The following is a 1,153,433-nucleotide window of genomic DNA, read 5'->3' as shown; positions in this document are numbered from 1 at the left end:
AGACAACACAGAAGAGGAATATTTTAAGGTAAATTGACTGGATCAAAGAGCTGCAGGAGGCAGTCTAATATCAATATTTTGATTGTATGCCCTTGCAGTTTAAAATCTAAGTATCGTGCGATTTTTTTGCGTTATTATAAACCCTGGACGAATTTAAGCTTTTTGGCCTCAATGGAGCATGGAAAAAGAATACCACTTATGATATGAATCATAAAAAGAAGGAAGGTACCGAACAGATTTATTTCACTGGAGAAGTTAAATGCCTCATAGCTTGAGGATGCTGGATTACTAGACTGATCTAGCTAAAAGCACTGGCAGTGAGACAACACAGGAGAAGAACATTTTAAGGAGAAGTTGACTAGATAAAACAGCTGCAGGAGCAAGTCTCTGAACTTTGGCAACCGATTAAAAGAACGGATGCATTTTTTTCTTCCCTCTTTTTGGATTTTGATGGGACTCCAAGAATGAAAGCTTTGGATTCGCTTCTGAGACACACCAGCTTTATGTCGCATTAATCATGATACAGAAGGTAGTAGGGTTCAGTTATTGAGGTTGCTCAGGCATTTAGGTCAAGAAATAGCCTAGGTCATGTGAGTAGACTCTCCTTCAATTTTTTAGATTCATAATGCCCAACTGTTTTATGGTTTTAAACAAATACTAAGATTGAGTTTTTTGTTAAAATGTTAATAAATGTGGTAAAAATTTTGGTCAACCATTTCAAGCGGAATAGTGAATGTGCCAAAAATGACTACTTATCTGGAGAGGACTGGTATGGCATTGGGGAGGAGGAGGCCATACAAAGTGAAAGAGTAAGTTTACACCTTGCTTAGAATTTGAATGTGCTACATTTTTTTTCACAGCAGTGATGACACTGTTTTAGCTATTTATCGTGTAAACTTACTTTTTCACTTTTAATTAATGTCAATATGTTGATTGTATGCCCTTGCAATTTAAAATCCGAGTATCGTGTGATTTTTTTGCGGTAAAATCCAACCTTGCAGAATTTTAGCTTTTTGGTCTAGATGAAGTGTGGAAGAAAAAGAGCACTCATGCAGCATTTCCAAAAAATAGTGAAGGTACTTGACCGATGTAGTTTACCGGAGAAGTTGAATGCTACATAGCTTGAGGACGCTGGATTATTAGACTAATCTAGCTGATATCCTTGAAATGAGACAACCCAGAAAAGGAACATTTTAAGAAAAGTTGACTGGATCAAACAGCTGCAGGAGGCAGTCTAATATCAATATTTTGATTGTATGCCCTTGCAGTTTAAAATCTAAGTATCGTGCGATTTTTTTGCGTTATTATAAACCCTGGACGAATTTAAGCTTTTTGGCCTAAATATAGCGTGGAAGAAAAATACCACTTATGATCTGAATCATAAAAAGAAGGAAGGTACCGAACAGATTTATTTCAATGGAGAAGTGGAATGCTACATAGCTTGAGGATGCTGGATTAATCAACTGGTCTAGCTGAAAGCATTAGCAGTGAGACAACACAGAAGAGGAATATTTTAAGGTAAATTGACTGGATCAAAGAGCTGCAGGAGGCAGTCTAATATCAATATTTTGATTGTATGCCCTTGCAGTTTAAAATCTAAGTATCGTGCGATTTTTTTGCGTTATTATAAACCCTGGACGAATTTAAGCTTTTTGGCCTCAATGGAGCATGGAAAAAGAATACCACTTATGATATGAATCATAAAAAGAAGGAAGGTACCGAACAGATTTATTTCACTGGAGAAGTTAAATGCCTCATAGCTTGAGGATGCTGGATTACTAGACTGATCTAGCTAAAAGCACTGGCAGTGAGACAACACAGGAGAAGAACATTTTAAGGAGAAGTTGACTAGATAAAACAGCTGCAGGAGCAAGTCTCTGAACTTTGGCAACCGATTAAAAGAACGGATGCATTTTTTTCTTCCCTCTTTTTGGATTTTGATGGGACTCCAAGAATGAAAGCTTTGGATTCGCTTCTGAGACACACCAGCTTTATGTCGCATTAATCATGATACAGAAGGTAGTAGGGTTCAGTTATTGAGGTTGCTCAGGCATTTAGGTCAAGAAATAGCCTAGGTCATGTGAGTAGACTCTCCTTCAATTTTTTAGATTCATAATGCCCAACTGTTTTATGGTTTTAAACAAATACTAAGATTGAGTTTTTTGTTAAAATGTTAATAAATGTGGTAAAAATTTTGGTCAACCATTTCAAGCGGAATAGTGAATGTGCCAAAAATGACTACTTATCTGGAGAGGACTGGTATGGCATTGGGGAGGAGGTGGCCATACAAAGTGAAAGAGTAAGTTTACACCTTGCTTAGAATTTGAATGTGCTACATTTTTTTTCACAGCAGTGATGACACTGTTTTAGCTATTTATCGTGTAAACTTACTTTTTCACTTTTAATTAATGTCAATATGTTGATTGTATGCCCTTGCAATTTAAAATCCGAGTATCGTGTGATTTTTTTTGCGGTAAAATCCAACCTTGCAGAATTTTAGCTTTTTGGTCTAGATGAAGTGTGGAAGAAAAAGAGCACTCATGCAGCATTTCCAAAAAATAGTGAAGGTACTTGACCGATGTAGTTTACCGGAGAAGTTGAATGCTACATAGCTTGAGGACGCTGGATTATTAGACTAATCTAGCTGATATCCTTGGAGTGAGACAACCCAGAAAAGGAACATTTTAAGAGAAGTTGACTGGATCAAACAGCTGCAGGAGGCAGTCTAATATCAATATTTTGATTGTATGCCCTTGCAGTTTAAAATCTAAGTATCGTGCGATTTTTTTACGTTATTATAAACCCTGGACGAATTTAAGCTTTTTGGCCTCAATGGAGCATGGAAGAAGAATACCACTTATGATATGAATCATAAAAAGAAGGAAGGTACCGAACAGATTTTTTTCACTGGAGAAGTTAAATGCCTCATAGCTTGAGGATGCTGGATTACTAGACTGATCTAGCTAAAAGCACTGGCAGTGAGACAACACAGGAGAAGAACATTTTAAGGAGAAGTTGACTAGATAAAACAGCTGCAGGAGCAAGTCTCTGAACTTTGGCAACCGATTAAAAGAACGGATGCATTTTTTTCTTCCCTCTTTTTGGATTTTGATGGGACTCCAAGAATGAAAGCTTTGGATTCGCTTCTGAGACACACCAGCTTTATGTCGCATTAATCATGATACAGAAGGTAGAAGGGTTCAGTTATTGAGGTTGCTCAGGTATTTAGGTCAAGAAATAGCCTAGGTCATGTGAGTAGACTCTCCTTCATTTTTTTTAGATTCATAATGCCCAACTGTTTTATGGTTTTAAACAAATACTAAGATTGAGGTTTTTGTTAAAATGTTAATAAATGTGGTAAAAATTTTGGTCAACCATTTCAAGCGGAATAGTGAATGTGCCAAAAATGACTACTTATCTGGAGAGGACTGGTATGGCATTGGGGAGGAGGTGGCCATACAAAGTGAAAGAGTAAGTTTACACCTTGCTTAGAATTTGAATGTGCTACATTTTTTTTCACAGCAGTGATGACACTGTTTTAGCTATTTATCGTGTAAACTTACTTTTTCACTTTTAATTAATGTCAATATGTTGATTGTATGCCCTTGCAATTTAAAATCCGAGTATCGTGTGATTTTTTGCGGTAAAATCCAACCTTGCAGAATTTTAGCTTTTTGGTCTAGATGAAGTGTGGAAGAAAAAGAGCACTCATGCAGCATTTCCAAAAAATAGTGAAGGTACTTGACCGATGTAGTTTACCGGAGAAGTTGAATGCTACATAGCTTGAGGACGCTGGATTATTAGACTAATCTAGCTGATATCCTTGGAGTGAGACAACCCAGAAAAGGAACATTTTAAGAGAAGTTGACTGGATCAAAGAGCTGCAGGAGGCAGTCTAATATCAATATTTTGATTGTATGCCCTTGCAGTTTAAAATCTAAGTATCGTGCGATTTTTTTGCGTTATTATAAACCCTGGACGAATTTAAGCTTTTTGGCCTCAATGGAGCATGGAAGAAGAATACCACTTATGATATGAATCATAAAAAGAAGGAAGGTACCGAACAGATTTATTTCACTGGAGAAGTTAAATGCCTCATAGCTTGAGGATGCTGGATTAATCAACTGGTCTAGCTGAAAGCATTAGCAGTGAGACAACACAGAAGAGGAATATTTTAAGAGAAATTGACTGGATCAAACAGCTGCAGGAGGCAGTCTAATATCAATATTTTGATTGTATGCCCTTGCAGTTTAAAATCTAAGTATCGTGCGATTTTTTTTGCGTTATTATAAACCCTGGAAGAATTTCAGTTTTTTGGCCTAAATATAGCGTGGAAGAAAAATACCACTTATGATCTGAATCATAAAAAGAAGGAAGGTACCGAACAGATTTATTTCAATGGAGAAGTGGAATGCTACATAGCTTGAGGATGCTGGATTAATCAACTGGTCTAGCTGAAAGCATTAGCAGTGAGACAACACAGAAGAGGAATATTTTAAGGTAAATTGACTGGATCAAAGAGCTGCAGGAGGCAGTCTAATATCAATATTTTGATTGTATGCCCTTGCAGTTTAAAATCTAAGTATCGTGCGATTTTTTTGCGTTATTATAAACCCTGGACGAATTTAAGCTTTTTGGCCTAAATATAGCGTGGAAGAAAAATACCACTTATGATCTGAATCATAAAAAGAAGGAAGGTACCGAACAGATTTATTTCAATGGAGAAGTGGAATGCTACATAGCTTGAGGATGCTGGATTAATCAACTGGTCTAGCTGAAAGCATTAGCAGTGAGACAACACAGAAGAGGAATATTTTAAGGTAAATTGACTGGATCAAAGAGCTGCAGGAGGCAGTCTAATATCAATATTTTGATTGTATGCCCTTGCAGTTTAAAATCTAAGTATCGTGCGATTTTTTTGCGTTATTATAAACCCTGGACGAATTTAAGCTTTTTGGCCTCAATGGAGCATGGAAAAAGAATACCACTTATGATATGAATCATAAAAAGAAGGAAGGTACCGAACAGATTTATTTTACTGGAGAAGTTAAATGCCTCATAGCTTGAGGATGCTGGATTACTAGACTGATCTAGCTAAAAGCACTGGCAGTGAGACAACACAGGAGAAGAACATTTTAAGGAGAAGTTGACTAGATAAAACAGCTGCAGGAGCAAGTCTCTGAACTTTGGCAACCGATTAAAAGAACGGATGCATTTTTTTCTTCCCTCTTTTTGGATTTTGATGGGACTCCAAGAATGAAAGCTTTGGATTCGCTTCTGAGACACACCAGCTTTATGTCGCATTAATCATGATACAGAAGGTAGAAGGGTTCAGTTATTGAGGTTGCTCAGGCATTTAGGTCAAGAAATAGCCTAGGTCATGTGAGTAGACTCTCCTTCATTTTTTTTAGATTCATAATGCCCAACTGTTTTATGGTTTTAAACAAATACTAAGATTGAGGTTTTTGTTAAAATGTTAATAAATGTGGTAAAAATTTTGGTCAACCATTTCAAGCGGAATAGTGAATGTGCCAAAAATGACTACTTATCTGGAGAGGACTGGTATGGCATTGGGGAGGAGGTGGCCATACAAAGTGAAAGAGTAAGTTTACACCTTGCTTAGAATTTGAATGTGCTACATTTTTTTTCACAGCAGTTATGACACTGTTTTAGCTATTTATCGTGTAAACTTACTTTTTCACTTTTAATTAATGTCAATATGTTGATTGTATGCCCTTGCAATTTAAAATCCGAGTATCGTGTGATTTTTTGCGGTAAAATCCAACCTTGCAGAATTTTAGCTTTTTGGTCTAGATGAAGTGTGGAAGAAAAAGAGCACTCATGCAGCATTTCCAAAAAATAGTGAAGGTACTTGACCGATGTAGTTTACCGGAGAAGTTGAATGCTACATAGCTTGAGGACGCTGGATTATTAGACTAATCTAGCTGATATCCTTGGAGTGAGACAACCCAGAAAAGGAACATTTTAAGAGAAGTTGACTGGATCAAAGAGCTGCAGGAGGCAGTCTAATATCAATATTTTGATTGTATGCCCTTGCAGTTTAAAATCTAAGGATCGTGCGATTTTTTTGCGTTATTATAAACCCTGGACGAATTTAAGCTTTTTGGCCTCAATGGAGCATGGAAGAAGAATACCACTTATGATATGAATCATAAAAAGAAGGAAGGTACCGAACAGATTTATTTCACTGGAGAAGTTAAATGCCTCATAGCTTGAGGATGCTGGATTAATCAACTGGTCTAGCTGAAAGCATTAGCAGTGAGATAACACAGAAGAGGAATATTTTAAGAGAAATTGACTGGATCAAACAGCTGCAGGAGGCAGTCTAATATCAATATTTTGATTGTATGCCCTTGCAGTTTAAAATCTAAGTATCGTGCGATTTTTTTTGCGTTATTATAAACCCTGGAAGAATTTCAGTTTTTTGGCCTAAATATAGCGTGGAAGAAAAATACCACTTATGATCTGAATCATAAAAAGAAGGAAGGTACCGAACAGATTTATTTCAATGGAGAAGTGGAATGCTACATAGCTTGAGGATGCTGGATTAATCAACTGGTCTAGCTGAAAGCATTAGCAGTGAGACAACACAGAAGAGGAATATTTTAAGGTAAATTGACTGGATCAAAGAGCTGCAGGAGGCAGTCTAATATCAATATTTTGATTGTATGCCCTTGCAGTTTAAAATCTAAGTATCGTGCGATTTTTTTGCGTTATTATAAACCCTGGACGAATTTAATCTTTTTGGCCTCAATGGAGCATGGAAAAAGAATACCACTTATGATATGAATCATAAAAAGAAGGAAGGTACCGAACAGATTTATTTCACTGGAGAAGTTAAATGCCTCATAGCTTGAGGATGCTGGATTACTAGACTGATCTAGCTAAAAGCACTGGCAGTGAGACAACACAGGAGAAGAACATTTTAAGGAGAAGTTGACTAGATAAAACAGCTGCAGAAGCAAGTCTCTGAACTTTGGCAACCGATTAAAAGAACGGATGCATTTTTTTCTTCCCTCTTTTTGGATTTTGATGGGACTCCAAGAATGAAAGCTTTGGATTCGCTTCTGAGACACACCAGCTTTATGTCGCATTAATCATGATACAGAAGGTAGAAGGGTTCAGTTATTGAGGTTGCTCAGGCATTTAGGTCAAGAAATAGCCTAGGTCATGTGAGTAGACTCTCCTTCAATTTTTTTAGAGTCATAATGCCCAACTGTTTTATGGTTTTAAACAAATACTAAGATTGAGGTTTTTGTTAAAATGTTAATAAATGTGGTAAAAATTTTGGTCAACCATTTCAAGCGGAATAGTGAATGTGCCAAAAATGACTACTTATCTGGAGAGGACTGGTATGGCATTGGGGAGGAGGTGGCCATACAAAGTGAAAGAGTAAGTTTACACCTTGCTTAGAATTTGAATGTGCTACATTTTTTTTCACAGCAGTGATGACACTGTTTTAGCTATTTATCGTGTAAACTTACTTTTTCACTTTTAATTAATGTCAATATGTTGATTGTATGCCCTTGCAATTTAACCTGCTGGGCGGTCTGGACGAGCTCAGCTCGTCCAGTACCGCCGGAGCCTGCCGCTCAGGCCCTGCTGGGCCGATTTGGCTCAAATAAAAAGCAGCACACGCAGCCGGCACTTTGCCAGCCGCGTGTGCTGCCTGATCGCCGCCGCTCTGCGGCGATCCGCCGCGAGCAGCGGCGAAAGAGGGTCCCCCCAGCCGCCTAAGCCCAGCGTAGCCGGAACAAAATGTTCCGGCCAGCGCTAAGGGCTGGATCGGAGGCGGCTGACGTCAGGACGTCGGCTGACGTCGATGACGTCACTCCGCTCGTCGCTATGGCGACGATGTAAGCAAAACAAGGAAGGCCGCTCATTGCGGCCTTCCTTGTTTATTCTGGGCGCCGGAGGCGATCGGAAGAACGCCTCCGGAGCGCCCTCTAGTGGGCTTTCATGCAGCCAACTTTCAGTTGGCTGCATGAAATAGTTTTTTTTTTATTAAAAAAAAACCCTCCCGCAGCCTGCCTGGCGATCTTAATAGAACGCCGGGCAGGTTAAAATCCGAGTATCGTGTGATTTTTTTGCGGTAAAATCCAACCTTGCAGAATTTTAGCTTTTTGGTCTAGATGAAGTGTGGAAGAAAAAGAGCACTCATGCAGCATTTCCAAAAAATAGTGAAGGTACTTGACCGATGTAGTTTACCGGAGAAGTTGAATGCTACATAGCTTGAGGACGCTGGATTATTAGACTAATCTAGCTGATATCCTTGGAGTGAGACAACCCAGAAAAGGAACATTTTAAGAGAAGTTGACTGGATCAAACAGCTGCAGGAGGCAGTCTAATATCAATATTTTGATTGTATGCCCTTGCAGTTTAAAATCTAAGTATCGTGCGATTTTTTTGCGTTATTATAAACCCTGGACGAATTTAAGCTTTTTGGCCTAAATATAGCGTGGAAGAAAAATACCACTTATGATCTGAATCATAAAAAGAAGGAAGGTACCGAACAGATTTATTTCAATGGAGAAGTGGAATGCTACATAGCTTGAGGATGCTGGATTAATCAACTGGTCTAGCTGAAAGCATTAGCAGTGAGACAACACAGAAGAGGAATATTTTAAGGTAAATTGACTGGATCAAAGAGCTGCAGGAGGCAGTCTAATATCAATATTTTGATTGTATGCCCTTGCAGTTTAAAATCTAAGTATCGTGCGATTTTTTTGCGTTATTATAAACCCTGGACGAATTTAAGCTTTTTGGCCTCAATGGAGCATGGAAAAAGAATACCACTTATGATATGAATCATAAAAAGAAGGAAGGTACCGAACAGATTTATTTTACTGGAGAAGTTAAATGCCTCATAGCTTGAGGATGCTGGATTACTAGACTGATCTAGCTAAAAGCACTGGCAGTGAGACAACACAGGAGAAGAACATTTTAAGGAGAAGTTGACTAGATAAAACAGCTGCAGGAGCAAGTCTCTGAACTTTGGCAACCGATTAAAAGAACGGATGCATTTTTTTCTTCCCTCTTTTTGGATTTTGATGGGACTCCAAGAATGAAAGCTTTGGATTCGCTTCTGAGACACACCAGCTTTATGTCGCATTAATCATGATACAGAAGGTAGAAGGGTTCAGTTATTGAGGTTGCTCAGGCATTTAGGTCAAGAAATAGCCTAGGTCATGTGAGTAGACTCTCCTTCATTTTTTTTAGATTCATAATGCCCAACTGTTTTATGGTTTTAAACAAATACTAAGATTGAGGTTTTTGTTAAAATGTTAATAAATGTGGTAAAAATTTTGGTCAACCATTTCAAGCGGAATAGTGAATGTGCCAAAAATGACTACTTATCTGGAGAGGACTGGTATGGCATTGGGGAGGAGGTGGCCATACAAAGTGAAAGAGTAAGTTTACACCTTGCTTAGAATTTGAATGTGCTACATTTTTTTTCACAGCAGTGATGACACTGTTTTAGCTATTTATCGTGTAAACTTACTTTTTCACTTTTAATTAATGTCAATATGTTGATTGTATGCCCTTGCAATTTAAAATCCGAGTATCGTGTGATTTTTTGCGGTAAAATCCAACCTTGCAGAATTTTAGCTTTTTGGTCTAGATGAAGTGTGGAAGAAAAAGAGCACTCATGCAGCATTTCCAAAAAATAGTGAAGGTACTTGACCGATGTAGTTTACCGGAGAAGTTGAATGCTACATAGCTTGAGGACGCTGGATTATTAGACTAATCTAGCTGATATCCTTGGAGTGAGACAACCCAGAAAAGGAACATTTTAAGAGAAGTTGACTGGATCAAACAGCTGCAGGAGGCAGTCTAATATCAATATTTTGATTGTATGCCCTTGCAGTTTAAAATCTAAGGATCGTGCGATTTTTTTGCGTTATTATAAACCCTGGACGAATTTAAGCTTTTTGGCCTCAATGGAGCATGGAAGAAGAATACCACTTATGATATGAATCATAAAAAGAAGGAAGGTACCAAACAGATTTATTTCACTGGAGAAGTTAAATGCCTCATAGCTTGAGGATGCTGGATTAATCAACTGGTCTAGCTGAAAGCATTAGCAGTGAGATAACACAGAAGAGGAATATTTTAAGAGAAATTGACTGGATCAAACAGCTGCAGGAGGCAGTCTAATATCAATATTTTGATTGTATGCCCTTGCAGTTTAAAATCTAAGTATCGTGCAATTTTTTTTGCGTTATTATAAACCCTGGAAGAATTTCAGTTTTTTGGCCTAAATATAGCGTGGAAGAAAAATACCACTTATGATCTGAATCATAAAAAGAAGGAAGGTACCGAACAGATTTATTTCAATGGAGAAGTGGAATGCTACATAGCTTGAGGATGCTGGATTAATCAACTGGTCTAGCTGAAAGCATTAGCAGTGAGACAACACAGAAGAGGAATATTTTAAGGTAAATTGACTGGATCAAAGAGCTGCAGGAGGCAGTCTAATATCAATATTTTGATTGTATGCCCTTGCAGTTTAAAATCTAAGTATCGTGCGATTTTTTTGCGTTATTATAAACCCTGGACGAATTTAAGCTTTTTGGCCTCAATGGAGCATGGAAAAAGAATACCACTTATGATATGAATCATAAAAAGAAGGAAGGTACCGAACAGATTTATTTCACTGGAGAAGTTAAATGCCTCATAGCTTGAGGATGCTGGATTACTAGACTGATCTAGCTAAAAGCACTGGCAGTGAGACAACACAGGAGAAGAACATTTTAAGGAGAAGTTGACTAGATAAAACAGCTGCAGGAGCAAGTCTCTGAACTTTGGCAACCGATTAAAAGAACGGATGCATTTTTTTCTTCCCTCTTTTTGGATTTTGATGGGACTCCAAGAATGAAAGCTTTGGATTCGCTACTGAGACACACCAGCTTTATGTCACATTAATCATGATACAGAAGGTAGTAGGGTTCAGTTATTGAGGTTGCTCAGGCATTTAGGTCAAGAAATAGCCTAGGTCATGTGAGTAGACTCTCCTTCAATTTTTTAGATTCATAATGCCCAACTGTTTTATGGTTTTAAACAAATACTAAGATTGAGTTTTTTGTTAAAATGTTAATAAATGTGGTAAAAATTTTGGTCAACCATTTCAAGCAGAATAGTGAATGTGCCAAAAATGACTACTTATCTGGAGAGGACTGCTATGGCATTGGGGAGGAGGTGGCCATACAAAGTGAAAGAGTAAGTTTACACCTTGCTTAGAATTTGAATGTGCTACATTTTTTTTCACAGCAGTGATGACACTGTTTTAGCTATTTATCGTGTAAACTTACTTTTTCACTTTTAATTAATGTCAATATGTTGATTGTATGCCCTTGCAATTTAAAATCCGAGTATCGTGTGATTTTTTTGCGGTAAAATCCAACCTTGCAGAATTTTAGCTTTTTGGTCTAGATGAAGTGTGGAAGAAAAAGAGAACTCATGCAGCATTTCCAAAAAATGGTGAAGGTACTTGACCGATGTAGTTTACCGGAGAAGTTGAATGCTACATAGCTTGAGGACGCTGGATTATTAGACTAATCTAGCTGATATCCTTGGAGTGAGACAACCCAGAAAAGGAACATTTTAAGAGAAGTTGACTGGATCAAACAGCTGCAGGAGGCAGTCTAATATCAATATTTTGATTGTATGCCCTTGCAGTTTAAAATCTAAGTATCGTGCGATTTTTTTACGTTATTATAAACCCTGGACGAATTTAAGCTTTTTGGCCTCAATGGAGCATGGAAGAAGAATACCACTTATGATATGAATCATAAAAAGAAGGAAGGTACCGAACAGATTTATTTCACTGGAGAAGTTAAATGCCTCATAGCTTGAGGATGCTGGATTACTAGACTGATCTAGCTAAAAGCACTGGCAGTGAGACAACACAGGAGAAGAACATTTTAAGGAGAAGTTGACTAGATAAAACAGCTGCAGGAGCAAGTCTCTGAACTTTGGCAACCGATTAAAATAACGGATGCATTTTTTTCTTCCCTCTTTTTGGATTTTGATGGGACTCCAAGAATGAAAGCTTTGGATTCGCTTCTGAGACACACCAGCTTTATGTCGCATTAATCATGATACAGAAGGTAGAAGGGTTCAGTTATTGAGGTTGCTCAGGCATTTAGGTCAAGAAATAGCCTAGGTCATGTGAGTAGACTCTCCTTCATTTTTTTTAGATTCATAATGCCCAACTGTTTGATGGTTTTAAACAAATACTAAGATTGAGGTTTTTGTTAAAATGTTAATAAATGTGGTAAAAATTGTGGTCAACCATTTCAAGCGGAATAGTGAATGTGCCAAAAATGACTACTTATCTGGAGAGGACTGGTATGGCATTGGGGAGGAGGTGGCCATACAAAGTGAAAGAGTAAGTTTACACCTTGCTTAGAATTTGAATGTGCTACATTTTTTTTCACAGCAGTGATGACACTGTTTTAGCTATTTATCGTGTAAACTTACTTTTTCACTTTTAATTAATGTCAATATGTTGATTGTATGCCCTTGCAATTTAAAATCCGAGTATCGTGTGATTTTTTGCGGTAAAATCCAACCTTGCAGAATTTTAGCTTTTTGGTCTAGATGAAGTGTGGAAGAAAAAGAGCACTCATGCAGCATTTCCAAAAAATAGTGAAGGTACTTGACCGATGTAGTTTACCGGAGAAGTTGAATGCTACATAGCTTGAGGACGCTGGATTATTAGACTAATCTAGCTGATATCCTTGGAGTGAGACAAACCAGAAAAGGAACATTTTAAGAGAAGTTGACTGGATCAAAGAGCTGCAGGAGGCAGTCTAATATCAATATTTTGATTGTATGCCCTTGCAGTTTAAAATCTAAGGATCGTGCGATTTTTTTGCGTTATTATAAACCCTGGACGAATTTAAGCTTTTTGGCCTCAATGGAGCATGGAAGAAGAATACCACTTATGATATGAATCATAAAAAGAAGGAAGGTACCGAACAGATTTATTTCACTGGAGAAGTTAAATGCCTCATAGCTTGAGGATGCTGGATTAATCAACTGGTCTAGCTGAAAGCATTAGCAGTGAGATAACACAGAAGAGGAATATTTTAAGAGAAATTGACTGGATCAAACAGCTGCAGGAGGCAGTCTAATATCAATATTTTGATTGTATGCCCTTGCAGTTTAAAATCTAAGTATCGTGCGATTTTTTTTGCGTTATTATAAACCCTGGAAGAATTTCAGTTTTTTGGCCTAAATATAGCGTGGAAGAAAAATACCACTTATGATCTGAATCATAAAAAGAAGGAAGGTACCGAACAGATTTATTTCAATGGAGAAGTGGAATGCTACATAGCTTGAGGATGCTGGATTAATCAACTGGTCTAGCTGAAAGCATTAGCAGTGAGACAACACAGAAGAGGAATATTTTAAGGTAAATTGACTGGATCAAAGAGCTGCAGGAGGCAGTCTAATATCAATATTTTGATTGTATGCCCTTGCAGTTTAAAATCGAAGTATCGTGCGATTTTTTTGCGTTATTATAAACCCTGGACGAATTTAAGCTTTTTGGCCTCAATGGAGAATGGAAAAAGAATACCACTTATGATATGAATCATAAAAAGAAGGAAGGTACCGAACAGATTTATTTCACTGGAGAAGTTAAATGCCTCATAGCTTGAGGATGCTGGATTACTAGACTGATCTAGCTAAAAGCACTGGCAGTGAGACAACACAGGAGAAGAACATTTTAAGGAGAAGTTGACTAGATAAAACAGCTGCAGGAGCAAGTCTCTGAACTTTGGCAACCGATTAAAAGAACGGATGCATTTTTTTCTTCCCTCTTTTTGGATTTTGATGGGACTCCAAGAATGAAAGCTTTGGATTCGCTTCTGAGACACACCAGCTTTATGTCGCATTAATCATGATACAGAAGGTAGAAGGGTTCAGTTATTGAGGTTGCTCAGGCATTTAGGTCAAGAAATAGCCTAGGTCATGTGAGTAGACTCTCCTTCAATTTTTTTAGATTCATAATGCCCAACTGTTTTATGGTTTTAAACAAATACTAAGATTGAGGTTTTTGTTGAAATGTTAATAAATGTGGTAAAAATTTTGGTCAACCATTTCAAGCGGAATAGTGAATGTGCCAAAAATGACTACTTATCTGGAGAGGACTGGTATGGCATTGGGGAGGAGGTGGCCATACAAAGTGAAAGAGTACGTTTACACCTTGCTTAGAATTTGAATGTGCTACATTTTTTTTCACAGCAGTGATGACACTGTTTTAGCTATTTATCGTGTAAACTTACTTTTTCACTTTTAATTAATGTCAATATGTTGATTGTATGCCCTTGCAATTTAAAATCCGAGTATCGTGTGATTTTTTGCGGTAAAATCCAACCTTGCAGAATTTTAGCTTTTTGGTCTAGATGAAGTGTGGAAGAAAAAGAGCACTTATGCAGCATTTCCAAAAAATAGTGAAGGTACTTGACCAATGTAGTTTACCGGAGAAGTTGAATGCTACATAGCTTGAGGACGCAGGATTATTAGACTAATCTAGCTGATATCCTTGAAGTGAGACAACCCAGAAAAGGAACATTTTAAGAGAAGTTGACTGGATCAAACAGCTGCAGGAGGCAGTCTAATATCAATATTTTGATTGTATGCCCTTGCAGTTTAAAATCTAAGTATCGTGCGATTTTTTTGCGTTATTATAAACCCTGGACGAATTTAAGCTTTTTGGCCTCAATGGAGCATGGAAGAAGAATACCACTTATGATATGAATCATAAAAAGAAGGAAGGTACCGAACAGATTTATTTCACTGGAGAAGTTAAATGCCTCATAGCTTGAGGATGCTGGATTAATCAACTGGTCTAGCTGAAAGCATTAGCAGTGAGACAACACAGAAGAGGAATATTTTAAGAGAAATTGACTGGATCAAACAGCTGCAGGAGGCAGTCTAATATCAATATTTTGATTGTATGCCCTTGCAGTTTAAAATCTAAGTATCGTGCGATTTTTTTGCGTTATTATAAACCCTGGACGAATTTAAGCTTTTTGGCCTCAATGGAGCATGGAAGAAGAATACCACTTATGATATGAATCATAAAAAGAAGGAAGGTACCGAACAGATTTATTTCACTGGAGAAGTTAAATGCCTCATAGCTTGAGGATGCTGGATTAATCAACTGGTCTAGCTGAAAGCATTAGCAGTGAGACAACACAGAAGAGGAATATTTTAAGAGAAATTGACTGGATCAAACAGCTGCAGGAGGCAGTCTAATATCAATATTTTGATTGTATGCCCTTGCAGTTTAAAATCTAAGTATCGTACGATTTTTTTTGCGTTATTATAAACCCTGGAAGAATTTCAGCTTTTTGGCCTTAATATAGCGTGGAAAAAGAATACCACTTATGATATGAATCATAAAAAGAAGGAAGGTACCAAACAGATTTATTTCACTGGAGAAGTTAAATGCCGCATAGCTTGAGGATGCTGGATTACTAGACTGAACTAGCTAAAAGCACTGGCAGTGAGACAACACAGGAGACGAACATTTTAAGGAGAAGTTGACTAGATAAAACAGCTGCAGGAGCAAGTCTCTGAACTTTGGCAACCGATTAAAAGAACGGATGCATTTTTTTCTTCCCTCTTTTTGGATTTTGATGGGACTCCAAGAATGAAAGCTTTGGATTCGCTTCTGAGATGACAAACACACCAGCTTTATGTCGCATTAATCATGATACAGAAGGTAGAGGGGTTCAGTTATTGAGGTTGCTCAGGCATTTAGGTCAAGAAATAGCCTAGGTCATGTGAGTAGACTCTCCTTCAATTTTTTTAGATTCATAATGCCCAACTGTTTTATGGTTTTAAACAAATACTAAGATTGAGGTTTTTGTTAAAATGTTAATAAATGTGGTAAAAATTGTGGTCAACCATTTCAAGCGGAATAGTGAATGTGCCAAAAATGACTACTTATCTGGAGAGGACTGGTATGGCATTGGGGAGGAGGTGGCCATACAAAGTGAAAGAGTAAGTTTACACCTTGCTTAGAATTTGAATGTGCTCCATTTTTTTTACAGCAGTGATGACACTGTTTTAGCTATTTATCGTGTAAACTTACTTTTTCACTTTTAATTAATGTCAATATGTTGATTGTATGCCCTTGCAATTTAAAATCCGAGTATCGTGTGATTTTTTGCGGTAAAATCCAACCTTGCAGAATTTTAGCTTTTTGGTCTAGATGAAGTGTGGAAGAAAAAGAGCACTCATGCAGCATTTCCAAAAAATAGTGAAGGTACTTGACCGATGTAGTTTACCGGAGAAGTTGAATGCTACATAGCTTGAGGACGCTGGATTATTAGACTAATCTAGCTGATATCCTTGGAGTGAGACAACCCAGAAAAGGAACATTTTAAGAGAAGTTGACTGGATCAAACAGCTGCAGGAGGCAGTCTAATATCAATATTTTGATTGTATGCCCTTGCAGTTTAAAATCTAAGTATCGTGCGATTTTTTTGCGTTATTATAAACCCTGGACGAATTTAAGCTTTTTGGCCTCAATGGAGCATGGAAGAAGAATACCACTTATGATATGAATCATAAAAAGAAGGAAGGTACCGAACAGATTTATTTCACTGGAGAAGTTAAATGCCTCATAGCTTGGGGATGCTGGATTAATCAACTGGTCTAGCTGAAAGCATTAGCAGTGAGACAACACAGAAGAGGAATATTTTAAGAGAAATTGACTGGATCAAACAGCTGCAGGAGGCAGTCTAATATCAATATTTTGATTGTATGCCCTTGCAGTTTAAAATCTAAGTATCGTGCGATTTTTTTGCGTTATTATAAACCCTGGACGAATTTAAGCTTTTTGGCCTCAATGGAGCATGGAAGAAGAATACCACTTATGATATGAATCATAAAAAGAAGGAAGGTACCGAACAGATTTATTTCACTGGAGAAGTTAAATGCCTCATAGCTTGAGGATGCTGGATTAATCAACTGGTCTAGCTGAAAGCATTAGCAGTGAGACAACACAGAAGAGGAATATTTTAAGAGAAATTGACTGGATCAAACAGCTGCAGGAGGCAGTCTAATATCAATATTTTGATTGTATGCCCTTGCAGTTTAAAATCTAAGTATCGTGGGGGCGTGGCTTGCTCATGGCGCGCGCTGGACGTCTCTAGAGAGAGCTCCCGCTGGCTGATTCCCCCGAGTCGATTATAAGCCTTCAATAGCACCGGATTTTGCTCTATATGGGTGGCAGGAAGAAGAGGGAGTCCTCTGGAACCAAAACCCCCGCCAAGAAAGGCAACATCCAACAGTTTCTCCGCCCGCTCACCAGAGCAGCGAGCATGGATGTAATCTCCAAGATGGCGCCGGAGGACAACCCGCAAGACAAGGCCGCAACCTCCCCGGGTAGCGTCTCGCTCCCGGACACCGCTGCAAGACCCCCAGCCTCACCCTCAAGATCTGAGAGTGCTGACTCGTACCTCGAGGTGGACTTGCACGAATACATTAGGTCCCTACCTACCAAAGATGATCTCGAAAGGTACGTCAGCCGTATCGAAGCGACATACAGGAGGGAGCTTGAGGAGGTCAAATCAGAGATAAGACACGTGGGCCATAGAGTGGAGGAGACAGAGAAGAATGTGGAATCCCTAATGCAAACCCAGAAGACCCAGCAGGCCACTATAGACAAGCATACTGCACAGATAAGGGACATCTTCCTAAAGATAGATGATCAGGAAAACCGCCAGAGGCGAAACAACGTACGGGTGAGGGGTATACCTGAAGCCACTAAAACCCAAGACCTAGTTCCTACCTTAATTGGCATCTTCAATATGTTTCTGGGCAATCCTAACGACTCTCCGATTGAAATAGATCGAGCACACCGCACATTAGGCCCAGTAAGCACAGACCCGGAAAGACCGAGAGACGTGGTATGCAGAATTCATTACTATAAAGTCAAGGACTCCATTATGCTCGCGGCCAGAGATAAAGGGCATATTGATCTGGACGGCGCGAACATCACCATCTTGGCGGATTTATCCCGCCTCACTTTACAAATGCGCAGGGCGGTGAGGCCTATCCTAGATGCTCTACGAGAAAGACACATCCCTTATAGATGGAACTACCCTTTCCAACTCCAGGTGAAACACGAGGGCAAATTCGCATCATTGTCGTCACCGGAGGATCAAAGCGCTTTCTGCGAAGCATTAGGCCTGCCCACGCTGCACATAAAGGACTGGCCACTTGACGCCCCGGACAGCAAGAATTCGCTTCCACAAAGACCCCGCTGGCAGACTGCGGGCAGAAACAACAGGCGGCGAACGCATCCTGACCTGCGCCAAGAGGAACACATCGGGTGAGACCGTTCTTTTACCACCCTGTACCCAATCACTTCTCTTTATGTTGACACTCAGCCACTCCTGTCACCTCTATCAATACTGCTGATCCATGGTGGGCCGCTGGCCTCCCGGAAATCTGCGGCCTACTAAGTCCCTTTCACCCACTTCTCATTTGCTGCCCAGATTGTCCCTGGATAACCAGCTAGTTAAGTACTTTCAAACCCCCTCTCACAGACCCAGGAGTGTCCCAGCTCCCCCTCCGCACATTCCCTCGGACATACCTTCTACCCAAAAGGCTGAACCCCCATAACGGAAATTTCCGTACCTAGATTAATATGCCACCCTCTTCTAGGGGGCCATCCTCCGGCCTCCAACTTCGAAGCAGACTCTTTCCGTAAAGGTCGGGCTTACTGCCCACAGCAGGGAGGACTTCCGTGCAAGACTTCTGATCATTGGGTAGCAAACAAGGGACATTCTTGCGGACTCCCGGCCTTTTCCTTCCTTTCAGGGCTACCTGCCCGGCAATCTCAACTCCAACCTCACTAAGACTCGGGGGGCGATGCCGTGGCTTACGGCGTTAAGCTATGGGCCTCCCCGCTCCACAGCACAATAGCCCTGTTCACACAGGGCTTTACAGTTCTCTGATTGTGCACACCTTGCACTCTGTACCTCAGGCAGAGTGTGTGAAATGTTATATGTTTTTATGTTTTGTTTTATGTACTCACGTTAAATGTCTGACCTTACCAATGTTGTACTTATTTCTGATGGTATGTGAATCCGCCAAATTTGTTGGTTTCTTACAACCTGCCGCTTATACCCGCGCCACAAGGGTCTATGTTTTTCTCTTTATAGGTACCTGTCAGCTCTATGCTATCCTCGGACGCAATTAGGAGGGGAGGGGGGAGAGGGGAATGCAAATGCGCTTCCTTTAATGTTAAGGGTTTTAACAACCCAAATAAAAGGTCCCAGATATTACATAACATGCACAAATCTAAGATTGGGGTGCTGATGCTCCAAGAGACTCACTTTCAAACCCATAATCATCCCGTGGTGAAAGATAGATTCTATACCACATGGTTTCACAGCTCTTTCCCGGACTCTAAGTCGAAGGGTGTATCAATTGCCTTACATAAATCCCTTCCCTTCTCGGAAGTGGAGACCTTATCTGATCCCCTAGGCAGATTCCTGTTCGTTAGGTTAAAAATCTTACAGAAGCAATATACGATCGCTTCCTTTTACCTACCGAACAGTAATCAAGGAAAATGGTTTCTGAACCATCTCTCAAAACTCCAAGCTTTTGCCAGGGGGCAGATAATTCTGGGGGCAGATTTGAATTTTTGCCTATCACCGGAGGTGGACTCTTCCTCGGGCCGGTCCGGCATCCCAATGGGCGTCAGATCTAAAATCAAGCTAAAACTAAATGATCTCAGATTGGTAGATGTATGGCGTATATACCATCCAAAAGTCAAGGACTTTTCCTTTTTTTCCGCGCCCCACAACACTTCTAGCAGAATTGACGTCATTTTCATATCCCACAATTTACTGGATCTGGTTGTGTCCACTGACATTGGCATAAAGCTATGGTCAGACCATGCCCCGGTTTACTGCTCACTTGGGCTGCTGGACGACACAAGGGGGTCATACCAATGGAAACTCAACAATAATTTATTAAAAGATCCCACATGCTCACAGGATATTAGGAAATCCATCAAGGAATTTGTTATGAATCACATAGCGGATGAGACCCCCCCAATATTCAAATGGGAAGCCCTAAAATGCACTATCAGAGGTCTCCTGATATCCCATGGGGCGCGATTAAAAAAGGAGAGGGGCCATAAGATCTTAACCTTGGTTAGAGAGATAACTCTCCTAGAGGACAGACTAAAAAGAGAAGAGGACAGTGCGAAACTTATCAATATGCAACTTTCCACCTCCAGGCAAAAACTATTATCTATCTTAGATGAGAGGTCCCTGGCTCAAAGGGAAAGGTTCCAAGGAATCCTATATGAAAAATCTAACAAATGTGGTACCCTTCTGGCCAAATACTTGCATCCCCGACCCATGTCTACATTTATCCCTTCGATCTCAACGACTCAGAATAAGCGGGTTCATAAATCAACTGACATAGCCAAAGAATTCAGCTCATTTTTTAAAGAATTATACAATTTGCCAGGTAAATTTAAAGACCTAGACCCGGAGTCCCTCACAACTAAAATCCGCGCGTACATAGACAGGACGGGCCTGCCCGTCCTGGATCCTGGGATAATCACAGAACTGGAGAAGGGAATTGAGGAATCTGAGGTGCTTTCAGGCATTGCCACTCTTAAACCTGGCAAAAGCCCTGGCCCAGATGGCTACTCGGGAACCTTCTACAAAAATTTCGCTAGTGATTTGGCCCCACTAATGACAAATGCTTTTAATAACATCTCAGCGGACCGCCCATTTCCTCAGCAGGCCCTCCAGGCCCACATAGTGGTCATACCTAAAAGCGGGAAAGATCCCAATGCCTGTAGTAGCTACCGCCCTATCTCTTTAATTAATATAGATATAAAGATCTTCTCCAAGATCATTGCTGAAAGACTTAAAGAGCATCTTCCCATGCTTATTCACTCAGATCAGGCTGGGTTCACACCAAATCGGGAGGCCAGAGACAATATACTTAAAACCATCTCACTCATAAATAGAGCACAAACTAAACAAATTCCCATGTGCATTCTGGCGGTGGATGCAGAGAAGGCGTTCGACAGGATCCATTGGCGTTTTCTCAAAGAGTCCCTGGCTCAGATAGGCCTCGGCCCGAATCTTCTCGATAAAATTATGAGTCTGTATGACAATCCTTCTGCCCGGGTTCGAGTCAATGGGATCCTGTCGGACGCCTTCGACATTAGGAACGGGACGAGACAGGGGTGCCCGCTGTCCCCACTACTCTACATCCTCTGCATGGAACATTTCGCTAGAGCCCTTAGGGATAACCCAGATATTGGGGGCATGGGCTGGGGGGGGGACCTCGGCCAAGATTTCACTCTTCGCGGACGACCTCCTATTATACATCACTAACCCACTAATTTCCCTGCCTAATTTCCTTAAAGAAGCCAAAGAATTTGGAGACATGAGTAACTTTAAAATTAACTTATCTAAAACAGAGATCCTCAACGTCTCCCTACATCAAAATACAGTCCTTCACATTCAATCAGCCTTCCCTTTCAGGTGGGTCAAAGACTCTATCAAATACCTGGGGATACACATTCCAAACCAGCTATCTAATCTATTTAAAATAAACTTCCCGCCACTAGCTGACAAAATCTTCAAAGATCTCCACTCATGGAAAAACTTATACATACCTTGGCTAGGGAGGGCGAATGTGATAAAAATGGACACCCTTCCCCGCCTTCTTTACGTTTTACAAGCCATCCCAATTGCAATCCCTAAAGAATTCTTGAACTCTTTAAGATCTAAGCTCAGTTTCTTTCTTTGGCAGGGGAGGAAACCACGCACAAACATCAATTTACTATTCAAACCTAAGGAAGATGGAGGCCTGGGCCTCCCTAACTTCCAAAAGTATTATGAATCTTCCCTTTTGTCCTTAATTGTAGACTGTTTCCAAGGAAGAACGCAGAAACAGTGGGTGATTATAGAGGAATCCTGCGATCCTGTGGACCTCAGAGCCCTGCTCTGGACTCCTAAAGCCAAGAGACCGAACCTTTCCCTTCTCCAGTTCTGGTCCAGAACAATACTAGAGCGCTGGGACAAAATAAGGAATAAATACAAATTATCCACAATACCTGGGCCCCTCACACCCATCCTAGACAATCCAGACTTTGGCCCAGGAATGGGTAAAGGTTCCTTCCTGGGTAGAAGCAGGCAGCTCTGGCCCCAGCTGAGACACTACATTACGCCCAATAGCCTTGCACCCCCCTCGACATGGAAGTTTATGGAGGAAAGCCCCTCACCCAGCTGGCTTCTGAGCCACCAATTCAAACTATTCTATACCTCCCAGAAGGCTAGAAGCAATGTTCATAGGCCACTGACAGCTTTTGAGAGCATTTGCTCACTAGCTTCCAGACCTGAACACCAGCTCTCCCAAATTTACAGCATTATTAATGCAGATTCCGGGGAGGGCTCCCTGCAGAGGCTGATGGAAACGTGGCACCGGGACTTGGGAAGAGAGATTGACCAAGAAGATTGGGATAAGGCATTTGCACTGGCTCACAAAATCTCCCCTTCCGTGCTCTTCCAAGAAAGGAACTATAAACTCATCACTAGATGGTATAGAGACCCTTATAGGCTATCTAAATTCCAAACCAGTGTCTCGGATAGATGTTGGAGATGTGAGAGTGAAGTTGGAAATTTCCTTCACATATGGTGGTCGTGTAGCAAGCTTAATAGATTCTGGAGGAAGGTGTTTGACCTCCATAAAATCCTCTACCTGAGCCCAATGCCGCCCTCCCCTGAGGCCGCTCTCTTGTCAATTCTCCCAGGGTCAATATCCAGAGCCAAAAAATCAATCTTCCGCTTCATTCTGATAGCAGCAAGAGGTATAATAGCAAGAAAGTGGCGTCAAAAGGAGCCTCCAGTATTAACAGATCTCATATCATACATTAACCATATCATGAGAATGGACGAACTCACCGCATCAACCCAAGCCAACCCCCATAAATTTACTGCCAGATGGGCAATTTGGTCCGAGTTTAGGGACTCAACGTCCCTTCACGAATTTCTTAACTCATAAGTTTTCTTAATTCATAGGAGCACTACCGCCCCGCTTATCAGGAAGCGCACCTCTTCCTATTTGGTCTTGTTTGGATCCTGGGATGAAGGCCCCCCCCCCTCCCACCTCACGCCGTTTATCTGTGCAATATGTGTCAGATCCGAGGTGACAACCAATCACTTCTACTTTTTAATTCTTACATTCCTTGTGGCGATAATTATGTATACTCCAGAGGTTGTAACACAGCTTGTTGCGTGTATATTTTTATACATATAGCTCTCATGGCTCATAAGTACGCAATTCTCCTGTTAAGATTTATGTTATAAGTTGAACTCTGTTATGTTCTATGATTATTAAGTAACTAGCCATTACCTGTAATATATTATCATGAGCTTGGTATACCGTTGGTATTTCCTTGCCCCACCATGTCTCTCCCCATCCTCTACTACCCCCTACCTTCCCAACCACCCTTCGCCCGGCCCTTCCCTCCCCATTTTTCCTGCTTCCACACCTCCCCCCTATGCCTAAAAACTCCTCCCCCCCCTCCCCCTACTCTTCCCGGTATTGCATGTCTGATATGTTACAGAATTAGTTGTCTCAAATGACAGTTCGCAAATATTTTAGTGACAAGTGTTATTGTAGATTCTTGTATGTGCATGCACTATACTTCAATAAAAACTAATTTTTGAAAAAAAATCTAAGTATCGTACGATTTTTTTTGCGTTATTATAAACCCTGGAAGAATTTCAGCTTTTTGGCCTAAATATAGCGTGGAAGAAAAATACCACTTATGATCTGAATCATAAAAAGAAGGAAGGTACCGAACAGATTTATTTCAATGGAGAAGTGGAATGCTACATAGCTTGAGGATGCTGGATTAATCAACTGGTCTAGCTGAAAGCATTAGCAGTGAGACAACACAAAAGGGGAATATTTTAAGGTAAATTGACTGGATCAAAGAGCTGCAGGAGGCAGTCTAATATCAATATTTTGATTGTATGCCCTTGCAGTTTAAAATCTAAGTATCGTACGATTTTTTTTGCGTTATTATAAACCCTGGAAGAATTTCAGCTTTTTGGCCTAAATATAGCGTGGAAGAAAAATACCACTTATGATCTGAATCATAAAAAGAAGGAAGGTACCGAACAGATTTATTTCAATGGAGAAGTGGAATGCTACATAGCTTGAGGATGCTGGATTAATCAACTGGTCTAGCTGAAAGCATTAGCAGTGAGACAACACAGAAGGGGAATATTTTAAGGTAAATTGACTGGATCAAAGAGCTGCAGGAGGCAGTCTAATATCAATATTTTGATTGTATGCCCTTGCAGTTTAAAATCTAAGTATCGTGCGATTTTTTTGCGTTATTATAAACCCTTGACGAATTTAAGCTTTTTGGCCTCAATGGAGCATGGAAAAAGAATACCACTTATGATATGAATCATAAAAAGAAGGAAGGTACCAAACAGATTTATTTCACTGGAGAAGTTAAATGCCGCATAGCTTGAGGATGCTGGATTACTAGACTGATCTAGCTAAAAGCACTGGCAGTGAGACAACACAGGAGACGAACATTTTAAGGAGAAGTTGACTAGATAAAACAGCTGCAGGAGCAAGTCTCTGAACTTTGGCAACCGATTAAAAGAACGGATGCATTTTTTTCTTCCCTCTTTTTGGATTTTGATGGGACTCCAAGAATGAAAGCTTTGGATTCGCTTCTGAGATGACAAACACACCAGCTTTATGTCGCATTAATCATGATACAGAAGGTAGAGGGGTTCAGTTATTGAGGTTGCTCAGGCATTTAGGTCAAGAAATAGCCTAGGTCATGTGAGTAGACTCTCCTTCAATTTTTTTAGATTCATAATGCCCAACTGTTTTATGGTTTTAAACAAATACTAAGATTGAGGTTTTTGTTAAAATGTTAATAAATGTGGTAAAAATTTTGGTCAACCATTTCAAGCGGAATAGTGAATGTGCCAAAAATGACTACTTATCTGGAGAGGACTGGTATGGCATTGGGGAGGAGGTGGCCATACAAAGTGAAAGAGTAAGTTTACACCTTGCTTAGAATTTAAATGTGCTACATTTTTTTTCACAGCAGTGATGACACTGTTTTAGCTATTTATCGTGTAAACTTACTTTTTCACTTTTAATTAATGTCAATATGTTGATTGTATGCCCTTGCAATTTAAAATCCGAGTATCGTGTGATTTTTTGCGGTAAAATCCAACCTTGCAGAATTTTAGCTTTTTGGTCTAGATGAAGTGTGGAAGAAAAAGAGCACTTATGCAGCATTTCCAAAAAATAGTGAAGGTACTTGACCAATGTAGTTTACCGGAGAAGTTGAATGCTACATAGCTTGAGGACGCAGGATTATTAGACTAATCTAGCTGATATCCTTGAAGTGAGACAACCCAGAAAAGGAACATTTTAAGAGAAGTTGACTGGATCAAACAGCTGCAGGAGGCAGTCTAATATCAATATTTTGATTGTATGCCCTTGCAGTTTAAAATCTAAGTATCGTGCGATTTTTTTTGCGTTATTATAAACCCTGGACGAATTTAAGCTTTTTGGCCTCAATGGAGCATGGAAGAAGAATACCACTTATGATATGAATCATAAAAAGAAGGAAGGTACCGAACAGATTTATTTCACTGGAGAAGTTAAATGCCTCATAGCTTGAGGATGCTGGATTAATCAACTGGTCTAGCTGAAAGCATTAGCAGTGAGACAACACAGAAGAGGAATATTTTAAGAGAAATTGACTGGATCAAACAGCTGCAGGAGGCAGTCTAATATCAATATTTTGATTGTATGCCCTTGCAGTTTAAAATCTAAGTATCGTGCGATTTTTTTGCGTTATTATAAACCCTGGACGAATTTAAGCTTTTTGGCCTCAATGGAGCATGGAAGAAGAATACCACTTATGATATGAATCATAAAAAGAAGGAAGGTACCGAACAGATTTATTTCACTGGAGAAGTTAAATGCCTCATAGCTTGAGGATGCTGGATTAATCAACTGGTCTAGCTGAAAGCATTAGCAGTGAGACAACACAGAAGAGGAATATTTTAAGAGAAATTGACTGGATCAAACAGCTGCAGGAGGCAGTCTAATATCAATATTTTGATTGTATGCCCTTGCAGTTTAAAATCTAAGTATCGTACGATTTTTTTTGCGTTATTATAAACCCTGGAAGAATTTCAGCTTTTTGGCCTAAATATAGCGTGGAAGAAAAATACCACTTATGATCTGAATTATAAAAAGAAGGAAGGTACCGAACAGATTTATTTCAATGGAGAAGTGGAATGCTACATAGCTTGAGGATGCTGGATTAATCAACTGGTCTAGCTGAAAGCATTAGCAGTGAGACAACACAGAAGGGGAATATTTTAAGGTAAATTGACTGGATCAAAGAGCTGCAGGAGGCAGTCTAATATCAATATTTTGATTGTATGCCCTTGCAGTTTAAAATCTAAGTATCGTGCGATTTTTTTGCGTTATTATAAACCCTGGACGAATTTAAGCTTTTTGGCCTCAATGGAGCATGGAAGAAGAATACCACTTATGATATGAATCATAAAAAGAAGGAAGGTACCGAACAGATTTATTTCACTGGAGAAGTTAAATGCCTCATAGCTTGAGGATGCTGGATTAATCAACTGGTCTAGCTGAAAGCATTAGCAGTGAGACAACACAGAAGAGGAATATTTTAAGAGAAATTGACTGGATCAAACAGCTGCAGGAGGCAGTCTAATATCAATATTTTGATTGTATGCCCTTGCAGTTTAAAATCTAAGTATCGTGCGATTTTTTTGCGTTATTATAAACCCTGGACGAATTTAAGCTTTTTGGCCTCAATGGAGCATGGAAGAAGAATACCACTTATGATATGAATCATAAAAAGAAGGAAGGTACCGAACAGATTTATTTCACTGGAGAAGTTAAATGCCTCATAGCTTGAGGATGCTGGATTAATCAACTGGTCTAGCTGAAAGCATTAGCAGTGAGACAACACAGAAGAGGAATATTTTAAGAGAAATTGACTGGATCAAACAGCTGCAGGAGGCAGTCTAATATCAATATTTTGATTGTATGCCCTTGCAGTTTAAAATCTAAGTATCGTACGATTTTTTTTGCGTTATTATAAACCCTGGAAGAATTTCAGCTTTTTGGCCTAAATATAGCGTGGAAGAAAAATACCACTTATGATCTGAATCATAAAAAGAAGGAAGGTACCGAACAGATTTATTTCAATGGAGAAGTGGAATGCTACATAGCTTGAGGATGCTGGATTAATCAACTGGTCTAGCTGAAAGCATTAGCAGTGAGACAACACAGAAGGGGAATATTTTAAGGTAAATTGACTGGATCAAAGAGCTGCAGGAGGCAGTCTAATATCAATATTTTGATTGTATGCCCTTGCAGTTTAAAATCTAAGTATCGTGCGATTTTTTTTGCGTTATTATAAACCCTTGACGAATTTAAGCTTTTTGGCCTCAATGGAGCATGGAAAAAGAATACCACTTATGATATGAATCATAAAAAGAAGGAAGGTACCAAACAGATTTATTTCACTGGAGAAGTTAAATGCCGCATAGCTTGAGGATGCTGGATTACTAGACTGATCTAGCTAAAAGCACTGGCAGTGAGACAACACAGGAGACGAACATTTTAAGGAGAAGTTGACTAGATAAAACAGCTGCAGGAGCAAGTCTCTGAACTTTGGCAACCGATTAAAAGAACGGATGCATTTTTTTCTTCCCTCTTTTTGGATTTTGATGGGACTCCAAGAATGAAAGCTTTGGATTCGCTTCTGAGACACACCAGCTTTATGTCGCATTAATCATGATACAGAAGGTAGAAGGGTTCAGTTATTGACGTTGCTCAGGCATTTAGGTCAAGAAATAGCCTAGGTCATGTGAGTAGACTCTCCTTCAATTTTTTTAGATTCATAATGCCCAACTGTTTTATGGTTTTAAACAAATACTAAGATTGAGGTTTTTGTTAAAATGTTAATAAATGTGGTAAAAATTTTGGTCAACCATTTCAAGCGGAATAGTGAATGTGCCAAAAATGACTACTTATCTGGAGAGGACTGGTATGGCATTGGGGAGGAGGTGGCCATACAAAGTGAAAGAGTAAGTTTACACCTTGCTTAGAATTTGAATGTGCTACATTTTTTTTCACAGCAGTGATGACACTGTTTTAGCTATTTATCGTGTAAACTTACTTTTTCACTTTTAATTAATGTCAATATGTTGATTGTATGCCCTTGCAATTTAAAATCCGAGTATCGTGTGATTTTTTTGCGGTAAAATCCAACCTTGCAGAATTTTAGCTTTTTGGTCTAGATGAAGTGTGGAAGAAAAAGAGCACTCATGCAGCATTTCCAAAAAATAGTGAAGGTACTTGACCGATGTAGTTTACCGGAGAAGTTGAATGCTACATAGCTTGAGGACGCTGGATTATTAGACTAATCTAGCTGATATCCTTGGAGTGAGACAACCCAGAAAAGGAACATTTTAAGAGAAGTTGACTGGATCAAACAGCTGCAGGAGGCAGTCTAATATCAATATTTTGATTGTATGCCCTTGCAGTTTAAAATCTAAGTATCGTGCGATTTTTTTTGCGTTATTATAAACCCTGGACGAATTTAAGCTTTTTGGCCTCAATGGAGCATGGAAGAAGAATACCACTTATGATATGAATCATAAAAAGAAGGAAGGTGCCGAACAGATTTATTTCACTGGAGAAGTTAAATGCCTCATAGCTTGAGGATGCTGGATTAATCAACTGGTCTAGCTGAAAGCATTAGCATTGAGACAACACAGAAGAGGAATATTTTAAGAGAAATTGACTGGATCAAACAGCTGCAGGAGGCAGTCTAATATCAATATTTTGATTGTATGCCCTTGCAGTTTAAAATCTAAGTATCGTGCGATTTTTTTTGCGTTATTATAAACCCTGGAAGAATTTCAGCTTTTTGGCCTAAATATAGCGTGGAAGAAAAATACCACTTATGATCTGAATCATAAAAAGAAGGAAGGTACCGAACAGATTTATTTCAATGGAGAAGTGGAATGCTACATAGCTTGAGGATGCTGGATTAATCAACTGGTCTAGCTGAAAGCATTAGCAGTGAGACAACACAGAAGAGGAATATTTTAAGGTAAATTGACTGGATCAAAGAGCTGCAGGAGGCAGTCTAATATCAATATTTTGATTGTATGCCCTTGCAGTTTAAAATCTAAGTACCGTGCGATTTTTTTGCGTTATTATAAACCCTGGACGAATTTAAGCTTTTTGGCCTCAATGGAGCATGGAAAAAGAATACCACTTATGATATGAATCATAAAAAGAAGGAAAGAACCGAACAGATTTATTTCACTGGAGAAGTTAAATGCCTCATAGCTTGAGGATGCTGGATTACTAGACTGATCTAGCTAAAAGCACTGGCAGTGAGACAACACAGGAGAAGAACATTTTAAGGAGAAGTTGACTAGATAAAACAGCTGCAGGAGCAAGTCTCTGAACTTTGGCAACCGATTAAAAGAACGGATGCATTTTTTTCTTCCCTCTTTTTGGATTTTGATGGGACTCCAAGAATGAAAGCTTTGGATTCGCTTCTGAGACACACCAGCTTTATGTCGCATTAATCATGATACAGAAGGTAGAAGGGTTCAGTTATTGAGGTTGCTCAGGCATTTAGGTCAAGAAATAGCCTAGGTCATGTGAGTAGACTCTCCTTCAATTTTTTTAGATTCATAATGCCCAACTGTTTTATGGTTTTAAACAAATACTAAGATTGAGGTTTTTGTTAAAATGTTAATAAATGTGGTAAAAATTTTGGTCAACCATTTCAAGCGGAATAGTGAATGTGCCAAAAATGACTACTTATCTGGAGAGGACTGGTATGGCATTGGGGAGGAGGTGGCCATACAAAGTGAAAGAGTAAGTTTACACCTTGCTTAGAATTTGAATGTGCTACATTTTTTTTCACAGCAGTGATGACACTGTTTTAGCTATTTATCGTGTAAACTTACTTTTTCACTTTTAATTAATGTCAATATGTTGATTGTATGCCCTTGCAATTTAAAATCCGAGTATCGTGTAATTTTTTGCGGTAAAATCCAACCTTGCAGAATTTTAGCTTTTTGGTCTAGATGAAGTGTGGAAGAAAAAAAGCACTCATGCAGCATTTCCAAAAAATAGTGAAGGTACTTGACCGATGTAGTTTACCGGAGAAGTTGAATGCTACATAGCTTGAGGACGCTGGATTATTAGACTAATCTAGCTGATATCCTTGGAGTGAGACAACCCAGAAAAGGAACATTTTAAGAGAAGTTGACTGGATCAAACAGCTGCAGGAGGCAGTCTAATATCAATATTTTGATTGTATGCCCTTGCAGTTTAAAATCTAAGTATCGTGCGATTTTTTTGCGTTATTATAAACCCTGGACGAATTTAAGCTTTTTGGCCTCAATGGAGCATGGAAGAAGAATACCACTTATGATATGAATCATAAAAAGAAGGAAGGTACCGAACAAATTTATTTCACTGGAGAAGTTAAATGCCTCATAGCTTGAGGATGCTGGATTAATCAACTGGTCTAGCTGAAAGCATTAGCAGTGAGACAACACAGAAGAGGAATATTTTAAGAGAAATTTACTGGATCAAACAGCTGCAGGAGGCAGTCTAATATCAATATTTTGATTGTATGCCCTTGCAGTTTAAAATCTAAGTATCGTGCGATTGTTTTTTTGCGTTATTATAAACCCTGGAAGAATTTCAGCTTTTTGGCCTAAATATAGCGTGGAAGAAAAATACCACTTATGATCTGAATCATAAAAAGAAGGAAGGTACTGAACAGATTTATTTCAATGGAGAAGTGGAATGCTACATAGCTTGAGGATGCTGGATTAATCAACTGGTCTTGCTGAAAGCATTAGCAGTGAGACAACACAGAAGAGGAATATTTTAAGGTAAATTGACTGGATCAAAGAGCTGCAGGAGGCAGTCTAATATCAATATTTTGATTGTATGCCCTTGCAGTTTAAAATCTAAGTATCGTGCGATTTTTTTTGCGTTATTATAAACCCTGGACGAATTTAAGCTTTTTGGCCTCAATGGAGCATGGAAAAAGAATACCACTTATGATATGAATCATAAAAATAAGGAAGGTACCGAACAGATTTATTTCACTGGAGAAGTTAAATGCCTCATAGCTTGAGGATGCTGGATTACTAGACTGATCTAGCTAAAAGCACTGGCAGTGAGACAACACAGGAGAAGAACATTTTAAGGAGAAGTTGACTAGATAAAACAGCTGCAGGAGCAAGTCTCTGAACTTTGGCAACCGATTAAAAGAACGGATGCATTTTTTTCTTCCCTCTTTTTGGATTTTGATGGGACTCCAAGAATGAAAGCTTTGGATTCGCTTCTGAGATGACAAACACACCAGCTTTATGTCGCATTAATCATGATACAGAAGGTAGAGGGGTTCAGTTATTGAGGTTGCTCAGGCATTTAGGTCAAGAAATAGCCTAGGTCATGTGAGTAGACTCTTCTTCAATTTTTTTAGATTCATAATGCCCAACTGTTTTATGGTTTTAAACAAATACTAAGATTGAGGTTTTTGTTAAAATGTTAATAAATGTGGTAAAAATTCTGGTCAACCATTTCAAGCGGAATAGTGAATGTGCCAAAAATGACTACTTATCTGGAGAGGACTGGTATGGCATTGGGGAGGAGTCGGCCATACAAAGTGAAAGAGTAAGTTTACACCTTGCTTAGAATTTGAATGTGCTACATTTTTTTTCACAGCAGTGATGACACTGTTTTAGCTATTTATCGTGTAAACTTACTTTTTCACTTTTAATTAATGTCAATATGTTGATTGTATGCCCTTGCAATTTAAAATCCGAGTATCGTGTAATTTTTTGCGGTAAAATCCAACCTTGCAGAATTTTAGCTTTTTGGTCTAGATGAAGTGTGGAAGAAAAAAAGCACTCATGCAGCATTTCCAAAAAATAGTGAAGGTACTTGACCGATGTAGTTTACCGGAGAAGTTGAATGCTACATAGCTTGAGGACGCTGGATTATTAGACTAATCTAGCTGATATCCTTGGAGTGAGACAACCCAGAAAAGGAACATTTTAAGAGAAGTTGACTGGATCAAACAGCTGCAGGAGGCAGTCTAATATCAATATTTTGATTGTATGCCCTTGCAGTTTAAAATCTAAGTATCGTGCGATTTTTTTGCGTTATTATAAACCCTGGACGAATTTAAGCTTTTTGGCCTCAATGGAGCATGGAAGAAGAATACCACTTATGATATGAATCATAAAAAGAAGGAAGGTACCGAACAAATTTATTTCACTGGAGAAGTTAAATGCCTCATAGCTTGAGGATGCTGGATTAATCAACTGGTCTAGCTGAAAGCATTAGCAGTGAGACAACACAGAAGAGGAATATTTTAAGAGAAATTGACTGGATCAAACAGCTGCAGGAGGCAGTCTAATATCAATATTTTGATTGTATGCCCTTGCAGTTTAAAATCTAAGTATCGTGCGATTGTTTTTTTGCGTTATTATAAACCCTGGAAGAATTTCAGCTTTTTGGCCTAAATATAGCGTGGAAGAAAAATACCACTTATGATCTGAATCATAAAAAGAAGGAAGGTACTGAACAGATTTATTTCAATGGAGAAGTGGAATGCTACATAGCTTGAGGATGCTGGATTAATCAACTGGTCTAGCTGAAAGCATTAGCAGTGAGACAACACAGAAGAGGAATATTTTAAGGTAAATTGACTGGATCAAAGAGCTGCAGGAGGCAGTCTAATATCAATATTTTGATTGTATGCCCTTGCAGTTTAAAATCTAAGTATCGTGCGATTTTTTTTGCGTTATTATAAACCCTGGACGAATTTAAGCTTTTTGGCCTCAATGGAGCATGGAAAAAGAATACCACTTATGATATGAATCATAAAAAGAAGGAAGGTACCGAACAGATTTATTTCACTGGAGAAGTTAAATGCCTCATAGCTTGAGGATGCTGGATTACTAGACTGATCTAGCTAAAAGCACTGGCAGTGAGACAACACAGGAGAAGAACATTTTAAGGAGAAGTTGACTAGATAAAACAGCTGCAGGAGCAAGTCTCTGAACTTTGGCAACCGATTAAAAGAACGGATGCATTTTTTTCTTCCCTCTTTTTGGATTTTGATGGGACTCCAAGAATGAAAGCTTTGGATTCGCTTCTGAGACACACCAGCTTTATGTCGCATTAATCATGATACAGAAGGTAGAAGGGTTCAGTTATTGAGGTTGCTCAGGCATTTAGGTCAAGAAATAGCCTAGGTCATGTGAGTAGACTCTCCTTCAATTTTTTTAGATTCATAATGCCCAACTGTTTTATGGTTTTAAACAAATACTAAGATTGAGGTTTTTGTTAAAATGTTAATAAATGTGGTAAAAATTGTGGTCAACCATTTCAAGCGGAATAGTGAATGTGCCAAAAATGACTACTTATCTGGAGAGGACTGGTATGGCATTGGGGAGGAGGTGGCCATACAAAGTGAAAGAGTAAGTTTACACCTTGCTTAGAATTTGAATGTGCTACATTTTTTTTCACAGCAGTGATGACACTGTTTTAGCTATTTATCGTGTAAACTTACTTTTTCACTTTTAATTAATGTCAATATGTTGATTGTATGCCCTTGCAATTTAAAATCCTAGTATCGTGTGATTTTTTTGCGGTAAAATCCAACCTTGCAGAATTTTAGCTTTTTGGTCTTGATGAAGTGTGGAAGAAAAAGAGCACTCATGCAGCATTTCCAAAAAATAGTGAAGGTACTTGACCGATGTAGTTTACCGAAGAAGTTGAATGCTACATAGCTTGAGGACGCTGGATTATTAGACTAATCTAGCTGATATCCTTGGAGTGAGACAACCCAGAAAAGGAACATTTTAAAAGAAGTTGACTGGATCAAACAGCTGCAGGAGGCAGTCTAATATCAATATTTTGATTGTATGCCCTTGCAGTTTAAAATCTAAGTATCGTGCGATTTTTTTGCGTTATTATAAACCCTGGACGAATTTAAGCTTTTTGGCCTCAATGGAGCATGGAAGAAGAATACCACTTATGATATGAATCATAAAAAGAAGGAAGGTACCGAACAGATTTATTTCACTGGAGAAGATAAATGCCTCATAGCTTGAGGATGCTGGATTAATCAACTGGTCTAGCTGAAAGCATTAGCAGTGAGACAACACAGAAGAGGAATATTTTAAGAGAAATTGACTGGATCAAACAGCTGCAGGAGGCAGTCTAATATCAATATTTTGATTGTATGCCCTTGCAGTTTAAAATCTAAGTATTGTGCGATTTTTTTTTTTTGCGTTATTATAAACCCTGGAAGAATTTCAGCTTTTTGGCCTAAATATAGCGTGGAAGAAAAATACCACTTATGATCTGAATCATAAAAAGAAGGAAGGTACCGAACAGATTTATTTCAATGGAGAAGTGGAATGCTACATAGCTTGAGGATGCTGGATTAATCAACTGGTCTAGCTGAAAGCATTAGCAGTGAGACAACACAGAAGAGGAATATTTTAAGGTAAATTGACTGGATCAAAGAGCTGCAGGAGGCAGTCTAATATCAATATTTTGATTGTATGCCCTTGCAGTTTAAAATCTAAGTATCGTGCGATTTTTTTGCGTTATTATAAACCCTGGACGAATTTAAGCTTTTTGGCCTCAATGGAGCATGGAAAAAGAATACCGCTTATGATATGAATCATAAAAAGAAGGAAGGTACCGAACAGATTTATTTCACTGGAGAAGTTAAATGCCTCATAGCTTGAGGATGCTGAATTACTAGACTGATCTAGCTAAAAGCACTGGCAGTGAGACAACACAGGAGAAGAACATTTTAAGGAGAAGTTGACTAGATAAAACAGCTGCAGAAGCAAGTCTCTGAACTTTGGCAACCGATTAAAAGAACGCATGCATTTTTTTCTTCCCTCTTTTTGGATTTTGATGGGACTCCAAGAATGAAAGCTTTGGATTCGCTTCTGAGATGACAAACACACCAGCTTTATGTCGCATTAATCATGATACAGAAGGTAGAGGGGTTCAGTTATTGAGGTTGCTCAGGCATTTAGGTCAAGAAATAGCCTAGGTCATGTGAGTAGACTCTCCTTCAATTTTTTTAGATTCATAATGCCCAACTGTTTTATGGTCTTAAACAAATACTAAGATTGAGGTTTTTGTTAAAATGTTAATAAATGTGGTAAAAATTTTGGTCAACCATTTCAAGCGGAATAGTGAATGTGCCAAAAATGACTACTTATCTGGAGAGGACTGGTATGGCATTGGGGAGGAGGTGGCCATACAAAGTGAAAGAGTAAGTTTACACCTTGCTTAGAATTTGAATGTGCTACATTTTTTTTCACAGCAGTGATGACACTGTTTTAGCTATTTATCGTGTAAACTTACTTGTTCACTTTTAATTAATGTCAATATGTTGATTGTATGCCCTTGCAATTTAAAATCCGAGTATCGTGTGATTTTTTGCGGTAAAATCCAACCTTGCAGAATTTTAGCTTTTTGGTCTAGATGAAGTGTGGAAGAAAAAGAGCACTCATGCAGCATTTCCAAAAAATAGTGAAGGTACTTGACCGATGTAGTTTACCGGAGAAGTTGAATGCTACATAGCTTGAGGACGCTGGATTATTAGACTAATCTAGCTGATATCCTTGGAGTGAGACAACCCAGAAAAGGAACATTTTAAGAGAAGTTGACTGGATCAAACAGCTGCAGGAGGCAGTCTAATATCAATATTTTGATTGTATGCCCTTGCAGTTTAAAATCTAAGTATCGTGCGATTTTTTTGCGTTATTATAAACCCTGGACGAATTTAAGCTTTTTGGCCTCAATGGAGCATGGAAGAAGAATACCACTTATGATATGAATCATAAAAAGAAGGAAGGTACCGAACAAATTTATTTCACTGGAGAAGTTAAATGCCTCATAGCTTGAGGATGCTGGATTAATCAACTGGTCTAGCTGAAAGCATTAGCAGTGAGACAACACAGAAGAGGAATATTTTAAGAGAAATTGACTGGATCAAACAGCTGCAGGAGGCAGTCTAATATCAATATTTTGATTGTATGCCCTTGCAGTTTAAAATCTAAGTATCGTGCGATTTTTTTTTTGCGTTATTATAAACCCTGGAAGAATTTCAGCTTTTTGGCCTAAATATAGCGTGGAAGAAAAATACCACTTATGATCTGAATCATAAAAAGAAGGAAGGTACTGAACAGATTTATTTCAATGGAGAAGTGGAATGCTACATAGCTTGAGGATGCTGGATTAATCAACTGGTCTAGCTGAAAGCATTAGCAGTGAGACAACACAGAAGAGGAATATTTTAAGGTAAATTGACTGGATCAAAGAGCTGCAGGAGGCAGTCTAATATCAATATTTTGATTGTATGCCCTTGCAGTTTAAAATCTAAGTATCGTGCGATTTTTTTTGCGTTATTATAAACCCTGGACGAATTTAAGCTTTTTGGCCTCAATGGAGCATGGAAAAAGAATACCACTTATGATATGAATCATAAAAAGAAGGAAGGTACCGAACAGATTTATTTCACTGGAGAAGTTAAATGCCTCATAGCTTGAGGATGCTGGATTACTAGACTGATCTAGCTAAAAGCACTGGCAGTGAGACAACACAGGAGAAGAACATTTTAAGGAGAAGTTGACTAGATAAAACAGCTGCAGGAGCAAGTCTCTGAACTTTGGCAACCGATTAAAAGAACGGATGCATTTTTTTCTTCCCTCTTTTTGGATTTTGATGGGACTCCAAGAATGAAAGCTTTGGATTCGCTTCTGAGACACACCAGCTTTATGTCGCATTAATCATGATACAGAAGGTAGAAGGGTTCAGTTATTGAGGTTGCTCAGGCATTTAGGTCAAGAAATAGCCTAGGTCATGTGAGTAGACTCTCCTTCAATTTTTTTAGATTCATAATGCCCAACTGTTTTATGGTTTTAAACAAATACTAAGATTGAGGTTTTTGTTAAAATGTTAATAAATGTGGTAAAAATTGTGGTCAACCATTTCAAGCGGAATAGTGAATGTGCCAAAAATGACTACTTATCTGGAGAGGACTGGTATGGCATTGGGGAGGAGGTGGCCATACAAAGTGAAAGAGTAAGTTTACACCTTGCTTAGAATTTGAATGTGCTACATTTTTTTTCACAGCAGTGATGACACTGTTTTAGCTATTTATCGTGTAAACTTACTTTTTCACTTTTAATTAATGTCAATATGTTGATTGTATGCCCTTGCAATTTAAAATCCTAGTATCGTGTGATTTTTTTGCGGTAAAATCCAACCTTGCAGAATTTTAGCTTTTTGGTCTTGATGAAGTGTGGAAGAAAAAGAGCACTCATGCAGCATTTCCAAAAAATAGTGAAGGTACTTGACCGATGTAGTTTACCGGAGAAGTTGAATGCTACATAGCTTGAGGACGCTGGATTATTAGACTAATCTAGCTGATATCCTTGGAGTGAGACAACCCAGAAAAGGAACATTTTAAAAGAAGTTGACTGGATCAAACAGCTGCAGGAGGCAGTCTAATATCAATATTTTGATTGTATGCCCTTGCAGTTTAAAATCTAAGTATCGTGCGATTTTTTTGCGTTATTATAAACCCTGGACGAATTTAAGCTTTTTGGCCTCAATGGAGCATGGAAGAAGAATACCACTTATGATATGAATCATAAAAAGAAGGAAGGTACCGAACAGATTTATTTCACTGGAGAAGATAAATGCCTCATAGCTTGAGGATGCTGGATTAATCAACTGGTCTAGCTGAAAGCATTAGCAGTGAGACAACACAGAAGAGGAATATTTTAAGAGAAATTGACTGGATCAAACAGCTGCAGGAGGCAGTCTAATATCAATATTTTGATTGTATGCCCTTGCAGTTTAAAATCTAAGTATCGTGCGATTTTTTTTTTTTGCGTTATTATAAACCCTGGAAGAATTTCAGCTTTTTGGCCTAAATATAGCGTGGAAGAAAAATACCACTTATGATCTGAATCATAAAAAGAAGGAAGGTACCGAACAGATTTATTTCAATGGAGAAGTGGAATGCTACATAGCTTGAGGATGCTGGATTAATCAACTGGTCTAGCTGAAAGCATTAGCAGTGAGACAACACAGAAGAGGAATATTTTAAGGTAAATTGACTGGATCAAAGAGCTGCAGGAGGCAGTCTAATATCAATATTTTGATTGTATGCCCTTGCAGTTTAAAATCTAAGTATCGTGCGATTTTTTTGCGTTATTATAAACCCTGGACGAATTTAAGCTTTTTGGCCTCAATGGAGCATGGAAAAAGAATACCGCTTATGATATGAATCATAAAAAGAAGGAAGGTACCGAACAGATTTATTTCACTGGAGAAGTTAAATGCCTCATAGCTTGAGGATGCTGAATTACTAGACTGATCTAGCTAAAAGCACTGGCAGTGAGACAACACAGGAGAAGAACATTTTAAGGAGAAGTTGACTAGATAAAACAGCTGCAGAAGCAAGTCTCTGAACTTTGGCAACCGATTAAAAGAACGCATGCATTTTTTTCTTCCCTCTTTTTGGATTTTGATGGGACTCCAAGAATGAAAGCTTTGGATTCGCTTCTGAGATGACAAACACACCAGCTTTATGTCGCATTAATCATGATACAGAAGGTAGAGGGGTTCAGTTATTGAGGTTGCTCAGGCATTTAGGTCAAGAAATAGCCTAGGTCATGTGAGTAGACTCTCCTTCAATTTTTTTAGATTCATAATGCCCAACTGTTTTATGGTCTTAAACAAATACTAAGATTGAGGTTTTTGTTAAAATGTTAATAAATGTGGTAAAAATTTTGGTCAACCATTTCAAGCGGAATAGTGAATGTGCCAAAAATGACTACTTATCTGGAGAGGACTGGTATGGCATTGGGGAGGAGGTGGCCATACAAAGTGAAAGAGTAAGTTTACACCTTGCTTAGAATTTGAATGTGCTACATTTTTTTTCACAGCAGTGATGACACTGTTTTAGCTATTTATCGTGTAAACTTACTTTTTCACTTTTAATTAATGACAATATGTTGATTGTATGCCCTTGCAATTTAAAATCCGAGTATCGTGTGATTTTTTGCGGTAAAATCCAACCTTGCAGAATTTTAGCTTTTTGGTCTAGATGAAGTGTGGAAGAAAAAGAGCACTCATGCAGCATTTCCAAAAAATAGTGAAGGTACTTGACCGATGTAGTTTACCGGAGAAGTTGAATGCTACATAGCTTGAGGACGCTGGATTATTAGACTAATCTAGCTGATATCCTTGGAGTGAGACAACCCAGAAAAGGAACATTTTAAGAGAAGTTGACTGGATCAAACAGCTGCAGGAGGCAGTCTAATATCAATATTTTGATTGTATGCCCTTGCAGTTTAAAATCTAAGTATCGTGCGATTTTTTTGCGTTATTATAAACCCTGGACGAATTTAAGCTTTTTGGCCTCAATGGAGCATGGAAGAAGAATACCACTTATGATATGAATCATAAAAAGAAGGAAGGTACCGAACACATTTATTTCACTGGAGAAGTTAAATGCCTCATAGCTTGAGGATGCTGGATTAATCAACTGGTCTAGCTGAAAGCATTAGCAGTGAGACAACACAGAAGAGGAATATTTTAAGAGAAATTGACTGGATCAAACAGCTGCAGGAGGCAGTCTAATATCAATATTTTGATTGTATGCCCTTGCAGTTTAAAATCTAAGTATCGTGCGATTTTTTTTGCGTTATTATAAACCCTGGAAGAATGTCAGCTTTTTGGCCTAAATATAGCGTGGAAGAAAAATACCACTTATGATCTGAATCATAAAAAGAAGGAAGGTACTGAACAGATTTATTTCAATGGAGAAGTGGAATGCTACATAGCTTGAGGATGCTGGATTAATCAACTGGTCTAGCTGAAAGCATTAGCAGTGAGACAACACAGAAGAGGAATATTTTAAGGTAAATTGACTGGATCAAAGAGCTGCAGGAGGCAGTCTAATATCAATATTTTGATTGTATGCCCTTGCAGTTTAAAATCTAAGTATCGTGCAATTTTTTTTGCGTTATTATAAACCCTGGACGAATTTAAGCTTTTTGGCCTCAATGGAGCATGGAAAAAGAATACCACTTATGATATGAATCATAAAAAGAAGGAAGGTACCGAACAGATTTATTTCACTGGAGAAGTTAAATGCCTCATAGCTTGAGGATGCTGGATTACTAGACTGATCTAGCTAAATGCACTGGCAGTGAGACAACACAGGAGAAGAACATTTTAAGGAGAAGTTGACTAGATAAAACAGCTGCAGGAGCAAGTCTCTGAACTTTGGCAACCGATTAAAAGAACGGATGCATTTTTTTCTTCCCTCTGTTTGGATTTTGATGGGACTCCAAGAATGAAAGCTTTGGATTCGCTTCTGAGACACACCAGCTTTATGTCGCATTAATCATGATACAGAAGGTAGAAGGGTTCAGTTATTGAGGTTGCTCAGGCATTTAGGTCAAGAAATAGCCTAGGTCATGTGAGTAGACTCTCCTTCAATTTTTTTAGATTTATAATGCCCAACTGTTTTATGGTTTTAAACAAATACTAAGATTGAGGTTTTTGTTAAAATGTTAATAAATGTGGTAAAAATTGTGGTCAACCATTTCAAGCGGAATAGTGAATGTGCCAAAAATGACTACTTATCTGGAGAGGACTGGTATGGCATTGGGGAGGAGGTGGCCATACAAAGTGAAAGAGTAAGTTTACACCTTGCTTAGAATTTGAATGTGCTACATTTTTTTTCACAGCAGTGATGACACTGTTTTAGCTATTTATCGTGTAAACTTACTTTTTCACTTTTAATTAATGTCAATATGTTGATTGTATGCCCTTGCAATTTAAAATCCGAGTATCGTGTGATTTTTTGCGGTAAAATCCAACCTTGCAGAATTTTAGCTTTTTGGTCTTGATGAAGTGTGGAAGAAAAAGAGCACTCATGCAGCATTTCCAAAAAATAGTGAAGGTACTTGACCGATGTAGTTTACCGGAGAAGTTGAATGCTACATAGCTTGAGGACGCTGGATTATTAGACTAATCTAGCTGATATCCTTGGAGTGAGACAACCCAGAAAAGGAACATTTTAAGAGAAGTTGACTGGATCAAACAGCTGCAGGAGGCAGTCTAATATCAATATTTTGATTGTATGCCCTTGCAGTTTAAAATCTAAGTATCGTGCGATTTTTTTGCGTTATTATAAACCCTGGACGAATTAAAGCTTTTTGGCCTCAATGGAGCATGGAAGAAGAATACCACTTATGATATGAATCATAAAAAGAAGGAAGGTACCGAACAGATTTATTTCACTGGAGAAGTTAAATGCCTCATAGCTTGAGGATGCTGGATTAATCAACTGGTCTAGCTGAAAGCATTAGCAGTGAGACAACACAGAAGAGGAATATTTTAAGAGAAATTGACTGGATCAAACAGCTGCAGGAGGCAGTCTAATATCAATATTTTGATTGTATGCCCTTGCAGTTTAAAATCTAAGTATCGTGCGATTTTTTTTGCGTTATTATAAACCCTGGAAGAATTTCAGCTTTTTGGCCTAAATATAGCGTGGAAGAAAAATACCACTTATGATCTGAATCATAAAAAGAAGGAAGGGACCGAACAGATTTATTTCAATGGAGAAGTGGAATGCTACATAGCTTGAGGATGCTGGATTAATCAACTGGTCTAGCTGAAAGCATTAGCAGTGAGACAACACAGAAGAGGAATATTTTAAGGTAAATTGACTGGATCAAAGAGCTGCAGGAGGCAGTCTAATATCAATATTTTGATTGTATGCCCTTGCAGTTTAAAATCTAAGTATCGTGCGATTTTTTTGCGTTATTATAAACCCTGGACGAATTTAAGCTTTTTGGCCTCAATGGAGCATGGAAAAAGAATACCACTTATGATATGAATCATAAAAAGAAGGAAGGTACCAAACAGATTTATTTCACTGGAGAAGTTAAATGCCTCATAGCTTGAGGATGCTGGATTACTAGACTGATCTAGCTAAAAGCACTGGCAGTGAGACAACACAGGAGAAGAACATTTTAGGGAGAAGTTGACTAGATAAAACAGCTGCAGGAGCAAGTCTCTGAACTTTGGCAACCGATTAAAAGAACGGATGAATTTTTTTCTTCCCTCTTTTTGGATTTTGATGGGACTCCAAGAATGAAAGCTTTGGATTCGCTTCTGTGACACACCAGCTTTATGTCGCATTAATCATGATACAGAAGGTAGAAGGGTTCAGTTATTGAGGTTGCTCAGGCATTTAGGTCAAGAAATAGCCTAGGTCATGTGAGTAGACTCTCCTTCAATTTTTTTTTAGATTCATAATGCCCAACTGTTTTATGGTTTTAAACAAATACTAAGATTGAGGTTTTTGTTAAAATGTTAATAAATGTGGTGAAAATTTTGGTCAACCATTTCAAGCGGAATAGTGAATGTGCCAAAAATTACTACTTATCTGGAGAGGACTGGTATGGCATTGGGGAGGAGGTGGCCATACAAAGTGAAAGAGTAAGTTTACACCTTGCTTAGAATTTGAATGTGCTACATTTTTTTTCACAGCAGTGATGACACTGTTTTAGCTATTTATCGTGTAAACTTACTTTTTCACTTTTAATTAATGTCAATATGTTGATTGTATGCCCTTGCAATTTAAAATCCTAGTATCGTGTGATTTTTTTGCGGTAAAATCCAACCTTGCAGAATTTTAGCTTTTTGGTCTTGATGAAGTGTGGAAGAAAAAGAGCACTCATGCAGCATTTCCAAAAAATAGTGAAGGTACTTGACCGATGTAGTTTACCGGAGAAGTTGAATGCTACATAGCTTGAGGACGCTGGATTATTAGACTAATCTAGCTGATATCCTTGGAGTGAGACAACCCAGAAAAGGAACATTTTAAAAGAAGTTGACTGGATCAAACAGCTGCAGGAGGCAGTCTAATATCAATATTTTGATTGTATGCCCTTGCAGTTTAAAATCTAAGTATCGTGCAATTTTTTTGCGTTATTATAAACCCTGGACGAATTTAAGCTTTTTGGCCTCAATGGAGCATGGAAGAAGAATACCACTTATGATATGAATCATAAAAAGAAGGAAGGTACCGAACAGATTTATTTCACTGGAGAAGATAAATGCCTCATAGCTTGAGGATGCTGGATTAATCAACTGGTCTAGCTGAAAGCATTAGCAGTGAGACAACACAGAAGAGGAATATTTTAAGAGAAATTGACTGGATCAAACAGCTGCAGGAGGCAGTCTAATATCAATATTTTGATTGTATGCCCTTGCAGTTTAAAATCTAAGTATCGTGCGATTTTTTTTTTTGCGTTATTATAAACCCTGGAAGAATTTCAGCATTTTGGCCTAAATATAGCGTGGAAGAAAAATACCACTTATGATCTGAATCATAAAAAGAAGGAAGGTACCGAACAGATTTATTTCAATGGAGAAGTGGAATGCTACATAGCTTGAGGATGCTGGATTAATCAACTGGTCTAGCTGAAAGCATTAGCAGTGAGACAACACAGAAGAGGAATATTTTAAGGTAAATTGACTGGATCAAAGAGCTGCAGGAGGCAGTCTAATATCAATATTTTGATTGTATGCCCTTGCAGTTTAAAATCTAAGTATCGTGCGATTTTTTTGCGTTATTATAAACCCTGGACGAATTTAAGCTTTTTGGCCTCAATGGAGCATGGAAAAAGAATACCACTTATGATATGAATCATAAAAAGAAGGAAGGTACCGAACACATTTATTTCACTGGAGAAGTTAAATGCCTCATAGCTTGAGGATGCTGGATTACTAGACTGATCTAGCTAAAAGCACTGGCAGTGAGACAACACAGGAGAAGAACATTTTAAGGAGAAGTTGACTAGATAAAACAGCTGCAGGAGCAAGTCTCTGAACTTTGGCAACCGATTAAAAGAACGGATGCATTTTTTTCTTCCCTCTTTTTGGATTTTGATGGGACTCCAAGAATGAAAGCTTTGGATTCGCTTCTGAGACACACCAGCTTTATGTCGCATTAATCATGATACAGAAGGTAGAAGGGTTCAGTTATTGAGGTTGCTCAGGCATTTAGGTCAAGAAATAGCCTAGGTCATGTGAGTAGACTCTCCTTAAATTTTTTTAGATTCATAATGCCCAACTGTTTTATGGTTTTAAACAAATACTAAGATTGAGGTTTTTGTTAAAATGTTAATAAATGTGGTAAAAATTTTGGTCAACCATTTCAAGCGGAATAGTGAATGTGCCAAAAATGACTACTTATCTGGAGAGGACTGGTATGGCATTGGGGAGGAGGTGGCCATACAAAGTGAAAGAGTAAGTTTACACCTTGCTTAGAATTTGAATGTGCTACATTTTTTTTCACAGCAGTGATGACACTGTTTTAGCTATTTATCGTGTAAACTTACTTTTTCACTTTTAATTAATGTCAATATGTTGATTGTATGCCCTTGCAATTTAAAATCCGAGTATCGTGTGATTTTTTTTGCGGTAAAATCCAACCTTGCAGAATTTTAGCTTTTTGGTCTAGATGAAGTGTGGAAGAAAACGACCACTCATGCAGCATTTCCAAAAAATAGTGAAGGTACTTGACCGATGTAGTTTACCGGAGAAGTTGAATGCTACATAGCTTGAGGACGCTGGATTATTAGACTAATCTAGCTGATATCCTTGGAGTGAGACAACCCAGAAAAGGAACATTTTAAGAGAAGTTGACTGGATCAAACAGCTGCAGGAGGCAGTCTAATATCAATATTTTGATTGTATGCCCTTGCAGTTTAAAATCTAAGTATTGTGCGATTTTTTTTGCGTTATTATAAACCCTGGACGAATTTAAGCTTTTTGGCCTCAATGGAGCATGGAAGAAGAATACCACTTATGATATGAATCATAAAAAGAAGGAAGGTACCGAACAGATTTATTTCACTGGAGAAGTTAAATGCCTCATAGCTTGAGGATGCTGGATTAATCAACTGGTCTAGCTGAAAGCATTAGCAGTGAGACAACACAGAAGAGGAATATTTTAAGAGAAATTGACTGGATCAAACAGCTGCAGGAGGCAGTCTAATATCAATATTTTGATTGTATGCCCTTGCAGTTTAAAATCTAAGTAGCGTGCGATGTTTTTTGCGTTATTATAAACCCTGGAAGAATTTCAGCTTTTTGGCCTAAATATAGCGTAGAAGAAAAATACCACTTATGATCTGAATCATAAAAAGAAGGAAGGTACCGAACAGATTTATTTCAATGGAGAAGTGGAATGCTACATACCTTGAGGATGCTGGATTAATCAACTGGTCTAGCTGAAAGCATTAGCAGTGAGACAACACAGAAGGGGAATATTTTAAGGTAAATTGACTGGATCAAAGAGCTGCAGGAGGCAGTCTAATATCAATATTTTGATTGTATGCCCTTGCAGTTTAAAATCTAAGTATTGTGCGATTTTTTTGCGTTATTATAAACCCTGGACGAATTTAAGCTTTTTGGCCTCAATGGAGTATGGAAAAAGAATACCACTTATGATATGAATCATAAAAAGAAGGAAGGTACCAAACAGATTTATTTCACTGGAGAAGTTAAATGCCTCATAGCTTGAGGATGCTGGATTACTAGACTGATCTAGCTAAAAGCACTGGCAGTGAGACAACACAGGAGAAGAACATTGTAAGGAGAAGTTGACTAGATAAAACAGCTGCAGGAGCAAGTCTCTGAACTTTGGCAACCGATTAAAAGAACGGATGCATTTTTTTCTTCCCTCTTTTTGGATTTTGATGGGACTCCAAGAATGAAAGCTTTGGATTCGCTTCTGAGATGACAAACACACCAGCTTTATGTCGCATTAATCATGATACAGAAGGTAGAGGGGTTGAGTTATTGAGGTTGCTCAGGCATTTAGGTCAAGAAATAGCCTAGGTCATGTGAGTAGACTCTCCTTCAATTTTTTTAGATTCATAATGCCCAACTGTTTTATGGTTTTAAACAAATACTAAGATTGAGGTTTTTGTTAAAATGTTAATAAATGTGGTAAAAATTTTGGTCAACCATTTCAAGCGGAATAGTGAATGTGCCAAAAATTACTACTTATCTGGAGAGGACTGGTATGGCATTGGGGAGGAGGTGGCCATACAAAGTGAAAGAGTAAGTTTACACCTTGCTTAGAATTTGAATGTGCTACATTTTTTTTCACAGCAGTGATGACACTGTTTTAGCTATTTATCGTGTAAACTTACTTTTTCACTTTTAATTAATGTCAATATGTTGATTGTATGCCCTTGCAATTTAAAATCCGAGTATCGTGTGATTTTTTGCGGTAAAATCCAACCTTGCAGAATTTTAGCTTTTTGGTCTTGATGAAGTGTGGAAGAAAAAGAGCACTCATGCAGCATTTCCAAAAAATAGTGAAGGTACTTGACCGATGTAGTTTACCGGAGAAGTTGAATGCTACATAGCTTGAGGACGCTGGATTATTAGACTAATCTAGCTGATATCCTTGGAGTGAGACAACCCAGAAAAGGAACATTTTAAGAGAAGTTGACTGGATCAAACAGCTGCAGGAGGCAGTCTAATATCAATATTTTGATTGTATGCCCTTGCAGTTTAAAATCTAAGTATCGTGCGATTTTTTTGCGTTATTATAAACCCTGGACGAATTAAAGCTTTTTGGCCTCAATGGAGCATGGAAGAAGAATACCACTTATGATATGAATCATAAAAAGAAGGAAGGTACCGAACAGATTTATTTCACTGGAGAAGTTAAATGCCTCATAGCTTGAGGATGCTGGATTAATCAACTGGTCTAGCTGAAAGCATTAGCAGTGAGACAACACAGAAGAGGAATATTTTAAGAGAAATTGACTGGATCAAACAGCTGCAGGAGGCAGTCTAATATCAATATTTTGATTGTATGCCCTTGCAGTTTAAAATCTAAGTATCGTGCGATTTTTTTTGCGTTATTATAAACCCTGGAAGAATTTCAGCTTTTTGGCCTAAATATAGCGTGGAAGAAAAATACCACTTATGATCTGAATCATAAAAAGAAGGAAGGTACCTAACAGATTTATTTCAATGGAGAAGTGGAATGCTACATAGCTTGAGGATGCTGGATTAATCAACTGGTCTAGCTGAAAGCATTAGCAGTGAGACAACACAGAAGAGGAATATTTTAAGGTAAATTGACTGGATCAAAGAGCTGCAGGAGGCAGTCTAATATCAATATTTTGATTGTATGCCCTTGCAGTTTAAAATCTAAGTATCGTGCGATTTTTTTGCGTTATTATAAACCCTGGACGAATTTAAGCTTTTTGGCCTCAATGGAGCATGGAAAAAGAATACCACTTATGATATGAATCATAAAAAGAAGGAAGGTACCAAACAGATTTATTTCACTGGAGAAGTTAAATGCCTCATAGCTTGAGGATGCTGGATTACTAGACTGATCTAGCTAAAAGCACTGGCAGTGAGACCACACAGGAGAAGAACATTTTAAGGAGAAGTTGACTAGATAAAACAGCTGCAGGAGCAAGTCTCTGAACTTTGGCAACCGATTAAAAGAACGGATGCATTTTTTTCTTCCCTCTTTTTGGATTTTGATGGGACTCCAAGAATGAAAGCTTTGGATTCGCTTCTGAGATGACAAACACACCAGCTTTATGTCGCATTAATCATGATACAGAAGGTAGAAGGGTTCAGTTATTGAGGTTGCTCAGGCATTTAGGTCAAGAAATAGCCTAGGTCATGTGAGTAGACTCTCCTTCAATTTTTTTAGATTCATAATGCCCACCTGTTTTATGGTTTTAAACAAATACTAAGATTGAGGTTTTTGTTAAAATGTTAATAAATGTGGTAAAAATTTTGGTCAACCATTTCAAGCGGAATAGTGAATGTGCCAAAAATGACTACTTATCTGGAGAGGACTGGTATGGCATTGGGGAGGAGGTGGCCATACAAAGTGAAAGAGTAAGTTTACACCTTGCTTAGAATTTGAATGTGCTACATTTTTTTTCACAGCAGTGATGACACTGTTTTAGCTATTTATCGTGTAAACTTACTTTTTCACTTTTAATTAATGTCAATATGTTGATTGTATGCCCTTGCAATTTAAAATCCGAGTATCGTGTGATTTTTTTGCGGTAAAATCCAACCTTGCAGAATTTTAGCTTTTTGGTCTTGATGAAGTGTGGAAGAAAAAGAGCACTCATGCAGCATTTCCAAAAAATAGTGAAGGTACTTGACCGATGTAGTTTACCGGAGAAGTTGAATGCTACATAGCTTGAGGACGCTGGATTATTAGACTAATCTAGCTGATATCCTTGGAGTGAGACAACCCAGAAAAGGAACATTTTAAGAGAAGTTGACTGGATCAAACAGCTGCAGGAGGCAGTCTAATATCAATATTTTGATTGTATGCCCTTGCAGTTTAAAATCTAAGTATCGTGCGATTTTTTTGCGTTATTATAAACCCTGGACGAATTTAAGCTTTTTGGCGTCAATGGAGCATGGAAGAAGAATACCACTTATGATATGAATCATAAAAAGAAGGAAGGTACCGAACAGATTTATTTCACTGGAGAAGTTAAATGCCTCATAGCTTGAGGATGCTGGATTAATCAACTGGTCTAGCTGAAAGCATTAGCAGTGAGACAACACAGAAGAGGAATATTTTAAGAGAAATTGACTGGATCAAACAGCTGCAGGAGGCAGTCTAATATCAATATTTTGATTGTATGCCCTTGCAGTTTAAAATCTAAGTATCGTGCAATTTTTTTTGCGTTATTATAAACCCTGGAAGAGTTTCAGCTTTTTGGCCTAAATATAGCGTGGAAGAAAAATACCACTTATGATCTGAATCATAAAAAGAAGGAAGGTACCGAACAGATTTATTTCAATGGAGAAGTGGAATGCTACATAGCTTGAGGATGCTGGATTAATCAACTGGTCTAGCTGAAAGCATTAGCAGTGAGACAACACAGAAGGGGAATATTTTAAGGTAAATTGACTGGATCAAAGAGCTGCAGGAGGCAGTCTAATATCAATATTTTGATTGTATGCCCTTGCAGTTTAAAATCTAAGTATCGTGCGATTTTTTTGCGTTATTATAAACCCTGGACGAATTTAAGCTTTTTGGCCTCAATGGAGCATGGAAAAAGAATACCACTTATGATATGAATCATAAAAAGAAGGAAGGTACCAAACAGATTTATTTCACTGGAGAAGTTAAATGCCTCATAGCTTGAGGATGCTGGATTACTAGACTGATCTAGCTAAAAGCACTGGCAGTGAGACAACACAGGAGAAGAACATTTTAAGGAGAAGTTGACTAGATAAAACAGCTGCAGGAGCAAGTCTCTGAACTTTGGCAACCGATTAAAAGAACGGATGCATTTTTTTCTTCCCTCTTTTTGGATTTTGATGGGACTCCAAGAATGAAAGCTTTGGATTCGCTTCTGAGACACACCAGCTTTATGTCGCATTAATCATGATACAGAAGGTAGAAGGGTTCAGTTATTGAGGTTGCTCAGGCATTTAGGTCAAGAAATAGCCTAGGTCATGTGAGTAGACTCTCCTTCAATTTTTTTAGATTCATAATGCCCAACTGTTTTATGGTTTTAAACAAATACTAAGATTGAGGTTTTTGTTAAAATGTTAATTAATGTGGTAAAAATTTTGGTCAACCATTTCAAGCGGAATAGTAAATGTGCCAAAAATGACTACTTATCTGGAGAGGACTGGTATGGCATTGGGGAGGAGGTGGCCATACAAAGTGAAAGAGTAAGTTTACACCTTGCTTAGAATTTGAATGTGCTACATTTTTTTTCACAGCAGTGATGACACTGTTATAGCTATTTATCGTGTAAACTTACCGTATTTTTCGGACTATAAGACGCACTTTTTCTCCCCCAAAAGTGGGGAGAAAAAGTCCCTGCGTCTTATAGTCCAAATGCAGGGAATCCCAGACTTAAAACCACTGACAAACAGCTGACCCGCCGCATGTCGGGATTCCCTGCACTCCTGTGGTCTTGGATCCTCCTCGATGTCACCCTCAATGTTTGCCAGCATGTCCTTTGTGTTGCCTCTTTGCCCCTCGCTGCGCCATTGTCATGTACTTAGCGGCAGAAGCCGCTCGTATCAAACAGCAGACTGTCCCCATTGTATACATAATCAGTCCGCCTGTTTGCCCCTCGCTGCGCTGTGTTATGTAAATCAGCGGCAGAAACCGCTCGTATTAAAGGGCAGACTGTCCCCTGTATACATATTCAGTACACCTGATTGCCCCTCGCTGCGCTATGTGTAATGTAAATCAGCGGCAGAAGCCGCTAGTATCACTCACCGGACATGGCGTGCCTGCGGCGAACACGGACTCCTCTCTCGCTCACTCCTTCCCCCAAGTGCCGGTACTTCATAGTCGCGTCATTACACACGTGATCACGCGCGACCACGTGTGTAATGACGCGACTATGAAGTACCGGCACTTGGGGGAAGGAGTGAGCGAGAGAGGAGTCCGTGTTCGCCGCAGGCACGCCATGTCTGGTGAGTGATACTAGCGGCTTCTGCCGCTGATTTACATTACACATAGCGCAGCGAGGGGCAATCAGGTGTACTGAATATGTATACAGGGGACAGTCTGCCCTTTAATACGAGCGGTTTCTGCCGCTGATTTACATAACAAAGCGCAGCGAGGGGCAAACAGGCGGACTGATTATGTATACAATGGGGACAGTCTGTTGTTTGATACGAGCATCTTCTGCCGCTAAGTACATGACAATGGCGCAGCGAGGGGCACACAGGCAGACAATATATGTATACAATGGGGACAGTCTGCTGTTTAATACGATCGGCTTCTGCCGCTGATTTACATGACAATGGCGCAGCGAGGGGCAAACAGGCAGACACAAAATGTATACACTGGGGCCAATCTGCAGTTTAATACTTGGGACAGCATGAGGATACTGGGGAGAGGAGGCATAAACTGGGGGCAGCATGAGGACACTGAGGAACAAAAGGAGGTCACTGGGGGGCAGAAGAAGGAAACTGGGGGGCAGCATGAGGACACTGGAGTAACAGGAAGAGGACACTGGGGGACAGGAGGAGGACATTGGGGCCAAGAGGAAAACACAAGGATGACAGGAACAGGACAGTAATTGGGAGAACATCTACAAGATGCTCCTGGACCATAGACGTACCAGGTTTCGTATATATATTTTTTTCCTGGTTTTTACCCTCTAATCCTAGGTGCGTCTTATACTCCGGAGCGTCTTATAGTCCGAAAAATACGGTACTTTTTCACTTTTAATTAATGTCAATATGTTGATTGTATGCCCTTGCAATTTAAAATCCGAGTATCGTGTGATTTTTTGCGGTAAAATCCAATATTGCAGAAATTTAGCTTTTTGGTCTTGATGAAGTGTGGAAGAAAAAGAGCACTCATGCAGCATTTCCAAAAAATAGTGAAGGTACTTGACCGATGTAGTTTACCGGAGAAGTTGAATGCTACATAGCTTGAGGACGCTGGATTATTAGACTAATCTAGCTGATATCCTTGGAGTGAGACAACCCAGAAAAGGAACATTTTAAAAGAAGTTGACTGGATCAAACAGCTGCAGGAGGCAGTCTAATATCAATATTTTGATTGTATGCCCTTGCAGTTTAAAATCTAAGTATCGTGCGATTATTTTTGCGTTATTATAAACCCTGGAAGAATTTCAGCTTTTTGGCCTAAATATAGCGTGGAAGAAAAATACCACTTATGATCTGAATCATAAAAAGAAGGAAGGTACCGAACAGATTTATTTCAATGGAGAAGTGGAATGCTACATAGCTTGAGGATGCTGGATTAATCAACTGGTCTAGCTGAAAGCATTAGCAGTGAGACAACACAGAAGGGGAATATTTTAAGGTAAATTGACTGGATCAAAGAGCTGCAGGAGGCAGTCTAATATCAATATTTTGATTGTATGCCCTTGCAGTTTAAAATCTAAGTATCGTGCGATTTTTTTGCGTTATTATAAACCCTGGACGAATTTAAGCTTTTTGGCCTCAATGGAGCATGGAAAAAGAATACCACTTATGATATGAATCATAAAAAGAAGGAAGGTACCAAACAGATTTATTTCACTGGAGAAGTTAAATGCCTCATAGCTTGAGGATGCTGGATTACTAGACTGATCTAGCTAAAAGCACTGGCAGTGAGACAACACAGGAGAAGAACATTTTAAGGAGAAGTTGACTAGATAAAACAGCTGCAGGAGCAAGTCTCTGAACTTTGGCAACCGATTAAAAGAACGGATGCATTTTTTTCTTCCCTCTTTTTGGATTTTGATGGGACTCCAAGAATGAAAGCTTTGGATTCGCTTCTGAGACACACCAGCTTTATGTCGCATTAATCATGATACAGAAGGTAGAAGGGTTCAGTTATTGAGGTTGCTCAGGCATTTAGGTCAAGAAATAGCCTAGGTCATGTGAGTAGACTCTCCTTCAATTTTTTTAGATTCATAATGCCCAACTGTTTTATGGTTTTAAACAAATACTAAGATTGAGGTTTTTGTTAAAATGTTAATTAATGTGGTAAAAATTTTGGTCAACCATTTCAAGCGGAATAGTAAATGTGCCAAAAATGACTACTTATCTGGAGAGGACTGGTATGGCATTGGGGAGGAGGTGGCCATACAAAGTGAAAGAGTAAGTTTACACCTTGCTTAGAATTTGAATGTGCTACATTTTTTTTCACAGCAGTGATGACACTGTTATAGCTATTTATCGTGTAAACTTACCGTATTTTTCGGACTATAAGACGCACTTTTTCTCCCCCAAAAGTGGGGAGAAAAAGTCCCTGCGTCTTATAGTCCAAATGCAGGGAATCCCAGACTTAAAACCACTGACAAACAGCTGACCCGCCGCATGTCGGGATTCCCTGCACTCCTGTGGTCTTGGATCCTCCTCGATGTCACCCTCAATGTTTGCCAGCATGTCCTTTGTGTTGCCTCTTTGCCCCTCGCTGCGCCATTGTCATGTACTTAGCGGCAGAAGCCGCTCGTATCAAACAGCAGACTGTCCCCATTGTATACATAATCAGTCCGCCTGTTTGCCCCTCGCTGCGCTGTGTTATGTCAATCAGCGGCAGAAACCGCTCGTATTAAAGGGCAGACTGTCCCCTGTATACATATTCAGTACACCTGATTGCCCCTCGCTGCGCTATGTGTAATGTAAATCAGCGGCAGAAGCCGCTAGTATCACTCACCGGACATGGCGTGCCTGCGGCGAACACGGACTCCTCTCTCGCTCACTCCTTCCCCCAAGTGCCGGTACTTCATAGTCGCGTCATTACACACGTGATCACGCGCGACCACGTGTGTAATGACGCGACTATGAAGTACCGGCACTTGGGGGAAGGAGTGAGCGAGAGAGGAGTCCGTGTTCGCCGCAGGCACGCCATGTCTGGTGAGTGATACTAGCGGCTTCTGCCGCTGATTTACATTACACATAGCGCAGCGAGGGGCAATCAGGTGTACTGAATATGTATACAGGGGACAGTCTGCCCTTTAATACGAGCGGTTTCTGCCGCTGATTTACATAACAAAGCGCAGCGAGGGGCAAACAGGCGGACTGATTATGTATACAATGGGGACAGTCTGTTGTTTGATACGAGCATCTTCTGCCGCTAAGTACATGACAATGGCGCAGCGAGGGGCACACAGGCAGACAATATATGTATACAATGGGGACAGTCTGCTGTTTAATACGATCGGCTTCTGCCGCTGATTTACATGACAATGGCGCAGCGAGGGGCAAACAGGCAGACACAAAATGTATACACTGGGGCCAATCTGCAGTTTAATACTTGGGACAGCATGAGGATACTGGGGAGAGGAGGCATAAACTGGGGGCAGCATGAGGACACTGAGGAACAAAAGGAGGTCACTGGGGGGCAGAAGAAGGAAACTGGGGGGCAGCATGAGGACACTGGAGTAACAGGAAGAGGACACTGGGGGACAGGAGGAGGACATTGGGGCCAAGAGGAAAACACAAGGATGACAGGAACAGGACAGTAATTGGGAGAACATCTACAAGATGCTCCTGGACCATAGACGTACCAGGTTTCGTATATATATTTTTTTCCTGGTTTTTACCCTCTAATCCTAGGTGCGTCTTATACTCCGGAGCGTCTTATAGTCCGAAAAATACGGTACTTTTTCACTTTTAATTAATGTCAATATGTTGATTGTATGCCCTTGCAATTTAAAATCCGAGTATCGTGTGATTTTTTGCGGTAAAATCCAATATTGCAGAAATTTAGCTTTTTGGTCTTGATGAAGTGTGGAAGAAAAAGAGCACTCATGCAGCATTTCCAAAAAATAGTGAAGGTACTTGACCGATGTAGTTTACCGGAGAAGTTGAATGCTACATAGCTTGAGGACGCTGGATTATTAGACTAATCTAGCTGATATCCTTGGAGTGAGACAACCCAGAAAAGGAACATTTTAAAAGAAGTTGACTGGATCAAACAGCTGCAGGAGGCAGTCTAATATCAATATTTTGATTGTATGCCCTTGCAGTTTAAAATCTAAGTATCGTGCGATTATTTTTGCGTTATTATAAACCCTGGAAGAATTTCAGCTTTTTGGCCTAAATATAGCGTGGAAGAAAAATACCACTTATGATCTGAATCATAAAAAGAAGGAAGGTACCGAACAGATTTATTTCAATGGAGAAGTGGAATGCTACATAGCTTGAGGATGCTGGATTAATCAACTGGTCTAGCTGAAAGCATTAGCAGTGAGACAACACAGAAGGGGAATATTTTAAGGTAAATTGACTGGATCAAAGAGCTGCAGGAGGCAGTCTAATATCAATATTTTGATTGTATGCCCTTGCAGTTTAAAATCTAAGTATCGTGCGATTTTTTTGCGTTATTATAAACCCTGGACGAATTTAAGCTTTTTGGCCTCAATGGAGCATGGAAGAAGAATACCACTTATGATATGAATCATAAAAAGAAGGAAGGTACCGAACAGATTTATTTCACTGGAGAAGTTAAATGCCTCATAGCTTGAGGATGCTGGATTAATCAACTGGTCTAGCTGAAAGCATTAGCAGTGAGACAACACAGAAGAGGAATATTTTAAGAGAAATTGACTGGATCAAACAGCTGCAGGAGGCAGTCTAATATCAATATTTTGATTGTATGCCCTTGCAGTTTAAAATCTAAGTATCGTGCGATTTTTTTTTTTGCGTTATTATAAACCCTGGAAGAATTTCAGCTTTTTGGCCTAAATATAGCATGGAAGAAAAATACCACTTATGATCTGAATCATAAAAAGAAGGAAGGTACCGAACAGATTTATTTCAATGGAGAAGTGGAATGCTACATAGCTTGAGGATGCTGGATTAATCAACTGGTCTAGCTGAAAGCATTAGCAGTGAGACAACACAGAAGAGGAATATTTTAAGGTAAATTGACTGGATCAAAGAGCCGCAGGAGGCAGTCTAATATCAATATTTTGATTGTATGCCCTTGCAGTTTAAAATCTAAGTATCGTGCGATTTTTTTGCGTTATTATAAACCCTGGACGAATTTAAGCTTTTTGGCCTCAATGGAGCATGGAAAAAGAATACCACTTATGATATGAATCATAAAAAGAAGGAAGGTACTGAACAGATTTATTTCACTGGAGAAGTTAAATGCCTCATAGCTTGAGGATGCTGGATTACTAGACTGATCTAGCTAAAAGCACTGGCAGTGAGACAACACAGGAGAAGAACATTTTAAGGAGAAGTTGACTAGATAAAACAGCTGCAGGAGCAAGTCTCTGAACTTTGGCAACCGATTAAAAGAACGGATGCATTTTTTTCTTCCCTCTTTTTGGATTTTGATGGGACTCCAAGAATGAAAGCTTTGGATTCGCTTCTGAGACACACCAGCTTTATGTCGCATTAATCATGATACAGAAGGTAGAAGGGTTCAGTTATTGAGGTTGCTCAGGCATTTAGGTCAAGAAATAGCCTAGGTCATGTGAGTAGACTCTCCTTCAATTTTTTTAGATTCATAATGCCCAACTGTTTTATGGTTTTAAACAAATACTAAGATTGAGGTTTTTGTTAAAATGTTAATAAATGTAGTAAAAATTTTGGTCAACCATTTCAAGCGGAATAGTGAATGTGCCAAAAATGACTACTTATCTGGAGAGGACTGGTTTGGCATTGGGGAGGAGGTGGCCATACAAAGTGAAAGAGTAAGTTTACACCTTGCTTAGAATTTGAATGTGCTACATTTTTTTTCACAGCAGTGATGACACTGTTTTAGCTATTTATCGTGTAAACTTACTTTTTCACTTTTAATTAATGTCAATATGTTGATTGTATGCCCTTGCAATTTAATATCCGAGTATCGTGTGATTTTTTGCGGTAAAATCCAACCTTGCAGAATTTTAGCTTTTTGGTCTTGATGAAGTGTGGAAGAAAAAGAGCACTCATGCAGCATTTCCAAAAAATAGTGAAGGTACTTGACCGATGTAGTTTACCGGAGAAGTTGAATGCTACATAGCTTGAGGACGCTGGATTATTAGACTAATCTAGCTGATATCCTTGGAGTGAGACAACCCAGAAAAGGAACATTTTAAAAGAAGTTGACTGGATCAAACAGCTGCAGGAGGCAGTCTAATATCAATATTTTGATTGTATGCCCTTGCAGTTTAAAATCTAAGAATCGTGCGATTTTTTTGCGTTATTATAAACCCTGGACGAATTTAAGCTTTTTGGCCTCAATGGAGCATGGAAGAAGAATACCACTTATGATATGAATCATAAAAAGAAGGAAGGTACCGAACAGATTTATTTCACTGGAGAAGTTAAATGCCTCATAGCTTGAGGATGCTGGATTAATCAACTGGTCTAGCTGAAAGCATTAGCAGTGAGACAACACAGAAGAGGAATATTTTAAGAGAAATTGACTGGATCAAACAGCTGCAGGAGGCAGTCTAATATCAATATTTTGATTGTATGCCCTTGCAGTTTAAAATCTAAGTATCGTGCGATTTTTTTTTTTGCGTTATTATAAACCCTGGAAGAATTTCAGCTTTTTGGCCTAAATATAGCATGGAAGAAAAATACCACTTATGATCTGAATCATAAAAAGAAGGAAGGTACCGAACAGATTTATTTCAATGGAGAAGTGGAATGCTACATAGCTTGAGGATGCTGGATTAATCAACTGGTCTAGCTGAAAGCATTAGCAGTGAGACAACACAGAAGAGGAATATTTTAAGGTAAATTGACTGGATCAAAGAGCTGCAGGAGGCAGTCTAATATCAATATTTTGATTGTATGCCCTTGCAGTTTAAAATCTAAGTATCGTGCGATTTTTTTGCGTTATTATAAACCCTGGACGAATTTAAGCTTTTTGGCCTCAATGGAGCATGGAAAAAGAATACCACTTATGATATGAATCATAAAAAGAAGGAAGGTACTGAACAGATTTATTTCACTGGAGAAGTTAAATGCCTCATAGCTTGAGGATGCTGGATTACTAGACTGATCTAGCTAAAAGCACTGGCAGTGAGACAACACAGGAGAAGAACATTTTAAGGAAAAGTTGACTAGATAAAACAGCTGCAGGAGCAAGTCTCTGAACTTTGGCAACCGATTAAAAGAACGGATGCATTTTTTTCTTCCCTCTTTTTGGATTTTGATGGGACTCCAAGAATGAAAGCTTTGGATTCGCTTCTGAGACACACCAGCTTTATGTCGCATTAATCATGATACAGAAGGTAGAAGGGTTCAGTTATTGAGGTTGCTCAGGCATTTAGGTCAAGAAATAGCCTAGGTCATGTGAGTAGACTCTCCTTCAATTTTTTTAGATTCATAATGCCCAACTGTTTTATGGTTTTAAACAAATACTAAGATTGAGGTTTTTGTTAAAATGTTAATAAATGTGGTAAAAATTTTGGTCAACCATTTCAAGCGGAATAGTGAATGTGCCAAAAATGACTACTTATCTGGAGAGGACTGGTATGGCATTGGGGAGGAGGTGGCCATACAAAGTGAAAGAGTAAGTTTACACCTTGCTTAGAATTTGAATGTGCTACATTTTTTTTCACAGCAGTGATGACACTGTTTTAGCTATTTATCGTGTAAACTTACTTTTTCACTTTTAATTAATGTCAATATGTTGATTGTATGCCCTTGCAATTTAATATCCGAGTATCGTGTGATTTTTTGCGGTAAAATCCAACCTTGCAGAATTTTAGCTTTTTGGTCTTGATGAAGTGTGGAAGAAAAAGAGCACTCATGCAGCATTTCCAAAAAATAGTGAAGGTACTTGACCGATGTAGTTTACCGGAGAAGTTGAATGCTACATAGCTTGAGGACGCTGGATTATTAGACTAATCTAGCTGATATCCTTGGAGTGAGACAACCCAGAAAAGGAACATTTTAAAAGAAGTTGACTGGATCAAACAGCTGCAGGAGGCAGTCTAATATCAATATTTTGATTGTATGCCCTTGCAGTTTAAAATCTAAGAATCGTGCGATTTTTTTGCGTTATTATAAACCCTGGACGAATTTAAGCTTTTTGGCCTCAATGGAGCATGGAAGAAGAATACCACTTATGATATGAATCATAAAAAGAAGGAAGGTACCGAACAGATTTATTTCACTGGAGAAGTTAAATGCCTCATAGCTTGAGGATGCTGGATTAATCAACTGGTCTAGCTGAAAGCATTAGCAGTGAGACAACACAGAAGAGGAATATTTTAAGAGAAATTGACTGGATCAAACAGCTGCAGGAGGCAGTCTAATATCAATATTTTGATTGTATGCCCTTGCAGTTTAAAATCTAAGTATCGTGCGATTTTTTTTTTTGCGTTATTATAAACCCTGGAAGAATTTCAGCTTTTTGGCCTAAATATAGCATGGAAGAAAAATACCACTTATGATCTGAATCATAAAAAGAAGGAAGGTACCGAACAGATTTATTTCAATGGAGAAGTGGAATGCTACATAGCTTGAGGATGCTGGATTAATCAACTGGTCTAGCTGAAAGCATTAGCAGTGAGACAACACAGAAGAGGAATATTTTAAGGTAAATTGACTGGATCAAAGAGCTGCAGGAGGCAGTCTAATATCAATATTTTGATTGTATGCCCTTGCAGTTTAAAATCTAAGTATCGTGCGATTTTTCTGCGTTATTATAAACCCTGGACGAATTTAAGCTTTTTGGCCTCAATGGAGCATGGAAAAAGAATACCACTTATGATATGAATCATAAAAAGAAGGAAGGTACTGAACAGATTTATTTCACTGGAGAAGTTAAATGCCTCATAGCTTGAGGATGCTGGATTACTAGACTGATCTAGCTAAAAGCACTGGCAGTGAGACAACACAGGAGAAGAACATTTTAAGGAGAAGTTGACTAGATAAAACAGCTGCAGGAGCCAGTCTCTGAACTTTGGCAACCGATTAAAAGAACGGATGCATTTTTTTCTTCCCTCTTTTTGGATTTTGATGGGACTCCAAGAATGAAAGCTTTGGATTCGCTTCTGAGACACACCAGCTTTATGTCGCATTAATCATGATACAGAAGGTAGAAGGGTTCAGTTATTGAGGTTGCTCAGGCATTTAGGTCAAGAAATAGCCTAGGTCATGTGAGTAGACTCTCCTTCAATTTTTTTAGATTCATAATGCCCAACTGTTTTATGGTTTTAAACAAATACTAAGATTGAGGTTTTTGTTAAAATGTTAATAAATGTGGTAAAAATTTTGGTCAACCATTTCAAGCGGAATAGTGAATGTGCCAAAAATGACTACTTATCTCATCTGGAGAGGACTGGTATGGCATTGGGGAGGAGGTGGCCATACAAAGTGAAAGAGTAAGTTTACACCTTGCTTAGAATTTGAATGTGCTACATTTTTTTTCACAGCAGTGATGACACTGTTTTAGCTATTTATCGTGTAAACTTACTTTTTCACTTTTAATTAATGTCAATATGTTGATTGTATGCCCTTGCAATTTAAAATCCGAGTATCGTGTGATTTTTTGCGGTAAAATCCAACCTTGCAGAATTTTAGCTTTTTGGTCTAGATGAAGTGTGGAAGAAAAAGAGCACTCATGCAGCATTTCCAAAAAATAGTGAAGGTACTTGACCGATGTAGTTTACCGGAGAAGTTGAATGATACATAGCTTGAGGACGCTGGATTATTAGACTAATCTAGCTGATATCCTTGGAGTGAGACAACCCAGAAAAGGAACATTTTAAGAGAAGTTGACTGGATCAAACAGCTGCAGGAGGCAGTCTAATATCAATATTTTGATTGTATGCCCTTGCAGTTTAAAATCTAAGTATCGTGCGATTTTTTTTGCGTTATTATAAACCCTGGACGAATTTAAGCTTTTTGGCCTCAATGGAGCATGGAAGAAGAATACCACTTATGATATGAATCATAAAAAGAAGGAAGGTACCGAACAGATTTATTTCACTGGAGAAGTTAAATGCCTCATAGCTTGAGGATGCTGGATTAATCAACTGGTCTAGCTGAAAGCATTAGCAGTGAGACAACACAGAAGAGGAATATTTTAAGAGAAATTGACTGGATCAAACAGCTGCAGGAGGCAGTCTAATATCAATATTTTGATTGTATGCCCTTGCAGTTTAAAATCTAAGTATCGTGCGATGTTTTTTGCGTTATTATAAACCCTGGAAGAATTTCAGCTTTTTGGCCTAAATATAGCGTGGAAGAAAAATACCACTTATGATCTGAATCATAAAAAGAAGGAAGGTACCGAACAGATTTATTTCAATGGAGAAGTGGAATGCTACATAGCTTGAGGATGCTGGATTAATCAACTGGTCTAGCTGAAAGCATTAGCAGTGAGACAACACAGAAGAGGAATATTTTAAGGTAAATTGACTGGATCAAAGAGCTGCAGGAGGCAGTCTAATATCAATATTTTGATTGTATGCCCTTGCAGTTTAAAATCTAAGTATCGTGCGATTTTTTTGCGTTATTATAAACCCTGGACGAATTTAAGCTTTTTGGCCTCAATGGAGCATGGAAAAAGAATACCACTTATGATATGAATCATAAAAAGAAGGAAGGTACCGAACAGATTTATTTCACTGGAGAAGTTAAATGCCTCATAGCTTGAGGATGCTGGATTACTAGACTGATCTAGCTAAAAGCACTGGCAGTGAGACAACACAGGAGAAGAACATTTTAAGGAGAAGTTGACTAGATAAAACAGCTGCAGGAGCAAGTCTCTGAACTTTGGCAACCGATTAAAAGAACGGATGCATTTTTTTCTTCCCTCTTTTTGGATTTTGATGGGACTCCAAGAATGAAAGCTTTGGATTTGCTTCTGAGACACACCAGCTTTATGTCGCATTAATCATGATACAGAAGGTAGAAGGGTTCAGTTATTGAGGTTGCTCAGGCATTTAGGTCAAGAAATAGCCTAGGTCATGTGAGTAGACTCTCCTTCAATTTTTTTACTGTCCACAGCTTCAGGCTGTGGACAGTGCGCATGCGCACAGGATGGTGTACGCTGCACAGGAAGGCCCGTGCACCTGTTGCCATGGTGATGTTATTTATCCTCGTGCAGCGGCGTGTTTACCCTCCGGGCAGCGGCAGAGACAGACGCGTCTTCAGCTTCTCTTCAGTCTCCTGGGCTTCTGCAATATCAGCGACATCCCTGAGAGCCAGACAGGAGACATACCCGACTAGCAGCTTGTACAGGAGTGACGCTCCCCCTTGTGGCCAGAGATAGAAATTGCTCTCCCTGTGTAATCAGGTATTTCCATTCTAGCACGTGACCCTAACAAGGCGCTGCTGAGGTATTATAGCTGTAATGATGGATACCAGGGCAGATAGATCCCGATAAACAGCGGGGACATGTGACAGGCAATGGGGCAGTGTATATGCGAAGGGGAGGGCTTTGATCACTGCAGCTGCGTTCCGGTTGCCATGGTAACCTGTACACACTTTAAAGGGGAACTGAAGAGAGAGGTATATGGAGGCTGTCATGTTAATTTCCTTTTAGACAATACCAGGTGCCTGGCAGCCCTGCTGATCCTCTGCCTCTAATACTATTAGCCATAGCCCCTGAACAAGCATGCAGCAGATCAGGTGTTTCAGTGGTTCAGACTTATAAGTCTGATCTGACAAGACTAGCTGCATGCTTGTTTCTGGTTTTAATCAGATACTACTGCAGAGAAATAGACCAGCAGGGCTGCCAGGCAACTGGTATTGATTAAAAGGAAATAAACATGACAGCCTCCATATACCTCTCTCTTCAGTTCCCCTTTAAAGGCTTGATTCACAAACTTGTGCGCGTGCTAAACAGTTAGCACGTGAAGTTCCGCTCGCGGACTTCTGCATTATCGCGCGCAAATGTCCGCACTTCACATGCTTACTGTTTAGCATGCCCGTGCTTGTGAATCCAGCCCATATTGGAGATGGAGATGATAGCGGAAGCGGCAGCAGAGGTCCGTGTATCTAGTCTCTCCCAGCTCCATCACCATCATACAGAAACAGAAAATATCCACTTTTTTTTTTTTTGTGGACAATAACTTGTTTGTAATGCATGCGTCACTCAGTCCACTGACAGCAGCTGTCGGATACGAGAATTGAACACAGTGTGCAGTTTTATGCTTTTTTTTAAAGTTATTTAATTTTAAAAGATACCAGAGCATAACTAGTAATGATTAAAAATCGTGTTGTGCTAGTAGGAGGGCGTCAGCCTTCACTTACAGCTCCCTCTGTTCAAAGATGTGTGCCTCCATTCTTCTGTTTCAGATCTTGATTGCGGCTCCTGACCCAAGCATCCACTATGGAAATACTGCGCTGAACAGTACTTCCCTTCTTCTACACCGTGAACGCGCTCCTACGTAATTGCTAGACGCACCACAGCCTTTGGCAGCTCCTGCTGTGAAGACGCGCTGGCTGGCAGGGAGCCAAAGAAGGTGGGAGGAAGCGAGCGAGCAAGCGCGTCTAGCAATGACCTAGGAGCACGTTCACAGGGAGAAGAAAGGGAATACTGCACATGCGCGGTGCAGTATTTCCATAGTGGACGCTCGGGTCGGGAGCTGCAAACGGGGGGATGAAACAGGAGAACGGAGGCGTGCATCTTTGAACAGAGGGTGCGGTAAGTGAAGGCTGACCCCCCCCCCTTCCCCCCCATCACTAGCACAACATGGTTTGTAATCTTTACTAGTTGGGCTCTTGTATCCTTTAAAAGTTTTGAACAGTGTGAAGGTGGCCACACACCATACAATAAAATGATCAAATTTTATGGCAATTCGATAAAAATTATTTTTAGGTAAATTTTGGCGCCCGGATGCTCCTAATTATTGGCAAAAGGGGACAATTTGCCCAAACAGGCTTACAAAGCCTGTCTGTTGAAATTGCCCCTCTTGCCACTAACTGGGTGCCTTCGGTTGCCAAAATTTACCTTCATAGCCGCATAACGTGGCTTTGCAGAGGAGGGGGGTTAGCTTTAGGAGGGCATTTAGGTTTAGGAACCACCAGGGTAGATTAGGTTTAGGCACCAGCAGGGGGAGTCTTAGGGCTAGGCACCATGGGGGGTGGGGGTAGAGGGAAAGGTTTTGTGTGAGAGTAGGATTAGGTTTAGCCATATAAGTAGAATATCAGTATTTTCCGATATTTTCCTATCAAAATGCAGTAGTAGAATATCACTAGCGATATTTTACTAGCAGCAAGCCCCTGATTTAGACCATCTAATGAACTCCGTCCCTAGTGTGCCTTTTAGTAGTTCTATAGAGTACCATTTAGTAATAGTGAGTGCAATGCTATGTTTACTATGTGTACTTTTTTTGTATGTGTACTTTTTTTGTATTTGTACTCTTATTGTATATACTATACTTTTATTAATTGTGTTTATTCTATTTGCCCTGTGTGTTGACGTTTGTTGTTAATGCCATGGCAGGAGCTGTGGAGGGAGAAGAGTCGGGGGCTGAGGACTGAGCCTTGGGGGACTCCAACAGTCATATAAATCCCTTCTGCAATCAGAGAGATTCCAATTAAGATTTGTTTGATAGCCAGATACTGACCACTGGGTTCTAAAACATAATAATTTGTTATTATAAATGTTATCCTTACTTTGTGTACTTATTGTTTTTGTACTTTTATTGTATACATTATACCTTCATTAATTGTATGCATTATATTTACCTTGTGTGTTGTTGTTTGTTGTAAGTGCGATGTCACCTAATAAAATGTTGAATGTGCTGCTGCAAAGTGAAAAATACAATACATACCTGAACAATATAAATATAAATGAAACACATGCAAAACTCCGGGTCTTTTTCTTAAAGGGATACTGTAGGGGGGTCGGGGGAAAATGAGCTGAACCTATCCGGGGCTTCTAATGGTCCCCCGCAGACATCCTGTGCCCGCGCAGCCGCTCACCGATGCTCCGGCCCCGCCTCCGGTTCACTTCTGGAATTTCTGACTTTAAAGTCAGAAAACCACTGCGCCTGCGTTGCCGTGTCCTCGATCCCGCTGATGTCATCAAGAGTGCACAGCGCAGGCCCAGTATGGTCTGTGTCTGCGCAGTACACTCCTGGTGACATCAGTGGGAGCGAGGACACGGGCATGCAGGTGCAGTGGTTTTCAGACTTTAAAGTCTGAAATTCCAGAAGTGAACCGGAGGCGGGGCCGGAGCATCGGTGAGTGGCTGCGCCAACACAGGATGTCTGCGGGGGACCATTAGAAGCCCCGGGTAAGTTCAGCTCATTTTCCCCCGACCCCCCTACAGTATCCCTTTAAGAACTTAAGATGGTGGTAAAAATGAACACAATAGTGAGCTATTGAAACATTGGGAAAACATTTTTGTCAGTAAGCTGCAAGAAGCACAATGTCTTATGTATACATACACACATTTTATAAAATGTAACCATATTTTAGCAAACACATTTTCTGAAAAATTATGATTTCAGCGGGCATATGTATTGTCCCGCCGCCAGTGAGCTGGGCGCAGGGTGAGCAGAATGATGGCTCTCCCTGCTGCTGCTCAAATCCCCGTCCAAGTTGTAGCAACTTGGAGGGAGATGTAATTCCAGGTCTGGCAATTGCTGGATCCCTGAATCACCCTGGCGTGGGGCGCTTAGCATAGGATTAGTGCTATGGTGGCGCTCAGCATCAAACGCCGGTCCTACCATTTACTAGTGCTATGCCACGCAAGGGTAATTCAGGGATCCAGCAATTTCCAGACCCCAAATTAGGTGCCAAAATGACCTGCTTCGTTCAGTAGCGATTGGGTCTTAGTAAATAGGTAATGACTGCACTATAAACAGTACTTTGCATGTTTGTTACATAATAATTATTATTAATAATATTTCACATATTAATTAATCCTACATATACCACTATTAATACCTCAGTTTTATTGCCAATTAAATATACAATGATAATAAATGCATTTATTATCATTGTACATTTAATTGGCAATAAAACACACATTGCTATTTGTAGTGCTATCTATGCAGATCCACACGCCAAGAAAAGTCAACTGAGCGGTACATCTATGCACGTAACTAAGCTCTCAGCCCCTCCAAATAGACATCAACACACATATTTGTCAAGAGTACTCTGATGCAAATACTCGAAGTACTAAGACAGTGTTCCCCGATGTTGTCCTCAAGGCCTACCAGCAGCTCATGTCTAGCAGGAAACCAGTAACATTCACAGGAGAGGTAATTTAATGTTTTAGCAGAGCTGATTGACTACATCCGTAGATTAACTCAAAACCTACTGTTAGTGGGCCTTGAGCAGTGCAGGATACACTGTTGGGGCAGCTGGGGACCTGCTGTGCGCATAGCATGTCGTGACAAAATATGGGCATGGCACCCAAAAGTGGGCATGGTCATGATGGGCTGGGACAAATGTACACAAACTTAGCAGCGGAGTAATTCAAAGACAGTGGGCCTGCACAGCAAAACTTTTAACAAATACATTAGTTACTAAACATTTGACGAAGATTACATTGTGAGCTCCTCTGAGGACAGTCAGTATCATGACTAAGTACTCTGCAAAGTGCTGCAGAAGATGCCAGTGCTATATAAATACATAATAATAATATGATACGCCATTAGACAAGACACAGAACATTTTGTGCTATATTGTGCTCTTCTCCTGGGGGACTTAAAGCACCAGAGCTGCAGCCAATTGTGGCGCGCTCCACAGGCAACCAGGATCATTAGGGGGCCTTGCCCAAATACTCCTTACTGTTTAATGTGCTAGATTGAGCCAGAATTTGAACCCTTGTCAAAAGACTCAAACCCTACATCAAAGGCAACAGCTTTACCAGTACACTATGCATCTATAACTGGGGCAGGGATTAGATTGTGTGAGGACAGTCCGGTGGGTCGAAGACTGCTCTGTGCCGCCACGGGAGGTGCTCTCTTGCGCGCTCGCACAGAACACAGCCACCCCTGTTCAGGAGCACTCGGGCTCCCGAAGACTTCCAAAGCCTACCCCGGAGGAAGATTTGAACGACAGTGATGGCACTGGAATGAGGGAACCGTGAGAGGAATGGGAAGGCTCTATACGATCCAGAGCCTTTTCCATAGGTAGGTATCTGTTTTTTCTTTATTTGCTTCGGAATTGCTTTAAATAGATCACATAAGGGCAACATCAAACAAGGTGGAGGAGCACTCTAGCCGCAAAGTTGGTAGTCTCCTTGTGTGCCCAGACCCACATGCCTAAGCGTCAGCAATAGAAACTCCGAAGAGTCGGCAACACAGTAAAAATAAGCTCTTTTATTGTTTAATTCATGGAAAACATGCAAATAGCCGATAACAGCAACAGACCGCTGTTTGGACATGATGCCGCTATTTTAAGGTGGTCGGCTAAACCATTGATTTTGGTGTAGGATTATTTAAGGCATAACTCTGTGAAGGTTTCATCTGTCTTTTAAAGTAGTGGGAAGCCTCTGAATGTCCAGAGGCTTCCCGGATCCTCCTCAAGCCCAGTGCTGCTATCTCCCACCCTCTTCTTCGTGGCCATGTTCCCGTCTGTGTTCAAGCTTCTCTGTATTGGGCATGTGCGAGTACAGTCCACATATGCCCAGTAGAATGAAGCTAGTAGTGCACAGTGATAAAAGCTGTACATGAGTGGCTTCATTCTACTGGTTATGCACAGACCAGACTCACACATACCCAGTATGGAGAGGCCCGTACTTGGCCAGAAACACGGCCATGAGAGATAACATCCAACAAGTTCTTGTCATATATGAACCGTGGGCTCGAGGAGGAGTAGAATAGCCTCTGTACTATCTAGAGCAGGGGTCTCAAACTCGCCGCCCGCGGGCTATTTGCAGCCCCCGGTACATTATTTTGTGGCCCGCGCCGGCAAAAGCAAAAGAGACACGGAAGGTAACTATTTTACCTTATAGTTCGCTTCAGTGCTCCCAAGTAATCCGCCGCATCCCCGCCGCTAAACGAGGGCTGCAGCCCCAAAAGCCCCCGGGCAAACATCCACGACTGCGCTGAGGGGCAGAGCTTCCAGCTGTAGCTCTGCCCCTCCTGACGTCAATCGCCGTGCGGATCGCCGACTCTCCCCGCCCCTCTCTGTGAAGGAAGAATGAGAGGGGCGGGCAGAGGCGGCAATCCGCCGCGATTGACGTCAGGAGGGGCAGAGCTGAAGCTCTGGCGATTTGGGGGCTCTGCAGGCCTCGTTTTGCGGCGGGGACACGGCGGATTACTTGTAATGGGAGCACTGAAGCAAACTATAAGGTAGGACACGTCATGTTCAGAAGAAATAATTAAAACTGTTAATAATGACATTTGAGGACTTTTTTTGTGAAATCCCTTATGCTGCCCAGCTTCATCCTGACTTTGCCTCCTGCGGCCCCCAGGTAAATTGAGTTTGAGACCCCTGATCTAGAGGCTTCCTAATAGTGTGGAAAGAATATCATTCATTTATTTAACCACTTAAGTACCAGCGGTCTCTGCCCTCTTAAGGACCAGAGACCGCTGGTACCAGAAATGGTGGAACACCGACGGATAACGACAAATCGCCACACTTACCCGCCGCAATCGCCTTCACCACCGCATGTTGGGAACCTGAGCCACCAACTATGCCGTCTCTATGACAGCAGAGTTCCTGTGAGCTGGTCAGGAGCCGCTTTCATTGGCTCCTGACCCTGCCTATCAATGTAAGCCAATGGGCGGCTTGCACTGAAAGACAGGACCAGGAGCCAATGAAATTGGCTCCTGACCCGCTCACAGGGCTCTGCCATTATAGAGATAGGCAGAGCAAGTGAGCTGCGGCAAGAACCATTGGGATTCCGCGTCGAGATCGGCAGGAGCGACGGAAACGGCGGAAGTGCACAGTGACGGCTAATTGAAATCTACGCCCTGCCATCCAGATAACCAACAAAACAGGCGTAGATTTCAATTAGCTTGGTCCTAAAGTAATTAAACACTTCAGACACCCTTTAAGTTTTTTTTATTAATAAGCCCCAATGTTGGCATGCATATTAAATGTGCTATTGAGATGCCCTGGGTGCTAAAAATGGCGCTTGGTTCACTTTAAGTTACTTTGGCTGTAATTCAGTAAGACTCGTTCAGTAAAAGTTTCATGTTCGGCTACTTAAAGAGACACTGAAGCGAAAAAAAAATGATGATATTATGATTTGTATGTGTAGTACAGCTAAGAAATAAAACATTAAGATCAGATACATCAGTCTAATTGTTTCCAGTACAGGAAGAGTTGAGAAACTCCAGTTGTTATCTCTATGCAAACAAGCCATTAACCACCCTGGCGTTCTATTAAGATCGCCAGGGAGGCTGCGGGAGGGGTTTTTTTTAATAAAAAAAAAACTATTTCATGCAGCCAACTGAAAGTTGGCTGCATGAAAGCCCACTAGAGGGCGCTCCGGAGGCGATCTTCCGATCGCCTCCGGCGCCCAGAATAAACAAGGAAGGCCGCAATGAGCAGCCTTCCTTGTTTTGCTTACCTCGTCGCCATGGCGACGAGCGGAGTGACGTCATGGACGTCAGCCGACGTCCTGACGTCAGCTGCCTCCGATCCAGCCCTTAGCGCTGGCCGGAACTTTTTGTTCCGGCTACGCTGGGCTCAGGCGGCTGGGGGGACCCTCTTTCGCCGCTGCATGCGGCGGATCGCCGCACTGCAGCGGCGATCAGGCAGCACACGCGGCTGGCAAAGTGCCGGCTGCGTGTGCTGCTTTTTATTTGAGCCAAATCGGCTCAGCAGGGCCTGAGCGGCAGGCTCCGGCGGTACTGGACGAGCTGAGCTCGTCCAGACCGCTCAGCTGGTTAAGCTCTCCGACTAAGTTAGTCTTGGAGAGGGCTGTTATCTGACTTTTATTATCTCAACTGTTCCTGGACTATTTACTTTTCCTCTGCTAGAGGAGAGGTCATTACTTCACAGACTGCTCTGAAAGACTCATTTTGAATGCTGAGTGTTGTGTAATCTGCACATATTAGAGAATGATGCAATGTTAGAAAAAACACTATATACCTGAAAATAAAAGTATGAGAATATTTTCTTTGCTGCTAATCTTCTAGTAATTATTCATAGTACACAACCAATTCATTACATCATATTTTTTTTCGCTTCAGTGTCTCTTTAACTCATGCAGTATTTCAGACTTTTTTTTTCCAAATACACACATGCGATAATACAGTAGTTTGTCAATTTATCCAAAAGCTGCATGACCATACAAAATGTTGCACCTGACCTCTGGTATCATGTGTACAGCCCTAAGGCCCCAGGCACACTACTGAGCTGCTATGAAACTCCATTTTACTAAAAAGTGTGGTCCCTAAGGTGCTCTAGGTGCCTCTGTATTGCATTCAATCACAGTGTATGAAACAGCACTGTGTTGCAAACATAAATGCATGCAGCAATGCATTGTCAATCTACACTGCTGCCCAGCACATACATGTGACCATCAGACAGTGCTGTGTATGGATTATCTGATGTCCTTGCATAACACACACTGACACGTGTTGCTAACATTTACCCGGCAACACCACACTGAACCAAGGCCTTAGCACTGTAGGAACGCAACTGGGCATTTATAAGAAGTGCTCATCTTCTAAACTTATGGCAGCACGGTGGCGTAGTAGTTAGCTCTCTCGCCTTGCAGCGCTGGGTCCCTGGTTCGAATCCCAGCCAGGGCACTATCTGCAAAGAGTTTGTATGTTCTCTCCGTGTCTGCGTGGGTTTCCTCCAGGCACTCTGGTTTCCTCCCACATTCCAAAAACATACGGATAAGTTAATTGGCTCCCCCTAAAATTGGCCCTAGACTTCAGTACTTACACTACATAATATAGACATATGGCAATGGTAGGGATTAGATTGTGAGCTCCTTTGAGGGACAGTTAGTGACAAGATATATATATATACATTGTACAGCGCTGCGTAATATGTTGGCGCTATATAAATACTAAATAATAAAATAATAACATGCACTAAGCCCCTCCCCCAGCGATAAATGGCATCTGGTGTGCTTTTTGCTAACCTCTGCTTCAGACTGTGTACTTTGGATTAGTTTCTATCAACAGTGTCACCTGTCGGGGTTGGCAGATGAAAGGGTTTATAGGGGTATTCAATAATAGAAATATTTCCTGAATGTGTCCCCTTGGATGGTGTTGGTGTTACTCTCCCAGAAGTAAAATGGGACTTCAGGAATGTGAGCTTCAGACAGATTCAGTCTCCTGATACATTTGGTGAGAGCCCCATCTGTATGGGTACATGGATCATGGTAATGAACACAGAGGTGCACTGTCTAGTCATTGGCTGAAGGTGCTTGGACACTGAGGTACAGAGGCTTCCAGGGAAAAGTGAGTAGAGGGATCTTTAATGTGTTATAAGAATTTTATTTAATATGGTATAAGAATGAATATTGTCTACTCTGCCATTGTTTACAAGATGATATACAAAGGGCTGCATACGACAATAATCAGACATACGAATGCAAATGTTTTAAAAACAGGGTTTGATTCATTAACTGCACGGTTAAGGGGCCCATACACCGGTCGATTTCAGCGATCGATCAGAAATCGATTCTATCAAATCTATCAATAATTTGCAGACAATTTCGAACAATTTGATCTATCTGACAGGATGGAAAAGCTAGGTCAATTTGCTGCCAGAAATCTATCTGATGGTCGAATCTGCTGTAAATCTATAAGTGTATGGCCACCTTTAAGCAACGCACCCTTAATGTGAAGGAGCGGCTGCTAATGCATGCCTTACATATGTAAGGAATGTGCCTCTCTTAGATAGGAGCGTTGCCTTCCTATACATAGTTACTATGTATAGGAAGGCATGCTCTTATTTAAGTAAGGCACGCTCCTAAAGATGGCTCTACACTTATAGGTTTGCAGCAGATTCAACCATCAGATAGATTTCTGTCAGATGCCTGTCAAGTCTTATGTGTGCCATACACTAGGAACAGATTTCCAGTAGATTTCAGAATGAAATCTATTGGAAATCGATCTTAATGCATTATTGGACCATCGGATCCAATGCAACTCTATGGGCCATCGACAGATCGACCTAGATTTACCATCGTGTTAAATCGATCTAAAGGGGTCCATACACTCAGCCGATTAGCGGCCGATCCATCAAAATCGATTGCTCAATTGATCGATCTGCGGCCGAATTCGATCGATTTCAATCGATCTGACATGCTGGAAAATCTAGGTCGATCTGATAAGATTGCTTATCAATTTCGCTTTGGACCTAATGGAAATCTGATGGCAAATAAATGCCATCAGATCGATTTTCAATAGATTTCATACTGAAATCTATTAGAAATCTGTTCCTAGTAAAAATTGTTCCTAAACACATCAGATAGATCAGAAAATCTATCTGATGATCTATCTGCTGCTAATCTAACGAGTGTATGGCCACCTTAAATTATCCGCAAATTGACCGATCAATAGATTTGATAGAATCGATTTCCGCTCAATTGATGGCTGAAATCGACCAGTGTGTGGGCCCCTAAGGAAGGCACGCTCCTTACATAGCAGCAAGCACTGCTATGTAAGGTATGCATTAGCGGCCGCTCCTTCACATTATGGTGCCCTGCTTTAGCAGTGCAGCTAAACGAATCAAGCCCAATGTTCTCTAAATTTGGGATGATATAAAACGTTAGAGAGTTTAAACAAGACAGCAGTCTAGATGCCGCACACCAGCTCTCTCACAGGAGCAAGAGAATCAATGTAAACCTCAACAGTCTCGGACAATCGCTGTCCTTTTTCAAGCTGACATCACCAATGGTACATTAAAGTATATAAACAGATGCAGCAGGAAGTGACATCACATTCAATTTGCATAAATCTGCATAATTAGCCTAATGAATCAAATTAACTCATAACAAGGCTTAGAATTTAAACAACAAAAAACAAAAATAATCAAGTCACACTGCAGCTTTCCCTTGCATAACGGTGAGTGAAAAGGTGTTTCCCAATGATGCGTTCACCATGCATTGCATTGCATGGTGGCGCTTCATTGATGTTATGTTTGTGAGGTGGCGGGACAGCATTAGATCCCTGATGGCTTTTCATGAATACCTTAAAGGACACATCCGAGGAGGAGGAGAGTAAAAAATCCACTTACCTGGGGCTTCCTCCAGACCCTGCCAGCCGTCCTGTGCCCACGCCGCAGCTCCGCTCTACACTGGTGGTCCGGGGTCCCCTCTGATGCAAGATGCCGACTGCACCTGCCGAGAAGCTCTCAGAGTCCCACTGACGTCAACCGGACTGTACTGCGTAGACGCAGTAGTTCTGCGCCTGCGCAGAACAGCCCAGATGACGTCAGTGCGACTCATTAAGCCGCACAGCGGAACGCTGGATAGATAGCGCATCTTACCAATCACACACGGGAGCTAACGTAATGTATCCATGCACACCATGGGGAGCTAACGTAATGTATCCATGCACTCCCTTGTGCGATTGGTAAGATGCGCTATCTGTCCCAGGAGAGGACGTCAGGATGTGTGCTCCTAATCACTAGATAGGTTTGATGCAATGAATGTTTGCATGTTTGCACTATGCATGTTACAGGGCCAGAGTTAGGACACCTACGTTTACCTGGGTACTTCTGCACAGTGTAGGTGACTAAGCATCAGAATGCATTCTTCTGTGAACTAAGACCCCGACTTTTAGCTTAGCTGAAGGGATAGCAGTTGTGCCTGGATGAGTGAATCTTTGAATGCATTTGTTTGAACATTTGCATGCGAGAGTGCAAAGGGTTAATAGATTTTTGCTGTTTTCTGGCCACACCCCCTTCAGCACCTCCCTTTCCTTAATAACTTATTTAATGTTCTGATGTGCCTGGATATATGTGTTTTTTTCCTGTGGCAAAACAGGGTAGCCCAATGAAAGCCTATGGGGGATTTTACCACTTTTGCACCCCTGTAACTCTGGTTTGCAGAAATGTAGGGAACTCAACTTTGGAGTAAAAGTATAACAATATGCCTTCTACCTGCATGAGACATGTCATGAGATTCAGACGTTGCTAACGGCCATGGCTGCGATTTATTTTCGTCAGAATCGCCACCATTGACATTGTCCAAATAAACAGGTTTTTGTGACCCTAGGCTATGACCTCTTTGTCCTAGGGCACAGGTGTCGAACTCCAGGCCTGGAGGGCCAGATCCATGCCATTGTTTAGTATGGACTGAGAAAGAGGAATGTGTTCTACCTGATGGACCACACCTTTCCTGATTCAGACTCATCAATTCATTTGAGCTGTATCAAAAATGTGTGAGGACCCCGGCCCTCGAAGGACCGGTTTGACATCCCTGTCCTAGGGGCTGAAACTCACCAGTCATGATCCCCCTAAGAGTTCCTACAATGCTAGAAAATTTGCCACTGCTGAGCCATTGCCCTTTGAAAAGATTTGAGATTTTTGAGAGTGAAATAGGGAGCCCAATGAAAGCCTATGGGGGATTTTACCACTTTTTCACCCCTGTAACTCTGGTTTGCAGAGATTAGGGAACCCAACTTTGGAGTAAAAGTACAACAATATGCCTTCTACCTGCATGAGACATGTCGTGAGATTCAGACGTTGCTAACGGCCATGGCTGCGATTTATGTTCGTCAGAATCTCCACCATTGACATTGTCCAAATAAACAGGTTTTTGTGACTCTAGGCTATGACCTCTTTGGCCTAGGGGCCCGAAACTCACCAGTCCTAATCCCCCTAAAAGTCCCTACAATGCTAGAAAATTTGCCACTGCTGAGCCATTGCCCTTTGAAAAGATTTGAGATTTTTGAAAGTGGAATAGGGAGCCCAATGAAAGCCAATGGCAAAATTCAGCACTTTTGCAGTGCAGCCCCATAACCATAACAACACCAAATTTGCAGCATATGTTAAAATGATTGCAGGAAACAATATTTAAAGGACTTCCGAGGCCACAAATATGAATAATACAGATCCATGGAGGACGCAATCTGCGCCCTCCTATTCATTCCGCCATAGCTCCCACAGTAATACCGGCCCCGGTCAGGTCCCGACTCCCGAACGGGTCGGGTTCTCATTCCCCACTCAATATGGCCGCCACAGATTGCCGCGGCTGCGCAGTCCGCACAGACGCAATTGCACCTGCGCAGCTCTAGGGCCTCCTCCTGCCGCGTCATCAATATGCGTGCATACATTGGACGCATCGGGAGGAGGCCCTAGAGCTGCGCAGCCACAATTGCGTGCAGCCATTGCAATCTGTGGCGCCATATTGAGTGGGGAATGAGAACCCGACCCGTTTGAAGGGGTCGGGACCTGACCGGGGCCGGTATTACTGCGGGTGCCATGGTGGAATGAACGGGAGGGCGCAGATGGCATCCTCCATGGATCTGGATTATGAAATGGTATTTAGCTTTTTTCATACTTGTGGCCTCGTAAGTCCTTTAAAAGAAAAAAAAAAAAATATATATATATATATATATATATATACATTTTTTTAAATTATTTTTAAATTTTTATGTGCTGAGTGTGGGAAATCTGAAAAAAAAATGACGTGGGTCCCCCCTCTCGAGCCTCTGTAACCCCTTGTCCCCCATGCAGGCTGGGATAGCCAGAATGCGGAGCCCCGGCCGACTGGGGCTTCGCACCCTGAGCAATACCAGCCCGCATTGTCCATGGTATGGGAGGCTCCAGGGGGGAGGGACGGCCAAGCCTTCCCCTCCCCCCCGGAGCCCTTGTCCAATCCATGGACAAGGGCCTCTTCCCCACCTCCGGTGCCCCAGGAGGAGGTGGGGGTGATGACTCACTGGGGGAGGGGTTCATGATGGCATCTGGGAGTCCCCTTTAACCACTTAACGACCATCTAACGTCATTAGTGGTATAGCATGGAAACGGCCGCTCGCACGAGCAGCCTTTCCATGCCAGTTCAAGGAGTGTGCCTCCGTGAACAGTGTGCGAGCCACCGATCGCTGCTCGCACACGTAATGTAAACACGTGGGGAAGAAATCCTCGCTGTTTACATCATAAGGCGCTGCTGCGCAGCAGCGCCATAAGGCAGATCGGCGATCCCCGGCCTCTGATTGGCCGGGGATCGCCGGCATATGATAGGCTGAAGCCTATCCCACAATGCGCAGGTTGGATATCCGTCCTGCGCAGCTACGGGTAAGAGGGAGAGGGAGGGAACTGCGGAGAGGGCGGAAAACGCTGTAGAGGGTGGCTTTGAGGAGCCCCCCTGCTACTCACTAATGGCCGGCGGCGATCAGACCCCCCCCAGCAGGACATCCCCCTAGTGGGGAAAAAAGGGGGGAAGTCTGATCGCCCAGCCACAATCCTGATCGGTGCTGCGGGCTGTAGAGCAAACGCAGCACCGATCATTAGAAATTGCCTTGGTCCTTAAGTGGTTAAGAAGGGGACCCCAGATGCCCACCCCCTCCCAGGAGAAATTAGTATAGGGGTACAAAGTACCCCTTACCCATTTCCACAAAGGGTTAAAAGAAATAAAAACACAACCACGAAAAAAGTCCTATAATTTTCGTAATTAACCAGAAACACTTACCTGTACCTTTAAAAAAAAATTCCCACGCCAATATCCTCGGTAAATGATCCAACGAATTACAGTATCCTCTTATGTTGCGATCTTCTATTAAGTTGATTAAAGATCTCCGAAGCCCCCCACATAGCAGAGAATGCATCCTTTCTTACGCATAGCTGCTAGCTCCCGCTGTCTCTCCCCACCTGCCTGCCTGCACCTGTCAACCCCCACCTAGGCTGGCACCCAGTGCACCCATGGGTGCACTGGGTGCCAGCCTAGGTGGGGGTTGACAGGTGCAGGCAGGTGGGGAGAGACAGCAGCGGGAGCCAGCAGCTTCATGTCCTGCCGAGGATGCATTCTCTGCTATACTAATGGCTCATGAATGAGCCAGATCTTTTTAACCACTTGCCGACCAGGGCTTTCTGCACTGATCGGTGCTGCGTGGCCTACAGCCCGCAGCACCGATCAGGAGTGCAATCAGGGCGATCAGACTACCCCCTTTTTTCCCCACTAGGGGGATGTCCTGCTGGGGGGGTCTGATCGCCGCCAGCTGCAGTTGCTTAGCGGGGGGGGGGTCTCTTCAATGCCCCCCTCCGCAGCGCTTTCCGCCCTCTCGCCCGCTCCCTCCCTCTCCCTTCCCCTGTGAGCTGCGCAGGATGGATTTCCGTCCTGCGCATTGAAGGATAGGCTTCAGCCTATCATATGCCGGCCATCCCCGGCCAATCAGAGGCCGGGGATCGCCAAACTGCCTTACGGCGCTGCTGCGCAGCAGCGCCGTATAATGTAAACAGCGGGGATTTCTTCCCTGCCTGTTTACATTTTGCCGGCGATCGGCGGCTCTCCGGCTGTTCACGGAGACACCCTCCGTGAACTGACATGGAAAGGTCGCTTTCCATGGTAACCCGCAGACGACCAGTTTACGCCAATCGGCGTTAGCTGGTCGTCAAGAGGTTAATGAATCGGTTCTTTTTTAATAAATCGACTCTTTTTTTAAACTTTAAAATCGATTTTCTCAAAAACTATAAAGTCTTTTTGAAAAGTTTTTTTCCCTCTTGTTCACACTGATCTTCTTAACATTCCCAGTAATTTTGGTGTTGCTAGCTTTTAAAAGGGCTTTGCTATTAACCGTTAAAGTCGGCGGGGGTATATTTTCCCACAGTCAGAAGGAGAATTTACATTAAATTTACATTAAACATTACATTACATTTACATTAAAAATTTAAAATTGATTTTCTCAAAAACTATAAGGTCTTTTTGAAAAAAAAAATGTTTTCCTCTTGTTCCCACTGCTCTTCCTAACATTTCCTGCAAGTTGGTGTTTCTAGCTTTTAAAGGGGCTTTGCTATTAACTGCTAAAGTCGGCGGGCGTTTAATTTTTCCACGGTCAGAAGGAGTTATTTTAAAACGATTTTCGATAAAACTATAAGGTATTTTTGAAAAAAAAATGTCCCCTCTTGTAGTCACTGAAAGATCTCAGGTGTTAGACCCCTTGAAACATCTTTTCCATCACTTTTCTGGCCAGCATTAATGTTCTAGTTTTCAAAGTTCGCCTCCCCATTGAAGTCTATTGCGGTGCGCGGAAGTTCGTGCGAACCAAACTTTCCGCGTCAGTTCACGAACAGGGTTCGCAAACCAAAAATCTGAGGTTTGCAACATCTCTACACACTAGGCCAATGCGTGAAACTTAGCATTTTGCTGCATATGCACTTGTGCGTTTTCAGTGCATTTCCATTTTGTGTTTTTGTTCCACACATGCATTTTGCTTGCATTTTATTGTGTTTGTGGTTCACATATATAAATCGTATATACGTTTTGTAAGCATTTTTTATGAATTTTTGAAGTGGAAACACATCATAAAAATAGTTTTAAAAAAAAAGAAGCTTTTAAAAAAGCACTAAAACGCAATACCTCTGCGTCACCATTGACATTCATTATGTGAGTTTAAGATGCATTTTAGAAAAATATGCAGCAAGTCCTGCATTTTAAAAAACGCACATTGCAGAATGCAAACATATGTGTTTTTCTATGTGGCCCATTGACTTGCATTACGTACATTTTCTGCTGCGTTTTCCACAACGCTAAAGTTTCTGCCTAGTGTGTTCCTACCCTGAGTGTTTGTTTTATGAGTTATAAGTGAGAAATACAGCTATGATGGCTAATTTGTGATATTATTCAGGAAATAAACTTGATGTCATGGGGCTTGATTCACTAAACCGTGATAAGTCATATCACGGCCGTTTTTGCGCGCATTATTGTGCATGGTCACGAATTATTGCACGAAAACTATATTGTTTTCGCATGATACTTTGCAATTGGGAGCGAAAATGTGTGTAAAAACCGCCATGATATGACTTATCACGGTTTAGTGAGTCAAGGCCATAGTGTATAGCAGGGGAGTGAGAATGTTCCAGAATGTGGGTGTGGTCATGTGATGATGTCACAATAGGCTCCCTCCCTCCACAGCTGCAGCAACCATTGTGACATCAGCATGTTTATCATATATTGGCTTGTCTTGGCCCTGAGGGCTCATTTCCCGTGAGATTGGCAGGTGAGTAGTTTGTCTCTCATGTCTCCTATTCTAGGATTTCCTCTATTCTTCTATAGGTGTCACTCATATGTGATGTTCCCCACCCTTATATCAGCTGGTCACTGGGGAATCAGCAAAGGGGTTTTCTGGGGGTTATACATAATATGATTTATTCTGATGTTTATATAATAATTCAGGCTGATATTTAACTACCAGTGATACAGAAGGCAGGGAGGGTGGGAACACACTAGGCCAATGCGTGAAACTTAGCGTTTTGCTGCATATGCACTTGTGCGTTTTTTTTCCGCACGTGCATTTTGCTTGCATTTTAATGTGTTTGTGGTTCACATATATAAATCGTATATACTTTTGTAAGCATTTTCTATGCATTTTTGAAGCGGAAACACATCATAAAAATAGTTTAAAAAAAAAAAAAGCTTTAAAAAAGCACTAAAATGCAATACCTCTGCGTCACCATTGACATTCATTATGTGTGTTTTAGATGCATTTTGGAAAAATATGCAGCAAGTCCTGCATTTTAAAAAACGCACATTGCAGAATGCAAACATATGTGTTTTTCTATGTGGCCTATTGACTTGCATTACGTGCATTTTCTGCTGCGTTTTCCACAACGCTAAAGTTTCTGCCTACTGTGTTCCTACCCTGAGTGTTTGTTTTTTTTAGTTATAAGTGGTAAATACAACTATGATGGCTAATTTGTGGTATTATTCAGGAAATAAACTTGATGTCATGGGGCTTGATTTACGAAACTGTGATAAGTCATATCACGGCTGTTTTTGCGTGCATTATTGCGCACAATCACGAATTATTGTGCGAAAACGATATTGTTTTCGCATGATACTTTGCAATTGTGCGTGAAAATGTGCGTAAAAACCGCTATGATATGACTTATCACGGTTTAGTGAGTCAAGCCCATAGTGTATAGCAGGGGCGTAAGAATGTTCCAGAATGTGGGTGTGGTCATGTGATGATGTCACAATAGGCTCCCTCCCTCCACAGCTGCAGCAACCATTGTGACATCAGCATGTTTATCATATATTGGCTTGTCTTGGCCCTGAGGGCTCATTTCCCGTGAGATTGGCAGGTGAGTAGCTTGTCCCTTATGTCTCCTATTCTAGGATTTCCTCTATTCTTCTATAGGTGTCACTCATATGTGATGTTCCCCACCCTTATATCAGCTGGTCACTGGGGAATCAGCAAAGGGGTTTTCTGGAGGTTATACATAATATGATTTATTCTGATGTTTATATAATAATTCAGGCCGATATTTAACTACCAGTGATACAGAAGGCAGGGAGGGTGGGAACACACTAGGCCATGCGTGAAACTTAGCATTTTGCTGCATATGCACTTGTGCGTTTTCAGTGCATTTCCATTTTGCGTTTTTGTTCCGCACGTGCATTTTGCTTGCATTTTAATGTGTTTGTGCTTCACATATATAAATCGTATATACGTTTTGTAAGCATTTTCTATGCATTTTGGAAAAATATGCAGCAAGTCCTGCATTTAAAAAAATGCACATTGCAGAATGCAAACATGTGTTTTTCTATGTGGCCCATTGACTTGCATTACGTGCATTTTTCACAACGCTAAAGTTTCTGCCTAGTGTGTTCCTACCCTGAGTGTTTGTTTTTTTTAGTTATAAGTGGTAAATAAAACTTTGATGGCTAATTTGTGATATTATTCAGGAAATAAAATTGATGTCATGGGGCCTGATTCACTAAACCGTGATAAGTCATATGACGGCTGTTTTCATGCACATTTTCGTGCACAATCACGAATTATCGTGCAAAAACGATATTGTTTTCGCATGATAATTTGCGATTGTAAAACCGCCATGATATGACTTATCACGGTTTAGTGAATCAAGCCCATAGTGTATAGCAGGGGCATGAGAATGTTCCAGAATGTGGGTGTGGTCATGTGATGATGTCACAATAGGCTTCTTCCCTCCACAGCTGCAGCAAGCAACCAACCATTGTGACATGTTTATCATATGTTGGCTTGTTTATATGATGTCCGTTTTCACGCGCATTTTAGCGTGTACGCGGGATTGCGAAGTATTGGGCGCAATCGTGAATTATCACACGCAATCGCAAATTTTCACACAAAGCAATATCATTTTTGCACGATAACTCGCGATTGTGCGTGATAATTCACGATTGCGCATGCAAATTCGCGGTCGCCTGCAAGCGCAAAAATCCGGACGAAAATGGCTGTGATATGACTTATCACGGTTTAGTGAATCAAGACCATAGTGTATAGCAGGGGCATGAGAATGTTCCAGAATGTGGGTGGGGTCATGTGATGATGTCACAATAGGCTCCCTCCACAGCTGCAGCAACCATTGTGACATCAGCATGTTTATCATATATTGGCTTGTCTTGGCCCTGAGGGCTCATTTCCCGTGAGATTGGCAGGTGATTAGCTGCTTGTCCCTTATGTCTCCTATTCTAGGATTTCCTCTATTCTTCTAAAGGTGTCACTCATATGTGATGTTCCCCACCCTTATATCAGCTGGTCACTGGGGAATCAGCAAAGGGGTTTTCTGGGGGTAATACATAATATAATTTATTCTGATGTTTATATAATAATTCAGGCCGATATTTAACTACCAGTGATGGCAGTGAGGGTGGGAACACACTAGGGCAATGCGTGAAACTTAGCATTTTGCTGCATATGCACTTGTGCGTTTTCAGTGCATTTCCATTCTGTGTTTTTGTTCTGCACGTGCATTTTGCTTGCATTTTAATGTGTTTGTGGTTTACATATATAAATCGTATATACGTTTTGTAAGCATTTTCTATGCATTTTTGAAGCGGAAACACATCATAAAAATAGTTTAAAAAAAAAAAAGCTTTAAAAAAGCACTAAAACGCAATACCTCTGCGTCACCATTGACATTCATTATGTGCGTTTTGAATGCATTTTGGAAAAATATGCAGCAAGTCCTGCATTTTAAAAAACGCACATTGCAGAATGCAAACGTGTTTTTCTATGTGGCCCATTGACTTGCATTACGTGCATTTTCTGCTGCGTTTTCCACAACGCTAAAGTTTCTGCCTAGTGTGTTCCTACCCTGAGTGTTTGTTTTATGAGTTATAAGTGAGAAATACAGCTATGATGGCTAATTTGTGATATTATTCAGGAAATAAACTTGATGTCATGGGGCTTGATTCACTAAACCGTGATAAGTCATATCACGGCCGTTTTTGCGCGCATTATTGTGCATGGTCACGAATTATTGCACGAAAACTATATTGTTTTCGCATGATACTTTGCAATTGGGAGCGAAAATGTGTGTAAAAACCGCCATGATATGACTTATCACGGTTTAGTGAGTCAAGGCCATAGTGTATAGCAGGGGAGTGAGAATGTTCCAGAATGTGGGTGTGGTCATGTGATGATGTCACAATAGGCTCCCTCCCTCCACAGCTGCAGCAACCATTGTGACATCAGCATGTTTATCATATATTGGCTTGTCTTGGCCCTGAGGGCTAATTTCCCGTGAGATTGGCAGGTGAGTAGTTTGTCTCTCATGTCTCCTATTCTAGGATTTCCTCTATTCTATTATAGGTGTCACTCATATGTGATGTTCCCCACCCTTATATCAGCTGGTCACTGGGGAATCAGCAAAGGGGTTTTCTGGAGGTTATACATAATATGATTTATTCTGATGTTTATATAATAATTCAGGCTGATATTTAACTACCAGTGATACAGAAGGCAGGGAGGGTGGGAACACACTAGGCCAATGCGTGAAACTTAGCGTTTTGCTGCATATGCACTTGTGCGTTTTTTTTCCGCACGTGCATTTTGCTTGCATTTTAATGTGTTTGTGGTTCACATATATAAATCGTATATACGTTTTGTAAGCATTTTCTATGCATTTTTGAAGCGGAAACACATCATAAAAATAGTTTAAAAAAAAAAAAGCTTTAAAAAAGCACTAAAATGCAATACCTCTGCGTCACCATTGACATTCATTATGTGTGTTTTAGATGCATTTTGGAAAAATATGCAGCAAGTCCTGCATTTTAAAAAACGCACATTGCAGAATGCAAACATATGTGTTTTTCTATGTGGCCCATTGACTTGCATTACGTGCATTTTCTGCTGCGTTTTCCACAACGCTAAAGTTTCTGCCTACTGTGTTCCTACCCTGAGTGTTTGTTTTTTTTAGTTATAAGTGGTAAATACAACTATGATGGCTAATTTGTGGTATTATTCAGGAAATAAACTTGATGTCATGGGGCTTGATTTACGAAACTGTGATAAGTCATATCACGGCTGTTTTTGCGTGCATTATTGCGCACAATCACGAATTATCGTGCGAAAACTATATTGTTTTCGCATGATACTTTGCAATTGTGCGTGAAAATGTGCGTAAAAACCGCTATGATATGACTTATCACGGTTTAGTGAGTCAAGCCCATAGTGTATAGCAGGGGCGTAAGAATGTTCCAGAATGTGGGTGTGGTCATGTGATGATGTCACAATAGGCTCCCTCCCTCCACAGCTGCAGCAACCATTGTGACATCAGCATGTTTATCATATATTGGCTTGTCTTGGCCCTGAGGGCTCATTTCCCGTGAGATTGGCAGGTGAGTAGTTTGTCCCTTATGTCTCCTATTCTAGGATTTCCTCTATTCTTCTATAGGTGTCACTCATATGTGATGTTCCCCACCCTTATATCAGCTGGTCACTGGGGAATCAGCAAAGGGGTTTTCTGGAGGTTATACATAATATGATTTATTCTGATGTTTATATAATAATTCAGGCCGATATTTAACTACCAGTGATACTGATGGCAGTGAGGGTGGGAACACACTAGGCCATGCATGAAACTTAGCATTTTGCTGCATATGCACTTGTGCGTTTTCAGTGCATTTCCATTTTGCGTTTTTGTTCCGCACGTGCATTTTGCTTGCATTTTAATGTGTTTGTGCTTCACATATATAAATCGTATATACGTTTTGTAAGCATTTTCTATGCATTTTGGAAAAATATGCAGCAAGTCCTGCATTTAAAAAAATGCACATTGCAGAATGCAAACATGTGTTTTTCTATGTGGCCCATTGACTTGCATTACGTGCATTTTTCACAACGCTAAAGTTTCTGCCTAGTGTGTTCCTACCCTGAGTGTTTGTTTTTTTTAGTTATAAGTGGTAAATAAAACTTTGATGGCTAATTTGTGATATTATTCAGGAAATAAAATTGATGTCATGGGGCCTGATTCACTAAACCGTGATAAGTCATATGACGGCTGTTTTCATGCACATTTTCGTGCACAATCACGAATTATCGTGCAAAAACGATATTGTTTTCGCATGATAATTTGCGATTGTAAAACCGCCATGATATGACTTATCACGGTTTAGTGAATCAAGCCCATAGTGTATAGCAGGGGCGTGAGAATGTTCCAGAATGTGGGTGTGGTCATGTGATGATGTCACAATAGGCTTCTTCCCTCCACAGCTGCAGCAAGCAACCAACCATTGTGACATGTTTATCATATGTTGGCTTGTTTATATGATGTCCGTTTTCACGCGCATTTTAGCGTGTACGCGGGATTGCGAAGTATTGGGCGCAATCGTGAATTATCACACGCAATCGCAAATTTTCACACAAAGCAATATCATTTTTGCACGATAACTCGCGATTGTGCGTGATAATTCGCGATTGCGCATGCAAATTCGCGGTCGCCTGCAAGCGCAAAAATCCGGACGAAAATGGCTGTGATATGACTTATCACGGTTTAGTGAATCAAGACCATAGTGTATAGCAGGGGCATGAGAATGTTCCAGAATGTGGGTGGGGTCATTTGATGATGTCACAATAGGCTCCCTCCACAGCTGCAGCAACCATTGTGACATCAGCATGTTTATCATATATTGGCTTGTCTTGGCCCTGAGGGCTCATTTCCCGTGAGATTGGCAGGTGATTAGCTGCTTGTCCCTTATGTCTCCTATTCTAGGATTTCCTCTATTCTTCTAAAGGTGTCACTCATATGTGATGTTCCCCACCCTTATATCAGCTGGTCACTGGGGAATCAGCAAAGGGGTTTTCTGGGGGTAATACATAATATAATTTATTCTGATGTTTATATAATAATTCAGGCCGATATTTAACTACCAGTGATGGCAGTGAGGGTGGGAACACACTAGGGCAATGCGTGAAACTTAGCATTTTGCTGCATATGCACTTGTGCGTTTTCAGTGCATTTCCATTCTGTGTTTTTGTTCTGCACGTTCATTTTGCTTGCATTTTAATGTGTTTGTGGTTTACATATATAAATCGTATATATGTTTTGTAAGCATTTTCTATGCATTTTTGAAGCGGAAACACATCATAAAAATAGTTTAAAAAAAAAAAAAGCTTTAAAAAAGCACTAAAACGCAATACCTCTGCGTCACCATTGACATTCATTATGTGCGTTTTGAATGCATTTTGGAAAAATATGCAGCAAGTCCTGCATTTTAAAAAACGCACATTGCAGAATGCAAACGTGTTTTTCTATGTGGCCCATTGACTTGCATTACGTGCATTTTCTGCTGCGTTTTCCACAACGCTAAAGTTTCTGCCTAGTGTGTTCCTACCCTGAGTGTTTGTTTTATGAGTTATAAGTGAGAAATACAGCTATGATGGCTAATTTGTGATATTATTCAGGAAATAAACTTGATGTCATGGGGCTTGATTCACTAAACCGTGATAAGTCATATCACGGCCGTTTTTGCGCGCATTATTGTGCATGGTCACGAATTATTGCACGAAAACTATATTGTTTTCGCATGATACTTTGCAATTGGGAGCGAAAATGTGTGTAAAAACCGCCATGATATGACTTATCACGGTTTAGTGAGTCAAGGCCATAGTGTATAGCAGGGGAGTGAGAATGTTCCAGAATGTGGGTGTGGTCATGTGATGATGTCACAATAGGCTCCCTCCCTCCACAGCTGCAGCAACCATTGTGACATCAGCATGTTTATCATATATTGGCTTGTCTTGGCCCTGAGGGCTCATTTCCCGTGAGATTGGCAGGTGAGTAGTTTGTCTCTCATGTCTCCTATTCTAGGATTTCCTCTATTCTTCTATAGGTGTCACTCATATGTGATGTTCCCCACCCTTATATCAGCTGGTCACTGGGGAATCAGCAAAGGGGTTTTCTGGAGGTTATACATAATATGATTTATTCTGATGTTTATATAATAATTCAGGCTGATATTTAACTACCAGTGATACAGAAGGCAGGGAGGGTGGGAACACACTAGGCCAATGCGTGAAACTTAGCGTTTTGCTGCATATGCACTTGTGCGTTTTTTTTCCGCACGTGCATTTTGCTTGCATTTTAATGTGTTTGTGGTTCACATATATAAATCGTATATACGTTTTGTAAGCATTTTCTATGCATTTTTGAAGCGGAAACACATCATAAAAATAGTTTAAAAAAAAAAAAGCTTTAAAAAAGCACTAAAATGCAATACCTCTGCGTCACCATTGACATTCATTATGTGTGTTTTAGATGCATTTTGGAAAAATATGCAGCAAGTCCTGCATTTTAAAAAACGCACATTGCAGAATGCAAACATATGTGTTTTTCTATGTGGCCCATTGACTTGCATTACGTGCATTTTCTGCTGCGTTTTCCACAACGCTAAAGTTTCTGCCTACTGTGTTCCTACCCTGAGTGTTTGTTTTTTTTAGTTATAAGTGGTAAATACAACTATGATGGCTAATTTGTGGTATTATTCAGGAAATAAACTTGATGTCATGGGGCTTGATTTACGAAACTGTGATAAGTCATATCACGGCTGTTTTTGCGTGCATTATTGCGCACAATCACGAATTATCGTGCGAAAACTATATTGTTTTCGCATGATACTTTGCAATTGTGCGTGAAAATGTGCGTAAAAACCGCTATGATATGACTTATCACGGTTTAGTGAGTCAAGCCCATAGTGTATAGCAGGGGCGTAAGAATGTTCCAGAATGTGGGTGTGGTCATGTGATGATGTCACAATAGGCTCCCTCCCTCCACAGCTGCAGCAACCATTGTGACATCAGCATGTTTATCATATATTGGCTTGTCTTGGCCCTGAGGGCTCATTTCCCGTGAGATTGGCAGGTGAGTAGTTTGTCCCTTATGTCTCCTATTCTAGGATTTCCTCTATTCTTCTATAGGTGTCACTCATATGTGATGTTCCCCACCCTTATATCAGCTGGTCACTGGGGAATCAGCAAAGGGGTTTTCTGGAGGTTATACATAATATGATTTATTCTGATGTTTATATAATAATTCAGGCCGATATTTAACTACCAGTGATACTGATGGCAGTGAGGGTGGGAACACACTAGGCCATGCATGAAACTTAGCATTTTGCTGCATATGCACTTGTGCGTTTTCAGTGCATTTCCATTTTGCGTTTTTGTTCCGCACGTGCATTTTGCTTGCATTTTAATGTGTTTGTGCTTCACATATATAAATCGTATATACGTTTTGTAAGCATTTTCTATGCATTTTGGAAAAATATGCAGCAAGTCCTGCATTTAAAAAAATGCACATTGCAGAATGCAAACATGTGTTTTTCTATGTGGCCCATTGACTTGCATTACGTGCATTTTTCACAACGCTAAAGTTTCTGCCTAGTGTGTTCCTACCCTGAGTGTTTGTTTTTTTTAGTTATAAGTGGTAAATAAAACTTTGATGGCTAATTTGTGATATTATTCAGGAAATAAAATTGATGTCATGGGGCCTGATTCACTAAACCGTGATAAGTCATATGACGGCTGTTTTCATGCACATTTTCGTGCACAATCACGAATTATCGTGCAAAAACGATATTGTTTTCGCATGATAATTTGCGATTGTAAAACCGCCATGATATGACTTATCACGGTTTAGTGAATCAAGCCCATAGTGTATAGCAGGGGCGTGAGAATGTTCCAGAATGTGGGTGTGGTCATGTGATGATGTCACAATAGGCTTCTTCCCTCCACAGCTGCAGCAAGCAACCAACCATTGTGACATGTTTATCATATGTTGGCTTGTTTATATGATGTCCGTTTTCACGCGCATTTTAGCGTGTACGCGGGATTGCGAAGTATTGGGCGCAATCGTGAATTATCACACGCAATCGCAAATTTTCACACAAAGCAATATCATTTTTGCACGATAACTCGCGATTGTGCGTGATAATTCGCGATTGCGCATGCAAATTCGCGGTCGCCTGCAAGCGCAAAAATCCGGACGAAAATGGCTGTGATATGACTTATCACGGTTTAGTGAATCAAGACCATAGTGTATAGCAGGGGCATGAGAATGTTCCAGAATGTGGGTGGGGTCATTTGATGATGTCACAATAGGCTCCCTCCACAGCTGCAGCAACCATTGTGACATCAGCATGTTTATCATATATTGGCTTGTCTTGGCCCTGAGGGCTCATTTCCCGTGAGATTGGCAGGTGATTAGCTGCTTGTCCCTTATGTCTCCTATTCTAGGATTTCCTCTATTCTTCTAAAGGTGTCACTCATATGTGATGTTCCCCACCCTTATATCAGCTGGTCACTGGGGAATCAGCAAAGGGGTTTTCTGGGGGTAATACATAATATAATTTATTCTGATGTTTATATAATAATTCAGGCCGATATTTAACTACCAGTGATGGCAGTGAGGGTGGGAACACACTAGGGCAATGCGTGAAACTTAGCATTTTGCTGCATATGCACTTGTGCGTTTTCAGTGCATTTCCATTCTGTGTTTTTGTTCTGCACGTTCATTTTGCTTGCATTTTAATGTGTTTGTGGTTTACATATATAAATCGTATATATGTTTTGTAAGCATTTTCTATGCATTTTTGAAGCGGAAACACATCATAAAAATAGTTTAAAAAAAAAAAGCTTTAAAAAAGCACTAAAACGCAATACCTCTGCGTCACCATTGACATTCATTATGTGCGTTTTGAATGCATTTTGGAAAAATATGCAGCAAGTCCTGCATTTTAAAAAAAACGCACATTGCAGAATGCAAACGTGTTTTTCTATGTGGCCCATTGACTTGCATTACGTGCATTTTCTGCTGCGTTTTCCACAACGCTAAAGTTTCTGCCTAGTGTGTTCCTACCCTGAGTGTTTGTTTTATGAGTTATAAGTGAGAAATACAGCTATGATGGCTAATTTGTGATATTATTCAGGAAATAAACTTGATGTCATGGGGCTTGATTCACTAAACCGTGATAAGTCATATCACGGCCGTTTTTGCGCGCATTATTGTGCATGGTCACGAATTATTGCACGAAAACTATATTGTTTTCGCATGATACTTTGCAATTGGGAGCGAAAATGTGTGTAAAAACCGCCATGATATGACTTATCACGGTTTAGTGAGTCAAGGCCATAGTGTATAGCAGGGGAGTGAGAATGTTCCAGAATGTGGGTGTGGTCATGTGATGATGTCACAATAGGCTCCCTCCCTCCACAGCTGCAGCAACCATTGTGACATCAGCATGTTTATCATATATTGGCTTGTCTTGGCCCTGAGGGCTCATTTCCCGTGAGATTGGCAGGTGAGTAGTTTGTCTCTCATGTCTCCTATTCTAGGATTTCCTCTATTCTTCTATAGGTGTCACTCATATGTGATGTTCCCCACCCTTATATCAGCTGGTCACTGGGGAATCAGCAAAGGGGTTTTCTGGAGGTTATACATAATATGATTTATTCTGATGTTTATATAATAATTCAGGCTGATATTTAACTACCAGTGATACAGAAGGCAGGGAGGGTGGGAACACACTAGGCCAATGCGTGAAACTTAGCGTTTTGCTGCATATGCACTTGTGCGTTTTTTTTCCGCACGTGCATTTTAATGTGTTTGTGGTTCACATATATAAATCATATATACGTTTTGTAAGCATTTTCTATGCATTTTTGAAGCGGAAACACATCATAAAAATAGTTTAAAAAAAAAAAGCTTTAAAAAAGCACTAAAACGCAATACCTCTGCGTCACCATTGACATTCATTATGTGCGTTTTGAATGCATTTTGGAAAAATATGCAGCAAGTCCTGCATTTTAAAAAACGCACATTGCAGAATGCAAACGTGTTTTTCTATGTGGCCCATTGACTTGCATTACGTGCATTTTCTGCTGCGTTTTCCACAACGCTAACATTTCTGCCTAGTGTGTTCCTACCCTGAGGGCTGGGGCACACCGAGCAGCTTTTTGAGCGTTTTTGCAGCCACTTGCGGCTGTGGATACGCTAGGGTAATGTATCTCAATGGGGTGGTTCACACCAGAGTGGGAGGCGTTTTGTGGATGAGGGTGAGGCATTTTTTGGATTGCGGAGGCGTTTCTGCCTCCAATGTAAAGTATAGGAAAACCGCAAACTGCTCTGAAAAACGGCAGTTCAGAGCGGTTTTGCAGGCGTTTTTGTTACAGAAGCTGTTCAGTAACAACTTTACTGTAACAATATATGAAATATGGTACACCGAAATCCGCAGCAGCAATCTGCAAAACGCTAGCAAAAGGCCTCATAAAAATAAAAAGCGGTTCAAAATCTGCTGGCATTTTGCGGATCTGCTAGCGGGTTTTGGTGTGCACCAGGCCTGAGTGTTTGTTTTTTTAGTTATAAGTGATAAATACAACTATAATGGCTAATTTGTGATATTATTCAGGAAATAAACTTGATGTCATGGGGCTTGATTCACTAAACTGTGATAAGTCATATCACGGCTGTTTTTGCGTGCATTATTGCGCACAATCACGAATTATCGTGCGAAAACTATATTGTTTTCGCATGATACTTTGCAATTGTGCGTGAAAATGTGCGTAAAAACCGCTATGATATGACTTATCACGGTTTAGTGAGTCAAGCCCATAGTGTATAGCAGGGGCGTAAGAATGTTCCAGAATGTGGGTGTGGTCATGTGATGATGTCACAATAGGCTCCCTCCCTCCACAGCTGCAGCAACCATTGTGACATCAGCATGTTTATCATATATTGGCTTGTCTTGGCCCTGAGGGCTCATTTCCCATGAGATTGGCAGGTCTGTAGTTTGTCCCTCATGTCTCCTATTCTAGGATTTCCTCTATTCTTCTATAGGTGTCACTCATATGTGATGTTCCCCACCCTTATATCAGCTGGTCACTGGGGAATCAGCAAAGGGGTTTTCTGGAGGTTATACATAATATGATTTATTCTGATGTTTATATAATAATTCAGGCTGATATTTAACTACCAGTGATACACTTGGCTGTGTGGGTGGGAACTCACTAGGCCATGCGTGAAAGTTAGTGTTTTGCTGCATATGCACTTGTGCGTTTTTAGTGCATTTTAAAAAATGCACATTGCAGAATGGAAACATGTTTTTCTTTATGGCCCATTGACTTGCATTATGTGCATTTTCTGCTGCGTTTTCCACAATGCTAACGATTCTGCCTAGTGTGTTCCTACCCTGAGGGCTGGGGCACACCGAGCGGCTTTTTGAGCATTTTTGAGTGTTTGTTTTATGAGTTATAAGTGAGAAATACAGCTATGATGGTTAATTTGTGATATTATTCAGGAAATAAACTTGATGTCATGGGGCTTGATTCACTAAACCGTGATAAGTCATATCACGGCTGTTTTCATGCACATTTTCGTGCACAATCACAAATTTGCGATTGTGCGCGAAAATGTGCGTAAAAACCGCCGTGATATGACTTATCATGGTTTAGTGAATCAAGCCCATAGTGTATAGCAGGGGCGTGAGAATGTTCCAGAATGTGGGTGTGGTCATGCGATGATGTCACAATAGGCTCCTTCCCTCCACAGCTGCAGGGAGCAACCATTGTGACATCAGCATGTTTTATCATATATTGGCTTGTTTTGGCCCTGAGGGCTCATTTCCCGTGAGATTGGTAGGTGATTAGCTGCTTGTCCCTCATGTCTCCTATTTTAGGATTTCCTCTATTCTTCTAGAGGTGTCACTCATATAGCTTGAGGATGCTGGATTAACCTCCTTAGCGGTATGGACGAGCTCAGCTCGTCCATTACCGCCGGAGGGTGCCTCTCAGGCCCCGCTGGGCCGATTTTCATAATTTTTTTTAATACACGCAGCTAGCACTTTGCTAGCTGCGTGTGTACCTTGATCGCCGCCGCCCGCCGCCGATATGCCGCAATCCGCCGCGTTAGAGGGGCCCCCCGCCCAGACCCCGTGCGCAGCCTGGCCAATCAGTGCCAGGCAGCGATGTGGGGTGGATCGGAACTCCGGATGATGTCGATGACGTCATCACGATTGTCGCCAGAGCGACTGGGGAAGCGCTAAAGGAAATCCCGTTCAGAACGGGATTTCCTTATGGGAAGATGACACGGCGGCGATCAGAGGGGCTGGGAGGACACCGCAGGGAGGGGGGAATCATGTAGCTAGCGCTAAACAAAAAATCTAAAAAATAGTGCTGCGCATCCACCCTGGCGCATTCAATAGAATGCCTGGGTGGTTAATTGACTGATCTAGCTACATTGATTAGCAATGACACTACACAGAAGAGGAGCATTTTAAGAGAAATCTCAGGAGACAGTCTGCAAGAGGCAGTCTAATATCAATATTTTGATTGTATGCCCTTGCAGTTTGAAATCTAAATACCATAAAAATTTTTACACTATTATAAACCCTGGAAGAATTCAAGCTATTTGGCCTAAATGGAGCACTGAAGAAGAATACCACTTATGATTTAAATCACTGGAAAAGTTAAATGCTACATAGCTTGAGGATGCTGGATTAATCGACTGATCTAGCAATAACACTACACAAGAGGAGCATTTTAAGAGACATTGGGCCTTAGGTGATAAGTAGCTTGCAGATGCGAGCTACTTATCACCTTGCCATTGCACGAGGATTACCGGCAAATCCTATTGCCAGTTTCACTAGTGCGATGGCCGATCGTTAGGGAGCATTACTCAGGCGAAAGCCTGAGCGATGCTCCCTATTACCGGGCGATGGGGAGCGAGGTGTACCCTTAGGTGCTGTCCATCAGCACCATGGCCTCGCTCCCCACACATGCACACAACCCGCTGAACATCCGCCACCATCTTTCGCCGCTGCATCTGGGGGTCTCCTTCAATAAGGAGACCCCCAGAGTTCCCCGCCGCCCGCCGCTCGTCTCCGCAACCCCCCACGTAGCTACAAAGTTAATTGTAAGCAATTTTCTTACCGCCGCTTTACACCCGTCGGCCGCTGCATCTCGCCGCAAGTCCCCCCTGTGTAATTACAGTGTATGAGTTACTGTAATTACACTCGCTAATAACAGAGTCCCGGCAAAGCATCTTTAAGTCAGCTGCCGGGGCTCCCCATTGGTTCACAGGCTGAGCCATTTTCATTGGTCCAGCCTGTGAACCAATGGGGAGCCTCCGTGCGTTAGCATGTTTAGACCTGCTTTTTGCAGGTCTAAGCTAACGCTCATGTCTGTCGGGAAGCATCACTTCCCAGAGGCATGCAAAGTGCAATAGGATAGGGTGTAAGGAACTTGTTGGGCGATAATATTGCCCAAGTGAGTTCTTTTAGCACCCTGCCTAGCGCTAAATGCAATTGGATTGAAAGTCGCCTGATTATCGGACTCACCAGCATTTAACGCTGCCGAGTCTGAGAATTGCATCAGGCCCATTGACTGGAACAAACATCTGCAGGAGGCAGTCTAATATCAATATTTTGATTGTATGCCCTTGCAGTTTGAAATCTAAGTATCATGCAATTTTTTGTGTTATTATAACCCTGGAAGACTTTTAGCTTTTTGACCTTAATATAGAGTGGAAGAAGAATACCACTTATGATGTAAATCATAAAAAGGAGGTAGGTAATTGACAGATTTATTTCCCTGGAAAAGTCAAATGCTACATAGCTTAAGAACACTGGATAAATCAAATGATCTAGCTGAAAGCATTAGCAGTGAGACAACAGAAAAGAGGAACCTTTTTAAGAGAAATTGACTGGATCAAACAGCTGCAGGAGGCAGTCTAATATCAATGTTTTGATTGTATGCCCTTGCAGTTTAAAATTTAAATATCGTGCAATTTTTTTGCGGTATTATAAATCCTGGACGAATTTAAGCTTTTTGGCCTCAATGGAGCATGGAAGAAGAATACCACTTATGATATGAATCATAAAAAGAAGGAAGGTACCGAACAGATTTATTTCACTGGAGAAGTTAAATGCCTCATAGTTTGAGGATGCTGGATTATTAGACTGATCTAGCTAAAAGCACTGGCAGTGAGACAATACAGGAGAAGAACATTTTATGGAGAAGTTGACTAGCTAGAACAACTGCAGGAGGAAGTCTCTGAACTTTGGCAACCGATTAAAAGAACGGATGCATTTTTTTCTTCCCTCTTTTTGGAGTTTGATGGGACTCCAAGAATGAAAGCTTTGGATTCGCTTCTGAGATCAAACAAACAACCACAGAACATTTATATCGCGCTTTTCTCCTGGCGGACTCAAAGCGCCAGAGCTGCAGCCACTAGGACGCGCTCTATAGGCAGTAGCAGTGTTAGGGAGACTTGCCCAAGGTTTCCTACTGAATAGGTGCTGGCTTACTGAACAGGCAGAGCCGTGATTCGAACCCAGGTCTCCTGTGTCAGAGGCAGAGCCCTTAACCATTACACTATCCAGCTTCTGAGATGACAAACACACCAGCTTTATGTCGCATTAATCATGGTACAGAAGGTGGAAGGGTTCAGTTATTGAGGTTGCTCAGGCATTTAGGTCAATAAATAGCCTAGGTCATGTGAGTAGACTCTCCTTTAATTTTTTTAGATTCATAATGCCCAACTGTTTTACGGTTTTAAACAAATACTAAGATTGAGGTTTTTGTTAAAATGTTAATAAATGTGGTAAAAATTTTGGTCAACCATTTCAAGTGGAATAATGAATGTGCCAAAAATGACTACTTATCTGGAGAGGACTGGTATGGCATTGGGGAGGAGGTGGCCATACAAAGTGAAAGAGTAAGTTTACACCTTGCTTAGAATTTAAATGTGCTACAGTTTTGTTTCACAGCAGTAATGACACTGTTTTAGCTATTTATCGTGTAAACTTACTTTTTCACTTTTAAGTAATGTCAATATGTTGATTGTATGCCCTTGCAATTTAAAATCCGAGTATCGTGTGATTTTTTGCCGTAAAATCCAACCTTGAAGAATTTCAGCTTTTTGGCCTTGATGAAGCGTGGAAGAAAAAGAGCACTCATGCAGCATTTCCAAAAAATAATGAAGGTACTTGACCAATGTAGTTTACCGGAGAAGTTGAATGCTACAAAGCTTGAGGACGCTGGATTATTAGACTAATCTAGGTGATCTCATTGGAGTGAGACAACCCAGAAAAGGAACATTTTAAGAGAAGTTGACTGGATCAAACAGCTGCAGGAGGCAGTCTAATATCAATATTTTGATTATATGCCCTTGCAGTTTAAAATCTGAGTATCATGCAATTTTTCGCGGTATTATAAGCCCTGGAAGAATTTCAGCTTTTTGGCCTAAAAATAGCGTGGAAGAGGAATACCATTTATGATGTAAATCATAAAAAGGAGGAAGGTAACTGACAGATTTATTTCACTGGAGAACTTAAATGCTACATAGCTTAAGGACGCTGGATTAATCAACTGGTCTAGCTGAAAGCATTAGCAGTGAGACAACACAGAAGAGGAATATTTGAAGGGAAATTGACTGGATTAAACAGCTGCAGGAGGCAGTCTAATATCAATGTTTTGATTGTATGCCCTTGCAGTTTAAAATCTAAGTATCGTGCGATTTTTTTGCGTTATTATAAACCCTGGACGAATGTAAGCTTTTTGGCCTCAATGGAGCATGGAAGAAGAATACCACTTATGATAGGAATCATAAAAAGAAGGAAGGTACCGAACAGATTTATTTCACTGGAGAAGTTAAATGCCTCATAGCTTGAGGATGCTGGATTAATCAACTGGTCTAGCTGAAAGCATTAGCAGTGAGACAACACAGAAGAGGAATATTTTAAGAGAAATTGACTGGATCAAAGAGCTGCAGGAGGCAGTCTAATATCAATATTTTGATTGTATGCCCTTGTAGTTTAAAATCTAAGTATCGTGCGATTTTTTTTTTGCGTTAATATAAACCCTGGAAGAATTTCAGCTTTTTGGCCTAAATATAGCGTGGAAGAAAAATACCACTTATGATCTGAATCATAAAAAGAAGGAAGGTACCGAACAGATTTATTTAAATGGAGAAGTGGAATGCTACATAGCTTGAGGATGCTGGATTAATCAACTGGTCTAGCTGAAAGCATTAGCAGTGAGACAACACATAAGAGGAATATTTTAAGAGAAATTGACTGGATCAAACAGCTGCAGGAGGCAGTCTAATATCAATATTTTGATTGTATGCCCTTGCAGTTTAAAATCTAAGTATCGTGCGATTTTTTTGCGTTATTATAAACCCTGGACGAATTTAAGCTTTTTGGCCTCAATGGAGCATGGAAAAAGAATACCACTTATGATATGAATCATAAAAAGAAGGAAGGTACCGAACAGATTTATTTCACTGGAGAAGTTAAATGCCTCATAGCTTGAGGATGCTGGATTACTAGACTGATCTAGCTAAAAGCACTGGCAGTGAGACAACACAGGAGAAGAACATTTTAAGGAGAAGTTGACTAGATAAAACAGCTGCAGGAGCAAGTCTCTGAACTTTGGCAACCGATTAAAAGAACGGATGCATTTTTTTCTTCCCTCTTTTTGGATTTTGATGGGACTCCAAGAATGAAAGCTTTGGATTCGCTTCTGAGACACACCAGCTTTATGTCGCATTAATCATGATACAGAAGGTAGAAGGGTTCAGTTATTGAGGTTGCTCAGGCATTTAGGTCAAGAAATAGCCTAGGTCATGTGAGTAGACTCTCCTTACATTTTTTTAGATTCATAATGCCCAACTGTTTTATGGTTTTAAACAAATACTAAGATTGAGGTTTTTGTTAAAATGTTAATAAATGTGGTAAAAATTGTGGTCAACCATTTCAAGCGGAATAGTGAATGTGCCAAAAATGACTACTTATCTGGAGAGGACTGGTATGGCATTGGGGAGGAGGTGGCCATACAAAGTGAAAGAGTAAGTTTACACCTTGCTTAGAATTTGAATGTGCTACATTTTTTTTCACAGCAGTGATGACACTGTTTTAGCTATTTATCGTGTAAACTTACTTTTTCACTTTTAATTAATGTCAATATGTTGATTGTATGCCCTTGCAATTTAAAATCCGAGTATCGTGTGATTTTTTTTGCGGTAAAATCCAACCTTGCAGAATTTTAGCTTTTTGGTCTAGATGAAGTGTGGAAGAAAAAGAGCACTCATGCAGCATTTCCAAAAAATAGTGAAGGTACTTGACCGATGTAGTTTACCGGAGAAGTTGAATGCTACATAGCTTGAGGACGCTGGATTATTAGACTAATCTAGCTGATATCCTTGGAGTGAGACAACCCAGAAAAGGAACATTTTAAGAGAAGTTGACTGGATCAAACAGCTGCAGGAGGCAGTCTAATATCAATATTTTGATTGTATGCCCTTGCAGTTTAAAATCTAAGTATCGTGCGATTGTTTTGCGTTATTATAAACCCTGGACGAATTTAAGCTTTTTGGCCTCAATGGAGCATGGAAGAAGAATACCACTTATGATATGAATCATAAAAAGAAGGAAGGTACCGAACAGATTTATTTCACTGGAGAAGTTAAATGCCTCATAGCTTGAGGATGCTGGATTAATCAACTGGTCTAGCTGAAAGCATTAGCAGTGAGACAACACAGAAGAGGAATATTTTAAGAGAAATTGACTGGATCAAACAGCTGCAGGAGGCAGTCTAATATCAATATTTTGATTGTATGCCCTTGCAGTTTAAAATCTAAGTATCGTGCGATTTTTTTTGCGTTATTATAAACCCTGGAAGAATTTCAGCTTTTTGGCCTAAATATAGCGTGGAAGAAAAATACCACTTATGATCTGAATCATAAAAAGAAGGAAGGTACCGAACAGATTTATTTCAATGGAGAAGTGGAATGCTACATAGCTTGAGGATGCTGGATTAATCAACTGGTCTAGCTGAAAGCATTAGCAGTGAGACAACACAGAAGAGGAATATTTTAAGGTAAATTGACTGGATCAAAGAGCTGCAGGAGGCAGTCTAATATCAATATTTTGATTGTATGCCCTTGCAGTTTAAAATCTAAGTATCGTGCGATTTTTTTTGCGTTATTATAAACCCTGGACGAATTTAAGCTTTTTGGCCTCAATGGAGCATGGAAAAAGAATACCACTTATGATATGAATCATAAAAAGAAGGAAGGTACTGAACAGATTTATTTCACTGGAGAAGTTAAATGCCTCATAGCTTGAGGATGCTGGATTACTAGACTGATCTAGCTAAAAGCACTGGCAGTGAGACAACACAGGAGAAGAACATTTTAAGGAGAAATTGACTAGATAAAACAGCTGCAGGAGCAAGTCTCTGAACTTTGGCAACCGATTAAAAGAACGGATGCATTTTTTTCTTCCCTCTTTTTGGATTTTGATGGGACTCCAAGAATGAAAGCTTTGGATTCGCTTCTGAGACACACCAGCTTTATGTCGCATTAATCATGATACAGAAGGTAGAAGGGTTCAGTTATTGAGGTTGCTCAGGCATTTAGGTCAAGAAATAGCCTAGGTCATGTGAGTAGACTCTCCTTCAATTTTTTTAGATTCATAATGCCCAACTGTTTTATGGTTTTAAACAAATACTAAGATTGAGGTTTTTGTTAAAATGTTAATAAATGTGGTAAAAATTTTGGTCAACCATTTCGAACGGAATAGTGAATGTGCCAAAAATGACTACTTATCTGGAGAGGACTGGTATGGCATTGGGGAGGAGGTGGCCATACAAAGTGAAAGAGTAAGTTTACACCTTGCTTAGAATTTAAATGTGCTACATTTTTTTTCACAGCAGTGATGACACTGTTTTAGCTATTTATCGTGTAAACTTACTTTTTCACTTTTAATTAATGTCAATATGTTGATTGTATGCCCTTGCAATTTAAAATCCGAGTATCGTGTGATTTTTTGCGGTAAAATCCAACCTTGCAGAATTTTAGCTTTTTGGTCTAGATGAAGTGTGGAAGAAAAAGAGCACTCATGCAGCATTTCCAAAAAATAGTGAAGGTACTTGACCGATGTAGTTTACCGGAGAAGTTGAATGCTACATAGCTTGAGGACGCTGGATTATTAGACTAATCTAGCTGATATCCTTGGAGTGAGACAACCCAGAAAAGGAACATTTTAAGAGAAGTTGACTGGATCAAACAGCTGCAGGAGGCAGTCTAATATCAATATTTTGATTGTATGCCCTTGCAGTTTAAAATCTAAGTATCGTGCGATTTTTTTGCGTTATTATAAACCCTGGACGAATTTAAGCTTTTTGGCCTCAATGGAGCATGGAAGAAGAATACCACTTATGATATGAATCATAAAAAGAAGGAAGGTACCGAACAGATTTATTTCACTGGAGAAGTTAAATGCCTCATAGCTTGAGGATTCTGGATTAATCAACTGGTCTAGCTGAAAGCATTAGCAGTGAGACAACGCAGAAGAGGAATATTTTAAGAGAAATTGACTGGATCAAACAGCTGCAGGAGGCAGTCTAATATCAATATTTTGATTGTATGCCCTTGCAGTTTAAAATCTAAGTACCGTGCGATTTTTTTTTTTTTGCGTTATTATAAACCCTGAAAGAATTTCAGCTTTTTGGCCTAAATATAGCGTGGAAGAAAAATACCACTTATGATCTGAATCATAAAAAGAAGGAAGGTACCGAACAGATTTATTTCAACGGAGAAGTGGAATGCTACATAGCTTGAGGATGCTGGATTAATCAACTGGTCTAGCTGAAAGCATTAGCAGTGAGACAACACAGAAGAGGAATATTTTAAGGTAAATTGACTGGATCAAAGAGCTGCAGGAGGCAGTCTAATATCAATATTTTGATTGTATGCCCTTGCAGTTTAAAATCTAAGTATCGTGCGATTTTTTTGCGTTATTATAAACCCTGGACGAATTTAAGCTTTTTGGCCTCAATGGAGCATGGAAAAAGAATACCACTTATGATATGAATCATAAAAAGAAGGAAGGTACCGAACAGATTTATTTCACTGGAGAAGTTAAATGCCTCATAGCTTGAGGATGCTGGATTACTAGACTGATCTAGCTAAAAGCACTGGCAGTGAGACAACACAGGAGAAGAACATTTTAAGGAGAAGTTGACTAGATAAAACAGCTGCAGGAGCAAGTCTCTGAACTTTGGCAACCGATTAAAAGAACGGATGCATTTTTTTCTTCCCTCTTTTTGGATTTTGATGGGACTCCAAGAATGAAAGCTTTGGATTCGCTTCTGAGACACACCAGCTTTATGTCGCATTAATCATGATACAGAAGGTAGAAGGGTTCAGTTATTGAGGTTGCTCAGGCATTTAGGTCAAGAAATAGCCTAGGTCATGTAAGTAGACTCTCCTTCAATTTTTTTAGATTCATAATGCCCAACTGTTTTATGGTTTTAAACAAATACTAAGATTGAGGTTTTTGTTAAAATGTTAATAAATGTGGTAAAAATTTTGGTCAACCATTTCAAGCGGAATAGTGAATGTGCCAAAAATGACTACTTATCTGGAGAGGACTGGTATGGCATTGGGGAGGAGGTGGGCATACAAAGTGAAAGAGTAAGTTTACACCTTGCTTAGAATTTGAATGTGCTACATTTTTTTTCACAGCAGTGATGACACTGTTTTAGCTATTTATCGTGTAAACTTACTTTTTCACTTTTAATTAATGTCAATATGTTGATTGTATGCCCTTGCAATTTAAAATCCGAGTATCGTGTGATTTTTTGCGGTAAAATCCAACCTTGCAGAATTTTAGCTTTTTGGTCAAGATGAAGTGTGGAAGAAAAAGAGCACTCATGCAGCATTTCCAAAAAATAGTGAAGGTACTTGACCGATGTAGTTTACCGGAGAAGTTGAATGCTACATAGCTTGAGGACGCTGGATTATTAGACTAATCTAGCTGATATCCTTGGAGTGAGACAACCCAGAAAAGGAACATTTTAAGAGAAGTTGACTGGATCAAACAGCTGCAGGAGGCAGTCTAATATCAATATTTTGATTGTATGCCCTTGCAGTTTAAAATCTAAGTATCGTGCGATTTTTTTGCGTTATTATAAACCCTGGACGAATTTAAGCTTTTTGGCCTCAATGGAGCATGGAAGAAGAATACCACTTATGATATGAATCATAAAAAGAAGGAAGGTACCGAACAGATTTATTTCACTGGAGAAGTTAAATGCCTCATAGCTTGAGGATGCTGGATTAATCAACTGGTCTAGCTGAAAGCATTAGCAGTGAGACAACACAGAAGAGGAATATTTTAAGAGAAATTGACTGGATCAAACAGCTGCAGGAGGCAGTCTAATATCAATATTTTGATTGTATGCCCTTGCAGTTTAAAATCTAAGTATCGTGCGATTTTTTTTGCGTTATTATAAACCCTGGAAGAATTTCAGCTTTTTGGCCTAAATATAGCGTGGAAGAAAAATACCACTTATGATCTGAATCATAAAAAGAAGGAAGGTACCGAACAGATTTATTTCAATGGAGAAGTGGAATGCTACATAGCTTGAGGATGCTGGATTAATCAACTGGTCTAGCTGAAAGCATTAGCAGTGAGACAACACAGAAGAGGAATATTTTAAGGTAAATTGACTGGATCAAAGAGCTGCAGGAGGCAGTCTAATATCAATATTTTGATTGTATGCCCTTGCAGTTTAAAATCTAAGTATTGTGCGATTTTTTTGCGTTATTATAAACCCTGGACGAATTTAAGCTTTTTGGCCTCAATGGAGCATGGAAAAAGAATACCGCTTATGATATGAATCATAAAAAGAAGGAAGGTACCGAACAGATTTATTTCACTGGAGAAGTTAAATGCCTCATAGCTTGAGGATGCTGGATTACTAGACTGATCTAGCTAAAAGCACTGGCAGTGAGACAACACAGGAGAAGAACATTTTAAGGAGAAGTTGACTAGATAAAACAGCTGCAGGAGCAAGTCTCTGATCTTTGGCAACCGATTAAAAGAACGGATGCATTTTTTTCTTCCCTCTTTTTGGATTTTGATGGGACTCCAAGAATGAAAGCTTTGGATTCGCTTCTGAGACACACCAGCTTTATGTCGCATTAATCATGATACAGAAGGTAGAAGGGTTCAGTTATTGAGGTTGCTCAGGCATTTAGGTCAAGAAATAGCCTAGGTCATGTGAGTAGACTCTCCTTCAATTTTTTTAGATTCATAATGCCCAACTGTTTTATGGTTTTAAACAAATACTAAGATTGAGGTTTTTGTTAAAATGTTAATAAATGTGGTAAAAATTTTGGTCAACCATTTCGAACGGAATAGTGAATGTGCCAAAAATGACTACTTATCTGGAGAGGACTGGTATGGCATTGGGGAGGAGGTGGCCATACAAAGTGAAAGAGTAAGTTTACACCTTGCTTAGAATTTGAATGTGCTACATTTTTTTTCACAGCAGTGATGACACTGTTTTAGCTATTTATCGTGTAAACTTACTTTTTCACTTTTAATTAATGTCAATATGTTGATTGTATGCCCTTGCAATTTAAAATCCGAGTATCGTGTGATTTTTTGCGGTAAAATCCAACCTTGCAGAATTTTAGCTTTTTGGTCTAGATGAAGTGTGGAAGAAAAAGAGCACTCATGCAGCATTTCCAAAAAATAGTGAAGGTACTTGACCGATGTAGTTTACCGGAGAAGTTGAATGCTACATAGCTTGAGGACGCTGGATTATTAGACTAATCTAGCTGATATCCTTGGAGTGAGACAACCCAGAAAAGGAACATTTTAAGAGAAGTTGACTGGATCAAACAGCTGCAGGAGGCAGTCTAATATCAATATTTTGATTGTATGCCCTTGCAGTTTAAAATCTAAGTATCGTGCGATTTTTTTCCGTTATTATAAACCCTGGACGAATTTAAGCTTTTTGGCCTCAATGGAGCATGGAAGAAGAATACCACTTATGATATGAATCATAAAAAGAAGGAAGGTACCGAACAGATTTATTTCACTGGAGAAGTTAAATGCCTCATAGCTTGAGGATGCTGGATTAATCAACTGGTCTAGCTGAAAGCATTAGCAGTGAGACAACACAGAAGAGGAATATTTTAAGGTAAATTGACTGGATCAAAGAGCTGCAGGAGGCAGTCTAATATCAATATTTTGATTGTATGCCCTTGCAGTTTAAAATCTAAGTATCGTGCGTTTTTTTTTGCGTTATTATAAACCCTGGACGAATTTAAGCTTTTTGGCCTCAATGGAGCATGGAAAAAGAATACCACTTATGATATGAATCATAAAAAGAAGAAAGGTACTGAACAGATTTATTTCACTGGAGAAGTTAAATGCCTCATAGCTTGAGGATGCTGGATTACTAGACTGATCTAGCTAAAAGCACTGGCAGTGAGACAACACAGGAGAAGAACATTTTAAGGAGAAGTTGACTAGATAAAACAGCTGCAGGAGCAAGTCTCTGAACTTTGGCAACCGATTAAAAGAACGGATGCATTTTTTTCTTCCCTCTTTTTGGATTTTGATGGGACTCCAAGAATGAAAGCTTTGGATTCGCTTCTGAGACACACCAGCTTTATGTCGCATTAATCATGATACAGAAGGTAGAAGGGTTCAGTTATTGAGGTTGCTCAGGCATTTAGGTCAAGAAATAGCCTAGGTCATGTGAGTAGACTCTCCTTCAATTTTTTTTAGATTCATAATGCCCAACTGTTTTATGGTTTTAAACAAATACTAAGATTGAGGTTTTTGTTAAAATGTTAATAAATGTGGTAAAAATTTTGGTCAACCATTTCAAGCGGAATAGTGAATGTGCCAAAAATGACTACTTATCTGGAGAGGACTGGTATGGCATTGGGGAGGAGGTGGCCATACAAAGTGAAAGAGTAAGTTTACACCTTGCTTAGAATTTGAATGTGCTACATTTTTTTTCACAGCAGTGATGACACTGTTTTAGCTATTTATCGTGTAAACTTACTTTTTCACTTTTAATTAATGTCAATATGTTGATTGTATGCCCTTGCAATTTAAAATCCGAGTATCGTGTGATTTTTTGCGGTAAAATCCAACCTTGCAGAATTTTAGCTTTTTGGTCTTGATGAAGTGTGGAAGAAAAAGAGCACTCATGCAGCATTTCCAAAAAATAGTGAAGGTACTTGACCGATGTAGTTTACCGGAGAAGTTGAATGCTACATAGCTTGAGGACGCTGGATTATTAGACTAATCTAGCTGATATCCTTGGAGTGAGACAACCCAGAAAAGGAACATTTTAAGAGAAGTTGACTGGATCAAACAGCTGCAGGAGGCAGTTTAATATCAATATTTTGATTGTATGCCCTTGCAGTTTAAAATCTAAGTATCGTGCGATTTTTTTTGCGTTATTATAAACCCTGGAAGAATTTCAGCTTTTTGGACTAAATATAGCGTGGAAGAAAAATACCACTTATGATCTGAATCATAAAAAGAAGGAAGGTACCGAACAGATTTATTTCACTGGAGAAGTGGAATGCTACATAGCTTGAGGATGCTGGATTAATCAACTGGTCTAGCTGAAAGCATTAGCAGTGAGACAACACAGAAGAGGAATATTTTAAGGTAAATTGACTGGATCAAACAGCTGCAGGAGGCAGTCTAATATCAATATTTTGATTGTATGCCCTTGCAGTTTAAAATCTAAGTATCGTGCGATTTTTTTGCGTTATTATAAACCCTGGACGAATTTAAGCTTTTTGGCCTCAATGGAGCATGGAAGAAGAATACCACTTATGATATGAATCATAAAAAGAAGGAAGGTACCGAACAGATTTATTTCACTGGAGAAGTTAAATGCCTCATAGCTTGAGGATGCTGGATTAATCAACTGGTCTAGCTGAAAGCATTAGCAGTGAGACAACACAGAAGAGGAATATTTTAAGAGAAATTGACTGGATCAAACAGCTGCAGGAGGCAGTCTAATATCAATATTTTGATTGTATGCCCTTGCAGTTTAAAATCTAAGTATCGTGCGATTTTTTTTTTTTTTTGCGTTATTATAAACCCTGGAAGAATTTCAGCTTTTTGGCCTAAATATAGCGTGGAAGAAAAATACCACTTATGATCTGAATCATAAAAAGAAGGAAGGTACCGAACAGATTTATTTCAATGGAGAAGTGGAATGCTACATAGCTTGAGGATGCTGGATTAATCAACTGGTCTAGCTGAAAGCATTAGCAGTGAGACAACACAGAAGAGGAATATTTTAAGGTAAATTGACTGGATCAAAGAGCTGCAGGAGGCAGTCTAATATCAATATTTTGATTGTATGCCCTTGCAGTTTAAAATCTAACTATCGTGCGATTTTTTTTTGCGTTATTATAAACCCTGGACGAATTTAAGCTTTTTGGCCTCAATGGAGCATGGAAAAAGAATACCACTTATGATATGAATCATAAAAAGAAGGAAGGTACCAAACAGATTTATTTCACTGGAGAAGTTAAATGTCTCATAGCTTGAGGATGCTGGATTACTAGACTGATCTAGCTAAAAGCACTGGCAGTGAGACAACACAGGAGAAGAACATTTTAAGGAGAAGTTGACTAGATAAAACAGCTGCAGGAGCAAGTCTCTGAACTTTGGCAACCGATTAAAAGAATGGATGCATTTTTTTCTTCCCTCTTTTTGGATTTTGATGGGACTCCAAGAATGAAAGCTTTGGATTCGCTTCTGAGATGACAAACACACCAGCTTTATGTCGCATTAATCATGATACAGAAGGTAGAGGGGTTCAGTTATTGAGGTTGCTCAGGCATTTAGGTCAAGAAATAGCCTAGGTCATGTGAGTAGACTCTCCTTCAATTTTTTTAGAGTCATAATGCCCAACTGTTTTATGGTTTTAAACAAATACTAAGATTGAGGTTTTTGTTAAAATGTTAATAAATGTGGTAAAAATTTTGGTCAACCATTTCAAGCGGAATAGTGAATGTGCCAAAAATGACTACTTATCTGGAGAGGACTGGTATGGCATTGGGGAGGAGGTGGCCATACAAAGTGAAAGAGTAAGTTTACACCTTGCTTAGAATTTGAATGTGCTACATTTTTTTTCACAGCAGTGATGACACTGTTTTAGCTATTTATCGTGTAAACTTACTTTTTCACTTTTAATTAATGTCAATATGTTGATTGTATGCCCTTGCAATTTAAAATCCGAGTATCGTGTGATTTTTTTGCGGTAAAATCCAACCTTGCAGAATTTTAGCTTTTTGGTCTAGATGAAGTGTGGAAGAAAAAGAGCACTCATGCAGCATTTCCAAAATATAGTGAAGGTACTTGACCGATGTAGTTTACCGGAGAAGTTGAATGCTACATAGCTTGAGGACGCTGGATTATTAGACTAATCTAGCTGATATCCTTGGAGTGAGACAACCCAGAAAAGGAACATTTTAAGAGAAGTTGACTGGATCAAACAGCTGCAGGAGGCAGTCTAATATCAACATTTTGATTGTATGCCCTTGCAGTTTAAAATCTAAGTATCGTGCGATTTTTTTGCGTTATTATAAACCCTGGACGAATTTAAGCTTTTTGGCCTCAATGGAGCATGGAAGAAGAATACCACTTATGATATGAATCATAAAAAGAAGGAAGGTACCGAACAGATTTATTTCACTGGAGAAGTTAAATGCCTCATAGCTTGAGGATTCTGGATTAATCAACTGGTCTAGCTGAAAGCATTAGCAGTGAGACAACGCAGAAGAGGAATATTTTAAGAGAAATTGACTGGATCAAACAGCTGCAGGAGGCAGTCTAATATCAATATTTTGATTGTATGCCCTTGCAGTTTAAAATCTAAGTACCGTGCGATTTTTTTTTTTTTTGCGTTATTATAAACCCTGAAAGAATTTCAGCTTTTTGGCCTAAATATAGCGTGGAAGAAAAATACCACTTATGATCTGAATCATAAAAAGAAGGAAGGTACCGAACAGATTTATTTCAACGGAGAAGTGGAATGCTACATAGCTTGAGGATGCTGGATTAATCAACTGGTCTAGCTGAAAGCATTAGCAGTGAGACAACACAGAAGAGGAATATTTTAAGGTAAATTGACTGGATCAAAGAGCTGCAGGAGGCAGTCTAATATCAATATTTTGATTGTATGCCCTTGCAGTTTAAAATCTAAGTATCGTGCGATTTTTTTGCGTTATTATAAACCCTGGACGAATTTAAGCTTTTTGGCCTCAATGGAGCATGGAAAAAGAATACCACTTATGATATGAATCATAAAAAGAAGGAAGGTACCGACCAGATTTATTTCACTGGAGAAGTTAAATGCCTCATAGCTTGAGGATGCTGGATTACTAGACTGATCTAGCTAAAAGCACTGGCAGTGAGACAACACAGGAGAAGAACATTTTAAGGAGAAGTTGACTAGATAAAACAGCTGCAGGAGCAAGTCTCTGAACTTTGGCAAACGATTAAAAGAACGGATGCATTTTTTTCTTCCCTCTTTTTGGATTTTGATGGGACTCCAAGAATGAAAGCTTTGGATTCGCTTCTGAGACACACCAGCTTTATGTCGCATTAATCATGATACAGAAGGTAGAAGGGTTCAGTTATTGAGGTTGCTCAGGCATTTAGGTCAAGAAATAGCCTAGGTCATGTGAGTAGACTCTCCTTCAATTTTCTTAGATTCATAATGCCCAACTGTTTTATGGTTTTAAACAAATACTAAGATTGAGGTTTTTGTTAAAATGTTAATGAATGTGGTAAAAATTTTGGTCAACCATTTCAAGCGGAATAGTGAATGTGCCAAAAATGACTACTTATCTGGAGAGGACTGGTATGGCATTGGGGAGGAGGTGGCCATACAAAGTGAAAGAGTAAGTTTACACCTTGCTTAGAATTTGAATGTGCTACATTTTTTTTCACAGCAGTGATGACACTGTTTTAGCTATTTATCGTTAGAGTTGGGCCGAACCTCCGATTTTCGGTTCGCGAACCCTGTTCGCGAACCTCCGCGAAAGGTTCGGTTCGCGAAAAAGTTCGCGAACCGCAATAGACTTCAATGGGGAGGCGAACTTTCAAAGTTTTAAAAAATTCTATACACTGCAAAAATGATAGAAAACATGTTTCAAAAGCTCTAATGCCTGGAGTCACACCTAATTGAGTGAAATACACTTCACTGCTCGAGGACCCACCCTCCCTCCCTCCTCCAAGCAAGGTCCTTTATACCATTTGCCTACCTACACTAATTAGTTTATGGAACAGCTGCTACACACTCTGCTAGGGAGTTTTTACTCTCCCTCCTCCCACCTCCCACCTCCCACCTCCCTCCTCCCACCTCCCTCCTCCCTCCTCCCACCTCCCACCTCCCTCCTCCTCTCCCTCTCCACCACCTCCCACCTCCCTCCTCCCTCCTCGTCCCTCCTCCCTCCTCCCTCCTCCCTCCTCCCTCGTCTCCCCTTCCTCTCCCTCCTCCCTCTCCCTCCTCCCTCCTCCCACCCTCCCTCCTCCCTCCTCCCTCCTCCCTCCTCCCTCCTCCCACCTCCCTCTCCTCCACCTCCCTCCTCCCACCTCCCTCCTCCCCTCCTCCCTCCCCCTCCTCCCTCCTCCTCCTCCCTCCTCCCTCCTCCCTCCCTCCAACCCTTCAACCCTTCAACCCTTCAACCTATTCCCTCCTCCCTCCGGGAGGAGGGTGTCTTCTGGCAGGGAATTATACTTTTTTAAAAGCCAGTATATATCATACCATAGCTGGGAATCGAACCCAGATCACACTGCATCGGTGGACACGTCAGTGCATCACCCTAAGCACTGTACCACTACAGTAGTAAGTGAAGCTACCGTAAAATGTACCATTAATGCTCAATGCAATAGAACCATTAGGTTGCTTAAGGAGAACTTGTAGTGAGAGGTATATGGAGGCTGCCATATTGATTTCCTTTTAAGCTATACCAGTTGCCTGGCAGCCCTGCTGATCTATTTGGCTGCAGTAATAATAATAATTATAATCCAAACATTTGTATAGCGGCTTTTCTCCTGTCAGACTCAAAGCGCTCAAGAGCTGCAGCCACAGGGACGCACTCAAGAGGCCACCCTGCAGTGTTAGGGAGTCTTGCTTTGAACTCCTTACTGAATAGGTACTTGACCTAGCCAGGATTCGAACCCTGGTCTCCCATGTCAAAGGCAGAACCCTTAACCAGTACACTATCCAGGTGGTGGGAGGAGGGAGCGTGGAGGAGGGAGGGTGGGAGGAAGGGGAGGTGGGAGGAGCGGAGGAGGGAGGAGGGAGGAGGAGGAGGGAGGAGGGAGGAGGGAGGAGGGAGGCCAATTAAAATCTCACTCAGCAGAGAGTGTAGCAGCTGGTCCCATAACTAATTAGTGTAGGCTAGACAACTGAGTCAAATGGTATAAAGGACCTAGCTTGAAGGGGAGGGTGGGCGGGTCCTCAAGCAGTGTGTTTGACCATAACATGTCTGCTGACAGTGAAATGGAGGGTAAAAATTTTGTTTTTTGATGCGAACTGGGCGAAGCGAACTTCCGCAAACGTTCGCCTGCGGGAGGCGAACGCGAACCACCGAAGTTCGCCAGGAACCGTTCGCGCGCGAACGTTCGGCCCAACTCTATTTATCGTGTAAACTTACTTTTTCACTTTTAATTAATGTCAATATGTTGATTGTATGCCCTTGCAATTTAAAATCCGAGTATCGTGTGATTTTTTTGCGGTAAAATCCAACCTTGCAGAATTTTAGCTTTTTTGTCTAGATGAAGTGTGGAAGAAAAAGAGCACTCATGCAGCATTTCCAAAAAATAGTGAAGGTACTTGACCGATGTAGTTTACCGAGAAGTTGAATGCTACATAGCTTGAGGACGCTGGATTATTAGACTAATCTAGCTGATATCCTTGGAGTGAGACAACCAGAAAAGGAACATTTTATTGACTGGATCAAACAGCTGCAGGAGGCAGTCTAATATCAATATTTTGATTGTATGCCCTTGCAGTTTAAAATCTAAGTATCGTGCGATTTTTTTGCGTTATTATAAACCCTGGACGAATTTAAGCTTTTTGGCCTCAATGGAGCATGGAAGAAGAATACCACTTATGATATGAATCATAAAAAGAAGGAAGGTACCGAACAGATTTATTTCACTGGAGAAGTTAAATGCCTCATAGCTTGAGGATGCTGGATTAATCAACTGGTCTAGCTGAAAGCATTAGCAGTGAGACAACACAGAAGAGGAATATTTTAAGGTAAATTGACTGGATCAAAGAGCTGCAGGAGGCAGTCTAATATCAATATTTTGATTGTATGCCCTTGCAGTTTAAAATCTAAGTATCGTGCGATTTTTTTTGCGTTATTATAAACCCTGGACGAATTTAAGCTTTTTGGCCTCAATGGAGCATGGAAAAAGAATACCACTTATGATATGAATCATAAAAAGAAGGAAGGTACCAAACAGATTTATTTCACTGGAGAAGTTAAATGCCTCATAGCTTGAGGATGCTGGATTACTAGACTGATCTAGCTAAAAGCACTGGCAGTGAGACAACACAGGAGAAGAACATTTTAAGGAGAAGTTGACTAGATAAAACAGCTGCAGGAGCAAGTCTCTGAACTTTGGCAACCGATTAAAAGAACGGATGCATTTTTTTCTTCCCTCTTTTTGGATTTTGATGGGACTCCAAGAATGAAAGCTTTGGATTCGCTTCTGAGATGACAAACACACCAGCTTTATGTCGCATTAATCATGATACAGAAGGTAGAGGGGTTCAGTTATTGAGGTTGCTCAGGCATTTAGGTCAAGAAATAGCCTAGGTCATGTGAGTAGACTCTCCTTCAATTTTTTTAGATTCATAATGCCCAACTGTTTTATGGTTTTAAACAAATACTAAGATTGAGGTTTTGTTAAAATGTTAATAAATGTGGTAAAAATTTTGGTCAACCATTTCAAGCGGAATAGTGAATGTGCCAAAAATGACTACTTATCTGGAGAGGACTGGTATGGCATTGGGAGGAGGTGGCCATACAAAGTGAAAGAGTAAGTTTACACCTTGCTTAGAATTTGAATGTGCTACATTTTTTTTCACAGCAGTGATGACACTGTTTTAGCTATTTATCGTGTAAACTTACTTTTTCACTTTTAATTAATGTCAATATGTTGATTGTATGCCCTTGCAATTTAAAATCCGAGTATCGTGTGATTTTTTGCGGTAAAATCCAACCTTGCAGAATTTTAGCTTTTTTGGTCTAGATGAAGTGTGGAAGAAAAAGAGCACTCATGCAGCATTTCCAAAAAATAGTGAAGGTACTTGACCGATGTAGTTTACCGGAGAAGTTGAATGCTACATAGCTTGAGGACGCTGGATTATTAGACTAATCTAGCTGATATCCTTGGAGTGAGACAACCCAGAAAAGGAACATTTTAAGAGAAGTTGACTGGATCAAACAGCTGCAGGAGGCAGTCTAATATCAATATTTTGATTGTATGCCCTTGCAGTTTAAAATCTAAGTATCGTGCGATTTTTTTGCGTTATTATAAACCCTGGACGAATTTAAGCATTTTGGCCTCAATGGAGCATGGAAGAAGAATACCACTTATGATATGAATCATAAAAAGAAGGAAGGTACCGAACAGATTTATTTCACTGGAGAAGTTAAATGCCTCATAGCTTGAGGATGCTGGATTAATCAACTGGTCTAGCTGAAAGCATTAGCAGTGAGACAACACAGAAGAGGAATATTTTAAGAGAAATTGACTGGATCAAACCGCTGCAGGAGGCAGTCTAATATCAATATTTTGATTGTATGCCCTTGCAGTTTAAAATCTAAGTATCGTGCGATTTTTTTTTTGCGTTATTATAAACCCTGGAAGAATTTCAGCTTTTTGGCCTAAATATAGCGTGGAAGAAAAATACCACTTATGATCTGAATCATAAAAAGAAGGAAGGTACCGAACAGATTTATTTCAATGGAGAAGTGGAATGCTACATAGCTTGAGGATGCTGGATTAATCAACTGGTCTAGCTGAAAGCATTAGCAGTGAGACAACACAGAAGAGGAATATTTTAAGGTAAATTGACTGGATCAAAGAGCTGCAGGAGGCAGTCTAATATCAATATTTTGATTGTATGCCCTTGCAGTTTAAAATCTAAGTATCGTGCGATTTTTTTGCGTTATTATAAACCCTGGACGAATTTAAGCTTTTTGGCCTCAATGGAGCATGGAAAAAGAATACCACTTATGATATGAATCATAAAAAGAAGGAAGGTACCGAACAGATTTATTTCACTGGAGAAGTTAAATGCCTCATAGCTTGAGGATGCTGGATTACTAGACTGATCTAGCTAAAAGCACTGGCAGTGAGACAACACAGGAGAAGAACATTTTAAGGAGAAGTTGACTAGATAAAACAGCTGCAGGAGCAAGTCTCTGAACTTTGGCAACTGATTAAAAGAACGGATGCATTTTTTTCTTCCCTCTTTTTGGATTTTGATGGGACTCCAAGAATGAAAGCTTTGGATTCGCTTCTGAGACACACCAGCTTTATGTCGCATTAATCATGATACAGAAGGTAGAAGGGTTCAGTTATTGAGGTTGCTCAGGCATTTAGGTCAAGAAATAGCCTAGGTCATGTGAGTAGACTCTCCTTCAATTTTTTTAGATTCATAATGCCCAACTGTTTTATGGTTTTAAACAAATACTAAGATTGAGGTTTTTGTTAAAATGTTAATAAATGTGGTAAAAATTTTGGTCAACCATTTCAAGCGGAATAGTGAATGTGCCAAAAATGACTACTTATCCGGAGAGGACTGGTATGGCATTGGGGAGGAGGTGGCCATACAAAGTGAAAGAGTAAGTTTACACCTTGCTTAGAATTTGAATGTGCTACATTTTTTTTCACAGCAGTGATGACACTGTTTTAGCTATTTATCGTGTAAACTTACTTTTTCACTTTTAATTAATGTCAATATGTTGATTGTATGCCCTTGCAATTTAAAATCCGAGTATCGTGTGATTTTTTTGCGGTAAAATCCAACCTTGCAGAATTTTAGCTTTTTGGTCTAGATGAAGTGTGGAAGAAAAAGAGCACTCATGCAGCATTTCCAAAAAATAGTGAAGGTACTTGACCGATGTAGTTTACCGGAGAAGTTGAATGCTACATAGCTTGAGGACGCTGGATTATTAGACTAATCTAGCTGATATCCTTGGAGTGAGACAACCCAGAAAAGGAACATTTTAAGAGAAGTTGACTGGATCAAACAGCTGCAGGAGGCAGTCTAATATCAATATTTTGATTGTATGCCCTTGCAGTTTAAAATCTAAGTATCGTGCGATTTTTTTGCGTTATTATAAACCCTGGACGAATTTAAGCATTTTGGCCTCAATGGAGCATGGAAGAAGAATACCACTTATGATATGAATCATAAAAAGAAGGAAGGTACCGAACAGATTTATTTCACTGGAGAAGTTAAATGCCTCATAGCTTGAGGATGCTGGATTAATCAACTGGTCTAGCTGAAAGCATTAGCAGTGAGACAACACAGAAGAGGAATATTTTAAGAGAAATTGACTGGATCAAACCGCTGCAGGAGGCAGTCTAATATCAATATTTTGATTGTATGCCCTTGCAGTTTAAAATCTAAGTATCGTGCGATTTTTTTGCGTTATTATAAACCCTGGACGAATTTAAGCTTTTTGGCCTCAATGGAGCATGGAAAAAGAATACCACTTATGATATGAATCATAAAAAGAAGGAAGGTACCGAACAGATTTATTTCACTGGAGAAGTTAAATGCCTCATAGCTTGAGGATGCTGGATTACTAGACTGATCTAGCTAAAAGCACTGGCAGTGAGACAACACAGGAGAAGAACATTTTAAGGAGAAGTTGACTAGATAAAACAGCTGCAGGAGCAAGTCTCTGAACTTTGGCAACCGATTAAAAGAACGGATGCATTTTTTTCTTCCCTCTTTTTGGATTTTGATGGGACTCCAAGAATGAAAGCTTTGGATTCGCTTCTGAGACACACCAGCTTTATGTCGCATTAATCATGATACAGAAGGTAGAAGGGTTCAGTTATTGAGGTTGCTCAGGCATTTAGGTCAAGAAATAGCCTAGGTCATGTGAGTAGACTCTCCTTCAATTTTTTTAGATTCATAATGCCCAACTGTTTTATGGTTTTAAACAAATACTAAGATTGAGGTTTTTGTTAAAATGTTAATAAATGTGGTAAAAATTTTGGTCAACCATTTCAAGCGGAATAGTGAATGTGCCAAAAATGACTACTTATCTGGAGAGGACTGGTATGGCATTGGGGAGGAGGTGGCCATACAAAGTGAAAGAGTAAGTTTACACCTTGCTTAGAATTTGAATGTGCTACATTTTTTTTCACAGCAGTGATGACACTGTTTTAGCTATTTATCGTGTAAACTTACTTTTTCACTTTTAATTAATGTCAATATGTTGATTGTATGCCCTTGCAATTTAAAATCCGAGTATCGTGTGATTTTTTGCGGTAAAATCCAACCTTGCAGAATTTTAGCTTTTTGATCTTGATGAAGTGTGGAAGAAAAAGAGCACTCATGCAGCATTTCCAAAAAATAGTGAAGGTACTTGACCGATGTAGTTTACCGGAGAAGTTGAATGCTACATAGCTTGAGGACGCTGGATTATTAGACTAATCTAGCTGATATCCTTGGAGTGGGACAACCCAGAAAAGGAACATTTTAAGAGAAGTTGACTGGATCAAACAGCTGCAGGAGGCAGTCTAATATCAATATTTTGATTGTATGCCCTTGCAGTTTAAAATCTAAGTATCGTGCGATTTTTTTGCGTTATTATAAACCCTGGACGAATTTAAGCTTTTTGGCCTCAATGGAGCATGGAAAAAGAATACCACTTATGATATGAATCATAAAAAGAAGGAAGGTACCGAACAGATTTATTTCACTGGAGAAGTTAAATGCCTCATAGCTTGAGGATGCTGGATTAATCAACTGGTCTAGCTGAAAGCATTAGCAGTGAGACAACACAGAAGAGGAATATTTTAAGGTAAATTGACTGGATCAAAGAGCTGCAGGAGGCAGTCTAATATCAATATTTTGATTGTATGCCCTTGCAGTTTAAAATCTAAGTATCGTGCGTTTTTTTTGCGTTATTATAAACCCTGGACGAATTTAAGCTTTTTGGCCTCAATGGAGCATGGAAAAAGAATACCACTTATGATATGAATCATAAAAAGAAGGAAGGTACTGAATAGATTTATTTCACTGGAGAAGTTAAATGCCTCATAGCTTGAGGATGCTGGATTACTAGACTGATCTAGCTAAAAGCACTGGCAGTGAGACAACACAGGAGAAGAACATTTTAAGGAGAAGTTGACTAGATAAAACAGCTGCAGGAGCAAGTCTCTGAACTTTGGCAACCGATTAAAAGAACGGATGCATTTTTTTCTTCCCTCTTTTTGGATTTTGATGGGACTCCAAGAATGAAAGTTTTGGATTCGCTTCTGAGACACACCAGCTTTATGTCGCATTAATCATGATACAGAAGGTAGAAGGGTTCAGTTATTGAGGTTGCTCAGGCATTTAGGTCAAGAAATAGCCTAGGTCATGTGAGTAGACTCTCCTTCAATTTTTTTTAGATTCATAATGCCCAACTGTTTTATGGTTTTAAACAAATACTAAGATTGAGGTTTTTGTTAAAATGTTAATAAATGTGGTAAAAATTTTGGTCAACCATTTCAAGCGGAATAGTGAATGTGCCAAAAATGACTACTTATCTGGAGAGGACTGGTATGGCATTGGGGAGGAGGTGGCCATACAAAGTGAAAGAGTAAGTTTACACCTTGCTTAGAATTTGAATGTGCTACATTTTTTTTCACAGCAGTGATGACACTGTTTTAGCTATTTATCGTGTAAACTTACTTTTTCACTTTTAATTAATGTCAATATGTTGATTGTATGCCCTTGCAATTTAAAATCCGAGTATCGTGTGATTTTTTGCGGTAAAATCCAACCTTGCAGAATTTTAGCTTTTTGGTCTTGATGAAGTGTGGAAGAAAAAGAGCACTCATGCAGCATTTCCAAAAAATAGTGAAGGTACTTGACCGATGTAGTTTACCGGAGAAGTTGAATGCTACATAGCTTGAGGACGCTGGATTATTAGACTAATCTAGCTGATATCCTTGGAGTGAGACAACCCAGAAAAGGAACATTTTAAGAGAAGTTGACTGGATCAAACAGCTGCAGGAGGCAGTTTAATATCAATATTTTGATTGTATGCCCTTGCAGTTTAAAATCTAAGTATCGTGCGATTTTTTTTGCGTTATTATAAACCCTGGAAGAATTTCAGCTTTTTGGACTAAATATAGCGTGAAAGAAAAATACCACTTATGATCTGAATCATAAAAAGAAGGAAGGTACCGAACAGATTTATTTCACTGGAGAAGTGGAATGCTACATAGCTTGAGGATGCTGGATTAATCAACTGGTCTAGCTGAAAGCATTAGCAGTGAGACAACACAGAAGAGGAATATTTTAAGGTAAATTGACTGGATCAAACAGCTGCAGGAGGCAGTCTAATATCAATATTTTGATTGTATGCCCTTGCAGTTTAAAATCTAAGTATCGTGCGATTTTTTTGCGTTATTATAAACCCTGGACGAATTTAAGCTTTTTGGCCTCAATGAAGCATGGAAAAAGAATACCACTTATGATATGAATCATAAAAAGAAGGAAGGTACTGAACAGATTTATTTCACTGGAGAAGTTAAATGCCTCATAGCTTGAGGATGCTGGATTACTAGACTGATCTAGCTAAAAGCACTGGCAGTGAGACAACACAGGAGAAGAACATTTTAAGGAGAAGTTGACTAGATAAAACAGCTGCAGGAGCAAGTCTCTGAACTTTGGCAACCGATTAAAAGAATGGATGCATTTTTTTCTTCCCTTTTTTTGGATTTTGATGGGACTCCAAGAATGAAAGCTTTGGATTCGCTTCTGAGACACACCAGCTTTATGTCGCATTAATCATGATACAGAAGGTAGAAGGGTTCAGTTATTGAGGTTGCTCAGGCATTTAGGTCAAGAAATAGCCTAGGTCATGTGAGTAGACTCTCCTTCAATTTTTTTAGATTCATAATGCCCAACTGTTTTATGGTTTTAAACAAATACTAAGATTGAGGTTTTTGTTAAAATGTTAATAAATGTGGTAAAAATTTTGGTCAACCATTTCAAGCGGAATAGTGAATGTGCCAAAAATGACTACTTATCTGGAGAGGACTGGTATGGCATTGGGGAGGAGGTGGCCATACAAAGTGAAAGAGTAAGTTTACACCTTGCTTAGAATTTGAATGTGCTACATTTTTTTTCACAGCAGTGATGACACTGTTTTAGCTATTTATCGTGTAAACTTACTTTTTCACTTTTAATTAATGTCAATATGTTGATTGTATGCCCTTGCAATTTAAAATCCGAGTATCGTGTGATTTTTTGCGGTAAAATCCAACCTTGCAGAATTTTAGCTTTTTGGTCTTGATGAAGTGTGGAAGAAAAAGAGCACTCATGCAGCATTTCCAAAAAATAGTGAAGGTACTTGACCGATGTAGTTTACCGGAGAAGTTGAATGCTACATAGCTTGAGGACGCTGGATTATTAGACTAATCTAGCTGATATCCTTGGAGTGAGACAACCCAGAAAAGGAACATTTTAAGAGAAGTTGACTGGATCAAACAGCTGCAGGAGGCAGTTTAATATCAATATTTTGATTGTATGCCCTTGCAGTTTAAAATCTAAGTATCGTGCGATTTTTTTTGCGTTATTATAAACCCTGGAAGAATTTCAGCTTTTTGGACTAAATATAGCGTGAAAGAAAAATACCACTTATGATCTGAATCATAAAAAGAAGGAAGGTACCGAACAGATTTATTTCACTGGAGAAGTGGAATGCTACATAGCTTGAGGATGCTGGATTAATCAACTGGTCTAGCTGAAAGCATTAGCAGTGAGACAACACAGAAGAGGAATATTTTAAGGTAAATTGACTGGATCAAACAGCTGCAGGAGGCAGTCTAATATCAATATTTTGATTGTATGCCCTTGCAGTTTAAAATCTAAGTATCGTGCGATTTTTTTGCGTTATTATAAACCCTGGACGAATTTAAGCTTTTTGGCCTCAATGAAGCATGGAAAAAGAATACCACTTATGATATGAATCATAAAAAGAAGGAAGGTACTGAACAGATTTATTTCACTGGAGAAGTTAAATGCCTCATAGCTTGAGGATGCTGGATTACTAGACTGATCTAGCTAAAAGCACTGGCAGTGAGACAACACAGGAGAAGAACATTTTAAGGAGAAGTTGACTAGATAAAACAGCTGCAGGAGCAAGTCTCTGAACTTTGGCAACCGATTAAAAGAATGGATGCATTTTTTTCTTCCCTTTTTTTGGATTTTGATGGGACTCCAAGAATGAAAGCTTTGGATTCGCTTCTGAGACACACCAGCTTTATGTCGCATTAATCATGATACAGAAGGTAGAAGGGTTCAGTTATTGAGGTTGCTCAGGCATTTAGGTCAAGAAATAGCCTAGGTCATGTGAGTAGACTCTCCTTCAATTTTTTTAGATTCATAATGCCCAACTGTTTTATGGTTTTAAACAAATACTAAGATTGAGGTTTTTGTTAAAATGTTAATAAATGTGGTAAAAATTTTGGTCAACCATTTCAAGCGGAATAGTGAATGTGCCAAAAATGACTACTTATCTGGAGAGGACTGGTATGGCATTGGGGAGGAGGTGGCCATACAAAGTGAAAGAGTAAGTTTACACCTTGCTTAGAATTTGAATGTGCTACATTTTTTTTCACAGCAGTGATGACACTGTTTTAGCTATTTATCGTGTAAACTTACTTTTTCACTTTTAATTAATGTCAATATGTTGATTGTATGCCCTTGCAATTTAAAATCCGAGTATCGTGTGATTTTTTTGCGGTAAAATCCAACCTTGCAGAATTTTAGCTTTTTGGTCTAGATGAAGTGTGGAAGAAAAAGAGCACTCATGCAGCATTTCCAAAAAATAGTGAAGGTACTTGACCGATGTAGTTTACCGGAGAAGTTGAATGCTACATAGCTTGAGGACGCTGGATTATTAGACTAATCTAGCTGATATCCTTGGAGTGAGACAACCCAGAAAAGGAACATTTTAAGAGAAGTTGACTGGATCAAACAGCTGCAGGAGGCAGTCTAATATCAATATTTTGATTGTATGCCCTTGCAGTTTAAAATCTAAGTATCGTGCGATTTTTTTGCGTTATTATAAACCCTGGACGAATTTAAGCTTTTTGGCCTCAATGGAGCATGGAAGAAGAATACCACTTATGATATGAATCATAAAAAGAAGGAAGGTACCGAACAGATTTATTTCACTGGAGAAGTTAAATGCCTCATAGCTTGAGGATGCTGGATTAATCAACTGGTCTAGCTGAAAGCATTAGCAGTGAGACAACACAGAAGAGGAATATTTTAAGAGAAATTGACTGGATCAAACAGCTGCAGGAGGCAGTCTAATATCAATATTTTGATTGTATGCCCTTGCAGTTTAAAATCTAAGTATCGTGCGATTTTTTTTTTTGCGTTATTATAAACCCTGGAAGAATTTCAGCTTTTTGGCCTAAATATAGCGTGGAAGAAAAATACCACTTATGATCTGAATCATAAAAAGAAGGAAGGTACCGAACAGATTTATTTCAATGGAGAAGTGGAATGCTACATAGCTTGAGGATGCTGGATTAATCAACTGGTCTAGCTGAAAGCATTAGCAGTGAGACAACACAGAAGAGGAATATTTTAAGGTAAATTGACTGGATCAAAGAGCTGCAGGAGGCAGTCTAATATCAATATTTTGATTGTATGCCCTTGCAGTTTAAAATCTAACTATCGTGCGATTTTTTTTGCGTTATTATAAACCCTGGACGAATTTAAGCTTTTTGGCCTCAATGGAGCATGGAAAAAGAATACCACTTATGATATGAATCATAAAAAGAAGGAAGGTACCAAACAGATTTATTTCACTGGAGAAGTTAAATGTCTCATAGCTTGAGGATGCTGGATTACTAGACTGATCTAGCTAAAAGCACTGGCAGTGAGACAACACAGGAGAAGAACATTTTAAGGAGAAGTTGACTAGATAAAACAGCTGCAGGAGCAAGTCTCTGAACTTTGGCAACCGATTAAAAGAATGGATGCATTTTTTTCTTCCCTCTTTTTGGATTTTGATGGGACTCCAAGAATGAAAGCTTTGGATTCGCTTCTGAGATGACAAACACACCAGCTTTATGTCGCATTAATCATGATACAGAAGGTAGAGGGGTTCAGTTATTGAGGTTGCTCAGGCATTTAGGTCAAGAAATAGCCTAGGTCATGTGAGTAGACTCTCCTTCAATTTTTTTAGAGTCATAATGCCCAACTGTTTTATGGTTTTAAACAAATACTAAGATTGAGGTTTTTGTTAAAATGTTAATAAATGTGGTAAAAATTTTGGTCAACCATTTCAAGCGGAATAGTGAATGTGCCAAAAATGACTACTTATCTGGAGAGGACTGGTATGGCATTGGGGAGGAGGTGGCCATACAAAGTGAAAGAGTAAGTTTACACCTTGCTTAGAATTTGAATGTGCTACATTTTTTTTCACAGCAGTGATGACACTGTTTTAGCTATTTATCGTGTAAACTTACTTTTTCACTTTTAATTAATGTCAATATGTTGATTGTATGCCCTTGCAATTTAAAATCCGAGTATCGTGTGATTTTTTTGCGGTAAAATCCAACCTTGCAGAATTTTAGCTTTTTGGTCTAGATGAAGTGTGGAAGAAAAAGAGCACTCATGCAGCATTTCCAAAAAATAGTGAAGGTACTTGACCGATGTAGTTTACCGGAGAAGTTGAATGCTACATAGCTTGAGGACGCTGGATTATTAGACTAATCTAGCTGATATCCTTGGAGTGAGACAACCCAGAAAAGGAACATTTTAAGAGAAGTTGACTGGATCAAACAGCTGCAGGAGGCAGTCTAATATCAATATTTTGATTGTATGCCCTTGCAGTTTAAAATCTAAGTATCGTGCGATTTTTTTGCGTTATTATAAACCCTGGACGAATTTAAGCTTTTTGGCCTCAATGGAGCATGGAAGAAGAATACCACTTATGATATGAATAATAAAAAGAAGGAAGGTACCGAACAGATTTATTTCACTGGAGAAGTTAAATGCCTCATAGCTTGAGGATGCTGGATTAATCAACTGGTCTAGCTGAAAGCATTAGCAGTGAGACAACACAGAAGAGGAATATTTTAAGAGAAATTGACTGGATCAAAGAGCTGCAGGAGGCAGTCTAATATCAATATTTTGATTGTATGCCCTTGCAGTTTAAAATCTAAGTATCGTGCGATTTTTTTGCGTTATTATAAACCCTGGACGAATTTAAGCTTTTTGGCCTCAATGGAGCATGGAAAAAGAATACCACTTATGATATGAATCATAAAAAGAAGGAAGGTACCAAACAGATTTATTTCACTGGAGAAGTTAAATGCCTCATAGCTTGAGGATGCTGGATTACTAGACTGATCTAGCTAAAAGCACTGGCAGTGAGACAACACAGGAGAAGAACATTTTAAGGAGAAGTTGACTAGATAAAACAGCTGCAGGAGCAAGTCTCTGAACTTTGGCAACCGATTAAAAGAACGGATGCATTTTTTTCTTCCCTCTTTTTGGATTTTGATGGGACTCCAAGAATGAAAGCTTTGGATTCGCTTCTGAGATGACAAACACACCAGCTTTATGTCGCATTAATCATGATACAGAAGGTAGAGGGGTTCAGTTATTGAGGTTGCTCAGGCATTTAGGTCAAGAAATAGCCTAGGTCATGTGAGTAGACTCTCCTTCAATTTTTTTAGAGTCATAATGCCCAACTGTTTTATGGTTTTAAACAAATACTAAGATTGAGGTTTTTGTTAAAATGTTAATAAATGTGGTAAAAATTTTGGTCAACCATTTCAAGCGGAATAGTGAATGTGCCAAAAATGACTACTTATCTGGAGAGGACTGGTATGGCATTGGGGAGGAGGTGGCCATACAAAGTGAAAGAGTAAGTTTCACCTTGCTTAGAATTTGAATGTGCTACATTTTTTTTGTCACAGCAGTGATGACACTGTTTTAGCTATTTATCGTGTAAACTTACTTTTTCACTTTTAATTAATGTCAATATGTTGATTGTATGCCCTTGCAATTTAAAATCCGAGTATCGTGTGATTTTTTGCGGTAAAATCCAACCTTGCAGAATTTTAGCTTTTTGGTCTAGATGAAGTGTGGAAGAAAAAGAGCACTCATGCAGCATTTCCAAAAAATAGTGAAGGTACTTGACCGATGTAGTTTACCGGAGAAGTTGAATGCTACATAGCTTGAGGACGCTGGATTATTAGACTAATCTAGCTGATATCCTTGGAGTGAGACAACCCAGAAAAGGAACATTTTAAGAGAAGTTGACTGGATCAAAGAGCTGCAGGAGGCAGTCTAATATCAATATTTTGATTGTATGCCCTTGCAGTTTAAAATCTAAGTATTGTGCGTTTTTTTTGCGTTATTATAAACCCTGGACGAATTTAAGCTTTTTGGCCTCAATGGAGCATGGAAGAAGAATACCACTTATGATATGAATCATAAAAAGAAGGAAGGTACCGAACAGATTTATTTCACTGGAGAAGTTAAATGCCTCATAGCTTGAGGATGCTGGATTAATCAACTGGTCTAGCTGAAAGCATTAGCAGTGAGACAACACAGAAGAGGAATATTTTAAGAGAAATTGACTGGATCAAACAGCTGCAGGAGGCAGTCTAATATCAATATTTTGATTGTATGCCCTTGCAGTTTAAAATCTAAGTATCGTGCGATTTTTTTTTTTTTTGCGTTATTATAAACCCTGGAAGAATTTCAGCTTTTTGGCCTAAATATAGCGTGGAAGAAAAATACCACTTATGATCTGAATCATAAAAAGAAGGAAGGTACCGGACAGATTTATTTCAATGGAGAAGTGGAATGCTACATAGCTTGAGGATGCTGGATTAATCAACTGGTCTAGCTGAAAGCATTAGCAGTGAGACAACACAGAAGAGGAATATTTTAAGGTAAATTGACTGGATCAAAGAGCTGCAGAAGGCAGTCTAATATCAATATTTTGATTGTATGCCCTTGCAGTTTAAAATCTAAGTATCGTGCGATTTTTTTGCGTTATTATAAACCCTGGACGAATTTAAGCTTTTTGGCCTCAATGGAGCATGGAAAAAGAATACCACTTATGATATGAATCATAAAAAGAAGGAAGGTACCGACCAGATTTATTTCACTGGAGAAGTTAAATGCCTCATAGCTTGAGGATGCTGGATTACTAGACTGATCTAGCTAAAAGCACTGGCAGTGAGACAACACAGGAGAAGAACATTTTAAGGAGAAGTTGACTAGATAAAACAGCTGCAGGAGCAAGTCTCTGAACTTTGGCAAACGATTAAAAGAACGGATGCATTTTTTTCTTCCCTCTTTTTGGATTTTGATGGGACTCCAAGAATGAAAGCTTTGGATTCGCTTCTGAGACACACCAGCTTTATGTCGCATTAATCATGATACAGAAGGTAGAAGGGTTCAGTTATTGAGGTTGCTCAGGCATTTAGGTCAAGAAATAGCCTAGGTCATGTGAGTAGACTCTCCTTCAATTTTTTTAGATTCATAATGCCCAACTGTTTTATGGTTTTAAACAAATACTAAGATTGAGGTTTTTGTTAAAATGTTAATGAATGTGGTAAAAATTTTGGTCAACCATTTCAAGCGGAATAGTGAATGTGCCAAAAATGACTACTTATCTGGAGAGGACTGGTATGGCATTGGGGAGGAGGTGGCCATACAAAGTGAAAGAGTAAGTTTACACCTTGCTTAGAATTTGAATGTGCTACATTTTTTTTCACAGCAGTGATGACACTGTTTTAGCTATTTATCGTGTAAACTTACTTTTTCACTTTTAATTAATGTCAATATGTTGATTGTATGCCCTTGCAATTTAAAATCCGAGTATCGTGTGATTTTTTTGCGGTAAAATCCAACCTTGCAGAATTTTAGCTTTTTTGTCTAGATGAAGTGTGGAAGAAAAAGAGCACTCATGCAGCATTTCCAAAAAATAGTGAAGGTACTTGACCGATGTAGTTTACCGGAGAAGTTGAATGCTACATAGCTTGAGGACGCTGGATTATTAGACTAATCTAGCTGATATCCTTGGAGTGAGACAACCCAGAAAAGGAACATTTTAAGAGAAGTTGACTGGATCAAACAGCTGCAGGAGGCAGTCTAATATCAATATTTTGATTGTATGCCCTTGCAGTTTAAAATCTAAGTATCGTGCGATTTTTTTGCGTTATTATAAACCCTGGACGAATTTAAGCTTTTTGGCCTCAATGGAGCATGGAAGAAGAATACCACTTATGATATGAATCATAAAAAGAAGGAAGGTACCGAACAGATTTATTTCACTGGAGAAGTTAAATGCCTCATAGCTTGAGGATGCTGGATTAATCAACTGGTCTAGCTGAAAGCATTAGCAGTGAGACAACACAGAAGAGGAATATTTTAAGGTAAATTGACTGGATCAAAGAGCTGCAGGAGGCAGTCTAATATCAATATTTTGATTGTATGCCCTTGCAGTTTAAAATCTAAGTATCGTGCGATTTTTTTGCGTTATTATAAACCCTGGACGAATTTAAGCTTTTTGGCCTCAATGGAGCATGGAAAAAGAATACCACTTATGATATGAATCATAAAAAGAAGGAAGGTACCAAACAGATTTATTTCACTGGAGAAGTTAAATGCCTCATAGCTTGAGGATGCTGGATTACTAGACTGATCTAGCTAAAAGCACTGGCAGTGAGACAACACAGGAGAAGAACATTTTAAGGAGAAGTTGACTAGATAAAACAGCTGCAGGAGCAAGTCTCTGAACTTTGGCAACCGATTAAAAGAACGGATGCATTTTTTTCTTCCCTCTTTTTGGATTTTGATGGGACTCCAAGAATGAAAGCTTTGGATTCGCTTCTGAGATGACAAACACACCAGCTTTATGTCGCATTAATCATGATACAGAAGGTAGAGGGGTTCAGTTATTGAGGTTGCTCAGGCATTTAGGTCAAGAAATAGCCTAGGTCATGTGAGTAGACTCTCCTTCAATTTTTTTAGATTCATAATGCCCAACTGTTTTATGGTTTTAAACAAATACTAAGATTGAGGTTTTTGTTAAAATGTTAATAAATGTGGTAAAAATTTTGGTCAACCATTTCAAGCGGAATAGTGAATGTGCCAAAAATGACTACTTATCTGGAGAGGACTGGTATGGCATTGGGGAGGAGGTGGCCATACAAAGTGAAAGAGTAAGTTTACACCTTGCTTAGAATTTGAATGTGCTACATTTTTTTTCACAGCAGTGATGACACTGTTTTAGCTATTTATCGTGTAAACTTACTTTTTCACTTTTAATTAATGTCAATATGTTGATTGTATGCCCTTGCAATTTAAAATCCGAGTATCGTGTGATTTTTTGCGGTAAAATCCAACCTTGCAGAATTTTAGCTTTTTGGTCTAGATGAAGTGTGGAAGAAAAAGAGCACTCATGCAGCATTTCCAAAAAATAGTGAAGGTACTTGACCGATGTAGTTTACCGGAGAAGTTGAATGCTACATAGCTTGAGGACGCTGGATTATTAGACTAATCTAGCTGATATCCTTGGAGTGAGACAACCCAGAAAAGGAACATTTTAAGAGAAGTTGACTGGATCAAAGAGCTGCAGGAGGCAGTCTAATATCAATATTTTGATTGTATGCCCTTGCAGTTTAAAATCTAAGTATCGTGCGATTTTTTTGCGTTATTATAAACCCTGGACGAATTTAAGCTTTTTGGCCCCAATGGAGCATGGAAGAAGAATACCACTTATGATATGAATCATAAAAAGAAGGAAGGTACCGAACAGATTTATTTCACTGGAGAAGTTAAATGCCTCATAGCTTGAGGATGCTGGATTAATCAACTGGTCTAGCTGAAAGCATTAGCAGTGAGACAACACAGAAGAGGAATATTTTAAGAGAAATTGACTGGATCAAACAGCTGCAGGAGGCAGTCTAATATCAATATTTTGATTGTATGCCCTTGCAGTTTAAAATCTAAGTATTGTGCGATTTTTTTTGCGTTATTATAAACCCTGGAAGAATTTCAGCTTTTTGGCCTAAATATAGCGTGGAAGAAAAATACCACTTATGATCTGAATCATAAAAAGAAGGAAGGTACCGAACAGATTTATTTCAATGGAGAAGTGGAATGCTACATAGCTTGAGGATGCTGGATTAATCAACTGGTCTAGCTGAAAGCATTAACAGTGAGACAACACAGAAGAGGAATATTTTAAGGTAAATTGACTGGATCAAAGAGCTGCAGGAGGCAGTCTAATATCAATATTTTGATTGTATGCCCTTGCAGTTTAAAATCTAAGTATCGTGCGATTTTTTTGCGTTATTATAAACCCTGGACGAATTTAAGCTTTTTGGCCTCAATGGAGCATGGAAGAAGAATACCACTTATGATATGAATCATAAAAAGAAGGAAGGTACCGAACAGATTTATTTCACTGGAGAAGTTAAATGCCTCATAGCTTGAGGATGCTGGATTAATCAACTGGTCTAGCTGAAAGCATTAGCAGTGAGACAACACAGAAGAGGAATATTTTAAGGTAAATTGACTGGATCAAAGAGCTGCAGGAGGCAGTCTAATATCAATATTTTGATTGTATGCCCTTGCAGTTTAAAATCTAAGTATCGTGCGATTTTTTTGCGTTATTATAAACCCTGGACGAATTTAAGCTTTTTGGCCTCAATGGAGCATGGAAAAAGAATACCACTTATGATATGAATCATAAAAAGAAGGAAGGTACCGAACAGATTTATTTCACTGGAGAAGTTAAATGCCTCATAGCTTGAGGATGCTGGATTACTAGACTGATCTAGCTAAAAGCACTGGCAGTGAGACAACACAGGAGAAGAACATTTTAAGGAGAAGTTGACTAGATAAAACAGCTGCAGGAGCAAGTCTCTGAACTTTGGCAACCGATTAAAAGAACGGATGCATTTTTTTCTTCCCTCTTTTTGGATTTTGATGGGACTCCAAGAATGAAAGCTTTGGATTCGCTTCTGAGACACACCAGCTTTATGTCGCATTAATCATGATACAGAAGGTAGAAGGGTTCAGTTATTGAGGTTGCTCAGGCATTTAGGTCAAGAAATAGCCTCGGTCATGTGAGTAGACTCTCCTTCAATGTTTTTAGATTCATAATGCCCAACTGTTTTATGGTTTTAAACAAATACTAAGATTGAGGTTTTTGTTAAAATGTTAATAAATGTGGTAAAAATTTTGGTCAACCATTTCAAGCAGAATAGTGAATGTGCCAAAAATGACTACTTATCTGGGGAGGACTGGTATGGCATTGGGGAGGAGGTGGCCATACAAAGTGAAAGAGTAAGTTTACACCTTGCTTAGAATTTGAATGTGCTACATTTTTTTTCACAGCAGTGATGACACTGTTTTAGCTATTTATCGTGTAAACTTACTTTTTCACTTTTAATTAATGTCAATATGTTGATGGTATGCCCTTGCAATTTAAAATCCGAGTATCGTGTGATTTTTTGCGGTAAAATCCAACCTTGCAGAATTTTAGCTTTTTGGTCTAGATGAAGTGTGGAAGAAAAAGAGCACTCATGCAGCATTTCCAAAAAATAGTGAAGGTACTTGACCGATGTAGTTTACCGGAGAAGTTGAATGCTACATAGCTTGAGGACGCTGGATTATTAGACTAATCTAGCTGATATCCTTGGAGTGAGACAACCCAGAAAAGGAACATTTTAAGAGAAGTTGACTGGATCAAACAGCTGCAGGAGGCAGTCTAATATCAATATTTTGATTGTATGCCCTTGCAGTTTAAAATCTAAGTATCGTGCGATTTTTTTGCGTTATTATAAACCCTGGACGAATTTAAGCTTTTTGGCCTCAATGGAGCATGGAAGAAGAATACCACTTATGATATGAATCATAAAAAGAAGGAAGGTACCGAACAGATTTATTTCAATGGAGAAGTGGAATGCTACATAGCTTGAGGATGCTGGATTAATCAACTGGTCTAGCTGAAAGCATTAGCAGTGAGACAACACAGAAGGGGAATATTTTAAGGTAAATTGACTGGATCAAAGAGCTGCAGGAGGCAGTCTAATATCAATATTTTGATTGTATGCCCTTGCAGTTTAAAATCTAAGTATCGTGCGTTTTTTTTTGCGTTATTATAAACCCTGGACGAATTTAAGCTTTTTGGCCTCAATGGAGCATGGAAAAAGAATACCACTTATGATATGAATCATAAAAAGAAGGAAGGTACCGAACAGATTTATTTCACTATAGAAGTTAAATGCCTCATAGCTTGAGGATGCTGGATTACTAGACTGATCTAGCTAAAAGCACTGGCAGTGAGACAACACAGGAGAAGAACATTTTAAGGAGAAGTTGACTAGATAAAACAGCTGCAGGAGCAAGTCTCTGAACTTTGGCAACCGATTAAAAGAACGGATGCATTTTTTTCTTCCCTCTTTTTGGATTTTGATGGGACTCCAAGAATGAAAGCTTTGGATTCGCTTCTGAGACACACCAGCTTTATGTCGCATTAATCATGATACAGAAGGTAGAAGGGTTCAGTTATTGAGGTTGCTCAGGCATTTAGGTCAAGAAATAGCCTCGGTCATGTGAGTAGACTCTCCTTCAATGTTTTTAGATTCATAATGCCCAACTGTTTTATGGTTTTAAACAAATACTAAGATTGAGGTTTTTGTTAAAATGTTAATAAATGTGGTAAAAATTTTGGTCAACCATTTCAAGCGGAATAGTGAATGTGCCAAAAATGACTACTTATCTGGAGAGGACTGGTATGGCATTGGGGAGGAGGTGGCCATACAAAGTGAAAGAGTAAGTTTACACCTTGCTTAGAATTTGAATGTGCTACATTTTTTTTCACAGCAGTGATGACACTGTTTTAGCTATTTATCGTGTAAACTTACTTTTTCACTTTTAATTAATGTCAATATGTTGATTGTATGCCCTTGCAATTTAAAATCCGAGTATCGTGTGATTTTTTGCGGTAAAATCCAACCTTGCAGAATTTTAGCTTTTTGGTCTAGATGAAGTGTGGAAGAAAAAGAGCACTCATGCAGCATTTCCAAAAAATAGTGAAGGTACTTGACCGATGTAGTTTACCGGAGAAGTTGAATGCTACATAGCTTGAGGACGCTGGATTATTAGACTAATCTAGCTGATATCCTTGGAGTGAGACAACCCAGAAAAGGAACATTTTAAGAGAAGTTGACTGGATCAAACAGCTGCAGGAGGCAGTCTAATATCAATATTTTGATTGTATGCCCTTGCAGTTTAAAATCTAAGTATCGTGCGATTTTTTTGCGTTATTATAAACCCTGGACGAATTTAAGCTTTTTGGCCTCAATGGAGCATGGAAGAAGAATACCACTTATGATATGAATCATAAAAAGAAGGAAGGTACCGAACAGATTTATTTCACTGGAGAAGTTAAATGCCTCATAGCTTGAGGATGCTGGATTAATCAACTGGTCTAGCTGAAAGCATTAGCAGTGAGACAACACAGAAGAGGAATATTTTAAGAGAAATTGACTGGATCAAACAGCTGCAGGAGGCAGTCTAATATCAATATTTTGATTGTATGCCCTTGCAGTTTAAAATCTAAGTATCGTGCGATTTTTTTTGCGTTATTATAAACCCTGGAAGAATTTCAGCTTTTTGGCCTAAATATAGCGTGGAAGAAAAATACCACTTATGATCTGAATCATAAAAAGAAGGAAGGTACCGAACAGATTTATTTCAATGGAGAAGTGGAATGCTACATAGCTTGAGGATGCTGGATTAATCAACTGGTCTAGCTGAAAGCATTAGCAGTGAGACAACACAGAAGAGGAATATTTTAAGGTAAATTGACTGGATCAAAGAGCTGCAGGAGGCAGTCTAATATCAATATTTTGATTGTATGCCCTTGCAGTTTAAAATCTAAGTATCGTGCGATTTTTTTGCGTTATTATAAACCCTGGACGAATTTAAGCTTTTTGGCCTCAATGGAGCATGGAAAAAGAATACCACTTATGATATGAATCATAAAAAGAAGGAAGGTACCGAACAGATTTATTTCACTGGAGAAGTTAAATGCCTCATAGCTTGAGGATGCTGGATTACTAGACTGATCTAGCTAAAAGCACTGGCAGTGAGACAACACAAGAGAAGAACATTTTAAGGAGAAGTTGACTAGATAAAACAGCTGCAGGAGCAAGTCTCTGAACTTTGGCAACCGATTAAAAGAACGGATGCATTTTTTTCTTCCCTCTTTTTGGATTTTGATGGGACTCCAAGAATGAAAGCTTTGGATTCGCTTCTGAGACACACCAGCTTTATGTCGCATTAATCATGATACAGAAGGTAGAAGGGTTCAGTTATTGAGGTTGCTCAGGCATTTAGGTCAAGAAATAGCCTCGGTCATGTGAGTAGACTCTCCTTCAATGTTTTTAGATTCATAATGCCCAACTGTTTTATGGTTTTAAACAAATACTAAGATTGAGGTTTTTGTTAAAATGTTAATAAATGTGGTAAAAATTTTGGTCAACCATTTCAAGCAGAATAGTGAATGTGCCAAAAATGACTACTTATCTGGAGAGGACTGGTATGGCATTGGGGAGGAGGTGGCCATACAAAGTGAAAGAGTAAGTTTACACCTTGCTTAGAATTTGAATGTGCTACATTTTTTTTCACAGCAGTGATGACACTGTTTTAGCTATTTATCGTGTAAACTTACTTTTTCACTTTTAATTAATGTCAATATGTTGATTGTATGCCCTTGCAATTTAAAATCCGAGTATCGTGTGATTTTTTGCGGTAAAATCCAACCTTGCAGAATTTTAGCTTTTTGGTCTAGATGAAGTGTGGAAGAAAAAGAGCACTCATGCAGCATTTCCAAAAAATAGTGAAGGTACTTGACCGATGTAGTTTACCGGAGAAGTTGAATGCTACATAGCTTGAGGACGCTGGATTATTAGACTAATCTAGCTGATATCCTTGGAGTGAGACAACCCAGAAAAGGAACATTTTAAGAGAAGTTGACTGGATCAAACAGCTGCAGGAGGCAGTCTAATATCAATATTTTGATTGTATGCCCTTGCAGTTTAAAATCTAAGTATCGTGCGATTTTTTTGCGTTATTATAAACCCTGGACGAATTTAAGCTTTTTGGCCTCAATGGAGCATGGAAGAAGAATACCACTTATGATATGAATCATAAAAAGAAGGAAGGTACCGAACAGATTTATTTCAATGGAGAAGTGGAATGCTACATAGCTTGAGGATGCTGGATTAATCAACTGGTCTAGCTGAAAGCATTAGCAGTGAGACAACACAGAAGGGGAATATTTTAAGGTAAATTGACTGGATCAAAGAGCTGCAGGAGGCAGTCTAATATCAATATTTTGATTGTATGCCCTTGCGGTTTAAAATCTAAGTATCGTGCGATTTTTTTGCGTTATTATAAACCCTGGACGAATTTAAGCTTTTTGGCCTCAATGGAGCATGGAAAAAGAATACCACTTATGATATGAATCATAAAAAGAAGGAAGGTACCAAACAGATTTATTTCACTGGAGAAGTTAAATGCCTCATAGCTTGAGGATGCTGGATTACTAGACTGATCTAGCTAAAAGCACTGGCAGTGAGACAACACAGGATAAGAACATTTTAAGGAGAATTTGACAAGATAAAACAGCTGCAGGAGCAAGTCTCTGAACTTTGGCAACCGATTAAAAGAACGGATGCATTTTTTTCTTCCCTCTTTTTGGATTTTGATGGGACTCCAAGAATGAAAGCTTTGGATTCGCTTCTGAAACACACGCGCTTTATGTCGCATTAATCATGATACAGAAGGTAGAAGGGTTCAGTTATTGAGGTTGCTCAGGCATTTAGGTCAAGAAATAGCCTAGGTCATGTGAGTAGACTCTCCTTCAATTTTTTTAGATTCATAATGCCCAACTGTTTTATGGTTTTAAACAAATACTAAGATTGAGGTTTTTGTTAAAATGTTAATAAATGTGGTAAAAATTTTGGTCAACCATTTCAAGCGGAATAGTGAATGTGCCAAAAATGACTACTTATCTGGAGAGGACTGGTATGGCATTGGGGAGGAGGTGGCCATACAAAGTGAAAGAGTAAGTTTACACCTTGCTTAGAATTTGAATGTGCTACATTTTTTTTCACAGCAGTGATGACACTGTTTTAGCTATTTATCGTGTAAACTTACTTTTTCACTTTTAATTAATGTCAATATGTTGATTGTATGCCCTTGCAATTTAAAATCCGAGTATCGTGTGATTTTTTGCGGTAAAATCCAACCTTGCAGAATTTTAGCTTTTTGGTCTAGATGAAGTGTGGAAGAAAAAGAGCACTCATGCAGCATTTCCAAAAAATAGTAAAGGTACTTGACCGATGTAGTTTACCGGAGAAGTTGAATGCTACATAGCTTGAGGACGCTGGATTATTAGACTAATCTAGCTGATATCCTTGGAGTGAGACAACCCAGAAAAGGAACATTTTAAGAGAAGTTGACTGGATCAAACAGCTGCAGGAGGCAGTCTAATATCAATATTTTGATTGTATGCCCTTGCAGTTTAAAATCTAAGTATCGTGCGATTTTTTTGCGTTATTATAAACCCTGGACGAATTTAAGCTTTTTGGCCTCAATGGAGCATGGAAGAAGAATACCACTTATGATATGAATCATAAAAAGAAGGAAGGTACCGAACAGATTTATTTCAATGGAGAAGTGGAATGCTACATAGCTTGAGGATGCTGGATTAATCAACTGGTCTAGCTGAAAGCATTAGCAGTGAGACAACACAGAAGGGGAATATTTTAAGGTAAATTGACTGGATCAAAGAGCTGCAGGAGGCAGTCTAATATCAATATTTTGATTGTATGCCCTTGCAGTTTAAAATCTAAGTATCGTGCGATTTTTTTGCGTTATTATAAACCCTGGACGAATTTAAGCTTTTTGCCCTCAATGGAGCATGGAAAAAGAATACCACTTATGATATGAATCATAAAAAGAAGGAAGGTACCAAACAGGTTTATTTCACTGGAGAAGTTAAATGCCTCATAGCTTGAGGATGCTGGATTACTAGACTGATCTAGCTAAAAGCACTGGCAGTGAGACAACACAGGAGAAGAACATTTTAAGGAGAAGTTGACTAGATAAAACAGCTGCAGGAGCAAGTCTCTGAACTTTGGCAACCGATTAAAAGAACGGATGGATTTTTTTCTTCCCTCTTTTTGGATTTTGATGGGACTCCAAGAATGAAAGCTTTGGATTCGCTTCTGAGACACACCAGCTTTATGTCGCATTAATCATGATACAGAAGGCAGAAGGGTTCAGTTATTGAGGTTGCTCAGGCATTTAGGTCAAGAAATAGCCTAGGTCATGTGAGTAGACTCTCCTTCAATTTTTTTAGATTCATAATGCCCAACTGTTTTATGGTTTTAAACAAATACTAAGATTGAGGTTTTTGTTAAAATGTTAATAAATGTGGTAAAAATTTTGGTCAACCATTTCAAGCGAATAGTGAATGTGCCAAAAATGACTACTTATCTGGAGAGGACTGGTATGGCATTGGGGAGGAGGTGGCCATACAAAGTGAAAGAGTAAGTTTACACCTTGCTTAGAATTTGAATGTGCTACATTTTTTTTCACAGCAGTGATGACACTGTTTTAGCTATTTATCGTGTAAACTTACTTTTTCACTTTTAATTAATGTCAATATGTTGATTGTATGCCCTTGCAATTTAAAATCCGAGTATCGTGTGATTTTTTGCGGTAAAATCCAACCTTGCAGAATTTTAGCTTTTTGGTCTAGATGAAGTGTGGAAGAAAAAGAGCACTCATGCAGCATTTCCAAAAAATAGTGAAGGTACTTGACCGATGTAGTTTACCGGAGAAGTTGAATGCTACATAGCTTGAGGACGCTGGATTATTAGACTAATCTAGCTGATATCCTTGGAGTGAGACAACCCAGAAAAGGAACATTTTAAGAGAAGTTGACTGGATCAAACAGCTGCAGGAGGCAGTCTAATATCAATATTTTGATTGTATGCCCTTGCAGTTTAAAATCTAAGTATCGTGCGATTTTTTTGCGTTATTATAAACCCTGGACGAATTTAAGCTTTTTGGCCTCAATGGAGCATGGAAGAAGAATACCACTTATGATATGAATCATAAAAAGAAGGAAGGTACCGAACAGATTTATTTCACTGGAGAAGTTAAATGCCTCATAGCTTGAGGATGCTGGATTAATCAACTGGTCTAGCTGAAAGCATTAGCAGTGAGACAACACAGAAGAGGAATATTTTAAGAGAAATTGACTGGATCAAACAGCTGCAGGAGGCAGTCTAATATCAATATTTTGATTGTATGCCCTTGCAGTTTAAAATCTAAGTATCGTGCGATTTTTTTGCGTTATTATAAACCCTGGACGAATTTAAGCTTTTTGGCCTCAATGGAGCATGGAAAAAGAATACCACTTATGATATGAATCATAAAAAGAAGGAAGGTACCGAACAGATTTATTTCACTGGAGAAGTTAAATGCCTCATAGCTTGAGGATGCTGGATTACTAGACTGATCTAGCTAAAAGCACTGGCAGTGAGACAACACAGGAGAAGAACATTTTAAGGAGAAGTTGACTAGATAAAACAGCTGCAGGAGCAAGTCTCTGAACTTTGGCAACTGATTAAAAGAACGGATGCATTTTTTTCTTCCCTCTTTTTGGATTTTGATGGGACTCCAAGAATGAAAGCTTTGGATTCGCTTCTGAGACACACCAGCTTTATGTCGCATTAATCATGATACAGAAGGTAGAAGGGTTCAGTTATTGAGGTTGCTCAGGCATTTAGGTCAAGAAATAGCCTAGGTCATGTGAGTAGACTCTCCTTCAATTTTTTTAGATTCATAATGCCCAACTGTTTTATGGTTTTAAACAAATACTAAGATTGAGGTTTTTGTTAAAATGTTAATAAATGTGGTAAAAATTTTGGTCAACCATTTCAAGCGGAATAGTGAATGTGCCAAAAATGACTACTTATCCGGAGAGGACTGGTATGGCATTGGGGAGGAGGTGGCCATACAAAGTGAAAGAGTAAGTTTACACCTTGCTTAGAATTTGAATGTGCTACATTTTTTTTCACAGCAGTGATGACACTGTTTTAGCTATTTATCGTGTAAACTTACTTTTTCACTTTTAATTAATGTCAATATGTTGATTGTATGCCCTTGCAATTTAAAATCCGAGTATCGTGTGATTTTTTTGCGGTAAAATCCAACCTTGCAGAATTTTAGCTTTTTGGTCTAGATGAAGTGTGGAAGAAAAAGAGCACTCATGCAGCATTTCCAAAAAATAGTGAAGGTACTTGACCGATGTAGTTTACCGGAGAAGTTGAATGCTACATAGCTTGAGGACGCTGGATTATTAGACTAATCTAGCTGATATCCTTGGAGTGAGACAACCCAGAAAAGGAACATTTTAAGAGAAGTTGACTGGATCAAACAGCTGCAGGAGGCAGTCTAATATCAATATTTTGATTGTATGCCCTTGCAGTTTAAAATCTAAGTATCGTGCGATTTTTTTGCGTTATTATAAACCCTGGACGAATTTAAGCATTTTGGCCTCAATGGAGCATGGAAGAAGAATACCACTTATGATATGAATCATAAAAAGAAGGAAGGTACCGAACAGATTTATTTCACTGGAGAAGTTAAATGCCTCATAGCTTGAGGATGCTGGATTAATCAACTGGTCTAGCTGAAAGCATTAGCAGTGAGACAACACAGAAGAGGAATATTTTAAGAGAAATTGACTGGATCAAACCGCTGCAGGAGGCAGTCTAATATCAATATTTTGATTGTATGCCCTTGCAGTTTAAAATCTAAGTATCGTGCGATTTTTTTTTTTGCGTTATTATAAACCCTGGAAGAATTTCAGCTTTTTGGCCTAAATATAGCGTGGAAGAAAAATACCACTTATGATCTGAATCATAAAAAGAAGGAAGGTACCGAACAGATTTATTTCAATGGAGAAGTGGAATGCTACATAGCTTGAGGATGCTGGATTAATCAACTGGTCTAGCTGAAAGCATTAGCAGTGAGACAACACAGAAGAGGAATATTTTAAGGTAAATTGACTGGATCAAAGAGCTGCAGGAGGCAGTCTAATATCAATATTTTGATTGTATGCCCTTGCAGTTTAAAATCTAAGTATCGTGCGATTTTTTTGCGTTATTATAAACCCTGGACGAATTTAAGCTTTTTGGCCTCAATGGAGCATGGAAAAAGAATACCACTTATGATATGAATCATAAAAAGAAGGAAGGTACCAAACAGATTTATTTCACTGGAGAAGTTAAATGTCTCATAGCTTGAGGATGCTGGATTACTAGACTGATCTAGCTAAAAGCACTGGCAGTGAGACAACACAGGAGAAGAACATTTTAAGGAGAAGTTGACTAGATAAAACAGCTGCAGGAGCAAGTCTCTGAACTTTGGCAACCGATTAAAAGAACGGATGCATTTTTTTCTTCCCTCTTTTTGGATTTTGATGGGACTCCAAGAATGAAAGCTTTGGATTCGCTTCTGAGATGACAAACACACCAGCTTTATGTCGCATTAATCATGATACAGAAGGTAGAGGGGTTCAGTTATTGAGGTTGCTCAGGCATTTAGGTCAAGAAATAGCCTAGGTCATGTGAGTAGACTCTCCTTCAATTTTTTTAGATTCATAATGCCCAACTGTTTTATGGTTTTAAACAAATACTAAGATTGAGGTTTTTGTTAAAATGTTAATAAATGTGGTAAAAATTTTGGTCAACCATTTCAAGCGGAATAGTGAATGTGCCAAAAATGACTACTTATCTGGAGAGGACTGGTATGGCATTGGGGAGGAGGTGGCCATACAAAGTGAAAGAGTAAGTTTACACCTTGCTTAGAATTTGAATGTGCTACATTTTTTTTCACAGCAGTGATGACACTATTTTAGTTATTTATCGTGTAAACTTACTTTTTCACTTTTAATTAATGTCAATATGTTGATTGTATGCCCTTGCAATTTAAAATCCGAGTATCGTGTGATTTTTTGCGGTAAAATCCAACCTTGCAGAATTTTAGCTTTTTGGTCTAGATGAAGTGTGGAAGAAAAAGAGCACTCATGCAGCATTTCCAAAAAATAGTGAAGGTACTTGACCGATGTAGTTTACCGGAGAAGTTGAATGCTACATAGCTTGAGGACGCTGGATTATTAGACTAATCTAGCTGATATCCTTGGAGTGAGACAACCCAGAAAAGGAACATTTTAAGAGAAGTTGACTGGATCAAAGAGCTGCAGGAGGCAGTCTAATATCAATATTTTTATTGTATGCCCTTGCAGTTTAAAATCTAAGTATCGTGCGATTTTTTTGCGTTATTATAAACCCTGGACGAATTTAAGCTTTTTGGCCCCAATGGAGCATGGAAGAAGAATACCACTTATGATATGAATCATAAAAAGAAGGAAGGTACCGAACAGATTTATTTCACTGGAGAAGTTAAATGCCTCATAGCTTGAGGATGCTGGATTAATCAACTGGTCTAGCTGAAAGCATTAGCAGTGAGACAACACAGAAGAGGAATATTTTAAGAGAAATTGACTGGATCAAACAGCTGCAGGAGGCAGTCTAATATCAATATTTTGATTGTATGCCCTTGCAGTTTAAAATCTAAGTATCGTGCGATATTTTTTTTTGCGTTATTATAAACCCTGGAAGAATTTCAGCTTTTTGGCCTAAATATAGCGTGGAAGAAAAATACCACTTATGATCTGAATCATAAAAAGAAGGAAGGTACCGAACAGATTTATTTCAATGGAGAAGTGGAATGCTACATAGCTTGAGGATGCTGGATTAATCAACTGGTCTAGCTGAAAGCATTAGCAGTGAGACAACACAGAAGAGGAATATTTTAAGGTAAATTGACTGGATCAAAGAGCTGCAGGAGGCAGTCTAATATCAATATTTTGATTGTATGCCCTTGCAGTTTAAAATCTAAGTATCGTGCGATTTGTTTGCGTTATTATAAACCCTGGACGAATTTAAGCTTTTTGGCCTCAATGGAGCATGGAAAAAGAATACCACTTATGATATGAATCATAAAAAGAAGGAAGGTACCGACCAGATTTATTTCACTGGAGAAGTTAAATGCCTCATAGCTTGAGGATGCTGGATTACTAGACTGATCTAGCTAAAAGCACTGGCAGTGAGACAACACAGGAGAAGAACATTTTAAGGAGAAGTTGACTAGATAAAACAGCTGCAGGAGCAAGTCTCTGAACTTTGGCAACCGATTAAAAGAACGGATGCATTTTTTTCTTCCCTCTTTTTGGATTTTGATGGGACTCCAAGAATGAAAGCTTTGGATTCGCTTCTGAGACACACCAGCTTTATGTCGCATTAATCATGATACAGAAGGTAGAAGGGTTCAGTTATTGAGGTTGCTCAGGCATTTAGGTCAAGAAATAGCCTAGGTCATGTGAGTAGACTCTCCTTCAATTTTTTTAGATTCATAATGCCCAACTGTTTTATGGTTTTAAACAAATACTAAGATTGAGGTTTTTGTTAAAATGTTAATAAATGTGGTAAAAATTTTGGTCAACCATTTCAAGCGGAATAGTGAATGTGCCAAAAATGACTACTTATCCGGAGAGGACTGGTATGGCATTGGGGAGGAGGTGGCCATACAAAGTGAAAGAGTAAGTTTACACCTTGCTTAGAATTTGAATGTGCTACATTTTTTTTCACAGCAGTGATGACACTGTTTTAGCTATTTATCGTGTAAACTTACTTTTTCACTTTTAATTAATGTCAATATGTTGATTGTATGCCCTTGCAATTTAAAATCCGAGTATCGTGTGATTTTTTGCGGTAAAATCCAACCTTGCAGAATTTTAGCTTTTTGGTCTAGATGAAGTGTGGAAGAAAAAGAGCACTCATGCAGCATTTCCAAAAAATAGTGAAGGTACTTGACCGATGTAGTTTACCGGAGAAGTTGAATGCTACATAGCTTGAGGACGCTGGATTATTAGACTAATCTAGCTGATATCCTTGGAGTGAGACAACCCAGAAAAGGAACATTTTAAGGTAAATTGACTGGATCAAAGAGCTGCAGGAGGCAGTCTAATATCAATATTTTGATTGTATGCCCTTGCAGTTTAAAATCTAAGTATCGTGCGATTTTTTTGCGTTATTATAAACCCTGGACGAATTTAAGCTTTTTGGCCCCAATGGAGCATGGAAGAAGAATACCACTTATGATATGAATCATAAAAAGAAGGAAGGTACCGAACAGATTTATTTCACTGGAGAAGTTAAATGCCTCATAGCTTGAGGATGCTGGATTAATCAACTGGTCTAGCTGAAAGCATTAGCAGTGAGACAACACAGAAGAGGAATATTTTAAGAGAAATTGACTGGATCAAACAGCTGCAGGAGGCAGTCTAATATCAATATTTTGATTGTATGCCCTTGCAGTTTAAAATCTAAGTATCGTGCGATTTTTTTTTTGCGTTATTATAAACCCTGGAAGAATTTCAGCTTTTTGGCCTAAATATAGCGTGGAAGAAAAATACCACTTATGATCTGAATCATAAAAAGAAGGAAGGTACCGAACAGATTTATTTTAATGGAGAAGTGGAATGCTACATAGCTTGAGGATGCTGGATTAATCAACTGGTCTAGCTGAAAGCATTAGCAGTGAGACAACACAGAAGAGGAATATTTTAAGGTAAATTGACTGGATCAAAGAGCTGCAGGAGGCAGTCTAATATCAATATTTTGATTGTATGCCCTTGCAGTTTAAAATCTAAGTATCGTGCGATTTTTTTGCGTTATTATAAACCCTGGACGAATTTAAGCTTTTTGGCCTCAATGGAGCATGGAAAAAGAATACCACTTATGATATGAATCATAAAAAGAAGGAAGGTACCGAACAGATTTATTTCACTGGAGAAGTTAAATGCCTCATAGCTTGAGGATGCTGGATTACTAGACTGATCTAGCTAAAAGCACTGGCAGTGAGACAACACAGGAGAAGAACATTTTAAGGAGAAGTTGACTAGATAAAACAGCTGCAGGAGCAAGTCTCTGAACTTTGGCAACCGATTAAAAGAACGGATGCATTTTTTTCTTCCCTCTTTTTGGATTTTGATGGGACTCCAAGAATGAAAGCTTTGGATTCGCTTCTGAGACACACCAGCTTTATGTCGCATTAATCATGATACAGAAGGTAGAAGGGTTCAGTTATTGAGGTTGCTCAGGCATTTAGGTCAAGAAATAGCCTAGGTCATGTGAGTAGACTCTCCTTCAATTTTTTTAGATTCATAATGCCCAACTGTTTTATGGTTTTAAACAAATACTAAGATTGAGGTTTTTGTTAAAATGTTAATAAATGTGGTAAAAATTTTGGTCAACCATTTCAAGCGGAATAGTGAATGTGCCAAAAATGACTACTTATCTGGAGAGGACTGGTATGGCATTGGGGAGGAGGTGGCCATACAAAGTGAAAGAGTAAGTTTACACCTTGCTTAGAATTTGAATGTGCTACATTTTTTTTCACAGCAGTGATGACACTGTTTTAGCTATTTATCGTGTAAACTTACTTTTTCACTTTTAATTAATGTCAATATGTTGATTGTATGCCCTTGCAATTTAAAATCCGAGTATCGTGTGATTTTTTGCGGTAAAATCCAACCTTGCAGAATTTTAGCTTTTTGGTCTAGATGAAGTGTGGAAGAAAAAGAGCACTCATGCAGCATTTCCAAAAAATAGTGAAGGTACTTGACCGATGTAGTTTACCGGAGAAGTTGAATGCTACATAGCTTGAGGACGCTGGATTATTAGACTAATCTAGCTGATATCCTTGGAGTGAGACAACCCAGAAAAGGAACATTTTAAGAGAAGTTGACTGGATCAAAGAGCTGCAGGAGGCAGTCTAATATCAATATTTTGATTGTATGCCCTTGCAGTTTAAAATCTAAGTATCGTGCGATTTTTTTGCGTTATTATAAACCCTGGACGAATTTAAGCTTTTTGGCCTCAATGGAGCATGGAAGAAGAATACCACTTATGATATGAATCATAAAAAGAAGGAAGGTACCGAACAGATTTATTTCACTGGAGAAGTTAAATGCCTCATAGCTTGAGGATGCTGGATTAATCAACTGGTCTAGCTGAAAGCATTAGCAGTGAGACAACACAGAAGAGGAATATTTTAAGGTAAATTGACTGGATCAAAGAGCTGCAGGAGGCAGTCTAATATCAATATTTTGATTGTATGCCCTTGCAGTTTAAAATCTAAGTATCGTGCGATTTTTTTGCGTTATTATAAACCCTGGACGAATTTAAGCTTTTTGGCCTCAATGGAGCATGGAAAAAGAATACCACTTATGATATGAATCATAAAAAGAAGGAAGGTACCGAACAGATTTATTTCACTGGAGAAGTTAAATGCCTCATAGCTTGAGGATGCTGGATTACTAGACTGATCTAGCTAAAAGCACTGGCAGTGAGACAACACAGGAGAAGAACATTTTAAGGAGAAGTTGACTAGATAAAACAGCTGCAGGAGCAAGTCTCTGAACTTTGGCAACCGATTAAAAGAACGGATGCATTTTTTTCTTCCCTCTTTTTGGATTTTGATGGGACTCCAAGAATGAAAGCTTTGGATTCGCTTCTGAGACACACCAGCTTTATGTCGCATTAATCATGATACAGAAGGTAGAAGGGTTCAGTTATTGAGGTTGCTCAGGCATTTAGGTCAAGAAATAGCCTCGGTCATGTGAGTAGACTCTCCTTCAATGTTTTTAGATTCATAATGCCCAACTGTTTTATGGTTTTAAACAAATACTAAGATTGAGGTTTTTGTTAAAATGTTAATAAATGTGGTAAAAATTTTGGTCAACCATTTCAAGCAGAATAGTGAATGTGCCAAAAATGACTACTTATCTGGGGAGGACTGGTATGGCATTGGGGAGGAGGTGGCCATACAAAGTGAAAGAGTAAGTTTACACCTTGCTTAGAATTTGAATGTGCTACATTTTTTTTCACAGCAGTGATGACACTGTTTTAGCTATTTATCGTGTAAACTTACTTTTTCACTTTTAATTAATGTCAATATGTTGATGGTATGCCCTTGCAATTTAAAATCCGAGTATCGTGTGATTTTTTGCGGTAAAATCCAACCTTGCAGAATTTTAGCTTTTTGGTCTAGATGAAGTGTGGAAGAAAAAGAGCACTCATGCAGCATTTCCAAAAAATAGTGAAGGTACTTGACCGATGTAGTTTACCGGAGAAGTTGAATGCTACATAGCTTGAGGACGCTGGATTATTAGACTAATCTAGCTGATATCCTTGGAGTGAGACAACCCAGAAAAGGAACATTTTAAGAGAAGTTGACTGGATCAAACAGCTGCAGGAGGCAGTCTAATATCAATATTTTGATTGTATGCCCTTGCAGTTTAAAATCTAAGTATCGTGCGATTTTTTTGCGTTATTATAAACCCTGGAAGAATTTACGCTTTTTGGCCTAAATATAACGTGGAAGAAAAATACCACTTATGATCTGAATCATAAAAAGAAGGAAGGTACCGAACAGATTTATTTCAATGGAGAAGTGGAATGCTACATAGCTTGAGGATGCTGGATTAATCAACTGGTCTAGCTGAAAGCATTAGCAGTGAGACAACACAGAAGAGGAATATTTTAAGGTAAATTGACTGGATCAAAGAGCTGCAGGAGGCAGTCTAATATCAATATTTTGATTGTATGCCCTTGCAGTTTAAAATCTAAGTATCGTGCGATTTTTTTGCGTTATTATAAACCCTGGACGAATTTAAGCTTTTTGGCCTCAATGGAGCATGGAAAAAGAATACCACTTATGATATGAATCATAAAAAGAAGGAAGGTACCAAACAGATTTATTTCACTGGAGAAGTTAAATGCCGCATAGCTTGAGGATGCTGGATTACTAGACTGATCTAGCTAAAAGCACTGGCAGTGAGACAACACAGGAGAAGAACATTTTAAGGAGAAGTTGACTAGATAAAACAGCTGCAGGAGCAAGTCTCTGAACTTTGGCAACCGATTAAAAGATTGGATGCATTTTTTTCTTCCCTCTTTTTGGATTTTGATGGGACTCCAAGAATGAAAGCTTTGGATTCGCTTCTGAGATGAGAAACACACCAGCTTTATGTCGCATTAATCATGATACAGAAGGTAGAAGGGTTCAGTGTGAGTAGACTCTCCTTCAATTTTTTTAGATTCATAATGCCCAACTGTTTTATGGTTTTAAACAAATACTAAGATTGAGGTTTTTGTTAAAATGTTAATAAATGTGGTAAAAATTTTGGTCAACCATTTCAAGCGGAATAGTGAATGTGCCAAAAATGACTACTTATCTGGAGAGGACTGGTATGGCATTGGGGAGGAGGTGGCCATACAAAGTGAAAGAGTAAGTTTACACCTTGCTTAGAATTTGAATGTGCTACATTTTTTTTCACAGCAGTGATGACACTGTTTTAGCCATTTATCGTGTAAACTTACTTTTTCACTTTTAATTAATGTCAATATGTTGATTGTATGCCCTTGCAATTTAAAATCCGAGTATCGTGTGATTTTTTGCGGTAAAATCCAACCTTGCAGAATTTTAGCTTTTTGGTCTAGATGAAGTGTGGAAGAAAAAGAGCACTCATGCAGCATTTCCAAAAAATAGTGAAGGTACTTGACCGATGTAGTTTACCGGAGAAGTTGAATGCTACATAGCTTGAGGACGCTGGATTATTAGACTAATCTAGCTGATATCCTTGGAGTGAGACAACCCAGAAAAGGAACATTTTAAGAGAAGTTGACTGGATCAAACAGCTGCAGGAGGCAGTCTAATATCAATATTTTGATTGTATGCCCTTGCAGTTTAAAATCTAAGTATCGTGCGATTTTTTTGCGTTATTATAAACCCTGGACGAATTTAAGCTTTTTGGCCTCAATGGAGCATGGAAGAAGAATACCACTTATGATATGAATCATAAAAAGAAGGAAGGTACCGAACAGATTTATTTCACTGGAGAAGTTAAATGCCTCATAGCTTGAGGATGCTGGATTAATCAACTGGTCTAGCTGAAAGCATTAGCAGTGAGACAACACAGAAGAGGAATATTTTAAGAGAAATTGACTGGATCAAACAGCTGCAGGAGGCAGTCTAATATCAATATTTTGATTGTATGCCCTTGCAGTTTAAAATCTAAGTATCGTGCGATTTTTTTTGCGTTATTATAAACCCTGGAAGAATTTCAGCTTTTTGGCTTAAATATAGCGTGGAAGAAAAATACCACTTATGATCTGAATCATAAAAAGAAGGAAGGTACCGAACAGATTTATTTCAATGGAGAAGTGGAATGCTACATAGCTTGAGGATGCTGGATTAATCAACTGGTCTAGCTGAAAGCATTAGCAGTGAGACAACACAGAAGAGGAATATTTTAAGGTAAATTGACTGGATCAAAGAGCTGCAGGAGGCAGTCTAATATCAATATTTTGATTGTATGCCCTTGCAGTTTAAAATCTAAGTATCGTGCGATTTTTTTGCGTTATTATAAACCCTGGACGAATTTAAGCTTTTTGGCCTCAATGGAGCATGGAAAAAGAATACCACTTATGATATGAATCATAAAAAGAAGGAAGGTACCAAACAGATTTATTTCACTGGAGAAGTTAAATGCCTCATAGCTTGAGGATGCTGGATTACTAGACTGATCTAGCTAAAAGCACTGGCAGTGAGACAACACAGGATAAGAACATTTTAAGGAGAAGTTGACTAGATAAAACAGCTGCAGGAGCAAGTCTCTGAACTTTGGCAACCGATTAAAAGAACGGATGCATTTTTTTCTTCCCTCTTTTTGGATTTTGATGGGACTCCAAGAATGAAAGCTTTGGATTCGCTTCTGAAACACACGCGCTTTATGTCGCATTAATCATGATACAGAAGGTAGAAGGGTTCAGTTATTGAGGTTGCTCAGGCATTTAGGTCAAGAAATAGCCTAGGTCATGTGAGTAGACTCTCCTTCAATTTTTTTAGATTCATAATGCCCAACTGTTTTATGGTTTTAAACAAATACTAAGATTGAGGTTTTTGTTAAAATGTTAATAAATGTGGTAAAAATTTTGGTCAACCATTTCAAGCGGAATAGTGAATGTGCCAAAAATGACTACTTATCTGGAGAGGACTGGTATGGCATTGGGGAGGAGGTGGCCATACAAAGTGAAAGAGTAAGTTTACACCTTGCTTAGAATTTGAATGTGCTACATTTTTTTTCACAGCAGTGATGACACTGTTTTAGCTATTTATCGTGTAAACTTACTTTTTCACTTTTAATTAATGTCAATATGTTGATTGTATGCCCTTGCAATTTAAAATCCGAGTATCGTGTGATTTTTTGCGGTAAAATCCAACCTTGCAGAATTTTAGCTTTTTGGTCTAGATGAAGTGTGGAAGAAAAAGAGCACTCATGCAGCATTTCCAAAAAATAGTGAAGGTACTTGACCGATGTAGTTTACCGGAGAAGTTGAATGCTACATAGCTTGAGGACGCTGGATTATTAGACTAATCTAGCTGATATCCTTGGAGTGAGACAACCCAGAAAAGGAACATTTTAAGAGAAGTTGACTGGATCAAACAGCTGCAGGAGGCAGTCTAATATCAATATTTTGATTGTATGCCCTTGCAGTTTAAAATCTAAGTATCGTGCGATTTTTTTGCGTTATTATAAACCCTGGACGAATTTAAACTTTTTGGCCTCAATGGAGCATGGAAGAAGAATACCACTTATGATATGAATCATAAAAAGAAGGAAGGTACCGAACAGATTTATTTCACTGGAGAAGTTAAATGCCTCATAGCTTGAGGATGCTGGAATAATCAACTGGTCTAGCTGAAAGCATTAGCAGTGAGACAACACAGAAGAGGAATATTTTAAGAGAAATTGACTGGATCAAACAGCTGCAGGAGGCAGTCTAATATCAATATTTTGATTGTATGCCCTTGCAGTTTAAAATCTAAGTATCGTGCGATTTTTTTTTGCGTTATTATAAACCCTGGAAGAATTTCAGCTTTTTGGCCTAAATATAGCGTGGAAGAAAAATACCACTTATGATCTGAATCATAAAAAGAAGGAAGGTACCGAACAGATTTATTTCAATGGAGAAGTGGAATGCTACATAGCTTGAGGATGCTGGATTAATCAACTGGTCTAGCTGAAAGCATTAGCAGTGAGACAACACAGAAGAGGAATATTTTAAGGTAAATTGACTGGATCAAAGAGCTGCAGGAGGCAGTCTAATATCAATATTTTGATTGTATGCCCTTGCAGTTTAAAATCTAAGTATCGTGCGATTTTTTTGCGTTATTATAAACCCTGGACGAATTTAAGCTTTTTGGCCTCAATGGAGCATGGAAAAAGAATACCACTTATGATATGAATCATAAAAAGAAGGAAGGTACCGAACAGATTTATTTCACTGGAGAAGTTAAATGCCTTATAGCTTGAGGATGCTGGATTACTAGACTGATCTAGCTAAAAGCACTGGCAGTGAGACAACACAGGAGAAGAACATTTTAAGGAGAAGTTGACTAGATAAAACAGCTGCAGGAGCAAGTCTCTGAACTTTGGCAACCGATTAAAAGAACGGATGCATTTTTTTCTTCCCTCTTTTTGGATTTTGATGGGACTCCAAGAAAGCTTTGGATTCGCTTCTGAGACACACCAGCTTTATGTCGCATTAATCATGATACAGAAGGTAGAAGGGTTCAGTTATTGAGGTTGCTCAGGCATTTAGGTCAAGAAATAGCCTCGGTCATGTGAGTAGACTCTCCTTCAATGTTTTTAGATTCATAATGCCCAACTGTTTTATGGTTTTAAACAAATACTAAGATTGAGGTTTTTGTTAAAATGTTAATTAATGTGGTAAAAATTTTGGTCAACCATTTCAAGCAGAATAGTGAATGTGCCAAAAATGACTACTTATCTGGGGAGGACTGGTATGGCATTGGGGAGGAGGTGGCCATACAAAGTGAAAGAGTAAGTTTACACCTTGCTTAGAATTTGAATGTGCTACATTTTTTTTCACAGCAGTGATGACACTGTTTTAGCTATTTATCGTGTAAACTTACTTTTTCACTTTTAATTAATGTCAATATGTTGATTGTATGCCCTTGCAATTTAAAATCCGAGTATCGTGTGATTTTTTGCGGTAAAATCCAACCTTGCAGAATTTTAGCTTTTTGGTCTAGATGAAGTGTGGAAGAAAAAGAGCACTCATGCAGCATTTCCAAAAAATAGTGAAGGTACTTGACCGATGTAGTTTACCGGAGAAGTTGAATGCTACATAGCTTGAGGACGCTGGATTATTAGACTAATCTAGCTGATATCCTTGGAGTGAGACAACCCAAAAAAGGAACATTTTAAGAGAAGTTGACTGGATCAAACAGCTGCAGGAGGCAGTCTAATATCAATATTTTGATTGTATGCCCTTGCAGTTTAAAATCTAAGTATCGTGCGATTTGTATGCGTTATTATACACCCTGGACGAATTTAAGCTTTTTGGCCTCAATGGAGCATGGAAGAAGAATACCACTTATGATATGAATCATAAAAAGAAGGAAGGTACCGAACAGATTTATTTCAATGGAGAAGTGGAATGCTACATAGCTTGAGGATGCTGGATTAATCAACTGGTCTAGCTGAAAGCATTAGCAGTGAGACAACACAGAAGGGGAATATTTTAAGGTAAATTGACTGGATCAAAGAGCTGCAGGAGGCAGTCTAATATCAATATTTTGATTGTATGCCCTTGCAGTTTAAAATCTAAGTATCGTGCGATTTTTTTGCGTTATTATAAACCCTGGACGAATTTAAGCTTTTTGCCCTCAATGGAGCATGGAAAAAGAATACCACTTATGATATGAATCATAAAAAGAAGGAAGGTACCAAACAGATTTATTTCACTGGAGAAGTTAAATGCCTCATAGCTTGAGGATGCTGGATTACTAGACTGATCTAGCTAAAAGCACTGGCAGTGAGACAACACAGGAGAAGAACATTTTAAGGAGAAGTTGACTAGATAAAACAGCTGCAGGAGCAAGTCTCTGAACTTTGGCAACCGATTAAAAGAACGGATGCATTTTTTTCTTCCCTCTTTTTGGATTTTGATGGGACTCCAAGAATGAAAGCTTTGGATTCGCTTCTGAGACACACCAGCTTTATGTCGCATTAATCATGATACAGAAGGTAGAAGGGTTCAGTTATTGAGGTTGCTCAGGCATTTAGGTCAAGAAATAGCCTAGGTCATGTGAGTAGACTCTCCTTCAATTTTTTTAGATTCATAATGCCCAACTGTTTTATGGTTTTAAACAAATACTAAGATTGAGGTTTTTGTTAAAATGTTAATAAATGTGGTAAAAATTTTGGTCAACCATTTCAAGCGGAATAGTGAATGTGCCAAAAATGACTACTTATCTGGAGAGGACTGGTATGGCATTGGGGAGGAGGTGGCCATACAAAGTGAAAGAGTAAGTTTACACCTTGCTTAGAATTTGAATGTGCTACATTTTTTTCACAGCAGTGATGACACTGTTTTAGCTATTTATCGTGTAAACTTACTTTTTCACTTTTAATTAATGTCAATATGTTGATTGTATGCCCTTGCAATTTAAAATCCGAGTATCGTGTGATTTTTTGCGGTAAAATCCAACCTTGCAGAATTTTAGCTTTTTGGTCTAGATGAAGTGTGGAAGAAAAAGAGCACTCATGCAGCATTTCCAAAAAATAGTGAAGGTACTTGACCGATGTAGTTTACCGGAGAAGTTGAATGCTACATAGCTTGAGGACGCTGGATTATTAGACTAATCTAGCTGATATCCTTGGAGTGAGACAACCCAGAAAAGGAACATTTTAAGAGAAGTTGACTGGATCAAAGAGCTGCAGGAGGCAGTCTAATATCAATATTTTGATTGTATGCCCTTGCAGTTTAAAATCTAAGTATCGTGCGATTTTTTTGCGTTATTATAAACCCTGGACGAATTTAAGCTTTTTGGCCTCAATGGAGCATGGAAGAAGAATACCACTTATGATATGAATCATAAAAAGAAGGAAGGTACCGAACAGATTTATTTCACTGGAGAAGTTAAATGCCTCATAGCTTGAGGATGCTGGATTAATCAACTGGTCTAGCTGAAAGCATTAGCAGTGAGACAACACAGAAGAGGAATATTTTAAGAGAAATTGACTGGATCAAACAGCTGCAGGAGGCAGTCTAATATCAATATTTTGATTGTATGCCCTTGCAGTTTAAAATCTAAGTATCGTGCGATTTTTTTTTTTTGCGTTATTATAAACCCTGGAAGAATTTCAGCTTTTTGGCCTAAATATAGCGTGGAAGAAAAATACCACTTATGATCTGAATCATAAAAAGAAGGAAGGTACCGAACAGATTTATTTCACTGGAGAAGTTAAATGCCTTATAGCTTGAGGATGCTGGATTACTAGACTGATCTAGCTAAAAGCACTGGCAGTGAGACAACACAGGAGAAGAACATTTTAAGGAGAAGTTGACTAGATAAAACAGCTGCAGGAGCAAGTCTCTGAACTTTGGCAACCGATTAAAAGAACGGATGCATTTTTTTCTTCCCTCTTTTTGGATTTTGATGGGACTCCAAGAATGAAAGCTTTGGATTCGCTTCTGAGACACACCAGCTTTATGTCGCATTAATCATGATACAGAAGGTAGAAGGGTTCAGTTATTGAGGTTGCTCAGGCATTTAGGTCAAGAAATAGCCTCGGTCATGTGAGTAGACTCTCCTTCAATGTTTTTAGATTCATAATGCCCAACTGTTTTATGGTTTTAAACAAATACTAAGATTGAGGTTTTTGTTAAAATGTTAATTAATGTGGTAAAAATTTTGGTCAACCATTTCAAGCAGAATAGTGAATGTGCCAAAAATGACTACTTATCTGGGGAGGACTGGTATGGCATTGGGGAGGAGGTGGCCATACAAAGTGAAAGAGTAAGTTTACACCTTGCTTAGAATTTGAATGTGCTACATTTTTTTTCACAGCAGTGATGACACTGTTTTAGCTATTTATCGTGTAAACTTACTTTTTCACTTTTAATTAATGTCAATATGTTGATTGTATGCCCTTGCAATTTAAAATCCGAGTATCGTGTGATTTTTTGCGGTAAAATCCAACCTTGCAGAATTTTAGCTTTTTGGTCTAGATGAAGTGTGGAAGAAAAAGAGCACTCATGCAGCATTTCCAAAAAATAGTGAAGGTACTTGACCGATGTAGTTTACCGGAGAAGTTGAATGCTACATAGCTTGAGGACGCTGGATTATTAGACTAATCTAGCTGATATCCTTGGAGTGAGACAACCCAAAAAAGGAACATTTTAAGAGAAGTTGACTGGATCAAACAGCTGCAGGAGGCAGTCTAATATCAATATTTTGATTGTATGCCCTTGCAGTTTAAAATCTAAGTATCGTGCGATTTGTATGCGTTATTATACACCCTGGACGAATTTAAGCTTTTTGGCCTCAATGGAGCATGGAAGAAGAATACCACTTATGATATGAATCATAAAAAGAAGGAAGGTACCGAACAGATTTATTTCAATGGAGAAGTGGAATGCTACATAGCTTGAGGATGCTGGATTAATCAACTGGTCTAGCTGAAAGCATTAGCAGTGAGACAACACAGAAGGGGAATATTTTAAGGTAAATTGACTGGATCAAAGAGCTGCAGGAGGCAGTCTAATATCAATATTTTGATTGTATGCCCTTGCAGTTTAAAATCTAAGTATCGTGCGATTTTTTTGCGTTATTATAAACCCTGGACGAATTTAAGCTTTTTGCCCTCAATGGAGCATGGAAAAAGAATACCACTTATGATATGAATCATAAAAAGAAGGAAGGTACCAAACAGATTTATTTCACTGGAGAAGTTAAATGCCTCATAGCTTGAGGATGCTGGATTACTAGACTGATCTAGCTAAAAGCACTGGCAGTGAGACAACACAGGAGAAGAACATTTTAAGGAGAAGTTGACTAGATAAAACAGCTGCAGGAGCAAGTCTCTGAACTTTGGCAACCGATTAAAAGAACGGATGCATTTTTTTCTTCCCTCTTTTTGGATTTTGATGGGACTCCAAGAATGAAAGCTTTGGATTCGCTTCTGAGACACACCAGCTTTATGTCGCATTAATCATGATACAGAAGGTAGAAGGGTTCAGTTATTGAGGTTGCTCAGGCATTTAGGTCAAGAAATAGCCTAGGTCATGTGAGTAGACTCTCCTTCAATTTTTTTAGATTCATAATGCCCAACTGTTTTATGGTTTTAAACAAATACTAAGATTGAGGTTTTTGTTAAAATGTTAATAAATGTGGTAAAAATTTTGGTCAACCATTTCAAGCGGAATAGTGAATGTGCCAAAAATGACTACTTATCTGGAGAGGACTGGTATGGCATTGGGGAGGAGGTGGCCATACAAAGTGAAAGAGTAAGTTTACACCTTGCTTAGAATTTGAATGTGCTACATTTTTTTCACAGCAGTGATGACACTGTTTTAGCTATTTATCGTGTAAACTTACTTTTTCACTTTTAATTAATGTCAATATGTTGATTGTATGCCCTTGCAATTTAAAATCCGAGTATCGTGTGATTTTTTGCGGTAAAATCCAACCTTGCAGAATTTTAGCTTTTTGGTCTAGATGAAGTGTGGAAGAAAAAGAGCACTCATGCAGCATTTCCAAAAAATAGTGAAGGTACTTGACCGATGTAGTTTACCGGAGAAGTTGAATGCTACATAGCTTGAGGACGCTGGATTATTAGACTAATCTAGCTGATATCCTTGGAGTGAGACAACCCAGAAAAGGAACATTTTAAGAGAAGTTGACTGGATCAAAGAGCTGCAGGAGGCAGTCTAATATCAATATTTTGATTGTATGCCCTTGCAGTTTAAAATCTAAGTATCGTGCGATTTTTTTGCGTTATTATAAACCCTGGACGAATTTAAGCTTTTTGGCCTCAATGGAGCATGGAAGAAGAATACCACTTATGATATGAATCATAAAAAGAAGGAAGGTACCGAACAGATTTATTTCACTGGAGAAGTTAAATGCCTCATAGCTTGAGGATGCTGGATTAATCAACTGGTCTAGCTGAAAGCATTAGCAGTGAGACAACACAGAAGAGGAATATTTTAAGAGAAATTGACTGGATCAAACAGCTGCAGGAGGCAGTCTAATATCAATATTTTGATTGTATGCCCTTGCAGTTTAAAATCTAAGTATCGTGCGATTTTTTTTTTTTTGCGTTATTATAAACCCTGGAAGAATTTCAGCTTTTTGGCCTAAATATAGCGTGGAAGAAAAATACCACTTATGATCTGAATCATAAAAAGAAGGAAGGTACCGAACAGATTTATTTCAATGGAGAAGTGGAATGCTACATAGCTTGAGGATGCTGGATTAATCAACTGGTCTAGCTGAAAGCATTAGCAGTAAGACAACACAGAAGAGGAATATTTTAAGGTAAATTGACTGGATCAAAGAGCTGCAGGATGCAGTCTAATATCAATATTTTGATTGTATGCCCTTGCAGTTTAAAATCTAAGTATCGTGCGATTTTTTTGCGTTATTATAAACCCTGGACGAATTTAAGCTTTTTGGCCTCAATGGAGCATGGAAAAAGAATACCACTTATGATATGAATCATAAAAAGAAGGAACGTACCGAACAGATTTATTTCACTGGAGAAGTTAAATGCCTCATAGCTTGAGGATGCTGGATTACTAGACTGATCTAGCTAAAAGCACTGGCAGTGAGACAACACAGGAGAAGAACATTTTAAGGAGAAGTTGACTAGATAAAACAGCTGCAGGAGCAAGTCTCTGAACTTTGGCAACAGATTAAAAGAACGGATGCATTTTTTTCTTCCCTCTTTTTGGATTTTGATGGGACTCCAAGAATGAAAGCTTTGGATTCGCTTCTGAGACACACCAGCTTTATGTCGCATTAATCATGATACAGAAGGTAGAAGGGTTCAGTTATTGAGGTTGCTCAGGCATTTAGGTCAAGAAATAGCCTCGGTCATGTGAGTAGACTCTCCTTCAATGTTTTTAGATTCATAATGCCCAACTGTTTTATGGTTTTAAACAAATACTAAGATTGAGGTTTTTGTTAAAATGTTAATAAATGTGGTAAAAATTTTGGTCAACCATTTCAAGCGGAATAGTGAATGTGCCAAAAATGACTACTTATCTGGAGAGGACTGGTATGGCATTGGGGAGGAGGTGGCCATACAAAGTGAAAGAGTAAGTTTACACCTTGCTTAGAATTTGAATGTGCTTAAAAAATTTTCACAGCAGTGATGACACTGTTTTAGCTATTTATCGTGTAAACTTACTTTTTCACTTTTAATTAATGTCAATATGTTGATTGTATGCCCTTGCAATTTAAAATCCAAGTATCGTGTGATTTTTTTGCGGTAAAATCCAACCTTGCAGAATTTTAGCTTTTTGGTCTAGATGAAGTGTGGAAGAAAAAGAGCACTCATGCAGCATTTCCAAAAAATAGTGAAGGTACTTGACCGATGTAGTTTACCGGAGAAGTTGAATGCTACATAGCTTGAGGACGCTGGATTATTAGACTAATCTAGCTGATATCCTTGGAGTGAGACAACCCAGAAAAGGAACATTTTAAGAGAAGTTGACTGGATCAAACAGCTGCAGGAGGCAGTCTAATATCAATATTTTGATTGTATGCCCTTGCAGTTTAAAATCTAAGTATCGTGCAATTTTTTTGCGTTATTATAAACCCTGGAAGAATTTCAGCTTTTTGGCCTAAATATAGCGTGGAAGAAGAATACCACTTATGATCTGAATCATAAAAAGAAGGAAGGTATCGAACAGATTTATTTCAATGGAGAAGTGGAATGCTACATAGCTTGAGGATGCTGGATTAATCAACTGGTCTAGCTGAAAGCATTAGCAGTGAGACAACACAGAAGGGGAATATTTTAAGGTAAATTGACTGGATCAAAGAGCTGCAGGAGGCAGTCTAATATCAATATTTTGATTGTATGCCCTTGCAGTTTAAAATCTAAGTATCGTGCGATTTTTTTGCGTTATTATAAACCCTGGAAGAATTTCAGCTTTTTGGCCTAAATATAGCGTGGAAGAAAAATACCACTTATGATCTGAATCATAAAAAGAAGGAAGGTACCAAACAGATTTATTTCACTGGAGAAGTTAAATGCCGCATAGCTTGAGGATGCTGGATTACTAGACTGATCTAGCTAAAAGCACTGGCAGTGAGACAACACAGGAGAAGAACATTTTAAGGAGAAGTTGACTAGATAAAACAGCTGCAGGAGCAAGTCTCTGAACTTTGGCAACCGATTAAAAGAACGGATGCATTTTTTTCTTCCCTCTTTTTGGATTTTGATGGGACTCCAAGAATGAAAGCTTTGGATTCGCTTCTGAGATGACAAACACACCAGCTTTATGTCGCATTAATCATGATACAGAAGGTAGAAGGGTTCAGTGTGAGTAGACTCTCCTTCAATTTTTTTAGATTCATAATGCCCAACTGTTTTATGGTTTTAAACAAATACTAAGATTGAGGTTTTTGTTAAAATGTTAATAAATGTGGTAAAAATTTTGGTCAACCATTTCAAGCGGAATAGTGAATGTGCCAAAAATGACTACTTATCTGGAGAGGACTGGTATGGCATTGGGGAGGAGGTGGCCATACAAAGTGAAAGAGTAAGTTTACACCTTGCTTAGAATTTGAATGTGCTACATTTTTTTTCACAGCAGTGATGACACTGTTTTAGCTATTTATCGTGTAAACTTACTTTTTCACTTTTAATTAATGTCAATATGTTGATTGTATGCCCTTGCAATTTAAAATCCGAGTATCGTGTGATTTTTTGCGGTAAAATCCAACCTTGCAGAATTTTAGCTTTTTGGTCTAGATGAAGTGTGGAAGAAAAAGAGCACTCATGCAGCATTTCCAAAAAATAGTGAAGGTACTTGACCGATGTAGTTTACCGGAGAAGTTGAATGCTACATAGCTTGAGGACGCTGGATTATTAGACTAATCTAGCTGATATCCTTGGAGTGAGACAACCCAGAAAAGGAACATTTTAAGAGAAGTTGACTGGATCAAACAGCTGCAGGAGGCAGTCTAATATCAATATTTTGATTGTATGCCCTTGCAGTTTAAAATCTAAGTATCGTGCGATTTTTTTGCGTTATTATAAACCCTGGACGAATTTAAGCTTTTTGGCCTCAATGGAGCATGGAAGAAGAATACCACTTATGATATGAATCATAAAAAGAAGGAAGGTACCGAACAGATTTATTTCAATGGAGAAGTGGAATGCTACATAGCTTGAGGATGCTGGATTAATCAACTGGTCTAGCTGAAAGCATTAGCAGTGAGACAACACAGAAGGGGAATATTTTAAGGTAAATTGACTGGATCAAAGAGCTGCAGGAGGCAGTCTAATATCAATATTTTGATTGTATGCCCTTGCAGTTTAAAATCTAAGTATCGTGCGATTTTTTTGCGTTATTATAAACCCTGGACGAATTTAAGCTTTTTGCCCTCAATGGAGCATGGAAAAAGAATACCACTTATGATATGAATCATAAAAAGAAGGAAGGTACCAAACAGGTTTATTTCACTGGAGAAGTTAAATGCCTCATAGCTTGAGGATGCTGGATTACTAGACTGATCTAGCTAAAAGCACTGGCAGTGAGACAACACAGGAGAAGAACATTTTAAGGAGAAGTTGACTAGATAAAACAGCTGCAGGAGCAAGTCTCTGAACTTTGGCAACCGATTAAAAGAACGGATGGATTTTTTTCTTCCCTCTTTTTGGATTTTGATGGGACTCCAAGAATGAAAGCTTTGGATTCGCTTCTGAGACACACCAGCTTTATGTCGCATTAATCATGATACAGAAGGTAGAAGGGTTCAGTTATTGAGGTTGCTCAGGCATTTAGGTCAAGAAATAGCCTAGGTCATGTGAGTAGACTCTCCTTCAATTTTTTTAGATTCATAATGCCCAACTGTTTTATGGTTTTAAACAAATACTAAGATTGAGGTTTTTGTTAAAATGTTAATAAATGTGGTAAAAATTTTGGTCAACCATTTCAAGCGAATAGTGAATGTGCCAAAAATGACTACTTATCTGGAGAGGACTGGTATGGCATTGGGGAGGAGGTGGCCATACAAAGTGAAAGAGTAAGTTTACACCTTGCTTAGAATTTGAATGTGCTACATTTTTTTTCACAGCAGTGATGACACTGTTTTAGCTATTTATCGTGTAAACTTACTTTTTCACTTTTAATTAATGTCAATATGTTGATTGTATGCCCTTGCAATTTAAAATCCGAGTATCGTGTGATTTTTTGCGGTAAAATCCAACCTTGCAGAATTTTAGCTTTTTGGTCTAGATGAAGTGTGGAAGAAAAAGAGCACTCATGCAGCATTTCCAAAAAATAGTGAAGGTACTTGACCGATGTAGTTTACCGGAGAAGTTGAATGCTACATAGCTTGAGGACGCTGGATTATTAGACTAATCTAGCTGATATCCTTGGAGTGAGACAACCCAGAAAAGGAACATTTTAAGAGAAGTTGACTGGATCAAACAGCTGCAGGAGGCAGTCTAATATCAATATTTTGATTGTATGCCCTTGCAGTTTAAAATCTAAGTATCGTGCGATTTTTTTGCGTTATTATAAACCCTGGACGAATTTAAGCTTTTTGGCCTCAATGGAGCATGGAAGAAGAATACCACTTATGATATGAATCATAAAAAGAAGGAAGGTACCGAACAGATTTATTTCACTGGAGAAGTTAAATGCCTCATAGCTTGAGGATGCTGGATTAATCAACTGGTCTAGCTGAAAGCATTAGCAGTGAGACAACACAGAAGAGGAATATTTTAAGAGAAATTGACTGGATCAAACAGCTGCAGGAGGCAGTCTAATATCAATATTTTGATTGTATGCCCTTGCAGTTTAAAATCTAAGTATCGTGCGATTTTTTTGCGTTATTATAAACCCTGGACGAATTTAAGCTTTTTGGCCTCAATGGAGCATGGAAAAAGAATACCACTTATGATATGAATCATAAAAAGAAGGAAGGTACCGAACAGATTTATTTCACTGGAGAAGTTAAATGCCTCATAGCTTGAGGATGCTGGATTACTATACTCATCTAGCTAAAAGCACTGGCAGTGAGACAACACAGGAGAAGAACATTTTAAGGAGAAGTTGACTAGATAAAACAGCTGCAGGAGCAAGTCTCTGAACTTTGGCAACCGATTAAAAGAACGGATGCATTTTTTTCTTCCCTCTTTTTGGATTTTGATGGGACTCCAAGAATGAAAGCGTTGGATTCGCTTCTGAGACACACCAGCTTTATGTCGCATTAATCATGATACAGAAGGTAGAAGGGTTCAGTTATTGAGGTTGCTCAGGCATTTAGGTCAAGAAATAGCCTAGGTCATGTGAGTAGACTCTCCTTCAATTTTTTTAGATTCATAATGCCCAACTGTTTTATGGTTTTAAACAAATACTAAGATTGAGGTTTTTGTTAAAATGTTAATAAATGTGGTAAAAATTTTGGTCAACCATTTCAAGCGGAATAGTGAATGTGCCAAAAATGACTACTTATCCGGAGAGGACTGGTATGGCATTGGGGAGGAGGTGGCCATACAAAGTGAAAGAGTAAGTTTACACCTTGCTTAGAATTTGAATGTGCTACATTTTTTTTCACAGCAGTGATGACACTGTTTTAGCTATTTATCGTGTAAACTTACTTTTTCACTTTTAATTAATGTCAATATGTTGATTGTATGCCCTTGCAATTTAAAATCCGAGCATCGTGTGATTTTTTTGCGGTAAAATCCAACCTTGCAGAATTTTAGCTTTTTGGTCTAGATGAAGTGTGGAAGAAAAAGAGCACTCATGCAGCATTTCCAAAAAATAGTGAAGGTACTTGACCGATGTAGTTTACCGGAGAAGTTGAATGCTACATAGCTTGAGGACGCTGGATTATTAGACTAATCTAGCTGATATCCTTGGAGTGAGACAACCCAGAAAAGGAACATTTTAAGAGAAGTTGACTGGATCAAACAGCTGCAGGAGGCAGTCTAATATCAATATTTTGATTGTATGCCCTTGCAGTTTAAAATCTAAGTATCGTGCGATTTTTTTGCGTTATTATAAACCCTGGACGAATTTAAGCATTTTGGCCTCAATGGAGCATGGAAGAAGAATACCACTTATGATATGAATCATAAAAAGAAGGAAGGTACCTAACAGATTTATTTCACTGGAGAAGTTAAATGCCTCATAGCTTGAGGATGCTGGATTAATCAACTGGTCTAGCTGAAAGCATTAGCAGTGAGACAACACAGAAGAGGAATATTTTAAGAGAAATTGACTGGATCAAAGAGCTGCAGGAGGCAGTCTAATATCAATATTTTGATTGTATGCCCTTGCAGTTTAAAATCTAAGTATCGTGCGATTTTTTTTTTGCGTTATTATAAACCCTGGAAGAATTTCAGCTTTTTGGCCTAAATATAGCGTGGAAGAAAAATACCACTTATGATCTGAATCATAAAAAGAAGGAAGGTACCGAACAGATTTATTTCAATGGAGAAGTGGAATGCTACATAGCTTGAGGATGCTGGATTAATCAACTGGTCTAGCTGAAAGCATTAGCAGTGAGACAACACAGAAGAGGAATATTTTAAGGTAAATTGACTGGATCAAAGAGCTGCAGGAGGCAGTCTAATATCAATATTTTGATTGTATGCCCTTGCAGTTTAAAATCTAAGTATCGTGCGATTTTTTTGCGTTATTATAAACCCTGGACGAATTTAAGCTTTTTGGCCTCAATGGAGCATGGAAAAAGAATACCACTTATGATATGAATCATAAAAAGAAGGAAGGTACCGAACAGATTTATTTCACTGGAGAAGTTAAATGCCTCATAGCTTGAGGATGCTGGATTACTAGACTGATCTAGCTAAAAGCACTGGCAGTGAGACAACACAGGAGAAGAACATTTTAAGGAGAAGTTGACTAGATAAAACAGCTGCAGGAGCAAGTCTCTGAACTTTGGCAACTGATTAAAAGAACGGATGCATTTTTTTCTTCCCTCTTTTTGGATTTTGATGGGACTCCAAGAATGAAAGCTTTGGATTCGCTTCTGAGACACACCAGCTTTATGTCGCATTAATCATGATACAGAAGGTAGAAGGGTTCAGTTATTGAGGTTGCTCAGGCATTTAGGTCAAGAAATAGCCTAGGTCATGTGAGTAGACTCTCCTTCAATTTTTTTAGATTCATAATGCCCAACTGTTTTATGGTTTTAAACAAATACTAAGATTGAGGTTTTTGTTAAAATGTTAATAAATGTGGTAAAAATTTTGGTCAACCATTTCAAGCGGAATAGTGAATGTGCCAAAAATGACTACTTATCCGGAGAGGACTGGTATGGCATTGGGGAGGAGGTGGCCATACAAAGTGAAAGAGTAAGTTTACACCTTGCTTAGAATTTGAATGTGCTACATTTTTTTTCACAGCAGTGATGACACTGTTTTAGCTATTTATCGTGTAAACTTACTTTTTCACTTTTAATTAATGTCAATATGTTGATTGTATGCCCTTGCAATTTAAAATCCGAGTATCGTGTGATTTTTTTGCGGTAAAATCCAACCTTGCAGAATTTTAGCTTTTTGGTCTAGATGAAGTGTGGAAGAAAAAGAGCACTCATGCAGCATTTCCAAAAAATAGTGAAGGTACTTGACCGATGTAGTTTACCGGAGAAGTTGAATGCTACATAGCTTGAGGACGCTGGATTATTAGACTAATCTAGCTGATATCCTTGGAGTGAGACAACCCAGAAAAGGAACATTTTAAGAGAAGTTGACTGGATCAAACAGCTGCAGGAGGCAGTCTAATATCAATATTTTGATTGTATGCCCTTGCAGTTTAAAATCTAAGTATCGTGCGATTTTTTTGCGTTATTATAAACCCTGGACGAATTTAAGCATTTTGGCCTCAATGGAGCATGGAAGAAGAATACCACTTATGATATGAATCATAAAAAGAAGGAAGGTACCGAACAGATTTATTTCACTGGAGAAGTTAAATGCCTCATAGCTTGAGGATGCTGGATTAATCAACTGGTCTAGCTGAAAGCATTAGCAGTGAGACAACACAGAAGAGGAATATTTTAAGAGAAATTGACTGGATCAAACCGCTGCAGGAGGCAGTCTAATATCAATATTTTGATTGTATGCCCTTGCAGTTTAAAATCTAAGTATCGTGCGATTTTTTTTTTTGCGTTATTATAAACCCTGGAAGAATTTCAGCTTTTTGGCCTAAATATAGCGTGGAAGAAAAATACCACTTATGATCTGAATCATAAAAAGAAGGAAGGTACCGAACAGATTTATTTCAATGGAGAAGTGGAATGCTACATAGCTTGAGGATGCTGGATTAATCAACTGGTCTAGCTGAAAGCATTAGCAGTGAGACAACACAGAAGAGGAATATTTTAAGAGAAATTGACTGGATCAAAGAGCTGCAGGAGGCAGTCTAATATCAATATTTTGATTGTATGCCCTTGCAGTTTAAAATCTAAGTATCGTGCGATTTTTTTGCGTTATTATAAACCCTGGACGAATTTAAGCTTTTTGGCCTCAATGGAGCATGGAAAAAGAATACCACTTATGATATGAATCATAAAAAGAAGGAAGGTACCGAACAGATTTATTTCACTGGAGAAGTTAAATGCCTCATAGCTTGAGGATGCTGGATTACTAGACTGATCTAGCTAAAAGCACTGGCAGTGAGACAACACAGGAGAAGAACATTTTAAGGAGAAGTTGACTAGATAAAACAGCTGCAGGAGCAAGTCTCTGAACTTTGGCAACCGATTAAAAGAACGGATGCATTTTTTTCTTCCCTCTTTTTGGATTTTGATGGGACTCCAAGAATGAAAGCTTTGGATTCGCTTCTGAGACACACCAGCTTTATGTCGCATTAATCATGATACAGAAGGTAGAAGGGTTCAGTTATTGAGGTTGCTCAGGCATTTAGGTCAAGAAATAGCCTAGGTCATGTGAGTAGACTCTCCTTCAATTTTTTTAGATTCATAATGCCCAACTGTTTTATGGTTTTAAACAAATACTAAGATTGAGGTTTTTGTTAAAATGTTAATAAATGTGGTAAAAATTTTGGTCAACCATTTCAAGCGGAATAGTGAATGTGCCAAAAATGACTACTTATCTGGAGAGGACTGGTATGGCATTGGGGAGGAGGTGGCCATACAAAGTGAAAGAGTAAGTTTACACCTTGCTTAGAATTTGAATGTGCTACATTTTTTTTCACAGCAGTGATGACACTGTTTTAGCTATTTATCGTGTAAACTTACTTTTTCACTTTTAATTAATGTCAATATGTTGATTGTATGCCCTTGCAATTTAAAATCTGAGTATCGTGTGATTTTTTGCGGTAAAATCCAACCTTGCAGAATTTTAGCTTTTTGATCTTGATGAAGTGTGGAAGAAAAAGAGCACTCATGCAGCATTTCCAAAAAATAGTGAAGGTACTTGACCGATGTAGTTTACCGGAGAAGTTGAATGCTACATAGCTTGAGGACGCTGGATTATTAGACTAATCTAGCTGATATCCTTGGAGTGGGACAACCCAGAAAAGGAACATTTTAAGAGAAGTTGACTGGATCAAACAGCTGCAGGAGGCAGTCTAATATCAATATTTTGATTGTATGCCCTTGCAGTTTAAAATCTAAGTATCGTGCGATTTTTTTGCGTTATTATAAACCCTGGACGAATTTAAGCTTTTTGGCCTCAATGGAGCATGGAAAAAGAATACCACTTATGATATGAATCATAAAAAGAAGGAAGGTACCGAACAGATTTATTTCACTGGAGAAGTTAAATGCCTCATAGCTTGAGGATGCTGGATTAATCAACTGGTCTAGCTGAAAGCATTAGCAGTGAGACAACACAGAAGAGGAATATTTTAAGGTAAATTGACTGGATCAAAGAGCTGCAGGAGGCAGTCTAATATCAATATTTTGATTGTATGCCCTTGCAGTTTAAAATCTAAGTATCGTGCGATTTTTTTGCGTTATTATAAACCCTGGACGAATTTAAGCTTTTTGGCCTCAATGGAGCATGGAAAAAGAATACCACTTATGATATGAATCATAAAAAGAAGGAAGGTACCAAACAGATTTATTTCACTGGAGAAGTTAAATGTCTCATAGCTTGAGGATGCTGGATTACTAGACTGATCTAGCTAAAAGCACTGGCAGTGAGACAACACAGGAGAAGAACATTTTAAGGAGAAGTTGACTAGATAAAACAGCTGCAGGAGCAAGTCTCTGAACTTTGGCAACCGATTAAAAGAACGGATGCATTTTTTTCTTCCCTCTTTTTGGATTTTGATGGGACTCCAAGAATGAAAGCTTTGGATTCGCTTCTGAGATGACAAACACACCAGCTTTATGTCGCATTAATCATGATACAGAAGGTAGAGGGGTTCAGTTATTGAGGTTGCTCAGGCATTTAGGTCAAGAAATAGCCTAGGTCATGTGAGTAGACTCTCCTTCAATTTTTTTAGATTCATAATGCCCAACTGTTTTATGGTTTTAAACAAATACTAAGATTGAGGTTTTTGTTACAATGTTAATAAATGTGGTAAAAATTTTGGTCAACCATTTCAAGCGGAATAGTGAATGTGCCAAAAATGACTACTTATCTGGAGAGGACTGGTATGGCATTGGGGAGGAGGTGGCCATACAAAGTGAAAGAGTAAGTTTACACCTTGCTTAGAATTTGAATGTGCTACATTTTTTTTCACAGCAGTGATGACACTATTTTAGTTATTTATCGTGTAAACTTACTTTTTCACTTTTAATTAATGTCAATATGTTGATTGTATGCCCTTGCAATTTAAAATCCGAGTATCGTGTGATTTTTTGCGGTAAAATCCAACCTTGCAGAATTTTAGCTTTTTGGTCTAGATGAAGTGTGGAAGAAAAAGAGCACTCATGCAGCATTTCCAAAAAATAGTGAAGGTACTTGACCGATGTAGTTTACCGGAGAAGTTGAATGCTACATAGCTTGAGGACGCTGGATTATTAGACTAATCTAGCTGATATCCTTGGAGTGAGACAACCCAGAAAAGGAACATTTTAAGAGAAGTTGACTGGATCAAAGAGCTGCAGGAGGCAGTCTAATATCAATATTTTTATTGTATGCCCTTGCAGTTTAAAATCTAAGTATCGTGCGATTTTTTTGCGTTATTATAAACCCTGGACGAATTTAAGCTTTTTGGCCCCAATGGAGCATGGAAGAAGAATACCACTTATGATATGAATCATAAAAAGAAGGAAGGTACCGAACAGATTTATTTCACTGGAGAAGTTAAATGCCTCATAGCTTGAGGATGCTGGATTAATCAACTGGTCTAGCTGAAAGCATTAGCAGTGAGACAACACAGAAGAGGAATATTTTAAGAGAAATTGACTGGATCAAACAGCTGCAGGAGGCAGTCTAATATCAATATTTTGATTGTATGCCCTTGCAGTTTAAAATCTAAGTATCGTGCGATATTTTTTTTTGCGTTATTATAAACCCTGGAAGAATTTCAGCTTTTTGGCCTAAATATAGCGTGGAAGAAAAATACCACTTATGATCTGAATCATAAAAAGAAGGAAGGTACCGAACAGATTTATTTCAATGGAGAAGTGGAATGCTACATAGCTTGAGGATGCTGGATTAATCAACTGGTCTAGCTGAAAGCATTAGCAGTGAGACAACACAGAAGAGGAATATTTTAAGGTAAATTGACTGGATCAAAGAGCTGCAGGAGGCAGTCTAATATCAATATTTTGATTGTATGCCCTTGCAGTTTAAAATCTAAGTATCGTGCGATTTGTTTGCGTTATTATAAACCCTGGACGAATTTAAGCTTTTTGGCCTCAATGGAGCATGGAAAAAGAATACCACTTATGATATGAATCATAAAAAGAAGGAAGGTACCGACCAGATTTATTTCACTGGAGAAGTTAAATGCCTCATAGCTTGAGGATGCTGGATTACTAGACTGATCTAGCTAAAAGCACTGGCAGTGAGACAACACAGGAGAAGAACATTTTAAGGAGAAGTTGACTAGATAAAACAGCTGCAGGAGCAAGTCTCTGAACTTTGGCAACCGATTAAAAGAACGGATGCATTTTTTTCTTCCCTCTTTTTGGATTTTGATGGGACTCCAAGAATGAAAGCTTTGGATTCGCTTCTGAGACACACCAGCTTTATGTCGCATTAATCATGATACAGAAGGTAGAAGGGTTCAGTTATTGAGGTTGCTCAGGCATTTAGGTCAAGAAATAGCCTAGGTCATGTGAGTAGACTCTCCTTCAATTTTTTTAGATTCATAATGCCCAACTGTTTTATGGTTTTAAACAAATACTAAGATTGAGGTTTTTGTTAAAATGTTAATAAATGTGGTAAAAATTTTGGTCAACCATTTCAAGCGGAATAGTGAATGTGCCAAAAATGACTACTTATCTGGAGAGGACTGGTATGGCATTGGGGAGGAGGTGGCCATACAAAGTGAAAGAGTAAGTTTACACCTTGCTTAGAATTTGAATGTGCTACATTTTTTTTCACAGCAGTGATGACACTGTTTTAGCTATTTATCGTGTAAACTTACTTTTTCACTTTTAATTAATGTCAATATGTTGATTGTATGCCCTTGCAATTTAAAATCCGAGTATCGTGTGATTTTTTGCGGTAAAATCCAACCTTGCAGAATTTTAGCTTTTTGATCTTGATGAAGTGTGGAAGAAAAAGAGCACTCATGCAGCATTTCCAAAAAATAGTGAAGGTACTTGACCGATGTAGTTTACCGGAGAAGTTGAATGCTACATAGCTTGAGGACGCTGGATTATTAGACTAATCTAGCTGATATCCTTGGAGTGGGACAACCCAGAAAAGGAACATTTTAAGAGAAGTTGACTGGATCAAACAGCTGCAGGAGGCAGTCTAATATCAATATTTTGATTGTATGCCCTTGCAGTTTAAAATCTAAGTATCGTGCGATTTTTTTGCGTTATTATAAACCCTGGACGAATTTAAGCTTTTTGGCCTCAATGGAGCATGGAAAAAGAATACCACTTATGATATGAATCATAAAAAGAAGGAAGGTACCGAACAGATTTATTTCACTGGAGAAGTTAAATGCCTCATAGCTTGAGGATGCTGGATTAATCAACTGGTCTAGCTGAAAGCATTAGCAGTGAGACAACACAGAAGAGGAATATTTTAAGGTAAATTGACTGGATCAAAGAGCTGCAGGAGGCAGTCTAATATCAATATTTTGATTGTATGCCCTTGCAGTTTAAAATCTAAGTATCGTGCAATTTTTTTGCGTTATTATAAACCCTGGACGAATTTAAGCTTTTTGGCCTCAATGGAGCATGGAAAAAGAATACCACTTATGATATGAATCATAAAAAGAAGGAAGGTACCAAACAGATTTATTTCACTGGAGAAGTTAAATGTCTCATAGCTTGAGGATGCTGGATTACTAGACTGATCTAGCTAAAAGCACTGGCAGTGAGACAACACAGGAGAAGAACATTTTAAGGAGAAGTTGACTAGATAAAACAGCTGCAGGAGCAAGTCTCTGAACTTTGGCAACCGATTAAAAGAACGGATGCATTTTTTTCTTCCCTCTTTTTGGATTTTGATGGGACTCCAAGAATGAAAGCTTTGGATTCGCTTCTGAGATGACAAACACACCAGCTTTATGTCGCATTAATCATGATACAGAAGGTAGAGGGGTTCAGTTATTGAGGTTGCTCAGGCATTTAGGTCAAGAAATAGCCTAGGTCATGTGAGTAGACTCTCCTTCAATTTTTTTAGATTCATAATGCCCAACTGTTTTATGGTTTTAAACAAATACTAAGATTGAGGTTTTTGTTAAAATGTTAATAAATGTGGTAAAAATTTTGGTCAACCATTTCAAGCGGAATAGTGAATGTGCCAAAAATGACTACGTATCTGGAGAGGACTGGTATGGCATTGGGGAGGAGGTGGCCATACAAAGTGAAAGAGTAAGTTTACACCTTGCTTAGAATTTGAATGTGCTACATTTTTTTTCACAGCAGTGATGACACTATTTTAGTTATTTATCGTGTAAACTTACTTTTTCACTTTTAATTAATGTCAATATGTTGATTGTATGCCCTTGCAATTTAAAATCCGAGTATCGTGTGATTTTTTGCGGTAAAATCCAACCTTGCAGAATTTTAGCTTTTTGGTCTAGATGAAGTGTGGAAGAAAAAGAGCACTCATGCAGCATTTCCAAAAAATAGTGAAGGTACTTGACCGATGTAGTTTACCGGAGAAGTTGAATGCTACATAGCTTGAGGACGCTGGATTATTAGACTAATCTAGCTGATATCCTTGGAGTGAGACAACCCAGAAAAGGAACATTTTAAGGTAAATTGACTGGATCAAAGAGCTGCAGGAGGCAGTCTAATATCAATATTTTGATTGTATGCCCTTGCAGTTTAAAATCTAAGTATCGTGCGATTTTTTTGCGTTATTATAAACCCTGGACGAATTTAAGCTTTTTGGCCCCAATGGAGCATGGAAGAAGAATACCACTTATGATATGAATCATAAAAAGAAGGAAGGTACCGAACAGATTTATTTCACTGGAGAAGTTAAATGCCTCATAGCTTGAGGATGCTGGATTAATCAACTGGTCTAGCTGAAAGCATTAGCAGTGAGACAACACAGAAGAGGAATATTTTAAGAGAAATAGACTGGATCAAACAGCTGCAGGAGGCAGTCTAATATCAATATTTTGATTGTATGCCCTTGCAGTTTAAAATCTAAGTATCGTGCGATTTTTTTTTTGCGTTATTATAAACCCTGGAAGAATTTCAGCTTTTTGGCCTAAATATAGCGTGGAAGAAAAATACCACTTATGATCTGAATCATAAAAAGAAGGAAGGTACCGAACAGATTTATTTTAATGGAGAAGTGGAATGCTACATAGCTTGAGGATGCTGGATTAATCAACTGGTCTAGCTGAAAGCATTAGCAGTGAGACAACACAGAAGAGGAATATTTTAAGGTAAATTGACTGGATCAAAGAGCTGCAGGAGGCAGTCTAATATCAATATTTTGATTGTATGCCCTTGCAGTTTAAAATCTAAGTATCGTGCGATTTGTTTGCGTTATTATAAACCCTGGACGAATTTAAGCTTTTTGGCCTCAATGGAGCATGGAAAAAGAATACCACTTATGATATGAATCATAAAAAGAAGGAAGGTACCGAACAGATTTATTTCACTGGAGAAGTTAAATGCCTCATAGCTTGAGGATGCTGGATTACTAGACTGATCTAGCTAAAAGCACTGGCAGTGAGACAACACAGGAGAAGAACATTTTAAGGAGAAGTTGACTAGATAAAACAGCTGCAGGAGCAAGTCTCTGAACTTTGGCAACCGATTAAAAGAACGGATGCATTTTTTTCTTCCCTCTTTTTGGATTTTGGTGGGACTCCAAGAATGAAAGCTTTGGATTCGCTTCTGAGATGACAAACACACCAGCTTTATGTCGCATTAATCATGATACAGAAGGTAGAGGGGTTCAGTTATTGAGGTTGCTCAGGCATTTAGGTCAAGAAATAGCCTAGGTCATGTGAGTAGACTCTCCTTCAATTTTTTTAGATTCATAATGCCCAACTGTTTTATGGTTTTAAACAAATACTAAGATTGAGGTTTTTGTTAAAATGTTAATAAATGTGGTAAAAATGTTGGTCAACCATTTCAAGCGGAATAGTGAATGTGCCAAAAATGACTACGTATCTGGAGAGGACTGGTATGGCATTGGGGAGGAGGTGGCCATACAAAGTGAAAGAGTAAGTTTACACCTTGCTTAGAATTTGAATGTGCTACATTTTTTTTCACAGCAGTGATGACACTATTTTAGTTATTTATCGTGTAAACTTACTTTTTCACTTTTAATTAATGTCAATATGTTGATTGTATGCCCTTGCAATTTAAAATCCGAGTATCGTGTGATTTTTTGCGGTAAAATCCAACCTTGCAGAATTTTAGCTTTTTGGTCTAGATGAAGTGTGGAAGAAAAAGAGCACTCATGCAGCATTTCCAAAAAATAGTGAAGGTACTTGACCGATGTAGTTTACCGGAGAAGTTGAATGCTACATAGCTTGAGGACGCTGGATTATTAGACTAATCTAGCTGATATCCTTGGAGTGAGACAACCCAGAAAAGGAACATTTTAAGAGAAGTTGACTGGATCAAAGAGCTGCAGGAGGCAGTCTAATATCAATATTTTGATTGTATGCCCTTGCAGTTTAAAATCTAAGTATCGTGCGATTTTTTTGCGTTATTATAAACCCTGGACGAATTTAAGCTTTTTGGCCCCAATGGAGCATGGAAGAAGAATACCACTTATGATATGAATCATAAAAAGAAGGAAGGTACCGAACAGATTTATTTCACTGGAGAAGTTAAATGCCTCATAGCTTGAGGATGCTGGATTAATCAACTGGTCTAGCTGAAAGCATTAGCAGTGAGACAACACAGAAGAGGAATATTTTAAGAGAAATTGACTGGATCAAACAGCTGCAGGAGGCAGTCTAATATCAATATTTTGATTGTATGCCCTTGCAGTTTAAAATCTAAGTATCGTGCGATTTTTTTTTTGCGTTATTATAAACCCTAGAAGAATTTCAGCTTTTTGGCCTAAATATAGCGTGGAAGAAAAATACCACTTATGATCTGAATCATAAAAAGAAGGAAGGTACCGAACAGATTTATTTTAATGGAGAAGTGGAATGCTACATAGCTTGAGGATGCTGGATTAATCAACTGGTCTAGCTGAAAGCATTAGCAGTGAGACAACACAGAAGAGGAATATTTTAAGGTAAATTGACTGGATCAAAGAGCTGCAGGAGGCAGTCTAATATCAATATTTTGATTGTATGCCCTTGCAGTTTAAAATCTAAGTATCGTGCGATTTTTTTGCGTTATTATAAACCCTGGACGAATTTAAGCTTTTTGGCCTCAATGGAGCATGGAAAAAGAATACCACTTATGATATGAATCATAAAAAGAAGGAAGGTACCGAACAGATTTATTTCACTGGAGAAGTTAAATGCCTCATAGCTTGAGGATGCTGGATTACTAGACTGATCTAGCTAAAAGCACTGGCAGTGAGACAACACAGGAGAAGAACATTTTAAGGAGAAGTTGACTAGATAAAACAGCTGCAGGAGCAAGTCTCTGAACTTTGGCAACCGATTAAAAGAACGGATGCATTTTTTTCTTCCCTCTTTTTGGATTTTGATGGGACTCCAAGAATGAAAGCTTTGGATTCGCTTCTGAGACACACCAGCTTTATGTCGCATTAATCATGATACAGAAGGTAGAAGGGTTCAGTTATTGAGGTTGCTCAGGCATTTAGGTCAAGAAATAGCCTAGGTCATGTGAGTAGACTCTCCTTCAATTTTTTTAGATTCATAATGCCCAACTGTTTTATGGTTTTAAACAAATACTAAGATTGAGGTTTTTGTTAAAATGTTAATAAATGTGGTAAAAATTTTGGTCAACCATTTCAAGCGGAATAGTGAATGTGCCAAAAATGACTACTTATCTGGAGAGGACTGGTATGGCATTGGGGAGGAGGTGGCCATACAAAGTGAAAGAGTAAGTTTACACCTTGCTTAGAATTTGAATGTGCTACATTTTTTTTCACAGCAGTGATGACACTGTTTTAGCTATTTATCGTGTAAACTTACTTTTTCACTTTTAATTAATGTCAATATGTTGATTGTATGCCCTTGCAATTTAAAATCCGAGTATCGTGTGATTTTTTGCGGTAAAATCCAACCTTGCAGAATTTTAGCTTTTTGGTCTAGATGAAGTGTGGAAGAAAAAGAGCACTCATGCAGCATTTCCAAAAAATAGTGAAGGTACTTGACCGATGTAGTTTACCGGAGAAGTTGAATGCTACATAGCTTGAGGACGCTGGATTATTAGACTAATCTAGCTGATATCCTTGGAGTGAGACAACCCAGAAAAGGAACATTTTAAGAGAAGTTGACTGGATCAAAGAGCTGCAGGAGGCAGTCTAATATCAATATTTTGATTGTATGCCCTTGCAGTTTAAAATCTAAGTATCGTGCGATTTTTTTGCGTTATTATAAACCCTGGACGAATTTAAGCTTTTTGGCCTCAATGGAGCATGGAAGAAGAATACCACTTATGATATGAATCATAAAAAGAAGGAAGGTACCGAACAGATTTATTTCACTGGAGAAGTTAAATGCCTCATAGCTTGAGGATGCTGGATTAATCAACTGGTCTAGCTGAAAGCATTAGCAGTGAGACAACACAGAAGAGGAATATTTTAAGAGAAATTGACTGGATCAAACAGCTGCAGGAGGCAGTCTAATATCAATATTTTGATTGTATGCCCTTGCAGTTTAAAATCTAAGTATCGTGCGATATTTTTTTTTGCGTTATTATAAACCCTGGAAGAATTTCAGCTTTTTGGCCTAAATATAGCGTGGAAGAAAAATACCACTTATGATCTGAATCATAAAAAGAAGGAAGGTACCGAACAGATTTATTTCAATGGAGAAGTGGAATGCTACATAGCTTGAGGATGCTGGATTAATCAACTGGTCTAGCTGAAAGCATTAGCAGTGAGACAACACAGAAGAGGAATATTTTAAGGTAAATTGACTGGATCAAAGAGCTGCAGGAGGCAGTCTAATATCAATATTTTGATTGTATGCCCTTGCAGTTTAAAATCTAAGTATCGTGCGATTTTTTTGCGTTATTATAAACCCTGGACGAATTTAAGCTTTTTGGCCTCAATGGAGCATGGAAAAAGAATACCACTTATGATATGAATCATAAAAAGAAGGAAGGTACCGACCAGATTTATTTCACTGGAGAAGTTAAATGCCTCATAGCTTGAGGATGCTGGATTACTAGACTGATCTAGCTAAAAGCACTGGCAGTGAGACAACACAGGAGAAGAACATTTTAAGGAGAAGTTGACTAGATAAAACAGCTGCAGGAGCAAGTCTCTGAACTTTGGCAACCGATTAAAAGAACGGATGCATTTTTTTCTTCCCTCTTTTTGGATTTTGATGGGACTCCAAGAATGAAAGCTTTGGATTCGCTTCTGAGACACACCAGCTTTATGTCGCATTAATCATGATACAGAAGGTAGAAGGGTTCAGTTATTGAGGTTGCTCAGGCATTTAGGTCAAGAAATAGCCTAGGTCATGTGAGTAGACTCTCCTTCAATTTTTTTAGATTCATAATGCCCAACTGTTTTATGGTTTTAAACAAATACTAAGATTGAGGTTTTTGTTAAAATGTTAATAAATGTGGTAAAAATTTTGGTCAACCATTTCAAGCGGAATAGTGAATGTGCCAAAAATGACTACTTATCCGGAGAGGACTGGTATGGCATTGGGGAGGAGGTGGCCATACAAAGTGAAAGAGTAAGTTTACACCTTGCTTAGAATTTGAATGTGCTACATTTTTTTTCACAGCAGTGATGACACTGTTTTAGCTATTTATCGTGTAAACTTACTTTTTCACTTTTAATTAATGTCAATATGTTGATTGTATGCCCTTGAAATTTAAAATCCGAGTATCGTGTGATTTTTTTGCGGTAAAATCCAACCTTGCAGAATTTTAGCTTTTTTGTCTAGATGAAGTGTGGAAGAAAAAGAGCACTCATGCAGCATTTCCAAAAAATAGTGAAGGTACTTGACCGATGTAGTTTACCGGAGAAGTTGAATGCTACATAGCTTGAGGACGCTGGATTATTAGACTAATCTAGCTGATATCCTTGGAGTGAGACAACCCAGAAAAGGAACATTTTAAGAGAAGTTGACTGGATCAAACAGCTGCAGGAGGCAGTCTAATATCAATATTTTGATTGTATGCCCTTGCAGTTTAAAATCTAAGTATCGTGCGATTTTTTTGCGTTATTATAAACCCTGGACGAATTTAAGCTTTTTGGCCTCAATGGAGCATGGAAGAAGAATACCACTTATGATATGAATCATAAAAAGAAGGAAGGTACCGAACAGATTTATTTCACTGGAGAAGTTAAATGCCTCATAGCTTGAGGATGCTGGATTAATCAACTGGTCTAGCTGAAAGCATTAGCAGTGAGACAACACAGAAGAGGAATATTTTAAGGTAAATTGACTGGATCAAAGAGCTGCAGGAGGCAGTCTAATATCAATATTTTGATTGTATGCCCTTGCAGTTTAAAATTTAAGTATCGTGCGATTTTTTTGCGTTATTATAAACCCTGGACGAATTTAAGCTTTTTGGCCTCAATGGAGCATGGAAAAAGAATACCACTTATAATATGAATCATAAAAAGAAGGAAGGTACCAAACAGATTTATTTCACTGGAGAAGTTAAATGTCTCATAGCTTGAGGATGCTGGATTACTAGACTGATCTAGCTAAAAGCACTGGCAGTGAGACAACACAGGAGAAGAACATTTTAAGGAGAAGTTGACTAGATAAAACAGCTGCAGGAGCAAGTCTCTGAACTTTGGCAACCGATTAAAAGAACGGATGCATTTTTTTCTTCCCTCTTTTTGGATTTTGATGGGACTCCAAGAATGAAAGCTTTGGATTCGCTTCTGAGATGACAAACACACCAGCTTTATGTCGCATTAATCATGATACAGAAGGTAGAGGGGTTCAGTTATTGAGGTTGCTCAGGCATTTAGGTCAAGAAATAGCCTAGGTCATGTGAGTAGACTCTCCTTCAATTTTTTTAGATTCATAATGCCCAACTGTTTTATGGTTTTAAACAAATACTAAGATTGAGGTTTTTGTTAAAATGTTAATAAATGTGGTAAAAATTTTGGTCAACCATTTCAAGCGGAATAGTGAATGTGCCAAAAATGACTACGTATCTGGAGAGGACTGGTATGGCATTGGGGAGGAGGTGGCCATACAAAGTGAAAGAGTAAGTTTACACCTTGCTTAGAATTTGAATGTGCTACATTTTTTTTCACAGCAGTGATGACACTATTTTAGTTATTTATCGTGTAAACTTACTTTTTCACTTTTAATTAATGTCAATATGTTGATTGTATGCCCTTGCAATTTAAAATCCGAGTATCGTGTGATTTTTTGCGGTAAAATCCAACCTTGCAGAATTTTAGCTTTTTGGTCTAGATGAAGTGTGGAAGAAAAAGAGCACTCATGCAGCATTTCCAAAAAATAGTGAAGGTACTTGACCGATGTAGTTTACCGGAGAAGTTGAATGCTACATAGCTTGAGGACGCTGGATTATTAGACTAATCTAGCTGATATCCTTGGAGTGAGACAACCCAGAAAAGGAACATTTTAAGGTAAATTGACTGGATCAAAGAGCTGCAGGAGGCAGTCTAATATCAATATTTTGATTGTATGCCCTTGCAGTTTAAAATCTAAGTATCGTGCGATTTTTTTGCGTTATTATAAACCCTGGACGAATTTAAGCTTTTTGGCCCCAATGGAGCATGGAAGAAGAATACCACTTATGATATGAATCATAAAAAGAAGGAAGGTACCGAACAGATTTATTTCACTGGAGAAGTTAAATGCCTCATAGCTTGAGGATGCTGGATTAATCAACTGGTCTAGCTGAAAGCATTAGCAGTGAGACAACACAGAAGAGGAATATTTTAAGAGAAATTGACTGGATCAAACAGCTGCAGGAGGCAGTCTAATATCAATATTTTGATTGTATGCCCTTGCAGTTTAAAATCTAAGTATCGTGCGATTTTTTTTTTGCGTTATTATAAACCCTGGAAGAATTTCAGCTTTTTGGCCTAAATATAGCGTGGAAGAAAAATACCACTTATGATCTGAATCATAAAAAGAAGGAAGGTACCGAACAGATTTATTTTAATGGAGAAGTGGAATGCTACATAGCTTGAGGATGCTGGATTAATCAACTGGTCTAGCTGAAAGCATTAGCAGTGAGACAACACAGAAGAGGAATATTTTAAGGTAAATTGACTGGATCAAAGAGCTGCAGGAGGCAGTCTAATATCAATATTTTGATTGTATGCCCTTGCAGTTTAAAATCTAAGTATCGTGCGATTTTTTTGCGTTATTATAAACCCTGGACGAATTTAAGCTTTTTGGCCTCAATGGAGCATGGAAAAAGAATACCACTTATGATATGAATCATAAAAAGAAGGAAGGTACCGAACAGATTTATTTCACTGGAGAAGTTAAATGCCTCATAGCTTGAGGATGCTGGATTACTAGACTGATCTAGCTAAAAGCACTGGCAGTGAGACAACACAGGAGAAGAACATTTTAAGGAGAAGTTGACTAGATAAAACAGCTGCAGGAGCAAGTCTCTGAACTTTGGCAACCGATTAAAAGAACGGATGCATTTTTTTCTTCCCTCTTTTTGGATTTTGATGGGACTCCAAGAATGAAAGCTTTGGATTCGCTTCTGAGATGACAAACACACCAGCTTTATGTCGCATTAATCATGATACAGAAGGTAGAGGGGTTCAGTTATTGAGGTTGCTCAGGCATTTAGGTCAAGAAATAGCCTAGGTCATGTGAGTAGACTCTCCTTCAATTTTTTTAGATTCATAATGCCCAACTGTTTTATGGTTTTAAACAAATACTAAGATTGAGGTTTTTGTTAAAATGTTAATAAATGTGGTAAAAATGTTGGTCAACCATTTCAAGCGGAATAGTGAATGTGCCAAAAATGACTACGTATCTGGAGAGGACTGGTATGGCATTGGGGAGGAGGTGGCCATACAAAGTGAAAGAGTAAGTTTACACCTTGCTTAGAATTTGAATGTGCTACATTTTTTTTCACAGCAGTGATGACACTATTTTAGTTATTTATCGTGTAAACTTACTTTTTCACTTTTAATTAATGTCAATATGTTGATTGTATGCCCTTGCAATTTAAAATCCGAGTATCGTGTGATTTTTTGCGGTAAAATCCAACCTTGCAGAATTTTAGCTTTTTGGTCTAGATGAAGTGTGGAAGAAAAAGAGCACTCATGCAGCATTTCCAAAAAATAGTGAAGGTACTTGACCGATGTAGTTTACCGGAGAAGTTGAATGCTACATAGCTTGAGGACGCTGGATTATTAGACTAATCTAGCTGATATCCTTGGAGTGAGACAACCCAGAAAAGGAACATTTTAAGAGAAGTTGACTGGATCAAAGAGCTGCAGGAGGCAGTCTAATATCAATATTTTGATTGTATGCCCTTGCAGTTTAAAATCTAAGTATCGTGCGATTTTTTTGCGTTATTATAAACCCTGGACGAATTTAAGCTTTTTGGCCCCAATGGAGCATGGAAGAAGAATACCACTTATGATATGAATCATAAAAAGAAGGAAGGTACCGAACAGATTTATTTCACTGGAGAAGTTAAATGCCTCATAGCTTGAGGATGCTGGATTAATCAACTGGTCTAGCTGAAAGCATTAGCAGTGAGACAACACAGAAGAGGAATATTTTAAGAGAAATTGACTGGATCAAACAGCTGCAGGAGGCAGTCTAATATCAATATTTTGATTGTATGCCCTTGCAGTTTAAAATCTAAGTATCGTGCGATTTTTTTTTTGCGTTATTATAAACCCTGGAAGAATTTCAGCTTTTTGGCCTAAATATAGCGTGGAAGAAAAATACCACTTATGATCTGAATCATAAAAAGAAGGAAGGTACCGAACAGATTTATTTTAATGGAGAAGTGGAATGCTACATAGCTTGAGGATGCTGGATTAATCAACTGGTCTAGCTGAAAGCATTAGCAGTGAGACAACACAGAAGAGGAATATTTTAAGGTAAATTGACTGGATCAAAGAGCTGCAGGAGGCAGTCTAATATCAATATTTTGATTGTATGCCCTTGCAGTTTAAAATCTAAGTATCGTGCGATTTTTTTGCGTTATTATAAACCCTGGACGAATTTAAGCTTTTTGGCCTCAATGGAGCATGGAAAAAGAATACCACTTATGATATGAATCATAAAAAGAAGGAAGGTACCGAACAGATTTATTTCACTGGAGAAGTTAAATGCCTCATAGCTTGAGGATGCTGGATTACTAGACTGATCTAGCTAAAAGCACTGGCAGTGAGACAACACAGGAGAAGAACATTTTAAGGAGAAGTTGACTAGATAAAACAGCTGCAGGAGCAAGTCTCTGAACTTTGGCAACCGATTAAAAGAACGGATGCATTTTTTTCTTCCCTCTTTTTGGATTTTGATGGGACTCCAAGAATGAAAGCTTTGGATTCGCTTCTGAGACACACCAGCTTTATGTCGCATTAATCATGATACAGAAGGTAGAAGGGTTCAGTTATTGAGGTTGCTCAGGCATTTAGGTCAAGAAATAGCCTAGGTCATGTGAGTAGACTCTCCTTCAATTTTTTTAGATTCATAATGCCCAACTGTTTTATGGTTTTAAACAAATACTAAGATTGAGGTTTTTGTTAAAATGTTAATAAATGTGGTAAAAATTTTGGTCAACCATTTCAAGCGGAATAGTGAATGTGCCAAAAATGACTACTTATCTGGAGAGGACTGGTATGGCATTGGGGAGGAGGTGGCCATACAAAGTGAAAGAGTAAGTTTACACCTTGCTTAGAATTTGAATGTGCTACATTTTTTTTCACAGCAGTGATGACACTGTTTTAGCTATTTATCGTGTAAACTTACTTTTTCACTTTTAATTAATGTCAATATGTTGATTGTATGCCCTTGCAATTTAAAATCCGAGTATCGTGTGATTTTTTGCGGTAAAATCCAACCTTGCAGAATTTTAGCTTTTTGGTCTAGATGAAGTGTGGAAGAAAAAGAGCACTCATGCAGCATTTCCAAAAAATAGTGAAGGTACTTGACCGATGTAGTTTACCGGAGAAGTTGAATGCTACATAGCTTGAGGACGCTGGATTATTAGACTAATCTAGCTGATATCCTTGGAGTGAGACAACCCAGAAAAGGAACATTTTAAGAGAAGTTGACTGGATCAAAGAGCTGCAGGAGGCAGTCTAATATCAATATTTTGATTGTATGCCCTTGCAGTTTAAAATCTAAGTATCGTGCGATTTTTTTGCGTTATTATAAACCCTGGACGAATTTAAGCTTTTTGGCCTCAATGGAGCATGGAAGAAGAATACCACTTATGATATGAATCATAAAAAGAAGGAAGGTACCGAACAGATTTATTTCACTGGAGAAGTTAAATGCCTCATAGCTTGAGGATGCTGGATTAATCAACTGGTCTAGCTGAAAGCATTAGCAGTGAGACAACACAGAAGAGGAATATTTTAAGGTAAATTGACTGGATCAAAGAGCTGCAGGAGGCAGTCTAATATCAATATTTTGATTGTATGCCCTTGCAGTTTAAAATCTAAGTATCGTGCGATTTTTTTGCGTTATTATAAACCCTGGACGAATTTAAGCTTTTTGGCCTCAATGGAGCATGGAAAAAGAATACCACTTATGATATGAATCATAAAAAGAAGGAAGGTACCGAACAGATTTATTTCACTGGAGAAGTTAAATGCCTCATAGCTTGAGGATGCTGGATTACTAGACTGATCTAGCTAAAAGCACTGGCAGTGAGACAACACAGGAGAAGAACATTTTAAGGAGAAGTTGACTAGATAAAACAGCTGCAGGAGCAAGTCTCTGAACTTTGGCAACCGATTAAAAGAACGGATGCATTTTTTTCTTCCCTCTTTTTGGATTTTGATGGGACTCCAAGAATGAAAGCTTTGGATTCGCTTCTGAGACACACCAGCTTTATGTCGCATTAATCATGATACAGAAGGTAGAAGGGTTCAGTTATTGAGGTTGCTCAGGCATTTAGGTCAAGAAATAGCCTCGGTCATGTGAGTAGACTCTCCTTCAATGTTTTTAGATTCATAATGCCCAACTGTTTTATGGTTTTAAACAAATACTAAGATTGAGGTTTTTGTTAAAATGTTAATAAATGTGGTAAAAATTTTGGTCAACCATTTCAAGCAGAATAGTGAATGTGCCAAAAATGACTACTTATCTGGGGAGGACTGGTATGGCATTGGGGAGGAGGTGGCCATACAAAGTGAAAGAGTAAGTTTACACCTTGCTTAGAATTTGAATGTGCTACATTTTTTTTCACAGCAGTGATGACACTGTTTTAGCTATTTATCGTGTAAACTTACTTTTTCACTTTTAATTAATGTCAATATGTTGATGGTATGCCCTTGCAATTTAAAATCCGAGTATCGTGTGATTTTTTGCGGTAAAATCCAACCTTGCAGAATTTTAGCTTTTTGGTCTAGATGAAGTGTGGAAGAAAAAGAGCACTCATGCAGCATTTCCAAAAAATAGTGAAGGTACTTGACCGATGTAGTTTACCGGAGAAGTTGAATGCTACATAGCTTGAGGACGCTGGATTATTAGACTAATCTAGCTGATATCCTTGGAGTGAGACAACCCAGAAAAGGAACATTTTAAGAGAAGTTGACTGGATCAAACAGCTGCAGGAGGCAGTCTAATATCAATATTTTGATTGTATGCCCTTGCAGTTTAAAATCTAAGTATCGTGCGATTTTTTTGCGTTATTATAAACCCTGGACGAATTTAAGCTTTTTGGCCTCAATGGAGCATGGAAGAAGAATACCACTTATGATATGAATCATAAAAAGAAGGAAGGTACCGAACAGATTTATTTCAATGGAGAAGTGGAATGCTACATAGCTTGAGGATGCTGGATTAATCAACTGGTCTAGCTGAAAGCATTAGCAGTGAGACAACACAGAAGGGGAATATTTTAAGGTAAATTGACTGGATCAAAGAGCTGCAGGAGGCAGTCTAATATCAATATTTTGATTGTATGCCCTTGCAGTTTAAAATCTAAGTATCGTGCGTTTTTTTTTGCGTTATTATAAACCCTGGACGAATTTAAGCTTTTTGGCCTCAATGGAGCATGGAAAAAGAATACCACTTATGATATGAATCATAAAAAGAAGGAAGGTACCGAACAGATTTATTTCACTATAGAAGTTAAATGCCTCATAGCTTGAGGATGCTGGATTACTAGACTGATCTAGCTAAAAGCACTGGCAGTGAGACAACACAGGAGAAGAACATTTTAAGGAGAAGTTGACTAGATAAAACAGCTGCAGGAGCAAGTCTCTGAACTTTGGCAACCGATTAAAAGAACGGATGCATTTTTTTCTTCCCTCTTTTTGGATTTTGATGGGACTCCAAGAATGAAAGCTTTGGATTCGCTTCTGAGACACACCAGCTTTATGTCGCATTAATCATGATACAGAAGGTAGAAGGGTTCAGTTATTGAGGTTGCTCAGGCATTTAGGTCAAGAAATAGCCTCGGTCATGTGAGTAGACTCTCCTTCAATGTTTTTAGATTCATAATGCCCAACTGTTTTATGGTTTTAAACAAATACTAAGATTGAGGTTTTTGTTAAAATGTTAATAAATGTGGTAAAAATTTTGGTCAACCATTTCAAGCAGAATAGTGAATGTGCCAAAAATGACTACTTATCTGGAGAGGACTGGTATGGCATTGGGGAGGAGGTGGCCATACAAAGTGAAAGAGTAAGTTTACACCTTGCTTAGAATTTGAATGTGCTACATTTTTTTTCACAGCAGTGATGACACTGTTTTAGCTATTTATCGTGTAAACTTACTTTTTCACTTTTAATTAATGTCAATATGTTGATTGTATGCCCTTGCAATTTAAAATCCGAGTATCGTGTGATTTTTTGCGGTAAAATCCAACCTTGCAGAATTTTAGCTTTTTGGTCTAGATGAAGTGTGGAAGAAAAAGAGCACTCATGCAACATTTCCAAAAAATAGTGAAGGTACTTGACCGATGTAGTTTACCGGAGAAGTTGAATGCTACATAGCTTGAGGACGCTGGATTATTAGACTAATCTAGCTGATATCCTTGGAGTGAGACAACCCAGAAAAGGAACATTTTAAGAGAAGTTGACTGGATCAAACAGCTGCAGGAGGCAGTCTAATATCAATATTTTGATTGTATGCCCTTGCAGTTTAAAATCTAAGTATTGTGCGATTTTTTTGCGTTATTATAAACCCTGGACGAATTTAAGCTTTTTGGCCTCAATGGAGCATGGAAGAAGAATACCACTTATGATATGAATCATAAAAAGAAGGAAAGTACCGAACAGATTTATTTCACTGGAGAAGTTAAATGCCTCATAGCTTGAGGATGCTGGGTTAATCAACTGGTCTAGCTGAAAGCATTAGCAGTGAGACAACACAGAAGAGGAATATTTTAAGAGAAATTGACTGGATCAAACAGCTGCAGGAGGAAGTCTAATATCAATATTTTGATTGTATGCCCTTGCAGTTTAAAATCTAAGTATCGTGCGATTTTTTTTGCGTTATTATAAACCCTGGAAGAATTTCAGCTTTTTGGCCTAAATATAGCGTGGAAGAAAAATACCACTTATGATCTGAATCATAAAAAGAAGGAAGGTACCGAACAGATTTATTTCAATGGAGAAGTGGAATGCTACATAGCTTGAGGATGCTGGATTAATCAACTGGTCTAGCTGAAAGCATTAGCAGTGAGACAACACAGAAGGGGAATATTTTAAGGTAAATTGACTGGATCAAAGAGCTGCAGGAGGCAGTCTAATATCAATATTTTGATTGTATGCCCTTGCAGTTTAAAATCTAAGTATCGTGCGATTTTTTTGCGTTATTATAAACCCTGGAAGAATTTACGCTTTTTGGCCTAAATATAACGTGGAAGAAAAATACCACTTATGATCTGAATCATAAAAAGAAGGAAGGTACCGAACAGATTTATTTCAATGGAGAAGTGGAATGCTACATAGCTTGAGGATGCTGGATTAATCAACTGGTCTAGCTGAAAGCATTAGCAGTGAGACAACACAGAAGAGGAATATTTTAAGGTAAATTGACTGGATCAAAGAGCTGCAGGAGGCAGTCTAATATCAATATTTTGATTGTATGCCCTTGCAGTTTAAAATCTAAGTATCGTGCGATTTTTTTGCGTTATTATAAACCCTGGACGAATTTAAGCTTTTTGGCCTCAATGGAGCATGGAAAAAGAATACCACTTATGATATGAATCATAAAAAGAAGGAAGGTACCAAACAGATTTATTTCACTGGAGAAGTTAAATGCCGCATAGCTTGAGGATGCTGGATTACTAGACTGATCTAGCTAAAAGCACTGGCAGTGAGACAACACAGGAGAAGAACATTTTAAGGAGAAGTTGACTAGATAAAACAGCTGCAGGAGCAAGTCTCTGAACTTTGGCAACCGATTAAAAGATTGGATGCATTTTTTTCTTCCCTCTTTTTGGATTTTGATGGGACTCCAAGAATGAAAGCTTTGGATTCGCTTCTGAGATGAGAAACACACCAGCTTTATGTCGCATTAATCATGATACAGAAGGTAGAAGGGTTCAGTGTGAGTAGACTCTCCTTCAATTTTTTTAGATTCATAATGCCCAACTGTTTTATGGTTTTAAACAAATACTAAGATTGAGGTTTTTGTTAAAATGTTAATAAATGTGGTAAAAATTTTGGTCAACCATTTCAAGCGGAATAGTGAATGTGCCAAAAATGACTACTTATCTGGAGAGGACTGGTATGGCATTGGGGAGGAGGTGGCCATACAAAGTGAAAGAGTAAGTTTACACCTTGCTTAGAATTTGAATGTGCTACATTTTTTTTCACAGCAGTGATGACACTGTTTTAGCTATTTATCGTGTAAACTTACTTTTTCACTTTTAATTAATGTCAATATGTTGATTGTATGCCCTTGCAATTTAAAATCCGAGTATCGTGTGATTTATTGCGGTAAAATCCAACCTTGCAGAATTTTAGCTTTTTGGTCTAGATGAAGTGTGGAAGAAAAAGAGCACTCATGCAGCATTTCCAAAAAATAGTGAAGGTACTTGACCGATGTAGTTTACCGGAGAAGTTGAATGCTACATAGCTTGAGGACGCTGGATTATTAGACTAATCTAGCTGATATCCTTGGAGTGAGACAACCCAGAAAAGGAACATTTTAAGAGAAGTTGACTGGATCAAACAGCTGCAGGAGGCAGTCTAATATCAATATTTTGATTGTATGCCCTTGCAGTTTAAAATCTAAGTATCGTGCGATTTTTTTGCGTTATTATAAACCCTGGACGAATTTAAGCTTTTTGGCCTCAATGGAGCATGGAAGAAGAATACCACTTATGATATGAATCATAAAAAGAAGGAAGGTACCGAACAGATTTATTTCACTGGAGAAGTTAAATGCCTCATAGCTTGAGGATGCTGGATTAATCAACTGGTCTAGCTGAAAGCATTAGCAGTGAGACAACACAGAAGAGGAATATTTTAAGAGAAATTGACTGGATCAAACAGCTGCAGGAGGCAGTCTAATATCAATATTTTGATTGTATGCCCTTGCAGTTTAAAATCTAAGTATCGTGCGATTTTTTTTGCGTTATTATAAACCCTGGAAGAATTTCAGCTTTTTGGCTTAAATATAGCGTGGAAGAAAAATACCACTTATGATCTGAATCATAAAAAGAAGGAAGGTACCGAACAGATTTATTTCAATGGAGAAGTGGAATGCTACATAGCTTGAGGATGCTGGATTAATCAACTGGTCTAGCTGAAAGCATTAGCAGTGAGACAACACAGAAGAGGAATATTTTAAGGTAAATTGACTGGATCAAAGAGCTGCAGGAGGCAGTCTAATATCAATATTTTGATTGTATGCCCTTGCGGTTTAAAATCTAAGTATCGTGCGATTTTTTTGCGTTATTATAAACCCTGGACGAATTTAAGCTTTTTGGCCTCAATGGAGCATGGAAAAAGAATACCACTTATGATATGAATCATAAAAAGAAGGAAGGTACCAAACAGATTTATTTCACTGGAGAAGTTAAATGCCTCATAGCTTGAGGATGCTGGATTACTAGACTGATCTAGCTAAAAGCACTGGCAGTGAGACAACACAGGATAAGAACATTTTAAGGAGAAGTTGACTAGATAAAACAGCTGCAGGAGCAAGTCTCTGAACTTTGGCAACCGATTAAAAGAACGGATGCATTTTTTTCTTCCCTCTTTTTGGATTTTGATGGGACTCCAAGAATGAAAGCTTTGGATTCGCTTCTGAAACACACGCGCTTTATGTCGCATTAATCATGATACAGAAGGTAGAAGGGTTCAGTTATTGAGGTTGCTCAGGCATTTAGGTCAAGAAATAGCCTAGGTCATGTGAGTAGACTCTCCTTCAATTTTTTTAGATTCATAATGCCCAACTGTTTTATGGTTTTAAACAAATACTAAGATTGAGGTTTTTGTTAAAATGTTAATAAATGTGGTAAAAATTTTGGTCAACCATTTCAAGCGGAATAGTGAATGTGCCAAAAATGACTACTTATCTGGAGAGGACTGGTATGGCATTGGGGAGGAGGTGGCCATACAAAGTGAAAGAGTAAGTTTACACCTTGCTTAGAATTTGAATGTGCTACATTTTTTTTCACAGCAGTGATGACACTGTTTTAGCTATTTATCGTGTAAACTTACTTTTTCACTTTTAATTAATGTCAATATGTTGATTGTATGCCCTTGCAATTTAAAATCCGAGTATCGTGTGATTTTTTGCGGTAAAATCCAACCTTGCAGAATTTTAGCTTTTTGGTCTAGATGAAGTGTGGAAGAAAAAGAGCACTCATGCAGCATTTCCAAAAAATAGTGAAGGTACTTGACCGATGTAGTTTACCGGAGAAGTTGAATGCTACATAGCTTGAGGACGCTGGATTATTAGACTAATCTAGCTGATATCCTTGGAGTGAGACAACCCAGAAAAGGAACATTTTAAGAGAAGTTGACTGGATCAAACAGCTGCAGGAGGCAGTCTAATATCAATATTTTGATTGTATGCCCTTGCAGTTTAAAATCTAAGTATCGTGCGATTTTTTTGCGTTATTATAAACCCTGGACGAATTTAAACTTTTTGGCCTCAATGGAGCATGGAAGAAGAATACCACTTATGATATGAATCATAAAAAGAAGGAAGGTACCGAACAGATTTATTTCACTGGAGAAGTTAAATGCCTCATAGCTTGAGGATGCTGGAATAATCAACTGGTCTAGCTGAAAGCATTAGCAGTGAGACAACACAGAAGAGGAATATTTTAAGAGAAATTGACTGGATCAAACAGCTGCAGGAGGCAGTCTAATATCAATATTTTGATTGTATGCCCTTGCAGTTTAAAATCTAAGTATCGTGCGATTTTTTTTTGCGTTATTATAAACCCTGGAAGAATTTCAGCTTTTTGGCCTAAATATAGCGTGGAAGAAAAATACCACTTATGATCTGAATCATAAAAAGAAGGAAGGTACCGAACAGATTTATTTCAATGGAGAAGTGGAATGCTACATAGCTTGAGGATGCTGGATTAATCAACTGGTCTAGCTGAAAGCATTAGCAGTGAGACAACACAGAAGAGGAATATTTTAAGGTAAATTGACTGGATCAAAGAGCTGCAGGAGGCAGTCTAATATCAATATTTTGATTGTATGCCCTTGCAGTTTAAAATCTAAGTATCGTGCGATTTTTTTGCGTTATTATAAACCCTGGACGAATTTAAGCTTTTTGGCCTCAATGGAGCATGGAAAAAGAATACCACTTATGATATGAATCATAAAAAGAAGGAAGGTACTGAACAGATTTATTTCACTGGAGAAGTTAAATGCCTTATAGCTTGAGGATGCTGGATTACTAGACTGATCTAGCTAAAAGCACTGGCAGTGAGACAACACAGGAGAAGAACATTTTAAGGAGAAGTTGACTAGATAAAACAGCTGCAGGAGCAAGTCTCTGAACTTTGGCAACCGATTAAAAGAACGGATGCATTTTTTTCTTCCCTCTTTTTGGATTTTGATGGGACTCCAAGAATGAAAGCTTTGGATTCGCTTCTGAGACACACCAGCTTTATGTCGCATTAATCATGATACAGAAGGTAGAAGGGTTCAGTTATTGAGGTTGCTCAGGCATTTAGGTCAAGAAATAGCCTCGGTCATGTGAGTAGACTCTCCTTCAATGTTTTTAGATTCATAATGCCCAACTGTTTTATGGTTTTAAACAAATACTAAGATTGAGGTTTTTGTTAAAATGTTAATTAATGTGGTAAAAATTTTGGTCAACCATTTCAAGCAGAATAGTGAATGTGCCAAAAATGACTACTTATCTGGGGAGGACTGGTATGGCATTGGGGAGGAGGTGGCCATACAAAGTGAAAGAGTAAGTTTACACCTTGCTTAGAATTTGAATGTGCTACATTTTTTTTCACAGCAGTGATGACACTGTTTTAGCTATTTATCGTGTAAACTTACTTTTTCACTTTTAATTAATGTCAATATGTTGATTGTATGCCCTTGCAATTTAAAATCCGAGTATCGTGTGATTTTTTGCGGTAAAATCCAACCTTGCAGAATTTTAGCTTTTTGGTCTAGATGAAGTGTGGAAGAAAAAGAGCACTCATGCAGCATTTCCAAAAAATAGTGAAGGTACTTGACCGATGTAGTTTACCGGAGAAGTTGAATGCTACATAGCTTGAGGACGCTGGATTATTAGACTAATCTAGCTGATATCCTTGGAGTGAGACAACCCAAAAAAGGAACATTTTAAGAGAAGTTGACTGGATCAAACAGCTGCAGGAGGCAGTCTAATATCAATATTTTGATTGTATGCCCTTGCAGTTTAAAATCTAAGTATCGTGCGATTTGTATGCGTTATTATACACCCTGGACGAATTTAAGCTTTTTGGCCTCAATGGAGCATGGAAGAAGAATACCACTTATGATATGAATCATAAAAAGAAGGAAGGTACCGAACAGATTTATTTCAATGGAGAAGTGGAATGCTACATAGCTTGAGGATGCTGGATTAATCAACTGGTCTAGCTGAAAGCATTAGCAGTGAGACAACACAGAAGGGGAATATTTTAAGGTAAATTGACTGGATCAAAGAGCTGCAGGAGGCAGTCTAATATCAATATTTTGATTGTATGCCCTTGCAGTTTAAAATCTAAGTATCGTGCGATTTTTTTGCGTTATTATAAACCCTGGACGAATTTAAGCTTTTTGCCCTCAATGGAGCATGGAAAAAGAATACCACTTATGATATGAATCATAAAAAGAAGGAAGGTACCAAACAGATTTATTTCACTGGAGAAGTTAAATGCCTCATAGCTTGAGGATGCTGGATTACTAGACTGATCTAGCTAAAAGCACTGGCAGTGAGACAACACAGGAGAAGAACATTTTAAGGAGAAGTTGACTAGATAAAACAGCTGCAGGAGCAAGTCTCTGAACTTTGGCAACCGATTAAAAGAACGGATGCATTTTTTTCTTCCCTCTTTTTGGATTTTGATGGGACTCCAAGAATGAAAGCTTTGGATTCGCTTCTGAGACACACCAGCTTTATGTCGCATTAATCATGATACAGAAGGTAGAAGGGTTCAGTTATTGAGGTTGCTCAGGCATTTAGGTCAAGAAATAGCCTAGGTCATGTGAGTAGACTCTCCTTCAATTTTTTTAGATTCATAATGCCCAACTGTTTTATGGTTTTAAACAAATACTAAGATTGAGGTTTTTGTTAAAATGTTAATAAATGTGGTAAAAATTTTGGTCAACCATTTCAAGCGGAATAGTGAATGTGCCAAAAATGACTACTTATCTGGAGAGGACTGGTATGGCATCGGGGAGGAGGTGGCCATACAAAGTGAAAGAGTAAGTTTACACCTTGCTTAGAATTTGAATGTGCTACATTTTTTTCACAGCAGTGATGACACTGTTTTAGCTATTTATCGTGTAAACTTACTTTTTCACTTTTAATTAATGTCAATATGTTGATTGTATGCCCTTGCAATTTAAAATCCGAGTATCGTGTGATTTTTTGCGGTAAAATCCAACCTTGCAGAATTTTAGCTTTTTGGTCTAGATGAAGTGTGGAAGAAAAAGAGCACTCATGCAGCATTTCCAAAAAATAGTGAAGGTACTTGACCGATGTAGTTTACCGGAGAAGTTGAATGCTACATAGCTTGAGGACGCTGGATTATTAGACTAATCTAGCTGATATCCTTGGAGTGAGACAACCCAGAAAAGGAACATTTTAAGAGAAGTTGACTGGATCAAAGAGCTGCAGGAGGCAGTCTAATATCAATATTTTGATTGTATGCCCTTGCAGTTTAAAATCTAAGTATCGTGCGATTTTTTTGCGTTATTATAAACCCTGGACGAATTTAAGCTTTTTGGCCTCAATGGAGCATGGAAGAAGAATACCACTTATGATATGAATCATAAAAAGAAGGAAGGTACCGAACAGATTTATTTCACTGGAGAAGTTAAATGCCTCATAGCTTGAGGATGCTGGATTAATCAACTGGTCTAGCTGAAAGCATTAGCAGTGAGACAACACAGAAGAGGAATATTTTAAGAGAAATTGACTGGATCAAACAGCTGCAGGAGGCAGTCTAATATCAATATTTTGATTGTATGCCCTTGCAGTTTAAAATCTAAGTATCGTGCGATTTTTTTGCGTTATTATAAACCCTGGACGAATTTAAGCTTTTTGGCCTCAATGGAGCATGGAAAAAGAATACCACTTATGATATGAATCATAAAAAGAAGGAAGGTACCGAACAGATTTATTTCACTGGAGAAGTTAAATGCCTCATAGCTTGAGGATGCTGGATTACTAGACTGATCTAGCTAAAAGCACTGGCAGTGAGACAACACAGGAGAAGAACATTTTAAGGAGAAGTTGACTAGATAAAACAGCTGCAGGAGCAAGTCTCTGAACTTTGGCAACCGATTAAAAGAACGGATGCATTTTTTTCTTCCCTCTTTTTGGATTTTGATGGGACTCCAAGAATGAAAGCTTTGGATTCGCTTCTGAGACACACCAGCTTTATGTCGCATTAATCATGATACAGAAGGTAGAAGGGTTCAGTTATTGAGGTTGCTCAGGCATTTAGGTCAAGAAATAGCCTAGGTCATGTGAGTAGACTCTCCTTCAATTTTTTTAGATTCATAATGCCCAACTGTTTTATGGTTTTAAACAAATACTAAGATTGAGGTTTTTGTTAAAATGTTAATAAATGTGGTAAAAATTTTGGTCAACCATTTCAAGCGGAATAGTGAATGTGCCAAAAATGACTACTTATCTGGAGAGGACTGGTATGGCATTGGGGAGGAGGTGGCCATACAAAGTGAAAGAGTAAGTTTACACCTTGCTTAGAATTTGAATGTGCTACATTTTTTTTTCACAGCAGTGATGACACTGTTTTAGCTATTTATCGTGTAAACTTACTTTTTCACTTTTAATTAATGTCAATATGTTGATTGTATGCCCTTGCAATTTAAAATCCGAGTATCGTGTGATTTTTTGCGGTAAAATCCAACCTTGCAGAATTTTAGCTTTTTGGTCTAGATGAAGTGTGGAAGAAAAAGAGCACTCATGCAGCATTTCCAAAAAATAGTGAAGGTACTTGACCGATGTAGTTTACCGGAGAAGTTGAATGCTACATAGCTTGAGGACGCTGGATTATTAGACTAATCTAGCTGATATCCTTGGAGTGAGACAACCCAGAAAAGGAACATTTTAAGAGAAGTTGACTGGATCAAACAGCTGCAGGAGGCAGTCTAATATCAATATTTTGATTGTATGCCCTTGCAGTTTAAAATCTAAGTATCGTGCGATTTTTTTGCGTTATTATAAACCCTGGACGAATTTAAGCTTTTTGGCCTCAATGGAGCATGGAAGAAGAATACCACTTATGATATGAATCATAAAAAGAAGGAAGGTACCGAACAGATTTATTTCACTGGAGAAGTTAAATGCCTCATAGCTTGAGGATGCTGGATTAATCAACTGGTCTAGCTGAAAGCATTAGCAGTGAGACAACACAGAAGAGGAATATTTTAAGAGAAATTGACTGGATCAAACAGCTGCAGGAGGCAGTCTAATATCAATATTTTGATTGTATGCCCTTGCAGTTTAAAATCTAAGTATCGTGCGATTTTTTTTGCGTTATTATAAACCCTGGAAGAATTTCAGCTTTTTGGCCTAAATATAGCGTGGAAGAAAAATACCACTTATGATCTGAATCATAAAAAGAAGGAAGGTACCGAACAGATTTATTTCAATGGAGAAGTGGAATGCTACATAGCTTGAGGATGCTGGATTAATCAACTGGTCTAGCTGAAAGCATTAGCAGTGAGACAACACAGAAGGGGAATATTTTAAGGTAAATTGACTGGATCAAAGAGCTGCAGGAGGCAGTCTAATATCAATATTTTGATTGTATGCCCTTGCAGTTTAAAATCTAAGTATCGTGCGATTTTTTTGCGTTATTATAAACCCTGGAAGAATTTCAGCTTTTTGGCCTAAATATAGCGTGGAAGAAAAATACCACTTATGATCTGAATCATAAAAAGAAGGAAGGTACCGAACAGATTTATTTCAATGGAGAAGTGGAATGCTACATAGCTTGAGGATGCTGGATTAATCAACTGGTCTAGCTGAAAGCATTAGCAGTGAGACAACACAGAAGAGGAATATTTTAAGGTAAATTGACTGGATCAAAGAGCTGCAGGAGGCAGTCTAATATCAATATTTTGATTGTATGCCCTTGCAGTTTAAAATCTAAGTATCGTGCGATTTTTTTGCGTTATTATAAACCCTGGACGAATTTAAGCTTTTTGGCCTCAATGGAGCATGGAAAAAGAATACCACTTATGATATGAATCATAAAAAGAAGGAAGGTACCAAACAGATTTATTTCACTGGAGAAGTTAAATGCCGCATAGCTTGAGGATGCTGGATTACTAGACTGATCTAGCTAAAAGCACTGGCAGTGAGACAACACAGGAGAAGAACATTTTAAGGAGAAGTTGACTAGATAAAACAGCTGCAGGAGCAAGTCTCTGAACTTTGGCAACCGATTAAAAGAACGGATGCATTTTTTTCTTCCCTCTTTTTGGATTTTGATGGGACTCCAAGAATGAAAGCTTTGGATTCGCTTCTGAGATGACAAACACACCAGCTTTATGTCGCATTAATCATGATACAGAAGGTAGAAGGGTTCAGTGTGAGTAGACTCTCCTTCATTTTTTTTAGATTCATAATGCCCAACTGTTTTATGGTTTTAAACAAATACTAAGATTGAGGTTTTTGTTAAAATGTTAATAAATGTGGTAAAAATTTTGGTCAACCATTTCAAGCGGAATAGTGAATGTGCCAAAAATGACTACTTATCTGGAGAGGACTGGTATGGCATTGGGGAGGAGGTGGCCATACAAAGTGAAAGAGTAAGTTTACACCTTGCTTAGAATTTGAATGTGCTACATTTTTTTTCACAGCAGTGATGACACTGTTTTAGCTATTTATCGTGTAAACTTACTTTTTCACTTTTAATTAATGTCAATATGTTGATTGTATGCCCTTGCAATTTAAAATCCGAGTATCGTGTGATTTTTTGCGGTAAAATCCAACCTTGCAGAATTTTAGCTTTTTGGTCTAGATGAAGTGTGGAAGAAAAAGAGCACTCATGCAGCATTTCCAAAAAATAGTGAAGGTACTTGACCGATGTAGTTTACCGGAGAAGTTGAATGCTACATAGCTTGAGGACGCTGGATTATTAGACTAATCTAGCTGATATCCTTGGAGTGAGACAACCCAGAAAAGGAACATTTTAAGAGAAGTTGACTGGATCAAACAGCTGCAGGAGGCAGTCTAATATCAATATTTTGATTGTATGCCCTTGCAGTTTAAAATCTAAGTATCGTGCGATTTTTTTTTTTTTGCGTTATTATAAACCCTGGAAGAATTTCAGCTTTTTGGCCTAAATATAGCGTGGAAGAAAAATACCACTTATGATCTGAATCATAAAAAGAAGGAAGGTACCAAACAGATTTATTTCAATGGAGAAGTGGAATGCTACATAGCTTGAGGATGCTGGATTAATCAACTGGTCTAGCTGAAAGCATTAGCAGTGAGACAACACAGAAGAGGAATATTTTAAGGTAAATTGACTGGATCAAAGAGCTGCAGGAGGCAGTCTAATATCAATATTTTGATTGTATGCCCTTGCAGTTTAAAATCTAAGTATCGTGCGATTTTTTTGCGTTATTATAAACCCTGGACGAATTTAAGCTTTTTGGCCTCAATGGAGCATGGAAAAAGAATACCGCTTATGATATGAATCATAAAAAGAAGGAAGGTACCGAACAGATTTATTTCACTGGAGAAGTTAAATGCCTCATAGCTTGAGGATGCTGGATTACTAGACTGATCTAGCTAAAAGCACTGGCAGTGAGACAACACAGGAGAAGAACATTTTAAGGAGAAGTTGACTAGATAAAACAGCTGCAGGAGCAAGTCTCTTAACTTTGGCAACCGATTAAAAGAACGGATGCATTTTTTTCTTCCCTCTTTTTGGATTTTGATGGGACTCCAAGAATGAAAGCTTTGGATTCGCTTCTGAGATGACAAACACACCAGCTTTATGTCGCATTAATCATGATACAGAAGGTAGAGGGGTTCAGTTATTGAGGTTGCTCAGGCATTTAGGTCAAGAAATAGCCTAGGTCATGTGAGTAGACTCTCCTTCAATTTTTTTAGATTCATAATGCCCAACTGTTTTATGGTTTTAAACAAATACTAAGATTGAGGTTTTTGTTAAAATGTTAATAAATGTGGTAAAAATTTTGGTCAACCATTTCAAGCGGAATAGTGAATGTGCCAAAAATGACTACTTATCTGGAGAGGACTGGTATGGCATTGGGGAGGAAGTGGCCATACAAAGTGAAAGAGTAAGTTTACACCTTGCTTAGAATTTGAATGTGCTACATTTTTTTTCACAGCAGTGATGACACTGTTTTAGCTATTTATCGTGTAAACTTACTTTTTCACTTTTAATTAATGTCAATATGTTGATTGTATGCCCTTGCAATTTAAAATCCGAGTATCGTGTGATTTTTTGCGGTAAAATCCAACCTTGCAGAATTTTAGCTTTTTGGTCTAGATGAAGTGTGGAAGAAAAAGAGCACTCATGCAGCATTTCCAAAAAATAGTGAAGGTACTTGACCGATGTAGTTTACCGGAGAAGTTGAATGCTACATAGCTTGAGGACGCTGGATTATTAGACTAATCTAGCTGATATCCTTGGAGTGAGACAACCCAGAAAAGGAACATTTTAAGAGAAGTTGACTGGATCAAACAGCTGCAGGAGGCAGTCTAATATCAATATTTTGATTGTATGCCCTTGCAGTTTAAAATCTAAGTATCGTGCGATTTTTTTGCGTTATTATAAACCCTGGACGAATTTAAGCTTTTTGGCCTCAATGGAGCATGGAAGAAGAATACCACTTATGATATGAATCATAAAAAGAAGGAAGGTACCGAACAGATTTATTTCACTGGAGAAGTTAAATGCCTCATAGCTTGAGGATGCTGGATTAATCAACTGGTCTAGCTGAAAGCATTAGCAGTGAGACAACACAGAAGAGGAATATTTTAAGAGAAATTGACTGGATCAAACAGCTGCAGGAGGCAGTCTAATATCAATATTTTGATTGTATGCCCTTGCAGTTTAAAATCTAAGTATTGTGCGATTTTTTTTGCGTTATTATAAACCCTGGAAGAATTTCAGCTTTTTGGCCTAAATATAGCGTGGAAGAAAAATACCACTTATGATCTGAATCATAAAAAGAAGGAAGGTACCGAACAGATTTATTTCAATGGAGAAGTGGAATGCTACATAGCTTGAGGATGCTGGATTAATCAACTGGTCTAGCTGAAAGCATTAGCAGTGAGACAACACAAAAGAGGAATATTTTAAGAGAAATTGACTGGATCAAACAGCTGCAGGAGGCAGTCTAATATCAATATTTTGATTGTATGCCCTTGCAGTTTAAAATCTAAGTATCGTGCGATTTTTTTTGCGTTATTATAAACCCTGGAAGAATTTCAGCTTTTTGGCCTAAATATAGCGTGGAAGAAAAATACCACTTATGATCTGAATCATAAAAAGAAGGAAGGTACCGAACAGATTTATTTCAATGGAGAAGTGGAATGCTACATAGCTTGAGGATGCTGGATTAATCAACTGGTCTAGCTGAAAGCATTAGCAGTGAGACAACACAGAAGGGGAATATTTTCAAGGTAAATTGAGTGGATCAAAGAGCTGCAGGAGGCAGTCTAATATTAATATTTTGATTGTATGCCCTTGCAGTTTAAAATCTAAGTATCGTGCGATTTTTTTGCGTTATTATAAACCCTGGACGAATTTAAGCTTTTTGGCCTCAATGGAGCATGGAAAAAGAATACCACTTATGATATGAATCATAAAAAGAAGGAAGGTACCGAACAGATTTATTTCACTGGAGAAGTTAAATGCCTCATAGCTTGAGGATGCTGGATTACTAGACTGATCTAGCTAAAAGCACTGGCAGTGAGACAACACAGGAGAAGAACATTTTAAGGAGAAGTTGACTAGATAAAACAGCTGCAGGAGCAAGTCTCTGAACTTTGGCAACCGATTAAAAGAACGGATGCATTTTTTTCTTCCCTCTTTTTGGATTTTGATGGGACTCCAAGAATGAAAGCTTTGGATTCGCTTCTGAGACACACCAGCTTTATGTCGCATTAATCATGATACAGAAGGTAGAAGGGTTCAGTTATTGAGGTTGCTCAGGCATTTAGGTCAAGAAATAGCCTAGGTCATGTGAGTAGACTCTCCTTCAATTTTTTTAGATTCATAATGCCCAACTGTTTTATGGTTTTAAACAAATACTAAGATTGAGGTTTTTGTTAAAATGTTAATAAATGTGGTAAAAATTTTGGTCAACCATTTCAAGCGGAATAGTGAATGTGCCAAAAATGACTACTTATCTGGAGAGGACTGGTATGGCATTGGGGAGGAGGTGGCCATACTAAGTGAAAGAGTAAGTTTACACCTTGCTTAGAATTTGAATGTGCTACATTTTTTTTCACAGCAGTGATGACACTGTTTTAGCTATTTATCGTGTAAACTTACTTTTTCACTTTTAATTAATGTCAATATGTTGATTGTATGCCCTTGCAATTTAAAATCCGAGTATCGTGTGATTTTTTGCGGTAAAATCCAACCTTGCAGAATTTTAGCTTTTTGGTCTAGATGAAGTGTGGAAGAAAAAGAGCACTCATGCAGCATTTCCAAAAAATAGTGAAGGTACTTGACCGATGTAGTTTACCGGAGAAGTTGAATGCTACATAGCTTGAGGACGCTGGATTATTAGACTAATCTAGCTGATATCCTTGGAGTGAGACAACCCAGAAAAGGAACATTTTAAGAGAAGTTGACTGGATCAAACAGCTGCAGGAGGCAGTCTAATATCAATATTTTGATTGTATGCCCTTGCAGTTTAAAATCTAAGTATCGTGCGATTTTTTTGCGTTATTATAAACCCTGGACGAATTTAAGCTTTTTGGCCTCAATGGAGCATGGAAGAAGAATACCACTTATGATATGAATCATAAAAAGAAGGAAGGTACCGAACAGATTTATTTCACTGGAGAAGTTAAATGCCTCATAGCTTGAGGATGCTGGATTAATCAACTGGTCTAGCTGAAAGCATTAGCAGTGAGACAACACAGAAGAGGAATATTTTAAGAGAAATTGACTGGATCAAACAGCTGCAGGAGGCAGTCTAATATCAATATTTTGATTGTATGCCCTTGCAGTTTAAAATCTAAGTATCGTGCGATTTTTTTTGCGTTATTATAAACCCTGGAAGAATTTCAGCTTTTTGGCCTAAATATAGCGTGGAAGAAAAATACCACTTATGATCTGAATCATAAAAAGAAGGAAGGTACCGAACAGATTTATTTCAATGGAGAAGTGGAATGCTACATAGCTTGAGGATGCTGGATTAATCAACTGGTCTAGCTGAAAGCATTAGCAGTGAGACAACACAGAAGGGGAATATTTTAAGGTAAATTGACTGGATCAAAGAGCTGCAGGAGGCAGTCTAATATCAATATTTTGATTGTATGCCCTTGCAGTTTAAAATCTAAGTATCGTGCGATTTTTTTGCGTTATTATAAACCCTGGAAGAATTTCAGCTTTTTGGCCTAAATATAGCGTGGAAGAAAAATACCACTTATGATCTGAATCATAAAAAGAAGGAAGGTACCGAACAGATTTATTTCAATGGAGAAGTGGAATGCTACATAGCTTGAGGATGCTGGATTAATCAACTGGTCTAGCTGAAAGCATTAGCAGTGAGACAACACAGAAGAGGAATATTTTAAGGTAAATTGACTGGATCAAAGAGCTGCAGGAGGCAGTCTAATATCAATATTTTGATTGTATGCCCTTGCAGTTTAAAATCTAAGTATCGTGCGATTTTTTTGCGTTATTATAAACCCTGGACGAATTTAAGCTTTTTGGCCTCAATGGAGCATGGAAAAAGAATACCACTTATGATATGAATCATAAAAAGAAGGAAGGTACCAAACAGATTTATTTCACTGGAGAAGTTAAATGCCGCATAGCTTGAGGATGCTGGATTACTAGACTGATCTAGCTAAAAGCACTGGCAGTGAGACAACACAGGAGAAGAACATTTTAAGGAGAAGTTGACTAGATAAAACAGCTGCAGGAGCAAGTCTCTGAACTTTGGCAACCGATTAAAAGAACGGATGCATTTTTTTCTTCCCTCTTTTTGGATTTTGATGGGACTCCAAGAATGAAAGCTTTGGATTCGCTTCTGAGATGACAAACACACCAGCTTTATGTCGCATTAATCATGATACAGAAGGTAGAAGGGTTCAGTGTGAGTAGACTCTCCTTCATTTTTTTTAGATTCATAATGCCCAACTGTTTTATGGTTTTAAACAAATACTAAGATTGAGGTTTTTGTTAAAATGTTAATAAATGTGGTAAAAATTTTGGTCAACCATTTCAAGCGGAATAGTGAATGTGCCAAAAATGACTACTTATCTGGAGAGGACTGGTATGGCATTGGGGAGGAGGTGGCCATACAAAGTGAAAGAGTAAGTTTACACCTTGCTTAGAATTTGAATGTGCTACATTTTTTTTCACAGCAGTGATGACACTGTTTTAGCTATTTATCGTGTAAACTTACTTTTTCACTTTTAATTAATGTCAATATGTTGATTGTATGCCCTTGCAATTTAAAATCCGAGTATCGTGTGATTTTTTGCGGTAAAATCCAACCTTGCAGAATTTTAGCTTTTTGGTCTAGATGAAGTGTGGAAGAAAAAGAGCACTCATGCAGCATTTCCAAAAAATAGTGAAGGTACTTGACCGATGTAGTTTACCGGAGAAGTTGAATGCTACATAGCTTGAGGACGCTGGATTATTAGACTAATCTAGCTGATATCCTTGGAGTGAGACAACCCAGAAAAGGAACATTTTAAGAGAAGTTGACTGGATCAAACAGCTGCAGGAGGCAGTCTAATATCAATATTTTGATTGTATGCCCTTGCAGTTTAAAATCTAAGTATCGTGCGATTTTTTTTTTTTTGCGTTATTATAAACCCTGGAAGAATTTCAGCTTTTTGGCCTAAATATAGCGTGGAAGAAAAATACCACTTATGATCTGAATCATAAAAAGAAGGAAGGTACCAAACAGATTTATTTCAATGGAGAAGTGGAATGCTACATAGCTTGAGGATGCTGGATTAATCAACTGGTCTAGCTGAAAGCATTAGCAGTGAGACAACACAGAAGAGGAATATTTTAAGGTAAATTGACTGGATCAAAGAGCTGCAGGAGGCAGTCTAATATCAATATTTTGATTGTATGCCCTTGCAGTTTAAAATCTAAGTATCGTGCGATTTTTTTGCGTTATTATAAACCCTGGACGAATTTAAGCTTTTTGGCCTCAATGGAGCATGGAAAAAGAATACCGCTTATGATATGAATCATAAAAAGAAGGAAGGTACCGAACAGATTTATTTCACTGGAGAAGTTAAATGCCTCATAGCTTGAGGATGCTGGATTACTAGACTGATCTAGCTAAAAGCACTGGCAGTGAGACAACACAGGAGAAGAACATTTTAAGGAGAAGTTGACTAGATAAAACAGCTGCAGGAGCAAGTCTCTTAACTTTGGCAACCGATTAAAAGAACGGATGCATTTTTTTCTTCCCTCTTTTTGGATTTTGATGGGACTCCAAGAATGAAAGCTTTGGATTCGCTTCTGAGATGACAAACACACCAGCTTTATGTCGCATTAATCATGATACAGAAGGTAGAGGGGTTCAGTTATTGAGGTTGCTCAGGCATTTAGGTCAAGAAATAGCCTAGGTCATGTGAGTAGACTCTCCTTCAATTTTTTTAGATTCATAATGCCCAACTGTTTTATGGTTTTAAACAAATACTAAGATTGAGGTTTTTGTTAAAATGTTAATAAATGTGGTAAAAATTTTGGTCAACCATTTCAAGCGGAATAGTGAATGTGCCAAAAATGACTACTTATCTGGAGAGGACTGGTATGGCATTGGGGAGGAAGTGGCCATACAAAGTGAAAGAGTAAGTTTACACCTTGCTTAGAATTTGAATGTGCTACATTTTTTTTCACAGCAGTGATGACACTGTTTTAGCTATTTATCGTGTAAACTTACTTTTTCACTTTTAATTAATGTCAATATGTTGATTGTATGCCCTTGCAATTTAAAATCCGAGTATCGTGTGATTTTTTGCGGTAAAATCCAACCTTGCAGAATTTTAGCTTTTTGGTCTAGATGAAGTGTGGAAGAAAAAGAGCACTCATGCAGCATTTCCAAAAAATAGTGAAGGTACTTGACCGATGTAGTTTACCGGAGAAGTTGAATGCTACATAGCTTGAGGACGCTGGATTATTAGACTAATCTAGCTGATATCCTTGGAGTGAGACAACCCAGAAAAGGAACATTTTAAGAGAAGTTGACTGGATCAAACAGCTGCAGGAGGCAGTCTAATATCAATATTTTGATTGTATGCCCTTGCAGTTTAAAATCTAAGTATCGTGCGATTTTTTTGCGTTATTATAAACCCTGGACGAATTTAAGCTTTTTGGCCTCAATGGAGCATGGAAGAAGAATACCACTTATGATATGAATCATAAAAAGAAGGAAGGTACCGAACAGATTTATTTCACTGGAGAAGTTAAATGCCTCATAGCTTGAGGATGCTGGATTAATCAACTGGTCTAGCTGAAAGCATTAGCAGTGAGACAACACAGAAGAGGAATATTTTAAGAGAAATTGACTGGATCAAACAGCTGCAGGAGGCAGTCTAATATCAATATTTTGATTGTATGCCCTTGCAGTTTAAAATCTAAGTATTGTGCGATTTTTTTTGCGTTATTATAAACCCTGGAAGAATTTCAGCTTTTTGGCCTAAATATAGCGTGGAAGAAAAATACCACTTATGATCTGAATCATAAAAAGAAGGAAGGTACCGAACAGATTTATTTCAATGGAGAAGTGGAATGCTACATAGCTTGAGGATGCTGGATTAATCAACTGGTCTAGCTGAAAGCATTAGCAGTGAGACAACACAAAAGAGGAATATTTTAAGAGAAATTGACTGGATCAAACAGCTGCAGGAGGCAGTCTAATATCAATATTTTGATTGTATGCCCTTGCAGTTTAAAATCTAAGTATCGTGCGATTTTTTTTGCGTTATTATAAACCCTGGAAGAATTTCAGCTTTTTGGCCTAAATATAGCGTGGAAAAAAAATACCACTTATGATCTGAATCATAAAAAGAAGGAAGGTACCGAACAGATTTATTTCAATGGAGAAGTGGAATGCTACATAGCTTGAGGATGCTGGATTAATCAACTGGTCTAGCTGAAAGCATTAGCAGTGAGACAACACAGAAGGGGAATATTTTCAAGGTAAATTGAGTGGATCAAAGAGCTGCAGGAGGCAGTCTAATATTAATATTTTGATTGTATGCCCTTGCAGTTTAAAATCTAAGTATCGTGCGATTTTTTTGCGTTATTATAAACCCTGGACGAATTTAAGCTTTTTGGCCTCAATGGAGCATGGAAAAAGAATACCACTTATGATATGAATCATAAAAAGAAGGAAGGTACCGAACAGATTTATTTCACTGGAGAAGTTAAATGCCTCATAGCTTGAGGATGCTGGATTACTAGACTGATCTAGCTAAAAGCACTGGCAGTGAGACAACACAGGAGAAGAACATTTTAAGGAGAAGTTGACTAGATAAAACAGCTGCAGGAGCAAGTCTCTGAACTTTGGCAACCGATTAAAAGAACGGATGCATTTTTTTCTTCCCTCTTTTTGGATTTTGATGGGACTCCAAGAATGAAAGCTTTGGATTCGCTTCTGAGACACACCAGCTTTATGTCGCATTAATCATGATACAGAAGGTAGAAGGGTTCAGTTATTGAGGTTGCTCAGGCATTTAGGTCAAGAAATAGCCTAGGTCATGTGAGTAGACTCTCCTTCAATTTTTTTAGATTCATAATGCCCAACTGTTTTATGGTTTTAAACAAATACTAAGATTGAGGTTTTTGTTAAAATGTTAATAAATGTGGTAAAAATTTTGGTCAACCATTTCAAGCGGAATAGTGAATGTGCCAAAAATGACTACTTATCTGGAGAGGACTGGTATGGCATTGGGGAGGAGGTGGCCATACTAAGTGAAAGAGTAAGTTTACACCTTGCTTAGAATTTGAATGTGCTACATTTTTTTTCACAGCAGTGATGACACTGTTTTAGCTATTTATCGTGTAAACTTACTTTTTCACTTTTAATTAATGTCAATATGTTGATTGTATGCCCTTGCAATTTAAAATCCGAGTATCGTGTGATTTTTTGCGGTAAAATCCAACCTTGCAGAATTTTAGCTTTTTGGTCTAGATGAAGTGTGGAAGAAAAAGAGCACTCATGCAGCATTTCCAAAAAATAGTGAAGGTACTTGACCGATGTAGTTTACCGGAGAAGTTGAATGCTACATAGCTTGAGGACGCTGGATTATTAGACTAATCTAGCTGATATCCTTGGAGTGAGACAACCCAGAAAAGGAACATTTTAAGAGAAGTTGACTGGATCAAACAGCTGCAGGAGGCAGTCTAATATCAATATTTTGATTGTATGCCCTTGCAGTTTAAAATCTAAGTATCGTGCGATTTTTTTGCGTTATTATAAACCCTGGACGAATTTAAGCTTTTTGGCCTCAATGGAGCATGGAAGAAGAATACCACTTATGATATGAATCATAAAAAGAAGGAAGGTACCGAACAGATTTATTTCACTGGAGAAGTTAAATGCCTCATAGCTTGAGGATGCTGGATTAATCAACTGGTCTAGCTGAAAGCATTAGCAGTGAGACAACACAGAAGAGGAATATTTTAAGAGAAATTGACTGGATCAAACAGCTGCAGGAGGCAGTCTAATATCAATATTTTGATTGTATGCCCTTGCAGTTTAAAATCTAAGTATCGTGCGATATTTTTTTTTGCGTTATTATAAACCCTGGAAGAATTTCAGCTTTTTGGCCTAAATATAGCGTGGAAGAAAAATACCACTTATGATCTGAATCATAAAAAGAAGGAAGGTACCGAACAGATTTATTTCAATGGAGAAGTGGAATGCTACATAGCTTGAGGATGCTGGATTAATCAACTGGTCTAGCTGAAAGCATTAGCAGTGAGACAACACAGAAGAGGAATATTTTAAGGTAAATTGACTGGATCAAAGAGCTGCAGGAGGCAGTCTAATATCAATATTTTGATGGTATGCCCTTGCAGTTTAAAATCTAAGTATCGTGCGATTTTTTTGCGTTATTATAAACCCTGGACGAATTTAAGCTTTTTGGCCTCAATGGAGCATGGAAGAAGAATACCACTTATGATATGAATCATAAAAAGAAGGAAGGTACCGAACAGATTTATTTCACTGGAGAAGTTAAATGCCTCATAGCTTGAGGATGCTGGATTAATCAACTGGTCTAGCTGAAAGCATTAGCAGTGAGACAACACAGAAGAGGAATATTTTAAGGTAAATTGACTGGATCAAACAGCTGCAAGAGGGAGTCTAATATCAATATTTTGATTGTATGCCCTTGCAGTTTAAAATCTAAGTATCGTGCGATTTTTTTGCGTTATTATAAACCCTGGACGAATTTAAGCTTTTTGGCCTCAATGGAGCATGGAAGAAGAATACCACTTATGATATGAATCATAAAAAGAAGGAAGGTACCGAACAGATTTATTTCACTGGAGAAGTTAAATGCCTCATAGCTTGAGGATGCTGGATTAATCAACTGGTCTAGCTGAAAGCATTAGCAGTGAGACAACACAGAAGAGGAATATTTTAAGAGAAATTGACTGGATCAAACAGCTGCAGGAGGCAGTCTAATATCAATATTTTGATTGTATGCCCTTGCAGTTTAAAATCTAAGTATCGTGCGATATTTTTTTTTGCGTTATTATAAACCCTGGAAGAATTTCAGCTTTTTGGCCTAAATATAGCGTGGAAGAAAAATACCACTTATGATCTGAATCATAAAAAGAAGGAAGGTACCGAACAGATTTATTTCAATGGAGAAGTGGAATGCTACATAGCTTGAGGATGCTGGATTAATCAACTGGTCTAGCTGAAAGCATTAGCAGTGAGACAACACAGAAGAGGAATATTTTAAGGTAAATTGACTGGATCAAAGAGCTGCAGGAGGCAGTCTAATATCAATATTTTGATTGTATGCCCTTGCAGTTTAAAATCTAAGTATCGTGCGATTTTTTTGCGTTATTATAAACCCTGGACGAATTTAAGCTTTTTGGCCTCAATAGAGCATGGAAGAAGAATACCACTTATGATATGAATCATAAAAAGAAGGAAGGTACCGAACAGATTTATTTCACTGGAGAAGTTAAATGCCTCATAGCTTGAGGATGCTGGATTAATCAACTGGTCTAGCTGAAAGCATTAGCAGTGAGACAACACAGAAGAGGAATATTTTAAGAGAAATTGACTGGATCAAACAGCTGCAGGAGGCAGTCTAATATCAATATTTTGATTGTATGCCCTTGCAGTTTAAAATCTAAGTATCGTGCGATTTTTTTTGCGTTATTATAAACCCTGGAAGAATTTCAGCTTTTTGGCCTAAATATAGCGTGGAAGAAAAATACCACTTATGATCTGAATCATAAAAAGAAGGAAGGTACCGAACAGATTTATTTCAATGGAGAAGTGGAATGCTACATAGCTTGAGGATGCTGGATTAATCAACTGGTCTAGCTGAAAGCATTAGCAGTGAGACAACACAGAAGGGGAATATTTTAAGGTAAATTGACTGGATCAAAGAGCTGCAGGAGGCAGTCTAATATCAATATTTCGATTGTATGCCCTTGCAGTTTAAAATCTAAGTATCGTGCGATTTTTTTGCGTTATTATAAACCCTGGACGAATTTAAGCTTTTTGGCCTCAATGGAGCATGGAAGAAGAATACCACTTATGATATGAATCATAAAAAGAAGGAAGGTACCGAACAGATTTATTTCACTGGAGAAGTTAAATGCCTCATAGCTTGAGGATGCTGGATTAATCAACTGGTCTAGCTGAAAGCATTAGCAGTGAGACAACACAGAAGAGGAATATTTTAAGAGAAATTGACTGGATCAAACAGCTGCAGGAGGCAGTCTAATATCAATATTTTGATTGTATGCCCTTGCAGTTTAAAATCTAAGTATCGTGCGATTTTTTTGCGTTATTATAAACCCTGGACGAATTTAAGCTTTTTGGCCTCAATGGAGCATGGAAAAAGAATACCACTTATGATATGAATCATAAAAAGAAGGAAGGTACCAAACAGATTTATTTCACTGGAGAAGTTAAATGCCGCATAGCTTGAGGATGCTGGATTACTAGACTGATCTAGCTAAAAGCACTGGCAGTGAGACAACACAGGAGAAGAACATTTTAAGGAGAAGTTGACTAGATAAAACAGCTGCAGGAGCAAGTCTCTGAACTTTGGCAACCGATTAAAAGAACGGATGCATTTTTTTCTTCCCTCTTTTTGGATTTTGATGGGACTCCAAGAATGAAAGCTTTGGATTCGCTTCTGAGACACACCAGCTTTATGTCGCATTAATCATGATACAGAAGGTAGAAGGGTTCAGTTATTGAGGTTGCTCAGGCATTTAGGTCAAGAAATAGCCTAGGTCATGTGAGTAGACTCTCCTTCAATTTTTTTAGATTCATAATGCCCAACTGTTTTATGGTTTTAAACAAATACTAAGATTGAGGTTTTTGTTAAAATGTTAATAAATGTGGTAAAAATTTTGGTCAACCATTTCAAGCGGAATAGTGAATGTGCCAAAAATGACTACTTATCTGGAGAGGACTGGTATGGCATTGGGGAGGAGGTGGCCATACAAAGTGAAAGAGTAAGTTTACACCTTGCTTAGAATTTGAATGTGCTACATTTTTTTTCACAGCAGTGATGACACTGTTTTAGCTATTTATCGTGTAAACTTACTTTTTCACTTTTAATTAATGTCAATATGTTGATTGTATGCCCTTGCAATTTAAAATCCGAGTATCGTGTGATTTTTTTGCTGTAAAATCCAACCTAGCAGAATTTTAGCTTTTTGGTTCTGATGAAGTGTGGAAGAAAAAGAGCACTCATGCAGCATTTCCAAAAAATAGTGAAGGTACTTGACCGATGTAGTTTACCGGAGAAGTTGAATGCTACATAGCTTGAGGACGCTGGATTATTAGACTAATCTAGCTGATATCCTTGGAGTGAGACAACCCAGAAAAGGAACATTTTAAGAGAAGTTGACTGGATCAAACAGCTGCAGGAGGCAGTCTAATATCAATATTTTGATTGTATGCCCTTGCAGTTTAAAATCTAAGTATCGTGCGATTTTTTTTTGCGTTATTATAAACCCTGGAAGAATTTCAGCTTTTTGGCCTAAATATAGCGTGGAAGAAAAATACCACTTATGATCTGAATCATAAAAAGAAGGAAGGTACCGAACAGATTTATTTCAATGGAGAAGTGGAATGCTACATAGCTTGAGGATGCTGGATTAATCAACTGGTCTAGCTGAAAGCATTAGCAGTGAGACAACACAGAATAGGAATATTTTAAGGTAAATTGACTGGATCAAAGAGCTGCAGGAGGCAGTCTAATATCAATATTTTGATTGTATGCCCTTGCAGTTTAAAATCTAAGTATCGTGCGATTTTTTTGCGTTATTATAAACCCTGGACGAATTTAAGCTTTTTGGCCTCAATGGAGCATGGAAAAAGAATACCACTTATGATAAGAATCATAAAAAGAAGGAAGGTACCGAACAGATTTATTTCACTGGAGAAGTTAAATGCCTCATAGCTTGAGGATGCTGGATTAATCAACTGGTCTAGCTGAAAGCATTAGCAGTGAGACAACACAGAAGAGGAATATTTTAAGAGAAATTGACTGGATCAAACAGCTGCAGGAGGCAGTCTAATATCAATATTTTGATTGTATGCCCTTGCAGTTTAAAATCTAAGTATCGTGCGATTTTTTTTGCGTTATTATAAACCCTGGAAGAATTTAAGCTTTTTGGCCTCAATGGAGCATGGAAGAAGAATACCACTTATGATATGAATCATAAAAAGAAGGAAGGTACCGAACAGATTTATTTCACTGGAGAAGTTAAATGCCTCATAGCTTGAGGATGCTGGATTACTAGACTGATCTAGCTAAAAGCACTGGCAGTGAGACAACACAGGAGAAGAACATTTTAAGGAGAAGTTGACTAGATAAAACAGCTGCAGGAGCAAGTCTCTGAACTTTGGCAACCGATTAAAAGAACGGATGCATTTTTTTCTTCCCTCTTTTTGGATTTTGATGGGACTCCAAGAATGAAAGCTTTGGATTCGCTTCTGAGACACACCAGCTTTATGTCACATTAATCATGATACAGAAGGTAGAAGGGTTCAGTTATTGAGGTTGCTCAGGCATTTAGGTCAAGAAATAGCCTAGGTCATGTGAGTAGACTCTCCTTCAATTTTTTTAGATTCATAATGCCCAACTGTTTTATGGTTTTAAACAAATACTAAGATTGAGGTTTTTGTTAAAATGTTAATAAATGTGGTAAAAATTTTGGTCAACCATTTCAAGCGGAATAGTGAATGTGCCAAAAATGACTACTTATCTGGAGAGGACTGGTATGGCATTGGGGAGGAGGTGGCCATACAAAGTGAAAGAGTAAGTTTACACCTTGCTTAGAATTTGAATGTGCTACATTTTTTTTCACAGCAATGATGACACTGTTTTAGCTATTTATCGTGTAAACTTACTTTTTCACTTTTAATTAATGTCAATATGTTGATTGTATGCCCTTGCAATTTAAAATCCGAGTATCGTGTGATTTTTTGCGGTAAAATCCAACCTTGCAGAATTTTAGCTTTTTGGTCTAGATGAAGTGTGGAAGAAAAAGAGCACTCATGCAGCATTTCCAAAAAATAGTGAAGGTACTTGACCGATGTAGTTTACCGGAGAAGTTGAATGCTACATAGCTTGAGGACGCTGGATTATTAGACTAATCTAGCTGATATCCTTGGAGTGAGACAACCCAGAAAAGGAACATTTTAAGAGAAGTTGACTGGATCAAACAGCTGCAGGAGGCAGTCTAATATCAATATTTTGATTGTATGCCCTTGCAGTTTAAAATCTAAGTATCGTGCGATTTTTTTGCGTTATTATAAACCCTGGACGAATTTAAGCTTTTTGGCCTCAATGGAGCATGGAAGAAGAATACCACTTATGATATGAATCATAAAAAGAAGGAAGGTACCGAACAGATTTATTTCACTGGAGAAGTTAAATGCCTCATAGCTTGAGGATGCTGGATTAATCAACTGGTCTAGCTGAAAGCATTAGCAGTGAGACAACACAGAAGAGGAATATTTTAAGGTAAATTGACTGGATCAAAGAGCTGCAGGAGGCAGTCTAATATCAATATTTTGATTGTATGCCCTTGCAGTTTAAAATCTAAGTATCGTGCGATTTTTTTGCGTTATTATAAACCCTGGACGGATTTAAGCTTTTTGGCCTCAATGGAGCATGGAAGAAGAATACCACTTATGATATGAATCATAAAAAGAAGGAAGGTACCGAACAGATTTATTTCACTGGAGAAGTTAAATGCCTCATAGCTTGAGGATGCTGGATTAATCAACTGGTCTAGCTGAAAGCATTAGCAGTGAGACAACACAGAAGAGGAATATTTTAAGAGAAATTGACTGGATCAAACAGCTGCAGGAGGCAGTCTAATATCAATATTTTGATTGTATGCCCTTGCAGTTTAAAATCTAAGTATCGTGCGATTTTTTTTGCGTTATTATAAACCCTGGAAGAATTTCAGCTTTTTGGCCTAAATATAGCGTGGAAGAAAAATACCACTTATGATCTGAATCATAAAAAGAAGGAAGGTACCGAACAGATTTATTTCAATGGAGAAGTGGAATGCTACATAGCTTGAGGATGCTGGATTAATCAACTGGTCTAGCTGAAAGCATTAGCAGTGAGACAACACAGAATAGGAATATTTTAAGGTAAATTGACTGGATCAAAGAGCTGCAGGAGGCAGTCTAATATCAATATTTTGATTGTATGCCCTTGCAGTTTAAAATCTAAGTATCGTGCGATTTTTTTGCGTTATTATAAACCCTGGACGAATTTAAGCTTTTTGGCCTCAATGGAGCATGGAAAAAGAATACCACTTATGATAAGAATCATAAAAAGAAGGAAGGTACCGAACAGATTTATTTCACTGGAGAAGTTAAATGCCTCATAGCTTGAGGATGCTGGATTAATCAACTGGTCTAGCTGAAAGCATTAGCAGTGAGACAACACAGAAGAGGAATATTTTAAGAGAAATTGACTGGATCAAACAGCTGCAGGAGGCAGTCTAATATCAATATTTTGATTGTATGCCCTTGCAGTTTAAAATCTAAGTATCGTGCGATTTTTTTTGCGTTATTATAAACCCTGGAAGAATTTAAGCTTTTTGGCCTCAATGGAGCATGGAAGAAGAATACCACTTATGATATGAATCATAAAAAGAAGGAAAGTACCGAACAGATTTATTTCACTGGAGAAGTTAAATGCCTCATAGCTTGAGGATGCTGGATTACTAGACTGATCTAGCTAAAAGCACTGGCAGTGAGACAACACAGGAGAAGAACATTTTAAGGAGAAGTTGACTAGATAAAACAGCTGCAGGAGCAAGTCTCTGAACTTTGGCAACCGATTAAAAGAACGGATGCATTTTTTTCTTCCCTCTTTTTGGATTTTGATGGGACTCCAAGAATGAAAGCTTTGGATTCGCTTCTGAGATGACAAACACACCAGCTTTATGTCGCATTAATCATGATACAGAAGGTAGAAGGGTTCAGTTATTGAAGTTGCTCAGGCATTTAGGTCAAGAAATAGCCTAGGGCATGTGAGTAGACTCTCCTTCATTTTTTTAGATTCATAATGCCCAACTGTTTTATGGTTTTAAACAAATACGAAGATTGAGGTTTTTGTTAAAATGTTAATAAATGTGGTACAAATTTTGGTCAACCATTTCAAGTGGAATAATTAATGTGTCAAAAATTACTACTTATCTGGAGAGGACTGGTATGGCATTGGGGAGGAGGTGGCCATACAAAGTTAAAGAGTAAGTTTACACCTTGCTTAGAATTTGAATGTGCTACAGTTTTTTTCTCAGCAATGATGACACTGTTTTAGCTGTTTATCGTGTAAACTTACTTTTTCACTTTTAATTAATGTCAATATGTTGATTGTATGCCCTTGCAATTTAAAATCCGAGTATCGTGTGATTTTTTGCGGTAAAATCCAACCTTGCAGAATTTTAGCTTTTTGGTCAAGATGAAGTGTGGAAGAAAAAGAGCACTCATGCAGCATTTCCAAAAAATAGTGAAGGTACTTGACCGATGTAGTTTACCGGAGAAGTTGAATGCTACATAGCTTGAGGACGCTGGATTATTAGACTAATCTAGCTGATATCCTTGGAGTGAGACAACCCAGAAAAGGAACATTTTAAGAGAAGTTGACTGCATCAAACAGCTGCAGGAGGCAGTCTAATATAAATATTTTGATTGTATGCCCTTGCAGTTTAAAATCTAAGTATCGTGCGATTTTTTTGCGTTATTATAAACCCTGGACGAATTTAAGCTTTTTGGCCTCAATGGAGCATGGAAAAAGAATACCACTTATGATATGAATCATAAAAAGAAGGAAGGTACCGAACAGATTTAGACATAGCCTAGGTCATGTGAGTAGACTCTCCTTCAATTTTTTTACATTCATAATTCCCAACTGTTTTATGGTTTTAAACAAATACTAAGATTGAGGTTTTTGTTAAAATGTTAATAAACCCGCCTGGTCAGCTGACTCCCTTCTGACTGTTATTTAAGCTCTGCCTCTGTGCACGCGCGGGTCACTCTGAATCTAGGTGGACTATCAGTCCCAGCCACACCAGTACTGTCTTGCAATGTATCCAGTTCCAATGCGGATTCCGCCGCTCCCAATGCGGATTCCGTTGCTCCCAATACGGATTCCGCCGTTCCCAATGCGGATTCCGCCGCCCTGCCTATGCGGCAGTTTTTCCGCGTTGTGACGCCATGCTGGACGCGGAAACAGCCGCCTCACGTTGAGAGACGGCGGCTTTTCCGTGTTTCTTCACAGTACCCCCCTCCCGAGGAGTGGACTCCGGACAACTCCTACCCGGCTTCTTGGGATGCAAGGTGTGAAACTCCCTCCTTAATTCGTCCGCATGCAGCGATTCCCCGGTACCCATTGTCTCTCCTCAATGCCGTACCCCTTCCAATGTACGAGATATTGTACAGAGTTTTGTACAATGCGTGAGTCTAGTATTTTCTCCACCTCGTACTCAGGTTGGTCCTCCACCATCACAGGAGGAGGAATAGGACCCACATGAACCGCAGGTTTGAGTAGAGACACGTGAAACGACCTTACGCCCCGCATGCTGGCAGGAAGATCAATGGCGTAAGTGACAGTGTTGATTCTTTTTGTCACGGAAAATGGACCCACAAACCTGGGGCCCAGTTTAGCAGATGGCTGCTTCAAGGTCAAGTGACGTGTGGACACCCAGACTAAGTCCCCCGGTTGAAACTTCCATTCCACGGACCGCCTTTTGTCCGCTTGACCCTTCTGACTCTGGAACGCCTTCTGTAAGTTCCCCTTAACAATTCCCCAATTGTCCCTGAGTGACCTCTGCCAATCCTCCAGTGCTGGAAATGGAGAAGAGACAACTGGAAAAGGGGAGAATTTGGGTGATCTCCCTGTCACAATCTGGAATGGCGAGAAACCAGAAGAAGAATTCTTCAAATTATTTTGTGCGAATTCCGCGAAGGGCAAGAATTTTACCCAGTCACTCTGTGCCTCCGCAACGTAACACCTTAAGAATAGACTGGTTAATTTGTTCAGTCTGCCCATTTGTCTGTGGGTGGTAGCCTGAAGAGAAAGACAATTTCATGCCCATTTGGTGGCAAAATGCCCTCCAGAATCCGGACACAAATTGGACTCCCCTATCTGACACAATGTCTTCCGGAATGCCATGCAACCAGAAGACGTGAATGATGAACAATTCGGCCAGTTCTTGAGCCGAGGGGAGTCCTTTCAGGGGCACGAAATGGGCCATTTTGCTAAAACGGTCGACTACCACCCAAATGACCGACATGCCTTCAGACCTGGGCAATTCCCCCACAAAATCCATGGACAAGTGGGTCCATGGCTCACTCGGGGTGGGCAAAGGCTGCAACCTTCCTACAGGTGCCAGCCGGGAGGGTTTACTCTTGGCGCATACCGCACACTCCCTGACATACTCCTTGCAATCTGTTGCCAAGGAAGGCCACCAAGCACACCTGCCAATCAGATCCTGCGTTCTGGCAGCTCCAGGATGACCAGCATTCTTATGGGCGTGAAAGAGTTGCAGGACTTGTAAACGAAATGGCAGTGGGATAAACAAGCCCCCCTTAGGTTTTCCCTCAGGAACATCCTGCTGAAAGGGACCCAAAACCTCTGTCCAATCCTCCCAGGTCTCCGTGGCGGCTAACACTAGCCTCTGCGGGATGATGGACTCAGGAGCGGGGGGCAGTGCTGTCTCTGGTTCAAAACACCTGGAGAGGGCATCTGCCTTGACGTTTTTGCTGCCTGGAGTGTACGTGATTATAAACCTGAACCTCGTAAAAAATAAAGACCACCGGGCCTGACGGGGACTTAGTCTCTTAGCCCCCTCGACGTATTCCAAGTTCTTGTGGTCGGTGTAAACTGTGATCGTGTGTTCTGCCCCCTCTAACCAATGGCGCCATTCCTCAAACGCCAATTTGATGGCCAGAAGTTCCCGGTTGCCTATATCGTAATTTCTTTCTGCAGGTGAAAACCTACGGGAAAAGTAAGCGCACGGGTGTAATCTGCCCTGCAACCCAGACCGTTGAGACAGCACCGCCCCCACCCCAACTTCCGAGGCATCAACCTCCACGATAAAGGGAAAGGACGTGTCCACATGCCTCAAAATTGGTGCTGAGCAAAATAATTTCTTTAAATGAGAAAATGCCGCCACGGCCTCAGGGGACCAGTGGTTGGTATCTGCCCCCTTTTTCGTGAGACTGGTAAGGGGGGCAACTATAGTGGAGTACCTCTTAATGAACCTCCTGTAATAGTTTGCAAAACCTAAAAACCTCTGTAGGGCCTTCAGTCCCACTGGCTGTGGCCACTCAAACACAGCTGTGACCTTGGCAGGATCCATTGACAGGCCCGAGGTGGAAATTACGTACCCTAGGAACGTGACAGTGGTCACCTCGAAAATACATTTTTCCACTTTAGCGTAGAGCATATTCTGTCTTAATTTGTTCAATACAAACTTAACATGGACCCTGTGCTCGGAGAGGTTATTAGAATAGATTAGAATATCAAGGTATACTAGTACGAATCTACCTAATACCTCCCTGAATACCTCATTGATTAATTCCTGGAAGATGGCTGGCGCATTGCACAACCCGAAGGGCATCACTAGGTACTCGTAATGCCCATCGGGTGTGTTGAAGGCCGTCTTCCATTCATCGCCCTTTCTAATGCGGATCAGATTGTATGCGCCCCTCAGATCCAATTTAGAGAAGATCTTTGCGTTCATGACCTGTGTGAATAAGTCGTCTATCAATGGTAACGGATAGCGATTTTTCACCGTGATTTTATTGAGACCCCGGTAATCGATACAAGGTCGAAGACCTCCGTCTTTTTTCTTAACATAAAAAGAAACTGGCCCCAGCAGGCGACCGGGAGGGCCGAATGAACCCCTTGGTCAAGTTGTCACGAATGTACTCCTGCATAGCCATCTTCTCTGGCCCGGACAATTTATACAGGTGACCCCTAGGGGGCATACAACCAGCACGGATATCAATGGGGCAATCGAAAGGGCGATGAGGAGGTAATTGATCAGCAGCCTTGGGACAAAATACATCTGAAAATTCAGAATATTCCTTGGGAACACCCTCCATGTGAATCTTGGTCTGACCTAATGTCACTTTCCCTAGACACTGCTGGGAACAAAAGTCCGACCAACTGGTTAATTGTCCCGTAGCCCAATTAATCTGTGGGGAATGGAGCTGCAGCCAGGGCATACCAAGGACAATGGTGGAGGTAGACATGTGTAACACAAAAAAACTTAAACCCTCCTTGTGCAGGACCCCAATAATGACCTCCACCTCTGGTGTCTGAGACAGTGGACGGTCCCTTTGTAGTGGGGAGTCGTCCACAGCAGTGACCTGAATAGGTGGTTTTACTGGGGTGAGAGGAATGCTCAGCTTCTCTGCAAACTCTGAACTCAAAGTTAGCCGCGGAGCCTGAGTCAACAAAGGCCTCCGTGGCTTCAGATTTGTCCCCCCACGTAATCGTACAAGGAAGGAGCAAACGTTTTTCTTTTAGGGGTGTGAGTTGAGCGCCCAGGGTGTCACCCCTTACAACTCCTAGGCGGTAGCGTTTCCCGGCTTAATGGGACAGTCTCGTACCCTATGCCCCCCTTCACCACAGTACAAACATAACGGTTCCGTCATTCTCCGCCTTCTCTCCACCTGGGTCAGCTTAGACCGACCGATCTGCATCGGTTCCGGCGGAGGCATGACTGGAGATGATGAGACTGAAGGAGATTGAGATACCAGGGGTGCTGCGGGAGGTGCTGTGTAAGAAGTCACCCTGACCCGATGACTGCCCCTAGTCTGTCTTTGATGACGTAGCCTTCGGTCAATACGAATGGCCGATGAAATAGCTTCATCGACTGTTTTGGGCTCGGGTTGACTTAACATTAGGTCAGACACCTCATCCGACAGCCCAGACAGAAAATAATCCAACAGAGCATAAGTATCAAACCTGGCCGTAACTGACCACCGACGGAACTCGGCCGCGTGATCTTCGACCGAGCCTCTGCCTTGCCGCAAAAGTTTGAGCTTCCGCTCAGAAGTCGCAGCAAGGTCAGGGTCGTCGTATATTACTGCCATGGTTTTAAAGAATTCCTCTACCGAGGTCAGAGCTGTATCTGTGGGAGGCAGGTTGTATGCCCAGGATTGGGAGTCACCAGTTAAAGTTTTAATAAAAATGACCCGTTGGGTCTCATTTCCCGAGGATCGGGGTCTCAGCTCGAAATAGGACAACACTCTACGCTTGAAATTCCGGAAGTTAGACTTGTGGGCGGAAAATTTATCAGGTACAGGCATACGTATGTCATCACTAGGAGGGGATCGCACCGAATCAACTGACGTCTGAAGGGTTTGCACAGAGCCTGACAGGGCATCAATTAAGGCTCTGTGCTGGCCCAGTGCTTGATGGATGTTATCCACCGAAGTGGCAAGCACAGTCAGAGGGTCAGCGCGTGCGTCCATCTGTTTTATGGTCTGGCGTTCTGTAACGATCGGTGAAGCACAGAGAGGATCTGATTACCGGTGATCTGCAGTATCACTGGGAATACAGACGTATACCCGATTATAAGTGATCTGCAGTATCACCGATAATCCGATATACCAGCTAACCTCTGTTCACCTGAGTAGAGTGTAACAGTAACAATTTGAGGACAAAGCCTCAGCGCAGTCAGGAATACTGCACAGATTCCTTCCGCAGGCCTGGACTCTCCAAGACGGGAGGGGTCAGGCTGACAATAGGAAGGTTTGTCTGAAAGTAACCCTCTGGAGGAAGTGTCACTGCCAGAACGGGGAACCGCCTCTAACAGTAAGGTCGGTTCTCGAGGTCGGACAAGCCAGGTCGTACACACACGGACAGATAAAGTACAAGATCAGGAGGCAAAGGCGGAGTCTAAGTACAGGCAGGGTTCGGCAACAGGGTATCAGATATATCGAGGTACAAGATCAGGAGACAGAAGCAGGGTCTTAGGATGAGCCGGGGTTCGGCAACAGAGTATCAGAAATATCGAGGTACAAGATCAGAGTTCAGGAGGATAGTCAGGCAGGCAAAGGGTCATTACAGATAATCACAATCAAACTAGTACTTTAGCTATCAACAGAATCTAGCTAAGTGTAGGATTACAGCTCCAGCTGGTCCTGGCACACTTGCGGATCTGACTACGGATCTGGGTGCTCCCACGTATGTGATCGCACGCCAGACAAAGAGCAAGTGAACAGCCAGTGGTATATATACACAAGGACCTTTCCAGGACCTCCCTAATTGCTGGACCAATGAGAGTGGTGGAAAATGTCAGCTGACCCGCCTCGTCAGCTGACTCCCTTCTGACTGTTATTTAAGCTCTGCCTCTTTGCGCATGCGCGTCACTCTGAATCTAGGTGGACTATCAGTCCCAGCCACACCAGTACTGTCTTGCAATGTATCCAGTTCCAATGCGGATTCCGCCGCTCCCAATGCGGATTCCGCCGCTCCCAATACGGATTCCGCCGTTCCCAATGCGGATTCTGCCGCCCTGCCTATGCGGCATGCGGCTGTTTTTCCGCGTTGTGACGCCATGCTGGACGCGGAAACAGCCGCCTCTCATTGAAAGACGGCGGCTTTTCCGCGTTTCTTCACACTGGAGAAGTTAAATGCTACATAGCTTGAGGACGCTGGATTAATCAACTGATCTAGCTGAGACAACACAGAAGAGGAATATTTTAAGGGAAATTGACTGGATCAAACAGCTGCAGGAGGCAGTCTAATATCAATATTTTGATTGTATGCCCTTGCAGTTTAAAATCTAAGTATCGTGCGATTTTTTTGCGTTATTATAAACCTTGGACGAATTTAAGCTTTTTGGCCTCAATGAAGCATGGAAGAAGAATACCACTTATGATATGAATCATAAAAAGAAGGAAGGTACCGAACAGATTTATTTCACTGGAGAAGTTAAATGCCTCTTAGCTTGAGGATGCTGGATTACTAGACTGATCTAGCTAAAAGCACTGGCAGTGAGACAACACAGGAGAAGAACATTTTAAGGAGAAGTTGACTAGATAAAACAGCTGCAGGAGAAAGTCTCTGAACTTTGGCAACCGATTAAAAGAATGGATGCATTTTTTTCTTCCCTTTTTGGATTTTGATGGGACTCCAAGAATGAAAGCTTTGGATTCGCTTCTGAGATGACAAACACACCAGCTTTATGTCGCATTAATCATGGTACAGAAGGTGGAAGGGTTCAGTTATTGAAGTTGCTCAGGCATTTAGGTCAAGAAATAGCCTAGGTCATGTGAGTAGACTCCTTCATTTTTTTAGATTCATAATGCCCAACTGTTTTATGGTTTTAAACAAATACTAAGATTGAGGTTTTTGTTAAAATGTTAATAAATGTGGTAAAAATGTTGGTCAACCATTTCAAGTGGAATAATGAATGTGCCAAAAATTACTACTTATCTGGAGAGGATTGGTATGGCATTGGGGAGGAGGTGGCCATACAAAGTGAAAGAGTAAGTTTACACCTTGCTTAGAATTTGAATGTGCTACTGTTTTTTTCACAGCAGTGATGACACTGTTTTAGCCATTTATCGTGTACAGCCCATTGGGTCAACCTGGTCACCACTGGCAAGCAGGGGGTATGTGGCTGTGCAGCGGACCTAGTTGTGACACCTCCACGGCTTGCAGGCAGGCCTTCTGCCACCTCCTCTCCTTTACCTCCTACTCCTTCTGCCACATCCTCTTCACTGTCTTTGTAAAATGACACTTTGCTGCAGGACATTGTGCTGCATTCTGAGTTTTGTATACATATTGTATACATTTCATGAAGACAGACAGTGTGGGGTCTCCCCTCCCGAACCTCAACCCCTTGTCCCACAATGCAGGCTGAAATAACCATAATGCAGAGCACCAGCCACGTGGGGTTCTGCACCCTAAGCTATGGTAGTGGGTTCATGGTGGCAGCCGGGGGTCTCCTTTAACAAGTGGATCCCCCGGAGGCCTGCCCTCTCCCCAGGAGAAATAAGTATAGAGGTACTGACATATCCATTTCCGCAAAGAGTTTAAAAAAAAGGGGGGGCACTGGAGGTGGGGGAAGAGCCACTTGTCCATGGATGGGACAAGGGCTCTGTAGGAGAGGGGGAGGCCTCCTCCAGAGCCCCCCCCATACCATGGACCATGCAGCCTAGTATAGCTCAGGGTGTGGAGCCCCACGCGGCCAGGGCTCTGCATTCTGGCTTAGAGATGGCTTGAACCTCCGATTTTAGGTTTGCACAAACTTTTGTGAACCGCAATAGACTTCAATGGGAATGCAAACTTTGAAAACTAGAAACATTTATGCTGGCCTCAAAAGTGATGGAAAAGATGTTTCAAGGGGTCTAACATCTGAAGGGGAGCATGGCAGAGTGGGATACATGCCAAAAGTCTCGGGGAGAAATCTGGATTTGACGCAAAGCAGCGTTTTAAGGGCAGAAATCACATTGCAATGCTAAATTGGAGGCCTAAACTGCTTTAAAACATCTTGCATGTGTATACATCAATTAGGGAGTGTAATTAGAGTACCCCCCCCCCGAGACACTCATATAGCTGGTGGCCATTGCTTCATTGTGATACGCAAGCCCCTTCACCGCGGCAAGGTAACGATCAGGAAGGGGAATGGACAACATGTACATGCCTTTTGTTTTGTTGTTGCAGCTGCAGTGCAGCCAGAAAAATAAGGCAGGCATGTTCACGCACCAGAAAAATTACAGCGTCCTTAAAAATTCAGGAATCCACCTGGGGTCCTGGACCCTGTTGGTGGTGGCGGTTAAGGCAGTCATGCGGCCTGCAGGCAGAGATGCTGTGTAGGGACTGACAGTCTTCGGGCAGGCCTGACCGTGCTTTGCAGACCAGGCATCCATGGTCAGGTGGACCCTTGACCCAACGCTGTGTGCCAGAGATGTCACCACTTGCCTTTCAATATCACGGTACAGTTTAGGTATCGCCTTTGAGAAATAATTGGGGCCTGGTATCTTCCACTGTGGTGTGTGGCTTTGCCTTTGTGTGCTGCTTTTCCTCAGGTGGTCATCACATTGCAGTTTGTGCTTTGTAATCATGTGCCTTCGTAAGGTAGTTGTCCCTACGCGGGTCTTGGTCTTTTCCTGGCTCAATTTTCGGTGGCAGAGAGTACAGATGGCATTGCTCTCATCTGAGGCAGACACACAAAAATAATTTCCACACCACTGAGCCCTGGGATGATGGCACTTTGGTGATGGCTGTTGGAGTGTTAAGTGAGGTGCCAAAAGCAGAGCAGGAGGAGGAAGATATGTCACGCTTCTGTACGGAAGGTGAGGGGTTTTGTGTTCAATAGTCGACTACGTCCTGAAAATATTGGGGGTTGATGGCACATGCCTGGTAGCCTGCCTCTTGTTTTGTCCATAGTGGGGGGGGGGGGGGATGAAGTGAAAGGTATGCACTGACTTGACTAATGCAATGTACGGTTACACAGGTGAACAGGTTGCAGTGACTGCTGGTATAACAATGTGCGGTTATACAGGTGCAGTTAACAGTTATGCAAGGACTGGTATATTAAACAGTGTGCGGTCACACGTGCAGTGAACAGGTATGCAGTGACTGTGTGACAGGTGCACATTTGTAATGCTCATCACTGCATATACCTACCTGATGTTCAGTGCACCTATCTACCTACGTGAGCACATGCAGTGTCACTGTATCTGTTCGGTACCTGTGTGTGTGACAGGTGCACATTTGTAATACCACACACACAGGTACCGAACAGGTACAGTGACACTGCACACGCTCACGTAGGTAGGTGGGTGCACTGTGAACAACAGGTAGGTATATGCAGTGATGGGTATTACAAATCTGCACCTGACTGACACACACACAGTCACTGAATGTGCTGGGCCTGGCAGTGGCACAGTAGGATTTTCCAAGGGGCCAAGGTCCCAGCAGCAGCTGCGACTGACTGGGCTGTTCATACAAACACAAGTATCTGTGGGAGACACACACACACCAAAAAATAGATCACAAGAACAACATTAGCTCTCAAAAGAGCTGTTGAGGATGAGGAGTGCTTTTTAGCAATAAGTATCAGCAAGAAAGAGCAACCTAACAAGCCTAACTGTAGCCTAAGTAAGCTTTACCAAACGTCTCTGCAGCACCTCTCCCTTCTCTAATTACTGCAGCCACACAAGTGAGCGAAATGGCTGACGCTGCTTGCCCTTTATAAGGGGGGAGGCTCCGGAGGGAGTGTAGCCCGATTCGCTACAATGTGCCTGCTGCCTGTGATGTAGAGGGTCAAAGTTGAACCGAATGATGTACTATGGGGGCGAATCGAACTTCCGGAAAAGTTTGCAGTTCTCCGCGATCACGAACCACCGAAGTTCGCCATTCCCGTTTGCCGGTGAACCATTTGGACCATCTCTATTCTGGCTGTCCTAAGCTGCATGGGGGAAAAGGTTTAAAGAAAACCTGCCTTGAGAAAAACCTCCCCTGGGGGTACTCACCTGGGGTGGGGGAAGCCTCCGGATCTTATTGAGACTTCCCCTATCCTCCTTGGTCCCACGGCAGCGGAGATAAAGCTCCCCGAACAGTGGGGAGGTAAATATTTGGATATAGGCGGACATAGCCGTTCGCTGTCAGGCCGCTCTACTGCGCAGGCGCAAGTCTCCTGCGCAGTAGAGCTGACCTGACAGAGATCAGCTATTTTTACCCATCTCCGTGTGGAAAGCCACAGCAGCACTCCCGCTGGAGCCAGGAAATGTAAATCAGCGCGATCAGCGTTTGTCAGCCTTATCAAGGGAATATTCCGGGACACGTCGGGGGGAGTCAGCGTTGGACTGCCTGCAGCTACGGGGAGGGGGAAACCTCATTGGGACGCTGAGGATTCCCCCTCCCGAGGTGAGTACCCCCCAGGGAAACTTTTTTTGTTACTGGGTCTCTTTAAAGGGAAGGTTCAAACAAAATAAAAAAAAAATGAGTTTAACTTACCTGGGGCCCCATGCAGCCATCCTGTGCCCTTGTAGTCACTCACTGCTGCTCCAGTCCCCCGCTGGCAGCTTGTCAACCTCGGAGGTCAGCGAGACGCATTGCGCACATTTTTGCGCATTCCCACTAGTGCAGAAACATTAACCCATACATTTTTACGCGTTACTGGTTCAATGCGTAAATTTATTCCCAGGATTGTACAGAGAAGGATCATTTTATCTCACCCATTATCAGGTTGTTGGATGTACTGATATGAAAATAGCAGTTAAACAGAAGAAGAGACATTATGTGAGAGGAGATCAGCAGCCTACAGAAGAGTGTGAATGTAAAATGATAATTAAAAAGGAAGAAGAGATGTATGTAATTAGTGATCAGCAGTCTATGGAGGAGGGTGACATGATAAGGACAATTAAAGAGAACCCGAGACAGTTTGTGCAGGGGCAGATGGGACACAGAGGCATGCTCTCTGCCTCACGACAAGCCTCTCTATCCCCACATCGCCATTCTCCACCCCCCCCCCTCTCCCACCGCTGCGCTAACTCCCCCCCCCAGAGATTGACGATATTTGGAGGAGAGGGACTCCCTGCTCAAAATACCCAGGCAGCTCGCTCTCTCTCCCTTCAAGCTGTGAGACACAATCTCTCCAGAGTCGTGACCCAGAGGTCACAAAGGTGAAAGTGGGCCAGTGCAGCACACAGGAGCAGTGAAGAGCTGCGGTTTTGAAGGCTACCTGATCCGCCCAGCCCCCCAGATCAGGTAGCCTTTTTTTGTTTTGTTTTTTAAATGTTATGAGCCCACGTCAGGCTCTCCTTAACCTCCCTGCCTTTTTATTAACCACTTGTCTCTATCTGGACGGATATACCAGTCCAGATAAACTGTGTTGCTCCTGCAGCGTGGTGTGCGTGCTCCCGCTGCCTGCCGCTAGCCCCCCGATCAGTAAATGGGAATATAATTCCCATTCACCGATCTAAGCCCCCCGGAGAAATACCGAAGTTTTCTAAGCAGAGAGCGCAATATTTCTGCCCGTAAAATTTTTTACAGCCTCCTAATAGTTCCTGGTATGCTCCAGGAACTTTTTTTGACTGTGTAAACTGCACCCACATACATTTTTTTAAAATAAAGAATTACTTTATATTACATGTAAAACGTTTTAAATATACATGTTAAGAGAGCATTGTATTCATTTTTTTTAAATTATAAGCTTGTAAATAGTGATTAACGCAAATTGAAAACATTCACCTTTATTTCTAAATAAAATATCGGCGCCATAAATTGTGATAGGGACATATTTTAAAAGGTGTAACAAGCGGGACAAATACGCAAATAAAATACATGGGTTTTAATTACGGTAGCATTTATTAATTTTAAACTACAATGGCCAAAACTGAGAAATAATGATTTTTTTTCCATTTCTTTCTTAATCTTCCTGTTAAAATGGATTTAGAAAAAAATAATTCTTAGCAAAATGTACTACCTACAGAAAGCCTAATTAGTGGCGGAAAAAAACAAGATATAGATCAATTAATTGTGATTAGTAGCGATAAAGTTATTGGCGAATGAATGGGAGGTGAACGTTGCTCGGATGCATGAAATTTTCCACGCTGTAGGCTGAAGTGGTTAAGATCGCCAGGGAGGCTAGGCAGCAGTATTTTTTGGATTTCTTTTTAAATCATGTAGCTCGCCTAGCGCTAGCTACATGATTTCCCCCCCCCCCCCTCCCTGCCACATCCCTCCCACCCCTCCGATTGCACGCTTGCCCATAAGAAAATCCCGTTCTGAACGGGATTTCCTTTAGGGCTCCCCCCGTCACTATGGTGACGAGCGGAATGACGTCATCGACGTCGTGATGTCACAGGAAGTCCCGATCCACCCCTCAGCGCTGCCTGGCACTGATTGGCCAGGCTGCGCATGGGATCTCGGGGGGGGGCTGTTACGCGGTGGATCGTGGCGATCACCCCTAACACGCAGCAAGCAAAGTGCTTGCTGCGTGTTTAAAACAAAATGCAAACCTGAGCGGTGCCCTCCGGTGGTTATAGACGAGCTAAGCCGTCCATACGGCTAAGGAGGTTAAAGAGAAAGAAGAGATATATGTGAGGCGTGATCAACAATCCATGAAAATCAGTGGAATGGTGAAGAATTGTCTGTGAACATTAGCACAAGTAATTATCACCAAACTATTCTCATTTTTTTTTTCTCCACATTTACAAGTTAGAAAATTCAGGGATTTCGGTTTTGCCCTATATATTGGAAAGGCTACTTGTGTTCCTTACTTTCTTCTATGTGCAAATAAAGCACAGTTATGTCCCAGTGTTTCTAACACACACACACACACACACACACACACACACACACACACTGATACTACTTGCCTATTGTCCTCGTGATTTTGACCTAGTTGCTAGGCAGGTGATCACCTCAGCTGATAGTAATAATTGTTTAGATTAATATATAGGTCATGAGCAGCTACAACATACACACTTCGTATTAAACATAAAATCCAACGTTTCGAGAACAATCTCTCTCTTCCTCAGGGCAGTCCCTTTAGAAGCATATTTCTCAGTGCTTAATGGAAGCACCATAAGCACTCACCCAAGAAGTTGTGTGCGAGTGCTTAATCTCTGTACTGAAAAAAAAAAGTGCCCCTGGAGGGAACTTATCTCGGGAGGGGAAAGCCTCTGAACCCCATCACCCTCCGTCCCACGGTGGTCGCTCTGCCCCTTGGAAGGCACAGCCAACAATTTGTCAGGCTGTGCAAGGTTTACCTTCCCCAACTCCAGCGGGGGCGCTGTAGAGGCTCTCGGCGCAGACATAGCAGATTCTGCTCTACTGTGCAGGAGACTTGCACCTGCGCAGTAGAGGACCTGGCTGGGAGCGGGTATTTCCGCCCATCTCCGAGCAGAGAGCCGCTACTATGCTGGAGCCGTGAAAGTAAATATTTACATAGCCGCAATTCGGAGTGGCATAGCAAGACCAACATGGGACGGAGGAGGACGGGGAAAGCCTCAACAGAATGCAGAGGCTTCCCCCTCCCGCGGCGAGTACCCCCCAGGGGCATTTCTTTTCATACAGATTCTCTTTAAGGCGTTTCAGTGAAGCAACTTGAACAGGACTGCCCTGAGGAAGAGACAGATTGTTCTTGAAACGTTGACTCGTGCTTTCCATTAATACATGTTACATGGCAGAGCCAGCTTGAGATGGGATGGTTTTACATATTCAAAAATAAGCCTCCCAAGACTCCAGATAGCCAGTGATATACAGTAAGTGTGACAAACTCACAGGGCAGCTTCTAAGAAAACCAAAATTAGCTTACCTGGTAATGCTGTTTTTAATAACCCTCCAGGACAGGTGCTACATATGAGGTTTGGGCTCCGCCCTCAACAGGAAACACAAAGAACTAGCTCTCTATAAGTTCCATCCCTCAGTATCCACCTGCCAGTACGTTCCAATTAACTGTCCTGATACCGATTCTTCTATCAAACAATTTAACAAAAAAACTTGCATATACATAAACATCCGTATAAACCCACAGAAATATATGCTTCAGTCAATATTATACACACACACATATACATACATACATACATACATATATATATATATCAAAATGGGTGGGTCACCTGTCCTGGTGGGTTGGAGGGTTATTAAAAACAGCATTACCAGGTAAGCTAATTTTGTTTTTTTAAAATAACCCTCCAGGACAGGTGCTACATATGAGATGATATGCAATAAATACCAACCTCAGGGAGGGACAACAGCCTGAAGAACTTTTCTTCCAAATGCCTGTTCTTCTGCTGATAAGCCCAGTCGGTAATGCCTAATGAAGGTGTTCACGGATTTCCAAGTTGCTGTCTTGCAGATATTTGCCGCTGTTGCTCCAGCTCTATAAGCCCAGGAAGTTGCCACTGACCCTGTTGAGTGAGCGGTTTCCTCTCTAGGACTTTGAACTCCTTTCGATTTGTAACTGACAAACAAAAAAACGAATAACTGGAGGTTCTAATGCTAACCTCTCATCCAAGTATAGTGATAAGGCTGCCACTTGGATCTTTTTAGGGTACTCAACACAAGATTTTTGTCAACGTATTCTTGCAAAAATTCTAACACTGTAGCAAGCTTATTGGATCGGAGTCCTGTCTTTCTCTTCCATTGACAAAAAGTGTTCCAATAGTTTTGATATATTGCTCTAGTGACTTTCTTTCTACTTTTAATTATATTCTCTGTCACTGTCAGATAACCCTCTATCTTTTAAGATCTTCCTTTCAGAAACCAAGCTGTCAATCGAAGATTCGGAATCTGAGTCCATTTGTCTTCTCTTTTTGAGAAGCTTTAGTCTGTTTGTTAATGGCATTGGTCTGTCCACCAGCATCAACTTAATCATTGGATACCAGATTATTTTCAGCCAATCTGGTTCAATTAATATTAGATACATTGTTGTCGATTTCAGCTTCTGTAATACTATTGGTAACAGCGGTATTGGAGGAAATGCATAAGATATTTGATAATCCCACATTTGAGCCAAGGCCTCTACTCCCGAAGCGCCTCTTGGGTCTAGAGAGAAGAACTGGCGGCACTGATTATTCTCCAGATTGGGGAATAAATCGATCTGTGGTTGTCCCTACTTTTTCGCTAACAACTTGAACACTTCAGGACTTAGCATTAGTTTGATAGTCTCTTCCTGCTCAACAGATCCCCCATGTTGCTTAATGAACCCTTTAGGTGAACCGCTGAGATCGATTGAAGATTGTCCTCCACCCAATCTAGCAGCTGCAGTGTCAAATCAAGAAGTTGTGATGACCTGGTACACCCTTGTTTGTTTATATACATCACTACTGTTATATTGTCTGACCTGATCTTCAACAAGCTGGTCTTTTAACCTGTATTTTACATGGTCTAGGGCTCTCTTCACTCCCAGATGCTCTCTGAAATTTGAAGATTGGGTCTTAATCTGCTTTGACCAAGTTCCTTGTAGATATATCCCATCTATGTGGGTTCTCCCAAGAATACTTGCGTCTGTTAACACTTTTGTCATCTGAAATTAACATAGTCGTCCCCGAGTGACATTGCCCTCAATTCACTAAGCTCAACCCCCGCCTCCAACAACTCCCCAGAGCTGCTCCACAGCCACCACAATTACATCACCATGGTGCCAACTGCAAAACAGCCCAGACAAGCCATCAAAGACAGGAGCCAAGCCCAGCGAACCGAGGCCAACGTCTGCTATTATACACCGAGTGATTGTTTCACCGGTGTTGGAATAGAGTAGACCCCATGCGGTCTAAAGCTGCATGACTTACTTTCCAACTGCGCAGGAGCCGTTGTTGTAATATTCTCATGTTTCAATCAAGGATGGTCGTAGTCAGCCAACTTCGCTACGCTGGAACTACACGTGGTTTTACTCAATTACACTTCGCCAAACTACGGCTGCAAATATCAAATATTCGTTTTATATGCATCACGTAGAGTACGCATTAAAAATATGCAATTACGTGTAGTGTGAAGTGTAGTGTGTGCGGATGCTTGTGCTCATATGCAGAAAATTTTACGCATTGATTTCTCTATAAATGCTTATACCGGGACCTCTTCAATGCATACATTCCCCTTTCCCCTGCGTAAATTTGTAAGCATACAATCGCACGCCGAAAATTAGACGCAAGAAACGCATTCGTAGTTCACTACGCAATACACACATTAACTACACATAGTGGGCATAAGCTACGTGTAGCAGTACTTCACTACGTGTAAATTCGCAAGCGTTGTTTTGAAACTTCACCTATGAACTATGATGCGTAAATTCGCACTGGCGTAGTTTCTGCTCATCCCTGGTTTCAATGCCCAATACACTGCCGGTGCTGTGGAGGTCAAAAATCCTATTAGACTAATCACTTTTTTGACTGTTACCATTGATTTTTGCTGGAAATTTTCCACTAAGGCCTGGAACCCACTGAAATCCGCAAACGCAAAACGCAACCGCTAGCGTTTTGTCTGAGCGGTTTGCAAGCGGATTCATGTGCGTTTTTGGTCGGGTTTGGCAACGTATTTTTTTGCCCAGCGGGTGCGTAGCGTTTTGCGTTTTTATCCTGATTGGTCCTGTGAATTATTTTTCATTTTGTTACAGTGTGCTGAACCGCAAAACGCTAGCAAAACCGCTCAGTTTAGGTTTTGCTGAGCGTTTCCGCTAGCGTTTCAATACTTTACATTGAAGCGCTAATGCTCCCAAAATGCTGCACGTCCTGCGTTTGCTTTCTGAGAAACGCAAACGCTCCTGTGGAAGTTGCCCCATGCATTAACATTAGCCCAGCGTTTTGGCAAACTGCTAGCGTATCGCAGTGCTGCCAAAACACTGCCAAAAGCGCTCCTGTGGGTTCCAGCCCTAAGGCATGAATCTTGACTAACTTGTCTTGTGGAAGAAATAATTTCCAAGCTATGGAATTGATTCTGAACCCCAAGAACTGAATAACCTGTATCTGAATCAAATTGGATTTTTGCCGGTTCCCTAACCAACCTGCTCGTACCAACTGCTGGATGATGAGATCTCTGATGTTTCAACTTCACAATACTGTCTGTCACTACTAAAAGATCGTCTAAGTATGGAATTATCATAACACCTTTTTAAATGTAGGGTTCCCACAATTTCTGCCAATACTTTTGTGAAGATTCTGGGTGCTGACGTGATTCCGAATGGGAGCAGTAGCAAACCATGCTTTAAGAGAAAATTCAACTTATTTTCTGGGTTTTTAAGGCGGCCTTAGACCTCGACTGCTAACTCATTCACCTTCCAACCAGCAGCATCAAGTTTAGAACATGAATCCCCAGGCTTAGCGTCTTCCTCAGAAAATGGAAAACGCCTTTTCAACCCCGAGGCTTCTTTCACAGTGGGACGTTGCGTTTTGATGCAACGTTACAATTGCAATGTCGTCGAATACAGTACGGCATACAGGCAATGAAAACTATGCTTCTAAGTCATTACTGAGCATGTGCAAACCGTCTAATGCAGCTAACAACGTGTATAACGCACAGCATGCAGCACTATCTAACAATGCTACACGTTACACACAAACACAACGTGTGCACTGTGAATGTCCCACAGAATTAGTATCGCTGTGCGTTAGTCTGCGTTTAATCATTTATAACGTGCGGTTTTTTTTTGTTTTTTTTTATTGCCTTCAATAATTCTTCAGTTTCTTCCAGCAGCAAACTTAAACTTTGAGGACTTTACAGTCTCCTCTTCACTCTGTACAGATAAATCCTCAGAAGATTTGGAATCAGGATTAACAACTTCCTGCTCACTATCTTCCTCTTCAGAAGAAAGTATTATTCTAGGAGATTTGCTTATTGCTTTCTTAGGTCTTGTAGATTGAATTTAAGCAAACTGAAGTAGGACGGCTTTCTCTAAAAGCTTTAAACGTTTCCACCATTTCTTGCCTAATGGATAACAAACTCCTTGCAAGATGCTGTAGTATCTTCATTATTTACGCTCGAAATGCATTTTTGACAAGATACTTTAGGCCAGTCCAAGGCCTCCTGCACACTGCATGCATTTGCAGTGTGCAGGGAGCCCAAGGCTTCTTTCCCACCAGGACGTGGTGTTTTAGGGACACTATAGGTTGCCTAACGTACCACTAACGCAACGCCTGGTGGTGCTAGAGGAGGACGCTACCAAGAACTGCGTTATGCAGCTCTTGGTGCGCCTTTTTCGCACTGTGCGATGCGGAGACCACGTGATCCGCATCACCTGGTCCCACCAGTCAACCGCCACACAGAGCGGCCGCTCCAGGAAGTAAACACTGCACATCACAGTGCAGCGAATATTAATTAGCCATGTGGCTGGCCGCGGAGGAGGAGACCTCCTCTTCCAACATAACTGCGCATGTGCAAACAGTCTAACGCGGCTTAGCCGTTTATAACACACAGCATGCAGCACTTTTGTCTTTACCTGCTGCGTTACAATGCAGCACATTGATTTTTCATTGCTGTGCGGTGGGCTGCGTTTACAGGCTGCACTAACGTGCGCCTGTAACGTCTAGCTGTGAAAACAGACTTAATATAATTTCTTATTACAGAGAAGGCAATTTCTGGACCCATCAGAGCTATCAGTAGGCTCAATAGCATCCTGCAAAACATGCAATTGATGATTTAATCAATTAAGTCTGCTAACCAGCATGCATAAATACTTAACATGCCATGAGATAGCTATTTGGCATAATCAGTAAAACCCAGACTTAGCTCCACTCATAAAGCTAGGCATATATATTAAGTATAACAATGAAACTTAATCCAATTTCAAAGTTTCAAATTCAAGTAAATTAAATGATAATATAAAAATCATGCTACCCATTCAAATGCAAGATGCATATGACAAATTAAATGTGCACAGAACACATTTGCTGGGACAATCAATTGATTTTGTCCACCTGCGTGCACAAACCTCATGATGAAGTTATCTGCAGCAAAGTTATAAAATCCAGCAGTTTAAGTAAAGACATGAGACTATGCTTAAGTTAAACACTCATAACCCAAACAATTTGGGTAAATAAACAGTGCTGAATCCATGGGCATTAGTAGACAAAAGACTTTCAACCACCGGCAGCGCTGTAAGAAACTAAAAAAAAATCTTCCCCTGCGCCAGGTTTAGGCATAGACCTCAGAATCAGACGGGCAACCATCCGCCGATGTCCGCTGCCACTTACTTGGTCGGCCGTCCTCTGTCTCGTGTCCATCTCCACCAAACACCAACCGCGGTGTGAGTAATGGACCTCTCGGCGTTTTGACAGCTGCGCGTACCAGATACCGGATCGGATGTCACCGTAAGTGCGGAAGTGTCATGCTCACAGCGCTATTGCCCTTGCCTCCACTCTGGACACGCTGAGAATCACACTACCGCCAAAAGAAGTCACCTTTCCGCCTCCGCAAAGTGAAAGCTTCCCTCCGACGCGCGATCGGTCTCCACCATGCTGCCTCAAACACCCGTCTCCTTACATAGCTGACCTCCAGCATAATTCAGAGATCCACCACCGTGGAAAAACAAAGTACACCCCCAGTAATCCTTCCAGGACAGGGCTACCTATAAAAGTTCCATGGCCTCCCTGGCTGCTGACCATATCTAGCTGTAGAGAGCTAGAGGCTTCCTGGGACAGGAAACACAAAGAACTGGCAGGTGGATACTGAGGGGTGGAACTTAGAGAGCTAGTTCTTTGTGTTTCCTGTTGAGGGCGGAGCCCAAATCTCATATGTAGCACCTGTCCTGGAGGGTTATTTGAAAAAAATAGCACCCAGGGCGAGGGTGTAAAAATGCTTTAATATAGGTTTTTGTTAGCAGAAGTTGGCGCTAAGGAGTCTAGAATACCTAAGCTGCAAGTTCCAAAAGAGGGGATCCCAGAACCCTCAAGAATCAACTATAAACACTTTATAAACAAGGAACACGCGCTAATGATAATGGTTTAATCTGTAAAATTCTCATGTACAGATAGATTGCTAAAAAATGGTAAAAGTACCACACCTATAACATAACACTCATACCTTTCATACTATTCACAATCATACCATAGATTCATCAGGTGTATCAAAAAACCTCTTCCTAACAGCCTGAGCAAATTGAAATCTACACCTGGGGCCATATGCAATTCACCTGAGTTTTCTCCTAGGTGATATTTTAAAATTTGTCATTAAAATGCCTGTACAGCCACCAGCAAGAAAGAAAATACTCAAAATAATTTTGAGAGTACTTCTTCACCTACTTTTTTAATTGAAAAGTGCTAGAAAGTTATTTTAAATTGAAGATGAAAAATTATCTCCTAGGAGAAAACTCAGGTGAAAAAGTTAATTGCATATGGCCCCTAGACTCTAGATTGCTTGTTGGCAGTCCTTAATAGCATATGATCCCTGGAGTATAAATAAAGGGATTTTTCTTTCCTTTCTTTCCAACAACTGTTCCAAAAATAGATCGTGTATTAAGATCCTATTGAATCTTAATACACGCTTATAGGTGTGGTACTTCTACCATTTTTTAGCAATTTATCTATGTACATGAGAATTTTACAGATTAAACCATTATCATTAGCGCGTGTTCATTGTTTATAAAGTGCTTTAACCACTTTACCCCCGCGCGTACGGATTTCTCCGCCCCTTTTTCCATCCTTTCACCCCCAGGGACGGAGAAATCCGTACTCTGCGCACTTCCGCCGCTGTCCGCGCTCCCGCTCGTAAACACGCCGCCCGCCGCTAGTAAACACGCCGCCGCCCGCTCGCCCAGAGATCAACGAACGGGAAAATCCATTCCCGTTCGTTGATCTAAGCCCCGCAATGATCCGCTGCCGCTCGGCTGAGCAGCGCGATCATTGTGAAAAAAAATAACAAAGTCCCAGCCTCTTTCTACTTCCTGCAAGCGTCCAGCGTGAAACAAATTGGTAATGTTGCCATCTTGTGGCCAAATAGTAAAACTACACCCTAACCATTTTTTACACACAAATAAACTTGTTTTACACAAAAAATTAACTCCTTACCTCCCACATTTTTTTTTTGTAATTAAAAAAATAAAAAATGTACAATTTAAAAAAAATACATAAATAGTTACCTTAGGGACTGAACTTTTTAAATATTTATGTCAAGAGGGTATAACACTGTTACTTTATAAACTATGGGCTTGTAATTAGGGATGGACGCAAAACTGAAAAAATGCACCTTTATTTCCAACTAAAATATTGGCGGCAAACATTGTGATAGGGACATAATTTAAACTGTTTTATAACCGGGATAAATAGGCATATACATTTAATGGGTTTTAATTACAGTAGCATGCATTATTTAAAAACTATAAAGGCCGAAAACTGAAAAATAATAAAAAATTTTCCCACATTTTTTCCTATTTTCCCATTAAAACACATTTAGAATAAAATTATTCTTGGCATAATGTCCCACCTAAAGAAAGCCTAATTGGTGGCGAAAAAAACAAGATATAGTTCATTTCATTGCGATAAGTAATGATTAAATTATAGACGAATGAATGGAAGGAGCGCTGAAAGGTGAAAATTGCTCTGGTGGTCAGGGGGTAAAACCCCTCAGTTGGGAAGTGGTTAATATAGGTAGCCAGGTATAGGTGGCCCCAGTATAGATCGGTAGCCAGGTGTTGGTGTTTCCCCCTACCACCACCAAGTTTTGGCAGCTGGATTACAGAGGAGGGGGGAATAGAGGGCATATGACACGTCCCTTGGGAGGAGGGCTGACTGACACTATTCAGGTCCTACCTCCATACCCCCACCCTCCTCCATTGCAGAGATGTAGAGCTGCGGGCAGTGTGCCCAATGCCCCCCCCCCCTTCCTGGCTACTACCCCCTCCAGCTAAGTGCCCCCCCCCCCCCCACGCCAGGGTATAGTTTCCACGGACTGGAAACGTATGCTGCAAAAAGGACACTTTTTGCAGAATGAATATAAAAAATTTTCTTTAGAAAAACGGATCCGTTTAAAACGGGATCCGCTCTTCAACTTGACAAGTGTTCACACCTACAAAGGTGTCCAGTTTTGTCTTTTCAGTTTCTGACAATTAGCCATAGAAACACGTGCAAAACTGATGCCATGTTCACACATAAATCTGCCCATTTCCGGTTTGGTCCAGTCCAGGTCGTGTCAGTTTTGTATCAATTGTGTATGTATTTACACATAAAAAGTGTCCATATTGGGTCAGGTAAAACTGATAGCAAACTGATGCATAACTGACAGGACAGACCAGTGCTATCAGTTATACATCCATTTTCTATTATTTACCTGACTGAGCTTTTATGTGTGAACACACCCATGGAAACGCATGCAAAACTGATGCCATCTGTTAAAAATTGACATGACAGAGACACCTTTTTATGTGTGAACTAAGCCTAACTGAATCTGGAAGAACTCCTCACGTAAAGCCACACTATCCAAAAGGCTGTACATCCTGTACATTACTCTGCCATTTACAGCCATCAAATGTAGAGGAATATGGAGCAGTTGCCATCTTCTGCCCCTTCAATACCAGTTGCCTGAAGAGTGGGTGTATTCATATTTCCTGTGAGTCACTGCCCCAAGAAGGGTCTACACTTCTACTGCTATAACTCAAGTCTCACTTCACCAGCTGCATTCCTGCTCCAGAAGGGACTGAGCAAAAATACAGAAGGGACAGCCTGGCAACCATCTTTTGTTTCGTTTTAAAGTGAAAAAAATTTGGCAGGTCTCATTACAGATTTCCTGTATAATATATCTACTTACGTGCTTTTTCGACATATAGATTGGAACACAAAAAAAAAAAGCTTTGTTAATCAGAGCCAGTTTTAAAATAAAAGCATCCCACGCTTATTTCTGTACAGTACAAAAAACTCATTATCCTGTACTGCATGTGCACGGAGGAGCTGATAACAGCTGCAGAGGGATAATGAGAACAGTAGGGACAATAAAGACCCAGCAAGAAGGAGTGTTATAAAGGAGTGACCATAACCGGAATCAGCTACACACTGAGGCTCATTTACTATCAGTATAAAGCACAGAACAACATTATACTGAGACATGCAATTATCCTTAACCTCCCTGGCGGTAAGCCTGAGCTGGGCTCGGGCTATGCCGCCGGGAGGCACCGCTCAGGCCCCGCTGGGCCGATTTGCATAATTTTTTTTTTGTTACACGCAGCTAGCACTTTGCTAGCTGCGTGTAACCTCCGATCGCCGCCGCTACCCGCCGATCCGCCGCTATACCCGTCGCCGCAGCCGCCCCCCCCCCCCCCCAGACCCCGTGCGCTGCCTGGCCGATCAGTGCCAGGCAGCGCTGTGGGGTGGATCGGATTCCCCTTTGACGTCACGACATCCATGACGTCGGCGACGTCATCCCGCCCCGTCGCCATGGCGACGGGGGAAGCCCTCCAAGAGATCCCGTTCTTTGAACGGGATCTCTTGATCTCCGTTCGCCGAAGGCGATCGGAGGGGCTGGGGGGATGCCGCTCAGCAGCGGCTATCATGTAGCGAGACATTGTCTCGCTACATGAAAAAAAAAAAAAAAAAAGGGGTATTTGCTGCCCCCTGGCGGATTTTAACAAACCGCCAGGGAGGTTAAAGAGACTCCGAGCACCTCTCATGGGCATGCCTTTAAGACAGACGACTTGCTATGACCCCTCTGGAGGAGCCTCATGCAATGGCCATGCGTGTCACTTCCTCTTCCTTCATTCAGTGATGCACTTCTCTAAAAGAGAAGACAGAGGTGACCCGGAAGTTATAACATAGCCAAGATGGCAGCCGTGATTTTTAAATTGAAATCGAACAAAAACTATTTGGTGTAGAACAGCGATTCAGGCTTCACAAGAAAGAGGAGAGCACAAGCTACAGAATGGTATTCATCATTAAGTACTTTGCAGTACTGGTCGGAGTCTTAAAGAGAACCAGAGAGGATCAAGAAAAGCTTTTATACATACCTGGGGCTTCCTCCAGCCACATACGCACGGATCGCTCCCACGCCGCCTGGATCCGCCGATACCGGGTCCCGTCATTACCGCCAGTCGGCCGGCGGACGCGGCCAATTCTCCGCATCACAGGGGGCTCCCTCCATACAGTTACGCGTGTGGCTGCCTACTGCGCAGCCGCATGCGTACGGGTATGGAGGGAGCCCCTATGATGCGGACAATTGGCCGCGTCCGCCGGAAGTGACGGGCCCGGTACCGGCGGATCCAGGAAGCGGAGGATGGGTGCGATCCAGGCTTATGGGGCTGGAAGAAGCCCCAGGTATGTATAAAAACTTTTTTTATTTTAACAATGCATTCCTCTCTGGTTCCCTTTAAAGGCATGCCTTTGAGAGGTGCTCGGAGTCCCTTTAAAAAAAAGGGTATAATCACTAATGTAAGCATGCTGCATTACATAGCAAAGTGTTTCCATTTTAAGCACACTTGAAGTTTACCTGCAGTGGTATGTGACTGGTAAGATAAATATAGGTACATATAGTACTAGTCCTACTAATTGCTGGATACTGTAATGGTTAAGGGCTCTACCTCTGACACAGGAGACCAGGGTTTGAATCTTGGCCCTGCCTGCTCAGTAAGCTGCACCTATTCAGTAGATCTTGGTCAAGACTCCCTAAAACTGCTACTGCCTAAAGAGCACATCATAGTGGCTGCAGCTCCGGCACTTTGAGCCTGCGAGGAGAAAAGCGCAATATAAATGTTCTGTCTGCATCTACAAAGAAATTGTCTGAAGTCCCTGTTGTCCCCATATTGCCTGGCAGGGATCGGCACCCAATGCCTTGGGTGACATTGCAGGAACAAGGCTGTACAGAGGCATCACTAGCCTGTGAGCTAGTGACACATTTCTATGCAGAGGGGAAAGCAGTGCAGTTGGAACGTCACGCAGCAGGCTGCGTAACCCGGGAATCCCGAAACAATCCTCTCAGTCGACTCAACGGAAGGGGTCACTGACCAAGCAGGCAAGAGGGGTCAGGGACTGCTGTACACGTTAGATTCTTAACAAAGGTAGTCATCGACCACATTTCATCTAGCGTGTGTACAGAGCTTAAAGGGGAGCGCCAGATTAGCTACTTAGGCATATTTATATTTACCCAGGGCTTCTTCTAGACCCACGAGGTGCGATAGCTCCCTCACAGTCCTTGCCGGCCGCTCCATGGTCTGGAATCAGCCCAGATAATCGGGCCGGTTATGTTCTTCTGTGCATGTGCATCAGGGTTGCCAACCTAATTTCTGATTTTTGAACGACAAAAGGCCCAAAAATGCAGGACATACAACATTTTGGACGGACAGGGGGCGGAGTCAGAAGCACACTTTTAAGTAGAATTGTGGATGGGGTAAGCTGTGGGCAGTTTTACTTTTTTTTAGTATTTATAGAGCTCTGACATCTTCAGCGGCACTTTACAGTACATAGTTAGGTCACTGACTATCCTCAGAGGAGTTCCCAACCTAATCAGTACCATAGTCATAGTCTAATGTCATACCATATTATTATTATGTATTTATGTAGCACTGACATCTCCTGCAGCACTTTACAGAGTACGTAGTCATGTCACTGACTGTCCACAGAGGAGCTAACAATCTAATCCTACCATAGTCTAATGCCCTACCATATTATTAGTATGCATTATATAGCACTGATATCTTCTGCAGCACATTGCAGAGTACATAGACCTGTCACTGACTGTCCACAGAGGAGCTCACAATCTAATCCTACCACAGTCATTGTATAATGTCCTGCCATATTATTATTATGCATTATATTTTGCTAACCTCTTCTGCAAGATTTTACAGAATATAGAGCCATATTTTATTTCTTATATGGACTTTATGTGCCACATGACTGCAGTTCAAAGCAGCTGCAGTGATATTGTGTGTCACCAGCTGCCGCAATTCATGCTGTGAGATGTAGTCCATTAATGTGGGCTCAAATCCAGCCATGACATATAGTCACATTTATGGACCACATCTCCCAGCATGCATTATTGCAGCAGCTGATCAAGGGTGCAGAACATAACTGCAAATGCTTTAAACTGCAGTTCAAGCAACATGGAGGCACCTGAACAGACCACAAGATGACACCAGAGATCATCCTCTGAAATCACACACAAACAAAATTATGATACTCAAGTCCCTCCAGCAGTGTGCTTACAATCATTGTAGAAGGGGGAGCACTGTGACTGGTAAGATTAGTTGCCAGCCACATGCAGATTCCAGCTGGGGAGAGGTATGGGGGACACAGACACAGCAGGAGAGAGGAATTAAGCTCTGCACTATTTTCACCTTCAGATGGGAATCGACAGTAGAGGAGAGATAAGCAGTGCAGGGGAGTGACAGGCTATCTGTGAGGCAAGCATGCTCTGCACTGCTTGATTCTCCTCTCCTCACCAAAGTGAACAAACCGTGCAGAGCTCAAATCCCTTCTCCTGCTGTGTCTCCCCCCAGCTGGGCTGCACTGCATGTGGCTGCAACTACGGTAGTTACCCACTGACATTTTTAGTGTGCCATGAATACCTGCTGCTAGAGTTGGGCCGAACGGTTCGCCGGCGAACGGGGTTCGCGCGAACTTAGGTGGTTCGCGTGCGGGTACCGCACGCGAACCTTTTGCGGAAGAAGTTCGGTTCGCCCCATAATGCACCTGAGGGTCAACTTTGACCCTCTACATCACAGTCAGCAGGCCCAGTGTAGCCAATTAGGCTACACTAGCCCCTGGAGCCCCACCCCCCCTTATATAAGGCAGGCAGCGGCGGCCATTACGGCCACTCGTGTGCCTGCATTAGTCAGAGTAGGGCGAGCTGCTGCAGACTGTCTCTCAGGGAAAGATTAGTTAGGCTTAACTTCTTCCTGGCTGCATACCTGTTCTGTTCAGTGAGCCCTCAGCCCACTGCATACCTGTACTGTGATCCTGCCACTGCATAGCTGTTCAGTGATCCTGCCACAGCATACCTGTTCTGTTCAGTGAGCCCTCAGCCCACTGCATACCTGTACTGTGATCCTGCCACTGCATAGCTGTTCAGTGATCCTGCCACAGCATACCTGTTCTGTTCAGTGAGCCCTCAGCCCACTGCATACCTGTACTGTGATCCTGCCACTGCATAGCTGTTCAGTGATCCTGCCACAGCATACCTGTTCTGTTCAGTGAGCCCTCAGCCCACTGCATACCTGTACTGTGATCCTGCCACTGCATACCTGTTCAGTGATCCTGCCACAGCATACCTGTTCTGTTCAGTGAGCCCTCAGCCCACTGCATACCTGTACTGTGATCCTGCCACTGCATAGCTGTTCAGTGATCCTGCCACAGCATACCTGTTCTGTTCAGTGAGCCCCCAGCCCACTGCATACCTGTACTGTGATCCTGCCACTGCATACCTGTTCAGTGATCCTGCCACAGCATACCTGTTCTGTTCAGTGAGCCCTCAGCCCACTGCATACCTGTACTGTGATCCTGCCACTGCATACCTGTTCAGTGATCCTGCCACAGCATACCTGTTCTGTTCAGTGAGCCCTCAGCCCACTGCATACCTGTACTGTGATCCTGCCACTGCATAGCTGTTCAGTGATCCTGCCACAGCATACCTGTTCTGTTCAGTGAGCCCTCAGCCCACTGCATACCTGTACTGTGATCCTGCCACTGCATACCTGTTCAGTGATCCTGCCACAGCATACCTGTTCTGTTCAGTGAGCCCTCAGCCCACTGCATACCTGTACTGTGATACTGCCACTGCATACCTGTTCAGTGATCCTGCCACAGCATACCTGTTCTGTTCAGTGAGCCCTCAGCCCACTGCATACCTGTACTGTGATCCTGCCACTGCATAGCTGTTCAGTGATCCTGCCACAGCATACCTGTTCTGTTCAGTGAGCCCTCAGCCCACTGCATACCTGTACTGTGATCCTGCCACTGCATACCTGTTCAGTGATCCTGCCACAGCATACCTGTTCTGTTCAGTGAGCCCTCAGCCCACTGCATACCTGTACTGTGATCCTGCCACTGCATAGCTGTTCAGTGATCCTGCCACAGCATACCTGTTCTGTTCAGTGAGCCCCCAGCCCACTGCATACCTGTACTGTGATCCTGCCACTGCATACCTGTTCAGTGATCCTGCCACAGCATACCTGTTCTGTTCAGTGAGCCCTCAGCCCACTGCATACCTGTACTGTGATCCTGCCACTGCATAGCTGTTCAGTGATCCTGCCACAGCATACCTGTTCTGTTCAGTGAGCCCTCAGCCCACTGCATACCTGTACTGTGATCCTGCCACTGCATACCTGTTCAGTGATCCTGCCACAGCATACCTGTTCTGTTCAGTGAGCCCTCAGCCCACTGCATACCTGTACTGTGATACTGCCACTGCATACCTGTTCAGTGATCCTGCCACAGCATACCTGTTCTGTTCAGTGAGCCCTCAGCCCACTGCATACCTGTACTGTGATCCTGCCACTGCATACCTGTTCAGTGATCCTGCCACAGCATACCTGTTCTGTTCAGTGAGCCCTCAGCCCACTGCATACCTGTACTGTGATACTGCCACTGCATACCTGTTCAGTGATCCTGCCACAGCATACCTGTTCTGTTCAGTGAGCCCTCAGCCCACTGCATACCTGTACTGTGATCCTGCCACTGCATAGCTGTTCAGTGATCCTGCCACAGCATACCTGTTCTGTTCAGTGAGCCCTCAGCCCACTGCATACCTGTACTGTGATCCTGCCACTGCATACCTGTTCAGTGATCCTGCCACTGTATACCTGTTCTGTGAACCCGCCACTGTATACCTGTTCTGTTCAGTGGACCCGCCACTGTATACCTGTTCTGTGAACCCGCCACTGTATACCTGTTCTGTTCAGTGGACCCGCCACTGTATACCTGTTCTGTGAACCCGCCACTGTATACCTGTTCTGTTCAGTGGACCCGCCACTGTATACCTGTTCTGTGAACCCGCCACTGTATACCTGTTCTGTTCAGTGGACCTGCCACTGTATACCTGTTTAGTGAACACGCCACTGCATACCTGTTGTGTTCAGTGAACCTGCCACTGCATACCTGTTCTGTGAACCCGCCACTGTATACCTGTTCTGTTCAGTGGACCCGCCACTGTATACCTGTTCTGTTCAGTGGACCTGCCACTGTATACCTGTTCTGTTCAGTGGACCTGCCACTGTATACCTGTTTAGTGAACACGCCACTGCATACCTGTTGTGTTCAGTGAACCCGCCACTGTATACCTGTACTGTTCAGTGAACCCACCGCATCAGTGCGCATACCTGTGCAGTTAAGTGAACCCACCTACCTACGTGAGTGCACGCAGTGTGATATACCACTCCGTGCATACCCGATATGGACAAAACAGGTAGAGGAAGAGGAAGAGGTAGTGGCAGAGGCAGAGGAAGGCCACCCGGCAGGTCTGCGCGAGGTCGTGTAAATGTAATTTCGTGTGGACCTGGCCCACAGTACAGTGCTCGGAAGAAGGCACGTCCCATCACCTCCCAAGATTGTCAGGACGTGGTTGAGTATTTAGCGACACAGAACACCTCATCTTGCTCAGCCACCAGCGCTACTACTAGCACCACTTCCGCTGCATTTGACACTTCGCAAGAATTATTTAGTGGTGGTGAAATCACTGATGCACAGCCATTGTTACAGCCAGATGAATTTTCACCAGCTCATATGTCTGCGTTACGCGACAACACTATGGATGTAACGTGTAAGGAGGATGAAGGACCTACACATTTGGATTTTTCTGAGGCAAGCGAAGCTGGGCAGGATGATTACGATGATGACGATGATAGGGATCCTCTGTATGTTCCCAATAGAGGAGATGAAGAGGGGGACAGTTCAGAGGGGGAGTCAGAGAGTAGTAGGAGGATAGAAGTTGCTGAAAGAAGCTGGGGCAGCTCTTCGTCAGAAACAGCTGGTGGCAGAGTCCGGCACCATGTATCGCCAGATTCGCCACCTATGTACAGCCAGCCAACTTGCCCTTCAGCATCAGCTGCTGAGGTGCCCACATCCCAGGGTGGCTCAGCGGTGTGGAAATTTTTTAATGTGTGTGCCTCAGATCGGACCAAAGCCATCTGTTCGCTCTGCCAACAAAAATTGAGCCGTGGAAAGGCCAACACTCACGTAGGGACAAGTGCCTTACGAAGGCACCTGCAGAAAAGGCACAAACAGCAATGGGATGGCCACCTGAGCAAAAGCAGCAGCAGCACACAAAAGCAAAGTCACCCTCCTTCTCCTCTTCCTCCTTCAGGTGCATCATCTGCTTATGCCGCTCTCTCCCTTGCACCTTCACAGGCACCCTCCTCCACTCCGCCTCTGCCCTTGAGCGGTTCCTGCTCCTCTGCCCACAGCAGCAGTCAGGTGTCCGTGAAGGAAATGTTTGAGCGGAAGAAGCCACTTTTGGCCAGTCACCCCCTTGCCCGGCGTCTGACAGCTGGCGTGGCGGAACTGTTAGCTCGCCAGCTGTTACCATACCGGCTGGTGGACTCTGAGGCCTTCCGTAAATTTGTGGCCATCGGAACACCGCAGTGGAAGATGCCAGGCCGCACTTATTTTTCCAGAAAGGCCATACCCCAACTGCACCGTGAAGTTGAGAGGCAAGTGGTGTCATCTCTTGCGAAGAGCGTTGGGTCAAGGGTACACCTGACCACGGATGCCTGGTCTGCCAAGCACGGGCAGGGCCGCTACATTACCTACACAGCCCATTGGGTGAACCTGGTGGTGAACGATGGCAAGCAGAAAGCGGCGGACCAAATTGTGACACCTCCACGGCTTGCAGGCAGGCCTCCTGCCACCTCCTCTCCTCCTGCTACATGCTCTTCGCTGTCCTCCTCCTCCTCCTTGGCTGAGTGGCAGTTCTCCTCTCCAGCTACACAGCCCCAGCTCCGCAGGGCCTATGCTGCATGCCAGGTACGACGGTGTCACGCCATCTTAGACATGGCTTGTCTCAAAGCGGAGAGTCACACTGGAGCAGCTCTCCTGGCTGCTCTTAAGAAACAGGTGGATGAGTGGCTGACCCCGCACCACCTGGAGATAGGCAACGTGGTGTGCGACAACGGCAGCAATCTGCTTGCCGCTTTGCATATGGGGAAGCTGACACACATACCCTGCATGGCACATGTCATGAATCTGGTGGTTCAAAGATTTGTGGCAAAGTACCCTGGCTTAGCGGATGTCCTGAAGCAGGCCAGGAAGTTCTGTGGGCATTTGAGGCGCTCTTACACAGCCATGGCACGATTTGCAGAAATTCAGCGTAAAAACAACATGCCGGTGAGACGCCTCATTTGCGATAGCCCCACTCGCTGGAACTCGACCCTCCTCATGTTCTCCCGCCTGCTAGAACAGAAGAAAGCCGTCACCCAGTACCTCTACAACTGGAGTAGAACGAAACAGTCTGGGAAGATGGGGATGTTCTGGCCCGACAACTGGACAATGATGAAAAATGCATGCAGGCTCATGCGGCCGTTTGAGGAGGTGACCAACCTGGTGAGCCGCAGTGAGGGCACCATCAGCGACTTAATTCCCTACGCGTACTTCTTGGAGCGTGCTGTGCGTAGAGTGGCGGATGAAGCTGCGAATGAGCGTGACCAGGAACCGTTACGGCAGGAACAGGCATGGGACCAATTTTCATCAGACCCAGCTGTTTCCTCAACACCTGCGGCAGCACAGAGGGGGGAGGAGGAGGAAGAAGAGAGGTCATGTGCAGAAGATGAGTCAGACTCAGAGGATGATGAGCAAGGTGTTTCTTTGGGGGAGGAGGAGGAGGAGGAGGGGACAGCGGCAGGAGAACAACCGCAGCAGGCGTCGCAGGGGGCTTGTGCTGCGCAACCTTCCCGTGGTATTGTTCGCGGCTGGGGGGAGGAGGTTGACTTACCTGACGTCACTGAGGAAGAGCAAGAGGAGATGGAGGGTACTGGATCCGACTTTGTGCAGATGTCGTCTTTTATGCTGTCCTGCCTGTTGAGGGACCCCCGTATAAAAAACCTCAAGGGGAATGAGCTGTACTGGGTGGCCACACTACTAGACCCTCGGTACAGGCACAAAGTGGCGGACCTGTTACCAACTCACCGGAAGGTGGAAAGGATGCAGCACATGCAGAACCAGCTGTCAACTATGCTTTACAATGCCTTTAAGGGTGATGTGACGGCACAACGCCAGCAAGGTACCACTGCCACTAATCCTCCTCCCGTGTCCACGCAGTCAAAGACAGGACGCTCCAGCGATCTCATGGTGATGTCGGACATGCGGACGTTCTTTAGTCCAACGCCTCGCCGTAGCCCTTCCGGATCCACCCTCCACCAACGCCTGGAACGGCAGGTAGCCGACTACCTGGCCTTAAGTGTGGATGTAGACACTGCTGTGAACAGCGATGAGGAACCCTTGAACTACTGGGTGCGCAGGCTTGACCTGTGGCCAGAGCTGTCCCAATTTGCCATCCAACTTCTCTCCTGCCCTGCCGCAAGCGTCCTCTCAGAAAGGACCTTCAGCGCAGCTGGAGGCATTGTCACAGAGAAGAGAAGTCGCCTAAGTCACAAAAGTGTTAAGTACCTCACCTTTATAAAAATGAATGAGGCATGGATCCCGGAGGGCTGCTGCCCGCCCCAAGACTAAGTCAGTCCCCGCACATACAGCATCTCTGCCTGCACGCCGTGTGACTGGCTGCCTGGCCTGCCCCAAGAAGACTAAGTCGCTCCCAGTCCCTCCACACAGCATGTCTGCCTGCAGGCCGCTTCACTACCTTCTCCGCCACCACCAACAGGGTCCGGGACTCCAGGCGGATTGCTGAATTTTTTAGGCCGCTGCTAGCAGCGGCCGCTGTAATAATTTTTCGGGTGCGTGTACATGACTGCCTAATTTTTCTGGCTGCACTGCGGGCAGCTGCAACAACAAAAAAAAAGGCATGAACATGCGCCCATTCCCCTTCGTGATCATTACCTTGCCGTGGTGAAGGGGCTTGCGTATCACAATGGAGCAATGACCGGCGCCTAGATGAGTGTCTCGGGGGGCACACCCACGATAATAAGGTCGTTGCCTCATTGTGGTCAGACCAAATTTGATCAGCTGGACAGTCACTGTTCTGTCATTCAGCTACATCAGCCAGGTGACTGACCATATGGGCTGTAAAGCCACCAAAACCTGCACTCTCGCCATGGTGCGCACCAGTCCAGCACGGCCGTCACTACACAAACAGCTGTTTGCGGTGCGTTACACGATGAGTTTGGTGCGTCAGTGTGAAGCAGTACCTTAATTACACTACCTGATTGATGTATACACATGCAAGATGTTTGAAAGCACTTTAGGCCTGTCATTTAACATTCAATGTGATTTCTGCCCTTAAAACGCTGCTTTGCGTCAAATCCAGATTTTTCCCGGGGACTTTTGGCATGTATCCCACTCCGCCATCCCCCCCTCCAGGTGTTAGACCCCTTGAAACATCTTTTCCATCACTTTTGTGGCCAGCATAATTAATTTTTTTTTTCAAAGTTCGCATCCCCATTGAAGTCTATTGCGGTTCGCGAACTTTAACGCGAACCGAACCTTTCGCGAAAGTTCGCGAACCCGGTTCGCGAACCGAAAATCGGAGGTTCGGCCCAACTCTACCTGCTGCCTGGGGAGAAACTAGAAGAGGAGGACGAATTACGAGTGAACCTCTTGCACCCACGCTGTGCACAGCTCACTCCAGTCAGTAGAAGTCTGGAAGGGGAGTGTGTGTGGGCGGGCTTGCTGGGCAGCCTCTCTTCTTCATTGGCTGGAGAGAGCTGCCTGAGTTATGGAGTCAACTGATTGGAGGAAGGGAGGGACAAAGGCGGATGCTGAAGCCTGTAAATTTCATTGCTCAGCCGCACGGGGACAAGCCTGCCTGGCTGGCTTTGCTGTGATGCGCACATGCGCAGTAAGAATCGCGGCGACAAGTGCCTGTTTTGACGGATGTCTGTCTTAAAAGGACGGACACTACGGACAGGGGATTTTTAGTGTAATAAGTACGGACTGCCCGTCCTTTTACGGACGGTTGGCAACACTGATGTGCATCCCGGGCCACATGCCCCGTCGCTCTCACATCCCAGGGAGTGTTCTGCACCTGTGCAGGCATAGAACGCTCCTGAGGACAGAACGAGGAGGGGGCTTGAACGCGGCCAAGCTGCACAGAAGCCCGTGGCTGGCCAGACTATCGTGGCTGATTCAAAGACAACCAAGGGTGGTGAAGGAACAATGGGGCTAGAGGAAGCCCCATGTAAGTATAAATAAGCCTAGTGTCCTAGAAGGGGAAAAGGATTTTATTATGGGTTTAGCGCAGGAAAGTTCATATGGTCATTATTTCTGTTTGTTTTACAGCTCAGCAAAGCAGAATTTTTAATCGCGCATGCGCAGTACTTTCACGCCGGCCACCGTGATGACGCGAGGCGGCCGGCGTGTGACGTAATCCGCGTCATATACGGAAGAAGCAGCCCGACACTCGGGAGAGTGTCGCCCGGGCTGCGGCCTGTCAGCCATTCCGGAGCGGGGAGAAGGAGAGGAGCCAGGACGCCGGCGTGGGACCTCCCGACCAGCACTGGGCTGGAGAAAGCCCCTGGTGAGTACAACTTTTATTTTTTAGATGAGCTCGGAGTCACTTTAATGCATGTTATAGGCAATATAAAATAAATATTTTAAAATAACCAGAGTGACTAAAGGGAAGGGGGTACTTTTATTCCACACATCCAGTAGTTTAAGATGAAGTGCATAAATGAACATTCACAATCTGTAAGAGGAAAAAAATGTAACCATTTTTTTAAAGGAACGTTATCTGGAATGAAAGGACAAAGACAACACTGAGGAAAAAAGCAAAAACAAAGGGAAGAAAAAAAAAAAAGTTCATTCGTTGCAAGGATGATGTCATGGCAGGAAGTGGTCATGACCTATGGCTTCAACACATATGGAAAAAAAATATTTATAAAATGAATAGATATCCACAGTGCTTCCGGTTGGCACTCAATCATTCAGTACAGTAGTAGTAAGACAATAGCCATACCGGCGGGACTTTGGAATTTGAGCAGAACGGAAAGACAATAAGTTACAATAACCCTATGCAGCTTTGGAGGCATTTTTTCGCCAGTTCCAGCAGCAAAGAATAAGTCATTGGATGATGATGTCAGAGGCTAATCATGGCCTGATCTAGAGTTCCTCTGTGACCCACAAATCCCTGGCCCGCTATTTCCAACGGTGGTGTACCAGCGAGGATTCATCATTGACTGTCTCAGGGTCCCTCTGGTGAGGTCTGTTGGGAAGGAGCAACAAGATTACCAGGACCAGCAGGATGATACCGCAGAAGGTCATCAATGCGTACGATATGATCCACATGATTGGTTCCCTGAGTGGGTTGCTGGCAATGCAGTTTCTGGCGATATCAGCGGTGCTGAATGGACCGGAAATCTCAGAGACCTTGACACCGTTCAATGCTGCAAACAGAATAAAAGGCAAAAAAAAGGACTAGTTAAGGAAAGTAAAAAACAAAAAAACAACATGCACACCAACAACTAGGTCTTCAGATCAGCTTCCTGTAATCACTTGCAGACATCACTGATTGGCTCAAGGTAAGCCCCCTCCCTCTGCTATTCAGTGTGCAAACACTAGGAAATGTGGCACAGAAACTTAGTGAACCTAATGCAACTCTGCCATCATCTGCTTAGTTTACACAACCCAAGTTAACTTCAAAGTATGTAATAAGAGCCATATTCAGTAAAAACAGGGTCAGGGATTATGGCTAAAAGAATTAGAGGCAGAGGATCAGCAGGATAGCCAGGCAACTGGTATTGTTTAAAAGGAAATAAATATGACAGCCTCTATATCCCTCTTGCTTCAGTTGTCCTGTAAGCCTCAGATAGTCAAAAATGGTCACCTGGAATAAACACCAATAATGGATTAAAGCAGGGGTATCTACCTCAAAATTATAAAAAGTAGGCTGAAATTGAAGACTGGGACCAATTTGTGGGCCAACCTTAATGTCTAGCCACCTCCCTCCCCTATAAAGTTCTGTGGTGTCTAATGCCTTCCCCCTCCCCCTATAGAGTTCCCTGGTATCTAGTGGTCCTTCCTCCCTCTCCTATACAGTTCCCTAGTGATTATAGTGCTTTTTCCCTCCCATCCCCATCTAGAGCTTTACCTCAAATCTAGCTTCCCTGGTGGTCTAGAGTGGGCCAAACATAGTGAAAAGTGGGGAAACTATTTGCGGCCTAATTTGATGGCTCTGCGCACCAGATTTACAGTATGGTATGGTTTAGAGTGATCACTGCACAGATCCAATGCTGGGCTACAGCTGAGCAGCCCGCTCTGCTCTATGAAGGGGGAGGAGAAAGATGGGAGATGGAGGTGCTAAACAAGAGCAGTCCTCTGTAGCTCATTTAGTGATCCCATGTCAGCAGAATTAGGGCCCGTTTCCAGTAGTGCGGTGCAATTCCGTTGCGGAAAACTCAAAAACGAATTTGCATGCGAATCTGAATTCACACGCCGTTGTATGTGAATTTGACCGCGAAATCGCATTAAAATTTGCATCTGTTTGTAAGTATGCGAATTTAACCATGTCAATGCCGGTGTGCTTTTCCATCGATTTTAAACGTACGCAAATTCACATGGAAAACTCGCATAGCAAAAACGCAGGCAAATTTTGTATTAAATACATTGCAGGTGAATCGCACACTAGCCTTGCAATGTGCAAATTCTGATGGCTCTGCTGGGCAGATTTTTTCTGCACAATCCACCGCACAGAATTTCTGACAAGTGGAAACAGGCCCATTGATTTCCATATGCAGATTCGCATAACCAATATAAAACGCATGCAGATTTGCTCTAGTGGAAACGGGCCCTTAATATTAGTATCTCCACCATTATTGTTAGCTTTGTGCTACACTGAGTGGTACAAAGCTATGTAGCACTCCATCATGTACAACTCCAGTCAGCAGCTTCCCAGCAAAGCTGCCCACTCCATCAGGAAAAGAACAGCCTTTCCACTGAGGTCTTAGATTAGATGTTAGTTTTGATAAAAACATCAAATCAATGAAATTAAAATGTTTACACTGAACTCCAAGTAAAGATTTATAAGGACCACTACACGCAAACATATAAGAAGCACATTTCTCAGGAAAAATAATTTATAGTGCATTTTACTCCGTGTTTATATCACTTACAGTAGGTAGTAAAAAGCTGACAGATCTGACAGGTTTTGGATTAGAAATCACAAACACTGGTCCGCACGACAGCCGGGGGCCCCAGGTCTCTCTCACTAGCTGGGGCCCCCAAACCACCATGCAATACCCAGAGGGAAGTGTGGGCAGGTTTTGGATTAGTCACTACAGAGAATTGAATGTGTGCATTAAACACCAGGTGAACACCTGACAAAACTGGCTAAGCAAATTTGGCCTAATTGGCTATTCATGAGGCAACGCTCATGCAAATATGCATTCGCTTTCGCATGCCAACTAATGCAGGGTCCAAAACCAATGCCGCAAAGCGGTTGCCCTGCAGGAATTAGTTCATGCTACAATAGCACTATCCAGGAGCGCCACGAGGAGGCTTCCCAATGCCCCCATACAACCGGGGGACCGCAGGGTCCCAGGCGCTCTCACTGCCTGGGAACCACAGCAGCACCCCGGAGGGGGAGGCCGGGCGGCGCAGGCGACCCCCCCCAAGTGTGGCCAGCGCCGGGGAGAGCCGTCCGCACCCACCTCCCAATATTTAAAAGACAGGCACTTACCTTAACGTCCATTGTGTTCTGCTACTGAGCATAGCTTGGGTGCAACACATTTAAAAAGGAATGGAATGAAGCATGGGTCGCACTGAGCTTTGGAGCTCAGGGCTGGCTCACACACAGCACTCCATGGAGGGGGGAGGACAGGCGCAGAAAGCCCACTCCAGGACTCACACCACCTGGAATGAGCCATCCACCACCCGCCTCCAAAGGGGCATAGACAATCACTACAGAGAGTATTGAATGTGTGCATTAACCACTTGCCGACCGCACACTCATAACGTGCGTCGGCAAAGTGGCAGCTGCAGGACCAGCGACGCAGTACTGCGTCGCCAGCTGCAGCCTAATTAATCAGGAAGCAGCCGCTCGTACGAGCGGCTGCTTCCTGTCAAATTACGGCGGGGGGCTCCGTGAATAGCCTGCGGGCCGCCGATGGCGGCTCGCAGGCTAGATGTAAACACAAGCGGAAATAATCCGCTTTGTTTACATTTGTACGGCACTGCTGCGCAGCAGCGCCGTAAGGCAGATCGGCGATCCCCGGCCAATCAGCGGCCGGGGATCGCCGCCATGTGACAGGGGACGTCCTGTCACTGGCTGCACAGGACGGATAGCCGTCCTGTGCAGCCCCGATCACCGGGGGAGGCAGCAGGTAGGAGAGGGAGGGGGGAATTTCGCCGCGGAGGGGGGCTTTGAGGTGCCCCCCCCGCCACCCACAGCAGGCAGGAGAGATCAGACCCCCCCAGCACATCATCCCCATAGGGGGGAAAAAAGGGGGGCAATCTGATCTCCCTGCCTGCACCCTGATCTGTGCTGGGGGCTGCAGAGCCCACCCAGCACAGATCAATCAAACCAGCGCTGGTCCTTAAGGGGGGGTAAAGGGTGGGTCCTCAAGTGGTTAAACACCAAGTAAACACCTGACAAAACTGGCTAAGCAAATTTGGCCTAATTTGCTATTCATGAGGCAATGCTCATGCAAATATGCATTCGCTTTCGCATGCCAACTTATGCAGTGTCCAAAACCAATGCCACAAATCGATTGCCCTGCGGGAATTCATTCATGCTACAATAGCACTATCCAGGAGCGCCACGAGGGGGCTTCCCAATGCACAGTGAATGCATATTTGCATGAGCATTGCCTCATTAATAGCCAATTAAGCCAAATTTGCTTAGCCAGTTTTGTCAGGTGTTCACTTGGTGTTTAATGCACGCATTCAATATTCTCTGTAGAGGTTTTGGATTAGTCCAGCTCTTCATGGGGGATTCAGATTATTTCCTTTACTTTTAACAAATTGTATTCCCTTGAACGGTGCTTTATAAAGATGCCTACAGGCCTCACTACTCATTTGAACATTATAAATTGGACTAAGCAACTGCCATTCAGTGATATTGAAAAGAAATTAAACACAGAGAAGCCCCCATAAGGAGATGAACTAGTCCAAAACCTGTCAGAATTTACTGACCTACTGTAAGCGACAGTGACATAGTAAAACAATGCTCTAAATTATCTCCCCCCCCCCCCCCCCCCCAAACAAAATGTACATTTTCTATGTATGCATATGCATGTATTTTCAAATGTACAATTTTTCACAATTGTGGTCCTTTAGTGTAACTAAATGGAGTTTATGTTCACCACAAATCAACATCAATCCTTATTCGATAAACCCTGCACTACTACATTGATCCACCAGGTGTCAGCAAACCGCTATTTCATCTCATCATCAAGTTCCATGGAATTCTAGTCCTTGAGCAATTTAATAGACTGAGGGCGGCTTTTTATCGACTATACTCCACTTAAAGGGAACCAGCAGTGAGGCATATATGGAGGCTGCCATGTTTATTCTGGTCTTTTAAAGGATACCAGAACCCAAAGGGTCTGGTAAAATAAAAGCTGCAATGGAAGGGAGAGAAAATGAGATACTTACCACTTCTGTCGTTCCCCGCCGTCAGCCGCCAATCTTCTCCAATAGATGTCGATGTCCAGGCGACTCTCCTGACCTCTACCCCGAACATACTGCGCCGCACGTGCTCAGTATGTCCTATCGTCTTCACTTCTGCCGTCGCATAATGAGGGGAAGAAGTACGCACACTCCTCCACCTCCTCTATCCTAGCTCCATTGGAAAGCAAGCGTCAGACGCTAAGTGATTAGAAGACTGACGGCGGGGAACGACAGAAGCGGTAAGTATATAGTTTTCTCTCCCTTCCCATTGCAGCTCTCATTTTACCAGACCATTTGGGTTCTGGTATCCTTTAAGGACCAAAGACCAAAAAAAAAAAAAACCACAAACCCTGACTCCACGCTGTTTTCGCCGCTCTACCGTAGCTGCAGCCCACCCACTCTGCTGTCGCTGTGACACCAGAGCTCTGTGAGCTGGTCTGGAGCATATTTCATTGGCTCCTGACTTACATCACTTTGAGCCAAGGAAATCGGCTCCCGACTGGTTGGGCTGCAGTAGCAGGAGAGCGGCAGTAATTGAAATTTACTCCCTGGCGGGAATAACAGGTCTCAAACAAGGCATAGATTTCAATTACCTGCATCCAGAAGCAGACAGAGTTTATTACAAAAGGCTATAAGTCGCTACTAATGTTCTAACCAATCAGAAACTCCCACCATGTATTAGGCTCCCTGCACACTGCAAATCCGTTTTGCGCTTCCAATTTGCAATTCAGATTTTCCCTAAATACAATCAACAGAAAAAACGGAGAAAAAAACGCAGCATGCAGTAACTATTAAAAATCGGAATCGCATGCAGTGTGCAGGGAGCCTTAATATGAACCAGGCAAGGACTGCAATTTTAGTACATCATATACAGACAGACAAGGACTATGGCAGGGATTAGATCGTGAGCTCATCTGAGGCCAATAAGCAGGGGCGTAACTACAGGGGAGCAGCCCCTGCGACAACAGGAGGGCCCAGAGCTTTAAGGGGGACCCCAACTACTACTGTACTCCCTCCGATAGAGGAGTCCATCCTTCAGATCAGGTGTTTTGTGGCTATACTTGTTATGGGTGTAAAGATTACTGTGTCAACACTTGTTTTATGTCATTTCCAATATGGGCTGTGATGGTCACCAGGGGTTGGCAAGGGAAAGGGTGTGAACATTGAGGGACCCAAAGTTTTGTTGGGCCCCCCTGATTTTTAGTTACGCCCCTGCCAGTAACACAACTGCGTCCTCTGTGGCTGGAAAAAGTGTACAGGTTAAAGCAGACTCAGAACTCCGGAGCTCTGGTGTCTCTGTTCTAAAAGATACGCAACAGCATAAAAACCTTTAAACAAAACACATGTATTTGTTACAGCTGATACAAATCCTAAAATATATCTGCACTGTTTCTACTTCCTGATTCATGGATGCAGACATTGTTAACATCCTGTGCTTTCAAATGGGCTTATCTGCCATAGGCAGTCATGTGACACAGGGGAGAGATCAGATTACAACTTGTGATTAGAAACAAATGAGGGGGAATTAACCAGGCTAAACTCTCTAAAAACATACAGGGTGCATTTCTCTATGTGTTTCTTCAGTCCTGTGCAAGAGTTCAGGTCCATTTTAACCACTTAAGGACCAGCGCTAATATGTATGTTCTGTGCTGGATGGGCTCTTCAGCCCCCAGCACAGATCAGGTTTCAGGCAGGGCGATCAGACCTCCCCCCTCTTTTTCTCACTAGGGGGATGTCCTGTTGGGAGGGTCCGATCGCCGCCTCCTAGTTGTGTCAAGGGGGGGGGGGCTCCTCAAAGCCCTCCTCCGCAGCGATATTCCCCCCCTCCCTCTCAATATAGGCGGTACAGGACAGCGATCCGTCCTGTACCGCCTCAGATAGGCTTCAGCCTATCAGATGGTGGTGATCCCCCGCCAGGGGCCGGGGATAGCCGATCTCCTTTACGGCGCTGCTGTCCCTGGGTGTTTACATTTAGCCTGCGAGCTGCGATCGGAGGCTCGCAGGCTGTTCACGGAGCTCCGCTCCGTGAACTTACAGGAAACGGCCGCTCGCATGGAAATAGGTGGGCCCGGCGGCTGATCATTAAGTAGTTAAGGGCTCTTGCACCTGACACAGGAGATCTGGAGTTCGAATCTATATCGCTTCCTGTTCAGCAAGTCAGCACCTATCCAGTAAGGAGGCCTTGGGCAAGACTCTCTGACACTGCTATACAGCACGTCCTAGTGGCTGCAGCTCTGGCGTTTTGAGTCCACCAGGAGGAAAGCACAAAATAAAATAAATGTTGTGTCTCCGTAAACAACCCTGGAAAAGGTGGTGCTAATGTATATAAAACACACATCTAGAACACAGTTTATGCATTTGGTAAATTTCCAAACTGTGTACATGTAAAGAAAATGAGCATAAAAACCATGCATCCACTTGGATGATTAGCATTTTACTGGCCATCAAAGCTTGGCAACAACTACCTCAGCCCACATGATAAAACAGGCATCCTCACCCTCCCACAAGGCTCTCAGTCACTGGCTGCTGCAGGGACATGGCAATTGCCAAATACAAGCATGTTTCTTTTCCTTCTAGGAAGTGGATTTCTTTTATTTCTAAACATGGTTATTAGCCATAATTCTCTTCTATTACGGGATTATGATGACAAGCAAACAGCCTGTAGATCTTGGAAAAGTTACCGGCACAAAGAAAGCCAATATAAACACACCTGGCCAGCAGGAAGCACTGAAATAATGTCATGCTTGTTCAATAGCACCTGTTATCTGCAGACATATAATAGTAGCATAAAGAGAGTACCAGTAAAATGGTTAGGTTTCAAAAGATCCGAAAGGGATATATTAAACTCATTAACAGTTGCACTTTAGTGCAACTGGATAGTATAACTGTTAAAGTGGATCCGAGATAAACTTTTACTCATTGCAGATTTGTGTTTCTTTCATATAGTTCATAGGGCATTCCTCAAGCCAAATTCTTTTTTTGTTTTAATACTCTAATTCCCTATAAACTAAACAAGCCTCACTCACAGCTTTTTAGAGTGCCTTGGCACTGTAGCAAGGGCTTATGGGAGCTCAGTCTGGGCAGGAGGAGGGGGTTACTAGCTAGAGATTTCAGAGGCAGAGGGGAGGAGGAGAGTGAACTGAATGTGTCACATTACACACAGACAAGCTGATAGAATCTCCAGCCCTTAGCCTGTGACAATGTGACAAACAGAACATGGCTGCCCTCATTGTATCACAGGAATAAATAATCATAAACTGTTGTAGCTGTTTGCAGCTAGATTTGCTGTGTAAACTATCTAAAAACTTTAGATAAGCTATACAGACAAGTTACTTGTTATAGTTAGTTTTTCATCTCGGATCAGCTTTAAGGGCTCTGACACAGGAGACCAGAGTTTGAATCTCACCTCTTCCTGCTCAGTGAGCCAGCATCTATTCAGTAGGATATGTGGGGCAATACTCCACTGCTACTGCCTATAGAGCGCGTCCTAGTGGCTGCTGCTCTGGTGCTTTCAGTCCGCCAGGAGAAAAGCGCAATGTAAAATGTTATTTGTCTTGTCTGTTTAGTGTCTGTTCCTGTTTTATTCTGGATTACAGCAAAGCTTGCGCCAATCCTCTGCACTGGTTGCCAACTTAAATTCATTGAGCAATAAATATGGATGCACATTAAAGCAACGGAAGCTGAACAGAGCATTAGAAGACCTCATTCTCATGTATAACTGTATTCAGGGTACAACCAACAATTTAGCAAATAAGGTCTACATATTCCATACAAGGTCTGTCTGTTTACGTAGGAAAGGTTTTACCATCAATACAGGAAGGGTCTTTACAGTAAAAAGTAGTAATAGCAACAAATCTATTAAAGGCAAGTATCAGATTTTTTTTATATTGCCTCTGTAATCTATACAGGACTAGGGCTGTGGAGTCGGAGCAATTTTGGGTACCTGGAGTCGGAGGTTTCATAAACTGAGGAGTCTGCATCAGGAGTCAGCAGGGCTGTGTATTTTGTACAAAAATCATCTAAGTATTTGACTAAGGAGTCGGAGCCATTTTGGGTACCTGTAGTCGGAGTTGATGGTTTCATAAACTGAGGAGTCAGAGTTGGATGATTTTGTACCGACACCACAGCCCTAGTTCTATAGGTAGGAATGGTTACATAAAGAAACTAACAGCAATCTAATAATTTATAGTATATCCAGTGTCCATATAATGATTTGTCGAACCGTAAGCCCTGTGCACAAAGGACAGGTTTATATATATATGTAACCCATAACCTGTACATAGGACAAAAAGGAAGGGTCATTTATCACAATGGTCTACCTCTGTATGGTATTTGGCCAAGGTTCACCAAAAATACAGCCAATGAGCACTATAAGAACTCAAAAGGCTGTACACAGGAAAAGACAGACATCTGCTACATATGCAACAAAGGCCATTTCATCATGATGTAGGATCCTTCCTGTCAAATGCAATCCCCACCTGTGGCGGATGAAGTAGATTATTACACTTAACCACTTGGCGACCGCACACTTATACCGTGCGTCGGCAAAGTGGCAGCTGCAGGACCAGCGACGCAGTACTGCGTCGCCAGCTGCAGGCTGATTAATCAGGAAGCAGCCGCTCGCGCGAGCGGCTGCTTCCTGTCAAATCACGGCGGGGGGCTCCGTGAATAGCCTGCGGGCCGCCGATGGCGGCTCGCAGGCTAAATGTAAACACAAGCGGAAATAATCCGCTTTGTTTACATTTGTACGGCGCTGCTGCGCAGCAGCGCCGTAAGGCAGATCGGCAATCAGCGGCCGGGGATCGCCGCCATGTGACAGGGGACGTCCTGTCACTGGCTGCACAGGATGGATAGCGTCCTGTGCAGCCTCGATCACCAGGGGGGGGCAGGTAGGAGAGGGAGGGGGGAATTTCGCCGCGGAGGGGGGCTTTGAGGTGCCCCCCCCGCCAGCCACACGCAGGCAGAAGAGATCAGACCCCCCCTGCACATCATCCCCATAGGGGGGGAAAAAGGGGGGCAATCTGATCTCTCTGCCTGCACCCTGATCTGTGCTGGGGGCTGTAGAGCCCACCCAGCACAGATCACTAAAAACCACGCTGGTCCTTAAGGGGGGGTAAAGGGTGGGTCATCAAGTGGTTAACTTCCCAAATAACACGATTGCGGCACGAGTATAACATACTAGGGGCCTACCTCTAGTTGTCACGCAAGGTGCGTGCCCCTAATTGTATCCTTTACATTACTTCACACATGTGCCGTGGGACTCGGGAGTGAAGAAACAGCAGCCGGCAGCAGATAGGTGAGAAGCTTCAGCTACATCGCACACCCTGGTGCAGCCAAAGAAAATCTGAGAGGGATCTGAGGGCTGGTTCTCAATAGGCGCTTTTCAGCACTTTGCTGATCGCCGGTGATCAGCAAAGTGCTGTTGCGAATGTATCCCTATGGGATCATTCTCATTGCAGCGTTTGCGATTTGCATACATCGCAAATGTCCTGCATGCAGTGCTTTGGGGGCAATCAATGCAAGCCTCGTTCTGTTGAACAAAAATGTCAAAACAAATCACAGCAAAACTGCAGGATCTACCTGAGGAGGAGGGATCGTTCTACCTGAGGAGGAGGGATCGTTCTACCTGAGGAGGAGGGATCGTTCTACCTGAGGAGGAGGGATCGTTCTACCTGAGGAGGAGGGATCGTTCTACCTGAGGAGGAGGGATCGTTCTACCTGAGGAGGAGGGATCGTTCTACCTGAGGAGGAGGGATCGTTCTACCTGAGGAGGAGGGATCAATCTACCTGAGGAGGAGGGATCAATCTACCTGAGGAGGAGGGATCAATCTACCTGAGGAGGAGGGATCAATCTAAATGAGGAGGAGGGATCAATCTAAATGAGGAGGAGGGATCAATCTACCTGAGGAGGAGGGATCTACCTGTTGGCCAGATTGACCAGTGCATGGCCACCTTTAGTGCTATTCCTTACAGATTACTTACCCAAATCCCTTACCAGTTACTGCTGTAGCAATAGGCTGCCATTCTGCTCGCTGTATCTTACCTGCGCAGCTGCTGACTGCAAATCCGACCCTCTTCTCCGCTCTGTCGAAAATGACGTAGAAGCCTTCCATGACGGTGGCACCAATCACCAGTGCAGAGGAGGACGGAGAGATGCCGAAGCGGTAACAGTTCATGTTGTCATGGAAGGTCAGCACCGGCTGGATGTAGAGCTAGAAAAAGAGCAAGAAATATACAATTTACAAAGGGCCAAGGGATTTACTGCGGTGTCCTAAGGCAATCAGCGGAGAACTTAAAGCTCTAGTTTGGGTACATCTTTCAAGTTGATGCAGGATTATGCATGTTATATGCAAGTTTATGCAGCTTGAAAATGGACCAATCGAATTTTCCCTTCAGCAGGATTTGATTGGTTCAAGTTGCATACATTTGCATACAAAATTTGTATAATGCGGCATCAACTCGAAATTTGCATCTCATTGATCATCCCTACATTTTTCTAGCATTTTACAGAAACACAACATTCATCTAAAATGTTATTGCAAAACCACTTCCTACATAAACACAGGGGCGTAACAATAGACCCTGCAAGGGATGCAGCCGCAGGGGGGCCCAACAGCCACATGGGGCCCTGTCCTGAGAGACTGACAACTAAGGGCAAGGAGGAGTGAAAAAATGTTTGCTCTCTGCACAATTGTTCTAGTGATTGTATGATTCTTTATCAGTGGCTGAGCAGATGCAAAGTTTTGTAGACAAAGATTTGAAGACAGTCCCTATTCAGTGTGCAGGGGGAGGGGGCCCCATCCAAAGTTTTGCAGGTGGGCCCAGTGGTTTCTAGTTACGCCCCTGCATAAACATATGAAACTTTGGCTGCAAACCATCACCAGAACTTTTGTATAAATGGCTGCTGCCTTCTCCTTCCCTAAAAAGAGGAAACCCAGCCCCCAGGAGGCAAGGCAACTAATCCCATCCAAAACCACACCTCTCTAAAGACTCATTGCCTACTTATTGGCTGTCAATCTCCAGAAAAAAGCAGCTGTGGTGGTGACCATAGTCGCCCCCAGGTCATGACCAGTAACTAAGGAAAGGGGGTTTGGGGTAAACAATATTAAGACGCCCATTAAGAGTACCATTTTTCACTAAATGCGATCTTTCGATGCAATTTGAATGATCGTAAGTAATCTGAATGCACTTATCGAATGTTCACATTTACTGAACGATTATTTCTTCAAATGAGATCAGATTTTCCAACTTTCGATCGATTTTGTCCTGTAAAGCAATCAACCAAATAATCATTCACTATTGATTGCCTAGATAAACTGCACATTTTCTATACAATTCGATCGTAAAAATCACATCGAAAGATCACATTTGGTGGAAAAATTGTACCGTTAATGGGCAATAGATACTTTTTTTTATTTTGTGTACATTTCAATATGGATTCAGATAATGGTGTTTGAATTAGGGTTTTAAGTGATTACATCAGAAGTTTACAATTCTGTGACCAGGAAACCACAATCTGAAACATTACTGTTTAAAGTTACCTGGGGCTTCTTGCAGCCCCCTGAAGTCATGCTGTGCCCACGCCGTCCTTCCAGTCAGCAGTGGCAATCCCCGCAAAGCTGTCCGGCCATGCGCCTCCTCATTCCTGTGCACAGCAGTGTTCTGCACTGCAGTATGGGAAAATCACTACTGCATATGCACAGAACGTTCCCGGCAACAGCAGGAGCAGTCAGGGTGCTTGGGTCCGTGTATGCACAGTAGCCTTGACAGCTTTAAAGGGGGTCGCCGCAGCTGGCTGGAGGGTCCTGAAAGGATGGTGAAGGTACAGGATGACTGCAGGTGGCAGAAAGAAGTCCCAGGTTAAAAAAAGTTTTTGTTTTTTTTATAAATAAGCCTTTAACTACTTCAGGACCACAGGCTTACACCCCCCTTAGTGACCAGGCTATTTTTCACAATTTAGGGCTGCTTTAAGAACTTGCTGTAGAGCCATACAACTGTGCACACATATGAATCCCCCATCCCCCCCCCCTTTTTGCCCACCAACAGAGCTTTCTTTTGGTGGTTTATTTTTATTTTATTTATTTTGTAACCACTTAAGAACCGCGGTGTTAAACCCCCTAAAGACCAGGCCATTTTTCACTGAATATGCCACTGCAGCTTTAAGGCCTCGCTGCTCTCGCCCCCCTTTCTATTATCGCTACCCCAATGTTCATTTTTTTAATAAATATTTATAAGATTTTTTTTTTAAATATATAAATATGTCCTTTTTGTTTAAATTTTTTATAAGCCCGCCCTCCCGACAGCCAGTCACTGTGATCAACTGTCATAGGCATCACCCTATGACACCTGATTGCTCCAGTCTCCCCCAGGGGGACAGCCGTGTCACACAGCTGTCCCCAGTACAGCGCTGCCTTAGTCTATTTACTAGGTACAGCGTTGCGAACTAACAGTGTTCGAGTGGCGACGCTGATGGCAGAGCGGAGCACCGTCATTCCAGGGTGGATGCGCGTGCCGCCCCTAGCCATTCGGCATGGAGTGGTCCTGGGGGTTTCGCCGCGTCCACACCAATTGGCATAGAGCAGTCGGCAAGTGGTTTAATAAAGTTGCCTATTTTTTTCGCCCTCCCCCTGCCAGCCAATCACAGTGATCGGCTATCATAGGCATAAGCCTGTGAGAGCCAATCGGCGTGCGATATCCTGCAAAACTCCGCCCCAGGAATTGACGCCAATTGGCATTACGTGGTCCTAGGGCTGCCACCCTCCTGACGCCAATCCCCTTCAAGTACCCCTTCAGAAGAAAAAGAAAAAACAAACAACAAAAAAAACAAAAAACAAATTAATTAACATTACCCGCCTGGGAGCCACTGGGAGGGATTCTGCAGCGCTCACTGACCAGCAAAGCGTTGCAACAGCGGAACCCTGTGGGGGTGGTTCCTCACACATTGCATGCAGCATTCTGGGAGTGATCCCAGAGCAGCACTTCAGCGATTCAGGAACACAGAGGCCTTTGCGATTTCCTGCACAACGGTCGTAGTGGGTCCCTATCCTGAGCATTTTTTCTTGCTAGATGCTGAAAGTATTTTATAAATGAGCAAACCTCTCTGAAAAAAGATGTTCCCTACAGGAGGACAAGGTAGCTTTTTTATGGGTTAGTGTGTAACTGGCCAGTCTGCAGGTTATGACAAGTGCGTGCATGTGAGGCAGCTGAAACCATTGTGCAACACACAGAGCAGTGTGCAGGGCTGGGAACGGGAAGGGTTACCTCACAGAACGGCAGAGTTATTTCACAGCTCTATATCCAGCTGCATTCTGGAATAAGCTGGATCCACATGCTCAAAATGTTCTAGATTTTATCACATAATTGTCTGGTGACAGACAGGGGAATGGGGATTCATTACAGAGGTTGAGGGAAGAAAAAAAAATGCATTCTCCATCCATAGAATTAAACTACTTGCACTCTAGATTTAGATTATACTAGACTGGGACCACCAATAAAGACCACCTCAGGCAAGAATCTAGCATGTGTATGGGAGTCTTCCTACATCACCCAATGACCTTTCCCAGAAGCATCGCTAGTCTGTAGGCTAACAACGCAACTGTACAACCTCAGCCTGGACTGTAAGAGGGATCGAGTCCCAATCGCTGCGAGGCCATAGTCCTCGTATATGTGTACGAGGCTTTAAGTGGACCTGAACCCATAACTTCCTCTCTGCTCTAAAAGATAAGCAACAGCATAAACTTTAGAGATTAACATTTCTTTATTGCAGCTGATACAAATTCTGCAATAAAGCTGCAGTGTCTACTTCAAGCTTTTATGGAAGCAGCCAGAGTGAACATCCTGGGTTTACAAATTATTGGCTCTGCCAAGGCAGACAGCTGACATATCGAATTACAGCTTGTGATTGGTCACAGATGAGGGGGGGGGGGGGGGGGATTAGACAGGCTAAACTCTCCAATTACGTACAGGGTGCATTTCTATTTTCCTTTTGTCTTGTGCAAGAGTTCAGGTCCACTTTAAAGGATACCCGAACTGACATATGACTTGATGAGATAGACATGTGTATGTACAGTGCCTAGCACACAAATAACTATGCTGTGTTCCTTTTTTTCTTTCTCTGCCTGAAAGAGTTAAATATCAGGTTATGTAAGTAGCTAACTCAGTCCTGACTCAGACAGGAAGTGACTACAGTGTGACCCTCACTGATAAGAAATTCTTCTTTTTATCTCATTCTTGCTCTCAGAAGTCATTTTCTGCTAGGAAAGTATTTTATAGCTGGAATTTCTTATCAGTTAGGGTCACACTGTAGTCACTTCCTGTCTGAGTCAGGACTGAGTCAGCCACTTACATACCTGATATTTAACTCTTTCAGGCAGAGAAAGAAAAAAAAAGGAACACCGCATAGTTATTTGTGTGCTAGGCACTGCACATACACATGTCTATCTCAGCATGTCACGTCAGTTTGGGTATCCTTTAAGAAAAGTCCATTTCACTGAAATAATGCTGCAGGCCTGGCAAGACGCACACAATCGTAGGGGCCACTTCCACTCCTTTCACCACACGACAAGATACTTCAGGTCCAGAGCTACCTGCCTCAGCTTCTGGGCGTCATTCATAATTACATAGCAAACCCTGTCAGTTCTGTTACCATCCAACAGTGAAAGTGCCTGGAAGAGAACACTGCAGGAAGAAAAGATCACTCAACTATCAGGCCTGGAAGCCACTACAAAACTATCGCTAATCGCAATCCTAGCGTTTTTAATGAGCGATTTGTAAGAGATTTCATGAGCGATTGCTGGCGATTTTGGTAGAGTTTTTAAAAAGTGGCAGCTATTTGCCAGCGATTGTGTAGCGATTAGCGATTTTAATTCTGATTGGGCTTTTCAATTAATTTTAATATTTTTTTTACAGTGTGCAGTAATTTAAAAACGCTAGCAAAATCGCTCTTTGTAGGTCTTGAGCGATTATGCCAGCGTTTATATACTTTCCATTGCAGAAACGCTAAAATGCTGCATGTACTGCATTTGCGATTTTGGTAATCGCTCCAGTGGAATTTGGCCCATCTATGATCAGCAGCTGAGCATTTAGGGAAATTACTAGCGTTTTGAATTGCTCCCTAAACGCTCACAAAATCACTCTAGTGGGTTTGAGTCCTCACATTACTTCATATTGTCATTGGTCCTCCTTTTTGTTAACAGCAGGACACCTCCCCCTACACACTGCAGTGGCGACAGTGTTCTTCAGTCTGCTATTCAGAATGAGTGACCAGCTATGTGCAAAATGTTCCAGTAACCAGTACTATGAAGTGAAGGTTAATTTTTAATAGTGTTGCTAAAGTTGAATTTCCACCCAAATCTTGACTAGCAGCTGTTTCATGGCAAAAAGCACTAACGTTTTGAGAGTGATTTTATAGCAATTTGGTGTCAAATAACCCTTAGGATTTCAATGTCCCATGGCTAACGTAGGGCTGGTTCATGCTTGGAGCACAAAACGCAATAGCTGAAAGCAAGAAATGTGATTTTTGCCAATTTCCATTCAACAGAAAAGGCAGGGCCGGTTCTAGACTTTCTGCTGCCTGAGGCAAACTTGTGAGGATGCCGCTTCCCCCCCCCCCCTCCCAAATTGGGATGGTCGCACAGCACCCGACAATTTGCACTGCACGTGATAGCTGCGGTGAGCCCCCCAAAAGTTGGTATCTAGGTACAGTTGCCCCCAGTATAGGTTAGCCAGGTACAGTTGCCCCCCAGTATAGGTTGGTCAGGCACTCTTCACTTCCTGGTGTTCCGCCTGAGGAAGTCGACTCACTTGGCATCATGGGCAGACCGGGCCTGAGAACAAGAATCCCATTGTGATTGCCACCAAAATGCTGCATGCATGCATGTTTGCGATTTATGCCAATCGCAAAGGCTGCAGTGAGAATGATCTCATAGGAATGCAGCCAGTTACAGTGCTTTGCTAATAGCTGGCGCTGCAACGCTCTCCTGTGTGAACCAGACCCTTCTTTCAAATGCAGGGTAAAATGCTTAAAAAGAACCCAAAGGAGGAGAAATATGAAGGCTGCCACATTTATTTCCTTTTCATACACTTCCAATTGCCTGAAACAAACATGAAGCTAATCCAGTCAGACTTGGTCAGAAACCCCTGATCTGCTGCATGCTTGTGCAGGGTCTATGGCTAAAAGTGTTATAGGCTGAGGATCTGCAGGACACCCAGGCAATGTGCATTGTTTACAAGGAAATAAATGTGTCAGCCTCCATATCCCTCTCACCTCAGGTTCCCTTTAGCACAGGATGTAAAACAAAAATGCAACATGTAAATTGCGGCCACCTTGACATGCTGTCTCGCCACCACATTCCAGGCCTGGGCAGCCACAGCACAGAACTAGGTCTCATTCTGAAGAATTCTTGTGAGCTTCAGATTATTATGAATAAAAAGCTAACCTGAGGCTTCATGATAAGACGGAAGGAGCGGCTGGTGTTGACGTCACGCAGGTAAATGGACAGATCTGGGAAATACGTCCAGGGCTCCTCGGTCTTTTCCCAACACGCCAGTTGCAGGCCCGTCCAAAACTCATTATTGAAATTCTGGATCTGCAGAACACACAAGGATTAGGCCTGAAAACACTACACTGATTGCATAAAGATATAATGCATTTTATATGTGGCCACTAATTGTACAATATTATTAAAAGCAGAATTATAGTACGGTATAACGTTATTAAAAACCCAATCTCCCAACCCCCTATTGATTATATAAGTTATCCTGTTTTGTTTTGATGGCAGTTTAAGCTCTTTTTTGGGCATTTGGCCACTAGTTATTGCATGATAGGCAAAACTCACTCTAGTTGACTTACATAATGCCCGCGTTCCAGGACGACATAAGGCAACGCAGCTGCTGCATTTTACAATGTACAGGTTGCTTTCATAGCATAGCTATTTAACATGCTCATTAAAGGGAATCCGAAATGAAAAAAAAAACATATAATGATTTATATGTGTAGTACTGCTAAGAAATAGAACATTAGTTGCGCAGATATGAGTCATATTCTTTCCAGTACAGGAAAAGTTAAGAAACTTCAGTTATCTATGCGAAAGAGCTTCTCTAAAGCTCAACACTTGGTGCGGTTTTCTGAAGCACTTATCTCAATCTGTCTCTCACCGTTTCTTGTTTGAGGTTTTACTGCAGGAAAATTTAAAGGGCCATTAGCTCTGCTCCGTTTCATAGTTTAAAATGTAGTGTAGTTTGTAAACTGCACATATTAGAGAACGATGCTAGAGAAAAAAATAATAAAATATATATATATCTGAATATAAAAATATGAGACTCTTCTTTGCTACTAATGTTCTAGGAATTATCCATACTACACATGCAGTTCATCATAAGGTTTTTTCCGCTTCAACTCTACTTTAAAAATGCACACGTTATTCAGAAGCTCACTGAGGAAAGTGTGTTTGGATGACATGGTTGTCACTACGCAGGTGAACATAGCCATACGATCATACGGGTGGTGCTTTTACATGCAGCCATGCTCACAGTGAGACAGCAGTTTCTACTCACACTTTATTATTCACTGGTAATCATATTAAGACAGCACTTTGCACTTTTTATTGTTTGAAACGTTAGGCGTATACATATATGAATTGTGATCATGCGATACCGGTATATCACTCAAAAATCACACACACACACAGGCACACACGCAGGCACACACACGCAGGCACACACACGCAGGCACACACACGCAGGCACACGCACACGCAGGCACACGCACACGCAGGCACACGCACACGCAGGCACACGCAGGCGCAGGCACACGCAGACACACACACACACACACACACACACACACACACACACACACACACACACACACACACACACACTTCCTAACAGCAAAAGGATGGTAATACAGCCAGCACCAATGTAGAATATTGAATATAGAATATTCTAGGAAATCACAGTACAACAAGTGACACAGGTTGTTCAACCAACTTTTACAGTAAACCGGCCGGTGTTTTTTTTTTTCAACCGCCTGCGGTTTTTAAAAACGCCCCCGACCGTGTGGGCAATGAATGTATGAGAAGGTTCATATCAGCGCGGGTCGTTCACGGTACAGCTAGGAATGCGGTGCGGGTTCCATTTTACGCCTCAATAGAAAGTATAGGAGAAATGCAAAACGCTCACAAAATCGCTTTGTGCAGCGATTGCGTTCACGTTTTGAAGAATACATACATTGTATTCTTTTCCAGATCAAAGAGTTCACTTCCTGACTCGCGTCAGGGAGTGAATTACAAAACCACTCGAAAAAAAAAACGCTTAGAAAACCGCTAAGCACAAAAACGAATCGCCCACCCAAGCGTCGGGAATCGGGAAAAAAAAACAAAAAACGCCTTTTTTTTTTTTTTTTTTTTTATTACACAGATCTATCAACTGTCCCATCTGAGCATCATTCCAAGTTGAAGCAGCCCTTCTGGTATTTTCATGAGGCAACTGAAAAGAATAAGATTCTTACCAAAGATATTCCAACGATGGCCTCCACCATGGCATTAAAGACCTTGTCTGGGACACGCAGGAGGGTCGTACCGCTGTCCACAATGGCTTTATCGGTGTTGTACTGGAATAAGGAAATAGATCAGAAGCTCAATCATCTGAAGAATATTCACCTGGAATATTGTAATATAGAAGTTTAGCTGGGCACTGGATTACAAGGGCTCTCTGCCACCCAACCTTGGTTCAAAAATCCCCAGGAGCAATCAGCAAATCTGCTGTGAACAGGACAAGTATGGGTACATATAAACATCAATTCTCCTAGCAAGGCAAGTGTAGAGGGGTTTACAGGATCAATACAGCTGCCCATACTGATTCGTACATACCATTAAATGATAAATGGTGCTTTAGGGCTCTGTCAGGCCGCAGAATTCTTATCAGATCGCTTTCATTAAAAAAAACGATCCCATTGACTTGAATTAAAATGGTGGCAAAATAGCTGCCATCATGATTTCCTCCCTCCCCCCCAAAGAAAAGGGATAACCATTGTAGCCATTTTGCCATGTTTCTATCGCAATTTTTATGCAAATTCATGGGAGCCCTTTTATAAAAACGAAAACTATCTGAAAAGTGCTCTGCAGTGTGTCTCCAGCCTTCAAACTGTTTTAAAGCAAACCTGTGACTTTAGTTAAGGGTACTTATCTCTGTAGATCCTTCAGAGGCTTCTCACGTCCTCCTGCAGACCACCGCCGCTGCCCGGGACCCTCTGAAATTTTGTGGACACGCTCCCATGTGTTAACGAGTTCAGTCACTTGGCGGCTTGCGCCTGCGCTGTAGCACAGAAACACTCGTGCTTGGCAGGAAAAGCCTGCCCAAGAGACTCCATGCTACTGCGCAGGCGTGACGTGTCTCGCTTCTGTGCAGTGTGCCACACCGTCGACAAGCCCTTCTCAGGGGGTTCGGGAGGTCCCAGTGCTGGAACAGCAAGGTAGAGGGGAATGGGAAAAACCTCTGGATTATCCAGAGGCTTACCTCTACCGAGGTATCTATGCCCCTGCAGGCATGCTTTTAACTCCCTTAACTAAAACTTTATTGCCTACACTTAGGTAAATAAAAGAACAAGAGTTTAATCCCACTTTAAAGGATACCCGAGGTGATATGTGACATGATTAGATGTGTATGTACAGTGCCTAGCACACAAATGACTATGCTGTGTTCCATTTTTTCCTTCCACTGCCTGAGAGAGTTAAACATCAGGTATGTAAGAGGCAGTTCCTGTCTGGGTCCGGACTGGGGCAGACTAAAGCGTGACCCTAACTGATGAGAAATTACAACTATAAAACACTTTTCTAGCAGGAAACGGCGTCTGAGAGCAGGAAAGAGATAAAAAGGGTTAATAGTTCATAGATTTCAGCTCTGGCATACTTCAATGACTCATTGAACAAAAACAATAAACAGAAGGAGAAGGAGTATAGATACAATAGTTTATTTCATTAGTTTTCACCTTAGGTGTCCTTTAAAGTGAACCAGAGCTTGGCAGGGGAGGGGGGGGGGGGGTGTGTGGGAGGGAACATACCTGGGGCTTCCTCCAGGCCCATCCGCTCCTATGACGTCAGTGACGGGGCCCGGCTCTCGTAGCTGCGGGCAGCGGAGGACGGCAAGGTGGGAGCGGTCCAGGCAGATGGGGCTGGAGGAAGCCCTATGTATAATTTTTTTTATTGCAGTCATCTTTGGTTCCGTTTAAGGGAATAAAGATGGCAGCCTTCATATTCCCCTTTAAACTCCTTTTAATGACAATGCCTATCAAACTGCATCCTTCTGAGCACAGCGCCACACATTTACCGTATATACTCGAAAGCAAGCAGACCCTCATATAAGCCGGGGTAGGAAATGCTGGCCGCATGATCCCCCCCATTGTGTCCCAGTATAGCCAGTATAGTGCCCAGTATGGGAAGGTAGTGCCTCAGTTTAGCCAGTATAGTGCCCAGTATGGGAAGGTAGTGCCTCAGTTTAGCCAGTATAGTGCCCAGTATGGGAAGGTAGTGCCTCAGTTTAGCCAGTATAGTGCCCAGTATGGGAAGGTAGTGCCTCAGTTTAGCCAGTATAGTGCCCAGTATGGGAAGGAAGTGCCTCAGTTTAGCCAGTATAGTGCCCAGTATGGGAAGGTAGTGCCTCAGTTTAGCCAGTATCGTGCCCAGGATAGTGCCCCGGATAGCTAGTATCGTGCCCCGGATAGCTAGTATCGTGCCCCGGATAGCTAGTATCGTGCCCCGGATAGCTAGTATCGTGCCCCGGATAGCTATTTTAGCACCCCCCCCCCCCCGCTCCCCCTGCGGCCGCTGCTATTACCTTAGTTTCGCGGCTTCCTATTCCCGTCCTGCTCTTAATTCACAGCAGCTCGCCCCACGGCGGCTGCTGCGTGATGAGAGAGGAAGTCGCAGAGAGCGGCTTCCTGGTTACTATGGGAACCTCTCTCTGCACTTCCTCCGTCATCACGCAGCAGCCACCATGGGGCGAGCTGCTGTGAATTAAGAGCAGGACAGGGGAATAGGAAGCCTCGGAGCTAAGGTAATAGCAGCGGCCACGGGGGGAGAGAGCGGGAGGGGAGCAGGGGGGGGGGGGGGGGGGGGAACACGACCCTCAGGCACATCACTCGCAAGCAAGCCGACCCCCCAACTTTTGACTCACTTTTTGTGGGTCCAAAATTCGGCTTGCTTGCGAGTATATACGGTACTCCAAAAGTGCAGGAACATAAATGACATGGATGCCATTTATGCAATAAAATAGAATCTGATCATGCAACCCTATAAAGCACGCTTCGCTTCAAAAAAAAAAAAAAAAAAACACGGATCTGTCCAGACTCATTAGCAATATAACGATTTCTACCACCTACCTCTGTGCAGTCTAGGTTCAGGTTCCGTCCTCCAACTTCAAACTTGAGAACTTCCACCTGATAATACCACTCCTCTGTGATGGGGGTGTACCATATATCCCCGGTGTATAAACTTGGTTCAACCCCACCCATTACCTGCAAGAAAGAAAAAAAAAAGGAAAAAAAAAGGGGGCACTTGTTCAAACAGTGTCTACAAAGAATTATCCATCTCATGAAAGCTGCGATTACTGGGGGAAAAAAAGCAAATTGCCTGGCTGTTCTGTTAAACATGCATTTTTAGAGGAAGGAGAGGGTTGGAGAAAACAGGGGGAAGTCTGTCTTGGAGAACTATGGTCAATCATGGGAGAGGAGTCAATATCTAACCTTTCAAAAACAAGGCAATGAAAGTCTGTTTATAAAAGGGTCAGAATATCAGTTTAAAAAGCGAGCCTGAGGTGAGAGGTATATGGAGACCGCCATATGAATTTCCTTCTAAACAATACCAGTTTCCTGGCAGCCCTGCTGATCTGTTTGGCTGTAGTGGTGTCTGAGTCACACCCGAAACAAGCATGCAGTGAATCTTGTCAGATCTGACAGAAAGGTCAGAAACCCCTAATCTGCTGCATGCTTGTTCAGGGTCTATGGCTATAAGTATAAGAGGCAGAGGATCAGCAGGATAGCCAGGTAACTGGTATTGCTTAAAAAAATAAATGGCGGCCTCTATATACGGTAACTCTCAACCCAGGTTCTCTTTAAATCAGTTCTGTATAGTCCTAGTGCATTGGCAATATACAGTAGACAGGCAAACATTTAAAGGAATCCAGAGCTGATTGAAATTAAAAGTTTTATACATACCTGGGGCTCCCTTCAGCCCCATGCGCAGGGATCGCGCCCACACCGCCGTCCAGTCTTCTCCCTCTTCAGTACCGGATCCGGGAACTTCAGCCAGTCTGCACAAAAGTAGTGTGCCTTCTACGTCAGAGCAAGCTCTAGCGTGGGGCAAGAGGGGGCAGGGCCCCCGCAAATAAATGTCCTGCACCCTCACAGGGTTGCCAACCGTCTGGCTGTCTGTCATTAGGACTACAAATTTTGGGTGTCCGTTTGGCATTTGCGCACCACGGTTACGTCCTGGCCGGCTGCATTAGTTAATTATCTGACCTCCTTCTCTCCCTCACTCTAGTCAGCAGTAAACTGTTCATACGCTGGCCCCTCCCTCCATCCAATAGAAAGGAGCGAGGCAGTCGTGATCACCCCCACAAGAAGTTTCTGCCAGCTGCAGCTCGCGTAGTGGGAGAGAACGTTTCCTCAGCTTCCCTCAGATCACATGGCAGGCAGGGGCACTCTAGCAGCACATGAGGAAACCAATGACAGCTCAGCCACAGCACAATTCCCCACTGCCTTCCCCGTGCTGCACAGGCAACGGACCTGTAATTAATGTAACCCTTTCAGCTCTGAGGGCAGCCAGAGGTAATTAAGTGCACCAGATAAGGAAATGGCACACAGTAAGAAAATCAGTGAGCTGCACAACACTGCTGCTGTTACATGATGCCCATCAGAGCTTAGGCTTTTAACCTGTGTTTTAGCCTCATAGCCAGTGTGTAGGTTTATAAATGACATTTCCATATAAGTTCCCTGAAGTATCCGATTGCAATGCATGTCCTGTAATGTAGTACAGAGCTTTGCTTTCTATACAACTGGTATAGTTTGCCTCAGATGAATGGTATACAAGCATTTATACTAGAATTACATTTATATATACTCGATCTGATACCTGATCACATTACGATTTTATGTGAAAAAGCTGGCCGTATTACGATTATTTTATGGTGAAACACTGCTGCACTGCTTGCATTTCATGTGTCAGAGGTAATGGTTGTTGCATTTTACGCATTGGAGGTAATGGCTCTTGCATTTCATGTGTCAGAAGTAAGGGTTCATGCATGCGTACGAGAGAGAACGGCGCCGGAGACATGGGTGCAGGACACAGCCAGTATATGGCTGATCCTGCTGCCGCACAAGTCCGGGCCGTGTTAATTACTATTCCCCCTCCAGGCCGACATGGATAGTGGGGGAATGAAATAATTCAGCTTCCAGCAATTGCTGGAAGCCGAATTATTGTTTTAAAAGCAACTTCAGGTCCGTCTTCTGACGTTACTCCCTGTGCCTGCGATAGCTTAGTTCCTATTCTGGCCTATGGTGGCGCCGGCTGCGCCCAAGTCTCCTGAGCTGCTGCGCCCAAGTGTCCAGCTCTGGATTTACCGTGTTCGTCTTGCATTGCCGCCTCAATGTTGCTTGTTACATTACAGTTACTCGAGCATGATGCCCCCTACACATTTTTCACTGTCCCCTCATATGTGCCTGTCTAGAACCGGCTCTGTTCTACGTATCTCTCCAGCGGTGGTGTGGAAGCGATCCATGCACATGGGGCTGGAGGAAGCCCCAGGTATATAGAAAACTTTAAAATTTCTATCAGCTCTGGTACACTTTTAAGAGCTGCATGACGGTGAACTACCAACAAAGACCCGAGACTCCACCTGAATTTGCTGGAGAAGTACTTCCTCCTTTATTTGAGCATCAAAGGATAAATGTGAGTAATTTTCTGGTTATGACTCCCTGATGATAATTCAATTAATTGGATAGATATGAGAATGAGGTTGCTGTATGCACAGCAAATGACCATAAACTAATCATCCCTGACATCTGCTGAGACCATTGTTTGGCTGGACTTACTGGTTTGGAGGGAATTTGGAAATTTGGGCTCTTTCACCCAGCTGAGAGTTTTTGTGCCAAAGACCGCAATGTTAATTGTGTCACCTGAGTACAAATTGGGCATCAAAATCTTGCTGCAATATAACCGAACTCTGGGGTGTCTGGAATGTGTTATGGCAGCCAAACTTTGAAGGACTCCTGAGGTGAAGCAAAAAAATCTCTTTACTTACCTTGGGCTTCTTCCAGCCCCTGAAATCTTTTGGGTCATTCTCCTCAGCTCCCGCTAACTGCCTGTATGCATCGCCGACCCATGCACGGGCGAGTGTTCACACCCGAACCCGGCCAGGTCTTCCTGGTGACGTGGACACATGCACGGATGCCTGCACAGAAACGCCGACGGGTCGGCGATAGTCACAGGTGGCCAGGACACCGGGGAGGAACGCAGCTGCGGAGAGTGACCCAAAGGAGTTCTAGGGGCTAGAAGCCCCAAATAAGTTAAGAGATTTATTTGCCTCAGGAGTCCTTTAAATAAAGGTAAAGAAGTTTAAAGTCGTGCTAGCGGTTCGGCCATCAAATAGCTGAACCCCTGATATCGCGTAAGGAACGAAAAAGCAGCACACGCATGCCTAATTCTGGATATCGGCGAGGGCAAGTGAAGGGCACCCGAGGTTAATAACTATTAGTGTTAAGTGTAGGTTGGGGATAAGTGGGGGCAGGGGGAAGAGGGGTAGGTCAAGTTAAGCGCTTGTAAAATATCACTAATGTCACAGATATTCTACTATCGGCATTATCTGGCATCTAATAGGAGAATATAAATAACCAGGTGCCTTTTTTTGCATGTACACAGTTTAGAGACCCCTACTGGTCATGCCATTCCCTCACCCATCCCACATAATGCCCTCCTAGTGGTACTAGAGCCAGGCAGCTATTAGACCGGGAGGTGTGAAAGAGCTGGTAGTATTTGACCACCAGAGCAATTTTCACCTTTCAGCGCTCCTTCCATTCGTCTATAACTTTATCATTACTTATCACAATGAACTGATCTATATCTTGTTATTTCCGCCACCAATTAGGCTTTCTTTGGGTGGTACATTTTGCTAAGAGCTACTTTACTGTAAATGCATTTTAACAGGAAGAAGAAGAAAAACGGAATTCATTATTTCTCAGTTTTCAGCCATTATAGTTTTAAAAGAATACATGCCTCCATAATTAAAACCCACGTATTGTATTTGCCCATTTGTCCCGATTACTACACCGTTTAAATTATGTCCCTATCACAATGTTTGGCGCCAATATTTTATTTGGAAATAAAGGTGCATTTTTTCAGTTTTGCCTCCATCCCTAATTACAAGCCCATAGTTTATAAAGTAACAGCGTTGTACCCTCTTGACAAATATTTAAAGAGTTCAGACCCTTAGGTAACTATTTATGTGTATGGGTATTTTATGTATAATTGTAATTTTTTTTTTATTACAAAAAAAAATAAAAAAAAAATTGGGGTGTGTGGGAGGTAATGAGTTAATTTATAATGTAAAACTAGGTATTTATGAAAAATGTTTTTGGATGTAGTTTTAATATTTGGCCACAAGATGGCCACAGTACTTTTTTGTTCATGCGACCTGTAAGCGTCCAGAAGTACGTTTACAGGAAGCACAATGAGGCTGGGAAAATCACAATGATCGCGCTGCTTCTATGAGATCATTGCTGAGGGACTGAGATCAACGAACGTTTTTTCCCATTCATTGATCTCCGGGCGATCGGGCGGCGGCATGCACGAGCGGGAGCGCGCCGGCACCTCCAGGGGCGGTACGTGTTTCTATGCCCCTGGTGGTAAAGTGGTTAATAGTAAGATTTTCATCTGACCATGGAGACCCTCAAGGGCCTGATAGCAGCCAGTGATGCTGTGGGAATAACTACACTTGGCCCTAGGAAGCTTGTTAAAAGGTTTCCCCACAAAAAAACCTTAATAGTACATCAATATTTCTAACTATTGTTCAAAGGGATGGTGAACATCCACAGGAAACTCTACCAAGAAGCAGGAAGTTTGGTTTTCACCTACACCATCCACACTCAGAGTGAGAATAAAGGGAATGTGGACAGTGTAGGGCAAGGATAAGGTGAGTAAGGTTCAACTTCTAAGCGAATGCCAAGCTCCCTGCTGGTCTGGATAGTTTAAAGGGGCCCACACACTGGTCGATTTCAGCCATCAATCGCTCGATTCTATAGAATCGATTGATCAGAAATCAAGTCTTTCAAATCAGCAAAATCGATCGATTTGCAATCTATTTCAATCAATTTCGATCGATTTGATCTGACAGGATGGAAAATCTAGGTCGATCTGCTGCTGGCAGCAGATCGATGGCCAATAGAGTTGCATTAGATTTAATGGTGCATTCATTCATTTAGATCGATTTCCAATAGATTTTATTCTGAAATCTGTTGGAAATCTGTTCACAGTGTGCGGCACACATCAGATAGATTCCTGTCAGATTCGACTTGACAGAACGCTACCTGATGGTCGAATCTGCTGTAAATCTATAAGTGTATGGCCACCTTTACAGTTCCTTAGCGAAGGAATGAATAGAGATATTGGCACACCATCAAGACTGTGGAGTCCCACTTAGAAAGTTTGAACTTACAATGTAGACATTGAAAAGAGTGCATTTTCCACTTCATTTAGAACACCACCCAGGTATACTTACAAGACTGCCGCCGTTCATGTTGGCCACAGTGGTGGCCAGACCAGCACCGCACATCTGCATAGAGAAGAGGTTTGGGATCCCTTCCTGTCGTACCAGAGAATCAAAGAAAGGTTCTACAGAGCTAGATGGCTGCAAATGTAGAGGAAATAAAAAACAAAATATAAAATCAGTCATTACAATTATGTACAGACATTTTCAGTTTCATGCTTTATAAAATCCTTGTAGAAAACACAAATGATTTCAGCCAAAAATACCCAGATCCCAATGCCTTCAGGCAGTCACAATTCAGGACCAGCCACACACACACAAAAATAAAGATGGATGACTACTAAAATGTCATTAACACAGGAAAAAGGAAGAGGGAACAACCAGAAAAAAGAAGGGATGACCGCCAAATCAAAGCCGGGATCTCTTGATTAGTTACCCACCAGCTGTGTTCATTTACCAGATCGGCAGCACCTAGCTATGGTTCAGCCAACATCCAATCTGCTTATGTTAATTGACATGTAAATGCCAAACAGAATTTTTTTTTCTTTAAACCTCATAAATCTAGCAAAATATAGGAATAAGAAAAGAAACCTTTAGCTAAAGCAGAATGTGATCTTTTGAAGCACTTTATACCTGGAACAAACCAATTACAACGGTCATTCCGATTGAAAGCCTATGATACTGTGGTTAGAAGCCAGTCTTTTGTTTGTAAACACTGCCTAAAACTGTTAATTACAAACCAGGATTGCAGCAGGGAGTGACAGAAACAGCACAGAGGGGCCCAGGAGAACATAAGGAATAGAAAGGTATGCTTTTTATACTAAGAATTTTAGAGAACAGATTCTCTTTTTCTTATCAGATTCTTGCAGGAGAGAAAATCACACACATCAAACGAAATATAAATACAATTAGACTTCAAAAATAAAACAGTAAATTTTACAAATCACTTAAAGTGGACCTGACCTCTTGCACAGAACAAAAAGGAAAACATAGGGAAATACCCCCTTGTATGCATTTAGAGAGTTTAGCCTGTCTAATTCCCCCTCATCTGTGACTAATCTCAAGTGTAATTTGATTTCGTAGCATTGTCAGCTGGCTGCCTCAGCAGATCAGCTAATTTGGATGTGAACAGGATGTTCATGCTATGTTTGCTTCCATGAAAGCAGGAAGTAGACACTACAGGATTTGTATCAGCTGTAACAAAGCAATGTATTTCTTTAAAGTGGAGCCGAGATAAACGTTTACTTATTGCATAATTGTGTTCCTTCTAAATAGTTTATAGGGCATTCCTCAAGCCAAATACGTTTGTTTTGTTTTAATACTTTCATTCCCTATAAACTAAACAAGCCCCACCCACAGCTTTTTAGAGTGCCTTGGCACTGTAGCAAGGGCTTATGGGAGCTCTGTCTGGGCAGGAGGAGGTTACTAGCCAGAGATTTCAGAGGCAGAGGGGAGGAGGGAGGAGGAGAGGGGACTGAATTTGTCACATTAAACACAGGCAAGCTGATAGCATCTCCAGCCTTTAGCCTGTGACAAACAGAACATGGCTGCTGCCACTGTATCACAGGAATAAATAATCAAACTATTCAAGCTGTTTACAGCTAAATTTGCTGTGTAAACTATCTAAAACCTTTAGAGACGATATATAGACAAGTTACTTGTTACAGTTCGTTTTTCATCTCGGATCCGCTTTAAAGCACGGAGGAAGTTCTGCGTTCAGGTCCGCTTTAAGCAAATCTTAACACCTATAATGCACTTCTTCAGAACACTGAGCATGCAGATTTTTTGTTCCTAAGGGCCTGAGCCTACTAACGCAGTTGTACGCAGTTGTGTCCGCTTTTCAGCATCTGTAACATTGATGTGTTTCTGAAAAGCGGACACAACTGCGCACAACTGCGTTAGTGGACTCAGGCCCTTAAAGCAGAGTTCCCCAACCCTATCCTCAAGGCTCACCAACAGAACATGTTTTGCAGAAAACTATAAACATTCACAGTAATTAGGTGTCTCAGCAAAGCAGAGGAAAGGGTTGGGGAACGCTGCAAAGAAACCAGAGCGGTTGAAAGAAAAAAAAAAAAAAAAAAAAAAAAAAAAAAAAAAAAAAAGGAGAGTTTTATACATACCTGGGGCTTCCTGTAGCCGCATCCGCTTGGATCGCTCCCACGCCGCCACCTTCAGCTCTGGTACCAGGTCCCATCACTTCAGCCAGTTGCGGCCAGTCTGACGTAAGAGAAGTGCGCTGTTTGGTATCTCTCCAGCAGCTGCTGGAGAGATACGTAGAGGGCGCACTTCTCCTGCGTAGACTGGCCCTGACTAGCTGAAGTGACAGGACCCGGAGCTGTGGGCAGCGGCGTGGGAGCGATCCGAGCGGATGGGCCTGGAGGAGGACCCAGGTATGTATAAAACTTGTGTTCCAACACCTCTGGTACACTTTAAAGCCAGGAGTATGCCCAGAACCCCAAGATTTTCTTTCTGTAGTCTGCTTGATGCTAGGTACACACCATACAATTTTCTGGCAGATTTACCTGCCAGATCGATTATTTCCTATGTCTGATCTGAATTTATCGATTTTTTGATCAATTTTCATAGAACTGAACGAAAATCGATTGGGGAAAAATTAAAAAAAATCAATCGAAATTCAGATCAGACATGTTAGAAATAGTCTGTCAGGTAAATCTGCAAGAAAATTGTATGGTGTGTACCTAGCATTAAGGAGGGGCAGATCTGAACCACACTAAACTCTCAGGTTGAGCAGAAACAGACTGCCAGAGATAAGGAGCAGCTCACACAGATGACTCAGCCAACCTACAAAGGTAATATTTGCTCTGGGCGTAGTAAACTAGCCCAATACAAAATAAACACATTTTTTACTCATCAGAAGCTGCTCCAGAAAATTGAATGCAAGTTGTTCCATTTCATTTGGAAAGCGGATTGGACACAGTGGTGTCAGTTTACAGAGGTTGGAGAGAATGCAACATCCACACTATGCCTAGGACTATAGGGAGGAATGTGGATGTGAAATTGAGCTTGTGCCATTGCACTAGCATGCAGCACCTACATATTTACGATCCGATTAAATCCAACATGTCCGATCTGGATTCGATTCAATTCGATTTGCCATTGCAAAACAATGGCAAGTCGAATTGAATCTAATCCAGATTGGACATGTCGGATTCAATCGGATCGTAATTAGAATCGTAAACGAATCGTACAAAGAATCGTATCGTGTAGATGGGGCTTAAAACCAGTAATATGCAAAACACAGGCGCAAAGCTGCACAAGCATATTACAATTGCCGGCTACTGTGCTTGTGGTGGAACCCTACCCACAACTCCCAGGTTCTTTATTATTGTAAATAGAGGGGTGTGCAGCCTCTTCCCCCATCAAGCACCTGTGGCTTTTGACAAAGACTGAGTCACCACTACCTAGTTGCAGTGGCTTTCACAGAGTAACACAAGGCAGTACGTGTGCACATTCTATTGATACTGTGTGCCAGTTAGGACTTTGGAACCAGCCTGCAATCAAATGACCCTAGACCAATAATAACAGATGCTTGGGAGAGGAGCCTGCACACCCCACTACCTATGGAAAACAGCAGTGGGTAGCAGTGAGCAGTGCAGGACAAAATTACTGTAGAACTACTTCCTTCTCAGTTTTATTTTAACACTTTAGATGGACTTAAAGTACCTTTTTGATTATATTGGATATTCTGATTTAAAAACACAAAAACACAAAAAGCCTCACCTTGGCAAGGGTGCTATAGGCCAGTCCCAGAATGCCATGCCATTTGATCTGGGGCAAAAAGAAACTCTCCGATTCCAGAATGGAAGCAATGTTGACAATGAATGTACCGTTCACTCCCTTAGGGACTCGGATGACATCTTTCCCAAGAACACCGGTCCAACTTCCCTGAGTGTACCGGACCGTCACATCAATCCCAAGGTCTTGGTACGTAGAGGACCTGAAACAATACAAGTCACACAGTCACTTCTGCTGCTCTGGGTTGTCTGATGCCAATTTACAGACGTTTGAAGAATTGTGCAGGGGGGCTTATAGCAAGATGTACAGCATTTGGGGCCATCTACCATAACTACAGAGGCTGGAAAGAGCGCAATATTAAAGATTGGAATACAGTGGATACTGCATTTTTCGGACCATAAGACGCACTTTTTCTCACCAAAAGTGTTAGTGCGTGTGCATGCGTGTGTGTGTGTCTTATGGTCCAAATGGTACATATTCGGCCCAGTGCCACTGACTCTCCCATCCACAGCATGGATGAGCCAGAGAGTGGCGGAGAGAGCAGTGTGAGCTGCATCTGCGGGCCAGTTTAACAGCTCGTGTGGATTGCGGAATAGCGGGGGCTGCTGGGTGCGGTGCTGGACCTGGTGGGCAGCCAGTATGGAAGGCACTGTTCTGTCTGGTGCACAGATGGGCTGCTGAGCCGCTGCTCCCTCCCACACACAGACAGCGTGTTCCATATCCACCAGGCTGCAGGAAGCCCGGAGAAGCCCAGGTGGCTGGGGGTGCTGCCAATCAGGGCCCCTGCTATGTTATGACAGGATTCGAAGGTCTGGAGGGCAGGACTTGGGCTCCCGTCATCTAGACCATCATATCCTGTCATAGCACAGCAGGGGCCCTGACTGGCAGTGCCCCCAGCCAACAGATGACTTCTACAAAACGTTCAGCCTGCAACAGGCCATGGTGGTCTGGATGGATTGCACTTTGGATGCAGACAGGAAAGAAGCAGAGCTCCAGGCGAGTCCAAGCTTCCCACAGCTTGGTGGATGTGGAACGCGCTGTCTGTGTGTGGGAGGAAGCAGCGGCATGACAGCCTGGGGCTCAGCAGCCCCTCCTTGCACCAGAAAAAACAGTACCTCCTGCACAGCAGCTGAAGATATGCTACATCTACCAAGACAGAGGGTGAGTACTCCCGACATGGGGACACTGGCAGGACAAAGGGGGATATAGCAAGGACAAAGTAGGACACGGGGACAGAGGTGAACAAAGGAGAACATGAGAATAGAGGTGGACACAGAGTCACAGCAAGGACAAATGAGGACACAATGCAACACAGAAAGGACAGAGGCTGACACAGAGACAAAATGTACAAGGAGGTCATAATAATTGGGAGGGGAAAGGATCCACAAGGCGCTCCTCGACCATGGATGCACCAGGATTAGTATTTACCCCCTCTTTTTTTTACCTCTAAACCTAGGTGAGTCTTATGGTCCGAAAAATATGGTATATTAAGAGAGGATCCTGCCCACGCAAGCTTACAGTCTTATAAGGAGGAAATGTACCTGGCACAACTAGAAGAGGATCTAAACAACCTTGGTCACGTAGCACGGGCGGATCGTTCTGTCCACACACGCGCATACTGTCGGCTAAACACCGCCCAGCGGACCCGTCGTTGCTTCTGGTACAGAGTATGTACGAGCTTTAATGCTACATACAGACTTGAGATAAAAGTCTTTGAAAAAAGGCAAGTACGCAGACCAATTTTACCCCATTCCATGTAGTATGAGAGCATACTCTACACAATCTATTCTATGGAGCTGAACTCCCCATCAGATAAAACTTTTTGCAAGATGCTGCACACACAGATGCTGTACACATTCAACAGATCAGTATCTGCAAAAGTTCTGTTTCTGCAAAAGATCCGTTCCTGCAAAATGCATTCATAGTCTATGATATCTGCAGATCTCAATATACACCTTGTTTAACAGACATTCATCTGTAGGTCAGACACTCATCTGCAGATCTGAATATCCATCCTGGTGGATCTGATCTGCAGATGACTGTCCATTAAACAAGGGATGTATGAGATCTGCAATATACTTTACCGGTCCGTGTCAAGTGCTGGCTCTGTCCACAATTCGCATACACACAACCCACATGGTTGCCAGTGTATACTAGTGATGTCGCATGCGCCCGCGTTACTCCGGCAACCACGTGGGGCACGTGTATGCGTATGCAGACGGATCCCGGAGCCAGCGGCGGACACGAACAGGTAAAGTTTACTGCACTGGGGCTTTTGTTGCATTTTTAAGCCCACTGATGCAGTTGTGTCCTCTTTTCAGTTAAACAACAATGTTACAGATGCTGAAAAGCGGACAGAAGCGGATAAACTGCGTTAGTGGGCTCGGGCCCTTACTGTTGCTTGATAGTTTGCTCCGTTTATTAGTTGAGAAAGGATCTGTACTTTAACTTTAGTTGTTGCCTACAGAATCTGGTGAAAGATTGTTAAGTTGTTCTGCACACAGTAAATGCTCGGCATGCAGAATTACAGCACAAACATCCTGCTAAGACCTGGATCATTCACAAAGTCCACGTCCTTCCTAGTACAAAGCAAGGCTGCATTACGTGTGCACATAAGGATGTGCGGAGTGTGAAGAGAGGCGATGACAGCAGACAAAGCTCTGGGGCTTTACAGAACAGCCTCAATGTGATTATCAGCTTCACAGGCAGATCAAACTTGAAACCATGTTCCTCCAGTCTCTCCCTACATCTGCACTGCTGCTTCCCGCACGTGTCTGCAGAGGTGTAGTCCACTAGTGTACAGTCCCTGCCCCCTTGTGTCTACACCACTAGGCTGCCCCATGCAGAGCCTCTGCCCCCTCATGTCTGCACTACTATGCTGTCCAACCGCAGAGTCTCTGCCCCCTCATGTCTGCACTGCTAGGTTGCCCCTCCACAGAGTCTCTGCCCCCTCATGTCTGCACTACTAGGCTGCCCCTCTGCAGAGTCTCTGCCCGCTCATGTCTGCACTGCTAGGCTGCTCCTCAACAGAGTCTCTGCCCCCTCATGTCTGCACTACTAGACTGCCCCTCTGTAGAGTCTGACCCCTTGTGTCTGCACTACTAGGCTGCCCCTCCACAGAGTCTCTGTCCCCTCATGTCTGCACTACTAGGCTGCCCAACCGCAGAGTTTCTGCACTACTAGGCTGCCCCTCCACAGAGTCTCTGCCCCACTAGGCTGCCCCTCCACAGAGTCACTGCTCCTTCACAGCTAAGCAGTTGATTTGGGTGCATGGCTCGGCAGGCATTTCATGCAAATGCTGAGCATTGGTAATCAGACTCCCCAAACAGCGAGTTAGCGACCAATATGGAAGTAGTAACTGATTGACTACATAAAGTAGCTGATCAGTTACTACACAGGTTTGTAGTAAGTAGCCCATCAGCTACAAATAGGCACAGGAGTAGGGATTAAGTATAGGTTTTAGAAATGATTTAGCTTTAGGCACTAGGAGGGGGAATTTGTGTTGGCATTGTGTGGGATAGGAGGTGTTTGGTTTAAGCACTAGGGGGAGAGTACAAGTGAGGACGGGCAACGGGTTAGTCTATAGTGAAAGATCAATAATTTAGATTACCAATATTCTTACTATCGGCAACTCCTGTACACCCAGTCTCTTATTTCCAAAACTGTTAGTATGTATGACCAAGTATGTATGACCAGTCAGCACAACAAACACCACAAAGGCTGCAGAATGTAGATCTGAGACAGAGGTCATCACCCCTCCTCCCGTACTTTCTTTTTCCACCAAGCTCTCATTGTTCTCCTATGAGCTGCCTCCCCCAGGTCTGTTGTGCCCCCCCAGGCAGATGTGAGGCATGGCCTCTGCTACTGTTAATGGAACCGTTTTGATAACAGTAACATTTTTGTTAGCAGTGCATTAACATTTTCAGACTAAATAGCGGAGTGTGTTTTCAGTCAAGTAGAAATCCTTAGATTTGATATAGGCCTCTTTTCTGTTGCTGGCTGTACTGCTCATTTATTGGGTAGTTCCGCCTCCTAGCCACAGGTGCCATTTGCCTGCAACTACATGCAGCATTTGTTAACAACGTGTGTGATGTTTGACATGCAGCGGAGTTATCCGGTGGCCAAAAACAGGCTCATGTCATGTCTGAGGATGGCAACCGCCATGCTCGATGCAACTCCATAGAGAGGGTGGGCACCTGTCCAATGCCCAAGTCGAGCACTAGCAATCGCCCAGCCAGTGAACAGGAGCATTTGACTACTGGTGAATTTATTGCCTTCAGCCTACAAAATTGTACCTATGAAATCAGCCGCTGGGAGACATGGGCGCAGGATACAGCCGATATACGACTTACCCGGCTCCTGCACAAGTCCCGCCGCCGCTAATTACCATTTTCCCTCCAGATTAACGTGGATAGTGGGGAATGATGTAGTTCGACTTCCAACTGTTGATGGCGGCCGAATGACAACGTTTTAAAGGTAAGCTCAATCTTCTGACGGCGCCGAAGTTACTCACTGTGCGCTGCGATAGCCGTAATTCCCATTACGGCCTTTGGTGACGCTGGCTGTGCCCAAATCTCCTGTGCTGTTTTAACAACGCTCGCCTTGGAGACCTTAGTTTATGCCGGGTTCATCATGCACAAATCCTTGAAGTTTTCAAGTGTTCAACTGCAGCTCTTTAGACAAGGCGTCTGTCACTTACCAGTAGCCACATCAACTTTCTCCTGAACCAGCTACCAGAGCTCTGATGACTTCTTAGGCCTGGAACCCACTTTTATAAGTGCTTGTGATTTGAAAATCACTTGCTAACGTAATGCAATGTGTGTGATCCCACTTGAAGGATGTGACTTTTAAAGATGATCTGTATTAATAAAAAATGCCCCTCGGGGTACTCACCTTGGCAGGGGGAAGCCATTGGATCCCATCGAGGCTTCCCCAGTCCTCCTCCCTCCCACGGTGAAAGCGATAGAGCTCCCCAAACGAAGGGCATGTACATATTTACCTTTCTGACTCCAGTGTAGGTGCAGAAGCGGCTCTCTGTTTGGATCCGACTGGGATCGGCTATTTCCACTCTACTGCGCAGGCTCAAGTCTCCTGCCCAATAGAGTGTACCTGACAGAGATCGGCTATTTCTGCATTTTTCAGAGCAGAGAGCTGGAACAGGGAAAGGTAAATATTGCACAGCCTGGCAAATTGTCGCCTGTGCATTCCATGGGCCAGAGCGAGCGAAACCGCCGTGGGACGGAGGAGGAGGGGGAAAGCTGTAATAGGATCCAGAGTACCCACCAGGGGTATTTTTTTTTGTACAGAGTCTCTTTAAAAATATCCCATATTACATTAGCAAGAGCTTTTCAAATCACTAGTGCTGCTACTGGTTCCCTGGCCTTAGAGACAGTTTACTCATCACTTTATCCAAACTTTCCACCCCTCTCTTCTGTACACTGCAAACTCGGAAGGACAACCGATTTTTGTGCGGTTTTTAGTGCACTGTTTCTACATAAGACAACATGCACTATGTAGCCAAAACACTACTGCCACCAGCCCCACTATTCTGTATAGACTGTAGAGAGATGGTCAATGAGCTACTAATCTAGGCCTTAATGCAAATTGTATGATTTATTGGCTAACTTGGAAGTGAATAAAAAGTAAGCTTTCGGCTAATACGCCTTCTTCAGACTTTCGTCCTGTGTTTTAACAAGATGTAAAACACAGCTTAGGTACACTAGACATGCCGAGGAGAAACATTCTTTTTCAAACAAATAAATGTCAGATGCCTTCATTACAAATTCAGGAGCTGTAATTTAGGAGTTTATGAAGTTGTACTGAAGGCATCGAATGACATTTTTATGTTTGCAAAATAATGGTTTCTACTCTGAATGTCCATTGTATATAAGCTGTAAGTTTTACATCTTGTAAATACACAGAAATAAAGTCTGAAGAAGGCTTAGTAGCCAAGAGCTTACTTTTTAATTACGTCTAAGTTATCCAATAAATGATATCACCCCGATTTAAAACTTCTTGCTTTTACTGATAGCTAACAAGGTGCAATACTCTACTGCTTCTACAATGCAAATTATATGCAACTTGGGATTGGGCCAATCCTTATCAGCAGACAGTGCACCTGGTTGGCCTATATCCAAGCTGCATACAATTTGCATTAAGACAATCCTGAAGTGAAACAGAAGGAAAAAAAAAAAAAAGAGAAGAAGAAAGAAAAAAAAAAGGACTGATGAGATTCAGTACCTGCAGTCCTACTCCTAATAGGAATTTAGTAGTTTTTAAAGGACCACTGTCACAAAAATCTTAAAATTAAAAATACATGTAAACCTATACAAATAAGAGGCATGTTTCTTCAAGAGTAAAATGCGCCATAAATTACTTTTCTCCTATGTTGCTGCCACTTACTGTAATAAGTAGAAATCTGACAGAACCAACAGGTTTGATCCATCGCTGGCACCCTAGAAAATAGTTTGGCCTGCCTGCGCAGGCGTACTAGCGGCTTTCACTCAGGCTCTGGCGGAAATAGCCAATCGCAGCAGAGCAACCAGCTCAGGCTTGGCCATTCTCACAGGGGCCCAGGTGGAAAGACACTAGTGTGCCTGAGCTTAGCGGTGACAGACAGACTTCTCGGGGTCCCAGAACTGGATTGTCTCTGCCGAGGAGGACGGGGGAAGCTTCTCTAGGATCCAGAGGCTTCCCCCTTCCGAGGCAAGTACCTTTCAGGGGGACTTTTTTCCTCCCTTCAGGTTTACTTTAAGGGTGGCCCATACATGGTACAATTTCATTTTTTTTAGATTAGATAGTTTAGTTCGATTATTCCATTAGATCGAATATAAAGATTTTTCCAGCATGTCCAATTGATTTTTCACGGAAAAAAAACCGATAATAGTTTGAATTTCTTGATCTAAAAAATAATATTTTTTTAACTTTCATTCGATTCGATCATTTAGATCGAATAAACGGGATAATCGAACGTTTTTATTTTACCATGTATGGCCACCATAACAAGCCAATTCAAACAATTTGGTTTGCTACGTAATCAATATTGGGACATTACGTGCATTGAAAAGCATAGCAACAAGGATACTTAAAATTTTTGCACAGCCAATTTTTCACATTTCCTTTAATTTCATACATCTTAATATTACTGCACAAAAACAAAACAAACAACAAAAAAAAAACAACCTTGGAAAGAAAATCCTGGTACACAGAAATGTCACGGTTATGTTTACTATTGACAATAGAGTAAATTATTGTGCAGGCTGAGAGGAGTTCCTAAACTTTTTCATATGACTGTACTTCACATTTTCACATCTTTGCCAGGCTCAGACAGATTTCCTAGTTAGTAATTTTAAAAAAGACATCACTTACGCTTCTGAATTATAAAACTTTGTAACATCAGGATTTGCTGCTCCAGCTACTGCAAAGTTACTGCTTCCGGTGTCCACCAAAATATTCAACTGCAAAAGAGAAAAACACAAAACGGAAAGGTTATATGTACACACACTAAACAGTAATCACACAGTGATTAAGTACTGCTAATCCACTGAAGAAGATCTGTCTGGGCACTCTATGGCCGATTCATAGCTGTGGTAATATGTAGGCACTGGTGCACTGTCAGATAATGATCTATTTATCACTGCAATAGGATTTGTACCATGTAATATAACCGGGTGAAATGTGCTGCAGTGCCCATGCCCGCATGTATTACTGGTGAAATGTGCTGCCCGTGCACGCATGTATTACTGGTGAAATGTGCTGCCCACAAGCGTCTACAACACTATGTAAACTGTAATACCCACTTTGTGGTTTACCTTCTTATGTGCCAATGTGGCGCATTCTACATTGGTAAAACAGGACGCGATTTCAAATCCAGAATTGGTGAACATATTGCTAACATCAAGAGCATTGCATCCACCACACCGGTTGCAAGACATTTTAGATCCGCACATGGGGGCGATCTTCGAGGTATACGATTTGTCGGCCTCGACCGTGTGCATACAACCATTAGAGGGGGTAATTACGATCGTCTGCTCCTGCAGAAGGAGTCCAGATGGATCTTTGAGCTAGGGGCCACTGAACATCCTGGCCTTAACGAAACAGTTGGTTTCGCGGCCTTTTTACCTAACTGACTTACTCTGTCCCGGGATCCATGTTACTGATAGCCTTCCCTTTAGACCCCCCCTCCCCCCCCCCCCTTTTTCCGTTGTTGCCTGTTTGGTGTGGGCTAGTTGTGCTCCCCTTGCCCGCTGTGGCTGTTTCCCACCTGTGTCTCCCTGTCTGTCCCTATGCAACATCGCTGCACAGCAGGCATTGATTATTATTACCATTTATTTTTTATTTCAAGTGACTATGCCATGTTGGCATATTTTTTGGACATATTTCCGCATTTATGCGGTTTTTGTGTCCACATTTGAAGATTTTTTGTGAGTATGCCGTCTCTGCTCAAAAATTAATGTTTGAATAACTTTTGATTAATTTTCGAATGGTTTTGCTTGATTATGTGTTTATATTTAGTTTATTTTGTTCTTTTCTCTTTATTTATGTTCGTCCCCGCAATCCAGCCATGCCCCTTCTCCCCCTCCGTCCTGACCAATCAGGCAGGCTATGCCATTCTGCCGTGAGCCGCCGGGATTGTTTTTCCGGCACCATGATTGGTTGCGGATAGGAGGCGGGGTCGGGTGACGCGCATGACGCGTATGTAGTGACGCGTGTGGACATCAACGTGCCCGCGTCCGCGTCCTTCATAAATGGCTGGACGCGGGGATTCCTCTTTGCCACGCCTCCCTTCGTAAAAGCCGGTAGACCCGGCGAAACATGTCAGGGCTGCTGGCTCTTTAGCCCCCGGGTGCCCATTGGACTGACTCTAGCCAGCCTGCGGCTTCCAAGTCGGGCAGAGTGCTGCATTTTAACAAACTGCATGAGCTATCCATACAGCTACACCCAGCAGCACAGATGCATGGACTCGCTGCCATTGGACCCTTCGACACTCCCCAAGCTGTGAGCTCCTGCCAAGGGGTCGAGATACCTGCAAATTGATCAGCCAGGAGCTAACTGGACTCCATCTAAGCTGCATCTGGAGTGGGTACAGTATGTCCTTAGTCTGTGCTCATACGCATATGTGCCTTTTCTGCTACATCCTTTATTGATCTGGGCTTCGCTTGCTAACTGCCTTAACCACTTGAGGACCTAGGGCTTTCTACCCCTTAAAGGACTTACGAGGCGAAAAATCGTAATTTTGGTCTTTACCTGTTTACTATGTGAATCCACAGGTGTGTTACAATGCGTCCTCCGTTGCATTCCGCCTCAAAAGTATCTTTTATTTCCCCCCAGGCTACGACCCGACCCCACAGCACGGGTCGTCTCCTATGCCACATTCAAGATGGCCGCCGCAAAGATCCGCGGCTGCGCAGTACACATGGCGGAGACTGCGGCTGCGCAGCTCTCCGCCCTCGCTGTGAGCGCGCCCGCTGTCACAGTAGGATGACGCTAACAGCGAGTACGCGGCTGGGCGAGGGTGGAGAGCTGCGCAGCCGCACTCTCCGCCATGCGTACTGCGCAGCCGTGGATCTTTGCGGCGGCCATCTTGAATGTGGCATAGGAGACGACCCGTGCTGTGGGGTCGGGTCGTAGCCTGGGGGGAATATAAAAGATACTTTTGAGGCGGAATGCAACGGAGGACGCATTGTAACACACCTATGGATTCACATAGTAAACAGGTAAAGACCAAAATTACAATTTTTCACCTCGTAAGTCCTTTAAGGACCGGCCACTTTTTTTCCATTCAGACCACTGCAGCTTTCACGGTTTATTGCTCGCTCATACAACCTACTACCTAAATGAATTTTGGCTCCTTTTCTTGTCACTAATAAAGCTTTATTTTGGTGCTATTTGATTGCTCCTGCGACTTTTACTTTTTATTATATTCATCAAAAAAGACATGAATTTTGGCAAAAAAATGATTTTTTTTTTAACTTTCTGTGCTGACAGTTTTCAAATAAAGTAAAATTTCTGTATACATGCAGCGCGAAAAATGTGGACAAACATGTTTTTGATAAAAAAAAACCCCATTCAGCGTATATTTATTGGTTTGGGTAAAAGTTATAGCGTTTACAAACTATGGTGCAAAAAGTGAATTTTCACATTTTCAAGCATCTCTGACTTTTCTGACCCCCTGTCATGTTTCATGAGGGGCTAGAATTCAAGGATAGTATAAATACCCCCCAAATGACCCCATTTTGGAAAGAAGACATCCCAAAGTATTCACTGAGAGGCATAGTGAGTTCATAGAAGATATTAATTTTTGTCACAAGTAAGCGGAAAATGACACGTGACGAAAAAAAAAAAAGGTTTCCATTTCTTCTAACTTGCGACAAAAAAAAAAAATGAAATCTGCCACGGACTCACCATGCCCCTCTCTGAATACCTTGAAGTGTCTACTTTCCAAAATGGGGTCATTTGTGGGGTGTGTTTACTGCCCTGACATTTTGGGGGGTGCTAAATTGTAAGCACCCCTGTAAAGCCTAAAGGTGCTCATTAGACTTTGGACCCCTTAGCGCAGTTAGGCTGCAAAAAAGTGCCACACATGTGGTATTGCCGTACTCAAGAGAAGTAGTATAATGTGTTTTGGGGTGTATTTTTACACATACCCATGCTGGGTGGGAGAAATATCTCTGTAAATGACAATTTGTTAATTTTTTTTTACACACAATTGTCCATTTACAGATATCTTTCTCCCACTCAGCATGGGTATGTGTAAAAATACACCCCAAAACACATTATACTACTTCTCCTGAGTACAGCGATACCACGTGTGGCACTTTTTTGCACCCTAACTGCGCTAAAGGGCCCAAAGTCCAATGAGTACCTTTAGGATTTCACAGGTCATTTTGAATAATTTCGTTTCAAGACTACTCCTCACGGTTTAGGGCCCCTAAAATGCCAGGGCAGTATAGGAACCCCACAAATGACCCCATTTTAGAAAGAAGACACCCCAAGGTATTCCGTTAGGAGTATGGTGAGTTCATAGAAGATTTTATTGTTTGTCACAAGTTAGCGGAAAATGACACTTTGTGAAAAAACACAATTAAAATCAATTTCCGCTAACTTGTGACAAAAAATAAAATCTTCTATGAACTCGCCATACTACTAACGGAATACCTTGGGGTGTCTTCTTTCTAAAATGGGGTCATTTGTGGGGTTCCTATACTGCCCTGGCATTTTAGGGGCCCTAAACCGTGAGGAGTAGTCTTGAAACGAAATTATTCAAAATGACCTGTGAAATCCTAAAGGTACTCATTGGACTTTGGGCCCTTTAGCGCAGTTAGGGTGCAAAAAAGTGCCACACGTGGTATCGCCGTACTCAGGAGAAGTAGTATAATGTGTTTTGGGGTGTATTTTTACACATACCCATGCTGGGTGGGAGAAACACCTCTGTAAATGACAATCTTTTGATTTTTTTACACACAATTGTCCATTTACAGAGGTATTTCTCCCACCCAGCATGGGTATGTGTAAAAATACACCCCAAAACACATTATACTACATCTCCCGAGTACGGCGATACCACATGTGTGGCACTTTTTTGCACCCTAACTGCGCTAAGGGGCCCAAAGTCCAATGAGTACCTTTAGGATTTCACAGGTCATTTTTGTTTCAAGACTACTCCTCACGGTTTAGGGCCCCTAAAATGCCAGGGCAGTATAGGAACCCCACTAATGACCCCATTCTAGAAAGAAGACACCCAAACGTATTCCGTTAGGAGTATGGTGAGTTCATAGAAGATTTTATTTTTTGTCACAAGTTAGCGGAAATTGATTTTAATTGTTTTTTTTCACAAAGTGTCATTTTCCGCTAACTTGTGACAAAAAATAAAATCTTCTATGAACTCACCATACTCCTAACGGAATACGTTTGGGTGTCTTCTTTCTAGAATGGGGTCATTTGTGGGGTTCCTATACTGCCCTGGCATTTTAGGGGCCCTAAACCGTGAGGAGTAGTCTTGAAACAAAAATGACCTGTGAAATCCTAAAGGTACTCATTGGACTTTGGGCCCCTTAGCGCAGTTAGGCTGCAAAAAAGTGCCACACATGTGGTATCACCGTACTCGGGAGATGTAGTATAATGTGTTTTGGGGTGTATTTTTACACATACCCATGCTGGGTGGGAGAAATACCTCTGTAAATGACAATTGTTTGATTTTTTTTTTTTACACACAATTGTCCATTTACAGAGAGATTTCTCCCACCCAGCATGGGTATGTGTAAAAATACACCCCAAAACACATTATACTACTTTTCCTGAGTACGGCGATACCACATGTGTGACACTTTTTTGCAGCCTAGGTGCGCTAAGGGGCCCAACGTCCTAATTACAAGTCATTTTGAGGCATTTGTTTTCTAGACTACTCCTCACGGTTTAGGGCCCCTAAAATGCCAGGGCAGTATAGGAATCCCACAAGTGACCCCATTTTAGAAAGAAGACACCCCAAGGTATTCCGTTAGGTGTATGGCGAGTTCATAGAAGATTTTATTTTTTGTCACAAGTTAGTGAAAAATGACACTTTGTGAAAAAAAAACAAAAATCAATTTCCGTTAACTTTTGACAAAAAATAAAATCTTCTATGAACTCGTCATACACCTAACAGAATACATTGGGGTGTCTTTTCTAAAATGGGGTCCGTTTCTGGGGTTCCTATACCGCCCTGGCATTTTACGGGCCCAAAACCGTGAGTAGTCTGAAAACCAAATGTCTCAAAATGACTGTTCAGGGGTATAAGCATCTGCAAATTTTGATGACAGGTGGTCTATGAGGGGGCGAATTTTGTGGAACCGGTCATATGCAGGGTGGCCTTTTAGATGACAGGTTGTATTTGGCCTGATCTGATGGATAGGAGTGCTAGGGGGGTGACAGGAGGTGATTGATGGGTGTCTCAGGGGGTGGTTAGAGGGGAAAATAGATGCAATCAATGCACTGGGGAGGTGATCGGAAGGGGGTCTGAGGGGGATCTGAGGGTTTGGCCGAGTGATCAGGAGCCCACACGTGGCAAATTAGGGCCTGATCTGATGGGTAGGTGTGCTAGGGGGTGACAGGAGGTGATTGATGGGTGTCTCAGGGTGTGATTAGAGGGGGGAATAGATGCAAGCAATGCACTCGCGAGGTGATCAGGGCTGGGGCCTGAGGGCATTCTGAGGGTGTGGGCGGGTGATTGAGTGCCCTAGGGGCAGATAGGGGTCTAATCTGATAGGTAGCAGTGACAGGGGGTGATTGATGGGTAATTAGTGGGTGTTTAGGGTAGAGAACAGATATAAACACTGCCCTTGGGAGGTGATCTGACGTCGGATCTGCGGGCGAACTATTGGTGTGGGTGGGTGATCAGATTGCCCGCAAGGGGCAGGTTAGGGGCTGATTGATGGGTGGCAGTGACAGGGTGATTGACAGGTGATCAGTGGGTTATTACAGGGAAGAACAGATGTAACTAATGCACTGGCGAATTGATAAGGGGGGGTCTGAGGGCAATCTGAGCGTGTAGGCGGGTGATTGGGTGCCCGCAAGGGGCAGATTAGGGTCTGATCCGATGGGTAACAGTGACAGGTGGTGATAGGGGGTGATTGATGGGTGATTGATGGGTAATTAGTGGGTGTTTAGAGGAGAGAATAGATGTAAACACTGCGTTTGGGTGGTGATCTGATTTCGGATCTGCGGGCGATTATTGGTGTGGGTGATCAGATTGCCCGCAAGGGGCAGGTTAGGGGCTGATTGATGGGTGGCAGTGACAGGGGGCGATTGATGGGTGATTGACAGGTGATCAGGGGGGATAGATGCATACAGTACACAGGGGGGGGGGGGGGGTCTGGGGAGAATCTGAGGGGTGGGGGGTGATCAGGAGGGGGCAGTGGGCAGGGGGGGGGGGGGGGGGGGAGACGAAAAAAAAATAGCGTTGACAGATAGTGACAGGGAGTGATTGATGGGTGATTAGGGGGTGATTGGGTGTAAACATGAGTCTGGGGGGTGGGCAGGGGGGGGGTCTGAAGGGTGCTGTGGGCGATCAGGGGGCAGGGAATCAGTGTGCTTGGTGCAGACTAGGGTGGCTGCAGCCTGCCCTGGTGGTCCCTCGGACACTGGGACCACCAGGGCAGGAGGCAGCCTGTATAATACACTTTGTAAACATTACAAAGTGTATTATACACTTTGTATGCGGCGATCGCGGGGTTAACATCCCGCCGGCGCTTCCGTATAGCCGGCGGGATGTTGCGGCGGGCGAGCGGTGACAGGCGCCGGCGGAGGATCGCGTCACGGATGACGCGATCGCTCCACCCATGCCCTTAAATGGACCGCCGCCTCTGTGGGTGAGCCGGTCCTTCAGGGCTCCACTTCCCGGCCGCCTCTGTGCGTTAGGCGGTCTGGAAGTGGTTAATTGGACTGTTTGCTTCTGTGTGCTGCTGCATTCGGATCCTTTCCTGCATCTTTGGAACATTGTCATTTCACTGTCTGGTATACTCGGTGGGAGGACGCTTTGTTTAAGGAACCTCCTCAGGCCTATGTTTTGCAAGTTTTTGGGATCCCTGATCACACTAGGTGATCCTAGGTAGTGGTATGTCTGTTGGATGCATGCGGGGTGAGGCTCTATGGCAGTTTGTACCGGTGCTTTCTTTTAAAGTTTGTTCAAAATGACATTAATAAATTTTGTATTTTTTCATTTAATCTAGTCAGTGTGGATTTATGACCCCACACCCCCTTTTCCTTTACTTTTACGTTTCGATTCATAGCTGTGGTAATATGTAGGCACTGGTGCACTGTCAGATAATGATCTATTTATCACTGCAATAGGATTTGTACCATGTAATATAACCGGGTGAAATGTGCTGCAGTGCCCATGCCCGCATGTATTACTGGTGAAATGTGCTGCCCGTGCACGCATGTATTACTGGTGAAATGTGCTGCCCGTGCCCGCATGTATTACTGGTGAAATGTGCTGCCCGTGCACGCATGTATTACTGGTGAAATGTGCTGCCCGTGCACGCATGTATTACTGGTGAAATGTGCTGCCCGTGCCCGCATGTATTACTGGTGAAATGTGCTGCCCGTGCCCGCATGTATTACTGGTGAAATGTGCTACCTGTGCACGCATGTATTACTGGTGAAATGTGCTGCCTGTGCACGCATGTATTACTGGTGAAATGTGCTGCAGGGCCCACATGTATTGCTGGTGAAATGTGCTGCAGGGCCCACATGTATTGCTGGTGAAATGTGCTGCAGGGCCCACATGTATTGCTGGTGAAATGTGCTGCAGGGCCCACATGTATTGCTGGTGAAATGTGCTGCAGGACCCACATGTATTGCTGGTGAAATGTGCTGCAGGGCCCACATGTATTACTGGTGAAATGTGCTGCAGGGCCCACATGTATTACTGGTGAAGTGTGCTGCAGGGCCCACATGTATTACTGGTGAAGTGTGCTGCAGGGCCCACATGTATTACTGGTGAAATGTGCTGCAGGGCCCACATGTATTACTGGTGAAATGTGCTGCAGGGCCCACATGTATTACTGGTGAAATGTGCTGCAGGGCCCACATGTATTACTGGTGAAATGTGCTGCAGGGCCCACATGTATTACTGGTGAAATGTGCTGCAGGGCCCACATGTATTACTGGTGAAATGTGCTGCAGGGCCCACATGTATTACTGGTGAAATGTGCTGCAGGGCCCACATGTATTACTGGTGAAATGTGCTGCAGGGCCCACATGTATTACTGGTGAAATGTGCTGCAGGGCCCACATGCATTACTGGTGAAATGTGCTGCAGGGCCCACAGGTATTACTGGTGAAATGTGCTGCAGGGCCCACATGTAATACTGGTGAAATGTGCTGCAGGGCCCGTGCCCACATGTATTACTGGTGAAATGTGCTGCAGGGCCCACATGTATTACTGGTGAAGTGTGCTGCCCGTGCCCACATGTATTTGCTGGTGAAATGTGCCCACATAGCTTCAGCTAGGCTTCTCTCCTCCCGAAATTCACAAGAAGTTTCCTTAAAAGCCCGCTACTGACTCCGCCCCGTCTGTCCAAACCTTGAAGTGTCCATATTTTTTGACCATTTTGTCCAGGAAAAATAAGAAATTGGATTGGCAACCCTGACCTGATGCACTACATTTCCTGGTTTTTGCTCCTGATATTTTGTATTCGATGATGCCTTCAATAGTTTGTGTGTGTGCACTTGTCTTCAACCCTGTACTGTTGCACTTTCTATGTACTAAATCATTATTCTTCGTGGTATAGATTTTTCTGTACAAATACTGTTTTGACAAGATACATGGAGATGTTTATAGGTTTTACTGTGCTTCAATAAACTTTATAATTTTGTAAAAAAAAAAATAATAATAATAATATGCAGATTGCTTGGCTGTCTATAGTATTTAAAATCTGTTGGCAACATAATACATGGAAGTAGTAAAATTGTATGTGTGTACACACCTTTATTTCCTCATTCATTTGTCCTCATTTGGCCTAACACCAACCACTTGTAACACTCCCTAATTGCGATGAAGTACCCCAATAATTGCACTGGGAACCACTCTACAGGTAATTAAACAGCAACCGCCACTTCACCCTAACAAAACCAATCCTACTGGCAAAGGGAACAGAAAAAAGGCTTCATGGTAATGCAAACGCTGCAGGTAACACTGTTTGGGCAATAAGCAGATTAGTTGCTGTAGTAGGCCTCAGTACTTTGTACACCCTTATGCAGGCACCATTACTAGACAGAAATCTCATGTTCATTGGGCATCCTTCTCACGTAGATGAGTTATCGCTGCAGTGACAATGGGAGTGTAGAAGTTTAATGAAGGAAATGTACTGCCGGTGCCCAGGCCTGGAGATGGCTGTACATGGCAGAAGGCAATTTTAGGAAGAATGCGATAATGGGGAGCTTGTCAGCGAGCCAAGGTTTTAACAGCCGCTGGTTGTGACAGGGAAGAGATTAATACGGCGCTGATGAAGCAGTTTTGGGAAATATGTTAATGCGGCAATATATAGGAAAGCCTCTCTGGGTTAGGCTGGACCTATTAATCTGCCGGAAAGGTCAGGTCCCATGTTTCTGAGAAAATGTGCTGACTACTTCTGTGTGGCTGAGGAATCTGACATGGCTTCCTCCTCCGCAATACAGAACAGAAGGCATTTCACGGGTCTCCCCTCCACAACTAGGCCTCACCCACACTCAGGCCTGACAAGAGCATTGTCTGCTACACAATAAAGGGGGGGGGGGGGGCAGGACACCTAGTTGGTCTTCAAGCTTAAAACCACTTTTGTGATAAGAAAAAAAAAAAAAAAAAAAAAAAAAAAGTCCTTCCAGGACATCTGCGTGCACTAAAAAGCTATAAAAGCAACATTTCAAGAAAGTAGGGGACAGGTAGACTGATGGGGAACTGAACTGGGCTTAGCGCTGTATGGGCTGTAAACAGGCATGGGTGATCCACTAATCCTGATCAACCTCTGGAAGTAGTCATCTTGATTAAAAATGGCACACAAGAGAAGAGAAGGAGCCCAATATAGTGTAGTATGTAAAAATTGTTAAAGGTAAAAAGTAATCCAAAGAAAGGTATTCACAGACCAGGGTTGGCGCACAGCAACCGCCTTCAGCCAGTCCCACACTCTGGTGCATAGCAATCCCTGCAATCTCAGATCCACAGGTTCTAATAATCTAGTCATACCCAGAGTCCACTTGGAAACTTTTGGTCCCAGAGCCTTCTGTCATACTGCTCCTACATTTTGGAACTCCTTACAGCTCCATCCCTGGACGTGTTTAAATCCAGACTGAAAACCCACCTGTTCAGTTTGGCATTTGCAGAAATATAGTTTTTGTTGTGTGAATACTTCATCCTACTACCAATTACTGAATCTGAGAGAGCCTAAGCTGTTTGAGTCCTATGGGAGAAAAGCGCTATAGAAATATTAGAAATATTATATTGGTAACAACTGGTCTCTCTATGATGCGGCCACCCCCCCCCCCCCCCAAAGAAAAAAAAAAAAAAAGATACTGCTGTTTCTACCCTGATTAGGAGGGCACCATCTGGTACAAGGCGCCCAAAAATGTATAAAAATGTTAATAGTAAGAGTAACTAACCTAGTATTGAAGGTCTATGTCTATATACTTTACAGAAGCATTTAGACAGAACGCATTTCGTGGGCTATAATTTCACTTCCTCAGGCCTATAAAGTGCTTGAACAACAGTTAACGGAGCTGGGAGTGCCTCTATCAGATAGAGCCTCCAGGCACTCAATTTGACTTTCTTTGCTGCAAATCACGGCTCTTCGACAAAGGAGGGGTTAAGGTTTGGGGGGGGGGGGGTAGGGTTAGGTGCCACGGGGGTGGGGAGGAGTTAAGGTTAGGCACAACCAGGGAGTGGTCATAGGGAAAAGCACCACCGGAGGGGGTCTTATCTGAGAGGTGCTCCTAGCTCCGTTCAAAACAGGTCATTGACCATAAAGAGACTCAGAGCTAAGTAATACTGCCTTTTTATTTATTTATTATTACTATTTTTTTTACTTACCCGGGGCTTCCTCCAGCCCCATAAGCAAGGATGTGTCACTCGCCATCCTCCTTAGCGCCTCCCTTAAGCCACAATCTTCTCCGGTAAGCGGCTCAGTAACGTCAGCGGGGGCATTCTGCGCATGCGCGGACCTTCTGGAAGGCCCCGGCTGACGTCAGTCAGTCAGACTAAGCCAGACAGCCGCGTATCGGGGGTTGACTGCGGCTGAACAGAGGACTGCTGGAGGACGGCGAGGGACACATCCATGCTTATGGGGCTAGATGAAGCCCCGGGTAAGTAAAAAAAAAATGGCAGTATGACTCATCTCCGAGTCTCATTAAGAAGTGGGATTATAGCCCACGAGACAAGTTGTATGTTTTGTGCAATAAATTCTTCAAGTATATAGGCTTAGACCTTCAATACTAGGTAAGCTGCTCTTACCATTATTGTTAACATTTTTAGACATTTTTTGGGCGCCTCTCAATCTCTTGTACCTGACAAACCTCTAGCTGTGAACAGTCCCTACATGCGTGAACGGAAAACTCATTGCAGATGGAAATGCAAAAATGAAAAATTGTAGCAGTTAAATCAAACCAAAGAATGGCCAGTTGCCATGGCTGCAAGGAAGTATCATTAAGCAGATACAGAAAGTCATACTTCATTGCTGGCTGACCTGGAAAAATACACTGTAAAAAAGCACAGCTTTCCAAAAAGGTCAGCATTTGCTTAGGAAATTTAATTCAGCAATAAAGGCCACCGACATTGGTTGATGTGGCCAAAAGATATAGAAGACAACGGAAGATAAAAAGGGGTCTAGGGGGCACAAACAGTACAATTACAGCACATATAAGAATGGAAAACTGTCCTTCGCAGTGGAACCCAAAAAAACGTCATGTGCAATACCTGAATGTGACCCTCTGTAATTGCAGTAAAAACAAACAAAGCCACCAGCTGTCTCGCTTAAAAAGAATGCTTGCTTACAGCTTTCGGAGGTATGGGCAGGTAGGGCAAGGATGCCATGCTTTTAAAGGTGTGCAATGAATGTGCATAAAGAGTAGATCTATATGACAAATCCCAATGGGAGATAGGGAGAGTGCATGTACAGTAGAGTCCCAGTTATCCGGAACTCGACTAACCAGCAGTCTCAACCAATCAGCATAAATCACTGGCAGTACTCGAAGTGGGGAAGGCCAACTTTGTAGGCTGTTTGTGGGTTCTGTTGTGCTTAAAAACTGGGTTCCATGGGTCCCTCAAGGTTAACATAACTTTCAATTACTGTGTTCATGTAGATAGAATATATAGATAGATATAGAGATGTAGAGTAGTATGGTCAGATCTAGGCCTATTTTTTAACATCGAGTCTCAAGCAACCAGAAAGCACACTTATCCGGTCAATCCCCATTAGTGCCGAGTAGCTGAGACTCAACTGTAATGAGAAAAAAAAACCCAAAAAAAACACACACACACACACACACACACACACACACACACACACACACACACACACACACACACACACACACACACACACACACACACACACACACACACACACTGAATAAAGATAAATAGATAGATAGATATTCCACGTACCAGAAAATTATTGAACAAGATCAAACTGTAACCCATGCAAAAAAAAAACAAACAACAAAAAAAAAAAAACGCACATGTATACATCTGAAATGGCCTGTTGTGTCCATGGAAACGTACAAACACAAGTATACAGAATGGATTCAATTTTCTCTTTTACGGCCTACAAACATGTCAATTTGAAGCTCGAGGGCCACATAAAATAGTGAAGGGGGCCGGAATTGGCCCACGGGCCTTGTGTTTGACACCTGTGGTGTAAACAAAAAAGGTTTATAGAATTATAAATATACATATCAGCGGTCTGTGCAGATTGAGACAACTTGAAAGTGCATAGCTCAATATGTTACAGCACCTGAAGTTTAGTGTTAGGAGTGCTGCAATTGAGGATACGCATCGCAGGAGATGTACCGCTACAGCAGGCTTTGCAAAGACACACTTATAGAACGTTAAATAGCAGCCACAAACACTGGATCAAAAGGAGCTTAACAACCGCTCAGGGAACCAATGTGGGGTGACAGTGATTAGACTACCAATGTGGGGAGGTACATTTAAATTAAACAGCATTATCAGGTATGGCCTGGGACCCACTAGCAGCATTTTTCTAAACGCTTGCAATCTGAAATGCTTATGCTAATGTAATGCTATGGATGTGTCTTTATAAAAATAGGCCAAAGCATTTACATTAGCAAGAGCTTTACAAATCACAAGCGCTTAGAAAACCACGCGTCTTAAGGCGCGATTACACGCCGTACTTTTCAAACGACAGGTCCATCAGACCCTCCCGCGGTGCGTCTGAGTCTGCCAAAAGCTTGTACTCACGTGCAACTGTCGGCAGAACGTCCGCACCGTGGGAGGGTCCGACAGACCAGTCGTTTGAAAAAGTATGGCGTGCGTACGCGCCTTTAGGCCTGAAACCCACTAGAGCAATTTCAGCCACGCTTTGGAAATTTTGGCGATTCCAAACATACTAGGCTAATGAAAGTCAAGTCAATGTAGGTGATCCACAGGAGCCATCTTGATTCGCGAAAACTGCAATTGCCTTGCATGCAGCACTTTTCGGGCAAATTCATAAAGGAAAAAGCAGGGCCCAAAATCACTTACACTGAAATCGCTCCAGTGGCAAAATTGTTCTCAAAAACACTAGCTTTTGGGAGAGTTTTGCTACTGCAAGCAGGTCCCAGGGCTAAGTGCTCAAGATAGGATAAAGTTAATGCCCAAAACACTTCATTAACCTCCCTAGCGTTCTGGACGAGCTGAGCTCGTCCAGTAACGCCGCTGTGCACCGCCCCGACCCTGGTGGGCAGATTTGCACAATCTTTTCAAAAACGCAGCTAGCACTTTGCTAGCCGTGTGTTTGTTTCGATCGCCGCCGATCCGCCGCGAAAGAGGGCCTCCCCCCCCCCCCGCAGACCCCTTGTGCAGCCTGGCCAATCACCGCTATGGGGTGGATCGGGACTCCCTGTGATGTCACAACGTTGATGACGAAGCCCTAAACGAAATCCCGTTCAGAACAGGATTTCCTGGTGGGCTTGATCGCCGGCGGTGATCGGAAGGGTGGGAGGGAACAGGGAGGTGGGGGAATCATGTAGCTAGTGATAGGCTAGCTACATGATTTAAAAAAAAAAAAAAAAAAAAAAAATTGGCCGAAAAAAAACCCAGCAGGTTAAAGGGACCCTGAGCAGAAGCTGTGGGTATGCATATAAGCATACCCACGGCTATTTGGTAAAGAGGAGACACTCACCGGCCCCTTCAGTAAGCGCCCCTCCCCCCCGGACTGGCCTCTATAAATTAAATTGAAACAAGTGACTCCGAACTAAAGTCATACAACAGGAAGCCTGAGAGTCCTCACTGCTCAGGCTTCCTTGCTTCTTCCCCCTCTCTCTGCCGCGCGTCATTATGCGGTTCAAGGGCATAGGGAGGAAGAAACCAGGGAGCCTGCACATGCGCAGAGACGACCCGCAAGCTTCCTGTTCTGTAGAACAGCGTGACTTTAGTTCAGAGTCGCTTGTTTTAATGTAATTTATAGAGGCCAGTCCGGGGGGCAGGAGCGCTCATATAAGGGGCCGGTGAGTGTCTCCTCTTTACCAAATAGCCGTTGGTATGCTTATATGCATACCCACGGCTTCTGCTCAAGGTCCCTTTAACATCTCTATAACAAATGTCAATTAGGTAGACCATTTGCTAGCTAGTGTAGGTAGATTATACGGGGTTTAATGCCTGGTACACACAATGCAATTTCCCGTCAGATTTACGATCAACTTGATCATTTCCGACAAGAGCGGTCTGATGTAAGGAAACTCTAGGCAAGGTAGTAGGTTTGAGGCACCCTTGTGGTAAGATGGAAGTGGAGAGAGGTCAAAGGTGGTGGCAGGTGGGCCCCTTGACTACACTAGGCCCCAAGCACCTGCCTAGGTTGCCTGATGAATACTCCTGGCTGCCCTAAAGCAGGAGTACAGTTATAAAAACATATTTGAAAAGCTTTCTGAATATGTTCAGAGGGACCCAGGGCTGTAATGGCTAGGCTCAGGGAAGCCTATGGGCTATGCGGAGGCTTCCCCCCACTAAAGGGAAGCACCTAATTTAATTGTATTATTACTTTCAGGTGCGCTTTAAAGGACAACTGTAACGAGAGTGATATGGAGGCTGTCATATTGATTTCCTTTTAAGAATTACCAGTTGCCTGGCTATCCTGCTGACCCTCTGCCTCTAATACTTTCAGCCATGGACCCTGAACAAGCATGCAGCAGATCAGGTGATTCTGACATTATTGTCAGATCTGACAAAATTAGCTGCATTCTTGATTCTGGTGTTTTTCAGACACTGCTGCAGCCAAACAGATCAGCAGGGCTGCCAGGCAACTGGTATTGTTTAAATTGAAACCTGAACTCATAATAACCAAGAAAAAAAAAACAGATACACTACTGATACAGATCCTGCAATAAATCTGCAGTGTGCCCATTTCCTGCTTTCATGGAAGTAGACAGTTAACATTGTGTGTTTAAAAAAAAAAAATGATCTCCTCTGCCCAGGCAGATGAGATTCCAGAGCCGACATAGCTGAGAGATCAAATTCATTCAAGTGCTGATTAGTCACAGAAGAGGGGAATCAGACAGGCTCTTCTCTCTAACTACATACAGAGTGCATTTCTCTAGCTTTTCCTTCTGTCCTGTTCAGGTCCATCTTACAAGGAAATAAATACAGCAGTCTCAACATACCCATCACTTCAGTTGTCCTTTAAAGCGGACCTGAACTCAGAACTTCCTCTCTGCTCTAAAAGATAAGCAACAGCATAGTAATCAAGAAAAAACATTTCCTTGCTGCAGCGTTTACTTCCCGCTTTCATGGAAGCAGACATAGGGTCAATATCCTGTGCTTTCAAATGAGCTATCTGCCCTGGCAGTTATGTCACACGCGGGGTATGGGGGGGTTAGATCAAATCACAACTTGTGATTAAACAGAAATGAGGGGGAATTAGACAGGCTGAACTCTCTAAATACATACAGGGTGCATTTCTCGGTTTTCCTTCTCTCCTGTGCAGGAGTTCAGGTTTAAAACTGAAGCAGTCATGATCACGTTTGTTAAAGGACAACTGTAGTGAGAGGTATATGGAGGCTATTTTATCTATTTCCTTTTAAACAATACCAGTTGCCTGGCAGCCCTGCTGATCTATTTAGCCGCAGTAGTGGCTGATTCATACTAGAAACAAGCATACAACTAGCCTCGTCAGATTTGACAACAAATGTCAGAAACACCTGATCTGCTGCATGCTTGTTCAGGGGCTATAGCTCAAAGTATTAGAGACAGAGGATCAACAGGATGCCAGGCAACTAGTTTTGCTTAAAAAGAAATATGGAAGCCTCCATATACCTCTCACTACAGTTGTCCTTAAAAAGGGGTCTGGGAAAAGGGCTTTGCAGGAACCAATGAAAGACAAGTGTGGAGTCTGCAAAAGTGAAGGACAAGCGAAGAGGAATATTGCGCAGCCAGCGCCGTAATTCCCTCAGACGCTCCTCCGGCAGCGTCATCTATCGGCATCTCCTTCCAGCCAGCTGGAGAGAAAATTAAACATTTCTTCACTACTCAACAACCAGAAATCACTAAACAGAACTCCTGGCTCTCCATTTTTCAGCGGGTTAATAGATGTGAAAATTAGCAGCCAATTTAAATAATGGCTCATTTAGCACAAAGATTCCTAATTACATCACAAGCCCATCTGCTCCCGAAACGGCTCGCGAGCGCCGCACACTAAAGCGCTTTCTGGCCGGGCTGGCGTGCAATTATTACATGTTATTATTGGCGCTCATTTTGTTAATCATGTTCTTTTGGCACTTTATAACGAGGAAAACCGATCATCTGTCTAAACATATGTTTCATCAGAGGAGCTGGCTGGCTCCGTGTCATGCATCGCGTCTCTCCCGGCGAGATCGCCATCTGTTGGAAGAGCCTCCCATCCTCGGGAAAAATGAGAAAAAGAAAATAAAAACAGCGAGGATTTACAAAAGCAAATCAACTCTGTCGCTTTATTTATCTGTTAGGAGACACGGATCCTAAAACAAACAGCGGTGTGCTCCAAGAGGAGCGGAGAGCGGTTCAGTACTATGGCGATCCAAGGTGCGGAACAGCAACATCACTGAACTTCTATGCCAATCCAAGGAGCAGGGCTACAGCTTCACTGCACTTCTATGGCCATCCAAGGAGTGGAACAGCCGCTTCACTGCACTTCTATGGCCATCCAAGGAGTGGAACAGCCTCTTCACTGCACTTCTATGGCCATCCAAGGAGTGGAACAGCCTCTTCACTGCACTTCTATGGCCATCCAAGGAGTGGAACAGCCTCTTCACTGCACTTCTATGGCCATCCAAGGAGTGGAACAGCCTCTTCACTGCACTTCTATGGCCATCCAAGGAGCGGAACAGCAGCTTCACTGCACTTCTATGGCCATCCAAGGTGCGGAACAGCAACATCACTGAACTTCTATGCCAGTCCAAGGAGCAGGGCCACAGCTTCACTGCACTTCTATTGCGATCCAAGGAGCAGAACAGCAGCTTCACTGAACTTCTATAGCGATACAAGGAGCAGAACAGCAGCTTCACTGAACTTCTATGGCGATCCAAGGAGACAAGACAAGACAAAACATTTATATTGCGCTTTTCTCCTGGCGGACTAAAAGCGCCAGAGCAGCAGCCACTAGGAGGCGCTCTATAGGCAGTAGCAGTGTTAGGGAGACTTGCCAAAGGTCTCCTACTGAATAGGTGCTGGCTTACTGAACAGGCAGAGCCGAGATTCGAACCCTGGTCTCCTGCGTCAGAGGCAGAGCCCTTAACCATTACACAATCTAGCCACCACAGCAGAACAGAACAGGAGCAGAACAGCAGCTTCACTGCACTTCTATGGAGATCCAAGGAGCAGAACAGCAGCTTCACTGCACTTCTATGGAGGTCTTGGAGTGCAGAAATCGCATCACTAAGTGCTAGCCTGCAAATACATACGTAAGCTAGCCTGAGTGAGCCATAAGACCAATTCATTCAGGTTCTTTAATGCTAAACATACACGGTTCGTTTTTTACTTATCGAGCCGCTGATGGCTCAATTGATAATCTCGGACAGGTCCCATGACCCGCCGGATAGATTCCCCGCGGACGAGCGGTGACGCGCCAGCGCGCTTAAACTGACCGTGTATGCCTAGCATTAAACTAAAACCTTGTACACCTACAATTTTGATTGGCCAATCGCAGACCAATTTTACCACCTCCATGTAGTATGAGAACTTTAACCTACACAAAATATTTTCATAGTATTTACAATCTGTTTCTACACAACACCAACAACATATACATCGCCACCCTGCTGAAACTCCTCTCCCTTGATCAGTACATGCTGCCTGTTTATAGCTGAACATCGTGCCAGTACAGCACCCATGCACATCACCGTCACCCTAACAACTGTGCACCAGTCATTAACTGCCACATGTTGAAGGACAACTGAAGCAAGAGGGATATGGAGGATACCATATTTATTTCCTTTTAAGCAACACCAGTTGCCTGGCAGCCCTGCTGAGCCTTTGCCTCTAAAGCGTCATCTACACGCGTATATGAGGCTCCGGTGTGTGTTATCAATCGAGCCGCTGATGCGGCTTGATTGATAAGATCCGACAGGTCAGATCTTGCTACCGCAGATTCCCTGCTCGTTCCCAGCTAGGAGACAATGGCAGGGAATTGAGCGGAAGATAAGCGGCGCGGGGACGAGCGGGTATCGAATCCGGCGCACGCAAGCGGGGACGCGGAAGAGACGATCCGACGGCTAATCGAGCCGCCGGATCGGGGCCTCATCTACGCGTGTAGATGAGGCTTTATACTTACCCATAGACCCAGAACAAGCATGCAGTAGATCAGGTGTCTGTCAGATTTGACAATATTAGCTGCATGCTTGTTTCTGGTGGTATTCGGACACTACAGCAGCCAAATAGATCAGCAGGGCTGCCAGGAAACTGGTATTGTTTAAAAGGAAACAAATATGGCAGCCTCCATATTTTTCTCACTTCAGTTGTCCTTTAAAGAGACACTGAAGCGAGACTAAATCTCGCTTCAGGTCTTATATATAGCAGGGGCACGTGTGCCCCTGCTAAAACGCCGCTATCTCGCGGCTTAACGGGGGTCCCTTCACCCCCAACCCACCCCCCGCAAAAGTTGGTCGTAAAATGGTCGTAGGGAAAACTCTTCCTGGAGGCAGGGCTAACGGCTGCAGCCCTGAGTCCCAGCGCGTCTATCAGACGCGCATCGCCGCCTCTCCCCCGCCCCTCTCAGTAAAGGAAGACTGAGAGGGGCGGGCGAGAGGCGGAGATACGCATCTGACAGACGCGCATGGGGCAGGGCTGCGGCGGTTAGCCCTGCCCCAACCAGGAAGCGCTCCCCCGCTGCACGGAGGGGGTTTGGGGGGACAGGGACCCCCGTTAAGCCGCGCTATAGCGGCGTTTAAGCAGGGGCACGCATGCCCCTGCTAGCTATGAGGTCTGAAGCGAGATCTTTTTTCGCTTCAGACTCTCTTTAAAGGGAACCTAAAAACTGAGAAGGTTATGGATTCTTCCTTTTAAAATAATACCAGTTGCCTGACTCTCCTGCTGATCCTGTGTCTCTAATACTTTTAGCCACAGCCCCTTAACAAGCATGCAGATTAGGTGCTCTGACTGAAGTCAGACTGGATTAGCTGTATGCTTGTTTCAGGTGTGTGTGGTTCAGCCACTACTCCAGCCAAAGAGATCAGTAGGACTGCCAGGCAACTGGTCTTGTTTAAAAGGAAAAATCCATATCCCTCTCAGTTTAGGTTCCCTTTAATATGGAAGCCTCCATTAACCTCTCTCTTCAGTTTCCCTTTAAAGTATACCTGTAGTGGAAAAAAAAGTGCCCCTTATGAAGTACATATTTTGGGGGGGTTGGGGACCCTGGATGCTAAAGAAGCTTCCCCATCACGCATTGCTCCTGAAAACCTGCATGACCTCCCCAAGGCCCCCTTTCACAGGGATAGCAGGAACGTGACGCAATATTAGAGACAGAGCACTACAGGTTACCCACGCGTTCCGTCAAGAACAGTAAAGCATGCAGTTTAATCAAAAGTATGCTTCCCTTGTACTGTTATCACCCCCGTTTACCGATAACACTGTATGCAGTGCATTACCATATCACGACATCCCCGCCGCACATTGCTATAGGCAGAGTATTGCAGTGCAGTGAGCCCCACTACCAATCGGCAGATATACCACATCGCAACGCTCCACTGCGTACAGTTCCTAAGTGGCGAGAAGCCTGAATGCCTGCTCCAAACGAAGCCTTTATAAGCCCTTCTACCGTTCCCATCATATGTGCTGCACAGCAGTGCTGTGCGCCATCGCACTGCTGCATGCCCTTTTTGGAAATCGCAGCACAGATCCATTCACTGTAGTGAATGGGATCTGCAGTGCATAGTAGCAGATGGCGTGTGATCGTACGCATTGAGTTCCGATCGCACGGCCATCTCTGCTAAATGATGTGAACGAGCCCTAAGTGATTGCTTCAGGCAACATACCTTTATAATTTTTTATAAATCTGAATGCTACAGGATAAACACTTCCACCCTAAGGCCCCATTCACACTTAGAAGTGCAAAATGCCGGCGATTTTTGCCTGCGTTTTGCAGGAGTGAGATTTCATGTGGGGGGAAAAAAAAAAAAAAATCACTGGACAGTGCAGCGAATTGTCCGCAATCGCGCTTAGCGCTTCTATAGCACTGCACTGCGATCCCCGGGAAATCGCCGGAAAATGGTGCAAGCTACACGTTTGCGTTTCGCGATTAGCGCAAATTTCCCAAGTAAGAATGGGCCTATAGGGTTTTATTACACTAACGTTTTCAAAAGAGCTAGCGTTTGAGCCTTTTGCCAAAATCGCCGGCAAAACGCTCAGGTGTGAATGGGGCCTAAAGGCCCATTCACACTTGAGTGATGTCGTCTGATGGGGATTGAGACCTGATCCCTCGAGAGATATCACTGGGACAAGGCTGTACAGACATAGGGTCCCCTCCCCCTGGCCCATGCAGGATAGGCAGCGAATCACCTATTCAGTCTTGACTTCTCTCCTCCACCGGGCTCTCCTTCCAGTCTCTTCTCTCCCGGGGATGTATCACATGATAAATGCCAAACACAATATGCCAAACACTACAGACATCATGGCATGCACCTTATGTGACCACTAGAGTCCTCTGGTAGTGAATGGCCTATAGCATTTGTGATGGGAGAAAGCCCGATGGTGGAGAGAAGACACTGCGGCAGACAGGAAAGCTCTGCTCCTGTGTTGGTCGTCAAACAAAACAAAAATCGAAAGCTGCTAGTGTCACACTCACTCCTGACCTGCCGCTGATTAAGATCTTCTATCCGCTATCAATTGAAATGATAGTTTTCAGCCAAAAATCAATCATTTGCTTCAATTTCTAGCAGATTTGATGAAATGGGCAAAGAAACAAAAAATCTACCAGTGTATGGCCACATTTACTTCAGATATAAATCTGCTATCTACAGGCAACATGTGGTTCCTTCTATCAATGCGGATGCTAAAAAACAACACACCAAATTCTACTACTCTACTTCTATAATCTGCTTGCAGTGGAGGAGAGGAGAGGAGAGGGGGGGGGGGCAATGGACTTCTCGTGATCCAACAGGCAGCTCCAGGAAATGGCTGAAAGATATTCCCTCAGAAGACATACAGGAGCCTGACCTAGTGTTCTCAATGAGAAATTGTTTACAGCAAGAAAAAGGAAGAATTTCTTTGTCAGTGAACCAATCTCGTGCTGCTGACAACAGGAACCTGTCCAACTTGTGCTGTAGCATTCTATCAGGGTGACAGGTTCAGTTACGTGACACTCTGTTCTATAATCTATTACCTTTACCTCGAACAATACTGCTGGTGCTTCAGCAGCGCTGTCTATCGCCTGTGCCAGGTTGTCCATATAGTAATGTCTTTTTCTCAGGCAGTGCCAAAAATATTAAGACAAACTTCACAGAGTACTTAGAAAGATTGATGCCAAATGCAGAGGCCTGTGAAGCAGAGTACACATATTAGAATGGAGGCAGGAATCGGATGCCTGAATAGTGAATTGTATGAGGCTTCTCATGTAAGATCTGTTTTCATACAGGAATACTTGCCTTAGCTGGATCAAAAACGTACGCATGCCCAGAACATGTTCAGGAGCAGGCTCTTTTCTATTTGACTTGGCAGTGGAACAAACATTGTAAAAACTGGACAAACACCGGAGACCACACATGGTAGCAAGTGCTTCCTCAATGTTATAGAGGCACCCACCATTTCTTCATTTTACATGTTACATCCACTTCCAGTACCCTTTAAAGCGGACCTAAACTCAGAACTTCCTCTCTGCTCTAAAAGATAAGCAACAGCATAATACCCATTAACCCCCTTGCCGTTACAATTCTGGCGGCAAGGGGGCAGCGCAGAACTTTTTTTTTTTTTTTTTTTTATAAATCATGTAGCGAGCCCAGGGCTTGCTACATGATAGCCGCTGACAAGCGGCATCCCCCCACCCACTCCGATCGCCTTCGGCGATCAGAGTAAGCAGGGACGGGATTTCCTGCTGGGCTTCCCTGGTCGCCATAGCGACGGGGCGGGATGACGTCACCGTCTTCATGGACGTCGGGACGTCATAGGGAATCCCGATCCACCCCTCAGCGCTGCCTGGCACTGATTGGTCAGGCTGCGCAAGGGGTCTGGAGGGGGGGGGGGGGGCGGGGGCGGCGCGGTGGGTAGCGCTGAATCGGCGGAGATCGGTAACTGCACGCAGCTAGCAAAGTGCTAGCTGCGTGCAGTAAAAAAAAAAAAAATTATTTGAAAATCGGCGCAGCGGGGCCGGAGAAATCCTCCTACGCAGGTTACCCCGAGCTGAGCTCGGGATAACAGGCAAGGAGGTTAAAGAAAAACATTGGTTACAGCCGATATAAATCCTGCAATAAAGCTACAGGGTGACTACTTCCTGCTTTCATGGAAGCAGACAAAGGGTTAACATCCTGTGTTTACAAATGAGCTGCTCTGGCGAGGCAGGCAGCTGACAGCTGAGATATCAAATTACACTGGTGATTAGTCACAGATGAGGGGTAATTAGACGGGCTAAACGCTCTAAAAATACAGGGCACATGTCTAGGTTTTCCTTCTGTCCTGTGCAAGAGTTCAGGTTCACTTTAAAAGTGTGCCTGAGTTAATTAAAGCAACAGGATTTATGCTTACCTAAAGTGCTTTCCTAAAGTTTCCTCAGGCCCGCTCTAGTCTGTCTGCTCCCGCACCGTCCTCCCGATCCCCTCCCTTGAGCCACTGTCAACCCTGGTAAAGTCCCACACTAAGCCAGTCCCAGCCGCAACCAGCCCCCCCCCCCCCCCCCACACACTCCGATCACGCTCCTGTAGCCAGGTGTGTTCTGAGCATGAGTGGTGTTAAAACTGTATCTGCATTTGCACAGGGTTCTCCTGACTATGGGAGTGCTAACTGGGGATGTGCATGGCCATGACCGTTCATGTGCTAAGGTGTGCAGTTCGGCTGGATCACGGACTCCAAAGCTGTAGGAAGGAGACCAGATACAGAGGAAGCAGATTGAGTACAGGGGGATGAAGGAAGCCACAGGTCAGTATAAATTCTTATGCCATCATTGTCTCAGGTTTACCTTAAAGCGGACCCAAAACAAGCTTTTTAATTCAAAATATTTAGTAGCACCAGTGAAACATACAGAGATAAATAAACACTCCTTCAAGCCTAGGAGCATTTCAGTGCATGCTTTCCACCCTTCTCTTTTTATAACTAGGGTTATACAGGTGGCAGCCATTACTTCTGAACTTAGGAGGAGGTTTTAGATCATGGGTGTGTTTGTCATCAGCTACCCTCCCTCGCAGGGGCGTAGTCTATGTGAAATCTCACACAAGCTGACATCACCTCCCCTGTGACATCATCAGTAGCAGCCTGTGATTTGTTTTTTATCTCCTCCACCAGTCTGCCGGATTCTGTCCCGACAATATGAAAGGAAAGGAGAGGTTCCTCCAATAAATGTAAAATATTTTATATTTGTCATCATGTAGCTGAAAAAAGGCTGCCATTTATTATAAGTTACAAAATAGATTTTATTTCTGAAATCTTGTATTTTTAATTTGGGTCCACTTTAAGCCTTGTACATGCCTTAAATGTCCCCCTTAATCTCAATTGTTAGCATGACAGTCAGGGGAGCGTGCCAGTGCTGTACAGGCATGCTGTTTAGCCATAGCTGAGCAGCATGTACTGATCAGAGCCCAATGTGACACCGGAGTTATAAAAAGGAACAGATATACGCTCTGGGCATTCAGAAACCAAACACCAACTTGAAAATTCTGTAATTAAGAACACAGAATTTAGAAGCTAGGCTGACCAATCCAAGAGTGATCACTACTGATACAATTAGGTGAAAAATATAGGCCATTATTGAGCTGTGTATAACTAGAATTACACAATAGAGATATGCCTGGTTCCATGCTTTATGCTATTTAACTCAAATATTACAGAGCTGCTTAGCCTGACACAATCAACGGGCTTCAGTGACAACTGAAAGCCTTCGTCATGTGACGTCAGGCTCACATGGGTGGTCATGTGATAACATTCCTGACACCCCCCCCCCCCCCCCCCCCTCTCTCTGCAGGACTTGTCTGCCTGGAGAGCTGTACACCGACATCCCCGTACATGCTCATCAGCTGAGGGATTCCGCACCATCTCACAGTCACATGGGATCTTGTGACTCCACGCTTCTACAAATCACCAACCATGAAAGCCTTTCAACCTCAGATGCTCATCAGAGAAAGAAAGGAAAAAAAAAAAAAATTTAACTGTCTGTATAATTTCATGTCTGGTGTTAAACGTAGGAAAATCAGCAGACTTGTCCGCCTGCTTTTGGTGACAGATTTTGCATAGAATACAGGATGTTAGTTTATTAGTAAGTGGAACCGGAGAAAGACAAGCAAGTTACACATGAAAGAAAGAAAAAAAAAAACAAACGGTACGATTTTCCGTGCGATAGATGGATCCGATAGATAAAATCTGTCATGTCCGATATTGCTCCCAATCGTTTACGCGCTCGATTTTGCATATCGGTGAATGGAAAAAGAAAAACAAATTAAGGTAAGAGACTGCACCAAAATTTGCATCAAGCTGAAAAAACAGCACCTGATTGATGACCTCTATTTGGGAACGCCCCCGTCTGCCACCAAATAAAACAGATTCGGGGGGGGGGGGGGGGAACAAAACACCCCTAGTCGCATGCAGTTCCTCATCTACACCGTGTGGAGATATTTCAAGAGCAACTCCAGTGAAAAAAAATAAATAAAAAAAGGCTTCAATTTTACAATAAATATGTATAAATGATTTAGTCAGTGTTTGCCAATTATAAAATCTTTCCTCTCCCCGATTTACATTTTGACATTTATCACATGGTGACATTTTTACTGCTGGCAGGTGATGTCACTGGAAGGAGATGCTGCTTGCTTTTTGGCAGTTGGAAACCGCTGTAAACAGCCATTTCCCACAATGCAATAAGGTTCACAGACAGGAAAAAACACTATGGGAGGGGTTTCACCATAATATTAGTCCAGTTTGAGAAAAGGAAAAGATTCCTCATGGGAATCAGCTACTGATTGGGATGAAGTTCAATTCTTGGTTACGGTTTCTCTTTAAACTGTTTGGTCCATGTGGATTCCACCCCTCCTTCTTCCTAGAAGCGCTTGTTGCTTTTCTGCATACAGATATAAACAGAACCAAAGAGTTATTTTCTAAGACTATTTTGGTAGATATTCCGCCAGTCACCTTAGCTGAACTCTAACGGAAACACGTCCTTGCAAGCCACAATCTGTCAACCCAGCTATGCTAAAAAACGCATGATTCATGCATTTGGCACTGTCAAAATTGTGCCACAAATGAAACATGCTAGAGACCATGAAGCATAGCAGAATTACACACAGCAAATACAGGTGGTAGCCCATCACTTCATAGGCCACAACTTACCAGGGGACCTGCAATGACCCTTGAGGCCGGTTTCACACTGCAAACTGGATGCAGCAATGTATCGCGCCCGCCGCATCGCCAGAAACAGGCCTTCAGGGAACACCGTGTCAGTACGCAGTGTTCCTTGTCTGGCCACCAGCCAAGCAGGAAGTGACATGCGCTTGCAGTCACTTCCTGCTTTGGGTATGCAGAAGCGTATTGTAAAAATACACTTCCATGAATGCGTGCCGTGGCATCAACTCTTAAATAAACCCGCGTCACCATAGACTAACATGACTTCCGGGCTGACAACCATCGCCGCGGATCCCGCACAATAATGCAGTTCTGCACTATCCTTGGATTAGGCACTTCCGGGGAAGCAGCGTACCGCAAGGTGGGAAGTATGAACTTCTCCATTAGGTTTCATTAGGCTGCAGTAGCAGTGTATCAATCTGACGCATCACCACAGTGTGAAAGGGCCCTGAAACTCCCCCACTGGGGATATCATTAGTAAGCCAATCTGGACCAAATTACTTTGGCACGCGGCGCTGAAGCTGGGCGCCGTAATAGCAGCAATGCTATGCTGCGCACCACGTGTAACAGAAATTCAGGCTCCGCCGGTTGCCAGACCACAAATTACATCTCCCTCCGAGTTGTGACAATTCGGAGGGGGAATAGTACTTAACGCCGCCGGAGACTTTAGCGGCAGCTGGGAGAGACATCATTATGCTCGCCCTGCACCCAAATAATATGTACTCTGGTTCAGCTTCTCATAATACATATGATAGTTAACTAGCATAAAGGGCCCTTTTCCACCAGCAATTGCTAGCGTTTGTGCTAAACGCTAGCGATTCAGCAAAGTCCTAAATTTTCCCGGCAATTGCGATCGCGATTTTGCTATGCACACACATATACATACACACGCACACATAGCTCACAACTGTCCCTCTTTCAGAGGGACAGTCCCTTTTTGGGAGCCCTGTCCCTCTGTCCCTGTTTCCTCCTTATTTGTCCCTCTTTCAGGACTTTGTCCCTCTTTCTATGTAAATATATAAATTTATCTACTAAAAAATGTGTTTGACTCGAAACTTTATTCACATCCTTTAAATTGATATATTACTTAATTTTAAAATGTTAAAATAAAAGGAAAAATGAACCAGGATAGAAAGGACCAGTGTGTTTTGAATGATAAAACAATATATTTCTTATGAAATCTTTGTAGTATGTGTGACTAGGGATGTAACAGGGGGCGTGATTAGGGGTGTGGCAGGGGTGGGGCTTAAGTGTTCTTTCTCATCTCAAAAGTTGGGAGGTATACACACACACACACACACACACTTCTTGCTACTGAAGTTTCTGGTTATGTGTACTCATGTCTGTTACATTGTTCCATCACTGACCCAGTTTGTGACTAAATCAAATCCAGGCATAACCCCCAACGTACTCTGGGAATAAAAAATTTTCTTGGCAAAGCCAGAAACTTATCACAGCCATATATGCATTTAACTTACTATTTATAATATATAACTATTTATACAGGTCTGCTTTAACGAGAAATGAAGTCCTGACTGGCCATAGACATTTTAGGCTTATCTGTACTATAATCCATCCGTTCTGAATTTCCGATCACTGGAGGAGAAGCAGAGTTACCGGTAATAAGAGAGTAATGATTGGAAGGCCTCTCGGCTCCCCCCTGCCTGGTGACTCTTGTTCATGCTTTCTACAGATCTGTTTTCACTGAGCAGGTTTGGAGTCAGTGAAGTAAATTACCCGGCCTCTGGCTAAGTTCTCTCACTGCTGAGCTCACCTCCCTTTTATGTGTACAAGCTGTTCCTCATCATCATCACAGTGCAGAGGGGAAGGAGAACGTGTTTATACAATCGCAGATCTGCTCAGCCTCAGACCCACCAATGCTGCGCCATCCAACTCCAGTCACACAGGCCCAAAACCAATCGCCGCAAACTCTGCTATCCATAGGACAAAATGTTGTTATACGCACAAAGGTGTGTACCTATTCTCCTTCACTTCAGGTACTGCCATACAAGTATGTGTGAAATGTCTCACCTTCATGTGTACAGAGAGACACCCAGTGTTTTGGATCTGGGAGTCCTTCCTCCACCCCGATTTTTTTTTTATTTATTTTTTTTAATCAGTGTTCATTCAACAAAGAATAGGAACATATGACAAAATATGCAGTGTAGCAGTGTGCCTCCTAACTTTTTCAACAGTCTGCAAAATAGTCTGACATCAATTATTAAATCCAACAAAGTATATCATTTCCGCATCAATTATCACTGTGGAATATGAGAGGTATTGTTAATAATATAATGATTGTCACATAATATATAGAGCTCAAATTGAATTTAAATTTCCAAATATTCTATCTTTTACAAGATCATAATCAGCAAGACCTGGGGTATCTAACCATGGAGCCCATATTTTCTCAAATTTTTGGAGGGGCACCTCTGTGAGCAAATATAAATTTTTCCATTTTCAGATAATTATTCATATGTAATAACCAATCACTAGCCTTGGGAGGGAGTGGCTGTTTCCAAATCAGAAGTATTAATTTTCTAGCTTGGAACATTGCCCTCTGTACCATTAATTGCATATGTTCTGCCATATTCAGACCAGATAATCCAAAAACGCAGGTTTTAGTTGTTCTCGAAATGGCAGAGCAAGTGACAGTGTCTAAAGTATCAAATACCTCACCCCAGTACCTATGCAATTTTGGACATTTCCATAACATGTGCAAAAGGTCCCCATGGTCTCTCATGCATCTAGCACATAAGGGATCTTCCCTCAAGCCCATAGGCCTAGTGCACACCAGAGCGTTTCGGCTGAGGTTTGCGATCCGCTTGCGGCTGCGGATCCGCTAGGGTAATGTATTTCAATGGGCTGGTGCACACCAGAGCGGGAGGCGTTTTGCAGAAACGCATACTCCCGGGCTGCTGCAGATTTTGGATTGCGGATGCGTTTCTGCCTCAATGTTAAGTATAGGAAAAACGCAAACCGCTCTGAAAAACGGCACTTCAGAGCGGTTTGCCAGGCGGTTTTTGTTACAGTAGCTGTTCAGTAACAGCTTTACTGTAACAATACAGGAAATCTACTACACCAAAACCGCTAGACAAAACCGCAAAACGCTAGCTGAAACGCTACAGAAAAAGAAGAAAAAGCGTTTCAAAATCTGCTAGCATTTTGCGGATCTGCTAGCGGGTTTTGGTGTGCACCAGCCCATACTGTGTAATTTTTCCACCCAGATTTCTTAATAGACTTTACTTAAAATGCTTCTACTTTATAAAAAAATAAATAAAAAAAAAATAAAAATGATGTAACATTATTATACAACAAAGAAGTTTTAAATCAAAAAGGATGCCATTTATTGGCTAACTTGGAAGAAAATGAGTAAGCCTTCTGCTATTCTGCCTTATAAGTACAGTGCTCTCCCCAGAATTTTTTTCCAGCCGGGTGGCATGAAAAAGTAGTCGGGTGGCATGAAGTAGCAGCCGGGTGGCTACTCTAGATAAGAGAATACAGGGCTGGTGCTTCTCCGCACAACTCTGCTTACAGCGGAGAAGGAAGTGAGCTGATGACAGCTGGGTGCTCACCAAAACTAGCCGGGTGGAGCACCCGCCTAAAAGGGCCTGGGGAGAACACTGAAGTATGCAGGAATCGAGTCTGAGGAAGGCTTCATAACCAAAGTGCCAAATAACTTCTTTTGGGAAGCTGCTGGAGTCTATGACACAGTGTTGCCAACCAATACCTTTAACCACATAACGACCAGCTAACGCCGATAGGCGGCGGCTGGTCGTTTGTGGGTTTCCATGGAAACGTTCCATGTCAGTTCACGGAGGGCGTCTCCGTGAACAGCCTGCCAGCCTCTGATTGCGGCTCGCAGGCTAAATGTTAAAACGCGGGGAAGAAATACCCTGTGTTTACATCATACAGCGCTGCTGTGCAGCAGCGCCGTAAAGGAGATCTGATAGGCTGAAGTATATCAGAGGCGGTGCAGGACGGATCTCCGTCTTGTGCCGCCCATAGGAAGGAGGGAGGGAAGGACACGGAGGCTGGGAATCACTGCGGAGGGGGGCTTTGAGGAATCCCACCCGCTCGCCCACACAGAGCGGCGCCCAATCAGACCCCCCCCCCAGTGGAAAAAAAAGGGGGGGGGGTTGGAGTCCGATCGCCCTGCCTTTCACACGATCTGTGCTGCGGGCTGGAGAGCCCACGCAGCACAGATCAGAGAAACCAGCCCCGGTGGTTAGAGGACAACATACTCAAAATGTCATAGCACCAGGTGCGTGTGACAGTAGATTGAGTGGTACATTGGTCAGCTTTTTGAAATGTTACAAACAGAAAAATTGACTCCAATTCTTGAATTGGGAAAAAGAAAAAAAAGAAAAAATTGTAGGGAGTGTGGCCACCTTAACTAATTTTTCCTGCAAACAGAATTAAACAAGCCATTGATAAATTTATCAGGCGATCAGTTTGCACTTCTTTGGTTAGGCAGGGCCATGACTCACTTTTGCTTATTGCTTAGGCTGTTCATAGCTAGGCAACCAGAGATGTACAAGTCACATGATACACTGTGTGCTTCATGTATTCTTCTAGGAGAAGAATAATAATAGAGAATGGGTCATCTCTACTAGACACAAATATTTTCTATCTACACAGGCAGTTCTGGAAGTCAGTTGACCCAAAATACAGCAAACTCCAGCTCAGAGTAGGTACTGTGGGAAATGACTGGTGAAAGGGCCCCTGGGCTGGTTCCTTGAAAAGGCCTCTGGCACTGAGTACTTGCCTGGAACTGAACATTTTTCTATGTCTTTACGGTATTAAACAGTTTATTTGGTGGCTGTCAATACCTGGATTTTTTTCTTCTAGTCAGTCTACCTCATTTATGTAACACTCTGGCCTACACAGACAAATTTTGCAAGTGGTTTCCCCAATTTGTATTATGTTTGGCTAACTCTAGATCACCAGGGAAGCTGTATTGGAGGTGAAGCCCTGTATCACTAGGGAAGTCATATGAAAGGGGGGGGGGGGGGGGGGGGGGGAGGAACAGGACTCAGGGAACTGTTTAAAGGGGAACTGAAGTAAGAGGTATACGGAGGCTGCCATATTTATTTCCTTTTAATCAATACCAGTTGCCTGGCGGCCCTGCTGATCCTCTGCCTCTAATACTATTAGCCATAGCCCCTGAACAAGCATGCAGCAGATCAGGTGTTTCAGACTTTAAAGTCAGATCTGACAAGACTAGCTTCATGCTTGTTTCTGGTGTTATTCAGATACTACTGCAGAGAAATAGACCAGCAGGGCTGGCAGGCAACTGGTATTGATTAAAAGGAAATAAATATGGCAGCCTCCATATACCTCTCACTTCAGTTCCCCTTTAAGGTTGTGAAGGGATAGCACTAAACACCAGGAAAGTTTTTAGTGGTGGGAGGGAGACCACTAGACACCAGGGAACTGTACAGGGAGGGAGGACCGGCCACTAGACACTAGGGAACTGTATAAATGTGGAAAGAGGCATTAGACACCAGAGAACTTCATATGTGAGGTGGCCACTAGACATTGACCCACAACTTGGTCCCACTGTTCAATTTTGGTCCACTTTGTATTTGAGGGATTGGGTCCTAATCTCTGTGGGTGGCATTTTTCTTGCGTGTACGTGTCTTGTTGTGGGTGCAAGTGTTTGTGGGAATTTAAAGGATACCAGAGCCAAAAGAGTTATTAAAACAGCAGTAGCAGGCGTGTATTAGATGCGGTCCTCATGCCCACCACTCCACCTGTTCTGCTCTGCCCCAGTCTTTCTACCCTAAATTGCCGCAGCAGCTCAGTCCAGGCCACAAGGAAATGTGCACAGGCGCACGTGGCTAGGAGCACTCTGCTCATGTGCACGGTGACGTCATTGTACCGTCATGCGCACACACAGAGCACGCTTGGCCACCATGCAGCAACACATTTCTGAGACAGCCGAGTCATGACAGACAGCCCTTCTATCTCTGTAGGCTGCTGTAACACACGTATAGTGAGTCACCCGACTGGACTGTCCTCATCACCTAGATAGAGGTGTGATCAGGCCAGCTCACATTTCACAGCAGCGAAAGAGAAAAAATGCACAGAGAGGAACACCAAATTATCGAGATGACTACAAACAGGGAGGACACAGTGCCAAACACCCTGTTATAAGTTACAGTAAACCTTAACGACAGATTAACAAAATCACATGGGTTTATGTCTAAACCTAAAGTTCTATAGGCTATATGTTAATCCAGGTATATTAGTGGATGTGAAAATCCTTTAAACATGGTTCATTAGCCTCAGATCAGGCACACAGCACAAAAGCATAGTGACAACTTTACACGGTGTGGCTAGAGAGAACAAACCACCTCTATACAATGCCGGTACTGGAATCAAGCAGATCTGTTCACGTATCTCTTCTGTAGTAGAACTAAAGGTACCAATACATCTAGCAATGATGGTCGATGTTCTTCCAAGAGACAAATCTCATTAGAGAGAGAGAGAGATCGGTCAGCTTCCCATACACCGCAGGCCTATTCCCGGTCAATTTCAGCATGTAATCTTCAGGGAATCAGCAGAGTCCGCCACCTTGCCGCTGTTCCCCAATGTATAAATGGGCATGTGTGCATTTATACATTACTTGTCCTGTGTCGCATTGCCCATCCATCTTCCAAATCTGTCACTTTTCCATTAGCCCTATACATGCCACCAGCATGGTGTGTGTGACTTTACCATTAATGGAAGAGTGACAGATTCCGAAGACGGACGGGCACCACAACACAGGACAGGTAATATATGAATGTACACCCTGGGGGGACAGCGCTGGGGGCTTTCATCGTGATAATCGCTCACTGTTACCACCGCGCACCCGATTGACCACGACAGCCCGACATGTTGCAGCACGTCCTATCTACATGCTCGACCTGAAATTGTTCGCATTGTCTTGTTCACACTAAAGGCGTTTTTGCCCTTTTTTCAAACGTGGACAAATTTCAAAATCGCCCTAAATACGATTGAGCAATGATTCTCTATGACAGAGTTTACATCTGAGCGGCTCGTTTCCGATCCGCTCAGACAAGTGCTGCATGGGTCATTTTTGAGGCGATGCCGCCTCAATGGAAGGTCGCTTTGTGCAGCGTTTGCGTTCGGTATTTTTAGAAATAAATACATTGTGTTTATTCTTTTCCGGGTCAAAAAGTTCACTTCCTGACTTGCGTCAGGGAGTGAATTAAAACGCCCGGGAAAAGCGCAGTGAACGCTCAGCAAATATTCCTCTCACTTTAGAAGCCCTTTAAATCTGATCGATATCTAGTGGTACACGGCAATAAAACAATCACCATTTCTCCAACTGGTTTTCGATCAGGGAAGTCTTGATTGTCAGGCATGCATCCATCTTTGCTTAAAGTGGGATCAAATTCCATATTAATAAAAAAAACAAAACAAAAAAAAAACAATAAGAAATGATTTGATTAGCGTTCAATGTCAGATCAGATTTAAGAGAAATGTTATATGAAAAAAATAGAAGGTACTATTCCGTTAGCCGGGCGCAACCACTAGGTGGTGTTAATTACTATTCCCCCTCCAGGCCGCCATGGATAGTAGGGAAAGATGTAACCCTGCTGCCAGCGATTGCTGGAGTTTTATCACCACCTAGTGGTTGCGCCCGGCTAACGGAAAAGAACCAAATAAAATATTCCTGCATTTTTCCCCATCGAACAGGAAATCGACCCAAAAAACCCATAACGCATGGTGTGTACCCAGCATTAGTTGAATGCTTATTTTACAGTCCCTCTCACAGCAATCATCACAAACTGATCCGCACGCCGGATCAGTCTGTGGTCTTATTAGTCTGCCGACAGCTTGTACACATGTGCGACTGTCGGTAGAACAACCGCCCCGCGGGAGGGTCCGACGGACCCGTCGTTTGTAAAAATACGGCATTTACATCACTGTGTAAACTCTTCAAAGGGAGGGGGAAATTGAATTACCTTCTGGGCATAGTGCTCTTATCTTATCTGAAATGGGAAGTTTGTGATATTTGCACTGGCACTGCACAGTTCAGCACAGGCACTGCACAGTTCAGCACAGGCACACCGACCAGGCAAAAAAATTAGGAGGGCATTTAGGGAACTTTATTAGGGAAAAAAATATTATATGTCGCTAAAGCTTGGTTAATCATCTTGTTTGCTGTGTATTGGGCCATTCTGAACTGAGAGGAGAAACCGAGGGCTCGTTTCCACTATCGCGAATCCGCATCCGTCCAACGCATGCGGATTCGCACATGTAATGTAAGTGGATGGGCCTGTTTCCACTTTAGCGTTGTTGAGGTGCGTTTTTTCAAGCAGTGAAAATACGCACAAAAGAGCAGCAGAATTCGCCTGCGAGTGGAATGCATGCGAATTGCATGCAATGTATTTAATAGGGAAATCGCATGCGTTTTCCCCATGCGTTTTTTGCCGCGAATTCGCATAGGTACCAATATAAATTCACACAGGCAGTGACATGGTTAAAATCGCATATACCCTCACCTATGCGAATTCGCGGCAGAAAACGCATGGGGAGTCGCATCCGCATGCGATTTCATCAGCAGTGGAATCCAGGCGATTCCGCACCGCAATAGTAGAAACGAGCCCTAAGATGATTGTAGTTAGAGATGGGCTCACAAGTGAATTTTCGTGATTTAAATGAGGCTTAATTGCCTCAGCTGTGCGGCTGGATGACAAAGGGTTAGTTACCCATAAGTCCGTTGTCCTCCCTGCGCTCCAAACAGCTTGCACGCGTCCTATTGGACGCGTTGCAAGCCTCACTATGCGCACTTCCTCCTTCAAGCCGGAAAGGGACTCGAGAGCCCATCACTGATTGTAGTATAGAAGGTATAATGCATGGCGGTGTAATGCCTGACAGTGTTTGGCACAAACCAATATTCATAATCCTTACTAACAACAGTCAGCACAATATCATACACCCTCTGCCAAACCCATGGGGAAATGGCCAGAAGTTACCAAATGGGGAAGGGGTAATAACCAGCACTTTCAAATAGTTAATGTTTAGAGAATAAGGTAGTAGTTTACAATGGGCAGTATTAACCACAAGGACAAGGGGATAATATCCTGCCCCGGCCAGCAGTTACCCCGTAGGGAAGGTGATAATATACCCTCCCCCGGCCAGCAGTTACCCCGCGGGGAAAGGGATAATATCCTGCCCCGGCCAGCAGTTACCCCGCAAGGAAGGGGATAATATCCTGCCCTGGCCAGCAGTGACCCCGTAGGGATAGGGAAAATATCCTGCCCCGGCCAGCAGTTGCCTCGTGGGGAAGGGAATAATAACCTGCCTCGACCAGCGTTTGCCCCGTGGAGAAGGGGATAATATCCTGCCCCCGCCAGCAGTTACCCCTGTGGGGAAGGGGATAATATCCTGCTCCGGCCAGCAGTTACCCCGTGGGTAAGGGGATATTATCCTGCCCCGGCCAGCAGTTACCCCGTGGGTAAGGGGATATTATCCTGCCTCGGCCAGCAGTTACCCTGTGGGTAAGGGAATAATATCCTGCCCCGGTCAGCAGTTACCCGTGGGTAAGGGGATATTATCCTGCCCCGGCCAGCAGTTACCCCGTGGGTAAGGGGATATTATCCTGCCCCGGGCAGCAGTTACCCCGTGGGTAAGGGAATAATATCCTGCCCCGGCCAGCAGTTACCCCGTGGGTAAGGGAATAATATCCTGCCCCGGCCAGCAGTTACCCCGTGGGTAAGGGAATAATATCCTGCCCCGGCCAGCAGTTACCCCCTGGGTAAGGGAATAATATCCTGCCCCGGCCAGCAGTTACCCCCTGGGTAAGGGAATAATATCCTGCCCCGGCCAGCAGTTACCCCCTGGGTAAGGGAATAATATCCTGCCCCGGCCAGCAGTTACCCCCTTGGGTAAGGGAATAATATCCTGCCCCGGCCAGCAGTTACCCCCTGGGTAAGGTAATAATATCCTGCCCCGGCCAGCAGTTACCCCCTGGGTAAGGTAATAATATCCTGCCCCGGCCAGCAGTTACCCCCTGGGTAAGGGAATAATATCCTGCCCCGGCCAGCAGTTACCCCCTGGGTAAGGGAATAATATCCTGCCCCGGCCAGCAGTTACCCCCTGGGTAAGGGAATAATATCCTGCCCCGGCCAGCAGTTACCCCCTGGGTAAGGGAATAATATCCTGCCCCGGCCAGCAGTTACCCCCTGGGTAAGGGAATAATATCCTGCCCCGGCCAGCAGTTACCCCGTGGGTAAGGGAATAATATCCTGCCCCGGCCAGCAGTTACCCCCTGGGTAAGGGAATAATATCCTGCCCCGGCCAGCAGTTACCCCCTGGGTAAGGGAATAATATCCTGCCCCAGCCAGCAGTTACCCCCTGGGTAAGGGAATAATATCCTGCCCCGGCCAGCCGAAAGGGGATAATATACTACAGTTACAACATAGAACACTAATAGTTTCCTGCATGGCCCTCCTCCCCTTTTTAATGGGGGAAGCGTAATAGTTTGCAGTTCCCCCATACAGAAATGAGAACCCCCATAGAGAAGGGTTAATCACCTGCAGTGTCCACTAGCTTGCCCTGTTGGTAAAAAGCAATAGACAAAGACAAGACAAATCACATTTATATCGCGCTTTTCTCCTGGCGGACTCAAAGCGCCAGAGCTGCAGCCACAAGGACGCGCTCTATAGGCAGGAGCAGTGTTAGGGAGACTTGCCTAAGGTCTCCTACTGAATAGGTGCTGGCTTACTGAACAGACAGAGCCAAGATTCGAACCCTGGTCTCCCATGTCAGAGGCAGAGCCCTTAACCATTACCCTATCCAGCCAATAGCTGTCACTGGGCTACAGTTACTACATGGGGAAGGAGCAGAAGCCAGCAAGGAGCCCAAAGAGAAGGTCGGAGAACCTGCAGCTCACACACAAAGAAAGGGGTAATAGTCTGCACTAACCTCCTATTGCCCCCAAGAGGAAGTGATTATAAACTGCACTAACCTCCTACTGCCCCACAGAAAACATATTTACACTATCCATCAGGTATTGCCCACACTATCCTCAAGCTACCCCCATGGAGTAAGGGGAATGGCCTGGCCCCCATGGAAGAAGTTATTCCCATGGGAAAGGAATAGTTCACAGCGTCCATCAGCAGCACATGGGTATGGCTAGTGTCCTGCACTGTCATCTTGTTACCAGTCATTTTGCCCCCTGGGAATAAAGTACAGTAATAGCTTGCATATAGGCAATCACAATTAGACAATGTACTCTAACAGCTCTCAAGCCATGGACTAATCCCCATCTAAATGCCTTTTGTTGCCCTGATGACTTACCGCCTGCGATGGTGTCCCTATCAGCATCTCCAGATAGTACCCCCTTCCAGAGTCCCCTTCCAGGTTGTCCACCATAGCCATGAAGTTGATCTTGCCGTTGGGGTCGGACGCCAGTGAAAGCCCTACTATGTCCTTCGGGGTGGCTGGAGAGACTGGCTGGCTCGGGCTGACCATGGCTGGAGAGATCTGCAGATTGAAGGTGAATTTGCCCGCAGCACTAGCCACCTCCACCCGCATCAGCAGTGCCAGGACCACCAGGCTGAGCGGAGCCCCCCTCATTGTGCTGCTTCCACTACACCTCGGTGCCCAGAGATTGCATGATCGTCCCGGGGAGGGATCGGTGCTGTGCACAGCACCAGCATACACCATCCAGCCCTGGCTATACTCAATAGTTCTTGCCCCAGGCTAAACAAACGGATATAGCAGGGAGGAGTCAGCTGGAAAAAGTTTTTACAAACTTTCCTTAAAGTTACAAAGTTTCTGAGCGTGGTCAGGAAGTCCGGATGCCCCCTTCTGGCTGATCACTAACACACAGACAACTGAGAGAACTAATTCTGAAGGCAGCGTCAAGAGGAATTGCATCTACAATAGTCAAGGGGATCTTTTGATAATAATGGGGGTGTTAAATTCAATCTACACATGCCTTGAACATTTTTTTATGTGATCTAGCCTCACAGCAGTGGTGCTCATCCAATATTCGGGTATCAAAACTACCCAGATAATCCGAACTTTTTCCACTCTCAGAACAACTCGGATTTCCCATCTGAAATCCGAAAACCGGGCGGATAGTTAGTTTAGATATCCGAGCAGAAGCCAAAATCCCAGAGAGAGAGAGAGATCTGACCGCCGATTGGCTAGCGATCTGCCTGCCGGATAAACTCGGCCAAGTGACAACAGATTGCTTTGTCCGTGCCGTTCACCTCGTTCGTCGTGTGACGTCACGCATGCACATTCCGTTTTCCCTCCTCCTACCGGCATAGCAACAGAACGCATCATCAGCTATACTGCTGACACGCTTCTGTATAGTCTGGCCCAGAGTCAGAGATGTAGCCCAAGGAATTAGTTCCCGATCCCCGACAGGCAACATCAGTCAGCCCGTGTGTACAGGCCTTACAGTGAACCTGAGAGAGAGACCTCCGAAAGGGTTTTTTGCCATTTGAAGAGACATTTGGAAGCATTTTAAGCCATTTTCAGGTCACTTCCGGTTTTCTATCCGAATCCGACCGGATATCCAGGATATTGGGTTCGGATATCCGAGTTTCCTCAGATTACAAAAAGTTTGGATTCGTATATCCGATTCAGATCCAGATATCTGGGTATCCGGATCCGAATTCAATTCGGATTTTGAAAAGGGGTATCCGAGCAGCACTGCCTCACAGAAGCCAGTATCGATCAATTGATATATTGGTTGTGTTTGCTTTTGTCCTCCACGTAATGCAAGAGTAGACTAGAGGCCCGTACACGCTCAACCAAACCGCTTGATTGTCATCTGATTTTGGTCTGTTGGACGACAATCAGACGTGTGTAAGCGTGGCAAACAACTAGACCAGTGACTAATAACACAGGGGTCTCAAACTCAATTTACCTGGGGGCCACAGGAGGCAAAGTCAGGATGAGGCTGGGCCGCATAAGGAATTTCACAATCGCGGCGCATCGCCGCCTCTGCCCGCCCCTCTCACTCTTCCTTCACAGAGAGGGGCGGGGAGAGGCGGCGATCTGTGCGGCGATTGACGTCAGGAGGGGCAGAGCTGAAGCCGCAAGCTCTGCCCCTTCCAGGAAATGCTGGCGGATTGCCCCCCGGGCGATTTGGGGGCTCTGCAGCCCTCGTTTAGCGGCGGGGATGCGGCGGATTACTTGGGAGCACTGAAGCGAACTATAAGGAAGCTTTTGCCAGCAAGGGCCACAAAATATTGTATCGAGGGCCGCAAATGGCTCGCGGGCCGCGAGTTTGAGACCCCTGAATAACAGGTGGTGTGCCTGATCCATGCAGAAGATCAACTCACACGACTGTTGGGCTGATAAAGCTGCAGTTGGCCACGTGTGTACAATGTCATATAGACTTGGTACTTGTTTTGAATGCAGCTATGTCGTGCAGTCCGTTGTTTCTCGGTAAGTTATTGGGTTGATTGTTCAGTTGGTTGGTGCACGGAAAACAGTTAGGGTTTGTCTTGGGTTTGGCCATGTTGAGCTGTTGGTTGGGCACTTTGTTGGAAGTGTGTGTGTGCCTTAAAGCTGCGTACACATGCAAGACTGAGGTGACTGATAACGACCGCCTCAGCCAATAATCCGGCGTGTGTACAGCAGCCCTCAACGAATGACCGCCGATTTGATAGCGATCTGCCTTTCGGAGCCAAGTGACAACAGATTGCTTTGTCCATGCCGTTCACCTCGTTCATCATGTGACGTCACACATGCGCATTCCGTTTTCCCACCTCCTACCGGCATAGCAACAGAACGTATCATCAGCTATGCAGCTGACGCGCTCCTGTATAGTCTGGCCCAGTGATGTTGCCCAAGGAATTGGTTCCCGATCCCTGACAGGCAACATCAGTCAGCCCGTGTGTAGTTGTGTACAGGCCTTTAAGTCAACCTGAGATGGCGAGAGAGAAAATTATACACTTCTTCCAGCCCCCTCCAGGTTTTTCGCTCTTTTGCCATCCTTTTGCACCGCTGTGATACTCCGCAATTGGCCCTGGAAAGTCCTCCGGTCTGCGCATGCCCGGCCACGTGTGCCCCCATTGCTGGGAGCATTCTGCGCCTGCAGGGTACTACTGCACAGACGCACAAGGCTGCTGGGAACAGGGTAGTGGGTGCGGCCAAACTGCACCTGCGCCGACTGGCCCCAACTGGAGCATTTTCTGGGACCAGTTGCGGATTATCTAGGCAGCACAGGACAGTGAGGGAGCAATGAGCCTGAAGAAGGCTCGAGGAACCCCCGGGTATTTATATATTTTTTTTCTCCCTTGCCATCTCAGGTACCCTTTAGAGGGAACCTGAAGTGAGAAGTGTATGGAGGCTGCCATATTTATTTCCTTTTAAACAATACCAGTTGCCTGGCAGCCCTGCTGATCTATTTGGATGCAGAAGTGTCTAAATCACACCAGAAAGCAGTATGCAGCTAATCTTGTCAGATCTGACAATAATGTCAGAAACACCTGATCTGCTGCATGCTTGTTCAGGGGCTGTGGCTAAAAGTATTAGAGGCAGAGGATCAGCAGGAGAGCCAGGCAACTGGTATTGCTTGAAAGGAAATAAATACTCCAGCTTCCATAACCCTTTCACTTGATGTGTCCTTTAGGGCCAGTTTCCACTAGTGTGGTGAAATTTTATTTTCTTGCAGAAAGCGAATTCGTATGCATTTGTATGCAAATTTTCATGCAAATTCGCATGCACTTGTGTGTGCTTTTGTAAGTCAGCAGTTTTAACCATGTCAGTGCCTGTGTGCTTTTACATTGATTTTACATGAAAACGTATGCGTATTCCTATTACATACATTACATGCGAATCGCAAGCGGTGTGTGCAGTGTGCGAACTCTGATGGCTCTGCTGTGCAGATTTTTCCTTTACAGCAAAACACTCAGTTTTCCTGGCAAGTGAAATAGGCCCTTTTACTTGTATTGGTTATGCGAATCTGCATGCAGAAAATGCATGCAAATTCGCGCTAGTGGAAACGGGCCCTTAGTAGGGTAGGAGAACGCTACCCTTATTCACACTGGTGCGCTTCTGTCTGCATTTCAGCAACATGTATCAATCTGTAACATTGATGTGCTGAAAAAAAGCGGACAGAAGCGCACAAAGGGCTTTATTGACTAAGACAAATAGCACGCCTTATCAAAGTTAACACGCCTTATCAGAGTAGCATAGCGAACTTATGCCTGCTAATTGGCAATGACGAGAGCTCCACTCGTCCTGCCCTGAGCCCCCTCGCTATGCTACTCTGATAAGGTGTGTTAACTTTGATAAGGCATGCTATTTGTCTTAGTGAATCAAGCCCATAGTATGAATGAGCCCTAAGGCCTCGTTCACATCATAGGCGCTTCTGTACACATTTGGAAGCACGTATGATGTGGTGAAATGCAAGAACGGCAGAAGGGCCCACAAGTGCAGAGCTGATCCCATGACTGGTAATGGATGGGATCAGCAGTGCAGTGAGTAGTGGTGGAGATGGCGTGCGATCGTACGCGTTACGTTCTGATCGCATGGCCATCTGCATTGAAGACATGTGAACGAGGCCCAAAGCACCATACACGCTAGATTAAAGTCAGCTGAGAGGGCCGATAATGGCCGCCTCAGCTGATAATCCAGCATGTGTACAGGAGCCCGGGTCGCCACTCGGCAAGCAATCCGCCAGGTGGATTAACTCAGAGAAGCGTTGGCCGATGCCTGTGCCCCACCCACCACATGACGTCACATCTGCGCTACTCCATCAAGCCCTCCACCTCCCGCATTGCAACAGAACGCATCAATAGCTGTACAGCTGACTCTGTGTCTGTACAGTGTTGGCCCAGCAATGTAATTTAAGGGATCGGTCCCATTCCCAGATTGGGGACATTGCCTAGTGATTGGTGACATCACTAGGGAACTTAAACCTTACTAAATGAAAAGAGTTTCACTTACCTGGGGCTTGTACCAGCTACCCACAGCCGTCCTGTGGCCGCGCCGGTGCTTAGTTTTGATTCTTGCGGCCTTGGCTGTATATATCCTCGTATGCGTTCATGTTGGCGAGAGCGTTCTGCGCAGGCGCAGTAAGAGAAAACTATGTTTTAGGATGCGCGTGGGCCAGGGCCACGCAGGCGCAGTGGACTGCCAACTGATCAGTCAGCAGAATCGAAACTAAGCGCTGGCAGGGGGAACAGAGGATCGTTGAGGACCGGCGCGGGCACAGGACAGCTGCAGGGGGGGCTGGTAGAAGTCCCAGGTAAGTGAAACTCTTTATTTAGTCCAGTTTAGGTTTCTTGTAAGGCTCCTTTCACACTACATCCATTGCATTGCAGAATAATTCAGCTCACTGCACATAAACTGTAATTCTATGGGGCTGTTTACACTTCTGGGTTGTAACAGATCACTCTACTTGCAAGCTTTGAATTAACCTGTATGGTATAACGCGCACAGCATCCATTGCTGTTCACACACACTATAATGTGTGCATTATGCAACGTGCACAGTGTGAATCCAGCCTTACCCTTTTCTGTTGTGTACAGACCTGAACTACTTTGAGCCTGATTTTGTAAGAATTTTTTGATCGTCAGTATGCAGCTAGCTTAGTAAACAAAGACTTTTGAGTTTGTATTCATTTCTTATCTATGTTCCCTTCCTCCATATACTGTATGACACTGTACAGGTGCCAGCATTAGCAGTCTGCTACATTCCAGTGCATTTTCCTGTGATACATCTCCTTCTACACCAGAGGCGTTGCTAGGATCCTAAGAGATGCGGGGCACTTTTGGGCACTACAGCTGGGAAATGGGTGTGGCCATGCACCAGAATGTGGGTGTGGTCATGAGTGGAGCCAAATTTACATGAACTTAACAGTGGTCTAAGTAGGCCTGCCCAGCAAAAGGTTGGATGAAGCCCCCTCTTCATTAATACAAAAAAAAGCTCCAAAAATTCAGCATATCACATGAATAGGCAGTGTCACTTATACATAACTCAGCAGAGTTACCTGGCTTCTGTGCTGGCTAGTCGGTCTTTCTGCTGGGCAGGCTGGCCTGTCGCCAGGTTATCTGGCAGCTCCCCCATAGCTTTCCCTGATTTTCTAGTGGACCCCCTCCCATGCTCCCACGGGTCCTCTATTGAGCCACCACAACTCCCAGCATGCCACCACAGAAGAACCACAGCTCCCTGCATGCCCCCATAAAGGCATCACAGTGCCCGGCAGGGAACCACAGCACCCAGTATGCCCACATACAGAAACCACAGCACCCAGTATGCCCACTTAGAGGCACCACCGCACCCAGCATACCCCCAATTGATGCACCACAGCTCCCAGCATGCCTGCCTTTAAGTCACCACAGCGCACTCTGCCTGGGGGACATTCAGGACACCCCAGAATAGATCCGGGGCACATGCCACTGATCTTTTTGGGGTAGCAACGCCCCTGTTCTACACACCACCAGACCAGGCTAGAGCCTCCCTATCTTAATAAGTTCAGCCTATTTCATGATTGTTTTCGGAGCCAGACCAGTTTCTGTCTTGTGGCTGCTGAGAACTACATAGAGAGTTTTTTTCCCCTGTCCTTGGAAGAGCTGAGAGACGGCACTGACCTCTAGAAGAAGAAGCTCTGCTAATTATCTTCTGCTGTACAAAGCTCTGTGTTCTGCCCATCTTCAAAGAGAACCTTCTCTCTTTGTTGTGAACTTCCGCAGGCCTCTGCTTCCCCACTCTGTTTTGTTATGGAGATTGACACTGCACATCTCTTGCGCTCATAGTCAGGCAGCCTTTATGCATCTCATTTATGCTTTCTCCCGCTATCACCATCTTATAACAGTGCTGCTCATCAGGACTCCGGATATCCGGGAAACCCGGATATCCGAACTTTTTTCAGCTATCCGACCGGATTCGGATTCCGGATACCTGGGCCAAAATCCGGGTTGCAACCCTCGGATATTTGGTCGCATACCCGGATATCCGCGGATACCGGTCGGATATCCGAATCCGGGTACTGTTACCATGGAGATGACGTCCATGACGTCATTGAGCCAATCAGAGGGCTCCCAGCCTAAGCCCAAGCCCAAGCAACCAATCACAGAGGGGAACCTTGGCCAGTCCCTCCTGTATATAAGGAGGGGGGCCATGATGAGAATCTCATCCTTGCTTTGTGACTGCCACTGAGAGACAACTCCAGTGTGTTTGGCTAAGCAAGTGCATTATCACACTGTTAAACCCAGCGTTTTTACACATAAACACCTTCACTACACTACTGTTATATTGTGTTGTAGTTAGTTAGCCTGTGTAATTTGTTAAGGTGCGTACACACATGCGACTATGGTCGTTTGAAACGATCGTTCCCCGATCATTACAAACGGCGATTGTTTAAAAAAAAGCAGCCAACGACCATTAAGTCTAACAACGGATGAGCTAGATCGTTAAAAATCGAAAGATCTGTCCTGGCAGATTTTTTCCAACGACGATCGTTTGCAAAAGTAGTACATCGTTGGAAACGGTTGTTCGTACTAGGCTTGACATGCGCATTTCACTATTTCTCCATGGAACTTTTCATTTTTATGCGCAAGCGCAATAGTTGCTTTATGTGATGTAACGTTCGTTCTAATGATCAGATCGTTACACACCTTTAAAAACGAACTTTACTTAGGTCGTTCTTTCGTCAATTAAAAGTTCGTTCGTCGATCGTTCGTTGTCGCATGTGTGTACGTAGCTTAGGTGTCAGTCAGTCAGATTTTGAGCTGCAGCAGCTGCCTGCTAGTTAGGTCCTGTGTCTGTGTGTGCTGTGCACAGTCCAGGCCTCTTGCTGCTGGCTGGCCTGCTATTAGCCTTAGCTAGCTAGTAGTTACAGTATAGGTAGGATTACTGTGTTATTGTGTAGTTACTGGCTGCAGTGCTTTAGTTGTTAGAGAGTCAGTAGTACAGTGGGCATGGAATGTGTGACCCACAGCCTGCTGCTCCACCTGCCACTACTACCACCAGCCGCACCACTCAGCCCCAGGCTCCAACCACCACTGGGAGAAAAGCAGCAGCAGCATCCCATTCTTAGCGACGTAAGGTCAAACTGCAATCCCCAATATGGCAGTTTTTTCTTCTGCCCTCACTTGAAAGCAAGTTTGTAACTTGTAATGTGTGAGATGTGAAGATGAGCAGAGGGTCTAACCCCTCCAACTATGGCACCTCCAGCTTCATCAACCATCTGGCCAATAAGCACAAACCGGAGCACGAGGAATTCAAGAGGCTGAAGGAAGCTGGCACTGGCCCTTGCAGTGGTCAGAGCACCATAACCCACTTTGCCACTCCTGCCGACACTGAGGCCTGTTCAGGCAGCCAGTCCTCCTCAGTGGTCTCCTCTGCTCCCTCCTCGGCTTCCCGTGCAAGCCAAAAACGCCACCACCACCACCAGACCCTGCTGAGTGGGTCGTTCGTGGTCAGGGCTCAGCCTCCCGGCAGCCATCGCATACACCAGCTGAACAGTGTCACGTTCCGTAACAACTAGAGAGGACAGAGAGTGACTGATCTCTGGAGATCTGCAGTATCGCCAGAAATACAGATATACCTGATTATAAGTGATCTGCAGTCTCACCGATAATCCGATATATACGCTAACCTCTGTCCACCCAAAATGGGGTGTAATGATTGGTGCAAACAATAATAGCGTATTGTTCTGTGGCGAGGGCCCACAGAACACCGACTACCGTCCAGCGGCAAGGGCCCACTGGCGAGGATGGTCGACAAGCAAGGATCGGCAACAGGTAATCAGAAATACGAGGTACAGAATCAGGAGGCGGAGTCGGAGACTAGAAGGCTAGCCGGGGTTCGGCAACAGATATCAGAGATACGAGGTACAGAGACGGTAGGCAAGAGAGTAAACGAGGGCACAGCAAGGTAGGCAACGGGAAATCAGATAGGCAGCAGTACAGAAGGATTAGGCAAACTCAGAGTCAAGGACAGGCAAAAGATCAAAGACACAGGTAAATACAATGGTATATTTCTTCCAGTACCTATATATTGGCGTAACCAATATATAAGTATACTGTGGATCCGAGAGCTAGCACAGAGTGTGATCGCTACAGCGGACAGGGAGTACTGACAGTCTGCTGCTTAAATGCAGATTGTTCCTCCAGGAACCCCCACCCCCCGGATGATGTCAGCAAGGGGCGGAGCGTGCCTCCACAGGGCGGATCAAGGCAACCTTCTCCTCAGGGCATAAAGGGCCTGACGCTCCGTGCGTGAGCGCGTTGCCCGGCCCTGCAATGATGACCTGTGGCTGTGACGGCCGCTGGCGCCGCCAGCTGATGCCGACCGGAAGTTCGGGGATCCGGTGACGTCAGCGCTGCGAGCGGCGTCCATACTGGCCGCCGCTGAAGAGGTGAGTCTCTCCCTGACATTACCCCTCCCCTGAGGCGTGGTCTCCGAACGCGCTAAGGAAGGTTTATCAGGATGGGAGTCATGAAACTCCTGTATGAGTTCTTGTGCATGGCAATGATGAGCTGGTACCCATGATCTCTCCTCAGGACCGTATCCCCTCCAATGAACCAGATACTGGAGAGACCTCCTAAGAAATCGAGAATCCAGTATTCTCTCGACCTCATACTCAGGCTCACCATCCACTAACACAGGAGGAGGACCAGGGTCCACATGCACCGCAGGTTTTAGTAATGACACATGAAATGTTCTCACCCCACGCATAGATTGAGGCAACGTTATCTGATAAGAAACTTTATTGATTCTTTTAGCTACTGGATATGGACCCACAAATTTAGGCCCAAGCTTAGCTGAAGGTTGCCGTAAGGCGATATGCCGAGTGGAAATCCATACAAGATCCCCGGGAGAGAACTCCCACTCAGGTGACCGCTTTCGGTCAGCCTGTACTTTCTGGAGTGAAACCGATTTCTTTAAATTGGCATTTACTTCCTTCCATCGGGATTTTAGTGTCTCCTGCCAGTTTTCTAGGGCAGGAAAAGGAGAAGAACTAACAGGAAAGGGGGAAAACCTGGGAGATCTCCCATTAACAATCTGAAAGGGTGAAAACCCTGAGGAAGAGTTCCGGAGATTGTTATGGGCAAATTCGGCGTATGGTAAGTATTGTACCCATTCTGTTTGGTTATCTGCCACATAACACCGGAGATACTGTTCCAGTGACTGGTTCACCCTCTCTGTCTGACCATTGGTCTGAGGGTGATAACCAGATGAAAATGAAAGCGTAATTCCTAGTACTCTGCAAAATTCTTTCCAAAATTCCGAGATAAACTGCACCCCCCTGTCAGACACTATATTCTCCGGGACCCCATGAAGGCGAAGGACATGGACTACGAATAGCTCAGCCAGTTCCTTGGCGGAGGGAAATTTTCTCAATGGCACAAAATGAGCCATTTTAGAAAATCGGTCAATAATGACCCAAATCACCGTGTTACCATCTGAAGAAGGCAATTCCCCCACAAAATCCATGGATATGTGAGTCCAGGGTTCAGAGGGTATGGGCAGGGGTTGGAGGGTACCTACTGGGGATATATGTGAGGGTTTGCTCCGTGAACATACTGCACAAGAGGCAACAAATTCCTCGACATCCCTCCTCCAGTTGGGCCACCAGACACTCCTGGATAACAATTCTCTGGTTCTGTCAATTCCAGGATGACCTGCCAGTCTGGATGAATGGAACAACTGCAACACCTGTAACCTAAACTGTAACGGAACAAACATCAGATCAGGTGGCTTCCCCATCGGACTGTCTGGTTGATGAGGAAGAAGAACAGAGGCAAGATCCTCCCTCGAATCTACACAAGCCAACACCACTTTCTCAGATAAAATTGGATCTGGTTCAGAGGGCAATACCGACTCTATGTCAAAACATCGGGAGAGGGCATCTGCTTTGACATTTTTACTTCCCGGTCTGAATGTGATAATGAAGTCAAACCGGGAAAAAAATAAAGACCACCGTGCTTGTCTGGGATTCAATCTCTTGGCCCCCTTCAGATACTCCAAATTCTTATGATCTGTATAAACTGTGATCACATGTTCTGCCCCCTCAAGCCAGTGTCGCCACTCTTCAAATGCCAACTTCACAGCAAGCAATTCCCTATTGCCAATATCATAATTTTTCTCTGCTTCGGAAAATTTTTTCGAAAAAAAAGCGCAGGGATGGAGTCTTCCCTGTGACCCGGTGTATTGTGACAAGACTGCCCCAACCCCAATCTCAGATGCGTCTACTTCCACAATAAATGGTCTGGAAGAATCCACGTGATGCAAAATGGGGGCGGAACAGAATGCTGTCTTAAGGTTTTGAAAAGCGGAAATGGCCTCGGAAGACCAATTGACGGTGTTAGCCCCTTTCTTGGTCATGTCAGTAAGAGGGGCTATCAAGGCGGCATACCCCTTTATGAATTTTCTGTAATAATTAGAAAACCCCAAAAATCGTTGTAGGGCCTTCAGTCCAACTGGCTGAGGCCAGTTCAAAACCGCCGTGACCTTGCTGTTATCCATAGATAACCCGGAACTTGAGATTATATAACCTAAAAATGGAACCTCTGTGACCTCAAATAAACATTTTTCTAATTTAGCATATAATGAATTCTCACGTAATTTGAGCAAAACATACTGAACTTGTGACCGATGTTCCTTGATATCATGAGAAAAGACCAGGATGTCATCTAGATAGACGACCACGAACCTCCCCACAACGTCCCTGAAAATGTCATTGACCAGCTCCTGGAAGACAGCGGGAGCATTACACAGACCAAAAGGCATGACCGTATATTCGTAATGCCCGTCCTGAGTGTTGAACGCTGTCTTCCACTCGTCCCCCTGCCTAATTCTGACCAAATTGTAAGCTCCCCTGAGATCTAACTTGGTAAATATCTGGGCACCTGTGACCTGATTAAAGAGATCATCGATCAGGGGGAGCGGATAACGATTTTTAATTGTAATGGCGTTAAGAGCTCTGTAGTCAATACAAGGCCGCAGGCCACCATCTTTTTTCTTTACAAAGAAAAACCCTGCCCCAGCGGGTGACTTAGAGGGTTTAATGAACCCTTTCTCCAAGTTCTCCTGGATGTATTCCCTCATGGCCACTTTCTCGGGACCAGTGAGATTGTAAAGGTGACCCCTGGGAGGCATGGTTCCAGGTCTGAGTTCAATCGGGCAGTCATACGGTCTGTGAGGTGGCAGTGAATCAGCAGATCGTGGACAGAACACGTCGGCATAAGATACATATGGCTGAGGGAGTCCCTGAAGAACTAACTGAGTGGCACGGAGAGGTATTTGGGAAATACAGTGCTTCTGACAGTATGGTGACCAGGATAATAATTGCCCGGAGGCCCAATCTATTTGTGGGGAATGCAGACGTAGCCATGGTAGGCCCAAAATAATAGGACAAGAAGGCATTCTGATTAGATAAAATCGTAACCTCTCACAATGTAAGATCCCCACAGTACATGTCAACTCAGGTGTGACGGAGACCGGCAAACTATCCTGTAATGGCGAATCATCAATGGCCGTGACTATGATATGTTTTTCTAACGGGATGACTGGTATGCCCATCTTTAAAGCTAGACTAGAGTCCATAAAATTGGCTGCAGCGCCTGTATCAATAAAAGCCTGCAGTAAACTGACCTGTTTATTCCAGGAAATGGAAATAGGTAATAACACTTTATCTCTGGGAGGTATCGAATTCTCGCCCAGGGTAGTACCTCCGACTAACCCTAGGCGGAGAAGTTTTCCGCCTTCCTGGTACAAACAGATGCGATATGACCTTTCTCCCCACAATAAAGACATAGACCCTCCTTTCTTCTTCTTAACTTTTCTGTCTCAGATAGTTTAGAATGACCCAACTGCATGGGCTCATCAGTGGAAGGAGAGCTGGGAAGACTTATGGGAGTTTGAAGTCGCATAATGGGTCGTTGTCTAGATGACTTATGAAAACGTACCCTTCGATCAATTTTAATAGCAAGGCTTATGGCTTCATCCAGAGTTCTGGGTTCAGGGTGACTTAACATTAATTCAGATATAGAGTCAGCTAACCCCGTCAGAAACCTATCTAAAAGAGACTGTGCCTCCCACCTGGTGGAGAACGACCACTTGCGGAACTCCGCCGCATAAGTCTCAACAGAGTTCTGACCTTGTCTGAGTCTCTTGAGTTTCATTTCAGCTGTGGCGGCTATATCTGGATCATCATATACCACCGCCATGGCATTAAAAAAGTTCTCAACAGAGGTAAGGGCCTCATGACCTAAGGGTAAGCTGTAGGCCCAGGTCTGTGAGTTGCCCTGTAAGAGGGTCTTTATAAGCGTGACCCTTTGTAATTCTGAACCAGATGAGATAGGACGCATCAAAAAATAAGACTGACAGCGATCCCGAAAATTTCGGAAATCGGAACGTTCCCCTGAAAATGGTATCGGTAACGGCATCTTAGGTTCGACAGGTGCTATGGGAGCGGGAACACCTGGTGCCTGCAAGTTTTGCACAGTCTCTGTTAGTCGGTTGATCTGGACCTGCTGGTTTTTAATGGTCTGGTCCAATTGAGCAACGACTGTAGTCAGAGTATTGACCTGCTGGACCAGGGCTTCCATATTAAGTGGTCCGCTGTACTGTCACGTTCCGTAACAACTAGAGAGGACAGAGAGTGACTGATCTCTGGAGATCTGCAGTATCGCCAGAAATACAGATATACCTGATTATAAGTGATCTGCAGTCTCACCGATAATCCGATATATACGCTAACCTCTGTCCACCCAAAATGGGGTGTAATGATTGGTGCAAACAATAATAGCGTATTGTTCTGTGGCGAGGGCCCACAGAACACCGACTACCGTCCAGCGGCAAGGGCCCACTGGCGAGGATGGTCGACAAGCAAGGATCGGCAACAGGTAATCAGAAATACGAGGTACAGAATCAGGAGGCGGAGTCGGAGACTAGAAGGCTAGCCGGGGTTCGGCAACAGATATCAGAGATACGAGGTACAGAGACGGTAGGCAAGAGAGTAAACGAGGGCACAGCAAGGTAGGCAACGGGAAATCAGATAGGCAGCAGTACAGAAGGATTAGGCAAACTCAGAGTCAAGGACAGGCAAAAGATCAAAGACACAGGTAAATACAATGGTATATTTCTTCCAGTACCTATATATTGGCGTAACCAATATATAAGTATACTGTGGATCCGAGAGCTAGCACAGAGTGTGATCGCTACAGCGGACAGGGAGTACTGACAGTCTGCTGCTTAAATGCAGATTGTTCCTCCAGGAACCCCCACCCCCCGGATGATGTCAGCAAGGGGCGGAGCGTGCCTCCACAGGGCGGATCAAGGCAACCTTCTCCTCAGGGCATAAAGGGCCTGACGCTCCGTGCGTGAGCGCGTTGCCCGGCCCTGCAATGATGACCTGTGGCTGTGACGGCCGCCGGCGCCGCCAGCTGATGCCGACCGGAAGTTCGGGGATCCGGTGACGTCAGCGCTGCGAGCGGCGTCCATACTGGCCGCCGCTGAAGAGGTGAGTCTCTCCCTGACAAACAGCTTGCTTACACGGGCCATGTCCTCCTAGCTCCTCCCGTACTCATTTGTGCAGGAGGGGAGCCAGATGCATGCGCTCCTGCAGTGCGCAGCGCCAGATTGGCCAATCCCCAGCCGGCACTACATCGCATGCACGGCCATCCCAGCACTGCACCAGTTTGTGAAGGCCAACGTGGAGCGTGGGCTGGATCATGAGGTGGGTGAGCGGGTCCATGTGACCATGGACTACTGGAGCAGCAGGTTCGGGAGAGGCCGCTATCTCTCGTTCACGGCGCACTGGGTCACTTTGGTGGAAGGGGTGAGGAGGGGACAGCAGCATCATCACCCCAGTGGGTGGTGCCACCCCGCAGCAGGATCAGGGGAAGTGCAGCAGGTTCCACCTCTGATCCGGTTCCATCCTCCGGCAAACCCGCCACCAAACACCCCCGCCTCAGCAGCAGCGTGAAGGCCCGCCACTGCCAAGCGCTGCACGTCCTGGCCAAGCTCCGAGAGCAGGAGAGGAGTTGGCTGACTCCCAGAGGCCTGAACGTCGGAGAGGTGGTGGCCGACAATGGGGCAAATCTGGTTGCCGACATCTACCCGGGAAACCTCACCCACATCCCCTGTCTGGCCCACGTCCTGAACCTGGTGGTGCAGAAATTCCTGCGCACCTACCAGGGGATGGACACTTTTTTGGGAGCCGCTCGGGTGGTGCCACAGCGTCCCTGGAAGCCGTGCAGCTGGAGCTGAACCTCCCACGGCACCGGCTCATCAAAGACGTTCCAACACGCTGGAATTCCACCCTGGCAATGTTGGAATGTCTGGTTGAACAGAGGCAGGCTGTCAACCACTACCTGGACAAAGCCACCATGGAGGCCAACTTGTCCGGGACTGGCACCACCCACCTCCCGGACATCAACCGCCCTGCTGAGTGAGGAAAAATGCAGCTGGTGTGCTTGGTGCTGGCACCCTTCCTGGAGGCCACCAACATGGTCAGCCGGGACCATGCATCGCTGTGTGAGTGGGTGACCATGGTGTGCATGCTGGACAAGGCCCTCGATGCTCTGCTGGAAGTGGGAGAGGCAGCCTTGATCCAGCAGGAGCAGCAGCAGCAACCTTCACAGTCCACCTCTGTGCGGCAGGAGGAGAAGGGTGAGGACTTGGAGGACTTGGAGAAGTTGGAGGTCCCTGACCTTGAAGAGGAGAGGGCAGAGCAGAGTGCAGCTGCAGTGGTGCGGGGGTAGAGAGAGCAGGAGGAGGATCAGGAATCAGAGGAGGAGGAAAGCACTGGGGGTGATGAAGACGAGTATGTGTCAGCAGAGATGGCAGCCCTCTTCCCTATGGCAGCGCACATTTGCAGTGCCTGTGCAAAGACCCACCGACATCCCTGTGGACCCTTTGGATTACTGGGTCAAGCACCTTGATATCTGGAGCGAGCTGGCGCAGTACGCCCTGGAAGTGCTGTCCTGCCCGCCTTCCAGCGAGCTGTCAGAAAGGTGCTTCAGTGCGGCCGGTGGCGTGGTCACCGAAAAGCGCTCTTGTCTGTTTACCCAGTATGTGGACAGACTGACTTTTTAAAAAATGAACCAGGCTTGGGCGGTTGGTGAGTTCCTGGCCCCTGTTGGAAGTGGGAGAGGCAGCCTTGATCCAGCAGGAGCAGCAGCAGCAACCTTCACAGTCCACCTCTGTGCGGCAGGAGGAGAAGGGTGAGGACTTGGAGGACTTGGAGAAGTTGGAGGTCCCTGACCTTGAAGAGGAGGGGGCACAGCGGAGTGCAGCTGCAGTGGTGCGGGGGTAGAGAGAGCAGGAGGAGGATCAGGAATCAGAGGAGGAGGAAAGCACTGGGGGTGATGAAAACGAGTATGTGTCAGCAGAGATGGCAGCCCTCTTCCCTATGGCAGCGCACATTTGCAGTGCCTGTGCAAAGACCCAAGGGTGAAGCAGATGCGTGCTCGGGAGGACATCTGGATCACCCTGATGCTGAACCCACGGCTAAAGGGGAAGCTGGCTCAGTTCCTGCCTGTAGAAGGAGACCCTGTGCGCCGAATGAGGGACTTGCAGCGGATTCTGGTTCGGCGCTTGGAAGAAGCCTTCCGCCAGCCTCGGCTCCCACCCCCCTGCTGTCACAGTCCAGCCAGCACAGCAGCAGGTGCCCGCATCCAGCAGCAGCAGGTGCCCAACAAACCTGCTGTCTCTGACAAAGGAGCTCTATGCCACGCCAGTACCGCTGCCTACAGAGGAGGTGCCTGCAGCAGCATCCGGCTATCAAAGCCAGAACCAGCACCTGACCCGGATGGTGGCCGACTACATGGGGTCATACAGCGGGCTTGACACCGACATCCCTGTGGACCCTTTGGATTACTGGGTCAAGCACCTTGATATCTGGAGCGAGCTGGCGCAGTACGCCCTGGAAGTGCTGTCCTGCCCGCCTTCCAGCGAGCTGTCAGAAAGGTGCTTCAGTGCGGCCGGTGGCGGGGTCACCGAAAAGCGCTCTTGTCTGTTTACCCAGTATGTGGGCAGACTGACTTTTTAAAAAATGAACCAGGCTTGGGCGGTTGGTGAGTTCCTGGCCCCTGTTGTTGGCAAGAGGGGGAAATTAAGTGGCTGAGTGGGAATCACTATGCCTGCATCACCGCCTTTACCACCACAACCTCCTGGCTCCATCTTCATTGATAAGCCAGGTTCAATTTTTTTTTTACAGCCATGGTACTACCAACACTAGGTGCCATGGTTATTATCTGACCACAATTGCTGCATAATTTTTTTGGAGGTGTCTGTGCTGTCCAAGTTGTGGGAAGGCCCCAACTGCGGCAGTACGACCGCTTCCTGGAACCTCTCCTGTTTAATGTTTTACCTGTGCCGTGGTACCAACACTAGGTGCCATAGCTGTACGACCGCTTCCTGGAACCTAGTCCTGATGTTAATTGACAGCCTTTTTTTGAGGGGGGGGGGGGATTTTAAGTCCTCACATCATCAATTAGTGTTCCCTTTTAAAAAATAATGATGCTATATGCCTCATTTACCCTAAAAAACGATTTACAAGCAATTTAAAGGCCACTTCCAGGTTTTCAATCCAGATATCCGAATCTGCCGGATGCTGAGGTCGGATATCCGATTCGGATCGCAAAATGTTGAAATCGGATATCCAACCCGGGACGGATATCTAGTTATCCGGATCTGAATCGGATCTGGATTTTGAAAAGGGGTATGCGAGCAGCACTGAGTTAAACAACAGATTTACCTTTACATTTGTTATAGAGAAAATTGTACAGTTCCATGTATAGTTGCTGAAGAAATTAATTGCTCTGTGGCCTTTGTTTGTTTAGCCAGATCAAAGTGTCTAATTAGTTTTTATGAACTGTGAATACACTGCAGGAGCTCTGCCAAGGCAGCTCTGTCCATACATTAAACACTGAGGCTTAACACTTTCAGTGCTCCCTGCAAAAGTTAAGCCAAGTTAAACTCTGGCTGGGTTGCACACTATGGCGGTGCGACTGCACTTCAGAAACCTCGGAAAGTCGCACCTCATGTTATAGCCGCAGTGCGACTATAAAAAATAATAAAATTAACACAGGACTTACGGTTTACTTCCAGAAATCAGAGAGTAACGCATTGCAGATTTTGCGGTAGTCTGCGGCGCTTGCCACACTTTCGCCACATTGCATCGCACTGCGGGTACTGTGGCATCATTCATAGAGAATAATGGCCACTGGAACAAGAGTACAGCGACGTTACATGTGTGAAAGGGGCCTTGAGGTTTTTTTAGGATTCCCATAAATTGTAATGCATACTTTTTTTCCCACAAAGGTTATCGTGCTATCGCTAATCTTTTAGAGCTAGTTCACACCTAAAATCACAAAGCGTAATCGCAAATGTTTAGCACTTTTTGTAATAATTTTCAGTAGCAATTCCCGGCATGTGCCTAGTGATTTTCTATTTATGCCTAGTGATTTTCGAGCATTTGTGTTTAGTGGTTTTATTTTCTTGTGACAAACAGGAAGTACACTTTGACCTGGAAGTGAACAACTTTTGTCAAAAAAAAACTGCTTTGAAAATGGTGGTTTTACAGGTTTTCTATACTTTACATTCAGACGTAATCGCCTTCAAAATGGTTCAGGACCCATGTTTGCCTATGGGAAAAAAAATCATGACTGTGGTGTGAAATATCCCACAAAAACACATTAGCTGAGTGCTTTTTGAAGCGCTTTAGCTTTTAAAGTGACCCTAAAGTCAGGAATAAAAAATGAGTTTAACTCACCTGGGGCTTCCCGCAGCCCCCTGAAGCTGATCGGTGCCCACGCTGACTCCATCAGATGTCCCTGGACCGGCCGGCGGCGACTTCCGGTTTCGCCGTCACCGGCCGACAGGCTGGGAACGCGAGTGATTCTTCGCGTTCCCAGCCAGAACATCGCCCCCTATGCTGCTATTGCAGCATAGGGAGGCTGCAATAGCAGCATAGGGGGCACTATTATGGCTGGGAACGCGAAGAATCATTCGCGTTCCCAGCCTGTCGGCCGGTGACGGCGAAACCGGAAGTCGCCGCCGGCCGGTCCAGGGACATCTGATGGAGTCAGCGTGGGCACCGATCAGCTTCAGGGGGCTGCGGGAAGCCCCAGGTGAGTTAAACTCATTTTTTATTCCTGACTTTAGGTTGACTTTAATAGCGCTCTTGGTGTGAACCAGCCGATAGAGCAAAGCGGATGTTCTGAGTTAAAGGAGTACTGTAACCCCTTGAACTTACCTGAGGCTTCTACTACCCCCCGCAGATATCCCGTACCCGTACTGGTACAAAACAAAAACTTTAATGTTGCAAGCCACTGCGCCCCGGCCGCGCACATCCTTCTTCCCGCTGACGTCACCGGGAGCTCCATTGCTATGGCCTGAGAGCAGCCACGAACTTTAAACCAGTACCCCAAACGGCGACCCCGAGCCCTCGACTGGCAGAGGAGCTTAACGAGTTCTACTGCAGATTCGAGCAACATCCCAACCAGTTGGGGGGCCAAACAGCATCGAATGTGGCATCCCCCCCCCTCGGGTGAACCCGTCACCCTGGCTCCTGTTGCTGTTCTGGAATCAGAGGTACTCCGGCACCTCCGCAAGCTCAACCCCAGGAAATCCTCCAGCCCGGACGGTGTGTCGTCTATCTGCCTGCGATCCTGTGCTGATCAGCTAGCCCCTGTGCTCACCCCCTCATTCAGGCAGTCACTATCGGATGGCACAGTCCCCTCCTGTTTTAAGAGGTCTACAATTGTACCAATCCCGAAAAAACCAGGCAGCACTGAGCACAATAATTTCCGACCAGTGGCCCTAACCTCTAACATCATGAAGCTCCTTGAGCGGTTGGTCCTTGCCCATCTGAAGAGGTCCAACAAAGCCCTTTTAGACCGGCTTCAATTCGCATACAGGGCTAACAGATCCGTGGAGGACGCCATCAATGCCAGCGTGGCATACATCACTGAGCACCTAGACAGCCCCGCCTCCTATGCTAGGATCCTGTTCCTGGACTTCAGCTCGGCGTTCAACACGATCTGCCCAGACATCCTGATCACCAATCTGACACAGCTCGGAGTCGACCCTACTCTCCGAACATGGATCAAAGACTTCCTGACAAACAGAACGCAACAGGTGAAGCTCGGCAACCACCACTCCAGCGTTCGAACTACCAATACAGGGGCCCCACAAGGCTGTGTTCTGTCACCTCTACTGTTCTCCCTCTATACCAATAACTGCATCTCATCTGCTGACTCTGTGCGAGTCATCAAATTTGCAGACGACACCACCATCATCAGCCTAATTGGAAGCAACGGGGAGCAGGAGTACCGCAGTGAAGTTGAGAGAATATGTGACTGGTGCAAAGACAACAACCTAGTCCTCAACGCAGCAAAGACTGTTGAACTAGTCGTTGATTTCAGGAGGAACCCCCCTCCCCTCCCTCCAGTCCTCATTGGAGGTACGGAAGTCTCTATGGTGACATCTGTTCGGTTCCTTGGCACGACTCTCACAAACAACCTGAAATGGGGGCAAAACACCACCAGAATTCAGAAGAAATCCCAGCAGAGGATGTTCTTCCTGCGCCAACTGAAGAGATTTGGCATGCCCAGGGAGCTGCTGACCAGCTTCTATACCGCCACCATAGAATCCATCCTCTGCTCCTCAGTCATTGTCTGGTACGCTGGTGCATCGGCCAGCGACAAACGCAAACTGCAGAGAGTCATAGCTGACGCAGAGAAGATCATCGGATCTCCACTTCCATCTCTTGATCTCCTCCACTCCAATAGGATGAGGAAGAGAGCCACCACGATTTCCCGTGACCCCTCTCACCCAGGCAGCCACTACTTCAAGCTCCTTCCGCTGGGCCGTCGCTACAGGACTATACCATCCAAAACCACCAGGCGGAGGAACACTTTCTTCCCCCAAGCTGTTCGGCTTCTGAACTCCAACCTCCCACTGTCTGGCCCGCGCACCAGCGTGCTCCAGCTGGGTCGGTCAGCCGGTGCCCGCCAATGCCTGCCGGGACGGTCTGATACCCAAATGGACGGTCTGATATCCAAAATGGACTCGGGGCCTTTACCTGCACCTTATTACTAGTCACTAGGACTGTATTTGCACAGCAGTGAAAGGGCCGATATGAGATACGAACTGGTTAATGCATTTCTACTGTACGTGTTGTTCGTCTGTCTCACACTCTGTCCATGCCATATGTATGTCTGTCTCATACTCTGTCTATGCCATGTGAACTACAAATAATTCCGATTACAGCTCTTGCTGTACTTGGCGAAATAAAGTGATTCTGATTCTGATTCTGCTCCCTCTGTGTCCATTTGCAGCGCAGACCAGCATCTCTTGCTTGCCAGCAACAGGCTCCTGTGATGTTTCGATGCTCAGCACCAGCCGCCTATTGGCTCTTCTGCAGCTCCCATGAATACAGGAGGTGCAGGAGATCTGGAGGGCAGAGAACAGCCGACTGGAGCTGAGCACATAAGAACACATTGGTGGAGCCTTTTGCAGGTGAGTGAGAGATGCTGACCGCTGTGCTGTACTCTGCACAGGATTTCTGATAGAACTTCCCGATGTTAATTCATGCAATCAGTGGGCCTCACCTGCACCATGGAACCAGAAATGTATGTATTCCCCCTTGCCTGGCAGACGTGAGTGAAACATTGTGTCTCGTATATAGGGAGGTGCAGCAAGGTGACATGTATGTCACTTTCTATAGCTCTGTGCTTAGAACTGGTGCCCATTTACTAAGTGATCAACCATGAGTGTGATATACATACAGTGGGTTGCAAAAGTATTCGGCCCCCTTGAAGTTTTCCACATTTTGTCACATTACTGCCACAAACATGCATCAATTTTATTGGAATTCCAAAGTGGTGTACATGTGAGAAGTGGATCGAAAATCATACATCATTTCAAACATTTTTTACAAATAAATAACTGCAAAGTGGGGTGTGCGTAATTATTCGGCCCCCTGAGTCAATACTTTGTAGAACCACCTTTTGCTGCAATTACAGCTGCCAGTCTATTAGGGTATGTCTCTAACCGGCTTTGCACATCTAGAGATTTAAATCCTTGCCCATTCTTCTTTGCAAAACAGCTCCAGCTCAGTCAGATTAGATGGACAGCGTTTGTGAACAGCAGTTTTCAGATCTTGCCACAGATTCTCGATTGGATTTAGATCTGAAACTTACCAAACACACAAAGGGAAATACTCACTCCCAAACAGTCCTCTGCTGCTTTATAAAGCCTGCAGGCTGCTTATAAGCCAATAAGAAGTGCACACACACGTTACACCTAGTCTGCAGTGATTAATCAAGCAGAAGCTGAGCAGGTCAGCCAATCGTTGAAGAGGGCTTTAGTTGCATATAGACAATGGCTATATGACCAGCAGGGGGCACCAGCGTGCAGGATATTCCCTCTCATCTACCCCCCTCCTAACTAAACTGAATGGGAATCTACAATAAAATTAAAAACAATAGTGCACACGCCACCCCCAAGAGCCTGTCCCCAACTGCTCTGAAACTTACCAAACACACAAAGGGAAATACTCACTCCCAAACAGTCCTCCGCAGCAGGGGGCACCAGCGTGCAGGGTAGATGAGAAGGCTTATAAGCAGCCTGCAGGCTTTATAAAGCAGCAGAGGACTGTTTGGGAGTGAGTATTTCCCTTTGTTTGTTTGGTAAGTTTCAGAGCAGTTGGGGACAGGCTCTTGGGGGTGGCAGCTCCAGGGCTTGACTGCGCTCACATATGGTGTTACATGCTGGTTCTGGGGCCCCGGGCAGTGAGAGTTCCCGGGGCCCCAGGCTGGCTTGTGCACCATTGTTTTTAATTTTTGGATTTAGATCTGGACTTTGACTGGGCCATTCTAACACATAGATATGTTTTGTTTTAAACCATTCCATTGTTGCCCTGGCTTTATGTTTAGGGTCATTGTCCTGCTGGAAGGTGAACCTCTGCCCCAGTCTCAAGTCTTTTGCAGTCTCCAAGAGGTTTTCTTCCACGTTTGCCCTGTATTTGGCTCCATCCATCTTCCCATCAACTCTGACCAGCTTCCCTGTCCCTGCTGAAGAGATGCACCCCCCGAGCATGCTGCTGCCACCACCATATATGACAGTGGGGATGGTGTGTTCAGAGTGATGTGCAGTGTTAGTTTTCTGCCACACATAGTGTTTTGCATTTTGGCCAAAAAGTTAAATTTTGGTCTCATCTGACCAGAGCACCTTCTTCCACATGGTTGCTTGTGGCAAACTGCAAACGGGACCTCTTATGCTTTCTGTTAACAATGCCTTTCTTCTTGCCACTCTTCCATAAAGGCCAACTTTGTACAGTGCATGACTAATAGTTGTCCTATGGACAGAGTCTCCCACCTGAGCTGTAGATCTCTGCAGCTCATCCAGAGTCACCATGGGCCTCTTGACTGCATTTCTGATCAGCACTCTCCTTGTTCGGCCTGTGAGTTTAGGTGGACGGCCTTGTCTTGGTAGGTATACAGTTGTGCCATACTCCTTCCATTTCTGAATGATCGCTTGAACAGTGCTCCGTGGGATGTTCAAGGCTTTGGAAATCTTTTTGTAGCCTAAGCCTGCTTTACATTTCTCAATAACTTGATCCCTGACCACTCTTGTGTGTTCTTTGGACTTCACGGTGTTGTTGCTCCCAATATTCTCTTAGACAACCTCTGAGGCCTTCACAAAGCAGCTGTATTTGTACTGACATTAGAATACACACAGGTGCACTCTATTTAGTCATTAGCACTCATCAGGCAATGTCTATAGGCAACTGACTGCACTCAGATGAAAGGGGGCCGAATAATTATGCACACACCACTTTGCAGTTATTTATTTGTAAAAAATGTTTGTAATCATATATGATTTTCATTCCACTTCTCATGTGTACACCACTTTGTGTTGGTCTTTCATGTGGAATTCCAATAAAATTGATTCATGTTTGTGGCAGTAATGTGACAAAATGTAAAAAAACTTCAAGGGGGCCGAATACTTTTGCAACCCACTGTAACTGCTTAGGCCGACGCACATCATTAGGGCCTGGCAACCAGGGCTTAAGCACCAGGAACAAGGAGACAAGGTCAGTCACCCATTGTCTTTCTGCCACTGTGTCCATGAGCTCTTTCCGACTACCCCTACCACCCTATGTCTGCCCCACACTAAACTCTGCTTCTGCCCCACTACTCTTTGTGTTTTTCCCAGTACTCAGTTTATGTCCTATAATGCTCTCTGATTTGTTATGTGGCGTAATGTTTACTGCGTTGCATTTCATGTGAAGTAAAGTCTGCTGAATTTCTTATGCAAAGTCATGTTTGATGAATTTCATATGCAGTTTCATGTTTGCTGAATTTTAAATGTGGCATCATGTTTACTGCATTTCATATGTGGTGTCATGTTTGCTGAATTTCATATGTGGAGTAATGTTTGCTAAATTTTATAAGGGCGTCATGATGAGTGCATTTTACATGTGGCATCACGGGTACTGCATTTCACGTTCATGTGGCGTAACCTTTTCTGCATTTTAGATGTGGCATAACGTTTACTGCATTTTATATGTGGCATGATATTTGCTGCCTTTCATGAGTGGCATAATGTTTGCAGGATTTCATTTGTGTTGTGGTATAATGTTTGTTGAATTTCCTATGTAGTGTAATGTTTGCTGAATTTCATATGTGATGTAACATTTACTGCATTTCATACAGTAATTGCATTTCATATGCTGGAGGTAACCTTTGCTGCATTTCTTATGTTGGGTAATGACTGCTGCATTTATTATTTGATGGTCATAATAGCTGCATTTGATAGTCTGGGGTTATTTTTGCAGCATTTGCCATTTTGTTGGCTCATGATTACTAGATGGTAGGCTAATACATGAACCAAAAAAAACACAATAAGAAAAGAGTGTTATATTCCTCTGGCCACTTTAATAGGTACTTCTTGGTAGTACTGAATTAGACCTTGTTTGCCATCAGAAACGTGTTACTTGTATACCTCAGAGTTTTTAGTCCACACTGACATGATAGCATTACACATTTTTTGCAGATGTTTCAGCTGCACATACATTATGCAAATCTCCCATTCCACCACATCATGAGGAAAACTCTGATTTATTATGTGTGTGGTTTTTGTTTGTTCGTTTTGTTTTTTTCTGAGAAAAACTGCCTTTTTATGTGTGTATTGTTTTGTGGAGAAAAATGTTGTCTGATTACCTTTAGGGCCCATTCATACTAGAGCGTTTTGCGGGCGATTTCAGCAAAATGCTCAAGCGCTCTCGCTTTTTAAAGCACTAGTGCAATAATACCCTATGGGCCGGTTCTCACTTAGGCGATTTGTGTTAATCGCCAGCAATTAACGCAAATAGCCAAACGCAAACGTGTTGCCTGCACCAATGTCAGGTGATTTCCCGGTGATCGCGTTTAGTGCTATAGAATCGCTAATCGTGATTGTGGACAAATCGCTGCAGTGTCCAGTGATTTTTCCACGTTAATCGCGGAAAAATCACTACCGCAAAATGCCAGCGGTAATCGCCGGCATTTTGCGCTTTTAGGTGTGAATGGGGCCTAAGGGTCACTTTGCCTGTATTTTGAATAGTCCATAGGTTTGAGCAGGCACACAGTCAGACAGGTTGGGTGCTTGATATGGTGGTTTAGGCAATGCCACAGTGCAGAGAATATCAGCACAACAAATTTCAATGGTAGCACACTTTTTATTGTGCTCAATATTCATAAAGTATCCTACAATCTCTATCAGCTGCTCCAGGTGACCCTACAATGCCTGTTAGTTATTACACATGTCATATTCATATTTTCCAGTTGTATAAATACAGAGCAGGTCATTATGGAAAGCCATGCACATCCATTTCCTTCCTGTACATTGCACCCTTTTTTGTTTTATGACTTTAATTCAGCTTAAAAGAAAAAAAAAAAAAACAGGAGTTGACTCAGCAAAGAATATTTTTTTGGCAATGAATAGGAATTAATATGAACATGCAAAGTACAATTCCATTTTCACACAGCAGAGGGCGATACACAATCAGAATTATTTAAAGTGAAAAAACAGCTATATATTATAACACTAGGATTAAAAGGAACAGGAGGTTAAAATAAACTGATGATATAAAGCAGTGGTCCACAAACTAAGGCCCGCGGGCCAAATGCGGTCCCCTGAGGCGTTTTTAACGGCCCTTGACACACACAATGTATTACATATACTGTAGATGTGGCCTGCTGCATTAAATATTGGTGGCTGCATATAGAACAGCAGCGCTGGCACTACCCTTCCACATGGAGCCAAAAAGCAGTCATTCGCTGGCTTCCAATCCTAGGTATGCTTCACTGTCTGGCGCACAAGCACTTCTTCGGAAACCGCATAAATGTGTGTGCTAGGGTGGGCATTCGTCCGGATTTTGGACTACTGGTCCTCTGTCCGGCGCAAGGCTGGACGGCCAAATGTCCTCCTTTTTGAACCGCTTTTTTTTATTTTAAGAGCCGCCACCGTGGCCGTCCCCGGCCCAATCTCCATCTCCCAGGCTCTTACAGTGACGTCACACACGTCGGCGCACCGCCGTGCAGCGCCAGGCCCAGCGTCCATTTGCAGTGGAGCTTCAACTGTGGAACTGGAAGTGTGGAAACGCTGTGCAACTCAACGCCCTGCTGTGTGCCGAGGCGTCTGCTGAGGCAACCTGTGTGTGTGCCTGGGAGGTCTGGAACCCACTGAAACCAGCAAACGCGAAACGTAACCGCTAGCGTTTTGTCTGAGCAGTTTGCAAGCGGATTCATGTGCGTTTTCGGGCGCATTTTGCATCATTGTATTTTTTTGCTCAGCGGTTGCGTAGCGTTTTGCGTTTTGCGTTTTTATCCTGATTGGTCCTGTGAAGTATTTTTCATTTTGTTACAGTGTGCTGAACCGCAAAACGCTAGCAAAACCGCTCAGTTTAGGTTTTGCTGAGCGTTTCCGCTAGCGTTTCAATACTTTACATTGAAGCGCTAACGCTCCCAAAATGCTGCACGTCCTGCGTTTGCGTTTCTAGGAAACGCAAACGCTCCTGTGGAAGTTGCCCCATCCATTAACATTAGCCCAGCGTTTTGGCAAAGTGCTAGCGTATCGCAGCGCTGCCAAAACGCTGCCAAAAGCGCTCCTGTGGGTTCCAGCCCTTAGAGTGAGCCTTCTGCTGGGCTGGCTGGCTGGAGGAGTTGCCGGAGAGATCTAGTCCTGGCTGGGAGAGGGAGAGGCCACCTAGCTACGCTGTGGAGGAGACAGGAGGAGAGGAGGTCGGGTCCAGGTCGCCAGAGGAGGTTTTATACATTTTTATACATGTGGGGAAAACTGCTGCCAATCTCATAGCATTTGTGGGGAAATCTGCTGCCAATCTCATTGTATTTGTGGGGAAATCTTCTGCCAATCTCATTGTATTTGTGGGGAAATCTTCTGCCAATCTCATTGTATTTGTGGGGAAATCTTCTGCCAATTTCATTGTATTTGTGGGGAAATCTTCTGCCAATCTCATTGTATTTGTGGGGAAATCTGCTGCCAATCTCATTGCATTTTGTGGGGAAATCTTCTGCGAATCTGACTACATTTCGTGGTCGGCCGGCTGGCCCTCCACCATGTTGACTATTGTGCGCCACTGTCCTTGGTACGATGTCCTCCTTTCAGGGTGTGATGTCCTCCTTTTTGGGGTTCTGCAAGTGGAAGCAGGAGATTTGGGCGCATGAGACAAGTGGACGAAAAGGGCGCCCCATTCACTCCCATTATAAATATCGTTTAATGGGCGCCGAACAGGGAAAAAAAGGCGCCGAAGATTATTAACGTTTTAACAAACGGCGCCCGGAGATTTTTAAGGATTTATAACTATGTTTGTGATGATTTAACTTTACAAAATGAGCCCGTGACGAATAACATTTATAAAGATACTAAATCACTATTTCTAAAACATTATTATCCACCCAAAAAAATTAATTACATTTTTTTATTTACATTTTTTATTTATCAATGTCTGTAAAACATTATTATCCATAGGGGGTCTTAGGTTTAGGCACCAACAGGGGGGTCTTAGGTTTAGACACCAACTGGGGGGTCTTAGGTTTAGGCACCACCAGGGGGGTCTTAGGTATAGGCACCAACAGGGGGGTCTTAGGTTTAGACACCAACTGGGGGGGTCTTAGGTTTAGGCACCAACAGGGGGGTCTTAGGTTTAGGCACCAACAGGGGGGGTCTTAGGTTTAGGCACCAACTGGGGGGTCTTAGGTTTAGGCACCAACAGGGGGGTCTTAGGTTTAGGCACCAACTGGGGGGTCTTAGGTTTAGGCACCACCAGGGGGGTCTTAGGTTTAGGCACCAACAGGGGGGTCTTAGGTTTAGGCACCAACAGGGGGGTCTTAGGTTTAGGCACCAACAGGGGGGGTCTTAGGTTTAGGCACCAACTGGGGGGTCTTAGGTTTAGGCACCAACAGGGGGGTCTTAGGTTTAGGCACAAACTGGGGGGTCTAGGGGTTAGGGATAGGTACAGGGAGGGTTTTTAACAAACGTAAATATAAGTTTCAGTTTACAAATAGGGAAGATTAACGTTTTAAGAATTGCCGATCTCATACACATTATTTAGTGATTTATAAATTCTTAAAACACTATTTGTAAACGAAATTCTACACAATATTTCAATAAACGATAATACTGTTTATCGTTTACACCACGCGCCCTTTTTTCCCGACGCCCTTTTTTGATGTACGCTCTGCAAGTGGCCACCCTAGTGTGTGCCCATGTGTAGGGGTGAATAATTTGCAGTTCATGCAATTACTGGAGACAGGTGGTAGTTTTGGGGGGAGGGGGAATGACATTCGGGCTCACATATGACTTGCTATGCTGGGGTCACAATATCTGCACTTGCTGTGTTGGTGTCATAATAACTGCACTTGCTGAGTTGGGGGAACATTTTATCTGATCATGCTGGCATACTGAGACATGAGGCTGCACTTGTTAGTAGGCGCTGTCTGCAATGTAATGTCAATGTAATGTTTTCCTACATCATTTCATGTATACTCTGGCCCCCCAGCAGTATGAAGTATTTTGACCCGGCCCTTGACCAAAAAAGTTTGGGGACCCCTGATATATAGTGATGAGCTCACGAGTAGTGAGCTAGTCGAATCCGTGATTATAATGAGACTTGATTGCCTCAGGTGTGCGGCTGGGAGAGAGGGGGTTACTTACCCATAAGTCCGCGGTCCTCTATGCGTTCCAAATGTCTTCTGGCTTGAAAGAGGAAGTTCTCGTAGTGAGTCTTGCAACACGTCCAATAGGAAGTGTGCAAGACGTTTGGAGCACATAGAGGACCGCGGACTTATGGGTAAGTAACCCCCTCTCTCCCAGCCGCACAGTTGAGGAAATCAAGCCTCATTTTAATCACGTATTCGACTATCTCACTACTCGTGAGCTCATCACTAATGATATAAACAATTGTATCTATCCTCCTTCTCCTAGAAATGACTTTTTTAGATATGCCAATTTTATTTTATTTGTAAATCTACTTTTTAAGTTTTTACTGTTTAATTGTCTGTGGTAAAATCATGTGCATTGATGCATTCTTCCCTCTCCCTCTTCTCTCCCTGCAGTCTGCACAGCAGGGCCGACAACCCACAAGGCAACCAGGGAAACTGCCTCAGGTCTGGTGGAACCATCCGGTGATCATCGGACCTGCCATAGGGCTTGTGGAGACCCTCAGCAGTGAAGCAGGTATCTACGGCGCTCAGTGCCGAGAGCCAAAGCTGGGCGCTGATGCGCGCCCCGTGCAAAGATAATTCAGGGATCACCAGACCCCTAATTACATCTCCCTCCGAGTTGCTAGAACTCAGAGGGGGAATAGTATTTAATGCCACTGGGAGTTTAGCGGCAGCAGGGAGACCCGTCATTCAGCTCGCCCTGCGTCCAACTCACCGGCGGCCTCATAAAACGTACACCCTCAGCAGGCCCCTTTAAATGCAGAGGAGTGAGCAGAGAAGCACGCTGAAGAGGTAACACCCCTTTCCAGGCAGCATGCTTCTTGGGGGTATGGCTCCCTAATACCGCTATCTGGGGGGAAGGGGTCACAGTGCTACCTAATACTACCATTTGGGGGCACACATGGCTACCTAAAAACAGTATCTTGGGGGCACAGCTGGCTGCAAAATACTGCTAATTGGTGGAGGGAGGCATTCATGGCACCTTAATATTGTTAATTGGGAGCACACATGGCTGCCTAACTCATCTATCTGGGTGCTCACACAGCTACCTTATACTGATATTTAGGACATGGGCTATTTAGTTATTGTGTCTTTGTGCACTTGGCTACTTAAAACAGGATTGTCAGCCATAAAATAAAATCCCATTTACCCACTGCTCTGCTACAACCTGACCCTGCATTGCAAGCATCCACGATATAATCATAAATGTTTCTGCTGTAATAAATCTAATCTCAGTCACCCTGGCTCTATTTAACCATCTTAGCGGTATGGACGAGCTCAGCTCGTCCATCACCGCCGATGGCTGCCGCTCAGGCCCTGCTGGGCCGATTTTGTTCAAATAAAAAGCAGCACACGCAGCCGGCACTTTGCCAGCCGCGTGTGCTGCCCGATCGCCGCTGCTCTGCGGCGATCCGCCGCGAGCAGCGGCGAAAGAGGGTCCCCCCAGCCGCCTGAGCCCTGCGCAGCGCTAAGGGCTGGATCGGAGGCGGCTGACGTCAGGACGTCGTCTGACGTCCATGACGTCACTCCGCTCGTCGCCATGGCGACGAAGTAAGCAAAACACGGAAGGACGCTCATTGCGGCCTTCCGTGTTACTTCTGGCTGCCGGAGGCGATCGAAAGAACGCCTCCGGAGCGCCCTCTAGTGGGCTTTCATGCAGCCAACTGAAAGTTGGCTGCATGAAATAGTTTTTTTTTTATTTAAAAAAAACCCTCCCGCAGCCGCCCTGGCGATCTTAATAGAACGCCAGGGTGGTTAATATTTTGCTGAGAAGAGGGAAGCCTATTATCTCTCCTCCCACATTCCTGCTCCTCACTGATTGACTGAGGGTAGTTCAGTGTGAAACTGCTGAAATGATTCTATGCTGTGCTCACATGTGTTTACAAAGCAAGCTCAATATGGCAGTGCAGTTTCTAGGAGAAAGAATAAGGCCTGGTGCACACCAAAAACCGCTAGCAGATCCGCAAAATGCTAGCAGATTTTGAAACACTTTTTCTTCTTTCTGTAGCGTTTCAGCTAGCATTTTGTGGTTTTGTGAAGCGTTTTTGGTGTAGTAGATTTTTGATATTGTTACAGTAAAGCTGTTACTGAACAGCTTCTGTAACAAAAACGCCTGGAAAACCGCTCTGAACTGCCGTTTTTCAGAGCAGTTTGCGTTTTTTCTATACTTTACATTGGAGGCAGAAACGCCGCCGCAATCCAAAATCTGCAGCAGCCCAGGAGTATGCGTTTCTGCAAAACGCCTCCCGCTCTGGTGTGCACACCCTCATTGAGATACATTAACCAGGCGTATCCGCAGCCGCAAGCGGATCGCAAAACGCTGCCGAACCGCTCTGGTGTGCACTAGGCCTAAGAGAGGAAATGACATCAGGATTGGCTTCAGTGCAAAGCAGTAAAGATGGAAAATGCCTGAAGCTGTTTTCTCTTTATTTGCTATATAATATTCACTGAAATCAAAACGTGGACAGTGAAATGCATATGTTATATAAGTAGAAAAAGTATTTATCTCCTTATATATGTTTTTTTTTCCTGGGATAGCATGGCTGTCCCTGCTGCTTTAAATGATGTATCTAGATGAGCTTCCTACTAGATTTTCGAGTACATGGGGGCGTATTCACTAAATGTGGTACACAGAATAATGTGCAAAAAGTTTTACCACACAATGGGCTCTATTCGCTAAGGTAAAATCCCTTTGGTCAGTAAAAGACCACATTCGGTATTTTACACTTTTTATTTTCCCAAATTCACTAAAGATCTTCCGCATGAGGCAGAAGTTCGGCAATTTACTGAACAAATGTGCCTCAATTCACTAATCCCTGGTCGGTAAGTGTCACTTACCAGCCGTGTAGCAGGTCAGCAGTGAGGCAGGGAGCTGTGTGTGGGGAACTCTGCTTTAAGGAACCAGCTTCCACTGAGAGATAAGTGTCTTGTCATTATCTTGTGGGATAAGCCTGGGTAGGTCAGCCCTGGCATAGCAATCAGGGCTGCTCAAATCCGGAACCGGGAGACATCCGGATAGTTCTATCCGGATATCTCCCAGTTACCTGTGCGGGTACTGGTCAATCTTACCTGTCTGACGTCTTCTTCGGTCCGTCCCTCGGCGCATCCCACGATGTGGTCCAAGTTGCGGTCACGTGATTACAAACACTTCCTCCTACCGGGTTGAAGGAGGAAGTGTTTGTAATCACGTGAGGTGCGTGGAGCGCATCCTGGGAGGCGCCAGGGACGGACGAAGAAGACGTCATACAGGTAAGATTGACACCACCCGCCCAGCCCGCACAGGTTTACTGGGCGATATCCGCATAGCTACTATCCGGGTATCTCCCACTCCCGGATTTGAACAGCCCTGATAGCAATAAAGGATGCAGAGGCTGTGAATACACTGGTGCCCTTGGACCGCAGAGGCTCAGTATGCCCCCCCCCCCTCCACCCCCACCCACCCCTTCAACCACTGTATTAGCTCTTCATTGGTTTTATGCTGAGGATTAAAAAAGTATTATTTTTAATAACATAAATCTATAGATTTTGCTTCCATATAACAGTAATCGTTTCTTTTCACGTCAGCATTTTTTCTAAAAAAATTTGCTTTTTGAACAGGTCAAGGGGAGAAATGAACTGGGGGGATTATTAGGCTCAGCTTCTCAAGCTCATGAGGGGCGTGTCCAAGACCAGTCCCCAGGTGCTTTACTGGCCAGCAAAAAAGAGCAGTCTCCTGCTAGCAGACACACTGCAGTCCCAAGACCACACTCTTCCCTTAGTACATGTAAAAACACAGCGTTCTTTTTGTAATAACACGGATGACAGCCATTTTTGAAAGGTTTAATAATATTTTTATTTGGCATTTGTATTGCTAAGTCTCCATGGAGCAGCTGAGAAGAATAACAGCAGCAGAATATGGATTGGGAGGCATAAAGTGCCTCCCCCGTAGATAGACAGTTTGGACCTCTTCCAGCATCCACATCCCCAGCGCTCGCATGTAATGACCCTCACACAACAGCTTGGTATTCGTGTCAGCTGCTGGACCAGCCAGGGTTGCCCTGGCAACCATAAAATAGTACGCAGAACGGTCAGTGTGATGGCGATGAAGGTGCCTGCCTGCTTCTCGCTCTGCAGCAGCGCTGTGCTCATGACAGTGGAAAAAAATGCTAGATGAAATGATGTCCAAGCAATTAAATATTTCCCTAAGGTATTGCAAATGTCTTCTGCAGTGTGCAGCAAACACAGTGACCTCTGCTGATCGCTGTGTGTCTCCTACTTGTGCTATTATTAATCTCTGCTGATTAATCTGCATTGTATTTTTAGATTATAATTTGTTCTTCTAGGTGCCGGCAGGCCTGTGCGTTCCGTCTAGTTGCCATTTTCTGCCTCTCATACACACGGCATTTGTGGGCATCACTCTATAGGCCATCTAGATGTAAAGGAGCAGCATTGCTCAAATCTACCAGGAAAATGACTCCTGCAAGGGCAAACTATGGAGTCCCTTAGTGATTCAATAGGGAGGGTCAGTGAAAGTTAATAATGCAAATTTTGTATGCAAATGTATGCAACTTTAAAAATGGACCTATCGGATTCCACCTTGGCAGGATTTGATTGGTCCATTTTCAAGCTGCATACAACATTTGCAAAATCCTGCATTAACTTAGAATAATTTGCATCTCATCGACCAACCCCGGCATTCCATGGAGATGGTCTCCATAAGATGCTAGGAATACTGACTAGCATGAAAAGTTAGGCCTCTTTTCCATGGACTGTTGATAGGCAGTTAAATGCCTCTCAAGCTCTCACAACTGCTCACTGCTGCCTGGTAATTGCTCACTGCTGCCTGGTAACTGCTTGCTGAGCACACAGTTCAACTGTCTATGGAAAAGAGGCCTTAAAGAGGAACTCCAGCCTAAACAAACATACTGTCATTAACCTCCCTGGCGGTAACCCTGATAACAACATAGAAAATCCCACCATGCTCTGCACAGCATCAAAGAAAAAAAGCCCAGGCTTTTTTTCTTTGATGGGTGGAGCTTACCTAAAGATGCAGCTACAAATGATGTCTTGGTAAGAAAAACAAAGTTCTGATGCTGTGAAACTGTTAAAGAAACACCAAGCCTTTTCAGTTCTGCTGAGTAGATTTTTAGTCCGGAGGTTTACTTTAATGTACATTATGTGCAGCTTGGAATGGAATAAGCTAATCAAACGCTCTTCCAGGACCAGTTGTAGCCAAAATGAGGCCATGAGCAAGAAATTACTTGGGCCTCCCTGCCTTGACCAGCACACTTCACAAGCTAGATTCTCACTCAAGGCGGCTCCCACAGCACTACTGTAGTGTTGATGTGAAAAAGCATCTAAATCCTTGCTGGTGAAGCTGATATCAGTAAACAATAAATACCGTTGTAATTTGGGCACAAATGAAAACGAAAAAAGATATACAATGGTAATGACAATAGTAAAACATTGGTAAATGTTACCGATATTTTTTTACAACTTAACCCTACCATACTCTCACACAGAACCCTCCCCCCTCTGACGCCTAATCCTAAAATTCCCCGTCCTGACGCCTAACCGTAAAAAAAACCCTTCCTGATGTCTAACCGTAAAAACTCTCTTTCCTGACGCCTAACCCTAAAACCCCCTTTCCTGATGCCTAACCCTAAAACCGCCTTTCCTGACGCCTAACCCTAAAACCCCCATTCCTGATGCCTAACCCTAAACCCCCCTTTCTGACGCCTAACCCTAAATCCCCCCTTCCTGACGCCTAACCCTAAAACCCCCATTCCTGACGCCTAACTCTACACCCCCCTTCCTGACGCTTAACCCTAAACCCCGCTTCCTGAAGCCTAACCCTAAATCCCCCCTTCCTGAAGCCTAACCCTAAAACCCCTATTCCTGAGGCCTAACCCTAAACCCCCCTTCCTAACCCTAAAACCACCCTTTCTGACGCCTAACCCTAAAACCCCTCTTCCTGGCCTAACCCTAAAACCCCCATTTCTGACGCCTAACCCTAAAACCCCCCTTCCTGACACCTAACCCTATATCCCCCCTTCCTGACGCCTAACCCTAAAACCCCCATTCCTGAGGCCTTACCCTAAACCCCCTTCCTAACCCCCAACCCTAAAACCACCCTTTCTGACGCCTAACCCTAAATCCCCCCTTCCTGACGCCTAACCCTAAATCCCCCCTTCCTGACGCCTAACCCTAAAACCCCCATTCCTGATGCCTAACCCTAAACCCCCCTTCCTGACGCTTAACCTTAAACCCCGCTTCCTGATTAGAGTGGGGCCGAACCTCCGATTTTCGGTTCGCGAACTTCCACGGAAGGTTCGGTTCGCGTAAAAGTTTGCGAACCGCAATAGACTTCAATGGGGATGCGAACTTTGAAAAAAAAAAATTATGCTGGCCACAAAAGTGATGGAAAAGATGTTTCAAGGGGTCTAACACCTGGACCCCCAGGTGGAGGAGTGGGATACATGCCAAAAGTCCCCGGGAAAAATCTGGATTTGACGCAAAGCAGCGTTTTAAGGGCAGAAATCACATTGAATGCTAAATGACAGGCCTAAAGTGCTTTAAAACATCTTGCATGTGTATACATCAATCAGGTAGTGTAATTAAGGTACTGCTTCACACTGACACACCAAACTCACCGTGTAACGCACCGCAAACAGCTGTTTGTGTAGTGACGGCCGTGCTGGACTGGTGCGCACCATGGCGAGAGTGCAGGTTTTGGTGGCTTTACAGCCCATATGGTCGCCTGGCTGATGTAGCTGAATGACAGAACAGTGACTGTCCAGCTGATCAAATTTGGTCTGACCACAATGAGGCAACGACCTTATTATCGTGGGTGTGCCCCCCGAGACACTCATCTAGGCGCCGGTCATTGCTTCATTGTGATACGCAAGCCCCTTCACCACGGCAAGGTAATGATCACGAAGGGGAATGGGCGCATGTACATGCTTTTTCTTTTGTTGTTGCAGCTGCCCGCAGTGCAGCCAGAAAAATTAGGCAGTCATGTACACGCACCAGAAAAATTATTACAGCGGCCGCTGCTAGCAGCGGCCTAAAAAATTCAGCAATCTGCCTGGAGTCCCGGACTTTGTTGGTGGTGGCGGAGAAGGTAGTCAAGCGGCCTGCAGGCAGACATGCTGTGTGGAGGGACTGGGAGCGACTTAGTCTTCTTGGGGCAGGCCAGGCAGCCAGTCACATGGCGTGCAGGCAGAGATGCTGTGTGTGCGGGGACTGACTTAGTCTTGGGGTTCACTGAACAGAACAGGTATACAGTGGCGGGTTCACTGAACAGAACAGGTATGCAGTGGCGGGTTCACTGAACACAACAGGTATGCAGTGGCGGGTTAACTGAACAGGTATACAGTGGCGGGTTCACTGAACAGAACAGGTATACAGTGGCAGGTTCACTGAACAGAACAGGTATGCAGTGGCGGGTTCACTGAACAGAACAGGTATACAGTGGCAGGTTCACTGAACAGGTATACAGTGGCGGGTTCACTGAACAGAACAGGTATACAGTGGCAGGTTCACTGAACAGAACAGGTATACAGTGGCAGGTTCACTGAACAGAACAGGTATGCAATGGCGGATTCACTGAACAGTACAGGTATGCAGTGGCAGATTCACTGAACAGGTATGCAGTGGTGGGTTCACTGAACAGGTATGCAGTGGTGGGTTCACTGAACAGGTATGCAGTGGTGGGTTCACAGAACAGATATGCAGTGGTGGGTTCACAGAACAGATATGCAGTGGTGGGTTCACTGAACAGGTATGCAGTGGTGGGTTCACTGAACAGGTATGCAGTGGTGGGTTCACTGAACAGGTATGCAGTGGTGGGTTCACAGTACAGGTATGCAGTGGCGGGTTCACAGAACAGGTATGCAGTGGCGGGTTCACAGAACAGGTATGCAGTGGTGGGTTCACAGAACAGGTATGCAGCCAGGAACAAGCTAAGCCTAACTAATCTTTCCCTATGAGAGACAGTCTGCAGCAGCTCGCCCTACTTTTACTAACGCAGGCACACGAGTGAGCTTAATGGCCGCCGCTGCCTGCCTTTTATTAGGGGGGGTGGCTTCAGGGGCTAGTGTAGCCTAATTGGCTACACTGGGCCTGCTGACTGTGATGTAGAGGGTCAAAGTTGACCCTCATGGTGCATTATGGGGCGAACCGAACTTCCGCAAAACTTCGCCTGCGGGACGCGAACGCGAACCACTGAAGTTCGCATGGAACCGTTCGCAGGCGAACCGTTCGGCCCAACTCTATTCCTGATGCCTAACCCTAAATCCCCCCTTCCTGACGCCTAACCCTAAAACCCCCATTGCTGATGCCTAACCCTAAACCCCCCCTTCCTGACGCCTAACCCTAAAACCCCCCTTCCTGACGCCTAACCCTAAAACTTCTCTTCTTAACCTTATAATTTTAAAAATTTGTAAATACAAAAGACAAAACATTTCAAAAACTATAACATTGTAACTTTCCAAAACATAAAAAAATCGGTTAGACAGGCCCGGCGCATGCTATTTATCGATCACCCAAATGCCTGCTTTTGGGGCCAAGTAGCCGATATTTGCATTAGCGCCTATGGGGCACACAAATCGTCCATTAGCCGCAGGCGTCTACATTTCTTGCTTCCAATGTGGACATGACTGATTCTACCAAAGGGAATTCCACTTCCGCCTCATGGCTGCATCAAATAAGAAAATTGCGTGAGTGATGGCATAACCCCCTATCCATCCTTTACTAATCCCAAAAATCTGGCAGGGTGAATCACTTAAATATACTATGAATCCATTTTTGTGGGGGGATTCTGAAGAACTTTAAAAAGCAAATTCTACCACTCAGAACCTGTCCATTCTATTGTGTCTGGAGATGCCTTTGTTGTTTCTATCTGGTGCTGTCAGTGAGTATTAGATGTCCCAGCCTTGGAGAACTCATGGAGAAGCACATGATCAGTTTGATCAGCTGATATATTTGTAAGCCTCTGATTTACTGTGATGACTTCCTGGTTTAACACATAATCATGACCAGCAAATCAGAGCCTTACAAATCTATCAGCTGATCAAACTGATCATGTGCTTCTCCATGAGTTCTCCAAGGCTGGGCCATAAGGCCTGGTTCACATTAGCGGTGAGCGGAATGTATACTGTACAAATGGTCCGGAATGCGAACGGATCCAATGTTAAACCAATGGATCTGCTCACATCCATCCGCTTGTACGGATCCCATTGTCCGTTTCGTTCAACGGACAAAAAAATGCTGCAGGACCTATTTTTCTGGACCGTTCTGCCCAGCGGACCGTCGGAAACTGAAAGTTTTGCAGCTACATAGGAACAAATAGGAAACTGACAGTTTACAGCACACTGGCTGTAAAAACTGACAGTTTTTACCTGATCCTTCCTGATGGCCGGATCCCTATGGCCAGTTCCGGTAAAAATGCAAAATGTGAACTGGGCCTTATGCCTGTTGAATTGATTATACCAGACACGTACAATCTGATTTTCAATCATTTTCCTGACCGATTTTCCAATACTTTCTACAAAATCAGATCGAAAAAACGATCAGAAGTCAAATCGGACCTGTTGGAAATAATCCATTTGACCGTCCATCTGATGAAAAATTGCATCGTGGGTACCAGGCATTAGACAGGCAGGTTAAAAGACAGCTGTAACGAGAGGGGAGGCTGCCATATTTATTTTCTTTTAAATAATGCCAGTAACCTAGCTAACCAGCTGATCCTCTAATACTTTTAGCCGTAGACCCTGAACAAGCATGCAGCAGGTCAGGTGTTTCTGACATTATTGTCAGATCTGACAAGATTAGCCACATGCGTTTCTGGTGTGATTCGACGACTACCGCAGCCAAATAGATTAGCAGGGTTGCCAGGCAACTGGCATTGTTTAAAAGGAAATAAATATGGCAGCCTCCATATCACTGTCACTTCAGGTGTCCTTTAAGGACTAATAATGTATTTCATAACAGCAGTAGAATGGTTTTTGTTAGGAAGAAACCAGAAACACTATCTCACCGACACGTGACATGGTAACACAGGGTTGCCGTGACAGGTAAACACAGCAGTCACGTGACTTAATGTCACCTGATCCGCTCCCAGTCAGACAGACACCCCAGTTCTATGCTTGTGAGTCAGGCAATGGCAGTTTGTTTGCGTTGTTGTCACACCCACCTCAAAGCTGATTGACTCTGACTGAGACATTCAGAGAAAAAACTAGTAGTGTCTGTCACTGACAGCAAGTCTGAGTGATTGCAGGTAAAACGACCTTTAACACAAAATCTTATGAATATAAAACTGGTGGTTGTGATTCCCCCCTTTCACCTGTTTCCGTATTCTGTACCTCCATCTCTAAAATCTCTCTCCTGCCATTTCCGTGATCATAGAAAAGATGAATGAGGTCCTCGGGTTACCAGGCAACTGAAATTCGCTGCTAGTGTGTGCAGGAATATGTCATTAAAGTCCCCCTCCCCAACACACACACACCGTATAACCCAGCTGGGCACATGGTACAGCCTCCCAGCGCAACAGTAATGAATGGAGGGTTTCTGTATTTACTGCAAGGCAGACTGTGCAGATCCTGTGCTGATGTGACAAACAGGAAAAAGCAAAAGAGGAAACCAATCCACACTATATATACTTGCAGTGGGAGCTACATTGTCTTCCCTTTAAAACGCATGCATGAAATACAGGTGAGAGGAAAAACGGTCGCCTGTTTTCGTTAATAAAATTATTATTAATATGTATCGATATTCTTTGTATCTTTGGGTTTTAAAGTATAAATAGTGTCAATTATTGTAATAAAATATTGGTACATGTTAACGATATTTTACTACAACTTAACCTAACCCTACTCTCACACCCTAAAACCCTACTTCACCGTAGAAACCCCCTTCCTGGCGCCTAACCCTAAAATCCCCTTTCCTGACAACTAACCATAAAACCCCCATTCTTGACTCCTAACTCTAAAACTCTCCTTCCTGATACCTAACCCCAAAACCTCCCTTCCTGATACCTAACCCTAAAACCCCCCTTGCTAATACCTAACCCTAAAACCCCCCTTCTTGATACCTAACTCTAAACCCCCCCTTCCTGATACCTAACCCTAACCCCCCCCCCCTTCCTGATACCTAACCCTAACCACCCCCTTCCTGATACCTAACCCTAACCCCCCCCCCCCCCTTTCTGATACCTAACCCTAAAACCCCCCTTCCTGATACCTAACCCTAAAACCCCCTTTCCTGACAACTAACCCTAAAACCCCCCTTCTTGACGCCTAACCCTAAAAGCCCCCTTCCCAACATTATAATATTGCAAATGATACATTTCAAAATTATAGCTTTCAAAAATGCATAATTTCTAAATACTAAACATTAAAAAATGTCTACCTTCACTGGGGGCAACTATACTAGCTTCACTGGGGGCAACTATACTAGCTGTACTGGGGGAAACTATACTAGGACAACTATACTACCTATACTGGAGGAAACTATACTAGCTATACAGGGGCAACTATATTACCTACACTGGGGGCAACTATACTAGCTAAACTGGGGAAACTATACTAGCTACACTGGGGCAACTATACTACCTATACTGGGGGCAACTATACTAGGGCAACTATACTACCTACACTGGGGGAAACTATACTAGCTATACAGGGGCAACTATACTACCTATACTGGGGCAACTATACTACCTACATTGGGGGCAACTATACTAGCTACACTGGGAGCAACTATACTACCTATACTGGGGCAACTATACTACCTACATTGGGGGCAACTATACTAGCTACACTGGGAGCAACTATATTATCTATACTGGGCCAACTATACTACCTACACTGGGGCAACTATACTACCTACACTGGGGGCAACTATACTACCTACACTGGGGCAACTATACTACCTATACTAGGGGCAACTACACTAGCTATACTTGGGCAACTATACTACCTATGCTGGGGGAAACTATACTAGCTATACTGGGGCAACTATACTATGGACAACTATACTACTTATGCTGGGGGCAACTATACTAGCTACCTATACCGAGGACAACTTTATTACACATACTGGGGCAACTATGCTACCTATACTGGGTCAACTATATTACCTATACTGGGGGCACCTATACCTGGCATTACCGCGTACATCAAAAAAGGGCGTCGGGAAAAAAGGGCGCGTGGTGTAAACGATAAACAGTATTATCTTTTATTGAAATATTGTGTAGAATTTCGTTTACAAATAGTGTTTTAAGAATTTATAAATCACTAAATAATGTGTATGAGATCGGCAATTCTTAAAATGTTAATCTTCCCTATTTGGAAACTGAAACTTATATTTACGTTTGTTAAAAACCCTCCCTGTACATATCCCTAACCCCTAGACCCCCTGTTGGTGCCTAAACCTAAGACCCCCCTGTTGGTGCCTAAACCTAAGACCCCGCTGTTGGTGCCTAAACCTAAGACCCCCCTGTTGGTGCCTAAACCTAAGACCCCCCAGTTGGTGCCTAAACCTAAGACCCCCCCTGTTGGTGCCTAAACCTAAGACCCCCCTGTTGGTGCCTAAACCTAAGACCCCCCAGTTGGTGCCTAAACCTAAGACCCCCTGTTGGTGCCTAAACCTAAGACCCCCTGTTGGTGCCTAAACCTAAGACCCCCCTGGTGGTGCCTAAACCTAAGACCCCCCAGTTGGTGCCTAAACCTAAGACCCCCCTGTTGGTGCCTAAACCTAAGACCCCCCTGTTGGTGCCTAAACCTAAGACCCCCCTGTTGGTGCCTAAACCTAAGACCCCCCTGGTGGTGCCTAAACCTAAGACCCCCCAGTTGGTGCCTAAACCTAAGACCCCCCTGTTGGTGCCTAAACCTAAGACCCCCTATAGATAATAATGTTTTACAGACATTAAAAAATAAAAAATGTAAATAAAAAAATGTAATTAATTTTTTTGGGTGGATAATAATGTTTTAGAAATAGTGATTTAGTATCTTTATAAACGTTATTCGTCACAGGCTCATTTTGTAAAGTTAAATCATCACAAACATAGTTATAAATCCTTAAAAATCTCCGGGCGCCGTTTGTTAAAACGTTAATAATCTCCGGCGCCTTTTTTTCCTGTTCGGCGCCCATTAAACGATATTTATAATGGGAGTGAATGGGGCGCCCTTTTTGTCCACTTGTCTCATGCGCCCAAATCTCCTGCTTCCGGCATTACCTGCCATGGCACGCTTAGTATGCCACACTCACTCTTTCCTTTTTTTTTGGGGGGGGGGGGGGGTGACTTATAATACCCAGCACCGGGTATCAAATGCCCTAGGTATGCCACTGGTTATAAATAATGTCAGTTGGTGCTTTCTAGTTTTTTTTTTTGTTGTTGTTGTCTGCCAGTAGTAAAGATGATGAAGTGCAGGCTCATTGTGGATAAAACAGTATGAACAAATTACATGGCAAATATCATTCAGTTCCTGATTGCTCTTCTATTTTGTAACTTCTCACTTTGTAAAGTATTGATTTATTTTTTTCACCTTTTCGCTCAAGTTCCTCTTTAATGCCCAAACTTCAGCCAACTTTTTTTCTTTTTTTTTTTTTTAAACTTTGGGTAGAGAGAACTTCTGCCAGCTTGATAACCCTGTCTGTGCTACCATTGACAAGAATTATAACAAGATCTTTCTGTACCAGTTACACCACAGACCATGGTGTAAGCTGAAGCCAATGGGCCCCATGGGGTCACCAGAAAGGGCCCTGTATTAAATAAGTCAGCACTTAAACCCTTACGCTGCTTACACACGTATGATTATTCTAGGCAAAGGTGGTCAGTGGGGGCCGCCCAGGGACGGATTTATCGTAAGGCACTGTAGGCTCATGCCTACAGGCACCTGATGATGGAAACGTGGCTCACTCCCCTCCCCAAGTGTCTCCTTTATACCTTACCTATGCAGAGTCCAAAGCGGAGTGTAAATGGGAGGCTATTCACCCGGGTCTCGGCTTCCACTGATGAGATCTCTCTTCAGTTGGGGGAACATCTAGCTACCTAATACTTGGGGACTTGGGGACATCAAGATGGCGCCGGACTTGAACGCCTCGGCCACAGGGTTCCGGCCTTTTTCTCCCTTTTGAGGAGGTCTCTCCCTCCACTCACCTATCGCTTCGTCTCGTGCTGGGGTAAGAGGCGGAGGGCATCGATGAAGTCAGTCTGGCCCCGCAATAGCCACGGACTGCGGGTGGGAAGGCAAGTGAGCGGTTTCCATGTCACCAGCTGCTCGGAGAGGATCAGCTGTTCGGGGGCCCACGTGCAGCATAGAGCTTAGCTAGCACGGAGCTCCGCTGATCTGCCGCCGCTCCCCCGGACCATCAGGGACACCATCCGTGCCGCACAGAGGATCAGCTGTTCGGGAGCCCACGTGCAGCATGGAACTTAGCTAGCACGGAGCTCCGCTGATCTGCCGCCGATCCCCCGGACCATCAAGGACACCATCCGTGCCGCAGAGAGAATCAGCTGGTCGGGAGCCCACGTGCAGCATGGAACTTAGCTAGCACGGAGCTCCGCTGATCTGCCGCCGCTCCCCCGGACCATCAGGGACACCATCCGCGCCGCAGAGAGGCCCAGCTGTTCGGGAGCCAACGTGCAGCATGGAACTTAGCCAGCACGGAGCTCTGCTGATCTGCTGCCGCTCCCCCGGACCATCAGGGACACCATCCGCGCCGCAGAGAGGCTCAGCTGTTCGGGAGCCAACGTGCAGCATGGAACTTAGCCAGCACGGAGCTCTGCTGATCTGCCGCCGCTGCCCCCGGACCATCAGGGACACCATCAGCGCCGTGCCACCGACCCCACGCAGCATTTGAGGCCCGACGACCAGGTTTGGCTCCTAGGGAGAGGCCACCATCCTCCGCACACACAGGGGACAATGCCATGCAGGCCTCCAGCGGTGCGCCTGGCTGCACAATCCGCCTGGCCAACAGCTGATCAGCTGTTCCGGCTTTTTCTGCTGCTGCCCTGAGCCAGCCCCTCAGCCACCGCCACTCCATGTGTGCAGGAGGCCTTACCTGCCGGGTCTCCCACGTGGTAGGGGGGTCCTTTCCAGCCGTAGCCCCCAGCCTTTATCAGGGTCATCTGCCACTGCCGAAGCTCGTATCGCCCACCACTCAGTCTGCCTGCTCCACCATTCAACCCGGATGACTACCACCTGGCGATTTTCCATGGGGATAGACTCTGTTCGGACTGTTCGTCGGACCCTGGGGTGCTTCTTTTTATCCTGCAGCCCTGGGGGGGACTCTGCCTCTGTCTCTCTCCTCTTGCCCTGGTTCTTTCTCTTCTCTCTTTCCTTCCTCAATCTCTTTAGCTATTCCTTCTCTTTTTCTCTCTATTCGCTGTCCACTTTTTCTCCAGGACACACGGCGGGGCGTTTTTCTCCAGGACACACTGCGGAGATGACCGAGCGCCACCGGCAGATGGCCACCGGCTGCTCCCCTCACACAGCTCTCCAGACTTCCCCACGCGTCCGTCAGTATAGCTAGTGTGCTGTATATAAAAGTATATGCTACTTGTACTACTGTACCTGACTGTATATGTTGGATTGCATGCATGTGTTTCTACCATCTCCAACCCTGTCTGTGCCAAAAATAATTCCGGGTACAACCCCCGTTGTACTTGGCGAAATAAACGTGATTCTGATTCTAAATGTGATTCTGACCTGTAGCTACTTAATACTCAGAATAGCTCTCTGGTTACCTAATAGAACCTGTATCTACCTATGATGGGCAAGGGAAGTAAGGGAGAAGAGACAGCTGCACCAGCCAGCACACTGCGGTTCAGTGAGTGTTTGTAGGTGCATGGAGGGCAAAGTCTGTGATGTAAATAAGGTCCTGGGGCTGCCTAAGCCAAGAATACAGCGTTTATACAGTGGCTTCCGACCACCCGTGATGTTTTGGCAGCTGATCTGTCCCAGCAAATTAACTTGGCCGAGGGTATTGTTTTTTTCCTTGTCTGTTGTCCATCCTCCCCCCTCCATAGCAACAGAACACGTCGCTAGCCTGCAGGCTGGTGACACCTGTTACCCCTTGCTAACTCTGTAACATGACAGGTTCACTTTGCAGCAATTCTTCCTCTCTGGATTTTATGAATGCTGCATTTGTTACACAATCTGCAGAATATCCCACACGGAAGTGATATCTCGCTGTTCTTCTGCGCAGTACTATACCCGCTCTTTCACTTAAAAATCAAACCCACAGTCTGCTTAATTCTAAGAAAGTGGAACATAAAAATAACCGCTGAGTTTAATTCTGCTGCTTTCCGCGTGAGGCAGCGTTAATTATAATCTAAGCCTGTTTTTTTCCCACCTCTTTAAGAAGTGATGTGTTTTTCCCCCACTTTAGCATAATGGTGAGAGTCTTACACACTGTTCCCCTGCTAATATATTCTGTACAGAACATTAGTGTGCCCTGGAAACGATACGCAGCCTCACCTAATGCTACGCACCGTAATAAAGCAGAGGTTATTAGCAGACAAAATAAGAAAACAGGAGACAATTAATGACTAGACGATGATTGTTTAGTGTCCCGTGTCTTCTTAATTTGCCATTTCCTACAAGCCAGCTAAACATCAAAGTGTGTCACCCCAGCGCTCTGTACAACCATTTAACCCATTGCACTCCTGAGTCACGTCCTCCCTTTCCAACGAAAGCAGACCTGAACTCAGAACTTCCTCTCTGCTCTAAAAAATAAGCAACAGCATAATAACTATTAAAAAACATTATTTGTTACAGCTGCTACAAATTCTGCAATACATCTGCAGTGTGTCTACTTCCTGCTTTCATGGAAGCAGACATAGGGATTGATTCACAAAAGAGTGCTAACTGATAGCACAGCGATCGTAAATTTTCGTGCGAAACGATAACGTTTTTGCACGCAAACGATATCGATTTTGCACGAAAATGCACATATGTGCGCAAAAACGTTATCGGTTTGTGTGAAAATTCGTGTTCGCGCGCAACGCGAACATTCGCGCGAAAACACCCATGCTATCAGTTAGCACTCTTTTGTGAATCAAGCCCATAGGGTTAACATGCTGTGTTTTGCGAATTAGCTGCTCTGCCGAGGCAGTCGGCTGAAAGAGCTGAGATATCAAATTACACTGGTAATTAGTCACAGATGAGAGGGGATTAGACGGGCTGAACTCTCTAAATACATACAGGTGCATTTCTCTGTGTTTTCCTTCTGCCCAGTGCAAGAGTTCAGGTCCACATTAAGGACAGCCAATATGTATAAAAATAAATAAATAAAAGTAGTTTAGGTGAGTCTGTGTAGCACTGTAAAGAGATTCAAATACTTACTTTTTTTATTATTATATTTGTGGGCACAGTTTCATTATAAAAATTTACATCAATATAGATTTGTGATGTACAAGTCTGTTATGAGATTTAACTACCTAATAACGCGTCACACTCAGGGCAGTTTCTAGGCTAAAATGCCCCCCCACCTCCGAGGAGCCAGGTATACGTGCCCGCAGTATAGGTTAGCCAGGTCTAGTTGCACTCAGTATAGGTAGCCAGCTATAGGTCCCCCCAGTATAGGTAAGCAGGCATAGGTGCCCCAGTATAGGTGCCCGGCTATTGGTCCCCCCAGTATAGGTAGCCAGGCATAGGTGCCCCAGTATAGATGCCCCCTGTATAGGTTAGCCAGATAGGTGCCTCCAGTATAGGTAGCCGGTATAGTTGCCCCCAGTATACAGTAGGTTAGATAGGCAGGTGCCCTCAGTACAGGTTAGCTAGGTGGGTGCCTCTAATATAGGGAGTCAGAATAGTTGCCCCCAGCATAGGTTAGATAGGTAGGTGCTCCCAGTATAGGTTAGGTAGGCGCCTCCAATATAGGTAGCCAGTATAGTTGCCACCAGTATAGGCTAGCTAGGTAGGTAGTAGAGATGTCGCGAACCTCCGATTTTAGGTTCGCGAACCTCCGCGAAAGGTTCGGTTTGCGAAAAAGTTCGCGAACCGCAATAGACTTCAATGGGAAGGCGAACTTTGAAAATTTTAAAAAATTCTACCGGCTGGAAAAATGATAGAAAACATGTTTCAAGAGCTCTAATACCAGGAGGCACACCTGATTGAGTGAAATACACATCACTGCTGGAGGACCCGCCCTCCTCCAAGCAAGGTCCTTATACCATTTGACTCAGTTGTCTGCCTACACTAATTAGTTATGGGACAGCTGCTACACACTCTGCTAGGGAGATTTTAATTAGCCTCTTGTGGGTCTCCTCCCACCTCCCTCCTCCCACCTCCCACCTCTCTCCTCCCTCCTCCCTCCTCCCACCCTCCCTTCCTCCCTCCTCCCACCCTCCCTCCTCCCTCCTCCTCCCTCCTCACCTATTCCCTCCTCCCACCTCCCTCCTTCCTCCCTCCTCCCTCCTCCCACCTCCCTCCTCCCTCCTCCCTGATCTTTGTGACTGCAATAGTGGCTGAATCACACCCTGAAACAAGAATGCAGCTAATCCAGTCTGACTTCAGTCAGAGCACCTGATCTGCATGCTTGTTCAGGGGCTGTGGCTAAAAGTATTAGAGACACAGGATCAGCAGGCAATTCAGGCAACTGGTATTATTTTAAAAGGAAAAATCTATATCCTTCTCCGTTTAGGTTCCCTTTAAGGATTTGTAGCATAAAAGCCAACTCACATTGGCTGGGATTTGAACCTGGGTCTCACTGTGTGGTGGGCAAGCACACTAACCACTGCACCACTGTACCAGGCAACTGGTATTGTTTACAGGAAACATCCATATCACTCTCAGTTAAGGTTCCCTTTAAGCAACCTAATGTTTCTATTGCATTGAGCATAAATGGTAAATTTTAGGCCAGCTTCAGTTACTACTGTAGTGGTACTGTGGTTAGTGTGCTTGCCCACCACACAGTGAGATCTGGGTTCGATTCCCAGCCATGGTATGATGTATACTGGTTTTTGAAATAGGATAATTCCGTGGCAGATGAGACCCTCTGGTAGGAGGGAGGAGGGAGGAGACCCACAAGAGGCTAATTAAAATCTCCCTAGCAGAGTGTGTAGCAGCTGTCCCATAACTAATTAATTAGTGTAGGCAGACAACTGAGTCAAATGGTATAAGGACCTTGCTTGGAGGCAGGGAGGGTGGGCGGGCTTACAGCAGTGAGACCAGTGTGTTTGGCAATAATGTGTCTGCTGACAGTGATATGGAGGGTCAAAGTTTTGCTCAATAGAGCATTATGGGGCGAATCGAACTTCCGCAAAGGTTCGCCTGAAGCAGGTGAACGCGAACCCCCAAAGTTCGCAGGCGAACCGTTCGCGACATCTCTAGTAGGTAGGTGTCCCCAATACAGGTTAGATAAGTAGGTGCCCCCACTATAGGTTAGATAGGTAGGTGCCCCCCAGTATAGGTTAGATAGGTAGCTGCCCCCCAGTATAGGTTAGATAGGTAGCTTCCCCCCTAGTATAGGTTAGATAGGTAGCTGCCCCCCAGTATAGGATAGATTAGGTAGATGCCCCCAGTATAGGTTAGATAGGTAGCTGCCCCCAGTATAGGTTAGATTAGGTAGCTGCCCCCCAGTATAGGTTAGATTAGGTAGCTGCCCCCAGTATAGGTTAGATTAGGTAGGTGCCCCCCAGTATAGGTTCGATTAGGTAGGTGCCCCCAGTATAGGTTAGATAGGTAGCTGCCCCCAGTATAGGTTAGATTAGGTAGGTGCCCCCCAGTATAGGTTACATTAGGTAGGTGCCCCCAGTATAGGTGAGATTAGGTAGCTGCCTCCCAGTATAGGTTAGATAGGTAGCTGCCTCCCAGTATAGATTAGATTAGGTAGCTGCCCCCCCAGTGTGGTTAGATTAGGTAGGTGCCCCCCAGTATAGGTTAAATAGGTAACTGCCCCCCAGTATAGTTAGGTACCCGCCCCCCGCATAATGAAGGGGGGAGTCAGCCACGGGGAGGGCAACCCAACCTCTCCCTCCCTCTCTTCCTCTCCGCGGGCTGCCCTCCGTGCTCCCCTCCTCCAAGTCTGACTGCAGAGTGAGCGCAGGGAAGCACACTGTTTTCACCTGAAAGGGGAAAGAAATACCCTTTGTTTATCTTTGTACAGTGCTGCGATCTCCTGCAGCGCTGTATGGGGACACTCGGCTGTCCCTCAGAGCGGCTGGGGAATGAAGCCCTCTCATAGGCTGATGCCTATGAGAGGCAGGGAAGAGAGACGATCGCTGTCTTAGGGCCTGTACACACTGCTGCGCTTGCGCTGCGTTTTTAAAAACGCATGTGTTTTTAAAATCGCAAGGTCTTTTGAAAAAGAATGAAAATCGTGATGTCTTGTACACACTGGTGCGATGCGTTTTTAGAAAAACGCAATCGCAGTGCCTGCTGTGCTTTTTTAAGCGCAGCGCATGAAAAACGCATTAAAAACGCATGCGCTTTTCAGAAGTCAGTATCCCAGAAGACTCTGCAATCTCCTGATTCCTGTTGAAATGTAAACTAGAAAAAAAACAAAGGATTCTTTAGCCAATCAGCAATTACAAGAAAAACGCAAACGCACAAAAAACCCCAAAAAAACAAAGATCACAGCAGCGATCAAAGTCCTCCAAAAGAGTGTCCTATTAAGGACAATAAAAGGAGGAAAACTTCATTTGTGTGACTCGTTGTAGGGATGTGCAGCACACTGACAAAACTGCACAGCCCTCTATTGTGAAAAATGGCCTGGTCACTAATTGAGGGGGGGGGGGGGGGGGGGGGGGAGAGGCGTATAAGCCTGTGGTCCTGAAGTGGTTAAAGGGAGTTTGAAGCCATATTAAAAATAATAAACAGATACTTACCTAAGGAGAGGGAAGGCTCTGGGTCCTTCTCGTTCTCCTGCCGGTCTCGCTCCCCTGCAGGCTCCCCTGTTCGAATCTCCCAAAACGGCAGATTTCGGCAATCTTCTAAAGCACTCGGGCTCCCGAAGACCGGCAGCTCTGTACTGCGCTGCACAGAGTAAAAAAATGTTAGACTAGTGTATGGCGAGCTTTACTCACTAGACCCATTCTGTGCCTGAAGCAAGGGGAGTTTCAGGCCAGATCAACCTCTGCAGTCTGTCACAGATGCTTCTCCAGTGGCCACCATTACAAAACAAGGAAAGCTTTATTTTCAGATAAATGTAAACAGCACTAAATAAATTCTTAGAAAACGAATGTCCCTTTCCAATACGAACTGAGACTGAACTCCTAATCCAATAAATGTGTAGACATGCAAGAGGCCCTGTGTAACATACGTCCCCCCATATGGCAGAACTTAGATATAAGACACACCATTTTAATCTCTTTTTTTCCTTCATCAAGACAAAGATTTAAGTCTTTAAGTACAAATGTCTATAGAAATCCCCATCTTAATCTTTTAATCCCAGTGAATTAAGAAAACGGGATGATTTCTGGACACAACATGGTGGAGTTTATGTCATCTGGCTAAGGGCTGGATTATGGCATGTAGGCAGGGATATGAACTCAGTTGTGCCGATATTGAAGTGGACCTGTAAAGAAAAACATTTTCTTGTTACAGCTGATACAAATCCTGCAATTAATCTGCAGTGTGTCGACTTCTTGCTTTCATGGAAGCAGACATTGGGCTTGATTCACTAAACCGTGATAACTCATAATCACGGCTGTTTTTGCACGCATTTTTGCGTTTGTGCACGATCACGAATTATTATGCACAATTGCACGCAATCGTGACATATCGTTTTCACGTGATAATTCACGATCAAGTGCAAACGCAAAAATGCGCATGAAAACGGCCATGATATGAGTTACCACAGTTTAGTGAATCAAGCCCATAGGGTTAAAATCCTGTGTTTCCAAATTAGCTGCTCTGCTGAGACAGCCAACTGGCTGAGACAGCCAACTGACACAGTTGAAAGATTAAATTGTAGTTGTGCTTAGTCACAGATGAGGGGGGTTAGACAGGCTAAACTCTCTAAATACATACAGGGTGCATTTCTCTATGCTTTCCTTCTGTCATGTGCAAGAGTTCAGGTCCACTTTAAAGAGGACCAGTCAGTGGTCAGAATGTGTAATCTGAGTTTGCACTCTCAAAGCAGTACTCTTGACTTAGAATACAAATTAGCCTTCCGGGAGATATATACTCACCAGCTTCAGGAGGCTGCCCCCACTCCCTCCCTAATCCTCCTCATTTATCTTCCGCAGGAGTCTTCCTCCACCATAACTGTGACGAAAAAGAGAAAAAGGGGTGCCAGAAGCGTCAGAATATCAAGGACAAATTGCCTTCCTAGCCAGGTCTCACCTGAGGAATCTGCTGGTTGTTGTGTCCCAATGGAGGTGGCGCTGGGGACTAGGCACACACCTATGGCAAGATCCAAATGCTGGTGGAAAGGTGGCCTCTTGGCCATAACCGCACTGTCTGGACTCGCTGTGTCTGCAAACAGCTGATGAGCCCAGCTGCTTAGAGTGGATGCCTGGGAACACGCCAACTGTGCGGGCAGAGTGCTGTGCACAGTTTACTACATGACTACATGAACCAGCAGCTCTGCAGTTGCTGCTGTCCAAAGTTAATGCAGAGCCACTGGCTCAGTTCTGACAGCTGTATCCTCTGTCAGTTTGAGCATGTTATACCCTTGCCATGCGCTATTAGCATTTAGTACTTTTGGTTTTGGCCTGGCTCATACATCAACCTTGTTTGAACTTGGTCCACCCTGACTGTTGGGTGGTACCACCGACTATGATTGTACTGTACCTGCCTCTGACCTGCCTGTGAATCACTCAGCCTTCGTTCCATGTGCTTCTGTCTTCATACTCTGCTGATGCCTCTTCTCGGTGACCCAGCGACATGAGTACATATATGCCAGTGGGTCAGAGAAGAGAGAGAATAGGAGCCCCTTGAGGGTGAAGAAGAACACAAACTGAAGGACAAGCTCTCCACCTAGGTTAATATTCGCAGTTAAAGAGAAACCGTAACCAAGAATTGGACTTCATCCCAAACAGTAGCTGATACCCCCTTTCCTATGAGAAATCTATTCCTTATCACAAATGGATCATCAGGGGGCTCTGTATGGCTGGTATTGTGGTGCTGACAGTTTCCTGTCTGAACCTTCTTGCATTTTTGGAAATAACAGCTGTTTACAGCTGTTGCAGACTGCCAAAAAAGCAAGCAGCATCTCCTTCCACTGACATCACTTGCCAGCAGCAAAAATGTCACCATGTGATAAATGTCAGAATGTAAATCAAGGAGAGGAAAGATTTTACAATGGGCAAATGCTGACTAAATCATTTAAACATAATTATTGTTAAAATAAAGCACTTTCTTATTACATTATTTTCACTGGAGTTCCGCTTTAAGGGAAATTTGGCCCCCGATAAAATATGCATATATGCAAACTGCAGCTCTGTGCCCACTATGTGTAGCCACTATGGCCTGACATATCATTGCTATGCTGATGACACCCAGCTATATTTGTCATTCAAACCTGGCGTCACAGACCCTACTCCACAAATAAATGCATGCTTAGCTGAGCTTCAGGAGTGGATTAATAATAATTGGCTAAAACTTAATGCTGACAAAACTGAGGTTCTTGTTATCGAGGGCCAGGGCTCAACAGCAAAGCAGCCCCAGTCTCAACCAACACCGCTAAGGATAGGGAGCTCAGACCTGAACAACTCAGACTGTGTGCGCAGCCTGGGAGTACTGATTGATGGGAAATTAAGCTTCAGGAATCAAATCTCAGCTGTTGTGAAATATTCCTTCTTTCATCTAAGGAATATTGCAAGGATTAAACACCTAATTCCTTCAGAGGATCTTCCAACCCTAGTTCATGCCTTCGTCACATCAAGGTTAGACTACTGCTGCTGCAACGTCCTCTACACAGGCCTGCATAAGAAAGACTTACGCCGCCTGCAATTAGTACAGAATGCCGCCGCAAGGCTGTTAACGAGCCAACCCCGCCATTGCCACATAACACCAACCCTGTGCTCACTCCACTGGCTACCGATAAAATGGAGAATTCTGTTTAAGATTGGCTTACTGACATTCAAATCTTTGCACAATCTGGGCCCTGGATACCTGAAGGACTTGTTGCAACTGCATCACACCCCCCACAATCTTAGATCAAAAGGATGTAACACCTTGGTCACCCCCAGAGTCCACCTCAAAACCTTTGGAGACAGAGCCTTTTGTCATGCTGCCCCTACACTTTGGAACTCCCTGCCACACCCAATCAGGATAGCTCCATCCCTGGAAGCATTTAAGTCTAAACTGAAAACCTACCTCTTCAGTCTGGAATTCATGAACATCTGACTATTATTATTATTATTATTATTTATTGTATTTATAAAGCGCCAACATATTACGCAGCGCTAACTATCTCCTCTGTAACACAACCCAGCCTGCAACCCTGTATTAATCTGAGACACAACTATGCGCTTTGAGTCCTATGGGAGAAAAGCGCTTTACAAATGTTATTGTATTGTATTGTATTTTATTTTCCCTCAATTGCAGATATTAACATGGGCGCCTATTGGACACTAAAACTTCCCTGTGTCGCCTGGTATTTATTATTTACAGTTCAAAACTGGCATGATTATTGGAAGGTGTGTGTCTTCTGGCAATAAGGAGATACAGGATGCAGCCGGCAAGGTACATTCAGTATATACAAACAATAATAAAGAGTTGGCAGGCACAGAAAAACAGGCTGCAGGAAGGGTCTCACAGGGCTGTGTTTGCTCAAACAATTACAAACCATCAATGTGCTCGAAGAAAAAGTAAAGTTCAAATGAAAAAAAAAAGCCCGGTAGAGCAGGAACACTTGGCACTATTGAATGGTTTATTGCCATAAATACTTGCAGTACAAGTCTTCATAGACATGTGAAAGCTAGACTTATTTTCGCAAGCATCGGGGCTGTTGGGTGGCGACAGTGGGTGCAGCTAGGTGCACGGCCTGACAACCGTTCCGCTAAAATTTAGCTTCTTCTGAGGCTCAAATGTGCACATATGACCCTCAGAAGAAGCTACATTCTAGTGAAATGGTCGTCAGGCCGTGCACCTAGCGGCGCCCATGTTTACGATGGATTTGCATGTATCTATGGCAATAAACCATGATGGATTATTGCAAAACTCCTTGTGCTAGAGGCATGAACCCCGACCACCAAAGAACCGAATGAACAAAACATCAAACCCCCACATGCTAATGAAATAACACACACAGGCTGCTAAGGTTGGATTTTAAAAAGGCCAAAGCAGCCTGTTTATTAACAAAACAATCATTAACAATCAATCAAAAATAACACTTGAGTCAACAACAGACTCAAAAACAGTTAAACCCAAGAAAAAGAGGAGGGACTCCGGAGGTCACCCTACATTTGAAACTGCACAGCCGCCGGCCCCCAGCCATGGTCACAGGAAGAGATCAATCTCTAATTCAAGGTCCATGTGTCTCACTGCCTCTCTGCCAACCCTGACCATGAAACACCCCACTGCCTTGTTGAGTCTCACTCTAGCCTTGTTAAGTTTTGCCACGGACCTGGCTTGGCACCACGTATGCTGGGCCACAATGTCGGACCAAACCGACAATGTGTCCGGGAATTCACTGCGCAATCTCAGTACAGCAAGAGCCAAGTCGTTGCCCCCAACGTGTATGACCAGGATGTCGGGTGGCCTGTCCAGTCTGCAGTACCTATGAAATTCAGGCAAAAACCTGGCCCAGAGCATGCTAGGGACCCACAACCATCGAACAGACACCTCCTTCATGGGGAAAACCCAGCTGCTGGCCATCTGGATGGATATCTGCTCTCCTGGCCCCCCACGCCACGTAGAATTGTCCTAATATCCATATGAGGCAGGTGTCAAGACCTGCAACACACAAAACTAAGGAACAAATCGGAAACAAAAACCCTAGAATGGGGATAAACGGGCGGACAGAAACAGAAAAGCATGACATTAAACTAGTTGTAGGTGGAAATAGGAAGCAAATCGAGATGACTCCCACGGAAGTATCCTTTTTTTACCACCCTCTCATCCAGGCCTCCATGGCGGCTCGGATCTTTAATAAGTGGGAGGAATAGTGATCCGCCAGGATGCCACCCCTACTCAAACATTTACGAAACACTGAAGCGAACTGGTACTGCATAGGGGGGAGAACGTCGCTTTGACATAGCAAAGGAGTGCTGCCGGCTGGCTGGTCCCAACTGAAAGTCCTCAAACTGAAGGCCACCTGGTCTAAACATGCTGGCGCTGAGTAACTCACCCACTCTAAAAGGTCCCAAAAATGCCAGGGTGAACGCTGCTCGACACAAAAGAACCCCAAATGCTGAAGAACATCCCTCAGGAAGGACCCCCATGAGGGCCCGAAGTACGGAAACCTTAACAAGCCGACGCGAATCTTGTATGTGTTGGCCCATGTGGAAGCCTTTCAAGGCCTGACCGCAAAAGGCTTTGGTTAAATCACTCAAGCCGGATAGCTTAAAACCAAAAGCCAAACCAGAAAGCTTCTTAGTCATGGCTGACACAGAAACCTCCTCCAAAAAATTAAGGCCCACGAAATACAACAACATCAAATGCGCCTTGTCTGAACTGCAACCTCCCACCTGTTCAAGCAAATTGGACCCATACTGCCTCATAAGCATTCCAGGAGGTGGAAGACACAGACTTACGAATCATGCCGGAGACTATTTTCAGGGAATGTGCCAGAGACGATCCGGGCAGGGAATTCCATGCTGATTCGTATGTGAGTTCACTATTACAGAGAATGGGAGTTAGCTATTACATTTTCGGATCCATTTTTGGAATGTGAATTTGAGATTTTTGTGGTCCGAGGTAAAGTTTTAGCTTACCTCAGAAGCTCTTTGGTAAAGGTAGCTTGAGGTGTTAAGATGATTAGGCAGGTTATGCAAATTCACTTACCTGTGATTGGTGGAACTTGCCTGGTTGGCTGGTGTGGTCCAATCCGATGCAGGTTCCAGGTTTAAAGGAGCGGATCCCAAAATTTTTCCTCAATTTGCCTGAGGCAATACCAAGGAGTGAACCAGCTGCATCCCTTTTGTTTAAATCGCTGGCCTTTTATCAGGGTAGTGTTGCCCACTTTGTGGGTTGATGGTATGGTGAAAAGATGTATTCCTATGAGTAAGGCAACAGGTGAAACATAGAGAGTTGTTTATTTATTTTATGGTTTCAGTTATGAGAATAAGCTGTCGTGTTTGTTACCCCATATTTTTTACCTGAATAAAAGCTCACGGCCATTTCTATCGCAATAAGTGTGGTTTAATTTTTTTACTAGGTTAAGTTAATGTTTAATTTTCCTGTCAGGTGCGAAGTATGGGTGGGCAATACACTGCCATGGCTTTCATCAGTGCTGGGAATTCTGGTACTTGTAGTTGCACAGCAGCTTGCTCTCCATACAGTAAATATTTTCTGCGCAGCAGTAATAATGACACCCATTTAATCTCTCCATCTTCCTAAGATGCCTCCTGTTTTGATTCCCATTTAGCTCACAGCTGGCTCAACAGATGTCTGTAGCTGTCTCAGCCAGTCATGCCGTGTCTCCGCCATATGCTAATGTGCTTGTGTGATGTGCGCTGTTTATTGTCACTCTTCATACTGCGCTAAGCGGAGGATGTAGCCTAGCATTGTATGAGGAGGGAAACTGAGGATGGCAGCTCATAGCGGTATCTGACACTTCCTGTAGTGAGTGTGCTGGTAAATGCTGCCACCTGCTAGAGAGACGCAGTCAATTCGTGCGAAAGGAGGCCACACGCAAAGCGGAAGGTCTGATAAGTTACAGGCGGGATCCATCTACTCCTTCCCTCGAAATTATGAGATAATACTCAATTTCAAGGGGCAAAATAAATTGGACCCATAATTGGCAGTGTTTAAATATTTAAATCCAGTTGTGTAGCCAAAGATGGATTAATAATTGGGCTCTAGGCAATGTAGTAGGTTTAGCTCATTCTTATGGTCCTTTTGATAATCTGAGGTGGGAAAGAAATCAGAGAAAGTGGCAATAGGGTATTTTGACACCGACTAGGCCCCAGGAACCTGCCTAGGATGACTTGTGGATGATCCTGCTCTGTGTGTAACACACACACAGTGGAATACAGTGTGGTTAGGTTAAATGCAGCCACCATCAAACTTTCCCCCACCGGCAATAAAACATTTGTCCGCTGCTCTCCTCCCCATAACATATGTAGCCAGTAGCCACTATTACCCTACATCAAAAGTGCAGCCTCCAACTGCCCCATATAACCCCAAGTCCAGGTATCATTCACTCTTCCCTATATAACAAGTGCCTCCACCACGACGCTTTTCCTTCCTAAAACAAGTACAGCCAACATAACCTCATCCCAAACCCCCAATAAGCAGGGTTGCCACCTCATCCCTTTAAATCCCGACACATATGAATTATACATGCCTTGTGACTAGTTAGATGCAATTTAGACACCTATTATGTGTGAGTAACCCCAGAACCTGTATAACCTAGATGTGTCGTTATTTAAAGGGATGAGGTGGCAACCCTGCCAACAAGTGTTACCGCTATTCTTCCCTACCCCCCAAATAAGCAAGTGCTATCAATTCAACATGAGACTTTGAGGCTCTTCCCCCAGTGCACAGTAAGATTGTACAATCAACATTGTATCATTTGTGATCAATTAGATTAGAAAGGTACCCCTTGTGGTCAAGTCCAACTTGGGAACAATACCAGCCAACCAGGACACAGCAACTTAGACACTGTGCCTTCACATTACACCAAGCAATATCAACCAGCCAGTAAGAAGAAACAAACATGGACACCAGCGATTAGTAGCTTTCATTCAATCCATAAGATGCAGATAAGATGTCAGTTGGTTAGATGGCAATACATCATCCTTCTGCAGTTACACATGGAGACAGGAAAGTCCCCATCGAGCGAGCTTTCAAGACAAAACCACAAACAACATTTATATTGCCCCTTTCTCCTCACTCAAAGCACCAGAGCTGCAGCAACTAGGGCACACTCTGTAGGCAGTAGCAGTGTTAGGGAGACTTGCCTAAGGTCGCCATAGGCACTGGCTTACTGAACAGGAAGAGCCAAGATTCAACCTCAGGTCTCCTGCGTCAGAGGCGGAGCCCTTAAAGCAGGGGTCTCAAACTCACGGCCCGCGGGCCATTTGCGGCCCTCGATACAATATTTTGTGGCCCCAGGGCCCCAGAGCTTGTAGGGGGCCCCAGTGGCTACAAGAAGAAAAAAAAAATTTCAAATCGGCCTTATAGTTTTTGAGAAAATCGATTTTAAAGTTGCAAAGGAAAAAAATACACATTTAAAAACCCGCCGACTTTAATGGTTAATAGCAAATCCACCTTAAATGCTAGAAACCCTAAATTTGCAGGATATGTTAAGGAGATCATTAGGAATAAGAGGAAAAAACAATTTTTCAAAAAGACCTTATAGTTTTTGAGAAAATCGATTTTAAAGTTTCGAAGGAAAATAGTATACTTTTAAATGCGGTAAATGTCACTTTTAGTAGCAAGCCTAACGGTAGTGTAATTTTACATGTATCAAAAGAAAGAGCAATACATTTCCTGACAGGGTTTCCAGGGGGTCCATACGCAGCTGCAGCGCTTTGGCCAGGGATCGCTATACAGCCGCAATATGGCTGTATGAAGATTCCTGGCATTTTTTAAACTTTTCAACCCCTTGTCCTCCATGCAGGCTGGGGTAGCCAGAATGTGGAGCTCTGACCGATTGGGGCTTCACACCCTGACTATACCAGCTGAAAAAAGATCCCTTAATGCCGACTTTTGTTCCAGGGTATCTGTTGGGGGGGAGGGCAGGTTTATTTTGCTCTGGGGCCCCATTGTTGCTTAAACCGGCCCTGCCTGCTGGCAAAAGCAAAAGAGACACGGAAGCAAACTATATTTGCCCATTTTACCTTATAGTTCGCTTCAGTGCTCCCAAGTAATCCGCTGCATCCCCGCCGCTAAACAAGGGCTGCAGACCCCCAAATCCCCCGCGCAAACGTCCACGACTGCGCTGAGGGGCAGAGCTTCCAGCTGTAGCTCTGCCCCTCCTGACGTCAATCGCCGAATGGATCGCCGCCTCTCCCCCGCCCCTCTCTGTGATGGAAGAGTGAGAGGGGCGGGCAGAGGCAGCGATCCACCGCGATTGACGTCAGGAGGGGCAGAGCTGAAGCTGAAAGCTCTGCCCCTTCCAGGAAATGCCGGCGGATTGCCCCCTGGGGCTATTTGGGGGCTCTGCAGCCCTCGTTTTGCGGCGGGGACACGTGAACTCTCTTATGCGGCCCAGCCTCATCCTGACTTTGCCTCCTGCGGCCCCCGGGTAAATTGAGTTTGAGACCCCTGCCTTAAAGGGACACTTAAGTCAAACAAAAAAAATGAGTTTTACTCACCTGGGGCTTCCAATAGCCCCCTGCAGCTGTCCGGTGCCCTCGCCGTCTCCCTCCGATCCTCCTGGCCCCACCGGCAGCCACTTCCTGTTTCGGTGACAGGAGCTGACAGGATGGGGACGCGAGTGATTCTTCGCGTTCCTGGCCACAATAGCGCCATCTATGCTGCTATAGCATATATCATATACTATATAGCAGCATAGAGGGTGCTAATGTGTCTGGGAACTTGAAGAATCACTCGCGTGATATCCACTATCCAGCCACCATGGAACTGAGTGCATGATTATGCGCATTTAGCATGAAACAGTTGTTGACTTTCCTGTCTCCATGTGTAACTGTAGCCCCGGAAGGGTGATGTATTACCGTCTAACAAACTGTCATCTTATTTGCATCTAATGTACAAGCTCATACACTTGGATTGAATGTTTCTTCTTACTGGTTGGGCGAAGATTGTATCATTGATAGGCATGTTCACTGTGATGAGTGGTTCAGTAAGTGCTTCTGCACCAATGGAGTACGATGTGCAGGGATCGATTTTGGAGTAACAAGACACTCCACATGATCCGCACCATCAAGTGTCCATCTTTATTAATCATCCATAAAATACAGAGTAAAAATAGCATGGGAATGTATAGGATATCCTTTACTTACGTACACTATTTTTACTCTGTATTTTATGGATTGATTAATAAAGATGGACATTTGATGGTGCGGATCGTGTGGAGTGTCCACTGTGATGAGTGGGACAAATTGGGAACTCTGTGTAGGTTTGTGACAGCAAGTCCTTGCATCAACGTTTTCATTTGAGGCCCCATGGTATGTACAGTAGGTGCACCTCCGCTATTCTCCCTACTTATGTCAGGCATAGAAAATAGCAGATACCTGCAGACACAATAGAACCTCATCTGAAGCAACAATGAACAGCTGCAACTGCTGACAAAAGTCTGAGGTTTGCATGGCCCTTTAATAAATGAAAGCCTTTTTAAGTTTTATCAGAATATGTAGATTATAGAGTGTTCCATTTCTGCGTTTATCCGTTTTCTTTTCACTCAAAGGATACCAGAGCTGAAAAGTTTATGAGAAACTGGGGGAGCAGGCATGTACAGTGAGCTGTCCTGATGCTCACTGCTCCTCCCGGTCTCCTCTGTTCCCCTCCTTTGCCAGCGAAATGCAACTTTTGTTCATCAGTGCTCAGGCACTGGCCCAGCTGCTTGCATCCTACAGTGAGCAACCAGGGCTGGGAGCACTCTGCACATGTCCATGATGTAATCATGACATCATGCGCATGAGAAGAGCGCTCCCGGCCACGGTCACGCACTCTAGGACATAAACAGCCGGTCCAACCCCCACAGCCGGTGCTGAAACTGAGCTGCACACACAGTAGAAGCAGAGAGCTGAGAAGTGGTCACTAAATACATTATAATATATAAATATAGCAGCTATGCAGTAAAATGCAATGGCAGCTTTCAGAGCCGATAAACTGTACTTTAGGAACTTGTAATTTGTAAATGGACAATAATACTTGTGCACAAAAACAATTGTGATAACTGGATGATTATAGGAGGCGCCCTTGTAGAAGATTAAGTGATGTTTGTACACGATGCAGTGTATAATTGGTAAGAATAAAACCGCCTGCCTACTTTATGAAACGACACTTCACTCAGTAGGGGTAACGAATAACATTTATTGGTAGAATGCACTCAGGACAAAATGTTATTCGTTACCCCTACTGAGTGAAGTGTCGTTTCATAAAGTAGGCAGGCGGTTTTATTCTTACCAATTATACACTGCATCGTGTACAAACATCACTTAATCTTCTACAAGGGCGCCTCCTATAATCATCCTGTGTATATATAGCATCCCACGTAGTTGGAGTGCTATTCTTGCCACAAGTTTGTGGTAAGAAACTTTTTCGTAAAGGAGTTGCGAACTTGCGACCATCTACCCCAAAGACCGAGTGGGGACGGGACTTCTCCACATGCCTACATAAGTGGTTGCCTATCAGCAACCCACACTTGTGAGTAGTTTTTCATTTATCTTCTATACTGATTTGTGAAGATAATACACCATAGGGGCTCCCGGTGTCTCTGTGTTTTTTTCCGTTTTTTGTTTACCACAGCTCCCAAATTGTGATAACTGTATGGGTAATAAAAAGTAGGAAAGCACATTTTTATTGAATATTATGCCAGAGTTTAATCCCGAATTAAATGAACTTCTAAAGTAGAATTTTTACACTTCCTTTGCTTTCTCTGCGTTTTTGAAAAAGAGAACAGTTAAATCTCCAAATGAATGCTGGCATGATACCAGACGATTCTGTTGGCATTAATTCTTGATCACTTGCTGTTGAATCTGCCCTGAAGTGGCGTTCCTCCCCTTCGCTCTAATATAATATTTCCTCTTTGTTCGGCATCTCCTTCCTGCCATGGCTGGCGCGGCAGATGAAAGCGTAGCCGCCAGAAGATGGGGTAAAGGTATAATTTGAAGGCATTGTTATCTCCTTTACTCAAGCTTCCTAAAAATATACAGTGTCACATTTACATGATAAGAACTTGCAAATGAATGTTATTTTCTGTTGAAGAACGTTCTCATTGTTTGACTCTCCGATCCCCCCCTACTTTACTGTCATGTCCCCATCTTGTTTCCTGTTTGTTCCCCTTCGCACACGTCCCGCCTGCTCTTTTCTGCACTCTTTGTTTTTCTCTCTGTCAAATCTTTTAAATGTTTTATGTTGGCAATTAGCCCACACCCTTTAAACTGAAACAAATGTGTTTATTTTCCCCATGCAGAGGCACGGAAAGATACATGGAGGAAAGATACAAAACGTAATGGTAACGGCACACTACAGACAAACTTACAATTAAAAGTCAAGCTTTAGGGTGCTAGTCTACTTTAGGGGATCCAGCAACAAACCTTATAGGGAAATTCAGTTAACATGATTGGGTGGACAAGCACCCTCTCGAAATACTAGCTTTCATATATGTTGTAGTAAACTATGCCGGGGCAAACCCAGGATTTTCAAGGGGGGACTCCTGAAAGGCCCCCCTCAGCCACGCACAATACAGTATAATAATATGGTATCTGCTCTTTCTAATAATATGGTAGGACATCATGCTGGGTACACATAATGTAATTTCCCGTCCTGCCTTCTGACAATGGGATGGATCAGGAGCAGTATGGATACAGATAATAATGAGGACAGCCGACATTGCTGATGAAAGGGAAAGGGAAGCATTCACACAGCAGGGCACAGGGCTGTGCTTATACCTTACTCTGTTAAGTTCTCCAGAGCTGCTCCATGCTCTGTACACACACTGCTGCTCCATGCTCTGTACACACACTGCTGCTCCATGCTCCATGCTCTGTACACATGCTGCTGCTCCATCCAAAGTCAACTGTAGCCGGAAAAGAAAGGGAGCAGTGCTTTGAGCTGCAGGATACCTGCAGATATTCTGGTGTCTCAACTTGTGCCTGTCCACAGACACTGCACTGGCCCTGGTTTGAGGGGATTCTAGGCGGCTGTAATCCCCCTCTGCGTTTGCCTATGCACACCCCCACTATTTGGTTTTCACTGTAAGAGGGTACTGTGATTGGAGAACTGTTCCCTATTGGGTCCCCTAAAGTAGACTAGCACCAGCTTTAGGGCCCATTTCCATTGAGTGCGACTTTCGCTGAAAGCAATGCAATTTCTATTTGATAGTTCTCTTCAATCTTCAGCAAGCTATCTGACTTTTTTTTCTTTTCGGATTGAAATGGATTACAAGGCCTTTTGGGGCAGCCTGTCAGCCAATCAAGTGTAATGGTATACACCGTAACCTAACTACTTACCTCCATATGCATACTGGAAGCTCCAGTGTTTGTGTTTTCAAATTTCTTTTTTTGCAGCTTGCGGGTAAGTGGTTGGGGGGGGCATTAAGAGGGTATACCTGCATGTGGTGCCCCCTGCTGGTGACATATGCTACGGTTATATCCGACTGAACCCTCTCACTTGAATTTTGCTGAACCTATGCAATTGCTGCTGGATTTGGTACTGCAGTGCAGACACAGGTGTATACCATTACACTTGATTGGCTGACAGGCTGTTTGTAGACCATATAAAATTGTGGATTGCAGGCTGAGAGTGAGCAATTGTCTCATGTTTTGTAGTCAGCATTTACAGTGGGTTGCAAAAGTATTCGGCCCCCTTGAAGTTTTCCACATTTTGTCACATTACTGCCACAAGCATGCATCAATTTTATTGGAATTCCACGTGAAAGACCAATACAAAGTGGTGTACATGTGAGAAGTGGATCGAAAATCATACATGATTCCAAACATTTTTACAAATAAATAACTGCAAAGTGGGGTGTGCATAATTATTCGGCCTCCTGAGTCAATACTTTGTAGAACCACCTTTTGCTGCAATTACATCTGCCAGTCTTTTAGGGTATGTCTCTACCAGCTTTGCACATCTAGAGACTGAAATCCTTGCCCATTCTTCTTTGCAAAACAGCTCCAGCTCAGTCAGATTAGATGGACAGCGTTCGTGAACAGCAGTTTTCAGATCTTGCCACAGATTCTCGATTGGATTTAGATCTGGACTTTGACTGGGCCATTCTAACACAGATATGTTTTTTTTATAACCATTTCATTGTTGCCCTGGCTTTATGTTTAGGGTCATTGTCCTGCTGGAAGGTGAAACTCCGCCCCAGTCTCAAGTCTTTTGCAGTCTCCAAGAGGTTTTCTTCCACGTTTGCCCTGTATTTGGCTCCATCCATCTTCCCATCAACTCTGACCAGCTTCCCTGTCCCTGCTGAAGAGATGCACCCCCCCGAGCATCACCATATTTGACAGTGGGGATGGTGTGTTCAGAGTGATGTGCAGTGTTAGTTTTCCGCCACACATAGTGTTTTGCATTTTGGCCAAAAAGTTCAATTTTGGTCTCATCTGACCAGAGCACCTTCTTCCACATGGTTGGTGTGTCCCCTACATGGCTTTTGGCAAACTGCAAACGGGACCTCTTATGCTTTCTGATAACAATGCCTTTCTTCTTGTCACTCTTCCATAAAGGCCAACTTTGTACAGTGCATGACTAATAGTTGTCCTATGGACAGAGTCTCCCACCTGAGCTGTAGATCTCTGCAGCTTGTCCAGAGTCACCATGGGCCTCTTGACTGCATTTCTGATCAGCACTCTCCTTGTTCGGCCTGTGAGTTTAGGTGGATGGCCTTGTCTTGGTAGGTATACAGTTGTGCCATACTCCTTCCATTTCTGAATGATCGCTTGAACAGTGCTCCGTGGGATGTTCAAGGCTTTGGAAACCTTTTTGTAGCCTAAGCCTGCTTTAAATTTCTCAATAACTTGATCCCTGACCTGTCTTGTGTGTTCTTTGGACTTCACGGTGTTGTTGCTCCCAATATTCTCTTAGACAACCTCTGAGGCCTTCACAAAGCAGCGTTATTTGTACTGACATTAGATTACACACAGGTGCACTCTATTTAGTCATTAGCACTCATCAGGCAATGTCTATAGGCAACTGACTGCACTCAGATGAAAGGGGGCCGAATAATTATGCACACACCACTTTGCAGTTATTTATGTGTAAAAAATGTTTGGAATCATGTATGATTTCCGTTCCACTTCTCACGTGTACACCACTTTGTGTTGGTCTTTCATGTGGAATTCCAATAAAATTGATTCATGTTTGTGGCAGTAATATGACAAAATGTGGAAAACTTCAAGGGGGCCGAATACTTTTGCAACCCCCTGTAGATAGACGCAGTGTGGATGAATCCCCTGGCGGTAGGAGTACTGGGGCTCACCTGCACTCCCCCTCTTGGTGTCACATGGGGATTTGGGGATCCCGGGTGGTGGCTGAGCTTGGGGCCTCAATCTGTCATGTGCACCAGTGTTTATGACATTACCTAAGCACATATTTTATTATTCAGATGCAAATATGAATGTACCTGTATCAATATAAATGTAAGCGAATGGCACTAAAAGGCCAGTAGATACTGACATAGGTCCAGTGCACACTGAGCGGATCCGCCGGCCGCACCCGTCTGTTAATCCGCATGGCTAATGTAAATCAATGGGCTGGTGCACACCAGCGGTTTGAGTTTTTTTGCAAACCGCAAACGAGCCTCCTGCTGCACGTTTGCAATTTGCAAAAAACCTCAAACCGCCGGTGTGCACCAGCCCATTCATTTACATTAGCCACGCGGATGAACAGGCAGACGCGGCCGGCGGATCGCTTCCAAATCCGCTCGGTGTGCACTACGCCATTTATCTGCACTCCGCACCCAAAACCGCTAGCGTTTTGTGGATCTGCTAGCGGTTTTGGTGTGCACTGGGCCATATACTGTATTGATACTTTCGACAACACCATGGAAACGGAAAAGATGCTTCTTTTTAGGTAATTGCAACTTCTATAATTTTTTTCTTTTTCATAAAAAAAGACGATTTTTTGGGGGATAACATGCTGTTTATATCTTTTTAAAGATACAAATATCCTCTAAAAGCAATAATGATCATTTAAAGGGAATCTGAAGTGAAAATAAACTTATGATATAATGAATTGTATGTGTAGTAATGCTAAGAAATAAAACAATATTAGCACAGATATGAGTCTCATATTGTTTCCAGTACAGGAAGACCAATGCTATGTACACACCATACAATTTTCTGTCAGATTTACCTGCCAGACCGATTTCTTCCATCATTCCCGATCTGAATTTCGATCAATTTTGTTGATTTCACGATTTTTTTTATCGTTTTTTTCAAATGATTTTCATGGAACTGAACAAAAATCGTTCAAAAAACACAATTGAAAAAAACGATTGAAAAAAACGATTGAAAAAAACTATTAAAAAAACCATTGGAAGTTCAAAGAAAAGTTCGAAATTCAGATCGGACATGTTGGAAATAATCGATCTGGCAGGAAAATCTGACAGAAAATTGTATGGTGTGTACCTAGCATTAAGAAACTTCAGTTGTTTTCTATGCAAAAGAGTTTCTCTGAGCTCTGTGACCTAACTTTGGTTGCAGACAGCACTAAGCACTTATCTCAACTGTCTCTCACTGATTCTTGTTTGTTTAAAGTTTTACTGCAGAGGAAATTTCAATGGGTCATTAGCCTGCTGTGTTTCATTATTTAAAGGGAGGGTTCACGGTAAAAAAAAATTAAAAATCCACTTACCTGGGATTTCCTCCAGCCCATGGAAGGCAGGACGTGCCCTCAACGCTGCTCCGGAGACTCCCAGTCTTCTTCAGTGGCGCACCCGACCTGGCCAGGCCGGCTTCCAGGTCGGGCTCTTGTGTGCTCCAACGTGCCTGCGCAGTACAGCCCAGAGGACGTCCGATAATGTCAGCACGCCCGCGTGAGATGCACGTTGGAGCGCACAAGAGCCCGATCTGGAAGCCGGCCTGGCCAGGTCGGGTGCGCCACCGAAGAAGACCGGGAGCCTCCGGAGCGGCGTCGAGGGCACATCCTGCCTGCCACGGGCTGGAGGAAGCCCCAGGTAAGTGGATTTGTATTTGTATTTTTTTTTTTTTTGTAACCGTGGATCTTCCCTTTAAAATACTGAGTATAGTGTGCAAACTGCAATTATTAGAGAATGATGCAATGTTGTAAAATAAAACAATAAAGTAATATACCTGAAAATAAAAATATTTGCTTTACTACTAATGTTCTATTATCTGTACTACACATACAATTCATTATATCATAAGTTTTTTTTTTTTTCGCTTCAGTGTCACTGTAATATTAATTTGCAGCACTTGACTGAAAGCTACATGCTGATTGGTGGTTATGGGGTATGTAACATTGTGCATGGCTGCTCACCGCACCAGACAGGCTCGCCTAGCTGTAATAATGACTGTGATCGACAGTCCCATTAAAATGACGCTGATGAATATAAGGTTTTTTTTTCCCATGATCCTTATTACCCAATTAGAGGCAACGTAAAAACCTCTTTTTTTCTTTTGGATGTAAATTTCATTCTAAATGTCTTTTCTAGGCACGTCCAGGTATTGATTGGGTTCTATAATGAGCCTTTGTATTTAAGGATGGTGAAAGCTTATTTTGCAGTGTTATAAATCTTAGACAGGAAGCTGAGGAAATCCCAGCAACAAATACAGAGGGGTCAATAAATAGGTGCAGTTATAGGAAAGGCTCCGGCCTGTCGGCACTGCAGATGTGGTACCGGTGAATAAAGTGCTGGAAAGGAAACTGGTTTCTGGAAATTTTTTTGTTCATAGGTAGACAGGAAAATATGGTCCAACTCTACTCACTAATGTTTCCTTACTGCAATGAAGTTGCTCTGTTGCATTGATTTCATATAAATGATTTATGAAGTGACCGGTCTGGACCTGCTGTACCGGCTACTGTACCACTTAGGTGCCTCATATTTGGGCATTGGATATAGGCAGTGTGGAATTCTGCTGATACCTTCCCCCCAACCCAAATTGAAGTCTAACTGTAACCTCCATTATTGGTCTATGCTTAGCCATAACCTTAGCCGTAACCAGGGCAGCACGGTGGCGTAGTGATTAGCACTCATGCCTTGTAGCACTGGGTCTCAGGTTCAAATCTCAGCCAGGGCACTAACTGCATGGAGTTTATATGTCCTCCCCATGTCTGTGTGGGTTTTCTTCGGGCACTCCGGTTTCCTCCCGCATCCCAAAAATATACAAATAAGTTAATTGGCTTCCCTCCAAAAAATTGGCCCTAGACTATTATACATATACTACACAATACATACATAGGCAAATGACTATGGTAGGGATTAGATTAGCCCCTCTAAAGGGACAGTAAAATGACAAGACAATATACTCTGTACAGTGCTGCAGAAGATGTGGACGCTACAGAAATTTTAAATAATAATAATAACCATTCCTCTCCCTCATGCCTAACCACAGCCAAAGCCCCTTACTTTTCTATACAGCAGGAGGAGGTGGCAGCGCTTCCCAAGGCAGGCTGCATCTGATTGACCAACTGCATGGATATGCAAAGCCTACATATAGGCAGGTTACACTACTTCCATTCCAAACAGATGCAACAAAATGGAGGATGTTGGCTTCCAAAAACAGTTTGCGCACAGAGTTTTCCGTACTAGACTCTTCTACTGTGTTGAGGTATGGTATCCTCATGGAAAAGACCCTAACCACTAATTAAAAACATAGTGTGTGTAATGATTGGTGTCAGCAAATATCAGATTTATGATTATGTGGTGATCTGCAGTATCACCAATAATACAGATACTGTACCTGATTATATAGTGATCTGCAGAATCACCAATAATGCAAGTATAGTAAACAGACAAGTGATAGCTTTAATGTGCAGTGGTGTATTGGTGCAACAGTAGTACTGATAGGTTTAGCTATACCTCACCTGAGGAGCTGGTGGGTACTATCAGTACAGAGCGCCTCACCAGAGTCAAGGGCCATCTGGTGAGAGTAGACTGGTCAGACTAATCGAGTTGGCAACAGACAGACAGATACAGTACAAAATCGGAAGGCAAAGACAGGAAGATTAAACAGGCAGAAGTCGGCAGCAATATCAGATGGGCAGAAGAACAGAATCACAGAGCGGAAGAGTAGTCAGAACGAGCCAGAGTCATACACAGATAATATACAGTCTTTCAATGCTACTGATTAAGCTATCAAAAGGTCTGAGCGCTAACACGAAGTATTCGCAATAGCAGACAAGTTGTGAGTGATTCAGCAAGGCTTAAGAAGCAGAGGAGATGCCTCCGGCACGGCCAGTCCCATCAGCCAATGAGGAGCAGTGAGCATCTCCTCTGACGTCAGCCGACCGGCCGGTCAGCTGACGCGCCTCCTCCCCGCATAAAGGTCCTGTCTGTGCGCACGCGACAATGCGATCCTATGTGCAACTGACAAACCCGTCCTCGGCGTGCTAGACGCCCGAGGCACGGAGAGATCGCTAGGCAGGGAGATGGAGGCAGCTGTGGTGGTAGCGCTGTTCACCGCAGCTGCCTCTTCCATGTTTGTTACAGTGTGAAACAGGGGAAAGCTGGCCATAAAATGGTTTACACATTTTTCTTTGGGAATAAAAAAATTGTCAACGCTCCTAATCAGGCTGCAACTGAAATGACTACCAGCAGAGGCGTGCAGAGCACCCTAGAGGCTAAATACACACCTTTAATTCAAAATAGAAGTAAACTATGCACTAAACCCTAAACTCAGATTAAAACGGAATGCAAACTGAAATAGCACATGGATGCAGCTAGCCATATGTAAACTGGCATTTCTATAAAGCAGGAGAAGGTGGAAGCGCTTCCCAAGGCAGGCTGCATCTGATTGGTCATTCAGATGCAGCCTGCTTTACCATCCATTGCCCAATTTGACCTGTCCTGACTGCTCCAGCCTGTTGACTTCTTCTTTACCCCTTATTGCCAACCTTGTCCAGCCCTGACTCTGCTCCAGCCTGGTGATCTCCTGATTTACTATTCATTCCAAACTTTGACTTACCCCGACTGCCCCAGTCTTCGGATGTGCTACTCAACCACTTGTTGCCATCCTTGACCTGTCCAACTTCTGCTCTAGCCTGCTGTACTATTCATTCCCTTTATCATTGCCCTTCCCCCTGCTCCATCAAGTATGACCTGCCCCACTCTGCTCTAGCCTACTAATATGAAGCTTGACCACTCATTGCTGATCTTAGCCTGCCCTGAATCTGATCCACTGCTTTACCACTAGCTGCTGACCTCAGCCTGCCTTAGGTATGCTACTTGACCACTCATTGCTGAGATTGACCTGTTGATCAGCCACTTCACCACACATGACTGACTTGAGTTGAACTGCCCTGATTCTCCCTGTTCTATGAATGTGTTATAGGACACATGTAATGTCATTCAGATTTAATTCAAACCACACATTTAACGGGATACGTAATGGGCTGCACTTTTCTGGGACCAAATGGGCTGAACATTAGCTGGGGCACATGAATGAAGTAGCATATTGAAAGAGGAATGTGATAAGTTTGGTAAAATGTAAGCCAGAAAGAAAAAAATGTTTAGTCATATCCTATCATTACAGATTTTTTTTTAGCTTATCTGTCTGCCAATACTTCTTCTAAGGACTTACTGGTTAAGGGCACCGGCTTTGACGTATAAGAGCCTTCTAATCCTAGCTGAAGCGAGTACCTATTTAGTAAGGTGTTCTTGGTCAAGACTCCTTAACACTGCAGGGTGTCCTACTGAGCATGCGCTTAGTGGCTGCAGCTCTCAAGAGCTCTGAGTCCAACTGGAAAAAAACGATATACAAATGTTGGCATTATTACTACTGTACGTCTACTCCTTCTTCTGGCGCTATAGTCCTGGGTGGGCTTTGGCCTCCATCCTTCTCTCTCTTTATCACCATTCTCTTATCTCCATCTTGGCTCGGTTTGCCATCATGTCCTCCATCCATCTTGCACGTGGCCTTTCTCTTCTTCTTGTTGAGTAAAGCCTTTCTTTCATAATTTTTTGGGTATATTTACTTTCTCCATTCTCTCCACATGTCCCAGCCACCTAACACGCTGTGCTTTTATATGCCTGATAATGTTTAGTCCCTCTATTATTTCTTCTAGCTCATGGTTATAGGATATTCTCCAGATATCACCTTTTTTCCTTTGTCCAGTAATTTTTCTCAGTAGTAATGGGCTTCCGCATAGCCCTGCCATTTGTAATTTCAGTTACGTCTTGTTGGACACAGTAGAGGGGGGTTAACTTACCCATGTCGCCGCTTATAGCTGATGCATTTCACATCGCGTTCACTAGCGTTCCACATCACTCCAATGCTTCATCCTTCAAACCCGGTAGGAGGAAGCATGGGAGTATCGTGGACTGCGTCAGCTATAGGTGGTGACATGGGTAAGTTGACCCCCTCTACCACGGCCAGCAAGACGTAATCGAAATTACTAACGGCGGGACTATTTGGAAGCCCATCACTATTTCTTATTTTCTATTTTTTGTATATTGTTAAAACTCACTCATCACTTTAAATTAGATCCATGTTTCTGCTCCTTAAGACTCCACTGGTCACTAGATCCATGTTTCTGCTCCTTACAGAGGAACTTCAGCCTAAACAAACATACTGTCATTAAGTTACATTAGTTATGTTAATTAAAATAGATAGGTAATATAATCTCTTACCCACCCTGTTTTAAAAGAACAGGCAAATGTGTGATTTCATGAGGGCAGCCATCTCTTTGGTTGAAAGGAGGTGTCAGGGAGCATGAGACACAGTTCCAACTGTCCTGTGTGCTGATCACCCCTCCCAGTTACTAGGCAACATGAACAACAACATAGGAAATCCCATCATGCTTTGCACAGCATCAGGGAAAAAAAAGACCGGGCAGTTTTCTTTGATGGGTGGAGCTTAACTAAAAATGCAGCTACAAATGATGCTTTGGTAAGTTAAAAAAAATGTTCTGATGCTGTGAAACTGTTAAAGAAACACCACGCCTTTTCAGTTCTGCTGAGTAGATTTTTAGTCCAGAGGTTCACTTTAAGACTCCATTGGTCACATCAATGTCTTGTAAATTTTGATGTTTCTTGCTTATTATTATGAAGTATGTATGGCAAATTCACACTGCGCACTTGCATTTAAACAGGATTTGTTGGATGCCTACTTCATTTTCATGGGCATCCACAGCTATGACTGCTAGACGTAGGAAGATTATACCTTGATCCAGACAGTAAGACAGTAAGATAGTTTGAGAGGTTTAAGGGCAAATTTCCACTGGGCACCATGTCCGCTTCCAAATCAGATGCGGCACCCGTGCTGCTGCAAGCTGCAGCTAATTCGCTTTAGAGATTCGGATGCGGCCTGCAGAAAACTGCTGCCGGTGCAATTTTTTGTGCTGCATGTGATTTCGGATGCAGTCTACTGATTTTAATAGACTGCAATTCAGCATCCAAAATTGCATGCAGAAAATAGCCTCGGTTCATAGCTAGTAGAAATTGGCCCTAAACAAAATTCTTCTTCCAGACCCCCATAATCTAAGGGGCCCCTTAGTTTCCCCGGGCTCTCCTCTTTCAGCCTGCTGTTGCCACTCCCGGCCCGGTCACAGCAATGGCACATGCTCTGTGCCTCATGCATGATATGTGCCTCTTCAATTGCTCTTTGTACATGGCAGCCACACCCAGGAGCATTCTGTGCATGCACAGTTCAGAAAAAACTTATGACCATGCATTTCCAGACCGCTGCAGGGCATGGCTGCCACTCAGGAGTGCGATCGAGGAGGTAGGCGGACTGGACAGAGCATGTGCCACAGCTGCAACCCAGCCAGGTCAGAGCTTTTCAAGAGGGGTGACAGCAGGATGAAGGAAGGATCCAGAAGCAACTGAGGGGCCACGTAGAATGCGGGGCTGGAAAAAGCCTAGGTATGCTGAAACTTTTTTTTTTTTTTGTATTTTTCTTCAGGCGTGCTTTAACTTGATGGGTGTCTTTTTTCAACCTAGATAACTATGTAGCTTTCCTCCATAGACAGTACATGGCCAGTTGGCCATATCATCTTTTATCTTGCTTCCCAGAGTTGGCATACTTTGGGCCTAACCTATTTTGAGTACTTCTTGAACCAGATGTGGGTTCCAAACTTTCTACCTATTAGCAGATATGTTATTGACCCATCCAGGCTATTATCACTTACAATCAGTGCCAGTTGTAGACTTTTTGCAGCCTGAAGCAGTACATTGTTAGGACACCCCCCCCCCCCCCGATATGTGTGTGCAAAGCTGGAGAGGAAAGACACATCGAGCTGTGCGTGGCAGGCACTGGCACTACGTTTACCTCCCTCTGCTTCCTCCAAGACGGCATCTCCTCCCTGCTGGCCCGCAGCATCTGATCCCCAGGATGCCGAGTATGTGCTACACCGGTGCCGCATCAGTCACCCGCTCACAGCAGATTAGTGATGGCATCACCAGCCACATGTGAAGTCCTTCTTCGTCTCTGACTATAGCGGTGCCTCGCGACCTGGCAGCACGTAATGTGACATGAGGCACCACTGTAGCCATGGATGCAGAACACTAGACTGATGGATGGAGATACCATCACTGGAGCGTTGAGAGCAGGGAGGAGGAGAGTTACATTTGGGGAGGGGAGCCGCCTCTTGCCACCCTCTAATTTTTGCTGCCCTGAAGCATGTGATTCACGTTGCTTCACGGAAGAACTACCCCTGTTTATGATCTTGGAGGATCTACTGCCAAAAATGTTCCTACTGAATAATGCACCACATCCCAAATTCTTCACCCTTCCCAAAATTCCATTTTAAAAATAAAATAAGTCCAGAACACTATCAGTTAAGTAAAAGTCTTCCTCTCTTAAGAGTCTGCTGTGCGCAACCAGGTTCCCGTCGGTAAGAGCAGATATATCCGGATATTTCTCAGTGATTAATGATGGAATGGGGTCTAGAGCCGCCGCGCACAGAAGACTTTACATAAATGAATATCTAATAAGCTGCTGCAGATCAATGCATCAGAAGTGCGCTATATCACAGCGACTGCCTGTACAATTCCGGGATGCTTAACCAGAAGAACAGCCACTCAAAGCATGTTTTTATGACATGTAAAATTAAACAGATAAATGCCGCAATAATTTTTATGGATGATTAATAGAGAAATAGTTCTTATTATAATTGGAATTTATTCAGTCAGCTTTAGATAAGCAAATCAGACGTCTGGACTGAGATAGAGACAGAATGCAAGAGGACTGTGGAGCACCAACTATACTGTATACTGGCATTTATCCACCTTTATACCCTGGAGGAACCCTATGAATAATTTCTAAATCACAAGAAACCCCTGCATAGCGTTATATTAACCACTCAGGTGGAGAAATATTTGAGACGTCAAAGGAGATCCGATTGGCTGGTATCTAAGTACTCCTGGCAATCAAAGTAAACCTGTAGCAAAAATAAACTTATGAGATAATGAATTATATGTTTCGTACAGTCCAGAAATAGAACATTACTTGCAAAGAAAATAGTCTCATATTGTTTTCCAGTACAGAAAGAGTAAAAGACAATCTGTACTGTGAAAATCTTACATAAATAAACGTACCAGCCTGTTTGTTGTCTTCTCCTAGCCCCCTCTGTGACATTGCCGCTGCTCCCCGCTGCTTTCCTAGTTAAAATCACTGTTTTATTTATTGTTTTTGTAAACAATAAAGTTGGCCGCCAAACAGGATACACATCATCAGAGCAAATGCCTGTTTGCAGAGGCTCCTCTCAAACCTGACTTGATTGGAATGTTACTCCAAGTGTTGCCTTAGCTGCTTGTCTGAGCTCTGCACTGATCTCTCTGTACTCACAGCTGTTTGGAATGTCTCAGCTCCACAAGCCTTGCAGAGACACTGGCTGTGAGCAGAGACATTGCCTGGTGAGCAGAGACATTGCCTGTGACTCATACAAACACAGGAGAGCCTGCAGGGGGCGTGCAGGGGGTGTGTATAATTTCTCCCTATCACAGCAGAAACAGTGCATTCCTCTTTGGCTCGACAAGGCTTGACAAAGGAAAGAAAATTAGATATACTGCAGAGACAGTGCAACTAGAAAAGGCTGCAGTAAGCCAGACCACATTATAACAGGTATAGGAACTTATAGGATAGAAGAAATAAGGCTGAACATTTTGTTACAGAGTCTCTTTAAGAAACTTCAGTTGTTATCTATGCAAAAGAGCTTCTCTGAGCTCTCTGACCAAACTTGGGTGGAAGACAGTCCTGTTTTCTGAAGCCTTTATACATTAAAGAAACAGTCAGAGACAGCTTTAGGTAAGGTTTTACTGCATGGAAGTTCAAAAGATCATTAGATCTGCTCTGTTTTATAGTTTAAAATACAGAGTGTGGTTTGTAAACTGCAAATATGACAGAGTAATGCAATGTTGCATCATGATGCAACGTTTTATATATATATATATATATATATATATATATATACCGTATATAATTATTATTATTTTTTCTTTCTTTGCTACCAATGCTATATTAACTAACGGTAATACACATACAATTCAATAAGTTTTTTTTTTTTTTTCAGTGTCAGTTTAAAGGATTGTTTAGTCCTGGACCGTGCACAACAGCTACAGGCCCCAAGCACTCACAGTATTACCAGAAAGATAAGGCCAGGCCTTGGTTCCACAGTTGCAAAGAATGTGTTTTCCATTTATAGTAGGCCAAATAGTTATATACACTGGGTGTGCCATGACCTGTGTCTTTAGCGTCCTGCTGGTGGAAACACTGATGAACTTTTGCATAGACTTCCACTGTCCACCAGCAGATGTCTCTCTTCATATTAGGAACTTTGCAGTTCTTTGGATCGCCTGCAAGTAGAACTCTGTGAATATTCTGAACAGTCACCTGACCATTGTGCAGCGTTTATAAGGTTGCCTCTGCCATTGAGAAGCTGCTAGATCATTGTGTTCTAGTAGGCCTTGTGATTCTGGTCATATATCCTTGCAGTGGCGTAGCTAAGGAGCTGTGGGCCCCGATGCAAGTTTTACATGGGGCCCCCCAAGCACTCTATACATAACAATTGATATGGCGCACCAAAACCTGCCAATGGCAACTACAGTGTCAGAGGTGCAAGAAGAGGCTTGGAAACAGTTTGTTAGTGATTACTACTATTCACAGCATCTATAGAAATGATTATTATGAGCACAGGACCAATAGAGAGGTAATAATGTAGATAAGGGCGAGCCCTTCGGGGCCCCTCTGGCCCAAGGGCCCCGATGCGGTCGCTACCTCTGCACCCCCTATTGCTACGCCCCTGTATCCTTGTATCTTGCCTCCTGTATCTTGCTATTGACCTCCTGGTATTGACTTTCTGCCTTGCTTGACTATATAGTTATATCTGATCTTGCGTACTTGACTTTTTAATTGTTTGCCATTTATGATAATGCACTCTTGTACATACATTGCATGAATTGTACACCTGTACATTGCCTTAAATATATATATACATATATATATATATATATATATATATATATATATATATATATATATATATATATATATGCTGTAGGTAATTAGGATGGTTAGGCTGGTATTTGTGGTGCACCGTGTGTTTCTGATACATGATTGCATGCATAGTGTTGTGCATGTGTATAGTTTGTATTTTTGTAAATAAACATGTTTATTCACTTTCAAATCTATTGCAGACCTCAGTATTCCTTTGCAAGTGATCTCCTGTTCCGTTTTCATGTGTCTCCTGCTTTGTCAAAGGCCAATAGAAGTCTGTGTATTGGCCTCTGAGGAAGCGGCGAGACCCGTGAAACGGCTGTTGGGACAACCTTCTATCTCCCCAGTGTATGTAATTGTTTAACTTCCTGAGGATTGACAATAAAGTCTTTGCAACTTCTGAATTAGTGCCTGGCCTTATTTTTCAGGCAATACTGTGAGTGAAGAATTATTTGAGAAACATGGAAGAGACCAAAGATCTACAGGGTGTAACGATCGGTGTAACACAGAGAGGATCTGATTACCGGTGATCTGCAGTATCACTGGGAATACAGATATATACCAGATTATTGATGATCTGCAGTATCACTGATAATCAGATATATAAGCTAACCTCTGGACACCTGAGTAGAGTAGGAGTGTTTGGTGCAACCGTAATACTTAGAGGACTAGGCCTCAGAGCAGTAAGGAGTACTGCACAAATTCCTTCCAAAGACCTGCACTCTCCCGGGGGGAGGAGACAGGCTGAGAGTAGGAAGGACAAACCGAGAGTGACACTCAGGAGGGAGTGTCACTACCAGGACTGGGAACCGCCTCTGACAGTAAGGTCGGTTCTCGAGGTCGGACAAACCAGGTCGTAACCACACAGACAGATACAGTACAGATTCAGAAGGCAGATGCGGGGTCTAATAAACAAGCAGGGTTCGGCAACAGGGTATCAGAAATATCGAGGTACAGGATCAGAGTTCAGAAGAATAGTCAGGCAAGCAAAAGGTCATAACAGATAATCACAATCAACCTAGTACTTTAGACTATCAACAGAATCTAGCTAAGTGTAGCATAACAGCTCCAGCTGATCCCGGCACACTTTAGGATCTGACTCAGGTCTGAGTGCTACCACATAGTGATCGCAACGCCAGACAACCAGCAACTGAACAGCCAGCAGTATATATACTAAAACACTCTCCAGCCCCTCCATAAGTGCTGGACCAATGAAATGAAGCAGGGTTGTCAGCTGACCGGCTTGGTCAGCTGACTCTTTTCTGACTGCCATATAAGTTCTGCCTCTCTGCGCGCATGCGCGTCATTCTGAACCTTGGTGGACTATCAGTCCCAGCCACACCAGTACTGTCTTGCAATGTGCTCGCTGACCTGTGCGCGGGGTTGGTCGCACCGCCATCAGCACCGGCAGCGGCCTCCCCGCGCTGGGTCAGATTGTTCGCAACAGGCCCATGCGCGCTAACCACCGCGTCAGACGCGGCGCTTTTTCCGCATTCCGCCATGCCATGCGCGGAAAGAGCCGCCTCCCGCTGACTTATAGCGGCGGCTCTTCCGCGTTTCTTCACAGTGGGGTTATTTGTTATCTGAGCACCTGGTCCCAGGCTGGCCTGCTTCCATGCAGCTCCCCAGTATGGTGGTGCTACCTGGCTTTATGATTGTCCAGATGATGGTTTATTCTCAGTTTATGTTGCTCAGATGTACATTGTGTTTATAAAGGCCTGAAGAAGCGTCCTTGTGATCCAAAACAAGTTGACGTTGTTGCCTTAAAAATCGTGTTCTACTTGCATTGCACTATACAATCGTTATTGATATGTGTCTGTGGATGAATTTATGGATTGAAGAATTTTTGTATATCTTTTTGCACTTTTTTGAATATTAATATAAAAATACCCACACCACCAATGTGTACAATGGATAAATGAAATGCTCACTTTACCAGTTTGCGCCATTTGATATCTGACCAGATCTCAGGGCTCTTCTCCACTAGTAAACGTGATTGCAATTGTGCTGCGATATGTTCATGTTTCTTCTTAATTTCCGCTACCGCGATTGAGCCACTATACAAAGTAGAGAAGCTCAATTGCAACCAAAATGCATCAGGACGACATTTTCACTCACGAGAATCAGAATTGTTTATTTCGCCAAGTACAAGGGGGGTTGTACCCGGAATTATTTTTGGCTCATACAGGGTCGGTGATGGTACAAACACATACATGCAATCCTACAACACATACAATCAGGTACAGTATGGAACAAAGTAAGCATATACCTATAAATACATACAGCACATAACTATAGTGAAGGACGCGTGGGGAAGTCTGGAGTGCTGTGTGAGGGGAGCAGCCACATCTACTGGCGGCGCTCGCTCTGCAGCAGTTCCAGATGCCCCGCAGTGTGTCCTGAAAAAAGTGGATAGAGAAAGAGAGAGAGAAGAGAGAAGGAGAAGAAAAAAGTGGATAGAGAAAGTGAGAGAGAAGAGAGAAGGGATAGCTAAAGGGAGAATGAGGAAGAAAGAGAGAGAACCAAAGCAGGAGGAGAGAGGCAGAGATCTTTTAAGGCTGCAGGTTGAACCCCCCTGGGTACAGTCCAACAAACAGTCCACTAAGCAAAGCAAGCCCTGGCTTGCTGCCCTATCTAAGGTGGTCATGACCATAATCCATTTGCTGGTGGTTGCAGGCTGGTCTGAGTGGCCTGGTGGATGATGGCAGAGGGGACTCCAGCGCTGCACTGTGCTGACGATCACTGCAGGCTCGGTGGTGGGAAGCAGGACCTGGCTTAGGCAGACTCCGGGTCCTCAGATCGTTGTAGGGCAGCTACATTCCTCGGCGGCGTCCTGTTGCCCTGGCAGCAGAGTTGAAGCTGCACCATGGGATCCTGTGGGTCACTGTACCTCATGGCGGAGGCTGGAGGGGCTGGCTCGGGGCAAGAGTCAGGCAGCGACAAGGGAGCCGGAGCACGGTCGCCCGAACAGCTGATCAACTGTCGGCCCGCAGCCTATGTGAGAGACCGGGCGCACCCGACTAGCAAGCTGGCCGGTGGCCTGCACAGTGACGACCTCCGTGGATGGAAAGTGTGGTGGACGAGGGCCTCTCGATGATGAAGAGCTGCGGTGCCGTAGTAGGATCGTGGTGGAGCTAATGGTCCGGAGTCCGTAGATGGAGGCAGCGGCGGCATATCAGCAGAGCTCCGTGCTTCCTCCGCACTGCACGTGGGCCCCGATCAGCTTGATCCTCTCGTCGGCCTGCAGACTGCGATCCGTGGATGGTACGGATCAAGACCAGCAGTGCCCATGTCCTCCACCACCTGCCTCAGCAGAAGTGAAACTCAGAGGTGAGTGGAGGAAGAGATTGCTTCAAAAAAGCAAAAAAGGCCGAAGCCCTGTGGCCGTGGCGTCCGAGTCCGGCGCCATCTTGTTATGATTATGAGAACATTGTGCCGCAAATGGATCGCATTAATGGAAACAGTCACCACCATTTTCATCAGTTTAACTGTACCCTGTGTCTTACGATGCATAAATGATCGGAATCGGTTTGCAAAATGCAACATAGTAGAAAAGAGCTCTTAGCAGCAATCTATTCTAATATACCTTTCTGCATGACAGCTGCAAGCTTTGTACGGTTCACTGCAATACAAAGCTATGGATCCTCCTGTGTAGGTACTTCCATTGTACTCCACCTCATTCAGTTCCCCAAACATTTGATCAATGAAAGTATTCAGCGATTGGACATCGACTGTTTTTTTTTATTAGATTCAATCTTTTTATTGAACTTAAAAGTCTTTTAAAACAATTGTATAATGTGTGCCCAGCCTTGGTCATTTAACCAATGATCCAGATGTATCGACGTATCAGATGATAATGTTAATTAAGACTACACACATCCCAGCTGTTATCAGTTCTGCTGAATCTGAGAAGGCAATTAAACAGAAGGTTTCCAGCAATGTGAAGTTGACTTAATGGTTTCATAAAGAAGCAGCATACCATTCCTCAAGCAAAATAAATTCCAGAAGACATGAGAAACAAAGTTACCGAAAAATATCAGCCAGAAGAGCAGCCTTTCTCAACCTTTTTACCCTGGAGGAACCCTGAAAATACTTTTTGGATCTCAAGGAACCCTTGCAAGTAATTTTTGGATTTCAAGCAACCCCCGGCATGGTCTTTAAAAGCTGATGTCACTAATGCCACTACCCCCTATTACAATGCCCTTTATTACCAATTCTAATGGGTTTTTTTTATTAATGTGCTCATTATTATTCTGACCCCCAATTTAGTGTTCTTTTTACAGTACCACCTATTATAGTGTGCTCTCTATCATACTTCCCCTAATCCCCATGATGAGGAAAAATGCCAAAGGAACCCCTGCAGAGTACTCAAGGAACCCTGGTTGAGAAAGCCTGCAGTAGAGGGTTTCAAAAACCCTGAGACTCAGTGCACCACTGTGGGAGCCACCATCTCCAGATGTAAAAAACACAAAATGGCAAATCTGCCCAATAGTTGCTGTCCTAGCAAAAATCACAGAATGCAAAAAGAACAAATACAGGAAGTCACAGAGAGACTCAGAACAACATGTAGAGACCTTCAAGACTCTCTTAGCTTAGTTAATGTCATTGTTAATGATTACAGATGGCGGTTCAGTGGGGCAAATGGACTCACACACCTGAATTTGCACCAGGATTTAAAGGTTTGCAACCCCTCAATGCTTGATATTGGATTTGCCATTTGCCTGCTGACCCATACCACACAAGTTTTCACACCATTCACCATCACAATCCCCCCAACATCACCTCTTCCCCCATCTGCCAGCCTAGCATCATAAAACTCCAGATGCATCTGCCAAACCTTCCATCCTCTCCTTCCAGTGCAGTGCTGACATCAATAACCCATAGAGAGCTAGTTGGACAGTCCCATTCAGTCTGCTGTCCAGCTCTCTATGCTTTCTCAGCGATGACCGTCCATACCATAGACAGATATCTAAATCTCTTTGGTATGGGAGCAGTGAGGTCAGCTTGGCACCAGAAGAGAGGACAGACAGATGTGTTGACCAAAGCTCCAGGAGTCCAGGATGGTAAGAAAGTAGAAGGGAAAAAAGGGGCATAGGTAGGCACCTAGCACTACCGTATTGTGTTGTGGTTTGGCAGTCAAACAAGCATTCAAGTCATGATTTGCAGGTTGGCAGGTTGTCAACCGACCATCCACACTCAAACACCCTATCAGGTTCCAGAGGACCGCACCGTGCCAAAGTCGCCCAAAACTATTTATGATTTCAGTGGTGTCCGCTGGGGGCTTCCAAGATGAAAGCCAGTGAAAAAGAAGAGGAACATAAAGACTTATTAAACAGATATGACTTTGTGATAATGTTCTGTAGGCTGATGAACGACAAGTGAAACTGTTTGGAAAATAGGGATCTAGTTACATCTGGCGTACAACTGTCACAGTTTAGCATAATATAAGTATTGTGGCTGCAGTCTGACATGGCGGTGACAGAGTGATGACGTGTAGATGCTTTGCTGTTTCATGTCATGGATGACTTCCCATAACTGGGACACATGCATTCATCTATCTACCTGAAAGCACTGAAGTTCCTTATAAAATACACTAAATGTTTACATCCCCTCTCCACCCTGTGTCCACCCTGCATGTATTTATAAAGAAAAACCTGTCTAATTCTCCAATCTCAGCGAGTAATGAGCTAGTGCAATTTGAGCTTCTAGCTGTCTGCCGACTCTGCCAAGTTGAAACCTAACATGTAAACACAGGTGGTTAACCCTTTCTGTGCTCCCAGCAAACCAGGAAGTCAACACTGCAAGATCTCTGTTGGGGTTCTATAAGCTATAACAAGGAAATGTTTTTCTATAATGGTAATTATGCTGCTGCTTATCTTTTGGAGCAGAGAGAACTTTCTGAGTTTAAAGAAGGGGTCACATTTGAGCAAATCTTCTGCATTGCATACAAACAATGCATCTGGAAACACATATAATAATAGTCTATTGTGCCTAGCGTTTTCAGGAGGCTTATGCGATTCCGCTTACCATAAAAAATGCAACCTGCACTACTTTCCCGCACAACGCTTGTCCCCCCCATATAGCCTATATGGGGGAACGCATCCACCTGACCCGGGATTATTGCGGACTGCACAGAAGTGCGGTCCGCTTACTTCCATGGAGCCCGCAGATCCGCCGCAGCGTGACAAGTGTAAACAGCAACTATGTATAACATCGTTTTTCTTATCTTTTTCCATTCACTTCTATTAGAAATCAAGCAGCAGAAGAATCGAAAGGGAGATCGGACATGTCGGAAATGATCTATCGAACCATCTAATCACCTAAAACACGAACCGTGTATTCCCAGCATTAAGCCTAACTAATATCATTGCTGGCTGCAGGACAAGTTATCAGATTGTCTCCTAATTAAGTAAATAGAGTGCAAATGTAGGAGAGAAAGTGATCAGTTTCCCCCTGCATACAGCAGGAACTTTTCTACTTTGCTTACACAGTTTTAATACCCTTCTTAAAAAACAATCTGATAATGCTGGTCAGCAAAGGCAAAGTTATCAATTGCATTAAAAAACGGTCTGTTCAAGGATCAGAATGGAATGGATCCTAACGGATGCGAACGGATCCAATGTTAACCTATTAATCCGTTCACATTGGTCTGTTAGAACGGATCCGTTACGCACGATACACTAAACAGACCACAAATTTGGTCCTGCAGCGAAAAACGGATACATAAGCTGAAACACACATTGGGGGCAATGAGTAAACGGAGCGTTTCTGCACACTAGTGAAGAAACGGACCATTCTATCCAGGGGGTTTGGAGGGGATGTAGGGAAACGGAACGGAAGCAGTGGAAGGCAATAGATAGATATGCTAGTATAGACCATAGATATGTAAATTTGAGTAGAATACCGCTTTAATAAATCACTTCTGCATTACAGATATGAGTTTATTGCATTTTTTTGTAAATGGAAATAGAATTGATGCTGTATCATGCAAATGCTGCATCATGAAATCGACACTGATTGCCAGTCTGGGCACGCACTTATAAGAGTAAGTAATAAGTATCGGTCAGAAATAATAATATGTAATAAATATGTGATGCGGTAGAAAAATAAACACAGGCTTTTGTTGCTTTTTCCTGTCTTCAATCAATGGTGGTATGAAAAGGAAAAAGGCCCAGCGTGAGTTTCTGAATTCCCGCTCAATACTTCAGTCATTGACAAACCTCACAACGGGACTTCTAGAAACGCCACTTCATTCTGACACAAGAGAAGAGAAATCTTCAGCTATGGGTCAGGCAAAGCCAATATTTACATCCACAAGACGATGGGTAGTGTTTATTCATGTAATAGGATGGAGGATGCAGCCATTCATCTGATATAAAGCATGAAGAAGAGGAGGAGGAATTCCGTGAGCAATCAGTATTTCATTCAGCTGTGACTGCCACGCCCTTATTCTTCAATGGGTTTAATGATTTGGTTGCAAACTGCTGGAGCTACAGCCCTGACACACAAGTGTATGTCAAAGAAAATGTAAAATGAGAGGGTGCCTGTGGCCTAGTGGTTGTCAAGGGGCCCACCAGCCACTTTCTCTGACCTCTCTCCACTTCAGCTTACCAAAAAGTCCATAAAGAGGTCATAGATCTACTACCTTGCCTAGGCTACCATTACATCTTAATTTATCTCTGGAAAGGCGGCTTTGTCAAAGCCCACCAGATAGTCCTAATGTGAAGGGGGCAAGGTTAGGATTTAGGATTAGACACCAGTAAGGATTAATTGATGGGTGAGGACAGGCATCAGGAAGGAGGAGGGTTAATTCTCATACACACGGCGTACAGATGTCTCTACAGACACGTGTTGAGCTACAGGTCGCGCAGCCGTTTGTTCATGTGGACACGGCAAGCGACAAAGACTCTCAGCAGACTGTCTGCAGACACAGCCATGTTTGAGCGATTCAACTGGCGAATCCCTTGTGACTTTCGTCTGACAAACCGTCGCTTGGACCTCGATTCATCATTGTCTTTGTGATAACTTTTTCCAGTTAGTTAAATTACCGAATTCAAAGTTTATCGACTTCTAGTTGTATTCATCAAGGTTTTTTCGCATTCGGTGTGACATCGATAACAATGCGGTAACCATTCGGTAACGTGTCAATATTTCCATTTTACAGCGGTGATTTGACATAAGATTCCCGTGAAATTGTGGGTAAAAAGGCAGTCCTTTGAACACCACGTAGCAACATTCCGAATAGGGCTTAACGCCTGGACCAGGATTCTGGAAGTAGCTTGGGACAATCCCACAATTTCACTGTAACGATCGGTGTAACACAGAGAGGGTCTGATTACCGGTGATCTGCAGTATCACCGAGAATGCAGAATATACCCGATTATTGATGATCTGCAGTATCACCGATAATCAGATATATCTTCTAACCTCTGGACACCTGAGAGATGAGAGTGTTTGGTGCAACAGTAATACTTTAAGGAAAGCTAGACAGTAGAGGCTACTGTTATGGATCAGCTTCCTTCCACAGTCCTGATGCTCCAGAAGGGGCGGAGCCAGGCTGAGACAGTGGGAAGGACAGAACGTGAGTGACACCAATAGAGGAGTGTCACTGACAGATCTGTGAACTATCTCCTAACAGGAGAGATAGTTCTCGAGGTCGGACAAGCCAGGTCGTTAACACACGGACAGATAAAGTACAGAGACAGTAGGCAGATTCAGAATCCAGGGACTAGCCGAGTTTTGGCAACAGAGAATCAGAAAGACAAAGGTACAAAATCAGAGATCAGGAGAATGGTCAGAAATGCAGAAAGTCATAACAGATAATCAACAATGCCTAGACTAGAGTGTGAGCTCCAAGATTCTCACACTCCAGGAACTAGACTAATTAATATGAATAATACAGATGGTACAGAATTCCTAGACTAAGGTGTGAGTTCCTTGGCCGTCAACACCTTGGAAACTGGTCTAGATAACAATACAGATGATAACAGAATTCCTAGACTAAGGTGTGAGATCCTTGGCCATCAACACCTTTGGAAACTGGTCTAATAACACAGATACAGACAAGGTCTGAGTGCTACCATGTAGTGATCGCAATGGCAGACAACCAGCAAATGCCCAGCCACCAGTATATATAGTTCAGCGCTCCCCAGCGCCTCCCCCAAGTGCTGGACCAATGGAAACCGTTCCTGGCGTCAGCTGACCAGCCTGGTCAGCTGATCCCCCACTGACTGGTACAAAGCTCTTCCTCTTAGCGCGCGTGCGTCCACCTAAACCTATGTGGACTACAGCTCCCAGCCACACCAGAACCCTGCTGTGAAATGCCTGTTGTGCTGCACGCGGAATCCGCCGCCATGCCGCCAGCGCATGCAGCGGTTCCTCCGCGTTCAGGCAGACACAAAGACGAGTGAGCACATACATCAGTGGTCACGCTGGACGCGGAATCCGCCGCCTTGCCAGAGGCGCATGCGGCGGTGCTTCCGCGTTTTCTCACATTCACCAGCTACGGCTCGATAGGAGCCTTTTCTGAAAAAATGTAGTGCAGCTAGCAATTTAGTTAACCCTGGCACAGTGGCACTGCCTGTGTTCTCTTACAAGATGATTCAAGAGAAATGCAGATGTCCTGGAATAGCAAATAAATAAAGTCTCTTGAAAATTGATGTGGTTCTAGACCTTATTTTTGCCCTTCTGCGCCTTTGAATCACTCTCAGCTAATACATAACCACTTCAAATGGCTCCATCTTCTCTGTCAGCAATGATCTGACAGGAATAACGACAGAGCAGTGAAGGAGATAACTAATTCTAAATGTATCACTCAACCACGCCCACTTTCATTGCAATTGCACTTTCTTCCGTTTTATTGCATCATTACCGAATGATTACCGAATGCTCGCTAACAGCTGTAGATAACTTTGATGAATCCTGAAATCAACTTATTGAGTTCGGTATTTTCCCGAGCTGTCGGTAATTGATTCGATAAGTCTTGATGAATCGAGGCCTATGTCTGTTAGTGTCCTGTTGTGTGTACGAAAGTCTTGTACAGACAGCAGAGTCGCTCAATAGCACTAGTACTACTACACGTAGTCTGTGGCAGACAGCTTCCGTCGTGTCTTCACACTTTCTGTTGTCACGTGTGTGCAACTGTTGCGAACTCTAATTGTCGCTGCCATAAATATGCTGTTGTCTCTTGTCTGTTTGCCGCTGCCTCACAACTACAGACGAATGTATGCCATGTGCATGGGCCTTTAGGGTGCCCATGCATTGAAAAAATTTGGTGCTGCACATGGCTGTTTTATCGATCTATCGCTCGATCAGGAATGTCTGGAAAATCTTGCAAAGGCTTGTTCAGGGTGGGGCAGTAATTGTATTTGATATCCCGACGATACGCAAACGCAATTACCCTCCCTGCTGGTGTTCCCCAAGTGTAAAGTGTAGACCGCCCCGTGCCCATGTGCAATGTAAAGTCACCACGAGCGCCTGTACCATGTGGCACTGGCACATGTGTGATGTCACAACATATAGCAAGTGACAGCGGACACCTAAGGATGCCAGGAGCTGCAGACATTTTTAAATACATGTCAACACAGACAAATAAGAAGTTTCTTCCAGAGTAAAATGAGCCGTGAATTACTCTTATCCTATGTTGTTGTCACTTACAGTAGATAGTAGAAATCTGACAGAACTGAAAGGTTTTGGACTAGCCCATTTCCTCATGGGGGATTCTCAGGGTTTTGTTTATTTTCAACAGCACTTAGTAAATGGCAGTTGCTCCGTCCAACTGCCAAAAAAGTGTGCAACAAGCAGGGAGGCTGGCCAGCATCTTTGTATAAATCCTTTTCAGGGAGTGTCTTTATAAAGAATGAAAGCCTTGCTGAGAATCCCCCGTGAAGAGATGGACTAGTCCAAAACCTGTCAGTTCTGTCAGATTTCTACTATCTACTGTAAGTGACTTCAACATAGGAGAAAAGTAATTTATGGCTCATTTTACTCTGGAAAATATTCACTTCCTTATTTGTTTATATTTAGATGTATTTTAAATTTTACAATTTTTCACTATAGTGGTCCTTTCAAAAACTACAAAAAAAACCCAAAAAACAGATACTCACCTATGGAGGGGGAAGGCTCTGGGTCCTATAGAGCCTTCCTGTGCCTCTCTATCTGAGTCGGAGACTGCTCTCTGTCACTGTGGGAGGCTTTGTCAGTCTTCCGGAGCCCAAGTGCGCCCAAAGACGGGACCCTCTATACTGCGCATGCGCAAGCACGCATTCTCACACACTTACGCATGCGCAGTACGGGGCCGCCTGTCTTCGGGAGCCCTTGGGTAGGCGGTGGTGCTCTCTACAGAGGTACACTAAATGTAGGGAAGGGTGACAGTATATTGTACTAATTGATGGAAGATGTTAAGATTACAATATTTTACACCATGATGAGGGGTGTCTGGTCGATGAAATGTGTGTGACGAACCTCAGGAACCAGGAGAGGAAAAAGTAAACAGAAAACACCTGGGCCCATATTCAATTAACCTTTTCTTCTGAGTTTTCTCCTAGGTGATATTTTCAAACTTGTCAATAAAATGCCTTTTAAATTACCAGCAAGCAAAAAAATACTTAAAGCGGACCCAAACCAAACATTTTTTTTTAATTCAAAAGATTTAGTTGCACCACTCTGACACATACAAAGATAAATAAACACTCCTTCAAGCCTATGAGCAGCATTTCAGTGCATGCTTTTCACCCTTCTCTTTTCATAACTAGGGTTATACTGGGGGCAGCCATTAGCAATTCCTCCTTTGCCGGACACCATCTACTTCACCAGTTTGCCGGATTCTGTCCCGGCAATATGAAAGGAAGGGAGGGGTTTCTCCAATAAATGTAAAACAGTTTATATTTGTCGTCATGCAGCTGAAAAAAGGCTGCTATTTATTATTATAATTTAGAAAATACATTTTATTTCTGAAATCTTGTATTTTTAATTTGGGTCCACTTTAAAATAGTTAATATCACTTAGGAGAAAACATAGGAGAAAAAACGAATTGCATATGGGCCCAGGAGTGCCAGATAGTGTCACCTGATGAAGGCGTGGATATGCCGAAATGCGTATTGGCGTGATTTGCACACGGAAGGCTGGCAGGAGTCTCCAGCTTGCATCCCAACTTCACCTGACGGACCACCACTGCTGCAGGCCACAGCGGCAGGAATGCTGCCCCCAGCGGACACGTCCAGGGCTTATGCCCATTTACAAGCGTACCACTTTCTGATGTCCAGTAAGTACATTTTAAATTGTGTGATTTTTAAATAAAGTAATATAACACTACGGAGCGCTCCTTCTCTATTTTATTTCCTCTTCTGAAGCTTGCTATTCAGCTGGGCATTGAGGAGCTGCCAGTGGGTTATACCATCTTCTGTTTGCTGACTACCCTGGATCATTAGCACAAGATTTCCCATCTTGTTGTCTGCAGGTTAGGTACCAGGCAAGAATGCCTAAGTTACACATCAGGAAGGGAGTCGTGGTTAGGCTTTAAGAATAGAGTTTAGGAGCGCACACGCGCACTACACTTGTTAGCCAAAGAGATTGGGCCTCGGAGGACAGTTCTGTATCCCTGCTCTCTACAGAGGTGCACTAAATATAGGGGAAGGTAACAGTATATTGCATGAATTGATGGGAGATGTTAAAATTGGGGGAACAATATTTTACACCACAATGAGGGGTGTCCAGTCGATGAAATTTGTGTGATGAACCTCAGGAACCAGAAGAGGAACAAGGAAAAAGAAAACACCAGGAACGCCAGATAGAGTAGTACTTCCAGGCAATGAAATAATATTTAAAACAAATACTACTGAAGGGTAGTTCACAGTGCTCAGTTGCTTTGCAGAATACAGGGAGTGCAGAATTATTAGGCAAATGAGTATTTTGACCACATCATCCTCTTTATGCATGTTGTCTTACTCCAAGCTGTATAGGCTCGAAAGCCTACTACCTATTAAGCATATTAGGTGATGTGCATCTCTGTAATGAGAAGGGGTGTGGTCTAATGACATCAACACCCTATATCTGGTGTGCATAATTATTAGGCAACTTCCTTTCCTTTGGCAAAATGGGTCAAAAGAAGGACTTGACAGCCTCAGAAAAGTCAAAAATAGTGAGATATCTTGCAAAGGGATGCAGCACTCTTAGAATTGCAAAGCTTCTGAAGCGTGATCATCGAACAATCAAGCGTTTCATTCAAAATAGTCAACAGGGTCGCGTGTGGAAAAGCCAAGGCGCAAAATAACTGCCCATGAACTGACAAAAGTCAAGCGTGCAGCTGCCAAGATGCCACTTGCCACCAGTTTGGCCATATTTCAGAGCTGCAAAATCACTGGAGTGCCCAAAAGCACAAGGTGTGCAATACTCAGAGTCATGGCCAAGGTAAGAAAGGCTGAAAGACGACCAGTCGACCACCACTGAACAAGACACACTAGCTAAAACGTCAAGCCTGGGCCAAGAAATATCTCAAGACTGATTTTTCTAAGGTTTTATGGACTGATGAAATGATAGTGAGTCTTGATGGGCCAGATGGATGGGCCCATGGCTGGATTGGTAAAGGGTAGAGACAGGGCCGGATTTGTACTTTTTACCGCCCAAGGCCGACTATTACCAGCCGCCCCAACCGAAACCGTATCCTACCACCTCTCTCCACACACACCAATCCAAAAATTTTTGGGCCGATGGTGTCCACTATTGGGGCTAGTGCCGAGGTCTCCATGGCAGCGTGAAGTGAATCAATCATGTCACACGGGGGAACTGGTCAATCAAGCGATCTACAGGTGATGGGCGTGGTGGGAGCCTTCCACCACACACACATAGTCAAAAGTGGCTCACAATTGGACATTGGGTGGGGTCAGCAACACGTAAAAGTGAGTCCTGTACCCACTGCTGTCTCCAGGGTAACAGCGCTGGCCAATCAATAATTAAGAAATGGGTACTGTGAGAGGCTGCCTTCTGTATTCTGTACTATTTGCTGGTGCTGCCCCTGGTCCTTTCATCCCCCACACCAAGTGTGTGAGACCCGGCCTTCTGTAACTGCCTGGAGCTGCTGCTATGTCATTGGACAAGGTCTGGCCTTTTGCTAGTCACACACTGTTCACAAACGTTTGGTTAACGGACTGCAGCTGCCTGTAGCACAGCACAGGCAGATGCCAGCTGGTACTAATAGTGCAGTTATCCTGACCACTTTCATTTGGTTGGACACTTGCAAATAATGCCCTGCAAATAATGCCCACTGTCTGCAGGTCGCCCCTTGTTTATCTGGTGCCCTAGGCCATGGCCTATATGGCCTTGCCAGAAATCCGGCCATGGGTAGAGAGAGCTCCAGTCTGATTCAGACGCCAGCAAGGTGCAGGTGGAGTACTGGTTTGGGCTGGTATCATCAAAGATGAGCTTGTGGGGCCTTTTAGGGTTGAGGATGGAGTCAAGCTCAACTCCCAGTCCTACTGCCAGTTTCTGGAAGACACCTTCTTCAAGCAGTGGTACAGGAAGAAGTCTGCATCCTTCAAGAAAAACATGATTTTCATGCAGGACAATGCTCCATCACACGCGTCCAAGTACTCCATTGCGTGGCTAGCAAGAAAGGGTATTGTGAGAAAACGCTGAAGCACCGCCACATGCACCTCTAGCAGGGCAGCGGGTTCCACGTCCAGCTCGGCAGCTGATGCAACTGCTCACTCGTCTTTGTGTCTGCCTGAACGCGGAGGAACCGCCGCATGCGCTGGTGGCATGGCGGCAGATTCCGCGTGCAGCGCAGCGGGCATTTCACAACAAGGTTCTGGTATGGCTGGGAGCTGTAGTCCACATAGGTTTAGGTGGACGCGTGCGCGCGCTTGGAGGAAGAGCTTTATGTCAGTCAGTGGGGGATCAGCTGACCAGGCGCTGAAGCGCTGAACTATATATACTGGTGGCTGGGCATTTGCTGGTTGTCTGCCGTTGCGATCACTACGTGGTAGCACTCAGACCTTTTGTCAGTATCTGTGTTATTTGCTAGACCAGTTTCCAAGGTGTTGATGACCAAGGAGCTCACACCTTAGTCTAGGAATCCTGTTATTAACTGTGTTACTATTTATGGTATTTGTTAGACCAGTTTCCAAGGTGTTGATGACCAAGGAGCTCACACCTTAGTCTAGGAATCCTGTTAACATCTGTGTTATATTCTAGACCAGTTCCAGGGTGTTGATGATCTAGGAGCTCACACCCAAGTCTAGGCATTGTTGATTATTTGTTATGACCTTCTGCTTTCCTGACCACTCTTCTGATCTCTGATTAGGTACTTCGCTATATCTGATACTCTGTTGCCAAACTCTGCTAGTCTTAGGATTCCGCATCTGTCTCCTGTTTCTGTACTTTATCTGTCTGTGTGTTAACGACCTGGCCTGTCCGACCTCGAGAACTATCTTCCCTGTTGGGAGATAGTTTCCAGTCCTGTCAGTGACACTTCACCTTTGGTGTCACTCACTCTCTGATCCTTCCCACTCTCAGCCTGGCTCCGCCCCTTGGGGAGCATCAGACCAGTGGAAGGAACCTGTTCTCTAAGCAGTATCTCGTACTGCCTAGCACCCTCTACTCGGGTGCTCTCTTCAAAGTATACGGTTGCACCAAACACTTATATTACTCAGGTGTCCAGAGGTTAGAGATATATCTGATTATCGGTGATACTGCAGATCATCAATAATCGGGTATATATCTGCATTCTCGGTGATACTGCAGATCACCGGTAATCAGATCCTCTCTGTGTTACACCGATCGTTACAGAACGGCAGACCAAACTCATATGGACGCACTCACGGCCCGTCTGGGCACCCTCACCTCTGCGGTGGAAGATATCAACCGAGTGCTGGGCAGTCACCAGACGCAACTTAACGCATTGCCTGGGTCTGTTTAGGCCGTACAGACGGCTGTGAATGATGTGCGATCTCCTCTTAGCACGGACATACGCATGCTCGTACCTGAAAGATTTTCTGGTCACAGAAAGTAGAGTGTTGTCATACTTTGAGTTAAGACCTAATACTTCAGGAACCATTACTCAAAGAATCACGTTTATTAAAACCTTGTTATCAGGCGATTCCCAGACCTGGGCATATACTCTCCCCGATGATCATAAGGCCATGACCTCTGTGGAAGAGTTTTTTAAAGCTATGGCTATAGTTTACGACGATCCAGACATTGCCTCGACTTCTGAGCGGAAGCTCAAATTATTGCGTCAAGGCAAGGGTCCGGTGGAGGATTATGCAGCCGAATTTAGGAGGTGGTCAGTTTCTGACAGGTGGGATACATTTGCATTACTCGATTGTTTTCTGTCAGGGCTTTCGGATGAGGTCTCGGAGCTCATGTTGGGACAACCTGAACCTAAGTCCATTGACGAAGCCATTGCATCTGCCATCCGAATAGATCGCCGTCTGCGCTATCATAGGCAGACCCGTGCTAGAAGTAGTGTAAGAATTGTGTCTCATGCTGCACCTCAAGTAAATCCACCTCCGGTAATTCCACCTCCACCCGCTTCGCCTCCACCTGAGCCAATGCAGATTGGTCGGTATCGTTTGTCTCAGGTGGAGCAGAGGCGCAGGTTGACTGAACAGCTGTGTCTTTACTGTGCAGAGGGGGGTCACAGAGTGCAAAATTGTCCCAAGAGGTCTGGAAACGCTACTGCCTAGGTGTACTCAGGGGTCATACCCTAGGCGCGCAGTTTGTACCCCCCAATGACGAGCGACTTCTCCTCCCTTGCACTATTTCTTGGGAAGATAAGTCTGAAGCTACTGAGGCCTTCATTGGCTCAGGCTCAGCAGCTAATTTTATGGATTTTGAGTTTGCTAAAAAATTGGGTATTGCGGTCACTCCGATAAACCCACGCATTCAGGTTACGGCAGTGGATGACTCCCCTCTGCAGGGAAATAATCCGCTGTCTCAGACACCAGAAGTAGGAATTACTATCGGGGTGTTACATTTTGAAAGATTACAATTTTTTGTGTTACGTATGGCCACCTCCACGATTATTCTCGGTATGCCTTGGTTACAGGTGCACTCACCTCAGATCAATTGGGCCACCGGTCAGCTAACCAGCTGGTCTCCCCACTGTTTTCAAAACTGTCTAGTGAAAGTAACTTTGGGAGAGACTAAAGTTCATGTGGAGGGTGTGCCAGATCAGTATTTGGATTTTGCGGATGTATTTTGTGCCAAGTCAGCTGACAAACTTCCCCCACATCGCCCTTTTGATTGTCCTATTGATCTCCATTCAGGTTGTATGCCCCCTAGAGGCCACCTCTATAACTTGTCTGGGCCAGAAAAATTGGCCATGCAGGAGTACATTTGTGAGAACCTAGCCAAGGGGTTCATTCGGCCCTCACGGTAACCCGCTGGAGCAGGGTTCTTTTTTGTTAAGAAAAAAGATGGAGGACTTAGGCCGTGCATTGATTATAGAGGCCTGAATAAAATTACGGTAAAAAATCGTTATCCGTTGCCTCTGATTGACGATTTATTTACGCAGGTCACTAATGCAAAGATTTTTTCTAAATTGGATTTACGAGGGGCATACAACCTGGTACGGATCAGAGAGGGCGATGAATGGAAGACGGCCTTCAACACACCTGACGGGCTTTACGAGCACCTGGTGATGCCCTTCGGGTTGTGTAACGCCCCGGCCGTCTTTCAGGAACTTATCAACAAGGTGTTTAGAGAGATCTTGGGGAAGTTTGTCTTAGTATATCTTGACGATATACTAATTTTCTAGACCAATCTCTAGGAACATAGAGTTCACGTCCGGCTGGTTTTGCAGAAACTGAGACAAAACATGTTATATGCCAAACTGGAGAAGTGCATTTTCGAGGTGACTTCAGTCGCTTTTCTGGGGTACATAATTTCTACATCGGGACTTTCTATGGACCCTACCAAGGTCTCGGCTGTTCTGGAGTGGCCCCAGCCAGTGGGGTTGTAGGCTCTCCAGAGGTTTTTAGAGTTTGCGAACTACTATAGAAGGTTCATAAAGGGGTACTCCACTGTTATCTTGCCCCTCACCTCTCTCACTAAGAAGGGGGCAGATACTAACCACTGGTCCCTGGAGGCACAGACTGCATTCTCCACTCTGAAAAAGTTGTTTTGTACCGCACCCATTTTGAGACACGTGGACATCACCTATCCCTTTGTGGTGGAGGTAGTTGCCTCAGAGGTTGGGGTAGGGGCTGTGCTGTCTCAACGCTCGGGGTTACAGGGCAGATTACACCCGTGTGCCTATTTTTCACGTAGGTTTTCACCCACAGAAAAAAAACTACGATATAGGCAATAGAGAGCTCCTTGCCATCAAGTTAGCCTTTGAGGAGTGGCGTCATTGGTTGGAAGGAGCAGAACATACTATTACAGTCTACACTGATCACAAAAACCTGGAGTATATCGAGGGAGCTAAGAGATTGAGCCCCCGACAGGCTCAGTGGTCACTTTTTTTTTCAAGATTTAGATTTGTAATTACGTATACCCCGGGTAGTAAAAACATCAAGGCGGATGCCTTGTCACGATGTTTTGAGCCAGAGACAGCACAGCCCTCAGACCCAGAAACTATCCTCCCACAAAGAGTGGTTTTGGCATCCACAGAGACTTGGGGGGACTGGACAGAGACCTTGAGCCCCTTTCAGCAGGACGTTCCTGAAGGAAAGCCTGAGGGGGTCATGTTTGTGCCACTGCCATATTGTCTGCAGATTTTGCATATGTTCCACTCTCACAAGAATTCTGGTCATCCCGGCGCCACCAGAACACAGGATCTTGTCGCTAGATGTGCATGGTGGCCTTCCTTGGCATCCGACTGTAAGGAGTATGTGAGAGAGTGTGCAGTGTGTGCTAGGAGTAAGCCCTCCCGTCTGGCACCTGTGGGAACGTTGGAGCCTTTGCCCACCCCGAGTGAGCCATGGACCCATTTGTCCATGGATTTTGTGGGGGAACTCCCGAGATCTGAGGGCATGTCGGTCATTTGGGTGGTAGTCGATAGATTTAGCAAGATGGCCCATTTCGTGTCCCTGAAAGAACTCCCCTCGGCTAAGGAGTTGGCCGAGCTTTTTATCAGGCACATCTTTCGGCTGCATGGCATTCCGGAAGATATAGTGTCTGATCGGGGAGTCCAGTTCGTTTCCAAGTTTTGGAGGGCATTTTGTCAACATTTGGGCATGAAGCTGTCATTTTCCTCAGGCTACCACCCACAGACCAATGGGCAAACTGAGAGAGTCAATCAGTCCCTGGAGCAGTTTCTCAGGTGCTATGTGGCAGATGCTCAGACTGACTGGGTCAAGTTCTTGCCCTTTGCGGAATTTGCGCACAATAACCTGAAAAGCTCTTCCAGGGAAATTGCCCAAGTTCTCTCCTTTGCCAGTGGCTTCAACTCCGTTTCCTGCCCTGGAGGCCTGGCAGGAGTCCTTTAGGGACATATGGGGAATGGTGAAAAGGAATTTAGAGAAGGCTTTTCATAACCAGAAGGGGCAAGCTGATAAGAGACGCTCCATTGAGTGGAGATTCCAGCCAGGGGACTTGGTATGGGTGTCCACACGTCATTTGGCCCTGAAGCAACTCTCGCCCAAGTTGGGACCGAGATATGTGGGTCCTTTTCCGGTCATCAGGAAGATCAACAACGTTACTTATGCCCTTGATCTTCCTGCCAGCATGCGTGGCGTAAGATCGTTCCATGTGTCCCTCCTCAAACCGGCTGTGCACACTGATTCCACTCCTCTTCCACCAGTGATGGTGGACGACCAACCTTAGTATGAAGTGGAAAAAATATTAGACTCCCGTATTGTACAGAACTCAGTGCAATACTTGGTGCACTGGAAGGGTTATGGCGTTGAGGAAAGATCATGGGTACTTGACGGTCGCATGCATGCAAACGAGTTGAAAAGGGAATTTCATGCCCTGCACCCTGAGAAGCCGGGTAGGAGCTGTCCGGAGTCCACTCCTCGGGGGGGTACTGTGAGAAAACGCGGAAGCACCGCCGCATGCACCTCTAGCAGGGCGGCGGGTTCCGCGTCTAGCGCGGCAGCTGATGCAACTGCTCACTCGTCTTTGTGTCTGCCTGAACGCGGAGGAACCACTGCATGCGCTGGTGGCATGGCGGCGGATTCCGCGTGCAGCGCAGCGGGCATTTCACAGCAAAGTTCTGGTATGGCTGGGAGCTGTAGTCCACATAGGTTTAGGTGGACGCGTGCGCGCGCGCTGGGGGGAAGAGCTTTATGTCAGTCAGTGGGGGATCAGCTGACCAGGCTGGTCAGCTGACGCCAGAAACGGTTGCCATTGGTCCAGCACTTGGGAGAGGCGCTGGAGAGTGCTGAACTATATATACTGGTGGCTGGGCATTTGCTGGTTGTCTGCCGTTGCGATCACTACGTGGTAGCACTCAGACCTTTTGTCAGTATCTGTGTTATTTGCTAGACCAGTTTCCAAGGTGTTGATGACCAAGGAGCTCACTCCTTAGTCTAGGAATCCTGTTATTAACTGTGTTACTATCTAAGGTATTTGTTAGACCAGTTTCCAAGGTGTTGATGACCAAGAAGCTCACACCTTAGTCTAGGAATCCTGTTAACATCTGTGTTATATTCTAGACCAGTTCCAGGGTGTTGATGATCTAGGAGCTCATACCCAAGTCTAGGCATTGTCGATTATTTGTTATGACCTTCTGCTTTCCTGACCACTCTTCTGATCTCTGATTAGGTACTTCGCTATATCTGATACTCTGTTGCCAAACTCTGCTAGTCTTAGGATTCCGCATCTGTCTCCTGTTTCTGTACTTTATCTGTCTGTGTGTTAACGACCTGGCCTGTCCGACCTCGAGAACTATCTTCTCTGTTGGGAGATAGTTTCCAGTCCTGTCAGTGACACTTCACCTTTGGTGTCACTCACTCTCTGATCCTTCCCACTCTCAGCCTGGCTCCGCCCCTTGGGGAGCATCAGACCAGTGGAAGGAACCTGTTCTCTAAGCAGTATCTCGTACTGCCTAGCACCCTCTACTCGGGTGCTCTCTTCAAAGTATACGGTTGCACCAAACACTTATATTACTCAGGTGTCCAGAGGTTAGAGATATATCTGATTATCGGTGATACTGCAGATCATCAATAATCGGGTATATATCTGCATTCTCGGTGATACTGCAGATCACCGGTAATCAGATCCTCTCTGTGTTACACCGATCGTTACAGGTATAAAAGAAGAAAAACTAATGACATGGCCTCCTTGTTCACCAGATCTGAACCCCATTGAGAACCTGTGGTCCATCATAAAATGTGAGATTTACAAGGAGGGAAAACAGTACACCTCTCTGAACAGTGTCTGGGAGGCTGTGGTTGCTGCTGCATGCAATGTTGATGGTGAACAGATCAAAACACTGACAGAATCCATGGATGGCAGGCTTTTGAGTGTCCTTGCAAAGAAAGGTGGCTATATTGGTCACTGATTTGTTTTTGTTTTGTTTTTGAATGTCAGAAATGTATATTTGTGAATGTTGAGATTCACTGGTAAAAATAAATAATTGAAATGGGTATATATTTGTTTTTTGTTAAGTTGCCTAATAATTATGCACAGTAATAGTCACCTGCACACACAGATATCCCCCTAAAATAGCTAAAACTAAAAACAAACTAAAAAATACTTTCAAAAATATTCAGCTTTGATATTAATGATTTTTCGGGGTTCATTGAGAACATGGTTGTTGTTCAATAATAAAATTGTTCCTCAAAAATACAACTTGCCTTATAATTCTGCACTCCCTGTAATTCTGCGTGTCAACTCACTGCTCATACAGTTCTGTGGGGCTTTTCCCAGTACTGAGTTGTAACTGATCACAGAAAACTGTAACTGGAGAATTCCGTCTCAACGTGGATTAGGTTTTCCGCAGCAGTGGAAACGGGCCCTAAGAAGAGGGAAGTCTTTAGGTCCTCCAGAGACTTCCCACCTCATCCTTCCCAACCCCACCCCACCACTGCTGGCTGGGACCCTCTTTTAGGGTTAGTGCACATCAAAATTGCTATTGCAATCGCTAGCGCTTAGCGATATTGTGAGGATATTTTCAGAGCGATTTTTGAATGAATGAGTGTTTTTGCTCAGTTATTTTAGAAAAATCACAAGGCTGCTGTAGGAACACCCTCATAGGGTTTTAGTAGCCAAGAGCTTTTCAACGTGCTGGCGATCTGAAGAGCACTCAGAAGCGCTCTTGGTGTGCATCAGCCCTTAGTTTGCAGTGTGGCTGTGCTTATGGACAAGCAGCCTTGGCTTAATGCGCAGGCACAGCTGCACAAGAACATATTGATAAGGTCTTGGATTTGTTCAGGGTCTGTGCGTGGCAACAGTGGGGTTGAGCCAGACAGGGGGAAGTGTGTGGATTATTCCACAAGGGATGAGGGGCAGTCTCCTGCAGTGGGTTGTGCATCTATTTTTCTGTGTGGTGCCTACCAGGTCAAAACCCCCAGAATTGCCCCATCAGTGATGGAAAGCAGGGACATTTCTAAAGACAGGTGAACTGGGTGGCTATCCAGGGTGCAGAAACTCACTTAAAGGACACCTGAATGGAGTAGTTATTTAAAAGAAACACATGATGTACCTGCAAATTAATATGACATACTTACCTCGCCGTCAGTTCCTCCCAGAAGCTCACCGCTTTCTTCTCACAGAAGATTTTGTCAGAACTGAAATATATCAGTTGAGGTCCACTATATATCCGTTGCTGTCAGTTATAACTGAAAGGACAACGGATGTGCAAGGTAATGTCCATGTTTCCCTATGGCTCAAGTGAGCAATATTACAGATTAACAGTGTGCTGACCAGGAAGCTGTTATGGGGTAATGGCCATTTTCAAAATGGAGGACAGAGAATTCCATTGATCACAGCGAACAAACAGGACGCAGAAGAGGAGAAAGGGATTGATGAGTAGACTATGAAGGAGGTAGATATGATGTGTGTATGTTTATTTCGGCTTTTCATTTTCAGTTCAGGTTTGCTTTAAAGGGACTCCGAGCTCTGGCTAAAATAAAAATGTTCACTTACCAGGGGCTTTATGCAGCCCAGTGCTGGTCGGGACGTCCCACGCCGGCCTCCTGGCTCTTCTCCCCACGGCTGTCCATATAGGGCTGTCCGGCGGCTCCCCCGGCGACACTGGCCGAGTGTCGGGGCTCCTTCTTCCGCAAACCGCATCAATGACGTCGCACGCCGGCAGCCTCGCGTCATCACGCCGGCCGCCGTGATGACGCGAGGCGGCCGGCGTGCGACGTCATTGATGAGGCTTGCGGAAGAAGGAGCCCTGACACTCGGCCAGTGTCGCCCGGGGAGCCGCCGGACAGCCCTATATGGACAGCCGTGGGGAGAAGAGCCAGGAGGCCGGCGTGGGACGTCCCGACCAGCACTGGGCTGCAGAAAGCCCCTGGTAAGTGAACATTTTTATTTTAGGCAGAGCTCGGAGTCCCTTTAAAGAGAGTCTGAAGTGCTTTTAAAAAAAACAACAACAAAAACAAAAGATACTTACCGAAGGAGAGGGAAGGCTCTGGGTCCTATAGAGCCTTCACGTTCCTCTCCTGGTGCCCACGTTCCACCGCTGGCTCCCCCGTTAGCAGTCTCCGACGAATGGGTCAGAGACAGCTCTCTGCCGCTGCTGGAGGCTTCGGAAGTCTTCGGGAGCCCGTGTGCTCCTGAAGACTGGCCTCTCCGTACTGTGCATGCGCAAGCACGCTCTCTCGCTCAGGTACAGTACAGAGACACACAAATTCTGGAGCACTCTGACTCCCAAAGCCTCCCGCGGCAGGAGATTTGAACGGAAGAGCCAGTTCTGGAACACAGGGACCATGAGAGGAATGTACAGGGCCATATTCAATAAAATAGGCCCTTCATGGGAGTGTGGCAAACAGGAATGTTGAATAGTTTGAGATTATAGGTAAAGAAAGGTAAAAAAACAGTTTCTAAATTAGTATAACTAATCTGTTAAAAAATTAACACTGGCCTCTATGGCTGAGGTAAGTCATCCTCTGATTGGCTGCTATTCCTTTCCTAGGTAGTAAGGCAAAAAATCGTAGGCCTGTTCAGGATTGGTCGGCTAGGTAGAAAGGTTAAGTCTGCCAGGTCACTAGGCCCAATACTTTGTTGCAGCAGCCAATCAGAGGAGTTTTTAGGGTATATAAGTAGGTGCTGTCCTATGCTTATCTGCCTTAAGTTTCCAGCGTGGATGGGACAAGCTCCCCACCCACCCTCCCAACAAGAAGAAGATCCGTCGTGGTCAAGTTTATTGGTTCCATCAAGGGGTCCTTGCGGTATTGAATGTTGGCTAGTTAAGGTCTGAACTGTAATGGTGGACCTAACATTTTCTGAGTTTGGTTATTTATTGATTATTTATTGATTATTTATTTGACTTAATAAAGTTATTTGGACCTCTTTTACATAAATTAAACCAATAAAATTGGCCACGGCCTTTTTATGCACCAACTTTGAGTTCCTGTTAATTTATTTTAGGTAAGGATGTATGTTTTGTCTACAGTCCCATGGGAAGGCTCTATAGGTCCCAAAGCCTTCCCTCTCCCTAGGTAAGTATCTGTTTTTTTATGACAGATTCTCTTTGGAGAGAAAACAAAGTACAGTTCAAAGAATCTTCCTGCAGGTCTGCACCCATACCTCCCAACTTTTTGAGATGAGAAAGAGGGACACTTAAGCCACGCCCCTGATCATGCACCCACCACACCCTTAGTCAGGCATACTATAAAAATTTCATAAGAAAAATATGTTGTTTTATAATTCAAACCACACTGGTCCTTTCTATTCTGGGTTAGAGTAATATATCAATTTAAAGCGTGGGAATAAAGTTTAGAATCAAACACATTATATATATATTTACATAGAAAGAGGTACAAAATTCTGAAAGAGGGACAAATGAGCAGGAAAGAGGGGCAGAGGGACAGGGCTCCCAAAGAGGGACAGTTGGGAGCTATGCTGCACCTCCTACACATTAGCCAATAGCAGAACTGCATACATAGTAGTGTGCTGAGACTGATGCAGGTCGCAGGATGGTCACAGAGACACATTGCTCCGCCCCTAAGATTCAATACCAGTAGTTGAGTCCCGACCTGTGTGAGTTCTGGTGCCGCTGGGGCTGATGGGTGGAAGGATGACGTCATATCTGCGTGAAGGAGGAGAGAGGAGCAGGCAGAACTGTGCAGACACAGCTCCACAGACAGAAAGACTTGTGTGGCTGGGCTGCAGTGCCTTGGATCTGTGTCAGGTACAATAATGATGCAGTGTGTGCAGCATTAGGGGGAGAATGAGAAACCATTAGAAAGTGTGTGAATTGTGGATGGAGCATACAACTGTATGTGGAGAGGTCATAACGAATAATAAAAGTGAAGAACTGAGTGTGGGAGAGAAATGTGCTAGTGAAGGGGGGTATGTAGGATAGTTGTGGTAGATGGCCCATAATAAAATGTGTGTGAAAGGAAGGCAAAGTGATAGCAACATAGCAATGGAGGGGTGGTCATAGCAACTTTTGCAATGAGGGGGTGTAGTAAAAATATTGGGAGGAGGAGGGAATTATAGAAGAGAGATGGGGGGGATGGTTAAGAGAGTGCTCAGAAGGATTGAGGAGGGGGAACTCATAAATAATGTTGTTGGAAGGGGGGGGGGGGGGCACAGTGGGGGGTTCTGGGGGGGAAGGGGTCCATAGTAAAATATTGAGGATAGGGGGTGAGGCTGTGGAGCACATACTAAAGTGTGAGGATGGTATTAGTATTGTGTATTTACATAGCATTGAGATGTAGAGCTTCACTTTTCAGAACAGCGTCATGTTACTAAAGTCTTATTCCCAGTGTGCGAAGTGGGGGCTGGCATTATACAGCAATACCCAGCGCCTGCATTGTGCACAAAGTACATGCAGAAGTGCATTCCTAGAACGCACTGCATTGCAGGACATAAATCTGACTATCAGTGCACTTTCCTTGCATATTGCACACTATACGCATTGCCTGAATGCTCACAGCAGTAGACATACTCTAGTGGGAATGAGGCCTAACTGTCTTCAGTGAAGCTGACAGTCCAATCCTTGACATAGTAAAAGTCTAATGTCCTACCGTATTTTTGCAGCACTGACTTCTGCAGCACTTTACAGTGTTGAGATAAACCGCCGCATTCCACTAACAAAATTATCAAATTCCGTTGACAGTGTTCTTAGTTCTCCACAGTGCTAGTAGGCCTCAGTGGCAAAGTATACACTACCAATCAGGGCCGTATTTACCTTAAGGCACTATAGGCGCATGCCTACAGGCGCTTGATGATGGAGGGTCGGTTCACCCCCCTCCTCCAGAGCTTCTCTCCTTCCCTATGCGTCCCGAGCAGAGTGTAAATGAGGGTTTAGTCACCCAGCTCTTGGCATTCCAATGATGAGATCTACTTTCAGTTGTCGGCACCACTAGCTACTTAACCTTCTTGGCGGTAGGGACGAGCTGAGCTCGTCCATGTACACCAAGGTGGATTGCTCAGCCCCTGGAGGATCTTTTCACTTACTTTTTTGTGCAGAACATGTAGCTAGCACTTTGCTGGCTACATGTTCTGTCCGATCGCCTCTGCTCCCGCGATGCGCTGCTAAAGGGGCTGCCCCCCGAAACGCCTAGTGCAGCCTGGCGAATCACCGCCAAGGCTGTGCTATGGGAAGGATCGGAACTCCCGATGACGTCATGTCCGATCATCACCATGGCAACGGGAGAAGCGACGATAGGAAATCACGCTTCTCGCAGGATCTCGGACGCATAAGTAAGGCCGGCTGGGATTGGGTGGGTGGATGCGGGGCGAGGGGACATGGCGTACTGCTGTAGCTAGTGTATTGCTAGCTACAGCAAGAACAAAAAAATTATTTAACAAAAACGGTAATGCGTACTTATGTACGCATTACCCAGAACACCAGGGAGGCTAATACTGAGGGTACCTCTGGTTACCTAATGATAAGGGACACCTGTTGCTACCTATGACCGGTAAGGGAGAAGTAACAGCTGGGTCAGCACACTTGTGGTGCAGTTCATAGGGGGTTTGTAGGTTCATGGAGGGCAAAGTCTACGGTGCCAGGATATCTGTGCCTATAGGCTCCTGTGATGTAAATCTGGGCCTGCTACCAATCAAACATTGGAAGCGCTGCAGTGAAATATAGAAACCACTTATATACAGTATAAGCTACTCCACTGCAGGTGCACTAGGCCCGATGACGTCACATAGTCGTGGCATCATTTGCATGCGTAGTGCTTTCCGGCTGCGGGCATATGACGTAGTATGTGTGACAAGACAAGACAAATAACATTTATATTGCGCTTTTCTCCTTGCGGACTCAAAGCGCCAGAGCAGAGCAGCAGCCACTAGGGCGCGCTCTATTGGCAGTAGCAGTGTAAGGGAGACTTGCCAAAGGTCTCCTACTGAATTAGTGCTGGCTTACTGAACAGGCAGAGCCGAGATTCGAACCCTGTGTGCAGGCATGCCAGTGCCTGGGCACTAATGCCAAACCTGGCCACCTCAGAAGAGGCTGCCGGGGTGCATTTAGGTAGCAAAGGAGGGGGATGGATGTGATAAATATATACTTTTAAGCAATACCAGTTGCCTGGCTATCCTGCTGATCCTCTGCCTGTAATGCTACGTACACACATGCGACAACGATCGTTCGTTATGAACGACAAACGAACTTTTAATTGATGAAAGAACGACCTAAGTAAAGTTAGTTTTAAAAGGTGTGTGACGATCAGATCGTTAGAACGAACGTTACATCACGTAAAAGTAACTATTGCGCCTGCGCATAAAAATGAAAAGTTCCATGGAGAAATAGTGAAATGCGCATGTCAAGCCTAGTACGAACGATCGTTTCCAACGATGTACTACTTTTGCAAACGATCGTCGTTGGGAAAAATCCGCCAAGCTAGATCATTCCTTTTGAACGATCTAGCTCGTCCGTCGTTAGACTTCATGGTCGTTGGCTGCTTTTTTTTAAACGATCATCGTTTGAAATGATCGGGAAACGATCGTTTCAAACGACTATAGTCGCATGTGTGTACGCACCTTTACACTTTTAGTCATAGACCCTGAACAAGCATGCAGCAGATTAGGTGTTTCTGACAATATTGTCAGATCTGACAAGATTAGCTGCATGCTTGTTTCTGGTGTGATTCAGACACTATTGAAGCCAAATAGATCAGCAGGACTGCCACGTAACTGGTATTGTTTGATAGGAAATAAATATGGCAGCCTCCATATTCAACTCACTTCAATTGTCCTTTAATGTTCTTCAGTGATTCAATTAGTTGTGTACATGGGGATCTGCAATAGAACATTAAACATAGTGTAATGCCATAGGACAGATATTATCCACCGTAAACCCGTGCTGAAAATTTCACTGAAATCCACACATTGGACTCGATGCACAAAGCGGTGATAAACTAGTTAAAGACTTTAGGCGTGATAACCATTTTATCATGCCTAAACTCAGTTTAGGCATGATAAGTTTAGATAAGTTTAGATCGCAAAGTCCCTCGCGCAAAGCAGCGCCATTAAACTCTATGCAACGTTTCGCACACCAGACTTTGCTAGCGCAAAACTTTTGATCAGCTGTGCACTGCAGTGCTAACCCAGTTGGTGCTATAGTTATCATGCCTAAACTTATGCCTAAACTTATCATGCTTAAACTGAGTTTAGGCATGATAAGGGGCTTTTCACCAGCGTGCTAACAGTTTGCACTGCTTTGTGAATCAAGCCCCTTGCCTGTGTGTCTGGTGAGGGGTCAAACACTGTCATCACGTGCATGAAATAGAGTGTCGTGAAATTTGGGTGCCTGGAAACAGCCAATAGTAGAATATCGGTATTTTACAGATATTCTACTTTTCAGAGTGGTATTTTTCATTGATAAAATACTGGTAAAATGTACTGTATTTTACTATAACAAAACCTAACCCTATTCTCACACTGAACCTTCCCTCTATGATACCTACCGCCCCTGGTTGCCTAACCTTGACCGTCCCCTACCCAAGCCTAACCTTAACCACCCCCTACACATGCCAAACCGTAACGACACCTACGCAAGCCTAATCTTAACCAACACCTTAACCTCCCCTCCTCACACAAGTAACCCTAACTATTCCCCACCCCCCCACGGTTAACCTAGACCAACCCCCCCATGGCTAACGTTAACCTATTCCCCCCCCCCCCCACACACACACACGTAACAACCCCTCCTCCTTGCCATGCCTAACTTTAACCAACCCCTGCCACAAAAACAATAATTTTCAGGTGCCGACATAGGCACTATTATCAATAGCAGCTATATTGTGAAGTTTGCAATGCAATTGTATTGTGCATAATACGATATAGTTGTGACAATCTTGGAAATATGTCATCCCTTGTAAAAGTGGTGATCAGTTCAGCTAAATAATAATAATATAAATAACATGGTGATCTTCAGATTTCCAGAAAAGTGACATTAAGGGCCCATTCACACTAGAGCGTTTTGCCAGCGATTTCGGCAAAAAGCTCAAGCGCTAGTGCTATAATACTCTATGGGCCGGTTCTTACTTGGGCGATTAATGCAAATCGCCAAACGCAAATGTGTAGCCTGCACCATTTTCAGGCGATTGCCCGGCGATAGCGTTTCAGTGCTATAGAAGCGCTAAACACGATCGCGGAAAAATCGCTGCAGTGTCCAGTGATTTTTCTGCGTTATATCGTGGAAAAATCACTTCCGCAAAACTTTGCGCTTTTCAGTGTGAATGGGTCCCTAATACTGCAGAAATATTGTCACTTTTCTAGTGATCTGTAGACTGTCTCTGTAGATGTGTAAATCTGTAGATCTTTATAAATGGTTCCAAGAGTTTTTTTTTTTTTTTTTTTTTACCTTTTCAGCACCACCACTGGCCACTAGATGGGAGTGTGGAGAAGGTGCGGTGTGGCAGCTCCTGTTTTGCAGTCGGCAGCTGCAGTGCGTGTGGATTGCAATTCTCTGCTGAGTGTGATTGTGCAGATATGGTCAGCAGACTCATTTCAGCTTTGTTCTGGCTGAGCCATCTGTTTGGTAGGTACAGGATTTACAGGTATTATGGAAGTCATTCACTCTTTCCACTTGAAGAACCTTCAGATGGCCGTGTAAAGGTTCATAGTAATCTGATAGCTACAAAAAAATAATGTAGACTTATTTATGGAGATGGCAAAGATTGCTGTAGTGAAATGATTTGCGTTACCGGTCATAAAGTGGCTTGGTAAGCGTGCAGTTTAGCCTTTCTTGTGAAAGAGGCCCCTTCTGAAAGTAGCCCCATGCAAAGTTCTGGCTCTGTTCAGGTCAACTCTGCTTCCTGCAGAGCAGGATAATCACTCGGGCTGGGAGCACACTTGTCGGTGCGGAAAACCAAGAGTTTTCTGCCATGTGTGTTTCTTCCTGCGTTAGCCTTTTTTTCTCGTTTGCATTTGTTTGGGTATTTCTTTTTTTAATAATGAATCATTTAACCACTTGATGACCCACCCTTTACCCCCCCTTAAGGACCAGCGCTGGTTTGATTGATCTGTGCTGGGTGGGCTCTGCAGCCCCCAGCACAGATCAGGGTGCAGGCAGGGAGATCAGATTGCCCCCCTTTTTTCCCCCCTATGGGGATGATGTGCTGGGGGGGTCTGATCTCTCCTGCCTGCTGTGGGTGGCGGGGGGGGGGCACCTCAAAGCCCCCCTCCGCGGCGAAATTCCCCCTCCCTCTCCTACCTGCTGCCTCCCCCTGGTGTTCCGGGCTGCACAGGACGCTATCCGTCCTGTGCAGCCAGTGACAGGATGTGGTCTGTCACATGGCGGCGATCCCCGGCCGCTGATTGGCCGGGGATCGCCGATCTGCCTTACGGCGCTGCTGCGCAGCAGCGCCGTACAAATGTAAACAAAGCGGATTATTTCCGCTTGTGTTTACATCTAGCCTGCGAGCCGCCATCGGCGGCCCGCAGGCTATTCACGGAGCCCCCCGCCGTGATTTGACAGGAAGCAGCCGCTCGTACGAGCGGCTGCTTCCTGATTAATTAGGCTGCAGCTGGCGACGCAGTACTGCGTCGCTGGTCCTGCAGCTGCCACTTTGCCGACGCACGTTATGAGTGTGCGGTCGGCAAGTGGTTAATGACTAAAAAAATATATATTTTTTTTATCCTTTTCCCAAAAATACTTGTGAAAAGCATGCAGTTTCATTTAGCATTGCATGCCGTTTACATTCGGTATGCAAGAATAAGTTAAAGACTTTTCGATTTTTTTAAAAAAATGTGCTTTAAATCGCATTCGAAAACGCATTCCAATGCCATTTTTTTGTTGCCCATAGACTAACATTATGTTGTGATTTTTGCATGCGTTTCCTGCTATTTTTCAGCTAACTACTCTCTGATAAATAATCCTTCTGTCGAGCAGTGCTTTCTTTGCCACATTGTGCCACATTGCAGGTCATTGAGATGCAATTACAGTAATGCCAAGTTGATGCAGATTTATGCAACTTGAAAATGGAGCAAGCAAATGAAGCCAAGGTAGGATTTGATTGGTCTATTTTCAAGCTGCGAAAGTTTGCAGAATTCTGCATCAGCTTGGAATGATATGCCTCTCAGGGCTAGTGCACACCAAAATCGCGATTGCAATTGCTAGCGATTTGCAAATTTCACAGTGATTTTACACATTCATTCAAGCTGAATCGCTTCCAAAAAACGCTGCATGCATCGTTTTTGGGATTTTGAAAAAATCACAACGCTGCTGTGGGAACACCATCATAGGGTTACAGTAACCAAGTGCTTTTCAAACCGCTGGAGATTTAGGGCCCCTGCACAGTGTGACGTTAAAGTCGCACGTTAGAAAATGTTTCAACGCAGACTAATGCACAATAATACTAAGGCCCCATTTACACTTAATCAGTTGGTGTGCGTTAGTGTGCGTTAGTACGCGTTTTTTACATAGCAGTGCATTGTGACAAAGATTTCAGTTAAAACGCGTTAAGTGTAAAAAGTGCCATAGGAAAACATGGGCATTACTTTGAAAATCAGTTTTATTTCCGTTTTAACTGAGAGCAACTGATTAAGTGTAAAAGGGCCCTAAGTCTGTGCGACATTCACAATGCACACGTTGCATTGTGTGTAACGTGTAGCGTTAGTAGAAAGTGCTGCATGCTGTGCGTTTAGCAATACATTTGCTGTGTGTTGCAGTTGCTCAGTAATGTTTTTTTTTGTAAATGTAACGCTTGTGCCGTTTTCATTCCATCGTAATTACACGTGTTTTGTGTTTATTTTGTTATTACGCATGCTCCAGTTGTTTGTTTCTTTTTTTTTTTTTTTATATATTTTTTGGGGGGGGGGGGGGGATTTTTGTTTATTTGTAGTAACGGAAGTAATCACCAACAGCCCACAATACTAAGCCAAAAAATGTTTAATTTATAGTCATCACTGTGCGTCGAAAACGGCGCACCAAGAGACGCATAAAGAAAGACGTCATAACACTTAGGCTGCTTCCACACAGGGACGTTACAGGTGCACGTTAGTGCAGCTTGTAACGCTCCCCCAACGCACAGCAATGTAACTGCAATGGACTGTTCACAGTGCCCACGTTGCGTTACATGTAACGCTGCAAGTTTTAGTGAAAGTGCAGCATGCTGGGCATTCTAGCGGCTTTAGCCGTGTTAGACTGTTTGCACATGCTCAGTGGGGGGCGGAGAGGAGGCGGGGAGATGCCGCTACAGTAGCCGCGCACATGGCTACTTAATATGCACTGCACTGGCGGCTGCTGATTGGCCGGCGGGACCACGTGATGCAGAGTGTCTTGCTCTGCATCACGTGGTTCTGCCGGCCAATCAGCGCCACCCTGGGAGACCTTATGCGGATAGAGCCGCCTAACGCGTCTCACTCTAACGACCTCTCACGCACCACCATACGTTGCGTTAGGTGCACGTTATGCGACCTTAACGTAGCACCTAACGCAACGTCTTAGTGTGTAAGTAGCCTTAAAGAGACACTGAAGCAAACTATTTTGGCCAATTTTACCTTATGATTCGCTTCAGTGCTCTTATCACAAGTAATCCGCCGTGTCCCTGCCTCTAAACGAGGGCTGCAGAGCCCCCAAATCCCCAGGGGGCAATCCGGCAGGCATTTCTTGGAAGGGGCAGAGCTTTCAGCTTCAGCTCTGCCCCTCCTGATGTCAATCGCGCCGCATCGCCGCCTCTCCCCTCTGTCTTCCTTCACAGAGAGGGGCGGGGAGAGGTGGCGATCCGTGCGGCGATTGACATCAGGAGAGGCAGAGCTACAGCTGGAAGCTATGCCCCTCAGCGCAGCAAAATCCACGACTAAGTTGGTCGTAGATATTTGCAGAGGGGTTTGGGGGCTCTGCAGCCCTTGTTTAGCGGCGGGGACACGGCGGATTACTAGTGATAAGAGCACTGAAGCGAATCATAAGGTAAAATTGGCAAAAATAGTTTGCTTCAGTGTCTCTTTAACGCAGTGTTAAAGAACACACAATAACGTCCAAGTTAAAGTCTATATGCGTTGTGTGAGGGCCGCGTTGTGCGACCTTAACGTCGCTCTGAAATGCAACGTCCTACTGTGAAAGAGGCCTTAAAAAGTGTTTAGAAGCGCTCTTGGTGTGCATGAGCCCTCATTCACCATTCTCACTGCTCAAGGTGCTCCAGATCAGGATGTAAAGCAAAACTGAAGTGAAATTTAATAAAAAAAAAACAGATACTTACCTATGGAGAAGGAAGGCTCTGTGTCCTATAGTGTTTTCCTGTTCCTTTCATGGTTCCCTCATGCCATTGCCTCAGCACCGTCATCCCCATTAGAGGTATTAAACCCATCGGTCAAATACTGCTCTGTGAGGCTAAAGGCTCATACACACATCAGACATGAAGGGTGGTAAGATTGGTCTGTGATCTTTAATTTTCCAAAGACTATAGTCTGATGTGTGTATGCACCTTTAGGGAGCCTGAGTGGCCCTGAAGAAAGGCTTCTCCATACTGCACATGCGTTAGCGCGCTCTCTCGCTCATGTACAGTACAGTGATGCCGTCTTTGGGAGCACTCAGGCTCTCGAAGCTTCCTGTGGTGACGGATTTGAACGGGTGTGATGACGCTGGAACAAGGGGACCATGAGAGGAATGGAAAGGTACTATAGGACCCAGAGCCTTCCCTCTGGTGAGTAACTGTTTTGTTTTTATTTTAATCTTACTTCAGGCCTGAAACCCTCTAGGAATTGCTGCACTGCTTTAAAATCGCTGAAGCGCTGTGTACAGCAATTCCTAGGGCGTTTGTACAGTGCATCCAATTTGCTATTCACGTGTTTTTTTTTTAAAAATAAAACTTTATTATACTCACTAGGCATCCTTTTGTCCATAGCCCTGCCCCTTAAGGGAAGAGGTCATAGGTGCTTCTCTATGACCAATCAGAAGTGCCTGTGACCTCTTCCATTAGGGGCAGGGCTACGAACGGAAGAAGGATAAAATACTGAGACCCGGTAAGTAAAACAAAGTTTTATTAAAAGGTAATCGCTCCCCCAAAGCGCTGCGTGATCACTTTGATAAACGATTTATGCAGCGCTTATATACTTTGAATTAAGCACAACATGTTGCATATCCTGCGATTGCGATGAACTCTAATTGCACTAATGGGTTCCCCACCGATCACTGTAGTTGCCAAAGAATTTTTGAGAATCTCCAGCGATTGTCAGCGATCCCAAAACACTGCCAAAAACGCCCTTGTTTGTTCCTACCCTCAGATTTGCTTTAAATCAATGAACTGCTAACAAATACTAATAAGGGGAAGGCAGCATAGAGATGACCAGAACTATGGTCAATGAGATGTTGCTTGCATTTTTGGTTCATTCACAAGTTGCATACAAAATTAGACGAAATTTGCATGCAAGACAGAATTCTTTGCATATCATTGACCATTTATGACCAGCACATTTAGGGCCCGTTTCCACTATCGCGGTTTCCGCCGCGATTCCGCAGAGTTTCCCCGCACATGAATCGCACAGGGAAACTCTGCCATAGGGGATAGCGGCGCCGCGGCCGAATCGCTTGCGGAAGCGATTCGGCGGAACCCCCCGCAGAATTCGCGGCGGAGGCTGCGAATCCCATAGCCGTGCATGGCACGGCTCATGGTATTCGCCTGCGATACCGCCCACCCGCTCATTGCCGGCGCCGCACTAGTGGAAACGAGCCCTCACCCATCATTGCATCTTCCAGAAAAATGGAGCTATGCGTGGCTGCTGGAGTTGAGTTGTGATATGAATAAACATTTTTCAAGAGCCTGAGATCACCTGTTATAAGAGGAACAGCGCACCATCGTATACCGAGGACATAGTTTGTCTTGGACTAGACAGTCCGCACCATGGGGCATCGAATTACCATCTGTAAAGGTGGCCACTAATGATACAATTTGCCTAGCAATCGATTACAAATTATTCTTCTTATGAACAATCGGAAATGATCGTTTAGGAACACTAATGACCAAAAATCTCCTAACCAATCAAATAAGAATGACAGGATTAAACCGAAATTTGGATCACTTTCATTAATCTGATCGCATTGGTTAGATTTTTGTCCATTAGTGGTCCCAAACGATCATTTACGATCCTCCAGCCCCCTCCTGTCTGATCGCTCACACGCCGCTACAAATATAGCCAACTATGACCATTAAATAATAAATGCAGCAACAGTTACCCCAGACACCAGAAAATAAACACAATGTGGGCAGTATTTCAGCAGTAAACGCAATGTGGACATATGTCAGCAGTAAATAACGCAATATGGACACATGTCAGCAGTAAATAACGCAATATGGACATGTCAGCAGTAAATAACGCAATATGGACACATGTCAGCAGTAAATAACGCAATATGGACACATGTCAGCAGTAAATAAAGCAATATGGACACATGTCAGCAGAACATAACGCAATGTGGACACATGTCAGCAGAACATAACGCAATGTGGACACATGTCAGCAGAACATAACGCAATGTGGACACATGTCAGCAGAACATAACGCAATGTGGACACATGTCAGCAGAACATAACGCAATGTGGACACATGTCAGCAGAACATAACGCAATGTGGACACATGTCAGCAGAACATAACGCAATGTGGACACATGTCAGCAGAACATAACGCAATGTGGACACATGTCAGCAGAACATAACGCAATGTGGACACATGTCAGCAGAACATAACGCAATGTGGACACATGTCAGCAGAACATAACGCAATGTGGACACATGTCAGCAGAACATAACGCAATGTGGACACATGTCAGCAGAACATAACGCAATGTGGACACATGTCAGCAGAACATAACGCAATGTGGACACATGTCAGCAGAACATAACGCAATGTGGACACATGTCAGCAGAACATAACGCAATGTGGACACGTCAGCAGAACATAACGCAATGTGGACACGTCAGCAGAACATAACGCAATGTGGACACATGTCAGCAGAACATAATGCAATGTGGATACATGTCAGCAGAACATAACGCAATGTGGACACATGTCAGCAGCAGGGCTGTGGAGTCGGTACAAAAATCTTCCGACTCCAACTCCGACTCCTCAGTTTATGAAATCACGACTCCAACTCCGACTCCAGGTACCCAAAATGGCTCTGACTCCTCGACTCCTTAGTCTAATACTTAAAAAAACACTGAAGCGGAAAAAAAATTATGATATTATGATTTGTATGTGTAGTACAGCTAAGAAATAAAACATTAAAGAGAATCTGTATTGTTAAAATCGCACAAAAGTAAACATACCAGTGCGTTAGGGGACATCTCCTATTACCCTCTGTCACAATTTCGCCGCTCCCCGCCGCATTAAAAGTGGTTAAAAACAGTTTTAAAAAGTTTGTTTATAAACAAACAAAATGGCCACCAAAACAGGAAGTAGGTTGATGTACAGTATGTCCACACATAGAAAATACATCCATACACAAGCAGGCTGTATACAGCCTTCCTTTTGAATCTCAAGAGATCATTTGTGTGTTTCTTTCCCCCTGCATCTCTCATGCACTGAAGTTTCAGGCTGCTCTTTTCTTCCTGCAAACAGCTTTACCCTTGTCTGTAATTCCTCACTATGTGAAAGCCCAGCCAGCTCAAAGGACGATTTATTCAGCTTGTAAAAGATAAGAGAGAAGAGAGAAGCTGCTCTAATCTAAATAACACACAGGCAGTGTGCATAGAGGGGCCTGGAAGGGGTAGTTCATAGCAGAACCACAACACTGAAGAACTTGGCAGCCTTCCAGACACAGGCTGACAAGTCTGACAAGAGAGAGATGAGTTGATTTATTATAGAGACTGTGATAGTACAAAGTGCTGCAGTAAGCCAGAACACATTAGAATAGCTTTTGGAACTTGTAGGATGATAAAAAACAGGATACAATTTTTGTTACGGAGTCTCTTTAAGATCAGATACATCAGTCTAATTGTTTCCAGTACAGGAAGAGTTGAGAAACTCCAGTTGTTATCTCTATGCAAACAAGCCATTAAGCTCTCCGACTAAGTTAGTCGTGGAGAGGGCTGTTATCTGACTTTTATTATCTCAACTGTAAGTGAACTGTTTACTTTTTCTCTGTTAGAGGAGAGGTCATTACTTCACAGACTGCTCTGAAAGACTCATTTTGAATGCTGAGTGTTGTGTAATCTGCACATATTATAGAATGATGCAATGTTAGAAAAAACACTATATACCTGAAAATAAAAGTATGAGAATATTTTCTTTGCTGCTAATCTTTTAGTAATTATTCATAGTACACAACCAATTCATTATATCATATTTTTTTTTTCGCTTCAGTGTCTCTTTAAAGTGAACCACCGGACTAAAAATCGACTCAGCAGCACTGAAAAGGCTTTGTGTTTCTTTAACAGTTTCACAGCATCAGAACTTTGTTTCTCTTACACAAGCCTCATTTTTAGCTGCACAGAGGAAAACTGCCCGGGCTTTTTTCCCCTGATGCTGTGCAAAGCATGATGGAATTGCTGATTTTGTTGTTCTCGTTCTGCTGTTTTGGTGCAATTTTTTTTTTTTTTTTTTTTTTTTTTTACATTTTGAATTTGACATTTGAAGCCTAGCGTGTGCAGCTGGGAGGGGTAATCAGGAAACTGGATAGTTGGAACTGTGTCTCCTGCTCCCTGTGGCCTTCTTTCAACCAAAAAGATGGCTGCCCCCATGACAAAGATGGCAGCCCCCATGAATCACAAACATTTGCCTGTTCTTTTAAAACAGGGTGGGTAAGAGATTATATTACCTATCTATTCTAATTAACATAACTAATGTAACTTGATGACAGTATGTTTGTTTAGGCTGAAGTTCCCCTTTAATATGGCTGTGGATTTTGTACAAAAATCTTCCGACTCCAACTCCGACTCCTCAGTTTATGAAATCAGCGACTCCGACTCCAAATCTGACTCCGGGTGCCCAAAATTTCTCTGACTCCTCGACTCCAACTCCGACTCCACAGCCCTGGTCAGCAGAACATAACGCAATATGGACACATGTCAGCAGTAAATAACGTAATATGGACACATGTCAGCAGAACATAATGCAATATGGACACATTTCAGCAGAAAATAACGCAATGAGGGCACATGTCAGCAGTAAATAACGCAATATGGACACATGCCAGCAGTAAATAGCGCAATGAGGGCACATGTCAGCAGTACTGTAAATAACGTAATGAGGGCACATGTCAGCAGAACATAACGCAATGTGGACACGTCAGCAGTAAATAACGCAATGTGGACACGTCAGCAGTAAATAACGCAATGTGGACACATGTCAGCAGTAAATAACGCAATATGGACACATGTCAGCAGAACATAACGCAATATGGACAACATTTCACCTGCAAAAAAAAGAATTTACTCACCTGTTAGAAGTCTCCTCTCCCGGCGGCGGCGCGCAGCTCCACGATTACCAGCCAGCCGAAAGTCCCGCGCTGACAGGACGTGCTGACGTCTGAGGGGCTGTGAGCAGAGGGGGGAGGGGATGGGGCACAGCTTCGGCTATTCCCTCGGCATCGGCTCCTCTCGTTCGCTGAAGAGAATTGGCTCTTAGAGCTGGCTCTTTGCGAACAACCCATCACTGCGGTCTCGGCGGTGGGGGTTATGGGATTAGTGATGGCGGACACCGCACGCGTGCCCACAGAGAAGGCTCCACGTGCCGCCTTGGGCATGCGTGCCATAGGTTTGCCAACACTGGACTAGCCCAAAACCTGTCGGTAATGTCAGATTTATATTACTTATTGTAAGTGACAGCAACATAGGAGAAAAGTAATTTTATGGCTCATTTTACTCTGGAAGAAACTTACTTCTTATTTGTATTTGTTTATATAAATATTGTAATGTTAAGATTTTCTCAACAGTGGTCCTTTAATCTGGGTAATTAGGATGCTTTAGTACAGCTTGGGCTATTTGGAATGGTATAGAACTTTGGATTTTCCCACAGACTATGGCAGATTCTAAAGGGTATGAATATGTTTGGACTGGATACTTTTTGCTAAAATTTAAATAAAAGATGAGATTTTTTTTCCACAATAATGGCTCTTGTACATCGTCTTACTATCTTTTGGGAGACATCTATGTCATTTCCCATCAAAAAATGACTTGCTGGTTGAATAAAAGTAATTTCAAGTCAAAATTTGCAGGGGTATGAATAATTATGGGCAGCACTGTATGTATATATAAATACAGTGGGATGCGAAAGTTTGGGCAACCTTGTTAATTGTCACGATTTTCCTGTATAAATCGTTGGTTGTTATGATAAAAAATGTCAGTTAAATATATCATAGGAGACACATACAGTGATATTTGAGAAGTGAAATTAAGTTTATTGGATTTACAGAAATTGTGCAATAATTGTTTAACTACTTAAGGACTGCACTGATTGAAATCTACACGCTGTTTTGATGGCTATCTGGCTGGCAGGGCATAGATTTCAATCAACTGACGCCGCACGGTTTTTGCCGCTTTCGCCGCTTGTGACGATCTCGTTGCAGCTAATTTGCTCTGCAGTCTCTATGAAGGCAGAGCCCTGTGAGCAGGCCAGGAGCCGATTTAATTGGCTCCTGACCCTGTCTATCAATGTGAGCCGCTCCCATTGGCTTACATTGAAAGACAGGGTCAGGAGCCAATGGAAGCGACTCCTGACCGACTCACAGGAACTCTGCCATCACAGAGACGGCAGAGTGGGTGGCCCAGGATCCCGACATGCGGCGGTGACTGCGATTGCAGCCGATATGTGTGGCGATTCGTTGGTATTCCATCAGGATTCGGACGTTTCTTGTACCATCGGTCTCTGGTCCTTAAGGGGGCAGAGACCGCTGGTGCTTAAGTGGTTAAAATTAGGCAGGTGCATAAATTTGGGCACCACAAAAAAGAAATGAAATCAATATTTAGTAGATCCTCCTTTTGCATAAATACAGCCTCTAAACCAGTGTTCCCCAACCTTGTCTTCAAGGTCAAGGCTCACCAACAGCGCGTGTTTTTTGGAAATTTACAGAGGTAGTTAGTCAGCTCTGCTGAGACACTAATTACCTCACCTGTGCATGTTTGTGGTTTTCTGTAAAACATGTACTGTTGGTGGGCCTTGAGGACAGGGTTAGAGAACTCTGCTCTAAACGCTTCCTGTAGGTTCCAATGAGAGTCTGGATTCTGCTTGAAGGTATTTTGGACCATTCCTCTTTACAAAACATCTCTAGTTCAGTCAGGTTTGATGGCCTTTGAGCATGGACAGCTCTCTTAAATTCACACCACAGATTTTCAATTATCTTTAGGTCTGGGGCCTGAGTTGGCCATTCCAGAACATTGTACTTGTTCCTCTGCATGAGTGCCTTAGTGCATGGGTCCCCAACCTGGGGGCCGCGGCCCCCTGGGGGTCCTTGGGCAGATTTCTGGGGGGCCGCGGCTTCTCCCTCTCCCCCCGCGGCCGCCGCTTCTGTTACCTTATGAGCGGGCGGCCGCTTCCTTCCTTATATTCCTCCAGCCGTGGCTCTCCACTTCGCAGCATGTCGTATTACAGCAGTGCTTCCTGCGCGGTTGCTGTAAGGAGCCAAGGGAGCCGGGACAGCGGTTCCCATGGTAACAGTGATGCGTATCGCCGCTACAGGAAGCCGCTACCTCGCCTCCTTCCCTTCCTTACAGCAGCCGCGCAGAAAGCACTGCTGTAATACGACATGCTGCGAAGAGGAGAGCCTCGGCTGGAGGAATATAAGGAAGGAAGCGGACGCCTGCTCATAAGGTAACAGGAGCGGCGGCCACGGGGGGGCGGGGGGGGGGGGGCACCTCTGCTAGCTACACTGGGGAAGCTATACTGGGGTAATTACTGGCTACACTGGGCTAACTGTACTGGACTAACTGTACTTGCTACACTGGGCTAACTGTACTTGCTATACTGGGCTAACTGTACTTGCTATACTGGGCTAACTATACTTGCTATACTGGGCTAACTATACTTGCTATACTGGGCTAACTATACTTGCTATACTGGGCTAACTATACTTGCTATACTGGGGTAACTATACTACCTAACTAAACTGAGGCAACTATAGTCCTTATACAGGGGCAACTGTGTTAGCTACCTATACTGGGGGCAATACCTACTTACCTATATACTACACTCAAAAAATCAGGGAAAAGAGGGGGGCTGCCACCGCCACTAACCACGCCCCCCCCCCTGGGGGGGGGGCAGAGAAAAGTTTGGTTGGGATAGTGGGCCCCGGGCTTAAAAAGGTTGGGGACCCCTGGTGGATTTTCAGCAGTGTTTAAGGTCGTTGTCTTGTTGAAAGATCCAGCTCCGGCGCAGCTTCAGCTTTGTCACTAATTCCTGGACATTGGTCTCCAGCATCTGCTAATACTGAGTGGAATCCATGCGTCCCTCAACTTTGACAAGATTCCCAGTCCCTGCACTGGCCGCACAGCCCCACAACATGATGGAACCACCAACATATTTTACTGTAGGTTGCAGGTGTTTTTCTTGGAATGCTGTGTTGATTTTCCTCTATGCATAACGGCCCTTGTTATGCTCAAATAACTGGATTTTAGTTTCATCAGTCCACAGCCCCTTATTCCAAAATGAAGCTGGCTTGTCCAAATGTGCTTTAGCATACCTCAAGCGGCTCTGTTTGTGCTGTGGGCGGAGAAAAAGCTTCATCTGCATCACTCTCGCATACAGCATCTCTTTGTGTAAAGTGTGCCGAATGGTTGAACAATGCACAGTGACTCCATGCGCAGCAAGATGATGTTGTAGGTCTTTGGTGCTGGTATGTGGGTTAACTCTTACTGTTCTCACCATTTGTCGCTTCTGTCTAGCCGAGATTTTTCTTGGTCTGCCACTTCGAGCCTTAACTTGAACTGAGCCTGTGGTCTTCCATTTCCTCAATATTTTCCTAACTGTGGAAACAGACAGCTGAAATCTCTGAGACAGCTTTCTGTATCCTTCCCCTAAACCATGATGGTGAACATTCTTTGTCTTCAAGTCATTTGAGAGATGTTTTGAGACCCCTATGTTGCTACTCTTAAGAGAAAGAGGAGGGAAACTTACAATTGACCCCCTTAAATACTCTTTTTCATAATTGGATTCACCTGTGTGTGTAGGTCAGGGGTAATTGAGCTTACCAAGCTAATTTGAGTTCCAATAATTAGTTCTAAAGGTTTTGGAATCAATAAAATAACCATGCCCAAATTTAAGCACCTGCCTAATATTATTTAAACAATTGTTCACTTTCTGTAAATCCAATAAACTTCATTTCACTTCTCAAATATCACTGTGTGTGTCCCTATACGATATATTTAACTGACATTTTTTTTGCATCCCACTGTGTAGGTCAGGGCTACCCAATAGGTCGATCGCGATCTACCAGTAGATCACGACCGCCTTCTCGGTAGATTGCGGCCTCATGGCCACGTCACATTAAATGTTGAGGCTGGCAGCTGTAGAAAGCGGCTCATTACATTTTTCTGCCGGCCGCTGGCCAATAAGGATGCTGAGAGGAGAGAGGCGGCGAGGAGAGAGGAAGGAGAGAGGCGGCACGGCTGCGATGTCATGGCTGGGGGCGGCGCCAGGCATGTTTTAGACACGCTCGTAGCACGCTGCCCGCCACCACTTAGCTCGCCAGAGCACTCCTGGACTCACAGCCGCTGGAGGGCATGTTACTCGCATGCTGCCCTGGACCCTCAGCCGCCGGATTGAGGTACTACCTCCTATACTGCAGGCACATGTACTTAGCTAACCTATATTGCAGGCCAGGCACATATACCTGGCTAACCTATACTGCAGGCACATATACCTGGCTAACCTATACTGCAGGCACATATACCTGGCTAACCTATACTGCAGGCACATATACCTGGCTAACCTATACTGCAGGCACATATACCTGGCTAACCTATACTGCAGGCACATATACCTGGCTAACCTATACTGCAGGCACACATACCTGGCTATCCTATACTGCAGGCACATATACCTGGCTAACCTATACTGCAGGCACATATACCTGGCTAACCTATACTGCAGGCACATATACCTGGCTAACCTATACTGCAGGCACATATACCTGGCTAACCTATACTGCAGGCACATATACCTGGCTAACCTATACTGCAGGCACATATACCTGGCTAACCTATACTGCAGGCACATATACCTGGCTAACCTATACTGCAGGCACATATACCTGGCTAACCTATACTGCAGGCACATATACCTGGCTAACCTATACTGCAGGCACATATACCTGGCTAACCTATACTGCAGGCACATATACCTGGCTAACCAATACTGCAGGCACATATACCTGGCTAACCTATACTGCAGGCACATATACCTGGCTAACCTATACTGCAGGCACATATACCTGGCTAACCTATACTGCAGGCACACATACCTGGCTATCCTATACTGCAGGCACACATACCTGGCTAACCTATACTGCAGGCACACATACCTGGCTAACCTATACTGCAGGCACACATACCTGGCTAACCTATACTGCAGGCACACATACCTGGCTAACCTATACTGCAGGCACACATACCTGGCTAACCTATACTGCAGGCACACATACCTGGCTAACCTATACTGCAGGCACATATACCTGGCTAACCTATACTGCAGGCACATAAACCTGGCTAACCTATACTGCAGGCACATATACCTGGCTAACCTATACTGCAGGCACACATACCTGGCTATCCTATACTGCAGGCACACATACCTGGCTAACCTATACTGCAGGCACACATACCTGGCCCACCCTTTACTGCAGGCACACATACCTGGCTAACCTATACTGCAGGCACACATACCTGGCTAACCTATACTGCAGGCACACATACCTGGCTAACCTATACTGCAGGCACACATAAATGGCTAACCTATACGGCAGGCACACATACCTGGCTAACCTATACTGCAGGCACACATACCTGGCTAACCTATACTACAGGCACACATACCTGGCTAACCTATACTACAGGCACACATACCTGGCTAACCTATACTACAGGCACACATACCTGGCTAACCTATACTGCAGGCACACATACCTGGCTAACCTATACTGCAGGCACACATACCTGGCTAACCTATACTGCAGGCACACATACCTGGCTAACCTATACTGCAGGCACACATACCTGGCTAACCTATAGGGGGGGGGGGGGGGTCGCTAAGCTTAGCATTTGAAACTTTGGTAGATCTTCTGGACTTGGCGAATTTTAAAGTAGCTAGCGAGATGAAAATGTGTGGGCACCCCTGGTGTACATATATATATTTGATGTTTTCTATATGAGTTTTCTATAAGTGGATTTTACATTGTTATTGTGAATGAAAATGGGAGTAATCTTCCTTGTTTAAATGGGATTAGGCAATTAGATGCTATAATCTTTTATGTCTGCAAGATGGCATTACCCCCGAGCCACAACATAGGAGCTTATGTAGACGGAGCTCTGTAAAAATTGATCTAGTTGTGTGAGCGGTGTCACCTGACGAAGCAGGCGGCCTCCGAAACGCGTAGGAGCACTTGACCTCCATTTGAGTGGTGGGACGGGCGCTGTCTGCAGCAGAGGGCTGTCTCCTGCCGCAACGTGCGTCACAGTTTGATCACCTACAGCCATGTATACTCCACTTTTCTTACGGTAGGTGCCATTGTAAATATGTGGGTGCTTTCACAATAAAGCGATAATATGCCATGACATAATAACATGCATCTTTACTTAGCCATGGAAGGCATTACAAAGCCTCTACCTGCTAGTTAATACATTAACCTGTTGACTTTGGTTCAATTTCACTCCATTTCAGGGTTATTGGAAATGTTCATGTTAGAAAATGTTTTACTTATTAGTTTATGCTAACGGATGAGAAATCATCGAGTTCAAAATTGTACGTGCCTTAATAATATACACATTTTTACCAGGTTTACTTTTTTCCTTTATTTTTATTACAGAGATTTTTTTTGCCATGATTTTATTCCCAGGAAATGAAAGTCAATCAGATGTTTGCTGCGACACACGTTTCTAATAATGCAGCACTAGGCTGCTTTAAAAATAAATTAAATAAACACCTGACCTGAAACATAAAAAAAAAAAAAAAAAAATGATTGAAAAATAAAATATTGTATACTTGGGCAAATATATTGCATCAGGGATATTTAGCAGATTATTAAGATTTTAACTTGCCTCATCTCATTTAATATTCTTTTCTTTTTTTCATAATGTATAATTTTATTTTAGCATTGGATGCATTTGAGATTTTTTTTATTTTATGTTCGCAGTTTCACAAAAAGGAGAAGCTGTCGGCGTTTTGCATTGTTGCCCCCAGTCAGCTATTATAAAAAAAAAAAAAACTGCAGGCGTCGCACCAATAAAAAAAGGCGAGCGGGGCTGGACCAGGAGCGGGAGGAAAAAGAAACGACACCTTTTGCCAGTTGGGTTTCTGGCGTAGCGCAGTCGATGCTTTGCAGAAATTTCAGGCAACGCAGTGATCTCTTCTGGGCACTGTGCTCCCCGCCATGGACATGCTGGGTCCCCTGGAAGCTGAGCACTGCCACTGACAGCCAGAGACCCATGATAGGGTTAACGCTCTCCTCTGCTCCTGCTCAGAGGGAGAGGAGGTTAGGAGAGGGATCAATCTGATTAAAGCTGAGGGAGAGGAAAGATGCGCTTGCCTGTCTGCCTGCTGCCTGGATCTGGTGGTTGAAGGTTATGCGCGTGGGGCTTTTTTCTTTTTTTTTTCTTTTTTAATTTTTTTTTTCAATCTATCCCTCAAGGCTATCTTTGGAGGAAGCAGGAACAAGAAGCGGGGATGGTTGCCTCTCTGCATTTAAGGATTTTTCACCTGTGGACTTGACTCTGCAGAAAAAAAAAAAAAGCACCACTGCTGTTTTCTCTCTCCCTGCATCTGAACACACCTGGGCTAAGCAGCACCCGCCTCCCTGTCTGTGCAGGCTTGGTCTCACTGTGGAAGCCAGCGAGAGATTGTGACAGCAGCTAAAGCCACAGACTGATTGCTTGGGGGAGCTTAAGGATAATCAGCCACCTTCTTCCTACACAGCAGGGACAGCTGGAGACACACGGGAGCTGGAGCCGGTTTGCCTTTCTTAACCTTGCGTTTTGACAAATAAGGGGAAGGAGAGTGGAGGACAGAGTCTGACGCTGGGAGGACTGACAGGAGCATGTGGATACTGCTTGCGTTCTTCTTCCAAAGCATCCTACATGGTGAGCATCCTTGCCCTGCATCCCCTACTTCCTCCTGGCTGATTGGTACAGGATGCTGCTGGAGAGAGCAGCTAATTACCTCTCCGCTGATGTGCATGCTACAAAATATTCCCCCCCCCCCCTTCCTCCTCCCCCTCTCCGCACTGTATTGCCTAGCCGAGAAAGCGCTCTGTAATCATTGATACTGGCTCAGAGGCGTACTGCCATTTGGGCACAGAGCTAACGTGCAGTCATTAAACGATGCCATTGAGGCGATTGCGCCCGCTGATATATTGGTGCATGTGATTGCAGCGCCTGTCATTGGCTGCAGGGAGCTCTCTGCGCGCTGGTGACAGGGTGGCAGCCAAGACACAGCGTGGAGACTGCCTGGTTACATGTGACCAGTGCATACCTGCCAACACGTGTGTGCGTGTGTCTGTATGTATGTGCAGTGTCTGCAAACAAGGGGGCTCACACCCACTGCATAATTAGGTGTAATAGGGCCATGTGTGTTGGAGTATTAATTATATGCATACATGGCTAAGTAAGCCATACCATACTGTTCTATAACGTAAACTTTTACACATGCACACATACGTGTCAGTATGCTGCATGTGCTTATAGGTCTGTGGGTGTATACGTGTATACATATGAAACGCGCGTGTTGTTGTTAATTTTTTTTTTTAAACGCCATAATCTTCTGTAGTGTTGTACAGTGTGTGTGTGTGTGTGTGTGTATATATACAGTATGTGTATATATATATAATTCACTTTTGTTTTTATTAGTAGCTTTGAATGGATGCTGGTTTTTTTGGGTCTGCAGAATAGAATGACCAGGTGATAGATCCCCCCGCCCCTAAACATGGTGAAATGCAGAAATCATGTAGGGATTTTAAGATCAGCACTGTTGCTAGGGGGGCACTTTTTGTTTTTTTTACCTAAAGAAAAAAAAAAAAAAAAAAAAAAATACAGCAAGGTCTATCATACCATTTTTAATGTGTGTACCTATGTGTGAGTGTATATAACTATACTTCTTTATATATCTGCTATGTATTGACACACATAGCCCTGTGTAATGAATTTTTTTCTTCTTGGGGGAGATGAGATGAAAATACAGCAGAATGGTGGCTGGGTGGGTATGTAGTGTTGTGTGATGCTTTATTCCCTGGACTGAAATAATTGTAACCCAGCTATAATTGGGGAATCCACATCTGTCCTAACTATGTACTGCTTGACTGAAAGCAATGATGGGCAAAAGCCTTATTGATGGGGGGGCGGAGCTCTGTTAATTAACCCCCCGCGCCCCCCCTTCCGCTGGCAGACAGTGGAAAGGGTTAAGAATACTGACATCTCCCCATTTAAATCTGCAGGTCTGCTGATCTTTTTTTAGACCTGTCACCTGCTGCTGAAATCGCCATAACGCATTGCAGGCGATGGGCCCTGGAGAATGGGAGGCAAGGGCTAGCGGAATCCCAAACCGTTGTGTTTTGGCTAAATATTTTTGAAACTCAAACCAAATATTATTTATCTTTAATTTTTGTTAATATATTTTTTTATAGCCTATGACTCTTCGGCAATTGTTGCAGACTATTGTTTTAAATGCCTTTTTTTCTTTTTCTTTTTACAGTTTTTTTTTTTTTTTTTTTGGGGGGGGAGGAGGGGGGATTTTTTTTTTTCAGGTATGGTTTGGCATATAATAAATTATAGCCTTTTTTGTTTAATTATTCATTTTAATTAAAAATATCCCTTCCTTTGACATGTACATGCATTTTCGCACAGGTTTATCAGTAGGTCAGTGTCAGATAAGCAAATTAATTACTTGAGGTTTTCTTTGGTTGGGTACATTTTTTTTTTATGCAGTTATGGGAGTGGCCACAACAGGAGTATGTGTGAGGTTTAGGTATATGTTTTTACAATCACTAACAGGGATTTGGTTTTTTTTCCAGATTAAACATATGTTAATATTTTAATCTGGATTTAAATATGTGGTCATATTTTTAGCTACACACATTACCAGCAGTTGCATAGCATAGTTAGGAGTCCAGTTTTGACAGTCTTCCTCATGGATCATCCTTCATTTTAATAATCTGTCCTTTAAACCTGCTAATAAACAGGCCTCTGATTGGCCGAGGCTAAGCACGGCCGTCACCACGCCACTGTGAGATGCAGAGCCCATGTCAGGTCACGTACCTCGCAGCAGAGCCTGCTATAGGAAAATAGGACGGACGTCACAGCTATACTCAAGCAAGTGGCACCTTGGCGACTGGAGATATAATTAATAAGACAGATTGTGCCCCCAGCGCAGGCGCTCAGATCCTTGACTGTTTCCCAAATACAATTTCCTCGCCTATAAGCCAGACCAGAACAGGGCAGGTGTTACGGTTGATGCATGGACAGCAATGCAGTCAAGAATGATTTCAACACCACCCTAAATGTAGAGAGGAGTTGCTGGAGATGGAAAGCTAAAGTGAAAAATATGGAGGACACCGCTCCCAATTTAACAGACCTTGGCCTATGAGTCCAGCAGATCCTCAGTCTTTACCCTGTTCCAAGTCTCTAGTTTCCAAATGAGTATGCCAATCAGGGGTTCAAGATTTCTCTGTAATCATTTATGACCGAATGGCCAAAATATTAATATTACAGGCATGCAGCTGCCACTCTTTCAAAAGTATAGTGACAACATTCTCCATATTCCTCTCATCACCCTATTTTGTAAGCACATAAGGGCTTGTTCACACTAAGGGTGCTTTCGTTTTTTTTTAAGTGCTGGCGATTTTAAAAATCGCCTTAAAAGCGCTTGTGCAATGATTCCTTGTGAGAGTGTTCATATCTGCGCGTTTCGACTGCTTACCGCTCACCAAAGCGCTGCCTGTACCATTTTCTGAGCGTTTTTGCTCAATGGAAGGTATAGGGAAATCGCTAAGCGCTTGAAAAAGCGCTTTGTTTAGCGATTTCCCGAGCGCTTTTATGAATAAAGACATTGTATTTATTCTTTTCCAGGTCAAAGCGTTCTCTTCCTAACTGACGTCAGGAAGTGAAAAAACAAATCGGTCATCAGAAGTGCTTTGAAAAGCTCCAGCCTAAAATCGCTAGCGTGCAGGTTAGCGCCGGAAGGCGCTAAAAAAGGTTGCACACAAAAACACAAGAGCGAGCTCTGGCGATTTATGATGTGAACAAGGCCTAAAAGTAAATTTGCATTATTTAGCAATGCACAACATTTGGTACTTGTTTTTTTGTGTAACAAATATATTTAAAATACCTGGTTGCTGGCACCTACTTTGGTCCTATAGTGCCTTGCTGCCAGCAGAGTGGGATTTCATTCCCCATTATAACAGATCATCTGAATCCACCTGTGCTTAAAGGGACACTTAAGACAGGAATAAAAAAGTCAGTTTTGCTTGCCTGGGGCTTCTACCAGCCCCTGCAGCCGTCCCGTGCCCTCGCATTCACTCACGGAGCCTCCGGTCCCTCACCGCCAGCTAGTTTCGTTTTCGATGACATTTAGTCTGTGGGCTTTCTGCACCTGCACAGGCCTGGCCACGCGTATCCTTCTTCATGTTCCCATCCTCAATAGCGTTATGCACATGCGCAGGACGCTATTGCGGATGGGAACATGAAGAAAAATACACGTGACCAGGCCTGTCAGTGAAAACCAGACTAGCTGGTTGCGGGGGGACCGGAGGCTCCGTGAATGACTGCGAGGGCATGGGAAGCTGGAGGGGGCTAGTAGAAGCCCCAGGAAAGTAAAACTGAATTATTAATTCCTGGCTTAAAGAGACACTGAAGCGAAAAAAAAATATGATATAGTGAATTGGTTGTGTACTATGAATAATTACTAGAAGATTAGCAGCAAAGAAAATATTCTCATACTTTTATTTTCAGGTATATAGTGTTTTTTCTAACATTGCATCATTCTCTAATATGTGCAGATTACACAACACTCAGCATTCAAAATGAGTCTTTCAGAGCAGTCTGTGAAGTAATGACCTCTCCTCTAGCAGAGGAAAAGTAAATAGTCCAGGAACAGTTGAGATAATAAAAGTCAGATAACAGCCCTCTCCACGACTAACTTAGTCGGAGAGCTTAATGGCTTGTTTGCATAGAGAAAACAACTGGAGTTTCTCAACTGGAACTACTGGAAACAATTACACTGATGTATCTGATCTTAATGTTTTATTTCTTAGCTGTGCTACACATACAAATCATAATATTATAGTTTTTTTTTCGCTTCACTGTCTCTTTAAGTGTCCATTAAGGAATGTAAAGTGAACTGAGCATCATTTTTAGCACCCAGGGAATCTCAATAGCACATTAAAAATGGATGCTAACACTGTGGCTCTTTACTAAAAAAAATCCATTCATTTACATATAAATGTTTGTCAGAGGGTTTTATTTTTCTACTTCTGTGGTGGCCTACTGTCTACAGAAAGATCAGGCAGATAAGGACTGCCATAATAAGTAGTAGCAATGAGCAAACAAAAGCTTTCATCAGCAGGGTGGGTAGAACACTGTACTTCAAACAGCTTAGTGAAGTTACACTTGATTACATTCACAACTTTCCCTGGATAAAAAGGGCAGATGGAGGGGAGGGGATGGGAACTCCTACAGCTACAGTATTCGAAACCACGAGAAACTGCAGTAAAAAAGCTGCTTGGATTCCTTTCACTATATGTGGTCAGTATTGCTACTACACTTGCACTCTGTGTAAGCATTTAACCCTTCCCACGCTCTCCCCAGTGTGTTTAGAAAAGCCTTGTGTACCGGTCATCACAACACGAGTTTTAAGTTCAGATCTTTCTAGCAAAATGTTATCATAAATTGCAGACTGCTTCTGAAGGATGTTTTAATTTCTTTTTTTAAACATCCATCAGAGCCACCCGTACACTATTGGCTGGATTTTGTAGGGGGAGGGGAATGAGTAGGCATCTGCAGGTCACTGATGAGGAAAGGAGAATGCAGGATCTGGAGTAGCAGGTATTTTCCCTTTCAGTCTTTAAAAACTATTTTTTGCAAAACTTCTCTCTGCATAAAACAGTTGAAAACAAAACGAGTATGTATGGCCCATTAAAGAGACTCTGAAGTTTTTTTTACATGTTTTTGTCATAAATTCCTGTTCAGCATGAATACCACTGTTGAATCGCTGCATCCTATTTTTTATGCACATGGGTGATTTATTGCTGTTTAACCACTTTATCCACAAGTCAGTATATCTACATCCTCTGTGACTTCATTTAAGCCACAAATCAGTAGATATACGTCTTGTAGCAGAAGCAGTGCTGTGCAGGATTGGGCTTGCTCCTGTGCACATTTCTGGCACTATCTTTTGCACCACTAATTGGTGAATGGGAATATATGTTTCCTGAGCTAATGAGATTGATTTTTACTATTAAAAATACTTTTATTTTCTCATTTCATAGTGAAAAATACTCTAGCATTATTTCAGAATCAAATATCTTCACCATAAATTGTGACCAGAACATAATCTAAGTTTTGTGATAAGCAGTAAGAATAGCCAAACAAAATTTGTGTGTTTTATCTACAGTAGCACTTTTTATTTTTAAACTGGAATCAGTACAACTGAGAAATGTTTTTTTCTATTTTTTTATTTGTCTTCCCATTAAAATTCATAGAAAACAAAATAGTTCGAGAGGAAAAAAAATGGCATACAATGAAAGCCTAGTTTGTTGTGAAAAAAATATATATATTTCATTTCTGTGCCATAAGTTGGGATAAAGTTTATTTCTGATTAAATAAGGACATAGTTAAACTGTCAAAACTGCTCTGGTCCATAAGTGGGGAAAAAAGGTCTGGATGGGAAGTGGTTAATAGCCCTGCAGAGCTCCGTAGCTCGCAGGGCTTCCCTTCCTCAATTAGGAAAGATCTTCAGGCTGTAGCTCTTCCTCCTACGCAGTCAATCTCTGCGGATCGGCACCTCTCCCCGCCCCTCTGTCTTATTTTCACTGAGAGGGGTGGAGAGGAGGCGGAGACTCACGGAGATTAATTGCGGAGAGGCTGAGCTACAGCTCAAAGCTCAGCCTCTCCAGGAAGAGAAGCCGTGCGTGTCAGGGCAGCACTATCTGCGACCTCAGTCATAGAACTTTGCAGGTTAATTACACAGCAATAAATCACCAATGCGGGAATGCTGCAATTCAAGGGGGCATTCATGCTTAACAGGAATTTATGACAAAAGCAGGGAAAAAAAGAGACTTCAGAGTCTCTTTAAAGGACTTCTGAACTGAGAGGGATATGGAGACTGCCATATTTATTTCTATTTAAGCAATACCAGTGCCTGGCAGCCCTGCTGAACTCTTTGGCTGCTGTAGTGCGTATATGGCGTACTGGAGCCAGGGCTTTTTGGCACAGGGTGAACCAAATGATGGCTCACCCTGCTGCTGCACAAATTGGGGAGTGGGGGGTTAAATACTATTCTCCCTCAGTCGTCGCAACTCGGAGGGAGAAGTAATTCGGAGTGCGTCAATCGTCTGATTCCTGAATTACCTCATGTACGGGACATGGACTATAGCATTACTAATATAGCCGCGCCAAGCTTCGGCTATGTGCGGTCTCACAGCAGGCGCTGTGCTGTGGTATCATTAACCACTTTATCCACCACTACAGTATATCTATGTCCTCTGTGACTTCATCTAAGCCACGAGTCAGTAGATATACGTCTTGTAGCAGAGGCAGTGCTGTGCAGGATTGGGCTTGCTTCTGTGCACATTTCTGGCACTATCTGATGCAGCACTAATTGCTGAAAGAGAATATATGTTTCCTGAGCTAATGAGATTGATTTCTACCATTAAAAATTCTTTTATTTTCTCAGTTCATAGTGAAAAATACACACTGTAGCATTATTTCAGAATCAAATATCTTCACCATAAATTGTGACAGGAACATAATCTAAGTTTTGTGATAAGTAGTAAGAAAAGACAAACAGAATTTGTGTTTTTTTTATCTACAGTAGCACTTTTTATTTTTAGAATTGGTAAAACTGAGAAATAATGTGATTTTTTTTTCTCCCCTTGTTTTTCCATTAAAATTCATAGAAAACAAAATTGTTCGAGGGGAAAAATGGAATACAATGACAGTTTAGTTTGTCTTTAAAAAAACAATATATATTTCATTTTTGTGTCATAAGTAGGGATAAAGTTATTACTGATTAAAGGATATAGCTAAACTGTCAAAACTGCTGTGGTCCATTAGCGGAAAACAAGGTCTGGATGCGAAGTGGTTAATGGTACACGTGCTTCGGGCTGTAATATCGTAGTATCTTAATCATACACCTGAAACAAGCATGCATCTAATCTAGTCAGATCTCAGTCAGAAACCTCTGATCTGCATGTTTGTTCAGGATCTATGGTTTAAACTATTAGAGGCAGAGGATCCGCAGGACAGCCAGGCAATGTGCATTGTTTAAGGCTGGGTGCACAAATAGCAGAAATGGTAGCGTTACGTAAAATACTGCGTTTTTGCCGCTAATGGAAGTCTATGGGCCGAAGGAAAAAATGCATATAAAAAAAACGCATATGTGTTTTGTATGCGTGCGTTTCAGAAAATGCAGGTTTTGTTGCATAATATTCATAGACGCATCAAAAACGCACATAATGAATGTCAATGGGAACGCAATGTGTTTTTTATGCGTTTTCTATGCATTTTTATATAACCATGCAAAACACATATGTGTTTTGTATATGCGAACCTATAACGCATTAAAACACTCTAAATGCTTAAATACATCTGTGGTAAAAATGCAAACGCACCAAAAACGCAGTAAAAAACGCACACATTAACATAAAACTTGACATAAAATGCATCATTTCACGTTATGTTATGTGTGCTCCCAGCCTAAGGCCTCTTTCACAGTAGAATGTTGCGTTTTGATGCGTTAAGGTCGCAAGGTCGCAACACAAAATTACAACGCAACGCCCCAAAAAAGTTGCAACGCAACTTAATGCCCCGTTATCGTCGCATACAGTAAGCATAGTTCCCCAACCCTGTCCTCAAGGCCCACCAACAGTACATGTTTTGCAGGAAACCACACACAATCACAGGTGAGGTAATTAGTGTCTCAGCAGAGATGATTAACTACCTCTGTGGACTTCTACAAAACATGCACTGTTGGTCGGCCTAGAGGACAGGGTTGGGGAACACTGCAGTAGAGCATACAGGCAATGAAAAGTATGCTTCCAAGTCATTACTGAGCATGTGCAAACAGTCTAACGCAGCTAATAACGTGTATAACGCACAGCATGCAGCACTTTCTAATAACGCTACACGTTACACACATACGCAACGTGTGCACTGTGAATGTCGCACAGACTTAGTATTGCTGTGCGATAGTCTGCGTTTGAAACCTTTTTCTAATGTGCGACTTTAACAGCGCACTGTGAAAGAGGCCTAAAAGAAAATAAATATGGCAGCCTCCATCTCCCTCTCAGTTCTGGTGTCCATTAAACCGTATGACTATCTTATGCACCTGCGTCATGCTCGTATTTCCTGGCTATAGCCTTTGGATCATCTCTGACTGAAACCATTAATTTGTTTGCCTGGCTTCAGGCCTACCATGCTGGACAGGCTTCCATGGCGATTCTCCTTATGAACGCATGGAGGGTTTTGTGACAGGAACTGTCCAACTTGTCTGGCCTGAAGCAATGTTCTTCTTTATTCCATTCCCTTAACCCCTTCAGCACCACGCTCCATGTTACAGCAAAATGGTTCTGAATGGGGAGTAATTCAAATATTAAAATACATATTTTGCTTTTGTTCTAAAATGCAAGTTCATCCGTCTCATCGTTTATATGACACAAATGGGCCAGGAGCAACAGTGCACTATAATAAGCATTTTATAAGAACTTGATAGGCATATGCTGCATTTTTGACACCCAAATTTTAGTTGTAAAGTTGGGGTTGTAGGCCTTTTTACAGGGGATGTTTCCGGGGGTGATGCATGTGGCGACCCCCGTTTGCAGAATTCACTGCAAAGTGTGCTGCAGAAGATGTAGCTACCTGTCCTCGCTTCAACTTGCTTCCTCCAGTGTGTACCCGCTTGCTTCTTGAACTGGCCACTAGAGCTCCAAGGTTCACCGTAGTCACATGACATTGAGCCTAGAGCACTATTGGTTTGGTCCTGTTTAAAAGCTGCATGAGAAACTAGAGGAAGCAAGACAGTGTGAGGACAGGTACCAATATCTTCTTCAGCATGCTACCTGGTGCACTCTGCTCTTGCTTGGACACTGAATTGCATGCTCTATGTGGGGGGGGGGGGGGGGGGGGGGGGTGTTGCACTTTGGGGGGTTGGCCAATCAGTGGGTTATATCTTTTACCCTATTTTTTAGAGGGAAGGCTTGTCTGCGCGTATATACACTATGTACAGATGCACGAACAGTGTTGCTCAAAGGGATCAGGACTTGAACACTCGGGTGACAATTTGGGGTTGAGTGCTGTACAGAAATGTTCTGTTGCTATGGAGGGGGTAGGAGAGGCGACGGCATGGTGCATGATGATTGGATTTATGTGGGAAGGGTAAGGAAGATTACACTGCACTCAGCCGGCATGGTCCGTCAGTCCTGATCTCTCTGTGACGCACCTGTGACGCTTTATATATGCTCGATTCTTGACAAAGATGGCCCTAACCAATTGTTTCTGCCAAGAACTATCCAGGATGAGTACAAGGCTTAGGCAGGGATCACACTTGTCTTTCTATTTTCTACACTTTTCAGAAAACTGAAAGACAAGTGTGACCCCTGCCTTACAGCAGCTAATGTCATTTATAGAGAAAACTGACAACTTGTGCAAGATGTCGTTTTTTTTTTCTGCGCGCAAAATCTGCATTCAAGTGTGACCTAGGCCATTGATTAACATGAGTTCTCAGTTGAAATCAGTTTTTCTGTACAGGAAATGCTCACGAAAGCCGACAAGTGTGACCCCTGCCTCATAGTAAACCTGAGATGGGGCAACGAAAAAAATGTATACATACCTGGGGCTTCCTTCAGAGCTGCGATACTTCACTAACAGCCGCTACTATGGCAATTAACATGTTAATTGTCGTACTGTTAGTGAAGAATCACGGTAGTGTTACTTCACAGGACCGCCCACATTGAAAGTTACGCGTGTTGCTAAGGAAGCAATGCGTGTAACTAAGGGAAGGCAAGCTCCTATATAGCAGTGAGCGCTGCCATGTAAAGCAAGGATTAGCGTGGATTGATGAATCAGGCCCATAGTCCCTGCAGATCAGGTGTTTCTGACATTGGGCTTGATTCACTAATACAAATAGCATGCCTTATCAAAGTTAGCACGCCTTATCGAAGTCAACACGACTTATCAGAGTAGCATAGCAAGCGCTGCGAACCCGCAGGGGCTCAGGGCAGGACGAGTGCAGCTCTCGTCATTGCCAATTAGCAGCATAAGTTTGCTATGCTACACTGATTAGGCGGGTTAACTTTCATAAGGTGTGCTACCTTTGATAAGGCATGCTATTTGTCTTAGTGAATCAAGCCCATTGTCAGATATGGCAAGATTAGCTGCTTTCTTGTTTCTGGTGAGATTCAAATACTACTACAGCCAGATAGACCAGCAGGGCTGCCAGGCAACTGGTATTGTTTTAAAAGGGAATAAATACGGCAGCCTCCATGTACTCCTCGCTTCAGGTTCCCGATAGAAGCAATATAGCTAGCTTCAGAGCACATTATTCAAGCAGAGATCCGCACACACAGCTGCTTTGGTCATTATCATTATGAACACAGCTCTCACTGTACATACTGGTGTGAGGAGCCAGTATCTCAATATAACATGAATGTGGAAAGGGTGGTGGGAAATTCAGGCATCAGGTGGAGCCAGTAGTAGAATATCGGCAATACTGTTGATATTCTTTACTAAAGCTATACCTAACTTAGCTCTCACGCTAACCCTCCCTCTATCTACTCATAACACTAAGGCCTGGGTCACACATAAATCTGAACTTTTCCTGCCCAATTCTGTCCTGTCCTGTCAGTTTTGCATCAGTTTTCTATCAGTTTATATGACTGGACCAGAAATGTATACCTTTCATATGAACACATCCATAGAAACACATAAAAAACTAATACAAAAGTTACAGGGCCGGACTGGATTAGAAATGTGGAGATTTATGTGTGACCACAGCCGTAACAACACATGCAGAACTGACGCGAACTGCCACAAACTGACAGGAAAAATCAACAAATCATCATTTATTTATTTTTTAACAAATCAGGATATGTTTTTATGTGTGAACCAAGTCTTAAGGTGGCCACACACCATACAATTAAATGATCCAATTTTTTGCCAATTAGAAAATTACGATCGATTGTCCCGATAAGAGCTTTTCTATGTTTTTGATCAATAAATCAGATCGGATTTCCCCGTTTTTTTCCCCCCCATTTTGGAGATTGGACGTGTTGGAAATTTCAGACCAGCTTTATCAAGATGTATGTAGTGTGATGGTTTGTCCATTACTTGATGTACAGTTCCAATCAGTTTTTTTCGGAGCTTTCAATTATTTATTCATGATTGGGGAAAAATTTAACGTGTGTGTGGTACATTGGGCAGATTTTTGAATTGTTACAATCGGTGAGAAATTGATTGCTATTCTTGAATTGAACAGATATTTTAAAAAAATGGTATGGTGTGTGGCCACCTTTAGGCTCTGTTCCCACTAGCACAGAGAATCCGGATTGGTTTATTGCCCACCATGATGGTATATAAATGGAGAAACTGTGATGTACAAGTTTAGTCTGTATGTGCCTAGCTTGAGAAAGGAGCCGGAGCTCTGAAACGTCGCTATATTGGCTGTACACGACTTCCTAAAATGGACATTTATTTGTGTCCGTTCTCCGCTCATGGTAAGCGGAGAGTGAATGGCTCCTATGTTATAAATAGGAGCTGTTCACACTTACAGCAGGTCCGTTGCAGTAAGCGGGCCGCACTCCTGTGTATTCCACGATAATCCCGGCAGAGCAGATGCGTTACCCTTATAGCCTATGGAGGTAACGCATCTGCCCCGGGCTCCAGCCAGACCACAGCCGACCATTAGAGCAGCCATTATACTGTCTGCTCCCGCAGGCCGCATGTGATGTGGAAGCAAGTGGGAACAGAGCATTTGGGCCATTTCACACTAGAGTGGATGTAAATGGATACAGTTGACGGATGTGTTCCGTCGGTCTTGCATATGTTTGCAATAATTTCACTGTCCGTTTCGATCACATGTCCTGCATCGATCACTTCCATACCACCTCTCACTGGTCCCACCGCCGCTCGGTCCGACTATATTCTGCCTGAAAGCTGGCAGGAGCATGGGGCGCTCCATAGGCTGCATTAGGCTAATTCTCCCTAGCAACAGGGAGAATTTTCATTAGTCCACCATGAACCAATTAGAAATCTCCCTGTTGCTGAGCATTCCCATTGGTTTTTTTGCAGCCCAATGGAGATCCCATTGCTTCTGCCAGCCACTCAAGGGACGAGAGGCAGCAGTTGGGGGCGGGACATGTGAGTATTCCGTAACAGCGGCAATAAAAACAGGAGAAGCTGATGTGGCAACTAGCCTAGTGAAGACGGACATTGTCCATTCCCATAGGCTTTTAGGCTTTCATTGCATACATTTTCCGTCCCATCCCAAAAAATGTGCCAAGTTCGGACCCTGCATTCCACTTTGCGCATCACGGCAAGTGGATCCTTTTTTGCGGAGGTGGAGCCTATTTTTAACATTAGTATCTGCTTCCTGCTCTAAGAGGAGCTTACAAAACATCTTGAACGGGTACGTTTTTTAAGGAAATGTGAACTGGCCCTTAAAGCATCCAGGTCAGCACACCTGATGGTAATATCTCTTGAACCATACAGAAGCATGGACATCGCCTTATGCTAGGTACACACCATACAATTTTGTGTTAGATAGATGGTTCGATAGATAATTTCCGACATGTCCGATCTGTTTTTCTGATCAATTTCTCATAGAAGTGAATGGAAATAGATACAAAAATAACAGAATCGAATTGGCAATCGATCGGAAAATCTAATCGGAAAACGATTGAACGGAAAATCGGCTGGGTGTGTACCCAGCATTACACATCAATTGGCCTTTCAGTTATAACTAATGGCAACTGATATAGTGAAAAGGGAACCTAGGCTTTCAGCTTCCAGAGAGACAAGTCTGACTAGATTTTGTTGGAACTGGAAAGAATCGTCGTTAAAAGAAAACGGTGAGCTTCTGAGAAGAAATGTCGGCGAGGTAACTATATAATATTTATTTCCAGGTACATCATGTGTTTATTCTAAATCATTTTACGCAGGTTTTTTACTCCTATTTTTTTTTTTCAGGTTCACTTTTAAAGAGAACCCGAGGTGTGTTTAAAGAATGTTATCTGCATACAGAGGCTGGATCTGCCTATACAGCCCAGCCTCTGTTGCTATCCCAAACCCCACTAAGGTCACCCTGCACTCTGCAATCCCTCATAAATCACAGCCATGCTGTGCGGCTGTGTTTACATCTGTAGTGTCAGTCTCAGCTGCTCCCCCGCCTCCTGCAGAGCTCCGGTCCCTGCCCCCGTCCCTTCCCCCTAATCAGCAGGGAGGGAAGGGATGCAGGCGGGGACCGGAGTTCTGCAGGAGGCGGGGAGAGCAGCAGACTGACACTATAGAGATAAACACAGCCAGCTCTGACAAGCTGTTTGTCAGCAGCGTGGCTGTGATTTATGAGGGATTGCAGAGTGCAGGGGGACCTTAGGGGGGTTTGGGATAGCAACAGCGGCTGGGCTGTATAGGCAGATCCAGCCTCTGTATGCAGATAATATTCTTCAAACCCACCTCGGGTTCTCTTTAAAGGACCACTGTTGCGAAAATCATAACATTTTAAATACATGAAAAAAACATAAAAAAGTACATTTCTTCCAGAGTAAAATGAGACCTAAATTAACTTTCTCCTATGTTGCTGTCACTTAAAGTAGGTAATAAAAATCTGACAGAACCGACAGGTTTTGGACTTGCCCATCTCCTCATGGAGTGTTCTCAGGGTGTCCGTCATTTTCAAAAGCACTAAGTGAATAGTTGCTCTGTCCAGCTGCCAAAAAAGGGAGGCTGGCCAGCATCATAGTATAAATCTTTTTCAGGGGAGTGTCTTTATAAAGAATAAAGGCCATGCTGAGAATTCCTGATGAAGAAAGGACTAGCCCAAAACGTGTTGGTTCTGTCAGATTTCTACTACCTACTGTAAGTGACAGCAACATAGGAGAAAACTCATTTATGGCTCATTTTACTCTGGAAAAAAATGTACTTCTTATTTGTATGTGTCTATATGCATTTTACATTTTTCCGTGATAGTGGTACCGTATAATAAAATGACTGATGCGGCACTGATATGTTCACAGCTGTCTTTTAATAAAAGTTAATGCTCTGAAAGGGAACAGTGAAAACTGCCATGCAGGGAATTATCTCTGGGTTGTGTACAGATTCCTCTTGTCTGCTGTTGGTGCAGCAGCAGTGCTCTATTGTTCTGCAGCCATATGTTTAGTTTGGCCATGCATTGTCTTGCCATGCTGCTTTTGCTTTAGTCAGGTGTTGGGGATCATGTGACCTCTGTGATGTAGACCAGGGCAGGTGGTGTCCTCAGGGACCTGGTGGTGTAATGTCTAATCTAGCCGCTCACAAGAACATATTTGTATACAGGAGCCTGCTAAATGTTTGCAGGAAAGCATACGCAATAAATAGGATTTACGGATTGCCGGGGATAATAGAGATGGGTCTAAAATGCAGAGGATGAGTGGCCTGAAACAATAACTCTGCTTACTAGTGATCCTTTCACTGTAAGAACATGTACAGCACAGTTTACAGCAAGAAGTGCCATTGGTTGCTATCTCACACTTTTGTATTTTGAACAGCTCTCCTCAACTGCAGGATCTGAAACTACCTCACTGCTGTATTCTGCAGGAGTTAGCCCAAGCAATATACTTTGGATGTTAAAAGGGGTGCGGCGTGTAGGCTTCCTCATGCCCCATGTGGTGGGGAGCACTGTGCAGACTCCCCCTCAAAGCACTCTCACTGCTCGGTAGTGCTACGACTGCCCCTCGGGAAAGGGAGAGCAGAGAAATGCAGGCAGCAACCAAGGTGGACCAGCCACACTGTCCTCCCCAAAGGATAGATTTCTTACCTTAAAGGGATACTGTAGGGGGGTCGGGGGAAAATGAGTTGAACTTACCCAGGGCTTATAATGGTCCCCCGCAGAAGTCCTGTGCCCACGCGGCCACTCACCGATGCTCTGGCCCCGTCTCCAGTTCACCTCTGGAATTTCAGACTTTAAAGTCTGAAAACCATTGCACCTGCTTTGCCGTGTCCTTGCTCCCCGCTGATGTCACCAGGAGTGTACTGCGCAGGCACAGACCATACTGGGCCTGTGCAGTACGCTCCTGGTGATATCAGCAGGAGCGAGGACTCGGCAACGCAGGCGCAGTGGTTTTCAGACTTTAAAGTCTGAAATTCCAGAAGTGAACCGGAGGCGGGGCCGGAGCATTGGTGAGCAGCTGCGCGGGCACAGGATGTCTGCGGGGGACCATTAGAAGCCCCGGGTAAGTTCAACTCATTTTCCCCCGACCCCCCCCCCCCCACAGTATCCCTTTAACAAATTGTACCCAGATTGTGCAAAGTGCATGTCCTGGGAGCAAATACAGCAGAAAGTGGGTAAGGGAGGGTGCAGACAGTCCCCCTCAGGTGCTGCCTCCGCCAGGGAGACCATGCGCACCCTCCCCCCACACCACACCCCCTGGGAGGGAAGAACGCTGCAAACTGAGAAGAAAAAAGGGTTGTATGCTCAGACCAGGTGTCACCTGACTTATATACTGGCTGCCTCATGTCTATGGACTAATTATAATGGTACTAAGTTGACCTAAGCCCGTTTAAAAATGAGCTCTAGGTCTCTGTCCTGCCACACGTCAGTGCTCATGCGCGCTCACCAGTCTGCCCGGCTCCCTTGCCCCATCCTCCTTTCCCAAGGCTGTCCGCGGTGCACATGCGCAGTAGCACAAACACTCAGACACACGGACAGGATGACGCAGGGACACAGGAGTTTTATTATAATGGTATAGCATTTGCAAATTGCATCTGTTTGTCAGAATATGCAGGTTCTTATGCTGGGTACACACGATACGTCCGATCGATTTTTTCCGCTCAATTCTCGTATCTTCCGCTCCTTTTTTTAAATCGTTTTTCATTCACTTCTATGAGAAATTGAGCCAAAAAATGGTCGGGAGGAATATCGGACATGTCAATAATTAGATGAGATTTTTTAATTGAGATTTCTCAAGAAATCCCTGTAATTGGGGTGCTGGCAATATGCGTACCCCGTATTCTGTGTCTTTCCCCAAGTTGCTACAACTCGGAGAAGGATTCATTTTTGATATATCCCTAGAGTTTCAGCGGTAGCAGGTGGAGCCGTCTTCCGGCTCACCCTGCACACAACTATACCCATGTTGGAACCATACAGAACAGTTATAGGACAGAAATGTGTATTATTATTTCTCAGACCTGCTTTATTTCATAAGATTTGAACATGGCTTTGCTGTAGACTAGATATTTGGACTTGACAGTTTGGCTTACTGTATAGATATTTCAGTTTACATGCTATTATTATTATCGTTATTTGGAGAAGTAGCATGTGGAGGATGGGTGCAGGTGCTGCCTGCTGGTGGGTTTTGCTGCCCTTGGCAGATTCATGTTGAAGAGCTATTTATTACTTTTACAAGAGCAGCAGTCTCATTGCAGGATAAGCAGTTGATCATCCCATCCGGTCTCACTTCCCCATCTGCCCATCATCAGTCACATGATTATATATCTCTGCCGGGTCTGGTGGGAGCACCTGCTGTGTCAGTGGATGGGGGTTGGAGGATGTTCGACTTTCGAGGGACTATTTTCAGGCCTGGTAGGAAACTGAGGCATGACGAAGACCTCTCAAGCACAGAGGCAGGTCACGCATCAACAACACCTGCAAGTGCTGAAGAATGAAAATTCTCAGCTCGCCCTGTCAAGCCTTGCAAGCAAACCTGAAGCGAAAATAAACTTATAATATAATGAATTGTATGTGTAGTACAGTTAACAAATAACACTTTAGTAGCAAAGAAACGAGTCTCCTATTGTTTTACAGTTCAGGAAGAGCTTAAAAAACCTCCGTTATATATGCAAAAGAGCTTCTCTGAGCTATTTGACCCAAAGGATCGAATACAGTCCTGTCTTCTGAAGCTCTTGAACAGCCAAGAAACAGTGAGAGACAGCTTGAGATAAGGTTTTACTGCAGGAAAGTTCAAGGGGTCATTATTTTTGTTTTATTGCTTAAAAGACAGTGAGTGGTTTTAAAACTGCATCTGTGGCAGTATGATGCAATGTTACAAAAAAGGCTATATAACTGAAAACAAAAATATGAGACTCTTTTCTTTGCTACTAACGTTCTATGTATTATCCATACAACCCATACAATCCATTATATCATATGTTGTTGTTTTTTTTTTTGTTTGCTTTAAAGGGAACCTGTACTGAGTAAAAATATTTAAAATAAACACATGAGGTAACTTCAAATGAACATTACATAGTTACCTTGCCATCAGTTCCTCTCAGAAGCTCACCATTTTCTTCTGACAATAATCCCATCCAGTTCTGACAATATTTTGTCAGATCTGAAATATATCAGTTGCTGTCAATAAAATATCAGTTGCTGTCAGTTATAGCTGAGAGGAAAACTGATGTACCAGGTAATGTCCATGTTTCCCTATGGCTCAAGTGGGCGATGTTACAGTTTAACTGTGTGCTGATCAGAAAGCGGTTATGGTTAATGGCCATTTTCAAAATGGAGGACGAAAAATTACCTTGATCACACTGAACAAACAAAACGCAGGACAGGAGAAAGACACTGAGGAGTAGACTACATGGGAGGTAAGTATGACTTGTGTATGCTTATTTTGACTTTTAATTTTCGGTTCGGGTTTTCTTTAAGTAGGAGGGTTGATTAAATTCTGCTGTAGTTTAAGGTTAGGTTAATATCATTCTACTCCTGCTAGCTGGTGACACATTAGTATCAGCTCTGTTGTTGGATGGTTGGTAGTATGGGGGCTGACAAACTGTATATTTTATTTGATTTTAAACAATACACATTGCCTGGCTGTCCTGCTGATCCACTGCTTCTAGTACGTTTAGCCATAGACCCTGAACAAGCATGCTGATCAGGTGCTCTTACTGAAGTCTGACTGGATTAGCTGCATGCTTGTTCAGGTGTGTAATTCAGACACTACTGCAGCCAAGGTAAACTGTATTGTTTAACAGGAAAACAAATATGGCAGCCTTTATATCCCGCACATCTCAGGTTACCTTTAAACGAGTGGAGGTTCCTGGGGTCTTCCTATTCTATGCAGTTACTACATGTGGGTATTACCTGCAGTTACAGACATCACTCTTGAAGACCAGACAAGTAACATTTTGATAACAAGTGAATTTCAGCAGTGTATCAAAATAATGTGGCAGACAGAATTTAGTCGGCCAGTGATCGGTGGATACTGACTTGTTGTTATGGGTTACTGTTCTCAGCCTCTATTATTATTATTATTATTTATATTGCACCGACATCTTATGAAGCGCTGTACAGAGCATATTGTCTTGTCACTTAACTGTCCCTCAGAGGGGCTCACAATCTAGTCCCTACCATAGTCCTATGTCTATATATGTATTGTGTAGTGTGCGTATCGTAGTCAAGGGCCAATTTAGGGGGAAGCCCATTCACTTATCTGTATGTTATTGGGATATGGGAGGAAACCAGAGTGACGGGGGGAAACCCACACAGACATGGAGAGAACATACAAACTCCTTGCAGATGTTGACCAGGCTGGGATTCGAACCGGGGACCCAGTGCTGCAAGGCGAGAGCACTAACCACTAAGCCACTGTGCTGCCCATGCTATAGCCACTTTATGATGCCTAATAGTGGCTGTATAGTGTACTGGTTAAGGGCTCTGCCCTGACACAGGAGACCAGGGTTTGAATCTCTGCCTGTTCAGTAAGCCAGCACCTATTCAGTAGGAGACCTTGGGCAAGTCTCCCTCACACTGCTACTGCCTATAGAGCGTGTCCTAGTGGCTGCAGCTCTGGCACTTTGAGTCCGCCAGGAGAAAAGCGCGATATAAATGTTCTGTGTCTGAATAAGTGTTGCATAGGTGCCCACACATTTCCACCTTGTTGAACTACTTTAAAAATTAGCAAGTCAAAATGATCTACCTATTGTGATGATCAGAGCAGCTGTCTGCTCGTTTCTGCCCGCAAAATGTATCTTGATATGAAGTGCGGCCCTTGGGCAAAAAAAGGGTGGGCACCACTGATCTTAAGAGATAGGAAGGACACAAGAGGTGGGGAAATACATAAGGATTTCACCCAGAGCAGAGGCGTAGCTATGGGTGGGCAAGGGGGGACATATGCCCCTTGGCGCAGCACTGTGAGGGCGCTCAGCACAGGCAATGCACCCCCACCTGTGTGAGAGGCGGCTCACTGGCTGCCTGAAGTGCCCCTGCTTCTCTCCTTCCCTCTGCAGAGGAGTGCAGAAGCATTAACAGCAGCAGAAAAATCTGGCACATCTGGCTGTCTAAATTGGGCCACATCTGCCCATCTAAATGGGGGAAAGGGGGGCCCATTTGGCTATCTATGGGGGGGGGGCACATCTGGTTATTTAAAGGGGGGGCACATTTGGCTATTTGAAGGGAGGCACCTCAGGCTATCTGAATGGGGAAGGGGGGCACATATGGCTATACATATACAGCATTTGTACATTTGACACCACCCATGAACACGACAACATTCTGATGCGTGGCCATTTTGTCCAGGGAAGGGAACAAAAACTGTCTATGTCCCCAAGGGCTGAAAACCCGAGCTACGCCTCGGATCCAGAGTGGTTGTGTTTGTGGACCATATTCAGAAAGGAGCACAGCTTGTCCAGAGGCTGGAAGTGGAATAGTCTAGGTTAGTCTGAAAGGGTGTGCTTTTCAAGTGACACTGAAGGGTCAATAAACGTATAAGATAATAATAATAATGATAATTGTATGTATAGTACGGATAATTGATAGAATATTAGTAGCAAATAAAAAGTCTCATATTTTTATTTTCAGTTGCATAACTTTATTTATAACACTAGTAAAAAGGCCTGCCCATTAAAAAACGGGCACTAGGTCACAGCCGCTCTCCCCCGCAATGCGCGCCCATACGCGTCCCGCTTGCTTGTTCCCCACCACTGTCTGAAGTCTATGCACACAGGGAGCTGCTTGCTTGGCAGTTGAAAAAAGCTGTCATTTCCCACAATGCAATGAGAACCTCTGGGAACCACACTCAGCAAACTGTCAGATCCAGCCCTGTGTCCTAACTGCCCTGGCTGCACACATGCTCAGTACAAAAAAGCCAGGGACACACAACCATTCAGTTGATGACGCAGGGACACATTTTAGTGTATAGGATTGCATCATTCTGTCATATTTGCAGTTTCTAAACCACACTCTGTATTTTAAGCTGTAAAATAGAGCAGAGCAATGACACATTAAACTTTCCTTATCTCAAGCTGTCTCTCACTGTTTCTTGGCTGTTTTATGCCTGGTACACACCATGCAATTTCCCCACAGATAGACCGGTCAATCGATTATTTCCAACAGGTCTGATCTGATTTCCCGATTGTTTTTCTGATAGAATTTCCAATCACTTCTATATAAAATCAATCAGAAAAACAATTGGAAATCAGATTGGATCTGTTGGAAATAATCAATTCGACCCGTCTGATGGGAAATTGCGTGGTGTGTACCAGGCATAAGTTATTTAGAAAACAGGACTGAGTTGACCAAGTAAGTCGAATAGCTAAGAAAAGCTGTTTTGCTTAGATAACAGCGCAAGTGTTTTAACTTCCTGTACTGGAAAACAACACAAGAGTTTTTATTTCTACTAATGTTCTGTTTATCTGTACTACATATACAATTCATTATCTTGTAAGTTTATTTTCACATCAGATTTGCTCTAAGTGTGCACTTAAAGGTTGAAAGGTTTGGAGAGTGACGGATGTGTTTTTGAAGGGAATTCCAGAGAAGGGGAGAGGCTTGTGAGAAGTCCTGTATATGTGAATGAGAGGAGGTGATTCTCTGAGAAGAAAGCAGGAGGTTGTGAGCAGAGTAGAGGTTACAATTGGGATTGTTATAAAGTAGAGACAAAGTAGCTGGCACAGCAGATGTCTGCGTTAGGGAGGGTTTCACCTTCTAGTACTAGTGCATAGGGTATCGCCTTTTGCGTGCTCAGATTTTTGAAGTAAGTGTATTATATCACAAAACAAAAGAACAGAAGAAATCTGGCACCGCTCCAAGGTTCTCTATTTTGTCAATTTAATGTCCATTCACATGTATACAGGACCATTCCATATTGCATAGTTAAGCAAAATATGACCTACCCTATGAAAGTCCTTGCTGGGGGGCAATGTGGGAACAGCAGCGGCATGCCTGACGACCGTTTCGCTCTACGAGCTTCTTCTGAGGCTCCGTGCGACTTTTGGGATTGTATTTGGAGACTAGTGAGAAGATGTACCAACCAGACTAGTGAGACTACTATATATACCAACACCAGATTTTGTCCAAGATGATCTCTAGTGATGGAAATCGAGTGTGTGCATGTGGTTTAGCTGGGCTTTTGGCCCTGTAACCAAAAAAGGTTGACAAATGAAGATCCAGAGTTGTAAACTAGGAATAGACATTAGATGGCAATAGAGCGCGGATGCGTCTGTGGAGCCTTGATCACACTCGGCCAGTATCACAGTAATAATTTCTTGGCTGCAAATTTTTGCATGTGGCACTGAGGCCAGAGCGAGAGAGAACCTCGACTTGTGCCTAGCGGGCTCTTCTGCTGAACTTGCAGCGGGCTGTGTAAAATCTCCATTCCATGCCTGTGCTGGGCTGTCAGACTGCAGCACGGATTGCCATGACATCTGAGCAGCGGAATATGAATTCTGCTAGAAGGCAGCATGTGCATCATTAAAGGTTTCAGAGCCCACTGTGTCCTGCCTGCTGGAACAAGCATAAACAGTCAGCAGGCCAGCACACTGCTATAGAGGCCCTACAGTCCCACTCGCAATGCAGGCATTTAGCTGACTGAGCACACATACCAGAGCTGGGACAAGGTCCTCCAGCACCCAAGGCTGAGACACCAAAGTGCGCCTCTGCATCCCTCCCATTCCAGCCATCACACACTGATTGCTATTAAATTAAGATGTGCCCCAGAGCCCCAGAACCCCCCCCCCCCCCCCCCAACGGATTAATCTCTAGTTATCTGGTTTACAGTCACTGCCATGTATCCCCTTTTCTTATTTATCACCACTTCAAACACAATAGGGGAATGATAGCCTAGTGAGTTGTGCGCCCCTTCCTACACTGCGCCCTATGGCTGGAGCCTCTCTCGCCTCTGCCTCGGCCTGGCCCTGACACATACAGAAAGTACAGACATTATTAGGTCTTATCCAATGAGGAAAAGGGACATGTTTTTGCATTAAAATATTTAGGCAAAAGATGCACCTCTCTGCCACCCCCCACATTCACAAAGGCATTCATGACCTTCTCATTTTTGTAAACACTTTTTTTTTTTGCTTGTTTTTATTTGTATTAGTGTTAAGAAGATGAGTAAATCAGTCATTTATTTAACATGTACCTGAGAGGGCAATGGAGGGAAAATGTACACAAAACTGGGGCTTCCTCCAGCCCCCTCCAAGCTAATTGCTCTATCGCCATACTCCGCCGCCTCCTGTATCTTCACAATTGGCCCTGGTAAGTCGTCCTGGTGGGGGCCAGTTCTGAAAGCATTCTGCGCCTGTGCAGTACACTCCCGGCGCTTGGATCGCGTTGAGGGCGTGTGCGACCAGGCCACGTATGCGCAGTTGTCCACAGACCGGCGGACTTACTGGAGCCGTTTGCGGAATATACTGGAGGCGATAGAGCAATCAGTCTGAAGGGGGCTGGAGGGAGACCCAGGTATGTATAAAGTTTCTCTCCATTGCCATCTCAGGTTTCCTTTAACCATTTCAGCCCACGGGGATTTTTCACCTTATGCATCAGAGCAATTTTCACCTTCCATTCATTCGCTAATAACTTTATCACTAGTTAACACAATTTATTGATTTATATCTTGTTTTTTCCGCCACTAATTAGGCTTTCTTTGGGTGTTACATTTTGCTAAGAATTATTTTTTTATAATTGCATTTTAACAGGATTAATAAGAAAAAATTGAAAAAATTCATTATTTCTCAGTTTCGTCCATAGCTTTAAAATGATCCACGCTACCATAATTAAAACCTATGTATTTGATTTGCCTGTATGTCTCGGTTATTATACCATTTAAATTTTGTCCCTATCACAATCTATGGCGCCAATATTTTATTTGGAAATAAAGGTGCATTTTTTCCGTTTTGCGTCCATCACTATTAAAGAGAGTCTGAAGCGAGAATAAATCTCGCTTCAGACCTCATAAATAGCAGGGGCACGTGTGCCCCTGCTAAAACGCCGCTATAGCGCGGCTTAACAGGGGTCCCTTCACCCCCAAATCCCCCTCGATACACCCGGGGAGCGCTTCCTGGTTGGGGCAGGGCTAGCCGCCGCAGCCCTGCCCCACGCGCGTCTGTCAGCGCGTATCTCCGCCTCTCCCCCGCCCCTCTCAGTCTTCCTTCACTGAGAGGGGCGGGGGAGAGGCGGCGATGCGCCGCTGACAGACGCGACTGGAGGCAGGGCTGCAGCCGTTAGCCCTGCCTCCAGGAAGCAATAAATCACGACCAAATCTGCGACCAAGTGTCGCAGTGGTCGTTTTGGGGGTAAGGGACCCCCGTTAAGCCGCGCTATAGCGGCGGGTTAGCAGGGGCACACGTGCCCCTGCTATTTATGAGCTCTGAAGCGAGATTTATTCTCGCTTTAGAGTCTCTTTAACAAGCTTATGATTAATAAAATGTTCGTAGTATACCCCCTTCAAATGCATATTTAAAAAGTTCAGACCCTTAGGTAACTATTTGTCTTTTTTTTTTGTTTTTTTACCATTTAAAATTTTATTTGGGTAATATTTTGGTGTGGGAAATAAACAGTTCATTTTTAATGTTATTCTATGTGTAAATTGTAATGTGAAAAATATGTAGATGTAGTTTTACTATTTAGCCGCAAGATGGCCACCTTGAGTTTTTTTTTTCTCTCCTTGTGCTTCTCGCGAACCGGAAGCACAAGGAGGATGTGGAAAATTCTACGTGCAGAAAGACTGAAGCCTCTAGTAAGAGCGCTTCGGTTTTTCTGCTGGGGACACGGATCGGTGATCGGGAACCATGTTCCCGTTCACTGATCCCAGGGCTACCGGGGGTCAGCACGGGGGCACATGCGCAGGAGTGCGGCACCGCTGCAGAGCAGCCGCCTGGACGTGAGCATCACGTCCGGGCGTCAGAAATGGTTAAAGTACCCCTGAGCTAAGAGGGATATGGAGGCTGCCATATGTATTTCCATTTAACTACCTAACAACCACCGCATCACGCCAATGGGCGTGAACGAGGCGGCAGCAGCCCCAGGACTGCCTAACGCCGCTTGGTGTCAAGTCCTGGAGCTGCAGTTTAGCAGGGAAGGCGTGTGCGCATGCGTGATCGTTCCCTGCCGGTTCATGGAGCTCCGCTCCATGATCAGCCTTCTAGCTACGATCGCGGTTAGCAGACTGTTAGTAAACGAAAGGGGAAATAAATCCCCTTTGTTTACATCCGTACAGCGCTGCTATCTAGTGCATCGCTGTACAAAGGACATGCGACTGTCCCTCAGAGTGGCAGGGGATTGAAGCCCTCCCATAGGCTGATGCCTATGAGAGGCGGAGAAGAGGATGGATAACTGTTCAAATCAAATCAGGACGGGGCAGGGGTTGGGAAGGAGAGGGAGGAAAACTCAGGCACTGCAAGCCTGTTACAAAAAACCCACAGGATCGCAGGAGTAATCAGAAGCCTCCAAAAGAATGTCCTGTTAAAGGTGGCCACAAACCATACAATGTTTTAAATATCTGTTCAATTTAAGAATTGCAATCAATATTTCTGACTGATTGTAACATTTCAAAAATATGACCAATGTACCACACACGTATGTTCAATTTTTCCCCAATTATAAAAATGATTGGAAACTTTGACAAAATTGCTAGGGTGTGTATATTAATAAATTGACAATCTAACACACACCATACAATCTTTAGAAAGATTGAAGAAAAATATCTGGCATTCCGTATCGATAAAAATCAAAGAAAACGGGAAATCCGATCGGATTTTTCAGTCGAATGAAAAAAAAGCTTTTGATTTTTTTCGGGAGATCCGATCGTTTTTATCAAATTGCTGTAAAATCGGATCATTTTATTGTATCGTGTTTGGCCACCTTAAAGTGGAATATATCCCTGTATTTCAACTTTGCTCTAAAACATTATTTACAGCATAATATATGCAACCAGCATTTTGCAGGGTTATATTGCACAGCCCTGTGTTTTGAAAAATGGCCTGGTCGCTAGGGGGGTGTAGGCTTGTGGTCCTGAAGTGGTTAAACAATACCAGTTGCCTGGCAGTCCTGCTGATCCCTTTGGATCCTCTGAATCACAAGCATGGAGATAACCCATTCAGACTTCAGCACCCTGGCTGGGAGGTTGTATATAAGTTTAAGACAAGACACATAACATTTATATCGCACTATCCTGGCAGACTCAAAGCAATTTAGAGTCATTTAAGGTGCGTTCCACGTGTGACAAACTAGGTTCCTCGAGCCATATTACTAATCACGGGAACACGCAACGTCACACGATGGGCGTGAACAAACGATTGCGGTAGTTTGCGCAGGAGTCATCAGGGAACCTGAAGATTTGATCCGTCATGACATTTATCTGTGCACATCGGCAAATGTAATCGTCAGTCATTGGAAAAATTCACCTAGTGTGTACGGGACTTAAGAAATCACTCCTTAACTTAAGGACAGAATCCTTTATTTTTAAGGACAGCATTGAGGTAAATTGCTTAGTGAATACTAAATGCTTTATCACCATGGTGATAACAGATATGAGTTAAGCTTAGGGAATTGTGGCCAATTCTGTAGAAATCTTTACAGCATGTGTGGTTGTCCTGGAAGGAACTGCGTTCATATTTTTTTTTTTCAAGAAAGCAGAGTTCCAGGTGAAGCCTGTGTACCAGCAATGTTCCTGTCGCTCTGTGCAGTCTCTGCTCCTACCTGATTAAATCCTGCTCTTTTGTTTCAGCTGTAACTTGATTACCTCAGCTGTCAGCATTGTAAATATTTTAATGTAATCGCTTTCTGTTCATTGTGTTCAGAGTGCGTTACACTTCTGCTGTCGAGGGTTCTATTTCTGGAGATAATTGACTGCTTATATTTTTAGAAACAAATGAATAGTGACTTCACCGTTACATGTGGACTGAGAGGGAGGCGGCTGATGAGTGTGCGGGGCCGTGTTCATTGCATGTCACAAGACAAATACGGCTTCACAAAATCCTGGCTGTCCGTCTGCTGTGATGATACTCTGGGTGTAACTGTGTGTGAGTTACTTACTCGACATATGCAAAAGGGAGCTGCAGTTCAAATAAGAATTCCAACATTTTTTATAGCAATTTTTCTCCTGTGGGACTCAAAGCACTTGAGAGGGAGCCACTTGGGCGCTCTACAGACAGTAGCAGTGTTAGGGAGTAGTGATGGCCATGTCTAGGAGAACACATGGATCCACAGTGTGTAGCAAGCACCAATAGGAGAGATATGAGTCAGACGTGCTATGACTCCTATGGTCTGTGCACATCAGACCAAATCAGTAATCAAAGTCCAAATGAGTCAGCACCGTCTTCAGTAGAAAATGGCTCTTTTATTGATTAAAAGGCATGATGTCAAGCATCTGTCAGCGACAGCTCCGCTGTTTTGGGCGTCTAGCCCTTTCTCAAGCCAAGAAGCAAAGTCATCACACCAAAGTGAAATACATGACAGTTTAAATAGTATAGCATTACCCAGCCAATCAGCTTGCTCTATGTCAGCCAATCAGAGAGAGGCAGGGACCGGTGGACCTGATGAGGAACTAATCCCTTAGCATGCAAAAAAGGAAGCCCAGCTTTCCGGCTGGTCTCTTGGGGATCTCGGGCATCTATCCGCATGGCGATTGTTTTCTTTATTTTTGATTAGGCGGTGAGTATTTGGCAACGCCTGGGGAGGAGCTGGGCTTCCTTTTTTGCATGCTAAGGGATTAGTTCCCCATCAGGTCCGCCGGTCCCTGCCTCTCTCTGATTGGCTGACATAGAGCAAGCTGATTGGCTGGTTAGGTAATGCTATACTATTTAAACTGTGATGTATATTACTTTGGTGTGATGACTTTGCTTCTTGGCTTGAGAAAGGGCTAGACGCCCGAAACAGCGGAGCTGTCGCTGACAGATGCTTGACATCATGCCTTTTAATCAATAAAAGAGCCATTTTCTACTGAAGACGGTGCTGACTCGTTTTGGACTTTGATAGAACACATGGAGAAGCATGTGATTTGTTTGATCAGCTGATAGATTTGCAAAGCTCTGATTTGCTGTGATCATATCCTACTTTTGCACATGATCATGATGACCAGCAAATCAGAGACTTACATATTTATCATCTGACCAAACTGATCACATGCTTCTCCATGAGTTCTACTAAACATGACCATCACTATTAGGTAGTCTTATCCCAGAACTTCTTACTGATTAGGTACTGGCTTACTAAATAGGAAGAGCCGAGTTCCCTTAAAGAGGCACAATGGCGAGAAATCTTAAAATTTAAAATATGTGCAAACATAAACAAATAGGAAGTACGTTTTTTTTTTCCAGAGTAAAATGAGCCATAAATTACTTTTCTATTATGTTGCTGTCACTTACAGTAGGTAGTAGAAATCTGACAGAAGCGACAGGTTTTGGACTAGTCCATCTCTTCATGGGGGGATTCTCAGGGATTTATTTATTTTCAAAAGCACTTAGTGAATGGCAGTTGCTCTGTCCAACTGCCAAAAAACTGTGTAGCGAGTAGGGAAGCTGGCCAGCATCATTGTTTAAATCCTTTTTAGGGAATATCTTTATAAAGAATAAAAGCCTTGCTAAGAATCCCCTATGAAGAGATGGACTAGTCCATAACCTGTCACTTCTGTCAGATTCCTACTACCTACTGTAAGTGACAGCAACATAGGAGAAAAGTAATTTATGGCTCATTTTACTCTGGGAAAAAAACATACTTTTTATTTGTCTGTTTGCACATATTTTGAATTGTACATTTTTTTTTGCCATAGTGACTTTTTAACTGTTACACTATCCAGGCACAGCCACAATCCACATACAGTATACCTTGCAGTTGGAAGTAAGAGAAATGTACTGTGAACCTTTCTTATTAAAAAATGTAACATTATGAGACAGGTAAATGCTTTAAGAAACAACTTCAGTGAACATAACGGAAGGCAGAGCTCAGTGGTAAATTTGCACTGGGGTCCATAGCAGTGGCTGGATAGTGTAATGGTTAGCCTCTGCTATAGGCGACCTGGGTTCAAATCTCAAATTCAGTAAGCCAGCACCTATTCAGTAGGATATCTTGGACAAGACTCCCTAACACTGCTACTGCCTACTTACTGAGCGCTCTCTAGTGGCTGCAGATCAAGTGCTTTCTGACAGGAGAAAAGCGCTATACAAAAATTGGGAGTGGCTAACCCTAAGCTCTCCCACATTCTAAACCAAAACACAACATGCCCCAAGATACTCACTGAATAGAAAGTCTAGTGCAGTGTCGGACTTGGAGCTGGAAAAGCTGAGGAAATCCACTTGCTGGCCAAGCAGCAGTAATCAGGTGTTGCTGCTCACAGGGAAGCCTTGCTGCAGATTTCTATTGGGAGTGATAACACAGGGTTACTGCTGCTTGGCCAGCAGGTGGATTTCCTCAGTTCTTCCAACTCCCAGTCCGACACAGGTCTAGTGTCAAAATCCCCTGTGCCAAGATCACCTGAAGGCAGTGCCACACAGGACTGAGATTACACTGACTGCTGCTTCTCGGTGCCTGCAGCCTCAGGCTAGGAACACACTAGGCAGAATCGCATATGCGTTTTTTCCATAGCAAATAGTGGAAACCGCATAATCTTTTCTGCCTAGTGTGTTCCTACCCTCAGTGCGAGTGGATGTCCACTGCTTGCACTTCAGTTTAGCTGTCTTCAGTGCCCCTTTCAAGCGCCAGCAGTGCCCATGGTCAAGACTGATCCAGAGCCAAAGTACCAGAACCATTTCCAGCAGTTGATCGCATGGCATTTTCTGATTTGTTTCTGCATGTGATGGGGTTGATTGTCAGGCACCCAAAATGCCTAAAATCAATGCCGGCAGCTGAGGGCTGGCTTGTGATGAAACAGTATTGCGGTTAGGAGGACGTGCGTGGCATTGTCAATGGGGAAGGCCCAGCATGCAGTATGGCACACAAGCGTACTGGAGTCTGCTAGTTACAGGCTGTGTGATGGTAACACAGCTACTACAGCTGATCACAGACAAACATGTCAAGCTTCATTTGTGGGCATGATATGACCAGCAACGTGATGTTAGAGGTTACAACTGACAGGCACACGCATATTACTCACGTATACGTAGACAGCCTGCCATAAGGTTAGTATGAAGGCCAGAACAAGGTTCTCTAGCAACCCAAGGCAGAGATGCAAAACTACGACAGGTCTTGCACCCCCCTTCCCCCCTTATTTATATGCTCATGTGGAGCTCCCCCCCCCCCCCCCCCCGAATGAGACCCTCACTCACTATTCTCAGTAGCTTCTCTCTACTGCTGCATCCAAGGGTGGTGCCTCTCTCACCTCTGCTTCAGCCCAGCCCTGGCTTGACAACAGGAAGGGACAGGGTAGGGACAAGGTAAAACTGCTATTTTAAGTATAAATCTCCGAAGTGTGTCAGGCAAGGAGGCCTTACCATATTTACTCCAATGTGCACAAATTGGAGGATACACCAATCCCCCCTCCCCTTTATCTCAGAGAGCTGGTAAAAATGATAGACTTGATTATGAACTGAAGAGGTTATTACTTCCTCACCCCTGTCCTGCTGCAACTTCCTCTCTGGCTTGTCCCACCAGCATTTTTGTTCCCTGTCTGGCCTCATCACCTTTGTCCCCAAGATGGTTTACAAGCTCCCCCCCCCCCCACCCCCCCTGTCCAGTGCCATTACTGCTTTTATTTCCATGGCAAGCCTACCACCAGTTTGTTTTCCAGCCTAGAAGATACTGGCAGGAGAACAGAGAGATCATAGAGCCTCACTGATTTAACAGCCTGTAGCATAGCTCCCAACTGTCCCTCTTTTGAAAGGACAGTCCCTCTTTGGGAGCCCTGTCCCTCTGTCCCTCTTTCCTCCTCATTTGTCCCTCTTTCAGGACTTTGTCCCTCTTTCTATGTAAATATATACATTTCTCTACTAAAAAATGTGTGTGACTGACTCTAAACTTTATTCCTATCCTTTAAATTGATATATTACTAATTTTAAAATGTTAATATGAAGAAAAAAATGAACCAGGATGGAAAGGACCAGTGTGGTTTGAATTCTAAAACAACATATTTTTCTAATGAATTCTTTATGGTTTGCGTGATTAGGGGTGTGATGGAGGCGTGATTAGGGCTGTGGCTTAAATGTCCCTCTTTCTCATCTCAAAAAGTTGGGAGGTATGCTGTAGTAATGTAATGCATGCCATCGTGCTTGATTGTTTAACCGGAAATCTACGATGAATTTAACACTTCCAGGAATCCTCAAAGTCGTGTTGTGATGAGTCAACACAGCTACTGTTTCAAGAACTTGGTATTTTTAGCTTAGGTTGTCTAGCAGCCATTAGAACCAGTCAGAACGCCCGCAGGGTTGTCACACATTCAGTGGGGAGCGTTAGCACTGAAGCAACCATAACAAAGGGGAGGGGGGGATGGAAGCATTTTGGGACTTCTCTTTCATTTGAATTCAGTAACCCCTTATCTTCTGTGGCACTGATTTGTGGGGGGAGGGGGCTGCTGGTGATGTTTTTTGTATGCTGGGGACATGACTGGCACTGCTTCCTCTATTCTGGGGGGAGGAGAATGGTTGCTGCTTCCACCATGCTTGGGGGGGGGGGGGGGCGTTGCTTCCTCCATTCTGGGGAGGGGGGGGGCACTCTCCGTATGCCGTGGGCTGAAGCTGTTATTATTTGTCCCCGGTGAAGGTCACATTTTGTAGAGGTGACATTAGGAAGTTCCCCATCTGGTATGGAACTGTCCCCGCACATTATTCTTCTTGTCATGTAATAAAACCTGACAAATGGACTCCCCTTGTATAAAGGCTGGATAATTAACCCCTATGCTGCCATAGGAAAGCCCGCCCAGTAGTCCCATGTGACTGGAGTGATACTCTGTCAGCTGTAGTCATGTAGCTGCTACAAGAACCTACACAATGCAATGTGTCCAAATTCATTCCCATCTTCATTCCCTTATAAACCTTGCCGGTGGCCTGGCTGTCATGCTGAGCTCTTGGCTTTAGTTGTCTTTAAAGGACAACTGTAGTGAGAGGGGCATGGAGGCTGCCATATTTATTTCCTTTTAAGCAATACCAGTTGCCTGGCTGTCCTGCTGATTCTCTGTCCTTAGCCATAGACCCTGAACAAGCATGCAGCAGATCAGAAGTTTCTGACATTATTGTCAGATCTGATAAGATTAGCTGCACGCTTGTAGCAGGTGTGATTCAGACACTACTGCAACCCATATAGATCAACAGGGCTGCCAGGAAACTGGTATTGTTTAAAAAGAAATAAATATGGCAGCCTCTATATACCTCTGACTTCAGTTGTCCTTTAAATCACACACCTGCAACAAGCATGCAGCCAATGGAGTCTGACCAGAGTCAAAGGATCTGACCTGCATGCTTATTCTGGGCCAGTGATTAGTATTAGAGGCAGAGCATCAGCACAGGGGTGCCTCTAGCCATTTTGTCACTCCAGGCGAGAAAGCCTGTGGCGCCTCCCTCCCCCCACCTGGCGGCCACTACGTCCAACCCCCCTTGGCACACCCCCCCCCCATGTGAAATAATCGGAATGCGGCAGTGTTTCATCAAAAACTAATCGTAATGTGCCAGCGTTTCACCAGAAAATATCGTAATGCAGCAACGTTTCACCAAAAAATAATCATATTGCAGCAGCATTTCACCTGAAAATAATCATAATGCAGCAGCATTTCACCAGAAATTACACTTACTATGGCAGTGTTTCACCAAAAAATACACATAGGCAGGCCCCACTTTCATGAGGCACAAAGGAAGAAAGTAGGAAGCACAAAGGGCGACAGAAAGGCAGGGCTACTGAATAAGGCACACAGGGTGACATAGGGAGGCACAGGGAGACAGAAGGAGGCATGAGGGTCAGAAAAATCACAAAGGAGGACAGAAGGAGGCACAAGGGAACAGAAGGAGGCACACTGGGGGACAGAAGGAGGCACAATGGCGACAAAAGGAGGCACAATGGGGGACAGAATGAGACACAAAGGAGGACAAAAGAAGGCACAGGAGGACAGAAGGCGGTACACAGGGGGGAAGCGGGTGGTACAGGGGGACAGAAGAAGGCATAAGGGCCGGAAGGAGGCACAAAAAAGGACAGAAGGAGGCACAGGGGGACTGAAGGAGGCACAAAGTGGGCCAGAAGGAGGCACAAAGGGGGGCATAAGGAGGCACAATGGGGGACAGATTGAGGCACAAAGGAGGCCAAAAGGAGGCACAGGAGGAAAGAAGGGGGCACAGGGGGACTGAAGGAAGCACAAAGAGGACATAAGGAGACACAAAGGGGGCAGAAGGAGGAACAATGGGGGACAGAAAAAAGCACAAAGGGGGGCAGATGTAGGCACAGAAAGACAGTAGGGGAACAGAAGGATGCACAGACGGAGACAGAAGGAGGCACAAAAGGGTGACAGAAGAAGGCAGAGGGGGATGTAAGGTGGCACACGGAGACAGGAGGAGGCAGAGGGGGACAGACAGGGCCACAGGGAGACAGAAGAAGGCACAAAGGGGCACAGGTGGCAAATGGGGACTGAACAGGCACATGGAGACAGAATGAGGCACAAAGGGAGACAGAAGGAGGCAAATGAGGACAGAAGGAGGCAGAGTGGGACTGAAGGAGGAACAGGGGGGCAGATGTAGCACGAGGGGGGGGGGCAAAGAAAGGCACAAGGGGACATATGGAGGCACAGGGGGACTGAAGGAGGCACATGGTGACAGAAGAAGGCACAAAGGGAGACAGAAGGACAAACGGGGTAAAACATGGCACAAGGGGCTGAAGGAGGCACAAAAGGGACAGAAGGAGGCACAAAGGGGGTAAAAAGGATGTACAAAGCACAGAGGGACACGGTGGCAACTGCCTGCAACTTACGCTAAGCAGGTGCAGCAGAAGCAAGTAATAAAACATCTGGGGAGGCGGGGCTTAGTCAGGGGGCGTGACTTCATCCAGGGGGCGTGACTTAATCCAGCAACATGGCGCCCTCAGGACCAATGGCAATGGCTTGTACTGCCTATCTCTAGAGGCTCCCCTGCATCAGCACATAAGTCAGGCAACTGTTTTTGTTTGTTAGAGATTGAAGATGGCAGCATCTGTATTGCTCTCACTTCGGGTTCCCTTTAAGGTGGATCTCCGACTAAAACATTTGGTTTACATTTGGCTAAAGTGAGGGAGAGTTAAGACTGCCAGACATGATTAGATGAATGGTCAGCCTTGTAAATGACAGATGTTTCCCTGATCAAAAACTGGTTACAAAATATCAGTTGTTTTACCACTTGACATTGACCAGATTTCAGCTAAAATCTCATGACAAGCTGATTGTAATGCTGCTATCACTGGCTTTGTGCTGCCTAATGCAATACAAAGCTATGCAGCCATATGCTGAAATATTTGTTAAAAATGTCTAATATATCGATGACTGTATGGCAGTCTTCAAAACTGCCAGACCTGGGGTCCTGGGTTGAAGCAGCATTCTCTCTCTCTCTCTCTCTCTCTCTCTCTCTCTCTCTCTCTCTCTCTCTCTCTATGACAATTGACAGTCATCCTTCAGCTGCGGAGAACAGCTGTTGTGATAAGTTGCACTGCACAGGTCTCTGTAAGGAGATGCGCTTGGCCGGTACAAGTGTTTCCATTACTATGAGTGCGTAACAGTGGTTGGTCAGCAATGTTGTGTTAGCCCCAAAAAGATGCTGATAGGTTTATTGCTATGTTTTATAAGCCAAGGGTTTTGCAGGGTCTTTCTCAAGCTTGATATGGAAGAGTAGGAAGGAAGCACATGGTTGGGAGACATACATGGGAAGAGGATGGACATAGAAGTTGGCTGTGGCAGCATCTGGGTGACTATATGTTAGGGCTGCACGATTTTAGGGAAAAATCGAAATTGCGATTTTTCTCTCAGAAATTGCAATTTCGATTTTTTCCCCCCGATTTTTTTAAATTCCTGCCTTTCGCACTTTGGGCGGGGGGGGGGGGGGGGCTTGGCTCACGGTCTGCACTGCCTGGTCCGCTGTCTGTACCATCTTGCCTCTGGCACCGCTGTGCGCGGATTGGCCAGAAGCAGTGAATATGTGTAATTGTTAATGAGCGGGGGGCGGATCCACTAGAGCGAGCGGCCGGGCACGTCATACAGCATTACCTATCACTGGCTAGCGATGGAATGACGGCAGCGGTAGGCGGAGCTGTATGCTCTGTACATCTCCGCCTACCGCTGCCGTCATTCCATCGCTAGCCAGTGATAGGTAATGCTGTATGATGTGCCCGGCCGCTCTCGCTCTAGTGGATCCGCCCCCCCGCTCATTAACACTTACACATATTCACTGCTTCTGGCCAATCCGCGCACAGCGGGCCAGAAGCAAGATGTTACAGACAGCGGACCGAAAAACCGAAGGTACTGACGATCAGCAGATTGTCTTGCCTCGAACCGCGGTTTCGGTTTTAAACCGAAAAACCATGCAGCCCTACTATATGTGGAATGTCTCCACATGGGAGCGACAGGTGCATGAACAATTGAGGTCTTCTGTATATGGGTGGCTGATCGTGGAAAATGTGAGTTGCTGTACATGGACAATGAACATTGCTGTACAGGGAAAAGGGGAACTCTAAGGATATGGAGAGGAGGATTCTGGGGATGGGGGGGAAGAAAGATTCTGGGAGAGAAGTGGGGGACCACGCAGGACAGCTGGCCTTGAGCAAACACATATTTGGATCTGCACCTAACTTTCTAAATTTCCACTGGCCCATCAGCTGGCAGTGCTAGCAAGTGAAAATCACACACCGATGACTAATGGATCATTAACTATTGGCTTTCATTTGCTAGCATGGCTTCCATTTCTCAGATCAGTGGAGACTCTTGTGTTAGGGAATTTTCCTCTCGTCCCCAGTGGTATCCTTTGCTGAGACCCCAATCTAGCAGATGTTACATTTCCTGTGTGTTTCAGCTGCGCTTTTGGCTGATTAGCTACCATTCCCCTGACAGTACTGCCCCTTCCTGTGCTCCGAGTATGAAGGTGACACAAGGACACAGACTTCGTTAAAATACATGTCCAGATATTAGTGACAAAGTTTAATTGGATTTAGCATTAAAACTCCCCTTCCACAAAAATTGACAGGTCAGTAAACACAAGTCCTTTCCTTAATGAAATGGTTTGTGAGCTGCGGCCTATAAAGCTTCTGTCGTCCCAAGACAGTTGTTCAAAGCTCGGCTTATTGTGTAAATATAGGCAGATCGAGAGCTGTCTCTCCATGGCTGTGTGTACCCAGATCAGTAATATTAGCCCATTCTATGGCCCTTTAGGCCAACCCGAGCCTGAGAAGAGCAGAGCAAATCATGTTATAACTCTGTATGATGAAAATGGAGCTTTGCACGATGCGATTTGCTGGGTTGCACAGGAAGGCCGGCAAGTGTATCTATTTGGGTTTAAAATTATCTACTTCTATATTCGAGAGCTCATGAGGCAAGTGCATTATGTTTCGTAATAAAGTAAAATTGTTCCGGGGTCATTGGAAACCCCAATTCCTGCCACCAGGAGCGCCCTTAGTGATAAAATATGGACTCCCTGCAGACAGGCATACTTGCAGTTCAGCCAAGTGAGGAGGCAATTTTAAGATTCCCTTGGGGCTCTGGGAATGAGGTCAAAACATTTTCATTGACTTGGTCCAAGAAGCCACCCTCCTTTTACACGAGTAAAGTAAAGCCTCCTACACACGATTACAGTGGCCCACTGGGAATAAAACTCAATCCCTCAGGTGAGGGGTGGGCCCTGTTGCTGTGGAGGTGGAGACAGTGCATGGAGTGGGTGGGCTGAGCAGGAGAACAGTGCCTTTGGCTTGAGCTTGGCTGAGACCATCTTCCATGCTGATTGCTCACTGACACATTGGGAGGGGTCAGGGGCCACTGTACACTCTAGATTCTCAGCAGAGGTGACCTCCTACCCCAGTCTTGAATCCTCTATTCTGCACCATAGCAAAGCTAAATGTGCGCTGCAGGGCCGATTCTGTTTTATTTTTTTCTTCTTTTTTTGCCGCTGGGGAAGTGTGCTTTCCCTGGCCTAGCAGGGTATGCAGAGCAGTGCAGGGAGCTGTCATACTTACCTGTTCCGGATGGATCCTCTTCTTGGTTTTGATCACATGATGATTTGACGTGATTATAAGCCAGGGGATAGTGTTAGCATTGCAGCACTGCCTGGTGGTGGAAGAGGGGTTGTGAAAGAGACTCTTCCACCACGCCTCTTCCAAACTCAGCCCTGCAGCGCACATTTAGCTTTGCTGTGGTGTACAATAGAGGATTCAAGGCCGTGGCAGGAGGTCACCTCTGCTGAGAATCTAGTGTATACAGTGGCCCCTGACCCCTCCCAATGTGTCAGTGAGCAATTAGCATGGAAGATGATCTCAGCCGAGCACAGGCCAAAGGCACTGTTCTCCTGCTCAGTCCACCCACCCCATATGCTATCCTCCTCCACCTCTATAGCAAAAGGGCCCCAACCCGTCACCTGAGGGCTGTAACCCTGACACCATCCCCTGAGTTACGATCACGTCATATCATGTGATCCGAACTAAGAAGAGGATGCTGGGAGTGCAGCGCCGCGGGTGGATGAAGAGGGGATGTGCCGCTCTGCTGCATTAGACAACTAAACAATATATGTTGTTAGAAGATGCACAGACACACATTATCTATCTCGAGATAATGGGTGCAGGGCTACCAACAGGTTATAGAACAATTGAAGCAAGAGGGATATGGAGGCTGTCATATTTATTTCCTTTTAAACAATACTAGTTGCCTGGCATCCTGCTGATCTATTTAGCTGCAGTAGTGTCTGAATAACACCAGAAACTAGCATGCAGCTAATCTTGTCAGATCGGACACCTGATCTGCATATGCTTGTTCAGGATGTTCTAATGCTAGGTACACTTCATGAGATTTTCTGGCAGATTTACTGTCAAGTCTATTATTTCCAACATGCCCGATCCGATCTGATTTCCGAGCGATTTTAGTTCACCTCTAGGGAAAATCGATCGGTAAAAGGGTCGGAAATCAGATAGGACATGTAGGAAATAATCAATCTGGCAGTAAATCTGCCATAAAATGTCATTGTGTGTACTTAGCATTAGAGTATTAGAGGCAAAGGAGATCAGTAGGATAGCCAGGCAACTGGTATTGCTTAAAGAGACACTGAAGCGAAAAAAAAATATATGATATGGTGAATTGGTTATGTACTATGAATAATTACTAGAAGATTAGCAGCAAAGAAAATATTCTCATACTTTTATTTTCAGGTATATAGTGTTTTTTTCTAACATTGCATCATTCTATAATATGTGCACATTACACAACACTCAGCGTTCAAAATGAGTCTTTCAGAGCAGTCTGTGAAGTAATGACCTCTCCTCTAGCAGAGAAAAAGTAAATAGTTCACTTACAGTTGAGATAATAAAAGTCAGATAACAGCCCTCTCCACGACTTAGTCGGAGAGCTTAATGGCTTGTTTGCATAGAGATAACAACTGGAGTTTCTCAACTCTTCCTGTACTGGAAACAATTAGTCTGATGTATCTGATCTTAATGTTTTATTTCTTAGCTGTACTACACATACAAATCATAATATCATCATTTTTTTTCCGCTTCAGTGTCTCTTTAAAGAAAACCAGAGACCTGCAAATGTAAAGATTTTTGTACTTACCTGGGGCTTCCTCCAGCTCCATAAGCACGGATACGTCCCTCGCCGTCCTCAGCTCGCCCGCCATCTGCCCTGGTAACTGGCTCACTCGGCTACAGTCTGGGGCAACTGGGGTCTTCTGCACATGCGCAAACCTCCTGTGCATGCGCAGAAGACCCCGACTGACGTGACTGAACCAGTTACCGTGGCTAATTACCGCTAAATGGAGGATGGCGAGGGACGCATCTGTGTTTATGGGCCTGGAGGAAGTCCTGGTTAAGTAGAAAATCATTGCATAGCGAGGTCTCTGGTACTTTTAAAAAGGAAATATATATGGCAGCCTCCGTATCCCTATTGCTTCAGTTGAAGGGCTGTGGAGTCCAAAAATCATCCAACTTCAACTCCGACTCCTCAGTTTATGAAGCCTCCGACTCCAACTCCAGGTACCCAAACTGGCTCAGACTCCTCAACTCCTTTGTCCTTTAAATGGGACTGATCAAAACAGTCTCCTTCTCTTTTTTTAATTCTCTGTCTTTGTTCCTCCCTCTCTTTCACTAAATACAGAATATATATATAGAGTGTGTGTGTGTGTGTGTGTGTGTGTGTGTGTGTGTGTGTGTGTGTGTGTGTGTGTGTGTAAATAGTGCACAGTTTACACATGAAGCTTGCCTAGTAGGGGAAGCATTGGTCCAGATTCTGGTGAGGGGCTGCTCAGGGAATGTCCCACGTGATGCCGTCACACCGATGTTCATCCAAGTGTCAACCGGAAAGCGAATGTAGTTCATTGCCTCCCCAGTGACCCCTTCACGTGCCAGTGGTTATCTGAGCTGTCCTATGTCCTCTCTGCAGCTATAGTGAAAAGCCTACACACTGTCTACTGGGGGCTTCTGGGGGATTTTTTTCTGCCAAAAAAATTGTCAGTCCAAAACATGCAGAACATAAAGTATCCGATAGAAGCCGTTTCCCTGCTGATGGCACGCGTTTACAGCCTTTTTACAGCTCTTTAGGCTTTAATGGAACATGTTTTATAGGTCCAATAAGCAGTAAGTGCCTCTTCTCATGGCGTTCTGTTCATTTCTCAATACTGTATTTGGAATGTATGCAAAACTGATTGTGTGCAAGTGAATGAAGAGCAGCGCAGATCAACAGCTGCTATCTGGATGCAGAAGCCTCATAGAGGTCTGTGTCATGGGGGCCAGGCTGTTGTTATGGCGTTATCAGCCTTCATGCTTCATGGAGCTGGCCGAGGACAGGCAAGGTGAACGTGTGGATGAAATTCCTGTTATTGTAGAGGCATCCATACATCACTTGATATAGGGAGAGATCGACCTTGAGACAGATCCCTCTCTTATTCAATCTGATCAGAGAGGGATCTATTGGCTGCCCATACACTGCACACCAATTTCTGATACTTTTCAGCATGAAAGTAAACCTGAAGATTTAAAAAAAAAAAAAAATACAGATACTTACCAAAGGAGGGGGAAGGCTCTTCAGCCTTCCAGTTCCTCTCATGGTCCCTTCTTCGAACGATGTTTCCCCCATAAGCCAACTGATGGGTCGAAGACTGCTGTCTTCCACTGTGGGAGGCTTCGGAAGTCTTCGGGCGGCTCCGTACTGCGCTTGCGAAGACGCTCTTTCACGCACTCACGCCTGTACAGTATGGAGCAGCCTGTTTTTGGGAGCATTCTGGCTCCCGAAGACTTCCAAAGCCTCCCACAGTGGTAGATTTGAACGGGGAGCCAACACTGGAATGAGAGGACAGTGAGAGGAACAGGAAGGCTCTAGAGGACCCTAGAGCCTTCCCCCTCCTTAGGTAAGTATCTTTCTTTTATTTTAAAAATACTTCAGGTTTGTTTAACTTACCTGGGGCATGCTGCAGCCCCCTGCACTCATCCTGTGCCCTCCTTGCCTTCCTTCGGGGGCCTGCAGTCAACAGCGGTGACCCCCTCAAAGCTGGCAGGCCACGCGCCTTGTTATCGCTTCCCTGTGCAAGGAAGCGTTCTGCACATGCGCAGTACAGAAAGATCACTACTGTGCATGCACAGAACGCTCCTGGCAATGGGAGCGTGATCAGGATGTGTGCAGCAAAGCATGTGCAGAAGCCTGCGACCAGCCAGTTTTGAGGGGGTCGCGGCTGCTGGCTGAAGGGTTGCAGGAGTACTGCAGGTACAGAATGACTGCAGGGGACTGCAAGAAGTACCAGGTAAGCTAATCTGTTTTTTTTTAAGAGTAAGTAACCCTTTAAGTTGAAAAATAAGTAAGCTTTGTGAATCAACCCTTCGTCACAAAGATTCAATCTCTGAAGGCTCCCGGTGCATCATACCCTAGACTGTCGCCCGTGGTGATAATTTCCCAGATCCCCGCACGGTGACAATCTAATGTGTGTACATAACCTAAAGGTGTGTACACACATCCAATTCTGATTGGTCAATTCTATCACTTCCATGTAGTATGAGGACCAATAGATTTTGAATACTCTGAACATATTGTTTGGGGAAGCTGAAGTGATAAAATGCACCTTACGTCAGCAGATTCCCATCAGGGCAGTTTCTAGACTAAATTGCACCCAGGGCGAGAATGTAAAGTTAGATAGGTAGGTGCCCCCAGTATAGGTTAGATAGGTAGGTGCCCCAGTATAGTTTAGATGGATAGGTGCCCCCTATATAAGTTGGATAGGTAGGAGCCCCCAGTATAGGTTAGATAGGTAGGTGCCCCCAGTATAGGTTAGATAGGTAGTTGCCCCCCAGTATAGGTTAGATAGGTAGTTGCCACCCAGTATAGGCTAGATAGGTAGGTGCCCCCAGTAAAGGTTAGATAGGTAGGTGCTCCCCAGTATAGGTTAGATAGGTAGGTGCTCCCCAGTATAGGTTAGATAGGTAGGAGCCACCAGTATAGGCTAGATAGGTAGGTGCCCCCAATATAGGTTAGATAGGTAGGTGCCCCCAGTATAGGTTAGATAGGTAGGTGTCCGCAATATAGGCGAGATAGGTAGGTGCGCCCCCCCCAATGGAGGGGGGAGTCGGCCGCGGGGAGCGCGGTCCGCCTTCTCCCTCCCTTCTTCTCTCCGGGGCCGCCCTCCCTGCTCTCCCCTCCGCAGCAGAGTTAGCTCAGCGGGAAGCTGGTCATTGGCAAGTGATCGGCAAGTGGAATTGCAGGTAGGTGAGTTGCTGTATACAAGGCTTCCCGCTGCGCTAACTCTGCAGCGGAGGGGGGAAGGAAAAGTCGGGCCGCCTTTTTCCCGCAGCCGCGGCTCCCCTCTCCATCACAACACCCCCTTTCTCAGCACTCAGGGTGGCCACATGGCTTGCACGCCCCTAGAAACAGGGCTGATTCCCATCATGTTTGTTTAAATCCCAAATGTGAGTCCCAGTTATCCGGAATTCAACTAACCAGCAGTCTTATCCAACCAGAACAAATCGCCGGCAGTACTCACAGTAGTGAAGGCCAACTTCTTAGGCTTTTGGTAGGCTCTGCTGTGCTTAAAGAACAACTGAAGTGGGAGGGATAGGGGGCTGCCATATTTATTTCTTTTTAAGCAATACCAGTTGCCTGGCTTTCCTGCTGATGCTCTGCCTCTAATACTTTCAGCTATAGATCACAGATGTTCACTTAAAGAGAATCTGTATTGTTAAAATCGCACAAAAGTAAACATACTAGTGCGTTAGGGGACATCTCCTATTACCCTCTGTCACAATTTCGCCGCTCCCCGCCGCATTAAAAGTGGTTAAAAACAGTTTTAAAAAGTTTGTTTATAAACAAACAAAATGGCCACCAAAGCAGGAAGTAGGTTGATGTACAGTATGTCCACACATAGAAAATACATCCATACACAAGTAGGCTGTATACACCCTTCCTTTTTAATCTCAAGAGATCATTTGTGTGTTTCTTTCCCCCTGCAGAATCTCATGCACTGAAGTTTCAGGCTGCTCTTTTCTTCCTGCAAACAGCTTTGCCCTTGTCTGAATTTCCTCAGTATGTGAAAGCCCAGCCAGCTCAGAGGACGATTTATCCAGCTTGTAAAAGATAAGAAAGCAGAGAGAAGCTGCACTAATCTAAATATCACACAGGCAGTGTGCAGAGAGGGGCCTGAAAGGGGGAGTTCATAGCAGAACCATAACACTGAAGAACTTGGCAGCCTTCCAGACACAGGCCGACAAGTCTGACAGGGGAAAGATACATTGATTTATTACAGAGACTGTGATGGCAGAAAGTGCTGCAGTAAGCCAGAACACATTAGAATAGCTTTTGGAACTTGTAGGATGATAAAAAACAGGATGCAATTTTTGTTACGGAGTCTCTTTAAAGCTGAATTATCAAGCATGCAGCAGATCAGGTGTTTTTGACATTGTCAGATCTGAAAAGATTAGCCGCATGCTTGTTTCAGGCACTATTCAGACTGGTATTAGTAAATGGAAATAAATATGACAGCCTCCATATTCTTCACACTACAGTTGTCCTTTAAGACTGGGTTCCACAGCTCCCACAAGGTTATTATATACTTTCAATTACTGTATTAATTTAATACATGGTATGTATACACAGTGGTGTAAAGTACTGTATTAGCTAGGCCTTTTATTAACACAATCTCAAGCAACCAGAAAGAGGTGTGCTACTTCTTTAAGTAGCAACACTGTGACCTCTGCAGGTTCCACGAACCTGCGTTGTTAGGAGGTCAGGGATTGGTTGGTTTGAGTGGAGCTGGGGGAAAGGGGGGGGAGTAACGGCAGTTACCTCTGAGTTTCAAGGAGTTTCCTGTTTTGGGGGGAGGGGGGGAGGGTTTATTGTTTTTGTAGTCAGCTGCCAATATCCTCTTTTCTTTGGCTAGCAAAGGGATGAAGATTTAATGCACTTTGTTGTTATATGATGTGTTTGTCTGTTGGATGTTTTTTCTGCACGTTATATATGTAAATTGAGATATGTACCAGTTTTAATTCTTAATGTTTTATTGGTTAAAATGAATGAAGAAATGGCATTACAGCTGTGGCCAGTTACAATAACGTCAATGATAGTAGCTTTGTTTATTAGTTAGAATAGGTTAAGGGGTAATGTTGGAACGATCTGGGTGCGGCCTGCAGCTATGGGTATTGGTTTGGGGGTGGGTAGAATAGTAGTAGCATATTGAGGTTGAACGCTGCAAGGTCAAACACGCTTATCGGCATCAGCCAGTCCCCATCAGTGCTGGATAACCGAGACTATACTGTATATTCATAGAGAATGTCAGTACAGATTATATACAAAATGCATCATGAAAACCTTTGTTATTACTGTGTGTGTAATATTTGCCTGGCCTCTGTGATGTCACAGTGATCAGATGCTGGGTCTAGCATGGGCCCCATCCTGTGTGATGCTTGGAGTGGTGTGCTTCTACCATGCGCGGGAGCCTCAGAGTCTGCGTCAGCGGCTCCTCCAGCATCTTTCCCTCAAGTGATTATGCTAATGAGTGTTTGATCAGATGATTAAATTATAATTCGATTAATCCTCTGTGCTAAATGCTCTCAATGTGTTTTGCCTTGCCTGGCTGGCTTGTGTTTAAGCAGATTGCCTTCCAGCTTCCAAACACACTGCAGGCCTAAGCGTGCCACTATTGATTGTTACAGCAGAGGATGCAGATAGCTTTGTCTGTGGTGCCTCGCCATAGGCTGCTCATACAGAAGAAGTAAATGTTGTGTGGAGGCGTAGATAGCTGTGTGAGCGCATGCATTCAAATTGAGGTGCAAGGAAAAATGGGCGCGGACTGAATGAAGATAGTGTAAGTTTAAACAATAAATATTGTAAATTGGGCACCGAATGAAAACGAAAAAATATTTACAGTGGTAACGACGATAGTAAAACATTAGTAAATGTTATTGATATTTTACTACAACAAAAACCTAACCTTACTGTCACACCAATGCCTAACCCTAAAACGCACCTTACTTGACGCCAAACCCTAAAACCCCTTTCCTGAAGCCTAATCCTATAACCACCCTTCCTGACGCCTAACCCTAAAACCCCTTTCCTGAAGCCTAACCCTATAACCACCCTTCCTGACGCCTAACCCTAAAACCCCTTTCCTGAAGCCTAACCCTATAACCACCCTTCCTGACGCCTAACCCTAAAACCCCTTTCCTGAAGCCTAACTCTATAACCACCCTTCCTGACGCCTAACCCTAAAATCCCCCTTCACGAAGCTGAACATTTTTAAATCCCCCCTTCTTGATGCCTAACCCTAAAATCCCCCTTCACGATGCTTAACTTTGAAATCCCCACTTCTTGATGCCTAACCCTAAACCCCCTTCTTGACAATTAACCCTAAAACCCTCCTTCCTGACCTCTAACCCTACAACCCCCTTCTTGACGCCTAACCCTAAAACCCCCCTTTGTGACGCCTAACCCTAAAACCCCCCTTCCTGATGACTAACCATAACTTCCCCCCCCACGTACCTATCCCCCCTAATGCTAATATCGTAAATACAAAAAAGATACATTTCAAAAGCAGTAAGTTTCAAAAATAATAAATTTCAAAAACAATTAATTTAAAAACTATACATTTAAAAACGAAAAATGTATTGTAAATGGGTCTAGAGACCGCTATTTATCAGTGGGCAACATTTTGGCTTTTGGCCCCCAATAGCCAAAAGTTGCATTAGCACCTATGGGGTGCCCAAATTGTCAACTAGCCGCAGGCGCCCATATTTCCTGCTTCTATGTGAGCTGTGCTGATGGAAGATCCCCTTATATAGCAGTCATATTACAGTTGGTCACAGTTTAGTAGCATTTTTTATCAATGACTGTGCAGTATTGCAGATTACACTGCTGAGGTCTGTTTCAGGTGACAAAGCGATACTCTTCTGGCTTGCTCTGTTCCTGCTGCTGACATGTCGTGGAAAAACAGCTGTTATGGCCCGTACTCACGGGCTGCAAATGTTGCCTGTCGCCAGCACACGTGAGCGTGTGGGCGACAGGCCGGCGACACCTCCTCCCTCCGCCGGAAGCTCCATATACTTTAATGGAGGTTGCTGTCGCTAGTCCGCGTACTCACGCGGACTAGCGACAGTTGCGGCGGAGGTGCGGCGGCGACTGTCGCCATGCGATTGAAACTTTCAATCGCATGGCGACATGAGCGACGGGCGACAGTTCGGGGTGCGCACGCGTGCAACGGCCCATACTCACGGGCGACCTGTCGCCGCAACACACGCGCGCCGCGTGTTGAGGCGACAAAAGTCCCCCGTGAGTATGGGCCATTAGAGCCCTTTTCCACTGCAAATTTTGAGTTGCAAATTGTGCTTTGGTGGAACCCAGTCTTTAAAGAGGAACTCTTTAAAGACTGTAATGTAATGATCAAAAGTGCTTAATTTTTACAATAATTATGTATAAATGATTTATTTAGTGTTTGCCCATTGTAAAATCTTTCCTCTCCCTGATTTACATTCTGACATTTATCATATGGTGACATTTTTACTGCTGGCAGGTGATGTTAGTGGATATAGCTGCTATTTTAGTTGGAAACAGCTGTTATTTCCCACAATGCAACAAGGCTCCCACAGTATGATATCAGCACCATGGTTCTGACATCACACTGTGGGGGTGGGGGGGGGGGGGGGGGGCAGCCATACAGAGCCCAAAGCAAAGCAGAACCCACAAACAGCCTAAGAAGTTGGCCTTTACCACTGTGAGTACTGCCAGCGATTTGTGCTGGTTAGTTAAGGCTTCTGGTTAATTGAGCTCCAGCTAACCTTGACTCTGCTGTAAAGACTTTTGCTGTTTTCGGTACACACTTGTAACTGTGAATATTAGAGATCAGGGAACTGGTAAAGGATGTATACATAAAGGATGTGGCCATTTTGCTGCGGATGGGAAGGTGTGGAAAGTATTGCAAGTATTTACCATACACATTGATTGGTGTGGAGTCCCTTTCCACAGGAAATGACATGACCAGTCAGGTCAAAAGAGCTTTTTTTTCCCTGCAATATCCTAAAGGATAATGTACATAGGATTCAACACCCTCCTAACACAGCTGAATCTGTGATGGGGGCTTTGTAATTTTTTTGTATTTATATATTTACTTTTTGTATGTTGACATTTACACTCAGTGGAGTTGTATAATGAGGCAGCAGAAGTTTTTAGTATGAGGTCACTAAGCATAGGCAAACACGGGGGGGGGGGATTATAGCTGCCAGAATCCCCCCCCCCCTCAGACCAGGACCGGTGCAGTGCCTGGGGACAGGCGCAAGTGGAGACACCAGAGCATGGAGCAGCAGCGTGTGTATGGAGCATGGAGCGGCAGCGTGTGTACAGAGCATGGAGCGGCCGCGTGTGTACAGAGCATGGAGCGGCCGCGTGTGTACAGAGCATGGAGCGGCCGCGTGTGTACAGAGCATGGAGCGGCCGCGTGTGTACAGAGCATGGAGCGGCCGCGTGTGTACAGAGCATGGAGCAGCAGCGTGTGTACAGAGCACGGAGCAGCAGTTTGTGTACAGAGCACGGAGCGGCAGCATGTGTACAGAGCATGGAGCAGCCGCGTGTGTACAGAGCATGGAGCGGGCGCGTGTGTACAGAGCATGGAGCGGGCGCGTGTGTACAGAGCATGGAGCGGCAGCGTGTGTACAGAGCATGGAGCGGCAGCGTGTGTACAGAGCATGGAGCGGCAGCGTGTGTACAGAGCATGGAGCGGCAGCGTGTGTACAGAGCATGGAGCGGCAGCGTGTGTACAGAGCATGGAGCGGCAGCGTGTGTACAGTCCATGGAGCGGGCGCATGTGTACAGAGCATGGAGCGGCAGCGTGTGTACAGAGCATGGAGCGGCAGCGTGTGTACAGAGCATGGAGCGGCAGCGTGTGTACAGAGCATGGAGCGGCAGCGTGTGTACAGAGCATGGAGCGGCAGCGTGTGTACAGAGCATGGAGCAGCAGCGTGTGTACAGAGCATGGAGCAGCAGCGTGTGTACAGAGCATGGAGCGGCAGCGTGTGTACAGAGCATGGAGCGGCAGCGTGTGTACAGAGCATGGAGCAGCAGCGTGTGTACAGAGCATGGAGCGGCAGCGTGTGTACAGAGCATGGAGCGGCAGCGTGTGTACAGAGCATGGAGCGGCAGCGTGTCTACAGATCATGGAGCGGCCGCATGTGTACAGAGCATGGAGCGGCCGCGTGTGTACAGAGCATGGAGCGGCCGCGTGTGTACAGAGCATGGAGCGGCCGCGTGTGTACAGAGCATGGAGCGGCCGCGTGTGTACAGAGCATGGAGCGGCAGCGTGTGTACAGAGCATGGAGCGGCAGGGTGTGTACAGAGCATGGAGCAGCAGTGTGTGGTACAGAGCATGGCGCAGCTCTGGGGAACTTAACAGAGCCGGGTATGAGCACAGCCCTGTGTCCCTTCTGTGTAAATGCTTGACTTTCCCCTTCATTAGCAATGTTGGCTGTCCTCCTTATGATCTGTATCCATACTGCTCCTGATCAATCCCGTTGTCAGACAGTCGGACGGTAAATTGCATTATGTGTACCTAGCATGATGATTTGTGCAAGGCTGAGGGAGACTTTCCTGGAATCCCTCCGTTGAAAATCCTGGCTTTGCTGCTGATAAGGCAGGGCTCATGCTTAGAAATGAGTGCGTGTGATTTGCAATTTTCTGAAAACCTTGTTGTGTGATGTATTTAAATGGCATTGCTTTCTTTTTTCATTCATATGCAAATTTATGTAAGGACTTTTCCTATATTTTTAAATTCAGGCAGCAGAGAAGTTAAGGACCTCAGGTCCATATTATTATTATTATTATTATTATTATTATTAATTATTATTATTATTATTATTATTTAATATTTATATATAATGCCTACATTTTCTGCAGCGCTTTACAGAGTATATTGTCTTGTCACTTAACTGTCCCTCAGAGGGGCTCACAATCTAATCCCTACCATAGTTACTGTATACCGGGAGCGCAGAATTGTTAGGTAAGTGGTATTTTTGAGGAATAATTTTATTATTGAACAACCATGTTCTCAATGAACCCAAAAAACTCATTGATATCAAAGCTGAATATTTTTGAAAGTAGTTTTTAGTTTGTTTTTAGTTTTAGCTATTTTAGGGGGATATCTGTGTGTGCAGGTGACTATTACTGTGCATAATTATTAGGCAACTTAACAAAAAACAAATATATACCCATTTCAATTATTTATTTTTACCAGTGAAACCAATATAACATCTCAACATTCACAAATATACATTTCTGACATTCAAAAACAAAACAAAAACAAAAACAAATCAGTGACCAATATAGCCACCTTTCTTTGCAAGGACACTTAAAAACCTGCCATCCATGGATTCTGTCAGTGTTTTGATCTGTTCACCATCAACATTGCGTGCAGCAGCAACCACAGCCTCCCAGACACTGTTCAGAGAGGTGTACTGTTTTCCCTCCTTGTAAATATCACATTTTATGATAGACCACAGGTTCTCAATGGAGTTCAGATCAGGTGAACAAGGAGGCCATGTCATTAGTTTTTCTTCTTTTATAGCCTTTCTTGCCAGCCACGCAGTGGAGTACTTGGATGCGTGTGATGGAGCATTGTCCTGCATGAAAATCGTGTTTTTCTTGAAGGATGCAGACTTCTTCCTGTACCACTGCTTGAAGAAGGTGTCTTCCAGAAACTGGCAGTAGGACTGGGAGTTGAGCTTGACTCCATCCTCAACCTGAAAAGGCCCCACAAGCTCATCTTTGATGATACCAGCCTAAACCAGTACTCCACCTCCACCTTGCTGTCGTCTGAGTCGGACTGGAGCTCTCTGCCCTTTACCAATCCAGCCACGGGCCCATTCATCTGGCCCATCAAGACTCACTCTCATTTCATCAGTCCATAAAACCTTAGAAAAATCAGTCTTGAGATATTTCTTGGCCCAGTCTTGACGTTTCAGCTTGTGTGTCTTGTTCAGTGGTGGTCGTCTTTCAGCCTTTCTTACCTTGGCCATGTCTCTGAGTATTGCACACCTTGTGCTTTTGGACACTCCAGTGATGTTGCAGCTCTGAAATATGGCCAAACTGGTGGCAAGTGGCATCTTGGCAGCTGCACGCTTGACTTTTCTCAGTTCATGGGCAGTTATTTTGCGCCTTGGTTTTTCCACACGCTTCTTGCGACCCTGTTGACTATTTTGAATGAAACGCTTGATTGTTCGATGATCACGCTTCAGAAGCTTTGCAATTTTAAGAGTGCTGCATCCCTTTGCAAGATATTTCACTATTTTTGACTTTTCTGAGCCTGTCAAGTCCTTCTATCGACCCATTTTGCCAAAGGAAAGGAAGTTGCCTAATAATTATGCACACCTGATATAGGGTGTTGATGTCATTAGACCACACCGCTTCTCATTACAGAGCTGCACATCACCTAATATGCTTAATTGGTAGTAGGCTTTCGAGCCTATACAGCTTGGAGTAAGACAACATGCATAAAGAGGATGATGTGGTCAAAATACTAATTTGCCTAATAATTCTGCACTCCCTGTATACAGTATGGATTGTATAGTGTATGTATCGTAGTCCATGTTTTTGGGATGTGGGAGGAATCCGGAGTGCCCGGGGAAAAACCCACATAGACGGGGAGAACATACAAATTGTGCAGATAGTGCCCTGCCTGGGATTTGAACCGATGACCACTAAACCACCATATTGCCTGTCCTGAGCCTTCCTGCATGTCACATGACATCATGGGGAAGATCAAGGAGGAGAAAGAGAGGCAGCTGCAACAGTGTAGGACAGAGAGGCCCCGACGCTGGAGGTGGTAAGATTCCAGCACCACAGCTATGTTTATCTGCTAAGGAGGGAAGGAAGATGAGAGGCAGCTGCTGGGGGAGCATAGGAGAGACGGAAAGAAGAAATGTGGGCCCCCCCTCCTTGCAGGGCCCCCGTGATTGTGGTCACTGCTCATTCTGCCTTCTGTATCACCTCAGCCTATACTCTAAAATGTAATTTCTTACCCATCTTTGCACAGTGGTCATCAGTCCTTCGACAGATTACTGTCACAAAAAGTGGGCATAAATCCTAATTGGCTATACACTTCTGCACAGGACCCCTTGTACGATGTTAATCTGGTCTTTGTGTATTCAGTCTTTACTCTTGTTTAAAATGGCAACCAAATAGCTCTATTTTTTAATAGGAACCTGAAGCAAGAGGTATATGGAGATTGCCATATTTATTTCTTTTTAAACCATACCAGTTCCTTGGCAGTCCTGTTGCTCTTTCTGGCATCATTAATATCTAAAAAACACACCTGAAACAAGCATGTGGCTAATCTTGTCAGATTTTTGTCAGAAATATCTGATCTGCATGCTTGTTCAGGATCTATGGCTAAAAGTATTATAGGCAGAAGATCAGCAGGATAGCCGGGCAATATGGCAGCCTCCATATCCCTCTCACTTCAGGTTTCCTTTTAGGGCTCTTACACAGTAAGACGTTGCGTTTGATGCGACGTTAAGGTCGCATAACGTGCCCCTAACGCAACGCAGTGAAAGACTATAACTTGGACGTTATTTAGCCCTGCGTTTGGTGCACTGTTTTCGTTGCACAGTGATAGAATGAAAACGATGCATGCATAAAAAAAAAAAAGAAAACATTACTGAGCGTGTGCAAACAGTCTAACGCAGCTAAAAACGTGTATAACGCATAGCATGCAGCACTTTCATTTAACATGCAGCGTTAGACACCAACAGCCCATTGTTTTTTCATTGCTGTAAGTTACTGTGCGTTATATGTTGTTGTAAGTGCGGCTTTAACGTCGCACTGTGAAACAGCCCTTAAAGTAGATGAATGCTCATATGATTATTCATATTCAGTCATAATATAATAATAAAGTATGAGTTACAAGATTGTAGATAAAGGCTGTTGATGATTTTTTTTTTTTACTTGGTAAATAAAGACAACACACTGGTTTGGAGTAATAGCCGCTGTGCATACATCTCCTTTTCTCTCTGTTATGTTTTCCCCTTTAATGACCTGTCTGAAGTAATTTGTGTAGAAGCAGAGAGCGGTGCCAGGGGGCTCTGTGCCTCATTTGTGCCACACACTGGTATACGTCTCATACCAAGCTATACAGACTAGTGCAGAGCGGCCTGTCACATTGCGCTAGGGGCTCCACAAAACCGTCTCCGGCGCACAGGCCAAGAGTAATCTGTCTGAACATCCCCAGGAAAACGTCTATTATTAGCATGAACTCACGAGAGCCAGCGTATTATGCGGAGTGATGACTTAAACTCTGTCTGCTTGCATTACATGTGGCTGCCCGTGCGTCTCTGTGGGGTGGGTGAGGGTCACCGGCTGCACCCAAATATACCAGAGTAGCATTTCGGAAGCTTTCTTAAAGAGTAACTGTCAGGCTACAAAAGCTAATTTAAACCTCTATTCTCCTGTGTTAAACAGTTTAGAAGGAAGCCAAAAAGGCATTACTGAAGATAAAAATCTCTCTTACATTTGATGTGTGCTTATCAGCAAAGCTGTTATTCCCAAGCTCTTAAGAAGACGCAAGCCGCATACCATACTGCAAAGCATTCTGGGGCTCTCCCCTCGGCTGCTAATGAGAAGTTACAGGGTCAAGTAACAATAGCATGTAACTCAGTCCAGTGCACAGCACTGATAAATCTCCCAGCAGAGTACACTGCAGGAGTCAGCTATTGTTCCTAGCCACATGGCTAATTAATATTCACTGCACACTAGTGTTATTCAGTACGAGCTTTTCTGTGATCAGGAAGCAGGGAGGACATGACGACACATTCGGCTTCATAGGAGACAGACAAACATGGAACCTGCCATGAGCTGTCAGAAGCATCATTCTCTGCATATACTATATAAAAATTCTGTGAAATCCAAACGTGGACAGTGAAATGCATATGTAATGCAAGTACAGCCTATATTTAGCTACTGATATATGTGTTTATTTTCTCTGAGACCTTATACCTAACAGCTCCTCTTTAAAGGGAAGCCATTCTTCTTTTCATTTCTTTTGATTATGCTGATGTGGTATTGATCTTGCTCTGTTTACACGTGGCGTTCAGATACTTGCTGGAGGGGGTTACTGCTTACTTAAAAAAAACATTCTTGCCAAAATATAAGGATTATTATTATTTAATATTGTACTTCCCAGAGTACATGTAGTCTTTATCAGTAACTGTCCCTCAGAAGGGCAGGAAAATGTAATTCCTACCATAGTCATGTGTTCATCATTGTCTAGGACCAATTTCACAGATACAGGGAGAACATACAAACACTGTGCAGATAGTGTCCTGGCTGGGATTCAAACTGGACGCTACAAAGCAAGAGCGATATCCGCTATGCCATAGTGCTGCAAGGATGAGGGGAAAGTGCCCCCAAAAGCCAGGCATTTCAAAAACGTCCTGTATGTATTTGCATGACGACACCAGGCAAGGTGGTCACACAGGCATTTAGAAACCCAGGCCCCTGTGCAGCCTTGCTGTCTGCTTAAAGAGAACCTGTACTGAGTAAAAATACCAACCTGGACATTACACCATTCCCCATCTCCGACCACCACCTCATCACCTTCACCCTCACTCCATCCAGCACCCCCTGTCCCCCTCCCCAAACTGGACGTTGGCAGAGAGATCTGCGCAAACTTGACCCCAATGTACTCGCCACACCCCTCCACTCTCTCTCCTCCTCCCTCCCCAGCCTAACCTGCCCCAACGAAGCGGCAGCTCAATACAACAGTAACCTCTCTGCAGCCTTAGACCATGCGGCTCCCCTGACCTTTCGTACCAACAGTCGCCCCCAACCCCCAACCTTGTAGAAAACTACAAAATGAGACACGAGCTGCAGAACGCAAATGGAGGAAATCCTGCAACAACAATGATTTCCTGGGATACAAGACCAAGTTGCAGACGTACCATGCTGCCCTCGCTGATAGCAAACAGATATACTTCACTCACTTGATCGCTACTCAAGCCTCCAACCCACGTCGTCTTTTTGCCACCTTCAATGCCCTACTTAACCCCACACCTCCCCCCCCCAACCTCCACCCTCTCAGCCACTGACCTATCAAATTACTTTATCAACAAAATTACAACCATCCGGAGGGATATTTCTCTCCTCCACTCTTTCGCCCCCGCCTCCCCACCACATCCGACTCCTTCCTCTTTCTCCTCCCTTACCTCCTTCAATCCTGTCACGGTGGAGGAAGTCAACCAGCTGCTGGCAACTTCACCTGCCACTTCCTGCCCCCTAGATCCGGTCCCATCTGATTCTCTGCGCCCACATTTTTCTGATCTGGCCCCTGTCCTCACCCATCTGTTCAACCTCTCCTTCTCCACCGGCATCTTCCCCTCCGTATTCAAACAGGCCACTGTGCTTCCCCTGCTGAAGAAATCTTCACTTGACCCTGCTCTGCCATCCAACTACCGCCCAATCTCTCTCCTCCCTTTTGCCTCAAAAATTCTTGAACGCCTGGCCCACCAACGCCTGACCAACTTCCTTAACTCCAACTCCCTTCTCGATCCCCTGCAATCTGGTTTTCGCACAGCCCATTCTACAGAAACCGCCCTCACCAAAGTGGTAAATGACCTCGCCCTTGCCAAAGCCAAAGGTAAATACTCCATCCTGCTCCTCCTGGACCTCTCCTCGGCATTTGACACTGTCGACCACTCCCTCCTCCTCCACTCCCTGCAGCTAATGGGCATTCAGGACCTAGCCTTAGCCTGGATCTCCTCCTACCTCTCCAACCGCTCCTTTACAACATTTTTCAATGGCTCCTCATCCACTCCTACACCCCTCTCAGTTGGTGTTCCTCAAGGTTCCGTCCTAGGACCCCTACCGTTCTCACTCTATACTGCCTCAATTGGCAAAATCATCTCCTCCATGGGTTTTCAATTACCACCTGTATGCCGACGACACCTAGATATATCTCCACACCCCAGACCTCTCCTCCTCTACCATGGACAAAGTCTCTGCCTGCCTCACATCCATTTCCTCCTGGATGGCTGCCAGGTACCTGAAGCTTAATTTGGACAAGACTGAGCTTCTAATATTCCCACCCCGCACAGCTGCACCCCTCCCAGATCTGCACGTCACTATTGAAAATACTATAATCCACCCTACCTCCCAAGCCCGCTGTCTAGGCGTTACTCTGGACTCTGAACTTTCCTTTACCGCCCACATCCAAGGTATTGCCAGATCCTGCAACTTCCACCTCCGCAACATCTCCAAGATCCGCTCCTACCTGTCCCCTGACACCACTAAACTCCTTATCCACGCCCTTGTCATCTCCCGCCTAGACTACTGCAATTCTCTTTTATCTGGCCTCCCCTCTAACCGTACTGACCCACTTAAATTGGTAATGAATGCGGCAGCCAGACTGATACATTCTTCTCACCGCAGCGCCTCTACAACTCCGCTCTGTAAAGCACTACACTGGCTCCCCATCAGCTTTAGGATCAATTTCAAAATCCTGTGCTTTGCCTACAAATCAGTGCACAAGACCTGCCCAACCTACATCTCTGATCTGGTCCACAGGCACATACCAGCCCGCCCCCTCCGATCCTCCAATGACCTGCGCCTAGTCGCACCACGCATAACTCAGTCACACGCACGATTGCAGGACTTCACCAGGGCCGCCCCTACTCTCTGGAACTCTCTCCCACCAGCCGTCAGACTCGCCCCCACCTTTAATTCCTTCAAACAAGCTCTCAAGACTCACCTCTTCACGCTCGCATACCCCCCTACACCAGCACCATAATATGTTCTGTTAGACCCCCTCTCAAAAGACGCACCTATTGTCTCCACCCCACCCTTTAGATTGTAAGCCTCCGGCAGGGCCCTCCTCCCTAACGTATCCAGCTTGATTATGCAATCTTACTCGCAACCACCCCTCTTGTAGACTCGAACAGTCTCTATTTTGACCTATGACACTGTATTGTTATCAAATCATTTGCATGATCTTGTTTTGTTGTGAGTTTCCGTATGTTCTACCTGTATGTTAACCCATTTATCTATTGTGCAGCGCTGCATAAGATGTTGGCGCTTTATAAATACAATAAATAATAATAATAATAATAATAGGTAACTTCAAATGAACATTGCATAGTTACCTTGCCATCAGTTCCTCTCAGAAACTCACCATTTTCTTCTGACAATATGGGTTGGGGCTACGTGCTGGAGCCCAGCTGATACAGGTCCCATTGGCATAGTTTTTCAGCTTGTCCTCATTAGAGGATTTAGTTATTCTTACAGGTCACCAGGGGTGCACTTTGCTATAGCGGCACTCGTCCAAAATGAAAGTCCATGGGCTGCTTTTGTCTAGCAACACCAGACACGACTGGTGACCGATTATACTATGCGTATTTTGCTGAATTAGGGTACTGACAATTAAGCGCTGATAACCAGTAACCAGAATATGACAGCCTGTAAATGTGATCTAATTAAAGTGGGGTTCATATTTTACGAATAGTTACACATAGTTCTTCTGTCATGGTTTAACTGTATTATCCTGATCTTCATGCAGGATTACAGAAGGCAAACTGGCTGGTGGTAACACTGTGTACGCCAAGTTCCTACTGCAAAATGCGAAAATAGGGATTTCTTTTTTAGCTACTCTGGTTTTATTCTCTCCTTTCACAGTTCATGCAAACAATTCAACAAAAGGCTGACACTTCTTCAATTTATAACAACTTTATTGATGCAAACAGTCAGCCATTTCGTAACACACAGGTCCCTTGTTCAAGTTAAAACAAGTCTGTCAGAACATCAATGTGACATCCGCTATGGCGGTTGATGCTGCACTCCAATACGCAATGTGCTCAGTCCAGTGGCTGAAGCACCAGAGTGAGCACATTGTATATTAGCGATTGCAGTGGCAACTGTCATGATGGATGTCATATTGATGTTCTGGCAAACTTGAAGAAGGGACCTTCGTGTCTCGAAACGGCTAACTGTCTGCATCAATAAAGTTGTTGAAAATGAAGGAAGTGCCAGCCCTATGTTTTTTATTTACATACACCATTGAGGGGGTGCAGTCAACTACCCTCAAAATTTGGCTTGAGCAATCCAAGATATTTTTATTGGCGAACACTAAGGGTGTGTGGGTTGAACTGTTTTGTGCATCCTTTGTGCAGAGACTGATGCATAGTATAGGATGCACGGCAGGGCTTCTATACAAATCGGCTCTGTGAGCATAGGGGAGCTGTGGTAGCTGTATTTTCACAAATGGATGCACCTTATATGGTAGTAAGGCTTACCTGGCAACCTCATTTTAAGCCCTCCTTCATAGCCCAACAGGTCCTCTTCACTCCAATCGACAGGAAAGACCTTTCTGAGGTAGTGGTGTAACTACAATTCATGGGGCCCCCTAGCAAAACTTTTATGGGCCCCTCCAATGTTCACACTCCTCCCCTTGGTGCCCTTCATGGCCTTTGTGCCCATCTCTCAACGGTGATAAAACAAGTGTGGCCATCATGATGTTCCCACCCATACCAAGTGTAGCCACAAAAATCCCCCCCACAGTTCTGGGCCTTCCTGCAATCGCATGTGCTGCTCCCCTCTAGTTATGCCCCTGTTTGGTGTTCAGACTGTACCTGGCCAGCTGTGATTATCTCTACACTACCCAATCCTTACTATTCCTTCTCGGCCAGTCGCTTGCAACGTTGAGGCCCTGAAATGAACAGCATCCCGCTACGATCACCGTATTACCTTTCTCTCTTCTCCTACTCTTTGGCCTCGTATGCAGGGCCCATTCATAGCGCTATTGTGTGAAACACAAATGGAAAAATAGGCTCAGTGATGTAGGAGCAGCTGCTTCCCTCCACATCACTTAGAAAAGGTAATTCAGCCTTTTGCATTCTGAGCAGAGTGATCAGGCTGATCAAACAATACCTGAATACAATATCACGTGTTTACGGATAGACACGACCCTGAACATAATGTACTGCATCTGTGTAAGCAAGCGTATAGATACCTTCCTAACATGAAAATTGCCAGAAGTCAAAAGAATTGCATAGAAACAATAAACCCGACATCTCATCCGCCCAGGAGCGCAAGATAAGACTTGTCCTGTTAAAGTGACCCTGTGTGGAAGTCCTGTGAGGTAAAGCACAGCTGTGAAAACATTATACAGGTTACCGTATATCGTAGTTCCATGCCTGGCTTCAGTGTCATTTTTCTTTGCTTTGGAATAGCCCTTTTACTTAAAATGTACCTGTAGGAAAAAATGTGCCCCAAATAGGTACTTCCCTCAATATAGGGAAGCTTTTGGATAATCCAGAGGCTCCCCCCATCCTTCTCCACTGGCCCGTTCCAGCGCTGTCTCTTTGCAAAACTGTTAACGGCTCGCTCATGCGCAGTAGCACGGATGTGATCAGGCTTGGCTTTTTCCGCCAAATCCTGAGCGGTTCTGTGCTACTGCGCAGGCGTGGTGTGGACACACCGCTGGAACCCTGAGGAGGAGGAGATGGGGAAGACTCTGGAACTGTCCCCAGGTAAGTATCTATCTTAGTCGTTTGCAAACCTCACAGCTTTGCTTTAAGTGTGTGGAGAGACTCGGGCCTGAGAAGAAAATTGTGCTTCTTCCTGCCTCAGAATCCTGCTTCCATTGGCCAATTGTGTCACCATCACTAGTCATGTGACACTGGTGACACGGACAGTAGACACATGCCTCTAGTTCAACTACAACTGTGCAGGGCTTTCTCTACAGGAAATATTTTTGCTTGCTGTCCATAGCGGCTACTATAGTCCTATTGCTTGAAAAAAGAGAAAACTGCATTTTCTCTGTCTCATAAAGAAAAGACTTCCTTTTTCCGCAAGAGGGTATGGCTTCGTACTGGGATCCGGCTCAAACAGGCCTCTGTTGAGTCTTCTTGCTAACACGATGTTGAAGAGAAAGATTGTGCTCTTAGGATGTAGATCAATAGTCGTGGCTTGCTCCTCCTGTTTTGTGAGTGCTGTTCCCCTCCTTTCTTGTATTGCTAACATGATGTGACGGGGAATTTTAACTTCACTAGTGCACCTGTAGGTTTTTCTATTTTTACCAGAGGTGCAGACTGTGGAGAACACTTTATGGATATACTCAGCCCCCACTCACTAGAACACCCCTCCCCCCTTTATAATAACTCATGTGGAAACCTTGAATTTTATAGTCATGTGCCCTATCCACATATCTACAACAGGTCAGATTAGCTTAACATGGTCCTGCCATAACAAGTGCTTCCATCAGCCAGAGACAACCAGTGTTGCCCCCTAGTGTACACTTGCGTGGCCTAATTTTTGGCCAAGTACTGCATTAGAAAGATATAACTGAGGGTGTTTGAAGTGAGAGTCCTGAGATGTGTTTGTACTTTCTGTTTAAGTCTACACCCTAGTTCTCTGCAGCATTGTCCTTGTACACCTCTGAAATAATTAATTCTACTCAAAGTAGGTTAGTTGGCCATGACTGCTCCAGATTCTACAATTTCGCACGTTTGCCCCCTCAGCGTCTCTTTCTGATCATTTGTCCCTTTGTTGTGTTTTAATCTGACAGTGGAAAAAATGTTCCTTATGGCAGAACTCCGGGCAAATTACAAAAACATGTCAAGTGAAAAAGATATTTAGCTATGTTGTCTCTTTTTAAAGTTTTGGATATGCCGATGGAACAAAAAAGTAATGTCTCATTCTATAGTGAGGTAATAAGGTGGAAAGAGAAGATAACGGCTGCTAAAAGCAATATATTGAAGTTAGATCGGAAATGTGTATCCACCTTTGAAGAGAATCTGAAGGCAAATTAATAAAAACAAAACAGATACTTACCTAAGGAGAGGGAAGGCTCTGGGTCCTATAGATCCTTTGCACTCCTCTCACACTCCACTCGTTTCAGCGCTGGCTCCCCCATCGGTCAGAGACTGCTAACAGGGGAGCCAGGGTTGGAACAAGGGGACCATGAGAGGACCGGGAAGGCTCTATAGGACCCAAAGCCTTCCCTCTCCTTAGGTAAGTATCTTTTTTTTTTTTTTTTTTTAATTTGCCTTCAGACTCACTTTAAATCACTGACCCAGAATGAGCATGCACATCAGATGCTCTGATCTACCTGCACTGGCTGCATGCTTGTTGCATGCTTGTAGCATTTTGAACCCCTGTAGGGCCAATGCAGCCGATGCTACATGCAGCATCTTCGAAAACATCGACTGATATGTGAACGCCGGCAATCAACAGTAAATGCACTGAGGTGAACGCTGCCATTTAACTCAATGTGGGACGTGTAAACGCTGGGCACAGCCAGCGGCATTCGCCGTCTGAACCAGCCCTTAGGCTTCATTCACACTAGATCAGTTGTTGTGCGCATGTGTGATACAGCTTCCCAGTGATGGGAAGCTGTATCACACATTTTCAGTGTAATGCTTCACGTACAATGCAACATACAGTGCATCAGTGTATAGACTTATGCTTGCGCCGCACTCCGAACAGCACACGTTGCCTGGTAACGCACTGCAGGCAATACTCTTCACACCACACTGCAAAACCACCAGTGTGAAAGCCCCCATTGAAATATAATTGCATCATGGACAGAGTGGTTGATGCACTAAACTACGGTAATATTGCTGTGCGCAGACTACACACTGCAATATTACTGTTACTACCCGCAGCAATGTATAGTGAGTTACACTATTAGTACGACTTGTGGTACTCAATGTGAGCGTTGCTAAGGTAACAAGCGTTACTAACCGGCTCATTCATAACGCGTGTTACCTTAGCAACACTCATTGCTACTCGAGTACTGTGGGTCACGCTAGGGGTGTAACATGCGGTACACTGCCGCTGGTAGTAACAGTATTCCTGTGCACAGACTACACACAGCAATATTGCCGCAGTTCAGTGCATCAACTTATAGTGTGAAAGGAGCCTAAAGCTTAACGTGACAGCCAGGTAACTGGCATTATTTAAAAGGGAATGAAGAAGGCGGCCTCCATATTCCGTTTACTTCCTTTTAAACTCCTCATTCGAGATGAGCATCTAAATCAGGTTTTTCATACATTTTTGATAAACAAGAACCACTGTTAGCAGGGTAACACCTGGTACACACCATGCAATTTCCCATCAGATAGATGGGTTATATTGATTATTTCCACCAGGTCAATCTGATTTCCGACCATTTTTCTGATTGATTTTGTATAGAAGTGATTAGAAAATCGATCAGAAAAATGACTGGGAAATTGCATGGTGTGTTCCAGGCATATGAACTATTGCATGGAACTAAACTAATCTGGATGCAAACAATTAGCTGACAGTTTAATTAAATCAGACCGCCCATTAATTAAGCATTGGCTTCCTGTATCTGATTAGCCCTGAGCAAAGATCTGGTCCAGCCTTTGCCAGTTCCTGCAATGGTAGCTCAAACAATCCAGAGAAGCTGAATTTCACATCACATGTGTACTGCTGCCATTATGAAATGCTTGGCCTCTCTTGTCCTGCTTTGTGACAGGTTACCCTTACATGTAAAGTTCTGATAGCAGATTGCAAAGTTTTATATCGTTTTTTGTAAGTTGGTGATGTGATGAGACAATCTAATCTCTGGCTGTGTAATAATAAAACGTGTTTAGTGTGGAGCAGTCCCAGGACACGGTGCAGACATGCCTTCAGCTCTGATTCCTGTAATGGACTGTGATCTTGTAATTTAAGCATGTTTTTATTATCTCCAGCTATGCTGCAGTGCCCGCCTGTAATGCAATCTGCCACTCAGCATGTTAAACAAGGCATGTCATGTAGAGATGCTATGAAGTAACACGCCTCATTCTTCTCTGGCGTTCTGATAAGTGGGTATGGATGATAGCGCCAGTCATGTGACACAATGTGGATTCCTAGGGTTAGGCTGGCCGGATAGGAGCTGAGCTAGTCTGCTGTTACTGCCTGGTCTCCACTAGAACACTCAGAGCAAAGAGAACCGGTCACTACTAGGCCTAGGGAACCATTCTGAGTTCCTAATTAAACCAAATGTTAAAAAAAAACCTTCAGACCATTCATGTTAATTGGGTTAGATTACAAGAATTAACCGTGGGACTAAATAGTTGAAAAATGAAGTTTGTAGAGTAGCTTGTCTGCCGATATGAACCTAGCCTTACAGACTTATGACCTCTTGTGCCCAAGTAGGGTAGTTTCCTGTGAGCAGATTGTGGTCTTAGGGCTCTTTCACATTAGGGCAGATTTTCTGCGTTTCACCGCAAAGGGTAAAGTTTGCGTTACCCAAGGTGAAATGAAAGTCCATAGACTTTCATTTTAGCTTTCACATATAACGCAGCCTTTTTGTGCGTTGCGTTACACTGCACCCAGGCGCAGTTTTTCGGCCGACGCTAGCTTTATGCGTTACAATGTTAGTCAATGTAAAACGCACACTATGCGCGTTTTTAATCCGTTAACGCAGGCAATCAGTCCCAGAATGCAACAGAGGAACAATGTAGTAAGTCTAAAACTAAAAGAAAAAAAAATTACCTGCGTTTTTCTATGTGCTGTAACGCATTGAAAACGGATTAAAAACGCGCACTCACTGCAGTGCAACGCATATCAAAACGCATTAAAACGCATACAACAAAACGTATGCTTTGAGCGTTCTCCAACGCAAGCTCTGATGTGAAAGAGCCCTTACAGCTGTGCAATACCTACTTCCTGTGAGCCCCCTTTCTGAGACTGGTGCTGTGAGGTGTTTTTTTCCCCCTCTTTTCTGCCACTAGTAAAGATTATGACCCGCAGGCTCACGGTGGATCAGATAGCATGAACAAATTACCCAGTGAATATCAATCACTTCTTGAACTATGTTTTATTTTTTTTAAATTCTCAATTCTCACTTCTCTTCTGCAATGTATTGATTTATTTTTTTTCCCCTACTATCTTTCGGTAAAATTCCTCTTTAAGGTACACCTTCACAGGACAATGGGGCCAGCCTAAAATCCTCTGTTATCCAGGCAAAATTGTATCTGCCTCTTTTTTTTATCTATTTATTCAGAATTATTTTGTGTATTATTTTTAGAAATGGTTTTCAATATGTATTGAAGTTTTGTAGATTGCTGCATGTGTTATTAATGCGGTTGAAGATGCACTTTAATTTATTGTTAGGCTGTCATGAGGGAGTTAATGATTATTAAATATATAGCGCAAGAAAACATGTAGATTTTTTTTTATATTTGCCTGGAGTTTAACTTTAATGGCATCATAAACACAATAAAAACACATTAATTAGGGCTCTTTCTGTGCTCTAATTAAACCGGCCTCCTCAGAGTTGGCTTATAGCATTCATATAGCCCATATGTTGAAGCATTTGTTAGCGTCTAATGAGAAAAGTAACACGTTCTGTACGTTAGCGGCGTCTCTGTTTCTAGGGCATAATTGATTCATTATTTAGAGTTTGTTGGAGGAGCGGAGGGGGTGATCCAAATGTCGCCCTGATCGTTCTGCGTTTCTCTGATTATTGGCAATACGTTTTCCCTACCGCCCACCCCCTCCCGGATCCGGTATTCCGGAACTGAGAGTTTGCGATTAAAGTTTTGTTCTTGTTATTGCCCAGGGGCCTACTTTACTCTGTGTGTTCCTGCAGGCTGACAAGCTATTCTAGGGTTTGCATGTGCCAATAAAACATCACAGACTTCAAAATCTATTAAAAAACACTCAACACTCGATATTTCCAGAAAGCGTTGCCAAAATAGTGATCACATTTCCTGCACACATGGGCTGACAGGTGCAGCGTGATGTACTTTCACCATGCAAAGGTATTCATAGAGCAGCCTGAGCTCATTAAAGTAAATGTGTCCAAATCCTGTACAGTGAGCCAAACCTCGGAACCAGTACGTATGTTACAATCTTATACATTCCCCGTCTTGGGTTTAAATGCTGTTTTTCAGCCCAAGTTGTGTATTGTCTCCGCCCCTTCCTCACACAAAGCTCAGCACAAGTGGTAAATTGTCCCCACCCTGTCATTCTACAAAGCTCAACACAAGTGTTATATTGTTCCCCGCCCCTTCCTCTCACAAAGCTGAGCATAAGTTGTATATTGTCCCCACCCCTTCCTCTCACAAGTGGTATGTTGTCTTCCGCCCCTTCCTTTCACAAAGTTCAGCGCAAGTGGTATATTGTCCCCGCCCCTTCTTCTCACAAAGCTCAGCAGAAGTGATATATTGTCCCCGCCTCCTCCTCTCACAAAGCTCAACACAAGTGATATATTGTCCCCACCCCTTCCTCTCACAAAGCTCAGCACAAGTGGTATATTGTTCCTGTCCCTTCCTCTCACAAGTGGTATATTGTCTGTAGAATGTACTCCAGCTTTTTAATTATCTACATTAACCATTTCAGCCCGCGGGGATTTTTCACCTTATGCATCAGAGCAATTTTCACCTCCCATTCATTCGCTAATAACTTTATCACTACTTATCACAATTTATTGATCTATATCTTGTTTTTCCCGCTACTAATTAGGCCTTCTTTGGGTGGTACATTTTGCTAAGAGCCACTTTACTGTAAATGCATGTAAACAGGATTAATAAGAAAAAATGGAAAAAAAATAATAATTTCTCAGTTCTCATCCATTATAGCTTTAAAATAATCCACGCTACCATAATTAAAACCTATGTATTTTATTTGCCTGTCTGTCTCGATTATTATACCATTTAAATTTTGTCCCTATCACAATGTATGGCGCCAATATTTTATGTGGAAATAAAGGTGCATTGTTTCCGTTTTGTGCCCATCACTATTTACAAGCTTATCCTTTAAAAAATGTTTGTAGTATACACCCATCAAATGCATATTTAAAAAGTTCAGACCCTTAGTTAACTATTTATATCTTTTTTTTCTTTTTTAATTGTAATTTTTTTTTCTATTAAAAATTTTATTTGGGTAATATTTTGGTGTTGGGCATAAACAGTTAATTTTTAGTGTTCTTGTATGTGTAAATTGTACTGCAAAATATATGTAGATGTAGTCTTACTATTTGGCCACAAGATGGCCACCTTCATTTTTGTTTACCCTCCTTGTACTTCTCGCTAAGCGGAAGTACAAGGGGGATGCGGAAATCTTTCCGGGCAGAAGAACTAAAGCCTTACGGGTGAGCGCTTCGGTTTTTCTGCGGGGGACAGGGATCGGTGATCGGGAACCATGTTCCCGTTCACTGATCCCAGGGCTACCGGGGGACACCACGAGGACACGGGGGCGCGCTTGCGAGCGGGAGCGCGCCGATGCGCATCAGAGCAGCTGCCCGGACGTGAGCTTCACGTCTGGGAGGCTGAAATGGTTAATGGCTGGACATGTGATATCATTTCAAAGGATTAAAAAGGCGTTTATTTACAAATATACATATTTACAAGTTAGGGCACACATAATATGGGACTCGCGTAATTGCTCTATAGCCTACCGTCACACTTCTTTTATTAGCTGAACCCTGACTTTCCGCTATATCTCTATGCCCATTTGTCCATATTGTATATTACAGACTCCCTTCTGTCCATCAGTCAGCATGGTAAGTCAGCATAATTAGCAAGCTCATGGTGAAACCAGAACTCAGCCTAGTAAGTCAGGGAGTGCCCCAGTGTTTGAATGATCTCTTTGATATATGCCCTGAAGAAAACCCCTCCTCCATGATATACAGCAGTTGAAGAACTGCCAGGCCATGCCAGGCCCAAAGCCCATTGTGTTGACAAATTGGATAGACCAGTTTTCTCTCAGCTTGTGTAGTCATCTGCTAAAACCTCAGTGGCAGTTTGACAGGGCTGGGGTCAGTACCTGAGGGCCCAGCTATTGTCCACTGTTTGTTACCCATTCATATGCGGATGTAGTATACCTTTGAGAAGCATTTAGGAAACACATGTCCAGGTTTGCTTAAGGCCCAGGCTGATCAAACCGATTTCCTGTGAATTCCTTATAGCAGAGGTGCCCACACTTTTTTGGCTTGTGAGCTACTTTAAAAATTAGCAAGTCAAAATGATCTACCTGTGTACAATTTTAGGAGCACAATTGTATATACATAATGGAAAATGTAGTGCGGTCAGGATCTACCATGAAGCCCTTTGCGATCTACCGGTAGATCGCCAACTACATAATGGGCATCCCTGCCTTATAGCATACAAAGTCCAGTTTTGTATCCATGTAGGCACATCCAAAATATCTTAAAGGGAAGGTCCAAGAAGATTTTTTTTGTTTTTTGAATGTCATACCTTTTCCAGCAGCTTGTCTTCAGCCTTCTTGGCCTGTGGAATAGAATTCCCCCAGAAGTGTAGCGTTCTGCAGCGATTCCTGTCCTGACCCGGAACGCTGAGTGGGAAACGCAGGCGCAGTTTAAGATTTATAGCTTTGTGGAACGCAGGCGCAGCAATATTGTGGACCGCAGCCAGCGTCTGCTCATTGTCGCCTCCAAGTTCGGCACGTTTCCGCTAGAGGCAGGCCGATAGTTGGAGGAAGTGATGCTGTGTAAGGGCGAACATCACGTGTTCATGCCCACAGCATAACACAATGCACAGGCGCTGCTCATAACCTGCAGAGTCTCTGCGCATGTGTGCCACATAACAGGGCATTGCTAAAGGAAATGTGTGTATTAAACTGCTTCCAGGTCATGGGGAAATACCGGAGCGATTTACTCCCGAACGGAGGGAGTAAAAATAAAACTGTTACTGCGGTTTGAGTCAGCTGTCAAGCCAGAACAGAGCAAGGTAGTTTTTAATAATACTTTATTCATTTTGGATATATCCTTTAAAGAGAATCTGTACTCTAATATTCTTACAATAAAAAGCATACCATTCTATTCATTATGTTCTCCTGGGCCCCTCTTTGCTGTTTCTGCCACTCCCTGCTGCAATCATGGCTTGTAATTGCCACTTTTAGGCAGTGTTTACAAACAAAAAACATGGCTGCTAACCAGCATGTGATAGGCTGAGAGAAGCTCAGTCTGTGACTCATACAGAGCCTGCAGGGGGGCGTGGAGAGGGTGTGTATAGCTTCTACCTATCACAGCAGAGCAGCACATTCCTGCCTGAGCCGACAAAGCTGACAAAGGAAAGGAGATTAGATTATATAACAGAGATAATACAGCCACTGTGCAACTAGGAAAGGCTGCTCTAAGACAGACCACATTAGAACAGGTATAGGAGTGTATAGGATAGAAGAAATAAGGCTGAACATTTTGTTACAGAGTCTCTTTAAGGAGTTTTAAAATCCAACATTGTCCCTGCCCCTTCCTCTCACAAAGCGCAGCACAATTGTGTATATTGTCCCCACCCCTTCCTCTCATAAGTGGAATATTGAAAAAGTGAAAAGTGAAAAATAAAAAAAATCGGATACTTGCCAGTGGGAAGGGGAAACAGCGGGCGGCAGGGTGCAGTTATATTTAACCGTTCTGGACGGCTCCTTCTCTTCCTCCACTGGCGGCTCTGAACTTCCAACAGGTCTTCTGGGTCCTGATCACATGATATGACATGATCGGGATCCAGCATTACAGTGCCACCCAGTGGTGGAAGAGGGGTGATGGAAGAGACTCCATCCCTCTTGGCATCATATCATGTGATCGGAACCAAGAAGAGATTTTGGGGTTACATCGCCGCCGCTGTGGAGGATGAAGAAGCCGATCCAGCTGGCTGGACATGTAACTATGAAATCTCCCTGCTGCCCACTTTGCATACCCTTCTAGCCTGCCAGGCTGGGGGACGGCAAATGTCTCCTTGGCTGTAATGTGTTAAGCTAAGACAGTCATCCTGCTGCAGCTTTCCTCTCTCCAAATATTTAGAGAAGGCTATTGAAGTGTGTTTATTGTCAGGTCTAATGTGTTTATCTAATCGTATGAAAAGAAAAAAAGCACCCTATGTAAACAGCATCCACAGGCAGTGCGCCCTATGTATTGTGCAATTGTAATATACAATACTCCACTCTTTCTAAGGGAAACACCTGTGATGTGTGCTGAGTCCCGAGCATCTGATGTGTGCTGTAGTCTGATAGCCGCTCTGTTTGTGAAGCTGTGTAACATGAATCCATGCTGCTATTGCAGAGCTGAGATAATTGATATTCTATACGACAAGCATTGATTACTGCTTGTTTGATTGCTTGGAACGTAAGGCTTGTTTATGTGTTTATTGTCCGGAGGTAACCTAATGCTCCCTCGCTGTCCAGGATATTTACTGGTGTGAGTTTAGGCTGTTAAAGAGAGTCTGAAGCCAAAATACATACTTTTTTTTTATCTGCTATTTATCTTAAAGAGGAACTCCAGTGAAAATAATGTAATAAATAAGTGCTTCATTTTTACAATAATTATGTATAAATGATTTAGTCAGTGTTTGCCCATTGTAAAATCTTTCTTTTCCCTGATTTATATTCTGACATTTATTACATGGTGACATTTTTACTGCTGGCAAGTGATGTAGCTGCTGCATGCTGTTTTGGCAGTTGGAAACAGCTGTAAGCAGCTATTTCCCACAATGCAACAGGGCTCACAAACAGGAAACTGCCAGAAGTACCTGGTACTCAGAGTTTCTTGTGGGAGGGGTTTCACCACAATATCAGCCATACAGCGCCCCCTGATGGTCTGTTTGTGAAAAGGAATAGATTTTTCATGTAAAAGGGGGTATCTGCTACTGATTGGGATAAAGTTCAATTCTTGGTCGGAGTTTCTCTTTAAGCAATATGAGTAGAGCAGAAACGCGGCATTCCCGCTGCAGAACTAGGTTTTATTACCCCCCAAATCCCCGGGCAAAAATTGGGGAGCTCTTCCTGGTACAGGCAGAGCTTTGCGCTGTAGCTCTGTCTCTACTGGAGTCAATCTCCGCTGATCACCGCCTCTCCCCGCCCCTCTCAATCTTCTTTCACTGAGAGGGGCTGGGAGAGGCGAGGATCCGCAGAGATTGACTCCAGTAGAGGCAGAGCTACAGCGGGGATGCGGCGTTTCAGCTCTACTCATATTGCTTAAGATAAATTGAAGCCATTAGAAATTCTTCTTTTTACCTTCTGAGTCTCTTGAAAGGCCAACAACTAAATCCCAAATTGAAAGTGGAATTCTGAAAGTTACCTTTAGAAGTATTGCCTTTGGAACTAAAATTTCAGTTTGAAAAATCCTTTTTGTAGGTTTGCTTGCAGCAGCTGTGCACCTATCCATATAGGTACAAGACCTCTCCTGCCTGTTATTTCTACAATTCGGGTTCCTGCATTAGGACCCCCGAAATATGCCAAACACTCCAGCACCAAAGCTAGTGGAGATGGTCATGGGGAGGTCGCTTGAATATGGTTCACACTGCGCTTCACGGGCCTCCGATGCCTCCTCCCTACGGGTTGGAAGGACTAAGCAATGGAGTCTTGTGAAGCATGATGTGGACTGCAGCCTCGTGACCCTTTCCACTAGCTTTGGTGCTGAACTGTGGTGTACACCGTAATTCTGGTTTCCAAATTAGAGCGGAACTGTAGTGAAAATAACATAATTATTAACATTGCTTATTGCTTATTGTTTACAATATACATTCATAGATTATTTAGTCAGTGTTTGCTCATTGTAAAATCTTTCCACTCCCTGATGTACATTCTGACATTTATCACTGGTGGTGACATCCTTAGTTCTGCCAGGTGACCTGTATGGAATGTTCGTTACTGAGCGTTCTATGCACAGAGGGAGGTATTGCTTGCTTGGCAGTTAAAGCTTTTTTTTCCAACAGTGCAACCAGGTTCAGACAGCAAACTGTCAGGACCATGGTCATGACATCACACTGTGGGAGGGGTTTCATCACAAATTCATCCACACAGACCATCCTGATGATCTATTCGAGAAAAGGTAAAGATTTATCAGGGGAAAAGGGGCATCAGTTACTGATTGGAATGAAGTTCAATCCTGGGTTATAGTTCCTCTTTAAAGTGACACTGAAGCGGAAAAAAAAATATAATGAATTGGTTGTGTATTACGGACTAGAACATTAGTAGCAAAGAAAATAGTCTCATATTTTTATTTTCAGTTATATAGTCTTTTGAACTATCCTCTGCAGAAAAAACAAAACACAGTGACTGACACTTGAGATAACAAGCTTCAGAAGACAGAGCTCTCTGTGACTTTGAAAGTCCTGGAGCTCAGTGGCTCTTTTGCATAGATAACAATTGGAGTTTCTTAAAGGACTTACGAGGTGAAGATGGTAAAAAAAAAAGTGAAATCCCTATTCAGTTTTATGACCCTTAGGGTACGCCATCCGCATCCCCCCTTCCATCCTGCCGAGTTTGTAAAGCAATTCCCAGGCTCGTGGAGGTCCCGACCCGATCCCTTCGGGTCGTCCTCGGCTGCCCCACTGAAGATGGCTGCCAGGTCAGGCCGCGGCTGCGCAGTTCTCACAGCCGCAAGTGCTGCTACGCAGCTCTAAGTCCTCCAGCTCCAACCTTATTACCGGCAGTCTCGCGTACATAAAACATGCGAGACTGAAGGTATTTTCCTTTTTTTTACCATCTTCGCCTCGTAAGTCCTCTAACTTTTCCTGTACTGGAAACCATATTAGACTTATGTCTCTGCTCCTGTTTTATTTCTTAGCTGTACCACACATACAAATCAATATATCATAAATTAATTTTCACTTCAGATTCCCTTTAAGTATGATATCAAGAGATGACATCAAGTGGAATAAAGTTTATCTCAGATTAGCTTTCAGTTTCCTATCTAATAAAATAAATAATGATCTATCAGGGATAGGTTTGGGATATTCAACCCAATGAATCTGCCTATGTTACTAAATGACACAAACCAGCTCAGTGCTATTTCCAGAGACCGTTTACCCAGAGGACCTCTGTAATGACTGCACACCTATGCATTGCATGCACTGGTATTGCCATCCCACTGGACCCATGTGTCACTTTCTCCGAGCGAGGGTGACAAACCTCTCAGTGGTAAAGCGCCATTAGCTGCCCTTGTACCCCTGGAGGGGGAACAGGAGGCTACAGTATGCCCCGTGCACTCACCCTTGTTTACCTGCCTGGCACACGCCTCACGCACCAGTGCTGACTCGCTAAGCAACATGCCAGGCATCTCTTTTAATTATAAATGGGACAAATAAATAATTTATAGGTATCACTTAATTGCACTTGAATGCTTTAAAGACGGAGAATTTAGAACAATTAGGCATTTCAGCTCAGTTTAGCCTTCAAGGTTTGAAGGAAATGTTGTGGAATTAAGCAGTAACACATGCAATTAGGGAAACAAACTCTGTTGGTAAATTAGATGCAAATGTACCCTTTTCATCTGCCTGGCTTAGAAACTGAATGTGAGGTTGGATTGGCAGGAATCAGCCACACCAAATGTAACATCGTTTCCCAGTAGTAAAAGAAAAAAACCACTGCAAAAAATTATCATATTTTTCGGTTTTATCTTTTTATAGGTGTAAGTTATGACTGCCTTGGTTTGTAAAAACTGCTGACAAGATTTCTCCTAATTGCCAAATACAAATAGTGTTGTTTGGAGCATACTTGGAAAGGAGGTGACAAATTGACAATACATCCCAATAAGAGAAAGGATGCAGCGTTTGCAGAACTTGAACACCGTATTTTTCGGACTATAAGACGCTCCTGACCATAAGACGCACCTAGGTTTAGAGGACAAAAACCAGGGGAAAATATATATACTTAACCTGGTGCATCCATGGTGAAGGGGCATCTTGAGGACTATGCCCCCTTAGTACCTCATGCCCCCTTGTGCCTCTTGTCTCCCTGTCCCCTCCTCTGTCACCCTTGGGCCCTCCTGTGTTCCCCATATGTCTGCCTCTATCCTCATTTTGTCCTCCGCTATGCCCCTTTGTTTCCCTCTTGTGTCGTTCTCTATGCCCCTTTGTGTCCTCCATTTGTCCCCTTGTGTCCTCCTCTGCATGGGCACAGTACAGGGAGTCCCTGACATTGTGGCAGGTTGGAGCTTCATATTGGCAGACATTCACAAGTCAGGAACTCCCTGCATTTAGACTATAAGACGCAGTGACTTTTTTCCTAACTTTTGATGGAGAAAAAGTGTACATTTTTGCAAGCTTATCACAAGCAGGACCCAATGTTAAAAAATTAGGATCTGTTTCCACTTGAAAAAAGATCCTTTTGTTGCAGCTCAGAATTCAAACTTGCTGCATTTTTCATGAACGGACGGGTGCACGGGTGCAATTAAAGCCTATGAAAACGGACATTGTCCATTCTCACTAGGCTGGTCGCTGCGTCCGCTTCAGTTGCCGGCCGCCATGCAAATACTCATGTGTCCCAGCTCCGCTGCTGCTGACTCCTCTGCTCGGTCCAGATTAAAGAGACAGCTCGCCATAGGCGGCGAGGTCCCCCAGCGTCCTCCTGGCTCCTCTCCCTCAGCCTCCGCTGGCCCCCGTTACCGGCGACAACCGGGCCGGGTGTCGGGCCGGCTCTTCCTTGTTAATGACGCATAACGTCATCACGCCGGCCGCTGCTGGGTACACACGATGCAATTTCCGATCGATGGGTAGAGTGATTATTTCCGACATGTACGATCGGCTCTCGAACGATAAAGCAATTGATTTTTTAATGCTGAGTATGCAAAATCGGCCTCTTTATCAATCGAGAGCCGATCGGATGTTGGAAATGATGGATCCAGTTGATCAGGCGGGAAAGTGCATAGTAGTGTGTACCCAGGATAAAAAAGAATTATTTATTTTTAAAAATTACATTTTTACATTATGTTGGGAAAAAATGTGTGCCTGATCTAATGGTACACTATGAGATTTTCTGCCAGATCGATTATTTCCAGCATGTCCAATCTGATTTCCATTCACTTCTATAGAAAATGGATCAGAAAATCAGATCGGACATACTGGAAATAATCGATCTGGCAGGAGATCGGACAGAAATTCTCATTGTGTGTACCAGGCATGAAAGCAGCCAGCAGTGATGCTGACACCTAGCTAGCTATACTAGCAGCCAGGCTTGAAAGGAGTACTGTGGCTCTTTTTAAAAATAAAAACTGACACTTACCTGGGGCTACTACCGGCCACCTGCAGCTGTCACGGTCCCGTGTCCTCCTCTCTGATCCGTCGTTCCCCACTGCCGGTTACCGGTAATTATTCTGCTAACTATCCCAATAATAGCGGAGTATACTGCAGCTGCGCGGCCGGGGCTGTGCGCGTCCTCGCTCCCGATTGCGTCATCGGGATTTTACTGCGCACACGCAGTGCAAGAAAAACCCTTCGTACTGTACCTGCGCAGTAAGCTCCCGATGACGCATTCGGGGAGCGAGGACGCGCGGCCCGGCCACGCAGCCGCAGTATCAATAATTACAGGTGACCGGCGGCGGCAAACTGAGGAAGGTAGAGGACGATGTGGGCCTGTGACAGCTGCAGGGGGACTGTAGTAGCCCCAGGTAAGTGTCGGTTTTTATTTTTAAACAACCATAGTTTTTCTTGAAGGAATGTACAGTGCAGGGAAAGTCCTGTCCTGCTAGTCATTCACTCCCCGGTCTAAGTACCCAGTAAAATGAATTAAATGATTCGTTCCAGATCCGAATCTTTTCAATGAACCGAATCGAATGATTCGATTCCTTTGAAAAGATCCTGGCTTCCCATCACTACTTGCTGACAGGACGAAATCTCATGTCTTTTATTGTTTCTGAAAATCGGGGGCGGGGGGACTAATGCGTGTGGTGAATCCTTTTCCTTTATTTCAGTTCTGGACTAGTAGTGTTGTCCGGATCATGAATGATTCGGATCTTTGATCCGAATCTATTTTGTGAGTCGAATCATCCGAATCATCAAAATGAGTGATTCGGATCGCAAAGGAGGCGGGGCCAGGAGTGACACGCCCCATCTCAGCGGGCAGCGGGGTCCTGGAAGCAGAGCAGAGATGGATCGCTCTGTTGAAGGGGAGGCAGCCTTGCACAGCCACAGGTAGATGAGAGAGATGGGACATCGGTGCCACTGCCAGATATGTGTAGAGCACACATACTGGCTGAAATGTGCTGCTCATTATAGGCCGTCTGTTCCGTAGTTGTGCAGTGAACAAATTGGAAACTTTTGGCACAGCTCAGTAACGTTACAGGCAGCATGCTGGGCTAGGACAGGGCAGGCACTGTGATTGCTGTGCAATATGATCCTCATGCACTGCTCTATACAGCTGCACTTCACTTCTGGGAATGCTTTGGGGAATGGGAGTTGGGAGTATACAGATGAACATATAGGTGAAATATATGTAAAGCATATGATTGCAGCATGTGGGTATTGTGTGCAAACAAACATTTCTGCTCTCTGCTCGTCCCTCCTCCCTTCTCTGTCCACTCCCTGCCCTCTGTCCATCTTCTCCCCTTCTCTGTGTGTCCACCCCCCTCCCCTTCTCCTGCTAGTCATTTCACCCCCGAATGCTTCCCTTGTAAAATGATCCGAGATTCACCCCCGAATGCTTCCCTTGTAAAATGATCCGAGATTCGGATCAAAGATCCGGATCTTTTCAATGATCCGATTCGAATCATCCTTATCATTGAAAAGATCCGAACTTCGCATCTCTATTCTGGACTGCCTGGGATGCCCGAGGGAGAGGATTAGTATATGGTATTCAGTAGTTCCTTACTAAGTATCAGATCGGTGACTTTTATGAACATTTTCTTTAGCTCTCCACAGAAAACAAGTTTGCTTTCTTGGAACAGATAGAATTTGCAATAATTCTGGTTGGAGTGAGTTCTGAGATGTCTCCCAGTGCATCACTGCTGAATATATGCAAATTAACCATTGTCGTCCTTAGAAGATAAACACACCTCCAGATCCACTGGAATGCAATGATGTGTCAGTTTGTAATTTGTACAAAGCCATAATAATCCAACATGCATACAGACTGTTTTGGATTGGTTGATCCTCATCAGTGCATGGCATGGATTAATTTGGATCTATGGAGTAGGGCTTGAAACACCCGGAGGTACAGACTAACGAGCAAGCTCATGGTGACCCAGAACTCATTGGAGTGTGTAAGGGGCTACAAGGGTCCAAAAAGACCCCTAATTAAAATGCTATGGAAAACATAAAACAGAAAGAATTTGCGATAATAGGGTTGGAGTGAGCTCCGAGATGTCTCCCAGTGCATCACTGCTGAATATATGCAAATCACCCATAGTTGTCCTTAGAAGCTAAACACACCTCCAGATCCGCTGGAATGCAATGATTTGTCAGAAGTGAGAGATTCCCGGTTGTCAGCTTGTACTTTGGATTCCACATAGCATTGTGTGTTGTCTGCCTCTGTGTCTCTGATGCTGTTCAGCACCATGGAGAGAGCCGTTACTCTGCCTGCTACAGCTAGAGAGCTCCAATTGAAATGAATGATGTATATTAAAAAAGGGTCCTTACATATTATACTGTCTACCGATTTTGACTGCCCCTTGTGTAAAATATATTTAGGGCTGGTTCACAAGGACGCTTTAAACGCAGTATTTTAAAAGCAACAATTTTTTTTAGGGATTAAACCATGCAAGTGAATGGGAGCGTCTAGTGCGTGGTGTTGCAGCCTTTAATGAAAGCCTGTCAGTAGATCCTGGCGTCGGTCTCAAAAGCAACATGCAGCTTCTAGAAGTCGTTTGTGGTAGCTGTTGTTGCGTTTGAGTGTCAGGAAAAGCCACCGAAAGCCAGCAAAAAGCCCGTATTTCTGCTTCCTGCAGACACAGATCCTAGCCCTTTTCTGCAAAAGACCAGAACCAGAAAACGCAACGCTCTCAAATGCTATGCACTGAACGCCACTAAAAGCCTTTAAAAGCCTTCAAAAGGCATTAAAAACGTAGCTGTTAAACCAGGGGTCAGAAACCTTTTTGGCTGAGAGAGCCATAAACGCCACATATTTTAAAATAAAATTCTGTGAGAGCCATACAATATATTTCAAACTGGGACGGTAGGGATCACGTCCCTGTTGCCATGGTGATGTGTATACAGTCGATCCGCTGGGCAGCGGAAGTGTCAGACACGTGTTTAGCTTCTCTTGTGTTTCAGCAACATCAGCAATTTCCCCGAGAGCCAGACAGGAGAAATACCAACGAACAGCTTGTACAGTAAACTAGCTGACTTGGGGGTTAATTCACTTTGTAGGACAAGATCACTGCACTTCAGCCCAATAAGCTGCCTGTCAAGAGACAGACAGCCTATTGGGCCAATCAAAAATTTAAAGGGAGAATCTAAGGTTTGGGGGTATTTTGCTACAGGGATTGGTAATAAGCAGTGGTGTAGCTAAGCAGCTGTGGGCCTCAGTGCAAGTTTTATATTGGGCCCCCCAATCATTCTTTATATCTCGGTTCATACGGTGCAAAACATCCTGGCAAGGACATCCACAGTATGAGAGGTGTGAGCAGAGGAAGAAAACAGTTTAAGGATTACCATTACTCAAAACATATATTGAAGCACTAAAGCATATATTGAAGTGCTAAAGCGGTGGTTGAAAGAGGGCCCCTAGTGGATCCCTCTGATCTAAGGCCCTCAGTGCGGTTGCAATCTCTGCACCCCCTATTGCTACAGGGAATGGTAGTAGATGAAGCAATTAACATATCGCTTACCTTAAAGGATACCTTAGGGCCTGTTTCCACTACATGCAGATTCTGAATGCAGAAAAACTGACTCCAATGAATGTCTATGGGCTTGTTTCCACTAAACGCAATTTTTTTGATACAGAATTCCCATAGGCATTCATTGGAGCCAGTTTTCTGCATCCAGAATCCGTGTGTAGTGGAAATAGGCCCTTTAGTGTTGTTCCAAATGTAAAAACTAGGAGAGCAGGCATATGTGTAGGAGGCTCTCCTCATGTCACTGCTCCCTCTGTTCTCTGTCTACTCTGTCTGATGTCCTCCCGAAGCTAGTGTGGGAGAGTTGGTGAGCAGTGCACAGACGCTGACCGGCAAAATGCGTCCTTGATCGCATGGCCGGGAGCACTCTGTGCATGCACATACGTAGTTGTGATGTTTTGCGCATGCACAGAACGCTCCTGGACAAGGGCGTGCAAACAAGTTCACATGTCGCAGGGCAGCGCCTGAGCAATGCTAACCTACCCTCCCAACCCGGAAGTAACTTGGTAGGGTGCATTAGAACATAACGAAAGGGGTTGAAGGAGAACGGGGGGAGTATTGGGCATGAGGAGAGCCTCCTACACATGCCTGCTTCTCCCGTTTTTAAATTTTTGAACAGCGCTAAAGTATCCTTTAAAATGGTTACATTACCAAATGGAGCACCCAAACCAGTTGTACCCTTATAATGTACTTCAGTCATGTGACCACCTGGGACATTGTAGATGAAGTCATTTCAGAGGTTCACTTTAAGCGGTATTTATGTTCTGATACGTGGGCTGAGAAGGTTCTGGTGGAGAGGGAGAGGCATCTGAAGCCTAGTTAGAAATGTATGGTGTGCTGAAATGTTTTATTCAGGGTGGTGTGGGCTTGTCAGCTGTTCCATGTAAACAGTTCACTGCCTGCGTTCCAATCCATCAAGAGTGGGAGGCAGATCGTCATCTACAGAAGGAAAACAGACATCATTTAGCAACTGCTGCAGTCTTTAATTAGCAGAGTGTGGGTTTCTCCTTCCTTCCAGCCAGTGCACTCAATATGTAGACAGACATATTGTCAAAAATAAAGCAAAGGGCTGATGTGGGAGAGAGAGAGGATGGTGACATGTACTCACCCGATAAATACATAGACCTGAGCAGCAGCTAGAAGAGGCCTTTCAGGTCATTCTGGTTGATCTCCTTGAATCATAGGTCATAGAATGAGACTTACAGGTATAACTACCTTCTGGGCAGCTTGAGGCTTCATTCATATGGAGGATGAATGGAGTACAGCCAGAGTCCTATGCAGACATTGGTGGTCCCATGGGACGAGTGTGGGCCAGTGGCACAAGTACGCATGGCTGAGCAGGACAAATACTTCTACCGGTACTATCCTACAAGATGAAGCAACCTTTGGCAGCCCAAAAGGGAAAGGCTTGCAGTGCTCAAAGCTGTCTTTGGTGATACGTCTGTAGGGGGTCCTTAGGGCTGAAGTGACAGAACCTAGGGTGGTGGTCAAATGTTGTCAGAAGCTGGGGTGATGAAGATACTCTAATAGAGGCTGGGTGATGTATGACAGAGGCTAGGGTGATGAAGGCACCACCAGGGGAAGGGTTAGCTTTAGGCACCACCAGTGGAGGTTATCAACTCCCGTCTGTTTTAAAACTGTATTTATCGTTAACCAATTTTTTTAACAATGTTTATCGTTATTGAGATTTCGTTATCCGCTGGTGCCATTTCATTATCCAGGAGGGCCCTTTTTTCCCTGGCTCCCTTTTTTAATGCACGCGGCTGAGGCGTTTAAGATAAACTGACAGAGGCTGGGAGATGGCAATACACTGACAGGCTGAGGTGATGGAGATCCTTTGATGAGCATGTCCTGCTTCCACATTCATCCTTATTTCTTGTTGCCTGTCATGTGGAGGGGATTGATGTGGCAGCCAGCTGGAGAAGCAAGCAGAGTGATCGGGCAAGTGTGACATACCCCACTTCCTTAGCTGCACCCGCTGTGCACTAGAGGGAAAAGAAAGCAATGATAGAGATTTATGGTTGGGCTCTCTCTGCCAAAGGGACAGGAGTAGAACCAGGGTAGAGAACTCCTTTTACCCTGATGGTTAATACATCCCTTTATCCAGGGGCATAACAATAGACCCTCTAAGGGATGCAGCTACAGGGGTGGCCAGAAGCCGCCCCAGTGGTGGAAGAAGTATCTGTTCCCTGTCCTGAGAGACGGACAATTAAGGGCACAGAGAGAAAAACAATTCTGCTCTCTGCACAATTGTTCTAATGACTGCATCTGCTCATTCACTGATAAGGAATCAATCATACAAAGTTCTGCAGACAAGGATTTGTAGATTGTTCCTATTCAATGTTCAACAGGCTCTTATGTACAGTGCTGGTCTACCTCCAGTCTCTCTACCCCTCCACAAGGGCACTGTACTGTAGTGAACTGGAGAAGCCTGCAGAGCCAGTTCTTCTCCATCAGGGATGGACAGAGTGAATGTAATAAGCTGAGGTCGGGAGCACATTCGTCAGTTTTCTGTATGCTTTTTTTGCACACTATGGGCCTGATTCACTATTCGGTGCTAACCTAGTTAGCACGCCTAACGGCTTTGGGCGTGCTAACTAGGGTGCTAAGTAGTTAGCATGCAGAAAGGTGAATCAGGCCACGCGCAAAGTCAGACTATAAGGGTGCATTGGGTGTGCCGTTTTCGTCGCACCGCGATGCAACGTTTCACACGCACCGGACTTTGCGCGCGCATGGGACTTTGCGCGGGAGCGCTATTTAGCGCACCCTAAGCATCTTTTGTCTTGATAAGGGGCTTTTCACAAGCGTGCTAACAGCACTGCTTTGTGAATCAAGCCCTATGTGTGTCTGTATGTGTGGAGACCTGCACGTTTCATTATAGAAGCTAATGTAATTGCTAGAGAAATTGCTTCACTGCTGTCTTTATCTGCATGGGGAAAACACATTCAGGTGTGCACTAGCCAATTAAATAGCATTGGTTCTCAGTTTACCTGTGCAGAAAGAGGGGAGGGGGGCCCCATCCAAAGTTTTGCAGGGTCCCAGCAATTTCTATTTACGCCCCTGCCGTCATCCACTATGCACTGCTTTCCCCTAGGAGTTGACCATGTCCGAGTATAAGTGATGCTTAGTATTATGCATTTACTATGTCTTTCTGATCAGCTTAGTGTTGGAAAAGATAAATCATCAACTTGTCTTTTCTGCATGGGGTTTTCAGCAATAGTAAGCTAGGCATCTGTGTATTCAGTCTGCTGTCTTTACTTGAAGAGTTTTGTTCTCAGGAAAGGTGTAATTTAATGTTCGCCTGTCACCAGCTTAATGCCTCAAGTGATTCCATTTTGGTTGCTTTCATAGGCAGCGACGTAATCGTTGGGCTACATTAGATCCAGCCAGCACAGCTTATGTACAGTCATTGCTGCATTGTTTCTGTGACAGATTCGCTCCTAACAGTTCTGTAGATGATTGATGGATTGCAGAGCGCACAATATAAGAACATGTCCTACTTACTAGATCAGACATGTAAATGATGCCTAATGAGGTAAGTAAATGCCTGATTTTAGCAGCTCGGCTGTACCTTTCAGAAGTGATAAAATACTAAGTATTCTCATTGTACATGCACTTAAAGCCTTAGTTGCTTCTTATAAGAATTACATTATAAACAACCAGCTGATGGCCCGGCATTGCCCGGGTATGTATTTGGCTGGTGTTGGCTGCGCCCAATTTTTTTAACCCTAACACACAATCACTCAATTACTCAATGACCACGTTTGTGAGCTTTGCGGTCTTTGGCATCAGTAATTTGCATTGAAATGAAACAAATCTGATTGGCTGTTTGTGGCTTCACCCCCTTTTCTGAATTTGAACCCCAGTCACCAATGACCAACTGTACCAAGTTTGAGGCTTGTGCCAATAACAGTGCAAGAATGACAGCAATTTAATATTCCCCTTGAAAATCAATAGGTGAATTTTGATTGGCTTTTGTAGGCTCCACCCACTTTTCTGAATATTCATCCCAGTCACCCAGTGACTATCTGTGCAAGTTTGAGATCCCTGCCATTAACAATGTAAGAATGGTTGCAGTTTACATTTTCCCAGTGAAATTTGTATTTGTCTCCTTGTTTGGTTATGGGGATAAAAAGTATCCGAGAAAACCAAAGTCATGTAATCAATTTCAATAAACCATCTGCAAATAGATGGGGAAAAAGTAGAAGTTGTACCAGATTTCAATTGCTTGGGATTAAAGAGAAACTCCAACCAAGAATTGAACTTTATCCCAATCAGTAGCTGATACCCCCTTTTAGATGAGAAATAGAATGATTTTCACAAACAGACCATCAGGGGGCGCTGTGTGACTGATTTTGTGCTGAAACCACTCCCACTAGAGGCTCTGAATACCGCGGTACTCCTGGCAAACTGCCACAATGTAACAATGTTCACAGACTGGAAATGGCTGTTTAGAGCTGTCTAACAGTCAGAACAGCTAGAAACAGATACATAACCTGCCCACAGTAACAATGTCACCATGTAATACATGTCAGAATGTGAATCTGGGAGAGGAAAGATTTTACAATGAGCAAACACTGACTAAATCATTTATACATAATTATGGTAAAAATGAAGCACTTTTTTTATTACATTATTTTCACTGGAGTTCCTCTTTAAAGAACTCTGCAGATAGTGACTGCAGCCACGAGATTGAGACACTTGTTGCTTGTAATGTTTCAACATAGAGCGCTTTCTGCAGTGCCGTATACATTATATTATATTATGTAGGCACACATCAACACACTAGGTGTCCCTCTTCCTCACTCCAAGTTTGCCCACCAGATTTTCAATACAAATGACCATCAGCCAAAAAAATGCAGAGAGTAATGCACGATAAAGGATGCACTCACAATGTGCCTTCCATGGCACTGGCAATCAAAGGACTATGCTATGGTAAAACCAAGCCTGGAAACAAGAATTCACCACTGCATTTAGGCCTTTAGCAGCAGGCAATGTCATAGGAGGTTATGGAGCCTGCAGGGGGTAGAGGAAGTCAACATTTCCCTGCAGGAGGCAGAGGAAGTCAACATTTCCCTGCAGGCGACAGAGGAAGTCAACATTTCACTGCAGGAGGCAACTTTTTTTTAGCTGCATTATATAACAGTATAAATATAAATAATGGATACGTGATCTTCTACCTTTCACTAACCCCATCTTTTTTCTGTGTACTCAATGTGGTCTTTTGCTTGGTGTTGTTTTCATGTGATAAACAGAGAAAGCGGGAGTCAGAATTTCTGGCGCACACAATCTGAGATGGAGCCGATCGCTCATTAGCGGGAATCCCGCTCCTACAGAGGTACACTGCAGCGAGGCAGCTGGCGGCATTTCTGGAGAAAGCACTTGCCAAAAATGTCAAGCTTGTAAATATTTAGCTGAAGGTGATTCTTTTGTCTGTTTCAATTTGCAAAATGAGATTTAGATCAGAGAGCAGGAGGAGGACTCAGCCCTGATAGCTGTGGCAGCTCTCCTAAGAAGCCCTGCCAGGTTCAGTGGCGCTGTGAGCGCAGAGCGATTTAACACTATCCAACCGCCTATTAGTGAGGTCAGAAAGCTGCTCATCGGGGTCTGCAACTGCATCTCACAAGCCAGCCACATTCTACTTTAAAGCAAGTCTAAACTCAAAAATAGGACGTCTTCGAGTCTTCGTCAATTAGCTTTGCCACTCAAAAGAAGTTATTTCAAACAAATATGTCAAACAGTAGAAAGCACCAACACTTAACGAACATTACATAGACAAGATGTACATAAATGGTTAGAGTCCCAATAGACAAGTTTTCTATATTTGTCAATGTGCAGTCTCCCACGTTCCATTTCTATCACGAGAGATAGGGCAGCCTCCACCACACCCAGTAGTTTGAAATAGGCATGGCAATGCTTACGAGAACTTATGGAGAAGCATGTGCTCAGTTTGATCAGCCAATAGATTTGTTCTGATTTGCTGTGATAACTTCCTGGTTTAACTCCTGAGCATGACCAGCAAATTAGAACCTTAGAAATCTATCAGCTGATCAAACTGATCACATGTTTCTCCATGAGTTCTCCTAAGCATTGTTATCCCTATTTGAGACTCACCAAGCACTACGCTCCAAGAAAGGATCTATATGTTCTGCGGGTGTGCCACCTCCCTGGGATTTCTGCGCAGAATAGTGGCTTAATCTTCTCCAAAAGGCTGTGTTATCCAGATGTTTATTTCAAATGAAAATGCCTCCCATAGTGTAGAAATGTTTTCAATGTATTAAATATAAAAATCCATTGCAATGTATCCATTGTAATTTTGGATGGGCTCTCCCCATATGGTGGCCTCCCGTTGGCTCTTCTGAATATATTCTAGTCGCTGGGCGGACGAGCTCACAACCCAGATCCCTGGACACAGAACACCTTCCCGAACCCACTGTGCTAAACTCGTCTTCTTACTTCCACATCAAGCTCCGCCTTACATGTTTCATCATGATTTCATTTGTCAGGGGCTCCTGATCAGCCCAGCGACTAGGATATATTCAGGAGTGCCAACTGGAGACCACCATGAGGGGAGAGCCCATCCAAAATGACTCTGAGCTTTAATGGAAGTTGCAAGATAACGCACTGTAGCTTGTGCATTACTTCTGTGGCGCACTTCTATCGCATAGTATCGCATTGTGTCATGTCTCACAGACTTTACTAGCCATTGCGACGAGCTGTAGCGTGGGAGAGTACCGTGGCGGGAGGTGACACGTTAAAGAGAAACTCCGACCAAGAATTGAACTTTATCCCAATCAGTAGCTGATACCCCCTTTTACATGAGAAATCTATTCCTTTTCACAAATAGACCATCAGGGGGCGCTGTATGGCTGATATTATGGTGAACCCCCCCCCCCCCCCCCCCCCCCCCACAAAGAAATTCTGAGTACGTACTCTTGACAGTTTCCTGTCTGTGAAGCTTGCTACATTGTGGGAAATGCTGTTTACAGCTGATTCCAACTGCCAAAAAAGCATGCAGCAGCTACATCACCTGCCAACAGTAAAAATGTCACCATGTAATGTCAGAATGTAAATCAGGGATTTTAAAGATTTTACAATGGGCAAACACTGACTAAATCATTTATACATAATTATTGTAAAAATGAAGCACTTTTTTTTATTACATTATTTTCACTGGAGTTCATCTTTAAGTGTAAAAGGGTCATAAGTGCTTTTTCGAAAACCCTGAGAATCCCCTCTGGGAAGATGGACTATTCCCAAGCCTGTCTGTAAGAGGCCAGAACCATTGGATTAAATACACTTACTGTAATTGACCTACTAAGAAAGTCATTCACAGTGCATTTTACTCTGAGACAAACCTACATCTTATACATATGTGTACACATGCATATGAAATGTTACAGTTTATCATCATAGTGCCCCTATAACTGTCGTTCTGTGTGGGAACTCTCCATTGGCCAGCTGACTCAAGGCTTCTCCACAGCTACAAGGAAGGGCTGAGTGTTGATCTTTGTTGTGGAACTTTGCTGTGGTGGGGTGGGAGGGGGGAACGCAGCTGCAGAAGGAACAGAGCGCGCTCCTGTGTATGCCAGCACTTGCCTGACCACCCTGCGCCAGTGTTTTCTCACCAGAAGGCCCGCAATCTTCCTCCCCGCACAAAGGCCGCTTTAATCTCCTCTTTATACGGGGAGGCGGCCTTTCTTCCAAATCTACATTTCAACAGATAAAATAGAAGTGCTTCATTATCGCCGACTAACTGATTAGCTTGCCGCTAGACAGCGATCTCTCTGTCGCAGTTTATTCTTGTTTTTTTGTGACTTTGCTAAATAAGTGCTAATTTGCTTCTTATGAGCCACAAGAGCTCTTTTCATGCCATAGATGTTAAATTGTTTTTGTAAGGCGCACATGTTGCATCCGCACAGAATGAATGGTTAAGGCTGCCAGCGGAGGCAGTCGAGCTGATCATCAGGGATTCTGGGAGCACCTGGTAGATGCAGCTTCTGAATGGAGCTGCTTGTTGGGAAACGCTGATGGTTGCAGCAGTTTAAAGGGAGACTCCGCTTTACCTAAAGTGAACATGAAGGGAAAAAAGTGCACCTAGGGCAATACTTACCTCTGGGAGGGGGAAGCCTCTAGATCCACATGTGGCTGTCCACTCGGGTTCTGGCGGAAATAGCCTAAGTTGAGCGGGTCCTCTCTTCTGTGCAAGCGGAATCTGCACAACAGGGTGGACCCAATCAGGGCAATTTTGGTACTGGAATCCAATAGCCTTGATTCTGTAATTGGCAGATGACAAATCCTTTTCTAACGTTATAAATATGATCTTATAAATATCACTATTAGGGATGCTCGTCCGGAATTGGCGGTATTGATATTTCCGCATTACCGGCCGGAATTTGCATTTCCGTGTCTGTATGCAGAATCTGGAATTTATAGTACGCTGAACCAGATTTCCCCGGAATTTCCGCAATTCCGCCAAGCGGTATTTTTTAAGCCAATCAGTGGATTCCGCCTGGGCGCTGCCCCCAGTGCACATTTGAAAAAACTCCGGAATTCCGGAAAAAGGTGGAAATTTACGAAAGTACGCTTCTGCCAAGTTTACAGTATACACAACAACTTTATTGACAATACACTGTTACACACAATCTTGATGATCATCTTAAATGGCAGAAGAAACCAATTACAATGTGGGAAGTGAGCAACTGACGGACTGAGTAACACTTCCGAAACTTACGGAAGTCTGGATAAAAATTACGGAAACATACATACGGAATACCGCCGGAATGTAAAGGTAGCGTAAATTCAGTAGCGGCGGTATGCGGAATTACCGCGGAACTGGAAATTGGCATTCCAACCATGCCTAATCACTATCAGGATTTCAGAAATGAAGAACAAATATATTACAATGTGTATCTCAAATGAACACTTTGAATAGACCTCCAATGGTTCACAGCTCCATTTTGCAGAGATGGGAGTGCTGGCAGGAGTGCTTCCCCAGCACCTTGTGAAGGGCGAGTTAATTAAGGACAGGGATGGCGCTGGCTTTTAGGCTGGGTAGAGCTGCACTTGTCTCTCTTTGTGCTGGAGGGAAATTGTCTTGTCAAAGAAATTTCATATTGTTTTTTGACAACTGACCCAATGTGCAAATATAATAAGGTCTATAGGGAAATAGAAGTTATTGTGAATATGACCATGGCGTTTCCTAAGCATGGAGGGAGCTGTAGGGACTGCGGCTTCTCCTGGAAGACATCTATTAATCTTTGCGGACACATTCTAACTTGACTTGGGGGGGGGTCACAAAAAGGTCATTTTGTGACCTAAAAGCAAACCTGAAGCAAAGAAAAAAAAAAAAGTATAACGGATAGTGTGTGTAGTACAGATCATGAATAGAACATTAGCAGCAAAGAAAAGAGTCTCATTTTAATTTGCAGTTATATAGCTTTTTTTTTGTTCATAACATTACATTATACTGTCACAGTTGCAGTTTTAAAACTACACTCTTTCTTTTAAAGGACCGCTATCGCGAAAATTGTAAAATATAAAATACATGTACACACATACAAATAAGAAGTATGTTTCTTCGATAGTAAAATGAGCTACACATAACTTTTCTCCTGTGTTGGTGTCACTTATGGTAGGTAGATAGAAATCTGACATAACTGACAGGTTTTGGACTAGCCCATCTCCTTCTGGGGGATTCCCAGGGTTTTCTTTATTTGCAAAAGCATTTAGTGAACGGCAGTTGCTCAGTCCAACTGCCAGAATAGTTTGGAAACAGGTGGTGGGTGTGTGTGTGTGTTTGGGGAATGGGGCAGCCTGATTCTTTACATAGATCCTATTCAAGGAATGCTTTTGTAAAGAATAGATTAAATGCTGAGATTCCCCCATGAAAAGATGGACTAGTGAAAAACCTGTCAGTTCCATCAGATTTTTTACTACCTGCTGTAAGTGACAGCTACATAGGAGAAAAGTAATTTATGGCTCATTTTACTCTGGTAAAAGCATACTTCTTATTTGTGTATGTTTACTGTTAGGTTTGGCCATATTGCGTCGCTCCGCAGTATTTTCCCACAGCTCATCACAAGGGACGCGATGGTAGTATCTAAATCGCTGCAATGACGTTGCAAAGGCTGCAGCGTGGTTCTACATCAGGGGTCTCAAACTCAGTTTACCTGGGGGGCCACAGGAGGCAAAGTCAGGATGAGGCTGGGCCACATAAGGAATTTCACAATCGCAGCGCATCGCCGCCTCTGCCTGCCCCTCTCACTCTTCCTCCACAGAGAGGGGCGGGGAGAGGCGGCGATCCATGCGGCGATTGACGTCAGGAGGGGCAGAGCTGAAGCTGAAAGCTCTGCCCCTTCCAGGAAATGCCGGCGGATTGCCCCCCCGGGCGATTTGGGGGCTCTGCAGCCCTCGTTTAGCGGCGGGGATGCGGCGGATTACTTGGGAGCACTGAAGCGAACTATAAGGAAGCTTTTGCCAGCGAGGGCCACAAAATATTGTATCGAGGGCCGCAAATGGCCCGCGGGCCGCGAGTTTGAGAACCCTGTTCTACATGAACCGCGCTTACTGTACGGATCATGCAATAATGCAAGTTAATGGGCAGTATGCTCAACAGAGCGTAGTGCGGCAACGGAAATCCCAGTGCAGTACTTCCTTCCCAGCAGGAAGTGCATCACTAGCCGGGAGGCGAGCCTATGCGCAGGGTCATAGGAAGCCTCATATCTGCAGTGCACTGCTACATGATATCGCACATATTGTGCATTTTTCCACTTGCAGTCATTATGACATATGGGTTTAAATGCGTATAGTGTGCTTCAGACAAGAGGAAGGCTGCAAGATGTTGCTGGAGGCTCAGTAAGCATTTAACCACTTCAGGACCATAGGCTTACACCCCCCCTAGTGACCAGGCTATATTTTACCAATTAGGCCACTGCAGCTTTAAGGCCTCGCTGCAGGGCCGTACAACTCAGCACACAAGTGATTCCCCCCCCCCCCTTTTCTGCCCACCAACAGAGCTTTTTGTTGGTGGGCTCTGATCCCTGCTGGGATGTTTGTTTATTTTTTTTACAAATATTTTTTTTTTTTTATAAATTTACCTCTCTTTTTTCTTATTTTTATTTAACTCCCTCCCCCGCCAGCTAATCACATCGATCGGCTCTCATAGACATCAGTCTATGAGAGCCGATTGCTCTCTCTGCCTCCAGAGGGGACAGCTGTGTACAGTGTAAATAGACGGCGCCTAACAGTCTCCTAGCGCTGGTAGACTGATGACGGAGCGGAGATGCGCGCACATCGGTGTGCGCGATCTCCTGCAAAACCCCGCCCCAGGACTTGACACCAATTGGCGTTAGGTAACCCTGGGGCTGCTGCTGTGTTCACGCCCATCGGTTGTTAAGAAGTTAAAAGGCTGCAATCACCCCCTAAAATAGGTCTCGGCTATCCCTCAGGCATGCTGCTTGTTTGAGACTTCTGGTTCCCTGAGTTCCGGATAATGGGGACTTTAGCAGGTTGGGAGAAGATTAAAGCGCCGGCACTGCAGTGTATACTTGCGGTGATGGGGGAGAGGGGTGTATTAGATACAGTTATCCGGTGTGTCAGCAATATAAGTAGCATGCTCAGGCTGCGTAGGCATCTATACATCCAAAAGAGAGAAGAGAACGCTGGTACTGCTATCAATTGCCTAAAGAGAATTGTGGTAAAATTTAAAATGGAGGCTAAAATCGCCATGATTTTTCAAAATCATTCTTGACAATTTTTTGGCGATTTTGCACAATTTTACTGCAGTTCTCATTCAAGTGAATGGGAGAGTGTTTTCAAAATGCTGGAAAAAAACACTGCTAGTGGGTTTGAGCCCTCAGTTCACTAGGGCAGAACGCTATCCATTTTTGTCAGTTGCTGTACAGTTTGTTAATCACAATATGGCCTCTTGCACACTGCAAGCAATTCAGATTCAGATTCCGCTTTTTAATCTGTTTTTACTTCCGATTCAGATTCAGATTTGCAGTTTGCTCCTTGCACACTGCAAATCTGAATCTGAATCGGAGGTAAAAACTGATTAAAAAGCGGAATCTGAATCTGAATTGCTTGCAGTGTGCAAGAGGCCTCTGTAATATGTGTTGACTACCGGTTCTGTATTTTGTGCTAATAATGTCTATATTTTTTATGTAGCCAAGTTTGTTTTGTTTTTTACTCTGCACAGTGCCACAGAAGAAGCTGGTGCTATGTCAATTATTAATAATAATAATATTCATAATTTAGTGTTTGTAAAAAAAATTGCCTTTGCATTTTAGTCTGTCACCAGCTTTTTCTCTTCTGCACATATAAATGCCTCTCTGCTTTTTAGAAGTCTACCGATAGTTACCTAGAGAGTTACCAAGCAGCTCGTGGTGACCCAAACCACTAGGAATGTATGGGGGGCTAAAAGAGCCCGAAAAGTCCTCCTACTAAAAAGTAATGCTTGGTTTGATTTGCCTTCCTAAAACAGAAGGAAACTTGCAATAATTCAGCTTTAACCTCTTGAGGACTGCAGTGTTAAACCCCCATAAAGACCAGGCCAATTTTTAACCAAATTGGCCACTGCAGCGTTAAGGCCAAGCTGCAGGGCTGCACAACACAGCAGACAAGTGATCCCCCCCCCCCCACCTTTTCTCCCCACCAACAGAGCTCTCTGTTGGCCCCACCAACAGAGCTCTCTGTTGGTGGGGTCTGATCGCTCCCCCAGTGTTTGTTTTTGTTAAATAAATATTTATGTTTTTTTTTTCTTAGGATTCCGAAGCCAGTGAAAATAATGCCTGGTCTCCCAGAATGATATGGGAGGAGAATTCCATACAGCCTATGACTGAAGCCTATGACAGCCGATCGCGTTATTGGCTGGCTGGGGGGGGGGGGGCATCAATGTCCTGGCTTTGGGGGCGGAGCCATGCACAAACAAAAGGTGTGCCTGCCAGAGGAGGGGGCCTGACCCACAAAATAGTCCAAGCAGGTAAGTGCAGCCTGGGAGACACCTCCAGCCCGCGGGCTGCCAGTTGGACAACCCTGGTCTAGGCTGTTTAGCTGTGTGGAATTCTCCTATATAATTCTGGGAGACCAGGCATTATTTTCACTGGCTTCAGAATCCTTAGAAACAAACATTCCACAGAGCTGCACCTGACATGACTAAAGATGTCGTCACCTGTCAGAAACTAAATCAGTTTGAGGAAAGATTTTACAACGGGCAAACACTGACTAAATAAATTATAAATTAATATTGTAAAAAATAAGAAAGTTTATTTAGTACGTTATTTTCACTACAGTTCCTCTTTAATGGGTATTGATATTGGGCCTTATGTCTGGAAATCAGCTATAAAAATACTGCAGTAAATAAGATCATCTTCTCAGGGAAATGTTATGTTCCCTGAGAAAGATTTATCATGTATTTTCAGAAACTGGAACAATAGCCGTTGTTTGCATGTTACAGTAGTGGATTGCGTGTTTCGCCTTTGCCTTGGATACAAGGATGTCACAGGGCCCTGAATAAAACATACAGTACTCTCTATAGGTCTTCTTATCCAGCCATAGGTTATGACATCACACTTGACATGTTTCTCTTGCTGCTAAAAGCTTCTTGTCAGATGGTTTTCCATTAAAACTATGTGTTCCTCTGCTTTGTACTTACTGTCTGTAAATAAAAACAGAAAAATCACATATCAGGATCATACTAAGTGCAACATGAAGTGTGATCCCGTCCTCTTGCTCTGACCTCTCTGGTTGTAGTGGTGGAACGCTATGGGGCACATCATTAGACGTAAATCTCTCTCTTCAGTCTATTTATTGAAGCTTGCCCTGCATAACAGGATCCAATCACATTATGCTCGCCACATCAGGTGATTATTATAATTTTTTATTTAGAGCACCAACATATCCCCTAGTGACGTACAACCTTCAAAACATACAACAATGGGAAGCATACTGTACAGTCAGGACAACCAGTGACAAAAGTACCAATACATAAAATTGATGTGTAGTTTGAAAAACATTACCAATACTAATTGATGTTTATTTGATATATTGCACAGAAACAGGAAACAAAAGTGGGAGGTCCCTGCCTTTGCAAGCTTACAGTCTAGTCACTGGGGTAGTAGACGAAGGGGATAGCAGATGAGGCAGTGAGCTTTAAATTCTAGCTATGCCAAACTATAAGCTTGTCTGAATAGGCGTGTCTTGAGAATCCAGGCTTGGAGCATGACAGATAGACTGTTGGAGAGAGTTCTAAAGGAAAGTTGACACTTGTGAGAAGTCCTGGATGTGAGAGTGAGAGAAGGTGACCAAGCTGGGCAACAAGAGGGTCTCTTGGGAGGAGCGAAGGTTTCCGGATGGATGATATCTGGAGATTAATAAGAAAATGTGTGAAGGGGATAGCCTATGTAGAGCTTTGTATGATAGTGTTAGGAGTTTGAACTAGATCCCTTGGGTGATTGGTGACCAATGAGGGGATTGGCAGAGAAGAGCAGCAGAGTTCATTAGGGGCTGGAGAGGTGCCAGTCTGTTTTTTGGTAGACCACAGAGTAGGGTGTTACAGTAATCCAGGACAGGAAATGATTAGAGCCTGCACAAGCATTTTAGTAGCTTCTTTTATAAGGAAGGGCCGAATTCTGGAGACATTTTTGAGATGGAAGTGGCAGGAGGTTGTTAATATGTGGTTGAAATGTGAGATCAGAATCCAGAGTTACCCCCAGACAGCACTCTTTAGGAGTTGAGGTTATTGTGGAATTTTCTAAATTAATTGTAACATATAGTAGATGGGGGAACAGAGAGAGATGGAGGCAATATCGCAATCTCTGTTTTGTTCATGTTTGAGGAAACAGGATTACATGATTTCAGAAACAGCAGACAGATGGGTAAGGACCCGAGATAATAGTGTAGAGGGATCAGGCGCTGAGAGATAGATTTGAGCGTAGGGTTGATACTGGAAACCAAAAGAGTGTATTTCTTGTCCCAGGCCATGAGTAGAGAAGAGGTGCTTGAACTAAGCCTTGTGATACACCAACAGATAGCGGGTGTAAAGAAGGAGCAAGTGTTGGACTAATAGTAAAAATGCGTCCACACAGATAGGCGCTAATCCAAGAATGTGTTAGGTCCGTTTCACCCAGTGATGAGTGAGTATCTGCAGAAGCATAGAGTTGATTGACAGTGTCAAAGTCAAAGGTAGAGGAGAGGTCAAGGAGTATTAGTACAGTAAATTGGCCTTTGGATTTTGCAATGAGAAGGTCATTTGAAACTTTGGTGAGGACTGTTTTCAGTGGAATGGTGAGATCGAAAGCCAGACTGGAGGTCTAACAAGGCGTTAGTAAGCAGGAAGTCAGACAGTTCTGAATCGATGTGTCGTTCCAGCAGTTTGGAAGCAAAGGAAAGAAGTGAGACTAGATGATGGTTAGAGATGGCTGTGGATTCTAACGAAGGTGATGCAAAGTAACCAATGATGTTCAAGCTGCTTAGCCATAAGACTAAGCAGCTTGAATGTGGGCAGTTGGCCTGAAATAGTGGGCTGTCGCTGGTAAACCATTGATGGACATGTAGTCCTCTTTTAATCTTTATCCAATATAGGGAAGAGCTTTATACCATGGTGGTGCCAGCCCTTCTTTGCTATGTTGGTCACTTCTTTGGACTCAGGGTTCAGAGATCACAGGCTTGGGCACACCAATATCTCTTTGCTTGAGTGTTACTCTGTTGCCATAGTCTCCATTTGAGTAATCATTGGTGCAGGGATGGAGTCCCAGGGATCTTCCCTGCCTGCATTTGAATATGGAAAAACATCAAGAGAGACCCTAGTCAGCTACTCCTAAATTGCAGGGAGGTCAGCTAAGATGTCTCAGGAGCACATTACCTAGTGTTAGTGAATGAGAGTTTAGACAAAGAGGACAAAATGTCGACCTTACACCCACTACATTATGGAAAATGTATGTTTTGGGTGGTAATGTAGGCAGGGAAGTGCTGCACTCTCAGCACAAGCCTCCTTGCTATCAGTTAATAACGTATCAGTAGGGAATGCAAAGGTTGTGACTTCTGTGGGGCCCCTGGATCAGAGAGGTCCATCATGCGCTCCCTTTTATCCACTATATTTGCTCTTCATTAGTGTTATGCTACTAATGATCATTTTTCTATATGCTTTGAACAGTGTTAATCATTGACAAACAGTTTCCCTCCCCTGCTGACAGTGTGGCTGTCCTTGACAGTTTTTGGTTCTCCCTGTCAGTCGTGTACACAGTGTTTCAGGGTGCACAATGTGCCATTGCTCTGGGTTTTTTCATTTTTGAATTTACCGTACATATTTTCTGAATATGTCCCTATGAGCCTGACTTATTTAGGCATTTCCAGTACTGGTGGTCATGCCTAGGAGAACTTACGGAGAAGCATGTGATCAGTTTGGTCAAGTGATAGATATGTAAGTCCCTGATTTGCTAGGCATGATCATGTGCTAAAGCAGGATGTGATTACAGCAAATCAGAGCTTTGCAAATCTATCAGCTGATCAAACAAATCACATGCTTTTCAATGAGTTCTCCTAGACATGACCATCACTAACCTCTAGTGGGAATTGCAATGTGGCTTTGTAGCATTTACTATATATGGATACTGATAGTCCAGGGGACAGGTCCATAGAATTGTATGGGCAGTGAGTTGTCATACAGAATTATTCTGCAACGCAGCTGACCACTGTGAAATAAACCTAAGTGAGTTTTCAACAAAGAAACCACATCCATAGACCATATGCACTAGGGGGACTAAAGCTGAACATCCCTGATCCTAGTAGCTTGGCTTTTGGGCACAGGGAAACTGGTATTACGTGTGTGAAAATCCAATCCTACCATGACAACCAGAGCAACGTCCCCAGAATCCCTCTGCTGATGGCGTAATTGACATCTTTGCCACTAATTGCAGCTTGTGTTGCATTGCCTGGTCATTGGAAATAATAGTTTTACGCTTTAATTGCTGTGCCTGTTTCTCCAGCAGACCATCAGAGCAGAAAGATAAAGCTCAGGATATTAGGTGGTAATTAACGGGAAGGTTTTGTGTCTCGTATGATGTTGGGTGCATAGCAACTGCTCACAACAAAGGGGGGGGGGGGGGGGAGGGGGGTCACATGTTAATCTATATACAGAGGGTAAGTAACTTCCTCCTGAAATGACGTGTAGTGATCATTTCGGGAGACAGATCAGCAGTGATCGCTGTACAGACACTTTGCTGGTTAGCCTGTTCTGTTCTATAGAGAAGAAAAGGGGGAAGATGAGTGAGAGGTACCCCGCTATAGGATTACATCAATCAGTAGTGATAGAGCACAGCACCAGTGATCAAATGAGACTCACACTAGATTGTATAGCATAACACCACATACAATCGCAACTCCAGAACTTCTTTAGAGTTGTCCCTACTCTCTGGAACTCCTTCCCAAGCCCCATTTGGTCTCAAAACACTCCTGTTCACAATGGCCTTCTCTCCCTCATCAATGTCCTAAACCTCTCTGCTGATCACCCATACATTGGTCTTCTACCTAGTGTGTCCCTATCCCCCCCCTACCTAGATTGAAAGCCTTTGGCAAGTCCCCCCCCCCCCCCTTCCCTTGTGTATCCTACTTGATGGTGTTCTCTCTTTATTCTGCCTTCATCCCATTGACTCATTGAATAACTTGGACTCTTAAGGCCCATACACATGTGCATCTTTTCAGCCCAGCTATCATCCCAACTTGGTCTGTTGAACGATAGTTGGGCATGTGAATGTGTGACAAAGGACTAGACGGGTGACTGATAACAGGCCCAATCCAACAGGCAGCTGAACTTACACGACTGTTGCGCTGATATTGTGCAGTTGGCAACATGTGTAAAAGTCGTTTGAACAACTTGTAATTGTTTTGAATGCTGCCATATCACGCAGTATGTCGTTCGCTTGTATGCAAATGCATTGGTTGTACAGTTGGTTGATGTGCAGAAAAGCCAAGTCCTGCAATCGCTTGGTTGTGTGGTCATTCATGTTTGGTTGATCATGCAGAAAAGTTGCACATGTGTACGTGCCTTAAAGAAAACCTGAACTGAAAATAAAAAGTCAAAATAACCATACACTGGTCATACGTCCATCCCATGTAGTCTACTCCTCAATCTCTTTCTCCTCTCCTGCTTCCCGTTTGTCCACTGTGATCAATGGAATTCTCTGCCCTCCATTTTAAAAAGGGCCATTACTCCATAACAGCTTCCTGGTCAACACACTGTTGAACTGTAATATCACCCACTTGAGCCATAGGGAAACATGGACATTACCTTACACATTCACTTGTAACTGACAGCTGCTGATATATAACTGACAGCAACTGGTATATTTCAGTTCCGACAAAATATTGTCAGAACTGGAAGGGCTCGCTGTAAGAAGAAAATGGTGAGCTTCTGAGAGGAACTGACAGTGAGGTAAGTATGTAATATTCATTTGCAGCTACGTCATGTGTTTATTTTAAACAATTTTCAGGTTCCCTTTAAGGCCCTCACTCCACTGCACGAGCATTGGTGGCCACTTACGCAATTCTCCAGGGCTATAATACCTTGTTTTCTTATTTTGTTCTAGTGTTGTCAGTTACCCCTATTTATTGATTTCTGTTTTCCTATTTAATGTCCAGTGCTGTATAATACTGTGGCTTGCAAAAGTATTTGGCCCCCTTGAAGTTTTCCACATTTTGGCGCATTATTGCCACAAACATGAATCAATTTTATTGGAATTCCACGTGAAAGACCAAAAGTGGTGTACATGTGAGAAGTGTAATGAAAATCATACATGATTCCAAACATTTTTTACAAATGAATAACTGCAAAGTAAGGTGTGCGTAATTATTCAGCCCCCTGAGTCAATACTTTGTAGAACCACCTTTTGCTGCAATTACAGCTGCCAGTCTTTTAGGGTATGTCTCTACCAGCTTTGCACATCTAGAGACTGAAATACTTGCCCATTCTTCTTTGCAAAACAGCTCCAGCTCAGTCAGATTAGATGGGCAGCATTTGTGAACAGCAGTTTTCAGATCTTGCCACAGATTCCCGATTGGATTTAGATTTGGACTTTGACTGGGCCATTCTAACACATGGATATGTTTTGTTTTAAACCATTCCATTGTTGCCCTGGCTTTATGTTTTGGGTCGTTGTCCTGCTGGAAGGTGAACCTCCACCCCAGTCTCAAGTCTTTTGCAGTCTCCAAGAGGTTTTCTTCCAAGATTGCCCTGTATTTGGCTCCATCCATCTTCCCATCAACTCTGACCAGCTTCCCTGTCCCTGCTGAAGAGAAGCACACCCAGAGCATTATGCTGCCACCACCATAAAGTGGTGTGAAAAACTATTTGCCCCCTTCCTGATTTCTTATTCTTTTGCATGTTTGTCACACTTAAATGTTTCTGCTCATTAAAAACCGTTAACCATTAGTTAAAGATAACATAATTGAACACAAAATGCAGTTTTAAATGATAGTTTTTATTATTTAGTGAGAAAAAAAACTCAAAACCTACATGGCCCTGTGTGAAAAAGAAATTGCCCCCTGAACCTAATAACTGGTTGGGCCACCCTTAGCAGCAATAACTGCAATCAAGCATTTGCGATAACTTGCAACAAGTCTTTTACAGCGCTCTGGAGGAATTTTGGCCCACTCATCTTTGCAGAATTGTTGTAATTCAGCTTTATTTGAGGGTTTTCTAGCATGAACTGCCTTTTTAAGGTCATGCCACAACATCTCAATAGGATTCAGGTCAGGGCTTTGACTAGGCCACTCCAAAGTCTTCATTTTGTTTTTCTCCAGCCATTCACAGGTGTATTTGCTGGTGTCTTTTGGGTCATTGTCCTGCTGCAGCACCCAAGATCGCTTCAGCTTGAGTTGACGAACAGATGGCCGGACATTCTCCTTCAGGAATTTTTAGTAGACAGTAGAATTCATGGTTCCATCTATCACAGCAAGCCTTCCAGGTCCTGAAGCAGCAAAACAACCCCAGACCATCACACTACCACCACCATATTTTACTGTTGGTATGATGTTCTTTTGCTGAAATGCTGTGTTACTTCTACGACAGATTTAACAGGACACGCACCTTCCAAAAAGTTCAACTTTTGTCTCGGCGGTCCACAAGGTATTTTCCCACAAGTCTTGGCAATCATTGAGATTTTTTTTAGCAAAATTGAGACGAGCCTTAATGTTCTTTTTGCTCAAAAGTGGTTTGCGCCTTGGATATCTGCCATGCAGGCCGTTTTTGCCCAGTCTCTTTCTTATGGTGGAGTTGTGAACACTGACCTTAATTGAGGCAAGTGAGGTCTGCAGTTCTTTAGATGTTGTCCTGGGGTCTTTTGTGGCCTCTCGGATGAGTTTTCTCTGCGATCTTGGGGTAATTTTGGTCGGCCAGCCACTCCTGGGAAGGTTCATCACTGTTCCATGTTTTTGCCATTTGTGGATAATGGCTCTCACTGTGGTTCGCTGGAGTCCCAAAGCTTTAAAAATGGCTTTATAACCTTTACCAGACTGATAGATCTCAATTACAGTACTTTTGTTCTCATTTGTTCCTGAATTTCTTTGGATCTTGGCATGATGTCTAGCTTTTGAGGTGCTTTTGGTCTACTTCTCCTTGTCAGATAGCTCCTATTTAAGTGATTTCTTGATTGAAACAGGTGTGGCAGTAATCAGGCCTGGGGGTGACTACAGAAATTGAACTCAGGTGTGATAAACCACAGTTAAGTTATTTTTTAACAAGGGGGGCAATCACTTTTTCACACAGGGCCATGTAGGTTTTGAGTTTTTTTTCCTCACTAAATAATAAAAACCTCCATTTAAAACTGCATTTTGTGTTCAATTATGTTATCTTTGACTAATAGTTAACGGTTTTTGATGAGCAGAAACATTTAAGTGTGACAAACATGCAAAAGAATAAGAAATCAGGAAGGGGGCAAATAGTTTTTCACACCACTGTATTTGACAGTGGGGATGGTGTGTTCAGAGTGATGTGCAGTGTCAGTTTTCCGCCACACATAGCATTTTGCATTTTGGCCAAAAAGTTCCATTTTGGTTTCATCTGACCAGAGCACCTTCTTCCACATGTTTACTGTGTCTCCAACATGGCTTGTGGCAAACTGCAAACGGGACTTCTTATGCTTTTCTGTTAACAATGGCTTTCTTCTTGCCACTCTTCCATAAAGGCCAACTTTGTGCAGTGCACGACTATTAGTTGTCCTATAGACAGATTCCCCCACCTGAGCTGTAGATCTCTGCAGCTCGTCCAGAGTCACAATGGACCTCTTGACTGCATTTTTGATCAGTGCTCTCCTTGTTCAGCCTGTGAGTTTAGGTGGACGGCCTTGTCTTGGTAGGTTTACAGTTGTGCCATACTCCTTCCATTTCTGAATGATCGCTTGAACAGTGCTCCGTGGGATGTTCAAGGCTTTGGAAATCTTTTTGTAGCCTAAGGCTGCTTTACATTTCTCAATAACTTTATCCCTGACCTGTCTGGTGTGTTCTTTGGACTTCATGGTGTTGTTGTTCCCAATATTCTGTTAGACAACCTCTGAGGCCGCCACAGAGCAGCTGTATTTGTACTGACATTAGATTACACACAGGTGCACTCTATTTAGTCATTAGCACTCATCAGGCAATGTCTATAGGCAACTGACTGCACTCAGACCAAAGGGGCTGAATAATTACGCACACCCCTCTTTGCAGTTATTTATTTGTAAAAAATGTTTGGAATCATGTATGAGGTTTGTTCCACTTCTCACGTGTACACCACTTTGTATTGATCTTTCATGTGGAATTCCAATAAAATTGATTCATGTTTGTGGCAATAATGCGCCAAAATGTGGAAAACTTCTTATTATTTGTTTACCAGATAAAAATAAAGAATTGATTTTTTATTTTATGCCAGACAGTTACTCTTTAAAGTGAAACTTAAATGAAAACAAAGAGATGAGATAAACAATTATATCTATCCTTCTACTAATAAAACTTACTTTTAGGTATCTCCCAACTTTTTGTTATGTTTAAAAAAACAGGTTTGTTTTGTCTCAGCTCCGTGAAACAGTCTGTCCTGTGCCTGACTGCTCAAATACAGTATATGAACTATTGGCCTTAGAGCAGGGACAAGGTCCTCCAGCACCCAAGGCTGAGACACCAAAGTGCTCCCCTCCATCCCTCCCACCCCAGCCGTCACACACTGATTGCTATTAGACTAAGAGGGCCACAGGGCCCACAACCTCCCCAACACCTTAATATCTAGTTATCTGGCTTGCAGTCACTGCTATGTATCCCCTTTTCTTATTTCTTTCTGCTTTATACACAATTAGGAATGACAGCTGAATGAATTGTGCGCCCCCTCCTACACTGCGCCCTGAGGCTGGAGCCTCTCCAGCCTATGCCTCGGCCCGGCCCTGATTGGCCTTTTTTATTTATCCTCTCTTGGCAGAGAACTGAGCTTCTGTATTCTGTAAAGTATTTTATGGCTGTAATTCCTTATCAGTGACGCTATAGTCTGACTGGGTGACTGGAGAAAAACTGACAGTTGCATAGCTGGATATTAACGCTTTCAGGCAGAGAAAGAAGAAAAGGAACACATCCTAGGCATTTGTATGCTTGCTACTGTACATACAAATGTCTGTCTCATCATGTCGCATAAGCTTCACTTTAAAGCTTAATCAACTAATAAGTGGAAATTTTTCATGGGCTGAGCTATTTAGTATTTGCACTCTTAGGACATAAGGAAAGAGGGACAGGCTGTATTTACTATATCCGGAGCAAATCGAGCAAACTGGCAAAGGTGTGTCATACATGCACTTAATATTTACTATTCTACTTTTGTTGAGTATAAGCAATACCTTCAGTTCCGCTGTATATAATACATGATTGATAGAATCATTATTTTCCTTCGCTTCCTTTTTCTTTTCTTTACACAAAACAACCATTTCTTATCAAAAACTGTCAAATGGACGTGTCCACGCCAGCTGCTGTATTAGTCTAGGTGCTGAATATAAAGCCAACTGCTGGTCTAGGTGCTGAAAATAAAGCCAACTGCTGGGTTAGACTAGGTGCTGAATATAAAGCCAACTGCTGGTCTAGGTGCTGAAAATAAAGCCAACTGCTGGGTTAGACTAGGTGCTGAATATAAAGCCAACTGCTGGTCTAGGTGCTGAAAATAAAGCCAGCTGCTGGGTTAGACTAGGTGCTGAATAGAAGTTACAAGGGTTCTTGCTTCATACACCTAAATGCTCCTGCTGGAAGATGGGTAGTTCTGAGCAGCAAAGTGTACTGACGCTTTCTGGGGAAAATGCCATTCGAGCTTATAGTCCGTTTTCAAAACCTCACATTGAAATGGAACGATACTTTTTGATAGTGAATTATGAAAAATCCTGGGTAGTATTTGTATATGTTGATAGTTCTCTTTTTCTAATGTAAAGGATACTGGACCTGAGGCAAAACTTCCTATGCTAATCACAGATCTATGTCCATGCTGAATTCACATACCTCTGTGCATTGTTTGTATCTTTACTTGCACCCCCCCCCCCACCCCTCCTTTATAATCACTCCTTAAACTATTTGACTTTCGGCTAAAGTCATATTTTCAGACAGGCAGGTAGAGGCAGGCCAGCAGTTATGTTCCCTCCTATTACCCTCCCATTAGGGCAGGGCTGTCAAACTCAAATTCAGAAGTGGACTGAAATTGAAGACTGGGACCAAGTTGTGGGCCAACCTTAATGTCTACTGGCCACCTACCTCCGTTTCCTGCTGTCTAATGGCTCCCCCCCCCTCACAGTTCTTTGGGGTCTAGTGGGCCCCATCCTCCTCTATACAGTTCCCTAGTGTTTAGTGCTTTCCCCTACCTCCTCTATGTGACTTCCCTGGTGTTCTAGGGCTTCACCTCCAATATAGCTGCCCTGGTGGTCTAGAGTGGGCCAAACATAATGCAAAGTGGGGAAACCACTTGAGGGCCACATTTCATGGATCTGAGGGTCAGATTTGGCCCATGGGCCAGAGTTTGACAAGTATGCATTAGGGGGATGAATGGGGGTTGGGGAGAAGGGATTGGAAAACGCACAGAGGTATGTGAATCCAGTGTGTGCTTACCTTAGGCAGTTTAGGGGTTTTAAATAAATAGTGTATTATAATACTTTTGCTGAACATTTGCATTTTTTAACAGTAGTTTATTTTTCTCTCTCTCTTTCAGTTTCTAGTGAAGATCTACACGCCAGCCTATATTTTATCAATGCATCTCTGCAAGAGGTAGTATTTGCTAGCACCACGGGGGCTCTGGTACCCTGCCCTGCAGAAGGAGTCCCTCGTGTAACGCTCAGATGGTACCTAGCAACGGGCGAGGAGATCTACGATGTCCCTGGGATCCGCCACGTCCACCCCAATGGCACTCTCCAAATTTTCCCCTTCCCTCCTTCAAGCTTTAATAACTTAATCCATGATAATACTTACTATTGCACAGCCGAAAACCCTTCAGGGAAAATCAGGAGTCAGGATGTCCACATTAAGGCCGGTAAGTAGCCACATATATATAAAGGGGGATCTCATTTCACGCTTGTTTAACTCATGCAAAATGTAATAAGCATGTTCTGCCAGATCAACCATGTTAGAATTACAGGAACTGTTTAAAGTAACACAAGTTATGCAGGTATATTGAGGGTTCTGGCTTAGAAGCAGTAATACATGAGACTCGAGGGTGTTTTTCATGCATTTAAAATGCTTTTCTTTGTTTCCAAAGAGCCACCGATATTTACTGCTCAGTGGAAATTCAGTAAGATTTGATTCTCTATAGAGATCCACTAAAGTTTGGTGTTTTACATAGATTCACTGAGATTTGGTGCCCTATACTGTAGCGCACCAAATCTCGGTGAATCTCTTTAGGGCCTAAAGAGATTCACTGAGATTCAGTGCTCTATGGAGACTCATTGAGATTCCATCACCTATAAAGGATCACTGAGGTTTGGTGATGTACAGAGAATCATTGAGATTTGGTGCTGTACAGAGAATCACTGAGATTTGGCGATGTACAGAGAATCACTGAGATTTGACAATGTACAGAGAATCACTGAGATTTGACAATGTACAGAGAATCACTGAGATTTAGTGATGTACAGAGAATCACTGAGATCTGGCGATGTACAGAGAATCGCTGAGATTTGGTGACGGTACAGAGAATCACTGAGATTTGGCGATGTACAGAGAATCACTGAGATTTGGTGATGTACAGAGAATCGCTGATATTTGGTGATGTACAGAGAATCGCTGAGATTTGGCGATGTACAGAGAATCGCTGAGATTTGGTAATGTACAGAGAATCGCTGAGATTTGGCGATGTACAGAGAATCGCTGAGATTTGGCGATGTACAGAGAATCGCTGAGATTTGGCGATGTACAGAGAATCGCTGAGATTTGGCTATGTACAGAGAATCCGTGAGATTTGGTGATGTACAGAGAATCGCTGATATTTGGTGATGTACAGAGAATCGCTGAGATTTGGCGATGTACAGAGAATCGCTGAGATTTGGTAATGTACAGAGAATCGCTGAGATTTGGCGGTGTACAGAGAATCGCTGAGATTTGGTGATGTACAGAGAATCGCTGAGATTTGGCGATGTACAGAGAATCGCTGAGATTTGGCTATGTACAGAGAATCCGTGAGATTTGGCGGTGTACAGAGAATCACTGAGATTTGGCGATGTACAGAGAATCACTGAGATTTAGTGATGTACAGAGAATCGCTGAGATTTGGCGATGTACAGAGAATCGCTGAGATTTGGTGATGTACAGAGAATCACTGAGATTCTCCCCCCCCCCCCCCCCCACACACACCATGTAGTTCTCACCTGTCCACTGTATAGTCTTGTTCTATTCTTCTCCCCGCTGGCTTCTCCATCTCCTTCACCTCCATGTTCTTTGGCACCTGTGTGATGTAATGCACACTAGGGGCACTATGACAACTATAGGACTCTAGTATTCTCTAGCCTCTGCATTACGTCATACAGATGCGAAGAAGTGAAAAAGACGGAGCAGCTTGCGAGGAGAAGCAGAGACCTGGGAAGACAGGTGAGCATAGCTTTGTTGGTCGTCGAATCGAACGCCGCTAATGACACGCTCCCGATCTTCTGCCGATCAGCCAAAAATTTCCCTCTGGTCCAACTGACCTAATCAACTGATTTCGGCTGGAATTCGGTCGATCGATCATGCCAAATACTGCACCGTTTTTTCACCGATCCAATCAGAGCAATTGAATTGGCTGTATATCAACTGAAATTGATGTGTATGGCAACCTTTAGGGAACTAATAATTTGTGAGCACTGAATCTTATGTCTACAGTATATACTATGTGATACATGAGGTGTCGCTCCCTCTGGGGGACCCTCCTTTTTTTCTCTTTTTCTTTTACTGTCAATATTTACTCGTCTGTGGAATACAATTCTATTATTATAGTTTAACCGTAACCAAGAATTGAACTTCATCCCAATCAGTAGCTGATACCCCGTTTTACATTAGAAATCTTTACCTTTTCTCAAACGGATCATCAGGGGGCTCTGTATGGCTGTTATTGTGGTAAAATCCCTCCCACTGTATGATGTAAGGACCATGGTGCTGACATCACACTGTGGGAGCCTTGTTGCATTGTGGGAAATTACAGCTGTTTCCAACTACCAAGAAAGCAAGCAGCAGCTACTTCCACTGATATCACCTGCCAGCAGTAAAAATGTCACCATGTGATAAATGTCAAAATGTAAATCAGGGAGAGGAAACATTGTACAATGGGCAAACACTGACTAATTAATCTATACCTAATTATTGTAAAAAATAAGCACTTTTGTTCATTACATTATTTTCACTGCGAGATGATAAAAAGATTCCTCCGCACACTTCCATAGGTAAAACCAGTCCTTTTTATTAAATCATCTAGAAAATGGCAAAAAATAGAACAGCATGCAAGCTGACGCGTTTCTGACCCTACTGGGTCATTAGTCGTAGCTAAAGTGATAAAACACACAGAATCTTAAACACCTGGAAGCCACACCCCCCTAAGCCACCACACCCAAACAGGTGACCAAAAAGATTAAAGGGAAATATCCCTGGTGGTAGGGGAGTAGGCTCCAGCATATTGTACATAAACATACATATATACATTTAAGATTACGTTTAAAAAGACACCATAATGATAGTGGGGACCAACCTATTATCAATTAATGGACATAACCCCCAAAGAAACAGAAGGGGAAAGGAAGGAAAGGGAGAAGCAGATGGCGGGGGGGGGGGGGGGAGGGGAGGGGGGAGGGAATGAAAAGCACCAATATACAAAGTGCAAGCATGGTATCACACTTCTAGAAACCGGAGATAAATATAAACATAAATATAAGCATGAACACAACAAAAGCCATGAACTAAAGAAAGTACCAGAGAGACCTGAATCTGGACACCACTCACACGCCCAGGATAGCAATCACACAAACAGATTCACATCCCATCTGTAGTTAAGCCCCCTGGGTTCCCTGGTGTCCAGATTAAAGATCCATCTCACTTCATGTTCCAACAATTTTTTCCTCAAAGTCCCCACCCCTACTATCCAAATGGACTCTCTCCAACCCCTGAAAAGAAAAGTGAGTTAAGTCACCCCCGTGACATGACCGAAAATGTCTGGCCACGTTAGAGGGGTTCAGGCAGTTAACATTTGCAGCCCCACAGTAATGCTCCTAAATCCTAGCCCTTAGTGGTCTAGTGGTGCACCCAACATACTGCTTTTTCCATGCATTGCAGTTAATAAGGTACACCAACCCTTTCTTGCCACAGTTAATCTATTGTTTGAGACGAAAGGTTTTCCATTACTGAAGGACACAGGAGCATTACCTGTGGCATGCACCTTACAGTACTTGCACGTTCTTACCCCACACTTATAGGATCCCTGGTACCTCAACCATGTGGCCCCCTGCCCTGGACTGGAGTCCTCATTTAAGCTGGGGGACAGTACATCTCCCAGTGTGGGTGCGCGTTTGCTGACAAACCTACAGTTACCCTCCACTATTGGCGCTAACTCTGGATCCGCAAATAGAATAGGTAAATGGGTCTTTAGAATACTCACCTCCATGCTGTAAGCTGTGGAGAATGTAATTGCATCGCCAACTCCACCCCCACCTGTTTGTACCCTGTTGGCCAAAAGTGCAGGCCTTCCTTAGGCCATCGCCTTGGCTTTGGACCTCTCTATGTATTTATGACATCACCTGCCAGCAGTAACAATGTCACCATGTGATAAATGTCAATATGTAAATCAGGGAGAGGAAAGATTTTACAATGGGCAAAGACTGACTAAATCATTTATACATAATTATTGTAAAAAATAAGCACTTTTGTTCATTACTTTATTTTCACTGCAGTTACTCTTTAAATTATGTAAAAAACATACATACATGCTTCTAGAGCACAGCCCCAATTTTGAACTCCCTTCATTTATAACTGGATAAAGGTCCCTTCTTTCACTCAACCTTACAGAAGTTGAAAAGGAGGCCACGTATGTACATTGTATGGAAAGAAAACTATAGAAATTACTATGATTTTCAAAAGGGAACAATTGTTTAGTTTATAGGAAATTTCAAATGAAATGTCCGAGCACGATGCGGAACCCAATGACTTTAGGAAGGTGGCGCTCTTCTGGTCTGTAAACTGGCCCTAAGTATAGAAAGACAGAGTTAGGTTTACAGCAGTGTGAAATGATGTTAAACCTGATTTGCTATAAATACAACCCTCCCCCTCACAGACTGCAATAGCCATCTTACAAGATATGCTATCCGCAGGACTCATTCACTTCATCTATTTGCTGTTGGAGGAATGAGTTTCCCAATACTGTATAGGAACACTGAGGAAGGGGCAATTCACTTGGATGCTTATTAAAGAGAATCTGTACTGTAAAATTCTTACAATAAAAAGCATACCATTCTATTCATTATGTTCTCCTGGGCCCCTCTGTGCTGTTTCTGCCACTCCCTGCTGCAATCCTGGCTTGTAATTGACATTTGTATGCAGTGTTTACAAACAAAAGACATAGCATGTGATAGGCTGAGAGGAGCTCAGTGTGTGAGTCATACAGAGTGTGCAGGGGCCTGGAGAGGGTGTGTATAGCTTCTAGCCAATCACAAGCAGCACAGCACATTCCAGCCTGACTGCCTCAGCCTGACAGAGCCGACGGAGGAGAGATTAGATCATATAACAGAGATAATACAGCCACTGTGCAAGTAGGAAAGGCTGCAGTTAGACAGAGCACATTAGAACAGGTATAGGAACTTATAGGATAGAAGAAATAAGGATGAACATTTTGTTACAGAGTCTCTTTAATGTCCTGGCACTGCATTAACCAAGCAGTGAAAGAAAATCTGTTGCAGGATACATCTATGGTGCAGCAAATGCCTGCTAAATACACAACAGTGTTTCTCTAGTGTTTTCCAGTCATCAGTGTTGTGTTATACTCCAGCCGATGCATTGTGGTTCCCAACGCTAAGCAAATGCAGTGAGCAAATGTTAACAGTAGCTGCAGTGCAGGAGGTAATAGCGATGGAACATTGATGCAAACACCCACGGCTGTTTCTGGCCATTTTGGTGCCCAAGTCAAGGCAGCTGTTGCCTGACCCACCCACTAAACATAAGTAAAGGAAGTCTGTAAAATCTGAAGACTATATTAACTGGCTGTTCTGAAAGCAATGATACATTTGATAGGATATATACAAAAATATTGTTTCTCAAAACAAATCTATAAAGGATATACACGTTATCACCCGGCCATATACACCTCACAGGCTCAAACTCACTCAACCCACCTAACAATGAAGCAGATAAAAATTGCACAGGATGAACGCCTGTAAAAATGGCGCCGCCATGGGCAGCAATAGTAAAAACCACGATTAGTGGCAAGGAGATAAAATTATGGCGCTTTTCTATTGGGCACCATAATGTAACCTCCTTGTTTACTGGAACTAGCAGCTGCGCAGTACAATTCCATAAAGCACAGTCTGCTAAATTGGTGCCCCCTCAAGCAGCTGTCTGCAAGGCTTGTCTACGCCTAAAAACTGCCCTGCAAATACCCCATGGTGTCATCTGTTTGAAATAAGCCCTTACTGTCTGTGTACACAGATACCTTTCATCACTGTGTATTATTTGTTACTCTTTGCCTTAACTTGACATGAAATATATATATATTGGTAATATTTGTGTTTCCTTGTTCTTTGTGTAGTTTTACGGGAAGCCTACACGGTCCGAGTGGAAGATCAGAAAGCCATGAGAGGCAATGCAGCAGTCTTCAAGTGCATTATCTCCTCCCCAGTGGAGGCCTACGTCTCCTGGGAGAAGGACACAGTCTCACTTGTCTCAGGTAAGCAGCCATGTGGTATAACTATACTTGTCAGTGTTTCACCTGAGGAGAATGAGGGAGTCTTGCTTGCTGCAGGCCACCTGGGGGTTGTGATATGTGTATGCGCTGGGTGTTTCCTGTTGGCTCCTGGCTACCACTAGTGAGGCAATGGTGTCTGTGATTAATTTCTTCATCGTCCTTCTAATTAGGTTTTGTCTCTCAGGATTGCTAAACCTCCTGATCCAGTTTATTTGTTACCGTGCTTCTGCTGAGCTGGTTCATACTGTGTAGTAGGAGGAAATGTGATAGTGCTGCTTGGTGATTGACTCTGGGCTGTAGTGTATATAAGTGGACCTGTCATCTTAACACAATGGATGCAGCCATTTGTGTTTCTTAAAGTACAAAAATTGCAAAAAAAAGGGCAAAATTTTAAATACACACATATAAAATGTAGATTTCTCACAGAGTATACTGCACTTTAAATCTATTTTTTCCTATGTCTCTGTCACTTACAGTAGGTTGGGAAGTTCTGACAGGTTTTGGACTACTCCATCTCCTCATGTGGGGTAATCAGGTATTTCTTTATTTACAAATGCACTTACTGAATGGTAGTTGCTCAGTAGAAAGGCTGAGCATCTTTGTATATATATATACTGTATATATTTTCCATGGTGTGATTTTGTAAATGATAAAGTTATTATGAGAGTCTGCCTTTTTTCGTTTTTCACAGAGAATCTCTCATGAGGAGATGGACTAGTCCAAAACCTGTCACATCTGTCAGATTAAGCCTATTGTGAGTGACAGCAACATAGGAGAAAAATAATTTATGGTGCATTTTACTCTGGGAGAAATGTTCGTTTTATATGCACATATTTTAAATTTTTTGCGAATGGGGAACCTAAATTAAGAAGGATATGGATTTTTCCTTTTAAAATAATACCAGTTGCCTGACTCTCCTGCTGATCCTGTGTTTCTAATACTTTTAGCCACAGCCCCTGAACAAGCATGCAGATCAGGTGCTCTGACTGAAGTCAGACTGGAATAGCTGCATGCTTGTTTTAGGTGTGTGATTCAGCCACTACTGCAGCCAAAGAGATCAGCAGGGCTGCCAGGCAATTGGTATTGTTTAAAAGGAAACATCCATATCCCTCTCAGTTAAAGTTCCCTTAGAGACACTTCAGTGCTCTCATGACAAGTAAACCGCCGCATCCCAGCCGCAAAACGAGGGCTGCAGAGCCCCCAAATCCCTCTACAAATATCCACGACCAACTTGGTCGTGGATTTTGTTGCTCTGAGAGGCAGAGCTATGAGCTGTAGCTCTGCCTCTCTTGCCGTCAATCGCCGCACGGATCGCCGCCTCTCCCCGCCCCTCTCTGTAAAGGAAGAGGGAGAGGCGGCGATCCGCCGCGATTGACATCAGGAGGAGCAGAGCTGAAGCTGAAAGCTCTGCCCCTTCCAGGAAATGCCGGCTGGATTATCCCCCCGGGCATTTGGGGGCTCTGCAGGCCTCGTTTTGCGGCGGTTTACTTGTCATGAGAGCACTGAAGCAAATTATAAGGTAAAATGGGCAAAATTAGTTCGCTTCAGTGTCTCTTTAAGGTGGATTGTAGCTTTTATGAGAAGTGAAGCGAGACCCCCAATAGAGAAATAGTCGTGGAACAATTACTGCTTTAAAGGGCACCTGAAATGAAAGTTATATGGAGGCTGCCATATTTATTTCCTTTTAAATGATGGCAGAATGCTTAGCCCAGGTTTGTTGGAGGAATGAAGCCAGGGAGATCATGGGGTGACTGTTCCCGCAGAATGCAGGGGTTGTGTCCACCAGGCAGCCCGACATTTGTCGCGGGACTTCCGCAACACGTCGGGGGACCTATAGTCCCACAATCACCATAATTAGCGTTTCAGATAGATTGTGGTCTGTTATATTTTTATTTGGTTCTTTTTGATTAAAGTTGGCTCTGGTACTTTCATCAGCACTAAATAAGATTAGAGATACACACTTTTTTATTGTATAACTGGGGTTTCATGGTCTAGGTAGGGTCCCAATTGTGAACTGCTAGACTGATGCAATCCAATATGATCCTCTGGTCTATGGAATAAAGTGTGTCAATTTATTATTATGTGATTAAACATCGTATTTATACACATATATCTATTATGCAGGTAGGTGGTTGCAAATGTATTGCTTTTTAAGTGTTTATAACAATCTTTTTTGCTATATACTTATGGAATAAATAAAGCATTACACTTTTGACATTGAGTGGCACTGTTTTAGGCCTTTTTCCCCTCTTTTCTGTTTTTTTTTTGGGGGGGGGGGGTGTTGCCTTGCTATGTACAATATTTTGAGGTGGGTTCTAGCACACTGTTTTAAAATGGCTGGTGCAGATCATTTTGTCTTTCCTTAAAAGGAAATAAATATGTCAGCCTCCATATCCCTCTCACTTCAAGTGTAAAGTAAAACTGGTACTTATCCGTTAGCCGGGCGCATCCTCTAGGTGGCGACAAAACTCCACCAGAGTTACATCTTTCCCTACTATCCATGTCGGCCTGGAGGGGGAATAGTAATTAGCGCCACCTGCCGGATGCGCCCGGCTAACGGATAAGTACCGTAAAACTTTATTTGGCTGAAGGGCTGAATTTTCCCTGCTGCTGGGGGAGTGTGTCTTCCCCAACCTGGCAGGCTAGAAGGGTATGCAGAGTGGGCCAGCAGGGAGCTTTTAGGGCCCGTTTCCACTATCGCGAATCCGCATGCGGGCAACGCATGCGGATCCGCACAGTCAGTAGAAGTGGATGGGACTGTTTCCACTTGTGCGTTTCCCCGCACGTTTTTCTGTGCAGAAAAAATCTGCAGGGTAGGGGCCTCAGAATTCGCCTGCGTGTGGAATGCAGGCGAATCGCACACAATGTATTTAATAGGGAAATCGCATGCGTTTTCCCCATGCGTTTTTTGCCGCGATTTCGCATGCGATTTCGCATAGGTACCCATGTTAATTCACACAGGCAGTGACATGGTTAAAATCGCATACAGCCTTACCTATGCGAAATCGCATGCGAAATCGCGGCAAAAAACGCATGCGGAATCGCACCCGCATGCGATTTGCCTGCGGTGATTCGCCGGCGATTTCGTAACGCTACAGTGGAAACGGGCCCTAATTATAGTTACCTGTCCGGACAACTTGAATCGGCTAATTCTTCCTCCACTGTGGCGGCAAATGAAACCCCGACATGGCTTCTCTGTTCCGATCACATGGTATGACGTGACCGTGATCCAGGGGACTGTGTCAGCGTTACAGCGCCACCCGGTGGTGAAAGAGGGTTGATGGAAGAGTCTCTTTCATCTCTTCCATCAATCCCCTGAATCCCGATCATGTCATATAATGTGATCGAGACCTAGAAGAGCTGCCGGGAGTTCAGAGCCGCCACTGTAGGAAGAGAAGAAGCCATCCAGAACAGGTGACTATAACTGCTCCCTGCCACCCGCTCGTTTGGCTGCATTAGGCAGCTAAACCAGATTTGCCTGCAGAGGTGTAGGGTGCACAGCAGTTACCAAACTAAACATTTCGTTTGAAACTGCTAACAGGTTAATTTGATTACATATGGTACTTTGAACCACTCTAGATTGTACAATGTGATTGTAGAGCCCTCTTCCATAATAAAAAATGCACCACACTTTTTTTGTTTCTCAAACTGGTCTGTTTATAAAGTTACATTACAACACATGAGATCTGATGGCTTATGGTGATTTTAATTGGCTGTAATTGTGCAGTATGGAAACACGATGGGCTCATATTCTAGAATACTGGGTCATGTGTTGCTTATGGTGATTGTTTTTAAAATTTCTTTTGCCAAACAGGTTTACAAACTACATAGGTTCAATTGTCATACATTTTGGGACCATTTTAGCATTTGCAGCTAGTGCGAATCGCCTTCTGACAAATTCCTCCCTAGAATGTGAACGTATTAACGGCTGTACAAAGTGGCCCAGAGTTGCACACGAAGGCGTAGTTCATCTGTGATGTGTGACATTATCTCTGCTGTATTCCTGTGAATTGATGCTCTGTGCATCTGTTATTGGCTCATAGCAAAATGGCAGCCTCTTTCTGCATCTTGTCAGTGAATGAACTTTATTGGCATGGTGAACGCTGACAAAATGTCAGACAGTAAACCCGGCTGGTCTTGTCAATTTTGCTGAAAATGTGTTTTTTTTTTTTTTTTTTTTTATAATATATATTTTGTGAAGCACTTTGGCACATGTGAACATAAAGCATTATTGTCTTCAGCTTACAAAAGAGATTCTGAAATAACTATGCGTTGCTAGTGTATCGTGATTTCTACCATAATTTTTTGTTCCTACTTCACCCCATAAATCTTTCATGTTAAAGAAAAAAGTGCCCCTATGGTACTAATAAACCTTCCCCGTCCTCCTTAGTCATCCAAATTGTGTGCTGTGACCTGCAGACAGAAAAAGCAATAACAAACAATTTGCTGCTGCACGCAGGCACACTAGCGACTTGTGCTCTGGCGGAAATAACCAGGTCTGCTCTATTGCACAGGCATGAGGTGTCTGCACCTGCGCAGTAGATCAGACCCGATCAGGCCCGGTTATTTCCGCTAGAATGGAGAGTAACTAGTGTACATGCGTGCACCACCGACAAGCAGATCTTCAAGAGTCCCAGTACTGGATCCCCTCTACTGAGGAGGAAGAGGTAAGCCTCTTTAGGATCCAGAGGCTTCCCCTTCCTGAGGTAAGTGCCACTCCTAGGGGCACTTTTTGTTTTCTTACAGGTAGTAGAATGGTAGGAATCACACTATAGTATAGTAGAATGGTAGGAATCATGCTATAGTATAGTAGAATGGTAGGAATCACGCTATAGTATAGTAGAATGGTGGGAATCATGCTATAGTATAGTAGAATGGTAGGAATCACGCTATAGTATAGTAGAATGGTAAGAATCATGCTATAGTATAGTAGAATGGTAGGAATCACACCATAGTATAGTAGAATGGTAGGAATCACGCTATAGTATAGTAGAATGGTGGGAATCACGCTATACTATAGTAGAATGGTAGGAATCACACTATAGTATAGTAGAATGGTGGGAATCACACTATAGTATAGTAGAATGGTGGGAATCACGCTGTAGTATAGTAGAATGGTAGGAATCACACTATAGTATAGTAGAATGGTAGGAATCACACTGTAGTATAGTAGAATGGCGGGCATCATGCTATAGTATAGTAGAATGGTAGGAATCACACTATAGTATAGTAGAATGGTAGGAATCACACTATAGTATAGTAGAATGGTAGGAATCACGCTATAGTATAGTAGAATGGTAGGAATCACACTATAGTATAGTAGAATGGTAGGAATCACACTATAGTATAGTAGAATGGTAGGAATCACGCTATAGTATAGTAGAATGGTAGGAATCACGCTATAGTATAGTAGAATGGTAGGAATCACGCTATAGTATAGTAGAATGGTAGGAATCACACTATAGTATAGTAGAATGGTAGGAATCATGCTATAGTATAGTAGAATGGTGGGAATCACACTATAGTATAGTAGAATGGTAGGATTTCGCTATAGTATAGTAGAATGGTGGGAATCACGCTGTAGTATAGTAGAATGGTAGGAATCACAATATAGTATAGTAGAATGGTGGGAATCACACTATACTATAGTAGAATGGTAGGAATCACACTATAGTATAGTAGAATGGTGGGAATCACACTATAGTATAGTAGAATGGTGGGAATCACGCTGTAGTATAGTAGAATGGTAGGAATCACACTATAGTATAGTAGAATGGTAGGAATCACACTGTAGTATAGTAGAATGGTAGGAATCACACTATAGTATAGTAGAATGGTAGGAATCACGGTATAGTATAGTAGAATGGTAGGAATCACGCTATAGTATAGTAGAATGGTAGGAATCACACTATAGTATAGTAGAATGGTAGGAATCATGCTATAGTATAGTAGAATGGTGGGAATCACACTATAGTATAGTAGAATGGTAGGATTTCGCTATAGTATAGTAGAATGGTGGGAATCACGCTGTAGTATAGTAGAATGGTAGGAATCACACTATAGTATAGTAGAATGGTGGGAATCACGCTATAGTATAGTAGAATGGTAGAAATCCTGCTATAGTATAGTAGAATGGTAGGAATCACACTATAGTATAGTAGAGTGGTGGGAATCACACTGTAGTATAGTAGAATGGTGGGAATCGCACTATAGTATAGTAGACTGGTAGGAATCACACTATAGTATAGTAGAATGGTAGGAATCGCACTATAGTATAGTAGAATGGTGGGAATCACGCTGTAGCATAGTAGAATGGTAGGAATCACACTATAGTATAGTAGAATGGTAGGAATCACGCTATAGTATAGTAGAATGGTAGGAATCACACTATAGTATAGTAGAATGGTGGGAATCACGCTGTAGCATAGTAGAATGGTAGGAATCACGCTATAGTATAGTAGAATGGTGGGAATCACGCTATAGTATAGTAGAATGGTGGGAATCACGCTGTAGTATAGTAGAATGGTAGGAATCACACTATAGTATAGTAGAATGGTGGGAATCACGCTATACTATAGTAGAATGGTAGGAATCACACTATAGTATAGTAGAATGGTGGGAATCACACTATAGTATAGTAGAATGGTGGGAATCACACTATAGTATAGTAGAATGGTAGGAATCACACTATAGTATAGTAGAATGGTAGGAATCACGCTATAGTATAGTAGAATGGTAGGAATCACGCTATAGTATAGTAGAATGGTAGGAATCACACTATAGTATAGTAGAATGGTGGGAATCACGCTATAGTATAGTAGAATGGTAGAAATCCTGCTATAGTATAGTAGAATGGTAGGAATCACACTATAGTATAGTAGACTGGTAGGAATCACACTATAGTATAGTAGAATGGTAGGAATCGCACTATAGTATAGTAGAATGGTGGGAATCACGCTGTAGCATAGTAGAATGGTAGGAATCACACTATAGTATAGTAGAATGGTAGGAATCACGCTATAGTATAGTAGAATGGTGGGAATCACGCTATAGTATAGTAGAATGGTAGGAATCACACTATAGTATAGTAGAATGGTGGGAATCACGCTGTAGCATAGTAGAATGGTAGGAATCACGCTATAGTATAGTAGAATGGTGGGAATCACGCTATAGTATAGTAGAATGGTAGGAATCACACTATAGTATAGTAGAATGGTAGGAATCACACTATAGTATAGTGGAATGGTGGGAATCACGCTATAGTATAGTAGAATGGTAGGAATCACTATAGTATAGTAGAATGGTAGGAATCACGCTATAGAATAGTAGAATGGTGGGAATCACGCTATAGTATAGTAGAATGGTAGGAATCACTATAGTATAGTAGAATGGTGGGAATCACGCTATAGTATAGTAGAATGGTAGGAATCACGCTATAGTATAGTAGAATGGTAGGAATCACACTACAGTATAGTAGAATGGTAGGAATCACACTATAGTATAGTAGAATGGTGGGAATCACACTATAGTATAGTAGAATGGTAGGATTACGCTATAGTATAGTAGAATGGTAGGAATCACACTATAGTATAGTAGAATGGTAGGAATCACACTATAGTATAGTAGAATGGTGGGAATCACACTATAGCAGTGTTCTCCCCAGAATTTTTTTCCAGCCGGGTGGCATGAAATAGTAGCCGGGTGGCATGAAATAGTAGCCGGGTGGGGCGAGTTGAAAATGCAGGGCAACTGTGCTTACAACATAGGAATAGGTGAGGTGGTGAGCCGATTACAGCCGGGTGGTCACAAAATCTAGCCGGGTGGAGCACCCAGCTAAAAGAGCCTGGGGAGAACACTGTATAGTATAGTAGAATGGTAAGAATCATGCTATAGTATAGTAGAATGGTAGGAATCACACTATAGTATAGTAGAATGGTAGGAATCATGCTATAGTATAGTAGAATGGTAGGAATCACGCTATAGTATAGTAGAATGGTGGGAATCATGCTGTAGTATAGTAGAATGGTAAGAATCATGCTATAGTATAGTAGAATGGTAGGAATCACACTATAGTATAGTACAGTGGTTCCCAACCTTTTCCAGGTTGTGACACATCACGACAAACATTCAGATATCCGGGACACGTCACATCATGCCAAACATTCAGATATACATGACACGTCCCGTATGATAGAAAAGAGGGGCTCAGTAACAATATGCTGATTCTGCAGACACAATGAGGGGCTCAGTAACAATGTGCTGATGCAGCAGGCACAAAGGCACAATGAGGGGCTCAGTAACAATGTGCTGATGCTGCAGGCACAATGAGGGGCTCAGTAACAATGTGCTGATGCTGCAGGCACAATGAGGGGCTCAGTAACAATGTGCTGATGCTGTAGGCACAATGAGGGGCTCAGTAACAATCTGCTGATGCTGCAGGCACAATGAGGGGCTCAGTAACAATCTGCGGATGCTGCAGGCACAATGAGGGGCTCAGTAACAATCTGCTGATACTGCAGGCACAGTGAGGGGTTCAGTAACAATGTGCTGATGCTGCTGGCACAATGACGGGCTCAGTAACAATCTGCTGATGCTGCAGGCACAATGAGGGGCTCAGTAACAATCTGCTGATGCTGCAGGCACAATGAGGGGCTCAGTAACAATATGCTGATGCTGCAGGCACAATGAGGGGCTTAGTGACAATCTGCTGATGCTGCAGGTACAATGAGGGGTTCAGTGACAATCTGCTGATGCTGCAGGTACAATGAGGGGCTCAGTAACAATGTGCTGATGCTGCAGGCACAATAAGGGGCTCAGTGACAATATGCTGATGCTGCAGGCACAATAAGGGGCTCAGTGACCATATTCTGATGCTGCAGGCACAATGAGGGGCTTAGTGACAATCTGCTGGTGCTGCAGGTACAATGAGGGGCTCAGTAACAATCTGCGGATGCTGCAGGCACAATGAGGGGCTCAGTAACAATCTGCTGATACTGCAGGCACAATGAGGGGTTCAGTAACAATGTGCTGATGCTGCAGGCACAATGAGGGGCTCAGTAACAATCTGCTGATGCTGCAGGTACAATGAGGGGCTCAGTGACAATATGCTGATGCTGCAGGCACAATGAGGGGCTTAGTGACAATCTGCTGGTGCTGCAGGCACAATGAGGGGCTCAGTGACAATCTGCTGGTGCTGCAAGCACAATGAGGGGCTCAGTGACAATATGCTGATACTGCAGGCACAATGAGGGGCTCAGTAACAATCTGCTGGTGCTGCAGGTACAATGAGGGGCTCAGTGACAATCTACTGATGCTGCAGGCACAATGAGGGGCTCAGAAACAATCTGCTGATGCTGCAGGCAATACGAGGGGCTCAGTGACATTCTGCTGGTGCTGCAGGCACAACGAGGGGATCAGTGACAATCTGCTGGTGTTGCAGGCACAACGAGGGGCTCAGTGACAATCTGCTGGTGCTGCAGGTACAATGAGGGGCTCAGTAACAATCTGCTGATGCTGCAGGCACAATAAGGGGCTCAGAAACAATTTGCTGATGCTGCAGTGCCCCAGTATAGCTAGTATAGTGCCCCAGTATAGTGCCCAAGTATAGCCAGAATAGTGCCCCAGTATAGCCAGAATAGTGCCCTAGTATAGCCAGTATAGTGCCCCAGTATAGCCAGTATAGTGCCCCAGTATAGCCAGTATAGTGCCCCAGTATAGCCAGTATAGTGCTCCAGTATAGCCAGTATAGTGCTCCAGTATAGCCAGTATAGTGCTCCAGTATAGCCAGTATAGTGCTCCAGTATAGCCAGTATAGTGCTCCAGTATAGCCAGTATAGTGCTCCAGTATAGCCAGTATAGTGCTCCAGTATAGCCAGTATAGTGCTCCAGTATAGCCAGTATAGTGCCCCAGGATAGCCAGTATAGTGCCCCAGGATAGTGCCCCAGGATAGCCAGTATATTGCCCCAGGATAGCTAGTATAGTGCCCCAGGATAGCTAGTATAGTGCCCCAGTATAGCTAGTATAGTGCCCCAGTATAGTGCCCCAGGATAGCTAGTATAGTGCCCCAGTATAGTGCCCCAGGATAGCTAGTATAGTGCCCCAGTATAGTGCCCCAGGATAGCTAGTATAGTGCCCCAGTATAGCGCCCCAGGAAGGGAAGAGGACAGTCCTGCGGCCCAACTGGGAGCGTCCCGCGGACCACAGGCAGGTTGGGGATCCCCGCCCTAACTCACCCCTCCATAGCCACCACTCCGCCCCTTCTTCTCCTCCCTGAGCCACTCATTCGCACCGTGGCTCCGTCCTCGATGCGCTGCCTCCGCCCTCTGCCTGTAGTTAGTGCACATCTACAAGAAAACGGCCGCCGCATGTCTGCAAATGTGAACGGCGGCGGCCATTTTCTTGTAGCCCTGAGAAGGGCGATCTGCGGGGGGAGACGAGCAGGGGGAGCAGAGAGCGGCGACACATAGCTGGTGCTGCCACGACACATGAATGTGTCGCGGCACACCGGTTGGGAACCTCTGGTATAGTAGAATGGTAGGAATCATGCTATAGTATAGTAGAATGGTAGGAATCACGCTATAGTATAGTAGAATGGTGGGAATCACGCTGTAGTATAGTAGAATGCAGCAGTAGGGGCAGCACAGTGGCGTAGTGGTTAGCTCTCTCGCCTTGCAGCGCTGGGTCCCTGGTTCGAATCCCAGCCAGGGCACTATCTGCAAAGAGTTTGTATGTTCTCTCCGTGTCTGCGTGGGTTTCCTCCGGGCACTCCGGTTTCCTCCCACATTCCAAAAACATACAGATAAGTTAATTGGCTCCCTCTGAAAAATTGGCCCTAGACTACAGTACTTACACTACATAATATAGACATATGGCAATGGTAGGGATTAGATTGTGAACTCCTTTGAGGGACAGTTAGTGACAAGATATGTATATACTGTACAGCGCTGCGTAATATGTCGGCGCTATATAAATACTAAATAATAATAATAATAATAGAATGGTGGGAATCACGCTGTAGTATAGTAGAATGGTAGGAATCATGCTATAGTATAGTAGAATGGTGGGAATCACACTATAGTATAGTAGAATGGTAGGATTACGCTATAGTATAGTAGAATGGTGGGAATAACGCTGTAGTATAGTAGAATGGTAGGAATCACACTATAGTATAGTAGAATGGTGGGAATCACACTATAGTATAGTAGAATGGTAGAAATCATGCTATAGTATAGTAGAATGGTAGCAATCACGCTGTAGTATAGTAGAGTGGTGGGAATCACGCTGTAGTATAGTAGAATGGTGGGAATCACACTATAGTATAGTAGAATGGTAGGATTACGCTATAGTATAGTAGAATGGTGGGAATCACGCGGTAGTATAGTAGAATGGTAGGAATCACACTATAGTATAGTAGAATGGTAGGAATCACACTATAGTATAGTAGAATGGTAGGAATCACGCTATAGTATAGTAGAATGGTAGGAATCACGCTATAGTATAGTAGAATGGTGGGAATCACGCTATAGTATAGTAGAATGGTAGGAATCACACTATAGTATAGTAGAATGGTGGGAATCACGCTATAGTATAGTAGAATGGTAGGAATCACACTATAGTATAGTAGAATGGTAGGAATCACACTATAGTATAGTGGAATGGTGGGAATCACGCTATAGTATAGTAGAATGGTAGGAATCACTATAGTATAGTAGAATGGTAGCAATCACGCTGTAGTATAGTAGAGTGGTGGGAATCACGCTGTAGTATAGTAGAATGGTGGGAATCACACTATAGTATAGTAGAATGGTAGGATTACGCTATAGTATAGTAGAATGGTGGGAATCACGCGGTAGTATAGTAGAATGGTAGGAATCACACTATAGTATAGTAGAATGGTAGGATTACGCTATAGTATAGTAGAATGGTGGGAATCACGCTGTAGTATAGTAGAATGGTAGGAATCACACTATAGTATAGTAGAGTGGTGGGAATCACGCTGTAGTATAGTAGAATGGTGGGAATCACACTATAGTATAGTAAAATGGTGGGAATCACACTATAGTATAGTAAAATGGTGGGAATCACGCTGTAGTATAGTAGACTGGTAGGAATCACACTATAGTATAGTAGAATGGTAGGATTTACACTATAGTATAGTAGAATGGTGGGAATCACGCTGTAGTATAGTAGAATGGTAGGAACCACACTATAGTATAGTAGAATGGTGGGAATCACGCTGTAGTATAGTAGAATGGTAGGAATCACACTATAGTATAGTAGAATGGCGGGCATCGTGCTATAGTATAGTAGAATGGTAGGACTCACGCTGTAGTATAGTAGAATGGTAGGAATCACACTATAGTATAGTAGAATGGTAGGAATCACGCTATAGTATAGTAGAATGGTGGGAATCACGCTATAGTATAGTAGAATGGTAGGAATCACACTATAGTATAGTAGAATGGTGGGAATCACGCTGTAGTATAGTAGAATGGTAGGAATCACACTATAGTATAGTAGAATGGCGGGAATCACACTATAGTATAGTAGAATGGTAGGAATCACGCTGTAGTATAGTAGAATGGTAGGAATCACGCTATAGTATAGTAGAATGGTAGGAATCGCGCTATAGTATAGTAGAATGGCGGGAATCACACTATAGTATAGTAGAATGGTAGGAATCACGCTGTAGTATAGTAGAATGGTAGGAATCACGCTATAGTATAGTTGAATGGTAGGAATCGCGCTATAGTATAGTAGAATGGTAGGAATCACGCTATAGTATACTAGAATGGTAGGAATCACACTATAGTATAGTAGAATGGTAGGAATCACACTATAGTATAGTGGAATGGTGGGAATCACGCTATAGTATAGTAGAATGGTAGGAATCACTATAGTATAGTAGAATGGTAGGAATCACGCTATAGTATAGTAGAATGGTGGGAATCACGCTATAGTATAGTAGAATGGTAGGAATCACTATAGTATAGTAGAATGGTAGGAATCACTATAGTATAGTAGAATGGTAGGAATCACGCTGTAGTATAGTAGAATGGAAGGAATCATGCTATAGTATAGTAGAATGGTGGGAATCACACTATAGTATAGTAGAATGGTGGGAATCCCACTATAGTATAGTAGAATGGTAGGAATCACGCTATAGTATAGTAGAATGGTAGGAATCACGCTATAGTATAGTAGAATGGTGGGAATCACGCTATAGTATAGTAGAATGGTGGGAATCACGCTATAGTATAGTAGAATGGTAGGAATCACGCTATAGTATAGTAGAATGGTGGGAATCACACTATAGTATAGTAGAATGGTAGGAATCACACTATAGTATAGTAGAATGGTAGGAATCACACTATAGTATAGTGGAATGGTGGGAATCACACTATAGTATAGTAGAATGGTAGGAATCATGCTATAGTATAGTAGAATGGTAGGAATCACACTATAGTATAGTGGAATGGTGGGAATCACGCTATAGTATAGTAGAATGGTGGGAATCACGCTATAGTATAGTAGAATGGTAGGAATCACGCTATAGTATAGTAGAATGGTGGGAATCACACTATAGTATAGTAGAATGGTAGGAATCACACTATAGTATAGTAGAATGGTAGGAATCACACTATAGTATAGTGGAATGGTGGGAATCACACTATAGTATAGTGGAATGGTGGGAATCACACTATAGTATAGTAGAATGGTAGGAATCATGCTATAGTATAGTAGAATGGCGGGAATCACGCTATAGTATAGTGGAATGGTGGGAATCACGCTATGGTATAGTAGAATGGTAGGAATCATGCTATAGTATAGTAGAATGGCGGGAATCATGCTATAGTATAGTAGAATGGTAGGAATCACACTATAGTATAGTGGAATAGTGGGAATCACGCTATGGTATAGTAGAATGGTAGGAATCATGCTATAGTATAGTAGAATGGTGGGAATCACGCTATAGTATAGTAGAATGGTAGGAATCATGCTATAGTATAGTAGAATGGTAGGAATCACGCTATAGTATAGTAGAATGGTGGGAATCACGCTATGGTATAGTAGAATGGTAGGAATCATGCTATAGTATAGTAGAATGGTAGGAATCAAGCTATAGTATAGTGGAATAGTGGGAATCACGCTATGGTATAGTAGAATGGTAGGAATCATGCTATAGTATAGTAGAATGGTAGGAATCACACTATAGTATAGTGGAATAGTGGGAATCACGCTATGGTATAGTAGAATGGTAGGAATCATGCTATAGTATAGTAGAATGGTAGGAATCACGCTATAGTATAGTAGAATGGTAGGAATCATGCTATAGTATAGTAGAATGGTAGGAATCACGCTATAGTATAGTAGAATGGTGGGAATCACGCTATGGTATAGTAGAATGGTAGGAATCACACTATAGTATAGTAGAATGGTAGGAATCACACTATAGTATAGTGGAATGGTGGGAATCACACTATAGTATAGTGGAATGGTGGGAATCACACTATAGTATAGTAGAATGGTAGGAATCATGCTATAGTATAGTAGAATGGCGGGAATCACGCTATAGTATAGTGGAATGGTGGGAATCACGCTATGGTATAGTAGAATGGTAGGAATCATGCTATAGTATAGTAGAATGGTAGGAATCACGCTATAGTATAGTAGAATGGTAGGAATCATGCTATAGTATAGTAGAATGGTAGGAATCACGCTATAGTATAGTAGAATGGTGGGAATCACGCTATGGTATAGTAGAATGGTAGGAATCATGCTATAGTATAGTAGAATGGTAGGAATCACGCTATAGTATAGTGGAATAGTGGGAATCACGCTATGGTATAGTAGAATGGTAGGAATCATGCTATAGTATAGTAGAATGGTAGGAATCACACTATAGTATAGTGGAATAGTGGGAATCACGCTATGGTATAGTAGAATGGTAGGAATCATGCTATAGTATAGTAGAATGGTAGGAATCACGCTATAGTATAGTAGAATGGTAGGAATCATGCTATAGTATAGTAGAATGGTAGGAATCACGCTATAGTATAGTAGAATGGTGGGAATCACGCTATGGTATAGTAGAATGGTAGGAATCATGCTATAGTATAGTAGAATGGTAGGAATCACGCTATAGTATAGTAGAATGGTAGGAATCACGCTATAGTATAGTAGAATGGTAGGAATCACGCTATGGTATAGTAGAATGGTAGGAATCATGCTATAGTATAGTAGAATGGTAGGAATCACGCTATGGTATAGTAGAATGGTAGGAATCTTGCTATAGTATAGTAGAATGGTAGGAATCACGCTATAGTATAGTAGAATGGTAGGAATCATGCTATAGTATAGTAGAATGGTGGGAATCACGCTATAGTATAGTAGAATGGTAGGAATCATGCTATAGTATAGTAGAATGGTAGGAATCACGCTATAGTATAGTAGAATGGTGGGAATCACGCTATGGTATAGTAGAATGGTAGGAATCATGCTATAGTATAGTAGAATGGTAGGAATCAAGCTATAGTATAGTGGAATAGTGGGAATCACGCTATGGTATAGTAGAATGGTAGGAATCATGCTATAGTATAGTAGAATGGTAGGAATCACACTATAGTATAGTGGAATAGTGGGAATCACGCTATGGTATAGTAGAATGGTAGGAATCATGCTATAGTATAGTAGAATGGTAGGAATCACGCTATAGTATAGTAGAATGGTAGGAATCATGCTATAGTATAGTAGAATGGTAGGAATCACGCTATAGTATAGTAGAATGGTGGGAATCACGCTATGGTATAGTAGAATGGTAGGAATCACACTATAGTATAGTAGAATGGTAGGAATCACACTATAGTATAGTGGAATGGTGGGAATCACACTATAGTATAGTGGAATGGTGGGAATCACACTATAGTATAGTAGAATGGTAGGAATCATGCTATAGTATAGTAGAATGGCGGGAATCACGCTATAGTATAGTGGAATGGTGGGAATCACGCTATGGTATAGTAGAATGGTAGGAATCATGCTATAGTATAGTAGAATGGTAGGAATCACGCTATAGTATAGTAGAATGGTAGGAATCATGCTATAGTATAGTAGAATGGTAGGAATCACGCTATAGTATAGTAGAATGGTGGGAATCACGCTATGGTATAGTAGAATGGTAGGAATCATGCTATAGTATAGTAGAATGGTAGGAATCACGCTATAGTATAGTGGAATAGTGGGAATCACGCTATGGTATAGTAGAATGGTAGGAATCATGCTATAGTATAGTAGAATGGTAGGAATCACACTATAGTATAGTGGAATAGTGGGAATCACGCTATGGTATAGTAGAATGGTAGGAATCATGCTATAGTATAGTAGAATGGTAGGAATCACGCTATAGTATAGTAGAATGGTAGGAATCATGCTATAGTATAGTAGAATGGTAGGAATCACGCTATAGTATAGTAGAATGGTGGGAATCACGCTATGGTATAGTAGAATGGTAGGAATCATGCTATAGTATAGTAGAATGGTAGGAATCACGCTATAGTATAGTAGAATGGTAGGAATCACGCTATAGTATAGTAGAATGGTAGGAATCACGCTATGGTATAGTAGAATGGTAGGAATCATGCTATAGTATAGTAGAATGGTAGGAATCACGCTATGGTATAGTAGAATGGTAGGAATCTTGCTATAGTATAGTAGAATGGTAGGAATCACGCTATAGTATAGTAGAATGGTAGGAATCATGCTATAGTATAGTAGAATGGTAGGAATCACGCTATAGTACATACATGGGCAAAAGCTGACTAAGTAATTTAGTTAAAGAGTTCCTCTTTAACTAATTCCTATCTGGGAAAAATACTGGAGTAGTGAGACTAGGAAAACTGACCATTTGCCTCACTGGTTGTGGGTTAGGCCTTGTTCACATCATAAATTGCAATAGCTGATGCCAGCATTTTGTGATTTTATTTTTTTTTTGAGCATTTTTCTTTTTTTGCGCCTCCCGGTATTTTTTGTAAAGCACTTTTCTAAGTGCTTTTGCAGAGCGATTTGTGACGTCAGTCAGGAAGTGAACTCTTTCACCCATAAAAGAATAAATACAATGTATTTATTCCCAAATGTGCTGGGGAAATCACTATACAAACGTTTTTTAAGCAATTTGTGATTTCCCTATAATAGGGGTGCCCATTAGGTAGATCGCGAAGGACTTTATGGTAGATCCAGACCCCACTACATTTTCCGTTGTGTATGTACAAGTGTACTCCTAAAATTGTACATGGGTAGATCATTTTGACTTGCTAATTTTTTAAAGTAGCTCACAAGCTGAAAAAGTGTGGGCACCTCTGCCCTATACCTTTCATTATAGGCAAATCTCCCCAAAAATAGTACAGGCAGCGCTTTGGGGAACAGATCGGAATCTGACAGCTCATGTGTGAACACTATCATAGGGAATCATTGCACAAGCACCTTTAAGGCGATTTTGAAAATCGCTGGTGCTTAAACAAACCCAAAAGCACCCTTAGTGTGAACAAACCCCTCCTGCTTGGCTGGCTCATCCTCAGTACTCCTTGCACTGCCTTGCTTTAAAATAAATCAACAAAAATGTAGTAAATTGGCAAATGGAAAGTTTTTGTTGGCGTATCGCGTCACATAAATGGCAAAGCAACACTGAGCTGCACATTGTGAGACGTTCTTTGTGGCTCTCAGAGACTAAATTGTGGTGTGGCGGAGGAACCTCTGGGCTTGTAATAATGTCTGGTTGCTTGGCAACAGGGTGGCTTGAATTGTGTCTTGTTCTAGTCACAATAGACCGTTCCTCCAGATGAAAGCAGCATTGTATTGGTTGTCACCAGACAATGTCATTTGCAGTGTGCGGGCTTCGGAAGCCTGGAGCCAGCAGGGTTGGCTGCGGCTTTCCTTTCCTTGCGGCAGGTGCTGCAGGCTGCTATGTGCACAGTGGTGGGCACATCCTGGGCGATGAGGCATGCTTGGACTTGTGGTGGTTTTACAGCAGTAGGAAAGCAGAAGGCTGCCCAAGTCTACATCTAGTCCTTTATCACTGGTAGAAATCATTGAAGAAAAAACCTATTTGCTGATCATTTTGTTACATTTAAAGTCTGTGTGCCAATGGATGACATGAAGAGCGGCTCCACTTTCAGTAGAAATGCTGCATAGGTCATGAATACAGAAACCTTTTTTCCTGATTTAATGATTTATTCCACTTAAAGCCTTGAAGTGTACCAGAGACCTCGCTGTCTAAAGATTTGATACTTACCCTTGGCTTCCTCCTACCCCATAAACATGTGCGAGTCTCGCCCCTTCTGCGGTCTGCTGTTTAGCCGCAATCTGCCCCAGTAATAGGCTCAGTCGTATCCAGTCTCGGTCTTCTGCGCATGCGCAGACCTTCCACGCATGTGCAGTAGACTTATGCTACGTACACACATGCGACAACGATCGTTCGTTGAGAATGACGAACGAGCTTTTAATTGATGAAAGAACGACCTGAGTAAAGTTAGTTTTTAAATGTGTGTAACGATCTGATCGTTAGAACAAACGTTACATCAGGTAAAGCAACTATTGCGCCTGCGCATAAAAATGAGAAATTTCAGGGAGAAATAGTGAAATGCGCATGTCAAGCCTAGTAGGAACGCCCGTTTCCAACGATGTACTACTTTTGCAAACGATCGTCGTTGGTTAAAATCCGCCGAGACAGAACTTTGCTTTGTAGCGATTTGGCTCGTTCGTCGTTTGCCTTAATAGTCTGTGGTTCGTTTTTTGTAATGATCGTCGTTGGTAAAGATCGGGGAACGATCGTTACAAACGACTATAGTCGCATGTGTGTACGCACCTTTAGACTGACGCGATTGAGCCTATGACCGGGGCTGATCACAGCTGAACGGGAGATCATGGGAGGATGGCAAGGAGCTCACACGTGTTTATGGGCTGGGAGGAAGCCAAGCGTAAGTGTCAAATCTTTAGGTGGGGAGGTCCTCTGGTTTACTTTAACTGAGAGGGATACGGATGTTTCCTTTTAAACAATATCAGTTGCTTGTCAGTCCTGCTGATCTCTTTGATTGCAGTACTGGCTGTATCACACACCTGAAACAAGCATGCAGCTAATCCAGTCTGACTTCAGTCAGAGCACCTGATCTGCATGCTTGTTGAGGGGCTGTGGCTAAAAGTATTAGACACAGGATCAGCAGGAGAGTCAGGCAACTGGTAATATTTTAAAAGGAAAACTCAATATCCTTCTCAGTTTAGGTTCCCTTTAAGAAAAAATAGGTATGTAACTTGTATGATCATTATACAAGTCTTTTTTTTATTTTTATTTTTTTTTGTTTTGTAACTAAATGTCATTAGATTAAATAAAATATATTATAATAAAAGGCGTATTGAAGAGCTGTATATTAGGGTGAGGAGGTTAGCGTTCTCCTTTAGGGGGGAATTCATGTTTGAGAAAATCAGGGTTAGGCACTAGAAGGGAAGTAATGTTGAGGTTAAGCGGGGAGGTTTAGGGTTGTAAATCAGTTTTGCATTGTTTTCTGTACAAATTGATACTGTACAAATAAAATACTGCCTTGAAAGAAAGAACATTTCTTTGTTGCTGCTGATACAAATACTGCAATCAAATTGCAGTATGTCTACTTCCTGCTTTCAGGAAAGCAGATATAGAGTTAAGATCCTGTGATTAGCTGCTCTGCCGATGCTCCCAGCTGGCACAGCTAAGAGATCAAATTTCAGTTGGGATTAGTCACAGATGAGGGGGAATTAGACAGGCTAAACTCTCTAAATACACACATGGTGCATTTTTCTCTGTTTTCCTTCTGTCCTGTTCAAGAGTTCAGGTCCACTTTAATGGAAACCTTTAGATGTGATTTGGGGAAATTGTTTGAAATTTTTTTAAGATTGAAATATAACACTCCGTTTCCAGGCAACCCTTTAGTAAGCTCCTGTTGCAGTGGAATTGCATTCACTTTCCAGGCAGCCCTTTAGTAAGCTCCTTGTTGCAGTGGAATCACATTCCGTTTCCAGGCAACCCTTTAGTGAGCTCCTGTTGCAGTGGAATCGCATTCCGTTTCCAGGCAGCACTTTAGTGAGCTCCTGTTGCAGTGGAATCACGTTCCGTTTCCAGGCAGCACTTTAGTGAGCGCCTGTTGCAGTGGAATCACATTCCGTTTCCAGGCAACCCTTTAGTAAGCTCCTGTTGCAGTGGAATCACATTCCGTTTCCAGGCAGCCCTTTAGTAAGCTCCTGTTGCAGTGGAATCACATTCCGTTTCGAGGCAGCCCTTTAGTAAGCTCCTATTGCAGTGGAGTACACAGACTCTCGTTCCTATGATTGTCATTTCATCACTTTCCCCGTGGTGATTAGATTTGTTTTGCATGGAAATGTAAAGTGTTTTTTTTTCCCTTAGTCTGCGTTCATTTCCACTTTAATGGAAGTTAACTGAGTGCAGAAAACCCTGGCGTACCGGAATAGATTACACGCAGCAGAGATCCCAGGGAAGACCAAGCCACTAGTGCGGAATAACCCGTGTATAATTAAGTGGCTTCAATTATTAATGCCCCTGCTACATTAGAAGAAGTACATCATCCATGCGCTTGTCCTCAGCAGTCCTGCTTTCTTCAGGAGATCGCTAAAACCACATAGATGGCACCAAGCAGCGCTAATTGCCAGCCACAGGCATGAAGATGTTGAAGGAATAAATAATGGTTATGTAAAAAAGGATTTACAAACTTTTTACTTCATTTTTCTTCACATGTAGAAGATATTTTCACCAAAGCAGTTGAGGTATTTAAAGAGAACCTGTAATGAAAATATAATGAATACAATTGCTTATTTTTTTCAAAATGAATTCATAGATTTAGTCGTTATTTCCCCCTTGTAAAATCTTTCCTCTCCCTCATTCACATTCTGACATTTATCACAGGTGGCGATATCTCTTGTTCTGCCAGGTGATCGGTATGGAATGTGCATTGCTGGGAGTTCTATGCACAGAGGGAGCTACTGGTTGCTTGGCAGTTGGAAAAAGCTGTTATTTCCCACAATGCAACAAGGTTCACAGAGAGCAAACTGTCAAACCATGGTCATGACATCACACTGGGGGAGGGGTTTCACCACAATATTAGCCCCACAGTCCCCATCGATCTACCGGTATTTGGAAAAGGTAAAGTTTTCTCATACTGAATGGGGTGAAGGGGAATCGGCTACAGATTAAGATGAAGTTTAGGCCTTGGTTAAAGTTCCTATTTAAAAAATGAAAAAAAAAAAAGCAAATTGTATTCAGCTGGTCATCCTATTTATCATTCATAACACTGAAAGGACCAAGATGAAGAAAAACTGTAAAATCTGTGCATGCACATACATGTAGGTTGTACACCGTAAGTATAATTAACCACTTGCCGACCGCGCACTCATAACGCGCGTCGGCAAAGTGGCAGCTGCAGGACCAGCGACGTAGATCTGCGTCGCCGGCTGCAGGCTAATTAATCAGGAAGCAGCCGCTCGCGCGAGCCGCTGCTTCCTGTCAATTCACGGCGGGGGGCTCCGTGAATAGCCTGCGGGCCGCCAATCGCGGCTCGCAGGCTAAATGTAAACGCAAGCGGAAATAATCCGCTTTGTTTACATTTGTACAACGCTGCTAACAGTAGCAGCGTTGTACCAGATCAGCGATCCCCGGCCAATCAGCAGCTGGGGATCGCTGTCACATGACAGGCAGGAGCCTGTTAGAGGCTGCACAGGACAGATCCGTTCCTGTGCAGCCTCAGATCTCTGGGGGAGGAAGGAGAGGGAGAGGGGGAATCCTGCGGTGGAGGGGGCTTTGAGGTGCCCCCCCCCCGCCAGCCACACGCAGGCAGGAGCGATCAGACCCCCCCAGCACATCATCTCCCTAGTGGGGAAAAAAGGGGGGCGATCTGGTCGCTCTGGCTGGTGTTTGATCTGTGCTGGGGGCTGTAGAGCCCACCCAGCACAGATCAGCTAAAACAGCGCTGGTCCTTAAGGGAGGGTAAAGGCTGGGTCATCAAGTGGTTAATCTGACCACTGTGAACCTGTCACTGACATGCTGTGGACTATTATATCTTCTCATGGGGGATTCCTAATGCCTGGTACACACCATGCATTTTCACGTCAGATCCTATTTAAGTGAGTGACCAGATTAATATCGATCAGATGTAGAAGAAAGCAAGCGTACACACATGCAATTATTTTTTTCAAATTCTAATCAGATTTCTGATCATTCTTTTGATTGGATATCGATTGCAAATGGATCAAAAGAACACATGGAACAATGCCCAGTATTGTGATTGATATTTTTTTCAGTCCGATCTGCTTCTATTCATCAAATGATCGATGTTGAGCTTGGGATGGGTCACTTTTCCCCAGATTCAATCATTTTCTTGATCAGAAATAGAATCTGAAATGAAAATTGCATGGTGTGTACCAGCCGTAACGTGTACCTTCAGGCTCACCGGTCCCTTGCTGTCCTCCTCCACTGCCTGTATCCTATGCTATGGGTCCTGGTAATTTGGGCAGTCGGCGCAGGCGCACTCTGGTTGCTCACGCTCCCGCAGCCAGGAACATTCTGCACAGGTGTAGAACGCTCCTGGCGACGGTGAGTTGCGCGCGGCCGGGCTGCACATGCGCTCTGGGCCGCGACTCAGGACCCATAGCGGATAATCCAGGTGGCAGAGGAGGATGGCACTAGACCAATTAGCCTGAAGAGGGCTGGAGAAAGCTCCAGGAATGTCCTCATCTCCACCTCTAGCTTGTTTTTATGAGCTGGTAGTAAATAATATACATGTTTACTTACATGGCTTAAAGGGACACTTAAGCCAGGCATAAACAAAACTGTTTTACTTGCCTGGGGCTTCTACCAGCCCCCTCCAGCCGTCCTGTGCCCTAGAAGTCCCTCACGGATGCTTCGGTCACCCGGCGCCAGCTAGTTTAGTCTTCGCTGACAGGCCCAACAGCCCTAGCCGCGTTCTTCGCGTTCCTGTCCACAATAGCATCCTGCGAATGTGCAGGACGCTATTGAGGACGAGAACATGAAGAAGGATACGCGTGGCCAGGCCTGCGCAGGTGCAAAAAGCCTACCTACTCTCTGTCGGCAAAAACTAAACTAGCTGGCAGTGGAGGACCAGAGAAGCCGAGAGTGACTGTGAGATGGCTGCAGGGGGCTGGTATAAGCCGTCGGCAGGTAAAACTGATTTTTTTTTATTCCTGGCTTAAAGTGAACCAGAGATGAAGCACCCTCATGTATTTTACCATATATATATATATATATATATCAGTGGGAACATTAGAGAAAACACCTACCCTGCTCTCTGTTTCATTATTTACTGTTCAGATTGCTTCTTATCAGCCCAGATAAAATCCCCAACTGAGCATTCAGTCTGGCTTTGCTATAATGACTCAGCTATGATTCCTGAGCAGAGCCACAAGGGGGCAGGCTTGGACTTGAAAAGACACCAGAGAACACAGACTGAGCTATAATGATTCCTGAGCAAAGCCAGACTAAATGCTCAGTCGGGGTTTTCATCATTATCGGCTCTGATAAGAAGCAATCTGAACAGTTAATGATGAAACCGAGAGCAGGGTAGGTGTTTTCTCTAATGTTCCCACTGATATATGGTAAAATACATGAGGGTGCTTTGTCTCTGGTTCACTTTAAGTGTCCCTTTAAATAATAGTGGTCATGAGACTGCTTATTTCCAGTTTGCCTTGCTATGATGGGGTCTCAGGACAGATCCTCAGTCAGGACACTATCTGTATGGAGTTTGTATGTTCTCCTCATGTGGTTTCCTGTCATACACCAAGAACATATTGGCGAAAGAATTGGTTCCCTATTAAATTGGCCAAAGACTGTTAAAGGCATGAGAACTGTGGTGGAGATAAGATTGTGAGCTTTTGTGAAGGATAGCGACATGAATTTGTGCTGCAGAAAATGTCAGGCTTCTATGACTACATAATGATAAAAATAATAATATTAGGGCAACAGGGATGTGATGAGCTGCAGTATATGCCATTACCTGAACTATTGCACAGGGAAAACAGAGAGAAGTGTATCCTGTGTGTATTTAGAGCGTTTAGCCTGTCTAAATACCCCTCATCTGTAACTAATCGCCACTGTAATTTGATCTCTTCAGCTGTGTGAGCTCAGGAATCTCCGCTGCTATGGCAGAGCAGCCAGTTGTTGAACACAGGATGTTAACAATATGTCTGCTTCCATGAAAGCAGGACGTAGTAGGCACACTGCAGATTTATTGCAGGTTTTGTATCAACTGTAACAAAGAAATGTTTTTGTTATTTTGCTGTTGCATATCTTTTAGAGCAGAGAAGAAGTTCTGAGTTCAGGTCCACTTCAAAGTAGAGCAACCCTTTAATTTTTCCAGAGACCAACTTCAGTGTTCTTCACTAGCGACATAACTGGATTCATATGCATTTCTTAATGCAAATGTGTCATGAAGTTGCTGCCACTGGTGCCCAGAAACCATAGAAGTATCCCACCAATGACTCGGCCCACCTGTAATATAAATATCACTTAGGACCGCTGACCCCTTAGAAACATATTACTGCCTGTAAATATAATAATCCATATCCAGCGCTATATATAGCGGCAACGCTCTGATTACTACCGCAGAGTAAACTGCTCACCGTAGCGTTTGCTGCAGACCGCAGAGCGCCCGCCCCCCGCATTCACTTAACGGCACGGAGCTGCCAGCAGAAGCAGGTCAGCAAGACTGAGCAAGGAGAAAAATCAATAAATCTTTGAATTAATCATGCAGCTGCCAGAGAGAATTATGGGTGCTTTAAGTGAAGCGGTTAGGTGTGTCTCCATGGAAACCATATTGTTTCCTTCATCTGCAGACGAAGCCGAGACTGCACTTAGGCCGCCGCTGTGGCTATATGGAGCACCGTAAATTAAAAGGGAAATTGTAGTGTATTTTCAGGCTGTGAGATTCCACTTGTACTGAGGAAGAAAAGGAACCGTCTCAAGTTCAGGTCTAAACAGCAGAAGGATATTTACAAACAGTATTTCAGATTTTTAGTGTACCTTGGTTTCATTTGCAGAGACAGAAAAAGCCTTTTCACAGGAATATTGTAGCGCCCGATGGGTGTGTCAGTTTACTGATTACTTCATATTTGAATGAAGAGTTGCAATACATTCTGCTATATGCAGCTCTTTACTCAGGCAAAAAAAAAAGAGGGGAGTTACGGGGGAATCTTATTCATAAATAGGGGTCTAATTTTATTAGGGCAAACAGAGTGGTCTCCAGAAAAATAGTCCTTTCTTCTGTAACATTCATCATTATAATAGCCATTACTGAACCTCTTACCAACAGGTTTTAGACTAGTCCATCTGCTCCTGGGGAATTCTCTGAATTTCTTTTATTTTCACGAACACTCCTTGCATGGCAGTTAATCAGTCCAACTGTCAGAATAGTGTACGCAAAAGTGAGCAGGTTGGCTCACTTTTGGCACTGTATCCTAATCACTGAAATGGGTTGTAACATTTATTTTTGGTGAATATTCTTTTGGTTGTTTTTTCAATATCATTTTTATCAAAGAGGAGCTGTCAGCCATACTATCTCAGAAAAAAACACATACGGTATATAAGTAGATACATACTTGCTCTACTTACATAACATATGTATTGCACTGTCCACATTTTGATTTTAGTGATTTTTCTACAGTAAAAAGAGAGAAAATCCTTCTTACCATTTCCCCTTTTAACTGGATATTTTGAAGCCAATCCTGATGTAATTTCCTCCCTTAGGCCTTGTTCACATTGCATTCCATTCCCATGTCCGTCGGCGTTGGGCTTTTTTGAGGTGTCTTGGTTTTCCGATTCCTGGCGCTTGGGTGGGCGATTCGTTTTTGTGCTTAGCGGTTTTCTAAGCGTTTTTCCTAGCAGTTTTGTAATTCACTCCCTGACGCAAGTCAGGAAGTGAACTTTTTGAAAAGAATAAATACAATGTATTTATTCTTAAAAACACGAACACAATCGCTACACAAAGCGATTTTGGGAGATTTTTGCGTTTCTCCTATACTTTCCATTGAGGCAGAATTGCCTCAAAAATGGTGCTTTACTGAACGGACAGCGCACAACCCGCGCTGATATGAACCTTCTCATAGACATTCATTGTCCACGCAGTCGGGGGAGCGTTTTTAAAAAACGCACACAGGTGAAAAAAAGCCGAAAATGCCTGCAGTGTGAACAAGCCCTTACTCTCCTCTGCCTGATTTTCCTGCCCTTCACTATAGAAAGTGCATTGTCTCAGCATAAGAAATATTGGCCAATCAGAGAGGAGCAGAGGAGTGGGAGGGGAAACAGGAGGGAAAGAGTCTTCAGCCAATCAGGCTACATTAGTTAAAGGGACACTATGGCAAAAAAATGTAAAATTTTAAATATGCGCAACCATATACAAATATAAAGTACTTTTTTCCAGGGTAAAATGAGCCATACATTATTTTTCTCCTATGTTGCTGTCACTTACAGTAGGTAGCAGAAATCTGACAAAAGCGACAGGTTTTGGATTAGTCCATCTCTTCATAGGGGATTCTCAGAGATTCATTTATTTTCAAAAGCACTTAGTGAATGGCAGTTGCTCTGTCTAACTGCCAAAAAACTGTGTAGTAAGCAGACAAGCTGGCCAGCATCATTGTTTAAATCCTTTTTAGGGAATATGTTTATAAAGAATAAAAGCCTTGCCGAGAATCACCTATGAAGAGATGGACTGGTCCATAATCTGTCACTTCTGTCAGATTTCTACTACCTACTGTAAGTGACAGCGACATAGGAGAAAAGTAATTTTTGGCTTATATTACTCTGTAAAAAAAATGTACTTTTTATTTGTCTATGTTTGCACATAGTTTAAATTTTACAAAATGCTGCCATAGTGCCCCTTTAAGTCTGAGGGGAAGTAGAGAAGCAAACAAGGACAACCCAGCATGGCCTGCAACTTCCTTTGTGTGGCAAATGTACCAAATAAGAGTAAGGTAAACTGGGCAATGATCATTTATCAACAATAAAAGTAATAGTGATTTTAACTTTTGGATTGCCCGGTTAGCATCCTTATTACTTGTTTACCAGATAAAAATAAAGAATTGATTTCTGATTTTATGCCCAACTGTTACACTTTAAAGAATCACATTGGATAAAAATGTACAACATACTACAAATGGTTCCATTCATACAAAGTTTGTACATAATCTATAACGTAACATAACATAACACTCTTTACCCATCAATATATTTCCGGGCGGCTCCATATCTCTGCCCTGAATGCGGAATCCTTTGTTTGAGTCATTCCTTTTAGAATACATATAAGGTGTGCTCAGGTACCTGATCCCCCTGCATCCTTACACACTACACATGTTACAGACCGTATCCGTTTCATTAGTAATTCTTCAGTGCAGTCACTTTATCAGTTCATATAAAACAAGTTATTATTTACATGCTGACTGGCCTGCTCTTTTAAGTCTATTTGCATTCTGTCTTCTTCATGCTTTATTGCAAGCAGAGCCAGAGACTGAATATTGTTGACTGTATTACCATATTTAGCTGCTCTGTGAGGTTAGGCCACGTCGGGTTTGGTTGACTTTATGCGGCATGTGAAATATTTATACGCCTGTCTGACTGGGGTAGTGCAGATGCTGAGCCCCCCCCCCCCCCCCCCATCGCATCTGTGTGATCTCTGCTTTTTCATGGCGGGATTTTTGTGACTGTGGCGGCGGACGCCTCTCTCGGGGCCCCAATCGCTTTGCAGCTCTGGAAGTGGCTCTTAAGCTGGCTGCATTTTACTGACTGGCAATTTTGTTCTAATTAAGCCTCATGAATATGAAGATTTGTGCAGTAATCCCAGGCTGCCCCTGCTTAGGATTGGCGATGAGATTCTGTCTACGTACATCGCAATCTATTAGGGTGTCACTTTCACTCAGGGCTAACATGCATTTCCCGCAGTCTGCATCCATCATCATTGGCTGCAAGTGGAAGGCTGGAAAATCGCATGCGTCACAATAACAACTTAAGGCCATATGTTTTCCTTGTCCAGTGCAGTGCTTGCTGAGAGAGCTTGTTTTATTGGTGAGAACCTCTTTCAGTAGCTGATGTCATATTCATTTTTTTTTGGACCTGCGTCGGGGATGCGGTGAAACCGTCACTTCCACCACGCCGTATAGTCGCAGTATGAAATTCTCTATAGATTTTCATTGCCCGTGTGTGGGATGCGGTGAAAATACTGCACCCCACCGCCCCGTCATGAAAGGGCCCTGAAAAGATAGTGTTGGGGATGAAATAAAGCGTGGTGTTTGCAATTGATGGTGCCCGGATTCTCTGTACTCTCTCCTGAAAACATAATAGTACCTTTTCGTGCAAAACAAAGCAAAAAAAAGTATAGCATCGGACTTAGGAGTGCACCAGAATGTACGAGTTAAATGTTGGGTATATTATGTGGCACCTAAATTTAATCCATTCAAGTCATTTTTCTTACTGCTTGGGCTCTTTTTGCCTTAGAGATAGCTCCTACCTAGATGTATGCTGGGTAATTTACAGTAGAGACTGCAGGTCACCTCCCTTAAAGAGACTCTGTAACAAAAATTGCATCCTGTTTTTTTATCATCCTACAAGTTCCAAAAGCTATTCTTATGTGTTCTGGCTTACTGCAGCACTTTGTACTATCACAGTCTGTGTAATAAATCAACTTATCTCTCTCTTGTCAGATTTGTCAGCCTGTGTCTGGAAGGCTGCCAAGTTCTTCAGTGTTGTGGTTCAGCTATGAACTCCCCCTTCCAGGCCCCTCTATGCACACTGCCTGTGTTTTATTTAGATTAGAGCAGCTTCTCTCTTCTCTCTTATCTTTTACAAGCTGGATAAATCTTCCTCTGAGCTGGCTGGGCTTTCACATAGTGAGGAATTACAGACAAGGGCAAAGCTGTTTGCAGGAAGAAAAGAGCAGCCTGAAACTTCAGTGCATGAGAGCAGAAGGGGGAAAGAAACACACAAATGATCTCTTGAGATTCAAAAGGAAGACTGTATACAGCCTGCTTGTGTATGGATGTATTTTCTATGTGTGGATATACTGTACATCAACCTACTTCCTGTTTTGGTGGCCATTTTGTTTGTTTATAAACAAACTTTTTAAAACTGTTTTTAACCACTTTTAATGCGGCGAGGAGCGGCGAAATTGTGACAGAGGGTAATAGGAGATGTCCCCTAACGCACTGGTATGTTTACTTTTGTGTGATTTTAACAATACAGATTCTCTTTAAGCTCTGTACACCTGGTAGATGGCTCTTGGCCTGTTGGGAATGTAGCGTGTGTACTGTGGCCCCTAAGTGGCAACCAATTAACTTATCTGTATTTTTCTGTGACGTAGAGGTGCCGAGAGTAACCTGGTACAAATATTGGAGCAACATAGAAATTGCAAGCAGGGAGAGGAGATGTCCACCACTGCTTAAACTTTATTGGCGCAATCTGTGTTCTCCCCAGAATTTTTTTTACAGCCGGGTGGCATGAAAAAGTAGCCGATGACAGCCGGGTGCTCTCCAAAACTAGCTGGGTGGAGCACCTGGCTAAAAGAGCCTAGGGAGAACACTGGCAATGACAAAAGAAACACCTCAGCTGTGGTTACAAACTCAAAAGGTGCACATACCAGGTGAATGCATGGGCGGTGGGGGCAGATGACTTGCCTGCTGGCAGTTTTGCTTGCTGCCTCAGAATAAGCTCTTGCGAGTGAAACGGTACTACATGCAACGTAGTGCTGAACTAGCCTGCACTAGCCCTACTGTCTGTTTCTACTTTTTATCATTTAGTTGGGCTTTTCAACATGTTGAGGAACACTGATTGTAACGTTCTCTAAATAACTGACATCTGAATTTATGCAATAATCCGGCACAGCTCAGCATCTAATCTCATTGTATGGAAATGAGCTGATGAGCGCCATTTTAAATGCAGTTATAATTGCCCCGCTAATAGACCTGCAATTTCCCAGCCTCACATCAGTTGTCTGGCTGTCTTTGAAGAGTTTTCTCTCTTTGTTACGTGCTTTATCTTCCGTGTCAGGGAAAATCTATCTGCCTAGAAAGGCAGAGCCAGGCTTCCCGTTCTGGCACAAGGCATGATGGGAACGTGTGTCGGCATGTCACCTCTGCTAGAGAAATCATTTTCCACTTCTTCTTCCTTTGACAAAATACCCAAAGACCTAAATACATCAGTCAGAAGAGAGAATCAGAGAGTGCTCAGTGGGAGGCATCTACAGCACGGCGCGCACAATCACCCACTAAAACTTCAAGCTTTATTAGCAATCCTCCTTCAGGGAGTTTTCATTCCGTACAAGTTTTAAAGTGAAGTTCCACTGTCGCTTTGCTGTTAACAAGTGTTGGTGTTGCAAAAAATCTTCTTCAAATTAATATTAATTTTTAAAGTAAATCTGTAATGTGAAAAAAAGCAAAAGTTAGATACTTACCTCAGTAAAGGTTCCAGAAGCTTTCCATGTCCTTCTCCCGAGTCCCGACCACTTACCCAGTGCTGGACCTTCTGAGTTCACGACTGCACCCCCTGTCTTTGAATGAGCGCAGCAGCTGTGCGCAGGAAGCCTGGTAGGATGCCAGTGGTGGAAAAAGCCACGCCCAAACGGCTCCGTGCTACTGCGCAGGTGCAAAGCATCATGCGTCTGCACATTGCAGAAGAAGTTCTAGTGATCCCATCGCTGGTTTGGTGGAGGCTTCCTTCTACTGAAGCAAGTACCCATTTGGGCTACTGTTTTTCCCCTTCAGGTTCACTTTAAAATTACTTAAAATTACTTTTCTATTTAAAGAGACTCTGTAACAAAAATTACAACGTTTTTTCTACCATCCTACAAGTTCCTAAACCTGTTCTAATGTGCTCTGGCTTACTGCAGCACTTTCTACTATCACTGTCTCTGTAATAAATCAATGTATCTTTCCCCTGTCGGACTTGTCGTCCTGTGTCTGGAAGGCTGCCAACTCTTCCGTGCTGGTCTGTTTATGCACACCCCTTTCCAGGCCCCTCTATGCACACTCCAGTGTGTGTGTTATTTACATAAGCCAGCAGCCTCTCTGCTATCTTATCAGTGATAGAAGAGAGCTGGATAAAAATCCTCCTCTGTTAGGCTGTGAAAGGAGCTGGGCTGACACATAGTGAGGAATTACAGACAGGAAGAAACCATCAGCCTCACAGCCTGTCACTAGTATTCAGTGGGTGAGAGCTGCAGGGGACAGAAGGTAAACACACACAAATTATCTCTTGGGATTCAAAAGGAAGGCTGTATATAGCCTGCTTGTGTATGGATGTATTTTCTATGTGTGGACATACTGTACATCAGTGTGGCTTGCGAATTTTCGCCAAAGCCATTTTCGCATCGAAAATCCCATTTTCGATTTCGCCGAATTTTCGCGAAAATAAGTACTATTTTCGCTTCAAAAGGCGAAATTTCGCAATGATATTATCGCATTAATTTTCGCCTAAAGTTCGTTTTTTCGCGTTGAATATCTAAGCCCCCTTAAAAGCTAGAATCACCAAATTTGCAGGGTATATTAAAGAGATATGTGGGTACAAGAGGAAAAATAAATTTTTCAAAAAGACCTTATAGTTTCGCAAAAATTCGGCGAAAAGAATATTTGCATTTTCGCTCATCACTGCTGTACATCAACCTACTTCTTGTTTTGGTGGCCATTTTGTTTGTAAACAAACTTTTTAAAACTGTTTTTGACTACTTTTAATGCGGCGGGGAACGGCAAAATTGTGCCAGAGGGAAATAGATGTCCCCTAACACACTGGTATGTTTACTTTTGTGCGATTTTTAACAATACAGGTTCTCTTTAAGTTTGCAGCACGGATATGTTTCCAAGACAGGAAGTAACCCCAGTTTCTTGTCTGACATCTGTATTCTGTCTTGCAGTAGCTTTCAGGCCTAGTGCACACCAGAGCGGTTCGGTCGCGTTTTCAGATCCGATTGCGGCTGTGGCTATGCTAGGGTAATGTATTTCAATGGAGTGGTGCACACCAGAGCGGGAGGCGTTTTGAAGAAATGCATACTCCCGGGCTGCTGCAGATTTTGGATTGCGGAGGCATTTCTGCCTCCAATGTAAAGTATAGGAAAAACGCAAACCGCTCTGAAAAACGGCAGTTCAGAGCGGTTTTGCAGGCGTTTTTGTTACAGAAGCTGTTCAGTAACAGCTTTACTGTAACAATATATGAAATCTACTACACCAAAAACGCTTCCCAAAACTGCAAAATGCTAGGTGAAACGCTACAGAAAAATAAGAAAAAGCGTTTCAAAATCTGCTAGCATTTTGCGGATCTGAAAGCGGTTTTTGGTGTGCACCAGGCCACAGTGCAGATTTAATAAAATTCAGTTTAAAGTAGTTTCCTCTTCCTGCACGAGTAATTAGCTGCACAGTACAGGATCAACTGTTGCTTATTTTTCATATATCATTAACTTAGTAACTGGAAGCAGCCCTGACACTCCTAATATAGGCAGGCTCTGATCTTGTCGGGGTTTAGTAGCTAAGCATTTGGATTCAAATGCACAAGGTAAGCTGAGCATTGTCTCTCTGTAAAGAAGACATTTCACTAGAAGGAATCTGAAATACCTCTGAGAGCTCCGGAATCAACAGTGTAGACTCAATACCTTGCGCTATTTGGGTCCCTCAAACCCTTCCTGAACAACTTTTGAAGTGTGTATTATTGGGAGGAAGGAGGCCACTTGCCATTAGGAAATACCATTGCCGTGAGGGGAGTACGTGGTTTACAACAATCTTTAGCAGGCAGCATATCTCAAGGAAATAGTAGTACAACAGAGCAGCCCAGAGGACTAATATACACCAAGAAAAATTTAAAAATGGAGGTAGTGGTGGACTTACCTCCCCATAGATAACTCAATTTGATTGACTTCAAATAAAAATCCCTTTATCACATACTCCAATGTGCAATGGGTTTCGCAGGTATCCCTTGTCATCAGGCAAAATCAAGGAGTAACTGGGAGGTAAAAAACAATTGACTAAGAGTTCATTTTAGAAGCAGCATATCTCAAAGCAACGTCCACATAAATGTCAGGATCCAAGATTTTCTGGCAGTTAATTTCTCTGAGCAAAAGACATTGCCACCTTTCCAGGTAAAATCCCTGCATGTACCCAGCCATCCACATGATAGAACAGAATATGTGATTCATTATCCAGGTCACTTTTTACTAGGGATGGGACCTCGAATCTGGCGTATCCACGAATCCCTCGAATCTTAAGAAAGATTCGAGATTCGTGGATTCAAATCCCCATACCATTTGCGCGCATTCGAATCCGACGAATCCGCGTGACCCGCCGCAACATTTCGCCGTACGCATCGCTTTGTTTGTATCCGCATGACCCGCCGCAACATTTCGCCGTACACATCGCTTTTTGTATACATTACCTGCGCCGCTTGTGACGTCATCGCGACCACCTCCGACCTCGCGTTCCATCCGCGCGTCACTCCTGCTCGCCGCGTGAAGACGTAGACGCTGCCTCACCCAACTTCAGTCAAGACGTCACTCTCACGGAGAAGACCTGGCGTGGACGTCGCTGGAGCTGAAGGCGTGGGCGGAGCGATGGGACGGACGGACGAACGAACAAACAACAGACAGGTACAGTATGTCTAGGGGCTACCTATGCTGGCCGGGGGGTCACTGGACTATCTTTGCAGGCGGGTGAATGGGTCGTGGGTTCTGGCCTACATGCAGTTCGGGTGGGCGGTCATGCGGGCGGCCTACCTACCTACCTACCTACCTATGCTCGGGGGCACTAAGACTACCTGGGGGGGCACTGAACTACCTATGCCGGTGGGGAGGGGCAATAAGACTACCTATACTGGGAGGGGGGCACTAAGACTACCTACCTACCTATGCTTGGGGGCACTAATACTAGTACCTACCTATGTTGGGGGGGCCCTAAGACTACCTACCTACCTACCTACCCATCTACCTACCTACAGGCCCCTATACCTACCTATCGAAAGGCCCCTGTACCTACCTACCTAGAGGCCCCTATACCTACCTACCTAAAGGCCGCTATACCAACCTACCTACAGGCCCCTATACCTACCTAAAGGCCCCCTATACCTACCTACCTACCTACAGGCCACTATACCTACCCACAGGCCTCAATACCTACCTACCCACCCACCCACCTACAGGCCCCCTATACGTACCTACCTACCTAAAGGCACCTCTACCTACCTACCTACCGAACACTATACCTACCTACCTACAGGCCGCTATACCTACCTACCTACAGGCTGCTATAACCACCTACCTACAGGCCCCTATACCTACCTAAAGGCCCCCTATACCTACCTACCTACCTACCTAAAGGCACCTATACCTGCCTACCTACATACCTACCTATACTTAAGGCCCTATACCCTGCTACCTATACTGAAGGTCCCTTTACCTACCTACCTAAAGGCCCCTATACCTACCTACATACCTACCTATAATTAAGTCCCTATACCCTGCTACCTATACTGAAGGTCCCTTTACCTACCTACCTATACTGAAGGCACATGTACCTTACTACCTATACTGAAGGCCCCTATACCTAGCTACCTACCTATACTAAAGGCACATATACCCTGCTACCTATACTAAAGGCACATATACCCTGCTACCTATACTGAAGGCACATATACCCTGCTACCTATACTGAAGGCCCCTATACCTAGTTACCTACCAATACTGAAAGCACATGTACTGTGCTACCTATACTGAAGGCCACTATACCTTGCTACTGATACTGAAGGCACATGTACCTTGCTACCGATACTGAAGGCCTCTATACCTTGCTACCTACCTATACTGAAGGCCCATATACCCTGCTACCTACCTATACTGAAGGCCCATATACCCTGCTACCTATACTGAAGGCCCATATACCCTGCTACCTATACTGAAGGCCCATATACCCTGCTACCTATACTGAAGGCCCATATACCCTGCTACCTATACTGAAGGCCCATATACCCTGCTACCTATACTGAAGGCCCATATACCCTGCTACCTATACTGAAGGCCCATATACCCTGCTACCTATACTGCAGGCCCCTATACCTTGCTACCTATACTGAAAGCTACCAATATTGAAGGCACCCATACCTAGCTAGCTATACTGAAGGCACCTTTACCTCGCTACCTATGCCTGGGTACCTATACTGCGGGCAACTATACCACGGATTGCACAATTCTTATGTGCAGGATTCGTTAGATTCGGGATTCGAAAGGTTCGAGATATTCGAGAACCTTTTCAGATTCGGATTCGGATTCGAAAAAATTGTGGATTCGTCCCATCCCTACTTTTTACTATGGCTCCGTGCTCCAGTTCTGGCACCTATGTGCCCATTAGAGGTGCTTTTCTATAGGACAGGGAACAGCATTGGCACTGTTCAGACTGTTCTGCTCATGTACATTAAGATGGGATACTGTGTGTACTGTGCAGGGCTGTGGAGTCTGTACAAAAATCATCCGACTCTGACTCCTCAGTTTATGAAACCTCAGACTCCAGGCACCCAAAATTGCTCTGACTCCTCGTCTAATCTAGTCTATGGATTTGGTTCAAAAATCTTCCGACTCCTCAGTTTATTGAAACCACCAACTCCGACTCCAGGTACTCCACAGCCCTAGTACTGTGTATACCTTTCTTTCTTGGCTGGCATCAAGTTTTTCAGTCATTTGTGGTACAGTAGCTGATCTTTCAGCTCAGACCAGACAGGCTAGCCTTCACTTTCCAGGAGGCGTCAGTAAGTCTTTGCAGCCCATCACCCTGTTGCTGCTTCACAGTTCATCCTTTCTTGCACCATTTCTTGCACCATTTCTTGATAGGTTGACACACACCACTGCCACTGCCTACTGGCAGCACTACAAGACCTACAGTCTTAGAAATGCCTTAGCCCAGTCAGCAAGCCACCAAATTTGGTACTTTTCAAAGTTCCTCAGATCTCTTTGCTTGTCCGTTTTTCCAACAGATCACCGTCAAGAACTGACAGTTCACTTTCTGACTAATATATCTCACCCTTTTTAAGTATACCCGAGGCAGTAGTGTAGCAGTAGGGGATGCAGAGGTTGCGACTGAAGCAGGGCCCCTGGACCAGAGGGGCCCACTAGAGGCCTTCCGTTATCCATCTTATTAGCTCTGCATTGGTGCTATGCTGGTAATGAACACCTCTGTGTGCGTTAAATAGTGGTCATCTTTAACAAACTGTTTTCTTACTCTTATTACACCTCTCTGACACTGCAGCTGTCCTTGGTAGGTTTAGGGGCTCCATACCAATACTGTAAAGTGCTTGGGTAGGGGCCCCATGTAAAACTCGCACTGGTACCCCAAGCTCCTTAGTTACCCACTGACCCAAGGCGAGCCTAATGCAAACAAATTAAATATTTACCTATGAAGAGAAACATCTCTGGTTCCACCAGAGGCTTCACGTGTCTTCCTGGAGACCACTGTTGGTGCTGTGTATGAGCAAGTACAGCCCCGGCCGCGCAGTAAGCCATAGCAGCTTCTCCACGAGCGTCTCTGTGTTACTGCGCAGTGGTTGCAGTGCTCGCATGGGAGCATGGATACGAAATTCAAAAGGGTCCTGTGCAGCAGCGGTGGTCTCCAGGAGGATGTGGGGGCCTCTGAAGGATCCAGATAGCTCCCTCTTCATAGGTAAGTATCTTGTTTTTTTTTGTTAGGTTTGCCTCGGGTTTGCTTTAATGGATGCTGCTGTGAGAAGATGACCAACGTTATGCATTTCTCCCATCAGTAGTTGCAATGTTTGGGGCAGATTGCCGTATATCATAAGATTTTCTGTAATTATGAAGGTAGAATATCACTTTAACTAGCTGCCCTTCATGAGAACCCCAGTGTATGAAATCAGAATCACGCTTGATTGGCACCAGCATAGACACTATCGGTGAAACTTGTCTGCTTCCTTTCCCCCAAGGTGCTTCAAATCAGCACAGAAACAAAACACATTTAAAATGCATCTGCAGCCCGGAGCGCCGTAAAATCTGCGATTTCTCTCCACAAATCAAAGTCAACGCATCTGTGATTTTTTTTTTCTCTTTTTTTTCTTTCTGGCCGCCATCTCCATAATAATAATCCCTTTGAGTTTCTCGCCGGCTGCGCGGCAGAGATAGCGAAATTCTGGGGCGTCAGAGGCTTCCCGTGCCACGGAGATACTTCACCGGAGACTCGCTGAAATCCAATCATTCTTCTCATAATCTCGCCAGACTTACCCAATTCCTTTAAATCTGCTTAGCATAACATGACTAGAACAAATGCTCTTTCAAATTTGACCTTATATATTCCTTCTTGGAGTTTTTAAAAAAAAAATGTTTTTAAGTTGTGCACATTAATTTGGTCTGTGGCTCTCATCAATATGATTTCCCAGCATCGGGCTTGCTAATAGGCTGCGCGAGCGGCACTCAACTTCTGGAACTGAGATGGGGTAACTGAGAGTTCAGCATGGAAGAGATGACTGACCTGAGCCACTGATGCTTGAGGCCCCTTATACTCTGGTGCATTGCGTTACCCATGTTTTTAACGCAGGGTAACGCTACACCAGTGAAAGTCCATGGAGCATTTCATACCGATGCAAAGCAACACGGCAGAAGTGATGTTTTTACTGTGGTACTTCTGGCAGTTTCCTGTCTGTGAACCTTGTTGCATTGTGGGAAATGGCTGTTTACAGCTGTTTCCAACTTCCAAAAAAGCATGCAGCAGCTACATCACCTGCCAACAGTAAAAATGTCACCATGTAATAAATGTCCGAATGTAAATCAGGGATTTAAAAGATTTTACAATGGGCAAACACTGACTAAATCATTTATACATAAGTATTGTAAAAATGAAGCACTTTTTTTATTACATTATTTTCACTGGAGTTCCTCTTTAAGAGCCTCACTTCCTGCTTGGCCTGCAGCCAGAATGGAGATTACCACGCACTGCCGCAATAATCTTCATCGGCTTTTTTTGGCATTGTGCTGCAATGCAATCAGCCGATTGCAACACTGTCGCGGGTTGGCAGTGTGAAGCGGATTCGGATTACGGTCTAGCCCATTTCACATGTTCACCCTGGAGGATGATTCGCTGTTATTTATCTTTAAAGGAGTATCCGTATTGTGCGGCATACACCAGCCAGATTAAACTCAGCTGAGTTAAACGACCAGCCTGTGTACGGCAGTCACTGACTCCTTTCAGCCAGGAATCTGCCTTAGCGGGTAACTTCTGCCTAGCAGCGGCTGAGAGCATTGTTCTCCCCACCTACCCCACCCACAAGGTGACGTCATTCCTGCGCCTCTCCACCTCCCCTTCCCACCGTATAGAACAGAACCTGCTGCAAGTTACCAAAGCATCTGCACAGCCTTGGCTCTGCCGTGTCCTCACTCTCCTGATCCCATCTTCTTGCAGGGCATCATTGGCTGCAAATTGTAAAACAAAATTAAAAATAAAATAAGCTTTCATTGTAGATTGCTGAAAGGAGAAATTAAGTAGTGATTATTGCAATCTGCTGATTACGAATTCTCGAAACTTTGCATACATTTTCACAATTACGCAATAATACATAGTAATACATTATTACGATTTTATTACAAAATTCCATTCGTAATTTTGCATAATTTTGCATAATTTCCCCATGCATGCTGTTGTCATCAAAATGTCTACAAATGTAAAGGGAATAGTGGCAATAAGGTAAAAAAAATAAATAAACACCTTGTAGTTTTTGAGAGAATTAATTTTAAAAATGCAAAAAAAAAAAAAAAATTTTTTTTTTTGAAAGATTAGAAACGTGTTTCCTTTGCACTTTTATTGACCAACTTCATCCCCTTTTATCTCTTTCCTGCTCTTAGAAGCATTTACTGCCAGAAAAGTGTTTTATGGCTGTAATTCAGACAGACAGAAACTGTCACTGTACATACACGTATATCTCATCATGTCCCATGTCACCTCGGTATTCCTTTAAAGGACCACTATCGCAAAAAAAAGTAAGCAGGTAAAATCTGAGAGAACCGACCGCTTCAATTCACTAAGCTTATCTCCTGTCTTTAATAACGTTTCTAGAGTTATCACCATGGTGATGAGGCATGTAGTATTCAGGAAACATATTACCTCAGGCAAACCTAAAGTTAACTCTTCAATCCTTAAAGTGAACCTAAAGGCAAAAAAAAAAATGAGATTAACTCACCTGGGGCGTCCCTCAGCCCCCTGCAGACGATCGGTGCCCTCGCAGCTCCACTCCGATGGCCCAGGACCCGCCGGCGAGCACTTCCGGTTTGGCCGTCACCGGCCGACAGGCATGGGAACGCGAGTGATTCTTCGCGTTCCCAGCCTGTATATCGCCCCCTATGCTGCTATTGTGGCCAGGAGGCCGCAATAGCAGCATAGGGGGCGATATACAGGCTGGGAAAGCGAACAATCACTCGCGTTCCCATGCCTGTCGGCCGGTGACGGCCAAACCGGAAGTGCTCGCCGGCGGGTCCTGGGACATCGGAGCGGAGCTGCGAGGGCACTGATCGGCTGCTGGGGGCTGAGGGAAGCCCCGGGTGAGTTAATCTCCTTTTTTTTTTTTTTGACTTTAGGTTATCTTTAAAATAACTCCAAAATTCTAAAGTTAAAGACAGGCTGTTAATTAACTGCGGGTGAAAATAACTACGGTAACTCTCTTACTGTGTGGAGGTAAGTTTTCTCTTGCCTTATTATCTCCAGCATGATCTTAGTGAATTGAGGCCGTAGCAGTTTAACTGCCAAAATAGTAAGATACCAGCCAGCCTTCCTACCCACTTGCACACTTTTTTGTCAGTTAGGCAGGGAACACACTTGACTTTAAGTTTTCCGCACGCGTTTTTGTGCATACTTTTTCTGCACACCAAGTGTGTTTCCATGCAGGAAGACGCACGCGTTTTTTCACAGCAGCTGATGTAGATGATAGAGGAAACTGCCAAAATGTGCAGAGTCATCATGCAGAATGTCAATTGTTTTTGCGTGCGAACAACACAGTAAGTGTGCACTAGCACATTGATTAACATGAGTTCTCAGTTTTTCTGTGCCGAAAATGCGCACGAAAACAGTCAAGTGTGTTCCCTGCCTGAAACTTTGCAATTGCTGTTCAGGAAATGCTGTTGAAAACAAAGAAAAACCTGAGAATCCCCCATGAGGAGATGGACTGGCCCAAAACCGGTTCTGTCAGATTTTAACTGCCTACTTTTTTCATGATAGTGGTCCTTTAAGCAATTTTTGATTAATTAGTACCTACAGTAAGTTTACGGTTAGTGATGGCACTCTGGTTTCCACCCCCATATTACACAGCGAAAGCCCACTGGGTGTTTACAGAGAGTGCGGCGCCTGCCTGCAGAGAACAGCTCCGCTTTCCCTGCTTCCTGTATAGCAGGCTAATATTTAGCCAGGAAAAGGCTGTCCGTTCCGTGCAGTGTTGTACAGTGTCAGCTTAGGTGACCAAATGTACCAGAAGTGAGATAAGTCCAGTCACAGCAATCCGGAAAACACAGCAGTGTGGACAGAAGGACGCACAGCATGAAAGCCATATTCACAGCCACACGAATTGCGCTGAAAATCCCACTATTCTGAAATAAGGAGTTTGTTCTATTAGTACGAATGCCATTCTTTATTTAATTGTTATTCTGTGCTGCACTCCCCCAACCACTGCTTATGAGACCAAAGGTCCTTCAGCCTGCAGCTGCTGAGAACTGTAAGAAGCACGCTTGTGCAGTGGACAGCAATATAACCACTCTATATGCACTGCTGTTACTTCATGGCAATGTATGCAGTCCTGGGATTGGATGAAGCCTGATGACGACACTGTTGCTGGGCAGATCCTTCTGCCCGCTGGAGGTGTCCCCCACCTCTGTGTATGTTAGTGGGTCTATAATAGACTCAGAAAGCTAGCAGAGGGATGTAGGGATGCAGGGGGAGTGCAGTCCCCACCCCGACACACAGCAAAAAGGCTATATAAGGATATATTACTAACATGATAGGTGGATTTTATGTAATTCCACTGACAGCCTACATGCCCTCATTTTCTCCTAATGTGCCGTTATATCCTAAAGGACAGCTGAAGTGAGAGGGATATGGAGGCTGCCATATTTATTTCCTTTTAAACATTGTCGATTGCCTGGCTCTCCTGCTGATCCTCTGTCTAAAACATGCAGATTCTGACTGAAGTTTGATTGGATTTGCCACATGCTTTGATTAAATATGGCAGCCTCCACACAGGGCCGGCGCTACCATAGAGGCAGAGGGGGCAATTGGCCCAGGGCCCCAGAGCATGTAAGGGCCCCCAAAGTTTCTTCCCACATCTTAACTGTTGCTCCCCGGGCCCCTCTTCAGAGTCTTTGGCAGAGCAGTGTCTCACCTGTGCTGGGGGGGGCAGCTGATACACTACACTAACAAAGACTCTGCAGGGGCCTCAGGGAGCACAGTCAAGTTGAGAGGTGATTGGGAGTGTCCGCAGCCAGCTCAGGGACCCAGGAGGGAAATTTGGCTACAACAAAGAACCCCTAATGCCGCTTTCTGGTCGAGGGGTGTCTGTTGGGGGGGCGCTCCTGGGCTAATTTTGCCCTGGGGCCCATTGTTACTAGAATGGGCCCTGCCTCCATATGCCTCTCACTTCAGGTGTAATAAACCTGTACTGCAGCCGAAGCGTGGGTATAAAATCAGACACTAAGATTCAGGATCCTATTGAGGCTTCCCACGCTACTCCATCATCTCCCGTCACTGAGCGCGGCTGCTTGGAAGATTAGCGACAAGGCATTGTTGCTAATCACATCAGGGCTGCACTGTCCTTCTTCCTCCAGCGATAGCTGACCAAGCCCTCCCGTGCATGCACACACAGTAAGCTGGAGCTGCGGGCTTAGTGCTACTGCGCATGCACGGCCAGTCTCGCACGACTACTGCGTGGCCATGCTGGAGGAACAGGAGCCGCTCGGTCACGATGTGGAGGGGGGCCGCGCTCAGCACTGGGGGCTGCCGACCACTGAGGGTGGCCTCAATAGGATCCTTAGGCTTCCCTTTCTTCAGGGTATGTATCTGATTTTGAACCCGAGCTTAGGCTCAAGTTCACTTTAACAAGGCACATTCTGAAAGCAATTGACTTAATTTATGTAAATTATAACCATTATGTGTTGAAACGGAACTTTGTAGATTAAAAGTATCTTTGTGTAGCTGTGCTGCAGCTGGACATCTATTCATACAGGTTTGAGATCTACGACGGAGTTTATTTCCTCTTGCCAGAAATGAGGTACTTGAAACCACTTCCTGTAAATTGCGAAGTCCCTTCTCCTGTAGACCCTTAAGGTGCCCATACATCACTCGACTTGTCGGCCGATCGACCGTCTGATTCGATAATTTGAATCTAACGGGAATAAAATCGGTGTTGCCAAGAGCATGTCTGATTGTCGATGAGACCAATCGGACATGCTGGAAAATCTCAGCCCGACATTCTCAATCGGGTGGGCAGAGGTGACAGCGTGCAATATTGGGACAAGTTCCGAAGTCGGCAGAAACCCCCTAGTGTTCATGTCCCCCATGGTGCCCTTGCAGTTATACTTCACCTGTCCAGCGTCCACGCTGAGGGATTTGTGCATCAGGATCCCACGTGACTACCGGCCTATAGAATGTGGGGCGCATGTCTGACGTCCCATGTGCTATAACACCAGCAGCCACGTAGGGCGCGCAAGTGCGGAAGTACGAGAACTCGCATGATGGTAAAGCATAACTGCACAGGCACTGGGGGTGGGATATAAAATTAGGGGGACAGTGGCCAGGGGCAGAGTGGCAGTGTCACAAGGTCAATTCCTGCAAGATTTCATTCCAAAATTGATTGGGAATTGGTCTGCGACCTATGTTGGCCAACAGACTCTCTCCAATCAGAGAGAGAGATCTGTCTCTTGGTCGATCGGCCGCCCAAATCTCTAGATGTTTAATTACCTTTTGGGCCCTTTAGATTCTACTATATAGATGGGAGTATGGGAAATGCAGTCTGGCATCTATTGTTCCTCCTACTTTGTGTGTCATGTAGTCACACCTGACTGACTCACCTCACAGCTGCAACCAATAGGGAAGCAAATCTGTATTGCAGTGACAAGCAAATTGGCCCATGAAGTAGCAATTTTTGTCCACCACTTTACTTCTATGTTTTGTCTACATTCACTTGTGGATCCTTGGGACGCATATTTATGCATGTGGAAACTTGACTTGCTGATGAGGGGTGTAGGTATGGGTCTGTTTGATTTCCTCGCCATGCCCGATCCCGTGCGCCTAGTACATAGGAACATGTGTTCCCAAATCCGATCAAAGTACTTGTTATAAATGATCACTGGCATCATCAAGATGCCTGTGGACATTCATAAAATGAACATAAAACACAACTACACAACACTTCAACTGCACATGCGTGGCAGTGGGCATTCTGCGCACGCACGTGTTCTTGAAAGAATGAACCGCGCAGGCGCAGATTGCTCATGCAGATGGGAGCACGAGCGAGAGGGCGAAGTTGTGTACAACTGCGGCTAAAAACGGCGCTATAACAAATCTGCCGTGAGAAGAGTGGAGGGAACCCGGGGTCCCCAGGTAAGTTCATTTGGCCATTTTAGGGTCCTTTTAAACAGTGTGTTCTCCAGCTGACACTAAAACACTGTCTGATGTTCCTCTCCTCTCTACATAAAGCTGGAAAATAATTGATCCAAATCAAATAATCATCAACAAATCCGAGGTGTGAAAATTCCTCTTTACTGTCATTTCCATCTCATTGTTGCCTTGCCTGGCCACACACCCACCACTGTCCTCAGGAATTGTTCCGCTGCCCTGAAAGCTGCTGTTCCGCCTGGCTTCCTTCCTGAAAAGGCCATTATGGTCGAACGGCGATTATGGCAATTAAAAATATATTCTTTCGAAGCCTTTGAAAATAATGTGAGGTGACAGAGCGTTAACCCGCATTTTCCACGCCTTTCAGACACACACAGTTTTAATGATTGGCTAATTTTGTTGACTTGGAAGGCTGCGGTTGGGGACACGCTGGACGGCGGTGGCGGCAGAGGTGGGTTGCTGGATATAGAGCTGTGTGCGTGACAAAAAGAGACACCTTCCTGTAACTTGGGTGTCTTTCCAGACTATGTAGCGTGAAAGATGATTGAGCTGGAAGTGGTTGTGCTGTCATGTGTTAGAAGACAAACAATTAAAGTGAAACTCCTGCCCTCAGATGTTGCTACACTGGTAATGCTATGGCAGTTTAACACAATTAACAAGAAAACCTGAGCTGAAAATTAAAAGTAAAAATAAACATACACGTCATACTTATTTCCAGTGTAGTCTACTCATCAATCTCTTTCTCCTCTCCTGCGTCCTGTTTGTCCACTGGGATTCATGGAATTCTCCGTCCTCAATTTAAAAAATGGCGATGAACCCTGTAACAACTTCTGGCCAGCACCTGCTAATTTGTAATATTGTCCACTTGAGCCCAGGGGAGTAGCAATAGGGGGTGCAGAGGTTGCGACCGCATTGGAGCCCTTGGGCCAGAGGGGCCCTGAGGGGCCTTCCCTCAACTGCAGTATTAGCTTTCTATTGGTCCTGTGCTCATAATAATCACTTCTATAGATATTTTGAATAGTGGTAATCATTAACATACTGCTCCCCATCCCCAGTTTCAAAGTTTGGTTGCCTGAGATGATGATTCAAGAACATCTCTAACAAAAATGTAGCATCAGTGCATGTGCCTCACAGCATTGTCTCATGATTTGCCATGCTGGATCACTGAACAACTGACCCAAACTGTTGTGCTGTGCCCTCGACTCCACCTCTGATCATTGTTCCCCGCCCCTCCCCATAGAACAGAACAGATTACTGAGCAGTAGCAAAGCATCATCTGTACAGTGATCATTCCTAAAACAGTTGCCCAGAATGATGGGGGGTGGTGGTTAGAATTAGGCATTAGACTTGAGCGGCAGTAAAGGATAGAGGGACCTGGCGTGCTCTAAAGATTAAACCATGGAATCGCAAAGAATCTAACGCAACTGAGTAGTGACTGAACGACTGTTTACAATTAAGGTCGTAGGTTAAAGTTTTACTCCAGATTAGAGTTAGGTGTCAGGAAGGAGTTGATGCTAAAGAGAACCTGAACTGAGAGACATGTTGTTGCTGCCATATTTCTTTCCTAATGACACCCTATGGGGAAGTTCATACTTCCCATGTTGTGCCCAATTTAACGTTAGCGCAGAACTAGGTTAGCAACCTGGGGCGATCTATGTCAGCCCGAAAGTCATGTTAGTCTATGGTAATGCACTTTTTTTTTTAAAGTTGGCGGCGCGAAATAAGAGGAGTCTCTCGAGTTGACCAATGAGGATACAACATTTGTGATACCTGCAGTTTGTTCTATTTTCTTTTTCTGTTTTATTTTCTTCTGTTTTCTTCTTACGCTTGTTTTCTTCTTACGCTTACTTACCTCTATTTTTCATTCCTTTCTTTATGCCTCTTCTAAACATAAATGGTTATAGTATTAAATTATGGGATAGCTATAAGACTCAGGGTTGACTGGGAGCTCGCATACAATATACAGTCCCAGAAGGTTGAACTTGCCTCCACTGAATAAAAATTGGACAGTAACAAACCAGCGGACTTCCGCATTGAAAGTAGAAAGGACTGAATTTCACCGTAACACATGTTATTACTGCATATATGTTCACATTCAGTGGGTACAATGGGGGTATTCCAGCTGAGACTGAATAAGTGATGGAATTTTATTCTTGTACGCCTTACTCTCGTTTCTTTTCTAAGTGTCCCATAATATTCATAACTATGATGCTATTTCACTATATTGTACAAAAACAGGCTTGACACGGTTGTACTAAAATGTTATATTTTATTGAACATAAAAAAAAAGTTGGCGGCGCGCATGTGTGTGTAGAAGTGTACTTTTACAATACACTTGCGCATACCCGAAGCAGGAAGTGACTGCAAGCGTACGTCACTTCCTGCTTGGCTGAATGCCAGACAGGGAACACCGTGTACTAACCTGATGTTCCCTGAAGGCCTGTATTTGGCGATGCGATGGGCGCAACGCATCACATCGCTAACTCCAATTTATAGTGTGAAACCAGCCTCAGGGTCTATGACTAAAAGTAGGCAAGGGATCAGCAGGACTGCCAGGCAACTGGTATTGTTTAAAATTAAATAAATGTCAGTCCCATATTCCTCTCACTTCAGATTACCTTAAGGACCCTTTCACCCTGTGGCGTTGCGGCAATTTGCTGCAGCTTAACGCTAGTCTAATGAAAGTCTATGGCTTATATTACCCGCGGTGCGCCGGAAGTCCTCAATCTGACACACTTCCAAAACAACATTACCGCGCGACAGACCAGAAGTCATGTAAGTCTATGGCGACACGTGTCAGTGTGAAAACCCGCCACAGGTTTTACGCGATGCGCATGCGCGGAAGCATATTTTTTTTGCAGTATGCGTCTGCACATGTCATCGTTTGGCCGGCAGGAAGTGAGCATCACTTCCTTCTTGGCCGGATACCAACAGGGAATTCCGCATAGTAAAACAATATTCCCTAAAGGCCTGTTTTGTGCGGTGCGCAACGCTGAAGCCAAAATAAAGTGTGAAACCGGCCTTATGGAGGAAAGTTGAGTCTGGGCGTGGATTTTTGTTGAGTGTTTTTGGCACATCTTCCACGTTGATCACCTAACCCAAACCTAAAATACTAACCTTATATTTGCAACTGTTTTGCAGATACTCGATGCCTATGCTGAATCAATTAGTGCCATTACCAGTTATAGTAAAGTATGAGGTTATTTATAGGATAGAGTCACCCACTTAATAGTGATCATGCAGTCTTCAAATTAGACTTTTCAGTGTAGAAGCCTAGTCATGATCCTCCTCCTATCACCCAGGCTGCACCCCCCCCCCCCCCTCTTGCCATGGCCCCTCCTGTACCGCATCTAATTTTGACTGATCAATTTTACCACACTTCGGTAGTCTAATGCTACGTACACACATGCGACAACGATCGTTCGTTAAGAACGACGAACGAACTTTTAATTGATGAAAGAACGACCTAAGTAAAGGTAGTTTTAAAATGTGTGTAACGATCTGATCGTTAGAACGAACGTTACATCACAGAAAGCAACTATTGCTCCTGCGCATAAAAATGAGAAGTTCCATGGAGAAATAGTGAAATGCGCATGTCAAGCCTAGTACGAACGATCGTTTCCAACGATGTACTACTTTTGCAAACGATCGTCGTTGGTTAAAATCCGCCGAGACAGAACTTTCTTTTGTAGCGATTTGGCTCGTTCGTCGTTTGCCTTAATAGTCGGTTGTTCGTTTTTTGTAACGATCGTCGTTGGTAAAGATCGGGGAACGATCGTTACAAACGACTATAGTCGCATGTGTGTACGCACCTTTAAGGTGGCCACACAATATACAATTTTTTAAATAGCTGTTCAATTTGAGAATTGCAATTTTTCTGACAGATTGTAACATTTCAAAAATATGACCAATGTACCACACACATATGTTCAATTTTTCCCCAATTATGATAAAAATTATTGGAAACTCTGAGAAAATTGCTAGAGTGTGTATATTAATAAATTGACAATCTAACACACACCATACAATATCTGGCATTCCGGTTCGATAAAAATTTAAGAAAACGGGAAATCCGATCGGATTTTTCAGTCAAATGAAAAAAAAAAAAAGCTTTCGATTTTTTTCGGGCAATCCGATAGTTTTTATCGAATTGTCGTAAAATCAGATAATTTTATAATATCGTGTGTGGTCACCTTAAGGGACAACAGATTTTAAATACTATGAACAGATTGTGTAGTTAAGCTCTCATACTACATGTGGTAAAATCTGACTGCATGGCCGCGTAGTGTAGTGTCAGCTCTGATGGTCCGGCTGAAGGCCAAGGCAGATGCATTACCCCCACAGGCCATATAGGGGAACGCATCCAACTACCCAGAATTATTGCAAACTGCACAGAAGTGCGGCCTGCTTACTGCAACGGATCCCGCAGATCCTTTGCACACTGACAAGTATGAACGGTTCCTATTTATAAAATAGTAGCCGTTCACTGTCAATTTTGCGATGCTGTTCTCAGCGCAAGTGTGAGCACAGCTGAAATGTACACCTTTTATGTGAATGTATACAAAACTGACAGGACAGCACTGAACCGGAAATGTACACCATTTATGTGTGATCACAGCCATAGAAACACATACAAAACTGATACCAAAACTGACAGGACTGTACTGGACACCTTTTTATGTGTGAACCAAGACTTAAAGGGCTCAATTCTGGTAGCGTTTAGTAGATAATTACCTCATGGAATTTGATTTACCTCATGAGGAAAATAAACTTTTGAACTCTGGTAGTTTAAGTAAAGTTTTACCTCCTGTAATTTCATGAGGTAATTCATGTGGTAATTTTCGACTAAAAATGTGTGGTATTTAGAAGTGAAATACCTCACACTTGAATTCTGAAGAGAAATAAGGGGCGTGTTTGCATGTCTTTTACCTCACATAATTAGACCTACCTCTACCACATGATAAATGTAGTGCTGTGACAGAATTGTGATATCTGTCACATAACATGGAGCCTTTTCAGCTTGTTCTGTGTTCAGGACCCCCATATCTTGCTGAAAAAAGTAAGTGACCTGACCAACGAATCCCCCCCCCCCCCAGCTTCCATTTTGTTTTAAAAAAGAAAAAGTGCTCCAACCCCTGTACAATCCTTCATCTGCCGCACCCCCCTCCTCAGCATTACCATTCCCCAACCTCTGGTTGGAAAAAAAAGTAAAAATGCTCCAACCCACAGCCTCTATTTTTTTAAAAAATTAGGTAAAGCTGCGGCAAACACCGATTTCCCTCCCCCCTCCTCCTCTGGTTAAAAGTGCTCCAAGCCCCCCCCCAGCAGCCTCTAAAAGTAAAAGTGCTGTAAACCCCCCCCCCCCCCTCCAGACCCCCAGCCTCTAAAAGTAAAAGTACTCACACCCCCAGTCTCTAAAAGTGCTGACCCCTCCCCCCCTCCCCCAGCCTCTAAAAGTGCTCCTACCCCCAGCCTCTAAAGGTAAATGAGCTGGTTTTTTTTTTTTTTTTTTTTTTTTTTATAATGGATACCTATACATTTACTTTTCATGGGTTGCTACATAATCAAATACACCTTTCCTCCTCAAAAACAAACCTCTTCCAAAGACTATCCTAACTTATGGAAGACAATTAAAGACTATTACTTATTTGCTGCAGGCTTCCCACTGAAATACCTCATGTTTTACCTCACTCTATGCATTTACCTCATGTTTTACCTCATGTTCGGAAATGGAGAAAAATCTTTCAGAATTGATAAAAGAAGAGGAAAATACCTCATGAGGTATTTTACCTACAAAAATGTATTTACCTCACATAGCTACCAGAATTGAGCCCATACAGTGGTGTGAAAAACTATTTGCCCCCTTCCTGATTTCTTATTCTTTTGCACGTTTGTCACACTTAAATGTTTCTGCTCATCAAAAACCGTTAACTATTAGTCAAAGATAACATAATTGAACACAAAATGCAGTTTTAAATGATGTTTTTTATTATTTAGTGAGAAAAAAACCTCAAAACCTACATGGCCCTGTGTGAAAAAGAAATTGCCCCCTGAACCTAATAACTGGTTGGGCCGCGTACATTAAAAAGGGGCGCTGGGAAAAAAGGGCGCCGGGTTTTTAACGATAAGCATGGATAACGTTTAAAAAAATATTGTACAGTTTTTCGTTTAAAATTAATGTTTTTTAAAGTTATAAATCATTAAATAATGTGCATTAAATCGGCAATTGTAAAAACGTTAATCTTTCGTTTAAATAGTGAACCGTATAATAACGTTTTTAAAAAAAAATTACTAAGTAACCCTCCCTGTACCTACCCCTAACCCCTAGACCCCCCTGTTGATGCCTAAACCTAAGACTTCCCCTGTTGGTGCCTAAGTAACCCTCCCTGTACCTACCCCTAACCCCTAGACCCCCCTGTTAGTGCCTAAACCTAAGACCCCCCTGTTGGTGCCTAAACCTAAGACCCCCCTGTTAGTGCCTAAACCTAAGACCCCCCTGTTGGTGCCTAAACCTAAGACCCCCTGTTGGTGCCTAAACCTAAGACCCCCCTGTTGGTGCCTAAACCTAAGACCCCCCTTTTGGTGCCTAAACCTAAGACCCCCCTTTTGGTGCCTAAACCTAAGACCCCCTGTTGGTGCCTAAACCTAAGACCCCCCTGTTGGTGCCTAAACTTAAGACCCCCCTGTTGGTTTTTTCGTTTAAAAATAATGTTATAAAAAAAAAAATTTACTGTTTTTCGTTTAAAAATAATGTTTGAAAACAAATATTATACTGTTTTTCGTTTAAAAATAAAATTTAAAAATGTATAAATCATTAAATAATGTGTAATCATGAGAAACAGTAATAAAACATTAAGTCTCCGGGCGCCGCTTTTAAAACGTTAATTTTCTCCGGCGCCCTTTTTTCCTATCGGGCGCCCATTAAACGATATTTATTATAGGAGTGAATGGCGGCGCCCGATTTGTCCACTAGCCTCAGGCGCCCGAATTTACTGTTTCCGGTTGGGCCACCCTTAGCAGCAATAACTGCAATCAAGCATTTGCGATAACTTGCAACGAGTCTTTTACAGCGCTCTGGAGGAATTTTGGCCCACTAATCTTTGCAGAATTGTTGTAATTCAGCTTTATTTGAGGGTTTTCTATCATGAACCGCCTTTTTAAGGTCATGCCACAACATCTCAATAGGATTCAGGTCAGGACTTTGACTAGGCCACTCAAGTCTTCATTTTGTTTTTCTTCAGCCATTCAGAGGTGGATTTGCTGGTGTATTTTGGGTCATTGTCCTGCTGCAGCACCCAAGATCGCTTCAGCTTGAGTTGACGAACAGATGGCCGGACATTCTCCTTCAGGATTTATTGGTAGACAGTAGAATTCATGGTTCCATCTATCACAGCAAGCCTTCCAGGTCCTGAAGCAGCAAAACAACCCCAGACCATCACACTACCACCACCATATTTTACTGTTGGTATGATGTTCTTCTGCTGAAATGCTGTTACTTATACGCCAGATGTAACGGGACACGCACCTTCCAAAAAGTTCAACTTTTGTCTCGTCGGTCCACAAGGTATTTTCCCAAAAGTCTTGGCAATCATTGAGATGTTTTTTTAGCAAAATTGAGACGAGCCTTAATGTTCTTTTTGCTTAAAAGTGGTTTGCACCTTGGATATCTTCCATGCAGGCCGTTTTTGCCCAGTCTCTTTCTTATGGTGGAGTCGTGAACACTGACCTTAATTGAGGCAAGTGAGGCCTGCAGTTCTTTAGATGTTGTCCTGGGGTCCTTTGTGGCCTCTCGGATGAGTTTTCTCTGCGCTCTTGGGGTAATTTTGGTCGGCCGGCCACTCCTGGGAAGGTTCATCACTGTTGTGTTTGCCATTTGTGGATAATGGCTCTCACTGTGGTTTGCTGGAGTCCCAAAGCTTTAGAAATGGCTTTATAACCTTTACCAGACTGATAGATTTCAATTACAGTACTTTTGTTCTCATTTGTTCCTGAATTTCTTTGGATCTTGGCATGATGTCTAGCTTTTGAGGTGCTTTTGATCTACTTCTCTGTGTCAGATAGCTCCTATTTAAGTGATTTCTTGATTGAAACAGGTGTGGCAGTAATCAGGCCTGGGGGTGACTACAGAAATTGAACTCAGGTGTAATAAACCACCTTTAAGTTATTTTTTAACAAGGGGGGCAATCACTTTTTCACACAGGGCCATGTAGATTTGGAGTTTTTTTTTCTCACTAAATAATAAAAACCATCATTTAAAACTGCATGTTGTGTTCAATTAGGTTATCTTTGACTAATAGTTAACGTTTTTTGATGAGCAGAAACATTTAAGTGTGACAAACATGCAAAAGAATAAGAAATCAGGAAGGGGGCAAATAGTTTTTCACACCACTGTAGTCTGATATCTGCAGATCCTCATACACACATTGTTTAACAGACATTCATCTGCAGATCATCTGCAGATCAGATCCACTAGGATGGATTTTCAGATCTGCAGATGAAGTCTGTTAAACAAGGTGTGTATGAGGATCTGCAGATATCATAGACTATGAATGCATTTTGCAGGGACGGATCTTTTGCAGATACTGATCTTTTGAATGTGTACAGCATCTTTGTGTGCAGCATCTTGCAAAGAAATTTGATTGGTTGGTGGCTCCACCCGCTTGCTAACCCTGAGGGCATGTTTCCACTAATGCGAATTCGCATGCATACCTCCCAACTTTTTGAGATGAGAAGCCGGGACACTTAAGCCATGCCCCAGACCACGCCCCCAACCACACCCCCTGACACACCCCTAGTCAAACAATGTATATATATATATATATATATATATATATATATATATATATATATATATATATATATATATATTATCTCTGAATGGTGGGGTGAAGGGTGCCCATGGGTGTGGAGGTAAAAAGAAGGATCGAGGCGCCAGCCGCGGCTGTGGTGTGCGGGATGCGGGTCAAGCTTGTCCCCCCTCCCTCCGAATGTGCCCCCCAGTGTCCCCCTGTATGGCGAGATACGAGCGCAGCAAAGCGGCAGTCTTACCATTCCTCTTCGCATATGGGCATCTCGTCTTCTCCGCTTCCTGTGACGTCACAGGAAGTAGTTGGAAGCAAGAGATGCCTGTACGCGAGGAAGATAGTAAGACTGCCACTCTGCTGCGCTCGTATCTCGGCATACAGGGGGACACTGGGGGGCACATTCGGAGGGAGGAGGGACAAACTTGACCCGCATCCCGCACACCACAGCCGCGGCTGGCGCCTCAATCCTTTTTTTTTCCTCTGCTGCCTCCTCTGCTGCCTGCCGGGACACAAGGGGGGCTATCCCGGGACAGCGGGACCCCTCCCCCAACCCGTGACGGTCCCGGCGAAAACGGGACGGTTGGGGCCCCTGTGCATGCGTTGTCTACATGCAAATTCGCATAACCAATACAAGTGGATGGGCCTGTTTCCACTTGTCAGGAATTCTGTGCGGTTTGCTGTGCAGAAAAAATCTGTAAGGCAGACCCGTCAGAATTCGCATGCCGCACGCGAATCGCCGGTAATGTAATTTAATAGGGACACCGCAAGCGTTTTAAGTCTTGCAGTTTTCCATGCGTTTTCGCGTGCGTCGTCGCATAAAAACCCATGTCATTGCTTACCGGCATTGACATGGTTAAAATCGTATAGCTCAAACCGCGAACGATTCCGCGTAAAAATCTGCATGGAAACGCAAACGAATCCGCACCCGCATACAGAGACGTTGACGCGATTTTCGCGTCAAAAACGCAACGCACAAGTGGAAACGTACCCTAAAACAAAGTCACCCAATAACCAACTGTGTTAACTTTGGGGTTCTTGGCATCAGTAATGTAAAAATGGGAGCAGTTTGAATCTCTCCATTGAAAACAATAGGTGAAATTTGATTGGGTGTTGTTCGTCCCACACACAGTTTCAACATTTTACACACACCCCTCCCCTTCCCCTGTGACATTGTGATTAACTATACAAAGTATTTGGACTCTGACATTAATACTTTCATGAATGGCAGCATTTTTTAATTATCCCACTGAGTAGAAATTCAAAGCTATGAGAGTGACAGCAGTTGGAAAATTTAAACTGTCGCTTTCAGCTGCCATAAGGCAGTTTAGCTGCTGATGATGTCAGGTGGATGAGATGGTCCAGAGGGTAAATGTCACTGCCTGCTAATCACAAGGTTAGCGGTTCAAGTACCACCCAGGACATGGGCAGACGGCAAAAAAAAAAAAAAAAAAAAAACTCTCTGAGCCAAGGACACCAGTGTTTTTAGGTCACTGAAGTTTTTTCACACAGCATAGCACAGACTTTTTTACACTACAAGGTGAATGACCCTTTACTGAGCCCCAGCAGGTCGTCACACTTTAACCACTTCACAACTGAGGGGTTTTACCCCTGTAGCACCAGAGCAATTTTCACCTTTCATCGCTCCTTCCATTCATTCGTCTATAACTTTGTCATTATTTATCGCAATGAAATGAACTATATCTTGTTTTTTTCGCCACCATTTAGGCTTTCTTTAGGTGGGACATTATGCCAATAATTATTTTATTCCAAATGTGTTTTAATTCGAAAATAGGAAAAAATGTGGGGAAAAAATCACTATTTTTCAGTTTTCGGCCATTATAGTTTTTAAATAATGCATGCTACTGTAATTAAAATCCATGAAATGTACTTGCCCATTTGTCCCCTTTATTACACCGTTTAAATTATGTCCCTATCACAATGTTTGGTGCCAATATTTTATTTGGAAATAAAGGTGCATTTTTTTTCAGTTTTGCGTCCATCCCTAATTACAAGCCCATCATTTATAAAGTAACAGTGTTATACCCTCTTGACATAAATATTTAAAGAGTGCAGTCCCTAAAGTAACTATTTGTGTGTTTTTTTTTATTCAAATTTTTTTTTTATTACCCCCTCAAAAAAAAAAAAAAAAAAAAAAGTGGTGTGGGAGGTTATGAGTTGATTTATAATGTAAAACTATATACAGTGATGTGAAAAACTATTTGCCCCCTTCCTGATTTCTTATTCTTTTGCATGTTTGTCACACTTAAATGTTTCTGCTCATCAAAAACCGTTAACTATTAGTCAAAGAAAACATAATTGAACACAAAATGCAGTTTTAAATGATGGTTTTATTATTTAGTGAGAAAAAAAACTCCAAACCTACATGGCCCTGTGTGAAAAAGTGATTGCCCCCTGACCCTGGTTGGGCCACCCTTAGCAGCAATAACTGCAATCAAGCGTTTGGAGGAATTTTGGCCTACTCATCTTTGCAGAATTGTTGTAATTCAGTTTTATTTGAGGGTTTTCTAGCATGAACTGCCTTTTTAAGGTCATGCCACAACATCTCAATAGGATCCAGGTCAGGACTTTGACTAGGCCACTCCAAAGTCTTCATTTTGTTTTTCTTCAGCCATTCAGAGGTGGATTTGCTGGTGTATTTTGGGTCATTGTCCTGCTGCAGCACCCAAGATCGCTTCAGCTTGAGTTGACGAACAGATGGCCGGACATTCTCCTTCAGGATTTTTTGGTAGACAGTAAATTCATGATTCCATCTATCACAGCAAGCCTTCCAGGTCCTTAAGCAGCAAAACAACCCCAGACCATCACACTACTACCACCATATTTTACTGTTGGTATGATGTTCTTTTGCTGAAATGCTGTGTTACTTCTACGCCAGATGTAACGGGACAAGCACCTTCCAAAAAGTTCAACTTTTGTCTCGTCGGTCCACAAGGTATTTTCCCAAAAGTCTTGGCAATTATTGAGATGTTTTTTAGCAAAATTAAGACGAGCCTTAATGCTCTTTTTGCTTAAAAGTGGTTTGCGCCTTGGATATCTGCCATGCTGGCCGTTTTTGCCCAGTCTCTTTCTTATGGTGGAGTCGTGAACACTGACCTTAAGTGAGGCAAGTGAGGCCTGCAGTTCTTTAGATGTTGTCCTGGGGTCCTTTGTGGCCTCTCGGATGAGTTTTCTCTGCGCTTTTGGGGTAATTTTGGTCGGCCGGCCACTCCTGGGAAGGTTCATCACTGCTCCATGTTTTTGCCATTTGTGGATAATGGCTCTCACTGTGGTTCGCTGGAGTCCCAAAGCTTTAGGAATGGCTTTATAACCTTTACCAGACTGATAGATCTCAATTATTTTTGTTCTCATTTGTTCCTGAATTTCTTTGGCTCTTGGCATGATGTCTAGCTTTTGAGGTGCTTTTGGTCTACTTCTCTGTGTCAGATAGCCCCTATTTAAGTGATTTCTTGATTGAAACAGGTGTGGCAGTAATCAGGCCTGGGGGTGACTACAGTAAGTGAACCCAGGTGTGATAAACCACAGTTAAGTTATTTTTAAACAAGGGGGGCAATCACTTTTTCACACAGGGCCATGTAGATTTGGAGTTTTTTTTTCTCACTAAATAATAAAAACCATCATTTAAAACTGCATTTTGTGTTCAATTATGTTATCTTTGACTAAAAAGTTAACGTTTTTTAATGAGCAGAAACATTTAAGTGTGACAAACATGCAAAATAATAAGAAATCAGGAAGGGGGCAAATAGTTTTTCACATCACTGTAGTTAGATATGAAAAATGCTTTTGGGTGTAGTTTTACTATTTGGCCACAAAATGGCCACAGTCATTTTTTGTGAATGGTCCTGTGAATATCGGAAGGACGCTTACAGGAAGGTCAATGAGGCTGGGAAACTTTTTTTTTTTAACAAAGATTGCGCTGCTTCTCATAGAAGCAGCTGATCATTGCGGGGGGACTAAGATCAACAAACGGGAACGTTTTTTCCCATTCGTTGATCTGCAGGTGTGCGGGCGGCAGTGTGCACGAGTGCGGGAGTGCGTGCACGAGCGAGTGGGAGTGCGGACAGCGGCGGTAGCTGCGGGGGGGGGGCTATCTCCGTCCCTGGTTGTGAAAGGATGGAAAAAGGAGCGGCGATATCTGCACCTGTGGGGGTTAAAGTGGTTAGATTGAAATTTGCATATGGGGTTCTCCACAGTACCCCATATGAGTGCTCTTTTGCCTCTGCTGGTGGAAATTAACCACTTGAGGACCACAGGTTTACATCCCCCTAGTGACCAGGCAATTTTTTTTTTACAATTCAGCACTCTGCAGCTTTAACCGTTTATTACTCGGCCATACAACTTAGCAGGCAAATTAATATTGCCTCCTTCTCTTCCCACCAACAGTGCTTGCAGTTGGTGGTATCTGATTGCTGTTTTTTTTTTCTCCCTCCCTACCTCCCTCCATATATGCCCCCTCCCCCCCCCCCCCCCCCGGAGATCCAACCACAATATAATTTGAGTAAGATAACGTAGATCCATGAGTAAGATAATGTAGATCCAATCACTACACGGTCCATTCGTGGCTGGCTGATCACGGATCCCTGCTTTGTTTAAGAGCAGGGAAGACGTGCGCATGCGCGCGTGTGTTCCCGGCTAATCTCCGCCCTCCAGGACTTGACACCAATCGGCGTTCGGCGGTCCTGGGAGAGCCACTCTGCGGCGTAAAGATGCGTACACACGTCAGATAAAAGTCTTTGGAAAATGAAAGATCACAGACCAATTTTACCCCCTTCCATGTAGTATGAGAGCATACTCTACACAGTCTATTCTATGGAGCTGAACTCCCCATCAGATAAAAATCTTTGCAAGATGCTGCACACAAAGACCGCTGTACACATTCAACAGATCAGTATCTGCAAAAGATCTGTTCCTGCAAAAGATCCATTCCTGCAAAATGCATTCATAGTCTATGATATCTGCAGATCCCATACACACCTTGTTTAATGGACATTAATTTGCAGATCAGAGAATTATATGCCGATCTGAAGATCCAACCTGGTGGATCTGATCTACAGATAATTGTCCGTTAAACAAGGTGTGTATGAGATCTGCAGATATCATAGACTATGAATGCGTTTTGCAGGAATGGATCTTTTGCAGGAACAGATCTTTTGCAGATACTGATCTGTTGCATGTGTACAGCGGTCTTTGTGTGCAGCATCTTGCAAAGATTTTTATCTGATGGGGAGTTCAGCTCCATAGAATAGACTGTGTAGAGTATGGCTCTCATACTTCATGAAAGGGGGTAAAATTGGTCTGTGATCTTTCATTTTCCAAAGACTTTTATCTGACATGTGTACCCACCTTAAGGCTACATACACACTTGGGATAAAAGTCTTTGGAAAAGGCAAGATCACAGACCAATTTTACCCCCTTCCATGTAGTATGAGAGCATACTCTACACAGTCTACTCTATTGAGCTGAACTCGCCATCAGATAAAAATCTTTGCAAGATGCTGCACACATTCAAAAGATCAGTATCTGCAAAAGATCTGTTCATGCAAAAGACCCGTTACTGCAAAATGCATTCATAGGGCTCAATTCTGGTAGCGTTTAGTAGATAATTACCTCATGGAATTTGATTTACCTCATGAGGAAAATAAACTTTTGAATTCTGGTAGTTTAAGTAAAGTTTTACCTCCTGTAATTTCATGAGGTAATTCATGTGGTAATTTTCGACTAAAAATGTGTGGTATTTAGAAGTGAAATACCTCACACTTGAATTCTGAAGAGAAATAAGGGGCGTGTTTGCATGTCTTTTACCTCACACAATTAGACCTACCTCTACCACATGATAAATGTAGTGCTGTGACAGAATTGTGATATCTGTCACATAACATGGAGCCTTTTCAGCTTGTTCTGTGTTCAGGACCCCCATATTTTGCTGAAATAAGAAAAAGTGACCTGACCAACGAATCCCCCCCCCCCCCAGCTTCCATTTTGTTTTAAAAAAGAAAAAGTGCTCCAAACCCTGTACAATCCTTCATCTGCCGCACCCCCCCCCCCCCCCTCCTCAACAATACCATTCCCCAACCTCTGGTTGGAAAAAAAAGTAAAAATTCTCCAACCCACAGCCTCTATTTTTAAAAAAATTAGGTAAAACTGCGGCAAACACAGATTTCCCTCCCCCCTCCTCCTCTGGTTAAAAGTGCTCCCCCCCCCCCAGCAGTCTCTAAAAGTAAAAGTACTGTAACCCCCCCCCCCCCCCTCCAAACCCCCAGCCTCTAAAAGTAAAAGCACTCACACCCCCAGTCTCTAAGAGTGCTGACCCCTCCCCCAGCTTTTAAAAGTGCTCCGACCCCCCCTCCCCCCAGCCTCTAAAAGTGCTCCTACCCCCACCCCCAGCCTCTAAAGGTAAATGAGCTGGATTTTTTTTTTTTTTTTTTTTTATAATGGATACCTATACATTTACTTTTCATGGGTTGCTACATAATCAAATACACCTTTCCTCCTCAAAAACAAACCTCTTCCAAAGACTATCCTAACTTATGGAAGACAATTAAAGACTATTACTTATTTGCTGCAGGCTTCCCACTGAAATACCTCATGTTTTACCTCACTCTATGCATTTACCTCATGTTTTACCTCATGTTTGGAAATGGAGAAAAATCTTTCAGAATTGATAAAAGAAAAGGAAAATACCTCATGAGGTATTTTACCTACAAAAATCTATTTACCTCACATAGCTACCAGAATTTAGCCCATAGTCTGATATCTGCAGATCCTCATACACACCTTGTTTAACAGACATTCATCTGCAGATCATCTGCAGATCAGATCCACTAGGATGGATTTTCAGATCTGCAGATGAAGTCTGTTGAACAAGGTGTGTATGAGGATCTGCAGATATCATAGACTATGAATGCATTTTGCAGGGACGGATCTTTTGCAGGAACAGATCTTTTGAATGTGTACAGCATCTTTGTGTGCAGCATCTTGCAAAGAAATTTGATTGGTTGGCAGCTCCACCCACTTGCTAACCCTGAGGGCATGTTTCCACTAACGCGAATTCGCATGCGTTGTCTACATGCAAATTCGCATAACCAATACAAGTGGATGGGCTTGTTTCCACTTGTCAGAATTTCTGTGCGGTTTGCTCTGCAGAAAAATTCTGTACGGCAGACCCGTCAGTATTCGCATGCCGCACACCGGCACGCGAATCGCCGGTAATGTAATTTAATAGGAAAACCCCAAGCGTTTTTAGTCTTGCAGTTTTCCATGCGTTTTCGCGTGCGTCGTCGCATAAAAACCCATGTCAATGCTTACCGGCATTGACATGGTTAAAATCGCATAGCGCAAACCGCGAGCGAGTCCGCGTGCAAATCCGCATGGAAACACAAACGAATCCGCACCCGCATGCAGATTCGTTGACACGATTTTCGCGTCAAAAACGCAACGCACAAGTGGAAAAGTACCCTAAAACAAAGTCACCCAATAACCAACTGTGTTAACTTTGGGGTTCTTGGCATCAGTAATGTAAAAATGGGAGCAGTTTGAATCTCTCCATTGAAAACAATAGGTGAAATTTGATTGGGTGTTGTTCGTTCCACACACAGTTTCAACATTTTACACACACCCCTCCCCTTCCCCTGTGACATTGTGATTAACTATACAAAGTATTTGGACTCCGACATTAATACTTTCATGAATGGCATCATTTTTTTAATTATCCCACTGAGTAGAAATTCAAAGCTATGAGAGTGACAGCAGTTGGAAAATTTAAACTGTCGCTTTCAACTGCCATAATGCAGTTTAGCTGCTGATGATGTCAGGTGGATGAGATGGTCCAGAGGGTAAATGTCACTGCCTGCTAATCACAAGGTTAGCGGTTCAAGTACCACCCAGGACATGGGCAGGCAAAAAAAAACAACTCTCTGAGCCAAGGACACCAGTGTTTTTAGGTCACTGTAGTTTTTTCACACAGCATAGCACAGACTATTTTACACTACAAGGTGAATGACCCTTTACTGAGCCCCAGCAGGTCGTCACACTTTAACCACTTCACAACTGAGGGGTTTTACCCCTGTAGCACCAGAGCAATTTTCACCTTTCATCGCTCCTTTCATTCATTCGTCTATAACTTTGTCATTATTTATCGCAATGAAATGAACTATATCTTGTTTTTTTCGCCACCAATTAGGCTTTCTTTAGGTGGGACATTATGCCAATAATTATTTTATTCTAAATGTGTTTTAATGGGAAAATAGGAAAAAATGTGGGGAAAGAATCACTATTTTTCAGTTTTCGGCCATTATAGTTTTTAAATAATGCATGCTACTGTAATTAAAATCCATGAAATGTACTTGCCCATTTGTCCCCTTTATTACACCGTTTAAATTATGTCCCTATCACAATGTTTGGTGCCAATATTTTATTTGGAAATAAAGGTGCATTTTTTTCAGTTTTGAGTCCATCCCTAATTACAAGCCCATCATTTATAAAGTAACAGTGTTATACCCTCTTGACATAAATATTTAAAGAGTGCAGTCCCTAAAGTAACTATTTGTGTGGTTTTTTTTTTATTCAAATTTTTTTTATTACCCCCCCCCCCCCCCCAAAAAAAAAAATGTGGAGTGTGGGAGGTAATGAGTTAATTTATAATGTAAAACTATATACAGTGATGTGAAAAACTATTTGCCCCCTTCCTGATTTCTTATTCTTTTGCATGTTTGTCACACTTAAATGTTTCTGCTCATCAAAAACCGTTAACTATTAGTCAAAGATAACATAATTGAACACAAAATGCAGTTTTAAATGATGGTTTTATTATTTAGTGAGAAAAAAAACTCCAAACCTACATGGCCCTGTGTGAAAAAGTGATTGCCCCCTGACCCTGGTTGGGCCACCCTTAGCAGCAATAACTGCAATCAAGCGTTTGCGATAACTTGCAACGAGTCTTTTACAGCGCTCTGGAGGAATTTTGGCCTACTTATCTTTGCAGAATTGTTGTAATTCAGTTTTATTTGAGGGTTTTCTAGCATGAACTGCCTTTTTAAGGTCATGCCACAACATCTTAATAGGATTCAGGTCAGGACTTTGACTAGGCCACTCCAAAGTCTTAATTTTGTTTTTCTTCAGCCATTCAGAGGTGGATTTGCTGGTGTGTTTTGGGTCATTGTCCTGCTGCAGCACCCAAGATCGCTTCAGCTTCAGTTGACAAACAGATGGCCGGACATTCTCCTTCAGGATTTTTTGGTAGACAGTAAATTCATGGTTCCATCTATCACAGCAAGCCTTCCAGATCCTGAAGCAGCAAAACAACCCCAGACCATCACACTACCACCACCATATTTTACTGTTGGTATGATGTTCTTTTGCTGAAATGCTGTGTTACTTCTACGCCAGATGTAACGGGACAAGCACCTTCCAAAAAGTTCAACTTTTGTCTCGTCGGTCCACAAGGTATTTTCCCAAAAGTCTTGGCAATTATTGAGATGTTTTTTTAGCAAAATTAAGACGAGCCTTAATGCTCTTTTTGCTTAAAAGTGGTTTGCGCCTTGGATATCTGCCATGCAGGCCGTTTTTGCCCAGTCTCTTTCTTATGGTGGAGTCGTGAACACTGACCTTAAGTGAGGCAAGTGAGGCCTGCAGTTCTTTAGATGTTGTCCTGGGGTCTTTTGTGGCCTCTCGGATGAGTTTTCTCTGCGCTCTTGGGGTTATTTTGGTCGGCCGGCCACTCCTGGAAAGGTTCATCACTGTTCCATGTTTTTGCCATTTGTGGATAATGGCTCTCACTGTGGTTTGCTGGAGTCCCAAAGCTTTAGGAATGGCTTTATAACCTTTACCAGACTGATAGATCTCAATTACTTTTGTTCTCATTTGTTCCTGAATTTCTTTGGCTCTTGGCATGATGTCTAGCTTTTGAGGTGCTTTTGGTCTACTTCTCTGTGTCAGCCCCTATTTAAGTGATTTCTTGATTGAAACAGGTGTGGCAGTAATCAGGCCTGGGGGTGACTACAGAAAGTGAACCCAGGTGTGATAAACCACAGTTAAGTTATTTTTAAACAAGGGGGGCAATCACTTTTTCACACAGGGCCATGTAGATTTGGAGTTTTATTTTCTCACTAAATAATAAAAACCATCATTTAAAACTGCATTTTGTGTTCAATTATGTTATCTTTGACTAATAGTTAACGGTTTTTGATGAGCAGAAACATTTAAGTGTGACAAACATGCAAAATAATAAGAAATCAGGAAGGGGCAAATAGTTTTTCACATCACTGTAGTTAGATATGAAAAATGCTTTTGGGTGTAGTTTTACTATTTGGCCACAAGATGGCCACAGTAATGTTTTGTGAATGGTCCTGTGAGCGTCGGAAGGACGCTTACAGGAAGGTCAATGAGGCTGGGAAACTTTATTTTTTTTTTTCACACAGATTGCTCTGCTTCTCATAGAAGCAGTTGATCATTGCGGGGGGACTAAGATCAACAAACGGGAACGGTTTTTCCCGTTCGTTGATCTGCAGGTGTGCGGGCGGCAGTGTGCACGAGTGCGGGAGTGCGTGCACGAGCGAGTGGGAGTGCGGACAGCGGCGGTAGCTGCGGGGGGGGGGCTATCTCCGTCCCTGGTTGTGAAAGGATGGAAAAAGGAGCGGCGATATCTGCACCTGTGGGGGTTAAAGTGGTTAGATTGAAATTTGCATATGGGGTTCTCCACAGTACCCCATATGAGTGCTCTTTTGCCTCTGCTGGTGGAAATTAACCACTTGAGGACCACAGGTTTACATCCCCCTAGTGACCAGGCAATTTTTTTTTTACAATTCAGCACTCTGCAGCTTTAACAGTTTATTACTCGGCCATACAACTTAGCAGGCAAATTAATATTGCCTCCTTCTCTTCCCACCAACAGTGCTTGCAGTTGGTGGTATCTGATTGCTGCTGCGATATAAATTTAATTTTTCTTTAATCTCCCTCCCTCCCCCCCGCCATATATGCCTCCCCCCCCCCCCCCCCGAGCTCCAACCACAATATAATTTGAGTAAGATAACGTAGATCCATGAGTAAGATAATGTAGATCCAATCACTACACGCTCCATTCGTGGCTGGCTGATCACGGATCCCCGCTCTGTTTAAGAGCAGGGAACACGTGCGCATGCGCGCGTGCGTACCCTGCTAATCTCCGACCTCCAGGACTTGACACCAATCGGCGTTCGCCGGTCCTGGGAGAGCCACTCTGCGGCGTAAGGCTACATACACACTTGAGATAAAAGTCTTTGGAAAATGAAAGATCACAGACCAATTTTACCCCCTTCCATGTAGTATGAGAGCATACTCTACACAGTCTACTCTATTGAGCTGAACTCGCCATCAGATAAAAATCTTTGCAAGATGCTGCAACAAAGATGCTGTACACATTCAAAAGATCAGTATCTGCAAAAGATCTGTTCCTGCAAAAGACCCGTTACTGCAAAATGCATTCATAGGGTTCAATTCTGGTAGCGTTTAGTAGATAATTACCTCATGGAATTTGATTTACCTCATGAGGAAAATAAACTTTTGAATTCTGGTAGTTTAAGTAAAGTTTTACCTCCTGTAATTTCATGAGGTAATTCATGTGGTAATTTTCGACTAAAAATGTGTGGTATTTAGAAGTGAAATACCTCACACTTGAATTCTGAAGAGAAATAAGGGGCGTGTTTGCATGTCTTTTACCTCACACAATTAGACCTACCTCTACCACATGATAAATGTAGTGCTGTGACAGAATTGTGATATTTGTCACATAACATGGAGCCTTTTCAGCTTGTTCTGTGTTCAGGACCCCCATATTTTGCTGAAATAAGTAAAAGTGACCTGACCAACGAATCCCCCCCCCCCCAGCTTCCATTTTGTTTTAAAAAAGAAAAAGTGCTCCAAACCCTGTACAATCCTTCATCTGCCGCACCCCCCCCCCCCTCCTCCTCAACATTACTATTCCCCAACCTCTGGTTGGAAAAAAAAGTAAAAATGCTCCAACCCACCGCCTCTATTTTTTAAAAAATTAGGTAAAACTGCGGCAAATACCGATATCCCTCCCCCCTCCTCCTATGGTTAAAAGTGCTCCAAGCCCCCCCCCCCCAGCAGCCTCTAAAAGTAAAAGTGCTGTAACCCCCCCCCCCTCCAGACCCCCAGCCTCTAAAAGTAAAAGTACTCACACCCCCAGTCTCTAAAAGTGCTGACCCCTCCCCCAGCTTTTAAAAGCGCTACGACCCCCCAGCCTCTAAAAGTGCTCTTACCCCCACCCCCAGCCTCTAAAGGTAAATGAGCTGGATTTTTTTTTATTTTTTTTTTTATATTGGATACCTATACATGTACTTTTCATGGGTTGCTACATAATCAAATACACCTTCCCTCCTCAAAAACAAACATCTTCCAAAGACTATCCTAACTTATGGAAGACAATTAAAGACTATTACTTATTTGCTGCAGGCTTCCCACTGAAATACCTCATGTTTTACCTCACTCTATGCATTTACCTCATGTTTTACCTCATGTTCGGAAATGGAGAAAAATCTTTCAGATTTGATAAAAGAAGAGGAAAATACCTCATGAGGTATTTTACCTACAAAAATGTATTTACCTCACATAGCTACCAGAATTGAGCCCATAGTCTGATATCTGCAGATGTGTGGTACCTCGGAGATTCTTTGCAAGGAAGAGAGAGGAGAATCAGCATTGCAAATTGCTCCTTGCCTCTTCTGTTGCTGAATCACACCTCGGAGATTCTGATCGAATCTTCTGCTCAATCTGAAAATTGGATCGGAATGCTCGAATTAGAAAAAAAAATTGTATGGTGTGTGGTCACCTTTAGGGTCTGGGATGCAGCTGAGTCTTGCTGTGGTGCCCGCCTGGCATGTAGTAATGAATCTGGCATGAAATGCACATGGACGCTAGTGCGGGCGTTATGCTCTTCCACCTGCTATGTGATATCGCTATAACTCTGCTACGTAATGGCGTAACATGAATTTCTCTGATCAAACAGAGAGTTCTTCATTAGTGTACATTAGCATCTATTGATTCCAGGCTGCAGCTGATGGGTCAGATGTCACAGCACTCCCGCTCCTGCAGAAGAGTCCCGTCTCCTTCGCTTAGCTGTCAGAAATCAATACGCTGGAATTTAATCCAAAACCGCGGAATGACAGCTATCAAAAGTAATTACCCCAGCCTCTCTCCCAGCCAGATTCTACTAGGATGGCACTAATCTGCGCAGCATATGGAAGGAGTGAATTAACCATGAGACTTCACAATAGTGGAAAGCCTTATCGTGGAGATATACGCAGCTAAACTCATCACTGTCAGGCGAATGTGGAACATATTGCGGCGCTTTCCGTCCTGGGACTCCTCAACGCTCCGCGGAGTTCATTAAAATACCTTCAGTAGAGACAAACAGCAGCCTAAATTATGACCTAAATCTCCATTCTCCTGGTTTCACCTGCAGGGAACATCACATCACTAGACTGGAAAGATATACCCAGCATGCTTCACAGAGATGTCTGTGGGCGGAAATGCTGCTTCCTTTCACCGGCTAAGAAGCCCTCTAAGATTCGCTCGCATCTACCGGGACTTCATCACATCGCCCAATTGCAATAACAATAAAGGGCTGCTGTAGAGAAAATGTTGTAATGTTACTATCTCTTCAGTTGAGCAGACTAAAAACGATTTAAAGTGGACCTGAACTCTTGTACAGGACAGAAGGAAAGCCGAGAGCAATATGCACCCTGAATGTATTTAAAGCGTTTAGCCTGTCTAATTCCACCTCACCTGTGACTAATCACAACTGTAATTTTATCTCTCAGCTTTGTCAGGTCTTGCCACAGCAGAGAGTTAATTGGTGAGCACAGGGTGTTAACCCTATGTCTGCTTCCATGAAAGCAGGAAGGAAATACACAGCAGATTTATTGCAGGATTTGTATCAGCTGTAATGCTTGGTGTGATTTGCCTTCTTAAAACAGAAGGTACTTGCGATAATTCATTGTGCATTGTGGGTAACCACAGATGTTCACTTAGGCCTCATTCACACCTAAATTCACAAACGCAAGCGTTTTTTTTTTTGCATTTTTGTGGTGTTAAACACCTATGTATTTATTCTCAAAAACGCAAACGCAGTCGACGCATACATCGATTTTATGAGCGTTTATCACTCTTCCTATACCTTCCATTATAATAAAAACCCACCAAAAATGGTCCAGGCACTGCTTTGCTGAACGCACAGCGCACGAACCGCGCTGATATGAACATTCTCATAGAGATTTATTGCACCAGCATTTTGTGGCCGATTTTAAAAATCGCCTGTGCTTGAAAAAAGGACGAAAACACCCCTAGTGTGAACGGGCCCTCAAAGCTGAATAATCGCAATACCTTCTGTTTTAAGAAGGCAAATCTTACTAAGAATTTTTTTTAGTAGGAGGGCATTTCGGTCTCTTTTAGTCCCTTCTGCTTTCCTAGTGGTTTGGGTCACCCTGAGCTGCTTGCTTACAGCTGCTTTGTTACTGCTGTTGTATTATCAGCTGTAACAAAGAAATGTTTTTTTCTTTAAAGGTTTTTATGCTATTGCGTATCTATTAGAGCAAAGAGAAAGTCCGCCTTAAAGCGAAACCTCTCTATTGCTGCAGAATGCACAGTCCCTTCAGTTTTGCTCCGTACAATGCATGGATTAAAGGAAACCATTGCATGCAAAAATCTGTGTTTCTACAGGGTTCCTAATAATGACTGTTGGTTACCTAAGTATATTATTTGGGGGGCCTAATTATGGCATTTGGACGTCATGCTGCCTAATTGCTCTTTCGATGTTCTGGTGTCTGTTTGTTATTTGGGTAATAAGTTGACTAATTATGTTATTTGGGGTCCTCTGCTGGTTTATTGTGTTATGTTGTCATTTGGGTGAAAAGTTATCTAATCATGTTATCTGAGTGACATGTTGCACAATTTTATAGCTTAGAGCGCATGCTGCAAATTGCCAAGTACAGACAAAGCAAGATTTGCCTCCAACTGGATTGTCAACTGGAACTAAATTCTTCTACAGACGGATTTATGCGACTCTAAAAAAAAAATACCATTATTAAAACATGGTGGCCAGTATGACTCAAGGTGTACTCCTTCCCCCCTCCCCTTGTTTCAGGCAAAGAAAGAAAAAAAGGAATGCAGCATAGTTATTAGTGTGTTTGGCAAAGTACATACCCATGTCTATCTCATTACGTCATATGTCGATTTTCAACTGATTTTAATCTATTTTATATACATCCATGGCACCTCTTTCCCTTTAATTGTATCGTTTGAAAGGAAACATAAAGGCAGCCTCCATATCCCTCTGACTTAAGGTATCCTTGAAGCATAGTGTCCCTTTTGGAAATGCAGTATGTAATAACAAGCTGCAAGAAGATGTGTGCAGCACTGATTTTGTATATATGTCAGTTTTATAATGAAAGTGGAGTTGTCCTTTAAATGGGGCTATGTATGACGTATATCTCACTATATAACACTTGCTGCTAATCTTCTGGCAGCCACTTCCTTCTCCTTCCACGCTCTAGCCTGCCCAGTAACAAGAAACGGGGGAAGCTGATTGGTTGCTAGGAGAGCAATGAAAAGTGATCTCAGTCAGAGGCTTTATACAAAAGGCCAAAGTTTTCTTGCACTTGCTGGAACTGACGACAAAACATGCATGGCTGCACTGGCCATCAAATACCATGGTCCCTTCGGGAAATGAACGTCGTTAGAATTCTTTCACGTTTTGCGTTTGCGGTTTTCCCCAGGATTTTTAGTCTCACAGCTTTTTTTACGCATGATGCAGGCGTTTGCCATAACAGCACTATCCCCCCAGATCCAGAAAATTGCAGAATGGCCAAGAAAAATCGCAAGTTGGCTTGCGCAATTGTTGGCTAAATTGCGTAGTGAGTACATGTTCAGATCAAGGATTCTGATTGGTTGTTTTGAGCAGCTGCTCCAATTGTGCAGCAGCTTTTCACCTGTGCTCCAATTCTTCTTTCCTTGCACTAGTTTTGATAAGTCGGCACCACTGTGACGTTAATTTACAAATACTGTACTGTCTGTACATGTATTAAGCTAAGTACACACTTACATACGATGCACATGCGGATGTATGTTTGAAGCACATTTTGATGGCTGTAATGTTAATGGAAGAAATACATTGCAAGACAGTGCCCAGGCTGCATCTTATTTGAAAAAGCACATAGGATAATTGTTGCCTGTCGGGGATCTGGAAACGATCTCTCAGGCGACAGTTTTGGGGTCAATGCTGTAAAGACACATCAAAGACACTAAAGCCTTCAAGACACTAGCCTTCAAGCTAGCAGTGCAGGGGGGCCGAGGGACAACAATCAACTTATGACTGAGTGGATTCCTGCGGATTGGTGAGTGGGAGGTGTCCCACTCTGTGGTCTTCAATGGAAAAGCAATGGTGGTCTTGCTGAAATGCGGAAGGGTAGGCCAGCAATGTCAGGGGGCATCTGCACTCTAGATTTTCACCTGATTTGATCACAAATGATTGTTTGCGATGTGAATGCGGTGAGTGTGTATGCAGCACAACACTCTCCAAATCTCACCACCCCGCAGGCCCAGCTGTTTGCAGAGGCTTCAGCTTTAAGATTCATGGTTCATTACTGTGAGCGTTTCCCCAGTAAGACTAATTCCCCCAGTCGGTATTATATGTAAAGCTGCTTTTCCTGCGCTGGCTCTGATCAGGTTGGCCCATTGTCCTTGATGACGGTCCAAGATGCGTGTGACCCGCCGCTCAATAGACTTCCAGCGGGGGGCCTCAGCCTGCGCCGGGCTGATAACTGCTCTACTCTCCGGGGGGAAGAGAACCATGGTTACCAAGCGTGATTATACTGCAGAATGGCTGCCTGTATCTCAGCCCAGGCTCTGCCTTTATCTAGCAGCACTGTGTAGCTGGCTGACTGGGGCGGATGTACCTGGCCTGGGCCTCCACCTTGCATTCAGTGGTTATCTCCCTGCACCCAGTACTGTCAATCAGTGATCTGCTAATTGTATTCACAATGCATTGCAACTGTCATTCAATGCCTTAAGGGGGAACTCTAGGCTCCTAGATAATACTTTATATGTAATCTTCTCCCACCTTTGCCTTAAAGTCCCAGTCCAGGCACAGGTTGTTTTGATATGGTTTTGTAAAAAAATGATATATGTAAAAATTGTTTCCTAAAGCAAAAAGGGCACTAACTGTTCAGTCATTCTCATAGACTGATTGCTTCCAGCTTGTCAGCTTTGAGCACAAATGCGCTCAAAATGCTGCATGTCCGGCAATTGCGATTGACCCTAATTGCATTCGCACTAGTGGGTTTCCCATCATTTATAAACATTGGCAAAGCTTTTTTTTTTTGAATCCCCGGTGATTGGCAGCGATCCAAAACTGCTGCCAAAAGTCCTAGTGGGTCCCGGCCCTGACAGTGTGAGGAGTGTTTGGCTAATTTGGCTATTTGGTATTGTTGTTGCAAATGGAACTCCAGTTAAAATAATGTAGTAAAGAAGTGCTTCATTTTTACAATAATCATGTATAAATGATTTAGTCAGTGTTTGCCCATTGTAACAGCTTTCCTCTCCTTTACAGTCTGACATTTATCACATGGTGACATTTTTATTGATGGCAAGTGATGGCAGTGGAAGAGATGCTGCTTGCTTTTTTGGCAATCGGAAACAGCTGTTATTTCCCACAATGCAACAAGGCTCCCACAGTGTGATGTCAGAACCATGGCCCTGACATCACACTGTGGGAGGGGTTTCACCACCATATCAGCCATACAGCACCCACTGATGATCCGTTTGTGAAAAGGTAAAGATTTCTCATGGGAAAGGAGGTATCAGCTACTGATTGGGATGAAGTTCAATTCTTGGTTACGGTTTCTTTTTAGGTGAATTCACTGACATTTGCACTTCTTCAATCCCTCGAGTTCACAGCTGTGCGCTGTCAGCACATTTTTACTGCATAATCACACTTTATAACATCTGGAGTCATAAGAGGTGGTAAATAAGGCTTTTTGTTCCATCTGATTCTGGTGGAAGTTGATTAATAAGTTGTGCTTTTTATGATGTGGCATAGATCAGAGTAATGCACGCTGAGCATCATTCATTTCACTATTGTTAACTGTAAAATATTAATTCAGATGAGATTATTATAACGTTCATATAAAATGGCACATTATTGCACAAATAAGAATATTTGCAAGAATGAAAAAACAAAACACATGCATGGAAGCCGTTGGGTATGAGAGCACACCTTTTCATACAGGTGAGTATATGCATGAAAATATGTGGCCATTCATGCAAAAAACGATGATTTCCCGAATGCATTGATCTGTGTAGGCCTGAAAATATACATTTTCTGCAAATGTGTATTGTGCAAAAATTCCATTATATTTTTGTGAACATTTTTGAGACAGACGAATATGCAAATTTTGAATAAAAAATGACTGTGGAGAAAACTAAAGCTCATCCCTTAAAGGGAACCAGAGATGAACGATTCACACAAAATAAACATATCAGTTGATAGCTTGTAAAGAATAAATGCTCTACCCGATAATTTCGCCACTCTGGTGTGCCCTTTTGAGTGCTTTTTATCCATTATTGCTCCAGGAAATATCCAATATGGCCGCCGGCTCATATCTCTTCTGCTTCCAGGTTATGAGGTGTTCTGGATGTGCTGTCTAGGCTATATGAGACTATAGACAAGAAGGGCTGCTGTAGGCTTTCATCTGTGTGCTTTCAACTTCATATTCTGGTATGCTTTGTGGCTGCCTGTAGGAAGTGTCTCTCATAGTAATGAAACTGCATACAGTAGATAATAATGATGACTGGCTGCACAGACAGAGCACACAGATCACACAGCCACACTTGTCTGTTAGACAGAGATTTTTCCTGCTGCAGCAGCCCCCTCCCCCCCCATCTCATCACAGCTCTCAGTATGTAAAGCATGAAATTTGAGCCAGGAGGGGGAAGGCTTGGGCTTGAAAAGACTCCACAGAAGAGAGTGACTCAGCTATAATGATTCCAGGTCAAACCTCGACTGAATAGTCGGTGGATTCTTATCACAGTTGATAACAGATAGATTAGACTGAGAAGAATAAAACTAAAAAGCAGGGTAGCTGTTTACTGTCATGTTCCCACTGATAAATGTAATAAAATACATGAGGGTGCTTTATCTCTGGTTCTCTATAAAGCCCCTTTCCACTAAGAAACGCGACTGCACTGCGATGCGATCACTTTTCCTTCTATAGATTTGTGAATTGCAGAATCGCCGGAAAAATGGCATAGCCACTCCTATACTTTGTAACATGTGAGCAGTCTTATTTTCGGATCGAATCGCAGCTATTGGAAAAGACCCCTAAGGGCCCTTTCACACCGAGGCGGTGCGGTATTTTTATCATACCCCACTGCCGTGCAATAAAAGTCTATGGAGACTTTCATACTACGACATTACGACGTGACAGAAGTGACGTTTTTACCACATCCCGGTGCAGGTCAAGATCTACGTTAACGCTGCCGCGCTGTGTTGAGTTGTGGCAATCTGCGTCGGATTGGAAGTCATGTTAGTCTATGGTGAAGCGTGGATGTTTAAAAAATGACTGACACGACGTATTTAAACAATACACTTCCGCATACCTGAAGCAGGAAGTGACGGCAAGCATGCGTCATTTCCTGCTTGACCAGAGGCCAGACAGGGAACACCTTACAATAGTGTGGTGTACCCTGAAGGCCCGTTTTTGACAGTGCAATGCGGTGTGTTGGGTGCAACGCACCACGTCGTTCACGCTTCGTTCATATCTCTTTCCACACATATAAAAACTAAAATTAAAAACCCTCTGGAACTGACCGTTGTATACAATTGTCTGGTGGGCACTGGATAGAGGAACAAAGAAACAAACAAATACAGTGACAAATGGCCCCCAAGTGCTTCTGGGCACCCGTCTTCTGAGTGTACCTCGTTGTCATCTCAGATTGAATACTGTTTGCCTGAAATACTCTTTTCTTCTAGGCCTGTATGATTTCATGGCTTATTTGGAGTAAATAGAGCCTACAGTATCGCAGCTTCAGGCCTCATTGCTTCCAAATGCAAGCTAGAATTCCGTGCACTGTGTGGCAGGAGGCGACGTACTGTCAGGGCTTCTGTCCGAATCCTTCTAGGTGGTGGCTTGTCAGATTCACCAGTAGGAAGAATCATCACAGCAAAATAGTCACCAGCATCACGAGTTATCTTTGTAAATGCTTCTTCTTCAGAATTCATCCAATCGCCTCGGCAGTTTCTCAAGTGATTAAAAACAAAAAAAAAAAGTGTTGCTTGAGCCATTTCAAGTGGGGTTCAGGGCCTTGCGGGTGTGACATTTTTTGGGACAGTTAGTAAAAGGTCATAGCCCAGTCCCTCCGCTCCCACTAGGTATTTTAGCAGACATGAATTCAGAACTTTCTCTCTGCTCTTAAAGAGACTCTGTAACATTCAAAAGATCCCCTGGGGGGTACTCACCTCGGGTGGGGGAAGCCTCCGGATCCTAATGAGGCTTCCCACGCCGTCCTCTGTCCCACGGGGGTCTCGCCGCAGCCCTCCGAACAGCCGGCGACTGTGCCGACTGTCATTTCAATATTTACCTTTGCTGGCTCCAGCGGGGGCGCTGTGGCGGCTTTCCATTCCGAAGTACACGGAAATACCCGATCTCATTCGGGTCCGCTCTACTGCGCAGGCGCAGGAAACTTGCGCCTGCGCAGTAGAGCGGACCCGACGGCGATCGGGTATTTCCGTATAGTTCGGAGCCGACAGCCGTCAGAGCGCCTGCGCAGGAGCCAGGAAGGTAAATATTGATGTCACCGCTGCCCGGACTCCACGGAGGGCTGCAGCGAGACCCCTGACGGATGGAGGACGGCGTGGGAAGCCTCATTAGGATCCGGAGGCTTCCCCCACCCGAGGTGAGTACCCCCCAGGGGATCTTTTCATGTTACAGTTCCTCTTTAAAGATAAGCAACAGCATAATAACCTTTAAAGAAAAACATTTCTTTGTTACAGCTCACAGAAATCTGCAGTGTGGCTACTTCCTGGTTTCATGGAAGCAGAAAAAGGATTAACCTCCTGTGTTTACAAATTAGCTGTGTCTGCCGAATTTCTGTGCTGACACAACTGAGAGCTCAAATTAGTTACACTTACACAGGCTCTTCTCTCTAAAAACACACAGGGTGCATTTCTCTCTACTTTCCTTGTGTACAGGTCGACTTTAAAGAGGCACTGTAGTGACATAAAGTCGAATGCAGTAAATCATTCAGGATACCCACTTTTAGTCTAAGTTTCCTGGTTTCAGCATCAGAAACACTTCTGTTACCTATATATTGCTGTATATTGGTATGTAACCCCCCTCCCAGTGATGCTTGGCCTAGGCTGATTAGATATGTGGACCCCCCCCCCCCCCCAAGCATTCTGGGAGACCAGGTATATGTTCTAGTGGCTTTAGAACTCTTAATAACAAACATTCTGCAGAGATTACCTGACAGAGCTAAAGAAAGGTGAGGAAAGATATTACAATTGGCAAACGCTGACATCATTTATATATGGATAGTGTGAAAAGATAATACAATTTTCGTCATTAAATTATCTGCACTACTGTTGCTCTTTAAAAGCCCTTTTGCACTTGCAATCGACAGCGTTGGCGCTAAACGCTAGCGATTGCGATTCAGTAAAATCATTTTTTTTCCCGGCGATAGCGTTTGCGATTTTGCTATGCACTGCAAGGCATAGCAAAATCGTGGCAATAATCGCTCCGCCACGCGATTGCGTTTGTGTAAAAATTGAATCGCGATAGTGGAAATAACCTACCTCGACTCCTGTGTTATTTAGCAAACCCTAGCGATTTTAAAATAGCTAGTGATTTGCACTTTTGTGATTCAGCAAACGCAATCGCGCTAGTGGAAAAGGGCCCTAAGGGTGTTCTTACGTTTGTTGCCAGCGGACAGCAAATTAACAGTGTTATGCAAGCTGTACACTGACTACATTGTATCAAAGTGTCATGTCCTCAGGGTTGTCCCATCAAAAGATAAAACATTTACAAAAATGCAAGTGGTATACTGTACTCACTTTTGTGAAATACTGTATATGCTGTATACATATACAGTAAACGAATTTACATTTCCACTGCAGAGTATTCAGGCAGATAAATTACACTGTGCGGATGCCATCCTTATTCTATTTTAAAGTGGTCAGGAAAGGGAATACATACTAATTTATAATGCTTAGTGAATCCGCTATAGTAATTTACTGTTGCAGCAGCCAGCAGGACTCCTCTCACTCATCCTCCCCTCTTCATAGGATTGAACAGTGTGCTCGGCAAAGAGTCCTGTAGCTCGCCTGTATTGCAGTCATAAATGAAATGTCACCTGAAGGGATCATGAAGGAATCTTCTTGGATGGCAAAGTTTTGTGAGTACACAGCTGAGTACATGCAGTGACAGCAGGAAATTTGGGCACCCGTGGCTAATGGACGTGGCTAATGCAAATATCGGCTATTTGCCGACGAAAGCAGAAAATTGTAATCGTTTTGAAAGCTAAAACATTATAGTTTTTTAAATTTGTTCCATTTTGAAAACATTAGAACGTTATAGTTTTTGAAGTTTTCATTGATCTGAAAATTGGAAAGTTATAGTTATTGAAATGTTTTGGTCTTTTGTATTAAACAATTTTTTCTTTTTTGAAAACTATCAATTTAAAAATTTAATTAGAAAGTTACAGATATTGAAATTTTAGGGTTAGGCATCAAGAAGGGGGGAGGCTTAGGGTTGGGCATCAGGAAGGGGGGGGGGTAGGGTTAGACTTTAGGAAAGGTAGGGGGTTAGGGGTAGCCATCAGGAAAGGGGGGGTTAAGGGTTAGGCATCAAGAAGGCGGGTTTAGGGTTAGACCTCAGGAAAGGAAAGGGGGGGCTAGGGTTAGGCGTCATGGGGGGGGGTAAGATTTAGGCATCAGGAAGAAGGGAGGGAGTTTGTTAGGCATCAGGAAGGGGGGTTTTAAGGTTAGGCGTTGGAGGAGGGGTTCTATATGAGAGTATAGTTAGATTTAGTTGTAACAAAATCTAAGTAAAATTTATCAGTGTTTTACGATCATCATTACCACTATAAGGGCCCGTTTCCACTATCACGAATTCGCATGCGGTGCCCGCATGCGAATTCGCATAGCCAGTGCAAGTGGATGGGACTGTTTCCACTTGTGCGTTTTCCTGCACGTTTTTCTGTGCAGAAAAAATCTGCAGGGTAGGGCCCTCAGAATTTGCCTGCGTGTGGAATGCAGGCGAATCGCACGCAATGTATTTAATAGGGAAATCGCATGCATTTTCCCCATGCGTTTTTTGCCGCGATTTCGCATGCGATTTCGCATAGGTACCCATGTTAATTCACACAGGCAGTGACATGGTTAAAATCGCATCACCCTTACCTATGCGAAATCGCATGCGAAATCGCGGCAAAAAACGCATGCGGAATCGCACCCGCATGCGATTTTCCTGCGGTGATTCGCCGGCGATTCCGCAACGCTATAGTGGAAACGGGCCCTAAGTATGTTTTTGTTTTCATCTGGTGCCCTAGTTACGACAGAATTTATCGTTTAGAGTTATATTGGTTACACCCCGGACCCATTTTTCTTGCGCTCCCGTTTCACGGAAACGGCTATTTAGCCGCACAATGAAATGGACGCGACGGTTCATAGCCGCAATGGTTCATAGCCTATTAATAAACGTACAGTAAATTTCTACAATATTTTGTTACGCTAACGGTAACGTGGAGTACTGTAGCCGTAACGTTAACGTTATAGTTCCCAATCAGCGGGAGGTAATTACTACGGGCTGGTAGCGCCAAAAAGGAGGAGTGGCACTAACACACAGGCAGAGGTTAAGGAGGCGGGGGAGCGGCACTAACACACAGGCAGAGGTCAACATTGACAATTAAAAAAAAAAAAACCTGACCGCTTAACGTTACGGCTACGGTACTCCACGTTACCGTTAGCGTAACAAAATATGGAATAAATAGACGCGTGTGTTGCCGCAAAGCTCATGTCTAACGGCAACCTTTAATGTTTCATAGCCGGTTGATAGCCGTATATTAAAAAGTAAAATATACGGCTATCAACCGGCTATGAACCATTGAAGGTTGCCGTTAGACATGAGCTTTGCGGCAACACACGCGTCCATTTCTAACCGCGTCCAATATTCTCGTACCGCCCATTTCATGCACGCCATGCAGTTTAATTAGAGTACTGTATATAGCAGTGTGTCATGTAGCTTCGCGAAAATAGGGTATATAGGGAGCCTCATACGTCAAGGTAAAAATTACATTTATTGCACATACTAATATAACTTACACAGATGAACTGGAAGAGAAGAGATTTTGATAATCTGAGTGAAAAAGAAAGAGAAGCCCTAAAACAACTACAAAATAATCCAAAAATAGAAATAAAAAGAAGTGACAAGGGTGGGAACGTGGTCATAATGAAAAGAGAACTATATGAAAAAGAAGTGAGACGCCTTTTAGGCGACAAAGTGACATATGAGAGGATTGTGGACAACCCGTTTAAAGCTCTGATAGATAAAATTAATACTAAACTCATGTGGGGCTACCTTGAGGGAGTCCTAACAGAGAATGAAATGAAGTTCCTTTTGGTTGATGACTACACTATTCCCACCTTTTACATTCTGCCAAAAACTCATAAAAATTTAAGGTCACCTCCAGGTGACCTTCGGGCAATAAGGGCCCCCTGGAGAAAATTTCACAATATGTGGATCTGAAGGTGAAAGATATGGTGCAGAGTTTACCTTCATTTGTGATGGATACAAAGAGTGTCTTGGCCGCTCTGGAGGATGTGCATATAGAGAAAGACTGGATCTTGGTGGGATTGGACGTGGAGTCTCTCTTCACGTCCATCCCTAATAACAAAGGCCTGGAAGCAATAAACTTCTTTCTTGAAAGGAAATTTGGGACACATAGTGACCATTGTGAATTCGTAGCTGACCTTATGAGACTGATTTTAGATAACAATTTCTTTGAATTTAAAGGAGAATTGTATCGACAAAAACGGGGGGTTACCATGGGGGCAGCCTGCTCCCCGGCTTACGCCTGCCTCCACCTGGGTTACTGGGAGGAGACGACCGTGAGGCATATGATTGATTTTCGGAAGCATGTCACATTGTGGCTTAGATATGTGGATGACATACTGGTCCTATGGCGGGGGACCGAATCTGAACTACATCGCTTTGTAAACGAGTTAAATAAAAATAACAGCAATATATTTCTAACTTTCACCTATGATATAAATGAAATTTCCTTCCTGGACCTAAAGATTTATAAAGATGGCAGTAAATTAGGTACTTGGACTTACCGCAAGGAAACAGCGGGAAACACCTTACTTGCAGCCACGAGCTTTCATCTACCCTCTCAAAAATGGGCGGTCCCCACAGGACAGTTTCTGCGGTGTCGCAGGAACTGCACAAAACGAGCAGATTTTGAAGTTGAAGCTAATGACTTGAGGGTTAGTTTGAGGGCTCGTGGCTACCCTGAAAATAAAATTGAAGAGGCCTATGAAAAAGCATCCTTAAAGAATAGAAGAGAGCTCCTAACGGTTAATCGCGATAAAAAAGAAAAGGGATGTTACCCCTCGGGTTGCACACGCATGGTTACTACTTATGGTTCTCATTATCAGGAAGTAAGAAAGATTCTGGACAGGCACTGGCATTTGTTGTGCAGGGATTCACTCTTAAAAGATATAGTGGGAGATTACCCGCATATGGCGGCAAAACGCTGCAGAAACCTAAATGATATACTGGTGACAAGTGATTTTGGCTATAAATGCAAAAATAGAGGTAAAAGAAAATGGAATAAGGGAATGAATAGATGTGGCAACTGTGATATCTGCCCATATGTAGTGAAAAGTGATGTATTTTTCAATCAGGAGAAAACGGAAAAATTTACAGTAAATGATTACATATCTTGTTCTACTGAAAGGGTTATCTATCAACTGCGATGTAGTTGTAATAAAATCTATATAGGTAAGACCCATAGGGTGTTAAGGAAAAGGATTCAGGAGCATGTTAACAATATTTTGAGTAAGGAAGAAAAAAGCCCAGTGGCAATGCATTTCCAAAAGGAACATAATTCTGACCCAAATCACTTGAAAGTCATGGGAATCTATAAGTTGAACATAAGCCCACGGAGAGGGGATTATGACCAAGAACTTTTGAAGAAGGAATCTTATTGGATATACAGATGCGGTGCTATGCAACCAAAGGGTCTCAATAGTGACATGAATCTAAAAGTATTTCTTCAATTCACCACTGGAGGGTGTATGTATACTCGGAAAAATCCTGCCTGTTTTTAATGTTATCTAGCAACATTCATAGTCCTCCACTCATGCGCATAAAAGGAGAAGGAGGTGCTATGATGTCACGTCTGAAGAAGCCCGGATACGGGTGAAATGCGTCACGTGTGGCCATAGCTGCGTGATAGCCGCCTCCATTTTGCCTCCATTCTGCCTCTACCATCCGCCTCCACCCGCTCCCCGACCGAGCAAGACTACATAGCGGCATCTCCGCATACACGAGAGCGTTCCTGTGTGGGGCAGGCTGGGAACTCGGTTCACTTTGACAACACCGACAGTACCCGCCCCACTAAACTACCGCTACAATATGGACATGTGAGTCCCGGCAAAAGCCGGAGGGTTATCTTGTATGGACGGGTAAGCGTATGGCGGAGAAAGCCACGCATCCAAAGAGGGGTGATTCTGAGGCACATCAACTGCTTATAAAACGCCGCTGAGGCACACAAACCGCTTGCTTAACGCTGCTGCTTGCTGCTGGAGTGCTGTATTAGCTATTATGCTACTTGGAAGCTTTTTCATGCTATCACCTGCATATCTCTGAGCTCAAATAACGCTATCAAGGGGGCCCTGAAGATAACATTATTGTTAAAGACATTAGGAGTGCACTCCTTTAGTTCAGGGCTTAGCTCGAGATGTGTATAGCCAGGTTGTTTTTAAAAGGGAGGGTTACAGGGATTTTTTCTGTGTAAGTTATATTAGTATGTGCAATAAATGTAATTTTTACCTTGACGTATGAGGCTCCCTATATACCCTATTTTCGCGAAGCTACTCTTTAGGTGAGACTCAACTTTAGAACCGTGGTAGATATCCCACTATAATTGTATTTTGTGTTATGTAGCTTTCATGATCTACTTCGTTTCCAAAACTTCAATTTACTTCAGAGTTTCTGCCTAGCTCTTTATGTTTCTCTGACTGGACGGTCTCTTTACATTCTAGTTGGGTGGAGCCCTCCTGTCCCGGCGGGCGAGCAGCAGCCAGGTCTGGTTTCCATGTCGTGCGCCCGCTTACATTTTTTTTTCTAATATAAGCTGTTCTTAAGAAGCTTTGTCTGGTAATCCTGGTTGATTGTTCCACAATTGGTTATCTTACAACGTGCCGCAGATGGCTGGGAAGTGTAATGCAGATAAACAGCCACGCTTAGGCCTTCTTCAATTTCCGGCCTGGATTTTTCCTGTCTCTCTAATCCAGGCCCAAAGCATGCCAAATCTGTTTCATCTTCTGTTTAATGCTCCCCTGCCGTAATCGCTGCAATATGTCTGCAATCTGTCTTTATATAAAATAATACTTATTATAATATTACGGTTCAAAGTACAAACCATAAGCAATCTGGCTAATTGGAAGGATCTGCAGGCTGGTGTTGTGCAAAGCAGAAAGAGCAGTGTTCGTGTATAAATAAAGCTGGGTGAAGATGGAATATGGATCTGAGAGCTTTATGGGTTGCGTCAGGTCAGCTGCAAAGTGTCCTTATTGCCCTTAGATACCCTTAGAAATGAAAAGCTAGAATTAAATTGAATCACAATTTCAGCCATTTTTGTTTTCAGTTTCTGTCCCAGTAACAGGGTCACCAATAACAGGATGTGAAAATTAGTGAGGTTTTAATTCCAGTCTATGTTCCTATTTGGAAAACTTCTCTCACGTCCTGGCCTTGTACAAGGAGCACGTAAGGTGACCACACACCATAGAATGATCCAATTTTACAGCAAATCGATAAAAACGGTTGTCTGAAAAATTGAAAGGTTTTTTTTTTTTTTTTCGTCGAGAAATCTGATTGAATTTGTCATTTTTATTCAATACAAAATCGAGAGTGTTGGATTTTCCTGATCAATTTTTATGAAAAATGAATGGTGTTGGGAAGTTTGTCTATTACTTGATGTTTCAATAATTTTTTTTATAATTAGGGAAAAAATGAACGTGTGTGTTGTACATCGGTCAGATTTTTGAAATACAAACAACTTACAAGCAGTCAGAAATTCTTGAATTGAAAAGATATTTCCAAAATTGTATGGTGTGTGGCCACCTTTAGAATAGAAAGTGGGAGGAAAAACTCTCCAGCAGGGGGTCAGATGGGAGTAAATTCCCCCTCAGATATGAGAAAGATCAATCCTTCCACATACAGTACACAGATTTTCAATAGATTTTAGATCTAATTAAAATCTGTGGAGCTGTGCTATGCCTGCTGGCCCACTTTCCCCCGAGCCATGCAGAGTGTTGGCAGCAGAGCTTACACTCACCTGTTCACTGGCGCATGTCTCTGGATGGGTAGAATAAAGAAAAAAAAAGGTTAGTTAGATGGTATACAAGGAGTCTATTTAGCTCGTGCTCCACACATAACACTGCACCCTGCCATAGATAGGGGATTGATAGGTTGACAGTCACGCTTGTTGGATTAACATTATTACCTAAGCTGCAGTATAGTGAAGCAACCACAAGATGTCACTGTCTGTAAAATGATGTGGTGATCTCTATGGTATTGTGATTTCCTGTATTGTCTTTGCGTTCCTCTCTGTTCTAAGTAAGCTGCATTACCTGATGGTTCTGTATGATGTATCTCTGCATGTTTTTCTTCAGTAAAGAGTTCTAACTTGTTATACTGGGTGCTTATCTGCATGTGAAGACCACTCTGCTCCATCAACGCTGCTGTTCGGACATTTCATAGATATTCAACCATTGGCAACACCCAAAACCGAATTTAACCGGCAGCTAGATTGAATAGATGAGTGGTGTGGTCCTGATTTGCTGTGTTGCAGCCGTCTCTCCGGCTGCACTCCAAATACCCCAGCATTACTCACTTATTGGCTTATAGCTGATTGCTATAGATCAGCCTGATAGGTCTCTCTGCAAACTGTGAGTAATGCTGAGATCCACATGGGCAGGGAGCCTAGAGGGCAGAAGCAGCTGGCAGCAGCCACATCACTCTTGTATGCAGAGCAGAAACTGCTGGTAATTGTGAAGTGTTTGTATACTGTAGATCTCTTGAGGGGACAAAATAAGTAATGGATTATAAAGCATTATTGATCAGTATTCCCACTGTGCGCAATTCCACTGCAATTTTGCCGGATCACAAATACATTGCATAGTATTGTGATGGTTAAGCAGTTTTTCTGCACTCTTTTTCTTTGCACAGGAGCTCAAACGCACGAAAAATGCAACAGGACCTTTTTCAATCGCATGACTCTAATGGAAACATTAATGAGCATTTTCTATTAGTTTAGGCAGGACCTAGCATTTTGCAATCTCAAGCGATAGGAATTTGTAACGCAAAATGCTGCCATTCAAAAAGTGCCTCCAGGGCCCATTCACACCGGGTATCGCAAAACGCTAACAAGATCGTGACAGTAATGTTTTCTGTGATTTACGCCTATTTTTTATTGGACAATTTCACGATTTTTGAGCAATCGCTATTCACATTTTTAAATATTTCAATTGCAATTGCTCTAAAATCGCGATAAAGCGCTGCATGCACCGCATTTGCGTTTATAGCGAAACGCCAGTGATCGCCGCAGAGAGATCACAGCCATATACTTTTAATTCCACTAGCGCTTTTAAAAGTGCTAGCGATCCGCGGTAAATGCCTGCAAATCGCCTCATTGTGAATAGTGCCTGTCTTTGGCCTGATTCCAAGAAAATTTGCATTGAATGCTGATCGGGGAGGGGGGGGGGGGCACTTTGTGGTTAATACTACACAGTATATGGTGGATTTCTCAAAATAGATGCAAGTAAAACTGGAGCCGAATTGGACCAGTTAACCATGGCAACCAAATAGAAGCCTTAAAACACTGGTGGAGGCGCCCTTGGTGGTATAATACTGTAAATCGTTACACAGATGAGAAGTGGCTGGATAGTGTAATGGTTAAGGGCCCGTTTCCACTTGAACCGCACACGTCTGCGAGATGCGCGGCGGCACTTCCGAGTCGGAGGCTACGCAGATGAATCCCATCAGCCGTGCCATGCATGGCTATGGAATTTGCAGCCTCCTGCACGATTTTGGATGGCAATGTCAGCCGAATCGCTACAACAAGCGATTCGGCTGGTGGCGCCATTGTACCCTATGGCAGAGTTTTCCTATGCAAATTGCCTGCGGGGAAACTCTGCAGATTTGGTGCGTGGAAAGGAGCCCTAAGGGCTCTGCAGCCTCTGACACGGGCAACCTGGACTCAAATCTCGGCTCTTCCTGCTCAGTAAGCCAGCACCTATTCAGTAGGAGACCTTGGGCAAGACTCCTTAATACTGCTACTGCCTATATAGTGCATCCTAGTGGCTGCAGCTCTGGTGCTTTGAGTTCGCCAGGAGAAAAGCGCAATATAAATGTTCTGTGTCTTGTCTTGTCAAGTGTAAGATCTTATTTTCTCAGAAGGACATACCATTAGTGAATGGAAAATATATATTTATTTATGTACAATAGACCCTAGGTTCTCAACATGTGGTACGCGTACCCCAGGGGGTACTTCTGATGGTTCTAGGGGGTACTCGGGCTTTATATACTTAACCAAGAATAACAAATTAGAGTTTTAAAAAATGATAAATCTTATTTAAACTACACTAAATTAGTATTTTAGCTAATCAAAAGTAATAGTAAATGCTTGGAAATAGTTTAGAACTAATTATCATGTACTACGACTAAATATATATTTGTCAAGGGGTACTTGTGATAATGTTTACTATGCTAGGGGGTACTTGGTGAGTACATGGTTTTAAAAGGGGTACATACCAATAAAATGTTGAGAAACACTGCAATAGACAATGCGTTTCACGGGTCTTGGTCCGCTTCCTCAGGTCAATACAAGTGTCTGTAATAAAAGTGCCTTAAAAGCTTTATATCAAGTGTGAGCTCCTAATACGGAATCCTTGTTTTGACATTTGGCATATAGTAGATTGCAAGGAGCCTCTGCTCCACTTCGCTCCAATTTTCTGTGCTTTCATGTTGATCAATGGCACAGTAAGTTCGCTTGGCACAAAGTCCATCTGTGTCTACCAAGCACCCACTTCCCTCATACTCACTACTGCTGCGGTGTTCACTTAGTTAAGGATCACCAACCGGGCTAAAACCCCCCAGGAAGTGTAGCCCTGTGAAGCCCCCAGGGGAAAGCTAATAATTAAACTTGGGAAGCAAACAGTGTTGTTCAGCTAAACACTATCTTTAAATAGTAATGTTCTCGCAGCGCCAAGCTCTAGGCCCTCAGGTGTGAGCGGAGACGCCACAAAGATCTGGCAGCGGTTCTCATATACCAAGCAAATTGATGGAAGTGTTATGAGCAGATCTGCATAAAGCAATATGATTCTGCCTGAGGGCGCCGGCAACAGGGAGTGATTAGCAAAGCGTTGAGTATTTTTCTTCCTCACTCGCGCTACACTGTTGCTCTGTTAACATGGCACATGTCAGAGGAAAACTCGAGACGCCAGATGCCATTCCCCAGCAAAGGGATCTCCCTTGCTGATTGCATGCAGAAGGAACTCTTCTTCCTAACGGTAGGATGTGATCAGGGAGCAGACTGAAGGTATGCAGACAAATTACATTGCTCTAGTCGTAGAGGAACCGTAACCACATATAGTAGAATGGGATAAATTGCTCTTGATATATCTACTTTTAGATTAAAGATTCTGGTTTCAGCATCAGAAACACTTCCTATAGCTATATATTGCTGTACAGTGGTATGCAGCCTCGCCCCTCCAACTGAAGCTTAGCACCCACCCCCTCCCATCCCTCACAAGATATCGTCGCCTGTAATAATTTTCAGAAAGTAAATCAGGGAGAGGAAAGATTTTACAATGGGCAGACACTGACTAAATTAATGATGAATGAATATTGTAAAAAAATAAGCAATTTTATACATTGTCATTTTTGTTATGGTTCCACTTCAAAGTCAAACCCAGCTTTTTAAATTGTGGTACGCATGCTGTACCCTATGCAGAGTGTGCAATATAACTCACCTCCCTAGGATCCGGCCACACGCAGCATGTCGTCTTAGTGATCTTCTAGGCGCCTTGCCTCTAGAGAGCACCACCTGTCGTCATGTGACAGCACTACAGTGATGGGGCATCTAGGTGGGCGTGATGGAGACTGCAGTGCAAAGCCCAATCCTGGAGAGGGGAGTTGTACTGTATTCCACTCTGTTGCGCTCTCTGCACATTCACTGCCCAGCATTTTCTTGCGTGTGGCTTGGAGTTTCCGCTTTTATCACATAAAAGTAACCCGGAGCCACACTCTGGAATACTGCTGGAGGGGGGGGGGGGGGGTTAAATTATGTCTTTCAACTTCTGTGGGATGTGGCATTCTATATTTGTTAGGAAATTTGCTGGAAACCATTTTGGCAAGTTATCATAGTGAATAGCACTCTTACAATTCAGCGCTGGGTCTGGGCCAGGACACTGTCTGCATGGAGTTTGTGTTTTTCCCCCATGTTTGCGTGAGTTTTCCCGGGCACTCCAGTTTCCTCCCACATCCTAAAGTTTTAAAGAGAAGTTACTTGGCTTGCCAACATCGCCTTTGACTTTGGAAGGGGCCACAATTGGAGGTCCTGTGAGGCACAGTTAGAGATACGACTATATACACTGTAGAAGATTTCAGCGCTATATAAATAAAAAATACAATAAAGCATGTCAATACTATAGTATGCAGCTTAATGGGAAAGATAACCAGGATTCCTGTCTTTCTGTTTGTACCCTTGATTCTTAAAGGGAACCTGAAGTGAGAAGTATATGGAGGCTGCCATATTTATTTTCTTTTAAAAAAAATACCAGTGGCCTGACAGCCCTGCTGATCTATTTGGCTGCAGTAGTGTCTGAATCACACCAGAAACAAGCATGCAGCTAATCTTGTCAGATCTGACAATAATGTCAGAAACACCTGATCTGCTGCATGCTTGTTCAGGGTCTATGGCTAAAAGCATTAGAGGCAGAGGATCAGCAGGTTGGCCAGGCAACTGGTATTGATTAAAAGGAAATAAATATGGCAGCTTCCATATCCCTCTCACAAAGCAGCAACTAAAATTGAATGCATCCCCTTTTCTCTCCTCCAGCTTCACTGGGTTAACCTCCATGATTTATTCACTCCAGAGGTAGGAAGGTTCTTCACAGCTGTAGGGATGGTGGCTCTGCATACCCACAGTAATGCCGGGTACACACGTTGCGATTTCCCGCTCTATCAGCTGGATCGATCGATTATTTCGGACATGTTCGATTTAGTTTCGATCGATACAGCTGTCGATTTTGCATGTTAAGTATGCAAAATCGGCAGCTGTATCGTTCGAAACGCGATCGAACATGTCGGAAATAATCGATCGATCCCACTGATCGAGTGGGAAATCACAGCGTGTGTACCCAGCATAAGATGTATTCGATCCCAGTAAGAGCTGAGAGCTATACAAGACAGCTTTCATAGCGAAACATGCAGAGCTCCGGAACAGGGATCAGCGTAAACACAAGAATGTCTTGAACTATATATGATGTAAATACATAATTAGTTCTTGAACTATAAAAAGATGATTTGATAAGGTGTTTTTTTGTGTTAGGTCAAGTAGAGACAGACTCTATACACTTTCAGTGGTCCCTTCCCCCGCCACTTATCAGTAATCAGATCCCTGTACCCCCTCCCTCTCCACTTCCACATGGAATGCTACAGCTTTAATGCAAACCTTACCAGACAATTAATTGTTTACGTAGAACAGCTAAGTAATTGTGAGAAAATGCGGAAAAGCCGCCGTGAGTACTCAGAGCAAGGCGGCTGATTCCGCGTCCAACGCAGCAGGTTGTGCGCGTGGGGCTGCATCCACTGGCATGACGGAGCGCGAGGAAACCGCCGCATGCTTTGTGAACAGGGCGGCGGATTCCGCGTCAGACACGGATGTTGGCACGCATAGGCATAGTTCTGACAGTACTGCTGAACGCAGAAGAACCGCCGCATGCTTGGACAGCGGTGCAGCTGGTTCCGCATCCAACACAGCAGAAACAGTACAACACATGTCTGGTGTGGCTGGGACTGATAGTCCACACAGGTTCAGGAGGACGCGCGCGCGCGGAGAGGCAGAGCCTTTATGACAGTCAGAAGGGCGTCAGCTGACCAAGCCGGTCAGCTGACAATTCCAGCAGTTTTCATTGGTCCAGCACTTAGGGGTGGCGCTGGAGAGCGCTGGGGTATATATACTGGGTGCTGGTCATTTCTCTGGTGTCTGGCGTTGCGATCACTACGTGGTAGCACTCAGACCTTCTGTCAGTATCTGTGTTATTATCTGTGTTATTATCTAGATCAGTTTCCAAGGTGTTGATGACCAAGGAGCTCACACCTTAGTCTAGGAATCCTGTTATTATCTGTGTTATTATCTGTGTTATTATCTAGACCAGTTTCCAAGGTGTTGATGACCAAGGAGCTCACACCTTAGTCTAGGAATCCTGTTACCATCTGTATTATTATCTAGACCAGTACCGGGGTGTTGATGATCTAGGAGCTCACACCCAAGTCTAGGCATTGTTGATTATTTGTTATGACCTTCTGCTTTCCTGACCACTCTTCTTATCTCTGATTAGGTACTTCGCTATATCTGATACTCTGTTGCCAAACTCTGCTAGTCTTAGGATTCCGCTTTTGTCTCCTGTCTCTGTACCTTATCTGTCTGTGTGTTAACCACCTGGCCTGTCCGACCTCGAGAACTATCTTCCCTGTTGGAAGATAGTTCCCAGTACTGTCAGTGACACTTCACCTTTGGTGTCACTCACTTTCTCATCCTTCCCACTCTCAGCCTGGCTCCGCTCCTTGGGGAGCTTCAGACCAGTGGAAGAAACCTGTTCTCTGAGCAGTATCTCGTACTGCCCAGCACCCGCTACGCGGGTGCTCTCCTCAAAGTATACGGTTGCACCAAACACTCATATTACTCAGGTGTCCAGAGGTTAGAGATATATCTGATTATCGGTGATACTGCAGATCATCAATAATCGGGTATATATCTGCATTCTCGGTGATACTGCAGATCACCGGTAATCAGATCCTCTCTGTGTTACACCGATCATTACAGTAATAGAACTTTAGTAGCAAAGAAAAGAGTCTCATATTGTTTTCCGGTCCAGGAAGTGTTAAACTTCAGTTATTATCTATACAGTCCCATTTTCTGAAGCATCTAAACAGCCAAAAAACCATGAGAGACAGCTTGAGATAAGGTTTAACTGCAGGAATATTCAAAGGATCATTATTTCTGCTTTGTTTCATAGCTTAAAAGTCAGAGGCCCACATGCAAGTTCACAACTTGTAAATAAGGTGCCTTTTAAGCCACCACCAAGCAAACAAATACTGAAAATAATATGGACAGTGCTTTTTCACATACTTTCTGGTACTTTTCCTACTGCAAAGTGCTAAAAAATTATTTTAAAGAGAAGATGAAAAATTATCTCCTAGGAGAAAACTCTGGAGAGAAAGTGAATTGCATATGGGCCAGAATGTGGTTTTTAAACTGCAAATAGCACAGAATGATGCAATGTTATATATACAAAAGCCATATAACTGAAAATAATGAGACTTTTTTTTTGGCTACTATAATCATCCTTAAAGAGGAGCTGTTAGGTATAAGGTCTCAGAGAAAATAAACACATATATCAGTAGCTAAAGATTGGCTGTACTTACATTACATATGCATTTCACTGTCCACGTTTGGATTTCACAGAATTTGTATATAGTATATGCAGAGATAGATGCTCCTGACAGCTCATGGCAGGCTCCATGTTTTTCTGTCAAATGTGTCGTCATGTCCTGCCTGCTTCCTGATCACAGATAAGCTCGTACTTGAACAACACAGTGTGCAGTGAATATTAATGAGCCATGTGGCTAGGAACAATAGCTGACTCCTGCAGTGTACTCTGCCCTGAGATTTATCAGTGCTACGCGCTGGACTGATTACAAGCTGCTGTAACGTCTCATTAGCAGCCGAGGGGAGGGCCCCAGAATGCTTTGCAGTATAGTATGCGGCTTGCGTCCTCTTGGGTTTTAACAGCCTTGCTGATAAGCACACATCAAAGGTAACTGAGATTTTTATCTTCACTAATGGCTTTTGGGCTTCCTTCTAAACTGTTTAACACAGGAGAATAGAGGTTTAAATTAGCTTCTGCAGCCTGACAGTTACTCTTTAAAGAGAATCTGTATTGTTAAAACCGCACAAAAGTAAACATACCAGTGCGTTGGGGACATCTCCTATTACCCTCTGACACAATTTCGCCGCTCCTCGCCACATTAAAAGTGGTTAAAAACAGTTTTTAAAAGTTTGTTTATAAACAAACAAAATGGCCACCAAAACAGGAAGTAGGTTGATGTACAGTATGTCCACACATAGAAAATACATCCATACACAAGCAGGCTGTATACAGCCTTCCTTTTGAATCTCAAGAGATCATTCGTGTGTTTCTTTCCCCCTGTTCTCATGCACTGATGTTTCAGGCTGCTCGTTTCTTCCTGCAAACAGCTTTGCCCTTGTCTGTAATTCTTCAGTATGTGAAAGCCCAGCCAACTTAGAGGACGATTTATCCAGCTTGTAAAAGATAAGAGAGAAGCTGCTCTAATCCTAAATAACACACAGGCAGTGTGCATAGAGGGGCCTGGAAGGGGGAGTTCATAGCAGAACCACAACACTGAAGAACTTGGCATCCTTCCAGACACAGGCTGACAAGTCTGACAGGGGAAAGATACATTGATTTATTACAGAGACAGTGATAGTATAAAGTGCTGCAGTAAGCCAGAACACATTAGTATAGCTTTTTGAACTTGTAGGATGATAAAAAACAGGATGCAATTTTTGTTACGGAGTCTCTTTAAAGAAAACCTGAACTGAAAATTAAAAGTCAAAATAAGCATACACAAGTCATACTTGCCTTCCATGTAGTCTACTCCTCAGTGTCTTTCTCCTGTCCCACGTCCTGTTTGTTCACTGTAATCAAGGGAATTTTCCGTCCTCCATTTTGAAAATGGCCATTACCCATAACAGCTTTGTGGTCAGCACACAGTTAAACTGTAACATCGCCCACTTGAGCCATAGAGAAACATGGACATTACCTGGTACATTAGTTTTCCTCTCAGCTATAACTGACAGCAACTGATATTTTACTGACAGCAACTGGTATATTTGAGATCTGACAAAATATTGTCAGAACTGGAAGGGATTATTGTCAGAAGAAAATGGTGAGCTTCTGAGAGGAACTGATGGCAAGGTAACTATGCAATGTTCATTTTAAGTTACCTCGTGTTTATTTTAAATATTTTTACTCAGTACAGGTTCTCTTTAAGGTGCCCATACACAATACAATAAAAATGTTCAATGTTCCCGTTCATTTGACCAAAATGATCGAATCAAATTAAAGGTAGCCATACACTGGTCGATTTGCCATCAGATTCGACCAACAGACAGATCCCTATCTGATCGAATTTGATCAGAGAGGGATCGTATGGCTACCTTTACTGCAAACAGATTGTGACCCGATTTCAGCCTGAAACCGTTCACAATCTGTGGTGGTGCTGCCGCCGCTTCCCCCGCCCTCCTGCATACATTACCTGCTCGGCCGGCGCGACTCCCGGGTCTCCGCTCTTCTTCTCCGCTCTGGTCTGGTCTCCGACATGCTTCCCTTCTTCCTGTCTGGGGGAAGTTTAAACAGTAGAGCGCCCTCTACTGTTTAAACTTCCTGCCGGGACAGGAAGAAGGGAAGCATGCCGGAGACCAGACCAGACCAGAGCGGAGACCCGGGAGTCGTGCCGGCGGAGCAGGTAACGTATTGCAGCTCTATTGCGTCGGTCGTCGGTCACTCGAACGCCGCTAGCGATGCGCTCTTTACCCATGGGCGATCGACGGTTATTTTCTGCACGGCGCGATCGACGGGATCGGACGGAATGGATCGAAATTCGACGTGTAGCGCGAACGATTGGCAGCAGATTCGATCCCAGTGATCGAATCTGCTGTCGAAACGGCGTCAAATCGGGCCAGTGTATGGCCAGCTTAATTCTTAAAAAAATCTTTTTTTGATCAAGAAAAAAAGAATCAATTATCCCGTTTTTTTTCAATAAAAATCCAATCGGACATGTTGGAAGAATCTTTATATTCGATCTAACGGAATAATTGAGCAAAACTAATCGGAAAAAATGAAAAAATTGTACCATATGTGGGTACCATTACTACACATAAAAATCAGTATATCAGAAGGTTTTTTGATGGTTTTTTTTGCTTGAGGTTTGCTTTAACCTCTTTGCAATGGCTCTTCTTATTCCCCTTCTCCGATTTTCCTGCCTCCAGCCTCTTAGTCCAATGACACTAATTAGTGCTGGAAAAGACGTGTGTATCCTCCCCTTTGTGACCTCGTAGACAGTGGGGTGTAATCGGGTTTGTCATGCGGGCGTAATTGTGATTTTTTTTCTCCCCCCAGAAATACGATGTTTTACTTCTGAAATGAATCCTGAAATCAATAAGAAATTAACGTTAACCGTTAGCATGTTAAATGCTTCATTACCTGCATAATCTGATTGTATAATCTCCAGGCATACAGGGGAATTGGACCATATGTATTCTGCAACATAGTCTTTTACCCAGTGTGATGGGTTCCTGCTAATTTGACCACAGAGAGTTGATTTACTGAAGGTTGGAGAATGCTAGAAAACTTAAATGATCCAACAATCCTGGAGAAAAACATTCATAATAAAATATTTCTAAGATTGTAGAAAATTAGTGTATACGATTTTGTACTGTCACAATTGCATGTCTAACTCACAGGAGGGATATAACATTTAGGCAAAGTTTACAGACATTTGCCACCTTTTGGCAGATGACTTAAAGTAAACGTGTGATAAAGGATAAAGAAAAAAAATTCTACATACCTGGGGCTTCCTCCAGCCACCTTCAGGCTAATAGATCCATCACTGTTCTCCTCCACTGTCTGAATCTGTTGCTACAGGTCCCTGTTCTTCAGGTAGCCGGGCGTAGTGCGCATGCCTGGCCGTGCTCACGATCCCATCACCGGAAGCATCCTGCGCAGTACGCTTCCTGCTTTGGTAGCGTGATGGAGAGCAGGCGCGGCCGTATTGTGCCTGTGCCGGCTGGCCCCGACTGGCCGAAGTACTGGGGCCATGACAAAAGATCCAGGCGGCAGAGGAGAACGACCAGGGACCGATTAGACTGAAGGGGGCTGGAGGAAGCCCCAGGTATGTACAAGGAAAACAGAGGTGTGCGCTCAAACCAAGTAGTGCGTGACTTATAATGGCTAAGAGTAGGCCTTATACACCCAAGAAAGAGGAACAACCCTGGCAGCATCCCTAGGGCCTCTGCCTGAAGTATCCGCCCCCCCCCCCTCATACCTTCCAACATTTTCAGATAAGAAATAGGGACACTTGAAGACACACCCCTTCCCAACATCTAATCACGCCCCCACCACACCCCTCATCATGCATATCACAGAGTTCAGAAGCAAAAGATGTAGTTTCATCATTCAAACTACATTGGTCCTTTCTATCATCTTTAGTTTTCCTTCATTTAAACATTTGAAAATATGATCTAGATCAATTAAAATGATAGAAATAATATTTACATTATACTGAACACATTTTTAATAGAACAATACACATATTCACATAGATCTGTATATCAGTCCTGAAATGGGAATACATGAGTGTGGCAGAGGGATTTGGCTTCAAAAGAGGGACTGTCACTCCGAAAAAGGGACAGTAAGGAGCTATGAATTCTTGGCGATTCATTTTGCGTGGTTTCTGATCATGTGCCGCCTGTGATCGCTGCTGTGGGCTTATGAAAGTGGTCTATGTTTGCGAAACAAATTATGGTGTGGTGGGGACAAGATTGATCACTACCTGTATATATGTGAAAGTGATTAATTGCAAGTAATTAAACAATCTGATTGGCCACATAAATGCTTTCAATCACTGCCAAATGTATCGTCTCCTCCCCTCCTCCTACCTCCCCTCCCCCTCCCCCCACCCTCTTCTCTCCCCGTCTATCCACCTTCTCTCCCCCCTCTATCTAGTATTTTAAAACAAACTGCGTATTTTCTAATCCTGGAATTAGTATATACGGCTATTAAGTAATATGTTATATTTATTAGCGGTGGAGACGTGTAAGTTTGATCGCCCACTCACTTATTTTCCTTGGAGACACCAGCAGTGCTAAAACTTGTTTGTTCTTATAGCTGTAAGAAGTATTGCAAAATTCATTTATAGACTCCGAGGGCTAGTAAAGCATTAGAAAATAACATAAGCTAATTAAACAGAAAGTGATTTAAAGCAACCATGTAGTAAGTTGCTGCACACCTAACTGGCGGTAAGGCTGAATGCTATGTAGCTTTACCCCCTCAGCAATACTATCTGCTTCCTTTTAGGCCCCTTTTACACTTACACTGGTCCGTCGCGTCACCCAAACGCACAGTGAACCCTGAAGTAAGGCATACTTTCATTGGAAAGCATGCATCACAGTATGATCGCACCACGTACGGAACCATTGTGAGGCAATCGTATAACAATTGTACCTCTCCTTAGGGGGCACTGCTGAGCTTAAAGTGGTATGAAAATCACCATGTCTTCTTTGCTCTAAGGGCCCATTCAAACTGGTTATTGCATCTGGGTGATAAATGCATATTTTTTACTGTACAATTTTGCAATTTTTGAGCAAGCGCAATTCATTTATTTTTACATTTTAATTGTGTACGCTCTAAAATAGCAAAAAGTGCAGCATGCACCACGTTTGCTGTGAATCGCCGGTGATTGCAGCAGTGAGATCACTGCCATATATGTATTGTTACACTGGCGCTTTTAAAACGGTTAGCGATCGCCAGTGATTTGGTAATCGGCAGTTAACAGCCGCTAATTTCCCCAGTGTGAATGGGACTTAAAAGATTATTTACACCATAAAGCCTATTACCCAAAAAAAAAAAAAAAATGGTAGAAGAACAGCATTCAAACAGTACAAAGGGCGGGCTAAGGAGTGGCCAGGTAGGCAGAACAGGGCATGGCTGCAAGGGACATAGAGTTACAGGAGTCAGAGCATGGCTGGAAGGGACATAGAGTTACAGGGGTCAGAGCATGGCTGGAAGGGACATAGTTACAGGGGTCAGGGCATGACTGAAAGGGACATAGAGTTACAGGGGTCAGGGCATGCCTGGAAGGGACATAGAGTTACAGGGGTCAGGGCATGGCTGGAAGGGACATAGTTACAGGGGTCAGGGCATGACTGAAAGGGACATAGAGTTACAGGGGTCAGGGCATGCCTGGAAGGGACATAGAGTTACGGGGGTCAAGGCATGGCTGGAAGGGACATAGAGTTACAGGGGTCAGGGCACGGCTGGAAGGGACATAGTTACAGGGGTCAGGGCATGACTGAAAGGGACATAGAGTTACAGGGGTCAGGGCATGCCTGGAAGGGACATAGAGTTACAGGGGTCAGGGCATGGCTGGAAGGGACATAAAGTTACAGGGGTTAGGGCATGGCTGGAAGGGACATAGAGTTACGGGGGTCAAGGCATGGCTGGAAGGGACATAGACTTACAGGGGTCAGGGCACGGCTGGAAGGGACATAGAGTTACAGGGGTCAGGGCACGGCTGGAAGGGACATAGAGTTACAGGGGTCAGGGCACGGCTGGAAGGGACATGGAGTTACAGGGGTCAGGGCATGGCTGGAAGGGACATATAGTTACAGGGGTTAGGGCATGGCTGGAAGGGACATAGAGTTACGGGGGTCAAGGCATGGCTGGAAGGGACATAGAGTTACAGGGGTCAGGGCACGGCTGGAAAGGACATGGAGTTACAGTGGTCATGGCTGGAATGATGCATGGTGGGGTCGCAGAGGGGCTGCTAAAATTTTGCAACTTAACAGCAGAGAATATAACATATTTTCCAGCTTTGCTGTATCACTTATGGTTTTTCTTAGTCTTTTCCCCCTTTGTTAATGAGCCCCAATATTTCAGGTGAACAGAAATGGCGTATAAATGGAAACAATCCAGTCTTTTAATATTCTGTTTCTTCCATCAGTTGCCTTGCTATTCTGTGTGTGCTGGATTATACTCCTCTTTAGTAATTCTTCACAATTTGAGCTACTGGGACGGGCGCTGTGTGAAATCAGAGTAATAGATCACAGCGGCAGGGCTGGTTCCCATGCAAAAGCCTAATAATGCAGCATCATAAAACACCTCGGTCTGCACTGCAGCATCTGCGCCAAAGGCTGGACTTTAATAAAGCGGTGCAGCAGGTTGCCTGTCAGAGCCGTGAACCCTCGCAGATTATATATCAGACCATCTGTTTTATTATCCAGCTGATTATTTATTAAGAACTAGCAGCCTCTCTCTTACTCTCTCTCTCTTTTCCCCTCTTTCTTTGTGTGCCTCGCTTCCTATAACTTACCCTCTCTTTCTCCCCCACCCCCCTCCCCTCTGCTGCCAAAGAGCATCAGTGAGTGTGCAGCGCTCAGGCCTAGAGCATGTATGTGCCGCGGGAATACTCCTTATTTCCCAGTAGACTTTGCCAGCAGCAGAAACAGCATTTTTTCCTTTGGATTTTCAGCAGCCTTCAGCAGCTCTTCCCAGCAGAGGCATCCGTTGTTATAATCGAGGTGTGTCTGAGGGCATTGCGGTTTGTTAGAGATTTCATTCATTACCATGGCTGAATTTACCTCTTCTCCTCCACATTATCTGCCTTCCATATCTCTCATATGTATAAGACTATGGCCCGGTTGTATTTCCTCTTAGACACTTAAGAGGACACTGACGTTGTCACACGGGGATAGGCAGCACCCAACATGCATGTTTTTGCATTTGTGATATATTTTTCAGTTATCTCTTTTAACAGGAGCTTTGCACCGAGATTCAGAGAGTGCAGTGCTATGTAGATGGGCTACATCTCTTCAGAATGTAGCTATGTCATCACTAACCTTCTACTATGATAATTGCCATAGGTTAGGAACTGGTGACAGTGATACCAGTCCTCTTCACTAGAGCGTATGTCACAATGACACTGCCCCATTCTGGCACTCCGTCTTGTAGCCAAATACCCAGTGATGGAGCAGAAACCGAAAGGTTAGAGCAAACACTAAAATTCACAAGCAGGGTTTTCAGCGCATCACGATTGTTTTGCCCCTCTATTAGGGCTTACTCAAGACTGTCATAAGTAAGTCCTTATAGAGAGGGGGGGGGGGATGATAGTTGACCTTTTTTGCGTGTACTGAAACTTCCCTTACATAGCTGGTGTATTGTGAGTCTCTTGTTCTGGCTACAACCCATTTTATTTGAAAGTGGATTCAAAAATAAACCTTACATTTTAGCCCTATTGTGATATTATGCTTCTTGGATTTGGCACCAGAAATCAAGAGGATGAATGGTGAATATGGGCTAGGGCAGGCATGGGCAAACTTGGCCCTCCAGCTGTTAAGGAACTACAAGTCCCACAATGCATTGCAGGAGTCTTACAGCCACAGTCATGACTCATAAAGGAAAATGCATTGTGGGACTTGTAGTTCCTTAACAGCTGGAGGGCCAAGTTTGCCCATGCCTGGGCTAGGGTTAGGTGCTGTTTAGGAGGGTCAGTGTGGGGAGAAGTTAGATTTTGGTATTGTCATTAGAAGGTTAGGGATTGGAGTCAGGAAAGGGCTAATGTTTGGGGAAGGGGGAGTTTAGGTCTTAGGTCTTAGGAAGGTATTCACATTCAGAAGAAGGATAAGAAATGTGAATGGGTTCGCATTTGGGGGGAGCGGTAAGGTTTAGCTGTTGGAAGGGGGGATTTTGGGGGAAGGAGATTAGGGTTACCTGTTGAGAAGGTCTTAACATTGGAGTTAGGGTTAGGTGTTAGAAAGGAGAATTGGTTCTGAAACACCAAGGCACAGCATTCCACTTACAAAGCACAAGTGTATTGACTCCACCCTGCATTCATAAAAATGTATTTTCCATCTAGGGCCCATATGCAATTAACTTTTTCTCCTGAGCTATCTCGTAGGAGATAATTTTCATATGCTTTTTAAAATAACACGTAAGCATTTTACAATTGAATAAGTACCTAAAGCTGTTAAAATAAAAAGTACTATCAAATATATTTTGAGTATTGTCTTGCTTGCTTTTGGTTTAAAAGGCATTTTATGACAAGGTGTGAAAATTTCCCCTAGGAGAAAACTCAGGAGAAAAAGAAAATTGCATATGGGCCTAGGTCTCTAAATAGGATCCTGGCTAGAGTTTTAGTAAATATTTGCTTTTGAATCAGAGCATTTTCCTTCAAGTTCAGTTTCAGTGTAATTATAAAAAGCATGTCCATTCTGCACAACTAATGCACTACAGAATTCAATACTGAAGTGTGAATAGGTCACTCCAGCACATGGCTGTGAGTGTAAATGCAGTGTTTAACCATTAGGGAAGATATATAATTGTAAGCAGGGTAAAATATGGCATGCCGAGTACGGCACAAGGCAGCGCTGCAGCTAAGTGTTGCTCTGCAGCCAGACTGCAACGTTTGTTATTACTCACATGGTTTGTGCACATGAGCCTTTATAGCAACTGTGTAGTAAAGGTGAGAAGATTTGCACACCCTTCTACTATCTGGTATCAAGGCTTTCCTGATCAGTTAGTGCTATGAATTCTGCCAGCTCCCATGTGGCCGCTGAGCACATTTAGGGTGTCAGTTGGTATTAATCATTTTATAAGAATAATTTGAATTTGATTGGTGAGCATTCGCAAATATCTGCAATAATGCGGTCTTTCTGATCTGTGAGGCAGAGGCTCAATAAGTGAATGTCCATTCTATGAATGTGTGAAATGCTGCAACACAGGACTTAAGAGGCATGTAGTGACATGTAACAAAATGTAATAAATTATTCAGGATAACCTACCTTTTTATGGTCATTTTCCTGGTTTTAGGATCAGAAACACTTCCTATATCTATATATTGCTGTATATTGGTATGAAGCCCCTCGCTCCTAGTGATGCTTAGCCTAGGCTGTTTAGAATTCTTCTCCAAGAGCATTCTGGGAGACCACACATTATTTTCACTGGCTTTAGAATTTTCAGAAACAAACATTCCTGCACCTGACAGGACTAAATATGTTGACACGTTTGATACATTTCAGAATGTATATAAGGGTGAGGACTGATTTTACAATAAGTGAACACTGACTAAATCATACATGAATATTGTAAAAATAAAAACAAAAAAAGCATTTTTTATTATTGTGTTATTTTCACTCTTTAAGAAAGCAAAAACTGGACAAGTCCTCTGCCAGCAATCTCATCTTGTTTAATGTCACCAATACCTCTGTAGCAGCACATATAGCAGCACAAATCTGCAGTAACAGTCACAGCAATGAAGTTCTCATGGTCTCAGTACTGTCCACACTATAGTGGTGAAACACACAGGAGCTGTCCGCTCTATCATGCTGAAACGCACAGGAGCTGTCCCCTCTATAGTGCTGAAACACACAGGAGCTGTCCGCTCTATCATGCTGAAACGCACAGGAGATGTCCCCTCTATAGTGCTGAAACACACAGGAGCTGTCCCCTCTATAGTGCTGAAACACACAGGAGCTGTCCCCTCTATAGTGCTGAAACACACAGGAGCTGTCCCCTCTATAGTGCTGAAACACACAGGTGCTGTCCTCTGTATAGTGCTGAAACACACAAGAGCTGTCCTCCTATATAGTGCTGAAACACACAGGAGCTGTCCGCCCTATCATGCTGAAACACACAGGAGCTGTCCCCTCTATAGTGCTGAAACACACAGGAGCTGTCCCCTCTATAGTGCTGAAACACACAGGAGCTGTCCCCTCTATAGTGCTGAAACACACAGGAGCTGTCTGCTCTGTAGTGCTGTAAATACTTTGGAGCTGTCCATTGTATAGTGCTTAAAGGACAACTGTATGGAGGCTGCCATATTTATTTCCTTTTAAGCAATACTAGTTGCCTGGCTATTCTGCTGATGCCCTGCCTCTAATACTTTTAGCCATAGACCCTGAACCAAGCATGCATCAGATAAGGTGTTTCTGACATTGTCAGATCTGACAAGATTAGCTGCATGCCTGTTTCTGGTGTGATTCAGACACTCCTACAGCCACATAGATCTGCAGGACATCTAGGCAACTAGTATTGTTTAAAAGGAAATAAATATGGCAGCCTCCATATTCTTTTCACTACAGTTGTCCTTGAAACACACAGGAGCAGTCCACTGTATAGTGCAGAAAAACACAGGCGCTGTCCTGTGTATAGTGCAGAAACACACAGGCGCTATAGTGCTGTCCACTTTTTAGGGCCCATTCACACATACGATCACAAAATGCTAGCAATTATTGCTAGCGTTTTGTGGCGGCAATTTTTATGCGATAATCTCATATTTTTTACTGATTATTTTCACGTTTTTTTGAACGATCACGATTGAAATGCATTGCAATCCCAATCACTCTAAAATCGTGAAAAATTGCTGCACGTTTGCATATAGCTCTGATCTCAAATCGACAGCAATCGCGGCAGTGAGATCACGTTCATATAGTTTACATTGCACTAGCGCTTTAAAAAGCACTAGCGATTCAGTGATTAACAGTAAATGCTCGCTAATCGCCTAAGTGTGAATGGGCCATTAGTGCTGAGACAGCACCACACTCCTGTTACTACTTTTGCCAGTTTTTCTTTACAGGCTTAAAGAGAAACCATGACCAAGAATTGAGCTTCATCCCAATCAGTAGCTGATACCCCCTTTTACATGAGAAATCTTTTCCTTTTCACAAACTGATCATCAGGGGGCTCTGTATGGCTGATATTGTGGGGAAACCCCTCCCACAAGAAACTCTGAGGACCATGGTCCTGGCAGTTTCCTGTCTGTGAACCTTGTTGCATTGTGGGAAATAGCTGTTTTCAGCTGTTTCCAACTGCCAAAAAAGCAAGCAGCAGCTACATCACCTGCCAGCAGTAAAAATGTCACCATGTGATACAGGTCAGAATGTAAATCAGGGATTTAAAATATTTTACAATGGGCAAACACTGACTAAATCATTTATACATAATTATTGTAAAAATACAGCACTTTTTTATTACATTATTTTCACTGCAGTTCCTCTTTAAGTATCCCTTTAAACAGTCCTTTATAGAAGAATTCACCTATTACCAGACAGTTTGATGATTTTGATTGGGTTGTTTACAAAGCGTGACTATGGTCAGTTCAATAAGTAGTGGCTTCTGATCAGTGTAGGTTTCAGCACTTTGTCATCATCATCGTTATTATTAAAATATAATCCTCATCATTCCAGAGTTTCCGGTTTGCAGCTGTTGCAGACCGATGTCACTTGTGATGTTGACCCAGTAAAATAGCATATGTGATAAAACAGTATGGAGGGATCCTTGTCACGCCCCTGCAGGCACACTGCTCCTCACACTGGCCTTTTCCCTTCATCCTCACTGGTCAGCTGGAGGATCCAGCCATCCAACAGGAGGAAGGAGAGTGATGCTGTTGCCATGGTAACCTCCATTGTCATCCTGCAGGTAGTTGTGCAGCCGGAGAGGGCTGTGACTGGCTGCAGGCTGCGCTAGGCTCTCTCTGTGACTTGCAAGCTATTTTTGGCCGGGGAGGGGATGGTGCGGCTGCTCGCTTTCTCCCATTTTCGTATGGGCACCGAAAACAGAACTGGGAGGCAGCTGCCTGCGTATTCTGCTTCTTGATCTTAATAGGAGATAAATCATTCATAGAAAAATACTTGTTGGCGATTGCTGGTATTTAACAGGGCCAGAGAACAAAGTGTTATTTTTAGTGTCCAATTACAGCGTTGTTGGGAGGGAGAAGACTGGATGGAAAGCGAGGTGATAGTGCATCTTGTGCAGTGCCTCTGCATGGTCCCTGGCACGGCATAGCAGTGGGGATACTAGCAGAATCCCATTATCCCCACCTGATTCTGTCTTCAGTACTAAAAGCATTTCTAAAGGCAGTGGCACAGATAGGGAGCTTTGTGCCCCAGTGCAAGTGTTACATTGGGCCCCCCCAAGCTTTCTGTACATAATTCATATGGCACAACGAACCTGCCAAGGACATTCAGAGTATAAAAGGTGTAAGCAGGGGAGCGGAACAGTTTTTTTCTTTGCTATCCAAGTTAAAGGGACACTTATGCCAGGAATAAAAAAAATCAGTTTTACTTGCCTGGGGCTTCTACCAGCCCCCTGCAGCCGTTCCGTGCCCTTGCAGTCACTCACGGAGCCTCCGGTCCCCCGCCGACAGCTAGCTTCATTTTCGCTGACAGGGAGTCGGTGGGTTCCTGCGCCTGCGCAGGCCTGGCCACGCGTATCCTTCTTCATGTTCCCATCCTCAATAGCATCCTGCACAAGTGTGGATGGGAACACAAAGAAAAATACGTCTGGTCAGGCCTGTTGGGCCTGTCAGCGAAAAAGAAACTAGCTGGCGGCGGGGGACCGGAGGCTCCGTGAGTGACTGTGAGGGCACGGGACGGCTGCAAGGGGGCTGGTAGAAGCCCCAGGAAAGTAAAACTGATTTTTTTATTCCTGGCTTAAGTGTCCCTCTAAGTTAAAATATTGTTGTTAAAATATTAAGTTAAAATATTGTTGTTGTTTTTTAAAGCAGAACTGAAGTGATGTGACATGAGGAGATAAACATATACACAAATATAGCACTAGCCGTACCAATAAATTATCTGAAGTCCCTTTCTGTTCTCCAGTACAGCAAGAGTTAAAAAAAAAAAAGTTGTCTATGCAAATCATCTTGTCGCAGTGGCGTAACTAGAAATCACTGGGCCCCCCTGCAAAACTTTTGATGGGGCCCCCTCCCCCTGTACACTAAATAGGGACTGTCTACAAATCGTTGTCTACAAAACTTTGTATGCTTCGTTATCAGTGGCTGAGCAGATGCAGTCATTAGAACAATTGTGCAGCGAGCAGAGAGTTTTTTCTCTCCTTGCCTTTAGTGCTCAGTCTCTCAGTGGCATCTGGGCCCCCCTGCGGCTGCACCCCTTGCTGGGTCTATTGTTACGCCCCTGTCTTGTCGACAGCTTGTGAAAGTCAGTCTAGTTTCCTGAAAAATGAATAGAAGCTAAAGCAGCTGAAACAAAAGTGAGATAAGCATTCTAATAAGGTTTTACTGCAGGAAAGTTCAAGGGTCATTAGTCTTGCTTCTTTTTCAGCTTAAACATGTGAATGCTAAACTGCAACAGTGAATGTCTGATGCAATCTTAAAAATGAGGGTATAAAAAGTGAAAATGAAAATATGAGACTGTTTTCCATGTTACCTATGTTCTATTTATCACACTACGAATACAATTCAATATCTCATAAGTTTATTTTCACTTCAGGTTCCCTTTGATGCATGTATTAAAATTAATGATATTGTTGTTCTTCCCTGATGATAGTGGTGGGATTGTCTTCTAAGCAGCACATGTTCTATTTAAAAAGACAACTGAAGCGTGGTTAAACAATACCTGTGACCTGGCTATCCTGCTGAACCTCTGCCTCTAATACTTTTAGCCATAGACCCTGAACTAGCATGCAGCAGATCAGATGTTTCTGACATTATTGTCAGATCTGACAAGATTAGCTGCATGCTTGTTTTAGGTGTGTGTCCAGACACTACTGCAGCCAAATAGAGCAGCAGGGCTGCCAGGAAACTGGTATTGTTTAAAAGGTGATAAATATAGCAGCCTCCATATTCTTCTCACTTCAGCCCGCCTTTAAGGATCCCCAGTGACAGTATGTTTGCTTTTGCTGAGAATGAGTGAGATCAGTGGTCCTTCTGACATCCCTGAATGTATAAATAGAGCTCCTTTTCTGCAGGAGAGCTAGGCAGCGTCAGGCTTCGGATCTTGCCTCACACAAGGTGCTCTGAACACATACCAGCCTGATTGTCACAGAAGCCGCCCCTCCTCCCGACATCCCCGCCAGGTTGCAGCACATCAAGTAGGAGGGAAAAGAGTCTGAGCATTTTAGAGCGCTACTTGCAGCGGCTTTTAACGCACATTATTTCCATGGGTAATAAAGCAAAACAGTTGTGCCATTTAAAGCGTTATCAACTGTTTTCCATCTTGTTCACATCATTAGCTGGTCCCATCAGGCACTCAAATATGCATCAGTGCAAGCTGGTTGCCTTTTATGATTTCAGTAAATAACACTGTGCGCAGGATGAGGCTGGGACTGTTTTGCGAGACGGAACAATTCTGTTCCCAGCCATGCACTGCCGTTAGGATTTCTGTTCCAGAATAACGACATGCTGCTGGTAGAATCCAGAGAATAACACAAGCTCCAGTCTGCGCTCCTCAGCCCCTCTGCTGCTGCTGCCTGGATTCATGCTGTGTGTTTGGCCACATACTGGCTCATGTGCCTCCTGCAGGCAGACACACTGTAGTGTATTGGCTATAGAATATAGATCTGTTTTACCAAAGAGCTATGGGTGTAAGTAATGCTCTAAACCTGCAGGACTGTCTTTAGTGATCATGCAGCTTGAGGTACATTCAAATAAGAACTGTACCTACACTCCAATGTACTCTTTTCTGTTTGCCCTCAAAAGGGCATCAGAAAACTACATCAGACCCAGGGGCCAAGCAAAATCCTCGTCATTTATAGCAAGTGCTATGGGAACTTTGTGTAGTGGTGACTTAGGGTGACAATACACCTATAGATTGACCATCAGATAAATCGCTCTCTGATCTAATCGGATCAGAGAGAGGAATATATGCAAAAAGGGTGCTGAAGCATGAAAGGGCACCCGGTGATGGTGAAACGGGTTTTTTTTCGGCTTCACTAGCTATTAATAACACTATTCTCACACTGAACCCTCCCTCTACCGATGTCTAACCTTAACTCCCCCCCCCCCCCACACACACAGAGCCAACTTTAACCACCAACACACCCGCCCCCCCCCCCCCCCCCCCGGCTAACCTTAACGGGTCCACCATTCAGCACCCCTACACAGCTATGGGTAGCAAAACTTCAGAACCTTAATTTCTCGGATCGTGTATTGGCTGCCCATACACTTTATACAGATTTTCAATCAATTTCAACATGAAATCGATTTGTGGAGCACCCCCATCTTTGCTCCCCCCGGATGGCAGCAGAGATCTCACCTGTCCTGCTGGCGTACGTCCTCCGGTGTCTGTACTTCATTCCACGGGGCATTTGTCACATGAGTGAATACACAGGGAGGAGAAGCCCCACGGCATAATGTAAAAACACTGAACACTGTAGGACGCACGCGGACGGGAAAGATGGAAGTAATACCTTTGCTGCCAACACTCTGCATTGGTTGTCGCCAAGCGACTCGCTCCTGAATCAAGCAACATTTTCCCCTAGACCAGTGATAGGCAAACTTGGCTCTCCAGCTGTTAAGAAACTACAAGTCTCATAATGAATTTGCCTTTATGACTCATGACTGTGGTGGTCAGACTCCTGCAAGGCATTGTGGGACTTGTATATCCTTAACAGCTGGAGAGCTTAGTTTGCCTATCACTGCCCTAGACCTAGTGCCAGGGCTGAACGGCTGGAGAGGCTATGAAGGCTGCTTGGTTATGTTACCGGGGCACAGAGTTTTACTTAAAGTCCAAGAACACACATACTTTACATTTGTTAGGGTAGAGAACACTAGAAAAAAAGTGTTTTTAGGTCAGATAGTAAATTACTTTTTTTTTAAAATCATGTTTAAAACACTATATAGCCCCAAGATAGCTTTCCTGTATAAAGCATGTGGCGTTCAGCCTTCTGATTCTCCGGAGCACGCCATTTGCATATCACAGTTTGTAAGGCCTAATTCTGCTCTTTAATTTCTTTTCATCCTCCACGTTGGATAAATAATAGAGTAAATGAGTTTTGTTTTGTTTTTTCTCTCTCAAAGGCGCTTTCTTCCAGCCCATCTCGGCAGATCCTCTAATTGTTTGGAGCGCCAGCCTTCTCTTTGATGCTGATAATTGGCCACATGATGCGATCCTCATAAGCGGAGCCGCCGTTGTCACATCTGAAGCACTGGCGGCATTTCCCGCACGTGAGCCGGCTTGTTGTCCCTGAGCCATCGCGGGCTGCGAGCGGGAACAAGCATTATTCTAAACGGGCTTACAATCCTCTCAGCTGCGTCTCCTGAGACGGTGGATTCGTCGTCGGAGAAAGCTTCCTCTTGTATGTGAGCATGGCTGCCGCAGGGGGAAAGATGTACACCCGGCACATTGTGCCGCTGCTGTCATCCAGTAAGGGAATCTATTTTTGTACCTTGTAAAACTCGAGAGTAATTTGAAGAACGGTGATGAGCAGCAGCAGTGCAGATTCTCTGTGGTTTCCCTAAATCATGCCGGGGGTACCCCCTGTCAGGTTGACAGCAAGTGGCGTAGCAGTGGGGGATGCAGAGGATGTGATTGCACTGGGGCCCCTAGATCCATAGGGGCACTCTTCCAGCTGCTATACTAGATCTTCATTGCTGCTGTGCTGGTAATGATCACTTCTGTAAGTGCTGTGAGTAGTGCTAATCATAAACAGAAAACAGGTTGTTTGCCTAACAACCCCCCCCCCCCCCCCCCACCTCCCTAGCAAACTTTCTTTGGCGTCACAGGTGCACCTTAGTATTCAGTAGACAGAGGTACCACAGAGGTACCCTCAGTATTAAAGGGAATCTTAACTGAGATGGATATGGATGTTTCCTTTTAAACAATACCAGTTTCTTGGCAGCCCTGCTGATCTCTTTGGCTGCAGTAGTGTCTGAATCACACCTAAAACAAGCATGCAGCTAATCCAGTCTGACTTCAGTTAGAGCACCTGATCGGCATACTTGTTGAGGGGTTGTGGATAAAAGTATTAGAGACACAGGATCAGCAGCAGAGCCAGGCAACTGGTATTATTTGATAAGAAAAAAACATATCCTTCTCAGTGGTCTGAAAGTCAACATTTCTACTTTACTCTAAAATATTCCTTACAGCTTTAAATCCATTATCCCAGAAAAAAATTGTAGCAGAACATCATTGAAACAGTTAAACACAGCACCTTGTCTTGCCATAGAAAGGCTATTCAGCTTGAAATCCGCATCCAGACTGGAGATAACAGTATCTTTGTTTACATTCCAATGTTGTTACATTTGTGTGAGAAGCTCTCTGTGCTTCAAGCATACACACAGTTCAATTCAGAACAGCTCACTAGAAGATTGTGATATACAGTATAATAAAAAGTAGCTGGAGGAAAATGCAATGGCAGCTTTCAGGGCAATCTAAACTACTTTGGAAACTTGTAATTTGTAGACAGACAATATTACTTATGCGCAAATGCAAATATACTAACTGTATGGGTAATAAAAAGTAGGAAAACACATTTTTATTGAATGGTATGTCAGACCACATTTAAATTACATACTGATGTATTTGCCAATTTTGCACTTTTTTGGAATTATACATAATATGAGCTAAAGTTTACCCTTACAAAAATCACAATTTTAAATAACAAGGAAAATCTTTTGCTACGATCATTCTCACGTCAGTACTGGCATTGGCACACATCTAGCTCCTGGCTATTGTCCTGTAGTCATAGTCTACTCATGAAGCCATCCAAGCCTTTACCCGCAATTAACAGTGCTGCACACTAGCTAAACAAGACCCCAGCTGATGTAATTACTATTTTTGGATTGCCAATGTAATTGTAAGTATGCTGAATCTGTGTTCTTTGGCAGCAGACAGTTCAAAATCGAGGAACCACTGAGACTTCTATAGAAAAAAAAACAGATAGTGCCCATCAAAGATGTTCAGTATTTTTAGAGATTTTACACTTCGCCTAAACCTGAATCAACATAAAAAAAGATTTGGATACTTAGTTACCTAAGACAATGATCTTGATCTCATAGAGCCTTAGCGATCTTCTCTGTCCGCTCATTCCACCGAAGTTCCCTGTCCAAATTTCCCACCTTTGGGACTCTTCTGAAGAGTTTGGAAGCACTTGAACCTAGGCCTGAAAGATAAATCGAATTTAAACCGAAATCGTGATCACTAAGATCACAATTTCGGAATCGTCAAAGCGACATTTATCGCGATCATGTCATTTCCACATGGGGAAGTTTGAAGAATTGGCTTCAAACTTCCCCAAAGTCCCGGCGCGTGCGGCCCGCAGCATCAGCAGCGTTGGACATACCTTCCGCATGAGTCCAACACTGTCTGTCCTCTATCGTCGTCTGCCGGCTATTGTGCTTGGCAAAACTCCAGGTTCCTGTACGTCACATGATATACAGGAAGTATTCCATGCATTAGAGCCTGCAGGAGGCGAAGCGGATAGACTGGCATCGCTGGACTCGCTATGTCCAGAACTGATATAGGAGGCACAGAGAGACAGAGTGGGCACAGAGAGAGAGAGAGAGAGAGACAGAGGGGGCACAAAGAGAAACAGAGCGGGAAAAATGTCACAAAGGGGGCAAGAGAGAGACCCATAAGAGGCATGAAGAGGCAAAGGGGGCATAAAGAGAGACAAGGGGACAGAGGGGGAACAGACGGGCAAAGAGGGGAAACAAAGCTTGATTTGAAGGAAATCGTGAGTTGAATCGAAATCGCAATTTCAGACAAAAATCTCTCAATTAAATTTTTTCCTAAAATCGTTCAGGCCTACTTGAACCCCTGAGAGCTTCCAAAGACCGGCACATCTTCGAATGCACAAGCCTGGACTCGTGTGTGTGTGTGTGTGTGTGTGTGTGTGTGTGTGTCTGCGCGCGTGTGTGCGTGCGTGCGCAGTACGGATTAGCTCATCTGCAGAAGTGCTTGGGGATGGGAATAGTTCTAAAGCCTTCTGAGTAGTGATGGCAACAGCTGTTTGCTGGTGACTAGTTCCTGTGTAGTGACCTCAGAGCTACTTCCGGGCAGGCGTGGTCTGTTAGTAGCGCGCAGGCACTGGTGCGGCGGTGCACGCCCATGGCTGGGAATTGTCTGTGTGAAGTCTTGCAGAGAGCTCTCCCGGCCACTGGTGCATGATCAAGGACATGTGACGGCGGGCCAGCAGTACTGGCGGACCTCGCTGACCCATAAAGTAGCCCTGAGGTAACTATACAGGGACTGGCCACCAGCAAACAGTTCTTGCCATCACTACTTCTAAGGAACTTCAAAGGCATATCAAGACATTCTAGTTGGATAACTTCAACAGGGGGTCCTGGTGGTGGAACGAGGGCACATAGAGAGGACTGGGAAGACTCTATGGGATCCACAGCTTTCCCTCTTCTTAGGGGGAGTATCTAATGTTTTTTTTTTTCTCAGTTCAGGTTTAGAGTAAAGCACACCTGAAGTGAGAGGGATGTGGAGGCTGAAATATTTATGTCCTTTTAAACAATTCACAATGGCCGTCTGTTCTGCTGATCATCTGCCTCTAATACGTTAAGGCTAGGTTCCCAACAGCCAGCGGTACGGACAGTGTAGTGTCTACTCCAGTGGTCTGTTTGTGGTCTGCTTGGAGCCTGAGGCAGATGCGTTTCCACCATAGGCTATATAAGGAACGCATCCTCTTGTCTGGAAGAATCGTGGACTGCACAAAAAGGCCAATCCCAATACGCAATCCGTTCCATTTCCACTCCATTCTCCAAATGTGAACAGATCCTATTTATAAATAAATGCCAATTCCTATGTCATCTTTACTTGTAGCTATATAAAGCATGTGCATGGATATTAAAAAATATACTTACCTCAATCATATAATAAGCTCTTTAGACACCTTTAGTTACTTTATTGTGTCCAGACTCCTCTCCCTTGAGCTACTGTAGCCCCCATTTGGAATTTTCACGCATGCACGCTCTCTGTACTGTCCTGTGCAGCTGTATCTAGCAGACATTGCTGTTTTGGGCATGTGCAGTTCTGAAACTGTGCATGCCCAGGATGCTTCCTGCCATGGCAGCTGTGCACAGCAGTGTGGGAGCAGAATCCATGAGGGCGCATGAAGAAGAAGACGGCAAGGGCTCCGCTCCTTAAAAGACCTTTATTGCGGCTGGGGTCAATACAGATATAGTGTGTGGGGGAGGGGGTGGCGTAAGTCAGGCCTGACAGCTGTTTTGCGACCGAGTGTCACTTCTTCAGAGGCCGCAAAATCCATGAGGGCGCACGGGGAGTGGACACTGCATACACTGAGCGCCAACTGGTCCCAGTGAAAGCTACTATAGGAGCTAAAGCAGCAAAAGGCAAGGCTGGATGCAATAAGGAGCCTGGAGGTGTCTATAGTGCTTATATATAAAGGTAAGTATATTTTTTAACATTTTCTTTTCTTGCTCATGTACTCTAAATCCTTCAGACTGGTGTGTTTGCATTAGGCTGATGAATATATTTAAAAAAAAATAATTTTCTCTTAAAAGGAACACCCTTTATTTTTGTTTTTGGCACGGTGCTGGTTCCTTTTTCCAGCAATCAGCCTGGATGACTGAAGATGCTCGGGATGTAATTGAGAGCAATGAGAAAATGGAGAGATTTGTACCGCTCAGCGTGTTTCGCGCTCTCTCTCGGCAGCCTTCCCCGATTCCCCCCGAGGCTACAAGGGAGGTTTTCTGGTGGAGCTGAAGCCGTCTTCCACTTCAGTAGCATTTTGTGAAGTCAAGAGTGCAGCCCTACTCGCGGGAAGACTGAGCGCCCGGCTACGAGCCGCCATCTGTCACACCACAAACACGCTCAAGCATCTTATTTCCTCCTAACAGTTTATCAGTTTGTTGGTGTGGAAATAAATTGTGATCATTATACTAAATCAGTCAGTTGTTTATGTTAAACAGTTGCCAGGGAATGTGTTTGTCAACAGTGCATCACTTAACTGGCGCGCGCCTTGTTTTCCCCCTTTTTATTGTATGGGTTTATGTAGTGCCTTCACACATGCTTAGTCATTTTAATTGGGTTCTAAGTGGTGTTTAGCAATCGTGGTTAATTGAGGTTAATGGAGCTTTGTTAAGGAAGAGAAAGCCTATCTTACTTCTTATGTTCTTGTTCTCGACTTCCATGTAAAGTAGAACTCCAGGCATAGGTACTAACATTAGCCTGTGGGGCGAAAGCCTCATATTCACCTCTTTGCTAAGACTCTCTGTAGTCCCCAGTAGGGAAGCAGACTCGTTTGGCAGGCATGTCTTGTAGAAATGGTTCAGCTTTTAAGAAACAGTTTGGCTACCGGAAATAGGATTTGATAATTCAATGCAAAAGGTGAACAGTGTTCTTCCCAGGATTTTTTTTCCAGCCGGGTGGCATGAAAAAGTAACTGGGTGGGTCGCAACCAGAGGAATGCAGGGACTCTGCTTGCAGCATAAGAGGTGGATGAGCAGGCCAGTCAATGACAGCCAGGTACTCCCCAAAATTAGCCATGTGAAGCACCCAGCTAAAAGTACCTGGGGAGAACCCTGATGAATATTGGCTGGGGTGATCTTTTAAGGTTATGTGTAGATTAGGAGGGTTAGAGGGTGGGGTGAAAGGAGTTTAGTGTTGGGGGTAGGCAGCTGATGGGGAAGTAGCATCAAAATACAGGTAAAAGATAACAAATGTATAGTACCAATTAAAGTTTAATTAGTACAATATATATATATATATATAAAACACTTTATCCGGCTACTATTGGAAGAAGTCTCATAGGAATGGTTGCTGTAATGAATTGTACTATTCTATATAATTGTAAATCCTAATAAAAATGATGTAAAATGTGTAAATTATTTGGCTGGAAAGTGTACTGGTTAAGGGCTCCGCCTCTGGCACGGGAGACCTGGGTTTGAATCTTGGCTCTTCCTGTTCAGTAAGCCAGCACCTATTCAGTAGGAGACCGTGGGCAAGACTCCCTAACACTGCTGCTGCCTATAGAGCGCATGGCTTTAGTGGCTGCAGCTCAAGTGCTTCAAGTCAGCAAGGAGAAAAACGCAATGTAAATGTTATGTGTCTTGTCCTATTAGGTGCCGAATCCAAGTGTATGTCTTCACCTGTTCTTCTTTTGACCTAGTTGATGAAACAGGTGGTTTCAGCACCGGGTGCCTTAACCAGGCATCCCATAGCAGCAGCGTTATACTGCGCGGGGCGCGTAAGAGTAATCCGCCCCCCCCAAGTTGCGACGGCTCAGAGGGGAAATATATATATAACGCCACCGAAGAGTTTAGCGGCAGCAGAGTGAGCCTTCAATCCGTCATTCCACTCTCCCAGCAGCCAACTCGCCCGCGGCGTTCTAATATGTACACCTAGTTAACTAGTTAACATGGATGACTTTACAGCAGATAAACCATATGGTTACCAAATAGTTGGTTAGCGAACAACCTCTTGCCCTGTGCATGAGAGTACCCTGTTCAAATGGACGGCTGTGTTTGGTAATTGTGCTATACACCCATGTGCACTTAAAATGTCATTCAACAAGCCTCATGCAACATCTAGCAGGTAGTGATTTTGTAAAACAACTATAGCAGACTTGAAAGAAATCATCCTTTGGACAGACTGTGAAGATTTGTAACACTAGTGTTGTCACCATTGTACATCAATTTTTACCTATATTAGAATAACATGGGAGCTTGGAACTTTTGGGGTGTATGTTAATAAAGTTTACATGTTTTGAACTGACCTTTCTTCATTTTTCTTTTTTCTGGGTATCCCCCTTGAAGAACTTTTCATAACAATTGGGTGTAGTGATCACACTTCAGGATTGCTCTTTCCTCCACAATCAAGGATTAAAGTTTGGGTTTAGTCAGATTTTAAACGTTACTTATACCCTTTCTGGGACACTGCATCAGGACAGCCTTGCTTTCACTTCCTGCTGCAGCACCCACTTCACATTTTTTGAGGGGCCCTGTATGACCACTTCTTCTGGATGGTCACCCTTGTCCACTCATAGTTACATACTTGCATAGTTAGTTTGGTTGAAAAAGACATTCGTCCATCAAGTCCAACCCCAAAAATAAATAAATAAAACACCATCCTGAATCTGCACATATCCCAGTTGATCCAGGGGAAGGCAAAATACCTTGCAAGGTCTGGGCCAATTAGCCTTAAAAGAAAAAAATTCCTTCCCAACTCCAGATGGCAGTCAGATAAATCCTTGGATCAACTTTTCTAGGAATTGCCTAAATTTTAGGTATTTCCCGGAAGAGTTGCAATGATGTCTCTGTGCATAACAGCCAGGGGCTGCCAGACCCTGGGCAATGTATATTAGGGTGGGAGAGTTAAAGGCGTAGTTACGGGAGGGGACATATGACCCCTGACACAGCACTGTGGGCGCTCAGCGCAGCCGCCATGCTCCCATGTGTGCGAGAGGTGGCTCGCTGGATGCCCAAAATGCCCCTGCTTCTCTCCCTCCCTCTGGAGAGGAGTAGGTGTGTAAAAGTAACAGCAGGAGACTCACCGGCTACAATGTTCCAGCGATAACTTCATCTCTCTTCTGCAGCATGCCCAACAACCTGTTTTTGGTAATAGTGGCATCTCTTGTCACATAACACCACTGTTACCAAGGTGAGGACGTTGGACACGCTGCAGAGGAATGATGACGTCCTCTCTGGAACGTTGTAGCTGGTGAGTCTTCTGCTGTTACCAACACATTCGCACTCCTCTGCAGAGGGAGGGAGAGAGAGAAGGGGGAGCATATCTGGCTATCTAAAGGGGGTCACATCTGGCTATAAGGGCATAAGGGGTGGACACCTGGCGATCTATAGGGGGCATATCTGGCTATCTAAATGAGGCAGATCTGGCTAAAAGAGCGTAAGGGGTGGACATCTGGCAATCTATAGATGGCACATCTGGCTATCTAAATAGCATTTGTACATTTGGCTCCACTCATGACCACGCCCACATTCTGATTTGTGGCCACACCTACATTTTTGTTTTATGGGTGAGGGGGGGGGGGAGTGGTCACACTGGGGAGTAGAGGGTGAGAGGAGTTCTGCCACATGGGAGGACTAGGAAGGGCCAGAATGACAGCAGCACTTGCACTTTTGATGTGGAGAGGAACTAAACACTAGCAGAACAAATTGATTTGAGCCCTTTTTTTTACTAGCTGCAATTCGATTCGAAAAATTGGATCGCTAACCATTTGAAGATGGCAACAGCTCCGCAATTATCATGTAAATTGCGTTGCTCTTTTCCCATAAGTATGATTCTTTTTTCCCCCAATCGCAATGGCCTGCTTGCTGCACTCTTATCTGCATTTGCAGCACGGTGGCGTAGTGGTTAGCTCTCTCGCCTTGCAGCACTGGGTCTCTGGTTCGAATCCCAGCCAGGGCACTATCTGCAAAAGAGTTTGTATGTTCTCTCCGTGTCTGCATGGGTTTCCTCCGGGCACTCCGGTTTCCTCCCACATTCCAAAAACATACGGATAAGTTAATTGGCTCCCCCTAAAAAAATTGGCCCTAGACTACAGTACTTACACTACATAATATAGACATATGGCAATGGTAGGGATTAGATTGTGAGCTCCTTTGAGGGACAGTTAGTGACAAGATATATATATACACTGTACAGCGCTGCATGATATGTCGGCGCTATATAAATACTAAATAATAATAATAATAATAATTTGCACTCCTATATAAAGTATAGCAGCGCAGGAAAATCGCATAGTGATTGTTTAGCTATGCAATATTCCTCGGAATTCAGAAATTTAAACTTAAGGTATTTCTTTCTCAACAGAAATCACAAGCCCAAATGCACGTCAATCGCGCCACACACCCTACGGATCATGGCGCAATCGGGGTGAAATCGTTTTAGTGAAATAGACAGAAATGTAATCGCATTGCAGCATGTGCAATCACGTTTCCTAGCGGAAAAGGGCTCTTGGGGATGATTTGCAGTTGATGCGCTGCACCAGCCCATCAGATGCCCCCCAGGTTTGGCATCAGTACAATGTAATGGCAACGCATCCTTTGCAGTGCACAACACACTGCTGCATGCCTTTTCAGCACTCAATGGATCCATTGCCATTATACTGAGAAAGGCACAGAGTCTGCCCAGCAACGGCATTCACTATAAACCTCCCCAGGTTAGATAAGAGTGGTATTTTCTTTCTCTATTTTATGTTTTTCTCTTTATCAATGCCCTGATACTTGCCAATAAAGACCAGCGAGCAGGCTGAGCAGATGTAAATTTTCAGTCCGCTGTTTTTCCCTACTATTGTGGCTGGCTCCTCGGGATTCCGACGGGCTGAGCTCTGTGTAGACTGGAATGAAGAGGATCCCGATGTAGACAGATGTTTGTGTTTCTGAGCAGAATCATCGCAGCGGTTCCCGTAATTAAATCTTTCCAGTCACACAAGCACGTTATTGTAAGTCATTAGCTTTCCAAATACTGTTTTACCTATTATCGCTTTTGTTTTTTTGCGGGCTCACATCTGTCAGAGAGGAGCTGCGTTTCCAGCTCAGTTGTTTGCTTACCGATTTACACCTCAAAAGCCCGAGGCGGTTGTGTTAACATTTATAAACGGTGCGTTCTGGCGAGCCAGCCGGGGAGATCCACACAGGTGCTTCTGTAACGCCAGCATGTCTGGAGAAGCACATGTGTGTCACTGCGTTATTTTTAGCCTCTCTGCAGGGACTCCCGATTGACGAGTTTGTGATAATCTTCAGGGCTCATTTGTAGAAGGCTGGAGGCTCCAGGAGACATAGGATGTTGGCACATAGATCTGTTTAAAGAAGCTTGAAGCTGAAAGGAGAGTGGGTGTTCCACTGATATCAGATCTCAGTTCTGAGCACATGCCATCCGACTCCTCCCTCTTCTCCTGAAAGATTAACTCTTTGTGGCCAGCACTTCAGCTACAGAAAATCATTATGAGGATATTCTGCTGAATTGTAGTGCTAGCCAAAAAGAACATTATTAGGAGGGGATGGATTGGGTTAGGCTATCTATACTGATATGGAAAGAGTGTCTTGATGGGATGGAGAAGGAGTTTGGACAGCTTTCTGTCCAGTAAAATAGCACTGTCACTGAGGTCTGCAAGGGAAGAAGTTAAGTATTTCAGGAGATCAGGAGGGTGAGACAGGTAAAAAGGGTGGCGGACATTTGGGCGCCGGCAATGTGAATCACGGCTATAGCAGCGCTCAGAGGGTAATTAGGCCGCCAGCAAAAGACGGAGCCCAAGGTATGAAAAAAAACAGTGCAATTCAGGCGCTGAATTGCATCTGACCTCTGAGTCCATGGCTGCCTGGAGGGGGAATAGTAATCTACACTGCCAGGAAATTTGCAACAGCGGGGTGAGCTATATTGGGGTTTTTTTGCCTTGTGTCCAAATTTCCCAACGCTTTTTTTTACATGTATGCCAGGAGAGGAAAGCCTCTGAATTATTTTTAGTATTTATATATCCTCGACATCTTCCACAGTGCTGTACAGAGTATATAGTCTAGTCACCAACTGTCCCTCAGAGGAGCTCACAATCTATTCCCTACTACAGTCATATGTCTATGTATGTATCAAGTAGTGTATGTATTGTAGTCTAGGGGCAAGCCAATTAACTTATCTGTATGTTTTTTTTGGGGGGGTATGGGAGGAAACCAGAGTGCCCGGAAGAAACCACGCAGACACTGGGAGAACATATAAATTCCTTGTAGATGTTGACCTGGCTGGGATTCAAACCAGAGACCCAGCGCTGCAAGGCGAGAGTGCTAACCACTACGCCACCGTGCTGCCCATACACCATGTTCCAAATTATTATGCAAATTATATTTTTCTCTGATTTTCCTAAATAGTTGATACAAGTGGCATTCAGAATTCATTTTGAGTCATCAACCATTAGAGTATAATTCAATGTTACTGAACAAACCTCCTAAGGATAACCGTATGTTTTTTACAAATAAAAATTATCTGTTCCAAATGATTACGTTTATAGGTTGTTAAGAACTGAACCTGGACATTTGTTGAATTTGCAGCTTTAGAAGGTCATATTTACTGAAATCAAAAGCCATTTCAATTAAAAACATCTCAACAGGTAAAGTTACATATGAACAGAGGACCCCTTATTTGATAGTATCTTTACAATTATTGCATCCATTGAACTTGTGTGAGTTTTTGGAGAGTTTCTGCTTGAATTTCTTTGAAGGATGTTAGAATAGCCTCCCAGAGCTGCTGTTTGGATGTAAACTGCCTCCGACTCTCACAGATGTTTTGCTGGAGGTTGCTCCAAAGGTTCTCAATAGGATTGAAGGCACGAGAGGATGGGAGCCACACCATTCGCTTCTCTCCTTTTGTGCCAATTGCAGCCAATGACGGAAAGATAATCCTTGCAGCACGAGATTGTACATTGTCATGCATGAAAAAAATGCAAAATACGGTTCTTCTTTTTGTACCATGGAAGTGGTCAGTCAAAAACTCCACATACTTTTCACAGTCATTTTCACACCTTCAGGGACCCTAAAGGGGCCAAACAGCTCTCTTCCCATGATTTCAGCCCAAAACATAACTCCGCCACCTCCTTGCTGACATTGCAGCCTTTTTGGGGTGCACGTATGTACATCGTGTTGCCGGTGAGTTGGCTGCCAGGAGAGCCAAATGACTTCTCTCCCTGCTGCCACAAAACTCCCCGGCGGCATTAAATACTATTCCCCCTCCGAGATGTCGCAACTTGGAGGGAGATTTTATTCGGGGTCCAGCAACCGCCGAAGCCCCAAATTTCCCTTAAGCGCCCCACGCAGCATTACATTGCTACTATGGGACGCCCGGTTACCACTTGCTTCGTTGTTGGGATGTGGTGGCTGTTAACCAATCATCCACCACTCCATCCATCTGGAACATGAAGAGTTGCACGGCACTTAGCAGTAAACAAAGACTGTTTAAAAATTAGTCTCCTTGTAGTTCTGGGTCCTCTGCAGCTAGTTTTGCTTGTGAGCTTAGGTTAGGGGTAGTTGCAAAGAAGGTTTATGCACTGAAATCCTCTGGAGAATCCTGCACTTGGAGGTTCGCGAGGCTCCGGAGGCACCAGCAGCTTCGAATATGTGTTTGCTTCTTTGTTATGGCATTTTAGCAGACGTTCTCTTAAACTAATGTAATGCTTAGATTCAGTAATTGGTAGTGGGATAAAGTATTAACACAACAAAAATTACATTTTTGCAAATGCCAAACTGAACAGGTGGATTTTCAGTCTGGATTTAAACACGTCCAGAGATGGAGCTGTCCTGATCTGCTGAGGTAAGGAGTTCCATAATGTAGGAGCAGCATGACAGAAGGCTCAGGGACCAAAAGTTAGGTTAACAGTCTGGCAGCAGTATTCAGTATCCACTGTAGGCAGTACAAGTCCTTTTTTGGTAGGCCGGTGCAGAGAGCATTAAAATAGTCCAGTCAGGATGTAATAAAGGCATGAACTAAGGTTGGCAGATCTTCTGGGGGAATGAGGTGCTTGATTTTTGCGATGTTCTTCAGGTGAAAATAGGAAGATTTCACCCCAGCAGAGATATGAGTTCTGAAGTTTAAATCCCCATCAATTAGAACTCTCAGGCTACGCACATGATCAGAGCTGTGTAGATCGGTGCCTCCTATTGCCAGTGGTGAAGACTGCAAGTGAAGTTGTTTTGTTGTCATGTCCTGCCCTCCGATCAGAAGGACTTCAGTTTTATCAGCATTAAAGGATACCACAACTGACATGTGGCATAATGAGATAGACATGGGTATGTACAGTGCCTAGCACACAAATAACTATGCTGTGTTCCTTTTTTTCTTTCTCTGCCTGAAAGAGGTAAATATCAGGTATGTAAGTGGCTGACTCAGTCCTGACTCAGACAGGAAGTGACTACAGTGTGACCCTCACTGATAAGAATTTCCCCCTTTTTTATCTCTTTCTTGCTCTCAGAAGCCATTTTCTTCTAGGAAAGTGTTTTATAGTTGGAATTTCTTATCAGTGAAGGTCACACTGTTGTCACTTCCTGTCTGAGTCAGGACTGAGTCAGCCACTTACATACCTGATATTTACCTCTTTCAGGCAGAGAAAGAAAAAAAGGAACACAGCACAGTTATTTGTGTGCTAGGCACTGTACATACCCATGTCTATCTCATTATGCCACATGTCAGTTGTGGTATCCTTTAAAGCAGTAGCATCAGCCATACTATGCCAGGGAAAAAACACATATATAAGTAGATAAATACTTGATCTACTTACATAACGCATGTATTATACTGTCCACGTTTTGATTTCAGTGAATGTTATATAGTAAATTACGAGAATTCTGTTCCTGGGGGGGCCATGTCTTTTGCCCACAGTTAAGGCTAACTCGTGATGTCATTTCTGCCCTTTACTTTTTTTCTTGTCTCCTCCAATCGCTGAGTCACCTCAGCCTTGCTTGTAAACACAAGTGAGTAGGGGATTAGGTTTCAGATAAGAAGCTGGCAGGGAAATGAAGGGAAGAGGAGGAATAGATTATAGATAAAAAGAACCCCCAGCATGCAATTCTTTGGCACGACTACTAAAGGGCCAGTGTTCCTTAAGTATGTGATAACTCCAAATCATAACAGCAGAAAAAGTTTTGAATGCAGGATTAGCATCCTTATCACTCAATACACTCAGACCAGCTGCTGTTGAAGTTTGATTTTTATGGTGACGATACCGCTTTAAGTCTCAGCCAGTTGTCACTCATCCATCTCTGTAGTTCAGCTAAGCAGGCATTTACAGTTGGAGTTGGGTCTGTCACACCAACTATTTGACGTTTTCTTGCTTTTTTTCTTAAATTACAGGTTTATTCTAAATATATGTTCATATATGTTCACCAACACTTGAAACCATTTTTGGTAAAGAATGTGGGGTGTGGTCAATGGTAAAATAGGTCAGTGATAGTCACCTCTCATACTTCACTGCCTACCCTGCATTAGCTTCTCTAGGTGCCCCAGGCCTGGCCGCAATAGTGACCCTGCTCCTATGCCCCTGGTTGTAGGAAAGAGAATGTGAGAGCAGGCATTGGGTAGGCGGGAGATGCCCTCTGTGTATTCTGTTTTAGTGTTTCTTATAGACAAAAAGAGAGAGTTTATCGCTTACCTCTGCAGATGATATAGACACCAGTTCAACTGGAAAAAAAAGTTTACTCAAAAAATAGACAATGTGTTTCACAGGTCAATTCAAAATTCCTTAATAGCATAGGGGACAGAGTGTTGACACTATTGGCACCAGTCGAGCCATTAGAGGCACCTACATTCTATCCCCTATGCTATTAAGGCAGTTTGTATTGACCCGATGGAAGCGGGAGTTGAACTGGTGTCTATATCATCTGCAGAGGTGAGCAATAAACTTTTTATTTATAATATTTTAAAATTACAGTAAAATAGAACACCCATTGAGCACCTCCATCCTACCCATTACCAGTCAGACCTGCTTTGGAGGTAATAGCGTTGCAGTTTTTCTGGAAAGTATATCTGACTACAGGAGAGCGACCATCCAGTATCCAGCAGGACCTGGAGTACCGAGCAGGGACGGTTAATTCCCTGCAGGCCTATACGGTGCTTGCAGGAACTGCAACCCACCTTTGTGACTCTATATCTATATACTTTCATCCTCCTTATACCTGACGATACTGCACCATTAGGCTCCTGGTCTGTCTCTACTCCTTGCCTAGGTTTTCTTGGTCCCTACAAGAATCATCGAAAAAACAAAAACCTACACTTATGAGCAAGCAGCTAGAGGTTGCTGAGAAATTAATGTGGAGCTAAGCCCTTATCCTTTTTTTCAGAAAAAAAAATTATCTTTTAGAAAAGTTTTTCAAAGCATAATTCATTTTATTATGTTCTATTAAATACATTAAAAAATAATCAGATCTTGTGCTTTAAGCTGGGTTAACCAACCAATGAAGCGATCCATCTGGCATTGTTGATGTCCTTTCCTGAATACAGTCTTTTCAGACATTAAATCCTCCATCCTCCTGCAGCATCAAAGATTCAAGGATGAATTCTGCTTTTTCCCAAACACAAACACTTGAGCCGCTCTGTCCTGGGAGCACAAAAGGGCAGACACTGGATTGTAATGAGCAGACAACACTATTAGCAGGACTGAGGCCTTCCGAGCAGCACAGCGCGGCCCTGAAAATAACACAATTGTATCTGTATTCAGGTACACAACATTCTGCACATTCCATCCCTGCTTCTCTGACATGTTGATGTTACCTTAACTAGTTTATTTCTATACAGGTTACCCAGACAAATTAAATTCTATATAGGTTACCCTGACCAGTTCATTTTTATACAGGTTACCTGACCAGTTTATTTATATAAAGATTACCCTGACCAGTTCATCATTTATATAAAGTTTACCCTTACCATTTCATTTCTATACAGGTTACCTGACCAGTTCATTTCTATAGAGGTTACCCTGACCCGTTCATTTTTATAAAAGTTACCTGACCATTTTTTATTTCTATACAGGTTACCTTACCAGTTCATTTCTATACAAGTTATCTGACCAGTTCATTTCTATAGAGGTTACCCTGACCCGTTCATTTTTATACAAGTTACCTGACCAGTTCATTTCTATTGAAGTTACCCTGACCAGTGCATTTCTATACAGGTTACCCTGACCAGTTCCTTTTTATAAAGGTCACCTTGACTAGATAATTTCTATACAGGTTACCCTGACCAGCGCATTTCTATGCTGGTTACCTTGACTAGTTAATTTCTATACAGATTACCTAACCAGTTTATTTTTATACAGGTTACCTTGACCAGTTAATTTCTATACAGGTTACCCTGACCAGTTCATTTATATACAGGTTACCCTGACCAGTGCATTTCTATACAGGTTACCCTGACCAGTTCATTTATATACAGGTTACCCTGACCAGTTCATTTCTATGCCAGTTACCCTGACCAGTATATGTTATATACTGTTACGGTTCCAATAAGGCGCGTGGCACTGGCTTGCGTTTGGATCCTGCCGAATGCTTGGAAATGCTTGCAGCCAGCACAGGGGCTCAATTAACAAGACAATGGAACAAGGAGAAGTGGTGTTTTCAAAGGTGATGGTTGCTAGGCAACACAGACAGCCCTTACAGCGCACCTTCCATTGCCAAGGGGCTCAACTCTCCCTCCGTCCTCCTCTGTATGTTGTCAGCCTTGCTGCACGTCTCTATGCTGTCACAAAGCCAGTGAGCTTTCCCTACATGTCTGAGTAGGAGGGAGAATTAAAGGCGAACAGGAAGCAGACAAAAAAGGAAAAATCCTTAATTGAAGCCGTTGCTTTCCATAAATAGTTTGACAGGGAATAATGTGGTTAAAGGTAAATTTCACTTTCACTTTCATTTAAGGGATTGACAGAAACGTAGATCGGTGAGTACAACATGAGCCTTCTGTGATTTCAGGTGCTATGCCAGCCTTGCATGGGTCGATAACTGCCTGATAGGGCAAGCAATTGATCACTCTCCAATCAAAAATGGATTAAGTAGCAGTGATCAGTTTTACCGCCTTATCCACTGAATCTCAGTTAGATTTCAGCAGACATCTAGGCGCTAGTCTACTTTAAATGGTACACTCTAGAAAAAAAAAGTCACTTGGCACTCAGCTGGTTAAGCAAGGGGTAGAGCCAGCTCCTATAGGTCTGCAGCAGCTTCACCTCATACATTCACACCTGCGTTCCTAGGCTGCCAGTCCAAGCACAGAGAAGTGCAGCGGGCTTGGGTTAGTGCAGAGCACAAACTGAAACACTTTGGTACATGAAAGAGAAGCAGCGCACCTTCCTCTTGAAATGCTTTTATTTGGGCAGTTTGCCCACATCCAGCGTATATGACATAGAAAACAAGAGTTGTCAAACCTGGATCCATGGAGGTGCAGAGGTGAATAGGGAAGAGGTGACCAGTGCTAGTCTACTTTAAGCCCCCTGGCGTTACAATAAAATCGCTAGGGGGGCGGCACAGACCTTTTTTTTTTATTTATTTTTTTTAAATCATGTAGCTAGCCTAGCGCTAGCTGCATGATAGCCGCTGTGCAGCGGCATCCCCCTCACCTTCCGATCGCCTCCGGCGATCAGAGCAAACAGGAAATCCCGTTCAGAACGGGATTTCCTGTTTGGCTTCCCCCGTCACCATGGCAACAATCGGGATGATGTCATCAATGTCATCCACGTCATGGTGTTGGAGGGAGTCCCGATCCACCCCTTAGCGCTGCCTGGCGGTGATTGGCCAGGCTGCACAAGGGGTCTGGGGGGGGGGGGGCGGCACGGAGCGGCGGCGATCGTGTAGTACACGCAGCTAGCAAAGTGCTAGCTGCGTGTAGCAAAAAAAATTGTGCAAATCGGACCACCAGGACCTGAGAAATCCTCCCCCGTGGCTTAGCCCAATCTCGGGGAGGTTAAGGGACCCAGCAGGAAACCTCATAGGGAATAGTTCTCCAATCACAGCACCCTCTTACAGCACAAAGCTTTGTGATTGGCCAAATAGTGTGGGCATAGTTTACTACCACCTATTGAAAACCTAGCAGTTCAAGAGGGTGCTTTCCACACAATCACGTTGGCATACATTCTCTATGAGGTTTCCTGCTGTGTCCCCTAAAGTAGACTAGTCTGCCGCTGCTCCTCCTATCACCCCATTGACAGATTTTCCAATATGCCTGGACCGCCTTTTAGTTGGGTAATAAACTACTCTCAAAATCTATTAAAATATGATCTGTGGAGCATTTTGGATTGATGGGCAGATTTAATCGAAGTATGAGGATTGGTTAAAAAAAAAAATGTGTATCACAAGTTCTAGGGTACTTAAAAGATACCTGACCTAAAGGAAAGCTAGTAAGGTAAGCACACAGGTATGTTCATGCTGGAATCACTGTCACTCTCTGTTTATCTCTATGTTCCTTTTGGCCCCCCGTAATCACTGCTTGAAGATTTTGACTTTTGGCTAAAGTCAAATTTTAGACAGGAAGAGGCAGGTTTGTAGCAATGTTCCCTCCTGTCAGCCTCCCATTCTCTCCTCTTCTTCGCCCTTTTCCCTGCTCTTAAAGAGAACCTGAACTGAAAATTAAAAGTCAAAATAAACATAAGCACTTACCTTCTGTGTAGTCTACTCATCAATCTCTTTCTCCTCTCCTGCTTCCTGCTTATCCACTGTGATCAATGGAGTTCTCTGTCCTCCATTTTGAAAATGGCCATTACCCCATAACAGCTTCCTGGTCAGCACACTGTTAAACTGTAATACCGTCCATTTGAGCCATAGGGAAACATGGACATTACCTTGCACATTCAGTTGTAACTGACAGCAGCTGATATATAACTGACAGCAACTGGTATATTTCAGTTCTGACAAAAAATATTGTCAGAACTTGAAGGGATCACTGTAAGAAGAAAATGGAGAGCTTCTGAGAGGAACTGACGGTGAGGTTAGTATGTAATATTCATTTGCAGCTACATCATGTGTTTATTTTAAATAATTTTACTCGCTTCAAGTTCCCTTTAAGGGGCGGGAAAGAGGGGAGAATGGGAGGGTGATAGGAGCGAACAAGCCTGCCACTTCCTGTCTGCAAATTTGACTTTATCCAAAAGTCAGATTTGTGAAGGAGTGGATTATGGAGACCGGGGAAGATCATGGAGAGGAACGGACAGCACACTGAGGTTTGTGGAACCAGCATTCCTCTGTCCGTATCTTCATAGTTTTTATTCGGGTTAGGTGACCTTTAAATACTCTAGTTTCCATCCCACTCTGAGTCGATAAATAAACGAATGCTTTTGCCTTTGCACAATAGAGTTTCTGGCTGAAATCCCACCCAAGACACCGTCTCTATGGAGTTTGTTTATGGTCTTTGTGTTTGTACGGGTTTCCTCCCACGTTCCAAAAACAAACTGATATTTTAGTTGGGTAAATCCTCCTCCCTCATCAAATGACTCTAGACTATGGCATGCGGATTTAAGTGTTAGCCCAATTATAGTTTGCTGAATGATGTAATATTATCAGGCATCGGTGGGGATTGGCTGATGCCAGATAAGATCATTATTATTTATTATATTTAGAAAGTGCCAACATATTACACACGCTGGACAATAAATAGGCCTACATACAATGTAAACAAGGAGTGACAGACAGGTAGCAAACAGTTATACAACTTGGCACAAGGATGATCCATGCAAACAGGATATAGGATGCAGGATCATGTGAGTTTACAGAGACCCATCAATTCAAGTCAGTCCATTGGAAGGGTATCAAAGCTGGGGTTGAAAGATCAAGAATGGGGTACCCTGCCAAATGCTTACAATCTAAAGGGTGGGGGAGGGACACAATAGGTAGGGCTGTGGAAAAGGTGCTAAACTGGAAGAGTAAAGGTGTGGTAGATGGGGGAGGTAAGCCATTTAAAAAAAATCAGCCTTTATTAAAACAAAAAGCCATATAAAAACATGACAATAGCACATCGATTATAAACACAACAGCAGCATATAATAAAGACGTAATTAGCAAACTAATCATGGCAGTGGCGCAGTACGACCAGTCAAAACCCCCCTTATGAAAGAATTTCATTGCGTAAAGACACCACACCAAATTTTTCATATTCCATGGGAAAGAGAGGGGAGCAAAGAAACAAGCTTAGCTTTCTTTTATTAAGTTAACCCTCCAAATATCCTATCGCGAATTAGAGAGAAGTCCGGCAACCCTGGAGTATCAAGCCACTTTGCCCAAATCTTATCGCAAATTTGTGAGGGGCACCTCTGTGCGTGTATATGAATTTTTTTAACTTCAGGTTTGCATTTACCTGCTTAACCCAGGTTTCCACAGAAGGGGGGCATGGATCCTAACAAACCCTTAAGATAAGCATCCTTGCATGAAACAATAGTCTATGTACCATCAGTTGGACATGCTCGGGCATTGTGAGACCAGTAAATAACCCTAAAATACAAAATTGTACCCTTCTGTGAATCTACTATTTTACAACAGTATCAATAGTGTTTCGCACAGCCCCCCAGTACCGGGGTAAGCCATTTTAAAGAAATGTGTTTTGCGGGCTTGCTTGAAGGTGTTGAAGAAAGGGGCAAGTCTGGGGTGGGGGGAGGAGTTCCATAGGGTGGGGGCAGTTCTTGAGAAGTCCTGTAGGCGTGCATAGGAGCGAGAAGTGTGTAGTTTCTGGTTGAAAACGTTCTATACCTCACACTGTATACTTACCATAAACTCTGTATAAATGTTGAAATACAGTACCGTAATTAAAAACATAATACGATAGTACAGACTTAACTTAATGTAACACAGGATTATTACTGTATAAAGAAGTGTAAAAGTAGATGTATGCATCCTGCAATGCCAGCATTTTGTTTATGGTTGCTTGAGACTTCTGGTTAAGGGCCCTTTTCCACTAGCCGCGATCCGCCTGAACAAGCAGATCACTGTCGTTTTGCCGACCGCTAGTGCACCTTGATTTACATGTAAATCGCGATACACTCTTTCCATTAATATGCTTTCATTTTTCCCCGAGCGCAATTGTAGTGCTGCACGATTATTGCCACAATTGCGTTTCTTTTCCCGATGGTTCACGTCGCAACCGCGTCAAGTGGAAAAAGAAGCTTTTGCAAGCGCAAAATCATTTGCCATTGTATTTGCAAGTGGAAAAGGAGCCTAACAGTTGTGGATAACAGGAGTTTTACTGTGCTATGAAAAGCACTGCTGAAATAGTGTCAGCACGGTATACGTTAAATGCAGGATAAATGTAATAATCATATCCTACAGGTGTAGCCATAGCACAGATCTCATCTGGCTGAATACTCTGCAGTCGTGTGCTGGGAGGCTTCTCTTCCATAGCAGGCTGTGATGAAATTAGAATGAGTTTTGCATGCCGCTTGCCCCCTCTTGACCTGTAATTATTGGCGTGCCGCTGTGCCCTGCAGGTGTTACAGACGGTGAAGGAATTTCGAGCGTGGTCACCAGATTGCATGATTTCCTCTCTCCGCAATAAGCAGGTCATTCCTTCCCTCCAAGGATAAGAGACCATCTTCCTGTGAAATAATGAGCAGTGGGGGCCGGACTATCTGCCCCATCCAGCCAATCCTGATGAATTATTCACAGCCGCCTGCATGCACCTGTCACAGTCGTTTCTGGGGCTTTCAGCTGGAAGGCTCGGTTGCTATGAGACAGCCTAGAGTCATTATTATTGGGCCAGTGGCTAGTAGGAATCGCTCACCGTCCTTTGACTTTCTCCCTAATGTGACCACACAGATATAAAGACAGGAACTGACTCATCAAGACCAGTGCAAGGAAGTCTGGAGCAAAGCTGGGACAATTGCCCAGGACAAGCAATCAAGCTTCAGCTGTTTACTGCGTCAAATACTGCAGGTCAAACTGCTAAACATGCCTAGAATTCTGCAGGTCAAACTGCTAAACATGCCTAGAATTCTGCAGGTCAAATTGCTAAAGGTGTCCACACACCATACAATTTTTTAAATATCTGTTCAATTCAAGAAATGCAATACATTTTTCTGACTGATTGTAACATTTCAAAAATATGACCAATGTACCACACACCTATGTTCATTTTTCCCCCAATTATGATAAAAATGATTGGAAACGCTAAGGCTAAGAAAATGGCTAGGGTGTGTATATTAATACATTGACAATCTAACACACACCCTACAATCTTTAGAAAAATTGAAGAAAAATTTCCAGCATACTGGATCAATAAAAATTGTAAAGAAAATGTGAAATCTGATCGGATTTTTCAGTTGAATGAAAAAGTTTTTTCGATTTTTTTTTTCGGGACATCCGATAATATTTATTGAATTTCCGTAAAATCGGATCATTTTATTGCATCGTGTGTGGCTACCTTGACGGCTCGTTCATACTAGGGGCGTTTTTGAGATTTTTTTTAAGCGTTGGCGATTTTCAAAATCGCCTGAAAGCGCTTGTGCAATGATTGTCTATGACAAAGTTCACATTTGAGCAGTTAGTTTCCGCTCCGCTCAGATAAGCGGTGCATGGGCCATTTTTGGGGCAATTCTGCCACAATGGAAGGTATAGGAAAATCGCAAAACGCTCACAAAATCGCTTTGTGCAGTGATTGTGTGAGAGTTTTGTAAGAATAAATACATTGTATTTATTATTTTCCGGGTCAAAGAATTCACTTTCTGACATGCGTCAGGGAGTGAATTACAAAACCGCTCTGGATCAGCGCTTAGAAAAGCGCTTTTACCAGAAACTCATTACCCACCCAAGCGCCGGGAGAAGAGATAAAAGCCTCTAAAAAAGGCCAACACGGATGGACAAGCGAGCGGAACGCAATGCGAACGAGGCCTAAGGCTGTGCTCATCTATACCCGTGTATATAATATACCACTGCCCACCCAAACTTCTCTGTTAAAATTATCTAAAGGACAACTGTAGTGAGTAGAATGTGGAGACTGCCATGTTTATTTCCTTTTAAATAATACCAGTTGCCTAGCAGCCCTGCTGATCTATTTGGCTGCAGTAGTCTCTAAATAACACCAAAAACAAGCATGCAGCTAATCTTGTCAGCAAGGGCGTCCGCACGTTGGGCAAAATGGGGCATGTGCCCCCCCTCCCGGCCAGCTGCTGCCTCCCCCTAGCCAGTGTCTCTCTCTGCCTTTTTGCTCCATCTCTCTATCTGCCTTTCTGCTGTCTGGCTCTCTCCCTCTGTCTTTCTGCTGTCTGTCTCTCTCTCTCTCTGCCTTTCTGCTGTCTCTTTCTCTCTATCTCCCTCTCCCTTTGCCTTTCTGCTCTCTCTCTGCCTTTCTGCTGTCTCTCTCTCTCTTTGATGTCTCTCTCTCTCTCTCTCTCTCTGCCTCTCAGCAGTCACTCTCCCTCTCAGCAGTCTCTCTCTGCAGTCTCTCTCTCTTTCTGCTGTCCTCCCCACACACTAACACCCTCCTACTACCCACTGGCATCCTTCTCCCGCCCATTGTCACCCTCTCACACCAACTGGCACCCTCCTGCAAAATCTGGGGTGTGGCTTAATGCCACACAGGGGGCATGGCTTAAGTTTCCCTGTCACTACCTTAATTTGGGGGGCACCTGTGTCGGAGGCACTCACAATCTAATCCCTACCATAGCCCTAGTCTAATGTCCAACCATTGCTAAGTTCATGTAAATTTGGCTCCACCTGTGAGCACACCCACATTGTGGTTCATGGCCAAGCCCATTCTCAGTGTGACGCGTGACTCCCGCCCCCCTCATTTTTGCCCCTCCCTGGATAATTTTCTTTGGACGCCCATGCTTGTCAGATCTGTCAATAATGTCAGAAACACCTGATCTGCTTCATGCTTGTGCAGGGTATATGGCTAAAAGTATAAGAGGCAGAGGATCAGTAGGCTAGCCAGGCAACTGGTATTATTTACAGGAAAATAAATATGGCAGCCTCCATCTACCTCTCACTACAATTGTCCTTTAAGTGCAGTTCATACAGTCCTCAGAAGACGCTTTTGTGCGCAGATAGGGTTATAGCCCACTTGAGTGCTTTTAGCCGTACTTTGGAATCGCCAACAATCGCTGGGTGATTCTAAAAGCGCTAGGTTAATTAAAGTCAATGGAGAGGAGCCCACAGAGCAAAATCGCTTTCCTCTAAAATGCTCCGGGGGCGATATGTGACATGAGATAAACGTGTGTATGTACAGTACAAAACATTTATAACCAGGCTGTTTAATTTTGCTGCCTGAAAGAGTTAATTTCTAGGCACGGAAGTGACAGCTACTGTCTTGTCGGTACCTTGTCAGGAATATAGTAAACATCACTGATAATTTAAATTAAAGCCATTAAAGTTTTCCTGGCAGAAAACAACTTCTGAGGGCAGGGAGAGATAGAATACATGAAATATTGACCTTTTTCTAACTCTGGGACACTTAACAACCTCCCTGGCGTTCAATTTCCAAAGGATTTCTGTGCAAAAAGTGATAAAATTAATTTTTATAACTTTTTTTTTTCCTGTAACTTGCCAAAATGTGTCAAGCAAGGGTCTAGTATACAGTGCAGGAGAGTATTGATGTGTATGCACGTTTATACTGTTCACAGCATGTTTTGTTTGAACGGACAATCTGTCAGTACCGCTAGGGAGGTTAATAGGCAGCCACCTATTAGAGACAGTAAATCATTTAACCTACTTTGTAGATGTTTAAATAAAAAAGAAAACAATGGGATTCATAAAAAAAAGTCATTTTTAGGAGTAGGAGGATAAATATAATTGTTTATTTTATCCGTTCACTTTAAGTTGTAAAGTCACTGTCAGTGTTTTGAGAGTGATTTTGCAATTAGAAGTGGGTGTCCAGCCATAGTATGCATTAATAAGCCAACCTGAACTCAGAACCTCTTCCATGCTCTGAAAGATAAGCAACAGCATAATAACCTTGAAAGAAGATACATTTCTTGTTTTACTGCTGATAGAAATCCTGCAATAAATCTGCAGTGTGTCTACTGCTAATTACACTTGTAATGAGTCATAGATGAGGGGGTTAAACAGTCTAAGCTCTCTAAATTATCTCTGTTTTCCTTTTGTCCTTTGCAAGAATTCAGGTCCATGCTTACATTCCCCAGTGATTGTACTTATATCTCTATGGAGCAGTAGCACAAGGACATTCCTCCACTAGCATCCTTTTACTCTTGCCAGTCACCATGTGCAACGCCCCAAAGCCCTTAGGGATAGAAAACTCACCGTACTCTGTGACCCCAAATAACAAGGGTCATATGTGCCTGCAGGGTGTAGGCCACTTCTCGCCTCTAATCAGATCCATCCCCAATCTCCCATAAATAGGAGTGTTTCTTTGATTCAGATCTCAAACCAGACAACTGCACTCTTTCTATAAGCTCGGCTGCACTTGAGCAGGAAGCAGGGAAAGGATAAGTAAACAAAGGGGATAAGCAGGCATTATATATTTCATTGCTAAAACAAGTCTAGGTCGTTTCTATTTTCACCCACACAACTGAATAGAAGGTGTGCAGGCCGAACACTTAGAATCCAGCGCAGGAGATTTGGGCGCCACCATAGACCATAATAGGAATTATGGTTATAGTGGTGCACAGTGAGTAACTTTGGCGCCGTAGTTCGGCCGCCAGCAATAGCTGGAAGGCGAATAACATCATTCCCCACCATCCACGTGGACCTGGAGGGGGAATAGTAATTAACCCCACCGGGACTTGTGCAGCAATAGCCATATACCGGCTGTATCCTGCGCCCAAGTCTCCCGGCGGCAATTTCTCTCGTACGTGTGCAGGCATGCTCTTCTTCTGTGTCATTGTCTGACCTCTGCTACACTGGCCTAAAGATTCCTACACACTTTAGAATAAACTTTACCATTGGCATTTTTTGGCAGTTGGATGGAGCAACTGCCAATCACTAGGTGCTTTTGAAAATCAAGAAAACCCTGAGAATCCCCTATGAGGAGATGGGCTTGTCCAAAACCTGTCGTTCTGTCAGATTTCTACTACTTAATGTAAGTGACAGCAACATAGGAGAAAAGTAATTTATGGCTCATTTTACTATGGAAGAAATGTACTTCTTACATATATTTTAAATTTTAACATTTTTGTGACAGTGGCCCTTTAACCTCTTGAGGACCACAGTGTTAAACCCCCCTAAAGACCAGGCCATTTTTTTATAATTAGGCCACTGCAGCTTTAAGACCTCGCTGCAGGGCCGCACGACTCGGCACACAAGTGATACCCCCCCCTTTTCTCCCCACCAACAGAGCTCTCTGTTGGTGGGGTCTGAGCACTCCCTCCCCCCCCCCCCCCTCAGATGCTTGTTTGTAAATATTTGTCTTTATTTTTTAATAAATGTCACCATGTTTTTTAGCTTCTATTTATTCCCCCCCGCCAGCCAATCAGCGTAATAGACAATCACTGTCAGGTCTCCCAGGGGGATAGCCATGTCACACGGCTGTCCCCAGTAAAGGGCTGCTGTGGATCTCAGCGCTGTACAAGGTAATTAGTCGATTTCCGCTGGGAGGCTGAAGGTGGAGCAGAGCTCCGCCTACCTAATGGAGATGCGCGTGTAATCTCCTGCAAAGCGAGCCCCAATTGGCGTTAGGCAGTCCTGGGACTGCCACAGCGGCCATGCCCATCGGTGTGACGTGGTCGGCAATAGGTTAAGGCCTCTTTCACACACATTGTGTCGCCTTGCGTCATGGTACGATCACCCGCTGCAGTGGCCAGTAGTCTCTATGAGACCGGCCACACTACCTGCGGTGCGGCGGGATGCAGTGGAAGTGGTCACAACAGTGTCCAGTAGGGAGCTCGTCACTGTTAAGGGGTTGAAGCTATGCATGTTACCCTGTCAGCAGGGCTGTGGAGTTGGTACAAAAATCATCCGACTCCAACTCCATCTCCGACTCCTCAGTTGAAGTCACCGACTCCAACTCCCCAAAATGGCTCCATAGTCTAATACTTACCAGGGTTATGGATTTAGTACAAAAATCTTCCGACTCTGACTCCCGACTCTGACGCCTCAGTATATGAAACTACCGACTCCAACTCCGACTCCAGGTACCCAAAATTGCGCCGACTCCGACACCAACTCCGACTCCACAGCCCTGCCTATCAGTGCACTCTGCCATTGGGTACTGTCACAAACCTTATCAATACAGCTGTAACTAAGCAAAAGCTTGCAAAGCCAAAGCTTACTGAAACAGCCATTTGCGGGTTGAATTCTATGGCTTTCTAAAATAAAAAATGAAACCTTTGCTCAAAGTGGCCTATAAATTACTAAGTGAAAAATGGTAGGATGCTTCTGAGCAGTCTTAGGCCGGATCCACACTATAAGTGCTTTCCTGAGCTCTTTGTGATTTATTAGCGCTTTCTGAGTGCTTTTTAAAAAATTCTCCCATTCACTTGATTAAAATTGCCGCGATCGCGCACGTGAAAAATTCCCGTGATTTTTATTGTGATTTTACTGAAAGTGAATGGGATAAATTTAAAAAAAAGCACTAATCAAGCACAAAGCATTCAGAAAAGCGCTTATAGTGTGGATCCGGCCTTATGCTAAATACACACGATCAAGAACTATTGGCCATAGGGGTCGGGGCTTGATCACCGGGAGACCATTCTTAGCACAAGCTCATACATACACACTCCTTAGCTACAACTGAGCCATGCGTACTGTTGCTATGGGGAGGGAAGGAGGGACTTGAAGCATGACAGACAGACTTCAGGTTGAAGAGGGGAACTTGATGAAGAGGGGAACGAACAATGATTTCGGAACATTAGAAGAGCATTAGTTTAGAAATGTATTTTAATGAGTTTGGGGAACACGCGTGCACATGCTGGACACTCAGCCTAGTTGGCTCCAAATGGCCACCCAACTGCTCATACTTTCAGTGGTGGACACCTTGGGGGTGGCCTGTGTGGCGATCGCTGTAATTGGTGTAGTTTGACAAGCCTCGGCATAGGATGAGGGTTGCAGAGGAGGTATCTGGAACTCTTTTATTCAAGCTGTAATTGCAATGATTACCATTTTGTGTGCTCCTCACAGTGTTAAAGGACCTCTATCGCCAAAATCGTAAAATTTAAAATATATGTTAACACATACATATAAGAAGTATTTTTCTTCCAGTGTAAAGTGAGCCATAAATTACTTTTCTCCTATGTTGCTCACACTTACCATAGGTAGCAGAAATCTGACAGAACCGATTTTGGACTAGCCCATCTACTCATAAGGGATTCTCAGGGTTTTCTTTCTTTTCAAAAGCACATTGTGAATGACGGTTGCTCTGTCCAACTGCCAAAGAAGTGTGCAGTGAACAAGGACGATGGCCAGCATCTTTGTATAAATCCTATTCAGGGAGTGGCTTTACAAAGAATAAAGGCCAAGTTAAGAATCCCCCATGAGGAGATGGACTAGTCCCAAACCTGTCGGCTCTTTCAGATTTCTACTAACTACTGTAAGTGATAGCAGCATAGGATAAAAGTAATTTATGGCTCATTTTACTCTGGAAGAAACATGCTTCTTATTTGTCTGTGTTTATATGTATTTGTTGTTTTAACATTTTTCACAACAGAGGTACTAATGTTTGTATCTGATGTGTACTATATTTGTACTATTTTGGAAAGTGCTGTAAACTACTGCAAAGTTTAAAGAACTTTCAGAAAATAATTTGCGCCTCCCACTGTGTTAGCAGCAGAAAATAGGCTGCTTCTAGGTAGATGTTGTTCTGATGTCTCTGGTATCTTTATTACTTGTTAATCTGTTAATCAAACCGTAACTTTTAAAGAGACACTGAAGCGAGAAAAAATATGATATGATGAATTGGTTGTGTACTATGAATAATTACTAGAAGATTAGCAGCAAAGAAAATTATTCTCATATTTTTATTTTCAGGTATATAGTGTGTTTTCTAACATTGCATCATTCTATAATATGTGCAGATTACACAACACTCAGCATTCAAAATGATTCTTTCAGAGCAGTCTGTGAACTAATGACCTCTCCTCTGGCAGAGGAAAAGTAAAAAATTAACTAACAGTTGAGATAATAAAAGTCAAAAAACAGCCCTCTCCACGACTTTGAAAGTCGTTGAGCTTAATTGTTTTTTGCATAGAGATAACAACTGGAGTTAAATCTTAAATCTTCCTGTACTGGAAACAATTAGACTGATGTATCTGATCTTAATGTTTTATTTCTTAGCTGTGCTACACATACAAATCATAATATCATAATTTTTTATTCGCTTCAGTGTCTCTTTAAAATCAATGTTCTAATCAGAATATCAATTGACTATTTATTGCATAATCCTGTTAGTAACCCATTCAATTCCAGAGCAGGAGGAAGGAGGGCTGTGCTGATGGGATAAATATTAGGCCTGGAACCCACTAAAAATTGCTATTGCTAATCGCATTTGCTAGTGAATTGTATGAGCGTTTTGTAAGCAATTTCATGAGCGTTTTTTGGTAGCGGTTTTAAAAGTGTACGTTTTTTGCCAGCGATTGTGTAGCGATTAGTGTTTTTCATTCTGATTGGTCCTTTCAATTAATTTTAATTTGTTTACAGTGTGCAGTAACTTCAAAACGCTAGCAAAATCACTCTGTGCAGGTTTTGATGAGCGATTACGTCAGCGTTTATATACTTTACATTGCAGAAACGCTAACAGCTAATGCTAAAAATGCTGCCATGTCCTACGTTTTGCGATTTGGTAATTGCAATCGCTCCAGTGGAACTGAAAACATTTTGTTTGCTTCTAAACATTAAGACATTGGCAATCTAACCTATACCATTCAATTTTCATAAAAATCCCAATCAACTTATATTGAAAAAAAAATTGTAATTCGATCAGATGTCTTGAATAAATAAATAAAAAAAAGCTTTCTATTTTTCTGTACAACCAATCGTTTTTATCAAATGGCTATAATTGGATAATTTTTATTGTATTGTGTGTGGCCACTTTTAGACAACATTTCTACTGAACTATTGCCTAATATCTAATGGTGCAAAGTAGTAGATCAGGTATACGATCAATACTACAGTATAGTAAAAGACCACTATTGTGAAAAATTTTAAGATTTAAAATACAGTACATGAAAACTCATAAAAAGCACATTTCTGCCACAGTAAAATGTGCTACAAATTATTTTTCTCCTTTGTTGCTGTCACTTACAGTAGGTAGAAATTTGACAGAGCCGACAGGTTTGGGACTAGCCCATCTCCTCATGGGGGATTCTTAACAGTTGCTCTGTCAAACTGCCAGAATGTTGTGCCCAAACAGGTATGGAGGGCTGGCATCTTTGTATAGATTATATTCAGGGAGTGCTTTTGTAAAGAATACATTAGATACTGAGAATCCCCCATGAGGAGATGGACTAGTCAAGAACCTGTAATTCCATCAGATTTCTACTACCTACTGTAAGTGACAGCAACATAGGAGAAAAGTAATTTATAGATCATTTTACTCTGGAATTAACATACTACTTATTTTTAGGTGTTTACATGTTATTTAAATTTTTAAATATTTTGCAATAGTGGTCCTTTAATAACCCTGGCGTTCAATTTCCCCAGGATTTCTGTGCAAAAAGTGATAAAAATTATTTTTAAAACTTTTAATGCTTGGTTTCACATCCAAAGTACCGTAAGCAGGATTTCCTGTATTATACAACTATATGCTTTCACTGGGGAATAGATTATTGATATTATTGATATAATGTTTAGCTCTATGTAGCCCGTATACACTGTATGTACTCACTGTTTTGAATGGGTAAATGTAACTCTTTATTTGGCATGACACATGCTGTGAACCCCCATAAGTAACTCTGCTGTTTTCTGTGTCTTTGCAGGATCTAGATTTCTCATCACATCATCGGGAGCCTTGTATATTACAGATGTACAGAATGAAGACGGATTAAATAATTACCGATGCACCACGCGGCACAAATATACCGGGGAGACGCGGCAAAGCAACAGCGCCAGACTGACTGTATCAGGTACGTTACTGCCGGTGCTCTGCTCAAGAGACAAACATCTGCATTCTGTACACTTTAAATAATAATAGCTCTCCGGTTATGTCAGGTATTACAATGGATTTGAATACAGCTGCTCTACCTTGCCTGAGCTATGTGCGCTCACAAGATTTCTAGCACCTCAAACAAAGGTTTGTGATCCTTTCAGGTAAAAGTCTGAGACAACAAAACCATCAATAAAAACAGTAGTAGCAAAATGCAGGACTCCACATACCTGCATGTTTTTAGTTTCCACTGATGTCCTACAAACATACCAGTTGAGTATAGGTAGCCACAGAATAAGTAGCCAGTCGTAGCCCCCCTCACTATAGGAAGCCAGAAGTAGCCCCATAAATATAGGTAACTCTCTCATCATAGGTAGCCCAATAGCAGAGTAGCACACAGCAGACTAGTACCTGCTCCATCAATGGAACACTTATTTATCTTCTGCTGTGCGCTGCTTCACTATTGGATGTGGACAGTGGGACAGTGCCTACTTAGCCCAACCCTCCACCCCTCGCCATTGAGGGTGCTATAGTAATAAACAACAAGTGTCAGCGCCAAGGCAGAAGGCGACCGCAGCCGAGAAGGACAATGTCCAAAAGTCCACACAAGCAATAAATATATAAAGTCAGCGCAGGTCTATAGTAATACAGCTTTCGTCAAGATTGCTGGTTTCGCTGGTTTCGCAATCTTGCGTCATCAGGGGAGAAAAGTTTTCTCCCCTGATGACGCAAGATTGCGAAAAAGGTCGGGAAGGCGACAGTCGGCACCATTTAATTTGAGGTCTTCTATTGACCATTTTATGCGCGCTACTTTTTCGGGGTTCCCAGTGCACGAGCCCCGTATGTGGTGCTATAGTTATGCCCCTGGTATGGTTAATGGTAGGCTTTGTGAAGAGCATAACATTGGAGGTGGGTTAGGTTTCAGGAAGCGTGCATGAAAAAAGGACCCGGGTTATTAATGAATTTGGCGCCAGGTAGTAATGAAATTTGCTAACGAGAATCATCGTTGTCAAGCTTTATTAACGATAATTACTGTTGCAAAAAAAACAAAAACCCCAACAAATAATAACCAATAAATATTAACGTTAAATGTCGTAACGTTTTTCATCAATACTGCTTAACCCAACCCTACCCTCGCACAGAACCCTCCCCTGGTGGTGCCTAAAACTAACCACTCCCCTAGTGGTGCCTAACCCCCGCCCCCATGGTACCTAATCCTAACCCCCTCAGTAGTGCCTAACCCTAACCACTCCCCTGGTATTACCTAACCACTCCCTCTGCAGAGACACCCTTTTAGATATATTAACGATAATACCTTTGAAAACGTAAAATCTGTACTTATTAACGAAATAATATGACAAAAACTATACCGTTATAAACTTCTAACATGATAACAGCCTCAAAAACTATAATGTTATACTCTTAACAAAAATTTTCACGGCACCCTTTTTTCATGCTTTTTTCGCCGTATTAATGATAATTGCATTAAAGTCTATGGCTGTGCCCTTTTTGTCCACCCTCGGCCGGTGCCCTTTTTCTCCTGCTCTCGTCAGGAAGAGGATTGCACAGTGGGGGTAGATAAGGTCTCAATACCTTAATCTCTAGTTATCTGGCTTGCAGTCACTGCCATGTATTCCCTTTTCTTATATCTCTCTGCTTTAAACACAATAGAGGAATGATAGCTGAGTGAGTTGTGCGCTCCCTCCTACACTGCGCCCTGAGGCTGGAGCTTCTCTCGCCTCTGCCTCGGCCCGGCCCTGCCTCAAGGCCCACCAACAGTACATGTTTTGTAAAAAGAGGTAGCTAATCAGCTCTGCTGATACTCTAATTACTCCACCTGTGATTGTGTGTGGTTTCCTGCAAAACATGTACTGTTGGGTGGGCCTTGAGGGTTCGGGAGCTAGAGCACCAGGAAGGATGTAATGTTGAAGAACACGCGACACCTAGAAATAAAAACACATATATAAGTAGATAAATGATACTACTACTTACATAACAGATGTATTGTGCTATCCACATAATGATTCCTGTGAATTTTATAAAGGAAAAGCAGAAAATCCTATTCTAGGCAGTGGCCATCTTGCCAAGCTAATGCTGACATCATAATCTCCCCTCCAATTTGTAGCGAAAAATCGTTCGAGCGATCAGAAATTCTGATCGGATTTGTTGTAAATAATATCCATTGGTGGACACAATCGATTATGAACGAGTGAAAAAAATGTCGCCCGAATGAATTTTCGTCGAATGAAAATTTGGATTTTCTTGGTGCTCGTGATAGATAGGAAGCAATGATTGGTTAGTTGATGGTGTAGTGAACGATTTTTCGTTCGATCAGAATTTCTGATTGCTCTAACGATTTTTCGCTAGAAATTGGACCGTTAGTGGCCAGCTTAAGGTGTATACTAACAACTGCACTGTCTTTTTTTTTTTTTATTTACACATCCAATCACTGAGTCACCTCAGCCTTGCTTTTAAACACAAGTAATCAGAGGGTGTTTCTAATAAGCAGCTAGGCATGGAAATAAATGGAAGAGGAGGAATATCTTATAGATAAAAAGAACTCCCAGCATTCAACTCTTTGGCACTGTTTGGCACTAGGGCCAGTGCTCCTAAAGTGTGTGATAGACCGACGTGTGTACAGACTATCGTTCGGGTGATAAGACTGGTTACCAGCGATCCGCCCGTCTTATCACCCGAACGATAGTCTGTACACACGTCGGATTTGACGCGAAAACGTCCGAACGACGGAACGTTCAAACGACGGGTCGTTCGCTAAAATCCGACGTGTGTATGGGCCTTAACAGAGATAGGACGGTCACAATGGGTACCTGTGAAACTGCACAAACCCATTATTGATTTTGCTGTTATCTTATTGTAACACTTTGTTTGATTCCTGGTACAAGGTGTACTTCAAGTGAGAAACGCTGAAATGATCAGCCAGGTGAGACTGTTCCTATTGCTAGGCTGCAGATGTATCTCCTCAGTCAGGGATCTGGATTGGCTTTGGAAGCCGTCACACTGGCGGTGATTAGCCAGAGTCTGTAGAGCTGCAATCACCTGAGATAACCCCTCTCCCAGCACATTCTGTAATGAATATATTCCCTACATTCCAGGCATAACACATATGATGAGTCACAGAAGACACCCTCTCTCAGCCATTGTGGAAGCGTGCAGCATTGATGGCTGCGCTTGCTGGATGGACATCTTTTCTTTTTTTACAACCTAACTATGTAACTAATGATGATGTGGAATCAGGCACCAGCTGTGCTGAATCTATTTATGCCCATTACTTGCATAGCAGCGTGGTATTAAACAACTGCTGCACACAGTGACTACAGGCAGGGCTGCGTTTACCATGGAAAGCTCTCGGGAGAGTTAAAACGGACCTACGGCTGTTGCATATAAGGATGGTCAATAAAAAGCCAATCATTTCGAGTTGATGCAGTAGTATGCAAATTTTATATGCACATTTTTGCAGCTTGAAATTGAACCAATCATATCCTGCTGAGCTCAAATTTGATTGGTCCATTTTCAAGCTGCACGAATTTGCATATACATAACAATATTTGCATAATCCTGCATCAGCCCAAAATTATTTGCATCTCATTGGCCATCTCTGACTCTGTATGTTTTTGGGATGTGGGAGGAAATCGGAGTGCCTGGAGGAAACCCACGCAGACACTGGGATAATGTACAAACTCATTGCAGATAGTGCTTTGGCTGGTATTCACCTGGTGACCCAGCACTGCAGACGAGAGTGCTAAACACTATGCCACCATGCTGCCCACCTTACTACCACAGTTGTTTTATCCTCAAGGCATGGGGGATGGCAACAAGCTGGAAGAGGCCCAGCAATCACATGGAGAAACCCTTCCCATCTGTTAAAGGAAAAGCTCCAGCCAGCCCTCTTGTAAAGGTTGGGGGTAGGTGAGGCTGGAGCCCACAGGAGCTGATTCAGCCACGCGTTGGAATTACTGGTGAGCCCAAAAGTGCCGGGCTAATGACAGTCAATGGAGGTGATCCCACAAGAGCGATTGCAATTGCGAGCCCTGCAGCACTTTGGGAGAGATCGCACTCCAATGCAAAGTATAGGATTGCTGCAAAACCACTTTTTAATCTCTTGTAAAAAACAAAACAAAAAAAACGAAGAGCGTTCAGCAATTTTGATTTGCGATTTACAGTGGGCCCCAGCCCTAACCCTCAGAATTCTCTGATTGGCCACCAATCCAGGCTGTGGAAAGCACTTAATGCGCCTGCGCATAAAATTGTAAAGTTCCTTGGAGAAAAAGTGAAATGCGCATGTCCAGCCTGGTACGAACGATCGTTTCCAACGATGTGCCACTTTTGCTAACGATCGTCGGTGGTAAAAATCCGCCAAGACAGAACTTTGTTTTGTAGCGATTTGCCTCGTTCGTCGTTTGCCTTAATAGTCGTTGGTTCGTTTTTTGTAACGATCGTCGTTGGTAAAGATCGGGGAACGATCGTTACAAACGACTATAGTCGCATGTGTGTACGCACCTTTATACCGCAGTACAACTTTTATATTGACCAACTTCCACCTCACCCAGTGGTTGTTTCCAGTGGGCATGTGCAGAAGCGACCCTGAGCATGCCCAGTCCAGATGTACTGCAGCCGCCAACACGAGCACTTACAGTTCAGAGAAGAGACGTTGGACCGGGAAGTGAGGGGACCCAGGTGGAAATAGTCACCTTTCCAGCAAGCGTGCAATGCACAAAACATTTTGTATTGTTAATGAATGCAATCATACTATCATATGCATTAAAAAATGTGAGGTTAACCCAGAGCTTTAAAGGACAACTGAAATTAGAGGTATATGGAGGCTGCCAAATTTCTTTCTTTTTAAACGATACCAGTTGCTTGGCAGCCCTGCTGCTCTGTTTGGTTGCAGTAGTGTCTGAATCACACCAAAAACAAGCATGCAGCTAATCTTGTCAAATCTGGCTATAGTGTCAGAAACACCTGATTTGCATATGCAGGTAATGCATCAGCAGGGTAGCCAGGCAACTGGTATTGCTTAAAAAGAAATAAGTATGGCCCCATCCATATCCCTCGTGCTTCAGTTGTCTTTTATAGTGATACTGAAGTGAAATAAAAAAAAAAATAAAAAAAATCAGATACTCATTTATGGAGTTAGTAGGCTCTGGATCCTATAGAGCCTACCCTGCCCTTACTTGGTACCCTTGTTTCAGCGTTGTCAGCCCCGCCCCCCTTTCGAGGTTCCTCGGAAAGACTTTGGGTGACTCTGTATCGTGCATGCGTGAGTGGCCGCTTGCACATGTGCAGTATAGTGCCGCTAGTTTTTGGGAGCACTCAGAGACTGGAGTGTCCCGAAACTTTCCAAGGACTCCTAGAGGTGGCAAATTCAAATGGTGGACAGCGGGGGAACCAGGACACCGAGACAGGATGGATTTTTTAATCTGCTACAGATTTGTTTTAAATGTGGATTTTTAGGTATGATTGTGATCCTCTTTTCTTGGGAAGAAGTTAGATGTCTGAACGTACTGCAGCTTCTATCTTGTTGTTTTTGTATTTTCAGATCCAGTCAATTCCGCCCCAACGATAATCGATAAGTTTGAACACCTGACAGTGATGGCAGGTCAGAGGGTGGAGCTCCCGTGTAAAGCGTCTGGGTACCCCATACCCCACACCCGCTGGGTAAAAGACACCAACCAGCTGGAGATGAGCAGCCGCTTCCGCAACACTGTCGTGGGTTTGCTAATAGAAAACACCCGGCCTTCAGACTCCGGGACGTACATGTGTGAGGTGTGGAACAACTACGGCAGCGCCGAGGTGACCGGATCCCTCTATGTAAAACGTAAGTCAGACGTACATTGGTATTGTGGAATGGCCTTGTAGAGCAGGGGGTTAGTGTACTAATGGAGGGGTGTGCTGAAGGCCAGTGCAGCTTTACTAGAAAAGCAAAGTTGTATTTTTTTTTTTTTTGTAGTTTCAGAAGTTTTTATTAGGCCAAAGGCAAAATCAAGACTTATAGGTAGTTATTCATCCCAAGTTGGACAATTCAAGAATAATTTCAACAACAACAATTACAACTTCACAGAGAATAATACAACAGTGGTCCTAGGTCGTCAACAAGCAACAAATCACTGCACTCACTGAATCTCAGCAAGTGAAGTGATTGGCTGAAATGATGGAGCCATGGTCCCACCCTCGAGACCATTGGCTCCAGTGACAGTGAAGAAACGGCCATGATTGGCAGTGCCCCAGCCTGATTGACCGCAAATCATCTCCCGGCTGGCCTACACGCTCTGCCGCTCCCACAGAATGTGAGGGATTAGGGAACAGCAACCCCAGCCTGACTGGCTGCAAATCATCTCCCGGCTGGCCTACAAACGCTGTTGCTCACACGGAGGGTGAGTGACCCGGGGAGTTGACCGAGGGGGACACAGTAAGGACATGGGGACACAGGAAGGACTGGGGGTGGGGGACTGAGTTGGATACAGGGGGACTGAAGTGGACAGAGGGGGACAAGGGACAGATAGAGGTGGACACAGAGAGACACGTGAAGGACAAAGGGGGGCAGAGGTTGAGACAGGAGGACATGAGGACAAATGGGGACACAGGACAGATAGAGGAGGTCACGGGGACACCAAATATACAAAGGGGGCAAAAGAGACATAAGGGGAACACAAGAGGTACAAGGGAGACACAAGAGACAAGACGGACAGTGGACACACCAGGTTTAGTATATTTTTTCCCCTGGTTTTTGTCCTCTAAACCTGGGTGGGTTTTATGGTCAGGAGCGTCTTATGGTCCGAAAGATATGGTAAGAGTCATTCTAGCTCTTTCTCACTTTGAACTATAAAGCGAAGCTTCACTTTAAACACTGGTTTGCTTCAGTTAAATTGTAAAAAAACAAAAAAGGCTGTAGTCCAGTAAGGAAAGAGGAGATGCACTTATCCTCTGTGTGTGTTTTTATTATTGTATTATTTATTGCCACATCTACGTGAACAAATGAGCAAATTGCCACTGATCCCTTTTATGCTAGATTGGAATCCCGGTTACACTGCGGCACATGAGTGTTTGACACGCTAAGTGGAAGTAAATTGTAAGACAAAGCGTCCAGCAGAGTAGTGCCATCTGCTGAAGAGTGATAATCACGTACAGATGTGTATTCAATTATCCCAAGTGAATGGCATTAGCAGCAGCATCAAAACCAACCCGATCCACAAAGACTCCCACAATAGAGGGATATTAATGCCGTTATGGTTAATAGCTATAAAGCCAGGCGCTAAGCCTATTTTTCAGACACATCGTCTAATGTTTCATTGGCCAGCAAGGCTCTGGAAGATTATTCTTGTGTGTCTTCTAGGTCGGGCTGTTGCAATTTATTACTAGCTGCAATTTCTTTTATTTGTGCAATGTTTACAAGTAGTTTCCATTTGATGCAGCTCTAAAGTGTTGTGCCTTTGAACTCCTCTCTCTCTATTGTTTGTTATCTATTTATATTGAGAGGTGCGCAGTATTTGACTATACTTGGGGGTCTGTTGGGGTTGCATGGCTATACTGGGGTTCTAATGTCAATACATGCTGTAGTTATTCTACCGGAGCTAAGCAATACATAATTTTATCTTGGGGTCTATTGAGGGATCATAGCTGAACTTAGGGACTGTTGGAGGTACATGGTTATACTGGGCTAGATATAATAGCTGATTAATTTTTTAATTTTAGGGGTATTTGCTGTCTTATTGCTATTTGATGACATGCTTTCTTAATTATGTTGAGTGGCTGGAGAGTGTGCTGGTTACAGAGCCGCAACAAGGTCCTCCAGCACCCAAGGCTGAGACACCAAAGTGCGCCCCTCCATCTCTCCCACCCCAGTGTCATACACTGATTGCTGTTAGACTAAGAGGCGCCACAGGGTCCCTGACAACCCCCATCCCCCCAACACCTTAATCACTAGTTATCTGGCTTGATGCAGTCATTGCCATTTATCCCCTTTCTTATTTCTCTCTGCTACAAACAATAATGGAGGAATGATAGCTGAGTGAGTTGTTCGCCCCCTCCTCCCTGCGCCCTAAGGCTGGAGCCTCTCTTGCCTCTGCCTCAGACCAGCCCTGACTGGTTAAGCGCTCTGCCTCTGACACAGAAGACCAGAGTTGGAATCTCAACTCTTCCTGAACAGAAATCTCGGCTCTTCCCATACAGTAAAAATTGGCTTTTTTCAAAGCACACCTGCACTGAGAGGGATATGGAAGCTGCCATAATGATTTCCTTTTAAATAATGCAGATTTCCTGGCTGTCCTGTTGAGCCTCTGTCTCTCTGTGCCATAGATCCAGAAAAAACCTGCAGATCAGGTGTTTCTAACGGAAGTCTGCCTGGGTTAGCTCAGTGTATTTTATTTACTACTGAAGCCAAAGATCAGCAGGACAGCCAGGCAGCTGGTTTTGTTTAATAGAAAATAACTATGGCAGCCCCCATACCCACCTAAATTCAGGTGCCCTTTAAAGTTACTTGGCATTTTGAGGCTTATGTGGTTTTATTTAGTATAATTAAAGAAGCATAATAATAAGCTGTTAGTAAATTATTATTTTAGGGCTTCTGAAACTTAAGATGAACATGGCCTAAATGAATTATTATTGCACATGGGAAGCATCTGTATTTGATGTTTTCTGGTTTGGAAAGCCTGCCGTACCACAGAAAGACATGTGTAGTCCTGATGTGTAGCCTTGTGGCAGCTGAGCCTGGCTGGGCTCCTTGAGGACACTTGAGACATTGCGTCATGGCGCCCATCAATCCTGAGGGATTCTGGGAGAACAGCTGTACATCTGTAATTACTCTCCAGGTAGATGGATAGGGAGAGCAGGGGTAATTAGTATCACAGGCCTTGTTTACTTCTTATTCTGACACTTACTTTTTTTTTAATCATTACATGGCTCATTATCTTAAAGGACAGCTGTAGTGAGAAGAATATAAAGGCTGCCATATTTATTTCCTTTTAAACAATACCAGTTGCCTGGCTGTCCCGCTGATCCATTTGGCTGCAGTAGTGTCTGAACAACACCAGAAACATGCTAATCTTGTCAGATCTGACAATAATGTCAGAAACGCCTGATCTGCTTTTAGACATAGACCCTGAACAAGCATGCAGCTTGTTCAGGGTCTATGTCTAAAAGTATTAGAGGGAGAGGATCAGCAGGACAGCCAGGCAACTGGTATTGCTTAAAAGGAAATAAATATGGCAGCCTCCATATCCCTCTCACTAAAGTTGTCCTTTAAAGGGAAGTCACATTGGTCTGGTTTCATTTAGGTTTTCAAGTACAACTGAAATAATAATACACATGAAATAAAAAGTGGGTGGCACAGCATCTTTTGCTCTCCCTTTTATTCTTGACCAAAGTGTCATCACAACTGTTACTGCGGTGCTGCATCCCCACCTAGATATGTGCAGCAGGCCAAGCCACATGGTGTGATTCTTGGCCAATCAGCATGCAGGAGGGTGGTGAAATGAAACAGCGTGCACTTATGCCAGTTCCTTAAAATATCATTTCAGGACTGAAGCAGCTGTGTCTATTTCACTGGTTCCCACCAGTTGCCATACATTAAGGTAGCAATACACGTATTGATATGTCCATATTTGGTAAATTTTGCTGGTGATCTGTTGCCTCAAACATGACCACTCATTAAAGTGTAACTGTCGGGCATAAAATAAAAAATCAGTTCTTTATTTTTATCTGGTAAACAAGTAATAAGAATGCTAATCAGGCAATCCAAAAGTTAAAATCTCTATTACTTTTCTTGTTTATAAATGATCATTCCCCAGTTTACCTGACTCTTATTTGGTACATTGCCGCACAAAGGAAGTTGCAGGACATGCTGGGTTGTGTTTTTTTTTGCTTCTTTATTTCCCCTCAGACTTAACTAATGCACAGAAGCAAAAAAGGACAACCCAGCATGCCCTGCAACTTCCTTTGTGCGGCAACGTACCAAATAAGAGTCAGGTAAACTGGGGAATCCTATATGGCACACACAAAATTTGGTATACAAAAAGGAAGACAACCCAGCATGCCCTGCAACTTCCTTTTTGCGGCAACATACCAAATAAGAGTCAGGTAAACTGGGGAATGATCATTTATAAACAAGAAAAGTAATAGAGATTTTAACTTTTGGATTGCCTGATTAGCATCCTTATTACTTGTTTACCAGATAAAAATAAAGAATTGATTTTTGATTTTATGCCCGACAGTTACACTTTAATGTTAATTCATTTTAAGCAGTTAATTGAGTTACATGGTGATCAGGCATGTTAATAGATCCCTGACAAGCAGATGTTGTGGGGTGGGGGATGGAGCAGTAGGTGACCATAGTGTAATCTACATAGAGTCATGTAATGCTAGTGGTTCAATCGATTTTTAATAAAAAATGGGTGAACAGTGTTGTAGAGCCTCCGTCACTATTTTTGATGGAGTAATTATCGAGTTCTTGCCATGTAGGGCTGCTATTGATCTGTGTGTGGCTGGCGTTGCTTGCACTAACTAGGTTGTGTTCTTGTTTCTTTAGAACTTATTTTTTGTTTCTTGATAAATACTTGGAGGTGGTGGTTGAGAGTATGGCCAGATTTGGGGCAAGGCCACAAAGGTCATGGCCTAAGGCACCAGAAAGCAAGGGGCGGGCAGTTTGCTGGCATACTAAGGCAGATAAACTGCCAAACATGTAAAACTTTAGGGCCGGTTTCCACTACAAAGTGATGCGCATCACTTCCGCCGCTGGCCGCATCACTTCCGCATCTCCCGATGCAGAAGTCAATGGAGGAGATGGGACGCGGCTGCGGGCGGATGCAGCCGTGCGATAATCTGTAGCATGCTGCAGATTCTCAGATCGCTCCGCACCGCTCCGTACAACATGCACGCAGTGGAAACTCTTCCATTGCCGTGCATGTGTTTCAGAACACCTGCGGTGAGATGCGGCTATGTAGCCGCATCGCACCGCTCCTGGTGGAAATGGGCCCTAAGCAGTCACAAACCCAGTCCATGGCCACCCTGCTATAACAAGCAGTGGAACACCCCCCAAGCACAGAATGGGGAAAGCACAGGACCAGGGAAGTATGCAGGATGGGAGGAGCATAAGATGAGAGCACAGGACCAGGGGAACAATTGGGACAAGGAGAGCACACAGGACGGGGCGGTTTGGGGAGGCGGGGTTGGTGACAGTGGGCCTTGAGCAGTAACATGTCCAAATCCAACCCTGTTTGGGAAAGGAATGGGGCAGAAACCAGTTACTGAAAAATAATCTTAGTATTTGGATTCATACAATAATTGCCACTGTATTTTAATGGTCAACTACGCTACTAGCAAACTGTTAGTATGGTTTATATTCAAAGTGGCAGACAGAATACCTGCTTGATAGCCAAATGTGCTCATCATTACATTGCAAACAACACAAATGTAACCCAGCACTGCCGTCTTCAGATGATGGCTTTGGCTATGTATAAACAAGGGCTAACACATCAAAATTGCAACATTTCAGGAGGGGTCTCCTCCCTTTATGAAGGCTGTATAGCCGCTAAATACATTCAGAGCACACTTAGCAAGTTATATCCTGGTTTCCAAACGGGAAACCAATCAAATTCAAAGAGCAGCATTGTGCCGACCAATCGGAGTAAGGCCAGCAGTCAGGTAGGTGGAGTCAAATGTCTGACAAACGGGGACCTAATGGAAGACTGTGTATATCAATGTGAATCGATCGTCAACCACGTACGAATGCCGTGACCAATCGGGGAGGCTCACTTCAGTGCAGCTTTTTTCCTTTACTCTCTGGATTCACCTAGTGGGTCAATCAGCTGTTATCTATTGGTCTTCTTTCAGTGCCATATGCTGTTTGACTACATTTCCCTGTATCCCTGCATTGCTGGAGAAACCATGTGTGTTATATGTAAGGCGACAGTATTTATCATTTACAGGAAGTAGGTGGCAAGAAATTGTAAGACTTCAATCGGTTAAGGTCCATACCCACGGCAAGACTATTTGTAAGATTTTACCCAACAATCGTTTGTTTCCCACAACATCACGTAACCATCGTTTAACGAAAATTCACTAAACGATGGTTAAAGATGCCCTACATACTACGACGATCATTTGCTTTTTGAAAGACCGCCGTGACGGATCGAATCGTGAATGATTAATTGACTCAATGGACAGATGACGTTGACATTCACATTACCTAACGCAGATGGCCGTGCAATCAGAACGCAAAGCGTATGAACGCACGTAATCTACGTTTGCATGTGTTGCGTAGCTGATCCCATTCAATCTAGTGAATAGGACAGCCATCCGTTTGGGCAAAAAATGCGTGCAGCATGCGTTCCCGGACCGCACTGGTCCGCAACACATGCGGTGTGAACATCAAACAGTGCAGTCTGTGCACTTCTGATGTCATGCGTGTCGGCCTGCTGCACGCCTTGCCGAAATACGGACGGCAACACGTGTAATGTGAATGAGGCCTCAATTTGAATGATCGTTTTTGTTCCATCATTTATAACACACCACATCTCATAATGGAAGATAAATCGTGGAAGGGCGGCGGTCTATTATGTATGTTTCCTTGGGTACTTGGCTTATCAGGAAACAAATTGAGCAAATGGATAGATACACAGCTGTATATAGGCAGAGATACAATATGGGTTTTAAATGTAAAAAGGAACTTTAACCTAGGAACTTCAATCCAATCAGTAGCCAATATCCCCTTTCCGACGAGGAATCTTTTTTTTTTTTTTTTTTCCTTTTCAAATAGAGCATCATGTGGATCTGTATGGCTGATATTGTGGTGGAACCCTTCCCACAGTGTGATGTCATGATCATGGTCCTGACAGTTTCCTGTCTGTGAGCCTTGTTGCATTGTGGGAAATAATGGCTGTTTCCAACTGCCAAGCAAGCAATATCTACCTCTGTGCATAGAACTCTCAGTAATGAACATTCCGTACAGATCACCTGGCGGAACTGTCACCACTTGTGATATATTTCAGAAAGTAAAATTCAGGGAGAGGAAAGATTTTACAATGGACAAATACTGACTAAATAATCTATAAATGAATATTATTAAACAATAAGAAATGTTGTTCATTGTTATTTCCACTACAGTTCTATTGGCATGATGAATAAACATGAACTGCATTCATAATTCGCCTGGTTCAGTTCTGGGTTAGGTTGGGCTCTAATGTAAAGACTTTTTCTGACAGACCCCTCTCTCTGTTAAATGCTGTTATTTTATTTGTTGCTTTGTAGAACCCCTCAAGGTGACAATCAGCCCGCGGAAGGTGAAGACCAGCGTTGGCAGCCAGGTGACGTTATCGTGCAGTGTGTCTGGGACAGACGATCCGGACATCACCTGGTACAGGAATGGTGACATCGTGACCGCCAGCAGCAACGTTAGAATTACTGGCATTAACCGGGAAACCCTCATCATGGATGCTGTATCCAAAAGTGACAGTGGAGCCTACCAGTGTTTTGTGCGCAAGGACCGGATGTCTGCCCAGGACTACGCTCTGGTGGTATTGGAAGGTGAGGGGACGTCTGTGACTTATGCCAGTAATACATAAGTATACATACTGTCATCATAACTGGTACTGTATGTCCTATTGGCCTATCATCAGGGCCGGTTTAAGCAACAATGGGGCCCCAGGGCAAAATAAACCTGGGGGCCCCCCCCCAACATATACCCCGGAACAAAAATCGGCATTAGGGGACCTTTTTTGCAGCTGGTATAGTCAGGGTGTGAAGTCCCAATCGGTCAGAGCTCCACATTCTGGCTATCCCAGCCTGCATGGGGGACAAGGAGTTAAAAAGTTTCAGGAAAGGGGACCCCACATAATTTTTTTTTTTTTTTAAATTCCCACACTCTAAACATAAAAAAAAATTCGGAAAATAGGGAAAAATGCCAGGGATCTTCATACAGCCATATTGCGGCTGTATAGCGATCTCTGGCCAAAGCGCTGTGGCTGCGTATAGACCCCCTGGAAACCCTGTCAGGAAATTTATTGCGCTTTCGTTTGATGCATGTAAAATTACACTACCGTTAGGTTTGCTACTAAAAGTGACATTTACCGCATTTAAAACTATACTTTTTTCCTTCTAAACTTTAAAATCGTTTTTCTCAAAAACTATAAGGTCTTTTTGAAAAATTGTTTTTTCCTCTTATTCCTAATGATCTCCTTAACATATCCTGCAAATTTAGGATTTCTAGCATTTAAGGTGGATTTGCTATTAACCATTAAAGTCGGCAGGTTTTTAAATGTGTTTTTTTTTTCCTTTGAAACTTTAAAATCGATTTTCTCAAAAACTATAAGGCCGATTTGAAAATTTTTTTCCTCTTGTAGCCACTGGGGGCCCCTACAAGCTCTGGGGCCCTGGGGCAGCTGCCTCCTTTGCCTTAATGGTAGCGCCGGCCCTGCCTATCATCTATCTATCTATCTAATCTACTGCGTCTGTCTCCTCTTTTCCACTGACCCTCTTTCCTCATTCCCCTTCCTCCTTCTCTTGTTTTAGTTCTTTCCTTCCCTCTCTCTCCCCTTTTCTCACTTTCTTACACTCCTACCCTCTCCCCAGCTCTCTTTCTCTTCTGTCCTCACCAATCCCCCCCCCCCTCCTTTCTTTCTCCCTAGCTCTCTTCCCTTCTTCTCTCACATGCTTTCTCCTCTACCTTCTTTCTTCTCTTATTCTTGTTTCTCTCAGTCCTCTCCCATTACTCTCTTTTTCCCCTGCTTTCTTCTCACATTTATACACATTTCCCCATACCTTCTTCCTGTTTGTATCTTTCTCCCCTGACTTTTCCATCCTTTGCTTCCTCTTTTTCTCCCCTACCCTCTCCCCCATTCTCTCGCTCTTATTCTCCCCTTCCCGCTCCCCCTTTCTCTTAAGGTGGCCACTAATGGTCCAATTTCTAGCGAAAAATCGTTCGAGCGATCAGAAATCCTGATCGGAAGAAAAATCGTTCACTACACCATCAACGAACCAATCTTTGCTTCCTATCTATCACAACCAATCAAGAAAATCCAAATTTTGGTTTGACAAAAATCCAATCGGACGACTATTTTCATAATCGTTCATAATCTATTGTGCCCATCAACTGAGATTTTCAACCAATCCAATCAGAATTTCTGATCGCTCAAACGATTATTCGCTAGAAATTGGACCGTTAGTGGCCACCTTTAGTCGCTTTTTTCCCCTGCTTCCCATTCTTTTCTTCCATGCCCACTGTCACCTTCCCTTTCCTCATATTCCTTTTTGTTTCTTTCCATTTATCTTTTGCAAACTTAAGATTTTGTAAATAGCACAGCATGCCACCTCCACGTGTGATTACAACACTATGCTGAGGCCTCTGTTTTTATTTTAGGTTAAAACTAGGCTACCATGATCTTTGATTCGCATCGTACAATGTATTCACTAGCTACAAACAGATGATATATCAAAAACTTAAGCAAATTGAATTCACTCTTAGCAGAGTTACCTTGGCTACAGTCTCACAGCCGGATAAAGTGCTGATACTGCTCAATATCTTGCCTATTTAAGAAGTGATGAGTTTCAGTTCTGGATTTCTATACACATTTCCACTAACTTGGAACTGAGCTAATCCAGCCCAGTAGCTGCAGATCAAATAGTTGTAAGCAGGTTAATTAACAAACTTGATTGGCTCTATTTCAAGTCATTTTATTTTAGCATCTAATTTGCACAGGAAGGAGAACAGTGGCCTTTTCTTGCACATGAATGAGATGATCTGACAGTCGGTTCGCTCACCAAGTACCAGGGGAGATCGAGAGCTGCTGTAGACATGCTAGTGGCTGGATAGTGTAATGGTTAAGGGCGCTGCCTCTGACACACGAGACCTGGGTTCAAATCTCGGCTCTGCCTGTTCAGTAAGCCAGCACCTATTTCAGTAAGGAGTTTCTTGGGCAAGTCTCCTTAACACTGCTACTGCCTACTGAGTGCGCTCTAGTGGCTGCCTCGCAAGTGCTTTGATTCCGACAGGAGAATGGCGCTATACAAATACTGCAACTATTATTATTAATTGCAATTATTATATTAGATTGTGAGCACTGACTGGTAGAGACTTCGTCCACACTGTACGTGAGCCTGTTTTCACCCTGTGAATGTTAACTGATAGACTGTATTCGCACTGTGAGTGCTGACTGGTATAGCCTGTTCGCACTGTAGGTGCTGATGGGTAGAGACTTTTTTCTGCACTGTGAGTGCTGACTGGTAGAGACTATTGTCCACACTGAGTGCTGACTGTTAGAGACTGTGTCCACAACACAAAGAATGGCAAGTGCTCACTCCCAGGCAGCAACTGGCTATTTAAATAATCTGCAGGGTAAAGCTGTCTGAAAAATTTAAAGGCACAGCAAGTGTACTTACATCTGTAGTACTAGATCTAGCAAGGGCTTCCAAATAAACTATCCCCTCTGTCCTACAAAAACCACTGCTAAGTGATTTGGGAACTGCATTAAAGGCTGTGTCCGCAGTGTGAACGCTGACTGGTATAGACTGTGACTGCAGTGTGAACGCTGACTGGTATAGACTGTGTCCGCAGTGTGAATGCTGACTGGTATAGACTGTGTCCATGGTGTGAGTGCTGACTGGTATAGACTGTGTCTGCGGTGTGAACGCTGACTGGTATAGACTGTGTCCATGGTGTGAGTGCTGACTGGTATAGACTGTGTCTGCGGTGTAAACGCTGGCTTGTAGAGAGTGTGTCTGGTAGAGACTGTGTCAGCAGTGTGAATGCTGACTGGTGGAGTGTGCCTGCACTGTGAGTGGTGACTGGTAAAGACTGTATCCGCACTGTAGTGCTGACTGGTAGAGACTCTATCCGCACTGTGAGCGTTTACACGATATGTTTTTGAACCCCACTGAATTCTTCTGCCGAGAAAGCATTCCTAGAACTGCTATCCAGTCCAGCATTTTAGTGCTGGGAGTCTGTGTAAACTACGGTATGTGTAAGTGGCGGAGCTCTTATAGGAAAGGTCAGAAGACAATAATGATAGTTATGCTGGGTACACACGATGAGATTTCCCGTTCGATTCCCGGGATCGAACAGATCGATTCGATTATTTCAAACATGTTCGATTGGATTTCGATCGTTTTTTTCATGATAGGTATGCAAAAACGACGGAAAAAACGATCGAAATCCAATCGAACATGTTTGAAATAATCGAATCGATCCGCAAATCGAGCGGGAAATCTCATCGTGTGTACCCAGCATTAGGGCATACAAATAATGACCAGTGACTGTGTGAGTGACTTGTACCATCTAATGTAACACACTTGTAACCTAGGAAATAGTGAAGTATATGGAGAGTAAGAAATGTAGAAAAATACACTTTTTTTATGACAATGTTTTCCTCAGAGGCTTTATGGGTAGTGCTTTTTTGTCTGGCCTTTCCACAGACTGTGTTTTTCTGCACAATTGGTAGCACAGCTTTGTAGTAGTATTCTGTGTTTTTTATATATGCATTTATGAGGTCATTTTAAATCCCATTGACTAAGAAAAAGATGAATAAGAAGGCCACCAGATAATTAGTGTGCAGTCATTCACAGCGTGGCCTCCTTTTATAGAGAGCGTGGAGATTACCTGACCAGGCCGCGTTGCCCTGGCAACCATCTCCTGTGGCTCGGCGATCCTGAAGAGCGTATTGATCATTTGTAATGATGTCGGGGGAGTGTGTGTGGGTTATCACAGGCTGACAGCGGGAATTATTCCTGACATGCTCAGGCCCTGACAGGGAATGCAAATGGTCGCCAACGCAAAAACAGCACAAGGTGTCCACACGGAAGGCCTCATTTCCTGTTTTCGTCACCCTCACAGAACTTTTACACTGTTTTTGCCCCTGTGACTGTAGATGAGAGATCCACTTCAATCTGAAATTTAAATGAGTTAATAGCTTATTTATTATACAGATCACAGTAATCGCTTAAAGCACAACTGTAGTGAGAGGGATATGAAGGCTGCCATACTTATTTCCTTTTAGACAATGCCAGTTGCCTGACAGTCCTCTTGATCCTGTGTCTCTAATACCTGAACAAGCCTATGCAGATCAGATACTCTGACTCAGCTGACTCAGCTTTTACTGGATTAGCCATATGCTTGTTCCAGGGTTTTGAATCAGACACTACGTATACTATGGCAGCCTCCATATAACTCTTACCTCAGGTTCCCTTTAAAGAGTCATTTATAGGTGTTCACTCTTCTGTTCTCAAACTACATCTGAGCCTACATCTGAGATCTCTCATTGTTGAAATTTTAGGTTCCCCCATTATTGAATGATTATGTTCCCCCATGTCCTCTGTCCTATGATTGATCCACTACAGAGCAGATTAATCCACGAATAAACCTAGGCAGGGGCCAGGGGCCTAGTTGGTATCTAAGGGCCCTACTACCACCTTCTCTGACCCCTCTCCCACATCAGCTTACCAAAAAGACTGTTGGATAGCCAAAGCTACTATCTTGCTAAGGCCCCATTTGTGAGGATTTTATTGCTATCCTGTGTCTTCATCTGTGAGATTTTCCATCACTTTCTGCAGAGACAGGAAGTTGGGTATTGTAGCCAAGTTTGACAGAGACAGCAGCATATAAAACATATTTTGTAGCAAGGGAAAGAGTTACATTCTCAGCTAATTTGTATTGTTGTCCCTTTGTCACTACGGTACATTGTACATTTTGTCACTATGGTACATGGTGGCATGTTCAGATGTATAATTTAAAATTTTCTTCAGTTCCATTTTCTTGTCCAAATGACCCTCAATACTCTTCCAAAAGCAGGTCTGAACTGTTGAGAAAATTTAAAAATGTAAAACACATACAAATAAGAAGTATGTTTCTTTCTGAGTAAAGTGAGCCATAAATTACTTCTCTCCTATGTTGCTGCCATTTACAGTAAGTAGTAGAAATCTGACATTACTAACAGGTTTTGGGCTAGTGGCTAGTCCATCTCTCCATAGAGGATTCTCAGCATGGCCTTTGTTCTTTAGAAATACACTCCCTGAAAAAGATTCATACAAAGATGCTGACCAGCCCCCCTACTCACTGTACACATTTTTGGCAGTTGGACAGAGCGCCTGCCATTCACTAAATGCATTTTGAATTTGAAAATAAAGAAATCCTGGTGAACCCCCCATGAGGAGATTGGCTAGTCCAAAACCTGTCGGTTATGTCAGATTTCCAGTACCTGCTGTAAGTGACAGCAACATATGAGATAAGTAATTTATGGCTCATTTTACTCTTGAAGAAATGTACTTCTTAATTGTATATGTTCACATGTGTTTTAAAATGTTAAGATTTTCGCGACAGAGGTCCTTTAAAGCCCACCTCTTCAAAATCGCCCACCTATTGCATTATCTGCCTAAGTCTCTTGTTACAAAATAACCACTTACTTGTGATCTACACCTACTATCAATCCCTGTGTTGTGAAACTGAAAGCAGCTAGTAGCTTGAAAATCTTTAGACAAAGAACACACCCACATATTAGCTCCTGTTGTCAGTACCATAAAAACGTTATAAGAAAAAGTCAATCATTTCTACCTCTATAGAGGCCTGTGATAGTTTGCTTGGATAGACTCTCCTGTCCTGCAGTTTAATATTTAGATTTCATGGGAGAAAGGCTGTAACTAACACCGAAGTGAAATCAAGTATGTGCTGTATATTGTTATAGGGTGTTTATACACTATGGGGTGGCATGGAAGGGTTAAAGCGTACCTGAACTCAGAACCTCCTCTCTGCTCTAAAAGATAAGCAACATCACAATAACCTTTAAAGAAAAAACATTTCTTTGTTACAGCTGTTACAAATCCTGCAAAAAATCTGCAGTCTGTCTACTTCCTACTTTCATGATAGCAGACATAGGGCTAATATCCTGTGTTTACAAATTAGCTGCTCAGCCGAGGGCGGCCAAGATTCCTGAGCTGACACAACTGAGAGATCAAATTACAGTAGTTATTACTCACAGATGAGAGATAATTAGGCAGGCTAAACTCTCTAAATACACACAGGGTGCATTTACCTACTGTATGTTTTCTATCTGTGCACTTTAAGGATTTTTTTTTCTTATCCTTTTTTACATTTTCAGATGGAACACCAAAAATTAACTCTGCGTTTAGTGAGAAGGTGGTGAGCCCCGGGGAGCCTGTGTCTCTTATGTGTAACGTAAAAGGCACGCCTCTCCCCACCATCACCTGGACTCTGGACGACGAGCCCATCATCAAGAATGGCAACCACCGCATCAGCCAAATCATCACCTCCGACGGCAACGTTGTCAGCTATCTGAACATCACCAACACCCAGGTGCGGGACGGGGGAGTCTACCGCTGCACCGCCAACAATTCTGCCGGAGTCGTCCTGTACCAGGCTCGAATAAACGTAAGAGGTGCTTGTCAAATGAGCTCTTTACCAAAAATAATAATATTACACGTACACATGTCATGGCAATGTCACACAAAGGGGTTTGCATGGCAGGGAAGGGTTCTTCCATCAACACCTCATCCTGTTTCATTCACTCATTCATGGGGCATTGACGTCAATTTCCTACCTTTATAGCTTTTATCTCTTTCTAGCACCCTCAACTGGTCTGTATTAATGTTCATCACCCGTTTTACCACCCCAGGGCATCTGTGTCCTGTATGAATAATTGTATGAATCATTTCATGCCTGTTCTGTCATGAATATTGTTGGTAAATGAATCTGGGTTATTGAAATTTTGAAACCTGAATTCACCCGTCGCCACACTTCAGCACCCGAACACGTGGACAGCACCCGGACTCGTGGGTGTAACAATAGCCCCACCACCACCACCGCGATTGCAAATCTGCATGCAAAGTAACAGAGGGAGCATTATATTTACCTGCTTCCAGTGCCGCGGATCTCTGTGCATCACAGCAGCAACACACTGCTGCCCTTCGTCAAACTCCCTATCACATGACCAGTGCAAGTCACATGATCGGGAGCTAGACGAAGGGCAGAAGAGAGTGCTGCTGCTGTGATGCGTAACACTGGAAGCAGATAAATGTGTAAAGTAGGAGGGGGAGACAGGGATGCCTGAGCCCTTGGGTAAGGGTGGGGGTTCTATGGACCTAGGGTACCCCATGAAATCCTTTTTTACAGGGGGGCGCCATACATGGTAGTTATGCTCCTGTATAGGGTCAAGGGGAGTTCACTTATTTGCACTTCATGAGAAGGGCAACATGAAGCCCAACGTGGAGTGCAAATAAGTGAACACCCTCTAACCGTCTCCACTTGTCTGGGTGCTGATGTGTGGTGACGGGCGAATATCGGGTTTCCGAATTTTTAATAACCCGAATTCGAATCCCAACCCTGTTTGTGAAGTTTAAGTGGCCGAACTGCTCTTCTGATGAAGCAACAGGTCAATTAACATGTAGAAACTGCTTGTAGTAGCATGACTTTTAGACTACAAAAATGTGTCCAGGTAAAACTTTTTTTTTGTTGCTTTTGATGATAACCTAGATAAATGAATACTTTTACAGATATTCCAACACCTGCATAAGGGCTGCAAGTGCATTTAACTCTTAATACCCCAAGTCACACTTCAGTAGTGATCAGAGGCGTATCTAGGGAAAATAATGGCAATGACTAAGACTTAAAAAAATAAATAAATACATAAATAATTACTGGGGTAGAGGAGGAGGAGGAGGTGTCACTATCCCAAAAATTTAAGGTGTAGTCTCAGTTGAATTGGTTGTGTCTAAGTTGATGTGAAGCAAATGAAGTATGGCAATTGGTCAGCCTGTACATATTTCACAAATTTTATTTGGGCAGCTTCTTCCCCCAAATAATATAACCAGGCAGAAGAATGCCCCCCAGATCAAAACTATAATCTAGATTGAGAATGTCAGGGATGCTGTGGAGCAGCGCTGCTATTACAAGGCGCCCATGGCACATGCCAGACCTGTATCAGCCTCTGGTAGTAATACATTTTCTGGAATCTAGAACATGGAGGTATTTTACATATCCACAAAGAGGTTCATCTCCTCTGCTCCTTGTTACAGATACAATTCAACCCTCCTATCAGCAGGTGGAGCTAAAGATCACACTTTTGCAGCTCCAGCCCAAGCCTACCTTTCACTACATTTTTACTCCTGTGGTGCTTCCTGTTCTGTACATGTGCCATGAAAAATTCTACCTTGAGCTGGAATTTCTGTCTTCAAGATGGTTCCACCCCCTCCCCCATACCCCACAGGACCAAATCTCATCAACAGGACATGGATTTTCTGCTAAGAATTTTTTTTTTCCTGTCTGCATGCATTTCCCAGAGGCCAATGCCTAAATTTGCCCTATTTATATCAGGAGACTCTCATCAGTGAAAAAACTGTGGGCCAGGGCAAGGGCGTAACTACAGGGAAGCAGTCCCTATGACCGCAGGGGGGCTAGAGCTGTGAGAGAACCCCAACTACTACTTCACTCCCACTGATAAAGGGCTTCATTCTTCAGATCAGGTGTTTTATGGCTACACTTGTTATGAGTGTGACGATTATGATGGCCACACTTGTTTTATGACACTTGCAAGATGGGCCCCTAGGCTGTGAGAGTCACCAAGGGGAGGCAAGGGAAAGGGTGTGAACATGGGGGGGGGGGGCATCAAAGTTTTGCTGGGGGGTCCGGTGATTTGTGGTTATGCCGCTGGGCCAGGGTATGATTGGAACAGGGTGGCAGAGGTGAGGCAAAAAATATCTCACCTAGCAATGCTAGAAAGCCAGACCATCTCACTCCTCCTCATCTGTTGTGACTTACCACTCATTTCCATTCCTTCATCATTTTATCCATCTTTCCATTAGCTGTACACTTCTGCCTGCGAGAATCATATAGTGCCCTTCTGTGTGCTTTCCAGGTCCGGCCAGCATCCGTCCAATGAAGAACATCACAGCAATTGCAGGGTGGGACACGTACATCCACTGCCGTGTGATTGGCTATCCGTACTACTCCATCAAATGGTACAAGAACTCTAACCTCATTCCATTCAACCACCGGCAAGTGGCATTCGAGAACAACGGAACGCTGAAGCTGACGGATGTACAGAAGGACGTGGATGAAGGGGAATATACGTGTAATGTGCTAGTTCAGCCGCAGCTGTCCACAAGCCAGAGTGTCTATGTTACGGTGAAAGGTAAAGTTGCTTTATACGCAAGATTTCGGATATCCGATCTACCCATATAATCTGAACTTTTTCAACTATCCGAACTTTGAATAGCAATTCGGATATTTTTTAAAATCCGAATAGACTATCCGAGCAAACTCTGATTTCCCATCTGAAATGCGAAATCCGGGCGGATAGTAAGTACAGATATCCGAGCAGAAGCCAAAATCACCCTCAATGGCAAAAATCAGAGAGAGCGAGAGAGAGAAAGAGACCTCCGAAAGTTTTTTTTGCCATTTGAAGAGACTTTTGGAAGCATTTTAAGCCATTTTCAGGTCACTTCCGGTTTTCTATCCGGATATAGTTTACGCGGATACCAAAAAGTTCGGATTTGCATATCCGATTCGGATCCGGATATCTGGGTATCCGGATCCGAACCAATTCGGATTTTAAAAAGGGGTATCCTAGCACCCCTGTACATACTGTAAATACTTATGTTCTTTTTGACACAAGGTTCAAAGCTTCAACGATACGCAACTGCATTTTGGTGTCAGTGTCAGTGGCGTTCCTACTGTAGGGCGCAGGGGGGCGTGGCGCACCGGATGACAGACAGCTAGGGGGGTGTCGCCACAACCCCCCACAGCAGCAGAGCAGGAGGGGGAAGCAGCGCTAGAAGGAGGGACAGTGGGGGCAGCGGTGGGGAGGGGGGACATATCCCCTCCCCCTCCCTCACCTGGGACCCCTCCTTCTGCCTCTCTCCCCCTCCATAGATTGCCGACGGCAAGTGCAGGGGCGGCGAGGAGGCATGCGGAGAATTACCCACCACTTCCGCGATCCAAGCGCTGGCAGCGTCATGTCGTCACAGATCTCCGCCTTCAATGCCGCCCACTGTGCTTCCTGATTAGCGGAAGCACAGTGGGCGGCATTGAAGGCGGAGATCTGTGACGACATGACGCTGCCAGCGCTTGGAACGCGGAAGTGGTGAGTAATTCACCGCATGCCTCTTCGCTGCCCCTGCACTTGCCGCCGGTAATCTATGGAGGGGGAGAGAGGCAGAAGGAGGGGTCCCAGGTGAGGGAACGGGGGGGGGGATATGTCCCCCCCCCCCACCGCTGCACCCACTGCCCCTCCTTCTAGCGCTGCTTCCCCCCCTCCTGGGGCATCTATACTGGGGGCAACTGTACTAGCTATACTGGGGGCAACTGTACTAGCTATACTGGGGGCAACTGTACTAGCTATACTGGGGGCAACTGTACTAGCTATACTGGGGGCAACTAAACTAGCTATACTGGGGGCAACTAAACTAGCTATACTGGGGGCAACTATACTAGCTATACTGGGGGCAGCTATACTGGGGGCAGCTATACTAGCTATACTGGGGGCAACTAAACTAGCTATACTGGTAGCAACTAAACTAGCTATACTGGGGGCAACTAAACTAGCTATACTGGAGGCAACTAAACTAGCTATACTGGGGGCAACTATACTAGCTATACTGGGGGCAGCTATACTAGCTATACTGGGGGCAACTATACTAGCTATACTAGGGGCAACTAAACTAGCTATACTGGGGGCAACTATACTAGCTATACTGGGGGCAGCTATACTGGGGCCAGCTATACTGAGGGCAGCTATACTAACTATACTGGGGGCAGCTATACTAGCTATACTCGGGGCAGCTATACTAGCTATACTGGGGGCAGCTATACTGTGGGCAACTATACTGGCTATACTGGGGGCAGCTATACTAGCTATACTGGGGGCAGCTATACTGCGGGCAACTATACTAGCTATACTGGGGGCAACTAAACTAGCTATACTGGGGGCAGCTAAACTAGCTATACTGGGGGCAGCTAAACTAGCTATACTGGGGGCAGCTAAACTAGCTATACTGGGGGCAGCTATACTAGCTATACTAGGGGCAGCTATACTAGCTATACTGGGGGCAGCTATACTAGCTATACTGGGGGCAGCTATAGTAGCTATACTGGGGGCAGCTATACTAGCTATACTGGGGGCAGCTATCCTGGGGGCAGCTATACTAGCTATCCTGGGGGCAGCTATACTGCGGGCAACTATACTAGCTATACTGGGGGCAGCTATACTGGGGGCAACTATACTAGCTATACTGGGGGCAGCTATACTAGCTATACTGGGGGCAGCCATACTAGCTATACTGGGGGCAGCTATACTAGCTATACTGGGGGCAACTATACTGGGGGCAACTATACTAGCTAATACTTTAAATTACAGTTAGCCTTCATCCGGTCATGACCACGCCCAATTTTTGCCGCGAAGTACGCCACAGGTTGTGGCCACGCCCATTTTTTTTTTTTTTGGGGGGGGGGTGTCTTTTAACCTTCCTGGCGGTAAGCCCGAGCTGAGCTCGGGCTATGCCGCCGGAAGGCACCGCTCAGGCCCCGCTGGGCCGATTTGCATAATTTTTTTTTTTGCTGCACGCAGCTAGCACTTTGCTAGCTGCGTGCAGTGCCCGATCGCCACCGCTACCCGCCGATCCGCCGCTATCCGTCGCGCCCCACAGCCGCCCCCCCCCCAGACCCCGTGCGCTGCCTGGCCAATCAGTGCCAGGCAGCTCTATGGGGTGGATAGGAATCCCCTTTGACGTCACGACGTCGATGACGTCGGCGACGTCATCCCGCCCCGTCGCCATGGCGACGGGGGAAGCCCTCCAGGAGATCCCGTTCTTTGAACGGGATCTACTGATCGCCGATCGCCGGCGGCGATCGGAGGGGCTGGGGGGATGCCGCTGAGCAGCGGCTATCATGTAGCGAGACTTCGTCTCGCTACATGAAAAAAAAAAAAAAATTAAAAAAAAAGATTTGCTGCCCCCTGGCGATTTTTTAGCAAACCGCCAGGAGGGTTAATACCCAGCACCGGGTGCCAAATGCCCTAGGTACGCCACTGGTCAGTGTTAGTAAAGATGGGACATAAATTGAACCTAAACTGGTTAACTGATCTCAAAAGTCTATGTACAGTAGACCTTAACCAGAACCTGGACCGAGTAAAATTATTTAAAATAAACACATGATGTACCTTCAAATGAATATTATATACTTACCTCACATTTAGTTCCTCTCAGGAGCTCACCATCTTCTTCTAACAATGATTATAGAACTTCCCTGGAGTCTCATGGTGTTATTTTTAATGTAGGGATTTACATTTTAACTGTGGCTTGTACACAGCAGCCATGTCAGATCGATGTAGAATTTTATTCATTCAGCTCCCCCTCCCAAAAAATAATATTATTTATATAGCGCTGACATCTTTTGCAGAACTTAATGGGGTATATAGTCTAGTCACTAACTGTCCCTCAGAGGGGCTCACAATCTAATCCCTACCATAGACAAATGTCCATCATAGTGTAGAGCCAATTTTAGGTGGAGGTCACTTAACTTATCTATATGTTTTTAGAATGTGGGAGGAAACCCACATGGGCATGGGGAGAACATACAAACTCCATGCAGATAGTGACCTGGCTGAGATTTGAACCACTTTGAGGTTTTTAGGTATTGTTTGTTCAGCCAGAGAAAAGTGTTTTGCCTTCTATCTACTTTTCTCATCATGTCACGTCAGGTTAAACTTTTAGCAGCCAACTTATTTAGAGGCTTGCAAGTGCTCCAGGCCAAATTGTTTTAGCACATTTTTTATTTCTTAATTGTTACATTTCCTTGCTACTAATTAGTACTTCTGTAATGTGTATTTATGGCCACTTGTCACTAGGGGGCAGTGTGAGACAATAACAGGACTTCTGCTTTCAGTTTCTATATCCTCTGCTAGCAGAGAGACATCAAAGCATTCCAAGAATTTACAGCACAAAGGAGTTCTGCCAGCTGAGGTTAAAAGCAGTGCACTTATCTCAAACCAGAAATTCATTTGAAGCTGTTAAGGGGTTAAGTTACAGTGCTCTGCAGGGAAATATGCAGAAGCCCCTGGCGGAATTGTTACATTGACCCGGTGTGTTGATGTCTTGCAGTGCCGCCATTCATCCAACCATTTGAGTCCCAAAGATTCTCCATTGGACAGAGAGTGTTCATCCCATGTGTTGTGGTCTCTGGGGACCTTCCCATCACCATCACCTGGCAGAAGGATGGAAGACCAATTCCAGCCAATCTCGGGGTGACCATCGACAATATCGATTTCACCAGCTCTCTGCGTATCTCCAATCTGTCTCTGATGCACAATGGAAATTACACCTGCATTGCTCGAAATGACGCTGCAGCTGTGGAACACCAAAGCCAGTTAATTGTCAGAGGTAAGCGCACACACCGAAGTGACTTAACGTTAATGACCAAGTTCAGACACCATTTGCGTGCATGTTTTACAGAACATAGTTTTATATGGATCATACGGTTTTTGAAAAATAAAAGTAAGAAAAATGATTGTTGCACCAATTCATAGATCTGCATTTCCTCCACAAAAGCCTCCCAACTGCTTGCTCATGTAACTGGAAATGGAAGGAGGAGGCTGGGAATGAGCAGGAAGCTGTCAGTTGCTGAGAACCATTGGAATATGTTGTTGTAGAATTAATTTTAAAAAATTCTCGATTATACTCACTTCTCTGATTCCACAGCCCTTTACGTCTCTAAAAGTGAACCAGAGACGAAGCACCATCATGTATTTTACCATATATATCAGTGGGGACATTAGAGAAAACACCTACCCTGCTCTCTGTTTCATTCTTCACTGCACAGCCTGCTTCTTATCAGCCCTGATAAAATCCCCCACTGAGCATTCAGTCTGGTTTTGCTCAGGAATCATTAGAGCTGAATCTGTGTTTTCTGGTATATTTTCAAGCCCAAGCTTGCCCCCTTGTGGCTCTGCTCAGGAATCATCATAGCTGAGTCATTATAGCAAAGCCAGACTGAATGCCCAGTCAGGGATTTTATCAGGGCTGATAAGCAGGCTGTGTAGTGAAGAATGAAACAGAGAGCAGGTTAGGTGTTTTCTCTAATGTTCCCACTGATATATATGGCAAATACATGAGGGTGCTTCGTCTCTGGTTCACTTTAAGATTTTACATCACCGTTCCACCATTCACATGCCCTAACTCGTGGTCTGGTGTAAGTGGAAACCTAATCAAACGGCTTCTGAAAAGACTACTGAAGTGAGAAGTAAATGGTGGCTGCCATATTTGTTTCCTGTTAAACAATACCAGTTGCCTGGCAGCCCTGCTGATCTATTTGGCTGCAGTAGCGTCTGAAAAACTCCAGGAACAAGCATGCAGCTAATCTGATCTGACAATAGTGTCAAACACCTGATCTGCGGCATGCTTGTTCAGGATCTATTGCTGAAAGTATTAGAGACAGAGGATTGCAGAGCTGCTAGGCAACTGGTATTGCTTAAAAGGAAATAAATATGGCAGCATCCATATCTCTCTCGCTTTAGTTGTCCTTTATGCACAAAAGTGTGACCCGCGGGAATAGGTCTGTTGCACCGTGGTAATGGACATTGTGTAGCATGTGTTACCATGGCGATGCGCCCATTACCACGGTGCAACAGACCTATTCCCGCGGGTCACACTTTTGTGCATAAAGGACAACTAAAGCGAGAGAGATATGGATGCTGCCATATTTATTTCCTTTTAAGCAATACCAGTTGCCTGGCAGCTCTGCAATCCTCTGTCTCTAATACTTCAAGCCATTGACCCTGAACAAGCATGCAGCAGATCAGGTGTTTCTGACACTATTGTCAGATCTGATAAGATTAGCTGCATGCTTGTTTCTGGTGTTATTCAGATACTACTGCAGTTAAATAGACCAGCAGGGCTGTCAGGCAACTGGTATTGTGTAAATGGAAATCCATATGGTAGCCTCCATATACTTCTCATTATAATTGTAAACAAAAATTCCTCCTACAAGACGAATGTGTGAAAAGCACATGATCAGTTTATCAGCTAATCAATCTGTACTTCTCTGATTGGCTGGTCCCCATCACCCTACGCCTGGTGCACACCATGCAATTTCTGGTCAGATAGACGGGTGAAATTGATTTTTTCCGACAGGTCCGATCTGATTTCCAATTGTTTTTCTGATTGGTTTTGTAATCGAAAGTAATCGGAAAAAAGACCAGAAAAAGGAAATCAGTTTGTATCTGTCTGAAATAATTGATTCGACCCATCTATCAAACGGGAAATTGCATGGTGTGTACCTGGCATTGATCACATGATTATTACCGGCTAATCAGAGAAGTCACAATTGATCACAAGATGAATGGAACATGTGCATCTCCTAGGAGAATTGGTCATCTCTGGCAGTTCTTGTGCTAGAAAACAACTGTTTGAAATAGATTGTAACCCGTGTGAGCATCCTATACAGTAAAATGCAGGTGTCCCTGCGTCATCAACTGAATGGTTGTGTTTCCCTGGCTTTTTTGTACTGAGCATGTGCGCAGCCAGGGCAGTTAGGACACAGGGCCGGATCTGACAGTTTGCTGTCTGTGGTTCACAGAGGTTCTCATTGCATTGTGGGAAATAACAGCTTTTTCCAACTGCCAAACAAGCATGTCTCTGTGTGCATATACTTCAGATAGTGGTGGGGAATGAGCAAGCGGGACGCGTATGTGCGTGCGTTGTGGGGGCTGTGACCTAGCGCCCGGGCGGGCCTTTTTACTAGTAAATAAATGTTTTGCATGTGGATCCTCTTATCCTTAGACATGGAAGCACAAAGATGGAGACACCGAGAGCCCAATGTAGTGTAGTGTGTACTGGTAGAGTGGATATGTAAGGTAAATATGCAGATATACTCATAAACAAGGGTTACCGTGCAGGTAATCCCCACGCAGGATTAAGAAGTCGCTCTCTGTAGATAGGAAAAACGGGGCAACACCCCTCCACCAAGGGTGGACACAGGAACTGTATATGCAGACAGATGCGCCAAAAGAATAACATTTACCAAAAATCTTAAAATGAGAGCAGGCAGAGGTGGACTTACCTCCTCCAAGCAGATACACAAAGAGACTGTTGTATATATTCAAAACAACAAGAGTTTATTTGCATACTCCAAAAAGTACAAGTGCAACACGTTTCGCATCTCCTGCTTCATCAGGCAAAAAAATAAGCATGTACTCATACAGGTCTGGTGCAAAGCTCAGCGCCTCTGTGCTCCATTTTTTATTGCCTGATAAAGCAGGAGATGCCTGCGAAATGTGTTGCACTTGCACTTTTTGGAGGATACAACAGTCTCTTTGTGTGTCTGCTTGGAGGAGGTAAGTCCACCTCTGCCTCCTCTCATTTTTTAACATTTTTAGTAAATGTTATTCTTTTGGTGCCTCTGTCTGCATATACAGTTAGACATGGAAAAGCTTTTCTTGAGTCTATAATGGAAGCCGTAGGTGAATGTAAGCCTATCTGTAAAGGAGAAATATGATTATACAATTTTTGTTTTTTAGATTGATAATGCCAATATAATGTATTTCTGAATCTACCCCTCTAAGAGGCTCTGCTTATTCCTCATATGCCTGTATTGTATACAGGTACACAAACACACCAGTGACAGGGGCATAGCAGTAGCCATAGCAGTCATAGCCATTGCTATGGGGCCCTTGAGCAAAGTGGGCTCAATCGGTAATTGATGTGTACACTATTTATTTTCCTGTTTTCTCCATGACTTTATCTCATTGCCTGTAGACTGTTTGCAGTGCAACTTGCGTAGTAATGTACATTGGCCAATCAACGTATATCCCATAGGGTAGGGGCAGGTGACATTGCTCACAAGTGCCCGGGTCTGATGGAGCCTTTAAAATTCTTCTATGTGGCCACATAATCTCTAGCTTTTTTGCTGTGACTAGGGTTGGGGAGAATGGTTAAAAATAATTAAAATTCTTCTTTTCTCCAACAGAGTAACCAAGCAGCTCAGGCTTGCTATACACCTGCGGCTCTGGATGCAAGCCTGGCTTACAGGGGCATAAAGAGATAATCTGCATATTCAGTAGTGGTGCATTGTGGGTAACCACAAATGTTCACTTATAGCTGAATTATTTCAAATTTCCTTCTGTTTTAAGAAGGCAAATTTCACCAAGCATTCTTTTCATCAATTATTATGGCCAAAATGTGGCTTCCTATGTGTGCCTGGATAAAAGAGCAAGTCACATGTGGAGTACACACACGTCAGCGCACACACAGACATCATGCCAGGTTTCCACAACATAAATACAATGTTGCTGCAATATGTTATGAGCCACAGGTTTAGCTCTCCCTCTAGTGGTCAGAAATATCATGTGAATGATTTTTTTTTTTATCCATTCATCTACTTTTCTGGGATAGGTGGCCATACATCTCTTGACTTGGTGGGCGATCAACCATCCGATTCGATAATTATTATTGAATCAGATGAAAATTGGTGCCACCAAGAGCATGCCCGATCGACAACTTTGGGTCGAAATCGGTCGCTTGTTTCGATTGGACATGCTGCAAGATGTCAGGCCGTTGTGGTCGATCGGGTGTGCGATATCAGGACAAGCGGCGTAACCCCCAGCGTTGTCCACTCTAATGTAAAATGTTCCCCCCGAGGCAGTATACTTTCCCTGTCCGTGTCTGCCGCTGGCTCTGTCCACAATCCGCATACACGTGACGTCACACAGGCTGGCAACCATATGAGGCGCGAGTATGTGGACCGCAGACAGAGCATGGAGCCAGCAGCGGACACTAACAGGTAAAATATGCTGCACAGGGCAGCTTGGGGGAGGGCATTTTACATTAAGGATAGCAGCGTTTGGCCAGCGAGGCGGCGGATGCGGTGTGTGGGCAGCTGACAGATTTCTCTCTAATCAGATTCAATCAGAGAAAGATTTGTTTCTGCCCATCATCGCTAGATGTATGGCTACAGTGACTAACTTGACTGATCATTTCCCCTAAAGAAGTTTCTTTCTCCAGCCTCCCTGGTCACATCACACTCAGGTGTAGATCTAACTGATTCATTTATTGTACAGTGCCACAAGAGAACAAACAAACCATGTGAAATTATGGTATCCATTCATCAGATCGACTGTCAGATAGATCAAATAGACCAAATCTGATCAGAGAGAGATCTATGGTCCACTTACACACTGCAGACAGATTTCCAATAGAATGCAATCTATTGGAGATCATTCTAGGACTGCAACCTGCCAGGTCACCCCTCCCCTTATGTAATTAATGTGTCCTCCTCCTAGCTCCAGGGATCCCGCCTCTATTGCACACCTCTGTGTTGTATTGTAGCCAAACTAGTGCAAGGAAGATTGGATCAACACCAATGTAAAAATGAAGCAGTCTATAATACCCCCGCTAGTCTGCAGCTGTTTAGAAGCCTACCCTCTCACCCCCAATCCAAGAAAAGGATTAACATAGACTGGCCTTGAGGACCTCTGGACTTCTCTCAGTCCTTTCTACTACCTGCTGGATATAGAGGTTTTACTCATAGACCCCACCCACCTCCATGTCACCTGCTGAGGTCCAGTTTGCTCTTATGGTGGCCATATACGGTACAATAAAAACCTTAGATTTTACCGTTAATTCGATCTAAACGATTGAATCGAATGCAAGTTGAAAATATTTTTTTTTTCGATCAAGAAATTCGAATGATTATCCAGTTTTTTCGAGAAAAATCTGATCGGACATGCTGGAAAAATCCTTATATTTGATCTAACAGAATAAGCAAACTATATTATGTAATCAAAATAAAATGAAAAATTGTACCATGTATGGCAACCTTTAGAGGTGTGAAGCGGGATAGTTTCCTCCCATCTCAGCCTGTCCCCATTGATTTTGGACCATCATATCCCCAGGGATGAGTTTGGGCAGAGGTTCCGTCCCTCTGTTTCCTCCTTTCAGCGTTGGCTTTATTGGTCATATCACACTAAAGATCATGTGATGTAAACAAACATCATGTGGTCTTTAGGGAGTATTAATAGTGTTGGGAATCCTGTCTTTGTCATCAGCTCCAGCAAATGATTCATCCCAGCCTATTCTTGCCTTTTCTTCGCTCTGCATTTCCTCTGTTCTGCCAGGTCTTCAGTAGAGAGCTCTTTCACATTGGCTTTCCCTGCATGACTCCAGCAGAATTTCTGCAGCGCAAAGGGCTCTTCCTAATAATATTATTTTTGAAAAAAAAGCAGAGATTTATGAGCATTTTGTGGAGCAATTATTTCCCTTTCCTGCCTCTCTTGCAGTGTGGTGATAAGTAATATATCTTGGCTGCATTTCCTTCCTGAGGGTATGCAGAGGTCACCGCTAAGCCCAGAGGAGCGGGAGCCATGATGGAAATGAGAGCTGTTGCCTAGGAACCACCAACCTTACATGGCTTGTTTCTCCTGCAGCCGCCTCACCCTGTTGGCTGGAGATGGAGAAGCTGCCGTATTCACCTCACGTCTAGCTGACTTTTTTTTTTTTTACTGTAGCAAAGCATGGTATCTGCTGCTGAAAATGTCTGTTGCGCAGTATTAAAGGGGACTTTTCCCCACGGCTGTGGCCTGACGCCTCCGAAACATCATTATTGGAAATATTGCATGGGCTTGCCTCCCGGATTCTGCCTATGAAGAGGGGAGGGTGAGGAATAACAAGAATAAGCCTCGCCTTGCTGCAAGGACAGCTGTAACATACCCTAGCAACAGTGGTCAGCCACTACTAGGGATGGTAAATAAGGTCCAGAGTTAGGCAAATTCTGTATGTAAATTTGTGCAGCTTGAAAAGGGACCAATCAGATTCCACCTTGATGTGATTTGATTGGTCCATTTTCAAGCAGCATAAATTTGCATACATCATTTGTATAATCCTGTATCAACTCAACTGTTTGCATCTCATTGGCCATACCTTGTGGTTAGTGACCCAGCTAGTTGATGGACGCCTGTACCAACTCTAAATGCAAAGATGATCGTGAATCATGGTCTCAGATGACATGAATCTTAAGACAATGACGTAGGATAACAGGAAAGGTCAAATAATCATCCATTTATAGGATCCTTCTGCTAAAGCTTCGTACACAATCCAGGTGAAACTCGGCGGGCCATAATGACCAAATCTAGTGGGTGTACGGCAGCCCCCAACCCATCTTGACAGCTCGGTCAGCGATCTGGCCTGTTGTCTCCACTTACCCTGGCGTGTGACATCATAAACCCAAGATCCCCCCCCCCATGGCAACAGTGCACATCGCTAGCCTGCAAACTAGTGTCACGTCTGTCAGCCTCAGTCCTGCAATATCACCTGGGGGATCGGGTACTGATCCCTCTGTCAGGCAACATTGATTGTGCATGTGTACAGGCCTTTACTTTTTTGCCTAATTAACTAATGCATCTGCTGTCTGAAAAGAATCATATTCCCATTGGGATTGCCCATCGAAAACTGATTGGCACGAACCAGTTTGTAGAAAACATTTATCTGTTTTGCCCCACTTGGTCTATGCCTGGTACGTAAACATCAACGATTAGAGGGTAAGAGGCACCCAAAGAGTGGTGTGCAGTGAAAGTGTGCTTACCTTCTCATCAACACTAAAATAGGGATACAATCAATTCAACTTATTTTTACACAACACGTTTCGCCAGTCTCTGCCCTCTTCTTCAGGTGCAATCTTCAAAAAGTTGGAACAATGGAAGCACAGACATGCTAATGATTATTTTGGGCCTCAGAAAATGCTTATTGATCGAGGCTACCAGAAAAAGGTGAAAAGGGCCAACACTGGTAATAGCTGCAACTGACATGCTCGCCAAAATCTATAGACATCTGTATAATAATTAAATCATTGGTAGTACTGTGACTTTGCTATATGTTGGGTTACACTGATTATCTGATTGAGCCACTCTTTTTCTAGTTCCTCCTCGCTTTGTGGTGCAGCCGACCGATCAAGATGGCATCTTCCGAAAGGCTGTAATACTGAACTGCTCTGCGGAGGGATATCCTGTGCCTACTATTGTGTGGAAGTACTCAAAAGGTAACGTCATTGTAATGTAACCCATGCAAACATGATGAGGACCCCCCTGCAAATAGTACTCCGGCCATGATGCAAACCTGGGACTCCAGCCCTGCAACAAACAATTATACATAACCATCTGGTGAAGAAGTGTAGAAGCTTGAACAGAGGTGCCAAAATAGGAGAAAACAGTGTTAAAAAATGTTTAAACGAGGAGGTAGTGGTGGCCTTACTTTCCCAGTAGACCAAACAAACACAATTCTGTTATTTCATACAAAAAAATTGCATTTGCTAGGTACTCCAAATTGCAACGCGTTTCACAGGCACAATCATGCTTCATCAGGTAAATCGAGGCGAACAAACTAGTAAGGGTCTGGTATACATCCAAATGCCTCTGTCTTCTGGTGAAGAAGGCCGAGCTTGATTTCACCCCACTGTCTTATTCAGTAGCACATATATTAGTGGAATAAAGCTATTGCAAGGTAGATTTTCTTCTCCCAAAATAATTGTTTGATTAGGCAGCCTTTTCTGCAGCAGTCCTTACAGTTTAAGTCGACTGCTGTTGAACTTTCAGCTTTAAAGTGGACCTAAAGTAAAAATTCCAAAGTGAAAAAGTGCCAGAATGACACTTACTATGACTGTTCCCCCTCTTTTTTTACCCATTGCAGTAACAGGTGATTTCTGTATTAAGCAGGAGGGATGCTTTGTGGCAGCTCTGGTATGCGCCATAGTGTATCTGTTACTGTGGTTGGCAGTAGGGATGGCAATGCTTAGGAAAACTCATGGAGAAGCATGTTCGATCAGCTGATAGATTTGTAAGGCTCTGATTTGCTGGTTATGGTTATGCATTAGATTTGTAAGGTTCTGATTTGCTGTGATGACTTCCTGGTTAAATGCATGATTATGACCAGCAAATCAGAACCTTACAAATCTATCACCCAATCAAACTGATCACATGCTTCTCCACGAGTTCTCCTAAGCATTGCCATCCCTAGTTGGTAGTACACTTTTTCTCTTCACACTTCTTGTCCTTTGACTGGCACATGACATTGCTAGGTTGCTCTAAGGCTAGGTTTCCGTTTGTGCGAAAATGGGCCGATTCCTCGGCACAAATTCAGATGGAATTTGGCAGCCTATAGAACTCTATGAAGTGCATCCGAATTTGTGGGCGAGGAAAAATCCGAGGCCCTGCAGCATAAATGCGCGCGTCACTGTCCTAATCCCACAGCCGTGCATTGCGCGTCTAGAGGGATTTGGCTGCGAGACAAGTCACAGCTGTGACAAGACGCATGCCGCGCACAAGTGGAAACAGGGCCTATGAACTATTTCCAGCCCTAACAGGCCTAGCAAAGTACAATGGTATTCAACCAGTCTTCTCCACTGCATTATACAGAAACAGACAGGTGAAGTTGGACATCCCAATAACAAAGTCAAGCATGCTCTGCAAATTGATACAACTTGTACTAACCCTTTAGCAGCCATATTAGTACTATGTGTGCCTGGCAGCCTATGTAGGCGCATGGAGCAGTTCATCATCGGTCCACATTAGGCAGCCCAAGTTTTGCCGGCTGCTGCTGCTGCCCTGCCCAAAGTTATCTGTACTGAGATGACTCGAGCACAGGGCTGCTGATAGGTTACAGAGGCGCTGTAGTGACATAAATAATGCAGTAAATGATTTACATTGCCCACTTTTATGGTCATTTTCCTGGTCTTAGCATCAGAAACCCTTCCTACTGTATATTCTCTGGTTTCTATATACCCTGGTTTCTCCTCACATCGTACAAATCTTTTGCCTTCCTATTTCTATACATTTCTTTAAATTGGCATGTACCCCCGCCCTCCCACTGATGTTTTAGCCCCTCCCCCCCACCTGAGTAATCTTGGAGACTAAAAATATTTTCTACTGGCTGTATAACTCTCAGTAACCAAACCAGTGGTGTAGCTAAGGAGCTATGGGCCCCGGTGTAAGTTTTACATGGGGCCCCCCAAGCCCTCTATACATCATAATTGATACAGCGCACCCAGGGCCGGGCCGAGGCAGTGGCGAGAGAGGCTCCAGCCTCAGGGCGCAGTGTAGGAGGGGGCTCACAATTCACTCAGCTATCCTTCCCCTATTGTGTTTGAAGCAGAGAGAAATAAGAAACAGGGATACATAGCAGTGACTGCAAGCCAGATAACTAGAGATTAAGGTGTTGGGGCCCTGGGGTGCCTCTTAGTCTAATAGCAATCAGTGTGACGGCTGGGGTGGGAGGGATGGAGAGGCGCACTTTGGTGTCTCAGCCTTGGGTACTGGAGGACGTTGTCCCAGCTCTGGGCGCACCAAAACCTTCCAAGGATTTCCACAGTGTCTTAGGTGCAAGAGGGGAATGGGAAACCGTTTGTTAATGATTACTACTATGTAAAGCATGTATACAAGTGATTATTACCAGCACAGGACCAATAGAGAGCTAATATTGACCTTGAGGGAGGGCCCCTATGACCCAAGGGCCCCGATGCGGTCGCTACCTCTGCAACCCCTATTGCTACGCCACTGAACCAAACATTCCACGTTAATATAAATCAAGGGAAGGAAAAGATTTTACAATGGGCAAAAACTGACTACATCATTTATAAATTAATATTGTTAAAAATAAGACGTTTTATTCGTTATGTTATCACTTTGCAAACATGTCCCACAAAAAACTGACCAAAGCCGTGTTTCCTTTGTAAAGATGCAGCATGTCTCTGTGACAGGAACATTTGGCACTGAGCTGCTCCTTCCGTAACACTGCAATTTATTTATTCCCCCAGGAAACCGAGCTAGAGGCTTAATCACCAAATGCGTACACAGGCTCATTACCATGTTATCGTTTCAAACCAAGGAGATAGAGAAACAGAGGTGAAAAGGCCACAATCCACAGAGTAGTGTTCCCGCCTCACCCCAACCTCTTGGAAATCCACAGAGTATATTAAAATGAGAAGACCCTTTTCACAGTTCAAGACAACTGCAGATGATAGATGATAATCAACCATCCCACCAATTGCAGTCACCAAAGGAAACAATGAAATGTCTGCACATCTGCCTGACCTCCCCACCCTGACCTTGCTTGAGGAAGGAGTTGGCTAGGTTAGATTTTGCTTCAGGGAAAGGATCTTCTATTCACGTAAAGAAAAACAATACATTTGAGAAAATAATTTCAAATTGAATGACAATAATTGGATCTACCGATGGTATATAGCTATGCAACTTTACACTCTATAATATTAACAAAGAAAGAAACCAGAATTGTGTAATGCAATTGTGTACCAAACTGTATTAAGCATCAAACGGGATTCTACATAGTAAACTGGGCAATATCACACTCTTCTATTCCGTTCCCTGCATTCTTCTCCATAATGTCTCCGACTTCTCTTCCACGTTCCTTTCTAGAAGGTCTCCTGCTCTTATCACCACCTTCCTCTTCATAAGAAAGACCCCCTGTTCCTTCCCCCAGTTTCCTCTCCATAAGGCATCCTACTCCTTATCTCACCTTCTTCTTCTTCATAAGGTATCCTCTTCATAAGGTCTTCTGCTCCCCTTCCCCAGAATGCCCCCCCCCCACCCTTCTTTCCTCCCATCAAAGTCTCTACCTCTTCTCCTCATATTTTGTGTCTCTCCAATTTTCCCCTTCATAGGGACGCCTACTTCTATTCCCAAATTTCACTCCATGAACTGACCTCCATATCTTCATGGGCCTAACAATCACCCCTGCGACCCCTGCCATCGCAGGGGGGGGCGCAGAGGCTTTGGGGGCCCCTCCTCCTTCCTCTCCCTAAAAATAAGTTCAGCTAATTAGCAGAAAAAACTCCCTGTTCGCTCATAAAAACGGTGTGCAGGATAGCGTGTAATTTTTTCCAACTCTGCTGCCATTCGCCGGCTCCCGATCATGTGACCCGCATTGGGTTTGGGACCAAGGGGGCCCCATATTATAATTTTTGCAGGGGGGGGGGGGGGCTGTTAAAGGGAACCTAAACTGAGAAGGGTATGGATTTTTCCTTATAAAATAATACCAGTTGCCTGACTCTCCTGCTGATCCTGTGTCTATAATATTTTCAGCCACAGCCCCTGAATAAGCATACAGATCAGGTGCTCTGACTGAAGTCAGACTGGAATAGCTGCATGCTTGTTTCAGGTGTGTAATTCACCCACTACTGCAGCTAAAGAGATCAGCAGGACTGCCAGGCAACTGGTATTGTTTAAAAGGAAAAATCCATAGCCCTCTCAGTTTAGGTTCCCTTTAAGTCTAGTTACGCCCCTGCGGTATCTCCCTTTCAGCTCTTCATAAGGTCTTCTCATTTTCCCTTCCCCTGTCTATAAGGGTCTGTTTTACACTCTCTCTCTCTCTCTCTCTCTCTCTCTCTCTCTCTCTCTCTCTCTCTCTCTCTCTCTCTCTCTCTCTCTCTCTCTCTCTGCTCTTCTGCTCCTCTTCCTCTCATCTCTTTAAGGCCTCTTGTCCCTTTCTCCTATGTTGATTGATTAGTAGGTCACCTGTACTTCTACACCCTCCTTTTATATAAGGTATCGCTCCTCTTTTTACTTGTGTTTTTCTGCCTTTTCCCTCTCCTCCTCCCCTCTTTATGGTGTTTCTCCTCACTCATTACAACTTCTGGCTCAACCTCCTTCCATCTCTATAAGGTCTCCTAATCCTCTCACTCCCCCACCCATTAGAAGTCTTCTCTCCCCCACCCATTAGAAGTCTTCTCTCCCCCACCCATTAGAAGTCTTCTCTCTACAACCATTAGAAGTCTTCTCTCCCCCACCCATTAGAAGTCTTCTCTCCCCACCCATTAGAAGTCTTCTCTCCCCTTCCTCTTTACACAGGTTCTCCTGGTTCAGTTGGGGTTTTGAGTGATAGCATTTTCTCCTTCTCCATGACACCCAATAAAAAATAGCCTTTCACTGCATCTGAGAACCTGCATGTTCTGAGATGTCTACATATCTAGAACTTTGTTTTGTCCTCCCGCAGGTGCCGGAGTTCCCCAGTTTCAGCCAATCGCATTGAACGGGCGAATACAGCTGCTCAGTAATGGCTCCTTACTGATAAAACACATCCTGGAGGAAGATAGCGGATACTACCTCTGTAAGGTCAGCAATGATGTGGGAGCTGACGTCAGCAAGTCCATGTATCTCACAGTTAAAAGTAAGAACTGGAAGCTTTTTTTACTTGCTATCCCAAAAGTTTTATGGAGAATACATTGTATATATTCAGGTAGAGATGTTAATGAAAAAGTTAAAAGGCATACATTACATATTCCATAAAGAGCATAGAGAGGTACAGGCTGGTGTGGTGACCTCCCCTCCAGCCTGTACCTCTCTCTGCTCTTTATGGAATATGTAATGTATGCCTTTTAACTTTTTCAAATAAAAGCTAAAGTTTTATTCAGGGATGTGCAAGGCCCTCTTTTTTTTTTTTTTTCAGTTTACTGCATATACAAAGTTGTTTGGCTGGCTGCACTCCATCAGTGACACACTCAGCCTCCTGTACATGGTCTCTTCTTTTTCTAGTTAGAGATGGTTAATGAGATGCAAATAATTCTGATTTGAAACAGTTTTATACAAATTTTGTATGTAAATGTATGCAGCTTGAAAACTGAACTCGATTGGTTAATTTCAAGCTGTATACATTTCTGTAGAAATCTGACAGAACCAAGAGGTTTTGGACTAGTCCAGCTCCTCATGGGGCATTCTCTGGTTTCCTTTAGGCCTGTTTCCACTACACGCAGATTGGATGCAGAATGGGTGAAGAAAAACTGACTCCAATGAATTCCTATGGGCCTGTTTCCACTAAACGCGATTATTCTGATGCAGATTTTCCCATAGGTATTCATTGGAGTTAGAGTTGGGCGAACAGTTCGGCTGTGTTAGCCGAACTGCAGCCGAACTGTTCGGCTGCCCAAGCTGTCATTTATCTGTGGCTCTTACTACTTCCGGGTCGCAATGACCCGGAGTAGTACGTCTGCGCTGGCCCGGCGGAGCGCGTCCTAGATCGCGCTCCCGTTGCCGGGCACTCTCTGCGCATGTGTGTGACGTCACTCATGACGTCACACACATGCGCAGAGAGTGCCCGGCAACGGGAGCGCGATCTAGGACGCGCTCCGCCGGGCCAGCGCAGACGTACTACTCCGGGTCATTGCGACCCGGAAGTAGTAAGAGCCACAGATAAATGACAGCTTGGGCAGCCGAACAGTTCGGCTGCAGTTCGGCTAACACAGCCGAACTGTTCGCCCAACTCTAATTGGAGTCTATAAGGGCCTGTTTCCACTACACACAGATTTGATGCAGATTGGATGCAGAATGGACGCAGAAAAACTGACTCCAATGAATGCCTATGGGAAAATCTGCATCAGAATAATCGCGTTCAGTGGAAACAGGCCCATAGGAATTCATTGGAGTCAGTTTTTCTGCATCCATTCTGCATCAAAACTGCATGTAGTGGAAACAGGCCCTTTGTTTTCACAAGCATTTCCTGAATGGCAGTTTAACTGCCAAAATAGTAAGATGCCAGCCTCCATACTCACACACTATTTTGGCAGTTGGACTGAGCAACCTTCAGGAAATGCTTTTGAAAACAAAGAAAACCCCTGAGATTCCCCCATGAGGAAATTGACTAGTCCTAAACCTGTCAGTTCTGTCATGGTTTAACTGCTTGCTTTTTACACTGGAGTGGTCCATTAAGTAGAATTTGCATAAGCCTGCATCATCTCAGAATTATTTGCATTTCATTGACCAATCTTATATTCAGGTAACTGCAATTTTATTTAAGTTTTCAAGTTAACGTAATCCAAGCAGGATTAGAAATTTGTATACCGAATGGTTTAGTAGTCCAGAGTTTAATTTAAATAGGAGTACTTAGGGCAAAGTAGTATATTTTGTGTCTATACTTGAGCTTTGCTTTCTTTTATCACACTAATAAAACCTTTATTAGCACACTAATAAAGTATATCATGAAATACAGTAGTTCACAGAATCCGATGCTGCCATCATGTGGCCAAGCTAAAACTAACAGGTCTTGGTGGAGGAATCGCTTGCATTGCAGAGCAGAGAACTACTGTCAGACTGCTAATTCTGGTGCTTTTAATAAACCCTACTGCTTTTTGCTGTTTCCTGAGGAGATTGCCACCATCCACCAAGCTTGATACACCCTTTTGTGTTGAGAAATAATAGAAAACAATTTTTAAAGAGGGAACTCATGATGAAAAATATGATCTTTTCAACTACCTTTATAAACATTGCAATCTGAAAAATGCTATTGTTTTAGAACAAATAGCATTTTCTTGGTGAATGGTCTATTCGCCCATTTATAAAAATGCTGAGAGACATAGCAGAAGCCATTCAACTACAGTGGGGGCCAGGGACAGAGACCTACCCAGGGGGTGCCCAATCTGTTTTGTACTTTTTTTTTTCTGTGTCCAGGGGGGAATTGGGGAAATCAAGTGGTGGATAGGGAGTTATTGTGCAGTTAATGGGCTGTATAGACTAGTTGCTAGCCAATAGGCTAGTGATGTATTCTGTTGCTATGGAGAGGGGGTGGAGAGATGATGGTGTGGCGCACAAATGAACAGGAGGGGTAAGGAGGAGACAACTGGTCTCAGCCTGCGCTCGGACGTAATTATCCGGCAATCTAGATCTCTCGCCAAAACCGCAGCCAAAAAACATCTAGCACAGGGCTTCTCAACCCTGTCCTCAAGTAGAGTTGGGCGAACTGTTAGTTGAACTGCAGCCGAACTGTTCGGCTGCCCAACCTGTCATGTCGCTGTGGCTCTCACTACTTCCGGGTCGCAATGACCCGGAGTAGTACGTCTGCGCTGGCCTGGCAGATCGCGTCCTAGATCGCGCTCCCGTTGCCAGGCACTCTCTGCGCATGTGTGTGACGTCACTCATGACGTCACACACATGCGCAGAGAGTGCCCGGCAACGGGAGCGCGATCTAGGACGCGCTCCGCCGGGCCAGCGCAGACGTACTACTCCGGGTCATTGCGACCTGGAAGTAGTGAGAGCCACAGCCACATGACAGGTTGGGCAGCCGAACAGTTCGGCTGCAGTTGCGCTAACAGTTCGCCTAACTCTATCCTCAAGTAACCCCAACAGTGCATGTTTTACAGTAAACCACAAACATTCTCAGGTGGGGTAATTACTGTTTCAGCAGAGATGCTTATCTACATCTGTGCATTTCCACAAAACATGCACTGTTGGTGGTACTTGAAGACAGAGTTGGGAAGCCCTAATCTAGCATGCATTTAAAGCCTAAATGTACGTTTTTGTATCTACACCTGTCCATAGGGGAGGGGAAGTTGCTTATGTCTGCCTAGGTCTGGGGGGTAGCCCACAAAAATTAGCGATTAGGGATGAGCTCCGATTTGATTTTGAGTAACTACCTACTCGAAATCACTTGGATTCGAAACGTTAATTAGAGCACCTCAGGGGGTGGGTGAGGGAGGGTTAACTTACTCATGCTGCCATTAGCTTTAATGCACTTCAGTTGTGTCCCACTTCACGTTCCAAGTTGCGTCACGTCACTACCACGCATCCTACTACCGGAATGAAGGAGAAATCGTGGTAGTGACGTGACGCAACTTGGAACGTGAAGTGGGACGCAATTGAAGTGCATTAAAGCTGACGGCAGCATGGGTAAGTTAACCCTTCCTCACCCACCCCCTGAGGTGCTCTAATTAACACTTCAAATCCAAGTGATTTTGAGTAGGTAGTTACTTAAATTCAATTTGGAGCTCATCTCTGTTACCTATAATGGAATAGAATGGAATATAAAGTGCCAGTACAGATGCTTATACAGGGATTCTGTGGTAGTGGGCGGAGCTCAGACAGAGCTTTCTGAGCAGATACTAGTATAAAACCTGGAAAGTCTAAGGGCCGTTTCCACTAGTGCGGTGCGATGCGATGCCGTTGCGGAAAACGAATTTGCATGCTGATGTGAATTTGTATGCAAATTTTAACGCAAAAACGTAAAAATTCACATCTGTTTGTAAGTATGTGAATTTAACCAAGTCAGTGCCTGTGTGCTTTTACGCAAAAACGTACACAAATTTGCATGAAAAATGTGCATAGCAAAAACGCAAGCGAATTTCATATTAATTACATTACAGGCGCATCGCACACTAGCCTTGCGGTGTGCAGATTCTGATAGCTCTGCTGTGCAGAATTTGTTATGCACAGTCCACTGCACAGAATTTCTGACAAGTAGAAACAGGCTCATTGATTTATATTGGTTATGCAAATCTGCATGCAGAAAACGCACGCAGATTCGCTCTAGTGGAAGCGGGCCCCTACTGCAAGTGAGTAGGGAGGCTGGCTAATATCTTACTATTTTGGCAGTTAGACTGAGCAACTGATGATATTATTATTTTTATTTTTATAGCACCAACATATTCCATACCATTGTACAACTTGCAAAATATACAACAATGGGGAGCATAGATACTTGAGCAGTTCAACATACCGTACAATCTGGACAGCCAGTGAAACAAGTACAGATACATACAATTGATGTATAGTTTGAAAAACATCACCAATACTGATAGATGTTTATTTGATAAATCGCACAGAGACAGGAAACAAAAGGGGGAGGTCCCTGCCCTTGCAGTAGTGTGTAGTGGGGTTGAGAAACTGGGGAAGTAAACAAAGGGGTTTACAGATGAAGCAGTGAGCTTTAAATTTAAATTCTTGGAAATGAGCAGGAACTGCTTTTGAAAACAAAGAACACTCTGATAATCTCCCATGAGAGGAGATGGACTTGTCCAAAACCTGTCAGATCTGTCACATTTTCACGGATTACTTTTTTTACTATAATGGTGATTTAACTTAACTTATCATGTATTTCAGACTTCAGGGGGGTGGGTGGAGCACAGACTAAGCATTTCCAGCCAATCACACCATAAAGCCCTGGCAGTCTATGCTGCAGGAAGTGAATGGTGAAGAGGTCACATGAAGTTGTATAAAAGCTGGTCATGTTATGGTAAGCTACGGTATAGCAGGCTTTGTGGGCAGGGATTCTGTTGCTTAGTTGGCAACATCATGGGTCTCAGACTAACAGCAGAGGGTCGGGCAGAGCACAGACTTAGCTTTCTGAGCAGATTGCAGCATAAAGCTCTGGAAGTCTATGTTGCAGGAAGTGGATGGTGAAGAGGCTCCTGATTGAGGACTTTAAAAGTGTGCCTGGAGTAGGTCATTCATTTTCTGACCAGTGCTTGAGCAATGAAAGTTGGAACCAGATAGACTACCATTTACATCCCCCCCCCCTCAGTGTTCTGTATGTTGCAGCAGAGAATCCTCTGGCTTCCCTCCTGTTTATTTCTGAATCCTGTGCTCTGTGGCTGGAAGCTGGTCATCTCTCTCTCTCTCTGCAGCCTGGAGCACTCCAGCACAGCAGCTCCTTCTGGTAGCCATTAATTGATCCTGCATAATGTGGAGAGCTGGCCCTGCAAGGTCACCCTCCCTGTCTATCCTAACCGGCAGCAGGGATCAGGGGCCCACTGCTGGTGATATCCTGACAGCAAGGCACATCATTTCACAAATCCAATGCTTCATCTATAGTCACTGTTATATCTACCTGCGTTACATTCTCATTATTATCCACTACATACTTTATACTCACACAGGGAGCTGCTGGCCTCAAGGAAATGCTGCCACAGGGAGCTGCTGGTCACAAGGAGCTGCCGGTCACAGGAAGCTGCTGGCCTCGGGGAGCTGCTGGTCACAAGGAAATGCTGGCCACAGGGAGCTGCTGGTCACAGGAAGCTGCTGTCCACAGGGAAATGCTGGTCACAGGAAGCTGCTGGCCTCAGGGAGCTGCTGGTCACAGGAAGCTGATGGCCTCAGGTAGCTGCTGGCCCTCAGGGAGCTGCTGGCCCTCAGGGAGCTGCTGGCCCTCAGGGAGCAGCTGGCCTCAGGGAGCAGCTGGCCTCAGGGAGCAGCTGGCCTCAGGGAGCTGCTGGCCTCAGGGAGCTGCTGGTCACAGGAAGCTGCTGACCTCAGGGAGCTGCTGGTAACAAGAAGCTGCTGGTCACAGGGAGCTGCATGCATATGGCACTCCTCATACTGAGTGTATGCTTTATGTTCAAGCTGATTATCCTATCCCATATGCTTTGAGGTGAACTTGTAGCAACCCAAAAGCAAAGACACAGACGGATCCTAATATGAGAGGTTAATCTCTCAATATGTCATATCTCATAGGCGTTAGTTGAGACGAGGCAGGCAAAAAGGGCGCCAGACATTTGGGCGTCGCTGAGCGAAGCAGGTGGTTTTGGCACATGGCGCTCAGTGCCGGGCACCAAAACTAGACCTATGCCTAACATGATGAGCCTACTCTCCTATCCCAAACACTAATCTTCCCCCTAACACAAACCTGCTGTCTTCTGTCACTGACACTAATGTTTGTGTCTAATACAAGTGCGTATGTGTAAAAGAGCTTTAATGCGCAAGTCTGGGCAGAAAGAAAATTATGAAGTGCACATCTGCTTTTGTCGGCATTCTTTTTTTTTTTTTCCTTCTTTTTTTTTTTCCTTCATAACTTGTAAAGCAATAACAGTTCCTTGAAGGTTTCCCCCATAACCCCACCTGTTACCTTATCCAAAAATCCTGACTTCTGCTGAATTTACCACTCATGCTGCCGTTGCAAGGTGATGGGAGCTGATCGCACCATCGATGAGAAAGAAAAGGAGGAGGTCGGCACTGCTATCAAGCCGATTTAATTGTATGTGTAATACAAAAATTCCATTGTGCATAAACTGGAGATGTAATGCCTACCGTGCAGGCGAAGAGGCTGGTGGTGGGTGCAGGACACGGTGAGCCTGACGGCCGTTTCACGCCTGTGCGCCGTCAGGCTTACTGTGCTCTGCACTCACCACCAGCCTCTTTTCCTGCACTGGTATGTGTTACGTCACCCACTTATGCACAATGGAAATTTCGACATGCGAATACGCATAAAATAAACCAACTTTCTCATGGTACAGATCGTTTTTACCAAGACTCAGAGCATGCTAAGAGCAGTTTCACCCCAGGCCAGCAGCAGCTATCTCATCACATCTACTTGTTCCTCAGCCACAGTGCCAATGCAAAACACTTTTCTCCCTTGTTACGTATCTAGAGAACAGAAGCTCCCCTTTCTGGGCAAGCTAATTGAAAAAGCTGTATACCTCCAGCTAGAAGCCAGAATCCTACAAAATAACAGTTATGACCCATTCCAGTCTGGCGTCAGGAAACACCACAGCACTGAAACTGCCCTCATCCAAATATGCAACCACCTGCTCATGGCAAGAGACAGAGGAGAGTGCTCGATCCTCATACTGCTAGACCTTTCTGCAGCCTTTGACACAGTTGACCATGACATCTTGATAAACAGGCTACAGGAATACTGCGGCATTGATGGCATAGTACTTCAGTGGTTCCAATCCTTCTTGAGTGGCAGAACCCACAAAGTGTCTATGGGGCCCTTCCTGTCCACCCCTGTAACACTTAAGTATGGGGTGCCCCAGGGCTCAATCCTCTCTCCCCTGCTTTTCACGATTTACATGCTACCGTTGGGAAAACTAATCCAAAAACATGGCCTGACATACCACTGCTATGCAGACGACACCCAACTATATCTTTCCTTCAAGCCTGGTGTGACAGACCCAACTCTAACTATAAACGCCTGCTTACATGAACTACAGCAATGGATGAATGACAACTGGCTGAAACTAAATGCAGACAAAACTGAAGTCCTTCTGATTGGAGGGCAGAGCATGATAACAAAACAACTTAACTTGCAGTCTTCACCACTGGGAATAGGAGGCACGGATCTACGCAGCTCTGATCATGTGCGTAGCCTGGGAGTTCTAATTGATGGGGATTTAAACTTCAGAACTCAAATCTCTGCTGTGGTGAAATCATCCTATTTTCACCTGAAGAACATTGCAAAAATCAAGCACCTCATACCCCCAGAAGATCTGCCAACCTTAGTCCACGCCTTCATCACATCCCGACTGGGCTACTGCAATGCTCTCTACACTGGCCTTCCAAAAAAGGTCTTGTACCGCCTACAGCTGATACAGAATACTGCTGCCAGACTGCTAACCAACCAACCCTGTCACTGCCACATAACGCCAGTCCTGCATTCCCTTCACTGGCTACCTTTAGAATGGAGGGTCCTATTCAAGATCGGCCTACTGACATTTAAATCTCTGAATAATCTAGGCCCTGGATACATGAAAGATATGTTACAGCTGCGTAGCAATCCCCGCATTCTCAGATCCACAGGTTCTAATAATCTAGTCATACCCAGAGTCCACTTGGAAACTTTTGGTCCCAGAGCCTTCTGTCATGCTGCCCCTACGTTTTGGAACTCCTTACCTCAACAGATCAGGACAGCCCCATCCCTGGACGTGTTTAAATCCAGACTGAAAACCCACCTGTTCAGTTTGGCATTTGCAGAAATATAACTTTTGTTGTGTGAATACTTCATCCTACTAATTACTGAATTTGAGAGAGCCTAAGCGCTTTGAGTCCTATGGGAGAAAAGCGCTATAGAAATGTTATTGTATTGTATTAAGCTTATTCCCGAAAAAACAGATTATGCAGCAGCCTGCAATCCCCTCCCCATTCTCAGCATAAAGAAGATACAGGGGCTCACTATAGGCTGCGCACACAGTACCTCCTCCCTAGAGGACATCATTTGAAATAAAATCAAGCCTATTATGATCATATGCACTATATACATGAAGGAAAAACCAAAGTCGCACCGGGAATATACATTAGTTGAAATAATCGTCTTTTATTAGGCAAAGGAAGACACTTTAAGAACAATTAAAAACAAGGGGGTGGGGTGAGAACACAATTTACGCATATAGTAAGGAGTCACCATACAAATACTGAATATGCAGTATGATAAATGGGCATCTCTCATAAGTCACAAATTAAAAAATGCATAAATACAATAAATTCATAATTATTAAATTAACCACGTACATCCAAGAAACAGAGTGACACCTGAGGAAATAGTAGAGGTTACTGCAATTGTGCTTGGGTGTAAATAGTACAACAATGAATGTGCTAAAAGTGCTACGCATGCCCTTTTAAGGTCACATGGGCAACATACAATTGAACACAGAAACGCTCAACCATGTATCCATTGTTTTGTCATAACCGCTCAACCATTGTGTTACCTATTGTGATCATGTGACCAGACTGATAATCAGTGAATACAGGTTTGTTGCTGCTACATGACAACTGACTTTTGGTGCAACACATTAGCGACATATCATTCACAGTACATATTCAGATGTTTATCTTGCTTGCCTGAACTTCTACTTTAAAGAGACACTGAAGCGACAAAAAAATATATGATATAATGAATTGGTTGTGTAGTACAGATAATTACTAGAACATTAGTAGCAAAGAAAATATTCTCATATTTCTATTTTCAGTTATATAGTGTTTTTTATAACATTGCATCATTCACTTAGGCTCGTTACACACCAAAAGCGTGCAGGAGAACGGCTCCTGCACGCGTTTCGGCGTGTCGTCGGGAAACTCCGGTGCGACGCTGAGTAGCGGCGGTGGTAGTTAATTATCCCGAAGGGGAAACGGCGGTTCCTGACGATAAAATGCGCCGGGACGCGTCGTACCGCAACGTATCGAAACGCAGCGTCGGGTGTGAAAGGTCAAAGGAAAGTCTATGGACTTTCCTTTTACCTTGGTTAACGCAAAGTATAGACTTTGCGTTAAAACGCCAGAAGTGGGCTCTGGTGTGAAAGAGCCCTAATATTTGCAGTTTACAAACTACTCAGCATTCTAAATTACATTACAGAGCAGGCCAATGAACTATTGAAATGCCCTCTGCAGAGAAAAAGAAAATACAGTGCCAGACACTTGAGATAATAAGCTTCAGAAACAGAGCTCTCTGCGACTTTGAAAGTTGTGGAACTCAATGGCTCTTTTGCATAGATAACTGGAGTTTCTTAACTCTTCCTGTACTGGAAACAATATTAGACTCATATCTCTGCTGCTAATGTTTTATTTCTTAGCTGTACTACACATACAAATCATTATATCATAATTTTTTTTTTTCGCTTTAGTGTCTCTTTAAATGTGAATTTACACTTGAAAGATAATCATAGTGAACCTTCTGGCAGGAACAGACTTTCGGTGTATTTTGGCTTGCTAGTTCAGCCCAGGTGCTCAAGTCTGTATAGATTTGAATTCCTAATAACCTCAGGTCTGTTCAGTATACAGCATTCCGCATTCAGAGGCCTCGCGCTCCCCTCTGCATATTGATGAGTACGTTTTTTGTACGTCCTTGTGCAAATAGGAAGGAGAAAATCTGCATGGCTCCCTTGTGTGACGGATCTTTCTTCTCTTAAACCGGCAGATGTATCCCTTTATGGGTACAGAGGAGCTCAGCCTAATATCTGAGTGAGGTCACACATCTTTCATATGAAATATTTAACAAACTTTAACTAAACTGACGGCACTCCACAGCAAACTGATTTTACTTAACACTACAAAGCCTCTTTGAAGTAGGAAGGCTGTGAAAAAAATACCTTAATCTCCAGGCTGGAAGACAGAATGGAGATACTGATTTTAAAAGCTTGTAGAGATGTCCGCCTTACAGGATATGCATATTCATTATAATATATATAAAATAATAGTTCGATTTACAGGATAAGCGTATTTATTATAATATATATAAAAAATAATAGTTCGATTTACAGGATAAGCGTATTCATTATAATGTATATAAAAAAAAAATAGTCCTCGACTTATGAATGACCCGCTGATATGAGCGGCTTAAAAAAGGAAACAAGTCAAAAAAAAATTTTCAGAAAGACCTCGTAGTTTAAAAAAAAATAAAAAATCAAAGAATCGATTTTTTAAACTCTGTAAAATGACTTTTTGCTGCAGTACACTATACTATATAGTAAGCTCTGAGTTCTGCATACACAATTTGGACCTGGAAGTTTGCATGGATTATATGAAATTAATTCAATTTCAAAATCATAATTACTTATAATTTTGAAATTTGACGTAAGTGAAATGAGCTCATTAGGCATCGCTAGGACAGAAAGAGACACAAAGGGGGGCATGGGGCCAGAGGTGGTACAGAGGGACACAGTGGAGGCAAAGGGATACAGAGGGGGACACTATGGGGATGAAGGTGACACGGCGGCAGAGGTGGCACAGAGGGGGGCACTGAAGTCACGGGAACAGAGGTGGCACAGAGGGGGGGCACTGGAGGCATAGAGGAGGTACAGGGGACAGAGATGGCACAGAGGGGGGCACTGAAGTCACAGGGGAACAAAGGTGGCACAGAGGAGGGGAATTGGAGGCACAGGGGGGCATAGAGGAGGTACAGGAGACAGAGATGGCACAGTGTTCTTCTGACATAAGAATGGATTCAGGTTAAGAACAAACCTACAGTCCCTTTCTAATTTGTTAACCAGGGACTTACCTGTGTGTACACACACACACACCACTCACACACAGACACATACACACACACACAGACACATACACACACTCACTCCCTCACTCACTCACTCTATTAGTACATTACCATCCAGTTGAGTCCATGCCAGTATTGCTGATGTTTCAAACCACACATCAACTATGTATGTTTTGATTGTACTGTGCAGGGGGTGCAGCGGTAGCGACGCATCGGGGCCCTTGGGCCCTCCATCAACTACAGTATTAGCTCTCTATTGGTCCTGTGCTCATAATAATCACTTCTATATATATTTTGAATAGTGGTAATCATTAATAAACTGTTACCCGTCCCTTACTTGTTCCTCTGACACTGTATTTGCCATTGGCAGGTTTTGGTGTGTCGTATCAATTGTTATGTATTGAGTGCTTGAGGGGGCCCATTGTAAGACTTGCATCGGGACCCACAGCTCCTTAGCTACGCCATTGGTACTGTGTGTTGAACTACTTATGTATATCAATGGTCCCCACTATTATCTGTCTTTTACTCTGCTCAGGCAAAAGAATCCCACACCTCCTATATTGCAGATGCTGGTGTGGACCTTTAGCAGTGTAAAATCCAACAATGCAAAGAAAAGGTCCGCACACAGGCAATCTCAAACACTCTTCCAGATTGCCTGTGTGTGGACCTTTTCTTTGAAATGTTTGTTTTTTTACACTGAGCAGCGCTGTGGAAGATGTTGGCGCTATATAAATAAATCATAATAATGGAGAAGTTGTCAGACTAGCAGGATAGACCCTCTTCCACGCTAATGTAGTGCCTGGGGGTAAACATTGGGTTAATGACAGGAAGTGTAGATATTATGGGCATCTGTGTTTGTTTGTTTCTTTATTTTGTTTCTTTGCACTTTGGATACAGAAACCTATTTTAGTATAATGATCCTCTGCTGTTTAGGTGTAAAAGCTGCCAGATTTTCAGACTGAATAGCCCATCAAATATTGGTGAAAGTAGGAGCCATATGTCTGCCTGGAGTAACTAACCTGCACTTCTGCCAAATGAGTGTTAATAGTTGTATTCTAATGGCTGCAGAGAGGCTGTTACACCTAAATTACACGATTCTGCATTGCGCTGCACATTCCTTTCTGTAGTCAATAGAATATCTGAGGCAGAGGAACGTGCAGGGCAGGGGCTAATACTTATATTGTGATTATTCTTACTTTTTTTATGATGGTGATGATAACAGGAAAGACTTATGAAAACAAATGCAAAGAACACTGGAACAAAACTGATACAGGAGTAGAACAGCCACTAACAGTCACCAATCACAGTCACAGTCACGGTGCTTCATCTTGCCATCTGCTCAACTTCTGCAGTAGTGTTCCTTTTTTGCACATTTTTTTTGTTTAAATAAAACTGCCCCAGGTCTGTTTCTAGCCATTTTGGTGCCCCAGACAAGACATTGTCATTTTAAGGGGGGTGCGAGGGTCCAGCAAGGCATCTTTTTTTGTTTGCCCCTCTGAACAATTACAACAATCAAGACCAAATCTAAAAGAATTGCAGCCCAATTAGCACATTAGTAATAGCCCCTGCCATATCATCATTATGCTACTCAGGGCTCGTTTCCATATAGCGATTAGCGAAGCCTCGCTTATGGAAAATCGATTGCAGGGATGTCAGACAGTGCATAGACTGCACTGTGTACTGTTTCCATTCACCACTGAATCCCAGCGCATGGTTGCCTGCATTTTGGGGTAATTCGGCCTGCAATCCCATCCAGTATAATGAATGGGATCACTAGCGCCGTCCCCTGGGGAGTCGCGTGCAACGCAGAGCCATGTTGAGCGCACAGCTCTGCATAGTGCACTGGAAACAAGCCCTTAAGTTCCCTTTGTTATGCTAATCAGCAGTGCCAATTTATTTGTTAAAATGACCATTGTTCCCTTTGTTAAGATGCGGACACACCTTTGACTGATGTTGCCCTTTGGGCGACATCACTGGGCCGACTTGTACAGACGTGGAGTCAGCTGTGTAGCTGACAATGTGTTCTGTTGCTGTGTGTGTGTGTGTGTGTGGGGGGGGGGGGGGGGGGAGGCATAGAGCAGCGCGTGGGGGGGGGGCATAGAGCAGTACGTACGGGACATCATGTGGCGGGCGAGGGAGCTGCGTGCAAAACAGAGTTGGTCATTGTTCAGCCAAGTTGATCCACTGGGCAGATCACTTGTGGTGTGCCGATCGTAGGCCTCTGTACACACATCTGACTTGGCTGAGGTAGTCGATATACTCATGCGTGTGTACGAGGCTTCAATGGAACTAACTGTTGTAAAAGAATTCCATAAAACACGGTGAGTTGAGTATAGCTCTGTGGTACTCCCTCCTGCAGGTGTCACCCTAGGCATCTGCCTGGTTTGCCTTTGACTAAAAATGTCCATGGCTTCCCCACTGTGTCTAGCAGTTCATCTTGAAAAGCTGCTCACAATTGGATGTATAAACCATTGGAGGGAATGTATGTATATTTCTAGAATTTTTTAGAATATTTGTCTTATTTATTGTGCCAGCACTAAACAGACAGCTGCACGGAGCATGTCCCCTTGTTACTCTTTCAGCACACCAGGTGTAATCAAGTGACTGCAGTAGGGTATAACACACCTGTTTACTATTTTTGGTAAGTAAGTCTGCTGCTGCTGCTATTTCTCTCAGCAAAAGTCGATTTTCACTTTAAACCAAACCTATTTTTCATATGTAAAAAAAATCCAAGACCAGCGACTTTAAAGGATACCTGAACTTAGAGCAATATGGAGGCTGCCGTATTTATTTCCTTTTAAACAATACCAGTTGCCTGGCAGTTCTGCTGATATTTCATTCATTTGTAGTGTCTGAATCACACACCTGAAACAAGCATGGGGCTAATCAAATTGCAATGGAAATAGAGGCGCCAGCAGAGTAAAAATTGATCATAGGTAAAAACAGATAAAAGTTGGGGGGCAAGGGTAGACTTACCTCCCCAAAACCAAACATAACCACTATGTATGGTTTAAACAAGATTTAATTCGTACTCCAGAACAAATGCAACGCGTTTTGTAGGTCTTTAGCCTGCTTCCTCAGGCAATAATACAGGTAGGAGTAACTCAGTTTTGTAGCCAAGTACAGTGCCTCTGTACTTGGATACACAACTTCTGAGTTACTCCTATCTTTATTATTGCCTGAGGAAGTGGGCTAGAGACCCGCAAAACGTGTTACATATGTTCTGGAGTACGAATTAAATCTTGTTTAAACCATACATAGTGGATGTGTTTGGTTTTGGGGAGGTAAGTCCACCCTTGCCCCCCAATTTTTATCTGTTTTTACCTATAATCAATTTTTACTTTGCTGGCGCCTCTGTTTCCATTACAGTTATTGTTATCCACCTGGTGGATGGGTGAACACCCCTTCTTTCCTTCTACAGAGAGCGACTTGTTAGCCTGAGTGGGGACAGGCCTAATATCACCATAAGTGCTTTAAGTGGTTGCCTGAACCCGGCAACCCATACTTGTGAGTATATTTCTTATTGCTGCTACCTTGGCATTCCTTTATCATCAATAATACATTATTGGGGCTCTCAATTGTGTTTTTGCTTTCTTTTACATATGGGGCTAATCTAGTCAGACTTCAGTCAGAGCACCACCTAATTTGCATGCCTGTTCACGGTCTTTGGCTAAAAGGCAGGGGATCAGCAGGATAGCAAGGCAATTTTATTAATTTGATTAAAAGGAAGTAAGTATGGCAGCCTCCATATGTCTCTCACTTCAGTTGTGTTTTAACAACTTCAAAATAAAACATTTGAAAAATAAAAAAATAAAAGATTGAGAGTTGTATGAAAAGTACATATTTGAAATTCTGTCTCGCTGTAAAGCTTCCTTACGGGTAATATGGCCATTATCCATCACATTCCTATAAAGAATCCTCCAGGCAGCTGCCCATTATCCCTGTTATGTGTCTTTGCCTATCCGCAAATTCTTTTCATCCTATTTTATTGAACATGAAAAGCCACATTTTCTTCTTGCATGCCTGATGGCAGATTGTCACATAGCAGGATCTGTGCTTCTGACACATGAAAAGGTCACACAAGCAGCCGCCAGCCTTTCCAAGAAGCATTTTTCCCCGAATTTACTGCCAAGCGTCTGAATTCCGAGGCTAGAGAGAGGAAAATGATTATGCTTACAGTAAGATGCCACCCTCCCCCTGCCATTCATGTGGCATTGCAGTGTGTGATGCCACCCTCCCCCTGCCATTTATGTGGCAGTGCAGTGTGTGATGCCACCCTCCCCCTTGCATTGCAGTGTATAATGCTGCCCTCCCCCTGCCATTCATGTGGCATTGCAGCGTGTAATGCTGCCCTCCCCCTGCCATTCATGTGGCATTGCAGTGTATAATGCTGCCCTACCCTTGCCATTCATGTGGCAGTGCAGTGTGTGATGCCGCCCTCCCCCTGCCATTCATGTGGCATTGCAGTGTGTGATGCCGCCCTCCTGCTGCAATTCATGTGGCATTGCAGTGTATGATGCTGCCTTCCCCCTGCCATTCATGTGGCATTGCAGTGTATGATGCTGCCCTCCCCATGCCATTCATGTGGTATTGCACTGTGTGATGCCACCCTCCCCCTGCCATTCATGTGGCATTGCAGTGTATGATGCTGCCCTCCCCCTGCCATTCATGTGGCAGTGCAGTGTGTGATGCCGCCCTCCCCCTGCCATTCATGTGGCATTGCAGTGTATAATGCTGCCCTCCCCCTGCCATTCATGTGGCAGTGCAGTGTGTGATGCCGCCCTCCCCCTGCCATTCATGTGGCATTGCAGTGTGTGATGCCGCCCTCCCCCTGCAATTCATGTGGCATTGCAGTGTATGATGCTGCCTTCCCCCTGCCATTCATGTGGCATTGCAGCGTATGATGCTGCCCTCCCCATGCCATTCATGTGGCATTGCAGTGTATGATGCTGCCCTCCCCCTGCCATTCATGTGGCATTGCATTGTGTGATGCTGCCCTCCCCCTGCCATTCATGTGGCATTGCAGTGTGTGATGCCGCCCTCCCTCTGCCATTCATATGGCATTGCAGTGCATGATGCTGCCCTCCCCCTGCCATTCATGTGGCATTGCAATGTGTGATGCCACCTTCCCCCTGCCATTCATGTGGCATTGCAGTGTGTGATGCTGCCCTCCCCCTGCCATTCATGTGGCATTGCAGTGTGTGATGCCGCCCTTTCCTGCCTTTCATGTGGCATTGCAGTGTGTGATGCCGCCCTCCCCCTGCCTTTCATGTGGCCTTGCAGTGTGTGATGCCACCCTCCCCCTGCCATTCATGTGGCATTGCAGTGTGTGATGCTGCCCTCCCCCTGCCATTCATGTGGTATTGCACTGTGTGATGCCACCCTCTCCCTGCCATTCATGTGGCATTGCAGTGTATGATGCTGCCCTACCCCTGCCATTTATGTGGCATTGCAGTGTGTGATGCCACCCTCCCCCTGCCATTCATATGGTATTGCAGTGTGTGATGCCATCCTCCCCCTGCCATTCATGTGGCATTGCAGTGTGTGATGCTGCCCTCCCCCTGCCATTCATGTGGCATTGCAGTGTGTGATACCACCCTCCCCCTGCCATTCATGTGGTATTGCACTGTGTGATGCCACCTTCTCCCTGCCATTCATGTGGCATTGCAGTGTATGATGCCGCCCTCCTCCTGCCATTCATGTGGCATTGCCGTGTGTGATGCCACCCTCCCCCTGCCATTTATGTGGCATTGCAGTGTGTGATGCCACCCTCCCCCTGCCATTCATATGGTATTGCAGTGTGTGATGCCACCCTCCCCCTGCCATTCATGTGGCATTGCAGTGTGTGATGCCACCCTCCCCCTGCCATTCATGTGGCATTGCAGTGTGTGATGCCACCCTCCCCCTGACAGAATGATCGATTTCCGTCCGAAATCAATCGTTCCCGTCGATCCGTTCGTGCGGGAGATTTTGTTCGATCGCCGGCGGGTCAGGAGTGCGTCGATAGTAGCGTTTGAATGCCCGACGACCAACGCTAGCTACAATACATTACCTGTTCTGCCGGCGCGTGTCCCCGCTCTCTCCGCTGTCTTCTTCTCCGTGCTGGCCTCCGAGTGCGGCTGGCTTCACTGAACTTCCTGTCCCGGCAGGAAGTTTATACAGTAGAGCGCCCTCTACTGTTCCCCGGACAGGAAGTTCAGTGAAGCCAGCCGGACTCTGAGCCCAGCGTGGAGAAGAAGAAAGCGGAGATCGGGGGGGGGGGGCTCGTGCTGGCTGAGCATGTAATGTACAGGTGGTTGGGGGGAGGGGGGGGGGGGGTCAGTGGCAGCTTCACACATGGTGAATCGATTTCATGCTGAAATCGATTCACAATCTGTTTGCAGTAAAGGCAGCCATACGATCCCTCTCTGATCAGATTCGATCAGAGAGGGATCTATCTGTTGGTCGATCTGATGGTAAATCGTCCAGTGTATGTCTATCTAATGGCAGCAAACAGATCTCTCTCTGATCAGATTCAATGAGAGAGAAATCTGTCTGTTGGTCGATCGGCCACAAAAATTGCAGGATGTGTGGCCACTTTTAGTGTTTAGTACAGCTAAGGATAGACGCTCTACAGCCAGGAACTTGATTTAGCTGAGAAAATTTGACCAAAGCTTGGCAAGCAACTCTTCAACATAGAGTATGTCTTATTTTGTAAGGGTCCTCTCCATCAACATCCACAAAAGTGGTACAGAATATCTATGCTGTTTTACAAGGTGCACCTTCTTACTCCATCTATAACCAATCACTCTTTGTCTTCTAGTTCCTGCAAGGATAATCTCTTACCCCAATACAACGCTGGCAACTCAAGGTCAGAAGAAGGAAATGAACTGCACAGCACACGGGGAAAAGCCCATTATCGTACGCTGGGAGAAGGAAGACCGCATGATCAATGTACCAGAAATGTCCCGGTATCTGGTGTCCACGAAGGAGGTTGGGGATGAAGTTCTCTCTGTGCTTCAGGTATGGTGAATGCAGAGATCATGTCCTGTTTCGGAAGGGTTATATTTTAGTTACCTAACATCAGAATTCATGCAATTTGTGTTGTCCCCAAGCAAGATCTGTGTCTGCACCTCTTTGTGTTTTCCATAAAACTTAAGGGCCTTCCAGACCCAAGCCTGCTACTGCAGTACTAGATGTACTGCCCTGATGGCAGACTTCATGCTAGACAGCCATTATCCAGCTCAGTGAGGCTTTTTAGCATGATTACTCTTTATGCTGAAGCCAGTGGCGTAGCAATAGGGAATGCAGAGATTGTGACTGCACCAGGGACCTTGGACCAGAAGGGCCAACTAGGGGCCTTCTTTTATCCATCTTACTAGCGTTTTATTGGTATTATGCTGATAAAGAACACCTCTATATGTGCATTAAATAGTGGTAATCCTTAAAGAGACTCTGTAACAAAATTTTGAGCCTTATTTCTTCTATCCTATATGTTCCTATAACTGTTCTAATGTGCTCTGTCTTACTGCAGCCTTTCCTATTTGCACAGTGGCTGTATTATCTCTGTTATATGATCTAATCTTCTCTCCTCTGTCGGCTCTGTCAAGCTGAGGCAGTCAGGTTGGAATGTGCTGTGTTGCTTGTGAATGTATAGAAGCTATACACAACCTCTCCAGGCCCCCTGTATGACTCTGAGCGTATCACTTGCTATGTCTTTTGTTTGTAAACACTAGGCCTGAACGATTTTGAGAAAAGATTGAATCGCACGATTTCTGTCAGAAATTGCGATTTCGATTCGATTCACGATTTCTTCAAAATCGAGGTTAAGCATGTGCCTATTTGTCTGCGCAAAGGAGGCGGAGCAGAGCTGTGAAAAATCCTAAGCCCAAACAAATAGACAGTAGGTCAAAAGTAAAAAAAATTAGACCAAGTCGAGGGGGTGGGGAGTTATCATGCCACTGTCCCTTGATTCCCCATGCAGTACATATTACTATGCTTGGGGTGTGTGCTTGGGATAAAAGCCATGTCACAGAGGTGGTGGGGACTGTTAATGTCAGGTGTGGGATAGGTAGCGTAAAGGTAAGCCGTGGGGGGTTGCGCTGATACACATCCATCTCACACTCAACACTTACACACACACTACACACACACACTTCTCCATCTTGCAGCACTCACTGATACACACAGATGATCCTGCAGCATATCTGATACACACATCCTGCAGCACACACTAATATGCGCACACACACAATCAAACTTCTCCAGCACTCACTGATACACACATACTGAAACACACACAGTCATGCACTCAGTCTTGCTTACTCAAACTCCCCCATGCTGTGCAGCTCCATCCACATGCTCTCTTCTCCTGTACTTCCGCAATGAAGGCAAACGTTTGTTTTTTCTCGGCAATGAAGGGGGAGGGAATTCCTTCTCTGCTCCCTGCTTTCATGGGAACTGTTGAATAAGGGGGGAGGAAAAGTCAGCCAGACATTAGCTAAATAGCGGTTGTCTCTCCCCTCCCCGTGGTCTGCAGAATTAAACAATCTGTGGAGGAAAGTGTTTGTTCACATTAGTGAGAGCCTGAGCCGCTCTCTCAGCAAGGCTGATGACGTAGGAGGGGAGGAGGGGCCGGGGGAACTAGGCAGAGAGAAAGATAAGCTGCTGTGGGGAGTAGAGATGGGAAGTTCGGATCTTTTCAATGATCCGGATGATTCGAATCGGATCATTGAAGAGATCCGGATCTTTGATCCGAATCTCGGATCATTTTACTAACGGAAGCATTCGGGGGTGAAATGAACAGCAGGACAGGTCTGTGGACAGGAGAAGGGGAGAGGGGTGGACACACAGAGAAGGGGAGAAGATGGACAGCGGGCAGGGAGTGGACAGAGAAGGGACGAGCAGAGAGCAGAAATGTTTGCACGTAATACCCACATGCTGAAGTCATATGCTTTACATATATTTCACCTATATGCTCATCTGTACACTTTGAAAGAAAAGGTCGCACAGTGAAAGAAAGCATTCCCAGAAGATAAGTGCAGCTGTTTAGTGCGGAGTGCAGCAGGATTATATTGCCTTTCAATCACACTGTCTGCAAAGTTACTGAGCTGTGCTGAGCCAAAAGCTTCCAATGTGTTCACTGTGTACAACTACGGAACAGACAGCCTATAATGGGCAGCATGTTATAGCCAGTATGTGTGCTCTACACATATCTGGCAGTGGCACCCATGTCCCCTCTCTCTCATCTACCTGTCTCCCTGCAAGGCTGCCTCCCTTCCAACAGAGCGATCCATCTCTGCTCTGCTTCCAAGACCCCGCTGCCCGCTGAGAGGGGGCGTGTCGCTCCTGGCCCCGCCCCTTTTGCGATCCGAATCACTCATTTTGATGATTCGGATGATCGACTCATAAAATAGATTCGGATCAAAGATCCGAATCGTTCATGATCCGGACAACACTAGTGGGGAGTGAAAGCCACTGCTATTTTACACACAGAGCTGCGCACAGCGGGAGGGCACAGGTCCGCAGAGTATCGGCAAAAATCGCCACTGTGGCGATCACGGAATCGTCGTTTCCGTGATCGCGATTTCGATATCAAAGCGATAAATCGTCCAGGCCTAGTAAACACTGCATAAAAATGGCAATTACAAGCCAGGATTGCAGCAGGGAGAGGCAGAAACAGCACAGAGGGGCCCACAAGAACATAATGAATAGAATGGTATGCTTTTTATTGTAAGAATTTTACAGTACAGATTCTCTTTAACACTCGGACACAACAGCTGTCCTTGGTATGTTTTGGAGCTCCATATCAATATAGAGATTGGGGCCCCTTGTAAAACTTGCATCAGTGCCCCAAGCTCCTTAGTTAAGCCACTGGCTGAAGCCACATCTCCCTATTGGCTGATACTCTATCCAGGACCGGCGCTACCATTAAGGCAAAGGAGGCAGCTGCCCCAGGGCCCCAGAGCTTGTAGGGTCCCCCAGTGGCTACAAGAGGAAAAAAACATTTTTCAAATCGGCCTTATAGTTTTTGAGAAAATCGATTTTAAAGTTTCAAAGAAAAAAAAAACACATTTAAAAACCTGCCGACTTTAATGGTTAATAGCAAATCCACCTTAAATGCTAGAAACCCTAAATTTGCAGGATATGTTAAGGAGATCATTAGGAATAAGAGAAAAAAACAATTTTTCAAAAAGACCTTATAGTTTTTGAGAAAATCAATTTTAAAGTTTAGAAGGAAAAAAGTATACTTTTAAATGCGGTAAATGTCACTTTTAGTAGCAAACCTAGTGGTAGTGTAATTTTACATGTATCAAATGAAAGCGCAATAAATTTCCTGACGGGGTTTCCAGGGGGTCTATACGCAGCCGCAGCGCTTTGGCCAGGGATCGCTATACAGCCGCAATATGGCTGTATGAAGATCCCTGGCATTTTTTCCTATTTTCCCAATTTTTTTTTATGTTTAGCCGCAGGCTGGGATAGCCAGAATGTGGAGCTCCGACCGATTGGGACTTAACACCCTGACTTAACACCCTGACTATACCAGCTGCAAAAAAGGTCCCCTAATGCCGATTTTTGTTCCGGGCCGGGTACCGGTATATGTTGGGAGGGCCCCCCAGCTTTATTTTGCCCTGGGGCCCCATTGTTGCTTAAACCGCCCCTGACTCTATCACTGCTTCAAATAGAGTAGAGGGCGAGGTAAAAGAGTGGGCAGGCAGAGATTGCTATAGATGAAATGAGAATCGCGTCAATGCTTTCTGAACCCAATGTATGGCTTTTATGTGCCTGTTTTGCTTTGAAATGTTCTTCTTTGTACCTAAGACTTGGTGCTTAAATTTTAGTTTGAGAAGTGCAATCCCACTTTTCAGATCTCTTAATGATGGGTGAATTCTATCCTCAATGTCATCTGTTTTCTAGAGCCACAGTCCTTTCTCTAATATTCGACATGTCTTGCCTTAGTAGGCCCAACTCTTCTCTAATCCCTCCTGTTTGCTGCGACAGAGAAAATATAGCATTAGTACAAGCTTGTACTGCGGTTAAAATCTCACTTGGGGCCCATTCACACTTGTGCGTTTTCAGTGCGATTTCAGCATTGCTGAAAATCGCTAGCGATTTGAAAAACGTGTGTACAAAGAAAGTATATGGAAGTGTTCTCATCTAAGTGATTTGCTGAAATGCAAACGTGTTGCCTGCAGCGTTTTCTGGGCGATTCTGGAGCGATTCTGCATTCTAAATTGAAAAATCACAAAACGCTAATCGTTGGAAAAACGCTTTCTATACAGTGAAAAATTGCTGGCAAATCGCTAAGAAAAACCGCCAGAAAATCGCTCAGCGTTTGCATTGGCGTCTAGCGATTTTAGGTGTGAGCGGGCCCTTAAAGGGACACTTAAGTCAAACAAAAAAAATGAGTTTTACTCACCTGGGGCTTCCAATAGCCCCCTGCAGCTGTCCGGTACCCTCGCTGTCTTCCTCCGATCCTCCTGGCCCCGCCAGCAGCCACTTCCTGTTTCGGTGACAGGAGCTGACAGGCTGGGGACGCGAGTGATTCTTCGCGATCCCAGACACATTAGCACCCTCTATGCTGCTATATGGTATATGATATATGCTATAGCAGCATAGATGGCGCTATTGTGGCCAGGAACGCGAAGAATCACTCGCATCCCCAGCCTGTCAGCTCCTGTCACCGAAACGGGATGTGGCTGCCGGCGGGGCCAGGAGGATCGGAGGGAGACGGCGAGGGTACCGGACAGGGGGCTATTGGAAGCCCCAGGTGAGTAAAACTCATTTTTTTTGTTTGACTTAAGTGTCCCTTTAAGGAAGGTTCTACTTTGTGAGGATTGCATATCCTTCATTAGAAGGCTGCTGCTCAGTTTCCCTTTCCGTGTCCGCCATATTGCCTTCTTGTCCCTCCGTTTCGGGGAGACACCACACTGTGCTGCAGAGTCCTTTGCCCCCTTGCTTTTGCTCTTTGTGTGCATATTGCTGAAGTCTGTCCGCCACCAAGGAATCTTTCTTATCTTGTCGTTGAGGGCACGCCGTTGCGCAGGGATGTCAGCGCCATCTTGCCTTCTCGGTGTCGCGGCTGGGCCTTTTCTCTCCTGATTTGTGTGGGTCATTGCTGGGGCCCCGAGAGCTATAATTCGGGAGAAACGCGCCTGGGCTCTTCCCCTTCAATAAGTGCTATAGCGGGTCAGGATCTGAGAGTCCATTAAGCCAGCAGGATCACAGAAAGCCAGCATCGCCACGGGAGCTGTGTGAGTTGCGTACTCTTACGTTGCCTGCAGGCCACGCCCCCGCAATCCCTCTTTAATGAAAGTCATTTAGGAATGTTTATACACAGTTATGGACTACTACTAACAAATATGCTTCAAGGGTTCTTGAGATATTACTTACAGTAGAGTACTTGGCCAATGCAATCCTCAATAAAGGGCTACAGGTTAATAAATACCGGTAGATAAATAATAAATGGTCTGTGTGAGCCTAAGATTTGAGGAAATGAGACGGGAAGGCCGCAGGAAGCACTGTGCATACAAAATGGTGGTTAGGGGCTGTACTGGACTAGTTGGAACTAGAACTGATCGAACTGCTTCTCCTGCTAGTATTGTGCAGTCTTAAGTCACAGGCATTAATCTAAATACTGTATTGACTAAAAGGAGAATCTCTGTTTCATCCAGACATTTTGATACTAATGACTTTTGAAAGACAATAAAAAAGGTATAAATTACACTTGTGTCCATGTAACATGCAAGCGATTTTGCGCGGATGATTTTTTACATTCTGTATGCGTTTTCGTGTGCCTATAGGCCACTGGCTGAAGCCACACATATAGGCCACTATAGACTGCTGGCACCTGCAAAAAGTCTATGGGAATTGCGCACACATTGCAATTTTATGTGGAAAGGAATCTGTTTTTTAAACGCATGCATATTGCGTTGGAAAAATCACGGACTTGTGAACAATCGTGCATGTCACGTGCAGTCTCGCATTGTGTGAAATCAGATGTGACCCAACCTTACTCATATTTTATTAACAGTCCAATGGCAGTTGATGGAATTCTCCTTTGATAAATAATTTGCCACGTAGAGTCCATGTATATAGCAGGTGTTTTGTGGTGATTGGGATGCACTGTCAGATCAGCGCAGTTAAAGTGATGAATTTTAGACCCTCCACATGTGTCACTCTCCATGTTTTCCCCCAGATTATACCAACTGTGCGGGAGGATTCCGGCTTCTTCTCCTGTCACGCTATCAATTCCTTTGGAGAAGATCGAGGAATAATTCAGCTGACAGTACAAGGTATGAGGTGCTTACAGACTGAAGGGGCTCAGGCGCGTGCATGAAAAGGGGGTGCGAGGAAATTTGGGTGCCTGATTTTGGCTAGTGTAATATTGGTTAAAAATTAGATACTCTGTTTTAAAGGTGTAAATTACTGTAGTAAAACATCAGTAAATAATAATACTGATATTTTATACAACTTAACCTAACACTGTTCTCACACAGAACACTCCCTTACCAACACCTAACAATAAAAAACAACCACCCCTCCCATGCCTAACCCTTAACACCCCCCCCCCCACACACACACACGCCTATCCTTAACCCCCCCCCCCACACACACACACACACACACACACCAACCCTTTTAAAGCCCCCCTCCAATGCCTATCCTTAACCACCCACCACGCCTAACCCTTAAAACCCCCCCTCCCCATGCCACCCTCCACCCCACGCACACAACTATCCTTAAACACCCCCCATGCCTAACCCTTAAAAACACCCCTATCCCCATGCCTATCCTTAACCACCCCCCACGCCTAACTCTTAAAAACACCCCTATCCCCACGCCTATCCTTAACGACACCCCACGCCTAACTCTTAAAAACACCCCCCTCCCCACCCCACACACACATTTATCCTTAACCACCCCCCACGCCTAACCCTTATAAACACCCACATCCCCACTCCTATCCTTAACCACCCCCCAACAATTAACCTTTAAAAACACCCCCTCCCCTAGCCTAACCCATAAAACACCCACGCCTATCCTTAACCACCTGCCCACTCTTAAAAACAACCCCCAGGCTTATCCTCTACCACCACTCCCACGCCTAACCCTTAACACCCCCCCCCCCCCCACACGCCTATTCTTATCCACCCATTCATGCCTTATGAAAAACACCAGTTTGAGTTCAGAGCAGATGCATTTTAACCACAGGAGACGCATCTGCTGTCCAGAAAAAGCATGCAGGTTGGATATTTGTGTTGTGGTTGCTGCAAATCCAGCTGATCTGTTGCTGACTGACAAGGGTGAATGGATTCTAGTAATAACATAGGATCCATTCGACTGTCAGTATTTGTGCTCTGCTCTTCAACTCAACTCTTATGCTGGGAATACACAGGTTGTTTCTGGCTCTCTATTCTCCTCTCAATCTTTTTGCCGCTCAATTCTGCAGTTGATTCTCTTATCTTCCGCTTGTTTCCATTCACTTCTATCAGAAATCGAGCAGAGAAAGGATCGAAAGGGAGATCGGACATGTCGGAAATTATTTATTGAACCATCTAATCACCTCAAAAACGAGCCGTGTATTCCCAGCATTAGGCCTGGTACAAACTAAGGGGTCTGCTGCCAACCATTCAGGCGATTGAATTATCTAATCGGTTTCTTGATTGTTAAACCAGACAGGACTGCAAAAAAGTGATGGTTCCTCATCCAGTTCTTTGTTTCCAACAAGTTCTTTTGTTTTGTCTATATCAGTTGGTTGTTTACGCTACACATGCGCATCTTATCCAATTATTTAATAACCAACAGTTTCTCAGCTACTTCTGATCAATCAGTAGGAGAATTCACTCCCAATCAACAGCCAATTTGGTCATTTTGTTCAGACTTTTATGTGTTTATTGAGAGTAAATATTGCCTCGTGTGTACCACCACTCTTTCTCATGGGTAGGCTAGATAAGGACTTGTCTTAATCAGCAGGCTGCCATCTATAACCATAAAGGTGCGTACACAAGCACTACAGCAGCCAACGACAGGTCCGTCGGCACCTCCCGCTGGGCGGGTTTTCAGCAGGTCGGCGGACTGATAAGGCTGGGCAGATCATTCAGGAACAGCCTTATCAGTCCGCCGACAGTGCATACACACACACTACAGTCTGCTGAAAACCCGCCCAGCGGGAGGTGCCGACGGACCCATCGTTGGCTGCTGTAGTGCTTGTGTACGCACCTTAAAGGGGAACTGAAGAGAGAGGTATATGGAGGCTGTCATGTTTATTTCCTTTTAATCAATACCAGTTGCCTGGCAGCCCTGCTGGTCTATTTCTCTGCAGTAGTATCTGATTAAAACCAGAAACAAGCATGCAGCTAGTCTTGTCAGATCAGACTTATAAGTCTGAACCACTTAAACACCTGATCTGCTGCATGCTTGTTTAGGGGCTATGGCTAATAGTATTAGAGGCAGAGGATCAGCAGGGCTGCCAGGCAACTGGTATTGTCTAAAAGGAAATAAACATGACAGCCTCCATATACCTCTCTCTTCAGTTCCCCTTTAAGAGGTCTTTGCTTACCCTGCCTAGTTGAGCGTATGCCTGGGAAAGTAAAAATTGCATTGACTCTACCTCTTTAATGCTGGGAATACACGATGCGTTTTTTTCAGTCGATTTTCCGTTCGATCATTTTTTGATTTGTTTTTCTGCTCGATTTCCCATTCGAATCTCTTATCTTTTTAAATCAATTTTCATTCACTTCTATGAGAAATCGAGCGGTAAACCAATTGAAAATGAGATCGAACATTTTGGAAATTATCTATCGAACCATCTATCTGCCGAAATTGACCGAAAAAGCGCATCATGTATTCCCAGCATTAGTCTTCCAAATAACTGAAGAACCTCTTCAATTTATTACTTCTAAATAGGCGATGGACCTCAGAACGTTGAGGATTTTTCTGACCTGTGTTTGTCCTTTTTTTCTGTGCATCAGAACCCCCAGATCCTCCAGAAATTGAGATACGGGAAGTGAGAGCCAGGAGTATTGCCCTGCGCTGGACCATGGGCTTCGATGGCAACAGTCCTATCACTGGCTACGATATTGAATGCAAGAACAAATCAGGTACTGTTTTAAAACAATGAGCTAAAGATAATAATTTGTATAAGGCTTTTCTACCTGGGGACTCCATTGTTGTGCAGTTTCTAAGGCTCAAGGGGAAAAGAGGTGGGTTTTTAGCCTTTTCTTAAAGCAGTATGATCAGCCATACTTGGCCAGGGAAAAAAAACACACATATAAGTAGATAAATACTTGAGCTACTTGCATAACACATGTATTATACTGTCCACGTTTTAATTTCAGTGAATGTTATATAGTAAATGACGAGAATTCTATTCCTGGTGGGGGCCATGTCTTTTGTCCACAGTTAAGTATACTCGAGATGTAATTTCTGCCCTTTATTTTTTTTTTCTGGTCTCCTCCAATCGCTGAGTCGCCTCAGCCTTGCTTGTAAACACAAATGAGTAGGGGATTAGGTTTCAGATAAGCAGCTAGCAGGGAAATAAAGGGAAGAGGAGGAATAGATTATAGATAAAAAGAACCCCCAGCATGCAATTCTTTGGCAACGACTAATAAAGAGCCAGTGCCGTGTATGTGATAACTCCAAATCATAACAGCAGAAAAAGTTTTGCAAGTTTTGAATGCAGGATTAGCATCTTTATCACTTAATACACTCAGACCAGTTGCTGTTGAAATTTGATTTTTATGGTGACGATACCGCTTTAAAGGACATCCAAGGTGAAAATATACTGATGAGAAAAACAATTGTATCTATCCTCAGTCTCCTAAAACATTTTTTTTAGATATCCCACAGTTTTACTTTATATTTACTTGCGTCAGGGAGTGAATTACAAAACCAATCTGGAAAAGCGCTTATAAAAGCGCTTTTACCAGAAGCGTAGCGTGCAGTGGAAAGCCGGGAGGGGGTAAATTTCATTTTAAATATCATTTTGTTGGGCAGGCCTACTTAGATAGCTGTAAATTTGGCTCCACCCATGACCACACCCATATTCTGGTGCATGGCTATGCCCATTTTGCAGCTGGGGTGCGCCGGATCTCTTAGAATTCTAGCAACGCCCCTGGTGGTAATCATTAAAGCAAACCTGTGAGGAGATTTTGTTTTTTTAAAGTTAGATATATAAGTGGTGGGAAGCCGCTTGACAGTCCAGAGGCCTTCCAGATCTTCTGCTAGCCCACCGCTCTTGCCCAGGACCCTTTTCTTCTTCATGAGTGCTCCCATCCGTGTACAAGCAGGACTGTATTGACTGTACCGCTGATGTGCGAATACAGTCCACATACCCTAATACGATGAATTCATTTGAAAGTGTTGTATTGCCATCTGCTGGGGAAAGCTGGCACTGCACTAGTTCAGCAAAGAGTCCAGAGGCTTCCCAGATCTGTTCAAGCAGGACTGCACTGACTGTACTGCTGATGTGCGCATATGGTCTGCATACCCTAATACAATGAATTCATTTGAAAGTGTTGTATTGCCACCTGCTGGCGATAGATGACACTGCGCTAGTTCAGCAGAGTTTCTGCACATCCAGAACTAGTGGTGTATAGTGAGCCTACATTTTACAGAGCCACACCAATCCAACATACATACAGCCTGTTTTGGACTTCTTGGTCTTCAGCAGTGCATGGTATGGATTAATACGACTCTATGGGATTGGACCAGTACTAAGGAATACCCAGAGAGATAATAGTGACCCAGAACCACCTGGAAAGTATAACTTGTTTTCATTATATCCTTTATATCCTGAAAATGTGATACACAAATTGTTGTATAAATGTGCTTTTTTTTTTTTTTTTATATACTCCTGCTGGACCCTGATTCATTGTTCTGTAGCTACTTTTGAGAGCAAGTTACAGGCATGGATATCTATGATTTTTTTTGAGGGTTACCTTATATCTAAGTGACCCTCATTATGCCCTCCTGTGTGCTCTCACTTTTAAATAAAGTTTTGTGAACAGTTACGGACAGCTGGACCAAAATTCCGGGATGCTTTTGGATTGAGCTTAGCTGAGTCGTGCAGTTAGTTTTGCAGTCTACAAAATAGAATTGTGGGAAATTGTCCATATACAAGACTTACACCGCAAATGATCACTTCACCACATTTCATCATTCGGTTCCTGGTAAGGTTCCAACTGAAATCTGATGGTAAATTTGTCACACCTCAGGCAACTAGCTTTTGTAGGACACATACAAAGCTATGCAGCTGCTAATTGACTCAACCACTGATCAATAAAAATGTACCTCTGCTCCTGATCATGCTTCTGATTCATAAACTGTCCAAAATTGGTTGTAAGTTAATAGATTGTCGATGTGGTAGTGAACAGATTACTGTCAGGTCTAGTCAAAGTGATAAAATCTTCAGACGAACCACCTTTAGGCTTGCCATTACCCACATAATTGTCCTGTTGTAATTTGTACTGTCTACAATGTACACTGTCCACAATGTATACTGCTGCCAGCAAAGTGGGAGTAACTTTCTCAGGACCTCACCTCACCCATCCCTCCTTCTGCTCTGTCCTGTGCAGTACAGGGAACAGGGAATGGACGGGGTCATCTCTGTGTTCACAGTAAAAGACTGGCTGGTTACCCCTCCAAGCTCCTCCCTGACTACCTCCTTTGTGTTATGATGGGATGGGGGAGGAGTTTGGAAAACGCACACACTGCTGTTTAGTAGCCAAGCTGTATCCGACATTAACACAGGAAATCAGAAGAACAAACCCAGTCAGACTGGTAATAAAAAAATGGAATGATGAAAAAATTAATTTATGTGCAATAGACTGCATAGAGTGTTTCCTTCTTACACACACTATTGGCTACACTTCATCTGTTCCTCCTGCGTTGCCCTCTTTACCATCCTTTGTACCTTTTAAAATATGCCATTGCTGGAAATAAGACTAGTAAGCTGTGCACTTAGTGACTGGAATGTGTGGAAAGCAATCTACTGATCTGTCTGGTGTCTCTTTAGTCTTATTATTAATTCCTTGCCTTCACACATTTATATATTTGTTTCTGCTTGTTTTCTCTTTAAAAGACTCCTGGGATTCTGTCCAGAGAACCAAAGATGTTTCTCCTCAACTCAATCAAGCCACCATCATTGACCTGCACCCCTCCTCCACCTACAACATCCGCATGTATGCAAAAAACCACATCGGGAAGAGCGAAGCCAGCAATGAGCTCACCATCACCACCGAGGAAGCAGGTATGGCTGCCGTCGCATCCACTTACGCATTGTAAACGTTGCCCCATAATGATACCTACTTCATCAGGAATGTTCTAGTTTTTTTTTATTGCATACTGATATGCTTTTTGTATGATTTCATGCATTTATGTATTTGTACTAGTGCACTTTATATGGTCCTGGTGCAGTTATACTATTATTGTACATATACAGTATATATAAATATATTTCTAAAAAAAAGGCCCAGCCATTAAAAAACGCGCGCGTAGGCCCATGACCTACGCCTGGACACACTCCGTGCGCGCCCATCCACGACTGCTGCCCAAATTACGCCTGTGTGCTGCGCATGCGTGCCGGGCACAATTGACGCAGGAGGACACAGACAGGAAATTGCTATTTATTTATTGTGTTTATAAAGCACCAACATATTACACAGTGCTGAATATTATATAGGAGATATATATATATATATATACCATATACCAGATAGATATATATTTATTTATTCTGTTTAGCACTAGCACTTTTTTGTGATTCCCTTTTTTACTACAAATATTGGCACCTTTTTGCATGTTGCACCGCGCTACTGCACTTTCAGTTTATGACTTTTCATTTTTTTTTTTGACAAGTTGAGGTTCTGTCTTATATTATTTTTGGCACCTTTGCACCTTATGTTGCATTGTTATTTCATTTTTTCAGTAATAGCACCTCTGTGTCGTCCCGTTGATTTGCTTTGCACTTTTTGCATTCAATTAATACTGCCATATTTATTATTGTTATTGCATATTTTTGCATGTGATTTTTTTTTTAAACATTTTTCTGAGTATTTCTTTGTTGTCTACCTTGTATGGTGTATTGTACACCTTTCCTCAGTCAATGTGCGACCAACTTCATTTGCCTTGATGTAAATGGTGTGGGGGTACACCCTAGTAATCGAGGATACATTTTTCATTATTCACGCTAGTTATGTGGTAGATCTTTTTTTTCTTTTCTTTTTGACACTCCCTTTGCCCTACTCACTGGACAGTGTATACATAATTATATGTAATCTCTTCAAATGTGTTTTTAAATATATCAGAATTATATAAAGCCTCTCCTCCCCCCCCCCCCCCCCCAAAAAAAAAAAAACCAGTTAGCATGGCAATCAACCAAGTAGCAATTTTTAAAAAGTTGGGAAATATTTCCCACCCAACTCCAAGGCCTACTTCACATTATAAATCGCCAGCGCTATCGCAAGCGCTGAGCAATTTATGTTGTGATTTTTTTTTATGAGCTTTTCCCTGATGTCCGTCAGGAAGTGAACTCTTTAACCCGGAAATGAATAAATACAATGTATTTATTCATAAAAGCGCTCAGGAAATTGCTATACAAAGCGCTTTTACAAGCGCTTTGCAATTTCCCTATAAAGTGCTCATAGCTCAATCGGTTTTGGGGCGATTTCTAAAATCACCAGCGCTTAAAAAAACCTGCAAACTCTTATAGTGTCAACAAGCCCTAAGGGTTCATTCACGCTGAAAGAGCTTTTCTAAGCTCTTTGTGATTTTAAAAGCTCTTGCTAATGCTATCCTATGTGTGTGTTCTCACTGAAGCGATGTGATTTTGTAAAAATCCCCAATAGCATTGCATTAGCAAGAGATTGTCAAATCACCAGCGCTTAAAGGGAAACTTAAGCCAGGAATACAAAAAATCAGTTTTACTTTCCTGGGGCTTCTACCAGCTCCCTGCAGCCATCCGGTGCCCTCGCAGTCACTCAAAGAGCCTCTGGTCCCCCACCGGCAGCTAGTTTAATTCTCGCTGACAGGCCCTGACAGGGAGTCGGCGGGCTTTCTGTGCCTGCGCAGTGCTGGCCACGCGTATCCTTCTTCATGTTCCCATCCTCAATAGCACCCTGCACAGGTGCAGGACGCTATTATGGACGGGTAAGCGAAGAAAAATACTTGTGGCCAGGCCTGTCAGCGAAAACAAAACTAGCTGGCAGCGGGGGACCGGAAGCTCTGTGAGTGACTGCGAGGGCACGGGACGGCTGGAGGGGGCTGGTAGAATCCCCAGGAAAGTAAAACTGATTTTTTTATTCTTGGCTTAAAGGAATTGTCAGGCAAAAAAAAAAAAAAAAAGAGTTACACTTACCTGGGGCTTCTACCAGCCCCATGCAGCCATCCTCAGGGTCGGCAGGCCGCATTGCTTACATTTTTTTGCATTCCCACTGGTGCAGGAACATTAACGCATACATTTTTTTGTGTTAGCAGTGTACCGCTAACAAATTTTGGCATTAGCATTACAACGCGAAAATTTGTTAGCGTTGCATCACTAACGCCAAAAAATGTATGCGTTAATGTTCCTGCACCAGCGGGAATGCAAAAATTGTAAGCAATGCGGCCTGCCGACCCCGAGGTCGGCAAAAACGAAACTAGCAGCCAGCGGGGGACTGGAGCAGCAGTGAGTGACTACGAGGGCACAGGATGGCTGCATGAGGCTGGTAGAAGCCCCAGGTAAGTGAAACTTTTTTTTTGCCTGATAATTCTTTTAAGCATCCCTTTAAAAAGTTCTTGTAATGTGAATCAGCTAATAGTTTGTATTCATGAGACTGATCACTAATCATATCTACAGGCAACACTGCCATCTAGTGCACACATGTGGTATTATGCAGATACTGTATAGTTTGGTATGATGGATAGTAGCACAAGTAAAAAACAAATTTGAAATAACACACATTTTTCAGATAGATATTTTGTTTGATATACATGAGTTGTTTAAAATAACAAACGTCTACTGAGTACCCTGGAATGTGTAAAGAATCGGTAATGCATGAGGCATGCATGTCTACCATACTCTGCAGTGAGGGAAAGAAGTATTTAATCCCTTGCTAATTTTACTTGTTTGACCTCTGCCTGATGCTACGTACACACATGCGACAACGATCGTTCGTTGAGAACGACGAACGAACTTTTAATTGATAAAAGAACGACCTAAGTAAAGATAGTTTTAAAAGGTGTGTAACGATCTGATCGTTAGAACGAACGTTGCATCACGTAAAGCAACTATTGCGCCTGCGCATAAAAATGAGAAGTTTCAGGGAGAAATAGTGAAATGCGCATGTCAAGCCTAGTAGGAACGACCGTTTCCAACGATGTACTACTTTTGCAAACGATCGTCGTTGGTTAAAATCCGCCGAGACAGAACTTTCTTTTGTAGCGATTTGGCTCATTCGTCGTTTGCTTTAATAGTCGGTGGTTCGTTTTTTGTAACGATCGTCGTTGGTAAAGATCGGGGAACGATCGTTACAAACGACTATAGTCGCATGTGTGTACGCACCTTAAGAAATGACCAGTCTATAATTGTAAAGGTAGTATTGCTGTGAGAGACAGAATTACAAAATAACCCTCAAAAACACAGGGCCCCAAAGTCAGACCTTGATGTGCATTGTAGTGAGTCAAATAAGTATTTGATCCCCTATCAACCACCAACATTTCAGGCTCCCATGTGTCTTCACTGTATGCAGGTAACAAGCTAAAAAAACTAGCTGTAAGGGAATGCTCCTACTCCTTTGCTGTGCAAATGTATCGCAGTGCATCTGCTGCATGCAAATGTTGCAGGTTTGTTGTGGGCAGCAATGGATGCGCTGCGGTTTCATTCAGTGGTGCAACATCTGGGTAGCAATGGAGATGAAAGTGCAATGCATCCACTGAACCAAGCCTAAAGGACAGAAAACAATAAATTCATAAACATTTTTAACTTTGCATGAACAGAATCATAGTTACACTCACCAGCTGCAAAGTATCTTGATATTAATTTGCCAGCCAGCAGCTTCCACCAGCTGTGAAGAGTTCTCTCATGAAACTTTGATGTGTGTGCTTTAAAAGCAATTAACTGAAGTTCAAAGAAGAACAAATAGTGGGTAATGCTGCTGGAGAGACGTGAGCTGTGGCTTCTGCGGCTCCACAATGTAAGGCCGCATAACACACACTAGAGTTTTGTACCTGAAATTATTTTGAAGTGACATTCTAGCATAGGCACAGGTGTGTATCAACAACATTGGGCTGTGCTCCTATCTAGCGATCCCTTGAGTCAGGAAATAGTCAGCTGACCAGTGTTGTACGTCCCGCAGCAGCTCATAGGTACCCGACTCCTGCATGTTCTCTCTTCTCCACAGGACTGCAGGTATTGCTTAGCAGTAGTGTTGGGCGAACACCTGGATGTTCGGGTTCGGGCCGAACAGGCCGAACATGGGCCAGATGTTCGGCATGTTCGGCCCGAACCCCGAACTCAATGGAAGTCAATGGGACCCCCAAACATGCCCATTTTGGGGGCCTTATGGGGTCGCAGGCATAAGGGGGGAGCATGCCCCGATCGCGGGGGGGTCGGAAATTCCCCCCACCCCCTCCGCTAGCGCTCCCCCCTCTGCCCGCTTCCCCATAAAAAAAGTTTCATGCAAGTTAAATAGTACCGGTGTGGCTGGCAGTGGAGTGAGGAGGAGGAGTCCGAGTAGGACAGTGACGCGTTGAGACCGGGCAGCGGGCGGTTCAGCGGTAGTACCCTTGTGGTACTTCCGCCCTTTCTCTGACCTCACGTCCTCTGCATACGAGAGTACGCGTCACGCGTACCCTCGTATGCGTCATCACGTAGAGGACGTGAGGTCAGAGAAAGGGCGAAAGTACCACAAGGGTACTACCGCTGAACCGCCCGCTGCCCGGCCTCTCTCCTACTCGGACTCCTCCTCCTCACTCCACTGCCAGCCACCGGTACTATTTAACTTGCATTAAACTTTTTTTATGGGGAAGCGGGCAGAGGGGGGAGCTCTAGCGGAGGGGGTGGGGGGAATTTCCGACCCCCCCCCCCCGCGATCGGGGCATGCTCCCCCCTTATGCCTGCGACCCCATAGGGGGGCCGTATTCGGCCGAACAGGGGCCGTATTCGGCCGAACAGGGTCCCTGTTCGGCTGGCCATTGAGCAGTTCGGGCGAACCCGAACAGTTTGGCCGAACTCGAACATCACCCGAACAGGGTGATGTTCTGCAGAACCCGAACAGTGGCGAACACTGTTCGCCCAACACCACTTAGCAGAAAGCTCAACTGTATAGTGATTGTAGGCAACTGTCCCCTTAAAGTGTACTCGAGGTGATATGTGATATAAGATAAACGTGTATGTACAGTACCAAGCATATTAAAAAAAGGATATTTCTTGTTTTTCTTTTACTGCCTCAAATAGTTAATTTTCATGCATGCAAGTGACAATTTCTCACTTGTCAACGCCTTGTCAGACTATTGCGTAACCCTCAATGATAAGGAATGAGGGCCACAAAACTTTTTCCTGCATAAAACTACTTCTGACTGTTGGGGATAGATACAAAAAGGTCAAGAATACATGTTTTGTTTTATTTATTTTTAGCTCTGGGACACTTCATAAACTGTTATTGGGCAGAGACAATAAAACTTTGTAAAAGTTTTTAAAAATGAAAAAACAAAACATGGGGTATGTAAAAGTCATTTTTCAGGAGTAGGAAGATAGGTATAATTATTTAGCTCATCATATAGTTGCGAAGAATTCACTTCTCTGTGTTTCATAGAATAATTACAGTGTCTCGTTAGCTCTAATCAGCAACTGTGAATAGACTACAGGAGATCTCTGCCTAGGCAACTCTGGTATACAGTAAACACTGAGACTCAAACTGAGCCTGAAGCGTAAATAAAAAAAACAGATACCTAAGGAGAGGGAAGGCTCTGCGTACTATAGAGCCTTCCTGTTCATCCTATGGTCCCCATGTTCCATCAACGGATCTCCCGTTAGCAGCCTCCTGGGGGAGGAGATTGCTCACTTCTTGCTTCGGCATGTTCTGAAGACGCGCTGGCGTGCTCCATACTGTGCATGCACAAGCATGCAGTCTTCCGCACTCCCGCATGCACAGTATGGAGCAGCCCTTCAGGCTCCTGAAGAGCGCCGAAGCCTCCCGCAGCGGCAGAAGTGATCAGTCTCTGACCCATCAGTCGTAAACCCTGACGGGAGATCCAGCGGTAAACGCGCGGACCGTAGGACGGACGGAAAGGCTCTGTAGGACCCAGAGCCTTCCCTCTCCTTAGAATAGTATCTATTTGTTTTTTGTGTTATTTACGCTTCAGACTCACTTTAACCATTTCAGTGCTTCCTGCAAAAGTGAAACCTGATAAAGCTTCAGTGTTTTTAGGATTTTCATGAATTGTAATGAAGCAATGTTTTCACAAAAAGCTTATCATGCTGTGGCCAATATTTTGGAGCAGAGAGGAAGATCTGAGTTTAGTTCCACTTTAAGCCGACTATCTGTCAACGTGTTTCAGTTGTAGTTCTTTCAGTAAGCGAGTGTAAAGCTGCCACACATGGTCCATTGTTCCATTTAGAGATGGAAGCTCCAGCAGTGTAATTGATCATATGACGACCACAAATATTATCAATGCAAGATTAATATTTCAATCAATTAAATCTTTCAGCCAAGTCAAATATCCAATCAAGATAGCAGAACACTGTTGGCTTTTTGATAAAGATATGATTGGCCTTAGATTTCACATAATGGATGCAATTTCCAAACTTCCAATGTAAACAAAAAATACCCAATATTTGAATGCGACGATCATTTTTTTTATCAGTTAACCCTTTAGCAGTTTCAATAGAGTTATCTCGTTTGACATAATGCACTGCTTTTGACCTCAGGCAGCAGAGCCCGTTGTGCTGGAAATACCTGGAATGCTTTGATCTTTTTTCTTCTAACAGAAAATATAGAAACTGAAAGCAGAAGTCCTCTGTTATTGTCTCACACTGCCCCCTAGTGACGAGGAGCCATAAATACACATTACAGCAGTAGTAATTAGAAGCAGGGAAATGTAACAAATAAGAAATAAAAACAAGTAAATACAAGTACATTTTACTAAAATAAATTGTCCTGGAGCACTTGCCAGCCTCTAAATCGGCTGCTAAAGGGTTAAATTAGTCAAAAATTAGGTAGAAAATAAACAAATGTAGCCATTGATTTGAGTTTATTAGTTGTTTTGTCTAATTGATCGTCCAATCGATTCAAACATTTGAATAGTGTATGGGAAGCTTAACTAGCAAAATATTTGCTGGCCTTTACCTGCTGTTGTGTATCAAGCAAAGTTCACCATTTTATGGGCTGAATCTGGGACTGCTGTCTGCTCTGTGTGTGAATCGACTGATCTTGTGTTTGTTCTCAGCTCCTGATGGACCACCTCAGGAAGTCCAGCTGGATCCTGTCTCCTCACAAAGTATCAGGGTAACATGGAAGGTAAGCCCAGGCACCTTGCTTCAGATGTCTGTGTGGGATTTTATCACTCATTTGAAAGTTATGCAATTCAAATGTGTGTTCCTTGCAGTCCCAGTGTCTTGTTAACCAGGGTTATGAGTTATGACACTGCATTTTAAAGGACACCTGAAGTGATAGAGATATGAAGGCTAACATATTTATTTTTTTCAAACAAAACACATTGCCTGGCTGTCCTGCTTATCCTTTTTCTCTCATACTTTTAGCCATAGAGTCTGAGCCCACTAATGCAGCAACTGTTACAGATGCTGAAAAGTGGACAGAACCGTACACTACTGCATTAGCGGGCACAGGCCCTGAACAAGAAGCATGCAGATCAGATTTTTGACTCAAGTTTGACTGGATTTGCCGCGTGTTTGTTTTAGGTGTGGGAATCAGACAGTGCCACAGCCAACGAGATTAGCAGGGCTGCCAGGCAACTGAAGTTGTTTAAAAGGAAATAAATATGTTCGCATCCATATTCCTTTCACTTCAGGTGTCATTTAACTCATTAGCAGCTTCAATAGTGTCCTCTCGTTTGAGATAAGTGCACTTCTTTTGGCCTCAGTTATCAAAACTTGTTGTGCTGTAAAGCAGTAGTCTTCTTTTATTGTCTTACATTGCCCCCTAATAACAAGTGGCCATAAATACACTTTACCAGAGCCGGCCTTTGGGGGGGGCAAGTGGGGCAACCGCCCCAGGCCCCGCGCTTCAAGAGGCCCCGCGCACCGCCACTGGCCCGGGCCGCCGATTGCTCACTGCCCCTGGCTTCCTGTATGTAGAGGCAGTGGAGCGCACATCGGCATCCGGACGGCACGCTGCATGACTGCCTGTTCCTTGTTCTGGATCTGTCTGCTGGGTGTGCGCTCTGCGAGTGACGTCACGATTGACGTCATACACATGTGCCGAGAGCGCTCCCAGTCCCCGCGGCAGCCCGACCTGGAGAGCCGACCTGGTCTCGGAGACCTGGACTGAGAGGGTCAGAGACTCACTGACGGAGCCGCTGGCCCGGCCGGACATATCGCAGAGAGAGGCAGAGGCAGAGCAGACGGTCTGGTAGGATCATAGCTCCCAAGTCCCAACTGTCCCTCTGGGAGCCCTGTCCCTTCGTCCTCATTTGTCCCTCTTTCTGGCTACATAGACTGAGACATATACCCCTGACTACAAATACTGGGCACATATACCCCTGCCTACATATACTGGGGACATATACCCCTGCCTACATATACTGGGGACATATACCCCTGCCTACATATACTGGGGACATATACCCCTGCCTATGGCTACATATACTGGGCACATATACCCCTGGCTATGGCTACATATACTGGGGACATATACCTCTGCCTACATATACTGGGGACATATACCCCTGCCTACATATACTGGGCACATATACCCCTGGTTACATATACTGGGCACATATACCCCTGTCTACATATACTGGGCACATATACCCCTGCCTACATATACTGGGCACATATACCCCTGACTACATATACTGGGGACATATACCCCTGACTACATATACTGGGGACATATACCCCTGACTACATATACTGGGCACATGTACCCCTGACTACATATACTGGGCACATATACCTCTGACTACATATACTGGGCACATATACCTCTGGCTACATATACTGAGGACATATACCTCTGACTACATATACTGGGCACATATACCCCTGGCTACCTGTTCTGGGGACATCTCTACCCCTGGGTACCTGTTCTGGGGACATCTATACTGCTGGCCACCTATTCTGGGGACATCTATACCGCTGGACACCTATTCTGGGGACATCTATACTGCTGGCCACCTATTCTGGGGACATCTATACCGCTGACCACCTATTCTGGGGACACCTATAGACCTGGGGCTACCTATTTTTGGGGTACCACTGCTGTCAGATTGAGTGCATTTTGGGGAAGTGAGAGCCAAGTGAGAGGTGTCTTCCATATTAAGGGGGCATTCTGCCTATTTATGTGAAATGCTGTCTATTTATGTGCCTCATGACTGCTGAATTTGTCTTGTTGGGGGCCTCAAGATCGCTGAATTTGTCTTGTTGGGGGCCTCATGATTGCTGAATTTGTCTTGTTGGGGGCCTCATGATTGCTGAGTTGGTCATGTTGGGGGCCTCATGATTGCTGAGTTGGTCATGTTGGGGGCCTCAGGATTGCTGAATTTTCTGAATTTTGCAAGACAAAAGTTACTACAACAATGTGAATTTTGTGAAACATGAACCTTAGAATTTCCAAATTAATTGAAGCATGAGCTCCCCCACCCCGAACTTAAAACCACCATGCAAATGTTTGTTTTTATATTGGTTGACTTAGTGGCCTTTACCTGACATAATTGTTTTCAAACAATAATAATAAGTAATACTGCATTAAAGGCGGACAAGCCCATGAACGTGGCGATACGGTATATGGCCTACACTTATGGCTCTAGGCCCCGCATGTGACAATCGCCCCAGGCCCCGCATACTCTAAGGCCGCCTCTGCACTTTACAGTAGTACTAATTAGAAGCAGGGAAATGTAACAAATAAGAAATAAAATAAAAAAGTACTAAAATAAATTAGCCTGGGGCTGCTAAGGGGTTAAGCAAATCCTTTGTAAAAAAAAAAAATGTTTTGTACGCTAACTGCATGATATATTCTCGACTATCAGTCAACTTCATATATGTGTCGACCCCAATATTTTACCCACTTAAACTAGAATAAACCCTCATGGTTCCTGAGTACAGCATTTGAGTTATAGTTTATATTTATAGGATATACAGCAAGGGGCCCTTCTCCGTACTCGTGACGCAATCTTTAGGGACATCAGAAGTGTATAGACTGCATTGTCTGATGTCTCCACCCATGCTTTGCAGTTCACCGCAGAACAGCAACATGTGACTGCTGACGAATTCCCGCAAACACATTGCGATTCCTGTTGGAAGGTGTATTTAGCAACAACAGTCTATTATGCGGATCAGTGTTCTCCCCAGAATTTTTTTCCAGCCGGGTGGCATGAAAAAGTAGCCGGGTGGGGCGAGATGAGAGAATGCAGGGCCGTTGCTTCTGTGAGCAACTCTGCTTACAGCATACAGGGAGGTGAGCCGATGACAGCCGGGTGCTCAGTACTGATTGCCCATTCCAACATTTATTTTTGACGTTTTTAAATTAATCAAAAGAATCGGACTAGTTGCCATGGGCAACATCATAATTTCTTTACAGCCACTTTTTATGCATAAGGCCCCTGTTGGAGGCAAATAATGACTTTTCTGATGACTCATAGTGTCCATGTGGAGAGAAGACAGCATGAGTCATCAAAAGGGAGGGGTTGAGGAATAATCACATGGTCAGCAAGCAGGCTTGAGTAATCTGTAGGTTTTTTTTTATGGCTGGGAAAGATGAGAGAAAATTAGTTCAGGGTAAGGATTCTGGCTCTGGATTCAATATACATACTGTATTTAATATACATATTTACTTGGAAAAGTTGCAAATGATTATTTCTAGATTTTGCAGCTCTCTTCATTTTGTTTACCTTTTTTTCTGTACTCAGGCCCCCAAGAAGCACCTGCAGAATGGGATTATTCGTAGCTACCAGATTGGCTTTCGGGAGTACAGCACCGGGGGCAACTACCAGTTTAACATCATCACTGTAGACACCACGGGGGACAGCGAGGTCTACACTCTGGACAACCTGAAGAAGTTCACTCAGTATGGAGTGGTAGTGCAGGCTGGTAACCGGGCCGGGATAGGGCCATCGTCTCAGGAAATCATCACCACCACTCTAGAAGATGGTACGTGACACCACTGGAAAAACAGGCTCACACATTCTCAGCCATCATTCAGTCATTTGTAGGGTGTCTTTTATAGAGTAGTGGTGTTATAATTTTTACAATGGTAATTCATACACTGATGACACTGGAAAACTTTTCTTTAGTGTCCGTATATCAGGCAGCACAGTTAGCCTCCTTGCTGAACAAAATGCTTACATAACACCGATTGCTGGGGCATATCCTTATTATTACCCTTTATTATAATACTGCCAAAATGTTACACTGTGCTGTAACTTAAACCCAGGACTGAACTTCATCCCAATCAGTAGCTTATTACCCCCTTTACCACAAGAAATCTTTACCTTTTCTCTAATAGATTATCACGGACATCTGTATAATATTCTGTTGAAACACCTCCCACAGTTTCCTGTCTGTCAGCCTCATTGCATTGTGGGAAATAGGGGCTTTTTTCCAACTGCCAAGCAAGCCGTATCCTGTGTATCAACCCTCAACCGATGCCTAAACCTTATCCCTCCTTCTACCTATGCCCAACCCTTACCCCCTCAGGTGGTGCCTAACACTTTACCCCCCCCCCCCCCCTTAACAAAGAAGGTACATTTAAGCACCTAACTGCTTTTATAATGGCCACCTGTAGAATCGCCCTTTTTTCCAAAAGGGCTCCTCCTATTCCAGTACAAGGGACTTTTAGGTGTCTTAGTGGAGAAGTGAGTATCTTGTTCCTGAGCAAAACTAATATCCTTTTACAGACAGAACTAATGTGTCTAATGCACATATACCTATGATAATAGCAGTCCAGCAATAAAAAGTTTCCATCAGCTCAACTTCATGGTCACTACTTATCTAATCTACAAACATAGAGATTCATAGCTGTAAAGCCCCATACACACTGGGGGATTTGTGTTGCCCAGCAGGGTATAGTACACAATCTCTTGAGTGACAGTGCTGTGCGGACACTATACAGATGCATCACTAGCCTCCAGGCTAACAAAAAGCCTGTTTAACAGACGTCAGGCAGCCATACGCTGGGGTCACTCACCATTCTTGGCCAGGGTGGTCTTCATTGTCCAATTCCATTCCAGTGTGTGTAGCTTCAGCTCCCGAAGCAGACTTTTGGCAACTAATCATATTAGTGATCAGGCTTGGAGAAGGAGGGGGGCGCATTGTAAGGGAGGGAGAAAACATGCTCCCTTCATATAATTTACATAGTTATTTGGGTTGAAAAAAGACATACGTCCATCGAGTTCAACCAGAGAACAAAGTACAAGTCGACTGCATTGACGACTGCAACCAGAGAACAAAGTACAACACCAGCCTACTCCCTCACATATCCCTAGTGATCCAGAGGAAGGCGAAAAACACTTACAAGGCATGGTCCAATTAGCCCCAAAAGGGAAAAAAAATTCCTTCCCGACTCCAGATGGTAATCAGAGAAAATCCGTGGATCAACATCACTGGGCATTACCTAGTAATTGTAGCCATGGATGTCTTTCATCGCAAGGAAAGCATCTAAACCCCCTTTAAATGCAAGAGCTCCCTTTAAATGCAGGGTTTTTTTTTAATATGAGTGCCTGTGCCAGAAAACACAAAAGCCTACTTTCCAGAGACTTATAAACTACCCTGCTTTGTGTATATGTATCTATGTGTGTGTATGTATGTGTTTTTATACAGTATATATATATAATATTTATAGCATGGCATGGAGGCAATCAGACTGTGGCACTGCTCAGGTGTTATGGAGTCCCAGGATGCTTCGAGAGCGGCCTTAAGCTCATCCAGAGTGTCGGGTCTTGCGTCTCTCAACTTTCTCTTCACAATATCCCACAGATTCTCTATGGGGTTCAGGTCAGGAGAGTTGGCAGGCCAATTGAGCACAGTAATACCATGGTCAGTAAACCATTTACCAGTGGTTTTGGCACTGTGAGCAGGTGCCAGGTCGTGCTGAAAAATGAAATCTTCATCTCCATAAGGCTTTTCAGCAGATGGAAGCATGAACCCACTTTTGAACCAGAAACAGCGGCAGAAGCACCTGACCTGGGCTACAGAGAAGCAGCACTGGACTGTTGCACAGTGGTCCAAAGTACTTTTTTGGATGAAAGCAACTTTTACATGTCATTCAGAAATCAAGGTGCCAGAGTCTGGAGGAAGACTGGGGATAGGGAAATGCCAAAATGCCTGAAGTCCAGTGTCAAGTACCCACAGTCAGTGATGGTCTGGGGTGCCATGTCAGCTGCTGGTGTTGGTCCACTGTGTTTTATCAAGGGCAGGGTCAATGCAGCTAGCTATCAGGAGATTTTTGAGCATTTCATGCTTCCATCTGCTGAAAAGCTTTATGGAGATGATTTCATTTTTCAGCACGACCTGGCACCTGCTTACAGTGCCAAAACCACTGGTAAATGGTTTACTGACCATGGTATTACTGTGCTCAATTGGCCTGCCAACTCTCCTGACCTGAACCCCATAGCGAATCTGTGGGATATTGTGAAGAGAAAGTTGAGAGACGCAAGACCTAACACTCTGGATGAGCTTAAGGCCGCTATCGAAGCATCCTGGGCCTCCATAACACCTGAGCAGTGCCACAGGCTGATTGCCTCCATGCCACGCCGCATTGAAGCAGTCATTTGTGCAAAAGGATTCCTGACCAAGTATTGAGTGCATAACTGAACATAATTATTTGAAGATTGAATTTTTTTGTTTTGAAAACACTTTTCTTTTATTGGTCGGATGAAATATGCTAATTTTTTGAGATAGGAAATATAAATATATATATATATATATATATATATATATATATATATATATATATATATATATATATATATATATATATATATTTTAGACGCTATTTAAAAAGTTGTGAGCTTTAGGTGGGTAGGAGTAGGAATTGGTTTCTCCACCCATAAATCTGCCCAGGATGCACATGATTTCCCTCCATTGCTGCATCTGCCAACCAACAGGACATGAAAAACCTGGATGATTTCAGTCCTCGAGGAAATTATGTGCCCTTAGTGTAACAAAACCTGATGTATTCTCAGTGTTATGCCCGGAGTCCTGCTTTAATCTAGTTTGGAAGTCATTGAGACAGTTTTGTCTTCAGTTTTATAAATGAAGTCCTGAAATTACATTGCCAGACTGTAAAATATCTGATAAATGTATGTAATATTTTCTTCCAGTACCCAGCCGCCCCCCAGAGAACGTCCAGGCCGCTGCCACCTCACCAGAGACCATAACCATCTCCTGGTCCACCCCTCCCAAAGACGCCCTCAATGGCATCCTCCAGGGGTTCAGGGTTATCTTCTGGGCAAATCTTCTAGATGGAGGTGAGTAATCTTCCTGTTTTTTACCAGGCAGCCAGATCATTTTGACTTTTACATATTAAGCACTTTAAAGCCTATTGCTTCATACACACTTGAGATAAAAGTCTTTGGAAAATGAAAGATCACAGACCAATTTTACCGCCTTCCATGTAGTATGAGAGCCAGACCTACACAGTCTATTCTATGGAGCTGCACTCCCCAACAAATAAAATCTTTGCAGGATGCTGCACACAAAGATGCCCGTACACACTCAAAAGATCATTATCTGCAAAAGATCTGTTCCTGCAAAAGATCCATTCCATGCAAAATGCATTATAGTCTATGAGATCTGCAGATCATCATACACACTTGGTTTAACAGACAATCATCTGCAGATCATCTGCAGATCAGATTCAACAGGGTGGATTTTCAGATCTGCAGATGATTGCCAGATATGCAGATGAAGTCTGTTAAACCAAGTGTGTATGAGGATCTGCAGATCTCATAGACTATAATGCATTTTGCATGGAATGGATCTTTTGCAGGAACAGATCTTTTGCAGATAATGATCTTTTGAGTGTGTACGGGCATCTGTGTGTGCAGCATCTTGCAAACATTTTATCTGATGGGGAGTTCAGCTCCATAGAATAGACTGTGTAGAGTATGGCTCTCATACTGCATGGAATGGGGTAAAATTGGTCTGTGATCTTTCATTTTCCAAAGACTGTTATCTCAAGTGTGTATGCAGCATAAGTCTGGGCAAGTAAGGACAATATCTGTATGACATGTTTCTGACCTATTGCAACAGTGGTAATAAAGCAGCCACTTGCCTACACTGATGGATTATCAATCTAATCACATGATGACATTTCTCATGTTCTTAATAAATATCACAATCTAGGGTTGGTACTGTGTTTGCAGCTAACATGTAGGCTCTGCATCAGCTTCTGGCTCCAATAGGGTGGAGTTTTCAGGCTACAGCATGTTGTCACAATACAAAATAGTGGACCGCACCATCACCATCCAATATTCAAAAAGTGCAAAACAATCCCACATTGTAATTGAGGATTACAGCAACAATAAGGGCTGTTTTCTATTACATGATTTTTTTTGGGTGCGCTCGGATCACAAATAGCTAGGTACACTTTGAGCTATTGGAAATCGAGCAGGGATGTTTGCATTAGTACGCTGCATTTGCAAAGCGATTTTCCCCAATTGCAATTGTTGTGTCGGTTGCAATTCTGTGTAAGTTGCTTTCTATACTAAGTATAGGAGTGTAGGAAAATCAAATAGCAGTCATGCCGCTATGAGATTTTTCCATGATTCAGACATCTTCCCGCCTGTTTTTTTCTCCTGTCAGAAAACCCAAATGCATTGCAATCGTGCTGTACATCCAATGGATTGTGAAGGGATCACGGTGGAATCATGGTAATGGAAGATAGAAGAAACACTAAGGCAGAAAGATTGCAATCACATTTCTTAGTGGAAAACATACCTTGATGATATAAACATCATAAATACTGCAGCAGCACATGTCCCAGAATAAATTAGTAGACAGGGGTGCATGGCAATATTTAATACACAATAACAAAGAAAGAGAATACTCTGTAACCTCCTCAATTGATTTAAATAAAAATATAAATAGCCACATATATCAACACAGTGCTGTAAATAATAGAGTAACACCTGAAAACCTGAAACTAGTCTGCTACTTTGTACAAGTGCAAAGCGAAAATATAAGGTGTTGAGACAGACAATGAATGATTGACAACACAACACAAGGCTACAGCTGAATGGGTGAAAGCTGCAGAAACGAAAGTTCAAAAATGGAGAGAAGGAAAAAGAAGAGAGGATGTAAAGTACTTACATACCTACTGTCAAGAACCGCAAGGGCCGGTCCTTGATTGGGTCAATCGCTCAGATTCTGAAACTCGGCCTCGCTGTCACTTTGCACATAGATGCCCATATGTGGATTTGCAATCTATGAACCGACTAGCCGAGAGGAGTGTTCTGACTCGAAGGATTCACCTCACACATAAAATTCAAATGCTTGCCACCACGTGCGGGTCAGCGCACGACTGTAAATACTTTAACAAACTGAAAGCACTGCAACTTAACCCTTGGCAGTATACAGGCATCGGCACCAGATTTGTCTATTTGTGCTCAAGCATACGGTTGGAGATACGAAATACTATAGAACAGGTAACGCTTTCGGAGTAGTAAGTACGATTGTGTATGTTCAGGAACAGTTCATAACCGTTAAAACGATTTTTAAGCGTTTTAATAACAAAAATGCATTACACACATTTACATACACTAATTAACATATAAATGCAAAGCTTAAAGTAAAAGGTAATAACTGGGAAAGATTTACTTTGCCGAAATGCAGTCTGTGTGGGAATATTTCCTCAAATAAAGTCCAATTCAAATGCAGGCATTGATACCAGAGTCCTTGAAACAAAGCATATTATGGTCCATGTGCTCTGATCTCTTGGGAGAGCACATGTGTATGAAGATCTTAGTTGATGGAATTTTGGAAACTGGGAGGGGTCGGTACTGCCCGAACTTTTATAGGATCTGAGTTTTCGGGCTGGCTTACCTGAAAAGTAGGTGTGTTTACCTCCTGCGGAGCATGATAGGCAGAGTTTGTGTACAAGCATAGAATGACACAATTTACCAATAACCTGCGCCATTTCTGTCCGGATTGATGCACATCAAATCCGAGGGCAGATTTGTAACCTGCAGCCGATGTTTGATCAAATGACACCAAATAGCAGTAAGGTAACGTGTGCTCAGCGAACGTTGAATAACTCTGTTTCTATAGCCGCTAGACTGCTATGAATTGGAGGAGCGATTAGGTTGATTTTTTGGAACCGGAAAATTATATTTTGTCTTTTGTCTGCGATAAACACATCTTGGATTATTAGTAAAAGGAAGTCTTCATTGTCTATCCACAGTTTTGTGGAGGGAAAATCTGAGAGTTTTGAGAGGGAAACAAAAGGGACTAATCCTTATCTGCTGATTCAGCTACAAGGCAAGCATTTGGTCCTAACACCTATATGTGAGTAGCTAGTAAGGAAGTGGGTGAGGGGTCGGCTCTAAGTCAGAGTGAAGGAAAAAAGACATCTGATGTACATTTAAAACAGAAACTGACATTCTGCTCTGCTTTGCAGAACGATACGGAATCGATAATTTTCTCAACTTCCGTATCATTCATCACACCTACCTCTTGCACAGCACACAATGAAAAGTCTTCAGTGCACATATAGCTTCTCCGGTCCTCCTCGGTGTCCCTCAGGCTGCCCATAACGATCGCAACCTGTCTGCGGGCTCAGATTTTCTGTGCCTGCACAGACATTCGTGCCTATGAAGCCACGTTATCTGGCACATACTTGGCCTGCACACTACTACTGCATAGATGCCAGATGACGCTGACGTGAGGGCACGAATGCCAACGCAGTCGCAGAAGAGTTGACCCTGCCAGCGGGTCGCAATCTTTACAGGCTGCCTGAGGGACACAGAGGAGGACCAGAGCTGCGTCAAGGGACTGACATAGCTGCTAAGGGCTGGAAGAAGCCCCAGGTGAGTAAAAAAAAGAGATTAGAAGCTTCGCCTTGTGAGTCCTTTAGGCTTCAGGGCCCTTTCTCACTGGGACATTGCATTGACTCTTGCCTAATGCAAGTCAATGGGGTCATTCATATAACCTGTGTCGTGGTGCGGTCGGCCGAAAGTCCTCTGACCCTGGTCCAGAACTATGTTACCACGCGGTTCTGTGGCGACTTGTGGCAACCTGCGTCGGTCCAGAAGTCTTGTTAATATATGGCGACGCTACGATTTTTAAACACTTTCTATTGCGGCGCACGTGCGCAAAAGTGTATTTTTACTATATGCTTCCATGCACTTCCGCATAATCCGAAGCTGGAAGTGTCACTTCCTGCTTGGCTGGGTGGCCAGGCAGGTAACACCACTTATTAACGTTTTGTTCCCTGAAGGTCTGTTTCTGTCAGTGCAGCGGGTGTGACATACTGCATTACTGGCACCGGTTTGCGGTGTGAAACCGGCCTCAAGATTTTTATATAATTTTTTTGCATTTCCATAAATTGTAATCTACTTTTTCCCCATAAATATCGTCATGCTGAGACTAATCTTTTAGTGCAGAGAGGAAGTTCTGAGTTTAGTTCCACTTTAAGAAAAATGAAACCGTGTGTGGGCAGCTTTAATTGATTAGGGCAAATTTATCAAAACCAACTTAAAGTAAATTGAAGCAAAATTAGTGCACAAGTATAGCACAGCGACCAATCAGAATTCTTGATTTGGCATCTGCTCCAGTTTTGCGCCAACCTTTCTCTAGCATCAGTCTTGATAGATCCTCCCCATTATCCTTTACATCTGTGCACATGGCACATGACTTTTATGGGTTTTTTTTTTATAAAGTGAACTTAATTTACATGTTGTTGGGCAGTATTTGAAGTGATTCTCTCCACTCCCTTTATTATTATTATTATTATTTTTTTCGAAAGTTTTGTGATTGTATATATTACACTTTTTTTTTTTGTATAAAAGGTTTATCATATACTGACCTGGTAATTGATTCATTGTGTTCTGTGAACATCTTCTTGCAGAACTTGGTGAAATCAAGAATGTGACCACATCTCAGCCATCGCTGGAGCTGGACGGGCTGGAGAAGTACACAAACTACAGCATCCAGGTGTTGGCGTTCACACGGGCGGGGGATGGTGTGCGCAGTGAGCAGATATTCGTCAGAACCAAAGAAGATGGTAAGAGTCACTGCACGGGGCATGTGTATTTGGAGGGACTGTGGACACCTGGGGGAAAAAATGACATTTAAGAGAGATGTGCACCTACACTGTAGCCTTGTGAATACAACTACCATATGTCTCTGGCTCCTTAAAGAGAATCTGTACTCTAATATTCTTACAATAAAAAGCATACCATTCTATTCATTATTTTCTCCTGTGCCCCTCTGTGCTGTTTCTGCCACTCTCTGCTGCAATCCTGGCTTGTAATTAACAGTTTTAGGCAGTGTTTACAAACAAACTAACCAGCTTCTAATAGGCTCAGCTAAGCATAGTGTGTGAGTCATTCAGAGTGTGCAGGGGGCCTGCAGAGGGTGTGTATCGCTTCTACCAATCACAAGCAGCCCTGCACATTCCACACAATCAAGCTTTAGCCCGACAAACAGGACTGAGGAAAGATACATTGATTTATTACAGAGACAGTGCAGTTAGGAAAGACTGCAGTAAGCCAGAGCAGATTAGAACAGGCATAGGAACTTATAGGATAGAAGAACTAAGGCTGAAAAATTTGTTACAGAGTCTCTTTAAGAACCACTGATGCATTTTCCCATTTTGACTTCCTGTGATCACTGTGATTGGATCGCAGGGTCAGGACCGGCTGTCACTGGACAGCAGAGTGAGCAGGCTGCAGTGGTGCCAGAGTGAGCAACAAGAATGGTGTGAGTGCACGGCGCAGCGGCAAGTAGTTGAATTCTCCAACCTAGAAGGGATAAGCGGCCATAAAAGGCATAGATTTTAATTACCAAGGTCCAGATGGGGTTGAGCAACACTGTTTAAAATACTGAGGCTGGGAGCACACTAGGCAGTGCAGAAAACCTTGCATTTTCTGCACTGCATTTTTCATTTTTTGCTGCGTTTTCGTTTGCGTTTCATGTGTGTGTTTTTCATGTGTTTTTGGTGCGTTTCGTGTTTGCATTTTTTATCAATTTACCTAATCGATGGAATAAAATACAGTAACATTTTTTTATATAAACACATCAAAAACGTATGTAAACCGCATTCCTCTGCTTCTCTATTGAGATACATTATGTGCATTTTTAAAAATTATACAGCAAGTTGTGCATTTTCAAAAGCGTACAATGAAAAGCACACACATACGTTTTTACATGCAGCCCACAGACTTACATTAGCAGCAAAAATATTAGTGGTTTCCATAACGGTAGCATTTCTGCCTAGTGTGTTCTCTGCCTCAGAACAGTTGCACTGGATTATATTATTAACAACTGAGGTGAAGATTTGTAGCTGCAAATCTCAGTGTGTGGCATACAGTAGCTGCAACCACTTCTCGGTTAGTTTATAGATCGGGAAAGTGATCAGTGAATGGGGCAATTCTTTGGGGAAAGTGAAAGACTGTCTGTCTGCCACAGGTGGAGGTATTAGCACTCTACTGGGAGCTGGAAATGCACACTGAGAAGGGTAACTAGTGAGTGAGTAATTAACAACGTGGGCAGTACGGTGGCATAGTGGATAGCACTTTCCCCTTACACTAACTGCATGCAGTTTGTATGTTCTCCCCGTGTCTGCGTGGCTTTCCTCTTACGTCCCAAAAACATACAGAAAAATGGGTACTTATCCGTTAACCAGGCGCATCCGGCAGGTGGTGCTAATTCCATTCATACTTCACGTAACAAAAGTGTTAATGTAAATTATGGTATTTGTGTTTTAAGTGGCCATCTCGCTGCGGCCAACTGTATTGTAAAAAGTGAGTGAAGGGAATTAAAATGAAGCCGGCGGCAATGTAACAGATGAAGCCGCCGCCTTCAGCTCTCACTCTCCTCCCCCTTGCCTTGCTCTCCTATAGAACACTGGCACCGGGGGGCGGTCACGCATGTCCCTCCAGAGTCGTTCGTCGCAAGCAAACAACCAGGATTCCCTGCCGCGACGAACGACTCTGGGGGGAGACGCATGTCCCCGCCGGCTGCCAGTATTGTATAGAAGAGAGAGAAGAGAAGGATTCATTCATGCTGCTGCAAGTGATGCAGCAGATGGATGTACAAATAGGCCGCAACACCCGAAGCCAGCTCTATAGTTCCGGCACGTGCGGGAGTTCTAACAGGATCCCCGCTTTAAAGTGGAATGAAACCAGCATTTCTACTTTGCTCTAATAGATTATTTACAGCATATTATATACAACCAGCAATTTTTTTTTTTTACTAGAACTGCATTCAAAGGGTTAACACAGGCTTTAGAAGCTTTCCTTCCATTAGAGCTGGCCACTTGGGAAACTTTACATAATCTTATCTAGTGTTTAATTGTATCAAGTCAGGAATGCAAACAAAGCCTTCTCTCACACCATGGGGTCTCACAAAGACAATGAGCCAAGCATAAATGCTTTCTGATGCTTTCTGATTAACCACTTCACATCCAGACCTTGTTTTCCCCTTATTGATCAGAGCAGTTTTTACGTTTTAGCTATGTCCCTATTCAATCAGCAATAACTTTATCCCTAGTCACGACACCTAAATGATCTAGATATCATTTTTTCAGGATAAACTAGACTTTCATTGGGGGATTTTTTGTCCTGAGAATTTTTTTTTTCTGCGCATTTTAGCAGGAAAAAAGAGGGAAAACCGTTAAAATTGCATTATTTCTTAGGTTTTCTTCAATTCTAGTAAAAAAAATAAAAAGTGCTACAGTAGGTAAAAGACGTGCCATCAGTATTAAGTCTCCCAAGGATAGATGGCCAGATGTGTGCCCAGTATCAGACCCCCCCAGTATAGCTAGATGTGCCCCCCAATATCAGCCTCCATTATAGCCAGATATGTCCCCGCATTTGCTACCCCTATATAATATATATATATACCTATATATATATATATATATATATAGAGAGAGAGAGAGAGAGAGAGACAGCTGCGTACCCCAATAAAGCACCCCTCATTATAGACAGATGTGTCCCCAAGATCAGTGTTCCCCATTATAGCCAAATGTGCCCCCAGGATTAGCGCCCCCGCCCCATTATAGCCATATGTGCCCCCAGCATTAAGTTACGTCCCTCAGGACCATCAGATGTGCCCTCCATTAAGAAATCCCCCACCCAGTTACCCAGATGGGCCCCAATAATTATTTCAAACCCCCCCTTCAGATTTAGAACCCCCACCCTCTGTTATGGGCAGCCAGATGTGCCCCCCCCCTTAACACTTAGGCCCCCCCCCATGGCCAGATCGTTAAAAAAATGCCTCTGCAAGTAGAATATCTCACCTTACCTCGTTCATGCGATCATCCTGCAGCTCCAGTCTCCATTCACCGCGCTTCACTCAGCCCTGTGATACCGAACACCCGGGTCCCGACTTGATGACGTCATCAAGCCGGAACCCGGATATTCAGCGTCACAGGGCTGAGTGAAGCGCGGTGAATTGAGGCTGGAGCTGCAGGATGATCGCAGGAACGAGGTAAGGTGAGATATTCTACTTGCAGGGGCATTTTTTTTTTTAACAATCCGACCATGGAGGGGTAGAGATGAAGGATCACGCTGTTGGCTACAGTGGTGATCGTTCATCCACGGGAGGAGGGGGGCACTAATTGGCTACAAGGGAACATGTTCCCTTTTGGCAATTAGTAAGGCAGCTGACAGTGCCGGGGGGTGCGCTCTGAAGCGCACCCGATTGTGCACAACAGGGCTACAAGCAGGTCAGTATATCTACGTCATGGTGGCTTGGAGCATGCCACAGATGACATAGATATACTGTAGTGGTGGGGAAAGTGGTTAAGTTAGAGGATAAATAAAGCAGTTATAAATAAAGTGCAAAGTCAGCTCTCAGTAAAATTTGTGTATTTTAGGAATGTATAATTTCTTAATGAATAATAATACTTATGCACAAAAGCAAATACAAATATGCTAACCGTATGGCATATAAAAAGTAGGAAAACGTGTTTTTATTGAATATTATGTCAGGGTTTTATACCGCTTTAAGGAGGAAAGGATGTCAGATGGTAAGTATGTTTTTTTTTTCTCTGCACTGACACCAATGACTAAAGCAGCCACAGAAAGGGGGGACAGCAGCACACAAACGTACAAAGCAGCCACAGAAACGGGGGACAACAGCACACAAATGGACAAAGCAGCCACAGAAATGGGGGACAAAGCAGCCACAGAAAGGGAGGACAGCAACACACAAACGGACAAAGCAGCCACAGAAACGGGGGACAGCAGCACACAAACTGACAAAGCAGCCACAGAAATGGGGGACAAAGCAGCCACAGAAAGGGAGGACAGCAACACACAAACGGACAAAGCAGCCACAGAAACGGGGGACAGCAGCACACAAACTGACAAAGCAGCCACAGAAATGGGGGACAAAGCAGCCACAGAAAGGGGAGACAGCAGCACACAAACGGGCAAAGCAGCCACAGAAATGGGGGACAAAGCAGCCACAGAAATGGGGTCAGCAACACACAAACGGACAAAGCAGCCACAGAAACGGGGGACAGCAGCACACAAACTGACAAAGCAGCCACAGAAATGGGGGACAAAGCAGCCACAGAAAGGGGAGACAGCAGCACACAAACGGACAAAGCAGCCACAGAAACGGGGGACAGCAGCACACAAACTGACAAAGCAGCCACAGAAATGGGGGGACAAAGCAGCCACAGAAAGGGGAGACAGCCAGGGGCGTAGCAATAGGGGTTGCAGAGGTTGCGACCGCATCAGGGCCCTTGGGCCAGAGGGGCCCCGAAGGGCCCTCCCTCAACTGCAGAATTAGCTCTCTATTGGTCCTGTGCTCATAATAATCACTTCTATAGATACTTTGAATAGTGGTAATCATTAACTAGCTGTCCCCATCCCCTTCTTGCACCTATGACACTGTAGTTGCCATTGGCAGGTTTTGGTGCGCCGTATCAATTGTTATTTATAGAATGTTTGGGGGGCCCCAACGTAAAACTTGCATCGGGGCCCACAGCTCCTTAGCTACGCCACTGGAGACAGCAGCACACAAACGGACAAAGCAGCCACAGAAACGGGGGACAGCAGCACACAAACTGACAAAGCAGCCACAGAAATGGGGGGACAAAGCAGCCACAGAAAGGGGAGACATCAGCACACAAACGGACAAAGCAGCCACAGAAACGGGGGACAGCAGCACACAAACTGACAAAGCAGCCACAGAAAGGGGGGACAGCAGCACACAAACGTACAAAGCAGCCACAGAAAGGGGAGACAGCAGCACACAAACGGACAAAGCAGCCACAGAAATGGGGGACAAAGCAGCCACAGAAAGGGGGTCAGCAACACACAAACTGACAAAGCAGCCACAGAAACGGGGGACAGCAGCACACAAACTGACAAAGCAGGCACAGAAATGGGGGACAAAGCAGCCACAGAAAGGGGAGACAGCAGCACACAAACGGACAAAGCAGCCACAGAAAGGGGAGACAGCAGCACACAAACGGACAAAGCAGCCACAGAAACTGGGGACAGCAACACACAAACGGACAAAGCAGCCACAGAAACTGAGATCTAGTAGCCTTGGGTGTAGTAATTGTGTTGAGGGGTAGATGCTCTGCTAATGTAGGATTGAGTTGGTAGCAGGAAAAAAGGGCGCCAGCTGAGGGTGGAGGAAGAGGGCGCCTCCATAGACTTTAATGCAATTATCGTTAATACCGCGAAAAAAGGGTGCCGTGATAAATATCGTTAACATTAGAACATTATAGTTTTTGAAGTATGTTATCGTTTTAGAAGCTTGCAACGTTATAGTTTTTGTCATATTGTTTTGTTTATATTTACAAATGTTACATTATCAAAGATATTATTGTTACTAAAAGGGTATTTCTGCAGAGGGAGTGGTTATGGTTAGGCACCACCAGGGGAGTGGTTAGTTTTAGGCACCACCTGGGTGGTTTATCGTAATCCGATTTCGTTAATTACCAGCGCCATTTCGTTATCAACTCGGCCCTTTTTTCACAGCGCCCTTTTTTCATGCACGCATTGAGTTTGTATGATCCACCTCTCTGGTATTCTCAGTGGATCAGTCTGAGCTGCACCGAGTGCATTCTTAGTGCTGGACCCAATTATTGACCTTATGTAATTAATGTTTTTTAATTGGCTTCTGTTGCTACTACTTACTGTATTATAATATTGTGGTGTGCTATAATATCAAAAGTAATGTCCTTCATTGTAATTTCCAGTTCCAGGTCCCACTGCTGGTGTTAAAGCTGCAGCAGCCTCCGCCTCCATCGTTTATGTATCTTGGCTCCCTCCGCTGAAACTAAATGGAATAATCCGGAAGTACACAGTGTTCTGTTCACACCCCTACCCAATGGTAAGTGCCAGCGCCAAGCATCCTGGTTCTCAGCTTTTTTTGTGTGTTTCTGTAAAATAAATAATGTGCTCAGTGTATAAAAGTGCATGTAGCCTAGCCTAGTGGTGCAACAACCAGCATTTGCTCAGCATTTCGAACCTGTGATGTTAGGCCTGGTTCACATGGGCGGTAAGCATCAGGTAAAAGGGATCTACTGCCGTTCCATTCAAATGAATGGAAGTGGGTTTTTTTAAATGAAGGTGACAGCAGTTGGCATCATTTGTGTAGAAGACACGGTAGATCCCGACGTCTTATCTAGTCTTGGACACTACATGTAGCGGATTATCTATGCATCTTGGATCTAGCAGCGATGTCAAACCGGTCCTTCAAGGGCCGGGGTCCTCACACATTTTTGACACAGCTCAAATGAATTGATGGATCTAAATCAGGAAAGGTGTGGTCCATCAGGTAGAACACATTTCTCCATTTCTCTGTCCATCCTAAACACTGGCATGGATCTGGCCCTATAGGGCTGGAGTTTGACACCTATGCTCTAAAGGAAGTCTAGAGTGGGCATTCTCCTACACTATGTGACCTCTGGCCTGGATTGAGTTTTAGAAGTTTAATAATATGGTTTTTATAGCGCTTTTCTCACTGGAGATTTATAGCATTGTGATCCTGTGTTCTGCAGTCTCAAAGGCTCGGGAAAGAAGATGTCCAGAGAAGGAGCCTCTGGCACTGATTGAGGAAGTGAGTTCCATAGAGTAGGAGCTGCATGGGAAAATGCCTGTGCACCAAATGTTTGTAAGTGGATCCTGGGAATAACCAAACTGATCTTATTGGCAGAGTGGAGGGTGCGTGGAGGGGTGTATAGATCTGCTATCTACTTGGGTCCCAAGTGGTTTAGCGCCTTGAATGTCAGTAGTCAGATCTTAGCTGGCAGTTACTTGGATTATTTACCACTGTGGGGGAAAATGGGAGAGGAACAAGAGAATATAGTGTGGGGCAGAGGGCAATGGCGGGGGAGCACATAAAGATCTTAGTGTGTGTGTGTGTGTGGGGGGGGGGGGGGGGGTGGGGGGGGGGGGGGTGCTCATGATTTGTAATTGTGCCCCTGTACATCAGTAGTTGGTTAGAGCTACAGGACTTCAGCGCTTACTGACACTCCTGTCTTAATGGATTCACTACTACTTGAAGCCTGTTTGCTTATTGATGAAAAACCTGAGAAATAGACAGTTATGTGAGATGCCCATTGTTCTTAGTGTGTATACTCACACTGCAGAGTCCTTATCAAAAGAGTCCTGATCAAAAGGTGTGTAAGTTAGATACTACTAATGCACTAATGCTGAGGGCCCTTTTCACACTGGTGCGGAGCGTCAAGTTGATGCTCTGCTACCGTAGCCTAATTCAACCCTATGGGGACATTCATACTTCCCACCTTGTGGTACGCTGGTCCAGAAGTGCCTAATCTAACGCTAACGCAGAACTACGTTATTGTGCGGGATTCGCGGCAACCTTTGTTGGCCCGGAAGTCATGTTAGTCTATGGCTACGCAGATTTTTTAAAGGAGTTGACGTCGCGGCACACATGCACGGAAGCGTATTTTTACAATACGCCTTCGCATAATCGAAGCAGGAAGTGACTGCAAGCGTGCGTCACTTCCTGCTTGCCTGGTGGCCAGACAGGGAACACCGTGTACTAACGCGGTGTTCCCTGAAGGCCTGTTTCTGGCATTGCAATGTGGCAAGCGCTTCGCTACCACCAGTTTACAGTCTAAAACCAGCCTGAATCATCAGCAGGCATGCCAGGCAAGTGGTATGGTGCATGGGTGTCTTATGGAAACCCCCCAAAGCTGTCTCTAAGGTACTCTATCTAAGCTATGCTGCTGAGCTACACTGCACTAACCCCTCCTGCACCCACCAGTTACACTACACTACCTCCTGCTGCCCACTAGCTACACTAACTACCCTATACTACACTAAACCTCTCCTACACCCACCAGTTACACTACCTCCTGCTGCCCACTAGCTACACCAGTGACGTCAAACCGGTTCTTTGAGGGCCGAGGTCCTTACACATTTTTCACACTGCTCAAATTAATTGATGGGTCTGAATCAGGAAAGGTGGGTCCATCAGGTAGAACGCCTTCCTCTCTTTCTTAGTCCATCCTGAACACTGGCAGGGATCTGGCCCTCCAGGTCTGGAGCTCCACTTCTGTTAGCTACACTAACTACCCTACACTACACTAGCCCCTGCTGCATCCACCAGTTACACTACTCTACACTACCTCCTGCTGCCCACTAGCTACACTAACTACCCTACACTTCACTAATCCCTGCTGCATCCACCAGTTACACTACACTACCTCCTGCTGTCCACTAGCTACACTAACTACCCTACACTTCACTAACCCCTGCGGCATCCACCAGCTAAGCTACACAGCATTGCACTTACACTATACTACATTGCACAAACACTACACTACACTGCTCTTACACTACACTATACTGACACTTCTGTCTTCCATTGATCGCTGTTTCTCTACTGTTTTTTTTTGTTTTGTTTTTTTTTTAAATTCAACAAAAATGTCTGCTCTGATTCTTTCATGTTTGATTCAGTCTCCATATCCTGATCAAAGCATCCGTTCATGTGGAGAATTGAGGATTTTTATCAAACTAGTCATTAAACGAATTAAGAAAAAGAAAGCACTAAAGGCGCTAACGGTGTGATTTTTTTTTTTTTTTTACTGAAAATCATATTTTCGATAAAATCGTTCATATTGAAAGAAAATATTGTATTTAATCAATCCACAGCACTGAAGAATACAAACTATTCCTGATATGGAAAGCAGTTGCAACATGTGTTTTGTGCAAATGCAGTTGCATATGTGTGAAAAAAATCTGCCACGCCGACTGACTGATTGGTTATGTGATCACTCCGGATCGACTGAGGTCACTAGCTTCTCTGTCTTCATACAATAGGATGTGAATAATCTGATGGGTACATTTACAGTGAGTGTCTGGGCGGGACTAGGAAATTCTGTGTGTTCAGAGCCGGGCTGTAAGCGGTGGTTTTGGGATTGGAGCAGAAACAAGTGTTTATGGCCGTGCTGACCTCCTGTGTTGTCAGGTGGATGACGAATAAGTGTGTAGGTGGATTTTTCATTAGGAACGATTCTTTCCATCAGGCATGCTGTGTCACAGAAGTGTTTGGTGACTCAGGGGTAATGTTCCAGTACTGATGGCCTTGATCACAATTATTATGAAACTGATGTAAGAAAAATGGAAATTACAGCAGTCTATCTGCAACCAAGATGTTAAAGAAGAAGAAACGTGTACATTAATAAGGGGCGAAAGAGCCCTTAACCTCCATGGCATTCAATTTCCCCAGGATTTATGTGCAAAAAGTGATAAAATTAATTTTTGTAAACTTTTTGTTTTCCTGTAACTTGCCAAAATGTGTCAAGCAAGGGTCTAGTATACAGTGCAGGAGAGTAGTGACGTGTATGCACGTTTATACTGTTCACAGCATGTTTTGTATGGACGATATATCTGTCAATACCGCTAGGGAGGTTAATGAAATGCTCTGTATTAGAGCTGCCAGTATCGGCAGATGTCAGAGTCAATAATTCACCTACAAAAAAATTTGAGGTCTGAAACTCCGCTCCTCCATTGGCAATACTACCATGGCCATTTTTATCTGAAGGGTTCCTAAGCTCTGTAGCCACCCCACCTGTGTTGCCATAGCCCGCCCCATCTTGGCAGTCGCCTATTAGGCCGTGGTTGCCGAGGTGGGGGCAGATCGAAGTGATAGAGGTGGGGGACGGCCACAGATTTTGGAACTCATTAGGAAAAACAATGCCAGATGTTTTTTTCATGGAGGGGCGGAGTTTCAGACCTCTGATTTACAGGCAAACGGGTGAGTTATTGGCGCTGACACCTGCCGATCCTTGCAGCTCTAACACAGAGCTTTAGGTTGCTTATTAAAATGACGCCCTCGGTACTCTTTTTAAGGGAGGTACAGAAAAATCTGGAGCAAAAATGAAGCAATTGTCGAAAGCAATCAATTAGAATTCTTGTTTTACTTAAACTGTAACTCCAGTCATGTATAAATTGAGATTAGCACCCCATATGAATTCAGTCGTCTTTAATTGCTGCAGGGGGAGCCTGAGGCAGTGTGTAGAGACTGACCGCAGCAGCAGTACCACCTGCCTGTGCACACTGACTCTGACACTCCTGGGTACACATAGGTCTACATTGAGGCACTCCGCTGCCTAGAAACATTGGATTATGGATTATTAACAGCAACTATTGAATCCATTGGGCGTGCCGATCTCTGCTTATACTAAATGCTTAGTTTATCCAGTGACTGATCTAAGCACTGAGTCCAACCACTCTACCTACTACTAATGTATACTCTATAATGCCATGTAATTGTCTTCATTAGATCCTGCAATCATTTCTTAAAGGTACATACACACGCTATACTAAACTCCGCCATGGCAGACCTGTACAGGTGTTCCCTGAGCTCATTGTTCCCGACTTACCCAGCCCACTATAAGCTATGCCGTCGTGGGCTGCTGCTGTCATACCTCCACATAGCCACAGATGCTATACTCTGCTATAGTGGAGTGAGGCGTCAGTACAGCAGTCGGCCTTTGAGCTGTCCCCAGAGGATGGAGTCCCGATCCCATCTGGCAATAACCATTGTGTGTACGCGTCTTACGTTATGGTCTGTGACACTGACTTCTACAGCTTCTGAAGGCATTACAGCTTTGTTTCCTCTGGGCACTGCAGTTTCGTCCAAAGACCCAAAAACATGCAGATAAGTTAATTTGCTTCCCCCTGAATTGATCTTTTCCATGATGAACATATGACTGTGGTAGGGAGTAGATTGGGAGCCCCTCTGAGGGACAGTCAGTGACAAGACAATATGCTCTGTACAGCACTGTGGGAGATGTCAGAGCTATATAACTACTAAATAACAATATTAATAATGATATCTTCTGTTTGCATCCTATTGTGTGCAAAAACCTCCATGTGAAGAGAGTTGTGCTTGCTTTACATTCTCTGATCCACCCACAAACACCTACATAGAAAGACTGACACCGTCACTGGGGGCAGGAATAATAATTCACTATACAAGTATGAAATGGAGGGCATCCTGGTAACTTTATACGATTATTTAGAAACGCTGGAAATAAGTCTTGTATTTAGAGATTTATTTGTTTATTTATTTATGGCACTGTCTTTTACTGCTTTATTAAAGTTGGTTAAAACCATATTCTTGAAGACTGTCCATGTACGTTGCACCTGTGTTTGTAAGACAGATCTTTGTTCTTGTAAAATTGAGCATGACTGCACATACCTGTAGAAAAGAAAATTCTCTTCAAGGCAACCCTGTATGAAATCAGGATTTTACTAAAGACAGTAAGCAGTACCTGCCCGTGATTATGGCAGGCTGCAAAGAATTGTGGTCCGCTTACAGCAAAGGAACCCGCGGATCAGTTGCAGAGTGACAAGTGTGATCGGCTTCTATTTATAAAATAGGAGCCATTCACTGTCCGCTTAGCAATGACCAGAGAGCGGACAATAAATGTCTGTTCTCCAGCACAAGTGGGAACACGGCCTAATACAGCCGGGTGGGGGGAGCCAGGGAGCAGAGAGTGCAACACGTGACCAGACCTCTCCCACCGGGGCAGTCCTGCGAAAGTCAGGACTGTTGGGAGATCTGCTATTAAGCAAAATCATCAGCTCTGCTTTCACAATCCAGATAAGAGACTCTGGTCATTTGCTTATAGTTTTAATAAATGCAACCACACATTATCAAAGAGACTGTGAAGCAGAAAAAAATTATGATATAATTGATGGTTGTGTAGTACAGATAATTACTAGACCAATAGTAGCAAATAAAATATTCTCATATTTTTATTTTCAGTTATATAGTGTTTTTTTTATAACATTGCATCATTCTCTAATATTTGTAGTTTACACAATACTCAGCATCCTAAATGATTTTACAGAGCAGGCCAGTGAACTTTTGAACTGTCCTCTGGAGAGAAAAAGAAAATACAGTGTCTGAAAAGCTGAGATAGCTCAATGGCTCTTTTGCATAGATAACAACTGGAGTTTCTTAACTCTTCCTGTACTGGAAACAATATTAGACTTATGTCTCTGCTCCTAATGTTTTATTTCTTACCTGTACTACACATACAAATCATTATATCATAATTTTTTTTCCGCTTCAGTGTCTCTTTAAAGAGAACCTGTAACAAAAAAAGTCCCCTGGGGGGTACTCACCTCGGTAGTGGGAAGCCTCAGGCACCTGTAGCTGCAGGCAATCTAGCGCTGGCTCCCCCGCAAACCGGGCTCGACAAGGCTAAAATATTTACCTTCCCTGGTTCCAGCGGGGGTGCTGTTGTGCCTCTCAGCGCGGAAATAGACGGAAATAGCAGATCTCTGTCGGGTCCGCTCTACTGCACAGGCGCAGGAGACTTGCGCCTGCACAGTAGAGTGGCCCGACAGCGATCGGCTATTTCCTTCTATCCCAGTGGAGAGCCGATACTGCGCCTGCGCTGGAGCAGGGAAGGTAAATATTTACATCCCCGCCGTTCCAGGGGCTTTTTCGTCGCCGCCGTGGGGCTCAGGAGGACGGGGGAAGCCTGGATAGGATCCGGAGGCCTCCCCCGCCCAAGGTGAGTACCCCCAGGGGAACTTTTTTTCATTACAGGTTTTCTTTAAAGCATGTAGATCAGCTGTACGAATGCCAACAAATGCTGTATATGTTTTTTTACGCATGTTAAACAAATATCCATGTACATCCTGCCTTTCTACAGGAATCAATGCAATCCGTAAAATTCCTTCTTTCAATTTTTTTTTTTCAGAACAGTTTGGAAATTGACATCCTGCAGTGATTTCAAATTATTTCGTGTAGCGAGTAACTTTCCTTATGTGTATCAGTGCAGCAGTCCTTTTGAACCTTTTATGGGGAAAGGAGGCACTATTGTTTATTTTCACATGCTGCTAATCATTGTCGAAAGAGGGGTTCTTTTTTCATGTTTTTGTGAGGTGTAGTTAGCAGTTCCAACAGCAGATGGCACTGTGGTGCTTTATATTGTAATTCTATATCTTACCTCTTCTCTGTAAACACTTCACACCTACGCACCCCAGAATCCAGCGCCTGCAATTCTTTGTGTGCCGTTACACCGAACATCATCCTATTTATATGCCTTTTCGTGTTCCCCAAGGGGAAGAGGGGCGAAGCATAGTCACGCCTGTAATGATTTCATAACTGAAATCATGAAGCAGTTGCTATTGGCTAAGCGGAAAAAAAATAGTTGTATCTGTGTTATAATAGCTAGGAGGAAATTCAGTCAATCCTTGTCTGTGCTTTTTGTCTGGATTTCTCCAGCAGCTGTGACAAAAAGATTTGTTTACAAAACAATTGTTTCTATCAAAGTCTACAGCTATGTACACATGCTAGATTAAACAGCCTCAGCCAAATATCTAGTGTGTGTACAGGCCGAGCCGAGGCAGAGGTGAGAGAGGCTCCAGCCTCAGGGTGCAGTGTAGGAGGGGGCGCACAACTCACTCAGCTATCATCCCCTATTGTGTTAGAAGCAGATAGAAATAAGAAAAAGGAATGCAGGGCAATTACTGCAAGCCAGATAACTAGATTAAGGTGTTAGGGGCCCTGGGACGCCTCTTAGTCTAATAGCAATCAGGAGGGCTTGATTCGCTAAACCGTGATAACTTATATCATGGCTGCGCTAGCGTTTTCACGCATGTGGGCGCAAAAATGCATGCGAAACGCAAAAAACATCCCTCCTTCATAGCAACAGGCTTGTGGCTAGCATCTAAGCCAGCAACGGTTCGGTACAGCACTGACTGCCGTCCAAGGGATCTAGTCTGGACCCCTGTGGGGGACGGCCCTTGTACGTATGTTAAAAGGCTAATGGTGTGAGTATGTGCAATGGAGCTTTGGTGACTAAAACGCCCACGCAGCACACACCGGAGAAACTGACAATATGAGTGGAATGGGCACATCAGAATTTTGCTGTGATTTAAAAAAAAAAAAAAAAACCTTGGTTGGAACTTGCATCTTGGTCCCATTTAATCAAATTTCCCTTGGCTTCCAGTCTGCTGAGAGTAAAGGCCCTTACCCACTATGTGATTTCTACAACGATTTTTCCAATGACCAGCATAGTTTTGGAGCAACGAGCGATCGTTTCCGCACTCTTGTGACGAGGGTACAGGCACACGATTATGTGAACGATGTTTGGCGATGCGCGGTGCAAACAACAGTCATGGCAGATCATTATCTCCATCGACCCCACACAAAGTTCCCCGATCGCTTGCCTTCCCTTTCTCACCCGTCGTGTGTACCCGCTGGTAGGAAGATGGATCGGGGAACGTTTGTCGTCGCTGGGAACCATCTTCCTGCGTCGTCAGGTGAGTATGTAGCTTTATACTTCTTTGTTCTCTATGAAGTGCACTGTTTATAACACCTAAACTTTCTTGCATTCTAATCAGAGGAGGATCATCCACATGGCTAATTAGGCGGGTGCCTAGAGTCAGATGGATGTAAAGGATCCTGGCTGCCACCACCTCTGACCTCAATGTACCAAAAAAGGCCAAGTGACAAGCAGGGGGAAGCCAAAGCTGCTTCTTTGCTAGATACCCCGATTTACCTTACATCTCAGGTCCTCATACATCACCATCAGAAAAAGCTTCACGTCCAATCACTATCAGACAAAGCATTGTCAGCAGGAGGTTCACACTGACCACAAGCAATCCAGAAATCCCTGTGTGCACTTCACATGTAGGAATGACAGCGTTCCCTGCTAGCTGACTCTTTATTGTTTCCAATTTCCATAGTAACAGAATCTTCTGACATTCTAGTGTGTGTGTGTGTGTGTGTGTGTGTGTGTGTGTGTGTGTGTGTGTGTGTGTGTGTGTGTGTGTGTGTGTAATGTGTGTGTGTGCGCGCATGCGTGTAATGTGTGTGTAATATGTGTGTGTGTGTGTGTGTGTGTGTGTGTGTGTGTGTGTGTGTGCGTGTGTGTGCGTGCGTGTGTGTAATGTGTGTGCATGTATGTGTGTGTGCGTGTTTTGTGTGTGTGTGTAATTTGTGTGCGTGTGTGTAATGTGTGTGCGTGTTGTGTGTGTGTGTGTGTAATGTGTGTGTGTGTAATGTGTGTGCATGTATGTGTGTGTGCGTGTTGTGTGTGTGTAATGTGTGTGCATGTGTGTGTGTGTGTAATGTGTGTGTGTGTGTGTGTGCGTGTAATGTGTGTGCGTGTGTGTATGTAATGTATTAAAACAAAAGTGTAATTTCCTCATTGATTCTATAGACATACGTGAGAAGGATCATTTTTATTTAGTCAATTGTATAATCTTCTCCTACTAATAAAAAAATATTATGCTGGGTACACACCATGCGATTTCCCGCTCGATCAGCAGGATCGATTATTTCCAACATGTTCGATCAGGTTTTGATCGATACAGCCGTCGATTTTGCATGTTAAGTATGTATCAATCGAAACCCGATCGAACATGTCGGAAATAATTGATCCCACTGATTGAGCGGGAAATCGCATGGTGTGTACCCGCATTACAGATGATATGGCACAAAATCATTAGTTAATTTAATGCATCAGTTCTATGGTTTAATTTTTGTTGCCCATACAAGAAGGTCCACGTTCCCAGAAGCATTTCCAGGTTACCTACACGTTTAAAAAATTAGAAATATTCTAGTAAAAAATATTTCATTGCATCTTTTATTGTTTTGCAAAGCCTCAGTTCAGGCTGCATCTTTAATGCATAATGTGTGGAATAGTGACACAGTGGTTAGCACTCTCACCTTGCAGCACTGGGTGCCCGGTTCGAATGCCAGTAAGGGTACTGGCTGCATGGAGTTTGTACGTTCTCCCCGTGTCTGTGTTGGTTTCCTCTGGGCACTCCAGTTTCCTCCCACATCCCAAAAACATACAGATATGTTAATTGATTTCCCCTAAATTGGCTCTAGACTACGATGGATACGACTATGGTAGGGATTAGATGTTGTGCCCCATGGACATTTGACTACGTACACTGTAAAGGGCTGTGGAAGATGTTAGCGCTATATGAATAATAATTTCCAGTGCACAAGGGGTGTTTTTGCATTGCAGTTAAACCATTTTTGCTTTATCTCTCTTTTTTAATTATGTTACAACTAGCTGTAATTGCAAATGCTGACTATGGGGTCAATTCATAAAACATTATAGTATTCGGTAATGCACAAAACAGCTAACTTACTGAGCACTTAGAAAAACGTCAATACGTAAAAGCTGTTACTGCATGAAAAGCTGAAATTCCCGAGCAGTGAGGTAAATTACTGACTTGTGCAGTAAATACCCATAGCTCCCAACTGCCCCTCTTTTAGAGGGACAGTCCCTCTTTGGGAGCCCTGTCCCTCTTTCCTCCTCATTTGTCCCTCTTTCAGGACTTTGTCCCTCTCTCTATGGAAATATATACCGGTATACAGTGTTCTCCCCAGATTTTTTTTCCAGCCGGGTGGCATGAAATAGTAGCAGGGTGGCAGGAAAAAGCAGCCGGGTGGGGCGAGATGAAAATGCAGGGCAACTCTGCTTACAGCATAGGAGGTGGTGAGGAGGTTAGCCGATGACAGCCGGGTGGTCACCAAATCTAGCCGGGTGGAGCACCCGGCTAAAAGAGCCTGGGGAGAACACTGGGTATATATTTCTCTACTAAAATTGTGTTTGACTCTAAACTTTATTCCCATCCTTTACAATTATATGTAACTATTTGTAAAATGTGAATAGGAAGGAAAATGAACCAGGATAGAAAGGACCAGTGTGGTTTGAATTATAAAACAAATTGTTCTTATGAAATCTTTATGGTATGCGTGATCAGGGGTGTGGCAGGGGCAAGTGTTCCTCTTTCTCATCTCAAAAAGTTGGGAGGTATGATTACGTCAACACAATTCATAAAAGTTATAACATGCAGTAAAACACAGGAAAATTACAGTCAGGTTAGATGTGATGAAATCAGAGCGGAGTCTGTGGAGACTGGGCTGGGAGCCGTGATTCTGAAGCAGGAGCTTCAGTGAGCTATGATTGACAGGAGCAGGGAGCCAATAGAAAGAGCCTCTGACTCCTGCAAGAACCCTGTGATCGTATCTGATTGGACCCACAGGCTTCTCCGGCAGGACCGGAATTCCTACCCCACATGCACCTATCAAAGAGATTACAAAACAAAACAGGATGCCTCTTACAATACAATATACAATACAATAACATTTCTATAGCGCTTTTCTCCCATAGGACTCAAAGCGCTTAGGCTCTCTCAGATTCAGTAATTGGTAGTAGGATGAAGTACTCTTACTATTGTCATGCTATCTCTGCACGGAACAACATGTAACAACACAGACAACTCACACTCTTCTGCTGTTACCAACAATGGGCTTCGGTAAATTATCAAACTTCTACCTATGAAAATTTTTATGAATTAGCACACAAAAGTCTAAATTACCCAATGCGGTATTTTCCCGACCAGATGTTTTTCCTGCACAGCCTTTTATGAATCAACCCCTTTCTGTGAAAATGTCAAATGCAGCTTGGCTGGAATCTAAACAGCACTGTCTCTGAACTGTTCTTGTGACATTTTATTGTGTGTAAAGGTATTCACCAGACTGCTATTGCTGTTCTAGCTGCAGCGGGGAGCCTGCTGCTCTCCATTCCCCTCCCCATTGAACAGATCAGGGTGATCAGCAGGGAGCCTAGCAGCATGTCTGTTGAAAGAGTAGTAATAATGGGGTTGATTCTCTAAACATCAGTAATACTGCCGAGCACACACAGCGCACTGCAATATTACCCTAGCTTTTGCCTGTTCAGTGAGTTAGGCCATTAGCATGGCCCGGGGTACTCAGGTAGGGCGGCCATTGCTACAATAATGCAATGTTAATAATAGCCATGCTTGTTAGTAATCCATGTTACCTTAACAAGGGTACCAGTACTTTGGTACCACGGGTCATGCTAATTGTGTAGCTCGCGGTACTTGCAGGTGAAAGTTAGGGTGATATTGCCGTGCACTATGTGTGCACAACAGTATTACCGATATTTAGAGACTCAACCCCGCTCTGTGCTTCCATACTTCCTTCTTACGATCATGTGACATGCCTCAGGAGGTAGAAGTATGCAGGATAGAGCGTGTGGCTGTCAGGAAGATCAGAAGAGGCCCAAAACAGCACTGGAGCAGGTAAATATTACTTTTCTCCACTGCGCTACTCTGAAGAAGGGGAGGAGCAGGCTGGCTACGGTAACTATAGTTACAACACTTAGTTTGACTGTAAACGTTGTGGAGAAAAAACACAGGAAGACCAATCTGGCGCAATATTGTTAGAACACCAGGGTAATAGAAAGAGTAGTAAAAGGTATACTCACAAAGGTAGGTTGCTACAGTAGGTGAGGCAACCACTCGTTAGCACCAGGGCTGTGGAGTTGGTATAAAAATCACCCGACTTCGACTCCTCCGTTTATGAAACCTCTGATTCCAACTCTGACTCCAAGTACCCAAAATGGTTCTGACTCCGACTCCTCGACTCTGACTCCTTGGTCTAATACTTACCAGGGATGTGAATTTGATACAAAATCATCCAACTCCGACTCCTCAGTATATGAAACTCCAACTCCGACTCCAGGTACCCAAAATTGCTCCGACTCCACAGCCCTGGTTAGCACGTGCGGGGAAGTACCATCCCCACTCGGCCTTGGTAGAGGTGATGGTGGTTGCTGCTCCCAAGAAGATTTTTAGTACTGGTAATTTCACCCAGGACTAATTCCCCCCTGGCTAAGGATATACTCCAAGTATTAGATAAGACTGGAGGCACCCGTTGTTGAGAGAACGTGTATGGATCTATAAGCTAATATCCAACAGTAAGACCTTATGGGTGATTGATCAGGAAAAAGGAAATTTGTAGATCAGGAAAACGTAATATTTTTATTATTTGCCCTTGACAACATTAAAGTTTCCTTACGGCTCCTGGGACTGGCAGCTAGTTTAGTAGAAGGCATGTTTACTGACCTGGGGAAGCAGCTTTCTGCCATGAAACTCGTTGTGAAGTGCAAATAATAAAAACGATTTGAACTATTTCCTTGATCTACAAATTTCCTTTTTCCTAAACAAGCACCCATAAGGTAGGATACCCATAAGGTCTTACTGTTGGATATTACCTTATACTGTAGATCCATACATGTTCTGTCAACAACGGGCGCCTCCAGTCATATCTATCACTGTTCAATAAATGTTGATTCTCAATAAACAATTTGGCCCACAAATTACAGTAGATGGTTTTAGATTTTCACCCCTTGCATTGACACCCTTGCTTTAGAGCTTAGAGAACAGCTAAATAATAATAATAAAAAAATAAAGGCAAACAGAACAATGTATTTTTATGTGCTCATTATCCTAAATGCCTGTAGTACTTTTATTTTTGGAAAAAAGCGCATAGCCGTTACGCTGTATAGGTAACTTGTATCTTGAATTTTTTTTATTTGGTTCAGGTTGCAGCTTCCTGGGGAGTAGCAGAACACTCCTGGTCACCGTGACTGGAAGTATTTTCCTGCCCCTGAGCTTATTTCTGTGCCACCTGCTGAATTTCAAATGTTTTTCTTCACACACATGAGAGAGCCCAGAGCCAGATGCTTCCACACAGTGTAGCTCTCTGAGGAGAGCTGCTGGTGTGACTGATTGCATACAGAGACTGGAACCTCATGCAGATTCTATCAGCTTCGCAGCTTTGTCCATTCTAATTAACACTGTTTTGCCGTGGTACTCACAGCTGAGCCACTCAGCCTCCAAAATGCCAAACTCTCTTATTCTGTGTACACACTCATTGGCAGAGCTTGTGCCATCCTGTGTTATCAGTGCAGAAGATCCTGCATGATATAATCTCAAATGCATGGCTTTTACCTGCTAAAGTATTTGCTCAGGAAGCACCCTCAACAACTTCTTCCTGTGCGACAGACTTCCATTGCTGTACATGACAGTCTTTTCAGAGATTTCAGTCAGTGCTCCGCCCCTTGTAGTCTGCAGAGATGGGCTTTCGAGTAGAAAGCCACTCAAATTTGAAATTGTAATAAAGGTTGATTAAGGCAGGTGTGAGCATCGGAGACGAGGGGTTACTTACCTAGAAGTCCGTCGGGCTCCTATGCGTATCACTCCACTCGCATGTGACCTATGGGACACGGTCCACGACTCACTACCGCACTTCCTCCTTTCGGCTTGAAGGAGGAAGTGCATCCCATAGGTCACATGCGAGAGGAGTGATACGCATAGGAGCCAACGGACTTCTGGGTAACTAACCCCTCGTCTCCCATGCTCACACCTGCCTTAATCAACCTTTGTTACAATGTTGAATTTGAGTGGCTTTCTACTCGAAAGCCCATCTCTGTCTGCACAACATGAAGATACGGAGCAGCCCCTCCCAGAGATCCTGCTATTAACTTCTTCAAGTAAATGTGCCCAAATATCAGCCAGTGTATGGACTCATCGAAATGCATTCCGCCGGGAGATGTAGGCACAGGGTAAGCTGAAAAATGGATCACCCGGCTCCAGCAAAAGTCCTGGCGGCGCTAATTACCATTTCCTCTCCAGGTCGCCGTGAATAGTGGGGAAAGATGTAATTCGGTGGAAAAAAGAAAGCTCTTTTTAAAGTAATTTGGGCAAATTACCCAAATATATGTATGAACACCCTGTGTCTGCGCAGCCACTCACCGATGCTAAGCCCCGCCTCCGGTTCACTTCTGTAATTTCAGACTTTAACCACTTGAGGACCACAGTGGTAAACCCCCCTAAAAACCTGGCTGTTATTTTAATAATTGGCCACTGCAGCTTTAAGGCCAAGCTGCAGGGCCCCACAACACAGCACACGAGTGATTTCCCCCCCCCCCTTTTTCTCCCCACCAACAGAGCTCTCTGTTGGTGGGGTCTGATCGCCCCCGCTCCTGCTGATGTCACCAGGAGCATACTGTGCAGGCCCACTATGGTCTGTGCCAGACACACAAATAACTATGTTGTGTTCCTTTTTTTCTTTCTCTGCCTAAGAGTTAAAAATCAGGTATGCAAGTAATAGTTTCTGTCTGGGTCGGGACCGGGTTGGACTGTACAGTAACCCTCACTGATAAGGAATTCCAGCCATAAAGCACTTTCTTCTCAGGAAAAGGCTTCTGAAAGCGGGAAACAGACAGAGTCAATAATTCATAGATTTGAGCTTTAGCATACCCTAATGAAGGTGTCATTGAGCAGAGACAATGTAACAGTAAAAATGAAAAAAAAAGTAGATTAAAAAATAAAATAAAACTATGGGATATCTAAAAAAGTATTTTTTAGGAGAAGGAGGGTAGATACAATTGTTTATCTCATCAGTTTATTTTCACCTTGTGTCCTTTAAGTAGAAGTACAATAATAATGATTATTATGATTATAATTGCAGTATATATGAGCCGCATGTGCAGTGATAGCCTATTTTCCATTACTCTGAAGTTTCTTCTGGGCACTTGGTTAGACGAGGCAGCGCTGTCGCCTCTGAGATCTCCTGTTAGCCGCGTCAGCCCGTCTTCTGTATCTCTCCGATCAGCTTTGTGATCCCGTCAGCAGCTCTGGAGGAAAATGCAGGCTGGGCAGGAATGGGCAGACGCGGTGTCACCTTCTCCTGGATTGGCACTGAGAGAAGTGCCCGGTCAGTGGTCAGAGCTATCTTTGTCTAGCAGACAGGCTGAAGTATTACAGCTATCTGTGAGCCTTAATAATGGCAGTACCAGGTCCATTAGGCAGCAGATATTGTCACACAATACACAGGCCTGAGTTGATGACAAGCTGCACAGATAACAGCATCACAATGGCCCTTGTGTCCTCCAATTACCTGTCCTTTTTCCTGTAATGCCAGGCCTAGACTATGCAATGCTTTTCATCGATTAGACAATTGAGTTGACAATAACATAAGACTGAGAGAATGAAAAAACAAAATGACAGTCCAGTTGATGGATTTTTGATCAAAGGAAATGTGCACACAGGTGCGTAAACTCAGATTCTCAAAAGAAGTGCGTGCATAGGTGCCTAAACTTCCAATTCTCAAAGAAATGTGCAGACAGATGCGTAAACTCTGTCAAAAGAAATGTGTGCACAGGTGTGTTAACCCCCCGATTCTCAAAAGAAATGTGTACACAGGTGCGTAAACCCTCGATTCGCAAAAGAAATGTGCACACAGGTGCGTAAACCCCCGATTCTCAAAAGAAATGTGCACACAGGTGTGTAAACCCCCGATTCTCAAAAGAAATATGCACACAGGTGCGTAAACTCCTGATTGTCAAAAGAAATCTGCACACGTGCATAAACCCCCAATTATGAAAGCAAATGTGCACATGTGCGTAAACCCCAGATTCTCAAAGCAAATGTGCAAACAGGTGTGTAAACCCCCAATTCTCAAATGAAATGTGTGCACACACAGGTGCGTAAACCCCAGATTCTCAAATGAAATGTGTGCACACACAAGTGCGTAAACCCCCGATTCTCAAATGAAATGTATGCACACACAGGTGCGTAAACCCCCTATTCTCAAATAAAATGTGTGCACACACAGGTGCGTAAAACCCCCAATTCTCAAATTAAATGTGTGCACACACAGGTGCGTAAAACCCCAATTCTCAAATGAAATGTGTGCACACACAGGTGCGTAAAACCCCAATTCTCAAATGAAATGTGTGCACACACAGGTGCGTAAACCCCAGATTCTCTAAAGAAACCCCCGATTCTCAAAAGACATTTTCACACCAGTGCATAAACTCCGGACTGTCAAAAGAAATGTGCACACATCCATTGAAAATGTCCATCTTTAGCAGGGCCGGATTTACCATAAGGCACTGTAGGCACGTGGCTACAGGCGCCTGATGCTGGAAAGGTGGCTCACTCCCCTCCTCCAGTGCATCCCTCTTTCCTTCCCTATGCAAAGTCCTGAGCAGGGTATAAATGAGAGATTACTCACCCAGCTCTCTGCATTCCACTGACGAGATCTCCCTTCAGTCAGGGTAGCTACTTAATATTGAGGGTGGCACCTGTAGCTAACTGTGATAGGAATGGACATAAGGGAAAGGTGACAACTGAGCTAGCCAGCACAATTGCGGTGAGCTTTAGCAGGTATTTGTAGGTTCATGGAAAGCAAAGTCTAGGGTGCCAGGACATCTGTGCCTACAGGCTCTTGTGATGTAAATTCAGGCCGCTTTCACACTAGAGGCAGCGGTAGAAAAGGCCAAAACGCTGCCTTTGGCTGTCAGCGTTTTGGTGCGTTTTGAAGCTGTTTTAACACCAATACATGATTATCAATGAAATGAGAAATGCTGCAGTAGGCCCCGAAAAAGCGACTGGGAGCGTTGAAATGCAATGCTCAAAAACGCGGCGTTAAAGCGGATCCGAGATGAAAAACTAACTATAACAAGTAACTTGTCTACATACTGTATCTTATCTAAAGTTTAGATAGTTTACACAGCAAATCTAGCTGCAAACACCTTCAATAGAATATGAATATTTCTTCCTGTGATATATTGACAGCAGCCATGTTGTGTGTAAACATTACAAACAGGCAAGCTTATCTGCATCTTCAGCACTCATCCTGTGAAAAAAAACCTAATCCCTCCTCCCCTCTGCCTCTGAAATCTCTGGCTAGTAACCTCTTCCTCTTCCTGGCCAGACTGAGCTCCCATGAGCCCTTGCTACTTTCTGAAAATGCCTTGGCTCTCTGAAAACCAGTGGGCGTGGCTTGTTTAGTTTATAGGGAATAAGAGTATTAAAACAAAAACAAAAAAGTATTTGGAATGAGGAATGCCCTATAAACAATAGGAAAGGAACAAAATTATGCAATGAGTAAAAGTTCATCTCAGATCCACTTTAAGTGTGAAAGGTAAAATGGACTTTAATTTTACCATGGAAAACGCCAACTACGGCCGTGGCGGTAAAGCGCCGAAAAAGCCCTTAGTGATACAAGAGGCTGGGGAGGGGGAACAGAACGCTACATCGTCTATTTTGTTGAGTTGACTTACCTTTGACTTTTTTTCGCTTTACTTTAAACTTGCGCTCTGCTCCTTCCTTCCTACTGTGTGAATGTTTACTGAATATTAAGCCTTAATGATGTTTTGTTTACCTGGACTCGCCACCTCGCAGGACTATTCGTCATGCTGGTTATTAAACACACAGGGATAAATCACAAATCTGCTCTGCTATTTATGCAGCGTGGAAACTTCCTGGAGGAATAGAGTACAGTTGGCCTGGAGAAGGGCTTATTTCTTAAACAGTAGACAGATGTACAATGTGGGCTTGTTCCTGTAATGTGCAGCACAAGCATAGAGTGCAGTGTGCAGGAACATCGGTCATTGCAGAGAAAACAATGCTGAATGTTCCCACTAGTGTGGCTGCATTGCTCTGCAAAGTGATGTCACACTGCCCCATCCAGCGTAATGAGCAGAATCATCAGCACAGGAGTGATGGGACACTTCTGCTTTCAAGGAGGCTGCCATATTTATCTTCTATAAGCAATACCAGTTGCCTGGCTGTCCTGCTGATCATCTGCCTCCAATACTTTTAGCTATAGACCCTGAACAAGCATGGAGCAGATCAGAGGTTTCTGACATTATTGTCAGATCTGAGAAGATTAGCTGCCTGCTTGTTTTTGGTGGTTTTCAGACACTACTGAAGCCCATATAGATCAGTAAGGCGGCCCGGTAACTAGTATTGTTTAAAAGAAAGAAATATTGCAGCCTCCATATCCCCCTCACAGTTTTTCTTAGAGATTTTATTATCCCAGTAAGGGCTCTTTCATACAGGCAGCTTAAAGGGGACCTGTACTGAGTAAAATTATTTAAAATAAACACATGAGGTAACTTCAAATGAACATAGTTACCTTGCCATCAGTTCCTCTCAGAAGCTCACCATTTTCTTCTGACAATAATCCCTTCCAGTTCTGACAACATTTTGTCAGAACTGAAATATATCAGTTGCTGTCAGTTATTTATTGGTTGCTGTCAGTTACAGCTGAGAGGAGAACTGATGTGTCCATGTTTCCCTATGGCTCAAGTGGGCGATGTTACTGTGTAACTGTGTGCTGACCAGAAAAATGTTATGGTGTAATAGCCATTTTCAAAATGGAGGACGGAGAATTCCATTGATAACAGAGGACAAACCGGACGCAGGAGAGGAAAAAGAGATTGAGGAGTAGACTACACAGGAGGTAAGTATGACTTGTGTATGTTTATTTTGACTTTTAATTTTCAGTTCAGGTTTTCTTTAAGGGGGTGAATCTACTGCCTGTCCGCTTCCTTATTGCACTGGCCTGATGCTTGTTAGCACTCGGTACAGGCGTGGCCTCCTCTGGAGTCACAGCTGAGCGCTGCTGTACTCTCTGTCACCAGGTACAAAGATCCAAGTTCGGCTGGCACACTGATGCAAGTAATCGAAGATGCTTTATTCCATCATCGTATGCACAAAGTATGACAATTGTTTCGGGGCCACGGCGGGTCCCCTTCATCAGATACAGTGCAGACATACTGATCTGATGAAGGGGACCCCCCCCCCCCCGTGGCCCCGAAACAATTGTCATACTTTTGTGCATACGATGATGGAATAAAGCATCTTTGACAGGGATGAGCAGAAACTACGCCAGTGCGAATTTACGCATCGTAGTTCGCATCTACGCATCGTAGTTCATAGGCGAAGTTTCAAACCTACGCTTACGAATTTACGCGTAGCGAAGTACCGCTACGCGTAGCTTACGCCCACTATGCGTAGTTAACGTGTATTGCGTAGTGAACTACGAATGCGTTACTCGCGTCTAATTTTCCGCATGCGATTGTATGCATACAAATTTACGCATTGGAAAGGGGGATGTACGCATAGAAGGGTTCCCAGTATATGCAATTCTAAAGAAATGAATGCGTACAATTTTCTGCATACGGACATAAGTGTCCGCATACACTACGCTTTACCCTACGCGTAATTGCGTATTTTAACACGTATTCTACGAAATGCATACGAAGCGAATATTTGTTTTCGAAGCCGTAGTTTGGCGAAGCGTAATTGCGTAAAACTACGCGTATTTCCAGCGTAGCGAAGTTGGCTGACTACGACCATCCCTGATCTTTGATTTCTTGCATCAGTGTGCCAGCCGAACCTGGATCTTTGTTACTGGATGGATGTGGCTTTTTGCATCTAGGCTGTGCACCCGAACATACACGGTAAGATGGGCCTCTCCAAGAACTTGATATTGCTCTGTCGCCAGGTAATGCAACCGCGTGTTGAGCTGACACACATGGTGCTACAAACACTGCCATTCGACTGGTAAATTATGTTGAGACAGTAACCTTGAGTTTATATTATTATTATTTATTGTATTTATAAAGCGCCAACATCTTACGCAGCGCTGCACAATAGATAAATGGGTTAACATACAGGTAGAACATACGGAAACTCACAACAAAACAAGATCATGCAAATGATTTGATAACAATACAGAGTTTATATTGGGCACAGTACATTTACTAGCTCTTTAAGGAGCTATACCAATTGGTGTACTGCCTCATAGCGCAGGCTGATATCATTCAGAGACACCCCCTTAAAAGACATGTGAAGTGAGAGTGCTATGGAGACTGTCAATATTTATTTACTTTAAACAGTTGCCTGGTGTCCTGCTGATCTTTCATGCATCAGTAATGTCTGAATCACACACCTGAAACAAGTATACGGCTAATTCAGTTAAACATTTGATCTGAATGCCTGTTCAGGGTCTATGGCTAAAAGTTTTAGGTAGAGGATCAGCAGAACAGCCAGGCAACTTGCATTGTTTAAAAGAGAATAAATATGGCAGTCTCCATATGTCTCAGGTGTCCTTTAATGCAGGGGTCCCCAACCTTTTCCGGCCCGGGAACCGCTTTCTGACCAAATTTTTCTCGGTTTGGGGGGGGGGGGGGGGGGGTGGCGTTTGGGAGGGGTCAGGGGGAGGATGTGGTTGGTGTGCGGCCTAGTGGACAGTGTTGTGCGCAGCGGGTTATGAGGGGGGGAGGGCGGCAGCATGACTAGTATAGTTGCCCCAGTATAGGGAGTTTAGTTGCCCCAGTATGGCTAGTATAGTAGTATAGTTACCTCAGTATAGTGCCCCAGTATAGCTAGTATAGTGCCCAGCATAGCTAGTAAAGTGCCCAGTATAGGTAGGTAGTGGCCCAGTATGGCTAGTATAGTGCCCCAGCATGGCTAGTATAGTGCCCCAGCATGGCTAGTATAGTGCTCCAGCATGGCTAGTATAGTGCCCCAGCATGGCTAGTATAGTGCCCAGCATGGCTAGTATAGTGCCCAGCATGGCTAGTATAGTGCCCCAGCATGGCTAGTATAGTGCCCCAGGATGGCTAGTATAGTGCCCAGCATGGCTAGTATAGTGTCCAGCATGGCTAGTATAGTGCCCAGCATGGCTAGTATAGTGCCCAGCATGGCTAGTATAGTGCCCAGCGTGGCTAGTATAGTGCCCCAGCATGGCTAGTATAGTGCCCCAGGATGGCTAGTATAGTGCCCCAGGATGGCTAGTATAGTGCCCCAGCATGGCTAGTATAGTGCCCCAGGATGGCTAGTATAGTGCCCCAGGATGGCTAGTATAGTGCCTCAGGATGGCTAGTATAGTGCCCCAGCATGGCTAGTATAGTGCCCCAGGATGGCTAGTATAGTGCCCAGCATGGCTAGTATAGTGCCCAGCATGGCTAGTATAGTGCCCAGCATGGCTAGTATAGTGCCCCAGCATGGCTAGTATAGTGCCCCAGCATGGCTAGTATAGTGCCCCAGCATGGCTAGTATAGTGCCCAGCATGGCTAGTATAGTGCCCAGCATGGCTAGTATAGTGCCCAGCATGGCTAGTATAGTGCCCCAGGATGGCTAGTATAGTGCCCCAGGATGGCTAGTATAGTGCCCAGCATGGCTAGTATAGTGCCCCAGCATGGCTAGTATAGTGCCCCAGGATGGCTAGTATAGTGCTCAGCATGGCTAGTATAGTGCCCCAGAATGGCTTGTATAGTGCCCAGCATGGCTAGTATAGTGCCCCAGCATGGCTAGTATAGTGCCCCAGCATGGCTAGTATAGTGCCCCAGCATGGCTAGTATAGTGCCCCAGCATAGCTAGTATAGTGCCCAGCATGGCTAGTATACTGCCCAGCATGGCTAGTAAAGTGCCCAGTATAGGGAGGTGGTGCCCCTGCGGCCGCCGCTTCTGTTACCTTATGAGCGGGCGGCCACTTCCGGATTCCCCCAGGCGCCGCTCTCCTTCAGTATCTCCGATAACAGCAGCGCGTCTTGCGGAGGAGGGAAGGAGGCGGGGCAGCGGCTTCCTGTAGCGGCGATATGCTACGCCGCTACCATGGCAACCGCTGCCCCGCCTCCTTCCCTCCTCCGCAAGACGCGCTGCTGTTATCGGAGATACTGAAGGAGAGCGGCGCCTGGGGGAATCCGTAAGCGGCCGCCTGCTCATAAGGCAACAGGAGCGGCGGCCGCGGGGGAGAGGGGGAGATGACAGACCTGCCGCGGCCCAGCTGGAAACTGCCAACGGACCGGCAGTGGGCCGCGGCCCAGTGGTTGGGGACCCCTGCTTTAATGGATTTATAACAGGACGTGAAGTCCAGCAGGACAATGAATTCACCTCACTGTCCTGTCTTGGAATATATCAGTAAGCCCCCTTTTCCACACTAGGCGTGTTTGGAACCGAGAACCAGATCGCGCCCGTTTTGCCAGCCGCTACACCACTGTGTAAATGGCGGTGCTGTTTTTTTACTTTCTGAATAGCATTTGCCGGCCTGCTGCATTTCTGGTGTGTTTGCGCTGCTATGTTTTGTATAGGAGCGCAAGAAAATTGCATAGCAATCTCGCGCTATGCAATATTTACCCAGCAAGTTTTTTTCTCCTGTTAGAAATCACAAGCAGCAACGCACTGCAATCAAACATAACAGATTGCAGCAAAAGTGCAGTAGTGGAAATAAAAGGTAACGCAAACTCATTGTAGCGCTAACAGGACGGATTTGGACATTTACCGCTCAAGGCTCACTGTCGCCAACCCCGCCTCCCCCAGCTGCCCCGTCCTGTGTGCTTCCCTTGTCCTGTTTGTTCCCTTTGGCCTTGTGTTCCCCCATCCTGTGTACTTCCCTGATCCTGTGCTTTCCCCATTCTGTGCTTGGGGGGTGCCCCACTGCTTGTGGAAGCAAGGTGGCCATGGACTGGGTTTGTGATGCTGTGGTTTACATGTTTGGCATTTTATCTGCTTTAGTGTGCCAGCCTGATGCCTCGCTTCCTAACGCCCTAGGCGATGGCCTTTGTGGCCTTGCCTCAATTCCGGCCATGGGTGGAAACGCACATGCAATGCTGTTTTCCAGTGGAAAAGGGTCCTTAATGGCACTCTGCATTAGTAGTCTGTCCACTTATTTACCTTTAGCGGTTCACCTTGTGCCTTCCCTGCCCTCCCTTGTGGTTTCAGCGGTCATTAATCCCCGCCACACACAGCATGCAGAGTAAACTTCTGCGGACCATTTACATTTGTTTTATTCCTCCCTTGAGGAATTGCCGGCCTCATCTCTTTCTTCGCAGGAGCCCAGTTTTAAATATAAAACAAGTAATCTAATAAAGGAATCAAATTAAGAGGCTTAGCACAGCTGTACAATCTAAATACAATTTGCCCAAGCATATGTGTGCCTGTAATTGTGCGAACGCTGAGGATTGCTGCTCCTCGCCAGTGCCGGCCTGTCAGCAGTGTCTTTATGGCCTGTCTGCATATGTTTCAGTCTATCTCTCTGCTGCAACACATCCACTTCTCTTAAAGAGTAACTCCGGCCATAGAAATGGGACAGTTTCTGTGCAACCAGGTTGGATTCTAATAGCTTCTTTAGTATCAGTTCTCTTTCTGGAACTCTATCATCATCCTCAGAGTGGTGTAGGAGTCTCCTTTTTCTCCTGCCTTTGCTCCTTCTGAAAATATCCGAGAGATGCTACGCTAGCTTCACTCAAGTGTTGTCTTTTTTTCTGAGCATTGCTATCTACCTCGTGTCAGTTGTGCCTATAAGGGCTTGAGCCCACTAGGAATCATTGCAGTACTTTTAAAACGCACCAACGCTGTGTGCAGCGATTCCTAGGGCGATTGTGATCTCTTTTTGAAACCATTTGAAGTTATGCAGTGAACTGTACGGAATTTCCGATTAGCGGGGTTTTTTATGTTTGTTTTTTTCTTTCAATAAACTTTATTATACTTACTAGGGGTCCTGATGTCCGGCTTCCATCTGTAGCACAGTCCCCTAATGGAAGAGGTCATAGGTGCTTCTCTAGGATCAGTCAGAGAAGCACATGTGACCTCTTCTGCTAGTGGGCGGGGCTATGGACGAAAGCCGGACATCGAGACTCTGGTAAGTATAATTGACTTCATTTTAAATTCAAACCGCTTGACCCCCAAATCGCTTTTCAAGGAGATTTTGCTGCGCTTCAATACACAGCATCGAGCGCAAACATGCTCAAAATGCTGTATGCCCTGCGATTGGGATTAACCCTGATCGCAATCGCACTAGTGGCTTCCCCACCATTTAGATACATTGGCAAAGCTTTTTTTGGACTTGCCGGTGATCCAAAAACGCTGCCAAAAGCCAAAATCGCCCTGGTGGGTCCCAGCCCTAACAAGGACTTTAAAGTTAACTTATAATGGGGGAACAAGTTCTATTTTACTTACCTGGGGCTTCTGCCAGCCCAGACCCCCCCTCCCCCCCATTGCTTGACAAGTTGTTCGATTTTCTCCTGTTGCTCCCTGTTGATCAGCCTGTGACCTTTTGTGTGCTACTCATCGCTCATGCTCCAATGGCCGGGAGCTTTCTGCCACAGGAAGGTAAAGGGCCAGGACCACACATGTTCAGTAGCTCTTGAATGGTTAGTCGCTGAACATTTTTAGAGGGGCTCAAGCGTTGAATTTAATAAGAAATTGGGAAAGCAAGGAAACTTTCCGCACACAATAAGTCACTGGGAATAAAAGTCACAATGTGCAAAAGCTGTCACAGACACTGTGCCTCCATGTGAAATGAACAGTCCACAGCAACAAATTCCAGCATCCATGGGCGCAAGTGAAAAACAGCTAGTATGCAGGGGCGTAACAATACACCCTGCAAGGGATGCAGCTGCAGGGGGGCCCAATAGCCACAGTGGGCCCGTCCTGTGAGACTGGAAACTAAGGGCAAGGACAGAAAAAAAAAACGTTCTACACCCTGCAAAATTGTTCTAATGACTGCAACTGTTCAGCCAGTGAAAAGGAATCACACAAAGTTTTGCTGACAAATATTTGTCCCTATTCAGTGCTCAGCAGGGTCTTGTGAACAGCGCTGTTCTACCCCCAGCCTCTTTAGCCCTCCCCGAGTGCCGTGTAATGTAGTGATGCTAGAGAAGTGTGCAGAGCTGGAGCTTTGCTACGTCAGAGATGGACAGAGTGAGTGTAATAAGCTGAGGCTGGGAGCACACTCGTCTGTTGGTATCTGTATGCTTTTTCTGTACACCATGTGAGACTAGGTGCATGCAGGTTTTATCACAGAAGCTAATGTAATTGATAGAGAAAATGCTCCTAGTGCTTCACTGCTGCCTGTTTTTATCTGCATGGGGAAAACACATTGAAATGTGCACTGGGGAAGGGAGGGGGGCTTGGTATTGTCGGGAGGGGGCCTCTTCCAAAGTTTTGCAGAGGGGCCCAGTGATTTCTAGTTACGCCCCTGCTAATATGTATTGCACATTAGTGTGAAAGACAGATAGCAGCTATTGCACATGACTGGTATAAAAACCGTGATACATCACCAACACAATAATCCAAACTCAAAGGAGCGTGACAGGCTATGGATGGCTGGAGGAAGCCCCAGGTAAGTAAAATAGAACTTTTTCCCCGTGACGGGTACAATTTAAAAGAAACCCGAGGTGAAATAAACATGATGAGATAACCAATTGTGCTGGATTACCGGGATGTGACGCAACACGTCGAGTGTGCAAGTAGATTACAAGTGAGGAAAGCTGAGGGGGGTGCTTTTATAGAAAACCTCTCGGAATTCTTTTTAAATGATTGTCCTTCTTAAAGAGAAACCGTAATCAAGAATTGAACTTCATCCCAATCAGTAGCTGATACCCCCTTTCCCATGAGAAATCTTTACCTTTTCTCAAACGGATCAGCAGAAGGGGCTGTATGGCTGATATTGTGGTGGAACCCCTCCCACAATGTGACGTCAGGACCATGGTCCTGACAGTTTCCTGTCTGTGAACCTCATTGCTGTCTACAGCTATTTCCAACTGCCAAAAAAGCAAGTAGCATCTCCTTCCACTGACAACACCTGCCAGCATTAAATCACCATGTGATAAATGTCAGAATGTAAATCAGGGAGAGGAAAGATTTTACAGTGTACAAACACTGACTAAATCATTTATACATAATTATTCTAAAAATGAAGCACTTTTTTATTACATTATTTTCACCGGAGTTCCTCTTTAAAACTGAACTGTGAGTTGCTTTTGATTTTTCTTGCAGGTGATCAGTGAATTTGAAGCCGCCCCAGACACTTTCTTCTACCGAATCCCAAACCTCAGCCGCAACAGACAGTACAGTGTGTGGGTGGTAGCTGTGACCTCCGCTGGGAGAGGCAACAGCAGCGACATCATCACCGTGGAGCCAGTGGCTAAAGGTAAACACTATTTCATTTAGGCTTTGATTGGGGGCAGTTGATTTAAAAGCACACCTGAACTGAGAGTGAGCTGCCATATTTATTTCCTTTTAAACTATACCAGTTACCAGGCAGCTCCGCTGGTCTTTCTGGCCAGTAGTGTCTGAACCACAATGAACCACAAGACTGAAACTAGCATGTGGCTAATCCAGCCAGAAACACCTGGTCTGCTGCATGCTTGTTCAGGGGCTGTGGCTAAAAGTGTTAGAGGCAGAGGATCAGCAGGATATCCAGGCAATGTGCATTGTTTAAAAGGAAATCAAAATGTCAGCCTCCATATCCCTCTCACTTCAGGTGCCCTGCTGCAGCCACTTGCTGGAGGCACACCCTTGAGCGGCGGACGGATGGTTGCCTAGAGCTATTTGTGCCTTGATAAAGGGGCCCTGCGTGGCTCCGAAACATTGGCTTTTTAACATTGCAAGTAACAATAAAAGAGGTTTGTGGGATGTGTCTTATTGATTCCATGTCACTGTATCAATAAAAGTTTAAGAATCACAGAATGGTGATAAACAGTACAGCGTGGTCGAGCCTCAGAAGAAGCACAGCCGTGCAAAACGGCGATTAGGCTGCCCGTCTCAAACCCTGCACCCGCTCCCATCCTCTTCACCTAATGGTAGGACTGTACTGTTTATCACCATTCCTTTAACTTTTATTGATGCAGCCCGACATGGAATAAATGCAATCAGTTCACTGCAGTGCCGGACTTTCTCTTCTATCTAACTGCCTGAAAGATCAGCAGGGCTGCCAGGCAACTGGTATTCTTTAAAAGGTAATCAAAATGGAAGCCTCCATATCCCTTTCATTTCACGTGCCCTTTAAGCACTGCATTTGGATATATTTTTGTAAATTGTGTCTTTTTTTGTAATTGTGGAAATATGATATAGACAAAATAACTGTGAAGGACTTCCCATGTGAACTGATTCTAACATTACCATACATTATTATTATTGGTAATTTTTTCCAGCCATTTCCATGGCTAATGAAACCAGGAATGGAAGTGTCATCAGAATGAGGCCTGAGTTCCTAAGAAAGAATGAAAAGCGCAGTACATTTGTCTTCCTTCCTCTTCACATTAAAAGCTATTTTCCCAGAGTTAGATAAGGCTAAATGGTAAACATCCAGTGTATGTAGTCTGCATACTGCAGCCCATCTATATCTGACCGCTGTACAGCAAGGGAGGGGCTCCCCTCAGGGCAGAGCGAACTTCAAACTCCTGGAGTCACCCAAGTCTCAGCCACCATGCCAATTCATTTCCCCTCGACATTACTTCCACCGCTTTATGGGAAATTTCAGCAGCTGCTTATCGATGGAGAACATCATTTAATGTTCCCTCTCCTCGGCCTCAGTGGCGTTCCGAAAATTGTACTTTTTAAGATAGCGCTATCTGCCGAGGTGGTAATGTGGCGTGAATAAAATTGTTAGTTTTACATTAGAATAGTTTTGCCTGGTGGCTTTTACGCAGCTTGTCGAGTTCCATGTTTCTCGATCGTGTGGCGTCTGCGAGTCACCCTATGGTCGCCTGGGAACCCAAAAGGAATACATTTAACTCCTTCTGTTTAACGCCTGTATAGAAAAGAGCTGCAATGTTTGCAGCCTTTAAAAGGAATTTAAACTGTAGTGATTTTTTAAAATTAATTTTGGTTTTATTTACGGCATTTGTTAGGTTAGGCACTTTTTCATGTATCAATATGTTTTCAATTATTTTTTTATGTTATGAAATCTCTGTTTAGAACTTCATCTGCTAGTAACTCTGGAAAGTTTTTAAAGTGGGATTGTCAAATTCCATTTACCCACTGCTCTGTGTTTATTATGTAGTCTACATCCCGACCCTGCATTGCAAGCCTTCCATTACAATCATAAATGTTTCTGCTGTAATGCATCTCAGTCAGCCTGGCTCTATTCTGGTACATTGCTGAAGAGAGGGACGCTTGTTCTCTCCCCTCCCACATTCCTGCACCTCATTGATTGTCTGAGGGCAGTCAGTGTGACACAGCTCACCCCTCTACAGAAGCTGCTGAAATACGAACGATGCTGTGCTCGCATGTATTTAGTTGGACAAGGAAGCGTGTTGTATTTTACAAAGCCTCATGCTTCAGTTTGGTACAACATTAGGCATTGTGAGGTAACTTTCGGGGCTTATGCGTGGGAACAGGGCTGGGTTGCCAGTTTGAGCCTGTACATGCTGCTTGAGCGTCGGTTAAATAATCAAAGTTTATGCACTTTGCAATTTGCAAGGGCATTATGATTAACATAATAATCATTGTGTTCTGTTCCCAGTACTGTAGTGCGATTTGATTTTCACCCAGTTTCAAAGGTAGTGCCTGCAGCATTTTTCCCGCGTTTGCAGTTGGGTAAATGAACAGAAGTGAATGAAAGTGGCTTGGCAAACGTGGTACTGTGGGATTCGTTTAGCAATCTCTCATTTAAAAAGTACTTTTCTTTTTCTTCAGGTTGGGGATCGCAATAGCACCGCAGTCCCGCTTAAAAATGCTGATTGCCCCCACAATCGTGGTAAAGCATGCAGAGTAGTAAAAGTCATTTTTGGTGTGTATGAACTCTTAATCTCTTCCACCCCCTGTTCTCTAGAAAAGAGATGCATGATCCATGAATGGGGCAGCATGTGGACAGCTGGAGGCTGGTGAGGTGAAGGGAGAAACAGCGCAGTCCTCTTGGAGGGGATGATGTCATTGTGTGACGGGAGTATGATGGGCGTGGTGGGCTTCTCTAAGACCCCGTTCTCACTCGGGTACTTTTAGCTGGCGGTTTCCACTTTGCTGATTGCCGACACTGCAGCACAAGTAATCCTATGAGACTATTCAGATTGCAGCGTTTGCAACTCCTGCCGATCGCAATTGTGCAGCATGCAGCATTTTCTGAGTGGTTGCGTTGTGATTCTCATTCACTGAATTGTGTATTGCAAAAACGCAATTGCGGCAAAATCGCCAAAAATCTCAATGCAAAATAGCAATTGCGATTGCTAGATGATTGCAATCACGTTATGTGATTCCAAGTGTGAACTGGGCCTTAGTGTAGGGTAGGTGTTTTGTTTTTGTGGATATCTGCCTTTTAGTACAGAAACGGTCTAGATATGGTCAGGGGCATTACTGCAGGTGATCGGCCTCTGCAATAACGGGGGGGGGGGATGTGGGTGGAAACCCCCACAAACAGAGCGAGAACATGCAGAGTCCATGCAAATGGTATCCCATGTGGGATTTAATATTTGGACTTGAGTGCTGCAAGGCAAGGCTGTCTTGTTAGTCTGCCAAGCCATGTGGCCTTGTTATGTTGACTGTGCTCCGCATGTCCAGCAGCCATCTGCTATGTGTTAGTGAATTCCGGCTCTTCTCGGAGAATCGGCTCTTCTTAATCAGCTCCCATTAAAGAGCCGGCTCTTACGGCTCTCAATCGGCTCTTCATTAAATATCACTAGACACCACTCAGAATCGGAGTAAAAAGCCCCGCCCCTGTCTCCATGACAACTCCAGACTGCTTCTCTGACTGGTGCTATCCCTCCTGCTACTGCTCTGCTCCGCCCCATACACTCCTACAAAGCTGCGAGACGAGGACTACATCTCCCAGCATGCCTCAGCGCCCTTTATTACAGACCAAAGCAGGGCTGTGTGGGGCGGCTGAGGCATCGGCTCTTTTGAAACTGAGAACCGGCTCTTGTCGTTCGCAGCAAAGAGCCGGCTCTTGGAGCCGGCTCGTTCGCGAACGACCCATCACTACTATGTGTTTTCTACTTTCAGTTGTAAATGTGTTTTCAATGTTTAAAGTGAACCTGAACTCTTGCACAGCACAGAAGGAAAACATCAAGAAATGCACCCTGTATGTATTTAGAGAGTTCAGCTTGTTTAATTCCCCCTCATCTGACTAATCACAAGTTGTAATTTGATCCTCCCCTGTGTCACATGACTGCCTATGGCAGATAAGCCCATTTGAAAGTACAGGCTGTAAACAATAGGTCTGCTTCCATGAATCAGGAAATAGAAACTGTGCAGATTTATTTTAGGATTTGTATCAGTTGTAACAAATGCATGTTTTTTTTTAAAGGTTATTATGCTGTTGTGTATCTTTTAGAGCAGAGAGGAGTTCTGAGTTCAGGTCTACTTTAAAGTGGACCTGAACTCAGAACGTCCTCTCTGCTCTAAAAGATAAGCAACAGCATAATAACCTTTAAACAAAAAACATTTCTTACATCAGATAGACATCCTGCAATAAATCTGCAGTGTGACTACTTCCTGCTTTCATGGAACCAGCTATAGGGTTGACATCCTGTGTTTACAAATTACATGCTTGTTCAAAGGTAGGCAGCTGACACAGCTGAGAGATCAAATTACAGTGGTGATTAGTCACAGATGAGGGGGAATTAGACAGGCTAAACTCTCTAAATACATACAGTGTGCATTTCTCTATGCTATCCTACTGTCCTGTGCAGGACTTTAGGTCCACTTCAATCCACTTTTATTAAAGCTTGTTGATAGCCATAGTAGCAGTTCACAATACTTACCAGAATTCACATCTCTCTGCGTTATTGGTTCAGGGCTTACCATATCCAGCTGTCCCCAGAGATGCTGAAAATACTGCTTCCTGATTTGTGCAATCGTCCATTTATTACACATAAAAGAAGCATGCATGTCTGATTAACCATTCACATGCCACGTCCTGCTGATAGATTATTCCAGAGTTAATATAAAATAAGCATATAAACCAAGCTCATAATGATAAAGAACATAAGCAGAGGTTACCTTCAGAGAAAAACACATGAGAAAAGTTTTTGGTCGAGAGATACAGCCAGGAGAATGTTAGGCTAAATTGCCATAAGTAAGTTCCTCCCCTTTTCCTTTTTAGAGTGTCCATAATGGTCTTTCGTTGTGATGGGTGGCTTCACTGACCAGTGAATAAGCTTTATGCGCCTCATTCTCAGTTCCCCGTTTCCTTATTTCATCTGGAATGAATGAAAATTGAGCCCTTTCACTGTGGCTAACTTAGTGGGTTACAGACTTTTTCATCTCATGCTCTGTTTCTATATTACCCACAGGGGCGGTTCTTCCATGAAGCAACGTGAATCACGTGCCTCAGGGTGGCAAAAATTAGAGGGCGGCAAGAGGTAGCTCCCCTCCCCAAATGCCCCCCCCTCCTTTCACACCTCATCTCCTCCTACCTAGATATGTGGTGCCGCTTCACTCGCCTGCTCTCAGTGTTCCAGCGATGGGATCTCCATTGTTACATAGTTACATAGTTACATAGTTATTTTGGTTGAAAAAAGACATACGTCCATCGAGTTCAACCAGTGTCCAGCGTCCTGTATCTATGGCTACAGCAGTGCCTCATGTGACTTGTTACGTGCTGCCGGGTCACATGAAGCACCACTGTAGTCAGAGAGCAAGCAGGACTTAAGGTGCGGCAGGTGATCTCATCGTTAATCTGCTGAGAGCGGGAAAGTGATGCGGCGCCGGTGCAGCACATAACCGGCATCCTGGGGATCATAGCCAGGAATTTTCGGGCCAACAGGGAGGAGATGCCGTATTGGAGGAAGCAAAGGGAGGTAAGCGTAGTGCCAGTGCCTGCCACGTACAGCTCGATATGTCTTTTCTCTCTGGCTTTGCACACACACATCGGTGAGGTCTTCACAATATATTGCTTCAGGCTGCTAAAAGTCTAGAACTGGCCATGATTACCCGGGGAATCATCAGGGAACTTGCTTTAAACTACAAATTAGTTTATGAAGCTTTGATATATTTAAAATCCATTTTTTAAATGAAAGAGTATTTACCCTTTAAAATATTTGGCTTATACTGTTCTTGTACTTCGCCGCAATGATTTCCTCCGGGCACACGCAGAAGTTAAAGCTTAATTATCAAGTTAGTCAGTTAAATACATCCTTTGAAATACAGAGCCTTAAAAAAGTTTCGGCAAGATCTTATAAGAAAAGAAAAAAAAAGTGATATATTGCAACAAAAGGCAGGAAATGATTTTTTTTAATATCCTTTCCGTTTCACATCCAAAAACCAGCACCTGGAGGCTTAGTAGATTCCGAAAAGTTAATTCCTGTGTTTTGTTAGCCTCCATGTGCGCTGTTCCCTCCGCTGCAGCGGCTAAGCTTGAGTTAGCGGCAGTAATGGATGTCTGTGGCAGGGACACGCTGCGGGGAGGCCCTCAACAGCATCAAAAGCTCATTATCGCTCTCATTATATTCGCTGCAAACTAAAAGAGAGTGACATGGGGAAAATGAAAGCTGAAAATTCCCTGCAAGTGCGTGCGTCGCCGAGATGCGTTATGCTTTCAAACGCCCTGCGTCAGCTTGTTTCCAATAATTCGATAAGAAATGTGTAATTAAGGAGGCCGGGGAGAGGTTGTCACAAGGCAAAAATCAGCCGAAAGATTTAAGGAACCCTGAAAGGGATGAAAAAAAAAGAAAAAATAGCACTGCATGTGACTGATATACCAAAGATAGATTAGAGCAAGCAAGGGCGGCTTGGGAAGGAGATGGAGTTATTACTTTTTAAAGGGAAAGTATGATGAATTTTTAAAGGCCAAGTGCAATGACACATACGTATATAACAAACTACCAGTGGCGTAGCATTAGGGGGTGCAGAGGCTGCAACTGCATTGGGGCCCTTGGGCCTGAGGGGCGTTCCCTCAACCGCATTATTAGCTCTATTATTAGCTCTATTATTAGTCCTGTGCTGGTAATAATCACTTCTACAGATTATTTGAAAAGTAGGGATCATTAACAAACTGACCCCCATCCCTCTGACACTTGGCCGGTTTTGGTGCACCTTGTCAATTGCCTTGTTTAGAGTGCTTAGGGGGGAGGGGGGGGGCAATAGGGATGTGGAGTTGGAGTTGAAGAGCCAGAGCAATTTTGGATACCTGGGCCCATATGCAATTCACTTTTTCTCCTGCGTTTTCTCCAAGGTGACACTTTTAAACTTGTCAATAAAATGCCTTTTAAGCCACCAGAAAGCAAGAAAATACTCAAAATTATTTTGACAGTACTTTTTCACCTACTTTTCAGTACTTTTTCAGTGGAGAAGTACTGGAAAGTTATTTTAAATAGAACATGAAAAATTATCTCCTAGGAGAAAACTCAGGTGAAAAAGGGAATTGCATATGGGCCCTGGAGTCAGTCGGTGGCTTCAATAAACTAATCAGATTATTTTTGTACCAGCTCTGCAGCCCTGGTAAAAATTATTAGACTAATAGGAGGAGTCAGCGCAAATTTGGGTACCTGGAGTCGGAGTCTGGTTTTATAAACTGAGAAGTCGGATGATTTTTGTACCGAACCCACAGCACTGGGGACCAATGTAAAACTTGCACTGGGGCCCATAGCTCCTTAGCTATGCAAACTACCCAGTATCCTCAGTAAAGCTGCGTACATACGGGACTCAGGCAACAGTTTGATGCCAAGTGCTGTACAGACGCGATGCTAGCCTGTATACAAGTGGTGCATTCTGTTGCTATGGATAAGGACAGAGGGACGTGCAGTGCAGGACAAGGTGGGAGGGGTAAAAAGGAGAGCAGCCTCAGCTTGTGCTCAGGCAAGATAATCTAGCATGCTAATACATTGCGGCCACCATATGCATACAAGATCCTTGGCAAAGGCGGTCCTGTTTGGCCGTTTTGGCCAAGAACCTTTTTTTTTTATGGAGTTTTTATGGAGCTTAACTTTTCACTGTATTCTTATCAGCCATTCTGTTCTCTTCCCATACAGACACATTGGTCCTGGTAACTTTTAAACTGTTATTATATTTGAAAATGCTCCACAAAGCTACAGCCTTGTACACGTGCTAGGTTATTCTTGGCCGATTGGATCATTCTGGGCGGTCTGGGCTGTATGTGTACAGCTGCCCCACAACATGGTTACCAGGGGCAGGGGCGTTGCTAGCCCCAAAGATCAGTGGCACGTGACCCGGATCTAATCTGGATTGCCCCCAATGTCACCCAGGCAGAGTAGCATGGCCCATAGAGGCACCACAGCACCCAGCATGGCACTAAACAGCACCCAGCATGCCGATCAGAAGCACCATAGCACCTAGCATGGCACCACAGCACTTAGCATACCCCATAGAAGCATCACGGCACCCAACATGCCCCCATACAGGAACCAAAACACCCAGCATGCCCCCATAGAGCTTTGGATCCTCTATGGGGGCTTGCTGGGAACTGCGTTGCCTCAATGGTGGGCATGCTGGTAGCTGTGGTTCATCAATGGGGGTATGCTGGTTGCTATGGTGCCTCTACAGTATGTGGGCATAGTGGGTGCTGTGATGCCATGCTGGATGCTTTGATGCCTTTATGGTGAAATGCAGGGAGCTGTGGTTCTGCTATGGGGGCATGCTTGGAGTTGCGGTGCCTCAATGGGAGGCCTGTGGGAGCATGGGGTCCTTTAGATTAAGGTCAGGGAATGTTATGGGAGGTCCTGCCAGACAACCCAGCATCAGGCAAGCCAGACCACCCACTACAGAAGCCATGTAACTCTGCCTAGTTATGTGTAAGTGACACTGCCTATTTATGTGATATGCTGCATATTTTTTTTTTTTTGAATTAATGGAGAAAGGGGTTTCATCCAATATTTTGCTAGGCAGGCCTACTTTGACTACTGCTAACTTTATGTAAATTTGACTCCACCCACAACCTCAGTTACATGGCCTCACCCATTTCTCATCTGGAGTGCCCAAAAGTGCCCCGGATCCTTCAGTATCCTAGCATCACCCCTGACCATGGGGGTTACATCTAGCTACTTATACTGGGGTGGCTAGGTCTAACTACCTAAAGCCTGGGGACTTCATTTGGCTACCTACACTGGGTGTTACCTAGTACTGGGGGCACCTCTGACTGCTGCATCACAGCAGTGTTCCAGACTCTGTTGGCAGGGAAGGGGGGTGAGAGTTTACACACTTACCAAGAGAGCTATGTAGCATAGAAATTGACCTATCTGTCAGTATTTATGATCTGCCGTATAGACAGCACTTGCTGTTGTAATGGGCTTATACTCCCTGTAGTGATGGTAGGTTAAAATGCACAAGTTGATTTATCCAGCTGGAAATGCACCTGCTGTATTTGATTAGTGCATTTCCCAGCTGCCTATCCTAAATAATAAAACCCCTGTGTCCATGCGTCCTCCCATGTCCCTGTGTCCGTGCGTTTCTGCCAGTGCACATGTGCGGACTTGGGACAGCAAGAGGACGAGTGCAGGGGGCGTGCGGCGGTGCGCTCACGTCTAGAGAGTGCGGCCATGCGCGTGCACAGGAGCTCAGCAGTTGGGACGGTTTTGCGTGGGTAAGGTTGGAGAAGGGGTTTAGGGGGGTCGCGGGCGAGCCCTAGCACCCGTTTTTTAACAGACGGCTTATTTCTAGTATTCTTATAAAAATGTCATCAACACGGATTAATAGTACCTTGAAATATTTCACTTAACATCTCATTGACCGTTCCTAGTAGCTAACAATGATCAGGTGAAAACCGGATGATCCATACAGGATGGAACATAAATTCTCAATAAACCCAGTCATCCAGAATCACAACATTTGTGTTATTAACTTGTACAGGCCAGCTTTAAAGTGTCCTGTTAAACCAAAGCTTAATGCCAGGTTGTTTGGTCCAGCAGGCAACTATTTAGCCTCTGGCTGTACCAGTCATATAAGCAACCCATTAGAGGCAGTAACGACCCTTTAGTATCTGCAGCAAGCGGCAAAAGTCACTTAGAAACATAAGATCTCCATATATGGTAATTATCAGTATTTACAATTCGCAAAATGGCATCTCCTTGGAGACTTCACATCCTGCAACTTTGGCCTGAAGGGTTATTTAGGTTTGCATAACATTTTAAAGGTTTAATTTCAAAGGAACCTACAGTCTGAGAGCTGTGAAAGCTGCGATATTTATTTCCTTTTAAACAATACCAGTTGCCTGGCAGTCCTGATGATCTTTCTGGTCAGTAGGGTCTAAATCACACACCTGAAACAAGCATGCAGCTAATCTTGTCAGATTTATCATAGACATCTGATATGAATATTTGTTCAGGGTCTATGGCTTAAAGTATTAGAGGCAGAGGATCATCAGGACAGCCAGGCAATGTGCATTATTTAAAAGGAAATAAACATGTCAGCCTCCATATCCCTCTCACCTCGGGTTCCCTTTTATGCTAGGTACACACCATACAATTTTGTGTCAGGTAGATGGTTCGATAGATCATTTCTGTCATGTCCGATATTAACGATGGCTTTTCTGGTCGATTTCTCATAGAAGTGAATGGAAATAGATAAGAGAATCGAGCGGGAAATCGACGGGAAAATTGAATCTAATAGATCGGATGGAAAATTGACCGAAAAATAATGCATGGTGTGTACCTAGCATAAGGCCTCGTTCAGACTATACACGCTGCTGTGCGCATTTTGGCAGCGCGCATAGTGTGCGACGCGCAAGAACGGTAGAAGGGCATAGACAGCCCTTCTACCGTTCCCATCATATGCGCTGCGTGGCAGCGCGATTGCGCTATCGCGTGCTGCACGCATTTTTGGTAATCGCAGCGCAGATCCCATTCATTGTAATGAATGGGATCTGCAGCGCAGCGCATAGTAGCGCAGATGGCGTGCGATCGGACGCGTTGCGTTCCGATCGCACATCCATCTGCGCTAAATGATGTGAACGAGGCCTAAGGCCTAGAGGGCCCCGTGCAGCAGGAGAACTTGTCCTAGACTTGGTGACGTCACAGTTCTTACGGTGCTCCATACTTGCCCACGAATCACTGTGCAACTTTTTTGCACTTTAACTTCTACTCTGCGTGGACTAATTTTTCCTGCTTACCTGTCTTGTCATTTTGTTGCTGGTCAGCAGAGAGTCTTCATTTATCCACATCCAAAGAAATGCAGATTAATGGTGCTTTGATGCCTCCATTTATCTAGATGATGCCTACTGAACAGACTCGGAATGAGCAGGCGGTGGACTCATGACAAATATGGAGTCTGTCGAGTGCTGTGTTTTCATAGATTACAGACTATCTGCTCCCAGAAAGGTATTTTCATTGTAAGAGGATGGTGCTGAGATAAAGTGGAACTTTTGACAAACTGCTGATGCAGACCACCCCATGGAAACTTCAGTTCTAGGAAATAAGTGAAAATTGGTACCCATTTCATCTTTATAAAGCAGTTGAGCATACCTCGCCATGTTTTTTTTTTTCTATATAGTTTTAAGGGGCTGAAAGAAGTTAGGGAAGGTTGCACAAAGTTTCCAAAATGTAGGCAGCACGGTAGCGCAGTGGTTAGCGCTCTCACCTTGCAGCGCTGGATCCCCAATTCGAATCCCAGCCAGGTCAACATCTGCAAGGAATTGTATGTTCTCCCCATGTCTATGTGGGTTTCCTCCGGGCACTCCGGACAGAGGCGCTCACACGCTTTATGGACCTGAACCAGTTTTATATGCTCCTATACTGCCTGATGAAGCGGGACTGTTGACCGCGAAACGCGTTGCGATTTTATGGAGTTGTGAATAAATTGTATATTTTTACTCTGCATTTGAGTATATGTCCACTACTAGAGGGAGGTAAGTCCACCTCGACTTCCCTCTTTTTATCATTTTTAGAACATTGTTTTACTCTGCTTGGAGCCTCTGTTCGTACATATTACAGCACTATTGAGTCCACCCCTGGTGGAGGGGTTCTTTCCCCATTTTCCTATCTACAGAGAGCGACTTTTATACCTGAGTGGGGTCAGGTACTAATACTCCCCACCTGCCTGTCAAGTGGTCGCCTGATGGTAACCCACCTTTGTGAGTATAAGAACCTTTGACATTTTTTTATATATATTGAGCTTACCAGACAATATTGCACTATTGGGTTCTCGGTGTCCTCTGTTTTGTTTTTACAAGCTGTGCTAATAATGTTTGTGGTGGCTGGATGGTGTAATGGTTAAGGGATCTGCCTCTGACACAGGAGACCTGGGTTCGAATCTTGGCTCTGCCTGTTCAGTAAGCCAGCACCTATTCAGTAGGAGACCTTGGGCAAGACTCCCTAACACTGCTACTGCCTATAGAGCGCGTCCTAGTGGCTGCAGCTCTGGCGCTTTGAGTCCGCCAGGAGAAAAGTGCGATATAAATGTTCTGTGTTTATTTGTTTGTTATTTCTTAGCTGTACGTTTATTTTGACTTCAGATTCCCTTTAAGAAGTAGCTCTCTGTAGTAAGAAGTAGGGGATGCACCCCTCGACCAAGGGTGGATACTGATATGTCATGCAAATGGGAACCAGGCACCAATGTAGAATAAAAGTCATTAAAATAAATGTTAAAGGGAGGTAGAGGTGGACTTACCTCCAGTTAGGACCCAAGGTGTTAAGATTTCAAACAAACATTTCTTTATTATTCATAATTATAAAAATACAGGAAACAAAAACCTCCTACCACGCATTTCAAGGGACTACCCACTTCCTTGGGCAAAATTGTGGAGCATCTGTCCATCCAAGTAACAAAAGCTTGGCGCCTTTGTTATTACTTGGATGGACAGATTGAAATCTGAACTTGTGTCCTACTAAGGCCACCTCTTCGTCCCTTTTAAACTGATTTTAATGAATTTATTTTCTACATACATGACATCTTTCTCCCTTAGGCCCCTTTCACACCTTTCGCTAGCGTTTTGCGAGAGGGATTTTTCCGCAATTAACGTGGAAAAATCACTGGACACTGTAGCGTTTTGGGAGCGATGGAAATTAGCAGTTCTATACATGCTAATCGTGATCGCTCAAGAATCGCCGCTAAAACGCTGCATGTAACGCATTTGCGATTATCGCAAAACGCCCGTTATCGCTGCAGTGAGAACATTTCCATAGCAAACCATGTACTAAGCGGTTTTAAAAACCATTAGCGGTTTGCGGTGAACAGGAATTGAGTGATTCCCGTTTAAGTGTGAATGGGCCCTTATAAAACAATTTTTACAATTTTTTTTTATTTATTTTTTTAATTAGATAATTTAGTTAGATTATTCTGTTATATCAAATATGAAGATTTTTTTCAACATATCCAATCAGATTTTTATTGAAAAAAAAAAACAAACAAACCAGGATAACAGGACTGTCTGAGGCAGCTGACTGAGGCAGCTGACTAACAGGACTGACTGAGGCAGCCAATAATGACCGGCTTGGTAATTTACCAAACAAACATGATTCAGTTCACTAAGCACTGCTTGACAGTGGCAGAGCTAGAGGGGTGCAGGCATTGCTAGTGCCATGGGCGACAGTGCACCATGGGTGCCATGCCTGCCCTCATGCTGCCCACCACCTCCTCATCTTGTGCCGCCCGTTCCAGATTCCTCCGGTCCCCGCGCCCCCCTCTCCTTCCCATGGGGGCCATGCTGTCGGCCACCTCCTCATCTTGTGCCGCCCATTCCAGATTCCTCCGGTCCCCGCGCCCCCCTCTCCTTCCCATGGGGGCCATGCTGCCGGCCACCTCCGCATCTTGTGCCACCCGTTCCAGATGCCTCAAGTCACCCGCGCCCCCCTCTCCTTCCCATGAGGGCCATGCTGCTGGCCACCTCCGCATCTTGTGCCTCGCGCCCCGGTGCTCGATGCCTCCAGTCTCCCGCGCCCCCGCCTGCCATCTCTCTGTCCCTGCTGTCAGATTTTAGATTAGCAGCAAGAGGAGAGACAGAGTACGCACACTGTCCACCCGTCGCATCATATGCGGAAGTGACGTCATCAGTCACTTCCTGCATTTGAAGCGCATCGGGAAGCGCATCGGGCGAGAAGTGTGCACCCTCTCTGTCTCTCCTCTTGCCGCTAATCTAAAGTCTGATAGCAAGGACAGAGAGCCAGCGGGCGGGGTGCAGGAGACTGGAGGCACAAGATGCGGAGGTGACGAACATGGGGGATGCGGTAGTGCGGGAAGAAGGGGGGGCGCAAACTCAGTGTTTGCCATGGGCGCTATACAGTCTTGATACGTCTCGGCTGTTTGGTAAGTATCACTTACCAGCCGTGGAGTAGGTCAGCAGTCAGGCAGGAAGCTGAGTGTATGGCGTATATCAAAAAAGGGCGCCTGGAAAAAAGGGCGCGGAGTATAGCCGAAATTGTAAGTTTGAATGCAAAACCATATTTTTCGTTTAAGAGGTTATAAACGATAATTTAGTGCTAAATAGGTTAAATAAACGGAAATGAAATGGCAAAATACCGTCTATAACAGTAAATGAATTCTGAAATGAAACGTCAAATAGCGTCTATAGCAAAAACGATATTTACACTTAGATTAAGCATAGTACTAGAATGGTAGGTTTTACAGGTATTTTACTACAATTATACCTAACTTTAGGGTCACAGATATCTCTCCTTATCCCTATCCCTCACACCTAGACCCCCCGCCTTTGTGTAAATACACATAATGTAATAAATTGTATATATTACATATATTGTACTATAACTATACCTAACCTTACTCTCACACAGAGCCCTCCCTGTACCTATCCCTAACCCCTAGACCCCCTGGTGGTGCCTAAACCTAAGACTCCCCTGGTGGTGCCTAAACCTAAGACCCCCCCTGGTGGTGCCTAAACCTAAGACCCCCCCTGGTGGTGCCTAAACCTAAGACCCCCCTGGTGGTGCCTAAACCTAAGACCCCCCTGGTGGTGCCTAAACCTAAGACCCCCCTGGTGGTGCCTAAAACTAACCACCCCCCTGGTGGTGCCTAAACCTAACCACCCCCCTGGTGGTGTATATTGCACTGTAACTATACCTAACCCTCCCTGTACCTATCCCTAACCCCTAGACCCCCCCTGTTGGTGCCTAAACCGAAGACCCCCCTTGTGGTGCCTAAAACTAACCACCCCCCGGTGGTGCCTAAAACTAACCACCCCCCCTGGTGGTGCCTAAAACTAACCACCCCCCTGGTGGTGCCTAAAACTAACCACCCCCCTGGTGGTGCCTAAAACGAATCACCCCCCTGGTGGTGTATATCGCACTGTAACTATACCTAACCCTACCTGTACCTATCCCTAACCCCTAGACCCCCTAGTAATGCCTAAACCTAACCATCCCCACTGCACAAACACGCTAAACACATATAAACAATAATATATTTAATCCTTAAAATACTTCACTCCAAATAACATGAATAAAATAATTTATATATTTGTAATAGAATAACTAGCCTTAAAATCGCGTATACATTAATAATATTATAAGTAGAAAAAGGTATATATAATATACCGTATATACACATACAATACAATAGATAGCCTTACAATCACGTATGCATTAGAAATCTTAAAATAACAGTAATATTTAAAGCGATATTTTATTAACTATAATGAACGCATTATAAGTGTAAAAACAAAGTTAATACCAAAAGTGATGTATTTCTAATACAATCAGGTTGAGAAACGTTATTTAAGCATTATACATATGAACACGAATTTTAAATGCTAAAAGAAGTGTAAACGAAATTTTAGTTGTTATAGTTTTGTAAGCGCAATTTTAAAACGAAAAAACTAGTTAAAACTCATATAAGCGAAATTTACAAACGAAAAAATAAGTATAATACAAAGTCAAAACGAACTTGTAAACGATATTTGTTATAAACTTTATCCTGTAAAGAAAAACTTTTGTTAACACGATCCCTGTAACCGCTATTTCTCGGGCGCCCTTTTTTCCTGTCAGGCGCCTAATAGCCAATATTTTGCTTTGCGGTCTATGGCGGCGCCCTTTTTGTCCACTATCCCTGTGCGCCCTTTTTTACTAGCTCCGAGTGTATGAGTCGGGGCTTTCTGTCCAGTGATTCTCATCATCCCTTTAGATGTGCTGCAGCCACCAGAATACAGATGTACACATCTAAAAGGATGCAGAAAAGCCTCTTAAAAAAAAAAAAAAAAAAAAACCCTTCCTCTGCTTTGATACAGTGAAAGACCCAGTCCGGAATCCCTGATCAAATCAGATTGAGAAGCAGGGCTGTGTGGCTTTCCCTATTGGCTGCCTGGCTCTCCTTAAAGGCTGTCTGTCAAATCTACTGCACAGAAACAGCATGGAGAGAGCAAGTTATCAGCTGCTATGAGCTGGAGAAAAATACTGAACACTTTTGCCGGTTTACCGAATGCACAATCTTTGTGAATTGCAATTTGACATTTCCTGAGGCAATTACCGCACAAGTCGGTAATTTACCTCACTAGTCGTAATTCTATTTTTCAGTGTGGTAACAGGCTTAGTGAATTGTAATTTGGGAAGGTGATTGGTAAAATCAGTTGTTTTCAGCATTACCGAATGCGTTAATGCTTAGTGAATGCTGCCCAAAAAGTTATGTAACCTGTGCTTTTGCCCGGAGATGTGTTTGAAGTGGATCGTTGCGTTTGCACATTTGCAGCATAACATTATCCAGCCACCAAATGCCTTTACTGCCTGCTGGGAGTTGCCCTTCACCTCTGCAGAGCGCCAGGGCAAGCCTATTACTTTCACATCGCCTCCATGTTTACATCTCACAATAGCTCAATTTTAATGCAAATGTGGCAGCAGCATTGTGTCAGCAGCGCAATTAGCCTGTAATTAATTAGGTTTGTTGTGAGGAATGCTATTTGTCGGAACATGATGAATGGCCAGCCCTTCCTATACGGCAGCACATTGCGGGCTGGTTCATCGGACGCCGCACTCATCAGCAATATGCAGAGGCCTTACCCAGCCTGAGAAAGCCTGGCCACCTTCAAGACGGGGAAAGGACATTCGCAGAAGCCAGAGATGGTGACACGGTTAATAATTCATGCTGTATGTTCCGAGTTTAATCTCCTCTCTTTCAAATACTGAACATTTTGCCAAAGATTAAGAATCTCTTCCAACCACCCCCCATCCCCCCCACTGGCTTTCTCCAGTACAGTAAAACGGAGTCCGAGAATAAGATTACAAGAGTCTGGTGTTCCCTCCTCTGCCCTCAAGGACAGCCAAGTGCAGAAGATCGCCCTCAGGAAAATAGAAAGCCAATTTGTTCTGTAATAAATGGTGTAATAATTTGCTGGGGCCTCTGCTGGTAGAGGCTAAACAAAACAGGGCTCCGATTTCATATTTAATCGCCCTCTTCCAACCGTAATGTTTGCCTGTTCTATTACGCTTTGTATTGGGGTGTTTAATTTAAATTATTTATCGCAGTACCAGTAATAACAGAAGGCTATTACTGAAGACAGTGGATGCAAACAGTTTGGGTTAAAAGCAAATATTCTCCTAATCTAGAGAGAAACTTCAGTCAAATGAAGAAAGCAGACCAGCATACAGCAAAGTCGTAGCATAAAAAGTGTTTCGCATCCAGATCTTGTGTCAGAGCAGTTTTGACGGTTTAGCTATGTCCCTATTTAGTCAGCAATAACTTTATCCCTACTTATGACTCCCGAATGAAATATATATTGTTTTTTCAAGACAAACTGGGCTTTCGTTGTATTGTATTTTTTCCCTCGGACAATTTTGTTTTCTATGCCTTTGAATGGAAAAAGGAGGGGGAAAAAAATACATTGTTTCTCAGTTTCACCAATTTCAGCGCTACTGTAGATAAAAAAATACACATTTTGTTTGGTTATTATTACAGTTTATCACAAAACTTAGACAATGTTTTTGTCACAATATATGGTGAGGATATTTGATTCTGAAATAATGCTACAGTGTGTATTTTTCACTATGTACTAAGAAAATTAAAGTATTTTAATGGTAAAAACCAATCTTATTTGCTCAAGAAACATATATTCGCTTTCACCAATTAGTGCTGCATAAGATGGTGCTGGAGGTGTGCACAGGAGCAAGCCCAATCCTGCACAGCACTGCTTTAGCTACAGGACTTATATCTACTGACTTGTGGCTTAGATGAAGTCACAGAGGACGTAGATATACTGTAGCGGTGGATAAAGTGGTTAAAGTGTGTGGACTGTCTTCCAGGTTATTTTCTTTATATTGCTCCCTCTTTTATAAGATAGAGCTATATCATACCTCCCAACATTTCAATGTCCCAAAACGGGACAACTAAGCCACACCCCTGACCACACACCCAACCCCCTAGTCACGCCCACCTCAGAAAAAAAGTTTTTGTTTTTTTTTAATAATTTTTATTTAATTACTCCTGGGAGGGTGCCGTGGGTGAGGAGGAGGGTGAGGGTGGCCGTGGGTGGGTGGGCAGAGAGAGGGGGAAAAAGCAGATCGAATCACCAGCCCGGTATGCGGCATGGATGGCCGCCGCCGCCATTAACCTTCTCCCTCCTAAAATGCCCCCCAGTGTCCCCTTCCCCCCGCACAGTAACTAAAATGGGCAGTGGAGCGGGCTGTAACGCTTACCATTGCCGTACTGGGATCCCATCTGGTCTTCTCGCTTCCTGTGACGTCACAGGAAGCAGGAAGCGAGAAGACCAGATGGGATCCCGGTACGGCAATGGTAAGAGTTACAGCCCGCTCCACTGCCCATTTTACTGTGCGAGGGGAAGGGGACACTGGGGGGGATAATAGGAGGGAGAAGGTTAATGGCGGCAGCGGCCATCCATGCCGCATACCGGGCTGGTGCCTCGATCGCTTTTTTTCCCCCTCACTCCCCAGCGGCCAGGACCAGGGGGGGCAGCGCGGGACAGCGGGACGGCCCCCCAAAATCGGGACCGTCCCGCTGAAAACGGGGCGGTTGGGGGCCCTGCTATATATATATATATATATATATATATATATATATTTTTTTTTTTTTTTTTTTTTTACTATTATTATTATTTTATATTTACATAGTGCCAACATCTTCCGCAGCGCTGTACAGAGTATATTGTCTTATTACTTAACTGTCCTTCAGAGAAGCTCACAATCTAATCCCTACCATAGTCATATGTCCATTGTAATTTAGGGCCAGTTTTTAGGGGGAAGATAATTTACTTATCTGTATGTTTTGGGGGTGTAGTAGGAAACAGGAGTACACAGAGGAAACCCACCCAGATACGAGGAGAACATACAAACTCTGTGCTGATAGTGATATGGCTGGGATTCGAATCGCTGCAAGGCAAGAGTGCTTTCCACTACGCCACCGATCAGAAGAACCCAAATCTAGAGTGAACTGTGAATTCAGGGCTTTCTAATTCTCTTCTCCATGTTTTGTCTGTTTATCACAGCTCTGTTCACTGACCTTGCTCTACAGCTGAATAACCATAATAAAACTTAACTTTTAATATCAGTTAGATTAGATTAGATTAAAATCTGCCATATCAAAATAATAAAACAAACCACAGCAATACTGTCAGCCAAGTTATGCAATAATTTGGTATAGGTCTGGGAGTGAATGTTCCTGGAAAAGCTCGCCTAGTTCAAGCTGCAGCCACTGACTAGGCCATGCTCAGTAGGCAGTTAGGGATACTAGCCCAAGGCCTCCTTATTGAATAGGTGCTGGCTTACTGAACTGGAAGATTCGAACCCAGGTCACCAGTGTCAGAGTGTTTTTGTTCATCAATCGACAGACGAGCAGAACACTGGCCAGAACGCAATACTTTGATTATTTCAGCGCACAGACTTTATCCCTTACTAGACCTAGCCAAACACGGCATTTTGAACTTTGACATTCTACCTCATTTCTCATCTCTTACTTATTCTATCCAACCAATTTGTTCAGCTGCCAGATATATTTATTTGCCAGATCCAATGCATATTTTTTTGTGTATGGCTAGGTCCACACTTGTCTGTTGCAAATTGGATCCGTTTGAAACGGATCCGTTTTTGTAAACACATTTTGTTTTCTCTCCGTTTGAGAGAAAATGGCTGTTTTTGCAGCTGTGTTTCCAGTCCGTGGAAACATCCCCAGCCCTGGTCGTTGGTGGGGAGGCGCAATGCTGGAGGGGTTAGCAGGCAGGAAGGGGGTCACCCCCCTCTTTCACTTGGGTCCCCCCTTCCTGCCTGCTACCCCTCCAGCTAGTTTCATTGATAAAATCATTACTGTATTAAAATGTAAGCCATGTGGCGAGCAGGGGCCCTACTTTCTTGCGTTCCACTGCTCGCCGTCACTTCCTGCAATGCCGCCCTCTGTACTTCATTGGGCGGTATTGCAGGAAGTGACGATGAGCGGTGGAAAACAAGGAAGTAAGTTCCCTGCTTGGCTTACATTTTAATACATTAATGATTTTATCAATGAAACTAACTGGAGGGAGGACCTAGGTGAGGGAGGGGGGGTGACCCGTCTCCCCGCCACTGCCCCCCTTCCTGCCTGCTACCCCCTCCAGCATGGCGGCCCCCTCCCCTGAGACACAAAAAACGGATCCTTTTTGTGTCAAAATATGCGGTGTACAGGGGGATCCGTTTTCTTATTGATTTTCACTACCCCTCCGTGTTTCCGGGGTCCGTGAAAATCATACAAATCCGGACCATCCGTTCAGGTTTTCAAAACGGACCCCCCTGAACGCAGACAGATCCGTTTTTCTTTTAAGTGAAGGTGGATGCTATTTTTAACATTGGTATCCGTGGCTTTGGTTTTGATGCAGGCTAAAAACCACGGATACGTTTTAGAACATGTGTGAACCTACTCTGTTTATAATAAGACTAACAATTTGATTGTTCCAGTTTTGTCCTTGTTACGGGATTATTCTGATCCATGCTAGAACTCTATGTCCTTGAGAAAGAGACCTTTTAGGAACAATTAGCTTTTGAGGTCTTTCCGCCTCATTTTCAATACGGAGAGTGGTAGCAGCATATTGGCCTAGATTTCCAGTGCAAATCGATAACTTTATTTTCCCGATTGTACATACAATCGAGATTGTATCATGTATGAACTCACCAACCAATCTTAAACGTTTACTGTGCTCACAGTGGATTCGCCTCCAGAAGTCTCTAGTGGATGAGAACTGCGTGACAACTATGGCCTAGTATGACGCGATTGCCGTGAACAGCTTAGGTGGTCTGTACATGAAATTCAATGAAAAGCGATTAGGTGGGGGCCCAGCATGCTTCAAACAGGCCACTCCCAAAATTGGACACTAGGGGAGCTGTTATTGCCCAGACCAAACAGTGGCAGTCCCAAAACTTTAGCTTTTGTTGGAGGTGTGCGGGACATTGTGTGAAAGTATCTCTCCACAAACTGACATGGGCTCACTTGTAGAGATTCAGATTGTCACTAAGGGCCAGTGCACACCAAAAAGCGCTAGCGTAATCGCAAACGCTCAGCGCTTTTTGAATTGATTTTTCAAGGCAATTCTAGGCATGTGCTTTGCCAATTTTTATTTTTATCTATACCTAGCGATTTTTGGAGTGTTTTTGTGTAGAGTTTTGTTTTAGATACTATACAGCTGGTAGTGTACTGGTTTTGACACAAAAACGTTAGAAAAATTGCTCTGATCTAGCACTTTTCAGAGCGATTTTCCGCTTTTCCTATGCGTATGCTGCAGGACCAGCGTTTGTGTTTAGGGAGAAAAATCACATCGCTCTGGTGTGCTCCATCCCATTGAAATACATGAGCCAAGCTCTTTTCTAAGCGCTGAAATTTTTAAAGGCATTCAGAAGCGCTCTTGGTGTGCACCAGCCATAACACCTTTTTGTGACTTGTTCTTATGAAAATACCTTTGGCTGCGTAATGTGGAATGTGCTGAGTGTCTATTTAAACCCGTGTAGAGCTGATTTTGTCTTTCTCTTACAGCTCCTGCCAGAATCCTGACCTTCAGTGGTACTGTGACTACACCATGGATGAGGGACATCGTCCTGCCTTGCAAAGCTGTTGGAGAGCCTCCTCCCACCATCAAATGGATGAAGGAAAGGTAACCAGCAACCAGACCTATGTTCTCTCATGTCACCTGGCATTTACAGCCAATGGAGAGAGGGAGCTGTTAGTCCTTCAAAAGTTTTCACCAGGCAAACATTTGAATATGCTTTAAACTCTGCCTAGGGGGATAGGCGAGCATGAAAAGCTGGCTTTTGAGTGCTCATTTGAAGGAATTGCAGGTGGGTTTGATCCTGATAGCTAGTGGGAGCAAGTTCCAGAGTGCGGGTAGCCCTAGTGAAGTCTTGCAGTCCCTGTGGGAGTGAGAAGTGCAGACGGGCGCCGGTCGTTTGAGGATCAAAGGGGGTGGGCCTCTATGTGCCTGTGGACAAGATCAGTGATGTAGGCCAGGCAAGTCATGAGCACTGATTTGTAGGCCAAACACAGACTTTTGATGTTGATCCTTAAAGGGAAGGTTCAGGGAAACCTTTAAAAAAATAAAAATCCATATCCACTTACCTGGGGCTTCCTCCAGCCCGTGGCAGGCAGGAGGTGCCCTCGCCGCCGCTCCAGAGGCTTCCGGTCGTCTTCGGTGGCCGACCCGACCTGGCCAGGCCGGCTGCCAGGTCGGGCTCTTCTGCGCTCCAAGGACGGGCTCTTCTGCGTCCCACGCGGGCGCGCTGACATCATCGGATGTCCTCTGGGCTTTACTGCGCAGGCGCAGAACTACTGCGCCTGCGCAGTACAGCCCGGAGGACGTCCGATGACGTCAGCGCGCCCGCGTGGGACGCAGAAGAGCCCGTCCTTGGAGTGCAGAAGAGCCCGACCTGGCAGCCGGCCTGGCCAGGTCGGGTCGGCCACCGAAGACGACCGGAAGCCTCTGGAGCGGCGGCGAGGGCACCTCCTGCCTGCCACGGGCTGGAGGAAGCCCCAGGTAAGTGGATATGGATTTTTATTTTTTTAAAGGTTTCCCTGAAACTTCCCTTTAAAGCCAATGGGTACCGGTTAAAAAAAGAAAAAGTCAGATACTCACCTAAGGAGAGGGAAGGCTCGGTCCTAATGAGCCTTCCCTCTCCCGGTGCCCTCGGTGCTGCGCTGGCTCCCCCGTTCGCGTCCGCCGCCGCAGGAAATTCGGAGGTCTTCGGGAGCACTCGGGCTTCCGAAGACGGGCCGCTCCATACTACGTACACGCGAGCGCGTCATAGAGGGTGCTCGCGCATGCGTAGTATGGAGCGACCGCGTCATCGGGAGCCCGAGTGCTCCCGAAGGCTTCCGAAAGGTTCCTTCGGCATGCGGAAGTGGCAGTATTTGACCAAACTGGTCGGATACTGCCACGGGGGATCCTGCGCGGGACCGGGCACCGGGAGAGGAGAGGGAAGGCTCATTAGGACCGAGCCTTCCCTCTCCTTAGGTGAGTATCTGACTTTTTCTTTTTTTAACCGGTAAACATTCACTTTAGGGAACCTTAACCGTGGGCCCAAAAAAGAAATTCACTTACCTGGGGCTTTCCCAAGCCCCCTGCAGCCGTCCTGTGCCCGCGCCGGTCCTTCGGTGCCCTCCGGTCTCCCTCCGCGGCTAAGTTTCGTTTTCGGCCGACTACCAGTCGTCCTCCGGCAAAGCGTCCTCTTCTTCCGCATTCCCCGTCGTAAAGAGCCGTAAAGCGTCATGCGGACGCGCTTTACGGGTCTTTACGACTCTCTCTGTGAATTGAGCGCCCACAGCTGTATACGCCCTCTACAAGAGTTAGTGCAGTTCCCCCATCAGGTTCTCTAATTTACATGGGCCGTGGTGATTGGGCGGTTGGAACATGTGCTTTATTGGGATTGCTGCGTGGTTGTTAACAAGTGCTTGGTAGTTAAGAAGCTGGAAACAGCAGGTTGTAGCCAATCTACAGCTGTATGGTGCACTTGGTTAGTGATGTATTTTAAGAGCTATGTTTTAGCTTTTTCAATAAATAAACTTATGATTTAATGAATTGTATGTGTAGTACAAATAATTAATGAAACCTTAGTAGCAAAGAAACGTGTCATATTTTTATTTTCTGTAATATATATTTCAGTGATGTTTGCCTTTTAGAAACCACACTTTTGGGCTTGATTCACAAAAGTGTGATAACGGATAGCACGGCCGAGCTATGCAGTTACCACACGATCTTCCGCACACGATGGTTTGTGTGCGTAAAGGCTTACGCGCTAAATGATGGTTTGCGCGCGATCACGTGCAAACCTTCATTTAGCATGTGGGCATAAGCCTTTACGCTCGCAAACCATCGCGTGCGGCAGAACGTGTGGTAACTGCATAGCACGGCCGTGCTATCAGTTATCACGCTTGTGTGAATTAAGCCCTTTGTATTTTAGGCTTTAAAACGGAGCAGAGCTAAGAACAGGAAGGCGTGGGGATTGTTGATGAGTGAAAGGGAGGAGTGGAAGTTTTTAGGTAGAGCGAAGGGATGGGCATAACAACTAACATTCCGAGATGAGAAAGGCCCAGTGCACACCAAAACCGTTAGCAGATCCTGCAAAAGCTAGAGGTTTTTGAAACAGATTTCAGAGCGATTCTAGGCATGTTTACTGACGTTTTCTAAACATGCCTAGCGTTTTTGGGAGCGTTTTTGTGTAGCAGATCTCATAGTTTGTTACAGTAAAAGCTGTTACTGTACAGCTTCTGTAACAAAAACGCCTGGAAAACTGCTCTGATGTAGCGTTTTCTAGAGCGGTTTTCTACTTTCCTATACTTAACATTGAGGCAGAAACGCTTCTGCAAACCGCAGACGTGCAGCAGGAGGCACGTTTGCGGTTTGCTAATAAACTCAAACCGCTGCTGTGCACCATCTCATTGAAATACATTAGTCAAGCGTTTTCACAGGCGGATGCGGTTGGCGGATCGCTGCTAAAACCGCTCGGTGTGCACTGGGCCAAACATGGACACTTTTTAGCATAAAACTATTTCTGAAAAAGACACACCTGTACCACACCCTCACATCTCTTGCCATGTCTTATTTTCATTGTTTAAGGGACACTTGAAGTGAGTGGTATATGGAGGGCTGACATTTTGATTTCCTTTTAAACAATACCAGTTGCCTGACAGACCTGCTGATCTATTTGGCTGCAATAGTGTCTGAATAACACCAGAAACAGGCATGCAGCTAATCTTGTCAGATCTGACAATGATGTCAGAAACACCTGATCAGCTGCATGCTTGTTCAGGGTCTATGGCTAAAAAGTATTAGAGGCAGAGGAACAGCAGGACAGCCAGGTAACTGGTATTAAAAGGAAATAAATATGGCCGCCTCCATATCCCTCTCACTTCAGGTTCCCTTTAGTTCAAGCATTTGAAAACAAGTTAAAGGGACACTTAAGTCAAACAAAAATAATGAGTTTTACTCACCTGGGGCTTCCAATAGCCCCCTGCAGCTGTCCGGTGCCCTCGCCGTCTCCCTCCGATCCTCCTGACCCCGCCGGCAGCCACTTCCTGTTTCGGTGACAGGAGCTGACAGGCTGGGGATGCGAGTGATTCTTTGCGTTCCTGGCCACAATAGTGCCATCTATGCTGCTATAGCATATATCATATACCATATAGCAGCATAGAGGGTGCTAATGTGTCTGGGAACGCGAAGAATCACTCGCGTCCCCAGCCTGTCAGCCCCTGTCACCGAAACAGGAAGTGGCTGCCGGCGGGGCCAGGAGGATCGGAGGGAGACGGCGAGGGCACCGGACAGCTGCAGGAGGCTATTGGAAGCCCCAGGTGAGTAAAACTCATTTTTTTTCTTTGACTTAAGTGTCCCTTTAAGAATGTGTCCCGGCCTTTATGCTGGTCACACACAGATTTTACTGCATTCATTTATTGATAACAAAAGGAGGTGTGAATCAATCCAGTACAAATCCTCCCAGCTCTCCCACTCATTAAAGTGATTGCTTCTGATTGTAAACAACTGCAGTTAATCAGCTATTCCTATGCTTACAGTTTGATGTTGCATGTGATCATTTTCTCAATTCAGTTATTTTATTGTGCGGTTGAGATCTTACGTACGTGGCCAGCATAAAAAGTGATTACATTTAACCGATTGTTTCTCAGACTATGCTGCAATTTCTTATAGATATAATCATTTTTTTGTTAAATCAATACTCCAATCTTATCTAAAGCCCATCTTGACAGCAGGGATCCAAATATACCATATAATACTGTAGGTAATTAAAGTGCTGAAATGTTACCTTTCTTTTGTGAAATGAGATCAGATAACCTAAGGGAGCCAGTTTCAGGGATTTTGAGGCATAATTGCTGCTTGGATTGCATCACCCTGCTGTTCAGACGTCAAGGGGGGAGGGGCACAGACTGATTGCTCTGAGAAGATTGTAGTCAATAGCTATGAAAGCATGTGGTGCAGGAAGTGGACAGCGTCTATGCTCTTGACCGAGTACTTAAAAAGTGATTTACTTAACATTAGCCAGTCAAGGAGCTTCTACACAAATAGAACAAACTCTGTAGTTGGGGGCTGTACATGACAAGGAAACATTTTGTGCTAGAATGGTACTTTAAAGTACCTGTCCTGTCTTAAAGGATACCCTAGGTGGGGACAAAGGTTCATTTTAACTTGCCTGGAGCTTTTTCCAGCCCCTCGCAGTCTATCAGGTCTGACTGTGGTTCCGATCCACTTCAGTGATCTGCAAGTCAGAGTAGGTCACACATGCGCTGCCTGGGCAACGTGCCTACTAGATCGTGCTCCCGGCTCTGGGAGCGTTCTGCACATACGCAGTTCAAGTGTTTATGGACTGCACATGCACAGAACATTCCTGGCCACAGTAGTGTGATTGAGGAGGCCCGAGGTCAGGGCCATGCATACGTAACTTAGTCCAACTTGCAGATCTCTCAGATGATAGCAACCACTGCCATTATTACTTCTTGTCTCAAAATTATTAGACCAAAACAAAAGGAAGCAGGCGGTTGACACTACAGCGATTGCGACAAAGACTACTCAGGTTAAAGGACATGCAGTGTGCACTGGAGGAAGCATATACACCTCTTCTCTGGAACCTCTTCAGCGTGCTCAAGCTAGGAACATCAAACAGCAAGTAAGAAGAGCAGGAAAGCTGGCACTGCTGCAAGTGTTGAATTTATTATGGCATTCATAAAGTGCAAGTGTGCAAAATCTTGCAAAATGGCATAAAAAATCATCACATACCCTTGTGAGAGGAGGCGTGGGTGGTGGTGGGTGCTGGACAATGATGCCTGATGGCCGTTTCGAGCTGGAATAGCGCTTCTACGGAGGCTGCAAAGTTATGGGCAAAGGCTCTGGTTAAATATCCTCCAGAGCCGGCATGTAACATTTACTTCCGGTGGCAGCGCCACCCATATCTCCGCGTCACTTGTGCGTACGTATTGACGCCTGGCGTCAGAGGTACACTACACGCGTACGTAATACCGCATGGTGCCAGTAATGTACGCATGTCAATTGGATGCATGCGTACTGCATTATTATGCTTATGGCGCATGCGTCAAAATGGTCGCATATGGGAACTGGAAACTCCCCCTAGCGGCCAAATTGAAGTAGGGCCCGACTCAGTCATACCTGCACCAGGGTGAAAGAAAGAAAATAAGAAAGATAAAAGGAGAGAAAAAGTGGGGAAAGGAACCAGAAAAAAACGCAAGAAAAAACATTTAGATAAAGAAGAGGTGGATGATCAGGAGATCCTGAAACAGTGAGGCAAAGTGCATTACCCAAAGTGTCAGTACGTTTGAATCGTGCCCCACAAAAACGCAAATTAATGCTATTAAGGGCACAAAGAAGCCACAAGTCTTCAAATTGTGCAAAATCAAGAGGGGAGGAAAATGGGAGGCATGTGGAAATAAAATTGCCCACTACCCCTGGTGGATTTTCACCATGGGGGCGAACAAGCCATGGATCGAGGGAAGGGGAAAGAGGACCAGCCACTGGTCATATTACCACTCTCCACGAATTAACAGCAAAAATGATCATGTATGACATATAAGACATTAGACAGACATCAAGTAGGACACATCGGAGGAGTCTTATATGTCATGGTGAAAATTCACCAGGGGTAGTGGGCAATTTTATTTCCCCATGCCTCCCATTTTCCTCCCCTCTTGATTTTGCACAATTTGAAGACTTGTGGCTTCTTTGTGCCCTTAAAAGCATTAATTTGCGTTTTTGTGGGGCACGATTCAAACGTACTGACACTTTGGGTAACGCACTTTGCCTCACTGTTTCAGGATCTCCTGATCATCCACCTCTTCTTTGTCTAACATGTTTTTTCTTGCGTTTTTTTCTGGTTCCTTTCCCCACTTTTTCTCTCCTTTTATCTTTCTTATTTTCTTTCTTTCTTTCACCCTGGTGCAGGTATGACTGAGTCGGGCCCTACTTCAATTTGGCCGCTAGGGGGAGTTTCCCCTTCACATATGCAACCATTTTGACGCATGCCCCATAAGCATAATAATGCAGTACGCATGCATCCAATTGACATGCGTACATTACTGGCACCATGCGGTATTACGTACGCGTGTAGTGTACCTCTGATGCCAGGCGTCAATACGTACGCACATGTGACGCGGAAATATGGGTGGCGCTGCCACCGGAAGTAAATGTTACATGTCGGCTCTGGAGGATATTTAACCAGAGCCTTTGCCCATAACTTTGCAGCCTCCGTAGAAGCGCTATCCCAGCTTAAAACGGCCGTCAGGCATCATTGCCCAGCACCCACCACCACCCACGCCTCCTCTCACAAGGGTATGTGATGATTTTTTATGCCATTTTGCAAGATGTTGCACGCTTGCACTTTATGTATGCCATAATAAATTCAACACTTGCAGCAGTGCCAGCTTTCCTGCTCTTCAAAATTATTAGAGCTTGCTTTCTAATCCCTCTCCTGCCTTATTCATTGGCTGTTCCATCCAACTGTGCTGAGTGGCAGCATGGTCACGCCCAGTAGGCCACCTTTCCATCATCAGGTGCCTGTAGGTACGTGCCTTATGGTAAATCCGGCCCCTGTTTACTAGCGTTTTGAAAAGCAATACAGCGATGTAATCACAGTTAGAGATCACCAGTGGTTTGCTGAAATCACAAAAGCGTTGCATGCAATATTTTTCCTGTACAGTGAAAAATCGCTAGGAAAACAGCTTTGCAAAGCACTAGTGAATATACTAGCATTTTGTGATTCCCAGTGTGAAGGAGGCCTTACACTGTAAAGTATTGTACACAGAAGGGACAGATCCCTCCCCTTCCCTCCCAGCAAAGTGAACCAGATTTCCTTCTGGTTTACTTCACTATTACACAGGCAGCCTCCAGGTACGTAAGCCAGGATTTCTTGTTTAAACAGTCATGCTTTGTCAGCTAAGTGTGGTGGCTGCACCATTTGTCAATGAATATTTTAATGGAAAAACTGAAGTTTCTTATGAGCACAAGTTCAGAAACAGTAGACCTGGCTAACCAGCCATTGTTCTCCCTATATAGGCAGCTGGGAGCAGAGCACAGATGGTGTCTCTCATCTGTGCCGCTACTGAAGAATGATTCCCCAAATATGATGGATGGGCCGCATAAGGCTGATCTCTGCTCCAAATGCTCAATTAACTGTATCATTTACTGTTTGTTCTGTGAGATGATGGAGGGCTATGAATGCTTATGAATCTTTATCACTTTCCAGAATGGCATTTACACTAATGAAAATCAGCTTCATCAGCTCAGTCGAGCATCACGATTGTCACCATCTTTTAACTCTAGTTTTTAAAACTTTTTATTGGAAGGTATAGCAGTTTACAATGTTATGCAATAAACCGTAGGGTATCACAAAACCTTCAATGTTCAATAGAGTACATAACCATCGAATGATAATGCAGTGCGCTTTACTCACCTAACTTAGTACTATGGTGAGCAGAACAGACTACGCCGTCATATTAGAATGTAAATTAACATAAAGCAGGTTAAATAATGAATAAAGGATATCTTTACCAGACATCCAGGGGCTTAACAATAGACCCTGCAAGGGATGCAACCGCAGTAGAGCCCTGTGGGGGGTAGAAGTTTCTTTTCCCTGTCCTGAGAGACAAACAACTAAGGGCATGGAGAAAAAAGGCATCAGTGCTGCAGAGATGATTGCTTCCCACCAGCAGTCACACTATATCCGTAATGCAGAATTACTGGCTAGCACTGCTCATTAGGAGTAATAATAATTTCTTGCAGGTGTTTTTGATTTTTTGTAAAACACTTATTTTAAGGTAGACGATGGTGAATTCAAATTGCTAATCTTGTGCAATTAAAGCTTACCTCAAGTGAAATGTGAGATGATTAGATAAACATATACACACATAGTACTAGCCCTTTTAAGAAATTATCTGAAGTCCCTTTCTGTTTTCCAGTACAGTAAGAGTAGCGATGGTCAATGAGAGGCAAATCATTTCAAATTGATGCAGAATTATGCAAATGTTGGATGCAACTTTATGCAGCTTGAAAATCGAGCAGTCGAATCTTACATCATTAGGATTTGATTGGCTTTATATTCAAGCAATATACATTTGCTCACAAAATTTAAATAATGCTGCAACTCATTGACGATCCCTAAGCAAGAGTTGAAAAAAAGCCTGAGTTGTGAGGTATGCAGATGAGCTTGTCGAGTTCAGTCTGGTTTTCTGAAAAGCAAATAGAAGTTAAAAGGCTGATATCTCAGGGAGAAGAGAGATAGTACATTTTTAAGGCAGGGAAGTCCAAAGGGCAATTACTTCTGTATCTTTTTCAGCTTAAAAGGCAGAGTGTGGGTTCTAAACAGCAGTAGTGATAGTCTACTGCAATGTAAAAAAAAGAAAGCTATAAAACTGAAAATCTAAATATGAGACTCTTTTCTATACTTCTAATGTTCTATTTATCATCGGTACTACACATACAATTAATTAATGCATAAAATCGTGGTTGGGGTGTCTTGGCACCCTATGGGAAAAAAAAGATACAGGAGACAAAAAAGGGAGCCCGATAGTGCAGTATGTCAATAGTAGGTGTGTGGAGAAATCAATTGATTGAAAGGGCTACTCACAAAGGAGGGTTGCAAGGGGCAACCGACCACAGGAAGCAGGTGGAGACCATAAACCCGACTCCACTCGGGGTGGTCCTGGACGGACCTGGTTGCGGTCGCTCTCTTAGATGAAAAAGGATGCACAAAACATTAACCGTGGTAAAACAACGGGTGTTCTGTCACCACCCCTCGGACAAACATGTACGGGGGTATAACTATGCACAATAAGGGAAAGAGGCGCCCTGATTTGAATAAAAGCTTTTAAAACCAGTTTAAAAACGAAAAAGAAAAATGAGGTATCTTACCTCAATGACGAAATCTCTGTAAACTTACAAAAGATTTTTATTTGAGCACAGGCAACGCGTTTCGCGGGTCTGAGCCTGCTTCCTCAGGCCAATACAGTGCCAAATGACAGAAATCATGTAGCATAGGGAGCCTCAGAGGCTCCCTATGCTACATGATTTCTGTCATTTGGCACTGTATTGGCCTGAGAAAGCAGGCTCAGACCCGCGAAACGCGTTGCCTGTGCTCAAATAAAAATCTTTTGTAAGTTTACAGAGATTTCGTCATTGAGGTAAGATACCTCATTTTTCTTTTTCGTTTTTAAACTGGTTTTAAAATCTTTTATTCAAATCAGGGCGCCTCTTTCCCTTATTGTGCAATTAATGCATAAGTTTATTTTCACTTCAGGTTCACTTTAAAGGCAGCTGGGCAGTCTTAATTTAAGTATGATGCTGCCAAACCAGGGAATTTCAGTCATGTGACCATGGAGTCCATTCAGAATCCAGGCATTTGGCTTTCCAGGCTAGGGCACACAGCACTCAGGTTCCAACACACAGCAATCAATCACCTGATCCTGCCAATTTCTTCCCTTTGTTGCTGATACTATATGCTTTTTGGTGACCATTGCGCTCAAAAGAGTGTTTTGTGTTTTTTTCTTTGTTTTTTTTTACAACTCCCTCCACCCCTGTGCATGTCTTACAGACTCTTACTTATTCTGTCTCTGCCTTTAGCACTTTGCAATGGAAAAAGTAGCAAAAAGTAGGTAAAAAAGTACTGTCAAAATAATTTTGAGTATTTGTTTGCTGGTGGTTTAAAAGACATTTTTTTTACAAGTTGTTAAAAAAATCACCCAGGAGAAAACTCAGGTAAAAAAGTGAATTGCTTTTGACCCCATTTCAATTTGATAGACAATGTGATGAGATTCTGCTGAGCTGTAGGTGAATTGCTTGCCAAAAAAAAGTTAATCTCAGCAGCAGAAATAGAAGGTAGGTGAGGTCAGGTCAGGCTCTGCTGATAGGTGCTCCTCCCTGACTACCTGTGGATGATGATTGGATAGAGAGAGGGGTCGTCTGTGGGGCTCACAGACTTGCTTATAGTGTTGGTGTTCAGATTCGGCATATGAAATTTGGAACACCCGAATATGGCTGAACACCAAACTTCAGCACCATTTCAGTACCGAACAAGCGGTCAGGGGCAGTTCACTTTCTTCATGGTGCACTTCATGTGACTCCCATGCTTCCTCCCAAAAAAATGTAAAAAATAATGGTATAAAGGGCCTCAAAAGTAATACAGTGTATCAAAATATTGAGGCTTTGTTGCAAAACTGACAGTCAATGGATCCTGTGTTATTAATAAAATCCACTTTTAATAGGATTCACACTTGTCAGACCACAATGGGTCCATTGCCGTAAGCACAACGCAATGTCCTGACCTGCACAATTTTTTCGGACAAGTGGATGCATTTCCCATAGAAACCTGTGGTGGACCTGCTCAGGCGCCAAATCGGCAACAAACGCACCATCAGAGCTGACACTGCAGTGTCCACTCCGATTGGTCATTGGAGATTGGCTCCAATGTAAACCAACCCTAAAGGCATACATATGAAATCGCTGCTGGGAGACTTGGGCCCAGGATACAGCCGGTATGGCTTATCCTGCTGCTGCTGCACAAGTCCCGGCGGCGGTAATTACTATTCCCCCTCCAGGTCCACGTGGATAGCGGGGAATGATGTAATTCGGCTTCCAGCTGGAGGCCAAATTACAGTGTTTTAAAAGTAACTTCAGCTGCGTCTTCTGACGGCGCCGAAGTTACTGACTGTGCGCCGCTATAGCCGTAATTCCTATTATGGTCTATGGAGGCGCCGGCTGCACCCAAATCTCCTGCGCTGTTATTACAGTGTTCGGCCTAAAGGTAGCCATACATCTAGCAATCTTGGCGGCCAATCAACCAAGAGACAGATCTCTATCTGATCAGAGCGAGAGCTGTTATGATAAACCGCAGGCCGCTTCCCAAACTATTTCAGCATGAAATCTAGCTGCAGTCAGCCTTGTGCCCCCGGCGGCTGTCCCCCTAATGTTTTATGTCATCCCCCCTCCCTCTGAGCACCGCGAAGTTATACTTTACCTGTCACGGCGCCCACTAGTGTCCAAGTGAGTGCCAGCGTCCTGCACATGGGGAACGTGTGTGACGTCACTCATACTCCCCACATGCTATATGCCGGTACTCATATCAGGCCAGAATGCGGAAATACAGCGGACACTAGTGGGTGATGTGACAGGTTAAGTATAACGGCCAGGGGTTTCTGTCACATACCCAATTGAGCATGTCGGCCCGAGAATTTCCAGTATGTCTGATTTATACATGCGACCATTTACGACCCGAAATTGGTTGCATAGTCAATCGGGCATGCTTTTGTCAGCACCGATTATTATTATCGAATCGAATGGCTGATCAGCTGCCAATGCAAGTAATTTATGGTTACCTTAAGGAGGACCTCCATGCATAAACGTAAAATCTGTCAGCGCTGCTATAACGCAAAGTTATATTTACCTCCGGAATCTCATCCGCCCTGAAGACCCCACATCACTACACTTCTGGCGCTTGGCCCCGCCTCTCCTCCGAGAACAACACTTTTTTTTGTCAAGCGGCGGAAATGTACCTATTCAGGGTCTTCGAGGCGGTTTCGTGGGACAAAACTCCGGAGGTACATATAACTTTGCATTACAGCAGCAGCGTTGATGGATTTTTAGTTTATGCATGGAGGTCCTCCTTAAGGCCCAGTGCACACCGAGCGGTTTTTGGAGCGATCCGCCTGGAAAAATGCTTGGCTAATGTATTGCAATGGGATGGTGCACACCGGCGGTTTGAGGTTTTTGCCAAGCCGCAAACGCGCCTCCTGCTGCGCGTTTGCGGTTTGCTAAAAAAACTGAAACCGCCGGTGTGCATCACACATTGAAATACAATAGCCAAGCGTTTTCACTGGCTGATGCGGCTGGTGGATCGCATACAAAATCCGCTTGGTGTGCACCCGGCCAAATATCTGCTCTCTGCTCCCAAAACCGCTAGCGTTTTGACGATCTGCTAGCGGTTTTGGTGTGCACTGGGCCTTAGTAAAGTTTCTGTGTTCTCATCCGCCTGTGCTTCTGTATCTCTCACATCACTACACTGTGCTGCTCAGTCTAACTGCATTTATGCCTTTTGATTCCTCAGCACTGAATTATTTTGATTGTAATTCCTTTAATATATGATTTTTGTTTCCTGTGAGGTAGTAACGGGACACCCACTCCAGTAATTACTGATGGGCGCAGAAGCATCTACAGCAATGGGAGTTTTATTATTCGTACTGTGAAAGCTGAGGATTCTGGGTACTACAGCTGCATTGCCACCAACACCTGGGAGACTGATGAGATCGTCCTCAATCTGCAAGTGCAAGGTAAGATGATGCGTCTACTGTTTTTACACAGATTATTATTGGAAGTATAAAAAACAATTAACAAAAATATGCCCTACATGAACATCTATTCAGATGGGTTAGCCCTGATTTACTGAGGTTGTCAAAGGCTGAACAAGAGTGGAGAAGTTAGGGCCCCTCATAAACATCAGACATTCAGTGGTCAAAATCATTGTTTGTAGCTGTTTCTCCTGATCAAGGGCGTAGCAATAGCCATAGCAGCCGCTATGGGGCCCTGGAGCAGAGGGGGCCCAGTGGGTACTTAATGTATTTACCATTAACTTCCTTGTTTTTCTCTACCCTCTGACGTTGTCTCTCCACCCACTGACGTTGTCTCTCCACCCTCTGACGTTGTCTCTCCACCCTCTGACGGTGTCTCTCCACCCTCTGACGTCTCTCCACCCTCTGACGTTGTTTCTCCACCCTCTGACATTGTTTCTCCACCCTCTGACATTGTTTCTCCACCCTCTGACGTTTCTCCACCCTCTGACTTTGTCTCTCCACCCTCTGACTTTGTCTCTCCACCCTCTGATGTTGTCTCTACACCCTCTGACGTTGTCTCTTCACCCTCTGATGTTGTCTCTCCACCCTCTGATGTTGTCTCTCCACCCTCTGACGTTGTCTCTCCACCCTCTGACGTTGTCTCAGTGCCCATGAACTACGTGCAGCGTTAATTGCATGAGAATGTAAATTGCCCAATAAACTCATATGCATAGGGTAGGGACAGGTGGCATTGAGTGCCTACATCTGAGGGCCCCATGAAGGTTTTGCTATGGGGCCCCATGATCTCTAGCTACGCCACTGCTCCTGATAGTCTGATTTCTGTTCAGGGATCTCCATCGTCTGTTCCTGTGAACACAAGGATATTTAAGTCTTGGAAGTCCATGGAGGTCACAGGGACAGGAAAGGTGGGAAAGAGGGTAAAGAACAGTGAATCTGCAAAAGTCTAATCTGTGCCCGGCTGTTTATGGAATAAGACTAAGGCTTGGTTTACACATAAATCTGTACATTTTTGGAGCCGTCCAGTCCTGTTCTATCAGTTTTGCAATGGTTTTCTATCAGTTGTACCTGACTGAACCGGAAATCTACACCTTTTATGTTTGAACGCAGCCACATAAACACATACACAACTGACAGGACTCAACACCGTTTTATGTGTGAACCAAACCTCAGTCCCAGTGGTGTAGCAATAGGGGTTGCAGAGGTTTGAATCGCGCCGGGGCCCTTGGGCCAGAGGGGCCCGAAGGGCCATCCCTCAACTGCAGTATTAGCTCTCTATTGGTCCTGTGCTCATAATAATCACTTCTATAGACACTTTGAATGGTAATCATTAACAAATTGTTCCCCATCCCCTTCTTGCACCTCTGACACTGTAGTTGCCACTGGCAGGTTTTGGTGCGCCGTATCAATTATGTATAGAGTGCTTGGGGGGCTTAATGTAAAACTTGCATTGGGCCCACAGCTCCTTAGCTACGCCACTGCTTAGGCCTCAGTAGAACATTGTGGCTGCCCCTCACTAAGCTGCTGCTGGTGGCTAGCTGTCACCGGTACTGAGACATCTAGCCACTAATCATTCAAGCGTGATCGCACCATAAACTGACATGGGTTCATTTTAACCTGTAACAGAGCGTTTCTTTTCCTTTAATTATTGAGATTTATTATCAAACCATCCCCCACCCCTGCTTTGGCACAGTGGATGTCTTTGGCATGTTCTGGTGCTCCACATCAATTGTTATGTTTAGTTTTCGAGGATGCCACATGCACGCCCGGACGAGCGTGCGGGAGCGTGCAGGCGCACAGGGGCAGCAGCACTGTTTGACTTATAAAAACATCCTGGAGCCATTAAGAGGCTCTAGCAGGACGTTTTTATATGTCTGCCTGTCATTAAGTGGTTAAAGAGAATCTGTACGCTAAAATTCTTACAATAAAAAACATACCATTCTATTCATTATGTTCTCCTGGCCCCCTCTGTGCTGTTTCTGCCACTCCCTGCTGCAATCCTGGCTTGTAATTGCCATTTTTATGCAGTGTTTACAAACAAAAGACATAGCAAGTGATACGCTGAGAGTAGTTCAGTGTGTGAGTCATACAGAGTGTGCAGGGGGCCTAGAGAGGGTGTGTATAGCTTCTATCCGATCACAAGCAGCACAGCACATTCCAGCCTGACTGCCTCAGCCCAACAGAGGAGAGAAGATTAGATCATATAACAGAGATAATACAGCCACTGTGCAACTAGAAAAGGCTGCAGTTAGGGCTGGTGCACACCAAAAACCACTAGCAGATCCGCAAAATGCTAGCAGATTTTGAAACGCTTTTTCTTATTTTTCTGTAGTGTTTCAGCTAGCGTTTTGCGGTTTTGTGTAGCGGTTTTGGTGTAGTAGATTTCATATATTGTTACAGTAAAGCTGTTACTGAACAGCTTCTGTAACAAAAACGTTGGCAAAACTGCTGTAAACAGGCGTTTTTCAGAGCGGTTTGCGTTTTTCCTATACTTAACATTGAGGCAGAAACGCATCCGCAATCCAAAAAATGCCTCACCCCGGGAGTATGCGTTTCTGCAAAACGCCTCCCGCTCTGGTGTGAACCACCCCATTGAGATACATTGACCAAGCGGCTGCAGAAACGCTGAAAAAGCCGCTCGGTGTGCACCAGCCCTTAGACAGAGCACATTAGAACAGGTATAGGAACTTATAGGATAGAAGAAAGAAGGATGACATTTTTGTTACAGAGTCTCTTTAAGCATGATAACTTTCGAGAATAGGCATCACTCCACCCCCCCGCTGCCTGCCCAAGTGTAAAATGTGTCCCCCTAGTGCCCTGTGCACGAATACTTTACCTGTCAGTGTCCACCACTGTCTCCGGCCTCACACACATGGCTGTTGACATATACGCGGTGTGTGCGTGACGTCACGGCAACCACGTGGGGCGCCTGTATGTAAGGAAGGGGACACTGACAGGTAAAGTATTCATGCACTGGGGAAGAGGGGACAGCGTTGGGGGTTCCGTCGCGTTCATCGCTCATCCCAATAATATCGCTGCACATCTGATCGAGCATGTCAGCCCAACATCTTACAGTATGTCCGATCGATACATGAAACCAATTTCTATCCGAAATTGGTCACAACATTGATTGGGCATGCTCTTGGCAGCACCGATTTTCATCCAATTTGATTATAATAATGGAATCGGATGGTCAATCGGCCATTAAGTTGTCTGATGTATGGCCAACTTTAGTCTTTCATTACCTGCATTTTTGATGTAAGTAACTGCACAACTCAGCTACAGTTCCCATATCCCTCCACCCCCGGATAGAAGTTCCCTTTTAACATTTAACAGCCTTTCAAGTTTATTAAACTGCAGCAGCATAAGGAAGATGAAATGTAATCTCTCTCTGCAGTGAATAGACAATTTATATGGTAATCGGAGCATGCCAGTGATGGGCACATTTGTAAAACCACTGGGGGTTCCGTCTAACTCCACACTTCTATGTTCAATATGATTTTCTTTAAACTCGATGAAGCAGAGATATAATAAACCGTACAGTTATGTCTCAATAGCCAATAAGTGGCACAAAAGAAAAACTGAAAGATATGCAAGTCAACATCCTGCATAATACTAGAAGGCGAAATGGTTCTGCTTTACTGAGCTAATGGAATGATTTTCCTAAGGCTGTATTGTGTGCATCCCAATGGAAAAGGGCAAAAATGATCTGGATATACAGATTTTGGTGAAGGTGGATAAGCTTAGAATAATGATTATAAAAACCACCTGACGAGTAGAGTGGATCAGATTTGATTAAGGTGGCCACACATCAGGCAACTTGGTGGCCAATCCACCATCCGATTTGATGATGACGTGGTTGCAGGCGTGGACGCGTGTGTGACGTCACAATTGCGGCCACGTTACTCCGTCAACCACGTGGGGCGCTTGTATGGATGAAGGAGCCAGCAGCGGATGCAGACTTGTAATGTTTAGTGCACTGGGCACCAGGGGGTACATTCATTATTGTGGCAGGCCGGTGAGGCGGTGGATACGCCATCACAAGGCCATTTCCAGATCGATTTCATCCATTTCCGGATAGATTGATTGGAAATCGGCCTGTGATGTATGGGCAGGCAACAGATCTCTCTACGATCAGATTTGATCAGAGACAAATCTGTCACTTCGTTGATCTGCCCAAACATCTTCTGATTGAGGGCATGTTTCCAGTTGTGCCGCGCGCGTCTGCACTTCCTGGTCTGCCCTTCCTGCTATGCACTTCCTGCTATGCACTTCCTGCTATGCACTTCCTGGTCTGCAGACGAATCCAATCAGTTGCGCCATGCACGGCTATGGGATTCACAACCTCCCACACGGAAACGCATGACAATGTCGGCCGAATCGCAAATCGGAGTTTCCCTGCGCGATTTGCCTGGGGGGAAATGCTGCAGATTCGGCGAGGAAACCACGCTAGTGGAAACGGGCCCTTATGGACACCTTTATTTGTTTGATTAGTCTTTGATCGGCTAGTGGTAATTATGTGATCTCTAGTCATGTTCACTCTATGGGCTTGATTCAAAAAAACGTGATAACTCATATCACAGTCGTGCTAGCGTTTTTCGCACGCAATCACGGATTTAGCATGCAATCATACATTTTCATGCACGATTACGCACAAAAACCGCTAGCGCGGCCGTGATATAAGTTATCACGGTTTAGTGAATCAAGCCCTATATCGGTAAACTTGCTGTGAGCAGAGAGCACACTGCGATTGTACTATTACCTACGCCGACTATGTAGAGTGCATAGCGCAATCGGGATTAATAGAAGCTATAAAACATTCAGCTCCCAAGTGAGGTAATGACAACTTACTGTAAACAGAGGTATCCTAGAATATAAAATACTAAAAGCAGTAAAACGAAGTGTTGCATTTGGCCTTCGTTCAGAGTCGACACTGACTTGTCAGGTTTGCAGCACTTTATTTTGCATACCAGGCAATGTATTTCATAGACTAAGAGGCTGATTCACTAAGAATGAGTTAAAAAACAACTTCCAGTACTAGAAGGTTTTAAGGGAATCTGAAGTGTGAAGAATATGCCGTATTTATTTCCTTTTAAACAATACCAGTTGCCTGGCAGCCCTGCTGATCTATTTGGCAGCAGTTGTGTCTGAATAACGCCAGAAACAAGCATGCAGCTAATCTCTTTCAGATCTGTCAGAAACATCTGTCTGCTGCATGCTTGTTCAGAGTCTATGGGCTTGATTCACTAAAGGGTGCTAAGTGTTAGCATGCCAGTGAAAAGCCCCTTAGCACGTGCAAAGGCACTTTGCACGCGCTAATATGTGCGCAGAAGTTTGCACGAGCGAAACGTTGCACTGTTCGCATGCTAAATAGCCTGATAAGCGTACTTAGCACGCGAACGGTGCAACATTTTGCGTGCACCGGTGCAACGTTTTGCTAACGAGGTTTCTCCCGTCCCGGCAATCCAGCGTTGCAACCCCCGAAGGCGGCAAGGTAAATATTTACCTACCGCAATCCAGTACAGACACAGTAGCGGCTCTTCATTCAGGCTAAGGCGGAAATAGCTGAGCCCGACGCAAAGGACTCGCGTCTGCGCAGTAGAGTGGATACGATCAGAGGAAAACAGGTGAAAAAGCTTTGTGAATCATGCCCAAGGTAGCACTGGCGACTGCCGTAGCTCAAATGAGAAGAAAACTGGGTAATTCAGCCGCCAAAAATAGCCGGTCCTTGAATTACGTGTGCCGCACCCCCCCCCCCCCCCCCTTCCCTTCTCAGGTTGCTTCAACTTGGAGGGGACATGGCCGGTTCTCTCATGAGGCAAGGTGGAACAGTAATGTTATTTCTGCTGGGTAAATAGTACTCCTATTACTACTGCTAGGCACCAAAACTGGTGCAACACTTGAATAGATCAAGATCAAGGATTTTGATTGGTAGATTTGAGTAACTGCTTCATATTTGCATCCAGTTTTGCTTCACGTTTCCTTGCACAGGGGTTTGATAAATCTTCTCCTTTATTCTGTACTCCGTCCTTTAGGGCCCTTTCACACTAGTGCGATTAGATTCCGTTTACTGCTAACCGCCGAAGCACTAGCACAATTGAAATTATATGGCAGTGATCTCACTGCCGTGATTGCCGCTGATCGCGGGCGATTCCCTAAATAGCGGCAATCGCAAAACTTGGCACATGCAGGATTTTTATTAGCGTTTTATGAGCGATCGCAATTGCAATGTATTTCAATTGCAATCTAAAAAAAAACGCAAAAGTGTACAATGATTTTTCTGTGTTAATCGCGAAAAAACCACCAGCGCAAAACGTTTACAAGTGTGAATGGGCCCTTATTTGCTCATCAGTCGCATAGAGCAGGAATACACAAGCCACACAGCTCTGCACTGGCATTGACTTTGCAGATCAATTTCATAGGGCAAATTATTAGATCAATTTGTTTTTGATTTCAGTTATGAAGGCAGGCCGAGGCAGCAAGGATATATATATATTTAGAATTTAAATGAGGAACCTGTGGGGAATTTTTGCTTACATTTATTCTGTCCTTGTGGCAGCCAGCCGTGATTTTCTAACAGCATATTGTTCTGTCTTGCAGCCATGGCATTGGTAATCAGTTCGCAGACAGGCCTACCTATAATTCTCATTCCCCTGCTACAACAATAGATTGTAATAGCGCTAGTCCCTGCCTCTGACTCTCTCTGTGACATTGTGGAAGGAAAAGCAGAGTGGCATAAGTCACCAGATTAGCTGTAACATGTCCTTTTATTAAAGAGACACTGAAGCAAAAAAAAAAAAAATGATGATATAATGAATTGGTTGTGTAGTACAGCTAAGAAATAAAGCATTAGGAGCAGAGACATAAGTCTCATATTGTTTCCAGTACAGGAAGAGTTAAGGAACTCCAGTTGTTATCTATGCAAAAGAGCCACTGAGCTCCACGTCTTTCAAAGTCACAGAGAGCTCTTGTCTTCTGAAGCTTACTATCTCAAGTGTCTGTCATTGTATTTTCTTTTTCTCTGCAGAGGACAGGTCAAAAGTTTGCTAGCCTGCTCTGTAAAATCATTTAGCATGCTGAGTAGTGTGTAAACTGCAAATATTAGAGAATGATGCAATGTTATTAAAAAAAACCTATAAAACTGAAAATAAAAGAATATTTTCTTTGCTACTAATGTCAAAGTAATTATTCGTCCTACAAAACCAATTCATTATATCGTAATTTTTTTCCGCTTCCGTGTCTCTTTAAGCAGGGCCTTCAATTAACTAAACTGCAAGTTGCAGATGGTGGTAATATGAACTATTCCTCCTGTATCTGTGATGTTTTCTCTGTGTAGGTGATGCCTTTTACTTCACATCCTCTATTTTAAACCTACCTTCATACTGCACAGTGCGAGAAGCAGGATGTTATTATTATTGATTTATATAGTGCCACCATCTTCCGTGGCGCTGTACAAACGATTATAAGGTATAACAATACAATATAAACAATACAGTTAACCGTACAAGACAATGGTGAAATCAAGCTTATGCAGTGAGCAAAGCAAATACAGAGTTTTACAAAAAGCTGGAAGATATGTACGCACATTACACAGCATTGTGAGACAAAAGGGGAGGAGAGCCCTACAGTGTAAAGCAGGGGTGTCTAACTCAGTGACGTAAGGGGCCAAAATCTAAAACATGGTCCAAGTGGTGGGCTAATTTGTTTTATTAGGATTTAACATTTATTGAACAGTCTCAAACTAAGTAGTGTAACTATAGCGACCGTGGGGGCCCCGCTCCTCACACACCCTTCTGCAGAGTAGCGCAGTGGAACAGTTTAATATTTACCTGCTTCCCTACTGCTTTGGGGCTCCTCTGATCTTCCTGACAGTCACATGCTCTAGTCTATGCTGCATACCTCTGGCTCCTGAGGCATGTCACATGACCAGGAAAAGGTATGTGGCATAAGCATGTGACTTCCAGGAAGAACATAGGAGACACAATGCATCACTGGAACAGGTAAATATTACACTGCTCTACTGTGGTACTCTGATATGTGTGGGAGATGGTGTTGGGTGGCAGGTGTGTATGTCTTTTACAATCCACACGGGGGTTGAGAGGTTTGGATCCCAAAAGGGAGCCCCATGGGTGTGGGGCGGTGTCTTGTGGGTTATTGCTGTGCCCGGGTCAAACTGACAATGTTTCAATCAGAAACGCTGTCACCGGTGTGCTCCTCTGGATGGGAAGGCTGTGTGTTGCTGTTCTTTTACTGCTTACAATGATACACATTTGAAACTCTTGAGGGCCACATAAAATAGCATGGAGGACCACATTCAGCTTGCGGGCCTTGTGTTTGACACCTGTGGTCTAAAGGATTAAGGGAAAGGACAATAGGTGAAGAGAAGCTGTGTATGAGATGGTGAAATGGTGGTCAGTAGCCATGATGTCCTAAGTCAGAGAGTATGTTTGCCTGAAGAGGTGCGTTTTCAGGTTGCACCTAAAAAGGGTAAGTGTGGGTGAGCGGCAGATGTGTTGAGGGAGGGTGTTCCAGCATTTAGACCTAATTGTGCCTGTCCTAAATCTATGAATTCGTCTTTCACTGGAGGGTGATCATTTGGGCTGCATTGTACCACAGTGAGGGTGAGGAGGTCATTTTAGTTTCAGTTTATAATTTTTTGGGTAAACTTAATGAAGAAAATTCTGAAAAACTCGCTGTTAGGCTAGGTCCACACTAGGTCCGTATCAGATCGCATCCGTTTGAAATGTATCCGGGTCCCCCCCCCCCCCCCTCCGATTTTAATTACAAATATGTCTGGAGCATACGTTTCCAGTCTGTTTCCAGTCTCCCTAGTAAAGACCAGTAAACCCCACCTAGATGGAGGCAGCAGGTGGTGATGATACTTTGAACACTACTTTGAACACTGCACAATGGATCAGTCACTGCCTAATCTTGCTTGAGCCTCCAGCAGGCTGAATTGTAGTCAGAGTGGAGCCAGAGAGAGCAATTAAACTCCAACTAACAGCCTTATCAGTGATAAATAGGGATGGTCAGTCAGATGCAAATAAATCTGAATTGATGCAGGATTAAGCAAATTGTGTATGCAAATGTATGCAGCTTGACAGAATACAAACCCAATGCTACCTTGGCAAAATTTGATTGGTCCAAGCTACATACATTTGCATAATCCTGCATCAACTCCAAATGATTTACATCTCATTAACCATTCCTAGTCATAAGCATTTGTTGGTCATAACCACCAGCTAAATTCCAGCGAGATGTCTGGGTTACATGTCTGACTTTTTGAAAGGGGAATACTCGGCTGCATCACATATGAAAATCGTGTGGGTAATGGGTGTGTGGGGCTTCTATTCAGCCTTACTAACAATGATAAAATCTGGGAGGGTGAACTAGCCTTTAACATTAGGCATGTCCATTTGCTTTGGAATACTAAAATGTAGATTGTGAATTGAGTTCTAAAAGTAATTTTTTTTAAACCCCTTTTTTTTCCAGTGCCACCTGACCAGCCCCGGCTCACTGTATCAAAGAGTACTTCTTCATCCATCACCCTCTCCTGGATTCCAGGGGACAATGGCGGGAGCTCAATCCGAGGTACTGTGACCTGAACTTACCTGAATGTTGTGAACTAAATGTGTAGTGGGTGTTGTTCATGCAGCCAGATACATAGGGGGAAGATACCATCAGTAGTCCAGGACACACCTTTTGAGAAGGTCACTGCCATGTGATACATATTCACGATTTGACTAATCTTAACATCTACGTCTGATTTTTAACAGTTTTCTTTTTAACGTCTTCCTCTTCTACACATAAACATCAGTCCTCCCCATCAAAATCATTTGGTACTTACCTAACATTGCTTCTCAGCTTTGGCTGTTGCCTCTCCATACTGACCGGTAGGGTCCATTCTTAATGCTCCCTGAGACACCATCACTTATCTCTAGTCACCACCTACACCAACACTGGATTGAAAGCAATTGACAGCTTAGCCCATTCCCAAAATCCCTTCACCCTGTCCCAGGGTAACTACGGTAAGTGGCTGCTGTAACTGCTGTCTCTTTTTCTAGAGAAAAGGCGGAGGTAGGGTGAGTGACAACTGCATCCATACACCCCCTTTCCTAGATAAAAACAAGAGTGAGGGTTAGTGCCAGCTGTAACCACACCCCATTTCCTATATAACAAGAGGGAGGGGGGAGAGCCAGCTGTAACCACACCCACTTTCCTAGATAAAAACAAGAGGGAGGGTTAGTGCCAGCTGTAACCACACCCCATTTCCTAGAGAAGAACGAGAGGGAAGGTGAGTGCCAGCTTTAACCATACCCCCTTTCCTAGATACAGAGAAGAGGAAGGGTGGGTGCCAGTTGTAACCACACCCCATTTCCTAGTTAAGAACAAGAGGGAGGGTGGGTGCCAGCTGTAACCAAATCCCATTTCTTAGATAAGAGCAAGAGGGAGGATGAGTGCCAGCTGTAACCACACCCCATTTCCTAGATACGAACAAGAGGGAGGGTGGGTGCCAGCTGTAACCACACCCCATTTCCTAGAGAAGAAGGAGAGGGAAGGTGAGTGCCAGCTGTAACCATACCCCCTTTCCTAGATACAGAGAAGAGGAAGGGTGGGTGCCAGCTTTAACCACACCCCATTTCCTAGAGAAGAACAAGAAAAGAGGGTGAGTGCCAGCTATAACCGCATCCCATTTTCCTAGATGATAACGAGAGAGGGTTAGTGCCAGATGTAACCATACCCTCTTTCCTAGATACGAACAAGAGGGAGGGTGAGAGCCAGCTCTAATCACAACCCCTTTCCTAGATGAGAACAAGAGGGAAATTGAATGCCAGCTGTAACCACACCTCCCTTCTTAGATACAAACAAGAGAGAGGGTTAGTGCCAGCTGTAATCACACCCCCTTTCGTAAGTTTGGACAAGAGGGATGGTGAGCACCAGCTGTTACCATACACCCTTTCCTAGATAAGAACAAGAGAGCCAGCTGTACCATGCGCCCTTTCCTATATAACAATGAGGTGTAGTGCCAGCTGTAACCACACCTCCCTTCTTATATACGAACAAGAAGGGAGGGTTAGTGCCAGTTATAACCACACCTCCCTTCTTAGATAAGAGCTAGAGGGAGGGTTAGTGCCAGCTGTAACCACACCCCCTTTCTTAAGTTTGAACAAGAGGGATGGTGAGCACAAGCTGTTACCACACACCCTTTCCTAGATAAGAACAAGGGAGCCAGCTGTACCATGCGCCCTTTCCTATATAAAAAGAGGGAGGGGGGTGGGAGAGCCAGCTGTAACCACTCCCCCTTTCCTAGATAAGAACAAGAGGGAGGGGGAGTGCCAACTGTAGCAGTGCCATCTCCCATAGAGCAGTAGGAGAACAGAGGCGCCAGCAGGATAAAAGTGGATAAAAACTTTAAAATTTGCTTGGAGGAAGCGGTGGACTTACCTCCATAAAGCAGACACGAAAGACTGTCTGAATAGTAGTCACATTTATTAATTAGTACCCCAAAACAGTGCAACGCGTTTCGCAGGCCCAGCCCGCTTCATCAGGCAATAAACATGGGGACAAGACAGAATTTCAGCAATAGCCAGTGTAGCGCCTCAACTGTGTCCACCCTTGGTGGAGGGGTGATCTACCCCCTTTCGCATCTACAGAGAGCGACTTCTTATCCCTGAATGAGGACAGGTCTAATCTCCTCACCTGCCTATACAGTGGTTGCCTCTGTGGTAACCCACGTTTGTGAGTATAATTTTCTCACGATAACCTTTACTTCATTTATGCTTAACGTACTACACTATATTGGGCTCTCGGTTTCTCTACACTTTATCTCCCATAGAGCGCACCAGGAGGTAAGGTGAGTGGAAGCATACACTGGAAGCCAGACCGCTGTGAAGATGATCTCTGGGCAGCTGGGAAATGTTTTCATTTTTGTGTAGGTTTATTTGTTGGGAAGGGAAGATAAGGCAGTGGAGATTTTGCACGTTAGGAGAATGTTTTTGACCTCAGTACTACAGAGCCCTGACATGAGAAGCGATCCTCCTTACTGTATGTGAACGTGTTTTTGATATATTTGGACTGTGTCTAGTAACAGAGCTCTTCTAATCAGGACTTAATTAAAATCAGTAATATTTAATGAGCCACTATTTTTTAATAGGAATTTTCCTTGGCATGCGGCATCAGGAGGCCATTATGACTGTGATGTTAGATCCATCAGCTGTTTAATGGGATTATTATTTGGATGACGTTCATTTTCCACCCTTGTCTGGCTAAAGAGAATTTAGGATTTAAAGGGGACTCTCTCCGCTATAATCAAGCATTTATTAACTTGTTTATGCCTTGCTGGAATATTTAATAAATACACTGCTCAAAACAAAATGTATCTCCAAGTCAATCACACTTCTGTGAAATCAAACTGTCCGCTTAGGTAGCAACACTGATTGACAATCAATTTCACATGCTGTTGTGCAAATGGAATAGACAATAGGTGGAAATTACAGGCAATCAGCAATAAAGAAGTGGTTCTGGCTGATGTTTTGGCAGGCAGTGGAGTCCAGGGTCTCGGCAGGCAGTGGAGTCCAGGGTCTCGGCAGGCAGTGGAGTCCAGGGTCTCGGCAGGCAGTGGAGTCCAGGGTCTCGGCAGGCAGTGGAGTCCAGGGTCTCGGCAGGCCGCAGTGGAGTCCAGGGTCTCGGCAGGCCTCAGTGGAGTCCAGGGTCTCGGCAGGCCGCAGTGGAGTCCAGGGTCTCGGCAGGCCGCAGTGGAGTCCAGGGTCTCGGCAGGCCGCAGTGGAGTCCAGGGTCTCGGCAGGCCGCAGTGGAGTCCAGGGTCTCGGCAGGCCGCAGTGGAGTCCAGGGTCTCGGCAGGCCGCAGTGGAGTCCAGGGTCTCGGCAGGCCGCAGTGGAGTCCAGGGTCTCGGCAGGCCGCAGTGGAGTCCAGGGTCTCGGCAGGCCGCAGTGGAGTCCAGGGTCTCGGCAGGCCGCAGTGGAGTCCAGGGTCTCGGCAGGCCGCAGTGGAGTCCAGGGTCTCGGCAGGCCGCAATGGAGTCCAGGGTCTCGGCAGGCCGCCGTGGAATCCAAGGTCTCGGCATCCCGCCGTGGACTCCAAGGTCTCGGCATCCCGCCGTGGACTCCAGGGTCTCGGGCAGGCCGCAGCAGAGTCCCGGGCACGGCAGGCTGCAGAACAGTCCCGGGCTGCCTTGGTTGCCAAGCTACAAACTATTTTGGATGCAGAGTTCTCAGCTGAACTGAATTGGGGCTAGTTAAAACATAGGGCACTGGCTGCATGCTGAAATGCACTGGACACAGAGCTCCAAGCTGTATTAAATGAGAAGTGCTGGACTTTTTGCACACAGAGTTCTGAGCTGTATTGTTAGCCAAATTTGAATACTGTACAGAGACGTTGGCGGGATAGGACATATCAATTCCCAGGTTATTTTGTACTTGGTCTGGCCTGGATTGGATGCCACTTTTCAGATTGTTTTGGACACAGAGCTCCAGGCTATATTGGACACCGAGCTCCGGACTTCGTTGGACACAGGGCTAAGTTGGACTTGGGCTGCTCAGAATGCAGAGTTTGGGAGCTGTTGGCTATTTGTGGATGATGGGGCTTAATGAATAAATCATCATGTTGCTTTATTCACCATCCCCGGATTCAGATCACAGATTTTTTTAGAGAACAGTGACGGCCTGTCAAGATTTTGTTTTCTCATCCTCCCAAGACAAGAGCGGGAGATATTTTCCCCCACCTTTAGAAAACAACATCAAAGCTTCTCTACTGACGGGCTAAGATCTGAATAACATTAGTTGGCTTCCACCTTGTTTCCCCATGTTCGAGTGTCTGGCATCGCTCACGTTCCTGGTCACGAATCATTAGAAAAAAGAAAGCTTATTTGCTTGTGTACCACATAAACAAGGATGTGATTTTGATCATAGCTCTTCATATCAAAGTGTCATTGGCTCTCGACCTAGTTCTGTCGGCTAATAATGAAGAAGAACACGAAAACAATGGCCGTGATCTTCTATTCTCCCCTGTAGCTGTCATTGGCCATCTGTTTTATTTTTTTAGGCCTAGGAGGATATATATATATATATATATATATATATATATATATATATATATATATATATATGCACTAGAAGCACAGCAGCCAGACACTTGCCATCCCCGCATCCTCTGCCCACCAAGTGTTCCTGCTGCCAGTGCCAGTCGCTGTCATGGGCCGCCATTGTGTGCATGCTTTGCCAACAGATCCTACGCCAGGGACCGCTAGTTGCACATGTGCACAACAGTAGACACTTCGGCAGGCCCAAATTTACCATAAGGCACTGTAGGCTCTCCTCCCCAAATGTCCCCTTACCTATTGGGGAGCGGGGCTTCTTGATACTGGTGTGGGAGCACATCTGGCTCCCTATAATTGGAGAGGGGGGGGGGCACATCTACTACCTAGATTAATGGGGTTACCAAATACTGGGGAAAATCTGGCTACTTAGTTTGGGGAGGAGAGAACCCTACCTAATATCGGAGCATGGCCTGAGTTGAGGGGTGGAGTCTTGGACACCAGAACGCCCGCACCTTCAGTCTCCTGCACTTAAAGCCAATCCACACTGGCTGCACTTGTGTTTTAAAAAATTCTGCATGCAACAATTCTGCAGCGATTCTATTAATAGCTGAATAGGGGCAATTAATTGAAAAGATAAGATCTTTTTGGTGAGATTACCACTCTAAAACCAGCTTTATTTATCAGCACTTTTGTGCCACACTCATAAATTGCTGATCAGACCCGACTGCCACTTTTTAGAATCTGGGTGAGGAGTACGGAGGCTGCCATCTTCATTAAACAGTGCCAGTTGCCTGACTTCTGTCCTGATGCACTGCCACTAATACTGGAAGTCACTGGCAATGAGCATGCAGGTCAGGTGCTTTGACTCTGGTCCAACTGCACTCCAACGACTGACTCAAAAACAACTAAAGCCAAATAAAAAGCGCAGTGTGACAACCAGTCAACTGGCATTGTTTATAAGGTAATAAAGATGGCTCCTTCCGTATTTTCTTTAAAGAGACTCTGAAGTCTCTTATAAATCATCTTTTTATTATAAAATCCTGTTCAATATGATAGCCCTACCTAAACCGCCACATCCCCACCGCTCTAAACGAACTAAATCCCCCCCCAAACTCCCCGGGGGGCAATCCGGGCAGCGCTTCTGTGAGAGGCAGAGCTATGAGCCGCAGCTCTGCCTCTCAGCGCATCTGTCAGCCCGGATCGCCGCCTCTCCCCCGCCCTTCTCAGTCTTCCTTCACTGGGAGAGGCGGAGATCCGCGGCTGACAGACGTGTGTAGAGGCAGAGCTGCAGCTCATAGCTCTGCCTCACATGGAAGAGTAGAGGGCAGCAAAATCCACGACCAAGAAAGTCGTGGATATTGCGAGGGAGAGGGAGTTAGGGAGGATTTAGATAGATTTCAGCGGCGGGGATGCGGCGGTTTAGGTAGGGCTATCATATTACACAGGATTTTATAATAAAAAGATGATTTTTAAGAGACTTCAGTGTCTCTTTAAGGAGACTCTGTAACAAAATGTTCTGCCTTATTTCTTCTATCCTATAAGTTCCTATACCTGTTCTAATGTGGTCTGTGTTACTGCAGCCTTTTCTAGTTGCACAGTGGCTGTGTTATCTCTGTTATATGAACTAATCTTCTCTCTTCTTTCGGCTGAGGCTGGAATGTGTGGAATGTGCTGCACTGCTTGTCATTGGCAGAAGCTATACACACCCTCTCCAAGCTCTGTATGAGTCAGAGACTGAGCTATTCTCAAGCCTATCACACTCTAGTTAGAAGCCATGTCTTTTGTTTGTAAACACTGCCTAAAACTGGCAATTACAAGCCAGGATTGCAGCAGGGAGTGGCAGAAACAGCACAGAGGGGCCCAGGAGAACATAATGAATAGAATGGTATGTTTTTTATTGTAAGAATTTTAGAGTACAGATTCTCTTTAAGGCATACATGTCAAACACCGGCCCGCAGGCCAAATCTGGCCCTCAGAGCTATTAAATTTGGTCCTCAAGTGGTTTCCCCACTTTGCATTATGTTTGGCCCACTCTAGATTACCAGGGAAGCTATATTGGAGTTGAAGCCTTGAAACACCAGGTAAGCCATATGGGGGAGGGAGGGGGAAATAACAAAACACTAGGGAACTGTATAGGGGAGGGTGGGGGCCACTAGACACCTGGGAACTGTATAGGGGAGCGGACCACTAGACACCAGAAAGCTGTATAGAGGCTGGAGGGGGGCCATTAGATGCCTGGGAACTTTATAAGGGAGGAAAGTGGCCAGTAGGCATTGAGGTTGGCCATGACTAGATCCCAGTGTACAATTTCGGCCCACCTTGTATTTGAGTTTGACACCCCTGTTGTAAGGGCACATGGAGACGGGCACTGTGATAGTGGTGATCTCCATCAAAAATAGTGGAGAGCAGTGGGAATTGTTTGAATCACTTACCATTTTTGTCATGATCGGCCCGGGAACGGTTCACTGGAAGAACTAGCCGTTCGCGATTGCCGCATAAGCCAGTGTAGTGATGTTTGCCTATTTTAAATTAATGGTTGGTACACAAGAAGAAGTCTGTTCTCCATTTGTTTTTTACAGTTTCTCTTTATTGAATGGAATAAGTGGAACAGCAATGTAAACATGTTACAGTAACAGTTTTTATGTTTTTGCCGGTGTGATACATTTTAAGCTCACAATAAAGACATTTTTCAGTATTAAGCTTCATCGACTGTTCTTTCCAATCAATGAAGACAGCACAGAGTCAGCTGGTATTGATTTTTTTCTTGTTAGAAATTCACCCAGCATTAATAGCAAGGAATATGTTTACCAGGGATGTCCGACTCCCGCTTCACCACCTAAGGGGAGGGCGATAGTGCGTTAAGGCAAAGGAGGAATGTTCTCCACTTGGAAAGCATTAGGTCTTGCTGCAAACAGTTTTTCAAAAAAAGCAAGACTAGTGTCTATAGACTTGAAGAGAAACCGTAACCAAGAATTGAACTTCGTCCCAATCAGTAGCTGATACTCCCTTTTACATGAGAAATCTATTCCTTTTCTCAAACTGATCATCAGGGGGGTCTGTATGGCTGATATTGTGGTGAAACCCCTCCCAAAGTGTGGTGTCAGGACCATGGTCCTGACAGTTTCCTGTCTGTGAACCTCATTGCATTGTGGGAATTAGCTGTTTACAGCTGTTTCCAACTGCCAAATAAGCAAGCAGCATCTGCTTCCAGTGACATCACCTGCCTGCAGTAAAAATGTCACCATGTGATAAATGTCAGAATGTAAATAAGGGAGAGGAAACATTTTACAATGGGCAAACAGACTAAATCATTTATACATAATTATTGTAAAAATGAAACACTGTTTTCATTACATTATTTTCACTGGAGTTCCTCTTTAAGACTTATGAAGTCTAAAACAAAGATTGCATGTATCACGTTGTTAATAAAATGTGTAATGACTTTACCAGTGTTTTTTTGCTGTAACTCACGAGCACTGTGTGTGCCAGCTTCTGACACCTAGCCTTGCCCTGTGCCATTTGCTTAGGGCTTACCCAAAACTCTGCCCAAACCAGGGAGCAAAGTTTTCAGCATCTTGGTGTCCATAGGCATACTGCACTGACTTATTCATTATACAGGGGAGGAGAGTGCACATCTATGAGAAGTTGGAGACACATTGGTGGGGATAACATTCCTGAGCTTGCATGGTCAGACATACATCCCAACTTTTTGGGTTAAGAAAGAGGGATCCTTAAAGACACGCCCCTGAAGCACCCATAGCCATGCATCAACCACACCCCCTAGTCACGCATTCTACAAGCAATTCATAAGCATAAGATGCAGTTTTATATATTATACCACATTGGTCCTCTTTATCATCATTCGTTTTAATTCATTTGACAATAAGACATACAGTATATCAGTTTAAACGGTGAGAATAAAGTGTAGAGTTATTTAAACACATTTTTCAGCAGAAAAATACACATATTTCCATAGATCCGTACATCAGTCCTGAAAGAGGGACAAATAAGGAAGAAAGAGGGACAGAGGGATTTCGTTCCCAAAGAGGGACTGTCCGTTCAAAAAAGGTGGGAGCTGTGGTCAGATACAGAGCACAGCAGGTATATCTGTGTAGCCCAGCTTGTCCTAATACTTGCACTAGATACAGCTGACCTCGTAAACATTGTATTTTTGTTAGTGATAGCGGAGTAACACTTTGAACACCCATCTGTCACATGCAGCTAGCCACTTGCTTTCCAATCTGGAATGTTATGAACATGATGGGAGATGTGTAAGCGTAATTTGTACGGCATAGAGGTTTAAGCTGCACCCTGGGCTTTGCTGGCTGGGCTCTGACCGCATTATGCTCTCACACAGCGGGAGAATTGTTCCTGAATGTATAATAAGTTTGCACATCTGCTGCTGTGTAGGTGACCTGAGTATTTATAGGTCTATTATTTCCATGTCCCAGAATGTCCATGGAACAATAATACTAAAACACAAGCTGGCAGAAAATAGCTGTTCATAACATTCTCCGTTATTTTTGGTGGAGAATCAAAATTGGGATCTTATCACAACTGAAAATAACTGAAGTAAAGCTTTGGTTGTGGGAAATGACATTTTATTGACCTCATAAGACTTTTTCTTGTGGAAGGAGACCACAATGTCAGGAGATTAGACTGTTTTGCAACAGAGTATTGCTTTCTATGTGGTCAGGCTAGCGTTCAATAGCCTGTTACTGTTAGATAGGGATATACAGGGGCAGTGGAGTCGGAGCAATGTTTGTGTACCTGGAGTCGGGAGCCTCTGGTTTCATACACTAAGGCTGGTTTCATACCACAAATTGGCATTAGCGTTGCGCATCGCACCACCAAAAACAGGCCTTCAGGGAACACTGAATTAGATCGCTGTGTTCCCTGTCTGGCATCTGTCCAAACAGGAAGTGATGCGCCCTTGTGGTCACTTCCTGTCTCGGGTATGCGGAAGTGCCGGTGGTAGTGCAGAGAGTATAGACGGGAACTCCCATTGCCTGGAACCATAAGGAGGTGAGTCTGTGCTCGCTGCCCTTATTCCTCCCTCTCTGTAATGCTGCCGGGGGGGGGGGGGGGGGGAGAGAATGTGGGAAGTGAGGGAGGAAATTACATCAGGATTGGCTTCAGCTTGTTAGAGCCAAGATGGCCGCTGCTAAGAACAGAATTATCTTTGTATACTAGTTATCATTCACTGAAATCAAAACGTTGACAGTGCAATACATACCTGTATATACTCGCATATAAGCCGACCATCGTATAAGCCGAGGTACCCACTTTTCCCTTAAAAAACAGGAAAACCAGTGATTGACTTGCATATAAGCGCCCTCCCCAGTATAGCCCTCTCTACAGTAGCCAGATGTGCCCCCAGTACAAGTCAGCACCCCTCCCCATAGCCAGATGTGCCACAAGGATGATAGTTGTGTCTCAAGCCGCAAATAGATGGGGTCATAGATATGAGACAGCAAATGCCACACAGTAAGAATCCCTGATCATTGCACCACTGACACATTGCTTGCACTCTCCACTCCACAAGCCAGGGGACACAGGTAATCTTAAACAGTGCACTCTGCACACCATGTTGTAGGGTATGGGGGCCATTGACACAGCAAGGAGCCACCTGGCAAAAGCAGGATCACTAGTACAAATCCTTACGCTCCTCTGCCAGTAACAAAGCATGCCCTACATCTGTGCTACTCCACTGACTCGCATATAATCCGAGGGGGTAACTTTTCAGCACATTTTTTGTGCTGAAAAATTAGGCTTATATGCGAGTGTATACAGTATGTTATGTAAATAGAGCAAGTAGTTTTCTACTTTTAGATGTGGTTTTTTTCCTGGCATAGTATGGTTAACAGCTCCTCTTAGGAAACATGAGATACACATAAAGTGATGAAATAAATAATTGCATCTATCCTCATTCTCCTTAAAATTACTTTGAAATATTCCAAAGTTTTCTAGTTTTTAAGTTTTCACTGTTTAATTTTCTCTGCTCAATGACACATTCATTGAAGTATTCCAGAGCTAAACTCTTATGAACTGTTGGCCTTTTTATCTCTTTTGTGCTCTCAGAAGCCATTTTTGCTAGGAAAGTGTTTTATGGTTGTAATTCCTTATCATTGAGGCTTACACTATAGCTTGACCCAGTCCCCACCCGGGCAGATACTGTAACTTGATACCTGATAACTCTTTCTGGCAGAGAAAGGAAAAAAAGGAACACAGCATAGTTATTTGTGTGCTTGGCGCTGTACATACACATGTCTATCTCAGTATGTGACATGTCACCTCATGTATCCTTTAAACAGTTAAAGAATGTTGTCATTGTAAATGTGATGCAATGCTGAAACTTGCTGTAGTCCTCAAGAAGGTAAGATAACAACTGCTTTTTCTTTGTTTTTCCTGCAGGGTATATACTTCAGTACTCAGAGGATAACAGTGAACAGTGGGGCAGTATTCCCATCAGCCCCAGCGAGCGCGCCTACCGTCTGGAAAACTTGAAATGTGGCACTTGGTACAAATTCACCCTCACAGCCCAGAATGGAGTGGGACCCGGCCGCATCAGTGAGATCATAGAGGCTAAAACCCTTGGGAAAGGTACTGGAGTCTTGTCCTGCCCATCCAAAGCAGGAAGTAATTATTATCTATCCAGTTATTTGATTTTATTTTTTAAACTGTTTTTGTTTTTAAATGCCTCTAAACTTTGTGTTCCAGCAATAGGAGACTCCTGTCTGCTTATCAGTAGTGATGGTCTAATGCTAGGTACACACGGTAGGTTTTTGTGGTCAATAGATGCATTCGATAGGTCATTTCCGACATGTCCGATATTACTTTCGATCGCTTTACCCCTCAATTTCTCATAGTGAATGGAAATTGATAAGAAAAGATAAGAGAATCGAGCCGGAAATCTAACGGAAAATCGACTGAAAAAACGCATCGTGTGTACCTTGCATAAGAGAACTTATGGAGAAGCATGTGATCAGTTTGGTCAGGTGATAGATGGTCTCTGATTTGCTGGTCATGATCATGTTCTAAAGCAGGATGTCATCACAGCAAATCAGAGCTTTGCAAATCTATCAGCTGATCAAACAAATCACATGCTTCTCCATGAGTTCTCCTAGACATGGCCATCACTTTTAAACATACTCTTGTGTTCCAGAAGAAGTTTCCTCACCATCATAAGTGACCTTGTCAGTGAAAATATGCAGGTCCGGTTTTATGTGACTTTCTCAAAGTGTGATGACAGTAAACTTGTGACCTCTACAGTCCTTGACTTGTAGGACCCTTAAAGGGCATCCGAGGCTAAAAAAAGTAATGTATTTTTTATTCACCCGGGGCTTCTTCCAGCCGCTCGCAGCGGTCTCAGTCCCTCGCAGCTGCCCCGGTCCTCCTCAGTGTCTCCGCCGGCCGTAATGATCGCGACTCGCCAGCGCCAAAACTACTGCGTAGGTGCAATATGCACCAGATGACATAGACGTGTGTGCACGATTGCCCGTGCAGGTGTAGATAAACCTACCCCACCGGCGGGTCACGATCATACCGGCCGGTGGGGACACAGAGGAGGGTTGCGGCAAGGGACTGAGACGGCTGCGACGGGCTGGAAGAAGCCCCAGGTGAGTAAAAAATACATTACTTATTTTGCTTCGGAAGTCGGAAGTAATTGCCCAGTTTGACCCTATGGATGCACCGGCCCTGCAGTTAAGATGAATGATGGCCATACACCTGATGATTATGGGCAGAATCGACAGAGACAAATTTATCTTATTTAAATTTCTCTTGTCGATTCTGCCCATATACTACAGGCCGATTCCTGTCCTATTTGAGCATGAAATCTTCAGGGAATCATCTGAGCCCGCCTCGTCCGCACCGCCGCTGCCCCCGAATGTATAAATGTGCCCCCAGTGTGTACATTTATACGCTACCTGTTGCAGCCTCCGTGTGGTGTCCGATAACCTCTGGGCGGTTTTCCATACATGCTACTGGCGCATAGCGTCTGACGTCAGCGCATAACGTCTGATGTCAGACGCTAGGCACCAGTGTCATGTATGGATAGCCGCCTGGAGTTTATGGGGCACCGTGCAGAGGCTGCAACAGGACAGGTAACGTATAAATGCACACGGGGGGGGGGGGGGGTTGGGCACATTTATACATTGCAGCAGGGGTTTCGTCGTCTCGTCGCTTGCTCTGGAAATCGCCGCCGCGCACCCCACCAAGCAACTTTGGCCCGACATCTTGCAGCATGCGCGAAAGACAAAGCAACCAATTTCTGTCTTAAAATTGGTCGCTTTGTCGGTTGGGCATGCACTTGGCGGCAACAATTTTCATCCAATTCGATTATAATAATCAGGCCAGGAATCGTGCCGGCAGACAAGTGAGAGTTTTGGGAGCATTTCACTAGGGAGAAGTTTTTATACAGGGGGGGTTGTCCAGGAGGCAGTGGCGCTAGGCCAATATCTGATGGATTTCTGATGTTGAAATCTCTCAGAAGTCAGTCTGTTGGGGCAGGACACAGTTCCCTCTCTGATCGGAGGAAGATCGTTCTCATGGTCGATCTGCCCATATATCGAGTGATTTATGGCCCTCTTAAAGTGGGACGAAATTCCATAGTAACTTAAAAAAACTTTTAAACAAATCATGCAGTAAGAAATTATTTAGCTTATTTATCTTATTATTTTTAGTGTTTACTGACAGATTTAAAGGGAAGGTTCAGGGAGGGGAGTGAAAAAATAAAAATCAATTTCCACTTACCTGGGGCTTCCTCCAGCCCGTGGCAGGCAGGAGGTGCCCTCGGCGCCGCTCTGCAGGCTCCCGGTGGTCTCCGGCGGCCAACCCGACCTGGCCAGGCCGGCTGCCAGGTCGGGCTCTTCTGCGCTCCAAGGCCCGGAACTTCTGCGTCCCACGCAGCCGCGCTGACGTCATCGGACATCCGCCGGGCTCTACTGCGCAGTAGTTCTGCGCCTGCGCAGTAGAGCCCGGCGGACGTCCGATGACGTCAGCGCGGCTGCGTGGGACGCAGAAGTGCCGGGCCTTGGAGCGCAGAAGAGCCTGGCCTGGCCAGGTCGGGTCGGCCGCCGGAGACCACCGGGAGCCTGCGGAGCGGCGCCGAGGGCACCTCCTGCCTGCCACGGGCTGGAGGAAGCCCCAGGTAAGTGAAAATTGATTTTTATTTTTTCACTCCCCTCCCTGAACCTTCCCTTTAAGACAATTGTGATATGAAAAAAGAAAATATTTTCATTTTTACTGTTTCTCTGTGATGCCAAAAGTTACATCACTTCTGCCCCTTTCTCTTCTTTTTTTTAACCCAGCTCAGTTACTGTCCCTCTCAGAGGAACTCTTCAAAGGTGGAGGGTTTCAATTTACCTTCTGGTCATAGTGTCCTTATCTTATCAGTAATGGGAAGTTTCTGGTGTTTGCATTTTGAGATAAGCTTGACATTGTAGCTGAAAAAAAAATGAAATCCTGCTGTCACTCCACAGTTTTGCAAAGGCATGCAAACCAAGTAAAAAGAAAATCGGGAAATATAGGGACCTATTTAAAAAAAAAAAAAAAAAAAAAAAAAAAAAAAAAAAGATGATACGTATATGTTTGGGGCACTAACTACTTTTAAGCTATTTTTAATTTTTTGATGTTACAAGCCCCTTTAAAGAGTAACTGATAGGCATTAAATCCAAAATCAATTCTCTATTTCCATTTATTACATAACTAAAAAAAGATGCTAAACTTGCAATGCAAAAGTTCGTAATCAATCTTACATTTTTATTCTGGATAATTATCAATCCCGATGTCCTCTAGCTCGCCTCTAACTTTGTACACCTGCCGCAAAAGAGAAGTTACAGTGCATGCCAGGAGGTTTTTCTTTCTTCTTCTGGTCCTCCTCCCTGCAGGCTCCCACAGGATGAAGCCAATCCTAATGTAATTTCCTCCCTTACTCCCCTATGGTATCTCGTGATCCCCCTCGGCATTTTCTCTCCTTCCCGCACTATTACAGAGCACAGCGGGGAGGAATAAAGGCAGTATGCACAGACTCTCCTCCTTTTGGTTCCAGGCACTTTAGTTCCCGTATATACATTCTGCACTACCGCCGGTGGTAGTGCAGAACTGCCCCTGCCATGAACAGACTTCTCTTAATTTTACTATAAAAATTTCACTGAAATCAAAACATGGAAAGTGCAATACATCTGTTATGTAAGTAGAGCCAGTATTTAGGCCCCGTTTCCACTATCGCGAATCCGCATGTGTCTTGCGTATGCGGATTCGCATAGACAATATAAGTGAATTGGCCTGTTTCCACTTATGCGTCTGCAGGAGCGTTATATTGTGCGGAGAAAATCTGCACGGAACACCCTGCAGAATTCGCCTGCGTGTGGAATGCAGGCGAATCGCACACAATGTATTTAATAGGGAAATCGCATGCGTTTTACCCATGCATTTTTTGCCGTGAATTCGCATGCGAATTCGCATAGGTACCAATGTAAATTCACACAGGCAGTGACATGGTTAAAATCGCATATACCCTCACATATGCGAATTCGCGGCAAAAAATGCATGCGGAATCGCATCCGCATGCGATTTCATCAGCGGTGGAATTCAGGCGATTCCGCACCGCAATAGTGGAAACGAGCCCTTAAATATTTAAAGAGGAACTCCAGTGACAATAATGTAATAAAAAAAGTGCTTCATTGTTACAATAATTATGTATAAATGATTTAATCAGTGTTTGCCGATGGTAAAATCTTTACCTTCCCTGATTTACATTCTGACATTTACCACATGGTGACATTTTTACTGCTGGCAGATGATGTCAGTGGAAGGAGATGCTGCTTGCTTTTTTGGCAGTTCGACCCAGCTGTAAACAGCTGTTATTTCCCACAATGCAATGAGGCGCTCAAATAGGAAACTGTCAGGACCATGGTCCTGACATCACACTGAGGGAGGGGTCTCACCGCAATATCAGCCATACAGAGCCCCCTGATGATCCGTTTGTAAAAAGGAAAAGATTTCTCATGGGAAAGGGGGTATCAGCTACTTACTGAGATGAAATTCAATTCTTAGTCACGGTTTCTCTTTATGTAATCCTTCAATCGGAGCAATTGCTCCAAACCTGTTTTGCACCAGATTTCCTGTAATTCTCTTCAATAGTTTTGATAAATCTGACCCATTATGTATCCTTATTAACTTGTAAACTGCTTTACTGGGTAAACCTGTTTGGGATGCTGGATTCTGCTCACAGTCATGTCACCACAACATCGACCCTAATTTTACTGTTACAAACCTTACCAGCTGCCTGTCCTTGGAGACGCCAGCCTCACACAAGGCTGTGATGATACCTATTAACATAATGGCAGCCTCTGAATATATTAACTTGTCTTTATTGTAGGAACAACAAGGCACTGATAGGGATAAATGTTTCCTCAGACTGCTCCTCAAAGAGCTTTTAATTAGCAAATTAATTAAAAAGGCAAAGAGGCAGGTAGAAAGAGCAGAAGGCCATAGCAAACGGCTCCAAATCCGATTTCTTGTGTTTAAATTGTAGAGCTAGGCCTCTCCTTGCAGCATATGGAGCCGTGAATGTGGCACCTAAAGGATTCATTTACCTTAAACCACAGAGGTGCATCACGTTCAGCACGACCTCAGGAGGGCCATTGAAGGCAGCACTATGAAATGAGAACACAGAACTTGGCCTGCAATTCAGCTGACAGACGGAACCGATGTGTGGGCTGATGCTTGCTTTTCAGAATGGAAACTATAGCAATCAGTAGTATGACTATAGCCATAGCTGACTGTGGTCATTTCTCAATATCAGGTTTATACAGTACATTCTCTTACATTCTGTATTATATTATTATATTAATTAGGGCAGGACAGTGGTGTAGTAGATAGCAGGGCTGAGGCAGAGGCGAGAGAGGCTTCAGCCGTAGGGCGCAGTGTAGCAGGAGGGCGCACAACACACTCAGCTATCATTCCCCTATTGTGTTTGAAGCAAACAGAAATGAGAAAAGGGGATACATGATAGTGACTGCAAGCCAGATAATTAGAAATTAAGGTATTGGGGGCCTTGGGACGCCTCTTAGTCCAATCAGTGTCTGACGGCTGGGGTGGGAAGGATGGAGGGGCGCACTTTGGTGTGTCAGCCTTGGGTGCTGGAGGAACTGGCTCAGGTGGATAGCACTGTCACCTTGCAGTGATGGGTCCCCAGTTCGGATCCCAGCCAGGTCAACATCTGCACAGAGTTTGTATGTTCTCTCTGTGTCTGTATGTGTTTCCTCTGGGCACTCCGGTTTCCTCCCACATCCCAAAAACATACAGGTAAGTTAATTGGCCAAAATAGTGTGCGAGCGAGTAGGGCGGCTGGCATCTTTGTATTGATCCTTTCCAGGGAGTGCTTTTGTAAAGTATAAGGGAAATACTGAGAACCCCCCATGAAGACATGGACTAATCTAAAGCCTGTCAAATGTTTACTGTAAGCAACAGCAATGTAGGAGAAATGTAATTTATAGTGCATTTAACTTAGAGTGAAATGTACTTCTTAAGCAGGTGTATTTTAAATTTTAAAACTATGTTGGGATAGTGGTCCTTTAATTTTCCTCTGACGTACATTATTATAGAGCGGCTCGTCATACAATGCAGTAAATGTGAACATGGCTGATACGCAGGGGAAACATCACAGAAATGGAAAAAAGAAAGAACCTACATCAGCATACACAAGACAACACAGGAAAGATAACCAGTGTGCAGTTATTATTATTATTCCCAGTAATATCATAGTGCTGAAAGTGTGAATGTGCTGCTTCTGAAGCTTTGCTAGTGTTGGGGACAAACAATATTATTACCCCCCACAGACACCTATAAGCAAGAGAAGCATTCTTTGCATTTGAGGCAAAATATGCCTTGTCCTGCTCCATCACCAACGCCTGGAGAAAAGATGAAGATGCCGTATCAGTTCTTAGCAGTGTCTGTACATTCCTGCTTTTCTCTCAGTTTTTATTTACAGTATATGCCAGCTTACTCTGCCCACTGATCTGACTCAGCACTCCTTCCTCCTAACAAACTATATGTCAGATCAGGGTCCAAAGTGCCGTCAATACCAGAAGTTACTAAAGGTAGACATGACTTAGCGTCCAAATGACCATCCAATTCGATTATTATAATCGGATCAAATAAAAATTAGTGTCGCAAAGTGCATGCCCAATTGACAGTGCGACCAGGGGCGTAACTAGAAATCACTGGGCCCCCCTGCTAAACTTTGGATGGGGCCCTTTTTCCCCTCCCCTTGCTTTCTGCACAGGTAAACAGAGAAACAATGGCTAGTACACACTTGAATGTGTTGCCCCATGCAGATAAGAACTGACAGCAGCAACACCTCAACACCCCTGCATTAATGATTCGGACATGCTGTAAGATGTAGGGCCGACTTGCTCGATTGGGTGCACGGTGGTAATGGCGTGCAATATCAGGATGAGCGGCGAACACGATGGAACGCCCGGTTGAATTTGGTGTACTTGCTTCTTCATGCAATTATCTTGTTTTAGTTTCTTCTGAGCCACAAATATGGTGGAGTCAAGAGTTTGCATTCAAAGCCATAAATCCATTGAGCTTGAACTGTCTAGGATGGTGGTGGTTTGGTAAGATCGCTGTATGCGTGTTCAGCAAATCTAAACAAATTGTATGATGCCACCATGTCACCATGGAACCTAATCTCAAAGGAGTTTTCTGAACCTCTTTTGGAATCCAGGCCATGAAGATATAGGGCTGCTGTAGGTGAAGTAATTAGTAGGTAATTAGTATAGTGTCCTTAATAAAATGTTTAGTCTATTTTCCAATGGTCTTACACCCTAGAGCCTAGGTCTTCAACGTGTGGTACGCTTACCCCAGGGGGTACTTCTGATGGTTCTCGGTACTCGGGGTTCATATACTTATCCAAGAATAACAAATTTAGAATTTTAGAAAAGGATAAATCTTATTTAAACAACACCAAATTAGTATTTTAGCTGATTAAAAGCAATAGTAAATGCTTGGAAGATGTTTAGAACCAATCATGTACTGCGATTAAATATATATTTGTCAAGGGGCACTTATGATTGTTTACTATGTTGGGGGGGGGGGGGGGGGACTTGATGAGTACAGGGTTTAAAAGGGGTACATACCAATAAAATGTTGAGAAACCCTGCCCTAGAGAACCATATTAAATTGGGCCTGATGTTGTTCCATTCTTTAGCAATGCGTTGTGATCTTTTCACAAAATAGTATTGTATTATTACTCATTCTCCTTATACCATCCACATTCTGCTTCCTGCTATTTAGCAACAATGTCACTGATATAGTGACAGGTGCTCTTGAATTGTGTGCACTGTGTTCAGGTAATGTGTGTAATAGATGGTGCAGTGAGATAGAATCTTAATTGCAGACTCACAGCACAGCAGACGTGGCAGATTGATCCTTCTTCTTTGTGTGCTGCTTATAGCTCACAACTGTATCTTATTTTCAGTATAAAATGCATTTCCATGCTCATAAATATTTATGCACATTGAGTATAAGCCTGCATACATCTCCGCGGGTCAGGCACCTTCACTGTCAATAAATCCACTCTGACGTCTTGGCGAGTTTATTGGGATTGGTGCTTTGTACAAGAGACGGATCAGTGCCACCGACAGGCTGCATGCTTAACTCTTCTAGCTCCAGTTGTTGCACTGCATAGATGTGTCCTCATAGGTGCCTGGGGAACGGTGATGTCTGCTGTATAGCTTCCTGGTGCAATGCTAAGCTAACTTCACTGCTTCTCTACAGAATTATTGCTCTGATTATCTAAGGTTCTCCAAGAATGAAGATCTTAAAGAGGAGCTTTAACCAAGGATTGATCTTCATTCCAATCAGTAGCTGATACCCCCTCTCCCATGAGAAATCTTTACCTTTTCTCGAATAGATCATCAGGGATGTCTGTATGGCTGATATTGTGGTGAAACCCCACCCACAGTGTGATGCCATGGTCCTGACAGTTTCCTGTCTGTGAACCTCATTGCATTGTGGGGAATATTGGCTTTTCCCCACTGCCAAACGAGCAGCATCTCCCTCTGAGCATAGAACTCTCAGAAACGAACATTCCGTACACCTGGCAGAACTAAAGTTATCACCACCAGAGATAAATTTCAGAATATGAATCGGAGAGGGAAGATTTTACAATGTGCAAACACTGACTAAATAATCTATAAATTAATACTGTAAAATAGAAGCAATTTTATTCATTATGTTATTTTCACTACAGTTCCTCTTTAAGGGATTCTAAAAACTTGGCCTGATTTATTAAAATTTGTCTAGTAGGCAGCAAGAGTTTGCAGGCCTAGTCTGTGCCATATCATATGCTAGTGAGGTTTGCTGAAAGGGTCATGAGACATTCCAATTTCATTCAATATAGCTATCATTCATCTAAAATGATCTCTGATTGATTCGAGTAACAATAAGTGTTTACACAGTTTAACAGCCCATTCTGTACATTTTGGGGTTAACAGGCCTTTTTTTTTTTTTTTAGAAATGGCCTAAAACAAGTAATACAGATTTATTGCTTAATTGGTCATTTTAAACAGAACATAAAGTGACATTGGCCCATATGCAATTCACTTTTTCACCTGACTTTTCTCCTAGGAGATAATTTTTCATCTTCAATTTAAAATATGTTTTCAGCAATTTGCAAAGGAAAAAGTACCAAAAAGTAGGAGAAAAGGTACTATCAAAATTATTTTGAGTATTTTTTTGCTTGCTGGGGGTTTAAAATGCATTTTATTGACAAGTTTCAAAATATCACCTAGGAGAAAATTCAGGTAAAAAACTGAATTGCATATGGCCCATGGAGCCATATGCAATTCACTTTTTCTCCTGAGTTTTCTCCTAGGAGATCATTTTTAATCTTCGATTTAAAATAACTTTTTAGCAATGGAAAAAGTACCAAAAAGTAGGTGAAAAAGTATTGTCAAAATTATTTTGAGTATTTGCTTGCTGGTGATTTAAAAGTTATTTTATTAACATGTTGTGAATATATCACCTAGGAGAAAACTCAGGTGAAAAATGAATTGCATATGGCCCATGATGAGATAAACCTGAGTATGCACAGTTCCAACTCTATTTAGAACTAGGCTGAGTTCCTTTTTCATTTTTTTCCCACTCTAGAGGTTAAGACTCAAGGGCTTTACGTTACAGCTTCTCTGCCCTCGGACTGTAACTCTCAATGATAACTAACTATAGGTTATAAAACGCCTGCATAGCTGAGAAACACTTTTTAGTACAGTGCCAGTTAAAAAGTTCACTAGTTCAAGATTTGTCTATATGGAAGCTGCAGAAACATTAAAACTGTGATCATTCACATGAGGCAGTACAACTTTAACCTTAAAAATTAAAATAACATTGTGGAGTTCTATGAAAGTCCTGTTAAGCGTTGTAGATACAATTGTATACCTTAACGTTTGCTGGACACAGCTAGATTCAGATGCCCCCCCGGGTGCCTGCTCAGGGTCATTTTGGGGGGGCAGAAGGGGGTCGCAGCTTGAGGGGAGAGCATTGTTTAAACAGAAAGTAATGTGAAGCACTTAGAGATCAGAGACCTCCGGCGGTGGATGGAGGTATGTGTCTGCCGCCGCCGCTGCCACTGATGATTTATGCAGCAGGAAGGGAGCATGCTGACGGGAGAGCCCGAGGTGAGGGTGGGACTGTTCCCCCCCCTCCGATGTGCAATGCTCTCCCCTCATGCTGCGACCCCCTCCTGCCCCCCCGAAACGGCCCTGAGCAACCTCCCCCCCCCTTGCAGGTGCAGGGGCTGCATGCCCAATTGTTATGCCCCTGGACCCTGTGACCACTGTGAGCCAATCGTAATGGTCACAGAAAAAGACATGACTACAATTCACATGATACCTAGTAGTAGCTGCTAATACCACTTTGACAATACAAAAGTTGGCTGCATGTCATTTTCATACCTCCCAACCTTTTGAGATAAGAGAGGGATACTTAAGCCACACCCCTTCCCCAAACCTACTCACGCCCATGGCACACCCCACCCCTAGTCACGCATACCATAAAGATTTCATAAGAAGAATGTTGTTTTATAATTCAAATCACATGGGTCCTTATTAGTTGAACATAAGAAATATATCGATTTAAAGGATGGGAATGAAGTTTGAAGTAATTTAAACACATTTTTAGGAGAAAATTATATATATTTACATAAACCTGTACATCAGTCCTGAAGGAGGGACAAATGAGGAAGAAAGAGGGAGAGAGGGACAGGGTTCTCAAAAGAGGGACTAGTTGGGAACTATGTGTTTTGTAGTTATGCTGGTAAATGGAAGTAGCAGAATTACAGTAACTAACTCCTTTTGTCATCTCAAAACAGGAAGTACCATTATAGTAACTAATGCATGCCTGTTATCATCCCAATTCAGGAAGTTCCATCATAACCAACTCCTGTTCACCCCAATACAGGAAGTGCCATTATGGTACCGAACTCCTCTTCATCCCAATACAGGAAGTGCCATTATAGTACCGAACTCCTCTTCATCCCAATACAGGAAGTGCCATCATATTACCGAACTCCTCTTCATCCCAATACAGGAAGTGCCATCATAGTACAGAACTCCTCTTCATCCCAATACATGAAGTGCAATCATAGTACCAAACTCCTCTTCATCCCAATACAGGAAGTGCCATCATAGTACCGAACTCCTCTTCTTGCCAATACGGGAAGTGCAATCATAGTACCAAACTCCTCTTCATCCCGATACAGGAAGTGCAATCATAGTGCCGAACTCCTCTTCATCCCAATACAGGAAGTGCCATCATAGTCCTGAACTCCTCTTTAATACAGGGAGTGCAATCATAGTACCGAACTCCTCTTCATCTCAATACAAAAATTGCAGCCATATTGTTTTTTCTTCAACATTTTCTGCAGGAAAACGATAATAGACAAGCTAACATACAACAATATCTTCATTTTGCTTTGCACACATACTTTTTTCACATTTTGCCCGCATCTCCCATTTAACACAGAAAAGTGATGCAGCAGTTTCCCAAGTCTAAGCAATTTTTTTCTCCTTTTCCCCGAATCTTATGGTTCAGTAACACAGCCTTAATTATCTTAATAATTGTTATTTAACAGTTGGTGAAAGTTTCTTTCTCTGCCTGTGACTTGATGGAAGGCTGGCGGTAGCGAGACCCGGGATAATGACAGCGGCAGTCTTCGCGTAACTCCATCTAACAATCATCCGCGGAGTAATGAAGCGTGACAGCTATTTCTTTACATCACCAGCCGCTGCTATAAATATTAGACACCTGCCTGTTAACACCACATGGCCCATTAACCAGGAATATTAAGCTAGCGAGGGGAGATAATCACTTTTATTAGAAGGGAGAGACTTTTTCTGTAACTTTTACAGGTCCGGACTCTGCAGTAATGCAGCTATACTCTGATCGGTACATTAAAGATTAATTCCACAGAGCTATACAGAAAACTATCCCCAATACATTTCCCTTTATTTATAATCTGATTTGCAAGGTTACTTAAATGTGCTTTTCTTTCTGTCCATCAAAAGTTAGTGTCTTGGCCTTTAAGCGGTATAAAACTCTGACATAAAATTCAATAAAAAAACATGTTTTCCTACTTTTTATATCACATACAGTTATCATGTTTGCTTTTATGCATAAGTAATATTATTCATTTAGAAATTACAAGTTCCCAAAGTACAATATTTTTGCTCTGAGAGCTGCAATTGCAGTTTATTCATAACTGCTGTATTTCTATTGTAATGTACCAGGAATGATTTCTGAGTACCTCTCTGTGTTCGGGAGTGCCTGCACAATCAGAGAAGTGTCTACATTCCTCACTTGATACAATTAAGTAAACACAAGATAATGTTAAACACAAGATAATCACTAGTTCGGATGCGTCCAGCTTTCCCTGCATGGAGCTTGTAAGTCCTGTGTTTAACTAGTTAAACAGTTAAAGTTCTAGAAAAAAAAATGTGGTAGTATTTAATATGCTGTAAATAATCTTTTAGAGCAAAGAAGAAATGCTGGGTTTCATTCCGCTTTAAAGAGAACCCGAGGTGGGTTTGAAGAATATTATCTGCATACAGAGGCTGGATCTGCCTATACAGCCCAGCCTCTGTTGCTATCCCAAACCCCCCTAAGGTCCCCCTGCACACTGCAATCCCTCATAAATTACAGCCACGCTGCTGACAAACAGCTTGTCAGAGCTGGCTGTGTTTATCTCTATAGTGTCAGTCTGCTGCTCTCCCCGCCTCCTGCAGAACTCCAGTCCCCGCCTGCATCCCTTCCCTCCCTGCTGATTGGAGGGAAGGGACGGGGGCAGGGACCGGAGCTATGCAGGAGGCGGGGGAGCAGCTGGGACTGACTACAGATGTAAACACAGTCTCACAGCATGGCTGTGATTTATGAGGGATTGCAGAGTGCAGGGGGACCTTACTGGGGTTTGGGATAGCAACAGAGGCTGGGCTGTATAGGCAGATCCAGCCTCTGTATGGAGATAACATTCTTTAAACACACCTCGGGTTCTCTTTAAGCTGTGTACACACATTTAGTAGTGGCTGGTTGAGAGCTCTGCCCCAAAATAGGAGACCAGGGTTCAACTCTTGGCTCTTCCTAATTAGTAAGCCAGGACCTATTCAGTAAGGAGTTATTGGGCAAGACTCCTCAACACTGTTACTGCCCTCTAAGGGCGCTCTGGTGGCTGCCCCGCAAGCGCTTTGAGTCCGACAGGAGAAAAGCACTATACAAATATAGAAATTACTATTCAATTACTGATGCCCTTAACGATCATTAACAGATTTTTCTGGTGACTGTTTTGTAAATGAGCACAGAACAGATACTCTGTTCAACTATAGCCAATGCAGCGTGTGCTGTTCTATGGAAAGGGAAGGAGGATCAGCTTATGGTGTCCGTCTACATGAAGGAGAAAAAAAAAAGACAGGCTTGGCCTATGGCTGTACTTTGTATTGTCTTTTGAGAGTCTTCAAAACGCTGGAATAAAAACAGTTTCAGCCTAATTTGACGATGAGTGCAGCCTATTTATCTTCAACTACTTTCGCATACATCCAAAAGTAAAAATAACAACTTAACCGTATACAGGGAAATGTATCCCATTTATTGCTAAAATGGAGCTGATTTGCAAATACAATATACAAATGCTTGAATTGAGAGAGTGCCGTGAGGCTGGGTGCACACATAGCAGAAACGCTAGTGTTGCAGAAAACTCTGCGTTTTTGCCTCCTGCATATTATGCAGAAACATTGCCAAAACGTACATAATGACAGTCAATGGGAACGCAATGGTATGCGTTTTCCGTCCGTTTTTTCTAAAAAAAAAAAAATGTTTGCTGTATTTTCGCTTCCTGTCTTTCAAGTGATTTGCATAAATGGAGATATAAAAATGCATGGAAAATGTATATGCAAACCAAGATGCATGAAAAACGAATCGCAAACGCACAAAAAAATGCACAAACATTAGATAGTTACATAGTTGCTGTATGTGACCCCTAAATATTATCTGTAACCTAAATTAATGTCCAGCGCTGCGTAATATGTTTGCGCTTTATAAGTATAATAATAATAATAATAGTTACGGTACATAGTTATTTGGGTTGAAAAAAGACATACGTCCATCGAGTTCAACCAGAGAACAAAGTACAACACCAGCCCACTCCCTCACATATCCCTGGTGATCCAGAGGAAGGTGAAAAAACCCTTACAAGGCATGGTCCAATTAGCCCCAAAAGGGAAAAAAAAATCCTTCCCGACTGCAGATTGCAATCAGATAAAATCCCTGGATCAACATCATTAGGCATTAACTATTAATTGTAGCCATGGATGTCTTTCAACGCAAGGAAAGCATCTAAGCCCCCTTTAAATGCAGGCATAGAGTTTGCCATAACAACTTCCTGTGGCAATGCATTCCACGTCTTAATCACTCTTACTGTAAAGAACCCTTTCCTAAATAAATGGCTAAAACGTTTTTCCTCCATGCGCTGAGCATGTCCTCTAGTCCTTTGAGAAGGCCTAGGGACAAAAAGGTCATCCGCCAAGCTATTATATTGCCCTATGATGTATTTATACGTGTTAATTAGATCCCCTCTAAGGCGTCTTTTCTCTAGACTAAATAAACCCAGTTTATCTAACCTTTCTTGGTAAGTGAGACCCTCCAACCCACGTATCAATTTTGTTGCTCGTCTCTGCACCTGCTCTAAAACTGCAATATCTTTCCTGTAATGTGGTGCCCAGAACTGAATTCCATATTCCAGATGTAGCCTTACTAGAGATTAACATAAAACGTGACATAAAACGCAGCCTTTCACGCTGTGTCATATGTGAACCCAGCCTCATTCACAGGAAACAGAAGCACAATGTTTTTGGCTTTTTTGCCATAATTTAGTTGAGCTCTCATATTGTTTGAAGATTTTTAACCCCCTCTCCGCTCTCACTAAAGGATTTCCTCCACGTGCCTGACCTTTTTTCGCTACTTTTAACAACCTACTCCCTACTCCTACTCAAGTGACCGCTTTCAGACTGCCCCATTCTTCGCTTGCCCCTCCTCTGACATCACTACATGCCTACTCTGCATTGGTCCCTGGGACCTAAGAAGCTGCCTAAGTATGGATAATCTGGCTCTTTAACATTCAAGTTTTTTTGTTTTTTTTTCCTGCGAGGATAACATTTCACTCTGATGCTCACAACACATTTTTGGGTGGGGTGCAAAGACAGCACCACAAACTAAAACCTTAATTTTTAATATTTCTTGTGTTTCTGATTTAGAAAACTGTTTATTTTTTAGGGATAAACACAATAATGAAAAAAAAGAAAATTAACCTTATTAAAATAAAATAAAAAAAACCACAAAGACTCCCCTTAAGGACAACCATACTATCCCAGAAAAAAACACATATAAGTAGATTAATACTTACATACCAGATGTATTGTACTGCCCAGGTTTTGATTTCAGCGAATTTTATATAGTAAATAAAGAGAAAACTGTTCCAGGCATTTTCCTTCTTTACTGAAGTCTCCCTTGCTCTTTATTTTTCTCCTAGAAACTGCAACGTCATATCTAGCTTGATTTGTAAATGTGAGCACAACATAGATCGTATTTCAGCAGCTTGTGCAGAGGGGTCAGGTGTATTTCTCTTCTTAGCCTTGTGTCACACTGAACTCCCCTCAGCCAATCAGTGAGGAGCAGGAATGTGGGAGGGGAGATAATAGCTACCCTCTCCTGGGCAATGTACCAGAATAGAGCCAGGTTGACTGATATAAGATTCATAACAGCTGGAATATTTATGATTATATTTGAATGTTTGCAATGCAGACTGCATGTACACTACATAATGAACACAGAGCAGGGGGCACATGGAATTTTGTTTGTGACTGACTTTATCGGATCATTACTCTTGCAAGACTATCAGGTGTCTAGTAAAATGTTATCATGAAAAAACTCAATAGCACTATGTGTTTGATAGTTTGTGAAATTCTCTTTTAAATGAGCCAGTTAATGTTTTGGTCTTTTTAAATGTAACATTTTTACACCTCTTTCCAGAACCCCAGTTCTCAAAGGAGCAAGACTTGTTTGCCAGCGTCAACAGTACTCGAGTGCAGCTCAACCTTATTGGCTGGAATGATGGCGGGTGTCCAATTACATCGTTTAACCTGGAGTACCGGCCATTTGGCACTACAGTGTGGACCCTGGCACAGAGAACCTCGCTGTCCAAGTCGTATATACTGTATGACCTCCAGGAGGCAGCGTGGTACGAGCTGCAGATGAGGGTGTGCAATAGTGCCGGTTGTGCAGAGAAGCAGGCCAATTTTGCTACACTCAACTATGATGGCAGTAAGTACAGTGATCCCAGCTGTTTATCTAGAACATGGTCACTGGTGCACAGTACATTCTGCATATGAGTAATGTAAATGAAGGAAATTCACGTTATAGATTTCTCATCAGGGGTGTTGCTGGCCCAAAGATCAGTGGCATGTGCCCTGGATCTATACTGGGATGCCCTGGATGTCCCTCAGGCAGAGTCTGGCAGCGGGCACCAGTACTCACCTCCAGCCACTTGGTCTCCAGATTCTGCAGGCATCTCCTCCTCCAGGTTTCTTTTCCTTCTCTGATACAACACCATAGGGCATGCTGGGAGTTGTGATGCCTCAATGGGAGGCCCGCGGGAGCATGGGAGGGGGTCCACTAAAATTCCAGGGAATGCTATGAGGGGACTGCCAGACAACCTGGCAGCGGGCCAGACTGCCCAGCAGAAAGCCAGACCAGCCAGCGCAGAAGCCAGGTAACTCTGCCTAGACTCTGCCTAGTTATGTTTAAGTGACACTGTCTATTTATGTGATATTCTGCATTTTTATATATATATATATTTTGTATTAATGGAGAGGGGGGCTTCTTCCAAAATTTTGCTGGATAGGCCTACTTAGATTTCTGTTAAGTTTGTGTAATGTTGGCTCCACCCATGACCACACCCACATTCTGGTGCATGGCCACACCCATTTTTTTGGCTGGAGGGCCCAAAAGTGCCCTGGATCTCTTAGGATCCTAGCAACGCCCCTATTTCTCATGTTTTTTTTTGTTGCCTGTAGCATAGAGCTAAACACCGTATGTAATTAATGTAAACAAATCTACTTTGACCAAAAAAGTTAACTCATATCAAATCTCAGCTTCTATTTGAGTCAATATTGAGTCCTCAGAAGAGTGTCTTTCACCTTTGCCCTCTGGTCTCATTAGGTTTCCAGTGATTTCCCCTTACCTATGTAGAGTACTATGCAGGGGAGGATGTTGAAGAGTCGTCCTACTTTCCAGCCACTGTGATCTATTCTTCAGTCACTGCACCAGTCTTTCATCTGCCCCTTTGTCTTCTGGGTCCTCCAGCCTTTTTCTGGGTACCACTTTTTACTGTTGAAATGAAGCTTCTTATCTGCAATGAAGAGTGGGATGCACAGCACAGTACTATACTGGGCAGCACGGTGGCCTAGTGTAACCTCAATAATTGAACGGTGACGGCAGGAAACAGAGGATCGTAGAGGACGGCGCAGGCACATGACAGCTGCAGGGGGCCGGTGGAAGCCCCAGGTAAGTTTCAGTTTTTGTTTAAAGAAAAAAAAAATCCAACAGAACCTCTTTAATAAATAACTATGTTTCATGCTTAATATTTTATGTAATTACAAATATTTCAATACTAAACATTATGTATAAATAAAACAAATGTAAAATAAAAAATACTATCTCCCCTGTGACAGTGACCCCAACAGGTAGAGCACGAAATAAATATCTATTTTTTATTCCTCTTGTTTAATATTTTCCTGGTGATAACAAATGGAATTAAAAATTATTTAATACTAAACAATATACTGTACATAAATAAAACAAATGTAAAATAAAAAATACTATCTAACCCATTACAGTAACATACCAACAGGTGGTGCGCTAAATAAATAAATACATATTTTTCTTTTCTCATTTTTAATATTTTCCTTATAATAAAAACAATGGAATTAAACATATTTTAATAAATTTTAAATTAAAAATATTATCATGACAATAACATACCAGCCGGTGGAACACTAAATAAAGATTTTTTTTTAATATATTTTTCTGATTATAAAAAAAATGGAATTAAAATGTTTTTAACATTGTACATAAAAAAAAAAGTGAAATAAAAAATACTATTTCCCCGTGACAATAACAGTTACAGAAGCTACCTTTTCTTGCCTTCTGCATTTGCATTATTACAATTGCTACAATAAGTGCTTTTTAACTCAACTAATTAAAAAAAATACAGAAGGTAAAAATAGTCAGCGGCTGATTTTCCATTTTTGTACTATCCACTCCATCATCGCACATAATTATATTTTATAAACACAATTTCAGATCCCCAAGTGGGCCTGGTAATTATACTCTGCCGCCTCAGATGGAGCTGAAAGGGAAGAGCAGTAGCTCCGGCAGTTGCAAACAAACGATAAAACGTTACTTAAATCGCGTTTGGTTTTTTTCTTGTGAGAAGCTCGAAAGTTTCCCAAAGTCAAGCTGAACAGTAAGATTTATGATGGTGATTACTTTGTTAGATGCCAGTGCCGAGCTAATGGAGATCAATGGCTGTGTGATACTGTACAGCGGCCGGGGGGAGAGAGCAGGCGGAAGGTTCACTGTGTCGAGGAAGGGATCCGCGCACATAGCACAGGTCAGCCTGACAGCACTCACTAATTTATAGGTGCGAAAGACACAAACTATTGTCAAAGTGAAAGTTTTTAGTGCCTAACTGTATTTTAGGAGTAGGAAGTAAAATGGATCCTTGTAACATGCAATGCATATGTTTTATTGCCTGAATACATTCATTTTCCAGATCGATGCTTTCACAGTGGCGTACCTAGGTTATCCAGTGCCAATTATTTACATGCCCCACCACCAAAGTGACATCCCCAGTGGTCTAGTGGCACTAGTCCTCCCCCCCCAGTCCACACAGATTTTACCCGGTGGTTAAAGAGTATCAGAGCCGAGAGAACATAAAAGATTTATACATACCTGGGGTTTCCTCCAGCCCCATCTGCACAGATCGCTTCCTCGCTACCGTCCTCAGTCTTCCCCGTCTTCTGTACTGGGTCCCGCAACTTCCTCCAGTCGCAGCCAGTCTGTGTAAGAGAGTGCACCCTCTACATATCTCTCTGGCAGCTGCTGGAGAGATACGTAAAGAGCGCACTTCTCTTGCATCAGGCTGGACGCAACTGGCTGAAGTTACGGGACCCGGTACAGAAGATGAGGAAGAGTGAGGACGGTGGCGAGGGAGCGATCTGTGCAGATGAGGCTGGAGGAAGCCCCAGGTATGTATAAATCTTTTATGTTCTCTCGGCTCTGGTTTCCTTTAAGTGGCACCCCATGGGGAGGGGGGGCAACTTCATTCCTCTCACCTTCTCCATGGGCTCCCTTACTGTGTCCTCGTGCAGACTGAGGGGCAGCAGTGTAGCTTGTGAGTGAATTTCACCTGAACCCATCCATGCTCTTTGGTAGCCGGATGTTCTCTGCCCGCCTGATCTCTGCATGTAGTGCATAATTATGCAACATGCAGGAAACAGGAAGTAGAGTGAACCGCTGGCTGCCGAGGAGCATAGATGCTTTGGGATCAGGTGAGATTCACTTTCACGCCACACCGCTGCGCTGTACTCTGCAAGGGAGCACAGGAGGGGGGGGGGGCATGGAGAGGGAGAGGAGAATGATGTCAGCCCTCTTCCCCACGTCCCCAAACTCCCCAACACTAATCGGCCATACCAGCCGAAGCGCTGATCGCTTCTTCCCAGGTGTCACCCCTCTGAGTGATCACAATTTATTAGGTTATTAATGACTATTTTGTTGGAACTTTCCTGGGGGGGGGGGGGCTAGGTCTGTATTTAAAGTTCTCAAATGTGGGGTTGCATTCAGGTATGTTGAAGCTATATTAGTTTCAGTATATAAACAGGCTTATTACCTAATCTGCAGTATAGTAAAGCAACCGCAATATGTCTTTGTGTGTAAAATGTGATGATGATCTTTATGGGATTGGCGTTTCCTGTATCCTGTGTGTTCCTCTCTGTTGTGAGTAAGCTGCATTGCTTGAGGGTGGTGTATGAGTTATCACTGCATGTTTTTTTTCAGCAAAGAGCTCTAACTTGTTATACTGTGTGCCTATCTGCATGTACAGACCACTCTGCTCCATGACTTTTACACTTGGTGTGATGTGGCAAAATGGCTGCCGCACCATTACACACACTTTAGTAAGTGCAGCAGACTGTGTTGACATGGAAAATCTGTGCACCGGAAATGCAACAAATATTTAATGTGCACATTACCCCATCGACTTGCTTACGGTGCTGCACACAATGCATGATAACTCACTGCAGCTTCTGCGACCGTTAGAGCACTTCCATTCCATTGCATCACAGGAAGTGTATCATGTTCCATTGACTTTAATGGCCATTGCAATGCAGTGTGCTAGGTGGAAGTGACGCAGTGCAAGGCAACGTGGCAATTGTAGAGGGGGCGTGAGAATTCTGGCTCTTCCAGTGCCAAACCTGGGATTTTGGAAGCGGGATATTTGGGCACCTGGGGCTAATGAACGTTTTGGGAGCCCCGTAGGCACTGATGCAAATATCACCCATTGTGGGCCCAAAACAGAAATTTGAGCGCCCGATAAATAGCGGGTGCTGAGGCCATTTGACTGAAATATTTTGTTTTTGACAATTAGAATGCTATCGTTTTTTAAAGGATACATCCGAGAAGTCTAAGAATAAAAAAATCCACTTACCTTGGGCATCCTCCAGCCCCTGGCAGCCGTCCTGTGCCCTCGCCACAGTTCCGCCCCACGCTGGTGGCCCGGAGTCCCCTCCGGTACCAGAGGCCTACATGCATTCCAGCATGCGTCTCACGTAGTTGCGCTGACGTCATCTGGACTGTACTGTGCATTAAAGTCTGGATGACGTTAGTGCGACTCAGTAAGCCGCGTCCTGGAGTGCATGAGAAGCTGAACCGGAAGCCAACCTGGTGAGGTCGGCTTCTCCACCGGAGGGGACCGGAAGCCACCGGAGCTGCGACAAGGGCACAGGACGGATGCCAGGGGCTGCAGGATGCCCCAGGTAAGTGATTTTTTTATTTTTGTACTCCTCTGACCTTCCCTTTAAGATTTATTTTTGTATTTATTATTTTTTTGTTTTGAAAATTATAGTTAGGAAGAGGGGGTTTAAGATTAGGCGTCAGGAATGGGAGGTTTAGGATTGGGCATCAGAAAGGGGGGTTTAGGGTTAGGCATCAAGAAAGGGGGTTTTAGGGCTAGGTGTCAAAAAGGGGGGGTTAGGGTTAGGCTCCAGGAAGGGGGTTTTAGGGGTAGGCATCAGGAAGGGGGGTTTAAGGGTTAGGCTCCAGGAAGGGGGTTTTAGGGTTAGACATCAGGAAGGGGGGTTTTAGGGTTAGGCTCCAGAAAGGGGGTTTTACGGTTAGGCGTCAGGAAGGGGCTTTTAGGATTACGGTAGGCCTCAGGAAGGGAGTTTTTAGGGTTAGGCATCTGAGAATAGAGGGTTCTGTGTGAGAATAGGGTTAGGTTTAGTTGTAGTAAAATATCGGTAACTTTTACCAATGTTTTACTAGCCTCATTATCATTGTAAATATTTTTTGTTTTCATTTGCTGCCCAGTTCACAATGGTATTTATAATTTACACTAATATAGGCTTCACCCAGTGCCCATCTTTCCTCACGCCTCTATATTTCATGTACGCAGGATTTTACCTGTATCTGCTGTTGCTATGGTGTTTCATAAGCTGGGTGGTGAGGAACGTTCTTTGAGGCTTCCACGGGAGCCTTTTTGATTTTTTGAGGATCCCAAGTAATTTTAGGAGGAAATTAAAGATGGGTCAGTTGAAGAAAGTCATTTTAGTAGGGAGGCAGGGAAAATGTGTTTGCTGAATATTTGTATGATGACATTAAGCAAGCCGTAAATTAGTGACACAGAAAAAGGCAGCTTTGATTTGAAGACTCCTGCTGAGATCAAAGGTGCCGATGGAGATGGATTCCTTTTAGAGACAGAGTCTTCCATTTCAATGCTCTAGAAAAGAAAGCATAGCTTTTAAGATCCATTTTCCTTGTTTGGATTTTGAAATAAATTATAAAATATATGCAGAAACAGTCATTTGGTCAAGAAGAATGTAGATAAGAGTTGCAGTTTCAGATTGTGATTACTTACCAGGCAGAGGGAGGCTATAGGACTCGAGAGTCTGGTTTGTGAGAGCTCCGCTTCCAAGCAGGCTGGAAAATTACCAAAATGGCTGACTTCAAGGAAGAATCAAACCCAGCTTATATGTCAGCCATCCAAAGGGACTGGCACATTCTAATGGGTTGCAGTTGTTCCCAGGGATGTAGTGATAGCGGTTCTCTCTGTATTTTGAGTTCAATTATAAATGTATTTAACCACTTAATGACATGCTGACTTATAAAAACGTCCTGCTAGAGCCTCTTTGTTCCAGAATGTTTTTATAAGTCAGACAATGCTGCTGCTGCTGTGCACGTGTGCCCCCGTGTGTGCACTTGCGCGCTCCCGTGAAAATAGTGGGAAAAACCACCAAAGAAAAAATACACCTTTATTTCCAAATAATATATTGTCACCATACTAGGAACATAATTAAATTCTTGTGATAACCAGGACAAATAGGCATGTCAAATGTGTGGGTTTTATGTACAGTAGCAGTGTTTATATTAAAACCATAGGGGATAAAATTAGAGAAATAGTGTATTTTTTTCATTTTTGTATTTCCCTTTAAAATGCATAGAAAATAAAGTAATTACTGAAAACAAATATCAACTTTAAAAAGCCAAATTGGTGGTGAAAAAAACAAGATATAGTTCATTTCATTGTGAGTAGTAGTGATTAAGCTATTGGCAAATGAAAGGGATGAGCACTGAAAGGTGAAAATCGCTCTTGTCCGTTAGGGTAAAAGCTGCCTTGGGGTGAAGTGGTTAAAGCAAACCCGAGATACTTACCTATGAGGAGGGAAGCCTCTGAATCCTTCTCACATCCTCCTCGACTCCACCACCACAGGCCAGGATCCTCTTTTAGCTATTGACATCACTTGCGTTGCACAATCACCGCAATACTGCACCTGTGTGAGTACGGACACACCTGGAGCCAGCAGCTTCGGGTTACTGCACAGGTACGGCAATAGTCACACAGTATGACCGCGCCGTACACGGCGGGTAGTGCAACCATGAGAACATATCCGACAAGCTCTTGTCATATATGTTCAAAGGGTCCAGTGAGGGCAAGAAGGACACAGGAATTCTCTGGACCATCCAAAGGTTTTCCTCTACCTAGGTAATTCGCTAACTTCTTTTTTCCCTGTCACATCAACTTCACTGTAAAGATGTAAAAATGTGTGGAGCAGCTTGAGAGAGTAGATGTTCATGTATAAGCCGAGGTACTCACCTTTTGCATAAGAAAAAAGTTGACTTGTGCATAAACCCCCTCAGTCTGCTCAGCGTGTGGGGGTGACTTGTGCAGAGGCCGAGGAGGTGACTTTTTAGCAATTTTTTTGCACTGAAAAATTCAATTTATCTCAATACTTGTGATTGTGATTCTATTTTAGCACTGAGGTAGATCCTCTGTGAGCAGCACTCAGCTCAAGCAAGTCCTTCTAAGCTGAGACTGATCTAGAATTTGTATAGACACTTCAGTTGAATAATAGGATAATTGTATTGTCTTGATGGTGAACACAGCTCACTATATCTCTGAGAGAAGGACTCTCTGAAAGAAGGACTGCTTCGGTTATACACAAAGGGTGAGGGCGGCACCTTTCCTCTCTCAGGTGTCCGCTGAAGGAGAATAAATCTAACCACGCTCTGTACGATGACAGCTTCATTTGATAACTGGCCAGATTTCAAACTTTTCAGATGCAGCACCACCAGGGCAATCGGCCTGTGGTTTATAGGCAACAGATCTCTCTCCAATCAGATTCAATCAGACAGAAATCTATCTCTTGGTCGATCTGCCCATACATCTTTTGATGTATGTGCGCCTTTACCATCTTTGGTATGTTTTGTTTGTGGCTTTCGTTCAGCTTTCTATATCCATCAGCCACTTAGAGGAAGCATTAGTGAATTGACTTGTGATCCAGACTTTTATTGGTAAGCATGGCGCATCCGGAAATATTTCATTTTGCCCTATAACTGTAGCCAGATTAAAACATTATATTAAAGCCGTGTAATTAGGATCTTAGATCATTCCAAAATTGTGTTTCACTGGAGTCTCCAGACAGCCGAACTGTATTAAATCTCGTTAATAAGAACCACATGAAGATAACGCATGATTCCCACACAGCGCAGGTACTGAGTTATGAGGCTTTGGGTGCAGATATATCGACTATTCATACCAAGTAGTCATAAAACCTCCAGTATACTTCTAAGATATTCTACTGTGTGCCTCTTACAGCCAAAGCATCTCATTTTGGCATGGGTTTTGTCACAGCTTTGTCACAACACATATTTTAGTTCTGGGCTCAGCATTTTGTACATGAAAAAGAATCATTGGTATGTAAAACATATATTTCTTAGTAAAGAATAATTGAAGTTAAAGGACCCCTCCAGGAAAAAAATGTAGGTAGTTAAAAGTTACAAATCGTTAGAACTGACAGGTTTTGGAATAGTCCATCTCCTCATGGGGGATTTCCAGGGTTTTTTTTTCTTTGTTTTCTAAAGCATTTCTTGAACAGCAGTGGCAAAACTACCAAAATAGCATGCAAGCGAGTAGGAAGGTTGGCTGGTATCTTACTATTTTGGCATTTAGACTTAGCAACTGCCATTCAGGAAATGCTTTTGAAAACAAAGAAACCACTGAGAATCCCCCATGAGGAGATGGACTAGTCCAAAACCTGTTGGTTCTGTCAGATTTAAACTGCTTACATTTTTTGATGTAGAGGTATTTTAAAGGGAACCTGAAGTGAGAAGTATGTGGAATCTGCCATACACCTGATCTGGTGCATGATAGTTCAGGTTGTATGGCCATACTGATATACTGGGAAATCGAAATCGAAATTCATTCTTACCCTATAAATTTAAATACTGCTGTATCATTGTGCTATACCAAAGGGCGCCTCCTACTCTTTCGATTTCCCGTGATATCATACCCTACTTGTTAGGGTGGGTGTTCCTATCGCCGTATAGGACATCCTTTTTTCTCAGGAGCAGCGACCTCAAAAGGCCGAGTGGAGACGGTACTTCTCCACATGCTTTGATAGTGGTTGCCGTCACAAGCAACCCACCCTTGTGAGTATATTACTTATTATTACATAATCCAAATATCAAGACGTTATCACGCGATATTGGGCTCCCGGTGTCCCTGTGTTCTTTTCGTTCTCTATCCAGTTCAAATACTGATATACTGATCAGCTCAGCTTGAGTTGTAAAGTGGAGCTGATATTCCCATGAATGTAAAAGCTTACCAGATCAGACATTTTTCTCTACAGCCCTGGCACTAAACTGAAGCTTGTATGTTCCTGGATCATCAGGAGATAGCACTGTCTCATTGCAAAACAGGAAGTAAGGAAGATGATGGGAGCTCTGGGATTCAGACTGTATGCAGCAAAGCAGGGCGTCTTCAGAGCAGGCTAGATGATTTATTTTGACATGCAGCCTCTTATATCCCTCCTAGTCCTGCCTCCCTTCTGCTTTTTAGGCGTCCAATGCCATGGCCTTTGTAGCCTTTTCAGAAATATGGCCCTGGAAGGTGTATTTGATCAGTGGGTCAAATAACTGCAACTAGTGTAACAGCGCTAAAACAAGAACACTGAGAGAGGACCAGGAAGGCTCTGTGAGATCCAGAGCCTTCCCTCTCCATAGGTGAGTATCTGCTCGTTTCAGTATCACTTTCAGGGTTAGTTCACAATGCTCAGTTGCATTGCAGAATAATTCTGCATGTCAACTCACTGCCCATAAAGTTCTTTGGGCCTTTTCACGGTAACGGATCGTGTTATTCTCACTCACTGCATGCAGGCTTTGTATTACAGTCTGTGTCGAGTCTCCATTGCAGTTTACGTTCATTTTAACGCGTGTTATGCAACTGACCCCTGTGAACCTAGCCAAGTATTAAGACACACATTAAAAATGCAGTGGTATGCAAGCTCATGCGTTATCCTATATTCTTCCACATATATATGGCAACAAGGCAGACTAAATTTGCAGCATCAATTTTAAAGACCTAGCTTGCCTGTATGCCTGGCAGCATATGGCAGGAATCTGAAAACACTGGCTGGCTGCTGATCCATATTTATCATCTCATTTTGCCCTCTATGCGGAATGCGGTATTGAAATGCTGTTCCAAAAACGAGGCAAATTTGCATAGTTTCCGCTTAGCTCTTTCAAAGGTGGCCCATGGGGCGGCTCTCGCTCATTGAGCTCATTAGAGTAGGCTGGATTCTGCAGCCCTTTTCATGCTGCCAGCCCATCTCTCATTACACTCTGGCCAAGATAGGGCACAGATGGTACCAGCCACTGGAACATGGCTGTCCCTGGTGCGGTCACAGTTCTTGCACTGTCACACCACACAGCTGCCGCTGACAAGTCATAAACACAATGAGCCAAATGCAGCAATGTGTCTTTTATTTTCATCCAAAGCAACCAAATCTACAGTCGTCCTCACTTCCTAAATTATATTAGTTAATAGTATTCTCCTATAGGACACACAATGGTTTAAACTCGGCCAAGGTGGCGGATAGGTAGAAGAACCTTGGGAGAAAAAACAAGGCGAAAGGTGTGTACAGGAGCTCTCTGACGTCACTTAAAGATCCAGCATGGTTGAACTTTAGTGATGTCTGACGCCTGATCAGCCCCCAACCACATTGTTCTCCTACTGGGAACCCGCTTCGTGGTGCGCCATGGGTTGACCCTCCTCCCCATCCCATAGATGTGACACACCTGTACAGAACTCATCCTGAACTGTCGCCAAAGGGATTGAATCTTAAACCCAGCGTTTCACTGTCTTCGGATGTATGTATGAGGCTTGAGGGTTATGGAGGGCTAAGGAGAGCAGCTGACAACGGAGGACCAGACGATAGATTCAATAGTTGCAGTGTAGAAGTTGGTCATCAGTTCCCATAGCTGACCAAACTTCCTCAGTTGTTTCTGGAAGAACAACCTTTACTGAGCATTTTTGGGGGGTTTTGAGGTTTTCTTCCCCATCTCAAGAAGTTGGTGATGGTTGTGCCCAGGAACCGAACGCTTGGTACCTTGGTGACATCAGTCTTCTTTGAACTCCGGGTTGAGTGTGGGTGGGCACTTTATGGAGTCCACAGTCAGTTCCACAGTTTTTCATTGCAAAGCTATGCGACCATCAATCCCCACTACTCCTCATAACATAGACACTTTATGCAGATACCCCAGTACAGTAAAAAGCTCCTAGATCTCATCTTGGTTATTTGTCAAACAGCTTGTTGCATTGCTTATGACAACTACAGTGGATGCACAGGATCTTCTCAAAAAATTAGCATATTGTGATAAAGTTCATTATTTTCTGTAATGTACTGATAAACATTAGACTTTCATATATTTTAGATTCAAATACACACAACTGAAGTAGTTCAAGCCTTTTATAGTTTTAATATTGATGATTTTGGCATACAGCTCATGAAAACCCAAATTTCCTATCTCAAAAAATTAGCATATTTCATCCGACCAATAAAAGAAAAGTGTTTTTAAAACAAAAAAAAGTCAACCTTCAAATAATTATGTTCAGTTATGCACTCAATACTTGGTCGGGAATCCTTTGCAGAAATGACTGCTTCAATGCGGCGTGGCATGGAGGCAATCATCCTGTGGCACTGCTCAGGTGTTATGGAGGCCCATGATGCTTCGATAGCGGCCTTAAGCTCATCCAGAGTGTTGGGTCTTGCGTCTCTCAACTTTCTCTTCACAATATCCCACAGATTCTCTATGGGGTTCAGGTCAGGAGAGTTGGCAGGCCAATTGAGTACAGTAATACCATGGTCAGTAAACCATGTACCAGTGGTTTTGGCACTGTGAGCAGGTGCCAGGTCGTGCTGAAAAATGAAATCTTCATCTCCATAAAGCTTTTCAGCAGATGGAAGCATGAAGTGCTCCAAAATCTCCTGATAGCCAGCTGCATTGACCCTGCCCTTGATAAAACACAGTGGACCAACACCAGCAGCTGACATGGCACCCCAGACCATCACTGACTGTTGGTACTTGACACTGGACTTCAGGCATTTTGGCATTTCCCTCTCCCCAGTCTTCCTCCAGACTCTGGCACCTTGATTTCCGAATGACATGTAAAAGTTGCTTTCATCCGAAAAAAGTACTTTGGACCACTGAGCAACAGTCCAGTGCTGCTTCTCTGTAGCCCAGGTCAGGCGCTTCTGCCGCTGTTTCTGGTTCAAAAGTGGGTTCATGCTTCCATCTGCTGAAAAGCTTTATAGAGATGAAGATTTCATTTTTCAGCACGACCTGGCACCTGCTCACAGAGCCAAAACCACTGGTAAATGGTTTACTGACCATGGTATTACTGTGCTCAATTGGCCTGCCAACTCTCCTGACCTGAACCCCATAGAGAATCTGTGGGATATTGTGAAAAGAAAGTTGAGAGACGCAAGACCCAACACTCTGGATGAGCTTAAGGCCGCTATCTAAGCATCCTGGGCCTCCATAACACCTGAGCAGTGCCACAGGCTGATTGCCTCCATGCCACGCCGCATTGAAGCAGTCATTTCTGCAAAAGGTTTCCCGACCAAGTATTGAGTGCATAACTGAACATAATTATTTGAAGGTTGACTTTTTTTTGTTTTAAAAACACTTTTCTTTTATTGGTCGGATGAAATATGCTAATTTTTTGAGATAGGAAATTTGGGTTTTCATGAGCTGTATGCCAAAATCATCAATATTAAAACAATAAAAGGCTTGAACTACTTCAGTTGTGCGTATTTGAATCTAAAATATATGAAAGTCTAATGTTTATCAGTACATTACAGAAAATAATGAACGTTATCACAATATGCTAATTTTTTGAGAAGATCCTGTAGGTTATGCTGATTTTGAAAGCAAGCCTGAACTGCAAATTAAGTCAAAATAAACATGGGTCCTACTTGCCTCCTGTGAAGCCTACTCATCAATCTCTTTCTCCTCTCCCACGTCCTGTTTGTCCACTGTGATCGATTGTCCTCCATTTTGAAAATGGCCATTACCCCATAACAATTTCCTGGTCAGCACACGGTTAAACTGTAATATCCCCCACTTAAAGGACCACTATCGTGAAAATGGTAAAATATAAAATACATGTAAACACATACAAAACATGAGAAAAATGAGCCATAAATTACATTTCTCCTATCTTGCTGTCACTTTCATTAGAGAGTAGAAATCTGACAAAACCGACAGGTTTTGGATTAGCCCATCTCTTCATGGGGGATTCTCCGTGTCTTCTTTATTTTTAAAAGCACTTAGTGAATGGCAGTTACTCTGCCCAACTGCTAAAATAGTGTAAAGTGAGCAGGGAGGCTGACCAGCATCTTTACTTAAAACCATTTCAAGTAATGTCTTTATAAAGAATAAAGGCCATGCTGAGAATCCCCCATGAAGAGATGGACTAGACCAAAACCTGTCGGTTCTGTCAGATTTCTACTAACTACTGTAAGTGACAGCAACATAGGAGAAGAGCAATTTATGGCTTATTTTAATCTGGAAGAAACATACTTCTTATTTGTATGTGTTGACATGTATTTTTAATTTTACAATTTTTCGCGATAGTGGTCCTTTAAGCCATAGGAAACATAGACATTACCTTGCACATCAGTTGTCCTTTCAGTTATAACTGACAGCAACTAATATATAACTGACAACAACTGATCTATTTCAGTTGTGACAAAATCTTGTCAGAATTGGAAGGAATTGTTATAAGAAGAAAATGGTGAGCTTCTGAGAGGAACTGACGGTGAGGTAAGTATGTAATATTCATTTGCAGGTACATCATGTGTTTATTTTGAATAGTTTTACCCTGTTCGGGTTCACTTTAAGTAGTTTAATGCTTTTTTCCACGTCCTTTTTGACATTGTGTATATTGCGGAGGTGCAGCATATATGGGATTTTTTTTCCTAGTGCTTAGACAGACCCTTGTGAGTCACCATTCAGGGAGAGCATTCTGGGCAGCGCTATCTATTACCACAATACTGTCCTCCTTAAAACAAAGCATGATTACTCTCATTCATTTCAGCAGCACATTAGAAAGGCCGGAATATCCCAGTGCTTACGGCAGTGTGAAAATGAACTGTCATTACTCTGCGCGCAGGCTAGCCGGCCGAGATGGATTTCAGGCTGAAGCCGCCGCAGCCCCACAGCCGTTACCTGCCCTCGCTTGCTAGCTCCCTGCTTATCAGCCACGTCCTTATTGACTAATTTATCATCACTGGCAGAGGATGTTCCATTAAGTAGTAACAGCCATTGAATTATTCTCCGCAGTCTGCTACAGCTTCCCAAGGCTTGGCACACATTGCTGTAGCGCCTGGATTGTAGATCTCATAAAGGAAATCTTTAAAGAAAGTTTGTGCCTGTGGCGTCCTATCAGTGTTTTTACGAGAACTCTTCAGCAGAGAAGATAAACACTGTTTATAAAGTAAATGTAAAGGCAATGTAAAATCCTGTAGCCTTCCCTGTCCTCGTTGCAGTGCTGTCACCTCCGTTTAATTTGCCACCTTGGGAGGATTTGGAAGCACTCTGCTTCAGAAGATGGTAGCAGTAGAGTATTGTACCATGTTAGCCAAGCATATGCACAGTACAAAGCTGCCCATCTTTGGAAGAATTTGGGGACATGAGTGCTTCCGAAGCCGCAAATTTGGCTCATGGACATGTATTCGACCAATTAGTCGGGTATACACAAGGGGGATGACACTGCTGGAATGAGGGGTACAAGAGGTCAGGAAGACTCTAGATGGATTGGTCAAAATGCCCAATGTCAGTTGCTTGTCGTTTGGCTACATTTTTGTACATGATTATCATCCAATACAGCAGAATTTGTTGTTTACAGTGGCGTAGCAATAAGGGGCGCAGAGGTTGCCACCGAACTGGGGCCCTTGGGCCAGAGGGGCCCCGCGGTGCTCTCCCTCAACCTCAATATTAGCTCGCTATTGGTCCTGTGCTGGTAATGATGACTTCTATAGATGCTTTGAATAGTAGTAATCATTAACAAACTGTTTCCCTCCACTGCTTACACTGTAGTTGTCCTTTGCAGATTTTGCTGTGCCGTATCAATTATGTGTAGAGTGCTTGGAGGGGCCCCATTGTAAAACTTACACTGGGGCACATATCTCTTTAGCTACGCCACTGGTTGTTTATCAGTTGTTTCAAACTTAAGTTTAGCATATGTACAAGGCTTCACTAAAGCCTTAAGCCAATTAGGCCACGGCTTTAAGCTGGGAGCGGGCCACGGACATTCAAGTGGGGGAGGCCAGAGCTTTGGCATACTTTGGTAAAAACCTAATCATGGTTGCTTTCCCCCAGGGGCTGGGGAAGGGGGTATGATGGGCGGAGCGCTCAAGTATATAATGAATTACGCCCCTGCAGGCAAGTAACTCTGAGACACACACACACCCCTCCCCGGCATAGTTAAAACAGTATTTTATACTAGAGAAGTACCTAAGTAAACTAAATTTACCTTTAACCACCCTGGCATTTTGATTTTTTGCGGCGCTTGGCCGTGGGTGGGTTTTTTTAACCTAATTTTTTTTATTATGTAGCTAGCCTAGTGCTAGCTACATGATTCCCCCCTCCCTGCGGCATCCCGCCCACCCCTCCGATCACCGCCGGCGATCATACCCAACAGGAAATCCCGCTCTGAACGGGATTTCCTGATAGGGCTTCCCTCGTCGCCATGGCAATGATCGGAATGATGTCATGACGTCAGGGGAGGCCCGATCCACCTCATAGAGCAGCCTGGCGGTGATTGGCCAGGCTGCGCTGAGGCTCTTTTGTGGCGTGTAGCGGCGGATTGGCGGCGATCGAATTAAACACGCAGCTAGCAAAGTGCTAGCAGCGTATTTAAAAAAAAAAAATTGTAAAAAAAGACCCACCAGGGGCTGAGATATCCACCGCAGCGGCAACGGATGAGCTGAGCTCGTCCGTAACGCTAACTTGGTTAATAAAACTCATGCAGTTAATCAACTCGTCAGTTTATTTTCACTTCAGGTTTGCTTTAAATGCTATGATGGTGCAAGAAATACAGGTCATGTTTGAAGTTAGTGACACACAGCAGACACAGTCAATTTTAGTCTTTTATAGCATTATGTGTGGAAAATAGAGTCTGACTGGCGCATAGTGGCTGCTGCATTTTACAAGCGGATCTGTAGCTCATCACCAGAGTGTGTGCTGGCTTTCTCTAACAGTGTTCTATTGGATATTTGCAGGTACGATCCCCCCACTCATTCGATCCACCGAGGCAAGTGAAGAGGGCATGTCCAACAACAAGGGGATCAAAATGCTGGTGACCATTTCCTGCATCCTCATCGCGGTCCTGCTTGTGTTTGCCTTGCTGATGATTGTCAGAAGGAGGAGGAGAGAGCAGAGGCTGAAGAGGCTGAGAGGTAAGACGCTTCCACTGTCAGAGTACAGCAGGTGCACCAACCAGATAAGAGGGAGGCTTAATTCTCTGCAGAGACAACAATGGATTACTAATGTCAGCCCCGCTTACCTGCGAATGTCAGCTACCACCTTGTTCTGCTGCGTACAGATAAAACACAAGGAACAAGTCTCTTATTTGTTGGTGAGATTGGAATTCCAGAAGAGGAGCCCGGGGGGGCATTGATTGGGGGGCATGGATCGTATAAACACCAGATCAGCTGTGCATAAGCTGATATGTATATCAGTAAAGTGAGATTGCCAATATTCTACTGCTGTTTATTTACATAGATTTCAGCAGGGGTTTCAGCACCGTTTTCACATTGTATGACAATACCTTAAAAATCCCCTTGTCCTTCCTAATGCCCAACCCCAACCTCTCCCATAATGTAAACTCATTCCTAATGCCTAATCCTATACTCCCCCCAAAGTTAAAGCTTTCCTCACATCTAACTTTATACTACCCGAATACTTAAGCTTACTCCCGCTTCATATGGCTAACACCATTCTCAGCATACACAGTACTGCTTCCTCAGAAAAGGAAACATGTGCCCAAAAACATATTCTTTTCTTCTGATATTTGGTCACTTGAGGGGTTTGAATTTTATGTTCCTCGCATAAACTTCATTTTTTGGAGCTGCGACCATAATCTCAAGGCCCAATGGGGACGGTACTTCCCCACACACACTATACTGGTGGTTCCTGGTTCAAGCAACCCAAACCTGTGACTATCTACTTATCAATCTATGTTAGTCCACTACCCTTAATAACATACTACACCATAGTTGGCTCCTGGTGTCCAGGTTTTCTTGTGTTTTATACCTAGTATACTGCTTCCCAGTGGCGTAGCTAAGGAGCTGTGAGCCCCGATGCAAGTTTTACAATGGGGCCCTCCAACCACTCAATACATAGCAATTGATACAGCGCACCGAAACCTGCCAATGGCAAATACAGTAACAGAGGTGCAAGAAGGGGATGGGGAACAGTTTGTTAATAATTACCACTATTCAAAGTATCTATAGAAGTGATTATTATGAGCACAGGACCAATAGAAAGCTAATACTGTAGTTGAGGGAAGGCCTTTCGGGGCCCCTCTGGCCCAAGGGCCCCTATGCGGTTGCAACCTCTGCAACCCCTATTGCTACTCCCCTGTTGCTTCCAGGCATTTGACACGCACCTCCTAAACTTATCTGTTAACTATTACCTCCCCACACCCTGTTACTCCTAAAATAACTCCCATCATCTAAAGCAGTGGTCCTCAAACTAAGGCCCGCGGGCCGAATGTGGCCCCCTGAGGCTTTATTACCGTCCCCCCACACAAAATGTATTACTTATAGATGCGGTCAGCTGCATATTTAAATATTTGTGGTCCCTATATAGAATAGCAGTGCTGGCACCACCCATCCACATGGAAGCCAGAAAGCAGTAATTTGCTGGTTTCCAATCAAATTCCACATATGGTGACACTGCTGTCCAATTGGACTGCAGGTTGTCATCTGGGTATGCTTCACTGTCTGGCCCACAAAGACTTCTCAGCAGTCTGAAGTATGTTGACCCGGCCCTCAACCCAAAAGGTTTGGGGACCCCTGATCTAAAGCCTAGGTTCTCAACATGTGGTACGCGTACCCCAGGGGGTACGTCTGATGGTTCCAGGGGGTACTCAGGCTTGATATACTCAACCAAGAATAACAAATTTAGAGTTTCAGAAAATGACAAATCTTATTTAAACAACACCAAATTAGTGCTTTAGGTAATTAAAAGCATTAATAAATGCTTGGAAATTGTTTAGAACCAATTATCAAGTACTATGATTAAATATATATTTGTCAAGGGGTGCTAGGGGATACTTGGTGAGTACAGGTTTTTAAAAGGCGTACATACCAATAAAATGTTGAGAAACACTGATCTAAAGTATGGATTACTCATTCACAAATATTTGGACACTGACTGTTAATATTAAAGCAAGACATACAGTGGTGTGAAAAACTATTTGCCCCCTTCCTGATTTCTTATTCTTTTGCATGTTTGTCACACTTAAATGTTTCTGCTCATCAAAAAACATTAACTATTAGTCAAAGATACCATAATTGAACACAAAATGCAGTTTTAAATGATGGTTTTTATTATTTAGTGAGAAAAAAAACTCCAAATCTACATGGCCCTGTGTGAAAATGTGATTGCCCCCCTTGTTAAAAAATAACTTAACTGTGGTTTATCACACCTGAGTTCAATTTCTGTAGTCACCCCCAGGTCTGATTACTGCCACACCTGTTTCAATCAAGAAATCACTTAAATAGGAGCTATCTGACATAGAGAAGTAGACCAAAAGCATCTCAAAAGCTAGACATCATGCCAAGATCCAAACAAATTCAGAAACAAATGAGAACAAAAGTACTGTAATTGAGATCTATCAGTCTGGTAAAGGTTATAAAGCCATTTCTAAAGCTTTGGGACTCCAGCAAACCACAGTGAGAGCCATTATCCACAAATGGCAAAAACATGGAACAGTGATGAACTTTCCCAGGAGTGGCCGACCGACCAAAATTACCCCAAGAGCGCCAAGAAAACTCATCCGAGAGGCCACAAAAGACCCCAGGACAACATCTAAAGAACTGCAGGCCTCACTTGCCTCAATTAAGGTCAGTGTTCACGACTCCAGCATAAGAAAGAGACTGGGCAAAAACGGCCTGCATGGCAGATATCCAAGGTGCAAACCACTTTTAAGCAAAAAGAACATTAAGGCTCGTCTCAATTTTGCTAAAAAAAATCTCAATGATTGCCAAGACTTTTGGGAAAATACCTTGTGGACCGACGAGACAAAAGTTGAACTTTTTGGAAGGTGCGTGTCCCGTTACATCTGGCGTAGAAGTAACACAGCATTTCAGCAAAAGAACATCATACCAACAGTAAAATATGGTGGTGGTAGTGTGATGGTCTGGGGTTGTTTTGCTGCTTCAGGACCTGGAAGGCTTGCTGTGATAGATGGAACCATGAATTCTACTGTCTACCAAAAAATCCTGAAGGAGAATGTCCAGCCATCTGTTCGTCAACTCAAGCTGAAGCAATCTTGGGTGCTGCAGCAGGACAAGGACCAAAAACACACCAGCAAATCCACCTCTGAATGGCTGAAGAAAAGCAAAATGAAGACCTTGGAGTGGCCTAGTCAAAGTCCTGACCTGAATCCTATTGAGATGTTGTGGCATGACCTTAAAAAGGCGGTTCATGCTAGAAAACCCTCAAATAAAGCTGAATTGCAACTCATAGGACGTTGGGCCCCTTAGCGCAGTTGGGGTGCAAAAAAGTGCCACACGTGGTATTGCCGTACTCAGGAGAAGTAGTATAATGTGTTTTTGGGTGTATTTTTACGCATACCCATGCTGGGTGGGAGAAATATCTCTGTAAATAGACAATTGTGTGTAAAAAAAATCAAAAAATTGTCATTTACAGAGGTATTTCTCCCACCCAGCATGGGTATATGTAAAAATACAACACAAAACACATTTGTAATGACGGGCAGGGCAGCTGCGGCGAACAGCACCGTCACCGCAGCTGCCTCCGTGCCCCTGCCCACCGCACCGACCGTTCCTCCGGCGTCTAGCATGCCGAGGACGGGACTGTCATTTGCTCTTAGGGTCGCTGCACACAGACAGGCCCTTTATGCTGGGAGGAGGCGCATCAGCTGACCTGCTGGTCGGCTGACGTCAGAGGAGACTCACGGCGCCCCGGATTGGTTGATCGGAGGGGACGTGGCCGTGAGGTCTCCTCTGCTTCTTAAGGCTCTCGCCCCCACTTGCAAACTGTCTGCTGTTGCGAATACATTCGTGTTAGTGCTCACACCTTAGACTAGTATCCGGTGTGCTTTGATCTGGGAGGAAACCAGGGATTTCACACAAGACTACGACTATTGCATTATTGTATTATTATTGATATTCTGTGTATGACTCTGGCTTATCTCTGACTCTGCTATTGCTTTACGTTTCTGTACCTCTGCCCATCTGATCTAGTTGCTGAACCTCTGCCTGAATACCTACTACTCTTTTGCCTACTGATTCTGTACTGTATCCGTCTCTCAGTTGCCGAACCTAGCCTGTCTGACCTCTCTACTCACCAGTGGGCCCGTGCCACTGGTGAAGTGCTCTTCTGATAGTATTCACCAGCTCCTCTGATAGTACTCACCAGCTCCACCCATTCACCCATCAATCACCCCTTGTCACTGCCACCCATTAATCAGCCCCTAACGGGCAATCTGATCACCCACACCATCCCATCAGATCGCCCGCAGCCCCGCTGTCAGATCACCTCCCAAGTGCATTGTTTACATCTGTTCTCTACTCTAAACACCCACTAATTACCCATCAATCACCCATCAATCACACCCTATCACCACCTGTCACTGTTACCCATCAGATTAGGCCCTAATCTGCCCCTTGTGGACACCCAATCAACCGCCCACATGCTCAGATTGCCCTCAGACACCCCCCCCCTTATCAATTCGCCAGTGCATTATTTACATCTGTTCTTCCCTGTAATAACCCACTGATCACCTGTCAATCACCCATCAATCACCCCCTGTCATCACCTGTCACTGCCACCCATCAATCAGCCCCTAACCTGCCCCTTGCGGGCAATCTGATCACCCACACCATCAGATCGCCCGCAGACCCGCTGTCAGATCACCTCCCAAGTGCGTTGTTTACATCTGTTCTCTCCTCTAAACACCCACTAATTGCCCATCAATCACCCCATGTCACCACCTGTCACTGTTACCCATCAGATTAGACCCTAATCTGCCTCTTGCGGGCACCCAATCACCCGCCCACACGCTCAGAATGCCCTCAGACCACCCCTTATCAATTCGCCAGTGTATTATTTACATCTGTTCTTCACTGTAATAACCCACTGATCACCTGTCAATTACCTGTCAATCACCTGTCAATCACCCATCAATCACCCCCTGTCACTGCCACCCATGAATCAGCCCCTAACCTGCCCCTTGTGGGCAATCTGATCAACCACCCACACCATCAGATCGCCCGCAGACCCGCCGTCAGATCACCTCCCAAGTGCATTGTTTACATCTGCTCTCTCCTCTAAACACCCACTAATTGCCCATCAATCACCCCATGTCACCACCTGTCACTGCTACCCATCAGATCCCTATCTGCCCCTAGGGCACCCAATCACCCGCCCACACCCTCAGAACGCCCTCACACCCCAGCCCTGATCACCTCGCCAGTGCATTGCTTGCATCTATTCCCCTCTAATCACACCCTGAGACACCCATCAATCACCTCCCGTCACCCCCTAGAACACCTACCCATCAGATCAGGCCCTAATTTGCCCCGTGTTGGCTCCTGATCACTCGGCCAAACCCTCAGATCCCCCTTCCGATCACCTCCACAGTGCATTGATTGCATCTATTTTCCCCTCTAATCACCCCTGAGACACCCATCAATCACCTCCTGTCACCCCCCTAGCACTCCTATCCATCAGATCAGGCCCAATACAACCTGTCATCTAAGAGGCCACCCTGCTTATGACCGGTTCCACAAAATTCGCCCCCTCATAGACCACTTGTCATCAAAATTTGCAGATGCTTATACCCCTGAACAGTCATTTTGAGGCATTTGGTTTCCAGACTACTCCTCGCGGTTTTGGGCCCCTAAAATGCCAGGGCAGTATAGGAACCCCACAAGTGACCCCTAAACCGTGAGTAGTCTAGAAACCAAATGCCTCAAAAGGACCTGTAAATAGGACGTTGGGCCCCTTAGCAAAAAACTGTCACACGTGGTATCGCGGTACTCAGGAGAAGTAGTATAATGTGTTTTGGTGTGTATTTTTACACATACCCATGCTGGGTGGGAGAAATATCTCTGTAAATGACAATTTTTTGATTTATTTTTTTTACACACAATTGTCCATTTACAGAGATATTTCTCCCACCTCGCATGGGTATGTGTAAAACTACAACCCAAAACACATTATACTACTTCTCCTGAGTACGGCAATACCACATGTGTGACACTTTTTTGCAGCCTAGGTGCGCTAAGGGGCCCAACGTCCTATTCACAGGTCATTTTGAGGCATTTGGTTTCTAGACTAGTCACGGTTTAGGGCCCCTAAAATGCCAGGGCAGCGTAGGAACCCCACAAGTGACCCCATTTTAGAAAGAGGACACCCCAAGGTATTCCGTTAGTTGTATGGCGAGTTCATAGAAGTTTTTATTGTTTTGTCACAAGTTAGTGGAAAATGACACTTTGTGAAAAAAAAAAATCAATTTCCGTTAACTTGTGACAAAAAATAAAATCTTCTATGAACTCACCATACTACTAACTGAATACCTTGGGGTGTCTTCTTTTTAAAATGGGGTCACTTGTGGGGTTCCTATACTGCCCTGGCATTTTAGGGGCCCTAAACCGTGAGGAGTAGTCTAGAAACCAAATGCAGCAAAATGACCTGTGACATCCTAAAGGTACTCATAGGACGTTGGGCCCCTTAGCGCAGTTGGGGTGCAAAAAAGTGCCACACGTGGTATCGCCGTACTCAGGGGAAGTAGTATAATGTGTTTTGGGGTGTATTTTTAAACATACCCATGCTGGGTGGGAGAAATATCTCTGTAAATAGACAATTGTGTGTAAAAAAAATCAAAAAATTGTCATTTACAGAGGTATTTCTCCCACCCAGCATGGGTACCGTATATACTCGCAAGCAAGCCGACCCGCATGTAAGCCGACCCCCCAACTTTCACCTGAAAAAACAGGGAAAAATGATTGACCCCCATATAAGCCGGGGGTAGGAAATGCTGGCCGCCTTATTCCCCTAGTGTGTCACAGTATAGCTAGTATAGTGCCCAGTATAGCTAGTATAGTGCTCAGTATAGCTAGTATAGTGCCCCAGTTTAGCTAGTATAGTGCTCAGTATAGCTAGTATAGTGCCCAGTATAGCTAGTATAGTGCCCAGTATCGCTAGTATAGTGCTCAGTATAGCCAGTATAGTGCCCCAGTTTAGCTAGTATAGTGCTCAGTATAGCTAGTAAAGTGCCCCAGTTTAGCTAGTATAGTGCTCAGTATAGCTGGTATAGTGCCCCAGTTTAGCTAGTATAGTGCACAGTATAGTGCTCAGTATAGCTAGTATAGTGCTCAGTATAGCTAGTATAGTGCTCAGTATAGCCAGTATAGTGCCCCATTATAGCTAGCATAGTGCCCCAGTATAGCTAGTGTACTGCTCAGTATAGCTAGTATAGTGCCCCAGTTTAGCTAGTATAGTGCTCAGTATAGCTAGTATAGTGCTCAGTATAGCTAGTATAGTGCTCAGTATAGCCAGTATAGTGCCCCATTATAGCTAGCATAGTGCCCCAGTATAGCTAGTATAGTGCTCAGTATAGCTAATATAGTGCTCCAGTTTAGCTAGTATAGTGCTCAGTATAGCTAGTATAGTGCTCAGTATAGCTAGTATAGTGCTCAGTATAGCTAGTATAGTGCTCAGTATAGCCAGTTTAGTGCCCCATTATAGCTAGCATAGTGCCCCAGTATAGCTAGCATAGTGCTCCAGTATGGGTAAGTGGGTGGGTAGGTGCTGCTCCTCCCCGCTCCTACCGCGGCCGCCGCTACTATTACCTTAGGCGGCGCCGCTTCCTCTATCCCCGTCCTGCACCGATAACTAACTCATTCCCAGCAGCGCGCCCCTCGCTGCTGTGATGATGGAGGAAACCATAGAGAGCGGCTTCCTGTAGCGGCGATGCCGTTACTATGGGAACCGCTCTCTATGGTTTCCTCCATCATCACAGCAGCGAGGGGCGCGTTGCTGTGAATGAGTTAGTTATCGGAGCAGGACGGGGATAGAGGAATCGGCGCCGCCTAAGGTAATCGTAGCGGCGGCCGCGGGGGGAGCGGGGAGGGGCAGCACCTACCCACCCACCTACCCATGACTCGCAAGCAAGCCGACCCCCCAACTTTTGGGCCACTTTTGGGGGGTGAAAAATTCGGCTTGCTTGCGAGTATATACGGTAAAAATACACCACAAAACACATTTGTAATGACGGGCAGGGCAGCTGCGGCGAACAGCACCGTCACCGCAGCTGCCTCTGTGCCCCTGCCCGCCGCACCGACCGTTCCTCCGGCGTCTAGCACGCCGAGGACGGGACTGTCATTTGCTCTTAGGGTCGCTGTCTCACGCGGGTGGGCGCGCACACAGACAGGCCCTTTATGCTGGGAGGATGCGCGTCAGCTGACCTGCTGGTCAGCTGACGTCAGAGGAGACTCACGGCGCCACGGATTGGTTGATCGGAGGGGACGTGGCCGTGAGGTCTCCTCTGCTTCTTAAGCCTCTCGCTCCCACTTGCAAACTGTCTGCTGTTGCGAATACATTCGTGTTAGCGCTCAGACCTTAGACTAGTATCCGGTGTGCTTTGATCTGGGAGGAAACTAGGGATTTCACACAAGACTAGGACTATTGCATTATTGTATTATTATTGATATTCTGTGTATGACTCTGGCTTATCTCTGACTCTGCTATTGCTTTACGTTTCTGTACCTCTGCCCATCTGATCTAGTTGCTGAACCTCTGCCTGAATACCTACTACTCTTTGCCTACTGATTCTGTACTGTATCCGTCTCTCAGTTGCCGAACCTAGCCTGTCTGACCTCTCTACTCACCAGTGGGCCCGTGCCACTGGTGAAGTGCTCTTCTGATAGTACTCACCAGCTCCTCTGATGAGGTCTAGCTAAACCATTCAATTATTGTTGCATAGTACCCACCAGCTCCTCTGGTGAGGTTTAGTTAAACTATCCAGTTACTGTTGCACATAGTACCCACCAGCTCCTCTGGTGAGGTCTAGTCAAACTATTCAGTTACTGTTGCAGATAGTACCCACCAGCTCTCCTGGTGAGGTCTGGTCAAACTATTCTTACTGTTGCACCAAACACTACTCATCTCTGTATTTCCATCTTCTATACTTGCATTATTGGTGATACTGCAGATCACCACATAATCAGGTATTGAGTCTGTATCATTGGTGATTCTGCAGATCACATAGTAATCAGACGTCTGTGTTGCTACACCACACGTTATACAATCGTTACAACATTATACTACTTCTCCTGAGTATGACGGTACCACATGTGTGGCACTTTTTTGCACCCTAACTGCGCTAAGGGGCCCAAAGTCCAATGTGTACCTTTAGGATTTCACAGGTCATTTTGAGTCATTTGGTTTCAAGACTACTCCTCACGGTTTAGGGCCCCTAAAATGCCAGGGCAGTATAGGAACCCCACAAGTGACCCCATTTTAGAAAGAAGACACCCCAAGGTATTTCGTTAGGGGTATGGTGAGTTCATAGAAGATTTTATTTTTTGTCACAAGTTAGCGGAAATTGATTTTTATTGGGGTTTTTTTTCACAGTGTCAATTTCCGCTAACTTGTGACAAAAAATAAAATCTGCTATGAGCTCACCATACTCCTAACGGAATACCTTGGGGTGTCTTCTTTCTAAAATGGGGTCACTTGTGGGGTTCCTATACTGCCCTGGCATTTTTGGGGCCCTAAACCGTGAGGCGTAGTCTTTAAACCAAATGTCTCATAACGACCTGTGAAATCCTAAAGGTACTCATTGGACTTTGGGCCCCTTAGCGCAGTTAGGGTGCAAAAAAGTGCCACACATGTGTTATCGCTGTACTCAGGAGAAGTTGTATAATGTGTTTTGGGGTGTATTTTTACACATACCAATGCTGTGTGGGAGAAATCTCTCTGTAAATGAACAATTGTGTGTAAAAAAAAAATCAAAACATTGTCATTTACAGAGATATTTCTCCCACCCAGCATGGGTATGTGTAGAAATATACCCCAAAACACATTATACTACTTCTCCTGAGTACGGCAATACCACGTGTGGCACTTTTTTGCAGCCTAACTGCGCTAAGGGGCCCAAAGTCCAATGAGCACCTTTAGGCTTTACAGGGGTGCTTACAATTTAGCACCTCCCAAAATGCCAGGACAGTAAACACCCCACAAATGACCCCATTTTGGAAAGTAGGCACTTCAAGGTATTCAGAGAGGGGCATGGTGAGTCCGTAGCAGATTTCCTTTTTTTTTTTGTCACAAGTTAGCAGAAATGGAAACTTTGTCATTTTCCGCTAACTTACTCACCATGCCTCGCAGTGAATACTTTGGGGTGACTTCTTTCCAAAATGGGGTCATTTGTGGGGTATTTATACTATCCTGGAATTTTAGCACCTCATGAAACATGACAGGTGCTCAGAAAAGTCAGAGATGCTTCAAAATGGGAAAATTTACTTTTTGCACCATAGTTTGTAAACGCTATAACTTTTACCCAAACCAATAAATATACACGGATTTTTTTTTTTTTTTTTTATCAAAGAGATGTAGCACAATAAATTTGAACAAAAATGTATACAGAAATTTTACTTTATTTGACAAATTTTATCACAGAAAGTTAAAAAAATCATTTTTTTGACAAAATTCATGTCTTTTTTGATGAATATAATAAAAACTAAAAATCGCAGCAGCAATCAAATAGCACCAAAAGAAAGCTGTATTAGTGACAAGAAAAGGAGGGAAAATTCATTTAGATAGTAGGTTGTATGAGCGAGCAATAAACCGTTAAAGCTGCAGTGGTTTGAGTGGAAAAAAAAGGCTCTGGTCCTTAAGGGGTAGAAAAGACTGTGGTCCTCAAGTGGTTAACAGACTTCATCTGCAGATCTGAAAATCCATCCTGGTGGATCTGATCTGCAGATGATCTGCAGATGAATGTCTGTTAAACAAGGTGTGTATGAGGATCTGCAGATATCATAGACTATGAATGCATTTTGCAGGAACGGATCTTTTGCAGGAACAGATCTTTTGCAGATATTGATCTTTTGAATGTGTACAGCATCTTTGTGTGCAGCATCTTGCAAAGATTTTTATCTGATGGCGAGTTCAGCTCAATAGAGTAGACTGTGTAGAGTATGCTCTCATATTACATGGAAGGGGGTAAAATTGGTCTGTGATCTTGCCTTTTCCAAAGACTTATCTCAAGTGTGTATGTAGCCTTACGCCGCAGAGTGCCTCTCCCAGGACCGCCGTACGCCGATTGGTGTCAAGTCCTGGAGGGCGGTGACTAGCAGGGAACGCACATGCGCACGTGTTCCCTGCTCTTAAACAGAGCGGGGATCCTTGATCAGCCAGCCAGCCTAGAATGGAGTGTGTAGTGATTGGATCTACATTATCTTACTCATGGATCTACATTATCTTACTCAAATTGTATTGTGGTTGGATCCGGGGGGGGGGGGGGGGGGACGGACGGATGGGAGGGAGGAAAAAAAATAAAATTAATTTTTTTTAATTGATATCGCAGCAGCAATCAGATACCACCAACTGCAAGCTCTGTTGGTGGGAAGAGAAGGAGGCAATATTACTTTGGCTGCTAAGTTGTATGGCCGAGTAATAAACTGTTAAAGCTGCAGAGTGCTGAATTGTAAAAAAAATAAAATCACCTGGTCACTAGGGGGATGTAAACCTGTGGTCCTCAAGTGGTTAATTTCCACCAGCAGAGGCAAAAGAGCACTCATATGGGGTACTGTGGGAGAACCCCATATGCAAATTTCAATCTAACCACTTTACCCCCACAGGTGCAGATATCTCCGCTCCTTTTTCCATCCTTACACAACCAGGGACGGAGATATCCGCACCCCCCGCCGCTCCCGCTCGGTAATAAAAAAAAAAATTTGAATGAAATAAAACACACAAATAGTTACCTAAGGGACTGAACTCTTTAAATATTTATGTCAAGAGGGTATAACACTGTTACTTTATAAATTATGGGCTTGTAATTAGGGATGGCCTCAAAACTGGAAAAAATGCACCTTTATTTCCAAATAAAATATTGGTGCCAAACATTGTGATAGGGACATAATTTAAACGGTGTAATAAAGGGGACAAATGGGCAAATACATTTCATGGATTTTAATTACAGTAGCATGCGTTATTTAAAAACTATAATGGCCGAAAACTGAAAAATAGTGATTTTTTTCCCCACATTTTTTCCTATTTTCCCATTAAAACACATTTAGAATAAAATAATTCTTGGCATAATGTCCCACCTAAAGAAAGCCTAATTGGTGGCGAAAAAAACAAGATACAGTTCATTTCATTGCGATAAATAATGACAAAGTTATAGACGAATGAATGGAAGGAGCGATGAAAGGTGAAAATTGCTCTGGTGCTACAGGGGTAAAACCCCTCAGTTGTGAAGTGGTTAAAGTGTGACGACCTGCTGGGGCTCAGTAAAGGGCCATTCACCTTGTAGTGTAAAATAATCTGTGCTATGCTGTATCTAAAAACTAAAGAGACATAAAAACACTGGTGTCCTTGGCTCAGAGAGTTTTTTTTTTTTTTTTTTTGCCTGCCCATGTCCTGGGTGGTACTTGAACCGCTAACCTTGCGATTAGTAGGCAGACATTTACCCTCTGGTCCATCTCATCCACCTGACATCATCAGCAGCTAAACTGCCTTATGGCAGTTGAAAGTGACAGTTTAAATTTTCCAACTGCTGTCACTCTCATAGCTTTGAATTTCTACTCAGTGGGATAAATAAAAAAATGATGCCATTCATGAAAGTATTAATGTCAGAGTCCAAATACTTTGTATAGTTAATCACAATGTCACAGGGGAAGGCGAGGGGTGTGTGTAAAATGTTGAAACTGTGTGTGGAACCAACACCACCCAATCAAATTTCACCTATTGTTTTCAATGGAGAGATTCAAACTGCTCCCATTTTTACATTACTGATGCCAAGAACCCCAAAGTTAACACAGTTGGTTATTGGGTGACTTTGTTTTAGGGTACGTTTCCACTTGTGCGCTGGGTTTTTGACGTGAAAATCGTGTCATCGAATCCACATGCGGCTGCAGATTCGTTCGCGTTTCCATGCGGATTTTCACACGGAATCGCTCGCGGTTTGCGCTATGCGATTTTAACCATGTCAATGCCGGTAAGCATTGACATGGGTTTTTATGTGACGACGCACGCAAAAACGCATGGAAAACCGCAAGACAAAAAACGCTTTTCCTATTAAATTACATTACCGACAATTCGCGTGCGGGTGTGCGGCATGCGAATTCTGACGGGTCTGCCGTACAGATTTTTCTGCACAGCAAACCGCACAGAATTCCTGACAAGTGGAAACAGGCCCATCCACTTGTATTGGTTATGCGAATTTGCATGCAGCCAACGCATGCGAATTCGCGTTAGTGGAAACATGCCCTCAGGGTTAGCAAGTGGGTGGAGCCACCAATCAAATTTCACTCATTGCTTTTCAGTTGAGAAAGGAAAACTGCAGCCATTTTTACACATTGAACTCCTGGCTTCCTAAACTTTAAAGTGTTGGTCACTGGGTGACTGGGGCTAATAGATTGGGAAAAAAAAGGTGGGCCAATAAAACAGCCAATCAGATTTTAGTCATTGACTTCAATGAGAAAACATATACTGCTGTCGTTATCACGTTTGAAATGCCAAGCTTTCTAAACTTTGCACAATTACTCACTGGATGACTGTGGTCAAAATTTAGCTATACACAGTAGGTTTTCATTAACTCCTGTGCGACTGCCTAATGGTGTGTACACACTTGAAAGATAAATGAAAGATATCAGACCAATTTTACCCCCTTCCATGTAGTATGGGAGCCATACTCTACACAGTCTATTCTATTGAGCTGAACTCCCCATCAGATAAAAATCTTTGCAAGATCCTGCACACAAAGATGTACACATTCAAAAGATCAGTATCTGCAAAAGATCAGTCCCTGCAAAATGCATTCATAGTCTATGATATCTGCAGATCCTCATACACACCTTGTTGAACCACTTGCCGGCCGCCCACAGCCGATGGGCGGCGGCAAAGTGGACGCCGAAAGAACCGCAATACGCCCATGGGCATTGTGTCCTTTCGGCATGCCTGGGGAGCGATCACGCTCCGCCCACCCGCGACGACAACCCGCCGGCAGTTCGGAAGCGCCGGCGGGTTGTTAACCCCACGATCGCCGCATGCAAAGTGTATAATACGCTTTGTAATGTATAAAAAGCGTATTATACAGGCTGCCTCCTGCCCTGGTGGTCCCAGTGTCCGAGGGACCACCAGGGCAGGCTGCAGCCACCCTAGTCTGCATCCAAACACACTGATCTGCTCCTCCTGCCCCCTGATCGCCCACAGCACCCCTCAGACCCCCCCCCTGCGCATTCCCCAAACAACTGTTTGCACCCAATCACCCCCCTATTCACCCATCAATCACTCCCTGTCACTATCTGTCAACGCTATTTTTTTTAGGCCCTAAACTGCCCCCAGGGGACTCGTGACCACCCCTCCACCCCTCAGATTCTCCCCAGACCCCCCCCCCCATGTACTGTATGCATCTATCCCCCCTGTAATAACCCACTGATCACCCGTCAATCACCTGTCAATCACCCCCTGTCACTGCCACCCATCAATCAGCCCCTAACGGGCAATCTGATCACCCACACCATCCCATCAGATCGCCCGCAGCCCTGCTGTCAGATCACCTCCCAAGTGCATTGTTTACATCTGTTCTCTACTCTAAACACCCACTAATTACCCATCAATCACCCCCTGTCATCACCTGTCACTGCCACCCATCAATCAGCCCCTAACCTGCCCCTTGCGGGCAATCTAATCAACCACCCACACCATCAGATCGCCCGCAGACCCGCCGTCACATCACCTCCCAAGTGCATTGTTTACATCTGCTCTCTCCTCTAAACACCCACTAATTGCCCATCAATCACCCCATGTCGCCACCTGTCACTGCTACCCATCAGATCCCTATCTGCCCCTAGGGCACCCAATCACCCGCCCACACCTTCAGAACGCCCTCAGACCCCAGCCCTGATCACCTTGCCAGTGCATTGCTTGCATCTATTCCCCCCTCTAATCACACCCTGAGACACCCATCAATCACCTCCTGTCACCCCCTAGCACACCTACCCATCAGATCAGGCCCTAATTTGCCCCGTGTTGGCTCCTGATCACTCGGCCAAACCCTCAGATCCCCCTTCCGATCACCTCCCCAGTGCATTGATTGCATCTATTTTCCCCTCTAATCACCCCTGAGACACCCATCAATCACCTCCTGTCACCCCCCTAGCACTCCTATCCATCAGATCAGGCCCAATACAACCTGTCATCTAAGAGGCCACCCTGCTTATGACCGGTTCCACAAAATTCGCCCCCTCATAGACCACTTGTCATCAAAATGTGCAGATGCTTATACCCCTGAACAGTCATTTTGAGGCATTTGGTTTCCAGACTACTCCTCGCGGTTTTGGGCCCCTAAAATGCCAGGGCAGTATAGGAACCCCACAAGTGACCCCATTTTAGAAAAAGACACCCCAAGGTATTCCGTTAGGTGTATGACGAGTTCATAGAAGATTTTATTTTTTGTCAAAAGTTAGCGGAAATTGATTTTTATTGTTTTTTTCACAAAGTGTCATTTTCCACTAACTTGTGACAAAAAATAGAATCTTCTATGAACTCACCATACACCTAACGGAATACCTTGGGGTGTCTTCTTTCTAAAATGGGGTCCCTTGTGTGGTTCCTATACTGCCCTGGCATTTTAGGGGCCCTAAACCGTGACTAGTCTAGAAACCAAATGCCTCAAAAGGACCTGTAAATAGGACGTTGGGCCCCTTAGCAAAAAACTGTCATAAGTGGTATCGCGGTACTCAGGAGAAGTAGTATAATGTGTTTTGGTGTGTATTTTTACACATACCCATGCTGGGTGGGAGAAATATCTCTGTAAGGCCTGGTGCACACCAAAAACCGCTAGCAGATCCGCAAAATGCTAGCAGATTTTGAAACGCTTATTCTTATTTTTCTATGGCGTTTTGCTAGCATTTTGCGGATTGCTGCAGCAGATTTCAGTATAGTACATTTCATATATTGTTACAGTAAAGCTGTTACTGAACAGCTTCTGTAACAAAAACACCGGCAAAACCGCTCTGAACAGGCGTTTTTCAGAGCGGTTTGCGTTTTTCCTATACTTAACATTGAGGCAGAAACGCATCCGAAATCCAAAAAATGCCTCACCCCGGCATTTTTCGTTTCTGCAAAACGCCTCCCGCTCTGGTGTGCACCACCCCATTGAGATACATTGACCAAGCGGCTGCAGAAACGCTGAAGAATAGAGTTGGGCCGAACGGTTCGCCTGCGAACGGTTCCATGCGAACTTCAGTGGTTCGCGTTCGCGTCCCGCAGGCGAACCTTTGCGGAAGTTCGGTTCGCCCCATAATGCACATGGAGGGTCAACTTTGACCCTCTACATCACAGTCAGCAGGCCCAGTGTAGCCAATTAGGCTACACTAGCCCCTGGAGCCCCACCCCCCCTTATATAAGGCAGGCAGCGGCGGCCATTACGGTCACTCGTGTGCTGCCTGCGTTAGTGAGAGTAGGGCGAGCTGCTGCAGACTGTCTCTCAGGGAAAGATTAGTTAGGCTTAACTTGTTCCTGTCTGGCTGCATACCTGTTCTGTGAACCCACCACTGCATACCTGTGCTGTGAACCCACCACTGCATACCTGTGCTGTGAACCCACCACTGCATACCTGTGCTGTGAACCCACCACTGCATACCTGTTCAGTGAACCTGCCACTGCATACCTGTTCTGTTCAGTGGACCCGCCACTGTATACCTGTTCATTGAACCCACCACTGCATACCTGTGCTGTGAACCCACCACTGCATACCTGTTCTGTGAACCCACCACTGCATACCTGTGCTGTGAACCCACCACTGCATACCTGTTCAGTGAACCTGCCACTGCATACCTGTTCTGTTCAGTGGACCCGCCACTGTATACCTGTTCATTGAACCCACCACTGCATACCTGTGCTGTGAACCCACCACTGCATACCTGTTCTGTGAACCCACCACTGCATACCTGTTGTGTTCAGTGAACCTGCCACTGCATACCTGTTCTGTGAACCCGCCACTGTATACCTGTTCTGTTTAGTGAACCCGCCACTGCATACCTGTTCTGTTCAGTGAACCCGCCACTGTATACCTGTTCAGTGAACCCGCCACTGCATACCTGTTGTGTTCAGTGAACCTGCCACTGCATACCTGTTGTGTTCAGTAAACCTGCCACTGCATACCTGTTCTGTGAACCCGCCACTGTATACCTGTTCTGTTCAGTGAACCCATCGCATCAGTGCGCATACCTGTGCAGTTAAGTGAACCCACCTACCTACGTGAGTGCACGCAGTGTGATATACCACTCCGTGCATACCCGATATGGACAAAACAGGTAGAGGAAGAGGTAGTGCCAGAGCCAGAGGAAGGCCACCCGGCAGGTCTGCGCGAGGTCGTGTAAATGTAACTTCGTGTGGACCTGGCCCACAGTACAGTGCTCGGAAGAAGGCACGTCCCATCACCTCCCAAGATTGTCAGGACGTGGTTGAGTATTTAGCGACACAGAACACCTCATCTTGCTCAGCCACCAGCGCTACTACTAGCACCACTTCCGCTGCATTTGACACTTCGCAAGAATTATTTAGTGTTGAAATCACTGATGCACAGCCATTGTTGTTACAGCCAGATGAATTTTCACCAGCTCATATATTTGAGTTACCCGGCAACACTATGGATGTAACGTGTAAGGAGGATGAAGGACCTACTGATGGTGCATGTTTGGATTTGTCTGAGGCAAGCGAAGCTGGGCAGGATGATTACGATGATGACAATGATAGGGATCCTCTGTATGTTCCCAATAGAGGAGGTGAAGAGGGGGACAGTTCAGAGGGGGAGTCAGAGAGTAGTAGGAGGAGAGAAGTTGCTGAAAGAAGCTGGGGCAGCTCTTCGTCAGAAACAGCTGGTGGCAGAGTCCGGCACCATGTATCGCCACCTATGTACAGCCAGCCAACTTTTGCCCTTCAGCATCAGCTGCTGAGGTCCCCATAGTGCCCACATCCCAGGGTGGCTCAGCGGTGTGGAAATTTTTTAATGTGTGTGCCTCAGATCGGACCAAAGCCATCTGTTCGCTCTGCCAACAAAAATTGAGCCGTGGAAAGGCCAACACTCACGTAGGGACAAGTGCCTTACGAAGGCACCTGGAGAAAAGGCACAAACAGCAATGGGATGGCCACCTGAGCAAAAGCAGCAGCAGCACACAAAAGCAAAGCCACCCTCCTTCTCCTCTTCCTCCTCCATCAGGTGCATTATCTGCTTCTGCCGCTTTCTCCCTTCCACCTTCACAGGCACCCTCCTCCACTCCGCCTCTGCCCTTGAGCGGTTCCTGCTCCTCTGCCCACAGCAGCAGTCAGGTGTCCGTGAAGGAAATGTTTGAGCGGAAGAAGCCAATTTCGGCCAGTCACCCCCTTGCCCGGCGTCTGACAGCTGGCGTGGCGGAACTGTTAGCTCGGCAGCTGTTACCATACCGGCTGGTGGACTCTGAGGCCTTCCGTAAATTTGTGGCCATCGGAACACCGCAGTGGAAGATGCCAGGCCGCACTTATTTTTCGAGAAAGGCCATACCCCAACTGCACCGTGAAGTTGAGAGGCAAGTGGTGTCATCTCTTGCGAAGAGCGTTGGGTCAAGGGTACACCTGACCACGGATGCCTGGTCTGCCAAGCACGGGCAGGGCCGCTACATTACCTACACAGCCCATTGGGTGAACCTGGTGGTGAACGATGGCAAGCAGGGCGCAGCGGACCAAATTGTGACACCTCCACGGCTTGCAGGCAGGCCTCCTGCCACCTCCTCTCCTCCTGCTACATGCTCTTCGCTGTCCTCCTCCTCCTTGGCTGAGTGGCAGTTCTCCTCTCCAGCTACACAGCCCCAGCTCCGCAGGGCCTATGCTGCATGCCAGGTAAGACGGTGTCACGCCATCTTAGACATGTCTTGTCTCAAAGCGGAGAGTCACACTGGAGCAGCTCTCCTGGCTGCTCTTAAGAAACAGGTGGATGAGTGGCTGACCCCGCACCACCTGGAGATAGGCAACGTGGTGTGCGACAACGGCAGCAATCTGCTTGCCGCTTTGCATATGGGTAAGCTGACACACATACCCTGCATGGCACATGTCATGAATCTAGTGGTTCAAAGATTTGTGGCAAAGTACCCTGGCTTAGCGAATGTCCTGAAGCAGGCCAGGAAGTTCTGTGGGCATTTGAGGCGGTCTTACACAGCCATGGCACGCTTTGCGGAAATTCAGCGCAAAAACAACATGCCGGTGAGACGCCTCATTTGCGATAGCCCGACTCGCTGGAACTCGACCCTGCTCATGTTCTCCCGCCTGCTAGAACAGAAGAAAGCCGTGACCCACTACCTCTACAACTACAGTAGAATGAAACAGTCTGGGAAGATGGGGATGTTCTGGCCCGACAACTGGACACTGATGGAAAATGCATGCAGGCTCATGCAGCCGTTTGAGGAGGTGACCAACCTGGTGAGCCGCAGTGAGGGCACCATCAGCGACTTAATTCCCTACGCTTACTTCTTGGAGCGTGCTGTGCGTAGAGTGGCGGATGAAGCTGTGAATGAGCGTGACCAGGAACCGTTACGGCAGGAACAGGCATGGGACCAATTTTCATCAGACCCAGCTGTTTCCTCAACACCTGCGGCAGCACAGAGGGGGGAGGAGGAGGAAGAAGAGAAGTCGTGTGCAGAAGACGAGTCAGACTCAGAGGATGATGAGCAAGGTGTTTCTTTGGGGGAGGAGGAGGAGGGGACAGCGGCAGGAGAACAACCTCAGCAGGCATCGCAAGGGGCATGTGCTGCTCAACCTTCCCGTGGTATTGTTCGCGGCTGGGGGGAGGAGGTTGACTTACCTGACGTCACTGAGGAAGAGCAAGAGGAGATGGAGGGTACTGGATCCGACTTTGTGCAGATGTCGTCTTTTATGCTGTCCTGCCTGTTGAGGGACCCCCGTATAAAAAACCTCAAGGGGAATGAGCTGTACTGGGTGGCCACACTACTAGACCCTCGGTACAGGCACAAAGTGGCGGACCTGTTACCAACTCACCGGAAGGTGGAAAGGATGCAGCACATGCAGAACCAGCTGTCAACTATGCTTTACAATGCCTTTAAGGGTGATGTGACGGCACAACGCCAGCAAGGTACCACTGCCACTAATCCTCCTCCTGTGTCCACGCAGTCAAAGACAGGACGCTCCAGCGATCTCATGGTGATGTCGGACATGCGGACGTTCTTTAGTCCAACGCCTCGCCGTAGCCCTTCCGGATCCACCCTCCACCAACGCCTGGAACGGCAGGTAGCCGACTACCTGGCCTTAAGTGTGGATGTAGACACTGCTGTGAACAGCGATGAGGAACCCTTGAACTACTGGGTGCGCAGGCTTGACCTGTGGCCAGAGCTGTCCAAATTTGCCATCCAACTTCTCTCCTGCCCTGCCGCAAGCGTCCTGTCAGAAAGGACCTTCAGCGCAGCTGGAGGCATTGTCACAGAGAAGAGAAGTCGCCTAAGTCACAAAAGTGTTAAGTACCTCACCTTTATCAAAATGAATGAGGCATGGATCCCGGAGGGCTGCTGCCCGCCCCAAGACTAAGTCAGTCCCCGCACACACAGCATCTTTGCCTGCACGCCGTGTGACTGGCTGCCTGGCCTGCCCCAAGAAGACTAAGTCGCTCCCAGTCCCTCCACACAGCATGTCTGCCTGCAGGCCGCTTGACTACCTTCTCCGCCACCACCAACAGGGTCCGGGACTCCAGGCGGATTGCTGAATTTTTTAGGCCGCTGCTAGCAGCGGCCGCTGTAATAATTTTTCTGGTGCGTGTACATGACTGCCTAATTTTTCTGGCTGCACTGCGGGCAGCTGCAACAACAAAAGAAAAGGCATGTACATGCGCCCATTCCCCTTCGTGATCATTACCTTGCCGTGGTGAAGGGGCTTGCGTATCACAATGAAGCAATGACCGGCGCCTAGATGAGTGTCTCGGGGGGCACACCCACGATAATAAGGTCGTTGCCTCATTGTGGTCAGACCAAATTTGATCAGCTGGACAGTCACTGTTCTGTCATTCAGCTACATCAGCCAGGCGACCATATGGGCTGTAAAGCCACCAAAACCTGCACTCTCGCCATGGTGCGCACCAGTCCAGCACGGCCGTCACTACACAAACAGCTGTTTGCGGTGCGTTACACGGTGAGTTTGGTGTGTCAGTGTGAAGCAGTACCTTAATTACACTACCTGATTGATGTATACACATGCAAGATGTTTGAAAGCACTTTAGGCCTGTCATTTAGCATTCAATGTGATTTCTGTCCTTAAAACGCTGCTTTGCGTCAAATCCAGATTTTTCCCCGGGACTTTTGGCATGTATCCCACTCCGCCATGCCCCCCTCCAGGTGTTAGACCCCTTGAAACATCTTTTCCATCACTTTTGTGGCCAGCATAATTATTTTTTTTTTCAAAGTTCGCATCCCCATTGAAGTCTATTGCGGTTCGCGAACTTTAACGCAAACCGAACCTTCCGCGGAAGTTCGCGAACCAGGTTCGCGAACCTAAAATCGGAGGTTCGGCCCAACTCTACTGAAGAATCCGCTCGGTGTGCACCAGCCCTTAATGACAATTTTTTTTTTTTTTTTTTACACACAATTGTCCATTTACAGAGATATTTCTCCCACCTAGCATGGGTATGTGTAAAAATACAACCCAAAACACATTATACTACTTCTCCTGAGTACGGCAATACCACATGTGTGACACTTTTTTGCAGCCTAGGTGCGCTAAGGGGCCCAACGTCCTATTCACAGGTCATTTTGAGGCATTTGGTTTCTAGACTAGTCACGGTTTAGGGCCCCTAAAATGCCAGGGCAGCGTAGGAACCCCACAAGTGACCCCATTTTAGAAAGAAGACACCCCAAGGTATTCCGTTAGTAGTATGGCGAGTTCATAGAAGTTTTTATTGTTTTGTCACAAGTTAGTGGAAAATGACACTTTGTGGAAAAAAAAAATCAATTTCCGTTAACTTGTGACAAAAAATAAAATCTTCCATACTACTAACGGAATACCTTGGGGTGTCTTCTTTCTAAAATGGGGTCACTTGTGGGGTTCCTATACTGCCCTGGCATTTTAGGGGCCCTAAACCGTGAGGAGTAGTCTAGAAACCAAATGCAGCAAAATGACCTGTGAAATCCTAAAGGTACTCATAGGACGTTGGGCCCCTTAGCGCAGTTGGGGTGCAAAAAAGTGCCACACGTGGTATCGCCGTACTCAGGGGAAGTAGTATAATGTGTTTTGGGGTGTATTATTACACATACCCATGCTGTTTGGGAGAAATATCTCTGTAAATAGACAATTGTTTGTAAAAAAATCAAAAAATTGTCATTTACAGAGGTATTTCTCCCACCCAGCATGGGTATATGTAAAAATACACCACAAAACACATTTGTAATGACGGGCAGGGCAGCTGCGGCGAACAGCACCGTCACCGCAGCTGCCTCCGTGCCCCTGCCCGCCGCACCAACCGTTCCTCCGGCGTCTAGCACGCCGAGGACGGGACTGTCATTTGCTCTTAGGGTCGCTGTCTCGCGCGGGAGGGCGCGCACACAGACAGGCCCTTTATGCTGGGAGGAGGCGTGTCAGCTGACCTGCTGGTCGGCTGACGTCAGAGGAGACTCACGGAGCCCCGGATTGGTTGATCGGAGGGGGCGTGGCCGTGAGGTCTCCTCTGCTTCTTAAGCCTCTCGCTCCCACTTGCAAACTGTCTGCTGTTGCGAATACATTCGTGTTAGCGCTCAGACCTTAGACTAGTATCCAGTGTGCTTTGATCTGGGAGGAAACTAGGGATTTCACACAAGACTAGGACTATTGCATTATTGTATTATTATTGATATTCTGTGTATGACTCTGGCTTATCTCTGACTCTGCTATTGCTTTACATTTCTGTACCTCTGCCCATCTGATCTAGTTGCTGAACCTCTGCCTGAATACCTACTACTCTTTGCCTACTGATTCTGTACTGTATCCGTCTCTCAGTTGCCGAACCTAGCCTGTCTGACCTCTCTACTCACCAGTGGGCCCGTGCCACTGGTGAAGTGCTCTTCTGATAGTACTCACCAGCTCCTCTGATGAGGTCTAGCTAAACCATTCAATTATTGTTGCATAGTACCCACCAGCTCCTCTGGTGAGGTTTAGTTAAACTATCCAGTTACTGTTGCACATAGTACCCACCAGCTCCTCTGGTGAGGTCTAGTCAAACTATTCAGTTACTGTTGCAGATAGTACCCACCAGCTCTCCTGGTGAGGTCTGGTCAAACTATTCTTACTGTTGCACCAAACACTACTCATCTCTGTATTTCCATCTTCTATACTTGCATTATTGGTGATACTGCAGATCACCACATAATCAGGTATTGAGTCTGTATCATTGGTGATTCTGCAGATCACATAGTAATCAGACGTCTGTGTTGCTACACCACACGTTATACAATCGTTACAACATTATACTACTTCTCCTGAGTATGACGGTACCACATGTGTGGCACTTTTTTGCACCCTAACTGCGCTAAGGGGCCCAAAGTCCAATGTGTACCTTTAGGATTTCACAGGTCAGTTTGAGTCATTTGGTTTCAAGACTACTCCTCACGGTTTAGGGCCCCTAAAATGCCAGGGCAGTATAGGAACCCCACAAGTGACCCCATTTTAGAAAGAAGACACCCCAAGGTATTTCGTTAGGGGTATGGTGAGTTCATAGAAGATTTTATTTTTTGTCACAAGTTAGCGGAAATTGATTTTTATTGGGGTTTTTTTTCACAGTGTCAATTTCCGCTAACTTGTGACAAAAAATAAAATCTGCTATGAGCTCACCATACTCCTAACGGAATACCTTGGGGTGTCTTCTTTCTAAAATGGGGTCACTTGTGGGGTTCCTATACTGCCCTGGCATTTTTGGGGCCCTAAACCGTGAGGCGTAGTCTTTAAACCAAATGTCTCATAACGACCTGTGAAATCCTAAAGGTACTCATTGGACTTTGGGCCCCTTAGCGCAGTTAGGGTGCAAAAAAGTGCCACACATGTGTTATCGCTGTACTCAGGAGAAGTTGTATAATGTGTTTTGGGGTGTATTTTTACACATACCAATGCTGTGTGGGAGAAATCTCTCTGTAAATGAACAATTGTGTGTAAAAAAAAAATCAAAACATTGTCATTTACAGAGATATTTCTCCCACCCAGCATGGGTATGTGTAGAAATATACCCCAAAACACATTATACTACTTCTCCTGAGTACGGCAATACCACGTGTGGCACTTTTTTGCAGCCTAACTGCGCTAAGGGGCCCAAAGTCCAATGAGCACCTTTAGGCTTTACAGGGGTGCTTACAATTTAGCACCTCCCAAAATGCCAGGACAGTAAACACCCCACAAATGACCCCATTTTGGAAAGTAGGCACTTCAAGGTATTCAGAGAGGGGCATGGTGAGTCCGTAGCAGATTTCCTTTTTTTTTTTGTCACAAGTTAGCAGAAATGGAAACTTTGTCATTTTCCGCTAACTTACTCACCATGCCTCGCAGTGAATACTTTGGGGTGACTTCTTTCCAAAATGGGGTCATTTGTGGGGTATTTATACTATCCTGGAATTTTAGCACCTCATGAAACATGACAGGTGCTCAGAAAAGTCAGAGATGCTTCAAAATGGGAAAATTCACTTTTTGCACCATAGTTTGTAAACGCTATAACTTTTACCCAAACCAATAAATATACACGGATTTTTTTTTTTTTTTTTTATCAAAGAGATGTAGCACAATAAATTTGAACAAAAATGTATACAGAAATTTCACTTTATTTGACAAATTTTATCACAGAAAGTTAAAAAAATCATTTTTTTGACAAAATTCATGTCTTTTTTGATGAATATAATAAAAACTAAAAATCGCAGCAGCAATCAAATAGCACCAAAAGAAAGCTGTATTAGTGACAAGAAAAGGAGGGAAAATTCATTTAGATAGTAGGTTGTATGAGCGAGCAATAAACCGTTAAAGCTGCAGTGGTTTGAGTGGAAAAAAAAGGCTCTGGTCCTTAAGGGGTAGAAAAGACTGTGGTCCTCAAGTGGTTAACAGACTTCATCTGCAGATCTGAAAATCCATCCTGGTGGATCTGATCTGCAGATGATCTGCAGATGAATGTCTGTTAAACAAGGTGTGTATGAGGATCTGCAGATATCATAGACTATGAATGCATTTTGCAGGAACGGATCTTTTGCAGGAACAGATCTTTTGCAGATATTGATCTTTTGAATGTGTACAGCATCTTTGTGTGCAGCATCTTGCAAAGATTTTTATCTGATGGCGAGTTCAGCTCAATAGAGTAGACTGTGTAGAGTATGCTCTCATATTACATGGAAGGGGGTAAAATTGGTCTGTGATCTTGCCTTTTCCAAAGACTTATCTCAAGTGTGTATGTAGCCTTACGCCGCAGAGTGCCTCTCCCAGGACCGCCGTACGCCGATTGGTGTCAAGTCCTGGAGGGCGGTGACTAGCAGGGAACGCACATGCGCACGTGTTCCCTGCTCTTAAACAGAGCGGGGATCCTTGATCAGCCAGCCAGCCTAGAATGGAGTGTGTAGTGATTGGATCTACATTATCTTACTCATGGATCTACATTATCTTACTCAAATTGTATTGTGGTTGGATCCGGGGGGGGGGGGGGGGGGACGGACGGATGGGAGGGAGGAAAAAAAATAAAATTAATTTTTTTAATTGATATCGCAGCAGCAATCAGATACCACCAACTGCAAGCTCTGTTGGTGGGAAGAGAAGGAGGCAATATTACTTTGGCTGCTAAGTTGTATGGCCGAGTAATAAACTGTTAAAGCTGCAGAGTGCTGAATTGTAAAAAAAATAAAATCACCTGGTCACTAGGGGGATGTAAACCTGTGGTCCTCAAGTGGTTAATTTCCACCAGCAGAGGCAAAAGAGCACTCATATGGGGTACTGTGGGAGAACCCCATATGCAAATTTCAATCTAACCACTTTACCCCCACAGGTGCAGATATCTCCGCTCCTTTTTCCATCCTTACACAACCAGGGACGGAGATATCCGCACCCCCCGCCGCTCCCGCTCGGTAATAAAAAAAAAAATTTGAATGAAATAAAACACACAAATAGTTACCTAAGGGACTGAACTCTTTAAATATTTATGTCAAGAGGGTATAACACTGTTACTTTATAAATTATGGGCTTGTAATTAGGGATGGCCTCAAAACTGGAAAAAATGCACCTTTATTTCCAAATAAAATATTGGTGCCAAACATTGTGATAGGGACATAATTTAAACGGTGTAATAAAGGGGACAAATGGGCAAATACATTTCATGGATTTTAATTACAGTAGCATGCGTTATTTAAAAACTATAATGGCCGAAAACTGAAAAATAGTGATTTTTTTCCCCACATTTTTTCCTATTTTCCCATTAAAACACATTTAGAATAAAATAATTCTTGGCATAATGTCCCACCTAAAGAAAGCCTAATTGGTGGTGAAAAAAACAAGATACAGTTCATTTCATTGCGATAAATAATGACAAAGTTATAGACGAATGAATGGAAGGAGCGATGAAAGGTGAAAATTGCTCTGGTGCTACAGGGGTAAAACCCCTCAGTTGTGAAGTGGTTAAAGTGTGACGACCTGCTGGGGCTCAGTAAAGGGCCATTCACCTTGTAGTGTAAAATAATCTGTGCTATGCTGTATCTAAAAACTAAAGAGACATAAAAACACTGGTGTCCTTGGCTCAGAGAGTTTTTTTTTTTTTTTTTTGCCTGCCCATGTCCTGGGTGGTACTTGAACCGCTAACCTTGCGATTAGTAGGCAGACATTTACCCTCTGGACCATCTCATCCACCTGACATCATCAGCAGCTAAACTGCCTTATGGCAGTTGAAAGTGACAGTTTAAATTTTCCAACTGCTGTCACTCTCATAGCTTTGAATTTCTACTCAGTGGGATAAATAAAAAAATGATGCCATTCATGAAAGTATTAATGTCAGAGTCCAAATACTTTGTATAGTTAATCACAATGTCACAGGGGAAGGCGAGGGGTGTGTGTAAAATGTTGAAACTGTGTGTGGAACCAACACCACCCAATCAAATTTCACCTATTGTTTTCAATGGAGAGATTCAAACTGCTCCCATTTTTACATTAGTGATGCCAAGAACCCCAAAGTTAACACAGTTGGTTATTGGGTGACTTTGTTTTAGGGTACGTTTCCACTTGTGCGCTGGGTTTTTGACGTGAAAATCGTGTCATCGAATCCACATGCGGCTGCAGATTCGTTCGCGTTTCCATGCGGATTTTCACACGGAGTCGCTCGCGGTTTGCGCTATGCGATTTTAACCATGTCAATGCCGGTAAGCATTGACATGGGTTTTTATGTGACGACGCACGCAAAAACGCATGGAAAACCGCAAGACAAAAAACGCTTTTCCTATTAAATTACATTACCGACAATTCGCGTGCGGGTGTGCGGCATGCGAATTCTGACGGGTCTGCCGTACAGATTTTTCTGCACAGCAAACCGCACAGAATTCCTGACAAGTGGAAACAGGCCCATCCACTTGTATTGGTTATGCGAATTTGCATGCAGCCAACGCATGCGAATTCGCGTTAGTGGAAACATGCCCTCAGGGTTAGCAAGTGGGTGGAGCCACCAATCAAATTTCACTCATTGCTTTTCAGTTGAGAAAGGAAAACTGCAGCCATTTTTACACTTTGAACTCCTGGCTTCCTAAACTTTAAAGTGTTGGTCACTGGGTGACTGGGGCTAATAGATTGGGGAAAAAAAGGTGGGCCAATAAAACAGCCAATCAGATTTTAGTCATTGACTTCAATGAGAAAACATATACTGCTGTCGTTATCACGTTTGAAATGCCAAGCTTTCTAAACTTTGCACAATTACTCACTGGATGACTGTGGTCAAAATTTAGCTATACACAGTAGGTTTTCATTAACTCCTGTGCGACTGCCTAATGGTGTGTACACACTTGAAAGATAAATGAAAGATATCAGACCAATTTTACCCCCTTCCATGTAGTATGGGAGCCATACTCTACACAGTCTATTCTATTGAGCTGAACTCCCCATCAGATAAAAATCTTTGCAAGATCCTGCACACAAAGATGTACACATTCAAAAGATCAGTATCTGCAAAAGATCAGTCCCTGCAAAATGCATTCATAGTCTATGATATCTGCAGATCCTCATACACACCTTGTTGAACCACTTGCCGGCCGCCCACAGCCGATGGGCGGCGGCAAAGTGGACGCCGAAAGAACCGCAATACGCCCATGGGCATTGTGTCCTTTCGGCATGCCTGGGGAGCGATCACGCTCCGCCCACCCGCGACGACAACCCGCCGGCAGTTCGGAAGCGCCGGCGGGTTGTTAACCCCACGATCGCCGCATGCAAAGTGTATAATACGCTTTGTAATGTATAAAAAGCGTATTATACAGGCTGCCTCCTGCCCTGGTGGTCCCAGTGTCCGAGGGACCACCAGGGCAGGCTGCAGCCACCCTAGTCTGCATCCAAACACACTGATCTGCTCCTCCTGCCCCCTGATCGCCCACAGCACCCCTCAGACCCCCCCCCCTGCGCATTCCCCAAACAACTGTTTGCACCCAATCACCCCCCTATTCACCCATCAATCACTCCCTGTCACTATCTGTCAACGCTATTTTTTTTAGGCCCTAAACTGCCCCCAGGGGACTCGTGACCACCCCTCCACCCCTCAGATTCTCCCCAGACCCCCCCCATGTACTGTATGCATCTATCCCCCCTGTAATAACCCACTGATCACCCGTCAATCACCTGTCAATCACCCCCTGTCACTGCCACCCATCAATCAGCCCCTAACGGGCAATCTGATCACCCACACCATCCCATCAGATCGCCCGCAGCCCTGCTGTCAGATCACCTCCCAAGTGCATTGTTTACATCTGTTCTCTACTCTAAACACCCACTAATTACCCATCAATCACCCCCTGTCATCACCTGTCACTGCCACCCATCAATCAGCCCCTAACCTGCCCCTTGCGGGCAATCTAATCAACCACCCACACCATCAGATCGCCCGCAGACCCGCCGTCACATCACCTCCCAAGTGCATTGTTTACATCTGCTCTCTCCTCTAAACACCCACTAATTGCCCATCAATCACCCCATGTCGCCACCTGTCACTGCTACCCATCAGATCCCTATCTGCCCCTAGGGCACCCAATCACCCGCCCACACCTTCAGAACGCCCTCAGACCCCAGCCCTGATCACCTTGCCAGTGCATTGCTTGCATCTATTCCCCCCTCTAATCACACCCTGAGACACCCATCAATCACCTCCTGTCACCCCCTAGCACACCTACCCATCAGATCAGGCCCTAATTTGCCCCGTGTTGGCTCCTGATCACTCGGCCAAACCCTCAGATCCCCCTTCCGATCACCTCCCCAGTGCATTGATTGCATCTATTTTCCCCTCTAATCACCCCTGAGACACCCATCAATCACCTCCTGTCACCCCCCTAGCACTCCTATCCATCAGATCAGGCCCAATACAACCTGTCATCTAAGAGGCCACCCTGCTTATGACCGGTTCCACAAAATTCGCCCCCTCATAGACCACTTGTCATCAAAATGTGCAGATGCTTATACCCCTGAACAGTCATTTTGAGGCATTTGGTTTCCAGACTACTCCTCGCGGTTTTGGGCCCCTAAAATGCCAGGGCAGTATAGGAACCCCACAAGTGACCCCATTTTAGAAAAAAAGACACCCCAAGGTATTCCGTTAGGTGTATGACGAGTTCATAGAAGATTTTATTTTTTGTCAAAAGTTAGCGGAAATTGATTTTTATTGTTTTTTTCACAAAGTGTCATTTTCCACTAACTTGTGACAAAAAATAGAATCTTCTATGAACTCACCATACACCTAACGGAATACCTTGGGGTGTCTTCTTTCTAAAATGGGGTCCCTTGTGTGGTTCCTATACTGCCCTGGCATTTTAGGGGCCCTAAACCGTGACTAGTCTAGAAACCAAATGCCTCAAAAGGACCTGTAAATAGGACGTTGGGCCCCTTAGCAAAAAACTGTCACAAGTGGTATCGCGGTACTCAGGAGAAGTAGTATAATGTGTTTTGGTGTGTATTTTTACACATACCCATGCTGGGTGGGAGAAATATCTCTGTAAGGCCTGGTGCACACCAAAAACCGCTAGCAGATCCGCAAAATGCTAGCAGATTTTGAAACGCTTATTCTTATTTTTCTATGGCGTTTTGCTAGCATTTTGCGGATTGCTGCAGCAGATTTCAGTATAGTACATTTCATATATTGTTACAGTAAAGCTGTTACTGAACAGCTTCTGTAACAAAAACACCGGCAAAACCGCTCTGAACAGGCGTTTTTCAGAGCGGTTTGCGTTTTTCCTATACTTAACATTGAGGCAGAAACGCATCCGAAATCCAAAAAATGCCTCACCCCGGCATTTTTCGTTTCTGCAAAACGCCTCCCGCTCTGGTGTGCACCACCCCATTGAGATACATTGACCAAGCGGCTGCAGAAACGCTGAAGAATAGAGTTGGGCCGAACGGTTCGCCTGCGAACGGTTCCATGCGAACTTCAGTGGTTCGCGTTCGCGTCCCGCAGGCGAACCTTTGCGGAAGTTCGGTTCGCCCCATAATGCACATGGAGGGTCAACTTTGACCCTCTACATCACAGTCAGCAGGCCCAGTGTAGCCAATTAGGCTACACTAGCCCCTGGATCCCCACCCCCCCTTATATAAGGCAGGCAGCGGCGGCCATTACGGTCACTCGTGTGCTGCCTGCGTTAGTGAGAGTAGGGCGAGCTGCTGCAGACTGTCTCTCAGGGAAAGATTAGTTAGGCTTAACTTGTTCCTGTCTGGCTGCATACCTGTTCTGTGAACCCACCACTGCATACCTGTGCTGTGAACCCACCACTGCATACCTGTGCTGTGAACCCACCACTGCATACCTGTGCTGTGAACCCACCACTGCATACCTGTTCAGTGAACCTGCCACTGCATACCTGTTCTGTTCAGTGGACCCGCCACTGTATACCTGTTCATTGAACCCACCACTGCATACCTGTGCTGTGAACCCACCACTGCATACCTGTTCTGTGAACCCACCACTGCATACCTGTGCTGTGAACCCACCACTGCATACCTGTTCAGTGAACCTGCCACTGCATACCTGTTCTGTTCAGTGGACCCGCCACTGTATACCTGTTCATTGAACCCACCACTGCATACCTGTGCTGTGAACCCACCACTGCATACCTGTTCTGTGAACCCACCACTGCATACCTGTTGTGTTCAGTGAACCTGCCACTGCATACCTGTTCTGTGAACCCGCCACTGTATACCTGTTCTGTTTAGTGAACCCGCCACTGTATACCTGTTCTGTTTAGTGAACCCGCCACTGCATACCTGTTCTGTTCAGTGAACCCGCCACTGTATACCTGTTCAGTGAACCCGCCACTGCATACCTGTTGTGTTCAGTGAACCTGCCACTGCATACCTGTTGTGTTCAGTGAACCTGCCACTGCATACCTGTTCTGTGAACCCGCCACTGTATACCTGTTCTGTTCAGTGAACCCACCGCATCAGTGCGCATACCTGTGCAGTTAAGTGAACCCACCTACCTACGTGAGTGCACGCAGTGTGATATACCACTCCGTGCATACCCGATATGGACAAAACAGGTAGAGGAAGAGGTAGTGCCAGAGCCAGAGGAAGGCCACCCGGCAGGTCTGCGCGAGGTCGTGTAAATGTAACTTCGTGTGGACCTGGCCCACAGTACAGTGCTCGGAAGAAGGCACGTCCCATCACCTCCCAAGATTGTCAGGACGTGGTTGAGTATTTAGCGACACAGAACACCTCATCTTGCTCAGCCACCAGCGCTACTACTAGCACCACTTCCGCTGCATTTGACACTTCGCAAGAATTATTTAGTGTTGAAATCACTGATGCACAGCCATTGTTGTTACAGCCAGATGAATTTTCACCAGCTCATATATTTGAGTTACCCGGCAACACTATGGATGTAACGTGTAAGGAGGATGAAGGACCTACTGATGGTGCATGTTTGGATTTGTCTGAGGCAAGCGAAGCTGGGCAGGATGATTACGATGATGACAATGATAGGGATCCTCTGTATGTTCCCAATAGAGGAGGTGAAGAGGGGGACAGTTCAGAGGGGGAGTCAGAGAGTAGTAGGAGGAGAGAAGTTGCTGAAAGAAGCTGGGGCAGCTCTTCGTCAGAAACAGCTGGTGGCAGAGTCCGGCACCATGTATCGCCACCTATGTACAGCCAGCCAACTTTTGCCCTTCAGCATCAGCTGCTGAGGTCCCCATAGTGCCCACATCCCAGGGTGGCTCAGCGGTGTGGAAATTTTTTAATGTGTGTGCCTCAGATCGGACCAAAGCCATCTGTTCGCTCTGCCAACAAAAATTGAGCCGTGGAAAGGCCAACACTCACGTAGGGACAAGTGCCTTACGAAGGCACCTGGAGAAAAGGCACAAACAGCAATGGGATGGCCACCTGAGCAAAAGCAGCAGCAGCACACAAAAGCAAAGCCACCCTCCTTCTCCTCTTCCTCCTCCATCAGGTGCATTATCTGCTTCTGCCGCTTTCTCCCTTCCACCTTCACAGGCACCCTCCTCCACTCCGCCTCTGCCCTTGAGCGGTTCCTGCTCCTCTGCCCACAGCAGCAGTCAGGTGTCCGTGAAGGAAATGTTTGAGCGGAAGAAGCCAATTTCGGCCAGTCACCCCCTTGCCCGGCGTCTGACAGCTGGCGTGGCGGAACTGTTAGCTCGGCAGCTGTTACCATACCGGCTGGTGGACTCTGAGGCCTTCCGTAAATTTGTGGCCATCGGAACACCGCAGTGGAAGATGCCAGGCCGCACTTATTTTTCGAGAAAGGCCATACCCCAACTGCACCGTGAAGTTGAGAGGCAAGTGGTGTCATCTCTTGCGAAGAGCGTTGGGTCAAGGGTACACCTGACCACGGATGCCTGGTCTGCCAAGCACGGGCAGGGCCGCTACATTACCTACACAGCCCATTGGGTGAACCTGGTGGTGAACGATGGCAAGCAGGGCGCAGCGGACCAAATTGTGACACCTCCACGGCTTGCAGGCAGGCCTCCTGCCACCTCCTCTCCTCCTGCTACATGCTCTTCGCTGTCCTCCTCCTCCTTGGCTGAGTGGCAGTTCTCCTCTCCAGCTACACAGCCCCAGCTCCGCAGGGCCTATGCTGCATGCCAGGTAAGACGGTGTCACGCCATCTTAGACATGTCTTGTCTCAAAGCGGAGAGTCACACTGGAGCAGCTCTCCTGGCTGCTCTTAAGAAACAGGTGGATGAGTGGCTGACCCCGCACCACCTGGAGATAGGCAACGTGGTGTGCGACAACGGCAGCAATCTGCTTGCCGCTTTGCATATGGGTAAGCTGACACACATACCCTGCATGGCACATGTCATGAATCTAGTGGTTCAAAGATTTGTGGCAAAGTACCCTGGCTTAGCGAATGTCCTGAAGCAGGCCAGGAAGTTCTGTGGGCATTTGAGGCGGTCTTACACAGCCATGGCACGCTTTGCGGAAATTCAGCGCAAAAACAACATGCCGGTGAGACGCCTCATTTGCGATAGCCCGACTCGCTGGAACTCGACCCTGCTCATGTTCTCCCGCCTGCTAGAACAGAAGAAAGCCGTGACCCACTACCTCTACAACTACAGTAGAATGAAACAGTCTGGGAAGATGGGGATGTTCTGGCCCGACAACTGGACACTGATGGAAAATGCATGCAGGCTCATGCAGCCGTTTGAGGAGGTGACCAACCTGGTGAGCCGCAGTGAGGGCACCATCAGCGACTTAATTCCCTACGCTTACTTCTTGGAGCGTGCTGTGCGTAGAGTGGCGGATGAAGCTGTGAATGAGCGTGACCAGGAACCGTTACGGCAGGAACAGGCATGGGACCAATTTTCATCAGACCCAGCTGTTTCCTCAACACCTGCGGCAGCACAGAGGGGGGAGGAGGAGGAAGAAGAGAAGTCGTGTGCAGAAGACGAGTCAGACTCAGAGGATGATGAGCAAGGTGTTTCTTTGGGGGAGGAGGAGGAGGGGACAGCGGCAGGAGAACAACCTCAGCAGGCATCGCAAGGGGCATGTGCTGCTCAACCTTCCTGTGGTATTGTTCGCGGCTGGGGGGAGGAGGTTGACTTACCTGACGTCACTGAGGAAGAGCAAGAGGAGATGGAGGGTACTGGATCCGACTTTGTGCAGATGTCGTCTTTTATGCTGTCCTGCCTGTTGAGGGACCCCCGTATAAAAAACCTCAAGGGGAATGAGCTGTACTGGGTGGCCACACTACTAGACCCTCGGTACAGGCACAAAGTGGCGGACCTGTTACCAACTCACCGGAAGGTGGAAAGGATGCAGCACATGCAGAACCAGCTGTCAACTATGCTTTACAATGCCTTTAAGGGTGATGTGACGGCACAACGCCAGCAAGGTACCACTGCCACTAATCCTCCTCCCGTGTCCACGCAGTCAAAGACAGGACGCTCCAGCGATCTCATGGTGATGTCGGACATGCGGACGTTCTTTAGTCCAACGCCTCGCCGTAGCCCTTCCGGATCCACCCTCCACCAACGCCTGGAACGGCAGGTAGCCGACTACCTGGCCTTAAGTGTGGATGTAGACACTGCTGTGAACAGCGATGAGGAACCCTTGAACTACTGGGTGCGCAGGCTTGACCTGTGGCCAGAGCTGTCCAAATTTGCCATCCAACTTCTCTCCTGCCCTGCCGCAAGCGTCCTGTCAGAAAGGACCTTCAGCGCAGCTGGAGGCATTGTCACAGAGAAGAGAAGTCGCCTAAGTCACAAAAGTGTTAAGTACCTCACCTTTATCAAAATGAATGAGGCATGGATCCCGGAGGGCTGCTGCCCGCCCCAAGACTAAGTCAGTCCCCGCACACACAGCATCTTTGCCTGCACGCCGTGTGACTGGCTGCCTGGCCTGCCCCAAGAAGACTAAGTCGCTCCCAGTCCCTCCACACAGCATGTCTGCCTGCAGGCCGCTTGACTACCTTCTCCGCCACCACCAACAGGGTCCGGGACTCCAGGCGGATTGCTGAATTTTTTAGGCCGCTGCTAGCAGCGGCCGCTGTAATAATTTTTCTGGTGCGTGTACATGACTGCCTAATTTTTCTGGCTGCACTGCGGGCAGCTGCAACAACAAAAGAAAAGGCATGTACATGCGCCCATTCCCCTTCGTGATCATTACCTTGCCGTGGTGAAGGGGCTTGCGTATCACAATGAAGCAATGACCGGCGCCTAGATGAGTGTCTCGGGGGGCACACCCACGATAATAAGGTCGTTGCCTCATTGTGGTCAGACCAAATTTGATCAGCTGGACAGTCACTGTTCTGTCATTCAGCTACATCAGCCAGGCGACCATATGGGCTGTAAAGCCACCAAAACCTGCACTCTCGCCATGGTGCGCACCAGTCCAGCACGGCCGTCACTACACAAACAGCTGTTTGCGGTGCGTTACACGGTGAGTTTGGTGTGTCAGTGTGAAGCAGTACCTTAATTACACTACCTGATTGATGTATACACATGCAAGATGTTTGAAAGCACTTTAGGCCTGTCATTTAGCATTCAATGTGATTTCTGTCCTTAAAACGCTGCTTTGCGTCAAATCCAGATTTTTCCCCGGGACTTTTGGCATGTATCCCACTCCGCCATGCCCCCCTCCAGGTGTTAGACCCCTTGAAACATCTTTTCCATCACTTTTGTGGCCAGCATAATTATTTTTTTTTTCAAAGTTCGCATCCCCATTGAAGTCTATTGCGGTTCGCGAACTTTAACGCAAACCGAACCTTCCGCGGAAGTTCGCGAACCAGGTTCGCGAACCTAAAATCGGAGGTTCGGCCCAACTCTACTGAAGAATCCGCTCGGTGTGCACCAGCCCTTAATGACAATTTTTTTTTTTTTTTTTTTACACACAATTGTCCATTTACAGAGATATTTCTCCCACCTAGCATGGGTATGTGTAAAAATACAACCCAAAACACATTATACTACTTCTCCTGAGTACGGCAATACCACATGTGTGACACTTTTTTGCAGCCTAGGTGCGCTAAGGGGCCCAACGTCCTATTCACAGGTCATTTTGAGGCATTTGGTTTCTAGACTAGTCACGGTTTAGGGCCCCTAAAATGCCAGGGCAGCGTAGGAACCCCACAAGTGATCCCATTTTAGAAAGAAGACACCCCAAGGTATTCCGTTAGTAGTATGGCGAGTTCATAGAAGTTTTTATTGTTTTGTCACAAGTTAGTGGAAAATGACACTTTGTGGAAAAAAAAAATCAATTTCCGTTAACTTGTGACAAAAAATAAAATCTTCCATACTACTAACGGACTACCTTGGGGTGTCTTCTTTCTAAAATGGGGTCACTTGTGGGGTTCCTATACTGCCCTGGCATTTTAGGGGCCCTAAACCGTGAGGAGTAGTCTAGAAACCAAATGCAGCAAAATGACCTGTGAAATCCTAAAGGTACTCATAGGACGTTGGGCCCCTTAGCGCAGTTGGGGTGCAAAAAAGTGCCACACGTGGTATCGCCGTACTCAGGGGAAGTAGTATAATGTGTTTTGGGGTGTATTATTACACATACCCATGCTGTTTGGGAGAAATATCTCTGTAAATAGACAATTGTTTGTAAAAAAAATCAAAAAATTGTCATTTACAGAGGTATTTCTCCCACCCAGCATGGGTATATGTAAAAATACACCACAAAACACATTTGTAATGACGGGCAGGGCAGCTGCGGCGAACAGCACCGTCACCGCAGCTGCCTCCGTGCCCCTGCCCGCCGCACCAACCGTTCCTCCGGCGTCTAGCACGCCGAGGACGGGACTGTCATTTGCTCTTAGGGTCGCTGTCTCGCGCGGGAGGGCGCGCACACAGACAGGCCCTTTATGCTGGGAGGAGGCGTGTCAGCTGACCTGCTGGTCGGCTGACGTCAGAGGAGACTCACGGAGCCCCGGATTGGTTGATCGGAGGGGGCGTGGCCGTGAGGTCTCCTCTGCTTCTTAAGCCTCTCGCTCCCACTTGCAAACTGTCTGCTGTTGCGAATACATTCGTGTTAGCGCTCAGACCTTAGACTAGTATCCAGTGTGCTTTGATCTGGGAGGAAACTAGGGATTTCACACAAGACTAGGACTATTGCATTATTGTATTATTATTGATATTCTGTGTATGACTCTGGCTTATCTCTGACTCTGCTATTGCTTTACATTTCTGTACCTCTGCCCATCTGATCTAGTTGCTGAACCTCTGCCTGAATACCTACTACTCTTTGCCTACTGATTCTGTACTGTATCCGTCTCTCAGTTGCCGAACCTAGCCTGTCTGACCTCTCTACTCACCAGTGGGCCCGTGCCACTGGTGAAGTGCTCTTCTGATAGTACTCACCAGCTCCTCTGATGAGGTCTAGCTAAACCATTCAATTATTGTTGCATAGTACCCACCAGCTCCTCTGGTGAGGTTTAGTTAAACTATCCAGTTACTGTTGCACATAGTACCCACCAGCTCCTCTGGTGAGGTCTAGTCAAACTATTCAGTTACTGTTGCAGATAGTACCCACCAGCTCTCCTGGTGAGGTCTGGTCAAACTATTCTTACTGTTGCACCAAACACTACTCATCTCTGTATTTCCATCTTCTATACTTGCATTATTGGTGATACTGCAGATCACCACATAATCAGGTATTGAGTCTGTATCATTGGTGATTCTGCAGATCACATAGTAATCAGACGTCTGTGTTGCTACACCACACGTTATACAATCGTTACAACATTATACTACTTCTCCTGAGTATGACGGTACCACATGTGTGGCACTTTTTTGCACCCTAACTGCGCTAAGGGGCCCAAAGTCCAATGTGTACCTTTAGGATTTCACAGGTCATTTTGAGTCATTTGGTTTCAAGACTACTCCTCACGGTTTAGGGCCCCTAAAATGCCAGGGCAGTATAGGAACCCCACAAGTGACCCCATTTTAGAAAGAAGACACCCCAAGGTATTTCGTTAGGGGTATGGTGAGTTCATAGAAGATTTTATTTTTTGTCACAAGTTAGCGGAAATTGATTTTTATTGGGGTTTTTTTTCACAGTGTCAATTTCCGCTAACTTGTGACAAAAAATAAAATCTGCTATGAGCTCACCATACTCCTAACGGAATACCTTGGGGTGTCTTCTTTCTAAAATGGGGTCACTTGTGGGGTTCCTATACTGCCCTGGCATTTTTGGGGCCCTAAACCGTGAGGCGTAGTCTTTAAACCAAATGTCTCATAACGACCTGTGAAATCCTAAAGGTACTCATTGGACTTTGGGCCCCTTAGCGCAGTTAGGGTGCAAAAAAGTGCCACACATGTGTTATCGCTGTACTCAGGAGAAGTTGTATAATGTGTTTTGGGGTGTATTTTTACACATACCAATGCTGTGTGGGAGAAATCTCTCTGTAAATGAACAATTGTGTGTAAAAAAAAAATCAAAACATTGTCATTTACAGAGATATTTCTCCCACCCAGCATGGGTATGTGTAGAAATACACCCCAAAACACATTATACTACTTCTCCTGAGTACGGCAATACCACATGTGTGGCACTTTTTTGCAGCCTAACTGCGCTAAGGGGCCCAAAGTCCAATGAGCACCTTTAGGCTTTACAGGGGTGCTTACAATTTAGCACCTCCCAAAATGCCAGGACAGTAAACACACCCCACAAATGACCCCATTTTGGAAAGTAGACACTTCAAGGTATTCAGAGAGGGGCATGGTGAGTCCGTAGCAGATTTCCTTTTTTTTTTGTCACAAGTTAGCAGAAATGGAAACTTTGTCATTTTCCGCTAACTTACTCACCATGCCTCACAGTGAATACTTTGGGGTGACTTCTTTCCAAAATGGGGTCATTTGTGGGGTATTTATACTATCCTGGAATTTTAGCACCTCATGAAACATGACAGGTGCTCAGAAAAGTCAGAGATGCTTCAAAATGGGAAAATTCACTTTTTGCACCATAGTTTGTAAACGCTATAACTTTTACCCAAACCAATAAATATACACGGAATGGTTTTTTTTTTTTTTTTTTTTACCAAAGACATGTAGCACAATAAATTTGAACAAAAATGTATACAGAAATTTTACTTTATTTGACAAATTTTATCACAAAAAGTTAAAAAAATCATTTTTTTGACAAAATTCATGTCTTTTTTGATGAATATAATAAAAACTAAAAATCGCAGCAGCAATCAAATAGCACCAAAAGAAAGCTGTATTAGTGACAAGAAAAGGAGGGAAAATTCATCTAGATAGTAGGTTGTATGAGCGAGCAATAAACCGTTAAAGCTGCAGTGGTTTGAGTGGAAAAAAAAGGCTCTGGTCCTTAAGGGGTAGAAAAGACTGTGGTCCTCAAGTGGTTAACAGACTTCATCTGCAGATCTGAAAATCCATCCTGGTGGATCTGATCTGCAGATGATCTGCAGATGAATGTCTGTTAACCCTCCTGGCGGTTTGCAAAACATCCGCCAGGGGGCAGTAAACTCTTTTTTTAATTATTTTTTTTTTTCATGTAGCGAGTCAAAGTCTCGCTACATGATAGCCGCAGCTCAGCGGCATCCCCCCAGCCCCTCCGATCGCCTCCGGCGATCGGAGATCAGGAGATCCCGTTCAAAGAACGGGATCTCCTGGAGGGCTTCCCCCGTCGCCATGGCGACGGGCGGCATGACGTCACCGACGTCATCGACGTCGTGACGTCATTGGGAGTCCCGGCCTACCCCTTAGCGCTGCCTGGCACTGATTGGCCAGGCAGCGCACGGGGTCTGGGGGGGGGGGCGGCGCGGCGAGCGGAGGCACCTAATCGGTGCGGAGCGGCGGCGATCAGACTGCACACGCAGCTAGCAAAGTGCTAGCTGCGTGTTGCAAAACAAAAAGTGAACAAATCGGCCCAGCAGGGCCTGAGAAATCCCCCTGCGCGGCATAGCCCGTGCTCAGCACGGGCTTACCGCCAGGGAGGTTAAACAAGGTGTGTATGAGGATCTGCAGATATCATAGACTATGAATGCATTTTGCAGGAACGGATCTTTTGCAGGAACAGATCTTTTGCAGATATTGATCTTTTGAATGTGTACAGCATCTTTGTGTGCAGCATCTTGCAAAGATTTTTATCTGATGGCGAGTTCAGCTCAATAGAGTAGACTGTGTAGAGTATGCTCTCATACTACATGGAAGGGGGTAAAATTGGTCTGTGATCTTGCCTTTTCCAAAGATTTATCTCAAGTGTGTATGTAGCCTTACGCCGCAGAGTGCCTCTCCCAGGACCGCCATACGCCGATTGGTGTCAAGTCCTGGAGGGCGGTGACTAGCAGGGAACGCACATGCGCACGTGTTCCCTGCTCTTAAACAGAGCGGGGATCCTTGATCAGCCAGCCAGCCTAGAATGGAGCGTGTAGTGATTGGATCTACATTATCTTACTCATGGATCTACATTATCTTACTCAAATTGTATTGTGGTTGGATCCGGGGGGGGGGGGGGGGGGGAACGGACAGATGGGAGGGAGGAAAAAAAATAAAATAAAATTTTTTTTAATTGATATCGCAGCAGCAATCAGATACCACCAACTGCAAGCTCTGTTGGTGGGAAGAGAAGGAGGCAATATTACTTTGGCTGCTAAGTTGTATGGCCGAGTAATAAACTGTTAAAGCTGCAGAGTGCTGAATTGTAAAAAAAATAAAATCACCTGGTCACTAGGGGGATGTAAACCTGTGGTCCTCAAGTGGTTAATTTCCACCAGCAGAGGCAAAAGAGCACTCATATGGGGTACTGTGGGAGAACCCCATATGCAAATTTCAATCTAACCACTTAACCCCCACAGGTGCAGATATCTCCGCTCCTTTTTCCATCCTTACACAACCAGGGACGGAGATATCCGCACCCCCCGCCGCTCCCGCTCGGTAATAAAAAAAAAAATTGAATAAAATAAAACACACAAATAGTTACCTAAAGGACTGAACTCTTTAAATATTTATGTCAAGTGGGTATAACACTGTTACTTAATAAATTATGGGCTTGTAATTAGGGATGGCCTCAAAACTGGAAAAAATGCACCTTTATTTCCAAATAAAATATTGGCGCCAAACATTGTGATAGGGACATAATTTAAACGGTGTAATAAAGGGGACAAATGGGCAAATACATTTCATGGATTTTAATTACAGTAGCATGCGTTATTTAAAAACTATAATGGCCGAAAACTGAAAAATAGTGATTTTTTTCCCCACATTTTTTCCTATTTTCCCATTAAAACACATTTAGAATAAAATCATTCTTGGCATAATGTCCCACCTAAAGAAAGCCTAATTGGTGGCGAAAAAAACCAGATACAGCTCATTTCATTGCGATAAATAATGACAAAGTTATAGACGAATGAATGGAAGGAGCGATGAAAGGTGAAAATTGCTCTGGTGCTACAGGGGTAAAACCCCTCAGTTGTGAAGTGGTTAAAGTGTGACGACCTGCTGGGGCTCAGTAAAGGGCCATTCACCTTGTAGTGTAAAATAGTCTGTGCTATGCTGTATCTAAAAACTAAAGAGACATAAAAACACTGGTGTCCTTGGCTCAGAGAGTTTTTTTGTTTTTTTTTTGCCTGCCCATGTCCTGGGTGGTACTTGAACCGCTAACCTTGCGATTAGTAGGCAGACATTTACCCTCTGGACCATCTCATCCACCTGACATCATCAGCAGCTAAACTGCCTTATGGCAGTTGAAAGTGACAGTTTAAATTTTCCAACTGCTGTCACTCTCATAGCTTTGAATTTCTACTCAGTGGGATAATTAAAAAAATGATGCCATTCATGAAAGTATTAATGTCAGAGTCCAAATACTTTGTATAGGTAATCACAATGTCACAGGGGAAGGCGAGGGGTGTGTGTAAAATGTTGAAACTGTGTGTGGAACCAACACCACCCAATCAAATTTCACCTATTGTTTTCAATGGAGAGATTCAAACTGCTCCCATTTTTACATTACTGATGCCAAGAACCCCAAAGTTAACACAGTTGGTTATTGGGTGACTTTGTTTTAGGGTACGTTTCCACTTGTGCGCTGGGTTTTTGACGTGAAAAGCGTGTCATCGAATCCACATGCGGCTGCAGATTCGTTCGCGTTTCCATGCGGATTTTCACAGGGAATCGCTCGCGGTTTGCGCTATGCGATTTTAACCATGTCAATGCCGGTAAGCATTGACATGGGTTTTTATGTGACGACGCACGCAAAAACGCATGGAAAACCGCAAGACAAAAACGCTTTTCCTATTAAATTACATTACCGGCAATTCGCGTGCGGGTGTGCGGCATGCGAATTCTGACAGGTCTGCCGTACAGATTTTTCTGCACAGCAAACCGCACAGAATTCCTGACAAGTGGAAACAGGCCCATCCACTTGTATTGGTTATGCGAATTTGCATGCAGCCAACGCATGCGAATTCGCGTTAGTGGAAACATGCCCTCAGGGTTAGCAAGTGGGTGGAGCCACCAATCAAATTTCACTCATTGCTTTTCAGTTGAGAAAGGAAAACTGCAGCCATTTTTACACTTTGAACTCCTGGCTTCCTAAACTTTAAAGTGTTGGTCACTGGGTGACTGGGGCTAATAGATTGGGAAAAAAAAGGTGGGCCAATAAAACAGCCAATCAGATTTTAGTCATTGACTTCAATGAGAAAACATATACTGCTGTTGTTATCACGTTTGAAATGCCAAGCTTTCTAAACTTTGCACAATTACTCACTGGATGACTGTGGTCAAAATTTAGCTATACACAGTAGGTTTTCATTAACTCCTGTGCGACTGCCTAATGGTGTGTACACACTTGAAAGATAAATGAAAGATATCAGACCAATTTTACCCCCTTCCATGTAGTATGGGAGCCATACTCTACACAGTCTATTCTATTGAGCTGAACTCCCCATCAGATAAAAATCTTTGCAAGATCCTGCACACAAAGATGCTGTACACATTCAAAAGATCAGTATCTGCAAAAGATCAGTCCCTGCAAAATGCATTCATAGTCTATGATATCTGCAGATCCTCATACACACCTTGTTGAACCACTTGCCGGCCGCCCACAGCCGATGGGCGGCGGCAAAGTGGACGCCGAAAGAACCGCAATACGCCCATGGGCATTGCGTCCTTTCGGCATGCCTGGGGAGCGATAACGCTCCGCCCACCCGCGACGACAACCCGCCGGCAGTTCGGAAGCGCCGGCGGGTTGTTAACCCCACGATCGCCGCATGCAAAGCGTATAATACGCTTTGTAATGTATAAAAAGCGTATTATACAGGCTGCCTCCTGCCCTGGTGGTCCCAGTGTCCGAGGGACCACCAGGGCAGGCTGCAGCCACCCTAGTCTGCATCCAAACACACTGATCTGCTCCTCCTGCCCCCTGATCGCCCACAGCACCCCTCAGACCCCCCCCCCCCCTGCGCATTCCCGAAACAACTGTTTGCACCCAATCACCCCCCTATTCACCCATCAATCACTCCCTGTCACTATCTGTCAACGCGTTTTTTTTTTTTTAGGCCCTAAACTGCCCCCAGGGGACTCGTGACCACCCCCCCCCCCCCGTAGATTCTCCCCAGACCCCCCCCCCATGTACTGTTTGCATCTATCCCCCCTGTAATAACCCACTGATCACCCGTCAATCACCCGTCAATCACCTGTCAATCACCCCTCAATCACACATCAATCACTCATCAATCACCCCCTGTCACTGCCACCCATCAATCAGCCCCTAACGGGCAATCTGATCACCCACACCATCCCATCAGATCGCCCGCAGCCCTGCTGTCAGATCACCTCCCAAGTGCATTGTTTACATCTGTTCTCTACTCTAAACACCCACTAATTACCCATCAATCACACCCTATCACCACCTGTCACTGTTACCCATCAGATTAGGCCCTAATCTGCCCCTTGTGGGCACCCAATCAACCGCCCACATGCTCAGATTGCCCTCAGACCCCCCCCCCCTTCGCCAGTGCATTATTTACATCTGTTCTTCCCTGTAATAACCCACTGATCACCTGTCAAATCACCCATCAATCACCCCCTGTCATCACCTGTCACTGCCACCCATCAATCAGCCCCTAACCTGCCCCTTGCGGGCAATCTAATCAACCACCCACACCATCGCCTGCAGACCCGCCGTCACATCACCTCCCAAGTGCATTGTTTACATCTGCTCTCTCCTCTAAACACCCACTAATTGCCCATCAATCACCCCATGTCGCCACCTGTCACTGCTACCCATCAGATCCCTATCTGCCCCTAGGGCACCCAATCACCCGCCCACACCCTCAGAACGCCCTCAGACCCCAGCCCTGATCACCTTGCCAGTGCATTGCTTGCATCTATTCCCCCCTCTAATCACACCCTGAGACACCCATCAATCACCTCCTGTCACCCCCTAGCACACCTACCCATCAGATCAGGCCCTAATTTGCCCCGTGTTGGCTCCTGATCACTCGGCCAAACCCTCAGATCCCCCTTCCGATCACCTCCCCAGTGCATTGATTGCATCTATTTTCCCCTCTAATCACCCCTGAGACACCCATCAATCACCTCCTGTCACCCCCCTAGCACTCCTATCCATCAGATCAGGCCCAATACAACCTGTCATCTAAGAGGCCACCCTGCTTATGACCGGTTCCACAAAATTCGCCCCCTCATAGACCACTTGTCATCAAAATGTGCAGATGCTTATACCCCTGAACAGTCATTTTGAGGCATTTGGTTTCCAGACTACTCCTCGCGGTTTTGGGCCCCTAAAATGCCAGGGCAGTATAGGAACCCCACAAGTGACCCCATTTTAGAAAAAAAGACACCCCAAGGTATTCCGTTAGGTGTATGACGAGTTCATAGAAGATTTAATTTTTTGTCAAAAGTTAGCGGAAATTGATTTTTATTGTTTTTTTCACAAAGTGTCATTTTCCACTAACTTGTGACAAAAAATAGAATCTTCTATGAACTCACCATACACCTAACGGAATACCTTGGGGTGTCTTCTTTCTAAAATGGGGTCCCTTGTGGGGTTCCTATACTGCCCTGGCATTTTAGGGGCCCTAAACCGTGAGTAGTCTAAACCAAATGCCTCAAAAGGACCTGTAAATAGGACGTTGGGCCCCTTAGCAAAAAACTGTCACACGTGGTATCGCGTTACTCAGGAGAAGTAGTATAATGTGTTTTGGTGTGTATTTTTACACATACCCATGCTGGGTGGGAGAAATATCTCTGTAAGGCCTGGTGCACACCAAAAACCGCTAGCAGATCCGCAAAATGCTAGCAGATTTTGAAACGCTTATTCTTATTTTTCTATGGCGTTTTGCTAGCATTTTGCGGATTGCTGCAGCAGATTTCAGTATAGTACATTTCATATATTGTTACAGTAAAGCTGTTACTGAACAGCTTCTGTAACAAAAACATTGGCAAAACCGCTCTGAACAGGCGTTTTTCAGAGCGGTTTGCGTTTTTCCTATACTTAACATTGAGGCAGAAACGCATCCGAAATCCAAAAAATGCCTCACCCCGGCATTTTTCGTTTCTGCAAAACGCCTCCCGCTCTGGTGTGCACCACCCCATTGAGATACATTGACCAAGCGGGTCCGCAGCCGCAAGCGGCTGCAGAAACGCTGAAGAATCCGCTCGGTGTGCACCAGCCCTTAATGACAATTTTTTTTTTTTTTTTTTTTTTACACACAATTGTCCATTTACAGAGATATTTCTCCCACCTAGCATGGGTATGTGTAAAAATACAACCCAAAACACATTATACTACTTCTCCTGAGTACGGCAATACAACATGTGTGACACTTTTTTGCAGCCTAGGTGCGCTAAGGGGCCCAACGTCATATTCACAGGTCATTTTGAGGCATTTGGTTTCTAGACTAGTCACGGTTTAGGGCCCCTAAAATGCCAGGGCAGCGTAGGAACCCCACAAGTGACCCCATTTTAGAAAGAAGACACCCCAAGGTATTCCGTTAGTAGTATGGCGAGTTCATAGAAGTTTTTATTGTTTTGTCACAAGTTAGTGGAAAATGACACTTTGTGGAAAAAAAAAATCAATTTCCGTTAACTTGTGACAAAAAATAAAATCTTCCATACTACTAACGGAATACCTTGGGGTGTCTTCTTTCTAAAATGGGGTCACTTGTGGGGTTCCTATACTGCCCTGGCATTTTAGGGGCCCTAAACCGTGAGGAGTAGTCTAGAAACCAAATGCAGCAAAATGACCTGTGAAATCCTAAAGGTACTCATAGGACGTTGGGCCCCTTAGCGCAGTTGGGGTGCAAAAAAGTGCCACACGTGGTATCGCCGTACTCAGGGGAAGTAGTATAATGTGTTTTGGGGTGTATTATTACACATACCCATGCTGTTTGGGAGAAATATCTCTGTAAATAGACAATTGTGTGTAAAAAAAATCAAAAAATTGTCATTTACAGAGGTATTTCTCCCACCCAGCATGGGTATATGTAAAAATACACCACAAAACACATTTGTAATGACGGGCAGGGCAGCTGCGGCGAACAGCACCGTCACCGCAGCTGCCTCCGTGCCCCTGCCCGCCGCACCAACCGTTCCTCCGGCGTCTAGCACGCCGAGGACGGGACTGTCATTTGCTCTTAGGGTCGCTGTCTCGCGCGGGAGGGCGCGCACACAGACAGGCCCTTTATGCTGGGAGGAGGCGCGTCAGCTGACCTGCTGGTCGGCTGACGTCAGAGGAGACTCACGGAGCCCCGGATTGGTTGATCGGAGGGGGCGTGGCCGTGAGGTCTCCTCTGCTTCTTAAGCCTCTCGCTCCCACTTGCAAACTGCCTGCTGTTGCGAATACATTCGTGTTAGCGCTCAGACCTTAGACTAGTATCCAGTGTGCTTTGATCTGGGAAGAAACTAGGGATTTCACACAAGACTAGGACTATTGCATTATTGTATTATTATTGATATTCTGTGTATGACTCTGGCTTATCTCTGACTCTGCTATTGCTTTACATTTCTGTACCTCTGCCCATCTGATCTAGTTGCTGAACCTCTGCCTGAATACCTACTACTCTTTGCCTACTGATTCTGTACTGTATCCGTCTCTCAGTTGCCGAACCTAGCCTGTTTGACCTCTCTACTCACCAGTGGGCCCGTGCCACTGGTGAAGTGCTCTTCTGATAGTACTCACCAGCTCCTCTGGTGAGGTCTAGCTAAACCATTCAATTATTGTTGCATAGTACCCACCAGCTCCTCTGGTGAGGTTTAGTTAAACTATCCAGTTACTGTTGCACATAGTACCCACCAGCTCCTCTGGTGAGGTCTAGTCAAACTATTCAGTTTCTGTTGCAGATAGTACCCACCAGCTCTCCTGGTGAGGTCTGGTCAAACTATTCTTACTGTTGCACCAAGCACTACTCATCTCTGTATTTCCATCTTCTATACTTGCATTATTGGTGATACTGCAGATCACCACATAATCAGGTATAGAGTCTGTATCATTGGTGATTCTGCGATCACATAGTAATCAGACGTCTGTGTTGCTACACCACACGTTATACAATCGCTACAACATTATACTACTTCTCCTGAGTATAGCGGTACCACATGTGTGGCACTTTTTTGCACCCTAACTGCGCTAAGGGGCCCAAAGTATAATGTGTACCTTTAGGATTTCACAGGTCATTTTGAGTCATTTGGTTTCAAGACTACTCCTCGCGGTTTAGGGCCTCTAAAATGCCAGGGCAGTATAGGAACCCCACAAGTGACCCCATTTTAGAAAGAAGACACCCCAAGGTATTCCGTTAGGGGTATGGTGAGTTCATAGAAGATTTTATTTTTTGTCACAAGTTAGCGGAAATTGATTTTTATTGTTTTTTTTTTCACAGTGTCAATTTCCGCTTACTTGTGACAAAAAATAAAATCTGCTATGAGCTCACCATACTCCTAACGGAATACCTTGGGGTGTCTTCTTTCTAAAATGGGGTCACTTGCGGGGTTCCTATACTGCCCTGGGAGGGAGGGAGGAAAAAAAATTTAATTGATATTGCAGCAGCAATCAGATACCACCAACTGCAAGCTCTGTTGGTGGGAAGAGAAGGAGGCAATATTAATTTGGCTGCTAAGTTGTATGGCCGAGTAATAAACTGTTAAAGCTGCAGAGTGCTGAATTGTAAAAAAAAAAAAAAATCACCTGGTCACTAGGGGGATGTAAACCTGTGGTCCTCAAGTGGTTAATTTCCACTAGCAGAGGCAAAAGAGCACTCATATGGGGTACTGTGGGAGAACCCCATATGCAAATTTCAATCTAACCACTTTACCCCCACAGGTGCAGATATCTCCGCTCCTTTGTCCATCCTTTCACAACCAGGGATGGAGATATCCGCGCTGCTCCCGCTCGGTAATAAAAAAAAAAATTTGAATAAAAAAAAAACACACAAATAGTTACCTAAGGGACTGAACTCTTTAAATATTTATGTCAAGAGGGTATAACACTGTTACTTTATAAATTATGGGCTTGTAATTAGGGATGGCCTCAAAACTGAAAAAAATGCACCTTTATTTCCAAATAAAATATTGGCGCCAAACATTGTGATAGGGACATAATTTAAACGGTGTAATAAAGGGGACAAATGGGCAAATACATTTCATGGATTTTAATTACAGTAGCATGCATTATTTAAAAACTATAATGGCCGAAAACTGAAAAATAGTGATTTTTTCCCCACATTTTTTCCTATTTTCCCATTAAAACACATTTAGAATAAAATCATTCTTGGCATAATGTCCCACCTAAAGAAAGCCTAATTGGTGGTGAAAAAAACAAGATATAGTTCATTTCATTGCGATAAATAATGACAAAGTTATAGACGAATGAATGGAAGGAGCGATGAAAGGTGAAAATTGCTCTGGTGCTACAGGGGTAAAACCCCTCAGTTGTGAAGTGGTTAAAGTGTGACGACCTGCTGGGGCTCAGTAAAGGGCCATTCACCTTGTAGTGTAAAATAGTCTGTGCTATGCTGTATCTAAAAACTAAAGAGACATAAAAACACTGGTGTCCTTGGCTCAGAGAGTTGTTTTTTTTTTTTTGCCTGCCCATGTCCTGGGTGGTACTTGAACCGCTAACCTTGCGATTAGTAGGCAGACATTTACCCTCTGGACCATCTCATCCACCTGACATCATCAGAAGCTAAACTGCCTTATGGCAGTTGAAAGTGACAGTTTAAATTTTCCAACTGCCGTCACTCTCATAGCTTTGAATTTCTACTCAGTGGGATAATTAAAAAAATGATGCCATTCATGAAAGTATTAATGTCAGAGTCCAAATACTTTGTATAGTTAATCACAATGTCACAGGGGAAGGGGAGGGGTGTGTGTAAAATGTTGAAACTGTGTGTGGAACCAACACCACCCAATCAAATTTCACCTATTGTTTTCAATGGAGAGATTCAAACTGCTCCCATTTTTACATTACTGATGCCAAGAACCCCAAAGTTAACACAGTTGGTTATTGGGTGACTTTGTTTTAGGGTACGTTTCCACTTGTGCGCTGGGTTTTTGACGTGAAAATCGCGTCATCGAATCCACATGCGGCTGCGGATTCGTTCGCGTTTCCATGCGGATTTTCACGCGGAATCGCTCGCGGTTTGCGCTATGCGATTTTAACCATGTCAATGCCGGTAAGCATTGACATGGATTTTTATGTGACGACGCACGCGAAAACGCATGGAAAACCGCAAGACAAAAACCCCTTTTCCTATTAAATTACATTACCGGCGATTCGCGTGCTGGTGTGCGGCATGCATATTCTGACGGGTCTCCCGTACAGATTTTTCTGCACAGCAAACCGCACAGAATTCCTGACAAGTGGAAACAGGCCCATCCACTTGTATTGGTTATGCGAATTTGCATGCAGCCAACGCATGCGAATTCGCGTTAGTGGAAACATGTCCTCGGGGTTTGCAAGTGGGTGGAGCCACCAATCAAATTTCACTCATTGCTTTTCAGTTGAGAAAGGAAAACTGCAGCCATTTTTACACTTTGAACTCCTGGCTTCCTAAACTTTAAAGTGTTGGTCACTGGATGACTGGGGCTAATAGATTGGGGGAAAAAAAGGTGGGCCAATAAAACAGCCAATCAGATTTTAGTCATTGACTTCAATGAGAAAACATATACTGCTGTCGTTATCACGTTTGAAATGCCAAGCTTTCTAAACTTTGCACAATTACTCACTGGATGACTGTGGTCAAAATTTAGCTATACACAGTAGGTTTTCATTAACTCCTGTGCGACTGCCTAATGGTGTGTACACACTTGAAAGATAAATGAAAGATATCAGACCAATTTTACCCCCTTCCATGTAGTATGGGAGCCATACTCTACACAGTCTATTCTATTGAGCTGAACTCCCCATCAGATAAAAATCTTTGCAAGATCCTGCACACAAAGATGCTGTAGACATTCAAAAGATCAGTATCTGCAAAAGATCAGTCCCTGCAAAATGCATTCATAGTCTATGATATCTGCAGATCCTCATACACACCTTGTTTAACCACTTGCCGACCGCCCACAGCCGATGGGCGGCGGCAAAGTGGACGCCGAAAGAACCGCAATACGCCCATGGGCATTGCGTCCTTTCGGCATGCCTGGGGAGCGATCACGCTTCCCCCGGCAACTGGCTCCGCCCACCCGCGACGACAACCCGCCGGCAGTTCGGAAGCGCCGGCGGGTTGTTAACCCCACGATCGCCGCATGCAAAGCGTATAATACGCTTTGTAATGTATAAAAAGCGTATTATACAGGCTGCCTCCTGCCCTGAAGGTCCCAGTGTCCGAGGGACCACCAGGGCAGGCTGCAGCCACCCTAGTCTGCATCCAAACACACTGATCTGCCCCCTGATCGCCCACAGCACCCCTCAGACCCCCCCCTGCGCACCCCCCAAACAACTGTTTGCACCCAATCACCCCCCTAATCACCCATCAATCACTCCCTGTCACTATCTGTCAATGCTATTTTTTTTTAGGCCCTAAACTACCCCCAGGGGACTCCTGAACATTCCCGCCCCTCAGGTTCTCCCCAGACACCCCCCCCTCCCCATGTACTGTATGCATCTATCCCCCTGTCATAACCCACTGATCACCTGTCAATCACCTGTCAATCACCCGTCAATCACCTGTCAATCACCCCTCAATCACCCATCAATCACCCACACCATCCCATCAGATCGCCCGCAGCCCTGCTGTCAGATCACCTCCCAAGTGCATTGTTTAGATCTGTTCTCTACTCTAAACACCCACTAATTACCCATCAATCACCCATCAATCACACCCTATCACCACATGTCACTGTTACCCATCAGATTAGACCCTAATCTGCCCCTTGCGGGCACCCAATCACCCGCCCACACGCTCAGAATGCCCTCAGACCACCCCTTATCAATTCGCCAGTGTATTATTTACATCTGTTCTTCACTGTAATAACCCACTGATCACCTGTCAATTACCTGTCAATCACCCATCAATCACCCCCTGTCACTGCCAACCATCAATAAGCCCCTAACCTGCCCCTTGCGGGCAATCTGATCAACCACCCACACCATCAGATCGCCCGCAGACCCGCCGTCAGATCACCTCCCAAGTGCATTGTTTACATCTGCTCTCTCCTCTAAACACCCACTAATTGCCCATCAATCACCCCATGTCACCACCTGTCACTGCTACCCATCAGATCCCTATCTGCCCCTAGGGCACCCAATCACCCGCCCACACCCTCAGAACGCCCTCAGACCCCAGCCCTGATCACCTCGCCAGTGCATTGCTTGCATCTATTCCCCTCTAATCACACCCTGAGACACCCATCAATCACCTCCCGTCACCCCCTAGCACACCTACCCATCAGATCAGGCCCTAATTTGCCCCGTGTTGGCTCCTGATCACTCGGCCAAACCCTCAGATCCCCCTTCCGATCACCTCCCCAGTGCATTGATTGCATCTATTTTCCCCTCTAATCACCCCTGAGACACCCATCAATCACCTCCTGTCACCCCCCTAGCACTCCTATCCATCAGATCAGGCCCAATACAACCTGTCATCTAAGAGGCCACCCTGCTTATGACCGGTTCCACAAAATTCGCCCCCTCATAGACCACTTGTCATCAAAATTTGCAGATGCTTATACCCCTGAACAGTCATTTTGAGGCATTTGGTTTCCAGACTACTCCTCGCGGTTTTGGGCCCCTAAAATGCCAGGGCATTATAGGAACTCCACAAGTGACCCCATTTTAGAAAAAAAGACACCCCAAGGTATTCCGTTAGGTGTATGACGAGATTTTATTTTTTGTCAAAAGTTAGCGGAAATTGATTTTTATTGTTTTTTTCACAAAGTGTCATTTTCCACTAACTTGTGACAAAAAATAAAATCTTCTATGAACTCACCATAGTCTAGTAGTCTAAACCAAATGCCTCAAAAGGACCTGTAAATAGGACGTTGGGCCCCTTAGCAAAAAACTGTCACACGTGGTATCGCGGTACTCAGGAGAAGTAGTATAATGTGTTTTGGTGTGTATTTTTACACATACCCATGCTGGGTGGGAGAAATATCTCTGTAAATGACAATTTTTTGATTTTTTTTTTTACACACAATTGTCCATTTACAGAGATATTTCTCCCACCTAGCATGGGTATATGTAAAACTACAACCCAAAACACATTATACTACTTCTCCTGAGTATGGCAATACCACATGTGTGACACTTTTTTGCAGCCTAGGTGCGCTAAGGGGCCCAACGTCCTATTCACAGGTCATTTTGAGGCATTTGGTTTCTAGACTAGTCACGGTTTAGGGCCCCTAAAATGCCAGGGCAGTGTAGGAACCCCACAAGTGACCCCATTTTAGAAAGAAGACACCCCAAGGTATTCCGTTAGTAGTATGGCGAGTTCATAGAAGTTTTTATTGTTTTTATTGTTTTGTCACAAGTTAGTGGAAAATGACACTTTGTGAAAAAAAAAAAAAATTTCTCCCACCCAGCATGGGTATATGTAAAAATACACCACAAAACACATTTGTAATGACGGGCAGGGCAGCTGCGGCGAACAGCACCGTCACCGCAGCTGCCTCCGTGCCCCTGCCCGCCGCACCGACCGTTCCTCCGGCGTCTAGCACGCCGAGGACGGGACTGTCATTTGCTCTTAGGGTCGCTGTCTCGCGCGGGCGGGCGCGCACACAGACAGGCCCTTTATGCTGGGAGGAGGCGCGTCAGCTGACCTGCTGGTCAGCTGACGTCAGAGGAGACTCACGGCGCCCCGGATTGGTTGATCGGAGGGGACGTGGCCGTGAGGTCTCCTCTGCTTCTTAAGCCTCTCGCTCCCACTTGCAAACTGTCTGCTGTTGCGAATACATTCGTGTTAGCGCTCAGACCTTAGGCTAGTATCCGGTGTGCTTTGATCTGGGAGGAAACTAGGGATTTCACACAAGACTAGGACTATTGCATTATTGTATTATTATTGATATTCTGTGTATGACTCTGGCTTATCTCTGACTCTGCTATTGCTTTACGTTTCTGTACCTCTGCCCATCTGATCTAGTTGCTGAACCTCTGCCTGAATACCTACTACTCTTTGCCTACTGATTCTGTACTGTATCCGTCTCTCAGTTGCCGAACCTAGCCTGTCTGACCTCTCTACTCACCAGTAGGCCCGTGCCACTGGTGAAGTGCTCTTCTGATAGTACTCACCAGCTCCTCTGGTGAGGTCTAGCTAAACCATTCAATTATTGTTGCATAGTACCCACCAGCTCCTCTGGTGAGGTTTAGTTAAACTATCCAGTTACTGTTGCACATAGTACCCACCAGCTCCTCTGGTGAGGTCTGGTCTAACTATCCAGTTACGGTTACAGATAGTACCCACCAGCTCCTCTGGTGAGGTCCAGTCAAACTATTCTTACTGTTGCACCAAACACTACTCATCTCTGTATTTCCATCTTCTATACTTGCATTATTGGTGATACAGCAGATCGACACATAATCAGGTATAGAGTCTGTATCATTGGTGATTCTGCAGATCACATAGTAATCAGACGTCTGTGTTGCTACACCACACGTTATACAATCGTTACAACATTATACTACTTCTCCTGAGTATGATGTGTGGCACTTTTTTGCACCCTAACTGCGCTAAGGGGCCCAAAGTCCAATGTGTACCTTTAGGATTTCACAGGTCATTTTGAGTCATTTGGTTTCAAGACTACTCCTCACGGTTTAGGGCCCCTAAAATGCCAGGGCAGTATAGGAACCCCACAAGTGACCTCATTTTAGAAAGAAGACACCCCAAGGTATTCTGTTAGGGGTATGGTGAGTTCATAGAAGATTTTATTTTTTGTCACAAGTTAGCGGAAATTGATTTTTATTGGGTTTTTTTTTTCACAGTGTCAATTTCCGCTAACTTGTGACAAAAAATAAAATCTGCTATGAGCTCACCATACTCCTAACGGAATACCTTGGGGTGTCTTCTTTCTAAAATGGGGTCACTTGTGGGGTTCCTATACTGCCCTGGCATTTTTGGGGCCCTAAACCGTGAGGCGTAGTCTTTAAACCAAATGTCTCAAAACGACCTGTGAAATTCTAAAGGTACTCATTGGACTTTGGGCCCCTTAGCGCAGTTAGGGTGCAAAAAAGTGCCACACATGTGGTATCGCTGTACTCAGGAGAAGTAGTATAATGTGTTTTGGGGTGTATTTTTACACATACCAATGCTGTGTGGGAGAAATCTCTCTGTAAATGAACAATTGTGTGTAAAACAAAATCAAAACATTGTCATTTACAGATATATTTCTCCCACCCAGCATGAGTATGTGTAGAAATACACCCCAAAACACATTATACTACTTCTCCTGAGTACGGCAATACCACATGTGTGGCACTTTTTTGCAGCCTAACTGCGCTAAGGGGCCCAAAGTCCAATGAGCACCTTTAGGCTTTACAGGGGTGCTTACAATTTAGCACCCCCCAAAATTCCAGGACAGTAAACACACCCCACAAATGACCCCATTTTGGAAAGTAGACACTTCAAGGTATTCAGAGAGGGGCATGGTGAGTCCGTAGCAGATTTCATTTTTTTTTTGTCACAAGTTAGCAGAAATGGAAACTTTGTCATTTTCCGCTAACTTACTCACCATGCCTCGCAGTGAATACTTTGGGGTGACTTCTTTCCAAAATGGGGTCATTTGTGGGGTATTTATACTATCCTGGAATTTTAGCACCTCATGAAACATGACAGGTGCTCAGAAAAGTCAGAGATGCTTCAAAATGGGAAAACTCACTTTTTGCACCATAGTTTGTAAACGCTATAACTTTTACCCAAACCAATAAATATACACGGAATGTTTTTGTTTTTTTTTTGTTTGTTTTTTTAATCAAAGACATGTAGCACAATAAATTTGGACAAAAATGTATACAGAAATTTTACTTCATTTGACAAATTTTATCACAGAAAGTTAAAAAAATCATTTTTTTGACAATATTCATGTCTTTTTTGATGAATATAATAAAAACTAAAAATCGCAGCAGCAATCAAATAGCACCAAAAGAAAGCTGTATTAGTGACAAGAAAAGGAGGGAAAATTCATTTAGATAGTAGGTTGTATGAGCGAGCAATAAACCGTTAAAGCTGCAGTGGTTTGAGTGGAAAAAAAGGCTCTGGTCCTTAAGGGGTAGAAAAGACTGTGGTCCTCAAGTGGTTAACAGACTTCATCTGCAGATCTGAAAATCCATCCTGGTGGATCTGATCTGCAGATGATCTGCAGATGAATGTCTGTTAAACAAGGTGTGTATGAGGATCTGCAGATATCATAGACTATGAATGCATTTTGCAGGAACAGATCTTTTGTAGGAACAGATCTTTTGCAGATATTGATCTTTTGAATGTGTACAGCATCTTTGTGTGCAGCATCTTGCAAAGATTTTTATCTGATGGCGAGTTCAGCTCAATAGAGTAGACTGTGTAGAGTATGCTCTCATACTACAAGGAAGGCGGAAAAATTGGTCTGTGATCTTGCCTTTTCCAAAGATTTATCTCAAGTGTGTATGTAGCCTTACGCCTTAGAGTGCCTCTCCCAGGACCGCCGTATGCAGGGCCGGATTTCTGGCAAGGCCACCTAGGCCATGGCCTAGGGCACCAGAAATTTAGGGGCGGATCAGTGAGGGGCAGTAGAGCTATTCTATGGAGCCATCCCTATCTACAAGGACAGCTTTAACCTTTGAACTATCTGTCCTGTACTTTTGTCATCCCTGCAAGACCTGTAAGCTCTGTCCTGCAGGTACAAATCAGCCTAACTCTCATGGTGACACAATGGGTACATCATTAAAGAGATGGCAAACATAACATAAAAGTTCTTAAGGAAAACATAACTATACGCATATTACTAAAATAGTTATTGTCTGTGGCATCCAATGATGGAGAGTAAGGAGAATTCTCATTGGGACACACAGAGATAACAACCAAACAGACGGTATAGTTGGCCTTGGGCGGCAAAAAGTACAAATCCGGCCCTGGCCGTACGCCGATTGGTGTCAAGTCCTGGAGGGCGGAGATTAGCAGGGAACGCACATGAGCATGTGTTCCCTGCTCTTAAACAGAGCGGGGATCCTTGATCAGCCAGCCAGCCTAGAATGGAGCATGTAGTGATTGGATCTACATTATCTTACTCATGGATCTACATTATCTTACTCAAATTATATTGTGTTTGGATCTCGGGGGGGGGGGGGGGGGGGGGGGATGGGACGGATGGGAGGGAAGAAAGAAAATAAAATTATTTTTTTAAAAAAATTGATATCGCAGCAGCAATCAGATACCACCAACTGTAAGCTCTGTTGGTGGGAAGAGGAGGAGGCAATATTAATTTGGCTGCTAAGTTGTATGGCCGAGTAATAAACTGTTAGGCTGCATTTCCACTTGTGCGGTGCGGAATCGCTGGGAAATCACCGCAGACGAAATCTCATGCGGGTGCTATTTTCCATTCTTTTTTTCCCGCGGTTTCGCATGCGATTTTGCATAGGGTATGGCGATTTTAACCATGTCACTGCCTGTGTAAATTAACATTACCTCCTATGCGAAATCGCATGCGAAATCGCGGGGGAAAATTCATGCCAAAACCGCATGCGAGTTCCCTATTAGATACATTGTATGCGATTCGCTTAGCGGTGTGCGGGGAGCGAATTCTGACGGCTCTGCCGTGCAGATTTTCCCCGCACACAAAAACGCTCTGCACAACGCACAAGTGGAAACAGGCCCATCCACTTGTATTGGCTGTGCGAATCCGCATGCGGACAACGCATACGGATTCGCTATAGTGGAAATGAGCCCTTAAAAAGACAAAAGAGCACTCATATGGGGTACTGTGGGAGAACCCCATATGCAAATTTCAATCTAACCACTTTACCCCCACAGGTGCAGATATCTCCGCTCCTTTTTCCATCCTTTCACAACCAGGGACGGAGATATCCGCTCCCGCTCGGTAATAAAAAAAAATTTTGAATAAAAAAACCACACAAATAGTTACCTAAGGGACTGAACTCTTTAAATATTTATGTCAAGAGGGTATAACACTGTTACTTTATAAATTATGGGCTTGTAATTAGGGATGGCCTCAAAACTGAAAAAATGCACCTTTATTTCCAAATAAAATATTGGCGCCAAACATTGTGATAGGGACATAATTTAAACGGTGTAATAAAGGGGACAAATGGGCGAATACATTTCATGGATTTTAATTACAGTAGCATGCATTATTTAAAAACTATAAAGGCCGAAAACTGAAAAATAGGGATTTTTTCCCCACATTTTTTCCTATTTTCCCATTAAAACACATTTAGAATAAAATAATTCTTGGCATAATGTCCCACCTAAAGAAAGCCTAATTGGTGGCGAAAAAAACAAGATATAGTTCATTTCATTGCGATAAATAATGACAAAGTTATAGACGAATGAATGGAAGGAGCGATGAAAGGTGAAAATTGCTCTGGTGCTACAGGGGTAAAACCCCTCAGTTGTGAAGTGATTAAAGTGTGACGACCTGCTGGGGCTCAGTAAAGGGCCATTCACCTTGTAGTGTAAAATAGTCTGTGCTATGCTGTATCTAAAAACTAAAGAGACATAAAAACACTGGTGTCCTTGGCTCAGAGAGTTGTTGTTTTTTTTTTGCCTGCCCATGTCCTGGGTGGTACTTTAACCACTAACCTTGCGATTAGTAGGCAGACATTTACCCTCTGGACCATCTCATCCACCTGACATCATCAGCAGCTAAACTACCTTATGGCAGTTGAAAGTGACAGTTTAAAATTAAAGAGATAAATTGTCATATACTTCCAGATAAAAGCATTAAGTAGTCACATGCTTCCAGATAACAGATTCAAATAGTTCCATGACTCCAGATAAAAGAATCAAGTAATCACATGCCCCTCCCCACAAAGAAAAAAAAATATTAAGTAGTCACAAGCATCCAGCTAAAATCATTTAGGGCCTATTTCCACTACACGCGGATTCTGGATGCAGAAAACTGACTCCAATGAATACCTATGGGAAATCTGCATTAGAAAAATTGCGTATAGTGGAAACAGGCTATTCATTGGAGTCAGTTTTTCTGCATCCAGTATCCACGTGTAGTGGAAACAGGCCCTAAGTGCCTCAAGATAAACAGGTACTCCCCCCCCCCTTTAGTATAGGTAAAGAGAGGTGTCTCGGTATAAGTAGCCCCCCCTCCCCCATATCGGTAGTAAGAGGTGTCCAGCAAAAGTAGCCCATGAGTATAGGTATTGAGATGTGCCTCCCGGTATACGTAGGCCCCCAAGTATAGGTGGTGAAAGGTTTTTCCTTAGTAAAGGTAATGATAGGTGTCCCCCGGTATAAGTAGCCCCCAGTATAGGTAGTGAAGCATCCTCCCAGTATGGCGGTGCAGCATGAGCGATAAGGCGGCAGGCGTGGCGCCAATGGCATGAGCCATGCCTGCACCCCTCTAGATACGCCACTTCATGACGCTAATCAATTCTGGTAGCAGTTCAAATCCTATATATAAATAAACCAACATTAAAGCACTCCATTAGTGACCTTTTCTTCCAGGATTACCAGAATAACCACCAGTCAGACCCATTTGTAAAGTGCAGGCAGAATATTATCCATCAATTGCTGGATTTTGCTGAGAATAACCCCGGCACGGGATAAATGCAGCTTCTGCTCTCCAAACCCCTCAGCCTGGCTGCTTGGGTTACTGAACATTAGATTGCATTCTGCTAAGTGTGAAGGAGTTTAATTATGTAGCCGCCCTGTACAGCCCTACAAGTGTCACCGTATCCCTCCACAAAGGCTGCACTGGCAGAAGGGAAAGCACAATGGTGCCTATATTGAGCTCATCTCCTGCATATATTATTTACACCCCGGTAAAATGAACCCGCTGCGCCACTTACCCAGGGTCCCTTTCATCTCCCGCTCTCTCTCCCTGACGGCTAATGGCTGCATTGTGCTTGATCACTCTTTTAAGTTGAGTTACTTCCAGGATTTGTAACCTTGACTTTTATTCGAAAACAGAGCACGCATCAGCTTTCCAGAGGCCGCAAGGTGTTAGTAAATCATCCGGCCGCAGTTTCAGGACCGAATTAGAGCAGGCAGATTGAAGACTTGACAACTTTAATGTAAACCATTTAGGGTTACGAGGATGTATTTCATTTAAAGGGTATCTGTCACGGTTTGAAAAAGCGGTAGCCTGGTGGGTAAAATTAGGCTTCAGTACTGATGTGCATTTGTGGAGAAGGAACAATGGGCACAGTAATGGCTGGAGTGAAATTACATTAGATGGATTATAATCACTGAGTAGGAAGGTACAAAAAGTTTTCTTATCATGCCAAATCCCATAAATACTAGCATCAGTCTTTACATTGATTATGCAGTTATTAGTTTTATCCCCATTTTAACATACTACAGTAGAATCCCTTTATAGTAAACTCCAAGGGACCAGGAAAAGTAGTTGACTATATTAGAAGTTTACTAGATCAGAATTGGTCATACATTGTATATTTATGCAGTCAGACACAGTTGTTGGGACCTGATGACTGAGTTTACTATATTAAGAGGTTTACTATATCAGAGTTTACTATATCGAGATTCTACTGTACTTGATTACTGTAGAATAAACAAATTATCCAAATTAGCTTATAAATCTTGTCCAGAAGGCAAAAGTTTTGTGCAGCAAGTTTCTAGTAGCTGATCTAGTTAACCTACAGCTTTAATTGTTCAGGGATTTACTTGCCCCGACTTACCCTGTCCAGGGCCGGATTTGTACTCTTTACCGCCCGAAGCCACTGTCAGCCACCCCCTTCAGTATAGATAGCCAGATTAAACCCCCCTCCCCCCCAGTATAGGTAGCCAGAGAACCCTTCTCCCTCCCTCCAGTATAGGTAGCCCGGTGTCCCTCACCACTACTATAGGCAGCCAGATGACCCCCCCCCCCAGTATAGGTAGATAGATAACCCTTCCCCCAACTTCTCCAGTTTAGAAAGCATAATGACCCCCCTCCCTCCAGTGTAGGTAGCCTGGTGACCCCTTACCCCCCTTCCCTCTCCCTACTCTTCCGTATGGATAGTCTGATGACACCCCCCCCCCCTCCAATATAGGTAGCCAGGTGACCCTTCCCCCTCCCCCAGTATAGCCTGCTGCCCACCCGCAGCAGGGGTGCCCTAGACCTAGGGCCATAGCCTGTGTGGCTTTGGCTTAAATCTGGCCCTGACCCTGTCTGTTGACTCTATTCAGCATGCTAGGTGGCTTGTTTCTGACTGTACAAATGCAGTGGTCACATGACAAATTATTTATTTCCAATGAGCCTCGCTGTCCTCCTCCTCGCCCTCCCCATGTCTAAACCACACCTCTCCAAAAAGAGGGAAGGAGAGTGACAGTTCAGCCATGCCCCCTCAAGAGGAGGAGCTGTGAGCAGGAGGGCAAGTAGCTTCTCTCTAACAGAGAGCAGTAGAGAACTAGCATAAGTCACACCCTTTATCAAAGGAGTGACAGGGCCCTACAGTGGCCTTACTGCCTGGCCTCCTAAAAGGGCAGTGAAGAGAGAGTGCACCAACCAGCTACTATTTATCTGATTTGGGGGAAATCAAAGAGCCTGTTTTACAAGTTCTTAAAGCTAAATATCTGCACTTACTGATCTGCAGGATATTGGGAATGGGTGTCCTGTTTTCGGGAAACGGACATTAACAAAACCCCTAAAGAATTCTAATGTTTGCTATTTTCCACTTTTACACGTAGAGATTTTAACGTTTCTGCCTGGTCCAGGAGATTGTTTTTTGCTGGGGGGATAAAAGTAGAATTTTCTGTCAGCAAAGCAAAATTATCAGAGAGAAAGGCATGGAGCACTTCTTAAAATTCAATTACAGGTAACAATAGAGCATTATGCCTGTAAACAATCCATTTATTGTCTGGCAGGGTAATGTAATATTCCTCAGTGGCATAACCTGGCTCATGCCTGCTGATGCCAAGATCTGTATTGGCATGGAATCAGTGTTCCAGGTGCGTGCGGACGCTGAGAGCTCACAATAGGGATCTCTGCCTGTCGTTTCCACGCTAAACAAACTGGAGATATTTTATTCATTTTTCCCTTGTGCTTTATTTAAAGAGAACATGTCTCTCTCATAAGATCACTTTCACTGTATTGTTATTCTGTTTTCATTCGTTTCCCATTGTTACAGTGCCAGCCCATTACAAGGACATTTACAGGAAATGTGTGTATTATTCATGTCCATGACTGAGCCAGAGAAACACAGGGTTGGCTCACTGTACAATGGGCCCAGTGCTGTATCCATATTGTACAGCTACACTGTACTGCTCCGAGATGCAGCTAGGGTTTTCAGCACCTGGGGACATAGACTTTTTTTTAGCACCTACCCCCCCCCCCCCCCCCCACACACCACCACCACCACCACCACCACCACCACCAGACAAATGGGCATGGCCACACATCAGAATGTTGTCGTGTTTATGGGTGGAGTCAAATGTACTAATGCTGTATATGTATAGTCATATGTGCCCCCTTACCCCATTCAGATGGGCCCGATGTGCCCCCCTTTAAATAGCCAAATGTGCTCCCCTTTAGATAGGAAGAGTTGCCCCCCTTTCCCCCGTTTAGATAGTCAGATGTGCCCCCTACAGATAGCCAGATATACCCCTCTTTAGATAGCCAGATGTGCCGCCCTTTAGTTAGCCAGATATGCCCCGCATTTTCTGCTGCTGTTAACACTTCTGCACTCTGCAAAGAAAGGGAGAGAAGTGATGGCACTTCAGGCAGCCAGTAAGCCACCTCTAACACACGTGAGGGTGCAGCGACTGTGCTGAGCACCCTCTGATACGTTGTGGTCCATTGCAGGGTCTTCTGCCATGTAGGAATGGGCCCATGACATTTATCTGTTAAATGGCAACCTTAAAGTGAACCTCCAGACTAAAAATCTACTCAGCAGCACTGAAAAGGCTTAGTGTTTCTTTAACAGTTTAACCGCATAAGAACTTTGTTTTTCTTATTTTTAGCTTTACTAAAGCTAAGCTCCGCCCCATCAAAGAAAACTGCCCAGGCTTTTTTCCTTGATGCATTGTAAAGCATGATGGGATTTCCTATGTTGTTGTTCACGTTGCCTAGCAACTGGGAGAGGTGCTCAGGACACAGGACAGTTGGAACTGTGTCTCATGCTCCCTGTCACCTCCTTTCAACCAAAAAGATGGCTGCCCTCATGAACTCAAACATTCGCCTGTTTTTTTAAAACAGGGTGGGTAAGAGATTATATTACCTATCTATTTTAATTAACCTAACTAATGTAACTTAATGAAAGTATGTTTGTTTAGGCTGAAGATCCTCTTTAAGGTAGCCATACAATGGTCGATTTTTTAAATTGATATCTGGCTGATGAAATCTGCTAGAGATCAGTGCAGCAAATGATTCCCAATCGGTTCTTGTAGCAATGGAAAAATAAACACCTCAACAGATCCGCACCAGACTGAATAAAGGTAACACAATATTTCCTTTATTGAAACTTCAAGACAAAAACACTTAAAAATCCATGATTCAGGATCAGGAGGTAGGGCTGTATAACAAATTACATCACATACAATTCTATCAAAAACGGGAAGGTGCCAATAGAATAAAGTGCCTAGTGAGAACACAACAATACAACCATGATTGCAGCATACTCTGTAAACATCATAATAAAGAGCAAATGTTGTCCAGTCTTCCATATGGAGGAACAAAATAAACAATATAACAACATAGCAAACAGTAGTGCAAGGAAAATATATGCAGTGCAAACAAGAGAAAACCGCACACCCCAAACCGTGAATGACAAAATGCCCACTGAAGTACCAGAAGGTGGAAGGGAAGACCCCATAGGGGAACATGGACGGGACTGCCCCCCCTCCCCCCCGCTGATGTGTGGCCAAGCTCTCCCCTCATGCTGCGATCCCTCCTGCCCCCCAAAACTGCCCTGAGCGCCCCCCACCCCCAGAGGTTGCATGGACAGATTGACCTGATCATGCCTTGGAAAATTATTGCTGGCTTCAACCCATCAATTTTGAGTCTGTTGCATTTTCTGTCAAAATGAATGACGGCAGAGCTAGTTTGAACCTGCCTTATGGCCTGTTCTGACTGGGCCAGAGTGGCAGCATATCCACGTAGTATATGGATATGCTGTACCACTTCTTGCGGTCTGTGGCACTCCTAACACTCTTCACAGTGAATGCTTGTCATTCTTTGGCAATGTATTCACAATTGAGAAACATCTGCAGGCTGGGTTTTTGCGTTGCGGAGACGCATTATACAAACCTAAATACAGTGGAGACTGGCTGGTGTGAACAAGAGCATATTTTCTCATAGGAAAGCATGGGGTTCATTCTGCATGTTCATCGGTCCACTGCTGTCCACTATGGGACTGGTCCAGCACCGGATCTAATGTGAACAGGCCCTCCTATTCCAAGCATAGGATCCAGTCATAAACGTCTGTTGCAAACAAATCTGTTGCTTCCATTCCAGTAAGCAGACCAATAAGTGGACCACACATAGCAGATCTAACTATTGCATCTAGTACTAATGTAATCTGTAGTCAGGGCTCACTTGCCTGGCTCCGGCTTCCAGGTACTGTCTGTGAATGTCCAGGCAGTCTTCAGCCTCTTGCACCTTTTCATGGCACATGTGTATGTTACTGTGTCCTCTGCAACATGTATGCACCACAAGTCTACAAATACAGTATGATTGCGTGCACACAGAGTAGACCTAGTGTTGTGACCTAACTTCTTGTTGACCTTACTTATCTCCACCAGGCTTGTAATACCAGTTACAACTGTTGGCCGTTTTTTTGCTTTGCTTGCAGCTGGCTTAGACCTTCAGGTAGTCTGACAACACCACCCACCAGACAACAACCTGAGCCTCTTTCAGTCTTCACTTGCGGAGGACCATTTTTTCGGTTACTTTTGGAGCAAACTAGTGACCTCCAGCCAGCAAAGTAGTCCCTTGCCCGCTGGGGATGGCAGCCCATCCTCCTTTGCAGGGTGCTTTACTGTAGACTCATAGCCACTTAGATATCATACCCTGGGAGAGCCCACATCTACCGCTAGTGCAGCAATCATTTTATTTGAAATTGGGCTTCTGCAGCTAAAAATCCTACCCTGAAATCCTGATCATGTGACAAGACACAGAAGAGTACAGGGCTTAGTTTCAGGAGATTGCAAGAGGGAAGGTACGGACTGAATCTCAGAGAAGATTGCAGCCTTTAGCAATGACAGTCTGTGATGAAGAAAGTGGCTGTTGTCTGGGCTCCTAAATAGGTCCTTCAAGGAATGATTAAATTGACATCAGCAAATTTGGGAGATTATGGATAAATGCAAAGGCAAGCTTTACAACATCCTGCCTACATAAACCTAGGAAAACACTTGTGCACGGAGTGCCTCTTTAACTGTCCTTTATGCAAACCAGGTCAAACCTTCAATTTGTTTGCCATCAACTGTCTGCTTTAAAAGTAACATAAACAGGAGATGAATGGGGTAAATTTATATAAATCATGCACAGCCTATAAATGCTACAAAGTAGCCCTGCGGCAAGTCAGTGGGAATCTAAATATGTCTCCCATATTTATGTATAAGCCAAGGTGACTCAGCTACTGCAGATAATGCATTCTGTCTCCTCCATTTTTAGAATGACTACAGCATCTACACATATAGCACTCTTCACATAGGCATCATTAAAGTGTATTTCCAGCACGGGAATGGGTATTACTCTCCATGCTGCCAGACTGACAATGTGCTGCTGTTCAGTCACTATTCAGTGGAGTCTGACTCTTTGCAATCCCATGGACCACATCATGCCCTCCTCTTTATCCTCTACTGCCTCTCCATTTTGTCCAAGCTCCTGTTTGTTGTTTCCATGATGTCATCTAAATCATCCCTATCCCTTTACTTAATCCCTATCCCTACAGCTAATTAAAAGTTAGAGGTTTTATTTAGCAAAACAATGCATTATTTCACGAAGTCACATACAGAGTTTCATCTGTTAGTATGTATCCTCACTCTAGCCCAGGGGTTTCAAACTCAATTACAAAGTGGGCAGAAACTGTACACTGGGACCTAGTCGCGGGCCAACCTCAATATCCACTGGCCTCCTTATAAAGTTCCCAGGTGTCTAACAGCCCCCCCCCTCCAACCCCTACACAGTTACCTGGTGTCTAATGATCCTCCCCCTATACAGTTCCCTGGTGTCTAGAGGCCCCCACCCTCCCCTATACAGTTCCTAGTGTTTGCTGCTTTAACTCTAACTCCCCCATATGGCTTCCATGGTGTTCTATAGATTCATTTCCAATATAGCTTGCAGTGTTGGACTGGGAGGTGGGAAAGCTGAGGAGATCCACTTGCTGGCCAAGCAGCAGTAATCAAGTGTTGCTGCTTGCAGTGAAGACTTGCTGCAGGTTTCTATTGGAAGTGATAACACAGGGTTTCTCCTGCTTGGCCAGCAGGTGGATTTCCTCAGTTTTTCCTGCTCCCAGTCCGGTGCTGATAGCTTGCCTGGTGGTCTAGAGTGGGCCAAACATAATGAAAAGCGGGAAAACCACTTGAGGGCCAAATTTAATGGCTCTGAGGGTCAGATTTGGCCCCCGGGCCGGATTTGACTGTATGCTTTAGCCCTATAACCTACATAGTGCAAGCATACAGTGCATCAACCTATCAAACGAATTAGGCGCACATATCCTTATCACTCCTCACATGGGCCAGATGGTGCATCAAGGCTAACCCCTCAAGAGTGCTACAATATACTTCCACTTGCACCAAAACAAGAGGAGCCTGTATGTGACTGTGTGAAATAATGCATTGTTTTGCCAACTAAAGCCACTGACTTTTAATTAGCTGTAGTAATAGTGATTCCTTGTCATTGTGTTTGCATGAGTATTTGTGTGCGAGTGGGCAAAGGGTAGACTGACTTTACCATAATCCAGGGAACCCAATTGAACCACACTTATATTTTTGAATATGGGAAGCGGGGGAAATTCATGCAGATAGGCTTTACTGAGATATCAACCTGGAGCACTAGCGCTGCATTTAGCCACTGTGTATCATGTGATTGCAATCCGTGTACATCAAATAAGGGCACCGGGGAAATAGCCAATCGTAAAATATCGGTACTCTTAACAATATTCTACTAGATTACAATAGTCATTTTTTATTGTGAAATATTGGTAAAGTTTACCTAACTGTACTCTCACACAGAACCCTTTCACCTGACACCTAACCTTTACTCCCCCCCCCCCCCCCCCTTTAATGCAAACTCCCTTTCTGATGCCTAACCTACACCACCACCACCCTTTTTTTCCATGAAGCGCCCCCGCCTGCTGCTGCAAAGCAGCTCCCCCCCCCCCAAAAAAAATTGTAAATATTGGGTGCAGCAACAGCCGCCCATAGAAATATCGGTGGTAGAAGGAAGGCTTGCACCCACTACCGTATTTTGTAGCCGCAGTCTCCATAGCTGCTATTCATCCTTCGACTCCCAATTTTCCTTCTATTAGGCCTAGTGCATACCAGAGCGGTTCTGCTGCGGTTTGTGATCCGCTTGCGGGTGCGGATCCGCTAGGGTAATGTATTTCAATGGGCTGGTGCACACCAGAGCGGGAGGCGTTTTGCAGAAACGCATACTCCCGGGCTGCTGCAGATTTTGGATTGCGGGTGCGTTTCTGCCTCAATGTTAAGGATAGGAAAAACGCAAACCACTCTGAAAAACTGCACTTCAGAGCGGTTTGCCAGGCGTTTTTTGTTAGGGCTGGTTCAGACGGACGTTTGGAGGCGTCGCGTTCGTTGGCGTTGTGTTCGTGATGCGTTCAGGCTTTCAGCAGCGTTCGCATTGCGTTCGGATGCGGTCGCGTTTTTTCTTCCCCTAGAGGGACATTACCCGTCGCGGTTAACCGCCCCTGGAAGCAACATGTAGCTTCCAGGGGCTCCTTGAACGCCAGTGAAAATCGGGACCCGAACGCCGCGTTTGTGCAAACGTGCGTAAAAGCTTGGTACAAACGCTCCCATTCACTTGAATGGGAGCGTTTAACGCCAAGCCCCGAACGCTGGCAGTAAACGCTCTGCAAACGTCCGTCTGAACCAGCCCTTACAGTAGCTGTTCAATAACAGCTTTTACTGTAACAATACATGAAATCTACTACACCAAAAACGCTTCACAAAACCGCAAAATGCTAGCTGAAACGCTACAGAAAAAGAAGAAAAAGCGTTTCAAAATCTGCTAGCATTTTGCGGATCTGCTAGCGGTTTTTGGTGTGCACCGGGCCTTACTGATGTTTCTATGGGTGTGGCACTCCGTCATCCAAATTTCATGATACCTTGCAATCCTTTGCACACGCCTGTACTGATAACGTAAAAAAAAAAAAAAAATAATGAAAATGAACTGTTCTAGACCTTTTTTGTGTCCCAAGTGCAGGTGTGCATTCGGCTGAAATCACACAAGCAACTTCCAATACACTAAGCATAACGATAGCAACTGTCTACCCCCAACAGCAGCCAATAGACATTTGGCACAGATGAATGTTGTGTTTACTGACCATAACTTTCATTACAGTATGCTCATAAACTGACAATGTTTTATTCCTCTTTCAGATGCGAAAAGTTTGGCTGAGATGCTCATGAGGTAAGAAGAGTTTATTATATATGGTTTTATTATTCTCTTATGCTGGGGATTGTGCTATTTCTGCCAGTGTCTTTCAATAAAACATGTTGCAGCCAGCGTGGATTCCCTGTGGCCAAACTCCGTGAAATTGTTAATGACACTACTTTCCCTGCAGCAAGTATAGCCAAGCTGGCTGCTGCACATACAACACAGACACCGAACAGTTATCAGTTATGGAAAACTTATATTTAGATCTTTGATGTCTGAAAAATGGCAAGTCTATGGAGCAGATGTGATGTCTTTTCTTCCAAGTGATGCCCCCAGCCAAGCATCCTGGTAACCTTGACATATGACATGATGAGATAGATATGTGTATGTACAGATTAGGGATGATCACAGATGTGCAAATTGTTCCAAGTTGATGCAGATGTATGCAAATTTTTATGCAAATGTATGCAGTTTGAAAATGGACCAGTCAATTTAAACCCAGGTTTAAATTGATTGGTTCTTTTTCAAGCTTCATATATTTGCATACAAATGTGCATCATTTCTGAAGTATTTGCATCTCATTGGTCATTCCTAGAACAGACACCGGATTTTGTGTCAAACCTCCCCGGCAATAAACACAAGCTGAATTGAACGGAGGACCCTTCGTAGTAACTCACATGTCCACCAGGAACACTGATGTTTGGCTCGTTTTCCCACAAATGTCAGAAGTGGACTGAGTCAGCTGATGGCGGTGAAACTCCGCTGCAGACAAGCTGGTATCAGTGGCAAGCACCTTTTTTTAGGATTTCAATGAATTGTAATGAAGGCATTTTTTTTGTCCGTGAATGTTATGATGCTGTGGCTAATCTTTTAGAGCAGAGAGCAGGGGTGTTGTTAGAATCCTAAGAGATCCAGGGCACGGCTGGGCACTCCAGCTAATGGATGTGCCCATGTACCAAATGTAGGTGTGGTCATGGTGGAGCCAAATTTACATGAACTTAACAGCGGTCTAAGTAGGCCTGCCCAGCAAAATTTTGGATGAAGCCCCCTCTCTATTGATAAACATAAAACTTTGCAGCATATCATATAAATAGGCAGTGTCTCTTATACATAACTAGGCAGAGTTATCTGGCTTCTGTATTGGCTGATCTGGCTTTCTGCTGGGTGGGCTGGCCTGCTACCACGTTATCTAGCAGATTTCCCATAGCATTCTCTGACCTATTGGACCCACTCTCATTCTTCCATGGGCCTCCCATTGAGGCACCACAACTCCCAGCAATCCCCATAGAGGGATCACAGCTCCCTGCTTGCCCCCATATAGGCATCACAGCACCTAGCGTGTCACCACAGCACCCAGCATGCCGGCCATTGAGGCACCACAGCTGACTCTGCCTGGGAAACATCCGGGGCACGTGTCACTGATCTTTGGGGCTAGCAACGCCCCTGGCAGAGAGAAAGTTCTGAATTCAGAATTTTTTCTGTGTTTATGATTTACTAGGAAAGTGCACTCTGCATTGTCTCTGCAAGTTGCTGCTGCAATCAGCCCTGTAATAAAACCTAGGAATGACATTTATTATATTATTACATGTAATATTGTCATGTGTGCAGAGGTTGTATACGGTGGCACACATTGTGGAGAGAGACACCAGTAACAAATGACTTTAGAACATTTTGTGCCAAACCTTCGTCAGAAAATCTCAACATGACTTTATTTGTAACATCTCGCCCTACAAACAAACATTTCCTGCAATCTGGAAGGACTAACAGACTCTAATCGCCAAGAATCATAGACGGTAAATGCCTCCATTGGTTTAGGAGGAAAAAGAGAAGTATGCCTGAGTCAGGGTCAGAGTTGAGCCCCCTGGTGGTCTGGACCCTGCAGCCGATGTACCACTTCTTGCCTTGCTTAGGCAAGCCTCCGCCGCAGTGTCACACTGAAGACAATATGTACAGAAAATAGACTTCATAATAAGATTTCTGAATCTCTCTTATGGATCATAAATCGTGCCTAGAGCTAAATAGCCTGCCTGACAACCATCCAGCCAATTACAGAGCGTTTAGGGGACTGGAGAGCAGACAAAGCAGAACATGCGAGCCGTGTTGCGGCAGTCTTTCAGCACTAGAGAATAATGGCTTGTAATGGCATTTATCACCAGCCTTCACCATTAGTGCCTGTGGCTTTTTTTTCTTCTCCTCTGGAAGATAATTGGGGTATGAGTGTCAGTGTGATTATATTTAGGAAGTATTTAGGCTTCTGTTGCTATAGCAGTCATGTCAGTAAACGATTACTGACATAACTGATGATCTTGCTCTGGCTGCAGTCTTCTCTGCATCTTGGTGTTGTATAACTTTATAAAGTCTAACTTGCCTAAAAATCCTTTCCACGCTGTCTAACACTAAATACAACCTAACATTGGCTTAGGCTCTGTATTACCATACACAAAAGATAGCACTGTACACATGATCATAGGAATAATCACTTTTGTTTGCTTTTTTGGTTAACAATTTTCAAGAAGCACAATCATTATTATTATGCATTTCTATTATGCAGACATGTTTTCTTTGGTGCTTTTACAGAGTTTACCAATCAATCCACGTCTATTTAGCTGCACTTAGAGTGGCTTATGATTACATTTTCCTACATATGAATGCTGTGTTGAGTAGACTCAGAGCCATCTCTATCCTTTTTTTTTCACTCCAGGCAAGAAGTCCTGTGTCACACACCCACACCCCCGCGCTCCCCCAGCTTATTGTGTAAATGCAGATTATAGTGCAGCAGATACTGTGCTCACCTCTCCGATGGAGTCCAGTGCTTTGCTTTTGCCTGGTGCTAGTGCCCAGCATCTCCTACTGCATTAAGGCTCCCTGCACACTGCATGCAATTCCGATTCCACTTTTTAATCAGTTTTTACATCCGATTCCAATTTTTTTTATCTTTACTACCTGCTGCATTTTTTGATCCGTTTTTCTGTTGAATGTATTCAGAGAAAATCGGAATTGAAAATCGGAAACGGAATCTAAATCGGAAAACGGATTTGCAGTGTGCAGGGAGCCTTAGTGTGATTACACACGGCATGAGAGGTGCTAGCACTAGAGGGAGCAGGAGACAGACAGGATGGTTGCACAGGCACAGCAATGGACTCTGATGGGGAGGTGAGAGCACAGCTTCTGCTGCACTATGCTCTGCATTTACACACTGGGCTGGGGGAGCGCAGGAAGGAGACTGGGACAGAAACTGGTGCAGGTGTCATTGAGGTGCAGAGTCAAAGGATTAACCTCGTCTTCAGCACTGCACCACATTGAAGAACCTAGATCTCTAATAACAAGGCTTAGTTTTATTACTGGTCACTCCCACTTAGCAGTTCCCTGCTAAACCCTTCTTTGCACATTGAGATGCAGGGAAGTAGATGACAGGAGCAGTGAAGTCGGGCAGCTGAAGTCTATATTCCAAGTAGGGTTTGTCACTGTCAAGAAAGTCAAGTCAAAAAAAAAAGGTCCAGTATCCTCTAAGCCAGGCCACACTCCAGAAACTCAATGTAAGCTAAGCCAAGTCAAAAACCAAAAGACCAATGTCATTCAAGCCAGGTTGCCTTCCAGAAGTGCAGTGCCACCTTTGCTAGGGCAGAACCAAAAGGATCAATGTCAGCTAAGCCGTGGCAGAAACTAGAAGATGAATATAAGTCAAGCCAGAAGACCAATTGAGTCAGAAACCAGAGGATTAACTTTGGCCAAGCCAGGTCATAATTCAGAAGAATTAGCACCAGCTAAGCCAGGTCAGTCCCATGGTAATCAAGCCAGGCCTGAAGCCACAGCATTAATATCAGCTATACCAGGAGCCCAGGAGATCAAAGGCAGCTTAGCTGGTTCACTAACCAGAGGACTGAGATCTGCCAAGTTGGGGCTAAAGCCAGAGGTTCATTGTCAGCCAGGTAGATCTCAAGCCACAAAATCAACATCAAGACCAAAAGATTAGAAAAGCAGGAGTCAAAGGAAAGATTCTCCAGCGCTGTGCTGAGGCTTGTGGGCAATATTAGTCCAGAATGTATACACACCTGTGTACCCTACGTACGTCGCCAGTGCCCATGATCACATAATGATAATACCATTGTTTAGGGCCTATTTTGGGGGAAGCCACTTAACATTCCAATATGTCTTAAGGATGACGGAGGAATCCAGAACATTTAGGGCATACATGTCAAACTCTGGCCTGTGGGCCAAATCTGGCCCTCGGAGCCATCAGATTTGGCCCTCAGGTGGTTTTCCTACTTTGCATTATGTTTGCCCCATTCTAGACCATCAGAAGCTATATTGGAGGGTTAGCCCTAGATCCCCAGGGAAGTCATATGGGGAGGGGGAAAGCACTAGACCACTAGACACCAGGGAACTGTATAGGGGAGAGAGGTCCACCAAACATCAGGGAATTGTATAGATAAGGGAGGGAGGGCCACCAAACATCAGGGAACTGTATAGGGGGTGCCATTAGACACCAAGGAACTTTATAAGCGAGAGAGGTGGCCACTAGACATTGAGGTTGGCCCGCAACCTGGTCCCAGAGTTTAATTTCAGCCCACTTTGCATTTGAGTTCGACACCCCTGATTTAGGGGAAGCATGACGCATTGTATGAGAAACCCACAGCCAATACGCATTGGTTTGCCTTTTTTACTTACTTTCCTTGTGTAGGAAGATATACATTTCCATTTTATAGAGAGCAGACACTTTTGTGTTCCCACGTCCAGTGTTATAACTCCATCCTATATACGGCTTCACATTAAAGCCCAGATTGGGACACTCAGCCTTGACGGCTACTAGGTGAGTCACACAATTAATGGAAATCCCTCAACAGAGTAATCAATTTCAAGCAGGTAATTGGATTATGCACACTCAGGTTGATATATACCAGATACTGGAGAGCTTGGGATTGAACCTAATGCACGCTGGACTTCTGCAGTGCTGTCATTTTAGGTCATTAAGCGGATCTGTGGAAGCATGGTTTATGTATAGCAGTCACGTATTGCCTGATTCAGGCAAATCGCACATACGGTTCCTTGTTAATAACCGAATAGACTCTTATTAAATGTATGGTGCTGTATAATAACTTTCTGCCTACTAAGCAGAATGTCGTAGTCATCCAGAGACCGACTAAATGAGTACACGTTTAAAGGCGCACTGCTGTCGTTCAGTTTTCAGCAAATACTAGATGACAAATATTTTTCTGTCCTCACATGTGTTGTCATGTAAACTAAATTAAATGTGATATTTTACAGTTCACAAGTGAAGAATGGAGACAATTTTGGCCTCAATTCACTAAACAGTTTAGACTAGTCTACTGATGGTTTTTAGTCTACTGATGGTTTGGTGTAATGTTTTAGACCTGCTTGTAGACCTGGTCTAAAACATCTGGTAATCAGGGCGGTAAAACAGTGGAAATGATCAAAAGATGTAATTCACAAAGGCAAACAGGGAGTAACCACGCCCACTTTTTCTGACAGAGATTTGACCAGCTGATTTCTGTTGGTAAAGTAATTCTGTGAGGTATTTAAGACGTGAGGAGGGAACCTTGTGAATTAATTATGCAAGAGTTTAATTGTATCCCGAGGAGAGCTCATCAGAGGAGAAGGATGTCAGTCATAGATACTGGTTTGTGAATTGCATCTCTTTTCCCCTGCTTTACCGACTTAACCTCCTTGGCGCTAATCCCGAGCTAAGCTCGGGCTATGCTGCGCAGGAGGATTGCTCAGGCCCCGCTGGGCCGATTTACATAATTTTTTTTTTGTTGCACGCAGCTAGCACTTTGCTAGCTGCGTGAACTCACAGCTCGCCGCCAATTCGCAGCTGCTCGCCACGTTAGAGGGTGCCCCCCCCGAGACCCCTGCGCAGCCTGGCCAATCAGTGCCAGGCAGCGCTGAGGGGTGGATCGGGACTCCCTCTGACGTCACGGCGTCGATGACGTCATCGCGCCCGTCGCCATGGCGACAGGGGAAGCCCTAATGGAAATCCCGTTTACAACGGGATTTTCTGATGGGCCTGATCGCCGGAGGGGGTGGGGGGATGCCGCTGCTCAGCGGCTATCATGTAGCTAGCGCTAGGCTAGCTACATGATTTAAAAAAAACAATTTAAAATAGTGCTGCGCTGCCCCCCTGGCGAATTAATTGTAACGCCAGGGGGGTTAATTACCAAATGTTTTACACCAGGTCTAAAAACGGGTCTAAAGCATTCAGTAATTATTAGTGAATTTCCTCTTGATGCAACTGATTTACACCAAACCATCAGTAGACTTAAAACCATCAGTAGACTTGTATGCAGTGCTTAAAGCACACCTGAAGTGAGAGAGATATTATTATTATTATTATTATCATCATTATTACTAGTAGACCTAAGCCCGTTTAAAAACGGGCTCTAGTTTTATTTCACCACCGCCGCATGTCAGCGCACGCACCTGCCACGCACTCACCCGTCCGCCCCCGTCCTCTTCCTCTCCCAATGGCTACACATGCACAGTAGCCAAAACATTCAGGACACAGGGACAGGAAGATGAGGGACAGGTAGGGGTTTATTATATAGGATTATTATTGATTTATATAGCGCCAGCATCTTCAGTGGCACTGTACAACCACATACAGGGTATAACAATACAAAATAAACAATACAACAGTTAATCCAAGACTGGTGGATTACAGCTGACTTAGTGAACAAATCAACTACAGATTTTCCATTTACAGATTTTTACACAGCAGTGAGAGTGAGAGCCCCGGCCAAAAGGCCTAAGGCTGGGTCCACACTAGACCCGGTTGCAGGACGGACCCTGCAGTCCGGATCAGGGGAAGTACCCACCGTACTGCAAACTGATGAAAGTGCATCAGTTTTGCATCAGTTTTGTATCAGTTTCCGTTCAGGTTTTTCCCTGACAGAAAACGTCTCTATCATTAGGAAGGAGTGGGAGGATTTTTTGGGCCAATCATAAAGCTCAGGCTATCCGTTTTCACATCCGTTTTTTGCCTGTGGAGCTGGAGATGCGTTTTCTCATTGCTTTCACTACCCTTGCGTGTATCCGTGGTCCTGATCCGTTGCGTGAAAATGCAGCAGATCCGGACCTTCCGTTCAGGTTTTCAAAACGGGTCCCAGCAAACGCAGACGGATCCGTTTTTTACTTGGGTGAGGCTGGCTGCTATTTTAAACATTAGTATCCGGGACTCCGTTTTTCATCAGGTTTGAAAAACGCAGCCACGGATACGTTTCCGGACCTAGTGTGGACCAGGTCTTACAGTCTAAATGTAAGGGAAAGGTCAGTAGGTAAAAGGGAAGCTGTGTGTGAGGGGGTAGAAATGATTGACAGTGGGCAAAGTGTCCTAGGTAGGAGAGTATGCTTGTCTGTAGAGGTGAGTTTTCAGATTGCGCCTAAAAGAGTAAGTGTGGTGAGTGGCGGATGTGTTGAGGGAGGGTGTTCCAGAGGAGGGGAGAGGAATGAGAGAAGTCTTGTAAGCAGGAGTGAGAAGAGGTGACCAGAAAGGAAGACAGGAGAATATTGTTAGTAGAGCAGAGATTGCGTGTAGGATGGTATCTGGAGGTAAATTGATTTAGATAGGAAGGAGCTATGTTGTGGAGCACTTTGTAGGCAGGAGTAAGGATTTTAAATGGTATTGTTTGTGTAACTGGGTGCCAGTGAAGGGACTGACAGAGTAGGATTGGGCTGGAGAAGCAGGAGAAGAGGTGGATGAGTCGTGTAGCAGAGTGCATGATGGACTGTAATGGGGCTAAACAGTTGTCGGGGAGGCCGCAGAGCAGAGAGTTGCAATAGTCTAGTCGTGAAATTATCGAAGCATGCGCCATAAGTTTGGTAGTGTCCTGATATGGAGGCTGCCATATTCATTTCCTTTAAAACAATGCTATTTGCTTGGCTGTCCTGCTGATCATCTGATACTTGTAGCCATAGACTCTGAATGAGCATGCAGATCAGATCTTTCTGACCAGAGTCTGTCCGGTTTGGCCACATGCTTGTTTCAGGTGTGTGATCCAGATACTACAGCAGTTAGAGATCAGCAGGATGCCAGGCAACTAGTATTGTTTAATAGGAAATACATATGGCAGCCTCCATAGCCCTCTCAATTCAGGTGTCCATAAACTGGAGGAACACCCTGTCCTGCAAGTGCCTCAAGCCAAGTCTAAAACGGTCTACAGACGTGAGATAAATGTAATCCAAAATGATCTTCCATGATTTCTTTGGGTGGCAGATAACCTTCAGGTTGTGTACATTTGAATGCCAATCAGCCAATTTTGCTTTATTGGAAGGGGAAAACAAGCAACAATTGTGATTAGCGAAGTGGGATCCAAATGTATAGATCACTGAAGGGAAACTGCTAACATAAGCAGATATTGGTACACATGCCAGAGTATAACTTGAAGCGATCAATCAATAGCTTTAAGTGGTTAAGATTTAGCTTCTCCTCTTTGCTTGTTTGGTGGTAAGGCAGAGCAAGGGTTGGATCATTGCACAGGCCATGTAGGTCATGTCCTAAGGGAGCTACTATGTATGGGGAAGACTGGACATGGAAGAAGATGGAAGCTGCTATACTTGCATGAGGACATTGTAAATGGAATGGGAAGGCTACAAGTAACAGGCTACACCTGGAAGAGGATTGCTGCTGCCCAGGGACTCAGCGTTTGGAGAACAGAGTTAAAGGCTGCCCAGGCTGTCCATGGTTTAGGGGAGAGCTGCTGCACATGAAGGCAGCAAGCAGAATGGGGGCTGTTGCTGCATATGGAGATAAGTGGCAAAGGAAAATTGTCCTTAGTGGTCAAAAAGTATAAAGCCAATGCTCGGTTGAGTAAAGTTATATGATCTTATCATATGAATCCTCCCAAAGCCCATTTGAAAAGAAACTCTGCCCTGCAACGGGAGGTTGAGTGACCACTGCCATGTAAAAGGAGGCAAAGTGACCACTGCCTTGTCACAGAAGGCTGAGTGACCACTGCCTTGTTACACAAGACTGGAATACCACTGCCTTGTCACAGGAGGTTAAATAACCACTGCCCTATCACAGAAGACTGAGTGATCACTGCCATGTCTCACAAGACTGAATGACCATTGCCTTTTCATAGGAAACTGAATAACCACTACTATGCAAGAGCTGCTTGAATGATCATTGCCATGTCATGTGAGGGTAGAACACCAATCATGTATTGTACATGCAAGGCAGACTACTATAAAACAGATTGCGTGAATTACAGTTGCAAGGACCATTGAGTTCTCTTCTAAGATAAAAGTTCAACCTTGCAGGACCCACCTTTCAGTATGTAACAGGAGCGGGAAAAGGCTTCTGAAAGCCCATTTTAAACTGACCAGAAATGCTGACCCTCAGACAAGTTCTGGATGGAAATGTCTCCTTGCACCATAGTTGCACTTAGCCAGAATACAGGTCACAGAGTCCCCACATTGTCCTTGTGGGAGGAGATGGGACTCAAGAAGCCATTCACTCTCCAAACAAAGCCTTGTAGAGAGGAGTTGTGTCCTTAAAGGACTATTCCAGCGAAAAAAGTAAGCAGTTAAAATCTGTCAGAACCAACAGGTTTTGGACTAGTCCATTTCCCCACGGGGGATTCTTGGGGTTTTCTTTGGTTTCAAATGTAGGGAAGCTGGCTGGTATCTTACTATTTTGGCAGCTAAACTGCCATTCAGGAAATGCTCTTGATAACAAAAAATGAGGAGATGGACTAGTTCAAAACCTGTCGGTTCTGTCAGATTTTAACTCCTTACTTTTTTCACTGGAGTGGTCCTTTAACTAAGAGACTTCTGAAGAACGTGAGAGGGTTTGATGGTCTGCATAACAGAACAGCCGTGTGGGCTTCATACAATAAAAATATACAGTATAACAAAATATTTTTTTTCAAAGAAAGGATGTGATCTGGGGTAGGGGAGTGCAAAATAATAGAAAAATATCCTAGAATCCTAGGAACCATCTGTCTCATGCTGTTGAGACTTCACTGTTAGTGCAGTTTCAGAGCAGAGGCTCAGATTATGAATAATGTATATTTGTGACTTGTGCTCTGTAACGTCCGGATGCATCTAGCTCTGTCCTATGAGAACGGAAGGGTCTGCCGATTTCTTAGAAAACGGACAGCAGGTGGAGACCTCAACACTCTCCCTAGGCTTTCATCTGGCAGGCCAGAGCCAGGTAAATAAATCATCTGATGTATGAATAGGAATGATAGAAAGCCCCAGCTATTCCTTTCAGTGATTCCAGGCGAGCACGCTCCTTCTGTATTCTTTGTGAAGTGTCCCCTCCATGTGCTCAGCAAAGACTAAAAGAGAAAGCCAATAAAGGATTAACCCCTCCAGGACCAGAACTCAGCTATAATGGCTGGAGAAATTCTATTTCAGACTGTACCTAAAATAAAAGCTGACATAATGTAAAATGGTTGCCAAGTCTCTATGCCTGGAACAGCACACACTTCCACAGGGCACAATGTCTCTTTTGCCAGACTTGCATCATCGTGTATCCATCCAATGGGTGACCACAACCAAGTTGCAACAATCTGAATGGGGACCCATGTCACAGACAACCATTGCAACTGTAGTTTACAAAATTGAATTGATCACGCTCAGGCGTGGGCGCAAATTCGGCTTCGGGTGAGTCCGGATAGTTCTATCCGGATCTCACCCAGTAATGCTGTGTGGTGTGGGCGGGGGGGGGTCAAGCTAACCTGTCTGACGTCTTCTTCGGTCGTCCCTCGGCACCTCCCACGATGCGGTCCACGTGCGTCACGTGATTACAAACACTTCCTCCTTCAACCCGGAAAGAGGAAGTGTTTGTACTCATGTGACTGCCAGTTGGAGCGCATCGTGGGAGGTGCCGAGGGATGACCGAAGAAGACGTCAGACAGGTGAGTTTGACCCCCCCTTCCCGCCCAGCCCGCACAGCATTACTGGGTGAGATCCGGATAGAACTATCCGGACTCACCCGAAGCCGAATTTGCGCCCATGCCTGCTAACGCTTGTTAGCTACAGTCACAACGCAGTTTTCTGATTGACCTAAGGAGGCAGGTAAAACCCCATGAAGCACGTTGTCTATTTTAAAGTTCTGAAATTAAACCTTTTTTTCAGTCAATACTGGTTTGTTTCTTCAGGAACGGTAAGCGCAACACTGCCTCTCCTTTAAACTGTTTTAAGTGTTTTATTTTCATAGGGCACCTCAAAATAGAACTTTTCCAAGTTGTAACGCACCTCAGTTGGGAGGTTGTAGTTTTTTAAGTTTTTTTTTTCCCTACGGAGCCCCAAACCAACCAGTTCCAGTGCAGCAGAACTGGACTAACCGAGCGGGGGTGGTTTTCTCCCCGTAGGTTCAGGCGGTGGTTGCAAGTTTTCGCAACCTATCTTTGTGAGTATATACATTTTATAACCTTTATAGGCCAAATATATTAAAATACTTCACTGTTGGGCTCCTGGTCTCTCTTGTATTTCATAGATAATTCTGGAATTCTCAGGATCTATTGACTCGTTTCATCACTAGAGGATGAGTGACCACTACCATGTCACAGCAGCGTAAAAGGCTGGGTGATCACTTCCTTTTCCCAGGATAACAAGTGATGACTTTCATGTCACGCCAACTTGTATGACGGCCATGTCACAGGATGGTGTATGACCATCACCATATTACCACTTGAGCTCCAAGGGTTTTTAAAAATAATGAAAATGTATTTCATTTTTCTATGGGAAGGTGTATAATAGGGTATTTGGATGTGGTTTTACTTTTTGGCCACAAGATGGAGATACGGAGTTAGTGTGTTCTAAAAATAGAGCCAAGTGTTTATTATTTGTTTATATTTTTGTAAACACAGGAGTGTAGAAACTCGTACTGGTGGTGGAAAAGTGGTAGAGGCTGAGTGATTACTGCTGCCTGAATTGTAGGAGCTTTGTCACAGGAGGCTGAGTGGGGAGGGACAAACAGAGTTGTAGTCACTAAAGATCCATCAAGGGTCTCATGTTCAGGCTAGACTGTCCTTGGGCTTCGTACACAGAAATGAGGATTAATTGTGTACAGACCCATCAATAGCCTAGTGGTTAGCAACACGTCTTTTGCTGTGGAGTGCGGATGAGGTGTGAAGCATGGAATGAGTAGGAAAACAATACATTTGGGGACCGGTCAGACAATACTAAACTTCTGGCATGCCTGATCTTTAGGCAACATCAGGGAACTCCCATACACAAGCTAGATTCTGGTTCTAACCAATGTGTATACTTCGCTTTAAAAGCATCCTCGAGTGAGTGTAACCTAGTGTTTGTACATAGATTTAGACTATGGTGTTTTAAAAAAATTCAAATCTCTAAGCAAACTTACCACATGTGAATGGCAGCTCCCGATATGTCCAGGTTTTTTGGGCCATGATGATTGTTCATACAAGTCTGATGTCTTTTGGAGATGCCCTGTGATCCTGATCACTGAACGACCATTACAAATAACCACTGTAGTGCCTTTTATAGTCATATTTTTCATGGGCAGGGACTGGAGAACTGGTCAGGGTTAAAGAAAAGATGGATGGCGCTAAAATTAGGACAATTAATGAAGAAAACCTGTTTCAGTTTGACAAAGATTGAGACTAAGGGAAGGACCACACTTACAGAAATCACACGCTTCCTTGCATATGATATTGCATGGCAATGTAACCCAATGGCATGACTCGGACTTGCAATGTGATTTCTGATGAGTGGGAAAGAAACTAGGTACCCTGCAGCATAATATCGCACACCACATGTGTTACCAATAGCCAATGACCAGCTGCTGGCAGCTGATCATGGATGACGCATGTGTTAAGACACATTATAAATACAAATTTGACAGTAGAAAACCATGTTTGTTTTCTGTAAACTTAAGTGTGGTTCCTGCCCAAGGTTCACTTTCCTGCTGGAAAAGGATATATACAGCTACAGCTACAGTTCACTGGCAGGGTTTAAAAAGAACCCGAGGTGGGTTTGAAGAATGTTATCTGCATACAGAGGCTGGATCTGCCTATACAGCCCAGCCTCTGTTGCTATCCCTAACCCCCCTAAGGTCCCCCTGCACTCTGCAATCCCTCATAAATCACAGCCACGCTGCTGACAAACAGCTTGTCAGAGCTGGCTGTGTTTATCTCAATAGTGTCAGTCTGCTGCTCTCCCCGCCTCCTGCAGAACTCCAGTCCCCGCCTGCATTCCTTCCCTCCCTGCTGATTGGAGGGAAGGAACGGGGGCAGGGACCGGAGCTATGCAGGAGGCGGGGGAGCAGCTGAGACTGACACTACAGATGTAAACACAGCCTCACAGCACGGCTGTGATTTATGAGGGATTGCAGAGTGCAAGGGGACCTTAGTGGGGTTTGGGATAGCAACAGAGGCTGGGCTGTATAGGCAGATCCAGCCTCTGTATGCAGATAACATTCTTTAAACACACCTCGGGTTCTCTTTAAAAGATAACAAATGTTTGGAATAGCCTAGTCCACATTGCACTCCTACTGAGTATCTGTGGCATGACTCCGAGATTGCTGTAATGCAACCCACCTAACTTAAAGGAGCAGTTTTGCCTTGAGGACTGAGTGAAAATTCCAGTGCCTAGATAACCCCAAGAGACATACAGAGTAAGGTGATGCAACAAAATATTGACTTTGGCGGCGGGTACCTCTGTTGTTTCTCTGTTTTTTTGTTACAGTATAAAACGCTTGCATTTTAAATGGAAGGCATGGTGTGTCAAATGGTGCTAACACTTCAAATACCACATTTGGGGGCTGATTCACAAATCTTTTCTGTTGTATTATCTCACCTTAAAGAGGAACTCCAGTGAAAATAACATAATAAAAAAAGTGCTTCATTTTTACAATAATTATGTATAAATGATTTAGTCAGTGTTTGCCCATTGTAAAATCTTTCCTCTCCCTAATTTACATTCAGACATTTATCACATGGTGACATTTTTGCTGCTGGCAGGTGATGTAACTGGAAGTAGATGCTTCTTGCTTTTTTGGCAGTTGGAAACAGCTGTTATTTGCCATAATGCAACAAGGCTCCCACAGTGAGATGTCAGGACCTCAGACCTGTGAGGCGTTGGCATCACACTGTGGGAGGGGTTTCACCACAAAATCAGCCATACAGAGCCCCCTGATGATCCGTTTGAGAAAAGTAATACATTTCTCATGGGAAAGGGGGTATCAGCTACTAATTGGGATGAAGTTCAATTCTTGGTTACGGGTTCTCTTTAAAGAGAATCCGAGGTGGGGGTGACAATGCTATCCGCATACAGAAGCTGGGTCTGCCTATACAGCCCAGCCTCTGTTGCTTTCTATATACCCCCTAAGTTCCCCCTGGGCTCTGCTATCCCCCATAAATCACAGCCGCGCTGTGCGGGCTGTGTTTACCTATGTACTGTCAGTCTCCGCGCTCCCTGCATAGCTCCGGTCCCCGCCCGCATCCCTTACCTCCAATTAGCGGGGAAGGAAGGAACGCAGGTGGGGACCGGAGCTACGCAGAAGGCGGGGGGAGTGATGAGACTGATACTTCATAGGTAAACACAGCCCGCTGCGTCGCACTGCGTGTCGACAGCACGGCTGTGATTTATGGGGGATAGAGTGCAGGGGGGCCTAGGGGGGATCTGGATAGCAACAGAGGCTGGGTAGTATAGGCAGACCCAGCCTCTGTATGCGGATAGCATTGTCAGAACCCCACCTCGGGTTCTCTTTAACTCATGATTTGTTTTTTGTCCTATCTGTTTATCTCATGCATTAGCTCTCTGTACAGTTAAGGTGAAAAATAAGTAAACTTTGTGAATCAACCCCTTCCAGGCTGTTTTCCCACTTGAGAGTAAAACAAGACATTTTTTGTCCATTTTACTGTATCGCAAAACTGACAGTGAATGGCTCCTATTTTATATAGCTTTTTTATGTTAGCCTGCCATGGATCCAGTAAATCTGTTGCGGGAATTGGGGCGCACTTCTGTGCATTTCGTAATAATCCCGAGTAGGCTTATGCGTTCCCCATATAGCCCATGGCGGTAACGAATCTGCCCCGACCTCCAGCTGGACTACAGCAGACCATTGAACACTACATTGTCCCACTGAGCCAGAGAGATATCCGCACCATTCATGACTCATGAGTACACTGCCTGACTGCAGCTCTGCCTGCTTTGTGAAGTGCTGCTTTAATACAGAACCCTGTTAGCATATCCACTAATATTTCCATTCTGTGTCTCTTCTATTTTCAGCAAAAACACCCGGACCTCAGACACTCTGAACAAGCAGCAGACCCTGAGGATGCACATAGACATTCCCCGAGCACAGCTTCTCATAGAAGAACGAGACACCATGGAGACGATTGGTACGTTGTCAATGTCTATATTCGAACTTGTGATTGTCCTCTGTAGTCAAGGCTATTCTTTTGAAATGTGTGAGATGCCCCAACTACACAATGCATAACATCTTGTCTTCTACATCGCTGTTTTTATATTGAACAGGAAAGCTGGCAATTTGGCAAGAGAGCTTGTGGTCACTTGGCCACTGTAATAATAATAATAATAATCCAAACATTTATATAGCGCTTTTCTCCTGTCGGACTCAAAGCGCTCAAGAGCTGCAGCCACTGGGACGCGCTCAAGAGGCCACCCTGCAGTGTTAGGGAGTCTTGCCTTGAACTCCTTACTGAATAGGTACTTGACCTAGCCAGGATTCGAACCCTGGTCGCCCATGTCAAAGGCAGAGCCCTTAACCAGTAAACTATCCAGCCACTGTAGGTCTTCCCTGAGGTTTCCGCTGTCAAAGCATGCCTTTGCTGGTCGGGAACACACTCACCTGCTTTGCCCTTTGGAGGCTGGTGGGGTTCTATGTATGTAATCTGTGGGTTTGTGCCTCCAGTCTAGAGCCATTAGAAGCAGTTTGGAGCTTTTAGGTAACTTCCACTTCTGCTGAAAAAAAAGGGTTTGTTTTTTTGTTAGCATGTATTTTTTCACTTATTCATTATTTTTTTGCTACACCAAATTATTATTATTTTTTTTTATTTATATAGCACCAACATCTTCTGTAGCGCTGTACATAATACAAACAAATAATGGGGAACAAATATACATAAGAAATACAAGACACTGTACAGCCATGACATTGAATAGAATAAATACAAATACATACATAGTTGATGTGTAGTTGGTACATGTACATACAGTATGTCAAAATTACAGCAGTATGAGAAACACTAGGAGGAGGTCCCTGCCCTTGCGAGCTTACAATCTAGAGAGTAGTGGGGAGGAAGCAAAAGGGAAGGAAACATAAGGATTAGTGGGTGAACCAGTGTGCCTTCAGTGCTGCCTATAGCAAATTATAGGCTTGTCTGAACAGGTGTGTTTTCAGAGTACGTTAAAAGGTTTCCAGACTCGTGGCATGACGAACCGGCTGAGGGAGAGCGTTCCAACGGAAAGGGATAGCCCGTGAGAAGTCTTGGATGCGAGAGTGAGAGGAGTTGACTTGGCTGGAGGACAAAATGGAATGTATTGTTTTAATTTAATTCAGAGCAGCACAAAAACACTCCATAAAAGTTAACGTAACACTACCGAAAACTAGCTGACATTAGTAACTCCTCAAATATTCTTGCTTATGGTATATACAAATTAATTTCTAAGGCTTGTTTACAGTATGCACATTACACTATAAATATCACATTCCAATAACTCAGTGTAAAATAAACAATCTTAACTTTGGTAGAGGAAGGATAGTAAAAAATAATTCATTTATTGGACACTAAAGTATGACACGTTTCGCAGGTCTTGCCAGCTTCTTCATGTCAATAAATACTGAGCTCCAAGTCTGAGGTGTCCGAGTAACAGACACTGTATTTTTTGACCCAAAGAAGAAAGAAAATTGTTTATTCACATGGACATATTAGTGTGGAGAACGTCTTGTACCTTTAACCTTCTCTGACCATGTTATAGTATTCATCTCCTTACGTTGATAATGACCAAAACGCCGCTAATCTTGATTCAAAAATCTGAGTTCGCTTCATTACATTTGAGATAGTCACTTAAACCGCATGACTTTTACAGTCATCCCTATGTGTCAGCTGGCAACACTAGAATAAACATTATGTAAGACTGTGACAGCTCAGCGTGTCAGCCCATCGCATTCCTTCTAAGATTTCCCTGTACAATGTTGTTTTTTCCTGTGTCCTGAAAACTTGTAAGAGGATTACCGGCTAATGCAGAGCACTGAGCTGCCGCCATGGAGACGTTTGTTTTGGAAACAGAATTTGCAGACCTCTTGCAGAGTAGAAATATTAATGATGGAATCGGTACACCTGGGCTGCGGATCCTCAGGCCAGAGAGTTTCTGATCAGAGAATGTGCCGCTGTCGCTCTACCATAACTCACTGATCGCCTTGGCTCTGGTTCATAATGTTCCACAGAGCACATACAGCCTAATACCAGTGAAAAAAAAAAAAGATTTAATTCTGAATAGAGGAAAAATGGGTTAGAAACTTTGGCACCTTGTATCCCCACTGGAGAAATATTTTCTCACTTCCTACCTATGATGGAGCTTTGTGGCTTAAAGGGGTTCTCCGGTATCTAAAAAAAAGCTAAAATTGACACTTACATGGGGCTTCTATCGGCCCCCTGCAGCTGTAATGTCCCGCGCCGCCCTCCTGCGATGCGCCATTCCCCGCCGACGGCACCGGGCTAATTATTCATTTGTTCAACACTGAGTCCGACAGGACAAACCCTATAGGTATATACACAGAGTTAGTTACTCATGCATAAAAACTATATAGTTTAGTGGTAGGTGTACATGGCTCGGTGACACCTACTGAAGATGCCATACAACGATATATATACAATCGTATGGGTAAATGTGGAGGTCTTTGCTTATCCCCTAGCTCTGTGTTAAACACAGTGTGGTGTAGCTATTCCACTTAAAGATGTCACCTTGAATACAAATAGAAGGCAGTAGTGTCAATTGTACTAAGTCTATACTACTAGTGTAGAGGACCCGTACAAACAAGCGTTAGGGCACATTCTACCTCTTAATGAGGCTGTGGAGTAAGAACGGTGCTCAGGTGCTATTTACAGAGTGTTTGTAATATGAGAACAGACATATTTCACCAAACGGCTTTATCAAAGTTGCTGTACATATTTACAATGCAAGTGCACCAACAGAGTTTCCCCCAGCCAATAGCCCAAGTCAGAGCTGGAGCACCCTGTTCGGTGCACGGCTAAATACTGGGGATGATGAACGCTCACACCCACGGGGTGTATCAAACGTTTCTACACATACCAGTTCCATAGCAGGGATGCAGCAGCCGGTATCCGTGCTGTAAGCAGCCTGTACGCCCAGTAATCTGTTTTATTCCACCACTGTAACAACGAAGGCTGTGACGTCACAGCACTTCCGGTTGCCAAGCGCATCACTTCCGGTATACGTGTTGCCATAATGATTGAGACGCTTGAGCCCCGATGCTGTAAGTCTATCAAAAGACTATAGACTAAGCGTAGTACACATCACTGGTATCAAAAACAGGGGCAGTGCGCCCCACATACAGAGCAACATCTGCATGCCGGGTGCCGTCCTCTATATGGGTGTAAGGTGCCAACACTATTGCAGATAATAGGTAAGGCCAACATCCACACCTAATCTGTCCTCTGGACGGCAGATCGGATCATAACGTCACTGTGGGCAAATATGCAGATGTGTTGGTATGTTAGATATTATACATGTAAGGCCGCGTACAGATCACAGCTGCACCCTCTCGAGCGGCCCGAGGGCCGCATGGGGTGTCGGCACAGTCACTCAGCTGCCAATATGGGCCATACCAATGTTAATACCACACAGGGCACACGATTCATGCGTGTAAAAAATTGCATGCTGTGTGCCTAAAAAGTATTTTATGCCTCCTATTGCTGACCCCATCAATGTGTTTCGAGACCCCCCATATATTGTCCCCATTACTGGACATATCGATATCCGTGGTTGCAGTCCCCTAAGTCAACATATATAATACATATCCGCAAGAGATCAAAATTAGTCTATACACTTATCACTTATCACGCCACAAATTAGATTTGGATAAGGGTAACCAGACCCCCAGTTAATCTTTTGTTCACCCCCCAGGTGACAGCCTAGAAAGAGCCCTATAGGAAACAGGCAAGGTTAAAATCCTCATTCAGACCACTCAGAGCAATCGTGTCCAATCGGAATATCCACTGGGATTTTATTTGTGTTAGTTTTTTGTCCAGTTTGCCCCCTCTGATGTTTTTCTTCCATTCTTGCACTCCCCAAAATTTGATGTCAAATCTAGACTGGGGGTGTACTTGATTCATATGTCTGGCCACAGCTGTGTCATTCCTATGTTTGATGTCACCTATGTGTTCCAGTACCCTTTCTTTTAGCGCACGGGTAGTTTTTCCTATATAAAGCAGGTCGCACCCACATCTTGCTGCATACACGACAGCCTTTGTGTTGCAGGTAATGAATGACCGTATTTCAAATTTCCTCCCATTCATTGGGGCAATAAAATATTTTGTTATAGGCATGTACCTGCATGCCTTGCACTTTCCACAGTGGAAAGAACCATTCGGTTTCGTGGCATGTGTACTGTGGACAAGAATGTCTCGTAAATTGGGCGCCCTTCTATACGTAATGGAGGGATGAGGGGTAAGCACTTTGGACAGATCCTTATCTTTGTTGAGTATGGGCCAGTAGTGTTTGATAATTTCGAACACTGTGTGTGAGTGTTCAGTAAAAGTGCCTATAAGACGTGGTGGTTGGCGTTTAGACATATCTGCTATAGGGACATCAGATTTATTGGTGAGGCTATTTTCCAATGTTCTCTGTCTCGGGATATGCTTGGCGCGCACATACACCTGCTCTATTACTACATCAAGGAAACCCCTTTGTTTGAATCTTTCTGTGAGTAGTTTACATTCGTCTTCAAATGTTTCCTCGTTCGAGCAATTTCTGCGCGCACGCAAGAACTGCCCAATGGGTATGCTACTTCTAAGTGATCTGGGATGAGAGCTATCCCATTTCAGTAGGGAGTTTTTCGCCGTTGGTTTTCGAAAAATACTGGTTTCTATGTTACCTTTTTCACCTATTTTGATCGTTAGATCGAGAAAATTAATGTGTGTGTCACTAATTTCATAGGTGAATTTCATCCCTATCTCATTGGTGTTTAATATGGTCACAAAATCCATAAAAAGATTGCGCTGTCCCTCCCAAATAATCACAATGTCGTCAATAAAACTCCCCCGGTAGGCAATGTGTGACGTATAGAACTCAAGGTCTTCGGCAAAGACTATGGTGTCTTCCCACCAGCCCAGGAACAGGTTAGCGTAGTAGGGGGCGCACACCGTCCCCATAGCACTGCCCCTGAGCTGGTGGTAAGTCCTGCCTCCAAACCAAAAAATGTTATGGGTGAGGATGAAATGTAGTAATTTGACTAGCGTGATGTTATGTTGGTCGAAATGATTACCCATGTCGACAGAAAGTGCTGCACCACTTTCATCCCTAATTCATGCTGAATGTTACTGTATAAAGCCTCTACATCTATGCTGGCCAGAAGGGTGTCAGGGGTTACTGTCAAATCCTGAAGGTGAATTAGGACGTCTTTGGTATCTTTAAGATGTGATGGTAAGGACTCTACAAAGGGGCGCAGAAATTTGTCCACATATTGGCTAATCTGATCAGTCAGACTCTCTCGTCCAGACACAATTGGTCTCCCTGGTGGTGGGGACCTCGCCTTGTATATTTTAGGGAGGGCATAAAATACTGCCATTACCGGGTGTTCTGTGGATTTTTTTAAACGTTCATAATCGTCTACATCTAGACCACCACTTTCCCATCTGTTCTAGAGTAATTGTTGTAACTCTGTAAAAAGACAGAGCGCTCAACAGATTTTTCTCATACATGCATTAATAGTAAATGTCTCTTTAAGTAAAACGTCCAACTTTATAATAAAAAGTTCATAGAGACAGATCAGATTGCTTCCTCCAATTCAGCCGTGCTTCAATGCGTGATCTCCATAGCCTTGCATCAATTAATAAAGTGGTAACATTATACGCTCACCAGATAGATGGGCCAATCCTCTCAGATCAGCAGATAACGTTTTTGGCCCTGCCAGTAAACTTTCTTCCTCCACTCCTCAAAGTTTCTCAGGGTTCCGCCATACATAAAAAACAATAAACACAGCAGCAATAGTATAATACCGTCTGGTCAGTTATCCACCCAGTGCACCCTCAAACCAGCTATGTCACCCAGCGTGCCTCCACCACACAGATACACAGGGCGCTCACCAGATGCACGGGCCGACCCGCAACAGACCAGTGATACAGCGTGTTGTAACAACCTATATCCAGTTCTTTGGCAGATAAACCTCTCCTAGGACTCAAACACAGTCGACCATGGCGTAATTCCGTTTTATTGTATGCCTCATAAAAAGTAGTGCACTTACATTTAAGTAGATAAAATGCGCATATAAAATCAATATCACAGGGCCCTCCAGCGTCTCAGCAGCTCCTTCGGCCACGCCCTACTAGTTTCGTCCAATTGATGAGTCAATTATAGAATTCTGAAGGCTCAAAATATAAATGAGGACCTAGCTTTAGTTACTATAATTACTACAACCAATTACTATTATTTTCACTTTTCAACCATTGTTTAAAGAGGAACTGTAGTGAAAATAACCCAAGTAATAAAATTGCTTACCCATATATACTCGAATACAAGTCGACCTCATGTATAAGTCGACTCCAATATTCAACCCTCTTAAGCTGGAATTTTTATTGACTCAAGTATAAGTTTACCCAGCAAAGTTAATGGTTGCACTTGGGGCTTGAGGGGTGGTTAATGACTGCACTGCATACAGTATTGCATCCATTAACCCCTCCTGTCCCTTAAGTGCAGCCAATACCTCCTCCAGTCCCCCAAGTGCTGCAGTTATTCACTCCTTTTTATACAGCCCACCCACACACACACCTCATCCCCACCCCCTGCCCCTTTCCTTGTTAATTGTTGTGGCCAGGACTTTCAGGACCTGTGTTTCCTTGGCATTTCCTTTCCCCAAAGTATCACTTACCACAGGGTAAATTGCTGCAAATGGGAAAGTCACTATTAGTACACACATTAATCAGTGTGCTGAGTGTTGCCTGTGACTCATGTATAAGTCGACCCCTATTCATTTATGAAGTGAATTAGAACTAAATTTCTAGACTTATACTCAAGTATATACAGTATTTTTTTTTTTTACAGTATTCATGTATACGTTACTTAGTCAGTGTTTGCCCATTGTAAAATATTTCCTCTCCCTGATTTACATTCTGAAATGTATCACATGGTGACATCTTTAGTTCTGCGGGGTGATCTGTATGGAATGTTAATTAGTGAGAGCTCTATGCACAGACTGAGATATACTGCTTGTTTGGCAGTTGGAAAAAGCTGTTATTTCCCCTCAATGCAATGAGGTTCACAGACATTAAAGGGAACCTGAACCCAGAGCAGACATCGGGTGGGGGGGGGGGGACAACTGACACTGCAGTAAGGGGCTCAGGGCTTCTGGGGGCCCTGGGCCCCCCAAAGCGCTGGAAGGGCCACATGTGTTGGCTGTGGGCCTGTGGCTCACTAACCAGCACACCGCATTCCAGCACTGTTAGAAGAGTGACATCAGCGCTTGAACGTGGGAAGCAGATGAGTAAGCCCGCTACAGCTTTCTATACTGAGGCACCACCTATATTTGACTACAGGCTACTTATACCGGGCCAGAACCTATACCTGGCTACCTATACTGGGGCTGGAACCACCTACACCTAGCTACCTATACTGGGGCACCATCTATACCTGGCTACCTATACTGAGGGCACCACCTGTACCTGGCTACCTATACTGGGACACCGCCTATACTTATCTACTTATACTGGGGCACCTATAGCTTGCTACCTATACTGGAGGCACCTGTACCTGACTGACCTATACTGGTGCACCACCCATACCAGACTACGTATACTTGGGGCAACTATACCAGGCTACCTATACTTGGGGCAATTATACCAGGCTACCTACACCGGGGCACCACCTATAGTTGAATACCTATACTGGGGCACCTGTATCTTGCTGGACCATACTGGGGCACAAGCTGTACCAGGCTACCTATACTGGGGGCATCTACACCAGGCTACCTATACTGGGGCACCACCTATAGCTGGCTACTTATACTGGGGGAACCTATACCTGACTACCTATACTGGGGGCACTTATGCCTGGATACCTATACTGGGGGCACCTATACCTGGCTAGGGCAGGGGGACGAGCTAAGACAGAAGGGGACAAGAGATAACAAAAGGGAATAAAAGAGGCACAGGGGGAACAGAGGCAGACAAAAGGCACAGGGAGAAAAGAGATGAGAAGGGAACATGAGGTCACACAGATGGATACAAAAGAGGAACAAACAGGTGAGACAGAGGGTGACAAAAGAGGCACAGGAAGAAAAGAGGGGGACAAAGGAGAACGGATAGAGGATAAGAACGGACCTACAAGTCCCTATCTCATTTGTTAACCGGGGACTACCAGTATTTTGCTAGTATTTGGCTCCACCCACAACTTATGATGATCACGCCCACTTTTGCCACATCACGCTGTGCATGCCGCTTTCTTCAGTGTCAGAGCCATGCAAGTCTTTCGCCGCAGCGCACTTCGCGCATTGACACGGGGTGGGGTGGCTAGTTGGCGGGCACAGCAACCAGTGCGTGGGCTCGGGGAGGGGGGCCCAGACCTGATGATGTGTGAGGGGCCCCAACATTTCTGATGGCGGCCCTGCCTGAACCAATTAAAATTATTTAAAATAAACACATGATGTACCTGAAAATCAATATTACATACTTACCTTGCTGTCAGTTCCTCTCAGAAGCTCATTATTTTCTTCTTACAAGGATTCCTTCTAGTTCTGACAAGATTTTGTCAGAACTAAAATAGATCAGTTGCTGTCAATTACATATGAGTTGCTATCAGTTCGACAACTGATGAGCAAGGTAATGCCCATGTTTCCCTATGGCTCAAGTGGGCGATATTACAGTTTAACAATGTGCTGACCAGGAAGCTGTTATGGGGTAATAGCCATTTTCAAAATGGAGGACGGAGAATTGCATTGATCACAGTATACAAACAGGATGCAGGAGAGGAGAAAGAGAGCGATGAATAGACTACATGGGAGGTAAGTATGAACTGTGTATGCGTATTTTAATTTTCGGTTTAGGTTCACTTTAAATGGTCAGGACAATGGTCATGACATCACACTGTGGGAGGGGTTTAACTACAATGTCAGCCGCACAGACCCCACGATGATCTATTGGATAAAAGGTAATGATGTCTCATGGGAAAAGGGGCATCAGCTACAGATTGGAATGAAATTCAATCCTAGGTTAAAGTTCCTCTTTAACTAATATGAAATTTGATTTACACAGACCGCACTTGAGCACAACCTTGGCATACATTAACCATTTCACAACTGAGGGGTTTTACCCCTGAAACACCAGCGCGATTTTTCCCTTTCAGCGCTGCTTCCATTACTGTACTGATGTACTATGATTGGTTATTGGGGACTGGAGAGTCCCCATAACCAATCATTGTACTGCAGAGCCGGGGTGTGTGTGTGTGCGCGCGCGGGTCGCGGGGGCGCGCGATCGCGGGCTGCAAGTTTGTTTACCTTGCATTGTTTTGAATGAAGACGGCATTTGTTTGAAGCCGTCTTCATTCTACTCGCAATCGGCGAGGCTAATTGGATTTAGGAACGCTTGTTCCTAACATCCAATTAGTAACCTGCTGTGCGGGCTGGCTGGAGTGTGCGCGAGAGTTCCCCGCCCACTCCCAGCCAGTAAACAAACAAGTGCGCCTTTCTCCGTCCCTGGGGGTGAAGCGGTGCGCAGAGGGACGGAGAAATTTAGCACTGGGGGGGTGAAGTGGTTAAGAATCTGCTGTATGCAACATGTAGCAATTATCTTTGTTAGAACAAGGCAATGGCAGCTTTCATACTCTGAGCAAGACTCCATGCATGGCAGAAACGACAGTCTTGAGCGGAAGCCTTCTTTAGTGGCCAGAGTCTTTAGGAAGCTACTCAGTCATCTGAAGAGAAATACGGGCTGCAGGATTGATCACATGGAAGGGGTTAAGCATGCCCTGGCAGACTTGGCAGAGTTACCTTTCCTTGGCACATGATCAGACTTCTAACCTGCTAGCATGGAAAAGGCGGATTTCAGGCTCGGCCTGTCTGCTGCCTTGTTTGGGCAAAGTATGCAAACAAGCAGAGTCTGCAGGATTTCATGTACTCCGGAGCAGCCTGCTTGTCACATCAAGGCCTTAATGGCTGCAGCACATCTTCATGACACACGCACTTACACTGTTTAAGTAAAGCCGGAGCATCTGGAGAAGAAATATTGTCTCAGTGTCCTCCTGGTTTCCGAATGCTCAGATCTGACCTTGGTGTACACCTGCTGCCTGCACAGCTCCTGGAGGCAGAGATGAAATAAGATGTAATGGGGCCCTAGGCAAGGTAGTAGATTTGTCGCTACCTTTTGGTAAGCTGAAATGGAGAGAGGTCAGAGAAGGTGCCAGGTGGGCCACTTGACACCCACTAGGCCACAAGCACCTGCCAAGGTTGCCTGGTGGACAATCCTGCTCTGCCTGCTGCAGGATGCCTTCCGCTGTGTTTCCTGGGTAACAGCACATGAAGGGAGATCTGCTTGTCTTATTAAAGGACAACTGAAGTGAGAGGGATATGGAGGCTGCCATATTTATTTACTTTTAAAGTGAACCTAAAGTCAGGATGAAAAAATTAGTTTAACTCACCTGGGGCTTTCATCAGCCCCCTGAAGCTGATCGGTGCCCACGCTGACTCCATCAGATGTCCCTGGACCGGCCGGCGGCGACTTCCGGTTTCGCCGTCACCGGCCGACAGGCTGGGAACGCGAGTTATTCTTCACGTTCCCAGCCAGAATATCGTACCCTATGCTGCTATTGCAATATAGCTTCTTTGGTGATCTAGATTGGGCCAAATATGATGCAAAGTGGGGAAACCACTTGAGGGCCAAATTTAATGGCTCTGAGGGCCAGATTTGGCCCCCGGGCCGGAGTTTGACATGTATGCTCTAAAGGGTGTCTGTTAATTTGAGGAGGTAAGAAGGCCCTTGGCTGGTGTGGGGCTGATCTCCTGGTAGTTATGCCATGAAACATATGAAGCTCCATAGGCTTGTACTGTAGTGGGCTGCTCTGCTGTTTACTAAACCATGGCGCAGCATGTGTCCAGTATTGGGCTTTACATTCAAGCATCAAAGCAATTAGTGGAACTGGTTCATTACCCTATATGAATTCATATTCCCCTCCAGGGGCTTAACCTAGGGAGCAGCACCTGCAATCGCAGGGGGCCCAGGGCAGTGAGGCAGTGAGTCCCTCCTCCAGATCAGGTGTTTTTGCGGCTACACTGGCTATGGGTGTGAAGATCATGATTACATTTGCTTTATGACCATTGCAAGATGGTCTCCCAGGCTGTAAGGGGCAGTGAAGGAACATTGGGAGGCCCTAGCATAGTTCTGCTGGGCGCTCCATGATTTGTAGTTATGTCCCTGTTCCCCTCCTCCCTCTACTCAAGTCCTCAGCTGACACCCCAGTGGAATATTCCCTATGGACTGTAATTTGTCTGACCTCTGTGTGACTTATTACTGTGGATCTGCAGAGCAAGTTTCACATTTCCAAACTGAACTGTATTTCAAAGAATGTGCCGATCTGTGATCAAAACTCACGCTGTATATAGAGCTGTGTGTGTACACATTCCTCCACTCCGGAGTCAGAGATCAGCCATCATCCCACAAGACAGAAGATTCTGCTTCAATTAACACAGTGCAGTGGTGCCCTCTCTGCAATATGCTGAGGATTTTCTGTTGTTATTCTGCTAATGGCCTCACAGATCACATCCAGGCCTGTGTTAGTTTCTCTCCTCCCCCATTTAATGGGTTTGCTTATGTTGGTAAGCAAAGTGGTCCAAATGCCTTGGCCAAGCCTTTAAAGCAAAATTTCACTTTTCACAAGGAAAAATCGAATTTTCTGCAGTTTGGCTTTGAACTTAGCAGGATTAATATTAGCAAATGTAATTTTTGATTCTTAAAGTGGATCTGAACTCTTGCACAGGACAGATAAAAAACACAGAGAAACACACCCTGTATGTATTTAGAGAGTTTAGCCTGTCTAATTCCCCCTCATCTGTGACTAATCACAAGTATAATTTGATCCCTTAGTTGGGTCAGCTCAGGAATCTCGGCAGAGCAGCTAATTCGTCAACACAAGATGTTAACCCCATGTCTGCTTCTATGAAAGCAGGAAGTAGATGCACGGCAGATTTATTGCAGGATTTCTATCAGCTGTAACAAAGAAACATTTTTCTTGAAAGGTTATTTATGCTGTTGTTTATCTCTTAGAGCAGAGAGGAAGTTCTGTCTGCAGATCCACTTTACCTTGACTGTCTGAGCGTATACAACCACTAGCAGGGGCGGACATAGGCCATGCAAGCCTTGCAGCTGCACAGGGGCCCCACGGTCTATGGGGTCCATGGAGTAACATCACAGGCCCAGATTATCCTCTGTTTGTGTATGTGTCAGCTCCCAGCCCATTCAGAAGCTGTCTCTCCGTCCCGGTGTCACTCACCTCCATGTAGCAAGTTTTCCTTCCATGCTACTCTCCCCCATGTGGCAAAATACAGCCTGGGTTCACATACTGTTATGTTATTGACACTTTTTTGATCCACCCATGATCTTATGCCCCGCCTATTTGCATGGGGCCCCCTACATTTATTTTTCACAGGGGCTTTATCTGCCACTGAAGCTATTGTAATGATAACCTAGAAGCAAATATTAAGCACGCTGTATTAACCAGCTTTAATTGCTTGATTAGTTCTAGTCGAGGTTTCCAGCCCTCTGTACCTAATCACTGAAACATGCAGAATGATCAGCTTGAAACGGACTTATTGGTTATAGGATTAACTTTCTTTACTTGGGCAGCATGGTGGCGGTGAGGTTAGCACTTTTGCCTTGCAGCGCTGGGTCCCCAGTTCACATCCCAGCCAGGGCGCTATCTGCATGGAGTTTGTATGTTCTTCCCATGTCCGCATGAGTTCCCTCCAGCACTCCAGTTTCCTCCCACATGATCCCAAAAAACATACAGATAAGTTAATTGGCTTTCCCCTAAAATTGGCCCTAGACTACGATACATACACTACACGATGCATACATAGACCTATGGTAGGGATTAGATTGTGAGCCCCTCTGAGGACCAATTAAATGACAAGACCGTATACTCTGTACAGCATTGTAGAAAATGTCGGCACTCTATAAATTACTAAATAATATTCCCTTCACTCCATTAATTCCACCGGTTTCCAAAAAGCCACTGACTTTCTTTGCAGCAGGAAACACCTTTTGTTGATTAAAACAACAACATAATGTAATCTGCACACCTCATATGATCACCCTTTGTGAAAGAAAGACAAACCATTTTCACTCATGGGGGAGAATAGGAGGGGGAAAAAACACCTGCCTGCAGGCCCAGGTGCTCCACCCTCTCTCCCCTGCTCACCAAATGTCAGATGCAGTGTCTGCTTGTAACACCTTTTCCACCTTCTCCAGATATCTGCTGCAACATGAGCTCAGAGCTATCACCAGACTTCCAGCGTCCTTCTCTTATATCACCTCAAAGAGAAGCATCCAGCATTTGTAAAACTGTATTTAGTATTAAAAGAAAAAAACAGTAATGCTCGTACATTTAAAATGCCTATCCATTTTCCCTCACGAGTGGATTGCAGCGTCCCGCTGGTCCCTCTCAATGCGCTCTGCTCTGCGTGATCCAGCGTGTATGACCTTGGCTCCTCCCTACCGGTTTCGTCATATCATGACTCATCAGGGGGTCATGTACGCGGTTTCCTATTTAATATAGGAATAAATAAATAATAAATAATAATATATCTATATTAAATAGCACATTGTGTGCACAAGTTAGTTCCATCAAGAAAGGGTACAATGGTAATGTTAACAACTAATTTGGCACTGCTGATTAGCATAACAAAGGGAACCTAAATAGCACATTGATGACATGGCAGCTGCTTTTAATGTGCTTATTAATAAGCAATTATTTTACATTTGGTCTTTCTTGATTGCTTTAATTCTTTGGGGGGGAGGGGGTGCAGAGGCACCAAAATGGACAGAAACAGATGTGTCTTAAAGCGAAGGCTGCAGGTCACATGTACTGTATATTTTGCATGGTGTGGAGGTGCTGAAATGTGGTGTGTCTCTCGGCACCAGTGTGTGATTGTAAAGCTAACCATACATCTAGCAATTCTGATTCAATCAACTTTATTTAGGAACCGACTTCAGTATGGTGGATCGAAAGTCGATGCACTATTGTCCCACACACTACAGACGATATCCTATGTGATTCACCTACACATTCGATCTGACTGATGTTGTGTCTCCTTGCTCTGAATGCAAAAATCGATTCAGAGTGGATCGAATGACATATGAACAGTAGCCGATTCCCGTGCGATCGACCAATAGCTTGCATCCTGCTCGATTTACTAAGCTGGTCAATTTGACATGAATAGTTAGTGTAGTTTATATTGTAGCGCTGTGTAAACCATGGTAGCTCTCTTCAGTTACTCTCCTGTAGGTCCACACTCCCCTTTGCTGTGGTGTAATTCACCTGTATTTGCACTCACATGCATAAACAGAAAAAAGGGGAGGGATCCACAAAGCTGTCCACAAAGCTTTAATAAAAATAGTAGACATAAATAAACATATGGGGTCACTCCTATTCTATCTAGGATCTCCCTCGGCTGTATTGACTTCCCACACCAGTGGTACTCTGGACCCACACACTACTGCGATCACGCTGCCCACTCTCGTCCCAACTAGTTTCGTTTCTTGCTGTCCTCAGGGGATACGAGAGCGGGCAGGCAACGGGTGCTTTATTTAAAGTAAATTACCTTCTGATGGCTTCAGAGAGAGTGACGCCGCCATCTTCGGTGCTCGCAAATGTCCCGGCGTCACTTCCTGTTTGGCGGCCATCTTGTTTCCGGTCGGCGGTGGATTATTTGCGTTCCACCGCCGGCAGAAGACAGTACTGGAGGGAAGAATTTCCCCTCACGTATTACAATGCGGGATACTAAGCGAAAGTTACTGTAAATTCGCTATACGTCGTTAACTAAAAAATGCCATCATTAAAAAGGAATGGAATATTAATAAATATACGGCGGGGAAGCCATTGCCTGTGGACAGTCCGTAACAATAAAAAATCACATAATTATACATAAATGTACAATGTAAATAGAAATGCTCTCTACACAGAATAAACCTGATAAAACTAATACATGTAATAAAATGACAATCACCAGTGGTATGTTCTCTATATCAGTAATATGCAATGCAATATACTATTCGACATGACATCAGTCACTTTTGATGATTAGGAATTCTGGAACACACTCGATTCTCTCTCGATTCTATCGAGTGGTCGATCATACAGCCAAATCGCTAAACGTATGGCTACCTTTAGCCTCTGTGTGACATAGGGGGTGCTAGACCCCTGCCATGGAAGTATCAGACAATCCGCACCACATCAGTACTTTGTTCAGTAAGGGCCCTGAGCCCACTACACGCAGATTGGATGCAGAATGGATGCAGAAAAACTGATTCCAATGAATGCCTATGGGGAAATCTGCATCAGAAAAATCGTGTTTAGTGGAAACAGGCCCATAGGCATTCATTGGAGTCAGTTTCTCTGCATCCATTCTGCATCCAATCTGCATGTAGTGGAAACACTCCCTTAGGGCATGAGCCCACTGCTGCGTTTATAAAAACACATACGTTTTTCATGCGGTTTCAATACGTTTTACTAAACACAATTTAAAAACGCATGTGTTTTTATAAACGCAGTAGTGGGCTCAGGCCCTCAAGCACTTTTGTAGGGAATTAGTGTGCGGTTTGATCCCATAGGGATGGCATGTTCTGTTGTGCCAATAGGTAATCCTTTAGCAATGGATATTCTATCTGCTTGGATAGAGATTTTTCCTCGTTTGCCTCATAAGTTGCTTTCACATCATCTCCTCCCTTCCTACAGCCAAGATTTATAGACAAGCAATCCACTCTATTTTTACACCCGTCTAATATGCCAGGGTTGCAAGAGGCTTGGCGTTAAATACTCCTTTTAATCAATGCGGGTGCAGGGCTTTAAATCAGCAGACAGCTAGCTTTGTGTTATGCTGGCATTAAAGTTTTAAGCCTCTAAACGGCCCCTTATATCTTCCACTCACATTAAATCTCCTCTTCCTTCCAGATGACAGATCGACGGTGCTATTGACTGATGCCGACTTTGGCGAGTCATCAAAACAGAAGTCGTTAACTGTGACTCACACAGTGCATTACCAGTCCGTCTCGCAGGCTACGGGGCCGCTGGTGGATGTTTCTGATGCTCGGCCTGGGACAAGTGAGTAGACATTTATCAAATCTTATTTCTGGCTTTGTTCCTTAGGTATGGTTCTAACTCACCAGTCAGTTCAAAGTAAACAATAATAAAAATGTGATTTTGTTTTGTATGTTATTTCACCACTTCTGTACCAGCAGTTTCTGGCCCCTTATGGGACCACTGACGTCACGCCGCACGCACACGCCGTTCAACCGTCGCCGCCAGGTTCTTTACTCTGCCATTGCTATGATACCAGAGCTCCCAGAGCCGGTCAGGAGTTGATTTCATTGGCTCCTGACCCTGTGATCAATGTGAACCAATGGGATTGGCTCACAATGATCACAGGGTCAGGAGCCAATGAATTCGGCTTCTGACCTTCTTGGGGAGATCTACCATCATACCGACAGCAGAGCGAGGGGGCTGCAGTGGCAAGAGAGCACCGCGATCGGAGGGAGCATGCGGGGGGGGGGGGGGATTTACTTGAAATCTACATCCTGGCAGGGATAACAGGTGCCAAAATATATCACTGGCTTGAACATGACTTATGCACATTATATCTGAACTCAAGGCTACCTATTGGGTGGAGGCTCCCAAAATATACAGAATTAAAACAGTTTAATAGGAGATGTAATGTTGGCTTACCTCTCTCGGAGATACACATCAGGCGTATGGAGTGGAATATTACAACGTTATTGCACAAAACTGCAGAGAAGATGCGTTTTGCTGATCTCTCCTGTTTCTTCAGGTCACGGGAGCTGCCATCTTGCTGGTGATGTCAGCAGTATGCAGTTACTGCACCACCAGGGCTGTAACAGTAAAACGATGTATAGACTGACACCATACAGTAAAATAAGCTCTTTATTGAATGGTTAAAGGAGTTCTTTCTCAAATGAGGAAAAAAATAAAAAGTGGTCTATGCATAAACTATTAAACATCCTTCTAAAATAGTGTAACAAGTTTAAAAAAAAAAAAATGAATGGTTTCATCAATGCAACATGTAATGTAAACAGTGACCGATGACGGACTGGGAGGCTAATCCATTTGTTAGGGGTGTTTTGAATTTTTTACTTTCATTTTACAACCATAACTCCTGCCTACCTAGTTTTCAGTGGTATAATCCACTGCCAGCAGGAATCGCTGTTATAGCTATAACTGCTGAGCTCAGCTGAGCTCCTCAATATGCGTTTACATTGTTGCTAAGCAACCAGATGCAGGAGCAGGGAGTGTTTGTAAAAAGAGTCATAAGCTGCTGGGAGAATCAGACAGAATCAGACATGTCCGATTCATGATTCGATTCAATTCGAATCATGAATTGGACATGTCAGATTGAATCAAATCGAATCAATGAATCAAATCAAATTGAATCGAAACTGACAAAGAATCATATGGTGTAGATGGGACTGATTCTGTCTGATTCTCCCAGCAGCTTATGACTCTTTGTACAAATGACTCCCTGCTCCTGCCTTCTGGTTGCTTAGCAACAATCTAAACACATATTGAGGAGCTCAATAGAGCTCAGCCTTTATAGCTATAACGGGATTCCTGCAGGCAGTGGATTATACCACTGAAAACTAGGTAAACAGGAGTAAGGCCTCTTGCACACTGCTTGCGATTCCGATTCAGATTCCGCTTTTTAATCAGTTTTTACATCCGATTCAGATTCCGATTTGCAGTGTGCAGGGAGCAAACTGCAAATCGGAATCGGAATCGGATGTAAAAACTGATTAAAAAGCGGAATCTGAATCGGAATCGCGTGCAGTGTGCAAGAGGCCTTATGGTTGTGAAATGAAAGTAAAAAAAAAAAACACCCGTAACAAATGGATTAGCCTCCCAGTCCGTCATCCGTCACTGTTTACATTACATGTTGTATTGATGAAACCATTCATTTTTTTTTAAAAAACTTTTTACACTATTTTAGAAGGATGTTTAATAGTTTATGCATAAACCACTTTTTATTTTTTTCCTCATTCGCGAAAGAACTCCTTTAAAAAGTATTATGCTTTTGTCCTTTTGTGAGATTATTTGATTTGTGGTTGCACTTTGAGCTTGAGCCACCCTGAAATGGACTCGCCTTGAAATGACTCGGTCAAAATGGCTTATACTGTAGGACACTTTCAATAAGTGTTGTATTTACAAAGGGCTTTTATGGCTAACCCACCTCATTATTTACTGCTATTCCAATAACTTCCCCTAACCAATAAGCCTCACTAAACCTACATATAGATAAATCTACTTACCATTCTTAACCCTTGCCCATCCTAACTGGATAAATTAGCTACACTTTTATAAAGAAGTGACGGCTGGGTTGCTTTGGCGTGGCTCTTGTCTTAGGCTTTCTCAACCAGGGAACCTTGGAACCTTGGTTCCTTGAGGTCTTTGCAGGGGTTCCCTGGCAATTCCTACTCCCATGACAATGGTGAGCTGAGAACGTTTCAAAAGTACCTCTTTGGCTCCTTTGAGTCCTCTTTATTGTTCTATGATCGCCCCGAATGTATGTGGTAGGGGTGTGTGGCGGGGGGGTGGTGGAGTATACTAGAGCATATTATAATAGGGTGTACTGTTTTAAGAAGCAATAAATCAGAGGTAAGAGTAATAATGAGCACATTACTAAAAAGCAATAGAATAGGGAGGCAGTATACTGAGTGGCAGCATAATAAGGGGTAGTGTAATAAAGAGTACTGTTATCAGGAATCAGGAATTCTTTATTTCGCCAAGCATGACTGGGTCATGCCCGAAATTGGGTTTGGCACAGTACATATAGCTCAAGAGGAGACAACAATAGGTTGCATAGAACAGCAGAACAGAGTTAACACTACACTTTTACACAGAGGACAAGCAATTACATTTACAATTACATTATTGCACTTTACATTTGCATTACATGCTAGAGCAGCAATTTTACGTTGCCCGTAACAGTTCTGAAAAGTCATAGAATGGACTATCATCAATTAGTTTTGTGTCAATTAGTTCTTGTGTGCTGGTGGGAGTATGTGGAGGGAATTAATGAGGCTAACGGCCGAGGGAAAGAAAGAGTTGTGTGTGTCTGGCAGTCCTTGTGGAAATGGCTCGAAGTCTCCGTCCTAGTGGGAGCTGACAGAAGTAGCGGTGGCCCGGGTGAGCAGGATCGTTAGCGATCCTCAGCGCCCTCGATCTCAGCCTTCTCTTGTGTAGGAGGTCCAGTGAGGGGAGCACTATAATTGTGGGGTCTATCGCATGAAACACTAACATGCACTAGAATAATAGGAAACACTGTAAGTAAGAAACAGCAAGGCTGTGACAATCAGCAACCACACCCGCTTTAGAAGACCATGTAGCCTGCAAAATAAATCCCCACTCCCCCACTATTACAGGGGGTTCCTTAAGGTCCATAAATTATTTGAGGGGTTCCCTCAGAGTAGAAATGTTGAGGAAATCTGTCTTAGATGAACTGCAATGCAAACTGCTGCTATGGTGGCGGATACATCCACCTGTATTATCCATGTTCTCACTTTCCAAATTAAATCAATATATTTGCTGATTAAAGTGGCTCAAGCACCCACTGCTAATTAATGTAAAGTACAGTAGGGTTGCAATTAATGAACTTTATGGTTGCTATTTTTTGTTTGCCACACACACTCCGCTTACATGTGAGGAGGACACTCTGTGCCAGCTGGATTGCAGGTACTGGTACTGATGGGGTGGAAGTGGGCCAGACATCAGTCAAGCAGAGGTACTGTGCTGTGGGGGCAGACTGGACACTTCCACAACGATGATAGCTAAGAAGGAGTGGGCAGGGCTGAGCTCTCGGATTCCGAATTTCGAGTTTGCCATCGGAATTTGGCAGTTCCGAGTAAGCACTCGAAACTCGAAAATTCTGCAATTCCGAGTACCGATTTCGTGTTTACATTGAAGTCAATTGTGCTAAATTCCGTGGTGAATTGTGAAGCCCCCTTATATGCTATCATCACCATTTGGCATGTATATTAAGCAGATGAGTAGGAACATGGTAAAAAAAAATTTTTGTGAAAAGAGCTTATAGTTTTTGAAATAAACGATTTTAAATTTTCATAGGAAAAATGTTTTTTTAACTGTGTAAAATGACACTGCTGCAGAGCAGGTTACTGCATTCCGAGTTCTGTATACATATTGTATACATTTCATGAAAACAGACAGCGTGGGGTCCCCCCTCCCAAGCCTCCTTAACCCCTTGTCCCCCATGCAGGCTGGGATAACCAGAATGCGGAGCCCCGGCCACGTGGGGCTTCGCACCCTGAGCTATACCAGCCCACATGGTCCATGGCATGGGGGGGGGGCTCTGGAGGAGAGGGGCGGCCAACCTCCCCCTCTCCCCCAGAGCCCTTGTCCAATCCATGGACAATGGGCTCTTCCCCACCTCCGGTGCCCCAGGAGGAGGTGGGGGCCGCCGACGTCCTGGGGGGTTCATGGTGCCATCCGGGGTTCCCCTTTAACAAGCGGACCCCGGAAGCCGCCCCCTCCCCAGGAGAAATGAGTATAGGGGTACACGGTACCCCTTACCCATTTCAGCAGAGTTAAAAAAAGAAATAAAAACACGACAACGAAAAAAGTCCTTTATTGTTCTAAATTAACCAGGGATACTTACCTTGGGATAATCTCACGCCAGTAACCTCAGGAGTGGTCCCACGCCAGTATCCTCTTTGGACATCTCACCACCCTCCCACACTGACTAACTCCCACCACTGAATGGTCACAGTCAGCCTCTGCATCTGTATAGCAGAGGCTGAGAACACGAAAATTTTGCCTTTAAAACAAGAAATTTCGGCAAACAGTGATGCAATCAAAATGGCCACTGGGAAATCCCTGATCGCTGGAGGCCACACTAGAGTGGCGAAACCAGTGATTTTTCACATAGATGGTGGGTCCAGGTGACCAGAGCAGGAGGTGCCCTAATCCTCTGGACCCACCCATTCATGTGAAATAACGCGTATTCTGACACTCTGAGGTGGCCTCCGGGGAACAGGGATTCCCCAGCAGCCATTTTGTTTATGACACTGTTTGCCGAAAATTCTTGTTTTAGCAAACAATTTTCGTGTTTCTAGTTTATGCAATACAGATTGCAGAGGCTGTCTACAGCCATTCATCCCCAGGAGTTCTGCAGGATCGGCAGGTGCGCGGGACCTCCTAAGAGAATAGAGGGGGGCACAGCGTAGGAAGGTGGGAAAGTGGTCACAGAGCGGCGGGGAGGGGGGGAAGCCTCCCCTCCCTCACCTAGGGCCCCCCCTTGCGCACTCCCCCCCACCTCCAGAATTTCAGCCAGCCAGCGGAACGGCTTACTGCGAGCGATAGCTCTGTGTGCCGCTGGTCTGGTATTCTGCACTGACACTGTCCAATCATGCTCTCGCAGTACTTCCTGTGAGAGCGTAATTGGACAATGCAATGCAGGAGACCAGACCAGCAGCGGCACACAGAGCTCTTCTCTCGGTAAGTGATTCCCGCTCGCTGCCGCTGCTGGCTGCAATTTTGGAGGGGGAGCACGGAAGGTTGACCCTAGGTGAGGGAGGGGGGAAGGCTTCCACTCCTCCCTGCCACTCTGTGCCCACTTTCCCACCTTCCTGCGCTGTGCCCCCCTCTATCCTCTTAGGAGATCCGGCGCACCTGCCGATCCTGCAGAACTCCTGGGGATGAATGGCTGTAGACAGCCTCTGCAATCTGTATTGCATAAACTAGAAACATGAAAATTGTTTGCTAAAACAAGAATTTTCGGCAAACAGTGTCATAAACAAAATGTCTGCTGGGGAATCCCCGTTCCCCGGAGGCCACCTCAGAGTGTCAGAATACGCGTTATTTCACATGAATGGGTGGATCCAGGGGATTAGGGCACCTCCTGCTCTGGTCACCTGGACCCACCATCTATGTGAAAAATCACTGGTTTCGCCACTCTGGTGTGGCCTCCAGCGATCGGGGATTTCCCAGTGGCCATTTTGATTGCATCACTGTTTGCCGAAATTTCTTGTTTTAAAGGCAAAATTTTCGTGTTCTCAGCCTCTGCTATACAGATGCAGAGGCTGACTGTGACCATTCAGTGGTGGGAGTTAGTCAGTGTGGGAGGGTGGTGAGATGTCCTAAGAGGATACTGGCGTGAGATTATTGCAAGGTAAGTATCCCTGGTTAATTTAGAACAATAAAGGACTTTTTTCGTTGTCGTGTTTTTATTTCTTTTTTTAACTCTGCTGAAATGGGTAAGGGGTACCGTGTACCCCTATACTCATTTCTCCTGGGGAGGGGGCGGCTTCCGGGGTCCGCTTGTTAAAGGGGAACCCCGGATGGCACCATGAACCCCCCCAGGACGTCGGCGGCCCCCACCTCCTCCTGGGGCACCGGAGGTGGGGAAGAGCCCCTTGTCCATGGATTGGACAAGGGCTCTGGGGGAGAGGGGGAGGTTGGCCGCCCCTCTCCTCCAGAGCCCCCCCATACCATGGACCATGCGGGCTGGTATAGCTCAGGGTGCGAAGCCCCACGTGGCCGGGGCTCCGCATTCTGGCTATCCCAGCCTGCATGGGGGACAAGGGGTTAAGGAGGCTTGGGAGGGGGGACCCCACGCTGTCTGTTTTCATGAAATGTATACAATATGTATACAGAACTCGGAATGCAGTAACCTGTTCTGCAGCAGTGTCATTTTACACAGTTTAAAAAACATTTTTCTTATGAAACTTTGAAATCGATTTGCTCAAAAACTATAAGCTCTTTTCACAATTTTTTTTTTTACCATGTTCCTACTCATCTGCTTAACATACATGCCAAATTTGGTGATGATAGCATGTACGGGGGCTTTACAATTAACCGCAGAAGTTAACACTATTTAATTCAATAGAAATGCACTCGGAACACGAAAATTCGGAACACGAAACTCGGTTTTCGCATGCGGTACACGAAATTTCGACGAAATCGGAATTCAGCTGTTCCGCTCAGCCCTAGGAGTGGGGCCTAAAAGAAAACATTCAGAGAGAGAGCCATATTTTAATTATTACATCCTGGGTGTCCATTATTGTGGGACTTTACTTCCAACACATTGCAGTAATGGAATGGTAGAAGGCGCCCAAAAAAAGAGTGCATGTGGTATATCCAGATTGGAAAAAAAGAATAGGTAGAAAAAAGGAAATCCTACCTTAAATAAGTCGGTATTATAAGGCACAGCACTCGACTTGAGGAAGTGGCTTATGCCATGAAATGCATTGTCATGTAAGTGCACATTAAAGTAGAACATTTTTTGACAAACCATATACGTGAGAATCACTTATTTAAAGCAAACCTAAAGCGGAAAAAAAACAAGTGTCATATTTTGTATTTTCAGTTACATAGCTTTTTATAATATTGCATCATTCTGTCATATTTGCAGTTTAGAAACCACATTCTGTCTTTTAAGCTATAAGACAAAGCAGAAATAATGACCCTTTGTACTTTTCCTTTAATAAAACCTTATTTCAAGCTGTGTCTTACGTTTTTTTGGCTGTTTAAGTGCGTCAGAAAAAAGGACTGTATTCGACCCAGTCGGTTGAAGAGCTCAGAGAAGCTCTTTTGCTTTGATAACAACTGAGGTTTTTTGAACTCTTCCTGTACTGGAAAACATGAGATGTTTTTCTTTGCTACTAATGTTCTATTTCTTAGCTGTACTACTCATACAATTCATTATCTCATGAGTTTATTTTCACTTCAGGTTTGCTTTAAAGAGGAACTTCAGCCTAAACAAACATACTGTCATTAAGTTACATTAGTTATGTTAATTAAAATAGATAGGTAATATAATCTCTTACCCACCCTGATTTAAAAGAGCAGGCAAAGGTTTGAGATTTCATGAAGGCAGACATCTTTTTGGTTGAAAGGAGGTGACAGGGAGCATGAGACACAGTTCCAACAGTCCTGTATCCTGATCACCCCTCCCTGCTGCTAGGCAACGAGGCAACATCAGTAATCCCATCATGCTTTGCACAGCATCAGGGGAAAAATGCCCGGGCAGATTTCTTTGATGGGGCGGAGCTTAGCTTCTAAGCAGCTAAAAATTAGGCTTGGGTATGAAAAAAAAAGTTCTGATGCCGTGAACCTGTTAAAGAAAACCAAGCCTTTTCAGTGCTGCTGAGTAGATTTTTAGTCTGTATGTTCACTTTAAGGTAGGTTCTCCTTTTTTCTACCTTTTTTTTCCAATATGGATATACCACATGCACTCTTTTTAGGGGGGCTCCTCCTACTATTCGTTTACTGTGATTAAAGGGAACCTAAACTGAGAGGGATAAGGATGTTCCTTTTAAACAATACCAGTTACTTGTCAGTCCTGCTGATCTCTTTGTCTGCAGTAGTGACTGAATCACACACCTGAAACAAGCATGCAGCTAATCCAGTCTGACTTCGGTCAGAGAACCTGATCTGCATGCTTGTTCAGGGCCTGTGGCTAAAAGTATTAGAGACACAGGATCAGCAGGAGAGTCAGGCAACTGGTATTATTTTAAGTGGAAAAATCTGTATCCTTCTCAGTTTAGGTTCCCTTTAAGTCCCCCTCCCCCAGATGGGAGAAATCGCTCTACGAGGTGACACCTCCAGAGATGGAATCTTTTGTGGAGTTACGACCACCACAACACATCCACAAGGCCAAATGGGGACAGTCCTCCCCCCCCCCCTCCACCTGATCCCATGAGTGGTTGCCTCCCTTGCAACCCAGCCTTGTGAGTATAACCAATTGAGCTGCTTATTTATTACTTGGTAAGCCTACGATAATACACCAGATTGGGCTCCTGGTGTCCCTGTGTTGTTTTCTCCTCTACAAGCGCTGAAAAGTCTACATGAAATCTACTGGGGGAGATTCCCTGTTCTATTGCTCAGCACACAGCATCAGAGTGTAGCAGTGATCAATGAATTACAGCCAGGCAGTGTGACAGATGAATCTTCCTCCTCTGCCACTTGCTGCAGGAAAATCCAAGCTGCCCTCAACCATTTGTGAATGCAACTTTTTTTCTTCACTGCCCAGCAAAACAATTTTTATCATGTGTTCGTATTTGTATTACGCTGAATTATTAATGCTGATTTTACAATACTGTACATGAAAGCAGAGCCACAACATACATGGCTGACTTAGGTTCACAAAAAAGTCCATCCTTGGGTGGCAGAGAGATACAGGAAGAAAGACAGAGGAGTGACACAGAAATGACACATACAGAGGATCAGCACCAAGTGATGGACAGTGCCCTGTGTTAAATCCGCTTCCTAGTGACACAATCAGGGACGTATTTACCAATAGGCATTGTAGGCAAGTGCCTACAGGCACCTGATGATGGAAAGGCTGCTCTCTCCTCTCCCCAAATGCCTCCCTCCACCTTTTCTATGCAGAGTCTGTAGCAGAGTGTAAATGAGAGGTTACTCAACTGGGTCTCACTCTCATCATTCCACTGACCAGATCTCCCTACAGTTGGGGGCACCTATAGCAACCTGATACTTGGGGACTACTTAATACTGGGAATAACTCTGGCTACATAATACTAAGGGACATCTGTAGCTACCTATGACAGGAAAGGGAACTAAGGGAGAAGCAGGGACAGCCAGAACACTTGTGGTGCAGTTTGGTGGGGGTTTGTAGGTTCATGGAGGGTGAAGTCTAGGGTGCCAGGACATCTGTGCCTATAGGCTCATCTGAGGTAAAGCAGGGCATGGACACCATACTGTATGTTAGATTTCTTACATAAATGTTGTAATATGCCTGTTTAAACATGTTTTGATGTTTGACAATTTGCATTATTGCAGATAGAGTTTAGCATCTTTATATTGCCTCCTCCTCTTGTCAGACAGACTGTACTCACAGAATATAAATGGAATGAATTGCCTTTTTTGCATATGAAAAGATATATATATTCCCAGTGAAACCCTAGGTTTGCTAAGTAGTAGCTGCCATTTACTCAGGTTAGGAGGAGATAAAGCTATAGAGACTGAAACAACCTTGTTATTTGTTGTGATTCTGCCAAGCATGTGTTGTGGCAAGTCGCAGCTTACAGTTTCCCCCTGCATGATGGGAATCCTCTCATCATAACTGCCCGGGTTTCCTAAGAAAGCAGTTCTGGTCGGTGCTGGTACTTCGCTACACCGCTGTCTTCGGTAGTTTGGTGCTGATTTCAATGCCAGCTTTTAGGAGATGTAAATTATTAATGGAGGGGTGCTGAAGCCTAAATGAAGATTTCAGAATGGGAGTAATGGCTAGAGTTAGCTTAGGGTCAGGGGATTTGGGATCAGGGGTTAGTTATGTTGGTTTTTCTATTATGAGGTTAGAACTAGGCATCAGAAAAGGGGTTTTCATTAAAGCCTTTACAGCCTCTTGAAGCTAGTCTAAGCTCACGTTTATTGCTTCCATGATGCTATATCTTATTCTTTGCCGCCCCCTCCTCCTTTTGCCCTCAGTCTTCTCCAGCATAAGAGTCCTCTACAATGAGTCCTGCCTTCTCCTGCCTAATGTGTACAAAGTAGTTCAGCTTCAGCGTTGCTCCTTCCAAAGAACAATCAGGGTTTATTTCTCTAAAGCGGACTTAGACTCTGCTTTAGAGTGAGTGTATTGCACCTCCCGCCCGCCCCTCCCCCTAAAAATAAAAAAAGTTCGATACTTAGCTATGGACAGAGAAGGCTGGATTTAGAGTCTTCCATGTCCTCTCTTGTACCCCTCGTTCCAGCGCCAATACCTCCATTTAAGTTGCCGCCTTACCCGGCTTTGGAATACTGAGTGCTTCTGTTCTGAAGACTGGCGGCTCTGTACTGCCCATGCATAAGTACGCTCACGCATATGCAGTATGGAGCCGCCCATCTTCCATAGCTCTCAGGGACACAAGTGCTTCCAAAGCCTCCCAAGGGCTTACAGACGTGTATTCCACCAGTTGGTTGAGTACGCACAACGTGGGGTGTCAACACTGGAACGAGGGGAGCAAGAGAAAACAGTAAAGGCTATATAGGATCCAAATACTTATACTCACTTTGACTGATTGGAAGTTCTTGCAGTTCAAGGGACTCTCAAAGTCTTCTCCAGAGCCACAATTCGAATACTTTTACAGTAGAGTACATGATTGCCTCTAGTCTGGGAAACCTCTCCCAACCGGTTACCATGGTGATAGCCGCACACCGAATAGTATGGCACCTTGAGCATATGCCATACCTGTCATACCCTACTAGGGTCATACTCAGCTCTGGCAGGTATGCTCTAAGTTTATAAATAAAAGATAACTCTTATTCCAATTCCATTGTAAACATTTGTACAGAATTCTCTGTATGTTTTGTGTGGGGTAATCTCTGCTAGACATGATACTTACAGCAGAGAAGTGTGAACAGTCGGCTAGCAGTTTGCCTGTCACATATTGCAGCATGTGACAGCCTAGGGAAGGGTCAGGCATTGCTGAGGTTGTCTAGACAAAGACCTGTGAAAGCCTGACTTCTCAACATGACAAACTCAAATACTGCACAGCAGGACTCCATTAATTAATCTCACAATTTCCAGCCTGGTAAATTATTTGCATTTCCTTAATCAGCTAGAATTACTTTTAATAATATATTGGGTTATTTTGAAAAGCTCTTAGCTGTATGATTAATTGATTGAATGTCTCAAAAAATCATTTGCAAAATTGAATCAGGAGTTTGCATTTTTTATTCCACTCTGTGGCTGCAAAATGGAATATTCAGAATGAGGAATATTAACCATTTTCTGCACAAAACATTAGCCTATACTGAATGGATGAGGCACATTGGATGCCTTGTTTCTCATTATTAAAGCCCCAGATCAGGTACAGTTTTTTGATGTCACTGGTCTGTAGTGAATGGATAGGCTGTATTCTCAGTGATGTCACTGGTCTGTAGTGAATGGATAGGCTGTATTCTCAGTGATGTCACTGGTCTGTAGTGAATGGATAGGCTGTATTCTCAGTGATGTCACTGGTCTGTAATGAATGGATAGGCTCCATTCTCAGTGATGTCACTGGTCAGTAGTGAATGGATAGGCTGTATTCTCAGTGATGTCACTGGTCTGTAGTGAATGGATAGGCTGTATTCTCAGTGGTGATACTGGTCTGCAGTGAATGGATAGGATTCTCAGTGGTGACACTGGTCTGTAGTGAATGGATAGGCTGTATTCTCAGTGATGTCACTGGTCTGTAATGAATGGATAGGCTGTATTCTCAGTGGTGACACTGGTCTGCAGTGAATGGATAGGATTCTCAGTGGTGACACTGGTCAGTAGTGAATGGATAGGCTGTATTCTCAGTGATGTCACTGGTCTGTAGTGAATGGATAGGCTGTATTCTCAGTGGTGATACTGGTCTGAAGTGAATGGATAGGATTCTCAGTGGTGACACTGGTCAGTAGTGAATGGATAGGCTGTATTCTCAGTGATGTCACTGGTCTGTAGTGAATGGATAGGCTGTATTCTCAGTGATGTCACTGGTCTGTAATTAATGGATAGGCTGTATTCTCAGTGGTGACACTGGTCTGCAGTGAATGGATAGGATTCTCAGTGGTGACACTGGTCTGCAGTGAATGGATAGGATTCTCAGTGGTGACACTGGTCTGCAGTGAATGGATAGGATTCTCAGTGGTGACACTGGTCTGCAGTGAATGGATAGGATTCTCAGTGGTGACACTGGTCTGCAGTGAATGGGTAGGATTCTCAGTGGTGACACTGGTCTGCAGTGAATGGGTAGGATTCTCAGTGGTGACACTGGTCTGCAGTGAATGGATAGGATTCTCAGTGGTGACACTGGTCTGCAGTGAATGGATAGGATTCTCAGTGGTGACACTGGTCTGCAGTGAATGGATAGGATTCTCAGTGGTGACACTGGTCTGCAGTGAATGGATAGGATTCTCAGTGGTGACACTGGTCTGCAGTGAATGGGTAGGATTCTCAGTGGTGACACTGGTCTGTAGTGAATGGATAGGCTGCATTCTCAGTGATGTCACTGGTCTGTAGTGAATGGATAGGCTCCATTCTCAGTGATGTCACTGGTCAGTAGTGAATGGATAGGCTGTATTCTCAGTGATGTCACTGGTCTGTAGTGAATAGATAGGCTGTATTCTCAGTGGTGACACTGGTCTGTAGTGAATGGATAGGCTGTATTCTCAGTGATGTCACTGGTCTGTAGTGAATGGATAGGCTGTATTCTCAGTGGTGACACTGGTCTGTAGTGGATGGATAGGCTGTATTCTCAGTGATGTCACTGGTCTGCAGTGAATGGATAGGCTGTATTCTCAGTGATGTCATGGGTCTCCAGTGAATGGATAGGCTGTATTCTCAGTGATGTGACAAGTCTGTAGAAAATGTGTGATGTCACATGTCTCTAGTGAATGGATAGGCTTTATATTCAGTGAAGTTATGGTTCTGTAGTGAATGGATAGGCTGTATTCTCAGTGATGTCACTGGTCTGTAGTGAATGGATAGGCTGTATTCTCAGTGATGTCACTGGTCTGTAGTGCAGTGTTCTCCCCAGGCTCTTTTAGCCGGGTGCTGCACCCGGCTAGTTTTGGTGACCACCCGGCTGTCATCGGCTCACCTCCTCCTATGCTGTAAGCATAGTTGCTTACAAAAGCACCGGCCCTGCATTCCCTCCTCTCGCCCCACCCGGCTACTTTTTCATGCCACCCGGCTGGAAAAAATTTCTGGGGAGAAAACTGGTAGTGAATGGATAGGCTGTATTCTTAGTGATGTCATTGGTCTGTAGTGAATGGATAGGCTGTATTCTCAGTGATGTCACTGGTCTGTAGTGAATAGATAGGCTGTATTATCAGTGATGTCAATGGGTCTCCAGTGAATTGATAGGTTGTATTCTCAGTGAGGTCACTGGTCTGTTGTGAATGGATAGGCTGTATTCTCAGTGAGGTCACTGGTCTAGTGAATGGATAGGCTGTATTTTCAGTGATGTCACTGGTCTGTTGTGAATGGATAGGCTGTATTCTCAGTGAGGTCACTGGTCTAGTGAATGGATAAGGCTGTATTCTCCGTGATGTCACTGGTCTGTAGCGAATGGATAGGCTGCATTCTCAGTGAGGTCACTGGTCTAGTGAATGGATAAGGCTGTATTCTCCGTAATGTCACTGGTCTGTAGTTAATGGATAGGCTGTATTCTCAGTGATGTCACTGGTCTGTAGTGAATGGATAGGCTGTGTTCTCAGTGATGTCATGGGTCTCCAGTGAATGTATAGGATGTATTCTCAATGATGTCACTGGTCTGTAGTGAATGGATAGGCTGTATTCTCAGTGATGTCATGGGTCTCCAGTGATTGGATAGGCTGTATTTTCAGTGATGTCACAGGTCTGTAGTGAATGGTAATGTTGGAACTTGAATTTGGCATAGCAAATTCAGAACACCCGAATTCTCCCGATTACCATGGTTCTTCACTAATCGATCTGACCAATGTTGTTTTTCCATGCTCTGAATGCAAATATCTTGCATCCTGCTCGATCGAGTAAGCTGGATGATCCGACATGATATCAGCCACTTTTTATTGATTGGGAATTCTGGAACACACTCGATTCTCTCTCAATACCTTCTCGATTCGATAAAATTATCAAATCAAATGGTCGATCGTACTGCAAAATCGCTAGATGTATGGGCACCTTAACACTGCAGCTGTCATTGGTAGGTTTTGGGGCTTCTTATCAATAGAGTGCTTGGGGGCCCATGTAAAACTTGCACTGGGGCCCCAAGTTCCTTAGTTACACCGCTGCACACATACATAATGTGACTGAGCTCCTGTGTTGGGAGTGGCACAGATATACCAAGATACTGAAGGCAGATTTAGTCTCCATTTAGTGCAGACTCCTGTCTGTAGATGGATGTTCTATATTAGAGGCTCAGTAGCCCCCGGCTCCTCTATCACATCGGCAATATTCCCTGCACAGAATTCTATCTATAACACAGCTGGGTGTGGAAACACTGGGGAAGAATAGGTCTCTTTTGGACAGATTCTCAGGGGTTAAAAGCCATTTTATTTCTCTCTAGAAACTGCTCTGTCTAGCCAGGCTAAAAATACGCCGCTTCGCTGCTGCGGATCTGACATCTCCGAGGTAGAGGGAATTCTCTGTGAGATGGGGAGCAGGACAATAGAGCAGGGGGAGCTCAGCGTGGGCGCAGCTGACTGATGGCAGGGGGACAGTGACCCGAACGCTCCACACTCTGTGCTGACATTATAGAACGCGCTGCACCTTCCTGCCTCCAGGACCGAGCTGTTCCTTGCTTTATTGTTACCATTATTTATTGTGCGCATTACAGGCGCGTTTAGGCTTGGCAGGGGTGTAAGCGATGGTATAAAGCACTTCTGATATCTCAGCTGTGCTTTAGGAGCTACACCGCATACGTGCATAGACACTGCTATCAGCACAAACACGTCTATCTATCTATCTATCTATCTATCTATCTATCTATCTATCTATCTATCTGTCTGTCTGTTGCTGTTTATTAGGCAGGGAACACACTTGTCTTTCAGTTTTCTGTGCACGTTTTTCTACATGCGGTTTCTGCACACCATGTGTGTTTGTATTCAGAAAAATGTGCACATTTTTTCACAGCAGCTAGTGTAATTGATAGAGAGAACTGGCAAAATGTGCAAGATTATCCTGCAGGATGTCAGGTTTTTTTTCTGAGCACGAAAAACACATTAAGTGTGAACTAGCCCAATGATTAGCCCCTCTGCGACCGCCTAATGCCAATAGGCGGCCTCAGAGTGTCTCCCCCAGGACCGCCTAACGCTGAAAGGCATCAAGTCCTGGAGAGGAGATTAGCAAGGATTGTGCACGTGTTGTAAACAGTCTGCCAGCTGCGATCCTTGCTGGCAGACTGTAAAAAAAGAAACCGCCATTTGTTTATGTTGTACAGCGTTGCAATGTAGTGCAGTGCCATGCTGGAGACAGCCATGGGCTGATGCCTATGAGAGATTGGACCTCATGGGGGGTGGGGGGGGGGATCTATTTTATTTAAAATAAAAGAACAAATTAATAAAAAAAAAACAAAGCCTGCTGCAGCAATCAGAGCCCACCAACAGAAATCTCTGTTGGTGGGTAAAAACTGGGGGCAGACTCATTTGTGTGCTAAGTTGTATGGCTCTGCAGCGAGCTGTTAAAGCTGCAGAGCACTGAATTATAGCCTGATCACTAGGGGGGGTGTAGGCCTGTGGTCCTTAAGTGGTTAACATAAGTTCTCAATTGAAATCAGTTTTTCTGTGCAGAAAACGCACACAAAAGCAAGTCAAACCTTGTGACGCCGCATCTGCCACCTCGCTGCCCCCCGAGCTGTCCCTACTCATGTAAAATGGGCTCACTGCTGCTCCGTGCGTGAATTCTTTACCTGTAGGTGTCCGCCGATGGCTCTGTCTGCGTGTTCATTAAAAAGGGTTCCCGCAATTTCTATAGCTAACTTTGTGTGTTTCTGAGTCACCTCAAACACAACAAAGACAATCAGTGTAAAAGAGCCCTAAGGAACACCTGTATTCATGCTAGGTTGTATCAAGCAATGAGAAGCTAGCATGTCTTTCCTCTTTCAGTATCTCATCTACAGTCTCTCTTGCTCTCTCTCTCTCTCTCTCTCTCTCTCTCTCTCTCTTTCTCTCTCTGTCTCTCTCTTTCTGAAATGTGTATATTTTATGGTGATTGCCTCTTTTGTGTCACAGATCCGACGACCAGGAAGAATGCCAAAGCGGGCCCGGCAGCTCGCAATCGGTATGCCAGCCAGTGGACATTGAACAGACCTCATCCCAACATATCCGCACACACCCTGACCACCGACTGGAGACTTCCCACCCCGAGAGCCACCGGCTCTGTAGACAAGGAGAGTGACAGCTACAGTGTCAGCCCATCGCAGGACACAGGTAATCACACATCTACCATGGGCTTCCAATGCTGTACACAAGCATTGCTAAGCAACAGCCGAGTGGCACATTCTGTCATTATAGAGCTGGGGAGGAGGGACAATGATTCCAGGCATGGTGTTGATCGTCCTTTATGGATGTGGTGAGGAGGGAAACAGTGGACATAACTGCCGGTTGTCACTTAAAGGACCACTACAGCGAAAAAAGAAAGCAGTTAAAATCTGACAGAATTGACAGGTTTTGAACTAGTCCATCTCCTCATGGGGGACTCTCAGATTTTTTTTTGTTTTCAAAAGCATTTCCTGAGCGGCAGTTTAACTGCCAAAATAGAAGATAACAGCTACGTTTGCACACTATTTTGTCAGTTAGGGCTGCTTCACACGGACATCTGCCCGGCTTTCGGCAGTGTGGCGTTAAGCAGCATCTCGGCGGCGTTGCGTTTGGGGCTTTCAGCGCTTTCCGTTGCAGATGGCATTTTTCATCCTCACAGTGACGGGTACATTAGCCATGGTGGCTAAACATCCCAGGACAGTACATCCAGCCAGTGAAAGCCAGTGAAAATCAGGATCGAAACGCTGTGTTCGTGTAAACGCCAGTGAAAGTCCGGTACAAATGCTCCCATTCATTTGAATGGTAGCGTTTAACGCCGAGTCCCGAACGCCGGCAGTAAATGCGGGGCAGACATCCGTGTGAACCAATCCCTTAGACTTAGCAACTGCCGTTCAGAAATTGCTTTTGAAAACAATAAAAACCCTCATAATCACCCATGAGGAATTGGACTAGTGCAAAACCTGTCACTTCTGACAGATTTTAACTGCTTACTTTTTTCACTGGAGTGGACCTTCAATTATCTGGCAACCTAAGTTAATAGTAAGATTGGATTAAAAAAATTGGAAAATTAGTGGCTACTTTAAGACTGTTGACCAGCAGATAGTTATTATTATTACATAAAGGAGATAGAGAGAATCAGCACTAGAAGACTGGCTGGCAGTTGAGGAATGGCAGGTGCAATAACTCTGTCTCTGGAGAGTAGATTCCAATTGTGATCATGAAGCAAAAGAGGGATCTGGGCACCAGTCAAACAATGCAAACGTGTCACCTTTATTCATTCCTCAAACCCTCCGACATAAAATGCAGTAAAAATGGCCTGACAGCCGTTTCGCAGGGATACCCTGCTTCATCAGAGGCAGCAAATTACATTCAGTTATTATTATTATTTTACCCCCTGATTATTGTAATGGTGTGTGCACACTGCAATAATGTATGATTAAGTAATGTAACTCGGCATATTGCTGAAGGAGGGCCACTTGCTTTCAGAGACTCCTATATTTACAATAGATTTGTATAATAAATATATCAAATTATCATAAATACCCATTTTATGTGTTGAAAATGTGGTACATATATGTCACCGAAAGGCCATAGAGCTATGTACCCTGACAACCAACAGCCTACCTTCTGAGAGGTCTGGTTGCAAATGTCGTAATGGATCCTAGCAACAGGAATGCCAACAACGCCTAGTTACCTTGGTATTTCTTTTTTTCTCTCTCTCTCTCTCTTTTTTCTGCTCTTATAAATTATACGTTTAGGTATATCCTTTATTCAAAAATAATTCGGTGTGTAAGGCAATCAATGGGCGAAAATGTTAGAACAGGGCACATATGGGGAATTTCTGAAGCCAATGGATAAAGCATGCAGGTTTTGTTTTACGATCACCGGTATTCTGCCGTTGTTTGATGTTCAATATATTATTCTGGCCCAGCAGTGACCCCAGTGACAGCCTTTGATATATATCATCGATGTAAGTTCATGCTAAACAGGAAACCTCAATGAATACAATCTAGAGACGTACAAATATGAAATTCGCTTTGCCGATAGAACGCATCTTTCTCTCATATACTCCCTGAAAGTAAATCTCTGTTTTATTGCTGTTCCCATGGTAACTTAATTTATCAGCCCTTCCAACAAAACTAGATTAGAAATTGTATTACTGGGAGATACAAGATTATATTTATGTGCCTGAATTGCTTTGGCCGGGGACTGTGCATAAACTTGCAATATGCAGCATTTTATTTGGGATCTTATAAGCAGAATTTAAGAAAACTGTAATCTTTTGTCTTATGAATATGATGAGAATACTAAATTCCTCTTTCCATTGGGAGCAGAACTAAGCTATATATTATTAAAGCTATTCGTGGTACATTGTGTAGCGAGCTAAAGAACGAGTTCTCATTTAATGTCATTTGTTTTGTTTGTTACAATCAAATTCTGGGCTCAATAGATTGTGTAGTCTCAAGTGGGGGTGCTTAGCCCAAAAAGGCCATTTCCATTCATTTTCTTTCAAAGTACTATGCTTTCTCGAGTTGAAAGACCAATATCGAGAAAAATGCAGGCAGTTAAAATCTGACAGAACCGGCAGGTTTTGGTCCAGTCCATCTATTCAGGGTTTTGTTTTCAACAGCATTTCCTGAACAGCAGTTGGAAAGTCACCAAAAAGTGTGCAAGTGATTAGGTAGGCTGGCTGGTATTTTACTATTTTGTTCAGGAAATGCTGTTGAAAGCAAAGAAAACCCTGAGAATCCCCCATGAGGAGATGGACTGGCACAAAATCTGTCGGTTCTGTCAGATTTTAACTGCCAACTTTTTTCGCGATAGTGGTTCTTTAAAGTGAACCAGAGACGAAGCACCCTCATGTATTTTACCATATATATCAGTGGGGGCATTAGAGAAAACATGTACCCTGCTCTCCGTTTCATCCTTCACTGCTCAGCCTGCTTCTAATCAGCCCGATAGAATCCCTGACTGAGCATTCAGTCTGGCTTTGCTCAGGAATCATAATAGCTGAGTCTGTTTTCTCTGATGTCTTTTCTAGCCCAAACCTGCCACCTTCTGGCTCTGCTATAGTGACTCAGCTATAATGATTCCTGAGCAAAGCCAGACTGAATGCTCAGTCGGGGATTTTATCAGGGCTGATAACAAGCAGGCTGAGCAGTGAAGGATGAAGCAGAGAGCAAGGTAGGTGTTTTCTGTAATGTTCCCACTGATATATATGGTGAAATACATGAGGGTGCTTCGTCTCTGATTCACTTTAAAGTACGTACATGTATGCTACAAGCCAGGGGCGTAACTACAGCGGAGCAGCCCCTGCGTCCGCAGGGGGGCCCAGAGCTGTAAGTAAGCCCCAACTACTACTTCACTCTCACTTTCTTCAGATCAGGTGTGTTGTGGCTACACTTGTTATGAGTGTGAAGATTATGATGTCCACATTTGTTTTATGGCCCTTACAAAATGGCTGTGAGGGCCTACAAGGGAAAAGATGTGAGCTTTTGGGGGGCATCAAAGGTTTGCAGGCGGGCCCCATGATTGGTAGTTAGGCCATTGCTACAAGAGTGACCTGTCATTATCTACCTTAGTCTGGCAGGCAACACTGCAGGGCACAAGCGATTTGTACTGTCTGTATGGAGGTGGATGACAGCGGTGCATGATGGAGCGGCTTACAGGCAGGGCCGCTTCTCTCATGAACCAAGGTGAAACATTTGCCTCAGGGGCAGCATTTTTGTAACAGCATGCAGTCAGAGTAGGAGGAGAAGCGAGGGGAGAGCGAGGTGAAGAGGTCATCATTGGGTAAAAGCAGCTTATTGTGCTGTGTGAGGAGTGACAGTGAGTTAGGAGGCAGGAGAGCAGCAGTGTTTCATTTGACTTGCACAGCAGAAGGGAGGAGGTGGCACTGTTGTCCTGACTGAGGAGGGGGTGCATCCCTTACAAGTTTGCCTCAGGCAGCAGGAAGTCTAGAACCGGCCCTGCTTACGGGGGGTGGATACAAAAGTAGACCGTACGCTCAGGGGAAGCTGTAGATTATACATACAGTATAATGTGCTACATCTCTGAGCACACTTGTGCACATACTAGATTCTCAATTGGGACAATTCTGAACCACTTCCTTGGCCACGTTCCGTCGAGCCTGTGTGCAAGGCTTCATTTTGGGGGCAGAAGGAAGGACAACAAAAAATTAAGTGTGGACAGGCTTTACATATTCATGAAAACCATCCTTAATCGCGTACGTTAAAAAGGGGCGCTGGGAAAAAAGGGCGCCGGGTTTTTAACGATAAGCATGGATAACGTTTAAAAAAATATTGTACTGTTTTTCGTTTAAAATTAATGGTTTTTAAAGTTATAAATCATTAAGTAATGTGCATTAAATCGGCAATTGTAAAAACGTTAATCTTTCGTTTAAATAGTGAATCGTATAATAACGTTTAAAAAAAAAATTACTAAGTAACCCTCCCTGTACCTACCCCTAACCCCTAGACCCCCCTGTTGATGCCTAAACCTAAGACCCCCCCTGTTGGTGCCTAAGTAACCCTCCCTGTACCTACCCCTAACCCCTAGACCCCCCTGTTGGTGCCTAAACCTAAGACCCCCCTGTTGGTGCCTAAACCTAAGACCCCCCTGTTAGTGCCTAAACCTAAGACCCCCCTGTTGGTGCCTAAACCTAAGACCCCCCTGTTGGTGCCTAAACCTAAGACCCCCTGTTGGTGCCTAAACCTAAGACCCCCCTGTTGGTGCCTAAACCTAAGACCCCCTGTTGGTGCCTAAACCTAAGACCCCCCTGTTGGTGCCTAAACCTAAGACCCCCCTTTTGGTGCCTAAACCTAAGACCCCCTGTTGGTGCCTAAACCTAAGACCCCCCTGTTGGTGCCTAAACTTAAGACCCCCCTGTTGGTTTTTTCGTTTAAAAATAATGTTATAAAAAAAATGTACTATTTTTCGTTTAAAAATAACGTTTAAAAAAAATATTGTACTGTTTTTCGTTTAAAAATAAAATTTAAAAATGTATAAATCATTAAATAATGCGTAATCATGAGAAACAGTAATAAAACATTAAGTCTCCGGGCGCCGCTTTTAAAACGTTAATTTTCTCCGGCGCCCTTTTTTCCTATCGGGCGCCCATTAAACGATATTTATTATAGGAGTGAATGGCGGCGCCCGATTTGTCCACTAGCCTCAGGCGCCCGAATTTACTGTTTCCCCTTAATCTTAGTTGGGAGAGGGGAAAAAATATTTGTGTAATTATTTTTTTAGAGGGAAGCTATAAGGATTACTATAAGGAAATCACTCAAGCTACCTCCATACTCAGTTTGTGCTATTTATTATTTACTGTATTTATAAAGCGCCAACATATTACGCAGCGCTGGACATTAGTTTAGGTTACAGACAATATTTAGGGGTGACATACACAGCAATACGACAATACAGGAATACAAGAAATACCAGATCACACACCATAGTATGAGTACCAGGTAATGCTTAGTCAGTCACTGGATGGAGCTTGGAGATTAGGCAAGTTGAGTTCACTCAAATGCATAGCATGAATGCACAGTAATGGAGGTGCATGATCAGGTAGGACACAAAAGGAGGTGGACCCTGCCCAAAGGCTTACAATCTAGAGGGAGAGGTAGGGACACGAAAGGTAGGGGACCAGAGTTCAGCTGCGGGTTTAGAGCACTTATGAGGGGTGGTAGGCCAGAGTGGAAAAGTGAGTTTTGAGGGCCTTCTTGAAGATGTTGAAGGAGGGGGCTGCCCTAATGGTTGGAGGTAGGAAGTTCCACAGTGTTGGAGCAGCTCTTGAGAAGTCCTGGAAGCATGCATGGGACTGGGTGATGCAGGGGTGGTGCTAATAACTATATATGCAGAGAGTGTAAGGCGTGCAAATCTGCGTAGGTGTTGGTACACCGCTGATCAGCTGAATGACGGCTCCCCCGGCTGCCGCTGAAATTCCTAGTGGCGTTAAATACTATTCCCCCTTCGAGTCTTAGCAACTCAGAAGGAGAAGTAATCCGGCGTCAGGAACCCCAAATTACCCGTGCATGGGCCATAGACTATAGCATTGCTGTTATAGCGGCGCCCAACTCAGGCACTATGTGGCCGGCGCTCTGCACCAAGAAGAGGCATTTCACACAAATCTGAAGCAAGAGCAACACACACTGAGTATAGGTGCAGAGTAACTGCTTGTGCTCTACATAAATAGAGCAACAAGGAAATAGATTCAGTATTTAAAGTATTTTGCATTAATTGTGTAATTCAGCTGGCTGAATAGAGTACTGGTTAAGGGCACTGCCTTTGACATGGGAGACCAGGGTTCGATCCTGGCTAGGGTCAGTACCTATTCAGTAAGGAGTTCAAGGCAAGACTCCCTAACACTGCAGGGTGGCCTCCTGAGCGCGTCCCAGTGGCTGCAGCTCTTGAGCACTTTGAGTCCAACAGGAGAAAAGCGCTATACAAATGTTCGGATTATTATTATTATAATTAATCATTGATTAACAAATGAAAACCGGACTGGACTATAAAGCCGTTCGTCAGGAGACTGATGAGGACTATGTATCTGTGTGAAAGTACCTATGCAAATTTAAAGGACAACTGTAACAAGAGTGATATGGAGGCTGCCATATTTATTTCCTTTTAACCTCTTAACGATTACTCCACGCCGATGGGCGTGAGCAGTGTGGCAGCCCCAGGACCACTTCACTAGGGGCAACGATTGCAGGGGATCGCGCATGCTGAGGCGCATCTCTGCTGGAATGACGGAGCTCCGCTCCACCATCAGTGTCCTCGCTACTAGGAGACTGTTAGACGGTGGAACCGCCATCTATTTAGTCTGCAATCTACGGCAGCGCTGTACTGGGGACAGCCGTGTGACACAGCTGTCCCCCTGGGCGGCAAAGAAGCGATCCGCTGTCATAGGCTGAAGCCCTGCAGCGAGCCCTTAAAGGGAACCTAAACTGAGAAGGATATGGATTTTTCCATTTAAAATAATACCAGTTGCCTGACTCTCCTGCTGATCCTGTGTCTCTAATACTTTTAGCCACAGCCCCTGAACAAGCATGCAGATCAGGTGCTCTGACTGAGGTCAGACTGGATTAGCTGCATGCTTGTTTCAGGTGTGATTCAGCCACTACTGCAGCCAAAGAGATCAGCAGGACTGACAAGCAAGTGGTATTGTTTAAAAGGAAACATCCATATCCCTCTCAGTTAAGCTTCCATTTAAAGCTGCAGTGGCCTATTTTGTAAAAAATGGCCTGGTCACTAGGGGGGTTTAACACCGCGGTCCTTAAGTGATTAAACAATACCAGTTGCCTGGCTATCCCACTGAACTTCTGCCTCTATCGCTTTTAGCAATAGACCCTGAACAAGCATGCGGCAGATCTGACAAGATTAGCTGCATGCTTGTTTCTGGTGTTATTCAGACACTATTGCAGCCAAATAGATCAGGGCTGCCAGGCAACTGGTATTGTTTAAAAGAAAATAAATATGGCAGCCTCCACATACCTCTCACTATAGTTGTCCTTTAAAGGGAACAGGAGGCAAACCTCAGGTAAGAAAATACCTACTTCCATAAAAACAGGGAACATCGGGCCCGTGCTCCTCTTCTGGCAGCCATGCTGCACCCACACGACCATGCCCTTCACAGAAGCACAGGAGCTGCTTAAGCAGTTCCGGTTTACTACACAGGTGTGGCCATACCAGCCCATGTGCAATATGGCTGCGCTCATGCCTGAAGAGGAGCTCTGATCTGTCGGTTTTCCTTGGGGGAGGGGGGTCTCAACATACTTCAGACTGCTGGGGGGGGGGGGGGGGAGAATACATAAAATGATTTAGAAAAACTTTACATTGAACATAGGTATTGGAGACAGCGCCTATTAACATGGGCAGCTCTCATTTATCCAGAGCCGCTGTTATGACACCAACACAGCATGTGTAGATAGTATGCCCCCCAACACAGCTTTCTGGCTTCCATGTGGAAGGGTGGTGCCAGTAGCAACATCTATAAGTAATACATTATGTGTGTGGGGGGCCAGTGAAAAAGCCTCAGGGGTCCGCATTCGGCCCGCGGGCCTTAGTTTGAGGACCACTGCTCTATAGGATCCAGAGGCTTCCCTCTTAGGTAAGTATGTATTTTTTAATCCGTGGTTGGCCTCGGGTACACCTTAAAGCAATTGCACAGATTTATATTATTGTACAGTATATCTGTTTTAGAAAGCAAATGCATAGTACTGTCAGCAGCATAAGCGGTACATTGAAATCATTGTTTTTGTTATCACTGCCTACAATTAATAAAAGTAACCATGGAATTTTGTGTGTCCCACAGACAGAGCAAGGAGCAGCATGGTCTCCACGGAAAGTGCCTCGTCTACCTATGAAGAGCTAGCGAGGGCGTATGAGCACGCCAAGATGGAGGAGCAGCTGCGACATGCCAAGTTCACCATCACAGAGTGCTTCATATCAGACACCTCGTCAGAGCAGCTCACTGCAGGGACTAATGAGTACACTGACAGTATGACCTCTAGCACACCCTCAGAGTCTGGGATATGCAGGTTTACTGCATCTCCCCCTAAACCCCTCGATGGAGGGAAAGTGCAAAACATGGCAGCCCCAAAGGCACATCGGCCAGGTAAGAGTACCATTCCCAGCCTATTGGTCTTACTGATGCAAATAGTTGTGCACGACTAGGGATGATCAATAAGATACAAATGTTTCCAAACTTATGCGAATGTATTCAACTTTTTTTGCAAATATATGCAGTTTGAAAATGGACCAGGTTTAAATTGATTGGTCCATTTTCAAGCTGCATATATTTCCCTAAAATCGCATACATTTGCATATACTCTGAAATATTAGCATCGCATTGATCATCCCTATGCCCGACCCAAAATGCCTATTTTCCCTAATGAAGTCTTTTGATGTGATTCCATGCAGCTTTCAGTAACAAAATGTCTTTCCATCAGTGTTGGGCCAGTCCCACCATCAATGCTTGAATCGGCTTAGCAGCCTGAGAAACTCCCGGTAATTCTGTCATGAGACATACTGCGAAAGAGACTGAGAGCCACATTGCTTCTGTGCTAGCTTCCACACTAATATGGTGGTGTGCTCACTACATGTGTACAGTGGGGTATGCTGAGCTTGACATGTGAATAAGACTTCCTATTCTCCATTAAGAAGACTGCATGTAAGGTTTAATTCATCTTTTCAACATTTGGGGCCTATTTATGAAAGGTCGGTAAAGGCTTAAAATGATATTGCCATGCTTTTATACTGAGTACTTTGGGCTGCTTCCTACTTAGGAGGTTCACAGGTGCCGCTTTGGAAAGTTTATTGCACTAACCACTCTCTCAAATCACATATGCTAAGAGTTAAAAAAAAATGTCATTAAAAGTCTTAATAAGAAAATATTGACATTTACAGTTACATTACCACTGCTGTTCATTTTTCCCCCTAATGAAGGGCCACATTTATACAACCAATATTGGAATCTTCTGTCCAGTCTAAGGCTGGTTGTGGAAGGCCTGCTCCTCTGCAGGAGTCCATATTGTGGTGCTGCGAGTTTAATTGGGCGTAGGGTGATGCCGAAAGTTAACATTTCAGTAATATTACCAATATTTTAGTATAGATTTACCAGACTCCCTATTCTAACACTAACTCTCCCTTGTAATGTCAAAAATGAACCCATCCTCCTAATGCCTACCACTAAATGGCTAACATTAACCTCCCCCTTCCTAACACAAACAACCCCCCCCCCCCAAACTTACACTTACAACCCCTCCCCAATACCTTTCACTAACCCCCCCCCCCCCCTTTCCGCCACCAAACAAATGTGACACAAATGAAAATCACTAGCCAATGTATTGCACGTAATAGGCTAGTAGTAGCCAAGCGGCTAGCTAGTATCAGACACATCATGCGCCCATCTCACTGCCTCAGCACCTGAATACTGATCTTTTCCATTGGTCTTTACCTATTAGAAAGCCTGCTGAACCTGGTACCCACATTAACTGATACATTCTGTAGACCCAATAATGGATGGGTTAAATGACATGCAGACCACACCTACTCCCGTATCATGATTGGGAGGTGTGGTGAATAGCCGCTCAGGCACGCCTCCCCTAACACAAAACACTGTGGCCCAGGTTCCCATAGAATCATGGGGATTACAAGACTAATAATTTTAAAAAAAAAAAAAAAGACTGACATATGTAGGGCCCCTTTTAACTATAGAGACCACTTATGTGTCTAGAAAGATAGGCCTGGGTCATAAAAATGGAATATGAACAGGATCTCTCACAGTGGAACAGCTTGACTGTCTATTCACATCAGAGGACAATGCAGGTCCTTTGACTTGATGCTCAAACCTGCATGCCTGGTTGTAGTAGTAAAAATGTGCACTCCATCTTCAACACAACAATTCAATTTAGTAAGGTGCTTAACTTTAAAGGTGACCTCCTTTTAGTGTAAGGGATACTGGAGGTATAATTCTACGGTGTGCTGACCTACACTGACTTCTGAAGGCAATTACCAGAGCCGCTTCCTCTGAAAAAGTGAGTATTGCTAAATTTTTTTTGCCAAGCTAGGTCGGCGCGATGGAAGGTTGGGCAGTGACAGCATAAGGGCAGGTTTCATTATGTGCGAGAAGGTGAAAGGTTCACTTTGAATATCAGTTACGGTTAAATGAACCAGCGTTCTTGATGGAAAACTCCAATCTATAGAATTACTGTAGATAATAAAGTCTTTTGCAGTTCGCTAAACTACGACTTTCCCCCCAGTGTTCAGCTGTCAAACACCTGCGGTTATTTTTATACCGAAGCATTTCCATAACAAGAATGTTTAGGAAACAAAATAAAACCTTTCTTTTTTGCTATTCAGAAAACCATCCAACCATCAAATACTTTGATTGGCAACATACTTAGCTTCAAGCCATAAAGCGTTCCACCCTATAGTCTTTTTCTCTTATTTTTCTTCGGATGGTTCGAAATAAATAAAAAGCCTCTACATTTTAATTTCATGGCTTTGCAATTTTAATCGCGCTTGGCAGATACTTCGCTCTAGCTGTGTCTTTGGACGGCAGGTGATTGAACCTGGAACAAAAGGAAAGCTAGGAACGCTCACGTGCCACAGCCCCGCCAGTAATTTGTGCAGCAAGAACGTAAGGTCAAGAAGCTCCACCATATAGGTGAGTAAGGGAAATCTTATTTTGGCGTATTCAAGGGAGGAGAAGAATAGCTTTATGATGATGTGATTGAAGCAAAAAAGTAGATAGTTCTTATCTGTTTAGGTCATGGTCTATGACTTACTATGGAAAAAATACAGTAGATGTAAAGTGGACCTGAAGCCTTGTACAGGACAGAAGGAAAACATAGAGAAATACACCATGTATGTATTTAGAGGGTTTAGCCTGAGCAGAGCAGCTCATTTGTAAACACAGGATGTTAACCCTATGTCTGCTTTTATGAAAGCAGGAAGTAGATACGTTGCAGATTTATTGCAGGATTTCTATCAGCTGTAACAAATAAATGGTTTTCTTTAAAGGTTATTGTGCTGTTGCTTTTCTTTTATGCTGGGAATACACCATACAATTTTCTGTTAGATTCTTCTGTTAGATTTTTTTGTTAGATTTTCTGTTAGAATGCATAATTAGATTATTTTCTGTAGAGCGTGGCCATTATCTCTGGTGCATTGTCTTCTGTTTATCTCCTGCTGAGTAGAACAATGCCTAATTGCTCGGCAGATAGATGGTAAGATTGATAAATTTCCAACATGTTGAACTTCAACTATCTGGCAGGTAAATCTTATGCTGGGTACACACGTTGCGATTTCCCGCTTGATTTGCAGGATCGATGGGATTGATTCGATTATTTCCAACATATTCGATCGTGTTTCGATGGATACAGCCGTCGATTTTGCATATTAAGTATGCAAAATCGACGGCTGTATCCATCGAAACACGATCGAACATGTTGGAAATAATCTAATCGATCCCGCAAATCGAGCGGGAAATCGCAACATGTGTACCCAGCATAACAGAAAATTGTGTGGTGTATTCCCAGCATAACAGAAAATTGTAAGGTGTATTCCCGGCATTATGCTGGGCATACACGGCGCGATAATGCGCCGGTATCGAGCCAGCGCGTCCCTGCTCGCTCGCGCGTGCGCACGGATCGATTCCCGCTCGTCCCCGCGGGCACTTCCTTATCTACGCTTCGTTTTTGCCCATTGTCTGCCCGCGGGAATCGATCCACGCGGTGATCGGACACGTCGGAAATTATCAATCGAGCCATCAGCGGCCCGATTGATAAGGAGCAGTCGAGCCGTGTATGCCCAGCATTAGAGCAGAGAGGAAGTTCTGAATTCTAGTCCACTTTAAAGTGCATAAAATCAAAAATCACTTCTTTATTTTTATCTGGTAAACAAGTAATAAGGCTGCTAACCAGGCAATTCAAAAGTAAAAAATCGCTACTATTGCTTTTCTTGTTGATAAATGATCATTCCCTAGTTTACCTGACTCTTATTTGGTACATTGCCACACAAAGGAAGTTGCAGAACATGCTGGGTTGTCCTTTTTTGCTTCTTTACTTCCCCCTCAGACTTAACTAATGGCTGAAGCCTCTTTCCCTCCTGTTTTCCCCTCCCACACCTCTGTTCCTCTCTGATTGGCTAATATTTCTCATGTTCAGACAATGCACTTTCTATTACAGAGCTGGGTGGGAGTACCGGAGGACTGGTAGGAGGGGGGGCAATGCATACACAATTAGGCAGAGGAGTGTAAGGGAGGAAATGACATCAAGATTGGCTTCAAAATAGACACAGTTAAAATGGAAAATCCTAAGAAGATTTTTTTTTTTTTTACTATAGATAAAATCACTAAAATCAAAACATGGACAGTGTAATACATATGTTATTTAAGTAGAGCAAGCATTTATCTACTTAAATATGTGTTTTTTCTGAGATAGTATGTCTGAGAGCTCCGAATGTTCTGGAAGCTGTTTCATTTTTTTTTTTTTTCTGATTTGCTTCAATCCTTATCTGGTGAAGGAAATACTCTTTTGTACACATTTGTATGTATAGGTAATCCACCTATTCCAGTCAACAGTCTACACCGGGGTGGGAAAACTTTTTCCACTTCCACATTCCAGCAGCCCTCATGCCTCTCCTCTCCTCCCTCCCTCCCTGCAGAGTTGCAATCAGTGTGTAATGATAGATTTACCTCGCCCACTGACATCTTCCGGCCGTGATCTCCATGGCCACAGCATCGCCATGGGACACACTGGCACATACTGAGGGTGAATCACATGACTTCACTGTGACCATGGAGATTGGCACTGGAAAGTGCGATTGGGTGAGTTAAAGTTATCACTGTGCACTGCACGAAACTTTGCAGGGAAGGTGGGGAGGAATCCGGGTCTCCATCAGCAGGCCAGATAGATTGCCCAGCACTTATCTACACTAATGCACAGTTGTCAATTGTTTGACTTCTCTAGCTAAAGGTGAGTATTCTCATAAGGATGGTAAAACAGCATTGATAATAAGTGGTGTTGAAGGCCCCCTCCCCAACATCACATCCTTTGTTCTTTGAGTTCCAGCAACACACTGTGGACATTCTCAATATCCAACACCCCAAACAAGGTCCAGTGTACTAAAGATCTGTACAGTAGAGAGCCCAAGCAACTCCCGTGGGGTTAGGAGGGCTAACTGTGCAAGTGGAGACACTGTGTTTTACCTAAACTTCAAGCAGGCAGGACTTTTATAACATGAAAATGGTGAGGTGCACATTCTAGAGAGAGAATGCTGGTTCATGATAGATGTGAAAGAGGCAACATGTTTCCAACTGGTACAACTATTTAAGTGGTGGGACCTTTAACACCATTTAACATAAACATACAATATGGTTTTATCAGTGCTATCTAGATGTTTTAAAGACAATTGACACCTTCAGCCAGCAAGCTTAAAGAGACTCTGTAACAAAATGTTCAGCCTTATTTCTTCTATCCTACAAGGATCGCGGCGAGGACTGGCGGAAACGGCAAAGAGGGATCCAGGAGATCACAGTGACTCGATTGGTATGTTTTTTATTGTACAAAACGGACAGTACAGATTCTCTTTAAGCAATTAAAACCTGCATAATAGTGTCAATTAACAAGACTTCTGGCTAAGGGAGTGGATTACCTGCACTTCGTAGAACCTAGATACTAACTTCATTATAAAAGAAGTCATTTTCTCATTAAGAGTGGCAAAACAACTTCTAGAATGCACTACCGTGCATAGCGTCCGCACAACTTGCACTGCTCACATTAAGCAGCACAGCTTCATGTATCAACCCCCATGTGTTTGTATGGCATTTGGTTCCGAATCGGGTCCCAATCCCCGGTGGAAACAATTGCTGTGTGTGTATCAGGAATGGTCGGAACTGCTGATTTCCGATTCCGCAGAAATTCCGCCAATGCAGATTTCCGCTACCGCTGTATTCCGACGGTATTTGGATTTCCGCAGATTTCCATTTTCCATGGAAAATTCTGCCTATCTCTTACTGCACTACAAATCCTCATTCTCTGATTGGCTTATTCATTCCCAGTCTTCTGATTGGCTTAAAATTACCGACTAGTATGACGGATTTCCACAGAAATTTCCGCTACCGCTTATCGCACTACAAATCCTCAATCTCTGATTGGCTGAGTCATCCCAAGTCTTCTGATTGGCTTAAAATGACCAACTATTGGTTGAACGGATTTTTGCAGAAATTTCCGCTACCGCTTACCGCAATACAAATCCTCATCCTCTGATTGGCAGATTCATCCTGAGTCTTCTGATTGGCTTAAAATTACCGATTATCGGTAAAGCGGAAATTTCCGATGAATTCCGAATTCCGCACACTAATTTCCGCGTACCGCATTCCAATGTGAAAATGTGATTTCCGATCGGAAATGCGGAAATTTCCATTCCGTGGAATCAGAATAAGCATCCCTAGTGTGTATGCACCTAAATAATCTGACTACTCTTTGATGTCCTATTCCAGTGTGATAAGCTGTTATGCTGGACCCAACTACATGGGCACAATATAAAATCCGCCTACTCTGTGACATAACCATCTTCATTTTATGCACGTGTTTTCTCTTTGTATCATTGTCTTTATCGATTTTCCATTTTATTTTCTCACCAGTTAATGGATGCTGTCCTCTAAAAAAAAAATCTTTATAAAGGTGCCAGTAAGTGTAGGATCTTTATGACAGCAGCTTTATGGATCGCGGTGGCTCTTTAGGACCATCTTTGAGCTAAGTGCTCGCACACATATAGGAATGGAGGAGCTTAAAGTGAAATGATTGTAAATAAGAACGCTGTGGAATCCCTTATTCTTATGTTGGTTTTCAAGCACACTCAAAGTAAGAGCGATATAAAGGCTGACATTTTTATTTCCTTTTAAGCAGCGCAAGTTGCCTGGTTGTCCTGCTGATCCTCTGCTTCTAATACATTTAGCCATAGACCCGGAACAAGCATGCAGATCAGATATTTCTGACTGAAGTCTGACTGGATTAGCCGCATGCTTGTTTCAGGTGTGTGATTCAGACTCCACTGCAGACAAAGAGATCAGCAGGACTGTCCGGCAACTAGTATCAATATGTCAGCCTCCTTTTCCCTCTCACTTCAGGTTTCCTTTAAGGGTTGAAAATCTAGATCTCATTGGCATTTATCGCTGCTCTTTGTTTATTTAGCTCTCACAGAGTAGTGATGACATACCAAAGCTATTATCTCTGATCTCCGGAATGTTTGTTCACAGTTGCTGATAAGACCTATTTAGACACTTTAATCTGCCTAAACAAACAGTGAAGAGTTTATTTCTTCAGCAACTTCACGTGGAATAAAGACTTTTCATTGTGTGCTGTGCAAGAGTGTGGATCCCCTTTAAGCTCCATGGACTGTTGAGCCATGTGGTTGGGCCACGTGCATAGAAGATGAGAGAGATGGTAGTATACAATAGGTATACCTAGAGGAAGTGTGTTTAGGTTATTTTTAACAAGGAGCACACGTTGGTTAGAGGTTGAAGTTGAAAGGCCTAAGTTAGAATGCATGTTTGTCAGAAAAAGTGAGTTTTGAGGGAGCACTTAAAGATTTCAAAGGTTGGAGAATGACAGATGTGTTTTGGAAGGGGATTGGTGAGGCTTTTGAGAAATCTTGTATATGTCTATACGAGGTGGTGATTCTAGAGGATGACAGAAGGTCATGAGCAGAGAGAGATTGCGGTTGGGGTGGTACCTGGAAACTAGTGAGAAGATGTAATACAATCAATCAGTTTGTCTGCTCATCTCCTGACTGGTCTGCTGCTGGCTAGAAAAAGTGTTAAAAACCTTTGCAGCTGATGATTTTTGAAAAGCAAAAACATTTTTATTTTTACTGAATCACAAATTTAGCCTGAAGGAGTTCACCTTGAACAAAGCAATTCTCTGCTGAATTCTTTTTCTTCTGTCATGAGAAGCCAAAATCATTGCAAGAGAAAAGTTACTACAACCACGTGAAACATGAACCTTAGGATTTCCAAATACATTGGCAATAACTCTAAGCCTAAGAGGCAAAGTGAAAAATAAAAAAGAGAGCAGGAGCTAGAATGTGTCTCCCGTGGTCAGATAGTTATTGGCTAAGGGTTTTATAAATCACTTTGGACAGTTCATTACTGAGAAACATTAGGAAGTCCTGCATTCCCAGGCTCTGGTCTTCACTGGAGGAGATGACCCTCAAGCGGCGCATAGTCTCTGATGTAATCACTGGAAGACTGGCAACGCATGGCTGTAAGTGCATTAACCCAGTGTACCCAACCAGTGTCAGGCAATGGTTTCTACTGGGAAATGGCATGGATCTATTTTAAGCAGCACGGTCTCAGAGAATTGGCTTTTGGGAAGCCTGCCAGGACTCTGAGCCTGCAAGCTGTTTCCTTGTGATTGCGCTGTGTTTACTGAATTTGTGGATTAGGCAGGTAGTAACATTTCGCGGATGACTGGAGTGGCTCTCCCAAAGCCATTGAATAATAATTGCATACAGCTACAGTATATAAACACTATTGAAGGATAAATTGTAGTAAAGTATACTACTTTTTAGATCCCAATAGTCTACTCATTATCCCTAAAGGCCCCTAGTACCTGCTCCCACCTGGCTACAGGCAAAGCTGGATTAAGGCTAAATAGGGCCCTAAGCAAAGTAGTAGATTTCCCCCCCCCTCATAGCCATGTATAGTTGCCCCCAGTACAGGTAGCCAGCTATAGGTGCTGCCAGTATAGGTAACCAGCTATAGGTGCCCTCAGTATAGGTAGTAAGGTCTATAGGTGCCCCCATATAGGTAGCCAGCTATCGGTGCCTCTAATATAGGTAGCGGGGTCTATAGGTGCCCCCAGTATAGGTAGCAAATTATAGGTGCCCCCAGTATAGGTAGCCAGCTATAAGTGCCCCCAGCATAGGTAGCCAGGTCTATAGGTGTCCCCAGTATAGGTAGCCAGGCATAGGTGACCCCAATATAGGTAGCCAGGTCTATAGGTGTCCCCAGTGCAGGCAGCCTGGAAGGAGGAGCAGCGGGCACAGAGTGGCAGAGGAGATGCCTTCCCCCTCACCTGGGGCCCCCCTTCCGCGCTCCCCCCTCCAGAATTTAGCGCATCGGCAGTGAGCAGGAACGACTTACCTGTTCTCTTCCAGGTGCCGGAGCTCTACATGCTGCTGGTCTGGTCTTCTCAGCTGTCCAATGCCGCTCTCACTGTACTTCCGTTAATCAGGAAGTACAGTAAGAGCGGCATTGGACAACGGAGAAAACCAGTGGCACGCAGAGCTCCAGTGCCTGGAACAAGGAATTAATAAGTTGTTTCCCGCTCGCTGCCATTGCTCTAGATTCTGGAGAGGCAAGCGTGGACGAGGGGCCCAAGGTGAGGGAGCCCTCTTCTCCCCTTTCCTGTTCTGTGCCCCCTCCTGCTCCCAGCCCAAAGGCCGATGCTGCAGTGCTGATAAGGCCCCCTAATACTCCGAATGCAACTGCTTCTTTTGCCTGGTGGATAATCCAGCCCTGCCCACAGGTATTAGCTGCCTACCAGTAAATGCAGATAGTGCAGCTCTCTACAGATGCTACATGATGCTGAGTACATAATAGATGGTCTTATTCATTTCACTAACGGGGCTGTCTGTAGTTTAGCCATGTTTGCTGCTAGGAGCATTAGCGGTGTACGTAAACTTAAACAGTGCAGGAACTACTGCAAGATCTTGACCTCTGCTTCCCTGGTTCAGTCTGGTGGACACGTTTTTTGCCCCATGCCAGAGTCTTTGTTGCTTTTGTTAAATATGTAGTAGTGCCCCTCCCTTTTCAAGTATTTCCCCCCTCTGTGTAAAATTCATATACAGCAGCCCCTCTTTCCCATGTATGGTTCTCCTGAGCAGCAGCTCCCCTGTTCCATGTGTTGCTCCCCATTTGCAGCCTTCCTATTTCATCTGCAGCCTCCTCTTCTGCATGCAGGAACCCCTGGTCCATGGCCAGCCATCCCCCTGGGCAGCAGCCACACAAGGCCTGGGACTTTATGGCCTTTACAGAAATCCAGCCCTGCTGGCGAAAGCAGATGCTGTAACCTGTTGGAGGAGTAATAGAGAGGCTGTTGGTGCCTCATCTGATTGGTGTACTATATAAACCATACACTTGTTCCTCAAAATACACTTATACATTCCTTCATTAACTATATAATTTATTTATTTTTATTCTAATCTTAACTACGGCCCAACAGCTGAATACAGTGCTGATCTATTTACTTTGTTGTGTGCATATTTGAGTTTAGTAGATAATCATGTCCAGTGGTCAGGTCATATTGGAGAAACCACTTTCTGTGCACAACACATAACAGAACTGTATTATGATCATGTTCTGTGGTTGGGTAATGTTTAGATGTAGCGTTCTATGTATACCCCGTGAAGTAAAACTGTATTATGGTTTGGTCCAGTGGTCAGCAGGGATGAGCAAAAACGTTCTCGCTAAAAGTGAGAGCTTCCTGCAGAGTGTGGGAAGCAAGAGAGGAGAATGCAATGTTAACTCGCCTGGCTTCCACCTGCATTCAGGTGCGTTCCATCGACATACTCTTCATCATTCAAAGCTGGAAGTTCTGGCTCTGAATTTGTACGCCAATGGAACAGAATGCAGGTAGCATCCAGGTGAGTTAAACCGGAATTTCCCACTCTCGCCTCCCACACTCTGCAGGACAATCTTACTTTTCACAAGAGTAGTTTCACTCATCCCTAGTGGCCAGCTTATGATGGGTGTATAGTGCTTTATGTCTAGAATTGTATTATGGTCCTCTCCACTCATCTGGTCATGTTCAGGATGCAGTGTTCTATTTATAGTATGCAATAGAATTGTATTATGCTCCTCTCCACTCATCTGGTCATGTTCAGGGTGCAGTGTTCTATGTATAGTATGTAATAGAATTGTATTATGCTCCTCTCCACTCATCTGGTCATGTTCAGGGTGCAGTGTTCTATTTATAGTATGTAATAGAATTGTATTATGCTCCTCTCCACTCATCTGGTCATGTTTGGGGTGCAGTGTTCTAATTATAGTAAGTAATAGAATTATATTATGGTCCTCTCCACTCATCTGGCCATGTTGGGGGTGTAGTGTTCTATTTATAGTATGTAATAGAATTGTATTATGCTCCTCTCCACTCATCTGGTCATGTTCAGGGTACAGTGTTCTATTTATAGTATGTAATACAATTGTATTATGGTCCTCTCCACTCATCCGGTCATGTTCGGGGTGTAGAGTTCTACAGTCCTGGCCAAAAGTTTTGAGACTGACAAAAATATTAGTTTTTTTACAAAGTATGCTGCTAAACTGCTTTTAGATCTTTGTTTCAGTTGTTTATGTGATGTACTGAAATATAATTATAAGCACTTCATAAGTTTCAAAGGCTTTTATTGACAATTACATGAGATGTATGCAAAAAGTCAGTTTTGCAGGGTTGGCCCTTCTTTTTCAGGACCTCTGCAATTCGACTGGACATGCTCTCAATCAACTTCTGGGCCAAATCCTGACTGATAGCAACCCATTCTTTCATAATCACTTCTTTGAGTTTCTCAGAATTAGTTGGTTTTTGTTTGTCCACCCGCCTCTTGAGGAATGACCACAAGTTCTCAATGGGATTAAGATTTGGGGAGTTTCCAAGCCATGGACCCAAAATTTCAACGTTTTGGTCCCCGAGCCGCTTAGTTATCACTTTCGCCTTATGACACGGTGCTCCGTCGTGCTGGAAAATGCATTGTTCTTCACCAAACTGTTGTTGGATTGTTGGAAGAAGTTGCTGTTGGAGGGTGTTTTGGTACCATTCTTTATTCATGGCTGTGTTTTTTGGCAAAATTGTGAGTGAGCCCACTCCCTTGGATGAGAAGCAACCCCACATGAATGGTCTCAGGATGCTTTACTGTTGGCATGACACAGGACTGATGGTAGCGCTCACCTTTTCTTCTCCTGACAACTCTTTTTCCAGATGCCCCAAACAATTGGAAAGGAGCTTCACCTGAGAATATGACTTTGCCCCAGTCCTCAGCAGTCCATTCACCATACTTTCTGCAGAAGATCAACCTGTCACTGAAGTTTTTTTGAGAGAGAAGTGGCTTATTTGCTGCCCTTCTTGACACCAGGCCATCTTCCAAAAGTCTTCGCCTCACTATGCGTGCAGATGCGCTCACACCTGCTTGCTGCCATTCAGGGCCGGAGCTATCATTGGAAAAAATAGGCAGTTGTCCCAGGGCCCCAGAGCCTGTAGGGGCCCCCAAGGTGTCCCTCCCCCATCTTAAATGTTGCTCCCCATGGATTCTGCAGAGTCTGTTAAGTTGGGAGGTGATTGGGGGAGGGTCAGCAGCCAGCTCAGGGGCCTAGGAGGGAAACTTGGCTGCAAAAAAGGGCCTCTAATGGCACTTTTTGGTCGGGGGGTGTCTGGGGGGGCCCCCAGGCTAATTTTGCCCTAGGGCCCAATTGTTACTTGAACCGGCCCTGCTGCCATTTCTGAGCAACCTCTGCACTGGTTGCACTCCGATCCCGCAGCTGAATGCTCTTTAGGAGACGATCCTGACGCTTGCTGGAATTTCTTGGACGCCCTGAAGCCTTTCTAACAAGAATTGAACATCTTTCCTTGAAGTTCTTGATGATCCTATAAATTGTTGATTTAGGTGCAATCTTAGTAGCCACAATAACCTTGCCTGTGAAGCGATTTGTATGCAACGCAATGATGGCTGTATGCATTTCTTTGCTGGTCACCATGGATTGTATTTATAGTTTGTAATAGAATTGTATTATGGTCCTCTCCACTCATCTGGTCATGTTCGGTGTGTAGTGTTCTATTTATAGTATGTAATAGAATTGAATTATGTTTCTCTCCACTCTTCTGGTCATGTTGCGGGTGTGGTGTTCTATGTATAGCATGTAATATAGCATTTTATTATGGTCATGCTCAATGATTTGGTCATGTTGAGGTGTAGTGTTCTTTGTATAAAGTATCATAGAATTGTATTGTGGCCAGGTCTATTGGTCGGCTCATAGCCATGCTGAGATGTAGGCAGGGAAGGCACCAACCTTGTTGGCGGTGAATAAAATGGAGTCTGGATGAGAAATATGAGTGGTACTCTCATTATTCAAGAGCTGCAGCATAATCTATACAGTTGGTGAAGCCCAGTTAACATCCCAAGAAGCTGCTCACCAGACCTGAGCAAGAAGGAGGTGAAATGGCACACAAGCAGAGAGGTGGAACTGCCGGATCTGCATGCTTGGTATTTATATGTACCATTTCAGAGTAACCAGCTTACCTTTACAGAGGTTAAGTTAGCTGATTTGACTTGGCTTATGGAGGTGTGACTCCTATAAACATAATATTATCCACAGGAAACAATGGGCTTGGAGGCACGCTTCACAGCTCTGAAGAGGAAGACAGATGAAGCTGCTCGTCTGGATAATGAAGAGCACCATCCTCTGCAGCATGGTGGGATTTTCAGCGGTACTGGTAGATACGCTCATGTAGTCTGTTCTCTCATAGCGAGGATGTGCTAGTGTAGTGTTTTATGTTAATACATTCATGACCAAACGTTTGGCAGTGACACAAATGTTGTGTTTTGCAAGCTGTGCTGGCTCAAGCTTCTTAGATTTTACACGTTTCTATGGTATTCTAAGGAAACATTATAAACATTTCAAAGGCTGTCATTGGCAAATACATCAAAATGAGGCAAAGAGTCAATACTTACCGTGTTAACTGTTCACAACTTCGTCAATTTCCATGCTGGGTTTCAGCTTCTGGGCCAGATCTGGACTGCTGGTCATTCATTCTTGTTGGTGTTTAAATTTGATCACAATTTGTGGGCTTCTGCTTGTCCACTACCCACCCGAGAATGGACCAAAGAATCTCAGTGGCATTAAGGCCTTGCAGCTTTCTGGCCACTAGGCCAAAATTTTAATTTAAGGATCTCTTCGTTGTCACTGGTGCTTATGACATGTTATGACATGGTGCTTCCTCATGCTGGAAAATAGATCAGCAGCAAATCCTTGGCTAGAATTGTGAGTTGTAGAGTTCCGACAGTGCATACACCCAATTACTTTCCACTTGCTCTACAAGCCCCACCCCATTTCTCATCCACCTAACAGGCCCAGTGGGAGGGAATTTAAAATCTCTATTTATAGCCATTATGTTTATTTTTGATTTTCATGTATGTGTATTTGTCTACATGACACTGGCATGTCTGAACTCATTAATAACCTGCACTACCCTGGAAGTACAACCACCAACAAGGACCCACCAGTCCTAAGCCAGGTCCCTGGCTCAAGAGGGACGCAAGTGTGTTGCTGGCAAACTCATACATGACACTCCAGCCTCTACAAATAGATGAGACCTCTGCTATTGCACTCTGCCCCTTCAATATAACCATTACAGTGTGCGCTTTCCTCTGTTGTCCCTTCCAGTACAGTACTACAGGAAGCTGCACCTATATCATCTTCTAAAGCGGATCTATTGGAACTTTATGCCCCTCCACGTACCCTCCGCTCTGCAAACAAGATGAAGCTGATTATTCCCAGGATACACTTAACATTTGGTGCTCGGGCCTTTTCCTACGCAGCCCCTACTCTATGGAACTCACTTCCACAATCAGTACGAGAGGCTCCCTCTCTGGACAGCTTTAAAAAAAGGCTAAAAACTCACCTATTTTCCCTAGCCTTTGAGACTGCATAATGCAGGGTCACAGTGCTTTGAGTCCCCAGGGAGAAAAGCGCTATATAAATACTATTGTTATTGTTGTTATTGTTATTGTTAAAGGCTCACAGGTCACTATTGCAAAACCTTACTGTTATAACACAGGACTATCCAGATGTCCCAAACAGTTGGAAGGAGAACTTATCAGAGAAATTTATTTGGAAAGAAGTGGCTCCTTTGCTGCCCTTTTTGACATCATGCTAGTGGCCAAAAGTCTTTGCTTCACTGTGCATGCACATGCTTTCACACCCACTTGCTGCCACTATTAAGCAAGCTCTGCACTGGTGACAACACCATTTTGTGGCCAACTCCTGGAGAGTGGTCTAGTGGTCCCCCTTCCCATGCAGCAGGCACCTCTGAGCACATTAGCTGCACTCATTGACTCTGCAGACTTATATTTGCATCCTCCTGCCAAAACCAACAAGCTGAAGAGGGGCAGACAGAGAATATACCGTGCTGTCGCCACAAAGTGTTAAACTGCTTCCGGATGATGCTAGTTGATATCTACTCCCTGTTTGTGACCTGTTATACCTGCCAAGGACTAGATTTCAACTTCCAAATCCCATTGGTTCACATTTATCACAGGGTCAGGAGCCAATGTAATTAGCTCCTGACTTTGCGGTAATATCAACGGCTGAGCGAGTGAGCTTCGGGAGAGAGTCGCGATAGGCGGTAGTGGCGGGTCCCTGCAGCGTGACCTCAGTAGGCCCCTTTTTTTTGTACCAGCGGTCTGTGGTCCTTATAGTTAACCTAAGACAAAAGGATGGGAAAGTTTTATTCATACATGGGGCTTCCTCCAGCCCCCTCCACACAGATCGCTCCCTCCCTACTGTCCTCCGCCTCCTGGATGGTCCGGTAAATGCCTGGTTATCTTCAGTCAGTCAGATGTACTGCACATGCCCAGCAGCACGCGCCCTGCCACGCTCTCGTTGACTGGAGCGCACAGACGCAGAGTGCTCCCAGCCGCAGGAGCGCGGGTGGACTGCGCCTGTGCCGACTGGCAGAAGATAACTGGGCATCTACCGGACCATCCAAGAGGGGGAGGACAGTGGGAGGGAGAGAACTGTGTGGAGGGGACTGGAAGAAGCCCCAGGTACTGTATGTATAAAACTTTTCCAATTTTTTGTCTCAGGCACACTAAGGGGCTAGAGACTGCTGGTACCGAAGTGGTTAAATAAGAGTATTGTGACCCAACAATATCTTTGTTTTATATATTCTTTCTCTCACTGATGCTCAAGTCAAAGCTATTTATGATCAATCATGCTGTGATTGTGAAGATATGTCCATATCACTGTACTTTGTATTTACATTATACAAGTTTAAATAACTTAGTGACTCTTTTAGAGTCAGTCTTTCTGAGGGCCGTCTAATATTGTACATTGTAATGAAAATGACTGGAGGCTTTTGGTGGCGACAACAGATTTTATATTGTAAGGCTCTTGGCAGCTGCCACTAGATTTGCAGTATAAGGGATTTTTTGTTTGTTTTCACTCTGCTTGGGTAACTTTATGTCTTGTAGCAGCGTTAAAAGAAATAATTTTTATGAAAATAGTTGGATCAGCCCGAGGCACCATCTGTGCCTGTTTTTTTTTTCTTTGAGCCACAACTTAACCTTCTCTGTTCCAGCGAATCATTTGCCAGAGTTTAAGCAAAAGTGTAAGCCCAGGTCATCGGGACTATATCGGGGTCAACTGTGGCTCTTCTGAAAGGTGTATGAACAGCAAATTAGAGAATTACTTTAGTCTATTGCTAGCTCACTGCCCCAAGATGCAAAAGAGGGACTCTTGAAACTGGTTGACATGAAAGACACACCCGCACAATCCCTCCAGTTATTGCTTCCTCTCAAGTCACAACCACAACCCTCTGGACATGCACAAACCACCACTAGAAACAGATAGAAACACGTGGAGAAGCGCTCTATTGGTATAATTCATTTTTTTTTACAATCCATGAAAGATGAAGTTACTAGAAGTAAGAGGTAGCTGTGCTTAACATGGGCAAATCCCATCAGTTCTGTCTGTATCCACTATCCCCTACAGTGCTGTGGCCAGCCGCCCTGTTGGTCCTGGATGTTAAGAGAACATAAGTTTAGGTGGCAAACCTCCATGTGCCAGTGAAGTGCTACGTGTTTCAGAGCTCCACACCTTTGTCAGGTATCACTATAAACAGTTTCCCACATTTCGGTCCTGGACACATCATAGGGAACTTTTTTAGTATGTGGACAACTGCACAGGTAGCTGGAGATGATGACTGCCAGCTGATAAGCTTGTATAAGTGGAAGCAGGAAATCTGGGCGCCTGCAGCTGCTAGGAAGTTTGGGTACCGCCATAGACCACAATATTAATTGTGGTTTTAGCCGCACCCAGTGGACAAGATGGGAACATGATATAGGCGAAGCGCCTGAGGGAGGAGCGGAGGGACCAATATCGGCAGAGAATGGGGCGCAGATAGCACGCGGCAGGTGTAGAATGTGCTCGTGTTAGCCATAGGTGGGGGGTTATAAGTGTTAGGTTTAGGTAGAGGTAGGTTAGTGTTAGAAGCGGGAAAGATAGTGTGAGAGGAAGGTGGACATACTTTTTTTTCATGTACATCAGTTGTGGGGACAAAATAATCAATGTTGAATAATTGACTCTGCAGTGGTAATAAGCATCGGTTTCATTATGCAGAAGGATTGTACTCTTCCCGATGTTTTGGAAGGTTGCTCACGGAACCCCCTTCCAATGCTGCCCTACAGGTACAATATGCTCTGGCTATCGCTTTAATATTTCAGACACTTTAGTCAATCAGACCATTCATTGCCACTGGGGTGACCTAGCACAGTGATGCATTCCCGCTGGTCGCCAACCTCTTTGAAGCATAAAGATGCTTATTAGTACTAATCGCTTCCTCCCAGAAGAGGCAAGATTTGTGATGGAGAACGAAAAACAATATCCATAAGCATTCCCTGGAACCCTGTGGTATACTTATTAGATTATGTAATATACATTACCAGAGGGGTGCAGACCCCCTTTATTGTGCTGCTTATTAAAAGTAGGCTACATACACACTCAATATTTTCATCAGGTGAGAAAATAATTTTTGATTGTCTTGGATAAAAATCTAAATGAAGTACAAATGTCACTGATAACATTGTTCGTGTTCTGCAAGAGTGTGCAAAGCAGTAATCAAAGCAAAAGGTGGCTACTTTGAAGAATCTAGAATATGACACATTTTCAGTTGTTTCACACTTTTTGGTTATGTACTATACTTCCACATGTGTTAATTCATAATTTGGTTGCCTTCAGTGTGAATCTACAATGTTCATAGTCATGAGAATAAAGAAAACTCTTTGAATGAAGAGGTGTGTCCAAACTTTTGGTCTGTACTGTACATGTCAAACTCCTCGGAGCCATAAGATGTAGCCCTCAGGTGGTTTCCCCACTTCGCATTATGTTTGGCTCACTGTAGACTACCAAAGAAGCTATATTGGAGGGTAAGTCCTAGATCACCAGGGAAGCCATATGGAGAGAGTGAGAGAACTAGATACCAGGGAACTGTATAGGGGAGGAAAAGGGGCCACTAAACATCAGGGAACTGTATAGGGGATGGATGTGAACAAGGACTCATAAAGTTCACTGGTGTCTAATAACCCCCCCCCCCCCCCCCCCCCCCCGGGCTATTAGACACCAGTGAACTTTATGAGTCCTTGTTCACATCTAAAATCAAAATCGCAAGCGTTTTGCGATTTTGTGCGCAATTTTTTCTAGCGCCTCCCGACACTTGCCTGTGCGCTGCGTTTTTTTAAAACGCTTTCTAAAACACTTTTGCAGAGCGATTTTTTAATTCACTTCCTGACGCAAGTCAGAAAGTGAACTCTTCGACCCGGAAAATAATAAATACAATCTATTTATTCTTAAAATGGGGAACGCAATCGTCGCACTAAGCGATTTTGTGAGCGCAAAGCGGACGAAACGCGCTGACCCTTCTCATAGAGATTCATTGCACAAGCGTTTTGTGGGCGATTTTGAAAATCGCCTGCACTTGGAATAAAAAAGGCTGAAAATGCCCTAGATGTGAACGAGCCCTAAAGGTGGCCAGTAACGGTCCAATTTCTAGCGAAAAATCGTTAGAGCGATCAGAAATTCTGATCGGACGAAAAATCGTTCACTACACCGTCAACTAACCAATTTTTGCTTCCTATCTATCACGACCAACAAGAAAATCCAAATTTTGGTTCAACGAAAATTCAATCGGATGATTGTTTTTATAATCGTTCATCATCGATTGTGCCCATCAACTGAGATTATTTACAACCAATTCGATCAGAATTTCTGATCACTCTAACAATTTTTCGCTAGAAATTGGACCGTTAGTGGCCAGCTCTAGTGAGGAATGTCTTTCAAGTTGAGAGAGAGTGAGACAGGGATCTCTACCCTGGCGATCTGGTTACAGAGCATCTGAATAGTGAGGTGGATATCTTATATTTCAATATGCTTGTGAAGTGCTAGAAATCCTGTATGGATCAATAATATTGGTTGCATTCCTTTGTGCTATTGCGTTTATTAATAACACATATTGGGCTTGATTCACAAAGCGGTGCTAACCTACTTAGCACGCCTAAAGTCTTTAGACGTGCTAACGAGGGTGCTAAGTAGGTTAGCACCGGATTTCTCAATCAGATCACGCGCAAAGTTTTACGTGCGCATAGGATGGAGGCGGAAATAGAAAGGGGCATGGTTTTAAAAAATGGGGCTTGGTTAAAAGTGTGGCAGAGGCGTGTCTGTGTCCCTTTTTCCTGTCTCCAAAAGTTGGGAGGTATGTTGTAGCCATAGACCCTGAACAAGCATGCATCTATCTATCTTCTATATATATAATAGAGTGAGGGCTTGTTTCCACTGTTGCGACGTGATTTCGGCCGCATTCCGACGCTTGTAAAAACGCATGCGGATGCGTTTCCACATGCGTTTTTACCCGCGATTTCGCCTGCGATTTCGCATGGCAGGGTGCCATGCGAAATTAACCATGACACTGCCAGGGCTAAATAAAATTGAAAAAGGTGCGAAATCGCACGCGAAATCGCGGGTAAAAACGCATGTAACAAACGCATGCGTTTTTACTATTAAATACATTAGCGGCGATTCGCACGGATTCCCGACGCAGGCGAAATCGTTGGCTCTTTTGTGCGTTTTTTTCACGCTGAAAAAAACGCACCTCAACAACGCTACAGTGGAAACAGGCCCATACACTTGTATTACATGTGCGGATCTGCATGCGTTGGACGCATGCAGATTCGCGATAGTGGAAACGAGCCCTAAGTGCCTCAACCTTCGAGCAAGAAGAAGAAGTACTTTGCATGAGAAAATGTATGCGTGCTCAATCACCAAGTTTTAGGCTTCTTTTCCACGGACTGTTGAGCTGTGTGCTCAGCAAGCAGTTACCAGGCAGCAGCAAGCAGTTACCAGGCAGCAGCGAGCAGTTACCAGGCAGCAGTGAGCAGATACCAGGCAGCAGTGAGCAGATACCAGGCAGCAACAAGCAGTTTCCAGGCAGCAGCAAGCTGTTACCAGGCAGTAGTGAGCAGTTGTAAGAGTTTGAGAGGCATGTTACTGCCTATCAACTGTCCGTGGAAAAGAGGCCTACCCTAGCAAGTCTGGCTTTGCAAATCTGGCCTAATTGGCTATTCATGAGGCAATGCTCATGCAAATATGCATTTGCTTTTGCATGCCAAACTATGCAGGGTCAAAAAACCAATACTGCAAAGCGGTCACCCTGCTACATGCCAGTGATGAGCGAAAATGCAAAAATTTGTTTCGATAAATTATTACCGAATTTTCGCCTAATTTCGTTTTGACAGGCAAATTTTCCATCTAATTTTTTCACGTTAATTTTCACCTAAGGCCAGTCATTTTCGCATTACTTGCGTATGATTGCGGACATTTTCCACATAAGGGCATTAGCGCCCGCATTCAGAGAAGTTTCTTGCGCATTATTGCGGGCATTTTTCCGTATAAACGTCCGCATAGATTTAATTTCCATGCGGATTATTGTGGACATTTTTCCGCATAAGGGCATAAGCATCCGCATACAATGAATTTTCGATGCTGGTCGAAAACGCAAATATTTCTGAAGATTTTCGTGAAAATTCGCCAAAAAACGAAAACGGGATTTTCGAGGCGAAAATTCGCAAGCAGCACTGCTACATGCTACATTAGCACTATCCAGGAGTGCCACGGGGAGGATTCCCAATGCCCCCCTTTTATACAACCGGGGGGACCACAGGGTCCAAGGCTCTCTCACTGCCTGGGAACCACAGCGACACCCCGGAGGGGGAGGCGCAGGCGACCCCCCCCCCCCCCCCAAGCGTGGCCAGCGTCGGGGAGAGCCGTCCACACCCACCTCCCAATATTAAAAACAGGCACTTACCTTAACGTCCATTGCGTTCTGCTACATGCGCATTAACTTGGGGGCACCACATGAGAAAGGAGTGAAGCATGGGTCACCCCGAGCTTTAGAGCTCAGGGCTGGCTCACATACAGCACTCCAGAGGGGGGGGGGGGGAGGACAGGCGCAGACAACTCACTCCAGAGCTCACACCACCGGAGCAAGCCATCCACCACCTGCCTCCAAAGGATACAAACTGCAAAAAATGCTTTCCATGAGAAAATTAATGCGCATGTAGCAGAACGCAATGGACGTTAAGGTAAGTGCCTGTTTTTAATATTGGAAGGTGGGTGCAGACGGCTCTCCCTGGCGCTGGCCACGCTTGGGGGGGGTCGCCTGCGGCACCTAGCCTCCCCCTCCAGGGTGCCGCTGTGGTTCCCGCTGTCCCTCCGGTTGTATAAAAAGGGGGCATTGGGAATCCTCCCTGTGGCGCTCCTGGATAGTGCTAATGTAGCATGTAGCAGTGTTGCTTGCGAATTTTCGCCTGTCATTTTCGCATCGAAAATCCTGTTTTCGTTCTTTGGCGAATTTTCACGAAAATCTTCTGAAATATTTGTGTTTTCGACCAGCATCGAAAATTCATTGTATGCGGATGCTTATGCCCTTATGCGGAAAAATGTCCACAATAATCCGCATGGAAATATAGACTATGAATGTATTTTGTAGGTACTGATCTTTTGCAGGAACGGATCTTTTGCAGATAATGATCTTTTGAATGTGTACAGCAACTTTGTGTGCAGCATCTTGCAAAGATTTCTATCTAATGGGGAGTGCAGCTCAATAGAATAGACTGTGTAGGTGTGGCTCTGATACTACATGGAAGGGGGTAAAATTGGTCTGTGATCTTTCATTTTTCCAAAGACTTTTATCTGATGTGTGTACCCACCTTTATTCTTCTTGCTTCAAGGTTGAGGCACGTACTCTATTAGATAGATAGAAGATGCGGCGTATGCTACGACGCGGGACGGCTAGTATTAGATGTTTCTGTCATTGGCTGCATGCTTGTTTTAGCTGCGTGATTCAGACACTACTGTGGCCAAAGAGATCAGCGGGCAATTTGTTTGAAAGGAAAGAAATATGGACAGCACCATATACCCCTCCATTCAGATGTCCTTTAAGGTTTGAGCCTCCTGAGAAATCTGAGTGTGATATCATTCTATCATAGTGGAATAAAGTATCCAGTGGTGCTGATCAGTTGGCGGTGTCCACGTGTGCTGCTGGCTAGCGAGAAGATCATTATCTTTTTCACTTAAAAATATATGAAGATGATTGCAGGAGGAAAACAAGATCCTCAGACTAAGCCAGTTTTTCATCATTCTTCCATTACTTATTCAGGATTGTTCCATGTTCACCTCTGCAGGTGTAGAGTGATACCGCTGCCAGATCATTTTCCTGCCAACCGCCGTAACGCTAATATACAAAGGATCTGTGTCTCTTACGGACGGGAAAATGAAAATAAATATATTGGATTGCCAGCTAAGAATAGAAATTCCCTTCCCTCTTCTGACCTCTCTATATAGTGAGAGTGCATGTTGCTATGGGTCTTGTATTGCATTGGAACTAGGAGCCATGATTTAAAGCCCAAATCTACGTGTGTGTGTGTTTTTATGCCTATTGTGTGGAACAGATTAAAATGTGCAGTGCAGAAGGTTTTGTGCCTTTCACATAAACCATTTTTGCATTATTGATTTTGATTTCCTGACTGGCTTGGGTTGTAAAACTGTCTTCCTATGCCAATGCCAGAAATTACTTGGCTTTCCACACTCTCCCTAGTGTTTTATGAGAACAGTGAGAAATGGTTTCTTATTGCACGCAGGGTGAGTGGTATAATTCCCCCCTCAGCTGCTCTACATACACAATAAGGGCTGGTGCACACCAAGAGCACTTCTGAGCGCTTTTAAAAAAATGCTAGCCCTTTAAAAAGCGCTTGGCTTGGCAAACGTGGGTCTTGCAGCATTTTTGAGGCGATTACACCTCAATGTTAAGTATAGAAAAAGAGGAAAATTGCTCTAAAAAACGCTACAGCAGATTTTCCCAGCGTTTTTTTTTACAGAAGCTGTACACTTCCAGGTAAAACTGTAGAAGAAGGATAAAATTACTACACAAAATGCTCCAAATATCACTAGGCATAAATAGAATATTGCTAGGTGCATGCCCGGAATCGCTTTAAAAATCGCTTCAAAAAACACTGTTTGCAATTACGCTAGCGTTTTTTGGTGTGTACTAACCTCAGCATGAGTATGTCAGGCATTATACTGACCTGCGTATTAGGAATCTCTGTAGGAATATTTGGGGTAAGTGATTATTCCAGAAAACTTGTGAACCCCTGAATACAATTGGAGGATCTGAGGAAAATAATGACATTTTATGATTAGGTATTCGATGTCAGGGTGGCCTCAATAAAAGCTTGATTGGACCCTCTCTTGGACTGGATAGTCAGTGAGATGCAGATTTTATGCATACTTATGAAATTTGAAAATAGGCCATCCAGAGGCTTCTCCCTACTGAGGTAAGTATCTAACTTTTTTTTTTTATCCTCCCGATTACAGGTCCGCTATAAAGTTCTTTTAGCATTGCCCGCTCCGTCATCTCCTCCAATAGCTAATCTAATGGGGTTACCACAAGGCACAGTCTTTAGACCACTTCTCCTTCTGTACCTATTGTCTTGGCTAACGTGTTAGCTTATATGCCATCCAGTATTTTTATGCAAATAGCTCTGATATCTTTCCTTTTGGCTCTGATCTTTCTGCTGTAGCACCCTCATCCTGACTATCAAAACCCTATTTTTTCTTTCATTCCCCCCCCCCCCCCCCCCTCCAAATAGCAGCACTTCAGCTTGTTAGTGCCAGCAAATAGCTATATATTGGCCGGTGTTGGAGACAAGACAACTGCTTAGGCTCCGTTCACACTGCACGCGTTTCCAGCCACGTTTTGGAAACGCATGCAGGTGGCCGACACGCACGACATCAGACATTGCATAGAGTGCAATGTCTGATGTTCACACTGCATGCGTTCCGGACCTGTGCGGTCCGGGAACGCATGCTGCATGCATTTTTTGTAAAAACGCGTGGCTGTCCCATTCACTTTTCAGTGATGGGATCAGCCACGCAACGCACACAAACGCGGATGGCGTGCGTTAGCATGCGTTGCGTTCCGCATGCGTGGCGTTCCGCATGCGTGGCCATCCGCGTTTGTAATGTGAACGGGGAGTCACCCGTTTTTGTGGTGTGCAAAAGTGTTGTTTACAGCATACTGTATAAAGTGACTTTTAAGCTGGATACTCACCTGACGACCCAGGAAGATGGATCCCAGCGATGTTCCGTGACGATGAGCATTCCCCGATCCAGCTTCCTGCCGGCTGGTGCGTGCATCGACAGGTGCCATCAGGAAGTCAATCGATCACGGTAGTTCGCGCGCAGTCGTCAGGGCTCTTAAAGATCTGACCTGTTGACAAATGTCGTTAGCATAATCTCGCGCCTGTACCCACTTCGCAAGATCGCGGTAACAATTGCTTTTTCACTCCAAAAAACACCAGTCTTTGGAAAAATATCCGTAGAAATTGTGTAGTGGGTACCGGCCGTTATAGCGGAGGGTGGAAGGGGCAGCTGAATCAGATTTTATTTTCTTCTGAACATAAATAAGCTCTCTTTTCTAATACACTTTAAAGGCAGGAAAGTCTGAGAAGTGTTTGATATTCCGTACCTGTTACCGGGGAGCCTGGCAGCGCTCCCGAGCACACTAGTTTATGATGACTTGTAATAATTCAGTGTTTGTTATGGCACTCTGGTTCCCCTGCTCCAGTGACACATTGATCACACACTCTGGCTAATCGTAAACACAGACATCTTTTATAGCCCCCGCTTTCAGGCCTGCCTTCCCTTTTTACTCATTTTCTAGATGTCTTTCTCAAAACCGAGACGCAGAGAGGCGCTGGACTACCTTATGAATTATTACTGATTTGCGGTCATAATCTGTTTACTATAACCACTTGAAGATGAGGCGTATTGTATGCATTAAAAATACATGCAACGGCCTATATTTAATGAACGTCTTTAATGCACGCAGCTTGTGTCAAGTTTAAAGGGCCAAATCTGTTGTTGTCATGGAATTAAATATTAACGTACGCTCATTTATCTTCTAGTGTACACATTTGCTGACGTGTCGAAATGCTTAAAGTAGAACTCAAGCCATAACATTCTAGTTTTGGTTAGAGAAGCAGGGGAGTATTTAGAATGGAGGACCTAACTACGCAGCAGCAGAAATGAGTAAACTTTATCTTTGTAGCTGCCAAACAAACCCTAGATCTGGGAAAGCTCAATTAGTTTCCTTTGAGGATGTTAAAGTGAACCTCCGGACTAAAAATCGACTCAGCAGCACTGAAAAGGCCTGGTGTTTCTTTAACAGTTTCACAGCATCAGAACTTTGTTTCTCTTATCCGAGCCTCATTTTTAGCTGCACAGAAGAAAATTGCCCGGGCTTTTTTCCCTTGATGCTGTGCAAAGCATGATGGGATTTCTGATGTTGTTCTCGTTCTGCTGTTTTGGTGCACTTTTTTTTTTTTTACATTTTGAATTTGACATTTGAAGCCTAGCGTGTGCAGCTGGAAGGGGTTATCAGGACACAGGACTGTGTCTCCTGCTCCTTGTCACCTCCTTTCAATCAAAAAGATGGCTGCCCCCATGACAAAGATGGCAGCCCCCATGAATCACAAACATTTGCCTATTTTTTGAAAACAGAGTTGGTAAAAAATTATATTACCCATCTATTCTAATTAACATAACTAATGTAACTTAATGACAGTATGTTTGTTTAGGCTGAAGTTCCCCTTTAAAGGGATACTTAAGTCAGGCAGAAAAAATGAGGTTAACTCACCTGGGGCTTCCCTCAGCCCCCTGCAGCTGATCGGTGCCCTCGCAGCCCCGCTCCGATGCTCCTGGACCCGCCGGCGACGACTTCCGGTTTCGCCGTCACCGGCCGACAGGCATGGGAACGCGAGTGACTCTTTGCGTTCCCAGCCACAATAGCACCCCTATACTGCTATTGCGACTTTCTTGCCGCAATAGCAGCATAGGGGATGCTATTGTGGCTCGGAACGCGAAGAATCACTCGCGTTCCCATGCCTGTCGGCCAGTGATGGCGAAACCGGAAGTCGTCGCCGGCGGGTCCAGGAGCATCGGAGTGGGGCTGCGAGGGCACCGATCAGCTGCCCCAGGTGAGTTAACCTCATTTTTTCTGCCTGACTTAAGTATCCCTTTAAAGGGAATCTGAAGTGAAAATAAATGTATGAAATGATGAATTGTATGTGTATTACAGCTAAGAAATAAAGCATTGGTAGCACAGAAACAAGTCTCGTATTGTTTCCAGTACAAGAAGATTTAAGAAACTTCACTTGTTATCTATGCAAAAGAGCTTCTCTGACCAGTTTAGTCTGCTACTTCTGCTTTCTTAGCTCTGCTCTGTTTGATAGTTTAAAATGCAGTGTGGTTTATAAATTGCAAATATGATAGAATGATGCAATGCTATAAAAAAAGCTATATACCTGAAAATTAAACCTGAGACTCTTTTATTTGCTATTAATGTACTATTATTAATCCATACTACACATGCAATTTATTATATCATAATTTTTTTTTCACAATTTCTGTGCCACTAAGAGCATGCTCGATTGTCAATGTGACCAATTTCGGGCCAAAATTGGTTGCAGATATTGATCGGACATGCTGCAAGATGTCGGACGATCACGGTCGATCGGGTGCACAGCGGTAACAGCGAGCGATATTGGGACGAGCGACGGTGTTATTCTCCCAGAGTCTAAATGTACCTCCTGTGAGTGCATTTATCGGAACCCCCCCCCCCCGATCCATTAGCGCTATACAAGTGGAAGGTGTGCTATGTACTGGTGGCATGTATACCTCTAATAAAAGAGTGGGGGGTGCCTAAGAGTGATGGGCACCATGCGTAGGGTGACAGGACTGGTAATGTATACATTTACACATGGGGGTAAATTTATACACAACTGCGGCTGACTCAGACAATTCCTAAGACATTTCCTGCTGAAATCGATCGGGAATCGGCTTGTGATGTATGGGCGGCTTTCAGATCTCTCTCTAATCAGATTCGATCAGAGAGAGATTTGTCTCTTGGGCAAATCTGCCCATCATCCCTAGATGTATGACTATCTCTAGAGACAGAGGATCAACGGGACAGCCAGGCAATTTGCATTGTTTAAACAGAACTTGAAGTGAGAGGGATATGGAGGCTGGCATGTTTATTTGCTTTTAAACAGTGCACATTGCCTAGATGTCTTGCTGACCCCGGCTGCCTCTAATGCTTTCAAATCATGAGCTCTGACTGAAGACTGGCTAGATTAGCTGCATGCTTGTTTCAGGTGTGCAATTCAGACACTACTGCAGCCAAAGTGATCACCGTCAAAAACAGGCCGTTGGGGGAATATCGAGTTACTATGTGGTATTCCCCATCTGGCGTCTGGCCAAGCAGGAAGTAAAGTACTTTTTTTTTTTTTTTTTCAATATACTTCAGCGCTGATGGGCATCAATATTTCAAATCCACCACCACACCCTTCAAAGGGCAGGCTTACCAAGCGGATGGAAGACCCAGATTATAAGGTCTAAACGTTTATGGTAACCAGCCAGCGATCACTGCTTCTCCACCATACATAATACGATTCTTTCTTCATAATCCGTCACAGTTATCCTCAGTATAAAACCATAAAATAGATCTTAGTGTACTCCGTTTTTTTAAAAAACATCAACTTTTAATGCTCAGCAAATGTCATAAAAAGATACTAACAGGGCCTGGGCCTACGAGTGGTTGGTGTGAGAACGGCACCTTGCATTATTGAAACGCGCTTGTACATTGTGGGTCCCTTTCAAAAGGGCCCGGATGTGAGTATCTTTTTATGACATTTGTTGAGCATTAAAAGTTGATGGTTTTAAAAAAACGGAGTACACTTAGATCTATTTTATGGTTTTATACGGAGGATAACTGTGACGGATTATGAAGAAAGAATCGTATTATGTATGGTGGAGAAGCAGTGATCGCTGGCTGGTTACCATAAACTTTTAGACCTTATAATCTGGGTCTTCCATCCGCTTGGTAAGCCTGCACTTTGAAGGGTGTGGTGGTGGATTTGAAATATTAATGCCCATCAGCGCTGAAGTATATTGAAAAGGATTTGTTGAGGAAGTCTATCTGAGGACTTTTTACTTCTGGCGGCTTTTTGGAGTGCTAGAAGTCCTTGGTGCAGATATATTTATGTATATTTGTAGGAAGTAAAGTGCGCTTGCGGCCACTTCCTGCTTCGGAATATGCTTTGCACCGCGATGTCAATGTTTAAAAAAACTGCATCGTCATAGACTAACATGACTTCCGTCCCGGCGCAGATCGATGCAAGCCACCGCAGCAGCCGTGCGGTAACACAGTTCTGCGCTACTGTTAGATTAGGACTTTCCGCAGCAGCGTACTGCAACGTGGGAAGTATGAACTTCCCCATAGGGTTGCATTAGGCTGCGGTAGCAGTGTGTCAATTTCACGCACCGCCTCATTGCGAAAGGGCTCTAAAGGTAAATAAATATGTCAGCCTCCATATTCTACTCACTGCAGGTTCTCTTTAAAGTCGTTTATCACTTTAAACTGAAAAAAATGTTTGAGAATTCAGAATCTGGAATTCAAGCATCTGTAACTAGAGAGCAGTTTCGGGAGACATACGCTTTTGGCCTGAAAGCCGAGCGCTCCGATCTTCTCAGACAGTGAAAGAAAGACCGAGAGCTGTTGCCAATTTGTTTTCCAATATCTCCAAAAATCTAATTTTCACATCTTACTCACAGCTAAAAGTATAAACCTGTCAGAAAAAATGGCTTTAAAATTTCATCATGGAAAAAAATTATTATTGGCGGGCACGGCTGGGCTATTTTTAGGACTTGGGAACACAGGCCTGTCTTTATTCAGCGCACAATTCTCGGGGATGTTCTAGTGATGGTGACAAAAAAAAGCCATATAAATAGATTAGGAGGACATCTATCGACCAGTAGGAAAGTTTCTTTCATTAAATTACATATAATGTGTCTTTTATGGCATATTTATAGAAACAGTTTATTGAACTGACTGAAGTGAAAAATGAAAACGAGATTAGCTTTTACATATGCTCTATGGTTGTACAGAGGACCTTAATCCAAGATCTACTTATTCCAAAAGTGTCCTACTTCCCTCCATATCCTCATACCATTCTTATGTTTATGCTTTTCAGACAAGAGCAGGGGACTCCTGTAGGAAAGAAGTTGACCTTATTAAAGCGTGCTAGAGTCAACAAACTTATGAGTCCATAAGCAACATTTTTTGTGCTCAGGGGGGCAACTAGAGCTTTTTTGGGACCCTCTTTACTAACCTTCTCTTCCACCGATACAAGGGACCAGGCCCAGATTTACCTCACAGGAGCCTATAGGCACAGATGTCATAGCACCTTAGACTTTGCCCCCCATGAACATACAAACTCCCACCAAAGTGCGCTGCAAGTGTGCTGGCTGGCCGAGCTGTCACTTCTCCCTTACTTCTCTTGCCCATAGGCAGCTACAGGTGCCCCTTAAAGGGAAGGTTCAGGGACTAACTAAAAAAAAATAAAAATCCATTTCCACTTACCTGGGGCTTCCTCCAGCCCGTGGCAGGCAGGAGGTGCCATCGGCGCCGCTCCGCAGGCTCCCGGTGGCCGACCCGACCTGGCCAGGTCGGGCTTCTTCTGCGCTCCATGGTGCGTTTCACGCCGGCGCGCTGACGTCATCGGACGTCCTCCGGGCTGTACTGCGCAGGCTCAGTAGTTCTCAGTGCTCAGTGCGGAGCGGCACCGAGGGCACCTCCTGCCTGCCCCGGGCTGGAGAAAGCCCCAGGTAAGTGGAAATGGATTTTTATTTTTTTTAGTTAGTCCCTGAACCTTCCCTTTAATATTAGGTCGCGAGAAGAACCGTCAATATTAAGTAGCTAGAGATGCCCCCTCTGAATAAGGAGGGAGGGAGGTACTCTGGGAATGGGTGTGAGCCGCCTTTCCATCATCAGGAACCTGTAGGCACGAGCCTACAGTGCCTTATAGTAAATTCGACCCTGCGGGGGATTAAACTTCAGAAGGGCACCAAGGGGAGGTTAGGGAAGGGGTGTTAACATTAGGGGGCCACATCAAAGCTTCGCTTAAGGGCCCCATGAATTGTAGTTATGCCACTGCTTCTGTGCTATAAAGTTTTGAAGTTGATTATTGTGACTTTTCATAACACATCACACCATTGGGGTTGATTCTCTTGTCTTCACATTGCCGAACATCTTCAGGATACAATCCATTTTAGTCATTGGATCTACCATAATCATGGTTATGTCATAAGTAGGTTTGTCAAAGCTGCATAGGGAGAAATAAAGCAGTTTACTGCTTGCAGTCAGTGCTGCTGTCACACAGAAGCGTCTTCTCTGAGCTTTACATACTGCATTTATCACAGTGGTGAAGTCAGGTGTGGCACAGCTTCATGTAAGTACAATCAAGTGATAAGGCTCTAGGAAATGGTGAAAATGACATTACCCATTTGAGGGTTTTTTTCTATTTTTAAACAGGAGTTTAAGGTTAGCTATAATGGTGTGGTTAATCTATTGCTTTTAATTCTACTTTAATAAATGTCTGTGCACGACTGCAACAGAATAATATGTAATTCACTAACCTGTCATCAATCTTTTATATGTTCTCAAAGTGTTCCAAGTTGGGGTAAATGATTTATACTTACCTGGGGCTTCTTCCCCTCCCCAGTCAATCAGCTCCTCAGTGTCCATTCGGTCCCCTCCATTCTCCTGCAGTAAGCCCAGTAAAGTCCCTATCTTAGCCAGTCAGGGAAAACTGCGCATGCACGGCCCTGGCTGCACGCCTCCTTGGTTGCAAGCCTTGAATACCTGCGCAGGTGTAAAATGCTTCTGGCAACAAGAGCCTGATCAAGGAGTGCCGGGGTAAGAGACTTGCATGTGCTGTAGTCTGTGACTACCAGGGGTGACAGCGGAACAACGGAGGGAAGCAGACGGACACCAAGGAAGCTGATGGAATTCAGGGGGCTTGAAGAAGCCCCAGCTAAGTATAAATGATCTTGATGCTACCTCATATCAGGTTTACATTAAGTATGGCCAAAGCCATTTCACATCAAGAAGCCCTTATAGGCTTATGAATAGATAGTCAATGAGATGCAAGCACTTCTGGCTTCCATGCAAACTGTACGTAGCTTGGAAATGCCATCAAAAGGAAATGCATTTGATTGGGCTAATTCCAGTTGCACGAAATTTACACGTAAGCCAGTTATTTGCATCTCATTGACCATCTGTACTCATCAATATGATGGCCAAGTGGCGGCTCTGTGCTACTGCACAGGTGCGAGCTGACCTGTACAGTGAGGCTGTGTCCATTGTCATATGGGAGCGCATTCGCCAGCTTTGGGTGGTCCTGGCACTGGAACAGCAAAGTGGAGGGAGAATTACTGAGGTAAGTATCTGTTTGTCTCTCTTTTTTCCCTCACAGGTTTTCTTTAAGTTGGAAATTCAGAGGTAATTTATCATTTTGTTACTAATTAGATTTTAACCCATGAATTATTGAAAGTTGCTGTTCTGCAAGTTTTAAACAGTTGATAGGTTTACTCTCTCCGGTAATAAGATGTCGCAATGCTGAAAGAAGGTAATTAGAGCTTCTGGCCACTGAACCGTGCTACAAACTTAATAAAGCTTTGTTTCAAAAGCAAGATCTCTCAGCCGCATTGTGTCTTAACAAATTGCTGGTCGGGTGAGAAGAATAAATCCTGCTTTATTCCGGGACGGAAGCTCAGGCTCTTGTTATGCTGTCCTGGCTACTTTCACCAGCTGCTATAATTATTTTATCGTGTTAAAGGGACTCCGAGCAGTGCAGAAACTATGGAAAGATGCACATCATTTTAAAGCTCTCTTTCTCCTCTTTACAATGATATATAAACCACCGCCCTGCGTCTTTTAGTTTTCGCTATTTTCGCGATTGAAATTGCCGCGGCCGCGATTTCGATCGCGAAAATAGAGAAAACTAAAAGGCGTAGGGCAACGATTTAGGTGTCGTCAGAAAGAGGAGAAAGAGAGCTTTAAAATGATATCCATCTTGCCATAGTTACATTGTATTACACAGGGCGACTTTTTCAGCAAAATGGAGCTGCTGACACTGGGGAAAGTGTCGTCCTGTGTAATACAATATAACTATGGCAAGATGGATATCATTTTAAAGCTCTCTTTCTCCTCTTTCTGACGACACCTAAATCGTTGCCCTACACCTTTTAGTTTTCTCTATTTTCGCGATCGAAATCGCGGCCGCGGCAATTTCAATCGCGAAAATCGCGAAAACTAAAAGGCGTAGGGTGGTGGTTTATATATCATTGGAAAGAGGAGAAAGAGAGCTTTAAAATGATGTGCATCTTTCCATAGTTTCTGCACTGCTCGGAGTCCCTTTAAGAGAAGTAGCAATTGATAATATTTGAATGAAAATCCAATTATCATTAAAACCAGGTCATTCAGGCTCTTCGGGATAACATTGGCCTCTCAACTTGATGTATCTGTAACCAATATGGCCAATCTCTGCCAGTTTAAACTGATAATATAATTGCATTTTAGAGGGTGATAGATTGTTTTGTGAGAATAGTCTATTGGAACAGAAATTGACTTTCGTTGTGCTTTTTACATATGCAAAAGATAATACAGAATTATCAGTTCCTTTTATGTCTACTGTATTTAAACCAGTTCTTACCTGCCTAATTATTTTAAAATCTTTGTCAGCATTCACACTTATCAAAAAATAGCCTGCAAAAAATATCATAAGGTGGAAGTCAATGGAGATTCGCATTTCTGTTTAAAAAATGCTAAATTGCGTTCGCGTTTTCATCTGCGTAGAAAATACTTTCATTTTACAGCCTAAATTTGCACATGCAATTTCTCATTGACCATTACTAGCTGCTAAGTAAGCTGCATAGTAGAAAATTAATGTTAATAAGGTGAAATTACCACATCTTCAGGATACAATCCACTTTAGACATTGGATCTGCCATAATCATGGTTATGTCATATGTACTATATGTTTGTCAGAGCTGCATAGTGAGAAGAAAAAGCAGTTTACTGCTTGCAGTCAGTGCTGCCGCCATACAGAAGCTTCTTCTCTGAGCTCTCATACAGTGGAAGCCAGTGGAGATTCGCATTTCTATTTGAAAAAAAAAATGCTATATTGTGTTTGCGTTTTCATTAGCGTAGAAAATATTTACATTTCACAGCATATGTGATTTCTCATTGACCATTATCAGCTGCTGCGAAAGAACGCAAACCAAAAAAAAAATAAACGCAGACTAACTAGTAAAGTGTCTGGAAAATTCTCGATAATCAAGTGAATTCACACCATACATGTGTGAACCCTGCCTTCCTCTTTCATTTTACCTATATAGTCCTGGACTTGCTTTTCTTGCACTGATTATTCCCAAATAGTTTAACCCTTGAGGTGTACATACATCAGCTGATGTATGGGCAGATCGACCAAGAGACATCTCTCTGTGATCGAATTTGATTGGAGAGAGATCTGTTGCATGCTCATACACCACAGGCCGATTCCTGATCATTTTTAGCCTGAAATCTCTCGGGAATCGGCTTTGTGATGCCGCTTCGCCGGCCCCGGCGCTGTGCCCTGTGCAGAATCGTGATCGTGGCAATTTTGACTACATTTCAATGCAAAACTATGGGAGTGTGTTTTTAAAAACGTAAGAGCAGCACTGACGGATTGAAAACTCCTGAAAATCAGTGCCACACTATATAATTCCCTTTTCCACCAAACTTTACACTTGGCACAAGGCAGTCATAGAACTGCCATTCTACTGGCATCCACCAAATCCAAACTTATCCAATCAATAGAAGTGTGATTTCTCACTGAAAAGAACATGTCCCTACTGCTGTAGAGTCCAGTGGTGGTGTACTTTACACCTCTGCATCTGAGGCTACCATAGCACATAGTGACATACGGCTTGGATACAGTCACTTGGCCATGGAAACCCATTCCAAGAAGCCCTCTATTCACTGTCCATTGAACTAATTATAAGGCCATATGATGGAAGGTCTCAGGTAGCTATTGACTCTGCAGAAAGTTGGTGAGTTCTGCACAGTGTATGCCTCAGTATGTGCTGACCCAACACTGTGATTTTACACATCCCACCAATTCATGGCTAAGTGGTTGTTTTCTTCCCAGTTGCTTCTACTTTGTTATAATACAACTAAAAGTTAACTGTGGAATATTTTTATTTTATTTTAAAGATGCTTACAGTGATATGAAACACTGCATTTCCTCTATGCTCCAAATGATTATTTACAGCCTTAAACTTACTACCAGAAAACAATGGTAGCAGAACAGCATTCAAACAGTTAAATACAGCACTGTCATTCGAAAGCTTACTGCCGAAGTTAGAGAAGTTAGATCCAAGCCCAAGTGATAACATTATCTTGTTTCTGTTAGTTTAGCAGCTATACAGCTACTATTTGTAAACATTGCTCTGCAGTGTAGCAACTTGCACAGTTAGCAGAAGGTAAAAACAGCAGAGAACTTTCACTGGATACATTAAAATATATAAATACAGCAGCTGTGCAATAAAATGTAATAGCAGCTTTCAGAGCAGATAAACCATACTTTGGAAACTTATTTGTAAATGGACAATAATACTTCTGCTCAAAAGCAAATATGATAACTGTATGAGTAATAAAAAGTAGGAAAACATATTTTTATTAAATATTACGTCAGAGTCTAATCCTGCTTTAAATGCTAATATTTTATAAATATATATAAAGTGTTTGAGAGCTGCAGCCAGGTAGGTGTCCTCAGTAGGCCACCCTGGACCATTAGACAAATATTTGTGGAAAACAAAAACAGCTGTATATGCTTTTGCTTGTTAGACATTAAAATTCTTAAATTTTATTTGTGTAGGCTGGTTATCTTTCAACATATAACATATTTTTGTGATCTTTTTTAAGGTGATGTGATGAACCTGCCGCCATACCTTAGGATGGACTTTTTATTAAACCGAGGTGCTTCAGGAACTAGCAGAGACTTGGGCTTAGGACAGACTTGCTTGGAACCTCAAAAAAGCCGAACCCTGAAGCGACCCACAGTCCTGGAACCCATACCTATGGAAAACCCATCAGCGAGAGAAGTACAGTCGTGGCAGCCCAGTGCTGGGGCAACGGCGGCCGCCCCGGTACCGCCAAGGGAAGCCACAGAGCTGGGACAGGCAGCTAAAATTAGCAGCTCACAAGAATCTTTACTGGACTCACGGGGTCACTTGAAAGGAAACAATCCTTACACAAAATCTTATACCCTGGTATAACAACAACAAAAAGCTTGTAAATACTAAAAACACACAAAGAAAACAAAAATGCAAATCAAAGCTACCTTTTTCTACGGGATTCCAACATTTATAATTTAAACAAAATATAAAAAAAAGCATTGCCAAAACATTAAAGAGAAATTTACAGACAGTGCAAAGACTCTACATTTTTATGTTTCCCTTTTGGATCACCTATACAACATTCATCTTCCTGGATGTCAAACTCTTTCACGGATTTGGGTTGTTTTACCGTCATGTTTGTACCAACACTTTTCTACAGTATGGCGCATGAGAACATTTTACTTGAAAATTTCCAGCACACCCAAATTGGAAAACAAAAAAAGAGTAGAAAAATAATCCAGATGTGGAATGGAATTGCTATGGAGAAAAATAAATATTTAGTTTTTTTAACTGATATTCATAAATCTTTTTGTTTTTGTTTCTTTTTGTTTTTTCCATTCTATTGAAGAAGATACACTCTTTCAGTTTAAATAATCTTAATGACTTATTCAATTTTGTCTTTGGAAATAAAGGGTCTCTTGCCTTCTGCTGTGATGCCTGCTTTAATTTGCTGGCTCAATTAACGTTTATTTTTGGTTGCTCACTAATAGCTAGAATATGCACTATAAGAGAGGCTTTAAATAAGTTTCATTTTTGAACCCAGCTTGCTGATTTTCAGTATGTCCATGGCTGAAACAATTATAATAATACCTCCCTGTTTATAATTTATCAGGTGAAATCGCTAGGTTTTATTTTGGTTAAATCAAGCATGTGATGAAGGGCTAGCTTCAAATTCATTAAGGGCTCTGATCCACGCACTGTACATTCCCAATTTGTAGCTATTTACTTTGTAGTTATTTATGGCTGGCTTAAGCCTCTTGTTATCATTCAATGGAAATTCAGCACCATTAGCAGTCATTAAAAATCACCACCAAGCTTGATATGCCATCCATGGATCTCTCACATATGTGATACATGGCATCAGCATTTAGTCCAATAATAATGTATTAAAAGACACTATGGTAGAATCTTTGCTTTCATGTTCTATATATAATAAGTGGTCTTGTTAAAGGAGAGGGGTAGAAGCAAAACAATTGTCTAAGCTTTACTTAGGTTTCTGCTAGCAAATTAGATATTTTATCCTAGGTAAACAATCTGTCTCCGGTCTTTCAGCAGTAACCACTAGTGCCAGCTGATATTCTAACTATACAGTTATTCCTAATATTTCTATGGAGATATTCATCAGAGGTTCTCACAGGCCTCCTAAAATTAATTCATTAACAAAATATATTGTCCTAAAAAGACTTTTATTTACACAAAATAATAATAAACTCAGAAAATTATTTTTGTCCTTTAGGACAGTGTTCCCCAACCCTGTCCTCAAGTACCACCAACAGTGCATGTTTTGTGGAAATCCACAGAGTTAGTTAATCAGCTCTGCTGAGACACTAATTACCTCACCTGTGCATGTTTGTGGTATTCTGCAAAACATGTACTTTTGGTGCCATAGGAACTATTGCTAAGGGCATTCAGATTTTTGAAACATAGGGTTAAATCATAAACTGGGAGATATATTTTTTAAGTTTTCATAGCTTATCTATGTAGAACTTTTCTATCTCAAAAACGCATTTGAAAGAAATATTGACAATTCCTGAACGATTGATATCCCTACTAGGATCATACTGATACTAACAGTGAAGTGGAAGCCAACTATTCTACCTGTATTTTTTAAGATTGCGTGAGGAAATAGATCATTAAGCATCGGGTTTTTTTTTTTTTTTTTTGAGAAATAAAATTAGTATTCTTTGGAGGAATCAAAATCAGAACCTTATCACTGCATCCTACATGTTTATAATTTTCAGTAGTTGCTCTACACAGGCATGCCATGGATTAAGGCACTGTTGGCAAGCTTTGTGTCTATATTGACTTATGTCATTTTTTTTTTCCTTCAGGTAAAGTACAGGCTACACCTGAAATGTTATTTAATAAACTGTAATGAGATTTACAAGAAAAATGCATGTACATTTATTAAAATATCACTGGTTGAGGTTGAGCAAACATATACATTTCTCGAATTAAGTGTGTAAGTGTTAATTGCCCATGCTAACTTTATTCAATGTACGTGTAAACTATTTGATACAGACAAATTATTAAATAAAAAAACAAATGAATATATGCAAATAAACTCACTTTATAACTAGAGGAATAATTTTCCTTATAAATGTAAACCTATCTAAAGTAGCAAATATTTTGCTTCTTGTATTGCAATGGTATTAATAATCTTAAAAAGTTTACTGTTGGAAATGAGTTTCTTTTAAAAAAATTTAGAATTCTATTTATATATTTTTGTCATTGTGATATAAGCGATATCGGTTAGTTCCATAATTATTTCAGGCTTCATTTCAGTTAAAAAGATATATTTTAATAGACAAAGTTAAAGTTATACAATTATACGAATTGTCCACTTCATTGATGAACATAGAAATAATTATTAAATAGTATCTCCTTATTGCTTAGGACTTAATAATCTCATATTAAAAAGTACTTACATTTTGTAAAGATATATTTTATTTTACACATCATTTGGACATTTATTATTTTGGTAATGTAATTTATTTCCAGATATTTATTGAGACAATACATGTATTATTTTGAGATTATTATTTGTTTATAATCCTAAATTTCCTCAAAAGAAACCCACTTAACACTCTATCTTATATATTACATGGGTTAAAATACATCCTACATGTTTGGTGGCTTATTAGGTCAATCACTTAAAGGCTATGTCCACAATGCTCAGTTGTGTTGCATATTAATTCTGCAGTAGAGTATTGTACCACGTTAGCCATCAGTAAAAGCAAGAAGTTTTGAATCAGGATGATACCATTTATTGGCTAACTTAAAAGAATAGGAGCAAGCTTTGACAATGCTGCCTTCATCAGACTCGATCCTGATCAAGCACAGCCGAAAGCTTGCTCTTATGTGGTATCATCCTGATTCAAAACTTTCTTGAGTTGATTGAGTTATTGACATTTGTACCTGGCCCTAAAAGAGCACACAGTCTAATGTGTTTTAGTTCATAATGAAAGAATTTTCTCAGGAATAGTATAAACAATAGGGTTAACGTATTTGATTAGTTATACTCCCAACAGGCCGTAAGGGCTAAGGAACACTTTTTTGGAGAATGTTTAAAAGCTGTATTGTTTAAGCAGAGCTCAGTATCAAAACTGTTGAACTCCAAAATGAAATGCAGATCTTTTTAAACTAAAAATGCTGTAAATAAGGTAATTTCTTTTTTTTTAAATATAGAGATAATGTTTGTCTTGAAATATAAATTAGAATATGTTTGACATAAGAAGTCCAAACCAAATCTTTGTTTCAAACTCTTTTTATAATCAAATTGCATAATTCTTTTTACAAAACTAAATACATTATTTCTTAGCCACTAATAAAATAAAGAAACTTAAGTAGTTCCTTATCTATTAATGTATAAAGTAACATGTAACAATAATGTTGATATTTACAACCTCTGTACATTTTTGTTCTATTATTCAAAAACATTTACTTCTGTGGCTGGATAGTGTAATGAACACAGGAGACCTGGGTTCAAATCTCGGCTCTTTCTGTTCAGTAAGCCAGCACCTATTTTAGCAAGGCATCCTTGGGCTAAACTCCCTAACACTGATACTGCCTGATGAGCGCGCATTAGTGGCTGCAGCTCAAGCGCTTTTAGTCTGCCAGTAGAAAAGCGCAATATAAATGTTATTTGTCTAGTCTATATTTATTATTATTATGATGTTAATAGTTTTGTTAAAGACAAAGAACAGAAGTATTAGCCACTGCATTAATAAGTATGCCAGGTATAAAAATAGTATAGAAACCTCCCATGCTAACATTTAATTCTCAAAATGGCAAGTTAATTAATTGTTCCTATTAATCATGGGGCATTTTATGTGATAGATTTTTGGCACTGCTGAATTTCCATTGAACTGATAAGCACAATATTTCCTTCTTAAAAATGCACAGTAAGGAGTGTTTTTCAGAACTAACTCAAGAATGCATACAAGTTGAAATACATTTACATATTGATGTTCTGCTGTACTATTTTAAAGTGTGTTCTTATCCAGTACTGACTCATGACTCAGAGCCCAAAATCAGTTGATTCTACTTAGCCTTATGTCACATAGCCCTAAGAATTTAAAGTGGATCCGAGATAAACTTTTAGTCATTGCATAATTGTGTTCCTTTCATATAGTTTATAGGGCATTCCTCAAGCCAAATACTTTTTTTGTTTTGTTTTAATACTCTAATTCCCTATAAACTAAACAAGCCTCGCCCACAGCTCCTTTTGTGCCCTGGCATTGTAGCAAGGGCTTATGGGAGCTCAGTCTGAGGAGGAGGAGGTTACTAGCCATTGATTTCAGAGGCAGAGGAGAGGGGACTGAATTTACACACAGGCAAGCTGATGGCATCTCCAGCCCTCAACCTGTGACAATGTGACAAACAGAACATGGCTGCTGTCATTGTATCACAGGAATAAATAATCATAAACTTTTGAAGCGGTTTGCAGCTAGATATGCTGTGTAAACTATCTAAACTTTAGATAAGATATATAGACAAGTTACTTGTTATAGTTTTTCATCTCGGATCTGCTTTAAAGTTAAAATATTGACACCATTTTATGTCCACAAAAGTCAGACTGTGAAAAGTTTAACTATTCAAAACTTTATGACTTAATTTTTTAAATTTCTTGTTTTCTTTTGAAGGACTGTTTTTGGAGGCAATGGCATGCAGTTGTTGCTCTTTATTTCTTCTTTTAAAGGATAAAAAAAATATGAAGAGCAGAACGAAGTTACAAAATTTGCATTTTCTCCATAATTAACATATAAGGGAATATATACATTATTTTTCCATTAAAAAATCATTCCAACAAATCTATTAACTGTAACTTTTGTCTCAATGATGCATTAACTGACAGTTGATATATTATTTTTTATTTTTTATATGCTGCATTTCAAAATAATAGAAGTTTTGAAATACTACATTAAAAACTGTTACCATAATAATGCCAAAGTCTAAATTATGTGTTCAGCAGGTGCTTTTGTCTCTAAAAGTTCTGAGCTTTTTTGCCCACTGTGGCTTGCCAGGTGGATTTATCGTTGTCATTGCTTTTAAATAATTGTCAGTCCTAAAACTAATTTTAATTTTGTAAACTCAATAAAGTTTGTGAGAAAAAAATATTTAAAAACATTTTATCATAAATATTTTATTTAAATATGTTGGTTTTACACTAAACAAAATGTGTTGTTCACTTAAGTTTTCAGTTTCTTTTTATTTCAATGAAAGGACCATATTCACGAAAAAAAAATGTAAATTTAAAAGCCATGTTTATTCATACTTATAAGGTGTACATTTGTCCTCGATTAAAATGTATACATTATTTTTATCCTATGTTGCCGTCCCTATGATGGGTAATACAAATCTGACAGGATTTGGACTAGTCTACATCCTCATGGAGGATTCTCAGGACTTTCTAAAAGCACTTACTGAATGGCAGTTATTCAGTTTAACTGCCAGATTAGTGTGCATGCAAGTAAGGAGGCATTTTCCAGAGAGCACTTTTGCAGAGAATAGAGTAGTAAAAATGCATGAACCCACTGGCTCCAGCCTGCTGATCACCTGACATCTAACTGATAAACCAGTAACCAGCACAACTGCCATCTACGTGTTTACTATTTACCTGCATCAGTGTTTTACTTCAGCTATCATCTGGAAATATGTCTGAAGAAGGGGACTAGATCGCAGAAAGCTTGCATAATTTAACTTTATCAGTTAGCCAATAAAAGGTATTATTTTTAGAAGACTTTGTTTTTTTTTTCTACCTACGCAAAGAATAGAGGAAATACTGAGAATCTCTCATCAGGAGGTGGGTTGTCAGATTTATACCACCTAATGTAAGTGGCAGTGACATAGGAAAAAAGTAATTTATAGTGAATTTTACTCTTAGAGAAATGTATGTGTACAATATTATAAAAAAAATGTAAAATTGTTCGCATTATAGGTTCTTTAAAGCTACAAATGTAGAATTATTATTCAATATCATGGTTATGATGTAACACAAGTTAGGTTGTTAGAAAAGAGAAAATATATAGAGGAGATATTGACTATTACAAAATTGTGAAGCATATTGTGGTGCAACCTAAAATGTCAGTCCATTGTTGGCTGAACTGATTACTGTGAAGCTTTTGATCTTATGGTATCCATGAATGAATTATATATTTTTGTAACAAAGTAGATGTCTTCTTTTTATATTTTATCTGATAACGTAAATTGTGTTGGAAAGTGACTGAATTGTGGAAATTGTACAGTGTCTGTTAAAACACTGAACTGTCTTGGTTTGAAAATCAGGCAATGTTTGTGTAATCCTTTAAGGCGCAGGCTGAGAATATCCTTATTTACATTTTGTGTATATACTGTACACAACCAATTTATTTTCTTTCAACTTAAAGGAGAGATTTGTTAACCATTAAGAAGATTGTTTTATGACAAATGTAGCGAACAATTTAATTTTAATTTTTTTTAACTTGCCTTTGGACAGAATTTTTACCCACAGTCACCCAGTTTTGCCAAATTCAGAAAATCATATATAAATTCAATACAACAGTTTTCATCAAGCAAGCTGTATGATAACTTGTGGTAGGCCTAATTATTTTAAGGCAAATATGATAAAATAAATGAGGTTTTCTTTTTCATTTCTAGATTCCTGGTGGTTTTATATACACTGTAAGATTTCATACATCGACACAAAGCTGGGTTACATAACTTGGCCATACACTTATAGATTTGCAGTAGATTCGACCATCAGATAGATTTGTCAGATGCTTGTCAAGTCGAAATCTGAGAGGAATCTATCTGATGTAAGCCACACAGTAGGAACAGATTTCCAATAGATTTCATTCTGAAAATCTATCGAAATGCATTATTGGACCATTGGATCCAATGCAACTGTATGGGTCATTGATCTGCTGCCAACAGCAGATCGACCTAGATTTTCCATCCTGTCAGATAGATCAAATCGATCGAAATCAGCCGCAAAACGATTGATCAGATAATTCGATAGAAATTATTTCTGATTGATCGATCGAATCTTTAGAATAGATCGATAGCTGTAATCGGCCAGTGTATGGGGCCCTTTAGTTCATTGAGAAGCACTGATTTCTGTCAACTTTGTTTTGTATTTCTTCTGTATTCCTTATAGGGAAGTTCTATTTTCATTTAAACACAATATCATGAACATAGACTCTTGCTGCAAAAGTATTTTTGCAATGAAATGTTATTACAATTATTTCTCTATTTAAAGTATAAACCACCAAGGGAGAAAGGTACAAACTTACCTTCAAAGAGAGAAGGCTTGGATCCCTTAGATCTTTCCCGGTCCTCTCTGCGTCCCCTCATTCCACCTCATTCCAGCATCCGACTTTAATGTCGAAGAAGCCTCTGGGTCTCCTTGGAAGCCTACGGAGATACTCAGGTGTCCGAGTACTTCGGAAGAGTAGCATAACTGTATTGCACATGCACGAGCACAGACTCGCACCTGCACAGTACGAAGCAGTTCATTTTCGTAAGTATTCGGAGACTTGAGTACTTCCATAGCTTCTGAGGAAACCCGAAGACACAGCCGATGGGAAATTTTAACGGGGCCCAGTGGTGGAAAAAGAGGATGCAAAGAGGAACAGGAAGGCTCTGAGGGATCCAGAGCCTACTCCTTTTCTTAGGTGAGTATGTAACTTTTTTCTCCCTTGTGGTTACAGGTATCCTTTAAATTTGCATTAAACATTAGGCCGATACACAAGCTAGATAGTTCTCTGCCCAGATAACCGGACAGGGCCATCTCTGAAGAGAATCTAGCATGTATACAGGTGCTATGTGCCTCAACGAAAGATCCGGATTATGTTGGCTGAGCACATTGTTCCCCTCCTTATCCTGCCTGCTGTAAACTGCTCTGTCATGCTTTGTGCCACTGTCCCGCCTCTCCCTTCAATAGCAACATAGTAGTTGCCCAAAGAACTGAGTCCTGATCTCTGCAAGTAACAATAATTCTGCATGTGAACGCAGCTTAAGAGGCTCTCGAACAAGCTCAAATTGTTCTTTTCAGCCTAAGCATCCACTGCCTTTATTCTTTTTTAGCAATACTGTTGCTAACTGTCCAGAAGTTCCCACCTTACCTTGTCCACAGTCCCCACCCATCAAGCATGAACATACCTCTGTGCTTACCTTAGGTAGTATTGCTTTGAGTTAGGTGCGCTTTAAAAACTGCTCCCTTTAAAGTAACCCATCTCTATGAATATTAGAAATAAACCTTAAAAACCTCAGTGGTACAAAAATTAAGCTCAATGTCTAAATATATTTATATTTAGGGTAAACTTTAACATGTGATTCAGTCAGTGAATTTGGGGCATTTAAAAGAAAAAAAATTGAATCTTTACAGCTTATCTCCTTCATACCCAAGGTTTAATATATTCCTAAATCGTCTCAGAGAAAGTAAAGTTTCTACATTTATTTTAATTTGCAGTTTATTGTTAGGGAATATGACATGTTTTATTACAATAAAGCCAAATCTTTAAAAAATGCTTACATATTTATATTACATTTGGGTCTGCTAGATATGTGTAATACATTTTCACCAGCATTCTTGTCAAAATATGGAATAAAATCAATCATAAACCCTAAACTGAACAAACTCCATCACTGCCCTGCAAGCTCTGTTTAGTGACACTTAATGAACTACTGAATTATGGATACAGCACTGTTTGTTGATCACTTTACCAATTTCAAGATATTTTTGCCATTCTTTGTAAATATGATGACGCAGCCATTTTATGAGATTAACTTTTATTCAAAATAACACAGTTTAGATATGGTTAAAGGAAACCTGAAGTGACATGTGACATGATGAGATACACATGGGTATGTACAGTGCCTAGCACACAAATACCTATGCTGTGTTCCTTTTTTTTCTTTCTCTGCCTGAAAGAGTTAAATATCAGGTATGTAAGTGGCTGACTCAGTCCTGACTCCTGACAGGAAGTGACTACAGTGTGACCCTCACTGATAAGGAAATTCCAACTATAAAACACTTTCCTATCAGAAAATGGCTTCTGAGAGCAAGAAAGAGGTAAAAAGGAGAAATTCTTATCAGTGAGGGTCACACTGTAATCACTTCCTGTCTGAGTCAGGACTGAGACAGCCACTTACATACCTGATATTTAACTATTTCAGGCAGAGATAGAAAAAAAGGAACACTGCATAGGTATTTGTGTGCTAGGCACTGTACATACCCATGTCTATCTCATTATGTCACATGTCACTTCGGGTATCCTTTAAAAATGGCAACAAATCCTGCTTGGTCAGAGTAAATTTTTAATGTCATTATTTTATTGTTCTATCAAATATTGTCAGACTTTTTCTGAAAATGAAGTGCACTGATTTATTGACTTTTAACTACTTAAGGACCTTGATGATTGAAATCTACACCCTGTTTTGATGGCTACCTGACTTCCAGGACGTAGATTTCAATACACCGACGTCATGCGTTCTCGCCGCTTTCGTCACTCCCAACAATCTCGCTGATGACTCCCCACTGCAGCGCATTCGCTCTGCCGTCTCTATAACGGCAGGGCCCTGTGAGCAGGTCAGGAGCCGATTTCATTGGCTCCTCACCCTGTCTATCAATGTAAGCGGATCCCATTGGCTTACAATGAAAGGTATGGTCAGGAGCCAATGAAAGCGGCTCCTGACTGGCTCACAGGAACTCTGCCGTCATAGAGATGGCCCAGGTTCCTGTTGTGCGGCGTGGACGGCGATTGCGACGGGTATTTGTTTCTATTCCAACGTTTCTTGTACCAGCGGTCTCTGGTCCTTAACCACTTGCCGACCGCACACTCATAACGTGCGTCGGCAAAGTGGCAGCTGCAGGACCAGCGACGCAGTACTGCGTCGCCAGCTGCAGCCTAATTAATCAGGAAGCAGCCGCTCGTACGAGCGGCTGCTTCCTGTCAAATCACGGCGGGGGGCTCCGTGAATAGCCTGCGGGCCGCCGATGGCGGCTCGCAGGCTAGATGTAAACACAAGCGGAAATAATCCGCTTTGTTTACATTTGTACGGCGCTGCTGCGCAGCAGCGCCGTAAGGCAGATCGGCGATCCCCGGCCAATCAGCGGCCGGGGATCGCCGCCATGTGACAGGAGACAGCCTGTCACTGGCTGCACAGGACGGATAGCGTCCTGTGCAGCCCGGCTTACCAGGGGGTGGCCAGGTAGGAGAGGGAGGGGGAGCATTTTGCCGCGGAGGGGGGCTTTGAGGTGCCCCCCCCGCCACCCACAGCAGGCAGGAGAGATCAGACCCCCCCAGCACATCATCCCCATAGGGGGGAAAAAAGGGGGGCAATCTGATCTCCCTGCCTGCACCCTGATCTGTGCTGGGGGCTGCAGAGCCCACCCAGCACAGATCAATCAAACCAGCGCTGGTCCTTAAGGGGGGGTAAAGGGTGGGTCCTCAAGTGGTTAAGGGGGCAGAGACCGCTGGTACTTAAGTGGTTAACAAGTAAATTTTGACGCCATAACAGTCTTGACATTTTTAAGTAATTGCGCATTTTTGTTATAAATTTTTTTAAAAATAATTTACTTATGAATATTCTTTCAGCCCATAGGCAATATAGTGCTTTTATTTACTATATTTAATATACACATAAAAGGTGTAACTTCCTAAATATGAAATATTTGAATAATATTTTATATGTACCGTGAGCTGCCAGCAGATGAAGCTCCAGACAATTTGCCCAAAACTGTTCCTCTGAGTACTGCTTGCTGTGAGATCAGACCACTTTAGCAAGTCATTCCATTTTAGCAAATACGCAGGCCAGCTTATTCTTTTTGAGCAAACTGACACAATAAGAATAGTATATATAATGTACAGTGAATTAGTATGCCACATGCTGGGTACCAAATAAAAAGCAGTAGGGCAGATTTGTCAAAACGGGTACTAATGAAACTTGAGAAACAGTGAAGATTTTGCCTAGGGGCACTCAGAAAATGCTCCACATTCACTACATTTATTTATTCATTTTGTTTATTATTCACTATGCATAAGGATTATACAAAGGGTTCATCAACCAATTTTAAGCTTATTAGCCAGGCATGTTTTCAGTAGTTTTTTTATTGTTTGCCCTTCTGTCCTAGTTCTTTATATTTTTAAAACATTGGGTCACGAGCTGAAATTTCATTATAAGTGAATAATTTCATTATGTTCACAAATTTCATATTCCAATTATTTTCTGTAACCTCTAACCTGTCATCTCTATGCAGATGGCACCACCCTATTATTTATATTTATCATCTTTCAGTTAGTCACTTATGCTAAAGAATTTTAATAGAACCAATCAAATAAAGTACTTGAAACATGTCAGATAATTTAATTTTCATATATGTTTTATATAGTTGGAACAATAGAGTGTTGTTTGTACTTTTTTTAAATGTTCCTGTTTCTAAATATTCATCTATTGGATTGCATTCTTCTATGTTTTCTCTGGACACAATTACAAGACTATCTCCATTGTACAACTGTAAAAACCCCTCCAACTGTTAGCACTCCATCAATTCATTAAAATAATAATTTAATATTCTCCCAACTCATTTTTAGCACCAGCCTGAAATGTATTACCTTTAAAAAAAATCTCAAGTTACGTACAACGACCTCATAAATGGCTATTTGTAATTTTGGTTTTCCACTCTCTGTTTGGAGATAAAAACAACATCTATTCAAATTTGCTCTAAAACAAATTACAAACTGAAGAGGATGGAGAAAAGTTATGCCATAAGTCCTGACATTGTTTTGTGACGCAACCCTTTTGAAAGCAGAAACTGTGTTAAATAAAAACAACCTGGAAATGGTTGTAAAAAACATTTTGCACCTGTTTCCAGAGACAACGTTATAAAACGAAAGCAGTTGAAGAAATCACACTATTAAGGTGCAATCCCTATTCCTTAAAATTATGATTTTTTTTCTTTTACCATGTACTGGTAGTAAATTACGAAGGTGTTGCTTGATGCCAGTTGTTGGTCTATGGCTACATCTCTCCTCTTATGTTTTCATATTGTTTTTATCTTCAGTATGCACTATGCTTCTTACTTTCAATTATACCAATGTACGATGGCTTCCATGACGATCCACCATTTTACTTTGCTGTTTTTATGGAACTTTAGGTTTCTATTTTTCACTGTGTGGTTGGAAAATGGGTATTAGATGGGGCTGGAACATGTAGGTTGGGACATTTTCAAGATATATGTCTCAGTCCAATAATTTGCACATTTACTATAATTCTCACCTCCTCTCTGCCTCAATTTTCCAAATTTAATTGCGTTAATACTGTAATTAAAAACTTCTCACTTGCCACTTGTGTGATGTGTGTTTATTTGCTGGATGAGATTATTGCCAAATCAAAGCACAATGCCCCATATGCAATTCTTCACTTTTTCTCCTAGGTGATGTTTTCACACTTCAATAAAATGCCTTTTAAACCACCACCAGGCAAAAAGAAGGAATATATTAATTTTGACAGTACTTGATCTACTTTTTTGGAACTTTTTAATTTGTAAAATTCTGAAAAATTATTTTAAAGAGAAACTTAAAATGATCTCCTAGGAGATAACGCAGAAGAAAAAGTAAATTAAATAAGGGCTAATAAAGAAAAAGTATCCAAAAATATTTTAGATTGGGGGCGGGGTCTTTCTGTAGACAAGTGTATCTATAAAGGTTTGTACAGTAGAATGCACAGGTTAAAAGAGACCATCCCCTGCACAAAAAATCTTCCAAAATGAAACCTTTCTGTCTTATCCAGTGCAACAGGCGTGGTTGATTGTGACTGCAGGCATCTACGGACGTTACACCTTAAAACAACTCAACCATTTATCTCATGTCTGTAAATTCTTTAAAATAAACTATGGTGACTTATCTATGTACCTCAACTCATCTCATTAGGTGCATCTAAACTGGATTTATACATAAGCTTTAAACATTCTCCCCGTCCGAGATAAGTGTATTGAATATGATCTTCTATCTTCTCTTTGCCAAGAGATAAATGTAATCAATTGTTTAAGGTGCCCATACATTAGGAGATTATGGGCAGATTCGAAAAAAGAGACAAATTTATCTCTAATTGAATCTGATTAGTAGCAGTAGGGTATTGTACCGTGTTAGCCATGAGTAAAAGCAAGAAGTTTTAAATCAGAATGATAAGCAAGCTTTTAGCCTTGCAGCCTTCGTCGGGCTTACATCCTGGATGTACAGGATGTAAGCCCGACGAAAGCTGCAAGGCCGAAAGCTTGCTTTTTCTTATTCATTTTTAGTTAGCCAATAAATTGTATCATCCTGATTTAAAACTTCTTGCTTTTACTGATGGCTAACACGGTACAATACCCTACTGCTACCTACTATGCTTGAGGATATCGCAATGTACTGCACTTTCCCGAATCTGATTAGAGATACATTTGTCTGTTTGTGGAAGCTGCCTATATACTGCAGGCTGACTCCTGTCCAATTTCAGCATGAGATTTTTAGGGACTCGGCTGTGCCCGCCTCGCCGCTCCCCCCCCTAACCACTTCACCACTGAGGGGTTTTACCCCCTGACCACCAGAGCAATTTTCACCTTTCAGCGCTCCTTCCATTCATTCGTCTATAACTTTATTATTACTTATCCCAATGAAATGAACTATATCTTGTTTTTTTCGCCACCAATTAGGCTTTCTTTAGGTAGGACATTATGCCAAGAATTATTTTATTCTAAATGTGTTTTAATGGGGAAATAGGAAAAAATGTGGGAAAAAATTATTATTTTTCAGTTTTCGGCCATTATAGTTTTTAAATAAAGCATGCTACTGTAATTAAAACCCATGAAATGTATTAACCTATTTGTCCCGGTTATAAAACCATTTAAATTATGTCCCTATCACAATGTTTGGCGACAATATTTTATTTGGAAATAAAGGTGCATTTTTTTCAGTTTTGCATCCATCCCTAATTACAAGCCCGCAGTTTATAAAGTAACAGTGTTATACCCTCTTGACATAAATATTTAAAAAGTTCAGTCCCTAAGCTAACTATTTGTTTTTTTTTTATTGTATGTTTTTTTTTTTTTAATTACAAAAAAAAAATAAAAATTGGGGAGTGTGGGAGGTAATGAGTTAATTTATTGTGTAAATGTAATGTTTGAATATGTAAAATGCTTTTAGGGTGTAGTTTACTATTTGGCCACAAGATGGCCACAGAGTGTTTGTTTACATGCGACCTGTAAGCGTCCGGAAGGACGCTTACAGGAAGCAGTAGGAGGCTGGGAGACTCACAATGATCTCGCTGTTTCTGAAAGAAGCAGCAGATCATTGTGGGGGCTAGATCAACGAACGGGAATGGATTTTCCCATTCATTGATCTCCGGGCGAGAGGGCGGCTGCGTGCACGAGCGGCGGGTGCGCGCGCACGAGCGGCGGGAGCGCGGACAGCGGCGGTAGCGCGGAAGGTACGGATTTCTCCGTTCCTGGTTTTTTAGGGGGGAAAAAAGGGGCGGAGAAATTCGTACCGCTGGGGGTAAAGTGGCTAATGTATAAATGTGCTATGCAGCGAAGTTAGACACTATGCGCAAGTGGCGTGTACATAGGCCGCCCGGAGATTACCGACGCTGTGCAGAGGCTGACACAGGACAGGTAATGTATATTGCACACACGGGGGGGGGCACATTTATTCATTATGGCGGCGGGTGTTTCATCGCTCATTCTGGAATCGGCCACGGTACCGCCATACACCCGAGCAACCAACTTCAGTCCGACATCTTGCACCAGGCATGCTAACGTGACCAATTTCAGCCCGAAATTGGTTGTATCGTCAATCGGGCCTGCACTTGGCAGCACCGATTTTCAACCAATTCGATAAGAATAATCGATTTTACTACCTATTTAGAAAGGGGATCTTAAAGCGGAATATAACCCTGCATTTCAACTTTGCTCTAAAACATTATTTACAGCATATTATATGCAAAAAGCATATTTTTTTAACTAGACCAGCATTGGAAGGGTTAAACACAGAGGTTTAAAGTTCCTGGAGAGATATGCAGAAGTTCAGATTGTTACATTCTATTTAGTTAAATTTATCTATTGAGCAATGTTACACACTCTTTGGCTGTCCTCCAGCTCCTTCTCAGTCAGAGAGAGTGAGTCACATTCAACAATTAGATACATTTATGTAAACAAAATGTATCTATGTCAGCTTCGGATGCGTCTGCAGAAATCTCCAGGAACTTTAAAGCTCTGTAAAACCCTTCCAATGCTGGTCTAGTAAAAAAAAAATGCTGGTTGCATATAATATACTGTAAATAATGTTTTAGAGCAAAGTTGAAATGCAGGGTTATATTCCGCTTTAAGTAGTTAAGATGTTTAATATCTTACCACAGGAAGTAACTATAGCAAATACTACACATTTAAAAGAGGCTTAGATGCTTTCCTTACTTTGAAGAACACCCACAGCTATGTCTGCTAGATGTGGGAAGGTGGAATACCTAGATCCATTTAGAGAAGTTTTTTTGTGGCTTTTTTTCCCCTTAGATTGGTCCAGGAAGACTTAAAATATTCAGCTTGAATGGACCCATCCTTTTTTTTTCCCCCCAATTTCAAAAAAATGTCATATATGTGACATCATTCACAATGTACAATATGTCCTCCTGTGGCTGTGGGTATGTTCAGTCAGTCTTCGTGTGCCTCCCTAACCTTTGCATGGTATATAGGTCCTTCATCCTCTCTATTCATAAATCGACATTGTAGAGCATGCTTCAGAATTATATTTTCCTCCTCCAAGCTATGGACAAAGTAATTGTCTCAGAACTTCTGTGAAGATGTAAGATACGTACACGCGTGCCATTATGGTCACCTGTCAGGATCGAGCTTTATCCTGTGGTGCCACTGCAGGGAATGAGATGCACCTTTTGTCCAAACTTTTACATTTTGTCTGAACTTTTACATTGGCCCTGTATTTGGCATAAAGAAGTGGGCTCAGACTCACATAACGCATTGTTATATGAAGTTGTCATTATTGAGGTAACCACCTCTCCTTTTTCATTTTAATTGGTTTCAACTTAGTTTTATATATCCTTGGGTGCCTTTTACCGGAGAAGACTACTATTTCAGTCTTGTCCATTTTGAGTTTTAGAAAATGGGAGGACATGAAGGAGGCGATAGCATTGAGACAGTCCGGGACACGAGTTGTTAAGGTGTCTAAGTCAGTTGCTGAAATGTCGATCTGGGTATCGTCAGCGTATAAGTGATATTGGAAACCAAAGGAGCTGATGAGCTTACCAAGACCATATGTGTAGAGAAAAGGAGAGGTCTGAGGACTGAGCCTTGGGGAACTCCAACAGTGAGGAGACATGGAGAGGAGGTGGTGCCGGACTAGGCAACTCTGAAGTTCCTATCTGAGAGGTAGGAGGAAAGCCAGGAGAGAGCAAGACCCTGAATGCCCATGGATGAGAGGATTTGGAGAAGTAGGGGGTGGTCCACTGTTTCAAAAGCGGAAGAGAGGTCTAATAGGATAAGAATAGAGTAGAGGCTTTTAGATTTAGCAGTCGCCAGGTCGTTGGTTACTTTATGTAGGGAAGTTTCGGTTGAGTGGCTGGGGCGGAATCCAGATTTGAGGTTATCAAACAGAGAATTGGCAGTGAGGTGACGGACTAAGTCAGTATGGATGTGGCGCTCAAGTAGATTTGAAGAGAAGGGGAGAAGAGAAATAGGTCGGTAGTTGGGCAGGGAAGAGGGGTCAAGAGAAGATTTTTTTCAGTATGGGCATTATAAGGGCTTGTTTGAAGGAGGATGGAACGATGCGTCTGGTGAGAGAAAGGTTGAAGAGGGAGGTTAAGGCAGGTGAGATGGTAGAGGTTAAGTGAGTAATGAGGTGAGAGGGCATGGGGTTAAGGGGGCATGTAGTGGGACGTGATTTATAAATAAGATAGGAGACAGTGAGTTCAGTTAGTGGTGAGAAGGCTGTCAAGGAGGATGTAAGGTTTGGGGTATGTATGGAAAGAGGAGGCTGCTGGTTAAAGTTTTTTTCGAATGTTGATTATTTTGTCACCAAAGAAAGAGACAAAGTCCTCAGCTGAGATGCGGGAAGTGGAGGCCAGAGGAGGGAGTTGAATGTAGCAAAGAGTGGTTGAGGTTTGTGGGAGTGTGAGGAGATTAGTGAGGAGAAGTATGGGTGTTTGGCTGCTGTGAGGGCCTGCCTGAGTGTGTGCAAAGCCTCTTTGTAACTGAAAATTCTCATAAACCACAGAAAAAAAGTCTGATTTTTGCATTCACAATTCCTGATTTATCCATGAGTGTATAATGTACAATTGAGTACAGATTTGTAGCACTTCAAAGCAGGACTTTGGCTTGTTGCTACATCATTGGAGTGAAACCTCCAACACATACTTCATGACCCTGAGGTGTGAACAGTCCAGAAATGTGAATGTTCTACTTCCAGAACATGAGGATCGTATTTAGGGGAAGTCCTATATTCTGCATAATTATGATTCCTACAGAGGTAAGTCATAGGTAAAGTTGAGCATCTTGGCAATTTTTGGTCTGTGAGGTTTAGGAGCGCGTAGTGTCAGAATAATAGAAAACTAAAAGCCTTGGGTGGCTTTAAAGGAGAACTGAAGTGAGTTATGGAAAACCTGTAACAAAAAAAAAAAAACCTCTAGGGGATACTTACCTCAGGAGGGGGAAGCCTCTGGATCCTAACTAGGCTTCCCCTGTCTTCCGGCAATCCAGCGCTGCGACCCCCGAACAAGGGCAAGGTAAATATTTACCTACAGCGATCCTGCGAAGGCGCACTAGTGGCTCTTCGTCCAGGTAAGGGGAAAATAGCCCAGCCCGATCGTATCTGCTCTACTAAGTAGACGCAAAAGACTCACGCCTGCGCAGTAGAGTGGATACAATCTGGCTCGGCTATTTCCCCTTCAGCCTAAACTAGGAGCCGCTACTGTGCCTGCGCTGGAATGTGGGAGGTAAATATTGTGCCGCTTGTCGAGGGGGTTTCGGGGGAGCCAGCACTGGATTCCCCCAAGTCACAGAGGATGGGGAAGCCTCATTCGGACCCTGAGGCTTCCTCCTCCCGAGGTAAGTATCCACCAGAGTTTTTCTTTTTCATTACAGAGTCTCTTTAAAAGGAAATAAATATGGCAGCCTCCATATCCCTCCCGCTTCAGTTGTCCTTTAATGTGCCTTACAAGTGTTATGAAGTTAACTATACAGATCTATCTAGAAGGTAAGACTCTTCTTTCTCAGCTGAATTCATTAACGTCTTCATTTAGGAAAAATCTTTAGATTACCCACGAAGTATTGATAAAAGCTGAAGGATGAGCTGTGGATCACAGCCTGGCAGTCACAAGTGATTGTAATGATTTTCAGAAGTCACCTGCGATTGATGGCCCAGTCAATACATCACATATCTTCATCTAGTGACAGCTGACTGTTTACCCCATCACCGCCCTATGTGCTGCGCCAGCATAAAACCTCAGCTAATGCTGCACTTTGAGAAAAGGACACACATAAAGCAATCCTGGTCATGGTAAAAAAATAACAATACAGCTTCAGAATCTATTATTTTCTACTGTGTAAGGATACCGAAGCGAAAATAAACGAATTAAATAAACGATTGTATCTATCTTCCTTCTCCTAAAAATGACTTTTTAACATTCCACTGTTTTATTTTATGTTTTAATCTACTTTTTAAGTTTTAACTGTTTTATTGTTATTGCTCAATGACACATTCATTGAAGTATGCCAAAGCTAAAAGCTATGAACCATTGACCCTTTTTATCTCTCTCCTGCTCTCTTCTAAGAAAGTTTTTTTATAGTTGGAATTTCTCATCATTGAGGGTCACACTGTAGTAATTTCCTGTGTGAGTCAGGACTGAGTCAGCCACTTACATACCTGATATTTTACTCTTTCAGGCAGAGCAAGAAAAAAAGGAACACAGCCTAGTTATTTGTGTGCTCAGCACTGTACATACACATGTCTATCTCATAATGTCACTTGTCACTTCGGGTATCCTTTAAAGCAAACCTGACGCGAACATAAACTTATGAGATAATTAATCTTATGTGTAGTACAGCTAAGAAATAAAAGATTAGCAGCAAAGAAACTAGTCTCATATTGTTTTCCAGTATTGGAAGAGTTAAATAAAAAAAAAACTTCAGTTATCTATGCAAAAGAGCTTCTCTGAGCTATTTGACCCACTGGGTCCAATACAGTCCTGTTTTCTGAAGCACTTATGGTCCTTTTACACTTTATGCGTTGGTATGCATTAGTGTGCATTTGTATGTGTTGGTATGCGTTTTTCTATAGCAGTGCATTGTGAATAAGCTTTCAGTTAAAACGAATATAGTGGGAACTGAGTCATAGGAAAACATGGGCAGTACTTTGAAAATCAGTTTTCTTTTAGTTATAACAGAGAGCAATTGATTAAGTGTAAAAGGGCCCTTCGACAGCGAAAAAACAGCGAGAGACAGCTTGAGATAAGGTTTTCCTGCAGGAAAGTTCGAAGCGTCATTATTTCTGCTTTGTTTTATAGCTTAAAGGGAACCTGAACTGAAAAGGATATGGGTTTTTCTTTTAAAATAATACCAGTTGCCTGACTCTCCTGCTGATCACACAGCCCCTGAACAAGCATGCAGATCAGGTGCTCTAACTAAAGTCAGACTGGATTAGCTGCATGCTTGTTTCAGGTGTGTGATTCAGCCACTACTGCAGCCAAAGAGATCAACAGGGCTGCCAAGCAACTGGTATTGTTTAAAAGGAAACATCCATATACCTCTTGGTTAAGTTTCCCTTTAAAAGTCATACTATAGTTTTAAAACTGCAATTGTGACAGAATGATGCAATGTTATAAAAAAATAAAAAATGAAAAAAAAACTATATAACTGAAAATACAAATATTTTTTTCTTTGCTACTAATGTTCTATTACTTATCCGTACGACACAAACAATTCACTATATCATATGTTTTAGGGTTTGTTTTTTTTACTTCAGGTTTGCTTTAAATGGAATTCAGTGACATTGTTTTGATTTTTGTTTTATATAGCAGATTTAACACATTTTTCTTATCGTATGCATCTAAAAAGCACTGAACATTTTCTGCATCACTTTACAAAGTATTTTTTGTATTTTTTTATCTCTAGCATTTTGTGGCGGCGATAAACGCGTATTTTTTTAATTACATTAGGGCTTTTAAAAGCGCTAGCGATCACCAATGAAAAACTCAAAGAATTTTTGAAAATAAAGAATTGGGAGGACACCAAGGTGCCTGGAGAAGGAGACCTATGCAAGCACAGAGAGAGAGTAAATAGTCGATATTAACTTCTTCCCAACCGCTGTATCGTATATTTATGCCCCCATGCGCAATGCTTCGTGGCCGAGGGCATAAATACATGTACCTGCTTTGTTTACCTCACTGTTCCAGACTGCTGCGTCGCAGACCCGGCGTTCCACTGCAATCCCGCCATTATATAGCAGATTTAACACATTTTTCTTATCATCTAAAAAGCACTAAACATTTTCTGCATCACTTTACAAAGTATTTTAAACAATGTCATTAGGGCCCATTCACACTGGGGATCGCAAAAAGCTAGCGATTATCTCTAGCGTTTTGTGGCGGCGATAAACGCGTATTTTTTTTATTGTACATTTTCACAATTTTTCTGCATCACTTTACAAAGTATTTTTTGTATTTTTTTATCTCTAGCATTTTGTGGCGGCGATAAACGCGTATTTTTTTAATTACATTAGGGCTTTTAAAAGCGCTAGCGATCACCAATGAAAAACTCAAAGAATTTTTGAAAATAAAGAATTGGGAGGACACCAAGGTGCCTGGAGAAGGAGACCTATGCAAGCACAGGGAGAGAGTAAATAGTCGATATTAACTTCTTCCCAACCACTGTATCGTATATTTATGCCCCCATGCGCAATGCTTCGTGGCCGGGGGCATAAATACATGTACCTGCTGTGTTTACCTCACTGTTCCAGACTGCTGCGTCGCAGACCCGGCGTTCCACTGCAATCCTGCCATTCCGTTATCGGGTACTGAGAACCGCTTGTTCTCAAAGCCGATCACAGTGCCTGTAATAAATTAGTGTCTGCGGCAGCAAGACGCAGGCTCTCATTCACAAAAGCCGAATGTAAACAGTACTTTGATGTACTATTAATAGAGCATGGAAGTTGTGTAGCGCCGTCTTGTGGCCAAAATGTAAAATGCACCCTAACACACCATTACATACATAAAATACATTTATATACATACATTTTTATTACATTTTAACCCCTTACACCCTACTCTATAGTTACCAAATTAAAACAATTGTTAAAAAAAATTACACCTTAAAAAAAACAACATAAAAAGTTACCTTATGGACTTTTTAATATGTATGTCATGAGGGTATATTACTGTGAATTTTGGAAATAGAGGCTTGTAATAAGTAATAAAGTATTAAAGATCACAAAATGGAAAAAATATTATCACCATACATTGATCTAGGAACACAATTTAAATGGTGTAATTACACCAACAAATGGACACATAAAATGTGTGGGTTTTATATATCGAAGCAAATTTAATTTTAACCTCTTGAGGACTGCAGGGCTAAACCCCCCTAGTGACCAGGCCATTTTTAGCAAAATTGGCCACTGCAGCTTTAAGGCCAAGCTGCAGGGCCGCACAACACAGCACACAAGTGATTCCCCCCCCCCTTTTATCTCCACCAGCAGAGCTCTCTGTTGGTGGGGTCTGATCGCTCCCCCATGTTTATTTTTTTTTATATAAATATTTTTGTTTGTGTTTTTTTTTTTTTTTTTAAAAAAGCCTGTTTCTTTAAAACCCTTCCCTCCCTTCCTCCCTCCCCACCTCCCTCCCCACAGCCAGCCAATTGCGGTGATCGGCTGTCATAGGCTTCTGGCTATGAGAGCCGATCGCTCTCTTGTCCCCCAGGGGGACAGCCGTGTCACACGGCTGTCCCCAGTGCAGCGCTGCTGCTGATTGCAGCGCTGCACAGTGTAAATAGACGGCAATCACGGCGTCTAACAGTCTCCCGAGCGGCAGTAGCCGCTCGGAGACTGAAGGCGGGGCAGAGCTCCGCCCTCCAAGCAGGAGATGCGCGTGCAGCCTGCCCGCGATCTCCTGCAAAACAGAGCCCCAGGACTTTACGCCAATCGGCGTTAGGCGATCCTGGGGCTGCCGCCGCGGCCACGCCCATCAGTATTTGCTCTGGTGAGTGTGCTGGGGTTATAAATATAATGCAAAAAAAAAGGGGGGACAACTTTTTTTTTTATAAATTGTTCAAAGTCCACCGTAGTATCCACTTTGTTTATGTTATTTGCCAGAGAATATTTAAGTCACCCAAGTCCAGAAGCTGCATTTCCTCTGGATTCAGTTCCACTGAACTCAAATTAAACATACCCGTTCCTAAACTTTCTTTTTTTGTTGTTTTCTCCCTTTTCCTCCTCTACACCCTCTAGTTTGGATTTGCCTATTATCCTTGAGGTGTTTATATGTTCTGTAAATAATGAATGTTTGTTTTGACAAGTACATATGACAATCAATGACATAAACAAAGTGGATACTATGGTGGACTTTGAACAATTTATAAAAAAAAAAAAAGTTACATGTAAAGAAAAAAATTTCATACACTTCTTTGGGGCTGTGTGGAAAAGGAGTTGGGACAGGTCTAACTGTCTCTTCAATATCTCCATTCCCTTGGTCATGACCTTTGGGTAAATAATATTGCTCTAATGGTGTATATCTATTTTGTACATAAAGAGGACTCCTAGGCTTCCAGCCTTTCCAACGTATATAACTTTACCTACATGAAACTTGTTTCCACTCATCTAGTCTCGGGTGGCCCTGTCTGAATTCTTCCAATCTATTATTTGGGCGTTTGGGTCTGGATGGGTGCAGCGAAAGTCTATTTTACATTTTTACCTTATACAGTATAGTACTTAAAGAGACACTGAAGCGAAAAAAAAAATGATGATATTATGATTTATATGTGTAGTACAGCTAAGAAATAAAACATTAAGATCAGATACATCAGTGTAATTGTTTCCAGTACAGGAAGAGTTGAGAAACTCCAGTTGTTATCTCTATGCAAACAAGCCATTAAGCTCTCCGACTAAGTTAGTCGTGGAGAGGGCTGTTATCTGACTTTTATTATCTCAACTGTAAGTGAACTGTTTACTTTTCCTCTGCTAGAGGAGAGGTCATTACTTCACAGACTGCTCTGAAAGAATCATTTTGAATGCTGAGTGTTGTGTAATCTGCACATATTATAGAATAATGCAATGTTAGAAAAAACACTATATACCTGAAAATAAAAGTATTAGAATATTTTCTTTGCTGCTAATCTTCTAGTAATTATTCATAGTACACAACCAATTCATTATATCATATTTTTTTTCCGCTTCAGTGTCTCTTTAAAGGGAACCTTAACTGGCGAGCAAAAAAAATTTCACTTACCTGGGGGCTTTCCCAAGCCTCCCGCAGCCGTCCGGTGCCCGCGCCGGTCCTTCGGTGCCCTCCGGTCTCCCTCCGCCGCTAAGTTTCGTTTTCGGACGACTGCCAGTCGTCCTCGGGCCACTTCCGCATTCCTCGTCGTAAACTGCAGTAAAGCGCGCCGCATGACGCGTTTGGCGTCATGCACATGACGCGTTCGGCGTCATGCGGACGCGCTTTACTGCAGTTTACGACGAGGAGTGCGGAAGAGGCCTGAGGACGACTGGCAGTCGTCCAAAAACGAAACTTAGCGGCGGAGGGAGACCGGAGGGCACCGAAGGACCGGCGCGGGCACCGGACGGCTGCGGGAGCTTGGGAAAGCCCCCAGGTAAGTGAATTTTTTTTTGCTCGCCAGTTAAGGTTCCCTTTAAGGAGAACTGAGCCGATTAAAAAAAATTATACATACCTGGGGCATCTTCCAGCACCGTTCAGGCTGATTGCTTTCTCCCCATCTTCCCAGGCCGCCTGGATCATCCGTTGGCGGGCCAAAAATTCCTCCAATGAGGGCATACTGCGTCCTATCAAGCTCCTGTTGCCGGTAGTGTTCTGCAGCTGCACAGTACTACCACACTGGCACAGACCACTTCTGGCTGCGGGAGTGCGAAGGGGAAGCACACCCGGCCAGACTGCGCTGCACCGACTGGCTGATTTACCGGGCTGCCTAGTGGATGATCGAGGCGGCCTGGGAAGATCTCAGGTACACTTTGGTTTTTAAATATTTTTCTGTAAATGTTTTTGTATTGTGGAATGAATCATCAAAAATTGCGTCAATCCTTATGGGGAAATTATATATATTATATATTTATATAAATATATGTATACATACACCCTGTAAAGTGCTGTGGTAGATGCCAGCTTTACATAAATGCAGGTAAATATATCAATTCATTGTAGTTTTTGAAAGAACCCGTAATTGATCTTGGCATGCATTGTGGCAGCAAGCAGTGCCCAACTCTGGCGGAAGCTTCAAACTGCAGTCACTGCAGTCGCCACCATTAGGACGGTCTTCTAGAGGAGCAGCCCTCTGTATGTCAGTAATGACGCTCCCCCCAACAGTACACTGTATTACAGAACTTCCTTTTGGGGAGGTCCATTTTGAAATGTTACAGGTCCAGCTGCTTTAAATACAAGGAAATCAAAGTTCCAGCGTGAGGAGGAACCCAGGTGAACCCAGGTAGTTCCTCTGAGTTCTTCTTTCTTTTACTGTCTGCAGCTAAATCTGATTACTTACAAGTATGCTCTTTCACTCAGGCATCTTTGTGCTGGGGAGGGATGTTGCACTGAACAGAATCATGTGACAGAAGTATAAAGTGCTGTTCATTATTTATCGCTCTCCATACTGCTAACCTTTACAAAAGGGCTGTTCAACTCCATTCCTCGAGGGTGGAGGTCCGCACGCATTTTTTTTGGCAGAGCTCAAGCTATTTCATGAGGCTGTTCCCAGAAAGGTGTGGTTCAGTAGAATGCATTTCTTCAAATCTCAGTCCATCCTAAACACTGGCATAGATGTGGCCCTCGAGGACTGGAGTCGAACAGCCCTGCTTTACAACATTCTTAGAGGCTTCATGTCCGAAGTCGGCAATTTCCCTGGCTGATGCAGCATATATTAGAGGTGATCTGCATCCTATATTTGGGCTACAGGCTCTCATAATAAAGAGCCGTATCTGAATATAGACCAAAAGTAGCGGGAGAAAGTAATCCTCTTAAAGTCATTCTCTACAACAATATCTGGACTGTAATATGGAGCTGACAGTGGCTGGGATTTAGCCAATGTGCGCAGTCATATCTTATGCTGCCTTGTTTGTCTCCTGCTCTGTCTAAATTACTTTTAAGGTATCTCTGTGGCTGCATAATTCAGAGAACCTAATTCCCTAAATCTACAGAGACTCTCTGCAGTGTAAATTCTATCGGAATAGCAGGGATTAAATGTAAGACCTGAGGACAGAATCTGCCGTCATATTATCCACAGTTTCTAGATTTGTATGTGTTATCCATTGTTCTGTAACATTGTAAAGTATCTGCACCACAAATCCCTATAATTTGCAGCTACGATTTGTCCACGGCAGTAGCCCTTGTGATGCAAACCAACAAAATGTCACAGCAGGTGATCAGCCAATTCTCTTTACGTAATTGAAATCGTGGTGTGCTTGTTCTGAGAATAGCCTCTCCATTTTCAGGACTGTATCATGGTCTGGTAAACAGGGTCGGATTTCTGGAAAGGCAAACAAGGCCCTGGCCTTGGGCGGCAGCTGGCCCAGGGGCGGCTGGACATGGAAAAGGGATTTCTGCATATGGAAGAAGAGGCTGCAAATGGAATACAGAGGTTGCAAATAAGGAGCAACACGTGGGAATGGGGATCTGCTGTCCAATGGATCTGTATAGAACTGAAGGGGGCTGCTGTATGTATGTTAGGCATGGAAGAGGGGGCTACACAAGGAATAGGAGGGGGGTGCTGCACAAGGAAGGGGAGCTGCAAGAAAGTTAGCCTAGGGGCGGAAAAAGTATAAATCCGGCCTTGCTGGTAAGGAATCCATCCAGTTGACGATGGTTGTTACGCATTTTTATAGCATAGTACTGACACATTTTTCTGTAGTGTTTTCCTGAATACATTGAACAGTTCTTCAGCACACCTGAACTGAGAGGAATATGGAGGTTACCATATTTATTTCCTTTTAAACAATGCAGATTGCCTGGCTGTCTTGCTGATCCTCTGCCACTGATACTTATACCTATAGACCCTGAACAAGCATACAGATCAGGTGCGCTGACTAGATTAACCCCATGCTTGTTTCAGGGTTGTGATTCAGACACTGCTAATACCAGAACAGCCAGGCAATTGGTTTTGTTTAAAAGGAAATAAGTATGGCAACCTCCATATCCCTCTCAGTTCAGGTGTCTTTACAGAAGGGGAGGGTCATATTAAAGGGTTACTTAAAGAAAAACTCCGACCAAGAATTGAGCTTTATCCCAATCAGTAGCTGATACCACCTTTTACATGAGACATCTATTCCTTTTCACAAACAGACCATCAGGGGGCGCTGTATGACTGATATTGTGGTGAAACCCCTCCCACAAACAACTCTGAGGACCGTGGTACTCCTGCCAGTTTCCTGTCTGTGAATCTTGCTGCCTTGTGGGAAATATCTGTTTACAGCTGTTTCCAACTGCCAACAAAAAGCATGCAGCAGCTACATCACCTGCCAATAGTAAAAATGTCACCATGTAATGAATGTCAGAATGTAAATCAGGGATTTAAAAGATTTTATAATGGGCAAACACTGACTAAATCATTTATACATAATTATTGTAAAAATGAAGCACTTTTTTATTACATTATTTTCACTGGAGTTCCTCTTTAAGTAAAAATAAAAAATCAGTTTAACTTACCTGGAACTCGCTGCAGCCGCCTGAAGTCACCCTGTGCCCGCGCAGACCGTTCGTGGCCATGGCAATCCCCTCAAAGCTTCGCAGTTGGAGGTTACCGGGCATGCCCAGCCCCCGGCATGTTCAATGAATGTTAAATCTCAATAAACAATTTGGCCCGCCACTTAGACTATGTTTTAGATGTTGGCCCCTTATGTTCTTGAGTTTGACACCCCTGTCTTAGTGAAATACACCCAGTGTAACTGGGGCATTCATATTCTTTATGAACTATTAATTGATAGCCATCATACCACATCACTCCTAATGATAATGGACAGCTTTAGCCTACCAGTTTGATGATTAGCCTCGTTGACCAGTAATGAGATATGAAAGGGGACAAGCCAGTGTTCAGCTCTCTGAGCTACTCTTGACCTTGCTACACTCCAGTGTTCTGCAAGACATATAAAGGAAACTCCAATCTGAGAGTTTAACAACTTCTCAGTAATCATGGATTTCATTTAAACACTACAGCATGTGCACTGCATAATGACACCACTGGCCTCATTACCGGAGCGCATTGTTAAAAAGACATTAAGGGCTTCTGTGAAATGCAGATTGTTGAGAACCTCCATCAGTAAAGTGTCAGGGTTATGATTAGATCAGGTAATTAGAAACTTGTTAATGAGATAAGAATATGCTTATCCCTCCCAGGGAACATCTAATTCTCTTCCAAAGTGCTTCTGCTGATAAGATGTGACTGAAGATCTCTAAACCCTCTTCTTATGGCTATATCACTGGTTTTGATGATGAGGTGGCCACAAGCAGTACAGAGTGACCAGTACTGGCAGGTTGCAAAATTCCAAAAAGATATTTGGCCTGATGCACTAAACAGTTGCAAAGGTTGATTGTCCCATCACATGCACACGTGAAGACATCTGACTGAACATTTGATGATCGTTTCGGGGCCAATAAGGTCCCCTTCATCAAGGCATAAGGCTGATTTACAGACCCCATGCGTTCATAGTGTTTCACTAATGGTTTTCTGATTGCTCCAGTCCCCACCCATTTGTGGGTGATGGGGGGAGGCTACTTGAGATTGAGTTGCAGCATGTGGTCAGTGTGATAATGCAATGCATGGCTGTTGGTTTGTTATGTAAAATAGGCTATGTAATAGACCTAATAAATACAAAAAAAAGCTGTGTAACCCTTCCCCCAGTAAGAGTTCCATGTCTGCCAGTGTGGTTCTGAAATGCAGGGGTGACATAAGGACCACTCCACTTGGAGAGCTCCAGCCTCAGAGCAGAAGGAGTGTGGCCCCTGAAACAGAAGGTCAGCATGGTGCCCAAGGGGGCTCTATTGCAAATCCCTATGCTGGGGGGGGGGGAGTCGCTGTCATAGGAATTATGGGTTTATGGCATTATTTGGAGGGATTAGATAAACATCCTGGCTCTGACTATTGTGTACGGCATCTGCTGAGGCCACTTATGTTAGCCCTCTCTGTAAAAGTTAATAAAAACACCCAGGGGGTTCTAATATTTTATTAAGGGCTCTTTTCCAGGACTCACAAATTCATTAGCAGCCCTGAGTGCAGTATGGGTCCTGTCTTATTGATAGAAGGTTGTGTTGTGTGATGAGTACTTAGTTGGATTCCAGTTCTTTTCCGCATAAAAGTTTGCTTTTCAAAGATGACGGGCCTGCGGAGTAAATCCCAGGGTTTGGTGAGCTATATATATATAATAGGCTAAGTGCTTCAAGCAAGAAGAAGTAGCGCCTTGTCCCCAGGTCCGATCCAAGCAAGAAGGGGCCGGTCCAAGCAAGAAGAAGAAGTAGCACCCTGCCCCCAGGGGCGGTCCAAGCAAGAAGAAGGGGCCGGTCCAAGCAAGAAGAAGTAGCGTCCTGCCCCCAGAGGTGGTCCTACACTTGCCGCCGAGCTGGAGGGGGTAGCGAGCAGGAAGGGGGTATTGGGCACAGCGGCGGGGAGGGGAGTCATTCCCGCCCACTGCCTCTTACTAATAGTGGCGGCTGCTGAACTTAAGCTAAATGGGGAGCGCAGATGGGGAACCCAGGTGAGGGAGGGCCACTGTGCCTAATACCCCCTTCCTGCCCGCTACCCTCTTATGCAGCGTATGCTATGCCGCAGGTCCGCTAGTACCCTATAAACTATAAAGTAATTAAAAAGTAATTAATATTTCTGAAAGTGCATTTCTATGTGCTGACTGGTTAAATTGCCATATTGTGATAATTATTAGTTTTGTTTGCTTTTCTCTAAGTCATCATTATTTGTCCTCGCCCTAGGCTCGGCCTTGTGGCACTAGTAGGACAAAGGTGGGGGCTCCATGTTAACATAAAGTTGTTTTGCTTCTGCATGTTTGTAAATTGCGGCATTCTTCCAATTATGTTGAATTCTGATTGTTTTTTTATTATATTTAATTATTACAGGCTTGTATGAAAAGGTGTGTTTTAAGAGTACATTTGAAGGCTTCCAGGTCTGGAGCATGATGGGCAGGTTGTGGGAGAGCATTCCAAAGGAGATGGGAAACTCGAGAGGAGTCCTAGATGTGGGAGAGAGAGGAGGTGACCAAGCTAGAAGACGGAACAGTCTCCTGGAAGGAGTGAAGGTTCTGGACAGGATGGTATCTGGAGATTAATGAGGAAATGTAAGAAGGTGACAACTTGTGTAGAGTTTTGTATGATAGATAGCGTGGGGAGTTTAAACTGAATCCTTTAGGTAATTGGTAACCAATGGAGAGAATGTCAGAGAAGGGCTGCTTCAGTGGAGAGGGAGGAGAGATGAATGAGATGGCAGCAGAGTTTAGTAGGGACTGGAGAAGTACCAGTCTGCTTTTTTGGTAGACTGCAGAGTACAGTAGTCAAAACGGGATATATAAAGAACATGTACAAACATTCTGGTTGCCTCCTGTGAAATGTTTTTTAGATGGAAGTACCAAGAGGTAGTGGTGCTCAAATACCCCTTTTTAAAATTCGAGTTTGGTCGAATTCGAATAGTAAATTATTCGAGGTCAGTCGAATATTCGAGTCGAATTATTTTTACTATTCGATTCGACCTCGGACTTCGAGCTCACTATTCGAGTCGGTATTCGAGCTCACTATTCGAGCTGACTATTCGAATTGGCCTTAAATAGCTTCCAACACTTGTTTTGAGGGTGAATGATGCAAGAAACATCTTTTTTTCCAAGTAACAACAGCAAGTGATTATGTGGGGATGTTCCTTTAAAAAAAAATGTGGAAAGAGAAGTTGTGTCCTTAATTTTGTTCAGTAGTGTTACTGTATATACTTGTTCTTCTTCTTCTTTATCTTTCTTCTTCTTCTTCTAGATCTTCTTCTTCTATATCTTCTTCTTCTTCTTCTATATTGTCTTCTTCTTCTTCTTCTTCTTCTTCATCATCATCTTCTTCTTCTTCTTCTTCATCATCTTCTTCTTCTTCTTCTTCTTCTTCATCATCTTCTTCTTCTTCTTCATCTTCATCTTCTTCATCTTCTTCTTCTTCTTCATCTTCATCTTCTTCATCTTCTTCTTCTTCATTTTCTTCTTCTTCATCATCTTCTTCTTCTTCTTCTTCTTCTTCATCTTCTTCTTCTTCTTCATCTTCTTCTTCTTCTTCTTCATCTTCTTCATCATCTTCTTCATCTTCTTCTTCTTCTTCTTCATCTTCTTCTTCTTCATCTGCTTCTTCTTCATCTTCTTCATCTTCTTCTTCTTTTTCATCTTCTTCTTCATCATCTTCTTCATCTTCTTCTTCATCTTCTTCTTCATCTTCATCTTCTCCTTCTCCTTCTTTTTCAATATCGTCTTCTTCTTCTTCACGTATTTCTCTTTTCAATTTTTTTTTTAAAGAAATGCAGCTATTTTTGAGCGTAACAAATAGCTGGTGGGCGCACGCATGTTGGAAGCGCCATTGTATGTGCTCCCTGGCAGTGGAAACACAAAGACAGCAGGAGGTAAATTCAGCAGCAGGAGGAGGAGGATGAGTGTGTGGCAGCAGGCAGTCAATGAGGCAGGCAGCTCGCCGTGACATAATAGCCCTTGTACCTAGCGGTGATACCAGGGCTGTAAATAAACACAACTGGAGGTCCCAGACATCGGTCGTGCAGCCCACATTGTGTCCAATACACAACTGGGACAACACAGTTTTCAACCCGGGCACCTCAGAAAAATTAAACCTTTTTTTTTTTTTAATGGTTTGTTTGGTTTTGGTTTTGCAACCAATATAGCTATTGTTTGACGTAATAGCTGGTGGCAGAGTGGCAGCAGAAGGTAATTCTGTGTACCCTGGCAGTGGGAAACACAGACAGACAGCAACAGCAGCAGGAGGAATGGAGGAGTAATGTGAGCAGCTATTGTTTGACGTAATAGCTGGTGGCAGAGTGGCAGCAGAAGGTAAATCATCTGTGTAGTGTACCCTGGCAGTGGGAAACACAGACAGACAGCAGCAGCAGCAGCAGGAGGAGGTATGGAGGAGTAGTGTGAGTGTGGCAGCAGGTAGGCAGCGTGACATAATAGCCCTGGTACCTAGCGGTGATACCAGGGCTGTAAATAAACACAACAGGAGGTCCCAGACAGCGGTCGTGCAGCCCACATTGTGTCCAATACACAACTGGGACAACACAGTTTTCAACCCGGGCACCTCAGAAAAATTAAACCTTTTTTTTTTTTTAATGGTTTGTTTGGTTTTGGTTTTGCAACCAATATAGCTATTGTTTGACGTAATAGCTGGTGGCAGAGTGGCAGCAGAAGAAGGTAATTCTGTGTACCCTGGCAGTGGGAAACACAGACAGACAGCAGCAGCAGGAGGAGGAATGGAGGAGTAGGCGAGCAGCTATTGTTTGACGTAATAGCTGGTGGCAGAGTGGCAGCAGAAGGTAAATCATCTGTGTACCCTGGCAGTGGGAAACACAGACAGACAGCAGCAGCAGCAGCAGGAGGAGGTATGGAGGAGCAGTGTGAGTGTGGCAGCAGGTAGGCAGCGTGACATAATAGCCCTGGTACCTAGCGGTGATACCAGGGCTGTAAATAAACACAACAGGAGGTCCCAGACAGCGGTCGTGCAGCCCACATTGTGTCCAATACACAACTGGGACAACACAGTTTTCAACCCGGGCACCTCAGAAAAATTAAACCTTTTTTTTTTTTTTTATGGTTTTTTGGTTTTTGGTTTTACAACCAATATAGCTATTGTTTGACGTAATAGCTGGTGGCAGAGTGGCAGCAGAAGAAGGTAATTCTGTGTACCCTGGCAGTGGGAAACACAGACAGACAGCAGCAGCAGGAGGAGGAATGGAGGAGTAGGCGAGCAGCTATTGTTTGACGTAATAGCTGGTGGCAGAGTGGCAGCAGAAGGTAAATCATCTGTGTACCCTGGCAGTGGGAAACACAGACAGACAGCAGCAGCAGGCGGAGGAATGGAGGAGTAGGCGAGCAGCTATTGTTTGACGTAATAGCTGGTGGCAGAGTGGCAGCAGAAGGTAAATCATCTGTGTACCCTGGCAGTGGGAAACACAGACAGACAGCAGCAGCAGCAGCAGCAGGAGGAGGTATGGAGGAGCAGTGTGAGTGTGGCAGCAGGTAGGCAGCGTGACATAATAGCCCTGGTACCTAGCGGTGATACCAGGGCTGTAAATAAACACAACAGGAGGTCCCAGACAGCGGTCGTGCAGCCCACATTGTGTCCAATACACAACTGGAACAACACAGTTTTCAACCCGGGCACCTTAGAAAAATTAAACCTTTTTTTTTTTAATGGTTTGTTTGGTTTTGGTTTTGCAACCAATATAGCTATTGTTTGACGTAATAGCTGGTGGCAGAGTGGCAGCAGAAGAAGGTAATTCTGTGTACCCTGGCAGTGGGAAACACAGACAGACAGCAGAAGGGCAGTACACAGCAGCCCACTGTAGGTGTAAAATGTGTGGCTGCAGGCGACGTAATAGTCAAAGTGAACCAGGCTGGCTTAGTGAGCAGGAGCCAGGAGGTGGTAAAGGGTGGTAAGGCACATTAACGATGGTTCCGGCAGCCAGTTCATGTCCCCCTCTCGCCGACAACAGGGGCCAGGAACTCGCCTTCCACCCACGCCTGGTTCATCTTGAGAAACGTCAGTCTGTCCACAGACTTGTGAGACAGACGTGAGCGTTTCTCGGTGACCACGCCACCAGCTGCACTGAAGCAGCGCTCGGACAGCACGCTGGAAGGGGGGCAGGACAGCACTTCCAGGGCGTACTGCGCCAGCTCGCTCCAGATCTCCATGCGCTTGACCCAATACTCCATGGGATCAACAGGGGCATCGCTGTCAAGCCCGCTGTACGACCCCATGTAGTCAGCCACCATGCGGGTCAGGCGCTGGCTGTGACCGGAGGAGGATGCTGCTGCATGCATCTCCTCTCTAGTCACTGCTGCCGGAGCCTCTACAGTCCTGTAGAGCTCGTGGCTGAGAGACAGCAGGTCTGTGGGGCGCTTGCTGCTGCTGGATGCAGGCACCTGCTGCTGCCTCTGTGCTGGCTGCTGGACAGTGGGGGTGGAAGGCTGGGGGAAGGCTTCCTCCAAGCGCTCAACAAGGGCCTGCTGCAAGCTCCTTATTTGTTGCGCTGGGTCTCCTCCTGCAGGCGGCAGGAACTGGCTCAACTTCCCCTTGAGGCGTGGGTCCAACATCATGCTGATCCAGATGTCCTCCCTCTGCTTCATCTGGATCACCCTGGGGTCCCTGCGCAGGCACGTCAGCATGTGCGCTGCCATTGGGAAGAGGCGGGCCACGTCTGCTGGCACATCGACGTCAGTGCTGTCCTCATCCTCCTCCTCTGCCGCCTCATCCTCTCTCCACCCCCGCACCAACTCAGCTGCGCTGTGCTGATCCCCCTCATCAGCAGCCAGGTCAGGGACCTCCACCAAGTCCTCCTCCTCCTCCCCCTCAGAGGTGGACTGCGCAGCTGGTTGCCGCTCCTGCTGGTCCAAGGCTGCCGCTCCCTGTTCCAGCAAAGCATCGAGGGCCCTGTTCAGCAGAGAAACCAGGGGCACCCACTCGCAGACCATAGCATGGTCCCTGCTCACCATGTTTGTGGCCTGCAGGAAGGGAGCCAGCACAAAGCACACCTGCTGCATGTGCCTCCAGTCATCATCGGGGACGATGGACGGGATGTTGCTGGTCTTGTCCCTTCTCTGAGCTGCGGAAACAGTGGCCAGGGCAAGGTACTGGTTGACAGCGTGCCTCTGTTCAACCAGACGCTCCAACATCGCCAGGGTGGAGTTCCAGCGAGTCGGAACGTCAAGGATCAGCCGATGGCGTGGCAGATCCAGCTCCTTTTGCACATCTTCCAGGCTCGCACAGGCTGCAGCCGAGCGCCGGAAGTGACGCACAACATTCCTTGCCGTTTCCAGCAGTTCGCCCATCCCCTGGTAGGTGCGCAGGAACTTCTGCACCACCAGGTTCAGCACGTGGGCAAGACAGGGGATGTGGGTCAGGTTTCCCCTGTCTATTGCGGCAACCAGATTGGCCCCATTGTCGGCCACCACCTCTCCGACTCTGAGGCCTCTGGGGGTCAGCCAAATCCTCTCCTGCTCCTGGAGTTTGGCCAACACATGGGTTGCCGTCAGCTTGGTCTTCCCAAGGCTGACCAAGTGCAGCAGCGCTTGGCAGTGGCGGGCCTTCACGCTGCTGCTGAGGCGGGGGGTTTGGCCAGGTGTGCCGGAGGATGGCAGAGGATCGGAGGAACCTGCTGCAGTTCCCCTGACCCTGCGGGGTGGCACCACCCACTGTGTTGCTGCTGCTGCTGTGCCCGCTGCTGCTCTCCCATCCTCACCCCCTTCCACCAAGCTGACCCAGTGGACAGTGAAGGACAGGTAGCGGCCTGTCCCGAAGCGGCTGCTCCAGGAGTCCATGGTGACGTGGACCCTTTCACCAACCGCGTGCTCCAGCCCTCGCTCCACATTGGCCATCACAAAGCGGTGCAGTGCAGGAATGGCCTTGCGGGCAAAGAAGTGTCTGCTGGGGAGCTGCCAGTCTGGGGCTGCGCAAGCAAGCAGCGCACGAATGTCGCTCCCCTCCTGCACGAGCGTGTACGGCAGGAGTTGGGAGCACATGGCCCGTGCCAGCAAGCCGTTCAGCTGCCGCACGCGACGGCTGCTGGGAGGCAGAGCCCTAACCACCCCCTGGAAGGACTCGCTCAAAAGGCTCTGGCGTGGCCTTTTGCTGACACGGGAATCAGCAGACACAGCAGAGGAGGCCACTGAGGACTGGCTGCCAGAACAGGCCTCAGTGTCGGCGGCAGGAGTTGCAGAGGGGGGAGGAGCAGTGCGTTTCCGCACTCCTGCTGGTGCTGCTGGAGGAGCAGGAGGGCGGGTGGCTGCTGTTGCTGCTGCTGCTGCTGAAGGCTGTGCAGTGATGGGTGTGGTGCCACTGCCAGCACCAGACGCCTTCAGCCTCTGGAACTCCTCATGCTGGTGGAAATGTTTAGCCGCAAGGTGGTTGATGAGCGAGCTGGTGCTGAACTTTAAGGGGTCTGCACCTCTGCTCAACTTCCGCTGACAGTGGTTGCAAGTGGCGTACTTGCTGTACACAGTGGGCATGGTGAAAAACCGCCAGATTGGTGACAGAAACATCCCCCTACGGCATGGAAGCGCTGCTGCCTGTCTCCCTGTGGTGGTTGGGGGGGGGGCTTGGGTGCGGCTGGTGGTGGTACTGGCTGATGCTGCTGCTGCTGCTGCTGAGCCTGAGACACCAGCAGGCTGTGGGACGCTGCCAATGCTTGCAATGATGCGCCTCCTTGCAAGGCCCACAAGCGCATCCTCCTCCTCCTCCTCAGAGCTGCTGAGGACGACATCCCCTGGAGGTGGTGGCACCCAGTCTCTGTCTGTCACCTGGTCATCATCATCATGCCCCTCCTGAAACATGTCCTGCTGGGATGATGACCCCCCAAACTCCTCTCCTGATGCATGGATGGGACGCTTGACTGTCGCCACAGTCTTGCTGTCCAATCCCTCCTCCCCCAAAGTGCCCATCAGCATCTCCTCCTCAAAATCGCCAACAACAGCAGACAATACCCTGATGGTGCCTGGGGTAAAAAGACTGCTGAGTGACAGGTCGGCGACTGATGGTGAACTGGCCTCCTCCCCAGGCCCTGCTGGGCGGCTGCTGCGAACAGGGGTGGTGGTGGTGGTGAGGGTGGAGGCCTCGGATGCAGAGCTGATGGCGGGCTGCTCATCCTCCGTCATGAGTTGCACCACAGTGTCTGCATCCTTTTCCTCAATGGGACGTTTCCAACCCGGCTGGAGGAAAATGGGAGCAGGTGCTACACGCTGCTGCTGCTGTGTCTCTGCAGCGTGAGTTGCAGATGCTCCTGCTGGGCGGCGCCCAAGGCGTCCACGGCCAGTGGCTATGGGAGGAATGTTAGCCACTGACGCTGCTGCTGCTGCTGCGGAACTGTGCATGGTGGCGCGCCCGCGGCCGCGGCTTGACACAATGCTGCTCCCTCTCCTCCTGATTCCCTTGCTGCCCTTCCCCTTGCCCAAACCGCGCTGGCTGCCACTTCCAGACATCTTCAATGTTTTGGGCGTATAGAGAAAAGTTTTTTAAAAGGGCGGGTGAAAAGTGGGGTACTTTAATGGAGTGGGTTGGTTGGTGAGGTGACTGAGTGAGTGTCCCCTAGTACAGTAAGTAAGTAGTAACAGTCAGGAAGTACAACTAGCAGTTACAATAATCAGTAGTAATCACAAGTAAATTTAGTGTGTGTACGCTCAGACAGTGAGTGCACGCACGCAGGAGCTAGTAGCCTATGAACACAGTGACTGAGTGTCCTAGACTCCTAGTACAGTAAGAGTAAGTAGTAACAGTAAGTACAACTAACTAATTACGATAATCAATCAGCGATCAGAAGGAAATGGAGTGTGGGTGTGTGTACACTCAGACAGTGAGTGCACGCACGCAGGAGCTAGTAGCCTATGGACAGTGACTGAGTGCCCTAGACTCCTAGTACAGTAAGAGTAAGTAGTAACAGTAAGTACAACTAACTAATTACGATAATCAATCAGCGATCAGAAGGAAATGGAGTGTGGGTGTGTGTACACTCAGACAGTGAGTGCACGCACGCAGGAGCTAGTAGCCTATGAACACAGTGACTGAGTGTCCTAGACTCCTAGTACAGTAAGAGTAAGTAGTAACAGTAAGTAGAACTAACTAATTACAATAATCAATCAGCGATCAGAAGGAAATGGAGTGTGGGTGTGTGTACACTCAGACAGTGAGTGCACGCACGCAGGAGCTAGTAGCCTATGAACACAGTGACTGAGTGTCCTAGACTCCTAGTACAGTAAGAGTAAGTAGTAACAGTAAGTAGAACTAACTAATTACAATAATCAATCAGCGATCAGAAGGAAATAGAGTGTGGGTGGTGTGTGTACACTCAGACAGTGAGTGCACGCACGCAGGAGCTAGTAGCCCCTATGGACAGTGACTGAGTGTCCTAGACTCCTAGTACAGTAAGAGTAAGTAGTAACAGTAAGTACAACTAACTAATTACGATAATCAATCAGCGATCAGAAGGAAATAGAGTGTGTGTTGTGTGTGTACACTCAGACAGTGAGTGCACGCACGCAGGAGCTAGTAGCCTATGAACAGTGACTGAGTGTCCTAGACTCCTAGTACAGCAAGAGTAATTAGTAACAGTAAGTAGAACTAACTAATTACAATAATCAATCAGCGATCAGAAGGAAATAGAGTGTGTGTTGTGTGTGTACACTCAGACAGTGAGTGCACGCACGCAGGAGCTAGTAGCCTATGAACACAGTGACTGAGTGTCCTAGACTCCTAGTACAGTAAGAGTAAGTAGTAACAGTAAGTAAGTAGAACTAACTAATTACGATAATCAATCAGCGATCAGAAGGAAATAGAGTGTGTGTTGTGTGTGTACACTCAGACAGTGAGTGCACGCACGCAGGAGCTAGTAGCCTATGGACAGTGACTGAGTGTCCTAGACTCCTAGTACAGTAAGAGTAAGTAGTAACAGTAAGTACAACTAACTAATTACGATAATCAATCAGCGATCAGAAGGAAATAGAGTGTGTGTTGTGTGTGTACACTCAGACAGTGAGTGCAGTGCGCACACGCAGGAGCTAGTAGCCTATATGAACAGTGACAGTGAGTGTCCCTACGGGTACAGTAAGGGTAAGTAGTAAGTAAGTACAACTAACTAACAATAATCTATCAGTAATCAGAAGGAAATAGAGTGTGTGTACACACAGACAGTGAGTGAGTGCACACACGCAGGAGCTAGCTAGTAGCCTATAAACAGTGACAGTCAGTGAGTGTCCTACTCCTAGTACAGTATAACTACAATACTATTAGTAAAGGACAGCAGAAATACTGGTATAGATGAGAGAAATAAACAGAGGACAGCTGCCCACAGAGGCAAGGCCCCCCCTGAGGCCTAAACCTGTAAGCTTGCAGCAGCTGCCTGTCTCTAATGTAACACACAAGCTACTAACTAAAATACAATGTCTATCTAACTAACAACAATATAGGTGTATATGGCAGGTGTAGGTGAGCAAAAACGCTAGGTAAATGACCACAATAGAGCACTTGCTAAGCCAAAGCACAAAGGAGCAACTCTCTCTCTGTACAAGTCTCAGGCAAGCATGGAAAAACCTAACATGGCGGCCGCTATTTATAGGGTAGGGGCTGGCCAGGGTCCCCCTCTGTGATTGGCTGCCGTCAGAGGGCCTGGGAGCCCTCTGATTGGCTCTAAGGACATCAATCTGGGCTATGACGCTATTCGAGCTCGGTACCGAGCTCGAATAGCGCCGGGTTGCTCGAATAGCTCGAATAGTGAATGGGCTATTCGAGTGTACTCGGATAGCCCATTCGAATAGCTCCAGCTATTCGGAGCTCGAATACCGAGCTCGAATAGCTGAAAAAGAGCTCGAATATTCGAGCTACTCGAATATTCGAGCTCTGCTGAGCACCACTGCCAAGAGGTAGTTAATTTGTTAATATGTGGTTTAAATGAGAGCTCAGAGTCAAGAATTACCCCCAGACAGCAAGCTGTCTAAGATCGAAATATCACAATCTCCATTTTGTTCATGTTAAAATTAAAGAAACAGGATGGCATGAAAAAAAGAGCTTATTATTTGTCCCAGGCCATTAATGTAAATGAAGAAGAGGAGAAGTCCAAGGATGGAGCCTTGTGGTACTCCAACAGACAGAGTGAGTGTAAAGGCGTTGGTGTTGGAAAAGGAGACAGTGAATTAATCATCCAGACAGGTAAGAGCAGATCGAGAAGTGTGGTAGGCCCTTGATCTCCAGTGTCGAGAGGGTCTGGAGAAGCATAGGATGATCAACAGTGTCAAACAGAGACTTGGCTGAACCATGTCAAATAGAGTTCACCCAGGGCTGGGTAAAAATAGACTTGGCTGGGTCATGTGGCAGGGAGACTAGATCAAATCGATAAGCATAGTTGGTGGCAGCCTGCAAGTTGAACAAAAGAGGTTGAAGAGGACAAGTCTCTCCCTGAGACTTTTAAAAGGAGCTTAGCGATTTCAAGCAACATGGAGCAAAGCCTTCTATTTACAACACAACAAATTTTCTCCTTGCAATTTGATTGAAATGCAGCAGCTTTATTGATTGAAGCCTCCTTAAAATTACATTTAACAGCTAATCTTCTTGTTTAAAAATCTGCACCAAGCTTACGTAATCTCAAGAGTCATGCATATTTATACACATGCCAGGCTTATGTCATTGATATCATTGACCAAACATGTCAATTGTGAATGATATTTGAAGCAATGAGATGGAGGACTAACAAATGTTTATTTCATGTAAGTTCGAAAGAGCATTCTGGCAAGTGATGAAGAGCGCCACTCTTCACTCAAGACAATTCAGGCAAGATATGAAGACCAGAAAACATCTTGAGGTACCAGACTGAAGAACCCCCAGGATTTCTAGCAAGAAGAAATTGCAGAAGGATCTATTAAAGCTGATAATAAAGACAAAAGTCTGTGCTTTTATTTTATTAAACAGTTAAAGCATGTATTGCAAATATCTTTATAATGTTTGACCTTTGAAGACAATGAGTAAGGGATATTCCTCTCCTACCAATGACTGGCATGATGGTGGCTATCTTTTTACTGTATTATATGAAAGCAGTCAATAATCACCACTCCCCTAATTACTGGGCATACCCACAGACCACTGGGATCCTACTGATTATATAATGATTATCATTCCCTGATGATAGCAACTAGGTGAAATACTGTAAAACGTCTTCTGCAGCCTTGTGCAGGTTCTCAATACAGCATCTTCTCTTACCAACACAGAAGCAGGAAGAATAAGTTACAGTTTCAATCTTCTGTTATTTAATGGGAACCCGAGGTGAGAGGTATAGAGATGTCCCGAACGGTTCGCCGGCGAACCGATTCATGTGAACATCACTGGTTTGCATTCGCGGTGAACCGCAAACTATATGCGAGTTCGACCCGCCCCCATACTACATCATTAGGGTCAACTTTGACCCTCTACATCACAGTCAGCAGACACAGGGTAGCCAATCAGGCTACACTCCCTCCTGGAGCCCCCCCCCCCCCCTTATAAAAGGCAGGCAGAGTCAGCCATTTCACTCACTCGTGTGGCTGCAGTAATTAGAGAAGGGAAAGCTGCTGCAGAGAGAGATATAGGGAAAGCTTAGTTAGGCTCTTGTAGGCTTGTTAGTTTGCTCCTTGCTGATACTTATTGCTAAAAAGCACCCCTCAAAAGCTCTTTTGAGAGCTAATGTTGTTCTTGTGATCTATTTTTTGTGTGTGTGTGTGTCCCACATATACAGCCATGTCAGTCAGTCGCAGCTGGCCCTTGAGTCTTGACCCCTTGGTAATTCCTACTGTGCCACTGCCAGGCCCAGCACATTCACGAATGGTGAGAACAGTCAGAGTCAACCCACAGACCACCAGCAAAGACCTACAACATCATCTTGCTGGAGATGTAGTCACTGTGAATCGTTCAACCATTCGGCGCGCTTTACACAAGGAGATGCTGTATGCGAGAGTGATGCAGAGGAAGCCTTTTCTCTGCCCACAGCACAAACAGAGCAGCTTGAGGTATGCTAAAGCACATTTGGACAAGCCAGCTTAATTTTGGAATAAGGTGCTGTGGACTGATGAAACTCAAATTTAGTTATTTGAGCATAACAAGGGGGGGAAAAGAACACAGCAGTCCAAGAAAAACACCTGCTGCCTACAGTAAAATATGGTGGTGGTTCCATCATGCTGTGGGGCTGTGTGGTCAGTGCAGGGACTGGGAATCTTGTCAAAGTTTGAGGGACGCATGGATTCTACTCAGTATCAGCAGATTCGGGAGACCAATGTCCAGGAATCAGTGAAAAAACGAAAGCTGCGCCGGGTCTGGATCTTTCAACAAGACAACGACCCTAAACACTGCTCAAAATCCACTAAGGCAGTCATGCAGTGGAACAAGTACAGGGGGTTTTAGGGTTAGGTACCACCGGGAAGGGGGGTTAAGGTAAGGCACCAACAGGAGGGTCTTAGGGTTAGACACCACCGGGCGGGGGGTTAGGCACCAACAGGGGGGTCTTAGGGTTAGGCACCACCAGAGGGGGGATTAGGCACCAACGGGGGGGTCTTAGGGTTAGGCACCACCAGGGCGGTCTTGGGGTTAGGCAACACCAGAGGGGGTTTTAGGGATAGGCACCACCGGGGGGGGGGGTTAAGGTTAGGCACCAACAGGGGAGGGTTCTGTGTGAGAGAAGGGAAAGTTTAGGATATAGTAAACTATTGGTAAGTTTTAAAGATATTTTAGTATATGAATGTAGTACAATATCCATAAATTAAACTATACTTTTACTGGTGCTTATTTTACTGGCCATAAAATTAGAGGTTACAGTGGGGACTAGTAGAATATCATTTTTATATTTTAGGGCATATCCTGGCAACGATAGTTCAATAGCGTTTATATCTAGAGCCCTTTTTAACCGGAGCCTTTATTATATGCACACATCAGCATTTCATCTGTATCTACTGACAGGGAAAAAAAACAACTAAATGAAATTTTTAGCCAGTGTGCATGCTGCTGTCAAAAAAAAATGCTGATAATTCTCACACTCTCTGGTTTTCCTGTAAAAAGTGTAGTGATGGGGGGTGGGGGGGCTGCTGAGGAGGGAGTTAGTAAGGAGACATGGCAGAGGAGCAGATTTTATCATGTTGTGGTTTAATTTCAAAACTGATTTTAGTTGACTGGATTAGGCACAGTTCTTTTTTACAGGCATCAGTTGGGGGAATCGGTTAGGGTTAGGCATCTCTTGGGGGGTCATTTGGGGTTCGGCATCAGTTCATCTCTTGGGGGGTCAGTTGAGGTTAGGCATCAGTTGGCGGTCAGTTAGGGTTAGGCATTGATTGGGGAGTCGGTTAGGGTTAGGCATCCGCTAGTGGGGTCAGTTAGGACCCGTTTACATTTGCGAATAGGAGCCAATGCAGCTATTACTTCCGCTCCTATTCGCGTCACTTCCGCGCCGGGAGTGCGGAAGTGTTGGGAGGAGACAGCATGCGGATGTGGCCGTGCGATAACCTGCAGCATGCTGCAGATTCTCTGATCACTCTGCACTGTTCTGCACAACCAGCTCGCAATGGAAACTGTTTATTGCCGTGCATTGATTACAGTGCAGCCTCAGTGCGATGCGTCTATGTAGCCACCCCGCACTGCGTATAGTGGAAACAAGCCCTTAGGGTTAGGCATCAATAGAGGGGAGGGTTCAAGTGCGAATGTGGTCCGGTTAGGAGTTAGTAGAAAATCAAAAATTTCTTTATAAAAAAATTTGATCACTGTCTTCTTTTTCCATTTCAGATGATCTCACACCTGGTCCACTTGCGAGGTTGTATGACTTTGTTTTCCTGTACAAGCACAGTCCTATACGGGACTCTCCAGGTACTGTACTCTGTGGCCGCTGCCTCCTGTGTGGCTCCTGTGTGGCTCCTGTGTGGCTCTTGCAGAAGTTAAGCTGTGGTGGTAATTTGCCACTGCCAGATGGATCACAGCAAATGGGCTTAACACTGTCCCTGATGTATCCCATCTTTCAGTAAGAAAAGTAATTTTATCTCCATGAAATTTACAAGAGTGAGATGCTGATTAACGTTGAAGTTCAAGCAGCAAACACGATTGTGACTGTAAATCATCAGCAGAGTAAACAAGCTTGATGGACTGATGCAATGATTTATGAGGAAGTTGGTAAAATATATATGAGCTCGCAGGTAATAAAATATACATTATATACAGTATACTGTATGACTGATGAGCTACGAGGGAGTTCCTTACACACTTCTCTATAGGAAGTTGTGTGTATTGACTTAGAGTAGTTTATGCATAAAGAGAACCAGTCATGGTTAGGGTTATGTAAGAACATTCATGTTGTGAAAGAGAGGTTTTCGTCAGTGGTACTAACTATGGAAGCAGGAAATTTGGGTGCCCACTAGCGGCAGAAGTTTGTGTGCCCCCCTAGGGGCCCATTGTAATTATCGGGAAGCAGGAGAAATGTGGGTGCTGCTGCACCCGATAATTATTGGGACTCGATTTAAATTTTTGCAGTTTTTAATACCAATGAAGGGTACAGTTAAGGTTAGGCATGACGGGAGGCTTTGCAACAGTGGGGGCGGCCGAATATACACAATAGCTACATGGTTGCTATAACTGATATAACACTGAGTAATATCCCTTCCTCCCTCCTCCCTTCCTCACTGGGAGGAAGAGAGGCAAGGCCATGCCTGGGTGGGCTTGAACCACCAACCTTGCAGTTAACAGCCAAACGCACTAACCAATTGTGCCACAGAGACTGTGTACCACAAAGACTGTGCATGCAGTTGCTGTTGAATGATTTTATGGGGATGTATGTGTGTCTTTTGGAGGGAGGAAGTAAGTCTGCTCCAAGAAGTTTCAGCATGTAGTGTTGGTGGTATAATGGTTAGGATAGCAGCCTACCACGCGATAGGCCTGGGTTCAAATCCTGGGCCTGGCCAATATATGTGAGTTGGCTTTTAAAATCCTACAAATCCATAAGCAAGCTAATTTTTCCCTTGGATATATCATAATGGTACATGCTAGGCTGGCTTCAGCATGTAGTGTTGGTGGGGGTATAGTGGTGAAGAGAGCTACCTACCGAGCACTAGACCTGCGTTCAATTCCCAGCCAAGACCTGGGTTCAATTCCTGGCCAAAGTATGTAAGCTGGCTTTTGAAATTCTACAATTCCCTGGAAGACGAGACCCTCCTCCCTCCGGGAAGAGGAAGGAAGGAGGGAAAGGAGTCTACTGAGTAGAAAGACCTCTTATTAGGTAGAAATCAGTTGGGGGGGGAAATTTTGAATTCCATAAAATTCCGCGAAAATCCGTTTTGTTCTGCGGAATTCCGAAAAACGGCTATAGCAATTCCGTTCCGTCGCTTTGGAATCGGAATCACCAAATTCCGTCCGGAATCGCGGAATTTAAAATTCTGCGGAATGCAGCGACCATCCCTAGTAGTAGTAAGTGGTCAGTCAGAAGCTCCACATTCTTTTCAGAGATCATTTTCACACCGTCAGGGACCCTAAAGGGGCCGAACAGCTCTCTTCCCATGATTCCAGCCCAAAACTTTACTCCTCCACCTCCTTGCTGACTTTGCAGCTTTGTTGGGACATGATGGCTGTTAACCAACCATCCACCACGCCATCTATCTGGACCATGAAGAGTTGCATGGCACTTATCAGTAAAAAATACTTTTTGAAAAATAGCCTTCTTGTAGGTTTGGCCCCACTGCAGCTATTTCTGCTTGTGAGCTTAGGTTAGGGGTGGTTGAAGAGAAGGTTTATGCACTGAAATCCTCTGAAGAATCCTGCACTTGGATGTTCGAGGGACTCCCCGGAGGCACCAGAAACTTCAAATATGTGTTTGCTGCTTTGTAATGGCATTTTAGCAGCTGTTCTCTTAATCTGATGTATTTGTTTGGCAGAACCCTTCCTCTTTTTGCTTTTATCTGCAGAAACCTGTGTGTGCTCTGAGTCAGCCACAAATCTTTTAACAGTATGATGATCATACTTAAGTTTACGTGAAATATAAAGGTTTTCATACCTTGTCCAAAGGGTGCAACTATTTTACACTTTTCAGCAGCAGAAAGATCATTTTTCTTTATCATATTGCTTGAAAATGGTGGTCTGCTAAATAATGTGGAACTACATAGCAAACTAGTTATCAAAGGTGCCTGAGATTGATTTCAGTGATCAAAAGAGCCCTGAGACACAATACCATCCATGAGTTTAATTGAAAAGAATTGACAACAAATTATACTTTAATACAATTTGCATAATAATTTGGAACCCAGTGTACAGTAGTTGGGAGTTATCCCTCTCAGTTACAGCTGACAGCCATGCAAGACAGCTTCCCCAGTGATTCACTGGGAAGGCTCTGGAGATGTTCAGAGAAGACATAAGGGGAAATGCCAGAGTAATCACAGGAATCACTTAGGAAAAGTGAAGATACATTTAAATATAATCCATAATTCTCCTTTAAAGGACGCCTAAAGTGAGAGTGATATGGAGGCTACCATATTTATTTAAATTTGAAAGGCTAAAAGTATTAGAGGCAGTGGATCAGAAAGACTGCCAGGCAACTGGTACTTCTTAAAAGGAAATATGGCAGCCTCTATATACCTCTTGCTTCAGATTTCTCCAGGTAACACTCCGAACAATTACTGGAGTTCTGTCAGCTAATTGTTACTACCTGGGAAACTTGTGTAGGATTATTTTTTGTTTGTCATTTGTTTTTGTTGTTTTTTATAGCCTGCTCAGAGAAGTAGCTGCCTGCATTAGGAGCAATTCAATTTGGAAATTTTGGTTTGAATTGAAGTTACAGAGACTCTTGGCAGCATCGGGCATGAATCAGAGATGCATTGTGGGAAGACAGTGTGGGGGTGAGACATCGTAGTGGGCTCACCTTGCCAGGCCAATGCAGAGCAATTATATAGGCAGAGAGTCTGGCACCCGGGTGATCGTATAGATGTGTACAGCAATCCCCTCACTGCTCGCAGCTTCCAGACACCAGGTCATTCCTCCTGACAGAACTGAATAATTAGCTCTAATTAACTTCAGGCCGTTGTTATTTAGCCAAAAATAAGAAAGCTCATTATTGGGCTGTGAAATTGTTATTTTGCAGATTTCGTTATAATGAGGCAAGGACTGGGGTTATCGTTATCATTAATTAAAATCTGGAGCTGGAGATCCCTGCTTGGAAAGTGTGAGGAGAGCTTTTTGTCTGGTATGGGAGTCGCCCAGCGAGTTGGAGGGCTGTGAATCAGCGGGATGCCCTGTTCCTGGGTCACTTGCCCTAAACAGAGCAACACCGAGCCAATCGTTACACAAATATTATGCTGTCCCTGAGGTGGAGTCATGCATTGGAATCTGCTGAAACAGAAGGGTTTTATAGAAGCACACATGCTGTTTAACAGAATACCCAAGCATTTAGGACAGGGGCGTTGCTAGCCCCAAAGATCAGTGGCACGTGCCTCGGATATATTCTGGAGTGCCCTAGATGTCCCCCAGGCAGAGTCAGCTGTGGTGTCTCAATGGCTGGCATGCTGAGATCTGTGGTGCATCAATCAGGATTGTGCTGGGTGCTGTGGTGCCTCTATGTGGGCATACTGGATGCTGTGCTGCCATGCTGGGCACTGTGATGCCTTTATGGGGGCATGCAGGGAGATGTGGCTCTTCTATGGGGGCATGTTGGGAGTTGTGGGGCCTCAATGGGAGGCCCGTCGGAGCATGGGAGGGCGGCCATTAGAAGGTCAGGGAATGCTATGGGGGAACTGTCATATAATCTGGCGGCAGGTCAGCCCACTCAGGGGAAAGCCAGACCAGCCAGCACAGAAGCCAGGTAACACTGCCTATTTATGTGGTATGTTGCTTTTTTTTTTTTTTTTTTATTAATGGAAAGGGGGCTTCATCCAACATTTTGCTGGGCAGGCCTACTTAGACTGCTGTTAAGTTCATGTAAATTTGGCTCCACCCATGACCACACCCACACTCTGGTGCGTGGCCACACCCATTTTCTGTCTAGAGTGGCAAAAAGTGCCCCAGATCTCTTAGGATCCTAGCCACACCCCAGCCTTGGGGTGACCCAAAACCACTAGGAAAGTATAGGGAACCAAAAGAGACTAAAAAAGCAATGGGTTGCCTTCTTAAAACAAAAGGTATTTGGGGTCATTAAGATTTAAGTAAGCGACTGTGGTTACCCACAATGCACCACTGCTGAATATGCAAATTATCTCTTTAGGCCCCTGAAACCAAGCTTACATCTAGAACCACTGGTTTGTAGCAAACCTATAGCTTTTAATTTTACGAGCCACATCAACCCAATATGCAGAATTTCCTTGCGTCTTATCCAACCCTATGAAAAAATCCTGCAGGTCACTCAAGCCTGCTACTGACTCCTATGGGATCATCCCTTCTAGTGGCTCATGCTGTCTGCTCATTAAGATAGTAAACCTCCACAATCAGAGAGGAGGTGTCTGGGGGGATCACAGCAAGTTCACCAGTGACTTGACTTCTCGGCTGTTGATTTAAATTGCAGCATTTTCATATAACCTTCATAGCGGAAGATCCGGTTTAGAAGGTAGAAGTGTTGGAAGATGGAGCCAGGGCCGGCTTTCTTGAAAGGCCCGGGCCTTGGGTGGCTGCAGACCAAGGGGGCACCTGGATATGAAAGACTTGCTACATTGATACATATGAAAGGCTAGAAATGGGGAGCAATCATGAAAAAGGGAAACTGATGCCCAAGGGAGCTGTTCATGAAAGAGAGGGGCTGCTGTACATGAATGATACATATGGAAGAGGGGGCTGCACATGGAATGGGAGAGGTGCTGCTGCACAACAAAGGGGAGCCACAACATACTTGGCCTAGGGATACAAAAAGTATAAATCTAGCCTTGGATGGAGCGTGGCATAGAGTGCATTGGAAGGTGTGTTAGCCCCTGCTGACACAGCCTGCCCCTCCCCTTCCCACCCTGCACGCTCTGAGACAAATTTGCTTTTTGCAAAATTGATCTTACATCCCTATTTCTGACCTGCTTTGATCTTCTTCTTTAGAATCTGCAAATAATGTATACTTTTTTTTTTTAAGCTGTGGAGATATCAAAGGCCCTCAGTCCCCTTTGAAAGATATTAGTCCATCTCACAAGCCACCCCCTATTGGCTGGGTGAAGATAATCTACTTGGCATGGTGATGCCTACCAAAAGACCCTTCAGCTCTATGCCAAGGCACATCAAGAGAGATACCCTTAAATATGTTGTATCCAGAGGCGTAACTACAAATCATACCCCCCCCCCCAGCAAAACTTTGATGGGGCCCCCTAATGTTCAAGGGTCCCCTAATGTTCAAAGGTCCTTTGCCTCCCCTTGTTGTGCCTCACAGCCTGGAGGCCCATCTCGCAAGGGTCATAAAACATGTGTGATCGTCATGATCTTCACACCCATAACAAGTGTAGCCACAAAAACACCTGAGCTGAAGGATGGACCCCTGTATCGGAGGAAGGGACAGGGGCGTAGCAATAGGGGGTGCAGAGGTAGCGACCGCATCGGGGCCCTTGGGCCAGAGGGGCCCGAAGGGCTCTCCCTCAACTACATAATTAGCTCTCTATTGGTCCTGTGCTCATAATAATCACTTCTGTAGATGCTTTGAATAGTAGTAATCACTAACACACTGTTCCCCATCCCCTTCTTGCACCCGACACTGTAGTTGTCATTGGCAGGTTTTGTTGCGCCGTATCAATTGATATGTATAGAGTGCTTGGGGGGGCCCCAATGTAAAACTTGCATCGGGGCCCACAGCTCCTTAGCTACGCCACTGGGAAGGGAAGGTTAATAGTTGGGCCCCCCACAGCTCTGGGCCCCCCGTGGTTGCAGGGTCTGCTCCCCTGTAGTTACGCCCCTGGTTGTATCCCCTTTGAACTCAAGCCTGTATGCTTCTTTTTTCAAAATGCTTTTTAAAGACATCTGCGTAAAGAAACTTCTCAGAAACAAAAAGGCTTCTTTGACAGATCAGTCAGTTGCCAACCTGGCATGATTATCAAATACATTTCCAAAAAAGAAATACTATATATTATAGTACAATAACCCATTAAAAAATCCATATTTGTTAAGAAGAATTCCTGGCACCAGCTACAACCACCACTCAGTGCTGCCAGCTTATCATTAATAACTACAAGGATCTGGCAAGGCGTTTCAGCTATGTATAGCAGAGATGGCATGCCAACATAGCGGCAATAGCGGGATATGAAGTCCAGGCTTATATTCCAAATGGAGGCACATGAATAAGATTAATTAAGATTGAGGTTTTAGAGGGGGGTGTGGCCAAATATCAAACAGCAGAAGTACTTAACCCTTAGCATACTCACAGACACAGACTCACTGCACGCCATCAGCCAATAAAATGCAGTCTGTTTCTGAATGTGGCTATTGTCTCTACAAATCACAAATGATAAAAAGTCAGAGGTATAAGTTTGTGAACATGCCTGGTTCTGTGTAGTCACATAAGCTAGTTTAGAAGCTCTCCTGAATCTGATTGTGTACCTTCCACTAGCCCTGTAACATGGGCAGCACGGTGGTGTAGGGGTTAGCTCTCTCACCTTGCAGCGCTGGGTCCCTGGTTCGCATCCCAGCCAGGGCACTATCTGCAAAGAGTTTGTATGTTCTCTCCGTGTCTGCGTGGGTTTCCTCCGGGCACTCCAGTTTCCTCCCACATTCCAAAAACATACGGATACGTTAATTGGCTCCCCCTAAAAATTGGCCCTAGACTACAGTACTTACACTACATAATATAGACATATGGCAATGGTAGGGATTAGATTGTGAGCTCCTTTGAGGGACAGTTAGCGACAAGACAATATATATATATATACACTGTACAGCGCTGCGTAATATGTCGGCGCTATATAAATACTAAATAATAATAATAATAACATGCATAATGAAGCAAACAAGCAAACAATGCATCAACCTGTTTAAAGACTAGGAACCCATCTCATAAAGTGCCTCTCATTGGGCCAAGTTTGGATTTACCTCAGAGGAGCCTATAGGCACAAATGTCCTGGCACTTTAGACTTCGCCCTCTAGGAATCTACAAACCCCCGCTGAACCTCACCGCAAGTCTACTGGCTGTCTCAGCTGTCACTTCTACCTTACTTCCCTTGCCTGTCATACGTAACTACAGGTGCTCCTTAGTATTGGGTAGCCAGACATACCCTCAACATTAAGTAGCTAGAGTTGCCCCTCCCCAAGTATTAAGTAGCTAAAGGGACCTCAATATTAAGTAGCTAGAGGTGCCCCTGACTGAAGGGAGATCTCATCAGTTGAATGCCAAGAGCAGGGTGAGTAATCTCTTATTTACTATCTCATCAGGACTCTGCATAGGGAGGGTTGGAGGCACTCGGGGAGGGGAGTGAGCCGCCTTTCCATCATCAGGCGCCTGTAGGCACGTGTCTACTGTGCCTTATGGTAAACCCGGTGCTGCATAGGGCCAGTCAGTGCGTCACAACTAATCTTATTACAAAGGGCAGCACGGTGGTGTAGTGGTTAGCACTCTGGCTGTGTAGCCCTGGGACCCAAGTTTGAATCCCAGCCAGGGCACTATCTGCATGGAGTATGTATGTTCTCCCCATTTCTGTATGGGTTTCCTCCCACATTCCAAAAACATACCGATAAGTTAATTGGCTTCCCCCCAAATTGTCCCTAGACTGCAATACATACACTACACGATATACTGTAGACATATGATTATGGTCGGGATTAGATTGTGACAGTTAAGTGACAAGATAATATACTCATCTGTGGAAGATGTCGGCGCTATATAAATACTAAATCATAATAATAATGATAAAGCACAGATATACGCCAATGCAAGGAGCCATAACATCCACTGATTGGTAAAGTGGATAACACCGATAGGCTCTTATTGAATTGACCTTTTCGCCTACATTGTTTGATAGGTGATAATTTCACACCTTATTCATAAAATGCCTTTTAAGCCACCAGCAAGCAAGAAAAAAAATACTATATTCATTTTGACAATTCTTTTTTTTTACCTACGTTTTAGTATGTTTTCAATTGCAGAGTGTTGAGAAGTTATTTTAAACAGAAGATGAAAAATTATCACCTCGGAGACAACTTATGAGCAAACAGGAATTGAATAAATGCCATCATCTCTTTAAAATGACAGCAGTAGGTGGACATCCAGATTTTTAATGTGAGGTTCTGCAGGCAGGAAAAGTGGTCAAGCATGGGTCTGAGTGACTTTGATAAGGGCCAGATTCTGATGGCTAGATGACTCGATTACAACATTTCCACAATGGCTAGTCTTCCTGGAATGCACTGTCCCTACCCACTAAAAGCAGTACAAGTAAGGACATCCAAAACACCAGGACCAGGGGTGCCCAAAGCTCATTTATGTGCATGGGAATCACAGACTAGGTCTTTTCCCACTGTACAAATTGCTAAAAAAAAAAAAAAAACTAAATTCTGGCCATAAAAGCAAGGTGTCAAATGGAACGCAGTGCATGGCAGCATATGGGGCAGTGTAGCGTGATTCAGAGAGCCCATGCTGACCCTTGTCCACCACAATGGAAAAAGATGGCCTGGCTAGTGTATCACAATGTCCCTGGCCTTCACATTCCCCAGATCTCATTCAGATTGAGCATTTTATTTTTATTGTATTTATAAAGCGCCAACATATTATGCAGCGCTGGACATTAGTTAAGGTTACAGACAATATTTAGGGGTGACATGTAGCGATATGACAATACAGGAATACAAGAAAAACCAGATCACACAGCACAGTATGAGTACCAGGTAATGCTTAGTCAGTCACTGGATGGAGTATGGAGATTAGGCAAGTTAAGTTCACTCAGATGCATAGCATGTATGCACAGTAATGGAGGTGCATGATCAGGATACAAAAGGAGAAGGACCCTGCCCAAAGGCTTACAATCTAGAGGGAGAGGTAGGGACATGAAAGGTAGTGACCAGAGTTCAGGTGCGGGTTTAGAGCACTTGTGAGGGGTCGTAGGCCAGAGTGAAAAGGTGAGTTTTGAGGGGCTTCTTGAAGATCCTGAAGGAGGGGGCTGCCCTAATGGGAGGAGGTACGGAGTTCCATAGTGTTGGAGCAGCTCTTGAGAAGTCCTGGAGGCGTGCATGGGACTGGGTGATGCGGGGGGGGGGGGGGGGGCGGTCAGGCGAAGTTCATTGGAGGAGCGGAGTGAGCGGCTAGGTGTATACCTCTGAGTAAGATCGGAAATGTAGGTTAGACAGGTTTTGTGAACAGATTTGTAGGTTAGACACAGTATCTTGAATCTGGTTCTGGACTGGATAGGAAGCCGGGGAGGGATTCACGGAGGGGAGCTGCCAGGCCCGCCATCAGGGGGGTACAAGCGTGACTGCCGTCACGGGCCCGGGGCGGGCCTAGGGCCCGCAGCCTCGGGCCCCCCCCCCCCCCCCAGGCATTAACCTCCTGAGAGGTCTTTTCCCACCTCCCCTCCCCCAGCGGCCGCCGCTGTTATTACCTTAGCAGCGGCCGCTTTCCCCTCTCCGGCGCGTACTTTCCAGCAGCATCTCCCGGCTGCTCTGTGTGAGGCGGCAGGAAGCATGGCTTGGTTCCCATAGTAACGGCGATACAGATCGCCGTTACAGGAAGCCGCTGCCATGCTTCCTGCCGCCTCACACAGAGCAGCCGGGAGATGCTGCTGGAAAGTACGCGCCGGAGAGGGGAGAGCGCCGCTGTTAAGGTAACAACAGCGGCGGGGACGAGCACCACCTACCCATACTGGGGCACTATACTGACTATACTGGGGCACTATACTGACTATATTGGGGCACTATACTGGCTATACTGGGGCACTATACTTGCGCGCTATACTGGGGCACTGTACTGGCTATACTGGGGCACTGTACTGGCTATACTGGGGCACTATACTGACTATACTGGGGCACTTTACTGGGGCACTATACTGGCTATACTGGGGCACTATACTGGGGTACTGTGCTGGCTATACTGGGCACTGTACTGGCTATACTGGGGCACTATACTAGCTATACTGGGGCACTATACTGGCGCGCTATACTGGCTATACTGGGGCACTGTACTGGCGCGCTATACTGACTATACTGGGGCACTATACTAGCGCGCTATACTGACTATACTGGGGCACTATACTGGCTATACTGGGGCACTGTACTGGCTATACTGGGGCACTATACTAGCTATACTCTGGGGCACTATACTGGGGCACTATACTGGCTATACTGGGGCACTACTGGGACACTATACTGGCTATACTGGGGCACTATACTAGCTATACTGGGGCGCTATACTGGCGCGCTATACTGGGGCACTATACTGGGGCACTATACTGGCTATACTGGGGCACTATACTAGCTATACTGGGGCACTATACTGGCTATACTGGGGCACTATACTGGCTATACTGGGGCACTATACTGGGGCACTATACTGGCTATACTGGGGCACTATACTGGCTACACTGGGGCACCATACTAGCTATACTGGGGCACTATACTGGCGCGCTATACTGGGGCACTATACTGGCTATACTGGGGCACTGTACTGGCTATACTGGGGCACTGTACTGGGCGTGCACAGCAGTCTGTAGGGGGGCCCAGGCTTGATGTTGTGTGAGGGGCCCCAAAATTTCTGATGGCGGCCCTGGGAGCTGCCGTGGTGGAGCGATGGGAGGAGTGGATAATGCTGGCTGCCGCATTCATGATGGACTGCAGCGGGGTCATTCGGGTCATAGGGAGACCAGACCGAAGGGCATTGCAATAGTCACACCGCTCTTGCCGGCATCTCTGCTCCTTCTGACGTCAGCGACGGGTCCCGGCTTGATGACGTCATCAAGCCGCGACCCGGAACTGAGCGGCAGTAGGAGCTGAGATGCCGGCCGGAGCGGAGGCATCCGCTGCGGCTTGTCGCTGGAGCCTGGAAGGTGAGTGATTGTTGCTGACAAGGGGGGACACCTGGCCACAAAGGGGGGAAGACAGCCCAGCCAGACCCTGCAGGGATCCGGCTGCCTGACCCCCCAAACGCGCCCCCCCCCCCCCTTCTGCAAAAATGCCTGGTCCTAAAGGGGGGTTAGGCAGCCGGTCCCAAAAGGGTTTAAAAGAAATAAGTATGGCAGCCTCCATATCCTTCTTACTTCAGGTTCCCTTTGAAGATGACCTGTGGTATTGCACATACAAATGTTACCAGCACATCCTTTAGAAGTCTTGAGAAGTCCATACCTCAACAAGACTCAAATGCAGTAATATTCAGGGTAGGTTGAATGTTTTGGCTGATCAGTGCATGGACAGTGATGTCACAATGGTGGGATGTTCCTGGTAAAAGCCTTTCAGCCAGGTAGCTGATATGTTTTGGACACACAGGTCCTTAATCATATAGTCAAAGCAGGTCCTTAAGCATGTGGTATGATTAAGGACATGCATGTCCGAAACATGTCAGCTACCTGTCTGTACGGCTTTTACTTGATTCAATAAAGTTGGAATACATTGTTGCTTCAGAAATTGTGTGGAACTTCCTTCCTTATTTTTTCTTCATGGATTTAAGTAACCAAACACAAAAGGAACAAATGGTCACTTACACCTAGTCTGCAATACTTATTTAAGCAGTTGCTGAGCAATTCAGCCATGGACAAAAGAGAGGGTTCAGTTGTACATCGTCAGACTATAGGACCAGCAGGGGGCACCTCGTGCAAGAACTTCCCTCACATTCCCCCCTCCTAACTAAACTGCATTGGGAACTGCAAAAAAAGTTTAAAATCATGCGACGCAGGTTTGGGGTCCCTAGGGTCCCTAGCGGTGGCAGAGCTCAGGACCCCCACCTGCTAGTTGCACCAGTGTTTGCATGATTTAACCTTCTTTTGCAGCTCCTTATGCAGTTTAGTTAGGAGGGGGGTGGCAGATGAAAGGGAAGTTCCTGCACAAGGTGCCCCCTGCTGGTCATATTGTCTATGACTATGTGCGACTGAACCCTCTCTACTGTCTATGGCTGAATTGCTCAGCTCCTGCTTGATTAGGTATTGCAGACTAGGGGCCATATTCTATTACTGAACGCCATATTCTATTACTGAACTCGCCAGCGCTAAGCACTGGCAAGTTCTTAATTTAGGCGATGGGGGCGTCGCCTAATCCTTATTGAGTTATAATCCCCCCAGGCGGAAAATAACTGGCTTGGGCGATGTAATCGCCTAGCGAGTTCTTTACACGGTATCCAGCTACTGTTTGCATGCCTCCAGGAAGCAATGCTTCCCGGCAGACATGAGCTTTGGCTTAGACCTGCAAAGAGCAGGTCTAAACCAGCTAACGCACATCATCGCTGCAGCATCTGGGGGTCTCCTTCAATAAGGAGACCCCCAGAGCTCCCCGTTGGGGCGCCACACACCTTAGAAACCCCCCACATAGCTGCGCCGGGCACCCCTGTTAACATACATACCGCCGCTGATCACCCGATGCCTCTTGCCGCAAAATCCGTCGCATAATTACAGTGTATCTAACACTAATTACTGTCCGCATAGGAGCCCGGGCAAAGCATCTTTAAATCTGCAGCCGGGGCTCCCCATTGGTCCGCTGTCTGAGCCATTTTATTGGTTCAGACAGCGGGTGATCGGCAGCGGGATGTATAATGACAGGGGTGCCCAGCAGAGCTACATGGGGGGTTTCTAAGGTGTGCGGTGACCCGATGGGGAGCTCTGGGGGTCTCCTTATTAAAGGAGACCCCCAGATGCTGCGGCGGAAGATGGCGGCGGATGTTCGGCGTGTTTGCGCATGTGTGGGGTGTGAGGCCATGGTACTGAAGGACAGCACCACAGCGTAAACCTCACTCCCCATCGCCCGGTAATAGGGAGCATCGCTCAGGCTTTCGCCTGAGTAATGCTCCCTAACGATCAGCCATCGCACGAAGGATATGGGCAAGAGGATTTGCGATGGCAAGGTGATAAGTAGTTTCTAGGGAGTGTCTGCAACACCTCAACCAAATAACTGTGTGTGCTAGGGCTCAAAACAAGAGCAATTATATGGTAGAGGAAGAAAGCACTTAAAAAATAGCACCTCCCACAGCAAAATTTGAAAAAGTATAACAAAAATCTTTATTCAACATTGGGTATATTAATAATCACAGTACTGATGATTCAATTAAGAAGAAAACCATTTAAAAACCAAGCAAATATTCCAACATGATCCCTGCTGCATATGAAACAATCACTCTAAATGCAATATATTGTATAATGACACAATGCTGCTGTCAGATATAAAACCCCACAGTAGGCTCAATATTGAGCCCAACAGGGGGAGAACCCGGGTTCAGTATACAACCTAATGTGATACAAGACCAATAAACACCTGTGCAATAAAAAAAATTAAAAAAAAAAGGCATCCTCTCTCCTTGATAAAGCGAGGTGACTCTCGCAGAACTAGTGGGATCTTGTCCTCTGAGGGGATTCCTTGTTCCCTGCTGTGCTGCTGAGATTGGCTTCACCATTTATGGGCAAAGTATCTCCTATTTTTTGCACTACTCCACTTTGTGCTCTTTTTCCTACGGGCTGCTCCTTTGCCTTAATTTTTTACTAGGCATCTTATCACTAGTAATACTGTATACTTGGATAGCAATTGTGAACTTTATTTCATAATCTTATATATGCAATATTTATTCGTGTTTTTTTTTTTTTTTTTTTATTGCACAGGTGTTTATTGGTCCTGCATCACATTAGGTTGTATACTGAATCTGGGTTTTAATCTGACAGCAGCATTGTGTCATTATACAATATATTGCATTTAGAGTGATTGTTTCATATGCAGCAGGGATCATGTTGGAATATTTGCTTGGTTTTTAAATGGTTTTATTCTTAATTGAATCATCAGTACTGTGATAATTAATATACCCAATGTTGAATAAAGATTTTTGTTATACTTTTTCAAATTTTGCTGTGGGAGGTGCTATTTTTTAAGGGCTCTCTTCCTCTACCATATAATTGGCAAGGTGATAAGTAGCTCGCATCTGCAAGCTACTTATCACCTTGAATAGGATATGGCCCTAGGTTCAAGTTATTTGCACTTCTTATTGGCTGACTGGCAGTCTGCAGACTATATAAATGGCAGAGTGCTGTTTGGGAGTGAGCATTGTTCCTTCTGTGTTTGGTAAGTTGGGGGGGGGGGGGGGTAGTGGGGGTAAGTCCCTGGTGGTAGCAGCTCTGGGGCTTGCCTGTGCTCCCCCGCTTTTGTGTTGCATGCAGGCTTGGGGGTCCCGAGCGGAGGCAGAGCTCCGGGCTCCCATCTGCTATGTGCACCAGTGTGTGCATGAGTTTAAGTCGCCTGGTTCCAGCACTGACTAGGTGGCTGAGATAGAGCGAAATTCACCCTGCCTCTATGGTGAGATGTTCCTCCAAGAGATTCTCCAGCATCCGCCCACATAAGAAACTTCCAATTTTTGGTGCAGGGTTCCTTTAAGCGCCCACCTTGAGACAAATCATAAATAATTGTAAGTCATTGTCAACCTCTCTAATGACATTATTATGAAGGCTATGTACAGACTGATAATTAGATTTCCATTAAATGGCAGTCTTGTTCTGTGTATAAAATCTATAAATAAAAAAAAACAACCTTTGGGTTGTTTTAATTTATGGACATTATTTTAGGAAAACACAATCAAGCCTAAGTTAAATTAGCCCTCAGTACTACGTCTCGCTGCAATAATAAAATTTAATTAAACTGTCAGCTCAACATCAATGAGGTTACGGCCATTTCACATATGTACATTAGCCCGATTAAAATGCATTGATTCCCATTCTGAGAATGTCTGCATTGTGAAGGTACGGCTTTCAGAAGATTGATTTCAGTTAGGAATCAAGTTTATTTTTACAATCTAAACTTCGGCCAAGCCGGATCTATTATTGTATTTTGTGTATAATGGTGTACACAATAGTAACAAGAAAAAAACAATCTACATTAACGACCGGCTCATACATAGATCTACATATATATATATATATATATAATATATATATACAGTCTGACAGATTGGTAAACAGAGGGCCCCCAAGATCTCACAAACCTATTAAAGAGGAACTGTCACGAAAATCTTAAAATTTAAAACACATACAAATAAGAAGTGCATTTTCCCAGAGTAAAATGAGCCATGCATTACTTCTCTCCTATGTTGCTGTCACTTACAGCAGGTAGTAGACATCTGACATTACTGTCAGATTTTGGACTAGCCCATCTTCTCATAGGGGGGTTCTCAGGGTCTTTATATTTAAAAGCATTTAGTGAATGGCAGTTGCTCCGTCCTCCTGCCAAAATAGTGTACGGTGAGCAGGGAGGGTGGCCAGCATCTTTGTATTAATTCAGGGAGTGTCTTTATAAAGAATAAAGGCCATGCTGAGAATCCCCCATGAAGAGATGGACTAGTCCAAAACCTGTCGGTAATGTCAGATTTCTACTACCTACTGTAAGTGACAGCAACGTAGGAGAAAAGTAATTTATGGCTCATTTTACTCTGGGAGAAACGTACTTCTTATTTGCATGTGTTTTAAATTTTAAGATTTTCGCGACAGTTCCTCTTTAAAGTGAACTTCTGCATGCATATTTTTATATTCCATGTTTACATTAGCAGCAACGAGTCTCTCACAGGGAGGGTTATTCTGGGAAGGCCACAAAGGCCCGGCCTTGGGTGGCTGTAGCTGGGCAGTCGGACTTAGCCCTCTAAGTCCGACTGCCCAGCTACAGCCACCCAAGGCCGGGCCTTTGTGGCTGGACATGGAGGATGCTGCATATGGAAAAGGAAGCTGTAAATTGAAAATAGTGGCTGAAAATGGGCAAAATCACATGGAAGGGGTTTTCTCCTCCCCAAGAGAGCTGTATATGAAAAAGAAAGGCTACTGTGCATGGATGTTACATATGGACGAGGGGGTTGCACATGGAATGAAAGATAGTTGGCCTAGGGGCATTAAAGAGAAACTCCGACCAAGAATTGAACTTTATCCCAATCAGTAGCTGATACCCCCCTTTACATGAGAAATCTATTCCTTTTCACAAACAGACCATCAGGGGGCGCTGTATGGCTGATATTGTGGTGAAACTCCTCCCACAAGAAAATCTGAGTACCATGGTACTCCTGGCAGTTTCCTGTCTGTGAACCTTGTTGCATTGTGGGAAATCGAGGCTTGTGGTCGAGTTATTAGAAAAGATGGAAGAAGCCAATTTGGCACACCCCACCATTAAGTTTACTGCAGAATGGTCCTCAGATAGTATTCACTAGCTTGATGTGACAATCAGCAATGAAGAAGGCAAATTGGTTACCAAGTTACGAAATAATTTGTTGCGGACCGATAGTTTTCATGTATCGACGGTAAAGAAGGGCATCCCTGAGGGCCCGGCGGATCTCGACGAAGGTCGAGGATTATGATACCGCGGCGGAGACCCTCATGAGAAGGATGATCGAGAAGGGTTATGACAAACATGCTCTTCAAAGGACAAGTGAGGACGTTAGGTCTATGACTAGAGAGGAATTATTGTTGCCTAAGGTAAAACGTACCTCTGACAGATTGCCCTTTGTGTGTAACTATGGTTATTTGTCCGAAAAAATACGATTGGTGGTGCGCAGATTTTGGCCTCTACTTGAACAGGACAAGGAGTTTGGAAAACTATTTGGTGAGCCTCCGGTCTTTGCATATCGCAGGGGTAAAACCATAAAGGACTGGGTATGCAAATCTGATATAGCCATTAAAAAGTAAGATGAGATTATAAACGCAAAGAAAGGCACATTTCCATGCTTATGCTGTAATTGCTGTGGGGCCATTATAAAGGGCAGCAGTGTCTCTCATCCTTCTACTGGAGCGAGCATACCTATTAGGGGCAGGTTTTTCTGCTTGAGTCAATACGTAGTGTACGGGCTCAAGTGCCCCTGTGGGTTTGTATACATCGGGAAGACTGAGAGACCTGTGAAAGAGCAAATACAGGAGCATAAAAGGGCGGTTACTAATTTTGCATTGGGCAAAAAAGAATATGTCTGTATCTAGGCACTTTCTACAATCCCGACATGGAGCCAACCAGCTGCGGTGGTTTGTGATGGAGGATGTGCCTAAACTTCAAAGAGGAGGGGATAGAAAGAAGCTGCTGCTTCAGTGTGAGGCCAAATGGATTAGACAATTTAATTGTGTAAGCCCTAATGGTTTAAACGAAAACTTGAGCTTGAAATGTTTCTTGTAATGTGTTTTCTCTCCTATTGTGGAACGGACTGTACAGAATGTCTAAAACAGGACTTTATCAAGATTGGTATTGTACAGATTATAAAAATTGTATTGATATATGTGCATTAAAGGATACCCCAACTGAAATGTGACATAATGAGATAGACATGTGTATGTACAGTGCCTAGCACACAGATAACTATGCTGTGTTCCTTTTTTTATTTTTCTGCCTGAAAGAGTTAAATATAAGGTATGCAAGTGGCTGACTCAGTCCTGACTCAGACAGGAAGTGACTACAGTGTGACCCTCACTGATAAGAAATTCCTACTATAAAACACTTTCCTAGCAGAAAATGGCTTCTGAGAGCAAGAAAGAGGTAAAAAAGGGGAATTTCTTATCAGTGAGGGTCACACTGTAGTCACTTCCTGTTTGAGTCAGGACTGAGTCAGCCACTCACATACCTGATATTTAACTCTTTCAGGCAGAGAAAGAAAAAAAGGAACACAGCATAGTTATCTGTGTGCTAGGCACTGTACATACACATGTCTATCTCATTATGTCACATTTCAGTTGGGGTATCCTTTAAGTGTTGAAATAAGTATATATTGAAACATGCCTTGGTGACCTATTCCTCCTCAGTCATTTTCTGGGGTAGACACCTTTTGGTGTAGTTCCCCATATGGATATATAATTATTTATGTGTTTATGGTTTGATGGTCATGTGACTTGTTTGGGTCTCATGACTTCCTGTGGGATGGTATAAAGGTGTTATAGGTGATGGGTGTGGCACACCTGAGTAAGGGCTCCGCCCGAAACATGTTGTGTGTGTGCCTCTGCATGCTTTAATACAGTTTTTCTGCTGAAAGCCATTTGTGTGCCGTCTCCAATTCTGTGTGCTTGTGGGAAATAGCTGTTTACAGCTGTTTCCAACTGGCAAAAAAACATGCAGCAGCTACATCACTTGCCAGCAGTAAAAATGTCACCATGTAATGTCAGAATGTAAATCAGGGATTTAAAAGATTTTACAATGGGCAAACACTGACTAAATCATTTATACATAATTATTGTAAAAATGAAGCACCTTTTTATTACATTATTTTCACTGGAGTTCCTCTTTAAGAGCAATAATCCAGCCTTGCCCAAAGCCTCTGGTTTGATGATCTTTGTTGATGCTGCCATGGATTGAAAGTTAGTGGTTCATCCTCACCACCGGTGTCCTTTGTTGCTCTCCCCTTCTCCTTGGTGCATGCCTGGTCCACCCCCATGTCCCACACGATCACTGCCCCGACGACACATTGAGGCAGAGGGCAGTGTGGAAGTGTCAGAGAATTGCAAGGAAGTCCTGGCTGTGCTTCAAAGTGATGAGCAAGTGGAACCCCATAGCACATAGGGGAATCAGTGGCATAGCAATAAAGAGGTTGTGACCGCACTGGGGACCCTGGACCTGAGGGGCTCACCAGGGATCCTCTTTCAACTGCTATTAGCTCTACACTGCTGATAATGAATAATCATCTCTGTATTAGCTTTGAGTAGGGGTAATCACAGACCATCCTCCTCTGCTTGTACCCCCCTAACTTTAGCAGGTTTTGGTGATCCACATAAACTGCTATCTATAGAGTGCTTGTTGGGGACCCAGTGCAAAACATGCCCATAGCTCCTTAGCTACTACAAGAAATTGAAGGGCCACGAATCAGCCCTTCTCACGTAACTGTCCATTAGTGGAAAGCACACCTGCAATATTTACTGTTCTCATCATTTGGCAGGGCTGGTGGGTTGTATGCCTAAACGGGGCCCAAGGCAAGGTGCCCTCCCCATGATAGTCTTTCTGGTAAGCAAAGGTGAGAGTAGAGTTAAAGATGGTGGCAGCTGGGCCCCTTCACCCCCACTAGGCCCTAGGCAACTGCCTAGGTTGCCTTGAGCATGATCTGCTCTTAGGCGGATGACATGGATCCAGAGGCTTCCGTCGTCTTAGGCAATTATCTCATTTTTATTTCTATATTGCCTCAGGTACACTTTACATTTCTACATTTTATACAGCAAAATGCATTTAATGATTTTAAATGAGTTTTATATTCTGAAAAATAAATAAATTAATAAATAATGAAATGAATATTTGGCACGGCAGACACTTTTCATTTTTCTTTTTGCAAAGTATAGGACTTTTATTTAAAAATCATTAAATGCATTCAGATGAATAATTGAACATCAGCGGCCTGCATAGTTAATGTGCGTACCTGAGCAGGGACTTCCTGCAGCATGAGGAGGCTGCACTGCAACACGGGGCTGGGGAGCTGCATCAGGACCAGATACTTTAGAAGCGATTTATTTAGCATCAGGGAATGCAGAATGTATACACAAATAACAATAAGCTCTTCCACTGACTGCAGCACAGGAATGAGAGAACATCTGTGCTGGAGACCATTGTGGAAGAATAGAGGCATACACAGCAGTCCAATGACTGGATCTGCTGGGAAAGTGGCCTATTCCTGCTGTCCTGAACACCCCACTTTTCCTTTATTAGGGGCCAGATTTACCATAAGGCACTGTATGCTGGAAAGACGGCTCAGTTCCCTCCCTGGGTGCCTCCCTCTCTCCTTCCCTATGCAGTGGCCTGATAAGAGTGTAAATGAGAGGTTACTCACCCTGCTCTCTGCATTCCACTGGTGATATCTCCCTTCAGTCAGGGGCACCTCTAGCTACTTAATACTGAGGGTACTTCTGGCAACCTAATACTAAGGGGCGCCTGTAGCTGCCTATGACAGGCAAGGGAAGTAAAGAAATGACAGCTGGGCCTGCCAGCACACTTGTGGTGCAGTTTCATGGGAGTTTGTAGGTTTGTGAAGGGCGAAGTCTAGGGTGCCAGAACATTTGTGCCTATAGGCAGGGCCGGGTCTAGCTTCAATAGGGCCCTGGGGCAAAAGTAACTTGGGTCCCTATTATCCCCCTTCTCTTTTAGCCTACAAATGCAGATTGTACACATAGCAGAGTCATATTGAATCCAGGCTAGACACAGGAGGCAGCTCTATGCCTTGGACTTCTTCTCTTCCTCATTCCCTTCAGGCATGGATAGGATCACCATAGCAGGAGGGGAGGAGGGGCCTTGGGGCAATTGCCCCCTTTGCCTCTATTGAAGCACTGGCACTGCCTATAGGATCCTGTGAGGTAAATCCATGCCTGCCAGCTGCATTGACCATCAACAGTGGAAAATGTGGCCTGTACGCTGCCCCTTTTATGTGTTATGCACAGTTGCACCATTTTAGTAAATGTATCCATTATGATCAAAAACGATGCACCCGTAGCATGCTTGTTCCAGCTGTGACTCTGCTGGCTGATTCCTTGTTCCGGGTGTGACCGCACTGGTTGCATGCTTGTTACGGGGTGACTAAGGTCCCTTTTTGCACTAGCTGCGATCTGCTTCAAAAAGCCGTTTTGCCAATCACAATAGCACCGTGATTTACATATTTTCCACTAGCACGCTTAGTTTATTGCTCAAACGCAGTTGCTGGACTGCAAAATCGTGTTTCATTTTTCGATGGCTGCATTGCTCAATCATGGCAAGAGGAAAAAGCAGATTGTGGGCTTGATAGTAGAAAAGGGCCCTTAGGTCTTGTTCACATTTTTAACATGCCATTGCTGTATGCCTCCTGCGCAAGCCCTGTTCTCGAAAGACTGAACTGCTCATGTGCAGAAGGCTTACGGCGATGCGCACATGATTGAGGCCAGTGTGCCGATGGTCTGGGCATGCGCAGTTGCGCACGACTTCGGCCGAAGTCGCCACACAATAACGGGGCCACCAGCAGGAGGGGGCCCAGAGGACACCAAAGGACCTCGCGGGCTATGGGCGGCTGGAGGAAGCCCCAGGTAATTGCTGATTTTAATTTTAAAGCTTTGCGCTGGGTTCCTTTAATCTATTGGACAGCTTGGGTTTATAACTGAAATAAATGGGACTATTTTAGAGGGCTAGTAAGTATACAGTATATTAATATGAAAAACAAGAATTCCTTCCAGCCATGTAAACCTTTCCAGCAGGATCAGTGATTGAGGCCTTTAACACAATATAATAGGCAGAATGCCGGGAAATGAAAATTGGTTCTCAAACAATTTAATTTACAGTTTAAATTAGGTTTCCATTCGGAACTGCTGGGAATAACACAGAGGCTGATTACACTAATATGCACTAATATGTGAGCAGTGTGAAAACACAGAAAAATAAGATAACATGGATACACACTGTACATAGGATAAGGAAACTCACCACTGTCAGGTGTCCCTGCTATGGACACAATTCCTTACTATGTTCCACAACTGCCCCTATCTTATGACTCATATGCATACAATACAATTAATATACAACCCCACCAATTATAAAGTAAACTCTGGCATCAGAGATAAGAGAGGGACAGTGCACTTTGTGACAGTGAATCAAGTGTTTGCTGTCTTAGGATTTTCTAGAGTTTTCCATAAAATAAAATTATAATTTTAATCAGTCAACTTGTTTCTCGGCTGAATATTGGCAAAGCGTGCCATGACCGTGTAAGACCGCCTGAAATGCCCACACACCTTACTGGACTGCTTCAAGACGTCCTGTAAGCCTGGGTACTTAGACACAAACCTCTGAATTATTAGATTCAGCACATGTGCCATGCAGGGTACATGTGTCAACTTCCCCAAATTCAAAGCCAAAATGAGATTGCTGCCGTTGTCACACACAACATTGCCAATCTCCAATTGGTGCGGGGTCAGCCACTGATCCACCTGTTTGTTCAGAGCAGCCAGGAGAGCTGCTCCAGTGTGACTCTCCGCTTTGAGGCAAGACATGTCTAAGATGGCGTGACACCGTCGTACCTGGCATGCAGCATAGGCCCTGGTACGACGATGTCATGCCATCTTAGACATAGGCTGTGTAGCTGGAGAGGAGATCGCAGCACTAGTAGAGTTGAACTGCCACTCAGCCAAGGAGGAGGAGGACAACTAAGAGGATGTAGCAGGAGGAGAGGAGGTGGCAGCAGGCCTGCCTGCAAGCTGTGGAGGTGTCACAACTAGGTCTGCTGCACAGCCACGTACTCCCTGCTTGCCAGCGGTCACCAGGTTGACCCAATGGGCTGTGTAAGTAATGTACCTGCCCTGACCGTGCTTGGCAGACCAGGCATCCATGGTCAGGTGGACCCTTGACCCAACGCTGTGTGCCAGAGATGACACCACTTACCTTTCAACTTCATGGTACAGTTTGGGTATCGCCTTTTTTGGAGGAATTATTGTGGCCTGGTATCTTCCACTGCGGTGTCCCAATGGCCACAAATTTTCAGAAGGCCTCACAGTCCTCCAGCTGGTATGGTAACAGCTCGCGAGCTAACAGTTCCGCCAAGCCAGCTGTCAGATGCCGGGCAAGGGGGTGACTGGCAGACATTGGCTTATTCTGCTCAAAGATTGCCCTCACAGACACCTGGCTGCTGCTGTGTGCAGAGGAGCAGGAACCGCTCAAGTTGAGAGGCGGAGTGGAGGAGGGTGGCTGTGATTGTGAAGGTGCAAGGGAGAAAGTGGCTGAAGATGATGCACCTGAAGGAGGAAGAGGAGAAGGAGGGTGGCTTTGCTTTTCCTCAGGTGGTCTTCCCATTGCAGTTTGTGCCTTTTCTCCATGTGCCTTTGTAAGGCAGTTGTCCCTACGCGGGTGTTGGCCTTTCCAAGGCTCAATTTTTGGCGGCAGAGAGAACAGATGGCATTGCTCTGATCTGTGGCAGACACACGAAAAAATTTCCACACCGCTGAGCCCAGGGGTGTGGGCACTATGGTGGCCTCAGCAGCTGACTTTGAAGGGCATGTTGGCTGGCTGTCCATAGGTGGCGATACATGGCGCCGGACACTGCCACCAGCTGTTTCTGATGACAAGCTCCCCCTGCTTCTTTCAGGAACTCGTCTCCTCCTACTCCTCTCTGACTCCCCCTCTGAACTGTCCCCTTGGTCATCTTGTCTATTAGGATCCCACGTGGCATCCGTATCATCATAATTTTCATAATCATCCTCCCCAGCTTCGCTTGCCTCAGACACCTCACAGACTGCACCAACAGCAGGTACTTCATCATCCTCCTCCTCACGCCTTACGTCCATAGTGTCGCCTAACTCAGACATATGAGGTGGTGTAACTTGCTTAGCGCCTTCATCTTGCTGTAACAATAATGTCTGTGAATCAGTTAATTCCCCACCAAATAACTCCTACGAAGTGTCAAATGCAGCAGATGTGGTGCTTGTAGGAGCGCTGGTGGCTGCGGAAGATGTGTTCTGTGTTAAATAGTCAACTACGTCTTGACAATCTTGGGAGTTGATGGGACGTGCCTTCTTCTGAGCACTATACTTTGGGCCAGGACCGCACGAAATCACGTCAGCACGACCTCGAACAGACCTGCCGGGTGGCCTGCCTCTGGGTCTGCCTCTGACTCTGCCTCTGCCTGTTGTTTTGTCCATTTCTGGGGGGGAGGGGGGGGTATGCAGTGATTGGTATTACAAATGTGCAGCTGTCACACGCACAGGTACCATGAACAGGTGCAGTGACACTGTGTGTGCTGCACTGAACAGGTGGGTATGCAGTGATTGGTAGTACAAATGTGCAGCTGTCACACACACACAGGTACTGTGAACAGGTGCAGTGACACTGCATGCGCTCACATAGGTAGGTAGGTGCACTGAACAGGTGGGTATGCAGTGATTGGTATTACAAATGTGCAGCTGTCACACACACAGGTACCGTGAACAGGTGCAGCAACTGGTGGTATATAAAACTGTGTGCACTCACGTAGGTAGGTAGGTGCACTGAATAGGTGGGTATGCAGGCATTGGTATTACAAATGTGCAGCTGTCACACACACAGGTAGTCACTGAATGTGCTGGGCCTGGCAGTGGCACAGTAGGATTTACCAAGGGGCCAAGGTCCCAGCAGCAGCTGCGACTGACTGGGCTGTATATGCAACACAAGTATCTGTGGGATACACACACACCAAAAAAAATAGATCACAAGAACAACATTAGCTCTCAAAAGAGCTGTTGAGGATGAGGAGTGCTTTCTAGCAATAAGTATCAGCAAGAAGGAGCAACCTAACAAGCCTAACACAAGAGCTTAACTAAGCTTTCCCTATGTCAGCAGCTAGGTTCTCTCCCTTCTCTAATTACTGCAGCCACACAAGTAAGTGAAAAGGCTGACGCTGCCTGCGTTTTATAGGGGGGGGGGGGGGGAGAGGCTCCAGGAGGGAGTGTAACCTGATTGGCTACCCTGTGTGTGCGGACTGTGATGTATAGGGTCAAAGTTGACCCTAATGATGTAGTATAGGGGGTGGGTCGAACTCGCATATAGTTCGCGGTTCACCGCGAACGTGAACCACCGAAGTTTGCGCGAATAAGTTTGCGGTCGAACCGTTCGGGCCATTTCTAGTAAAGTGGCAGTGTCACACTAAAAAATATTTTTTTTTCCCAGTAGGGAAATGTTAACCCCTACCTAAGTAATTAAAGGATACCCGAAGTGACGTGTGACATGATGAGATAGGCATGGGTATGTACAGTGCCAAGTACATTAATAACTATGCTGTGTTCATTTTTCTTTCTTTGCCTGAAAGAGTTAAATATCAGGTATGTAAGTGGCTGACTCAGTCCCGACTTGGACAGGAAGTGACTAAAGTTTGGCCCTCACTGATAAGAAATTCCAACTATAAAACTCTTTCCTAGCAGAAAATGGCTTCTGAGAGCAGGAAAAGGGTCAATAGTTCATAGATTTTAGCTCACATTAAATGAATGTGTCATTGAGCAAAAACAATAAAACAGTTAAAACGTAAAAAGTAGATTTAAACATAAAATAAAACAGTGCAATATCTTAAAAAGTCATTTTTAGGAGAAGGAAGATAGATACAATCGTTTATTTCATTTGTTTATTTTTGCTTCGGGTGTCCTTTAACCTCTTGTGTCGTCTATACTTGGCCTTGAGATCCTTAACAACCTGTAGTGGTATTTTATGCATTTATGTCTATTTTTCGCCTCTAAAATTCCTATACAATTAAACAATTCTTTGGAAGAAATATTATTCTAAGAAAGCCTAGATTGTTCTAAAAATATATATTTATCACTTTGATAGAATAAGTCATAAAAAAAAAGTTATGGTATCAATAGCGACACAACTAAAATGCCAAAACTGTTAAGGATCTTAAAGTGGACCTGAACTCTTGCACATAACAGAAGGAAAACAGAGGTAAATGCACCCTGTATGTAAAGTTTGTCCGGTCTAATGCCCTCTCATCAGTGACTAATCACAACTGTTATTGGATCTATCAGCTGTGTCAGCTGGGGTGTGAACACAGGAGGCTAACCCAACGTCTGCTTCCATAAAAGCAGAATGCTGTGAGGACAACCAGGGGCGTAGCAATAGGGGTTGCAGAGGATGCGACCATGGATGGTTGTAGTCAGCCAACTTCGCTACGCTGGAACTACGCGTAGTTTTACGCAATTACGCTTCGCCAAACTATGGGTTTGAAATTAAATATTAGCTTCGTATGCATTTTGTAGAATACGCGTCAAAATACGCAATTACGCGTAGTGCGAAGCGTAGTGTATGTGGATGCTTATGCCTGTATGCAGAAAGTTTTACGCATTAATTCCTCTTTATACGTAGTTCACTACGCAATACACATGTTAACTATGCATAGTAAGCGTAAGCTACGCGTAGCGGTACTTCGCTACGCGTAAATTTCGTAAGCGTAGTTCTGCAACTTCACCTACGAACTAGGATGCGTAGATGCAAACTACGATGCGTAAATTCGCACTGGCGTAGTTTCTGCTCATCCCTGGTTGCGACCGCATCGGGGCCCTTAGGCCCGACGGGTCCGAAGGGCCCTCGCTCAACTACAGTATTAGCTTCCTATTGGTCTTGTACTCATAATAATTACTACTATAGATACTTTGAATAGTGATAATTAATCATTAACAAACTGCTCCCCATTCCCTTATTGCACCTCTGATACTGTAGTTGTCATTGGCAGGTTTTGTTGTGCCATATCAATTGTTATGTATAGAGTGCTTGCGGGGCCCCATTGTAAAACTTGCATCGGGGCCCACATCTCCTTAGCTACGCCACTGAGAACAACAGTACGTTTCTTGCAGCGGAAGCTCCCGTCACTAATTACACCCATATCCTGAGATCACCCAGTATGAAAGATCACTGGTGGTAGCTCAGATTAGCCTCAGCCACTTCCAAACAGCAAGCAAGCAATTTAACACTTCAGTGGTGCCCCTCCCGCGCCAGGTATTTTATTGCCGTGTCTGCTATTTGATTAGGAGTCCCTCAAGCGATGGATAAACATTTACATTCTGCATTCCCTCATCCTCTGTGGCCGGTGGGCGGCTCTCCTGCTGCACAGAGACTTCTTGAGCTGCGCACGCCGGATCGTGACCAATCGCTGCCCTGCTCCATATTGAGCGGCTTCAGGTCTTATTGACAGAAGGGAATTCAGACATCACCGGAACTGATTTGAATTCCTTGTTCGTCAATGAGAGGAGATGGATGGAGACTTTGTGCGGAGAAGTTCTTCAGAGTAGCCAATTAGACTCAATGTCATTAAACAGGGCGCTGGAAGGAATCAATACTTCCATATTTACCAAGGCCTGTTTGTTTATTACAACCGTAACTTATTTTCTTAGCGCTGCTGATGATATTATTTTATGTGAAGTCTTTATTTTATTAAGAAGTAGAACTTCCGAACCAACAGAATGAGTCACAGACGTGGTAATGAGGATATCAGGACATATGTTACAGTGTTTTTATTTATATTGTAAATGAGATTGTGTTAAAAAAAACACCTTCTCATCAGCTACTGATTCTTCCTTTTGGAGTCGAAAACAATACTGCAGTATCTTCCACTGTTAACACTGAGCAAGAAAGTTCCAATCTTGCTCATTATCCACTTGCCTCTTCTACTGCTTCTCTTTGCTCCATTAAGCTCGTGGCAGTCAATTCAAAGCCGCCTTCCTTCATATGTCTTCCCAGCCACTTCCTGCTCTGCTGCTACTGCCCTGTCCCACTTTGCTCCTGCTAGCACTCTGACTCCTCCTTCATAGCTCTAACTCTTCCCAGACACTCCCTGCTCTGCTGCTACTGCCCTGTCTCACTCTGATACTGCTAGCACTCTGACTCCTCCTTCATATCTCTAACTCATCCCAGACACTCCCTGCTCTGCTGCTACTGCCCTGTCTCACTCTGCTCCTGCTAGCACTCTGACTCCTCCTTCATATCTCTAACTCTTCCCAGACACTAGCATAAGATTCCAAACTTCAGCGCTGCATAGCCTCTTGTGTTAAAAATCCATCACCAACACCACTCACAGTGCAGGCTTACCAACTTCCAATAAGACCCAGATTATAAGGTCTGCACATTCAATAATCCCCACGATCACAGGCTTCCTTGTTGTCACTTTTCAGATATCCGTCCTCAGCAGGTACTCCCAGCATAAGAAGATATAATATATAACAAACATCTTTTTTAATAAATGTGGAAAAGAACTTTTGGGTTTGTTAGTGAAGGGTAAAAGGGTCAAAATGCAAAATTTAGATAAAGAAATAGAAGCTACTAAGATTAAGCTGGAACCTTATAAATGTTTATCTGAATATAAACAGTTATCTAGAGATCTGCAAGGATATTTGAAGAAAGCGGATGATGATTTGAAAAACAAAAAGCAAAAGAAATTTTTAAGGGACCTAAATGATTATAAAGCTGGAGAAGTCTTTACATGGCAGAAGAAATCAACCCCCATAGATGAGGATAGTAGCACCCGACAAAAAGGGGAGGGAGATAAAGGGGGTACCCAGACTCCAGTAGTTGTAAAACCTAAAACTATTAAAATACCAGAACACAAACCTAGATGGGAACAGAAAGAAATAAAAAGGTGGACCAATCAGCCACAATGGAGAAATAATTCCAGATATTATTATCCAGACAAATCGATAAATTATCATCCTAATCAATCCCCGTATAGAAGAATACCATTTAGAAATCAACAACATTATGATTACAAACCTAGACCAAATTTTGGAATACCTGTAGGGAGAGATGAGGAGAAAAGATTTGGGAAAAACAGAGTTATTAAAAAGAGACCACAAAGGGGATGGAGACCCAGGATTGTGTATAACCCAAATCAGATCCCCATTCACAATAGATTTGACGCTTTAAATAGAGAGTGGACTGAGTCTGAATCGGAGTGTCCAAATACCCCCTTAGACGCACACCCTTTTATAGACCCACGGGTAGGGACAAGAGAAAGGAAGAGAAAACCAGAAATAGACGAGGAAACAGAGGAGGAAGAAGACATCAACAGCGTCTCAAAAAGATGGAAAGAGTAGAAGGTGAAGGAATATATAATTTGAGTTCTATAACCTTAAATCCGAACCAAATATCCTTGCTAGATCAGGGTCTAAAGTTTGCCCCACCAAAGAAATTAGACAAATTTGGAACTTTTATTGATATTCAAAAATTTACCCGAAGTTTGAGTATTAAGAAATTTTTTGCGACAAAAATGAGTCCAACAGATAATACAGTGGACGGGAGCCTAGAGAGGAATTTTGTCCATAGTGGTTTAAAGAACAAATCCATTTTTAGACCTCCACAGAATAATAATCATCAAATTGAAGCATTTAAGAAGATGGTTATTAAGGATTTGAGAGATTTAAATATCCCTAGGTATTCAAATGACAGATGGATTAGGAAAGGTATTAAAGAATTTAAAGAGAATAATGATATTGTAATAAAAGCAGCAGATAAGGGGGGTGGGGGGGGGTTAGTTATATTAGATAAGTTAGACTACAATCAAGAAATGTTACGCCTATTGGGAGATGAGACCACCTATGAAAGATTAAGGGGAGACCCAGGAATAAGATATAAGAAAGAATTGGAAATACTTATGGACTGGGGGAGGAAGGAGGGAATTTTGGATGAGAAAGAAACAAAATATTTGAAACCCTCCACTATTAGGACCCCAGTCATTTATTATTTACCTAAAGTGCATAAAAGCATTACAAATCCCCCAGGAAGACCCATTGTGAGTGGGATAGGTTCGGTTAACTATAGATTAGGTGAATATATAGACAGATTCCTACAACCACTAGTAACCACTACTGATTCTTACCTGAGAGACTCGAAACATGTGATCAATGTTATTAAAGATCTAAATTTTAGAGCTCCCCCATTTCTCATAACCGCAGATATAACTTCGTTATATACAGTAATTCCACATGAGGCAGGCCTTAAAGCAATAGAGCACTTTATGTATAAAAAGGGAGAATTGGAGGAAAAACAGATCCGGTTTATTATTAGGTGCACCCAATTTGCATTGGATCATAATTATTTTTGGTTTGGGGGAAATTTTTACCTACAAAAAGTGGGAGTGGCTATGGGGGCAAAATTCGCACCTAGTATGGCGAATCTTTATATGGCTTTATGGGAAGAAGAATATATATTCAGACAAAGAGATCAGAATCTAATTATTTGGAAAAGGTTTATAGATGATATCATATTTATGTGGAGGGGGGAGGAAAATTCCCTGGAAACCTTTATTGCAGCTTTGAATGCCAGAACTCCTAACTTGATATTTACCTGTGAGTTTAATAAGAATGAAGTACACTTTCTAGATTTGGTGATAAGTAATTCCAATGAGTCAATTAAAACAAGAACATACACGAAGCCCACAGACAGAAATAGTTTCATTCCTGTAAACAGCTGTCACCATCCTAATTGGTTGCGAGGTATTCCGAAAGGACAATTTATGCGTTTGAGAAGGAACCGTGGTGATATAACTGATTTTTATTCGGAAACCGAAGTATTAAAAGGAAAGTTTGAAAAGAAAGGATATGATGGAGATAGATTAGAATCCATTCGGAATGAGGTTGCACTAATAGAGAGGGACACGATTCTAGAAGAGAGGAATAGAGAAAGAAAAGAGCTAATATGTCCATTTGTAACAGGCTTTAGTCAACAATTTAGGAAATTAGGGAAGATTTTCAATAAACATTGGGGAATTCTGAAGGAAGACCCAATATTAGGAGGTATACTACCAGAATACCCAGAAATGATCTATAGAAAGGCTCCAAATCTTAGGGATATTTTAACTTCAAGTGCTATAGATGAACCTAGCTACACAGGATTAAGCTCCTTTGGGGAGGTTGGCTTTTTTAAATGTAGAAAATGCCTACCTTGTAGAACGTGTACCTATACCCCTAGGGTTCAACAAACCTTTTCACTTGAGGAGTTCAAGATTAAGCAATTTATTACGTGTGAAACGAAATACGTGGTGTATTTACTCACATGCCCGTGTGGGAAATATTACGTAGGAAGAACTAAAAGGCCCCTTAAAGAAAGAATTGGGGAACATGTTAATAATATAAAAAATGGGTATAAAGAACATTCAGTGTCAGAACACTTCAGAATATATCACCAACAAGACCCTTCGGGTCTGAGCTTTTGTGGAATAGAGAGGAATCTGGGAAATTGGAGGGGTACACACAGGGTGAGAGAAATTTCAAAGGCTGAGACGAAATGGATATATATTTTGGACTGTATGGACCCTAAGGGTCTGAATATAGAACTAGATTTAAATTGTTACATTACAGATGAATAATGGAGTTCTAATTAGATGGAAGGTACAGTAATTTTCTAGAGGGCCCTAAGGAGGGAGGTGTACTTTGAGGGATGTGTAGTTTTTTGTAGTTTTTTATGTAGCTTTTTATGTATTCTTTTTATAATTTGTTTATATGATTAGACAATGTGGTGTAAATCTATATTAATTTTAAGTACTGTGCCAGATGTGGTATTCGAACTTTAGGAGGCAGTGTATGCAAATGATTGTTTATTGCTTTATGGAATGCAATTTGCAATTTCTGTATTGTATTATATTGATGCAGGGTGCCGCTTTAACATCTGCACAACTTTGGTTTAAACAACGCTCTGGACTTGCCTTTTAAATTAATTAGGCCCCAGATGAGGAGGGTGTGTTATTACTCACCTTCCGTGCGTGCCAAATTGCATTGAGCTTGATGTGTTTGGGCGCTTTGATACATTACCTTCCGTGCGTTCCATTCGGCGAAATTCCGGATGTGACGTATGCGGAAGTGATGTTTGCGGCTGGAGGAACTCGCGACCTTACGTAGCGGCGGCGTCCGTGTCTTCAGCTGCCATTATTATTATTTAAAGCCACTCGTAAAGCCATTCCGTTTAGAAGCCCCTGAGGACGCGGTAGCGAAACCTGGGTCGGGCGAAACGGTTGGCAGATGGGAGAGTGGTATCCTGCTAACATTATTTCAAACGCTGTATCAACTGAGGGTCCCTGTAACAAGGGCCCTTATGTGAGTATCTGTTTTTATTTGTAATTTATGAATAAAAGTGCCGGCTTTTTAAACTAAACAGAGAGCACTTAGATCTTGTTTGTTATATATTATATCTTCTTATGCTGGGAGTACCTGCTGAGGACGGATATCTGAAAAGTGACAACAAGGAAGCCTGTGATCGTGGGGATTATTGAATGTGCAGACTTTATAATCTGGGTCTTATTGGAAGTTGGTAAGCCTGCACTGTGAGTGGTGTTGGGGATGGATTTTTAATACAAGAGGCTATGCAGCGCTGAAGTTTGGAATCTTATGCTTGTGTGGAGTCTCTCTGAGGACTTTTTACTTCTGGGCAGCTCATGGAACTCTGTTAAGCCCTTTGCGCGGAGAACAAGTGTATATTTTTGTATCTTCCCAGACACTCCCTGCTCTGCTGCTACTGCCATGTCTCACTCTGCTCCTGCTAGCACTCTGACTCCTCCTTCATATCTCTAACTCTTCGCAGACACTCCCTGCTCTGCTGCTACTGCCCTGTCTCACTCTGCTCCTGCTAGCACTCTGACTCCAACTTCATATCTCTAACTCTTCCCAGACACTCCCTGCTCTGCTGCTACTGCCCTGTCTCACTCTGCTCCTGCTAGCACTCTGACTCCTCCTTCATATCTCTAAAGCTGGCCACTAACGGTCCAATTTCTAGCGAAAAATCGTTTGAGCGATCAGAAATTCTGATCGGATTGGTTGTAAATAATCTCCATTAATGGACACAATCGATTATGAACGAGTGAAAAAAATGTCGCCCGAATGAATTTTCGTCGAACGAAAATTTGGATTTTCTTGGTGGTCGTGATAGATAGGAAGCAATGATTGGTTCTTTGATGGTGTAGTGAACGATTTTTCTTCCGATCAGAATTTCTGATCGCTCGAACGATTTTTCGCTAGAAAATTGGACCGTTAGTGGCCACCTTAACTCTTCCCAGACACTCCCTGCTCTGCTGCTACTGCCCTGTCTCACTCTGCTCCTGCTAGCACTCTGACTCCTCCTTCATATCTCTAACTCTTCCCAGACACTCCCTGCTCTGCTGCTACTGCCATGTCTCACTCTGCTCCTGCTAGCACTCTGACTCCTCCTTCATATCTCTAACTCTTCCCAGACACTCCCTGCTCTGCTGCTACTGCCCTGTCTCACTCTGCTCCTGCTAGCACTCTGACTCCAACTTCATATCTCTAACTCTTCCCAGACACTCCCTGCTCTGCTGCTACTGCCCTGTCTCACTCTGCTCCTGCTAGCACTCTGACTCCTCCTTCATATCTCTAACTCTTCCCAGACACTCCCTGCTCTGCTGCTACTGCCCTTTCTCACTCTGCTCCTGCTAGCACTCTGACTCCTCCTTCATATCTCTAACTCATCCCAGACACTCCCTGCTCTGCTGCTACTGCCATGTCTCACTCTGCTCCTGCTAGCACTCTGACTCCTCCTTCATATCTCTAACTCTTCCCAGACACTCCCTGCTATGCTGCTACTGTCCTGTCTCACTCTGCTCCTGCTAGCACTCTGACTCCTCCTTCATATCTCTAACTCTTCCCAGACACTCCCTGCTCTGCTGCTACTGCCCTTTCTCACTCTGCTCCTGCTAGCACTCTGACTCCTCCTTCATATCTCTAACTCATCCCAGACACTCCCTGCTCTGCTGCTACTGCCATGTCTCACTCTGCTCCTGCTAGCACTCTGACTCCTCCTTCATATCTCTAACTCTTCCCAGACACTCCCTGCTATGCTGCTACTGTCCTGTCTCACTCTGCTCCTGCTAGCACTCTGACTCCTCCTTCATATCTCTAACTCTTCCCAGACACTCCCTGCTCTGCTGCTACTGCCATGTCTCACTCTGCTCTTAAAGGGTACTTGAAACCAAAGGAGAAAAGAATTGATACTTCTTCCAGCCCCATGTACTCTGTGAACTCCCTCACCATCTTTCGGGAGGCTCCGTGCATCTACAATCTCCCCCATTAATAGGCTCCAGTCAGGCAGCACTGCACATGCCACGTACAAGAAGAATTCTTCATGCTCCCTTTACCTGGAGCATTGTGCACCTGTGCATGTAGTACCGCTCAAGTGCAGAACTCACCTGTTGGGCATGTGCAGGAAAGGAGTGGGCGGTGGGAGGCTCTGTGTAAAACCTAGCGCCTGTTAATAAATGGGCCGCATGGCTAGTTTGTATTAAATGGTGTGAGTGTCAGATTGTTGCTCCCTTGTTAAAGTGGATCCAAGATAAACTTTTACTTGTTGCATAATTCTGTTCCTTTCATATAGTTTATACGGCATTCCTTAAGCCAAATACTTTTTGTTTTTGTTTTAATACTCTAATTCCCTATAAACTAAATAAGCCTCGCCCACAGCTTCTCTAGACAAATGGAGACACTCTGAGCCTTAGTAGCAAGGGCTTATAGGAGCTCAGTCTGGGCAGGAGGAGGATGAGGTGTTACTAGCCAGAGATTTCAGAGGCAGAGAGGAGAAGGGAGGAGGAGAGGGGAGTGAAGTTTTCACAGGCTGAGGGCTGGAGATGCAGATCAGCTTGCCTGTGTGTAATGATCACAAACAGAACATGTCTGCTTGTAATGTATCACAGGAAGAAATAATCATATCCTGTTGAAGCTGTTTGCAGCTATATTTTCTGTTTAAACTATCTAAACTTTAGATAAGATATAAAGACTAGTTACTTGTTATAGTAAGTTTTTCATCTTGGATCTGCTTTAAATGAAACATTTGGTGAGTCAGCTTAATGCAAAATACTGCAGTAATTTGTTAATCAATGTCCTCCATTCCCAACACCTTCAGAGGCCTTTATATGCGTCTATCTAATAGATAACAATATACACTAATCTGTGCTACGACAAACTTAGAGAGGAACTTCAGCCTAAATAAAAATACTGTCATTAAGTTACATTGGTTATGTTAATTAAAATAGATAGGTAATATAATCTCTTACCCACCCTGTTTTAAAAGAACAGGCAAATGTTTGATTTCATGACGGTAGCCATCTTTTTGGTTGAAAGGAGGTGACAGGGAGCATGAGACACAGTTCCAACTGTCCTGTGTGCTGATCACCCCTCCCAGTAGCTAGGCAACATGAATAAAAACATAGGAAATCCCATCATGCTTTGCACAGCATTAAGGAAAAAACGCCTGGCAGTTTTCTTTGATGGGTGGAGCTTAGCTAAAAATGCAGCTAAAAATGATGCTTTGGTAAGAAAAACAAAGTTCTGATGCTGTGAAACTGTTAAAGAAACACCAAGCCTTTTCAGTTCTGCTGAGTAGATTTTTAGTCTGGAGGTTCACTTTATATAAGCAAGTAATGCTTCCAATCTAATCCTCAAAATGACCAGCTGAATTCTTCAATGATTCTGAGCTATTTCAGCTTATCTAAAGCCTGGTACACACCATGCAATTTCCCATCAGATAGATGGATCGAATAGATAATAATAAATAACATACAATCACTCCCACCTGTGGCATAGCTAAGGAGCTATAGGTCCCGGTGCGAGTAATGGGCCTCCCTGTTAGGACCCCCAAGCACTCTATACATAACATTTCATACGGAGCACCAAAATCTGACAAGGACAACTACAGTGTCAGAGGTGCACAAAGAGGATGGGGAACAGCTTGTTAATGATTACTACTATTCAAAGCATCAATAGAAGTGATTATTATCAGCAGATGACCAATAGAGAGCTAATACTGCAGTTGAGGGAGGATATTACAACCTACAGTGGGATGCGAAAGTTTGGGCAACCTTGTTAATCGTCATGATTTCCCTGTATAAATCATTGGTTGTTACAATAAAAAAGTCAGTTAAATATATATTTTAGGAGACACACAGAGATATATTTAAGAAGTGAAATTAAGTTTATTGGATTTACAGAAAGTGTGCAATAATTGTTGAAACAAAATTAGGCAGGTGCATAAATTTGGGCACCACAAAAAAGAAATGAAATCAATATTTAGTAGAGCCTCCTTTTGCAGAAATTACAGCCTCTAAATGCTTCCTGTAGGTTCCAATGAGAGTCTGAATTCTGGTTGAAGGTATTTTGGACCATTCCTTTTTACAAAACATCTCTAGTTCATCCAGGTTTGATAGCTTCCGAGCATGGAGAGCTCTCTTTAACTCACACCACAGTTTTTTAATTATATTAAGGTCTGGGGACTGTGATGGCCATTCCAAAACATTGTAAATTTTCCTGTGCACGAATGCCTAAGGCCCCGTTCACACTTGCGGTTTTGCGAAAACCGCACCGGATGTCCAGACCGCACCGGAGCCGGATCGGACCTGAACCGTACGGTTCCTGTCCGGATCCGGTCCGGATCCGGTCCGGTTGCATACGGTTTCCGTGCGGTATGAACACGGTTGCGGTCCGGATCCGGATTCTTAAAGAGATAACAACCTGTATAAATACCTGGGGTTCTGGGAGGTCAGCAGAAGCTCTGGGGTCATTGTTGGAGACAGCTGGACGTGTGGAGACCATCCTTGGATACAGAGACAGCAGTTGGGACCATGGATCCAGTCATTTTTTACGCTTATTACCTGGGAATTCTCTCCTTCCTGTTGTTTACCTACTACTATGTGGGGAGAAGGCGTGCTCCTCGCAGGAGATGGTGGGTGCACCCTCTACTAGCCAGGAGGCAGAGGAAGGGAGAGTTCCAGGCCCTCTACCGGGACCTCAGACGACACCCACAGAAGTTCTACAGCTACACTCGGATGTCTATTCCCCTGTAAGTATATAGGCCTAAATACACCAACCCCCACCATTCCTAAACACCCCACCCTCACCCCCACAACACCTCATCCCTGTATACCTAGCTAAACACACCACCCTGACCCCCACACCCCTGTGTACCTAGCTATACACTACACCCCCACCCTCCACAACACTCCCAAACCTCTGTAAACACACCTCCCCCATCCTCCACCCAACACCTTGTCCCACAACATACTTTACAGCTTCTTCCTTTACATCTCCTGACAGGTTTGATACCCTTTTGGAGATGGTGAAGGATGACCTTAGGAAGAAGGATACCACGTTCAGGAGAGCAGTCACACCACAAGAACAACTACTCATCACACTGAGGTATGTAAAAACAAATTTTTTTATTGCAAAAACAACCACTTTCCAACATGGAAACATTCTTCCAACATGGAAGACAAAAAAATAACATATCTATGGTATAGCCCGGTCAGTTTTAAGGAACACCAACCACCAACTTTGTGCTGGAAGAGTTGCAGGGCATAGCTGCCCAAGTGTCTTTCGGGGACACCAGGCCCTAATAAATTGAAGTGCTTCAAAAACCTAACCACTGGCACAGGACCCTCTGAGCCATGGATGAAGGACACAGGTCAGTGAAAAGGCTAGGCCTCTCACCGACCAGTCAAGGTGTCCTTCATCCATGGTTTCAAGGGTCTTGTGCAAGTGGTTAGGAACAAGAACAAAGTGAGGAGCAAGAGGAACCGATGGCAGAGGAGCAGGACAACAGGTAGTGTCTTTCGGGGACACCAGGCCCTAAATTATTAGTGCTTCTAAAACCTAACCACTGGCACAGGACCCTCTGAGCCATGGATGAAGGACACAGGTCAGTGAAAAGGCTAGGCCTCTCACCGACCAGTCAAGGTGTCCTTCATCCATGGTTCAAAGGGTCTTGTGCAAGTGGTTAGGAACAAGAACAAAGTGAGGAGCAAGAGGAACCGATGGCAGAGGTGCATGACTACAGGTGCAGTGCAACAGGCACAAGGTTGTGACCCAGGTAGTGTCTTTCGGGGACACCAGGCCCTAAAATTGAAGTGCTTTAAAAACCTAACCACTGGCACAGGACCCTCTAAGCCAAGGATGAAGGACACAGGTCAGTGAAAAGGCTAGGCCTCTCACCGACCAGTCAAGGTGTCCTTCATCCATGGTTCAAAGGGTCTTGTGCAAGTGGTTAGGAACAAGAACAAAGTGAGGAGCAAGAGGAACCGATGGCAGAGGTGCATGACTACAGGTGCAGTGCAACAGGCACAAGGTTGTGACCCAGGTAGTGTCTTTCGGGGACACCAGGCCCTAAAATTGAAGTGCTTTAAAAACCTAACCACTGGCACAGGACCCTCTAAGCCAAGGATGAAGGACACAGGTCAGTGAAAAGGCTAGGCCTCTCACCGACCAGTCAAGGTGTCCTTCATCCATGGTTCAAAGGGTCTTGTACAAGTGGTTAGGAACAAGAACAAAGTGAGGAGCAAGAGGAACCGATGGCAGAGGTGCATGACTACAGGTGCAGTGCAACAGGCACAAGGTTGTGACCCAGGTAGTGTCTTTCGGGGACACCAGGCCCTAATAAATTGAAGTGCTTCAAAAACCTAACCACTGGCACATGACCCTCTGAGCCATGGATGAAGGACACAGGTCAGTGAAAAGGCTAGGCCTCTCACCGACCAGTGAAGGTGTCCTTCACCCATGTCTCCAAGGGTCTTGTGCAAGTGATTAGGAACAACAAAGTAAGGAACAAGAGGAACCGATGGCAGAGGTGCATGACTACAGGTGCAGTGCAACAGGCACAAGGTTGTGACCCAGGTAGTGTCTTTCGGGGACACCAGGCCCTAATAAATTGAAGTGCTTCAAAAACCTAACCACTGGCACATGACCCTCTGAGCCATGGATGAAGGACACAGGTCAGTGAAAAGGCTAGGCCTCTCACCGACCAGTGAAGGTGTCCTTCACCCATGGCTCCAAGGGTCTTGTGCAAGTGATTAGGAACAACAAAGTAAGGAACAAGAGGAATCAAAGGCACAGGTGCAGGACTACAGGTGCAGTGCAACAGGCACAAGGTTGTGACCCAGGTAGTGTCTTTCGGGGACACCAGGCCCTAAAGTTCAAGTCCAGCAAAACCAAAAGTTCCCTGACATGGTCATCTGAACACCTCTGAACCTTGGTTGAAGGAGATGGGGCAGGGAAAAGGTTGGGCTAAAAAGCCCTGTGATGGTATCCTTCCTCCGAGGATCGGAGGTATTCAGAGGAGCATGTCCAGGAACAATTTGACTTTTTTTTTCAAATTGTATCTGCACCACTACTAGAAAAGGTGGGAGTTGCTGCCTGGAAATCTGGACTCTCTTGGGTGCTGGTCGTGGATGAGCTGGACCCTGACAGCGGTGGCCCATATTGACTGCCTCTGTAGCCGGTGTACATCTGTGATGATTGCCAGGTGGGCACCGCTGTTGGTTGTGGGGGTCTAAAAATTGGTGGTTGCAATAATGGCGTGTCCATGTGCTGTTTGATCACCTCCAGCAAAGTGGAATGGCACGCCATCATGTTTTGGGAAGGCACCTTTTCCAAATATGGTATTAGAGACATCACAGTGTGAAAACACGGGTGTGCCTGCAATTTCAGTAGTTCCTTGCTTTGTTGATGCATTTGCTGCATCATGTTCTGCAGCTGGCCCACCGAATGATGATGCTGCGCACGCAGTTGGTCGATTTCTCCTCTGTGCATCTCATGCATCATTTTAAGCTCGTCCCTGTAGTGCCCATGTACAGCGTCGAGCTCACATTGCAGTGAAGTGATGTGGGACTTGTACTGCTCCATGATATGGCCCCTGTCCTCATCTTGCAACTGCCGGGTTATGAGAGTTTGGTGGCTCTGAAGAATCCCGAGAAGTCCGGAGACAGCCCCGGACATCTCGGACTCTGTCTCTCTCCTTGTTGGGGGGAGGGTACCTCGACGCCTCACTGGTGTGGTGGTCCTCACTGGTGGTGTGGCAGCATCTTCCCGTCCTCTGGCCTGTGTCGGGGTTGCCCTGCGCACTGGTTGTGCTGCAGTCTCTCGGTGCTCCTCACTTTGTTCTTGTTCCCCGGGAGCTTCCATAGCGGTCGATTGTGGAGGTGCAGCTTCTTCCACACTCGGTCCTGCAACCTCAACATCCAAGCTCTCTTCTCCCAAGTCATCATCAAAGGAGAGAGCTGGGATAGCTAAGGACTCCCTCCTCCTACTCGGCGACGCAGGGCCGGATTACTCGGCGACGCAGGGCCGGATTACTGACCAGGCAACAAAAGCAGTCGCTTGGGGCCCCATTCAGAGTCAAAGGGGCCCCATCAGCACATGTGCAGTAACAGTAGTGCAGTAACTATGGAAAGATGCATATCATTTTAAAGCTCTCTTTCTCCTCTTTCCAATGATATATAAATGGTCGCCCCATGCCTTTTAGTTTTCAATATTTTCGCGATCAAAATTGCGGCCACAGCAAATTCGATCGCGAAAATAGCGAAAACTAAAAGGCGTAGGGTGGCAGTTTATCTATCATTGGAAAGAGGAGAAAGAGAGCTTCAAAATGATATGCATCTTTCCATAGATATATTGTATTACACAGGACGACTGTTCTCCAAAGTCGGCAGCTCGATTCAGCACAATGCAATGAAATATAAGGAACACAGGGGGATATAATTACAAACATCATGTTGGTAGGTGTGAGGATGTAATTAATTAGTTGTGGGTATGCTTAAGAGGCATACCCACAGGCACTGCTCGGAGTCCCTTTATGGGCTCTGCCTCTGACACACGAGACCAGGGTTCGAATCTTGGCTCTGCCTGTTCAGTAAGCCAGCACCTATTCAGTAGGAGACCTTAGGCAAGTCTCTCTAACACTGCTACTGCCTATAGGGTGCGTCCTAGTGGCTGCAGCTCTGGCGCTTTGAGTCCGCCAGGAGAAAAGCACGATATAAATGTTATTTGTCTTGTCTAATGATGCCGTGCGCTGCTGATTGTCTTCAGAGCCAGGCTCTCCTCCTAGGTCCCCCTCCTGCTACTGTGCACTCTGCCGCTGCCCACCCCTCCCTCCCTTCCCACAGAGAACCACAGCTGCAGCAAGAATGATAGCAGCAGATGGCAAATGCTCACTCACCTATTTATGATCCAAGCGATAGAGATCCCGTCATCTGAAACCCATCTGTCTTTTCTACAGTGCAGCCGCTCGCTCTGAACTTCCTGATTCTCAGATCAGACAGGAAGTAGGTAGTAGTAATAGTAGAAGTAACAGAGCAGCAGCACTCTAGAGGAGACAGATGGGCTCTGGATGACGGGACCTCTATTGCTTGGATCGCAATATGTGAATGTGAGTTATCTGGTGCTGTCAATCTCCCCCGCTGCGGCTGCCTTCTCTTCTGGACTATCGTATTCACTGGGATGGAGGCTGCATGTTGGCTGTCTAATTTGGGAGGAAATCGGTTAATCGGTGGTGGGGGTAGTTATGTAATTCTGTTTGGGGAACGGCTTCCAGTTTGGCGGTGTCCAGAGCTTTCTGCTATTGCCAGGCTGGAGATGCAGGGGGAAAGTGCTGCTGCTGTGATATCTGGCGCCCTCTTCAGAGGGGTGCCCCAGCCCTTGAGTGCAAATGTCCAAGCCATTCATATCTCACTCTGAAATTTTGCCGCTGCTATTCCCTGCATTGTGCGCCCACAGAGGAAAGCGGGCTGTTGCCCATAGAAACCAGTAGCTCGGCTGCCCCGGTGTGTGCGGCACGTTGCTGTGCAGCTGCATCTTCTGATTCTATTACGACATGATGGGGGGCCCAAATCAGTTACTTTGCTTAGGGCCCCATTTACCCTTAATCCGGCTCTGCGGCGACGTCATCATCCACCAAGCTCTCCTCACTGCTGAACCGTGCCTCCTGGGTCGGTTCCTCTTGCTCCAAATTGTCTTCAGTCCTGTAGATAAAAACAATATTTATTGGTGTGCCAAACAGCATGTGGCGTCAATTCACAGAGCTAGCAAACACTAGCAAACACTTTATCAACCGTTTCTACCAAACATTTGATAAAGCTTGTGAGAAAAGTTCGCTAGCCATGGGAATTGAGGCCAGTTTATAGCAATACATGGCCGAAGTCATGGTAGTTGTCTGCTAAAATGAGCTCTCAGTTCCTGCCCACAGTAGTGGTACTTACAGTCTAGGTTCCAGGCTTGCATTGATGAAAGACAATTGCTTGGCAAATTGGTAGTCTTTTTGTCGCTTTCCCCCGCCACTGCCACTTCGTTCGGCAAGTTTTTTCTTCCGTAGCCATTTCACGTATGCATCACGTATATTGCGCCACCTTGTCTTGAACCTTTCTCCTGTAACGACATGAAAAATTGATTTCGATTATTTCTCTTGTAGGTACATCGCAACTGGACAAACATATACATCGCTACATGTCACATTTCGTATTGGGAAGAGCACGGTGGCAGGCATCGTCGTGAGGACTTCGAGGATCCTTTGGACGCGACTGAGGGCCAGATACATGCCTGTGCCAGACACCACGAAATGGGAGGAGATCGCCCAGGGCTTCTGGACCGAGTGCAAGTTTCCTAATTGTGTTGGCGCACTGGATGGGAAACACATCCGGATTCAGAAACCCGTGGGGAGTGGCAGCCATTATTTCAACTATAAAAAATACTTCAGCATTGTTCTAATGGCAGTGGCAGATGCGGACTACAAGTTTGTGTACGTGGACGTGGGGTCGTACGGTAGTTCCAATGACTCTGGAATTTTCCAGCGTACGACCCTTTGCCGGCTGATGGAGGAAGGCAGACTGCGTCTCCCCCGTGACAGACCCTGGCCTGGGACAAGGGCACCAGCCTACCCCTATGTGTTTGTGGGGGACGAGGCTTTCGCCCTGTCCGACCATGTAATGCGTCCGTACCCAGACAGGGGACTTGATGCCAGCCAGCTACACTTCAATGCTCGGTTGAGCCGTGCAAGGAGAATGGTGGAGTGCACATTTGGGATCCTGGTGTCAAAGTGGAGGGTGTTCCACACGCCCATGCTGCTGAAACCGGGCAACGCAGTTGTCGTGGTGAAGGCAGCATGCATCCTCCACAACTTTGTGCGGCAGGAGGAAAGAGAGACTCCGGAACCCCCGAATGTGCTTCCACTAATGCCCCTGCGGAGGTATGCAACCAGGCCAAGGGTAGTGTCACTGCGGAACAGGGACCAACTGAGACTTTATTTTACCACACCACCAGGACGAGGGTGAATGTTTGGTTTTTAATGTTTTGTTGAAATGTGTTTATTTTGGAGTTTCAAGTTTTTAAGTGATTTTAAATGTCTTAATTTTTTACAATAAATTGATGTTTAATAATTGGTCATTGTGTATGTTTTATGTGCACAGGTGTGGTGGGAGACATCACAGGTGGGTGGGATACATCAAAGGTGGGTGGGATATATCACAGGTGGGGTACAGGTTGGTGGGATACATCACAGGTGGGGTTCAGGTGGGTGGGATACATCACAGGTGGGGTACAGGTGGGTGGGATACATCACAGGTGGGGTACAGGTGGGTGGGATACATCACAGGTGGGTGGGATACATCACAGGTGGGTGGGATACATCACAGGTGGGTGGGATACATCACAGGTGGGTGGGATACATCACAGGTGGGGTACAGGTGGGTGGGATACATCACAGGTGGGTGGGATACATCACAGGTGGGTGGGATACATCACAGGTGGGGTACAGGTGGGTGGGATACATCACAGGTGGGTGGGATACATCACAGGTGGGTGGGATACATCACAGGTGGGGTACAGGTGGGTGGGATACAGCACAGGTGGGGTACAGGTGGGTGGGATACATCACAGGTGGGGTACAGGTGGGTGGGATACATCACAGGTGGGGTACAGGTGGGTGGGATACATCACAGGTGGGTGGGATACATCGCAGGTGGGTGGGATACATCACAGGTGGGGTACAGGTGGGTGGGATACATCACAGGTGGGGTACAGGTGGGTGGGATACATCACAGGTGGGTGGGATACATCGCAGGTGGGTGGGATACATCACAGGTGGGGTACAGGTGGGTGGGATACATCACAGGTGGGGTACAGGTGGGTGGGATACATCACAGGTGGGTGGGATACATCACAGGTGGGGTACAGGTGGGTGGGATACATTACAGGTGGGGTACAGGTGGGTGGGATACATCACAGGTGGGTGGGATACATCACAGGTGGGGTACAGGTGGGTGGGGAACAGGTGGGTGGGCCACGGGTGGGTGGGCAACACGTGGGTGACACAAATCCATAGCAAAAGTGGAATACATCACAAGCTAACCACAAGCCCCCCCAAAAACTTCTAGTCAACATACCCTCTGTGCCTTGCTGTCTCTTGCTCAAGTGCTCAAAGTCCTCCACATACAGCTTGGCAATTTTTTTCCACAGGCCTCTGCATTTTTTGATGTTGCTGTGGTCCGCATCCCCCTTGTCCCACAGGGCTGGTACCTGCTGCACCTGTAGGATGAGGTCTTCTGATGTGTAGGGCCTCACCCCCTCGTTATCAGACATATCGTCAGACATGTTGCTGCCAAACAGCTCCAGCATGAAGTCACTGCTGCTCCACTCTGTGAACGCTGGTGCCATGTGGTCCCCATCCAAAATGGCCACCATACCATAGAGTCAGCATAGGAAGTGTGGTATAACATCCGGTTTTTATAGCCAGTGTGTTGTGCGCTCTCCGGTTCTCATTGGTTTCCATTGGCCGGATGCAACATTCCGGCTCCGGTCCGGATACGTCAGCCGGACCAGCCGGACCAAAAAATAGCGCATGTTGGAACGGACGCTGGAGTCCGGATCCGGTCCGGCTCCGGTCCGGACGAAACGGACGCATGTGAACTGTCGCATAGACTTTCATTGCTATGCCGTGCGTCCGTTTCGTCCGGTCCGCATGCGGTCCGGCTCCGGCACGGCTCCGGCACGGCGATTCCGGATAGCAACCGCTAATGTGAACCGGGCCTTAGTGGATTAGCAGTGTTTAGGGTCGTTGTTTTGTTGTAAGATCCAGCCCCGGTGCAGCTTCAGCTTTGTCACTGATTCCTGGACATTGGTCTTCAGAATTTGCTGAGACTGATTGGAGTCCATGTGTCCCTCAACTTTGACAAGATTCCCAGTCCCTGCACTGGCCACACAGCACCACAGCATGATGGAATCGCCGCCATATTTTACTGTAGGTAGCAGGTGTTTTTCTTGGAATGCTGTGTTCTTTTTCCTCCATGCATAACGCCCCTTGTTATGCCCAAATAACAACATTTTTGTTTCATCAGTCCACAGCACCTTATTCCAAAATGAAGCTGGCTTGTCCACATGTGCTTTTTCATACCTCAAGTGGCTCTGTTTGTGCTGTGGGCAGAGAAAAGGATTCTTCTGCATCACTCTTGCATACAGCATCTCCTTGTGTGTGTGCCGAATGGTTGAACAATGCACAGTGACTCCATCTGCAGCAAGATGTTGTAGGTCTTTGGTGCTGGTTTGTGGGTTGACTCTGACTGTTCTCACCACTTGTCGCTTCTGTTTATACGAGGTTTTTCTTGGTCTGTCACTTCGAGCCTTAACTTGAACTGATCCTGTGGTCTTCCATTTCCTCAATATGTTCCTAACTGTGGAAACAGACAGGTGAAATGTCGGAGACAGCTTTCTGTATCCTTCCCCTAAACCATGATGGTGAACAATCTTTGTCTTCAGGTCATTTGAGAGTTGTTTTGAGACCCCCATGTTGCTACTCTTCAGAGAAAATTAAAAGAGGAGGGAAACTTACAAATGTCCCCCTTAAATACTCTTTCTCATAATTGGATTCACCTGTGTATGTGGGTCAGGGGTCACTGAGCTTACCAAGCCAATTTGAGTTCCAATAATTAGTTCTAAATGCTTTGTAATCAATAAAATGACAACTGTGCCCAAATTAATGCACGTGCCTAATCTTATTTAAACAATTATTGCGCACATTCTGTAGATCCAATAAACTTCCTTTCACTTCTCAAATATCACTGTGTGTGTCTCCTATATGATATATTTAACTGACAGTTTTTTATCGTAACAACCAACAATTTATACGGGAAAATCATGACGATTAACAAGGGTTCCCAAACTTTCGCATCCCACTGCATATTGCAGATAAAAGCTTAGCAGTGATTGGGAGGCACAGTTACTGTGAACTTTATTTATAAAAAACAAAACTATTTAAGATGGTATAAAACTCTGATATAACATTCAATAAAATGTGTTTTCCTACTTTGTATTACCCATTCAGTTATCATATTTGCTTTTGTGCACAAGTAATATTGTCAGTCTGCAAATTACAAGTTCCCAAAGTACAGTTTATCTGCTCTGAAAGCTGCCATTTCATTTTATTCATATATTTTAACTGGTTCCCAATCCACGGTTTTTACCCCTTCAAGAAAACCTGTATTGAGAAAAACTTCCCCTTGGGGGTACTCACCTGGGGTGGGGGAAGCCTCCGGATCCTATTGAGGCTTTCCCCATCCTCCTCGGTCCCACGGCAGCAGAGAAAAAGCTCCCCGAACAGTGAGGATGTAAATATTTACCTTCCCTGCTCCCGTGCAGGCGCAGTATCCGCTCTCCGCTAGGAGATAGGCGGAAATAGCCGATCGCTGTCGGGCCGCTCTACTGCGCAGGCGCAAGTATCCCGCACCTGCGTAGTAGAGCGGACCCGACGGATATCAGCTATTTTCACCTATCTCTGTGCGGAGAGCCGCAACAGTACCCCCACTGGAGCCAGGAAAGGTAAATAAATCAGCACTTGTCGAGGGATGATTGCCGGACACTTCAGGGGAGCCAGCACTGGATTGCCCGCAGCTACAGTGGAGGGGGAAGCCTCATTGGGACCCTGAGATTTCCCCCTCCCAAGGTGAGTACCCCCCCCCCAGTGGAACTTTTTTTGTTACAGATTCTCTTTAAGATTCCAGACATTTTTGACACTTTAGCTGTGTCGTTTTGATACAGCTGTAACTTTTTCATTACTTATGCCATCTTAGGGCTGTTTCACACTAGGCAACACATGCATGAACCCGATTTCCTGCAAGCATTATGACCTACGGCGTGGCGTCGGGAAGTTGCAGTGTGACGCTGATCAGTGATGCGAGTTCTAATGCAACCGACGGGAAACCGCTTGTGGCGGACGAATAAAAGCTCCTAGAAGCGTTACAACGTACTGCTCTGGAATGCTTTGTCTAATGTGCAAAGTTAACATGAAAGTCAATAGACTTTCATTTTATCCTGCTTACCGCATCCTAGGAACGATCCATCAAACGCACGGATCAGCTCCTAGTGTGAAAGAGCCCTAGTGATATATACATTGTTTTTTTCAGTACAATCTAGGTTTTCTTTAAGTATTATTTTTCCCCAAAATCTATTTTATTTTATAGTTATTTTAGGCATAAATGCATAAAATACCAATTTTGTTCATTTTCACCCTACCTAATTTTCCCATGACACGTCCCACAGTTACAAAACACATAAAAATGAATTATTTGGCCCTTCTCAATTAAAATGATACCCACATGCCATATTTTACAGTCATTAAAAGTTTATAAACAGGTATAGGTATTGCAGAGGTTAATAATGGGTTAATAGGCTGGGCTGGGGTTAAAAATTCAATGGAGATTAAAAAAAAAAAAACAAGAAACACTTTATTTTATTGGGACCATGTCACTTTAAATTTTTTTCAACTTCTACAACTTTTTTTTTCTAACTTTATTGAATGATTGTTACTATTAGCTATAGCTAGCAATAATCATTCACAAGACACATGCACGCGCAGCGGCTGTTTTTGATGCAGGACGTAGATTCTACCTCCTGGAACATACAGCAGCACTAATTAGGACATAGAATCTAGGTCCTGGAACAGCAACAGGTTAATATATAAATACAGCAGCTATCTAGTGATAATTTCTCGTCTGTCTCTGCATGTCAGTTCAGTACAGTTCTGTTGTAGCAACAGAGGAATGTAAACAAAAGATAATGTTATCACCTCTGTGGATGCAGATCACATGCGGAAGGAGCTTTCTACTGCAGAACAAAGTGCTGTGTTTAACTGTTTTAATGGTGTTCTGCTACAATTTTTTTGTGATAGTAGGTTTAAGGCTGTAAATAATCTTAAAGAACAAAGAGGAAATGCTGAGTTTCATACCACTTTAAAGAGAATCTGTACTGTGAAAATCTTACATAAATTAACATACCCGTTTGTTGTCTTCTCCTAGCCCCCTCTGTGACATTTTTGCCGCTCCCCACTGCTTTCTTGGTGATAAAATCACTGTTTTATTCATTGTTTTTGTAAACAATGAAGATGGTCGCCAAACAGGAAGTACATCATCAGAGCAGGTGCCCATTTGCACTGGCTCCTCTCAAGCCTGACTTGACTGCTGGAATGTTACTCACATTTGTTGCCTTAAAGAGACACTGAAGCGAAAAAAAAAATATGATATAGTGAATTGGTTGTGTACTATGAATAATTACTAGAAGATTAGCAGCAAAGAAAATATTCTCATACTTTTATTTTCAGGTATATAGTGTTTTTTCTAACATTGCATCATTCTATAATATGTGCAGATTACACAACACTCAGCATTCAAAATGAGTCTTTCAGAGCAGTCTGTGAAGTAATGACCTCTCCTCTAGCAGAGGAAAAGTAAATAGTCCAGGAACAGTTGAGATAATAAAAGTCAGATAACAGCCCTCTCCACGACTAACTTAGTCGGAGAGCTTAATGGCTTGTTTGCATAGAGATAACAACTGGAGTTTCTCAACTCTTCCTGTACTGGAAACAATTACACTGATGTATCTGATCTTAATGTTTTATTTCTTAGCTGTGCTACACATACAAATCATAATATCATCATTTTTTTTTTGCTTCAGTGTCTCTGTAACTGCTTGTCTGAGCTCTGCACTGATCGCTCTGCACTCACAGCTGTTCACAAGGTCACAGCTCTGTGAGCCTTGCAAACAGGCTGGCTGTGAGCAGAGACCTTGTCTGGCTCATACACACAGCACACAGGAGAGCAGAGGGGGACATGCATAACTTCTCCCTATCACAGCAGAGGCAGTGCATTCCTCTCTGGGTAGACAAAGCTTGACAAAGAAAAGAAGATTAGATGTATTACAGAGACAGTGTAACTAGAAAAGGCTTCAGTAATCCAGACCAAATTAGAACAGGTATAGGAATGTATAGGATAGAAGAAATAAGGCTGAACATTTTGTTACAGAGTCTCTTTAAGTTTGCAGGGATGTTTTTTTTTTAACATTGGTAAGTAGCAGCATCACCAGCTAGTAGCTGGCAATCACTCCAGCCATGACTGAGAGCATTGTGAGAGCCAGGAATTGCTTATTCATTTCCGGTTCTGTTACTGAGTCACGCGTGCAGCCATTTTTTGTTCAGTAAATCCACAAACAGGTTTTTTTTTTTTTTGTTATCACAGGATTCGGCTATTTTAGTGAAGCAGGCCCAGAATGTATTAAGGATTTCATTCTGCCGCTATTACATGAATAAATATAGAGGTAGCTGTTTGCCAAAAGGTTCATTATGGTTAGCTGTCCTTCAAAGACGCTATTATCCTCACAGCTATTCAGGCAATCTGTCTATCCAATTATCTTTGCGACTCATACAAATAGCACGAGCCAGATGACTGGTTAAAGAGGTAGTTAGAAGAGTATTTGCAGTTGATAACTTTAGATAGCCCAAAACATGTTATGTAAATTACAAATGTAAATCCATTCAGTAGCTGATGTATTGACATTTTGCAGCATTATCCTTTAAAAAAAAAAAAGGTAAAATATTTTTTGCTAACATATTCACCATGTATTGCAACAGAATAGCCAAACAGCTCGGGGTGAACCAAAACCACTAGGAAAGTATAGGGGACTAAAAGAGACTGAAAAGCTCTCCTACTAAAAAGCCAATGCTCAGTGTAATATGCGTTATTATAGCAGAAGGTATTTGTGATAATTCAGCTTTAAAGTAACCCAAGGTGGAGATGATCATTAAAAAAAACAAAAAACAATGCTACCTGATCCGGGGCCTGGGCAGATCAGGTAGCCGTAATTACCGCGGCTCCCCGCCACTCCTGTGGGCTGCTAGGGCTCACTTTTGTTTTCGTGACCCCTGGGGTCACGACGCTGGATGTGTCGCACACAGAGCAGCGTGCAGAGAGGTGGGGGAGCGACAAGGGGAGTGGCCAGGGAGAGACAGAGCTGCCCAGTGGCAGCAGAAGAAGCGCTTCAGGAATGCCCCCATTGGGAGCTTAACCATTTCAGCCCGCGGGGATTTTTCACCTTATGCATCAGAGCAATTTTCACCTCCCCGTCATTCGCTAATAACTTTATCACTACTTAACACAAATGATTGATCCATATTTTGCTTTTTTGGCCACTAATTAGGCTTTCTTTGGGTGGTACTTTTTGCTAAGAATTATTTTTTTATAAATGCATTTTAACAGGATTAATAAGAAAAAAATGAAAAAATTCATTATTTCTCAGTTTTTGCCCATTATAGCTTTAAGATAATCCATGCTACCATAATTAAAACCAATGTATTTTATTTGCCCATTTGTCTCGGTTAGGACACCATTTTAATTTTGTCCCTATCACAATGTATGGCGCCAATATTTTATTTGGAAATAAAGGTGCATTTTTTCCGTTTTGCGTCCATCACTATTTACAAGCTTATAATTTAAAAAAAATGTTCATAGTATACCCCCTTCAGATGCATATTTAAAAAGTTCAGACCCTTAGGTAACTATTTATGTTTTCTATTTTTTTTTTTATTGTAATTTTTTTTTCCATTAAAAATGTTATTTGGGTAATATTTTGGTTTGGGAAATAAACAGTTAATTTTTAATGTTATTATATGTGTAAATTGTAATGTAAAAATATGTAGATGTAGTTTTACTATTGAGTTTTTTTTCTCCTTGTGCTTCTCGCTAATAGGAAGCACAAGGGGGGCGTGGAAATTTTTACGTACAGAAAGACTGAAGCCTCTAGTTAGAGCGCTTTGGGTTTTTCTGCTGGCGACATGGATCGGTGATCGGGAACCATGTTCCAGTTCACTGATCCTAGGGTTACCAGGGGACACCACGGGGACACGGGGGCGCGCCCGCGATCGTGTACGGGAGCGCGCCGAAGGGCGGCACCGCAGCAGAGCAGCTGCCCGGACGTGAGGCTCACGTCCGGGCGGCAGAAATGGTTAAGCAGGCAAAACCTCTCCTCCCTTCCCCTCGAGATTGGCGACAATCGCATATCACCAATTTCGAGGCGCGCTGGTGTGGGGGGGAGCAGACAGCGGTGGTGGGGGGACACAGAGGCAAGTCACAGACCAGGGAACATGCCTCTGTGTCCCATCTGCCTCCCCCTGTGCCGCCTCAGGTACACTTTAAAGAGAACTTGAGGTGGTTCTTGAGGGGGCAGATGGGACACAGAGGAATGTTCTCTGCCTCACGACATGCCTCTGTGTCCCCCCACCGCCGCTCTCTGCCCCCCCCCTCACCGCCGTGATATAGCCCCCCCCCCCCTCCTTCCCGAGATTGGCGACATTATTTGTCGCCATCTCGGAGGTAAACACATGGGAGAGGGATTCCCTGTTTAAAATGCCCATCAGGGGCATTCCTACAGTGTCATCAGAGCTGGCATTGGGCAGCTCTCTCTCCCCGGCCACGCCCCCTGCTGCTCCCCCACCTCCCTGCGCACTGGGGAGAGAATAAATCTTTCTTTCCAGCGTCGTGATCCAGAGGACATAAAAGTAAAAGTGGGCCACTGCGGCCTACAGGAGCGGCGGTTTTTGAGGCTACTTGATCCGCTCAGCCCCCCGGATCAAGTAGCCTACTTTTTTTTATGAGCCCACCTTGGGCTCTATTTAAGTGAGCAACTGTATTTACCCACAATGCATCACTACTGAATTTGCAAATTGTCTCTTTATACCCCTTACATCTAAAATCGCTGATTATTTGCCTATTCAGTAGTGATGCATTGTGGGTAACCACAGTTGCTCACTTAAAGCCTGAGCAGGATCATCCACTAAGCAACCTAGGCAGATGCCTGTTTGTGAGCCAGTAGGTGTCAGGGGGCCCAACTGTCACGTCTTATGACCCTTCTCCAATCTTAGATTATCTTAGAACCAAAGCTCAGTGCTGGGCGTGATGGAAAAAGCTACGCTTATGGATCATTACGCTTAATTTTACGCTATTACGCATTACGGAATTACGCTTACGGCATAGACATTCAATTTCGGTACATGTCTGTAATTACGCATAGCCCTTACGCAATTACGCGTAAGAATACCGTAATTCAGGTTGTTACGTTATAGACTTATGCGTAAAATCCTATTAGCAATTAATGCGTAAGGTCATGCTGCCAAGCGGAAAAGTTGACGCATGGATCAATGTTAGGTAGCCGCCGACTTTAAGGGTTAATAGCAAAGCCCCCTTAAGTGCTAAGAGCCTCAAATTTGGAGAAAATATTAAGGAGATCAGAAGGAATAAGAGGAAAAAATTTTTTTTCAAAAAGACCTTATAGTTTTTGAGAAAATCGATGTTAAAGTTTCAAAGGAAAAATATATACATTTAAAAACCCGCCGACTTTAACGGTTAATAGCAAAGCCTGCTTAAAATTTAGGAACACCAAATTCACAGGGTATATTAAGGGGATCAGTGGGAATAAGAGGAACATTTTTTTTTCAAAAAGACCTTATAGTTTTTGAGAAAATCGATTTTTAAGTTTCAAGGGCAAAAATGTCTTTTAAATGCGGAAAATGTCAGTTTTTTCTGCACAGGTAACAATAGTGTTTTATTTTCATAGATTCACCCAAGTGGGAAGAGTTTTACTTACTTCGTTCTGAGTGTGGGAAATATTAAAAAAAAACGACGTGGGGTCCCCCCTCCCAGACCTCTTTAACCCCTTGTCCCCCATGCAGACTGGGATAGCCAGAATGCGGAGCACCGGCCGCGTGGCGCTCCGCACTCTGATTATACCAGCCCGCATGGTCCATGGATTGGGGGGTCTCGGAAGGGGAGGGGCAGCCAAGCTTTCCCCTCCCCCTCCGAGCCCTTGTCCAATCCAAGGACAAGGGGCTCTTCTCCACCTCCGATGGGCGGTGGAGGTGGAGGCCGCGATTTCCTGGGGGGGGGGGTTCATGGTGGCATCTGGGAGTCCCCTTTAAAAAGGGGTCCCCCAGATGCCCACCCCCCCTCCCAGGAGAAATGAGTATAGAGGTACTTGTACCCCTTACCCATTTCCTTTAAGAGTTAAAAGTAAATAAACACACAAACACATAGAAAAAGTATTTTAATTGAACAAAAAACATAACCACGAAAAAAGTCCTTTAATATTCTTAATTAACCATTAATACTTACCTGTCCCTTTAAAAGCCAGTTCCCACGCAATATCCTCGGAAATATACTAATCAGTTACAATGTAACAAAGTTGTTACAATGTAACAACTTTGTTACTTTGTAACACCACCGCACCCGACGTCACTCGCCGCTCACCCGCCGGCCGCCGCATACACGCTAAGTCCCCGCCGGCTCCCGCCGTCCACTCTGCCCACACCTGTCACCCATATACATGCTGGCACCCATGGATGCCAGCATGTATATAGGTGACATGTGGGAGAGGCGGGGAGGGCAGCGGGAGCCGGCGGGGACTTAGCGTCCTTCACCCGACAGAGCTCTGAGCTATATAGCTCAGAGCTCTCTAAAGCATCTTTGTATTTGGGCTCCAAGGAGCCCCATTGGTCCTTAGCAGACCAATGGGGTTCCTTCAAATCAGAAGGAACCCCATTGGTCTGCTAAGGACCAATGGGGCTCCTTGGAGCCCAAATACAAAGATGCTTTCGAGAGCTCTGAGCTATATAGCTCAGAGCTCTGTCGGGTCCGTGCAGCGCAGACGGGGATTACATTGTAACTGATTAATATATTTCAGAGGATATTGCGTGGGAACTGGCTTTTAAAGGGACAGGTAAGTATTAATGGTTAATTAAGAATATTAAAGGACTTTTTTCGTGGTTATGTTTTTTGTTCAATTAAAATACTTTTTCTATGTGTTTGTGTGTTTATTTACTTTTAACTCTTAAAGAAAATGGGTAAGGGGTACAAGTACCTCTATACTCATTTCTCCTGGGAGGGGGGGTGGGCATCTGGGGGACCCCTTTTTAAAGGGGACTCCCAGATGCCACCATGAACCCCCCCCCCCCAGGAAATCGCGGCCTCCACCTCCACCGCCCATCGGAGGTGGAGAAGAGCCCCTTGTCCTTGGATTGGACAAGGGCTCGGAGGGGGAGGTTCCTAAATTTTAAGCAGGCTTTGCTATTAACCGTTAAATTCGGCGGGTTTTTAAATGTATATATTTTTCCTTTGAAACTTTAACATAGATTTTCTCAAAAACTATAAGGTCTTTTTGAAAAAAAATTTTTTCCTCTTATTCCTTCTGATCTCCTTAATATATTCTCCAAATTTGAGGCTCTTAGCACTTAAGGGAGCTTTGCTATTAACCCTTAAAGTCGGCGGCTTTTTTATATTATACGGGAGCGTAATATTACGCGATTACGGCAGACTGTGTAATTTCAATGGGAGTTTACTGTCTTACGCGTAATTTGTTACGCGTAACAACGTAACCTACGGTCTACGCGTAATTAATTACGCATAATACCGTAACCTTACACGTAACGCTTACGGTGCATTTGTAGTGAATAACGATGCGTAATTACGCTAATGCGTAATTTCGGCCCAGCACTGCCAAAGCTACTACCCTGCCTAGGGCACCATTTCATCTTAAGCCAACTATACTTAAAGCTGAAGTATCGCAATACCTTCTGTTTTAAGAAGGCAAATTACGCTTAATGTATTGCAAAAAAGAGAGAGATCTGCACCGATACCTATGCAGTGTGCTATGGACCCAGTGTTATATAACAACAATGGATTTTCCCAAAAGAGAAAGGTCTAAAACCAGCACCACTTAAAATATTAACAAGCAGGGGCGTAGCAATAGAGGTCGCAGAGGTCGCATTCGCGACGGGGCTCGCCGCCTGAAGCCTTGAGGGGGGGCCCGGCCGCCGCCCCCCCCCCTCCCTGTTTGCATAATGTAACTTTTTTTGCGAGGACGAGCCGGAGTGCATCTCAGTCTCTCCCTCGGTTCCGCCTCCCTCCTCCCCAGCGTCAGCAGCAGACAGCACAGCAGTGATTAGCGGTGGAGTCAGGCAGGGCCGAGCTTGGGCGGGTGCATTGCCGCCTGGCCGCCGCTCCTTCCCAACCCTCCTTCCCTCCCTCTAGCCGCCGGCGCCGCGTCAGGTCAGACCTCGATCAGGCGGCGACCAACAGTGCGGGCGCTAGGACCTAGCACCCGCACTGATATGCGGAAGTGACATCACTTCCGCATATAGAGCGGGTGCGTCCGGCGCCCGTTCTGGTTGGGTCGCCCGCTGATGCTGAGGTCTGAGCCGTCTGGCTGATGCTGCAGGTGAGGGGGGAGCAGCGGCGGCGGGCTCCTGTCACTCACTAACTAAAGGGGGTCACTCACTACCTAAACGGGGTCACTATACCTGGCTGCATATACTGGGGACATATACCCCCTGGCTACATATACTGGGGACATATACCCCCTGGCTGCATATACTGGGGACATATACCCCCTGGCTGCATATACTGGGGACATATACCCCCTGGCTGCATATACTGGGGACATATACCCCCTGGCTGCATATACTGGGGACATATACCCCCTGGCTGCATATACTGGGGACATATACCCCCTGGCTGCATATACTGGGGACATATACCCCCTGGCTGCATATACTGGGGACATATACCCCCTGGCTGCATATACTGGGGACATATACCCCCTGGCTGCATATACTGGGGACATATACCCCCTGGCTGCATATACTGGGGACATATACCCCCTGGCTGTATATACTGGGGACATATACCCCCTGGCTGCATATACTGGGGACATATACCCCCTGGCTGCATATACTGGGGACATATACCCCCTGGCTGCATATACTGGGGACATATACCCCCTGGCTGCATATACTGGGGACATATACCCCCTGGCTGCATATACTGGGGACATATACCCCCTGGCTGCATATACTGGGGACATATACCCCCTGGCTGCATATACTGGGGACATATACCCCCTGGCTGTATATACTGGGGACATATACCCCCTGGCTGCATATACTGTGGACATATACCCCCTGGCTGCATATACTGGGGACATATACCCCCTGGCTGCATATACTGGGGACATATACCCCCTGGCTGCATATACTGGGGACATATACCCCCTGGCTGCATATACTGGGGACATATACCCCCTGGCTGCATATACTGGGGACATATACCCCCTGGCTACATATACTGGGGACATATACCCCCTGGCTACATATACTGGGGACATATACCACCTGGCTACATATACTGGGGACATATACCACCTGGCTACATATACTGGGACATATACCCCTGCCTACGTATACTGGGGACATATACCCCTGCCTACATATAATGGGCACATATATCCCTGGCTACATATACTGGCGACACTGGCTGTTTGTTGTTATGTGCATTTACTGGTGAAAAGCGGTCTCTTGTTATGTGCATTTACTGGTGAAAAGCGGTCTCTTGTTATGTGCATTTACTGGTGAAAAGCGGTCTCTTATTATGTGTATTTACTGGTGAAAAAAACGGTCTCTTATGTGCATT

At 43.8% G+C, this 1,153,433-nt stretch overlaps 2 protein-coding genes and 1 long non-coding RNA gene across 11 annotated transcripts; 2 read left to right on the top strand and 1 right to left on the bottom strand.

The window, feature by feature from the left end:
- Positions 1-61,821: 61,821 nt before the first annotated feature.
- Positions 61,822-64,358, top strand: LOC137544937 (uncharacterized). Its single transcript, XR_011025944.1, has 2 exons — positions 61,822-62,023; positions 64,178-64,358. It is a non-coding gene; the product is annotated as an uncharacterized lncRNA (long non-coding RNA).
- Positions 64,359-242,991: 178,633 nt separating this feature from the next.
- Positions 242,992-319,905, bottom strand: BACE2 (beta-secretase 2). The gene is made up of 9 exons (XM_068266034.1): positions 319,478-319,905; positions 281,863-281,951; positions 274,480-274,696; positions 270,751-270,879; positions 265,361-265,495; positions 262,493-262,594; positions 260,421-260,570; positions 254,027-254,195; positions 242,992-243,761 (listed from the first exon to the last, which is right to left on the bottom strand). Exons 1-9 carry the CDS (start codon positions 319,844-319,846, stop codon positions 243,514-243,516), a joined length of 1,608 nt encoding a protein of 535 aa, XP_068122135.1. The 5' UTR covers positions 319,847-319,905; the 3' UTR covers positions 242,992-243,513.
- Positions 319,906-420,796: 100,891 nt separating this feature from the next.
- Positions 420,797-1,056,464, top strand: DSCAM (DS cell adhesion molecule). 9 transcript variants are annotated; one of them, XM_068270399.1, is made up of 35 exons: positions 420,797-420,875; positions 425,513-425,681; positions 542,172-542,489; positions 548,211-548,348; positions 683,215-683,361; positions 688,939-689,217; positions 696,642-696,917; positions 703,475-703,771; positions 706,247-706,522; positions 710,487-710,765; positions 718,291-718,410; positions 723,375-723,548; positions 741,646-741,845; positions 748,021-748,117; positions 750,797-750,925; positions 753,907-754,074; positions 761,250-761,320; positions 764,889-765,129; positions 768,300-768,446; positions 773,045-773,200; positions 779,366-779,499; positions 806,079-806,232; positions 827,853-827,970; positions 840,478-840,641; positions 850,152-850,250; positions 861,131-861,319; positions 877,301-877,591; positions 893,671-893,847; positions 962,151-962,181; positions 977,371-977,483; positions 993,499-993,648; positions 1,010,254-1,010,451; positions 1,018,598-1,018,900; positions 1,024,275-1,024,337; positions 1,053,978-1,056,464. In XM_068270399.1, the coding sequence occupies exons 2-35, from the start codon at positions 425,633-425,635 to the stop codon at positions 1,054,328-1,054,330; spliced, it is 6,099 nt and encodes a 2,032-aa protein (XP_068126500.1). In that variant the 5' UTR covers positions 420,797-420,875; positions 425,513-425,632; the 3' UTR covers positions 1,054,331-1,056,464. The 9 variants fall into 9 exon arrangements, with proteins under 9 accessions (XP_068126500.1, XP_068126498.1, XP_068126502.1 ...); XM_068270397.1 differs by having other exon boundaries at positions 861,131-861,355; XM_068270401.1 differs by lacking the exon at positions 1,024,275-1,024,337.
- The last annotated feature ends 96,969 nt before the right edge of the window (positions 1,056,465-1,153,433 follow it).

The sequence above is a fragment of the Hyperolius riggenbachi genome, chromosome 2 (genome assembly GCF_040937935.1).
Source record: "Hyperolius riggenbachi isolate aHypRig1 chromosome 2, aHypRig1.pri, whole genome shotgun sequence".
Lineage (NCBI taxonomy): Eukaryota > Metazoa > Chordata > Amphibia > Anura > Hyperoliidae > Hyperolius > Hyperolius riggenbachi.
This window is presented reverse-complemented; position numbering and strand designations above follow the sequence as displayed.

Bases quoted from the DNA above. Each gene is read 5' to 3' on its own strand.
- BACE2 (XM_068266034.1), bottom strand. From the start codon at position 319,846: ATGGTGTATGCTGGTGCTGTGCACAGCACCGATCCCTCCCCGGGACGA. The intron at 281,952-319,477 runs GTAAGTCATCAG...TCTCTTTTGCAG, and splicing joins TAGGGACACCATCGCAGGCG to TTGAATATTTTGGTGGACAC. The intron at 274,697-281,862 runs GTAAGTGATGTC...GTATTGTTTCAG, and splicing joins AAGTTTTATAATTCAGAAGC to GTCCTCTACGTACCAAGACC.
- DSCAM (XM_068270397.1), top strand. From the start codon at position 425,633: ATGGTCAGCAGACTCATTTCAGCTTTGTTCTGGCTGAGCCATCTGTTT. The intron at 962,182-977,370 runs GTAAGAAGAGTT...TTCTATTTTCAG, and splicing joins TTGGCTGAGATGCTCATGAG to CAAAAACACCCGGACCTCAG. The intron at 1,010,452-1,018,597 runs GTAATCACACAT...TGTGTCCCACAG, and splicing joins CAGCCCATCGCAGGACACAG to ACAGAGCAAGGAGCAGCATG.